The sequence below is a fragment of the Homo sapiens genome, chromosome 13 (genome assembly GCF_000001405.40).
Source record: "Homo sapiens chromosome 13, GRCh38.p14 Primary Assembly".
Taxonomy (NCBI): domain Eukaryota; kingdom Metazoa; phylum Chordata; class Mammalia; order Primates; family Hominidae; genus Homo; species Homo sapiens.
Window position 1 is genome coordinate 73,504,501 of NC_000013.11, and position 1,153,433 is coordinate 74,657,933.

Sequence of the window (1,153,433 nt, forward strand, 5' to 3'; positions counted from 1 at the left end):
CCTCCTATTTCCTTTTGCTCTAATCTTTAAGCCACAGCAGGTGTCATACCAAATATATATTATTACTTGCAGATTCTCTGACTCCTCTCCAGATTGTCATATCTGGATGTCCATACTTTTGTGTATGTTCCTGTATTAGTCTGTTCTCACTCTGCTAATAAAGACATACCCAAGGCTGGGTAATTTATAAAGGAAAGAGGTTTAATTGACTCACAGTTCAGCATGGCTGGGGAGGCCTCAGGAAACTTACAGTCATGGAGGAAGGGTATGCAAACACATCCTTCTTCACATGATGGCAGGAATGAAAAGTGGCAAGCAAAAGGGGAAAAGCCGCTTATAAAACCATCAGATCTCATGAGAACTCACTTACTACCATGAGAACAGCATGGAGGTAACCGCCCCCGTGATTCATTCACAGGTCTCTCCCATGACACGTGGGGATTATGGCAACTACAATTCAAGATGAGATTTGGGTGGGGACACAGCCAAATATCAGTCAGTCCCCTAATGCCTTTCAGTGGACACATGAATAAACAAATTAATACCTTCATTAATATAGGGGCCCCATTATATAAGGGCCTAGAATTGAATCATTTAAAAATCACATGAATAGCAATCATTTTAAAATCACATGAATTTTAAATCATTTGATTTTAAATTGAATCATTTTAAAATCACATGAATAGCAAAACAAATATAAAATTTTTGTAACATCTACTAAAATTTAGTGACTATTAAATAGAGATATGCATTTTCATAGACAAAAGCTTCCTTGCTGCTTACAACCCTTTCAAAAAGCCAAAAAAAGAAAGCAAAATAATAACAGAAATTTTATGGGGTCATCAGATTGATTGATTTGGCTTAAAATGTAAAAAACACACACACGCAACAAAACTAGCCAGAACAAGAAAAATACTTTTGTCCTAACAATTTCAAATGCTTGATATCATTCACGTTCTGAGATGCACATCTTTGGTGATGGCTTGTTTTTTTTGTTTTTTTTTGTTTTTTTTTTCGGTAGAGAAAATGTGTTGCTGTAACAAAACCGTAAAAAGCTGTGTGAGATGGAATCTGGAGTATCTAAAGGTATTTAAAATAAATATCTCTGCCCTTATTTCTACCCCTGAGTTTAGGAATTTTGAAAACAGATGTCTTCTATCAAAGAGAGTAGCAGATTTTTTTTCTTCTTTAACTTGGCAGGGACATTTGCATTTTCTATACTCTCAATTCCCTAATAGGGAAGGAGTTTGTTTTTGTTTTTTTCTCTTGCATTTTTCCTGATTTAGAGCTGTACCCTGAGGGATAGAGATAGTATGGTGCACTGGTTAAGTTTGGTCATGGGTTTTATTGTCCGACAGTTCTAAGTTCAAATCCCAGATCACATAATAATAAAAGCTAATTTCTGTGGAGGGCTTATGAGGTGTCCACCTTTGGTATAATGTTTTTTGCATGAATTATTTCAATATCATTTGATTTTTCACAACTTAATCGATATTATTATGCATATTTTTAGACAAGAAAACTGATATTTAAGGTATTAAGAAAATTTATCGAAGACATTCAGCTAGTAAGTGGAAAGATGAGATTTGAATGCAGGTCTGTTTAATTCCAGAACCATGTTTTACCCACTAAACTCTAACCACCTACTAATTGTGACCTTAGACATGCTCCTGCACGTCTCTGCATCTTGTTATATTATTGTAGGGATGAATTAATATTTGTAAAACATTTAGGACACAGTGCCTGATATAAAGTAAGCTTCAATAAATCATAACCTCAAAATGGTTGTGTTTGCCTTGTCTGTTAGACAATCAGAAAAAATTGTATTTTATATGTATCCACATATTTATATTTCATATATCCTTCATTCCATCCTGTAATTCTAAATTTCCATCTAGTATTATTTCTCTTTAGCCTGAAATGCTCATTCCTTTACCCTTTCTTATAGGATGGATTTGCTCACAACAGATTATGTCCAATTTTGCTTATCTGAGATTTTCTTTATTTTCTCTTCACTTTTGAAGGTTATCTTTACTGAATATAGAATCTAAGTTCACAGGTTTCTTTTTTTTTTAATTTTAGCAGTTTGGCGATGCCATTCCATTACTTTCCATCCTCCTTTTTTCTGATAACAGGTCAAATGTATTATTGTTCCTCTACATGTAATGTTGTCTCTGGCTGTTTTTAAAACTACATTATTTGGCTGGATACAGTGGCTCATACCTGTAATCCCAGCACTTTGGGAGGCCAAGGAAGGAGGATCACTAGAGCCCAGGAGTTTGAAGATTATCTTGGGAAGCATAGGGAGACGCCATGTCTACAAAAAATAAAAAATTAGCTGGGTGTGATCGCATATGCCTATAGTCCCAGCTGCTTGAAAGGGGGAGGTGGGAAGCTCACTTGAGCTCAGGAGGTGGAGGCTGCAGTGAGCTATGATCGTGCCACCGCACTCCAGCCTGGGTGACTGAGTGAGACCCTATCTCAAAAAAAAAAAAAAAGACTATCTTTGGTTTTCAGTAAATGTGTCTAGTTGTGTAATTTATCCTATTTAGGATTTGCTATGCTTTTTGGATCTATGTGTTGATATTATTCATCAAATTTGGCAAAATTTTGTCCAATATTCCCTCATATTTTTTTCTCTTATCTCTCTTTTCTCTCCTGAGACTTTAAGTATATGTGTGTTTGACCACTTGATACTTTTGCTTAATTTATTAAAGTTCTGTTCAATTTTTCTCAATCATTTTGCTTTCCGTGCTTCAGTTTTAATAATTCCTACTGACCTGTCTTCACCTTTACTGATCCTCTACTTTGCACTGTCCAACCTGCTACTGATCTTAACAATGCTTTTGAAACTTCAAATACTGTATTTTTAAATTCTAGGTTTATCATCTGTTTCTCTTTTGGAGTTTCCATCTGTCTCCTGAAATTGCCTGTCTCGTCATTCATTTTTCCTGAAGATCCTTTAATGTATTTATTACAGTCATTTTAAAGCCCGTGGCTACCAATTTCACCTGAGAGAGCTGTATGTCTGTTTCTATGGTTGACCTTTTTCTTGGCTATAGGTCACATTTTTATATTTTGTTTTGTTTTGTTTTTGGGGGTTTTTGCATGTTTAATGATTTTTTTGTTTGTTTGTTTTGGAGACAGAGTCTCACTTTGTCATCCAGGCTAGAGTGCAGTGGCATGATCTCAGCTCACTGCAACCTCCGCCTTTCCGGTTCAAGCGATTCTTCTGCCTCAGTCTCCCTAGTAGCTGGGATTACAGGTGTGCATCACCACGCCCAGCTAATTTTTTGTATTTTTAGTAGAGACAGGGTTTCACCATGTTGACCAGGCTGGTCTCGAACTCCTGACCTCAAGTGATCTACCCGCGTCAGCCTCCCAAAGTGCTGGGATTACAGGCGTGAGCGATTGTGCCCAGCCCATGTTTAATGATTTTTTTTAAAGAAATTTACACTGGGCATTGTGCATGATGATAAATTACAGGGATTCTGTGTTCTGCAGTTTCCTCAGAAGAGTAAGGAGGCTTTATTTTTAGCAGGCAGTTAAATCACTAGTGGATTACCTTGATCCTTTCACTGTTTGGTTTTAGTTTGGGGCTTTGTTCAAGTGAGTCTATTTCAGTTTCGATCTTTGTTTTGGGATGCGATTCTTATTCCTAAGGTGTTGCCATTCTGAGTTTTAATGGAAAGTCCAAGATGTTCACCAAGCCCTGTTAACTTAGTAAGACTTCAATGCCAAATTCTGTTAACCCAGACTAGGCAGATGTTGAAAGCTCTGCCCAGCTCCTTCAGCCTTTGAGCATTTGATTCCTACTTAAGACATTCTTTTCAATGGTGCATTTCAGAATATAGCTAAAAATATGAAGGGTCATTTTGTGCAGATTTGAGGATCTGCTCCCTTTGGTGACTGCTTCATTTATAGAATTTCTTCCCTCAATTTTCAGGTACTCTGGCAGCCATGAACTCTGACTTCTGAGCTCCTCAGCGCAGAAGGATTTCTATTCTCTGACAGAGCTCTAGACCCCATATGCTGCGTGGACTGGAGATTCCCCTAAAAAGAAATGCCAGAACAAATATATATGTATTACTCACCTTGATTCGGTTATTTCAAGGATCATATCACCTTCATTTTCTGCCTGCTTGTGGTTGCTCTTTGGTAACTCAAGCAGTTGCGTTTTATATTTTGTACAGAGTTGACCATTGTTAATGGCAGGAAATTATTCTAGTATATGCTATTTGCTATAACCCAAAGCCAGGAACATGAGTTTTTAATAAGTTATGTTATAAATGTTAATTATCTTTTTATCAATGAGACACTATGAATGTTAAATTTTTGGCATAGGACCACATCTGGCATAGAAAGTGCTTTCAAATTATAAGCCCATCATGATTAGAGGAATGAGTTAGAGTTTATCAGAAGGACAACTAAAGAAGAGACAACCACAGAAGAGAACATTGCAGTCCACACAAAGCCCTACAGCAGCCTGAACTCATGATAACCTGCTGTCACTTGCACAGCATCCACGGCAGCTATCTGTGAAGTCCTTATAGCCAGCTGTTGCCTCTGAAAAAGTCATTGTAAAGTTCATGAACTCAGAGCAAAGACTTCTAGTCTCTATTTGAGGTAGCTAACAGACTAAGGCTTAGCCAGATACAGAAATCAAAGAAATAGATAATGTTAGATAGATAATGTGAGTCTCGACCTGCTGTGGCTAACAGACTAATACCTCAGCAGATAGAGAAATCAAAGAAAAATATGAGACTTATGACATTTCAAAATGATTTTCTACATTGGAATAAACAAGTCTCATTGGCTACAGATCATGTTCATAAGCTTCTACTTCAGAAGTACGTAGAAAACTGTGTTGCATAATGTGCCCATGTAAAATGTGTGGTACAGCACCTACTCATGGCATCCTGTCTAGTGTTTTAGACACTGGTTGCTTTTATTTTTATTTCATTTTATTTTATTTTATTTCATTTTATTTTATTGAGAAGGAATCTCACTCTGTTGCCCAGGCTGGAGTGCAGTGGCTCGATCTCAGCTCACTACAACCTCTGCATCCTGGGTTCAAGCAATTATCCTGTCTCAGCCTCCCGAGTATCTAGGATTGCAGGAGCACACAACCATGCCCAGCTAATTTTTCTATTTTTAGTAGAGACGGGGTTTCACCATATTGGTCAGGCTGGTCTGAAACTCCTGACCTCAGGTGATCCACCCACCTCGGCCTCCCAAAGTGCTGGGATTACAGGCCTGAGCCACCGCGCCTGGCCTCTGGTAGCTTTTAAATACAATTATGGGCCGGGTGCAGTGGCTCACTTCTGTAATCCCAGCACTTTGGGAGACCAAGGTGAGCAGATCACTTGAGCCCAGGAGCTCGAAACCAGCCTGGGCAACATGGTGAAACCCCATTTCCACAAAAAATTTAAAAATTAGCCAGGTGTGGTGGCATGTGTCTGAGGTCCCAGCTACTTGGGGGGCTGAGGTGGGAGGATTGTTTGAGCCTGGGAGGTGAAGGCTGCAGTGAGCCTAGATCATACTACTGCTCTCCAGCCTGGGTGACAAAGTGAGACCGTGTCTCAAAAAAATAAACAAATTATAAATAAATAAATAAATAAATAAAACTATGAAAATACATACAAAAGCACAGCTGGAAAAAAGTCAACAAATATTTACTGTTTAAATATTCGAAAGAAATATGAAATATTCAAGAAATATTTGAAATATCATGAAAGAACCTCTGTAGAGTACCTAAATATTGGCTTTGTTCCAAAAATGATAAATGCAATAGAAACTCTGTGAAGAATCCTGGACAGATAAACATTCTAAACATTCACAGCAAATTAAACTAGAACTTGAAAAGTGAAAGTAGAAACTATAGAAAAGGTGGATGGCATCCAAATACGGGACAAACATAACCAAAAAAATCTAGGAAATAAAACATATGATGGAGATGAGAGCAGGTCAGTTTAATTATGGTGGTGAATACATGGTAGAATATGAGATTGAGTTAATAGGATTGGGTAAGGTAAGCATAGAGCAAGTCAAATGCTATGGGGGAGGAGTTTGATGCTGCCAACATGACATTTTCCAAGTCTAGAAAATAGTAAATGGAAAATGGTATGCTTTAAGAAATATCTTTAATGGGAAGGCATATTTGCTATTATGATATCACACATTGAATTTTACTTGGTATTGCTTCTGAAATTTTTTTAATAAAAAAGAGAAAACACAAGACACACTCAAGCAGCAGAGGAAAATGTCCGAGACAGATTTTGCACTCAATGGAAGTTCAGTTACTGCGATAATTATGAAGATAATTATCATAATGAAATATGAAGGGAAAGCCCTTTTGCACAGCCTGGCTTCATGCATTCACCCCTTTAGAAGCATATTTCTACTCTAGTATAGTCAGATAGTTTTAAAAGCAATTTTATGCCATACATGCTGAAGTTGACATAAAAGAGACATTTATTTTGTGCTCTGAATCATACAAATCCTCCTTTCATTCATTCAGGTATTCAGTCAACCATTTATTATTAATTGACCATCTACAATGCGCCAGACATCATTTTAGACACTGGGGCTACCATGGCAAACAATTTGATGATTTTCTTCCTCCACGGAGCCTACTTTTTGGGCTTGATCCTCACCTACTCTCTCTGCTTCTTTGGGGTCACAGCCTTCCTGCCTGCTCTCCTTCCTTCAGATTGATGTACAGTCTACCCTATTTTAGTTTGAAACCTCAGTTTCCCTGTCTTCTCTCTCCTTTCCTTCTTAGTTTCATGTGATCTTGGAGAACTTCTAGTGTAAAATCTAGCTCTGAGAATTGCTTCTTTCATATCCTAGCCTGCATACAGAACAATCCCAAGTCAGCCTCAGCCTCCTAAATGGGACCCAAGCCCAAGACCTTGGTAGGTGTTTGGGAGCATAGCTGGAAATTAACCTATTTCACTTTGAACAAACTAGTGAAGATGTTGCTGAATAGACTCAGTTTCAAGATGTAATAAGGGTTTTTTATTGGCATACATGATATAAAGCTTCACATACTTTTCCTCAGTCTATTAATCAAGTGTCTCCTCTTTTGTGTTCTTTCTTTTGTTGAAATAAAGCAACAACCATAGCTCCATCATGTAATTTTTTTATTTTGTTACCCTTTCACAGGAGGACACATAATGTTAAATCCTAATGTTCTCTGTCACAAGAAGAATTAAATTATATCTTGAGGCTGAGTTATTTTTTATGTGGTATGAATGACACTAACTCAATATAGATCCCAAAGCAGTAGAATCCGTCATCAGTGCTTTGGTCTCCTAGTATTGGGGTACATCAGTGACCTATATGCATGGAGTGGAGAGAAGCTATGAGTCAGTTGAGGCCAGTGCTGAAAGCAAAGCCAGTGACCCAGAGCTTATAAACCCTGTGCATTGATATTAATAGCTTGATTTCTAGAAATCAGTTTTATCTGAGGCTGGCTGTACTAATAGCCATAGCTCTAAACATCTTAGTACTTGTCCTATGGCCTTCCAGGCATATTTATAAAATGAATTCATGTGGTGTTCATTGACAGGTATTTAGCCTATTTAGCAGATTTTATATTACTAGTAGCAAAGAAGTTCTCATGGCAAAAAGACACCTGCATATAACTATGCCAATTTGGTCCAGAAAATCTTAATAAGGTCTATAAAAATATTCTCAGTAATAGTGGACATGCCAACAAAAAGATTTATGAGAATGAGCAATTACACTTTACTTTCATTCTCTCTTTTTTTTTTTCCAAAAAACGGATGGCTTCTACTATAAATCAAGAAGAAATTCCAGAATAAAATGTCTATGAGTGGAACAATTAACACAATGGCTCTTTAATTTCTTTATTTTTTTTTTTTTCTTGAGACAGGGTCTTGCTCTGTCACCCAGGCTGGAGTGCAGTGGCACGATCTTGGCTCACTGCAATCTCAACCTCCCAGGCTCAAGCAATCCTTCCCACCTCAGCCTCCAAGGAGTTGGGACTACAGGCATATACACCATGCCAGGCTAATTTTTGTATTTTTTTTTAGAGATGGGTTTTTTCCATGTTGCCCAGTGATATGGTTTGGCTGTGTTCGCACCCAAATCTCACCTTGCGTTGTAATAATCTCCATGTTTCAAGGTCAGGACCAAGCGGAGATGATTGAATCATGGAGGCGGTTTCTTCCATGCTGTTCTTGTGATAGTGAGTGAGTTCTCACGAGAGCTGATGGTTTTATAAGGGGCTTCCCCCTTCACTTGGCACCCATTCTCTCTCCTGCTGCCCCGTGAAGAGGTGCCTTCTGCCATGATTGTAAGTTTCCTGAGTCCTCCCCAGCCATGTGGAACTGTGACTCAATTAAACCTCTTTTCTTTATAAATTACCCAGTCTCAGGTGTTTCTTCATGGCAGCGTGAGAACAGAATAATACACCCAGGCTGGTTGATTTAAGTCCAATTGGTGAAGTGGTAAATTTATTATTCAGAAAAGACAGTAGAAGATGACTGAAGAGCCCCCACTATGAAAAGTTACCAGAACTTTCAACCCCTTATTTTCCAGTTGCAGAGCCCAAGCTACCTCAACTGTGCCTTACTGCCATGACTGAGGCCACAAGACGTGGCATCCTCAAACTGGGGACTATATTTCCAGGCTTCCGAAGAACTCACTAGAACAACCTAATTCATAAAATATTCCATAGCTGTGATAAGTGTGAATCCGGTGGAATTACAATGAGAATTTAGATATATAAGTATAGTAGACATACTGGGTTATCTGAGGTGTCCTTCATTGGGATTCCCTTATCCCCACCACTAGTCACAGAAGCAGGTTCCTAACAGTCATCTTTAGACATTGTGACAATGCCCAATAGGCTCCAGTCTTATCTGTCCAGGGTTAATCAGCTAAGCTGAGCAGCATCCCTTTCTTGGCAATTTTGAGGGTGGCCCAAGAAAGTTCAACTTCGGTCTGTGCTGGTGAAAGAAAATATAAACACTGAGGCCATATTTTCTGCCACATAGATCAGGGGGCTGAGGAAATAGCCTGGAAAGATGGAGAGGAGAAAGAAAGAGAAATACATGGAAAAGGAGAAGCAGAGGAATGGTAGAGAGTAGGGGGGTTGGAGGAGGTTTCCCGTGATGCCTGTTTCTGGTGAATGACTACTCTGTTAGACTGATGCTCGTATGTGTTTTTCTAATTCCCTCAGACCCCTTAGGGTGTCATGGGTTTCCTAGTATCCATATAATAAATCCTCTTTTTTAAACTTCAACTCTCTCAAGTTGACTTACATTGTTTGAGCCCCAAATTCTACCTAATCCAAAAATTAATCCTAAAACATAATTTCTAAGACATTTAAAGCAGACGTTCATTAGCTGTGTCCATTTTTCCTATTCATATCCTGCCCATGCATGGGGATTTCATGTCCTGGACTTGTTAATGCAAGGATTTCATGTCCTGGACTTGCATTAACAAGTTCCTGGCTTCTGCCCTTTGTGTCTAACCATCAAAATCCAGGTCAAAACGCAGGTATTCCAGGAAACCATCACATCTTCACCCAGCCCATTATGGTTTCTTTTTAATTCTCTTCCTAGCATCTCTCCACAGCCCTGAGAACACACTACATTATTCTTCACGTGTTTAAACATTGCCTTGCAATCATTCTTAAAATGCTTTGTTTGCTTATATTTTTTTCTCCAAAGAGATGATGAATTATTTGACAAAAGGGATAAAATACTTTATTTAAAAAAAGAGTCAGAAAGGAAATATTTTACTGATTTACTTTAAATAGCCTCTGTACTAAGAATTGCATACCACAGGTGCCCCATAAATATGTTAATGGCCTCTAGCACATTGTGAATTTGTCATCAAAATCCCAATTTTCTGATACTCGAAGTGAACATTTGAAAACTGCTGACTTAAAGAAAATAAGATAGTGATGACATCTGGAAAGGGCAAAATGTTTACCATCCAAAGTTTACCTGTGATGCATTACTTCGCTCATAGTTTTCCATTTTTCAAAGAGAAGCAGTGTCAGAGTTCTAATGCAAATTCTTTTATGTATAATGTATCTGGGTGACTAACCCCAGAGGTCCTTCCTTCTAAATGAGGCCAAGCAAAGGGCAGTTCTCCTGTAAGTCCAATGCCTTGGGTTAGATTTCCCAGGTCTAACTCGTCAATAGATGCAGGAGATGATACACATTTTAGAAAGAGCACATGCTTGCAGGGAAAACACCAAACTATCAAGAAAATGACACATTAAAACCTTTGAAAAAGTGTTTGTAGAAAGCGCAGGGGGAAAATTTTTAGATTCTAATTTAAAATCTATAATGTGTCATTTAAAAAAATTCATCCTCTTCTAATGAGACTATTTTTTAATGGTAGAGGTACCCCAAAACATTTTTAAATTCATTGGCAATTGGAGAATAATGCAAACTATATGTACAAGAAATTTTAACATTTTCAGAGGGCCAGGAGGAAGCTATTGTACAAAGCTGAAATACATAGAAATTTTCTTTAATGAGTCTCAAATTTTATACTGTCACATGCCCTGAAGCTGCTGGGATGGGAACATTTTTGTAAATCTAAAATAAATAACCGGAGTAGATTTGTTACTCACAGAAAAACACAGCATGTTTACATGAATACCTCTTCTACTTGATTCCTTTGACCTGAGAACTTGAGTAAAACTCTGAAAAAGCTGCCAAGTTCCAAAACTGGGAACAGGCCCAGCCAGACATGATTTTTATTCTCTTCCTCTAGCTGGACACAGTATCTCAAGTAGACAGGGTTAAAAAATACACAATTCAATCTGTTTATTATTTTACTTTAAGTTCTGGGATACATGTGCAGAACGTGGAGGTTCATTACATAGGTATACATGTGCCATGGTGGTTTGCTGCACTTACCAACCTATCATCCAGGTTTGAAGCCCCGCTTGCCTTAGGTATTTGTCCTAATGCTCTCTCTCCCCTTGCCTCCCACCCCCCAACAGGCCCCGGTGTGTGATGTACCCCTCCCTGTGTCCATGTGTTCTCATGTTCAACTCCCACTTATGAGTGAGAACATGTGTACACAATTCAATTTTTACCAATCAATGTTTGTGCTACTTTTGAGACTGCATATATACAAAGGATAACAAATAATTTTGTTTTAGTCATTGGCTAGATGTGAAAAGATTTTCACAACAGTTTTCTTGTTTTGTTTTGTTTTGTTTTGTTTTGTTTTCCTATTTCCCTATCTCTGCCTTCTCAAATCTAGTACTCCTTGGATTTTTATCCTGTGGTGCTCTTTGCCCCAACGTATTTTGTTCTCAAATCAGCTTCTCCTTAAACCTGCAGACCAGCAGTCTTCCCCCAGCCATGGACCTGATAGATGACATCTCTGGTTATCTCCCAGGTCAAAGGACCTTTGGGTGATTTGTCAAGTTGGGAAAAGCCAGTAGGAAGCAGGAAAGAGTATCACCAGAGAAAGGGCAGAAGGAAAACCAGCAGAGGAGCCATGCTCTTGGGGCGTTTATCTCTCAGGGTAATAGCCATATCTACCCATTTACTGTGGCCGCCGTGAGACCCTCCAGGCTTTTCTTCTCTTTTTTGGAGTCTGACCCAAGTACTGGTCATTTTATCCTCTGATGTTTCATTGGCTCCTTCTTCTAGTCTTATCTCAAGGCATTTGGTTTCAGGACCACAGAAATTAGACATGGTTGCTGTCTGGCTCAGAGGGTATGTGACCATTTTTTAAAAATCTCAATTCATTACTCTTCTCAAATTCTAGACCTCTTGGCTAACTGGATATTCATCAGAAAGCTTGCTTCGTTCTTGCTAGACTGACCATAAACTGGGATTTCTCCAGTCAGAGTTTCATATAAGTAGCCATCAAACTTTAGGCAAAACCACTCTACTAGAGTCTACCCACTCTTAGCCAACTTGTGGAAAAATCTCTCAGAGACATTGATGGCCTTTCAAGAATAAAGCCCTAAAATAATCATTACTCAACTCTCCTCTCCCTTTCTTTCTGACTTTCCTTATTTTAACCTGTCTTATCAGAAGGTTGTGAGAAATTACACATTTCTTGTAACATTCCTTTGGCTTAGGGTCACAGAAAGATACAGCAGTGAGCATATAAACATTAGAACTTAAAATAACCAAAAAAAGCAATTATAATTTTAGCTAAACATCTATTTTCCTTTTTTATTTCTCCTTAGAGTGACCCACATCACAGCATTATCTTATTCGAAGTATTTTTTTCCTCATTGGTTTTATGGTTTCTACATTAGGTGAATGACCTGCCATTTTTTTGTGTGTGTTAAAAAATGAAAATTTTATCTAAAAATTTACTCTTTTAATACATTTTTGACCTTATCATGCCTTTAAGTATTTTTTTCCCACATGGCTCATTATACTTTTTGTAACAGGAAGAAATAACTTTCAGATGTAGGGAGCTCTTGGAATGAAAGTTTGAGTCTCTTAGAAATTCAAATAATCTTGACTTTTGGATGCAAACAAAACACAGGGACTTGCAAATGTTTGTGACTGCTAATAGAAATGCGCCCTTTCATCTAAAGGGTTTTACAGTATTTAAAAAAAGCTGGTGAGAATGCAAAATGGTACAGCCACTTTGGAAGAAAGTTTGGCAGTTTTTCAGAAAACTAAGCACACTCAAATCATCTGGCAATTTTGCTTTTTAATATTTACCCAAATGAATTGAAAACTTATGTCCCCACAAAAACCTGCACACAAATATTGATAGCAAGTTTATTCATTATTGCCAAAATGTGGAAGCAGCTAAGATGTCCTTCAATAGGTGAATGAATAAAAAAATCGGTGGTACCTCCAGGCAATGAAATATTATTCCTGAAACGAGAAATAAGAATCAAAACAAATGATCTATCAAGCCACAAAAAGACATGGAGGAAAAAAATACATAGTGCTAAGTGAAAGAAGGCCAGTCTAAAAGCCTACATACTATGTGATTCCACCTATAGGATATTGTGGAAAAGGCAAAATTATAGAGACATAGATAAGTAGCTGCCAAGAATTCTGGGAGAAGAAAGGCGGGATAAATAGGTGGAGCACAGGGGAGTTTCAGGGCAGTGAAGCCATTCTGATTGACACTGTAATGGTGGATGTATGTCATATGTTGTTGAAACACATAGAATTTACACTCAAAAGAGTGAACCTTAATGTAAACTACAGATTTAGTAAGAATGACATATCAACATTGGCTCATCAATGCAACAAATGTACCACACTTATGCGAAAATATTAATACTAGTGTTGCAGGGCAAACCACCAAATTGGGGCTCAGCCCAGGAGACCAAGTGCATTTTTGGCTTCATGCAGGAAAAAATTCAAGAGTGAGCAGATGGAGTGAAGTGAAAGCAAGTTTATTAGGAAAGTAAAGGAATTAAAGGGTGGCTACCCATAGGCAGAGTAGCCCTAAGAGCTGCTGGTTTGGTATTTTTATGGTTATTCTTTGATCATATGCTAAACAAGGAGTAGATTATTCACAAGTTTTCTGGGAAAGGAGTGGGGTATTTCCATTGCCGAGGATTCCTTTCCTTTTTAGACCATAGAGGGTAACTTCTGGGAGTTGCTGTGGCATTTGTAAACTGTCATGGTGCTGGTGGGAGTTTCTTTTAGCATTTTATATATTATAATTAGCATATGACAGCAGCAAGGGTAACCAGAGGTTGCTTCTGTCACCATCTTGGTTTTGGCAGGTTTTGTTTGGCTTCTGTGTAGCGTTCTGGTTTATCAGTGAGATCTTGTGACATGTGTCTTGGGAAACTGGTCTTGCAATCTCCTATCTCATCAGGAGAAACTGTTGGGGGTGACGATGGGTGGAAGGCAGGGGGTATGCGGGATCTCTTCATACTTTCTGCTCAATTTTTCTGTAAACCCTAAACTGCTCTTTAAAAAAGTCTATTAATTTAAAGCAAAAATGAACTTGCTTCTTCTTAATTATTACAGAGTAAGGAAGTCTCAAGGGCTTTCAAAGCCACTTTTGGTAACTTCATGGCCCTTTAGTAGGCTGGCGGGCAGAATGAACATGTAGCACTAGGTGCATTTCCTGTGCCAGCCTCTATGCCAGGTACTTTCCATGCATGATCTCAGTGGAGCCCTGGAAGGTGGGTATTATACGAAGCATTGAGGCTCAGAAAGATTAAATCATTTGTCCAAGGCCACAGTGCCTGGAAATGGTGAACCAAGTCTCAAATCAGGTCTTTCTGGTTGAAGGAAGAAAGGAGGCAGGCCCCCTTTCACTCTTGAGACTGGGGCAGGGTACAATGAAGTGGTAAAGAGAGGCTTTTCACTACCCTTCAAGGAGCCCACTCTAGTTGTTACAGGAAAGGGGTCCTAATCCAGACCCTAAGAGAGGGTTCTTGGATACCATGCAAAAAAGAATTCAGGGTGAGTCCATAATTGAAAGCAAGTTTATTAGGAGAGTAAAAGAATACAAGAATGCCTACTCCATAGACAGAGCAGCCTTGAGGGCTGCTGGTTGCCCATCTTTATGGTTATTTCTCGATGACATGCTAAACAAGGGGTGGATTATTCATGCCTCCCCTTTTTAGACTATGTAGGGTAACTTCCTGACGTTGCCATAGCATTTGTAAACTGTCATGGCACTGGTGCGAGCGTAGCAGTGAGGACGACCAGAGGTCACTCCCGTGGCCATCTTGGTTTTGGTGGGTTTTGGCTGGCTTCTTTATTGCAACCTGTTTTATCAGGAAGGTCTTTATGACCTGTATCCTGTGCCGACCTCCTATGACATCCTGTGACTTAGAATGCCTTAACCGTCTGGGAATACAGCCCAGTAGGTTTCAGCCTCATTTTACCCAGCCCCATTCAAGATGGAGTTGCTCTGGTTCCCATGCCTCTGACATAGTTAGAACTCTGTGAGCTCCAGAAACCATGCCAAAGCAAAGCCCATGACTACCCTGTGTCCATCCCAAGATTTTCCTGCTGTCGGGGGCACAGCAGGGAGTCTCTCCCTGAGGCGGCCAGGAGTTCCTCAGTCAGAGGGAAAATACAACAGGAGAAGAATGGCTGTGCAGACGGCCTGCATAGATGATCTGGTACTAATATATCATTCAGAAAACACTTGCAATGTCCTTTATGATCCTCTCAGGATATTTTTATTACAATTACGGGCAACAGCCCATGAAAGATACGCCACGGTTCTCAATTTACCCAAGCAACTACCATACTCTTTTCTTTACTTCTGCTCTTACATTTAAAAAAAAAAGTTTCAGGGCTTACATATTACCTTTGCTAATTTTGAAAGAGAAGGAAAACCTGCAGAATCAAAAGCTCAAATAGCTCACTTTAAAAGCACTTGAGAACAAGAGAAAGTTTTATGTGATTACATTAATAGCAGTGACAAATGCATGTAAAACACTTAACTGTGGTCTGTGATGCAAAGAAAACCCATTTAGGTGTCATTCATCTTTTTCACATTAGTACAATGAGTACTCTCTGCTTTCTCTTCTCAGACAACACTTGAATTAGAATGCTGCATTTTCCAGAAGCAAGCCTTCTAACTTTTCTTTCTAGCACACCCTTCTATAGAAATGATTTAACCTCTAAAGCCCAAAAATATAAAACAAGATCTTTTTTTTTTTCATCTAATTCCATCTTCCTAAAATTTTTTTTTGGAAACACTTTGTCTTTGAAGGGACATAATTTCTATTTACTGATTGGCTAGCTCTCATATTTTTCTCCTAAAGAAAATAAAGTATGCAAAAGACCAGGCATGGTGACTTACACTTGTAATCCCAGCACTTTGGGAGGCTGAGGTGGGAGGATCGCTTAAGCCCAGGAGTTTGAGACCAGCCTGGGCAACATAGTGAGACCCCATCTCTACAAAAAAGTTGGGAGATGTGTGATGTGTGATGGCATGTGCCTGTAGTCCCAGCTACTTGGAAGGCTAAGATGGGAAGATCATTTGAGTCCAGGAGCTCAAGGCTGCAGAGATCCGTGATTGCAGCCACACATTCCACCACATTCCAGCCTGGGCAATAGAGTGAGACCTTTTCTTAAAAAGAAAAGAAAAGAAAAGAAAAAAAAGCAAAAAGCACAATAAACTATACCTGCTGGTAAGGTATTTCCTAACTCAGAATCATGAAGAATAGAAAAGAAACAGGGAGATGATAAAGAAGAAAACAGTGATGAGGTGTGGAGAAAAAGTGGAAGGGAGGGGGAAAGAGACGGGGAGGAGACAAGTGAGGAGGAAATGGAGGCATTAGAAGTGGCTGCTCTGAACATGCATCAACCTAGCTTCCCACAGCCGTGGATGCTGCACAGCATGAAAACTTCAAGAAACTTTCACAACTGTTCCCCTCCTCTCCTCCTAACTGCCATCTTCTCCCCACTCCCCAGTCAAGTTTTACACGTGAGAGAAACTGTATGATGTGGTGGAAAAAAAAGTTTTATGGAGAGTCAGATGACCCGCCTCTAACTAACCGTGACCTTGCCAGGTCATTCGGCTCCTCCAATCTTCTATTTCCACACTAGAAATAGCAGGGAGTTGGGCCTGAAGATCCCATAGTCCCTTTCATCTCTGACTTACCTGAAAACTCAGACCTGGAGAAGTTACTTGTGCAAAGCCACATAGCTAGTTAGGGGCAGGGCTAGGCTGGATCTAGGGTCTCCTGGGGAATCATAAGGTTTTTATAGCTTCCTTTAGGTGGAGTGGATTGTGCAGAAATTTATTCCGTGGACTAATACAGGCACCCGTCTTATTGAACCACCCTGTGTTCCCCCAAACCTCTTTACAATTTTGGTTTTTGTTTTTACATTTTTCCTGGAAGGTCAAGTCAGCCTGTACAAGAAACCCAGCAGTAGAGGCTGTCTCCTGTTCACTGTGAAAGTGAAAGCTTGGAGAAGAGCAGCCTGTTTACTAATGAGAGCAGTGAGGTCGTACCTCACTAGAGAGGAAAGAGGATGTCAGGCAGGTAAGGGCTTCAGAGGGTCTGGGTGAAGAATCAGTGCCAGTCTCCTCACTCCAACCTCATCCCTTCTCCCGCAGATGCACACAGGGACTGGGTGGACAGGAGGTCCAGTGTTGTCAGTCCCTCCTGTCTGCCCTTCAAATAAACATTTCAAGGCTCCCAAAGGGATTTCTTGCAAACTTGAGTTTCTGATGTGGAAGGAAATGTTTCCAGATATTTTTTAAAAATCACAACAAGCTCCAGCATCATACAAAGGAAAAGAAAATACTTAGGTTTAAAGCTTTGAAGGAATATTAAATAAGAGACAGAATTTTGGTTATGCCAGATATGAATGCCAGCACTATAGGAAAGAACCTCATAAAACATATCAAGCCCAGGAAAAAATAAAACAAGCAAAAATAGACTATCATTTGAACTATAGCAGGCCCATAAATTCAGCTCCAAAATTACAGCCAACACACATACCATATTGTACAACTGAGCCCGCAAAAGGGGAAATTAACAATAAACCAAAAAGTTTTTTAAAATAACATGTTGAAGTAAAGAAAAAATGCAAAGCTACAAAAGTCATAATAAGTAACTTTCTGGGAAAAAAAAAACGCCAATGAAGTATCTTATTTTCCTTTTTAAAGATTCTGGATTTCAGAGAGCATCTGAGATAGTGGATGAGTCAATATGGGTGGGTAGGTTCAGCGTGTTTGACAAATAAGTTTTGCTCCTCACCAGGACATTTGGATGATACATAAATAGAAACCTTCTTTTCATCTTGAGAAGCATAAGGAAGTGCTTTCTCAGAGTGAATATTTTCCTCAAATCACTTGGAAAAGAGAAAGAACATTTATTTCCATGTTTCTCGTATCTAGCAAACTCTATTGACCTGAGGTTGAACTTGAAAACATTGTTCTAGTACAGCCTCTCTGTCAATTCCCAACTTGTCTTTCTTTACCATCTCTCCATGCTCTTAGAAACACCATCTCCTGCAGTACCTCTCACTTTATTTATTTATTTGAGGCAGAGTTTCACAATTGTTGCCCAGGCTGGAGTGCAATGGTGCGATCTCAGCTCACTGCAACCTCCGCCTCCCGGGTTCAAATGATTCTCTTGCCTCAGCCTCCCAAGTAGCTGAGATTACAGGCATGCGCCACCACCCCTGCCTAATTTTATATTTTTAGTAGAGATGTAGTTTCACCATGTTGGTCAGGCTGGTCTCGAACTCCTGACCTCAGGTGATCCACCCGCCTTAGCCTCCCAAAGTGCTGGGATTACAGGTGTGAGCCACCGTGCCCGGGCCCTCCCATAAAGAATGCTTTTTTGTTTGCTGGAAGGTTGAGTAGAATCCCCTCCAGTGCTAATGCCAGTGTGTGAAGTTGAGCACAGGCCACCAGCATCTGCCCCAGCCTCCCAGCAAACCTCCCTGTCTGCAGGGGCTTTCCTGCAGGCCGATAGGCTATGGTGCCGCATGCTGGGACAACAAACTGAAGGTCACCGTTGGCATACCCTTGTGAAATCAAGGTGTTCTTTTTACTTGCTTGCACCTCTATCTCACACCTGCCAGGACCTGGGGAGAACAGAGAATCTTTCCTGCAACTTGCGCGAGAACCAGGCCCCACTCCAGCATTCACTGTGCCAGGCTGCTGTGTTTCTGGAATGCTGAGCTACATTCACATCCATTTCCATCCTCTCTAGAAAGCAGCAGCAGGGCAGCTCCCAGGCTGGGCTGCTATGCTGCCGCCTCCTGTTGCCAAGGCCCGAAGTTTGTGGCGTAAGAGGTGGGTTATGTTTTCGGAAGGTGATACTCTGCTCCCCTTTTGCTGCCTGCTTCTTACCTGTAGTGTTCGAAATTTAAAATTCAAATTTGCCGTTCACATCCGGTGTTATTAGACTTGTTTATTTCAATAGAGAGTGGGAGAGATGACTATACATAGGCCCTACAGAGTGAAAGGAATCGTCTGAAGGAAACAGATCAGGTGCTTGTGTTTTTGGTTTATTCGTTCCTCGGCTGCAGTTCTCTTTGAGTTTCTCTTATTTAGTCTCTGACCCACAGTCAGAGCTAGAATACAGATCGCTATCCTTAGAAGGAAACTGAATAATTAAAGGTCATCCAATATACCGTCATTCTTTTATATAACCTCCAAGGGAAAGCCACTTAGGGCTAACAATGCCGTATGGTTCAGTTTTGTAAAAGTAGAATTATCATCGTAATCCTAGAATGTCATGCTTTCTACTCGGCATAGGCCTGATGCTCATTCTTAAATAGTTGCCGTTAAGTTCATTTGCCAGGGTATGTACTAGGGTGAACATTCTAAGGCATTCTATTCCTTCAAAGAGCTGATGTTTAAAAATCCCAACTGTTTGTACTTATCTTAATTGCCAAATATTTAATTGCCAAATATGTATTTAATTGTTATATATGTATTTCCCCTTATAAAACATTCTGCCTTCAAAAAACTCAGATTTCTCTCTGTGTTTTCTTTTAGATCAAATCTCAAATATAAGAAGCAATAGCATTTCATTGTTACTCATTTATCAAATGTAATTCCATGAATATGGTATGGAACATAGGAATTCACAGGATTCTGTGTGGCAGTCCTTTCTTGCCTGCCTGTGGAAATACTGGGAAAAGGCAGAGATATGCAAATGCATATTTCTCCTATTGGGGAATGTCTGGTTGAATCGAGTGGTAGCATTTCTCCACTTTTGGGCAGGGAGCATGGGCTGAACAAGGGGAAAGCTGGGAATTTAAGCTGCCCTAACAAATATAGATACATTCACTCTGGCTTGGGCTATCCGAAGTAGAAATGCTTGATTTTAGATTATCTAATGCTTTGTGTCTAAAGAGTTTCCCAACATTTTTCACATGATGTCACTCAGAAAATAAAAATATTTATACCACAAACTGGGGTCAACTTAATAGCATTTGGAAGATAGTTGAGGATCTTCTGTGCTGCAAGTGGACTTGCTGAAGAGCTTGGCCCATCTCTGGTCTAACCTGGCTGTCCAAGGATGGGAAACATCCTTATCTTGCGGTGCACCAGTTGGAATCCAAACCCCAGTTTAGTAGCCCTGGAAAGTGGGATTGCAAAGCAGACAGGATTTGTCTTTTCTCCCCCATCTTGATCAATTTCATTCAATGCATAAGTATTTAATAAAACTCTAAAGCATGCTGTCACTGGGCTCTTAATTGTCCTACATGAAATGATCAGAGCTCTTCAAGATATGAAACACAAATCTGCCAGTTTCATATCTGAGATTGTTATTATTGTTTTAAAAAACCTCAAAGAAAAAATGGATGATTCCTTATCTTTACCTTCAATTACTTTACCTGTATTCTGGCTATCTGCATATCTTGTCCAATCTTGCCACCATCTAGAAATCACTCCTTTCTTGGCCCCAGCTGAAACTTTTATTCTCTATCAATTAAAAATAGTTCAGGTTAGGAGGTGTTTAACTCCATCGATTTAAAAAAGTTTGTGATCATAAGTCAATCTTTAATTATTTGAACACACAGTAACATAGCAGGCATTTTTGATTTCCTCACAAAATCCCTGGGACTTTCTCTCCTTAATTATGTCATTTTTCAAGGAGCTGATACAGGGAAGCCATTTTTTTCTATGCCAAAGAATCCCATGAGCTATCCTCCTCTTCCTTCTTGGAATCCTTCCCTTTCTTCCCAAGTTCAGAGAGAAAAGAGCCACCAATTTGGAAGAGTGCATACTAGCAAAGGTAGCTGAATTTTGGAAACTTAAATCTGAATTCGATGAGAAGTGCTTCTTTTATCTTGTACTCAATTGTCTTGAGAGATTTACTTTTGGTCTGTAAACATCAAGCTCAGGCATGGTGGCTCACGCCTGTAATCCCAGAACTTTGGGAAGCTGGGGCAGGAGGAAGGCCTGAAGCCAGGAGTTCAAGACCAGCCTGGGCAACATAGTGAGATCCCGTCTCTACAATAATAAAAAATAAAAAAAAAAGAAATAAAAACATTAAATTGCCTGAAACTTCAGCTCCATGTTCCAGAAGAGAAACAATGATCATAATATTCATGAAGACAAAACCAGTTTACCTCCTGCTTCAGCTTGATTGATCTCAGCTTGATGCTTGATTGCCCACTGATATCATAGTAGCCTAGAAGCAGTGTGGTGAGGGGAGCTGTACTACCTGACAGAAAAACCAGACTTAGAATCTGGAAGAAGAGTTTGAATCCCGATTTGGCCGCTTCCTAGATGGGTGATTTTGTTTTGATTACTGAAGCTCTGACTTATCTCTGCTTCTTCATTTGTAAAATAGGCACTTTTTTGGTGTGAATGTTTATAGCAACTTCATTCTTAAAACCAGCAACAACCCAAATGTCCTTCCATTGATAAAAAGAGAAGCTTGAGTACATCCATACAAAGGACTACTACTCAGCAACAAACATGAAAGAACTACTGATATAATAACATAGGTGGATCTCAGTTGCATTATATGAAAGAAGCCAGACTCAAAACCTACATATTCTGCTGATTCCACTCAAACGATATCCTGGGATAAGCAAAAGCGTAGGGTATCGAGAACATACTAGTGAGTCCCATGGATTGGAAGCATGGGGAGGGTTTGATACCAAAGGGACAATATGATGGAATGTTTTGGGGTGATGGAATATTTATACATTCTGATTGTGATGGTTACACAACTGTGTGCAATTATAAAAGACCATAAAGCTACATGACAAAAGAAGTGAATTTTACTGTACGAAAATTTAAAAATATATTTGAAAGCAATAAATCAATTGGAGTTTAAAATCATCTGTGTGTTGCTTCTTTTAAGGAAACTTTGTGTCAATTAGAATGTACAGTCATCCCTTGGTATCCATGGGGAGTTGGTTTCAGGACCCTCCATGAATACTAAAATCCACAAATGCTCAAGTTTCTTAAATAGTATTTGGTATATATGATAGTATATATACTAAAATACTATACTATTTAGTGTACTATATATATTTTGTGTGTATATATATATATATATATATATATATAATGTTATAGTATTTGCACATAACCTAAACATATCACCCTATATATTTTACATCATCTCTAGATTACTTGTAACACCTAATATAATGCTTACACATCATTTCATTCATGTCACTTCACACAGTACTTGGCATGTGACAAATTCAAGTTTTGCTTCTTGGAACTTTGTGGGACTTTTTAAAAATCCCACTGCTTGATATTTACTCAAAGGAATGGAAATTGGTATGTTGAGATAGTTGCACTCCCATGTTTATTGCAGTACTATTCACAATAGAATAGTTTATATGGAATCAATTTACATGTCCTACAGCAGGTGAATGGATAAATAAAATGTGTCACATATATACAATGGAATACTATTCAGCCATAAAAAGAAAAAAATGTCATTTGAGGCAATGTAGGTGAGCTTGGAGGACACACGTTAAGTGGAATACGTGAGGCACAGAAAGATAAGTACCACATGGTCTCACTTATATGTGGGAGCTAAAAAATTTGAGCTCATAGAAGGAGAGAGTAAAATTAAGGTTATTAGAAGCTGGGAAGAATAGGGGCATGGAGAGAATGGGGAAAAGTTGGTTAGCTGATACAAAATTACAGCTAGATAGGAGGAATAAGCCTTAGTGTTCTATAGCACTATAGGGTGACTATAGTTAATAATATATTGAATATTTTCAAATAGCTAGAAGAGACAATTTCAAATGTTTTTAACACAAAGAAATGATAAACTTATGAGGCAATAGATATGCTAATTACTCTGATTTGATCATCACACATTGTATATGTGTTTTGAAATATTATTCTGTGCCTCTAAATTAAATGGGCTAAATTAATCCTAGCTCAAAGAGGTTGACATGCAAATGAAATGAGATATGAAAGTGTCTGAGCACACAGAATTCCATCTATAAGTGGTAGTCTGAAATTAAATGGATGATGCTATACTGTAGTTTATCTAAGGTATCTCTTAAGCCACCACTCTGCTATAGGGTTTTGGATTTTAATTAAGTGAATCAAGGGTAACTATTACTTTCCACCTCAGCCTTAGGGGTAGAAAAAGGATAAAGTAGGATTCACTTCTACATTTAGTCTTGCCCCAAATTTGTAATATCAAGCCAAGCTTCACTGGGGAGCCAGGAACTCAACCCCTACAGGGCTAATTCCACCACGCTGGAGACCTGCTGTCTCAGAAGCAAAGCCTGAGTCAAGATGGATCTTGAGGATGTCTTTGTTCCTCTGTATCAGGACCCAATCTCCATACCTGCTGCACATTAGAATTTCATATGAAACTTGAAAAATACTGATAGCAAGGCTGTAGCCCCAGAGATTTTGATTTAATGGTCTAGGTAAGGGCCTTGACAATAGCAATTTTTTTAACTGCCTCCAGTGATCTCAGTGTACAGCCAGAGCTGAAAACTACTGCTCTAGACATTGCAGATCTAGGTGACCTGGAGATGTTACAGGTCAAGGTTGTAGTTGGAGGCATCTGATGGCCTGATACTGAAGAACCCTCCCTTTCTCAGATGCTTCAAGCATTGAGTCAAGAGCAAGAGAAAAGGGATTGGAATGATAATCTCACTTCCAAAAAGAAGAAAATAAGCAAAGTAAGCTTCACCCAGAGCAAATCCTGGGCAATGCTAAAGAGCCCTTTTCTTGCCTGCCTGTGGGTTCCAATTTTCCGAGTAGCACTTGAATAACAGAACACTGCAGATTTTTTACAACGTAATTCCAGAAGCCTCATTTAAGCTGATATCATTATGGACTTTTAAATCTCCTGCCTGCATTTAGTTCCTTGGTTTCTAAATTAAGAAGTACTTAGAATGTAATGAGTTACTTAGATTGCTTGTTCTCTAATGGTGGTTACGGAGCTGTGCTCTTAAACCACTGCACGCAGAGGATATTTTGATCAAGTCACAGCCAATTGTCTTAAAAAGCCAGAGTCAGAAAGAGCAATGTGAAAGCATTCAAATGATGGGAATAGAACAAAGATTTCTTAATTTCCAGTCCTCTTTATCAATTGAATCACATAATAAAACTCAGACAGGGCTACTTCTCTCTTTGAAATAGTGATATGTACATGTTTTTCCCCTTTCTCTTACAGATGAAGATCTCTGACCAGTTGTAAAGACCATATTCCTTTTCTGCCTTACCCAATTGCTTAACAAAATCCAATTTCTTTTTTTTTTTTTTTTTTTTGAGATGGAGTCCCGCTCTGTCACCAGGCTGGAGTGCAGTGGCGCAATCTCAGCTCACTGCAAACTCCGACTCCCTGATTAAAGCGATTCTCCTGCCTCAGCCTCCTGAGTAGCTGGGATTACAGGCACGCTCCACCATGCCCAGCTTGTTTTTGTATTTTTAGTAGAGTCGGGGTTTCACCATGTTGGCCAGGATGGTCTCGATCTCCTGACCTCATGATCCCCCTGCCTTGGCCTCCCAAAGTGCTGGGATTACAGGCATGAGCCACTGCGCCCAGCCAAATCCAATTTCTACTTTCTTGTCTGTTCGCACCTCCAAATAAACTGAGGATCCTTCTGCTAGATGTCATGAGAATGGTCCCCACATTCCTTTCTAATGAGCAGAGCCTCAAACTGAGTAAATGGTAATGTTAAGCATCTTAACAGAGCAGAAGCAATATCTACCCCGTCATTGTTAAATAATTAGTAGCTACATTAAGAATTATATAAAAACTAAAATTTTATGGAAAAATAATTATTTCTGACTTAGACATCTGCGCAAGCAGGGGATTCATTTAACCACCTGATCCCAAATCAAAGTCAAAGGACTTCACTGTCCTCATACTACTTCCCCACCAAAAGATGTTAATATTTATCATCAGGGAGAAAATTGATAACTCATTGATATGGTTTGGCTCTGTGTTCCCACCCAAATCTCATCTGAAATTGTAATCCCCACATGTCAAGGCAGGGAGGTGATTGGATCATGGGGGAAGTTTCCCCCATGCTGTTCTTATGACAATGAGTGGGTTCTCACAAAGTCTGATGGTTTCATAAGTGACGGTTCCTCCTTCACACACTCTCTTTCCTGCCACCTTGCGAAGAAGGTGCCTGCTTCCCCTTCCGCCATGACTGTAAGTCTCCTGAGGCCTCCCCAGCCATGCGGAACTGTGAGTCAATTAAACCTCTTTCCTTTATAAATTACCCAGTCTTGGGTATTTCTTTATAGCAGTGTGAAAACAGACTAATACACCCATGGTGGTCCGATATAAGCAGGATGAATTTGATTACCTTCAATTAATTTGGACAGGAAAGCATAAGGATAGTCGTGAAAATAACCTCCTACTAAATCAGAATCTGTTTCGAATCCTACTGACAGGAGGGCTAAAGAAAAAATAAATTTTTAGCATCTAGCTTGCAGATGAAGCCTGTCGTAGGAGCCGCAGGTGATAGTCCCATAGAGGAGACTGCTTCAGAAAGTGAGCTCCCAAGATTAACGACTGGTTCACTTTGCATAGTGGATTCCTTCATTCCACGAATATTTATTGAGTGCTAGGCACTTCTTAGACACAGAACAATGAGTTTATTGGAGGTGTAATATCTCGTTAGGCAAGTATGGTGACTCTGGTAAGCGGATCAGCCAGATCTGCTTGGCCTTAGTGTATCCTGAATTTAAAATGACCTCTGCATCCTTGGTCCCATGGCAATCTTAAAATTTATTTGAAAATTTATTGGAAAAATTATCCATTTATTACAAGTCTTTTAATTTTCTAACTGTAGTTACCAGTTACTTCAGGAATATTGTTTCTTCCTTTGATATTAACTCTCTTCTTAATTATATTTGCTACAGGCTTGTCAATATGTGTAGTGCCTATCAGTATAAAAACTAGCTGTTTATACAGATTATTGTTATGTATCGTAAAGCATCTATTATTCAGTGAAAAAGCAAGGTGTACAACAATATGTATATTGTATTATTATTTGGGTAAACAGTATATTTATGGGAATGTGGGTGAATTGAGGGACTAAAGAAGGAAGTTCACTTTTATTCCCACTTTCTTTGCCATTAACATTCTTTGTCACGATTAACTTTAGTAATAATTTTAAAATACCTGTTTTTTAATTAATTAGAGTGACTCAAGACCAATATCCAGACAGGACTCAGCACACTGAGGGCCTGTTTTTACTTTTATTTACTTATTTATTTATTTTATTTTATTATTATTTTTTTGAGACAGTCTCACTCTGTCGCCCAGGTTGGAGTGCAGTGGTGTGATCTTGGCTCACTGCAACCTCCGCCTCAGGGGTTCAAGCGATTCTCCTGCCTCAGCCTCCTGAGTAGCTGGGATTACAGGCATGCGTCACCACATCCGGCTAATTTTTGTATTTTTTAGTAGAGACGGGGTTTCACCATATTGGCCAGGCTGGTCTCAAACTCCTGACTTCGCGATCTACCTGCCTTGGCCTCCCACAGTGCTGGGATTATAGGGGTGAGCCACCACGCCTGGCCTTATTTTATTTATTTATTATTATTATTTTTTTCTGAGATGGACTCTTGCTCTGTCACCCAGGCTGGAGTGCAGTGGTGCGATCTCGTCTCACAACAACCTCCGCCTCCTGGGTTCAAGTGATTCCCCGGCCTCAGCCTCCCAAGTAGCTGGGACTACAGGCATGCGCCACCACTCCCGGCTAATTTTTTGTATTTTAGTAAAGACGAGGCTTCACCATGTTGGAGGGCCTGTTTTTAAAGCGCAGCGGTCTCAACCCTGCAGGCTTAGGCTTCAGTTCTACTGAACTTGATTGTGCTTTTGATAACTGGCAGTGTGTCATCAGGGTGGATTGCCAGAACACTTAGGGGAAGTCACTTGATCAACTTGTCCTTGGCACAATGGCCATTCTGAAAATAGACGTACTGAAGTGAAATGAGTTATACTAAAAACTTTTTCCAAACGTTCAGTTAACTGGAGTGTTGTATGTTGTGTTTGAAAAACATTTTTTTAAATGTGGAATTGTTTTACCTTAAAGTGATAACTCCTGCCTGAATGAAAGTATTTAGTGTTGAGACATGTATATGATCAGTGAAAAAGCAAGGAGTGCCCTTCTGGACTGAAATCCCTTTTCCCCTTCCATTTGGGGATTTCTATGTGCTCAGGCATAGGCCAAAGCAAGATAGATCCCTGTGTCTGGAAGAGAAAAGATGACCAGGGAACATGGAGACAAATTTGCTCACAAAAATATACCCCCCATGCAAAACTAGAAAAAACATTTTGTGGCAAATGTGACACAGATAGCATTATCCTTGTTCATTATACGATAAGCTTTTGCAGACTCACTCAGCACACACAAAGATAAATAGGCAAGGTCTATAAACCAACAATTCTCAAATGAGGAAATATGGTTCATTCATTCACTAATTTAATGCAATTTTTATTAAGTCCTTGATACAGGAGTATAGCACATTTGTCACGAGTTCCCTAACTGAGACTAATCAATGTTGGAAACCAGGAGGAGAGAGAGAAACCTCACCTACTACACATTAGGAGCCTCCACCATGACTCCTAGTCTTGTGACTCCAAAGAGCATTATTTGATAGAAGACAAATGGATTTGCTAGGAGCACTGGCAATACTTTCCCACCACACAGGAATAGCATGTGTTATGCTTGCTTGGTGTGTAGCCTTCAGACACCGCAAGACTCACTGTAACTACCAACAACATGCAACACCAAGTTATGCCTGGTACTATAGTTGAACCTCTGGGCCTCACTTCTGGTGTGCACCATTTCCATGAGCCTCACATTCCTGTTTATCCCCTTCTTACCTTCTGCCAGCTGGTTACTATTCAGTAATTTAGGACACAGAGTTTTATAATTTAGGACATAATTCAGGACTGGACCTGGCAAGTTATTGGATAGGGGCTAGGGGTGGGAAAAGGGGAATAGTGAATGACTCCTAGGTTTTCGGTGTGAGCACCTGGGGGATTGTAGTGCCCGTAACAAAAACAGGAAAACTAGAGGAGAAACAGTATGAGAAGGAGGGTTCAGTTCTGAACATGTTGAGTTTGAGTTATCTGTGAGATACCAAAGAAGGGATGTCCAGAAGGGTTTGGTTTCTACTCATCTGGTGTTTTTAGATGCAATCGACATAAAGATGGGAATCAAGCCATTCATGGGTGTGGATGAGACTGTTTAAGACTTGTTTGTAGTATGAGATGATTTAGTGGGCCCAGGCGAGAGTCCCGCGTAACCCCAATTTTTTAGGAATGGGTCAAAGAGGAAGAGCTAATAAAATGGCTACAAAGGCAGAAGGAAAACTGGGACAGTGCCTTTGTATGAAGCTGATCCCTTTCCCTGGAGTAACCTCCCTCTCTCCTTTGCACGGTGAAATACAGCTAATCCTTCAGCATATCTCAAATGTCTCTTTGGTGCAGCAAACATTTTTGATTCACTCTCTACTTCCCCAAGAGCCATAAAAACCCCATTGCTCTCTTTTCTCTGCTTCTATAGGACTTCAAAAAAGGCAAAAATGAAACTGTGAATGTGGCTGCTGAAGACATCTCCCACCCCCAGCCCTATAATTTTCTGAGCTGATATATCGCAAGGACATGGCAGGTGATTCTAATTTATTTCTGTTTCCTAGCACCAAGAAGCACATACAAAACGGTCAGTAAGTGTTGAGTTAGTATTGCTTGCCTGACTTTGAAAACTTTGTTCCTCACTCTGACAAAGATTTAGGCCTAGTAGGACACATTATTCAGAAAAGGCTTTAAAATGGAATCATTTCTTGTACAACATTGCAAGTTAATTAGTTTATTATTCATGCCACACCTACTTCCAAAAAGAATTTGAGATAGCTTGCAATGAGTCACAAGAATAATTACATCTTTAAAAACATAATGAAAGCATCATGCCATGGAAAAAGGTGATAACATTATCTGATAAGGGAAGCCAAAGAAAGTTGCTGCAATTGAGATTACAATATAGTCTTATACTTCTTAGCAGAGAAGTTGATATGTTCTTTTTGAATAGCTCATGTACTTTTGAGGGACTTTGTGTAGGTGGAGAACAATGCATAGGCATATTACCTAGACTAGCTAAAATTCTGCTGGGCTTAATTACAATCCTCAAACTCTTTATTTGCCATGTTGTGTATAATTTACTTAAAAGTGGCCTGTGAATTAAAACAACAAAAAAACAATTCTCTCACTTGCAAGACAAACTAAACAGATCTTCTTCTCTGCAGAATGAGGATTCTTTTTTAAGGTAAAAATATTTCAAGCTATCTTATAATTGTACTTTTAGAATACATTGCTTGAGAACATATGACCAAAAAAAACCTACCACAAATTTAGTAACCCTTAAATGTTTTCTATTTATTAAAACGTAAAACTAACTGAATATGTTTTTAGGAGATGGCACAGGTATTTGCATAAGATTACTTGTTTAGCACAGAGACATTGCTTGGTAAGCGCATGGATTTGAAATGTTTTTTGTATTGGCTCCAAGAATCTTCTGACCAGAGAATGAGAGCACCCGGTCTAGGGTAGAGCTTTTCAAAGTTATTATTGTAATTAGTTGGTTTGTTTAGTTGTAATTGGCTGTGTACCTTTTTGTTCAAAGAACTCATGCTCTGACGATCGACAAATCACAGCTCTGATAAGGTTGGAACTGGAGTCTACATGAATGGGTGTCCAGAAAAGACCTTATTTAAAAACTTATTATCATCCAACCAAAATTATACTAAAGAGAAAATATCATTAAAAATCATCAGTTTTCCTGCACGATGATGAGTAGCTTGGCAATTAATGTTAGCTTCAGCATACTCATTTGAAGATCCATGACTTTAAAATATGCACTGTCTTTATTTTTATGTCTCCAAAATTGCAAATTTCCTCTAAGAAGTTTCCCAAAGTCCTAGAAGATTCTTTAGATTATAGCTTAGTCAAATATGCAGACTTTGAGGGGAAAATGATTGTCTGTAATTGCTTTATCAAATCAGATGGAGTTCAGATTTTTCAAACTCCTACCAAAAGGAAGATAACTTTGAGGTGAATTTGTTCTTTAAGTGTTTGAATTCCACCTGTTACTACTGCATCACAAAGCATACACTGTAATTTTACTCTACGATAGAATTTCCATCTTCTTAATGTTTCTGGAATTCAAAAAGATAATTTTGATTAATAATTTATTTAAATAACCTTCATTTCACAATATTCATAAAATGAATATAAAAATATCTCTCTTTTCTTCATTTTTATTTTTAGTTCTGGGGTACATGTGCAGGATGTGCAGGTTTGTTACATAGGTAGAGAGGTGTGCCATGGTGGTTTGCTGCACCTACCAACCCATCACCTACATATTAAGCCCAGCATGCATTAGCTATTTTTCTTAATACTCTCCTTCCCACAACCCCACTGCCCTGACAGGCCCCATTGTGTGTTGTTCTCCTCCCTGTGTCTATGTGTTCTCCTTGCTCAGCTCCTGCTTATATGTGAGAAGATGCAGTGTTTGGTTTTCTGTTAGTTTGCTGAGGATAATGGCTTCCAGCGTCATCCATGTCCCTTCAAAGGATGTGATCTCATTCCTTTTTATGGCTGCATAGTACTCCATGGTGTATATGTACCACATTTTCTTTATCCAGTCTATCATCGATGGGCATTTGGGTTGATTCCATGTCTTTGCTATTGTGAATAATGCTGCAATGAACATACGCGTGCATGTGTCTTTGTAATAGAATGATTTGAATTCCTTTGGGTATATATCCCAGTGAATTCTGTCTCATTATAGTGATAAATAATATTCACCTGTAGACTGATAAACTGGGAAAAAAGCCATCTTTATCCATTTCAATAGGAGATGTGTTTTCAACAAAATTTATGCTTCATATTAAAAAAAGAATATCTCTCAGTGTGTCTTAAACATATACATATACATACCCCCATATCACAGTTAAAATCACCTACGTGAAAGAACGAGATTACCCTCCCTTCACAAGCCAGCATTTCTGAATCAGCACTCGGTATCATTGTGGGATATCTCCCATCTCATGGATTATCTGTTCTGTGATTTGACATAGATCCTGGGACCTGGGAATTTGCTACTGACTCAAACTCCTTGAGGGCAAAGACAGCTTCCTGCTAATCCTGTTATGTCTGGCAGCATATAGCACAGTCCAAGTTTGCAGAATTTAATTCAATTAAATGTAGATCCCTACGTACGTATGAAAGAGGGTGGGTGACTTCTTGTTGTCCTCTCCACCCTTCTAAGCCTATCCCGCTCATCTCCCCTCCACCCACCCAACTCTACTCTCAGTCACCATGAACTCAGATTAGTTCCCAGCATGCTTCTCCCTGAACTTGCCTTTAGCATTTTACAAATGCTGTTCCCTTTGATTGGAATGTCCTTCCTCACCTTTCACCTAGCTAGGTCATACTCATTTTTCAGGTCTATGCTTTTTTGCCTTTTCTTTGGGGATGCTTCATAACTCCCTACATTTGGATTAAATATCCTTCAAAATGTGCTCCCATAGCAATGGTGGCATAGCTTTCATCAAACACTGTTGCAACTGAATTATCCCCACTAAATTGTAAATTTGAGGTGGCAGGCAGTGTGTTGTTTTATTCACCTGTATATCCTCAGGATCTTGGTACACTGAGTGAGACTTAGTAAATGCTTAATAAATACTTGAATAGGTAAAGAAATGAATAAATACATGCAATAGCCAGGAACCCTATCTCAGGAATCCTTTCTCCCAGCAACTCCTCAGCAATTATGACTTCATTGACACAGAGGCACTGTTTCAGGTAAAGCCCTGTTACTATGTTTATAAGACAAACAGCTGAAGTTGCTCATGAAGCTGGAAGTGCCACAGAATCAAATTTTGCATCTGTGTTCACATTACACTAGCCTGTGTAGACAAGGATGGCACTTAAGCTTCTTGCCTTCAGCTGAAGTAAGCCAACCTGGCTTTTCTCCTTTAGTTTTTACTTTGTCAACTGCTATCACTTTGGATAAGGGAATGTGATCTCTTTATTTTCATTCATCCAGCAAGTATTGATTAAGGGTCTACTGTAAAAAAAAAAAAATCTGTGGACTTGCCACTTAGCCACTCAGCCACTCAAGAACCAGGATTCTGCTGAAGCATGCCAACATCTCAGCAATTATGAACCAACAAATGCCAGGCAGAGAATGGGTAAAGGGAAAACCCTTACAAACCATTCTGAGAGTGCTCTTCAAGTTATAAATATGTATTGGCAAAACCCTTTGATCGAATCTCAACATGTGCCTTTCCTCATAGTAAGAAATCATCTTCGCCCTCTCTTAAAAAACAGATGAAGGCACACTTAGAGCCATCTGGAAGAAGATGCTGGTTGATTAGGGTTCAATCTCTCTCCTTAGAGAATAGCTTACACAAAATTACACTGAATAGAGTTTCAGAATCAAGCTGCTTTTCCCTTTTCCTTTTACAACATGTACTTTACCAAATGCATAGTGATCTCTCTTAAGACATTTTTCTCTTTTATTTCCTAGTCCCTTTCTGACAGAAATTCTTTTCTTTGCAGAGAAATAAGGCTTTTCTTTCATTGCCTCTATTCCCTTGATGACATGAAATATTCAATCACAACCAATTTACAGATAATGTGCTAGTTTCTTGTGTGTGTTTGTCAGTTTCATCACCTGTGCCAGATTGTCAAATGCATGCCCTAGATAACGTCGCTACCTTAGTCAACAAGTCTGATCGTGCTTCTAAATGGAAATGTTCTGGAAATTTTCCTCTCGGCTCCTTTTTTTTTATTCCCCTGCCTGTAACCTACTGGATGACTCTGAAGTGGATTTTCTTTGCCTGGCCAGTGCCTCCTGCTCTGTAGTCACTTTAGTTAGAGAGTTAACTCTGTTGTTGGCTATTCATTCAATACGTTTGTGAACAAGTTGTCAAATTAACTTCCCAAGTCACTATAGGTCATCAGCCAGGAAATGCAGAAGGGATGAAACAAATCTTCCATCTGCAGGGCAGAAAAGAATGTGGAGGGTTTCAACTCAGTGGCTTGCTTCTGATCTTCACAGTGGCAGGCCAATGAGCCAAAGCTCTTAAGATGGCCCCTGCTTTCCCCTATAAAGCCAAGAAAAAGTCCAAATCATATGAAATGCTGCAAAGAGTCTAGCCATCCAGTTTTGCAGTGCTGTTTGGGTAAAACAGCTTAATAAAATTTTACTTGGTTGGAATAATTTTGGTTTTGGTGAGAGGAGAGATTGGCAAAGAGAAAGAATTTAATCCTGGTTTTGTTGATCTCATCAATATTAGTGACCTAAATTACCTTGCTAATAATAAAGTGAAAGATAAGAGGCAAGGTAGCTGCAGATGAAAGATTTCTAATCTCCAGATCTCTACCCATACATGTACACAGCCAGACTCTCATTTTTTCTCTTAGTCAACAGCAGGAGCTATGTGGGTGTGCTTGTTGCCTCTCCCCTGATAGATTGACAACCACAACAAAACAGTTGGTATGTCCCTAGATTGTGGCATGAAGGTGGCTTGTAATTTCTATGATCAACTAATGATCAGTCAATGAGAAACAGATGCAGCTGTGACCAGAGTTAGAGGCAAAAGTTCTGGGTTCTGGGATCTCCATGAAGGGCTGACTTCATAAGCATGCAACCATGGGCAGTTGCACAGGGCATGCGATTAAAAGGCCCCTGTGCTTGGTTTGATCCTCTGCTATTGCCCTCTTGATATTTTTAATAATTTTTGAACAAGGGGCCTCACATTTTCATTTTGTGCTGGGTCTAGAAAATAATGTATTCAGTCCTGTCTCCAAGATGTATTGTTGAGCAGTAAAAAACAGTGCAGAAAAATGTGCATAGGATGTGTAAAAAAATAGAGTTCTATGCTTAAGTTACCACCCCCCCCCGCACACACACACTCCACACACACACCTATGGATGCATGGAAAGGCAATTTTGTGTAGTAGTTAAGAATAGACTCTGGGCTGGGCACCATGGCTCATGCCATCCCAACACTTTGGGAGGTCGAGGTGGGAGGATCGCTTGAGCCCAGAAGTTCAGGACTAGCTTGGGCAATATAGCAAGACCCCATCTATTAAAAAATTAAAAATTAGCTGGGCATGGTGGTGTGTGCCTGTAGTCCTAGGTGCTCGGGGATTGCTTGAACTCAGGAGCTTCAGGCTGCAGTGAGCTGTGATTGAGCAACTTGTACTCCAGTCTGGGCAACAGAGTAAGACCCTATGTCTAAAAAAAAAATGATAGAGTCTGCAGCTGGATTGCCTGGGTTTGAAACTTACCTTAGGAAAATTACTATACCTTTTGATGCCTCGGTGTCCTCATCTGAAAAATGGGATGAAAATAATACCTATAAAAAACTTAAACAATAAAAAAAAAGTACCTCTTTCATAGGGTTGCTGTGAATTACCTACCATGTTATTATTAATTTTGGTTTTGTTAGTGTTATTTAATTAGATTATCTCTGGAAGGCTATATGACAAACTAGTAAAAGTGGTTCTCTGGAGAAAGGGACTAGGCTAGAGAACAGGAGTATAATAAACAAAAGTTGATTTTTATAAGATGCAAATTCACACGATTTTAAGGACCCCCTTTTAAAAAATACAAATTATATATAAAAATAAGGCAAACATTTATTTAGAAAGAAAACATTTTAGTGCTGACAAATACTACCAAATAGCCCAGAAAAAATGAAATATTATTATTTATTAATGCACTAACTAACCTCTAAAACTCCTTTCCCTCACATTTTTGTGGCATAATCTTTGATTGCCCATCATGTGACATTAATTTTATAATATCCTTTTCTATTGTGAGAATAGAAAGTTAATGCAGTTTTTTGGCCAAGTGCAGTGGCTCACGCCTGTAATCCCAGCATTTTGGGGGGCCGAGGCTGGCAGATCACTTAGTCAGGAGTTCGAGACCAGCCTGGCCAACATGGTGAAACTGTGTCTCTACTAAAAATACAAGAATTAGCTGGGTATGGCGGTGGGCACCTGTAATCCCCAGCTACTCAAGAGGCAGAGACAGGAGAATTGCTTGGACCTGGGAGGCAGAGGTTGCAGTGAGCCGAGATTGTGCCATTGCACTCCAGCCTCAGCAACAGAGTGAGACTCCACCTTAAAAATAAAAGAGAGAAAGAAAGAAAGACAACTGAGTTTTTCTCTGTCCATATACAGAGCGCTGTATATTCGGGTATTCAGTATTCAGTATTATTGAGGTATAATCAACATATTATAAAATTATCAAAGGGCATAGTTTGGTGATTGTCAGTAAGTTTACGTAGTTGTGCAACAAGCTTCAAAGCATTTCTATCAACCCAGAAAATTTGCTCACGACCATTGGCACCTGTTTTGTTAAATTTATTCTTAAGTGTCTTACTATTTTTTATGTTATTTGGAATGAAATCATTTTCTTAAGTTATTTTCTATTGTTTGCTAATATTTAGACATACGACTGATTTTTTGTTTATCAATCTTGTATTCTGTAACCTCGCTGAACTTGCTTATTAGTTCTATTAGCTTTTTGCTCTGTTTTTGTGTATTTCTTATGATTTTCTACATTTGGGATCATGTTGCCTGCTAATAAAGACAGCTTTACTTTCTCCTTTCCAATTTGCATGCCTTTAATTTTTTATTTCTGCCTTGTTACCTCGACTAGAGGCTCCTATACAGTGTTACGTAGAAGTTGTGCGAGTGGACATCCTTACTTGTTCTTTATCTTAAGAGGAAAGCAGTCAGTATTTCAGCATTGGATATCATGTTAGCGCTGGTATTTGTTTGTTTGTTTGTTTATAAAATATTCAGAACAGGTGGAGGAAGTTCCCTTCTATTCCTTGTTTGTTCAGCGTTTGTATTGTGAATGGGTATTTGTCTTGTCAAATGCTTTGGCTGAATCTACTGAGACGATCATGTAGATTTTTCCTTTGTTCTACTAACATGATGTATTACATGGATTCATTTTCAGGTGGTATACCAACTTTGTCTTCTTTGGTAAAGCTGGATTTCCGCTAGCTGAATTTTAAGCTGGTAGAATTACTGCCATGGTTTATGGCATTTTTATATGTATTACTTTTTTATATGTTGCTGGATTTGGTTTGCTAATATTTTGTTAAAGATTTTTCTATCTATATTCACGAGGAACACCATTCTGTAGTTTTTGTTTCATGATGTCTTTGGATAACACTAACCTCATAGAATGAGTTGGGAAGTGTTCCCACGTCCTCTATTTTCTGAGTAAATTTGAATAGGAACGTTATTATTTCTTCCCTAAATATTTGAGAAAATTCACCATTCTGGGTGATTTTGTTGTAGGGGTTCTTAGGTTAAGCACAGAGGATTAAGCACAGAGGGGCTGGCTCTTGGGGGCTGGAAGCTACAAGCCTACCTGGTATTTTTTTTTTCTGTGTGTTTGTACCCCACCTCAAAAAGAGAGAGAATGAAAGAAAAATTTGTTTACTGTGCCTCCACCCCACACTTGCTGATGTCTCTAGGACTTTGACATATATTATTTGTATTTTACTGTGAGCGAATTTTAGATGTTGTCTTATAGGGGCAGGTTTTGATAGGAAGAAAGTATGAGCACACTAGGCCACTGCAACTGAGATGTTACCAGGAAAGAAGGGGCATAGGACTGCGAGGACAAATTACAATTTCTTCATTTTACTCATAAACAGTCACGTCAGGCAGAGTCAGAAAGCAACCTGCTACCTTTTGTGAAACTATGGGCAACTCGTGGCAGTAGTTTAGCCAGCTTAAAATCCAGCTAGTGGATCAGCAAGATCTGAAGTTTGGGACCAATTATTAAGACTGAACCTAAAAAACAGGTTGAAAGCCACCATTGGATAAGGACTCTTTTCAGATTTCACCAGGTCAGGAATATTAATATTTTCTGTCAAATCTGTCCACAGATATTACTATGAACAGAAATCGCTGAGGTCTACTGACCTTTGAGATGTAAATAAAATGCAACTTGACCATAATCCAGGTGAATTTAGTACGTGTGGAGCCTCCGAACTTTCCTGTCTTTCTTTCTAGAGCAAGGGTAAACAAAGATTTTCTGTAAATGGCCAGATAGCAAATATTTTCAGCTTTTCAGGCCATACAGTCTCTGTCACAACCACTCCATTCTGCCATTGCAATGCAAAGCAGCTAGAGGAAACATACCGAGATGAGTGTGTTTGTATTCTAGTAACACTTTCTTTCTAGAAGTAGATGGTGGGCCAGATTTGGCCCCTGGGTATAGTTTTCAGATACCTGTTTCAGAAGATGAAGATGGTTCACTACTACCTGCTGTCTTAGTCCGTTCGGGCTGCTATAACAAAATACCACATACTGGGTATTTCTTTCAACAATAAATTTCTATAGGCAATATAAATTTATTTCTCACAGTTCTGGAGGCTGGGAAGCCCAATATCAAGGCACCTTTAGAATCAATGTCTGGTGAGGGCCTGTTTCTTGGTTCATAGATGGTATCTTCTTGCTGCATTCTTACCTAGAGGAAGGGATGAGGCAACCCTCTGGGACCTCTTTTTTTTTTTTTTTTTGAGAGTCTTGCTCTGTTGCCCAGGCTAGAGTACAGTGGTGCGATCTCGGCTCACTGCAAACTCTGCCTCCTGGGTTCAAGTGATTCTTCTGCCTTGGCCTCCCGGGTGTCTGGGATTACAGGCGTGCACCACCACGCCTGGCTGATTTTTGTATTTTTAATAGAGATGGGGTTTCACAATATTGGCCAGGCTGGTCTCGAACTCCTGACCTCATGATCCACCTGCCTTGGCCTCCCAAAGTGCTGGGATTACAGACATGAGACTCCACACCTGGCCAGGACCTCTTTTGTAAGAGCACTAATCCCACTCAGTGAGAGCTCTGCTCTCATGATCTAATCACCTCCCAATGGACCCATCACCTAATATCATCACACTGGTGATTAGATTTCAACATATGAAATTTGGGGGAGTTCAAGCATTCAGACCATAGCACCTGCATGTCTCTGGTTCTTAGCCCTTTCTTCTGCTGAATTATTTCAGTTTATTGGACATTTTATCATCCCATGAATCTCTCTCTGTTCCATGGGTTTTAAGGCTAAAAATGGAGCCCAGGCAGCCTGCTTGGAAGCTTATTTACACTGAGATCCACTCAGGCACCTATGCCTAACCATGAGATGTATCCCTTTTTGGTAACTTGCTTGGCATACTCCAAACTGTTATATAATTCTCAGCTGACTCACCCTTTGCAGTGTGGAAAACAGGTTGTACCACCTTGTGCTAAAGGAAGCAGGAATGAAACTGATGTCTTCTCAGCAAATTCTTGGAGTAGGGGGGTAGACAGATTGGGTTCCATATATTACTCTATAAACTAACAGTTGTCAAGCTAGTACTTCAGATTAGGCTGGTCTGCTATCAAGTTGTCTTCTTTAACTGAAAAAGTATGGGTTACTCTAACACTTGGAATGCAAAAAATGTCACATTTCCCCATTTTGCTAAATTATATTAAATATAGATTGAGCTTTTTATTTTTCAAGATTGATGAGAACTTCAAACTTAGTGATTTTCAGAACCCTCATTATCTACCTTGGGCTAAGGACCTCAAGATTTGGGGGTACAGGATGATGGAGGACAACAGCATCATTCCTCAATCTCTGTTTACTTGTGGCTGCCACAGCCCATGTTTCAATGGCTTGTTCACAGATGGACTGCTCTCTGGCAGTTCCAATTTTTCCAGCCACACGTGACTTGGAGACCCTCATCAGAGCTTCCTAGGTCACAGGACACAGTTCTTAGTCCTCTCAGCAATAAGGGGCTGCATTTTAATGGCGCTGACCTATGTCACTTGTGCACCCTAAGCCCCTTTTTCTCCTCAGTTGAAGAGTCAAACCAATTTACCAGTAACCTAGTTGTTCCCTTCCCAAATATTAAATCAGCAAGCCTCCAAAGCCTTTCTTTTTCAGGTGATCCAGTTTATTTTTATTTCTTTATTTTTAATTTATTTTTAGAGATGGGGTCTTTCTCTGTCACCCAGGCTGGAGTGCAGTGGCAAGATCATAACTCGCTGTAACCTCCAACTCCTGGGCTCAAGCAATCCTCCCACCTTAGCCTCCTGAGTAGCTAGGACTATAGGTGTTCACCACCATGCCCAGCTGATTTTTAAATATTTTGTAGAGGCAGGGTCTTACTATGTTGCCCAGAATGGCCTGAAACTCCTGGCCTCAAACCATGCTCCTGTCTCAGCCTCCCAAAGTGTTCGCACCACTGCACCTGGCCTCAGGCAATCCAGTCTAATATTCTTGTTGGGCCCAGAATTTTAAAGGCAGAAATTGTTTGTCTCACATAGTGATTTGTTTTGTTTTAATTAAACTTCAATACCTTTAGACTGGACACGTAATCTCCAGTTGACAATCTCCACCACTCTCTATTATCTTACTCCAACTAGTTTTCTTTCTTTATTGCCCTTACTGTCTAGTCTTGGAAGGGAGGTGGAAGAATTACTTTAGTTTCTTCCTTAAGAGTTTATAGTAAGAAATGATACAATTTGATTTCTCTATAGAGTATTTTACTACATAAATTTTTGAACAAACCACTGTGTTATAGAGTCTATTTATTCTAGCCCGCTTGCTCTCAAGGTGTGGCCCATGAATAAGAAGTCTCAGTATCTCTTGGGAACTTGTTAGACATGCCAGCCCCCACCTCAAATCTACTGAAATAAAATCCTGGGTGTGGGCTCCGCAATCTGCACTTCAACGAGCCCTCTAGGAGATTCTGATGCATGTGCAAGTTGAAGAACTCCTGTTCTAGAATGTCATATGCTTTGGGTACAATAATCCATAGAGAAAGATCTGTCATTTAGAACTATTGGTAACTCCTCAGGTAAGTCCTTAGTTCTCTGTTTTTTTCCTTCCATACTCTCTTGGAGTGCATATTCTCTCAAAATTTTAATTGATGCCCTCTTGTGGCTATGAGAATTCCCAGGTATATCACTATATCCCAGATCTATTATTTTCTTTCTTTCTTTTTTCTAAATCATTGTTTCATTCCAGGAAAACTCAAATTTAATATTCTGACATTATTGGAAACTACATTCGTCATTTGTACCCCATAGCAATTTATCTTCCCTCTTTTCCTCTTTATCATCAGTGGGGAAAAGTAAGCTGAATGAGTCACTTATCTCAGGTGAAAAACTTAAGGGGGCAATAAAAAATGTCAATAATCAAGACAAATAATATTTTAACGAAATTTTTTAAAGTTAAGATTAATGCAAGAAAATCCGCGATGAGCAAAACTAATTTTTTTTTTAAATAGAACTAGTAACCTTGCTATGCTAAGTCATATTGGAGCTTAAGGCAAAAGGAAAAAAATCAGTAGTATTGATCCTGTCTTTATTTAAAACTTTGATATTTTTTATCATGAATATTTTTGCATATATTTTATCTTAAAAATATTGCATTAAAATACTATCTATCCTGATTATTGTGTTATTTGGTGCTGACTTAAGTTTTATGCCCAAGACAAGTCCTCACCACATCACTGAAGGTTAGAGCATCAGTTTTTCCTGTGCCTTGCATACAAACACAGCTCTTTCAGGAAGGTGCCCCTTACTCTTCTCTGTACAAGAAATCTCTGCTGATTACAGATGGAGCCAGCAGGCAGGAAAGAAAGTTGATTGCATTCAATGATTTGAGAGACACTCAAAGATCACCTGACCCATTAAACTAATTTCCCTCTCCATTAGGTTATAATGGCAAAGTTGATGGTTTGGTTCAAGAAGAAACAAAACACATATTGGTTTCAAAGGGAATACAAGGGAAAATCTTGGGTGTCATAGGTCTCTCTTATATTTGTTCATAAAGTGATTGAGCTCCTGGAGAATAAGTTCCCAAGGAAGAGGAATGTTGAAATATTAATAGAAGGTAGGAGTTCAGGAGAAGACAGGGACCACCGCTTGCCCATAGCTGATGCTTATCTGCACATCGTCTGTTTAGCAACCGCACACTTAGTGTATACTAAACAATCTTAGACTTGCTCACAGGCTGCTTTGTAATTAGTCTCTGGATGAATCACGTGGGTACATTTATCTTCTCCAATTAGACAGTGATTTTAATTTCAGAAATCATGTGTCCTCTCTTTGTTTGGATCCTATTCTTTGAAGAGGATTTTATTAAGGAGCCATTCCAGAAACTTTGTCTAAGTTACATCTGACTTCATTCATTCAGTCTTTTGTTTATTCTGTTCACACACAATACACTTGAGACCAAATAGAATGGAGTAGATATTGAATTAAGTAACTAAGCATTAAAAAGAATTAAAAGCCCAGTTGCCTTCAGTGTTTATTAATTGCTGAGAGCTACATGGAGACAATTTCTACTCTCCAGGAGCTTCTAAAGCAGCGAGTGGATGCCTCCAATACAGATATACATGAATAGCATATATAAAATAACCCAAAACTTTAAACCTACGTATCAAAGCAAATTGACAGTTAAATCACATTCTTAAGGCATAGCAATATTTATTTCATATATTTCCAAACCTAATGTTGCATGCCCCTACAGCCAAGCTCATGGGTCTTTGAAGATGCAAACAGTCTGAGTACAAATTCACTTTTCATGCAAAAACTCCAAAACACAGCCGGCAAATGTGCCCTTCATAAATCATCAAATAGTTTCTTCAGTTGTAATACTATATGAATTAAAATTGTCAAGACTGTTTTCCTTTTATAGCAGTTGATTCAGTATCTTTTAAAGTCCTCAAAGCTGTCAGATTTCTACAGCTTGAACTTCAATAAATAAACTTAGGTTTTCTTTGTATTTAGAGGTTTACAAGAGACTTTCAAGCTCTGACATGTTTAGAAAGTTACCTTAGTAGGTTGAGATTTTATTACTATGATAACTTAACAAGACAGAGGTCTTAAGAGTAATTTCCTCTGTGACTTTCAGAAGAATTTACCATTTATGACTTGAGAGCACTGTCTTACATAAAAACTTATATTTTGGGAGATTATCTTTCAACAGAACATTTATCTCTCTCTATTTTTTATATTCTAGAATGCACTTACAAGTGTATTGGACAGAGAGAGTATCTTTTGGAACATTTTTGCACTGGTGAAAAGTTGTTCCGCTTTTGTAGGCCTTCGTGCCATGAAGTCAGTGAATATGCCAATCCACGCTGCCTGGTTTAGCAACAGGTGAGGAGGAAACTCCACCTCCGTGAAGACTTGTTTGTATTGAGCTGATGAATGGCCATGTGAGACGCCAACAACTGAGGGAAGAAAGTAATTCCCATGTCAACAGGAGTCCCAGGGACTTACCAAAAAAGTCACCTCTATAAACGTCTTCCAGAGGATAATGCCCATTTCCTAAGTTCACCGGGACTTGGGGACTCACCACTCTGTGGTATAGAGACCTCACTGCAGTTGACCTCCAAACCTGTGGGGCACAGAAGAAGAGACAGGTGTAGGTAGAACAGGATATCTGTTTTTATGTCTCTCCTGGCTACAGAAGACTCAGCAAAAGTGTACCTGGATGTCCAACACAAGGGAGGGCTCATAATGGTATTATGCCTCCACCTTTTGTTACTGTGAAGGCCATGACCAGATGGGAGGAAGGTACCTTCTGATGACATTACTGTCCTAGAGAACATTTGAGTAGGTAAGAGGAAGATGCCATGGTCTTCAATATTGTTTTGTACCATAGTATATATAACAAATCATGAAGCAAGTTAGAGTGGTATGAAGTTAACAGGAACTTTTTATTTTGAAAGTTTTAAAATGATCACCAAGAATTATCACAGTAGAAATGGGAGAGAAAAATTAATATATGTATATTAATTTTATAATCTACTATGTAATGTAATAATCTGTATGTGTGTGCATGTTTGTGTGTGTTTTGCTTTGTTCTCAGCTATTTCTCTGACTGTTGTCCTTTTGGGGTTTATCTGCTCCCACAATACCTGCTGAGGATGAGTCAATCCTCTCTCAGTTGGATATAATTTGTAGCCACATTATCCTGTCTAATAGGAGCAAAAAGCAACCAGAAAGATTTCCTGAGGAATTGCTGGCACATGCAAATGGGAAACTGGTCATTTTAATTTTGGTTGTCATGACGTTTCTTCAATTACCTCATTGACCTGAATCATCACACTTCTTTACACTGTTTTCAGCCTTATTGTCTGGAAAATACAGACTTGTTTTCTTATTTGGATAGCCTAAGGAAAAACCATGAGCAAGTCTGGGTGTTATGGTTCTCCCAAGTGTTACATACATGCAGAAAATGTCATTTGAAGTTTTAATCTAAAAGAGTATAACTGAATGCTAGTCAAACATTCACTGGGTTTATTTCTTTGCCAAAGAGTCAATCCTGGCTGATATCTTCATTTTGTAAATTGAGAAAGATATACCTATAAATGACAAATGTGGAGGGTACCAAGCACATAAGGCTAAGAGAAATAAAATATAAATATATTCATGTGAAACCTTCTGGAAGGCATGGAGACAAACACAGGTATGTTATATAAAGTAATCTGTCCTCATTTCTCCAGGTAGAGGCTTAAAAATGCTATTCATCATCTTCACTATAGCTGAGATAATTTGATTAATAATAGCTATAATTATGTATCAAAACATAAAGAAGAAAAAGAATAGTCAAATATTTGCCATCACTATACAGTAATTTGTCCTTAGGAAGACATTCAGTATATATTCTAGCTCTTTTTTTGATAAATAGAAAAGATTTTGGTAGACATTAGACTAATACATGAACCAATTACTGACACATAAATATATGAGAAACAAATTAAAAATATAAAACTTGTTCTCACAGGAAGAGACAAGGCATGGTTTTTAGTAATGAAGAAAGAAATAATTAGTCCTGATTGATATCTACAAGCTCAACTCATTTCATAAAAATTAGCCTGTGGGGTGGTACTAATAGGAAAATAAATGAAATCAATAATTACAGTAATAATTATCTGCTTACATTAAAATGCATATGAAAAAATATTTAAATTTCTTTTCTCATCAGCTGGTCTCCAGCATGCATGGGTAATGAATGGCGTTTACCAAACTTGTTGCTGGTGAAAATGTGGACAAATATAAGCAGAACCTTGATTCCTTTTCACTATGTCCAACCTATAAAAAAATTCAAGGCTGGTCTTTCCCAGAAGTGATGAGGGTACATTGTGTGTTTGAGATCAGATGGTCAGGTGTGCAGCCTTTGTGAATAGGCCTATTCTGCTAACATTTACCAAGGATCACAAGTTCCTGTAGCTAGCTAGAAGATCTAGGAGCTAGTCTATTGTTTGAACAAACTGAAGCTTTCTTTGGAAAATCTTGGCAATGGGAAGTGCATTTGCGTATTTATGCATGACAACTGTCACACATTTTTCTCTCTGAAGGAAATAAGTCTTTAATTTCCTATTGAACTTGTTCAATTGACAGATTTTTTTTTTTTTTTTTGGCAGCAGCTTCATGTATAAAACATGAGGCAGAAACAGACTACCAGTACTATGTGGAAATCTTCTGAAAGGAAGATCTTTTTGGTTAGAGTCATTTACACTGGAAACAAAAAAATGATCTTACTGAAAGCGGTGCTATATGAAGTGGATGGCTAAAATAATTTTCAAGTTTCCTCTCTTTATAGAGTCCAGATAATGTGGTAGTAAGTTGAAACTGGCACGTGCTGATAATTTTAGAAATAGGTTTGCAACCCAATTTTGACAACAGTTTTTTCATAGCATTTCCTTGAGTGATGTTTTCCAAATATTGGAGGATACTAGATAACTCATCATAGAGATATACAACCTACTTTATCATATTTGCATGACTTTTAGTAGCTTATATGTAGCTCCCAGGATATATAATTCCCTACCCTGTGTTGTTACTTCAACAATACCTTAAAGCATATCCTTGTTCATATGGCGATGCCATCTGAGGAAGGCACCTAGCTTATCAGAGCATTCTATCCTCAGTATGGAATCTGGAGAGCTATGAACCCCTTTTATTTTTACAAATTTCTCTCCATTTGAAATTACTGGCCACAGCCTGGTTTCTAGATTCCAAAATTACTCTCTTAAAGCTTTGAGACTGAGTCAAATCAGAAAGCCCACAGTAACATAGCGGGTGCTCTTAGCCTAATACATTTGTCAGAAATTCTGAATGCCACTTACTTCCCTTGCTCCTCATTCCCGTAGTTGTTTTGAGCCTAGCCTGAAATCACATTTTGAGAGTGATCTGGAGATCTTCAAATAAACCTATATCTTCCAAACGGACCTAAGTTTTCTGAACAGGTCTTGGCTAACAACAGTACAAGAACTCTCTGGAAGCAAAACAAAACAAACAAAATAAACGCAATACTTTGCCAGCTAATTAGCTTTCTGATTGCCAATAGGGAATTATTCATTTCCATGCATTCATTTTCTCTAACACACTACGCTAGTCTGGTGTTAGTTCAGTCATAGCATAGCAAAAGATATATGTGTGTTCTTAGCTTATCTGTGTATATATTTTCTTTCTGCCTGAGTCAATCAGGCATTTATTTTTAGTACCTTCTATTGCTAAGAACTCTGTAAGGTGCTATGGGTTACATAAAGAAGCAGAAGAGTCCATTCTTAGTTTCAGGTTTACAGTTCAGTTGGAAAGAACAAATTAATGGAAGCCAAAAAAGCAATGTATTGTTAAATTATCAAGTACGGAGCTTAGCATGATAGAAGTTCACAGAATAATCAAAAGATAAGATAGAGTTGAGTTGGGGAACATTCAATGAACAAAGTAATGCCAGAGCTGTTTATTGAAGGATGGTTGTTTTTTTTTTGTTTTTTTGGTTTTTGTTTTTTGTTTTTTGTTTTTTTTAGATGGAGTCTTACTCTGTTGCCCAGGCTGGAGTGCAGCAGCGCAATCTCGGCTCACTGCAAACTCTGCCTCCCGGGTTCAAGCGATTCTTCTGCCTCAGCCTCCTGAGTAGCTGGGACTACAGGTGCATGCCACGATGCCTGGCTAATTTTTCTATTTTTAGTAGAGATGGGGTTTCACTATATTGGCCAGGCTGGTCTCGATCTCCTGACCTCATGATCAGCCTGCCTTGGCCTCCCAAAGTGCTGGCAGTGCTGGGATTACAGGCATGAGCCACCGCGCCCAGCCAAAGGATGGTCTTGATAGAGAGGCATATTTATAAATATGAAAGACAAGTCATATTTTCCCCCAGACATAATTGGCTGTCTTAACCATGTAATTTCCTTCCAATGCAACACATTATTCCAGATATAAAATGGTCACTTGAAAGAGAATCAGTCTTTTCCTCAGTTTTTCTGGAATATAAGTGCAGTTCTTTTTCTTTAAGGCTAGAGACTTGGTATATTAAATGTACTAAACTTTCTTTTTAATGTTAAGTAGAGTGAGATTTTGAGGATGTAATCCTAACTGAACAGTAACCAATACCAAGTAACTTATTGAACCAAGCTTTAAATACCATGATGAAAAAACTATATTTCTTATTAATTATGCCAAAATAAACTGCCTTTAAAAGTATATTAAGCTTCCCAGGAATCTAAAGATGCAGGAAGATAGTTACAATGTGGTTCAAATTTAGTTTGCCCCACAGGGTCCATCATGTAGGCACACTATGCCTCCGTGTTAATGTATTCTAAGTTTGGTAAAACCATGGCCACCTTCCTATGGCCAGAAACCAATCTTTTGCAGAGGAATGGTCCCCAGACAAGCCCAAATACGTGGCTTCCCAAAGCTTTTTCATGACTATACAGTCCCATAAAATGTTGCTAAGGATATTATAGCGTCACAGAGTTTTAGAGTTTGGAGGAGCCATAGAGATCATCGTTCAACTCTCAAAATTACAGTGAAGAAAGCACAGCTGCGTAGAAGTGCCATCTGTTTTCACTTTGCTGTAGACTAATTATACTGGACTCTCTTCTGGACCTCCTTCTCAACTGTAGACATCCTAACACGTGGACTGCTTCTGAATCCTTCCACGGTATGGCAGGACTCCTGGAATCTTGGGAGCCTTTTCTGTGCCATGAAGACACTGAATAGAATGTACACCACAGCGTTTCCAGATGGTCAACCGGCAAGGGAGCTGTTTAAGCAAATGCATGAATGAAGGTGGCCATGGTTGGTGTGAGGCCGGGGAAGACCCTGCTTTAGTCTCATTCTATGTGAAATTCAGTCCTTTGATGAAAATTTTAAAATCTTACTGAATATAGATGTGGGGAAAACTATTATTTAAGAGTTGCAAGCCGGGTTCTACCTCTAGCTCAAATTTATGTAGCAAACTGGGAGAAATCCCGTAATATGCATTTTTTTGTTATGTAAAAGGTAAGGCAGAAGTTTAACCATAGTTCTTAAGGGGAAACTTAAATATAGTGAGATAAATTAGATTCAAATGTTTTAAACTAAGAAGTAAAATTCTCTGTTTGTTCATGTAAATGTAGGTATGTTTAGCAGTTGCTACCTAGGGGCCAATGTTTCCTTTCTCTGCATGGAATTAGACTCTTCTGGCATGTTTATTATTCAGCGGCCTTGAAGAGTGATTTTTTGTTTGAGGTTCTCTTCCCCATGCCCGGGAAAGTTGGAGCCATTTCAGTGAGAACTTGATGTTTACCTTATCCTGGAAGAGAAAAAAAAATATTGTGGTATGCAACCTATACAGAAAGATTGCTGTCTATTTAAGGCTAAATAAGGCAGATTTGGGAAAGTATATTAAAGTTTTAGTGCCATATATGGGTGACGCCATAGGACCAGACCACATCTCTGAAGATGGAAGTTGTGGTTTCCTCTGAAGTAGAGTAATCCACTGCCCATCACCCTGGGAAGAGGTGAATCTTGGGACTGCAAGTAAAAACTCGGGATTGTGGGGTTTTGACGGTTAGGTCTGGGGGAGAGTGTGGGGAGTCTTTTCTCCTCTCTCTGAAGCCTCATGGAAACCAAATAAAGCAGATGTGCTAGAGGGCACACCTGTTGAAGAGCGGTTGCCATCCTCATCCAGATACCAGGCTGGGAGAAAGACAGAGAAGTATCATTTAGGGACTCTGAAGAATGTTGTCCTGAACTTGGGGCTGGGAGGACTCTCCAGAGTAACTTGAGAGGACATCCACTGTAGCTTCTAATGTATTCTGCATGTGGATAGTCCCTTTTGTTTTCTATTAACTTTCAGCAAAGCCTGATTAGAACGTACCACTTGGTCTCTTCTTTGCTTGAGGGAAAGAACAGTGTCCCCTCTTAGAGGCCACGGGGCTGGTGGCATTGGTGTTCATCAGGAGAGGATAGCTGTGTCTGGTCCAGAAGACACGTGACAGGGGTTCTCAGTATAAAGGCAGCAAAGTGCAGTGTGATGAGCAAATGCATGAGCAAGACTGAACAAATGTGTGAGCACCACTATTTCCTCCCAGAAAATAGCTCAAAGATGCTTGGAAGTTCCCTAATTCATGGAAAACCAGTAGATGGGACTTGAGCTATTATTGTGGGAGCTTTACAAGGAAATATAACCTTATTTTATATTCATATATAGCTGATGCTTGAACATTTAATTATATGCATTTGTGTAATAGGTACCAGAGACTGTTCCCTTCTGTTTTACTGAACATAGTAAATCATCATATAACAGATCATTTTCCAGAATCTCTTGAAGTTTTACATTAAATAAGGATAGGGTGACTACTGGGCAGTCTTTACCAAGGGCAAGAGTATAATGGGAATCTTTTGTGACCTGACCAAAGCTAGCTCCTCACCATACCTCTTAATCAGCATAGCTGGTCAGCAGAGAGGAGTCTGATAAACTCTGGACTTTCTGACTAAAGTCTGAAATTATGGACTTTTGCTCACCTCTTCAGATGGCCTGGCACAGGTAGACCAAAGTGGGCAAAAAGGATATCAATAGCTTCAAAAAGAAACATAGAAAAAAGAATGGGCTATGTGGGGGTGGTGGCCCTTGGTCTATGACAGAGGAAGGCTGTTTTGGAAAACAAAAATGTGGCTGAGATTGAAAATTGCCTTAGGATCCAGCTATCCTGGCATATTGTTGTGGTTCGGGAACAAAGCTGAGCATTTGAACATGGGACACTCTTTGGTTTAGGTATGAGGGTGTCCTTGCAGGATGGACATGCTTTCGTGGCATGGTGCAAAGCTAGTTTTAACAATGATTTCCAGTGAGTGCAAAAAACAAAGCTATAGTAAAGGATTAAACTCATTTCCCTAGGGCATTGAGTAAGCCTTGAGATTCTTAAACTGAAATTAAACTGTAACAAGGGTCTGTATGTGTGTGGGAGAGGAATGCTTTCCAGGGCAGGTTTCAAAAGTGAGATACTAGACTTCCCACTAATATGTCATGTGGGTGCTCACTGGAAATATAAAGGAATATGACTGCTCTGTACCCTTGCATTAATGAATCAGTATGTGCCTATTGCGTTTGTAAAATTATAGAGAAATTACAACGTTACATTGTTTAGGGTAATCCCAAATCATAATACATACTGTGATTGTTTTTCTTTATGTTTATTAATTTAAATGAGAGGTCCAGGGAACATATCCTAAAAACCACAAAGAAGATTTGGTCTCTTCTGGGAGGTCTATGACAGTAAGTCACAGCACACAAATTTTCTTGCATAGCTGACTGCAGGCTAATTCTGAAATATCCCTTTTAAGTGATGTCAGTGGAAGTCTGAAAGCATATAATATAAACGCTGGGTAGTCTATCAACCTGTGGCTTCTCATTATATATGTGATTCACTATGTTAACTTGGTGCATTATATAACTTCGCAGTTTACAAAGCACTTTCACATATGTTATTTGTGCCTCACAATAACACCGATCAGTATGTAGAGCTATGATTATTAACCACATTTAATACTTGAGGACACTGGGCCCAAAGGTAATAAATTATATAACTATAAATAAGTACAAGAGGGTTTAAATTTAAAGAATAGATACTAACTGAAAAAAGGAAAGGAGTAACTTTGCAGTGATCAAAGTTAACAGCACCAATAAGGACACATATCAACATCATGTACCTCCTGATCTTATGCTCTAAGAAGACAACAACATCACTTCCATATGATTCTTGCCAGAAATACATAACCTGAATCATAAGAAAACATTAAACAAACCCAAATTGTGAGGCATTCTATCAAATAATTGGCCAGTACTGTCTAGGTCCATTTTGTGCTGCTATAACAGAATACTTGAGATTGGGTAATTTATAATGAACAGAAATTTATTTCTCATGATTCTGGAGGCTGGGAAGTCCAAGATTGAAGGGACAGCATCTGGTGAGGGCCTTCTTGCTACATTACCCTGTGGCAGAAGGCAGAAGGGAAAGAGAGCTCCTCAGTGAGAGAGCAAGAGGGGGCCAAATTTGCTTTTATAATTGATCCACTCCCAGAATAAAAACACTAATCCATTCATGAGGGCAGAGTCCTTGTGATCTAATCACCTCTTATTAGTCTCCCACCTCCCAACACTGTTGCATTAGGGATTAAGTTTCCACACAGGAACTTTGGAGGACACATTCAAATCATAGCAAGTACTATTAAAAAAGGTCAAAGCCATAAGAGACAAAGAAAGAATGAAGAACAGTTGCTGATTGTAGGAGACAAGGAACCATGATCACTAAATGCAATTTGGGAATTTCGATCCTGGACCTGAAAAAGAACATTAGTGGCACAACTGGTAAAATTTGAATAAGAATTATAAATTAGTTACTAATATTCTTGTCAAGGTTAATTTCACGATTTTGTTAATTGTGCTATGGCTATGTAAGATGTTAAAACTTGAGAAAGTTATGAGAAGGGTATACAGGAATTCTCTGTACTGTTTATACAACTTTTTTGTAAGTCTGAAGTTATTTCAAAACAAAAGTTAAAATAAATTATAAATAAACAGGCTTTCTAGTATAGCCAGGCCAATTTTTATCCCCAATGACAATGTACATAAGCTTCAAAACTCAATGTTAATCAAAATAAATAGTCCATTAATCTAAAAACTGGACTCATGAATGTCCCTATGGGGCTCTTCTATGTTTTACCATGGAATACTATGGAATTCTGGGGAGGAATAGAACACAGTGGTAAAAACTTTAGGCCTCGGATTTGGATAGATCGGTTTTACATACCAGTCCTGCCGTTTTGTACCTATGTGAACCTCAATTTCTCTATGTGAAAAATTGGAATGCATAGCAATATCATAAGATTGTTGAGGGATTAAAGGTGTCAATGTATGCTAAGGCCTGAACACAATGCTAGGTACAGGTCCCAGCTTTTGAACTATAATTGAATTTAAATAAAAGGGTGAGAAGAGAGCACCATGGGCCAGTTACCACTTTTTGTCAGAATGGTTACTTGGTTTGATATTTCACCAGCTTAAATGGGCACGTTTACTAAAAAGCTGCTTATGCATGCTTACTACTGATAATACAGAAGGGAAATAATGTCATTTAGACACATTTTCCAGGGATATTTTGAAAATAACTGAATTGCAGCTAAAAGCTTGCCATGGAAAAGATCTCAGCTGTCACCACTGCTGCATCTGGAGTCACTTGGGTACTGTCACCAGGAGAAAGTGGAAAAAAGGATCTCTGCTCAAAGCTTCAGTGCCCATGACAGAGAGCTAGGAAGAAACCATGATTGCTCCCAGAGTACAGCAAAGCCTGCTTTGAGTGGGTGGACAAGGCTTTATAAAACTTGGAAAGGCTCTTCAAAGAACAATTAAAAACAATCTCCTGTAGTGGGAGGTGAATCTGGCTGGGAAGCTCCTGCTTTCTTTCCCCAGGGTAGAATTCCCAGGCTTCTGGATCCTGGTGGAGTGCCCTTGGCAGTGGACAGCAAAGCATGTTCTCTTTTCACTTTCCTGGGGTTCAGAGTGGTGGTTTTGAGTACACGGAGTGAAGAACATCTGGCTCTCCTGAAGCTGAAAGAGATCTGAAGTCAGCAGGTGGGGGGTTGGAGGTTTATGAAAATAGTAGGGTGAAGTTCATTTTGTGGACAACTCTTGGCCCCGGGTGTTATTTATTTCAAATTTTATACTGCTGAGCTCCTGTGGGCTTATTACAGATCAATTCATAAACAAGCACACACTAAGTTGTGTCCTGGGGATAAATAATGAGTTTATGTGACTTTGGGGTTGCGTGTTAGAGGTGAGAGGGGAGCCACAGCTGAGGACTCAGTGTAATAAACTGGAATTCCAGGCTACACCCCTATGTGGACAAAAGACTTGAAGAAGAAATGTCCATGAACTATGCACAAGTTTTAAGGCACTGAACTCATATCTTTCACATTTCTAAAAGGAATTACTGTGAATTAAAGGCAAAAACGCATCCCATGGAGCAGCCAGCTCTCTTTAAGAGTACATGAATAGGTGTGATAAATATTTTTGGAGAACTGATCTGATCTATAAAATCACTTTAATATGTATTTAATATTTCTAGTAATAACAATCCAAAATCATTTATGCAATCATCTCACAAATACCTATGTGTCAGAATGACATGTAAGCCAAGATTTTAAATAATTTATGCTAAATATATTTTGATGATTTTATAGTTTTTCCTTCATAAGAAAGATTCTTATGATGTAATGAACATCAAGAGACGTCTCCCTTTCCCAACTCAAAACAGATCCCTTTATGGCAGTACTCTGTGCACATAGACTGTTAATCTTTGTGCATTTGAAGTGGTGGAAACTCAGTAAATGAAAGGATGAGTAATCACGACGGTTATGTGTGGCAGCCCTGTCTGAGCAGAGCAGTAACAAGGGAGGCTTCACAGTTCCAAATTACACATGAAACAAAAGGATGTTCATTTCTCACGATGAAGTCAATTTCCATGAGATCCTGGGAAGAAAAGTCCTCATCCAAGAGAAAGAATCTTAGCAATTCCAAGAAATCATTTAGCCCAGAAGTCCAGAGTCTTTTTGCAACACAAAATGTCACAGGTAGGCAAAGATATAATTGAAAGAGAAGAATGAGGGGAAAATGAAGGAACAATTTTTTCAGAGAGGGAGAGACTCATACAGAAGAAAACAGAGATTAAAATTGAGAGAATTCCCACGGAAGGACACAGAGCTCCCCCCGCCTCAGCCTTTCTCTGAATGTGACTCAGTAGTGTTCACGGCATAAGCCGTCCTCCTTGCTTCATGCCACCCTCATCCTCAACACAGGTTCCTGCACAGGCAGAATGGCTGGAAGCTCTGGATAGAGCACAATTCCAAGATGTCCCTATCCTAAAGTCAGGGAAAGACCACTCTGTGAAACAGACTCTAGAAGAACAGCAATTGGATGCCTTTGTTGTTTGTAAAGTAACCCATGGGCAATGGATTATAACTGAGTTGCTGATGGGATCATCCTGTTTCTCAGTCCAGTCAATAGAACTCTTCATTGTATTGTGATCTACTCACTATAGGATAGTTGTGATTTTGGTAACTAATAAAAACAGTAATTGGATAGTTCAGAATGTGTTTGTGTAATTGGTTAGCATTTATTCAGCCTAGTCCATGTGAAAAGGGGCACTGTATCTGAAAAAAACACAGTATTTCAATCATTACAAGGGTGAATTTGGTACTTAGGACAAAGACTCTCTCACTCTCTCTCTCTCTCTCTCTCTCTCTCTCTCTCTCTCTATCTCTCCATCCATGCATGCATGCATCCATCCATCCATGCATGCATGCATGCATCCATCCATGCATGCATGCATCCATCCATCCATCCATGCATCCATCATCTTCACATCCTATATATTAATTGTGTTCAATTTCCTCTTGCCACTACAAATTTTGGGCTCCAACATAAACTCAGTGATGCCTGGTAATCTTTTTCTTCCCCTTTCTTGTTCATCACAAATTATTACTCTCACCACCTGTGCTCTTACGCCAATCATCCTTTCTGTTTAAGAACACTTCTGGTAGACATAGTGGCTCATGCCTGTAATCCCAGCACTTTGGGAGGCTGAGATGGGAGGGTAGCTTGAGACTAGGAATTTAAGACCAGCCCATGCAACATAGTGAGACCTCATCTCTCAAAAAAAAAAAAAAAAAAATTAGCAGGACATGGTTGGTTGCATGCACCTCTGGTCCCAGCTACTTGGGAGGCTGAGGGAGGGAGGACCCTAAGCCCAGGAGCCCAGGAGTTCAAGGCGGCAGTGAGCCGTGATGGTGCCACTGCACTCCAGCCTGGATAACAGAGCAAGACCCTGTCTCAGAAAAAGAAAAAACAAAAAAAAAAAAAACAAGACAAAACAAAAAACACTAACACTCCCTCTAATTCCTTAGCTCAGAATATGAGGCCTCAGTCTTTAGTATCCATTTTGCTTGACTTCTCTGGGGTGTTTAATACTACTGTTTTTGAAACTCTCTCATTATTTGGTTTCTAGAATACCATTCTCTTTTGCTCCCTTTACCTCTCTGACTTTCCAGCTTCCTGTAGTGGGCTTCATTTCCCTACCGTCCTCTTCGGTGCTATTGTGCTAGAGTTCTATCCTGGCCCTCTTTCCTCAGCACACACCAAGAAATCTCATTCCTTCCCCCATTTCACCCACTTGCATGCTCAGCCCTCTCAAATGCATACCACCAGATCAGTTTCTTCTCCATCATTGCAGACCAAAGTAAGTGAAATTCAACATGCCTAAAAACAAATCCTTAGTTTTCCTCCCAGACTTGCTTCTACCACCTTTCTTAGCTTGGTTAATAACATGTCAATCCACAAAGTAACCCAGTGCCAAATTCAACTTTCTTACTCATCCCTTCTTTCATCTTCCATGTTCAAAGCTTTACCTCCTTAACATTTCCCAAACCTATCTTCTCAATTCTGTCCTCATTTCTGTGTCTTAGTTCAGACCTTATTCATCTTTTTATTTTGGAGAATCTTAATAGTTTTCTCAATGGTTTTCCTGCCTCTATTCTTGCATACCACTAACTGATTATCCACACTTCAGCCAGAGTGATTGTTTTAAAATTCAAATCTAACTAAACTACTTCTCTTCTTAAAACTCATTAGTGACTTCTCATTGCTTCATGGCCCTTGGATGCTCTTGGTGTCTAAGGCCTGATGGAACCGGCCTCTGCCTGCCATGTTCTTCTGCCTACCACCGCAGTCTATGGTCAGCCATAGCTCAGCATAAGAGTAGTGAATGAAGAGCTTGAATAAAGATCCCCACAGGCTTTTCTCATGTCTAAAAAGATAGTCTCAAATGGTTTTAGCCTTGATATTTCCCTTGCTTCATCAGCATACACTCTGATTGTGTTGAATTTTGTGATTATTGGATGTTCCCTTGATAGCCTTCTATCTTGTGTCTACCGGCTGTTGAGGGCTCATGTGTTGATCTCACATCATATCTGATGTTTGCTCCCATTGAGTAAAGAAGCCTGCTTCATGTTCTAACAAAAAAATGGAAAGATTTAACATCACATTGCCAGAATCTGAGGATCTCTAGCAATAGCATATGTCATTAATTTCAGCGTTTGATAATTTAAAAAATATGGAAAATTCCCACTCCCTACTTTTTTGCAGGATTCACAACTCTGCCAAGTTTGTAGCTCATCAGGATATTGACAAGCTAAATTTTGAGCTGTGAGGGAAAAAAAAATCTTCACATCTTTAGTTAGAAGCTTTATAAAGAGCAGAGCATTCAAATAAGCCAGTGTGGCGAGACGGGCAAAACACCAGATTCCATTTCCAGCTTTTCCAGGAACAAGCGGTATGATCAGGGGCAAATTCCTCAACCTTTTTGGGACTCAGTTTCCTCATTTGTTAATCAAAAGCCTTGGCTGATGACTAAAATTATTCCCAGCACTAAAACGAAACACAACAAACAAAAACTTTCACAATCTTATTTCAAATTCCTACCCAAATTGGTGACTATAGAATATTTCCTTCATGGGGAGGGGAAATAAAAATAGGCATTTACATTGTTCAAAATTAAGTGATTTTTCTTTAGAGCCATTAGCCCTTCATTTCCTACAAATCAAGTTATGACCATTTTAAAGTAGTTACTGAAAAATTACAGGAACTTTTTTTCTTCTTACCAACTGACGCTACAGGTAACACAATTTCACTAATGCTGACCGTATGAAGTACAGCCTGGGAGAAAGTCTTCAGTTTGCTTAAAAAGGAAAAACATCTTTCCATTGGAGTAAGAAATATTCTAGAGCATTTACTACTCTGAAGTTAGTGTACAGAGATGAATGTTTTAAAAAGTGTAACCAGCTAGTGGCTGACTCTGATGAACAAGGAGTCAAGACCAGCATGAGAGAGGAAGGAGAGAGAGTTTGTGTCGAAGGTGATCTAAAGCAGTGATTTCTCTATGGAGGGCCTTATCATGTCACTCCCACATTCTAGATCCTCAACACCTCCCAGAAAAATGCAGGATTCTTCTATTTCCTTCAGATATATAACAGATGTATAATGTTTAGACTATAACCAAACAGAAACCATAGTCAGCATGTCAGCCTCAACCAAATGGGAAATTATGACATGATCTGGGTGACTGTATTTTCTGATTAAAACACAAATAATAAGTTGATAATGGAAATATATCTGGGAAAAAACCCGTATTTGGAAATTGGCACATAAAACGTATATATATATATATATATATATATATATATATATACACACACACATATATATGTATACACACATACACACACACATATGTGTGTGTCTATTATACAAACATATAATTATAAATTAGAAAATACTCAGAACTGAAATATTTGAAAATATGATATCAAGTATATGATATAAAAAATATATCAAAACATAATACCACATATGAACATTTGTGGGTAGCAAAGCAGTAATGTAAGTTTTCACTTTAAATGTTATTTTAGAATAGAAATTGATGAATTACATGGACAACATAAGAAAGCAGAAAAAATACAGCTGAAAAAAAAGAAAAAAAGAGAAGAGACAAAAGGCCTAAAATTACAGAGAAAATATTTAATGCCTTAGAGAGAAACACAAAATCAATAGCTTATTCTTTGAAAAGCTAATAAAATAGACAAATCTTTGGTAAGATTTCTCAAGGGAAAGAAACAACAATATTAGAAATAAAATGGGAGGGCATATCTGCAGATGTAGCCTAAATAGAAAGCAATAAGAAAATACTATCAATAATTTTGTGCTAATAAATCTGCATACTTGAGGGAATGTATAATTTTCTAGAAAAAAATAACTTATCAAAACTGACTCTTGAATATAATACACCTGAATAGTAACCTCTTAACACACATTTATATACATATAAATCCCAAGCACTGCTCAGACTATTTCACAAATTCTACCAAACATTCACGAATCAGATCATTCCTGTCATCTCCAACTGCTCTGGGAACACTAAAAGAGAGAAAGCTCCCTAATCCTTTGTTATATATTCATGTAAAGCTTGATCCCTAAATCAGAAAAGTATAACATGAGACAGGAAAATTATACATCCATCTCCTTTGTCCTCATAAATATAAACTTCCTTTTAGACAGAGTAAGCAAAACCTAACAATGCATTTATTTAAATACATTTACCACATTAAGGATTAAAAGAAGAAAAATCATATGATTACTCGAATGGATTCAGAAAAAAACGGGTAAAATTCAGCAACTTCTGATTTGATAAATACTCTTAGCAAACTAGGAATAAGAGTGATTTCCTTATCTTCATAATGAGTGTCTTTCAGAAAACCTATAACGAGCTACACATTACAAGAGAAATTTAAAGCAATCCCTTAAAATATGAAAATACAAGGGAAGAAGATGTCCACTACCCTGACTTAAACTGGAGTCTCACTCAGTACAAGACAAAAATAAAATAGAAAAATAAAAAGAGGAAAATCTGTCATTATTATTGATGATGATTATAAACATAGAGAATGCAAGAGAATCTGCAGAAAACTAGAAAAAATAAGGGCCCTCAGAGAGGTTGTGTGATAACTGATAATTATTCAAAAAGCAATAATTTGCCTCTACACTATCCAAAAAGAGAAAATGTAATTTTAAAAATGTAATATTAACTACAGCAAAAAATATAACATACTTGAGAATAAATCTAACAGTGCGCAAGAACTTTTTAGAAAGAAATATTAAAATATTGACAGATATTAAAGAGGCTCTGACTACATGGAAAGACATTACTGTATCCAGAGGTAAGAGGAATCAATAATAAAATGATGTCAATTCTCTCATAATGCAGGCACAACATTATGCAAAGCATGACCCGTGATATGATTCATTACATTACAGTGCACCAAACACTTAGACATTGTTCTATTTTATATTTAAAATAATATAAATAATAGCCAAGTTAAGTTGTGTTTGTTTTTAGTTACCAAAAAATTGAGGGCCTTTTTTTCCTCACTAATTGATGCTGCTAGTGACATCATTTCACAAACATTGACAATATGATGTATAGCCTGAAGATAATATGCAATATTTTTAGGAAGTTTTCATTGGGGGATTTTTTTTTTGAGGCAGGGAAGAGTATTATTGTTCAAATAGCATTATAAAGCATTCTTTCCTTTCACTCATTCTCCTACTCTAATCTGTTTGTTGAGTGCTCACTGTGCCTCTGCTCTCAGTGAGGCAGAAAAAACACGTTTTATTTTGCTATGTTGCATAGTCACTAAAGTTTATTCACTAAAATGAATAAAGTGAATAAAGCTTATTCACTAAAGTCACTAAAGATTATTCACTCCTCTACATGAGGCTGGATTTCTACCTGGTAAGGAGCAGAAGAGGTGCTAGCCAAGCATGGTCCATCTTAGCCTCAACTCCATTAGTCTAGAGAACCCTGACCCATTCCCGAAGCTTCACAAAGAAAGCCATGGCTCAAGGCTAAGATGACAACAAGGCATAGGCAGGTTTCCTTGACTGCTGGAATCGAGCTTTTCTGCTTGGCACATAGACATAGCTGAGAAGCAGTACTCTTGCACAGAATTGGAACTTGTCTCCTTGTTAGATAGGCCCATAACTAGTGCTGTTAATTGGCTGTGGCAACAACAGACTTGGGATCTTAGAATCCAACACTAGAGAGTGTTGTGAGCATTTTACTCTGTCTCATTGAAGCCTCTGTCTTCTACTTCTAAACATTTTTTGTCCTTTTCTTCCTCCGTTAACTTCCCTTTTCCCCTCATTCTCATCTGTGTAGTCTCTTTCCTGTCATTTTCACTCTATTTTATTATTTTCTTTTTTTCTCACTTCTCTCTCCTTCTTATCCTTATGTACTCTTTTTCTCTACTTCCTCGCCCACCCCATATACCCCAGTTTCTGGGTGTATTCCCCTGCCTCCACCAATTTCCCTAGGTTCTCCCTCTCTCTGACTCTATTCCATAGTCTTCTAATATTCATTCTTCTAAAACTTTTCTATTGATCATCTCATGGCAACATGTAGGCCATCACTCTAACAAAAAGAAATAGCAACATTCCCAGTGTGGCAGATGCATGTTAATAGAACAGAAACATTATCCAGATGAAGAGTCTGTGCCCCATTTACCTCCAAGCCTCCTCTTCTCTTGGCAAATGTGTTTCTTTATTTTCTTTTTTTGTGTAGGCAGAAAACATTTTGGATAATACCCCAGAGATTATTTATCATGAATTAGCCCAATTCAGTTTTTACTGCTGTGTTTTTTATTGTCTTATAGTTAAATATTGGCTTAGCCATGAATCCAGAAACTCTCACTGGAGCTCTATATCCAAGTTACTTTATCAATAAGACTATTACACAAATAACTGAATATTCATATGTGCTTATGAAAATCAGAATTACTTACGTGAGCCTCAAGAAATTTAAAAAATGATTAATCTATTGATTTCAGAGGGAAACAACGTCCAGGCTGATCAATTTGGAGAATCATTTTCATCTTTGTGTCCTTAGTACCTACCATGGTTCTTCGCACCTAATGGAATTTCAGTAAGTGCTTGTTAGAGTGAATATTGGTTTTCATCCAATGTATCCTCCTGGGATCCCTAAATACATAACCAAAGGGGTTTCATATGACTACATATTTTACACTTCTATAACAAGAAACAAAATTTGCATGTAAAAGATTAACATGACTGAATTATTTCTTGGTATTTGCAAGGCACTTGACAGTTTTTATGAACTGGCTATTCATCTTGAAAGCTCTACGGAAAAGGGATCTTTAGAAATTTACCGATGCAAAACCCAAGGAAGAAAAATGTGCATCGATCCTAACAAGGAACAGTTTTCCCCGGAGTTTAAAACAGATATGGGAGTTTAAAACGTAGGGAAAATCATCCATTGCGACATAGAATACAAACCTAGCTTTTCTAAGAAAGAGTATGAACAAATGGTATGAGGAGGAAAAAAAAAAAACGTACTGAAGTAAACTCAAGTGACCTCAAGAGGTCTTTGGGTTTCACAGTTCACTTGGCCACCCAGCTTTCTCCCAGTTTTCCTCTAGAAACCCAAAGACTTAGCAACTTAATAGCGAAGCCCAGTGCCAGATTACCCGGTGGACACTGTTAACCCATGTTGGCAGCACCGGCAAATCAGAAACACAAAAATTATTTGTTAAAAAGTGATATTTCAAAAAGAATTTTAAAATAGGCACCCCAGAAATCAAAATCCTCTTAGTCACCTTTTTCTCTTATAGTTTAGAAATTTTTTTAAATTCTGAATTATAGATAGCAGGGTTTGAGGAAGCCTCACTAGGTGATGATATAGGGTCTCTAAAAGACCAACCCAGGCAGGATTTAGTTATAAAGTTTGGCAATTTGCTTGATTCTTGGCTAAAGTTTTTACACCTTTTGAGTAATCATACACATAGGCAAAAATAATAACTCTATAAAGAGAGCAATCAAAACAGCCATAAGTATTCATCTAACCCATATTGAATACCACACATAATCATTACAGCACAGTTAAAAGTATTTCGTGCTCATAATGATGCTCAGGACTATTTCTGACCCTTAGCTCTCTCCTCCCCACCCTGCCACTATCAAGCTAAGACTGGAGGTTTGTTAGCTAATGCTTATCTGAGTTTCTCACTGGACCAAGATGGTAAGGAGGAAGGGAGCAGCACAGAGTCAGGAAGAACAGTGGACTTAGGTGTGAGACAGATCTCACTTTAAGTCCTGGCTCTCTTATTAGCTGTGTAATCCTAGGGAAGTTTCTTAAAGCCCCTGATCTTAAAATAGAGACAGTAATACCAACCTCATAGAATTGGTGGGAAGATTAAAGAGATAAAATATGTGAAGACCTAGAAAATATGGGAAAGCTGCCTCAGTACAATAAGTAGGTATTCAATCAATGGTAGCTGCTGCCACACAGTCATTACAGCTCAGTTTCCTAGATCAGAAATTATTCATTTATTCATTTAATACCTATTGTGCACATATCATTAGCCAAGTACTCTGTTAGGTGCTGAAATGGGTTATAGATTTTTCCTGATGTGGGGGAAAAGGTGATATGGAAACTGGAATTGAGAAAAAGATATGTAATGTAATAGGAAGTTGCTCTGAGTTCCTTGACAGAGAAGGCTAGATATTCCTGCTTCTCTAGTCTTAGCTTGATAGTGGCAGGGTGAGGAGGAGAGAGCTAAGGGTCAGAAATGGTCATGAGCATATGAAAAAGATCAAAGGGTCTGTAAAGTTGATGAACCTATGACAAGGCAGAGTTAAAAGAGGTATTTCTATTTCATGCACAGTTTCTCTATTTTGAACTTCTCTCACAAGGAGTTTGCTCTATTCATTTACATGCTAAAACCTGGCCTTTACTAAGGTTGTTTGGACCTCATCTCCAAACAAAATGTGTTGGGGAGAGAAATCAAAGTAGTTCTCGCCTCTCCCTACAGCAGAGGAGAGTCTGCAAGTTTTATTTTTTCCCTCCTCTGTCCCTATTATGAGATAATTCTACTCAAAAGAGAACAGTCCAGTTGAAATCAAGAAGTATATGCCTACCTGTAATATAGCCAGAAATATGACCCATTGAAGTTTTTTTTAACATTTGTAATCAAATGCCACAAGAAACTATAGACTGTGCCAGCTATTACAACCTTACTGTGAATGTGTTTATTTCTCTACTGTCTCCATAATTCTTAGCCAATATTTGAGGGAATGAAAGTTTTTCCAGAGATGATAGGCTTTAATTCTCCCATGAGAAACCTGAAAGCTCTAGTTATCTCAGTGTGGAAGGTGGAATAATGGCCCTCAAATATATCCACATCCTTATCCTTGGAAACTGTGAATATGTTAGCTTACATGATAAGAGTGATTTTGCAATGTGATTAAATTAAAGATCTTGAAGTGATGAGATGATCCTGGATTATGCAGGAGGGCTCAGTCTAATCACTTGAGTCTTAAAAACTGAAGAACTTTTCTTAGCTGTGATAAAAGGAAGAGATTCGACTATGGAAGGAGGGTCAAGGAGATACTAGACTGCTGGCCTTGAACATGGAGGAAGGGAGCCATGAGCCAAGGAACAGGTGGAGCCTCTAAAAGCTGGAAAAGGTGAAGAAACAGATTCTCCCCTAGAGCCTCCAGAATGGCTGCAGCTATGTCAACACCTTGATTCTACCCCAGTAAGACCTGCATTGGAATTCTGGAACTGTGAAGTAATACATTTGTGTTATTTTAAGCCAATAAATTTATGGTAAATTGTTAGAGTAGCAATAGAAAACTAAGTCACAGCAGGGCAAGAAAGTGAGAACTTTAGGTAAGGAGGGAGGAAAGAAATTCAAGGCAGACCAGTGGGAAGGTGAGAGGAGACAACCTCCGTCCCTCGTCCAGAGACTGTACAGTAAAACACCATGCTGCTGCTATGGACAAAATTAGAAGCCGGGTATTAAAATATAATAAGTCATGGTCACATGCTTGCTTACTTTGAAAAAACTTGATATTGCATTCCAGGGCATTTCTTCGCTAAAGATCTCTCTTCTTAATGTATATCACTATTTCTGTTTTATTACTTTCCTAGAACTTCTCATGAGGTATCACCATTTTAATTCTCTTCTGGATTATTTTTAATACGTTCTTTTATATTAGAATATAAGCTCCCTTATTCTGCATTAGACTGTAAGGTCCAAGACTCAAAGGACTATGTGTGTCCCTTCATCACTGTATTTCTAATACAGCAGAAGGAATGGGGCAGAAGACTGACTTCACATCTGTCTTCTGAGCCTGCTGTCTGGACACTCCAGGCGGCTACTGTCCTCTTAGCCCACGCAGACTACCATGGTAGTCTAAGGAAGATGGGTGTGGACAAAAAAGGAAGTTTGTCCTTAAGTAGTTCATGATCAAGAAATTGATTTAGTTACGGCAGCTAAATCATTTATTAAAGTTCATTTTGTTTTATTCTTTGGGCTAACCTTAGTTTTCAGATATGTGTACCACCAAGTGTTAACTTTTAATATGACTGTGGAACAATTTTGAGAATCAAAAAACCAAAGTAGTCACCATACAAGGGTAAGACTATATCTGGTTTTATTCAGTGAATCAACTTGATATACAAAGTTCTTGAAAATTTTAAGGAAATTGATCCTAAGGGGAACACGAAGGCCAGTAGATTGGACTAGCCAAAGGTCATACATAAAAAGACTGGGTGGAGTTGGAAAACAATCTAGGACTCATGATTTTTAGTTTAGAAGTTTTTTTTTTTTTTTTTTTTTTTTTTTTTGCCTTGATTTCCTTAAGCATCTTCTTTCCCAGCAGGCCCATTTGAAAGTGGGCGTGACCCAGATAAATCCTATTTTTTCCAACCCTCTCCATCGACTCCTCCAAAAAATATGTCTATATTCATGAAATCAGGTGAAAATATTTGTGCGCCTCAGTTCTTATAATCACCACTTAGTCAAGTGGAGAGGTGGGAAGAGGTCCTTCCTCATTTGCTGCCCATCCCAGCAACCTGGAGCACGTGCCAGAAGGCACCGCCCAGTGTTGCCCAAGAGGCCCATGTTTAGTCCTTTAAAAGATGCCCAAGAGTCAGACCCACCCACAGGAACTAGGTTTATTGCCCTTTCCTTCTTCATCTCTTCTCTCCATTTCCTCCCTGTCTTCTTACTGAAATCTCATGATAGCCCTTAGACTGTGGTTGTGGTCTCACCCCTAATTCAGCTCTTGGCCTTGCTCTGTTCTAATATCCAGAAACTGATTCTGGCCTTCCTGCATTACTTCCCCTCTTGCATCCTAGACAAGGCTTGATATTCATCTCTGGCTTCCCAGCCAAGGACGAGTTTGCTCCAAGTTTTAGTCTTATTAACTCAGCATGTGACAGGCTCTGTGTGCTAGGGACATCTCTCTGTTTTCTTATTTTTCTTTGTTTTTTCACCTCCAGTGATAATTAATGGATGGGGTACTCATAATAGAATTCTCCTCTTTTTTTTTTTTTCCTTTTAAAAATGTTTTCTTCTTAGAAACCGGAAATAGAATGGAGGTGACTGAGGGCTGCAGGGAGGGTGAAAAAGGGAGTTGTTGTTTAATGAGTATGGAGTCCAGATTTGTAAGATCTGGAGAACTACAGAACTATAGTTGACCCTTGAACAACATGGAGGTTAGGGATGCCAATTTCCCCTCCCAACTCCGTGCAGTCAAAAATCCACATATGACTCTCCCAAAACTTAACTACTCTCCAAAAACTTAACTACTAATAGCCTACTGTTGACTGGAAGCCATACTGATAAACTGTCAGTTAACACATATTTTGCATGCTGTATGTATTAGATACTGTATTCTTACAATAGAAAGTAGAGACAGAAAATATTATTAAGAAAATCATAAGAAAGAGAAAATATTTTTACTATTCATTAATTGGAAGTGGATCATCCTAAAGGTGTCATCCTCATCATCTTCATGTTGAGTAGGTGAAGTAGGAGGAGGAAGAGGAAGAGGAAGGGTTGGTCTTGTTGTCTCAAGAATGGCAGAGGCGGAAGAGGTGGAGGAGGTGAAAGGAGAGACAGGAGAGGTAAGCACACTTGGTGTAAACTTTTTTTTTTTTTTTTTTTTTTTGAGACAGAGTCTCACTCTGTCACCCGGGCTGGAGTGCAGTGGCACGATCTCGACTCACTGCAACCTCTGCCTCCTGGGTTCAAGTGATTCTCCTGCCTCAGCCTCCCAAGTAGCTGGGACTACAGGCACGTATCACCATGCCCAGCTAAGTTTTCTTGTATTTTTAGTAGAGACAGGTTTTCCCCGTGTTAGCCAGGATGGTCTCAATCTCCTGACCTTGTGATCTGCCTGCCTCAGCCTCCCAAAGTACTGGGATTACAGGGGTGAGCCACCGTGCTCAGCCCACTTGGTATAACTTTTATTGAAAAAAGCTCATGTATAAGTGGACCCACACAGTTCAAATCTGTGTTGTTCAAGGGTAAATTATATATTCACAACAATGTGAATATACTTAACACTACTGAACTGTACAGTTAGAAATAGTTGAATTTTATGTTGTGTGTATTTTTATCACAATTTTCTTTAAAAAGACATTTGTAAAGATGTTTTCTTCTGGAGCTCTGCTCTTTATGCTTTTGAGTGTTGAATTGGGCACCAAATTTAATTAAATGCACCTGGATTATTTCAGAAATAAAACCTACAAAATAGACCTATCTTTGGTATTTCTGAAATCATTATTTCTCACTTTACAAACTTGATCCCAAAAATATGGAAGTATACATTCCATGAATAATAGTTAAGCATCAACTAAACACTGCTAAACCCTGGCAGAAATTCAAAGATAAATTGCACACAAGCCTTACTTACAGAAGTTTATACTCTTAAAAAATAATAGCAACAATAGAGCTGCCATTTATTATGATTACTCTGTGCCAGGAACTAAACTATATGCTTTGTATACATTATTTTAAAAACTCTTTTAACAGCCAAATTAAGTAGGTAATTTTTCTCCAATTCTACAGTCTTTTAGTAGAGATGATATATACCTACTTGGAAAGCAAACACAGGACTAAGCTCTATTGAAAATGAGGCTAATGTATATTAATGTCTGTGTGCCAAGTAGAATGCTGAAAAATCTTACAGATGACATTTTATCTCCATTTTACAGATAAGAAAATTGAGGCTCAGCCAGGTTAAGAGAATTGCCAAAGGCCACTTAGCTAATAAGACACAGAGATGGAATATGAAACTGGCGTCTGGCTGATCCTCAAGGCTGCATGAATCTTTCTGCCCCACCATGCAGCCTTCCTGTACAGCGATAATACAAGTTAGAAAATGGTTAAGTGTGTTAGGAATTCTATATGAAATAAGGAGGAGATAAGAGAAGAAGCGATTTACCTCTAGCTGGAGTTGGTGAAGAAAGAAAAGTAATCTAAAAAAAGAAAAAATATAAGCAAAGAAGCAGAATGAGGAATGTAGAGTTTGTGTGTGGTAAACAAGCAGTCGAGCTGGTTGGAATCTTCCAGGCAAGAAGCAGAGCAATAGGAGATCAGACTGAAAAGCCACACAGGCTGGGCACGATGGCTCACGCCTGTAATCCCAGCACATTGGGAGGCCGAGGAGGGCAGATCACGAGGTCAAGAGATCGAGACCATCCTGGCCAACATGATGAAACCCATTCTCTACTAAAAATACAAAAATCAGCTGGTTGTGGTGGTGGGCGCCTGCAATCTCAGTTACTCGGGAGGCTGATGCAGGAGAATCGCTTGAACCTGGGAGGCGGAGGTTGCAGTGAGCTGAGATCATGCCACTGCACTCCAGCCTGGGCGACAAAGGGAGACTCCATCTCAAAAAAAAAAAAAAAAAGCCACACAAAATCCTGGGCCTGTGGGACCCTGATGTTAGTCTAAGGGGTCTGGACTTCAATACCTACATGGTGGAGAACCATTAAGATTTTGCATGCAGAGAAATTACAAGACTGACTAAACCCTGTGCTTTAGGTATATTCATCTACCAAAAGTGTCTAAAATGAACTGGGGAGGGTTTAAGAGAATGTGGAAAAAAAATAATGAACTGGAGAGGGGTTAAGAGAATGTGGAAAAAAGAATAGCTAAACTCATTCTCTCTCCTTAATTTTATCTTGTTTTAGGTTAACATTGGCCTTACATTGAAAACATGTCCTCAACAAAATCGAGGATTGAATAGCTCATTTGCCTGAAGCCATTTGTTTTTACATAAATAAATATAATTTTTTTAAACCTTTCCTCCCAAAAGTCTGTAGGTTTAAAACACAATTTGAAATTCCTTTTCCAGAGAGCAATCCAATTTGGCTTTTGTTGTTTCTAGTCACATATTATATGATTTTATTTTTTATTGAAAGCCTTTAGAATGGCTCACAGATGTTGCAGCTAAAATAGATCCTCCTGGAACTATTTGGTTTGAGAAAATCTCTGTTGCCATGGATTAAATTAACAGGAGATCTCTTGTTTAAAATTTAAGGATATTTTCATATGTAGGAAATAATATTCCCTTAAATTTATATAAGGCAGTCATGGGGGCAAGTTACATTTGGAAGGCTAATCAGGAGTCTACATCATTGCACTTAAAGTTGAGCTATGTCTGTGTTCATATTAGAGACCATCTCCCCCAAGAGAAAAGAGATCAACCAGGCTAATTTTTTTTTTAATAGAGTCTTGCTCTGTCGCCCAGGCTGGAGTGCAGTGGCATGATCTCGGCTCACTGCACCCTCCACCTCCCGGGTTCAAGCAATTCTCCTGCCTCAGCCTCCCGAGTAGCTGGGATTACAGGCACCTGCCACCACGCCCGCTAATTTTTGTATTTTTAGTAGAGACGGGGTTTCGTCGTGTTGGTCAGGCTGGTCTCGAACTCCTGACCTCAGGTTATCCACATGCCTCGGCCTCCCAAAGTGCTGGGATTACAGGTGTAAGCCACTGCGCCTGGCCTAATATTTTAATAAATTAAGAAATTTGTGTTCCTACTTGGTCAATTATACTGGAGAAATACAGTTATTAAAAACATCTATGGCTTAAATTATACATGTGGATATGCTGAAACTTAACAGACAATTCACCATTAGAAATAACTGAACAAAATGTTATCAATTTTAAATATCAGTTAAACATCAGCCAAGCCCTGCCCAAACTGACTTTGGAAGTAGGCAACACCCAAAATGAACTCCTTGGTCTTCCCTTTCTCTCTTCCCCTTAGTGAGCTTGCAACTAAGCTCGAGTCTTCATTGTCACCCACCTATGAGGGACTTACACATCTACCTCTCCAATTCTGGTGCATTCTTAAGACCTAAATCGACAATATTCTATTATGAATCTTCCCATGAGGCACTTGACACTCAAGATATCCAAACCAAATTTACTATTTTATCCACAACACTGTTGCTCCATATCTTGTGCCCAAAGCAGGATCTCCACATCAACAGTTTCTGGATTGTATTCCAGAACGCTATACCCCAAAAGATTAAATTATAAAAGAGATTTATGGTCAAATAAGTCTGGGAAATTCTACATATTATATAACACTTGTTTGGAGGTTTTCAATGAAAATTAAACTTCTAAAAGCTCTTAGATCTCCAGCAGTAGAAAGCATGTTTATTTTGTTTATCCCAGTATTTTATTTGATGTTTATCCCCTTTCTTGCATCACATCCATTAACATTCTGAAAAACTAGTGTTTGCGAAAGATACTTTTAGACAGCCACTGTAGATCATTTTCACTCCTTCTATCCCCTAGCCACTACTAAAATTCATCTCCTTGTGTAATTGGACATAAGAGCATGTCTCGAGTCAGGCTGCCCGAATTCATTTCCTAACTTCACCACTTACTATTCATGAGATGTGAGCAAGTTACACAATCTCTCCACTCAGTTTTTAGATCTTTGAAATGGTTCCTTCTTCTTAAAGCATAGTAAGGATTACATGAAATAATCCATGGAATGCACTTAAAACAGTGCCTGAAACATAGCACCCACTTAATAAATGTCCACTGTTATTACTATTATTGTTACCTCTAAAATGTCTCTCAAACATTTGCTATTTCCTAATGCCTTTGACACTTCCATAGTTTAGGTACTTATCACTTCTTTCCTGGACCATAAATAATAGAAATTTACACTTAGCTTTGTTCTTTATAAATTTATCAAATGTTTTCTTGTATATTATCCAATTAACCTGATAAGTATTTAATTTATTCTAATCACAGACTCTCTACTTTGCAATTCATTCACCACACTGCCATTTAATGCTTTTAAAACACAAATCTAATGATGCCATTCCTATGCTCAAAAACCCTTAATGATCCTCCATTATGTATGCAATAAAGGAAAGTAACAACTCCACCTCATGGTAGATACACCCCTGACTTCACACTTCACCACATAGTTTTATAATCTGGCCACACTGCACCAGTCTTCAAGTTTAGAATAAACAATGAACTTTCAGATCACCTGCCTTGACTGTTTTGTTTTGCCTTGAATACACTTCTTTCCTTCTTCTACTTGTTAGAAATCCTATTTGTTCTTTAAGTTTTGCTTAAAATTTCATCTACTCTATGATATGTTTCTCAATTCTATATTGCTCATTCTTTTCTTGATTCTACTGTATATGTATATATACTGCATATATATATAGTCATATATTTATGCTACATCTCACAGAACTAATTATCCAGAGACTCTTATCTATGTTAAAATGTGAGCTCAATGAGAGGAAATGTCTTATTTGTTCTTTTATACTTTACAAACCAAACATAATATCCTTACAAATATTAGGTGCCCATATAAACATTTATTGACTAAATTTTCCTATGTAGAAGGCTTCTTACCATTCATTGGTGTATATCACATCTTAAGCAAATATTACACCTAAAGGAGTCACGTGGTTGATAATTCTCCTGCCAAAAGTTTCCACTCTTTACAAAAGAAATAAAAATGGGATGCCTTTAACAGGGATGTGAAGTCTTTGCCGCCGCGCCGGCAAGCGCCGCCCGGGAGGCAGCGGCTGGAGGAGCGGACGGGCCCCGCGGGGCCCGAGGGCAAGGAGCAGCCGCCTGCCTTGGCCTCCCAAAGTGCCGAGATTGCAGCCTCTGCCCGGCCGCCACCCCGTCTGGGAAGTGAGGAGTGTCTCTGCCTGGCCGCCCATCGTCTGGGATGTGAGGAGCCCCTCTGCCTGGCTGCCCAGTCTGGAAAGTGAGGAGCGTCTCCGCCCGGCCGCCATCCCATCTAGGAAGTGAGGAGCGCCTCTTCCCAGCCGCCATCACATCTAGGAAGTGAGGAGCGTCTCTGCCCGGCCGCCCATCATCTGAGATGTGGGGAGCGCCTCTGCCCCGCCGCCCCATCTGGGATGTGAGGAGCGCCTCTGCCCGGCCGAGACCCCGTCTGGGAGGTGAGGAGCATCTCTGCCCGGCCGCCCCGTCTGAGAAGTGAGGAGACCCTCTGCCTGGCAACCACCCCGTCTGAGAAGTGAGGAGCCCCTCCGCCCGGCAGCTGCCCCGTCTGAGAAGTGAGGAGCCTCTCCACCCGGCAGCCACCCCATCTGGGAAGTGAGGAGCGTCTCCGCCCGGCAGCCACCCCGTCCGGGAGGGAGGTGGGGGGGGTCAGCCCCCCGCCCGGCCAGCCGCCCCATCCGGGAGGGAGGTGGGGGGGTCAGCCCCCGGCCTGGCCAGCCGTGCCGTCCGGGAGGGAGGTGGGGGGGTCAGCCCCCCACCTGGCCAGCCGTGCCGTCCGGGAGGGAGGTGGGGGGGTCAGCCCCCCGCCCGGCCAGCCGCCCCGTCCGGGAGGTGAGGGGCACCTCTGCCCGGCCGCCCCTACTGGGAAGTGAGGAGCCCCTCAGCCCGGCCAGCCACCCCGTCCGGGAGGGAGATGGGGGGGTCAGCCCCCCCACCCGGCCAGCCGCCCCGTCCGGGAGGGAGGTGGGGGGGTCAGCCCCCCGCCTGGCCAGCCGCCCCGTCTGGGAGGTGAGGGGCCCCTCTGCCCAGCCGCCCCTACTGGGAAGTGAGGAGCCCCTCTGCCCGGCCAGCCGCCCCATCCGGGAGGGAGGTGGGGGTGTCAGCCCCCCGCCCGGCCAGTCGCCCTGTCCGGGAGGGAGGTGGGGGGGGTCAGCCCCCCTGCCCGGCCAGCCGCCCCGTCCGGGAGGGAGGTGGGGGTGTCAGCCCCCCGCCCGGCCAGCCGCCCTGTCCGGGAGGGAGGTGGGGGGGGTCAGCCCCCCTGCCCGGCCAGCCGCCCCGTCCGGGAGGTGAGGGGTGCCTCTGCCCGGCCGCCCCTACTGGGAAGTGAGGAGCCCCTCTGCCCGGCCAGCCGCCCCGTCCGGGAGGGAGGTTGGGGGGTCAGCCCCCCGCCCGGCCAGCCGCCCCATCCGGGAGGTGAGGGGCGCCTCTGCCCGGCCGCCCCTACTGGGAAGTGAGGAGCCCCTCTGCCCGGCCACCACCCCGTCTGGGAGGTGTGCCCAACAGCTCATTGAGAACGGGCCAGGATGACAATGGCTGCTTTGTGGAATAGAAAGGCGGGAAAGGTGGGGAAAAGATTGAGAAATCGGATGGTTGCCGTGTCTGTGTAGAAAGAAGTAGACATGGGAGACTTTTCATTTTGTTCTGCACTAAGAAAAATTCCTCTGCCTTGGGATCCTGCTGATCTGTGACCTTACCCCCAACCCTGTGCTCTCTGAAACATGTGCTGTGTCCACTCAGGGTTAAATGGATTAAGGGCGGTGCAAGATGTGCTTTGTTAAACAGATGCTTGAAGGCAGCATGCTCGTTAAGAGTCATCACCAATCCCTAATCTCAAGTAATCAGGGACACAAACACTGCGGAAGGCGGCAGGGTCCTCTGCCTAGGAAAACCAGAGACCTTTGTTCACTTGTTTATCTGCTGACCTTCCCTCCACTATTGTCCCATGACCCTGCCAAATCCCCCTCTCTGAGAAACACCCAAGATTTATCAATAAAAAAATAAATTTAAAACAAAAAAACAAAAAAACAAAAAAACAGGGATGTGAGCCAATATCTTTAAGTAAAAACAGTCACATGGAACTTTTGCAAAACACGCCTACAACACACACCTGTGTCCACCAACCTACCCAGGATTCTGACTTCCTGAGATATTACCATGTTTTCCTTGGGATTATCTTGGAATAAATATAAAGGCCAATTAATATACTGGTGCTATAAGCATATTATATCTTCATTTTTCCGATGAAGGCTACCTGGTTGGCTCTTGGAGAGGTGATCTAATCTATAGTCTCACTCCCTAATCTAAGTTCACTTTCAGGTCAGATGTCCCCAGTTTGTTTCTGATTCAATGATCTCATCTCCTTCAAGGGAGCTACTCATCCTTCAAAGGACTGCTATTAAAAAATCACGCTGGCGACTTACCTTACCTACTCCAGAGGAAATTTTCCAGCTCTGAAGTACAGTATTCCCTCTGTGTATTATTCTCCACAATTTCTTCCCTGGCTCTTGATTGGTCTTGGAAATACTGGCTAGTAGTAGCAGGAATAACTCTTTCCTAAACCTTCCATTTTCCTACAAGTGCATTTAATTAATCTGTTTCCCAAAGAAGTTTAAATGCTTATGCTTGAAAGCATATTTTCAATGTTTTTCTTACTTTATGACTGCCACGGGACTTACGTATCAGATTTAATTAGGAGACATCTATGGGGCATAAAAAGCTCAGGGCCAGTGTTGTCCATCACACTGTCTTTGTTTATCCTAACCTTTACCAAGTCACATTTATTATGCACAATCTAATGCACTGGACTTCTTAGCCATTACTGCTTCCCATGACTTGGATAGTTGGATTCCATCTTGTCAGTTAATAATAAACTATTATCTATCCCTATGATACCTCTGCCAAGAGCTTTTCTCCAGAAATTACTTTATAGTTATTATCTAATCTTTATAAAACCATGGAGGAAGTTTTCCCATCTAACAGACGGTAAATGATTAAGGAGCAGACAGTTACAGAGCAAGGTGACATGGCAATTAAGTGATGGAATAATACTGAGTGTTCCCAATGTTAATTTTCCATGGTTTAATCTGCAAACCTCATAATATTATCTGAGTTTAAGTTTGTGTAGAATGGCCTCACTTTCCATACAAATCATTAACTGGGATTAAAAAAAATGAAAAGATGCATAGAAATGTATGGAAGAGAGTTAAAAAGTAGTCTAGTCTTTAGAGGGCTATGTGCTGATTTCATTATTGTTGTTCACCAAGTCTGGCTGGGATTCACATATTTATTGAAACAATCACTTGATTACAAAAGCAGTTACAACCACAGGAATAATTACGTACATAAAGTTATTATGACATTATTTAGAAATTTTGTATATTACCAAAATAATTTTGAAGGACCTATTTTACCTTTTGTAAGTTAAGAAATGTTTTAACAATATTTTCCTACAATGTTTGTATTCATTTCAGTAGTATACTCTATCTTTTATTAATAATTTGTTATTGAGTAGCAATTAGATGGAAGAAGTGAGAAAAATGCTTGATCTCAGGATATTTTCACATTTCTGATGGCTAGTAATCATATTAATACTTTTTGCATAAGTAATAAGTGCATAGATAGTAAGCACTCAAATTCTTTACGTTTTAAATAATTTTTTTCAGATTCAACATGTTGTTTTTTTCTAAAAGCTTAAAGAGCCTAAAATTACCTTGTATCTTAGAGTTTATAATAATTTATCCCTTCACATTCTACAAGTATTTTTAAACTTTGAATACTTCATTAGGTATTGGAGCATATGCCCACCAGAATGTAAGTCCTACAATAGAATGTAGCCCCTATGAACAAAGGGATTCGGTCATTGGTGATGGATACCCAGTATCTAAAAATGTGCCTAGATGATAGTAGGTGCTCAACAAATATTTGCTCTCTGGAGGGAGACAGGGTTATAAAGATGAATATAATTATTTCTCTAGCTTCTAGGGTGCCTGAGGACTTTGGAGATGGATCTACTGTTGCTGTTCAAGAGCAAACCAAATTTCAAAATAAATATTTCAGTTCTTTCAAACCAACAAAATTTTGGTGTATGCAGTCATCTGATAATCATGCATATGATTTTATTATGTAAACATACATGATGAAGATAGGAAAAGGTTCTGTCTTCTCAGATGCATTTTCACCCCCTGTCAGTCTTGCGGCTCTGGAGCTTTCCACTCAGCGTGGCAAACAGCCACAGTACAATAAGGTCATTCATTGCTCATCTCTGACTGTCGAAATAGATTTTTTTTTTAAGAAAACTCACTGTGAGGAAAATAGATTTGAAAGTCAGTCATTGCCAAGAAAGATAAACTTTTCTAAACTTTCTCAGTTCCTGCATATCATAACAACGGCTAGCCTGGCTGACCTGACTACAGAGTGTGCTGTGACCTCTGCTCACCAAGAACCCTGTTGTCTTCTTTTTTCTGGATCCACAGTGAAGCTCCATTCTCAGCCTCCCTTGAGGTCATGTGTGACCCTGTAGCCGAGTTCTAGTCAATGGACTGTAAGTTGAAGTGCTATGTGCCCCTTTCAGGCCATGTTCAAAAATATGCCGCATATGTTCCCTCCTTCTTCCACATGTCTGGATGTCTGGGATGAAGGAAACCCCTGGGATGACCTTAGAAGTTACAGGTTGAGTCCCTGAATGACTACCTGGAGCTTAATAAAAAATATGGCAGCTTATTTTCCAAGACGACTGCCATCAGTTCCTTTCTTACCTATGGGAACATGCCATTCCCCATCAGAATATGGAGTCTACTCCTCCCCTCCCTTTAAATTTAAGCTGACCTCATTGACCTGACTGTTCAATAAATAAAGTACCATCGTGATGCTACCTTAAAACTCCCATCTAGGCTTCCTGGAACCTAGGCACTCTACTGTTCGGAAGTCTAAGGAGCCCTGTTAAGAGGCTCCCGAAAACCAGTATCAACTTGCTCACCCCCATGGGTAAATTGTCCTGGAAGGACATCCTCCAGTCCCAGTTGAGCTTCCTCATCTGAGATCATGCAGAGCAGAGAAGAACTGTGCAATAGAGCCTTTTCTGAATACTAAATCCACAAAATTCTGAAATATCATAAAACTAAGTATTATTTTGAGCTGCTAAGTTTGGGGTAACTTATTATGTATTGGTAGAAAACTGAAACACTACCTTACCTCCATCCTAAGACCACTCTGGAATGTATATGTGTTTAAGAAAGTATCTATTATTTTGAGCCTAGATATTTAGGTGTAATTGCCATTACAGAAAGAGGGAGAGGTATGCATTTCTTTTCTAGTACAAGTATTGTGAGAAGAGAAAAATGGACAGAGTGAGAAGAAACAGTGAGATGCAAACTATTCCTGCCTTTCCTCTCTGGATTGAAAGTTCAAGAAGTGATGAAAAGCATTTGAAATACACTGAGGAAAACAAGAGGGCAGGAGAGCTTCTGCCAAACTTCACATTAGGATCTGAGAGGAAATCCCCTTGTAGACTATCTATTGCAATCTTGGGGTGCAGCGTAGTATTGCCTGTAAGAAGAGGGTTTGCACACACACACCACAGCATTGAGTCATAAGTGGAATTTATAGAGCCCTGGAGTTCTCCTCTGTCCTTGGAGTAGGGTGGCACACAGTTGGCTGAGAGTTGGGATGAAGAACTTTGGCTGGAGTGGCCCTGGTGGGGCAAAGGGTTGATAATGTCATGAGCTGGAGAGTTGACAAGGACAAATTTGGAGTGATAACCATATCCATAAAGCAAGTAAGAGGAGCCACATCTTGATAGAGTGTGGCTAGGCCCTGTCAAGCTGAGGAACCAGCCCACAAGTTACACAAGCATCAGACCCCAACAGCAGACACCAAGACTATGCAGGGAAATGAGGCCAGGACTAGTTAGGCAACATTTGTCTCCACTCCAGACATAGCACAAAGCAATCGGGGACCCAGGCTCCCCTCCACCACCACAAGGTTGCTGGAGCCACACTTCCCTCTCTGTCCCAACACTGTCCTTAAGAGGAGCAGAAGAGAGGTCAGAAAAAAAAAGTCAATGCTTTCATCCAAATGAGATTGAGAATTTGTCTAAAGAGACTTTAAGTTATTTGATCTGAAAACACTGAATTGGGCTGTGCATTGTGGGGACTTAGGGAGGAAATCAGATCCGTTAAAGGAAAAAATAAAGAGAGCCCATTTTTCTTCCTACACATTGGAGTGTAGTTCGAGTGTATTTGTGACCCCACTGAACTATTAGGTTGGTGCAAAAGGAATTGTGATTTTTGCCATTAAGAAATCGCAATTACTTTTGCACCAACCTAATATATAGTCATTTTTACTTTCTAAATAAGTAAATCAAACCATGAACATCAGAATTATATGCATGACACAGCAGACATTAAACCTTTATTCAAGCTCAGGTCAGTGAGTTTTCTGTAGACTCTGCTGCCTCCTATCCCATATTCTATATTTATTATCATGCTTGTGACTTATACCTCAGATGTAAACCTTGAACTTAGTTTTGAGATCTAGCTATAACTGTAATAGGGGAGGGAGATAAAGAGTAAATGGTGCTTTCAAAGGATTTAACACACACACACACACACACACACACACACACACAGAGTCACATAAATCTGAACAGCAAATATTTTCTATGTATTTACACACACAGAGGCAAACCCTGCAGAGTACATGTGTGCGGGTGCATTAGATGTATCATTAGATGTAAAGAATTTATTTTGCATACCTGTCCTGTGGAATGATGGGTACCTGGAGATTTTTGTTAGGCCTAGGGTACTTGTTGTCCCTGTGCTTTATGGAGGAATGTCTGAAGAGGATTGTGATTTGTTTGCCAAATACTCACCTGGCGTCCACCACTTCTAGGAGGAAGTGAAGGGCTCTACACTGCTTTGCCCTTGCTGGGACACCTTTGGGGAATCTGAAAGCTCATGCTGAGCTAAAAGAGCATTTTAGCTTAAATACAGGATCTATGATTTGCCTATGAGACTAACGAATGAGTGTTAAATAGCTGTTAAAAGTGTGATATCTTGCAGTATCATGTAGATTAGTTTCCCCGTCTAACTTTATAGGACTTGTTGACATTCTGTCTAAAAATTATATGGTGCTGGTGGGCTCAACAGTGTAAGAGTGATTCTGTTTATGTGGGGCTAAAACAAAGAGGGTTCCAGCAGTTCTTGGCTGTATATGAGAAAGTGATAACAGTAGCAACCCTCAGAAGATTTGGCTATAGGGAAGCACTATTGCCAACCATTAATTGAAGGAGCCCACACGGAGGGGAGCAGTGATCACAGGTGCTGTAAGGGGGCACCAGTGAAGTGACTAAAGAGAATCACAGAAAGGCAACCCCTACAGAGGATTCTTCCCTACAGTTCTCTTTCAGAGTGAGTTACTCTTAATAAAAAGAAAGTTGGGCCAGGCATGTTGGCTCACACCTGTAATCCCAACACTTTGGGAGGCCCAGGCGGGTGGATCACCTGAGGTCCAGAGTTCGAGACAAGCCTGGCCAACATGGTGAAACCCTGTCTCTACTAAAAATACAAACATTACCCAGGCGTGGTGGTGGATGCCTGTAATCCCAGCTACTCAGGAGGCTGAGGCAGGAGAATCACTTGAACCTGGGAGATGGAGGTTGCAGTGAGCGAAGATAGTGCCACTGCACTCCAGCCTGGGCAACAGAGCAAGACTCCATCTAAAAAAAAAAAAAATCAATCCACTTTTTCTACTTAACATAAGTATGGGGGAAAAGGGGAAATTTCTTATCAAAAAAAATAGTGGACATAGACGCTTAGAAACTCCAAACTGAAGTTTCTGTCAACACAGAGACTCTGCCCACAGCTTCACAGACTTAGGAGTTGAACTTAAGGAAAGAGTGTTACAGAAATATAAGGGGATGAGCAGTAAATGACTGCTCTCACAATCTTATATTAAAATCAGCAGAACTTCAGTTGATAGTCCTTTTCTTCTCCATTTGAGGTACACACTGGAAAACTGTTGAGTTTGAAGGCCTTATTTTGAACAAATTGCTTGCATCTGTGAAAAGATTTTGTAACATTATCACTCCTGGGAGAAGCAGACACCCAATCTTTTAAGAAGCCCCAACAATCATGAAAAAAGAGACCAGGATATAAGGGAGGCATGTTTAGGTGATCGGTTGGGTCTTGCTGTATTTCTTAGGTTTAAAAAGGTATGAAATTCATCTGCTAGAAGTACTCTCTGTGTCTCTGATCTTTGTTCTTAGATATAACCATAACTCTTCAGTTACACTGAATTGCTGCTCTCTCATTTATTCATTTTGCTATTCTTTCCCATAAACATTTTAAATGTTAAGTCAGTCAGGCCCCCAAATTCGTCTTGTCAGATACATGTTTTTCCAATGCTAATTCACTTATAACTCTAAGAAGATGGCATCTCCATACTAAGCACAAATGTACTTTTGTTACTTGATATAGGCAGGCAAACCACTTGGCAAATCTGTCTCAATTTTTCTTCGTATTTAATATTTTTTGATCCAGTAGATCAGTTTTAGAATGACGACTTGACTTAAGAAGGGATCTAGGAACAAAAGCAAAGTTACTTTTGGAGTGTTTTAATCTCACAGTAAGCAAAGAATCAAAATCAGATCTGAAAGATTTCTTTATTTCTATTTCAGCAGCTCTTTTATCAAACAAATCCCTATCCATATTTTTTACAAAGAATAAAGAAATTGGAAACAGCAGCTCTTTTGGAGTATGATGCTGGGATTTATTGAGTGGCTGGATTCTATGATTATATTGGTTCTTAAGCTCCAGAGGACAGTGACCTTCAGAGTCCGTTGCCGAAGGCAAATGTTCTCTAGAAGGGTCCTTTAAAAAAAGAGCAAGTAAGCAGATTCAATCATTTTTTATGCAACTTCCTTTTGACCTTTCCCTTGGCAAACACATCAGCAAATTACATGTAGAATGGAAATGTGCTTGATCTGGTCAAATGACTTCTATTGATATTTTACTCCTCAATGTTTAAGGGAGAAATTGAGAGCATTGCTTATTTATTCTGATTACATATGGTAACAAGACTGTATAATATGGTCGTACTATAGAGAAGGACAGGTTTGATAACTAACTAGAAAGGCAATTTTAGGATCCATTGAAAACAAAAAGGGGCTTTCTGGCCCAGACAGGGAAGTAGAAGGAAAAATAGAGAGCAAAAATATGGAGAGTGATTGCAAAAAGACTTGTTTTCTTGCACTCTGGGAACTTTACAGACTTTGATCTTTCATGGGACATAGACTACGTAGGCAAGAGCAATCTATCCCTTCCTAAAAGCTAAAAAATGAAGCTACCACTGGATTAAACTGACAAGACAGGAGAAAGGACCAGACCAGTGAAGAAAAGAAAGCTGACAAAACGGGAGCTTAAAGGAGATTCCCAGCCACTTCTAAGACTTAACGAATGCAGTTTGATCTTAGGAAACTAAGGTCATGTGCTTGTTTGAAAAAACAAAGTAAATACCTTCAAGAAGAGTGAATACATTTTACAGACAGATTTCTCAGGAATTCCCAGTGTCTGTATGTAAACCTGTCCGTGAGTGTGGATATATCAAAAAGAGATGGATGACTAATGAGAATACGTACATCAAAAAAGAGATTAATGACAGAAATAGTCAACAAAGCAAAATTTTAAATAAATTTATTTGCTGCAAAATTTATTGTTTCCCTATTATTTGCTCATTAAAAACACTTGGGACTCAAAACAAATTTGCTCTTTCAGGTAGTTTACATTCTTATGGGGAAAGACAGACAATTGACCACAGTAAATAAAATATATAATATGTAAGTTGATGAGAAGTGCTATGGAGAAAAGCAAAGTAGTTAGAAAAGTTCTCACTGATAAAATTATATTTGAGCTCAGACTGGAAGGAGGTAAGGGAACAAAGCCTGGGGATAAAAGGAGGTAAAATATTCGAGGCAGACAAAAGAAGCAGCATAAAGGCCCTGAGGTAGGGAAAGGTTTGGCACATTCAAACATGTTCAGAGTAAAATAGATGAGATAAGATGTAGAAGAAGTGAGATTTTCAAAAGGTATCTAGGAATCATATTATGCAGGATCTTGTAGGTTATGTATGTCAGTTACCTATTTCTTCATCACAAACTACCCCCAAGCCTAGTGGCAATAACAACCGTTTATTTTGCTTACAAAATCTGCAATTTAAGCAGGGATTGGTGGAAAGAGCTTATCTTTGCTCCACATGGCATCACATGGAGCAGCTTGACGAGGGGCTGGAGCATCTGCCTAAATGATAGCTTAGTCACATCCTGGCAAGGTAGTGCTGGCTGTAATCTGTGATCTCGGCCAAAACTATGGGTTATAGACCTCATTCCTACTCTTTATTATCTCTTTCTGGGTATCTTGGGCTTCCTCACAGATTGGTGGCTAGTTTCCAAGTGTGAGCTTCCCAAGAGAGCAAGGAAGAAATGCATGGCACCTGTGACCTAGCCTTGGAAGTCACAGAGCATCACTTTCGATATACTCTACTGATCAAGTCTGCCTAAAGGTCTGTGCAGGTTCAATGGGAAGAGACATAGACCCCATTTCTTGATGAGGAAATGACAAAGCTCTAGAAAATATATGAGGCAAAAGATATTATGTGGCTATCTTTGGAAAATACAATCTGTAACACCACAATAACAGCTTTGAAATTTACTGAGTGAAATGGGTGCCCACTGTAGTGTTGTCAGCAGAGGAGTGACTTAAATTTTCAACAGGTTGTTCAATCTTTTTGTTGAAAATAGATTGTAGAGAGCAAGGGTTGAAACAGTCTCAACAGTAAAGAGGCTATTGTTATAATGAGGTGAGATGTGAAAGTGACTTGGACCAGAGTTGTAACAGTGGGGATGGTGAGAAGTGGGGAGACTTTGAATATATTCTGAAGGTAGAGTCAACAGGATTTGCTGAGAGATTAGGAGTGGGGTGTGTGAGAAAGAGAGGAGTCACGTATAACTCCTTGACTCCCCTTCAGAGAGGATATCCCCTCCCTGCTATAAATGACTAGTTTTTATTAGATTTTGTCACCATTAAAACAATTCAAAAATGAATAAAATACCAAAATAAAACCTGTTTGAATGCAGCAGAAAGTTCCCAATGCAGCCAGGATCTGGGGATCCAACACGTCAAAGGGAAGGGAAACATGTGAAAGCAAGCCCAACATCTCATGCTACTTTTTCCTTTGAGTCATTTGCCAGTTTATGAATAGGGCATGTCTGAGAGCTCAGAAGCTGAGCAGAAACATGAGCCCAACTGTCAGAGAAGCTGGTCAAAGTTGTCAGGAATCTCAAGGGGCTAAAGAGACAAAAACTGGAGTTCAAGGCTGTCAATGTAGTCACGAGAAGAGGGAACAAGATCCCAGACAGCAGAAAAGTGCAAAAAAAGGTACACCAAAAAAGTGAGCTAAACATTTGGTGATGCTTTTCCTTTTAGGAAGATAGTTTCCAAAAGGCCTAGAGGCTGAGAAGAAAAAAACAAAAGTGACTGAGAGGCTAAGACGTTAAGGAGAGCTCTTAAAAAGTCTCATAATATTCATGAAGTCCAGAGCTTGCTAAGGATGATAGACCTTGATAAACAACCTAGACTTGCAGTAAATACCTGGTAGGGCTACACCTAGGAGTAAGAGAAACAGACTAGGATTCCCAAAAATTACAACTCAGCATAGAATCACCTTGATACCAGACTAAATTAGGATGATCTGCTTCTATTCTAACTGCCTGCCAGAAGCAGAAATACATTCTCCACATATCATGCAGAGCCTCTACAATTTTTCATAAACAATATTTATAATGTAATCAATAGTTGTCAGGTCCAGGTATACTAAAGGACAAGAGTGAGAAAAAAACAGACAATATAAATAGACCTATAGGTGATCAAGATTAAATTGATCAAAATAGACTTAAAAACACCTGGGTTTAGTGCATTCAAGATAATTGATGATAAAGTAAAAATTTCAGCAGAGGACTGAAAGCCATTGAAAAAAAGTAGAAAATCTGGAATTAAAATACAACAGATTTAACAAAGAACTTCAAAGATACATTTAATCAAATACTAAAAAGAGATAAACAAGAATTAGTGAACTAAAAGACAAATCAGAGAAAAATGACCAGAGAGAGAGAGAGAGAAAGAGAGAGAGAGAAGATATAGCAAAGAATGTAAGAGACATAGTATACGTGGTCAAAGGGTCTAAACTGTATGTCATTAGATTCCTAATGAGAAGAATGAGAAAAAGAGAGATTATAGCAAAAATAATGGTGTTAAGTTTTCTAAAACTGACGAAAACCCTCAAACCACTGATTCAAGAAATACTATGAATTCAAAAGGAATATAAAGAAAACTACAGAGTCACAACATAGTAAAACTACTGAAATAAAACAAAACAACAGTAAGAAAATGTTGAAAAAATAGCCAGAGATGGCCGGGAGTGGTGGCTCACGCCTGTAATCCTAGCACTTTGGGAGGCCAAGGCAGGCAGATCACCTGAGGCCAGGAGTTCCAGACCAGCCTGACCAACATGGTGAAACCCCATCACTACTAAAAATACAAAAAAAATTAGCTGGGCATGGTGGTGTGCACCTGTAGTCCCAGCTACTCAGGAGTCTGAGGCAGAAGAATCGCTTGAACCTGGGAGACAGAGGTTGCAGTGAGCCAAGATTGTGCCACTGCACTCCAGTCTGGGCAACAGAGCGAGTCTCCATCTCAAAAAAAAGAAAAAAGCCAGAGATAAAGAAAACAATAGCTATAAATAAGTTACCTTAGACAATAAAACTATATCTGGTTTTTCAATAGAAACAATGTAAGCCAGAAGACAACGGAATCACATCTTTGCTAAAACAAAATAACTGCCTACCTAGAACTCTATACTTAGGGAAACAATTCTTTACAAATAACAAAGGTGAAATAAAGATAGTTTCAGACAAACTAAAGTGATGTCATATTAGCTATTAAACCCATATTTCCCCAAATCAAAATTCCTCAGTGTTATAATAGTAATTGTAACCACTGTACAATATTTATGGGAGATTGAGAAGTAGATTATTTGTGTTGAGAATATGTCTATTTTCATTCTTTTGTTTCATAAGGTCCTGTGCCATGGAAGCCTTGAATTCCAGTGCCCGTTACTTCTTCTGCTGCCAGTGGCTCCCATTTGTGTTCTCTCCTGTGGCATCGGATTCGATGCAGAAATGGGGTAAATGGCCATGTCCAAATATTTGTTCTTTACTTTGTCACCTGAGCCTTTAAGTAGCAATGCTAGTGTCCAGACTTGGAAGAGGTTTTACAAAAATAGCTCCCTCAAAATCTAACTCTATTCTTCCTGCCAGTGGAGCTTAGGGATAGTCTAAAAGAGCCAGGATAGGGTCAGATGCCACTACTTCTACTCATTTTACTCTCTTGCTTACAGATTTTACTCTCTTGCCTACAGATACCTGTGTACTCATCAGCTCCTATTCCTCCAGCTCAACCAAAGTTCTTTTAACAGTAAAAACCAATATGCAAAGAAGAGGAGGAAGAGATGGAACCATCAAGCCCTTCTGGGCTCAGAATATGTGTGTGTGAGCGCACATACACAGGTGCATGCAGCTTTGCAATATAAGATTAAACTGTACAATGTTCTATAATCTCCATTTTTCCATTCACTATATTATGAACATCTTCCAAATCACCATATAGTTTTGTATAACACACATTTTGATGACTGAACAGTAATGTATTCTCCACAATTTGTATTACCAAATCTTTACTGATGGACACAAGTTATTTAGAGTTTTGATCATTAAAAACATAGCTTTAATAAACATTCATATATCTTTGCACCCTTTTCTAATTATTCCTTAGGACAGGTTTCTAGAAGGCTATTTCTGTCACAAATATGTTCATTTTATAGATTTTAAAGTAAATTTCAGAAACACAAGGACATGAACAGACATTTCTCAAAAGAATAAAAACAAGTGGCCAAGAAATACATGAAAAAATGCTCAGCATTACTAATCACCAGATAAGTGCAAATTTAAACCATAGTGAGACACCATGTTACACCAGTCAGAATAACTATTATTAAAAAGTGAAAAGACAACAGGTGTTGGTGAGGATGCAGAGAAAAGGGAACACTTATACACTGTTAGTAGGAATGTAAATTAGTTCAACCTCTATGGAAAACAGCACGGAGATTTCTCAAAGAAATAAAAATAGAACTGCCATTCAACCGAGCAATCCCATTACTGGTTATCTACCCAAAGAAAAAGAAATCAAATTTAAAAAGACACCTGCACTTGTATGCTCATTGCAGCACTATTCACAACAGCGGTTATGGAACCAACCTAAATGTCCATCATCAGTTGACTGGATAAAGATAATGTGGTGTATATACACCATAGAATACTACAAAGCTATAAAAAGAATGAAATCATGTCTTTTGCAGCAAGATGGATGTAGCTTGAGGCCATTAACCTAAGTGAATCAACACAGAAACAGAAAACCAAATACTGTACATTCTCACTTATAAGTGGGAGCTAAACAATGAGTACACAAAGCCATAAAGATGAAAATAATAAACACTAGGGACTCCAAAAGGGGGAGGGGTAGGAGGAGGGTGGGGATTGAAAATTTACGTATTGGTACAATGTTCACTATTTGGGTGATGGGTACACTAGAAACCCAGTCCCCAGCAGTATGCAGTATACTCATGTAGCAAACATGCACATATACCCCCTGAATCTAAAATAAAATAAAACTTAAATATATATAGATGAAAAAAGAAATATCCACAAGTAAAATTATATTTATTTACATTTCTGTAAATGATATATGAGAGTGCTTTGTTTTGTTCTATTCATCAGCACAGGTTATTATGATATTCTGATCTTTGCTAATTTAGATACAAAATACTATTTAATTGCCATCTCAATTTATATCTCTTTGATTATTAATATAGCCATTCTTTTCATACTATAGTTGGCTACCTTACTCAAGTTTCCCTATAACTAGAAAATCTTAGATGATCCCAAAGTTTTGTGGATTACCCACTGATTATTACTGGCGCAAAAGGAAGCTCTTCGCCGGGCGCGGTGGCTCACGCCTGTAATCCCAGCACTTCGGAAGTCCGAGGCGGGCGGATCACGAGGATCAGGAGATCCAGACCATCCTGACTAATATGGTGAAGCCCTATCTCTACTAAAAATACAAAAAATTAGCCGGGCATGGTGGCGGGCGCCTGTAGTCCCAGCTACTTGGGCGGCTGAGGCCGGGGAATCGCTTGAACCCGGGAGGTGGAGGTTGCAGTGAGCCGAGATCGCACCACTGCACTCCAGCCTGGGCGACAGAGTGAGACTCGTCTTAAAAAAAAAAAAAAAAAAAAAAAGGAAGTTCTTCATTGTGTCATTGTCTTTATTTTGTATCTGACCTCTTTTCTGAGCTCAGTTATTAGATCTAGTTATTGTCGGTTGACTCTCTTGGGTTTTCCAGGTAGTGAATTTTACCCTCTGCAAGTAATGATAGTTTAGTATCACTAAGAGATATACCTTTTATTTCTTTTGCTTACTTTTTTTCACTGGGTGTTCCTCCAGAAAAATATTGAAAAATGATAAGCAGGATTATATTGCAAGTTTCTGTATTTTTTAACATTCAAATAATAATGTTGGCTTTGATTTGTGACAAAAATGCTTTGTCAGATAATATAAACATCTTTCTATCTCTAGTTTACTGAAAGATTTATAATAAAGTGTTTAATTTTTATCAAAGGCACTTTTAACATTTATTATAATAAAATATGTTTTATTATTTTGTTTCTTTTGTTCTATCAATGTGGTAAATTACATACTAGATTTCCTAGTGTTAAGCTATCACTGCAATTCTAAACTAAATGGTGTTTTTCCAACACCTAATATTCTTTTCAATGCTTTGGTGGACTTGCTAATTTTTCTTATGATTTTGTATCCTAGAATCTTATTTCTTCTTGTTACCTTTGTCAAGTTCTAGTAACATGTTATGCTAGCCACAAGTAATAAATATACTTTAATGTCCAGAGTTTTATATGCTATATAATAGCTTCATTAGCATAAACATAGTTTATTATAAAAAGATTTTCTAAAAAATTATCATAAGACCTATGAGGGGATGCACAAAAAGGGAGTAATACTTTGACAACTTCGTTTATTTCTTTTGTGACTATTTGTTCCTTCATTGTTGTTTTAACTTCTTCCTTTTTCTCTATTTTTAAAATGTATATATTTCCTAGAAAAATTATATCTTTCATCAAGTTTTTCCAAGTAGATTGGCAAAGAATTATGAATAATATTCTCTGATAATTTTTAATTTCTTACTGGCCTATAGTCATAACATTTAAATTTTTACTATGTTTTTCTCGACTAAAACAGCCAGATTTTGTCTGTACTTTTCACTGAAACTGATCTTAGATTATTTATAAATCCTATTTATTTCTATTTTTTCATTTATTATTTTCTACTTTGACATTTATGAATTCTCCCTGCTTTCTTTGGTTTATTTTGTTGCTACTTTTCTAGCTTCTTGAGTTAAAATTTTAATTTACTTGATTTTATTCTTTCTTGTTTATCAAATAAGGTCTTTAAATTTCTGAATGTGTATGTCTTGGCTGTGCCCTCTAAGCATCCATCTTTTATACAGGAATTTATAGACACACAAGCACAAGTTCTAGTTTCAGTTTTTGGGAAATGTATCTAAAAGCCCATATTCAAAAGAGATAAATGTGCAAGTCTGAGAAATTTGAGAAGTATGGTGAAATGTCCATTAGCTGTAACTAACTGGAATCATTTGGTTGGATTTGTGTGCATTTTTTTCCCTTTTAAAAGCAAATTGTATGGGAAAGAAACCCTCACATAGCTTATGCATTACAATTTTGGAATCTTCAAGGGGATTACTTGGGTCAATGCATACTGATTCTAAACTTCCATGCTTTTTTCAATTTTTTATAATGATCAATCATGTTCAGAAGGATATTCTGAGGCACTGCAAGATTATCTTCAGAAGTTACATTACTATACTAGTGTTAGGAAGTATTACACTATTTACTATACTAGTGTTAGGAAATATTATAAATATATTCATATAAGGATTGGATGAATATCTACAAGGATTTTGACAATGAGAAGTTTCTATTCAATTCTTGACAAAATACTTCATTCTCTGACATTTAAATTAAACCTAGTTGTGTAGTGATTATTATATATCACTAATAATAATGCTTACATTTACTGCATACTTACAATGAGTCAGTTAGTATTCTACCACTTTTTGTGTATTTTCTTATTCTTTAAGGCAACCTCATGAAAAAGGCAGTGATGAAGAGATGAGGCACAGTGGTTAGGTCACATGGCCACTCGGGGACTCAGACCCAAACTGCCCCAAGAGCCCATGTTCTTAATTGTTTTCCTTTTCTTTTTTTTTTTTTTTTTAAGTTGGAGTCTCACCCTGTCGCCCAAGCTGGCGCAGTGGCATGATCTCGGCTCACTGCAACCTCTGCCTCCTGGTTCAAGCAATTCTCCTGCCTCAGCCTCCTGAGTAGCTGGGACTACAGGCATGCGCCACCAGGCCCAGCTAATTTTTCTTTTTTTTTTTTTGCATTTTTAGTAGAGATGGGGTTTCACCATGTTGGTCAGGCTGGTCTCGAACTCCTGACCTCAAATGATCCGCCCGCCTTGGCCTCCCAAAGTACTGATATTATAGGCATGAGCCACTGTGCCCGGCCTCTTAATTCTTTATGACACTACCTAGTAATGGGTTGAAAAATGTGAGGCCACAAAACCACAAGAGAAATGCCCTGTGTGAATTTACCTTTGGCAGGGATGAGGCAGGATAATGTGACCCAGCAATGTGGCAACATAACTCTTTGTAAAGCTAACCCACCAATGTGGGTGACACAATGACTCCCCAGCTCAGAGACACAATCCCTTAAAGAAGATCTGTGACAGCCCCTGCCATCGCAGGAAGGGATGATGTCCGTTCTAGCATTCACATGAACACCTGGACTGTTTCTAGATTATCTTCCAAATCATGTATAAATTTTCCATCAATGGAATCTAATTTAAAGGAGGTACAATGCCCCAGTATGATGCCACACCCAAAAGGAGTATGTGGTTTTGTTTGTGACATCAGTGTTGGGAACCAGGTGCAACGTCCCTCGCAGATCACAAGACGTGCCCTCAAAATAGGCCACCCTGAAAGTATGTTTTCTTTTACTTCCATACATTCTTTCCAATTTGGCATGGGATGGGAACTTTGGGTTTGCTTCTGGGGCGTCCTTTGTTTTTAAAAAAGCTAATATTCATTTCCTCATTTTCCTTGGCAAAAAATAAAACAACAACAATAGTAATAACACTTGGCACTAACAATGAGAACCCCGGGAAAGATTAAAAGGGGCAACTATAGTAACGAAGCTACTCCAATGGGTAGCTTCATTCAAGGGAACACTCAGAAGATTCACTTAAAAACACCAGTATGTCTATGTATCACATTTTCTTTATTCATTCATCTTGTGGGGGAGGTGGGCAGGTGGGAATGGCTAATAGTTAAAAAAATAGAAAGAATGAACAAGACCTCATATTTGATAGCATAACAGGGTAACTATAGTCAATATCTTAATTGTACATTTTAAAACAACTAGCAAAGGATAAATTCTTGAGGAGGTGGATACCCCATTCTCCATGATGTGATTATTAATACCTAGTATTTGATAACATAACAGGGTGACTACAGTCAAAATAATTTAATTATACATTTAAAAATAACTAAAAGAGTGTAATCGGATTGTAACACAAAGGATAAATACTTGAAGGGTTGGATACCCCCCGTTTCCCATGCTGTGATTATTACGCATTGCATGCCTGCTTCAAAACATGCCATGTACCCCATAAATATACACACCTACTATATGCCCACAAAAATGTTTAAAAATTTAACCAAAACCAAAACCAAACACCAATATGTATATAACCTTAAATTTTCTATTGTCATACATTTATTAAGAGTTTGCCATACCTTGGTAAAAATTAGACAAAAGATGGTAACCTTATTTTGACTCTTATTCTGGATGAGCTGTTAGGTATTTCACAGCACAGGCCTTTCTTTGCAGGAACCAGTGTCTGTCACTTTTAGTGCACTTTGAACCTTCTCTGCCAAGTGCTTATGAGTTTCTCTTAGTTCTTGTACTTGCACAGTCACGCAATGTCTTCTTTAAAAAGGAAAAATAAAAGACCTTGAATAAAACAAACAGTTGATATTGATCTAAGCTAACTACAAAGGAAAGTAATTAAAGGACGGATCATTATTTCTCTGATGCAATTTTTAATCGCCCCCGCAATATATTCTCCACCCTGATTAAACCGCTACATTCAGAGATTTCAACTATTGTGTTCGAGGTTTCATGCAGTATAGTCCACTTGAATCACCTCATGAAAGTGAGCAAGGCAGGCTCATTGGGTTGTCATGAGCCTTTTTGTTTTTTTTAAGTCCCTGGCAAATAACTTCAATAACAAGAAAGAGTTTACAGACATGTAGTTGTATCAACAAGAAATGAGTTTCCATTGACTGTTGGTCCAATTGTGTCTTATATTTACTTCATTGAATTCAAATGAAAGGAAACAAAGTCTTCAAATTTAAACTGTATCTTTATAGAAGCTTTCCTACATTCTCTTTTCTTTTTCTTTTTCTTTCTTTTTTTTTTTTTAATTGAGACAGAGTCTTGCTCTGTCACCCAGGCTGGAGTGCAGTGGTACGATCTAGGCTCACTGCAAGCTCTGCTTCCCAGGTTCACACCATTCTCCTGCCTCAGCCTCCCGAGTAGCTGGGACTACAGGCGCCCACCACCATGCCTGGCTAATTTTTTTGTATTTTTTAGTAGAGATGGGGTTTCACTGTGTTAGCCAGGATGGTCTCGATCTCCTGACCTCATGATCCACCCGCCTTGGCCTCCCAAAGTTCTGGGATTACAGGCATGAGCCACCATGCCCAGCCACATTCTCTCTCTCTCTATAAAACACCTGGTATATTGAACATGCTACATATGAACAAAACAGAATAATTTGAGTTCTTGTGGAAAGGAAGTTAATTTTGTTCCAGCATGGTCAGTCTTCAGAACATATTCCTCATTTAAGAAAAGCAGAATAAAATATATATAAATTACTGTTTTTGTTACATTAATTTGCTATTTATTGCTTTTTCCTCTAAATATTGAGCTACTCATAATTTTATAACAACACTAGATGTTGTAATAGAGCATCTTGTCTTTAGCATGATTTCACCTCTCCTTCATGTGAAAGTCTTTTCTATTTTTATTACTAAATTATTTCATTCCGATTCTATTCTCTGTACTATTTATTGTTTTTTTGTATACGTTATGCCTCCCACTTAGATTGCAATCTCCTTGCAAAAAGGGGAATATATCTTTCCTTCTTTGTATTTTTACCATCTGACTCAGTCCTGTAAATGCAGTAGATAAAGAAGAAATGTTTCTTGATTATGATTTGGAGTTTGTTTAATGAAAGTTATTTTTTAAGTGAGAAAATATTAATGTGATACATGTAAAATAGTAGTAAAACCAAGAGGATCAATAATATTTATGAAGCATGTATGACATACCACCCACTATATATACTTTACATAATATAACCCTTGAGGTAGTTATTTATTATTTCCACTTTTCAAATATGGAAATGAAGACTCAGTGAGGTGAGGTTCAGGAACTTGACCAGTGCCAAACAGTTTAAGAGCTGCAGAGCCAGGTGTTAGGTCTGGCTGACTCTAAAGCATGACCTCCCTCCATTATGCTGTAATGCCTTTCATGAAAACATTAAAACACCACCTTTAATTAAAAAAGATCTTGGCTGGGCACAGTGGCTCACACCACTGTGGGAGGCCAAGGCACTTTGGGAGGCCAAGGCAGGAGGACAGTTTAAGCCCAGGAGTTTGAGGCCAGCCCTGGCAACATAGTGAGACCCTGTCTCTACAAAAAATAAAAAAAAAGTAGCCAAGTGTGGTGGTGTGCACCTGTAGTCCCAACTACTTGGGAGGCTAAGGTGGAAGGGTCGCTTGAGCCTGGGAGGTCGAGGCTGCAGTGAGCCATGATTACACCACTGCATTCCAGCCTGGATGACTGAGCAAGACCCTGTCTCAAAAACAAACAACAACAACAAACAGATCTTACATTCGGTCTGTAAAATGTTGCTTGCTGCCAAAGGTGGTGATTTCTTCTCTTCTTCCATTGATGATCACAGGGGAAAGGAACCCATCACCATATTGTGCAAAGTTAAGTGTACAAAATGGACTGTTAAAGAATATATTTTAAAACCTGAGAGAAAATAAATGTCTGAACCCAAATCAGAGAATATAAATGAGTGACAACTCAATGAGGAGAGGAAATTCCCAGCAAAGAGATTGTGACAGCATGAGAAAAAAAAGATGAGGGTAAGTAAAGGAACTGATAGGATGTCACTATGTGGGTAAAAAGGTAGGGAGAGGAGAAAAGATATATATGGATATGCATAAAATATTTCTGGAAGCATCCATAAGAAATATTGTTTGCTCCCAAATAGTGATATTGAGTTGAGGGAGATTGAGAAATAGGAAGGAGATTTTTCACTACATGCTCTTTTTTGTGTGTTGAATTTTATAAAATCTAAGTTAAAAATAAAAATAAAATGCTGGGCCAGCTATGGTTGCTCACACCTATAATCCCAGCACTTTGGAAGGGTGAGATGGGAGGATTGCATAAGGCCAGGAATTCAAGACCAGTCTGGTCAACCAAGTGAGACCCCATCTCAAAAAAAATAATAAAATGCAAATGAAGAGACTAACGTGGCTCTATAAGTATCCCTTGAACACAGAACTAAAAGATATAACAGTAATAGTAATAACGAAGTTTTGTATATGTCTGAAATACATAATTTATAAGGTGTTCTTGCATGTATTATGTAATTTAATCATAATTTCATAATGGTGTTCCTTATAAGATGGGATATGATTTAGCTTTATTTGACAAAGAAGCTTAGATTAAGCAACTTGACGCAGGTCGTATGGGTAATAGATGGCACTCGAATGCTTTGACTCCAACCAAGTTCAATACTTCCATCATACAAAAGAGGGCAGGAGAGAAAAATCATCCAGAAACACATGAAGAGCACCCTCAACCTGTTAGAATAGGGTAGACAGAGTAAAGCCCAGATTAAGATAAAGCTAACAAAAATGCAAAACACTGCAAATTTAAATATAGTCAGAACAAGAACAAGAATTTCCTAAAGCCCACTTCCTGTGAAAGATGACAGAGAGAAGATGAACTTGGCCACATTCTAATTTGCTTTTATCATCTCTGTCGACATGATTGGCTGGAAAGAAGGAAGACACTTGAGAAAAACAACTGAAGTCTGAGATTAGTTAAGGGATAAAAAGAGAGTACATAATTACTCTAATGAGCTTGAATCTCATTACCCATTGAGATTACACTCTGGATACAAAATGAGCTTGTGTTAGTGATCTGTGGAGGACAAGAGAGGTGCTGAAAGGCTGAATATATGTACATCTCCAATTTTTAAAGGGATGAAGAAAACAGATCTTGCAAACCACATGCCATAAACTGGGTTTACTATTGACTCTAGAGACAATTCTAGATAGGATTAACAAAGAAATCACTTAGAAACCCTTTAAAATGCCCTAGTCACAGAATGGAATCAATGTTTTAATTAGATTATATATTAGTTTGCTTGGGCTGCCAAAATAAAATACCACACATTTGGTGATTTAAGCCACAAAAACTTATTTTGTTGTAATTCTGGAGTCTAGAAGTTTGAAACCAAGGTGTTAGCAGGGTTGGCTTTTTCTGAGGCCTCTCTCTTGGCCTACAGATGGCTGTCTTTTCCCCATGTCTTCACATGGCCTTCCCTTTGTACCTGTGTTTAAATTTCCTCTTCTTGTTAGGACACCCATTATATTGGATTAACCTACCTTGATGACCTCATTTTAACTTAATTACCTCTTTAAACACTATCTCCAAGGTCAGTTACATTCTGAGCCACTGGGGAGCTAGGACTCTAATATAGGAATTTTGGAAGGCTACAATTCAGCCCATAACAGATTTCTTTTTATTTTTAATGATGATATAGCTGAAAACAGAAAAACAAAATATGTTTTTTTTTTTTAACTAAGATGGATGGCTGGTGTGTTAGAATCAAATGGAGTATTCTTCCAAATTATATTCCCTGCTCCTACGCCACACATAGAGATTCTGGTTATTCAGTATTCTCCTCCAAAATTCTTGATACAAACATATATGATCACCTTTGATCACATAGTAAAGGAGAGGTGAGGATATGATTTCTTGATCCTCAAACTTCAGGGCAGGGATAGTGGTGGCAGAGACCAAATGTCTGAGATGTACCTGCAGGCAAGAAAGGAAGGTCCCTGAACCATCTAGGGCTGGGAAGAGGCCACAGGACATAATAACAGAAAGTCCTGAAAGGGCCTTTAATGACTGGAGCTGTACAGTAAATGGACAGGAGTCTTCTTAAGATAATGAGTTCACTACAGAGGATGGATAGAGTTGTAGGTGGGATTTGTATTGAGGATAAAGTGTTGATTTAGCTTCTACTACCAATCTATTGATTCTATCATTTATGATTCTCTTATCATTGAGATAAGAAAATTAAATATAGAGAGATTAGTTTTCTTAAAGGATAGGTCCAAATTCAGAGGCTACACCTGAGATTGTACATTGATAGAAGCCTATTTTATACAGTCACATACTGAAGAAGGATGTTTTAGTTAAAAATGGACTGCACATATTAATACAATGGTGATCCCATAAGATTATAATAGAGCTGAAAAATTCCTATTGCCTAGTGGCATCATAGCAGTTAAATCATTGCACAATTATTTTTTGTAAATTTAGTGTAGCCTAAGTGTACAGTGTTTATAAAGTCTGCAGTAGTGGACAGTAATGTCCTAAGCCTTCACATTCACTCACCACTTACTCACTGACTCACCCAGAGCAACTCCCAGTCTCACAAGCTCCATTCACGGTAAGGGCCCTATATGGGTGTACCACTTTTTATCTTTAATACTATTTTTTTGCTATACCTTTTCTATGTTTAGAAACAAAAACACTCCACACTGCACCACAGTTTTCTACAGTATTCAGTATAGTTATATACTATGCAAGTTTGTAGCCTAGGGGCCATAGGCTATGTCACATAACCTAGGTATGTAGTATGCTATATCATCTAGGTTTTTGTAAGAACACTCTCCAATGTTTGCACAATGACAAAATCTCCTGACGACACATTTCTCAGAAGGTATCTCCATCACTGAGTGACTCATGGCTGTATTTGCATGACTCTTTACTGTATCCAAAGTGGTTCACAAACCGTATATCCACTATTAACATTATCTCCTTTAGTTATTCACTGGTCAGATCATTCCAATCTAGTTTCCCTTTCCACTACTCTACAGAACTGTTTTTTAAAAGTAACCCTCTATTTTTTACATAAAATAATGATTTTCATTTTTATCTCACCAGACTCAAACTCTTTGCATTCCTGTCTTCCACAACAGCACACATTTCTAGTGATATTCCCATTTCTCTGACCATTCCTTTTGATTTCCTGTTGCCATTGCAGGATTTTGAGCCTTAAAAAGTTGGGGCTTCTTGGGGTTTTGTCCTTTTTCCTGTTCAATTCTTAAGCTCCATATTCTCTTTGAACAATCACATCTAAATCCACAGTCTCAACCAACAACTGCTTACCAACATTTCCCAAATATCTCCAGCCAAGTCATTGCTTTTGACCTCCAAACCAGTTTTTCCAACTGTATATGGAATGTCTTTCACTTGGATATCCCAGAGGATTTTTGCATCTGCATGGACAAAATGGAGTAAATCTAGCCTCCTAGTTTCCCTTTTGCTCCTGTTGGTGTTCATAGTGTTGTTGGATTACAACGTTGTTTTCAAACTTCCAAGCCATTCACATGGAGATTATTCCAGATTTTCTCTATTTCACACTCATAGTCAGTCACGAAGTCCTGTCATTTCCTAATCATCTCTTGAACCTGTTCCCTTTTGCTACTTCCTCTGTTATTTCCCTATCTCCAGTATTTATCATCTTTTGCTGGACTAGCGCAATAACCCAATGCAGTCATAGATTTCATCAGTCCAACCTCCACATCACAGCCCAAGGTGTCTTTCAGAAACACAAACCTTATGGCGCCACTACCCTGGAACTATTGCTCATCATTTTCTTTGGGATTAACAAAGAAGCTTTACACTGGCATGGAGTATATTCTGGCACATTTCTACCTTGCTAGCTTTATCACTCACCCCTCCTACCTCGACACCACATTTTATCTAGCAAGTCAGCCTATGCTCTGGATAGCTCTGGTCTTACATCATACTCTACCACATCTCTGGGCACTTACTGCCCCTTCTCTTGACCATTTTTCTCATTTTCTCTTCTACTCAGCTCAGACAACACTTCTTTTCTGACATCTTTACTAGCTGTTTTTCCCACCTGAAAAATTAGGAATCTCTTCCATACTTCATGAAGCTCCCACAGATTTCTGTATTTGTCCTTTCATTCTGTATTTTAATAGTCCCTGTATTTATCCCTTTCAAAGGTATAGGCTCCTTAGGGAGGTACCACATACCAATCCTCTTTATAACTCAGAAACTTAAACAATGCCTGAGTTATGGTGGATTGCAAATATTTGTTGAATGATTAAAATATGTTCTGCATAGAAAAACATACTATCCACAATTTTTTTTTTTTTTCGAGATGGAGTCTCGCTCTTGTTGCCCAGGCTGGAGTGCAACGGCGTAGTCTCGACTCCCCACAACCTTGGCCTCCTGGGTTCAAGCAATTCTTCTGCCTCAGCCTCTCGAGTAGCTGGGATTACAGGCATGCGCCACCACGACTGGCTAATTTTTTGTATTTTTAGTAGAGATGGGGTTTCTCCATGTTGGTCAGGCTGGTCTTGAACTCCCGACCTCAGGTGATCTGCCCTCCTCGGCCTCCCAGAATTGGCCCACAGTTTTGTTTTGTTTTTTTTTTTAACTGTACTCTCACTCTGTCGCACAGACTGGAGTGCAGTGGCTCAATTTCTGCTCACCGCAACCTTCGCCTTCCGAGTTAAAGCAATTTTCCTGCCTCAGCCTCCCGATTAGCTGGGATCATAGGCACATGCCACCACACCGACCTAATTTTTGTATTGTTAGTAGAGATGTGGTTTCACCATGTCAGCCAGGCTGGTCTCGAACTCCTGACCTCAAGTGATTCACCCATCTCAGCCTCCCAAAGTGCTGGGATGTATAAAAACTGATTGATTCCCATTCAAGAGTGTGAATGCAGCTCATATATCTTTGACAGGCATGCCTGGATTTCCTGAGATGAGTGGCCTCTTAACATTCTGGTATTGCTCTTGCCCGCTACTACCATGGCTTTAGTAGCAAAAAAAACAGGCAAGGCTTTGGGAGGCACCCTGATGTTTAATCATCACCTGGGTTATACTCAATGCCTGACTACATAGATACCCCAAACTCCACTCTCACTGACTTTCACAAGAGATAATGAAGAGGATTTTTTTTAAAGGGGGTATGGTAGGTGGGGAACAAATTTATAAAAGGAGGTAGAGAGAGCTCTGTGGAGAGGTTCAAGATCAGAAAATAGGCAGCAGAAGTTCAGCTGTCTAGAGAAGAAGGGAAGCATCACACACCATGCCTCCTAGCTGCAAGGGGAGCTCAAAAAACATCTCACAAAACCCCTGTCACAAATCCAGAAATGTACCAGAAGGGAGACACTGCACCTCAACCTAGCTGGGCAAGAAATTCAGAGACAGACTGTGGCATATCTCACCCAAAAGTGGGTTATTTGTGACATTAAAGGAAATTGCCAAACAGGTAACCCAAGGCACGCTGAATGCCTGCAGGAAAGCAGCAGGAACAAGTTCATGCTGCAGCAGAGTCAGGTGCATGGGCACTCTGAACACCACGATGGTTGGCAGTCCAAAATCATGGCTGGCAAACTAAGGCCTGTGGGACAAATATAGCCCAAGGCCTATTGCTGAATAGCCTGGGAGTGAAAATGATTTTTGTCTTAAAAATATTATATGTATTTAAACGATGAGCATGGAATAGAGACCATATGACTGCAAAGCCACATTTGCTATCTGGCCTTTTACAGAAAATCTTTGCCAACCCCTGTACAGACTCTCTCTGTACAGCTAAGTCTTATATCATACCCAGATCCAGAATAGTTTACAGAAATGCACTCACTGGGATGAGATAGTTTTTTAAAATGTTGAAATTATTATGGCCAACTTGGAGTTCTCCATGTGAAAGATTAAAGAGTAGACTTTATTATCTTGCTTCTAAGGATACTCTTGCTCTGAAGCGAGTTTCTAGTGTGGAGAAAGCATAGGACAAGAAATCAGGAGATCTGGCTTCCAGTGACAACATCAAGATTGGTTGAGGATCTTAGGCAGCTCACTTAACATCACTGTATTCTAATTTCCTAATCTACCAAACAGGGATAATGTCTACCTTACTCTCCTCACATGGTGGTGGTGAGGATACCATGAGATGACAGATACAGTATGCTTTGCAAAGTTGAAAGGGAAATACAAATAGACGTATTATGAATAATGACATCATCAACCCTTAATTATGGCTACTTTGGGGGAAGATGAAAGACATGGATAAATTAAGTCATTAGTTATTAGTAGAACTTTCTACTTATTTTTTATCTCTTTCCTCATTAAATCTTTAATAACACAAGTGTCAGGATGGATTGAGTTTAAAGTTTTCATCCTTTAATTTGATAAGTGTATGTTTTGTTGATTGTGTATTTTGTGCTCAGTACCTATGGGAGGAGTGAAAATTAACAATGAATGGCTCCAATACAGTAATTAAACTTAGAGGAGGGAGGAAGTGAGAAGCCTAGAAAATTTAAAAGAAAAAACTAAACAAAACCCCAAAAAGCCCACTTTATTATCAATCTCACTATCAAAACCTATTTCTTTAAAGCTGGTTAAAATAGTTTCTATTTAGAATCGAAATCAAAGTTAACCTCCTTGGCAGCACCACAAACTCAGATATACTTACTCTTTTCTATATCAGAGGCAACACTGTTTTTCTCTGTTTCTTTCCCTTTCCTTTTTCTGAGCATACAGAAAGACTGCATTTCCCAGTGTTCCTTACAGTTAGGTAGGGACATGTGACTAAGCCTGGATAATGAGCTTAAACCTGAGGGACCTGAGTCACTTCCGGGCCAGAGGATAAAAGAAAGATGTAAGTTTTTTTCTCTCGCCCTGCTCTGCTTATCACAGAAGCTCCGTATCAAGATGACAGAGCTCAGCCTGGTACTGGTACAAAAACAGACTCATAGACCAATGGAACAGAATAGAGAACCCAGAAATAAGGTTACGCACCTACAAGTATCTGATCTTCAATGAGTCTGACAAAAACAGGTGATGGGGAAAATACTCCCTTTTCAATAAATGGTGCTGGGAGAACGGGCTAGCCACATGCAGAAGATTGAAACTGGACCCCTTCCTTACACCATATATAAACATTAACTCAAGATGGATTAAAGACAGTAAAATTCAAAATTATTAAAACCCTGGAAGACAATCTAGTCAATACTATTCAAGACATTTTCAAGGAGGCACATTTATCTAAACAAAAGATAAGAAAAGTGGAATGAAAGGACATATGTTTAAATATAATCAAAAGTTGCTATCAATAGAGAGGGAAAATAATGGGAAGGGGATGAAGGGAGAAAATAATAATAAATAATAAAATGATAAAATGAAATAAAACTGCTGAGTTTTTATGCCCTTACAAAATGCACGTCCTTCCTGGAACCTCAGAATGTGACATCATCGCCATACCTCAGTATCCAAGGGGGATTGGTTCCAGGACTCCCTTGGATACCAAAATCCATGGATGCTCAAGTCCCTTATCTAAAATAATGCATCATTTGCATATAACCTGCACACATCCTCCCACATACTTTAAATCAACTCTAGATTACTTATAATACAAAATACAATGTAAATGCTATGTAAGTAGTTGTTATACTACATTTTTACTTGTAGTATTTTTTATTATATTGTTATTTTTTGCTGATTTTGTTTTTTTCAAATACAGTATTTCAGCCTGCAGTTGGTTGAACTTGCAGATGCAGAACCCCCAGATATGGAGCCTGACTGTATTTGGACATAGTGTTATTACAGATGCAGTTAGTTAAGATGAGGCCATCCTGGAGTAGGGAGGGCCCTTAACCCAGTATGCCCAGTGTTCTTATAAGAAAAAGAGAGGGGATATAGAGACAGCCACACACAGGGAGGATGATAAAGATGCAGGGAGAACAACACGTGACAACATGGAATGGTCTTGTAGAGTGACCACTCCATTTGAGTCAAGCAATGAGTTAGGTACTATGGATCAAATAACAACACCCTATTCATTCCCTCAAAGAGTTTATAATATAGTGGTGGAAAAGGATAAACAGCTAGGCAGTTACATTGTAGTGTGATATATAAAAGCTCTAGTATAATAATCCTGGACAAGACAAGGCATGCCCAGGATTGCTAGCAACTGCCAGAAACTAGGAGAAGGCGGAGAAAAAACTTCACCTAGAGTCTTCAGAGAGAGTTTTGCCCTGCTGACACCTGACTATCCAGTTTCCAGCCTCTAGAATATATTCATTATATATATTTTCATTATTTAAGCCACTCAATTTGTGGTATTTGTTATGGCAGCCCTGGAAGACTCATCCTAAACCAAAAAGATCTTGTTTAAATTCATGGTCATGAGCTGATGAATATGTGCCTTAGTTCCTAGAATAAATGAAGAAAGGGTAATGGAATTCTTTTTTATTTTGAAAACGGGAGATGTCTTAGTTCAGGCTGCTCTAACAAAGTACCATTGACTAGGTGGCTTAAACCACAACCATTTATTTCTCACAGTTCTGGAGGCTGGGAGTTGAAGATAAGGATACCAGCTGGGTACGATCCATGCCCAGTTTTCCATGCAGACTGCTGACTTTCTTATATATCCTCGCACTGTGAAAAGAAGGTGAGCTAGCTCATTGGCCTTTCCTTATGAGGGCACTAATCCCATTCGGGAGGGCTCCATCCTCATGACCTAATTACCCTCCAAAAACCCCTCCTTCAAAAACCATCACACTGGGCATTAGATTTCAATATATGAATTTGGGGGGACTAACACAGTCAGTCCATAACAAGGGATGATCTTCACACCCATAGGAGAAGCCTTGTAAGACTTGTACTGTATAGCATTGTTCTTTGCAAATTACATTATGCAGGCTATGGCTTGATTTATGCTACCTCTGTGGTTGTGTTGGGGCAGCTGTCATAGAAGAGGACTCCTCCTGTATTTATGCTGAACTTGCTCAGAGTATGAGTAGAAAAAATATTTAGACAAGCTTGTGTCAATCATTTCTATAAGAGGTTCTTAGGTCCTTATCAATAACATATCAATAACATATAGCAAGAATGTATATTTTAAATTAGGATGTGGAACAAAAACACTGCAACTGGTCCCAAAACATCAGTTAACTGTTGGCACCTAAGGAAAGGTAAGTGAACATCTCAGATTATTCCCTTACATCTGATTTATTCCTAAAAAGAACGGGAACAAATGGCCCCAGGGCAGATGGTCTGAGCATCTTCTTTAAAGTGAGTATTAATTTGAATTAGGAAGCAGAGGGTGCCACTCCATGGCTGAGTTGCCTGTACCTGTTAATACCTGCAGCGGCCCTCTCTGACCTGCTTACAACCCCTCGCACAGCCTTTCAGATCCAAGGCCTTAACATTAGAAAGAACTTTAAGACACTCTCTAGAATAGCTGTTCTCAACTTAGATGCTCCTAAGACTCACCTGGGTGACGGCTAAACTGCTGATTCCCCAGGCTCATTTCCTACCCTCACCCCCAGAGATTCTCATTCAGGAGCTAAGTTGGGGCCCAAAATATTTGTAATTTTTAAATTAAAATCAGGTGATTCTCATGTAGGTTCTCTAACAATACTTCAAGAAAGAGTTATCCAGACTCTGCAACTCTACAGTACCTACAATTCATGCCCAGTGTCTTGTTAAAATGCAGGTTTTGATTCTCTGTAGGTCTAGGGTGGGACTTGAGTTCTAGCATGTCTAAGGGGTTACCAGGTGATGCGGACGCCCGTGGTCCACTCACAACACTTCAGGTGGGAAGCTTTTAAAATCCAGGTGCCCCCATGGCACTGCAGACCAGTTGATTCAGAAACCATGGGAGTGGCACCCAGCATCAGTATTAGTGTAAACTTCCACAAGTGACTCTAATCCATAGCTCAGCATGAGGCCTCCAGCGCCAGTGGCCACTTTCAGGTGGCGATGGTAACTTCTAACTCACGGACTCCCTCTAGGCACAGATAAGCAGTAACTAATATCTCAAAAGAAGAGATGACTGACTTCAAAGAAGTGAAATTTAAGGAAAATAAAGCCTGGGTATGACTATGATATTTTCAGTTTAACAAAATCATTGTTGCAATTGTTTACTTTTATCTGCCTCCAAGGACACTTAAATTACCCTTAAATGTATTATTTCCCACTAATTAAAAACTATTGTGGGTAGGCCTTATTATGTTTTTGTCATTGTGAATCAGAATTTATTCTGATATATTTTTCCTTTGAGTCTGGATTTACTCTTGGTTTCTACACTGCTGGGTAGTGGTTCAGTGACATAGCTGGACAGTCCTCTGTGTCCTGTAGGTTAATGATGATTAGAGTGTGAAGAACATTCACCTGGACACTCACACACGCAGCACAATTACCCTCCAATTTCCTTCAAATTTCTCCAACCGAGTGCTGCTGTATGGTCAGGAATGACCTCACATATTCTGAGTATTTGCTCTGTCCCAACCTGAAATCCAGGTTCCAAATCTTTTTGGAATCCTTTTACCAAATGCTTGATTAACAAGGAAATAATTTATGTTATTAAATTCTGATTTCTATAGCCCTCACCTGCTTTTGTGGCAGCTTCAAAGAAGGATTCTTCTGAGACATTTGCTTACAGGAACCAAACTTCTTCTATTCCTGATTATTAAAGGGGATAAAATATATGAACAGTACTTTGGAAACTGTATTGTGCTTGGTTCTCTTACTGTTGACAGTAGTAGTATTTAGGAGAAGTCTTCTGAGATAATCAGGAGTAGCATTTGGTCAGATAAACAAAACACTTAACTGAAACAAGGAATCATTTAAAAATGATGAAAACTATCAAAATTTTATACTTCAATGTAAAATAGTTGTAGGCAGAGCTGACATTTGGCCAGCATGCACTGACATGGCTATATAATTACTTAAATTTGAGCATCTTTTCTGATGGGGCAGACATTTGTTCTGCTTGGTCAATGTCAAAACCTTACCAGTTAATAGAGTATTTGGATATAATCCCACTATATTCATCAATCTCTTGACATAGGATCAAGGTCCTTTTTTTCAGAATGGATCTTCTGGTAGCAATTCTGAATCTTTCTTCTGTAAACCATAGCCATAATATATTATCCTTAATTTCCAGTGTCAGTTTTTTTATTGCTCAGTGAGAATTAAAAATAACTTACTATACATAATGAAGACTTCCACACGTTTATGATTCCCCCATTATATATATATCTAAATTTTTTTTTTTCTTTTGAGACAAAGTCTCGCTCTGTCACCCAGACTGGAGTACACTGGAGCCATCTCAGCTCACTGCAACCTCTGCCTCCTTGGTTCAAGTAATTCTTGGGCCTCAGCCTCCTGAGCAGCTGAGAGTACAGGCGCCCGCCACCACATCCGGCTAATTTTTTGTGTTTTTGGCAGAGACGGGGTTTCACCATGTTGGCCAGGCTGGTCTCGAACCCTGACCTCAGGTGATCCACCCACCTCAGCCTCCCAAAGTGCTAAGATTACAGGCATGAGCCACCGTGCCCATCCCCACTTAACCTTTTAGAGTATTTCACCTACACCTCATTTAATGGCAATTTTTAAATCTCACTGAAATGAGTCTTGATAAGCATTCAATCTAATTGTGATAGAATCAACAACAGCATACTCATATTTACATTCTATGGGCTTATGTAATATCTAATTGAATTATGTAATTATAAGAACTAGCACAACTGTCATGAAATATATGGAAACGAACACAACTGATCCTGATAAGCATAATTCAAGTGGTGGGAGCGGAAGTTTGCCGGCATTTATACTAGAATTTAACCTGCTAGCCCTAAGGGCTTAATCTACCTGGGACACTTTTTTATCAAGTAGAAATACATGAAAATGCCGGTTATTCTAGCATTTCTTGACCCACAAAACCAGCAATCTAATATGATTCAACCAGTATGTTTTACAGGGTGATGACAAGCTGGTCTGGTGAGTTAGTTCAGTGCAGGTCAGCTAAGGCTGCTCCTATTATAATATTCGAAGAACAGAGCTGTTTTTCAACATTGGGCTTCCTCTTTAAGTGTTTTGAACTGCACTTATTAATGGTGCTTATTCTTCTGCCAAGCGTTTCACAAAAAATTTTCCTGTAACCTCAAAAAAAAAGTCCCCTCAACCTCACCAAAAATGCTATGGTTGAATAAGTTTGGGAAACACTAGAAACCATAGCCATCTAGGAGATTCATAATGATCATTAGCATGTTAAAGGCTCTGAGAAGTCCTGTAGCAAAGGCCTTTGTTTAACTTTGTTTACCTTAGGGTTTCATAATTTATTTCACAAAAGTAGGCCGTTTCATGTAACATCTAATCCTGAAGAGCTAATGTTTAATGAAACAACCACACTTTGGTAAACACTACTCAACCAGCATTAAGGAAAGTATTATTCAGACTTTGTAGTAGATTAAACAAATATCATCTTAATATCTGTTAGAAACAGCATAATTTGTGCAGGTGTCCCAAAGCACTATACAAATTTCATTTAGTGGTAATGTTCCCCCCTTGTACAAATAGAAAAACAAAGGTATAAAGAGGCATTAGGTTGCTTGCCAGAATACACACAAGACTGAGACAAACTGGAACCAAGGCCCACATATCCTAACAACGATTTCTAATCTGTGTTTACAAACAGAACCAAATTGCAAATTGTAGCCACTGGCCACTTCTAACTATTGAAGAGCTAAGGTAAAAAGTATACTCCTTGAGCTAGAAATAGCGAATAAGATTGGGGAACTCTAGGAGAAGGTAACATTGACCTATCTATTTGATTGCTGGTGACTTTCATCAATTATTGAGAGCAGGGACTCTGTAAAATTTCCAACAGCTACAGGGATTCAGGGATCAACTGTCTTAGCTCAAAAGCTTCTTGCAAAAAAAACACGACATGAATATATGGCTCTCTGTTGGAGAGATTCCGACCTTGAGAGAATGAATCTCAGTCATTTATAAGGTTAAATAGATTTATGTGTTCTGAAGCTTGTTAGAGTAATGGGTGTTTCCCAGCATTTTAGAATTGCATGCTACGTGACATGCTAATAACTTTTAGAGCATGCCTGCCCATTCTCTCTGCCGGGGTGGGGGGTGTGGAGCGGTGATGTGAGACTTAAGAATCAGATTTATAGACATCTTTGCTCCATAAGTGTTATCTTTGAATACGCTCCCACACCGCAGGGCCTCATTGCCTGTGTCACAAACAGTATCTGTTATTTCAGAACACTGCAATGCTTACCTCAAGGCCAAGCGAGAGTTGTCAAATAAAGATGAAGAGCCTTTTGGCCAAAAAAAAAAAAAAAAAAAAAGTGCTCTTAAAATGTTTACCTTCTCATACCTAATGGTTTTAGATCATATCTTATTAGCCTAGGAGACCATTACATAAAGTACAATTAAGATCTCCTTGACATTTTCTAGGAGTTCCAATTCAGCTTTGCTAATAGCTATAACTTCATTACTTTCTTTTTTTAAAAAATTAATGCCACACATTGTTGGAAATACAGTTTACAATAATGTGGACTACCCAGGGTGCACTTGCAATAATTACACAGAATGTCAACAGCCTCTCAAGCTGGGTCCTGCGTTGATTGCTTTTGTGACATTCTCATTTGGGTAACTTGCTGGAATTACTCTTCTACCTGCAGACTCCTTCTTCTCCAAGGCTGTGCAGAAAGTGTTCTCAAAACTTTTGGTTTGATCCCTTCTATTGAGTTTTATAGTACCCAGATTATAGGAAGAAATTTGAGCTAGGCATAAGAATAGAATAATTGTTCCCATAGCTAGTATCCCACCCAGTCAGCAAGTTTTATTTTTTGTTTTGGTTTGTTTTTTTTTTGAGACAGAGGCTCACTCCATCACCCAGGCTGGAGTGCAGCTTCGTGATCCTGGTTTACTGCAACCTCCGCCTTCCCAGTTCAAACTATTCTCATGCCTCAGTCTCCCAAGTAGCTGGAATTACAGGCACATGCCACCATGACTGGCTAATTTGTTGTATTTTTAGTAGAGATGGGGTTTCACCATGTTGACCAGGCTGGTCTCGAACTCCTGACCTCAAGTGATCCATCTGCCTTGGCCTCCCAAAGTGCTGGGATTACAGGCGGCAACTTTTGTTCAAGAAACATCCATTGAGCGTCTGCTATATGCAGACCTGTTCCAGGCACTAAAGACACCAAGCCGAATAAGGCTCTCTCTTGCTGTCGTTTGCATGTGTTGAAGTAGGAGGGTTCAGAAACATCTTTCCACACGTGGAAGGATTTCTGCATAGAAAAGACGTCCCATAAGAGTTAAAACTTGAACCATAAAGTTCTATGCCACACCCTTTTTCCTTCACATCTTTTCATCTGTGGCCTCATGCTATCCAGACCTCCCATTGTCAATAGGCTCAATGTGGTTCACTATTTGGCAAATAAGCAATAGCTAATATTTATGGAGTTTCCTCTCTCTACCAGCTCTGTTATAGCATTTTATATGCCAATTCATTTGATGCTCATGATAAATCTATATGGCAGATATTATTATTATCTCCATTTTTAGATGTGAGGAAACTGAGGCACAGAGAGATTAAATGTCACGCACCTAATGAGTAGAGAATCTGAAGTCTGAACCTTGATTATTTGCAGTCAAAGACCCTGCCACTGCTCTGCCATTAGGAGAGAAATCCCGACAAGGAATCGTGATGGTAAATTAAACAACATAGTCCCCAGAATGCGATTAATGCATGTCATAAAACCAGGATAGCTGAAAATAAACAGGGCCTGGACAGAAATAGAATAAAGACTTTTCTCTAAGCTACGCCTGCTTGAGTACTTACGGCACCAGTTCCTCTGAATTGAGGAATAGGGGCTAAAACAAGAACAGCCCTGTTTGTGATCTGCAAATTGTTTTAAACATACTAACGCTTAGGTTAGCTGCTTAGTGTAGCTATGTTGATACCATAGGAATGGGGCATTCAGTTGAACTAACTGATTTTGTTCTATTTATAAAGTCCTGAAATAAAGGGATGTTTTTCCAGTATTATGAAGGTAGAAGCCTGAGCAGGTAAGGTGTGCCCCACCTAACATCTGCTGCCAGGGCTCTGCTGTGTGAAGTGGGCAGATGAGGAAAGTCACACGTCTTACAGAATCCAATTAAATGAGACTCCTCCATTTTATATGTATGACATATTATTTTGATAATAAATTAAAAGCAGGAAGCCAAAAGAGGGTTCAAATTACATTATGCTCCCAGCATACTAAGGGAGGATCCACCTTTGGGAATGCCTCAAGCAGTTATTTCTGAGACACTCATTATATTTCCGGCAATTTGGAATCTGGAAAGAAGGAGTCAATAAGCAAACAGGTTAACTGCTAGACCTAGGTTAGCACTAGATCTCAAAAAGTGCTAAACCAGACATGGGGAAGTGTTATACCATTGATCACAGAGATGCCCTTCCTGTTACTCAAGAAGCACAGTCATTCTCAAAGCCAGGATTGCTGGGGTGAGGTTTTTCTCTTTACAGTATCGATCATATTTTTCACTTGCTTGACTGGTTAAAGAACAGGCTTGGTCCTGTCACTAGATGTCTTCAGGGTTAAATGGAAAAGAATTGTAAAACGGTTGTGCTTATTTGAACGGGTTTCTATTTCATTTGTATTGTCTGTGAATAAAATTTATCGTATGACATTTATGTTCCTTTCAAGCTACTTAATTATCTTTTTTTTTTTTTTTCTGACTGCAAGTCCATTTGAGACTGGCTGAAATAAGCTCTGACTTTTATTTCTGATTTTCTTGACCACTGAATTAGTTTTGGTCCTGCTTTCAATATTGTCATGCTGCAAGTTATTGGTTATAAAACTTTTGCATATTGCTATAATTGTGTTGACTAAACAGCTTAGGAATGCTCTATTAATATATTTGAAAGAGTATGGTATACAGAGAGCAGATGAAATACATTTGAGATGTTTATTTTTTGCCATATATTTATATAAGAGGCTTTTTTCTATGTTTCATTATACTACCTATAGCTGGCTCTACAATCTTAAAGCTATGCTGAACACTGAGCTTATAAAGTTTTAGTGCAACCTCCTAAACTTTCTGTAAATTAATAGTATGTGGATATATTTGTGGTATTAAAAAGAATGAAAATGTGGGGTCTTATGGATGAAAAAAAATACTGTCCTCAAGTATTCATTCAGATGAGAGGGATTAACTCAGACTAAGTTGTTACCTTTTACCCTTGAGTAAACTATAGAGTATGAAGGACAAATAAACAGACAAAATAATGATAAGAAAATATGTCACAGCATAAATAAGATGTGCTATAATAGTGTTCATGGTAAGAGTATGACAAAAAATAGGTACAAGTTTCTCAAAAGAAACAGATTGTATGTCAAAAGTTAGACATTTGTTGTTTGTCAAAACTTGTTGACCTGTACAATTAAGAGCTGTGCATTTTACTATATGCCAAGTATTTTTCAAAAAATGTATGCATGATTTAGAAACTTGTGAAATGGTGGCTAGAAGCACATTGGTGAGCATTTTAGTGACACTTTAAAATTTTTATTTATTTAAAGTAATATCTAGTAAAATGGACTATTGGATGCACAGTTGTTTGACTCTTAACACATGGTCAGATGTATCACTCCCCTAAAACTTCCTCATGCTATCCATCCCTTGTCACACTTCCCCCATACCTTTAATCCTTGTAAATCATAAATCTCTTCTCTGTTTACATAGTTTTGTCTTTTGGAAAATATTATATAAATGAAATCACACCATACGTAACCTTTTGAGACTCATTTCTTTCACCCAGCATAAGATTAAGGCATGCTTCTCTGTGTTTCTATAATTTATTCCTTTTCTAAACTTTTAAGTTCAGGGGTACAAGTGTACTTTTGTTACATGGGTAAACTTGTGTCATGGGGGTTTGTTGTATAGATTATTTCATCACCCAGGTATTGAGTCTAGTACCTATTAGTAGTTTTTCTTCCTCTCCCTTTCCCCACCCTCTACCCATCAAAAGGCCCCCCCACCCCCGGTGTGTTTTATTCCCCTCTATGTGCCCATGTGTTCTCATTGTTCAGCTCCCACTTATAAGTAAGAGCATGCAATATTTGGTTTTCTCTTCCTGTGTTAGTTTGCTAAGGATAATGGCCTCCGGCTCCATCTATGTCCCTGCAAAGGACACGATCTCATTCTTTTTTATGGCTGCATAGTGTTCCATGGTGTATATGTACCACATTTTCTGTATCCAGTCTATCAGTGATGGGCATTTAGGTTGATTCCATGCCTCTGCTGTTGTGAATAGTGCATGTTCCTTTATATTGCCATGTAGTAGACCATTGTATAGATGTACAATTCATTTATCTATTCAGTCATTTAAGGACATTTCAATTTTTTATAGTTTGGGGCAAGTGTGAATAGAGAAACTACTCTCATTAGTTTACAGATATTTGTGTGACCATGAGATCTTTATTTCTTTAGGTTAAATACCTGGGAGTGAGATTGCTGTGTCATATGTAAGTGCATGTTTAACTTTATAAGAAACTTCAAACTGTTTTCCAGAGTGGCTGTGCCATTTTGCATTCCCACTAGTTCAGTTGCTCTTTATCCTTGCCAGCATTTGATATTATCAGGGTTTTAAAAAAGTTATTTTAGTCATTCTAATAGATATGTAGAGGTAGCTCATGATGCTTCAATTAGTGTTTCTCTAATGATAATGATGTTGAACATTATAAAGAATTCTGAAGGTTAGCATTCTCACATGGTAACAAGTTAGCCTAGCACAGTTTCATAAATGCTGACAAAAGACATGAGACTCCTGGGTCAGAGATGAAGGAAGGTGATTATGCACAATAGTACCAGTAGCTAGAATCACCGCATTTGTCTCGGTTCTCTAAGCCTCATTTCTACAGGGTGCCATGAAGAGGGCCAGGTGACACCTGTGTATGCAGTTGATTGAATTATAAAAGAGGAACACTGAACTTAGAGAACTCAAATATTTATAATGAGCAATAAGCCTGCTTACCGCTATTCTGAAGGGGGACACCATATCTGTCTTCCAAGGCTGTTTGCTACACAAACATCCTGAGAAAATTGAAACAAAGGCTACCAGTGCCTCTGGTTCAATGCTGGGGGATAGCAGAGAACAAGATTTTTTTTTTATTTTTTTTTATTTTTTGAGACAGTCTCGCTCTGTCACCCAGGCTGGAGTTCATGGTGCCATCTCAGCTCACTGCAAGCTCTGCCTCCCGGGTTCACACCATTCTCCTGCCTCAGCCTCCCGAGTAGCTGGGGCTACAGGCACCCGCCACCACGCCTGGCTAATTTTTTTGTATTTTTAGTAGGGACAGGGTTTCACTGCATTAGCCAGGATGGTCTCGATCTCCTGACCTCGTGATCCGCCCGCCTTGGCCTCCCAAAGTGCTGGGATTACAGGCATGAGCCACTGCGCCTGGCCAAGATTCTTGTTCTCATGGGAAAAGATTATAATATAAAAGAAGAACTGGGGAGGAGAGGTCCTGGAGACAGTTTGCCAATAGGATGTTGTTAAAACAACCAAGTGTGAAGTGATGCAGAGTGGCCAGGGTTAGGGCAGTCAAGACGGCAAAGACCAGATGTGTGTGACATGGAGGCATTGAAACAGAGAAACAGGATTCACGACATTAACTAAAGAGGAGAGAAAAGAAAGCACCATTCCCAAGCTGCAAGTTTGTTTTAAATACAGTTTTATTTATAAAGTTATTTTAAATTTTATTTTTTAATTAAGTTTTTTTCATTTGATTTTTTTTTTTTTTTTTTGAGACTGAGTTTTACTTTTGTCACCCAGGCTGGAGTGGAGTGGCGTGATCTCTGCTCACTGCAAACTCTGCCTCCCAAGTTCAAGTGATTCTCGTGCCTCAGCCTCCCTAGCAGCTAGGATTACAGCATGAGCCACTATATCCAACTAATTTTTGTATTTTAGTAGAGATGGGGTTTCACCATGTTAGCCAGGATTGTCTCGAACTCCTGACTTTAGGTGATCCACTTGCCTGGGTCTTCCAAATTGCTGGGATTATAGGTGTGAGCCACCACACCTGGCCTAAATTTTTATTTTTAAATAAAATAATTTTTACAAAATAAAGGTTTTTCAGTCATGCTATGCATTCCAAATTGGTACTAAATAAAGTCATAAAAATTTGATATTAGCTGTGTATTCAAACCAAAGGTATTTTGCAGTTCTATCTCAAATGTTAAACTGTTCAATCTGTGACTTTGAAGAAATCACTTCTTTTTTTCAGTTGTATTTCCACATGCAAAATTGAGGCAAAAATGTGTGTTTCTATTCCTTTCACAGGACGACTGTAGTTCATTCAGGTAAGGGCAGCAAACTTTTAGTGCTAAGTGAAAGTTTCTCTTTTGGCATTATGAGAATCTTTAAAATGAGAAGTATTTTCTTTTTGTAAAAATGTAAATGTTTCCAGCTGGAATTAATTCTCAAAAGTACAGCACATGGTGCTGGGGCATTGGCTCCAAAAATCTGGTGGAAAAAGGAGTGAGTTTATGAAGGATGGGAAGAAACCTTCTTCTCTTTAAAAACAGTGGTAATGACAATGCTTTTTCCCTTGAAAAATGAAAACATTGTTTTACATGATTCTCAAAGCAATATTCTGCTTAGCTACGGGTTTTTGTTCATCTCATTTTAGGAAATTGAGTCTCAAAAGGCTAAGGGCTGCCCGAGGTTACACAGACTGGCAACCTACGGAGCTAGATTTTTAACTAAGTTTTCCTTTCAAAAGGCTTTCTTTTATTTTCATTTTTATTTATTTATTATTTTTTTGAGACGGAGTCTCATTCTATCACCCAGGCTGGAGTGCAATGGCGCGATCTCGGCTCACTGCAGCCTCTGCAGCCCGAGTTCAAGCGATTCTCCTGCCTCAGCCTCCCGAGTAGCTGGGACTACAGGCACACGCCGCCACGCCTGGCTAATTTTTTTGTATTTTAGTAGAGACGGGGTTTCACTGTGTTGCCCAGACCAGTCGTGAACTCCTGAACTCAGGCAATCCGCCCTCCTTGGCCTCCCAAAGTGCTGGGATTACAGGCATGAGCCACTGCGCCTGGTCCAAAAGCCTTTCTAGGCCACCATAAATGCCTCCCTTCACGCAAAAGGGGCCACGTTGTCCCTTGTAGAGCTTAAAGGAGAGCCGAGGTGTCTGCCTCCTGAAGTGTACACGTTACTGTTCCGTCGTATTTTGTAGTCTCTGTTCTGCCCTTTGGAACATCTCTTCGGTGTTCCTGTGGGATCTCTCTACTGCATTCTACTTTATGTAATAATCTGTTCAATAAATAATTTTTAAAAGGAGACAACAACGCCGCAGGTGATCTGGAGGCTCCTGGAGGACCTCAGCGACTCAGGTCCAGTCCAAGGAGGGCCGCAGATCAGGCTGAAGAAGGATGGATCCACATGCTTAGAGGAGATCGAGAAATGCAGGTTCGTTTGGGCCCATCTTACCCTTCTGTTCCAACGAGTTTAAAGAACCAGGATCCCCGAGAAATCTTGTCAGCTTGGCTAACCTCTATTTGAGAATAATTTTCCAGGGGAGGGATCATCACACTGCTTCTTTGCATAGAATGTCACGCTAGAAAACAATTCTTCTCATGACTGCAAGTCTGTTTAAATTCTTACTTTGGGCCAGGTACTTTGCATTGTTTGTTACCTTATTTCACCCTCCCAAACACTCAGCAAGACAGATATTATTTTTCTCCTTCTGTAGAGGAGAAAATGGAGACTCAGAGAGGTAAAGCATTCTTGCCAAGCTGCTAAGTGTTCTTGCTAAAATATGAGCATGGATCCACCTGGTTCCAGAGCCTACATTCCTTCCGCCATACCATATTGTCTCACTTCAGCTGTTACAGGATGGGCCTTCCAGGTTAGCAGCGTCAAGATAAAGGATAATTCTCTCTTTTGCTCATGACATTTCCAGCATGAGCTTCCTGGCTTCCCTGTTCTTAAGTACCCAACTTATTCTCCTGGGCTCTAGAAGAACCTGATCCTGAAAGGCATGAACATCTTAGACAAGTCTCAGCAAGCCGGCACCCCAGGATGCTCTGCGGGTGAACAACCCTGCTCACTGGACAGGAATAGGACCCTGGGACTGTGCTAAAATGGAATCCGATTTTCACTGGTGGATGCTTGGGGTTTCAAAGGCTTGTCCAAACTCTGGTGAAATGCCTTTTCTAGAGTTCATTGTAGCAATAAGTACAGAAAATTCTGAATCCCCACAGTGGTTTCCCCTGTGCTCAGTCAGTTGTTCCTCTATTTTGCTACCTGATAACCATTATTTCCTTCTTTCATGCTTTGGGTCCCTGCAGAAACAGCCATTGACCACATCAGTTACATTGCCAATGCCTCCAGAAGACTCCCTCACCGCTGCCTGCTGATTATGCCCACACCGCAGCTGCTGCTGCCCAAAATGACTGTCCCAAAGCTACTAATGTACAGGGCACTAATTTGTCTGGAAGGCTGGCTCCATGTTGCAGAGCTCCCAGCAAAGTCTTTCACCCTTGCCAATGCTGCTAGAACAGAGCTGCCACTTTGCACTCTTAATATCCAGGCAAATTTTAGTGAATTTCCCCCACTTTCTTTCTTTTTTTTCTTCTGTTATTTACATTCCCACACCATGCCTTTTGGGCAAGGACTTCTTAGGAGCTAAGCCAAATATCCAAGTGGCAGACATGGTGTGGTTCTCACAATCCCTTCTCCCTCTCCAACCCTGGACCTGTGTCCTCAAGTCATACTCTGGCACTTAGGATGAGTCTTTTCATAGGATTCCCCTTGATCCTTCACTCAACCTTAAAGGACTCACCTCTGTTATCCTGCAGACATGTCCAGATCAGCTGATTCCTAAGTGCACACAACATCTCTGGATATATACATATATACGTATATCCTCACAAAGTTAATTACATTTCATATTTCTGTTAGACAGTCAATAACATTCTCAATAGGCTTGTTTCCAATATCTTTGAATAATAATAGTTAATATGTATTTATCTCCTCCTATATACCAGGCACCGTATTGTTTTACGACATCATCTCATTCAATACTGTCAATATTCCCAGGTGGGAGGTGCTTCTGTTGTCTTCATTTTACAGATGAAGAAACAGATGCCTCAAGACACTAAATACCTACCCAAGATCACACACCGAGCATTATAGAGCTGTTTCTAACTCCAGCTGTCTGTCTCCAAAGCCTATAGGGTGCAGCACGTTCCTCTTTCATGACACTGGAAAGATGCCTATTATTATGGCTATGCATCAAGTCTGCAAGAGGATCTTCTAGATTGTTTAATTTTTTTTAATATTGCTTTTAAATGGGCATCATTGTGTCTACGTTTTTTCTAGGTTCAGCTTAGTCTAACTTGACTTACGTTCTTTTTCTGAACAACATTTTGTTAAAGAAAATATTTCATAAGGCAACTCACACAGTAACATTCTAAAAGATGTGGTCTTTCCAGGCTTTTCTATCCAACTTGCCCCCATTTTGATTAAATATGCTGGAAAAACTTCTTTGGATTAAAATTGCCCTTTTAAAAATCACAGACAAATCTGGGCAAATAGTAAAGCATTATTTCTCTTTCGATTACAGTAGAAACCCCGAGACAACTAGAACTGATTTGCTCAGGAGCCCTGTGGGGGACATTCATTTTGGGATTCAAAGGGGACTGCTGCCCCTCTTTAACCTGAGCAGGGAACAGGAAGTGCCGCCGCAGCTCCACTGCCCAGTTCTGCAAATCTTCTGGCTTGTTGTTTGGCGCTGGGTGTGTGTTAATCATTCACCTCAAGGATTTCTTAAAGAGTATTTATTCCCAAAATAGAGATGTGGAAGTCAGCCTATACCACTGGGCAATAATTCCATCTCCTGTAACTTTCCCATAGGAGTAAATCTAATCAATGTCACTGTTGTTGAAATTATAAAAGTGAACCAACTACAGAGTGGAATTTCCCCCCAACCGCTCCCTCCCTCTTGTTTTCGTGTACTTTGTAACCTGAGGAGAAGTTTCCATGAGGAAGCAGAGTTTATGTTGAAGTTACTGAGTGATGTATGGGAGATCTCAAACACAGAAACTGCCTTTAGACGTTAAAAAAGAATAAAACTCTGTTGTGCCCACGATGGACTTGTGCAAGTAGAATGCTCAATGTTTTCCTTTGCAGAAACATTGATCCCCTTACAGGAGGATCTTACAAGATACCCACTGTGCTCCATTCTCATGTCCCCATGGTCGTAGAGCTGCCTAAATAACATTGCCCAGGAGAGATTTTTATCCCTTGGCAATGATGCTCATTCATGATTGTGTGGGCAGCACACTTAGCTTTACTTGGGAAAAGATTTCCTAATGTAGTGTTGCCTGGCTAAATATAAGCTGTCTTTGCACACATGAAACTAAGTGGAGACTTGACTTAATGATCTCGTAACTCTGGTTAGTGCTTCAATTTAGAAAGAAAAGTGAGTGGGCTTTTCTTTAGTTTTGCAACAGTAATTTCTTAAAAGCCAAGAAACTTCACATTTGTAGTTATGCCTAGGATGAAAGTTGTTGAAGCTTCTATTCTTGATTCCACCTTTGTTCATGATTGCTTATTTTTAATCTTTTCCATCTAAACTGTATTCTGAAAATTAGTATAATCATGTGAACATTTCTGAACCACAACATTTAATAGAATTGAATCAAGAACAAAAAAGTTTCACCTAGCAGTTTTTTGACACTTGACAGATGATGTTTACATTTATTTACTGTCTGACAAAATTATCTGAAACCTAACTCAAGGTTTAATTTTCATTGGGGGCTTCACAATGAAAGGGTTGACAGCAGTGTCCTCATTCAATCCTCAGGCTCAGCCCTTTCCTCTCAGTGGACCTCAGTGGCACTGAATCAGGTTAATCAGAATCCTTGAGGCAGAACATAGCGCCTCTTTGGTCATTCATTCATTTATGTAGGTATCGTTTTTTATTTTTATTTTTTTTGAGACAGAGTTTCGCTCTTGTTGCCCAGGCTGAAGTTCAGTGGCGGATCTTGGCTCACTGCAACCTCCGCCTCCCAGGATCAAGCGATTCTCCTGCCTCAGCCTCCCAAGTAACTGGGATTACAGGCATGTGCCACCACCCCAGGCTAATTTTGTATTTTTAGTAGAGACGGAGTGTCTCCATGTTGATCAGGCTGGTCTCGAACTCCTGACCTCAGGTGATCCACCCACCTCAGCCTTCCAAAGTGCTGGGATTACAGACATGAGCTACTGCACCTGGCCATAGGTATCTACTTTTCAAAATTCAGTAAGCACCTGTAAATTCACCATCCAACCTGAAGGCTAGGACTTTGACAATTTCCATCTAGCTACATGGCTGTTCCCCTTCTAATCTTTCTGTTTCCCCATCCAAAGCAGCCACTATCCTGATTCACAGGTCTCTGGTTCCCTTACTTCCTTCGAATATAGTTAGCTCATCTATATGTATTCCTCAAAGTAAATATTTTTAGTTTAGATGCTTTTACTTAGGAACACCTATTATTTTACCAAAAGAGTACCCATAATAAAAAGGGCCTGTGCTATATGTAATATTCTGAGTCTTTTCTTCCTCCATTTAATAAAACTTTTAAAGATTAATCTTTTTTAAAAAAAGATTTAATTTTGAGGGTCTTGCTTTGGGTACTGGCTCTGAAACTTGCAGGGTGCATTGAATTCCACTTAATCTTTACCTTTGGAGCCGAACTGGTTACAAATTGAGAAGAAATTTTGATCATAAACACAGTCTACTTCTCTAGAGATCCCCGCATCCATTACACCTGGGACATTTTCTTTCTCTTATGTACAAGGTAGATTTGCGTAAAGGGGATTGGGGGCCTGCTAAGGTGGGATACTGAGTCCCTTGTTTGTCTTGAGTAGGCATCATATGCTGGGTTCAGTCTCTGACACAGGAAAATAAAGATAGCCTGAACAAATAGGTAAAGGCTAAAATCATCTAGAGCAATAATGACTAATTTGTTTAATTTGTTAGATTTTGCCTACTGGCATTTTTATTCTCAGGTGAATGGTTGTGTTATTAAGCGGTGGCTGTTGTTCCCTTTGGGAGCTATTAATTTTGTGGCAATGCTAGAAATACTACTAGCTAACAGTTACAGGTGCTCCAATGTTTCTGGCCTGGTGCTATGTGCTGTATGTGTAATCGCTCATTGCATCCTTCCCACAACCATACAAAGCTGAAGTAAGTGCTATGGTTACCCTCATTTACAGATGAGGAGTTTGAGTCACAGAGAGGCACTGAAAGTTTTGAACGCATGCTGAATTTGGTCAATGGAGAGGGTGGAACAGAAGAAAACGGAAACTAACATGTATTCAGGTCCTAGAACATGCTTGGCACATTATATAGTGTTTAAACCAAAAGAATACCTAGAGGAAGGAACTCTAACTCTAGACAGGACCAATAGGGTCCTGAGAAATCAAATTATGTGCTAAATATACTGAGCTAAAAAATGAAAGTAACAGAGAGAAATCCAGGATTCCTCAGAATCCGTCCATCTGAGATCAATAAGGGACCCAATTAACAGCCCCCCAGTACCCTGTGTGCAATTTCACCTTAACCATAAAGAGAAGAATGAAGTATCTGGTGTAATGGATTTCATCTTTATCCAAAATTGCTCATTTTTTATCTTTTCCATTTCCATTGTATTATGAAAATTAGTATAATCATGTGAACATTTCTGAACCACATCATTCAATAGAATTGAATCAAGAAAAATATTTCACCTAGCAGTTTTTGACATTTGACAGACGATGTTTACATTTATTAACTTTCTGAGAGAATTAACTGAAATAAATAAATCTAACTTAAGATGCAATTTTGAGGGTCTTGCTTTGGGTTTGCGGGGGTGGGCGTCCAGGAGTTGTTCTTGATTTTTACAGCAGACAATGCCTACAATTGTAAATTTCTCTTCTGTTTGAACCAAATTGTCTATAAAGTTTAACTAAGATTCATATTAGTTTCCTAGGCTGCTGTAATAAAGTACCGCAAGCTAGATGGCTTGAACGACAGAAGTTTACAATCTCACAATTCTGGAGTCTGGAAGTCCAAAATCAAGGTGTCAAGAGTTAGTTTCCCTGTGAGGGAAAGATCTCTTAAAGGCCTTTCCCCTTGGCTTGTAGATGGCCATCTTCTCCTTATTGTTTCTCCCGATGCATGTCTATTTCTGTGTCCAAGTTCCCCCTTTTTATAAGAACACCAGTTATATTGGACCAGAGCTCATCCTAATGGCCTCATTTTAACTTGATTCCATCTATAAAAACCCTATCTGTAAATAAAGTCACATTTCCAGGTACTGGGTGTTAAGACTCCAACATGTGTTTTGGGGGGCAGGGTCACAATTCAACCCATAACAGAATTTAATCTCAGACTCTTCAGAAATGAGATGTCGTGGGGCCCGTAGTGGGGCCATAAAGTATTTTCCTTGGCATTTAGTCTTGATCATCATGCTTGGTTGAGAACCAACCTTGGGTTGATGAATGAAAACAAGAAAAATCAGCACAGAATGAGGCTGACTCTAGATAGTGTAGCTTGTAATACTGACTGTTTCTTCTAGCTGAGAGGTACGCTGTATCTCTCCTACACGTGAGACCCCAGGAAGGAAAAGGACAGCTTGCCAGGTGTCCCCCTCCCGAGTTTCTAGCCCCATTGACTGTGGGCGACATCCCTGCACACTCTGGAGCAGTGCTGAAGTGAGTTTGTATTGTAATCGAAGGAGTTCTGCTGGTCTGCTGCTTAAGTAGGAAGGTTTGAATTGGTTTCTCTCCTTCTATTCCTCAGATCCCACACTGTAACTACTAGTTTCCAAACTGCTTATGTTTATCTTTTGAACAGGATATGCTGCACTTCCTCTTTTCTTAGAATGTTTTGCCTTCACATTTTACCTAGTTGGCATGTAAGAGAAAAGTAATTTTTAAATATTGTTTCTAATTTCTAAACAACTGCAAAAAAATTACAATGAATATTTTTACATATGTCTAGTGCATACATGTGAAAATTTAGAAGTGTGAGGTGTGTGCACGTGTGGGATCATTGGGTGGGAGATTATGTGCATATTCAGTAATACATGTGTCAAAAAGCTCTTCAAAGTGCTTGTGCCAATTTAAACTTCCCAAAGAACTATCTGAGAGTACCACTGTTCTACATCTTCAATAATACTTAATAATTTTTAAATGTTACCAAATGTTAAATTTTTAAATTCACATGAGTATTAATTATGTATCTTAATATGTATTTCCTTAAGTATTCATAAAGTTGAGAACGTTTTCATGCTATTAGCCAGTGGTTTTCTTCTTTTGTAAAGTGTTTATTCATACCCTTCACTCATATACACATGGTATTGTTTGCTTTTTGGTGTTATTCTATAGATGTTATTTGTAAGTTCTGAATACTAATTCTATAGCTATTAAATATCTAACATATATATTTTTACAGTGTAGTTTGTACACTCTGTTGTGATTTCTATTATATTGTGTTAATAAAACAAAATAGAGAAAAATAATTTTGATATTCATCTGATCTGCTGATGTGGGACATGAGGACAGAGGCAGACTCTAGGAGACACCTTTAGTACAGAGATATTCAGGTGCAGATTTATCTGAAATTATTTTCAGTGTTCAAGGACATGTGTTTTGTGTAATAAGATTCTGAAAGCTCACAAGGAAAAAGATAAGTAAGAAAGATCTTTGACGCCAAGGTGGTGGTAAATGTTGCATTGTTATCTCAGCTGATAACACTCTTGATGCTTATTATGGGATGTAGGCTATAATGGCAACGGAGTGAGTGAGCAACTGAGTAAATCAGAAAATGCTAAAATGATTTGGAGATTATTTTTTGCACACATACGTATGCCCACCTGTGCTTTTAGCAAGGAGAGAGGAGGAGACCAGGACAGTGACAGTGATAACAGAAACCCTTTAGACGTATTTCCAGGAGATTCATGGCCTGCTGTTAGAATGCACAAAGGTATAATTAAGTCAAAAAAATCTGCTGAGAATCTGCAACCCGGGAGGATCTCTGTTTATTTTTCCTCCAGGACCCAAGGAGCCATAGTTTTTTGTTTGTAAAACCACAGGATTCAATTGATCAGGTGTTAGTGTCCCTATTACTCTCATTCTTCCATCTTCCAACCATCCATGGCTGTCAGTCGTTACCCGAAGATACAACCCAGTAAATCCCGATTGGCCAAGAACCAGCCCATGCTTCTTTTTTCTCTCCAGACCTTTCCACTTTTATTAAGGCGGCTCATTTTAGAGTCTAGCTTTTCAGAATTGTCTTAGAGAAGGCAATGTGCAGGTTTTAGTCTTCCAGTTGTTTGTTTTAATGCAGTTAGCTAAAATAAGTACTTCTTTTTCATATAAAATACATATCAACACATAGTCTCCTGTTCAAAAAATGGTTTCTGTATCTATATAGGTATAGTTATAATTATTATTGCTTTCTAATAATAATGTAACCATCTTATAAAATATTTGAAAACACTCTGTAGAGTGTGAACTGATTCAGAAAGAGGCATATTGTTCTACTTTCTTTATCAACAAGGTAAAAATGTTTTGCTATTTACCCAATTTTCCAGCTTTTGATAGCTTTTTCTATCTTCCTATCTATCGAATTTCCCCAGAATCTCTGATAAGGCATAAGAGTATATAAAAGAGCCATGAGGTATAGAAAAAAATGCAGCGATGAGAAATAGTGATGTGTAACTAGCAGTATGCTAAATCGTGAGGATTTTTGTGATGTATTTCTGTAACTGTAATATGTTTATCCATCTTGTTTCCTTACACACATTCTAAGGAAGTTAAGAACTGTAATTTATTATGCATTAAGAAAATTGCCCATTATGGGTACAAAAAGAATGTACATGCATTTTCTTGTGTACGTTTTTATCTAACCAATAGAAAAGAACCTAATTTTGAAGCGGATTATATAATTTACAAATAAACTGTATATTAGATTTCCCTAAGGGGTACTTTTGAAAACAAACTCTGCTCCACTACAGATCCAGACACATAGCCCTGAAGAGGTATTAAAAAAAATTCAGTCTTAGCATAAGTTGTGATGAGCTGTAAATATTGAACAAAAGTAAAATTTCCAAATATACCAAATGTAGGAAAAGCATCACTAAATTCACAGAAGGAAAATATGTAAGGAGTTAGGAAAAGAATTAATATGCTCTTTTGAATGTCTTTGAATCAGGGATTGAAGTGGATTATGAATAATCCAGAATATTTACCTAGTAAAGGCAAAAAAAAGTTTTAGACCCACAGATTTCCTTGTATTTGGGATCAAATAATGCCCTACTGATTATACAATGATACCCAGTGCATCTCGTTGCTCAAAGGATCAACACAAGGTTCAAAGAAGTCATATCAAGTGTATGTTTTTAGAAATTGTGAAATCTAATAAAGCCTGAATTCATTACATAACAGCCTGAATTAGTTACATAATAAAAGTGAGAACAAATTTATAAAACAATTTATGTTTGTTTATATTCTGGATGTAATTCACACTTATATATTCACAACCAATACAGTGATAGGATCTTAAGGTTGTAGATGCATACTGTGAAGCCAGTCTCCCCTGACCCCTGCACATGATTCCTAAATCAGGTTACAATAAAATTGATTTGTAAACTATTTCCATAGTCCACTAATGGCAAATCTGGCATCGTTTGCTTTTTAGTGCTGTCTTTAAAGATACATAGGAGCAAGACACCTCTATGAAATGAGGTGCTACAAGAAGGAAATTTGGAGCTTGAAGAAAAGAAAGGTCTCCAGAAACTATAGCACGGACAAGACTGAAATTGTTTTAAAAATAGCTAATTCTTAAAAACTGAATCTAAACTCTGCTTGTGAAATGCTCCTTGGAGCAGTATAACAAGTAAAAGTCCAGTAAGACCACAAAGGTTCCAGCGAACACCACCAGGAAACTCCAGTGATAACCCCAAGCTTGTTGAACCTTGGCAGCTCCTGTGAAGGAGATCCCAGTCTACAGGAAGCTCTGCACATAGAATGAGACGGGCTTCACTGCATCTCTTACTCTTCTTGGGGTCCACTGTGGCTTCTAAACTAAAGGTGCACCTGAAGTAAGTTCTATGTGTATTTTGATAGGGATTAATTTAAAATAAACTCCAGAAGCATTAAAACAACCAGCACAGAAAGTTTGTCAATATCCCCGTTAATATCTGATTTTAAAGATTCAATTTCTTTTCTATGTTTACAGGCCAATTTTTAAATCTCTTTTTTTTTTTTTTTTTTTTTTTTTGAAAAGCAGGTTTCCTACCTTTGGCATGCAGCGTGTTTCTGATTGCCTTTTAGTGGGCATGTGCTTAGACCTCAAAACTCACTCTATGTGCAGAGCTTCCTGTAGATTGGGATCTCCTTCACAGAAATGCTGTGTCTCTCTGCGGATGCAGCACACAGGAAGAAGTCACCCACTCGCTACATACATCGCTAATTAGGACTTCAATAAAATACTGTGTTCACCTTGAGGTCCTAAATAAGATGTAGCTTCAAAGAATGTATAGTCAGCCATTTAAGAAAAAGAATCCCAGCGAATAAAACCTAACTTTGTAGCTATTATCTACTGTGGAAGCCTGAAGAAAAATTAAGGATATAAATTATTTTTTATGTTATTCTCTGTTCACTGAGATAAATATGAGAGGATAATTAAGTCAGTGAAATTTAAATAGTAACGGGAGGAAGAACAAGTAAGACTTGGAAAGAATATATTTGGCTTAATAGTCATGAAACTCAGGGCTTTCAGTCAAAAAGCCATATTTTTGGAGACTATTTAAGAAATAGCTGCGCCAGGCGCGGTGGCTCACGCCTGTAATCCCAGCACTTTGGGGGGCTGAGACGGGCGGATCACAAGGTCAGGAGATCGAGACCATCCTGGCTAACACAGTGAAACCCGTCTTTACTAAAAATACAAAAAAAAAAAAAAATTAGCCGGGCGTGGTGGCGGGCACTTGTAGTCCCAGCTACTCGAGAGGCTGAGGCAGGAGAATGGCGTGAAGCCGGGAGGCGGAGCTTGCAGTGAGCCGAGATCGCGCCGCTGCACTCCAGCCTGGGTGACAGAGCGAGACTCCATCTCAAAAAATTAAAATAAAAAAGAAATAGCGGCTCAGCTGACTTTATGGATGTTTTTCATACACTTATGATCTAAGGAAGAGGATGGACGAGATGACCGGAAGTTATTTCCAACCCTGTATGACAAGTAAGGTTTAGGTAGAGGTAAAATTTATAAGAAAACATTGTGGAAAATATAAACATATGCAAATGTCCAGCTGGCCCTGGTAACACTCATTAGTATGTTAAATATAAAACAAAATCATGCCTTACTATTGCTGATTTATTTTAATGGGACCACTCATGGATGATACATTACCGTAGAAGGTTACAATGGCTTGCTTTGCATGCAAAATTTAATACACTGTACATTGCCTAGGGAAAATCCAACCACAGTCAATCCCAACTGATTTTGATGTTGACATTATCATGTGAGTGGGTACACTGCACCTGCATATTTGAAATGAAGAGGGTTTGCCAAAAGAATCAGTGGATAACTGAACATGCTTTGAACTTTGAGATTGAAAAAGTTTTGAATTGTAGTGTTGCTTCTTTTTTTGAAGACTCACATATTCAAGCCAAATGTTAACATCATTATTCATTCAACAAGTATTTATTGATATATACTGTGTAGCAAACACATTTGTAGTGCTGGAGATTCAATGGTGAACAAACCAGGAAAAAAAAAATCCTTATTTTAGACTTACAGTTTAATTGGGAACTTGAATAACTGTGTGAGAAAATACATCCAATAAATAAGTAAACTAATAACATTTAATAACATTTTAGAATGAAGGAAATGAACAAGGAGATTTGATAGAGAGCAGTTGGGTGGGATTGAGGTAGGTGGAGTCAGAGGTTACCAGATACTATGGTTATGTCTGTCCTAGACCAGAAATCAGAAGGGCTAGATATTCACCCAACTTCTGCCACCAATCCAGCTGACTGGCCTTCGAAAAGGGACATCTGTAGACCGAGCTGGTCATTTAGACTACATAATTCCAGGAGCTTTTTACAGCCCATGGTAGGCAGAATGGACCCTCTAAAGCAGCAGTCCCCAACCTTTTTGGCACCAAGCACTGGTTTCATGGAAGACAGTTTTTCCACAGACCAGGAGAGCAGGATGGTTTCAAGATGATTCAAGCACATCCCATTTATTGTGCACTTTATTTCTATTATTATTACACTGTAACACATAATGAAATAATTATACAACTTGTCACAACATAGAATCAGTAGTAGCCCTGAGCTTATTTTCTTTTCTTTCTATTTTCTTTATTATACTATAAGTTCTAGGGTATATATGCACAACATGCAAGTTCGTTACATATGTATACGTGTGCCATGTTGGTGTGCTGCACCCATTAACTCATCATTTACATTAGATATATCTCTTAATGCTATCCCTCCCACCTCCCCCCACCCCAAAACAGGCCCCAGTGTGTGATGTTCTCCTTCCTGTGTCCAAGTGTTTTCATTGTTCAATTCCCACCTATGAGTGAGAACATGCAGTGTTTGGTTTTCTGTCCTTGCGATTGTTTGCTGAGAATGATGGTTTCCAGCTTCATCCATGTCCCTACAAAGGACATGAACTCATCATTTTTTATGGCTGCATAGTATTCCATGGTGTATATGTGACACGTTTTCTTAATCCAGTCTATCATTGATGGACATTTGGGTTGGTTCCAAGTCTTTGCTATTGTGAATAGTGCCGCAATAAACATACGTGTGCATGTGTCTTTATAGCAGCATGATTTATAATCCTTTGGGTATATACCCAGTAATGGGATGGCTGGGTCAAATGGTATTTCTAGTTCTAGATCCTTGAGGAATCACCACACTGCCTTCCACAATGGTTGAACTAGTTTACAGTCCCACCAGCAGTATAAAAGTGTTCCTATTTCTCCACATCCTCTCCAGCACCTGTTGTTTCCTGACTTTTTAATGATCGCCATTCTAACTGGTGTGAGATGGTATCTCATTGCGGTTTTGATTTGCATTTCTCTGATGGCCAGATGGTGAGCATTTTTTCATGTGTCTGTTGGTTGCATAAATGTCTTCTTTTAAGAAGTATCTGTTCATATCCTTTGCCCACTTTTTGATGGGGTTGTTTTTTTCTTGTAAATTTGTTTGAGTTCTTTGTAGATTTTGGATATTAGCCCTTTGTCAGATGAGTAGATTGCAAAAATTTTGTCCCATTCTGTAGGTTGCCTGTTCACTCTGATGGTAGTTTCTTTTGCTGTGCAGAAGCTCTTTAGTTTAATTAGATCCCATTTGTCAATTTTGGCTTTTGCTGCCATTGCTTTTGGTGTTTTAGACATGAAGTTCTTGCCCATGCCTATGTCCTGAATGGTAATGCCTAGGTTTTCTTCTAGGGTTTTTATGGTTTTAGGTCTAACATTTAAGTCTTTAATCCATCTTGAATTAATTTTTGTATAAGGTGTAAGGAATGGATCCAGTTTCAGCTTTCTACATATGGCTAGTCAGTTTTCCCAGCACCATTTATTAAATAGGGAATCCTTTCCCCATTTCTTGTTTTTGTCAGGTTTGTCAAAGATCAGATGGTTGTAGATGTGTGGTATTATTTCTGAGGGCTCTGTTCTGTTCCATTGGTCTATATCTCTGTTTTGGTAGCAGTACCATGCTGTTTTGGTTACTGCAGCCTTGTAGTATAGTTTGAAGTCAGGTAGTGTGATGCCTCCAGCTTTGTTCTTTTGGCTTAGGATTGACTTGGCAATGCGGGCTCTTTTTTGGTTCCATATGAACTTTAAAGTAGTTTTTTCCAATTCTGTGAAGAAAGTCATTGGTAGCTTGATGGGGATGGCATTGAATCTATAAATTACCTTGGGCAGTATGGACATTTTCACGATATTGATTCTTCCTGTCCATGACCATGGAATGTTCTTCCATTTGTTTATGCCCTGTTTTATTTCGTTGAGCAGTGGTTTGTAGTTCTCCTTGAAGAGGTCCTTCACATCCCTTGTAAGTTGGATTCCTAGGTATTTTATTCTCTTTGAAGCAATTGTGAATGAGAGTTCACTCACGATTTGGTTCTCTGTTTGTCTGTTATTGGTGTATAAGAATGCTTGTGATGTTTGCACATTGATTTTGTATCATGAGACTTTGCTGAAGTTGCTTATCAGCTTAAGATTTTGGGCTGAGACAATGGGGTTTTCTAGATATACAATCATGTCATCTGCAAACAGGGACAATTTGACTTCCTCTTTTCCTAATTGAATACCCTTTATTTCTTTCTCCTGCCTGCTTGTCCTGGCCAGAACTTCCAACACTATGTTGAATAGGAGTGGTGAGAGAGGGCATCCCTGTCTTGTGCCAGTTTTCAAAGGGAATGCTTCCAGTTTTTGCCCATTCAGTGTGATATTAATGGTGGGTTTGTCATAAATCGCTCTTATTATTTTGAGATACATCCCATCAATACCTAATTTACTGAGAGTTTTTAGTGTGAAGGGCTGTTGAATTTTGTCAAAGGCCTTTTCTGCATCTATTGAGATAATCATATGGTTTTTGTCTTTGGTTCTGTTTATATACTGGATTACGTTTATTGATTTGCGTATGTTGAACCAGGCTTGCATCCCAGGGATGAAGCCCACTTGATCATGGTGGATAAGCTTTTTGATGTGTTGCTGGATTCGATTTGCCAGTATTTTATTGAGGATTTTTGCATGAATGTTCATCAGGGATATTGGTCTAAAAGTCTCTTTTTTTGTTGTGTCTCTGCCAGGCTTTGGTATCAGGATGATGCTGGCCTCATAAAATGAGTTAGGGAGGATTCCTTCTTTTTCTATCAATTGGAATAGTTTCAGAAGGAATGGTACCAGCTCCTCCTTGTACCTCTGATAGAAATCGGCTGTGAATCCATCTGGTCCTGGACTTTTTTTGGTTGGTAGGCTATTAATTATTGCTGAGCTTATTTTCCTGCAACTAGATGGTCGCCTCTGTGGGTGATGGGAGACAGTGACAGATCATCAGGCATTAGATTCTCATAAGGAGCATGCAACTTAGATGCCTCGCATGCATAGTTCACAATAGGGTTCACGCTCCTGTGAGAATCTAATGCCAGGGCAGATCTGACAGGAGGTGGAGCTCAGGCAGTAACACTCATTTACCTGCCACCTACTGTGTGGCTAAGTTCCTCTCTTTTTTTTTTTTGGAGGCAGGGTCTTGCTCTGTCACCCAGGCTGGAATGCAGTGGCACAATCTCGGCTGGCTGCAACCTCTGATCCTCTGGGCTCAAGCGGTCCTCCCACCTCAGCCTCCTGAGTAGCTGGGACCACAGGGACGTGCCACCACCCAGCTGTAAATAAAGTGCACAATAAATGCAATGTGCTTTTTTGTATTTTTAGTAGAGACAAGGTTTGGCCATGTTGCCCAAGCTGATCTCAAACTGCTGAGCTTAAGCGATCCACCTGCCTTGGTCTCCCAAAGTGCTGGGATTACAGGCATGAGCCACTGTGCCTGGCTGCTGCCCGGTTTCTAGCTGCCTGGTACCAGTCTTTGGCCCAAGAGTTGGAGACCCTTCCTCTAAAGACTTCACATTCCAATCCTCAAAACCTGTGAATGTATTGTTAAATGGCAGAAAGAACTTTGCAGATCTGAGAATGGAGCGATTGTTCTGGATTAGCTAATTTAATCATGTGTCCTTAAAAGCAGAAAATGTTCTCTTCTGATTGCAGAAGAGAGATGCAGCAGAGAAATGCCACAGAAAGGGGAGCTGGAGAGAATCAAAGCATGAGAGGAATTCAACCTGCTGTCACTGGAAGGGGTCCAGATGGAACGCTTGAGAAGAAACGTGTGTAGCATCTAGGAGTAAAGACTCGCCCTGGCTGACAGCTAGTAAGGAAATGGGAACCTCAGTGCTGCAGCCTCAAAGAATTGACTTTAACCCACAGCCTGTGTGCACTTAGAAGCGGATGCATTCACAAATCTTCCAGAAGGGAATGGAGCCCCATTGACACCTTGATTTTAACCTTCTGAGATTCTAAGCAGGGAATCTAGATGAGACACGCTGTGAGATAATACATAGGTATTGTTTTAAGCTGCTAAATTTGTGGTAATTTCTTATGACAGCAATTTAAAAAACTGATACAAAGCCAGTAACCCAAATCCTGTAGTCTTCCATCCTTCACAATTTCCTACTGGCACCTCCACTCTGCAGTTCCAATCCATTTTACCTCCAAAGCATGGACTGACCCCATCTTCTCATCTCCCCAGAATTCTACTTCATCTATCATCTGGACCATCCCAAACTGTACCCCTGTTTTGTTTTGACTTTTGACTCTCAATCTGTTCTCCAAACCGTAGCCGATTATTTACTTTAAAAAGTATGTAATCATGACATTTCTTTGCACACAGTCTTTCAGTGTTTCCACATAAGCAAAGGATTCCAGTTCAGCCCCACTTTAACGCAAAGACATCCATGACAGATCCTATCTCCCCCTCCAGCCTTTTATAGCACTCTCTCTGCCTTCCTCTTTATGTGCCTATATGGAGAATTGTAACTTCCCTTCAGTACCACTCCTAGACCCAGGCGTGCAGGGTATCTGTGCTGAGCTTAGATCTTCAGAGGCCTCAGCTCTGGTGCTGCCTGGTCTTCCCACAGGTGAGGAATCTAGGTAGCTGAGCAGAAATCACCTGTAGCCCAAGTTTCCTTCTTGTGGACCATGCCTCAGATGTTTGGTATCCCGACTTCCCTGGACAAAGGACCCAAAACCCTTTCCAAAGCTGGCATGGGTTAATTTTCTGAATTTATGCTCTGAAGGATAGCACATGCCTCTGGGCAAGTGTGAGGTAGGCTGGCCAAGAGGCAAATGTTAGCAGTGTTGCCAAAAAGGAGGAGGTGGGCTGTGGAACCAGGGGTAAGAAAACAGGAAGATGGATGTCAGTCTGTTTAGGGGGTCCTATCACAAAATACCACAGACCGGGTGACTTAAATCACAGAAATTTATTTCTAACAGTTCTGAACGCTGCTAAGACAAAGATCAAGGTGCCAGCAGATCCGGTGTCTGGTGAGAACTTTCTTCCTGGTTTCCTCACATGGTGTTGTGGGTCGGGGAGGTGGGCAGAAAACTAAAACAAGGGTGTTAATCCCATCATGAGGGTTCCACCCTCATGACCCACTTACCTCCCAGAGACCCCATCCCAGATATCATTATACTGAGGATTAGAGTTTCTGCATGTGAATTTTGGAGGGACTCAAACTTTCAGCCCATAGCAGTAGACCATCGGTTAAGGGCTGTCTTTCCTTACCATCATATTTCTAGCCTGGAATTCCAATAAATTCTAAAATTCCAAATTAGAACCCAGCCTTCCAAGATGTTATGAAGATATATTTGTCAAGGTAGGAGCATAAACCTTGTTTTACATAGCAGGTGGTTAGCTTGATTTATAGTGTCTAACTATTTAGATGTAAGATATGCTACCTCCATTTGCACTTTTACCCCAGTCTCCACAAACGGTGGGGGTATGTTTCCCCCACATACCATGTCTTCATGTTGTTTCTTCCTGTGTTCCATGTTCTTCTCAATGCCTGGAAAGGTCTGCCCACCATTCTTCACCTGGCTAACTCTCACACATGGCTCAGGACTCAGGTTAGTGGTGGCCTCCCCCAGAAAGCCTTCAATGATTCTCCAGTGCCCCCTCCACTCAACATGCACGTATGTGAAATTATTAAAACACTCCCACACTGTAAGACAAAGAATAGAGACTACATTTTATCCATTTTGTTTCACTACCATGGTGTCTGGTGCATGGTGTGGGTTTAATTAAAGTTTATTGAACTGAATACTGAAAGCAAATGGTAAATGCTTCATTCAGAATATATTCAACAAGCATTTAAGGAATAATAGTACAAAGTGAAGAAGAAAATTACTGGGGGTGGGAGAGGACAGATGTGGCAGATCCCTTGTTCCAGGTCACACAATAGTAATAATCATTGCCATTTCTTGAACACTAACCATTTGCCAGAAACAGCACGAAGTATTTCACATGGGTTACATTTAATCCTTCCAACCCCAAGAGGTAGAAACTATTATATCTTCATTTTACAAATGAGAAAACTGAGGCTTACATAGGTTAAGTGATTTGCCTAAAGACTCAAAGACAGAAAGGGCTCCAAAGCCTCTGCTTTAACTATGGGAGCATGCTGCTTCCTGACACCTCCCATGCACAGAAAAGGGAGCTAGACCCTTGTCCTTTTTTTTTTTTTTTTTTAAAGAGAAGATACAAATGGTAATTCCCAAGGGCATGAGTAAATGTTAGTTGAAAGTTAATTGCATGTGCTTCAGAAATAAATGTGGGAACATCTGAAATGTGTAAATAACAATAAGATTGCAAAGTAAGGAGGACCATTTGGATTACAATAAGGAAATGATCATGTTCTCTGCTGACAGTGAGCTGGGGGTGTGTCCCAGAGGAAGTTGGGAGGTCTTGTCTGGAGGCCCGCGCTGCAGTCGACTGGAAAGTTCTTAACACAGGATGTGAGAAGGGAATGTATGGGGGCTGAATTGGTCTTCAAATCCAAAATGTAATACCAACACAAGTTTTACATTAAAATATTTAAAGATAGAAATTGTTCTTCCCAACAGTTTTTCATTTAAAAGAGGAGTTGCAGCATTTCCTCAAATGTTATTTAAGGCCATTTAAATGCCACCTAATTGGACTAAATTATTGTTTCTTAAGTTGAATTCAGGAAAGTAACTCTTTGCCATTTGTAAAAACTGCATTCAAGCCAAATAAGCAGTAAGATTGTAGCAGGAAAAAAAGAAACAAACCTCACCCACAAACTCTTGTACCAGAAATTTCTCTATTTTCTTATGACTGAACTTAATATTTATTTTCATTTCCTATTTGGCCAAATGGTTGGAAATTTGATCTCAGTCAAGACAATGTGGTCTCCTACCCCCACTTTCAGCTACTCCTTCCTTTCCTCGGGATTAGGTCTAAATATAGGGTGGCTTACATAGTGTAGAGGCATGGGCAGGGGCTGAAAGAAGGGCTGGCATCCACGCCTGCAGGACCTACAGTGATTGTTGTAGGTCTCAGCTGCCTCCCTCCTCAGCCACAGCCTCAGCCTCCTTCTGGCTCCTCCGCTTTTGTGCCATGTCCATCCTTCTTGGGTGCATGTCATCATTCCATTGCTTCTGTGCCAAGGAGTAGAACTGAGAACCTGACGAAACTGTCTGAGGCTCATTCACCCAGCCCTGCTTCTGCTCCCTGCCATGAAGGCTGGGGATGCTGAAGGCTCCCTCTGTCTCCAAGGGATGGGGACTTAGATCCTCTTTGCTCCTGGACCTTCCAACTGCATCCAGAGTTCTATGGCACCCTCTCCCCCTGGGTGTTTGGCTAAGAAGAAGCAGGTCACTGGCTCCCTTCTCAGAAACCAACAGTGTCTAAATTCTGCGTCTGCCTTTTGAACTTCTCCTTCCTCATCCCAGATAATCTTTCTCCAGCTTGAGGCAGGAATGCTTGCTCTTATCTCATCATGCATCGTTTCAAATCTCTTGTTTCATTCCAAGATCTAGGCTTATGCAACACCAAAGCCAGGAATAGACTCCTTTGACTTTGCAATTTTTTCTCTCCCTTGACAGCAGGTATAAGAAATTCCTTACCTTGGCTGAAGGGGCACCCATGGGGTGGAAGAAAGGGGATACGATAAAACTTATAAAACACTGCCACTACCATAGCTCAGAGAAAAGCACCAGATGAGGAATCAGGAGATTGGGAGTTTGCCATGTGATCATGTTACAGTAGGCAACTAGTCAGACATGAGCAGGGCAGAAGAGCCTCCCCCAACCCCACCAGGAATGTCAGGCAACCATCAGGTGATGGCCAGGAGGTTTTTAAACTATCTCTCTAAAGTAATAATGGGTTGCAGCCAGCGCCATGAAAAGACAGTCTCCCAACAGATAGAAAACACCTGAAGCTGGTGATCAGCGGCTTCCCGATAAGATCTCAGGAGTTGGGCAAGTGGGCTCAAGCATGCACACTAAGAGGTGTCCACTCACCCAACTGAGGCAAAATGGCCTCAGAGTTTAACTGGTATATGACCTTCCTTTAGGAACACTGGACTGGTAAGGGAAAACGCCTCAGGTGAGCATGCACACAACTTCAGTAAACACACTGCACACGCAGGCCCTCCCAAGCACTAGCAGGCCACTGCACATGCAGACAGCCAAAGGGAAGAATCAGGAGAGAAGGGCTGCAACCTCCCAAGAAGCATGCCAATGTGTAAAACCCCAGGTCAAAGGTCAAACTGTGCCCTTGATCTCTCAAGTCTCCCACTTGGCCCTCTTCCAAGTATATTTTGTATTTTTTTCTCTCTTGTTCTAAAGCTTTTTAATAACTTCTACTCCTGCCCTAAAACTTGCCTCAGTCTCTCACTCTGCTTTATGCACTTTGGTCAAATTATTTCTTCTGAGGAGGCAAGAACTGAGGTTGGTCTAGACCCATACAGATTTGCCACCGATAGCAATCATGGCCAAGTCATTTCCTCTCAGGAACTTGGTTTCTTCATCCATACGATCGGAGGTAAGAGTAGGCATTTTCCATCTTTTTTTTTTTTTTTTTTTTTTGACTCTAGAAATACTACTTTATCTGATTTTTAAAGAAGATTTCCATCTGGCTCTGGTGACTTTGAAACTCTGTGATCATATACGCGTGAGAAATAATGTGGGGCGCCATGATTTACTCTCCACTCCACACATTTACAGATCACAAAAATGAGATCCCTTGTAACCAGGTTCAGAATTATTTAATTGAGGTTAAGATCTAATTTTCATAGCTCAAAAAGTCATGTATGTAATGGATATGTCTCATGTCATTTAAAAGTTTTTCTCTAAAATTTGTGACTTGAAATATACAGGATTCTCATCACTCTCTTTCAATGTGTTCTAATTAGTAATAATATTTCTTATTTACTTTATGGATTTTTTAGTTTTGTTGTTATTAGAACCGAGAAAAAAATTGACAAGGTTAATGAGTACCTGATAGAGAGGTGTTTTACAAAATAATTACAATTATATTTTTACAAAAATTTGTAAAGTAGCTTATTTTCAGAAATTGTGGACTGTTTTAAATAAGGTTTTCAATTTTAAAAATAAATGACTTATAGTAAAACTTCATCAGATAAGGTCAAGTGTTCTTTTGACAATTTATTCCAAAATTCAGAGAGAAAAACACTCACTAAATAACATAATAAAAAAATAATGTCTGACTTCCAGGCCACCAAGAGAAGTAGAAATGAAGTTATAAATATCACACAATGCTCTAAATCAGTCTGGCAGAAAGTCTATTTTTGTCACCTGCTGGCTCCCTTGTTATTATTTTTTTCTTGCTAACATAGTTGATATGTTATATATAGCATACATGCTATAAAACACCAAGCCCATGTTTTCAGTTTTCAGACAGTATGAAGAGAAAATTCAAATGAGAATCTAATTTCAGCTTTGATGCCAGTTACTCTTGTGACTTTGAGGAAGTTCTTTAACTCTGTTTGTATTGAGTTTAAGAGAGGTGACTTCTAAGAGTTCTGCCAGCCTTAAAATTATTTGATTCTGTACATTTTTCCTTAGCTCTAAAATAGGGACAATAATATTTGTACTATCTCACAGTGTTGATAGGAGAATTAAGTTCTTTTACTCAATAGAATCTGTAATTTTGCATTTGTGTAATTATTTGCTTAATGCCTATCACCCCAGCAGGCTGTCAGCTCCGTGGGGATAGGGAGAGTGTCTGTCTGATGCACTGCTCTATTTCTAGTACCTAGCACAGTGCCAGGCACATCACAGAGGCTCAGTTTACATGTCTGGTGAATGAGAAGAATCAACCTAAGTATTCATTTATAGGGCATTGAAAACTGGCGAGCCTCGACCCTGCTTCCTCAGAAAAAAGTTATAGAAACGTGGCCATGTTTTGTATCAACCATTGATAAAAACTCAAATTCTTTTTCTCAAAGAGAAATAGCATAACTTAGTACTGCTCCAAGCATGGCCCACAGACAAGCCCCAACAGCATCAACTGAGTTCTGCCTAGAAATGCAGGTTGGGCGCCCGGGTTCATACCTGTCATCCTAGCACATTGGGAGGCTGAGGCAGGAGGATCTCTTGAGCTGAGGAGTTTAAGACCAGCCTAGCCAACATAGTGAGACCTCATCTCTACTAAAAATTAAAAAAAATTAGCTGGATGCGGTGGCGCATGCCTGTATTCCCAGCTACTCAGAAGGCTGAGGAGGAAGGATCACTTGAGGCTGGGAGGTCAAGGCTGCAGTAAGCCATGATCACTCCATTGCACTCCAGTCTGGGCGACAGAGTAAGACCCTGTCTCAAAAAACAAAAACAAAAATAAATGCAAATTCTCTTTCCCTATCTCAGAAGTACTAAAAGAAACTCCAGGGGCAGGGCTAGCGCTCTGTGTAAATGTTTACAAGCCCTCTCTGTGATTATGATGTACCCTCAAGTTTTTGAACCACTGTCTCGAACAATCTACTTATCTTCTTTACATACATATTATTTTACTTCTCTCAGTCCTAAATTAAGTTCTCTAGCTTCAGCTTGGAAAATAATAACAATTACATCATCAACAACAATAATAATAGCTAATACTTTTTGAGTACCTTCCTAGGCTCCAGACCTTGATTGTAATGCATAAGTCCCACACAAACTTATTGGGGTAACAAACATTATTCTATCTATTTTCTATACTACAAAACCAAGATTTTATTAAATTTTCCCATGGTCAATAAACTAGTGCTTCACATCTCAGTAGCCTGGTACTAGAGCTGGGCTTTTAACTACTATATGATACAGATTCTATGCTCAGCTCCTGGCTGAAGTTCTACCCGCTCCCTTATATTTTGGATCCCAGCTATATAATGAGGGGCACATATGAGCAAGTCTGTAAAGCTGACCTGACTCCGCATTCATGTGAAGAGTGAAACACCTTCCCAGGAGATGAGCCATGGGATACCTGACATCAAAGTCAGATTTTTCCTTAAGAATTATCTTTGGATCTTTTCTCATGAAAAGATGAAATTGTTTAGTGTTGTCTGCATAAACTCCAGTGAGTGCCAAAAACTGATTATTTTCAATTTGGCAGACTTAATACTAATCAGTCATTTCTGGAAACACTCAGACAATGGTATCCATTGTTTCTCGAGGTTTATTTTCTCCTTCATCAACCTCAAAAGAGAACTTAGAAAATGGAAGAAAGGAGTAAGTTGAGATGGGATGCAGGAGGAGAGGGGGAAGAGAAGAATGTGTGAGAGGAGAAGAAAAAAAGTCAGAGATTGATTTTTTATCCTGCCTTCCATCATTGGTGTAGGAAGTGTCACTGTGAGGAATCAGGAGTGGGGAGGTAGGCTGAGACCTACCTGGTCAGGGTGTCATGGCAATGAGTGAAGCAGAGATGTGAAGGTTGCCTGAAACTGTATGTGTGGACCTAGGGACAACTTAGGACTTACCTACTATACCTGGTGTAGGAAATCAGAGGCTAAATGTTGCATGTGCCTAGCATGACTGATATTGAAAAAGAATCAATGAAGGCAGCAGATAGACTGTGGTCAGAGGCAACCGCTAATAGAGCTCCCAAAGAGAAACTGTGCTAATGGAGTTGGCTCCCATGGGCTTTCAAGGAAGACTGTCCTGGGGACTTGCCTTTCCAGCACCAGTCAAGCTGGTTTCTTTTAGGGGCCCAGTCAACAGCAGTGAGAAAGCAACTACTATTGACTGAGTGCCTACCATGCCAGGCAGTTTGCTACTCATTTTATGGACACTAATCCAGTTGAACTTCCCAAAACATCTGGAAAGTGGCATTATAGTCCCCATTTTACACCAGAGGACACCAACGTTCCACAATATTAATTAACTTGTCTAAGAGCATCAATTGGTAAGTAGTAGAGCCATTCAACTTTTTCTGGTTGTTGTTTTTTTTTTCCTATCAGACTCTACCTCTTAGAATGGTGGGAGGGAGAGAGGAGAAGAGGGAATTTTAGGAAACAGTGCCAGCTACTAAGGCTAAATGGGAAACGCTCGAGTGAGACTGGACTCCTCCTCAGTTATTTGAGTTATTGCTCTTTCAAGTTATATTTTTGGGATCTTGATTAGGTCCCTGGTTGAAGTTATCAAAAAAGTAGCCCATGAATTCAAAACATTAGGCTTCATCAGTGTATATGAGGGAATCCTCTTTTGTTTATAAAACTGATCAGTGTTTCCCAAGATCATCAGTCTTGGGGTAAAAATGAGACTATACTGTTAGTATAAATAACTCTTGGCTGGGTGCAGTGGCTCACACCTGTAATCCCAGCACTTTGGGAGGCTGAGGCAGGCATATCACTTGAGGTCAGGAGTTCAAGACCAGCCTGGCCAAATTAGCAAAATCCCATCTCTACTAAAAATACAAAAATTAGCTGGGCATGGTGGCACGTACCTGTAATCCCAGCTACTCGGGAGGCTGAGGTAGGAGAATCACTTGAACCTGGGGGGCGGAGGTTGCAGTAGCACCACTGCACTCTAGCCTGGGTGACAGAGCAAGACTCTGTCTCAAAACAACAACAACAAAAAAATAAAAACAAAAAAACTTTTGACTGTCATACTATTCATGTACTGTTATAAGCCTTACTATAGTTTGAATGTTTGTCCTCCAAATCTCATGTTGAAATTTGATCCCCAAGAAAGGGGAGCCAAGATGGCCGAATAGGAACAGCTCTGGTCTACAGCTCCCAGCCTAAGCGACACAGAAGACGGTGATTTCTGCATTTCCATCTGAGGTACCGGGTTCATCTCACTAGGGAGTGCCAGACAGTGGGTGCCGGTCAGTGGGCGCGCGCACCGTGCACGAGCCGAAGCAGGGCAAGGCATTGCCTCACCTGGGAAGCTCAAGGGGTCAGGGAGTTCCCTTTCCGAGTCAAAGAAAGGGGTGACGGACGGCACCTGGAAAATCGAGTCACTCCCACCCGAATACTGCGCTTTTCCGACGGGCTTAAAAAACGGCGCACCACGAGATTGTATCCCGCACCTGGCTTGGAGGGTCCTATGCCCACAGAGTCTCGCTGATTGCTAGCACAGCAGTCTGAGATCAAACTGCAAGGCAGCAGCGGCAGCGAGGCTGGGGGAGGGGCGCCCGCCATTGCCCAGGCTTGATTAGGTAAACAAAGCAGCCAGGAAGCTCGAACTGGGTGGAGTCCACCACAGCTCAAGGAGGCCTGGCTGCCTCTGTAGGCTCCACCTCTGGGGGCAGGGCACAGACAAACAAAAAGACAGCAGTAACCTCTGCAGACTTAAATGTCCCTGTCTGACAGCTTTGAAGAGAGCAGTGGTTCTCCCAGCACGCAGCTGGAGATCTGAGAACGGGCAGACTGCCTCCTCAAGTGGGTCCCTGACCCCTGACCCCTGAGCAGCCTAACTGGGAGGCACCCCCCAGCAGGGGCACACTGACACCTCACACGGCAGGGTATTCCAACAGACCTGCAGCTGAGGGTCCTGTTAGAAGGAAAACTAACAAACAGAAAGGACATCCACACCAAAAACCCATCTGTACATCACCATCATCAAAGACCAAAAGTAGATAAAACCACAAAGATGGGGAAAAAACAGAACAGAAAAACTGGAAACTCTAAAAAGCAGAGCGCCTCTCCTCCTCCAAAGGAACGCAGTTCCTCACCAGCAACGGAACAAAGCTGGATGGAGAATGACTTTGACGAGCTGAGAGAAGAAGGCTTCAGACGATCAAATTACTCTGAGCTACGGGAGGACATTCAAACCAAAGGCAAAGAAGTTGAAAACTTTGAAAAAAATTTAGAAGAATGTATAACTAGAATAACCAATACAGAGAAGTGCTTAAAGGAGCTGATGGAGCTGAAAACCAAGGCTCGAGAACTACGTGAAGAATGCAGAAGCCTCAGGAGCCGATGTGATCAACTGGAAGAAAGGGTATCAGCGATGGAAGATGGAATGAATGAAATGAAGCGAGAAGGGAAGTTTAGAGAAAAAAGAATACAAAGAAATGAGCAAAGCCTCCAAGAAATATGGGACTATGTGAAAAGACCAAATCTACGTCTGATTGGTGTACCTGAAAGTGATGGGGAGAATGGAACCAAGTTGGAAAACACTCTGCAGGATATTATCCAGGAGAACTTCCCCAATCTAGCAAGGCAGGCCAACGTTCAGATTCAGGAAATACAGAGAACGCCACAAAGATACTCCTCGAGAAGAGCAACTCCAAGACACATAATTGTCAGATTCACCAAAGTTGAAATGAAGGAAAAAATGTTAAGGGCAGCCAGAGAGAAAGGTCGGGTTACCCTCAAAGGGAAGCCCATCAGACTAACAGTGGATCTCTCGGCAGAAACCCTACAAGCCAGAAGAGAGTGGGGGCCAATATTCAACATTCTTAAAGACAAGAATTTTCAACCCACAATTTCATATCCAGCCAAACTAAGCTTCATAAGTGAAGGAGAAATAAAATACTTTACAGACAAGCAAATGCTGAGAGATTTTGTCACCACCAGGCCTGCCCTAAAAGAGCTCCTGAAGGAAGCGCTAAACATGGAAAGGAACAACCAGTACCAGCCGCTGCAAAATCATGCCAAAATGTAAAGACCATCAAGACTAGGAAGAAACTGCATCAACTAACGAGCAAAATAACCAGCTAACATCATAATGACAGGATCAAATTCACACATAACAATATTAACTTTAAATGTAAATGGACTAAATGCTCCAATTAAAAGACACAGACTGGCAAATTGGATAAAGAGTCAAGATCCATCAGTGTGCTGTATTCAGGAAACCCATCTCATGTGCAGAGACACACATAGGCTCAAAATAAAAGGATGGAGGAAGATCTACCAAGCAAATGGAAAACAAAAAAAGGCAGGGGTTGTAATCCTAGTCTCTGATAAAACAGACTTTAAACCAACAAAGATCAAAAGAGACAAAGAAGGCCATTACATAATGGTAAAGGGATCAATTCAACAAGAAGAGCTAACTATCCTAAATATATATGCACCCAATACAGGAGCACCAAGATTCATAAAGCAAGTCCTGAGTGACCTACAAAGAGACTTAGACTCCCACACATTAATAATGGAAAACTTTAACACCCCACCGTCAGCATTAGACAGATCAACGAGACAGAAAGTCAACAAGGATACCCAGGAATTGAACTCAGCTCTGCACCAAGTGGACCTAATAGACATCTACAGAACTCTCCACCCCAAATCAACAGAATATACATTTTTTTCAGCACCACACCACACCTATTCCAAAATTGACCACATACTGGGAAGTAAAGCTCTCCTCAGCAAATGTAAAAGAACAGACATTATAACAAACTATCTCTCAGACCACAGTGCAATCAAACTAGAACTCAGAATTAAGAATCTCACTCAAAACTGCTCAACTACGTGGAAACTGAACAACCTGCTCCTGAATGACTACTGGGTACATAACGAAATCAAGGCAGAAAATAAAGATGTTCTTTGAAACCAACGAGAACAAAGACACAACATACCAGAATCTCTGGGACACATTCAAAGCAGTGTGTAGAGGGAAATTTATAGCACTAAATGCCCACAAGAGAAAGCAGGAAAGATCCAAAATTGACACCCTAACATCACAATTAAAAGAACTAGAAAAGCAAGAGCAAACACATTCAAAAGCTAGCAGAAGGCAAGAAATAACTAAAATCAGAGCAGAACTGAAGGAAATAGAGACACAAAAAACCCTTCAAAAAATTAATGAATCCAGGACCTGGTTTTTTGAAAGGATCAACAAAATTGATAGACCACTAGCAAGACTAATAAAGAAAAAAAGAGAGAAGAATCTAATAGACGCAATAAAAAATGATAAAGGGGATATCACCACTGATCCCACAGAAATACAAACTACCATCAGAGAATACTACAAACACCTCTACGCAAATAAACTAGAAAATCTAGAAGAAATGGATAAATTCCTCGACACATACATTCTCCCAAGACTAAACAAGGAAGAAGTTGAATATCTGAATAGACCAATAACAGGATCTGAAATCGTGGCAATAATCAATAGCTTACCAACCAAAAAGAGTCCAGGACCAGATGGATTCACAGCTGAATTCTACCAGAGGTACAAGGAGGAACTGGTACCATTCCTTCTGAAACTATTCCAATTGATAGAAAAAGAGGGAATCCTCCCTAACTCATTTTATGAGGCCAGGATCATTCTGATACCAAACCCAGGCAGAGACACAACAAAAAAAGAGAATTTTAGACCAATATCCTTGATGAAAATTGATGCAAAAATCCTCAATAAAATACTGGCAAAACGAATCCAGCAGCACATCAAAAAGCTTATCCACCATGATCAAGTGGGCTTCATCCTTGGGATGCAAGGCTGGTTCAATATACACAAATCAATAAATGTAATCCAACATATAAACAGAGCCAAAGACAAAAACCACATGATTATCTCAATAGATGCAGAAAAAGCCTTTGACAAAATTCAACAACCCTTCATGCTAAAAACTCTCAATAAATTAGGTATTGATGGGACGTATTTCAAAATAATAAGAGGTATCTATGACAAACCCACAGCCAATATCATACTGAATGGGCAAAAACTGGAAGCATTCCCTTTGAAAACTGGCACAAGACAGGGATGCCCTCTCTCACCACTCCTATTCAACATAGTGTTGGAAATTCTGGCCAGGGCAAGCAGGCAGGAGAAGGAAATAAAGGGTATTCAATTAGGAAAAGAGGAAGTCAAATTGTCCCTGTTTGCAGACGACATGATTGTATATCTAGAAAACCCCATTGTCTCAGCCCAAAATCTCCTTAAGCTGATAAGCAACTTCTGCAAAGTCTCATGATACAAAATCAATGTGCAAACATCACAAGCATTCTTATACACCAGCAACAGACAAACAGAGAACCAAATCATGAGTGAACTCCCATTCACAATGGCTTCAAAGAGAATAAAATACCTAGGAATCCAACTTACAAGGGATGTGAAGGACCTCTTCAAGGAGAACTACAAACCACTGCTCAAGAAAATAAAAGAGGATATAAACAAATGGAAGAACATTCCATGCTCATGGGTAGGAAGAATCAATATCGTGAAAATGGCCATACTGCCCAAGGTAATTTAGAGATTCAATGCCATCCCCAACAAGCTACCAATGCCTTTCTTCACAGAATTGGAAAAAACTACTTTAAAGTTCATATGGAACCAAAAAAGAGCCCGCATCGCCAAGTCAATCCTAAGCCAAAAGAACAAAGCTGGAGGCATCACACTACCTGATTTCAAACTATACTACAAGGCTACAGTAACCAAAACAGCATGGTACTGGTACCAAAACAGAGATAGAGACCAATGGAACAGAAGAGAGCCCTCAGAAATAACGCCACATATCTACAACTATCTGATCTTTGACAAACCTGAGAAAAACAAGCAATGGGGAAAGGATTCCCTATTTAATAAATGGTGCTGGGAAAACTGGCTAGCCATATGTAGAAAGCTGAAACTGGATCCATTCCTTACACCTTATACAAAAATTAATTCAAGATGGATTAAAGACTTAAACGTTAGACCTAAAACCATAAAAACCCTAGAAGAAAACCTAGGCATTACCATTCAGGACATAGGCATGGGCAAGGACTTCATGTCTAAAACACCAAAAGCAATGGCAACAAAAGCCAAAATTGACAAATGGGATCTAATTAAACTAAACAGCTTCTGCACAGCAAGAGAAACTACCATCAGAGTGAACAGGCAACCTACAAAATGGGAGAAAATTTTCACAACCTACTCATCTGACAAAGGGCTACTATCCAGAATCTACAATGAACTCAAACAAATTTACAAGAAAAAAACAAACAACCCCATCAAAAAGTGGGCGAAGGACATGAACAGACACTTCTCAAAAGAAGACATTTATGCAGCCAAAAAACACATGAAAAAAATGCTCATCATCACTGGCCATCAGAGAAATGCAAATCAAAACCACAATGAGATACCATCTCACACCAGTTAGAATGGCAATCATTAAAAAGTCAGGAAACAACAGGTGCTGGAGAGGATGTGGAGAAATAGGAACACTTTTACACTGTTGGTGGGACTGTAAACTAGTTCAACCATTGTGGAAGTCAGTGTGGCGATTCCTCAGGGATCTAGAACTGGAAATACCATTTGACCCAGCCATCCCATTACTGGGTATATACCCAAAGGACTATAAATCATGCTGCTATAAAGACACATGCACACGTATATTTATTGCGGCATTATTCACAATAGCAAAGACTTGGAACCAACCCAAATGTCCAACAATGATAGACTGGATTAAGAAAATATGGCACATATACACCATGGAATACTATGCAGCCATAAAAAATGATGAGTTCATGTCCTTTGTAGGGACATGGATGAAATTGGAAATCATCATTCTCAGTAAACTATGGCAAGAACAAAAAACCAAACACTGCATGTTCTCACTCATAGGTGGGAATTGAACAATGAGATCACATGGACACAGGAAGGGGAATATCACACTCTGGGGACTGTTGTGGGGTGGGGGGAGGGGGGAGGGATAGCATTGGGAGATATACCTAATGCTAGATGACGAGTTAGTAGGTGCAGTGCACCAGCATGGCACATGTATACATATGTAACTAACCTGCACAATGTGCACATGTACCCTAAAACTTAAAGTATAATTAAAAAAAAAAAAAAAAGAAATTTGATCCCCAATATTGGAGGTGGGGCCTGGTGGGAGGTGTTTGGGTCATGAGGGTGGATCCCTCATGAATGTCTTGGTGACATTCTCATGGCAATGAGTTCTCACTTTATTGGTTCTCATGAGCTGGTTGTTTAAAAGGGTCTGGCAGCTTCCTCCTCTCTCTCTTCCTCTCTCATCATGTGACCTCTGTACACACCAGTTTCCCTTTGCCTTCTACCATGAATGGAAGCAGCCTGAGGGCCTCACAAGAAGCCAAGCAGATGCCGGCACCATGCTTCTTATACAGCCTGTGGAACTGTGAGCCAAATAAACTTCTTTTTAAATAAATTGCCCAGCCACAGGTATTCCTTTATAGCAACACAAACGGACTAAGACAAGCTCCCTCAAAGCCACCTCCAATAATTTTAAGGAGCCTACAAGGGTGTCTCATAGGGATTAACAAGGCTTCTCAACTAGGATACGGCATCTCCCATTTTCTCCCTTTCGTGCTTCTGACAATGTCAACTGCTGGGTCCTCTCAGTGCTACTACTAGCAGAGTTGTTTGAATTTGATTCAAGACTGTCACTGGTATTTAGACCCACATGGAAACCACAGCTTACCAAATGGTCCTCTCACTGTTCCTGACTGTGGAGTGGGTTGACCCACTGCCAGGAACCATGACCGTGCCTGAAGCTGGCCACTAGAAATGTTCGTATTAGACCAAGTTTGCAATGGCCAATGAGTAAATGAAAGGTACAGTACTGCATGTTGATATGCTGAGTCTTGGGCTCTGAACTCTAATGCTGACCTCTAATGAACTGGACAGGACAATGCAGAAGATTCCTTTTCCTTAAACTAGGAAAGTATAAACATTATGCTAAGTGAAAGAAGCCAGACATAAAAGGCCATATATTATAGGATTCCATTTATATGAAATGTCCAGAATAGGCAAATCCATAGAGGCATAAAGTAGATTAGTTGTTGCCAGGACCTGGGGATAGGGAGAATTGAGAGGTGACTGCTTGTGGGTAAGGGGCTTCTTTTTGTAGCGATGGAAATGTTCTAGAATTACATAGTGACAATGATTGCACAATACAGTGAATATACTAAAAACCACAACATTGTATACTTTTAAATGGTAAATTTTGTTACGTGAATTATATGTCAATAAAAAGAGTTTAAAATTAAATAAATAAAAAGCTCTGGTTTGGCGAGCATAATAGCCCACACCTGTAATCTCAGCACTTTGGGAGGCCGGGGTGGGCAGATCACTTGAGGTCAGGAGTTTGAGACCAGCCTGGCCAACATGGCGAAACTCCGTCTCTACTAAAAATACAAACATTAGCCAGGCATGATGGCATGCACCTGTAGTCTTAGCTACTCAGGAGGCTGAGGTATGAGAATCGCTTGAACCCAGGAGGGAGAGGTTGCAGTGAGCCAAGATTGCGCCACTGCACTTCAACCTGGGTGACAGAGCGAGACCCTGTCTCAGAAAAAAAAAAAAAAACTTTGGTTCAGAGCAAGCCATCAAAGGTATTTTGTTGTTCTTCACTTTGCCCGCTACCCCTAAACTCAGCAAAGACTCAGCTTTACCCCAATAATAGAAGGAAAGGCTAGAATCACGTCCTTCTGTCAGAATCAGGGAACAATGAAATCAAAGAAAATAAACAGTAACAACTCACAGGAAGCAGAATTAAAAAGCACAGGTTTGCTTCCAGTGTCCAAGACCAAGGTGGTCCAGGCTGGGCAGGAGCAGAAGTCTTGACTTGACTTCCAAATGGGAGGAAGAGAAGACTCCAACAGAGAGGAAGCCAGAATGAAAGCCAGATCATAAGAGCCTGCACCCTCACACAAGTGAGCAGGCCTGGCCCTCACCTGGAAGGAATAGAGACAAGAAGGATGTCTGAATGTGTTTGGCAATGCTTGTCCCTTAGAAGATATATTCTACTCAATGCCTTGTGATTAGGCAGATCCAAACCAAAATCTCTCCTCATGGAGGCAGAATATAGGAAGGAAGAAGGCAGAGATGACTTACATTTCTCAGAGTCAAAATACATGTTCTCAACTTCGAGTAAGATCAATGAAGAATACCTATGGAAAAACAAAAGGTAAAGAAATTGGGACAAACATAAAACTTACCTCCGGTATTTTCTATTATCCTCTAACCATTCTCTGTATTCAGAAAACTACTATGCCTGACTCCTGTATCAGGAAAAGTTGTTAGCTAAGAAAGCTCTGTTCTGAGTAAAAATCTATGCCCTGAGGGAAACTGATGGGATTCAGGATATATACAATGTACAAGAAAAAATATATAACAAGTCTCCAGCTCACTCCACCCCATTACTCTTCCACTAAATACTGAGTTGGAGGGAAGGAGTACAAATGGAAAGGAAAGGAGAAAAATGTAGATGCTGGCTGGTCCCTGAAAAGGACCCTAAGTTCTATCCCATTCCACTTATGAGGCACACGAGGAATGACAGAGACTTCAGAAGGATTTTGGAAAACCTAGAAAAGAGAACTGAGCTCCATTTTATAGGTTTTCTCCAGAAGATGTCTCCGAACTCTAGAAATGGCTTCCTCCTGTGTCTGGGCAGTTAGGTTCTTAGCTTCACTGTATCCCACACCCCACCATGTCTTGGAAGAAGTTGCTTGGTTCCAGGAGCAGCACACGTGTGCCTCTCAGGGCCAGTAGAAGAGAGGATCCTGCAGAAAGGGGCCTGTGTAGGCCAATGATAAGAGAACCAGAGGGGACAACTGATATCTAAGGGAATATAACCTTCAATAGACGATCAATACTCAGTCCTCATTTTACTCAAATTGCCAACATCATTGATTACAGCTTGGCATTCCTTTCCTCTTCTTCTTTTTTTTTTTTTAGATGGAGTCTTACTCTGTCGCCCAGGCTGGAGTGCAGTGGTGTGGTCTCGGCTCACTGCAACTTCCGCCTCCTGGGTTCAAGCAATTCTCCCACCTCAGCCTCCTGAATAGTTGGGAGTACAGGTGTGCACCACCATACCTGGCTAATTTTTTGTATTTTTGGTAGAGATGGGGTTTCACTATGTTGGCCAAGCTGGTCTCGAACTCCTGACCTCAGGTGATCTGCCCTCCTCGGCCTCCCAAAGTGCTGGGATTATAGGCGTGAGACACCACACCTGGCCCCTTTCTTCTTTGAGGTACTTTCTTCACCGGGTTTCTAGTTCTCCACATGTTCTGGTTCTCCTCATACTTCCCTAATCTCATCTTCTCAGTCTGAAAAGGTTCTCAGTCATGAAAACTTCCTCTTCTATTCTATCTAGAAAGCCCCAGGACTCAGTCTTCCCCTTCCTTCTCTTGTCTAGCTGGATATCTACACTTATTCCTATGTACTAAGCTATTCGTATGGCTCAAATGTCACCATATCAGAGAGGCTTCTGTAAACTGACCTATCTGAAATAGTAGCCCCCACCTGAATTCCCCTGTCTCCATACACTCTGAGCTATTTTTCTTTTCATTCACACATACATATTTAATTTTGTGGGCACATGGTAGGTATATATATTTATAGGTTACATGAGATATTTTGATACATGCATGCAATGCATAGTCATCACATTAGGGTAAACAGGGTATCCATCCTCTCAAGCGTTTATCCTTCGTTACATATAATCCAGTTATACTATTTTAGTGGTTTTAAAATGTACAATTATTTTTGACTGCAGTCACCCTGTTGTGCTAGCAAACACTAGGTCTTATTCTTTCTAACTACTTTTAGTACCCACTAACCATCGCCACATCCCCCACACTCCTACAATTTTTCCCAGCCTCTGATAATCATCCTTCTACTCTGTATCTCCATGAGTTCAATTGTTTTGATTCTTAGATTCCACAAATAAGTAAGAATATGCAACGTTTGTCTTTCTGTGCCTGGCTTATTTCACTTAACATAATAACCTCCAGCTCCATCCATGTTGTTGCAGATGGCAGGATCTCATTCTTTTTTATGGCTGAATAGTACTCCATTGTGTATATAGTGAGTTATTTTTCTTCATAGCATTTATTACCATCTAATAGCATGTACATATATATTTATACATGTAAATATATATGTGTGTGTGTGTGTGTGTGTGTGTGTGTGTGTGTATATATATTTGTTTCTGTGAAAGCACAAATTTTGTGTTTATTGCTGTAGATCAGGACCTAAAGTGGTGCCTGTCACATTATAAGTGCTTAATGAATATTTCTTGAGTGAGTAAATGAAGGAATCATGTCAGAGGACCCAAACACTTCTCCTCTGAATTCTGGAAAAAAAAAGATGGAATACAACTGATTTCCCACTATTCCTGGTAAAAAGGAACTTACATTAGAATTAAAACCAAGAAAGATCTCTGGCAAATGTGAGGTTGTGGCTTTCTAATCACAAAGAAAATTAAAGCTTAGTTGAAAGACATTTCTATAATACCAAATAGTTCCCAACTTTTTACTTTTAAAGTTCTAATATACCTATTCCCAAAAGCTTTCATCTGAATAGTGGCTAATTCTAAAATAAAATTGGGTAGTGGGAGGAGGGAGGAATCCCGTACAGACTTGGCAATTTTCTGATGAAGATGTGTAGTTTGAGAAACGCTTAATGATTTTTGAGACATCTTGCTACACTGCCTGAGGACAGTGGTTTCAGTGTTGTAAGATATCAAGTAAAAATAAAGGCACAATTAAAATATTTCAAAGTGTACAAGAAAAAAGAGAAAAAGAAATAGATGCTGGCTTAAAAAAAATAAAATTAGCCTGTAATCCCAGCACTTTGGGAGGCTGAGGCAGAAGGACTGCTTGAGCCCAGGAGTTCAAGACCAGCCTGAGCAACATAGAGGGATACCATCTCTCCAAAAATAAAAAAATAAAAAAGCCGGACATAGCGGCACACACTTGTAATCTAGGTACTTGGGAGGACAAGGCTGAGGCAGGAGAACCACTTGAGCCTGGGAGGCTGCAATGAGCTGTGATCTCACCAAAGCACTCCAGACTGGGCAATAGAGTGAGACCCTATTTCAGAAAAAAAAAGAAGAAAATTATTATGGCACTGAACAAGAAATTTCATATAATGGAGAGTTAATTCCTTTATGAAATGATTTTAAGAGGAAAAAAAGGAAAACAGCATTGGTATTAGTCTGTTATTGCACTACTATAAAGAAATACCTGAGACTGGGTAATTTATAAAGAGGTTTAATTGGCCTATGGTTCTGTAGGCTGTACAGGAAGCACAAATGCTGGCATCTGCTTGGCTTCTGGGGAAGCCTCAGGAAACTTACAATCGTGGTGGAGGGCGAAGTGGGAGTTACCACTTCACATGGCCGTAGCAGGAAGAAGAGAGGGAGGGGACAAGTGCTACACACTTTTAAACAAACCAGATATCATGAGAATTCACTCACCATCATGAGAACAGCACCAAGGGGATGGCGCTAAACCACTCATGAAGGATCCACCCCCATGATCCAATCACCTCCCACTAAGGCCCAACTCCAACATACAGGATTGCAACTGAACATGAGATTTGGGTGAGGACACAGATCCAAACCATATCAGCATCAAAAGAAGGTGGAAGTAAGAATAAATAAAGTCCACATATGGGTAAAGTTTTAATTTTAGCATGATGATGAAAGAATAAAGAAGAAATGTACATATTCATTTAATAAGTGTTTATACATCATCTACTCAGGCTCAACAGTGGGGCCAGTGCTGAGGAAACTGAGGTGCCCTCAGAGGGGTAACAATCTCACTGGGAAGGCAGACAGGTCCACAGATAATGACAATATAATATTGGGTATATATATATATATATATATGTATTTGTGTGTGTGTGTGTGTGTGTGTGTGTGTGTGTGTGTGTGTGTGTGTGTGTGTATGCACACTGTCAGTAGTATCCATCCCAGCCTTGGGAAGAAATGGATCTTGAACTTACCAGCAGAAGCTTCCCTGAAGTTAGAATACCTAGGGACAAGGAGAAGTAGCCCAACAAAAAAGGGGTGGTTAACATAGGCTGTGGATGGAGAAAAGTGGTCCACAGTACTCAACTTGGCACAAAGACCCTTTGACAAGAGAAAGTAAATTATTTGGTAGCAGAAATTTCAGTAGAGGAGCAGGCTCCTGGCCAGTCTGACACCACGGCTGAATTTCTCCTGCTGGCTGCCTGACTGCCTCCCACACCCTCAGCTGCTCTGTTTGATGGCAAATGGGAAAAAGATGAATATGCCCAGTCTTCTGACTTGAGGAGTGTTGTTGGGGTTGGTGGGGTGAAGGGTTACAAAAAGACAGAAGGAAGTATTAGGAACAGATAGATATTGGCTGTACAATCTATTTGGGATTCCTGGGGACTGGATGTGACACGTGACTTCAAGGGATGGAGGTTTAGGGGAAATCACAGGGCCCACCTAAATAAGAAAGGTAGTGTGGATACTTATCATGGTTCAAGCCAGGAAATGCTTTTGTTAGGCAAACTGAGGTTTTCCATGTAGAGGGCCTAAAGCTACAGTAGTGTAGGGAATATTCGATACTCTCAGAGGGTGTGGCATCCCCCCTCTCAGAGTGGGAAATGTAGGAGTGGACACAGTTGCCCCCTCAGCTCCCGACTATGGGCTTCCTGGATCCTCCTCCAAGCCATTCTGAGAATAATGCCTGGGAAAGGTACAGAAAGGGACCCTTTCATGGACATCCCCCTCTTTGTTTCTTGGGCAGGTGATGTCACTACGCAATAATGTTTAAATACACATGGATGTGTATTTGAATGGCTGCGACTTACAAGATTAAGAATCAATTAAATCTAAGCAAGTTCATCAAAATGAGGGACAATAATATTGCAACTGGAATAATGGAGGAAGTGTATAGTTCCTGGGAGTCCACTTTAAAGGGGAGGAAGGCACAAAGAGAATCGGGAAAATAGCAATAAACCAATGGAAACCTAATGGGGGGGACTTGGAAGTTACTATAGAAAATAGGGCATGTGTCTGGGCCCTATTACACATAATCACACTTGTAATGCCAGCACTTTAGGAGGCTGAAGGAGAGGGAATGCTTGAGTCCAGAAGTTCGAGACCACCCTAGGCAACATAGCAAGACCCCATCTCTACAAAAATTAGCCAGGCATGGTGGTGCACTCCTGTAGTCCTAACTACTCAGGAGGATTGCTTGAGCCCAGGAATTTGAGGCTGCAGTGAGCTATGATCATACCACTGCAATCCAGACTGGGTAACAGAGTGAGACCTTATCTATAAAAAAAGAAAGAAAAGAAAAGAAAGTAGGGCAAGTCCATCAAGCCTTTTCTGCCACCAGATGTCCACCAGGACATGTTTTATGGCCCTATAGAGTGAGAGGCAAACAGAAGCAGGTTTTTGTGCTTACAATAGAAGAACGAGGATTTGGAATGATGTATATAGGATTGTTTTATAGTTTAATGAGCCTCTCTTTCAGCTTTGAGGAAATAATGACAATTGTGTAGCGATAGTGGAGAAAAGATTTTTTCATGCATAAGAGCAAGATGTGAAAAAAGATACTAACTATGCTACTTCTCTGCCTTTGCTCTCTGAAACCCATATCTCCAGGCAAAACCCCTCTCCTGAATCCATACCCACAGAACCAGCCATGACCAGAGACTTCCACCTGGAGGTCACACAGCGTGATAGAATCCATAATCATCTCACTATTTTCTTGCTCACCCTTATGGCTCTTTTCCTGTGTTTCCTCCCAGAAAATACCACGATTACCTAGTTGTGTAGGCTGGAAACATAAAAACCATTGCTGTCTGACCTGTTCAATCACCACAGCCAGTCAACACCCAAGTGCTTTTCAACAGTCACTTAATGCTTATATCAGACTTAGAGAGTTCATCATTTTATAACTATTTTAAACATGAAAAAATTGAGGTTGGGAAAGTTTCAAGGTTCAAGTTACGTATGTAAGGATGGCCAAGCTAGTTATGATAAATGAATCACGGCACATGCAAAAAAGCTTCCATCATACTAAGATTAAAAGCCAAAAAAAAAAAAAAAAAAAAAAAAAAAAAAAAAGTCCTGTAAATGACTTGCAAAGCCCTCTAAGAACCAGCCCTGGTTCTTAGAGGGCTTGTCTCCTCTTCTCATATGAGCTTCTCATAGCTCCTCTTCTCAAGCTATGAGGAGTCTTCTCACAGCTTGTCTCCTATGTCTATCACCCTCCTCCTCCCTGTTCTAGAGTCTAACCATTTTGCTGCTCCAGTGAATTACACTGAAGCTTATGGCTTGGCACCTGCCAGCTCCTCTTCCCAGAAATGTCTCCTTGCTATGTCCCCGAGGCTGCTCACTCACCATTTCTTGTTTGTGTCACCACATTAGAAATACACACTCTAAATGTCCTCCTAAGAGAGAGGCTCCTACCTGGTGCTCCTAAATGTATTACTCTCCAGAGCACTCATTACCACCGAACGTCGATGCTGAGCACAGAATCATGTCTACTTTGTATCTCTAGCACCTAGAACATTCATTGCTATGGAGTTGACATTTTATAAATATTTGACAAACGTGTATTCATGCTAGCAAATGCCTCCTAGCTCCATCCCGTCTTCTCCATTCCCACTGTTCTGCCTTGGCTCAGGTCATCTCAGCTTACCAGTCTCTGGTTACTCAAATTCAATATTCATTGTTATCTAATCTTTACACTATGCCAAAGTTACCTTCCTATTATACACATGTCATGCATTTGCCTCTTCAGAGACCTTCAAAAGCCTCCACTGCCTATGGTAAAATCTGCATTTCATACTGTAGAATTCTTAGTCCTTTATCACTTTACCCTTCATTGCCTTTACAAAAAATTCCCACCAGCATTATTTTGTGATAGACACATCAAGCAGCTCACCAGTCTGCAAATATCACCGATGTTCAGATTTTTCACATTCTCTACCTACTGAAATTCTTCAAAAACCAGGACAAATGTTACCACCAGAAGAAGGACTTACGGGATAGTACTTGAAGAAAAGGAAGGAAAGAAAAAGAGTAAGTGTCCTGATCTCAGCGCAACTAAAAACTAGCCTGATGATGTGAGGATTGGAAAAAAAATATGGAAGAGGAAATAGGAAGCAGCCTAGGAACACAGTGACCATGACAGTAGTGATGTTGAAAGAAAGCAGTGTTCAGCCAGGCGCGGTGGCTCATGCCTGTAATCTCAGCACTTTGGGAGGCTGAGGAGGGCAGATCACCTGAGGTTGGGAGTTTGAGACCATCCTGACCAACATGGAGAGAACCCATCTACTAAAAATACAAAATTAGCCAGGCGTGGTGGTGCATGCCTATAATCCCAGCTACTCGGGAGGCTGAGGCAGGAGAATTGCTTGAACCCGGGAGGCGGAGGTTGCGGTAAGCCAAGATTGCGCCATGGCATTCCGGCCTGGGATGAAGAGAGACTCTGTCTAAAAATAAAAATAAAAAAGAAAGAAAGCAGTGTTCATTGGCTGTAAACTTTGTAGTTGCATTTGGTATTAGAATAATTGCTTATTTTTTCCACCTTGTTTCAAAAGGTTTAACGTTTATAATAATAGCTGTAGTTTCTCGAGTGGAACATATTCTGGTTCACGTACTAAGCTAAAATGCTTTGCATGCATTAACTTATTTAATATTCACAACTCAATGGGGAAGGTCATATCATCTTTCAGTAGAGAAGAGTGAAGTTTCAATGACTCACTCAACAGTACAACATGTAATGAAAAAATTAGTTTTTGGACCCAAGAAAATCTGAATTCATGTCTCATGCTCTTTTCTTTTGTACCACCTGACACTCTTGAAATTTGGAGGAGTGTCCTGAATAGTTCCTTTTCCTTCCCTTTCTTTTCTGGCAAGGCCATCACATCTACGGCTACACATGTTTAAATTATTATACTATACTACTAGTGTACTAGTACTATAGTAATATAAACATACTAGTAGCATGTTTTAAATTACTATACTATACTATATTACAAGGTATAGAGCCTTAAAGCCAGGCAGGTACCAGTTTTTACAATGACTGCCTGTGATTCTCTCCTTTTAAACACTCCTTTCTTCACTCAGAGTTGGTTTTAGTTCTCCTCTGTTAGCAAAAAAAAGAAATATCTGCTCTTCAGCACTGTATTCATAATACCTAACCTTTAAAGCAAAAACTCTGAAATATATACCTAGTAAAATGATTTACACGTAGGGGATGGAATATAATGAGGCCATTAGGTGAATGAGCTTTGGTGTCAGTATGCCTGTGTTCAAATCCCAGCTGTGCTATGTACTTGCTTTGAGATACAGACTAATTTTCTTCACCTTTCTAAGCCTCAGTTTCCCCATCTACAAATTAGGGACCATAATAGCACTTGTCTTACAGGGCTGTATGGATAAGTGGCAGCTGTTGGTACAGGTAGTAATAATAGTAATACTAGCAATACTACTTGTAAAACAAATGAAGTAGGGAGTTCATCTGGAAACTCCTTTCCTTCACTAAGATTCAGTCATTTCTGACTATGCTTGGTGAACTGATGATGTTATCTTAAGGAATTTATAGAGAGAAAAAGCTCACAATAAAGGAATGAGTCAGGTGGATGAGTGTATTCGTCCATTAATGTTGCTTTAAAGAAATATCCGAGGCTGGGTAATTTATAAAGAAAAGAGGTTTCTTTTGGCTCACATTTCTGCAGGCTGTATGAGAAGCATGGTGCCAGCATCTGCTTGTGTTGAGGGCCTCAGGAAGCTTACAGTCATGATGGAAGGCAAAGGGGGAGCCGATGTGTCACATGGTGAGAGGGAACAAGGGAGAGAGGGAGGAGGTGGCAGCCTCTTTTAAACAACTAGACCATGTATGAACTGGTAGAGTGAGAGCTCACTCATTATTATGAGGAGGGCACCACACCATTCATAAGGGATCCACCCCCATGACCCAAACACCTCCCAATAGGTCCCATCTCCAACTTTGGGGATCACATTTTGACAAACTATAAACCTCCAAACTATATCAACAGGCCTTAATCATTGGATGGGGCAACCTGAAGATGAATTTCTTATAAACTTAGATTTATCTTGAGTCAGTATTCCTCACAACTTTCAATCTATAGCCAATGAACTTGTGATTGGTGGGAGTGGTGGGCTATATGAAAAATCTAAAAAGAGAGTGTGTTTTCAAAATACTATGAGACACTGAGGCATGAGCAGTACTAGTAGCCAAGAGTAATGGGAAAAGGGAAGAATGGTTTTCTCCCAGCAGTGCTATAACACACTATGTAACTTTAGTGCCTCAAAGACTCCACTGCATCAGTGGTAAAGGAGCTAGTGTTAGCAAAAAAATCAAATACTCATGAGGAGAGCAGCATCTGGCAGATCTAGGGCACCCACTGAGCAGAGAGGAGGCTGGTGCAAAAAGAAAATATCTTTAAGTAGGAGGCAACTGAGAACAATGAGGTACTCTTTGGAGACTCTTAGAGATGGACTCTGAGGACTTTGCAGGAAGCTGGAGATCCTCAAATAGTGGGAGTATGAGTGGTGAAATGTTATTGGATAATAGCCAGGGAAACCTAGTCTAGCAAACTCCATGTGAAAGAACCTAAGCTAGCCCAGATGGTGGCGATTGTGAAAAAAAAAAAAAAAAAAAAAAAAAAAAAAAAAGCCACAAATTCCTTCTCATCCATTTGTAATACGACTTGCAGCTCCTCCCATCTGAGATGGAGTTTATTTTTTTCACTGCTTAAGCCTAGACTTGGCCATGTTACCCGCTTTGGCCAGTGGCACATTAGCAAACGTAATGAAGGGACTTGAAAAGTGCTTACAATGGAAATAGCCCTCTTCTGTTAATCTTGGAAACCCTGCAACAACCACCATGTGAAACAGCCTAGACTAGCTCAGTTGCTAGCCCCTGCCAATAACCAACAGGGAACCAAATTGTGAGTGAGGATGCTGGCTGCCAGCTGGCTACAAAAGCATTACTGAGCCCAGCCGCCACTAACTGCAACAGAGATGAGCTGTCGTAGCTGAACCCAGCCCAGCACAAATTGCAGACCCACCGAATTGTGAGCTAAATAAGGGTTGTTGTTTTAAATCCCTAACTTTGGGGTAATATTGACATCTATCTACCCATCCATTTCTTCTTTACCTTTTTCTCCAAAAGAATATGAGGTGGTTTACAGCAAAGGACTGAACACTCAGTAAAGTTAATATCATAGAAATAGTAAAAGATAGAGAAAGCATATATGTCAGTCCCAAGGTCTATGTGATTTTGGTTGATTGGTATTATATTCAACTCTGAACTTCCTGGAACCTAAAAAAAAAAAAGTGAACCATTTATATATGAGTTACATAAAGATAAGTCAACCATAAAGTTCTAGTTACTATGCTGTGTTAGCTTAGTAGGCTGCTATAACCATGTACTATAGGCTGGTGTTTAAATAATTTATTTCTCACAGTTCTGGGGGCTGGAGGTCTGAGAAGGGGTGCCAGCATGGTCAGTTTCTGGTGAGGGCCCTCTTCCTGGTTGTAGAGCACCAAGTTCTCACATTCTCACATGGTGGAAAGCGAGATTAGCTTCCAAAGGCTCCCCACCTCTTACTACCATCATATGGGGTGGTCTCACTCTGTCACCCAGGCTGAAGTGCAGTGGTGCCATCATGGCTCACTGCAGCCTGGACAACCCGGACTCAAGTGATCCTCACACCTCAGCCTCCCAAGTAGTAGGGACTATAGATGTGCACACCACACCCAGCTAATTTTTGAAATATTTTGTAGAGATGAGGTCTCACTAAGTTGCCCAGGCTGTTCTTAAACTCCTAGCCTCAAGTAATTCTCTCACCTCAGCCTCCCAAAGTGCTTGGATTAAAGGGGTGAGCCACCATGCCCAGCCAACATATGATTTCTAAGAGACACAAATATTCAGTCCATAACATAGTGGTAAGCACTTTATACACATTGCTCATTATTAACAGCTCTGTGAGCTAGACATTATTATTCCTATTTTGTGGATAAGGAAACTGAAGACAAGATATTTCTCTACTCAGCTAATACTTGGGGAACTAAAATTTGATTTGAGGACTGTTTAAATTTCTGATTCTAAAATCCATGCCCTTTCCAACTCACGACAACGATTCTCTAAAATTTTATATAGGGGACAATAAGAATACCCTGAATATCTGAAATGTCTCTTCTCTTCATACAATTCACTACTGCACTGTATGAAGTTCAGGATTTCAACATTTCCTACATAAACTGTTGGGCTCACCCTATAACCAGTTTGTCTCAGTCCAGTGTCATCCCTTCCTACCTATCTTCTAAACTTCTTCAGAAATGACCTTTGTATAATTAAAATACATATAATTGTGCCTAGCTCCTGAATAAAATTTTTCAATGACTCCCTATTATCTCGAAGATCACATACCTCTATCCATGTTTGGAATCTCATTTCCCGCTACTCACCACTCGGCTTTCTCTATTCTCCAGCCACACTGATCTACTTAACCATCCTTGAGTAGTCAACATTAGTGTGCCTTCATGCTCTGCATTCCAAATTCCTTTTATCATTCCTCATTGTCTGCGCCCTCTCAAGTCTTCCCACTTAATACTGCTTCTTCAAGACAGTTCAAACATGCCTGAACTTCCCAGGCTGATTTAGGCCACCCATGGCACCCTTAATGTGCTTCTATTAAAACTCTTACTATATATCACAGCATACTTTCTTGCATAAGAGTGTGTTTTATTCATCAGTTTGTCCCTAGCACTTAACTCAGTGCCTGGCATAGAGTACTCAATAGATATTTGTTAAGAGAAAAAGTAACTGTCTTCAACAACAGTATTCCCACAAATGTGCAGTCTCCATACAGCTGATTCGAAGAACCTCAATCCCTCTGAAAAGTCTGGGCCTAATTACATTAAATATAGAAGTGATCCTATGATCTCAAATGTATAGCCTTTCAAGATCAAATACAAAAAGAATAGACTTTAGAACACCTGGGTGGATAGAAGGAAGGATTGATTTATTCCTCAAAAGCTTTCAAAAGAAGGAAAAGAGGGTAGGAGGGAGAAAGGGAGGGAAGATGGATTCCTTTCAGCTTTGAGCACTTCCTCTGAACTGGTAAAGCCACCTTCGCCCCTTCAAGATCATCATGCTCCTCCACCCTACCCCGCAACGCTGCAAAGCTGCCTCTTCTGCTAGGGCCACTCTCCCAGGCAATTCTAATGCCACACTTTCCATTTAGAGTCACAACCCCTAGTGAGGTGCCACAGAGAATTGTGGAAGACATACAATTAAAGGGGAGAACAAAGAATTCAGGGAGAGATAGGGAATTGTGGGAAAGAATGGAGCCTTGTTGGAGAAAGCAGAGAATTCTGGGAAGAGCAAAGAGAACTGTGGGAGACCATAGAGGTTCACTGGATTATGGAGGATTGTGAGAGGGCACAGAAATTGTGGGAGGACATGGAGGACTGCAAGAGCAGGGAGGGTTGTGGAAGGGCAGAGAAGGCTGTGGGAGAGCACTGAGGATGGTGGGAGAAAACTGGATTATGGAAGAGAACGAGATTGTGGGAGAGCACAGGATTGTGGGAGGAAACAGAATTGTGGGTGAGAACAGAACACTGTGAGATAGTGAATTGTAGGAAAGAAAGTACGATGAGATAGAGAATTCACCCTGTGCTCTTCCACCCGCTTTTCTATTGGGTCCGCCCCTGTCAGGTCTGGCGGCGCCCTCACGGTCTGGCAGAGCCCTGCCCCTCTCTCCGAGGCCACACCATGTTTGCTCCTTCGTGACCACGTCCCCTCCTGCCCCACAACGCCTCTCCTGCTGGAGCCACATTTGCAGTTATTGATGGGCCTGCTGCTGTACTCCATCACAGTCACTAAGAATTGTGGGAGAGTCATGCAATTATGAGAGGGAACAGGGGCTTCTGGAAGACTGTGGAAGAAGCAGGGACTTTTTGGAGAGACAAAGGAATGTGGTAGACACATAAGTCAGTGGCCTTCTGTGTTTCGTGTGGTTCCTCCTGCGGAAGCCATATCTGGTCCATTATGACTACGCCCCTGTGCTCCGTCTGGGTCACCATCCCTCAAAGCCACCCACCCCTCTACAATCTGGCTTGGGCCATGACTTCACTAAGCCCCTGCGCTTCTTCATGGCAACGCCCTGAAACCAGGCCCTTTGGCTCCACAGAGCCACGCTTTTCCTGGCAGGGCCACAACTACCCACACCACCATGACCCTCTTTTCCAGGCCAAACCTCTGCGCTCTGCCTTGGCCCTACCACCACCACCAGGACAAAGCTGCTTTTGTTCTCCTTGTCACTCCTTACCTCCCATTGCATTCTCGTGGCCAGACTGGAGCCTCTGAGCTCAGCTGTGTGCAGGGTCCTGCTCCTAGGGCCGTACTCTCTGTGCTGTCGTAACAACGCCTTCTCTGACAGGCCACACCTCTGTGCTCCGCCTCCACCACTCCCCTACCCGCTGGGAGGGGGCAAATGTGCTTTGGCTTTAGCACATCCCCCTCAGGCACCCTCCATTTCTCTCCCTCCAAGGTCTCCTCCCTGACTGGCCCCTATGCTCTTCCATGTCACGCCTGTCCCCACAGCTACGCCCTATTCACTCTGATTGCTTCTCTAAATCGGCCACGCCCCCTCCCTAATTTCTGCCTCGCTTCTCTTCACCTGGGCCGTCCACTTCCCTTTGCCCAGACCTCGCCCAGGCACTTCACCTGCCGCTTGCAATGGGCCATGACCACGCCCATCCTGTCCCAGCCAAGCTGGGGGCTGTATTTCTCTGCACCTCTGCTACATGTGGGCCACGCCCCATTTTCGGAAACCCAGGATGTGGGATTTGGGAGATTGGGGTTAAACCCGCCCTGCCCCTAGAGTTTGGCTCCAGTGGCATTTGTAAAAAATGAGGCTTATGGAGCCATGATCCTCATCGAAAAAAAACTTTCTTTAGGGTTTCTCCCAGCTCCAAACGCCCCTACTTGAAGGATGACCCAGTGATGCAGTGAGGAAAGTGAGGAAACAGCTGGTGGATGAGTCGTTGAAACATATTCCTTCCAGCCAATTTTCATGTCTGATTTTCTTCCAGCCAGGTTTCCTGTCCTCGAACCCAACCTTTGGGCTGTGTTTCTTCTCAGCCGACCTTAAATCTATGCACCTGAATGGAGAAAGAACACTCCTCCACTTCCTAATGTCTCCTCCCAGTGACCTTTCCTAGGCACCCAGTTCCCTCTTGCTATCTAGGGACTGGCAAGACACCACCACACTTAGAGCAATTCTCTGGTTGGCAGCCCTCTGCTCTGAAAGTACTCTGCTATTCTTATTCCTTCCATTGACAACTCTTGAGTTCACAAGAAAAAGGAGAAGAGGTTATAACTAGCTCTCTTCCTTGTTCAGAAATCTCTGAACAGACCTTCCTGGGGAGAGGACACTTTCCATTAGCCAGTCAGTTATTCATTCAAAACCATATTTATCAAGTACTGTGCATGTTCTGGGGACTAATAAGAGAAGCTTCAAGAAGCTTATAGCCTAAAGTTGCTGACTTGCATTTTTGGTTTTGTTTTGTTTTCTTTTGGTTTTCTTTTCTTTTTTTTTTTTTTTTTTTGACAGAGTCTCGCTCTGTCACCCAGGCTGGAGTGCATGGCGCGATCTCAGCTCACTGCACCTCCATCTCCCGGTTCAAGCGATTCTCGTGCCTCAGCCTCCCGAGTAGCTGGGATTACAGGTGCGAGCCACCACGCCCCGCTAATTTTTGTATTTTTAGTAGAGAGGGGGGTTTCACCATGTTGGTCAGGATGGTCTCAATCTCCTGACCTCAAGTGATCTGCCCGCCTTGGCCTCCCAAACTGCTAGGATTATAGGCATGAGCCACCGCTCCTGGCTGCCCACTTGCATTTTCATAGAACAAGAAATGCCTAGAAAGTTAAGAAAGGTGTGGTAAGGGGTTTATAGGTGGGAAAGGACTTGGTAATCACAGGTTTTCTTGATCCAATTAGTAGGGCTTTTTGGATAACAAACATAGGAAGTCACTTTTGTAGTACTTACTATAGTCCTTTACACAAAAACTTCTCAATCTTCATTGAATGTAAAAAAGAAAAAGAGGCAGAAGCAGCTTTCAGCTTTGATGAAGAAACGATTAGTTGTGAAGTCTGTCACAAGCGTATTGGCAACAAAAGTTCCAAAAATTGAAAACAAATTACTTTAAAAATAAATCAAAGTGGATTCAAGATTATTACCACTATTATAATGATGCTTTCAATCATTTGATTTGTTAATCAGAGACAGGAAGGGGTATAATTTCAGGCTATGGGTGGGAATTGAACTGTATACTGTCATGGGAGAATATCAGGAAGGCGAATGAATCTCATCCATCACGTGCATTCAGGTCGGAAAAAACTTGAGAATTCTGTCTTAGACGATCTTCTCCATCATTTCTCTCATTCAGGTATTTAACAGGACTATATGGATGACCACTGGAAGTTACTGTCTCTGAAAAGAGTGTTTCATACTGAGGCTGGCTCCACATGCTCTGGGAACTGGAAGACCATGTAAAAAGTTAATATTCTACCTTCAAGCTAAGAAGGTAGATTTGCACTCACTTTGCATATTAGTTTTCTAGGGCTACATAACAAAATCTTGCAAACTTCGTGGCTTAGAATGACACAAATTTATTATTTCACAGTGTCTGTGGGTCTGCAGTCCAGATATGGTTTACCCAGGTCCTCTGCTCAGGGGCTCCCCAGGCTGAAATGAAGGTGTCAGCCAGGGCTGTGATATTATTAGAGGCTCAGGGTCCTCTTCCAAACCCACTGGCAGAATTCAGGACCTTATGGTTTTAGTACTGAGGCATTTAGCAACTAGAACCCCCTTCCCACACTGTTCCCTGCCATGTGTCCTTCTCCACAACATGACAGTTTGCTTCGTTAAGGCCAGTAGAAAAATCTCTCTGGCTTATTTTAAGAGCTCACCTAGTAAGATCATGCCCTGCCAGGCTAATCTCTCTAATTTACAGTCAACTGATTGAATTATATCTGAAAAATTCCTTCACGGTAGTGCCTAGATTATTGTTTGACTGTATAACTGGGATAATGTGTATATACCAGTGGTAAGAAGTCCTTAGGGCCATTTTGAGAATTCTGCCTTCCACATTTGAGACGGAAAACGTTTTCCTGTTTTAATATTTGTCACTACTGTGTTGCTACTGAAATTCTTGAGAATCTAAGAACTGCCTTTCGCAATCTTTATTTTGGGGTAAAAATTATCTTTACAAAACTAGTACAGAGAATAGCTACCTCTTCTTGGCCACTTGGATATATTTAACATCAAAGGAACTTTTCTTTCTTTAATAGATGTTCTATCATAGTAAGACTGTGGAGAGTCGTGTGGGAAAATAAGACTAGTTAGATGCAAGAAATGTAGATCATGAAAGAGACTCCACAAGTAGAGGTCAAGGTACCATTCATTAAGAAAAGATTTTGTTGAATAGCCAGTCACCTGGATTAAATTAAGTCCATTTCCTTGGATACAGGCGCCTGGACTCTGACAACCAATTTGTTGTAGAATCCCTCTGTGCCTTTTCAGTAACCCACAGAAAATTTGGTATTCAATACTTTGAGTCCATAAATCCATTAAAAAAATAAGAACGCACATTACTCTCTGGGAGGTCTGTTTGTTCTAATGCGCAAAGAATAAAATAATTATCTCACACAATGCTGCAGGTGTAGCATGTAAGAGCAACTTCAATAACTGTGTGTGCAACTGATAATAGGTCTCCAGTGAAAGAACAGTTTTAGATCTCCCTTTTCTCACAGTTTCTTTTCTTATAAAGTAGCTGATGCCAAAATGAGCTCAATTGCTCATTTTGGGGGCCTTCAAACGCTGCAGTCATATTATTGGGCCTTTTGTTTAATATATTCTATCCATAAGCTGCTGGCTGATCTATTCAGAGAGCTCAAACCTTTGTGTCTGCCCTTGGGAATAGATGCATGGCCTCAGTTTTGAGTCAGGAAGTGCAGTTTCTCATCTTGAGTCTGCCTCTGACTTACACTCAATTGCTTTGGTTCCATTTTTAAATGCCAATAAAGCTGAAAATGTCAGTACTATTCCAAAAATAAATTTGTTTTTGTCCACGAGTAATTGTGAAGTCATTGTATAAGGAACTATGAAGTCTAGTTCAGTAGTGTTATTCAAAGATGCATCTGTGTGTCTGATGTTGTGAGACATACAGAAATGGATTCCTTTGCAAACGATTATCTTGTCAATAGTTTACAAAATGCCAGCTGTTCAAGTAAAAAACAAAACAAAACAAACTTGGCTCTGGACTTGAAAAAAATTAAAAACAGAAGGTTAATTTTAAAAATGAAAACACTTTTATTGGGTTAACCAACACGTAAATTGAAAAACAATAAAATTAATTAAAAACACTTGAGTTCTAGAAACACCGTTGCTAACTGTCTTACTGCTTCTCCCCAGCCCTCAGCAGATGACTTGCTGAGAAAATGGACCACCCCAGGCAGAATCTCTTCATTCTCACTTCCCAAACCTTTACTGCACACTTACCTCCAGGTGCCCCATGAATGGCTATTTGAATGAATGAATGCAGTTCCCTATTTTTTTTGACTCTTTGACCCTTGTCAAGTAGAAGAAATGCTCTCCTCTTGCTGAACTAAATCTTCTGGAGACTAAATCTTCCACCTGTGCTTTGGCTGCGTTCTCCAAAGCAGTTCTTGTGTCCTCCCACATTAGGAACCTGGCTTCATCAGTCAGTCCTTCTCTTGTATAACTTCTATCTCTCTTGGATCTCTCCATTTTTCTATTAACATGTAACATGTTTCAGCTCTCTTTTCTCTGATTTATGTGTGTGTGTCTGTGTACACACATACACATACTTAGTACACATCCACACACGTCACAATTTATTTAGACGTTTCCTTGTTATAAGCATTTTGTTTGCTTGCTCTTACAAACATGTCCTTGTCTTCTTGCACACATGTGTGACAGTTTCTTAGGACATCAGTCCTCAAAGATTCTAGCCCAGACCTATTAAAATAGAATTTCCAGAGCTGTTTCTTAAAGCCTCACAGGTAATTCTAATGAGCAGCTTCAGCTGAGAGCTGCAGCTCTAGGGTAAATGAGAAGTAGAATATATGGGTAAGAGGCTGTGTATATTTTGAACTTTGTTAGATGTCGCACAATTACTCCCCAATAGTTATACCTATTTTCTTTTCCATAGTAAGAAGGATTTTTGTTTTCGGCTTACTTGATACCATGTGGTATTGTCAGACTTTTTTTTTTTATTCTTCCCAATCCGGGTGTAAACTTGTGTTTTATATTTTTATTCTGATTTACCCCCAATTACTGGTGAAGAACAATGTCTTTTAATATATGTTTTTTCATTCTGTTTTTTCCTCTGTAAATTGCCTGTTCACACATCTTGTCTATTTTTCTGTTGGTGTGTTTGTCTTTTTCTTATTGATTTATAGGTGATGTTTAAAATACGTCTGTATAATAATTTCTGTCTATATGTAGAAAATATATTTTCCCAGTCTATTGTTAGTCTTTTAAATTTGTGGATTCTTCAGTGAAATTATTTGTATTCAGTTTCCATGTCTACTATTTGTGATAAATTTTTCATTTTTTTAGAACTGGAATTGACTATTATTAGGCTTTTTTTTTCCTTCATGTGGATTTCAGTACCAATTTATGAAGTCTAGTGAGAAAATTATGTTGGGATTCTGTAACTGCATTGAGTTGGTAGACTAATTGGCATCTTTAAGCTATTGAGTCTTCCCTTTTTTGAAAATGGGGGTATCTTTCCATTTATGTAAGTCTTCTTTCATATCTTTCAGTAACGTTCTTAAACATCTTCATAATGATCCTTCACATCATTTTAATATCCTTTTAAAATTTATTCCTTGATATCTATTTAGAGCTTTTATTGCTATTGTAAATTGGATCTTTCCATTATGATTTTTACTTGGTTATTACTGATGTCAAACAAGAATATTGATTTTTACATGTTGGTACTTATCAAGTAATCTTATAAAGTTGTAGTGACTCTAGAATGTCTTGGCTTTTTATGTATACAATTTTATTGACTGCAAATGAGAATTTTGTTTCTTTACTTTTCTAATCCTTATATCTCATGTCTTTTTCTTGTTTGTTTGTTAACTGTTTAACTGTTTGGAATGTTGACTAGAACAGTGTGTAAGGACACTGTGATGTGTCACCCAGATCCCCCTTTAAGGACAGGCTTGTTTCCCCAGCTGCTGGGAGCACTGTCAGCAGACAGTCTTCAGCTTGTATCCCCCTTCAGGGATTGCCTTTGCTGCAGAGAGCCACTTTGTGCACGGTCACACCTTCCCTGGGCTGGCCCACATCAATGATGAAAGATCTTGGCCCAGCTTTGGGACAACTCCAAAGAGCCATTCTAGCTCCTTATCTCCCCTGGGTTGGCTGAAGCTATTGTTGGACCTGCTTTACAGTTCAACTTTTCCCTTGCCCAATCCTGCTTCCTTCTTTATCTTCCGATTGGTGTTGATCCAAGGACACTTCTTAATAAATCCTCTGCAAGCTAAACTCCATTTCAGAGCCTGCTTCCTAAAGCACCAACTATGATGTAACAACTCCGGGCATCTTTGAGCTTTGTAGAGAATGCCTTGCTAGCAATCAGAGTTTGAGATCCAAGCAAGTGAGAATTTCTCTGGGTTGTTTGAGCGGAATGTAACCCCCATGGATGTGAGGATGTTCATCTGTTTTATTTACTAATGTACTACATGTACGTATAAAGGAAAAAAAATACATTGAAGGGATATAGGACCACTTAGAAATGACAGGGAACGTCAGAGACATAGGCTTGGAAGAGGAGAAAAAAATCAAGGGAGACTTGAAAGTCATGACCATAGCCAAACTCAAATACCTGACACGGACTCTGCTGCTGCAATGAGTATCTCCTTGTACCACTGCCACTGAACACCACGTGGTGCTACCTCCCCTGCTGAAAGGAATCCTCTACAGTCCTTTTTGATTCATCTCATTTTCTTCAGAATCAAAATCCAGAAGGGAATGGCATGGTGGTCCTAATCCTGGCAGCCAGGGCATGGATCGCTTCAACTTTGGAAGTGGAAGAGGGGCTCTGTCCCTCCCCAGGATTTTTGAAATCAAGAGCTTCTCAAATAGCAAGAAAAGTTGAAATGCTGGGCAGCAAAAAACATGAAAAATATCCATTGCAGCTTCTAAAATTGTACTTTTAGGCAGCTTTGTGCTGGTAAACACTTAACAATTGGCACTCCAGAAGAAAGAAGCATTGATGTGTAGCATTTGCCAATTTCTGGGGTGAAAATACTCCTACCGTGGCTAATTTCAAGCTACCAATGTGATGTTTCTTCACACAGAATTGGTAAGATATGGAAGCTGTCCTCTCATAAGCCATCATGAACTGGCTCCAGAACACCACTGCAATAGTATAATGATTGTAAGAAATTCTAGTTCTTTTTTTTCTAAAAAAAAAAATGAAAAAAATAAAAAAGAAATCCCACATTCCCCTTAAGTCACTGCCTGTCACAGCTGATGGACATGGAAAGATTCTCTATACCTGCAAGCTGCACGACCTCAAATCATTCATCTCTCACCTCTACTTTAAATCTATCCACTTCAATATGTATTATCCAATTAGGATATGTTGGCCAAATTTCCTGAACAATTTCCTGCACTTAAATTGTGTTCTGCAACATTCTCTACCATGAACTTCTGTTGTCCTTCATGAAACTCCTCCGTTAGCACCTGCAACACCACATTCTCCTGTGTTCTGATTCTCTACCTGGCCCTTCTTGGTCTCTTTTATGAATATCCCATTTTCTGGAGCTCCCCATGAATGCTGGGATTCTCCACAGATCTTTCTTGGCCTCTTTTCACACTCAACATCACTATCTATAAAGTAGACTCTTCATTCTAAATTTCCAGCGCTGTTCTTTACATTGAGGTTAGATTTATATAAGTAGTTCAAACTGCTGTTGGAAAATTTTGTCTGAAAGTCTCCTAGACATTTCAAACTTGACATGCTTAAAATGGAACCCATTGTCTTCCACCCAGCTTACTCCCTTGCTCCATCCCCACCTTTTCCTCTCACCCCAGCCAAAACCTTTCACTCCTGTGTTTCTTATAAAAGCTAGAAACATATGAGCAATCTTCAAGTCCTATCTTTCTTTAACTCACATAAAATTATTACCTAGTCTTATAGATTCTTCCATTTGCAATGCCATGGCTTAAGATGAAACCACCATTCACTTAAAAAATGTAGTATCTTCCTCATTGGCTTTCTTGCCGCACTACAAGTTATTGACTCCAAGACCCAAGTGTTCTTTTCAAAGTCACTTCTGATATTACCACCTTTCGACTAAAAATCTTTCAATGATACCCAACAGTTCCTAGGAAGAAAAAATACTTTACCAAGACATTCATGGTCTACGTTGCTCTTTATGATTTACTCCTGAGCATTCATTGCCAATCCTAGCTTCCTACTGTATAGCAGTAAAGTGGTTTTAGGAATTGGCCCTTGCTTCAGAGGCAGCTCCTGCTTAGTCCAGAAAATCATGTTATGCCCCTTGTCAATGATTGATTTGGGAAACCTGGGCTGAGACAATTAATGCTGAGCATTTGCCTGGAGACATTTACTGGTGGAGCCGTGGATGTGGTATCTAAGTTGAGCCAATCTAAGACCGAAATGAGGAAGTTTATTCCATGAATAAGAGCGTTCTCTCTTTTCATGTTGAGGTAAACAACAGCAACAAAAATGTGGCCTTGAGTATTCCTGGCCACCACCTTAATAAGCTAAAATTGATGCTGTGGAAGGCAAAGCCGAATGACAAACCAACCAAGACTGAACATGTCATGACTTACCTTATTTTTTAAAACTGATTTGAAATTATTCTGAACATTATCAGGCTCTTCATGATACAGTTTCATCTTCCTCTCTCCTTATTTGGCCTCTTGCTCTCAAAGTGTTGTCTGCGGAGCAGCAGCATGGATCATCAAAGAATTGGTTAGAAACACAAACCTCAGGCCCACCCTAGACCTACTGAATCAGAATCTGCATATTAGTAAGATCCCTAGGTGATCATATGCACATTAGAATTTGAGAAGCATTTGACTGGGGGGTTCTTAAAATTGTGGTTCCCAGACCAGCAGCATCAGCATCACCTGGAAATTTATTAGGAATACAAATGCTTAGGCCCCACCCAAGACCTGCCAAATCAGAACCTCTGCGAGTAGGGTCCAGCAATCTATGTTTTGATGGCTCTGTGATTTTTCCTCCAATACTGTGGATAGGATTTGCATTTTTAGTTGATGCTGATATTACCTGTTCCTAGGCTATTCTTTGGTATCTACTGCCCTACACTACTGGTTCCTAAAGTTGGCTGCATATTAAAGTCAGCCAGAGAGCTTTAGAAATGACTGATATCTGCATCACACCTCTAGATAATTCTGACTTGATATGGAGTATGACCTGGGCATTGGAGAGTTTTCAGAGCGCCTCAGATTATTCTAATTTTCTCCAATTTAAGGCCATTGATCTATACTCTAGTCATTACTAGATTGCTTTTGCTGTTTCTCTAGAGCCATAGAGCTTTCAGTCTTTTTCTACACCAATCCATTTGTTTTTCCCCTCTCACCTTTCCCATCCCTTGACTGATCCGTATTTGCCTTTGATGAGTCAGTACAGGAGTCACCTATTGCCAATACTTTCCCCTGTTGGCCAAATTTAGATTAAGTACCCATCACCTCCATCATCTACTTATGTGATATACAAGGCTGTTCTCATGTTGTATTCTGCTTTATTTCTTAGGAACTGCCTTCCTCATAGGATTACAGTTTTTTTTTTCTTTTTAGTGTGGTAAGTCAGTCATATACACTATTTCATTTCTTGTGTCTAAACAAGGCCTGCTTAAAAAAAATGGGTGCTCAATAAGTATTTGTTGAATAAATGCATTATGACAGAAATTATGTTTTTTACTTCTTGATTGTCCTTCTGTCTGATAAATATACTAGCTTCTAAAAAAAATACTTGCCTGGTGCCCTGAAGTACATCTATAGTTCCAGGTAATCAGGAGGTTGAGGCAGGAGGATCCTTGAACCCAGGAGTTCAAGGCCCACTTGGGCAACATTGTGAGACCTATCTCTATTTTTTAAAAAATAAACATCTAACCTTTCATAATTGTTCTTAAAGGAATTCCTTTAATTTTAAACACCCCAATAAAACTGGAAAATGCCATATATGTAGGAAATTAAAGCTAGGTAAACTTAGTTAATGCCACTGATTTACTACTGAGTAAGAACAGCACGTTGTATAAATTGAGCTATTTTTCACTGGGGCCAGAATGTGGATTTGACTAAGATTGGATTGCTAGGATGACTATATATAGCATCAATGTGATTAAGAGCCTGGTCTTCGGAGTAGACAATTCAGCTTTGCCACTTACTCATCGTGCGTCTCTAGGTAGCTGCTCGACTTCTTTGAACCTCAATATTGTTACCTCTAAGATCCACATTGTAATGTCTTCCTCACAGAGATATGTAAGGCTTAGATGAGACAATGCTTATCAGGCAAGTAGCACCATATGTGGGATGTGTAAGTGCCCCATGTCTGGGAACCAGGAGCTATTAGGGTATTTCCAAATTCCACTTAGACTTTACCTCCATCTTTGGTAAAGTTTAAGTAGGTACAGTTTACCGCCATCTTTGCTGATCTAATTCTTTTAAAAAATATAAGCATGGGAGCCTTTGCATTTTATATTTAACTCCTGATTATCCAGGGGCAAAAACAGAAAGAAACTGTCTCCAGACCTACTCCCTCCCTGCCACCCACACAAACCTCTGCTTTTACAGCTATTAGTTTCATTTCTTTCCCCAGAACAATAGCTACTTTCCAAAGTAATGAAAACCCCAAAAAGATGGCCGAAAGGAACAGAAGGTTCAGAGGGCTAATCTGTGGATAACTGGCTCATAGGCAGCAAATTATTCATTCTAATCGAGAGTTTCGGGAATGCAGGCCTCCATAGCAGATGCCAAGCTGAGCAAGAGGAAAGAAATCACACAATTTCCCTGGAGGTTGAGTTGAGGCCCACAGCTATAAAATATAGCCTTTTGTGTGCTGAATGCTGAACCGGGACACATTAAGACAAGAGATGTTTATTTATAGGCATCAATAAAGTGAAAGCATAAGCCATATGAACAGAATTGGGCTGGTCAAGGACAGTTAATTCCTGCAAATACCTTGTTACTCATTGAATGTAAATGATCTACTTCTGCATTTTATCATGTTTACACAGTGATATTCTGTGGTGGCTGCTTCCAGGTTTATGTGTGTTTTTAATCTGGGAAAGTCCAGGGTTTATTCAACTCTTATGATGAATGAAAGGTCATTGGTAAAAATCAGGAACCAATCTAAACTGAAAAGATAGCAAGTCTGGCCAAAAGTGTATTAACTTATTTCAATAGTTTCTTTAGAAATCTATCATCTTGACATAAGAAATGGCTTCTCACATTGCAAATAAAAGATCAGAATTGTTTTGGCTATTCAAGGTCTCTCATGGTTTTATATGAATTTAGGATTGTTTTTTCCACTTATGTGAAAAATTTGATTGGAATTTTGATAGGGATTGCACTGAATCTGTAGATCACTTTGGGTAGTATGGACATTTTCACAATATTAATTCTTCCAATCCATGAACACAAAACATCTTTCCATTTGTGTTTTATTCAGTTTCTTCCGTCAGTGTTTTAGAGTTTTCAGTATATCACTTCCTTTGTTAAATTTGTCGATTAAAAATAGCAGATATTTTGATTAAATAAGCATCAACAACACCCCCAAATGGTGCCTTCTGCTTTCATTCGAGTCACAAAGGGTACTTTTGCACAGATGTGCCAGGTGAAAGGGAGTAAAGTGAGAGAGAAATAAGCAGAACTCCAAACTGTAGGTACCATATTTTATTTAAATGATCTATTGACCAATGAAGTAGTTACTGTGCATTAGCCACATTTTACAGATAAAGAACTAGAGAATCAACAAGCTTGACTTATTTACCTAAGACCAACAAAGTTAGTAAGCCACAGGGTGGGGCACCAAACCTTGGTGTATTAGCCTAGTTGAATCCTGAGCCTCCCTCTACAATAATATTTTTATGTTTCTTAGAAGAAAAAATGTTGTGTGTGTGAGAGTGTGTGTTTTCTTTCTTAATTATTATTATTTTTTGAGACAGACTTTTGCTCTTGTTGCCCAGGCTGGAGTGCAGTGGCAAGATCTCAGCTCACTGCAAACTCCGCCTCCCAGTTTTAAGCGATTCTCCTGCCTCAGCCTCTGGAGTAGCTGGGTTTACAGGCATGTGCCACCACACTCGGCTGATTTTGCATTTTTAATAGAGACAGGGTTTCTCCAAGTTGGTCAGGCTGGTCTCGAACTCCCGACCTCAGGTGATCTGCCCGCCTCGGCCTCCCAAAATGCTGGGATTACAGGCGTGAGCCACCATGCCCAGCCGTGTTTTCTTTATTGTACAACTCAACAACTGTAATAGATGAGTTCTTTAGCATATAGTGGTTAAAACATGGGCGAAGTGCTGGGCCCACCTGCTCGTCATGTGACCTTTGACGTATTTGTTTAACTTTGTGGACACCGGCTTCCTTATCTGTAAGCGGCAATAATATTGATAGCAGGATTGTTGAGCAGATAAAAGTAATTATAATAAGGTAAAGCTCAAAGCATAGTGCTTGGTATATGATAAATGCCTCCAAAATGTTGGCTCTTGTTTGTAAGTGCATTTGTCACTTAAGGCTTGGGGTAAGGTGCATATAAAGGATACAAAGATGAAAAAGACAAGATTATTATTCTTGAGGAAACTGGCAAGAAAAGAGAAGGGCATAGAGATTTTAGATATGGCATAGGGGTTTTATTTAATGTAGGAAGAGATATTTGGGGGGGACTGAATTTTTGTATACCAAATAAATTTGTGCTTTACATACCTGAAAAGTAATCATTTGCTATGAATTTCTACACTGTGAAAATTCACCCTACTGAATTCCAGCTCAATAATATTATTACACCTAATATTATGTTCAACGACAGGGAGAAAAAGGTCTCTTCCAAAATGATAGAGTGGTTTAGGAAGTTGCAAAGGATACAGAGTGAATTTATTCAGATATATAATCTGTTTTTACATGCAACATATCTAATGTAAATATTCCTGGCAAGGCATTAGCAATTTTTAAAAGGTTTTATTTATTCTTCTGCTGCCTTGATCTGTTCTCAACCACACCCTAGAGGGACAATGAATCCTTCTAGAGGAAAGGACAGTTTGCAGAAAAAAACTAAAAACATAACAAAAAAAACCCAAGTATTTTACAATTCTCGTAACTTGTGCTTTTGCATTTCTAGTCTTTTCCCCATTGATTCTTTTTTTTTTTCAATTGGCATTTGATAGTGGTTTCCTGATAGCAAACTGAGTAGTGAAAACTAAATAGGTTGATTTGCCCAGAACCCTGAAACAAGATACATACTTTTATTAATGCAATTTATAGGAAATTTCTTTAATAAACATTTTTTATCCAGCTATTTCATCTGGGTATTAGATGGAATAGTCCATCTGAGTATTAGATTGTGTAGACTCTTGTGAAAACATGTGTGTTTTGAAAATTCTTCCTACTCTACTGGGAATTGCTTGTTGAACAAGAAGCCCTTTACTTCTCAGGCAGAATATTCCAGGGCAAAACCATATATTAGGTAAAGATTAGTTTCCAAGACTCTTATCCCTCTTTTATATACCTTCACCAACTTCTCCCTCTACCTCTTGCCACTTCTATAATGCCCAATTTCCACAACTAACCACAAACAGGAGGTCAGTGTTTTTCACTGTCTTTGTTCTCTTAATCCAAACTTGCTCTTCCAAATACATCTACAGATACCTTCATACTAAGGTGTGATGTTTGCCCTTTGAGGCTTATTAATACATGATAAGAAGCCTTAGGCAAATGCATGAAGTCTAACATGTAATTTCAAACACCAACTGAACAAATAGGAATATATATTTACTGAGGAGATGGGCTACAGGGGCATTTTTAGCTGCCTCCCAAATAAACTAGCTGTTAATCTGTGTTGCTGAAGCCAGGTACTGCCTCATACTTAAGTAGGTCTGATCTTTGTCCTAGTATCGTAGAGACCATGCTAACAAGCACAAATATCACGTTCACTTTCCAGGAGATGGAAGAGGAGATGGCCCGAAATGCCTTGCATAGCAATGATATTTATACAAGGGTCTTTGCTTTAGGTCTGATGGAGAACTTAGGAGTCAAGGTCAGTTGTTCTGAGAGAGGTAGAGGGACTGAGTCACCATACACTTGCTCCTTCACTCCAGCGCATGAAACAAAGTTACTCCTGCAGTCTTGGGGAGGAAGCACAGAGGGGCAGAGAGTGGCAGGAATGAATCCTCCGGAATTTATCCTCCTGCGGAGTAAAGTTCTTTCTCTCTATGACCAAGAGGAGGCAGGAATGATAACAAGCCCTTCCTGAAGGCTGCCTTTGTGCCAGGCTCCACACTGAGCCCCTCTGTGAGCTTCATGCATGTTACCCTGTGCACGTCTCACAACACCTGGGGAAGCAGTGTTTTTACCCCATGTGTTAAGATACATCTTCTCCAGCAAGGCATTTACAGGAATCACTCTGCTAGCCAACTGAATAACCAATATCTAAAACCACTTCCACCTGGTCTTAGAGTGAATGATCTTTCCACCGCACTAACACTTTAAATATCAGACTTCAACCTTCTGTCAACAAAGACGAAGGCTGTAGCTCTACCAACATATTTCAGCAACAGTTTCTCTCTTAAACTCTCCATCCTAAAAATGCTCACAGTTACAACATTCTGCCTAGTTCATTTGGTACACCTGGAGAAGAATCCATTTTCAATTTTGGTGGAAAGTCTTATTTTTTTTTTCTCCCTCATGGAGTCAAAAATGCCATCATCACGTTATTTATCATTAACTGACTGAGGCCACTCTCAATCTTCTATACATTTGCCTCAAACATGCATATCTGTGAACTGATGCCAATAGGCCAGTGACATTTTCTAAAATCTAAGGCAGAGAAAGCTTACATCCATTGCATTCTAGAGAAGGGGAACTATAAGAAATCTAATGGGGGAGCCCTTCTTTAGTTGATAAGGTAGTGAAGAGATGCCAAACACTAGGGCCTGCGTGGAGCTTTATGGAGCAGTTAACCTTGAGACTTACCTGTATGTAAAGATAAAACTGCAACTTCTAGTTAACAGATTTATTGAGCTTTACAAATACTTTGGTTTCACTCTTTGTGCTTTTATCTACTTCTGGACTTTATTACTGTTTTCTGTCCAGCTATAGTCTTTATATACACAGACTGCCAGAGATTAAACAGTGAAAAGAAGTCAAAAGATTTCCTTTGTCATCTTGCACGTCCTTAAGGTTTTAATAGACAGGCATACCTTCCACTGATTAGAAATTCACAGAAGATACCACCCCCTCCCCCACATGGATGACAAGCATTTTATGAATCACAATCCTCAGATAAGGGACAAGAAAACATCACCAGAGTGGCTCCCCAAGGTTTTGGTGAAAAATAACTTGCCCACATTTAGCAGTTCATTACGCATACACAACATCTAAGTAAATACTTCATGTGACACAGCCAGTATATTTGTGGATAAATACGTCACAGTTAAACATCATATAAAAGAGACTATTGTTTTGGATGTATGTGAATAATGACACAGCCACATCCGTGTAGAAGATGAAGCAAAAATAAAAATAAAAAAGGAAATGCCAACATTTTTTCAGGCCCCATCTGTGCTGAGTGATTCTAATATTACGGAATCCTTCACAAAAGACAGGAAATGACAATCTTAAAGTAAAAATACATGAATATTGGAAGCAGAAAGAAAACACCAATGAATGGTGTGAGGAGGGTGGCCTGTTCACACTTGCCCTAGCTATGAGGAAGTATTGCATAAAGTCATTCCTTCTTGCTCCTCTAGTGCTGACTGTCACAGGGGCAAGTTACCAATCCATGTGAATGCTATGACTTCAGAAAAAACATTTCTGACTAGAAAATTAAGTTTCTCATTTACAGTTCTACCTACTCAGCAAGAGCGATAGGCAACTTTTGTTTTTTTTACTGGAAGAAAACAATTTATTTCCTGATTGCGGTGAATTCTGTATACCAGAAGCCATTGCGAGTTTCAAAATTCTTTATCATGTTTCAAAAATCCAATCCATAATCAAATAATCAAATGAAAGCCATTTAAAATAGAGACTTATATGGGAGGTATGGTATCAATTCAGCACTTTCCTAATGTAAATTTGTCCTAAGGATTTTCTTCTGAAAGATGTAAAAGTGTTAAAGTCAAATAAATGAAATGTGTTTTGTTTCTTTAATTAGGGTAAGACTTTGTGGATTGAAATAATGAGATAGTAATCTGGTGTTAATCAGTGTGGTCACTGGCAGAGAGTTAGATCAGAAACTTTCGGATACAATACAGGACTTTCATACGTAGTCATAAAGTGTATAGACAGGGAAATTCCAGTGAAAGGTTACAATTTGATAAGCCTCCCACTGATAATTTTGACATGTGAATATATTTTAAATTATCAATTATTTTATTATGCTTATTTAAGGAAACAATATGTTTGTGTGGGTGCCTCTAAAATATAACTTAGTTTTCAAAAAATTTACTAGAACATCCGTTTTTAGAAATAAAAATACCACTAACTCTGTATTGCCTAAATAATAAAGTCCAAATTCCATAATTTAGGTTTATGTTATTTTATTTTGAGACAGGGTCTTGCTTTGTGGTCCAGGCTGGAAGGTAGTGGTGTGATCATAACTCACTGCAGCCTTGAACTCCTGGGCTCAAATGATCTTTCCACCTTAGCCTCTCAAACAGCTGGGATTATGGGCCTGCACCTCCATGTCCACCTAATTTTCTTTTTAGTTTTTGTAGAGATGGGGGTCCCAACATGTTGCCCAGACTGGTCTTGAACTCCTGGGCTCAAGCAATCCTCCTGCCTTGGCCTCCCAAAGTGCTGGGATTATAGGCATGAGCCAGCACACGTGGCCAGAATTTAGCCTTTAGATCTCTGTAATCTAATTAGAAAGTACACTTCCAACTTTATTGTTTCTATTCTCCTTATTAAATCTTATCTATTATTTGAATCATTTATGTAGCTATCAAATATTTTTTGAGTGCTTAATACATGCCAGGATCTGTGGATTCGAAGATGAACAAGGCACAATTTCTACTTTCAAACAGCTCACAATCTAGCAAAGAAGATAACTACTTAGCGTCTTACAAGGGCAATATTTGTGGTGTGTTTAAGGTCCAAGAGGAAATGCTGATCACTTCTTGGCTAGATGGATGATGGATTCAGGCAGGATTTCACAGGGAAGGTAAAGATTAATTTAGAATTCACCAGGTAGACACATAGAAAAGGGTGTTCAAGGCAGGGGAACAGTATGGGCTGAGGCATAAGAGTTTGAGACAGGAATGTGGGTTTGTTCAAATACGGATGTTTGACTATTGCTGGAAAACAGAGAACAGGGATTTGCCATCTTCCAAATGCTGTTCATCCATTCATTCCTTTTTCATGGCTTATTCTGCTGTTTCTCCAGATCAAAGTGGACAATGTTGGTTGCTTATGGGAACCTAATGTCTTTGACAGGACCTGGGACCTGATTTCTCAACCTTGGCACTACTGACACCCTGGGCAGAGGAATTCTTTGTTGTGGGAGACCGTCTTGAGCATTGCACGGTGTTTAGAAGCAGTATGGGATTCTGCTCACTTCATTATATTAGTATCTCAATTAAGAACTCTGATATTATACAACTTCAACCACCTGAGAAAGTAATCCCTATATGAAATTTCATAATTGTTTCCTTTAATCACAAGACTACTTCCAATTAAGTACAGAAATATTTGTGAATAAAAATCATAGGGTTAACATCTGTGTGTAAGGAACTTATGCAGATACTTTATACACCTGAAATAACTAAGAGAACTTAGCCTGTTAGAAGCCAATCTTGTGAATTTAATTTAAAATACGTAATTAAGCAATGATTTACGTTTTTAAAATTTTAGGTTGAAATCTTACAAAATGTACATGGAAAATTGGAACACTCAGGAGAATTTAAGAATCACCATATTTAAAATTTAATAGATTTATACAATGATTTAATTACTGGGGCTGCTTGTTGTTAATTTGTTAAAGTTCTTAAAAGAGAAAGCAAATAGATAATATTTACAAATTCAGTTTTTAATGTTGATGGGAATCTAATTGTTATGAGCCCTTATAAACAAATATTAGATTTGCTAGATTTATAAATATAATAATATTTGTAAGTTGAAGTAAAAGGTTAAGGAAGAACTAGACTTTGGATGTTTTACTTCAATAATTATATATTTATCTTTTTTTCTTGAGACAGTCTTGCTCTGTCGCCCAGGCTGGAGTGCTGAGATTACAGGCATGAGTTTCCCAAAGTGCTGGGATTACAGGCATGAGCCACCACGCCTGGCCTTTTTTTTTTTTTTCCACTTTTTAAACAGAGTCTTGCTTTATCAACCACACTGGAGTGCAGTGGCATCATCATAGCTCATCGAAGCTTCAAACCCTTGGGCTCAAGCGATCCTCCCACCTCAGTCTTCTGAGTAGCTGGGACTACAGTCACGTGCCACCACGCCCAGCTAATTTTAAAATTTGTACAGACAGGGTCTTGCTATATTCCCCAGGCTGGTCTTGAACTCTTGGCCTTAAGCAGTTCTCTTGCCTCAGCCTCCCAAAGTGCTGGGGTTACAGGCGTGAGCCACCAAGCCTGGCCTTATATTTATCTTAAAAAGAAGACAAAAAAACAAACAAAAAACAAAAAACACAACTTCCACAAAGTCTTCTTGGATGAAGGATGTAATAAAACCTTAAGGACAAAACAAAACCCACATAGAAGGACAAGGTACTTTTAATAGGAATCAAACTTGACATTACCAGTAATAGGACAAACTTGTATCATGTCTCTCCTGATGCAATCCACTAAGGAAAGCCCATCTTCTATGTCATGTTCCTGTTAAAAAATAAATGCTTAATCTGTATCTAAGCATGAGGATACAAACAAATCTAAATTGAAAAATACCTTCAAAGCAACTGGCCTGGATTATTTAAAATTGTCATTATTACGAAAGGCCACCATTGCACAAAAACTAAAAAATTAAAAGATAAACAGAGAGAATAGGAAGAAAGCGAGGGAGGCTAATGACTGTGATTCTTGTTTGGATCTAGATCCAAAAACAAAACGTCTATAAAGGACATTATTGAGACATTTTCACAACGTTGATGAGAAAAATGTCATTGTTTTTAGATGACAGATATCGAACTATTCAGGGGAGAAGTCTAAAGATGTCCACAATTTGCACATGAACAAAAATGTGTATATACAGTGCACTGTGAATCTAGCTGGTGGCTATAGGGACGTTCACTGTCCTATGTTTGAACTTTTCTGTAGGTGTTTCATTTTTCAAAAGAAAAAATAGAAAACAAAAACCCCAACTCACATTGGACCCCACTTTTCTCCCTTATGAAGCTCATGAGTCTCAGAAGTTGACCCCGATTTTCAGCACAAGGGAACTGGCCTGGTCTAAGGGTTTTCTAGCCAAGGACTGGCTAAGGAATGTGCTTATTTCTGAATTTGGATCAACAAAATTAGAAGAGAGGTTAGCTACGGGTTTTCTTCCTGTCTCCACTCCTGGGAGAGTTTTTGGGAGCAAGTCTCTCTCTTCCTTTTTCATGCTTGTACCCAAGTGTGAGACCTGATAATTCAGGAAGCTGCCAGAGGAAAATGGTTGACAAAATTCAGGGATGCAGAGTGGGAACCACTGAACCCATCAGTCCTGAAGAGACTGTGCTACTGTTGGCCTTCCAGTTATGGCAATCAATCAATTCCCTTATTGTTTAAGCCAGTTGAAGTACTTGCAGCCAAACACATAATCTAATCTGAGCCCCAAACTGAAGCTGCCTTCACACTCAAGTGTTATATCCCTCATGAAGCCGACCTTAATATCTCCATTCCAAACTGTAGTTTTTATGAGGAGCTGCTTTTGTCTGGCAAAATATTTTGGTGGGACATGTAGAGAAGAAGACAAGACTATGAGGTCAGGAAGATGGACAGTAGCCTCAGTAACCATGGACAGATGGAGATATTAGCCAGGGTTCTCCAGAGAAATTAAACCAACAGAGTATATGTTTACACTTACATACCGAGAGATTATTGGCTCCATGTGGCTGTGGAAGCTTGTCAAGTCCAAAATCGGATGGGGTAGGCTGACAGGCTGGAGACTCAGGGAAGAGTTGCAAGTTCAAGTCCAAGGGCAGTCTGCTGACAGAATTCCTTGTTGCCCAAGGGAGGTCAGTCTTTGTTCTGATAAGGCCTTCACCTGATTGGATGAGGCCCACCCACATTATGGGGGGTCATCTGCTTTATTCAAAGTTCACCTATTTAAATGTTAATCTCATTCAAAAAACACCTTTACAGAAACATCCAGAATAATGTCCAACCAAATATCTTGGCACTGTGGCCCAGTCAATATGACACATACAATTAACCATTTCAATAGAGGTTCTGCTCAATGTGAGATGGAGCACACCTGGACTTGCCTTGGGAGCAGGTGGGCAGGAGGAGAGGAGAGAGACCACCCCACCGGAGGCTTTCAAAGTTTATTTTTTACATTGCGCCCTGTCACATGCATGCTAACGGACAATGAACTGAAACAAAAGCTCTTCTTCATCTTCGCTTCCTTCCTGCTTCATTCCATTCTATTTCATCCCATCTTATACCATCTCATTCCTTTCTTTAATTTTTGAAAATGCTCACTTTCATCCACTACATGGATTTCATTGCCATGAATGGGTCACAAAACTGCAGTTTGCAAACTGAATATACAACTTACATGTGTGTTGGCACATGTGCAAATCAAAGAAGAGGCTGACAGGATGGACAACAGAGATAGCACACGTCACAACTTGAAATGATCCATAAACCAAGAGAATGAGGTGATTGTGATCAGGCAGACACCTCTGCCTCTCTTTCTCCAGTGTTGCACACACACTCAAAATTCACAGAAATCTTCCAGAGGGCATGTTATTAGGGATCTGAATATCTACATACAATGTGTATTTCAGGGGACACAGGGGCTGACTGATTACCTGTGTTACTGAGCTATTCTCTCTACCCTTAAAATTCCATCACGTTTTAGCCAGTTCTGGTGGTGCTTATCCATTTACAGTTCATACTAGAGAAATTGTGTATGTATCTATCTACGCTAATCGGATACAATAACTTACTTTAGGTGAGGGACTATGTCTTAAGTACAAAGCTTTATGCCACACATCAATTAGCATAATCTTTTTACAGAGTAATAAGTCAAACATGTGCTTTTCCTTATTTTATGCACATAAAAATTGCTATCAGTAACCATAAGAACATAGATTTACGAGTGGTTGAATAGAATATAGACTTTATGTAATTTCTTAACCATTTCCTCCATGTTTTAGATATATCAAATATAATTTGAATGCTCACTTGGATAATGCATAATATTGATACATATAATACAAAAGGGTCAATATCAGTGCTCAAATGACTGTATTCATTTATGCTGAACAAATTACAAAGAAATGGCTCCAAATCAGCCAGGAAAGGTGAAGTAGTGTACACAGGCCCTAATTCAGCAACAGAATGCATTGGCCACACTGACATAAGCTTTCAGGACCCTGGGGATGATCAATAACGTTTAACCCTCCAGGGCCACGTCTACCTCATGACCTGGCCATGGCCAAGTTTAAGAGGGCATAGCAGCCAGAGGCAGCGGCAAGGCCACCCTTGAGATGTTGGAACCAACTTGGGTCTTTGGTATAGACTGAAAGCTCTGAGGGACCAGGGTATAACAGTAGCTCATGACACAGACCTTCTGTGCTTTGCAATCCTCTTCAAGATAATGGATTACAATCTGTGCAATACAATACTTACTGCAGCTACAATAAGAGAAAAGGGGGCTATTCTGATGACTATATGCCTATTTAAACAATTCTGGGGCTCTCCTGAGTAAATGTTTTTTAGCACATATTGCTGATGTCATCATGGCCTCATAAAACTGGGTTTCTCTCTCATACACATACACACACACAAGCACACTCTTAACATGGTGAAACTATAAAAGAAAAAAGATCATGTAAAAGTTGTTCCTGTACAAGGAAAATGTAATTTATTTCAGAAATAGACAATCACTCAAGTGTATGAGCTGTGTAGGCGTTCATTGGTGAATTTAGACTAAACAGGAAGTGATGTAAATTATAGTTATTACACTGCTGGGAGAGAAATATATTAAATCCAGACAGCACACGAACAAAGCACAAGGAGCTCATTGTGTTGAAGGAAACCACGCACTTTGGTGGGAAGACAATGCACTATATAGTATGAAAACCCTCCATGGCCATTGGGACTAAAATAATTTTTTAGGGAGCATGATTTTGTTCTAGCACTGAAATATTTTTTTCTTTTCTGATAAAGCCCCAAGGCATTCTAAGCTGAAGTACATTGCTGCTCCTGTACTTTTAACTATTTCGTGTGGTTTTTTTGTAGACTTCAAATTGGGGAGAATAAGAAACAATGAAACCATTAGGTTAGAAATCATGGCTATGGCAAAACGGCTAGAGTAAAGGTAAAACATGAGATAATGAATTATCTATCACCTGTGTAATTCCAGCTATCATTGAAGTATCCAAGAATCACCCTGGTAGAGGAAATATCAACGAATAAATTACCCTGAGGGAAAAATAACATCATGTGATCTAGTCCATGAAATCTGCCTCATTGGTCTATTTGTACGACAAAGCCTCCCGGGGTGAGCTGAAAAATAAATAAAAAACAAAGCTGGAGAGCTGGTTTGGCTGCTTGTATGGCCTACAAAGAACAGTCAGAAAATCAGGCCAAAGACATAATACCTAATGTCCAATTCATTTGCTTACAAAGTCATATCCAAAATGAAGTAAATGAATGGATTCATTTTAGCCTTGCAAGTATTATTACATTTCAAAAGAGAGTAGAACAAGATAGACTTTTTATTGGCCCTTGCCTTAACTGAATATTTCTAAAATGGCACAACTAAAATCTTTACAAGAAAATGAGTAAACATGTACTTAATGATTTATGGCCTCGATTTTCAAAGAATCTTATAATCTTCTAGACAGTGATTTCTTCCGTAAGGCTGGTGTTGAGCTCACCCAGGAGGTGAAGCTCTCACCGAGAGGAAATGACTCCCACAAGATCCTTTCCTAGTGCTCAAAGCAGGGCCGGGTTGGGGAGCGTCAACACAGCGGTACGCTTAGCCTCCCAACTGATGGCAAAAGAGGAGGCTTCAGTGGGAATGGAGTGGGCCTGACGGCCCCATGGCTCCCTCTAGTTCCCCTGAATACAGCAGAACAATTTCACAGAACTCAGAGTTCATTTGGAAATGGGTTCGAGTCAGTGATAAAGCGAACCAAAATCGATTTTCATCTCTGATTTGTATGAGTTATTAAACTACAGAGTTATTAAACTACACTCTGGTTTGCTGAGTATTAAATGAAGGATAGTATTCTGTTGGGTTTATTTATATTGGTACATATATAATCAAAGGTATTTGTTGAATGTTTTATGATAGTCATTGCTATTCTCTCTTCCACCTTAATCTCTGCGCCCCCACCTCCCATCCTTTCTCCATCTCTATAATACACTCATATCCCTTTAGTGACTAAGGACACTGATCCTGGAACCAGACTGACTGGGAAAGTCACCAACACTCAGTGCCTCACCTTTTCATTGGTAATAGAACTCAGGATTTTTGCAATGAATAAAAGGGAACAAACAGAATGCTTCGAACATTGCCTTGCATCTGGGAAGTACTTAAATATTATTTTAAAATTACTATCTATCATCTATCACCATTCTATATAATTATTAGTACTATTTGATACCATTCCCTTTGTAGAATGGAGTTTTTCTAGTTCTCTGATTAAAAGACACTAGGAAAGATACTTAAAACAGATTTTCAAGTGATTATTTGAGCAATTACTTAAAGATAATCTACTCATTAATGGTCTTATTTTCAAAAGCCTTTATAACTCAGTTTTCTTAAAAATCTACAGAAATCAGCTAACTGTAGCAGGTGTTAGATGAATCATTCCATACTTAAAGGATACGTAAAGTGGGAAGAAATTATAATCCCCAAGGATTCAATTCTGGACTCTGAAAGATGCATTTTTCATATTACTTGACATCTCTGGACTACTTTTTAATTTTATATTCATTAAAATATTAAGCTAGCAATCCCTCCTTAGGTGCTGGCTGTTATGAAATAAAAACGTTGCTTTTTTAGAATAGACTCTATTTTGTTCCGTGTTTTAAATTACTATACACAAATGGTAAAACTTTTCATAACAAAGGTTTAATTAGAATGGTTAATAACTATGATTTCCAAAGTGTCTGAGTCAGTTAGGGAGTTTTGTTCCATACAAAATGCTTTATTTAACCTTCATGCCTTCATTCAGATAATTATACAAATGCATACAGTTAAAGGTTTAAACTCTATTTCAGTTCACAGCTCAATTCATAGGAAAGTTGAATACAGAAAAGCAATGCACCAACAGAATATGTCTGAGACACCATTAAAAACAATAACACTTGTTCATTTAAATCTCTGAGAATAGACTGGAATAATCATCCTCTGAGAGAATCTCATTAGGAGGGTCTCCCTTTACATTATCATAGGGCAAAAAAATCACCATTTTACAGTAAAAGGAAAAAAGCTCTGAGTATATTTACAATACATACACTATACATAAATACAAGAACAACACTTACATAATATTAATAAACTTATAACAGGGTTGCCTAAACACTACAGAGTATATAAATGCAGAGGAAACTATTGGGAAATTAGGTCTTTAGATAAACTGGAGAAATAAATTCATTTGCAATTAAAATCCTGAACAGAAAACCAAATGAAGATTTAAGAACTCAACACATTTGCTTGCCAGCATCACTGGGGGGCTTTATCCTTTAATGTGTAGGACCTCCTCTGGGCACTCTTAACTCCCTGGGGTCAGAGACCCAAGAGTGTTTTGTAAAATTACATCCATAAAGCAAATCAGATGCAGCCCATCTATTCAATTTGCTGTTCAGAGGCTTCAAGCCTAGAATAACTGTTTTGTAAACTAAAGGATGTTTCTGTATTTTCACACGGACAGATCTCGTGATCCAATCACCACGTATAATGAGCTAAACGTCAAGGAAAAGAAAAAAGATGCCTGCTTGATTTGGCCAAAGATGATATTTTTCTTTATTCCCATGTATTTTTTTTTCAAATATGACTGAGAGATTTATTCAAAAGAACATGACGTTAGAATTGACCCCCACACACCAAGAACAACGTCTAGACTACTACTAATTATAACTAAGTCATTTTAAGTGGCAGGTGGGTATCTTAAAGGTGGTCTGTTCTCATCGTTTCACAACACAAAGTTCTGAGTACATTCTTCTATGGACAAACATGAATTTGCTGGTTTCTCTTTTTTTAAATGAGCATGTTATGATACACATAATTGCATTATGATGCAGGATGACATAATACATAAGACGATGTTTTCAAGCTGGTTTTATAAGTACTTATCTCACATCCACAGAGAGTTGGTTTGCCATGTGATGCAATGTGTCCCACATAGACATGAACAAAACAATACAGTCACTACCCCACAGGGGGACAGTGATTTTTCAAAATGAAGCTTTAAACACAACAAATCGTGGACAGACACGTTGATAGGAAAGAGCCTTGAATATAGGCACCAGTGCCCCAGTTCAACAATATCCATCCAATGTAATAAAGTTTGAGGAACAAAATATACACTATATTCTGGATGTAATTACAAAATTCTGCCATGGGAAAACTAGAACACAAGTAGGGCAAAAGCACTTTTTATGATTTTTTTTTTTGCCATATCTTTGGAGCATGAAATTAGCAGAAAGGGAAGATGTTGGTATGTCCCTAAAATATCTTACTTTTTGATTGCTTGGACACTTTTATCACTAGATTTGGATCCAAATTCTATCCTCCTATTAACCCTTACTTCTCAACAAAAATGAATCTCTGTGAAAGTCTTGATGAACCTGCTTTGGAAGAAGATGCAATAATTCACACAAGGAGTCCATTCATTGGTTCTCGCCTTGCACAAAGGGTGGACTCTGTCTCAAACACTTCAAATTTCTAGAGATGAAATCCAGAAAGAAAAAGTACTGAGGCGACTGTTTCCACTATTGATCTCTTTTCAACTCACTTCAAGTTGTGGTTTTTGTTGTGGAGAAATTATTGCTTGTGAAACCCAATTAACTGAGAAGGGCCCCAGTCTGCAGCAGGTTGTGCACATGGAACACTTGCTTTGAGCATGGAAGAGAATTTGTTTATACAGCTTCTATCTCTTTCCCCAGCCAAGTAACAGGGAGAAAGATAATAATTCAGGAGATTCATTTTCAGAAACAGAAACACTATGAGAAATGACATTCTCTTAATGTTTTCTAAGTCCATTAGTACTTCCATGAATCAATACTGTCAGAGACCTTGTTCTACACAGAAAGTGGGAGGAATTTCATTTCTCTGATGTTGGACAGCTTCTTACATAAAATTCAATTAAACTAACAACAATACTATAAACAAATTATTTATAAGACTATTTAAAACATTCCACAACAGAGCTGTTAAGTGAGAACTCTGAAAAAGAATTATCCATTATCTCTCCTTTATCATCATCTGAACGTTTGATTGCCACCCCATTACCAACTGCAAGAGTGGGCTCTGATATTAATCACTAGTTCCATGGGGGTGAAAATTTCAAATGCATCTGAAGCAGATTCTAGAATGTCTATATTGGTGGAAAGGTATACAAAGAGTTGAGGAACTGAGAAAGTGTACTCAGGCTAAAATGCTACTAAGTATTTGGATGATTTTGGAGCTCCAGGCCAGACATTTATGAGAAAAGTGACAAGTTCGGGGAGACAACTGGTTGCTATTGTTTGTTTATAATGATCCTTCATGCATGATTTTCCGGGAAAGGCCTGATTTCAAATATTCAGTACCATTGTTAAGTCATGTGTTATATCATGTCCCGATATTTCACTTGAAAAATATGATGACTACTCATGCATGTTGTCCATAATAAAATTACTGAGAGTCAGGAATCTGGGAAGGTGGTTTCGGGACACCCACGTGCAGTGTGGTGGAGTGGGAAAGATACAGGCAGACCTCCAGGTCAGAGATAGGCGGTTTCACTTTCCTACTCTGCCGTTTACTATTTCTACATCCATGAACAACTCAGCCACACTTCCCATGTCTCCGTTTCCCATCCATAAAGTGTAGAAATGTTGTACAGGTTGCAGGTAACGTATCTAAAAATTGCCTAGTCTATTGCTTGGCACACAGTGTTTAATAAAGAATAGCTATTATCTTCATGGTTTGCTGAATGTGTAACCTTTCAAGGTACTTTAGTTTTTTCAGACAACACATGGTAAGAAGCCCAGTCAGAAGACTTGACTTCAGTGAGATTAAGGAACCCAGCAGCTTTCCTTTGACACTTAATTGGTTATTTTACCCCCTTATCCTGGTACATTTCCGTCTCCCTTTTCTTCTTTCTAACATTGGGAGGAGAAAACAGTGGATGTTTTTTTGAGGCCTGTGGTCTGAGTCCATCATGGAAGTCTAAAGCCTGAATGTTTAATCACAGTCCTACTTTTAAAATTGCCCTTACCCGATGTGTGACTCTCCATGAGTATAATTTTACTGATAGCCTCAGTAGCTTGTTTGGGTGAATTTGTGCTCTGAGATGGCAGGGTTGGAGAATTTCCAGGGTTCATGTCTATTCATATAGTCTCATTGTATATTTCTATCCATGACTCCACTTTTAGCAGTACAGTAATTACAGGAAAAAACCTGTGAGCTTCTGAATGTGCATCTGGTAATTTTTAGGACTAACTGCAAAGATGGTTAAAGGCTAGGCTTACTAAGTGTCAGTGGTACTTCAACAGACTTTTTGGGGAGAAATGATTCTGTCAATATTCATTCCAAAATGATTCTTAAGATGATAATAGGAAATATTAGGGGAAAGGGGAATGAAGAAATGTAAAGATGAATTTGTGCGTTTGATATGAGTGGATAAAATGAACAAGCAAACAAATATCCTTCAGTCTTTTGCGCCAAATAAATTGGTGTTTTTAACTGAGCAAAACTTTTTGAATCATACATACTGTTTCATAAGTTTGGGGCAAATGACAGTCAACTTTTTATCTGGAAATTATAATTACCATATGCAATAGTGTTCACTGAAGATAAACTTAATGTTCAGATTTGTGTTCTTAACGTTCTGCAAGTTAGAAAGATCAAATTAAGAAATGTTAATGTAAACAAGATTAGGTATATTTGAAAGCTATAAAAGCGTTTTTTGTGGGCATGTGAACAGATTTGATTTACTATGTGTATGTATTTACTCTCTCTGTGTGTATGTGTGTGTGTGTTCACATGTGCAGGAAAAAACCCAGTCTTATTAAGAATTATTGCTGTGTAAAAGTATAGGAATATCTCATTGGTCATAAGGTTTACTGACAGGCACTTTCAGCATTTAATTTATTTCTGAAAATGGGCATTAGCTTATTCCTATTGCGAGTATAGATTCCTTTAACACGTGGCCATATCCACAGCACTTAATCTTGTCAACATGTAGTTATACCTAAAAGCAGTCTCCCTGGAATAAAACAAGAATAAACACCTGTATGGTTGTTCACACTCTGTTGAGGAGGGAGATAACTGAGAAAAGAGAACAATTGTAAGATGCTCCTCTTTAGTACAAGCAAAATCCTGTGCAGCTGTTTTGCCCTTTTCAGGAAAAGACATTACTAGTTTGGAATCAGTTGTCTGCAACTTAAAATGACTTCATTATATTTTAAACCATCCTGGCTAAACCATGACAAGTGGCCACTCTATTTTGAACAGAACACGAAGAGCATGCTCTGACAAAGTTGGACAGAGTTCCCATGGCAATTTCACTCATTGTGTGTAAGATATACAAGGCATATCTGAACAAGTTTTTTCTTTTTATTGTGATGAAAACTAGAAGCTCTCTTTCCCAACATACTTCATCAAACTATTTACAACCTCTGTAAAATTTGTGAGTTTGAAAATACTTTTTCCACTATCACATATGTTACGAATACAGTAAAATATCTTCACTCTATTTTTTAAAGATGCAGTATCCTTCTATTTCATTTTCTTATGAAAATCTGGATTTCTATTGCAATTGCTCAGTAATTAGCATATTTAAAGTATCAGTGGACATGGGTTACTAAACAGACATTATAATGAAACTGTGAAAATATAGCAATTTTTATGTACATTTCTTAACTATAAAATGCAGGCAGAGTCATATATAGTATTATAAGCCGGTTTCCTAATAAGGTAAGTAACTCACATTTCTAGACAGCACGGATTATTACAAATTCTTTTTAAAAAAGTTCTTTGCTGATATTTGTTAGCCCACTGGCTGCTGCATATACAGTTGTGTACACACATGTGCATGTGTTGGGGCTGTCTGTACAGGTTAAGTGGAAGGCAGTGTGGGGATGAGTAGAAATGTCATATGGAAGACATGACTTACCAAACCCCTTTCTAAACTAAAGCCAAATCTAATTGAAGAGACTTTTTTAATGGGATGCACTACCTCAGAAAAACTAAAGGAAGAGATTTGGTCAATGATGTTTTATACTAGAATACATTTACCTGCTAAGTTTACAGGCAACATTGAAGAGCAAAATCTGAGACTGGATTATGAACTATGAATATTAAGGCTTTCTGGGCCTATTATGATTCATAAGAGTTACCTCACATTCAGTCCCTTATACGCAGACTGTAACATGGATGCTGGTATTCTTAACACTGCTTAATTTCTGTCAATCCTCACTATAAATGTTAAGACATCTTTAGAACAACATCATGGCTACATTTCTAAGCAGTCATAACAACATAACAAAGGCGTATTAATACATTTTGAAGGCCTCACCTCACCAGATTTATTCAGTTGCAGCTTTGGTAAGTATAATAAATCAAGTACAGAATAAGGAATACTGCATCTTTATCCATATAAATGTTATCATTCTAATGAACTGATTCCAAAGTGCAGAATTATGTTTAAAACACAGATGGCAATTTAAAGTTAAAAAGAATTGTATAAAAATGAACACAATCTTTGCATAAGCTATTCCAAATCTGAACCATAATGAAAACGGCCTTTCTAATCACCTGGAACTGGCATTTGTAAACACTGTAGCATTTTGTAAGTTTTTCCCCTGACAATCATCTTCCTTTTTCCCACTTAAGCTTTCAAGTGAATGAAAAGTGCTCATTTTTTTAAAAAATGTGGTTTATGTTGCTGTTACTCAACTGCTTTTGAAAACAAATGTCCTATAGTGTTTTATAGAAACGACGCCAGGCAGAAGTATAATCTTTATGGTGAAGTCATTAGAAATCTCAGTCTAACTGCCTTAATAGAACTTAAGACAAGTTATCAAGCAGGCTTCTCAGAGTCCACACACAATTGACAGAATGAGGGCAGAGGTGGATGCAGAAGCGTGAATCTTTTTTCAAACAACTTAAGATCAGACCATGAAAAGGGATTCTTAAAACCTCAAAGGCTGAAAGTCATAACTTTTCAAATAATGTAACTCCCTTGAAATCAATCTCTATACTGCAAACAGAAAATCAGGTCTACTGCAGCTGCTTAAGTAGTTAATGGCTCTATGTGTATAAGTTCCCAACCATGCACATATCCCCAGCTGCAAACTGAACAGCTTCAAATTTAAAATCAAAGAATGCTTCTAGTTACGGAACAACTGTTATGTCCTTTAGGATTCTACTGCTTTTCTGTTGCTCATGATGCACTGTGCTTTTTGAAAGAGGCTAGAAATGGACATGAGATGAAATGGAGGCTCTTCCATGACTGAAGACATTCCATTTCTTTCTGTCCCAAACCACTTTCTCCTTTCCATGGGGAAATACTTTTAGAAAACTCACCAAGGAGAATTTGCCACGTCTCAAGACAAGCCCCAAAGAAGTTTCAGTTCCTGAGGCTAGACCAGGGACTCAATTCACTTAATTGTGCTTAGATCCCTTCTTAGAAGTACTGATACGTCAAAAGGGGAAAATGATGGAATGCTGACAGGTTTTATCAGTTAACTTACCATCTCAGTCTGGTTTCCACTTTCAGAGGATGAGGGAAAATGTTCCCTTCCCCAAATCCATCCTATGTTATTAGAAAAGTGCAACTCATCTAGTTCTGTGCTAAATTTAAACCAAGCTGTCACTCAGGAAGATTCCCCTGCCTGTCAGTTTTATGAATTCTAAAAACCAAGTCTACCTGTAATACTCTCAAGACATCTTTCAGCAGAGAAAAGAACTGGCTCTTTTTATGAGAGCAAGCAGGACTAAATACAAATCTACACTTCACTTGAGAGATGCACCCACTACTTGCCAACTAGGTGCTGGTACTAGTGCCAGGGGGTTCATGGCTGTGTTTGTCCCTCTCTGTGTTCTCTGTCACTGACTAGTAACCAGCACTGGCATGCATCAACAGACCTTTTTCTATTCTGAATGGTCACAGGCAATGTGAAGTAGGAGTTGCATATAGTACAAAAAAACTTTCCAGGTGCTAAAAAAAACCCACTGGTTGATGAGTAGTAGACTGTGCAGCTAAAGATGCTATTTATCACTAGAACTGCAGCCCTTGTTGGAGGGAAATTGCTTGATGAATTTTTGAGACCTGGCAGACAATATAGAGCACATATTTGTGAAGCCATAATTTGACCTGAAAATCATTACACTGTTGCTTAATGTTTTAAAAAATTCCTTTTGAATACCATCCAACACAAATTGTCCTTGTTTCAACGTTCATAGTTCTCGCTTCATCAGAATAAGATTATCTGAATTAGAAGATGATCCTAAAAAGGGTAATTCTGTAACCGGAAATTATTTCAGAATGTCCAGACATTTAAAAATGAGCTAGTAATATTGTGAGGTTAATATGTGCAATTCCCAAAATCAAGTGTTTGTAATTAAAATATATTGCAAAGGTCTTTGTTGGAGACCTTTTATATCTAAGCTATAAAAAATTCTAGCAACAACAACAATAACAACAAAAAATCTCACCAGCCCCTCAGCCACAGAAAGCTGGAAAAAAACCCAGCTTGTGGTGGGGACAAAAATATGGTAATTTTTCTGAAAGAATGCTCGTTGGTGATGTATTGCTTGTTTACTGTATATGTTCCTAGTTGCAAAAAGGTTCATAATTTTATGGGGCTGATGGAACTAACACCTTCCTCTCATCCTCTGCACAGGATGAGTGGGTTCAATATCCCTGCAGATGCCAATGCAGGACACCTGGGTCCTGATACAGTTTAGAAAATGAAATCGGTATAGAAGAACCTATTGGAGAGTCACTTATCCTTGGCTCTCCAAGAGAGGAAACTAGCACCATGTCGGGCTTTCTATGGGAAGCATTCTCTTTCCACTGATTCAGTTCCAAGGAGAACTGACCCATTAACCGAAGAGTTAATTCCCGGCTATGCCTCCCTTGCCTTTCTAGTCACCAAATAACTGTTTTCAAACAAGAAAAGGGGAGCATAATCTTTAATTGTGGTACTCAACCAAGCAGGACAACAAACAGCAGAAAGATTACCTCAGTGCTGTAAATGGAACCAAGACACCTAAAATGCTGGGGTGTTTTTTACAATCCCTTTAGTAAGTATGAAAATTGGTAACGTGAGTCCTCAGTGAAGTTATTGTAGGAAAGTCCTTTTATTCATTATTGCTTTTCTCCTCAAGAGGCGCATTATTTCCATCTCTGCTTTGTCTGAGTTTTCATGTTCACTGACTTTGCCTGGGCAGCCCCACCTCTTACCTTGGTGCCAGTGTGTCTAAGAAAGTTTTTTTCCCCTGGTTCCTTGTAATCAAATACTAGGGGCAGGAAGAGATGATGCCTAGGTGACAGAACACTGCAATTTGAAGTGGGGCAGTAGTTTTTTAGACAGGCTCTTCCTATTCAACTACAGAACACCTCTGTGCCAGTCCATGCCAGGGCAGAGACCAGGACGAGACTTCAACTGCCCCTCTGCTCGAACAGATGAACAAAACAGAATCGAAACAAAACAAAAACAATCAACGACAAACAAATGAAAGATTCAATGTTGGTTTTCTTCAGGGCATGGCAGAATGACAAGTTGAGAGTGATATCTAGTGGCTGCCATCGCGATTGCAAAGGGCTGCCTGAGTGCCCTTTCTTTGCAGGTAATGGGACCTCTCCATCTGCTTCTTCGTTTCTACTTTCATGCTGCTTGCTGGTAACAGATTGGATGTGTGTTCTAGCTTACTCAGATTGTAACTAAAATTTCTGTAAAAAGGGGTTAAGGGATGGGATGATGGGAGATTCATCCAAATTTAAAAGGTCTTGCTCTAGCCATCAATTTGTGGTAGGTGACCTTTAAGGTATCAATAACAAAATGTCTGACAGCTCAGAAAATGTACAAGCTACAAACATCTTTAAATGGCAGAGGACACAGCACGGAAAACAATGCCTGTCTCTTCAGCATTTATGTCACTGAGCTCCCAGGCCCGGGTAAAGACGGTTCTCGTCTAGTCATGATGGGGGTTACCTTCAGACCAAAAGAAGTGTGCCTTCTTTTTCCTGCTCTGGTTTCAGACATCGTGGGATGGTGATGCCCTTTTGTGTTAACACTGTGAAGGGGATTCAGCCCTGCTGAATTGGGTGCCGCTAAGAGATCCAGCTCTTACGCTCAGCTGGACAGGTAGCATTCCTCACACCAACATATGCCTCCGGCGGTGCAGGGCCAAATGATCTGACCGGGAAAAGCTGCGATCACAGTCCGCGCACTTGAATGGCTTCACTCCCGTATGTTTGCGGTAATGCCTCGTCAGTTCATCTGAACGAGCGAACTTCCAGGTGCAGCCTTCCCAGGTACACTTGTAAGGTTTCTCTCCTGGAAGAAACAAAGGAACACAAGCTTTGGTGCTCCATCCATCACTTTGCCATAACCAGGCCAGTACTCTATTTTGGGAAACTGGTGTTCTCAATGAATTTTCCCGTTGGTAAATCTTTGTCGGGAAACCTTACCATCCCACCAGCGGTCTGGGTCAGACAGGTGATGGTTTCAATCTCGTCTTGCCTGCTGTGACATCTGGCAAGCTAGTTAACACTGGTGTCCTCCATTATGACTTTGCCATCAACATATAAAGGCATGGATTGACTGCCACTGGATATATCACCACTAGTAGACTAAAAAGAAATTACTAAAGCTTTACCCAGTTTGATTTGATTTTAAGGCTGAAAGTCACAAAGAATTCTTACGGTCAAGCAGTTATGCCTTGTTTCAACACCCCCCCACGCTTCCCCCTACCAACTGTGCATCACTTAGATGGCTTAAGGCTATTTTAAAACACAATGTCCAAGAATATACACAAAATTTTACTGAACGATAATGTACTCTACTACCTCCAGATATCAGGTATTAAGTACATATTGTTCATAGATATCTATTTTTTGCTTGTTCTTTGGGGGAAAATCCTAGATGCCTTAATAGTGTAAAGTTTAAGTACATTTTTCAGGACTTAAGAATCAGGGTAAGCCCTGAGAAATCATCACGTTGGTCCTAGAGCTAAAATTCACAGAGAAAAGCTGTCTGAAGAAGCATGTAATTTGACCGGGTCTCTCAGTCAACTTGTAAGGACAGTAAAATATGCAAAGGCTGTGCTGGGAAAAGATACACTAGCCATTGTCCAAATGAGCTCCCAGGGGGAGTGGGACAATAGTTGACCCAGGTGTGCCATTTTCCTGGATCTCATTCAGAATGGGAGGCTTGTCCCCATGCAACCCCACAAAAACTGATCTCTCTTCTGCCCCTTACACCCAACAATCTACAATGTGCTCCTTGGCCACATATGGCCTCTGGTGAAAAGAGCCTAAGATAGGGAAGGGAGCTATCTGCTGTTCCTCATGCACAAAGCTACAAAGGGGGTATTGTTGACACCACTTCACAGATGAGAAAACTGAGGCTTCAGGTAGTAACATTACTCAAAGCCAGTAAAAAGATGTGCATGGCTCTCAATCCAGTGCTTTTCACTATTTTACAGTGGAATGGATTAATTCTTACCCCATCTAAATTTTGTCACAACTTCAGACAGAGTTAGTGTCACTTTCTTAGGTATGACCAAATTATTCACTTCCTATTTCTATGACATCACCTATCACAATATACCATGAAGATTTCGTTTAGACGCCCTTCTGTACCAGTTTCCGAATACTTGGAGATCTGGGACTATTCTGCCTCTACTATTTCAGTGTCACTGGAGCCTAGAATAGCTGCCAAGCAAGTACTTGAATGTATTAATACAACTGCAACACACACACACACACACACACACAAATACACACACATAGGAACATATATGGTAAACTACAGGACCCTATAAATGAGATGTGCAGGTAATGCCTACATGGGAAAACTAGTCCAAACTGGACCCAACATTTTTCATTCAACTGTTAAATCAATGCTGTCTGTGTGGATTCTTACAGGATCAAGCAGCCCTTTCAGAAGAGAGTGAATAGTTCAGGCCTGTTAAATCTAGAAATACTGATGGACTAATTGTGGCCCCAGGTTGCTCTAGGTTTTTCTGAAAGGGCTCCTTTTAAGAAAAAGCCTACTGCCTGGATTGACACCAAACCTCAACTTCTGATTCACTGTGGTTGTCCCATGGAGACAAAACTGCATTTGCATGTGTCTACTGACCAAAGTTTGACAGAAATGAAACAAAAATCAGCAAAACCCCTAACTTAGAAAGATTGGAGGTCTACTATATAGTATTATCTACATGCTTTTACGTGTTACATGTCATCTCTACATGTTTTTGAAATTTATACTATGAGCATAGTTGAGCTTGATAAAATTCATCTTTTCAAAAATACATCCATCTTTGGTACATTGAGCTGAGCTAGTTGGATGTTGGTCACCGAGAGCCATTTCTTAGCTATTTCCTGTGTTGCTATGGAACCAGCTAGAGAGAGTGTAAGGCCTAAAAAGAAAACAATAAAATTTCATCTTCACTGGAGATGAGCGTTGCTCAGTTGTGTAGTATAGAAGGACGTGTCTTGGTGAGGGAGTAAACATGAGATTAGATAAACTGGCTGGGTGTGGTTGCTTACGGCAGTAATCCCAGCACTTTGGGAGGCCGAGGTGGGAGAATCACTTCAGGCCAGGAGTTCAAGATCAGCCTGGGCAACAAAGTGACATTCTGTCTCTCCAGAAAATTTTTTTTTTAGTTAGCCAGGTGCAGTGGCATGCACCTGTAGTTCCAGCTACTGGGGAGGCTGAGGCAGAAGAATTGCTTGAGTCCAGGAGTTTAAGGCCGCAGTGAGCTATGATTGTGTTACTGCACTCCAGCCTGGGTGGCAGAGTATGACCCCGAAAGAAAGAAAGAAAAGAGAGAAAAGAGAGAGGAAAGGGGGAGGGGAAAGGGAAGGAGGAGGGGAGGGGGAAAGAAAAGAAAAGATAAGCTGCTGGATCCTGCCCTTTACATTCCAGATAGTGAAGGAAGGGGTTCCATAACAGGAGTGCACCTGGGGAGGAGAGGTAGACAAGAACTTCCAGGCTCATCTTAACAAGGATGTGAGAGGCTGGTAGCAAGGTAGAGATGATTTATACCTCAGGTGCTGTCTAGCTTTTTTTGTACTTCCAATTGAGTCACTTAAAATTCTCTAATTTCTTCCTTAAAATGATACCAGTCATACTTTCATTTTTATGTTGGCTATTTAATAATGGTAGTTATGTCCTTTCCACTTGAAAATCTGGAGCAGGGGGTAGTAAACTGCAGTCCCCACTTTTACAATTTTAAAGGTTGAAAAAACAAGAGGAATATTTTATGCATAAACATTATATACGATTTAAATTTTAGTGTCCATAAATAAGTTTTTATTGGAGCACAGCCACATTTATTTATTTACACATCATTCCGGCTGTTTTCCAGAGATGGAAGAGTTGAATAGCTGCAACATATAATGTATGGCCTTCAATGCCTAAGACCTTTACTATCTAGTCTTCTATGGAAGGGGTTTGCCAACCCCTGATTTTTATAAGAGATGGCCATCTCTGCTTTTTGTAAGCTTCGTGAATATGTTAGCTTATTGAATTGGGATTATATATTACACATTGGGTGTTGGAAATGGGTGGGTGAGGGAATGTTTTAGTTACAGTTCAATCACTTAATCTCAAATTAGGATCCTCGATTCAAATTCTAACAGTCCTCTCAGTGATAAACACACATGATATTTCAAATACTTCAAATTGATTTCTGGGCAACAGGAAATGAGTCACTCTCTTAGAAGACTCACCCACTGAGGACAGTGGCTCAGGCTTATAATCCCAGCTACTTGGGAAGCTGAGGCAGGAAGATCCCACTTGAGGCCAGGAGTTCGAGATCATCCTGGGCAATACAGTGAGCCCCCCCACCCCCCCACTGCAATCTCTAAAAAAAAATAAAAATAAAAAAACGTAGCCAGGTGCAGTGGCTCACATCTGCAGCCCCAGCGATTCGGGAAGCTGAGGTGAAAGGATTGCTTGAGACCAAGACTTCTGGTCTACAGATGTGCTATGATCATGCAGCTGCATTCCAGCCTGTGTGACCAGGCAAGACCCCGCCTCCAAAATATAAAAATAAATAATTTTTAAAAATGAAAATTAAAAAAAATTGAAAAAGGCTCACCCAACTCAATCAGACCTAAAAATATCCTCAGAATCTTCTGCTCATTAAAAAAGTACAATAACCTCACCTATGAGGGTGAAGGTCACATGGTATGAAGATCAGGAGTGCCTCTCCATACTTCACCTGGTAACCAAAAGTAAGGATTCTACATTACGATGGTGCCCCACCTCACCTCCAGCTCCTTTAAATACTGTTGTATTAAAATAGCCACTGTGAACACTGATGAGTTACCTTCCTATTGAGTCTGGGAAGTGGGGTTACAACATGAGAAGGATCAGAAAGTAGAAGCTGAGATGTTTGGAACTGTTTCTAAGATGGCTATTTTAAAGGCAGAAGCAGCAGGGAAAACAGCACCTGGTAGAGCAAGGGTTTGTCTGAGCCCATAAATGTAGAGTGGGGAAACAGTGCAAGTGAAGTGTGATCAAGTGTAATAAACAATCGTGAAAAACAAGGGAAGAGGCCTCAGAAATACAAGAGGCAGATACTTCCCTACTCCACGAATAAAATCAATAAAAATGATATATAAATTATAAGCTAGGCCAGATGCGGTGGTTCATGGCAGTAATCCCAGCACTTAGGGAGGCTGAGGTGAGAGGATCAATCACTTGAGGCCAGGAGTTCAAGACCAGCTTGGGCAATATAGCAAAACCTTATGTCTATCAAATAAATAAATCAGCTGGTGTGGTGACGTGCATCTGTAGTCCCAGCTACTTGGGAGGCTGAGGCATGAGAATCACTTGAACCCAGGAGGTGGAGGTTGCAGTGAGCTGAGATGGTGCTACCGCACTCTAGCCTGGGTGACAGAGCAAGACTCTGTCTCAAAAAATAAATAAATAAATTAATTAATTAATTAAAAAGAAAAAATAATAATAAAAAAATTTATAAGCTATTTGGGGCTAAGTAACTAATGAAGGCATGTAATAAGGAATGAAAACCTTTCCTATGTGGGGGAGGGGGAAGAAAGTATATCAGAAAACAGTAATTTAATTATCTAAGTGATAAAATGAATTTTCCTTGAAATTTTCCTTATAAAAACATACACTTTTACGATCCCCCCAAAAATCCTATGCATAATATTCTTCGCTCCCATTGCCCCATTAATAAAATTAGAATTTAAGCATTCTCTCACCATGCTTAAAAAAAAAAGAAAACAATATCTTCAATTCTCTCCTCAAAATTAGAGGCTGAGTTATGGGGGTAGGGGAAGAGAAGATGGCTACTGTGTCCAGCCAGAGAGCTCAAGAGAGACCTGTTTTCATTATATACGCCCAGTGCCTAGTATTTCATTAAAAAAAACAAAACAAAACAGGAAAGAAAGTCTATAAGTGCTCTCTTTAGACTAGTGAAATTTTAGAAATGGATACCAAAAATTTGAGTAGCTACTGCATTGTGTTTTAACAGGACACTGTATCTTATGTTTGTGCTTTGAAGCAATTTAAAGCACACAATCTTATAAACACATTAAGACAGCAGAAACTAACTTCATGATGAGAGTAAAAAAACTAATTAGAAAGATAATTAAGTTTGTAAGATATCCAGTAGTATGTGTAAATGAGCCCTGAAAGGCTATCATAAAGAACAGAATTGTCTTTTTTGTCTTCTTTCCTTTAAAAACTTGCTAGAAAATAGAAAGCTAAATATAATTTTTAAGAAGTCAGCAGCAGGGACAGAATGGTGAATTTTCCATGAAAATGTTCCTATGAAAAGAGTTGGCTGGGACAATAAATGGAGTCAGACCCCTCCCAGGGCCTGGGCTGCTGCTGCACCTGGGCGACTCTGCATCAGGTTGAGCAGTGGTGATCAGAAACTTGATTTCTATTAATTTCTTTAGAAATAATGCATTTCCCCTAAACTCATTTGAATTAGAATTCTTCAAATTACTTGAATTCTGTAACACACATAAGAGGAATGTGCAAATGTGTTATTCAAAACTATTTTCTCTGGAAATAAGCTAAAAATAAAGACAGCCTACCTACCTTCTTTGCTTCTTTTGTCTAACTCACAAGTACACAGTCAACCTCTTTTGACAATAGTCTTTAAAAATGTGTTTTATGTTTTTCTGAATAATCTAAAGTTTTGACTTTACTTTGATTTGATAATCTTTGATTTTGGTTTCTTATATTAAATCTATGAAAGAGCAAACTTACAGAAAAAGGTATTGTGCATTTCTTTGCCAATAAATCTTAATAAGTTTTTTTTGTTTTTAAGTTGAGACATTACATTTTTGATGTAAAGAGAAAAATCAAAGGACACTAGTTGGGTAACGGGTGGCTAGCTGGGTGATACCATGCCAGTGCTTGGTGTATAGCTTATTAACTTCTAGGTCTTCAATTCTGAAGGGATGGTCTCTATGTCCCATGATAAATCCTTAGGCCACTTCCAGGTTTTGTATTTAAAAAAAAAGAATATGACCATTTTCACCACAACCTGTGCTTCTCCAGTTCTGTGAAAAACCTGGACTAAACTAGGAAAACTTCTGAAAAAGAAACGTGTTAACCAACACTAATAAGAAGAGCATCTGTTTTTTAAAGTGAAATAGTCCTCTAAATGTTAAAAAAGACGACATACCACACACACACACAAAAAAAGGGTGGGGGAGGTGTGGTTGTTATTGTTCATCCTGAAAACTCTGTAACTCCATTTCGGAGTTCATGTTAAATACAACTTTCTATGTATATGCAGCATATAAAAATGTAGGTATTATTTAAATAGACTAAGTGTTCTGGGAAAACAAAAACTCACATCAGGGTTTTGTTTTGTTTTTTCTTGAAATAACCAACTGATGGATTATGAAAACGGCTGTCTCTTTCAATTTTGGTTAAAGAAAAGGATTAAGAGTCACTAAGTGCATTTCCATGACATTTACCCAGCAGAAGGCAGAATAAAGTCTAAAGAAAACACCAGGTATTGAATGGATTCCCAAAACCCACCAAACAAAAATAACTTTTTCAGGTACCTCCCATTTCGCCATCTGAAATGCTGAAAGGTACATGTGTACTGAGACAAAAGACAGGTGCCCTTTCATATTAAAATGACGTGTGAGCAACGCACATAAGAGGAATGTGCAGTTTGAAAAAGCCTGTGTTAAACAAAACATCCATGTTCTCATCAGCTTCTCTATTATTTTCTCAAGCAACTGAAAAGGAACACCTTTTGCAACAGGAAGCACAGGCATTTTCTTAGGTTCAGAAGTGCATTTCTGAAACGTGTCCCTGTTTAACTTTTATAAAGTTACGGGGCCCCAGACACTGACAAATGAGCTTCATTACATTCAAGGCTCAACGTATTTGCTGTGACAATCTGTTTCACTTGAGGAATGGTATTTGCATATGAGGAAAAAAACAAGAATCAAGATTCCTATCTTGTCTTCTGGTTTCTGTTACATTAGTTCATGAAAGTTCACAGAATCTAGATCTGGAAGGAAATTAGGTACCTTCAAGATGAGGAAACTGAAACCTAGAGGCGGGGAAAGAGCTGAGATTACAAGGCCCCTGACTTGTCTGCAGACAGACCAGGCGGCTATACCTCTTCATAGTTTACGGCAGCATACAATACCACAGGTTTTGAAATCTGAAAGAGCACACAGCCATATACAGGCTTAGTCACCTATATGAGATTGATCCAAGGCCAAAAAGTTAAGCTTTCTGAAAGCTTCCCAGTTTGAAAGTTTCCCAGTTTCCTCATCTGTAAAACAGGAATGCCATTTACTCCTGCAGCACTGTTGGGAAACTCAAAAATACACACACTACATACCTGGCAAATAATACCCACTCAATAAAGGATATTTTATATTTACAAAATTCAGGGTATTTCTGTTTTTATAAAGAAATAAAAATAATATAAAGTTAAAAATGGATCCTGTTTGCTATTTTTTCAGCAATTAATTATAGTTTTGGGGTAAGCAGATGCCAATCCTGATGCGATTTTCTTAACATTTTAAAGTATAAAGGTACTTTATAGGCCAAGCAGACCAATCTATTCCATAATGTCCATTTGGTCCTGTCAATTCAATCAAATAAGTAATCAATATGCCAGTCTCCATCCTACTGAATTGCCTGGACTGAATTAATTGGCTATCTTTTTCATTAGGTATTATGAAGACCAAGTGGGTTCCTTCTTTCCTCCTCTAAATAATACTGCATATTCTCTAATAAGTATTGTTGATAAAAATTATATTTGCTAAAGCATATAGTACTTTCCATGTACCATACTTTGCTCTAAGAGCTTTATGGATATTACCTCATTTAATTTTGATAACTTCCTAAAGAAGTCGTTGCAATAACTAACCCCACTTCACCCAGTGTCGTCACCCAGTTAGCATGTGTCTCAATTGCCACTCACCCTGCCTCTCAACATTTTAAATTAGTGCTGTCATAAACCAGGATATCTGGTCAGAACTGGGCACGGAGACTGCAAATGTGAGCTACTACTCACAGGACAGACAATAGTGTTAACAAACACAGGCTAGCCCTTCTCACCCAGAAATCCGATATAAGTGAACTAAAATATCCCATAATAAAAGTGAACTTTAGTGTAAGTAAAAAGTTCAAGGTCAAAAGACAATATTTTATTTGGCTGTTCTGAGTTTTCATTTCTACGTAGTGACCTTTCTTTTCCTATGTGACTGGTTACTTTTTCCTTGGTTTCTTTTGCAGAGACCTCTTCCTTTACCTGTTGCATAAACGTTTCCAAAGATTTTGACTTAACTTCTCGCGTGGCAGGTGTTCCTCTTGGCTCATATGTCTTCCACTACAACCTATAAGGGAAAAGACTCCTAAGCAGCTATACCTCAGTCTCTCTCCTAAGCGCCAGAGAGGGAGACAGGACATTTCCAACTGGTGGTCTGAAAGCATCTTCAATATGAGCAAAACTTGCTCAGCATTTGCCACCTAAACATGTTCCTCTTCCGGTTTTTCTGGAAAAACAGTAATTCCATCTACTCAGGTACCAAATCGTCAATGTCTCCAGTTGGAGAGATTTCTTGGACTCTTCCCTCTGTGTGACTCCCTGCCTGCCCCACTCTGATAATTACATCTGCCAGTTCTGCCTTCTAAAATCTATCCAGCAATCCTCCCAGTTTATCCCCACAGTGGTGGTCTACCTTGCTTTAGGTCCTTTCCACCTTTTACCAGGACCAGTTTCTAATGATTCTGTTTCTCCGTCTTGCCTCCTATGCACACCAATTTATTGTCCATGCTGTAGAGAAAGAAAACTTTTTGAAAGATAATCTGATCATGCCACTTGTTGGCCCCATAGTACCCTGAGACACTCTCTTCACACCACGCTGTGATTGAAGGTTTTCCTCTCTGTCCGACTCAGCAGTGCCGACTCAGCAGTGCCGTACTGTGGATGACTTTGAGCCTTCTTACCACTGTATCCCCAGGGCCTAACACATTAGTGCTGTGTGCTAATAAAGACTTGTTGATCAAAGGAGTGAAACTACTTTAATTTAAATACTTTGTTCTTTTAAAAATAGAACATAGGAGGGTCAACATAAGAGTAATCTATTTTGTGAGACAAAGAGAGTACACTGTTTACATTCTATCTATTCTATAATGTTTTCTTGTCTAATGAATTAGAATACATACTTTTGAAAATAAAAATATATTTGTGAGGTATCATTTAATACTAGTGCCACTTACAGTTCTAGTCTGCAAACAAATATTTTGTTTTAAACCTCTGAAATTAGTAACGTGTGACTGAGCCTTGTATTCTGTTGCTCAAATGAGCATTATTTTAACATTTAAAATATATCTCTTACAATTGTATTATTCTTAGTTATGGAGATTTTTAATTGAATTATCATAAGCATTATGAATCAACATTTTATTTATTTATTTATTTTGAGATGGAGTCTTGCTCTGTCGCCCAGGCTGGAGTGCAGTGGCATGGTCTCAGCTCACTGCAACCTCTGCCTCCCAGGTTCAAGCGATGCTCTTGCCTCAGACTCCTGAGTAGCTGGTACTACAGGTGTACACCACCATGCCCAGCTAATTTTTGTAATTTTAGTAGAGATGGGTTTTGCCATGTTGGCCAGGCTGTTCTAGAAGTCCTGACCTCAGATGATCCTCCCACGTCAGCCTCCCAAAGAGCTAGGATTACAGGTGTAAGCCAATGTGTCCAATCCTATTTTTATATATTCTTTAATGATGAATCTATGTTCTATCAAAATACAATTCCTTATTGTCTTTAATAATTCCATTAAAACCACAAATTTTATATTAGTAGTTAATTTTACCATTTAGGATATGACCAACACTCAAATCTAGTTATTCTTAGGCAGAATGAGAGAAAGTAGAAAGACTGAAGATATTATTATTCCATACCTTTTATATAACCCAGCTTTGATGGATGTATGGATAAAATGAAGCCAGAAGCAAAGGAAGGAGAATGATGTCACAAAGACACGATAAAGATCCCATGGCGGCCGGGTGCAGTGGCTCACGCCTGTAATCCCAGCACTTTGGGAAGCAGAGGTGGGTGGATCACAAGGTCATGAGATCGAGACCATCCTGTCCAACATGGTGAAACCCCGTCTCTATTAAAAATACAAAAATTAGCTGGGCGTGGTGGCACACACTTGTAGTCCCAGCCACTTGGGAGGCTGAGGCAGGAGAATCACTTGAACCTGGGAGGCAGAGGTTGCAGTGAGCCGAGATCGTGCCACTGTACTCCTCTAGCCTGGCGACAGAGTGAGACTCCATCTCAAAACAAACAAACAAACAAACAAACAAAACCAATGGCATCTTTAACTTTGCACTGTCATTGATAATTTATATGCTAACACAAACAGAATTATGAAACACAACTCATTTAGTTATTTATTTAAATGAGGTAATAATGGATAGGTTTAGAAGTCTTTTCTAAATATAGGAAAAAAGATCAACTTATTTTTAATTGATAGGTTTAGAAGTCTTTTCTAAATATAGGAAAAAAGATCAACTGTTTTTTAAATAAAAATAAGGTAAAACTTTTAAAACAAAATTTGTTCAACTATGTACAGAATGGTTGCCTACATTCCAATCATTGTAAATCTTAAGCATGTGTGTCTAAACAGTAACTCTCCATGATAGGTTAAAATGACTCTCTTCCCCATTGATGAAAATAAGTGCTACACCTGCAAAACATTTTGTTACCAATCCAAATTTTTTGTTTTCCTTGTTGGAGGTGGCACTGAAACATGCTTGTCTGCATAGGCAGGTGATGCTTGCTGCATCCCCCCAGTCAGGACCAATGACCCCTTCAGTGCTGCTGTAGCAACCTGCATAGAGCTCGCTCAGGGCTTTCCTATTACGTATTATTTTATATGCTGGATATGTGTGAATGAGGCTGTCTCTCCCACCAGATTTAGGACTCCTTGCTGTCTTCATTTGTACACAGCACCCATTACATTCAAAGAGCTGTGTGCCAAACAAGCACTCAAGAGCAGCCTATTTAATTTTATTTAATGATTAATGCTTTTGGTCCACATCTTCTCACTGGCTTCTAACAAAATTTTAGTAGACTATGGAGAAAGACCACTCTATGTTAATTAAAGCCTTAAAAACAGATTAAAGTCTCTTGCTCTCTCATTACTTTACCGTCCCTGAAGGGCTGATGCTGAACAGGTAGGTACTGCTGGGTAGACATGCATAGGAGCACGGTTCCAGTGAAGAGAGAAGACTCGTAGGTTATCAGCAAACTAGTCTGAGACCAGATATAAGGAAAAGCATAGGCTCGAGAGAAACCAGAGTTTCAATCCTGGCTCTACTGCTTTCCTAATACCTGCCCATGTCCACGTGCCCTAACCTTGCTCCTTTCCAGGGATTTACATGTGTGATGAGTATATGTAAAGCACTCGAAGAGGTATGTTTGTGTTCAAAGGTAAAAAAGAAAACCTGAGATTCACACAAGTAGTTTGTCTAAGTTCACTAACAAGTTAGGGGCCAAAGAGATTGAAACTTTTGTCTCTGGACTTCAAGTTTGGTGATATTTCTATTATATTTTCTAATGTCTCAGCAGTTACCAATATAGCTCATATTCATGAGCTATTTGATCAGGACTTACAAACAACTTACGGGGAGAGGATTTTTCCTTGAAAAATGTCAGTGTGCTCTTAAATGATTTATTATCTTGGCATCACTAAGCACTATGCTTTATCTAACAAGGAACCTAGATGGGGGGGTCTGAAATGGAGCTTTATGTGGAATGAGCTATTTAATTAATGAATACAGATGTGAAGTCATGAACAGCAGCACTCACTCGTCTGAAGTTAAGATCTAGCAACCACAAGCACCTGCGAACAAAAGGCCACCAGGATGCACAGCTGTCACAAAGCCCCTGATTTTCTTTGTAGGAATATCCTCAAACCACTTCAGAATCTCATCCAGTAAATGAAGATGAAGATTCAAATTAGAAGCAAGAAATACTGGAATAGCAGCAAGAAATGATGAGGCAAGTAAGAAAGTGAGAAAAGACAGAATCTGCAATCATTTAGGATCGCTATGTGTGGAGGGGCGTGTGTACATATGTGTGTGTGCATTCCAAATATGTAATCAAATATAATTAATGGAATAAACATGTAATAGTATTTGATATTAATTACAGAGACTTCATTCATCAAGAGAAAAATTATTAAATAATGTGTGGTTTCATAAAGGTAGGGAAGATCATACTCTGGAAACCATTAAATCAGAATTGCTTAATATTTTTAAGTGTCTATATGAATAAACTTCCTTAATGTACAAAATTCAGATATGAATAATTCCTAAGAAATGTGACTACCTTAAGTTTACTAATTTTTAAGGTTAGAGGTGTATGGCTTTCATATGAATTAAAATGAATATTATACAGGATTACCTACTGGGCCTCACAAATTTATCAGAGAACAGTATGTCAATTGGGGATAGAAAATATTTCCAGATTCATTTGAACAGACTATTTTTACATATTGTAATTCCTTTGCAAAAAAAATTTGATTTTATCTTTATTTTGCCTTTTAAAAAATTCATCATTAAATTGTAATATTCTGCAGAACACTGATAATGTCAGTGTCATTGTTCCATTTTAATGTCATGTCATACATACTGTTAGAGTTCTAGTTTCTCTTCAGACCCTCTTCTAGACTAGACCCAACATCTGGTTCTGGTGCACCATCTAGTGGCTGTAGGAATCACTGATGCCTGAATGTTACTTGCTTTTACTGCATTGTAGAAATTACTAGAGCATTTATTTTTTAGAAAATAGTGAGAATTCTAAAAGGCAAAACCAAATTCACAAAATTATTTTCTTCTAAAATTCAAATGCAAATCAGTTAATAAGCAATAGAACTCTTAACGTGAGGGAATCCATAGTGCATAATTGTTTTGTATAGCACATATTTAAATGACCATATTAATTTAAATGGCAATGCATACTCATTTAAGTACTAATATTTATTTGTGAATATGCATATTTATTTAAATACTCTGTAAACTGCTTCATGTACAGAGACCCACAATTTAGACAGTGGATATAAATAATTAACCTGCTGACAATAATGTGTATGTGATGGCTGAGATATATTTTTTCCTTTTTTTGACATGCCTTAAATGATTAAGCACAAGCAGGCATTAATAAACTCATTCAAAAATACTTGGTCACATCTTCGTGTTATTATCTAAACTGTACACTCATGAAAATATACTTATTTTTAATTTAGAAAGGCACTCCTCAGCATTTCTTTTTCTATTCTAAATTCTTTGCTAATATCTAGAAAATGTACCTCTTTCAAATACCTACAAATATGTTTAAGTTACTAAGTTGTAAATAAAAAGATGACTGATCAGGTACTTATATGGTACAAAAAGATGAAGCATTAAAGGCAAAATTAACTTTCTCAAAGCAAGTTTCTCACTGATACTTACTCCCCTCCCATAGCGTGCATGGCTCTCGTAAGTCAACTGGTATAATCCCAAATTCCAAATTAATTGTTGGTCACACACAAGTAACTTACTCAATATGCCTGAAGCAAAGGTAAGGCTAAGAAGATGTTTACTAAGAGCATGCAAACCAACCTGATTCCCTATAGAAATAGTTTTGATTTCATTTTGAACACTGTTACAAAATCTTATACATAATTATAAATCAGAAGTCAGGATGGGCTCATTTTGAACTAGTTACAGAAAAATCAACCAAATTTCACTTTTTTTCTTTCTAAAAATAATGTTATTTGACTGATAATAGTTCAAGGAAGCCATGACTGCACATAGTAACTATCTCTCTGCTAAGTGGATGAATGGATTTGACATATCTTGGTTTTGGGCAGGTATTTCACAAGGACATTTAGATTTAACTGTGAGGCAGAGAAATGTGAGCTGGAAACAGGAGAGCTAGGTGGATTCTGGCTACTGTTTAAAGAATTAAGACCTATCTGAATGGAGGCCTCTCGGATCATGTCTTAGGGTTTTTTCCTTGAACGCATCCCATTCAATACATTCATCAATTACCTGGCACAGATGAAGAAGCTGAAACAGACAGCAAAAATAATGAAAGCAAAGTGGGTAGGGAGAACTTTCAAGTCATTTCAATTTATTAGAATAATGGGCCCAAATCAAGAAAATGAATATAGAATAATTATTTCTTAGACTTGAAAAAGTATGTGCAACCTCAGAATAATGATTCTGTCCTGTATTTCCAGCCTGTGCCTCAACACTTTCAGTGATAGGGAACACACTACTTCCAAGCAAAGCCATCATTAAGGGACAGCTCCAACCACACATACAACATGGCATGTTTAGGTTTAAAAGAAATCTATTATAGGTACAAGGGATAGACAAGATACAGTTGTTAGCAGTTTTTGATTTAGATAACCCAATAGAGTAAACTGCTAAAAAAAACTTAACACCATTTTTGCATATACAGGCATATCTTATTTTCCTGCACTTCACTTTATTGCATTTCGAAGATATTGTCTGTGTGTGTGTGTGTGTGTGTGTGTGTGTGTGTGTGTGTGTTTACAAATTCAAGTTTTGTGGCAATCCTATGTCAGGCAAGTTTACTGGCGCCATTTTCCCAAGAGCATGTGCTCACTTTGCATCTTTGTGTGATACTTGGGTAATTGTCACAATATTTCAAACTTTTAAATTATTATTATATTTTGTATGGTGATCTGTGATCAGTGACCTTTGATGTTTCTACTGTAATTGTTTTGGGTTCGATGAACTGTACCCAAGACGGCAAACTTAATGGATAAATGTTGTGTGTGTTGTGACTGCATCACTGACCAGCTGCTACCCCATCTTACTCCCTCTTCTTGAGCCCCCCTATTCCTTGAGACACAACAATATTGAAATTAGGCCAGTTAGTAACCCTAAGTGTTCAAGTGAAAGGAAAAGTCATACATCTTTCACTTTAAATCAAAAGCTATAAATGATTATGCTTAGCGAGTCAGGCACTTCGAAAGCTGAGATGGGCTGGAAGCTAGGCCTCTTGAGCCAGTTAGCCAAGCTATGAAAGCAAAGGAAAAGTTCCAGAAGGAAATTAAAATGTTATTCCAGTTAACACACAAATGATAAGAAAGCAAAACAGCCTTATCGCTGATTTGGAGAAAGTTTGAGTGGTCTGGATAGAAGATCAAACCAGTTACAATATCCCCCAAAGCTAAAGCCTAATCCAGAGCAAGGGCCACTCTTCAGTTCTTCACGGCTGAGAGAGGTAAGAAAGCTGCAGAAGGAAAGTTGGAAGCTAGCGGAGGTTGGTTCATGAGGTTTAAGGACAGAAGCTGTCTCCATAACATATAAGTGCAAGTTGTAGCAGCAAGTGCTGATGTAGAAGCTGCAGCAAGGTATCCAGAAGATCTAGCTAAGATCACTGATGAAGGCAGCCATACTAAACTACAGATTTTCAATGTAGATGATATACCCTCCTATTGAAAGATGTCATGTAGGACTTTCTGAGCTAGAGAGGAGAAGTCAATGCCTAGCTTTAAAGCTTCAAAGGACAGATGGACTCTTGTTAGGGACTAATGGAGACAGTAACCTTCAGCTGAAGCCAAGGCTCATATACTATTCTGAAAATCCTAGGGCCCTTAAAGAATTATGCTAAATCTAATGCTAAATCTGCTTGTGCTGTATAAATGTAACAACAAAGCTTGGATTTTACAGCATGGTTTACTGAATGTTTTAAGCCCACTGTTGAGGCCTACTGCTCAGAAAAAAAGATTCCTTGAGAAATATTACTGCTCACTGACAATGCACCTGGTCACCCTAGAGCTCTGATGAGATGTACAAGGAGATGGATGTTTTTCTGCCTGCTAACACAACATGCATTCTTCAGCCCACGGATCAAGGAGTCATTTTGACTTTTAAGTCTTATCATTTAAGAAATACATTTCGTAAGACTATAGCTCCATAGCTAGTGATTCCTCTTGTGAATCCAGGCAAATTAAATTTAAAAACCCCTGGAGAGGATTCACCATTCTAGATGCCATTAGGAACATTTGTGATTCATGATAAGTCAAAAATCAACATGAACAGGAATGTGGAAGTAGTTCATTCAATCCTCATCGATGACTTTGAGGGATTCAGGGCTTCCATGGAGAAAGGAATTGCAGATGTGGTGGAAACAGCAGGAGAATTACAACTAGAAGTGGAGCCGGGCGCGGTGGCTCACGCCTGTAATCCCAGCACTTTGGGAGGCTGAGGTGGGCAGATCACCTGAGGTCGGGAGTTCGAGACCAGCCTGACCAACATGAAGAAACCCTGTCTCTACTAAAAATACAAAACTAGCCAGGCATGGTGGCACATGCCTGTAATCCCAGCTACTTGGGAGGCTGAGGCAGGAGACTCACTTGAAACTGGGAGGCGGAGGCTGAGGTAAGCCGAGATTGCGCCATTGCACTCCAGCCTGGGTAACAAGAGCGAAACTCCATGTCAAAAAAAAAAAAAAAAAAAAAAGGATTAGAAGTGGACTCAAGATGTGACTGAATTCCTGCAATCTCATGATAAAACTTGAATGAATGAGGAACTGCTTCTTACGGATGCGCAAAAAAAGTGATTCTTGAAATGGAATGTATTCCCAGTGAAGATGCTGTCAACACTGTCCAAATTACAATGAAGGATTTAGAAGATTTTATAAACTTAGTTGATAAAGCAGCATCAGAAGATTGACTGCAATTTAGAAAGAAGTTCTATGGTGGGTAAAATGTTATGAAACAGCACCACAGGCTACAGGGAAATCTTCTATGAAATAAGAGTCCACTGATGTGGCAAACTTTATTGCTGTCTTAAGAAATTTCCACATCCACTCCAACCTTTAGCAACTATCACCCTGATCAGTCAGCAGCCATCAACACAGAGGCAAGACCCTCCACTAGTCAAAAGATTACGACTCTAAAGGCTCAGATGACTGTTAGTACTTGTGAGCAATGAAGTGCTTTTTAATTATGTACTTTTTTTAGACAATGCTATTGCACACTTGAGTATAGTGTAAACACAACTTTTAAATGTAATAGGGAAACAAAAAAATTGTGTGACTTCCTTTCTTGTGATATTTACTTTATTGGGATGTCGGGAACTGAACCCACAGGATCTTTGAGGTACGCCTGTATTAAGAGAAGTCCATTCACAGGATATGTTCCCTCAATTTGTGGTATGAAAACTTAAAAAGACACAGTGATCAGTTGGAGTGTATCTACAAAGACACGGCTGAGAAAACTGGAGGTGTTTGATTTGGAGAATTAAGATGTTAGTTGGTTCATGACAGTGTTGAGAGGAACACCGGGGCCAGTGAGTGAAAATTATAGCATTATCATTAGAGCCATTCTGTTCAACCAGAAGGTTCCAAGACCTAAACAGCACCGTAAGAGGCTACTGGACATTGTAAGAGAGGAGAACTCTGTCTTCAGATTGTGTTGCAGAAGAATATGCGGCCACTCAGAGCATTTAAGGAGAGTTGGTTAAACTACTAATGTGGGAACAATAGTCAGCCAGAAGTGCCAAAGAGATAATAACAGCTACAACCATCTGGTTGTTAATAACAAATTTTTTAAAATACACATAAGTATGCAGAAAACTGCACAGCAGTGACTTGCTCTCTGCGAAATATGACACGCAAGGGGTTCCCCGAATTAGGAAACACTAGACTGTAACATATAAAGTCCATTCTGACCCTTAGAGTCTGTGATTTCATTGTATTAATAGCCAAGCTAATCAATTCTGCTTCAGCATAGCATTCAAGGTTCAGATTGTTTTGAATTACAATGCATAAATGATGTCTCCTCTGCTCTCATGGTGTATGTTAGAATCTGTAAGATGCAATCCTATACTGCCATGGAGTTAAATCCTTTAATAGTACCTGATTAAAAATTTTCCTCTCTTTCACTGTTCATCACTTGGGTAAGAGGAGTGGAGGTGTCTGTGTGAAAATGAGGCTAATATGTATTCCAGAAAACTCAAAGAGAATAGGAATAACTCAAAATATGTGATGATTCATTGTAGAAAGTCATTTTTTTAAAAACAGAAATGCTCCTATAAAGTCAGTAATATGGTCTAATCATACTTCCTGCCATGATCTGTGTTCACTATCTACTGGTAGGATGGAATATACTTACTCAATTTCCATGTCTTCACACTCATTCTTTGCCTTAATGATAAAGGAACTGACTTAAAAATAGAGCCTAAGAAACAGATAAAAACCTCTCTTTGGGAAGCTCAGAATCGTAGAAAAGGAAGAATCTAGAATAAGTAGAAAAGAGAGGCTGGGTGCAGTGGCTCACACCTGTAATCCCAGAACTCTGAAAGGCCAAGGTGGAAGGACCACTTGAGCCCAGGAGTTCAAGACCAGCCTGGCCAACATAGTGAGACCCTGTCTCTAATTAAGTAGGAAAGGGAAAAGAACAGGGAGCAGAGAGAGAACATGGGCTAAATGGAAAATGATGCTAATTTCAATTATTTTGATACCTAAGCTGGGAGGCAGTTTACAGAGTACAGTTCTTTTCACATGTCTGAGATGGGAATCTGTTACATGTGAAGCTTCCAGTCAGTGGCAGATGCTGTCAAGGAAAGACGCTGGACTGGACTTGCTTGCTGTGAGCCATGTTTTACCGGGAATGTGTGAATGAATTTCCCTGCTCTATCGGCTTCTTTGGGCTTCACGCAGTCCAGTCACCACTCTTCTTAGAAGAAGTGGTGGAACTGTGGGGCCCTCTTCCTATCTTCAGTCTCTTGCCAGGGCCTTGCACTGGAGGCATCCTGGAGGAACTGGAAGCTCAGGAAGCCAGAGGATGCCAGCTGAGGGACACAGAAGGCAGAGGATGGGGTGGGCAGGGGCTAAGTGCAGAGTCACCAGTTCATTTCCTAGATGGATGGGGGAACAGTGGCAAAGGCAGTGAGTCAATTGTGGTATCAATTTCCTTTTCTGTAAACTGTCAATACTAAAACTCCTCTCCCTATATAAAAAAAATACCAGTGTGAATCAACTGGAGTTATGCCTGAATGTTTGTAAAAACTTCCCACAATGCTACGTATCTGTCATTTTTTATTTTTCAGTTGTTTACCTATTTGCTATTTGGGAGAGAGTTTTGAGGAGAGCAAAAAGCATAATCTAAAGGAATGGATAAAATACTAACTTTAAGAGAGAGAATAATTGTGTTCAGCTTCTTCTTTGATGTGCCACGTGGACATTTTTTAAAACTGATAGCCTATATAATGATTAAGTGGTGATGCTGACTGTGAGAAAGACTACTAGATCACTATGTTCCCAACATTTTAAAAGCTCAAATACTTCACTGGTTTCTCAAGTTTCTCTCTTTCTCAAGAGAGAGAGAATACATTCCGCCTAGAAGGAGGGAACTGGACTTGAGAGGTACACAGGATGAATGAGTACGAAAGGCTCCCGAGGTAAGTGGCCGGCGCTTTATGGACTCTCACTGGCTCACAGGTGAGAAGCCCTGCAGAGCGGTACCTGTATGTGTCCTCCGGTGAGCCTTCAGGTGAGAACTTTTTGTGTACACTTTGTTGCATCCCTCAAAATCACATCTGTGGATACGCCGTTTTCTGGAGTCTGGGGATTCAGACCGTCTCTGGCGTCTTGTGCTCTCAATACTAAATGGTGAAATTGAACTGGAAAAAGAAAAAGTGGAGTTACACGGTGAGATGCACACCGCCCCATTTTGGTTCTGGTGGCATGGGAACATTGTCTCAGACACTACAGCTTCACAGACTCAAGGCCACCATGACCACAGTTCTTGCTACCACTATCTTGGGCAGATCTCACTTTTCGAAACCTGAAAGGCAGGCAGCATGAGTTATTTCCGGCAAAACACTCCAAGGGAGAGAAAGACATGCTTCAAACAACAATAACAAAAACTGAAAGTAAATGAAAGCAGTGGTAGGTGAGTATTTCCTCATTATCAGAAGAAACAATCTGGTAGGGGTAAATTACCATCTCACAGTTTTGAATTTCTGAATATCCTGATAGAGAATATTTTAAGAAGGCTTGCTATAGACAAATGACAAAATGATACATTTAATAAGTAACAAGAGGGTCTGCACTGCATGTGACAACATAGAAACTCCTGTAAAATCACAAGGTACATTTCTAAACAAGGGAGTCAGGCTGAAAGAAATGACATCAGTAACATGAATCATGACAAGCTATTTCTGTTTGGTGAAACGCACCTGACATTTAACTTTTCTAGTTGGAGTTTCTTTGTGGTGAGGAATAACGTGCATTGTCTTTAAAGATTAGCTGTACCACCATTATAAAAAAAAGTTTTAACTAAGAAATTTGGCCCTAACTTGCATATTGTTTAATCTGAATGCCCCAGTAGAAAAACAGGATTAGTTTATAATGTCAGGTAATTGACTAACATGTACTTAAAAAAATCTTAATCTCTTTTGATTGAGACAGAAATAATATGACTCATCTTTTTTAGTACCATGACATTCTTTAAAATTACAGTGAGATATGATAAAAAAGCAGTCACTCATATTTCTACTCTACAAAATGTACTACAGTTAATATTTTGACATATTTTCTTCCAGCTTGTTCACATTTTGATGCTTTTAAAAATTAGTTTTTATTGGTAAATCACCTCTTTTAAAAGTTGAACATTACTGATAAAGATCAATTCCCCCCTTGTTTTCCACCATTATCCTGGTCCTTTCTCCTCCTTCCAGGGAAGAGCCTCTATCCTGAGTTTTCTTTACCTCTTTCCAATTCTTTTAAATTATGTCTACCTATACAAATCTGCATTTACAGACATTCATTTTTTTTGTGTGTTTTTTAAGTCATATGAATAATATCATGCTGTTTATATCATTCTGCAAATTGTTTTATTCCTTTTTTTAATTCAACATTTAACATTTGAGATTCATCCATGTCGATATAAATGCCATAATTCATTTATTTGAAGTGCTATATACTTATAACTTACCAATTTTAAGATCTATTTTTAAAATATTTTAACCATCTCCAAAATCAGAATGCTTCTTAAAATTGATGGCTTATTACAGTTTTACTGGCATAACTTTTTTTATTAGTGGTACATAAAGTAACGGTGCATTTTACAATTGAAGACATTTTAACTTAGATCGGGGGTCAGTGAACTTTTGCTGTAAAGGGCTAGATAGTAAATATTTTATTTCAACACCGAGGGCCACACAGTCTTATGTTGTAGCTAATCAATTCTGCAACTGTATCATGAAAGCAGCTATAGATTATATATAAACAAATGAATGTCGTTATGTTCCAATGAAACTTTGTTTACAGAAACAGTGGGCTGGCCAGGCACAGTGGCTCAAGCCTGTAATCCCAGCACTTTGGGAAGCTGAGGCAGGAGAACTGCTTGAGCCCAAGAATCTGAGACCAACCTAGGCAAGAAGGAGAGACCCTATCTCTACAAAACAAATAAACAAACCAAAAAACAGTGGGCTGTATTCTGTCCTTGAGCTGTAGCTTGCCAACTATGGAATTAGATGAAACATGGCAGGAGTCCAGTGAATATTCATTGCCATTTCCCAAGTGACGGACATATAGACTACTTGTAATTTGCACTTTCATATTGCTCCAGTGAATTTTTTCTGAAAGTCTCTTTCTGCACACGTGTCTTCAGATTTCAGTGTACCTTCTCCCTTTTACTAATAAATTAGGCAAACAAAGCTTTCTGTTAGGTAAGGTCAAATATAAACAACATTTATCTACCTGTGTCTCAAACAGTTTTATGCAAGATCTACCACAGTAGAATGAAAGAACATATGTTATGTATGGCCAAGCCACTTTTTTCAGCTTTCTTATCAATGTGGATCTGTGGTTTTCCACATAATTGACTCACAGTTGCAGGGATCGGAGTCTATCGTGAAAGGAGTCAAAACAGTGTGACTGGCCTGCCTCATGTAAGAACAGCTGTAGTTACTCCTGACAAGGTATATTTTTATCACTGGGTTTGAGTCCCATGAACAAGTAAGACTGTGTGGTGATAACAGAGCAACAGTAATTCATTTCTGGAATATGTAGTTATGAAAATAAATATTGATCTTGGCACTTCCTTTTATTTCCTGAAAAAAAGGAAGTCATTCATAGTGTTGTACAATGTTTAACATCTTTTAAAAGTGAGAAAATGATAGAGTATTTGTTTTCTGCAAGTTATAACTTAAAGTCTATAAGAACACTTTGTTTTGTGTAATATTTTCCACACATGAATATAAAGAAGTCTAAATGTAACTATGCATAAACACACACATACAGGTTTTTGCTGAGTTCCATTGATTTTAGCTATTTATCTTGCTATCTGTATATAAGGAGAAACGTAAAAAAAAGAAAAGCCAACCAAAAAAACCCTGAAATCAGAATTCAGTCAATAATGAATGTTTCTTTAGGGACCAATGAAGTAATCGGGCAACACAGCCCATCAACCACTTAAATATAGGGCAGGCAGAGAAACAAAAACAAAGGCTACAGAAGGCCATGAAATTGCTTCACTGTGAGTTCTGAATTTACATCAAAATGAAGACAAGTGGATTGTCTATAGGACCTCAGCCCTGGTTTTCCTCATTCTACAGTGAAACGTGGGCCAGGTGTGGTGGCTCATGCCTGTAATCCCAGCACGTAGGGAAGCTGACACAGGTGGATCGCTTAGCTCAGAAGCTCAAGACCAGCCTGGGCCAACATGGTGAAACTCCGTCTCTACCAAAACACACAAAAATTAGCTGGACGTGGTGGCTCACACCAGTAATCCCAGCACTTTGTGAAGCTGATGTAGGTAGATCCCTTGAGCTCAGGAGTTCAAGACCAGCCAGGGCAACATGGTGAAACCCTGTCTCTACAAAAACATACAAAAATTAGCTGGGCGTGGTGGCATGTGCCTGTAGTCCCAGCTACTTGGGAGGCTGAGGTGAGAGGATTGCTTAGGCTGGGGAGGTGGAGGTTGCAGTGAGCCAAGATCATGCCACTGCACTCCAATCTGGGTGAAAGAGCGAGACCTGTCTCAAAAAAAGAGTTAACTGAAATGTTTTAGAACATTATAAAGAACAAATACCTAAAGGTATCTGTACAATAAAAATAATTTTTTAAAAGGATATACGCAATGAATAGTTGTACCCAGTAAAGCTGGCTTTCAAATGACATTCAATGGGTAGATTTTCTCCTTGGTTCCCCTTTCTAAATGGCAGAGATATCTTCAGATGTCAAAGAATCCTTGGCTAAGCCTATGCCTTTCAGAACTGCTGATTTGATCTTTTTGTGGAAAGGTAGGAAGGTAAGTGAAGCTGAGGTAACAGGGAACCAGAAGTGCAGAAGAACCTGAAGAACACAGGAAGGTGATAGGACAGTCCAAGCTCCAAGAGTGCTGCGTTGTGTTGGGATCCCCAGCATATATCCACAGTCGGCGGGCACTGCAAGTGGACGACAACCGTGGACTGGGGGTTTGTCTGAACCAAGTCCATGGCTGGAAAGGTGACAGTCGAGTTACTGGTACCAAGTAATTTTGTATTTCCAGAACCTAGGACATTGTGGGCATTCAAAAAAAAAAAAAAGTTTGCTAAATAGAATAAATGAATGCATTAAGCCTGGTATTCCTGATTTTTAATTTTATAAGTAATTTATTAATTCTTAATTGGTTAATTCTTACCAGGATACTTTGATTCCAAGTCTTCAGACAATGGGCACTCAATTCCACACTCCTACGCCCATTTCCCCGAGTTGCTTTTTTTTTTTGAGATAGGGTCTTGCTCTGTCATCTAGACTGGTGGCCTAGGTGGCACGATCATAGCTCACTGTAATCTTGAACTCCTGGACTCTAGTGATCCTCCCCCTCAGCCTCCTGAGTAGCTAGGATTACAGGTACATGCCACCATGCCTGGCTAACGTTTTAATTTTTTGTGGAGACGGGGTTTTGTTATGTTGCCCAGGCTTATCTTGAACTCCTGGCTTCACGTGATCCTGCCTCAGTCTCCCAAAGTGCTGGGATTACAGACATAAACCACCATGCCCGGCCAAGTTTCATATTTTCAATGCTACACAAAGTGGCTAGTGAATATCTGGGAATCTGGGTAACCATTAAAAACACATAGATATAAATGTCTCAATTATTTCCTCTAAGTTCAAGAGCAGTGTGTTCTAAAGTATTGCTTACAATTAAATTTCTCAGTGGGAGGCCACCGATAAATGTGTAGGATGCTGGTGAATGAAATAACAAAAGTCTTTCTTTTGACCCTAACAGGCATTTAGATAAGCTGGAAAAAGTGAGAGAAAGACCCTTACTCCTGGCAATATTATCTTGCCCCATCTCACTCGAGGGCTGTCCATAAGAAGGGGTGTTAGGTAACAGAACAGCTGGGTGTTTTCACTCTGCCTTACCTATGCTTTCTGAGCAACATGCCCTTTGTTCAGAAGGCACCTGAAGAATCCTCACAGGTATATGCAACCTGACTTCTGTGCTTCAAAAACTGGCCTTTTTATAAAGAATGGGAATGTGCAAGTAACTACTGCATACACCAGTAGAGCATTCTTTGCATAATCATTAGTAATAAGCTTGGTATGATGAAAATGGTAGAGGTAAAACACTTGTAACTGTGTTCCCAAATCCCGTACTAAATATATCTGTACAGCCCCAAAGAATAATAACTAAAGGCCCACTTCTTTCCCCAGAAGGTTAGACCATTTAGAGTAGTGAATGAACACCTGAGGGGGCCTCACAGGTACCACGTTGTAATAATTAGATCTAGAGAGAACAAATGAGTGAATCATGACTTTGGTTGCACAATAGTCCCACTTGGAATGGCAAGTTAAATTAGAATTAAACCCAGAGAGGCTCAAAAAGTCACATCCAAGAACAGCTCTATTTAAATGGAAGGCGCCACATGGCTGCCATGAAAGAAATTAGGGATAACTGTAATCAGCCGGTAATAAAAGACCACTCGTCATGTGTGACCTTAGCATGATGAGATGTCCTTCACTGAAACTGGAGTTTTTACAGGAGTTAAAAAAAAATTAAAAAGGCCAGGACAATCTTTCAAGCCTGGAAAGAAGACATACACATCCCAGATTTAAAAACCAGAGCAGAAAACACTGGAATTGAAGGAGCTTTAGTAAATTCACACACGCAATCACAACAGAATTCCAAGGGCCACAGCTGAGGATAACAATGATATTTACAGAATGCTTAGTGGGTGTCAGGCACCGACCTAAATGCCTTAAGCTTCAGAGCAACCCTCTGAGATTGACACTACTATCCCTGTACACTGTATCCCTCTTTTACAGATGAGGAAACTGAGGCACAGAGAGGTTAAGGCCAAGGCCAAGACAAAGTCTGCGGCTACACTAAAACTCAGACCTGAGTGGTTGATTCCAGAACTCAATTTTAATTACAATGTTATGCTTATTCAGATGAAGATACAGGTATTACAAACCAACATATGATAGAAGGGGAAAAAGCAACAAAATATCTATAGCATTTAAATTTCCCCTTTAACCCAATTATATAAAACAACAGCACACATAAGTGTTATTGAATATAGCCTGCAACGATAAGACATATACTTTTCTCTGGAGAATTTTAAAAAGGTAAACCGTTCTGTAAGTACTGTCAGATGGGCATTCAGTACACTTACTATTAATCTACCAAAGAAAGTATTTTCTTTTCTCTCCTTTCATCTTGTTTTTAAAAAGAGACAAGAACTCATTCTGTTGCCCAAGCTGCAGTGCAGTGGTAGAATCATAGCTCACCGGAGCCTCAAACTCCTGGACTCAAACAATCCTTCCGCCTCAGCCTCCTGGGAACTAGGACTACAGGTGCATGCCACCATGCCTAGTTAATTTTTTTTTTTTTTGGTAGAGAAAGGGTCTTGCTGTGTTGTCCTAGCCTGTCTTGAACTCCTGGCCTCAAGTGATCCTCCCACTTCGGCGTCCCAGTGTTGGGATTATAGGTATGAGACACTATGCCTACCCAGTACATATTTTCTTAAAGTTGTTATAAACTATGTATTTCCAAGGGAAATGTTTTTTAAAGGCTGAGTTTGGCAGTGGTATATGCTAATGTCTTCCTTGACCATTAATGCCACAAAATTAGTCCCTTCCCTGACATTCCACTTTATTTACAATTGTACCAAAAAGAATTGAGTTGGTTGCACGATAGAATTACCTTAAGGGAAGTGGGAGCATTCAGTTTACAAAGTATATTTTGTACTGTTTCTAAGGTTTCATATTATTTAAAATAAGACATTGAACATCACCTACAGAATTCTGAATTAACTTCTGCCACAGAATACCTGTAGGTAGAATGACTTCTTTGTTAGTGAATCAAACACCACCCTGGGAATGAATCATCAAGACCACAAGCAGAGCAAGAGTGGATGAGACTTTCAGTTAATCAGGATTTACATAAATCTCAGTAAGACAGATTCTATTCACATGAACAAGCCAGATATCTGCATTTCTTTGTAGGCTTTCCCTTAACCAGCAGATGGCTCTCAGAGGCAGGAATCTTCATATTTATCTTCCATACTACAACAGACTCTAGTGCCTGTCAAACCATGTCAATGTCTCTCCTATGATATTAATTAGGGAAAAAGCAGTGTTTAGATACATTTACTACCAAATCCCCAGCAGCTACATTCGGAGGTGGAGCAGATTCACAGGCATCAAGTTCCTCTCTCACTCCTGTCTGTAGCATTTCACAGAAAACTACTTTTGAACAGATTGAAATTGTAAGATTAGTAGTTGCCACCCTTTTCAGAAGCTGTGACTGAGACATTATATCATGTTCTAATTTGGATTCAATAAAAACGTTTTCACAAAATGTATAAATCAAGAGAAATACGTTTGCTAAAATGCGTCAAAAAGCTCAATCTTAACATCTATTCAAACTAGCGTTTGGCAAGTTTTCCATATGAACAGAATGCGTCTAAAATGCATATTTAATTATTGTTTTACTTTAATAAACAAAGTTTCCTACTAAACTAATTAAAAGATAATGGTTTACAAATGAGCCTTTTGGGCGCCCAAGGGGTGCCCTGGGGATGGATTCACAGTATTTCATGATTTTACTTAAATATAACAGCAGCCACTAAGTATTTTTCCACATCACTTTCTAGACCGTTAAAAAACTTAAAAGTATGACAAGCTTTCTGTTCTTTTTGTTTCAACATATTTCAGCAAGCAAGATCATAAGCTGTATTAGGCAAAATGTTTAAAGAGAATCAAAATAGAAAAAAACGAATCATTAACAGTCTGTTCTGGTTGGCTATATTATCAAACTTTTATGATGAAATTAGACTACAAGTTGAAAGAGGATTGTTGGCTAACAAAAAAATGCCTATTTCAGATATAGAGTATCTATTCAAAATAGCTACTCTGTGGGGAATGTCCTATGCATTGCGAAGACTTTATCCCATGAGATCAATTAATAATGTAGGATGAAACGAGGGTTCTGAAACAGGTATGGATTTCTGGATTATACTAGACATACCCACTGAATGGAAGACACATAACATACTTAAATATTTAGAGGGATTTTCCCACAGAATTTCTTCAGAAAATACCGGGGTTTAAATTATGTTTTATGCCAGAAGTGATAGCTTGGTGGATTACATAAACCTTAAAAAAAAAAACTTTCTAGGTCAGAATAGGATTAATTATTTTAATCGGAATGCCTTAAGGGTAAGCCCTGCCCTCCTCATTCTGGCATGGGCCCAACCCATGCCCTATTGCTTTATGAGAACAGCACTTTATCTTATCCATGTGGCTCTTGAACACATCTGATTTGGGGACTCTCTAGAATCATGCTAAATTTTAAAAATAAGTTATCCTTATTTGACTACAGTTAAACTTTAAGCTACTCAAGAGTGAAGAGTCTTATACATGTCTATTTATGTGACCGACAAACATGAAAAAAAGCTCATCATCACTGGTCATTAGAGAAATGCAAATCAAAACCACAATTAGATACCATCTCATGCCAGTTGGAATGGCGATCATTAAAAAGTCAGGAAACAGATGCTGGAGAGGATGCGGAGAAATAGGAACACTACACTGTTGGTGGGAGTGCAAATTAGTTCAACCATCGGGGAAGACAGTGTGGTGATTACTCAAGGATCTAGAACCAGAACTACCATTTGACCCAGCAATACCATTTCTGGGTATATACCCAAAGGATTATAAATCATTCTACTATAAAGACACATGCACACGTTATGTTTACTGCAGCTCTATTTACAATAGCAGAGACTTGGAACCAACCCAAATGCCCACCAATGATAGACTGGAAAAAGAAAATGTGGCACATATACACCATGGAATACTATGCAGCCATAAAAAAATGAGTTAATGTCCTTTGCAGGGACATGGGTGAAGCTATAAACCATCATTCTCAGCAAACTAACACAGGAACAGAAAACTGAACACTGCATGTTCTCAGTCATAAGTGGGAGTTGAACAATGAGAACACATAGACACAGGGAGGGGAACATCACACCTGGGGCCTGATGTAGTACTTAAGTTAACATGAATTATTGAAAGTTTTTATTGCTTGGGTAGGATTATATAAATCAGACCAAGTAGAACTCATTGGTAGTTTTCCACTTGAGTCTGTGTTACCAGAATGACTGTCTGAGGCCACATGTAGGGATTTTTCTCATCATAAGATGTCCAGGTATTTGAATTCTGGAGGAAAAGAAAAATCTTCCCACCTGAGACAGATAATATTTTACCCGCTTTTGATTTTGTTCCTGAAAATTTTCCTTACTCTTTGAATACTCTGTGAAATTAACACTGGAAAAGTAGAGAGGTATACCAATATGACTCAAATTCATATCTTAAAGACATTTAGAAGATGAGAAAACTAAGGCTCAGAAAGATTAGACTAATTACTGCTCGAAGCTCACACAGCTAAACAGGGGCAGTTAGAGCTAAACAGTGGGTTTCTTGACCCCTAGAGCTAAGACTTTTCCGCTTTCCAATGATGTTGTAGAAAGATCTGTGTGGTACTTTTACTTAGTAGGAAGGAAAATCTGCTTGGCAACACTGATATTCTTTCTTTTTACATCAGATAGTTAGAACTACACACTTACGCTATTTCCTTTTTTTTGCTTTGGCTGCTAGAAAACTCGGATACAATAGCCTAGGATTGGTTGTGGCTTATTTGCCACTCTAATTATAAGATTTGAAACACAAAACTACAAGGTTTTAATTTTATATAGTATTTTATTTTTTATTTTTTTGAGACGGAGTCTTGCTCTGTTGCCAAGCTGGAGTGCAGTGGTGCAATCTCAGCTCACTGCAACCTCCACCTCCTGGGTTCAAGCTATTCTCCTGACTCAGTCTCCTGAGTAGCTGGAACTACAGGCGCCCGCCACCACACCCAGCTAATTTTTGTATGTTTAGTAGAGACGGGGGTTTCACCATGTTCGCCAGCATGGTCTTGATCTCTTGACCTCGTGATCTGCCTGCCTTGGCCTCCCAAAGTGCTGGGATTACAGGCGTGAGCCATCACGCCGGGCCAGTAATTTTTTAAATGTAGGTATTATGAAATATTTTCTGAACTAAGGAAACTTATAATGATAAACAAGAAAACAAAAACAAAAAAATAGAATATGCTTCTCTTTAAAATGGAGAAAACTATGTGATAGTCAAACCTGGGTTTTAATTTGGAGACTTCTAAAGTTCTGTGATCAATAAGCTCATAATATCTTTAAGGAAAAAAAAAAAGACAAAATAAGGATTTTGATTTTTGTGGTGGAAGCTCCTTGTACTAATAGCCTCATTCTCTTGGTCAAATATCACTATTCCATTTATAGGACTTAACATGCTAATTAAAATAACATAGGACTTGTAGTCTGAAAATACAAACATGAATTACAGCTATTATAACTTGTTAGCTATGGTATCTTGGGCATTTAAACTCTTGGAGTTTTAGATTCCCATATTTCAAAATGTATTTATTTATTTATTTATTTATTTATTTATTTATTTATTTATTTATTTTTTGAGATGGAGTTTCACTCTTGTTACCCAGGCTGGAGTGCAATGGTGCTATCTCGGCTCACTGCAACCTCCACCTCCTAGGTCCAAGCGATTCTCCTGCCTCAGCCTCCCAAGTAGCTGGGGTTACAGGCATGTGCCACCATGCCCAGCTAATTTTGTATTGTTTTTAGTAAAGACGGGGTTTCTCCATGACCTCCCAACCTCAGGTGATCCGCCCGCCTCGGCCTCCCAAAGTGCTGGGATTATAGGCGTGAGTAACCGTGCCCAGCTTCAAGTGGGTTTTTAATAGTAATTACTGAATGGAGTTTTCATGAAAATTAGTTTAGAGTAAGGTAAAGCTGACCCAATGTCCAATACATCCCCAGCACTTCTTAATATTATGTTCCTTCTTTCTTTTGTGGCTAATAACTTTACTCACACATCATGAAGTCATCCTTATAAAGTGTACAATTCAATGGCATTCAGTACACTCATATTGTTATACAATCATTACTTCTATCTGACTCCAAAACATTTTCATCACCCCAAAAGAAAACCCCATACTCATTAGCATCCATTCTGCCTTCCTCCTAGTCCTTGGCAAGGACTAATCTACTTTCTAAGAATTTGTCTATTCTGGACATTTAATAGAAATGGCATCATATAATGCATGGCCTTTTGTGTCTGCCTTCTTTCACTGAGCATAAAGTCATCAGGGCTCATCCACATTGTAGCATGCATCAATACTTCACTCATTTTATAGTCAAATAATATTCCATTTATGGATAGATCACATTTACTTTATGGACATCACATTTAGTTTATTTAGTTGATGGACATTTGGGTTGATTCCACTTTTTGGCTATTATGAATAACACTGCTATAAACATTGTGAACAGTTTTTGTGTAGACATATGTTTTCAGATCTCTTGGTTACATACCTAAGAGTAGAATTATTAGGTCATACGATAATTCTATGCTTAGCATTTTAAGGAATTGCCAGACTGTTTCCTAAAGTGGTTGTACCATTTTATAATTTAACCAGTATTGTGAGAAAGATCCAATTTTTCCACATCCTCACCAACGCATAATGTCAGTCTTTTTAATTTCAGCAATCCTAGAGGTTGTAAAGTTGTACCTCACTGTAGTTTTGATGAGCATTTCCCTAATGACTAATGATGTTGAGAATTTTTTCCTGTGCTCATGGGCCATTTGTATACCTTCTCTGGAGAAATGTTTGACCATTTGTAAACTGTTTTGTTTTTTTATTGCTGAGTTGTAAGATTTCTTTATATATTCTGGATGCAAGTCCCTTATCAGATATATAATTCTCAAATATTTTGAAGTTCGATTTAGTTCACTTTATTATTTTTTGTGATAAATATTTGGTGCTGTAAGATGGCTTGGACTAACATAAAGTCTCAAAGATTTACTCCTATGTTTTAAGACTTTTATAGCTTTGACTCTTACATTTAGATACATGATCAATTGTTGAGTTCATTTTTGCGTATGGTATAAGAAAGGAAGGAGTCCAATTTCATTCTTTTGCATGGGGATATTCAGTTATCCCAGCAACATTTGTTGAAAAGATTATTCTTTCCTCAGTGAATTGTCTTGACACCACTGACAAAACCAATTTACCATAAATGTAAGGGTTGATTCCTGGATTCTTACTTCTATTCCATGGATTTGTCTATGTATAATTATCTCAGTACCACAATGTCTTAATTTTATAGCTTTAGGATCAGTTTTTAAATTGGAAAACATTATTCCTCCCAATTTATTCTCCCCCCTCAGATTGTTCTCACATAAAATTAAGAATCATCTCATCAATTTCTTTCTTTTTTTTTTTTTGAGATGGAGTCTCACTCTGTGGCCCAGGCTGCAGTGCAGTGGCGTGATCTTGGCTCACTGCAACCTCCGTCTCCCGGGTTCAAGTGATTCTCCTGCCTCGGTCTCCTGAGTACCTGGGATTACAGACGTGCAACACCATGCCTGGCTAATTTTTGTATTTTAGTAGAGACAAGGTTTCACCATGTTGGCCAGGCTGGTTTCGTACTCCTGACCTCAGGTGATCCACCCGCCTCGGCCTCCCAAAGTGCTGGGATTACAGGCGTGTGCCGCCGTGGCCAGCCATCATCGATTTCTGTAAAAGAAAATGCAGCTGAAATTTGGATGAAAACCAAATTGTAGACTGCTGCCATCTTACCAACATTATGTCTTTCAAACCATGAATATAGGACATCTTTCCGTTTAATTAAAAAAATTTTTTTAACCATGTTTTGTAGTTTTCAACGTTCAAGCCTTACATATCTTTTGTTAAATATGTTCATAGGTATTTTCTTCTTTTTCATGCTATTGTAAATGAAATCGTTTTCTTAAATTAATTTTTAGATTGTCCACTGTTAGTATACAGAAATGCAATGAATGTTTGTTTATTCATCTTGTGTCCTGTAACCTTGTTAAACTCATTTATTAGCTCTAATACTTTTTGGGAGGCGCCCTTTAGATTTCCTATATACAAGATCATGTCAACTGCAAATAGAGATAGCTTTACTTCTTCCTTTCTAATCTACATTTCTTTTTCTTAATTGCCTCGGCTAGAATGTTGAGTGAAAGTCCTGTATGGACATCTTGTCTTGCTACTGATCTTAGGGTTAGGTGCTCAGTCTTCTACCATTAAGTATGTTAGACATGAGTTTTTCATAGATGCATTTTATCTGAGGATACTGCCACCTATTCCTAGTGTACTGAGTGTTTTCATTACAAAAGGATGTTGGATTTTGTCAAATGCCTTTTCTGTGTCTATCAAGATAAACGTGGTTTTCTCTATTAATGTGGTGTATTACATTGATTTCCACATGTCAAATCAGCCTCGTTTCTGGGGTAAGTCCCCCTTCTCATGGTAGGTAATCCTTTTTATATGTTGCTGGACTCAGTTTGCTTGTAATTTGTTGAAGGCTTTTGAGTCTCCACCCATAAGGGATACTGGCATGTAGTTTTCTTGTGAGGTCTTTGTCTGGTTTTGGTTATTAGGATAATGCTGGTATCAAAGAATAAGTTAGCAAGAGTTCTGGGCTTCTCATTAACCTTGGGCTTCATGGCACCATGTTTACACTAAGATCCATTCCTTACTATGTCAACTGTTCCCATTTGCTGATATTTGTAACCTCAGTTCTGCTTTTAGTCCACTTTGGCAGAGCTGCTCTTTATTATATTTTTATGCTATCAGCCCTGCTCTTACCTAGAACTTTTCATATCACTAAAGTTTCACGGCCATGATGTCCACTGAATACACAGACCTGGCCCATCCCTATTTACCTGTGAAGAAAGATCAAACAAGAACTTTGCAAGTTTTAAAGTATCATGTGTTATTTACTTTCCCAGATTCACTCTTCTGCATTATTGGCCACACACTGTCTAAAGTTCTCAGGATCTGAGCATATTGCTAGGTATTTCTGTTCAAATCTCAAAGTGAACTGTACTGTTTACAATACTCTCAGTGTATACTGTAAAATACTGCATGGTATAATAATGGCTTCTATAGCACCAAACATAAGCTTAGAAGATTGTCAGAAAAAGTACTTGACAGCAGGCAGGGTAGGTACTGTTACTGGCAATCTTACAGCTGAGAAATAGGTGAGGAAAGCATAGCCTGGAGTGGTTAATTGCTAAGGAATGATAAATCTGAGAGCTCTTGTCTCTACTCCTCTTCCTACATTTCATCTTTCCAAAATCTTAAAAATGTCAAGATGATAATGTTAAACCTCCTGTACCATATTTATTGATGATTAAATATTATATGCACTGTTGGTTTTTTAACATGGCTTTTTCCTGCTGAGAAAATCAGTAACATGAGAGTAGTAGATTAGTAGCAGTCAGCTGTGTAGGTATTTTTCATCTTAACAGTAGTGACTCAATAAAATACAATAACAATTATTTTCTGTAAGTTCACCATAGGGAAGCAAGTGAACACGCAAAGGCATCCTTAGCAACTTGATAATCTAGTAAAGTGTAGAACGTGGACAGCTCTCCACCTCAAATGAATGAAAAATGACTCAAATTTTTGCTCAAATCTACGACATGTGGAAGTGTAAAGCCTCCTTCCCAGCCCCCTCCAGGATGTATGTACATTTCTGGGACTTTAGTTCTCAGAACGACCTTGGCCTCTAGCATCAAGTTAGCACCTTCTTCAAGAGCACCTTCTTCAAAAACTACATAAACCCATCTGAGGGTCTAGTAAGCCCTCTCTCCAAAGACAGATGCCGAGGGACTCCTGGAGCTTCACTATCTTTGCCCGGTGCTCCTTCTGTCTGTAAAATGCTCTTGACTGCCTCTGTGCTGCTCACTGGTCTCACCCAGCCTCAGGCTCTTTGCATCTTGCTGGGGAGCTCTCAGCTCTCTTCTCTGATTTCTTACTCCACCCCCATCTCAACTGTACGCAAAAGAAGAACAACAGCTTCATTCCTTTGGCAAAAGTATAACAGCTTTGCCCTCCAAAAACCTTGGTGGCAGGTTATATCCAGGTCCCTGGCTAGGAAGTACGGGCAGGGCTCAGCTCATAGTTTACCTCCAAGCCTTTCAGAGGGCACGTTTTCCACACCAAGAATTTTGTTCTGGAGGAATCTGGTGCCAGCTACTAAGATGACAAAAACTCCCCCCAACTTATTATATATGTAAATAATAATTATATCAGGCAAAAAATGATATGTGATAAAGAGAGGTGTAATGAAGTGTTATGGGAGTCAAGGGAGGGGGTGTCTGATTCTGTTTGGAAAGTCAGGGCAAGCTTAATAGAGGACACCAACAAATAAGTCTTGAAGAATACTGGTATGTGGATGTGTCGGTGGTAAAGAGAAGGCGGAAGAGAGAATTTATAATTATGGAGATAAAATAGCTCACAGTTAATCTTAATACCAAATTGTCTAACAAACAGGGTTCCTAATGGGTGGGTGGGCAGAAGAGGATGATATAGGGCAGACAGGATGACCAGGGCCACGTATGACAGACTGAATGTTTCCTTACAAGAAGTTCAATGTGTAGGTCCTGGAAGTGCCATGATTTTGTTTTGTTCTGTTTCGTTTTTTTAGTTTTAGAAGGAAAATTCTGGCTTATGACAGTAAGCTTCCACGGTGAGAAGGTGATTAAAGTCAAGGCCTTTATCAATCACTGAGCTATCTATTGCCATCACTCAAGTAAGTGGAGTCTACCTGAACCAAAGTAGTGTCTTTAAATATGAATCAGAGGGGACCAATTCCAAGGAATTTCAGAAGTAGAACAGTCAGTTCTTGGTAACTGATTGGATAACCGGGGATAAGGGCGAGAGAGGAGCGAATGGTGTCCCCAGCAGCTGAGCATGGATGGCCAGGATAACATCATTAGCCAACTTGGAGTCCACAGGAAAAGTGCCAAGATAAAAGCTAATGATTAAAATTAATCTATATGTAAACAATACATTTATGTTTAAATGACAACCGAGTAGCACTTTCATTTGCTAGACAAGTAATAATTAAAAAAATAGTAGAAACTAGGTAATAAGGAAGTATTTCCAGAAATAACTTAAATGGATTTTATAAAAGAAAGCTCATAAAATAAACTTAATGGTAATGGAATTTCATTAAATGTTGTCCAATGTGTAATTCTAAAGGCCGGGTCCATGGTAGAGGAAATTAGACAAAAAAAAAAAAAAAAAGCATAGTTTTTGTTTATTCAGTCATTTAACATTCATTAAATTCTTTTAGGGATATTACTAAGTTTATAGTTGGCAGTTTACATACTTGATGACCTAGGTGATTGCTTTTCTGATTGTTTTTAATTATAGGAGTTTGTTTTTCAGGACCTCAAAGAGATGCACTTAAGTGGAGGGAAGGACAAATGGATGAAAGAAACAAGTTCTAAAGCACAAACTGTGGCCTTAGGCAGCCTGCTGAGTGTTTTACATATGAGAATAGCTTGAAAGAGTGAAGGGACTGAAAGATGTGAGTTCAGGACTATCAGAGGAAGAATCTTACCAATGCATTTTTAGCTATGTCTTAGAGAAATTTAACACCTTTCCTAAGCTTTGGTTTCTTTTCCTATAAAACAATAGCATCTATACTTTGTGGGGTTATAAAAAGAATTAGGGTTATGAAAATAAAATACTTTGCGTAAGGAGGTAAATATTTGGGAAATGACTGCAGTAACTGCTGTTTCACTTTGTGTTAACTGTAATTATTAACCCTATTTTTTTTTTTTTTTTTGAGAGGGAGTTTTGCTCTTGTTGCCCAGGTTGGAGTGCAGTGGCGTGATCTCGACTCACTGCAACCTCCACCTCCCGGGTTCAAGTGATTCTCCTGTCTTAGCTTCCTGAGTAGCAAGGATTACAGGCACCCACCACCACACCTGGCTAATTTTTTTTTTTGTATTTTTAGTAGAGACGGGGTTTCACCACGTTGGCCATGCTGGTCGCAAACTCCTGACCTCAGGTGATCCATCCACCTCGGCCCCCCAAAGTGCTGGGATTACAGGCATGAGCCACAGTGCCTGGCTGTTTAACCCCATTTTACAGATGAGAGAGAAATCTGGGGTTCAGTCATGTTAAGTAACTCACCCAAGAACACAGATAATAAGCAGTAAGAGCTGCCTTATGGGTACTTGTTATTCCAAGCACCTGAAACAGTGGCTGGCAGAGGAGTTGCTCAATAGATAGTTGCCTAATATTAAGGAAAAACATCTCACATCACACATCTGCATACCCCCTTCCCTCTTGACCTCTCAATGTTGGAGGTTCCCTGAGCTCAGTCCTCCAGCCGTTTCTCCTTTCTGTTTCAACTCTTCCTTGAGTGATCTTGCTCATTCCCATGTTTCGCATGGTGTGTTTCATATACCTTTTTGTATGTCACTCAAATCTATTTCAAACTCTCCCTTCCCTGAGCTCCAGACTCGTATATCTTTTAGGCCTTCCACTTGTGTGTCAAGCAGATAACTCTAACTTAACATGCCCAAAGCTGAACTAGTGATGCTTTTCCCCAAACCCACTCCTTTCCCAGTTTTCCCTGTCTCAGGAAATAACCACTTCTCTCCTGGCAGTCCAGAACAAAAACAGGGGTCCCTCATGATTATTCTCTTCTATAGCTTATACAGGACCTACAGGCTCAACCTCTAAAACGTATCTCAAATTTGAATACTTCCATCTTCACTGCCATACTCATCTCTTATCTGGCTACCTGCTATAGGATCTAACTGGAATCCCTGCTCCCACACCCTTACTCCTTCCCCCCAGTCTTTTATTTGTAATTGTAATGAAATATACATAGCATGAAATTTACCCCTTTAACTGTTTTTAAGTGTACAATTCAGTGGCACCAAGTACAGTCACACTATTGTGTAACCATCACCAATATTTACATGTAGAGCTTCTTCATCATCCTAACAGAAACTCTGTTTCCACTATATATTAACTCCCTGACCCCTCCCTTCCTTTAGCCCTGGTAACCTCTACTATATTTTTTGTCTCTATGAATTTGCCTACTTTAGGTGCCTCATATAAGTAGAATCATACAATATTCGTCTTTTTATGTCTGTCTGTCTTATTTCACTTAGCATAAAGTTTTCAAGATTCATCCACATTGTAGCATGTATCAGAATTTCATTGCTTTCTAATGCTGACACACACACACGCACGATCATATACACACATGCACACTCACACACACACTTTATCCTTATTCATGGATGACAGATGGGCATCTAGGTTGTCTCTACCTTTTGGCTATTGTGAATAACGCTGTTATGACCAGTATCTGTTTGGGTCCCTGCTTCCAATTTTTTTATACCCAGAAATGGAATTGCTGGATTACTTGCAATTGTATGTTTAACTTTTTAAGGAATCACCAAACTGCTGTGCATGGCTGCTGCACCCTTTTACATTCCCACAAGCAAAGCACAAGGGTTCCAATTTTTCTATACCCTCACTAACACCTGTTAGTTTCCTCTTTATTAATAGCCATCCTAACAGCTGTGAAGTGGTCGCTCACAGTCTTCTCAATAAAACATATGATGTCCTTTCAAAACCCCAGTGGTCTCCTATTTCACTTAGAACAAAGCTTAAAGTCTTTATCATCACCTATAAGGCGCTCTAGGAACCCTGAGATCTCTTCATTCTGTTGAGCGTCCTCTGCTCCGCCACAGTGGCCTCCTAACTGTTCTGGAACATGTCAAATCCATTTCAACTCAGTGCCTTCACTCTTGCTATTCTTCTGCTTAGAATAGTTTCTCACCATTATCACATGGCTTTGGCCTAATTCATGTCTCTGACCAAATGTCACTTCTTCAGACATGTTCACATCTTTAGATGTCACATCTGAAGATGTTCTTCAGAGAGGACATTCCTAGCACCCAATCTAGATAGCCTCTCCTGACCCCTGCACCACAGCTTCTCACTGTCTATTGCTTGCTTTGCTTCATATACCTTATCATTCTTAACATTATATGGTATATTTATTTGTTCATAATCCATCTCTCTCAGCAGAATGTAAGTTTTATGTGGCTGGGGGACTTTTTATTCATTTTTGTGTCCCAAATACCTAAAACAGTGCCAAGCAAATTTAAGTACTAATTATTAAAGGCAGGCAAGGTTATCTGTTGATAGAGGCTTAATAGTTTGAGATTTTTATGGTAAAGAATCTTAACCTACTTATTTTTATAACTTTCATAATAGATGGCAAAAGATTCTTTGATATCTGAAAATATTTTTAAAATGTCTTTTCTTCCTTTTTTGGGGGGGTGGGGGAAACATGATTTTGCTATTATCTATTGGTCAGTTAAGGAAAGAAACATCCACTGATATTCTGAATAATAGCAATAATATCATTAAGCATTTACTTGTGCCCTGCACTGTGCTATGAAGTTAATATACATTATGTCTGATTTTCACAAAATTATATCGAGTGTTTTCATTTTGCAGATAAGAAAACTAAGGCTCACGAAAGGTACACTGCCCGAGATGACATAGCAAGTAAGTGGCAGGTCAGGAATTCCAATCAGGCACTGTCTGACTCCAAAGGTTATTGCTTATTCCACACACCATTCTGCAAGAGGTAATACTCAACAGTTTGGAGGCCACAGAGAATTATATCCCACAATCTCTCCCTTAAGGACCATGCTGGCTGGGCATAGTGACTTACACCTGTAATCTCAGCATTTTGGGAGGCCAAGGCGGGAGGATCACTTGAGCCTAGTAGTTCAAGACCAGCCTGGGCAACATAGCAAGTTCTCACCTCTACTATTAAAAAAAAAAAAAAAAAAAAAAGCCAGCTATTGTGACACATGCCTGTGGTCCCAGTAACTTGGGAGGCTGAAGCAGGAAGGTCGTTTGAGCCCAGGGAGTTTGAGGCTGCAGTGAGCTATGATTGTGCCACTGCACTCCAGTCTGGGTGACAGGGCAAGACCCTGTCTCAAAAGAAAGGGAACATGCTGTTTAGTTAGTAGTATGACAAAGCATTTATCTACATGTAATTTAAAAGATATCATTCAATACAATGGACAACAAAAGTCGGTGCCTCCATTATGTTCATGGTAATTAGAGGGATTTCGAGGAAGATGTCGCCCCCTAGGGGCTCTGGTGGTCAGGAAGTCATCCTGGAGGGAGTGGGACTTGAGCCAGGTCGTGTCAAGTGGGAATGGGCTGAGCGAGGCACACAGGAAGTGAAGAGGGTCACTCCAGCTGTGGGAACCACCTGAGCATTGGCCTAAAAACAAAAAGGAGTGAGCAGCATTTGGTCAAAAAAGGGTAAAGTGATCTACTTGGAATTCACAGCTTACTTCTGGAGGAGTTGAGGAAAAGGAAGAATGGTAGCTCATCTTCATCAAGCACTTAGTAAATGATATCAAGCACTGTCTATTTGCTATGTAAGTATTATGTATTTAATCTGCAGAACAACTCTATGAGATTGATACTACTGAGTTACCCACGTCACATAAAAACTGAGTCTAAGGGAGAGTCAAGGGTGCACAGTGAGAGATAAGGATGCATAGGCCAACTGGGTCAAGATTTTGAATGCTGCGACCAAGTACTTGTCTTTGCCCTGTATGCACTGATTTTCTTTCTTTCTTTTTCTTTTTTTTTTTACCTGCTTCAAGTTTTACCATGTTTTAATAATAACCAGTTGTACTACCCAGGTATGACATTAAAATTCTACCAGCTCCTCTCTCACCTATGCTATCCTGAGTAACATGGATCTAAGTATGCTTGCATCAAGATGAATCTCCTAGTCTCCACTCATTCTAGACTGTCACTCCTAAACCCTACTAACTGAAATTCCTTAGTTTATGCCTCTAACTCACCTCTTGGTTCCTCCATTCAAGGACTTATCTCCCAGCCATCAAAATCCACATAATGTAATTCATTTGTAGAGAAAATGACTGTGGAGTTTGAGAACTGTTTCATAGATGAATGACATTAATTAAGGATATCATCTCTAGAAAGCCTGGAGTTTCTGTAAATTATAAACTATTCATCTCAATTCAGACAGTTAATTATCAACATAATAAATATTTGATTCTTCCAGCTACCTATATAAACTATAGTATTTTAAAACTGTCTGACTCCAAGAGTCAGTAAAATAATCCCTATACTAGAAAAGTCACCATTTTATACTTTCTCCCCCATTACTTCTCATAATTTCCATACAATTACCTAGTATCAGGTGATATGTGTCTGCATATTAAAGATCATATTGTCAAGCAGGAACTTTAATGTATCACCAAGCATTTGCTGTGCTTATGTAACAGGTAATGCGCAAATGCACTCATGATGCATATTTCGGCTTCCAAATAACAACCCAGAGTTTGGTTGTCAGATGGGTTGCTTCCATGCAGGGTTAATGGGGTATGTTGTGGTCAAGTGTTCAAACATGTTTAACATCATCAGTGCAAGTTCAGGTTTATTCAAAGGGCAGGTAAGGTAGAAAAATGGAGTATTGATGCTCACTCTGAAAGAGAATGACCAAAACAAAACCCAGGGGAAAATTACATACTAATAAATATACTCCAACATATATTATGGTTTCTAGTTTTTATTCAAAAAATTTAGAGCCATAAATGAAATATTTTCTTAATTTGCAGCTCTCTTCATTATATACCAACTTCAAAAATACACTGTGGTTCTGATGAAAAAGAGTACGTACCAGTGGATTTCTGAGATTTCTCTCCCTACTTTCCAATCTGTGCAATTTATTTTTTTCTTCTTTCTTCTTACTAGATTACCTGAGGGCAACTTCTGAAGCCTTGATTCAAAAAGCTAATGTGCTCAGAAGCCTAACAAGTCACTATGGAGCTTAATGTATTAAATGTGTTATTGGCAATGCAGGGGAATTCTATTAATTTTATATTTTATATCCTGCCCTTTCTTCAGCTACAACTGTAGCCTTTCTTTGAGTCACAAATTAAAAAGAATTTTATCTGGAATCAGATTTATTTATTCTTCAAATTTACTTCACTAGTTACTAAGAGGCCTTTTCTCAACATTCTTCAAGGGTCCTTACAAATGAGTGTCAACAATGGGAAAGTGTTATTTTCGTGTAACCCTGGATAAGTCATTTAGCAGCCCTGGATTCCAGTCTCTTCATCTGTAAAATAAGACAGTGGAACTAAATACTCTTTCCTGCCCTTTCAGGTCCTATGATGCTGTGATTCTAGTATACTAAAATGTTTTAGACAAACACTGAAGTTAGATTTATCATAAAATACCTGTGAATCAGGTACGAAGTTCATACTAATTAGAATTTAACTTTCCTTGATTACTGGGCAATTAAAATATACTTTAATATAGAACAGCAAGGCTCTGACATTTTCTAATCCCATGCATGAATATTATGGATATGTGGAAATATACGAAACTGTCTCATTTAGGTATATCTAAAAGCTGATTTTCACAGCAAGAAGATTAGCTAAAGAGTATGTACACTATCAATAAGAACTAATTAAGCATTTTCTTTAGAAAAAAATTCTCTCAGAGCCTTTCTGAAGAAGACAAGATTGGCCAATTGCACTTTGGCACTAATACGTGACTGTAAACCAACAACATCAAAATATGTGAAGATTACATTCTGGCAGATGTGAGAAACAGCTTAATAATTAAAATCAACATAGTTTAACTTCCTTAAATACACTTCATTCAACAAACACACACACACACACACACACACATACGTGTGTATATATATATATACACACACATATATGTATGTGTACATATATATATATATATATATATATATATATATACACACACACACATATATATACACACACACATTTTTTTGAGACAGAGTCTTGCTCTGTCACCCAGGCTAGAGTGCAGTGGCCTGATCTCAGCTCACTGCAACCTCCACCTCCAGGGTTCAAGCGATTCTCCTGCCTCAGCCTCCCAAGTAGCTGGGATTACAGGTGCCCACCACCACGCCTGGCTAATTTTTTTTTTTTTTGTATTTTTAGTAGAGAGGGTTTCATAAAGTTGATCAGGCTGGTCTCGAACTCCTGACCTCAGGTGATCCACCCGCCTCAGCCTCCCAAAGTGTTTGGATTACAGGCATAAGCCACCATACCCGGCCCATCACATATTTTTAAGTTCTTATTCTACTGTTTTTCCATGTATTTTGTGAAAAATCGACAAGTAGTAAAAGACACTGTCTCTGATCTTTCGAATCTCAAATCTGGGTAAGTAAATATGTATTATGTTTGGGGAAAAACAACAACAAAAGTCAGGCAAAACCCAAATATGAGTGACTATGGAGAAATTCAGATAGAATCTATGCATGCTGAGGGATGTAACATGAATGGTAAGATTACCCTAAAAAGGCTGTGTAGGTGAAATGTTATAAAGAACAAAGACCATGATAAACATAGCCACAGTGATTTTCATACAACTTCCACTGATGACTGTTACTTCTGAAGTGTGGACTGCCGGCCATCTGTTGAGGTTTACAGTTAAATGCCTGGTATTGCAGTCAGATTACCAGGCCCCACCCATCTAACTGTGCCACTATGGACAAGTAACTTAGGGCCTCAATGCCTCAGTTTCCTTTCTATAAAACGGAATAAATAACGTACTTGGCTGGGCGTAGTGGCTCATGCCTGTATTTCCAGCACTTTGGAAGGCCGAGGTGGGTGGATCACTTGAAGTCAGCAGTTTAAGAACAGCCTGGACAACATGATGAAACCCTGTCTCTACTAAAAATACAAAAATTAGCCAGATGTGTTGGTGCATGCCTGTAATCCCACTACTCGGGAGGCTGAGGCAGGAGAATTGCTTGAACCCACGAGGTGGAGGCTACAGTGAGCCGAGACTGTGCCACTACACTCCAGACTGGGTGACAGAGTGAGACTCTGTCTCAAATTAATAATAATAATAATAATAATAATAATAATAATAATAAATGTACTTGTCTTAAAGGGTGTGGAAAGGATTAAATGAGTTAACATGCAAAGCATCTGAAGCAGTGCCTGGTAAATACCTTAACAAATGTTTTCTTAATAAATGATTTCTCACTGTTCCCCAATTCTGGGCTGGGAATATATTAAGGTATTGTTGTTTACCTCAAGGGAAATTGCAAAAGGGCTCAATTCAGTTTTTAAAAAATGTATGTCATATAGCTCATGTAAGATGTAGAAGTGAAGGCATAAAATCAATAAAAAAATTAATGAGTATTATATCTCCATAAAGGTTGGGAGTCATTGCTCTGGGGCAGAGGCTGGAGAAATGAGCATGCCCATGTATGTCCTTTATTCCACTGCTGTTATCTGACATTCTCTAGAGACTCTATGCAGCACTAGAGTCTCCTTTTTTTTTCCTTCTAATTCTAGGGTAAGTTCACAATTGTTGGCCATTAATAGCTTCTGAATCGTTCTTGCATTTACATAGACATGATGATAAATAATCAGAGAAAACATTAAGCTAGCTTTGCCAATGATAAAAACATTTGTAAATTTATCTGGGTTTAGCACATTCTTGGATAATTTTATCTTTTAAACAAATTGTGTAATTTCCAATTCCAAATCACAGTTTTTCCTTTTAGCACAAACATATTACCTTCTGAGGTGTGTTAATTAAGTGTAACAAGAAGCCTTCCTAGAAAGCCATGAGAAGGAACTGGACCACTGTAGACAGTTGTGGGGTGCTATGGTCTGATGTTTATGTCCTCCCAAAATTTCATACATTGAAACTGTCTCATTTAGGTATGTCTGAAAGCTGGTTTTTTAAATTTTCACAGCAAGAACACAAGTTAAAAAATAAAGTGAAGGTATTAGGAGGTGAAGCCTCTGGGAGATGATTAGGTCATAGGGGTGGAGCCCTCATGAGTATTAGTGCCCTTATAAAAGAGGCTCCAGAGAGCTGCCTTGCTCCTTCTACCATGTGAAGACACAGTAGGAGGGTGAGGTCCATGAACCAGAAAAGCAGGCCCTTACCAGACACTGAATCTTTAGGTACCCTGATCTTGGACTTTGCAGCCTCCAGAACCACGACAAATAAATTTCTGTTATATGTAAGCCACTCAGTCTATGGCATTTTGTTACAGTAGTTGAAAAAGACTAAGACACAGGGTAAACCTGCTTAAGCATTATCACAGAAGATGATTTAGGAATAGGCATGTCATGGATCCTTTAGTTTATTTTTATTTTTAAATAGAGATGGGGTCTCACTATGTTGACAGGCTGGTCTTGAACCCCTAGCCTCAAATGATCCTTCCATCTTGGCCTCTCGAGGTGCTGGGGTTACAGTTGTGAGCCACTGCACCTGGCCTAGTTTTTAAAAATGAGTTCAATTCTTGATTTATTTTTTCAAAGCAACTATTTAGACTTTCTTTGCCAAATGTTCTTTTATCTCAAGAAGCAGGAATCAGGGAAAGCATTCTTCCGACACCCTCTAGGAGTCCTGCGGGGAAAGCATTTTGTGCTCTAACATATGTCTCAGTTTTGGAGCCTCTGTAGCATGTCAGTGTGTGGGCAGACTTGGGAAAGTGCAGCAAGAACAGCAGAGCAGTCTGCTCTGGCAGACAGTATCACTTACAGATGCAAAGCCCGCCCAGTGCTAACGCAGTTTACACACCCTGAAGACAGTCCTAAAAATTCCAGGAGCAAAAGCAAAACAGAAGACACAAAATGAGACACAGTCTCAAAGTGCTAACGGCATTTTCACATAATACTTTAAGTTTATAATAATGACTTTCATTTCTATAACATCGTTCTGCTGAAGAGTTAAATATCCTCTAAAGACGTTTTATTCATTTTTAAAGTTACAATTCATCCTGACAATGTTCCCATGGAACAGAAGGAAATTTGACTGCATCTTATAGGAGAGAAAACCCAAAACCCAATTAGATGAAACACGTCGATGTGATGAGGAAGCACGACTGGAAAGCTCACATAAGCTCTGCCGTGGCAACCCACGATGCCGCCCCCATACAAGGGAGCCTGCCAGGGTTGTTCCCTGACCCCGGGAGAGCTACACCAACAATGCTGTGAAGACCTACAAAAGCTTTAGGTTGGTAAGGTATTGCTGTGGTTTCAAAGGCTTAGATGCTGGTTTCCTTGCTAGGTAAGAAACCTTGCTTTCAGATTTACAAAGAATTATGGCAAAGATTTCTACTGCAATCTGCCAGATCCCAACTATTTTTACAGTTCTTAGGCCAATAACACATTCTCTCTGAATTCTATAACAGTGTTTTTGAAACCACATACCATGGAACCTTCAGAGCTTCAGGGTCACTCATTTGAATTATTTCAATTTCAAGTATGTTAAGGCTAATCTAAGAGGATTACAACCCTCATCTCTGACTTCCCATCATGTTTATCAATAGCTCCTTTGGAGCTATTGTTTTTGGAGGTTGACTTTACACTAACAAGTTACTGCTCTTATCTTTTAAAATATTCTATCTACAGTTAAGTTTAAAAAAATGTTGTTTTCAAAAAATCTCCAGAAAATTGTGAGACTGGTTGCTCATTTATCATTTCACAAATATTTATTGAGCACTTATGTGCAGAGTGTAGCACTAAGCTCGGGGGATGCAGTCATGAGTAAGGTGGGGACTATCTCTACTGTCATCTGCTATGCATACAACAAAGATCACCAACTGACAAGAGACTTCACTTTCCTGCAGTCACTCACGTTGACCTTTTACAAGAGGCTGAAAAAGCCTACGGATATGGTGAGTTTTAAGCCCAACCTGCTGAGGAGTCTCTTGTTTTATGGTTGTTGAGCAGAGTCAACAAAGTCAATTTAATAAAATGCAGAGTATTTAGAGATATAAGCAAAGGGAAAAAAAATAAAAGCAAAGGGCAGCGCTTATTTACATTTTAGATTCTTGTATTAGATTTGGAGAAGATTCTTGAATATTTAAGGTGTCCTGTAGAACATACACTTTTTTTTACTTAGGAAAGCAGAAAATTGTAAGAACTGAACCAAGTCTCTGAAATTACTTCCTAGTTTTACTTCAGTCAAACCTGAGCTCAAAATATAGAGTGTATATAAATTTCAGTCTATAGCTAGAGGATTACAAATAGTAATTTTCCTTTCATTGAACTTTTTGGTATTCAAATCTTAATAGTTAACAATATTTAACAGTTATAGAGCAATTTAATGTTGGCTAGATACTACGCTAAATACTTTACATGCGTCATTTTATTTAATTCTTCCAACATCTAAGATGATGGCATTATCATTCCCATTTTACATTCCCCTTCCGCCCTGGCCCCTCCCAAATCTCATGTCCTTCTCACATTTCAAATGTATCATTTTATTTAATTCTTCTAACATCTAAGGTGGTGGCATTATCATCCCCATTTTACAGATGAGTAAAATAGAGTTTAGGCAGATTAAGTAGATTAAGTTTGACCTTCTCTTTAAGATAGAGGTCACACAGTAGAAATGTTACTACATCAACCGCACAGTGCTGAGAAGATGAAATGGTGGGACATATACTTTTCAAATGAGAGCTCAGGTTTACAACTTGCTCCTTCTTTTAAGAAAATATTACAGCCACAAGAGAAAATAATAAACTATCCCATGAAGGACTTGATATGGCTCAGCCTCCCACTGCTCAAAGGAAAGGCTGTTCTTCAGTTCTTTAATGTCAACCTCTCATTAAGTCAGGAAGAGCCATAGGTTTGTGTTCTCTTCGGGATTAAAAAAAAAAAAGGGAGCCTTTAGTCTCATCCCTTTCGTAGTCTTTTCTCTTACATAAGAAAATCCTGTTTCTGTTAGTTCCTCCACTTAAAGCAAGAGTTGCCGCAAAGGCAGCTGAAAGCAGCATGTAACATATCAGATGGACTGAGGACATCATGTTTATTTAACGGTAGATCCTCTTTCCTCAGCTCTGGGCTGCACTCTATTTCCAAACTTAGGCTTGGCATATGAGAAAACTGGGAGTGAGGAGTTAGGCATATTCATCTATGAATAACATAATCATTACATGTGCTAGGTGGTGGTGTTATTACTCACTTTTACAGAATATTGACAGAGGGGTTTAACATTACTTCTCTCAGGATCAACTCTTCTTGTATAGAGAGTCTAAAATTCTGCTGTCTGATCAGTGCTATCTTATATAAAATAACTATTGATCTGAGATCCTGAAAGCACCGTAGAATATGGCTTTGCCTTAAGACTTACTATACAATTACATAACAAGTTGAATGTACTAGAAATTAAGGCAGGGTTGGGGGAGTACTAGAAAAAAACGTTCTCCCATTCATTAAAGTTACAAGGAAACTTCTTTCAAAATGGCTCCTAGAAAACCTCTGAAAAGATATAGCATGCATATTACATTATATGTGTGGGTTTATGTGTATTTATGTAGAGTTGGAAAAAGCTGATCCAAGAAGTAGATTTTAACTCCGCTTTGGTATCAGCATGCTTCAGAACTATTTCAGAATAATCACCTTATTTTTAAAAGTTCTGCTCATCAGTGAGAAGAACCAAAGTTGTGGTTTCTAAGAAAGTTACGCTTCCAGGAAAGAGAGAAAAATAAAATGACTAAGAAGTACATGGAGGGCTCTTATCATTTACTAATTCCTTGAGGCAGGATTCTATTTCAAGCAGTCCAGGTAGAAGAAACTAATGTATACCTTTAAAAAAGTTTTGAGAAGTACTTGCAAGAACTTTAGTGACCTCTCCTATTTATTTGGAAACTCTTCTTATGTAAGAAAAGTTCTACATCTACAAATATTTTTCCATACCTCAAACAGACCCAAATGCCAAGACCTATGGCATCTTTGAACTAAAGTTAAATACCGCTGTTAAGTCTGCTTTCAAATTCTCCATCTACAAATAAGAATTCAAGTCTGACTTTGGGTAGCATGGATTGGATTAGGAGATTCACTGCTAAATTTGGAATGTGAAGATCTAGATGTGCCAGGGCTGTTGCAAAGTGGCTTTGTTCCATAGGACAAATAACTGAATTTCTATTTTGGAACTTCAATTTCATCACTGACAAAATGGGGTCAATACTACCTATTGTGAATGTCGCAAGGGTTGGTTGTGAATTTCTCATGAGGGCATGGATGAAAGGGCGTTTTGAAAGGGTGAGTGTAGGTCTCCTGCAGGAGGGGTCTTTTCAAGATAGGCCTTTATAAACCCTTTAGGCACGCTGGTGGTAGGAGCAAAAAGCAGGTGACTGGGGCCTGTGTGATGGACATCCTGGAGCCTGGGTCAGCTACCCAGGGGGTGGTCTAGTAATGGGGGGTTGTGGGGGGTGGCAGCAACAGCAAATGAAGCCAGAAAAAGCAACACAGGAGGAACTGCTATAGAGCCCCAGGGCTTCAGGAGCAGGTAGGTAGACACTGAGGAGCAACGCAGGGAAGGAAAGCCTGCTGCCTAGGATGAGCATGACAAAACGATGCTCAGCACTTGCCAAACCTGCATCAGGACATGAAAAAATAAAACTGCAAGGTGACGTATGCATGTCTACGCATAGGTGAGCATACGCATGTCTCTACATTATTAGGGTTCATTAATTTCTGATGGTGGCTAGTTGAGTTTACCTTTGATGAAGGCTAGTGTGTCAGAAAAGAACTCAACATTCATGCATCCTGGTGTTAAATTCTGAGGCCATGGTTGCACTTTCTAGTTCTACAGAGCCTTCTAGTGTTAGCCAGCTGCACTCTTTAGACCAAGGCCTGCTAATGTAATCAGTCACTTTTATGAGTACCTAAAATTATAGCTGCTAGGTACCCATTAAAATAACTTATTTATTCATTTATTGTTTATAAGAATTTGTGGTTAATGCATCCGTATTCATTGTTTAAGCCGTGGTTCATTACCACACATAACTGCAGGATGGGGTTCTGTTTTGCACATGTGCTCTTTGACCACCTGGGGACATAAGAGAACACATATTACAAATGCACATACATTTAAAGCATATGTTTTAGGTAGGAAAGAGGGGACGCTACTCTTATCCAATTGCAACTAAAATCATGACGTTGTGAAAGAGCTCACTATGAATGGAGTTGTGTCAGTAGCTCAGAAGTAGGCTCTGGTTTTCCTCCTCCAGTGTATTAAATCATTTGACATTTAGGTCACCTAGGATGAGGACTGAAGGGCATGCTCTAACCAGTACAATTGTAACCATACATATTTATAAATATTAAAGGTAATTATTATCCTTAAAATATATCTAACAAATGTCAACCCAGATTGTGACAAGGACTGAATTTATATTTTGTAAAAGTATCACATGTGATAATTACTGTTTTTCACACACCAGGTCAAAATACTAAGTGTAAAAAGAAAAAGAAAATGCTCCTTTGTTAACACTTGTCATTGTTCTGCACGTATGTAATTTCTAGAATCAGAGGCCTCCAAATCTATTAATAATCACAAATTTGCAAAAGCTATGCATTATTTCAGATAACACCAAGCAAAAATAGCACCAAGATTCTAATTTCACTTAATGATATTTTCAAGATACCCACCAGTTTGAAAGCATGCAAGTCAAGGGTATACCACTAAATAACTGAATCAGTAACTGTGGAAAAAGTTAAATGACGTATCATTTTTACATTTCAAGGATCGTAATGTCCTGCAAAATACGTAGTACACACCATCTGCATCGGGCAAAACGCTGTCAGATGCTTTCAAAATAGGTCTCTGGACCCAGAGAGAAATCAGCATTCTAATGACATTTCACAACGGTGTGGCACCTGGCTGGTAAAGATCTACAAAGGAAACCACCAAAAAAAAAAAAAAACTGTGCATTGCCACAGTTAGAAGTGTGTATATGTACATGTGGGCAAACAATGCAGGGACTATATTAATTCAATTATATTTTGGTTTCTTCATGTGATAAAACACACTAAGAGAAGTATTAAAGAGGTAAAGCAATAGATATCGATGTATTTAAAACTTACAAATGAAATGAAACAAATATGAATTTTATTATCTCAAACAAGGCTAACTCCCAGGGCCAACATATGATGTAATATCTAAATATGTTAAATTGGTGAGGAATAGAAAGACCAACCTGTGACAAAGAGGCAATGCTGTCTTTATAAAAGTCTGTTAACACACAGCCGCAACATAACTTTACTAACTCATTCACCATAGCTTGAATTCTCTTCCAAAGACAGAGCTCCTTTAGATACCTTTATATTCTTTATATATTTATATTTACATATGCCGTTATATTCTCCTTTAGATACCTTTATATTCTTCCAAAGACAGAGCTCCTTTTAGATACCTTTATATTAATTCTGAGCATTACTATACTGCCTGGCACCTAGTAGGTGCTCAAAATATGTCAGACTTTCAATTAGCTCATTATTTTAATTGAGTGAAGTTTGATAAGAGTCTTAAAACATTCTATTTTATTTAAATTTTGTGTATCTTTCTAAAAAAATTAAGAGTGATTTAATTATGGAGTTGAAACTAGAAGAATTAGCATATTTCAGTTTAAAGCCATGCCCCTCCCTCCCTCCTTTTTTTTTTTTTTTTTTTTGAGATGGAGTCTCTTGCTCTGTCGCCCAGGCTGGAGTGCAATGGCACAATCTTGGCTCACTGCAACCTCTGCCTCCCTGGTTCAGGTGATTCTCCTGCCTCAGTCTCCCAATTAGCTGAGATTACAGGTGTGTACCACCACACCTGGCTAATTTTTTTGTATTTTTAGTAGAGATGGGATTTCACCATGTTGGTCAGGCTGGTCTCGAACTCCTGACCTCAAGTGATCCACCTGCCTCAGCCTCCTAAAGTATTGGGATTACAGGTATGAGCCACTACTCCTGGCATTTTCTTTCTTTCTTCCTTCAAATATTTACTGAGTGTCTACTATGGGCCAGACCTTATGGTAGGTGCTGGAGACTTATAGTCTAAGAGAGGCACACATACTTCCTTACATGCACACAATTGAGGGCCATGACAAAAAGACATGGCAGGGATCCAGAGGAGGAATGAAGAACCCAGGCTGCCATCAGCAAAGAGGTGAGTGTTTTAGCTACGGAGAAGGCTGTTATCAAGGGAGAATATGCAAAAGGAAATGAAACTTTGAAGAACATGAACATTTAAAGGGTAGGTAAAGGAAAAGGACTGAATGAGAAGGACGCAGTAGATATGTCAAGGTTAGCTTAGTTATATCATATTGGGGAATTGAGTTAACCTAGCTCTCAAATTGTATTATCTATTAAAGGGTCAAAGTACATTTTAGCTAGTAGATTACATAATTAATGTTAGCTATGTATTAGTCATGGCTGTACATAAATGAGTCTTGCATCCCCTTGTAATAATAGTCAACACTTATTTATTGCGTTTGGTAAATACTGTCCTTTGAGCTTTATATGTAATATAGTGCATTTAATCCTCATGATAACCATGAAACAGGTATTATTAGCAAGCCCCATTTTACAGATTAGGAACCAGAGACTCAGAGATATAAAATAACTTGCTCGAAGTTACAGAGTTAATATATAGTAACTGAAATATGAAAATAGGCAGTCTGATTTATTGATCCCTACTCTATTCTTTCTCTTTTCATTTTAAAGATTAAAATAAAACTGTTTTTCAAGACATGTCACAGAATGGGTCTGAGAAATAAATAAAATGGTATCTATGAACTGTGTGAAAACTGTGAAAAGCTTAAGAATGTAAAATATCATTGAAAGGTGGTTCTAACAAAGTACAATGTCCATTTCTGGTGAAAACTGACTTCATTGTTTCCACTGGAGGGAAGTGTTGAAAACGATGAATTTGTGGAGAATCACTTTGGAGACTCGCCTCTATCACCAGAGGATGAATTATTTACCACCAATATAACCAGGCACACCTGGGAGCAAATTACTGATTCCAGGGCCCATTTGTAATCCCATATCAGATTCCTTTGTCACACAGAAGACAAAGTCGGACTGAAGTGATGTTTAAGTTTTAAGGGAGCTGATATCAGAAGTTGGTATTTTAATAAAAATAATATTATATATGATCCTTGTCTGTCCAGACCTTTAATCTGAATTAACAGTTATGGACTGAATGTCTGTGTCCCCCAAAATTCACACGTTGAAGCCATAATCCTCAATGCAATGGTATCTGGAGATGGGGCCTTTGGGGATTATTTAGATCAGGTCATGAGGGTGGTGGGGCCCTTAGGATGGGATTAGTGTACTTTTATAAGAAGAGGAAGAAAGATCAAAGTTCTCTTCTCTCTCCACTTTTTGAGGACATAGAGAAAAGGTGCACTCTGCTAGCCAGCAAGAAAGCCTTCCCCGGGAACTGAATCACCAGATGGCTTGCTGTTGGACTTCCCAGCCTCCAGAACTGTGAGAAATAGTCCTGTGGTTTTAGCCACACAATCTATGGTATTTTTTTAATGGCAGGCCAAGTTATGCCAAATACATTTAAATTTTAATATGTGGAGCTCTGGGAGATATATTTTTGTTGTATATTACCACAGAGGAAATGATAGTGAAGAGTTTGATGATTTGCTTAACGCCAAAAGCCAACAGCAGGTAGAATTTGAATCTGCATCCTTTGATTCCAAAGCTGTGCTCTTTCCATTGAGTTGTTTGGACTCCTGTTCTTTATATTTATTCACCCCATGTCAGTTTTAAAGGCCTTGGAAAAGTTACTAGAGAATAAAAGCCTATACATTCAGTACTTCAGAGGCCACATCTCCCTCTGTGGCCAATTAACACTCGATTTACTTTGATGGTCATTTCCTATAGAGTACCTATGTTCAGTTTTTTATCATTAGAAGGCCCTTTTCAGTGTGTGTTCTAAGACCACGGGCCCTCAGCTTGCTACAATCCTAGGGGAGGCCCAGCTTCTCAGCCCTCAGAAAGATAAATGGTTTACCTCTTTATACCAACATGGATTGACACTTTGCACAATGCCACTTAAAATTCAGTACCTGCTGATTCAGCTAAGAGATTAAAAAGAAAAAAAGATATTTATTCTTTGTTCATATGAAAATGTCGTATGCATTAATCCCATTAAACAACAGAGCCTGCATTTAAATCTCATTCTAAATCCTATTTCCAGAGTTTTAATGTTTGAAGGTGTTTGTGTCTTCAAAGGTGTGACAATTAAAACTAAAAGACTGATCTTCAAATTCATTAACATACACAAGAGACAAAAAGCCAACAAATTAGCACAGCCAAAGGAAAAAGATTTTTAAAAAAATAGCCACACAAAGCCCATCCAGGGGGTGATGCTTTTTTATTGGACTAATTGCAAGGAAATATAAAAGGGTAAGCTTTTACTAATCAAGCTCTTTTCACTCAGCCATGAAGAACTGCTAGGCAGAGCAAGCAAAGAGACAGGGTGTTAATGTAAGCCTGATAATTAAATTCAGGATCAAGTGGATCAGAGGGAAGGCCAAAAACGTAAAAATCAGGTGGAGGTAAGAATTAGAATCCCAATCTTTTATAATACTATATGGATTGTCGAAAGAAGAAGAGAAAGGAAACTTATGAAAGTTGGTTTTTTCTTTCTAAAGCATGAATAAAAGTGGTTATATTTAAAAGAAAAGTGAACAGTGACAATACTGCAGAGGTATTTTGTAGCATCCTGCCTTCTGTGACATAAAGCTCTTTCCTACATACTCATCTCCATTTATTTTCACATAATCCCTGTGGAAAGAAACAGGCAAGATCAGGCATAAGGGACTCAATCTTGCCCCAGATCACATAATTAGAGAGTGACAGAACAGGTCTAAAATCTTAGCTTCTGAAATTCAGGTCAGTAGTCACCATTATTCTTCAAACATTTTGTCAGGCATAACAACGATAAACAGAGAAAGGGCAGAAATGATGTAACCAATGTTTAAAGATGTCTGTAATGTGAAAATATGTCTTGCTATCCTCTGAATTTGAGTATTTCTACTTTTCTGAAAATATTGACTAAGGAATGGGAAACAGCCATCAAAATGTGGAAAGGGAACCACCAAAGTCAGGCGGCAGAAGTTCTAAGTTCTAATCCTAGCTCCTGTGCAAATTTGGACAAAATCATTCAAACTCCGGGCTTCAGTTTTCCTACCAATAGATGAGGATAGTGGAAGAGATGTCTTCATTTCACTGATCAATATGCCTTGAACCTGCTGCCACATGTGCTGTGCTTGGAGCCAGGCAAGGACAGCCTTCATACTGGAGGGCCTCAGGCTTGAGGAGAAGGTGGAAAGAACATTACACACGGGCCAACAAATACAGTAAATCATGATAAAAGTGATGCTATGCTCCATATGGTGGCATTGGATCAGAGAGGAAGAAGAGGCTGATGGGTGGGGGGACTGCAGGGAAGTCTTCACAGAAAAGCATTTTTCAATTTAATTTTAAGTTCTGGGGTACATGTGCAGGACATGCAGGTTTGTTACATAGGTAAATGTGTACCATGGTGATTAGCTGCACCTATCAACCCATCACCTAGGTATTACGCCCAGAATGCATTAGCTATTTTTTTCCTGATGCAGAAGAACATTTTTAAACTGAGTTTTTGAGAATTAGTTTCCTTGGTGATCAAGCTGTTTTGGGAAATGTAACAAGTTCAGTGTGGCTGAAATTTAGGGTCCACGGGAAGATGGAAACAATTTGTGAGAAGTGAGATGGAAAGAGTTATGTGATGCAAAGGGCCTCATACGTAGTGTTAAGGGCTTTGGACTTCTAAATCATGGCACACTACCACAGAGTTGTAAAGACAGGAGCAATCCCATTTGCATTTTATAATAATCACTGTAGGCATGGCAATGATTGGATTCAGAGGAGGAGTAGAAAGAAGTGAATCTAGAATTCCATGGTGTATATGTGATACATTTTCTTTATCCAATCATCCGCTGATAGACACTTAGGTTGATTCCATGACTTTACTATTGTGAATAGTGCTGTGATAAACAAATGAGTGCAGGTATCTTTTTGATATAATGATTTCTTTTCCTTTGGGTAGATACCCATTAATGAGACCCCTGGATCAAATGGTAGTTATATTTTTAGCTCTTTGAGAAATGTTCGTACTGTTTTCCATAGAGGCTGTATTAATTTACATTCCCACCAACAGTGTATAGGTGTTCCTTTTTCTCTGCATCCTTGCCAACATCTGTTGACTTTTTAATAATAGCCATTCTGACTGGTGTAAGATGGAATCTAAACAGACCTGTTCGGAGCTTAGGGTAATGTTTCAGGCAAGAGATGATGAGGGCATGTGGGGTGAGGAAGAGCCAACACTGCCAAGCAATATTTAGGAGGAGGAATGCTGGACTCATTTGATCAAATAAATGTGGGTTATGACAGAGTTGGAGTTACCATGAGGTTTCTAGCTTGGGTGATTTTGTAGACGAGGAATGAGAAGACTGAGGTTAGGGAATATGAACAGATAGAATAAATGGCTCTTCCAATGCTAAAGTCTTCTTGTGGAAGAAAGACATCAGGGTACTTGGTGTTTTGGGAAAATGGGCCCTCATATATTAAGACGTATTTATTCAGTTGAAGTCAGATATCTCACAGAGCAGTCCGGGGCTGGACATCTACTGGGGGTAAGTGGCATCATTTTACAATGGGCTGCTGACAGCATGTGCACGTGGGGTGAAGAAATTGGCTGAAACTTACAGGGTCCTTTGTACCCTGAGGACACACACAGGCAGCCTTAGATACATTCATACAGCTTCTGTCCAGTTTACCTATGGATTTATTTTATTTTTTATTTTTTACTTTTTGAGACAGAGTGTCACTCTGTTGCCCAGGCTGGAGTGCTCACTGCAAACTCTGCCTCCTGGGTTCAAGTGATTCTCCTGCCTCGGCCTCCTAAGTAGCTGGGAGTGCAGGCAAATGCCACTGCACTCAGCTAATTTTTGTATTTTTTGTAGAGATGGGGTTTTGTCATGCTGGCCAGGCTGGTCTTGAACTCCTGAGCTCAAGAGATCCATCTGCATTGGCCTCCCAAAGTGTTGGGATTACAGGCATGAGCCATCATGCCCAGCCACCTATTAATATTTGTGGCTCATCCACTGTACATTTTTACAGCCTTTAGTTAATGGTTTGCAGGCATTTTTACCTTCGGATTTTCTTCATCTCAAGAACTGTTCTGTCCCTTAACATCAAATAGACACACCCACACCACACACATGCACCCTGTGGTAACTATCATTTATATGCCAATGGCACCTACCTTTACATCTACGGACTTGCCTTCTGCTCTAAATTCCCAACCACAACCACCAGTTGCTCACACTAAAACTAGGTGTCATCCTTGATTCTTCTCTTCATTTCCTTCCATAAGCAACTGCTGTTTACAGTTTTCAGAACGCATCCTAGTTGCATCCACTTCTCTCCTTCTGTGGATACCATTCTAGTCGTGGCTAGCATGTCTTTCTCCTCAGCCACAGCCTTGGCTTCCTCACTCATTCCCCTGCTCCCTTCCACATATATATTTTTTTTTTTTTGACACAGAGTCTTGCTCTGTCACCCAGGTGTGGCACGATCTCAGCTCACTGTAACCTCTGCCTCCCGGGTTCAAGCAATTCTCCTGCCTCAGCCTCCTAGGTAGCTGGGATTACAGGTGCCCGCCACCATCATTATGTATTTTTTTGTAAAAAATACAAAAATTAGTACTGGCTAATTTTTGTATTTTTTAGTAGAGATGGGGTTTCACTGTATTGACCAGGCTGGTCTCTTACTCCTGACCTTGTGATCGACCCGCCTTGGCCTCCCAAAGTGCTGGGATTACAGGTGTGAGCCACCATGCCCAGCCTCCTTCCACACTCTTACAGCCCTTTCTCCAACAAGCTGCCAGACTAAGCCTGAAACATAAGACTCCACCACTTCACTCTCCTGCTCAAAGTCATCCGCGGTCCCCGTCCCACCCAGACTGCGGACTACATGTTTCTGCTCCCACCGACCTCTCTGAGCTGAGGTTGTTTCACGCTTCCCCTCATTCACTTTTCGTTCCTTGAATGTCCATGTTTGTTCCCATCTGAAGGCCTTTGTGTGAGCTGTTTCTAGCACCTGGAATAATGTGCCCAGACCCTCACCCAGATGGTTCCTTCCTGTCATTCAGCTCCCAGATGCCAAGTCACCTCCTTTCAAGAGGCATTTTCTGGCCAAACCCCTTGGATTGCTTTCTAGTCATCTCCAATCATATCCTCATTACATTTTCATCAAGGCACTTATCACTACCAGATGCTAGCCAGTTGTCACTCTTGCTCCACTACATGGTAAGAAGTGGGGGCCGCATTTGTCTTATTAAATACTGTGCCCCTAGAGCACAGAAAGTGGCTGGATCATTGCAGGCACAATAATTTTACTGAAGAGGGAACAGATGAATGAACACAAATATTCTGGAAAAGTGATAATGCTACCAAGTGTAAAAAAAAAAAAAAAGTCAATCTCTGGCAATTTCAAAAGATGATCAGGTTTGTAAGTGACATAGAACTTAAATACTTAAATTAAGGATTAAAATTAAATACAGGCTAGGAGAAAATAAAGAAGACAAGCAAGTAAAGGCCCACATGGAAGCTAGGCAGAGAAGGGGCTCGACTAATGCATTCTAAGGAAGCAGAAGGGTGTAAGATAGACAAGGAACACTCTGATTGCGATCCTCCCTTTCTAAAAGGTGTTGCTTGGATCTTCTTGTATTTTTTTGGAGCCCTTTTCTCCTTGAAAGCCATCATCAATAGCATTCAATCAAGCCTCCCACTCAGGAGAGGAGAGAGAGGCAGACATGGAAACTCACACACATATTCTCTTCATATTTTCTCACCTTTCTATGCCAATATGTTTTCCTTTAATGCTCCTGGAGGTACCCTTCACATAGAATACGATGTGAATAGTGCCCCCTGGGGTTGTGCAATATGGGTGTCCTGAAAAGAGAGAGTAGCAAGCCAAATGTGGCAGCACCAAATTTCTTGCTACCCAGGCTTCTTTCCATTTAAAAAAATGCTCTGACAATTTTTTAAAATGTTAGGGCTACATCTAATCAATTCCTAACACTCAAAATGAAAACAGGCTCAATTGCATATTGTTCTGGAGACTGGTGCTGCTACGTTTGTTTTTAGGTCTTGGCATAACTTAGGAGAGTCCCAGGGTCCTTTCCTCTGACTGGTGTGCCCGGGACCCTTGCCTCTCATCACGCAGGCCTCTCCTGCTGCTGGCCCTCTCCTGGGAGAAAGGAAAAGAGCATCAGCCACACAATTTGATGAGATCTGTAGTTTAGTGGTGCTTCTGAGAGTATATTTGAAAAAAGATAGCCAAGACTGCGGAAAACACATTCTCTATTAGCCATGGTAATGATGACTTCCAAATAACTGAGATTATATTGTACAGGATGAAGACTTTCAATAACTTAAGTTATTATGACCAGTAACAAGGCTACTGCTGGCAAAAAATGCAAAAACCCACCCAGGTCACCAAAATCTCATGAGGAATATGGAGACACTACTAATGGGGAGTGAAGGGAGATGGAATAAATCTCGTCTCACCTAGAGGCAGAAACTAAGTCACTTGGCTGCATTTCAGTTTAGGATTACATTACATCAATGTCTACTCAAGAATTTTTGAGTATTCACAGCACATTCTCAAAATTTACCAACTTTTACCTCTAGGTGGCAGCAACTTTCCTCTGTTCTTCACATGGTTGCCTTTAGCCTTTGTCTCCTACCTTTAATACAATTCCATACTTCCTTGTCTTTCACAAATAAATGCCTTATGGACTGTGCAGTTTGGGGAAGATTACTGTAAGTCACTTTCACTGTAAGAAATCAGTCCATTCTTCAGTTAAGCTACAAGGTTCTTCAAAGAGTACAATATAATTCAGATCTAAAGCGAAAAATAATAGGTATACCCTTTTCTTTCTCCATACCTATAAACTGCAAACTCTCAGAAAAGCAGCGTTTCTTTTTCTTTTCAGACCTCTGAGGAAAAAAGGCAATGAGTACAGGAATGGAAAAAGAGATGGAATTGGAGAGATTTCTATTTTACAAAAATATCAATTTAATCCTATGATATATCCATTTATGAGGGTGTTCCAAATACATTACAGGATGGAAGAGAAGATTTAAAGAATCACAAAAACATGGTAACATACAAGTACATATTTATGTAATGTATTGAACTGCAGTCCTACCTAAATATACCCTCTAGCTCAGAATTCTCAACTGTTAGGTTTAGGAAAGGCTCGAGAGACCTGAAGGAAATTATAGCCTTGTTTACCCAATGCTGGGCATGTCAATGAATGTCCTAGGTGGTAGTAAGAGATTCCTTTTACATAAAGTTGAAATTTGATTGTGGGCTAATACTTAGGGTTGACAAAGCACTTTCTCTCTTTTTTTTTTTATTTCAATGGGTTTTTGGAGAACAGGTAGTGTTTGGCTACATAAATAAGTTATTTGGTGGTGATTTCTGAGATTTTGGTGCACCCATCACCTGAGCAGTGTACACTGTACCCTCACCACCCCCCCAACCCTTTCCCCCAAGTCCCCAAAGTCCATTCTATGATTCTTATGCTTTTGCGTCCTCATAGCTTAGCTGCCACTTATGAGTGAGAACATACGATGTTTGGTTTTCCATTCCTGAGTTACTTCACTTAGAATAATGGTCTCCTTTTACATTCAGATTGCTGCAAATGCTATTGTTTCATTCCTTTTTATGGCTGAGCAGCCTTCCATACTGTATATATACACCACATTTTCTTTATCCGCTTGTTGACTGATGGGCATTTGGGCTGGTTGCATATTTTTGCAATTGCAAACTGTGAAGCACTTTCTTTCAAGGTGATGCTATGAAGAGTCTTACCTCTTGGGGATTCTTTCAAGACCTAATTTGAATAGTCTGGGTCAGATATCATTTATTTATTGATTTAAGATAAATATAAATATTATTTATCTTAAAGAGCCATAAAGACTAATTTAGCATAAGTGAGAAATTTATACCAGAACCCAGCTTGTAGATCAAAGCTTTATGCATTTCATAGGCAGTTCCTCTGTTTTCTGCCTATCGTATATGTGATATCGCAATAACTACGTATGTTTGGTTTTAAAGGCTGCATTTTTAAATATGTGATGCCAAGTAGGGTTTTAGAGAAATGAAGGTTCAAAGTGATTAAGATCAACACTCTTAGGTTTCAAGGAGAATGCTGTCTATTTTGACTGAACATCCTTCATACATTTTGGCTACTCGATAACTAAGAGTAAGACCAAGGAGAAAGGACCTAGTAACTAATGATAGAGTGCTTTCACTTTCTAAAACGTAAGGCATTACGACCTTATGGAAAGCGTTAAAGCTTGTCATGGAAAAGCTACTACCCTTACGAGAGCTTTCAGGTAATTTAAAGGTAGGGCAAATTGATGGTTCTAATTTATAAAGAGTAGTCTTTCCCATCATTTTTTGGTACTAACACTTTTCCTTTGGGAAACTACTCCCACCTCATCTCATCTTTGTAGGATTGTAACCAAGGGCTGGGCACCTAACCCAGGACCAATCATACTCTAGCTTCCTCTATTGTGATTATTGAGGAGGTGACACAGAGGAACTAGAGCTGACCCCTCCCAGGCCTGTACCTGCTGATTAAATCTTGCTCCCTGGACCCTGGGTGCTGTCCTGGCTCCTGTGTTTCCTGAGGCCCAGATCCTCTTCTTTACTTTTGTCTCCATATAACCTACCTTATGTCCTGAAAAATCACCTTTTGCTTAAGGCAGCCATATTCAGTTAGTTTCCATTACTTCCAACAAAAGAACCCCATCTATACAGCATACATTATTTGGGTGATGGATACTCTAAAAGCCCTGACTTCACCTACACAATCCTATGCATGTAACAAAATTACACTTGTATCTCATAAATTTACACAAAAAAAGAACTTCATCTGATAAAAGGGACTAAACTAAATGAATATTTAGACAGAGATAACAGCCACAAGTAGACAGTGGATTTCAGCAGGGTCCTCAGCCCCTTAGCTATTAGTTAGCTGAGGGCTTATGTAAAACAGCTGTGACAAAACCTGTGTGATTCTGAGTTGGTTTAAATCTTTTTTATAAATACGTTGCACGCTATCTATTGCTCTCTTAAAACTAATTTAAAGAAATGTATTATTAGGATACTGGTCTTACCTTAGGCAAATCTTGTACTATGCCAAGAAATGTAATAAATAGCTAGTTTCAGGGAAATTACTAAGAAACTTTATGAAGATCTGGTGGTCAACTGAGAAAAATTATATTGAGGTAAGAATATGTTTGATTTTAAAATTGCTAGTTCACTGTCCATGTGTATACGGAGAAATCTCTGTAGCTAGAAAGATGACATTGCAAATGTGACCAGCAGATGAAAACCAGAACAAAACTGCTGGCACATGGAGCATTCCTGCAGGGAACCCCTTAAGATTTATTATCCTGAGCAGTATTTCCAGCAAATGCATGAACACATTCAGATTTTTGATTGGGTTCCAATTTTAGTCATTATTCTTTCAAATGCATATTTAGAAGACAGCCATGGATTATAATTGATAGCCAATTTTTTCAGCCCAAATATATCCACTGAAAAATACTATGAAAGATGAAGAAAGGATGTGGCTTCTTTCTATATATATGAAATAAAATCCTTCTTCATTTTAAGTTGATATGTTAATTAAACATGGTTGGTACTGGTTCTATCACAGATACATATATTTTTTCATATTGAGACACAGTCTTTTTTTCTGTATCAGTCATTTATGACTCCCCACATTCCCTTCTTCATGTTTCATTATGACATGACCATTGCTTTGAGTTTTAATTTTTCTTTTTTTTAGAGACAGGGGTTGGTCTTGCTATGTTGCCTGGGCTGGTCTTGAACTCCTGGGCTCAAGGGATCCTCCTGCCTCAGTCTCTCAAGTCTCTGGGATTACAGGAACCGGTCTACTGCACCCAGCTATTTTAAAGTTCTACATCTGGACAACTTTAAAAGGAAGAGGTTTGGGATGGAGAATAACCCACATCATACAATTTAAACCCCTATAAGAAGCAGTAGTTTAAGCAGCTTTGCTAGAGTAAATCATGATTTCAGACTGTGTGAATTTTAAATTTCCTCTGCTGTATAAAACCACTGTAAGAACAAAAATAGACAACAATAGACTACAAACCCCAGAATTACAAAGTTGTTTGGAATTGTTAACAATATTGCCTGTTCATGCTGTAATTAGTTAGTATGACGGAGATGTTTTATTACATGATAGCACCACACCTGGGTACAGTGTTGGGAAGATACCAGGAATCAACAAAGAGTACAATGACATGTCTTATGGGTTCACATGTTAGGTTTCCAGTACAATATTAATATGGTTCTGAGCCGCAGGTTGATAAACTATTCCTGGGTTTTTAATATGAAAATGTCTCAGAAGTGGTTACCTTTATGGCCTCAGCATGATCTTACAGCCTTAATTCTCCTATAATTAGGGAAATAATTACAGAAAATTATCTACTTTAATTTTTTTCCCTTATATCATCTTTACTGTTACTAAAGAAATACTAGAGACAAAATCAGCTGATACCAGCAGGAATATAGAAACTACTTTTATCATGAATCTCTCTTGCTGAAATTCTGGGTGATAGAGAAGTTAAGAAAATTAGGCCAAAGTTCTTTCATACGGTCACTTTGGAAGACAGAACATAAGTCTGAAGTGTAAGTAACTGTCCCCAAGCTAAATTTGAGGAGGTAAAGTCATTAAAGAAATTAATAGGTGATACTGCATTATAGCCAAGAAAAGATGAGAATTTGGAGGGATTTAAAATGTAACACCACCCTGCAGGCACTTCTTTTTATTGTAATTCAGCACATATACAGAGAACTTGCAAGCAGGTTAACGATGACATCAACTATGGCCCATTTTCCAAATCTCCTATCAAACTTTGGAGACAGCATGCTTCCAAACCAAACCTAAAGGTAACCTTCTGTGACTTATTTGCCAACACGCATGGCTTAAAAAGACCATGAAGGCTTTGCATTCTTGGAACTGGAATTTCCACATATTAAAGTCCATGCATAATATAATTTTTGCTCTGTAAGTCAAGAAGCAAGGCAGTGAAATACTCTAGTAATTAAAATTAAAAAATCAATATTATCTATAAATAATGAGCATGCAAGGATCTGTAAGATGATGAGTAAACATTTTGGCAGGGAGTAAGTGCCACATACTGGTGTGAGGAGCAACGTCTTCATTAAGCTTCTCCTATTTCTCCTTGCTCTCCCATCCCATCAATCTAATGGGAATTTCCCAGGCAAAAGCCTTCTGCTTAGCTTGTAATGAATTAAACATTCACATTTCTCTTGCTCTCTGCACAGGTGGACAACTGCCACGTCATGGAAAGACTACTGGATACGCATGCAGAGGCCTGGATGAACAGGCACAGAGAGGCTTGGATTTATGCCTAGGTTTGGCATGTAACGTTTTTGTCTGGGGGCCTCCATTTGTAAGGTAAGGAGGTTGAACTGCGCTTGATGATGCTTGCATTTCCTTTATAGCCTTGAAGTTGGTAATTTGGAAATGCTCTGTCCCTCCTCAAAAGACTGTTCTACATTAGATTTCTGAGAGATTTCCAATATCTACAACTTCAGTGCCTTCCTCTGTTAAGGAAAAAGGTTTAAGCAAGAAAGAATGTTCTCATTTTTATGACAAAACTCTCCAAGTTATATCCCTCAAAAAGATTCCATGAAGTCATGTCTAACATTTGCAACTGCATGAATATAAATATTTAAGTTCACTGTAGCACCATACATCCACACTAAAACATTGAAGTGTGAAAAGGCTCTTCCTGCCCTCCACAAAAATTTGTGACACAGAACTTTTTCACACCCAAATGTGAAAAATGATTCACACCCGGAATGCATCATAATTTGCATAGAGACCTCATTAACACTGGAGACTTTTTGTGTATATAGCTACATAAAATCTTAGGCACATTAGTAATAAATAAATAATAATAGAGACTGGTAGTGGCAGCATCCAATTGGTTAGAGAAAACTACAAAATTACTTCTATTTTACTAATGACAATTCCTACATATATAGTTTTTTCACAGAGTCTTGCTCTGTTGCCCAGGCTGGAATGAGGTGGCACAATCATACCTCACTGTAGCCTTGAATTCCTGGGCTCAAGGCTCCTGCTTCAGCCTCCTGAGTAGCTAGGACTACAGGTGCATACCATCACGCCTGGCTAATTTTAAAAGGAAATAAAAAATAGTGAGCTGGCGTCTCACTATGTTGCCCAGCTGGTCTTAAACTCCTGGGCTCAGGCAATTCTTCAGCTTCAGCCTCCCAAAGTGCTGGGATCACAGGTGTGAGCCACCACATTTGGCCAATGATTACTATTAATAACGCTGTATTTCCTATGTTATCATACAAATAGCCCATAAAGTTTGTATTATGTGACTCCCACTACCACTGTTACACAACAGCCCTTGATACTGGTTTTAGGTACACAGCACAATCACTACCGCCACCATTATCAAGCAACGACACATGCCCAAGTCCTTTAAAACCTTAAAAATGGAGCAGGATAGAGCAAGAAGTGGAGAGGAAAAAAGAAAGTGAAAATCTAAAGATGGAGCATACATAAATGTGCACGTCTTTAGAATATGAACATGGATTCTGGAAATTTCTGGAGCCTTAAGTCAACTGCAATAATTGGTTCACAGATATTTCCCACTAAACACCACCCTGTCCTATGCCAGCCTACACAGACACACCAAAATGTAGCTTAAAGATTTCTGTTATATCTTTAGGAATAAAACAGCTGAATATGACCTGGAAACAGCTGCTCTCCTGTGGGTCTGATATTAGGATATAATCATTTCAATTAAAAAGATCTGCCAAGAATAAAAGTCTATCTTCACATTCAACTCTCTAATAAGAATTTTCCACATTTGGCTCAAATGCAGAAAAATAGATTTTTTCTGGCATTACTGTATGCAAGAAAGAGTGGCAAATATTCTAAAAATGGTTTATAATGTGAAGGGTAGTAGAATATGCCACTTCAAAATTTGCCACTTCAGCCTAAGAATTATTATGAGCTACAGGCAATGAAAAAGGAGGAGACACAAGAAAAAGTCTCTGCTCTCCTTCTTTCTACCAGGAAGGGCAAGGCAATTCTTAATCACTGGAGACAACTCTCCTGTATCAACCCAGAGATGGCATCAGAGGAATCTGCACAACACATCTCATTATCCCTTATTTCCCATTAGTTTCTCCCGCTTATTTACCTTCCTACAATTGCACGCCCTTGAAGCTCAAAATCCTTTTCCTCTGTCTTTTTCACTTCTCTAAAAAACTGTCTTTTTGTTGTTGTTGTTGCTAAGATGCTCTAAAGGTCCAAGCTCTAACCACCCCTCTGGGTTACTCATGCCCATGTGTGTATGTAAATACACATGTTAATAAACTTCTGCTCATTTTTCTTTGTTAATCTGTCTTTTGTCAGTTTAATTTACAGGGCCCCAGCCAATAAACCTAAGATGGGTAGAAGGAAAAGAGGTTTTTACTTCCCTACCACAGTCACTGGAGAAAGGAAGGCATGCTCACTTCCATTTAGGGACAAGGGTGAAGGTAAAGAGGAGCGGTCTGATGAAATAGAGAATGAAATTCACACGACCAAACCCCAAAGGCTTCATCAATCTTCAAATCAGTAAATGTTCCTAGTGCATGGTGGTACTGAGGGGACAAACTTTCTGATGAACAGAGTTTATGTCTGGCCTGGCTTGCTACCTTTAATTAATTCAATACTAAATGAGTTGTACAATGATCTGGTATTTGTTATTGGGGTGCTAATATACCCGCAAGAAGTTCTTATTGCCATTCTTTAATCCCTTGGAGTTAGCAGGCAGTTATAGCAAGCCTGAATCCACTCCAACATATGTCGTTGGGCCTCTTAGGCCCTGGCACTCTCGTTTCCTCCCTGGGTATGTACAATATTACCACACTTTCAATTCCAGTGGATTTTGTTTGCCTTATACAGATATTCTTTTTCTTCAGCTCCAGAGGAAATGTTCCCAGATGAACAAGGCCAGCAGATGCTGCCTCTCGTAACAATATCATGCAAAGAAAAATGCTAGTTAAAAGTTTAAACCATCTTAACTCAATAATAAACACTGGTTTGGGAACTCAACAACAGCCATAGGCTTTCCCAACCTACTGATTTTCATACCTTACCTATACATACCTTAATAGTGTTAAGTTGGAGGCTTTTCTTCTTTTCCTGAACTTTAATTACTTATTTGATGAACACAATTTTTTAATTGATTGGGGTATTTGCTAAGCTACCTTCACAAAAATCACTGTTCCTAATTCTCAAATACAGTGTTTGCGGGTTGAACCCAAGCCAGAGCCAAGCTAGTGTTGAACTTGACATGTAATCCTACAAATTACCCAGTTGATAGATGGGGGACAGCAACTATCACTTTCCCTTCCTCTTCATTGCCAGCGTGAGTCTTTAAACTTTCTGAATTTTCAGGGCCAATATTTCACTAAGAAATAACAAGTGTTTATCACTTTACTAGAAGTACAGGCTGGGTGATTCATGGGGCTTCTTCCTAGCCAGGTGATTTATTTCCATATACTAGACTCACAGTATTTACCTAAGGAAGATTCAAGGTAGTATATATCATAGAAATCTTAGCTAGCTTATGACCAAATAACGTACACGTATTAAATCCATGTATGCTCCTACTAGAGTCAATTTGGAAATATCTCCAGGTCTTTCTATGCGTGCATCAATCTATAAAGGAAACACTAGCTCAACTCTGCTTTTCTTACTAATTCTAGGTCTTTGCTCAAAAGCTTTCTTCTTTGGGATGGATTTTCTGACAGCCTTGTTCCTTCCTTTATATTCCACCCCCTCCCAAGTATGAACTCTCAAATTAGTCTTAAATAAAGCTGCTAACTTCTCCTTCTAAACATTATATTATAAATATATCTCCTTAGAGCTTTACCCACATTGTATATTATGTGCTTGTGTGATATCGTATATGTGCCTGTGTATGTGACATCACACACACATACACATACACATCTGCCCTGCAAGACAGGTAGGCCCTTGAGGATAGAAACCATGTTTTATTTATCTTTCTAATCTAGTGCTTCTTACAGTGCCTGGGACTGTAAATAAATGTTGCTGAATAAATAAAAGTTGAATTTTCTCAAGGCCAGTAGTAAACATCACTTTTGTTTTCCATGGATTACTTCTCTGGAGATACAAGAGGTTTACACTTACTAAACAAATAACATGCTATGAATTATGCAGGAACATCATTACTTCAATACTTCAGAGAGGAAAAGTCAAGAAAAGAAACTCTGTTATTTACTCCATGTTTTACATTTAGCCATTGAGAACCAAGTTATGGAAACTGGATCTCATACCTGACAACTCTGTACTCTACCCATTAGCTTGTGGCGTGTGATAAGTCAAGAACAGACCTGATTTGTCCCTTTCCTTTCACATAATGATCATCATATTATTACTCCCTTAGCTTTTCAGGCCGGACAGGGGATAACATGCTTTAGCAATGGTAAGAGACGAGGAAGGATGCCCCGGCTCTGAGGCAAGGTGTAAGCAAACGCCTCTGTGCCCCATTTCCCCCTCTGTGAAAAAGAAAAGCACAATATTTAACAACATCGCCAAGCTATTGTGAGAATTAATTAGATTTCGTGGGGGAAGGGAGGTGAGATGATTAGGCATGATTCAAATTCAAAGTGTCATTATTTTGTGTCTAAAAATAATCTTGATTTAGGAATAAAATTAATTTGGAAGCTCAATCTTTGGTGATCATCTTCCCATACTTAAAAAAAGGCATAGTTTTAATCAAAATCTCATTCTAACTATAATTCAATGAAGTAAAAATGGAATTTCCATTCATCTTTGAAGTAATACAGCCACAGTTCATTTTTTTCTTTTTAGTTTTTCTTTTTTTTCCTTAATAACACATTATGTGTTAAAAGGTTAACTTTGTGGAATGGAGTAATATAAACAAATACAGATATTGAGCCCACTTTTTTTGTTGTTTCGCATGAAATATTTGTGAAACACTTTAAATCGCTTCTCTAAAGAATCGATAAGCTATGTTTTCTGGTTGAAATAACTTTTCAGGTTGTTTCTGCAAAATTCCATCTATATTTTTGTTCAAGAACTCATCAGTTAAAGAAGATCTTAGTACTCCCCAAATTAAAAAAAAAAAAAATCCTGGATATTTAAGGCTATGGCAAGGAAAAAAAAAATCACTGAGTTCGTTGTAATCCCCAAAACTAATGTAACAGATTCATTAACTGTGGAAATCTTCATGAGGAGTTGAAGTTGGTATCTGAGAAATATCTGGGTCTATGTACCTTCGAAAAAAAGGAAAACATTCTTTAAAATAGGTAAGAGTTTATAATCTTGGGAACTTAGATCATATCTGTCAAAAAAAAAAGTTACACTCAGGGTTTTTGGTGAATGAAGAGTTTGGGCTGGAAAGGAACTCTATCAATATTTATTTCGAACTGTCCAGAGGAAAGGAAGACCGCATAGTCCAGTTAGCAGGTATGTACTCTGTATAGAGAAGTAGGACTAATTCTCTTAATTTTAACATAAGCCCTATTAAAGTTTCCCGTAAGACCTACAAATACTCATATTAGACTGTATACTCACCAAGGAAACTTTTGATTATTCATTCGATTGCCCCGGACCCTTGATACTGGGGACGGATGTACCCTGTAGACAGAGAAGAATAATCCAGTCATTGAAAAAGCATATTCCCAATTGCAAATTTAAAAAAATGGCATGTTTTATAAATAATTTCTTTTAGAATTGCTTAATACAAAATCCCCAGAACTTGAACCCCTCTTAGTAAATGATGCAATTAAATTCCTACGCCTGCAAATCTGTGGTCCTTTTTTCCTTCTTAACCACTCTCAAGACAACAGGTCTGTCATAATGTTCACTCTGAAGACTCCCAGAGGCAGGACTGATGCATTCATTCAGTCCAACAAAAGTGACTGAATACCTAACCCTTGCCAGGTACAAGGGTGGGTAAAAGTTATCTAAGGTATGGTGCCTGAGTTCAGTGAGCCCTCTTTGTACCTGTTCCCATGAGGGTGGGCACAAAGAGGTGTCTAAGTGCCCTCTCCTTCACTCTACCACATTTAAAACTCTAGGAAGCAAACAACGTTATTCAAATGTGCTGTGACAGAATCTGCAGGCACAGGGAAGGAAGGAAGGGTGAACAGGTACTCCTAGGAGGAGTACATTCTGGAAGTGATGTGCTACACTGGACTTTGAAGAAAGTAAAGTCAATTCAAAATTTTAGCCAGATAAAGGAGAAGTGAAGAATATATTGCTTTCCAAGCTTCCAGGATTGGACTTATCCACTGGAAACAGCTTAAAGCTTCCGGGAACTGCTGTTATCTTCTAATCAAAGCCTAGCTAGTAAACCTCCGCCTCTTTGTGGGTCACTAACCGGCAAAACAATACGCCCTACTTCCGGCTGCCAGCTTCCTGTTATGGTCTGTCTTTAGCCAGGATTTGTGAGATCCAAGCAGTCTTAGCTTGTATTACCTTCACCCTTTATGCTTCATACATTGCTCTTATTTACAAGAAAAAAAATGGGGATATAAAACTGGTCTTAAAGTCCAGTTAGAACCAAGGTTTGTAAGAAACCCAGTTCTCTGTAGTTGTTTAATAAGTGAAAATCATTCCAAAACAGATAATGCAGTTCCAGCCCCGCCTAAGGGCCAACTGCAGTCTTTCCCTAAACCCAGAGCCAGACTGCACTTTGCACTCGGAAGGCTTATTTCTTCCAACATCCCTTATTAACATTCTTTTCCTCACAGCGCTTCTCAATGGCTGCTGCAGCTGAGCTGCTCAGCACAGATTTTCTGCTCGGCATGGGGGAGGGGGTGTTAATTATGCAGAAAGATGGAGAGAGGCCAGACAGCCCCTCTGGTGAACTGTCTCATTCAAGCACGGCCCACTTCCTGCTGTTTTGCAGCTACAAGGATCACCTGTTGGTCTCGGCGTCCAGCCAAACTGGGGCCTAGTGGAAATGACAGACTCAGCTAGAAATGAAAGCCAGTTCATAATCCAGTATCCTAAATTGGACAAAGAGGGGGAAAACGCAATAATAGTACATAAAAATTATACGAAAGGCAGCAAGCGTAATTTTTTCCTCTTTTATTCTTTTACTTTTTTACTTTCTGTCTGCTTGAAATACAATCCTTAAAATGGATATTTGAGCCAAAAAAGTTCTCCCCAGTTAAAGCCCCCTGACCTAAGAGGAAGTGCAGGAAATTCTCCTGAACTTTCCCTATACCCTCACTGGGGTATCAGAATCCTAACTATTTAAATAAAGTTTAATCAGCCCCAAATACTCACAGTTCTTTAATTTGTTCTCTATCTTTTACACATTTACTTTTTATATTGTCCCCTCCTTAACCCTAGGAGTACAAAGAAACTATTTCATCATGAAAATTCCACTGGGTGAAGTTTAATGACAGAAGTATTCTCTTATTGATGCTGTTTATTGCATATATTAGTGAAGAAAAAGAGAGTCTGTTTAATCCATAATTACAACATTGTCTAGGTATTTGTATCTTTTAGGAAAATTTCACTGATCCATAGATCAAATACTGCAAATGGAGAATTTCTATAATGGTTTAGCAGTCTCAGGAAAAGAATTCCTTAGGAAAGTCTTTGGAAAAGAAGTCCTGATTGTGTATATGAACAAATAATTACAAGGTTTCCTAAATTAAAAAGGTAAATCAACAAAGCTTTATTTCTGTCCTCAAAGGGAATAAGTACACTGATAACTTGGCACATACTTCATCTGATAAAGTAGACCATAAGCCTTGCACTTCACCAACCCCCTATATATTATTTCTTCAAAAGGATATGGCATGTTTTTTTGAGCTCAGTCTTTAACCTGTGACACTTTTTGCCATCTTCTGCCTTCTTTCCACATATAGAAGCCAGGCAGGTAGCAACGTCAAAACCTCTGTAGGAGAAACCACCACCTAATCTGCATGTCATGCATTATTCATGACCTCCTGATTCTTGCACCTGCATCTAGGCAGGAAGCTTGCAGGGAATGTTCATTATTCTTCCCTTAGCCTCACACAGGCTCGATTACTGCTAAGCCACTTTGTTCTGTAACTAAGGGGTTCAGGCCTTAGTACTAACTGCTGGATGTGGAAAGAAAAAACACCACGCTGAACAAAAGGGCAATCTTGGTTGTTGTGTAACATGTATTGAATGTGCTCTTCTGAGACTGACAGTTTGTCAGGTAGAAATGCTCACATTTGGTGATTTACATTACATAGAAAACAGGGAAGCTATACCATTAGGGCCATGTGTACCAACTGTTCTATTTATATACACTTACTCATCTGGAGCAGAGAGCATGTTTATAATTTTACCCAGTGCAGAGCTTAATTTAGCTTTCTTGCTAAGCATATGAGAACTTTTTAGATGACTTAATACAAAAACGGCTCTTTCTTCTTTGGGTATAAGCACCAAAGAACCTGACTCTCAAAACCTTGCATCTTAATGACTGCCATTTATAGTTAATCAAGAGAATACCATCACTCTGGTTTTCAATGTTTTCATAAACCTACCTGAGTGGCACCCCCTGGTGACTGGAGGTGGGATGCAACATCTTGATTCCCAACACAAATCATCAGCACTCATGAATTGCTGGGGGAAGGATACTGGTCCCACTTTACTATCTGCACCACAGAAAAGCTGTGATAACTTAATGCAATCTTATCATCCCAAATGGAATTAGGATGAAGTGGTTAAGAGTGAAAATTGTGTGACCAGCCTGCCTGACTGAATCCCAGCTTCACCGTTTACCAACGGTGTCATCTTTGGGCAAGTTATTTAACCTCTCTGTGCCTCAGTTTCCTCATCAGGGCAAATGGAGGTAATAATGGGGCCTATTACCTAGGGCTGCGAGGTTTAAATCAGTTAACAGCTATAAAATCTTTAGAATGGTGCTCAGTACTTAGGAAGCAGTCAATACATGTTAGCTATTGTCACTAGCAGTGCTGATTAGACATGAAAGGATGGGAAGTCAGAGGATAGAGCTGGACTATCCAGGTAATTCCAGGGGATTAAGATTACAAATATGCTCTACAGAGCCTGCAGTCTTACCTACTGTGCTTATACAACTTTACTAAAGGCGAGAAAACAAACCAAGAAATAAACATGGGCAGAATAATACAAACCAAAAACTATGGCTTATAAGGTATGGCTTACTCTCAGGCAGCTCATTTTTTTCTGCTCTTTATTAGAAGACCTATCTTCTGTGTACTAAACTGCACAGTATTTAAGTTATGACCCATTCAAGAACAAGACAGTAATCACGGCAATGCAAATTTGCACCCATTTACAGAGCCCTTACTATTTGCTTGGTATCATGCTAAATAATTAAGACATATTATCTTAATTTATCCTCATGTCATTACTGTCCACATTTTATCTTTGAGAAAATAGGCTTAGAAGATTAGGTAACTTGCTGGGGTCACGTAGGTAGTAAAGAGAAAAGTCAGGATTTAAACACAGGTACGTCTGACCTGTCTGACCTGTCTTACATCATGGATGATATAAGATTATCATCTGATACTTATATATATTCCCTCCACCCAGCCCAGAGGATGTAATAAGATGAATTAGCACCAGGGTCTTAAATAGGAAATTTTCCATGTATTTAAGCCCAATTGAACATTTTATAATATAAGTAGATATAAAGTGGAAGTAATGGTTTTCTTGGACTAAATATGAAGCATGTGGGTACTTATAAGAAGCACAGTCATAATAATATACTTTATCTCTTTAATTGTTTATGAATGTTCCTTGTTATATTAGCATTGCTATTTAAATACATAATGTACAACACATGTAAATTTTAGAGGGCAGAAATTAATTCTAGCTATAGCCATGCTTCCTCACATTCCATTTTCTCTAGAATCCAATGTAGTTGGTATCCACACCGCTCTGATGAAACTGCCCTCATCACAGCCATCAATAGTCTCCATGTTTTCAAATCTAATGGTGAATTCTTAGTCCTCAACTTCTCAGCAGCAACTGACATAAATTATCACTCCATTCTTGAACAGCTTCTTTACTCAGCAGCCAAGACATTCTTCTGGCTTTCCTCCTTTCTTTCTCCTTTGCTTGAACCTCCTCCTCTCATTCTTTCAAACTCTAAATGTTGGCATGGGCTAGTTGTCACTGTCCTATAACCTTTCCTCTCCACTATTTAAACTCACTCTGTAGCTAAAAGAGGCTCCAACTGAGCTACCATCATGACCTTCCCATCCACATCATCACGACTCCCAAATGTCTACCTCCAGCCTTAGATCTTCTCTGAAAACCAGACCCAGGTTTCTTAATATCAACCTTTCTCTGAAAGAAACAAACAAAAAAAAAGATGTTCCTTCTGGTATCTTCTCAATTTCAAAAATGTTGGAATTATTCACTCAGTTGCTCAGGCCAAAAACCCTTAGAATAACATGTGAGTCCACTTGTGCTCACACCCCATAAATTAGAGAGGCTGTTTCATACTGAGAAGAATGAGAATAAATGATTATTCCACAGACCAATGAAATCTTTCTTGTAGGACATTACTCATCTAGCAAGACTAGATATTTTATACCAAGATTATAAGAAATTATTATGTACAAATACGTTCTTTTTCTAAAACCATTTAGGTTATATAATCATTAACCTATATTTTAATTAGGTTAATGATTAAATGATTATCTATACATTGTGCAAAGCATTAAACATAATACATACTTTAACAACTCAGTTTACTACATTTGCTGAAGAAAAGATTAACCTAAAATAACTCCACAATTACTAAATATCAGAATTTTCCTATGCAGAATTATATAAAAGATAATTTAAAAATAATTCTTGGTATTGCTTTCTTCTTACACTCGGTTGTACTGAATACAAGTTCTCCTGATGATTTAGGTTACTCTAGATGTTATTTTAATATAAACACACTACCCATGACCAAATAAAAATATGAGTGTGACCAGTGTTTAAATTCAGTGGGCCTATTTTATTCTCAGGTTTTCCTCAGGCCAGTGATTAAATGACTATTAGAAATGCCATATATTTTTAAAAGGTTCTCCATCTGCCTTTATACTAAAATTTCTCTCATGAAAAGCCATTTATGTTACTTTTAGAAAAGTGGGCTGAACTTAAATATTATATACAATTAATATGTGAACTTTTTTTTTTTTTTTGAGATGGAGTCTTCCTCTGTCACCCAGGCTGGAGTGCAGTGGTGCCATCTTGGCTCACTGAAACCTCTGCCTCCCTGGCTCAAGCAATTCTCCTGCCTCAGCCTCCTGAGTAGCTGGGATTACAGGCATGCGCCACCTGTAATGGCTAATTTTTGTATTTTTAGTAGAGATGGCGTTTCACCATGTTGGCCAGGATGGTCTCCAACTCCTGAACTCAAATGATCCTCCTGCCTCAGCCTCCCAAAGTGCTGGGATTACAGGCGTGAACCACCATGCCCAGCCAATATGTGAAATTTTTTTTAACTGCTTACTATAACTCTTATTCTAATGTCATAGACACTGAAAGAGAGAAGTTAAACTGTGCTAAAAATATTACATTTTGAAGGAAACATTAATTTCTGATATACACCAACAGAATGAGGAATTCTAAAAAGAGCATTTGGTGTGCAATTATAATGTATTAATTAATCCTGGCCCTATCTCCCACCATCCCCACTTGCTCTCTCTGGGGCAGTGACACTAGATGTTCTCCTCTCTCCCTGCTAAGGTGATTAGCTGATGCTCAACTGTAAGATGCCCTCCCTAACCTCCAGGTCTTGGTGAACTTGCTCTTAGTTCTCATGGCACGGGGTACTTAGCATGGGTTAACTCAAGATTATATTTGTTAGTATGTTTAGTTTATGTAACCTGTCTCTCCAACTAGACAGCATATTCCAGGGGACAAGGGAACTTTTCTCTTTTTGCTTACTGTCATATCTCCAGTACCTGGTACTAAAGTAGGCACTCAATAAATAGCTGTTGTATTATTGGCCTGATTTTCCTACTAAACTACAACTTCCAGGATGGATGCAATGACCATGTCTGTCTAATAAACTATTGCATCCTCAGAGCTTATCATAACACATTGTTCACATATAATAAACATGTAGCATAGATGCATAAACATTTGCTAAACAATGAGTATAGAAAAATATAAAAATGTTTTATGTTTAGAAATCTGAGCAATCTCAGTGAATTTACTGAAAACCTCCAGAGCACCTAAAGCATCAGTAATTGAACATTATTAATTCAATCCAACAAACTTCACTCAACAGTTACTATATGCGAGGTCTTGCATTGTAAGCAAAATAGGATCCCTGCCCTCAGGCAGCTTACAGTCCAGTTGAGATAAACAGGTAGTAACTATTACAAAATAAGATAGGAAAATTATAAGAGATTTCAAATTTCATAAAAGTTAAAACAGGGTTAGAATGAATTCAAACTGTGAAATACCAGAGAAGGTTTCCAGGAGGAAGAGACTTTTAGGCTAGGACAAAAAGAATAGGTACAATTTTCATAGGCAAAATTGAACAATGGTAGGAAAGCACTCCAAGAAGAGGAGCTAAGTTACTCACCTAAGTATGAAAGTGAATACAAGGTATGAAGTGAATAATATGGCATGGCCAGAGGGGAGAGATTCTTGCAAGTATTTGCGGGAGACAAGCTTGATGTTAAGATGGGATTAAGATGCACATATCAATACATAAATGTCTAAGGAGTCGGGAACTGGGTCACAGAGCTGTGCAGCCACATCAGCCTTTCTTCTATTGCTCAGAGCCATATATACAACCTGTCTATCTTTTACTTAACCAACATTTATTGTGCACCTATTACTTACTCATTAATTCAAATATTAGTTGAATCTCTACTGTGCCAGGCACTGTTCTAAGTTCTTAAGTGTGTTCCAGGCTCCTATGTGCTATGAAGTGTGTGAGGGGAGGGGATGCTACAAGGATTCAAACACAGTTCCTGACTTGAAGAAGCCAGCACTGCAAGGTGAGCTTAGACAAATAATTGACCATGATGGTGCCATGTGATAAACAGCTGCAGTGGCAGATAAACGGCCATGGTGCATCTGAATTAAGCTTTGGAGTGAACCTGGGAGTTTCCGTAGGACAATGAAGGAGGTACACTTTAAAGGATACATTTCTCAGATGTGGAAAAGGAAAGGGGAATTCTGGAGATATGAAAAAGCACCAAAGGGTAGGAATGTGTCCAATAGCAAAACCACAAATTGGTGTAGACAACCAGAGGGAAAGGTTTAGCGAGCCTGGAGGGGCAGGAGATTACAGGTGTCGTGTGTTGTGGTAAATGGTTAACTCAAACAGAATTAAAGGACAGCCATCAAAGGATTTCAAGATTGGAACTGGCACAGTCGGATTTGTATACCAGAAAAATCACCTTGGCAGCAGTACAGAGGGTGGTCTGAGGGGAATGCAAGGCACAGGAGGCCATGGGAGGACACCTGCAATAATGTCACAAAGCGGGATTCAGATGGACACAGCAGGAATGACGGTGGGTCGAGGGAGGAGTGAGAAGAAGATGGACACAGATTAGGCGTATCTGCAGGATCTGGTCTAAGTACATGTGAGGTGGGGGTAAGTGAGGCAGAAGTAAGGTAACAATTTTTGGATGACATCCAGGGTTCTGATGTGGGTAATCAAAGAAGCCAGTATAGGGAATAAAGGAGGAGGATCATGTTTCTGGATTAAAAAAGAATACAAGTTTTTAACTGTCAGATGCACATACACATCTGGGGTTCAGCAGACAATTCTGAGAAGAGCTAGAGACCTGAGTATCCTTAGCATATAAATCATAGGTGAGCCCTGAGCTTCATGGAGGCAGAATTTAAGTGAGAAGACCACCAGACCAGGGCCAGGACCCCAGAGAACAGGACATCTTCTCGATTGACTTTAAACCTCTCTTCCCACTCATTCAGAGAATACCAGGGATCTCACTGGATGGAAGGTTGGAGTTTCATGACTCATTTCAGGCTCATATGATCTCATGACCAACGTCAGGACAGAAAAGAGTGTCTCCACCCTTTCTTCGATGTCAGAAAGGCAAAAAACAATCTGCTTTTCCTTCAGTGTTGCTTTGAGCAGTCATTAACACCAGTATCAATTCTGTTAAACAACCCAGAAACCCAGGAGTTACCCTGGTCTGAACTCTTTCCATATCCACAAACAGGGATGGCTATGACACTATGTCCATTATATCTGTGTTCCATTTCCACAGTTACTCACCTATTTTAACCCATTCCTCTTTTTTAAGACCTCCCCTAATCCCTTGGCTGCACTATAGCATAGTGATATTTTTCAGCTCCACTGTCCCTTTAATGGCTTTCCATTGCTTTTGAAGTTGACCCAAATCTCAACACGGCCCGAATGCCTATCAGCCAGCCACTCACCTCTCCAAGCTTCATGATGCTACAACATCCCCTTCTGTTTTCTGTTTCTTGCTCTCAGCTCAGTGTCTGTGCATATGCTGGTCCTTTTATTCACAGCCCCCCTTACCAGCCCCACCTAGTTTACTCCTACCCCTTCCTCAGCTCCGCAGTTCAAATGTCACTTCTCTCCCTCCAACTCACCAAACTGGATCATGTCTCCACCTTACAGATTCTCATCATTCCCTGCATTGCCCTTCATAGCACTTAGAAGGCTTATAATTATATGGAGAGTGATTATTTGATAAAAAGTAAGAACTATTTCTCCCTAGCTCACCACTTTATGCCTAGTACCAGGCCGTATGTCCAATACAAAGTAGGCACACATTACATACTGTTGTATAAATAAAAAGAGATGATGAGAACTCACAATAGTAGTCTTATTTTACCTAAAGATGTGTTGCTGCAATAATTTGGAAAAATAAGTAAGTCAATATATGTGTGTGTATACATATACATATACAAACTATATATATATACACACACACACACACACATCTATATATATATATATATAGATTATACATTAAAAAGATACAGTACAAAATGTAAGAGAAGGTGACTGAAAAATGATGTACCTTAAAGAAAAGCTTTGGCCCTACAGGAGATGTGGGTTCTTTGGACCTGCATCGGCCCACACCTGGAACCATCCCAAGCCAGAATGTCAGGGCAGATCCATCCGTCACTTCCTCACCACCACAGAAATTAGTGGACACAGTGGGAAAACTGGTGAAATCCAAATGAGGTCAGTAGTTTTGTTAATTGTTCGAGCAACGATAATTTATCGGTTTGAATAATTATACTATGAGGATGTAAGATATTAACATTAGAAAAATTGGGTGAAAGGTATATGTGAATTCTCTATAATAATTTTGCAACTTTTACATTCTCAAGTTATTTCAAAATAAAATAATTTTCAAGTGCCAGGGCTTTGCTGGGATAATAATATAAGCAATACAGATCTATTAGAAATTATTTTTTCTGTATTTTATTTTGTGATAGGGTTTTTCATTCAACAGTTATTATCAATAACAATCTATACATGTTTACAAATATAAAGTATATGTGTGTGTGTCTGTGTGTGCATATATATGTACCTTCTCTCGCATTCTTTTTTTTTTTTTTTTTTTAAGATGGAGTCTTGCTCTGTAGCCCAGGCTGGATTACAATGGCACGATCTCAGCTCACTGCAACCTCTGCCTCCTGGGTTCAGGTGATTCTCCTGCCTGGGCCTCCTGAGTAGCTGGGATTACAGGTATGTGCCACCATGCCTGGCTAATTTTTGTATTTTTAGTAGAGACAGGCTTTTGCCATATTGGCCAGGCTGGGCTCGAACTCCTGACCTCAGGTGATCCACCCACCTCGGCCTCCCAAAGTGTTAGGATTACAGGCATGAGCCACTGTGCCCGGCCTATCACTCTTTTTTCAAAGTAAAAACTGATTAATTCCACCTTTATTTTCATGGTTTTCTGCATGAACTGAGTACAGAATTACTAATAAATGGAATGCTGAAGAGTGGTAGAAAGAAAAGAGTAAAAGAAAAAGAGATGAAGGCATTTTCAAAGGTTGATAAAATAATGCTATGGTAAGTTTTGGGGAAATTTAGATTATGTGTACAGAGAAATACAACCTATATCATGGAACTGACATTTATCTAGGTTATACAGATCCCAAATTTTGCTTTGACCTGAGATATCCTGATAATTGCTTCAATTTTCCACTTTCCTTTTCATGGATATAAATATATTATTTTTCAGTGTTCAGTAAATGGTACATTAAGGTTCTAGTTCTTTATTACATGAACTGAACTACTTTATTTAGTTGTTAGAGTGGATTGAGTTGGAGACACTTCATGAACTGGCAGACATTCTGATTGGTAGTTATGCTATTAGTCCCACTGGTAACACCATTTATTTGGTGAGCTCTGTTGAGAAAAAGTAATAAGTAGTTGAGGAATTACTTCAAATGCCTTTGCTATCTCTGGCTGCATTAATTTTGAGATGCCTCATTTAGGCTATAAAAAGAGGCAAAGTTAAAGTATATAATACAGACATTCTGTCACCTCAAATTGGACCTATTACAATTTAGCATTCTCTCAAGAAGGTGTTATAGCTCACTAAGCTGTACCACTTTTCCTTTGAATAGAACAAAATTTTACGTCGTTTGGTTCACAGGCATAATGAAAGTGGCATAAACTAGATTCTAAAGATGATAAGCCATCTCTAAGGAAAAAATGTAGCTTACATTTCACTTCCAATAAAATTTCAAATGCTAGAAAACTTTCAATCTATAAATTAAATGTGACTATTATTATTATTTAAAATAATGTGTTAAAAAGAAATGGATTTATGTAGGTGTGTGTGTATTTAAGTCTCAGTTTGTTTTTCTTTAAGTGGACACCAAATAAATCAAAAGGAATGGTATCCAAGAGATGGATTCAGTACTGAATCACAGAGCGGTCTGATCCGTAAACAGCTGTAGTAGCAGTTTCCTCACTGCCAATACTGACAGCCAAGAAGCTTGGAGAACTTCAAGGCAAAGAAGCCAGGACCTGACCTACCAGCTTATACAGAGACACTTTATTTCAGGCCTTGGCATCTGAGTGTAAGAGCTGCCAAACACATAAATCAGTACCCACAAGGCTAAAGGTACTTGTGGAGATTGGCAAGAAGCTTATGAAGTATCACATGCCAGCCCACCAATAGGATTGGACAAATAGCAATGCACCCACCATACAAGCACTTTCAAAATGCACCGGGACTCTCACATTTGACCAACATCATTTATAGTAGTCACATTCAAATTCACTGTTCTCCCCTCTGCCCCACTTCCAGCCACTGGTGTTTGGTTTCCACTGCTTCATGCAGGACAAGCCAAAGAGGGTACAGAGTTTACCCTGCAGAAACACATATTGGTTATTACTATATTAACAAAATAGCCAAATTAAAGCACATCTGGTTGTTATTTTGGTTATTTTTGGTATGAATCACTACATCATTGTTCTGGTTGCTTATGAAGCACTCTACCATTGTGATTTTAAAAAAATACATGAACAGGAAGGAACTGATTAAAATGCACCTGCCAATCAATTTAGGTAATACTAAAGAAAAACTAAGACATAGCCTCTGATCTTAAAAAAAGACAACAGTCCAATTGGGGAAGTATACAATAGTCTCAGAAAGGTTAAACAACAACAACATAAGATTAAGAACACCCAATTCTGCAAACAGAAGAAGAGTTGGAAGGCAGCAGACAACTAAACAGTAAAGAAATCATGGAAATATGATTACTTCGAGAGGTCAGAAGAGAGAAAAATTCCTTCCAGTGAATGGTGTGAGATTTGGGCTGGGTGTCCTAAGATACAGCTTTTGTGCAGGCGTGGAGAGGCAGCCAGGTATATGAGTGAAGAAAGACGTATGTGCAAAAAGGAAGAGGAGATGATTGGTTGAGTGCATGACTACCTTAATGGGAAGAAGGAGTTCATGCTAAGGGGGTACATCCCAGAAGGTACAATGTCCTTGATGATGCAATCGATGTTTTGAGATTTTTCTCTCTTGAAAGTGGAAGATTTCGCTTCAGATGAATAACATACAAGATAGTGTCATATAAGAATTCAGTGGCGGCTGGGCATGGTGGCTCACGCCTGTAATCCCAGAAGTTTGGGAGGCTGAAGGAGGCAGATCACCTGAGGTTGGGAGTTCAAGACCAGCCTGACCAACATGGAGAAACCCTGTCTCTACTAAAAATACAAAATTAGCCGGGCGCGGTGGCACATGCCAGTAATCCCAGCTACACAGGAGGATGAGGCAGGAGAATCGCTTGAACCCGGTAGGCAGAGGTTGCGGTGAGCCAAGATTGCGCCATTGCACTCCAGCCTGGGCAACAAGAATGAAACTCCATTTCAAAAAAAAAAGAAAAAAAAAAGAATTCAATGGCAAACGGGTGTGCAAATGGACTAGAAATGAAAAAGACTAATATCTAGGTAATCTTTCCCTTCCTCCTCTTTCCCTCCCTTACTCTGTCTTTTTTTTAAAGAAAACAGAAGCCTGGGCACGGTGGCTCATGCATGTAATCCCAGCACCTTGGGAGGCCGAGGCGGGCAGATCACCTGAGATCAGGAGTTCGAGACCAGCCTGGCCAACATGGTGAAATGCCATCTCTACCAAGAATACAAAACAATCAGCTGGGCATGGTGGCGCATGCCTGTAATCCCAGCTACTTGGGAGGCTGAGGCAGGAGAATCGCTTGAACTCGGGAGGCAGAGGTTTCAGTGAGCTGAGATCATGCCACTGCACTCCAGCCTGGGTGACAAGAGGGAAACTCTGTCCAAAAAAAAAATAAAAAAAGAAAACAAAACAAAAGCCATAATTTTGTATGTTAAGTCAAAGGAGCCAATGGAAAAGGAGCTCCTGAAAATGCTTGAGGGAAAAACTGAGTGACATAGAATAGGCATGACAGTGTTCCATGACACTTGGCAGTTACACAAACACAAGTGTTTTCCTAAAGCAAGAGCTTCCATGAACTTTGTACTGTGCTAAGAGTTTCTTTTTTGTTTTTCTTGAGTCAGGGTCTCCCTCTGTATGACTCCCCGGTCATAGAGGCTGGAGCGCACGTGGTGCAATCACGGCTCTGCAGCCTTGACCTCTTAGGCTCAAGCGATCCCTCTGCCTCAGCCTCCCGAGTAGCTGGGACTACAAGCGCCTGCCACCACGCCCCGTTAGTTATTTTATTTTTTGTAGAGATGAGGTGAGGCCTCCCTGTGTTGCCTAGGCTAGTCTCGAACACCTGGGCTCAAGTGGTCTGCCTGTCTCGGCCTCCGAAAGTGCTGGGATTACAAGCGTGAGCCACTGCGCCTGGCCTGTGCTAAGAGTTTCACTAGAGAGCCTCACCAAACAACAGCCTGTCACGCAGGTATTATTCTCACTTTGCCAACGAGAAACGCAAGCTTAGAGAGGTTATGTACCTAACCCAAGGTCACATACCATGGTTGAAACTCAAGTCCAGGCCTGAGGGACTACCATGCCACACTCTTAAACAACACCTTACTTTGTTTATTTTAAGAGCAAAGAAGCAGCTCTTTTAAAAAATGTTAAGTAGACATAAGCTAGAATGACAGAATGTGTGGCAAATATTATAGTTTCATATTTACCAAACAGTGGTGCTGTTTGCAGTTAAGGATTAGTTTAGAAGTCATAAACTAGTCTGGGCTATTTAAATGACCATCTAATTTATCAATACACAGCATATAATATACATATTAGTCTGCCTATGTGTTGTATAATAAAAAATTAATTATCTGGTCTTTGCCCTGCTTCCTGACACAGAGCTCCTAAAACCTTTGGTATTTTTTAAGTGACTGGAGTATCTTTTTTTATTCATAATAAACCTCCTTTGACCATGCCTTGGTTTATGTTAATGAGATGACATATGGCAGAACCCCCTAGAGAGTTTCAGGTTTTTAGCTCCTCACCAGAAACAGGGTTAGAAATTTCAGCCCCAACCTCCAACTTCTAGAAAGGGGAGAGAGGCCTGGAGAGTGAGCACAATCACCAGTGGCCAATGATTTGATCCCTCATGCCTATGGAATGAAACCTCAATAAAACTCCCTACAGGGCAGGGTTTGGAGAGCTGTCAGGTTGGTGAATACATCCATGTGCTGGGAGGATGGAGTGCCTGGAGAGGACATGGAAACTCAGGGTTCCCCCTGATACCTTACCCTATCCATTTCTTCCATCTGGCTGCCCGAGTTGCATCCTTTATCAAAAACTGGTAATCATAAGTGAAATGCCTTCCTAAGTTCTGCAAGGCGTTCTCACCAATTACTGAACTGGAGACAGGATCATGGGAATTTCCCAAGTTCTAGTTAGACAGACAAAAGTGTGGGTAGCTTGGGGATCCCATTTGGAGCTGGCATCTGAAGTGCTAGCAGTCTTGAGGGACAGAGCCCTTGAGCTGTGGCATCTGTGCTAACTGCATAGCTAGCATTAGAATTTAATTGAATTGTTGGACACGTTCTTGGCATCAGGGAATTGGAGAATACATTTCATGAGGCTATGGCTGCCATAGATAAATTCTGATGGATCTGAGCAAAATTAATTGAAAACCTTCTGAGAAGGATTCACCATTCTAGATGCCATTAAGAACATACATAATTCATGAGAAAAGATCAAAATATCAACATTAACTGGAGTTTGGAAGTTGGTTCCAACCCTCATGGATGACTCAAGAGTTCAGTGGAGGAAGTAACTGTAGATGTGGTAGAAATAGCAAGAGAACTAGAGTTAAAAGTGGGGCCTGAAGATGTGACCGAATGGCTACAATTTCAGACTCCCACACCACACTCTTAAACAATATCCTACTTTGTTTATTTTATGAGCAAAGAAGCAACTCTTTTAAAAAATGTTAACTTGGACAGATGAAGTCATTTCTTTTTTCTTTTTTAAAAATTTCAGCAGTTTTTGGGAAACAGGTGGTGTTTGGTTGCACGGAAAAGTTCCTTAATGGCGATTTCTGAGATTTTGGTGCACCTGTCACCTGAGCAGCGTACACTGTACCCAGTGTGTGGTCTTTTATCCCTTGTCACCCATCAACCTTCCCCCGAGTCCCCAAGTCTGTTATATCATTCTTATGCCTTTGCATCCTCATAGCTTAGCACCCAAGGAATGGTTTTTTTTTTTTTTCTTTTTTCTTTGAGACGGAGTTTCGCTCTTGTTGCCCAGGCTGGAGTGCAATGGTGCGATCTTGGCTCACCGCAACCTCCGCCGCCCAAGTTCAAGCGATTCTCCTGCCTCAGCCTCTGGCATGTGCCACCACGCCTGGCTAATTTTTGTATTTTCAGTAGAGACAGGGTTTCTCCATGTTGGTCAGGCTGGTCTCAACCTCCCGACCTCTGGTGATCTGCCTGCCTCGGCCTCCCAAAGTGCTGGGATTACAGGCGTGAGCCACCGCGCCCAGCCAGAATGGCTTCTTATGGATGAATTAAAGAAGCAGTTTGAGATGGAATGTACTCCTGGTGAAGCTGCTGTTTACATTGCTGAAATGACAACAAAGGATTTAGAAGATTACACAAACTTAGTGGATAAAGCTGTATCAGAGGATTGACTCCAATTTCAAAAGAAGTTCTATAGTGGGTAAAATGCTATCAAACAGCACTGCATGCTACAGAGAAATCTTTCATGAAAGGCAGTCTCCATGGACGCAGCAACCCTCACTGTTGTCTTATTTCGAGAAATTGCCACGGCCACTCCAACCTTCAGCAACCACCACACTGATGAGTCAGTCTTCAGAGGGTCATAATGTTTTTGCCAGTGGAGGGTCTTGCCTCCAGCAAAAAGAAATACGACTCGCTGAAACCTCAGATGATCATTAGCATTTTCTGACAATAATGTATTTTTATTAAAGTACACACACTGTTTAAGATACAATGTTATTGCACACTTCCTGTAGTATAGTTTAAACAACTTTTATATGCACTGGGAAACCAAAAATTTGTGTGGCTTGCCTTGTGATATTCACTTTATTGCAACGTTTACTTCATTGCAGTGGTCTAGAACTGAACCCACAATATCTCTGAGGTACACCACTATTTATTTTTTTGTAACTTTTCTGTTAGAGCTAATCTTTCTCCATCATTGTTATTACAAAATGTAGATGGATGAATGGCTATAAAATAGATTTAACCTATATTTAAATCTACCAATCTTGATACCCTCTTTTAAATAATCAAGACAAACTGAATTTACAAAATATGATTAGAGCAGTTTGCTTAAATTTGTAGTCCCTGATTGAATACAGATGTTATGCAAAATAGGCTGGGTCTGGAAATTACCCACAATTGCATCCTTATTATTTAGCTTTATTTTTGCTTTGGCAAAAAAGAAAGCAAGTGTCTTGACAGAGTTCCTGAGATAGTTGCAGAAATAAGAATAAACCTAGAGCCAAATAAAATAATTTCATACATGTAATCAACAACACACAAAGCACAGGCCTAAAAAACTGCCTATTACCAAGCAGTAAAATAGAAATGCCACAATTAAAAAAAAGAAATGATAAAATTAATATATTAATAGAATCAATTGATGTTTTCACTCTTTCATTCTTGCCCTGGGAATTTAAGAAACAAGGCAATACAATTTAATCATACAAAGGATTAACATTTCAATGTTTAAAAATAGTAATTAATGAATCAGAACATGTTCTTAGTTTCTACTGTTTTCTAAGCCAGGTAACAGACAGTAGTGTGGTATAAATGTATAAATCAGCATAGAAACTTCATGGAAGGGCTATGTAGTAACATGGTTAAGAGTCTAGACTCTAGACCAGACTGCCGGGGTTCAAATCCAGGTTCTGCACTTATTGATTATGTGGTTTACAGATGAGAAATCTAATCTTCTATGCCTCAGGTTTCCTATCTTCATAATGGGGATAGTTCAAAACAATGCCTGGAGCACAGTGTGTTCTATCCAAGTCTCAGCTTGATGATCTTGTCCTTACTTACTGGAGTCTCATGCTGCAGTGCTGACATGTGTCCCTGGCTGTTCCATGTCTTGTGCCTAACTTTCTCCTAAAGTAAGAACAATAGCTACTAGACTGTTTCTCTGGGTGCTGGCATTGACAGGCTAAATGCTAAGTGACTACGATGAAGACTTGAAATATTCTTCATTTGAAATAAACAGCTAACTCCCAAATTGTACCTAACTAGGGGAGTTTATCATGAAGAAATGTTTAAATGCTTAATTTTAAAATAAGAAGTAACCAGAGTGTTGCAACATGCTGTTAAATAACCCGACAAACTTCAATCACTATAGCTGTAGTAGAGTGCATTCTGCAAGGATCCCAGAGTAACCAGTATTTTGGAAATGCAATGTTGAACCGACCATACTAATTATCTGCTGATTAGGAAGTATGACCCAGTGGTTGCCAAGTGACTTTAGTTTCTTTTTAGTTTTGAGTCTGTGCATTTCAAAATTTGGTGTTGATTGTGTATCAGATGAGTGGCTGCTTCAGAAGTCAAAAGAGTTCTCTACTGTGTCTGGGGCTCTAATTTGTCAAGCTGTGTCCTAATTGTGGCTTGTGTTTACAAAGTGTCATCAATCTGAATGGGGAAAAACAGGACAGGCAGTTGGATTGATTTAGCGTATTCTGTACGCAGAGCAGTGTTAAAGAGCAGAGACCTTGAAATTCCCATCCTCTTACATATGTATCATCCGGCTACACACAGGCCTGCTCCCCTGCTGGAATCATTCCACACCACACAAAACAAATCATGGATGGATTACATTATGGCTTTTTCAGGTAATGACCAATATAAGGGTTGAAGGGCTTACATAAATACAGGCTTAAAAAAAGTATAAAATCCTGTCATTTGCAGCAACATGCATGGAACTGAGGTCATTATGTTCAGTGAAATAAGCTAAGCAAAGAAAGACAAACATCACATGTTCTCACTCATATGTGGGAGTTAAAAAGGTTGATCTCATGGAGGTCCACAGTAGAATGATGGTTACCAGAGGCTGGGAAGGGAGTGGGTAGAGGGGAGGATGAAGAGATGTTCATTAATGGGTACAAACAAACATAAACTAAATAGAATAAGTTCCAGCGTTTGATAGAGCACAGTAGGGTGACTAGAATAAAGAATAATTGTATATTTCAGAATAACTGAAACAAAAGATTTAGAATGTTCCTGACACCAAGAAATGATAAACGTTTGAGATGATGGATATCCTAAATACCCTGATTGGATCATTATGCCCTGTATGAATGTATCAAAATATCCCACGTACCCTATAAATATGTACAAGTATTATGCATGAATTAAAAAATTTTTAAAGCAATTTTCTATTTTACTAATGTGAATTGCTGTGAAATGCCAGTGTAGTCTCATGATGGCCTGTATAACCCCTTTCTACCTTGACCATGAATGACCCCAAGAGTATGCAATTTGGAAATATCTTTGCACAATATTAAATTCAAATTATGCCTTCCTGTTCTTCCTAGTACCTTTTATAAATCGTACCATCTTTGTGAACTTTAACATGACTGTAATGACTGGCAAACCGGACACAGTTCTAACACAAACGCTTCCTTAGAATGGGCTATCATGTTATATTTCCACAGGTACACATATGCTCCTGTCAAAACACCTCCAATGTCACAAGTCCACAGAACGCTGCTCAATGTACTTAAGACTCCCAAGAGCATTTTATAAACACAAATTGTGTTTATTTCTGATAAGAAATGCCTGACTTCTATCACCTCTGTTTATTAAGACTCTTTCCCTGGCCCTCAGCTATGTACAGAACAGACTCCCTTTAAATTAAAAGAAGGAAAAGAAGTCACAATCTCTGTTGCTTCTTTCAGAGCTTACCATCTGCAGTGGGTGGCCTATATCTTACTGTAATTCTTATGCATCGCTTTCTTTTCATTCTATCAACCATTGTATCAACTGTCTCTCTCATTATATCAACCCTAGTTCAAAAACCATCAAAGGGGTTCTCAATATGTATAAAATTAACCCTTAACTCCTTAACATGACATTAAAGACTCTCATGTTCTGTCCCTAACCCACTATTTCACATCACTTCTCTATAAACCTTTCTCTCCAGACTTGTATTTTTGTCGTCGTTTTCTCTCTGTGATCTGGCTTCTACTTCCATAACTCTAATACTGATTTTAATCCAGTGCGAACTTACTTCAGTAACGAGCCTTGCTGACCCCCCACTCCGCACACAACAGACCTGAAACCTGCACTTCTCTTGGCCTCCATGTCACTGTACTATCCCATCTCCTCCTCCACTCCAGCATCTCTGACATACTTCCTCATCTCCTTTTTTTTTTTTTTTTTGAGAAGGAGTCTCGCTCTGTTGCCCAGGCTGGAGTGCAGTGGCACGATCTAGGCTCACTGCAAGCTCCGCCTCCTGAGTTCAAGCCATTCTCCTGCCTCATCCTCCTGAGTAGCTGGAATTACAGACACCCCCCACCATGCCCGGCTAGTTTTTTGTTTTTGCATTTTTTGTAGAGACGGGGTTTCACCGTGTTAGCCAGGATGGTCTCAATCTCCTGACCTCGTGATCCACCCGCCTTGGCCTCCCAAAGTGCTGAGATTACAGGTGTGAGCCACTGCGCCCGGCCTCATCTCCTTCTTTAGCTCTTTCTTTACCTCCTCTACCCTGTCTGCACAGACATTCATGAAGGTACATCATGCTGGTGTCTCCCAAAGTTACATTTTCATAGTAGGGCTACTCCAGAGAAATTAGTCTTTTTTCCTCCCTTGGTTATCTTTATTTTCGTTCAATAAATGATGTAATTATCTAATTTTTTTTTTTTTTTAAGACAGGATCTTGCTTTGTCACCCAGGCTGGAGTACAGTGGCACAATCACAGCTCACTGAAGCCTCAGCCTCCCAGGCTCAAGTGATCCTCCCGCCTCAGACACCAAGTAGCTGGAACTACAGGTGGTGCCACCACACCATGCTAATTTTTGTATTTTTTGTAGAGACAGGGTCTCCCTATGTTATCCAGGCTGGTCTTGAACTTCTGGACTCAAGTGATCCGCTCACCTCCGTCTCCCAAAGTGCTGGGATTACAGGAATGGGCCACAAAGCCTCGCCCATTTTATTTTCTAATGAAATGTCTTTTTACCTCACTGCAGGTAGCCTTCTACCCAAAGTTACATCTTCAGCTTTAATCTTGCCCAATTTTAATTGTGCATTTCCAACTCCTTATTGGCTATGTTCACTTGGATATCCACTATTAATACAAACTCAACATATCTAAAACCAAACTTATATACCAAATCTCTGCCCATTTTTTTTTTTTTAGTAAAGTAAGTATTTTGCAAGATAGATTTCAGAGCCATGTAATCATTGTTGACTTCTCTCTCATTCTTTATAGTCAATAACACTTAGAGAGTCATGCTCTGAGGTATCTTCACTATCCCTTATTTTTGACTGCTATTGCAATCCCTCTAAAGGAGGTGGTTGGCATCTCGTGTATAGCACACTATTATCTGCTGGATGCCATGCATCCATCTCTGTTCCTGCCTATCCATTTGACACACTACTAATAGATGAGCCTTCTGGGCAGATAGCGGAAGGCAGCTCAGCATTCCTTCCAGCCCCCTGTCTTTTGACATCTTAAAGAAAAGAGCCTAGGAAGCTAAAACCTACATTTCCCAGAGGCCTTTGCAACTAAGCTTCTGTGTGCAAGCTAGCTTCCACCAAGCCAAAGCAAGACAGAGGTGAGCAGTGTTAGGGAGTTGCCCTGTGCAAAGAGGCTGGGTCTTCTGGCAAGCATGACAGCTGAGACGTAAGTCATTCTGGGGCAGCTGGGGAGAGATTCTGGCATCCAGCTCCAATTAGAGGTGCAACTGGTGAGCAGTGAGTGGCAGAGGTGTTTTGCTAGAAGCGTCCTCTGGCTGCTCTGCTGGCATAATGACATTTAACTCCCTTTCATCATAAATTGTTAACGTGGTGGATTCTATTATCAGCAACCAAGAACCCTAAAAACACTTCTCTAAACTCCTGCTTTCATTATCTCAACCCTAGTTCAATAACCATCAAGGGGGTTCTCAGTGTCTGCAGAATTAACCCTTAACTCCTTAACATGACATTAAAAACTCTCATGTTCTACCCCTAACCCACTGGTACTATTTCACATCACTTCTCTATAAACCTTTTCCCCTAGGCTTGTATTTGTTGTTGTTATAGGGCTTCAGCTTACACTATCCCACTCATCAGAAATGCCTTTCTCTGCCACTGACATATAAATCCTGCCTATCTTTCAAAGCACAGAACAAGGCCAGGTGTGGTGGCTCATGCCTGTAATTCCAACACTTTGGGAGGCCGAGGTGGGAGGATTGCTTGAGCCCAGGAGTTCAAGACCAGCCTGGGCAACATGGAAAAACCCCACCCCTACTATGCAAAAAATACGAAAAAAATAAAAATTACAAATACAAAAAAAAAAAAAAAAAATTAGCTGGGCATGGTGGCGTGCACCTGTAGTCCCAGTGACTTGGGAGGCTGAGGTGCGAGGAATGCTTGAGCCCAGGAGGTCAAGGCTGCAGTGAGCTCTGATCACACCGCTGCACTCTAGCTTGGGCGACGGAGTGAGGCCCTGTCTCAAAACAAACACAAACAAAAAAACAAAACAAAGCAAGAACAAGCCCCATCTCTGCCATGAAGCCCTCCTGGACCACCTCAGGCAGAAGTGATTTTTCTCTCTCACCTCCTCTAAACAGACTGGATACATGGTATTGTTAGAGTACATGTTTTTCACTTATAGCTTTGTTTTCTTGATCATTTCTTCTTTATATGATGGTAAGTTTTCTCTCTCTACTTTTCATTCTTGAAGAACCTAAATTGTAACATCTGTAACAACTATATATAGTTAATTTATGGAGCACCTGCTTTTTTGCCAGGGACTGTTCCAGATACTCTGCAAGTCTCTCCCTGAAACAACCATGTGACAACATTAAAAACAACCCATCTTATGAATGATGGAACAAGTTCTAAGATGTTATATAGCTTGTCCCAGGTCATGTAGTTAGTCAGAGAGGCAAATTTGTACTCAAACCTAGCCAAGCTGTATTCTCTCCAGGGTAAAATATAGTCCCTTTCACAAAACAGGTCCTCAATAGATACTTTATCCAATTATTGATTAAATAATCAGTAAATTAATTTTTCAAATGACAATTTCTTGAGTTCTTGCTCTGTGCCATGTTCTCTGCTAAGCACATTACAAACATTTCATTTAATCTTTACATGATGTAGATAGGTACGTTGCTTGTGGAAACCAAGCAAATAAACTGCAATTTAGAGAAACTAAGTAACTTGAAAGATCACAAAGCTGGTACATGGAAGTTTGGGGATTGGAACTCAAGCATTTGGCTCCACAGTATATGTAGTGGGCAGTGGAGCATCCACTTCTGTTCTCGAAGATACAATGATTTGACTTGGAGACTATTTAACAAAATGATTCATAGAAAATATTTTATTTTTAAACAAAAAAAAGTACGTAGTACATTTTTTTGTATTACAAGAGCCATCATGACTACTGTGACAACTTTAAAATTTCTAGTTTGCAGGAGGTAGAAATAACCAAATCTAAAAGGAAGTCAGGGAAAAGAGAGGGACAGGAAGGGTAAGAGGAACCTTGGGGACAATAATTGTAATAGACTGTATTTAATAAAAGTATTTTAGGTAATAAAAACACACTTTATTTAATAAAAATAACTACTGATGAAACCTCTCAGGGTTCTCTTATAATATAAAGTCTCATTGCTCAATAAGACACTTTTCTTTGATGACTTCTTTCCCTATTTGACTTACTTTTCATATGCAAAATTGTAGTTTGTTCATTATGTATTGGGTTTTGTTATATATTTTCCCTGGTAAAATTATCATTATGGAAAATTTGGCAAATGCAGACAATTATATTTCTTTTTGGAATTCACATAAGTTTATTTTAAATCCGTTTCAAAGCAACTGATCTGGAAGTTACAGTAGGGAATCTGAGGAGTTTGCTCTAGCTCAAGCCAAATGCATCATTCCTTTATAAGGATCTTTTTGTTCCTTTCTTGATAATATTTTTGTCATTCAGAAAATCAATGAAGATACAAAATGATGGCCTATAGAAAACAATAAATATACCTACCTCTCAAATGCATGTAGGCAGCTATAGTTTAAGACCAAACATTCAGTTCAACAATACAGGGTGGTTCATGGTGACTGCCAAGGGCTGTTCTGTAAAGGATGGGTCAGCCCTGGGCCTGTGGAACACCTTTGTGCTCGTATATCAAGCACACATCATGTTCCCTTTATCTATAAATGCCTGCTAATTTTTTTTTTTTATTTTTAAAGATTTTTGTTCCCTCCATTAAACTGCTTTTATCTCAGTTTTCATTTTTGTTTCAGAACATTTCAATTTTATACATTAAATTTCAAATTAAGTAAGTAGCTAGACAAACGGGACTCCTCTGCAATTAATTTTCTTATAAAGTATGAAACTTGCACCTACCCATTCTGCTAATTATGATACAAATAAAAATCATACTCTAGTGAAAAGTGAGGAGTTTTAATGCCTTTCTGGTCCACAGTATGGTAAGTCTCAGCAAATTCTGCTGAATTCATTCTAAAGAAAATTTCACACTTTGTGTACATTTCAAAATAGTTTGTTGCTATTTCTGAAAGCTATTCAGACTGCATTTTCTGCAAGTTGTAACAGTTTGAGTCATTAATAAAACTACTGAGAATGACTTTTTTTTCATTTTCCTTTGATGAGTTAAGGGCACAAATGATCTTGATAACATAGAACAGTTTCATAAATCATATTGCATAAATGGAAGGTTGGCAGACCTTTGTTTTTCCACAAATACTTTCGATTGTTGGTCCTGAAGTGAGGGTATGACTGCTGGACCATGGTGATACTCTACATCTCTGAAGTACTTTAGAGTCACAAAATACCTTCTCCATGTTATCTGGACTTCACAAAAGTCCTGCAGCAGGAACAGAGGCATTAATTGCTACATCTTCTTTCTGTAAATGAGCACCCTAAGGATTTTTGGGACTTGTTGGGTGTCACAGTAGCGCTAGTCAGAGAGAAATAAGCACCAATTCTACACATACTTCTTTTTTCACCACCCTGAGAGACCTGGGAGCCAGAAAACGTTCTGGACATCATCTAGTCTGTTCCCACCTAAGCCCTAACCTGACCCAGGGTAAGACCACGCAAAATTTACTCCAGCTCACAGAGTGAGATTCTTGCCACGCAGGGACTAATATCTTCTGTGTTCTTCCCAAGTGTAATGGAAATAAAAGTTTCCCAGTTAGGGCTAGGTTTGGACTCTAGTCCCAAATACACTATCTCTAATCTTTTTTTTTTTTTTTTTCTTTGAGACAGAGTCTCGCTCTGTCGCCCAGGCTGGAGTGCGGTGGTGCCATCTCCGCTCACTGCAAGCTCCGCCTCCCGGGTTCACGCCATTCTCCTGCCTCAGCCTCCCGAGTAGCTGGGACTACAGGCGTCCGCCACTACGCCCGGTTTATTTTTTGTATTTTTAGTAGAGACGGGGTTTCACCGTGTTAGCCAGGATGGTCTCGATCTCCTGACCTTGTGATCCGCCCACCTCGGCCTCCCAAAGTGCTGGGATTACAGGTGTGAGCCACCGTGCCTGGCCTCTAATTTTGTACAATTCTAGGTTCCTCATCTCTGAGGTGGAACTATTAATACCTACTTTGTGCAGTTGTAGGGATGAAAAACAGGTAAGGAATGTGGTGTGCCTGGTGCATAATCACCACTGAGTACACAATATTTTATTCCCTTTTCCAATTCGCTGTTCACATAACAGTACTTAGCTTTCAAATTTCAGGCCATAAATGAAAAACAATTCAGCAATTCATAGTAGCTTCCAAAAACAGGTTGCAAATGTCTATGTCTGACTTTTATAGCTAATCCTTAACTTACAAATGATGTTTGAATGGTCAAACTTTTCATTTTTTATTTTTATTAAAATATTAAACCAAATAGTAAAACTTATTATTCTTATAATAATTTAAGATTTTAAAATATAAGTCCAAATCTACATCAGTCTGCTTTGGCCAATATATTTGTTATAATTTTATTTTTGTGCTTCCTTTAAAAAAATTGTACTGTTTGGTGATTAGAATGCAAGTGATCCTTCTATTATCAAGTATTTTGTGAAGTGACTCCTGGTAACATGATTTTACAGCAATGAAAACCCAATACTTTCCAGGGTGATATTCAAAATAAAGTTATGCATATAATTTTATGTTGCATTCTATCTGCTGCATGCAGTGTTGCGCATGGTCCTGGGGGCTGACACTGCATAGAAAGCATTTTCTTAGAAAGCCACAGTGCATCATTTAGTACCAATTTCGCTAAGAAACCAAAGAACTCTCCAGCTAATACTAATGTTTCCCTCCTTACAGTCTAATGGGCAAGGAAGGAGCAGATACCCTTAGCTCCATGTTGCAGATGTAGGTACTGAGCCTGGTTGACTTGCACACAGGGCCAGCCCAGCAGAAAGGTGGGATTCAAGTTCAGGAGTAAGGGCTCTCAGCCTGGGCTTTCACTAAACCATGCTCTCTCTTCCATGAAAGTCTCCCCTGTTCCTTCAGACAATAAAAATAACACATTGCCTTGGATGAAAATTTTTCTAGTCTGATCTTGACATTTTTGAGAAAAAGGGGGAGTTGTCTCTTGAAAGACATGTTCTGCATTTCGAATTCACCAGAAATAAATTTTAAAAGAATTCATTTTTATTATTTCCCAGATCCTAAACAGCTCTCTTCACTTCGTGTTTAAGCTATGTGAAAATTAAATGGATACAAACAAAATATGATAGAAATTAAAGTATATGTAATTCATAATTTGTATAGGCAGAGTAAAAATCTTTACTAGAGTTTACTAATACAAGTGTATATTCATGTGCCTATTCATATGTAGTGAAAGCTACAATTTATTGCTACATTATTATCTAATGATGTATTTGAAATTAGAGCATTTTTATAAAAATAAGTGATTCTGCAGCAGAATTTCAATGCAATTTGTCACATTTCCTCTTTAAACTGTCATTCTTTTTTTTTCCTGCCACATGAGCTGTTTGTCATTTGAAATAAGCTGTCAGGTTAAAAAATATATATTGTCTTCTTTAGGGGGACATTTTGTGGCTGTTCTCCTAGGGTAAAACCTTAGAAATGTGACTTTTAGGCATGTGTGAATGGCAGTAGGATCCAGTCTCTATTTATTATACAGAACCTTATGCTCTGCATATCTAGGTAGTAACATTTCCTTAGCTTTATCCAACTGTACTTGCATTATTTTTTCCTGTAGTATGATTTGTTTGATTTGTTTGCTTGGTTGTTACTTTTTCAATTACATTACAGCAAATACCATTTATATAAATTACCCCCAAATTTCTTCTGAAATGGAAAAGGAATAAGGAAAGAAATACAATATTCAGTCCTATTGTCAGATCAAATGTCATGGCTATTGGTCTGGAATTATGAGCCTTGTGGACCAGAGAATACAATCATCAAAACAGGAATCTAGTTCATCGGCATCATGCTGTAGTACTCTCAAAAATGATTCCTCGCAACATGCTATTTGGTTGGCAGAATGTACTAAACATGGCAAAACCACTGACCTAAATCAGCTATTTTCAACTGCTTTTACCTCCATGTTTATAGACATGTAGTTCCTATGTTTATATACATAGTCATATAGACACAGGCCAAGAGACACAAACCCAGATTAATGAAGGTCACTCACCATGGCTATGGCACAGACAGTAGGTTGACATCTTCAGTAAATTAACTGCAACTCTACTCTCCTCTCATCCAACCCAACATACCAGTGAGTCCTAACCCACCAATGTATACTCACGTCTTAGAGGAAAGCTGCTAGTTCTAGAGGGAGATTTTTTACAATGAAATTGTGCACAGAATCTCAAAGTATAAAAAGGTCAATATTGATCTCTAGTTATAATAAATGTATTTTATAAATTAAAATCTTTTTTATGAAGCCAACATAAAAAAAGTTTGATAAATCCTAAAATCTTATTTTTTGTGGTATCGATGGCAGCATCCAATTTATCTTGCATTTTGTTTCAATTAGAGAGTGTAAAAGAATCAAGATTTACTGAAATTCACAGTTAAAAAGTAAGAGTCTTTAGCAGGCCATTTTGCAGTCTCAGAATCCTCTTCACTAGAATAATCTAGATTATCACAGGGTGGAAAAGTACTAAAATAATATAAATTATTACTAGTTAGAAGGGAATAAGGGAAGCTTCTGACTGCTCAAAACAGTCTATATCATGATCTGTATGAAGGTCGCATGGGTGTATACAAATGTAAAAATTCACTGAGCTGTACACTTAAGATCTGTAAACTGAACAATGTACGTGTCATGCCTTAATAATAACACAATTACCTAGAAGCATGAAAAAAGTAATAAAAGTTTTTGCTTCAAAGTTAATAAAAATTTCTAATGAAAGTTTATATTTTTTATCATTATAAACACTAAAAATTAGAACCAAAATGATTTGCTCTACATTACTGCGGCTGTACATGCAAAACATTCACTTATTATACAAGTGATTGCCAGGCTGTGGAGAGGGCACATGCTGAACACGTGTCTCACTCTGCCTGACGTTTAATTGAGTCTGGCACATGTGTGCTCTAGTAACGTACTCAACTGTGCAATTTTATGTGAGTGGACATCTGCAGACATGAATTTGAAAACAACTAGTACAAAGTGACAACCTTTCTACCCAATGGTATATAATAAAAAGAGCGATAACAGGAAGCTGCAGCAACTACCATCTCTTGAGGTTTTATTACATTACAGGCATTGTGCTAAGTTCTTGCATTCACCATCTCAAGGATCTCATTTATAGGAATTTTAAACACATCAGCAGAGATGGTCAGATGTGTGTGCGGTCTGCCCCCAAATAAGATAATCTGATAGAACAAATTGACACAGTTATAGGCTCCAAGTTTGTAAAAATATTAGTAGGAAACTCTTTTATATGTGATTTTGATATAACTGCAATTTTTAAAAAATTAAAATTCATTAAAATGATCCCCAAACACTTCTATAAGACCTAGACATCTATAGGTACCATTTTAAAAAGCACATTGAGGCTAATTTTCTGACACCAACTCTAATTCTCATTCTGAGAGTTTATAGTTGACAAAGTCCTTTGTTAGGCCACAATAAGAGTTAATAAGCTTGGAGCTATGAATGCATTTCCTGGATTAAGACTCCTTTCCAGTACAACTATTGTCTTCATGACTAGTATTTCTCACATGTAAATTTCTTGATACTTTTTATTGTGCCTCTTATAAATCCTATTATATTAAATCTTCTTTAATAGTTTGATTACTGAAACTCTAAATTCCAAACTCTTATTTAAATTGAAATAACTGATTATTAAAGAACCAACAGATACATGTGAATCTAACTGTGCTAAATCACAACATCCATACTCTCCTACTTAAGGTGAATCTGTCATTTCAGACACAGTCACGGTGCGTCATGATAGTGAAAACACAAACCACATGACCAAATGACAAAGGACAACTGGTGGTCCCAAGAAGTTATATTTACACAGGAGGGCTCAGGTTTTTCAAGTATGTTGATAAATCGCTAACTCATTCCATCACAGATTGAATAGGACCTAAGACATAATTTAGTCCAAACTCCTTGTTTTCTGGTTGCAGGAAAAAAAAATCCACAAAGGTGAGGCAACACTTCCAGGTCCACTACTTGGCAGTGAGGGGGTTATCAGCTCCTCAAGCCACCTTTGAAAATCTGCTTCTTCAACACATACTGGGATAGCCTTTTTAAAAAGGTGACAGGCCGGGTGTGATGGCTCATGCCTGTAATCCCGGCACTTTGGGAGGCCGAGGCAGGCGGATCATCTGAGGTCGGGAGTTCGAGACCAGCCTGGCCAACATGGCGAAACCCTGTCTCTATTAAAAATACAAAAATTAGCCAGGCGTGATGGTATGCGCTTGTAGTCTTAGCTACTCAGGAGGCTGAGGTATGAGAATCGCTTGAACCCAGGAGGCAGAGGTTGCAGTGAGCAAGATTGCGCCACTGCACTCCAGCCTGGGCGACAGAGCAAGACCCTGTCTCAAAAGATACAAATAAAATAATAAGGTTACGAATACATAATTATACATACCTGTGGGTATAGTTTAGTACAGAAAACATTTAACTTTTCTATGTGGAATCCTGACTTTATATATATTACAGTTGAAACACAGTTCAACCCTGCCTGTTATCTGACAATATTCAATATATTTAAAGGATGACTTTGAAAGTAGCCTTAAGTTCCCCTTCTCCTGATGAAGTAATTTCAAAAACTTAACCCTTCCCAGCTGTCAGTGTGTCATTCTGATCTTTTCACCATCTTCAATTACCCTATATTCTTTCTTTAAAGAATATTTTCCAGAGTGCAAAGATCATGAAGGGATGTTTAAATTAACCTGTCCCTATGCAAGGTTCAACTTCTTTGTAAATAGCCCACAAAATAAAGAAGCCATTACATTAACAAATGGATCAGATTGCTTATGTTCTCTGTGCTCTGCACCACATGGGATATCTGACCCTAGTCTTAAAATGAAACAAGGAGTACAGACGCGTCTTTGTGCTCCTGTCTCCTAGATAGAGCCAGGTTATTACTGTTCCACTCTATCTCTTTATGACTGGTTTCAAAATCAACAAAGTCTGGATTTTACAAGCATGAGATTTGCTAAAAAGAAAGTTTTCATGATTTTTTCTGCACAGAATTGGGACGACATATGAGACAATCTTGAATCTTATTTTTCCCCATGATAAAGATGGCTCTGCCTGATCCACGCAGACCTTCCACACTGACTGCTGATTTTTGGCATGTATTGAATGCTCAATAAATGTAAGCTTCTCCCATGAAAGAGAGCAGAAATTACTGTAATGCACAAAAAAATTTAAATTCACTGGAAATTCTCTTTGAATACAAACACCCTAGGTATAATGGACACCAAAGGAAATGCCTCTTGTCATGTTAAGGATGATATTCTCTACCTGTCTCCTCCACAAACCTAGCTTGGTATCTTACATATGGCAAATGTTCAATACACACTGAATAAATGAAATATGAGAATGAAGTATGAGAATTTCCTTCTGGTGTCAGTGATGCCATTTTATAGAACAATGCAAACGCATTCACTGGAAGTTACATGGTAGGAATCTGGATAAATCAGTAATGTTTATCTGCAATTTTGATTTTATGATCCTAGTTTTATGCAATATAAACAATTAACTAAATAATACCTGGGCACTTTACAAGTACAGAAATCTGAAAAGCACTTAAGAAACTCTTGTTTTTCCAAATGATAAGAGACGGAAGGTTAGAGAGCTATAAAATATGGAGACAGGACTGTTACAAAAGAAAAGCTCCTTGTTTTCTACTCGGGACAAACCAAGACTCAACATAAACTTTGGGTTTACAATTTACAAGTATTTATTCATAAATATTTTTAGAATCTAACAGATCAGATGAAGGAAGGAGAACTTTTAAAGTTCATATGGATAAGAAGATAAAGATGATGTACCTAGAATAAATAGTAAACAGAGAGGAGGAGATAAAAATAACTCTGGCATATACTGGGCTTTTAATAAGTATATTTTGAATGGGTCAAACTTCATAAATTGATGCCTACATCAATCTATCCAGATAATTATCAGATAAGCAAGCTTATTTTACAGACATACACAAAAACATGTTGTAATTAGGGAGTCTTCTCAAACGCAATTATTGGAGGAACTGTCTAAAATTTTCTCTTCATTCCAATCGATCTCTAGTGTACAGAAATGACCTTCACTCCTCTGACTGTCATTCTTATTTTTCTCATCTCCCTTACACATTTCTACATTTGCCTCCCCATGAATCTTAGGTTCCTACTCCGTTAGCACTGACAATTCCTTCCTATTAACCTGCTATATATCCTGGCTTGTTTGTCCTTTTCATAACTAAACTAGATCTGTACTATCTCTAGTTCACTTTTTTTCCCTCAACTAACTAAACAGGCTTCTCACATTTTATTCTTCTGGAACCTCAGAAAGATGGAACCCATTTTCGTGGTGCTTCTCTAAGCTTTCTCCCTCTCTCCCTGTCTGTCTCTTTCTCCCTGCCCCTGTGCTGTGTGTGTGTGTGTGTGTGTGTGTGTGTGTGTGTGTGTGTTATTAAATCTTCTTCCTTCATCTGTCTCCTTACTGCAGGCCTTCCTCCCAAACTGGGTCCTTGATATCTGTTCCTGTGAATTGAACAAATCTTATAGAAAACTCTTTGGTAGTTTATTCTAAAGATAAACACGCATCTACCTTTGAGCTAGCAATCCCCTTCTTCAGTATTTACCTAAGAGAAATAAAAACATATGTCCACAGAAAAGTTGCACACACAGACCTTCATCTAGCCTTATAATAGTCTCAAACTAAAAACAATCCAAATGTCCATCAAGAAGTGAATAGGTAAATTATGTTATACCCACACAATGGAATACTATTTAGCAATGCAACAACATGCAAGAATCTCAAAAACATTATGCAATGAAAGAAGGCTGAAAAAAAAGAACACGATTCCATACATGAAGATCTAGAACTAACTGGTGGTAAAAGGCATCAGAAAGTGGCTGTCTAGGGGTTTGGAGGAAGCAGTGCATTTATTGGACAGGGACACAAGGCCTTTCTGGGTGATGGAAATGTTCAGATCTTACATGAGAGTATACAATTGTTAAATTCTTTGAACTGCACCTTTAAAATAAGTGTTTTATTGTATGTAAAAAATACCTCAAAAAATAAAAATAAAATAACCTCAGGGATCGTCCTTCTGCCACTGACTTCCTGTCTATATTTCCCATCCTTCCTGATCAGTTCCAGTTCTAGATCTCCAAATACCAACAGAAGAGCTCCACTTGGATGTTTCATTATTGTATCAAACTCCTTCACTCACCTCTCTTAGCTACATTATTCAGTTCAAAGGCATAGCCATTCCTTCTTTCTTCATCTTATTCTTTAGAGTTTAGTTATCACCAAAACTATCAATTCTTCCTTTAAATACAAATCATAAATCTTTTCCCTTCAAGACAGAATGCAGTAAAGAGCAATCTTAACATGTAGGGGAGGCCGGGTGCAGTGGCTCACGCCTATAATCCCAGCATTTTGGGAGGCTGAGACAGGAGAATCACTTGAGGCCACGATTTCGAGACCAGCCTGGACAACACAGCAAAACCCCATTTCTACAAAAATTTAAAAAATTGCCTGGGCATGGTGACATGCACCTGTAATTCTAGCTACTAGTGAGGCTCAGGCAGGATGATCCCTTGAGCCCAGGAGTTTGAGGCTTTAATGAGCTATGATCATGCCACTGCACTCCAGCCTGGGCAAGAGAGCAAGATCCTGTCTCAAAAAAAAAAAAAAAAAAAAAAAAGCATTACATTTTTTAATCCTAAACTTAGAGTTATTGTTATCGTTACTTGCTCAAAACCCGCCACTAGAGGCCTGGTCCAGGCCCAGAGTCAATCACATCTGAACTACTTCAATAACTTCCGACACATTCTTCTTCCTGATTGTTTTTTGGCGTTTAACCAATTTATTACTCATTTTCATGACTAATAATTTACCATATAATCCCTTTAAACCATTATATTGATTTCTAATATGCAGCAAGATGTATGAAACCCCAAATTTGTTTCAAAGCAGAAGCCAACCAGAAAGCGTGGGTAAAAATGTGGGGCTAAAACAACCAATGCTACATCTCTTACCAAAGAAATTATTTTTGAGCTGACAGAAACGAGCAATGGGGAAAAGACACCCTATTCAATGAATGGTGCTGGGAAAACTGGCCAGCCATATGTAGAAGAGTGAAGCTTGACCCCTTCCTTACACCATATACAAAAATTAACTGAAGATGGATTAAAGACTTAAATGTAAAGCCCCAAACTATAAAAACCTTGAAAGACAACCTAGGCAATACCAACCTGGACATAGGAATAAGCAAAGATTTAATGACAAAGACACCAAAAGCAATTGCAACAAAAGCAAAAATTGACAAGTGGGATTTAATTAAACCTAAGAGCTTCTGCACAGCAAAAGACCATCGATGGAGTAAAAAAACAACCTACAGAATGGGAGAAAATATTTGCAAACTATACATCTGACGAAAGTCTAATATCCAACATCTATAAGGAACTTAAATTTACAAGAGAAAACCAAACAATCCCATTAAAATGTGGGCAAAGGACATGAACAGACACTTCTCAAAAGAATAGATAATGTCACCAGCAAACATATTGAAAAAAAGTTCAATATCACTGATCATTAGAGAAATGGAAATCAAAACCACAATGAGGAGCATCTCCCACCAGTCAGAATGGCAATCATTAAAAAGTCAAAAAACAGATGCTGGTGAGTTTGCAGAGAAAAGGAACGTTTTTTGCACTGTTGGTAGGAGTGTAAAATGGCTCAACCATTGTGGAAAGCAGTGTGGCCATTCCTCAAAGAGTTAAAAGCAGAACTACCATTGGATCCAGTAATCCCATTACTGGGTGTATACCGAAAGGAATATAAATCATTCTACCATAAAGACACCTGCATGTGAATGTTCACTGTAGCACTATTCACAATAGCAAAGACATGGACTCAACCTAAATGTCCATCAGTGACAGACTGGATAAAGAAAACGTGGCACATATACCCCATGGAATACTATGCAGCCATAAAAAGAGCAAGATCCCGTCTTTTGCAGCACATGGATGGAGTTGGAGGTCATTATTCCCAGCAAACTAATATGGAAACAGAATACCAAATAATGCATCTTCTCACTTACATGTGGGAGCAAAATGAAGAGAACTTACGAACACAAAGAAGGAAGCAGACACTGGGGTCTACCTGAAGGTGATGAAAGGGAGGAGGGAGAAGAGCAAAAAAGATAACTATTGGGTACTGGGCTTAATTCCTGGGTGATGAAATAATCTGCACAACGAACCACCATGGCATGAGTTTACCTATGTAACAAACCTTCACATGTACCCTGGAACCTAAAATAAAAAGAAATGAAAAAATATATATATATTTTTAAAAATCAGACTAATTTTTGTATGTAAAAGGATTACATATAATATTTTAATTCAATAACTGTGGGCTTTCACAAACAATTTCCAATTTTACTGGCTACTCTCTCATTATAAAATCTTCACTGGTTTGCTGACTTAACTTGGATAATAAGTCTCATAAAACATTTAGTGAAAAATTAATATTTTCACCCTACAATGTAATGTACCCAATAAAAGATGACAGAAGGATATTTTAACCTTTTGATTAAAGAAGTCATTTGTTTTTCCCAATCAATTTTCTGATTTGCATTTTCCTATTATATATTAGAAAAAGTGTCTCTTACTGTGCAATTTAAAATTAGTTTTATATTTGCCTCAGAAAATGGGTACTTCAACTACAAGATCAATTTCATCTTCTGTGTCACTTGTAATAGTGCTTACATATACAAAACACAATAGAGAATGGATGCAGAATTGAAGACCGCAACACTTTCTGCTGAAAGGTCATGAAATTTTAGCTCAAAGATTTTATTTCCAATTATTTAGATAATAGTTTCAATTTTATATTTTATTTGTGTTTTGTCACTATCGTAGCCCATAGCTATGTAATTCCAGAAATCAGGGGGAAAGACACAATAGCTGATTATATTTTTTGTCATTTTCTACAAAATGAGAGGTTAATCAATGTTAATTTGAGTTTATAGACTGAATATAACTATGTTTCACAGATTTTGTTTATTCTCCTAGAATAAGCCTTTTGTCAAGCTCTGTATTTCAGAAACACTACTCTATTATACTTGGCAAAACAAAACGGCATTCCTGAGAGTGAAACCCTAGTAATAAGGATTTACATTATGAAATTAAGACAAAACAAATGTAGCTGTTACGGATTTTAAAAGTTAGGTCACTACATGAGTCTAGTGGGAAGAAGTTATGAGAACCACCAGAATCATCTAGAAATTTTTATAAGAGAACATGACTAAAATTAGCTAAAACTTACGAATTAGATTAGAAAAACAGATACATCCATTCATTTGAATTGCTTCTATAAGCAACAGTGTTTCTTTTCTAAAATATTAATACAGTAATCATCACTCTCCTAAAGCTCTCCTTCTGCTAGGAGGAAAATATTTCCTCACCCTACTGATGTTGGGCTTAGTCATGTGATTTCATTCACATTAATTAAGATGCAGAATTTTATCTAGAAATATTACATGACTTAGTCTAACATTAAAAATTAGGTTGACAAAATAATCATTTTACCTAAGAATATCTAGTTACTTTTAAATTAGAGTTAAAGCATTAAAATAATGCATCCAGTTTTCTGTATTACATTTGTTTTTCCATAAGTACAGATAAAATAATATTAATGATATATCAGATAGTTTTAAAACTAAACACTGGCAGGATTCTATTTTATTATATAAGTAAAAGTTTAGAATTCCTTTCTCCACACCAGTAATTTTGCAGAAAACTAATCAGGAATATTCTGAAAATATGTTGGCACTCTTATTTCTATTAACTGCATATGGTTTGGGATTCAACTTTTAGAATAAGCCACGATGCATGATGCATTAGATTTTAACCAGCTGACGACCCTTGGCTATGTGATTGTAAAGGAGATGGCAAAATATCATTGAAGATGGCCATGTAAAACATCAATGAGATAAGATTCACTCTTACCCAAGATTTTTCTATCTATATCAGATTTTTCTATACAGCAGCAGGCTATTCCTGAGAATGTGTCCTTCACTTTTTTACTTTCATTTGATGCGGGTAAGTAAATGTATTCAATGAGTTTCAAGTGTGTGAAGAAAGTGATATAAAGTAAGGGAAAATTATGGCACAATGGCTGTAACTCCTGGAAAGTAATGAAAAGACAGAATGTCTCGAGCATTTGACTGGAAATAGAAGAGACTGCATCCTGGTGAACTGAGTTAATTTCAAATATATTACTCTATGGTTTTCTATCATGTGTACTCTCACTGGCTATATTAATAAATGAAATAGTGATGAATGGTTCTGGGAACTTGTAGTGAAACTTATTAATATTTCAACATTATCACCGAGTATCTATGTCAACACACATCAAAAATGCATGAGAAATGACTACCTACACTCACTAGTTACACCCATTAGAAAAATATCTATGAGAAGTATAAATGACACACATAAATTTGCAATGTGATTATAGGTAGAACATACAGCAAGAAAAAAGCTACAGGAAGATATCACGTGGTGAAGTATGTGAAACAAATGAAAGCAAATTAATTCTTGCAATCGGTTTGGAATACACTGTATGACCACATTAAATACCATTAGATTTGAAATTATGAGTTCTTAGAAATTACTAACACTAAAAAAATTTCAACATAATTTAAAAGTAGGAAAAATAAATAGCCACTATCAAACTGTAAGTGGCTCATCAGTTCTATCCATGGTGTAATTTTGGAATCCCCTACTTAAAAAACAAAAGTAAAAACAAAACCTTTAGTTTTCAAAAGTTTGTTCTACTTTTTAAATTGATGACCAAGAGGTAATAAATTCACATTAGAATGAGGCATGGCCGTTTAAACAATAAATCAACACTTAACCCAATAGTTTCCAAGTTGTTAGGTAGGCTTAAAAAAAAAAGTCTGTTTATACCTATATCAGAAGACATTCGATTTAGTTGGGGGGTGTCTGTCAAATTGATTGTTTAGCATTATGCGTAGAGTATAAAATGTCAACCATAGAAATGGAGACAGAAATCACTTTCAAAATAGCAACATCTGTGTAGTAGCTTTCATACACATCTTTTAATGATCAAGAAGATTCATGCACAAAAAATTATCAGGATAAATTGTCACTTGGAACTAAAGTTGCATCAATTTTTAGGGAAAAAAGTACTTAATGGCTGCTAGAAGATATTAGTCATATATTAAAACTTTCCAGTGTAATAGTTATTTTTGACTCATCAGGAGATATTTATTTAATACATTACTGAAGAGAAAAATAAGATGTTCTTCAAAAAATCACCTTTTAGTTTTAATTTTTATTATCTTATTTTTATAATTTCAATCTTTATTTCAGATTTAGGGGCAACAATGTGCAGATTTGTTACCTGGGTATACTGTGTGATGCTGAGGTTTGGGGTACAATTGATCCCATCGTCACCCAAGTACTAAGCATAGTACCCAAGAGTTAATTTTCCAACCCTTGCCCTCCCTCCCCCTCTAGTAGTTCCCAGTGTCTACTGTTGCCATCTTTATGTCCATGAGTACCCACTATGTAGCACCCACTTATAAGTGAGAACATGTGGTATTTGGTTTTCTGTTCCTGGGTTAATTGGCTTAGGATAATGGCCTCCAGCTGCATCCACGTTGCTGCAGCAGACACAATTTCATTCTTTTTTATGGCTCCATAATATTCCATGGGATATACAGGTATGTACCAGGATAAAACTCACTTTGAAAGAATAAACTGATTCAAACACAAATTGGTATGATAACCAATAGTAACATGTACACTAATATGGACATTTTATCATTTTTGGTAAACAATTAAACAGAACAAATACCTATATATGTATATAACTAGATTTCAAGAACCTATGCCTAAAAGAAGTACAAAGCAGACAAAGGTTTTGAAAGAAAAATTTGCTCTGCATGGTTTTTTGTTTGTTTGTTTTTGGTTAGACAAGTATTTACAGATTCCCTTAGAAAAACAGAATTTTTATAACAGCAAGAGAAAGCATGAGTAGATAAAGAGATTCAGTTCTGACTTCTCCCTAGGGATTTGATGCTAGACTATTCAGTTGGCCTCTATGAAGTTCAGTTTCTTCTGTAAGTTTTAAGGAATTATAATGAATCTTCTTCAGTTGGTCAGTGAAATTGTTCATTTACTCTTTGCGAGAAGCCCCTGCCTCAGGGCCTCTGCACTTGTTATTCCTTCTGCCTGGAATGCTCTTCCTTTAGCTGTCCATGTGGTTTGACCTCCTACCCTTTCAAGTCTCCTAAAATGTAATCTTACCAGAGTTCTTCCCCAAACACCTCACATGAAATAGTAAACCCTGCCTACCACCTTCCACACTGCCCAGTCCCCACATCCTTCTTGCTTCACCACCACAGCACTTACCTTCTCCAGGGACAGAAGAATCATATGCTTATTATAGAATCATATGCTTATTGTCTCTCTCCTCCCACCCCCTCCACTAGAATATTAAGCACCACGAGATCAGTGATTTTTGTCTATTTTATCCAATGCTTTTCTAGTGTTTAAAACCAGTGTCTGATGGATACAGTGCTAGCTCTGGAGACACAAAGAAGGCTAGGACATGTTATCTGTCCTCTGAGCAGCACAACATACTGCAGAGTCACACACACACACACACACACACACACACACACACACACACACACTTTGTACCATAAATTCCTGTGCCCAATTGTGGAGGTTGTGGACACCTAAGTAACACTAGTCATATCCATGATGATGTAAATGGCACACTTTGGGGTGTACAGTCCTCAATCTGTATAACCATACCCAGTTTCCTTAAGACGAATATCTGTAGGACATGAAGTTGATCATACCATTTCCACTTAAAACCCACTGGTGGGTTGGGTTCATATTGTCTAAAGAATAAACTCATCCTTCCTGATCCAATCCTGACCTACCTCTCCAAGCAGCTGCATCTCCCATCTCACCTCCTCACTCACTTGTGCACCAGTCATTATGACCTTATACACTCTTCCACATGCCAATGCTCTTACCTGTTCCACTCGGAGTTACATGTCATCCTCTCTGTTCTCATGGTAGCACTTAATGTTTTTATCCCATTAGACTTTAGTTCATCCCATAAAGTTTGACTCTGAGCTCCTCAGGGTCAGAACTATGAGTCATTCATTCTGTATCTCCAGCATGTAACAAGGAGTTGAATAAATGAATTAATCACTCTTTGAAAGAATATATGACTTAATGTTGGCAATTCATGAAACAATTCAAGTATTAAATAATCAGCCAAACTTCATTATACTTTTTTTTTTAATTGAAGAGGGACCATCACTGTCCCACCACAGCAGATAAAAAGGAATATGTATGGGCATATGGTCTCCATCTGGCTCCTAAATACCCACAGACTGAGTTACTAAGGGATCACTATTTTTAATTTTTTGAAGCTTAGAAGGCTGGTGGGCTGATAATGGCAAAGCATATACTTTAGGTTTTATCTACAGTCATTCACAGTCAATCAAAGCTTTTTCTGACCTCCTTCAAAAAAGAGCAATCTAACAGCATTTATCTCCCCTGGCAAGAATGAATGGCTCCCTGATTTGCCCATCAGCAGCACCACAACAGGCATGATATTTAGTCACTAACAGAGAGCTGACTTCCACCTAAATATCTGAGTCAAAGAATATTTCTTTGGTAGTCTCTGAAGTGAGGATTTAAAGGTGTCCCAAACCTACTAGTCTTGTTAAATAAAAACGAAGCATCTTTTAATGTGCCAGGATTATGGGAAGCATCTAAGAGCAAAATTGAAATAATTTAACACTGAAATTAGAAACCAAATACATGAGCTTTCTTGGGCTTTTTCTCAGAACACAATCAATGCAGCTGACTTAATTCTTGTCAGCAGAGAAGAGACATGGCCCAAACATTCTCAAGTTTTTCCATCAAAGGGTGCAAAATAAGTTGACTCAGTGCCCTTTTAACTCTCAGACAACTTTTTCCCAAGATTTTCTTTGAATATTAGTAATAGTAAAGTTTATCCAAAAACACTCTACTATTTTACATCTTATTTATTTACATTTCAATGTAATGTTGAGATTAACAGCTGAATTTTTTTTATGTATCAGAGAATGTATTTAATATAATTATTTCTCCCTAAACCAAATTATATTAAAATAACAATGGATTTGAAGATTAGAAGTTTTAAAATTAATGCTGGATGTGGTGGCTCATGCCTACAATCCCAACATTTTGGGACACCGAGGCAGGGGGGTCACTTGAGCCCAGGAGTTCAACATCAGCCTGAGCAATATGGCAAAATTCTGTCTACTAAATATACAAAAATTAGCTGGCCTCACGGCACACACTTGTAGTCTCAGCTACTTGAAGTCTAAGGTGGGAGAAATGCTTGAGCCCAAGAGGTTGCAGTGATCTGAGATCATGCCACTGCACTCTAACCTGGGCAACAGAGGCACTGTCAGAAGGAAGGGAGGGAGGGAGGGAGGGAGGGAGGGAGGGAGGGAGGGAGGAAGGAAGGAAGGAAGGAAGGAAGGAAGGAAGGAAGGAAGGAAGGAAGGAAGGAAGGAAGGGGAAAAGATTGCAATTGTTTCACACAAGTTTTATGCGTATTGGAGTCCAAAGCTAAAAAATTCTGCTAATTTAATATAGCTGAGGCATAAAGTTTTTTTTCTTCTTTTTGAGATGGAGTCTTGCTCTGTCGCTCAGGCTGGAGTGCAGGGGCACGATCTTGGCTCACTGCAACCTCCACCTCCTGGGTTCAAGTGATTCTTGTGCCTTGGCCTCCCAGGCAGCCGGGATTACAGGTGCCCACCACCAAGCCCAACTAATTTTCATATTTTTGTAGAGATGAGGTTTCACCAGAGGAAGGCTGGTCTTCAACTACTGATCTCAAGTGATACACTGCCTCGGCCTCTCAAAATGTTGGGATTACAGGTGTCACCCACTGTGCCCTGCCAGTTTTTTTTTTCTTTCTTTTTTTTTTTTTGAGATAAAGTCTCACTCTTGTTGCCCAGGCTGGAGTGCATGATGTTGGCTCACTGAAACCTCCGCCTCCCGGGTCCAAGCAATTCTGCCTCAGCCCCCTGAGTTGCTGGGATTACAGGCACCTGCCACCACGCTCGGCTAATTTTTCTATATTTAGTAGAGATGGGATTTCACCACGTTGGCCAGGCTGGTTTCAAACTCCTGACCTCAGATCCACCCGCCTCGGCCTCCCAAAGTGCTGGGAATACAGGCGTGAGCCACCGTGCCCAACTTTTCTTCTTTTTTTGAGGAGAGGTCCCACTATGTTGCATAGGCTGGTCTTGAACTCCTGGGCTCAATTGATTCTCCTGTCTCAGCCTCGAGTAGCTGGAAATACAGGTGTGCACCACAGCACCCAGCTGCTTTAGAGATTTTAAAGCCACAACATGAAAACAGAGGAAGGGAGCTTCCCCTTCATAAAGGAATGTAGGTTTGCAGTCAGACAACCTTGGGATTGAATATGAACTTGCAAAAAAACAAACAAAAAAAAAAAAAAAGAAAGAAAAGAAAACTTCTGAGACCTCTGGGGAGAGAATAAACCTCTCCAGGCCTCCGCTTCTTTATCTGTAGGATACAGACAGTATCATGGGGCAAATTAAATGAAAATTACATGAGTTTTCATAGAATCTGCCAAAAAGTTGCCTCTTAGTAACAGTTCTTGTTTTCCCTTTATTACTCATCTCTTCTACTATTCTCTAGTGTGATTTAAAAGACCTTAACACCATCATACATGAGGAGATTAACAAAAACAGGAGGGGTGCAAGGAGTTTAAAACAAGAAAAATAAATAACAAAAAAAAACCCTTAGATTCTAACTTTCTTTGACTGTTAAATACAGTTTTCTAAATTAAGAATTATGGCCGGGCACGGTGGCTCACACCTGTAAATCCCAACGCTTTGGAAGGCCGAGGTGGGTGGATCACCTGAGGCCAGGAGTTCGAGACTAGCCTGGCCAACATGGTAAAACCCCGTCTCTACTAAAAATACAAAAATTAGCTGGGCGTGGTGGCTTATGCTTGTTAATCCCAGCTACTTAGGATGCTGAGGCAGGAGAATCGCTTGAACCCAGGAGGTGGAGGTTGCAGTGAGCCGAGATCGTGCCATTGCACTACAGCCTGGGTGACAAGAGTGAAATTCCATCTAAAAAAAAAAAAAATCATAACATTCAAAATAGCAATAAGAGAAGTCTGAGGAAGCAATAGGGTATCTAACTTGCTACCATATCTGCTCTTTTAAAGAGCATTTATGTAAAAAAGTACCAAAGATAAGACTATACATTTCCAGAAATTCACTAGTTGTTTTTCTTTAAGACGATGAGCACTTCATATAAGCCATATAATAATAAAAACAGGCAGAGAACGACAGTGAAGTGCTTTAATTAGCTTAAATGTAATTGACAATGAACCATTTAAAAAGAATATCCTTTTCATAGGTGCAGTTATCAGGGATGCTAACATCCCTGATTACTAACACTATCAACTGAGCATTATAATCAAAATCAGAGAGAGTAGACTACTACTAAGCTATGGAGTAAGTTAAACAGTAACATGTAATTCATTAGTTCTGAAAGGACTAATTCTGGAAAACAAGCATATCTCCTTAGCATCTTGTATCTTTTCCTCCACCTTTCACCCCACTCTTCCTCTCTTCAGTTTTACTGAATTATATCCACATCCTTTAGCTTGTTCCTAGTAAAACAGAAATTCCTCCAGGGAGTGCTCCCTTTCAGATGTTATTAGGTCGAGTTTGGTGGAACTTGATTCTTCTACTTGCATTAATAAATGAGCATTATGAATGTTTGGAATGAGAAAGAAGGAAAGGGGGTGCAAAAATTAGAGGCTTTAGATAACAAAGCTAAACTTCACCTATTGAAAAGACATCATTATTTTGTCTAGGATTAGAGTTAATTATAATCATTTGCTCTTATCATGTGCCTTTACCTCTCTTTCTCCAAACACTTATTTCATAACTATGTTTGTCAAGTTGTTAAGGGTAATGACCCTGTTTTATCATCAAGGGGGTGGGGGATCAAGACCAAAACAAAACAGATGTTCTAAAAACTGCAGGAAATTGTCTTTGTCAGAATCACTGAATACGTGATTTTTGACTTGGACAGTATCTATTACAATTGAAATAGAAAAAACGCAGAGCCCGACTGTGGGTCTCTTGGTGGCTGCTTCTTCCAATTTATCTAAATTTACTGATCCTGAGTGGATAAATGAGAGTCAAGTTAATTAATGAAAATGGTTGAAACGATCAGTTCAAGCACACAGTTTAGTAGACTCATTACATAAATCTATGTAAACAGAGGTCGATTCAGATTGCTGTTGTAGCCACTAAGCAGCGGTCTTTTTAATTTGAATGCAGGCATATTTGAATATTTGCAGTGGTGGGTGGGGTGGGTAGATGTATCTTGGTTAACAATTTCTGCATATGAAATCAAAAGGAACATTTTTTAAAGTTCATTTTAAAAACCAGCAAAATACATAGCACCAGACATTTAGGACAAATAATTTACTAGCTCAGGAATGTTCACGCTATATAAATATACTAATGTCAACAAAGTAAGGCACCAAATTAAAAATCCAAACTTGAACAGTTATTGCATGAGGCAAGACTATGAGCAAGAATGGGGAAGGAGACAAGAAGAGCTTCAGTTAGAGATATTTACCTGTGGTTTAGCATCTTGTCAGAGGCCTACAGCAGAAAGGCTGGCCCAGGGCAAGGCAATTTCACCCTCTCTGGTGTCAGTCTTCCTTCATATCCCTTTCCTTTCTCATTTTCCCCCTTCCCTTCCCTGACACTCTACTGGTGGCCAAGGAAATAAGAGGCAAATGTCTGAATCCTTTTTAGACCATGGCTCCTTTGATCTTTAATTGTAAAGACAAATGTGAATTAGTTGACCAGGGTTTCTAAAATGTGTTGCCTGTAATATATAGAAAACTTCTGATTTTATCACCTCCCTACCTGCAGCCATCCTTCTCAACCTAACTCTCTTAGAAAAGTTCTTCAAGTACAGGAAACAGAGAGATCCACAGAGGTCCTTTGAAATGTTTTCATTTTTTTACATGCTAATCTGACATTTTATCCTTTTGTTATTTAATACATTAAGTTTATTGATCATATTACAATGAAATGTTTGGGGTTTTTTTTGTTGTTGACAGCCTTTAAGTTTACAGAAGTCATCAAGATACGGAAAGACAAACAGAAAAAGAAGAAAGAGAAATTAATGGTGAAATAGTCATATCCATTAATTAATAAAGGATAAACTAACAGAAAAGCAGAAAGAGAAGTTCGCAATTGTGCACACTGAAAGTTAACTTTGACTAAACCTATGTACAGAATTTTTAAAATTTTTATATTTAATAAAATTTTAAGATTTATTGACTTCTCTCACCACTTCTGTCATTTGATCTATGTATAGAATTTTAAAAATTCTATAACAATTATATACTTATTTCAGAATAAAATTTTAATATATTACTATTAGTTTTCAAAGATCTATATATCTACATTTAAGAGGTCTCTGCAGAACATTCTTTTTGTTTCATTGCACACTTCCCAGTGTTTACACATGCACATTCAGTCTTGAATGATGACTCATTAACTATTGATGGGTCCTGGCATTCTAGGGCTTCCCAGTTGTTAGCTCAGTGTATTCTTAACTAAATCGTTTAATGAAAACACTGACATGTAATGAATCTGGCATCTCCCATGATACACATGCAACTTTTGTAATAATAATAAAGACAGGCATTTGCACTATTACATAAAATCCTGTGACTTGAAAAGGTGTAGGCTGGGCGCGGTGGCTCACACCTGTACTCTCAGCACTTTGGGAGGCCAAGGCAGGCGGATCACTTAAGGTGAGGAGTTCGAGACCAACTGGCCAACATGGTGAAACTCTGTCTCTACAAAAAATACAAAAATTAGCTGGGCATGGTGGCAGGCACCTTTAATCCTAGCTACTAGGGAGGCTGAGGCAGGAGAATCACTTGAACCTGGGAAGCAGAGGTTGTAGTGATCTGAGATGGTGCCACTGCACTCCAGCATGGGTGACAGAGCGAGACGCCATCTCAAAAAAAAAAGCAAATCAGAAAGGTTATGTTGAAAATTAAGCTCCAGTTCCTGAGGTTTCTATTAAACAGTTACACATTAAAATATACTAATACATAATATGCACGTATTAAAAGCACAAAAATAGTTATGTTTAAGAAGTCAATATAATTATTTGCTATACAAGCCCCAAATGGAGTAAGCATACTTTTTTTATTTTACTTTATTTTATTTTATTTATTTGTTTATTTAGGCCAGGATGCTCTTGATCTCCTGACCTTTTGATCCACCCACCTCAGCCTCCCAAAGTGCTGGGATTACAGGTGTGAGCCACCACGCCCGGCTGTAAGCATACTTTAGATTTTAGTCACTACAGTTCCAAACTTTAAAGTTTAATTTAAAAGAAATGCATATATTTATAAAGACACACACACACACACACAAATTAAATACACATTAGAATGATGCAGGAAAACAATGTGATTAAAATGTCTATGGAATGTATTCATCTCAGAATTGAAACTTATCATCATTTAGTCTAAATATACAGATGAGAACACAGACTCCTCAATTTTAGGATTTAGCTCACACAAAATCAGAATCACTGTGCTGACCGTGGTGAGTCAGGGATTAGGAAGATCTCAGCAATCTCTTGGATTCAGTGTCTATGCTGGCTCAAGTTAACATTTGCTTTGGAGAAACTAAGTTAGAGATACACAAGTAAGAGATAAACAATGTTTATTTTTTTAATTTTTCTTTCTTTTTTTTTTTTTTTTTTTTTTTTTAGGAGTCTCACTCTGTTGCCCAGGCTGGAGTACAGTGATGTGATCTCAGCTCACTGCAACCTCTCCCTACTGGGTTCAAGTGATTCTCCTGCCTCAGCCTCCCGAGTAACTGGGATTACAGGCACCCACCACCACGCCCAGCTAATTTTTGTATTTTTAGTAGAGATGGGGTTTCACTATGTTGGCCAGGCTGGCCTTGAACTCCTGACATCATGATCAGCCCACCTTGGTCTCCCAAAGTGCTAGGATTACAGGCGTGCAAACAATGTTTTTATAAGTGCTCAAGCAGGATAATACTACTGATAACAGATTTATAGGCTAGAAAAAGATGTTTTTGGAGCTCAAAGTTCTAAACTTTGTCTTGTTACCATTTATTATGTGACTGGAAAAGTCATCAACCTCTGATCCTCAGTATCTTCATTTATAAAATCAGAATAATGACTCTTGCTGTATTTATATTTCCTCGTGGTTATAAACTTAAACTACTGCACTAGTACTATTACTATTAGTACTATTATTACTAATTACTACTATAATACTAATTCCACCAATAATTGAAGCTTTCTATATGCCAAAACTTTGTGACTTACTTTTCACACCTCGTAGCTGTATCAAAACCTTCTCAATAGTCCTGTCAGATAACTATTCTGATTTTCTTCTCACCTCAGAGTGATTAAATAACTTGCCAGAAGTCACACGGCTATTAAGAGCTTGCATGGAAATTTGTATCCAGATCTGACTCCACACTTCATTTTAGATCAATTATATCTTGTTTTCTCTGATGTATTATATGTATATTCATATACAATATCAACATATAATACAAATTATCTCTATAACATAGATATATTATTCATTTTATATACGCACAGACATACACTTATGCTGTGAATTCTGAAATGCAATACCAAGGCTCTCTTTTCTTTGTTTTTTAATTTCAAAGCCTAATGAATAAAACAAAGTAGGTATTTAATCAACATTTGGGGAAAATAAATGGATATAACAGAGGTAAAGGTAACTAAGATAATTTTGAGTGAACTGTTCATTAACAAGTATGTCAGCAATAACAGTGGCTATTTAAACCCTCCTCATCTTCAAGATTATGTTACTAAAAATTACTCTAGAAGACACATATTGTATGACACTACTTATATGTGGAAGATTTTTTAAAAAGTTGAATTCATAGGAACAGAGAGGAATGGTGGCTGCCAGAGGCTGGGGTGTCAGAGAAAAGAGGAGATACTGGTCAAAGGGTACAAATTTGCAGATAGAAGAAGAAGAAATTCTTAGGACCTAATATACAGCATGGTGACTACAGTTAATAATACTGTACTGTATACCTGAAATTTTCTAGGAGTGTAGAACTTATGCATTCTCACAAAAAAAAAAACTATGTAAGGTGAGGAATGTATTAATTAACTTAATTGTGGTAAACATTTCACTATGTACATGTATGTTAAATCAGCACATATACTTTAAGTATATAAAGTTTAATGTGTCAATTAGACCTCAATAAAGCTGAAAAAATTATTCTACAAAAAAAAACATGGATTTTTTTTTTCAATCATTTAGGTTCAATTCTAGGTACAAGGTTGACTGATAGAAAAGCAGCTATTTTCAATAAACGAGGGCTGAAATCTAACCCTGCGGTCCAGGTAAAAGGACAGAGAAAAGATTCATTTAAAAATAACATATGAGTACTACTTTTCAAAGGATGAACATATTATTTTCCAAATTTAAATCTTCCAAAAAGCTATTCTGTAATTTCCTATCAAAACAAGATAACAATACTTTGCCATATTTCCCTTGACTTTGTGTAATAATAATGATGATGATAATCAAATAGTGACATTCAAAAATAACAATTTTTTTTTTTTTGCAGAGTTCAGGAGAAGGGTGCAGGAGGTATTAGAAAAGATGCACATAGGTCTTATATCTCATCAAAGCATGAATTTCCAACTCATTAAAACACTCCATTCTCTGCCCTAATCTCCCAAAGAGCATTCAGCTGAATGAAAAGCTGCTGACATTCGTGCCAGTTCACAGCTAGAATGACATGGCTGGGGGACAGGAGATGCTGCAGTTTCCATTATCCATTGAACACCTTGGCAATTCTTAATTCATCCTGTGAATGTGATACTTACTCTTGTACTGCTCTGGCTATGGAAAGGGCCGTAGATCCAGTTTCATTAACGCTATCTAAGGTCACATTTGGCAGGTCATCATCATCACTGTCACTTTTACTTTGTCTGGGAGATAGGCCTCGGGGGTCCATTTGTGCTGGAGAGAAAAGGCATATATAATGAATTAAAATCAGTGCGCAGAAAGTTAACCTTGTCCTGGACCAACATCAAGTATGGAACTTCTGTGCATATCATGCAAATGGAATTCTCTAGACATCACAGGAATCAGTGAAAGCTCCAGGTTTTATGTTCTGAGTACTTACTGATTCTTTTTCCCTTCATTGGAGTTACAAAACCTAAACCAGCTCTCAAGAATTTCAGGGTATGGTTATAGAATAGAAACTACGAAATCCACAATATTACCAACTCCTGAGTGGTCAAAAGCTGATAACGTAGCTCCTGAGCTACTGTTCAACCCTCTGGTTTCTCCTCCTCCTTGCTTCTGCTGCCAGAGCTCTGGCCATTTCACTGCTCATTAGCACTCTCCCTGGAAGGTAGAGAGCATGCGGAAAGGAGATATTAGTTGCTTATAGCTCTCATAATAAGTTAAAAGAACAGGGCTTGCGTGACTAAAAGAAAGTATACGTATTTTTCTTACTTCAGTGAATCACTGTTTCCAAGTTCATTACTACTATAAGGTGGGATTTGAAGGCATAAAAATGGCAGAAGTGGTAGCATTTTAGAAATCTTGTTTATATGTGCTAACAGTGCTCTTGAACTCTATCCTGTTTTACTTTTCCAGATATGATTCTTCTCCAATCGTGAATTTGCCAAAGCAGGAAACGGCACAATGTTCTGACCCCTGTTGACCAAGACTATCAGATCTTTCAAATGAGAGGGTTACTTACTGTCAACATATGTTAACACATATTTTTAAAAATTACATTTCATTTCCATCTCCTTCTCCCTGTGAAGAGATTTAGCAACCACTGCCCAGAATTTCTATCAGCCCTCGCTTCACGCACAAACTAGGCATATCTTTTCAATGAAAAGTACCACATGAGCTACACACCCACACTGTTAAATTGTATGGCTGCCTAAGATTTCTAAAACCACCACTGCTTGCGGGGGAAGGCAAAATGCAGGTGAAATCATGGTCATAATGACATTTGGGTACATTTCATAATTTCATTTTTTTGGTCTCAAATCACTTTTTTTGGTTACTGTGTATCATACATTACACCGAACCACATGGAATTGCTGAGAATGTACCATTTTTACCCACGAAATGGCAACTTCGGATGATTGTGTCTAATATTTACAGTCTGGCTAGAAAAACTATACCTAGACGGTTTCAACATATTTCATCACGTTTCTAACTACACTTGGTTAGGAAAGAATTTACATCTAGTGAACCTCGTGTGCACCCGTGTATTTGATACACATCCTGACTTTAAATATAAATATACCAAAACGTGCTTTGCACAATGGAAGTGTTTGGTAAATACTAAATTTAAAAGAAGATAATTCAAATAATATAAAGTAATGGTCCTCAACCAAGGGCAAATTTGCCTCCCAAGAGACACCTGGCAACATCCAGAGACATTACTGATTGTCACAACTTGGGGCGGGGGATAGGGAGGGTGCTACTGGCATCTAGTGGGCAGACGCTAAGGATATTGTAGACATTCCACCATGCACAGGACAGTCAGCCTCTCACAGCAAAGACTGAACCAGTCCAAAATGGCAGAAGTACCCAGGTTGAGGAACTGATCTAGGGATTTAAGAGTCTGGACATAAAAACGTGTCACAGTTTATGACTTTCAGTTCCTATGCAACTATGCTCTCATTTCAACATGGCTAACAAGGAAATTGTCACATACCAGATTATCCATATTTTCTGGCCTTGTCTTAAAAAAAAAAAAATCACTGTCATGTGACTCTGTACCTCCTCAAATGTTAGGAATTAGGCAATAATATTCATTAAGAGCTTTTGAATATTTTCTTTGTACCACCAGCTATGAGACAAAAAGACTGTTTGTTTTCCATCTGATCTCTGGAGGAGATCCACTAGAAGAGGGATGTTGGAGAAACTGTAGGGCAAAGCAACCAGTTCCATCACTATCTGGTAACAGACAGCTTAACTACCCAGTCACTCGAAGGGCACTTGAAGGAACCATTATCATTTAAGATTTATTTTCGCTGTAGGCAACAGAAATTGGCTCAGGCTAACTTATATTAAAAGGGATGTACTGGAAAGATAATGGGCAGCTCACAGAATGGAAGGTCAAGATGAACAACCAACACTAAAGGAACGTAGGATCCAGGAATGACTTTGTGTAATAATATGAATTCAGCTAGGAACTCATAGATAGCTTCTTTTGGGGCAATCCTGTTCTAGAATGATTCATTTAACAGCCATTCACAACTATTCAAAGCCAGCCAAGAAAATGAATATCAGATCTATCTAAGCTTCCAAATCACATATTGTATGGTGTTGCATACACCTGTAAATGTCAAAAATTTAACATTTAAAGTTGTTGAAACATCATGCACTACGATGCCTTTGCCAAGATACCAAATTTGCAAACAGCCAAGAAAAAAGAAAATATTCTGATAGTACCATTTTGTCCAAGACAACTAGAGCTCTTATAGTAAGTAATACAACTCAAGGAAGATAGAGGCAGTTAACCATGAGCAATCTGGCTCTGAAAGTTAAAGTCTAATTGTATGAAAGATTCCAAAACCTTGTGTGAGAGTTGTTACATGATCATCTAATTATGTTATGTTTGTATCTTAATGAAAGTTTAAAATATGTTAAATATGATATCTTTTTGATGTACTTTTCAGGAGCATAATTGAGGATTTCTTTCCAATATTTTCAATAAATATTATGAAATACATCTGCTACCATCATGCTGGGAAAATCTTTTTACCCATACCTTCAGCCAAGCTGAGGAAGTAATTAGAAAGGCTTTTCAAAATCTGCATTGCTGATTAGGTCAGATGATTAGCTTATCTGCATACTTGCATAATTCCACTCTATTTTTATTAAATGTAGAATAGGGACATCAACCCTAGTTAACCTCCATCAGTCTTTGAGCATCTCAGCCCATTTAGGAAGGACTGATTCTCTGGCATGCCCATTTAAAGACCAAAGAAAGTTATCTGGACACCAGAAACAAAAAAATATCAGCCTCTGTAAGTAAGAGAACAGGAGATGATCTATAAACACCTGAAAAAAATTTACACTTAAGATTTTATTGCTCTTTAATGAAAAAGGGATCAGACAGTTTTGGGTAACCCAGCTCACTGCTGGTAGAGGTGTCATTCCTCGGAGTTGGAGGTGTTCTGGAATCCTACGTGAGTTTCATTCCATGTGTCAAAATCCTGGGGAGAAAATTTCAGAACCCAACACCTGAAGTTGAACTGATATACTCTGATTTTCAAATACTCTCCTATGGTAGATTGTTACTATAACGATCCCTCCAATAAATCATGTCTGTCTGTATCCATGCCCTGATGTGGCCACTTCTCAACAATGACTCTGGGCTTGGCTCTAAGACTTGAAGTGACCAATGGGACATTAGCAAATGTGACACAAGTAGAGGCTTGAAAAGCACTTGCACCTTGGGTTTCCCCTTTTCCCTTGCTCTTTTTAGAACCTAGTCAACTTGTGAAGAAGCCCGGGAGAGCCTATAGGAGACATGCTGCTCAGCAGGCGGCCAATCCCACTGTGAGCCATGTCAGTGAGCCATTTTAGACTCACCAGCTACATTACAGTCACCAGATGACTACACCATGAGTGACCCCAGGTGAGACCTGCTTGAAAACCTCTTGGCTAAACCCATGCCACATTTCTGACTCACAGAATTTGAGCAAATAAAATACCTGCTGTTTTAGGCTGGGTGCAGTGGCTCACACCACTGTAATCCCAGCACCTTAGGAGGCTGAGGCAGGAGGACTGCTTGAGCCCAGGAGTTTGAGACCAGCCCAGACAACGTAGTGAGACCCAACCTCTACAAGAAATTTAAAACATCAGCAGAGTGTGGTGGCATATGCCTGTAGTCCCAGCTAGTTGGGAGGCTGAGGTGGGAGGATCACTTGAGCCCAGGAGGTTGAGGCTGCAGTGAGCTACGATCACACCACTGCACTCCAGGCCTGAGCAACAGAGTGAGATCCTGTTTCAAAAAAAAAAGAAAAGAAAAAAAAGAAAAACAAAAAAAAAAAAGAAAGAAAAAGACAAGACTTGCTATTTTATTCCACTAAATTTTAGGGTTAGTTGTAGGGCAGCAATAAAAAGTTAGTGCACCAGGTTATTCTCCCAGCTCCTTCTAGAGATTTCCTAGCAATGATGGAGATGAACTACAACTACAATTACAGTCAGCCTACAACAATATTAAATTGAATTAAGTTTGGCCTAAAGCTGCCTCTATACATGTTTTAAGTTTGGCCTAAAGTTTCTTCTGTACATAGTGAACTGTAACCTAACTTGACGTGGAAACAGACCGTAACCTCCTCTTGCAACAAGTAGCTGAGTTTCGGTCAATCAAAGATGGCCAACTGTTGAAACCAGATTCAATTAAGGCATATGCTGCATTTTAACCAACGGAGCTGTCTCTGTACCTCACTTCCATTTTCTGCATGTCACCTCCTTTTCTTTGGCTATAAATATAATCTGCATATGCCGTAGGGTGAAGCATTCTGAACATTTTTGGTCTAGACTGTTGTCTGATTCTGGAATCAAATTAAAGCCAATTAAGATGTGCAAAATTAGATTTGTTTACTTTTAACAACATTCTTCTTTATTCTCCTCCCAAGAACCAACCTTGTTTTAGTGACATAAAAGCTACCTACTGCATTCTGCATCATTTACTTTTCAATTCAAAATATTCAAATGTATTTACAGGTGTTTTGGCTTTTGCAGTATCTTCTTTGATCCTTCAGTATTGTGCAGCTAAGGTTCTTCTTGGGCCCTAAGGGGCCATTTAGTTATGATGAACAACACTTATTTATTTTTATTTATTTATTTTCAGATGGAGTCTTACTCTGTCACCTAGGCTGGAGCGCAATGGCGCGATCTCGGCTCACTGCAACCTCCGCCTCCCAGATTTAAGTAATTCTCCTGCCTTGGCCTCCCAAGTAGCTGGGATTACAGGCGACAGCCACTGCGCCGGCCGAACACTTTTTCAGCTCTTCTCCTCAGCTGAGACTTGATAGGATGCTCATATGGGTGGGTTCTCACTGGTGTATGGTCACCCAAAGGTATATTTCATGTTTTTTCTCTTCAGCTCACATGAGACATTTAAACTTTGCTTGTTTCCTCCCCTCATGTAATAGTAGACTGACACAGATGCAGGGGACACTAATTCATTCTCACCTCCCCTCACCCCAGCCTGCCTGCTGTCTAAAGACCAAACACTCTTCTAACTTCTGTTGAAGTAAACTTGCCTATGCACCCACTCTTAAGGAAAAGGACATTCTTCTATTTCTATAGGTTGCAATATTAAATGTGTACGACACAACAATCTAAGAACATATATGAAAACTTACAGACTAACATTTCCTAACAGGAATGAATCCCAGAAGCAGATACTGAATCCCTTCACCTCCACGCGCCAGGGCTGGAGAGGAGAGGGCCATACACAGATGGAAGGTGTGAAGTGGCTGCCCAGGCAGGCGCCACAGGGCTGATGGACCTCTTTTCTCCCTCTTTTAGCTACGGACAGGCTCCCTGCTATCTGCAGGTGCCCTAATTGTTCGCCCTGCCAAGGCTGAAACATGTCCCAGTTAGAGAAACCCCGGCTTCCAGGAGAGCTGCTGGTTTATTCTAGAAAGGAGGGCAGAGGGGGAGTGCAGGAACAAAGGGAAAAATGAATGTTTGGGGAGGAATGTTTGGGAAAATTCATAGTATCAGTAGGTAGAAGAATCCTCCTCCAACACATTCTATGCAGAAATTGTTCCAGAAAAGGAGGGTCAGGAAGCTTCTTTAGGATAAAAACATGGCTCTGGCTTCAGGGAACATGGGATGACTTCTGGCCCTGTCATTTGCAACATCTGACCTTGGGCAATGATTTTGCACCGGGAATCTTCAGTTTCTTCTCCTGCTACTGCTGCTCTAAGGAGTAAAGAAGATAATACATGCAAAGCACTTAGTCCTGGCCTGGCTCTTAGTAGTCAATCATCATTCCATTTTACCCTGACAGTAAATTTACTGCTTCTTCACTCATTCCCTTCTATAACACTCCTTCTAAATCTCTCACCATCTCCTGGACTATTCAAATTAGGCAGTTTTCTTTTCACGTGTACCTAAACTGAAAATACCATTACAGAGGCAGAACACATATTGGATAATATATAAAACTACTACTTATTTACATCATTTATGTATTTAGTCAACAGATATTTATTGAACACCTACGAGGTAGCAAGCAGTCTTCTGGCTGGAGAAAGAAGAGTGAAAAAGAGTGAACAGATTAAAATTCCTGCTCTCATGCTGCAGAGATACAGATCATTAACAAAAAAGAAAAATATATACTACGTCAGATAGTAAGTGCCATATAGAAAAATGAAGCAGGGAAAGCAGATGGGGTTGCATAGTGGCAGTGGACAATTTTTGAGATGGTGGCCAGGAAAGGCCACATGGAGAAGAAGATACTTCAGCAAGGACTTGAAGGAATTGAGTAAGAGAAGCTTGCAGGTGAGGGTTTTTGGGTTTTGTTTGTAGGGTGAGGGGCATTCCAGGCAGAGAAGATAACAGGTGCACAGGTGATAAAGTAGGAATGTGTTTCATGTGCCTGAGGACCTGCAAGGAAGCTGTGGCTGGAACCAATACAGGGAACTGGATGAGGACAGAGAGAGGAGGCAGAGGAGGGCATGCAGAGTACAGAGGGCCTTGGAGGGTGACATAGGCTTTTGAATTTTGCTCTGGGTGAGAAGGGAAGCCATTGGAGGGTACTGAGCAGAAGGATGACATGATACAAAATTTTATCATTTGATAAGGATCCCTCTGGCTATCTCTGCCTGGAGCATAGTGGGGGATTCAGCTGGAGCCACACACACAGGAATCATCTATGACATTAACATTCCCTAAAAACAACACTAGCTTTTTTTCTCCTTGGTCACCTCCTGCTGGCTGCACACAGAATCAGTTAAAACTCAGGACTTGGTTACATCAAGGTCTATGTGGCACGTCCTTCCTAATATATTTGTACAAGTGATATTCTGACTTCATTTGGTTTCAGAATATCAGTTGTTCAAACAGACTATTTTCCTAGCACATCAAGACAGATAGTGAGAGAAACATTCATGAGTAAATAAAGCTTGACTCAAAGGACGGTGAACTCCAAGATTAGAAATAGCTCTCCAGGGTCCTGTTTTGTTTACTAATGTTTCGACAATGCCTTGTTTCTTGTTTCCTTTACTTTTGCTAATGCTAATGCCTCTACAGAGCAGCAACTGTGATGGCCATAACCCCAGATGACTATTTAAAAGTTCAATCAGTTATGTAAATCTTGGGATGTTGGTACTGTGTAGATATAATATGCAATTTACTCATTTTTCCCCCAATTTTTGTCTGTTCACTTGACAGTGTAATGGCTTCTGCTACCATTATATTAAAAAATAACCTCATAATGTTCTTATAATTCCCTAGTGCAAGGTCCACTTCTCAGTTGTAATGCTGTTGGACCTCTCTACAGTTTTCAAGACTGTTGGTTATTCCTTTTCACTTTCATTTCTGGCTTCTTCTTAAAACTTTCTTCTCCCTTGGCCTCGGGGATAGGCAAATTAAGCCCTGTGGGCCCTGCCACCTGTCTCTGTAATTAAAGTTTTATTCAGCCATGGTCATTTACTTCATATCTGGCATCTTTAGTGCTACAAAACAGGATTGAGTCGTTGTCACAGAAACTGTAGGTCTGGTTATAAAATACTATCTGGCTTTAGAAAAAGTATTTGCTGACTGAAATACATTATTCTCTTGGGCCTTTGTCTCTCTCTGGTTATCTATCCTTCTAACTTCTTCATCTCCTTTCTGTATACCCCTAAGTGTTAGTTGCTGCCCTAGGTTTCGCTACCTATTCTTTTCTGTCTGCCTCTTTATTGGTGAGCTTCTCAGCAATTCCAAAGAATTCCATAATTTCCCCAATTTCAATTGCTATCTCAGAAGGGATGAATACCAAATCAACATTCTCAGCTCTGACCTCTCCCCTAAACACCAGTCTCATTTCCAGCATCCTACTGACTAGTATTCCTCAAAAATCATTTCAAACACAAGTCCTATTCTTTCTCCTGGTTTCTGAGTTTCAGCTGAGAGATCCTTTTCCCAGTGACCCACGTTCCAAACTTTGATTCATTTCATTTGTGCCCCTCATTAAATCGGATGCTAAGTGCTCTTGCTTTTACCCAATGATTATTTTCTTTTCCCACTGCTTTTCATCGACTTCCTTGAAGTCCTATTGTACAAATTGTCCCATGGAGCATTTCTCTGGTAACTGAATGTATGCAGGGCTTTCCTTAAGACATTCCTTACTTAGAAATCCTTGACTTTTTCCCACTGTCTACCGAATATGGTTCAGCAGCCCTCCGCATCCTACAACTCATTTTCCACTGGGAGCAATGATGAGTCTTATCCCCGAAGCCCCTGAATCCAGCTTTATCTAGCCATTTCCTTCCATTTCACAATTCTGCCACCACAATCTACCCTTCCTACAGAATAATACCTTCATGACCCTTCTTTTCCTTCTCTAACTACATGCATCTCTCCTTTTTAAAGAATACCTATACTTTGTATTTATATATTTTCATGGCATTTTTGCACTTTCCATTTTGAATTATAGTTAGGCATACACTTATTTTGTTTCTCCAATTATGCTGTTTACTCCTTGAGAGGGGAGACCACGTCAATTATACTCCCTTGTACACAGTAAAATGTAAAGTTTAATGCAGATCTCTACTGAAAATGATCACAGTAATTCCCAGCTGATGAGAGATTCTGCAATATAATGATGCAAGTGTCTAGCTCACATTTCATTTAAAAAATTACATTCTGACTTACATTCTAATATTAACATTTGTGAGAGAAAAGTCACAATCATTAAATTTCTATTATTCTCTGAAGTCTTAGATTATATTTTTGGTTTGGGATGACATGGGAATGAAAACGTTCATAATTTTTATTCACTTTTCAGCTAAATTCCATTTAATGGGCTTTCCTTTCAGGAAATCATTTTAAACACTACCAAATACCTCTCATTTCTATCACATGAATTACCGCTTGGAAACTAAAATGAAGGAATTTCATCCTTCATCCTAGTTTAGGCTGGGTGTGGTGGCTCATGCCTGTAATTCCACCACTTTGGGAGGCCCAGGCTAGAGGATCATTTGAGCCTAGGAATTCAAGACCAGACTGGATTACTAAGTGAGACTCCATCTCTATTAAAAAATAATAATAAAATATAACTTAAAAATTCATGTTTTTTTGAAGTCACAACAGCTACTAGAGTTTCATTTTTCTAAAGAATCATGACTAAGACTACTTTTCTTGTTTATAAAAAGAAAATGAATAGAGATTTACAATTGTCTTGTTTCCTGAAAGTACGTCTTAGAGCATAAAAGGCTTTTGTGATTTCTAAAAGTTCATAAAATTTTCCATTAATAAGTAGGTTTTTCCACTGTGTGTGCTTCCACTAACTCTAGAGCTGGCCAAGAGCCCTGAACTCTAGGAGCCCTCTGAGATATCACCACACCACTATTCCCCATAACCTTTGCCTTTTGTTCATTCATTATAACTGCTCCAAACCAAGCCAATCAGCTCAAACCGATTTATTCAAAACTGAAACTACTATAGGCAGAGATGTAAAATAATAATAAAGTGATTTTGTGGTACACACATATGGAGAACAATGAGATCACCAAACTCATTTTCATCTGCAATGTACAGAGAAGGTTTTAGGCATTAATCCATGGCCATTTTATTCACTTTTCTTATTTCCCTTAGTTGGTCTGTTGCCCCTATCTGTGTTTTCTAGTTTGTGTACTGAGTAAAATGGAATCTTTTAAGGCAGATTAAAATCTGTTATAATAATTTTAAGTATCACCAAATCACAGCCCTAGTCTTAGGTACTTTAAATGTAAGAAATACTTAAAAAAAAAAAAGAGCAAAAAATCCACCTCGAACTTAAGTCTGCTTTTATATCAACTATGCTATATACAGCTAGATGGTATGTAAATGATTTACCACAGAAGGGTTCTCTGCTAGTTTCAAAGTTGAAAAGTTAAAAAAGCAAGGGGTGGGCGGAGGCATGCAGAACTATTGTGCCACATAGAGAATCAGTGTTGCTGTCTTCCTCCAATTAGTATGCTCTCCGTGCCTCATTTTAGAATATATTTAAACCTGCAAGGTTAAAGATAAGTCTTGATACATAATCATGATTGAATTCCTTTTAGAAGCAGAGTAGACGTTCTTGAAGATATGGTCTAAGACTATCAAAAATCCTCAAAATTGAGAATTATTTATATACATACTGTTGGACCTTTCTATAGTTTTCAAGATTTGGTTATCTCTCTTCATTTGTAGTTCTGGCCTCTTCTTTTTTTTGAGAGAGAGTTTCGCTCTTGTTGCCCAGGCTGGAGTGCAATGGTGTGATCTTGGCTCACTGCAACCTCTGCCTCCTGGGTTCAAGCTATTCTCCTGTCTCAGCCTCCCGAGTAGCTGGGATTACAGGTGCATGCCACCATGCCCAGATTTTTTAGTATTTTTAGTAGAGACAGGGTTTCATCTTACTGGAAAGGCTGATCTCAAACTCCTGACCTCAGGTGATCCACCCGCCTTGGACTCCCAAAGTGCTGGGGTTACAGGCATGAGCCACCGCACTTGGCCTGGCCTCTTCTTAAAAACTCTCCTCCTCTGGCTTCAGGGATGGACACATTTGTCCCTACACCCTGAACACGTTTCCATCAAGAATTACATATTTCTTGTGTACATCTTCACATCACATTAAAAAAAAAAACCCTATCAAAGTTTTCTTTCTCATTTGATCGGTTGATAAACACGTATACACAGAGAACATTTCCACCCACACTTCACAAGAGTTACTGTGCGGGCCACAGGCAGAGAACACAAAGTGCCATTGAGATGAGCCCCGTAGTTGTGCAGTCTCACTCATAAACTGACCCCCGGTGCATAGGATTCTAACTTGGAACTTAAATATAAGCGCTATATAACAGACTTCTGGGACACTGGAAAGCAGATATCTTAGATGTTGTATCTGTGAATGTCAGGGTCTCCTCTGCTAAAATCATGAAATATAATTTTTCTTTTTGAGAACAAAATTAAGTGCTGACTCTTCACTTCCCCAGTGCATTCCTCAGGATTGTCCCATCCTATGGTGAATGCTGTCACTATTCAAAAATGACTGGGAATATCTTCGAGCCAAAAGAACAGTATTACTGTATTTTTTTTCCTGTGTTTCAATCTTGGTTGAAGGACGTATTTGTTCATGTCCTCATCTTATACCAACTCCGAAGAGAAAAATTTACTCTGTAAAATTGGATGAAAGGTCTTTTCCACATTAATTCTGTTTGGTATGCTTTTATAAGAAAGAACAATTCCATTAGTCCGCATCAATCTATTAGAAATATAGATTTCTAATTTCAGGCTGGGCGCGGTGGCTCACACCTGTAATCCCAGCACTTTGAGAGGCTGAGGCAGGTGGATCATCTGAGATCAGGAGCTCGAGACCAGCCTGGCCAACATGGTGAAAACCCATCTCTACTAAAAATACAAAAAATTAGCCAGGCGTGGTGGCGTGCACTTGTAATCCCCGCTATTTGGGAGGCTGAAGTAGGAGAATCGCTTGAACCCAGGAGGCGGAGGTTGCAGTGCGCTGAGATTGCACCATTGCATTCCAGTCTGGGCAACAAGAGCAAAACTCCGCCTCAAAAAAAAAAACAATAGAAATATGCATTCTCTGTGTTTTGGAGTTTGTTAAAGAGATTTCCATATTTTGTAACAGTGCCCCCCTTCTCCTGCCCCTGTTATGATAAATTGGCTAGTCTCTGTGAAGGCTGGTGAGGTTTCCACGAACTAGAATGGTATGACTTCCTTGGGCTTCAGGTATGGCCACTGCATTGGAGTTTGTTTGGTCAGACCACTTCCTGAGCCCAGGAACTCAAGGCTCTGGCTTGTTTAGGGAGGTGGCAGTGGCAGTATCTCCGGAAATGACTCTTGAAGAACAAGATCAAAGTTAAAATTCTGTCTCGAGACAGTCCAGGTGCAGCAAGTGAGAACACTGCTATAGTATACACTATAACACCAAGAGAGCATAGGAGGTACACACTAGTCTTCTCTGCTTTCCCAACTTTAAACTGGGCTTACACTAACTTCTTTAGAAAGCCCATTTTGGTTTTGTGAAAAGAGACATTTTCTAAAGAAGATAAGAGCTATGACAGAGGATGAGGTCTTGGCCTTTGCCAGGCAAATTTCTGATAAATTGCATGGTGCTTGAGGTTGCTGTGTGTAGTTGTTTAATAAATAGAAAGGTTGGATACTGTCTTTTGTAATATAAGGAAAACAGATTTTCTACTGAAAAAAAACAGAGAAATTCATACCGCTCTAATAATATGTATTCTAAACATCATCTGGCCTTGATTTCCTTGACCAAAGATGCCAGGTTACCTCCACTCTAAGCACCTGCTGTCCCTGAGGCTAGCTGAGATCTGAGATCCAGGGTGTCTCATTACACCCCAACCAAACCCATCTGCTAATAAGAGAGTAGCTAAGCTTTCTACATGCCTGCCACATTTAAGCTATCAAATAAGATGTCAGGGGCAAATCAATCATTCAACATTTTTTTTTTTTTGAGATGGAGTCTCGCTCTGTTGCCCAGGCTGGAGTGCATTGGGACGATCTCGGCTCACTGCAAGCTCCGCCTCCTGGGTTCACGCTATTCTCCTGCCTCATCCTCCCGAGTAGCTGGGACTACAGGCGCCCGCCACCACGCCTGGCTAATTTTTTTGTATCTTTAGTAGAGACGGGGTTTCACCGTGTTAGTCAGGATTGTCTCTATCTCCTGACCTCGTGATCTGCCCGCCTCGGCCTCCCAAAGTGCTGGGATTACAGTCATGAGCCACCACGCCTGGCCCTTCAGCATTTTTATTTATCTCATTTCTGAAAGGAGAACTCCCTAAATCTTGAAAATCATTTCTTCCCACTGTTTCTCACATCCAACTATTCTTCATATAAAAGAAAATATAAACAACCATTTAACATAGGGTCTAGTACTTGCTCCCTCATTAACTCGCTTATAAACTTGTTACTTACAGATTTTCTTTCATGTCAAGTCATTTCTTAGTTAAGAAATTCCAGGCTTACATAAAATGGCTATTTATTTTCCCAAAAGATTCAAAATATCTAAACATTTCGTGGTATTTCTTTTAGATCATTAAGTTAAATATCACAGAAAGAGCTGAAAGCTCCTTTGTATTTTTTTAATTCCTATTTTGTTTCCTTCTTCCACAGTATTCTGGTGTATATCCTTCCCATTCATATTTTTGGCCCTTAACTACATATATGTCCATGAACAATACCTACAGTTTTGCTCTTTTTAAAATGGCATATAACAATATCATATCTACACACACACACACACACACACATATATATTTTTTTGAGACAGGGTCTCACTCTGTCACCCAAGCTGCAGTGCAGTGGCATGATCTCGGCTCACTGTAGACTTGATCTCCCAGGCTTAAGTGATCCTCCCATCTCAGCCTCCAGAATAGCTGGGACTACAGGTGTGGGCCATCATGCCTGGTTAACTTTTGTATTTTTTGTACAGATGGGTTTCACCACATTGCCCAGACTGATCTTGAACTCCTGGGCTTAAGTGATCTGCCCACCTTGGCCTCCCAAAGCACAAGGATTACAGGCATGAGCCTCCGCAACTGGCCAACAATATGATATTTCTATTTGATTTTTTCATTTAACATTGTATTTTTGAGATTTATTCATACTCTTTCATTTAATAGTAAAAGATACCATTTTCTAAATGGAGCAGTATTAGTTATCTATCCTTTTCGTGATGAAAAATTAATTTGTTAAAAATATTCACTATTACAAATGCTGCTGTAACTTTCTTCATAGTATACATCTGAGAATTACGGGGTGCCCATATCAATTTTACCAAATATTGCCAAATTGATCTCCAAAGTTGTTGAATCAATTTACACTCACATTAGTATGTGAATACCCACGTTTCCCCATACTGTTGTAAGACTTAATATTTCCAGATATTAAAATTTTTCTGAAGTCTAAAATTATTCCATGTTGTCAATTCTCCTCCCAAATACAAGATTGAGCATGCTGTAACTATCCAAAGAACACTCCCACCTTCCCCATTTATCATTTGGTCCAGAATTTTTTATTTCTATTTTTATTTATTTTTTATTTTGAGACAGAGTCTCTGTCACCCAGGCTGTATGTAGTGCAATGGCGCAATCTTGGCTCACTGCCACCCCTGCCTCCCAGGTTCAAGTGATTCTCCTGCCTCAGCCTCCCAGGGAGCTGGGATTACAGGCACCCATCACCATGCTCGGCTAATTTTTGTATTTTCATTAGAGACAGGGTTCCACCATGCTGGCCAGGCTGGTCTCAAATTCCTGACCTAAAGTGATCCGCCTGCCTCAGCATCCCAAAGTGCTGGGATTACAAGTGTGAGCCACTGTGTCCGGGCCCATCCAGAATTTTGGTGCATGTTTTACTATCAAGAGTTAATTAAAAGTTATCTTCATGCATATATTTATCTACATTTTTCAAACCAGTTCTAAGCTCTCCTTTCCTTTTGGGTTTTTCTGTTTGCAAAGGTATATTCTTTATGAGTCTTATCAGCATAAGACTCATATGTGTGGGCACTAAGCTCTCAGTCAATGTATGTCTGAATTTTGTTTTTTTTTAATTTCACTCTTAATGGAATTTTATTTCAGCCCAGTACAGAATTTCAGGATCTTTCAGCCCTTTGAGGAGCCTATTGCATTGCTTTCTGGCATCTGTTGGTGCCCAAAGTCTTTTCATTCTTAAATTCCTTTGCAGACAAGCTTTTAAGATTTTGTTTAGGGAACTCATGCTTGACAATTTCACTGTACTATATCTAGATGTGAGTTGATTTTTACTGAGTTTGTCTAAAATCTAAGATTCATAATCTCCCTTAATTTTTCCAAATTCCAAGACATCTCTCTGAAAGTTGCGTTCTATCTATTCTGATAAATGTCATTTTAGATATACGTCTTTTAGATATAATGTCTCTTAACTTTTCTTTCATGTTTTTGTCAGCTTTTCTACTTGTGCCAGAACAAGAACCTGGGCATTATCCTAGATTTATCTTTTCCTTTATCCTTGACATCCAACTGGCCAACAAATTCTATCACATTTCCATTCACACCACCCTGCTCAGGCTCTCAGGAATTCTCACGTGGCTTCCTGAAATAGTCTCCCTCCCTGTATTTTCAATACATTCAACCCTTCATGCCCAAAACTTTAATGTTACCATGTTAAATCCCATCTACTTCCAAGTTTCCTATGCTTCCCTGTAGAGTTCAGTAAATAAATCGTTAGCTTGGCACAGAAGGTCTGTGATAACTACATACATGAATACTGCCCTTAAGCTTCATTTCCGCTTCTTTTAAGTACTTTTCATTTGAACAATACCAACTTATCTACTTGTCGAATCTATCTACCAGGATACAGTATGCCCTTTTGTATTTCCAAGAGTGCATTTTTTAAAAACTGCCCTTCCTTTCCTCCATTGTTACACAGAGAATGTAACTAATACTTTCTTCTGAGAAACAGCCTTCTCCTGAAGTGATAGCCACACCTCACCGCCACCCAACACCACCACCGAGTATACTGCCCCTCTTCCTTTGCAATCCACCTCTGTGAGCCTGGGTTCACTGGATTACAGAGCTTGTCTCACTGTGGCTTTTTTGTCTGCTTTATCCATTTGACTGTGAGTGTATTGTGGGTACTGTACGTTGTGCATGTGGTTAAATCATGAATGTGTATTAATCACATGAATAAGTGAATAGAAAGAAATACACTGCACAATTCCCGGGTAAAGCAAAAGGCTGAAAAATTGGAGATTAAAATTTAAAAAAGAAATCTTAATTTTTGAATCTGGCAGGCCAAATTTTATTTAGTTTTGACAGATGAGTCAGAGAGCAACAAACAAAATAAATCAGTACTGTAATCAACATATCTGTTTAAATAATAAGGATATTTTTCTCAGATGTTACAAGATAGAGGATAAAATTCAAGAGTTTTATAACAAGTCAACTAGTTTCATTTGGTTTATAAAGTTCTAGGTGGTATCATTTTTTAATAAAAATATATACATGTCCACATATATCTGTCTCTGTATATGTGCATTTACATTTATACATAGATGCATAAATAAGGTCTAGTACCAAGTTCTTCTCTGAGCATATTCTAATATGCCCGGGTATCAGATGGACACTGCATTCTGAAACTTACAAATATGCAAGGCCTCTGCAAATTCTGACTGCCTGAACAATAACAACTGACTGAATAGTAATAATATGGCTGAGCTCCCCAGTATCTTTTCTGGAATAAGGTATGGAATGAATAAATAATGCTAAAAAAGTCTGTGGTGGCTTACTCTTGCTATTAAGGATGATTGCATTCTCAACGTTCTTCATAATTATAAATATAGAACACAATACTGAAAAATAGTTATAAACCATTCAGTGGCTTATTTAGACTTGTAAATGGACAAAACTGTAATCCTCTGTTTATATCAGATCACACAAAATTATATAGTTAAAACTAGTGTAAATTATGATTGAAAGGAGGTTTAAGTATGAAGGACTTATCATGGTGACTATTAAAGTAATCACAATTGGCCAAGACAGGCAAGAAATGTGCTTGTTAATAGTTGCATTAGTTGCAAGGTGGATAATGAGATAATAAAACACATAATTGGAGGTTATACTATCTTGATTACTGTAGATTATACCAATGGGCACAATAATGCCACTAAGCAGTGCATCACCAGTGAGCACTCATTTGTTAGATGATAAATGGGTAATGATCTACTATAACCATAACTTCCAGAACGTGACAGAAAATACTTCCTATGACATATCATGATACCAACACATTTTGGACAGCAGGCAAGATCTTTCACTCTTTGATAAACTTAATAAATAATAGAGAACTACAAAAACAGAAAAGATACTATATGGCTCTGAAAAGACACTGAAACAAAAACTGGAAAATGCCAGATTTTACTATGAAGCTATTCTCCATAACCAAACACACACTTTATTGAATTCATTTTCCAATTTTGAAGAAGGCATTTCTGAACATCTGCTATATAAGCTTGGATAATTCTAAAACTGTAATGTTATAATGATTATTAGCTATTGGCTAGTGCTCAGAATTTTATTGAACTCATTAATCTAAGAAAAATAAATATAATTATAACAGTAATAATAAATGTTGGCCGTGTCTTTATTTTTGTAGTTTCCCCTTGTGTCTTCCAGAAAATTACTACTACCACAACGAGGCAAGATAGAACAGGCGTGTCTGTGTTGTATATGTCTTTCTAACCAATTCCCTGCTCAAAAGAGCTCTAGGCAGGGGCCAGATATGTCTAAAAATGACATGGATGTCGATCTCTGAAACGCAGTGAACCACACTTTGACTAAATTTCCCTGCACCTAGAAATGTTAACCTACAGCTTAAGGCTGTTGTTTTTCAGGCTGCAGGATGCTAAAGAAATGAAAATACATGATACAGTACTATAATATCAATATTTAGCAACATGGAATTACCTCACGCAATTCATACACACACACACACACACACACACACACACACACGCATACTTATTTTACATACAGAATAGATTTCATATATAATAAATTTTAATCCTTGTCAAAAAACTGAATGATTTAAAAACATAATGCCACCTAATTTGAGGAATTATGGAATTGGATATTTAAAACTGACACATTCTCTAGATAATTAAGGCATACTTTTTAAAGCATCAAGCCTAAGTACAGCAAAATGGCTATGGAGTATTTAGAAATTCTGACTTAATTCAAGGCTCTACCACTCTTAAGCTGTGCCCTTATAAGTGGTACAGAAAGTGATATGAGTCTTAGTTTTCTCATTGCAAAACACTGACAATAATATCTACATGTTGGTTATTGTCAGGCTTAAAGATAACATATGTAAAGCAGAAAGAACATATAAGCACTCTATAAAGGTTATTTAATATTATTTAAATGATTTTTAATAAATATATTTACAAGATTTATTACATACTTTGCTACCTTTTTCAAATGGACTGATGATAATTTAACCTTTCTTTCATTACTAATGGTCATTATTTCAAAAGCAATTATTACGCTGTAATAAAGTATTCTCTCCAAGGACTAAAGCGCCGTGTTAGCCTGTTTGCTCCCATCCAGAAAGACCTTGCTGCAATTATTCAAGTTCTTGTTTTAATAATAATTTTGACGTTTTCTTTGCTGGCTGCCACTTTTTTACCCTCAGTGCCCCTACAGATAAAGGGAGTTTCCTAATTTGGGAAGGGAATTGGCAGATGAGAATCTCAGGAGGTATTCAGCATCTATAAACTGGTAAAGCAAAATCAGTAGATCTATTTTCTTTCAGTAACAAAATCTACAGAAAGAGAAGTGCTACAAAATTTTGTGACTATTGGGCATCCATAAAAATCTACTGAGAAGACATTTTGGGGAACCCAAGTTATAAAAATAACGATTGAGAAATATTCCTATCACTTATTTTTCTTTGCATTTTTATTTGCTATTCTCTACTTACGTGGTTAGAAAATTATATTCACAAAGAACATAACAAATATATCCAAGCCAAGAGTTAAAATGCTTTGAAAGACGGAGGATCTTGAGTCCTTTCCTATAAGTAACATAGAGTACATGTAATGTAGACAACATATTTTGTATCATATGCAGTGTCTGTGTGGGAGGTGACCTCATGGGCTACTTTCCAGTACAAGCACAGTATTCCTCATTCTTTGTGTGCCCTCCATTCTCTACTCTCATTATTTACTCTTTTCCTGGTCTGAAACACTCCTACCTACTTTGAGTACCAAAGCTTTACGCTTCTCCAACTTTCGCCTCAAATGCCACCTACTCTCCCCTTCTTATAATGTAAGACTTCCTCCAGAGTCTAGTTCATGTTCTCTGGAGATTTACAACCTAGGCCTCTAGAAGGTTTCCTCTGTTTAAAAGGTCTCTGTGTTTACAGAGGACTGATTCACAGCATTCACGTCTGACAAAGGCCACACCGGAGATGATTAGGGGGAGCCCTTGGATTTAGCACAGAAGAGACAAAAAAGCAATCAAGAAATTGAAAATGCCTTCTAAACACAGAACACTGGAAACAATTCAGACAAAGCTATTTTAGATTCGTGCTGCGGTTTACTTAATACGTTTTTAAGATCAGAGAACTGAGGAGGAAAACCAAATCTTTGTTTTATGGATGCAACAAATGGGCCCACCATGCTAAATACATCATTTATTCTTTCTCACAGAGAGATATTTAACTCTGTGGTACAAATAAAAGTAGCAAAGTAGCATTTCCCTTCTACTTAAGGTTTGTTAAAGGAAATTTATGCTTTTAAAATGCTCTACAAACACCAAAAACTGATTGTACCATTATCAGCTTTTAAATCAAAACAGCTTGCTATCTGCTAAGGACAGGAAAAATGGTCGATTTATTTCATAAAACTTTATGTACAAAGAGACACTGCCTATGAACTTAATGGAGAGAATATAGAGTCTGGAGAGGTAATTTTTATTACAATTTATAGTGGGATTACTCATACTCCACAGTTTTCAGATTTTATGGCATCATGATGCTGATGCAGTTAACTGCAGTGGGGTAGGAGGCATAATTTGTTTCGCCCTGAGTGGGAAATGAAATTGGCGTTACTATTATATAAGAAACTTAGCAGATTCTATTAATTGCCTGGATCCAATCAAAGCTATTAGTTATCCTAGTTTCACAGGTAAAATATTTTACCTGAGAGTAAAAGAATAAATAAGAACTGACTACAATTTTCATACAGCAATATCTACGTATTAAGACTGTTTGGAAGCCCAAAGAATATTTCTTACCCACAGGAGTTCATCTCCAGAAACTACTAAAACCTAAATCACATCAAGTATCTATAAGGTACCACCAAACATTATTCTCTAATATTAAGTGCTACAAAATAAAACAACTAGGGAAACAGCAGAAACAATGTATTCAAGAACACCAGGCGACTACAGATTGACATACCACAGCAACAGCTTGGGGGATGGTATTCACTCATTCTGCACTTAAGAGTGTTTATTGTGTGCCAGATGTTGGATAAGGCAGTAAGGCAATGAGAAAAGATGATGTGTGTGTGTTTGTGGGGGTGGTGGTGGTATATGAATTGCCTTACAATTTGGTATGTACTGTTTCAGAAAAGAAGGCATTTGAGCCAGATCTTTTGTCAGAGAAAGAAAAGGCTTCCCTTTGCTTTCTACATGGATAAAGGTAGAATGTCACCTGAAGGGCCACGCAACATGGCTGGGACGTGAGATGTATTTGGTGGAATGGCAACAGACTGAGAGGGAGGGGTAGTATGTGAGGTAGATGTGAGGACGTGCGGAGGCTTGCTGGTTACATGTTATGTTTTGGCAGCCTCCTATTTCACCATGGGAAGGTTTATTCTACTGTCAGGGTTCAGACTGCACGTCTACACTGGCCACACAGCATTCCTAAGCATCTCACACAAAACACTGTTCCTGCAGTGTTTCCCACATTAATGCATTCATTTCTTCATCCATCTCTTCAGTAAATATTTATTGAGCATTTACTAGTGTCAAACACGATGTTGGGGAAATATTAGCTAATGAGGCTTAAATGGTACTTTCATGGAGCTTAAATTGTAGTGTAGAATTCGGGGAGAACACCTCCTCCCCCCACCACAACCTCTTTATTTTAGAAATGAGCATTTATAACAATATAAACCACATTATATAAGCACCACAGTTCTCAGCAGAGGAGCTTATTCTTACTATACGTTACCCAAGTCCTGCTATATCTTTCTCTCCCCAAAGAACTGAGAAACCCATATACCTAGCAAAGAATTACCCTTCTTCTAATTCTACCATGCTCCTACTGAACTCCTAAGACCCTAGTATTTGAAAAGGCAGTTTATCTGATGAATTCTCCAAGGGCTATTCCTAGTTCTCTCAGTTTTACTAAGTTTTCCTACATTCTGTTTTCCTGAACTCTTTCTGTCCCAAGACATAACTGTCCATTGCATTTATTTTCATTTTATCTTATTTTATTTTACTTTTATGAGACAGAGTCTCATTCTGTTTCCTACGCCAGGGTGCAGTGGTATGATCTCGGCTCACTGCAACCTTTGCCTTTCAGGTTCAGCCAATTCCTGTGCCTCAGCCTCCCAAGTAGCTGGGATTACAAGGCGTATGCCACCATGCCCGGCTAATTTTTGTATTCTTCGTAGAGACGAGGTTTCGCCATGTTGGCTAGGCTGGTCTCGAACTTCTGACCTCAAGTGATCCACCCGCCACAGCCTCCCAAAGTGCTGAAATTACAGGCGTGAGCCACTGTGCCTGGTCCATTTTAATTTTATTTTCTCTCTCTGACATTCTAGGGCACTGGTATCCTTGCTCAGTGGGTTCACCTCTCAGCAAAACTTCCTAGTAGCACACAAGTTGCCATATATACGCTTCCATTTAGCCAACAAACCTAATCCATAGTTTTAAAAAACACTAAGCACAGATACACAGAATGCAGCATTTTTATTTCCACTGAATAGAGTCACATGCAAATGTATAGGATGGGAAGTGGGATAAGCGGGTAGAAGTTAAACCTTTTTTTTTTTTTTGGCCCAAATCAAATATAGTCCTAAAAAATTTTCATACTCTCGAAGTCTAAAAACAAAGTAGATAACTTAGGTCTCGAATTCAGGTTTGAGTTTTACTTAAAAGGGTCATATTCACCACACTGTCTTGCAACACTAAACTAGCTGGGAAAATCCGGGGGCATGGAAGAAAAAATAATTAGGGGCATGGTAGAAAAAATAACTAGATTACCTAGAGTTCTCGTGTCTTTCAGTTCATGTCATTTTAAAATTCTGCCACTAGATGGCAATAAAAAGACTGTCCTTTTCATTACAGGTCTCATGGTTCCATATTACATGACTTCTGGAAAAGGTGATTTGGTTGATATGAAAGAGAAAAATCAAGACTCAGAAAAAGGTAGAATGGTGAGGAGTGGAGGGAGACAGAGAAAAACAACTGAGAAAAGGAAGAAGACAGAAAAATGGAGGGAAGGTGAGAGAAAAAAGGTGTTAGAACTGAGGGGGTTACTTTGAAAGGGAGGTGCAGAAAGGGCAAGGAAAAGGGAAGGGGCTGAGTGAAAGCAAGGAGAGATGCAGTGGGGTCTCTCTGAAACTTTTTGGACAGGAACCACAGTAAGAAATACGTATTTCAGCATGACTAGTATATATACACACCCCCTGCCCGCAGTACCACATTTGCATATATGTAAACAAGTTAATGAACAAAAGTTTCATGGAATAATATTTATTTGGGTGACACTCTCAGATACTTTTCAACCTACTCCATTCTATTTCATTTCTTTAAAATCACTCATTGTGAGCTACTAAACTGATATCCAACCAGAAATGACCCCCAGTGTGATAATCATTTTAGTCTACTGTAAACTAGAGCTGGCTTTTAAAAAGAATTTCTCTTTTAAGTGCCACAGCTAGGACTGGGAGATATTCCTGGCTTTGTAAATTGCCCATAAAACATTTGTTGAATAAATGAACTAATTATTAAAAGAAAAAAAAAAAGGTGAAGCTGCTTGGTCTTGAAAAACACATACAATTGGCCAATGATCAAAGTAGCATTTCCCCTACATAAAGGTGGCTGGAGAAAGAATTGAGTATGTGATTATCACCCAGTAAATTGGTAGCTCTTTTTTATTTATTGGATAGAAAGACAAATATCAATTAGTTGTTTTCTAAAGAATACAAAGCAGAATACCCAGTTAATCAAATTTCCCCATTAACAAAGGAAAACAGGCAGAGTGAAAGAGCTGAGAAAATAGTAACATAGTCTGGAACAGAAAAAGAATTATTAAGGGAGTAAGAAAAAAACAGGGAACAGAAACCACAGCCACAGAGTTGTAAATTATTAAAAAGCCAATTTAAAACCGTGCTGGTAATGATTCTAAGACTAAGTTTCCCTCTTGAATCTCATATTCTTCCTTCTTTCATTTGTTCCTACTAATGAAAAGGTGTTTACTTACTAAATATGTTTTCACATATGTATGTATTTCTTACAGTGAGTATAGATGCCAAAATAATTCTACAAATACTTGCAATCTACTATGTAGAATAAGAATTCCCTTGTAGCATAACAGCACTTGTACTATATGAAATCAGAAGCATATTTAATAAGAACATAATTCCAGGATAGAAAAAATTAGTTTTTTTTAAATAGAACTATTCACAAGGGAAATAAAAGATATTACACATCAAAATCCAATATGTAACATTCAATGTACTAAATATTATCAGAGAAAACTTTTCAGGTTTGGTGAAAAAGTAAATATGTAGATTACATTAGAATACTTTACCAGTAAAATGTAATTTAATCATAGAAGTATTTCTTTAAACACAAACTAGGTCTTTTTATTATAGGAGAAACTTGACCTAATAAATAAAATAGTGTGCCAGGTTACCTTATTCGGTAGTACCTAATATCACCTTACAATGAAATGAAAACAAAGCCCATTTTTTAAACATCTTCTTGCTTTAGCTGCTTTACCTAACAAATGGATTTGACTGTCCTGTTTATCTTCACTTCCTTAAGTAACATCTACCTTTTAAAATGATCCGTCCTGGGTATCCATACCTTCTCCTCTTCCTCCTCTTTTCTCCTTTAAACTTTTATTTACTATTTAATGCAGGGAGGTGGGAGGAGCTAATTAAACTCATTTCTGGGCATTTTACAGTCTATGAGGAGCTTAGAGTTTTCTCCTTTCTGCTAGCTCTCTTAGAACAATACAGACAGCTTCTGTCTCCTCCCTGCGCCAGTTATTATCATCGAATCTTAGAACTATCCTAGTCTATGCCAGATGAAGCAGCGAAATCGACAGATTGTAGGCATTTCAGATAAACAAGAGCGTAAGAAGCCAATTTTTTGATGGAATCTATTCAACCTCTTGTGCATGCCCAGAAGTGAAAAAATGCAGATAAGTTTCTACCATGTTGAAAATCAGGTAAAAATAAACCACAAATCACCAATGTATCTGTAGGAAAAAAAAGGGTTCTGAACTCACAGTGAAAATTCAATATTTCATAAACATGGGCTGCCTGCCTTTCTCTCACTATTTAACAAGCTCCTATCTTTGTTTTGCCATAAGAGTGAAACACTCAAGTCTTATCAAAGCCTATATTTAATAAACATAAACCAAATAACAGCAATATTCCAGTCCCATTTCCCAATAAACAACATTAAAAAAGTAAAGACCATAAGTAACTTGCTAGTTTGTCGATAAAAATCAAATTCTAAATTGAAGAATTAACCTATGGCTAGTAGTCACCATACTTAAGAGTAAACAGAATCAATTCATCAAGGGAAGCAAAGATAACTTCACACATAATCACAGGTCAGCTATCTAGGACTATTCTGTCATATGGATGGGTGACGCCAGGATTCCACCAAATGGTGAACAAAAGAGGACAGTCACATGTAAGGTAGACAGAAGCGAGTCTGTGACATGAACGAAATCTCTAGCAACTGAGTACAGGAAGGATTCATGACCTGAAACAAAGACACCAACAAGTGAGAACGCTGGCGACAGAAGAAAATTAGTGAAACAAAGAGATCTGAAATGGGAAGTTCCATGGGAATAAACTCCAGTTGCATCAACGGGACAGAACCTAGGTCACAATGCGCAATGAGTTTTGCAGCAATCTCTGTGATGACTGTATTTTCTTTCACAAATATAACCAGCATGAGACTAAAAATACACTTGTGGCTTCTTTCTATAGGCTGCTGAGAAAAGCAACAGCCTGTAGGAAGAAAATGGGGTGTATTTCAAATTAGTCTACAGCCACATCCCTTTGAAACTCCTGAATGGATGCTATGAAAATAACATATTTTTGGAGGATTCTTCACCGTGTGTCTGTGTCTAAATATAGTAAGAAAGCAACATTCTTTAAAAGAAGAAGACCAAAGAAATTGCACACCCAAATTGGATTAGTTTCTTAACAGCAGTATCAACATGTTCTACTCAGGTATTTTGGGAAAAGTACTTCATACTCAAGGATCTAAACACATGATTATTTTAATAAGAAATAATGCATTTGGACCTATAATAAGTTATTTTTTCAAGTATGACACCATTTCAATAAAAGTCTTAATGTAATAAATATGTTTTGCTAAATGCTGATAGACTCTGCGCTGCTGGTGTTAAATTTGCATGAAAGAAAATGTGGGATGGTAGGAAACCAGAGCTGGGCTCTTTTTCTTCAAGCAATCTATTTTATTACCGTCATCTGGACATTTGATTGCTTTTGTGTGGCTAAGGAAAAGACAGAAATGTAGCAAAAGGGGAGAAATAGCAGAGCATCTACATAAGTTAATAAAGAACAAAAGGATAGTGGTTAGGAAAGAAAATTGGGCAAAGTAAAATACCCACCTGGCTGCACCAGGCTTCTGCAGGCCCTGATGGTTTGAAAGCCACTGATCAATCACATCCTTGCTCAAGTCTCACTCCCAGGCATCAAGGTTACCATCAAGGTTACTGGCTCAGGTATAGAAGAGAGGAGATGCGTCCTTTTGTTTTTTTCTCCCCAGATCTTTATTTGGCTATGACATTAACTTTTTTTTTTTTTTTTTAAGATGGGATTTGGCTCTGTCACCCAGGCTGGAGTGCAGTGGTGTGATCTCAGCTCACTGCAACCTCTATCTCCTGGGCTCAAGTGATCCTCCCATCTCAGGCTCCTAAGTACCTGGGACCACAGGTGCTTACCACCATACCTGGTTATTTTTTTTTTTTTTTTGTATTTTTGGTAGAGACAAGGTTTCACCATGTTTCCCAGGCTCATCTCGAGCTCCTGAGCTCAAGCAATCTGCCTTCATTGGCCTCCCAAAGTGCTGGGAATACGGGCATGAGCCACCACACCTGTCTGACATTACCTTCTATGTATCTTGAATTTCTAAAATGTAATACCTATTAATGTTTAAATGTAAAAAAATGCCTTTAAAGGACAAAGTAATAATTTGGGACTCATGGTTTATTTTCAGTTATCCTGCACATTCCACTAAACAATGAAGAAAAAATGTTGATCTTATAATTTCTGGTATCATTTTTATAATTATCAATGGAACTCAAATTTTACTTTTATTTTTACTTGTTTGCTAATAATCCAGTAAAGAGTTGAAAATGGACAATCCTAAACAGGAAGAATTATAGAAGCAAAGTCCTTAATTGCACGTTATTGCTTATATTGTACTGTGAACACACCTGCATCTTGCAGTAATTAATCTGAATTCTAAAGTCTATTTATTATGTTGACAAAATTGTTAGGAAAAAGATACATAATGGAAAATGAAAGGAACTACAAAAAACAGAAGATAATGATGTAGGATTATTCCTGATGGCATATAAACTTGCTATACTATCTCCTTCTTTTAAAACCCCTCCCTTGAGAACCTAATGCCTCTCCAGCTCTCATTCCATTTCTCTACAACTCTTTAAAGCAAAACTACTCCAAAGAACTATCGAGACTTTCAGTCTCCTCTTCCTCACCTCTCATCTGAACACCAACTTACTTCAGGCAGTCTTTTGTCCCCACCATTCCACTGACACACTGCAGGTCAGTGTCAACGATGAACACTCCCTCGCCAAATGCACAATTCTCGGTCCTCATTTTATTTGGTCCCTGAGCAGCATTTGATACCATTGACAAGCTGCTCTTGAAAACACGCTCCACCTGCATTCTCTTTAACATTACTCCACTTTCCTCATGAACAGATGAGTTTCCATGCTGACTCTTGCATCCCTCTTCACTTTCTAACCTCACAATGCTCAGGTGTCCAGTCGTCCATGCTTCTCCTTCTCCATTTGGCTCTCCTGAGATGATCCCTAGTGGTACCCAAATTTTATTTCTCCAAATCTGTCTCCTCTTTCCTCTGAGTTCCAGGCTCGCCCACCCAACTCCCATCTCAAGCTCTATTAAAATGTGGAACAGGCATATCAAATTTAACACGTCCCAAAGGGAATTCCTCTCTCAACCCCACTGTGCTCATCTTAGTAGAGAACAATAGGTCAGCCAAAAACCTAGAAGTCACCCTCACTTCCTCTCCTTCCCTCATATCCCACCATCCGACCCATACTGCAATAGTCCCCTTTACTAGTTCTTCCTAGTTCTGCTCCTTCCCCATATTCTTTACAGCATGCAGTGGTTCAACGATTTTTGTAAAAGGTAAAACGGATCATGTCACCCTCCTGTTCATTCTGAACCCAGTGGCTTCCCAACATATTTAAAACAAAACCAAAGACTGTACAGCATTGCCTTGAGAACCTACCAGATCCTTCATTTACCCTCCCCTTCCCTCCCCCTACTTAAGCCTCTCTAGTTCCACCAGCCTCCTAGCAGCTCCTCCTCACAAAGGCCATACTCACTCATGCCTCAGAGTCTTTGAACCTGCAGCTCTCTCTTTTTGCAAAGGTCTTCCACAGCTATTACTGACACAGCTTACTTCTCAGAGAGGCCTTCCTTGATTATACCTAAAGCTGTGCCCCTCTCCCATTAACTTTCCAACTCCCTTATCATGCCTTATTTGTCTTCATAGCACTTGTAGCATCTGATACACATGAACTGTCACTGCTACTAGAATGTAAGGTCCCTGACAGTAGGGACTTGCTCATTTTGGGACACCAATTCCTAGAAATGTGGTTGGTATAAGGTAAATGCACACTGCATATCGGAAGGAAGGAGAATCCTAAACGCGCCTGCTCTTCCATCAAGGCAATAATGAACCAAGAATAACTTTGCCTGAGATCTGTCTTGACCCTCTATGCCAGGGGTGTCCAGTCTTTTGGCTTCCCTGGGCCACAACGGAAGAAGAAAAATTAACTTGGGCCACACATAAAATACACTAACACTAAGGATAGCTGATGAGTTTTAAAAAATTGCAAAAAAAGTCTCATAATGTTTTAAGAAAGTTTACAAATTTGTGTTGGGCCTTATTCAAAGCAGTCCCGGGTTGCATACAGCCCACAGCTGCGGGTTGGGCAAGCTTGCTCAATGCTTTCCTTCTATTAAATATTGGTGAAAGCTAATGAGTGTCTCCCAGGAAATGTGCCACAAACTTACCCAAAAAGGACTTAAATTCCTTTGTGAGGTCAAATAATTCCTTTAGGGTTCGGTTTATAAATATCATGTCTTAGATTGCACAGTATAGGCTGGTGCAAGAGTAAATGCAGTTTATGCCATTCCGTTGACAAAAACCGCAATTACTTTTGCACCAACGTAATAACAAAACTCTCCTCTCTATGTGGGAACCCCGCACCTCCCAGTACCACCACTGTGGGGGGGCTAACTGCTACTTGTCCTTAGGTATCAAGTGGAAAAATGTCTTCCTTGGGAGACGTTTCCTGACATCCTCCCTCTCATAGCTCAATTCTAAATTATGTTTGTTTACTATACCTTCTAGGACATCATTCCATTTTTCTTCATATCACATATTATATCCAAGGCCCAGTAGAGATGTCGGGGTGTTCTGTGCTAGCTGACAACCTGCCATTGCTTTAGATCACTATTCTTTGCACACTTGGAAAGGCTGAGGTTCTAGCCTCACTAGAAGGCATTTTCACACTTCTCAGGAAGGAGTTTTAAAAAAATCTTTGCATGCCATTCTGTCCTTAGTCAAGCATCCCTTGCAGAAGTTTCACCCCACCCCTTCCCAAACCCTCACCACTCCATGAGCATCACAGTAAATACATGTCTTCCTAGAACATGACATCCTACATGAAAATACTTTGGTCAAATACAGCTTTCTCTATTTGCGATTATAATTAAACTCATTCCACTGGGCAACTCCCTGGCTGGTCTATTTTAGTCCAACTCTGTCCACAATTATCAGTTATTTGTTTCTATGATTATTTCGTGGAAAGTCAGTAGCTCTCATTAGACTGTAAGCACTATGAGACAGAAACAACATCTGCTTTGCCCAACACTGTATCTTTGGTGTCAATAAAATGCCTGATAATGATAGATGCACAATAGACAGCTGAAAGGACAAATGGTTCAACTGACAGGACATGTGAGCTTAGACGGATATGCGCATTCACAGTCCTTCACGTAATGTGACATGTAGGGTAACCTATTTCTCTATCAGAGACCAGATACGTTATACCAACTTTAAAAGTAGCCAGTACAATCATCTACATTTATGCATTACACTTTGTATTTTTATTATTAGCATTTTGAAAATCCAACTTCCCTATCGTATTTTCCTTTGCTCATGCATACCAGAAATACACATCCGAAGTAGGAAGGGAAATGGGGGCTCCCTTTATTCTCTCAGCCTTCACTACTGGCTCACCGCCCAGCTGCATATATGCTAAACAAAGAACTGAGGAATTACTGAAATGCCCTTTCCTTTATTCATTCTGTGAGGTAGGCAGGCTTCTTCCACTAGACAGTTTTACTATTACCTAATTAATCAGTTAAGCAATAAAAAAGTATAAAATGCTATAGCAACATTTGTAGAATATGGTGATTATAAAAACTTAGTATAAACTAATAAAAATAGAAAATATGGGATGTCCTCAAATAATTTCTCATACTAAACTCTCATCCCTTATAATTTGTTATTGTAAAAACTTTGAGAAGCAGTTCCATACCAATGTCTTGAGGTAGTTTTTCTGTTTAAAATTCAACAAGTTTTTGTTCCTCCATACTTGTTTTTATAAAAAAGAGAAAAGGTTTTTGAATATTATTGATTTTGGTATTTTTTGGGAGAGATAATAAGTAATTTCAATCATTTATTGATAATTGATGGATGCTAGACATGTATACATTATGTTCTTTTTTTTTTTTTAGATAAGAGTCTCACCCTGTTGCCCAGGCTGAAGTGCAATGGCTCAATCTTGGCTCACTGCAACCTCCACCTCCCGGGTTTAAGCGATGATTCTCCTGCCTCAGCCTCCTCAGTAGCTGGGATTACAGGCGTGCGCCACCACCCCTGGCTAATTTTTTGTATCTTTAGTAGAGATCGGGTTTCAAAATGTTGGCCAGGCTGGTCTCGAACTCCTGATCTCGTGATCTGCCCACATCGGCCTCCCAAAGGGCTGGGATTACAGGCATGAGTCATCACACCTGGCCTATACATTATGTTCCTAATCTTCCCAATAATCTTCTAGGCTAGATCATGTTATTATCCCTATTTTATCACTAATAAAAATGAAGATTAGTGAGATTAAATAACTTTCCCATTTACATAGGTATAAGTGACAGAGCTAGGGTTCTAATTCATACATCCTTGATCCCAAATCTCATATTCCTAATGACCATAGCACAATCTGCAGGGTTTATACTTAAATTTTTATTCTTGATATGAGAAAACTACTGAGTAAAAAATAATGCATGAAACAAATATATTCATGTAGAGACCAAATTATAGCATGAGTCTTAAAAGTTCTACTACAATAATTCATTTTCCAGAAAATTAAATTTTAGCAATATTACTTTATATATACTTTCAAAATAAAAATCTCTCTCACAAAATGATCATGGCAAACAAAAAAAATCACTTTTGTTTCTTTCATTAGTGAATCAAAATGGTATGAAAGATCATGAGCAACATTAATATCTTTATTAATTAACTTTATAATAAAATAATTTTTATCTTATTTTACAAAGATTAGGTTCTATCATGTACACATGTACACATATATAAGATAATATGCAACTTTGCATGTTTTGCTACTTGTTAATTTCGAATTCTTAAAACATTTGCAATATCATTTCTAAATTGTAAAAGAAAATAAATATCTGATTTGGCCTGCAGTTATGTTGTTATTATTCAAATCTGATTTGTTCAGTTCAATCAGAAGTGTCAGCAATATCAAAGAGGGTTTGGCTCAGGTAAAATCCATGAAAAGTTTCCCTAATTCCTCTTCTTCCTCTACGTTTTCACTAGAGAATAGTGGGACTAGCTCCTGGACCATTAGAGAACAAAGGAAAGAGATTATCAAGTAAGCAACGAGTGTCTGCATCTCAAGTTTGCAGTCTAAAAAGCCTGTATGCTCTGAATCATCAGATTTTAGTTTGATTAAACTAGGAAGGTGAAACTTATTTCACGTGTGATAAAGAAACTCACTGCAGATAAAACAATACCTTGCTAATGGTGAATGCACAATTTTGTAATTCATACCTGCAAAAATTTCTGTAAGTTCACAATCAATCAAATGTATTTATTCCCACCTCATACAAGAACCAAAACAACCATATTTACTAGCATTTTATGAGAAGGCAGTGTTTTATGTACTCATCGATCATATTTTAATTACAGGCCTCAGTAGTAATATAGTGTCAAAGCAAAAAGTAATACAACATAAATCTTAATCCATCATTATTTCTAGGCTCTGAAGGCAAAGTACATACATATTATTTACTTTAAAAGGGAATAAGTCAATGATTATGGGCATTCTGCATTTCTATTGAGGGGTGGCTTGGTTTTTAGATTCATGGGTAGTGAAGAAAGAGAAAAGACAGCATGATGCCACCGCAATTTCTTCTAGTAAAATTCAGGGAAAAAAAAGAACTTAGAAGAAGAAAATAACTTCATGACCAGCTGCATAACTATCAAATTTAATGAAATAACTAGTGATGATTACACATAGTCATGTAGCAAAGTTATCTTCCTGCCTTCTACCCTAAAAGGGAATATTAATATTGCATCTTGAAATATTTCCAGTATATTGAGTCATCCTGTCCCTTAAAATAATAACTTAGCCTTATAAGAAGTTAGTAACACAAGCTACATGATACTACTATAGTCAAACACCTAATTCTAGAATTATTTTAATGGCAACTTAATTTATAGGTTACTCAAAAGTGAATGATTAGATTCCAGGCACTGCAACTTCACAACATTGTATATTATTATCACCTAAATAAATTCCAACTGAACAACTCAACAAAGAAACATCCGGATTTACTTAAAAAAATTTACAATTCATAATCAGTAATTTATACTTCATAAGCAATTATGTTCACCATAGATTGCCCTTTCCAACTGAGGACTTAAGAGCATTTCAAAGCAAGTATTATTTTGCAAACTTAGATATCTGAATTCTAACATTACGTGACCTATGGTAAGTAAAAATACACTAAGCAAAACTGGAGCATATACCTACATAAACATAGGGTGAGTTCCCTCTAAACTGTGTTCTACTTAAGGCTGAACAGCTGGTGTCTCCACGTTGCTCTACACAGAACTTCTTTAGATGTAGTGTTTGTATACAATTTAGGTTTTGTTCACTGCAAAAATGAAGTCACCTCTAGTGCTGAAATAAATCAAGGCTTGTTTATGTCTCTTACCTTTGCCATGGCCTCTCCCATCCTCCAAAAGCGGCACGACAATAGTGTTGTTCACATTTCCAGGTGACCTTACAGCTGTGTAGACAACAGGCACCGACTGTACCACCACGGGGATGCGGTGAACATGACTCAGTTTGTTAGACTGTAAATTCATGGGACTTGAAGGCGGTACGGGATGGATAATGTGCAAAAACTGCTGGCCTCCAACACCAGATGCAGAGGCCACAAGGGGCCCTGGAGTTAATACTGTTGACGAAGATGACGCTGAAGATACTGATGTGATAACAGTTGGGGATGAGGCTAGACGACTAGAAGACGATGAAGAGGTTGAAGTTGAAGAAGGTGAGGAGGCAGATGCTGTCATGGAAACTGGGGAGGATGAAACGGCAGTAGGGGACGTCCTGGCTTTGTTTATTGACAAGTCCACTGGCTCAGTTTGTGTTTGGAAGTGATCTACAGATAACGAGTCCTCCGGGGGCTCCCCTTTCACATTATTTAGCAACAGGGGAACGGCTTCCATATCGGGATAGTTGTGGACGTTTGGAGACTGTGGGGAGAAAAATGGAACATATATTTATCTTTGTTTATCACACATTTTATCGATGCATGGCTTACCACTTGAACGTTTATTACTTTTTCTCTTATTGCTATGGGACATTTATTCGTTCTCCAAATATCTGAAGGATTGCTCAGAGACAGTCACTGTGATTAAAACTGAGGGCATAAGAGTACAAAACAGAATAAGGCCTCTACCATAAAGACATTTTCATTCCATTGGGACAGATAGACAATTATTAAAATACTATGAAATCAGTGCTCTATGAAGGAGAAAAGAGGCCATATGAATCTCTAGGATTCTAACCCTTACTCAACACTATCACAATACGGAAACATATTACCTGGCAACAATAGTGGGAAAACTCACTATGACATTTCTACTTTCATACTTGTTGCAAGAGTTACCATACCATACTCAGTATATTCTGAGCATTAAAAAAGGGCATAAAGTTCTTCAACCTCCCACACCTGATCACTAATTTATTAAATGGAAGTCATTTCTAATAATTAGCTAACTCTTCTCAAAATAATGTGCACAACTACAAGTGACATTTTAGGAAATAATAATTTAAGAAAAACTTATCCTGAAAATTATAATTTGTCTATGAATTTTCATTTAATCTGAAATAATGATGATAATGTTGTTCAAGTTCACCTGCACTCTTTTAAGTTTTAATGAGCAAAATTTGATAATAATAGACTCCAAGATTTTACCCAGACTAATGTGATCAGCATGCTATTATTTGCATGAATATAATTTTACTCATATATCTATTCATTCATAAATTCAACAAACATTTATGAAATGTCTGCTTGCAAGTCCCCAAATGGCATAAGAGTACTATTAGTGGTGTCAGTCTAGACTAAAAAGAGAGAATTAGACTCTACTGATTATTTTGGTTACATCTGTTTGGCCAGGTTAACATAGACATTATTTTCCCATTTATGAGGAACAAAAACTTTTTTTCACTTTTTATGGATCAGAACAATACCTAAAATTATATTAAATTGGTTCATTTTGTTCCTCATTTAATAAAAGATTTTGGTGTGCTATTCCCCCTAAAACTTCGGCATACATTTAAAGGAATGAAACATGTTTCCTAAAGCCTTTTTAAAATAGAATATAAATTACAGCTCCATTCAAAACATACAATAGGCAGTAGCACACGGGCATTTTACTCAGCAACTGAGAAAAGAAAGAAAATAAATCAGTAATGGTACCAGATCAACTAAAATAGGAAATGGGTTGATGTTTTAATGCTGTTTTTCCTTTTTCTTAGCTAACATGGTTACTTACCTATAAAAACAAATGACTTAGAAACAATTAAAATGAGTCATCTAAAATATCTACTGTATGAAATTCTAAATGACAAGATTTTCAGTTTATGTGCTGAAATTGAGAAATAAATTTTTAATCTTTTCAAAGACATTTAAAAAACAAAGAAAAAACAAACACCATAAATTGAACTGCTTTGATAAAAGCTATTAGCATTATCTACTCTTGTAACTAGAACAGTATTTCAATTTCAGCATTATCATTTTATTTCTTTGTAGAATAATGCAAAATGTTTCTTATTACTATATTATACCCACATAGAAATTCTTTGCTTAGGTTGCTTTCATAAAAGACATCAACTAGTTTGTCATTAAAAGATAAAACATATCAGTAAGCACATATTATTAAACACCACTAGTTTGACTTTAAATATAGTCTAGGTAAGTTTTTCTCCTTTTACCGTATCAACATATCAAAAATTCTTATTTTAGAGAGAGTGATTACTTCCACCACAAATTTTTCTCCTCCTGTCTACTTAGACACAAGATTCCTACATACATTTACAAATCAAGGAGTAAAGAGTACATCACTGCAGAAATGTTCTATAATGTAAATGAAAGTTGACTGGGTAGACAGACAATACAGGAGGGGGAGCTGATAAATGCGGACCTTATCTGTAAGGAGATTGCTTGTGAGGCACCAAGTTTTACTGAGCTTTGCAGACTGCTTAGTCTTCTCTAAATTATCTTTGTTTATCACACAAGTCTACCTCTTGTGGGTATCTTCTTAATCTCTTACTGAGGAAAATATTTACCTCTTAAGAAGTTTCATAACAACATCTTGTTGCTATGAACAACAGGGTTATACCTCATAAATAATATTAGCTATATATTATATATAATATATATAACATATATATAGCATATTATATATAATACATATAGCATATATAATATATAGCTATATATTTTAGCTAATGCATATTAGCTTTCATTAGAAACTTGTGAAGCCAAATATTAAGAGCCCCTAGGTACTTTGAGACACTTAAGAATTACATGGCTTTTGCATGAGCTCAAACCAGAATATAGAAAAGGCTCACAAAAATAAGGAAGAATAAACCAAACTTTGGGACCAAAGAAATCTTATTGAGAACCTTCTACAAATTACACATGAATTTGTAAAATCACAGAGACAGACGCTGGTCCTTTTTCATATGTGGCAGCTGAAATGCAGCTAGCACACTCAAAAATAATGCTTCATCAGTATAAACAGGACAAAATCCTTCTTGTACCATTCATCTGTTTACAGCGTTGACACAGCAGCATATCCTGACAGCCGACACTAATCTCTTATGCAATGATTATGGTGCAGGTAAAGTCATCCATAATTGCAGCTTCAGATTACACAGACATATCTGTAAAGCCAGAAGTACTGCAAAAATATGGTCTCAAAACAGCTATGGCACATACTTGTGTTCCTCCTTTTAGGGAAGAAAAACGACCCAAAAGTCTTACTCCTGAAATCATCATTAGAAATTCATTTCTTTACTTTTAGGAAATGGAAAATCAAAAGCATTGGTTTTGTGGTGCACACCTGTAATCCGAGCTACTCAGGAAGGTGAGGCAGAAGAATCGCTTGAACCCAGGAGGTGGAGGCTGCAGTGAGCCAAGATCATGCCACTGCTCTCCAGCTTGGGCAACAGAGGGAGACTCCATAAAAAAAAAAAAAAAAAAAAAAAAAGCATTGGTTCTGAGATTTGCATCTGTAAATGTGTGGTTGTGCTGACAGGAAGGGAGCACTACAAATGGCCACAAGGGGGAACGAAGGCTGAGGAGATACAAAGGAAAGAATCCCAAGTAAGAAATACTTAGAATAGTGAAAATTAAATGAAAGGATTACAAGTATTAGAGAAAGCGAGAGGAGATACGGGGTATGCCACTCAGGAACCAGCCTCAAAGGGGATAAGAACACTGAAAAGAGGAGAAACAACAAAGAAAGGTCGTAAGTTTTAAGCACAAGGAAGAGACACTTCTGCAAAAAGGACAAAGAATTCCATACTAACATTTTGCCCTTGTTTAGTAACTCCTCAATTCTTGATTCATTAATGAATTCTCATGGCAGTGTCAACTAAGTGGGGTTTTTTTGTTTGTTTTTAAATAAAAGCCCATCATGATCTTTGCCTGGGAGTGGTGACTATAGCTGAATTTTTGCTGTTGATGTCCCTGGTATGAAAGATAGAAGACTTACTGTATTCATATTCATGCTAAAACCCTCCTTCTAACAACATGAAGATTGTATAAGAACACTGGATTTTTGTCAAAGAGGAGAGTAATTTCATTTTCCAAAAGATTATATAATATTCCTTGAAAAGGTACACTGTAAAACTTAAATTTTTATAATACATATTAAATAATTGCACAAATACACACAAAAGGCCAGAAAAGTAAATGGAACAATATACTTCATTAAAAACAATGTGTGTGAAAACCTAAAGATAAACATAAGGATTATGCTGTCACATTGTCTTTTCTCCAAAAGTCTCAAAGCCAGTTTTACTCACATTAACCCACTTGATAAAATATTACATATAACATTCCAGTGAACATGTTTTTTTTGAGTGATCTGGAAATTACATTTGAGGTTTTCTAATCAGATAACTTTTTTTTCCTGAATAAACATCTTAAAATGTAATTTCAGCTTTAGGCATTTTGTTGAATGAATGTCAAATGAATCTAAAACCTCCTACTTGTTAGTTCCCAGAGTACTAGATGTGTTTCCTACAGTTATCTATTGCTATCAACTGAATTTTATTACAGTCTGTCTGTGAACAAAACAATTTTAAATGATGGTCGTATATTTTAATCACCTGGAATTTAAAAAGAAAGAAAAATATGTCCGGATACTACTCTATCTTTGGAAACCCCTCCAGGGATTTTTCTGTGTAGTCAGAGCTGAGGAGCAATGCATAATATTCTACTAAATGTCGTTCAAGATTCACATGCTCTTTCCTCTTTAGTAACACCAGCAATGTTTAGAGATGGGGCTGACATACATGGGCATTCACACGTACACACAAGATGGTCCCAGCTATCTATCTATCCTTTCAGTCATCGGTCATTTAAATAAATTATGTTCCATTTTACTTTTACAAATGTGTTGAGAAATAATTTCATGGCAATTTTTAGAAAAGATTATAAAGTAACTTGCCTAACATTACATAGCTCATGGCTTAACTGTCACAAGAATCTTTGTTTTGTATCCTGTTGTGTGATATTATACAAAGAAAATTTTATTTGGACACAAAAGACTTAGATTCATCACCAATCCTTGTTGTTTATTAGCTGTGCGATCTTGGTATCATCACGAAAATTCTCTAGGTCTTAGCTTATCCATCTATAAAAGTGTGATGTTAATTCCAAACTCATACAACGGTTGTGAAGATTGGGTTAATGGCATTAAGTGCTTTTTAAGTAATACTGAGAAATGAGAGAGACAAGCAAATGAGCAGAACTTCCTCCGGTTAGAACTAAAAATTCCAAACAGAACTTACTCTATTACTAAAACTATCTCAGGAGGAACTTGACTCACTGAATGTAGCGTAAGATATATTCTGACACAGAATCTCATAAATACAGTCATTGCGGAGGCACAGTGTTTACTGAACCAAATAAATACATGTTACAAAAAGCTGAACAAGTCATCTTTAGGGATCTCTTATGATTATTTAGAAACAATTTTCTCTTAAAATATAGACAACTGTCATTTGATACTTTTTTTTCCTCTACTTTCTAGCTGAGTTAGATTGGCCCACAGGAAGATCATGTAACAGTTGATGGAATACATTTTAACTGACTGGCCTGATTTCTTAATTCCACAGTATAAATAACTTAAATCAATCCACACTTCAGTGTGCATCCATTATGACAATAATATAACAAATAGATTCAAATAATTGCTTTGGGATGTTGGTCATTCTTTAGCAGTCTTATTATGAGACAATACAGGAGCATATTTGTTTCTTGTGTCTTGGTAGAAAATTAGTTTACATAAATTTCACTGTGTGACTTAGTGATTAATTGAACATGTACCTTTTATAGGAAGTGCTTAAAGAAATTTACTCTATTTCACATTAAAAAGGAATTAAACTAAATCTATGACTCCACATCCTTGGAGCTTTTAGGTTACGCTGCATTATTTTAAAGACTAGTATATTTTAGGTGAAGAGCCAAATTCCTTTTGAACATGAAGTGCACAGTAGGTACATGGCTTAGTTTTGGTGCCTGGGTTTCCCTTAGTAAATACAATTTTTTATTAGTAGTAAATGAAATGGTTTTAAGAGATGAGCACCATTCTTAAAAGAAGCATCCCGCAACTCTGGCTATTTCTGCTACAAGTATAAAAGTCACCACACATCCATTTGTGAATGGAGTATGCATTTCACTTTCCTCTATTCTTTTGTATTACTAAAAAGGGAAGCCTATTTTTCAATATTTGTCTTGCATGAGCCCCCATGGTCATAATTTACCTTGCTTTCAGCTCAGTGATTCTTCTTTACATGTTCAAGGGCAAACTCTTAAACATAAATGCCGTAAAAGTGTGAATTTATAAAACTGACAAAAACGTAAAGCAAAGTATACTAAAGAAAGATAAATTGTACTTCCTCTAAAAGTACAGATGACAGAGTAAAAGGAAACAAGTAGAAATATCCTACACTGATAACCTGGAATTTGGTTTGAATGAGTTATCTACTGCATGCAAGGGGAAGATATTTGAATAAATATTTAATTCAACTGCCTTATATCAATATGTCAATTGTCAGTTTAAGAAATGATTGATTCCGGCCAGGCACGGTGACTCACGCCTGTAATCCCAACATTTTGGGAGGCTGAGGCGGCGGATCACTTGAGGTTAGGAGTTCAAGACCAGCCCAACATAGTGAAACCCAGTCTCTACTAAAAATACAAAAATTAGCCGGGCGTGGTGGCGCGTGCCTGTAATCTCAGCTACTGGGGAAGCTGAGGCAGGAGAATCACTTGAACCCAGGAGGCAGAGGTTGTGGTGAGCCGAGATCGTGCCACTGCACTCCAGCCTGGGTGACAGAGCGAGACTCCATCTCAAAGCAAAACAAAACAAAACAGAAATGATTGATTCCTTAAGAAAATTTGAAGTCTATACATCAAATAATGTACTCTCTGTGCTTTTACATTTATGTTTTTTTTTTTTTTTTGAGACGGAGTCTTGGTCTGTCGCCCAGGCTGGAGTGCAGTGGCGCGATCTCAGCTCATTGCAAGCTCCGCCTGCCGGGTTCATGCCATTCTCCTGCCTCAGCCTCCCAAGTAGCTGGGACTACAGGCGCCCGCCACCATGCGGCTAATTTTTTGTATTATTAGTAGAGATAGGGTTTCACCGTGTTAGCCAGGATGGTCTCGATCTCCTGACCTCGTGATCCGCCTCCCTCGGCCTCCCAAAGTGCTGGGATTACAGGCGTGAGCCTACATTTTTAATGCTTTTTTACATATGAATTGAATTGAAAATGCTAACCTTTAAAATGTGTTCAATACACACATTTAAATTTATCCTAAAGTTCTCTTACTTCCTAATAGTTATATTTTTTCATGACCTATTTACCAGGACTTTCATAAATCATATTATTTACCTGAAGCAAATCAGAATCTATGTTTACAGCTGACTGCTACTCTGAAACTCTGGTTTGGCCCATGTGTGTGATGACTTTAGGTTGGTGTGAGTGAGTGAGGAGGAGACAGGGAATTTTGTTCATGCATTCTAAAATTGGTAAGCAGGACAGGCGTGGTGGTTTACACCTGTAATCCTAGCCAAGGCTGAGGCCAGCAGATCATCTGAGGTCAGGAGTTCAAGACCAGCCTGACCAACATGGTGAAACCCTGTCTCTACTAAAAAAATACAAAAATTAGCAGAGTGTGGTGGTGGGCGCCTGTAATCCCAGCTACTAGGGAAGCTGAGGCAGGAGAATCGCTTGAACCTGGGAGGTGAAGGTTGCAGTGAGCTGAGATTGCGCCACTGCACTCCAGCCTGGTCGACAGAGTGAGACCCTGTCTAAAAAAAAAAAAAAAATGGTAAGCAGACATTCCCAAGGACTGAAAACATGGACAAACATTTTTAAACGGGAACATAAATGTGTTCCAGATAAATACACAAACCTTTAGCAAATAGAAGATATTTTCTTTTACCATATAACTAGGGAATATACATCACACTTGTTAGCTTGGAATATGGTGCTCAAGATGTTTTGAATTTTAAATCCTACTTATATGGCCAGAAGAAGTAGTAGTATCACTATAACAGGTCAAAAACGGAAGCTGGATTAAGTCCTATTATCTTGCAATTGTTTTTAAACAACATTTCACAAAGCACACAAAAATGTCTTAAAAATAAAGAGGTAACTATTATAGGGTTATCTTTTCCTCATGATTAGAATTTTGTTCTTTTGGTTTTAAATTAATGTTATTATTCATTGCATGACTTAAAATATTAATTAAAATTTCACTATACTGCCAGAAAAACCTGTTGTATAGACTTTTAGGGGATAAATCTTTATCCTAAACCACAATCTCACTCCAGTGCCTGAGGCAAATGTTCTGTGCTAGATACATATTTTAAAATATGCAATAATGTTTATCATCCTCGAACAGATTAATCTCTGCTACCAGATGGGCCCTGCTTTTGATTCTATAAAATGTTCACCATAAACAGTTATTTCTTACAACAGTATCTCATAGTATTGAAGTATATCAAATTTCAGAGAAAGAAAACTTGACCTCAGAGTGGCTGTAACAGTCAAATGATACATTTAAAAACTCCTACACAGGATAAACATGTAAAGCAAAACTGTAACCTTTTTATGTAAACAAAGGCATATTAGCAAAACAATGGCTTTGCTTTTTGGATAACCCAGTGGTTCCTTTGGTAGTATCCATGGGGGATTGGTTCCAGGACCCCCCTCCACCAAGGATACCAAAACTACAGATGCTCAAATCCGTGATATAAAATGGCACAGTATTTGCATACGGCCTACACAAATCTCCCCATATACTTTAAATTATCTCCACATCACTTATAACATCTAACACAATGTAAATACAATGTGAACAGTTGTCATTTCGTATGTTTTCATTATCTCTCCAATCCTAAAACTTTCAATCTGCAGTTGGTTGAATCCGCAGATGTGGAATCCAGGGATATCGAGGGACAACTGTATATACTTGTCTTCTAATAGAAAACACTTTTAAAGAGAGATACACCACCAGGCCAAGGCAAGACTAATGGTGAAGTGGAGAGAAATCTCTCTTTTCCTACCTCTCCTGGAAACAGAGGCAGCTGCAATGGGTAAGTGTCACAAATAGAAAAGCCAGAGTTTTGAAAGGCCCCAGAACTTTTCCATGAGCAGTGGATTTATTTATTTTTCAAATTTTATTTTAGAATCACAGAGTATATGTGCTGGTTTGTTATATGGGTATATTATGTGACACTGAGATTTGCGTTACGATTCATCCCATCATCAGGTAGTGAGCACAGTACCCAACAGATAGTTTTCCAATCCTTGCCTCCCACCCCCAATAGTACCCAGAGTCTATAGTTGCCATCTTGGTGTCCATGTGTACTCAATGTTTAGCTCCCATGTATAAGTGAGAACACGTGGTATTTGGTTTTCTGTTTCCATGTTAGTTCGCTTAGGATAATGACCTCCAACTTCATCCATGTTGCTACAAAGGCCATGATTTCGTTTTTGTGTGTGTGTGTGGCTGCATAGTATTCCACGGTGTATATGTACCACATTTCCTTTATCCAGTCCACTGCTGGTGGGCATCTTGGTTGATTCCACGTCTTTGTTATTGTGAATAGTGCTGCAATGAATATATGGATACATGTGTCTTTTTGATAGAATGACTTATATTCCTTTGGGTATATACCAGTAATGGGATTGCTGGGCCGAATGGTAGTCCAGCTCTTACTTAAGAAATCTCCAAACTGCTCTCCACGGTGCTTGGACTAATTTACATTCCCAACCAAGGGCGTATAAGCACCTCATTTTCTCTGGGGGTCCCTCCAAAATATGTTACTTTTGTTTACTTAACAAAAGCCATTCTGACTGGTATGACATGGCATCTCATTGTGATATGGCATCTCATTGTGATTTGATTGAGCAGTGAATTTAATTGCATCTCAACTCACTATGAAATTAATAAAATACATTCACATAAACCAACACTTTAGCCTTGGCTTTTGTCTTCCAGGTAAAGGAGTATACAGTCATACAGGTGTTTCTGAGGATCCCAGAGGGTGACACTATCTAAGGCTGTTGTAATGGGCCCTTTTTGGACTACAACTGCCACCAGGCACACACAGGTATATGTAATTAATGCATTTAAGTAGGAGAATAAATTGTACAAATCAAGCCCCCATTGCCTAGACTGGTCAAGACAGCAGCATAAGCAAAATGGGAAAAGAGCCAGGCTGGGGACTTAGAGATGAAGGCAGGCACAGGGAGGCAGAAAGGAGGACAACTGATGTTCCCGAAAAGGGGGCCATGCCCGCCAGCCACAGCTTCTGCTAATCAGGTGTGAGTTACAGTGACACGAAGACCCTCAGCTCAATGTTCCTCTTGGCTGGGATGCTTATCCATCAGAAACAAGAATTTTAAAAAATGATCACAGCAATGCTGACAAGGATGTAGGAAAACTGACACCAATATTATGCTACAAGATAGGAAGGTACGCGTTTTAAGGAATCCTGTTGAACTGTCTCAAAAGTCTTAAAATACCTTAGAACTAATAACTACACATTTAAGAATCTAGGAACTGCCATCTTCCTCTCTTCCTCCCACCCTCCCTCCTCCATACACGCACCCAGCCACCCACCTACTTGCACAGTCACCTCTTGAGCAGAGGAGTGACCCTATATTCAGAATCCATTCAACATCTATCCCTAACTACTCAACTTTAAAAAATAAGGTAATGTTTGGAAGTGGCACCCTCAAGCAAATACTATTTAAACCAAACAAAAAAAGGGCCTGGAGCAGTGGCTCATGCCTGTAATCCCAACAATTTGGGAGGCGGAGGTGGGCAGATTGCTTGAGCTCAGGAGTTCGAGACCAGCCTCGTCAACATGGTGAAACCGTCTCTACTAAAAATACAACAATTAGCTGGGTGTGGTGGCGTTTGCCTGTAGTCCCAGCTACTCCAGAGGCTAAGGCATGAGAATCACTTGAACCCAGGAGGAGGAGGTTGCAGTGAGCCGAGATCACGCCATCACACTCCCAACATGGGTGAGAGAGTGAAACCCTGTCTCAAAAAATAAAATAAGATAAAATATAATAAACTAAAATTAAAATTAAATAAATTTTAAAACAAAATAAAAAAGGAGTCAAGGAAAGTTAAGGCAGATTTAGTCATGATTCCCATGGAATGATCTCACAATTTCAAGTGTTGGAACACCAGAAGCAGCTTTCTAAAGACAGTCTTTATGTTTGAAAGATTACATATATAGCAACCATTTCAATTTCATGCAAATAAGCACTTCAGATTGTTTTGAGAGAACATCCCAGGGGCAACATCACTGATTTAAATAGCACTGTATCTACAGCAAACTGGACAAGAATCAAGATGACGTGTTCTAGAAAACTTTGTTAGATGACTTAAAAAGGGGCCTGGTGAGGACACAGAAAATGATGTTGAAATTGCTTGTAAAGATACTGAATGAAATAATGACATAAAATTTGAGAGTCTAGGGAAACTTCATATGTTAAAATTTATATATTTTTGTATAAAATGTGACGGAATTTGTTTTTTAACTAATACATTCAAATATTAACACTCTTAAGGTGAAATTATCTACACATTTATACATTCTAGTTGGTTACAAAATTTCCTTCCTGGGGAAATAGGGCTAACTTACTGCAGGGACTTACATTTAGACACAGATGGCAATTTTAAATTTTGAGAAAGATGTCTATATGGATGCGTAACTTTGTCTTATTTTGGGGAGTAAAAATTAGAAACCAAAACATGGACATAAAAGCAATCAAGTTTGAAACCAAGATTTTAACCTTAACTATTCACTGCAACCATTTATGAAACATTTTAAAGGTGCAAAGAACAGAGACCTATGGCAGTAGGTATGGTGTAGACATCAACAGTTTACAAAGCATTATATGTAATTCTAATAATCAGACAAGTTTGAGAAACAATATTCAATGGCAGGGAAACTTTTTGTATAATGTTAAGTGAAAAAATGTTAGTATACAAAACTATACAAAAAGTATGAGCTTAATTTTGTCCCCCCAAAGCATTCTCATTTATACATGAAAATAATACATGGAAAAAAATGTTCTGGAATGTTAACAATAGTTTTTCCATTAAGTGAATTTGTGGGTGAACTACATTTTCTTTTTTATCTTTTTTCCTATATTTTCTACAGCAAATCTTTGCTACTTTTAAAATTTTAAAAGTCATATTTTTAGAAAGAAAAGTATTTTGAGAAAGAAATCTAAAAGGGGAGCAGAGGCTTTTAAAATCTGGTTTTCATATTTCTAGATCCTAGTGAACAATAATGTCATTAGAAGAAAATATTCTATACTGTTAAAAGCTCAATTTGCTAAGTGTGTCACTAGTATAAGTTTTAGACTGGTGGCATGATTTTTCCATAAAAATTAACACATCCACTTATAATTTGAAATTAACTAAGGAAAACAGCTAAATATAACTGATAACTGAAGGTATGTGATTCTAGTTTCCCCAGTGGATTAAAACAATGGTGTTCCCTGGGAATCCCAAACTGCTGCATTACCGGGTGATTTACTGGGCGAAGAATTTCATGTTCTAGAAACTACCATCAACAATTACCTATCAGCATCTGGGTATTACAAGGCCTTTTCTGTTTTTGATGAAAAGCTTTCCATCAGTAACTATTTAGTGATCATTACTATATAATCAACACAACATTGTGATAAATCTGAGGATGCTACAAAAGGATTTTTAACCCTTGCTCTGGTAACAGCATTTTCCCCCCTAGAGATTTAATGAGATTTCCATCACTTTTTAAAAGTGAACTACATTTGGAAAACATGAAAAGGAAAAGTAATGGGGAAAGTTTCAACCCTATATTCTATAAAAATGGAGAGCATTAAGAACTAATTTGAGGAAAACAGAATTGTGCTCTTTAAATCAGTGTCTTCAGAATGCATAAACTGAAAAAGTAAATGTTCAAATAAGTGTTATAAAGACTGTGAAATCAATTTTAACTGATGATTTTAAAACGCAGGAAAAAAAGCAACATTTACCATTAATATTTACTACAACATTATCTGGCAGATGGTGTACGGGACAAACATTTTTGCTCTCATTAGGTGGTGGGGTAAAACCCAGAAAACTGGGTTCACTTCGCTGGAGTATGGGAGGAGCCTCTCTGTCATTAGGTCTTTTCTGGGGCAAGTGACAGCAACTCCCTCATCTACAGAAACTGGTGCCAATGCACTTCAGTCTTCAGCAGCTTTCCAGGTTCACAAAAGTCTGTGGGGTAGGGAGAGCTTCTAAGGACCACATGCAAAACAGGGAGCAGGGGCAGGCAAGAGCTTTCTCTTCCGGTAAAGTTTTCCTCTCTAGTTTTACAAGTGAAGAAATTCGGTCTCACGGAGGTTGAAGACATTGCCCATGGCCCCAGTGGAACATAGACCTGTAATCTAAACCTACGGGTAATTCCTAAGACTGAATCCACCTCCCCATGCTGCCTGCATCAGCCCTGGAGAGGAAGAGAAAGACCTCCCGTCCTTATTGGTGAAATTTCCTCATGGAATTCATGTGCAATTAGTACGTGGAAATACCAACTGAAGAGAATATAAAATAATGGGCACTGCTAGGATAGTTGTAAGCTACAACCCACTTCCCCAATATACCTTGCATATAATAAATTTAATGGCATGATGCAGATGTCAGTTACCAACATCATAATGTCTATTTCTTATTTAGTTCCCGTTTGTTCTCAAGTCAGCCTTTAGAAAAATAAGGACAACAAAAATCCTTCCTCATTTAGGAATAGAATCCTGCATTTTGTGCAGTGGTCATGCTGTATGGGATATGTGTTTGAAAGAAATGAGAAAAGACGGTAGGATAAAATGGAAAAAAAAAAATCCGAAACCAAAAACCTCATTAGATTTGAAAGCGAGTACAATTAGCATTGTAAGCAGAAAAATCAGCTCACCACAAATGTAATTTCTTTTCTTCCTTTCCTTTCAAGCTAAAGACTCATAACTTTTTTTAAAAAAAGTTTTATTTTTGACCAATGATGAGTGCTCTTTGATAAAACCAATGTAATAAAGCGGAACTTTTGCAAATAGGACAATAAGTGAGAAGAAATGCAGTGTGGTTTTGTGAAAAGGATACATGCCTGAGTTCCGGTCTGGGTTGCGTTTTATATGATCAGTTCACTCATTGTCTCTCTTCAGTTTCTGATTGAAGATGATGTTGATCATGCTTTTGCACAGTTCAGGTGTCTGTTATCTCCTCCAGCTGTACCAGATTCCACCTGTTCTAAATTAGATGCCACTCTTCTGTGCTTCCAAAGCACTCTGAACTTTGTGCTTCTTTCTCTTACGAGGCGGCCATGGGCCCACCAAAGATATCATTTTTATCTTGTTCTTTTGTAGACAAGCACCTATCACAGTCCCCAGTACAAAGTAAGCACTTAATTAAAGCTCATTAGTAAAGCTCCAGTTGCTCCCCAAAGGCCTTACTGGGTCTCAGATTGAATATATCTACGGGCCACATGCAGTGGCTCACGCTTGTAATCACAGCACTTTAGGAGGCCGAGACCGAAGGGTTGCTCGAGCTCAGGAGTTTGAGACCAGCCTGGGCAACACAGAGAGACCTTGTCTCTACTAAAAATAAAAAATAAAAATAAATAAGCTGGGTGTGGTGGTGCACACCTGTAGTCTTAGCCATGCCAAAGACTGAGGAAGAAGGATCACTTGAGCCCAGAAAATCGAGGCTGCACTGAGCTATGATTGCATCACTGCATTCCAGCCTGGGCGACAGAGTGAAAAAAAATCTATGAATTAATTACCCCGTGACTAAAACTTAAACGGTAAATATATTAACTTATTATAACATATAAAAATGAAAGTTGAAAGTTTCCAGTGCCTCATTCTTTTGTTAAAGAATTTAAATTTATCAATTGATATTTAATTCCTCCCACTACAGAACTTTAAGTGACTAGTTTCCATGTATTACAAGATGATTTTTACAAGAAGAGATGAAAGACACACTTCCAAGGGGCTAAAAATCAAATGTATGAGTCATATTTTGTATTTTTGCTAATTTGAAATACATTTTTTATAACTAGAAAATTTATAATTAGCATCTCTCAATATGTCACAGTAATAGGAAGTTAAAAAATAACACTCTTTCTGGTTCCAAAACTTAGTCTTCATGTCTATCAAGTTTTTCAAAGTTAGTTAGGATTCTGCATTTTTTTCTGTCAATCGGGGTGTAATACATGGCATGAAGGTTATAAATCCTGTAACTAGATACAATGATAAATGCATGTACCCCATTCTTGTTAATTTTCCATTCCACAATAAAAAACCCCTGCTAACTCTGATCCTTTCAGTGTGGGGATTACCTGTACCAGCAACCCACAAACTCTGCTGCTGCTTCCTGCGCAGTGAACTCTACAACTGCCTTTCTCCTCCCTTTGGCTTATCTTGCTCTGCTCCTTCATGTTAATTCCATTCTTCTAGAACTTCTGCATTGGCATTCTTATTTGGCATTCTTATTTACACTAAAGGAGTAGTTATTAATGGCAGGTAATGTGTCCCCCAGGGGACACTGAGCAACATCTGAAGACATTTTTGATTGAAGCAGTGACAAGACAGTTCCCATGACAAAGACAAAAGACCAAGAGTGTCGAAGTTTAAAGAAACCCTGGATTAAGCTATCATCTTTTTCCTACTTTTTCCCCTAACATCTTATATATTACTTTTTTTTAATTTGTGGAATTATTCCGTTTTCCTCATTTTTCCTTCTCTAACTCTTCCATATGTGTTAATCATGTAAATATATCTACAGAGTCCAAACATATATACATGCACCTCCGTGGGTATGTGAATACGGCTTAGGTACTGGTATGAATGCTGATGGGCATGTGTGTATTCTTGTGACATCTTAGCATGTAGTGCACTTAAAAGTCATGCAAGGAGTGTGTGTGACAGAATATGTAGAAAAATTAACTTGAAGTGTTTATTACCTATATATACAAATGTGTGTGTCTACGTGTTCCTAGCCCTTCATATTATAAGTATTAATTGAATAGTTTTCATAGATTTGCTTAAGTGTACAAACAGAAGAGTGCAGATATAGTTGGGTTTTTTTTTTTTTTTTGAAAAATCAAAGGGTATTGAGGTTAAGTTAAAAACCTTAACACATAAATGCAGTTGTGATCTCTAAATTCACTAAGCATCTGTCTTTCCAGTAAGGATTCCAGACATCAGCCCATGTGATGCTACTGTTAGCTAAATCTAGGCCCCAAACTTGAATTAGTTTTACAACATGTAAAGGGGAAAAGACATGTCTAAAAATTATAAACCTGCTGCACATACATTACAGTGTATTGTTTATTCCTCACAACATCTCAATATAAAAAACTATCATGAATCACATTTTACAGATAGGAAACAGACGTGGAGAGGTTAAGAAATGTGCCAGTGGTTCTAAGGCATTAAGTGACAATGTCAAGATACAATCTTTAGTGATCTCTGGCAATAAAATCCATGGCCTCAACTATTAATGCAATACTAACTCCCACATCTGAATCTTTAATGTATGCCCACAGCAGATCAGGAAAGACTGAAATCACTGTAATCAATTCTATAAAACATTTGTCTCTTATTTTGTGCAATTTTAAGACGACTATGTTTCGTGAAGAAAAAAGAGTCAAAAGGTTAAGTAAAAACTTTCACAGATTTCAACAACATATCTTAGCAGAATTATTTTTTCCTTTATTGGTTTTCCTTATAAAATCTCTAAGAAAACAACAACTGTACGTTATTCAATTATTTATTACTGAATAAATAAGAAAAAGAAAAGAGTCAGGCACATTAATCACTTCTTTGATCCAAACAGAATTCTGGTTCCCATGAGATAAAGTTACTCTGTGTTTTTGGTTTTAAATAATTCCTGTGATAAAATCCCAAATTAATTATTAAGTAAATTAGCAAACTCACATTATATGATTCATTTTCTTCTTAGCATCAGAACTTTCAGTCACAGTTAAGATAGCCAACATTCAATTATCTACTCATAGACAGGATCACAGTACAAGTAATCCCAAGTGACAGATAATCCAAAAAGGCATTTATGTTGGGTTTAAAATTCATTATATGATTCCAGCAGATTTACCACCATAATTATATTTATTAGACTCATATTAAAATTCATTTGTATTTCTTAAACACATGCCAACTGAGGGAGGATCTCAGAAACATGCTGGATCAAGAAAGGAAGCTGATTTGCTATTAGCAATTTTCCTGTGAATAACTGACAAGAAGTCATGGGGATAGTAAAACTAAATTTCATATTTATTAAGAGTCTTATGTGATAAATTAGAGATTATATTATAGCAGTATTGTAGAGGTGTTACGGCATGGGCTGTGGATTCCAACAGACAGGTTTGTGTACTGGTTCTGCTCTTGTTCCGTGACCATAAGCAAATTTCTTATCCTTCTAAACTTCAGTTATTTACTTACAACAGTGCTAATATTAGCACTCCCTACATATTAAGGGAGTTCTAAAAATCCAATTATTAAATGCACACTGCTTGACACAAAATAGTTAAAATTAGTTGTGGTTGTTATTTTTTGTTTCAGTTATTATTTTATCTATTTTACTGTAGTGCTAAAACTAGAATATCCGATAGTTTGTATTATTCCTGCCTCCCATAAAATGATGCCATCTTTGATTATTCAATAAATTACATAGTATACTGTAGGGTCAAATATTAGAATATGTTCATCTGGTGCAGACAGGCAAATACTAGAGATGCACAGTTTTCTAGTTTTAAACTTCTGGGGCCATACATATTCAGGAATTCAAACTTTTGGTAGGTTTTTTAGAAGGTAATAGCACCCCGCCAGGAGGGCTTGGGGTGGAACTGGATACTCCAACACATTAATATCTCTGCAGTAAAACACATGAACATTTACACTGAGTGTTATAAAGACTATAAATACTTGTATGTCAGTTTAGTACAGTTTTTAATTCTAAATAAGTATTTTTTCAGAATTTTTAAGGATTTTAGATTATAGATAAGAAGTTGTGGAAATGGATTAAATAGAATGATACAACTAACCTTGATTCTACAGTTTTCCATTAATAATATACTACATGTCATAACATTATAGGGTAAGATAACTGGGGAGTTAAAAATTCCTCTTGGTTTACATAAAATATCCCTGAATAATTTGTAGTAAATGGAATTCTAAATAGCAATTCAAGTTTAAGTAATTACTCCCTAATTTTTAAAAGGGTATGGCAGATATCCTGATTTGTATAAAGTGACATACAGATAGCATTACCCATTTTATACTTGGTTTCAATTAGGAATTAATTTCTCTCATAGTTGTACTTTACCAGTGAGTGGGATTAAATTATTAGATTTAAGGATTTAACAAACTATTAAATTCCTCAGTGCTGATCAGTAGATGAAGCAGAACATAAGCAATATGATTGGAAATGGAGCTGAGTTCTCTAGGGAAAAAACACTGGTCTATATCTATTATCTTCCCACAGATACACAACAATTATATCAGATTGTAAATAGTCCCCAGTATGAGGTAGAAAAAAATCTGATGCATATTTATAAAAGACTGAAGGAAAGCGTTTATATCATTCACTGATCAGAGTAAGGAAAATATTATTGACTATAAATCCAAAATATTCAATCCAAAAGATTTTAAATTACAAAGGAGTTCAAAAGTTAGTCTAACTGCCTGGGTAAAATGTGCTGAAAGTTCTGTTCAACAGAAACATCAATCAACACAAAATTCATCATTCAGGAAGTGCTAAATTTTCATTAATCACTGACATGAGAAGATCACAGTAGAATGAAGGAATATATATGCGATAAAAGTGGTACATAAAAGACCATAAAAATAAGAATTTTGAAGAGGACTTAATGTTGTCAAGTCTGAATAAGGTTAGAGTAATAGTTTTCAATCCAATATAAAATTAAGGAGTAAATAACAAGTAAACAGGTTTAAAAGCTTCAATTGTCCAAGTACAGGTATAAGGAAGTCTGACAGAAAATATATGATGAAAGACATATACAGTTATATAATAAAAACAACAAATAAAAAATCAAGGCCCCTTCCACTAAACAAAAAAGGAGTCTATAATAAGTCAAATGTTAAGGTCAACTTGATTGCCTAAATTCCAGACATAACTTTGTGCTTTCTGTTAGGATAAAAAGAAATAACATGAGTAGCTCTATAATCACATTATCTCAGTAGTGAGCTGTATACATTTCTTACCATTGTTTCAAAAACCACATTAAACTGCAAATCTTTTTCATGAGGAGCTTTATGAAAGGGACCCAAAGTGATGACATGCAAAATAATCTGGACAATTTATAGCACGTAAAATGTGGAAAAAGAAAAGCCCAAATTTCATTTCAGCCAAGGCAGAGTAGTTTGTATTAAATCAACTCTCATATTAGAAACAGTAACAAAACTAGATTAAATTTGTAAAAGTGCATTTTAAGACACTGGAGAGCAACTAAAACAATCAGAACTTTAAGGTCCAAGATCCAAGAAGGAAAGAAACACAAGAAAAGGAACTATCAATGTATATCATTTTTTCCTTGAGGCATAATCACAACGTCTGCTATTCACTTAAATTACAAAATATTTCAGAATACTATCCCAAATTACTTAAAACTAAAAGTAGAGGAATAGATAAGAACAAACTAAAAGGAGAGAAATAGATAAGAAAAATAAGAACAAATTAAAAATTTTTAGAGTTATCCAACATGTACTTTAAAATAACAATCATAAAATGCTTAACAGATAAGAAAATTGTACTCCAAAACTGCAGTCTACAAAACCAAACAAAAACCTAGTCAAATATAGATTCCAAAAGCGAAAAATACAGTATTTGAATTGAAAACCTGACACTTGTGTTTGACAGCAGAAGGACATAGAAATGATTAATGAACTGAAAAATGAATGAGCAAAAATGAGAACGTAGTTCAAGTGGGAGTAGTAAGATACTTTAAAAAGCATAAAACAGGCCCAACACAGTGGCTCACGCCTATAATCCCAAAACTTTGGGAGGCGGAGGTGGGTGGATCCCTTGAGGCCAGGAGTTTGAGACCAGCCTGGCCAACAGGGCGAAACTCCATCACTACTAAAAATACAAAAATTAGCCGGGAATGGTGGTGGGCGCCTGTAATCCAGCTACTCGGGAGGCTGAGGTGTGAGAATCTCTTGAACCTGGAAGGCAGAGGTTGCAGTGAGCTGAGATCACGCCACTGCACTCCAGCCTGGGCGACAGAGCAAGACTGCCTCAAAAAACAAAAGAAAACAAAACAAAAACACACAAGACACACAGGAAAGGTATTACATGTGTGTAATTGGAGGCCCAGAGGAGTGGAGAGAAAGAATAGGGAAACAGGGCACAGCAACATTGAAAATACTGGCCAGATATTTTCTGAAAGACATTTTGCTGTACAATTCAAGAATCTGTAAATCCCAAGCAATATAAATTCAAAAGAAACTACTCAAAAGTAGTCAGTGAAAAGATGACCTCCCAAAGAGTAACTATTTGAAGAGTTACTTCTCAACAAAATGACAGAACCAGAAGACAACAGGATAGGTTTACATTCTGAAATAAAAAAAAATAAAACAATTGACAACTTTGATACTTTTCTATCAAAAATGAAGACAAAATACAAACATTTTAAATAAAAACAGAGCATTCATGGCTAACAGACCATGTAAAAAGAAGTACTAAAAAATTTCTTCAGGCCCAAGGAAAATCATCCCTAATATAGAAATATGGAAATACAAGAAAGAAAAAAGAGCAAAGGAAAAGGTAAATATGTACATAAATCTAACTGAGTAATGAAGACATCTTGCTAGGCTAATAATATACTGTCTTAACAATAATTATATTTTGAGGTTTAAAATGTGGGGCAAAAAGGGGGGGGGGAATTTATAGAGTTAAAATGTCCCAAGATCTCTGCATTGTCTAGAAATTAAGTAAAAGGATTAAACTATGGTGAGCATGAAAATGCCACAGGGGCAATGTAATTTATAGGATAAACCACTGAAAATAATATTTACACTAAAGAGAAGGTAGGGAAAGGAAATTTTAAAATATCAGGAAAAAGGGAATAAAAAGCATACAGTGTGATGGTATAATGTACAGTACTACATTCTGCAATTAAGTAGTCTAGTTTTTATGGTTTTAAAATTATAGCTTCGATTTTTAAGAAAAACTTAAATGTAGTAACTCTTAAATATAAGAAAATAAAAGTTGAAAGTAAATGAATGAAAAAAACACTAGGCAAATACAAAGCAAAAGAAGGTTGGTACAGTTATAGTCATACTAGGGAAAAAAGATGGTAAGCTAGAATAATTACTAGAAACTAAAAAGGACAGTTTACTGACAAAAGAACCACTCCAACAGGAATATATACATACATACATACATATATACGTGTGTGTGTATATATATATATATACACACATACATATGACATATATATGTCAATTTATAAAAATAGTCTTAAAAAGCAAAGGCATAAAGAACTAAAATGAGTAATAGACAAGCCTACAAATATAGTGTGAGATTTTAGCATAACTCACTCAGTAACAGATAGACAAAGAGAAAAAGTTAGCAGGGCTATAGAAGACAGGGGGAAAAAAAAATTAACAAACTTATCTTACTTATTTAGAACAACGTACCTGATATCTATCCAATACACAGTGTTTTTCAAGTACTTATGAACTATTTACCACAATGCGACCCCACAGTGGGCTACAAAGCAAGTCTTAACAAATCTAAAGGGATACAATCATTCAGCACGCCCTCTAGTAACATGGAATTTCACCATGTTGGTCAGGCTGGTCTTGAATTCCTGACCTCAGGCGATCCAACCCTGTCTCTACTAAAAATAGAAAAATTAGTCGGGCATGGTGGCGGGTGCCTGTAATCCCAGCTACTTGAGAGGTTGAGGCAGGAGAATCGCTTGAACCTGGGAGGCAGAGGTTGCAGTGAGCCAAGATTGTGCTATTGCACTCCAGCCTGGGCAACAAACAAGAGCGAAACTCCTTCTCAAAAAAAAAAAGAAAAAAAAAATGCTGGGTGTAGTGGCTCATGCCTGTAATCCCAGCACTTTGGGAGGCCTGAGGTCGGGAGTTCAAGACCAGCCTGACCAACATGGATAAACCCCGTCTCTACTAAAAATATAAAATTAGCCGGGCATGGTGGCATGTGCCTGTAATCCTAGCTACTCGGGAGGCTGAGGCAGGAGAATCACTTGAACCCAGGAGGTGCAGGTTGCGGTGAGCCGAGATGGTACTCCAGCCTGGGCAACAAGAGCAAAACTCCATCTCAAAAGAAAAAAGGCGGGGGCGGTGGGGGGGGGGGGTGATTTCAGTACAAAGCCTACAGACATTATAAAAATATTAAGATTTTTGTTCGTTTGTTTTTTGTTTTTGAGACAGAGTCTCACTGTCACCCCCAGGCTGGAGTCCAGTGGCACAATCTCAGCTCACCACAACCTCCGCCTCCCGGGTTCAAGTGATTCTTCTGCCTCAGCCTCCCGAGTAGCTGGGACTACAGGTGCACAACAACATGCCCAGCTAATTTTTGTATTTTTAGTAGAGATGGGGTTTCACCATATTGGCCAGGCTGGTCTCTCGAACTCCTGACCTCATGATTTGCCCACCTTGGCCTCCCAAAGTGCTGGGATTACAGGCGTGAGCCACTACGCCTGGCCTAAAAACAATAAGATTGTTATAAAAAGGTTTATTCCGATAAATTTTTAAATTCTAAAAAACAGAACTGTTTAATAAGTTTGCTTCAAGAATTGTTTCAAACACTTATCAAATAAATCACCCAAATCTGACACAAACTCTTCCACGGAACAAAAAAAGAAGAAACACATAGTGAATGGTTTTATGAAGCTGGCATACTTGTTATCAAAACCTGCCTAAATTTACAAATTGGCAAAACAAATCCATATTTTTTAAAGTCATATTTTTTAAAGGATAATCATTACTCTTGAAAATGGGTAGTGACTAGGATGAGACATCAATGGGCATATAAATTATTATTTCTTTATCTGATTGTTAGTTACATATATCTGTGTTTACTTTGTGAAAAATTTGCAAACTGTACTTATAATTTGTACATCTCTCCATGTGTTATACAATTTTAAAAAAACTTACAGAAACAAAAAAGTCCTTAATTTAGACCTTTCTGCAGGTAAACTTTAATTCATTAAACATTATGTATGTATTTTGTGAAGAATAAAGCTATTATATAGATGCACCATTATTCAGAGTAAGTTTTCTCTTTTGTTCATCAAAAACAACTATAAGAAAAAGAGAAATATCTTGCTAAAATCATGCCAAATTATACTGATGGTACTTTTTCAATGTCCACAAACTAAAAAATACATTTGTTGTGATTTCTTCTCAGGAAACACATGTAAGTTTATATGATTGTTAGTATTATTTTCCTACCTACCTGAACTATTGCATTTAATAATACATTGTAAATTCCAACAAGTATAGCAATATATATTTTTCAGGGTTTAATTTTACATTTTCAAAATTGTAGACATATCTGGCCCAGTCCCCTTATCTTTGATTTCTCCTAGATTTTCTATAATTATTCTGCAAGTACATAGATAAATTATATCTATATCCATATCTATAACAGTTATATGCTGAGTATATATAATATACTCAGCATATAACATAGTTCCTGGTAACTTGTAATTACTCTTTAATAGTTGTTAAATGAAGAAATGGACTCAATGACAAAGTGATAAATCAGATGGTCTCTGATCAATTTCTCTTCTATTGAAGGCTTTAATTTCCTCTTAAGTAAATTTGTTTCCCTTTCTAAATGTTAAGAGGTTGCTTTCTCCTTTGACAAAACAAGTACTGAACAGTTCTGTGGCCCTGGCTAACTTGTCCTTGTAGTTCAAAATCAGAAGGCTCTGAGTAGAGCCACGCTGATTCCTTCTCGACATGGTTTTCATGTCTAGCTTGTTTATACGATGTACGATTACCCAGTTAGAACATTCTTTGAATCTCTCATTTATGTTGAACTAAAAGAACTTTTCTGCCATTTAAGGCATTGTAAGTCAGCTTTCCTAAGGTTCACCTCTCCATTCTATATCTAACATTGCTTTTCTTACTTTTACAAGCTCCAATATAAATTCTCATTTTCCCCAGGTTGCCATCACTGTGACGTCATCAAGCAGTTCTTCCTTCTTATTCAGAACATAATCAGAGCACAGCGTCAGTTTTCCCTGATTGCTTCATTTCTCATTTGGCAAACACAACAAAACCAAACCTGTCAGCAAGTTGAAGATTTACCAGATGCCCATATACTATGCTGCAATAACATTTTACTTATATGATTTGGGCAATGTACACAGTATCTAACTGATTTTAACAGTAACATTTAAAAATACATGCCAACACAACTTTGGTTGGTTTCTATGGTTAGCACTTTTCAAACATTTCCTTCTTTGAAGTCCATGCCTTGGTATTTATTCTGACATAGAGATAAAAAAATCTTAAAAGTACTTAAAGGTAACTGCCAGACGGATGTGCATGTGTGTGTGTTTACATGGCTGTTTTAAATACATTCTTAAAGCAATACTTGTGTCCTCACGCCTAGACAGTCATTCAGCTTTATGATATCCATAATGCTAGAACATTTGCCTTCAGAGACCTGATGAGGCTGAAGTCAAGAGAAACGGAAGGTTAAAGTGGAAATTGGGGTGGAGGGATAATCACTGAGAACAAACTCAAATTAGCTACAATAAAGATTTCCCTCTAAGCCTTGTCATCTCTTTTGTCTTTCAAATATATTTCTTTCTTCTCTGGACCAGCCAGGGGCCTTCTACTCTCCAGATTTCTTTTTAATCCCTTGTTGACTTCCTTGGACTTTTTTTCTGGTCACCAGATAGTTTCTTTGGGGAAACTGGGATCAGTGGGGGGCAGGAATCAAATTTAACATTTTTACTTATGCAACATATAAATAAGTACAAAGTATGAGATATGACTGATTAGTTGTTGCCTGTCATCCATTGCCACTGCTTTCTAATCATCTCCCTGAAGCATCAAGCTCCTCAACATTAAGGTTCTGTATTCTGCCAGTGAGATGTTCTCATTTAAGAGTCAGAAGGAGGAAATGAGAGGGAGGTCATCTTGCTGGTTTGGTTGCCAGCAACAACATTCAACGTTGCAGAGTCGAGTTACTAGTCTGCGGGGGAGGCAGTTGTGTCAGCTGTAGTACTCGCAACAGCAGCAGCAGCTTCTCTGTCTCTGCTTCACAGCTATGGTGGCGTGTCCTGAAATCAATGATGGGGAGGCAGACCTGACTTCCATCCCTCCTTCTCTTCAATGAATAAGCGAGCATTCGCTATACTAAATTCCTGTTCTCCTGAAATACTTAGAGTGGTTCGTGTTTCCTGTACCATACACTAACTGACAATTGTTAAGAGACTGGAAAAGAGAATATGAAAGAGAAAAAGGAATGTAAACTGAGCGGGGAGAAAATGCAGGATAAGTCATCACCAGGAATGCACATTCTAAGTTCCTGAACACAGTACAAACGGAGTCCAGTCCCACTCCACTTGCCTCCAAAGTGTACATAGTTTCCCCATGTTCCTGACACCTCTGGGCCCTTCACACATTCGCTATCTCTGAACACAATTTTCTCCCAACCACTTTTCCTTCACACCCAACTATTTCCTAATTCCTAACACATCTTTAGGACACAGTTCAGACATTCCCTGTCTTCCATGACGCATCCTGATGCTCACTCTAGGCTGGTTAGCTTTCCTCCAGAATCCCATAATACATTTTATCCATCCAAATTTTTCCACTTCCCATGCTGTATTAAAGTTATCTGCCTGCAGATATCTCTCTTATAAGACGGCGAGCTCCTTGTAGTTTCGAATGACATTCAATAAATCTTGCCAAATGAATAAGAAAATAATTCTATATTTTTTATTGGTCCACTTGCCTGAAAAGACTAGAATGTTGTTTTTGTGGAGTTCGTGGAAGTGATCATATTAAGGCTTGAATCAAAGCGGGATTTCCTAGAGAAACTTCTAATTCTCCTTGTAAGCTATTTCCTGGAGGATGGAAGACGGCCACGTGCTTGGGTCCTGTGCCTCATATAAAAGGGAAGGGATTCTGACACATCCTGTTCATGGTCAATGATTTGATTTTTAGTTTGGATTTTTCTGTGTGTCTGGCCATTTGCACTGCAAATATATTTCAGAATTTAATCTACACACCTACATGTCAGCACCACCCACTTTCACCCTGGGTAAGCTGATTTAGGGACCAAAATTCTTCCTTTAGTTTTTCAAATCCCTTTCAATATGAATATATATTTTTAAAAGGAATGAAAAAAATCAAAACTATTAGTTTCATTCAGTATTTTGAATGCTCAGGATTTTAAAGATGGTTAGACAGTATATGGATTACTAAATCTCCTCAGTGCCGTATCTGAGGGCAGAATGTAAGGTGGGTGACCCCTCACATGAGAACTGGCAATGGGAAGACAGTGAGATAGAAACCCAGCAGGAAACTGTGACCACTGCTCAACACAGAACAGGGAACTTGGGTAAGACTCCACTAATGAGAAGGAAGGAGAGTAAATCTGAGAGCACCTAGGAAGCCACTGGTCATCATGAATCACAAGCTCTTGATGAGTGCAGAATCCAGTTCTTTGGTGCCAGAATCTATTCTAACTGATCGGTCCTTGCTCCATCTGCTCTTAAAATTTTTTAATACCTCACTTAGCTAAGACAGGCTCATACGTGTTGTATGTTAGTGGTAAGCAATGGAAGGCTAAAGTACTGTCTGACATATTTTAAGAATATTCTCAAAAAGAGCCAAGCTTTTAGGAGTGGAAGTCTTTAGGCTCAGCTGTGCAAACCAGAAGTATCAGACACAGAAGACATGAGTGAACCTTTGTGAGAGCAGAGACCTTATTTTGACCACTGCTATCTTCCAAACACCTGGAATATTTGTGGTATAAATGAGTGAAATGAGGCTGGTGCTGTTAGGTGCCTCTCTTTCTCCTATTTGCTCATCTTTCTCGGTTACATCATTTGGTTAGTGCATTGACCATTTCACCTTCCACATTTTTATGGGTTTAAAGCCTAAAGAAAGAATCTTTATTTTATATATATATATAAACAACATAATCGATGATCTATTTGACCAGTTTTGCTCTCCCCTCTGCTCCCATTAAATGAGGACTTCAATAAGAATTCAGAGAAATCACTTATAGTAAACTCAACCTTTATTTTTAATAAACAAAAGGGTGAATAACCATAAACATGAAATGAACCATGAATATCATCTGCCAGACAACTGAAAAGAGACAAAGCTTTCTTAAATATGGCTTGAGATTTCAATCATTTCATCACTAGACTGATTTTAAAGAGACGGTAATTCTCAAAATCTGGTTCATCAATTTTTTGTTTAGTTTTGGTATGGTTGTTGTGTCTTTACTGTTTAGAAACCACAGCTTAAAAGCAACTTAGATAGTAATGCTCTAAATGACCAAAACTACATTTTATAATCAAAGCACTCAGAAATGAGTTATTAAAACCCAATTTTATTATTCTTTCTCTGTGTTTATATTGGTTTTTGTGGATTTTTTCTGAAAACTATATAAACCTTTGCTCAGCCTTAACTCTTTAGTGAACTATTTTATTTAAAAAATAACAACACATGAACTTGACTGTGTTTAACTTCTGTTCCAGGTAAAAAAGACATGCTATAAAAAGATTTAATACTGTTCTCAGGGAAAAGAAAATGTCAAGCTACAAAATATCTGTAATATGTATTAATATGTTTTAAAATATCTAAAAATAATTAATGCTGATAATGTATTCAAAAGCCCTATAATAGTGTTTAAATTAAGAAGGCCCTCAGAATTTACAATTTAAATAGTAAACATATGGCACTACTCAAAAAAAAACATTGAAGCAAATAACTCATTAAAAATGCAAATGAATACAAGTGAACTTGCTTAAAAAAAGCAAGTAAGAGAACCAAAGGCTATAATGGCAATGGAAAAGGCAAGGTCGAGGACTGTTCACAGGGGAGAATTCTGATGAGGTCAAATGCAGCCTTCGGAGCTGTGGACTACTTATTAAGGAAGTAGCAGTTCTGAATTTTTATTACAGAGCTTTGCTCATACTGTGATGATTTCAGATAAGGTATTTATAGATTGTCTGAATATTTGACCTTGGAACTATTTTATGGACACTAGATATATTGCTTTTTATGGAGAAAATAGACAGTTCTACATAGGTAAATCATTTGCATTATCAGAAGAGAAAGCTGGGCTGAGGTAGGGAAGGTGGTGGTGACACTTCCCCTGTGAAACATTTCATGCCTGTTCAATACGTTTAAGCAATTACGCACTACCATAAATTAGAAAAGATTATAAATCAATTAGTGACTCTTACTAGCAGCCATAGACCCATGTAAAGTAAATCACATGATGCCCTTTTTACAATAAGTTCAGTCTTGATAAACTCAGTTATTCAGGAAAATGTCACTGCAGTGATGTCTGTCTATTCTAAATTGGAATCAATCCAATAATTGACTTCTGTTTTCTTCAGCAAAGGGCACTTAACACTAACGTGTGGTACATAGTCATATAGGCCTGAAGATCACACAAGTACATCCTATTATACCACCCTCCACCTTGGCAGATGGCTTACCTTGAGTGAAACCATTAACTACTCCCAATTCAAGTGACTGAAACTAAGAAACATGGGCCAACTGATCATCACCTTGAAAATAATATTTTCTTCAGAACTGACACTTTCCTTGATACTGAAATTTTCACTTACAGGTTTTAAGTAAATCTCACTAATATGTTTTTTGGATTAGATATTAACCAAAGAGAAATTTTAAGAATTATAGCTCTTTGCCCTTACAAAGTTTCAAAGATCTACAGTCATTACTAAAGACCATATTTTAAATAGGTATTTTAATTATGAGATATAAAAATATAATCAGGAATAATTTGAGTATGGTTTACAATTATGTTTCAACACTGGTCATCTTAGATTTTCATATATCATGTGCAAAAGAATACTTAAGTGAAAAGAACGTAGTAGTTATTGCCAAATTAGGAAGATCACTCGCCAATCAATACTAAAAAAAAAAGAACTTGAACAGATTTACTTTGTAATATTTGAAATATACAAAAGAATACAATTAATATAAGTTAGGAAGCATAATAACATGAACTCCCATGGTGAGCTTTTTGTCTTTTCTAATATGTACATTTATTCTCTTTTAAGGTTACAAAGACCAGTTTGACAGCTTCCTGCAAATTTATTTTCATTACGATATAGTTCTAATATTTTTGAAAATTTCCACCATGATTTTTTGACTGACTCATGGGTAACTTAGAAAAATGTCAAATCTCAAAATGTATTTTTAAATTTTACTGTCTTCTAATTAAGTGTAGTGGTTAGAAAACATGGTTTTTGTGACAGAAATTTTCAGAAATTTGATGAAGCTTGCTTTGTTGTACATTGTGTGATACATTTTTGCAATTACTACATGTCCTTGAAAGAATGCCTATTTTCTAAACTGTTAGATACAGGAATCTATATATGTTTATTCCATTTACCCTATTAAATGTGTTGTATAAATCATTAATCTTTACCAGCTTTTCCTGCTTGACAAAAATAATTGATAAAGGTGTATTAAAATCTACCTCTGTAGTAGATGACTTTTTAACGTTTTACATTTGATGAATTGTGCTTTATATATTTTCATGCTATTTTTAAAAAATGCTTACAGGTTTAGTATTTTTATACTGTCCTGATAAACTAGTAAAACTATCTTCACCCAATTGTTTTCTGTGCTAAAATCTGAATGATCTGAAACAAAATGGCTGTATTTCCAGGGCAAATTTGTCATTATTCCTTTATTTTCAACCTTTGTTTTCATGTTTAGGTGTGTAAACCACATATGACTATACTTTTAAATTCAAACTCAGAGTCTCTGTCTTTTGGCTTTTGGAATTAGATTCTTGTATTAATTTTCTATTGCTACATGATAAATTACTGCAAACATACTGACTTAAAACAAGACAATGTATTATTCTCAGTTTTTGTGAGTCAGGAATCCAGCACATTTTAGCTGGGTGCTATACTCAGCTAAAATAAAAAAAAAAAAAAAAGGTTTTAGCTTGCTGAGTCCTAATCTGGAGGTTCAACTAGCAAAGACTCACCTTCACACTACCACAGATTATTGGCTGAATTCAGTTCCTTGTGGCTGTAGGACAGATGCCTTTCGGCTTTTAGCTGGGACTGTTTTCAGCTTTTAGTGGCTACTCTCAGGTCCTTGCAATGTGGCAATCTCTCAGACCTCCCTTTCTAGGACCAGCTTGAGAAAACTCTCTTCCCTTAAAAGACTCCTGTGATAAGATCAGGTCCATTGGGACAATCTCCCTTTCTTAAAGACAATTGTGCCACAGGATACAACCTAATCACAGAAGTAAAATCCATCAAATTCACAATTCCAGGGATTATGCAAAACATGTACTCTAGGCTGAAGCAGACAGGAACTCTTGGGGGCCAGCCAGAATTGTGCATTCCACATTCATTTACGTGGCTTATAATTAGTGATACTTGGCTTTATTTTTACCTTATTCCTTTTCTTATTTTTTATGTTTCTATTTGTCCTTTTTGTTTAATTTTTTCAATTCTGATTTCTAAAAAATGACACAGAAATACTTTTCTGTGGCTGGGCGCGGTGGCTTATGCCTGCAATCCCAGCACTTTGGGAGGCAGAAGTGGGCAGATCATCTGGGGTCAGGAGTTTGAGACCAGCCTGGCCAACATGGGGAAACCCTGTCTCCACTAAAAATACAAAAATTAGCCAGGCATGGTGGCACACGCCTGTAATCCCAGCTACTCGGGAGGCTGAGGCAGGAGAATCACTTGAATCCGGGAGGCAAACGTTGCAGTGAGCAGAGACCGTGCCACTGCACTCTAGCCTGGGTGAGAGTGAGACTCCGTCTCAAAAAAAAAAAAAAGAAAAGAAAAGAAATACTTTTTTGTTTGCTTGCTGTCTTACACATTCTATTCCCATTCAATTTCTTTGGGAAATTATACATTGAACCTCTGTTCTTTCAGCAGTTATTCTCAATTTTTTTTAAACAAGTATAATTAACAAACTATATAAGGACATTAGAAACTAACTCCCAATGTCCTCTCCAAATTTAAATGTTATTACAGTCTAATACTTCAGCTCTATCATTGTATAAAAATCCTATCAATCAGACCGTATTAATAGTATTTTAAGAAGAAAATGTGCACGCTTTTATAAAATGCCTTTTTTTAGTCATTATTCCATATTACAGCTCAGATCATCATTTTGGGTTCTATTTTTAACTCAGCAATAATAAGTTGGAATCTTTTAGCTGAATGCTTTAGAATTTCCTTTTAGTCTCTCAGTTTTTGTTCAAAACTGTCCTTATTTTTGTCAATATTTTGAAGGTATTTCACAGAATTATAGTGAGTGACCACACAGCTTTATGTGGACATTGTCTATCAGCATTTTGAAAATATTATCCCATTGTCTTCTAGCTGCCACTGTTGATATTGACAGGTTGGCTGTCAGTCTACTGGTGTTTTCTTTGTAAACTGATGTCACCTTCTTGCTAGTACCTACTCCTCCATACTGCTGGAAGTAGCATTTCTATGAAAAATAAGTGATCAAATGATTGTCATTAACTATTGGCTTTGTAAAAGTTGTTTTCTTCATTTCTATGAAGATCTTATTATTATTGATATGGACAGGAGGCAAGGAAATATTGGGTAGAACAGGGTGGTTCCCCAGCAAAGGCCTCAGCCTCAAGCCTGGAAACTGGCAGCTCTAAAGAGAACAGGTATTCCCTGTTTTCACGCCCAAATGTTGCCTTTTCCAAGACTACTCTGGCCTGCCACGACTCTATCCTGTGCTCATATAAACCCCTGACCCCCACAGCCACCCCGTCACCAAACAGATGTTTATATAGTTAATACATCCTTATCATATATAATCTAGTTGCTACTTTTCTTAGTATTTTAGCTGTCATAAAGGACTTCATGATAAAATAGCAGTAACTCCATTGGCATCTTCCCTGGATGTCTCTCATGAATCTTAGACTCTTAATGGGTCATAAGAGTTACACAGACTTTATACCTGGTTTTGGAAAAGCATGAACTCAAAGTAAATTTAATTAAATTATCTATTCCACAACCTCTCTTCACAACAGAAAACTATATTCTCTATGGATAATCACATAAAATTATACAAAGGCTAATAAAAAGGGAAAAACCTTTTTCCCCTTCTTACATGGGCCAAAAAGACATAAAATCTAACCTTAAAAATTCAATGTTTCTTACATAAAACTAGACTTTCTCATTTGAATGTGGCATGAAGTGGTTCCAGGTAGGCAAAACTAAAAGGAAATAAGATAAAAATGCAAAGGAAGTACAAACTTTCTATTACTTATTTTAAACTATTTTTGACGTGGGAATTTGTTCTGCGTTGTGCACTGCTCAGCATGCCTCTGCCTTGGCTCCGGTTATCTTCTCATGGTCCTCATCTATTTTGCAGTCTAACTTCTCTAGTGACATAAGATATAATTTCCTAAAAAAGAGATTTTTCTAACAAGAAAAGGCAGGGTAAAGGGCAAGAGAGTGCCATGGGAGGAGGTGCTACTGAGATTGGGTGTTCATAGAAGGCCTGCCTGATAAAGTGAGACGTGATCTGAAACCTGAATAAAGTAAGGATGGTGTCCTTGTGGACAGTGCTCCAGAGACAGGAGCTGGGAGAGCTGTGAGTAGGCAGGGGCACCCAAGGAATCCCTGGGAGGCCAGGGGAGGTGTGGCAGGAAACATGGGAGGAGCTAAGATCAGAAATGGGGGTGAGGAGCAAGGCTATGGAGGCCCTGTGAGGAGATGACAGGATTTTGAATTTTATCTTGAGAAGGAAAGTTTTTGAATAGAGGGCTGATATGATCTGATTTATGTTTTAAAAGGATCATTTTGGCTGTGATGGGGATAACAGACTGGAGAAAAACAAGAACTTTCCACAGCCCACAAGAAAAATTCAAACTACTGAGACTATCAATGAAGACACTTTAAAATAAAGGACAGACCTAGAGACTCTTCAAGTTTACTGATGTTCAGAATAACCTGCTGTTCAGTGAGTATTACACTGTCTTTCACATGGTTTTATTTCTGCTTATGCTATTTCTGAAGCCCAAAGTGCCGGTTCTTCTTTTCACAGACTGGCAAAATCCTACTCATTCCAAATGGGCCAGCTCAAATGTCACTGTTTGGTGAAGCCTTCCTTTATGACCCTGGGATAGTTGAACTTTTTTCTGCTTCTCTTCCACCCCAACGTTATGAATGTGACATAAAATTTGAGTCACAAAAAGAAAACATAACAAAAGGTAAGTAGGTAATTATACACTGTAGACAACTGCTTTATATAACTCTAAGAAAAGTTAGACTCTCCATAATAGGAAACATAGATAAGATATCAAAACACACAGTAAAACCACAATAATTAAAACGCAGAACAAAAATGTCCTGAAGACAAGGGGAGGTATATAAACACACATAATTCTATCTACATCATGCCTTGCAGATCAATCCTATGAAGATATCAACAAAAACAATGACTTAATTACTCAAAGCAGTAGAGGGCCTTGGTGCCAACACAATCTCTACAACAGAAGTTCACAAACTGGGGCCTGCAGGCCAAATCCCACCAGATGGTGTTTATAAATAGTGGACATGGAACACCACGCCCTCTCATTTGCATATCCCCCTCCAGCTGCTTTTGCACTACCTACTCAGCAGAGCAAGAGTCTTTGTGATGAGCCATATGGTTCACACAGCCTAAATAAAATACTTACTCTTCATAAAACAAGTTTGCTGACCCTTGCTCTGCCCCACTCCTCCACAAGCTCCTTAACTACTTGAGGTTCTCAAATAAGTCCTGATCCTTCAGTCGTCTCAGTGACTGCTCATGCTAGCCGTTCTGCCTGGAGCATGGTTCTCTACCTCCTCTGCCTGGATAATCCCACTGCTCCTTTGAGACTCAGCTCAAGCCACCTCTAATAAGATGCTCCTCACTCTCCACCGTGCACAAAGACCCCTCCTCTCTGGTCCACACCTGCTCATGAATACTTGGAAACTGACACTCAGCCCACCTGATTTTAACTATTTATATACTTGCCACCCCACTTAGATATCCCTGAAACAGGAAATGTTTTCTGGACTTCACTTTTCCTCTCCAAATGAACAAACACCAAACTGTTCAGCTTCTTAGTTTAGCATCAGATCCAGGCTAACGAAGAGTTAAATGAGTTAGAAGGGAGTTCAATTAGTTTATTGCCTCATAGGACACATCAGCATGGTAAAGTGATCACAGGCCATTAAGCGTAGGGGTGAAAACTGTATAAGGAATTATTCCTCTTAAACATCTATGTAGAGTCTTGGGTCCTGATGAGGAATTGCCTCCAACCTGTGACGGAGGTTCCTCTGCTACTTCCTGCTGCTTCCAGATGCCTCTAGCCATGACTCAACCATTCGCTTCCTAATTTGTTGCTTCCAAACCACTCTAGGAGCTGGAAAGCAAAACAAACATGTGGTAAAACTGGTACCTAAAACTAGAATAAATAGGCTTTTAAGGACCTATGGGATTTTTCTTTCACAGGTGCATGAACAGGGCTGGTCTCCCAAAGACAATTTTTCTAAATCCCAGATTCTTGGCTATGTTCTAAATAGATTTGTTTTTTAAATAAATAACCTAGCAGTATAACTAACCAAACTGTTATTAAATGGAAAGTTATACTTTGACCTGCTTAAAGAAAAAAACTATCAAAACTTTTGCTTTTAAAAAGACTAGACAATGTTATTAGCAAACAGAAGTTATTATTGCATTAGAAAATAAAACATACACCTACTTTTAAGTAAGTCTGATATCTGAAAGTGTTAACGTCTAAACAAATTAGAATTTTTAAATGCACCTATTCACAATCATTAATGCCCAAACATGCTCTCTAGAGATAACAAAAGTCAAATTTCAGGAGTCTTTGCCAAGTGAAAATTAAAAAGAAATTAAGCTTGTTTTGGAAATGAAAGGTAAATTAGGGGAAACTTACTCCATTTTTATAAGTCATATATATATAAACCATTATTTATAAAAACATAGATTTCACTTTTATTTCTGTATTTTTGCATTCTGCTAGAATCATTAAAGCCTATTTTTCTGTAAAAGATAAAAATATTTGAAGTAACATTTTTTCTTTTAAATTTCTGAGAAGCTTAAAGCAATAAAATAATTGCTTCCATTTCTTTAGCAAGGTATGTTTTTTCTTGTAATTAATATAAAGGAGCTAAAAATTTTCAACTTATTTGCTCAAAAGCAATTAAAACCTAGTCAAAGATCTGCTAACTTATAAATATTAAGAAAACCATTCATTTTTTTTTCAAATGGCATGATTTAGTTATAGATTTGCCAGAGTCAGGAGAATTTCATTTTCTAATCTTTTATGTCCCATATGAAAAGTTTCTCAAATAATATTTCTTCTGCCTGTGTTTTTTCAAAATGCTTTCACTCTCATTTTGCATCTCCTCTGTATAGACAGGCAATTTTTGCACAACATGATTTTTTTTTCCTAAATAAACTCAGTTGTTTATCAGATAGAGCTAAAAAGTACCCGCTGTATGCAAAGCCTAATTTACACTGACAAACTTAAAACAATTCTCCACTTTGGCTTTCCCATTCCAATTTACTGATAACTTTACACATCTAATCCTGGTCCTAGCACAAGATCATGAATGCTCTTCCTCAATTTTTTACTTAGAGTGTTAATGGAGGAAGAAAGTGGCATTATGTTCTCTATATAACGTTAACAAAACTTATTATAAAATAAAATAAACAGGTAACTGGGTCTTTTTCATCCATACAACCCAAAATAAACAGCCTGATTTGTGGCTTTGTCTACGAAATGAACAGAAATTAAAAACTAAGGGCTTGTAAAACGGAATGTTCTATTAGCTCGCTTAATATTGCCTTCCCCACATTTGAAAATACAAAGTGAGGAGGGGTGGCTATGCTTGATTAGAACAGCTTAGCTACTCTTATCTTTTACCTGGTGGGCTTCTCTGATTTAAGCTGGTTTACATCCATGGCTGGCACTTGAAATACTAACCTCTGCATACAAACAAATCCTGAAGTTTAAAAACTCCTCTTCTGTAACATTTGAAGAAGATACTCTTTTTGGAATTTTCAGAACTGCATCTTCCTAAATCATTCTCATTCTGATCATTTCTGACTTTCATACAAATGATAGTCACAGCATATACTGAAAGAGACAGACGTGGAATATACAAAAACAGAGGAACATATTTGTACTTAGATTTTAATTTATTACACAAAGTGTATATAGATTTAAGGAAGTAAATAATTCTGAATTTAAAAGCAAGTCAATGTATTTAGTGAATAAACATGTAAAGAGTTTTAAAATCACTGATATGTAACACTTCCGTTTCAAAAACAGGCTGCATGAGAAATGTCAACTACAGAATTTGATTTTTATAGACTTTGGATTTTTGTATTACCAACAAAAGAACACATAAGTAATCATATGCCACGATTAAACGGTGATTTAAATAAAAATTATAATATTTGATCCATAAGAGCCAATGATAAAATCCAAAATGAATGCTTCTAATGTTTTGATATCATCTTAAAAACATTACAAAAGAATTACGAATATTTCAAACCAGAAGCAATACAATGTATTGTACACCAACAGAATTTATCATTAACATATTTTAAAGCAAATTATGGAAGGAAATAAACAGCAGCCTCATGTATAGGGCGATTTAGGGAACCATCTCATGTTCAGGCAAAAGGGTCTTACTCAGGAGTCATACTCTTTCTTCATTTTCCTGTTCATTGTATTGTTATAGTACTGTCTTTGTAAATCGTCTTCTGTTAAATTTAAATAATCATCCCCAAATGCAAAATGTACTAATCTAATCATTGTGAGGAGGACTGCTAAATTCAGAATTTCTTCTCCAAATAATTACTATCATTAAAATCAATATTATATTGTCCCCCTCTTTTTAAAATACATTCTGAAGTTTGTTGGTGGCTATTAAATAAAAGATCATGCATTACTGTACATCCTTTTATTAAAAAGCAACTTCAATGAGAATAGCAATAAACTCTTTAAAAACAAAAACAGTTATTTGCATGAGAAAAAAATGAGTGATTGAATCAGCCTCACAAGTTTCTCTTTGTTGAAGTACCAGTTATCATACAAGCCTTAGGAATGCGTGGCACAGTACTGCAGAAGTCAGACGATAAATTTAAATGTCCTTGCCAAACTGGTAACCTGCCTTACATAAACGACACGACATCCAATCAAGGTAGCACGTGGTTAGGGATTTTTCTTTTTCTCTTTGGTAAACTGAAGAGATGTGACAGGGAAGAACCCCCTAAGATCAAGCACAAAAGGAAAATAGATGGGGGATACTGCTGACCTGAACCTGATTTCAGCAGCAGTTAACATGGTAGTTAATTCAATCCAAGCTATTTCTATTACATGTCTAATTATTTGCAAAGCTTTGGGGAGAGCACTCCACGGTAAAGCAAAGATACATCCATCTTTGCTTCAAGGAGCTTATAACCCAGTGTGACAAACAGGCATGTACATAGTTTAACTGTAAAGAACAACATGACAAAAGGTAGGGCATTTGCCTCTAGTAGATAGTTGATAAAATAATTAACTCATATTTTAAAAAAGCATTAACTTTTGTTGGAAGTTAAATTTAGGGTGATATGACATTGTGTGAGATAAACCATATTTCTGTTCCACACTGAGTAGCTATTCTGCCATGAACTCTGATAAAATGGAGTGGCAGTCAACTTAATTATAGATAGAAGTTATCTGGAGAAAGCTGATCAGCCTGCCTTTCTGAGGTACCTTCTCCGAATTTAACGCAGTTGGGAAAAACAGAAACATTTTTTTTGACCACTATGTGAAAACTTTAACTCCCCTACTTAGTTTCCAAAAAGCTAACAGAATAAAACCTCAGTTTACCTATCAATATTATGTCTCGAAATAAGATGGAACTCTTTCTCATCTGGAAGGAAGATATTAACAGTACCTGCCCTCCTAAAGTTGTTCTGAGGATTGAATGTGTTGTTTGTCTAAAATGCAACTGTACCTATATTCTTCTCTTTTCTCAGCTGAAGGACATATCAATACCCTGTTGTGGATCTGAATCTTATTCATCTTTAGGCTAGCGCAAATACGGCCCACAAAATACCATTTTCCCAGACAACCCAAGCCCTCACAATCACATTCTCCAGTGTCCTGAATCTCCCATAGGTGTCACTACAGAAAAAAACACTTACATTCAATAAAAGAAAAGACTTTTGATAATCATCCTCTTTAAATCAGGAACACTGGACCCAATGCCATCGAGGGCCCTGCTCTGGTCTGCCTCTGGCCATACCCCTCACCACAGAATGAGGAGTCTGTCAGGACAGAGGAGGATGTGCCCATTCAGGGCCTGTACTTCCCATCCACAGTACTCCCCAACAGAACTTTCTGCATGATGGAAATGCCCTCTTTCTGTGCTGTCCCATATGGCAGCCACTACGCCCATGTGGCTACTGAGCATTTGAAATATGCCTAATATGACTGAAGAGTTTTTAATTTTATTTAATCTGAATTAATGTAAATTTAAACTTAAAGAGCCACAGGAGATTAGTGTTCACAATACTGGCCACAGAGAATTATATGGTCGAGGCCATCTTGATTGCCAATCCATTATTCACTTCTTTGTTTTCATCTTCCCTGATGTTCATCACAGCTGGGCAACCACTTCTTCATGAAGTACTTGCTTCTTCTGACCTCTGGGGCACCATACTTCCCTGTTTTTCTGCCTGTATCTCTCCGGCAGTCTTCATAATCTTCTTTGTTGGCTCTACCCATTGTGCTCAAACTCTCAGTACTGAGATGCTTTAGGACTCAGTCCTGTACTCTCTACTCTAATTACTTTCCTAGGTAATCTCACATGTCAATACGTCATTCACTATGAAATCTCTATGTCCAAAGACAGATTCCCATAGCCAACAGTGTATTTGAAATCTTCACTTAGCATTTAAATGTAACAAATCCAGAGCAGCAGTCTTAATTTCTCACCTCTGCAAAAAGCCATCTCCTCTTACAATCTTCCCCCTGTCATTTTTGCATCAACACCTACCTAGTAATTCAAGACAAAACTAAGGGGCTAATCTTTGATTCATTTCTCTTTCCTCACTCCAAATCCAATTCATAAGTGAGAACTTTTAATTAAACTTCCAAATACACCCCATATTGGTTTACATTACTTCATCCCTAATATCACAAACCTAGTCCCAGTCACCATGATCTCTAGTCTTGATTTTTGCAGTGGCCTCCAGACCCATCTTCTGCATTCACACTTGCCCTCATCACCACCCAGTCTCTGCAACTGCTGATCAATGATGCAGATGTACTTTAAAACAGGTGGTCACACAAAAGTTTAGTGACAAGTGGTCATCTGAATCAAGATTTGAAATAAGAGAGGAAGGATCAAGCTTTGCTGATATCTAGGAAAAGAGAATTCTAGGAACAGAGAAAAGCAAGGACCACAAGCTATAAATGAAGAATAGCGCTAATTCAAAGGGAAATGGAAAGGTGCTGAAAGGTTTTTAAGCTTGGGAGAAAAACCTGGTACACAGAGAATACGTTGAAGGGAGTGACAGCAGAAGTTAGAGAAACCATTTAGGAGACAATTTGTGAAGTCTGAGCGAACAGTTAGGGAGATGGAGACTAATCCAGATAAAAGGCATTTTTAGAAGTTATGAACTGGATGTGGAATGTGAAGGAATGAGGAAGATCAAGGATAACTCCTATGATTTTGGCTTACAAAACTCGAGGAAGGTTGGTGTTACTTATTGAGTTATTTCAGGTACATTAAGGGATAGTTCTGATGGATGGTGGTGTTGGTGGTGGTAGTAGAGGTCAGAATCAAGGGACATGACAAGGGCAGGTACATCACAAAGGCAGTTTCCAAGAAGGGACAAAGGTCACCAGGTACCAGTCTATGGAAGTGTCACAAAGATGAAGGTCTGAAATTCTAGCCTTCACATGCCATGTATCCTCAATGGGAAATGGGAGGTTTGCCATTCTGACTATATAGTTAAATAGAAGAGCCAAACGGTTTCGTACATGAGCATGGAGTACAGATAATTTCTCTTAATTCTCTCCACTTACCTTTCAGGATATCCATTAATTCTGCATGAATCTGTGCTCAGTGATAGAAAATCTGTGCTCAGTAGAAACCAAATGACAAAATTAACTAGCAGCAATATGGCACACAGCTACAGCAGCTATTTTTGTGTAAGGTGAACAGCCATATCAGAAGATGGAAAAATAGGGGGGTAGGGTGAGGGAGAGCATCAGGAAGAATAGCTAGTGGATGCTGGGCCTAATACCTAGGTGATGGGCTGATCTGTGCAGCAAACCACCATGGTACACGTTAACCTATGTCACAAACCTGCACATCCTGCACATGCACCCCAGAACTTAAAAGTTGATGAAAAGAAAAAAGACAGGAAAACAAATCCATTGGATACTTCAAAATGCCAAAATGTAAAGAAAATAAAAGTATAGGCCAGGCACGGTGGCTCACGCCTGTAATCCCAGCACTTTTGGAGGCCGAGGCGAGCGGATCACCTGAGGTCCGGAGTTCAAGACCAGCCTGACCAACATGGAGAAACCCAGTCTCTACTAAAAATACAAACATTAGCTGGGCGTGGTGGCGCATGCCTGTAATCCCAGCTACTCCAGAGGCTGAGGCAGGAGAATGGCTTGGACCCGGGAGGCGGAGGTTGCTGTGAGCTGAGATCCCGCCATTGTACTCCAGCCTGGGCAACAAGAGCGAAAATCCGTCTCAAAAAAAAAAAAAAAACAAGAAAAGAAAAGTATAACTTTTTTAGCATATCCAGCCAGAGCAAAACCACTCACTCACTAATTCAGATCTTGCACACTCATATGGTTCATCATCATCAGGGACACCAAAAATCTTCAAAAATAGAAATTGGTGATACATGTGCTACTGAACAAATATAACTGCCTAATTTTAATCTAGATAGTCTAATCTAAATAAATTGTCTAAAGTCATTCATAATAATAAAATTAATGTAGTAAAGATGGCAAAGAGAATTAAAAGATGATATGGTTTAGATATTTGTCCTGCCCAAATCTCATATTGAAATGCAATCCTCAATGTTAGAGCTAGGGCCTGGTGGGAGCTAACTGGATCATGGGGACAGATCCCTCATGGATGGCTTACTACCATGGTAACGAGTGTGTTCTTGCCATGAGTTCACAGGAGATCTGGTTACATAAAAGAGCTTGGCCCTTCCTCCTCTCTCTTGCTCCTGCTCACCCCATGTTAAACGGCTACTTCCCTTTGCCTTCCACCATTACTGTAAGGTTCCCAAGGCCCTCACCAGAAGCTGAGCAGATGTTGGTGCCATGCTTCTACCATGAGCCAATTAAACCTCTTTTCTTTATATTAATAGATTGCCCAGTCTCAGGTATTTCTTAATAGCAATGCAAAAAAAGCCTAATATAAAAGGTATCTTCATTTTTAAAAAGGTTCATTTTGTTCACATGGTTTTACAAAAAAAACACACAAATTATTCCTGTTCATCTGAAAGTACTTTAAAATCTTTGTAAATTCCAGAATAAGCATTTGTCTGATATTGGTCAAGTATTACCTCCATGAATTTAAAAAATGATTTCTGAAAACAGCTCTCTTAGGAAAACCAGTATAAAGGATTACATGACAGGAAGTGATTGAATACATAATAATATGATGCTCTTTTGTAAATCTGTTTTATTTATACAAAAGAAACACTGAATATTGATCATTGTATTTATGCGTCTGATTAAAAATTTCAGAATTTTTTTTTTTTGAGATGGAGTCTCACTCTGTTGCCCAGGCTGGAATGCAGTGGTACGATCTTGGCTTACTGCAACCTTTGCACCCTAGACTCAAGCGATCCTCCCACCTCAGCCTCCCAAGTAGCTGGGACCACAGACGTCAGTCACCAAGCCTAGCTAATCTTCTGTATTTTTTGCAGAGACAGGGTTTCGCCATGTTGTCCAGGCTGGTCGTGAACTCCTGAGCTCAAGTGATCTGCCTGCCCTAGCCTCCCAAATTGTTGCAATTACAGTCCTGAGCCACCGCGCCCGGCCACAAAAACTTTCTAATTTCTAAACAAAAATACTTCAGACTGAAATAACTTTAGGTTACTTCTAATATTTTTATTACAATAGTCCAGCTAAGTCATTAAGACTGTGTTTTGATTATGAATGCTTTTGGTGAAGAAATTAGATATTGCTGCTATTTAGAGCACTAAAGACAACTTGTAGCATGTATAATTCTGCCATTCATTGTTTCATAAAAACTTTTATCAGCAAAACAATATATTTTCTTCATCTTTCATCTGTGTTAGTTAAAAAGAGAAGGTTATTGTGCTTCAGTTTCTTAAAAACAATATGGTAAGTAATCATCCAAAAAAATAAGAAAAAGATATATGCACATATCTTATTGGGACTGTCACAAAAGAAACAACAATTTTACAGAAAATAAATGTTTTTATGCTTTATAAACCTTTCTTACAAGAATGTCATTTGAAAAGGAAGAAATCTCATCAGATTTTAAGGGAGCTGTGAATACTCAAAACTTGATTCTTTGCTCTATCTGCCGTGCTTCATGCTCTTCCTTTATTGTCAAAAAGCTTACCTATGGAGGCTCCACTGCATTTGGGAAAGTCACTTAAGTCACTCCACTGCATTTGGGAAAGTATGGTCAACAACTGAAATAGCAATAAAAATGCTAGAACTGTGTTCCTATAAATCTCCTACAGGATAGTAACCACACTGATTTTGTAAGCTAATGGGATTTTACAGATTATTTTAGATCCAGACTGATTTATGTAGACTTGCCAACATCTCTTGACATCTTTAGTCTTCTTCTGTTATAATTTCTGGTAGAATCCACGGGAGTGTGTGTGCCTCTCTCCTTTTAGAAGGGGATTGGAGAGTTGGGTAGAGACACAGAAAGCCAGAAAACATAGGCAGAAGATATATGTACATATAAGATATTTAACATTTATATACAAAATGTCTATATAAAATATGCATGCATGTATGTATATGTGTATGTGCATACATAGCGCCAATCTCCATTTTATCTATGTATATATTCCCTTTGCAGTGACTTATAGCACTAGGGTCTAAGTTCAAATTACACTAAGTAGTATTCATCATACTGTCTTTGAACACCTGGAGTAGGCACTTGCAGTAGTGTGTAATGTCTACAATGTGGGAATTATTACGCTCACTTTGCACATCAAGAAATGGGAAATCTAAGAGGTTAACTTTCTTTTAAAATATCTCACATAAATTTAGAATCTAGCCAATTATTCTTTTTCTCAATTACCAAGTACTGTGACTTTAATACCTGACTGCTAAGAAAACTCAATGATAAATGTGTGATGTAAACTAAAAAACTCATATTTTGAAGGACTACTTTTTACCCAAAAGGACCCAAGAGTATCATTACATTTTTGGCACATTTTATATATTTTTAAAGTATAAGCAAAGATAATGCAAAATAAAGGGCTAACAGAGTAAAAAATTTAGAAAAGTTGAACAAGCACAAAATAAAATTTTAAAATATTTAAGCAAAATGCCATTTGTTTAGAATATTACAAAATAAAAGGAACTAAATATAACCATGCTTTTCCAAACAGTAGGTGGTGAAGGTGTCTTTCTAATACAAAGTAGTTCTGCATTTTTAAATAAAAAAAGAACCTTAAAGCTGAATTTTGAAGCCTACTCTTCACAAAATGTCCTCTAAGTAATTATATGACTAAATTACAAATATTATAAAGCTATGATAATTTGATTTATGAGGCATATATTGACCTTAATCATATGTGAAAATAGAGAACACACAAGAACACCGTCTTTAAACATGCCCATAGTAGGAGCATATCTGGTCTTATTTGTAGTTTATTATTATCAGAGCAATAATTACTGATTTCCTCTGATTTTCTCCCACCCAACACTGTATTCCTTATTTTCTGCCTGACATAAATATCAAGGAGCATGGACTTTACAAGCTTTATTTTGGGCTATATTTCAAAAAATTATTACCAAAAATACCTCTTTCTTTCAAGTAATGAAAGTCAGCCTTAAAAAGTTTCTGTGTGTTTGTTTAAACTTTCTGACTAGAAACCCCACTCTTCCCATAAAAACAGCCAAAATAACAGACATTGATATCAGGATTATCCCACGAAAGAAATAATCCTTTTTATCTCACTGTTATTTTAAAAAATCACCTTACATACTTGTAAGTGGAGTTATTTTCATATAATTTTAAACGATAATGATTGGGGGAAATCATTTTAATTTTCTAGTGAAAGCTTTAAAAAATTAACAGACACTTAATTTAATGGATTTTACTATGTTGTTAAAGTTTATGCAAGGCCATTGGTTTAGACCAGCCTCCTGCACTAGGCCCCAGCAGACTAGACCAAATCAGAATGGAGTCACCTACACTAAGTAACATAATCAAACCTATCTTGAAAGAGATAAGTTTAAAAAAAAAAAATAAAAGATTCCAGTCAATCTGAGTCTGGGTAATAAGTCTCCTCTCTTTTAACCCTATAAGGAAAGTAAATTTGAAACGACCAACCCACTCTTGGTTCTGTTTCTGCTTTCCTTAGTCCTTTTCTGCCTAGAAAGCCAACTACCTCTCTTAGTTCACTGGAGCCCTTGTGGTATTTTAAAGAATAAGGTATTGGCATTCTAAAATTGCAAATAAAAGACAAATTGATCTTCAAATTTTGCCTTTTGAAAATGGTTTCTCCTTAAAGAACAAATGTAGAAGAAACCAGTCATTTTACACCTTTAAATACTATGCAATGTTGAAGATTAAAAAAAATACAACTTCTTTTCACCTTAATAAGACTAAAGACACAAAGGATAAAAATAAATATTTTCAAAAGGAAGCAGAAAGCAGAAAATATTGTTCTGGAACAGTCTAACATTAGAAGTAATGCACATATACATATTTTTTCATGAGTATGGGTAAGTCAGCAAAGATTTTAAAAATAAACTTCAGCCAGAAAACATTTTTATATTAAAAGTCTAATGTTATTTAAAATATATTTTCACATATTTTAGAAAATGTAGATTTCTACTCATACCATTGCTATGCAGATAAAAATTCCACTTGTTTAGAATGACCCAGATTAAGAACCATCTCCTCTCCTCTCAACAAGTTGAATACATTAACATTGGGACAAATGAAGGTCACTATTCAGTGTTTTAATATTGATATATTTAGTAACTCAAACACCTCTGCCTTAAAAAGAATGTTAAAAATGAAATGAAGGTCCAGAAATACAGTTTTCAAGAATCATGGAAAACAACAAGTTCTGGACAAGCACACTTTCAAAATAATTGTAATCAAGACTGGTTTGGGAAGAAAACATTGCTAAGCTAATTGTGCATTTTCTTGCCTTCTTAACAAAAATGGAGATACTATCAACTCTTTCTGGGTAGGTATACTGTTTATATACCTCAATTTTTGTCTTCTTCTAAAGATACAGTTGGTGCTGCATATGCAGATGACAAGAACAGAAATTGGTAAACTACAGTTTTCCTATAACTTTTATTTCTAAAGAAGTTTCTGTTGACAGTTTGCATCTTTGGATGACTTATCTTTATGAGTAAAGCAGAAAAATGTACAAACTTGTAAATAATATAATTATCTCCGAACAAAAAGTAACATTGTATCAAAAGCCAAAGTAATAATCTCCCAAGAGGTCACCAACCTTCCAGAAAACTGCTTCATCACTACTGCTGTAAATGATTGACTTGTCTATAGCATTCATTGACAATATTTTTTTTTTTCTGTGTTACTACAAGTAGCTCCTTCACAGCAAGTATTTATCCTGGGGCCCAGTTTGTTGTTTTAATGGTATTAACTTATGAATTTCAAGACTCTAGATTTGGGCATTTTAAGAAGGCCTTTTTAAAAATCTACAAATTCTTCTTCATCATCAGAAATCTCTCCTGAACTATTGTATAATCTGAATGGTACTCTGGAATAACAAATGAAAATAATGGGACAACAATGGAAGGCAAAGAGAGTAAAACTAATAAGAAATAGTGATCTCACTTTTTTAGGATGAATTCTAAACTCCTAGAGCAGTAGAACAGCATTACTGTTCTCAAGAAATAAAACTGACGTTGAAAAGAACTTTTAGTAAAGATTCTTAAAAACGCTAGAATCAAATGTCCACATATATATTCATTTGTATTTGAAAGGTATAGACATTTTACCACCACTAAGACTTTATCTACTCTAGCAGGTATTTAAGTAAAATAGGAACGTATAAAAACCATGGCCAAAACAAACAAACAAAAAACAGTTAAACTCTTATTTTGCTTAAGGTTGACATCTGCTAGTATAGAAATCTAATGGCCATCAATAAGGAATCTGACAAACTAGTATCCATACAACAGAGTACTATACAGCTATTAAAAAGAATGGCATAGAGTTATGGATTGCTAGAGAAAGACATCTAAGTTATTCTTTTTAGTAAATAAAGAAACTGAAAGACAGTTTTTGCACAGCAACATGCAATTTGTGTATTCGTAGTATATGCACAGACCACTGTCTCAGTTACAATAAACCATTTACTTTGCTTATATTTGTGGGAATAGAGGTGGGTAGGGTGAAGCTACTACTCTTTAACCATAACTTACTTAAAATTTTTCTTACCACAATAATACATTGCTTTTGTTATAATAAAAAGAAATAACATAAATCAGCACTCTTATGGAAATGTAAATGTGTTCAGATAATACACTATGTTCAGAGGCAAGAGCTTTGAAAGAGAAAAAAAAAAAAACCCTTTTCTTATTTCCTATTCTGCTGACTGATTATCAGCCCCCAAAGCAGGCTTTCTAACATCTTATTTTGAAAAGGCACTCTTTCAAAAAAATCCTTGCCCCACACCTCCGCAATGCTTTTCCAATTAGCACTGGGTCAGAGAGAGGGGCACCTTCAAATCTCTTTTCTAATGACTAAATAAACACAATCCATGTGATCTAATTTAATTATGTGTATGGTGTGGCTCTTCTCATTAGGTTTAGTTGACTCAATTTCTGCCAGTAATTTGATCAGTTCATTTTTTTTTCAGTCTCATTGTTTTAGAATGCACTCAATCAACAATATTGACTTTTTTTTTTTTTTTTTTTTTTTTGAGACAGAGCCTCAGCCTCACTCTTTCGCCCAGGCTAGAGTGCAGTGGCGCGATCTCCACTTACCACAACCTCCGCCTCCCAGGTTCAAGTGATTCTCCTGCCTCAGCCTCCCAAGTAGCTAGGACTATAGGAGCGCGCTGCTATACCTGGCTAATTTTTGTATTTTTGGTAGAGAAGGGGTTTCACCATGTTGGCCAGGCTGGTCTTAAACTCCTGACCTCAGGTGATCTGCTCGAGTTGACCTCCCAAAGTGCTGGGATTACAGGCGTGAGCCACCATGCCCAGCCTAATATTGATTGTTTACTGTGTGCCAGATATTGTTCTATACAGATTTTTTTAAATAAATAAAAACATAAATGTGCTTGTATAATTCACCATCCAGTCAAGAAACAGGTGCTGTGCTGGGTAGGTAAGTAGAGGAAATTTAATGCAGACGGCAATAGAGCACAGCAGTCAAAACGGAAACAGGGAAGAAGCCAAGATTAGCAAGAGCAAATCCAAAAAGCCACTTTCATCCCTAGAACTAGAAAGACCAAAGGAAGAGACAATGTTATCAGAATTCAGGGCTGGCTCCATCAGAAAGGAACTAGAACAACAAGGGCTCTTAGGAGCTGGCTAACGAGCAAGTAACTACTGCCAAAAAAGGCTGCCCGAGTTAGTGAGAGACAGGGGAAGATGGGTCCTGGATGCCCCACTCCTTTAGCCTTTGTAGTTGTCTGTCAATGCCTTCCATTGGCTGAACCTACTTGGAGGCAAGTGAGCAAGCAGACGGGACATAGTTTGCAGAGGGGCAGGAAACAGATAAAGCAAGGAGACGTTTAGACTTCAGTAATGATTAGCATTTAAGCTACTCAAAATCTATAAAACTTTTCGCTCTCAAGATGTCTACAAACCATGCACACCAATGTATATGGGTACATATACTTGGGACACCACATTCACAATGAAATGATGCCCTGTAAGTAAGATACAGAGTGTCATCTTTTGAGCCTGCAGGGATCTAAGAGAGTCTCCTAATCTCCCACCAATATCATCTACTTTTTTATTCTTTTAAAAATTTCTCTCCAGGTAATTCATAAGAGGTTGTCACCATGAATGCCATTATATTTTTAATTTAGTTACTGATGGAGCATAGATAATATTATTTACTTTAGCACGCCCACTCTACTAAACTCATCATTTAACTTAATCACTTTTTTCTCTCATTTGAGGTATTCAATCAATTTCTCTTAAGCTAATAAAATGTTCATTTCATTTTATTTAGTACTTTTTGTATCGCATATACACACTGAATAGGCTTTTCTAAAACAAAACAATAATAATGATTGTGCTAGGAGGTTGTTGGCTTATCTTCTGATTTTAATGAAAATTCTTTTGACTTTTTCCATTAAATATACTGTTGACTATGGGAAAAAATACCCAATCCGCTTTTAAATAAGTTCTATTTTTTAGTATTTTTATAAGGAATAGCTGTTGAATTTTGTCAAATGTCAAAATTTAGTGAGAGGATTATAGAGTAATAGTTCTTATTTATCAACGGATTTCCTTTTGATTCCTTCTTCTATCTCTGTTTTCTCTTAATCCTCCTATATTTCTTGGCTTATGTGGAAAATGTCTTGGCATTATATAATAAAGCCAGCCAACAAACGTATTTCTTTCTTTCTTGCTGGGTATTTCCATTTATGAACCACATAATTACAATCTGACTTGAATCTGTGGTTTCCCCAACACACCCCCTGTAGATTCATCATTGCTGGATAAATAAGTTGCTTTTTTGCTGCCAAATCTATGTTTTTAATTCAGTTTCTAGATTCAGAGCTGTTCTAGGTGGCTGAGGTTATTGTCTAACTTCTGAGTGACAGAAGATTTGTATAGATACATGAGATCCTAGAACGGCTCCCTTGGAACACTTTTGCTCTCACATGGTGAAACCACAGTTAAGTAGTTTTTCCAATGGTGTGCTTTAGTCTCTAGTCGTCTTAAGGATAAGATCTCACCCTGACAACCAGGCAACACTGTTCACATCACATAATTCTCTTGTGTACTTGGTTTGGGTGATGGAATTTTTCATATATGAAATTATATTTAAGACCTGAAACATTAGAAAAGTAAAATAGGTGCTCTGATCTATGCCAGTCCTCGTATCTTTATAGTGGGTGGTTAGTAATGTTGACATTGAAGACAAGGGTTACAGGGTGAATTATGAACCATATATAAAATAAAGAGTGGGCGGCACTACACAGGGCACAGGAGGAAGGTCAAGGATACATCAGGGAGAAATGAGTGACAGGGAGCAATAAAAGGCTGACCTGACTGAGATGGAGGGAATGGACAATAGGTAGTTTGATATTAGATTAACAAGTTTTGCAGACCTAAATCAGAATTTTGATTATAACCAATATTGCAATGAGAAATCACCATGGAATTCTTTTTTTTTTTTTTTTGAGACAGAATCTCGCTCTGTCACACAGGCTGGAGTGCAGTGGAGTGATCTGGGCTCACCGCAACCTTCGCCTTCTGGATTCAAGTGATTCTCCTACCTCAGCCTCCCTTGTAGCTGGGACTACAGCCGCGTGCCACCACGCCTGACTAATTTTTGTATTTTTTAGTAGAGAGAGGGTTTCACCATGTTGGCCAGGCTGGTCTTGAACTCTGACCTCAGGAGATCCACCCACCTTGGCCTCCTAAAGTTCTGGGATAGAAATCACCACAGAATTCTATAAATGGGAAGAATACAAAGTGATGCAACAGAAGATGGGGTTTTGAGAAATCAGGTCCCAAGTATACTTCACATTCAAAAGAAGATACTAAAATCAAAAATAGTTGCTATAAGGCAAAACATGCTGGCTCTTTCATGTTCATGATGACTCAGATAGTAGATTATATTGAACAGTTAGTTGCCAATTAACTAGCTTTAAAATTTTGGATGAGAAACAGTTTCTAATGAAATTAAACTGTCACACTGAGAATGAGATTTTTTTCAAAAGCAATGGAAATGTAGGGGACTTTCTGAATGTCTATGTGCCAAGCAATACGCATTCTGAGGATGATGGATGAACCCTGCTACAGTGTCAGGGAGCCTCCAAGTCTCTGACTGAGACATTACAAAAAGCTGACAGTAAAAATGTGGTATATTCAGCTTTATCTATGAAGGAATTGTTAATAGAGAAATCATTAGAGCAGCATAGTGAGGTGTGATAAGAGTTTACATCCCCATCTAATTCATTTCTTCTTTGAAGCATTTTTAATATGTAATAAAATTTCTCTGAATCTAGGCTCTCTTCAGAATTAGCAATTCTCTTCACATTTTGTTATTTAACCTAAAACCTAAAAACTCTTTTTGCCCATGGAGATTCATTAAATCCATACATTTGGGCCCTAAATGATAGACTCACTTTTTTCTTTTCTATACTACAAAGCCATATAATACAATGGCTTTCTTGGTTCTCTCCAAGAAAATGATAGAGATGAGTATTTGGAACGTTGAAGACTTTCCTTTTATTAGTTCTGTGTTTTATTATCCTAAAATTCTAAACTCATAAAAAGTTCCTTTCCTGGGCAAAGTCTTTGTCATATTTTATATCTGGTTTCAAGAGGCAACAGGCCGGCAAAACTAATGGTGACTTTCAGATCTAGCAAGTCTATCTTTGGTTTGGGGGTCACATTTACATACACCCATACTTAAGCTCTAAATTTGTTTCCCATGGCAAAAATGACCTTATCATTTCTGAGTTATAGTGGAAGGAGGGAATATCAAATTTACAGCATATTGAAAACAGTTAATAAATCCCTCTGATGAAAAATTTAAAAAAAAATCTGCCTCAAATGAAAACAGTTCACTTTGCTAACCAAAACACACTACAGCTCAGTATGAGTGCTGTTTCCTTATTTTTATTTTGAATGAACTAACAGCTTTGGTAATAAATTCAGCTTCCCAAGCGCAACATGCATCTACAGGCCAGACATCTTCTGATTTGTCAAATCTCTATTTGACATATCCATGTTTACGACCCTTGGGCCCTTTGGATCCCACTCAGGTGGAACTAAATCCATCAGCTCCCCCATCCGAATCAGGTATTCCTCCAGGGCTCTCTATTCCAGTATAGACCAATACCAAACGACGTGGCATTCCAGAACAGAAACTCCTGCCTCATTCATGTCTCCTCCTTTTTCAACCCCCAAATTCTGTCAGTCTTTAAATGTTGGCTATTTCATACCCCAAATTGCTCTCTAATTTATCTATTTCTCTTCACACCTGTTACACATCCCTATTCTAAGCCACCATCATATATCACACCTGGATTAATGCAATAGCTTCTTAACTGATCTTCCAGGATTCCTTCTGCTTCTTCAATCTATTATCTCCCAATAACTATCTACTTATCAGCAATCTTTCTAAAATACAAATCTAATGATGCAATGCCTCTATTAAAAAATGTTTTGGTTGTTCTCCAATTATTTTAGCATCACTTTCAAACTTGTCTCATAATGTGGTTTCTGTTTATTCCTCTAAAATCAATAAGCCCACTCCTATGAGCCCCTACTTGCCCTATTAGTTTCAGATATTCTGAACTTTAAGTTCTTCAAGATTCTACATTCTCTGTTCATGCAGGGGTCCTTGTAAAGATAGTTCCTGCCAGGGTACGCTCTTCTCCCTCACTACACTCACCTGCCTAACTCCTGCTTCTCCTTCAGGCATCTACATAGATTTCACTTCCTCTAGGAGAGATTACTTACCTCCAAAACCTGAAGTATTCAGCCCTTCTTAATATATATTTCCTATGACAGCATTTCTTTTCATCTTACCAAAAATCTTTCTCCCTTTTGTATGATCTGTGCCTGTGACAAAATAAACTCCTAACAAAAAATTCAAGGGTAATTAACCGATGTTAAACAATGATTATCAGGTCAATAATCTTCAGATACAAAGGACAACATTCTCTCTCTCATTTTCTTAAAGAAAACCTTATTACAGGATACTTGTAGAATGTTTCCTATTAAATTTGCCCACTAATCCAAAGCTGAAGACAGAGATAACCACTTCCTATTTAATGACAGTCATAAATATCTAGGGCCAGACAATTCCCTCAGGGCTTTTTAAGATGTGGCTAAAAAAGCTCTCCTACTTACAACCTTCATCCAAGCCTGGCCCACTTATTAAGTCCATAATGAAAAAACTGGAGAGAAAAAAGAGTGAATCATGGAGTCATGTGTCCTCTGTCTGGGATGACAGGGTGGGGAAAGGAGGTGGACAAGGAGGGGCTTACCCTAACCAAAGGTAAATGGATAGGTCCCAATAGAATCTCTCATAAAAATGACAGTACGCCCAAGAAAGGGTAACTTACTATCTCAGTCCTTGACTGGACACACATTTACACAATACTCCTTATTGATTATCCTTCCATTTATCCAAAAATGAGAAAAAAGAAATTACAGACCAACAGGTAATGAAGGATGGACGGGTGAGGACACAGCCCACACTCCCTCCTTACGGCATTACAATGGTGTGAGAGTCCCATGGATTAAGGGACACTGCAGAGGAAGCTGGCTTGTACCCTACAAAAGTTATCCAGCCATGCCAGGCAACTGCAGCAGAAAGAGGCAATGAAGTGTGATTCTGGTGGCAACAGTGGAGGAAGATGGGGTAAACAAAAGTCATGCCATCACCAGATGTCTGACATCAGGGAATGGATGCTGCCCAGGAGGCCCCCCAGTTGGGGCCACCCCCCAGGAAGGGGGCTGGAGTCATGGCCACTGGGAGACTGAACACAAACACAGCTGCCCTACTTTAAGAGGTCCTCTAAGAAGGTGGAATAAAAGCAAGCATGATCTATATGGGAAACACCACATCACTAAGGCCACCAGCAGCAAGAACGAGACCAAGCCGGACCAGACTATGAAGTGTATCTCATTGCTGCCTTCTCTCCCCATATCCGTCTGTTTCCACCTAATGGAAGGAGGGGAAGTAAGTGACTTGGAGGACAATAATCTCTCAACCCCAAAAAGCACACCCCAAGATGAGAAACAGAAAGCTGAATCTGAAAAAACAGAATATATATTCCCTCCCCTGAGCTATGTGGAAAAGCTTAAAGTTGGATATGAGGCTTTGTGATGGTTACTGGCTTAAGGAATATGCAGACAGCTGGTAAAAACATTTTTCTGGGTATAGCTATAGGGGTGTTTCCATGAAAGACTGACATTTGAATCAGTGGACTGAGAAGGAAGATCCGCACTTATCCAATGTAGGCAGGCACCATCCAATCAGCTGAGGGCCCAGACAGAACCAAAAGAGAGAGGAAAGGTAAATTTGCTCTGTCTTCTGAAACTGGGGCACCCTTCTTCTCCTGCTCCCAGATATCAGCACTCCAGGTTCTCTGGCCTTTGGAACTTGTACCCCAAACCCCCAAATTCCCTGGTTCTTGGGCTTTGGGACTTGGACTGACAGTTATACCACTAACTTACCTGGTTCTCCAGCTTGCAGACAGCCTACTATGAGACTTCACAGCCTCCATCATCACAGGAGCCAATTCCCCTAATAAAGTCTCCTCTCATATATGTTGTATCCTATCGGTTTTGATTCTTTAGAGAGCCCTAATGCAAACCTGAAGAGTGAAACTAAACTGAAAGTTTTTCGTTAAATAGACAAAAGTCACTAGTAAGTTATAGGAAATACTTGAGATGTCAATAAAGAAAAGGAAGATAGCCCTATCAGACTCATGAAAAGTATAAAATCACTTCACGTTTATATTAATACTTTAGCAAGTTCAGGTTATTCAATAATCTGACTGGAGATCCGGTCGTCATAAGGGATTTAGCATACAAGAAAATTAAATTATCCAAGGAAGACAATGATTTGCTAGAGTAGATGAGAGTTGGTATCTAATTAGACCTCCACATGTTAAAGAGAAAATTCATTTAAGCCATTTCATAATACTCAATATACAAAATCATTTTGTTGCAAACTACTTCCTTTAAAATAAATTTATTAATTGCTAGTCACAATAACTAGCAGTCACAAAACAGGTGTCCATAAAACATGAGAATACATCCTGAATCTTTTAATACATTTTTTCAGTACATTATAGCATAATTTTAAACATCAGTGAAATCAATTTATTCAGGACTCTACATATTATGGAATGATTACATGGTTTCCAAATATGCAATTTCATTATTTCTCATGAAAAATCCCATTAAGTACATAGAATAACTGTGAAACTCCTGTATTCTCTCATTTAAAAAAAAAAACTAATCGTGCATAGTAAAAAAATTGTTTCTCCAACACCACAATTGAAATTGCATTCTTGAAAGAAAGTGAATTCATTCTGCTGCCAAAATTAGTCAAATGTCTACATGTTTTTCCTTTAACAATAACACTGTATTGGCTCACTAGATGTATTCCTCATGACTATAAATGGAGGAAAACAATATACTCCTCCACACACATTCTCATCAGGGTTACATTTTTGTGGGCCCGTCTGCTTTAAATTTTACACCAAGAAAAATCTTGAAAGTTCTGAGTTCTAGTTTTAAAACCAGAAGATAAATTCTGAATCATAGACTGTTAGCCTTTGGAAACCACTTCCAGGGTAACTTAATTTCAAGACGATTTGATAGGAGTGTCTTTTTCTTTAAGAGAAATAGACCTCTGTAAACAGTCAGTGCATATACACTAAACTCATTTAACATACATGGGTCACTCTTAATTGTGTTTTTGTGTTGCTGTTTATGTTGTTTGTTCAAAAACTTCATCCACATTCAGCAAACATCCTACAATTAGCTACGACTTCACCTACAGAGACAAGTAGCACAATGTCAGGTTCCTAATATTCCTTTGAAATTTACTTCAAAGCTGGGCTAAACAAATCAGTCAGAAAGCTTCAGCCAAGTAGTCCACCCACATTCAACCTTTTTCTACCTAATGATAATTACAGTCTGTAGAACAGGCAGTCTCTAATAAACAGCATCAACTTTAGAACACAGATGTCTGGAGGGGCCTTTTTGTTGCCATAGAAATATCTTCAGTCCACCTTGTCCTCAGCACTAAACATTATCTTTACATTAGCCTCCTATTAAGGGTGTGTGTGTATGTGTGTTGGGCTAGATTGGAGGTATATATTAGCCCAAATTATAGGATTGCTCACTCTGTCCTGATGGTTATAAATGATTGTGGTCCTTCATTCTAAAAAAAAAAATCCCCAAAATGGAGCACACAAATCTTCCTGGTGACAGCAGCCCCTGACTAATAGGTTCTTGCTCCCTTGGCTCAACTGAAAACTTCCCTAATGCAGCAAAGCAATAAAGATCAGCAAAGAATTCTCTATGTTCCTTCTCTCCATTCTAAGCTCCGGAGGTCAGTGGCTTTCTAAAGTAAAGGTATCATCCACAGTTGTAAAACAGGAAAATAAATCTCATTATATCAACCCAAACATGAATGTAATTTGAGAGTCATTAATTGAGGGTAGGGATCTAAGGGACTGTAATCCTGTTTTATGATTATCTTAAAGGTTGTTTTTAAAAGAATCAGATGAACTTCCCTGAAGCATACAAATGGCTTAAAACTACAAATTCATTTTACATAGCCATAAATACTTTTAGTGGAAATATTATACAGTTTGAGACTATAGGTACAAAATAGAACTGATTCACCTATAATGCTTATAGTTTAATGTGCTGATTTTAAAGGCCATTTAAACAGAAAATCTTAACATGCATAAAGATAATTTAAAAAGGAAAAGAACAAAAGTGTAATTACTTGGACTTTTATTATCCCAAAATACATACGGTGTGTCAGAGATTAAGTAAGGACAGAAAGACTGAAGAACAGTTTTAGAAGGGTAAGAGATTCAGAAACTGTACAGGAGAGTATAAAAAATGTTTTAATGCTCAACTATTTTGAGGCAGGCATTATATTTCTCAGTCATTTTACACACCTAATTTGTTTAATTCAAAAATGCCAGACATTGCAATTGGCCTTTTGACATAGGTTATCTCAACTATTTTTTAAAAACCATCATGGGAGGAAGTGGCATTAGAATATCATTTCCATTTTTATAGAAGCGGATACCAAGCTTAGGAAGATTAAGTGACTTACCCAAGTTCACAGACGTGCTTACTGGGCTGCCAGGAAGTGAAAATGATTCTAATTCAATAGCTCTTTCCAGAACTGCATTACGGCATGACTTTAGGTGTTACTTTATTTAGGAGAATGGTCGCACTTACACAAAACATTCTAAAGTGTTCTTTAGACAAACTTTCTCAGCACACAGTAATAATTCACTGTTAAATCACAAATCTTTAATGTTCCCTCTATTCTTTTAATTTTCAAAGATAATCCCTAATTGTATAAGTACTAAATATCCCACTTCACTTTCAATGAGGTAACTCACTGAGGTGACTTTCAATGCAATGATTTAAAGTTCCGTGTTACTTTCAATAAGATGATTGTAACTAGGATTGCTGAAAGTTTAACACAAGGAGAAACCTAAAAAAAATTCTGTCCAGCAACATGACCCTGAGTTATTTGGTTAATGCCATTTCTTTTGGAGAACTGCTGAGACATCTATCTGTATATTCTCCATTAGTTTATCTAATAGGACACAGCTGGTTTATTCAGATCAGTTCTCCTGTATGTGGCACTGATAAATTATCTTTATAATTATTTTGACAAAAATGTTGGCCCACAAATCAAGACATTATATTTTTTCATCTGGGTTACCCCAAGTTTTCATGTAATATGATCTAACAAAAGATATCTTCTCACTTGGCTGGTGTCTAACTGATACATTAATTTTTTAAGCAATGCTGGTTTTTTTTAAAGGTCTGTTGTCTGTGTGGCATCTGTGTGTGCCAGAACATGCTGTGATAGTGATGAAGTGATCTTCATATCAAGAGATGGGCAATAAACACTAAAATTAACCACCGAGTCTAAAGTCTTATTAATTATGGCATTCCACAAACACATAAGGCTGTAAGTAAAACAGTACAAGGGAAATAAAAGGGAATGACAAATTTGATATAATATTTGGAAATATATTAAAAAGACAAAAACCTGGCTATCTTTTCAGGATATTCATTTTACTATGAAATTTAGTAGGATTTGTACCTAAAGCCGAATTCAAGAATAGAATTGTATACTTACTGGTAAATGTTTATTCACAAATCAAGTCATACAATTCTCAAAAGGTAGATCGCCTAAATTTTAACAATTGGGTGTGTGGGAAGGTTCATGCCCTAGAAGTATCACAATCTTCAACTACTCTTGAACTCAATCTACAACAGAATCAAGCTAAAGATACAATACTGCAGGGGTCCCCAATGGCCCATGGCCTGTTAGGAACCTCGTCGCACAGCAGGAGGCGAGTAGTGGGCCAGTGAGCCTTTCTGCCTGAGCTCCACCACCTGCCAGCTCAGCTGTGGCACTGGATTCTCATAGGAGCGGGAGCCCTACTGTAACTGTGCATGTGAGGGATCTAGGTTGCATGGTCCTTCCGATGATGTGAGGTGGAATAGTTTCATCCTGAAACCATCTTCCACTCCCACACCTTTGGTTCCATTCTCGGAAAAATTTCTTCCATAAAACTGGGCCCTGGTGCCAAAAAAGGTGATGACTGCTGCACTAGTGAACATGAGGCAGCAGTTGGCATCAAGGATGACCATAATCAGACATTTTTAAAGACAAATACAACATGGGCAATCAACAACCTTTGGGCAAACCTCTGGAAAGCAAGGCTAGCAATGGAGATATAACAGCTCAGAAATAGGCAATCGTGACTTTCAGATTTTAAAAAGTCACATTTAAAGGATTTACCTGTTAATTATAGCTATTAAGGATCCCCTAATAAAATCCACTACCCGACACGTCCTAGCACAAGTGCAACAAATTTGTTTTCTGGGATGTATAGGTTGATTCATGTAACAATCATTGCCCAAAAATCTTTTAAGTTCTGTTCCTTGGATGGTTTAATCTATCGTAAATGCAATTTTCATTGGAGAAGAGAGAATAATGTGCTATTTCTTATTTACCTACTTCACTAAGAGATGGAAAGACAGTTTCTCATGTTTTCTTTCTTTCCTTTTTTTTTTTTTTTTTTTTTTTACTAATTCAGTTCATTTAACTTTGCCTCCAGCAGCTCACCATAAAATTTGGGTCCAAAAAGGCCAAGGAATGTATTATCAGAAATGTTAGCTATCTCTAGGAAAATCTGTCATTCATTTAAGTGATAATCTTTAAAATTAGCATAACTATATTCTGGATCATTTTATTACGAGACTATCATGTGATTTCAATGTCTGAGTTTATTACCATTGTACGAGCAACATGCTAAGTTACAACTGTAACTCCCAGGGTTGGTTTAGCAGGAAAGTGATGGAGGCAGACTTAACAGTGATGCGTGTAGTTCAGCAAAGGCCAAATGACAGCACTGGGAGCCATAATGGTGGTTTCCTAGTAATTCAAACAGAGGAAAGTAGCAAGAATACACTGATCTCAGAATACCAGGCTTGTCAGACTAAAAAATCCTGTGCTTTAACAGTCAGTGGTTGACAGCAACTTATCCTAAGCAAAAAAAAAAAAAATCATCTAAAACAGATGTCATGGTAATTTCAATTTTATAGCTTTCTGAAGTGTTGATTCTATTTAATTTGCATGTTTGTTTTGTTTTCATGGCTGTATAAAGACCTATTACACAAGAGTTCAAAGCCTGTTTTTAACATATACTTAATCTCATGCAATATTATAAGCCAAAAAATTAAATATGATTTTAGAGGTATTCTATTCAAGATGATTTTTCCCCTTTAGAAGGACCTATTCATTACTCAAATTTAACCTGCAGTTTACCATTGCTTCTCTGTTATTCAGTCACCTATAACTTTCAAATTATTGTTTTACTTGTAAAAGGCTTTTAATCTTTCCTGCCAAGCTAAAATCTGAGACAGCGCTAACCTTTTTTATGTTCATGGGGCTCTGTTGAAATATGATATCATCATGGATAATCACTGCTAAATTAATCACCTAGGCAAGTAATAGTACAATAACTTTACAAATACACAATTCAGAGTGAACCCAACATATCTTAACCTAAGTCCAAGAATCTCCATGAACATTATTTCTTGTTCTCTTGCCATTGTTAATTTACGTTTTAAAAAAAATCAATTCCAGAATTTAATTCCCAATTACTTTAGTAACTTGAATTAATTTAGTAACTTCAGTAATCTGGATTTGTACTGTATTGTTCCCCTTATATCATTGCAGTACACACATAAAAGCAGATAACATGGTGAAATACTGCACTGAAAATAATCCTTTAACTCTGGATATATAATAAAATTTTGTTAATGTGCAATACATTTTTTTTTCACATGAAACATCCATCAGAAGTTTTTAAATGTTCATGAGGATGGCTTCTCTACTTGAAAGTTTCATTTCAAAATGCTATTATTCCTCCAAACTTAATTAACCTATCTAAAACCAAACAGATATCTTTTCCTCAAATTACTTCATTTCACCTTCCCAACTCTTCTCCATGCCTGTGTTGTAATCATAAAAACCTAGAATGCAAATGGCTGTTTGATTTCTTTTCCTTAATATCAGATCATTCATTTGATTACACTGGAGTTTGGTTTAATATGTGTATTGATTGCCTTTTCATCATTACTCCTGTATCATTCATCCAAGTCATCAACTCTCACCACAACGATTGTGACCAACTCTTAGCTGATGTCACCAACTCCAATTTTTTTAGTCCCCCAAATGCTCTAAAAGGAAAAAAATACTAAAATAGATTTTTTGACAGATACTCTAATATTCATATTTTTGTTTATCCTACTTGGGATACTTTGTACAACCTGAATCTTGGAATTTGCATGTTTTATTAGTTCATAAAATTCTTAGACAATATGCTTTCAAATATTGACTCTCCTTTTTCTCCTGTGGGAAGTCTGTTAATACAATCTATCATTTTACATTTCCATTTTCCTTTGTGTGCTGCCTTCTGGGTAATTCTTACATATATTTTCCAGTTTACTAATTCTCTTTAGCTGTGACTCACCTGCCTCTTAATCTATTCCATTTTTTTATTTCTACAATATTTCCCATTTTTAGAGGTTCCATGTGGTTCTTGTTCAGATCTTCCTGATTACTGTCAACAGTTTTTCATTACTTGCTCACTTTTGTGGTTCATCTTTTATTTCTTTAAATAAGTACATACAGCCACTCTATCTTCTATGTTTAATAACTCCAATATCTGTAACTCCTTAAGTGTTTAAATTCTCAGTTTCATTGCTTTGCCTAATTCTCACATATAATGTCCTACCTCCTCATCAAGTTGGTGAAAAATGATTGTGACCTGCCTGATCTTAGTCTGTTAAAATCCTGGAAACATACAATATGGATTCTAGCGAGGGGATTTCTGTCTGCTTCTTCTGAAAGTCAGGGTGCTACTGACTTGAAAACTGTTTAGCCCATCTCAAAAGGTCCTACTTTAATCTGGGTATCTCAGGTTCAAAACTTTCCTCCTTATTACTTGCCCAAATCTAGGTATTCAAATAGTGATGTTTATATACATTGGTCCTCAGAGCAATCACCATTACAGTTACCAGCTCTGATTAGGGCTCATCTGTTCTATTTTGGTAAGGGGGACAGTAGAAGCACATTTCTTCTAAGAGATTTTCCACTACTTAATCCCTGCCAGTATAACCCAAATTGTGTTTATCAAAGATATGGTTGTGAAAAGATACATCATTGAATGCAAAGTCCATATTATTTTCTCAGCAACATCAACCTGTTAGTCTCCATTATAAAATATATGATGGCTCTTTATTCATTGGAGCATATTAACCTCCCCTGCCTGTTGGTCAATAATCTGTTAATGTCTTATGTCTACCTATGGTGCCTCCAGAAGCCCCCTTCTTCCCTCACTGAGCCGGCCTCTTGATGGTTCCTCATGTTCAATACATATTCTGCCTCCATTCATACAGCATTCTCCACATTTAGACTATCCTATCCTCTTTGCTCTACTGATCTAAATTCTGCCTACTTTCAAAACCCAGCTCAGACCCACTTTCCTTCATGTAACTTTCCTAATTCCAACATTTATTTGTCCACTCTCCTCAGCTCTCAGTCTTCTAAGCTTAACACAAAATGATACTTAATTAAGAAATTCAAAAAACATGAAAGATCCTTATAGGCCACCTATTAATATTTCAGTCCCCAAATTCAAAATTAATCAAGACCCAGAGTAGTTAAGTAACTTGAAGAAGGTCATCCAGGTGTTAGATGGCACAGTTCATCCTGGCATCTGGTTCCACAATGTCAGTGCAGGGCTCATTTTAATTGATACTTCACTGGTCTTTCGACACTTCTGTTATCCCCTCTGAACATGATCTCTGCATTCAAGGCTTCCCCTCACAGTGAAAGCCTAAGTCATTACAACGACCCACATGATTGACCCTCTCCCTTCCTTCTAGCAAACACCAACCTCTCTGGCCACATCATCTCCCACATCTCTTCCCCTGGCTTTTCTGCCTCAGACACAATGCCTTTTTATTATTCCTCAAACACAGAAACACACTCCTCCTTCAGGTCTTTGTACTGGCTGCCCACTTGCCTGGAATGAGAATAGTCTAGATTAACTGCCTGACTTAGTCTACTGCATCTTTCAGGTCTTGGTTCAATGTCTACCTATTAGAAATAGGCCTGAGCATCTAATTAAAATATTAATGCTTCCGGCCAGGCGCAGTGACTCAGGCCTGTAATCCCAGCACTCTGGGAGGCCGAGGTGGGTGGATCACGAGTTCAGGAGATCGAGACCATCCTGGCTAACACGGTGAAACCCTGTTTCTACTAAAAATACAAAAATTAGCTGGGCATGGTAGTGCGTGCCTGTAGTCCCAAGCTACTCGGGAGGCTGAGGCGGGAGAATCGCTTGAACCCAGGAGGTGGAGGTTGCAGTGAGCCGAGACTGAACCACTGCACTCCAGCCTGGGTGACAGAGCGAGACTCTGTCTCAAAAAAAAAAAACAAACAAACAAAAAAATTAACCTTTCTGATTAATCTTTAACCCTCCTAAAGGTTTTCATTTTCTTTTTTTCTTTTGTTTTTTTTTGAGATGGAGTTTCGCTCCGTTGCCCAGGCTGGAGTGTGATGGCATGATCTCGGCTCACTGCAACCTCCACCTCCTGGGTTCAAGCGATTCTCCCACCTCAGCCTTCAGAGTAGCTGGGATTACAGGCACCCACCATCATGCCCGGTTAATATTTGTATTTTCGTAGAGACAGGGCTTCACCATATTGGCCAGGCTTGTATTGAACTCCTGACCTCAGGTGATCTGCCCGCCTAGGCCTCCCAAAGTGCTGGGATTACAGGCGTGAGCTACCGCGCCTGGCCGGTTTTCATTTTTCTTTACAGCACTCACCACTGATATTTAGTTGTTGATCTCTATGCTATCTGCCCCACTCCTCAAAGAAATAAGTTCATGATTGTCTATTTTATCCCTACTCCCTAAAACAGTGCCCAGTACATGGTAGAAGCACAATAAAATATTTGATGAATGAACAAATCAATGAATGACAACACGAGGTACAGTTACGTAATGCACAGTTGGCATTGTGGCAATGGCCAGAGTATAAAGACCATACAGAGATCGCCCTTCTCCAGTAGTGCTCACGGTACAGGAGAAAATGGACAACAATACGTACTTGCTGATCAACAGATGCAAGATTTATACATAAGATCTTTCAGATAATTACAAAATCTTTTGAAGGTGCACCTAAAAGATCACCTTCTAACCCTCCCAGCCCAAGGTATCCAAAGTAAAATTTGCAAAGTCTTCAACTAGGTTCCGTTTCCATACTACCAGTGGCCGAGCATAAAGCACTTGTCAGAAAGAGGACCTCATTTTTCAAACAATTTGACTAGTTAATAAGTTTTTGCTTCCTCATATATTCCAGTTTTGCCTCCGTATAACTTCCAAAGTTTGTACTAACTCTGCCTCCTGAAGTACACATGATGAAGCATACAACATCAACAATAAATCTTTCAAAAATCTGAAAATCTGTTGTCTTTTCACATATATGCCTGTTCCTCTGTGGACTAAATGCTTTTTGTTACTTCAATGATGCTTAATATGGGATGATTTTCAAATCCCTCACCATCCTGGCCACATATACCTAAACAGATTGCTCATTTTCAGAATAAAGTATGTTGCCCTCACAGGACAGACATAGCATTTCCAGCACAAAGTCAAGGGAATTTTAATAACTGTGATATCCAGACAGCCATTCATCAATCTACATATACCAGGCATCCACTAGGTCCCAACAAACTTACGTTTGTTTAAAAACAAAATTTTTATAGGCGCATTTAAATATCTATTAATCTTCTTGGTGTTAACTTCATTCAGTCCACACTTTTCCATTTTGTCCAAATAGCTTAAGGGAAACATCTTTAAATTCTTTGGTTTTTCTTGATCTACTATTCCAAGAATCCTCTCAATTTGGTTATTTTGTATATAATCACCCTGTACGTGTACATTTCTATATAATTTATAAATTTTCTAATTTTATACTTTCAAACGTTATTTTTTTTGGACACATTTAATGGCTCAGCAATGTGAGCAGAACAGAATTATTAGCCTCATTGATAAATTGATATGCAGGAGCTCATAGAGATTACAGCAAGTTAAATGTATAGCTGGAAATAAATTCCAAGCCTTTTGATTCTTCATTTGTACTAAGTCTCCTCCACTGGCCCACCTTCTGAGCAGGCTTTATTTTTTCAGAAATATTCATATTTGCTCCAAATTAACACAATCTATTTAATATTATTTTCCCCAGAAAAAGTTTGGAAATTTTAAAATTCTGTAGTGTTTGAAAGTCACATCTTTGCCCTATTTTGAAGGTGTAATATTTGATAGAACTAAAAGCAGGCTTAATCCTGCTTTTAGAACTCACGTGTTCTAGTACTCAAATGCCTAAATATATTTGGCAAAATTTTGTAATCAAGTCATAAATGTAACACTATATAATAATCTTAAACTACAGATTGTTCTGCAATTTGTCTTTATTAAAGCAACTTGAATCTTAGCCACAACATTTTTAGGTAGTGGAAATTGTGAACTATATAGCAATGAATTCAAACTCTTGACCCTTAAATAAAAAACTTTATAAGATAAATAGTTAAGAGGGGTAGGAGAGAGAGAATGGTTGTTATCATAGGATACAAAGTTTTAGATAACAGGAATAGGTTTTGAGATCTATGGCACAACAGGCTGACAATCATTAATAATAATGCACTGAATATTACCAAATAACCAGGGGTGCTATGGTTTGAATATTTGTCCCCTCCAAAACTCATGTTGAAATTTAATGCCCAATGTGGCTGTATTGAGAGGTAAGGGCTTTATGAAGTGGAATGGGTTAATCCATTCATAGATTAATTGAATAATTAATGAGTTATTAATGGGTTATCATGGAAGTGAAACTGGTAGCTTCATTAGAAGAGGAAGAGACACATGAGCTAGCAAACTCAGCCCCTTCACCATGTAACACTCTATGTCACCTGGGAACTCTGCAGAAAGTCCCCACCAGCAAGAAAGCCCTCAACAGATGTGGCCCCTTGACCTTGGACTTCTCAGCCTCCAAAACTGTAATAAATAAATTCCTTTTCTTTATAAATGAAGCAACAAAAAACAGACTAAGAGATTTATTATCAAATTTTTACCATGAAAAAAGATAAGCTAGGTGATTGATATATTAGTTTGACTTAGTCATTCTATACTGTGTGCACATCAGGACATCTCACTGGGCCCCATAAATGTATACAATTATTTGTCAAAAATATTAATAAAATTTTTAAAATAAATGAATAAAAATAAATAGTTAATAAGAGGCAAGAGCATAAGGTATGGTGTTAGATGAATGAAAATATTTATTCAAATTTCATGGCTATTAAAATTAAAAAGTTTCATTAGGAAGCTATTTCAACTTTGGTTCAGAAAATCAATATAAAATGACAAAGAAAGACCCAAGTCTAACACTATAAATTTAGTGGATATGCAGGATAATCTTTGAAGATGCTATTTAGCAAAATTCATGGCTTCAGTACTGCCCATGTACTCTGTAGATTAACAGATTAACAGCCAGACACATTCCTACAGTCAGGGACAGAGAAACAGAACAGTGGTTTAGAAGTTCACAGAAAGGTTCTTGAATAAATGCATATGCAGTGAATTTCTATGAACTTGAGAGTATTTATTTCCCTATTCTAACTGAAGAATTACAGATTTTTGAAGAGTACCTAGAATGTAATAAACACTATGTCAGAAGTTATAGAAATAAGAAAAATGTTCAGATAATAAGACAGTACAAACTAAAAGTTGCATTCTTTATGTACTGAATTATGGAAATGGATTTTGTCTTTGTGCCTTCATTCTACGTCTTTATTCCAAAGCAAATACCATATAACCTTTTCAATAAAACTCTGTCATGTAGGCCAGAGACTCTGCCATCAGCTCGTGTTTCTGTTCCTTTTATGTTTCTGTAGGATACAATGATTTAGAATAGGATGTGTCCAGGGCTTGCTTTTTTTGTTTTGTTGCAATAAGGACATTGCTGATGGTTTAACTACTGACTTCTCCTTCACAATAACTCCCAAAAGGTAGTTTCTAAAATAGTTTCCACACAGCTTCTCAGGAAAATGCTGCCCATTGTTTATTTAATGAGGGCTACTAGAGCTATAAATATTTAGTGTTCTTTTTCTCAGTTCATTATGTTCAAGTTTGCCTTTTCTTCTTCAATAGGCCATTAAAAAAATCACCACAGTTTATCAGCCCACAGGTGTGGGTTCCCACTGTGTGGCCTTCCTTTAAGCAACTCCCAGGGAAAAACATAAACTTAAACACTCTTTTGTGGATACTGTTTTGGGTTGAATTGTGTTCTCCAAAATGATATGTTGAAGTCCTAACCCTCAGTACCTCTGAATGTGATTTTATTTGGAATAAGGTCATTGCAAAGGTAATTAGTTAAGAAGAGGTCATACTGGAAGACGGTGGGCCCTGAATCCAATAAGACAGGTGTCCTTATAAGAACAGGAGAAGAAACACACAGAGACACACAAGGAGAAGCAGAGACAGAGATTGGAGTGACACATCTACAAACTAAGGGACACCAAAAATTGCTGGCGAACACCAGAAGCTAGAAGAGGCATGGAAGCTTCTCTCCTACAGGTTTCAGAGAGCCCATGTCCCTGTTGACATGATAACTGTGGACTTCCAGCCTTCAGAACTGTGAAAGAATAAATTTCTGTTCCTTTAAGACACCACGTTTGTGGTCATTTGTTAAGGCAGCTCTTAGGAAGCTTATACATAGGCTAACTCACACACCAGAGTTCTTTGTTAACTCTTTAAGCAACAACTTGGCTTTTTATCTCTTTTCAGGTTTTACATTCCTTCTACAATATTAAGCTCCTTCTTCTCCCCTCACTCACAGCATGAAGCTTTAGGCTTCATCCTCTGGCTTCTCCCTCTCTCTCTCTCTCATATCCTTCCCCTACTTCTCCATGTTATTATCTTTCATAACTTATCTCATGCGTTACCTTCTCCAAGAAACCTTCCCTTATTTCTGGCCAAGATGAGCACTGTGCTGAGCTGTTTTCCCCAAGCAGGGCACACATTTCTCCGACACGTATCTGTCTTCCCCACTAGAACACTAGCTCCTGAGGCACAGTGTTTCTGTTTCTCATCACTGTACCCTCAGGACTGAGCTCACTATCAGGCACACAGTGTTTGTTGCATAGACTACTTTTGTTTTGCATTTTCACACTTTCTTCTTCCCATAGTCTAGTCTCGCCTCTCCTTACACGTCACTTAGTCATCAGTTTGGTAGTCAGCAAGTCATTTTAGGGTTTCCTTCCTTGGAGAAAATCCTTCCACATGTAAATCTAGCAAAAACCAGCTGATGCAGCACTTGGGAGCCACAGTCCAGCTACAGGAACGAGGGCTAGTCCTCGGGTTTGCCATAATTTTAACCATCAACTGTAAATCACAGTGCACATTTCATTCAGCTTGATGGTGTGTGACAAGGCCAGAAGGAGAAGCATTTAGTGGATCTAAGCATGAATAAGAAAACTCTTTCCTTCCTACCAATACAATGACCAAGAGACTCCTCAGTCCTCTGTTACTCACAGAGTATACTGCTCCTCTCACATAGTGAGAAAGGGAGAACTGGACTGGATGGGCTAATAAATAAAATAAAGCTTTCATGTTGGCAATGACCAAAGTAACAAATTTAAACTTGGCAAAAAGACAGAAACCTTTTAATACCTTTAAAATAAAAAGATTTTTATTTTTAGAAAGCACTTTTTAAATATAAATTAATATCACCTTCATTATATTTTTATTTCAGCTTTTATTATTTGAAGTATAACACTTTTAAAACTGTACAAGTAGCATGGGCCAAATTTCTAAACATGGTGATACAAACATATTATAATTGCATCTGGAACAGCTTTATAAACATTTTTCTATTAAAAGAAAAGTTTTTTTTAAAAAGGAGGAGCAGAGTCAACTGTTTTATAAGAAATCATTTATACTGCATATCCATGAATTAAACAAATTTATTTTTAATCTTTGCTGGTCGCTGGCCAGCCCAGCTCTGAGTCTTTAAGCTGACTGGCTTATTCCTGCCAACATCAATAAATGTTCCCTGGCACCTTTGCCTTCCATCCTATACCCCAAACCACTTTGCTCTGACCTACCTTAAACCCTATTTTCTGACTTATTTCTGATATCTGCTCCTGATCCCTTGAATTTCCTTTTCCAGGTCCTTCTCTGGCACCCGGGTTTACCACCTCTGAGAGACCCACTCTCCCTATGTGGCTCACTCTGCTGTGAGTCTGGGCAGACATGAGAAGACCAACCCACTCGTCCCCTGGGACCCTAGGCTTGCTGCAGGCGTTCATCAGCAGGGGGTGGTTGTGCTTATTAAAGCCCCAAGAATTTCACCAAAGTGAGGCATTTTCACTAACTCCTACCTTGACTGTTCTGAGAATAGTACACATAGCAGGCACTCAAATAGATGTGGAGAGAGCCAAATAACTTTTTTTTCATTAAGAAACAAACATCTATAAAGTTACAGAAAAAAACAAATTCTCTGGCTGGCTTTTGATAATCAGTATGAGTTGCACGGGTGAAGCAAATTTAAACAAGGTTGGAGAACGCCTCTGTGAAGGACCTTCTTCCCCACAATCATTCTTCAACAGGAAAAAATGCAAGAGACAGCACACGGGGCTATTCTAGCACAGTCTCTTCCTTCAAGAGAGCTCTCATCTGTTACGTTAGCAAAAATATAGTTTCTTTAGTAAATGGTCTGGGTGGGGGGTGATGGGCAGGGGAACTATGTGTTTTCCATTTATGTTTTCATCTTTTTTTTTCCTTTTGGGATCCTACATTTCCCCTCTTGCTCGTTTTTGCTTTCATTGAAGAATTCCCAAAAGTAAGTTTTCCATTTTACATTCTGTATTAGTTTCCTAATGCTTATATAACAAATTACCACAAATGGAATGGCTTAAAACAACAGAAACTTATCCTATTTTAATTCTGGAAGCCTGAAGTCCAAAATAAGTCTTCTGGGGCTAGCAGGGAGGCATCTGCAGGGCTGGCTCTCTCTGTAGGATCCAGGTGAAAATCCATTCTTAGCCTCTCCCAGCTTCCAGTGGCTGCTGGTATTCCCTGGCTCCTGTCTGCGTCACTCCAATTTCTGTTCCATCCTCACACTGTCTTCTCTTCTGTAGCCAAATCTTTTCCTGCTTCCCTCTTACAAAGGCCCTTGGGATTTCACTTAGGGCCCGCCCAGATAATTCAGGATAATTTCTCTATCTCAAAATCCTCAACATAATTGCATCTGAAAAATTTCTTTTGCGGATGATAAGGTGACATGCACAGGTTCCAGAGATTAGGACATGGATATCTTTAGAGGTCACTATTCAGCCTCCCACAGCCTCATTTCCGTAGAAGTGTTGCCTTTCCAAGATTGCCTGCCTGCCTGCCTGAGCCCCACACACAAGACGTTACACCCTTTCCCTGCAGTCGCTGCTCTGATATACCCAGGCTTCTTTTTCAGTTTTGTTTCTTTTTTTTTTTGAGATGGAGTCTCGCTCTGTCGCCCAGGCTGGAGTGCAGTGGCACGATCTTGGCTCACTGCAAGCTCCACCTCCCAGGTTCATGCCATTCTCCTGCCTCAGCCTCCCAAGTAGCTGGGACTACAGGCACCTGCCACCACGCCCAGCTAATTTTTTTGTATTTTTTTTTTTTTTTTTTTTTTTTAGTAGAGACTAGGTTTCGCCGTGTTAGCCAGGATGGTCTTGATCTCCTGACCTCGTGATCCACCCGTCTTGGCCTCCTAAAGTGCTGGGATTACAGGCGTGAGCCACGGCGCCTGGCCTTTTTCAGTATTTTTGAATTTAGGATTGACTTTCTCTCTTGATGGTGGATTTCAGCTCAATTACATCTTCTCTTTTCCATGCAATTTTTCTAAAAACTCAGCTCTCCACAAAGACTTGAGAAGGAAACTTGAGAAATCTCTTTTCCAGAAGTTAGTGTTTACCTTTCTACTTATGGAGAGTTTAAAATTTGTAGTGTTCTCTGTCTTCCTCTCATGCCAAAAACATGGAGTTTTATGATTTTATCTGTTCTGTTCTTATTGATCTTGCATAGATTTTTAGAGGATTGGAATAATTTGGCTTTCATAATTAAAAAGCATAAATCCTGTATGAAACAGGCAAATAAACAGTACTCCAACTTGGGGAAGAGCTAATACTTACACACACACACACACACACACACACACACACGCACACGCACACACACACACACACACAGCTTTAAAGTGTTAATAATTTTACATAATCGCTGACACTTTGAATAGTTATTCATAGAAATAACAATTAATTAAAAGATACAGCTTTATTGAATTCCAGAACTGGGATAGAGCACAAGAACCAGAGCTATCAAACATCTAGTAAATATCTCTGCCTCACTATAGCAGAGGAGCCACGAGGTTATTTCTTCTGCAAGTATCTACCCCACAACACCCCAGAATCCTCAAAAGTAAAAAACTGAATGAAATTAATGTCATTATGTTGAATGTAGCACTTTTGGTACAATGCTTTATATAGCCAATATAAATAAACACTGTCAATGTCTTTGCCTCCTATTCTCTGCCTGTAAAACAGCAATCATAATATTTAAGTAAGAACCATCTGAGAAATGTTATGATGAATTAGCCAGAGTCTGTAAGTTACTTTGCAGTGAGGGCTTAAGTATGATCATTTAGGTTTGATGTATGGAGTGAGAAGGTAGAAGCTTTAGTGACAGACTGTAGTCACATAAATTAATATATTAATATTTAACAAAGAAATGGGAGATGAGGAATTGGGATGTCTGCATCTTCTACACTGTAAGTGCAAGGACTGACTTTGAGCTCCTGTAGTTATATAATTGTCCTTATTTGTTAACTTCATCTGTCCCCAATTAACAGGTAAAAAACATATTCAAAGCAGTAAATGGTGTCAGCGGTTATTTTGAAGGTAGGGACATGCACACTAATATTCCGTAGGCCACTCTTGTGCTCAACTAGGTCACAGAATGGCCATCTCTTTAAATCAAACTTTGCAGCTACTGTCCAAATTTGGACGAGCATCACCAAAAATTCACTATCCAAGGTTCAGCATGGATTATATACCAAGTGTCTGATTGGCCCTGCCTTAAAAGGAAACATTCCATTTTCTTAGTGTCCATTTTATCTGCTACAAAAATGATTACTTTATAAATGCTATAAAAAACTCAATACATAGCATTTGTACTAGGAGACAGGCACTTACTATACTAATAAATCTCAACACCTTTCCTGGTACTACCCCCTCTGCCTAGAGTGATTCCTCTCATATTTACACTAACCTTTCCAATGCCTAGATCAGTGGTCACCACCTTGGAGCCCTTCTACACCTTGTAAATCAGATATAATCACCCTATGCTTAGAAATCTATTATTTTTAAATACCTATGTTTTTGTACCCGCCCATACTGCTTATGACATACATATATGATGGCAACATAGAAGTATATTTAAGAGCCCAGCTTTTAGTTTATACTATGTACCAAGTTGGACTCTACCATTTATTTGTAGTTAACACCCTGACTGGCAGATCATTCTTAAGACTCAGTTTCTTCAAGGAAGAGAAAGATAGTAATAGTTAACCTCATAAGTTTGTCAGAAGAATTAAATACATGAAATACTAAATCTGGCAAACAGGCAATAAACAAACACTAGCTAATATTTTTATTCCTGCTACAAGTATCCTGCTTTGAGTGTAAACTCTTTGTATTGGAGATTACAGATTATGTATTTGGTGACCCCACAGCATCTAGGCCAATGTCTTGTACATAATAGGTATTCAGAAGGCATTTTAAAAATCAAACTAAGTAAAAAATTCTAAACAAACAATATTTGTTGGGCTTTTCTACTGTGAAGACACAGTGAGAAATGAAAAAAAAAAAATTCCTGACCTTTAGGTCATTAAATGCTTAATCTAGTTAAAAAGCTTAGTCTAGCTAAGGGGTAGTCTTTAAATGCTTAGTCTGGTTATATACACACGTACACATATATACAAACAAATATATACACCAACATCTACACACACACACACCATATACACACACACATATCTATGTATACAGAGAGAGAGAGAGAGATGTATTTTCCTGCCCACACTCACAAAACTAAGTGAAAAGAACCAAGGAACCAGCTCAAAAGGGAATGCAGACTTGGCAAACACAATTATAAGTAAAACTTAAAACATACTTTTTCTTTTTTTCCCCAAATATTCCTCCTTTTGTAACTCCTCTTCTTACTCCTACTCAAATCTTTGTTTCCATGGCAATATTTCTACCTTGAAGTTCCACCACTGAAATGTCTACAACTATGTCTACTGCTCTCTCTTTTAAATTGCTACTAGAAAATTCAATCCTCCAGTCCATGATGTAGATGGACTACATAAATGCCTACTAACTTAAGGCACATTTCTCACCTCATCCCCCAGTACTATACAAGATATTTTTTTTACACAGAACTATTTTAGGCCGATTTTTATACTTGATAAAAAATAAACTCCAAGAATTTCAGACTCTGTGATGTGAGCTAGATATAACCCAAACTCATTGAGACTCAAGCTCTTTACCCAATACAAAGACAACATTTAGAGAGCTACTTAACAATCAAAACTAGAAAATAAGAAAGGATGCCAGTAACAGAATTATCCAACAAGGACTTATTTCTTACCACCTGATCTTGAGTTTGGCTAGACACTGGATTTCTCCTGCCAGAACCCCAGAAGTGTTAAGAGAACCCTAACTGCTATTGTGAGGTTTGAACTGATGAACTCTAAACCGTGCTGCTATTAGACTCTTTAATGTTGCTCGGTTTACTCTTAATTCCTGTTTTGAGTTGTGCTGCCAAAGTTCTGAAGACCTGAAACATGTCATTACCTCTGAATTGAGTTAGTTTGACTACTCTGAAAACCAGTCTGATTCTGGAGAATCCCTGCCAAATGCCACAAGCTAAACGGGTACCCTGGAATCAAACTGTTGGTACTAACTCAAAGAGCACATCTGCTCCTGAGCTTCTGGGAACAAATGGGAGAACTTGTAACTACCCAGGAGCACTGTCCACATCCACAGAGGCCCCCAGATACTTAAAGATTATTTTTAGGAAATCTTGAAGTTCACAGAAAATTCATTGATTTAGTTCAGCTGTTCCTTCAAGAATTCTAACAAGGGAGCTCCTAAAGTGTCACCCAGGATTTACCATGAAAATTCCTAGAATGGTTATCCATAAGTTGAATCAATGCCCTAGAAAATTTGCTAACCCCATGACAGAGGAGTTCTGACTCCTATAACAAAACCTAACAGTAACTAATCCAAAACAACTGCCTTTTATGATGCTGCTAGACTGCACAGAGACAACCTGGATTTTCTCCATTAATCCTGCTGCTGATCTTGATACAGGAAAGAACACTGTCTTTCTCTAAATCCTAAATCTAGAATAGATAGAAAACAAAATGAATCCACAGTAATTTTTTTTAAAAAAAGGTCTAAATTCCCTCAACAATTAAGTCCAAATTAAAATTGGCTACATCACTGTACAGTTTGCCCTAACGGGTAAATAATGCTGTTTATTGTTGCATTTCACTCGTCTCCAATTCCCAACTATATCATTAACATTGCACGCCATATTGTTGTGAATCAATCCTCTAATTTCATTTGAATGCATCCAGAAATCTGGATATTGTAATCAATATATTACAAAAAGCAACATAACTTCATAAGGATTTGCAACATGTTCATTCCTCATGTGAGGTGTTCTAGTACATCAGGGTTGCCCTGCAACCCACTTGGAGATTATATCCTTAGATTCTGAACCCTTAACTGAGAAATATCGAAGCTTATTGCTACTATTATTTCTTTATTATAAATTTTTCTCCCCTGAATTTTCTCAACTTATAGAAAGGAAGTCCGGCCAGCAGCATTAGTTACCCCGCATTCCACTGAGAGAATTTGCTGTCGGGACATCCACTCCCTCTCCGTTCGGGTGCTCTACTGTTAGCATCTTTTCTCCTTCAAATTCAGAAAGATGCAAACTAGCTTGAAAAGCCTGTTCTAAACAATACTGCACAGCAGTGCCAATACTATGAGATGTAACTGGTGCTTGTGCATGCAAATTAATTTAAGTATAAACATACTTCATGTATAAATTACATGAATATGCACAAATATTACACATAAATATTTGTATTGTGTGTATATAAGTTTATATCTGCATAAACATACACATATGTATAACTATGTACATATATGCCTATGTGTGTGAAGCTTGGTTGTGTCTTCATACATTTTTTTTTAATGTATGTAAGCTAAGTGGAGATAAGTCATCTTATGGGCCAGGTACAAGGTCTTGCTCAAGAAAATACCAGCCCAGTATTTAAAAAATGATTTAACTGCTTAGTCAAGTCTTTCTCCAAAATTTAAAAACTAAAATGTGATTGTAACATACAAACTTTCAAAATCCCCTTTCTCTATTTTCCAAATCTGAAACACTTAGCAAATCCATCCCTCCTGTCCACAGAATTCTCTATCCAAACTTGCCAAACTTTTTGAGGCTCTTAGTTCCCCCATTCCCATCCCTAGGCACCCTTTCAAAGTTAATTTTTCTCCCATTTGGCAACAGTTCTCTGTCCTTTCCTAAAAGTTACGTCAAACACAATGGATTTCCTGCTTTTCACTTCTACCCCCTCCCTCAAGAGTCATCTCTCTCTCTCCTGTTGGGGTTCAGAAAATAATACCCCAAAGTATGGCTCTTTGACTTGCTGAGTATTTTGAACTAAAGCAGCAAGCCTCAGAACCAAGAGGTCTTTCTGCCCTGCTCCCACTACCAGGCTCTTACCCCTCTGCCTTCTCCAGAAGCACAGCGAGGGGCTTTCTTTGAGGTTCCCTTATCTGAGGAAAAGCAGTTCCTCCAGAATTAATGCAACATCTTGGGTCTCCTTCTAAAATCTCATCAAACAGAGATTAACTGATAGGAAAGGAGAGAGAGCAGACACCACACCCATAACTCAGACTTTGTCCCAAGCTACTTACTGTCTGTTTTTCAGGCCCACTCGTCTCCCCTAAAAATCATTCACTCTTCCTCTAAAATTGCCTACATCCCCCCACTTCCCTCCCTTCTATGAAGAGGGTATTTAAACTTCAACCATCTGGCCCCTCTTGATGTTTCATACTTGGTGTGATTCCTGTGTACTGACCCATAATCAACTTGTACACTTTTTCTCCTGTTAATCTGTTTACTGTCAGATTCTTTCATGTACTCAAGTTGCTGAACTTTCAGAAGGTGGAAGTAGAGTTCCTTTCACCCTTACACTCCCATTCTCCAGATTCTATATAACAAGGGCCTACAACACAAAAGCTGGCAGAAAGAAGAGGCTATAAATACTTATGTATTAATATTTTTTCTTGTCTTGTGCCTAACTCAATATTTTTTCATTATCTGTGTATACTGGAAAGTATACTCCTAAGCTTTGAGTTCACATAGGCACTTACATATTCCACAACTTAATCTCCCCAGCTGAAAATTCAGTTGTAAGAATCAAATGTAATGGTAAAATATGCAATAATACATATTAATGCAAAAATGTAATAATACATGTGTATATATGAGATATATACAAGATATATAATACATGTTAAATCTAATAATACATGTTGATAGTAATTCAAGTATGTTAAGAAGTGCCTCCCCTGGGGAATAAATAACACACATTTTAAAACCCATGCTTAACCCATATCTTTCTAGATACGTGTCTTTTGCAGTTATCTGCAGCTAACCCCTATACAGTGCCCTGAGGATGGAGGAAGTGTCCTCTTGATTTGTTAAAGTTTAAAAGAAATACTACACCACTATTATCACACCTAGAGATTACAAAGGAAAGAGGAGCTTTAGAATCTGTGGGCTTTCTATTATGTGGTTGCAGAATCAATAATTAGCATTATGTTTTTTAATTGTACACAATCTTTTAATTAAAAAAAGTCATGCTTTTCACAGTATGAAGAATCAGGATTTTCTACTATTGCATACAATTGTTTTGGTATCTAGTTTGCATTTAACTGAATTAATTTATTGTCTAGTTTCAATGAAACTATTTTCTATTTACACTGATATTACCTTCAAGGAGTAAAACCTTCATATTTTCTTTACACTGAAAATTACTTTATTCTTGCCCTTTGCCTTAAACATTTTACATATGAATTGCAGACCAAAGTGGCGTTTGCTTTTTCCCCCTTCAGTTGTCTATGTTAGACATTCTACAGATACTCCTGGTCATAAACAGATCATTCCTGTATTTCAGGTACAGCACAGGACTGAAGATGAGCTTAACATCTCAGCACCCATGGAAAAGACTGGCAAAATCAAGAAGCTGCACAGCCAAAGAGAAATTAGGAATTTGATTTTGGACTGGAGGAACAGCTGAGGGAGAACAGTGTGACATGAATCTTATGTGTAAGATTTTATACAATTTGTTTATTAATTTTGTTTTGTTGGGGGTGGGGAGGTATAATCTGTCTCTTCTTACAACCAGGAGAGAGGCAGATTCCTCTGATCATCCATGTCAGAGATAATGGAATGAGAATTCTCTGTACACTGTATCCCAGAAACACAGCATCTCTGACTTCTTGTCAGGCTCAATAAATTAAAAGACAGTGAACACTGACTGGGAGCACACTTTCTGCACTGTCCTAGGTATTGTGCAAGGCTTCAGCTAATCCAAAACCCTACATTCAAACTTGTAAAAACCAGACATTTCTTTTCAGATAATCAGAAAAATACATGCCAGAAAAATCATGCACTAGGGCTCCTGATTGGCCAGGTTAGCACAGACTGAATATTAACCCCCAGGCCTCCTCTGTAGGGTGGCTTTATGTGGTACTCAGCCAGGCACAGCAGCCCTGCCATCAGACCTTCCGCCACAAATTCGAAATCCAGCATCTCAGGTTCACTCCAATAGTGACTCTTATTCTGTACAAAAGATGTGGAATCTTTGGAGATGTCATTTAAATGCCAATTTTCATGCTTCCTCTTCAAAGTTATGGCACTTATAACATCAATATTTTAAACAGTTCAAGTATTTTTTTTATCTTCTAAATGAGTCATTCACTCTCTTAGCAGAGAAGAGGTAAAATAAAATGTCAATGACTAAAATGTGAACTACTGCTTCAAAGATAGAGTGAGTACATTTCTCATGATTCAATGGTAATTGGCTTGGAACTTGGAAATACAATGCTGCCTATGACAATGGAAATTCACTGGACTCTGCAGGAATTCAAAGGCTGCTGGAGAAAGTGTCCCAGTATTACCCATATCTCACTTACTATACTTCTTATAACTCAATTTCCTCCCAACTCTCACGGAGTTTTAAAGGAATCATTTGTGCCACTCAGAATGTATATGTATCTACTAAGCAATTTCAGCTACTAAAAATTTCTCAGACGTCTCCAGGCTGCAGCACCCCCTGGCTCCTCTAACAGGCTGTGCCCATCAGACAGGGCAGACATTCTGAGGGTCAGGGCAGTCACTTTTTAATTGTTCCATTCCAGAAGGGTGGGTCCTGTGATTTAGAAAGCAGCACCTTAGAAATCACAGTCCCCAGAAGCCCAATGAACCAGGGACCTTATTACCCTCATCTGTGTCAGCTGTTCTCAGATTGCTGTTAAGCATGAGAACCACCTGGGGAATCTGGTGAACACCCAGGGTGTTTTTCTTCTTCCCACAGATCCTGATTTGGTAGGTCTGGCGTGGGAACCCAGGATATTTTACAGTCATAGTCTGCAGACTACACTTTGAAGATAGTTGTATTCCATACACCAGGCTTCCGAGTTGTGAGGCAGACATATCTCAGACACTGATCATCAATACCATGCAGGCACACCTGCATTTTCTGGCTATCCACTGGAAATAATTATCAAATGATACTACATGTGGGTAAAACATGAATTTTTCACTTTTCTCTTGGGAAAAATGATGATCACAATACTTTTATTCCATCTTCTCAATGAACTGACACAAACATCATATGAAAAGGCAAAAGAAAGCACTCTGAAGCATGCAAAGCATATACACAGGTGTAAAGTAGGACTCAGGTAGAGCATGGCCAACTCTTTAAATTACAAAGTACATAACGAAGTATATTATCCTAAAATATGAATTATACAAGGCATTTTAAGTACAGGTAGATTTCATTTTATTGTGCTTTGCTTTATTGTGCTTCACATATACTGCCTTTTTAACAAATTTTAGGTTTAGGGCAACCCTGCATTTAGAAATCTATTGGTGCCACTTTTCCAACAGCATGTGCTCACTTTGTGTCTCTGTCTTACATTTTGGTTTAGTAATTCTCCCAATATTTCAAATGTTTTCATTATTATATTTGTTATGGCGAGTTGTGATCAGTGATCTTTGATGTAACTACAGTGATTTTTTGGGGTGCCATGAACCCTGCCCATAGAAGACTATGAACTTAATAAATGTGTGTGTTTTGACTGCCCCACCCACCAGCCATTCCCCTATCTCTTTCCATCTCCTCCAGCCCCCTATTCCCTGAGACATTAAGTATTGAAATTAGGCCAAGTAACAACCCTACAATGGCTATAAGTGTTCAACTGAGAGGAAGGGTTCCATGTCTCTCACTTTAAATAGAAAGCTAGAAATGACTAAGTTTGGTGAGAAAGGCATGTTGAAAGCCAAAACAGGCTGAAACCTAGGCCTCTTAAACCAAATAGCCACACTGTGAATGAAAAGGTAAAGTTCCTGAAAGAAATTAAAAGTGCTACTCCAGTGAATATACAAATAAGAAAGTGAAACAACTTTATTGCTGATATGGAGTAAGTTTGAGTGGTCTCGACAGGTGATCAAACCAGCCACAACATTCCCTTGAGCCAAGGCCTAATCCAGAGCAAGTCTCCAACTTTCTTCCATTCTATGAGGCTGAGAGAGATGATAAGGCTACTGAAGAAAAGTCTGAAGCTAGCTCTAGAGCTTGGTTCATGAGGTTTAAGGACAGAAACTGTCTCTGTAACATAATAATACAAGATAAAGCAACAGCTGATGTAAAAGCTGTGGCAAGTTATCTGGAAGATTTAGTTAAGATCATTGATGAAGTTGAGAATATACATTAAACAACAGACTTTCAGTGTATACAGAACAACCTTGTATTGGAAAAAGATGGCATCTAGGACTTGCATAGCAAGAGAGGAGTCAATGCCTGGCTTCAAAGCACAGGCTGACTCTCTTGTTACAGGCTAATGTAGCTGGTGACTCTAAATTGAAGCCAGTGCACATTTACAACTCTGAAAATCCTAGGGTCCTTAAGAATGATGCTAAATCTACTGTCTGCTCTAGAAATGGAACAACAAAGCCTGGATGACAGTACATCTGTTAACAGCATGATTTACGGAGTATTTTAAGCTCACTATTAAGACCTACTATTCAGAACACAAGATTCCTTGCAAAATATTACTTTGACAATGTACCTAGTCACCCAAAAGCACTAACAGAGGTGTACAAGGAGATTAATATTATTTTCATATTTGCTAACACATCCATTCTGCAGCCCGTGGATAAGTAGTCATTTTGATTTTCAATTATTATTATTAAAGAAATATATTTCATACAGTTATAGCTGCCATAGATAATGATTACTTTGATGGACGTACACAAAGTAAATTGATAACTTTCTGGCAAGGATTCACTATTCTAGACACCCTAAGAACATCCTGTGATTCATGGGAGGAGGTCAAAGTATCAACATTAACACGAGTTTGGAATAAGTTGATTTCACCCACATGGATGACTTGGAGGTGTTTAAGACTTCAGCGGAGGAAGGAACTGCAGATGTGGTGGAAATAGCAAGAGAACTAGAACTAGAAGTAAAGCTTGAAGACATGATGGAATTGCTTCAATCTCAGATAAAATTTTCACAGATGAGGAGTCGCTTTTTCCAGATAAGCAAATGGTTTCTTTAGATGGAATCTACTCCAGGTAAAGATGCTGTCGACATTGTTGAAACAACAACAAAAGATTTAGAATACTTTATGAACGTAGTTGAGCATGCAGAGGCAGGGTTTGAGAGGACTGACTCCAATCATGAAAGCAGTTCCACCGTGGGTAAAACACTATCGAATAGCATTGCATGCTACAGAGAAATCTTTTATGAAAGAAGAGTCAACTGATGCAGTAAACTTCATTGTTTCATTTTAGGAAATTGCCACAGCCACCCCAACCTCAGCAACCACCACCTTGATCAGTCAGTGGCCATCAACACACAAGGCAGACCCTCCAGAAGCAAAAAGATGAAGATTTGCTGAAAGTCCAGATGATCGTTAGCATTTTTTAGCAATAAAGTCCTGTAAAATTAAGGTATATACATTGTTTTTAGATGTAATGGTCTTGCACACTTAATAGAATACAGTAGAGCATAAACATAAGTTTAATATGTACTAGGAAACAAAAAAAAATTGTGTGACTTGCTTAATTGCAATATTTGCTTTATTGTGGTGCTCTGGAACCAACTCTGCAATATCTCTGAGGTGTGTCTGTATCTTCAGGATATTTCTTCAATGCTCCTTTTCTCTCTCTCTCTTTTTTTTTTTTTTAACATAAATAAAGGAGAACCAAAGGTAGAACTTACTTTTCAGAACTAATCAAACTATATCACTCTAACACATGGTTTTTAGACACAGAATAAATGGTTCGGTTTTAAGCACACGTAGTTTCTCTGCGTGAATTACTCAAGTAATTGTGTCTCTGCAGATCAGGGTACATTCAGTGCATATCTGTAGAATTGTATCATTTCAGTAAAATGGAGAGTCTGCATAATCACATTCACCCCATTTTAGAAGACAACTGAGAACATGACAGAACAGCACTCAACTCCGTGTCTCCTTTGAAAAAAAAAAAAAAGTGCCAAGTTATCCCATGAATTCTTCCCAAAGTGTTAACATGGAATTGAAATAAAGTCATACGAAATAGCATAAAAAATGTGAAAGGGTGTCATGTATGAAACTCAAATGTCTTACCACTTAAAATATAACACAGCTTTTATGTGAACAAATACAATAATTCCCATTTTATCTAAATGAACTCTAGAACAGTTGAACAGGCTTGAAAATCCAGTACCACAGAAAGAAGTAAGGAGTTGCACCATTGAGAAGGTGAGAAAGGGAAGAAGACTAAGCAGCCAGCTAAAAGTGGGAGAGCCCAGAGGCTTCTCCCCTTGATCACTCCTCTCCTCCCCAAATCAATACTAACTCAGGATTCTTATTTTATATTACAAGTAACAGTTTTCTTGTACAAAGCAATGAGGAACGTACCCTCTCTTACTGGAAAACATCAGCTGTGGGGCAGTACCTTGGTACAGGATAAGCCCCATTCCCATCCGTGTTTTCCACACTATCTCCATCCAGCCCATAACACCCTTTCATCTTTTACCTCTTCTCCAAACCTTTACTAACAAGAGTCAGCTCTGTTTCCACCTCTAACATTAGGCCAGAACTTCCTTATACTAATATTAACATCTACCTCTTTATTTTATTTTTTATTTTTTGAGATCGAGTCTTGCTCTGTTGCCCAGGCTGGAGTGCAGTGGCGCGATCTCGGCTCACTGCAACCTCCACCTCCTGGAGTTCAAGCAATTCTCCTGCCTCAGCTTCCTGAGTAGCTGGGACTACAGGTGCGTGCCACCACACCCGGCTAAATTTTTTTTTTTTTTTTGTATTTTTAGTAAAGACAGGGTTTCACCGTTTTAGCCAGGATGGTCTTGATCTCCTGACCTCGTGATCCGCCTGCCTCGGCCTCCCAAAGTGCTGGGATCTCTTTTTTTTTTTTTCAGACAGAGTCTCACTCTGTCACCAGGCTGGAGTGCAGTGGCATGATCTCGGCTCACTGCAACCTCCGCCTCCCGGGTTCAAGTGATTCTCCTGCCTCAGCCTCTTGAGTAGCTGAGATTACAGGCACACACCACCACACCCAGCTAATTTTTGTATTTTTAGTAGAGACGGGGTTCCCCCATGTTGGCCAGGATGGTCTTTATCTCTTGACCTCATGATCTGCCTGCCTCAGCCTCCCACAATGCTGGGATTACAGGCGTGAGCCACCACACCTGGCCAACATCTATCTCTTAAGTCCACGATGATTTCTGGGGATCTTGTCCATCCACAGTTTTTACTGAAAACCGTAAACTATATACAGGCACTTGAAATATGCAGGCAGTTAAACCCTTTAGCTAAAGGTTAAGTGTTAGAAGTTCTAGGCGATAATCTCACAATGGTTACAATTATCTCTGAGATTTAAGCAAGTGATCATTATGTTTTCATGTGATACATGGTGACCACAATACTCTATTCCATCTTCTCAATGAATTGAGAAAATACCAAATAATAACACACAAGTAAGTGCTCTCAATTATGCAAGGGGTATATACAAATGGAAAGCAGTACTTGTTGCTATTTTTCTTTATACCACAAACACTGAATAAGTCAGAGGAAGTACATTTCCAACACTAAGGAAATGCAAGCCTAAATTAACCAAATCAGTTTCTATCTACTAATCAATAGATGGCATTATTTCAATATGCATTTTTCATGAAACATGATAAAATAATGAGAATAATTCTTCAAGACCTGCAAAAATCAATGATTTCCCATGACTGTCTTACCTAACATGCTTTTGGCATTTAAGTTGCCACTTTGTATCACAAAAAAAGCAACGTTAAACGTAGCTGATTCTGACACTGAGAAGCTGGGTGACCCTCAAGTTCCTTAACCATTATTAATTACAGCTGTCCTCATTGGTAAAGTGGCAATGATCACCACAAGATTACTAGGGTGTCAGATAATATAAGTGCCCAAGCACATAAAAGCATTCATAAATAGTACCCCCCATAGACATTCTTATTGAAAATTCAATATTAGGATCACTCTCCAAGTAAACTGTGGGGCTCCTTCAAGTCAGATTCTTGCCTACCTTCATCCCTCATAACTCACACCATTTTGTGACTAAAAATGAATGTGTTTGAAATCAAACTGAGAAGAGAATTAATCCACATGATAAAATTTAAGCTCAATTAAGTGCTAAATTGGGTGGGTAGTGATTGTAAGTAGATTCAATAAAAGTGCAAATACAAGAGAGATCAATGGAAATGCTTTCTGGAAGAGGGATTTTGTGCTGGGACTTGCAAGACAACTATGACTGAAATAAACTAAAGGAACAGAGGAGGGTGCTTCAGGTTGTAGTCACTGCTATTAGCTAAGAAATATTACATATATTAACTTCTTTACTTTCCCAGAAACTCCATGAGGCAGATATTATAATCCCCATTTTACAGATAAAGAAACTGAGACAGATTAAGTAGCTTGCCCAGGTTACACAAAGTGTCAGAGTAGGACATAAATACAGAAAATTTGGCTTCAAAATCCACACATCGTATCGCATAGTCATCAAAATAAGATCTACTGATCAGAAAAGAGAGTACATCTCACTGTATCAGCTGCAAACAACAGAATCCCCTCCGTATAGTTTAAGTGGATAGAGACACTTTTTCAAATATCAGCTCAGAAATCTCAGTACATCAGAGAATCAGCCAGGAACAACATGGGTGGGGCAAAGCGCAAGCACACTAGGTCTGCTCCAGTAAAAATACCACTGCTGCCACCTCCAAGTGTGTGGTGCCAGAAATGTCACAGCCTCTGCCACAACGCCGTTAAGTCCTAACCATTGCACTTGCCCAAACAGCTGTTCTGTGTGCAGGCAGCCTTACATTGCTCCCTTCTGCATCCCTTTTATGCATGGTACAGCAGATGGGCAACATGTCCATATCCTAGCAGCAAGAGAGTCTAGGAAATGCAGATGAAAAAATAAAGATTCTATCTTGGGAGGACTGGAATCACAACACAAGAAAGTAACAACATGTCAACATGATAAATAAAAGATGTCAGGCAATCACAAAAGGCCACTACACACCCTGATCACAAGCAGGCTGAAAGGTTCTGAGAAATAAAGTCAGCTATATAAAGTAGGGTCAGATTATATAGGTGCAACTGCATTTGAAAACAATTTACTCTGTCCAATAAAGGCCATAGGTCTCTTAACAATAGCAAGACATTGTTTAGGGAATAATGTAAAGATGATTGGTTCAAAAATTGCAAGTGCCAGAAACTTGAATTTTTTCCCCACCATTTAGAAATGTTATATCATAAAAGCATAGTCATATGCATCATTTTTTTAAAAAACGCAAATATCTATTAAATAAACTCTATTAAATAAACTGGCCACATCATATGTCATACATTATTTTTGCCTCTTACAGTTTTCTTATATTTCTTCAAGGATCATTTTCTAAGACAATGGAGACACTGAATGCTAATAATGTTTTATGTTTTTGGAAACAATTTGAATTAAAATACTACATATTAACTAGAAAAGTTTTTTATTCAATTTGGGAAATTGAAAGTTTTTTAAAAACCATCATTCATTTAACTGTCACAACCATATATGTTTCTGAATAACGTTTGAAATGCTTTCTACAGTAACAATTGTTTTTAGTAGTTCATGTTTAAGGAAAGACACACATGATAAGACATAGTATTTCTGAGTAAAATCCAGAATACAGAATTAAACACATCTATTTTAAAATGGCAATTATTGGTAAAAGGCAAGTATATAACGGCACAATATCAATGTTTTGATTTTACAGTATAAACAGACTGACAGTAGCAATTTTTTCCTGATAATAAAGTAATAAAGCACAGCATTACTTTGGAGCATCATTAATGTTAAATCTTTTTTCAACATCTATGTGAATAACTGGAAACATTTTTTTTTTTTTTTTTTTTTTGAGACGGAGTTTCGCTCCTTGCCCAGGCTGGAGTGCAATGGCGCGATCTCGGCTCACAACATCCTTCGGGTTCAAGCAATTCTCCTACCTCAGACTCCTGAGTAGCTAGGATTACAGGCATGTGCCACCATGTCTCGCTAATTTTTTGTATTTTTAGTAGAGATGGTGTTTCTCCATGTTGGTCAGGCTGGTCTCAAACTCCCAACCTCAGGTGATCCACCCGCCTCGGCCTCCCAAAGTGCTGGCATTACAGGCATGAGCCACTGCCCTAGCCACATATTTTAATTTTCAAATCTGAAATATTTTACATCACAAAACTCAGGAGAAATGCAGATTAACAACAAATGCAATGGCAGTTACTTTTTGATTACTTGACATATTGTGTACTATGCTAAGTATTATGTATACAATTTCACTTATTCTTGCTGAATTCATACATTTTATTATACCTGAATTTAAACAGAAAAATGTTTTACATAGCTCTCAGACACATTTCTACAGCTCAAAAACACTGCATAGAAATGTGAATATACCCAAGGGCAATAATCCAAAGAAGATTAAGGCAAAATCTCTATTTATATATATTTATGTCAGTATAGAAGTCAGAAGCTACTATGGCAAATAAAATTTGAGAGGAGAAGAGCAAATTTAGCATAGACATGCAATGTCAATGGAAAGACATAACTGTCTCTACATCTATCTTCTAACTTCATAAAACGACATCCATTAAGGGTTTTGATGATGATGTCTATGAAAATAATGTTATTTTGCAAAATTGCTGATGGTGAAAGAATGTTAAATTTTCAACAGTATGTAAGTTTTCATGAGTATAATGCTGATTGGGGAAAAATATAATCTTGAAAATATATCTATGATCAGAACCAACAGCCCCTGCACTGTTTATAGAAAATGCTTCACCTCAAATATTTTGCTTTTTTTTTTTTTACCATTTACAATACATTGACTATTTTTAAGTAGTCTGAATACTCATCTTTTATATGAAATTTATAACAAAACTTCAAGCAACCCAGAAGGCTCATTCGACTACCTTGTTAGAGCTGACTTAGCTAAGGGAGGCTCAAGGTTTTAAATGCACAGTTGCATTAATTTATTTCAAGTTAAAAATAAAGTGTGTAACCACAGTTAAAAAAAAAAAGAAAAGAAATTCCTTCTTTATCTGAATTTTAAAGAAACAAGACTGCCTTATTTAGCAGATAAAGGCTTTAAAGAGTGAATAATCTCAATTATTATCTTCATGAATTTACTGAAAAAGATATAATTAGTTATGACAAGAATATGGCAATGAAACTGGAGTTTGAGAGTTAAAATCAGTCATAGAGACTATGAGTCACCTTGAACATTATAGTTCATTTAAGATAGATGAAAAGAAGTTCATATTTCCTTATGACACTTTCTTCGCATTTTCTTAAGACAACAGAAAGGACTGACCAATGACACTGAACACAGTTTCCTTCTTCTGTAGCCACAGATATGATCACCTAGTAAGACATGAAACAGATCAAAATTGTCACCAGGTCGAATGCCTTCAGAGCACAGCATTTTTCTCAGTGATGATTCTCTGACATAATTTGTAAAGAAAACAAAACAAAAAAAACCTGTTGACATCTTTATTGTTACATTGGTTTCTCAAAACACTAGGGGAGTTTTCTAGAAGGTGAATCTAATATGTGGTGTCAGTTCTGCTCAATCTATTGATTTCAAAAATTGATAGACACACAGTGAAATAGAATTTTGCCCATGTGGTGACCAGGGATTATGTTTGCCCATTAAGTAAATACAAACATTATTTTATATAAAACAAACATATCTTATGTAGTAAAATATTTTTTAATCCTATGAAATTAAGGTGAAAGAGTGATTCAAAAGAGTTCACATTTACTGTAGGATACTGCATAAAAGGCTCTGTGACTCTAGGCAAATTTGCATTTACTGGGGTACTGAACAAAAACTTTTCACAAGATCTATATTAGATTCTTCTTACACATCAATATATTAGTAGGAATTATGTCTGGTATCAGATCATGTCCAATGTGATAACTAGTTACAATGATCAAAACCAAGTTACAAAGACAAATACCCTGCAATAATGAAAAGACTGATTCACAAGACATGGACTACAGTTCAGTGCCTGTTACTTACTTGTTGTGTGATCTTACATGCATATCATCTCTGCAACTTTATTTACTAATAAAAACAATATTACATCTACTCAAAGGATTACTAAGGCAGACAAGCACATGAAACTATTATGTTCTCTTAATGAATTGACATCCTTATTATGAGATGCTCAATTTTATCTCTGGTTATATTATTGTTCTGAGGCCTACTTTGATATGAATACAGGGCACCAACATTTTGGTTTTGCTGTTATTTAGTGTTTGCATAACGTATCTTTTTCTATCCTTTCACTTTTTATCTTAAAACAATGTTCACCACAGAATTATTATGTTCCAGGAAGAAAGTTTTCTAAACTATTAATAGCTTTTATTTCAAGATGTGATCATGTCTTCTAATTTCTCTTGATAGGTTTTTTTATAGATATTTAAATTTTTCTAAAATAAAATGTTATCAGACATAAGAATTCCAGTTTCTGATCTGAGGACAGGCCTTGTACACAGGCAATCAACAGGACTGGCATGGCTAAACACGAATAGTCTCACCTTTCATACGAAACTTCTTCCTCTAGAGTTACAAGAAGGATGCTGTCAAAGCCAAAATTCATCTAAGTTTTCATTGTAAGTATAAGGAAGGCCATATACTCACACATGGTTGCTGCTATAACAAACAGATTTCTTAAAAATCACTGCCCCTTTGAACTATACAAAGCAATCTGCTCAAGTCTCCCCTTAGCCAGTTTAGTAATCCATATTTGCTCTCCTATACAGTTATAAATCCTAAGCCCTCTGGTTCAAAAAATGTTTTTTTTTAAATTCTTAATTGTGGTAAAGAACATATAACATAAAATTTACCCTCTTAACCATTTTTAAGTGTACAACTCAGTAGTGTTAACTATATTCACAACGCTGTATAACAGATGTCTAGAGCTTTTTTCATCTTACAAAACTGAAACTCTATACTCACAGGACAACTCCCTATTTCCCTCTCCCCCAACACCTGGCAACTTCATTCTACTGTCGAAGATTTTGACTACTCTAGATTCTATCCTTTGATTACTCTAGAATGTACCATCTTGCTATCTGTACTCTGTTCCTTTTGACTTTTCTTCTTTTAGATAAATTGAGGGGTTTTTTTTTGCAGTGTTTCTGGTTCATCTCCACTATTGGTCCTGACAACTGTATCTGGTTGTTTTGTGTGGGTGGCTGCTCTAGAATTTACAACATAAGGCTTTATCACAAGTTATCACTTACGACTTACTGACCTACCTTCAAATAATACCATACCACTTCACAAGTGGTGGGAGAACTCTACCTATACTTCCTTCCATAACCCTGTCCTGTGCTGTCGTTACTACTCATTTTCATTCAATATGTCACGAACTCCACCATGCATTGTTATATTTGCTTTCAGCAGTCAACTGTCTTTTAAAAAGATTTTTAAATTCTTTTATATTGACCCATATGTTTACCATTACTCATTTCCTGTATAAATCTAAATTCCTACCTAGTATCCGTTTCTTTCTGCCTGCAATTTCTTTCTTCTTTCCTGACTGATTTCAGATAAGAAGACTGATTTATCTTCCTTCATGTGTAAGGTGTATTTTTTGCCCCCTGGCTGCTTTTAAGACTATGTCCTTTATTACTTGTTTCTAGCAATTTGATTATTCTGTGTTTTAGTGCCATTTATTCTGCTTGGGGCTCATTAAACTTCCTGGGATTTGTGAGTTTATAGTTTCCATCCCATCTGAAAAATGTTCAGCTTTTTTTCTTCAAATATTTTTTTCTGATCTCCCTCTTCTTGAAAGTCCAATTGTAGGTATGATAAGCAACTTGCTATTGTTCCACAGCTGCTTACTGAAGCTCTGTTTTTATCTTAAGCCTCTATTTCTTTTCTCTCTGTGCTTTGTGCTTTATTTTGGATAGGTTTTTATTATTTATTTATTTATTTATTTATTTATTTATTTATTTATTTTGAGACAGATGCAGTCTTGCTTTGTCATCCAGACTGTAGAGCAGTGGCACGATCTCAACTTATTGCACCCTCCACCTCCCGGGCTCAAGTGAGTCTCCTGCCTCAGCCTCTTGAGTAGCTGGGATTATAGGCATGAGCCACAACGCCTGGCTAATTTTTGTATTTTTTTATTTTTTAGTAGAGACAGGGTTTTGCCATGTTGGCCAAGCTGGTCTCGAACTCCTGACCTCAAGTGACCCACATACCTCGGCCTCCCAAAGTGCTGGGATTACAGGCATGAGCCATCGTGCCCGGCCTACTTTGGATAGTTTTTATTGCTACGTATTCAGACATTGATCTTTTCTTCTGCAGTATCTATTAATGTCATCCACTGTATTTTTAAAATTTTAAATACAGTATGATATGGTTTGGAAGTTTTTTTCCCCTTCAAATCTCATGTTGAAATGCGACCTCCAATGTTAGAGGTGGGCCTAGGGAGAGGTGTTTGGGTCATGGGGGCGGATCCCTCATTAATGGCTTGGTGTTGTCTTCATGGTAATGAATGCGTTCTCACTCTGAGTTCACAAGTTGTTATCCTGGCACCAGCTCCCTCTCACCACATGATGCACGAGCTCCCACTTTGCTTTCTGCCATGATTTATTTATTTATTTATTTTTGAGACAGAGTCTCGTGTTGCTCAGGCTGGCGTGCAGTGATGGGATCTTGGCTTACTGCAACCTCCACCTCCCGAGCTCAAGCAATCCTCCCATCTCAACCTCCGGAGTAGCTGGGACTACAGGCATGTGTCACCATGCCTGGCTAATTTTTGTATTTTTTGTAGAAATGGGGTTTCACCACATTGTCCAGGTTAGTCTTGAACTCCTGCGCTCAAGTGATCCACCTCCCTTGGGATCACAGGCGTGAGCACTTGGCCTCAGGTATTTCTTTACAGCAATGCAAAAACAGACATACATGGTGTATGTTTCATCTGTTTAATTTTTTATCTTTTTGTACCTTCCATTTCTCTTCTCATCATTTTCATGTTTTCCTTCACATTTGTGAGCATATAAGATACAAAATAGATGTTTTAAGATCTTTGCCAATTATTTGTCATTTCTGGATGTGTTTCTATTGATTCATTTTTAAAACTTGGTTATAAGTTCTATTTTCCTGCTTCTTTGTACATCTGGTAATTTTGATCGGATGCCAGACATTGTGATTTTTACATCATTCAGCACTAGATCGTGTATTCTTTGGAGTGCATTTTTGTTCTGGTATACAGCTGAGTGACTTGCAGATCAGTTCGGTCCTTTCAATGCTTGTTTCTAAGGCTTGTCAGGGTAGGTCCAGAGCAGTCTATTCCAGGACTCAGGGCCACTAAGCTGTGACCCTTCCAAGCCCTCTTCCCAATGCCTCACATATGAAGAGGTCTCTCCACCCTGATTTCTGTCAGCTTTATGTGAGCTCCAAGAATTGTTCAACCTACTGCTGTATGGCCGACCTTTCCTTGCCTTCCTCCAATACACAGGAAGATAAGTACTCACCAAACCCTTTAGTGGGCCCCTCTGGAGATCTCCAGAGCTCTCTCTTTGTGCAATTCCCTCCTCTACAGTATTCTTCTCACAAACTAGTTGTCCTAACTTCTCCAAATACCAAACCCTGTCTGCTTAGCTCAGTGAGACGGCGAGGCCCTGTTTGGGTTCTTCCTCCCTGCTTTGCCGCCCGGAAGTTACCTCCAAGCAGTAAGCTGAGGCCACTGTAGAGTTCATCACGTTTTCTGCTCTCCTCTCAAGGACCATCGCTTGTTGTCCAATATGTGAAAAAACATCTCTTATTTCATCTGAGTTTCTAGTTGTTCATGGTGGGAGTCAATTCCCACAAGAGTTAATCCTTTGTGGTCAGAAGCAAAACTCCTCTAAAGGTTAAACAGGATATTTTGGCCAGGCGCAGTGGCTCAGGCCTATAATCCCAACCCTTTGGGAGGCAAAGGCAGGTGGATCACGAGGTCAGAAGATCGAGACCATCCTGGTCAACATGGTGAAACCCCGTCTCTACTAAAAATACAAAAATTAGCCAGGCATGGTGGCATGTACTTATAATCCCAGTTACTTGGGAGGCTGAGGCAGGAGAATCGCTTGAACCCGGGAGGTGGAGCTTGCAGTGAGCTGAGATCGTGCCACTGTACTCCAGCCTGGCGACAGAGCGAGACTCCGTCTCAAAAAAAAATAAATAAATAAAAAAGGATATTTTTTGTGATGCACTTTATAAACTCTGAACCGGTATGCAAACATTAGCTCAAGAAAACACATCTACAGAGAAAACACGCTTGATGGTCCAGATTTTTTTAAAAAAATTCTTCCACAAAGACAAGGAGACAATGCAGACCATGATCTTGTAGAAGCTGAAATATTCTGGAAAGGTTAATTTGCCTGAAATCAAAATGCTCAAATCACTCAGAGTATTTAATTTCCTTAAGAAATATTCCTTTTTACAAAGCACTGACCCTATAAAAATGCAAATAACTCTAGGAAAGGGCACTTTACATTCTCTTCAACTAATGAGACTGTGGTTAGAACTGGTCATCTGTTGGTACCTTGAACCATTACAGCACCATCAGAGCGCAGGGACATCTGGATTGTGGGTGGCAGGAGAATTAAGTTGAAAGAGAAAGTACATTGCTAAAGGGAAGAAGGGCAGAATTCTCAACTTCATAGCTTTGCCCAGGGCAGGCCCTGAGGGAAAGGATTTGTCTGCCTGCTATATTTCCCTTGGGTACTATCTGTAATTACTATCACAGCTCATTGATTTTCAATTCCTTGTATTAATATATTTATTGGCCATTCTGACATTATTAAAATCAGTCTAACTCTGCATCTTTAGTGGAGGATACCTCTTCTTAAAATAGGAGTTTTGCAAGAGCAGATATTTCTTTCCGCTTAAAAAAAAAAATGGTCTTCTCACATTAGCCATAACACAGCAACTGCAAATGTTTTTCTTTGAAGCCAGGTAGTGACATGCAAAGATTTCACTACAGATCAAAAGATCTCAAGCAGCAGGTCATCAGAGAATATTAAATGATAAGCAAACTCGTATTTCCAAGATAATTCTACCAATTTAGTCAAACGCTGGCCCCTGTTCCACAGCAGGAGAGGGAATAATGAGCCCCTGGTTAAAGGGTAATGCAAGTGGCATTTTTAATAATGCCCTTTTTTCACTTCTGATAAAGTCATTAAAGTAACACTGTCTTACTACGCCTTTACGCACAGATGTACACTAGATCGTTAGTGTAAAATTAAATAGGTTTACTGAGGAAAAAAGTTAGGCTAATTGTTGGGTTTTTTCCCCCTAATGCTACTGAATTTTAATGTAATTTATTTCCTGCGTTAAGTAAACATTCCATAGCACATTTCCAGGTTCAGCTACAATACCTGCACCCGTCTATATTTCTTTATTAAGCCTAACGACTGGAGTCTTTTTCAAAAAAGCACCCGTCTCCAAATCCTCTCAATTCCAGTGTGGCAAACAGCCTCTCACTTACAACAAATAGCACATGAATGAATCACCACTTATTGAGCCCTGCCGATTCATAAGCTCCTGTGCTGAGATGATGAGGAATAACAAGAAACATAAAGCATAAGCTCTGCTCTTAAGGAAGTTACATTACAGCTGACTTCATGATGCTAGTCAGCTCTTGGTGATATAGGAATAGCTTCAACACCTTGTTATTAATGTCCTGCAGAATGGTTTCTAAGAGTTACTGCAAGCTGCCTCTAGGGAAAAGACTGAGTCTCCCTTATCCTCTTTTGTTCTGCCTCTAAAATGAGGGAGTGCATAGGAATCTCTGGTCTGGCCAAGGTGGATATTTCCTGGTAGTTAAGGCATGGAGTATTGACGTGATTCTATACTTGTCTGCGGCAATGCCTGCACCCTTTCTAGCTACATGGCTATGGCAAAGAGGCATCAGGCTCGCTTCCCCAAGGGTAACAGAAAGGAATCTGTCTTCCACTCAATTACTGACTGCTTAGAGCACTTAAAATGAGCAAAACACCCAATCTCTTTCCCTGTTTCTGCCGCACTATTGCCGCTCTTCTCTGCCGGCCCACGGATCAGAACTGTACCTGGTTCTACAGGAGAGAAGAGAGGCAGGATAACCAATGGCTTCAACACCCTTGCAGTTAGTGTAGACACTCAGGTCAGCTCCTTCCCCGCGGCAGATTCCTCAGACTTAGGAAATAAACAGTGAGGGTGACTAAGAAATGTTGCTTTCAGGTCTCCCTCTGAGTCCTCTGCACCTATGTAGTTTTCAAAAATATTTTTATTTAGAGAGCTCATCTTTTCTTTTTAAAACATTTTAATTTAAAGAATTTCAAATACACAAAATTAGGCAGAATAAACTATTTTCATTTTTTTGGTTCCATGATTCTGTTTTTATTCTGTTATTGACATTATTTTTTGTGTTCCATTATTTCACATAATAAACTCTAATCAGAATTTGAAACATTCTTCCAGATATCCTTAAATAAAAATTCAAATTAAAAAAAGAGTTCTAATTTCAGATCTACCTACCCTATGTCTACTTGGAGAATTATGAATTAACATAGATGTTGAAATCTCTACTAGATACTTCATGAGAATTGCAGCAACATAAACGAAAGTAATAGGGCCTTTTTCTCCTGTTTTTCTTCAAAAGAACACTGACTCAGTACCCACCAAAGGCAGGCAGGCTCCTGTGAAGATGGGTGGTTAATTCCATCTTCCAGGTGAGTAGGATTAAAGGAGAGAGACTAAGCATGACCCACACAGCTGGTACCAGGCTGAATACCATCTGAACTCAGGTCTTTCTCACTTTGAAGTCTGTGAATTTACACTTCCATACACAGGAAGCTTCACTGCAGTAAGACTCATAAATGCATAAACAGAAAGGCTCTGTCTCACCCCTTGCTCCTCACCAGGATCATAGAATGGCAGACTTCACCTGGGAGAGAAGCCCTCATCTCCAGCACCCCCACTGTATGGATGAGGGCATAGAGGCCTGGAGATAGAAAATAACTTCCCAATGTCATTCCAGCTGGTGAACTGCAGGGCCAGGAATAAAATCACATAGTATATCTCTGGGGCAGTATCCTCTATATACTACCTTATCTCTGGGTGTGATAGTTCTAATACTCTTCTTGTTTCAGTCCTTTGCTTAGTAACATGTTAGAACATCCAAAGGCTAACAGCATTTGGGAAGCTCTTGTAACAGCAGGACGCACGCACCAAAGTCACAGACAAAGTCATTCAAGCACTCCTTGCTGTGCCCCTGAAGCGTATCACAAGAGCACATGCCCTTCCTAGAGGCTGCCAGCAGCATGTGCTGTGTTACCGACAAGCAAGAAAACCGAAGTCACATTTCAGGTGACTGCAATAATTATCTACCTAGCTTTCACTTAACTAAAAATGCAAGAGTCAGAGAACTCCAAACAGAAGGCACACAGAGGTGGTGCCCATATGCTACCACACCTATCCGGTTCACATGGCTACGAGATGAGGACTCCTGTCACCAATGAGAATGCGTATTTCCAATATTTACAATTTTGATTTTTATGTTCACAATAACCCTATGACATAGAGCAGGTTGACAATTATCTATTGACTGGTTTTATATTTTTCACCATGCTAATTATAATGCCCAGACAAGCTGAATAAATAATGTATTCACCATGTGCCAGAAACTATAAGAGATACAAACCAGAAATATAAGAAATAGTCCTTGTCCTCTAGGAGTTTACACTCTGATTGAAGACACATGACCACATACACACAGCATAAATCTCATTAAGAGAATGAGGCAAGGCAGCCAGAACTTTTCACAGAAGAGATGCAGGCCTGTTCCCAGTCTGTCTTTAACCTCTGAAATGTGCTCCTCAGGTCCTGAATTCCTTGGAGGGGTGGGGAGACATGCAGAGCCCACCTGACAGCAGAAGACCTAAAGGACTCTTTCTAACACGCAGCAGAGAACAACTACATGCCTTTCTGGTGCACTGAAACACAAGGGCATGTAGAGTAGCATATCTTTAAAATGCTGTGTGCAGCCTGAGATAAATACCAACTTTTCTTCACCAAAAGATTGAGATTAGTATCTATTTCTTAAAGACAGAGTACCAAAACTAGGTTTTTCAGAGTGATTATACATTCCAACCAATGTACCACCTTCAGGCTTTCTTCAAGCTTTCTCATTCATTGTTGTGACACAGACAAGTTTCTATCGCTTTTTGTTCACTGTTAACTAACATGTCTCATCTTTTTCAAAAGTCCATAATCAGCTGGGCATGGTGGCACATGTCTATAACCCCAGCTACTTGAGAGGCTTATGCAGGAGGATCACTTGAACCCAAGACTTTGAGTCCAACCCGGGCAACATAGCAAGCAAAACTCTATGTCGTAAAAAATAGATAAATAAATGCCCATAATTATACATGTGAGTGTAATTATTTATTGAAATTTCACTAATGTGTTTTTCTTACAAAGAATTAAACTTCAACCAGCCTTTAAGTCATAAATGAGGAAGTCATGAAATATTCCAAATTCTGGCTCTCCTTATCTAAAAATAGTTCTAAGATTCTGAACATTATATGGTATATAACACCCAACGCATCTTCTCAATGAAAAACCCAGCAAAGTGGCCAAAAATGAAAGTCACCAAAATTCTAGACTTTGTTTCAAACAAGAGTTGATTTAAAGCATTACAAAATTGTTAAAATTATTGTATTCTAATAGAGTTAAATCATTATACATTTCATTAAACACTACAGGCTGATTCTCTTGAAGCTTTGCTACAAAAGAGAATGAAATTGTATCTGTCATATATTTAAGAGGTACACATAAACCCAAAGGAAAAAAAAAAGTTCTATTTCCCTCCAACATGCAGAATCTAAATAAGAGTTAAAATACCAACATCAGCTCCACTCACAAGGAGGAAAATCGATTTTCATGAACAGGCATTAGGCAATACCTATGAACCCACAACTTTTCATGTCCCTCTCTAAGGACAAAAAAAATGCTTTCTATAAATAATGTGACATGGAGTTCTTATTCACACTGCAAAACTGCTGGGAATAGTGGCTTTTGTTTTTTGTGCACCTAAATATTTCAGGTAGACCTTACCTTGAAACCAAAAAATAAAGGGGAAAGAACTATATGGATATTGTTAAAGATTACCAAGACTGGTGACAGCAACCCACGATCCTGGCTTTGACCATTGGTCTGGGGCTAAGTTTCTGACTGGTTTGCTATAGTTTTTGCCTTCCTCCAACATGCACAGTTTGAACAGATTGTTATTTCAAGTTGAAGAAATTATTGTGAAATGCAGACTGCTTTTTCACTTTTTTTTCCCATGAGCAGTGGGAAAAGGCTATCCTTTCTGAATGAGACGCCAGGCTCTATATGAGCTGAGCAGAAGTTTATTTTACTAAACTCATGATAATGCAACTAGATTAAGAAATGAATTAAGAAAACAGAACTCTAAAGAACTAAGACAAATCCTCCCCATGGTTAGGTTAATCAATAAAGGTTGAAACTATCTATAAGGTTTGGAAGGTATATACAATTTAACTTAGTGAATCCAGCTAGAAAATCCAGTTGAACACATGACTTTTTCTGAAAGGTTTTCTATACTGAACCAATGTTAGTAATTGCCACGGTCTTCTCCTTCATGATCCTCTACTGCCTGTGTCTTGGGCTGAATCTGTTATGAATTGGTCATTATATCATGTATAGGACTGTGGAGTCATGTTATTGGTTGACATACTCCACAAAGTTCATTTCAAAGCTACAAAACTCAACCCAGAACATAGAGGTGAAATGACATCCTCTACCACGATGAGGCTCTGTTCAAACACAGGCTTACACTGAAAAACAGAAATTATATTGAGATGCCACACAGCCTGCTATGTGATGCTCAGGTATGCAGAAGTTATTGAAGAGACCCTCTAAATACTACCATCTGGATCCATAACCTTGAATGTTCTCATTATGAAATCCTTTTGGGACATTAATATCCTAACCCTTTGAGTGGGATCCCGGATGTACTCATCCACATTGATTTTTATACTCTAACAGTGAGATTTTATTCACATTTAAAATTTCTTTTGAATGTTCAAGTACAAAACATTGCTAATTTTTAGTTATGATTTTTTAATAAGAGAGACACTGATAAGGTAAAGATTATATACGTATTTATGTCCTTCTATCAGTCACCTGTGCTGCCTCAGTGGTGGTGGTTTAATAAAATAAGTAGCCAACAGGCACTCAGCCACATGAGCAGCACTTTATCTCTTAAAGTTGCCAATGCTGCAACCAATTATCCTGCACTTATGCTCTTAACTAAACCAGTGAAGCCATAAATGTTCATTATAAAATCTATGTCATTAAAAAAATATGCACTCATAGTCCTTGTATTTTCAGTACCCATAAATGAATTCATTGGTTTGGCTATGTACTGTTAAATAATCTTTCTTTCGCTTTTAGAAATTTTTCAAATTCAGTGACCTCATCAACTATCCCCTAGTACTCCTACAGTAAGAAAGGGCAAGTACAAATGTCAAAAGAGAAACCCATCCAACAAACAGTAACATTCTCATAGCGGTACTTTGTCATTTCCTGATTAGAATCAACCAAACTATGATGACACTGAGGTTATAGTCCCACCTTATTTTTTAATACTTCCTCTTTGCTTTGGATTTTTATTAGCTTTTCAAATCATTTACCAATTTAGATATAGCCATATGGTTCTAATAATGTCACTATGCCTTCCAAATTTTAGGATACTATCCCTTCCAAGGAAATAATAGTTGAAGTTGCAAATGGGTACAGATCAACCACAATCTCAGATTTTTGTTTGTTTTAACCTGAGAGAGAAAAGCTTAAGCAAGGGAAACCGTAGAAGTGCTCTGCAAACCTCAGGATGCTCTGCAGAAGAATGCCACTCTCATCAAAAGGAGTGGGGCATTGCTGGAAACTTGTGCTTACCCCTTGTTCAGATTCCAAAAGCTCTGTTTTGACTCTGACTGCCGGCATCCCATCAAGCATTAACATTCTGTTCTCAAAGGTGTTGATATTCTGAGAATAGAAGGGAGAGAGAAAGATTCAGCTCTAAAGCATTCAAAAGAGGACCTCTGGGAGAGTCTTCCCTCATTGTAGTACATTTAGTATTGCTAACCTAATTTTTTAAACAATAAAGAATAATTAAATGAAAATATCAGCATAACCAATTATCCCCCTACTCTGAACTTTCATTTGAAATAATGACCAAGCAGTTGAATTAAGCAGTCTGATTCTCTGACCTCTGGGTTGGAGGTCAGACTGTAATAAACTGGAGTATGGAAACCTTACGTTAATTTATATGGGGCTGCAACAATTCATCACACTTTCACAATAGTGGAAGGAAACAGAAGGCAAGTTTTTCTCTTCCCTTAGTTCTGGAAATTGCATTGTGCAAAGATATCCATAAAGGAGAAAATCACATAAAAATTTATAAACTCTCATATTAGTCAAAGCCTAAATCATTTAAAATCAATATAATTCCATACATTTAATTTTTATGTCATGGCAATTCTGGTCAAATGAAAATTTCTACCTATCAACCTCCAAATATCTACTTTAAAAACAACCAACATAAATCTTAGATTAAGAGTGAATTTTTAGGCTAAACTAAATAACAAACAATTATTTGGTCTTTATTCTGGTATATGTTTTGCTCAATTTACCACCTCTTGAAAAGAAAATCTTATCTATATTGTAGCTCAATAACATTTCAAACACCATTTATAAAAGATTAAATCAAGGTTATTTTCTACGTAATTGTCACCGCCTTGGGGATTTTCTACAGTCAGCAACCCAGGAAGGGAGTCAGAATCACACTTCAGTGCTCGCCTAAGGCCCAAATCAGGCTCATATTTTTAAACATGTTTAGAATGCTAATTTCTCTGTTACATATTGACTCAACTACAAATCTGACAGAACTAAATTTGATTGAGATTTTAGAATGGTTATTTTTACTTAATTACAGAATGTAACCACAGGACACTAAAGTAGTCTTATTAAGAGAAAAAAAAATCAGTTTCTAAATATTTTGCCTACCTGGTGAAAAAGATAAGTATAATTTCTAAATCTTCAGGTGTTCACCTTTAATATGGTTGCTTTCCTACAAAATAGCAGGTTAAATAAGAACAACTGGGCCAGGCACAGTGGCTCACGCCTGTAACCCCAGCACTTTGGGAGGCTGAGGCGGGTGGATCACCTGAGGTCAGGAGTTCGAGACCAGCCTGGCCAACACGGTGAAACCCCGTCTCTACTAAAAATACAAAAATTAGCTGGGCGTGGTGGCAGGCACCTGTAATCCAAGCTACTCGGGAGGCTGAGGCAAGAGAATTACTTGAACCTTGGAGGTGGAGGTTGCAGTGAGCCGAGATCACGCCATTGCACTCCAGCCTGGGGAACAAGAGTGAAACTCCATCTCAAAAATAAATAAATAAAAACGACTCTCCTTTCAACAAATCATAAATTACATGTTCTTATTACCAAATAATACCAACAGAGTGCAGTATAGTGAAACTATTTCTCATATTTCTTGACTCTTCTTTTTGTTAAGAAAAATGTTCCAAGAAATAAAACATACAGAGCCTCCAAGGAATCAACAAAAAAAAAGCAAATTTACTCTGGAGTTAATGAGCATTTAAAAAGTCTACACCACCTAGTCTATAAGGTGATAAAAAGAAGAAAACAAATTACTGTCAATATTATTTCCCCATAAATGTTCAATATTTTCAAAACTGGCAGGATACTTTTTAAAAATGTTTGCTTTTGACTTGTCCCTTTTTTCAGAATTTTATATCTTAATAGATAATTTAGAGCAGAAGGAACTGTGGTATATTACTGGTGAGCTTGGGTGAGTTGTTCTAAACTTGAAACCCTTTCATGGAGGCCTGTGGGTTGTTTTCACATGGGGCAGGGATCTCAAATCCTAATGTGTCACTGGCTTCCGAGGTTGGCAGCAGCCAGCTTGGCTTACCACCATCCAGTCTCAGGAAAGCCTTCCTGCAGCCGGCCAGCCCTCGACTCTCCGGAGTCTGGCAGCAGCTCTAGGAATCCACCTTAACAAAGCACCCTGTAGGCTGTTTGGCTGGTAGACAATGAAGGATGAGCTGATATTGCTTCCTACCCTGGAGGAGTTCTTGCCCAGATGAGAAGGCAAGAAGATGCCTTATAAGGAAGGCCCAAGCAAAAGAGGAGAAAAGACAAAGAGCGATTCTGGAAAAGCAGATTTAATGAACTGTTAGAATCTGATTAGAGGCTAATGTCCCTTTTAGTGCTTTGTACCAATTTACAGCTGATATACTTTAACCATTTTCCCCACTGGCTGTGATAAACTCATTAGTTTAAAAAATGGAAGCTAACCAGAGTCTTTGAAGTTAAAAACTGATAAATCATAAAAACCTGACTGGGTCTGTGTTCCACTTAACACATTTAAGTATCACTATATATTCATGATGGTTTTTCTTTAAATTTATATTGTTCTTGAATAATTCTACATGCAATAAAGTCAAGATGTACGGTTTAGTTTCACGTACAAGTGAAAAAAATAAAACATTCTCGATTTTTTTAAGAAATCAAGATTTCCTGGAAATCTTTCTATGATTTTCTAGAATCATTCACAGCCACAACTATAATAAACACCATAAATAACAATGTTCACAGCTGGGGAACTAAGCTTCAACTGTTAAACTCTTTCAACTAGTGCAGATTCAATCTGTATATATGCCTGTTGCAAACACATGTGAAGCATATTCAACTCTGCATTCACGGATCTAACCTCAATCCTCATAAACAAAAGCGTTCAGTATCACAGCATGCTCCAAACTATCTAGGAAGGTGTGTGATTTTTATACAACACATGGTAATTACACAGCATTGACAATACAGTCCTTGAAGCAAAATATTGATAGATGTATCTCACTGAACTAAGATCAGATACATATAATCTCAGATGAATGTAGACTTTAAATATGTACTAGATTCTAATAATCTGGAACTGCTGTCAAACATATCTTGCCATGATCTTAATCAAAACACATTTGCTGTGGAATCAATAGCTCAACTGATTCCTAAGAGATGAATAAAATTACAGTTATCAATTTTAGTAATGTAGTATTCTTTGTATATTTATAACAAACATTTTGATGTTACACAACCCTCAAGAAATACTTTATGTATGCTTATACACTTGTTTCATGAGTGAATTGTTTGAATTAATGAAAAATCATCCATAGAATTTGTTAGTTGGCTGTTGACCAATTCCATGTGCACGGGATGAGAAGGATAATCTTGATATCCCATTTACCAAATATGAATTGGCAATGGCCGGGCGTGGTGGCTCACTCTTGTAATCACAACACTTTGGGAGGCTGAGGTGGGCAGGTAACTTGAGCTCAGGAGTTTGAGACCAGCCTGGCCAACATAGTCAAACTCTGTCTCTACAAAAAATACAAAAATTAGCCAGGCATTGTGGTGGGCGCCTGTAGTATCAGCTACTGAGGAGGCTGAGGCAGAAGAATCGCTTGAACCCGGGAGGCAGAGGTTGCTGTGAGCCAAGATGGTGCCACTGCACTCCAGCCTGAGCGACAGAGGGAGACGGTCTCAAAAAAAAAAAAAAAAAAAAGAGTTGGCAACACAGTAGTCGAGCTGACATTCGCTCTCCCTGTCAAAAACCATATAATCACAACAGTCGTTGATCCCAACATCTCAAAATATTCTGAATGTAATGTGCAGCAAGGAAACGGACTGATCTTCAATGACCAGAACTCATAAAAACATACAATGGGGTGACTTTCCAGGTCAACTCCTACAATGTGCCCTCCTAACCTCCCAAGGCAGGTCATTTCCTTTCTCTCCTCCTGACCTTGACTCATTTTGCACAAATGGAGTAATAAGGAGCTAGCTAGGCAATACTCAACAGTTCTAAGCTTTTAAACAAGGGTTCCTGTCATAAGTCAAAAATAACTGCTGCTATTTGTTTTGCTCTTTGTAAATACAGGAAATATGATATTTTATTGAAATACACATCCACTTTAAATCTTCACGTTCAGCTACAGGTGATGAGAAATAAGAATATGTCGCCCCTGCCCCACATCTACATTATGCTAGACAGTGATGTAAGGGACATATGAACAGTCAAGATTCACTGCACCAAGTTGGTTGGGACACTTTCATAGCAGATTCTTTTTTTTTTTGAGACAGAGTCCCACTCTATCACCCAGGCTGGAGTGCAGTGACACGATCTCAGCTTACTGCAATCTCTGCCTCCCAGGGTCAAGCAATTCTTGTGCCTCAGCATCCCAAGCAGTTGGGATTACAGGCATGCGCCACCACGCCTAATTTTTTCTATTTTTTGTAGAGACGGGGTTTCACCTTGTTGGCTAGCCTGTTCTCGAACTCCCGGCCTCAAGTGATCCATCTGCCTTGGCCTCCCAAAGTGCTGGGAATACAGGCATGAGCCACCAGGATGGCATAGCAGATTCTTAAAGGTTTGCAATGCAAGAGTGCCAACTGGTTAAAAGTAACATCCTGTGGGTACCTCTTCCTATAGAAAAAGTATCAGAATCAGATTACAGGGCAATTAGGGGTTTGCATAAAAAAGATTTCTTAGAGAATTCAACTTCTCTCACTTCTACCCTAACAACCACAAACACCAATAACAGCAATTTTTTTCAAGTCCTATTGCAGATGTGCCAGTTCCACTAACAGGTTAACAACTAATTGCAAAACCTTTGCTTATATACAAGCACATTAGTGAATTCCTCCCTCTCTCTGGGTAAGGGTTAACAAACCTAATAGATTGAAATCATGTTTAGGTAATTATTTCAGTTGTCTACTGCCATGCAACAAATCACACAGTGGCATGAAGCAACAGTCATTTTGTCATTATCTTGGTAACAAAAATAATACAGATATTTGCATATTTACTGTGAGCCAGATCATGTGCCAAGAGCTGTGCATATAGCTGCTCATCTAATCCTCACTGCAACCCAAGAGGTTGATGCTGTATTATCTGATGTTGAGGCATCTGAGACATAAGGAGGTTAAATTGCCCAAGCCCACACAATTAGTAAGCAATACAGCTGTATTGAAAACCAGTGAGTGTGACCCCAAGCCAGCACTCTTAATCACCATACTCTATGTACCTACCTGTCCACTCACTTACCTTTCTCTATATCAATATGCACTCCTAATACAATAGAAAAAAAATATGAACACCTTATTGAAGGTCCCAACAGAGACATTGTGGAATCTCAGTAACAGCTCCTCCCTGAGCTGGGCTAATTTAGCTATGGAACTAAATGTGAAACTTGTGGTCACTGGTGAGTAGCAACGATTTGGAGAATCAGTCTCTGGTTTCAAAGCTATTTCAAAGCTATTAATATTTTTTTTCCCTTTAAGTCAAGTTTTCCACATATTTTCTTAACTTGATGAGATTATATGTTTCTATCCTAGGAAGATCTCATAATTAATTTAGCCAGTAACTTCATTTGCTACCCAGCTTTTAAAAAATATTCTTGCCTTTGGTGGCTCACTCAGTATTTTCAAAATGGTTTCATGGCCTTCAATGAAACGCTAACTTCACCTTCTACATTTTATACTCAGGACAGATGCCTCTCAGCATTACATTTAATTTATAATGGCTAAGTGTAAAAACATCCTTTTCTCTACTCACATATCCTCATGCTGATAACTCAGTTTCATAGAGGGCATATAACTAATCAAAGTACCAGAAGTGGGACAAAATAAACATCCCTTCAAACACAGACTTTGCCATTCTAGCCCAGCCTTTCATCTTACATTCTTTTGCATCTTAGGAGAATGGATATCAATGTCAATAACTGTATTTTATTAACAGAAATAAGAGCCAAAACCATAGGCCTATTGGGACTCTCAACTAAAATCCCCCATATGTTTCAATGATCCAAATTACATTCTTCTGAAATATTTGTCTTCGGTTTCAAAAACAGAATCCTTCCATTAAAATCCTCACATTGAAGCATATGGAACAGTATCTCTCCTAAAGACTGGTAAAACTGTCTATGTAATGCAGCAATTTTTAATTTCCTGATAGCAATTATCAGTCTGTTTCCTATGTTGGTAAAGTGCCAAGCTATCACAACAATGTGCAGTTTATACTAATATTTTAAAAAATATTTCCTATTAGTGATAGTTGCTGAACTAGCCATGAAAAGCAGATGTTCTTATTCAAGTTGCAAATGGATGCTTTTCAAAAGGGCAACCAATCCAATCCAAACTGGGAGCCAAAATTTACTATTGGCATTTCCAAAGGCCTCAATACATTTTTAAGGATTACAACAGATGCATGCCTACTTTCCTTTGTTCATTGGGCAGAGGATGGTTAAAATGACATCTGAGCTTCCGAATAACACTTTTCACCCCAGCATTTACACAAATTGTACTAGAAAAGTATTTCTGTCATTCATACTCTGAAAAACTGCACACACTTGGGGGTTGTGAGTTGGCTAAATCTTTCCTTAAATATTCAGTGAGGGCCTCTACTTGCCCGTCATTCCATTCCATCTGCACCACAGTCATGAACCATGGATAAGAGGAGTGTTCAGAAAGCAAGAAAACATCATGGCAAGAGAAGTATTAACCTACCACCAACCAATCCCTAGAGAAGGAGGACAAAACTTCAGTTCAGCTGAACAGGTATTAACATTATGAGGAGAGATCTGACATGTGGAGGCAGGTATTAGGGTAGAGATGGACTTACAAGTGGGTTTGATGTCAGGTAAAGAAAAGAATTGACTTCAGTCCTGGAAAAGGAAGCCAGAAACAAGATCCTTTCTGGGAGATGAGGCTAGCAGAAACTAATGCTCAGGACCTACCCACAACAGTCCAGAGCTAGGAAACAGGAGTAGAGAGAAACCAGAAAGCTGGCTGGGTGCTCCAGTCCATGATGCCAGGCCTCCTTCCCTGGGCACATGCTTGGACACAGAAGCCAGGCACCATGAGCCTGGGCAGAAGTGCCAATGCAGCAGGCAGGCCTCATAGACGATCAAGAAGTACATTTGCAATACAACCACAATATCCTCACAAGTTTCCCTAATTTTACAAATTATGATAACAGTTATAATAACAATAACATTTATTCAACACATGTACCAGGGGTTGTTTCATGTGCTTTACATTCATTGCATCATTCATACATTGATTCATTCCCAATATACTTATTGAAGGCCAGTCACTGTTCCAGTTATTTATGATATATCAGTGGGCAAAAAAGAGAAAGTTCTGTGGAGTTTCATTCCAGTCATTTAATCGCACATCAACTTTTTTTAACTACGGCTATTTTAGATGAGAAAATTATTAAAGTTTGGAGAGATTATATAATCTGTCCAAGATTATGAAAATGACAATGAGTCTAAATTCAGGATGACAATCTATTGTTCATTGCTTCCAGAGATAGAGATCCTCAAAGCACAGGGTACTTTGGCACTGCTACAAAGCTGTGTAAGCCTAGAACTGTGCAAGCAACTCTGGCTAGTGGGTTTCAGGCTCCTGATATATCAAGAGACCAAGTACCACGGCTGAGGTGGAAGCAGCAAGGCAAAGGCAAACTGATCCCATATACAATGGAGAGGAGAGCTCTAAGCTCATTCTAAAGTTCTTGCCCTGACCTACAGCAGGTGCCTCTAACCACTTCCCCAACCCCATTGTCCACCATTCTGTTCAGGCTACATCTTGACCATATCAAAAATGCTCCTCCCTCCAGGACTATGTGCATTCTATTCCATCACAGTATTCACCACTACCTGACAGACTCTTTATATGCCATTACACTAGAACATAAGTTCCAGGAGGACAGAGAGTTCTCTTTTTGTTCGTAACAGTACTCCTATCCTAGCCTTGAAACTTACACCATTAAGTAAATAAATATCTGTTGGACTAATAAAAAAATATAAGATCCAATCATTCTCCAGGATCTAGGAGATAAGCTTGTTGTTGACAGATGGGATGAGCATAGGCAAAATCTTAAAGAGATATGAAATTCCCCATATTGGTGAACAATAAAACAGAATTTGGCATGGCTAAAACATAATGTTCATTGGAGAAGTAACTAGAGAAAAGACCAGAAAAGTTACTTGGAGTCAGGTCATGAAGGGTTGTATCAGTCCCTTCTTGCATTGCTCTAAAGAACTACCGGATACCAGGTAATTTATAAAGAAATGAGGTTTAACTGACTCACAGTTCCACAGGCTTGTACACGAAGCATGGCTGAGGAGGCCTCAGGAAACTTACAATCATGGCAGAAGGCGAAGAGGAAGGAGGCACATCTTACATGGCTGGAGCAGAGGAAGAGAGCGAAGGGGGAGTTGCTACACACTTTCAAACAACCAGATCTCCTGAGAACTCACTCACAAGACAGCAGTAGGGCAGTGGTGCTAAATCATTAGAAACTGCCCCCATGATCCAATCACCTCCCATCAGGCCCCACCTTCAACAATAAGGTTAAAATTTGACATGAGATTTGAGTGGAGACACAGAGCCGAGCCATATCAAGCTTCTTATATGTTATGGTAATTCATTTCTTCAAAAATGTTTCTGTAATGCCTGTTGGGTGCTACTTGCTAGGGGTGCAAGTGAACAAGACGGAAAGGCTCCCTGCCTTAAGACAGCTTGACGTAAAAGGGGAAGAAAAGTGTATGGGCATCACATAACAGGTGGTGACGAGTCATGAAGGCTTATTAAGCAAAAGCTAAGTTTAAGCGTTGTTTACAGAAAGACAGGACTAGAAGCAATTTGGAAGCTGACTTACAAAGATGTCTGATGTGATACAAGAGAAACTGCAGCCAGCTCACAGCCCACCACAACAGGACATGGGAAGAGGTGGTGAGGTCACAGTGGCAGTGGGAAGAAAGAGGAGGAAAAATATTTGAGAGACAGTTCAGAGCTGTACAGCCTTTGATGACTGAGATGAAGGAAGTGCTGGTGGTAAGAAAGAGCTGGGAGAAGAGTGTCAAGAATGACAAAGATTTTTCTAGATTTTCCACTAAGGTTAAGACAGGAAACCAAATAGGAAAAGAAAACCATGTCACAATCCTCCTATATCCCTCAAAGGACCTACTACATTCTGGGATACATGAATATCTGGGTATAGTATTTAATTTCAATATATTTTGCTTACCTAAAATCTGTTACACAGAGGGAAAGATTTCTCTTAAGCTGCGCAGGTTCAAATCATATAAAAAAGACTAATAAAGTCAAATTTATCCAAACATGGAAATACAAGTTTGGTTAAAATTAAAAAAAAAAATGCTATCAACCAATCCTCTGATTAGCCACATTTTCAAAAAAAATTTACTACCATTTTATTCTACAAACTCATGGTTATCAAAACCAAAAAACAAAATACAAATTGCTATTTGCCAAAGTAGAAGTTTGAGTACTGTACATTAACATATTCATTGGTCATTTCCCTTTATGAAAAGTTGTTTGAATAGTAATGAAAAAAACATTCACAACACTGAAGGGAGTATGTAATGAAATAACATCACTGGTCTTTTGTGTCAAGAGAAAATGAAGATTACTATTAAGTATTAAGTCATATATTTTCTGTGGGAAACAAAGGAAATAATTATTGACCTAAATTTCCACCTTTTCTTGTGTACAATGATTTCAAGTTGCTCCTTATCAAACCCAAAATGGATTAACTTTCTACAACATGGATCAGTGAGTGTTTAGCTCCTGCATAGCCTGGAAAAAAATAGTGCTGAAGAGTTGGGAAAAATAAAAGAATGTATAGGAATAATAAAAATCCAAGTTAAGTTTTTAAAGTGTGACCATTCCAATGAAAACAAGAAAGAGCAAGCAACCTTAATTTTTTCTTTGGCAGCCAGAAAAATGTGCACACTGCTAAACAAGTAAACTAAGTAATTAGGTTTTGTTTTTTCTTTCTTTTTTTTTTTTTTTTTTTTTTTTTTGAGACGGAGTCTCACTCTGTTGCCCAGGCTAGAGTGCAGTGACGTGATCTCGGCTCACTGCAAGCTCCACCTCCCGGGTTCACACCATTCTCCTGCCTCAGTCTCCGGAGCAGCTGGGACTACAGGCACCCGCCACCACGCCTGGCTAATTTTTTGTATTTTTAGTAGAGGCGGGGTTTCACCATGTTAGCCAGGATGGTCTCGGTCTCCTGACTTTGTGATCCGCCCACCTGGGCCTCCCAAAGTGCTGGGATTACAGACGAAACCCACCGCACCCAGCCCGGTTTTGTCTTTTTCTAAGAATCTACATTCATTCTCTTCATATATTTGTAATTTAAATATTTAGTTAAAACTTTGTGCTTATATGTAATTTTATCTTCCTCTGAAAACCTTGAGCATGGTATTGGTTTCTAGTGGAATGTATGTTTCCAAAAAAAAGTGAGGCAGAAAAAATGATCTTTAGATTTTTACTTCATCCAAGAAAGGTTATCAAAGCACATAAAAGCATGACGTAGTGTTTGCCTTGTTATTACAAGGTATAACAAAAGTAGTTAGGACTAAAAGATTATTTCAATACTAACTAAGTTGTAGCAGTTTGCATTGTCTAGACAGTCATGTCAGACACCTAACAAGAATGGCCATGCCTTTCCTCTTTTTCCCACCAACACTCTGGATGCTCACAATGCAGAGAAGAAAGATATCTTGCATTTCTATGGCCAAATGCATACACTTGACCCAATATATAATCTATCAATTTTTCAAGAATATCCACTTCCAAGTTAAGATTTTTCCAGATTTCCCAAATGATGTCTTTAGTTATATTAAATTTTACGTATAATCCAATTACTGTACTAATTTGACATTTTTATTGGCAATGCTGTTAAATATCTAATTCATTTCACCCAAATATCCCCAAGAATTCTGTACACTTTCATTATTGCATAGAGTACAAGTTAGAATAGGACATTGCCTTGGAGCATGGGCCTGATGATCAGACTTCCTGGTTTAGTCTCTACCATGTATATAAGTCCAGGTGTATGAGACTTTCTTCTGGTTTCAGTTTTCTTATCTGTAAAGTGCTGATAAATTTCTGCTTCATATAATTTTTTTAAGACTTCAAAGAGGCAATGTATATAAACTGCTTAGCACATAATGTCTTTTACAAATGTTAATAGGTAATATTTAAATAATTATAATTAGTAATAGCAGTAATAGTGGTATTTCACTTATTCTTCCCAAACTGATTTTTAGAATGGGTGTACTAACCTGATTTTCTTTGACTCTTTGCAGAAACCACTAAGTTTTGTGTGTTATATTCTTTATAAAACTATTACATAACTAAAACAGAAATGTTAAGAGTTGTTTTTTATAAATGATGACAGGAATTGACAGAAAACTAACCCACACAATTAATACATAATTGTGGAATACATTAATATATAATTATGGTAAATGGCAGCAATGAATTATTTTATCTGTTTAAAACTGTGACGATGTACACACCGATTACACAGAAATACAAGTCACTTCATCCTAATGAGGACATCTAATGTTTTCTGACTACTAAAGACAACCATGAAGTGTCTGATAGTGCTTCCTAGCAAGCAAATTCTATATTTGACATAGTGCTAAATAAAAAGCTTTACTGGTTCTCCTTTATGTGATTATCCAGAAATATACTGTTTAAGAGAAAGACATTTATTACTGAACGTATTTAACAAACAGATTACTGGAGAAGTTATCCACAAAGTGGCCTGTAATTTGAGCCCTGGAAAACTTTCAAAATTACTTGAGGAAATCAAAAGAACTACAAAGGAAATAAGTTGCTAAATTTCAAAATTAGCCTGCATTTAGGGCAATATGAAGTCAGCAATACCAACACCTCTGTGCCATTACACATGTTCCTGTCATCACCCTGACGATGTTCTTTCCCCACCTCCGCTTTTCCACATTTTACCAACCATGCTTGTCTCTTCTTGGAATTTCTGTAGGATGTACATGCATGTACATAAATAAATTAAATCCAGCATTCTTTTTTCCTTTCTGGAGTATTTCTCCAATTCTAAAACGTACCACAATAAAGTCATAAAGGAAACAAAATTCATTCAACAGAAATTTGGAATACATTTTTAAATTAAGGAATTATATAACTGCACAGCATTTACTCAGGCCTTGTTACTTCCTGCCAGCCTCTTAATAAGCATGACCCATAAAAATAGAAACAGTATAATTTTGAATAACTGAATAACTTATCATACCCAGGAAGTTTCTATTACCCTCTTTTGCTATTTGATGCTGAATATGGCTAAAATAAATGTTGCCAATAGAGAGAGTATATTTGAGGAAGTCCATTGTTGTAACTCACATATTCTTTGAGACCAGGGTTTCTTGACATCTGCACTACAGACATTTACACCAGATAAGTCTTTCTTGTCCGGGCTGTCCTGTACATTGTAGGATGCTTAGCAGCATCCTTGGCTTCTGCCACTATATCCCAGTAACATCCCCTCAGTTGTAACCATCAAAAATGCCTTCAGAAATAGCCAAATGTTGCAGAGGAGAGGTAGTAAAGCAGCCCATTTCAGAACCACTGTTTTATAATTGCTGATTCTATGAACTCATTAGAAAAGAACCTTAATTTTGTCCAGGCATGCTGGGTCACATCTGTAATCCCAGCACCTTGGGAGGCCAAGGCAGGAGGACTGCTTGAGCCCAGGAGTTTCAGACCAGCCCTGGCAACATAGCAAGACCCCATCTCTACAAAAAATAACAATAAAAAAAACTAGACGGTCATGGTGGTGTGCACCTATAGTCCCAGCTAATCAGGCTTAAGTGAAATGATCACTTGAGCCTGGGAGGTCGAGGCTATGACCCATAATTGTTCCACTGCACTCCAGTCTGGGCAACAGAGTAAGGCCCTGTGAAAGAAAGGAAGGAAAGAAAGGGAGGGAAGGGAAGGAAAAAAGGGAAAGGAAAGGAGGGAAAGGAGGGAAGGGAAAGGAGGGAAAGGAAAGGAAAAGAAAGGAAAGGAAAGGAAAGGAAAGGAAAGGAAAGGAAAGGAAAGGAAAGGAAAGGAAAGGAAAGGAAAGGAAAGGAAAGGAAAGGAAAGAAAGGAAAAGAAAGAAAAGGAAAGGAGGAAGGAAGGAACCTTAATTTTATGTTGAATTATACTTCCCAATAAAATAATACCTCAATATTGAAAGAAAATAACACCTGATATAAAAATCATACTTATAATTTGCTTCAGAATATATCTGCTGGGAAATTAGCAATACTTTAAAAGATAATTTTATTATTTTCCTTAAATTCCTTCTATCCTTTCTGCATATCCAAGTTTCTCCAACAAACAAGTGCAAAGATCCCAGAAAAGGGCTGCAAATTTGCTTATTAGTTCAAGCAATGGAAACTGAAAGAAACCTGAAGATTTCAATATTAATATAACAACTAAGGAAATCTCTCTGGCCCCATTCTTAGACATGGCCAATGAGGATCTACTAAATTAGCCTCAGAAGTCTCCAAAGTAACTACAATTACCCAAATTAATATGGTGACTTAACTTTCAACAGGGAACTAGAAGACAGAGTTTTATCCTTGGCTCTACATCAGATTGGCTGGATAAGATCTTTAGATTTTGCATTCCTTCACAAAAACAAAGAGTGACCCCTGTATCAAGAACAAAATATTTCACAATATGAACTGAAATATAAACCTGTTTATATTTTATTAATTTTGTTAGAAAAAAGTGACATAAAATTTAATATATCCTTGTGGTTGTTCCATCTAGTTTCTGTGAAGAACAATAAAAATGATCACAAGTTATGTAAATAAATTGCTAAAGAAACGAGGGAAGGGTGCTCTTTATAAAAAATTAAAAGATACGCTGGGCAGTAGGGCAAGAAACACAGGTTTAAACGTTGGATCCTTTCTAGAAGATCGTACTGTTGATTCACAGGAATAAAAGAGGGAATTGGTTTTAGAAGACAGGAGATATGCAGAAAAGCAAACCACAAATTCACTTCTTTTCGCACATGCAGTTTTGTTGCACCGTCTATATCTGTGCTGTCTGGGTAGCCACTTGTTGCAACTACTGAGCAGCTGAGACATGACTAGTCCAAATTTAGATGTATGCAAAAAGCATATTGGATTTTGAAGACTTAGTATAAAAAATAGAATTTAGCATGTCTCATAATTTTTGAATTAATTACATGTTGAATGGTATTTTGATTACACTGGGTTAATTTTTTTTAACTTTTTTTTTTTCTTTTGAGACACAGTCTCACTCTGTCGCCCAGGCTGGAGTGCAGTGGTGCGATCTCGGCTCACTGCAGCCTCCGCCTCCTGGGTTCAAGTGATTCTACTGCCTCAACCTCCCGAGTAGCTGGGATACAGGCACACACCACCATGCCTGGCTAATTTTTGTATATTTAGTAGAGACAGGGTTTCACCATGTTGACCAGGCTGGACTTGAACTCCTGACATAAGGTGATCTGCCCGCCTCAGCCTCCCAAAGTGCTGGAATTACAGGCGTGAGCCACTGTGCCCAGCCAATTTTTTTTTTTAAACTTGTAAAATGTCTACTAGAAAACAAAAATCATAACTTCTTTTAGTGTCTACTAGAGTACTGAAGATTACATATGTGGATTGTATTCTATATCTCTTGGACAAAGCTGTTCTACATTATCATGTCAGTGGCTCTCACACTGAATTGGTACCATGATCTTACCTGTAGTTTCCACCCAATCTTTCTGGAAATTGAAAGGTGGCGGGGAGTGGGAAGTTTTGAATGTCATAAAATTGGAAGAATGCCACTTTCCTTTATCACCCAGAAGCTAGAGATGTTAAAAGTCCTTAGCGTATGAGTCAGTCCCAAACAACGAACTGCTCTATCCACAATCTCAGGTGTGCCCCAACTGGAAAACACGAAGGTGATCTCATCTGCTAGGCAGACTTCAGCAACTAATTGCTGAAACCTAACTTTGTATCTTTAGCACTGGCCTCTTTATCCCCGAAGATCCAGAACTATATTCCAACTGACCCCTTAACATCTCCAACTGGACATTCCATGGGGATGGCACAACTAACAAATCCAAACCAAGTTCAGCATCTCTGACCTCCACACCCCCCTTCCAAAAAAAAACGCAGGCAAGAAAGACACATCTTGCTCCGCATCATGAATTTTCCATCAAGGAATGACATCATCATTGACACAACCCTATTTCTCAGGCTAGCAACTGTTCCCTTGCTACCCCACATAAAACTTGTTACCACAATTCTTGGCCAGTCACAGCCGGCCTTTTCTCTCTATTCCAATTGTCATTGTCCCATATATGATGGTATTTTCTTTCATCCCACCACCAAAGACATTTTGGGACAGAGGGAAATTGTTCCTCTATGTCTACAGCTTAACTAATTTAACCAGCATCAGAGGAAAATCTTGGCAATTGTTGATGCTAGATAAAATGTAAGGTCATAAGGAAGCCTTAGAAAATATGTCTGCATTTTATATAAAATATATATTATTTATATTAGATATATTAAAGGAGAAATGAAGTCTACTAGTAGATAAGGATAAGTGACTTACATAGCAGTTAAAAGTATTATATATAATTAGATGTGTTTAAATATAGTACATGTATATGGTAATGTACTACATATGTAAAATTATATATCTCATGTAATATATTTACATATGAAGTGATTCTCATTATGGTTATTTCAGGCAAATATAAAGAGACATTTTAGGAACCTTATTTCTCAACACATTATCAGGTAAATGCTGTATAAAAACAAAGATATTGCTTCTAGATTTTAAAAGGGCAATGCATAATAAAACTTTATTTTGCTCCTAATAGTTTAGTCTGAAAGATCAGACGATGGCAAACCACCACCACCTTTTGAAAGTTAAAATTGCGGGATCAACAGCCTCAAATACCGCAAAATGCAAGCTTTTTTTGTTTTACCATTAACTTGAAACCCTACTAAACTCCCTGAAAAAAACTGGAGATACATAAATAGATGAGAAACATCAGGCCTACAGGCATCCTGGAAAAATAACAATATTCACAGCCAATGTGAGTCTCAAAAAGTGACTGAACAATCGACCTGCTTCCAGTATTAAAAATAATAATTGAAATCAATCTAATGTCAAACAATTGAGAACTAGATGAATAGATTATGAGACATTCAAACCACCAAATATTTATATATTAAATATGTAGCTCTTTGTCTTGATATAAATGACGAATCACAAAGAAGTGAAAAAAACAGTATGTTCCTATAACTTTAAAAATAATGCATATGAGACAGAAAAAGCATGCTAAAATGATAAACACTCAAAATTGGAGCTGATAGAACATGGAGTGAGATTTTTCACTTGCTTTGACATGTTTTCTCACTTTTTAAAATAATTTTAAATGTTATCTATACAATTAAAATAAATGCTTGACAGTTCAAAATGTGAGGCAAAAAAAGAGTCAAGTGGGCTAAAAAAAAGAAGAGCCAATGGTTGGGATAAAAAAAACAAAGTTCCTATACAGGTTAGCAATCATAAAGTGTAAAAGAGTCATTTTGGTTCTCTAACCAGCAATGTGCACATACATACAAACACATACACACTGTCCCATATATACTCATGTTACAGTTACAATTTAACTAATACAAAACTTAAAAATATGCAGCTGAAACTGAAACAATGTATTGTCTAAGTTATATTTGTAACTGATATGCTGAATCTGTTATACAGCTTGAACTGCACTATCAAAACGTTTGCAAATATTTTCATTATGCAGAGATCTATGTTATACTGTTAACTCATCTGAGAATGATATGTTTTTTATGTTCTAGGGAGTTCCTTGACAATAGACAAATGGACACATTATACTATTATCTTGTGCTAAGTATTTAGCATCCTTAAAAAAGAAATTATTGGCCAAATACTTTAATTTTATTTATTTATTTATTTATTTTTTAACTACAGGGAGTAGCCAGTGAGTGTACTTTTAAAGATCTTACTCATAGGAGAAATAAATCTTTCCTGGTTCTGTCTGGGGAAAGTACACAAGAACAAAAAGATTTACACTTGTCAGATTTTTGAATAAAACATACTATCTTATAATCACAACAATTAGATTCTGCCCTCCTTTGAGCCTTTAATCATGATAGCCACATTCTCAGATTATATAACAATATTGGAAATGTTTTTTGAGAAAATTCCTAGAGAGTTATTATGAAGAGGACTGTGTTCTCACTAACAATGCATTTTTGGAAGAACTAAAAATATCCTCTGGGTATTTTCTTAAAAAAATCTTTCCGGTTTCCTGCCTAGCATGTAAGAAGCTTAGAAGTAGCCACTCCATCCTAACAAGTGAGAAGCTGAACAAACCGAAAAAATCAACAACTCTTCTCAGATCTGTTAGAGAAGTCACAGGCAAATACAGTCCCGAAATTGGAGACAAAGATGGAAGACACAGAGAAACAGAACTTACCAGGGAAGAAAACTCTGTGAGAACCAGTATTCAGGCAGGAAACCCCAAATTGTAATTGACGGATTGCTAGGGACTCAGAGTGGACAACTCTAGGAGTTAAAAACTCCAGGGGGACCAAGTCACAGGGGGCTCCTGACATGTGTACAGTAAAATCTGCAATCTTACCTAAATTTAATAAAACTTAAGGAGTGTGTGTTATAATGAGACTTTAGGGCAACAGACACCTTACCAAACAAGACAAAGATGGCAAGTTAGCATATGAAAAGATGTTCAACACCATACATCATTAGGGAATTGCAAATTAAAACAACGAGATGCCATTACACAACTATTAGAATGGCCAAAATCCAAAACACTAACATCAGCAAATGTAGGGGAGGATGTGGAGCAACAGGAACTCTCATTTCTGGTAGAAATGCAAAATGGGCAGCCACTTTGGATGACAGTTTATTAGCTTCTTACAAAACTAAATATATTCTTACCATAAGATCACACTGTCACTGTCTTTGGAATTTACTCAAATGAACTGAAATTATGTCCATGCAACCTTTATAGCAGCATTATTCATAATCCCCAAGGCTTGGAAGCAATCAAAATGTCCTTCATTAGGTGAATGGATAAACTGTGGTACATCCAGACAATGGAATATTAATCAGCAATAGAAAGAAATTAGTTATCAAGCCATGAAAAGACATGCAGGAACCTTACATGCATATTACTGAGTGAAAAATAAATTTAAAAAGCCAGTCTGAAAAGGTAATATCCTATATGATTTCAACTCTATGACATTTTGGAAAAGGCAAAACTACTGACACAGTAAAATGATCAAGAGATGCCAGGTCTTAAGGGGAAGGAAAAGATAAACAGGAAGGGCATAGAAGATTTCTAGAACAATAAAACTATTTTTATGAGACTATGATAGTGAATACACATCAATATGCACTTGTCAAAACCCACAGAATGTACACAAAGAGTAAGCCCTATTGCAGACTATGGACTTCGAATCACAATGATGTGTCAACGTAGGTTCATCCATTGTAACAAATGTACCACTGTCGTGCAGGATGCTGAAATTTTTAAGGAGGTTGCGTATGTGTAGGGATGAGGGGTAGATGGGAACTCTCTGTACTTTCTGCTCAATTTTGCTGTGCATTCAAAATTCTAAAAATAAAGTGTATTTTAAAAATCTCTTCGCAAGTTTAATCACAAATTCTACTTTTTAAAATTCAAAAACAAAAAGAATATACTCTGTACCATGGTCTCCAAAAAAAGCAGTTAAAAATAAATGGACAATTCGATAATGCATTTCCTAACTCACTTCAGGGGTACTATAATTAATATTTAGACATATGTAAAAACACTAGTGCCTAAAAGTAACCACGATTGCCAAGTCTATAAAATTATAAAAAGTAGCAAGGTGCTATCTCAAGAGTTTTGAAGAAACAGACCATTCTCTCACACAATTTTATATTACTTAAGCATACTTGTAACAGAGATTCAAACATAATTCTATCACCCCACATTACTTTTTAGCATTTTGTCAACACCAATAGAAGGGATTGGTTAATAATTTGAAATACCAGGCAACATGGGCAAATATATCATTCTGCATTTAATCATTTTTCCCCTAGCAGTAAAGAAAATTGCTATCTGGTATACTTATTAAATAAAAGATTAAAATACAATTAAATAAAGCATAGTCATTTTGTGCCAGAAGATGTAAGAATATGTGTGTTCTATTGGGATAGAAAAATCAAAGTTTCTATACAGGTTAACAATCATAAAGTATAAGAGAGTCATTTATACACACACACACACACACACACACACACACACACACGTATATATGCTGAAGTATAGTACTTCAGTATACACACACACACACACACACTCGGAATTATTTGTATGTCCCTGAAAAACATCCAGTGGGAAAAACCATCGCAGGCATTGAGACACAGCACTCTGCCTCAACTAACCTTAACTTTTCTATTTATTTTCAATTTTAGAATGGATTATATAAACGTTAAAAAATGGTTTTAGGTTTTACTACTTCCAACAATTAGGACAAGTCATTCAACAATGTTTTTGGAACATCTGTTTATATCAACTACCTTTTAAGTTAAAAAGTTTTCGGAAAAATAACTCCAATTTTCTATATGGAAAAGTTTCGTATATAATTTAGTACTCGTATGACGCTAATAATGCCAATGGATAAATCTTTCATTTTCAATACTAACTTCAGAAAATCTTAATATTTTGACATAGAAAATAAGTTGTCAAGGAGAAGCAGAAATATTTATCTAAATGTAATTACTTGAAAAAACATTGTTTATATTTATGCAAGCTACTAATTTTAAATAAGAAATCATGTACAGCTTGGATGCTAAAGTCTGATTGATTGGTTCAGAAATGCAAACACCCAAAAGAACTGGCAAAAAGATTGTGCCCCTCAATAACAGATGAGAAGAAAACCTAGCACTATGGGATTATGAGGTGGAACTTAAGCAAGAACAGTCTCTGAGGTTCAACTCATGCGTTTGTTTCTACAATTTATTACCAGTGAAATCAACAAATGGGGAAGCTAGCTTGAAAGTACTGACAGATTCCTTCTGAAGTATTGTGACAAATGTCTAATTTTATACCATTCATGACCTTCCATCCAAATAGTGGGCAATGGAAAAGTAATATGTGTGACAGTATAACTAGTAAGAGAAAACCCAGGTACCCTGTACTTTCACACACCCACACCAACTACAGCCATGGATGCAGAGACATAAAGAGTCCACAAGAAAACACAAATATTAATAAGTAGGTCCATGCAACAGTGAGCATCTTACTGGCTCCTACCCACAATTCATTGATCTTTGCATCTCCCATTGTTTACAGAATAGCTCACAGAACACAGAAGCTCAAAACAGCCTACCCAGGTTTTTTTCCAGGTTATTGGACATTGACAATAGCAAAACCACCGCTCAATTTCAGAAACACTCTATAAGAATCTTAGGTCAGCCGAGCACGGTGGCTCATGCCTGTAATCCCAGCACTTCGGGAGGCCAAGGCGGGTGGATCACGAGGTCAGGAGATCAAGACCATCCTGGCTAACATGGTGAAACTCCGTCTCTACTTAAAAAAAAAAAAAAAAAATCTAAGGTCATTCTAGTTTTAGTGTATACCCGAAAGCTTTTTGGACCCCCCAATTCTTTCAAAAAGGTATCAGAAGCTGGACATGGTGGCTCATGCCTATAAATCCCAGCACTTTGGGAGGTTGAGGTGGGAGGATCACTTGAGCCCAAGTGTTCGAGACTGGCGTGGGTAACATAGTGAGACCTCGTCTTTACTTCAAAAACAAAAAACATGATCAGAATAAATGGCAGGAGGCACATTAAAGAGAATCTGACACATTAAGGTTGATATGAACCTAGCCTATGACATTCCAAGGAAGCCAAAGACAAAACAGGACTGTAAGCAGTGCTTCCCAATTATTTTCACACTATGGAACATGCAAAAAAGGTAGCAGCTCCATTGCATACCGGGGTAAGCAGTTTAGCTTGGCCTTGGCAGGCAGTCCCAAGGGGTAGGGATGCACATCTCAGGTACACTTGTAACCCATCTGTGAGGGATCAGTGTGACTCCAGATACCATAACAGTCAAAAGCCTTTACCTTAGGATCCAATGCCCTCAACATGGCTACTTCACAAACAAAGCTACCATCAACAGCAAAAAAAAATAGTGCTGAGAACTTTATACTTTAATAGGTCAATGCTGCCACCATTAAAAATACATTATCCCATGACAATAATACATATTTCAGACGAATAATACATATTTCAGACTAAAGACTTTGGGGCAAAATATTTTAATGTCAAGTCTCCATAAGAAATATTTTATTCTAAAAGCACTTTATTTTGATGGCTCATTTCTTCATTCTTCCATCGGACCTAACTAATATATACAAGGATTCCAGCCTCTAATTACCTCTGTACAGTCCTCTACAGTGATAGGATGTGTAGGCCAAGCAGATATGATGGGTGGGGAATCTGGCTGTCACCAAGCCAAAGATCTTGCGCTTGTATCTACATGGCTGTTTACGATCCATCCCCTTCTGCGTGGTCCATGCAGTGATAACGTGGAGGCTGACTTAGCATCCCAAGGGCAGATGCAGACAACATTCACGCACATAACTGCACACTGCTCCAAAACTTCTGCTCCCCTTTCCACCTTTCATCTTTCCCTTTCCAGAAGCAAATAAATATATTAAAATTTCCCACTCTCACCAAAAGGCATAAGATGACTGGAACCTCTGTAGAGGTTATTAAGCCCCTATTATAACATGCTCTTCAAGCTACGAAATGACAATTTTATACCAATGAGCTTTCTTTTCCAAGTTCTTCTGATGTAGCTGCTATGTAAATTAAATTAAGAGCAGGCCACTCTAATACTCTAGTAGGCGGGGCTGTAAACTGCAGGGCAATTTGGCAGAAAATATCAAAAGCCATAAAAATGCATGTACCTTTCAATCTAGCAATTGTTAACTCTTGGAATTTATCCTAAGGTAATAATTAAGGATGTGCAAAAGAGTATTAATTTCCCTGCTGTTTGTAATTACTAAATCTTGGAAGCAAGCTAACTGCCCCCAAATTGGATAGTGGTTAAATAAGTTATCACAGAAACATAAAAATCACAAATGATAATTCTGAAAGATGTAGAAATGTGCCCAATATATAATACAAGCTTGTGCATGTCATTCTTAAGTATCAAAATCAAAATACAGATAAATTATATGAAGCTACCTCATTATTCCAAGAGCAGTTAAAATTATGGTAGCTTTACTTTTCTCTCTGTTTTCTGATGTTTCTCTAATGAGTCTATAATGAACATGAATAGTTTTGATAAAGAGAACTAAAAGAAAAAAAAGTAAAAGTTTAGAGAAAAAAATGCCAAATAAAAAGTATCTGAAAGAGGAAGGATTAGGAACAAGTGTGATTGTGAGGCCCTGAAATGTGCAGCCAACATTGGTCATGAAATCTCTGTTCCTTGGGGATTTGTAAGAAAAGGGTAGCCAAGTCTCATTTGAGGACAGCTTGAATGCAGTCCTGACCTCTGTGGCCTCTTGTAGCTCCATGTGCAAAAAGACTCAGCCAAAATTCAATTTTCACTCACTGACACACAAAGTAGTCAATTCCTTACATTTGCCCCCAATCTTCCACAATCCTTTCTCCTGTTCAAGAGACAGCAACCTTAAAGTCTTCTACCCAGCAACGAAACCCAATGACACTGAATTTATATGCCCAGTAATGTGCCGGCACTTTACTCAGGAAACACTGTCAAATGTTAGTTAATATTCCAAAACATGCAGCTGACTTCTAGCTAACTGACTTGTCCATGTTAAAGAAAAATTATAACTAATTTCAGCCACTTAAATATCCCAGACTGAGAAAAAGAAAATGTAAAATGACATGCATTGCATATTGACCTGTAAGTTTTATAACTAAAAATCTTATAAATAGTAACCAAAATGACTTCCAGGATATGCGTAAGGACAATTAAAAATACTCACTTCTGACAAGTTCCTTTGCTTTAAAAAGGCCTCTAATTTTGTTTTCTAATACCTTCCTATGAATGCAAATGTAACACTTCCCAAATCCATAATTAAATGCATCTTTGACTTGGGAATCTGTTTTCCTGGCCCATGAGAAAGAGTTCACAGAAGATGGAGAGTCTGAGCATCAGAGGGGTTTAACCAAGAATGATCCATTAAAATAGGTTTGCACCAGTTACCAAAACTGAGAAAAATGAGTTTGAATCTGTGCAGAGAGGCACAGAAATGCCAAGGTGAAGGAGCCTGCCAAGGCTGGAATACACGGTCACTAAACAAATAACGCATGGTGTATTCAACGCCAGAAGAATACAGTGGATGATGTGTAAATGAGAGTCTAAGGGACCCAGCTCCAAGACAAAGTCAAGATTTTAAAAAAGAAATACCACTCCTGCTGAGACTCTCATCCTTCCGCCAAGGAGGAGTCCATGCCATCACCTTTGTAAGCAAGGCATCTGATATAGATAACCCCATACAACCCTTAAGGTGTATTATTCTTGGTACCAAACATGTGTCATTTTTACAAAACAGTCATCCAGTCATAAGGCAGGTCTGTCTCTTCATCAATAAGCCTCACTTATACAGCATTCTTAGGAATATTGTGTTCTCACGAGTTTCGTTTTCTGGATGGGTGAGGGGTTCTCTCTTTTAATTGCAAATTTAAAAGAGAAAATACTAAGTACTTGGGATGGAAATAATCCTAATATCTTCTACATAGAAGGCAAGGGACATAAGTTAACTTTTTCCTGATGACTCAGACTAATAATTATGAGCATCAGTGACGATGAAATGCTGCATACTGAGATAACTTCAGGGCCCACTGAAGTGTATCGAGGCTCAGTGACCTGAAACTGCTGTGCTTCTTGAGTTCTTGTATCTGCATATTAGAGTCTGTCAGGCTACTACTTCTCAATATGGTCATGTTCTTTTTATAGATGCTCCTTCTGCCCTATGGTGAAACAGAAAGAACACTGAACTTAGAGTGAAGTCAATTTAGGTTATTATTTCTAGCTGAATGATCCTGGATAAGTCACTTAACATCTTTGGGCCCAAGTCAAATGAGGAACTTCAACTATCTCTCAAGGTCCTTTTCTTTGCTCAGATGCTTAATTTACATTTGCTGCTTCTCATCTGTTGTAGACTTTGAAATGAGAAAAATAAGTCAGCTAAATTTGCATAGGAAGTAACATAAAATAGAAATATAAGCACACAACATGCTCTCTTGTAAGTGAAGCATAAATACCTTATGACATCTATTTGTCTTCTCAGAGGCCTTACTTGTGTAATTTGTAGTCACTGGTGGGGTCTCAGACAGCTATGATTTCTGGATAATTATGATTCTATGCATGATATTTCACTATATTTCCATATGCTTCTATTTTACCTAATATTCTCAAGGCAAATCATTATTTGATAATAGCTTTATTTCAAGCCACCGAAGAAGAGAATCTGTGTATCTTTCGTCGTCATCTATGCTTGTCAGCAAACTGCAAAATGAATACTCTCATCTTGGGACTTTGACTTATTCAATGGTTTCAATGACACTGACCACTTAAGAAAGTTTTCTAAAAGATGATGCTTTTGAAAACATAAGACACAGTAGAAATGTAAAGAATATTTTTGCAAACTCCACGAGGAAAGATAATTTATTCGTCTTTTATTTTCTAGAGTCCCTAACACATGATTTGTCTATTACTATCATCATCAGGAACTTAAAAAACCACATCCAAGTCCACTTCTCTTCTCCCTCGACACGTTGATCCCTGAAGTCCAAGTCATGCTCACAGCTGTACTTCCAGCTCTGCACAGATCATCCATCTCCAGCTCCCACCTCTCCCCTGAGTTCTGGATCTCTATTCCCTATCATAACCTCCGTTTGGATTTCCCATAAAGTGTCTAAGAAAGTTTATATTGCCTCCTCATCTCACATCTCTCTCCCTTACCCCATACTTTAAAAAAAAAAAAAAAACCTATAGCAATTATTCGAAAATTCTTCTACTATATTGGAGTGGGAGGAATACTAATCCAAGAGCATGCTGGGTGGGTGCTGCATCAGGAGGGAAGAATATCCAAGAAATATGAATCCATAATTACTGACGGGCCAGAATACAAAAGCTACCTTTTTGGAGGTTCTAAAGCAGCCAATCCTAGGCAATGACTGGATAATCAAAGTTTATACTGCCTGAAGTGAAGTGAACATGTGACTATATAAAAGTAGAGAAAGGGGTTATAAAGCCCATGGGGCTGGGTGTTATCTACAATCCCCTACCATTTATCCCACATCCAAAAGGACTGCTGGCAAACAGGCCCCAGGTAAGCTTCTAAGTTATTCTCTACTGCCTTCAACAGTGTATACCACTGGGATTTTTTACACTTCTTTCCTTCTTCACTTTAGGACATGCCTACAATGAGCTTACCTTGGAAAGGATAAACTCCTTCTTTAGTGACAGAACTCCTTAACATCCTTCAAGCCCTCATTCAAGTGTGGGTCTGCAAAGATTCCTCTACTTCTGCCATGGTAAAAGAGTCATTTCCTCTTACCATGTTCAGATTTTCCACTAGATTAAGAACTCCTCAGGGATGAGCCCTATATAACACTTACCTCTGTCTCCCCAGTCCCTGGGATACTGCTTGGCACCATGCACAACTACAATAAGTATTCAAGACATACATGGAAGAAGTAGTACTTTCACAGCTCTCACTTAACAATAGGCCAAGGCCATTCTCAAAATCTTCTTCATAGGGCTACCATCAAACCTTCCTCTTAATGCAGTACAGAGAGAGAGAAAATGTTTTATGTTTACCTGTTAGATATATACAAACAAGCCTCTTGACCTACCTATCTTTTGTTCTTAACATAGAGACCTCCTTATAATTTTAGACTTCATCTAACCAAAACCTGACAAATCCCACAGTGCTTAGTTAGGTTCAACAAATGCTTGTTGTTTCACCTCCTCATGCCAGTGGTACAAGCAGAGTTATAGGTCCTTAATTTGATATATAGCTGGTGCAATTTTGTATCAAACTAGGTCAATCCATCTTGCACAGTTCATGCTTTATTTCCAGTGTGGCAGAGTGAGAAAACACAGAGGGTAGAATCTGATAAGATGGAGGATTTAAACCATAGCACCAACACTTCCTCCTTGTGTGACCAATTTCTTATCTCTAAAAATGGAGATACTATAATCTACTTAAGTTTTTTATTTATTATTAACCTAATGACAAGACACATAGCAAGGCACTTTATAAATCATAAAGCATTGTACAAGAACTGGTGCTGGTTTTTTTTTTTTTAATCACAATATGTCTTAGTGCAATGATGGCATACTCCAGTTCAGATGTACTGTCTTGATTACCTCAGATCCGACATAGCTGAGAAAACTGCTCTAAGAGTTCTGACTTCCTGGGATCAGTGTCACAGAGGATCTGAGTGAGCTTCCTCGAGCCATTTTGGGCAGGCTGAAGAAGCTTGTTAGTATCTATATGCTTCCAGGTTGGCGGGGCCAGCTTCTGCCAGTTCTACCATATGCCAACTGGCGACATACAGGAGCATGCTAGTGCTACCAGCTCCACATATACACACCCACTTCCACCCCCAAGAGGTACCAGACTGTCGGACAACTTGGCCGCTAGCCTATGAAAATGTGGAAATGCTGAAGAAACATTAGCCAGCAAAGCACATACTGGCAGCTGAATCAAATGTTTAGGTTCTTCAATGTACCCAAATAAATCGTTTGTGTGTTCTAACAAATGTTTTCTTTGGAAAGCATTTTTCAGTGCAGATGCTTCAAAAGTACCCATTTTTAATGGGTTAAATCAAGGGCTCAAAGCAGCAGAAGGGTGGGGAATGTTTTTAAACAAAATTGCATCAGCTGCAAAGAAAAAAAAATGTTAACATTGACTGAGAGAAGGCATCTTTGAAAAACAGAAAAGTTGTCAGTAGTTTTCAAAGTTAAATTTTTATGGATTTTTAAGTGTTAAAATATTGTAAGCACCCAAAAATGAGAAAGTTACTCGAACCTGGCAAGGGACAAAAAACTGTGCTAATTTTAAAAATACATATTGATAAACATGGTTCCGCCAAAAAAATGCAATCAAACAAGGAGTCAAGAAGTTAGGAATTATAAATTAAACTCTTCTTGCCAGAGACTTTTAATAAGCAATTGCAAACACATTTAAGGATTTTTATAATGAGGATAATGGTTTGGGCGACAATCATAATGCAATCCAAAAACATTAACTTCCTTCACAAAATAGACTACATAACCAAACCCCAGACAGAGCTCCTGACATACTGCCAGCCTCTAATGCAGGCACAGTAATACACTGTAAGAGACAGAACAAATGATCCCTGTTCTTAGGCAACAATGAAATGTATATATAATTTATTTCGGCTATATCACTCTTTTCCAGTTTAAGTCCACCTCCATGACAGTATCTTTTTTAAGACAGGAAAAGGTACTAAACCATCAACTATAAAGTTGATACTATGGAGGCCCCTGATTTTAAAAAAGCATGGTGGGTATTTCTCCTGAGGCTCCAAACAAGGAAACTCCATCTTAATAGTGACTAGTTTCATCACCATCAAGAGACCTTATGTAAAACTACTGACGTCAATGAAAATACTACATTCACAATGGTGATATGAACTATGAATAAACAGAGCTAACAGGCTCGGCACAATGGCTCCTGACTGTAATACTACCACTTTGGGAGGCTAAGGCAGAAGGATCATTTGTGACCAGAAGTTCAAGACCACCCTGGGCAACACAGCAAGACCCCATTTCATTTATCAAGAAAGCTAACAGATTTTTTTAAGTGAATTGATCAGATGACTCATAAGGTAAGGGCTTTAAATAGTATTGTTTTCTACTCACAAATTAACCAGCTGTACAATTACACTCATCAAATCAGACTTTGGGTGCTACCGAATCATTAAGTGTTCATTAAATCAAACCAAATGATATGAAATGATGCTCAGGAAAAGAAATGCCAACCTGTAACAAATGCTAAAGACAACCTTAAAATTCTGAAATGCTTTGAGTAAAGGGAGGAAAAAACATAATATACACGAGTATGTAAAATCACAGCAACATGTTAAAAGATTTAAACCACAGACGAAGAATTTAAAGGCTAACATTATGAGTTTTGATTCAGCAGAATAAAGAAACACTGACAATAACAAACATCAACACCTGAAACTTTCCCCATTATCCTAATACATTTTCACTGTAAGTGTTCCATTAAAGAACGTCTTTAAAACAATCTTCAAAGTTCGACTCCCTATAACTAATTCAATTAATAAAATTATCAATACAATTGAATAATAGTTTATAACAGCGTGGTGGTTCCTCAGGCACATATAGCCCATCTTTAATACATATTATGAATAATTTCCTTATGAGACATCTCAGTAATATTGAGTATAACACCAATTGCATTTAAACATAAATGTCATAAGCTGGATGTGAAGGTTGATTCTGGGTTTCTTATAAACCACAAATTTCAGTTTATTTTTATCATCTAGTATGCCTCAGATGGAATTCACAGTAATCACAGCTACAGTGGAGCAACTTCAAACATAAATGAAACAAATAACCGGCAGATCGATACGAGGTGACAGACTCCTGGCTGAAATCTTGCCCCAGCGTGACCCACTACTGCCCTTCTGCACTCTAAAGACTTAATGAATCACCAGAAGCACACTCAAGGTTGTGTGTGTTTTGCCCGTGTGAGAGCTGGATTTATATCAGTACCAAAAAAGGATCATCCCCTGCCATGAGAAAAATACAATAAAGAACACGTTTCTACAAGGTACTGGGCATGATGGTTTCATGCAGCATATGTATCTATCGTATAAACACTTCATCATTTTAAACTGAAACACCAAGAATGACAGAAATCAGAAAGCCTAATGAGGGGATAATTTTAAATGATAAGCAATTTGTAGTAAGTTGTTTCTATATTGGCAAAAGGAAATGGTGCAACAGCAATATACAAAAAGCAGAAATGTAAAACCCATTTAGCTTTCTGAATATGTTTTGCCCCAGGAAATGCATAAAATAACTTTGTTATTTAACACTGCAGATGCACCTGTGGGCACCAAAGTACTCTTAGTTATTTAAAATAATTACCCTGTGGAGAAATCTTAAGGTCTTTAATAAATAAAAATCTGTGCAATAGGGCTCTTACCAATAAAAAGGAAAGCCACAGTGTGAAACAAAATGCCACCAATCTCCCTTAGCGGTAGCTTCCTGCCATTCTGCTCAAAGGTACAGAAATAGTCTGCATGCCTTTATACTAAGTTCAGTATCTGAGTGGCTCTTTGAAAAGGCATCATTGTCCATACATCACCAAAACAGACAGAGAGGGCAAGGACATTTTGACATACTTGCACAGAATCCAGCCCAGCCCTTTTCCAGAATAAGTCCCATTCCACTCTTCACCTTGAATTACAGCAAAACGGAAGATATAATAACCAATTCTCAAAGTGTAGCTCCCTAGAGAAAATGGATAGGTCTCAACTATAGTATGAAAAGGCAGAAAGAAAGATTAACCAACACAAGACATAGAACATCTGCCCAGCAAGACAAGGTAAAACAAAGTCATAGGGAAAACAGGTAAACATAGCACAGGACAAAAAGGAAGTAAAGAAAGAAGAAATGAAAGAAAGAGAAGGAAGAAAACAAGCATGCAAAGGAGGAAAAAGCACTCACTCCTAACATTTACACAGCTTAAAAGCAGAAGGCTTCATGTTACAGGACTTCCAAAAAGTGATTATCAACGAATGGGAGCTCAAAGATGAAATGATAAGACAACAGAAAGATGTCACCAAGCCAATAAAACATACCGGAGACCAAAAATTTATCAACTCAGTACTCGTAAACACAATAAAAACAGCATGGAAAGGAAGAGACATGACTAAAAATAAAGGAATATGACTAAAAATTGAATTAATAATGTAGAAGAAAGGCTTAATTCCAAAGAATACAGAGGAGGAAGACAAATATTCTTTTTTAATGGAGAAAAGATAAGAGGCACAAAGAACAAAGAGAGCCTGAAAATTGCTGATCCTGAAGAACCCAAAAATTGGATAGAAAAATATTTCAAGTAAAAATAGTATAAACTTTCCCTAACACGAAGAACAGATTGAAATAACAGACAGTGTTCCAGGAAAAATTGTTACAGAATGATCCAAAAAAAGTTATATCCTTAAGTCACTGAACTTCAAGACAAAAAAAAAAGAATTCTGCAGGTGTTCAGGCAGAAAAGAGCAATTCACTTATGTGGGGGAACAAAGAAGTCAAACTGGTCTCACCCTTCCATTAGGAACACTCAATGCCAGAAGACAAAGGAGCATCGTCTACAGATTTCTAAGTGCAACTCAAGAATTTCACAAGGCCAAATACCTTTTGACTATAAAAGAAAATATATTTAAAGATGCAAGAAGTCAGGAAATGCAGCATCCACAAGACCTTCATAAAATAAACTCTTTAATAATAAAATCCAGTCAAATGAGTCATTAACAGAGACGCTATGGCAAAAGGATTACTTTGACACTAAAATTCTGAGAAAAAGTGTGATCCGATTACTTTATTAAGTCAATTGGAACTTAGAGTAGAAAAGTAGCTGTTTAATATACTCAAATATAAAATTTCTCAGGGAAAGAAGAATTTGTGATATTTTCTTAAAATTATTTGACAATGAAACCTAGTTGACAAATAACTGCAAATGAAAAGTGATGATAAAGAACCAGGGATTAACATCAAACAGATTTAAATGCAACACTATTATTTGCTGTTTGTTTAGTAGATAAACTCTTTTTAAGAGCACAGTACAGGTTTCTTAATTTTCCAGAGGATCAGGTAGAAAGTTCTACATTAGCAGTTAGCTCGTAAATTTATTAATCCTCAATAAATCAGTAAAAGGGAATCTTAAAACTCAAGAGCAACTTTTATTGTAGCTTTATCACTGTACGTTCCTATTTTTAAAAACTATTATTCCATTAGTAAAAGATGTATGTTCATCTAAAAATCTAACTAAATATTGAGTATGTAATTCAAAAGTAACTTTTTTTGTTGTGCTTCTGCTTTTTTCAGCTCTTTTCTGCCTATAAGGCCAATCTCTGCTCAGCTCGAGAACACTCGTTCTACTGTATAGAATGAGGTATTGTCCAATTCTATAATTACAAATAAAATCCAGTTAGATCTTTAAACTATATGTGTTGTAATTTTGTTTTGTTACAGGCTTAAAAAGATCTCATTTTCCACACCTGATTTTCTTGGTATAATTTCTTACTTCCTTCTTATGTTCAACCCCGCATACACTCAATAATGAAATCTTCATTTTATCTGCCTCCTAAACATGCTCCAAATCTACTCATTTTTTTCCATGTCTACAGCCAAGCTTAGGCACAGCTAAAGACACCATCACCATCAGCCCCTTAATTCTCTTGTCCTACTTTATTTCTCGATCCAGTGCTTTTTATATGCACTCAGAGTTCCTTAAAATGCAAATCTCATCATCTCCATTTCTTTCCGAAAGCTCCTCACAAACACACCTTCTTAGGTTATAAGTCTCATTATACTTTGGGCTCCTCTTCCCTTCAACAGGTATATTTCTCTGAGCACTTTACTCTCAAATCCAATCAGTCTTTCCTCAGTTCTTCAACTGTGCCGTACCTCCTCCTGGCCTATGTTCTTTCTCCACCACTCCTAACCCTCCTTTGGCTTACCTCTAATCATCTGTAGGTCTGTCTCTTTTAGCTTAAGTTTCCTTTGCACTGAAAAATCTTCACAATAGAACCCCAACCCCAACCAAATTTAGGTTGGGCGATCCCGCTATGTGCAGTCACAGAACCACATACTTCCAATCAAAGCTTTCCCACACTGTATGGAGAAGTGCCTTTCTGCCGGTCTGCATTTACTAGTAAACCCCATGCAGGCACACATTACACCCACCGTATTCATGGTTGGAAGCTCAGAAACTGGCATGTGCCTGGCACATAATAAGTCATTAAAAAAAATGTTGAGGAATTAATGAATGGGCCATGACAGAAAGTGTTTTTGTTTTGGGGTTTTTTTTTTCCCCCCACAGCTGGCCCATACATTATAAACCTTATTTTAATCCTCTCTAAAGCAACAAGTATGAAAGTTGTTCTTCACAGCAACTCTCAATACACTCTTGAAAAATAAATAAGTGAAACAGATACAAAAATGGATTTAGGAGCACGCCCCTCTGGAGCACCTCGAAGTTGACAAATGATCATTCCAAGGAACCGGTTGCTCAAGATAGAAATTGAAGTTTCATCATCCTCACACTCTCTCTTTCAGATCACCCTCAACAACAATCATCAGTATCTCTCAGTTCTACCTCAGAAACATGATGAACTTCCCTTTATCTCTATGTCAGGTGTTAACACTCCAAGCCAAGCCAACACCATCTCATGCTGCCCCACAACAGCCTCCCTACTCCAGTTGTTTGCAATTTTCTAATCCATTTTCTATATAGAAGCCCATGTCATCTTTGCAGAACTCTTGATCATGTAACTCTCCTGCTTATAATTTTTTAACGACTACATTTAGAGTGAAGTGAAATAATATCCTCATCACGCTGAAAGAAACTAAGTAGCTGGAGGATGTATGTTAAAGTCAGACTAACAGGCATTTAGGTAAGATGCATTACAAGGAGGATCACTAAGCAATGAGACAGAGTCAATTTTCTAGGAGTAATTTTAAAAATTCTAAATGAGTACACCTACTTAGCATAGTTCAAAACGTTATGAAGTCAAAATTTTTAGAAACACAAGGAGAAAGTGACAGAACCATCATTAGAATCAGAGATTTCAAACAAATCTCTGATGGGAGACTGGCCAAGCAAAAATCAGTAAGGTCGCAGAAATTTTAAGAAAAGTAAGTGAAAGCTTTATCTATTAGGCAAATATACAAGGATGTATACAATAAGAAGACAACATACTTTTTTTTTTTTTTTTTGAGACAGGATCTTACTCTGTCACCCAGATTGGAGTCCGGTGGCATGATCTCGACTCACTGCAATCTCCGCTTCCCAGGCTGAAGCACCTCAGCCTCCTGAATAGCTGGGACTACAGGCATGAGCCACCAACACCCGGCTAGCTTTTGTATTTTTTTTGTAGAGATGGGGTTTCACCATGTTGACCAAGCTGGCCTCGAACTCCTGAGCTCAAAGTGATCTGCTCACCTCAGCCTCCCAGAGCTGGGATTACAGGGATGAGCCACCGTGCCCAGCTAGATAACATACATTCTTTTCAAACACATACAAAGCATTTACAAAAATTACCCTTGAACTACCCCATATAGCAAAGCCACAAAAAATTAGTATCAAACAGACTACACGCTATAAATATAACACAATGAAATTAGAACTGGTAATTTAGTATAGTGGTTTAACATAGAACTCTCAGAAAAAGTTATAATGAAATATATAAAAATGAATAGGATTGAATGACAATACTTCACAACTCATGGGATTCTAGCAAGTTATTTTGTAATATTGACAAATTAATTCTAATGTTTATGTGGAGAGAGGCTAAAGACCTAGAATAGTTAATATAATATTGAAGAAGAACAATGTTGAAGAAATGACATTACCTGACTCCAGGAATTACTATAAAGCTACAGTAATAATCAGGACAGTCTGGTCTTGGCAAAAGAACAAACAAATAGATTAGTGGAACAGAACAGAGTTCAGAAATAGACCCACATAAATATAGTCAACTAATCTTTAACAAAGGTGCGAAGGCAATAAAATGGAGCAAAGATAGTCTTTCCAACAAATGGTGCTGGAACAACTTGACATCCATGTGCAAAAAACTAAATCTAGCCACAGAGCTTATACCCTTTTATACAAATTAACTCCAAACAGATCACAGACCTAAAAGTAAAATGTAAAACTCTAAAACCCTAGAAAACAACTTTAAGAGAAAATCTAGATGATCCTCAGTTCAAAGATGATTTTTTTAGACACAAAACCAAAGACACAATCCATGAAAGACATAACTGATAAGCTGAACTTCATTAAAATGAAAAATTTTTGCTATGTGAAAGACACTGTCAAGAGAATGAAAAGATAAGTAACAGACTGGGGAAAAATATTTGCAAAAGACACATCTGTAAAGACCGTTATCCAAAATATGCAAAGAACGCAAAGTTCAGAAAAAAAAGAGTGTAAAAAAATGTCCCAAAGACCTTAACAGAGACCTCACTGAAAAAGATATAAAGATGGCAAATAAGCATATGAAAAAAATATTCCACATTATATGATATCAGGGAAATGCAAATTAAAGCAACAACGATACAACACCACGCTCAGAATAACCAAAATCCAGAACACTGACAACTCCAAATGTTGGCGAGCATGTGGAGCAACAAGGACTCTCACTCATTGCTGGTGGGAAAGCAAAATGAAACAGCCACTTTGGAAGACAGTTTGTTAGACTCCTAGTTAGTAAACTAACTCTTACCTTAGGATCCACCAATCATTTCTTTTTTTATTTTTTAACCTCCCAAAGTCCAGGTTCCAGGCTTAATGATCTAGTAATCTTACTCTTTGGTATTTAGCCAAATGAGTTGAAAACTTATATATATCTACACAAAAATATGCATACCGATGTTAATAGCAGTGTTACTTACAGTTGCCAAAAGTAGGGACCAACCAAGGTATCCTTCAGTAGGTGAACAGATAAACTGAGACATCCAGACCATGAAATATTCAGTACTAAAAGGAAATGTGTGCTATCAGTCATGAAAAGACATGAAGGAAACTTACATACATATTGCTAAGTGAAAGAAGCAAATCTGAAAAGGCTACACACTATTATAATTCCAACTATGCAATATCCTTGAAAAGTAAAACTATGAAGACAATAAAACAATCAGTGGTTGCCAAGGGTTGGGGAGACAGAGGGATGAACAGGAAGAGCACTGAGGATTTTCATGGCAGTGAAACTGCTTTGTATGAAACTATATCAGAGGATATGTACCATTGTACATTTGTTAAAACCCGTAGAATATACAACACTCAGAGGAAACACTAATATAAACCAGGAACTTTGGGTGATAATGATACCTCAAGGTAGGTTACTCACTCAACTGTAATAAACGTATCATCCTGGTGGGGTATGTTGATAATGGGAGAGGCTACATGTGTGTCGGAGCAGAGGCAATTATGGGAAATTTCTACTTACTCTGCTCAACTTTGCTATGAACCTAACATTTCTTTTAAAAACAGTCTGCTTTTAAACACACACACACACACACACACACACACACACACACACACACACAAATCATGGAATACAGCTAATGCTGTCTGGAGAGAAATTTTTTAATTAAAGATTAATTTTCTCAGCAACTAAATTTAGAAGACAAAGAATATGAGAATAAACTCAGAAATTTTAAGAAAAAGACAAAGCTAACAAAATAGAGAAGAAAGATACAATGGAAATAAACAAAAGGAAATGCTTTGGAAAGACTATGAAATTGTCAAATCCTTGGTAATATTTACCAAATGAAAAAATAATGTAAAAGCAATCAATCATTATGAAATAAACTAAATAAAGCACAAGGGGAGACATAAGTACAGATACAGCGAGGTTAAACATATAATAGACTACTGTGAACATTTTTGTTATGGGCTGAATTTTGTCCCTTCAGAAATTCATATGTTGAAGTCCTAACCTGTAGAGCCTCAGAATATTGAGACTCTATTTAGAGATAGGGACTTCAGAAGAGGTAATTATGATAAAATAAGGTCATATGGGTAGATCCTACTTCAATGGCTGGTGTTCTTATAAGAAGAGGAGATTAGGACACAAAGACACACAGAAAAAAAAGACCACGTGAAGGCACAGGGTGAAGACAGCCATTTCCAAGCCAGAGAGGGGGCCTCAGAAAAAAATCCACCCTGCTGAGACCTTATCTTGGACTTCTAGCCCTCAGAAATGTGAGAAAATAAATTTCGGTTGTTTAAGTCATGAAATCTGTGGTACTGTGTTATGCAGCCCTAGCAAACTAGTACAATCTTACCCTAATGCATTTGAAAGCTTACAATAAACCAAATACAATTTATCAAATCTGACTCAAGAAGAAACTGAAAACCTGGTCTTATTACCATTAAAAATTGAATTTTAAGTTCAAATTTTACCCACAAAAAGCCACTCATCCCAGATAAATGGGTTCTACCAAATCCTTAAAGAGTAGATAATTGTTTATGCACATTCTTCCAAAAGATAGAAAAAGATTCTAACATAGCTACCAAAACCCAGTCAGAATATTTTTTTAAAAGTTACAGCCAATCTCACTTATGAAAATAGATGCAAATATCCTATATAAAATATTACTAAACATATCCCAGTGGGATATAAAATTATCATGATGAAGTTGAATAGAAAAAGCATTAAACATATTTATAAATTCAACAAAACTAAATATTAAATCAAAATAAAAAGTAAAAATCTACCATCTCAGAGAAAATAATTTCTATACATTTAATCAATCCTGAATATCTACCCCATCATCCCTACCAAAAAAGATGACCATTCAATAGAAAAATGGTCAAAAGACAAAAATGATTCCAAAGAAGCTGAAGTCCAAATAATCAATAAACATATGAACCATTAATAACAAAATGCAATTAAAACTACAGTGAGACACTATTTAACGCACACCAGATTGAAAAATCTTCAAATGTCAGCAGACACCCACAGTTAGTACGGACGTGGTAAAATGGGACTATTAAACAGTACTATTTAGGAACTGTTGCAGGCTGGGCACAGTGGCTCACACCTGTAATTCCAGCACTCTGAGAGGCCAAGACAGGAGGATCACTTGAGGCCAGAAGTTCGAAACCAGCCTGGGCAACGTGGCAAAACCTTGTCTCTATAAAAAATACAAAAATTAGCCGGGCGTGGTGATGCCTGCCTGAAGTCCCAGCTACTTGGGATATGGAGGCAGGAGGATTGCTTGAGCCAGGGCAGTTGAGGCTACAGTGAGCTGTGTTTGTGTCACTGCACTCCAGCCTGGGAGACAAAGACCCTGTCTCAGAAACAAACAAACAAACAAACAAAAAACTATTGCAACTACATGGGAAAACAATTGGACATTATCCAGGAGAGTTGAAAATTTCTCTACAATCCAGCAATTCTACTTCTGGGTATATATTCCAGAGAAAATCTTCTATATTTGTACCAGGACACATTTAAACGACTCTTCATAGCAGGTTTAAGATAGCAAAAAGCTTAAAAGAATAGGAATGTCCATTGCTGAAAAATGGATAAATTATGGTGTAGTCATAAAATAGAATTCTATTCATTTGTGGAAATAAATAATCTTACCTATACGCATCAATGTGAATGAATATCAAAAACAACAATGTCAAGTAAAAAAAGCAGATCATAAAAATATAAACAGTATGGTACTATTCATATGTCTCAAAACAAACAAAAGTAAATGATACATAGTTTGAACATGTACTTATATATGATGAAAAGAAAGGAAATTATAATACAAAATTCAGGATAAATGGTTATGTGTGAGACTGCTACTGTCTGAATGTGTCCCTCCAAAATTCGTGTTGAATCCTAATCTCCACTGCAGTGGTAATAAGAGGCGGTGCCTTTTAGGAGGTGATTTACGAAGCTGCCTTGTCCCTTCTGCCAAGAGAAAATGCAGCTAAGAGTAACCCCTGGCCAGACACTGAATCTGCTGGAGAGTTCATCTCGGACTTCCCAGCTTCCAAACTCTGAGCAATACATTTCTAGTATTTATAAATTACTCAGTCTAAGGTATTTTGTTACAGCAGCCCAGACAGGCTAAGAAAGGGACTAAAAGGGGTCTTGAAAAAAAATACTGGAAACAATCTACTTTTTTAAGTTAGGTTTCTCTGTTATCATGGCTTACAACTTACACAGTCAATACATATATATTCTTTTTTATCTTTCAAATACTTAATAAATTATCTCCCCTGTGCTTTGTTGACTAGAGTGATTAATTCTTTTAATTGGTTAAACAAGAACTTTCAAAGTCTGATTTTGAAAAACATTAACTTCATTGACTAGGATTTGCTTTATTAAGGTGATATGCTCATCACACAACAGAAGCAGTTATTTTATTTTTAAGGCATGAATAGAAACTTAATTTGCAATACAAAAAGCACAAGGAAAAGTGGTTAAGAAAATCCTCAGAACACTCAACAAACTAAAAGAAATGAAGGAGGAGGAGGAGGTTCCATTTTGGGGATTTTCTTGGTCCCATATGCATTGAAAGGTAAATGTACACTTAGGCAAAGACAATTGTCAGAAAGGATATCTTCCATTATTGAAAGGTAAACGTACACTTAGGCAAAGACAACTGTCAGAAAGGATATCTTCCATCATTGAAAGGTAAATGTACACTTAGGCAAAGACAACTGTCAGAAAGGATATCTTCCATTAAAAAATAAAAAAGAAATCTTGTTGCTAGATGCCTTATTATAAAATTGTTGGGTTATCACAAATGTGTAGATTTATAATCATAAATACACTTGGTATAGGAAAAAAACACTCTTCATATTTGTTACTATATTTAGCAATAGCCTAAGCAGTACATTCAGAGCATTTTTACCAAGATATCAGCCTAGCCATGGAGAGTAACTGCTTAGGAAAATCCCTCTCTTGCCATTTTTCTCATAGTTAAGTCCTGTAAACCAGACCCTTTCCCTCATCTACCACATACTGGAAAACTCTATCTTAATAAAAGAAATGTTCAGTATTTCAGGTTTTCTGTCACCCACTTTTCATTTATTTCAGGATTTCATTTTTCTTTCTTCTGTCACATATAATCATACTCTTTAACACTTTTTTTCCAAAAAAAAAAGAAAAAAAAGTAAAATTCATTCTCATTTTTCTCTCATTCTCCTTCTTTTGCTCTTACTCACATTTCATTCATCCTCTTGTTCAAATATTCATTGAAAAGATCTCTATAAGGCAGCTTAATACTTATCCAGTATGAGGCTCGCACCCTGTCCCTGTCTACCATCACTCCTCTCACCAAGGAATCCCTTTATCTTTGTTCCTGGAAGTTCAAGTGTACAGGGTTTCCTAGTCCTGTACTATGGCTCAACCAGAACGCCAGGCAACCAACCCTGGCACAGTCTAAGACTTAACATGCGATTAAAAAGCCACTTGCTTTCCAGCCCTGCTGTACAGAAGCTGCCCTATGCCACCACCTTTCTTGGTGCCAGCATGATTCAACTTAGTGATGTCAGCACGGACCTTTCACTACCCATCCCATTCTTCTCTCCAGTATCAGTGCCTTCTGGTTCGTGAACCTCTGTCTGAATTAACTACATTCCTGCTTATCGGGTGTTCTCCAGCACCGTGTCCTCCCAGTTACTGCCTGCCAATCTTGCCTCTAACTTACTCCCAGCCTTTATATTATTCATTCATATTCTGCATACAAACTATTGCTATCATTCTTGCTCATAACTTTGCTCTAAACTTTACTATCTGGACAAGTCCCTGGTGTCCCAATTATTCACATATTTCCATCATGTACAAAATCAGAATCCTCCTTTTCCTCATATTATGTTTTCTCTTTCCTAAACTCTCAATCACAAATCCCTGAGGCCACAAAGCCCTGGCCCCAGCCTGACTGGTCTATGGCATTATAGACAGGCAGTCAAGATCCCAAATCCAGGGAGCAGAGTGGCCTCAACCACAACAGACAGCAGTAACTGAGTCAAGTACCATATGAAAAAGCAAGAAGAGGCCACAAATAATCTTGCAGGTTCTCAGAGTCGTGCAGAATTCATAAGCAGTGAATCCAGGCAGGTGGTATTCTAGGGCAGATGAGCCTTCCTCATGTGGAGACGTCCATTCATGTGACAGCACTGTCCTCTCCACTACAAGGGTGGGTCCCAGGAGCAGTGCTTCAGACAGAAATGGGAAAATCAAGGAAAGAACAGGAACCAACAGAGGTCTATAATCCTCTATAAGATCCTCGGGTGGGGAGGACAGCAAGCAGGTAGAGCTGCAAGTGAAATGGCAGAGAAGAGGCAAGGAAAGACTTGGTGGTGGATTTGAACTATCTCAACTACATGTCTACATTTTCAGAACTGTCTTCCCTGCAGCATGCCATCATTTTTGGGTTATAAGAGCCACCCTGGCGGGACTCGGGGCAGTAGTGAAGCACCTGCCGCATGCATCTCACACTGGGAAGGTGCAGCTCACACACACTGTCGCCTATGTGCCTGCTCTCCTCGCTGGCACAGGGAAGCGGCTGGTCCACGGGATTGCCTTCATCTGCTTATTTTATTCATAGGCCATGACGCGTCTTGCTCAGGGAAGGGTGCCAGCTTCTCCCACAGTTCCCTGGCCTCTCTGAAGTTAGAGGCTTATGATCAGTGAGGGTCTATGTGGACTGGCATGTGCCCTTGTACATCCAGTGTGGCCTTCCTCTCCTGCGCTCCACTCTCATCCTTCCTTCCCGACTGCTAGCCCTGGTGATTTCAGCTCTGGCGCCAAATATATAGAAGCAACAGCCATATATAATGTGCTTAACTAGTTCCTACCATCATAGGAGGTCAAGTCCTTTTAAGTCCCATATTCGGCACCTTTCCCCTCATTCTGTTTCTCTTTTCACACCCCAACTGATACAGAATTTGGCACCAGAACTAGTTCCAGAAAAACAAAACGTTACGGATTCCTCCAGTTTGAAGATGAACTGTAGCTGATGCTGTTTTCCAGAAATGTTCACTACAGTATCTCCAGTCACATGTGCTCTTCCAGAATGTTTCCACTCTCCCATCAAGGGGTGGGGGATATGTCCCCTCCTTTTGAATTAATGAGCCTGTCTTTATAATCACCTGGATGAACAGAATATGGGGGAAATCACATGGCATCACTTCCAAGGGTGACACAGCTTCTGCCTGGTGTTATCCCCCCACCCACCTTCCCCAGTGCGCAGCTTTACTGTTAAGGAAGCCTTGGCCACATGAAGGCGTTGCAGCCAACAGACTGGCTGAGAGCCAGCACTAACTGGAAAACATGTCGACGAGAGTCTTCATGATTGCAGTCATCCGCCTTTGAACCTCAGCAGCCACTGAGCAGAGCAAGGAGAAGCCGACTCCACCAAGTCCTACCCAAGTAGCCACTTCAAGAGCAAAACACATACTGCTTTTGCTTTAAGCCACTAACCTGGGATGCTCTGTTTTGCAGCAATGGATGATGAAATCGTGGTTGTCACAAGGTGCCCAGATTCCAACTCTCAGTTAAAAAGGACACTCAACTCTCAGTTAAAAAGGAACACCTACCCTTCAATTTGAGTGCACATGATTGAAAACAGGGAAAGGGATTACTCACGGCAGAAGGGTGCAAGGCCGACAACCAGTGATTATCACAGTGTGCAACATTAGAAGGAGGCTTTAAACCAGGCTCAGGGTCCCAAACCCCAGACTCTGTGTAACTACCATCCCCTTTTTACTTACAGTCCTGGCTCTAACGACTCTCCATGTGTTTGCTCTCAATCTTCCAGCTTCTCATTGTCAAGCGGCCTTTCATTTTCCCCTAGATGCCAGCTATTAGCACTCTAAATTAAAGGAGTCATCCCTGAGATGTGAAGCTATTAAAACTGCAAAAGGCCCCTCTCACAGATTTTGCTCCCCTTAGACTCTCTGCTGTGTGAAGACGGATGAAAAGAAAAAGCTATACAGAACTTTTCCTCACTTTGATAACAAAAACAATCAAAAAAATTCCCCCAGAAAAAGTTCTTTGAAATCTAAAGGATCTCACTACCCTGAAAGAGGCAACAGCCCTAGCCTATCTGTTAATTTCAATAGATAGCTGCTGGCTAGGTATTAACTAAACTTTAAATACAGCTCCGGAGCCACAGCTGCAAGAGATACAGGATGTCTTAGTAAGTGTATGGGTTGTAAGTAAGTGCATGCTATCACCTCAAGAGCTTTTAACGAGATAACCAAACATGTTTCCTGAAACTAGATTTCAGTTTTATCAGATACGCTACAAATAACAACATTCAAAAACAAAGGAAAATTTGTTAGGCCAAAAGGTCTGATGAATTCTAAAAGTAGTTCATCTAGCTTTGAAGGCACATAAAACCATAGTATCACCATGTGAAACTGTGGTAAACAATCTACTGTTTGCAAAAAATTAGATATTTATTAGATTTTTTATAATGGGAAATTTTAATATTATCACTTGCTTCATTTAGCTGCAAAAGTGATTTGAATGGACTTTTTTCTTCCAATCACAAGAAGGAAGAAAATTATATTTTGATTGACATAAATCATAATTTGCTTGACTATTAATGGAATTAGCAAAATGAGAATTCTTTCAAAATTCCCAACCACATGTTTATGACAAAGGTAACATGTACCTGCAATCACAGTCACTTACGTTTTTGAAAACCTGTGGCTGGCAGAGTAATGGCCCCCTAAAGATGTCCATGTCCTAATCCCTGAAATCTGTTAGGTTACATGGCAAAGGGGAATGAAAGTCACAGATGGAATTAAAGTTGCTAATCACCTGACCTTAAAATAAGGAGATCATCCTGGATTATCTAGGATAGGCCAAAGTAATCACAATAGTCCTTAAATGTGAAGGAGGGAGGTAGAAGGGGAGAACCAGAGAGATGGCAGTACCAGAAGGACTTGGCCCAAAGCTGCTGGAGTTGAATGGACCAAGGAACCTGAGTAGGCTCTAGAGGCCGGTAAGGAAATGGAATCAGTCCTAGGACCTCCAGAAGGGAATATAATCCTCCCAATACTTTGAGTTTAGCCCAGTGAGACCATTGGACTTCTGACCACCAGAACTGTAAGATAAATTTGTGTTTTTTTTTCAAAACCACTAAGTTTGTGGTAATTTGTTACAGTGGCCATAGAAAACAAATTAAAAGCCTTTAATAAAAATAAATTCACTTTCATATTAAGTGTCTTGCTCTAAAAGCACAAATAGTTGAAGCAGCATGTTAAATATGAATAATCAATTGATTCTTAAATTGGAATTTTGAGAAACTTACACTCCATTAGACTATAAGATACACTGAAAAACTGATTACGTGTAAGACACAAAAAATCACACTTCTTGAGTCAATAATTATTAACATTATTAAATAAAATTCTTTAGAAAAAGTAAGAAATTCTCACCTAACATCAGCTTAAGAGAAGGGAAGAAGCTGCCTTATTAAAATAATATACAACTGTTGATACATAAAACTATATAGATATTATACTTCAATAAATGTTTTTAATAATCAATTACTATGCTGCTTTAACACTATAATGTTCTCAGTAAGTAAAAAAATTTTAACTAAAATGATATTTGAAAGACACTTGTATCATTTTTATGATCACTCTTGAAAATTTCTGGTAAAATATAATAATTACTTTGGTAAGGTACTCTAAATAGCTTAGCTGAAGAACCACTATAATCAAGTGGCCAGAGAATGAAAATGTGTAAACAGGGAAGAGAAAAAGAAGAAGGGAGGGAGGGAGCAGACGTGGGAGAGGGGAGAGGGAGAGGCAGAGAGAAAGTGGGGGGAGAGGAAGTGAGGGGAAGAGAGGAAATTGGAGAGAGGAGAGAAGAAGTGGGAGAGGAGAGAGAAAGTGGGGGGGTAGAGGAAGTGGGAGGAAAGAGGAAGTGAGGGGAAGAGAGGAAATTGGAGAGGGGAGAGAAGAAGTGGGAGAGGAGAGAGAAAGTGGGGGGGTAGATGAAGTGGGAGGAAAGAGGAAGTGGGGGAAGAGGAAAGAGGAACTGCAGGGAGAGGGAGGGTAGAGAGGGAAAGAGTGAGAGTGAGACAAGGAAGGAGAGGAAGGTAGAAAAAGAAATAAGCCTCAACAGATTCTGGCCGAAATGTAAATCTTTGACTTGTGTTTGTCATTTCAAATACTGTCTAAATAAAGATGTCATTTCCAGAGTCTCCCCTCTGCTTCCATGGCACAGCAGTGCCCCTTAGGAGAAGGGCTCCTGTCTTCCTTCATTCTGCCACTTCCAGTAGATCCCCTGGAATCATTGATTATCACACATTTATCTTTAAGAAGAAATTTTTCAGGGCACTTTTGTGCCCAAAGAAAAAATACACCCTTTTGCATTTGCTAAGAATTTTTTCTAAACTAACTTTTCTTGGCTGCTCCCATTTCTTACAGTCAGTGTCATACTGGCAACTCAAGGTCTAGCTCAAATGTCACTTTAAATGTGAAGCCTTCCAGAACCCACATCCCAATTCCCTGGCTCTAATAAATATATTATGGCACCAATCACATACAACTGTAGAAACTTATCTGCCCATCTCTGAGATAATGAAGTCTTCAAGGCAGAGTCTAAATACAATTTGTCTTTCTAGCCCAGTGTCTAACAAATAATAAATGCTAAATATATGTTTGAATTGTAGTGTTTGCAACACCACAGGACAGAAGTTGCCAACATTCTGTAAGTGAACCAATAACATATGCCCCAACTACCACAGCATATCCAATGTTATTTCCTCCAAGAGAATTGGCGATGATTCTATTCTTTATCAACACAGAGTAGAACAATTTGGAAGTCCCCAGTCAGACCCCAACACCAGAAGCTGCCATATAAGAAGAACACCTGGTACCCATCCCAGCATGCTCTTCAGTCAAAGGAAATAAAATATACAAATGCTGGTCTAAGTAGCCAATTTTCCTAAAGCTAAACTGACTATACTGTAAACATGACTAACACAGCTTAAAATGATAAAAACAGCTATTTTAATGAGCACTAGTAACTACCAGGCAATATGCAAATGCTTTAGAATTTTTTTCTCATTTAACCTTCACAATAATTTTATGGAGTAGGAACTATTACTGTTATTGCCATATCACAGACATGGCAACTGAAATATACAAGCAAAGTTGAACACTGGCAGAACCAGGATGGAAACCAGACAATCTGAGTACAAAGTCATTTTTTTAAACACCACAGCAAGTTCAATATTCTCCATGTGCCCCTTAAATCCATTTAAAAGGTTACTTATTCAAAATGGCAATGTAAAGGCATTTTTACAGCCTTCTTTTAAAACCCACTGAAAAAGGGCAAAGCAAATAAAAAAATAAAAAATAAACCCTCCACCTTTAGTGAGAGTTAAAAGTCACAAACTCAAATTCCCAATCAAAGCACATCTGTCAAATACTGTGAAATGTGAGAGGCAACTGGGAGCTGACAAACAGCTCCTCAAACCTCAAACAAAACACAGAATTTCCTAAAAGTAAAAATCACAGTTACACAAGACCTATTCAATGACCCTTTGATTACGATAGACATCAGACTAAGTGAATACAGATCAATTTCTCAGAAAGCAGAGAAAGTGTTGTTGAAAGAACAAACACACAGGCACTGCCTTTTGTGGAGCCTAGCTCCCTCATGAAGGGGTTCATGCGCTCCCTCATGACGTGGCAGAAGGAAGGAAGACAGGAGCCCTTCACTTAAGGGGCACTGCTGTCCAATGGAAGCAGAGCAGACTCTGGAAATGACACCCTTATTTACACAGTATTTGAAATAACAAAATCAAGTCAAAGATTTGCACTCACTAGCTCATACCCAAATCACCAGTGCTCCTGCTGATACTGTGCTCTGGCAAACACTAGCCCCATATAAAGATAAGCGATACTCAGGGAGAGTCCATGAGAACTGCAGGTAAAAGCAGCAAATACCAAAAGCCAGAGAGAAATGTAAGCAAGAGGCCAATGAAGAACAATCACAGGAGAAATAACCCAAGCAAACAGATGAGGAATTTAGACAAATATCTCTTCATAGACTCCAAAAAATTAAAATAATTACACATAAAAGTTTCTTTAAAAAAAAAGTTCAAGGCAGAGGTACAAGTGTAAGTTCAGGAAGTACAAGGGTTCACGTAATACAATAACAGAAAACTAAAAGAAACGAAAATAAGTCGACATAGCTATGAAATATAGCCACCTTGGGAACAAAAAAGTAAATAATTTAACTGAAAATATAGTTTTTTAAAAAGTTCAACTTGAAAGCACACTGAGTGAAATTAAAAAGTTAAAGATGAAGGCCACAGATATGGAAAATCAAGGAGAAACATCACACATATTATCAGGGTTACTAAAGAGAAGAACAAAATAGTGTACTTTAAATAAAATTTTAAAACTTCCTGTCATAAAAACAGACTCTACTTCTCAGAGATTAAGAGCAAGATCCAAGAAAAAATGGAACAGAATGACAAAAAGTAAAACAATTGATGAAGTTCCTGAACTTTCAGGTTTAAAATAAATTGTTCATTAGCATCCTGGACAAAAAAAACAAAACAAGAACAAGTGAAAAGATCAGTTTGCTTCAAACTTCACAGTGACACCAAATGCCAGATGACAGGGAAGCCATGTCTCCATATTTCTGAGGGAAGTAATAATACTACATAGCTTTGATAATTACAATTAAGAATCATAAAATAAATGTGAATAACCTTAATTTTAAAAGAATAGTAAAACAAAAAGAGGAAAAAGGGAGTCAGGAAGAAACTTTGTTAATTTTCCCATCTTTCTAACAAAAAGTCAAAAGATTCTGTTTCAAGTTAAATTCAGTCATTTCAAAAAACAGAATTCAAAGTTTGGGTTTTTTTTAATTAACTGTTAATAATATCATTTTGGTAAAAGGATATTAATATGAAATTAATCTATTAGGCTTAAATTCAATTCTTATTTTTTTCATTCCATCAGAAGCAAACTAAAAAATATTCTTTGTAAGAGATGCAAGGTATAAATATGATCTTATTTTTAAAAAACCGTTTCTAATTATTTGTATGTATGTACACAGAGAAGCTATAAATAATGTTCACCGAATATGAACAGAAGATATGAGGCACGGAGATGATGGGGCTTTGCATGCTTTAATGGTTTTAAAATGAGCAACGCATCATCTTTTCAAATAATGAAGCTATTTCTCTCCTTCAATAATTCCATAATCTTTCCCAAATCTCTGCATATCATTTTGTTCCCATTTCCCAGATAAATAAGATACCCAACACTGAAGTGACTTGACAGTAAAAGGAGTGACCCAATTCAAGACGATATTTTAATAAATACTATGATACACATACTAGTTGGTATCATTATCAAGTCTATTGATGTGGCTCAATAAAAAAAACTTTTAGTACGATTATATATGCCTGGAAATAGGATGAATGTAACACGAACTAAGAAATTCCAAGGCGTGCTCAACATAACACTAATGCAGCCAACCAAGTCTTACGGATAGTAGCCATGCACCAAGTGCATGTTAGAATTAATGACCTTTGAGGGCACTTCGATTTCTGAAAATGTCTGACTTTGTGATGTGAAATCATACAATGTCATGAAGCTCTCTCACACTAAAAAACAAATAATATCAATACCATGCACACTTTTAGAACTTGACAGTTTTAAACCTTTTTCACAAGAATGTCCTTTTTTCACACCCATAGCAACTCTTGAAATAGGCAGGACAGGTGTTATTAGTTCCTCTTTGCAGATGAGAAAGTTAAAATTCACAAAGGAGAGGGCACTGGGGTTCCAGATCAAACAGACAGATAATTGCAGAGCTAAGGCCTGCCTCTTTTTGATTCCACTTTTATTGTCCAGGCAACTACCCTACATACACTTACAGCAGCCAATGCTAACAATCCATTTCATTTACATTAATTGCAGCTTTTGGAGCAGCTATGGCTACTTAGTTCAAAATGGAAGAAAAGCTGGATTGCTGCTATTACAATCCCTCTATCCTGTGCGAAGAAAGAGCCTTGGAACTTGGAAAAGAAATTTAAAGCAACCACAAGCTACACAACCATCACTATGAAATAAACCCTTTTTGTGTGGCATGAAATCGCTCACAGAAAGGCTTGCTCTTGTTCTCTTGATTTCCAAATGCATAAAGTAAAAGTCACCCCACTGCTAATGCTAGGTGGTTAGGCAGCTGTTCATCAGAGGTAGTCGCAAAGCAAAGTTTTAATGTGAACTCTGATAAGCTGGACTAATGTATATGTGGGATGGGTATGTTCTGAACACCTGCTCTAAGCCAGCTGCTGAGAAGCACTGGGTAAACATATTGAAATGGCTGGGGGAAAGAAAAATGAAGCAAAGCAAGGAGCCAGGTCCACAACAAGCCACCATATTCACAGAGAGGACAACTGCTGAAATACGCTGAAGTGTGTATCCACCAGATTTTATGCTGGTATTTGTGAGCAGGAAATAATGGACAACAGGAATCTTTTTAGAATTTATTTGTCGTTTTCTAAAGGCAGATGGTAAAGGGACAAATCCAAGTGCAATGAAGCTGAGTAAAGGAAGTAACTTAATGAAGTAAAGAAAAACTTAATGCAAAAGTTGTGTTTGTTTTTTGTTTGTTTTTGTTTTTGTTTTTAAGGAAAGGGTGGATGAAGACTGCTCCTGAAAGTAAAACTCTCAGTATGGACACAACAGAAATTTTATAAATCCCAAGTAGGCTATTTAAATTTTAGAACCTAAGCAGAAAGGCACAGCATGATATTCTGTGGCTCTTGGCAGGATTTTGTCACCACTGGCAAACTGGAAACGTACAAAACAGTTGTAAAAGCCATATTCAAATCCCTTTTCAACTATGGCAATGCAGCTTCCACTGCTGACATTTTAAAAACTTCGTCTTAATATTGACTTTGTCAATGTATTTGAAATGTAAAAAAAGATAAATTTTCAAACTCTGCAATTTTCTCCCTGAATCAGACTTTGTTAAAACTAACAGCATCTGATTCAAGCAGACTTAAAAACAAGCATCAATGTATTCTCTGTTCAAACGCATCTACAATGGATAAAATGTATGAAAAATCATTTTTTAAACACACAGCAGTGAGGCTGGGCACAGTCACTCACGCCTGTAATCCCAACACATTGGGAGGCCAAGGTGGGAGGATCACTTGAGGTCAGATGTTCAAGACCAGCCTGGCCAACGCGGTGAAACCCTGTCTCTACTAAAAATACAAAAAATTAGCTAGGCAACATGGCACGCACCTGTAATCCCAGCTACTTGGGAAGCTGAGGCAGGAGAATGTTTGAACCCAGAAGGCAGAGGTTGCAGTAAGCCGAGATCGCGCCACTGCATTCCAACCTGGGTGACAGAGCGAGACTCCATCTCAATGGGACAAACACATTAAATTAAATACTCACTGCTCCTTTCTCCTTAAAGACTTTTGAATTCATGAATTATGAGCTATAAGGCACAATTGTTCAGAATGAATCACATAAATTACAGTCAATCATAATATTTTCAGGGTCTGTCCTCAGGGTAACTAGTAACACAATGATTCTTTTTGCCATCATCTTCATTTGTCATAATAAAAATTAGTTACAGAACATGACACTGCCAAAATTTATAAACTTACAAAGCTAACATTGATCTTTTCAAATATAAAAATTTAATGACAACTGAACAAAAACATAAAGAAATACTATCTCAACATCATTTCTAAAGGAAAGGGATAAATACATTTTGCATGATAGGTAAAGAACATTTCCATGTTTACATAGAGAAAAGTAAATTTACTACCTTTGCCACTCTAGTCTTAAGGAATACATAAAATTTTTAACTTTACTGTATAAATGGAATTATCAATGGTATGCTGGAGCTAGCTCATCCCCTGCTCATGAGAGCCAATTGTTGAATTTTAAGGAATCTTGCAAGCCAGGTGGTAAAGCCTTGAAACCATCCATAATGGGAATAATTACACCACAGGAATTGACAAACACTACAATCAGGCCTCTCCTCTCCCCTCCTTCTCCCAGAGAACCACTTTACTAACACACCACTGATCCACATGCAAATAAGTCCACAGTACAGTTAATCCTCACTAAGTGAATGCACCCACACAGGCAACACTGAGGTCATGAAAAAGAACATTACTGATACCTGCAGAAGTCTCCCTTGAACAATATCTGAATCAATATGCCTCCACAGGTCTAAACACTTTACAAATACTAGAAAGGAGCAATTTTAGCAATGAGGATGGAAGAAGGCAATTTAAGTGAAAGATACAACCTTGAAAATCACTTGTAAGTAGCTGTGAAGGTAGGCTGGCAGAAAAAGACATAGCAAGTTGTGCATTGATTTGGAAGCAGCAAGAGTAATATGGGAAGGAAAATATGAAATTGTATTGCTGAGCAGCTACATGAGGAATTATGAGGCACATGCTTCTGTATGAGACCTGTTCAGTGTAAAACCCTACTTACGAAATAGAGATGGTTTAACATATTGTAATTCTCTTAGTGTCACCTATGATTTTTACATTGTAACCAGTAGAAACTACAAGAAAATCTCAACTACCACAAATAAGGTAATACCCACCATTTGAGGACTGTTGAAATTCACAGCGCCCCCCCCACCACCACACTTTCATTCATACTGTATTTGTAAGAAACCAAATATTAAAGTTTTCCATGATGATCCTACTTCTAGGAGAAAAGCAGAGACTTCAGGGGCATAGGACTGCATTTGACAGCAATCATGCACCATATGGCACTGGTATTAGAATTATGTTTGTAGAAAACTGATGTATATTAAAAAAAATCTGGCTTCTTTTTTTGTACCAGTGATCAGTTGCATCAAGCAGTTTTCCATTTTTTAATATTCATCTGAAAGTTGATTCTTAAAATACCAGCTTAAGTTCTGGAAAAGAATTACAGCTAGACTTGCAGGAAAAAAATGAGGAGTTGCTTCCATATAATTTTTTAAGGGGCTAAAAGGAAAAATTACATTTTACAGATAGATATGCACATGTAAGTACTGACCTCTGTCTCGTATTCACACAAGAAGGTACTCTAATGAGAATAAACTGCCCAAAAGTAATGCTCAAAGTAGCAATATTTTCAATGCAATTTTAACATCTGACTAACCAACCTTTATTGTTTTTCTCTTCATATGGATATTCATTCATCCATTTGTTCTTAGAGTCACATTGATCCTGCAAGAAAAACACAAAGACAAATGATGAGAGAAAGTTCTACAACTTGATGTTATTGCTCCTTTGGGGAAAAAAATACATCTTAATTCTACAGTTCCTTAAGCTCGTGATCATAGAGCTGAGGAATATCTTTTCTTCAGCTATGTGTTGTTGGCTTGCTCTTCAGCAGCCATCAAAGGGCAAAATGCAGTAGAGGGAAAAACACCAGCTATGACACTAGGACAAGATCCTGGGCACTAAATAATTAAGACCTAGACAAAAATGAGGGAGGAAGGGAGGAGGAGAATAAAAAGAAAGGGATGCAACAGAGAGAGACAGCTGAGGAGAAAATGGCCAAGTAAAAAAAAGGTTTATAAGTAAATTTCCTGTATAAAAGAGAAGTCCCAAATACTCAAACTGGAACCCTTGGCTTCATTATTCTTAGCAACTGAGAGAATTTAAAGTAATGTCATTTCATTGGGGGAAATGATTGTTTCTTTACAGTTGATACAAATGTGCAAAATAATGAATACAAATAAATTCGGTGGTTCCATGTCAGCCAATACCCAAGTAACTTTAAAAAAATGATCTAAATTAATATATGTCCCTTCTTTTAAAAATTAAATATAAATTAAATATTTATGTGGTTTCTAAAAGGTCCAAAATCTCCAGGACCATTAGGATATCACCAAATCATTAAATATTATTGGGCTGGGGAGTTCTGATTATAATAGACCATTTGCCCTATTTGGATATATCTTACAAGTCTTCCTATGTATTCTCTCTCAGCATTATGTTACTTGCTTCAGAATTTCCATTTCATGAGGCAAATTTTCTTTGGCATTCAGTTGAGCCAGCTTATTAGGCACAGTTGACTTTATTTTTCATTTGGAATTACACTCAAGAGGGGACACACCCTGGAGTTCTCAGCAGCGCCCATTCTGTGCCAATGTCTATGGGCCGTAGCACTGGGCCTGGTTTCCTGTGTATGTTTCCATACATTTGAAAAGAACTCACTCACTCATAAAGGCCTTAAATGAAATGCAGCAGAGTTCACAAGCTCCATAGGCTTGACCAGTGAAGGAAACTGGCCTTTAATTTTATTCCAGTTTTAAATATATATGTCTCTCTTGCTATAACAATGTCTCAAAACATGTCCCCTAATATGCACTACAGCTTTTACCAGGCATGCTACTAAAAAGGGAATCCAACATTTCAATATTATAGTGGCAGACTAAAAACATTCTCTTGAAATTCAGAGTATAATTCCTCTATTTAACATGATTAAACCATAACATGGTATCCTTTGAAATACTTAAAAAGTCACCTAACACACAGTGTTCTCAAAGATGTTTTGTCCTTTCTAGTCTTCAAAATATATCTAATCCAATCGGTTCCAACTTCTTAGCCGAATGTTCAATCAAGGTACATCAAAACCTGGCTCATTATTTTTCACAGGGTAGTTCTATAATTTTTTTCATTTAATGTGCCATAGGCATGTTCTCATATAAACTTAATAATGCTTAATCCAAAAATTCATAATACTCCACTGAGGGAATATATCATTATTTACTTCTTAACTTTTGCCTTATAATTTGTGACTTTTATTACGAATCACACATAAACACCCTTCCGTGTAAATCTGGTGTGCACCAGAGTCTCTGCTGGTCTGAATGATGCCTTTAAGCAAATGGAAAGGATGCCTCCTCTGGACAGACACAAAGAGCCTCCAATCAGGAAGAAGGCAAGGCCTGCAAGCAGAGCCCACCGCAAACTACAACCACCACTCCCCCAGGTAACCTCATCCTACACTACCGCACTTAGCTGTACCAATTTATATTCCCACTAGGAGAAGACATAAGGATGAAACTGATCAGAGGTAAATTTTATAACCAAGGAAAAAGTCAGATAATGTCAAGGTTCTTACAAACCCCTGTCTTAGTCCCAAATCTTATGGCATGGCTCTTCGTGGTTTGTCATACCATCTACATTTGCAACCTTCTACAATTTAAATTTATATTTCTGTAGTTTTTAAAGCATGGGACGGCCTGATACAAAACTAGTTTTTGCTTTCCATCCAATTCAGGCTCCCAAGAGAGTGTTCAAGATTCATCTCTTGCCTTTCAGCCCCTCATACTTTAAGTAGCACAAATGAAGGTAACAGATGAGGACACAGATTAGAGTTGAGAAGACCTGTCTGTCCCTAGTCTCACCTCTATTATCTTCCGGCTGTGTGAACTTAAGCAACTCGTTCAACCTCTTTGATGCCCAGTTTTCTTCTCCAAGAAGCAAGGATAATAATAATAATAATACCTGCTTTATATACTTGCCTACTCTAATTGCAGTAATGTTTATACAGCAATCTGTAAAATGTTAAATGTCATACGTGTAAGAATTACCACTTTTTAATCAACAGCCTAGATATCGAATAGGAAATAAAAAAGATTTCTCTAAATGGAGGCCACATGATAGAACAGATACATCTCTAATTTTATTCATGCTAAGGGGCCTTTAGTTTTTCCCCCCAATCCCTATCAAAAGCAAGCCATGATATAAAATAGGAAAATGGCACATTTCCAATAACAGTTAATAGCTCATCAATTTCCGAATTAAATTTACTTAGCTCTGCCAAATAGGTTTCTGAAATTATCCAGTAAATCTTCCCAAAGCACAGAAGTTTTAAAGGCCAGTGGCCTCATCAAAATGCTCATGACGCATGGTTTTGGTCCTCATTTTCCTGGCTTCAAAAATGTTTCTCAATTGTCATTAGGTGAAGAAAAGCAAAGGATTGGTCGCTTATTTCAATATGAAAAACATGAAAAATAGCAAGGCATAAAATATTACACTTTTGAAAGTATTTTAAGATTACTTTTAAACCAAAATATTGCTGCCTGGAACCATGGGTAAATACTCATGGTTTTAGAGGAGAGACTGGAGAAATTCCAGTTACACCTGTTTCTCTTTAGTAGCTGCAAGCAATAGAGAATGATTTTTAAATTCTTTCCTTTCTCTTTTTCTGTCTTGAAATTTCCACATATGATCACTCAAGTTCCTTTATAACTCAAAGACAGTACACCCTGGACAACAGAAGTGACCCTGGCCATAGTGAAAGTGAATGCTATCCACTTTAACAAATAAGCAGCTACTCTGTCACAATTACCTCAGAGTACAGGCATTATATTATACTACAGTACCAGATTGCTTGCTCTTCATCACATCTTAAATGATCTATTATGTTCTCAGTCTTTAAAGGTTAGTGTTTAATACATTTTAAATGTATTAAAATGGACCCATAAGTATACTTGTTGCTAGATCCTCTGAGAATCCCTTTATGTATCTTTAAATAGAGACAGAGAAACACACTAGACATCTAACTAGCCAGGGATTCCACTCTCTGCTCAAAGGTAATTTAGTTGCTCTGTTTCGAGTGAATTGAATGGTGGTGCTGATATAGTTATCTTATTTGGAATTCTGTCTTCTAGATTCAAGTTTACAAATCACTGCTTCATTAGTTATGATCTTGTGTTTTCCAGCACCGATTTTAAAAATCAACTAATAAAGGTTTACATACATATTCAATTCAGTTACTGTAATTTTTAAAGCCAACTAGGGAAGTTGACAGGCAGGCTTTGTGCATGTCAGTCTGTGATGTTATGTAACAGGTCCAAGTTTGCCTTGCTCTGCGCATCAAGGTTTCTACCACATAAGTTGCTTTTCTTCTACTTAAAGCTATTTCTGTTTCATCTGTCACAGTGAGTTATCTTGGGAACTAAAAATATTTGAAGGTTAATCTAAATATTTCTGGAGATAAATGCAAATCTAAGTGCTACGTTTTCATAGCTATTTTGACTAAAAATGAAAAGTAGCTAAAGACACAAAGAAGAATGCTTGTTGCTAGGTGACAGGTGACACCTACTGTATCTCTTCTGAACTTGTACAGCATGACACATCTTACTACCAAGAAGAGGCACTTGGATTTCCACTGGACACACATAATTCTCTACAGAGAAGCAAACTAGAGTTTTTTAACACAGGACACAGTTAGCAAATCATGGCTATAGGAAAAGAGATGCCTCTCACAATAGGAGAGAATAGTACTTCACTTTCCATTTCAGGTACACATTTTCAAGTAAAGTCCACACATGAAACACATTTAACTTTCACAATTCATGATTAAGCATTAAAAAGTGATAACAGACATCACTTCAATTAGGGTAGGTGGAGTCCATAAAGAAAGCATTATTCTCCTATAAGTATCCAATGCTCACTAAATTTAGTAACACAAGGCCATCATAGTAAAGATCTCATAAGTTAAAAAAAGAAAGCACAAAAAGCTTCTAAGATTTCCTGGACATATTTTATAATTACACACCTACTTTCTAGCATATATCCCTTCCTTCAGACAAAAACCCAGGCATAGGCCGGGCACAGTGGCTCACGCCTGTAATCCTAGTACTTTGGGAGACCCAGGTGGGCAGATCACGAGGTCAGGAGATCAAGACCATCCTGGCTAACATGGTGAAACCCCATCTCTACTAAAAATACAAAAAAAAAAAAATTAGCCAGGCGTGGTGGCGGGCGCCTGTAGTCCCAGCTACTCTGGAGGCTGAGGCAGGAGAATGGTGTGAACCCGTGAGGCACAGCTTGCAGTGAGCCGAGATCGCTCCGCTACACTCCAGCCTGGGCAACAGAGGGAGACTCCATCTCAAAAAAACAAAAACAAAAACAAAAACCCCAGGCACAAAGTTCCACCCTCTCTCCTTTGACTCATCAGGCAATCCAGGTGACAATACGGAAGTTTCAGGAACTCCATCATATCCAGCATGTCAGGATCTCACATGAACGAATGGCATATTCCACTCCATGTGAGAAAGGCTGTGATGCCATCATGGAAAAGATCTAGCTTTGAAAGCCAGAAAGAAGGAACATCAGCCTTAACACTTGGGAGTAATGTGACCTGGGGTAAGTTGTTTCCATTTTACATGCTCCTTTTGCCCCCTTGTTAAACCGGTATCATAAGCCCTCCTCCCCACTTTTTTTAAAGCTAAGAATATTAAAAAAGAGAATGTGTATACCAGAATGTCTGGTATATAACGGGTATTCAAGAAATGTCACTCCTATTTCTACCCCCCTACATTTATAATCAAGTGCCCAAACTCCTTTTCCACTTCAGCTTTCTTGAAAACTAGGAAAAGCTATGTCCGAAACCTGATATAAAGTTATACTTCCTCAATATCACCTTCAACCATACTTGCTTATACGAAGGTCCTGGGATCCACAGAAAATGGAATCTCCACTCTAGGATCTCAGAGTATAGTGTTCATAATTCCTCCATTAAGAAAATTCAAAGATGCAACAGCCAATGGCAATAGGAGAAAGATTTCAGAGGTCAATAATAACCCATATTCAATAAAGATCCCCTTGGAATTCTGTTCGTTGCATAAGTCGACTTAAAATACTTCATTTATAAAACTGTCCCCCATTTCCAGTTTTATGTTTCCTTGAAATTACGCTTCCACCCAAGGATTCTTCACTACTTAAAATAGCAGATACTACTACAGAAAGTAAAATTTAATAATTAAAGTCCCACTTGGAGTAAGGTATGCCCCAAAGCTTGAGCAGTCACTTAAGAACAGAGCTCACTGAATACACAGCCCATTTTCAGAAGGAGAAGGTAAAGCAAAAGCACACTGACATGGAAATTACTCTTTTAATCTGTTTTCAGCTTCCGTTTCATTACACCCCATCATTCTGTGCACCCAGAGAACAAATAAGTCTTTAAAAGAAAGTAACCATAGCAAATGAATTAAGCATTTCTTTTACATATATTGTACTCAATATAATGGTTTGAAAAGTAATTTATGCTATGCTCAGATTCAAATGTAATTGCCATTTTATCAGGACTGCATAGTCAAAAATCTGATTTGTACTGCAAAGGATTGACAAGATGATTAAATTTTGTCTTTGTATGTCTAATTTATGTGATTTAAATTGTAACAAAATATAAACATGTGCCATTTGGACATGCACGTAAGTACCATAAGTACTACCACATGTAGTACTGCATTCTGCCAAAAGTAACTTGGCCACACACACATTTGCATTGCCAGATGAAGAACACTCACATCTTTCTCTTAATCCCATCTATCAGGAGGCATTTTTAACTATCATGCTGAAGATGTTAAAAATCTTTGGGGTTTTGAGAGGCTGGTGGAAGGAAGGGAAGAATAGGGTGCCCATTTACCCAGTAATCTCCAGCACTACTTGTAAAATGTAGCTGCGTGATGTATACATAGAATGCCAAATTAAAAATATTGAAAGCAACTGAAAATAAAATCAAACACATATTTGGTACCAATTACAAATGCATAGTTCACACAGCCTAAGAATTTCTCTACTACTTCACTTCAACAGGTGTTGTTGGAACACAGCTAGGTACAGGACATTATGGGGTAAATAGTTAAAAGTTTTAGATACTAGAGATCTATGACACAATCAAGAAAAAATAAGTTGCTTTGCTCAGTATGCAGTATACATATTTGGCTTTCCTATTAATTGTTGCCTGTATGCTTGGGCTGCCAATGCTAAGCAAGATAAATCCTATTCAAATGCATAGTAAACAGTTTGCTTAGTGAATAAATTTATTTTCTAGCCCATCACAACAATAGTTGATTAAAATATGTTGCTCTTATCCACACTTTTGAATTAATTCATGTGAAATAAAACAAATATTTATTAAATTGTGGTGAAAACATTCCATCAAACTGTGAAACTTGAGTAGAAAAACAAATGGTACATGCTTAATTATGGTTGACATTTAAATGAAATTTGCATTCTCAAAATATTTTGCGATAATTAGAAAATATTAGAAGACAAAGTATTTTAGGAAACTTTATGTTCAATCTCTTTGCACATCTGAGCCAAAGAAACTTTTAACAAAGGTAGATTTTATAATATAATTTGAAAGATCAATCAAAGGACTTAATAGATTTGTTTTACTGACATGTTGACATAGTGGTCCAGAAATGAGACACTTTATTTGATATTTTTAATGATTATCTTACAGGTTGCCGAGTGCCTTACTGAACAATAGCTCTGACTGGCTGAATTCATCAACCCAAGTTTGTGTATTTAGATATCATCTATGTATCTCCGAATCTGCTCCTCAACACACAGCTAGCTGTCATAATACATAATCAACTAGTATTTCTCAACAAGCAAATTAGTAGACTGTCAAAGGGATTGCTTAACCATATGCTTCTCTCATTACTACATAATCCCAGAAAATAAAAGTAACATTTGTTTAGAATGACAAATTATTTTCTTATTTATTTACTTTTTTATCTTTATTTATGTTTTCGAGACAGGGTCTCACTCTGTCATCCAGACTACAGTGCAGTAGCACCATCATGGCTCACTGCAGCCTCGACCACCCCAGACTCAGGTGATCCTCCTGCCTCAGCCTCTTGAGTAGCTGGGACTACAGGCTAGCGCCACCACATTCGGCTAATGTTTTGTAGAGACGGAGTTCTGCCATGTTGCTTAGGCTGGTCTCAAATTCCCAGGCTCAAGCAACATTCTTGTCTCAGGCTCCCAAAGTGCTGGGATTACAGGCATGAGCCACTGTACCTGGTCTGACTCTTACTATAAGAATCAAAAACGACTCCTTTAAAAATGGAAAAATACTAAAATTGAAGAAGGTCAACTCAACCATATTCTAGCAACTGCTGGCAGGTAATAAAAGTCACTGATTTATAATAGTGATGCACATTACATGGCAAACACATTCTGTTATCAATTCACACATGAACTGCCTATATGCAAAGAACTGAGAACATCAACAATAATACTCCATGGAACCTGACACACAGAAGCTCACAGTCAACAAAGGTGGGCTGAATATGGATAAATGACATAATTATAACACTAATATCTACCATCTCTTGAATGTTTTACCATATGGTTAACAATGACTAGGTACTTTTACATATATTATTTAATTGAATTCATGGAAGAACCATAGTTATTCCAGGCAAGTTGAACTGATGTCCACATTTTATAATGAAAGTAAGTGATTAAAGTTAACATTCTGTAATTCAGATTAAGATGCCATCCTTAGTAACACCATAGGGAGCTCTGGTGAAAGAACGGAGTATAGTGGGAAGTGGAAGGAAATCAGTTTAGTTTCACAGAAGTGCTTACACAAAGCTGAGTCTTGAAAAATGGGGAAGACAAGACATTTCAGGGAAAAGAGATGGACTGGGTAGTAGATTTAAGTCTGAATTTGAGAATAATCATACATGTATGTGAAAATATGCATAACTTACAAAGAATATATGTAGAGTGAGTACCCCATGAGTTAACATATTAGTCAGCCCATCCAACTGAAAGAGGGACTCTAATGTGGAAAAGAAGCCTGTTGATATGAAAGGGGGATTCATTTCAAGGAAATAATAAAAGCAATTCTGAAAGTCTAACTTCTGTGTCTCAGGTGTGTATCTGTCTTACAATGCAAAGGGATTTATTAGGCATGCTAAGTCAGGACCACTAAAATATAATTTCAAGAATTTTATGAAAAAATGACTAAGAATTATGTCATGTTCCACACGATTCTTGATATTTCTGACACTGCTGGCCAAAGATCAAATATTGCACAGTATTTATTATTCAAATATGAATCAATGAAAATATGCTTACAGATGGTGTTTCTGCACATGTACACATACACAGCTAAGCTCTACTGAAAATACAGACAGAAGATAAAATCCTGAAGAATAAGTTATGTAAGTTTCACAAATACTCCAAAAAATTAAATAATTTTGAAAAATATTGTAGCAGCCAAGGAATGTCAATGGCATTTTCAAAAGTAATCCCAAAACAAAAACTGCCCCACTGCAGGCTTAAAAACCTATTTGGAGACACACACAAAACTAATACGTTCACAAGTGAAATGACATGATCAAATAATTATTGAGAGTAAGCAGGTTAAGGGCTCACACGTATCCCCCAATAAGAATAGGGAATGTATTTTTATATTTTAATTTAAATATAGTATCATTCAAAAAACACCAGGTTTTTTAAAGAATCCTTTCAGTTCTCTAACTTTATTCCCAAAGGTGGCTAAACACATCTTGTGAGATACAGGAAAGGAAAGCCACTAGCCAACAAACTGAATTAAAATTGTTCAGGGTGGAATGGTATCAAATTCCAGTAGTAAAAGTAGTAGTGGTGACAGCAGTCCTGGCATCAGCAAATATTTAATATGAATTTACTATGTGCTAGCAACTGTTCTAACTACTCTATTGTCTATTAACTTGCATTAATCCTCACAACCTTGTGAAGCGGGTGGAATTATTAGTCTCATTTTACAGATGTGGAAACACAGAGAAGTAACTTGCCTAACAAGCGGCAAAGGCAGAATTTTGAAACCTATAGTTTGGCTCCAGTCTTCATGATTTTAAGTACTGTAACTTAAATGATTCTTATAAATAATCTTGGTATAACTTCATCATGCAATGCACAACAGTGTGGTATCTTTTTTTGTAGAAAATATGCAGAAAGCCAACAGCAACAAGAGAGTTTTGGTGTTTTCCCCTCAAGCAGTTTAAAATAAGATATTTCTAAACTAATGACATAAACTCAGATGCTTTTCCAATGAAGGAAAAGAAAAACATATTCCAAATCTGAGATTATTTGAAATCGTGCCCAATATTACAATAAAGCCAGTATTTTAAGTTTCTCCACTAATTAGAAATTAATCCTTTCCTTAAATCATTTAAGGTTTGGGGGATTTTTCAAAGATTTTAAAATTTGTGTGTAAAGTCTCCTACATGAAACTTAGGATTAATGAATGAAAATTCTCTTTCTCCTTTCCTCACCAATGATATCCAAACCTGTGCACAGACAAAAAAAAAAAAGGGAATTTAACTTTCACTTCACAAATCAACTGCATTCTTTGATAACGTCTTTAAAATAAAAGCCAATTATGAAAATACATTTCAAAAAAGTATTTCTAACCTGTGCTTGAGGCTGTTACCCTAAACAACTATAAATTACATAATTTGAAAAAGTAATTTATGCATAGTTTTGGCAAAATATTTCCCTCAACTCTTAGATTCTTTGCTGATTCTGAAGGTACTGCTATGAACATAATATTAAACAATCTCAATAAGGTAACCAAATAATAAAGAGCCTACATCTCATTTTAAAAGCTAAGCAAATAAACTTCAACGCTGTCAAATAGTTAACTTCCTAAAATGATTGAAATATAGAAAAATAAATATAAAGGAACTATAAAATCTCTATAATCATATGTACTAATTCTCCTTTACATAATTATACATAAATAAATATCCCTGCCTATCAGTGAGGATTCAAAGGTGAAAAAAGACATCGTATAACATATATTTCAAAATTTAAAAAGGCTGGCAGCGGTATGCTGCACTTTGGGGAAGCACCAATAAATCAAATCTGTGAACAGTAGGCACCAGGTGTGTGGTTTGACACAGTTCATCTCTCCATGAAGCCAGGATGGAGGATTAAAATAACTGCATTTCAGTTCAGGAAAAACAAGTAGATGACAACTTACTAGAAATCGGGAATACAGCTATGAAGTATTACACATGACTCTGTTCAACTTTAACATGAAAAGCGCAGCCATACAGCATCTAAATGAATACAAGAGCCACACAAAGGGCATGGCACATACTATTTGGAGATCTTTATAAATGGCAATCTTTGTCCAAAACATACAAATTTCCTTCATCACGGACGGTTGCTGGTTGCTAACCTCTATAATGGTGTTATTGTATTTACCCATAAGCTTCAAATTACAACATGCTTCAGTCTTCAGCTTCATAAGATGCTTTATACTACATACTACTACTTCAAGTATTCTTTTTAAATGCTTTTGATCTGGCTCAGGGTGCTTCCCTTCCTGTCACCACATCTGGGTTCTCATTCTATACTCTCCTCCAGCATAGAAGTCATCTCTCCTGCCTTAAAAATATTCAGATGTTTACTATACAACACTTTAGTTTTGGCTAGTTCTACTGCTTCATGTAGTTGCAGAACAATTTCTGTCATTGCTCAGACATGTAATCACAACCTATTAACTATTTTATCCACTCCCTCTCCGCCATGGTCTCTTTGATCACTGATGTCTATTTGGCATTATAGATAACCTGCACCTGGAAAATTCTCCTCCATATTTCAGTGATTTCTCTGATTCTTACCTCTGTTCTCTCTAACCATTACCATCAGATGTCTTTTGAAGATTCTCTCTCCCTACAGAGGTATCTTCCAAGAGCCTCCCTAACTTTAACACATGCTTTCTCTCTGTGTTTGATCTCCTAAAAGTTAAACTCTTAGTGTCGATTACCACCACCCCAGGTAACTCCCAAAGGAACACCTTTGGGCAAAATTTCCCACTTAAATCTCTACTTTTTGTCCACATATATGTATCAGTGAACAAATCAAAATACATTTATCATCTTATTGTACGTCTGGAATTACGACAGCCATGGAGATTTACAGCCAAGACTGTTCCCCTATACATGATGGCTTACCATCTAGGGAAGGAGACAGCAGCACTTCCAAGAACTCAAAACTGAAGTCACTATTTTTCCCTCAATGAACTGCTTTCCCCTTTCAGTCAGAAGTCATCAGCAACCAGTTGCTTCAACCTTATCTTTGAGTCAATGTTAACACCCTTTTCTACCATTGTATAACAAAAATCCATCCTTCTCTCCAAAGACTCTTTAGATTGACTTTTGCAATTTTCCTTTGCCACCTCATCTCCTTTAGGTCCTCATTTAACAAGTCTGAACGATTGCTCATCTCTAGTCTCTGCTCTTTCCAATGCACATGACAAACATACCTGGCTAATGTTTGAGATATTTCATCACGATAATCCCAGTCTCAAGAATTTACATTATTTTTTTCCAGTACGTCTCAATTTACATTTACTTTCACAGCCCTTCTGAAGAGGAAGGGGTTTCCTCCTCTTCCTCTGGGAGGGGTTCCATCTCTGCCTGCAGCCAAATCTCTCCTGCATTATCATCTCCTCACGTAGACACAAGTACTGAATAAAATCAACACAGCCAACTATTTTTTAATTAACCTTAGAATTTGTAAATAGGACTGCCTTTAAAAATCTACTGTAGGCATCACATTTTGTGGTGAAATACTGAAAGCTTTACCCACTGAAATCAGAAAAAGACAGAAATCAGAAAAAGACAAGGATATTTTTATTTTTTTTTTTTGAGATGGAGTCTCGCTGCCTCCCAGGTTGGAGTGCAGTGGCGCGATCTCGGCTCACTGCAAGCTCCATCCCCCCCGGGTTCACGTCATTCTCCTGCCTCAGTCTCAGCTGGGACCACAGGCGCCCGCCACCACGCCCGGTAATTTTTTTTTTTGTATTTTTAGTAGAGACAGGGTTTCACCGTGTTCGCCAGGATGGTCCCGATCTCCTGACCTCGTGATCCGCCCGCCTCGGCCTCCCAGTGTGCTGGGATTACAGGCGTGAGCCACCGCGGCCGGCCAAGACAAGGGTATTTTTCATTACCCCAATACAGCTAATGTCGGAGGTTCTAGCAAGTACCATAAAGCCTAAAGATATAAAATAAACATTAGTTTAAAACAAAATTGTTATTATTCGTGGAAAACATAATTCTGTAGCAGAAAATATGAAGAATAGTCACAATATTAGAATTAACATGAATTTAGTATCATCACTGATTTTCGTATGCAGACATACACAAATCAATATACCAAAACAAAAAACATTTATACCTGGAAATTTAAAAAACAATGAAATGCTATAAAACAATGAGAACAAACAACTGGTACATGGAAAAAAAAAAACGCAATGTGAAATAAAATTAAACCAGTTACAAAAGTGCACACAATTTGAGTCCATTCAAAAGACTCAAAAACAGTTAACATCAATTGATATGAAATCAAAGTAACAGTTACATTGAGAGAGTGACAATGACCAGCTGGAAAGGGATACAAGGGGCTGACTTTGGGGATGGTAATGTTTTAATATTTTATCTGGGTGGTAGTTACATGGATGTGTTCAATTCTGAACATTTACTGAGGCATATACTTATGATTTATACAATTTTTGCACTTTTTATTTCACTAAAACAAAAACTTTCCTGTAAGATAAATTTTGATCAGACCAATTCCTAATTTTGAGTCATACTGCCCAAATTATAGAGCAATGTCCAGTATATGCATGAGTCACTCCAAAATCAGCTACCACCAAGGACCAATCAATTAATAAGAGAGGGTACATGAGCCACTCTTGTTTGGAGGAGGCCAAGCAACTGGAAACACATCTGGTATTCCATCCATCTCATAAAGTCCTTTACATCAGCAACAGCTTTTAATGCAAACAAGTTATACAATGCATTTTGTTTGGGGTTTCTGTTGTTCTTTGCAATATGATGAATTCTTATGGCTGACGACTAAATATTATTTGATTCGCTAATGAAGATTCACACCAAATTAGATGGAGAAAACAATTTGGTCATTTTTCCTTAATTAAACTGCAATACTACCATTAACTACTGTATGTGCCAATTGGCAAGTCAGTTAAACTTTCTGGTCTCAGCATCCTCATTTATGAAATTAAGGGGTTGAAGATCTTTGAGTCTCCTTTCATTAATAAAGTTGTGGATCCTATAAATCCTATATTTTGTACATGCACAAGTCTGCAAGACAACTGTAATGAGCTGGAATAGATTAATATTGTTAACAGAATTTGAGTTCTGACTCTGCACTGATGAATTCATAAAATTTAACCAATCTTCTCATTCCCAGTAGCTCCCAACCTGCTTCAGGCAGGAATAAAATCGATAACTTATGTCCATTGTAACCAGCACTCCTCTTCTATTTACTACATACCACTCTGAAAGGAGATTCTTAGGAGATACAAATGAGGACCATGGAGTGAAATATTTTCACTATTTCCCAGCTGAGCCTGTGAATGCAACAGTAGCTGAAGGATTCTCCAAAGCTGGCCGAGGATGGATTTGTGGCCTTGAGGAATTCTGAAGGTGAGTAGAGAGGATTTCTTTTCTAAGCACAGTTCAATAAAGCACTGCATTGTAACAGTTTATCTGTGACTGTAAATAATCTGTTTCCCTACTGTTTTATCACAGCCACTTGGAATGCTCAGGAATCTATCTGTCACTATCTTGAAAATTTTAAAGGAGTATATTACTTACAATAGTATTTCAGCAGCACAAATGCAATTCATAAATCAGGTTATGTGTCAGGCAGTGTGGTAAGTACTTTATACACATTATGTTAAGTAATCTTCACGGTAACCTTGTGAAGAAAGGATAGTAACCTCCACTTACAAGTGAAGACAGTTCAACAGCTATTCAACCAAACAGCTGGAATTTGAACCCATTTTGTCAGTTCCCAAAGTCCACACTCTTTTCCTCATGCCATTTTGCCTCTCCCTGAAGCTTCTGGTCTGTGAGCTAGATGGAAGTGCTATGCCGGATTGTTCTGTAGGCAGCAGTCAGAATGGGTTTTAGGGGAACAAGAGAGAAGGAGAGAAACGTGGTAATTTTTGAAGAACTCCAGAAACAGCATACTTCTAAACGGCTTGATTTGCTGGCATGTATGGTCCTATAAGTACAGTCAATAAATGTATATAGTTAAATATGGCCAGATCTCAGAAGTGCTACATGAATTGTCACTGCAGCATTTACTTTGTGGATCCAAGCAAACACAGGAGAGTCTCGTGCTCTCATTCTCAAGTTTTAACCAGGAGCCACTGGCAGACTGACTCTAGCTACCATTTGGGAAGCATTTCTCCACAAGTAGTCTGTGACTGAAGGAGTTTAAATTAAACAAACTATAACGAAGATCTTGTTTGCCAGTGTATTTTACTTTTATTTGCTTTTACTTTTATTTTGAGACAGGGTCTCACTCTATCACCCAGGCTGGAGTACACTGGTGAGATCTCGGCTCACTGCAACCTCCACCTCCTGGGCTCAAGCAAGCCTCCCACTTGAGCCTCCCAAGTAGCTAGGACTACAGGCATGCACCACCACACCTGGCTGATTTTTTGGTAGAGACTGGGTTTTGTCACATGGCCCAGGCTGGTCTCAAACTCCTGACCTCAGGTGATCCACCCTCTTCAACCACCCAAAGCACCAGGATTACAGGCAAGCACCACCACGCCCAGATGTTTTAATGTAGGTTTTCTCAAAGACATTATGCAAGAACACCACCCTACACACATACCCCAAAAGTCCCAGGGGCCTCAGAAGTTACTGGAAAGCAACTCCCCCACCTATTTTGGTAAGACCACGAACAATAATTGCAGAGTTCAGAGGCAATAATGTTTCCTTAAATGACTATTCCCCTCCTGATGCTGGATGAGATGTGGCATGCTACACCCTACATTCAACACCCAGCTTTTCTGTTTCCAAGTTATGGCCTAGCCATAATTTCTCTAAAATCCAGTTTTTTCACATCCACAAATGGCTTAATGCCTACTTTGCATCATTTTGTCATATTTGGAGAATCTAAAACATGTAATTTGTACAAGGCGTTTGTAGTTATTATTTTTTCTTATTTATAAGTACTATTTTGGTTTTTAAAACACAGACCTAATCAATACTACTAGATCTTAGAAGCTGCTCGTGTCTAACAAAATCAAAAAAAGCTGCATGAACCTCTCTGGGTAGTCTATAATCTTAAATTATGCTAATTTAAGAAAGCAGAAATTTAGTTAATAAATACAACCAGATTTCTAGAAACATGCATTAATGTCACAGTCTCCTTTTACAGAGAGGCAATAGAAGACTGGTTCATGGTTTTTCAAAGTAATATCATCCAAGTAAACTAAAACATACAAAGGAACAGATCATTCTGAAAATCCATCATCCAGCATTCCTACTTATGTAGATTTTTTGGCTTTAGGTTTAAAAATTTAATCTATTCCAGAATTAGACTTTGATTTTCAGTAACTTCTACTCTCTCCTTTTTATTGCCTCTTTAATATCAGTGATCTTATTCCCTTAATTATTGGGAAATCTATATCTTGATCCTTCACTATGAACTTTAATCATTCATTCACTGAATCAACAAATACTTAAACTCCTTCCTCCCCTTTCCAATTAAATCTCTAGTGTAGTTAAAAATAAAGGAGGACTCGATTTCAGAAAGCACAAGTCAGAGCAAAAAAAAAAAAAAAAAAGCCATGGAATTATGAATTGGAACAGTATAAAATTTCTGTTCACAGTACTGCAGAGGCAAAATGCTAGAACTGCTAGTGGTGATTTCACTGACCACCAGGCCCATGTGTCCACAGAGCATCTACATGTAGCTAGTGCAATTTAAGTTGTTCTACAAGTGTGCAATACAAAAATAACTTTAAAAAGTTCACTAACCATTTACTAATCATTTTCTATTGATACACATTGAAATGATAATATTTTGGATATACAGTCGGCCCTCTTTCTCTGTGGGTTCTGCATCCATGGATTCAATTAACTGCAGATCAAAAATATTCAAGAAAAAAAGAATTTCCACAAAGATCCAAAAAGCAAAACTCGAATTTGCCGCAGACTAAGTACTACATTAAATCCATGTGAATGAAACAATGTGTGGGCATTGTGTTGTGAATTTTAAGTAATCTAGAGAATGTAAAGTGTATGGGAGGATACACATAGGTTATATACAAACAGTATGCCATTTTATATCAGGGATTTGAGCATCTGTGGATTTTGGCATCAGAAGAGTGTCTTTTCTCCCATGAATACCAAGGGACAAACAGTACTGGGTTAAATAAGTATTAATATATTATTTTAAATTTCAACTATGTCTTTTCACTATGGTGATTAGGAACTCTAAAATTCCTGAAACTGATTCAGTTATGTTTCTATTGAACAGTACTGGTCAAGGTTCCACATTTCAAACCCTTGTATGACACACTGGGAATTTTCCTGGCCTTTAACTGTATTTTATATAGACCTTAAAACATCCACTAAACTCCCCAAAGACATGTTTTCTTGTTTAATCTAGCATTTAATGCATCTGGATGTAAATGTATCACATGTACTGTTAATTTAGCACAATCTTCAGCCCCTTGGAGAGCTATAATTGTGCAGAATGTATTTGATGCTTCTTGGTACCTAATTTTTATCTCACCAGATTATCAACCTTTAGTTCTTAGAAAATTCTACAAAGTGATCCCAAAAGTGCTGGATGTGTCTTCCAAAGCACAGTCATTCGTGCACAGCCATGTCTGAATGGAAGTGTCAAGAGCTTTCCATAATCCTCATAGACTATTAAAACGAAAAGAGTCCCAGAGGACCAGAAATATAACCCAATATCTATTCCTGAGTACACTGTTTCATGTCCTGAAGCAGGGCTGCTTTTTTAAATTGATAAAATAAAATGTCACCTATTTTATATCACATCCCTGCTACATTGCTGATGGGAAATGCATGTGACAATATACATGATTAAAATGAGCACAACTAAGTATATTATGTTACAGTATCATCTGGAAACTCAGGCCAAGCCATCCTCCAAAATTCTTAAATGTCAAACCTCTGACAACATTTTCATTCAGTTGTTATCTTACTGTTGCTTCTAGTTATGTTTTTCCTTAAGCATTCTTCTGAGTAAACAAACTTGCTTAGCAGTTCATAATTTTCATAACAGGTAAAAGTGCTGAAAGAAATCACTGTACACTTAAGCTATTTTGCAGTACTTCAGTTCCTTTACAACTAGCAGTACTTAAAAAACAATCACATATTATATCTAACCACTCATCATTTTTTTCATGGAGTTATACATAAAGACAGTGTTTTCAAATATATGACCTCTACTAACTATCCCTGCCTTACTTCGATAGAGCCCGTTATGGGTGAGCAAATTGCCAAACTGGACCATTTTTCTGAGGAAACATAAGCAGCTAATTCAAATCTGTGACATAGAAAGAATACCCGCCTGGTAAAGAACATGTAGATTTCTTTCTTCTATGTCTGTGGAAGGCCTTTAAGAGTTGGCAGTCTTCAACAGCTGGGTACGAACACAAGAAAGGCCCCTCATGGGAACGGATTCCCTGAACCCCTAACCTTGGGACATCCTGGGGAATGCCAGGCTGTGCCTGAAGTTACCAAAAGGCTAACTGGGCATCTCCCAACTTTATTCCCATCATTCTCCAAGTGTCAGAGAAAATCACTATCTCAGCATACCTATAACAACCCACAGCACTTGAATTTACTTAGGCAGCTACAAGTCTAAATGCTAAAAAGAGCCAGGGTTGAGACCGAGGTGGCTAGCCAGACAGAGTAAGGCTGAAAGTGGCAGGGACAAGAAATGCACTCTCTGGAGAGAACCACTGCTACTCCACTCCTGACAAGTTTGCCCTACAGTTATATTCAAGTGACATGCATAATCTCTGTTTCTAAAATTTGCTAATTTTAAAATATTTCTGTATTAAACTCCTATAGTAACAACAACAACACAAAAACACCATCTACATATCAGCCAGTTCATGATATGTGTTGTACCATTCTTTCCTTCAGATTCAAAATATCTAGGGGGGCAAAGAAATTCTAAACTATAAGGATCCTAGATTTCTCTGGGCCCTTGCAAGGAGGAATATGAACTCACATAAAAAACATGCAGCTTCTACTGAAGCATCTATTTTACTTGTAGGGTTTTTTGATAATTTATATTAAAACGAACAGTATATTATGACTATAGTTCAAAAGTCACATAAAATAAAGCAAAAAGACTCAAATTCACTGCTTGCATTAGGCTACTTTCTTCTTCTTTTCTTTTTTTTTTTTAAGAGATGAGGTCTATGTTGCCCAGGCTAGTCTTGAACTCCTGGGCTCAAGGTATCCTCCCATCTCAGCCTTCAGAGTAGTTGGGACTACAAGCATGTGTCCCCACAGCTGGCCAACAGCAGGCTACTTTCAAACACTCACCTGGAATTATTTTCTATTTCTGAGGAAGAGTTTGAGAAATAGGCTATTGAGCATAACTTGCAGGGGGCAGGAACCTTTTAAACTAACTCTGAAAAAATAACATTTTAAAAGATTCTTCCACAATTTGGAGTTCTTGTCAGCACAAGGCCATTTGGATTGATGATTCAAATATAACTTGTACTGTGAAAACGTTCTAGAAGGGCCCTGGAACACTGTATTTCAGCAGTTGAGGCACACCAGCCCAGTGGATAGAGGACACCCCACTACCAGAATGATAGATTTGCTTATTCCATGCTAATGAAGTTTTCTTCTTCCTATGTCCTGCGTTTGTTTACTGGTAACGAATAAAACATTAAAACAGCCATTTAGAATATAAAGCACAGTAGTTCCTGCAAATGGTAAAGTTATGCTGGCTGTAGTTTAGGGTACTAAGGCTGTTATTTATAGAATAAAACCCATTATCACTACTCAAATATTGAACATGCGTAGTTTGTATTCAAAGATAAAGTTGCCACAGGGGACTATTGATATAGGAAATATGGCTGGAGAGATATGGAATGCATATTAAAATTTATATACTGAAAAGAAAGAATGTATTTAACAGGTATATTTAATATTCCAGTAGCATTGACCGCAATTGTTAAAGTTATATATGCTGACATTTCAGTTATAACCTTCTATTTTCAGTGCCTTCGCAGTTCAATCCAAAAATTTTCTGCAGGCCCAAAAGTATGTACTTTCCAAGGTCTCCGTCTGTAAAGGGCTTTTTTTGTTAATGTTCAGCAGATTGAAACTTTGAAAACCAAAGGCAAATTTGAATGTGTTTTTCCTCACAGGACCACCAAATTTTGAAATGAATAAGTAAGGATTTAACACAATGTTTTTCTAAGTAAAGCTGTGAGGTTAAGAGTTTGCCATGGTTAATTCAATAGCAAATGGTGAAGTCAGGAATCAAATCCAAGGATTGTGAATCCAAAATCTGTGCTCATAACTACTACAGTTTATTACCTTTTCATGATCATAGCTGGATAGAGGCACATTTATATATAATAAATTATATACTATTAGTATACAGTAGTATGTAATATAAACAGTAGATTATATACATCTAATTGTAAAACAATGCTAGAAAATGTTTACTCTTCTAATCTTTCTAGTATCCTGCAACTCTTACTATTACCATAGACTGATCCATGTCTAATTTATTGCTATTGTAATCCCTAGTAAACTTAAAAGGTGTATGTGTAATTCTTTGTGCAATTTCTGAAGTCTCCACTAGGTTATAAATTTGGTGAGCACAGGGTACCATAAGGCTCACTGAACTTTCTAAGACCTATTTTCTTCTAATATAAATGATGAGTAATAACAGTGCCTGTATCATAAACTGGCTAAAGGAATTAAACGAAATAATGCGAGTGCTTATCACAGTGCCCAGCACATAGGAAACACTCAGTAAATGACGATTGTTATCATTGTTATTATTACTTTTATCCACCCTAGTGCGCCCATGAGTTTCACAGGGTTGGGTGCATGAGAGAATCTCAGTAAATAATAAAAAGTCTTAAAATATTCATTAATTTAAGCAACACCCCCTAGATATACTTACATACACCCTCTCTTTCCACAGGCATAGCAATCTCTCCAACATGAATATTTGTACACTGTTCCCTCTATCTTTATAAAACACTATTACCCAACCTAATTTTAATCTGGCTAACTCCTACTTTGCCTCTAGGTTCTGACTCCCTTTCTTCCCAAGGTAGGTCTTAAACTCTGAGACTATTACGGGACTCACTTATGCTTTCATTGGACTCTCTTCTTGCCCCTAATCATCAAAGCATTTAACAACAAGCATTCTTAATATCATTGTATTTGCCTTAATACACCACCAGACTGCAAAATTCCTTAGCCAGATACTATCCTTTTATCATGGTAAAGGCATTAGAGATATGGACATAAAAGATGGACATAACAGATGTTTACTAAACATTGGTTTTTAAAAAAAGAGCAAATAAGTATGTCTATTGGAATAACTTTTCCATTATTCTCATCCTCCCTAGCAAATGTCTCACTGGATTTAGGCTTTGGTTCAATTTCTAAAATGAACCAAAAGGAAAATGACAGATAAGCCCATTAAAAAAGAAAAATGGACCAAAAACAAACAAAAAATTTGGATAAGTTCCTCCCAAGAGATAGCCAAATGGCCATTTACATGCGAAAGATATTCATTAATATGAATCATTAGGAAAATGCACATTAAAACCACCAAGAGACACCAATACACAGCCATTAGAATGGCAAAAAGACAATGTGAAGAATAAAAACAATACGGAGTATCTGGAATTCCAGATTTGGTTTGTTTGTTTTTTAAGAGACAAGGTCTTGCTCTGTCACCCAGGCTGGAGTGCAATGGCATGTGATCATAGCTCAGTGAAGCCTCAAACTCCTGGGCTCAAGCCATCCTCCCACCTCAGCCTCCTAAGTAGCTAGGAGTACAGGCATGTGCCACCATGCCCAGCTAATTTTTTAAATTTTTGGTAGAGACGAGGTCTTACTCTGTTGCCCATACTGGTCTTGACCTCCTGACCTCAAGTGTTCCTCCTGCCCTAGCCTCCCACAGTGCTGGGATTACAGGTGTAAGCCACCATGCCCTGCCTCTCATGTAGCATTGACAAATGTCTAAATGACACAGTTACTTAGGCAAACTGTTTGGCAGTGTCTACTAAAATGAAAATATACTCCTTAAGACTCAGCAATTCTACTTTTAGAAACATGCCCTACACTTTTTTGTGTACATGGTGCACCAAAAGGCACTTCTAGAAAATTCACAGTGCAGATTCCCAACTGCTGTAAACTGGAAACAATCCAAATGTCTATCATCAGTAAAATGGATGAATAAATCTGTGGAAGCTTTTTGATAAACTCATAATGGAATATTATACATCAATTTTAAAATTCATATGGACCCCCAAAATAATGTTGAGCAGAAAAGGCCGGACTCAAAACAGCACATGTACTCGTGGCATTCAGGGACAGTCGTCTATGGTGATAGGAGACAGCACAGTAGTTGACACTTGTGCAAGAGGCTGCTGGTAATGTTTTATGACTATCTGGATAAATACTGTGTGTATATCTTCATTTTGTGGGAACTCATCCATTTGTACATTTGTAATATATGCACTTCCTTGAGTGAACTACACTTTAGTCAAAAAGTGAACTAAAAATGAGCGAATAAATAAGTGCCCTCAACCTAAAAAAAAAAAAAAAAAAAAAAAAAAAAAAAAGTCAACACATAAGGTAGTTATGTGAACTTATAAGTTATGTGAATTATCTCACAAAAACTTTATGAAGTCTGAAATCCTCAGAACCAGACAAGTCATTTGATTCTATTTGAGATCTTATCTTAATCATATCTTTAACTCTTCTCTTCATTGGGAAATTCTATTTTCATCTAGTTGCTGAATACAGACTACATATACACAGGATTAACACTGCCATAAAAAGCTATAGTACGTTGGTACCAACTTTATCAAAAGAGGCCCTCCTTCCTGTCCCCCCCACCCCCCAAAAAAAAACCTTTTTAAGTGATGGTACACAGCAATAACAGGATCATTATCTTTTTCGTTACAAATAGAAAAATATGAAGGAAAAGATTTTCCTGAGATAAGTTGGCGACTGTCAAAAAAGACAGAAATGATACACACACATCTATACATGTATATGTATAATAATATTTATACATATATCTAAAGCAAACAGTCTGAGTTGAAAGAAATTGGCCAAGCTGCAGTGAAAGGCACAGAGAAGCAGGCGCCCTGGCATATCAATGATTGTCTAACCCTCCAGGGATGAACTAAAGAAAGGGGAAGAAAGCATTAGAGCAGACAGTTCCAGAGCTGTCACCAAGGAGCACTGTCATCTCTGCTAGGCTGGGAGAGTACACAGGGCATGAGATTATTCAGTGGTGCATGCCAGCTCCACTCTACCTTCCTCAATAATATCATGGAAGAATGTGATAAATTAGGATTGGAACAACCAAGGCCAGGAGAAAACTTTTGAAAATTCTTATAATTACTGCTTTTTTTTTTTTTTACTTAAAAAAATATACACACGATTCAGCCATAATAAAGAGGGAAATCCTGCCATTTGTGACAACACAGATGAATCTGTGTGACATTATTCTAAGTGAAATAAGCCAGGCACAGAAAGGCAAATACTGCATGATCTCACTCACATGTGGAATCTTAAAAAGTTGATTTCATTAGAAGTAGAGAGCAGAATGGTGGTTACCAGAAGCTGGAGTAGTTGGGGAGATGTTGGTCAAAGAATACATATTTGCAGTTAGACAGGAGAAATACATTCAAGACATCTATTGTACAGCATACTGACTTTAATTATTGATATACTGTATTCTTGAAAAATACTAAGTGACATTAAAGTGTTCTCTCCAAAAAACAGTAACTATGTGAGGTAATGCATTTGTTAATTAGCTAGATTTAACCATTCTACGGTGTATATGTACTTCAAAACATCATGTTGTAAATAATACATACAATTTTATATCAGTTAAAAAAATAAACTTGAAGAATATATACATACATAGGTAACATCTTCAATAAATGAAACTTCAATGGAATTTTACCAATTTAAATTAGTAATAATGTTTCTGCACAATGAATTATTCACTAAGGGGGTGCTCACTACTGTTGAAAAAGTATACAAAATAAATCTATATATATATAATTTCCACAAGGCAAATTAACCTTTGGAAATGGGCCACTGTTCAGATCATTCGCAAATGTAGTTTTTACTGAACATTTCTGTCTCAATGGCAATGGTGTTTCACTCCATAACGTTCAAATATTTAGGTATCATCCTAGCCTTATCATAGATGATTCAGCAAGGCCTATTACACTGAAAAGAACCCATGTTTTATCTTTTACTGATGAAAACAATCGATATCAGGCATGCTTTATTCAGCTAACAGAAATTACAAAAACTGTGTATGTATTTTTTTAAAGCTTGGAGGGGAAAAAATTTGTTTTAATTTATAATAACATATTAGAGGTCTACATTTCTGGATCAAGGGTCTTCAAATGGGGACTCACAATTGAGGCAAACTAAGTCTTATTTTAGGAACATTTACTTACATATACATAGGTAAATAAATCAAAATGTTAACTTATTATGTTTTAAATACAAATATGCAGAAATTAGGATTGGTCTTGTCTACTGAAGTTCAAGTTTTTAAGTGGTTTTACCAAAGAGGATTAACACTCAAACTTTCATTACAAAACTATATCTCTACTCCCATACTATCAACTATCCATATGAAAACTTCAAACTGAAAAGAGTTTAAGTAATTGAATGTAATTCCATTTCACTGTAACTCTCTTTGGATAAGCATATTCATTATAAATCAATACAAAATTATAGAATTATCACAGAGAAAGCAGTTTCCATTTATGCTGTTCATGCTGAAAATCAGATTTCTCTGTCAAGAAGCTTACTCATAATAGGTCTTTTTAACTTACAAGTCCCTTGCAACAAAAACTCTAACATCGTATGTTTAAATAAAAGTAGGTAGCAGATCAATATAATGTTACATCTCTTGTAATTAGATTAAAATACAATTTCTCCTTTTCCTGGAAACATCTTTTTCTTGTGGAAAATGCTCCCAATTTTAACGTTTTTAAGAGAATAAAAATGTACTCCTTTATTTCCTCAGCAAAAGCAAAATAAATTGTGCAGACTCCAAACTGCATTGAAGCCCCCTGGTCTTTTCTTTCAGGAACCTCTGTAACAGTAACATAAACTCAAGTCCATGGTCCCCGTGATCACATGCTCTCATTGCTCAGGGTCATGGCCTGGACATTAAATATAAGTGTCAGGCAGTCATAAAATCTTAACAATTTCAAAATCTTTAGGGATCAAATATAAAATGACATTATGTTGTGAGGGGACTGAAATCCCATGGCCTGTGGCCATGTCTTAAAGGTGCTTGACAAGCTGGGAAAGAAAAGAAGAAAAACCCAGTCTGCCTTAAAACAAATCATTCCTACATGGAATTTGGTTATAAAAAAGACTTTACATGTCTCATATTTATATTCACTAACGTATCTTTTCATGCAATATATACTTCAAAAAGCAATTTCAGAAATTGTTTAATAATATTTGGGTTTTTTTCCAATTACACAGTGCTCGTAAATGAAAGCAACTCCCATATAACCAAAGCATCTTAGAAAAAGCACGCAGTCCATGCCAAGGATAGAATCAAGCTCTCTCAACTCTATTCAACCTATCACAGCTGTGCTGAAGAAAGAAAACGGGTACCCTAATCACTACAGGGCAAACCCTACAAAGATGGCAGCAACACATTAATGATGCCTACCACATCTCACTCAAGGTCTTAGCACGAATAGGAAGCTTGACAAAAGGCAATGATTTAGAATGCACTCTAATTTTTAAGGAAGTCAGTGTTATGGCCAGGATCAGGAAAAATGAACCCAAGACACATGTTTTCTGAGATTTACAATCAGGTAGAAATAGAGAAGGGCAAGGAAATAATTGTTTAGACTTTTCCATAAAAATATGGAATGGAAGGCTGGGCGCAGTGGCTCACGTCTGTAATCCCAGCACTTTGGGAGGCCGAGGCGGGTGGATCACGAGGTCAGGAGATTGAGACCATTCTGGCTAACACAGTGAAACCCCGTTTCTACTAAAAACACAAAAAAATTAGCCAGGCATGATGGCGTGTGCCTGTAGTCCCAGCTACTCGGGAGGCTGAGGCAGGAGAATGGCGTGAACCCGGGAGGCGGAGCTTGCAGTGAGTGAAGATCACGCCACTGCACTCCAGCCTGGGCGACAGAGCCACACTCCGTCTCAAAAAAAAAAAAAAAGATGGAATGGGAAGGAGACACTACTGCTGACCACTTCATTCACAATTCTGAAAAAAGGACTGACAAGTCTCATGGTTTTCCATTACCATCAAGATCCAGACCCCTCGACGTCTGCTACTACACAGCTGTGCCAAAAGCAAATTCTACCTTGGAGAAAAGGTGGTTTCATGTAAAGACGGTGAAAAGGTGGTTTCACCTAAAGACCATGCCAAGAAAAAGGAGACGTCAAAAGAAAAGAAAAAAGCATTTTGAATTAAACCAAAAAGAATGATTGGTGTCATGAGAAAAATCAGTTTGATGTGTTATTAATAAGTTCATAAAATTGCTACTCACATCAGGAATGATCAGGCATTTGACTCAATAGCATTACTCCCACTTTTCTCATCAAGAAAAAAAAAAGATGCCTTACTATAATAAATCCTATTTCATTAATTCTATGTTAGTCTAGGGCAGTAAGGGTCCTGGAAGTTGGCAGTTGATTGTAATTCCATGTTTTTGAGAAACTTTCAGTAGAAGAGGCTACAAATAGGACATGATGTTCGTTTGTGACGCAGGGGATTCTGTAAAATGACTGCTGTGGAAGGGGGAACAGGGAAAAGTTTGGCAGCATAGCATAATAGATCCAGAGGAGGGTTGCATCTGGCTAGTACAGGCATGGGAGAGCTGACTGCACACATCTCTTTACAACCCCATGACTACACTTCAGTAGCTTGAAATCCATCATAGTCTGTGTATTTACATCAAGGAAGTCAGCAAATGCTACAAATAAGGGCCTTTTATTCAGGAAGTCGCTTGCCAGTATGCCACTGGTTAGTTCCAAAGGACAAATCTCACTGATAGTCTCCTATCAAGAAAATAGAAGTGCTATAATCTACCTCAAAGGATTGATAAGCAAATTAAATAAAGCAAGAGTGCTTATCAGTAGATACACAAGAACTTCGGATAGCAATGACTATGAGTGCTTTTAAGAACTGCCATCAAGCATAGATCTCAGAACCAATCTTAAAGAATTTCACCAATGATGAGGTCTCCCTAATGTGGTCTCAAAACATAGTGATGGTCATCAGGAGGGTAGTAAAGCATGTGGACAAAGCAAGGAAATGAGTGCAGGATGAAGGCGGCTTTCATTCCAAGTCATCTACATGCAAAAGACCTGCTTTAAATCTGATCTTTTTGTGTCTTAGATATTCTAAATATACTGTCATTATGAAGGAAATGGCAACAATACTAGATATTAGTCACTAGTACAGCATCAGAGGTATTAACAACATATCTCTTAGTCAATAACACCACAGGCACAACCCAAATGACAAGTCTACAAAGTACAAGGCAGACTGCAAGATGGAGAAATAGGAGCTTCTTGGAAATAATCACATAATACGGGGGCAACATTCACTGCAAACAGAATTTCAGAAAAAAACATAATTATACAGACATTTTTATGTCCTGCACAAAAATTATCTGTACTTATGTCTATACACACACATTAAGTCCCCTCTGTACAGGCTCAATGGATTATACACAACTGAAACAGCCACCAGTGGCCACAGTCTCCCACTTCTGCCACATGGCATTTTTCAAATTTTGTCTCCCACTTCTGCCACATGGCATTTTTCAAATTTTTTCCTCTCACTGGGTATCCCCTCACATCTATACTTTTGCAACCTTACACTTTCATTCTCATTTCCTTCATGTGGGCCCAAGACAGGTTTTCCCACAGAACATGCAATGGTGCAGAAAATAGGAGGGAAAAGGGTAAATCCAAAAAAAAAAAAAAAATTGACCCCCTCTCACCCCACCTGCAGCCACCTGCACCCACCTGCAGTGACCACTCCAACCCCCCCAACATATAACGTATTGGCCGCCTCCTTTGAAGATGTCTGGGAAGGCCTTGAATTATGAAAAAGAAAGAACACAGTACAGAAGAAGGTATTTTGTCATGCTGAGATCTCATCCATCCATCCACTGTGGAAAAAAAAAAAAAATCACCGGGAGCTTCAAAACTCTCTTCGACCTAACTCTCTGCATCCCTAACCAAATGGCAGGCTGCATCCCTAACCTCTGGTGTTGGGGCTCACGCATCAGTAAGTTTCAGAAGCCAACAAACTGATTCTAATGTGCACCTGGCTAGTTCTTACTCTTCCCTCTGCACTAGTGATTCTCTGCTCTAGCTGCATATTCCAAGATTCCCTTGGGAAGTTTTAAAACATACAGATGCCCAGGCCCTACCCTTAACCCACCAGATTAGAACCTCTGGGGATGGGATCCTAGTATGGAATAGCTTTCCCATAAAATGCCAAACTGAAGTGATGGTTGAAAATGAATGTTCTTCACCTACAGATGTTTGGTTTTGTTTTTGAGAATTTTCGAGAACGTTAAAAATTACTTACATGTTTGCTAAAAAACAGACTTACAGGGGAGAAACTCAGAGACCGTGTTCTTCTCTACTTATTGGCAGGTGTATTAGTTTCCTAGGGCTGCAGTAAGGAAGTAGCACATGCCAGGTGGCTTTTAAGAACAGAAATCTACTCTCTCACAGTTATGGAGGCTGAAATTCCAAAATCAAGTTGTTGGTAGGGCCACGTTCTCTCTGAAGCCTGTAGAGCAGAATCTGTTCCATGCCTTTCTCTGAGTTTCTGGTGGTTCCAATAATCGCTGGTATTCCTTGGCCTGTAAATATATCACTCCAATCTCTGCCTCTGTGACATGGTGCTCTCCCTATGTGTGTGTCTTCTTAGAAGGACACAGCCATATTGGATTAAAGGCCACTCTACTCTAGGATGACCTCATCTTAATTCATTACATTGGCAACAACTCTAATTCCAAATGAGATCACATTCTGAGGTCCCAAAAAGGACATGAATTTTGTGGGGACACTAACCCAGGAACTAACTAGCAGGAAAGGGGGCTGATAGCTACTATGGCCAGAGCATCAGCTGTTCATTGTGAAGAGGTAGCAGATTAAGCAAGTTTCTGGTGATCTTGAAGAAAAGGGGCATGTGAAATACAGCTAGGGTTAAGACAGTTCCTAAGAGATCAAAGTGCAAAGAGATTCCAACCCCTAACAGTTTTATCACCACCAGTGCACTGGAGCCCCACTGCAACTCCTAGCCTCTGAAATATCAAGTTGTGTATGGCTTATAACTTTCAAATCCATATTTATACTGTCAGAGCTACAGCAATGCCCCTAAAAATTCATACGAAAACTCAAAACATTTTCCAATAGATACACTGTCATATACAGGGTTATCACATAATGGCAGTACCATATTCTAATTTGGGGGATACTGTAGAAGAAATAAGCTTTGTGGAATTAACCACACCTCACAGACAGATACATAATCATCAACTATATTTCAGGAGAAAATACATTCTCAATTCCAACTTCATGCTCTAACAAATATCCAACAAAATAGTAAATTCTCCATGGCTTACCAGCTTAGTTGCCCATCTAATGGTTTATGTATTTGATTGTACTCACTATATAGTTAATACAGAACATTTGTTTCCAATTTAAAAAATGAGTATACGCATCATTCTGTCATGCTCAAGAACTTATTTTTGATACACTAAGAGCCCTTAACAGTAACAGCAGCAATCAGCTGGACCACTGCCGAGAGAGGGCAGGCATGCACACACAATGAACACGTGGAGTGAAAATATTTTTCACCAAAATAGTAATTCCATAGGTACAAATTAGTTAGGCCACTGATATTTGTGTCTTCTTCAGCTTCAAGTATCCTATAAAATAATTGACAATATTAACGAGTCTGTATTATTCATTTAAATATTACTTTAAGAGAGATAGGCAACATCATTTGTGGAAGCCACATTTTGTTTCTATATATGCAAATGCACTTGAGGGGGAAAAAGTCTCTCTAAAACATAGGAAATTAGGAGAAACTCCAAGTAATCTAACAGATTTTCACTTATTTCAGCTTTAATATACTTCAAATATTTGATACTCTACAGAAACCACCCACCTCTTCCCTGACACTTTTCAAACTTTAACCACCCACTGTTTTCCTAACTATGTTAAGTTCTCAACATAAATAAGCCAATGGAATCTCCCTTTATAACCAGCTCAGAGAGAAAAAAAATCTCTTCTATTTACTAAGCTGACAGGTACTTTGATCTCTCACAGACTCATTCAGGTAACAATGTACATATGACAGAGTTTAAAGAAAGCAAACTCCTTTGGAAATTTAAAGTGTCTTAGAAGTCATGAACAAATGCAAATAAACTGAAAATGCAAAGGGGCTGTATCTCTATCACTTGCCTTTGCTTACTTTGTTTGACAGCTATGTTTCAAAGTGCAAGCAAGGAAATAAATCCTTCAATTTGGCTGTGATACTTGGAAAGAAGCTTAAAGCAGTTTAATAACAGCAGTAAGATTAAACCATAATTCTACAAAAAAAAAAAAAATCCAAAAGGTGGCAAAAGGAAGTGCCTTTATGCAAATGTCATTGCTTCCCAACTACTTCTATTTTCTAAGGGAAGAAGTCTCTGTTGCTAATCGACTCATAAAGTGTCTGAATATATCTGATGCTCACTACTGCTATAGCTTCAAGGTCATTTTAAGGTTCTTAGTTTCGCTACAAGTGGGTTGTGAACATTAGTGAGTTACACATGTTGGACACTTTGGTTTGTTCAGAGTTAAAAAAAAAAAAAAGAAAATCAGTGAGTAGTCTAAACAGATGCAAGAGTTCTGGCACTCCACTGCATAGGACATAATCATCATTTACTAACATATACTGAGGTAAGAAAGGTACCCAAGGGAATTTAGAACTGTCCAGGTTTATATACTGCCTTTTTATAAACAGTCACTGTCGTAAATATAATGTAGATTATATTGATGAATAAAGTAAATGAAACACATTTGACTGACTGGATGACATTACCAAATGACTGCAGATATAGCTAAATGATGAGCCCAGGTAGATACAAAGGCATCTTAACTTCCTCCGACTTGACAACTGTCAGATAACCACCTCTCTAGAGTCCCCATAACAGGCTGAAAACATTATTTGGTAAAATGCAAACAATTAAATAATTTGGATTTGCTAAGATTTCTCTAGTGAAACAGTTGAGTTTTGGGTACCCTAACTCACAAACTTGACATTATTAATCATCATAATTTATGCCAATTATGGATACAATGTGAAATGTCAATTTCCTATTTTTATTATAAAGATCGATTGCACATGGATTGCAAATTCATTACATGAAAAAATTAACTCAAGATTTTGAAGAAAAAAAAAAAAAACCTTTACCTTGGAGGAAAACTGGGTTCAAAAACTTAGCAATACTTCAAGTACCAAAATATATGTGTAGAAAAATAAAGAGGGATGGAAGAGGAAAAAAATCAGTTATTTCATTTCCAAAAAAGTGAAATATCTGCAAATCAACCTCTTTTTAGTTGCATGCTTCTCTAATAGAACTGTATGTAATTCCTTTATGTAAAGCCTAACTTATATAGTGAAAAAACATCACCTTGTATTATACATTTAAAAATGGTTAAACTAAAATTTTAAGTTGTATTTCACAATTTAAAAAGAAAATTAAAATAGTGATATTTAAGGTTCTTCTATTACAAAATAAGGAAGGAACAGTTTTCATCTTTGTAAGTTACATATGCATGCACATATTTCCATGTTAGATACAGTTACATGACAATATATAATGTTTTAAAAAGGGTTAAAATAGTACATTTCTGTTACATGTATTTTACTATAATTAAAAACAACAAATACCTGATTTGGATTCAAATATCAGTATCATTCACCTTGATTTCTATCCAGGGTAATCTGAAAAACATCGATTCTAACCTTCTGTAATTTGTGTTCTAGAATCTACTTACATCAATCTTTAAATTTTTTGACCACTCTACCTCAGTCCCACAGGAGACCAAAAGGTAGGAAAAAGATTCCAGGGCCCCATTTGTGCTTCAAGTCGATCAGCTAGTCCCACGGTGAAGTCAGGTGCCCTGATACAGCTTTTCAGGTCTTTTCCTGTGTGAATCACCACCTAGAAAAGTCAGGGGCCTGCCTTTGGTTTCTAACAGGAAATGGTGCCACTGAAGTGCAAATTCACACGGTGGGGAAGCTGCAGGGCTGGAGCAACAGCAGAGCAGAAAGAGCCAGCAAGTTAGACAGTGTTTCTCTTAAAAATAGAGTAGAATAAAGAAGCAGAATAGAAAAGAACAATGGGAAAGAGATGCAGAATTAGTTTGACCTAAAATACGAATCAACTGCTTATCAATAAGCCTTAAAAAACAACCTACCTTACAGCTTGCCTGAGAATTTGTGAAGAAATACGAAGGCAATGAGAACTCAAAGTGTAAAGCTACTTCTTTCATATCTCCATGTCTTCTTCTCTAACTGTCTTCTTTTCTCTGTAGTTCTCACACTTCCCCCTCTCCCTTTTTTCATCATCTAATTCTACAGCTCAAAGAAATCCCCCCACTTCGCGATGTCTGTTCATTCAACATGCATACATTTTGTCTTGGGAGCGGGGGGAGAGGGGTAGGTATGAGTGGCATATATAATTGTTTTTAAAATACTAGGGTCTGTTCTATAAATGAAGCAAAAGCAAGCTAAGGAGGAAGACAGAGTATAGTCACCTTTAATAGTAAAACTCAATTAGGCTTTAACAGTAAAACTGAAGATAAAGGTTCCACTCAGGCTATTTATAAATACCCTTAAAACCAAAAACAGTGGTTTCTAATTCTACATGTAGTGACTTGGGCTTCAGATACTTAAGAGTTTAAAGTAGATGGCACATTAAGAAATCAGCAATTGAATCTACAAGATGGAAATACATTTTAAAGTTTTTTGGCCTCTTTTTTCTTTTTTACTTCAAAAACTTTAAAATTTTCCCATAAGAGTTTCAATTGTGACCATACACATTCTTCACATAAAAAGTCAACAAGATGCATTAAAGAGTCTTTTTAATTTAGTTTCAACGTGTGCTTTATTATAACTGTACTACCAATTCCAAATTATTTCATCACGATTACCCACTTTAATCCAAAACAGTATGTCAACAATTATTTCTGTCCCTTGTAAAGAAAGAAGAAGAAAAAAATGAGATATCACTTAACATTGATTGAATTGGCCAATTTAATAGCCATTATATCCATTGCTAGAAAGTGGCAGGAAGAACCTTATTTATAGGTTGCCTCTGGCAATACCAACTATCAGAACTCCTTTGAAAGGCACTTTCCTTTCAAGAGTCAAAAGCACGTTGATAGTCTTTGACCCAGTGATAACATTCCTAGATTAATCCTACAACAACAAAAAAAGGAAAAACTGTAAGTATAAAAAGTGCATGGAAACACGATTTATAATCTAAAAACTGGAAATAATTTATTACGAGGAAATAGCTGATTTAATTATGGTTGAAAACTGTAATGGACTAGCATGCTGCTATTATAAACTACATTTAAGAAAAATGGAAAAAAGAGCTTATTTTGCAATATTAAGTTAAAATGACCTGCGTATGCAGAATAATTAGTAAAGTATACAAAAACTTCTATCAAGTAAATGTGGTGGTTTCACTAGAAATATTTAGCTTAATTTGTATTACTGTCATAATTTCATAACGTTTTTCTAAGTACTTATAGCTACAATATATATACATATTTTATAATCCCTAATATTTTTAAACATTAAAGTAGATTCCAAATGGCAATATTTATTGAAAGACTATAAGGATTAGTAAGGTCATATCTAGAAGTTCTCTTACTATGATAAATATAAGAAACATGGCTCTTATGAGGAAAATGCTTCAAGTTTTAAAATGTTTACATTAGTAAGATTTTATAATGCATCTAGGTGCAGCAGAGAGTTACAATGTGTAAGAGAAGGAAGACAAGGGAATCACATCATTTTATAAGTTTAAATTAATATAAGAAAAAGAGAAAGAATTTTCAATTTTTTTAAAGGGGCATACCTTATATGATCAATTAAAAAGATCTAGAGAAATAGCAGTAAAAACATATGATATTAAAAAAGGTTTGCAGTTATCACTATTAATAGTTAATATTTACCATTGAGTACTAACTTCCAGATGCCCTGCCAGATAGTTTACATAGTTCCCTTTTACATAATTCTCAGTACCACATTACCAAGTAGGTAATTTTGGTAACCGTTTATTTTATAAATGAGGAAAGTGAATCTCAAGTTAAAAACATAACTTGCCCAAAAGATTACATGGAGGATATCTAATCAATAATAAACAGTGGGACTAAGACCAACCAAGTACCGATCCTCTATTGCCTACCATTCCCAAATACCAGTCTTTAAAAAGAAAGGGATTTATAAATCATATAAAACCAGCACTTTTATTTCTATTTCTTCATATAAATGTTCTAGATCTGCTTTTCCTCAGTTGTTTTTTTATCTGTTGTTGAAATGCAGGATTTGTTAAAGTATATGTCAAGAAAATTTCACCATGATTGGTCAACTACTTAGTTTTCAACGTTTCCCATTAAATGTTTCCAAGTAAATTAAAATTTTAAGTTTAAGATCATAAAATTGGTACAGGCATGTTATCTGGTCATATTTCTATTTAAGTCAGACTTAACTACACCAGGAATAATTTGGTAGAATATACTGGATCACATAAATCTTTACGGTTCTCTGTAGTGTTTAAGTCACCAGTGATTTCTAAGGTAAGTATTTAGGAACCCTATTAACGGGTTTAGGCATCCAGGGTACCTAGTATCACTCTTACAGTTTGTTCCCAGGCATTTCTCAACAAGTCTCATTCTATACATCAGGATAAGTCTGGCCCCTAGAAAGGACCTTGCTTTCTAGCATAAATAACACCTAAGGACCTCCTAGGCAGTTAGCTCCCTTCCTAAATCAAATGTTTGGTTCCCTATGAGTTAAGTTTCATAACTTAATCTCCTAAGAACACTGCTTATCAAATCTTACCTCTGACCTATAGTTAAGTGCATATCCAGAGCCAGGCACAAGGAAGCTGAAGTGAAAAAGTATGGAAAGGAAGGAGAGTTGAGGCCACAGGAAGAGCCTGATTCACTCCACAGATGCCTCTAAATTACTTAAAGTTCTGTATTTTCTTATAAGTATATGTGAATTTCCTCCATAAAACTCCACAGTAGATCATTTCATAGCACATTAAAAAATTTTTAAGTGACTATTTGTCTTGAATTATCTGAGAACACTGATAGCCAAATATAAAAGTCAAAATGTCCTTAGAGATTTGAACCTCCAGGCTAAAATAAAAGTCATGGATAGGAATGGAGTGGGAGCATATTTTGTTTTAGCCAGTATGGTAGCCAGGACTCACTAGAAGAAAACAAATGAGAAGATTACCAAAAACAGAGCCCATTGACAATAGAGAGACTACCTCTTTCGGACAAAGCAAAGAACAGTCAGGAAAGAAGCTGTTAGAGAAGAGCAGAGCAGGAGCACACACTCTGCCCAATGTTACACGTTATTGCCTCTCTTTTCCTATTCCTGATTCAGACTCTGTGTCTATTACTGCCAATATATGGTCATTAGACATCAACTTCTTTCATTAGAAAAGAGGATATTTCACCCTACCTTAAGATGGGCCTTAATTAAATTTCTAAATACCTAGATGAAGATGTCTGAACACCTCTACTGTTTCAGAAAAAAACCTTCCTGTCCTTTCCTCCCACGCTCTCTCTCATTTTGGCCCCCATCCAAGAGAAAATAATTATATGGCACAGATAATATTTAAGCCAATTAGTATCACTTCTTAGAAGCCTATAGCAAACAATAAAGGATGCATTTATATGTTAATACAAGCCACAAAAGTAGCATTCTGCCATGTTCCTATTTCATTTCAGGGTGACATTTAAGATAGCATCTTACTTCACAAGATTTAGCTCATTACAATCACAAATTTTGACTCTTGATGTACCCCCTTGACATGAGGAAACTGTCAAGGTAAAGATCTTGACTAATATCAGAGGTAGAAACAAGTGGTTAAACTAAGACTCAAGCTATAATTTCTCTAATCCTAAACTTCATTTTGAACGGCTGCACTATACTGAAGATTATTAAAGTCTACTTCCTACTCTTTATAATATCTACAAGGTACTATATATTTTTAAAATACAAATATGCACAAGGCACTGTGCTATATCTCGAACTACAAAGATTATATAAACAGTCCAAGACTCAGTAGATTCACAGACTCAGCCATTTGCTATTTCTTCTAGATGGAAACCTTCCTTGGACCATCAAAGCCCATCTTTTTGCTCTTTGGAAATTTGGAAATTCTCCATAATGTCTTCCTTGACTAAGTCTCCTCTAGCAATACTATTGACTTTATATGTGATTTAAAATTCATTCATGCAATTTCTTGTGATTGGATGGCTTCATAAATTAGATTTACACTCAACAAACAGACTGTGTCTTCTGCTTTGTTCTGAATTACCAGTTCTACCAACAATATGCTATATGTTGAGTGAAGTAGACAAAATCAGTTTGACAAGGGGGCAATCTCAGGTACACAGAACTAGATAAATCTTAACTCTAGGTTTATGAGAAATTATCATCATGTCTCTTTTATTTTATTTAGAGGAGGTGTATGTTACTGGTAATAACTTAACTCTTTGGTAGGGCACTACTTCAAATTTTAAAAAGATGTGATTTAAATCATTACTATTAAAGAGATGTAATCTTGTACCAAACCAGACTTTTTTTATATGTACCGTTAACATACCGCCTTCTTCCATCTACAAGCAGTGCATTATAAAACAACTCAAATAACTAAAATAGTTAATATCATGATAGATATTCCATGTTGCATAGATTAAAAGATAAAGTTACTTGAAAGATTAAATTAACTTATGATTTAGTGTTCCACGTGATTCTTTTCCAACAAATACAAATCTGAAAAAAAATGTGCTTCTCAATTTTCATTCAGTTATAAATATGTATTTCAAAGATGCAATAGGCTACTCTAAATGTCGGGCTAAGCAACTAATTAGGTCTTCATCTTCCTCTCTCTATTAATTATTTTAGGTAAATAGGAATAATCTCATTTGGGAATTATTATAAGAGAAATTCCTTCACTGAGGTGGGAAGCTAGGCTACACCATGTCCAAAGCCCCACCCAAGGCAGAGTTTCTTAATTAAGAACTCTGTTCACAAGCGTACAGAGGCCTCCTCACACTAATCAAGTTCATCATTTTTCACGTAAAAATCCATGGAATGTTGTTGGTGCACTATAAAAATACAGTTTGGAAAGTGAAAATAAAACCTACGATATGTAGTAGGAGCTTCCAAATCTGTTAGGCACAGACTTGATCATAGGACTCTCCTTAACATTTCTAACAGAAACTGAAGAAGAACTTGTAGTAAACCAATATAATAACTAAGCCTTGTAGAAGGCCTTCAAATACTTTCTTATATGTATCTAGATAATTGCATCTAGATACATTTATGTAGCCGCATAAATGCTTCACAGTGGGAGCTCTCCATAGTCTGGTCTCACTTTACTTTAATTCCTATGTCTTCAGGAAAACCAGCCAAAACCTTACTGAACTGTACATTTCCAAGCTGCTCATTCTTGTATCTGCTACTTGCTCAGGCTATTTTGCCTACAGAACGTGTTCTACTTTCAGTCACTACCTACCCAGCGTTCAGTGTCAACTCAACGCTTGCTTTCTCCATGTATCTTCTCTATGACACATGAGTATTATTCAACCTTAACCATCTTATATACAACCCCATTCTCATGACCCAGGCCTCTCTCTATATTTTCATCTGAACTTTGTAATTTACCACCTGATCATATAACTATCTTAAATACAGATTACCTCTTCCTGAAGTTTTGTATCTACACCTACAGCATTAATTCTACATCTTATACTTCTTCTTTGCTGCTGGCAGTGCTTGGTATTCAGTAAATACTTGATGGCTGACCAATAAAAAGAAAATCACCTCTATACTAATATTTTAATTTTCCAAAAAGTATTTAAAATTTTAAACAGAAATATGTGTTTAATGTTCAATTGCTTTTATTCTTTAAAACTCCATTTCTCTGTATCTACCCTAACAGCTACCTCCACAAACGTCACTTACTAATTTCCTAATAATGCCCCATGGGTGTTATAAAAAATGCCAATTAAATATGCTATTTCTTTTTCTCCATCTTTTCCTCTTGAAATAAAACGTGACATGTACTGTATACAAATTAAAACCAGTGCTGCCTGCCCTTCTTATATAATAAAAACATTAAGAAATGAAAACACCATTGCTTTTATTTCCTCTTAAGAAAAGTACAGGCTAAAACTCTCAGACTCTGCAAAAAGTATAAATAAGAAAGTTGAGATCCCTTGAAGTTCTACAACTAACAGGATACATTGTTACTCTATTTGGTGTATGCCCTTTTATTATACATGCACATACACAAATGTACAAATTCTGAAGCTGATCCTTAAAACCTGGCTCCACACTTCCAACTGGTGTGACCTGGAGTTATTTAGCCCCCTGTTATTTCTGTTAACTAATCTATAAGATAGGGCTAATAATATTTACTCAAAGGAATGTTATAATTAAATGAGATAATCAACATAAAGCACTTAGCCTAGTATCTAACACACAAGTGTTCAACATGTTACTATAGATCCTTGACACAAATGCTATTTTGTAATCTACTTCCTAGATTACTTAATATTTCATAGACAAACTTCCATAGCAAAGAATTCAAAAAGACTTTTGTTTTGAATGGCAGCTTAGTGTTCCTTCTATCAATGTGCCACATTTATGTAACTATCTCCCTATTACACATTTTGATTGCTTCGCAACTTTTAATTATAATAATCTGATGAGAATAATTGTAGCTAAATCTTTACACATACTCATAATTATATTTTTGGAATATATTCCTAGAAGTAAAATTTCTGGGTCATAGGGTAATCAGATTATAAATGGTTAGGCATACAGAAAGTATACATTCACACGTTTCATCAGTGCATATATATGTGTAGTTATTACAGTTTCTTCCATATGGCCATCTTTTTAATCTTACCCAAGCTGAAAGCCAAAAAAAAAAAAAGGCACTGTTTTAATTTATATTTCTTGGACTACCAGTGACATTAAACATCAACTCATCTGTTTACTGGTCATTTACGCATTCACTTTTTTTGTTTTGTTTTGTTTTTGTTTTTTGAGACAGAGTCTCGCTCTGTCACCCAGGCTTTAGTGCAATGACGGGATCTCAGCTCACTGCAACCTCTGCCTCCCAGGTTCAAGCAATTTTCCTGCCTCAGCCTCCCAAGTAGCTGGGATTAGAGGCACCCACCACCATGCCTGGCGAATTTTTTGTATTTTTTTTTTAGTAGAGATGGGTTTTCGCCATGTTGGCCAGGCTGGTCTTGAACTCCTTACCTCAGGTGATTCACCTGCCTTGGCCTCCCAAAGTGCTGGGATTACAGGCATGAGCCACCACACCCGGCCCATTTATGCATTCTCTTGTGAAATCCCAGTTCAAATATTTTCCCATCTTTATATTGGGCAGCTGCTGCCTTACTTTATTTAAGAGGTTTCTTCATGAAAAATATTTTCACTGTCATATATGTTGTAAATGGTTTTTACCACTTTATAGTTCGCCATTTAAACTGACAAAACTTTTATTATAAAAGTGTTTGAAGTAGTCAAATTCCAACTTACAATTTCTAGATTTGGAGTCACCATTCAGAAAGTTCTTCTCTATTCCAGATTTACAAAGATATTCACTTAAATCCTATTTTAGTACCTTTTGTCTATTACTCTGATTCGGGTTTTATGAAGCAAAGTATTAGGGAGATACATCTGAAATCTTAGAGCATTATTTCTGAAAATATCTCAGGTTGGACAAAGCATAATGCCTAGGCAAACTGCTGTATTAAGATGCTATAGAAGAGGATTTGTCTAAGCTTCCAAGGTAGAATACTATAAAAAGGCCCATCATATACACTGGCTTAATAGCTGTCACTATTTTTAGCAATTAATTTTTATCCCAACCCATATACCTCTGTTCTGATTTCCAGGCCTTTTTATCCCATAGCTTACCTCACATCTGTAGTCAAATATTACTTCCTCAAGGGAACACAGCCTCACCAGTTTCCTGTTATATGCTAGCCTAGAATTTTTCCCTTTATTCAACAGCAGCTCTCGGGTGGAAGTGATACATATATACAGTAATCCCTCAGTATTTGCGGTTATTGGTTCTAGGACTCCCACCACAAATCAAAATCCAAAGATGCTTGAGCCCATTATGTAAAACAGTAGCATGTAGTATTTGCATATAACCTATGCATATCCTCCCATATACTTTAAATCATCTCTAGATTACATATAATGCCTAATACAATGCAGATGCTACATACATAGTTGTGCTGTATTTTTAAATTTATGTTGTCTTTCTTTTAATATTTTCAATTTCGGTTGGTGGAATTTGTGGATGAGAAACCCTTGGAAACAGAGGGTTGACTCAATTTATATTAATGTGGTTATCTGCACCACTGCAAGAATGATGATTATTTTTGATCCCCATTGCAGGAGCTGGCATCCAAATAGGTGCTCGATAAATATGTCTCAAAAGAAAGGAGGAAGAAAAATTCATAGTACATTTTTTTGTTTTGTTCTCATTTGTTTGTTTTTAAATGTGATGTCTGAATGAAGCCAAACAAAAAGCTGGTACTACCCAGTTCTTTAGAAGTAATCTTTCTCTCACAAATTTTTAGAAAAGCTGAAGAGAATCATAATCATTCTAAAAATTCATTTCTGAGGGGTTGAAAGGGGAATGAATTTTTCATCCTAAAATGATCTGCTGTCATTTCATATCCTTAAAAATGGGTAAGTATCAGCATCTCTTCAGACGCTCTTCAGTTTTAAATTGTACACAAATTTTTAAAATTTTGATTTCTAAGACTGGTAATTTGAGAGTAACAATTCAAATCTCTATAGGATTTTGCAATTTAGAAAGCTTTTTTACTTTTCTATAAACATTTTATTTACTATTCATAACTTTAATGTGACATGGGAGTTAATAGGGAAGAACCTCATCTTAAATTAACAGGTCTAGTGGTAGAAGGACTTGAACCCAGGATGTCTGACCGGTCCAGTGCACTCATTAACCAGCCAGCCACGGCCACATCCCCAGCTCCTGCCTCAGAATGCTCCTATACACTCCTATCCGCAAGGCCTAGCATTCATCAGCTCCTTGTGAACCATCTGACACCACCCACTCTCTAAGTCTTCACAGATTTTCCTCAGACCATTTCCATACTTTCAACAATGTATCCTCTCCATACTTAAATATTCCATGGCCTATTTTGCATTGCTGGTAAATCTCCTTTTCTCCCACTTGCAGATAAATCCTCTGAAGAGACTCTTAGTTCTTCAAAGAACGACCTTAACTTCCCACGGTACCTAATATAAGAGTTAAAAATTGATTGTTAATAAACTGGAACAGGGAGGCTATGTACCAAAAAAATGAAAAACAAGCTATTTTTAAAGGCCTTGCCTGACACTCACCCAGACTCATTGTCCCCACGCCCACCCACAGGCTCCCAGATCCCCACACAGTGCACGCACAAACACATGAACACCACCAGCAGGAACACAGCATTCCCAAGAAGGTTTTTCAACCTGAGGATGTGGTAAGATTTTTCTATCCAGATGACAGAGGAGTGTGGCCTGGAGGCTTTTCTTTGCAAAACAGGTTTTTCTTGCTGGCTTCTGCCCTAACAGACATTCACTTTGCATATCCCTGTGGTGGGACAGGAGGCAGGGTAGAAAAAGAAGTCAGCAGAAGATGGTGATGAAATTCCCAAGGAAGTTCCATTAACCTGATCTTCCAGCACAATGAAATGTGAAAGAATAAGACAGGGAAGAGGATGTAGAAAAAGTGCCTTCTGTTTTATGCCAACAAGACAGCTCTCATTTTGATAAATTTATAAACCAAGTGTAAACTTGACCATGTTGTCTGTTTTTATCTTGGTCACATAAGCGTAAAAGATTTTCTTTTGGGCCAGGAGCCGTGGCTCACGCCTGTAATCCCAGCACTTTGGGAGGCCGAGGCAGGTGGATCACGAGGTCAGGAGTTCAAGACCAGCCTGGCCAAGATGGTGAAACCCCGTCTCTACTGAAAATAAAAAAATTAGCCAGGCATGGTGGTGGGCGCCTGTAATCTCAGCTATTCGGGAGGCTGAGGCAGAGAACTGCTTGAACCTGGGAGGCGGAGGTTGCAGTGAGCCGAGATCACGCCATTGCACTCCAGCCAAGGCAACAGAGCAAGACTCCGTCTCCAAAAAAAAAAAAAAAAAAACTTTTCTTTCTGGAAAATGTGAACTATTTCCTGAAAGAAAAACATACAAAAGCACCTGTTTTTTCCCTTCTAGATCAGAAGTTTCCACCTTGCTTACATAAACATGGATCACTGTATCTGCAACCCAGCCTGCAGTATGTCGGAAGGGACGGATTCCCTTACAATACACACTCACCCATTTAGACCCCCCATGCCTACCACATGCATCCATCTTTACAACCTCAATTATGCACAAGACATCCACAGCCGCCAATTAAACCGTGTTGAACACTCCAATTCATTGCGTATGAGCCTGCAAATTTTTTTTGCTCACAGAAGCATTTTCTAAGATGCACTTGTCAATTTTTAGCTCATTAATACTGTGGATCCCAATTTTTAGCATTCTACTTAAGTTTTGCAACTTGATACATTTTCTGGATAATGAACACAACATGTGGTCTCTAAGTTCTGATTAATAGGAGTGGACTCCCATTATGATAATGTTGACAATTCATTACTCTAGGAAAGCCAACTTTAAGATAATTTTTTTAAACAGAAAATGTGTAAACTGATCATGGATGAGGGATGATCTGTGGACTGGGCAATGAATACAGATAAAATCACTGCTGCTGTCTCTTAATAACAGAAACATCTTATAGTTCTTCATGCCATAGTTAATGCAGAAGCTAATGTAAAGCACAAGGTCAGGATGATTAAAATCCTGTTATGAGGGGTCAGGGTTAGCTACAAAACAGTAGCACAGGAAGCCTTGTGGGCATGGAACCCCACATACACAAGATCTGTTATCTTGATTCTGGTGGTAGCCATGCAAATCAATACATGTGATAAAACTGCCTAGAACTGATACAAAGGACACACAAATGAGTGCATGTAAAGTCAGTGATCCTGAAGAAGATCTGTGGATTATACCAATGTCAATTTCTTAGTTTTGGCACTGTATTACGTCATGTAAGATGCTACCAGTGGGGAAAACTGGTAGGGAGGAGACAAGGAATCTCCTGTGTCTGAGGAATGGGAGGGGGAATTCCTGTGAACTTATAACTATTCAAAATAATTTTTTCAAAAAGGCTGTCAGTTGCAAACACTGTTAGACATACATGCATTCAGTCAATCATGTATTCATTCAACCAACATTTATTAACCACATACTGCTGCCTAGCATTGCTCTACATGCTGGGGCTACAGACACAACATGATATGATCTTTGATCTGGAAGAACTCACAGCCTGGTCATCCACGACAAAAAGCAGTGCAGGAGGGAAGAGAAGGTACAATCGTACTCGACATGGAGAACAGACAGACATGAACACCTGAAGTTGATCCATATATATTATAGTCCAGCTCCACATTAAAGCAAATGTATTTGTCAATCACCATTCCATTCACAAATGACTATAAACGACTAGTATAAAATGAACATATTAACCTAAGGTTCCCATCATTAAAATATCAACCCTGTGGAGAAATTTTTGCTGAAGTTATTTCTAACTTCAGGACAAAGAAATGTTCAGTTAAAGTAAGTTGACTGCTTTTGTAAGAAAGGGGGTTGTGTTTGACTTCAAAAGCTCAGTATTTCTTTTAAATTCCTTTTTAAGATACATCTTTGGAAATGTTATTAAAATTGTTCAAGCTAAATTTACAGCTTAGTTTAAAACATGTAAAACTTAGGGACGATAACATCCCAGGGGAAAAAAAAATGCTTTATGCTATTAGAATTTGAATATCTATAACTAGCAAAAAAAAAATTAACCTCGAATAGCCATTACTATTTTTTTAATACAGCTATGGATTCACTTTGCACAATATGTGTGTTCCTGGAAAGGTTTTGTAAAAGCAGACGATTTCATTTTAAATTCATTTTAAATTAATATTTTATTTACGCATTTTTTTCCTTTGCTTCTAATTAATTTCAATTAACAGTATCCTGGTATTTTAATTTATTAGTCTCTCTGCCAAGTTGGTCTAATCAGATCTTTGGGTTCCCTATCCTAACATTACATCTGAAAAATGCTACATTAAGACAATATAATTCTCAGCTGGGCACAGTGGCTCTTACCTGTAATCTTAGTACTTTGAGAGGCTGAAGCAGGAGGAGTGCTTGAGTTCAGTTTGAGACCAGCCTGGGCAACACAGCAAGACCCCATCTCTACCAAAAGAAAAAATAGCCAGGCAAGTTGGCATATGCCCGTAGTCCCAGCTACTTGGGAAGCTGAGATGGAAGGACTGCTTGAGCCAGGTGAAGCCAGTGAGCTTTTCAGTCTCACACCACCATACTCCAGCCTGGGCAACACAACGAGACCCCATCTCCAAAGAAATAAAAAATAAAAATACATAAAAAGTTTAAAAACTAAAAAGAAAAACATAATTCTGTAAAAAATTATAAAATAATTTTTATTTAATGATATTGTGCTTTGGCCTTAAAGATTTATTACAAAATGGACAGTACTTCTGGAAATAGGGGGAAATAAAAAATGAAATATCAATGTTATATTTCAAAAGCGTAATACAATTAGGATAAAGATAGAAATTCTTCACACATCTTTAGCCTCAGCTTGGATGAGTGCTGCATTCAAGATGACAGACACAAAAGATGGTAATGCTGACTCCACTAAACTGTTGTCTGACACATAACACTGTCCTGTCATGCCTCAATTTTCACACATGAGCTATTGCTCAAAATTCAGTATAAAATAGTGACTTACGGCTGTCAATGTAAAAAGTATGGCTTGCTCGAACACCAACTCATGGATGTCAAAGACCAAGTGTGGTTAGTAGACAATCTAGATGAAAGTATTCAACTGTGGGTTTAATGCATTAAAATATATAAATGGTAAATCACATATATAGGACCCTTTCTTCAAATTTTCCCTAATAAATGGCCACTACATTATCTTTCAAAACTTATCTGTTAATTCAAAATCTGTATATCACAGGGTTATTAATAAACAGGACAGATGTGATAGCCACAGACTAAGGGAAAAACACATTATCACTTCATTTATATTTTTTTAGTCTAACATGTATCAGGCATAATGCCAGGTGCTAGGGATTCAACAGTCACAGACAGACAGGATTCATGCCATCAAGGAGGGCATCTATGAGGAAGAGAAAAAGTGTGCTCGTGCTGCTGGTCTATGGAATACGGTACTGTGCTATGCAGACCAGGCACCACTCCTGACGACTGACACCCCTAGTGGATGCACTGGCCATCTGCAGCCCCGGCCTGGGACATTGGGATTCCAGAAGACCTGGGGAGCCTCCATTGTATCAAGAACAGTTTCAGGAATGAAAAAGACTTCCAGTATAAAAAACTCAGTGCCAACATCAGAATGCCTACAAATTCTCACCTTTTCCATTTTCAAACAACTTGAGACTGACTAAAAGGTTCTTGGAAAAACTCACTTAGACACAATGAATGCATTACACAGGAAAGCTGTTAACAGGCATTTTCTCCATGATTCCTTTAGGGAGTCATCCCCTCTGCTTAAATACACACCCTACATATAATATAGTCATACAAAACAGTATTCCCGAAGCTGAGGAAGTCAAAAATGTTCATAACAACTCTCACAATAATCCTTGCCTCTGCAAAGCAGGCCAGAATGAAAACCAGCTTTTCTGATTTCCATCTGCCCTCTCCAAAGCTCAACTTAAAAGCTTGACATCATCTTTGACCCCTCCTTCACCCAGACCTTTCCCATTCTATTAGTTGCCAAGTCCTACAAGTTCTATCTGAGAAAACCTCTCAAACTGATCCCTTCTTGTCCATTTGCATTGCCGCAACAGTTGTCTAGGGTGACAATAAATAAACCCACAATACAACCCCAAATAACATCTCCAAAATTCTTTCTCCCCACAAAGATATCTTAGCTGACAACCACACTAGACTACTTATACACACCTTTCCTCCTTAGCACTCCGCTCACATCACTCCTTCCACCTCAAATACCTCACAGAAATCCCACCTCCTTCACATCCTAGCTTTAAAGCAACTTCTTCAGAAAAAGCATGCCCATATTATCTACCATCTCTGAATCCCCACAATATTTTGCACCATTCATGTGCCCTGTAGTATAGTTTCTCATGTAGGTATTTATTATGGAAGTATTTATATATCAAAAGACTGGCTTTGTCCCACACAGTTCAGGGATGAGTTTTATTTCTCTTTTTGTGATTACTGTCCTTCAGATAAGACACGGCTCACAGGATGAGATTAATAAATATTTATCAAATGAAACTGGCTTCCAACATTCATGTTAAGATGCTGACTTACTCTCAAATTCAAGCATTGTGTAAGTAGAGCTAAAATTTTGATAAGTGGGAGGATGGGGGCTTTTAAGAGTTCAATTTGCTGCAGCAACTCTTCCTTCTTAAAACTCATCAAAATCACCAGCATCCACGGCTCAGCGTAATGAAAGAGAAATTAAAAATCAAAGATATAGCTATGAAATTCCCCAGATCGCTGATTTACACACACACACACACACACACACACACACACACACACACACCCCTTCAAAACAGAAAAGAAAACACTCAGGGCAGAATAGCAAAGTTTTCAGAGCAATCTCCTGAGTCAGAATGCTTTGGTCTAATATTTCCTCTACTACATTATTGTGTGAAGGTATTCAAGCTATATAAATACCCTGCTCCTTAATTTCATCTACAAAATGAAGATCATAATTCATATAAACATCTAAAAAATATAAGTGCTAAATAAGTGCTATACAAGTGTTTGCTATTAACATTTTCTGTAATGTATAGTTTAGTCATAACTTCAGTATGAAGAAGGGGTTATCGGCTGGGTGTAGTGGCTCACGCCTGTAATCCCAGCACTTTAGGAGGCTGAGGTGGGTGGATCACTTTAGGTGAGGAGTTCAAGACCAGCCTGCCCAACATGGTAAAACCCCATCTCCACTAAAAATACAAAAGTTAGCTGGGCATAGTGGCAGGCACCTGTAATCCCAGCTACTCAGGAGGATGAGGCAGGAGAATCACTTGGACCCAGGAGGTGGATGTTGCAGTGAGCTGAGATAGCACCACTGCACTCCAGCCTGGGTGACAAAGCGAGACTCCATCTCAAAAAAAAAAAAAAAAAAATGAGGTTATCTACTGGCCACTGGCTACTGGCCAATTCTGAATAGATAAGGTCACACGTGCATTCAGCGTTAAGGACCCAATCTTGAAAATGTATCTGACCTGGTAGCATTTCACCCTGCCAGGTAACACTCCATGTTTTTACCGTAACAAAGACATTAAAAGGTCAGAGTGTCCCAAAGATTGCTTTTTAGCTTCTTTTTAGAAGCAAAACCAGAAGAGTATCTGCCTTGATTGAGCTGTGTTGAAAATCACTGGAGTTAGGACCATAAGAATCCTAGGTACAGTCTGAATGTGAATTGACTCAACGACTTAATGGATTGCCGAGTCTTAACATCAATTAAGACAGATCCGATAAGTATGTCCAAAAGGGTAATAAAATAATTCAGCAGGTCTTCATAAATATGAAATATTAAATATTTGCAATGTGTCATTCAATCAGACAGATAAGATCTATGCTTCAGAGAACAGGAACTCATAAAGCTTTTAAATGAATACGAAAAAAGCATTAACTGAGGCACAAATTAAAACAGACAGCACAGTGAATCTCTATGGGCAAGAAGCCTTTCTAGTACCTCAATATCCCAGGAGACACAGCAAAGTAGGAAGAAACCTAGGGAAATAGGAATAAGGATTCAAGAAAGTAGCAAAGTTTAGTGGGGATCTTTCACAAGATTATTCCAATATTAATACAAAAAAGAAAGGGCAAAAAGATTCCACACATGATAAATAAGATCGGACAGACTGAAAAATCTCTCCATGAGGTTAAACAGATTCCCTTCATGAGATACTATGTTTTCATTAATTCTGTAAATTTCAAAGGCTGAATGAAATAAGGGTCTAGCACTGCTGAAGCTTGCGTAAGTATCCCACTCATGGTCAGAGGAAAATAAAGACAGTAATCCTTTGACAGATTAAATGTTTCAAACCTCAAAAATTAATGCATTCAAATGCTTCAAAGGAATATGTTTATTGATGAGTAAATATGGTTATGGGGATAGAGGACAAAGATAATTCATAATAGCTTGATCTAAGGCCATTCTGTGCTAAAACAGGAGTAACGAAACTAAGACAAGTATAAAACTCATTCCAACTTCCGTACAAACATGTAACAGGCCCCAGTGGGAAAATGGAATTTAACATGTGTGCGTGCATGTTTCTGTGTGTGTGTGTACACTCTGCTTTTGTAATGGTTTGACTGATTTTTGATATTTCGCTAAAATGTAATGAATCAGGATTATACAAATATCTTGGTCCTTGACTACGACAACCCATAAAAGCTACCAAGCTCCCATTTCTTAAAAGCACAAATTGATTAATTAATACAAAGGGATAACAGCAGTATGTGACTGAATTTAAGTTTTTCCCTTAGAATTCCTTGAGGAAAGCATACATTTCTCTACTCAACATAATATTTATGTGTTCAATCAAGACTAAAATTGTAAAAATTGGGCAATGGATCTAGTTTTGGCAAATTAGGCAGGTCCTCACAGCAATTGCTGTGTGGGTTGAAAGAAGAGTGGGAGAGCATTCAATTCATTAAACACTCCTACAGCATTCTATCTTTACTAACAATCTTGCAGAGAATTCTGCATCTATTCTTATTGCTACCAACAATATACAATATTCTTTAATACATAATATTTCATTTCTATGCCTGCTGGCAAAGCTGCAAAAAACAAAAAGAATGATATGGTCAATAAATAATTTCTCCAGTCAGAATATTAATACAAACTTTCTTATACCTTGCCCTTAGATGAATGATTCAATGCCCAGGAATATAAACTACCTTGTAAAAGTATCAGTGAGAGAGAAAAACTCTGCACACTGAAGAGGAATGAAAAGGAAGCTACCCAGAAACAAGACCCCTACTCCACACACTGACCACAACCGCCCCACCCTCTTCCTTCACTAGCACTGTCATTTGAGATGTCCCATTCCTCATCTGTAAAATGGGATAATAAAAATGCCTGCCTTGCAACACCCCAGTGGCAACAAACACACCCCGCACCCAGATCTTGGTTTCTAATACCATTTGTCAATAAGAGGAACGAGGGCTCTGTGATGAAATGAATGATTCCAGGACTGAGGCAGGAGATATATAAGATGGTGTATGGGTATGAGTATGGCACATCTTGAAAGTACCAGAAAGTAGAGAAGTACAATTAAAAAAAAATGTTTGACATACAATAAGGGAGATATGTCAGAGAGATACAAAAGTCAACTAAAAGAGTTACCAATGGCAAGCTGGGCATGGTGGCTCACGTCTGTAATCCCAGCACTTTGGGAGGCCAAGGCAGGTGAATCACGAGGTCAGGAGATCGAGACCATCCTGACCAACATGGTGAAACCCCGTCTCTACTAAAATACAAAAAATTTGCCAGATGTAGTGGCGGGCGCCTGTAGTCCCAGCTGCTCGGGAGGCTGAGGCAAGGGATTCGCTTGAACCCGGGAGGCAGAGGTTGCGGTAAGCCAAGATCACGCCACTGCACTCCAGCCTGGGTGACAAAGTGAAACTCCATCTCAAAAACAGAAAGTCTCAAAAAAAAAAAAAAAGTTACCAATGGCCAAAGCTAAAACAAATTGGGCAACAAAATAAAGTTGTACTGGATTATAATCCACAATATAAAATAAATATCCATGAATCCACACTGATATAAAAATGATGTGATAGGTAGGTAGATAGATAAGGGGGATGAGACAAATCTCCTAAGCAGAATAATTCCAAATAATTTATGTGTATACTTCACACCCAAGGAGGTGGAGTATAATTCCTTACTTCTGAAGTGTGGGGTCCACACAGTGGCTTCCTTCCAAGAGAACAGTAATAAAGACCATAATCCTTTATTACGGAAAAGAACAACTTTACAGTGGAGAAAGCTGACAACCCCTATTTCAGCCAGGTAATCAATGTCAGTATGGAGATGATAAGTCATTTTGACAGTATGTACCCTTGATGTGATGTAATGAGAACGGCACTTTACCTATGTGGTCCTCCTCCCAAAACTCATCACCCTAGACTTAACATGAGAGGGCATCAGACGAATCTCGACTGAGAGACACTCTACAAAATACCCGACGAGCACACCTCAAACTGCCAAGGTCATCGAACACAAGGAAAGTCTGAACAATTGTCACAGCCAAGAGGAGTCAGATGTGATCACAAAACCTAATGTGGTATGCTAGACAGGATCCTGGAACTCAAAAGGGACTGCAGATGAAAACTGAGGAGATCTGAATAAAGTACAGTAGGTTCTCAGATAACATCATTTTGTTCAGCATCATTTGATTACAGCATTGACGAAAATGAAAAAAAAAAAAAAATAGATCCCCAGCCCAAGCCACTGTCTGTGTGGAGTTTGCATGTTCTCCCACGTATTTGCATGGGTTTCTCCAGGTAGTCCAGCGAGCTCCCACACTCCAAAGCTGTGCCCATTAGGGAAGCTGGCATGTCTGCATGGTCCCAGATTGAGTGTGCGTGTGTGTCACCTGCAATGGGAGGGCATCCTGTCCAGGGCTGTTCCTGCCCTGCGCTCCAAGCTGCCAGGATGGGCTCTGGCCACCGCCCTGAACTGGAATAACTGAGTAATTATCTTATTGATTTTTATTAATCTTTCTGAAATGTATGTATAGCTCCTATTTATTTCAGTGGTTAATATTAGAAGTGTTTTGTTCCTTATTTAGAAGCTGGGTGATATTTCTGTAACCAGAAATTTGCCATAGGAACTTAACTCTTGTTCCTATCAATCAGTCTATAGTAAATTTGGCATGTTTAGACGTTGTTTCACTTAAACTCTGGGTTTCTAAGAACTATCTGTGACTTAAATGAGGACTTACTATATGAACTTTTATTTAATGTATCAATATTGGTTCACTAATCGAAACAAAGATCCCATACCAACCTACGATATTAGCAACACGGGAAACTGGGCATCAGGTATACAGGAACTTTCTTTGCCATCTTCTCAATTTTCCTGCAAATCCACAACTCCAAAAAATAAAGTTTATTTTTAAAAATTCCTGCCTTGCCTTCCATACAAGGTTAAATTTTTCAGAAGTTTATGGAAACACATAGTTTGTTAAAAGGCTACACCACTTAAAAATTTAAAATAAATTTAAAAATAAATATTATAGGCTTTCATTTTTTTCACTTTTTTGAAAAAGGAAAGCATTCCATTTCACTTCAGAGGGTTCTTTCCAAAGAATTTTTCCATCCAGGAAAAAAGAAGAAAGGAAAAGAAAAAAGACTGAACAACTATGTCACTGGGTGGGACCCTTGGAGAGGATACTAGAAAAAAGAGAGTTACTGTAAGAGATTACAATCAGAAGTGAATCATATAAGATTATTAGTTTCTTAACTGTAGTTGTGACAGTTTGCATAAATACACTGCAACCACTCTAAGAAGGAATGTTTCATTATAACTAACATAAATGATCATTACTTAGACAAATGTTATGATTTTTTTAACCACAGATACTTTCATTTGATATTACTACTGTGTCCTATAAAGGCAAAGAATATTTTGCATTTTCCTTACTATACCATATAAGACTTAAAATACCAAATTATATATCTTAAATTTTATTTTTTATCTCTTCACTATCATTGATTCTCCTATAAATTATTGACTTTAATATTCATTGTTTTCTTAGGAAAGAACTACTGAAAAACAGGAAAAAAATCAAGAAATTAACATATATATTGGTTTTTAAACCACAGCATTATGAAATCTAAATGGTATATAATGCAACTGGATGTATATTTATCTTCCGAGAATCCTCTCCAACCAGTCCTCCTCTATGCCAGAGAAATGCCACTTAGTCTACATGCTTGGGTAAGGATGTCCCCTCCCCTCCACATCAGCAGTGGTCATATGACCCAAGCCTAACAGCTGTGAGGATTTGCCCCTTAGTCACCTTGATTGATTTAGGAAATAGGTGACCAGGCCAAGTGTTAAATTATCAGAAAAGTGCTTGCTTTAAAAAGCCAGGCCAGGCGCGGTGGCTCACCCCTATAATCCCAGCATTTTGGGAGGCCGAGGCAGGCAGATCACGAGGTCAGGAGATGGAGAGCATCCTGGCTAACACGGCGAAACCCCGTCTCTACTAAAAATACAAAAAAAAAAAATTAGCCAGGCGTGGTGGCGGGGGCTTGTAGTCCCAGCTACTCGGGAGGCTGAGGTAGGAGAATGGAGTGAACCCGGGAGGCAGAGCTTGCAGTGAGCCGAGATCCAGCCACTGCATTCCAGCCTGGGCGACATAATGAGACTCCATCTCAAATAAAAAAAAAAAAAAACTTTATGATGGAAATTTGAGGCAACCAGCAGCTGTATTGCTGCCACATTTTGATAGCCTAAGATAAAGCAAACAGAGGCAAAAATAAATAAAGTAACCAAGAAGTGAATAGAGAGAGTACTAAGGATACTAGTCAAATTGCCACATGCAGCAGTTCTTAAACACGGCTTCACCTCTTACGTGTCCCATTCCATAAACGCTTTTTTGATTAAACAAGTTTCAGTTAGTGTATCATTTAAGATTAGGTTTGGCTGCAAGTGTCAGCAAACTTAAAAGGACAGTGGCTTAGACATTACTGAAGTTTCTATTTCTCGCATTCCAAGTGCAAAGTCAGGCAGTCAAGGGTATGGAAGCTGTGCTTCCCCAAGCCTCACAGAACTCATGTACATTCCAGCTCATAGCTCCACCATGCCCAGGGTGGGACACACCCAAATGGTTCAATATAGCACTGAGACAGACGTCCAGCTGTCACACCCACATTCCAGGCAACAGAACTGAAGAAAGAAGGACAATGTGGAGTAAAAGGAATGTACTGGGGGACTTTACAGGTGGAGCAGCTTTACAAGCTGCTCACTATACATCAGCTTACATCTCACTGGCTAGAACTTGCTGGCCACATGTAGAGGCTGGAATACGTCATCTTTATTCTAAGCAGCCACACACACAATGAAAATTCTATTGTCACGGAAGAAGAAAGGAAGGAATAGACTGGGCGACACTCAGCCTCTCTCACAGCTGGGTTTCTGTAACTTCCAATAAGACAACTATCACAAATCATATGCTACATAATTGCTGTTCTCTCAAGGACTGTTTTTTTTTTCCCAAAATGAGAACTTTTAGGCATTAAATCACTGTAGTATTTATGTTTTGGGAATCCCATACAGCAATGACACATACTTAGAGAACAGAATATTAACACCTAATTTCACATTTTAGACCATTGAGAGTAGAGCTTTATCATGTGGCCCAAAGTTGCTAACATAAGAATGTGAATTTAATAAGGAATTAAATTCTGGAATAGATAAGGAAATAAGTCAAGAAACCCAACAAAGCCCTGGTAAAACATAAATAACTGACAGAAAGGGAAACTTAAATGGCCAACTAGAATATGACTTCTGAGTAAAGAAAACAGACTGATTATGAACCTTGACTTGCACTCTCTCCCCAATTCAAATAAAGTAAGATGGAATAGATTTTTCTTTAGATACAGAATGTGAGATAAGTCAATAAGCACAAGATTTCTGAAAAGGTTAAAAAGTAAGTGGAAGAAATGATTTGGCAGACCCTGGAAAGCCGAATGAGGGAGGCCGGCCAATTGTGAAGAAAAATAACAAGCAACCTGACACAGCCAACAAAACCTCCCAGAATCTGGGACACTCTCAGCTCCCTACGACCAGAAATGGCGGTAAAAGTCTAGCTAAAATGAGGAAGACTGATTGACAGTCCACTTGAGAATTAGTTAGATTTCCACATATCCTCGTGAACACAGCTGGAGGACTGTCCTTCTCAGCCCCAGAAGTCTAGCAGTTTATTGCTAGTGCAGAGTCAAACAAAGGGCCTCCACTGAGAGACTCCATAGACATCTTGTACAAGAGAAAATCATACCAAGAACAGAGTGAGGGAACAAAGAGTGATAAGATGTCCAGTTTCTTCTCATTCAAATTGCAAACTGCTGGCAGCCTGGTCTACAATGGTAGGCAGAAGCTTGAAAGGTTTTTCTATGGAAGACCTAATTAGCCCTAGACTCAAGCCTAAAGACAGTTCCTGCCATCAAGGGTGCAACACATAATAGCCCAGCCAGGTGACTCTGCTGAGAAGAGCACAGACTAGCTCAGAGCTTTCAGGAAGCTGCTTAGTGCCCCACACAGAGATTACAGACATTATTAATGCACTCACCAAATAAGAGGACGTCATTAAAAAAGTGTTATTCTCAGAACAACAAGAAAATGTTCTTAGAAATTAAAAATATGATAGTAAAAATTAAAGAATAAATAAGAAGACAAAAAGACAATGATGATGTGGTCTTTCAGAAAGCAGAACAAGACTGAAAACAGGAGCAAAATAATAATAAAATTGGAATTCCAGCGTGGGATAATCCAACATTTGAGAATGAGAGCTAAAGAGAGAAGAGAGAAAATGGAGATAAGAACAGCATCAACCAAATAGGGGATCCCTTGCTCTTCAAATTCTCATTCTCCGAACTCAGGAACCAAAAGGAAGAGGAAAGTAAGTTCTGCAATAGTATCTTTGGAAGAAACAGTACCCCAATCCTCTGACATGTCCTAACACTGTTGCTTGCCATCTGAACTCAGTAAATGAATCAATTTGGATACCATGAGATTTCTGGTGATGGTGGTTTTGTTGTTGTTGTTGTTGTTGTTGTTTTTAATTCCCTAAAGGAAGGACTTACGTTTACAGAATGATAGGGCCCACTGAGTATCCTGCAAAACTTGACAAAAACAGGCCACATAAAGGCATGTCATTGAGAAATTCAGAACATCTGGAACAAGACACTTCTACAAGATTTCAGAGAGAAAGAAAAAAAAAGAGTGGGGAGAGAAAAGTAACTGACAAATGTATTGGGAATCTTAATGGCATCCCAATGTAATCTAGAGTGGAAGGATGCTTTGAAATCCCAAAGGAAAATTATTTCCAATCTTCAGTTATAGACCATACTACATTATCGGTCTTGTATAAATGTTAAGATATTTTACACATGCTGGATTTGAAAAAATTCACCTCTCCTACAATCTCCCTCCTCAGAAAGGATGATATGCTTAGCAAAGAAGAGAGTACACAAAGAAGGAAAAAATCTTGATATGAGGAGACAAAGGACACACAGGGAGGGAAGGATGGTTACAGGTAAGCCTGAGGATGAGGGCTGTGTACAAGGCAAAGCACACCTGATGGCCCCAAGAAGATGTACTTGACAGACACCTCTGGAATCTGAACGCATTGAGAGGAGAATCAGACAATTCTGGGTTTGAAGCAGGGATAACAACATCAGAAACTGAAAACACAGAAAAAATTACTGTTATTGGTCTGGTCAATGATTTCTTCAATATGACCCCAAAAGCACAGGCAACAAAAGCAAACATCAACAAATGAAATTCCATCAACCTAAAAAGCTACACCACAAAGGAAACTGTCAACAGAGTGAAAAGACAACCTACAGAATGAGAGATAATATCTGCTAAACATTCATTTGATAAGGAGTTAATATCCAAAATATAAAAGGAACTCAATAGCAAGAAAACAGGCAAAAAAAATCTAAACAGACATTTCTCAAAAGACGTAGAAATGGCTCATAGTTACATGAAAAGGTGCTCAACACAACTAATTATCAGGGAAGTGCAAACTAAAACAACAAGACATCATCTCACAGCTGTTAGAATGGCCATTATCAAAAACACAAATAACAAGTGTTGGTGAGACTGCGGAGAAAAGGGAACCGTTTTACACTGCTGGTGGGAACAGAAATTACAACAGCCATTACAGAAAAGTGTGTAAGTTCTTCAAAAGTTAAAAACAGGACTACCATATGATCTACCAATCCCACTACCGAGTATGTAACCAAAGTAAATGAAATCAGATCAGTATGTTAACTAGATTATCTGCACTCCCATGTTTATTGCAGCAGTAATCACAATATTTGTAACCAAGCTAACTGTCCATCAATGGATGAATGGATAAAGAAAATGTGGTGTGTGTATACATACACACACAAACACACACACACACACACACACACACACACACACACAGTGGAATTCCGCTACCAACTCTGTAAGAACTCTGCACATTTAGGGACATATTTCAGGCAAACTGGAAAGTATGCTTGGGTGGTGGTGCGAGGAGGGGCATGAAACAGGAAGAAGAGTAGAACTGGGGAATGAAGATAAAGAAAGTAAAATGAGTGAAACAGCAGAGGTGTCTTGTCTTCCTGGTACTAGTAAGAGTGGTGGGGCATGAACTGAGGAATAGAACAGACTCAACCATGTACATCAGATGATCAAACATACCATCACCACTCGCCATCACACCCCGCCCCTAAAAAAAGAGAAAGGGGGAGAAAGAATTGGGATCAAGTTAGAAAGAAACAGAAGTAGGATCAAGTAAAAAGGAAAGGGAACTTGGAATCGTAAGATAAAAATCCCATAAAGTTAGAGTTATACAGGAAGAATAAGTTCTAACATTCCTTTGCACAGTAGGGTGACTATAGTTAACAATAATATAGTGTGTATTTCAAAACAGCTAGAGGAATGCATTTTGAATGTTCTCCACAAAGAAATTATACATGTTCGAAGTGATGGATTTGCCAACTACCCTAATTTGATCATTACACATTGTATAAAACTATCAAAACATCATAGTATACCCCACAAATATGTACAATTATTATGTATCAATAAACATAAAATGAAACTTAAAGAAAAAAAAAGAAGATAAAGATTCCAAAGTCTGGCTCCAAAACCTTCAAGGTGTATGACTTAAATTTTACCTTTCTATGCCTCAGTTTCCTTATATATAAAAAAGAAAGAACTAACTTTTTAGAGTGATTCTGAGAATTAAACCATAGTCTATAAATACCAGGGTTTTAAAGCTCAGAAAACAGAAAACAGCTCCATGTGCCCATCATTTGGCATCAGAAACATTGTGCACATTGTGTAGGTCTCTCCAAAAAAACTGGGCCACAGACAGGAATTGTCACGCTGCCTGGGTTTACCTGCTACTCATTAGATAATTCTGAGAATTACATTTTAAAATAATTGTTGGAAGCGTCTACTCTTTTTTTTAAGTTTTCTATTACTCCCATTCTTGAGATGACTATTTTCTACTGAAAATAAGTTTTCGGACACTACAGAAAGGAAATAACAATGAGCCAACTTATTAAAGCTGAGAATCAAGTTACTAGGCAGGGAGGCACATTATTTACCCAGCCCAGCGCCACACTCCACCATCATGTGGCGGCCAGATCACATGACACATGATTCAAAGGGAGAATTCTTAAGCAAGTTTCCACTCTAGCTTCCTAAGTTTTAAAGTCAATGTGCCAGAGTCAACATTTGCACATCACGGCCATAAGTAAAGAATCAAGTGAAATCAAACGTCATTGCCTCTACAAAAGGACATCCTTACTGGTGTCTGTCCTTCCCTCCCATTACTACAGCTGAGATGAAAAGTTGAAGGGCAACTGGCTCTCTCTCCCCTGTGTATCATCTCCTCATTTCTGCCTCATAAACTTCTAAAATACTCCACTCCCTGGCTAGTAGGGTTTTTCCTCATAATCTCTGCCAATGAAATATCTTGTTTTCCCTCTAAAACATCAGTCTTCCCTGGCTACCATATGCTCTATCCACCACCGTCATACAAGAAGTCATTAAGAATGCACATGTGTACTTATTCCGCACCAGGAGGGCCCTTGTGTCAATCAGGAAACTATATTATCTAGATTTTATTTTCAATCTGGTTGTATGTTGATAATGAACATCTTTCAATACTTGCTGTAATAAATGAAAATACCTAAAATAATTAAGAATAAATTATGTTCAAAGTATACTTAATACTGCACATAAGCAATTCTACTGAATACAGCATTGATAGTGAAAAATTCCATTTGCCATTTATGGTGAAAAACTGACTATATCCTACACATACTTTATTTATACTAAATATACATTCCTTGTAAGAGAGAGATCTCTCACCTTTCATTAAACTATAAAAATCATGCTAACAAGAAATACCATATATTTTCTTTGTCTTTCCTTCCATTACCACTAACAACAAGGATGATCATGTGTCAGGCACTGTCCTAAGTCCTTCCCATGTATTAATTAATTTAATGCTCTTAACAACCTAATGAGCTAGGGTTCACATCGCTGTTTCATAGATGAGGAAACTAAAGTATAGAGAAGTTAAAAGCCCGCTCAAAGACACACATTAAGCAAGCACTGGAACAGGATACAAACCCAAGCAGTCAGACCCTGAAACAGTTAACCACTGGCTTCCATAATAGCCAGAATAATGCTTTGCAAAGGTGGAGGTTACATGCCTGGAAAATTGGACTCAGCACAAGCAGATGTGTAATAAGTATAGAATGAATGGTTGCAAGCTTGAATTATTGCATGAATATTCTTGGACTAGAAATGTTTTTAAAATATTGCCTAAAATTATATCAGTACATTGTTAAGAGGGAGAATGAGGTGGAGGGAAAGCAGAAAACTTTGTGGCATGTCTGCATTTTAGTCACAATGAATGGTAAAATGGGACCTAGAGACACATAGTCATTAAAAGAACTAAGGATAAATTCATTCTGTGGGATTAATGGGTACAGAATATTACTATGAACATTTAGAGGCATATTTCTTAGTCGTAATTAAGAAAGTATTTGTGTCATATCTTAATGAAATCCCACTCTCAAGAAACATTTGCATGTATTTCATCACATAAAAATAATCTTAGGGCACTGTAAATTTTAAATTGCTCCAGAATATCTTCAATAGGTATTTCATACTACTCACAGTATGAAAATTCTTAGACCAAAGAAAGAAAACAACAAAACATATAAAGTCTGCTCCTAACTCCAAAGACTGACAACTGACAGGCTTGTGAAGGCCACTGGAACAATTCATAAAGAGAAATCAAAGCAACTGACTTCAGAATGATCATTTAAATTTTCAGATGCTTTGGCCAAAAATTTGGTATCATTTATACATGATACAGAATATAAAAAAGCCATTAGGGTAGCTGTAGTCAGAAGCTGGAGTTTTTCCATCAGCATAAAAATCCCACGGAGAGTCAGCTCACCATGACCTGTATCAATTCCCTTGTAGAGGACCAAGCCCGAGACCTGATGGGAGAGGCTGGCAAGGAAGAGCAAGGAAGTGAATACTTGGTTTTAGAAAGACAGAACAAAAGAGAACTTCAAGATTATCAAGTTCAAATGATTCATTTTACAAATGAAAAAACAACTCAAGGCTTAATGCAGGAGCACATAAGCTTCTAAGATCAGAATCCAGGGCCATTCTCACAACTGTGCTGCCTCCTTTGTTAATGCAATTTTTTGGTGTTCCTAATATATCAAGGTTCCTATACATTTTGCTAACTACATTAACACCATTGGCTTTTATTCACTGGACCGTGTACTTTCCATTCTTGATAGAATTGCTTGTACCTCATTTTCCAAAATAAAAACAATGTCTACGATCTTAAGAAAAATTACTCATAAGCTTAAACATCTTCAGTGCACATATACACTAATTTGAAATTAGCAAAGACTTAATACTAAAGAAAATAAAAGTTCATTGTATTATACTTTGTATGGACACATGACATTTATTCCAAAACATGATAATACAGCATCACACACATCAGAACATCGCGATGAAGAAGGTAAGAAATTACAATAACAGGGCAAAGAAATTAAGACAAAGAGACGTCAAATATCTTGCTCAAGAGCACCTAGCAGAATATGCAATTGTACAGCAGCCACTGACATTTACCAAATATTTTTAAAGCATCAGAAAAATCATGTTAAGAAAAACTGCCATAAGAAAGCTAACAAAGTTGTAACAAGTCAAATTCTGCCCTTTACTCTCTCACCAAAATATCGTGTAGTGTTGGCATCAAGTAGTTGGAAGTTTAGACTTCTATTTCTCAAATCCATTCCATTTACTTACATGTCTTTAAAAGGCAAAACCCTAGCTGTAAAGCAATTTATTAGAAGAAAAAAAATGTTTGTACTGATGGAACACAACAACAAATCAATACAAAGCATTTATTTACTTTGCCATCAGATTATCTGAGGATGTCTGGAAACTGTATTTTCTTGGTTCTTTACAAGATGCAACAGAAAGCTGCAAAGCGTGCTCCAGTAGGTCTGATCTCGTATCACACTGTGCACATATGATGTGCATCACCATCTATGCAAGAATATGGAAACAAACTATAGGCACAGTCAACCTTCCACAGTGTTTTTACAAAGCTCTTCTGTTTTCACCTGGGCTTAGCTTCTCTGCAGCCAGAGCTCACCATGGCTCTTACCACGGACAGTCAAGATACGTCCAAAGGAAATTTTCCCTGTAACACTGGAAGGTAGGATAAGCAACGGTGGCAGAGGGAAAAAAACAACCAACAACAATTTACCCTAAACACTGAGTTGTTCTAGCAGCAGGTGGACAATAAGCAGTGTATATAAAACCTCAAGTCTGGGGCCAGGATAAACGGAGGCATGTAAGGCCCAGGAAGGACAAACAGCAGGCTTGGATAATGATATCAAAACAACCCCAAGAACAGTGGTAGATGTGCACAGGTGGGTAACAGAGGCAGAAGAAACAGAAAGAAGCATTGAGCATGAGCTGTGCCAACACCTTCTGAGGCTATCCTCAACCCAGTTCAGGAAAACATGGGTGTACCTGAGAACTCAGATGCAGACACCTGCAGATACTTGCCAGAAGAGGAAAGCAGAAGGAGGTAAGAGTCCAGCAGCTCCCAACCACAAATGTTTTTAAAATAGGATATAGGAATGGAGGAGGTCTGAGGGAGGAAGAAAGGGAGAGCAAGAGGGAGGGAAAGAGGGAGAGAAGCAGGCAAGAATGGAGCCCACACTGTGATTTAAAGAGGAAGAAAACCAAGAACCATATTGGGTGTACACAGCAGCCCATCAGTTATGCAACATACATGTAACCCAAATTTCACTGACTGTCACTTCTTTCTAAAGCATCTGTTAGGGGATTTGTTCCTGTATGTTCGTTGGTAGTTTTTTAGGGCCTGGCTTTTATTGCTCACTTGTCATTCTACTTACAGTAAAGATTAATAACACTTCATATGGTGTGTGATGAATAAGAAATTCAACTGACACGGCACTAGGTGTAAAATTATGCAGTACATCCATCGCTTTGAGTGCATGAGAATTCGATTTAACATGAAGAGCTCCCTGCACAGAGGGGAGAAGTAAAACTTATCTAAGTATTTGCCATGCTTATTCTACAAATAGGCTCAGAAAAGTAATCTGTGAAAATAAAAATTGTGTTACCCATCTATATTGTTGAACTAAAAAATGTTATTTCGAAGTTACAGTAAACCCCAACTCATCTAAAATCTACTAGACCAAAAAAGCCGAGATTACCATAATTATTTTTGGCTTTAATTCTATGTGTAAAAGAGGAATGGAAAAATATTTAAGAGCCATGTCTGCCTTTTTTGGGAGGGGAGAGAAGGATGAAATTCATCTCAGTGGAAAAATAAATCTGCATACCTACACACCTCCCTTGTGGGGCCTGGTAAAGGAGTGAAAAGACCTGGAGAAAGTATTAATGGGTCTCTAGATGAGCAAAAGGAGGCCCAGAAGTGGGTGTGGGCACAGGAGCCAGAGAAAGTTGCAGTGCTCTGTGTAACTCAGACTCAACATTATTTTTGTACTCTGCAGTGAGAGACAGAGAGACCAGCCATGATGAGCTGCCAGATACAAGCTGCTGAATCCTGAAGAGGCACTTTTAAAAAACATGGTCTAATATTCGATTTCAGGCTTTTTTGTTTCTGAACTTCTGAACTTTTGTTGCCCTTATCTTCATTATCTTCATAAAGTTTACCCAACATGATCTTAATTTTAAAAAAACAGAAAGGCAAGGGAAAAGGGCTGTGTTCCTGTGTGGGTGGAGACAAAGTACAACAGGGACAGCCAGTTCATAATGGCGAGACAGACACAAAGCTGGAAATCCAGCTGCCTGAAACCTCCACCCCATCCCCAGGGACCGAGAGGGAACTGTGACCTCCTCCCATCCCTAATCTCACTGGGCTCCCAAAGAACAGGTTACAGCATGTACTACACTCTGAGAAGACAAAAGCAATCGAAACGATGGCTACAATGGTAACTGTTAAGACCAAAGCACTCAGCTAGTATAAGACAAAATATCTATAAATAAAAAAGACAATTTTGACCATATCAATCAGTCACTTCCACCTCCTAAACTGGAATAACAAGTTGCTTTTCTTATCCCCAGTCATTGATATACAGAAGAGACAAGTCAATTCAATGGCCAGAAATTGCCAATGATGAAATTATTCAACTATTTTAAAAGAGAATATATTATCAGCTCTTAAAATTGAGCACAAAAATTCAAAAATGAGAGACAGTAACATCCTGAAAGTTATTTTTGTTATACATAAGGGAAATGAGGAAAAATAAGGGAATGGTAACATTCAAAGGGAGAAGAGAAAGATGAAGAGTAAGAAGGAAGGAGGTCAAAGCATGTACAGTGAAGGGAAGAATCAGATGAAAACAGAGATAGAGACTTGGAAACAGGGAAAAACAAAAACTGAAAGAGTTCATGCAGCCACTTTATAGCTATGTAATTTTTTTTTTTTTTTTTGAGATGGAGTCTCACTCTGTCACCCAGGCTCCAGTGCAGTGGCATGATCTCGGCTCACTGCAACCTCCATCTCCCAGGTTCAAGCAATTCTCCTACCGCAGCCTCCCGGGTAGCTGGGAGTACAGGCATGCACCATCACGCCCAGCTAATTTTTGTATTTTTAGTAGAGATGGGTTTTTGCCATGTTGGCCAGGCTGGTCTCAAACTCCTGACCTCAACTGATCCACCCGCCTCGGACTCCCAAAGTGCTGGGATTACAGGCATGAGCCACTGTGCCCGGCCAGCTATATAATCTTTGATAAGTTTCTCAGAACCTTAGTTTCCTCATCTGCAAAATGGGTGTGAAGGAATTTATCTCATAATTTTATCTTTTTTTTTTTTTTTTTTTTTGAGACAGAGTCTCGCTCTGTCACCCAGGCTGGAGTGCAGCGGCATCATCTCGGCTCACTGCAAGCTCCGCCTCCGGGTTCACGCCGTTCTCCTGCCTCAGCCTCCCGAGTAGCTGGGACTACAGGCGCCCGCCACCACGCCCGGCTAATTTTTTTGTATTTTTAGTAGAGATGGGGTTTCACTGTGTTAGCCAGGATGGTCTCGATCTCCTGACCTCATGATCCGCCCACCTCGGCCTCCCAAAGTGCTGGGATTACAGGCTCATAATTTTATCATTTAAATAATATATGCAAAAGTAACACACATATAAAAATGCATAGCCATACACAGCAGAGTGTAAAAGAAGGAAAGACATTTTAAAGTATAAGATGATCATGAATGAGACCTGCTACTATGAACTTGGATTGTTGTTCTTATTTTCTACTTATTTGATTTGATTTTAGATTCAGGGTACACATGTGCAGGACTGTTACACGGATATATTGCATAATGCTGGGGTTTGGGCTTCTAATGAGCCCATCACCCATAAATGATCATTGTACCCAAAAGGTAATTTTTCAGCCCTATTCCCCTCCTAATCTCCTGCCTTTTGGAGTCCCCCAGTGTCTATTGTTTATGACTATGTGGACCCACTGTTTAGTTCCCACTTATAAGAACATGCAGTATTTTATTTTCTGTTTCTGACTTATTTCACTTAGGATAGTGGCCTTCAGGTTTCATCCATGTTGCTGCAAAGGACAACAGTTTCATATTTTTATGGCTGCATAGTATTTCAGTGTGTATACACCACATTCTCTTTATCCAGACAACTGCTGACAGACATTTAGGTTGAATCCATGACTTTGCTATTGTGAATAGTGCTGCGATAAACACACAAGAGCAAGCATTTTCATAGAATGATTTATCTTCCTTTGGGTAGACACCCAGCAGTGGGATTGCTGGGTTGAATGGCAATTCTATTTTTAGTTTCTTGAGAAATCTCCAAACTGCTTTCCACAGGGGTTGAACTAGTTGTTCCCACGAGCAGTATACATGCATTCTCTTTTTTCTGCATCCACACCAACAACTGTTGTTTCTTGACTTTTTAATAATTGCTATTCTGACAATTATTATCATGTGTAAGATGATATCTCATTGTGGTTTTGATTTGCATTTCTCTGATTAATGATGTTGAGCATTTCTTCATGTTTGTTGGCCACTTACATGTCTTCTTTTCAGAAGTGTCTGTTCATGACCTTGGTCCACTTTTTAATGGAGTTTTTTTTCTTGTTGAATTCTGTGTGGATTCCGGATATTATTAGTCCTTTATTATCAGAGGCATAATTTGCAAATGTTTTCTCCCATTCTGTAGATTGCCTGTTTATTTTGTTGATTATTTCTTTTGCTGTGCAGAGGCTTTTTAACTTAAGTTCCATTTGTCTATTTTTGATTTAGTTGCATTTGCTTTTGGGGAATTAGCCATAAACTCTTTGTCTAGGCCAATATCCAAAAGAGTTTTACCTTCCAGGGCTTTTATAGTTTCAGGTCTTATATTTAAGTCTTTAATCCATCTTAATTTTTGTATATGGTGAGAGACAGGGGTCCAGTGTCATTCTTCTGCACAAAGCCAGCCATTTTCCTAGCACCATTTGTTGAATAGAGTGCCACTTCCCCATTGTTTATTTTTGTCCACTTTGTCAAAGATCAGTTGGTTGCAGTATGTGGCTTGATTTCTGGGTTCTCTATTTTTCTCTATTGATCTATGCATCTATTTTTGTACCAGTACCATGATGTTTTAGTTACTATAGCTTTGTAGTATAATTTGAATTCAAGTAACATGATGCCTCTAGCTTTGCTCTTTTTGGTTAGGATTGTTTTGGTTGCTCGTGGTCTTTTTTGTTTTCATATAAACTTAAGGATTTTTTTTTAATTCTGTGAAGAATAACTTTGGTATTTTCATAGAAATTGTGTCGAATCTGTAGATTACTTTGGACAGTTTGGTCATACTAACAATATTGATGCTTCCAATCCATTTGTTTGTATCAATTAAAATTTCTTTCATTAGTGTTTTGTAGAACTTCTTCTTAAGAAGACATCTTTCGCCTCCGTGGTTAAATGTATACCTAGGTTTTGTGTGTGTGTGTGTGTGTGTGTGTGTGTGTGTGTGTGTGTGTGTGTTGTAAATGGGGTTGAGTTCCTGATTTGGTTCTCAGCTTGAACATTACTGGTGTACAGAAATGCAACTGAATTTTGTACACTGGTTTTGTATCCTACAACTTTACTGAAGTTGTTTATCAAGTCTAGGAGCCTTTCCAAAAAGTCTTTTGGGTTTTCTAGGTATAAGATCATGCCATCAGTGAACAGAGATAATTTTACTTCCTCTTTTCCAATTTGGATGTCTTTTATTTCTCTCTTACCTGATTGCTCTGGCTAGGCCTTCCAGTACTCTGTTGAATAGGAGTGGTCGTTTTCTATTTTCTAAAATGTTCACTGATCTCTATTCACAGGTTTTAACTTCTTGAACTTTACTCCTGAAAAAGCACTTCACTATTGATAGAGCACTTATTTCCTACCAGAAGAGAAATTATTTTCTAGTAGACAAGGGTGAGGGGAATAGTACCATCTCATGGGCTAAGTCTAGACCTTGGTCCCTGGGTTACCATGTGTGGTCCAATACTTTCAACACAAACAAAAATGCAGCTATCGAATCAAGGCCTTGAGGCATTGTACAATAAAGTAACATTCATCATAGCAAGAGTTCACATTAACTTTGGTCTTTTTATGTAGGAGGTACCAAATGAGGCATTTCAGATATATTCTCTCAAAACATCACAACAATCCTTTAAGGTTAAGTTCTATCAATAAGGTCATCTTATAAATGAGGAAACTGAGGCCCTGATATGTTAGGTAACTTAGCCTAGGTCATGTAACACTGAGGGAGGAACTAGGTTTCAAACACAGATAGGTGGGTTCTGGAGCCTAGCTTTTAATCACTAAGACAAATTTCATGATCCTTAAGAAACTTCTAAGTTCCAAAGACAGATGAAATCAAGGTCCAGAAAAATTTAATATAAGCATACTACAGTTTTTCCTAATTGCCCTCTAAAGTGGCACGCCAGTTATTGCACACAGTGACTTTCAATTAGACTCATCCATCTAATTTCCATGATACTTCCTAGACTGTGAGACCACAGATAAAAAAAACACTCTGGGGTCTCAGTTTCTTCACCTGTGATTAAAAACAATCCCAATGATGTCCCAAGTTCTAGCAAATAATGAAAAATTACTCTGCAACCTCTGCCATAACTTCCAAGTATCCCGAGGCTAATCTGATCCTTTTCCCACTGAAACATGGTGGCACTCTCTGAGCAAAAGTCTTTAATTTGAAGGAAGCATCCTCCTAAATAAAGGTTCAACTACTTTGAATACGTAAAGTATTGTAGAAATCAAGGTCACACATGATTTTTATACCTTGACGTTATATGATAGCTTTCTGAAACTTTTAACTGGAAAAAATATAAAAGTTGTGCCTTTCTAACCATAAATTTTAAGAAGTAAACAAAAGAATATATGAATACATAAGCCTTAGTCACATATAAACACCTATACTACATACTTTGGTGGGGTTTTTTTGCACTAGTGCTTGCTTTCAGAAGAAAAGTGCCAGCAGAGTCTTCCTCAGTTGTCTTGAGACTGTGGTTACCCTATTTCTAATAAACAAGGCAGCTTCCTGTCTCTGGCTTCTCATTGCTAAATCAGGGTTGAATTCTGGCAGCTTTCATAGCCCTGACCCCTGAGTGCACCCATGTTAAAGAGTGTCTGCTTTGCTTCATTCCTTATTGTAAAAAACGACTCATCATGGAGCACCTCTTGTTTTAAAATCTTGCTTTTCATCAGTGAAGCTCAAAATGAGTTAATTTCTTACACTCAAAACTTAGTCTCTCATTTTCTCTATATTTGTCTCTATTTGGTTGATGTATCTGGACTTTTTCTAAGTCTCTAAAGGGATGAAGCTGTGTACACTTTTAGATCGTTTCGGAAGTGGTTAAAACAGCATCCTGTAGATGATTTTATGATCAATCAAGTATTCATTTATGCTTTTCTCTTAAGCATCTTTAGTGACTGAGCCCATAAGGCAAGAGTTCATAGTCAGACAATTAAAATGCACTTCATGTTACAAAACAATTTTTTTAAACAAGTGATAGAACTTGTTCTTAAGGGCTTAAAAATGCAATTTACAAGTATTTTCTTCCACTTTGGGGTTGTTCTGAAGTAATTTACTGTGCAGCATGATATTCAATTTGTCTTCAATATGCTGATAAATTATCTATAAATCTGTCTTTGTTTTGCTTGTAATCTCTTACAGAGCTGTGTCAGCAAAGGGCATCCTTTGCATTTCTGACCCTTTTGTGTTAAAAAAGAAAAACGAAAAAATCCATCTAGCTCTAGAAACAAAAGATTTCATCTCCAGCTTTTCACCATCACCATTTTCCTAACCCACAGGAACCTATTTTGTTGGATGGTTGGTCCCTTGACAATGAGACCCCACTTGAAATAACCTGAAAAGGCTAGAGATCCTCTTCACCCACTTTCTGTGTGGGCCATTACACAAGCCCTCATGCTTCCCAGAGATGTCAGAGCCCCAGCCGGTGTGAAATGGTGATGCTGTCAGTCAGCAGGAAAATTTTTTGCTTCGGAAAAACCTCTCTCTCCGAGCTTCCTCTGTGCCGCACCTCCAGCTGCCTCGGTGCACCATGTCAGGGTGCTAAAATAGCTCAGGCTTGATGACTTCACTAGTTCTCACAAACAGGCCAGTTGGCAGAACTCTAATGCAGTCTGCTCCTGAGTGGAAGACATTTTTTTTTCTCCCCACCATCCTCTAATATGAATACTTAGTTTCATTTTGACTCTGGAAGAAGTCTCCTTTCTGGGAGTCAATTCAGCACAAACTTAATGCAAACGTTTCAAAATGCTTTAAGGAGGCTTGAACTAAAGAGCTACCCTAAAGCCAATACCATGCATTCAGACTGCACTATTATTTCCTATGCTAACCTTCAAGGACATCAAAACTGCTAGGTAAATTAACCTTATTTAACAACCTTCATATTTCATTTATCTTAGGGCCAAATATCTTCCTCAAGAATAGTATTAATAACTGATAATCAGCCAAGATTTTAATGTCTTATTTCTCAGGTTTACTCCTTTCCCACAAGTAAGGAGGTCAACAGAAAATATCAAAGTAAAAATTAACTACCACTACATGTACTCAGCATAAAATGACAGGGGGCCTTTAAAGGCAATGTCCTGTAATCACAGCAAACTTTAGTGATTAATACTCAAATAGATTTGAAATTTTTTTTACAGTATAAGGTACTCATGCACTAAAAAAGGTGTTCTGTATTAGACTACCAAATTTTATTTTAGTATTTATAATTTTCCCTTATAGTTTTTCACTTCCTTTTGTAATTACCACATACTAGCAAAAAAATACTGCAAGAAAACTAGAACTTTCTGATGTTCCAGTTTCCTAATTCAGTGCTGTGCCCAAGCTGCCCTTTGATTCCAAAAGACAGCATTTAGATTAACTGCTTCAGTGCCCTGTGGACACAAAATTTATGCCCAAAGAAGAAGCTTCCATATGATTCTATAGACATGAGCTAATAAAATAATTTGGTTCACTGGTTTAAGATGGTTCCTCTAAAAGGGGTGCAATATCCCTGTCCCCAAAAGAGGAAAAAAATCACAAACATTCTATTCCCAGCACCCCTCAGTTCCTCTCACTATCTGTCCATTACAAACAGCATCTAAATACCACTGCCATCTTGCAATGGTGATGATGGAAAACCACCCCTCTCCATCACCAAGAAAAACATCACAGGGATTCTCAGAGAACACATAGGCTCATATATAACTGTATATTTTTAAAATGCATTTTACCATACAATGATTTGTTCATTCCATAAACATTTGCCTAGTACCTTGCATGTAGCAGGTATTACATATGATTTTCTACAGGCATGAACAGTGTCTTCGTGGATTTCACTCACTCAATATTAAGTATTATAAAGTCACATAACTTTAGCAAAATGAGACATGGGTGGCTGCAATCGTTTTGTTTATGTTAATCCAGTGACTTACAAAATTTGGTGTTGATGATACATCCAAAGAAGCATTGGAGTCCAGAATTATAATAACCAGGGACATTTTGGACATAGTCCAGAGACATGACCCTGAAATTAAGAGTTATCATGTCTCTCTGCTGTAGAGGCTAATAAACAAAGACACAATGGAGATTCTGAATGCTGAAAGGTCAATTATAAATGTCATTACAGACACAATAATTCACAGAGGAATGAAATAGGCTGAGTAGTTTGTGATGCTGACTGTACTAACCATCAAATTTTAGACCATAAAGGACCTTAGATCTAAAAATCTCACACTGTACTAATGATGTCTAGAAAGTCTGTGTGATTTGTACAAAGTCACAAAGTCACACAGGTACTAAGTTATCTCAGAATCAATGTTAGTTTTATTCATCCTGCATTCTTCCCATCATACTACTCTAAGTCTGATTCACACACACTCATGTATACGTTATTCTACTGTTTTTGACTCATACACAAATATACATGTACACACATACACATACTTGTCTGCCCAATTCAAACAAAAACACACACTTCAGTACTCTGCTTCTGATTCATATATACATAGACACAAACATTATACTCCCATATCCTGATTCATATACACATACATTCCACTATCCTCCATCTGCTTCATACACACATTTTACTGATTCATACATACAATCTGCATATATGTATATTACTCTGTATCTGATTCTTACACACACACACACACACACACATGTATATATATATATACACACTGTATACTACTCTGTATCTAATTCATATGCACATACATATTGGCATGTATATACACACTGAAATTTAAAACAGCAAATCATGGTCATATTCAAAACACATATATTTTAAAGTGAGAAATTCAGGTGTGAGCCAGACACTTGTGTAACTATGTCAAAGTTACTATAACTTATACAATGAAGTAATTTATCTGGATCTTCATTTACCTCTATAAGAGTCCCCCAAAGAATTGAAAGAAATAAGACCTATCATGATGCAGAAATTCAGTGAACCCATAGGCATCCATCTACATGAAAATTTTTGTCAGGTCAAGGATGAGAATATGAGTGTTTGTGTGTTGTACTGTTTTCTGTAATATGGGATAGAGAAGTGGATATACACAGAATCCAGGGACAGAGGATCATATTCTGTGTCCTTGTTCCAGGATAAATTCCCAGTTTCTGAGCCCATGAAGCAGTGTAGGAGTGACGTGAGGGAAGTGCATGAGCAACGTGGCTTGGGACCGCAACTACAAAGTGTGACCTGAGGAACATCCTCCCCTCTCCTCAAGGGCTGGCAACGTAGAGGGCTCTGAACGATCTCTCTAGACATGTGACATGAGGATTCTAACTGGAGTTAGAATCTCAATCATGAGCCCCTCACAGAGGTTTTATGAAGAAGGGGAGCAAGCAGTAGACAGAGATGGAGAAGACTCTTCAGGGTAACTAGCTGATACAGTAATTCACATGTACATAGAAGACATTCCTGGGGACGCGGACATAAAAAGATTAGGGAGACTTTATGGAGGCTAGAGGTCCTGCAGGAGCAGGGAGGTGCATAAACAGAAAATGTGGATTGTTGTGGATTATATGCTCCATCCACATCCACAGGTCAGTAAGGCCCGTGGACCTGCAGGCAACACTGAGAAGACAAGACTATGAAGAGGAAATATGGAACCCAACATCTGTGGGTTTCAGACTGTACGATGTTATTCTCAAAAAGTCGACTGAAGCAGATGGTGAATATTATGAACACTTGTTTTCTTAAGCTACTTGCTCTAAAAGTCCAGCACACTTTTCTTTATCCATAGTTTTTCTTCATTATTAAATATATCCATTACCAACTCGTAAATACATTATATTGAAAGAGCCTCTGTAGGCTGGGCCTGGTGACTCAGGCCTATAATCCCAACACTTTGGGAGGCTGAGGTGGGAGGATCGCTTGAGCTCAGGAGTTCAAGACTAGCCTGGGCAACATAGCGAGACCTTGTTTCTACCAGAAATCAAAAAAATTAGCCAACACGCACCTGTAGTCCCAGTTACTCAGGAGGCTAAGGTGGGAGAACGACTTGGGCCTGCCTAGAAGGTTGATGCTGCAGCAAGCCATGATCCAAACAATGAGGAACTGCTTTTATGAGCCCTTTAGATAAATTATAGTTTTAATTAAAATATAAAAATAAAACACCAAGAATAATCATGGTGATGTTATATGTGAATATATATCTCTTCCTGGATTTTGCTTAACATTTAAATATCAAAGATAGCTGTCTTTGATAGTCCTCCCAAACTGGGCAGCACCATCACTCTGGCCTTCGAAGGGAGCTATAAAGCTCACTAGTAGTCAACTCTTAAAAATGGGGCATTATTCCTAAAAAGGAAATATACAGCTTTAAGCAAATAAACAATAGGTACTTTGAAGACCATTTTAAAGAACTTACCCATAGCCCAAGATAAACATCTGCTAAGGATCAAAAAGATCAGGCCCTGGGCAGGGGCTTGGGGACAGTGTGGACAGGGACACACATAGCTAACTGCTTTTCAAAAATTGGAAAATTAAAGCCCTCCTACCAAGGATTACAAGAAAACCCTCAAAGTTTAGCAGGTCAAGTACAAACTAATAATCAGGCCTGCCAAGAAAGAATTTGAACAACCTTGCAAAGTATTCCAAAGAAAATAAAAAATGTTGCTTAACAAGATACAACCCTTGAAAATGAAGTGAGATTTTCTGCAAAGCATGTACATCAGATGAAAAAGAGTCTGTATATGAAATTGAATACCTTTGTCCTTGGTCTCTATGAAGTATTAAAAATATTGTAAATACTAAGTTATCTTTGGAAACAGATTGCAGGAACTAAATCAAACAATTACCAACTTAAGGAAGAGTCTAAACCTAATTATTACATTAGATATAACAAAAGCAAAGACCTGTTTGGCATTATCACAGTGTTAAAAACTCAAGAGGAAATGTGTAAATTGTTGGCACAGATGTAAAACCTGAATTACAACTAATCACTATATAGAAGGATGCAGTTGCTAATCAGGTACCTATCCACAAAATGTTCAAAATAAAGGCCTTTCAAGTATTGAAGAAACTACATATTGAAGAAAAAAACCACAGGAATTAATGATGTGATATGATTGAGCACTCACTCTACTTGGTAGCAATCAACAGACAGTAACCAACCAAAGAATAGTTTTAGTTTTAAAAATTACATTTTGCCATGGTGAAAGCAGTGGATAAATGACAGAGAAACAGATATATAAGCATGCACACTTCCAGGAGACAGGTGCTCAAAATGGTCTTATTTAACATTTTTATAAATGATGTCAGGGAAGGGGTATACAGGAAAGTAGGCAAGTTTGTATTAAGCTCTTCTAGTTACCAAAATGCCATGTAACAGAGATAAAACATCCTTTTAGCAGCAATCTGATAAATATGGTAGAATCCTTTTAACCAACTTCCGCTTAACCAACTGTCCAGATTAACCAATGAGCTCCATTCCCCTTGTAAATCATACTGACTGATGCACCTGGAATGTGACCAGACAGCTGGCTCCTCTCTGAGCAGACCGAGTACCTCAGCTCCCATCAGCCAAGGCACATTTTTAATAAGAGGTTTTTATCCTAAACTTGTTTATGCAGTAATGCCTTATTTTTAAAATGTGATTTAATTAAATGATACATTACTTAAGGAAGTGAAATAAGAGGATGAAATGCAGCACAGTGTCTATTTCTACGAAAAATAAGTTGTATGTTTTGAAAAATTTTAAAGATTCAGCTACTATAACAATTTTTTAAAACAATTTTTAATACTGAATAAGGAAGCTATCCTAATTGTACTACAATGGAAAAAATAAGAAATATCTTCAAAAGTGTTTACTTCTCTTTAAAGAAATATCAGAAATAATGGACAATCCATCATGGCTGTAATCCTGGTAAGAAGCATTAACACTAAACTCCATCTAGGGATTCATGCTGGAAGAAAGTGTGGATCCTACATCCAAAGATTGATAGAAGATGTATTTTTTACGTGTTATGTTCAAATAAAATTTTTTTCTTTTTTTTTTTTTTTTGAGACTGAGCTCTGCTCTCTTGCCCAGGCTGGGGTGCAGTGGTGCAATCTCAGCACACTGCAGCCTACACCTCCCAGGTTCAAACGATTCTCCTGCTTCAGCCACGTCAGTAGCTGGGACCACAGGCATGCGTCATAACACTCAGCTAATTTTCGTATTTTTAGTAGAGACTGGGTTTCACCATGTTGGCTAGACTGGTCTCGAACTCCTGGCCTCAAGTGATCTGCCCACTTTGACCTCCCAAAGTGCTGGGATTACAGGCATGAGCCACTGCACCCGGCCTATTTGAATAAAATAATGAAGGTATGTATACATCATCTTTATACTCCTCTATCTTTTAACTAACTTTTTGACAAACTGACCAACTATTGATTCTTACTTCTGTCAAGGCTCCTGTGTATTTATTGTCATGTCTTCTATGTGCCAGGGACTGTGACAGCTGCTGTGAATACAAAAGAGACTAAGGTTTTAGCCCTCCAAGTGGTCAAATGTAATGGGATAGACAGACATGCTAACAAACAGTAGCTATTCATCATACTAAGCATTGTAAGCAAAGGTGACCCCTGAATTACACAGGTTTGAACTGCCTGAGTCAACTTACATGTGGCTCTTTTTCCCCAACCAAACACAAATGAAAAATATAGTACTAGAGGGAAGTGAAGCTCTATATATGGAGGGCTGACTTTTCCTATAGGTGGTTCCACAGGGCAGGACTTGACTATGCACCGATCCTGGAACAAATCCCCCGCGAATATGAATGGACACTGGAAAAGATTCTGTTAAGCATGGAAAAGAAAATAAGTCTGGAGAGAGTAGAGTTGATGGTGGTGAGGCCTGCAGAGTGAGTTATGGTGACACAGATGAGGTACGAAGGCACATTCTGACAGATCATACGTGCAAAAGCATGGAGCAACACCACAGGTCCAGGTACTAAACATCCCAAATAGTGGAGAGGTTGGAAAGGCTGGGTAGAAACAAGACCAGGAGGACAATGTTATTTGAGTTTTAGACCATAAATTATGGGGAATCATATATTTTAAACAAAAGAGTGACACAATCAGACATATTTTAGCATAGTATCTTTTCCAACAGTTTAGAAAATGAACACAGGTAACAGAGGCAGAAAATAGGAGATTACAAAAATAGTCCAATAAAAAAATAGAAGAAGAATATTAAGAAAGGTATATCAGCATGACTTGGTGACTCATGAGACGTGAAAAGAGTGAAGGATAATACTGACTTAAAAATGGTTCCTAGGTTTAGGAATGTCGCATCTGGTGGTCAAAGATTCATTAATAAAAATAGGAAATGAAGGCATTTTAAAGCAACAGATAAAGAACAAAGTTGTGAACATGATGAGTTTGAAATGCTATATATCCAAGAAAGAGATGACAAATATGAAGCTGGCCCTCACCAGCTAGTGCTCAAGAGAGGTGAAGAGATCTATTTAAGGACTCATTACTCTATGGGTAGAATTTGAAGCCGCAGAAATAAATGGGCACATGATGTAAGGGCAAATAGAGAAACGAGGAAGACAGATGAAACTCTTTCAAATGCCAAATTTAGAGACAAGAAGGAGAGGAGACCCATCCACAAGACTACAAAGTGACAGGAAGCAGCAGCAGCATAGGAATGACATGAGAGCCAAGAGAAGAAAATTAAAGCAGGAAGTAATCAACCACATCAAATGCAAAAGCGAAGTCAAAGAAGATAACTCATGAAACCACTGTGCTTAGCAGGTAAACGACCACTAGCCAAGACAGAGCTTCGCAGCAGGTGTGTACACTCAGGCACCTTGAGTTGGAGATAGAATGGACTATGAAGTGGGGACAAGCTCTTAAGAAGCTCTCCTTCAGCCAAGGGCCAAAGAGGGCAAGAGTCTTTTCTAGAGGATGAAAACAGAGGAATATGGGGTTTTGTTTGTTTGTTTGTTTTTTCAAGATACAACTTTAGAGACTGGACCCTGCCAGCAACAGCCACCATCCAAAACAACTCACCTTCCGCAGAGTGAGGGGAAGGATGGAAGAGGACTAGGCAGGGATAGGCCCACTAATTGGTCATGAAGAAGCTGATAAGAGTTCTTGACTTACAGAGATCTACTGTCTTGGTGAAGCAGATACTAATCTATGAGAGTGAGAATGGCATTGTTAAGGCAGCAGGAATGAGAAGGGCAATGAAGTTTTAAAGCTCCCTGGGTGGGCAATGCAGCAGACCTTCTGAGACTCTGGGGTTGGGTCTGTAACATTTCCCTTATAGATAAGTAAAAGATATTTCATGAGGAAAAAAAAATAATTGATTGAAGTTTGTGGGAACATGGATGGCAGTTGTGAATAAACAGGAAGTGGGTCCAACAGTCACTATGAACAACTTATAGAAGACAGCTCTCTAATACTGTTAACACAACACAAATATCAACAAAATATAAGCATTACCAAATAGAACTCAAAACAAAAATTACCTTTACAGAACTGTGATGCTCTTCATAATGTTAACCACCACACCCTAATAAGTAATGCATGTTAAAGATGACAACTACTTACACTTTATTCATCATGAGAATGGAGAGTACTATATAAAAATAATATGGAGTTTCAGTCTAGAAACATAAACTAAATAATCTATGGAATCCTAGTTGCCAAGAATTTTATAACACCATTTGTCCATCTCATCCTGGCAACAGTACACACAGGAGTATTTTATTAAAACCTGAGACAAATACAAATAATATAAAGAAAATGAATCAATTGCTATTTCATATGGCAGGTGTTAAACCTATAATCCGCAAGACTAAAATTTTTTAAAACTTCATCAAGTTTTAAGAAATGACTGGGGCCGGGCGCAGTGGCTTCCACCTGTCATCCCAGCACTTTGGGAGGGTGAGGTGGGCGGATCACAAGGTCAGGAGATCGAGACCATCCTGGCTAACACAGTGAAACCCCGTCTCTACTAAAAAAAAAAATACAAAAAAATTAGCCGGGCGTGGTGGCAGGCGCCTGTAGTCCCAGCTACTCGGGAGGCTGAGGCAGGAGAATGGCGTGAACTCGGGAGGCGGAGCTTGCAGTGAGCCAAGATCGCACCACTGCACTCCAGCCTGGGCGACAGAGCGAGACTCCGTCTCAAAAAAGAAAAAAAAGAAATGACTGAATGGCAAACCGAAATGGATTCAAAGAAACAAGTAGTAGCTTAAAGAAATTAAGATACGAGTGAACTACGTTAAAGAGGCAACCCCATCATGAAGCTACAGGGGAGAAAACTGATTGGTCATGGGTCTGACTGTGTATGGTGATTTCTTATTTTAAATCAATACCAATGGGAAAGAATGAACAATTCTCCACATATTAACAGAAGAGTGTTAGTGTAATGTAATGAATAGCATCTTCTAAATTTTCCTCCCCAACCCCCCCACCTGAACAACTGGACAATCTACCGCAGAAACTTACATCATACTATATAGAATACTGGGGTAGTATCCAAACCTCCTTATGAACCTCCAAGTTCTCTCTACAAAAGAAATTTTAACTAGAAATGCAAATTTACCTGGAAATAGATGAAGGCAGATCAATGCCATTTGGCTTCACTTCAAATTATATTCTACCTTTATTACAACTCAAGTGATTATATATTATCATACATTTCTTTTGTACCTATTAGCACTTAATGGAGTGTCTGGAATATGGTACATGCTCATTAAAAAGAAATATGAAAATATGATAATGAAAAATGCATGAATTCTTATCAACTCCTAAATGTCTACTATTTCCAAGATCTTTTTAAGAATTAAGAAATACAAATATATATATATATATATATATATATATATATATATATATATAAAAGATTATCTACAAGAAACTAAACAACGTTAAAAATAGCATACAATCTGCCAGGTACAGTGGCTCACGCCTATAATCCCAGTACTTTGGGAGACCAAGGCAGGAGGATTGCTTGAGGCCAGGAGTTCAAGACCAGCCAAAGCAACATAGCAAGGTCCTCTACAAAAGATTTAAAAAGTTAGCCAGGTGTGGTGGCACATGCCTATGGTCCCAGCTACCTGGGAGGCTGAGGCAGAAGGATCCTGAGCTGCAAGCTGTGATGGCTCCACTGCACGCCACCCGGGTGACAGAGCAAGACCCCATTTCTGTGTGTATAAATACATACATACATACAAAAAATAGCACACAATGACTACAATGTAAGCTACAATTTTTGAAACTCTCCTTTCTTAAATAACCCAGCATCTGTGTTGTCACACTCCTCAGACACTGCTGAAGGTTGTCAAGAAGTAGCTAATATGACCATTGATATGGTTTTGCTGTGTCCCCACCCAAATCTCATCTTGCACTATAGTTCCCATGATCCCCACATGTCATGGGAGGGACCCGGTGGGATGTAATTGAATCATGGCGGTGGGTTCTTCCCACGCTGTTCTCATGATTGTGAGTGTCTCATGAGATTTAATGGTTTTATAAGGGCAGTTCCCCTGCAGATGCTCTCCTGCCTGCTGCCACGTTAAGACGTGTCTTTGCTCCTCCTTTGCCTTCTGCCATGATCGTGAGGCCGCCCGAGCCATGTAGAACTGTGAGTCCACTAAACCTCTTTTTCTTTACAGATTACCAAGTCTTGGGTACTTCTTCATAGCAGTATTAAAATGGACTAATACAGCCATCTATTTGACTGATTTTTTTTTCTTTTTTGCTCAGGAATTCTGATCACATGATTTTAAAATACAAGATTTTTTAAAAAATCAGTTATTTGCCATAGATTGAGGGTAGGACAGTGGAATCACATGCAGTAATGTTGACCTTTGTACTTCCGTAAATCTCTCTAAGACTTTTTTGAGGCATAGGAAGTTCTAAATCCTGCTCAATGCTGCTTAAGGAAATGCTTTGTTCAGGCTGTTTTTAGAGAAAACAGTCAATAACTATGCTTGTTTCTTTGAGTTCAGCTGCACCAGCTGCTGACTTAATGACACTGAAATTAGGAAGTTTTGTTCTAGTGGTGGCCACACAGAAGCTCCATTGGTATACCCAAAGGGTTACCAAACAAAATATTTTTTAAACAGGCACACACCAACACACATGTCCACAAAATACACTATTTGCAAAATGGAATAAGGAGTCAAATGGCCCAAATACAAAGTATAAGGATTGAGGGGGGAATGCAGTGTGAGGGAAGAACCCCAAAGACTAAACTCCAATCACTTCATTTACAAAACAAAAGCTGAATTTACTTTTGAAAATATTTTCCTAAGAGCACGGGGCATGCTATGTCTCTAGTTATCATTATGCATGGTCGCATACATAAATTTAATAATGCCAATAGTAACAGCAAAGACTCAAACAGAAGGAATGCCTTGTTAATAAGCTTTGCAATCTTTCTTGCCCCATTTTATATTTTCAATAGAAGCACTGCAGAAATATACATAACCCAGCAATCTATACCTGTTTACTCTTATTTAGAAGACATTTTCTATAGGCTGAGAGGCTGGAAAGCTAGAAATAACCAAGTAAAAGAATCACTGATTAAAAAGCAATGTAAAACACTGTCCCTTCTGCTACTGTTTTCTCATTCGAGAGAGAGAGAGAGTGTGTGTGTGTGTACGCATGCACAGATGCATGTGCACATTTTGCTACTCTGAAGCACTCTTTTTCGGTATGTCAAGTCAACTCTAAAACATCCAAGCAACTCTAGGGAAGTACAGGAGGGATGAACAAACCCAGTGAGCTCTGATAAACTGGTACAGGAAGACAGCATGTGTCCTCTTGCTCCCAGAGAAGGAAATCTGCCAAGAGGCCAAACAGGGTTCTAAAACCTGCAGAAGGTCTCCTGGGACAGCCTTCTCTAACTTAAAACCCACCAAAATATCCACTTTCCCTATCATCTAACTGGACTCTGATCTTACCCAAAACTCCATAATTCAGTGGATCCCAGGTACCAGGTACCATTCCAATGCTTGGAATGTTCCTGGATATCAATGATTAGGCCCTTATGGCCTAATCACCTCTTAAAGGCCCCACCTCTTAATACCATCACATTGGCCATGAATTTCCTTTTTATTTTTTAACTTTTATCTTAGGTTTGGGGGTACATGTGAAAGTTTGTTATATAGGTAAACTCATGTCATGGGGGTTTGTTGTACAGATTATGTACAGATTATGGAGGATTCATGGAGAAGGGATACCAAAGTTACCTGTCTTAACCAACTACATCCTGATGGCTTAAGCCTGGCTAAAGCTGGCATGTTCCTGACTAGAAAGGGGAAAAAGACAGACAAATGAGGAAGTGACAGATAATGCTTGGACTGTTCCTGGATATCAAAAAGGCATAATTTCTACAAAGGAACTGAAGCACACAGCACAGCAGTATGCCAAGAGGGCTCAGCTGTGATTCTATTCAATTCAACAAATATTTATTAGGCATCTTCTGCCAACTCAAATGTAAGAAGGATTCCAAATTGTATTTATATCCTCAGGATATAAAACAGTGCTGGAACAGACAGTAGGCACTTAATAAGTGTTGAAGGAAGGAATAAAAGGAAAGGAAGAAAGGGACAAGAAGGAAGGGAAGGAAGGAACGTCTACAGAGCAGGAATTTACTAAGCACTGAGGATGTGAAGATAAAAAATATGGCAAATTAGCTTCAAAGGTTCTGGCCAGTGATTTAGTCAGGGTCCTTTTCTCCATTTTCTAATCTAGCTTTGGTTTAATCAGTCCTTCTTGAAGGATCAGACAGATAAAAGGTAAGCTAGGTTAAAAAAATAATAATAAGCTGCAGGTTTCTGTTACTAAAATCTGATAGCAAGAATGTAAAGCAATGGCTCTCAATCCTGCCACACATCAGAATCATACAGGAAACTTAAATTGGCTAACTATTGACATGTAGGTCCCATGCCAGATTAAATTACCCATTAAATTACAATCTCTGGGGAGTAGGTAAAGGTACTGGTATTTTTAAATACTCATGTGATTCTAATCTGCATCAAACATTGAGAACCACTGATCATTAAACAATGCTATGTAAAGTTTTCTGCCTATATTCCACTGTGAACTTAATAAGCAAAAACATAAATCTACATTTAATAACCACATGTATGTTTATAGCTCCTCCCACAATATAGGAAACTCATACCTTTAAACAAACATCAATGTACTTTGTTTCTCTGACTACACACAAAAAAGTGGAAAAACAGTAAGACACTGATATAACAACAACAAAAAGCCATACACACAAGACAGGCATTTTAAACATCTAGTAAAATTTTCCCAGCCCAGCACACCAGCAGAAAGTGTCTCTAAATGGCTGAGAAATAATTACAGTGTAATTAAAGGTTTTCAAACACAATTCTGACATTAACTTGAAGATTAATTATTTTGTTATAATTACCTATACTTTCTTAAAAGCAGCTCTGCTCTTTACAGCCAAAAACTGAAAACAAGCCGGATATCCCTGAATACCACTACTTTAAAAGTAGGTTTTCTTATGTTCTAAAATTAATTGTGGTGATGGTTGCACAACTCTGAATATATTAAGAACTAAAGAACTGTACATTTTAAATAGGGGAATTGTATGGTACATAAATTATACCTTGATAAAGCTATTATATTTTTTAAAAGAAAATTTTAAAAGGTAGATTTACTTTCTTCACTATATTTAAAATACGACTGTTTTCATAATTGCACATCTTAGTGCATTTGTGCTGCTATGATAAAATAACCTAGATTATAAAAACAAAATAACCTAGGTAATTTATAAAGTAGAGAAATTTTTTTCCTCACAATTCTGGAGGCTGGAAAGTCCAAGATCAAGGGGCTGGAAGGTTTGTCAGACAGGTGAGGGGTGTTCTCTGCTTCCAAGACGGTGCCTTGACCCTGCATTCTTTGGAGGAAAGGAACACTGTGGTGTTCCCCACACAGTGGAAGGTGGAAGGGCAAAGGAGCTGAAGGCTATGTGAAGCCTCTTTTATAAGGGCCTTAATCCCATTCATGAGAGGAGAAGCCCTCATGGCCTAATTACCTCTTAGAGATCCCACCTCTTAATACCATCACATTGGCCATGAATTTCCTTTTTATTTTTTAACTTTTATCTTAGGTTTGAGGGTACATGTGAAAGTTTGTTATATACGTAAACTCATGTCACGGGGGTTTGTTGTACAGATTATTTCATCACCCAGGTATTAAGCCCAGCACCCAATAGTTACTCTTTCTGCTCCTCTCCCTCCTCCCACCCTCCACCCTCAAGTCGACCCCAGTGTCTGTTGTTCCCTTCTTTGTGTTCATGTGTTTTCATCATTTAGCTCCCACTTGTAATTGAGAACCTGTGGTATTTGGTTTTCTGTTCCTGTGTTAGTTTGCTGAGGATCACAGCCTCCAGCTTCATCCATGTTCCCACAAAAGACATGATCTCATTCTTTATTATGGCTGCATGGTATTCTGTGGTGTATATGTACCACATTTTCCTTATCCAGTCTGTCACTGATGGACATTTAGGTTGATTCCATGTCTTTGCTATTGTGAACAGTGCTGCAATGAACCTAAGTATGCATGTGTCTTTATGGCAGAATAATTTGTATTCCTCTGGGTATATATAACCAGTAATCAGATTGCTGGATCGAATGGTAGTTCTGCTTTAGCTCTCTGAAAAATTGCCACACTGCTTTCCCCAATGGTTGAACTAATTTACACTCCCACCAACAAGGGGACACATTCAAACTACAGCACTGTATTTGGACTATGAGTACTCCACAAAATATTAAATCATGTTTTAATATCAAATCTCACTTCTTTTTCATGTTCTTCTATACTCAAGGGTATATTCTATACTAAAAGAATTATGGCTTCAACCTGTAGCAAAATTTTGAAACTATAAAAGTTAACATTAAAAACTTATAATTAACAGTATAATAATTAGGGGGCAGGGGATGAAATGTGATTAAGTTAGTGAATCACTCAGAGTGATGCACCGAAAATGAAGCAGGCCTAAGAGCAAGAAGTCCCAAATCCTAGTTCTGACCCCCATCATTTGTGAGATGAGTAACCTTGGACAATTGACTCAAAATGGTGATAAAAACTGTAAATCACAAATTCATTCTGAGAATAAACTGAAGCAGTGTTTAAGAAATCATTTGAAAATTGTTTGGTGGCTTTAAAAAGTGTTGAAATTATTTTGGCTTTGTTGCAAAAAGAGAAAGAACAAGTTCTCGGACATGGTTACTTTGTCCAGGAATCTCCCAAATTTAGTTCTCTGCCCAATTTTCCTTGTAGCATCAGTTAAACTGCCTTAATTTTTCTTGTCTATGTATTTTCTCATCTATAAGAGGGAGATGTGTTTGTCTTTTAAGAAGTTATTAAACTTCTAAATTAAGTCCTCCGCTTCACTCTGGAGAATAAATGCAGCTGATGTAACAAACTGGTGGCCTGGCTTCTTTCATCTGCCTTTTAGACCAAGGAAGATACAGTGTGTTTTTGTAATATTGCAGCGACTCCATGTGAAGTTTGTTTGTTTGTTTAGTGGCTTTCTGACAAGAGTCCCAGCCAGCCAAACTGAAGGAAAGCAGTTACTGAGGGGCATGGGAGTTCTGGAACCTACAAGAGCAGATTTACACAGTGGATCTTAATCAGGAGGAGTGCGCATTTACAGTCAAGGAGAAAAGCCAAAATTCCATGCATAGAAGTATAACTTTTTACAATTAGTCTCCTCTTTCATAAATTGTCACAGTGAAGCTCTGCAAATTACTTGATCCCATTTCAAAAAATTGTACTTTTCTCCAAAGCACATAACTGTTACCCCAAAAGACAAAAACCATATTACTAAAAATGTTTTCATCTAGAAACAGAAGACACGTGCTTGTGGAAATGTTTCACCAACCTTTTTCAAGCATTAGTTAAAACTGTTACAAGGCATAATTATAAATGGCCATACATTTAACACTGTTACTTAATTAAATATTTGACTGTTTTGTAAGGATTACTTGTTATATTAAATTTCAAATTTCCATAATTGTGTGATGATATAGAAATATATGTATACACCCACATTTGTGTGAGCTGCTCAACTGTAATTAATGATGCACTTTTATTCTCTATTATTGTGTGGAAAACATTCTGACACAAAATAAATGAAGCATAATCATTCAGAGTAATGATTCAAATGTACTGATTAATGATACCAAATAACTTCTCTGTTCCTGAGTTAAATTAAAACATTTATAGCCTGGGAATTATAGGGGTATCCCTAAATGAGTGTTTTGTAGACAATCATTTTCCCTCACAGGAACCACCTACCCCCGTCACTGGAAATGAGTTCCTAGAGATTGTAAAATGTACCGTATTATTTTAAGTGCAAATAAGAGACAAAAACTCTATCCATTAAACTATTAGACAATGCCAAATCGCCTTCAGAGACGTTTAAAAGCAGGTCAGGAGAGAGTGGGAGAGAATATGCCTGCATCCCAGACTTGATATACGGTATTCTCTTCCCACAGTAGGCACTCAGTAAATGTCTATCAAAGAGACATTTTTCAAATGTTGCACAAGGTATTTTCAAACTTCTTTAAAATTTGAAATAAGCCAGTCACCAGAAGAAATCACTTATATGAGGTACCTAAAGCAGTCAAATTCGTAGAGACACAAAATAGAACGGGTACCAGGGGCTGAGGGGAATGAGAAGTTACTGTCCAATGGGTAAAGAGATTCCATTTTGCAAGATGAAAAAAGTTCTGGACATGTATGGTGCTGATGGTTGCAAAACAATGTGAATATACTTGATGCTAGTGAATTGTACGCTGGAAAATGGTTGTGCTGGTAAATTTATGTTACGCATATTTTATGACAATTAAAAATAACAAAAAGATTTCCATAGGAAAAGAACAGTATGTAAGATGGACTCGCAAAACTATAAAACTCTCGATCTGGAAAGGACCTAAATTCAACCCAACTTAACAAGATAACTTGATAAGGTAACTTTCCATTGAAAACTACTTTTGCAGAAATACTGAGTCCTTTTTCAATGGACTGGTGAGAAACTTGCAGTTTCCAAACAAAAAGTCTTGCTGAGATAGCGCTTCACACAACTAGCTTACCATCAGAATCACCATGGGCTTTTAAAAGACTTCCAGACAACTCACACCTATTAGGATGGCTACTATCAAAAGAAAGAAATAAGTGTTAGCAAGAAAGTGAAAAATCGAAACTCTTGTGTACTGTTGGTAGGATTATAAAATGGTACAACTGCTAAGAAAAACAGTATGGCGGTTCCTCAAAAAGTTAAAAACAGAATTACCATATGATCCAACAATTCCACTTCTGGATATATATCTGAAAGGATTAAAAGCAGGGTCCCTTGCTACCCACATTCACATCAGCATTATTCCCATTAGCCAAGAGGTGGAAGCAAACCCAAAAGTCCATCAAAAGATGAATGGATACACAAAATGTGGTAGACACATACTATGTACTATTATTCAGCCTTATAAAGGAAGAAAATTGTCACATGCTACAACATGGAGGAACCTTGAAGACATTATGCTAAGTGAAATAAGCCACTCACAAAAAGTCAAATACTGACTGATTCCACTTAAAGTTCCAAGCCAGGTGTGGTGGCTCATGCCTTATCCCAATTCTTTGAGAGGCCAAGGCTGGAGGATCACTTGGGCCTAGGAGTTCAAGACCAGCCTGGGCAACATAGTGGGACTCCATTTCTACAAAAAAAAGTTGTTTTTTTTTTAAGTTAGCTGGACATGGTGGTGCACACCTGTAGCTACAGCTACAATGGAGGCTGAGGTGGGAGGATCTCTTGAGCCTGAAAGTTCGAGGCTGCAGTGAGCTGTGATCACACCACCACACTCAAGTCTGGGTGACAAAGTGAGTTCTGGATGCCTATTGCACAACACTGTGAATATATAATACTTAACACAATTTAACTGTACGTTTAAAAATGGTTAAGATGGTCCAAAAGAAAAAAAAAAGCAACGTATATGTTAGATAAGTAAATAAAAGATTTCCTGCCTCCCATCCCAAGCCTACTGGCTTAGAATTTCCAGAGATTAGGGTAAAATAACTGGTATTTCTAAAAAGCTTCCCAGGAAATGGCTCCACAATCAACAGAGATCTATCAATTCCATTAGTTTCCAACTTGTAAGTAACTAAAACACAATGGCAGCCATGTTTAACATTTCATTTTGTGTTTAAGACTGTTTATAGGTACACATAAAGTATTTCTATAAGCAATGGAAATTGATCAGTTTGACAACATCACTAAAAAAGGTAGGGTGTGGATTTTAATACTGGTACTGATGAGGAAAGAGACAAAGGAAGCCCTTTAAGTCTCTCTCTCTACAACATGCCATCTTCCTATCACTGAACTGATAACAGTGGGAGGAGCCCTAGTCCACTGACAGCAGCTCTACCTGCATCATGCCTGTGGTTTACACAGAGCCCCAAGTCTTCCTCCATTGGGTGTGCAAACATTCAGAAAGCCTCTGGTACGAAATGACCAACCAGTACCAACCCTGGTCCAGAGAGTTCTAGAAAACTAGTCAACCAATTAAACAGCAGTGTAGTAAAAGAGGCAAATAAAATAGGTCTCATAATCTAGCCCTGCCACATAACTGCCAGGTGATCTTAAGCAAGATACTGACTTTGATTACATTACAGAAAAATAACAGGGATGGTACTCGCAGATTTGTCATGAAACTTCCACTGAGATAATACACATGTAAAACATTTAGCACAATAAATGGTGTAAAATAGGTATTCAGTAATCAAAAGATGACATTTTCACTGCTGATGCTTCTTTCATCTCGTCTTTTATAAAAATTACCTTAAGTACTATAGATTTCAGGACTAATCATTCCCTAAATATGTACTGATTTTTGTTTCTACTCCTAATTTACCTCAAGGACCATGCTTAATAGTATTACATTTTTTTCTATGTCCTTTGAAGCTCATCACATGGTACTAAGCAATCAGTAGACATGTTATTTATCAACTTAACCATTCACTCAACAGACAATGGATCTGCCATGAGCAACGCATCATCCTAGGCACTAGAATACACTGATCCCTACCCCTGAGTTTATGATCCATGCTCAATAAAATCTATTCTGTTTTATTGAATTATTTATTGCAACAGCAGAAACACATATATATCTTTGCATACAGGCATGGAACGCCTCCTTCCATAGATTTACAATAACCTATTCTCCTATATTACTCGTGCCAGAGAATGTCAGAAAATAAGTCACCTTATTTAATTATTAAAACTATCAATTTCAACTACGTAGACAACTATAGTGTCTCATGTTCCAGCCCCCTCAAACAATGGGTTGGTCTAAAAATGAAAAATGTCTGTACATGCCCATTAGCTTGTAAAAGAGCCAATGTAAAACCAAAGAATTGTTACCTAATTAAAAGTAATTTGCTGCAAAATTATTGATTCAAGAACAAAAGAAATTCACATAAAGAAAAATATTTTCGGCCAGGCAAGCTGGCTCACACCTGTAATCCCAGCACTTTGGGAGGCTGAGGCAGGAGGACTGCTCGAGCCCAGGAATTCAAGACAAAACTGGGCAACATAGCAAGACCCTGTCTCTTAAAAAAAAAAAAAAACAAAGTTAGCCAGGTGTGGTGGTGCGTACCTGTAATCCCAGCTACTTGGGAGGCTGAGGCAAGAGGATCACCTGACCCCAGGAGTTCCAACTGCCATCCAGCCTTCACAATTTCTCTCCAATCCACACATATCCTTTTCACATGTAAAATTTCTCCCAGTTAGGAAAAAATATAAGTGAGCTAAAAAACATAGCTTGAGCTTTCATAGCTACTCCACTATACTATACTACTTATACTATAGGTAGCTAAGAGATTATGTGATATTAAACTAAAGATTCTATCAATAGTCTATCAATTTTCTCCATTCATTTAGCACCACACTTGGTTCTCCCCAACCCTTTTTTTTCCAACCCCTCTGACACCCTCACCTCCACTATTCCCCAGATTTTACACTGTGTGCTGACTTAAACATCTGCTCTGCTAAGAAAGACCAAATACAAGTTGTTTTTAGTGAAGATGAACATGTACATATTTTTGTATAAGATGAGTATCTAGTTTGCTATTTCTGGCAAAAGGGCAGGGAACATCCAAGGTTGTCAGTATAACTTTTATCTCTTGTGATTTAACTGGACCTTTAGCAAGCACAGAATATAACTTCAAAAGAAAGAAAGGATTTTTTCCATGATTAAACAAACAAAGCCAGGGAGCATTTTCCCGGGGCAGGGAAGGGGAGGCACACTGACAGACCTTCCGGCAAGAGTTAGGTTAGTTAAAAATTCTGAGGGAGGAAAAGAAGAAAATACAAGAATTACTGTTGCTACATTAAGCAAAGCAAAACAAGTACAGGCAAAATAAAGAAAAATGTTTCAACAAAGGTGACAATATGAAATTTAAAAATAAGGAAGAGTGACTTGACAAAGTTTACCTTGGGTTATCTGACAACATTGAAATGGGTTGGACAAAGTACACAGTGAGCTCAAACATCCTGGCTTTAAAAGCGTGGGGCCCACAGTCAGGCATCATCTCTAGATCATCCATTATTATCTGTCTTATAAGGAGTAATGGTAATTTAGACAAATCCAATCCAATTTATTCCATCAAAGATGTATTGAGGCCGGGCGCAGTGGCTCACGCCTGCAATCCCAACACTTTAGGACACCAAGGCAGGCGGATCACTTGAGCCCAGAGACCAGACTGGGTAACATGGCAAAACACTGTGTCTAAAAAGTGCAGAAAAATTAGCCCAGGTATGGTGACGCGTGCCTGTAGTCCCCGCTACTCAACAGGCTGAGGTGGGAGGATCACCTGAGCCCCAGAAGTCAAGGCTGCACTGAACCGTGATTGTGCCATTGCACTCCAGCCTGGGCGATAGGAGACACACACACACACACACACACACACACACACACACACACACACACAAACATTTAATACATTCTCATGTACAAAAACTCTAAGTACTCTAGGAGAGATACATAAATCCAAGTCTAAGATGTGTTTAAGTAACTCATACCACAGCTAATTTTCAAAAGTTTGTCCAGTTAATATTGAATTGAGAATTTGGCTCAACAATATGAGCTTGACATGTTTTATAGCTCAAACATAATTGAGTAATGGCAATTTCATAGGTTCAACGGTTTGTATAATACTGATATTAAAAGGTAATGAAGTAACTGTGAAATAGAAGTCTAGGCAAAAAGTCTCTTAGGGTACAGAAATTAAAATGCAAAATAAAAAGTAATTCATTTTGTCTTTGGAAAGCAGGTTGGCTTCTTGGAGCAGGTGGCATATGAACTAGGCAGAAGTTTTTGAGATTTGGAATTATTAGAAGAGAGAATACAGTGAGATAGGGAATGGCAGATGGGGATTTCAGACTGGAAAAGCAAGATTTCTTATAGCATAGAATCATAAAGTGTAACAGAATAATTTAAATAATAAAATCATCTATTTTAATGTTACCGAACAAGTACGTGAGGTTCACTATTAAAAATAATTTAGACCAAATTCACTTGGAGACTTGGATATTACGTCTCATAACCGAATGAACAGGGTGATGTAACAAATATAAAGGTTTTCTGATCAATGATAAAAGAAAAATTAAATAAGAGAATTGAATCAACCATTCCCTATGAAAGGGCTACCAACTTTCTCCATTTCAGAAAAGTGTCAACATAAAACACTAAAAGCTCCTCACTCTATTACAAATGCAGCAGAATCCCACAGATCATCCTATTCTGTTCCGTGATGGTCAACAGACTTCCCCTTGACCATTGTTCTCATGGTTGTCTCTGCCCCAAACACCAGGGTTTTTATAAAGTCCCCATTAGATTTTAAAGGTCAAGTTCTTCCTACCACTCTGCTTACAGATCACTAGAAGTCACCACGAAACATTTACCATGATAGCGGCAAATTTTAATAATCACTAGAATGTATTGAGTAGTTTGTGGGAACACTGGCTTCTGCATGATTTTGAGGATGGTAATGAAGTCTAATCTACTGCTCCATTACACATATTATTCTTAGCCACAATAACAGTGTTCCGTTTGAGCTTTAGGGCTGTATTTAAATAGATGGTTTAGGAAACAATAAAGCCTAAAAGAATACTGTAGGTGTATTCCAAATTTAGTGTGAGTAGGAAACATCAGGGGAATTTTATCTACTCCATCAAACAATAAAACACTCTGAGCCAGCAACACAAAGGAGCCAAAAAAAAAAGGGATGGGAACATTTTTTCCGCTTATTTGAAAGCCAGTGTGCTAATAAAAATATCCATTAAAAAGCATATCAAGTCTTTTCATTATAGTTTGCAGGAGGTTTTGTTGGTTTTTTTAAAAGAGAAATGCTATATATTATGCTAGTTATATTACATAAACAGTAGAGCTTATTAATACCCTACAGGTCTATATCATGATCCATTAAACAAGCAAGCCAAGGGAAAGAATGGAGTTAGATGACCACGTGAAAGAAGAATGAGACAGTCCTGCAGAGAAAGACACAAACATCCAAGAACACATGAAAAGTACCAGCAATCAAACCCACGTGACCAAAAAAAAGCATTCTAGTTGCTCAATCTTTCAAAACATCTTTACTGAAGACCTTTAGATATTGGCTGTGTTTTCATGAACATATGCAAAAACGGGGATACCTCATCACCTGCCCCAAGGGTCATATAAAATAATGTTAATGGCTGAATATAAAATCCACAGTTCGGAGGTTCTTTCCCAGGTAAAGTCCATGACAATGTCAAAGCCTAACACAAGAAAGACGTAGCTCATATTACAACAAGCACCACCATAAATGCCCTGCTACCAATCATATGCCTTGAGCACTTGTTATGTATGAGACACTACACTAATGAGCTTACACATAATTCACTGAATTCTCACGCTTCCTTGAGGTAGCTGCTGTTATTGTCCTCATTTCCAGATACAAATGTCAAATTTTAGAGAGACCTAAAAATTTTTCTAAAGTTTAGCAGCCTTAAATAATGGAGCAGGGACTCAACCAGACATTTGTAATACTGGTCCTGAACTGTGATCCACTAGCCAGCGGGTTTCTAACTTTAAAGCTCGCCACAATCAACGGACAACTTGATTGTGCACCAATTCCTGGGCACCACCTTCAAAGGTTCTGATTTAGCCATCTGGGGTTAAGCCCAGGACTCTGCATTTCAACCAACACTTGTGGTAATTCTGGTACAACTGTCTGTGGAGCAAATACCAACTTCTGAGCAGAATGGCTATTATCTGCACTGGAATAGAGATTGCTGGTACCTGCTAAAATGCTAATTAAAGCAAAGGATTACCTGCAATGATGAAAAACTGCAGTAAATTTTAAAATAAATTTTACTTTTAACCTGCTTTATATTTTTGATATATATTATATATAAAATTATGAAAGATATATTGAGTTTTTAATATTTCATATATTTTAAAAGTGGTTTAAACTTTAAAATCAATTTTTGTTTTAACAATTAACTAAAGGAATCACTAATTTTTATTATTATTATTATTATTACACTTTAAGTTTTAGGGTACACGTGCACAATGTGCAGGTTAGTTACATATGTATACATGTGCCATGCTGGTGTGCTGCACCCATTAACTCGTCATTTAGCATTAGGTATATCTCCTAATGCTATCCCTCCCCCTCCCCCCACCCCACAACAGTCCCCAGAGTGTGATGTTCCCCTTCCTGTGTCCATGTGTTCTCATTGTTCAGTTCCCATCTATGAGTGAGAACATGCGGTGTTTGGTTTTTTGTCCTTGCGATAGTTTGCTGAGAATGATGATTTCCAATTTCATCCATGTCCCTACAAAGGACATGAACTCATCATTTTTATGGCTGCATAGTATTCCACGGTGTATATGTGCCACATTTTCTTAATCCAGTCTATCATTGTTGGACATTTGGGTTGGAGGAATCACTAATATTTTAAGCATGGGTAGGAGTTGATGATCACTTGCTAGCATTTTTGTTTAAAGGCTTAAAACTATTATATTGCTCTTTGTATATTCCAAAATACATACTGTTGACCCCTGAACATCATGGAGGTTAGGGGTACTGACCCCTACCTCGGGCACAGTGAAAAATCTTTGTGTAATGTTTGACTCCCCAAAAACTTAACTACTAATAGCATGCTGTTGGCCAGAAGCCTCACAGATAACACAAACAGTAGATTAAAACATATTTTATATATGTAGTATGTCCTCTGTTCTTACATTAAAGTAAGCTAGAGAAAATAAAATGTTATTAAGAAAATCATAAGGAAAAGAAAATATATGTACTCTTCAAGTGGAAGCACATCATCATAAAGACCTCCATCCTTGTCGTCTTCAAGCTGAGTAGGGTGAGGAAGAGGAGGAGTTGGTCTTGCTGTCTTGGGGTGGCAGAGGTGGAAATATATCCACATATAAGTGGACCCATGCAGTTCACACCTGTGTTGTTCAAGGGTCAACTGTGCTGTCTGGAACATTTTGTTTATGTGCCCTTGAGGATGATGACAAGCTGTGACATTATTTAGCAGTAATGTGATTTGGGGTTAATTCTGACAATAATGTGAACAGGAAATAGAAAGCATGGCCCAAGAAGTGAGTCTCAGATAGAAACACAAGGGACAAGAAGCTCAGGCACCAGCAAAAGTATGTGACCGAACGTCGACACAGGTCCTCTGTCAGAAGTTATATAGGTCAGAGACAAGACAGAAGGGTTTAAAAAAAATTTTTTTTTTTTTTGAGAGAATTTTCTCACCCATTAAAGTAGCTGATGCCCCTGGGCTCTAAGAGGAGAGGCTCAGTTTCACTGCAAGAGTCCAGAATCTTCTGCCAAAGCAATCTCACAATAGCTCAGAGTCAAGGACAGCTGCACGATATGGAGGAGGGGCTCAACGTCTGCTGAATACCTCTCTGGGCTTCAACTATGTGCCAAGATGTGTGTCAGTCAAGTGCTTGGCTAAATCAGTGATGAAGATGCACTCCCTGCTCTCGAAGAGTTAATAATCTGATTGAGATCAGGTTTCTAGCCCCAGCTTGTGTCAGCTTCTAGCCATATGATTCCAAGCATGTCACTTAAAAGTTCCTGAGCCCCAGGTTTTGTTATTTGGAAACCAGAGATAACATTTCTTCAGTGTGTTGGCATCAAATGAGAATATCTGTTAAGTATAATATACTATTATCTGTAATGTATAATATACTATTAATTGGTGTTTCTCGGTGTATTGTGTAAAAGAAGCCAGAACTGGGCTATCAAAGAAGCCCAACTGATGTACACACAGTTAATAAGCAGAAAAGAAGGAACTGCCCATTTCCTGCACTCAAGTGCATTCTTAACAAAGAGAACACTGATGAGGGGCATGACCCAGGTTAGTTCTACCAATATACTCTTATTCCTTGAAACTTCACAGGGACGAGTGATTGGAGGAGGGAGTGGTATCCTACAGACTGGAAAACAAAAGCATGGTCTTGCTCTCTTTCAGCATCATGGGGCACAAAGAGATACAAACTCCACAAACCATGGTGAGCTTGGCCCAAAGACAAAGCAATTCTTACTATTTATCAAACTTGCTCAGAAATTCCAGCAAGCATAAATACTCTATTTCAGAGGAATTTAACCCACCATAGAAACTATTACACTGATAAAAAGTGTGGCTATAGCTTTTTTTTTTTGAGACAGTCTTGCGCTGTTGCCCAGGCTGGAATCTCCTGAGTTCACGCAATTCTCCCACCACAGCCTCCCAAGTCTCTGAGATTACAGACATATGCCACTATGCCTGGCTAGTTTTTATATTTTTAGTAAAGACGGCATTTCACCATGTTGGCCAGGCTAGTCTCAAACTACTGATCTTAAGCGATCCGCCCACCACAGCTTCCCAAAGTGCTGGGATTGCAGGCATAAGCCACCGTGCCGAGCCCTAGATCTTTCAACTCTAGCATAGCAAAGGACAAAAAGAGAAAGATGAGGACTATTCAGAAATCAATATATGGTCATCACATGGTACTCTGATGTGCATAATCTGACCTACAAGAAAGAGCACAGTGCTGGGGTTCTGAACATTTGGGTTACTATCTGCCCTCTGCCATTATACAGATCTGCAGCCTTAAGGTCATTCAATGCCTAAACTTGTACTTCTGAAAAGTGAGAATGGTCATATTAACTCTACACCTTTTTTACAGGGCTTTCATGATGACCAGATAGGGTCTTGAATGTGAAAGCACTTTGAACTGTTAAAAATCACTCACAAAGAATCATGACTAAAGATATAAACTTCACTTGTATGCATAACAGGATGTTTCAAGACAATAAGATTTAATTTTCTGGATTGTACTGTAAACCACTTTATATGCAAGCTCTTAAAAAATAAAACGCCTGTGTAGTAAATTAGTACCTCTAGACAATTCTGCTATCTCTGTGACAATTATTTCTAGAATTCTGATGCGTAATTATCAAAAAAAGTAGTAAAACCCTAAATACAAATCCAAGCTTAACCTCCATGAAGTTTATTTTACTTTATTAACACTATATGATATTCATTGCTTTTCAAGTAAATGATGGGGTAAATGAGTCCTATAAACACATGCACACAGAGTCAAGGAAAACTTCCACCCGCCCCCTACAAAAAAAGGTGGAGAATCAAAGACACACAGGCTCAGGTTCATGAATATAGTAGATTCATTCCATTTTTAAAACAGGTATTACTGTGTTCTCTTTTTAACCCTAAAAGGACCAAATATCTTCAAAATAATGATGGTGGTGACTCTTCATTCCTAGGCCATTTTATCAAATATAAGTGTATATTTAGATAGACCCATGAAAAAATAACAAGTTGAAAATTCCACAGATAACCTAATTATCTAGGTATTTAAAAATTGTGACAAAGATACTACTATAAAACCACAAACAGATATTTCTTATTATATGGATGCAGAAATCCTCAAAATAGCAAACCAAACCTAGCAACATGAAAAAATTAAATTATATACCATGGCCAACTGGGATTCATCCCAGGTACGCAAGGTTGGTTTAACATCTGAAAATCAATTAATGTAATGCACCATAGCAAAACCACAGGATCATATGGAAAGATGCAATAAAAGCAATTGACAAAACACCATTTATTGAAAAAAAAAAACATAAATCAAACTAGGAATAGAAAGGAATTTCCTTGACACGACGTAACATGCAGGGGGAAAAAAAAAAAAAAAAAAACAACCATGGCTAGTATCATACTTAAAGGTGAAAGATAGATGCTTTACCCCTAAGATGAGGAATAAAATACTCATGTCTGCTCTCACCACTCCAATTTAACATTGTGCTAGAAGTTCTAGCCAGGATAGTAAGGCAAGAAAAAGAAATAAAAGGCATCCAGATTGGAAAGGAAGAATAAAACTCTATTTGTAGATGTCTTGATCTTGTATATAGAAAATTCTAAGGAATACACTGAAAATACATTACAACTAATAAATGAGTTCAGCAAAGTTGCAGAATACTAACTCAATATACAAAAATCAATACACCTTTTATATACTTGTATTGAACGATCCAAAAACAAAATTAAAACAATTATATTTATAATAGTATAAAAAGTAATGAGATACTTAATAATAAATTTAACAAAAGAAGTATAAAACCTATACTCTGGAAACTACAAAAAAATTATTCAAAGAAATTAAAGATCTGAATGAAAGAAAAAACATCCTGTATTCCCAGATTGGAAGACTCAAGATTGTTAAAATGTCACACATATCCTCTGCCTCCACACATGCATAACCTCTTTCATTATCAACATCCCATATCAGAGTGGTACATATGTTACAATTGAGGAATCTACTCCCAAATTAATCTACAGATTCAATGTAATCCCTACCAGAATCATAACTGACTTCTCTATCAAAATCGACAAGCTGATTCTAAAATGCATGTAGAGTCTAATAAATGTATACTGGTGGGTCGCTGTGGTTTTAATTTGCATTTCCCTGATGACTAATGATGATGAACAATTTTCCATGTGCTTAGTTGCCATCCATGTATCCTCTTTGATAAAGTATCTCTTGAGGTCTGTCGCCTGTTTTTTGATTGGGCTTTTCTGCTACTGTTGAGTTTTGAGAGTTCCTTGTATATTCTGGATAGAGCCCTTTGTTAGATACCTCATTTGTGTATTCTTCTCATTCTGTAGGTTCTCCTTTATTCTCTTAACAATGTCATTCACAGGACAAAACTTTCAATTTTGATATAGCCCAATTCATTAAAAAACATAAAAATAAAAATAAAATTTGTATAGAAATTGCAAGAGATCCAGAATAGCCAAAACTACCTTGAAAAAAAAAAAAAGAAAGTAAGAAAGCTCATACTCTTCCATTTCGAAACTTACTACAAAGCATCAAGAAACAAGACCAGTGTGGTTTTAGCATAAGGATGTAGGTCAATGGAGCAGAATTCAGAGTTCAAAAATGAGCTCATGTGTCTATGGCCAATAGATTTTTGACGGGAGTACCAAGATCACTGTATGAAAAATCAAGAGTCTTTTTAACAAATGGAGCTCAGATAACTGGAAATCCACATGCAAAAGAATGACTTTGGACCCTTGCCTCATAACATATTCAAAAATTAAAAATGGATCAAAGAACAAACATTCGAACTAAAACAATAAATTTCTTAGAAGAAAATACAAGGGTAAATTTTAAAGACCTATGACTTGGCAATGATTTTTAGATATGACACCAAAACCACAAGTAACAAAAAGTTAAACTGATCTTTTTATAATACCTCCGTAGTTTTGACTCTCCTAGAATGTTATACAGTTGGAATCATAGAGTATGAAGACATTTCAGATGGGCTTCTTTCACTCAGTGATATGCATGTAAGTTTCCTCTATGTCTTGTCATGGCTTAATATTTCATTTCTTTTTAGTGGTAATAACATTCCATTGTCTCAAGGCACCACAGTTTCTTCATCCATTTACCTACTGAAGAACATCTTGGTTGTTTCTAAACTTTTAGCAATTATGACTATAAATGTAAAAGGAGTAGTGGTTGCCAGGATTAGGGAGAGGGAGAGATCAACAGGAAGAGCACAGGGGATTTTAAGGCAGTAAAAAAAAACCTCTGTATGATAGTGTATTAGTGGTTATGTATCATTGTGAATTTGTCTAAAAGCTATGAAAAGCCAACACCAAGAGTGAATCCTAATGTACACTATTTATTTTGGGTGATAATACATCAATGTAGATTACTTAATTGTAACATATGTACCACTCTGATAGGGGATGTTGATAATGAAGGAGGTTATGCATGTGTGGAGGCAGAGGGTACGTGTGACACTTTTTTGCCTTCCTCTTAATTTTGCTGTGGGCATAAAACTGCTCTAAAACAAAGCAACCTTTAAAAAAAAAAAAACCCAGACGTGGTGGCTCACACCTGTAATCCCAGCACTTTGGGAGGCTGAGGCGGGCAGATCACGAGGTCAAGAGATCGAGACCATCCTGGCTAACACGGTGAAACCCCGTCTCTACTAAAAATACCAAAAAAGAAAAAATTAGCTGGGTGTGGTGGCGGGTGCCTGTAGTCCCAGCTATCTGGGAGGCTGAGGCAGGAGAATCACTTGAACCCGGGAGGTGGAGCTTGCAGTGAGCCAAGATCACACCACTGCACTCTAGCCTGGGATACAGAGTGAGACTCCGTCTCAAAAAAAAAAAAGAAGAGTTGGACTTCATCAAAATCAAAAACTTCTGTGCAAAGGATACTATCAAGAAAATGAAAGTCACATTTTGGGAGGCCAAGGCGGGCAGATCACTTGGGGTCAGGAGTTTATAACCAGCCGGGCCAACATGGTGAAACCCCGTCTCTACTAAAAAAAAAAAAATTAGCCGGGTGTGGTGGCACTTGCCTGCAATCCCAACTACTTGGGAGGCTGAGGCAGGAGAAATGCTTGAATCCTGGAGGCAGAGGTTGCAGTGAGCTGAGATTGCGCCACTGCACCCCAGCCTCGGCAACAGAGACTCCAACTCAAAAAACAAAAAAACAAAAAACAAAAAAAAGAAAAAAGAAAAAGAAAAAGACAGCCTATAAAATCGGAAAGAATATTTGCAAATTATACAAGATCCTAGTATTCAGAATATGAAAAGAACTAAAACTCATCAAGAAGACAAACCCAATGAAAAAATGGGCAAATAACTTAGACATTTTTCCTAAGGAGACATGCAAATAGCCAACAAGGACATAAAAGATGCTCAACATCGTTAGTTATCAGGGAAATGCAAATTGTCAAAAGTGGCACCTGAGAAAGAAGCTTCCTCGCTCACTCTCCTGAAAGAGGTTTCAGAAGCCCACTTCCTTTTCACTGTACAAACAAAAAATCCAGACAACTTCCTTCTCACAACTACGCACTTGAGGGGAACCAGGTGGAATTTAATGTGGATCAGAGAGACAGAAAGAAACTGGATCCATCCTTGATGGCACTGTTGAGAAGTTAAACCAAACTAATCCTGGAGACCTACCTACATCTGAACTTTCTATCATTAGACAACCAAAGTCCCTTTTATTACTTAAGCCTGCCTGAGTTCATTTTCTTTACTCAAAATCAAAAATCTTAACTGACTAAATCACATAGTTAAGAAATGCTACAGCGGGCGGATAACTGGAGCAGAAATATAATCTTGGAGGCAACAGTGTTGAAATGGCTATTTTTGAAGAAAGGCAAATTATGTTTTCCTCTACTGTACTGAATCATGTTTCAAAGCTTCACCCAGAACTTTATGTTAGACAGATCTTTTTCCAGCTCAAATGTGTTACCTGATCTCCGTTCCATATTTCCAACATTGTGAGCACATCCACTCAAAATAATATAGCATAAAGAATAAGAAAATTAAAATACAGAGCTCATAGAATTGGGCAAAGCTGGAATTCCTTTTAATGAAAAAGAACATTGTAAACTATAAATAACCATAAGATGGTCATTATCATTTGCCTGTGAATAACTTGAAGGAATCAGACTAAAAGAATTTTTAAGGAACATTCCAGCTCTAAATGTCTGATTCTGAAGCTTTCCAAAATATATAATCACATTTAAAAAGAAAATAGTTAAGAATTGACTCCAAAAAGAAAAAAATATATATATAAATATATATAGTGAGAGAGCCTGTATTCAACACATTAAACCTCAGATCATTTCTCTAGGTAAGTAAAATAAACAAAAATATAAACTAATGTAAATGAGCATTACTTTGGTTTAAATAGCAATCAACCACTCTGACTTCAACATGTTACTCACCACAAACATTTGAAAGTCATTCCTTCTTAGGAAAGGGCTATTTTTCCCAACTATTTCAGAGTTCATTAGGAGTATCAGTAAAATGCAAAAAAAAAAATACAATAGCTAGTTCATATTTACACAACACAAACATGTATTCAACACTTTAAATTAGTATATTTGATACATGCTAAGTATATAATTTTAAAGCCATTTCAGATGGGCAAAAGTAGCTAGGACTACAGGTGCCCACCTCTACCTTATATATAGACTAAGCTCATAAATATCTGTCATATACATGCACAAATATATACAGACACAGTAGAAAAGGTTTAAAATCTCATTTATCTACTTGAATTAGCTATACTTTCGTCCCTTGGTGGCCGAGAAAGCAAAGAACGATGGTTTTTATTAATAATAACTATAACATTTACATTCTGCAGGAATTTAGAAAATAGTTCTTGGCTTTAAAAAGTATATGAATATGCATTTGTGGAGGGGAAGAAATGATCCATGGTATAATGGACTTCCATAGCACTGTGCATTTTCCTTTACATATCATCATTTTCTTGATATGTAACCTGCCATGGATTACTACTTGGCTTATCAACTCTCACTAGATCATGAGTTTCAAATGCAAAAGAACTGGGCCAGGAATCTCTAGGATCAATCACAATGCCTGGCACATAGGAGGTAGTAAATGCCTTTCCACCCCACAACCAGAAAAGCTTTTCTATCTTTTCTTTTTTTTTTTTTTGAGATGGAGTATCACTCTGTTGCCCAGACTGGAGGGCAGCGGCCCCACCTCGGCTCACTGCAACCTCCGCCTTCCAGGTCCAAGTGATTCTCCTGCCTCAACCTCCCAGGTAGCTAGAACTACAGGTGCCCACCACCACGCCCAGCTAATTTTTGTATTTTTAGTAGAAACAGGGTTTCGCCACGTTGGCCAGGCTGGTTATGAACTCCTGACCTCAAGTGATCCACCCACCTCAGCCTCCCAAAGTGCTGAGATTACAGGCGTGAGCCACCACGCCTGGCCTCTTTTATATCCATCTTTCATTTGTAAAGCATTTTTGAAACTACATATTTCCAGTATAAAATGCCTCATGTAAGTAATATATTTTACAGTTATCCTACACATTGTATGTAGTATTATTTCCTTTCACTTGTTTTATAGTTAATGTGTTTCAATTTTCATGGGAAAACTCAGTTCTAATAAAGATTTCTGAGTTTTGATACAATAAAGTCTGCATTTTATGGACTCTGATCATATATCCTCCAGACTGAAAAGTTCACATTTTTCAAGTCTCCAGACAAAACAAAGATCAGTCATCTTTTTTTCAGATCATGTCTTTTTCAAGATATGATTAAAACCCCCACATGGGATTTTGGATATAAAATTTCAAAAGTTTATAGCAATATAATTATATTCAGTGAAACCTCATCTTTTTTAGAATCCTCGAGGAATAAAACCTCTGAGACAGTACAGTTTTTGTTACAGTGAATACTTGTAGTGCCTTTTTTATCGTATTTTTTTTTCCTTTTGGAGACAGGATCTCACTCTGTCATCCAGGCTGGAGTGCAGTGGTGTGATAATAGCTCACTGCAGCCTCAAACTCCTGGGCTCAAGCGATCCTCCCACCTCAGCCTCCCAAATAGCTGGGACTACAGGCATGCACCACCATGCCCAGCTTATTTTGTGTGTGTACATAGAGATAAGGTCTTGCTGCATAGCTGAGGCTGGTCTCAAACTCCTGGACTCAAGTGATCCTCCCACCTCAGCCTCCCAAATTGTTGGAATTATAGGCATGAGCTACTGTGCTCCACCTTTCATTGTAACTTTTAAGAGAAATGTTTATGTGTGGCATTACATATTTCAATTCCTTACAAAGACTAGACTGAATTAAAACAATTTAAACCCTTCTTAGTGATTTGGGTTACTATTTTGAATACTGAGGAGCTACCTCTCCCTAGCCCCAAATTTGTTGAGCCCAGAATTGTTGGGGTGTGTAGGGTTGTCTTCACTGAGGTATTTCAATAACATCAAGGACCCAACAGTTCCACATAGAAACACACATCCTATATCTCTCACCCCTTTGTAGAATCGTCTGACAGAAGTAGTGGTCTCTCCACCTAGATCCCCACCATTTTCCATCATTTCATAAGTTAGCTGGTTTGGTCTGAAAAGCCTCAACTTAAGTACACCTAGAACAGTTGTTCTCCATCACATTATTTGCTGGTGAGTGCACATAGGCTCTTTCTGAAGATTCTCCTCTTTCCCTTTTAGTTAGAAAGCTCAGAAAACTTCCATTTGAATTGCTGATACTGAAAAGTACCAAGTTCAAGCAATTCCAAAAGCTTTCCACAAAATGGACTACAAGAGTTCATCATTCTAACTAAACTCTAAGCTTCATCGTAAATTATCTTTACCTTCTTTTGTACCCACTGCCCCTTTCACTGATATTCAGCATGGTGCCCAGAAAATCTAAAAGTGAACTAGACCACATATAACTACAGGAAGAAATCCCCTCTCTCTCCAGCACAGAAAACAAAGACAGGGACCAAAGATTACAATCACAATGAACTTCAATTCAAACCTCACAGAATCATCTACTATGCAAGATGTACACTAAATAAAATGTGGTCGAGATTCAATTACGTAAGTTGATCTCTTCAGAGAAACTATTTTAATGGCAGAAACAATAACCTAGGGTTTCTTTTAAGCTTTTGAAAATCAATATTCATAAATCATGTTTCTGTTTCCTAGGAAACTAGGTAATACCTATGACGAGAAAACTCTACCAGTGTCATTTTCCTTTTATCCTTGGTTCACAACGTGGTTACTGCTTACTAGAAGAAAAAAATTACCTTCTAGTATCATTGAATATCACAATGAAATGAGAAGGGAGATACATAGAATGCCAATTTCTCAGACTGCATCTCCTTCTCAGGTGTGACAGAGAATTAACAGAATAAATGCCTGCACAGAGAGCTCCAAAAAGGTGGAAAACAGTTTATAATCTAGTTTATTATGTGCTCAACACAGAGCATGACATTTTGAAACAAAGGAGTTAAAAGCCTGGATTTGTTAGAAACATCAGGTCAGACACTTCCAAGTTCAAATTCCAAATTTTTTTCCCCTTGGGTAAATTAAAATTACTTCACCTCTCTGAACTACAGTTTCCAAGTCTTAATAAGGAGAAAAGACCTAGCTCACGTTGCAGTATATGAATACAATTTAAAAAGAAATACAAAATACCAAGTTCAGGATTAATTTTGTCTCTAAAGAATCTCCAAGAACTACGTTTAAAGATAACAAAACAGGTAGTTTCTCAAGGACTTTATGACCAGTGTATAAGGTTTCTTTTTTGAGTTCCCATCTTAGAGGGGTTACAAAGGGACATGGCATCCTTAGAAAGTTTAATGAGTGTCATTTCTACAAACATCTGTGCATGACCTTTCAACTCTGAAAATGTGATCATTTTATACTGTACATCTGTGCTGGGACCACATTACCTAAGCTTGCTCTGACTTTCATATCAACAATCAAATACAGAAAGAAAACTGATGCACAAATCACAACATGGTTGAATTACACACTTGACTACAGAGTTTATTAAAACAGTCTTGAATTTCTAAAATCCATTATTAAATCACAGTAAATTGTAGGGTATACAACCCTGGCCCAAAGATCCAAAGACTTCATATGCTGCTGAGATTCACTGTTTTACCAAATTCAGACACTGGAGACCATCATCTCAATATTTTAAACACACGTTTAGGTATCCTCCCAAACATTTAACTGCACAGAATACTTGAAAATACAATTTTATATACATATATATATATGTATTTGTGTGTGTGTGTGTGTGTGTGTATGTTCATGTGCTTTTATTAGTTAAATGTCTGCAACGGCATAGCAACTTTTTCCTAAAGCAGCAACACATAATTTCCCCACACTTCAGACCCCAACTCCACAAACTGCTCCTCCAAATATATATATTTTTAAATATTCCTTTTGACTTATAGGTACATCTGCTGACCCACCATGCAGATATTCAGAATTCAATTTTCTACTCTGTGAAAGAATATTTATGTATCAAACAAGAGAGACTAAAAAATGGCAACAACCAACTGGCTAATCTTATTTTTACAGGCTACTACTAGCCTCGACTATCAAATAGATATTTAGAAACTGCAGCTTTAATTTCCATATGCTGACCCTTCTGTATCATTAACCTTCTCACAAAATCCCAGAAATCCTGACCCCAGGAATGTAACCATTTCGGCCATAATAATAAAGTCAATTCAGATTTTCTGTTTATCATACACAGCTGATGCTGAACTCACTGCTTAGAATCTTGAATTACACATTGAGGTGAGAACATTGCATGCACTTTTATTAAGTGCTAAAAATGGTCCAGGTAATTATTAACTATCAATACTGCTTACCTCCTGACAAAAGCCTGGTACTGCAAAATGTTAGGCTAGGCTAATCAAATACAATAATGAAGATAATTTTAACCACCACCACCACATTCAGAAGCACTAAGACTTTTGGTACAGATTTTGACTTAGAGCCTTGTGGAGAGCTAAATTCTCATTCAGGTTCCTACCTCTACAGAATTCAAGCTCTATGATCTAATGAAGGTCACTTTACCTTTATCTGTAGAAGATGATTTCTAAAGTTCTTTCAATTCTCTATGACTCTGTAGGCCTAATACCCTAGAGCCCTAGAGATATGTATATTGAATATTGAATGGCTATATCAAACCTCATAGATGGGTTTTCCAACAAAGCAGGAATGCATACTTCCCAAATATTTAGCCAATACGACAAGAAAGAACCATTATACAAATCAGACTTTGGTAAGCTTTGTTTTCAACTTTTTGTACAAAGAGTTCATAATAGGCTTAACATTTTTTAGAAAATATTTTGCTAACTAGTTTATGTAGCATTTAACCATTATTAAGCAATTACATTCAAAATATAAACAGGTTTATATTTTGGCAAACAAATTCACATGGAACACAGTATTTTCAAATGCTTCCCACGCTAGTATGTTACATGTCATGGGTCTTATTTTATAACACAAACTCCGCTTACTTTTGTAAGGTTAGAAGGAGCTATTTTATGACTCATTTTTGCTACTGGACATATATACATCATTATCATTGTATAAATGGGGTTAGAAAAATCACTTTGGACCAGGTGGGGTGGCTCACATCTGCAACTTCAACACTTTGGGAGGCCAAGGCAGGAGGATCGCTTGAGGCCAGTAGTTCAAGACCAGTCTGGGCAACATAGTGAGACCTCAAAGAATAAAAAATTTAAAAATTATCTGGGCATGGTAGTGCACTCCTGTGATCCCATCTACTAGGGAGGCTGAGGTGGGAAGATCACCTGAGCCCAGCAATTGAGGCTGCAGTGAGCTAAGATCAAGGCCACTGCACTCTAGCCTGGGCAACAGAGTGAGACCCTGTCTCTAAAAAGAAGAAAAGAAAAATCACTTTGCACTTTGCCCTACATCAACCTTCACAAGCATATGAACCCTTTACAATATAAATCTCATTTTGCTCAGAAACATGAGCTATCACCCTCCAACCACGAGAAGAACACTATGTAAAATCATCAAATCAAAGTGCTTCTCTTAGATTCTGCAACTCTCAGGGCCATTCCTTTAGCTAGGCTTGTCCCTAGACACATACATATAATCAAACTGAAATACCAATTAATTCATGCAGTAAATCCTAAGAGCAAAGATGCTCCTAGGCATGGGAAGAAAACCTACATGCAGGGTACCAAGGAAGCACTTCCACAGCACCCTGCTATTTCCATTTCATAAAATTCCTCACACATAATTCAGCTATTTCACCCACTAGTCATGGCTCTGTAGAGGTGAAGACCATGTCTATCTCCACTTCTGTAGTATACCTAGCATGATGCTTCAACACAGGATAAACATTCTTTTTATTTAAAAAAAAAGTGTTGATTTAAACTGAAAATAGAAATACATACTAAACAGTACTGAAGTATAAAATGGTATAAGTTTTTCAAATTGAACCATAAAACATTCCTGTATTTTGTGCCCAGCAGCACCCAGAGCCATGGAGTGCTGATGGGAAAGAAGGGCACACACACAGGGAAGCAGGTCCACTGACACCAAGTACACAGAGTGTGGAGGGGAGAGAGAGCACGCAGCATGGAGGCACGCTGGCAGCTGGCAGCTGGAGACCACGGACAGAGGGGTTGTGGGGGTGAAGGAAGAGGAGATGGTAACAGGCAGATGAGATAGGGAAAATAAGTAAAATGATTAAGCAAATAAATATGTTGAGGATAACAAGAGCCAGGCTTCTTACTACAGTAGCAGGTATTTACCAACAGAATAGGTGGAGGCTACAGAGAACCCTGAACTGCTACACTGGAATTGGAAAAATAAGTATGAACTTCCAGTTTTAAAAAATATAATCACAGAAGCTGGGTGCGGTGTTTCATGCCTGTAATCCTAGCACACTGGGAGGCCAAGGTGGGTGGATCACTTGAGGTCAAGCATTCAAGGCAAGCCTGGCCAACATGGCAAAACCCCATTTCCACTAAAAATACAAAAATCAGCTAGGTGTGGTGGCAGGCGCCTGTAATCCCAGCTACTTGGGAGGCTGAGACAAGAGAATCAGTTGAACCCAGGAGACAGAGTTGCAGTGAGCCAAGATCATGCCACTGCACTCCAGCCAGGGTGACAGAGCAAGAGTCCATCTCAAATATATATATATATATGTATAAACATAGATATAAACACCTCAAATATATGTATATAAACATAGACATAAACACTGCTATAAGTGTATGTATTTATGGAGTGTGTACATAAAAATGTATGTGTACATGCCATTGAATCATTAAATGATACTCCAAAGTATAGCACTTGCACATGCTAAGCACTGTGAATTAAGGGAAATTGGGAGACCTTAGAAACTGCCTCAGAATCAAAGTCCGACCTTCCCTTGTTTTTCAACCTAGCCCATGGAGGGGATCTCTCTGAAGTTTCCTCATCTGAGAAAAGTTCTTTCAAAAGAAAAAAAATTGCCTTCAGCTCCCTGTCAGAAATCTCATCAACCAGGGAAAATTAATCACCAAAGAAGAATCTGAAGGCCATCACCACACCCACCCAGAGAGAATTTTCATCTATTCTGAGTGCTATTACTGACAGGCTTCATCTGCATATAAGACAACTTTTGTTCCCAGAATATGTCTTCCCCTTACCTTCCTATAGTCTGTTGCCACCTCCCTGCAAGCCACGAGGAGCTCTGTACCAGACTACTGTCCATTTTCTGGACCTATTCACCTCCCCTAAAGATGATTTACTCTTCCTCCAAAATTGCCTACATCCCTCACTTTCTCCTCTCCCCTGTGAAGAGGGTATTCAAGCACTTCTTTGAGTTTCCTACTTTGTGTAATTCCCATGCGCTTGCACATGAATAACTTGTATGCCTTTTCTCCTGTTAATCTGTCTTCTGTCATCTTATTCCAGCAGACTCAAGATCAACTCTTCAGAGGGAAAGTTTAAACTTCCCCACATAGACATACACATATTTCCCAGCTGTCCACCAAGAGGACTCAGGATCAATGAGCACTCAGAAAGCTAAGATTATAGTTTCTAAATACCACTCTCCACTGAAGGAACCAGGGTTAACTGGAGAAATGGCTTATCAGGAGGACAGGGCAGAGAAAATACAAGATGAGCCTGGAACTGCTTATTGTGCCATAAAATAAGGAAGTGCTGAAAGACTAATCAGGATGTGTCTAAGAGACACAAGAGCCACCGTGGCTTGCATTCACCAAATATAGGACAATATGAGCATCAAAATAGAGACAGTAATGGGTTATAACCCACCAAGTAAACTAGGAATCTGTGACATAATATATGAAAAACATCAGTAAATGGGGAAAAAGGGAGAACTCTTCCATAAAGCAGATTACCAGTAGAAAGAATAGCAGAAAATGAAAATCACCATTTGGCAACGATCACTGTGGTGGCTGGTTTAGGCAGGGTAACTCAATAAAGAATATGCCTGATGGAGGCCAGGCACAGTGGCTCACACCTGTAATCCCAGCACTTTGGGAGGCCGAGACGGGCGGATCACAAGGTCAGGAGTTCGGGACCAGCCTGGCCAAGATGGTGAAACCCTGTCTCTACTAAAAATACAAACAGTAGCCAGGCATGGTGGCAGATGCCTGTAATTCCAGCTACTCGGGAAGCTGAGGCAGGAGAATCGCTTGAACCCAGGAGGCAGAGGTAGCAGTGAGCCAAGATTGCACCACTGCACTCTAACCTGGGTGACAGAGCAAGACTCCATCTCAAAAAAAAGAAAAAAAAAAAAAGAATATGCCTGATGGATGGAGCTTTGATGAGGGAAAGATGGATATTGGTGTAATCTTAACACTAAGTGCTTAACTCCTGATAGCACTAAACAATTACAAAGGGGAAAATGGTGCCTTTGTGGAAGGGAAAGCTATCAGACACTAACAGAAACAGATGATCAAAAATTAACATCATTGGCTGGGCGCAGTGGCTCATACCTGTAATCCCAGCACTTTGGGAGGCTGAGGCGAGCGGATCACCTGAGGGTAGGAGTTTGTGACCAGCCTGGCCAACCTGGAGAAACCCTGTCTCTACTAAAAATACAAAATTAGCCAGGCATTTTGGCAGGTGCCTGTAATCCCAGCTACTCAGGAGGCTGAGGCAGGAGAATCGCTTGCACCTGGGAGGTGGGGGGTTGCAGTGAGCTGAGATCGCACCACTGCACTCCAGCCTGGGCAACATAGTGAAACTCTGTCTCAAAAAAAAAAAACTCCAACATCATCACTGGCTGAGGGTCATCCTACAGCAGGATCTCAGACCTGCACACTTAAAAACTGTGGAGGACATGACAGGGAATGACTGAGGAAATGTTCCAGATTGGTGAGTATGAAAAGACGTCACCACTGACTGTGATATAATTATTGCATGAGTTCACCACCATAAGAGCAAAGAGACAGCTTTAGGACAGTTGTTGAAATCTAAGTAGGTTTTATGGATTGGATGGTTGTGTCATATCAACATGGACTTCCTCCCTTGGAACTCTATTCACCTGTTTTTTTGAGGGGGGCAGTAACACACTCTAAAGTATTTATGGATGACAGGCATCATGGCTAAAGCCTGTTCTCAAATGTTTCATTAAAAGACCAATGATAATGGGAGAGAGGGGTATGTGATGGAGCAAACATGATGAAATGCGAAACGTGTGCTGCTCACACAACTTGCTATACATTTAAAATTATTTATAAGTAATTTTAAACATTATTATTTCTAAAATTTGTATCCCGAAACTAACTGTAGGACACTTTACAATTTCATCCCAGCTGTTGAAAAATTTCCATAATTAAAACATTTCTTAAAATAGGAGTATCCTTGTAGCTGATCATTTGAAGCTGTCTCATGGTGGCAAATTAAAACAATGATTTGATCTTCAAAAATGTGTGTGTTCAAAGATGTTAGTCCAGCTGCCAAGAAATATCATCAGCAGTGCAGCACGGAAAATGCCCTCAAAGGTACTCTAAATCTAACACAGCAGAGCGGGTCACAGGAGCAGGGATATGTTGCCCACTGGCAGTCACTAATATTCTCCTAAAAGTAGCCTAAGCACACCCCCCAGCGAATTCTGAAGCGCAAACTCCATATCTTCGGTTGGAGCTGTTTGGCTATACAACAATGTGCTATTTGTATTTAACTATACTGATCTTTTTGAGGGAAAAACATAAACAACCAAAATTAAGGAAATGTTTCATTTTCTTTGAGATGATCCCAAACTAAAAAGACAACTTCCAGGTCACTATGAATATGTACTGATGAGACGTAATTCAACTATGCCTAATTTCAAATGGCTTGATCTATTACAATACTATCAAATGAAGTACAAAGATTATACATAAAAACTTGTCATGACAACATGGGACCTACTTTATTATAGCATCAGTTTACAAAGTAATTGAGAAACAAATGATAAGTTTTGTTAGAAGTCTATGGGGTTAAGTAAAGCCTGATATTGTAATAGATCCTGAAAAGCAAATGTAATACTAGAAAGATAAGAATAATTTTTCCCATGGAAATAATTACCCTTAATTTTTCCACTGGGAATAATGGGTTATAAAATTTTATCCTGTATTAAAATACACACACAAACACACATCCCATGCAACAATAGAGAAGCATGTACAGATTAGGAAGTATCCCAGATAAGGTGTTTTGGGGACTTGTGAGTCATCACATTTGAACATGTTTTTAGTATATTGTTTCAATGATTTGTATATTTTATTTCTAGACAGTTTTGAGTAGTGCACCGTTATTCCTCTGTGGAAACAGAGATATTTAGTGAATGATTAAACTCATGCACTGTGTTATCTGACATTTATTCAACCGTAACTGTACAGCTCGACATTTCTGCACATTCACATAAACTGAGATTCATAAAGATGCATAAGGCAGTAAAACTTAACTTGCATGTTCTATGAATCATTAAAGACTGTCCTTCAAAACACAGAGTTTCAGTCAAAAACCAAAGTTTTGAATAACCTGGACCCACTTTCTTGATCAATTCAGATGTGACTGTTCACTGTATTTTTCTCCTGCTCCCTCACATTTCTCTCAGCTTTCTTATTTTCTGTTAATGGTACTCCCATTGCCCAATGTAACAGACTGAAAATATAATATCGCTTGAGATAGTATACAATTTCCTGAGTCAATAATGTTCTATCAAGAAAACTTTTTCCTAGTTTAGTATATGACTTCATAAATATACATATAGTGCTCCAAATTAAATCTGACAACTTCTAAATTCATTATATTTATTTTAAGAAGCAACAGAACAGCAGGGGAAAAGAGAATCACAATAGCAAACCAATAAAGAGTGGTGACCAGGAGATAAAATATGGAGGGCATAGGCTCTCATACTTGAAACTTAAACTAGTAATCATTACCAAAATTGGGTTAGGTTCCCCCCTCCCCCGCGATGTATAAGTGGGCCTGTACACTTCTCCTCTACAGCTTTTTACCCACCTATATTAACTTCAAAAATTATTTGTTGGCATCTCTTTTTTTAAGATCATAAGCTGCAGAGTCCACAGGGAGTTGGGTCACCATTACATTCAGTACATCCCCAGGGCCAAGTACAGCAGAAGTCAATGACTGTTTCACAGCTGGTAAGAAAGATCTGTTCTTTTAGTAAATAAAACAGGGTTTATTGGATGACTATTTATAAACCTCTTAAGTTGGAAACAATTATGCAGACATGACGGTCTATAAGAAAGATCTGGAGACACACTGTCAAAGGAAATATTGACTTAGCAATTTCAGAATTCTTAAAATAGCAGTATTTTCTAGCAATACAAATATATGAGTTTTATATCTTCAAAACAGACTGGGTTTTGTCCCTAAATATCCCTAACTTGATTGTAGACTATTTCTTTAAATAAATTTTTAAAAAATATTAATCTGTATAGTGAAGGAAAATGGAAAATCAAAGAAAAATAACCATTATCATATTTTAAATAGTATAATTAAAAGCATCATACACAGAATAATTTGACATTATTGTAGGTTTTTCCAAAAAGCAAACAACAACAATAATAATAATAATCCTGAAAAGGTAAGCAAGGGCATAGACGGGTAGAGAAGAGGGGAAAAGATCTTTGTTAAAAGTGTAAATTCATAGGTAATGGGATGCACAGGCTGAATTCTTGGATTCACTGAACAAGTAGGAGAAATGGCATTATTTGGCTTCCAACCTGGATGTGTTAACCTAAGCAGAACATCTGATGGAGGACCTTTCCCATGAAAGGATAAAGTGCTTGTTCAAATAATTCAACACTCAAGCACTGAAAATAAAAGAAAAAATTAATATGTACTATGCCTAATTCTCTCCAAAGGAGAAGAAGAAAATGGCTTTTGTAAAGTGAGTGGAAAAAGATGTCTTTCACACCATGATAGTATCAGGAGGAGACTTCAGCATGGCCACTGATATTCTTAGTGTCACCTCTTATTGTAATGAAATTAAGGTAGCAATGACATGGCAATTTCTTGTCAGCTTTAAAAAGAAATGGTGTAATTGAACTTCACCAACTTAATTGAGCCCTTCCCCTATATAGCTTATACCACATTAAGTGGGAATTCAAGGCTATTTATAAAGCACTGTGACTGTCCTCAAGACACTCTCAGTCAATTATATTTCATAATCACATTTGATGCCTACTGTCTATTAAAGGCTCCATGTATATTTTACCTGTAAACAGGAAATGCTTGGAGAGCCTTAAACAGGTACCCATCCAAATTGGTATTTGAGATCATTTTGATAACACAGGTAATTCAACAGCTGTCTGTACCAATTTTTTAACTGGATATCTTAGACACTAAAAGTGGTGTCAAATATTTAAAATTTAATTATCTAAAAACATCATTTATTACTTTAAATACTGGTGAAATTGTGATTAATATACTTCACTACAAGAGGAAATTAATAGTTTCTACCATAATAAAATTCAGACCAATCTGGGGAACTTTGTAACTGAATTCCCACTTCTTTTACTCAACACTATACTTCAAGGTATAAATTTTCTTGGAATGTTTTCAAAATATTCATCTTATTGCTAAGCAATAATGCTATTTTCTGGAGATAAAAATCAGTGCATACTTAAAACAACTGTGTTCACAGGAATTCTGCATTTTCACTGGATTATCAAGACCATGAATTAATAATATTCAACAAAACGTAACTGCCTAGAAAACAGATGACTGCACTGGGCTAAACAGATGATCATTAGACACCTGCTCCAACACAACTATTGTTAGGTATTTTACTCTATTTGCAAAGACAGTAAGGTGTGTAGTAACTCAAATCTATCTGCCCACAGCCAAGCCAAACAATTCATTAAAGACTTTCTTATGCTTCCTCTATATTATGATGGTAAAATCTTGGTAAGAAAGTCAGGTCCAATTCAAAAGAGCTCAAAGGAAAAAAAAAAAATTAAAGATGCTGTCTTACATTTTTTGGGCTGCTATGACAAAACACCTTAGACTGGTTAATCTATAAACAACAGAAGTTTATTTATCACAGTTCTGGAAGCTCAGAAGTCCAAGATCAAGGCACCAGCAGATCTGGGGTCTGAGGAAGGCCCATTCCCCACAGATGGCGCTTGTCTTCACATGGTGGAAGGGATGTGGGGGGCTAGGGTGCTCCCTTGAATTATTTTATAAGGGCACTAATCCCATTCACAAGGGTGGAGCACCATAACCCAATAAGCTCCCAAATGCCCCACTTTTTAATACTATTGCATTGGAGATTAAGTTTCAACATAATGAATTTTGGTGGGACATCAACAGACCATAGTAGATGCCTTTAGGAGGCACACATGTATTCCCAGTTCGGTTTCTAACTATTCTAGGGTAGGGTCCCTATGCAATCAATTCTACTCCAAACTCTCCAACCAAAATTTGAAACAGCAATGTCACTAAGTTAAAATAAAGAAATAGGTTGAATTTCAAGGTAACAATATCTCTACAGAAATAAAAGTAAAAAGGAAAGTTAACTCTTCACTTTCTTAGATCATTGTATGTTGGACTTACTTAAATGTGAGGTCTCTCTCACCGTGTGTGTATTTGTGCGCATGCGCACACATGTGAACCAATATAAAGACTAAAAGGCAGAGAAATAAACTACATATTAGAAACTAGAAATCAGGGAAAGCCAAGACAAACCATTAAGGGTGGCTCTATCCTTGAAATAAAAGGCAGAGAAATAAACCACATAGCAGAAAGTAAAAATCAGGGGAAGCCAAGACAAATCATTAAGGGTTGCCCTATCCTGGAAAAAATGTGCACCTCAACTGGGTCAGAGCAGGAATCGATGAAGAGCAAAGAGAAGAAACACAAAGTGGAAAATGACCTTTAGATTCTAGTGCCAACAACTGATCGAGACAATTGATCTTTACAAAGTTTTAAGCAACTGTGAAAGCAAAAATATTTAGTCTTGAGGTACGACATTAGACAATTTGTCTTAGTAACAAAGATTAGGCTTATATACTGTACATATGGTCCTTTAATTTCCATTCCATGCAAATGCTGGCTAAGTTTTCAATGTACTATTAAGTCACATTATTTTTACTACTTTACTTCTTCACTGTGGCATTATTCATCTTCCACACAAGGAAGTGAATGTATTATAACTCACAATAGAGATCATTAAAAGGCTCTTTCAAATTTATTTTAACATATGTCCCTCATCTCTTTGAGTATATGACTATGTTCTCTGCAATAGCAATAATAATAATAATAATTTGTCTAAATAAACCATATATCATTCTTGTTTACTTAGAGTCTCTTTGGATAAACTTTTTCAATACTATTAGCAATTCAGATGACCACTTCATTCTCACTCCAATTTCTGTATAACTCTTTCAAAAACTCTAAATATGTTCATTTACATATTATTTTTCTTCAAGAATCTAAATGGAACTCTTTAAGAGCAAGAAATAAAAGTTAACATATTTATATCAAATTTTATATGAAGAGCAAATACCCTGTATTTTCAAACATACAGTTGACCTTTGAATGTGGGGGGTGAGGGTCATAGGAGTTGGGGCGCTGACCTCCCATGGAGTCAAAAATCCACGTATATCTTTTGACTCACCAAAACCTTAAATACTAGTAGCTGACTATTGACCTAAGCCTTACTGATGACATAAACACTTGACTAACACCACTGCTATATGTATGTTACGTGTATTAAACACTATATTCTTATAATAAAGTAAACTAGAGAAAAGTTATTTAAAAAATCGTAAGAAAAAACATATTTACTATTGATTAAGTGGAAGTGAATCATCATAAAGATCTTCATCTTCATTGCCTTCAAACTGAGTAGGCTAAGGAGGAGGGGGAGGAGGAAGAAGAGGAAAAGGAAGAATTTGTCTTGTCCCAAGGTAGCATAGGTGGAAGAAAATCCATGTATAAGTAGACCTCTACAGTTCAAATCCATATTGTTCAAGGGTCAAGTATATGTGAAAATTTATGTAAATTAATCATTCATTTTATGAGAAAGAATTTTCCATAAAATCCAAAACACAGAAATGGCATGTTAGATTTTCTAACTAGAAATTAATGTGTAAAATCCAATCACTTCAAAAAAAGAAACAGAAAATGCAATCGAAAACAAAAATGTAATAAACACAAATATTTGAAAAAAAGTTGATAAAACAGATAAATCATCAACTAGTTTTTGAAGATATAAAAATACAAATATGAAATTAAGAATCACTTTTAACTACCACATGGAAATTTTTAACATATATTATCTTTAAATTTCTGCTACTAAATTTAAAAGTAGCTAGAAAATTATTGAAGGTAAGTGTTAATGTCAATTTTTTTTTTTTTAAATAAGAGACCTAACTGGATCAATCACTGCAAAACAGCTTTGCTGGAGTGCAGGGAGCACTGGGGGGAGTAAGTAATTGATTATTTTTAAAAGCTAACAGATATATAAGGTTTCCCAACATTTGAAGAATAGATAATATATTTTGTAATAATTTTTAAAAGAACAGATTATTTGAATGCTGTAAGAAGTACTCTAGAACACAGGAAAAGATGGGAAACTTCCTCATGTATTAGTTAAAAGCAACATACCATGATGTCAAATCATCAATATTTCAAAGAAGAAAATTGTAAGATGTCCAAAAGCATTTGATAAAATTGTAAATCTATACTTGATTGTAATTCTTAGTAAAATAAAAATAAAAAGACAGTTCTTTAACATGATAAAATGTTAGTTCAAGCCAATGGAAATTTCCTACAAGAACACACCAACAATGACCACTTAAGAAATATAAAGAGCAAGGGGAACATTCACAACAGCAACTACTATCAAGTATCTATAGAACTGAAATTATGAAAACCGATCCGTTTTTACTAAAAAGCAACATAGAAGCTTTTAATAAACTGGCAGTATATATCACATTTCTAGAGAAACAAAATAATTAGGAAAGTCAAATGGAAGAATGAAGTGAGAATCATAGCTAAGACTTTTGGGGAAAAAAACAGGAAAAAGTATAATATTGAAATGATGTGGGACTAAGAGAGGATAGTAAACTTTAGCCAATGCTTACAAGATTTTCAAATTTTTCAAGAAAATTTGGAAATCTAGATTTTCTTAAGTGAAATGTCACATGTTTCTCTGTAGGCTTAAGTCTTTGAAAGCACTATTTCCAAAGAAAGCATTTCTGTACGCTAAATTGGCCAGAGTGGACCTCTGCCCTATACACACCCAACACTTCCTGCCTCGCCCAGAGCTCAAGTTGCTTCCTATGTTGGACAGCCCCGTCCTCTTTCTCCACCCAGTCAAATGCAACCCACCCATCAACGTGTGGCTTACAGGCCAGTCCTCAACAGATCATTCTTAGAACCTCTGGTATGGCTTTATCATTACTCTCCCTCTGCTACAAGAATTACAGTTCTAACAATAGATTGTAATAACAAATAGTAACCCAATGTATTCTGTCTCTTCCTCTAGAATTGAGAGTAGGAACAGTGTCTAATAACAATACCATCTACTATCTTACTGGCCTTTCTTTATACCAAACACTGAAATGATGCTTTCTACAGAGTTTTTCTGTAACCCTCCCAACAAATGCAAAACAGGTATTTTTCCTACTTTACAGGTAGTACAGTGCTCAGAGGGGTAAGCAACTAAACAGGTCCTGGAAATAAATGGATTCTAAATTCTTTTTTGCCAACTTCACCAATCATATCACAGCTGGTTGGTCTCGGTTGAGTTAAATTTACTTGGGACCCTGTTCTCAAATGAGGGCACTGAGGTGAGAGATACAGCAAAGATAAGAACAACATTAAACATAAGAACTCAAGGGTTTGTAATCTGCAAATAGGATATGAGTACTACATGAAGCCCAAGAAGACGTGATGTATTCTAGTTGTGTATTTGAAATTGACTTCAATAATATAAGTTACATTGGAAGGCTGAGGTGGGCGGATCACCTGAGGTCAGGAGTACGAGACCAGCCTGACCAACATGGTGAAACCCCGTCTCCACTAAAAATACAAAAATTAGCCAGGCATGGTGGTGGGCGCCTGTAATCCTAACTACTCAGGAGGCTGAGGCAGGAGAACTGCTTGAACCCAGGAGGCAGGGGTTGCAGTGAGCCAAGATCCCACCATTGCACTCCAGCCTGGGCGACAGAGCAAGACTATGTCTCAAAAAAAAAAAAAAAGTAAGAATAATAAGAATAATATAAGTTATATCAAAAATTAACCTTTTGCATTAGCAAATTTTATTGATTCACTTGAACTTGATGTACTCAGTGAAGGAAAAACAGAACAGATGGTACTGTACTGTAGCCTGAAAGAAAATTTGAATCATAAGACAACTTTTGAAATATTCTTAATATTCTTGTCATTTAAGGTACCAATAAAGTTCTTATAATACCTAATTTGTATGTTTTGTTGACATCAAAAATGAATCACCTTATAAGAGGCTTCTTTTAAAAAATTAAATAAATCTTTAAAATATCTATAATCAATTTACCTTCAGAGAATTTAAAGTAATTCTAATGTAACCTGCTGAAAAATTCTAAAGCTACAAGCATTTGGGGATGTTTCATGAGCTGTGACTGAAAAAGGAGAACACAACCTAGTAACAAAACTCTTTCACAAGATAATCTGAAAAGTCCAATTAATCATTCACCCTAAAGAACACATTTTTGTTTAAGTGTCTTTAAAAATTCAATAGAACATCTCACATTGAAAAACATTTGTGCCAATGGGGAAAAAAGGTCTTTTAAAAGTACTATGAGTTACTAAACCAGAAATGTATTATTTTAAAGAAGTTAAAGAAATCCTCAAGATGATGTTTTCCTCTTTATTTTTAGACCTGTGAAAGATATGTTTTTAAAAGTTCCACTTATAAAAAAGGCAAATATATTACAGAAAACTAGATCATTTTTTGGCTATTTCTAAATTTGTTCAGTATTTGTTTAAGGCTAGAAAGTCATAAGCTTCAACCAATCATATTTTGGCTCAGATTTTAAGTTATTCATATTTAATATCTGTTCTTTATAGCAAAAATACATGACTCTTCTGCAAAAAGAAAAAAGGAACACCCAACTTATTACCATAGAACAGGGGTCAGTGGACAATGACCTATGGACCAAACAGAGCCATGGCCTGTTTTTGAAAGGCATGCTCCCAAAGAATAGTTTTTACATTTTTAAAGGGCTGTTAAATAAACGTTTATGTGTGTGTGTGCATCTGTGTGTGTGTGTGTGTGTATGATATGTATGCATGACAGTGACCTTATGTGGCTAGAAAAGCCTAAAATATTACTGTCTGGCCCTTACGCAAGTTTACTGACCCTGTCAGAATATAAAAAGTTCTTTATACAGGCATGCCTTATTTTGTTACATTCCATTTTACTGCACTTTGCAGATATTGTCTGTGTGTGTGTGTGTGTGTGTGTGTGTGTGTTTTGTTTTGATTTGTTTTTTTACAAATTAAAAGTTTTTGGCAATGTTGAGTCGAGCATGTCTGTTAGTGCCATTTTTCCAACAGCATGTGTCACATTTTGGTAATTCTTGCAATGTTTCAGACTTTTCTATTATTGCATCTGTATTGGTGACCTGTGATCTTTGATGTTACTATTGGGACTGGCTTCGGGGCAACACAAACCCTGACCTTCTAAGACAGTGAACTTGATAAATAGATGTTGTGTGTGTTCTTACTGCTCCACCAACTGGCAATTCCTTCATCTCTCTCCCGGAGACTTAACAACACTAAAATTGGGCCAATTAATAAACCTCAAAGGCCTCTAAGTGTTCAAGTAAAAGAAAGCATCACCTGTCTCTTACTTTAAATCAACACTAGAAATGAGTAAGTTTAATGAGGGAGGCAGGATGAAAGCAGACAGACCGAAAGCCAGGCCTCTTGTGCCAAAGAGCCAAGTTGTGAATGCCAAGCAAAAGTTCCAGAAGAAAATTGAAAGTGTTACTCCATCAAAAACATGAATAAGAAAACGAAACAGCTTTAATGCTAATGACGGAGAAAATCTGAGTGGTCTGGATAGAAGCTCAAACCAGCCACAACATTCCCTTAAACCAAAGCCTAATCCAGGTCAAGCTCCTAACTCTCTTTAATTTTGCAAAGACCAAGGGAGGTGAGAAAGTTGCGTTGGAAGCCGGAAGAGTTTGGTTCATGAGGTTTAAGAAAAGAAGCCATCTGCATAACATAAAGGTAGAAGGTGAGGCAGCAAATGCTGATGGGGAAGCTGCAACAAGTTATCCGGAAGATCTAGCTAAAATCACTGATGAAGGTGAATATACTAAAAAACAAAAACAAACAAACAGATTTTCAATGTAGACAAAACAGCAACCTATCGCAAGAAGACGCCATGGAGGACTTTCATATAGTTAGAGAGGAGAAGTCAATGACTGGCTTTACAATCTCAAAGCACAGGCTGACTGTTAGGGAATAATGTATCTGGTGACTTTAAATTGAAGCCAATGCTCACTCACTATTCTGAAAAATTATGCTAAATCTACCCTGCCTGTGCTTTATAAATGGAACAACAAAGCCTGGATAATGGCACATCTACTTACAGCATGGTTTATTAAATACTTCAAACTTACTATTGAGATGTACTGCTCAGAAAAGATTCCTTTCAAAATATTACTGCTCGTTGACAATGCACCTAGTCACCCAAGAGCTCTGACACAGACGTATGTAGAACTAGATTAAAGCTGTTTTCATGCCTAACACAACATCCTTTCTGCAGCCCAAGGATCAAGGAGTTACCTCAACTTTCCTTATTATTTAAGAAACACGTTATGTAAAGATATACTTGCCATAGATAGTGGCTCCTCTGATGGATCTGGGCAAAGTAAATTGAAAACCTTCTGGAACTGATTCATCATTCTAGATGTCCTAAGAATATTTGTGATTTATGCAAGGAGGTCAAAATATCAACATTAGAAGGAGTTTAGAAGAAGCTGATTCCAACCCTCACGGATGACTTGGAGAAGTTCAAGAGTTCAGTGGAATAAGTAACTGAAGATGTGGTAGAAACAGCAAGAGAAATAGAATTAGAAGTAGAGCCTGAAAATGTGACTTAATTGCTGCAATCTCACAATAAAACTTTCATGGATGAGGAGTTGCTTCTTACAAACAAAGTAAGTGGTTTCTTGAGTTGGAATCTACTCCTGGTGAAGATGCTGTGAACACTGATGAACTGCCATGGCCACCCCAACCTTCAGAACCACCACCCCGATCAGTCAGCAGCCATCAACATCCAAGCAAGACCCTCCACCAGCAAAAAGATTATGACTCATTTAAAGTTCAAAAGAATGTTAGCATTTTTTAGCAATGAAGTATTATTAATTTAAGGCATGTAGGTTTTTTTTCATCACAATGCTATTTTGTGCTTAATAGGTCATTATAATGTAAACATAACTATTATGCTTTGGGGAAATAAACAAAATTCTAGTGACTTGCTTTATTGAGATATTTGCTTTATTGTAGTGGTCTAGAACCAAACCTACAGTATCTCTGAGGTATGCCTATAATTAAGGTCTTATATGTGGGTCACTGACATCATACTACACTCTAAGCTGCCAAAGAGATTGAGTCAGAAGATTAATGGATGAAGTATGAATGAAAGGCAATTTTTAAAATATCTTTAATAATATTTACAGCAGAGACACACTATTAAAATCTGAGATATGGCAGCATCAAGTTGTCAACGTGGGTTCCAGAAATTGATCTACCCTCAATACTTGAAAATACTGAAGTTTTAGATGGGTGTTCATCTCACAGATGGGGTTTAAAGGAGCATAACGTGCTATTTCATACACATGTCCCCCTCCCTCTAATCCTCCACTCCCTTTTTGCCAGAAATAGTCTTACACGTCATTCAAACACAGAAGAAATGCTTCTTTCTCAATGAATACTCTAAATCATGGGGCCCCAACCCCCGGGGCCATGGACCAGTACCTGTGAACTGTGCATGAGAAGGATCTAGGTTGCATGTTCCTTATGAGAATCTAATGCCTGACGATCTAAGGTAGAAACCATTCCCACTCTTTCCCAGTCTGTGGGAAAATTGCCTTCCATGAAACCAGCCCTGGTGCCAAAAGGGTTTGGGGACCACTGTTCTAAATCCTCCAAATTAACAAAGTTAGTTATCCCCTTCAAAGCTTTCAGAACTTTCTGTACAATTATTTTTTATAGAACTTGTAATACTGTATTATATTTTTGTTTACTTTTCAAAGATTTTTGAATTCCTGGTAGCAAAGACCTTATAACCACTAACATTTCACATAATACATTGCCCATAGTGAGCTGATTAATTTCCTGTGGCTGCCCTAACAATTTTCCACAAACCTGATGACTAACAACAGAAATTATTCTCTCACAGTTGTAGAGAAGGGGAAAAGCAAGGCCATAACTCCTTCAAAGGCTCTAGAAAAGAATCTTTTCCACCGGGCATGGTGGTTCACTCCTGTAATCCCAGCACTTTGGGAGGCTGAAGCAGGTGGATCACCTGAAGTCAGGAGTTCGAGACCAGCCTGGTCAACAGGGTGAAACCCTGTCTCTACTAAAAATACAAAAATTAGCCAGGCGTGATGGCAGGTACCTATAATCCCAGCTATTCGGGAGGCTGAGGAAGGAGAATCACTTGAACCTGGGGGACAGAGGTTGCAGTGAGTCAAGATCATGCCACTGTACTCCAGCCTGGGCGACAGAGTAAAACTCTGACAAAAAAAAAAAAAAAAAATCTTTTCCTTGCCTCTTGCAACCTCTGGTGGCTGCTGGCACTAGTTGGTATTCCTTGGCTTGTAGCCACATCCTTACAACCCCTGCCTCTGTATTCTTATTGCCTTCTCCTCCTCTGACGCTTGTAAGGACACTTGTCACTGAATTTAGAGCTTACCTGAGAAATCCAGGATGTTCTCATCTCACATCTTTAACATAATTACACGTGCAAAAACCACCTTCCAAACAAGGCAATATTCACATATTCCCAGGATTCACACGTGGGTATATCTTACTGAGATTTACCATTCCACACTCTATCGCTGCCATACAGTAAACATGTGCTCAGTTTTCTTACCTTACACCCACATGAAATAAACTTATAGATAAACCCAAAAATGAGGAAAAGTGGAAACAGGAAAACTTAATTTCTTCCCTTCTCTGCTAATATCCTCTTTGAAAAGGAACCACTGAGGCATAGCCAGAAAGCTTCACCAGCATTTTTTTTACTAAGAAATTACTAAGGATTACTTAACACAATGCCCAATGACAGATCACTGGAGACCATTTCTTTGCTCCTAGGGAAAAAAGGCCAGAGATATATTTTCTTCCTCACAAAGAAACACTCTTATTCACATCGAGTGGGAACCTGCTTTAAGTGAAGTTTCAATTTCTTTAAATTCTTTATACGTGGCCATGAACATTTTACAGCACGTGTAGTTTTACATGAATGGTAGAAAGCCAAACTACTAAGAATTTATCCTTACAGGAAATTTAAGTGTTTAAAGCCTTACCTCTCAAGATTTTAGGCTTTCATTTGAAACACAATCCCTTGCACATCATGAACATTCACTGAGAATAAGTTGATTCCCATGGCTATGATTGTTTCCTAGACACAGTTTAAGATGTCATAGCAGAACTTTTCAGAAAGTATTTTAATCTTACAAAGATCAAAGACTGCTATGATCTTCAAATTAGGGTTGGAAACTAGGATAGAAATTTCAAAACTTCTATAAACTATAATTAGGCCTGAAATAATTGTTCTATTCAAGGTTTACATTATTAACTGAAGGGACCAATTAACTATTAATATAGTACTATCTAGCAGATTATAAAATAATGCTGGCAATATAATGTATCCATAGACTCAAACTCTTCAAATAAAACATCCCTAATATCCCACCATACCAGGGAACCAAGATAATGAAAAGTTAGCCAAGAGCAAACGTAAGAAAAATGTCAATCAACTTGCTGCAAGATTTGGTAAAAAATCTATTTTCTCTACTCTTATCGCAACATAAGTTATGAAAATTCCAGTCAATTAGCCAAAATAATGTAATAATTTCAAACAGAATTATTGGTATTTCCTCTATTTATCAGTTTATTAAAAAAATAAGGTTTAAAGAAAGACTGATTCTGATCAACTTGATTCACAATTAGAACAGCATCTACCCTGGTAGCAAAAAGAACACTCAGCACCCAGTCCATGGTTTCTAGATATCATTCTACAATGAAATGAGAGACCCTTGAAGGATTGGCTGATTTGGTAGCTGTGGCAGGGAAAATATGAGATGAGCCTGGAGTATCCTGTAATACCAGAAAGTTAACAAAGTATTCAAAAACAAAAGGACAAGGGGATGTCACTGGGCCACAAGAGCAAATCTGAAAGTGGTCTTTGGTCAAAACCAGAAAAATCTAAATAAGAGACTAACACAGTATTAGCTTATGACTCCACATGTAAGATATATACGCATGTACCCATGCCAATATAAATTTAAAAATAAATGGGGGAGAACAAAATAATCTATAGAATTCTAAACATGATATGTAGTTATTCCTTAAGAGTAGGCAAGACTTAGTGACTCACTTCCACAGAACAGAGTAAGGAAATGGAAAAAAATTACAGTAGAGAAGCTTGGCAAATACCACTTTAACCAAGTAATTAAGGTTAAGATCATCAGTGGTATCTTGTGGATATCATGATATGATACAATGATACCCCGATGTGATACACTGAGAAGGGTTCGTCACCTATGTGATATTGTTTTCCAATACCCCCTAAGCCAGTCTAACCATGAGAAAAGCATCAGATGAACCAAAACTGAAGGACGTCCTATAAAATACCTGACCAGTACTCCTTAAAATTCTTAAGGTCATGAAATAAAAAGAGAGACTAAGAAACTGCCACAAAACAGAAAACTTAACAGGTGTAACAACTCAAAGCAATATGGTACTTGTTTGTATCCTAAAAGAGAAAGTAGACATTAATGGAAAAGCCAGTGAGATCCAAACAACAATAACCTACCAATGTTGGTTTCCTGGTCTTGATAAACAACGCCATGGTAATTCTACTAAGTGTCATTACACATTGTTAGTTTTTGTATGTGTGTGTATGTGCTTTTTGAAGTCCTTATCTGCTAGACAAATATATTAAAGTATTTATGGGTAAAATTATATGTCTGAAATTAGTTGTTCAGGGTGAGTGAGGCCAGAGATTTATGAAACAAGATGGCAAAATGTTGAGAATTGTTAAGGTTAAGTCTGGGTGCATGAGGGTTTCTTATACTATTCTCACTACTTTTGTATATGTTTAAAATTTCTCATAATAAAAGAGATATTTCAAAATCTTTTAAATGTCTATGATTTAGTCAACCTTCTTTAAATAAAAGCCACACGTCTCACAATGCTTAATGAACTTTGCAAAGTTTGTTACATTGTTAAATAAAATTCTTACGCATCAAAAACACAAAAAACTTTTTAAGTGCTTTATTAGTTATGTTGTAAAGGAAATCTGGTTTCCTCTGAATGGTGTGACTTTCCATACATTATGTTAATCTATTTCCTGGTAGATAAGAGAATGAAGGACAAAGTGGCTGACTCAGTTGCAAAGGCTGGTAGGTGGAGGCAATGAAAGAGAAATGCACTCTCACATTACATTTATTAAATTATGGTCAAAAAGTTTCAAAACTGATACGAAAATGGAATTAAACCAGTCCCTGTGATATATTATCACCCCCGCCAAAACCCAATTTACAAATCAACCTTTCCAACATCTTAATTGTAAGAGGGTGCAAGTCTGTTAAGATAGGAAGCTGCACATGCTCATGTGCACACACAAACACAGACCTCTTCCCAAGAACAAAGACTACAAAGAGAAAAAATAATGAAAGAAAAGATGTAGTACTTGAAAGATCCAGGAGACCAAACACGTGAAGAGAAAACTAAAGGAGAAAAAGAAACAAATAAAAGGAAGACAATAATAATACATCAACTTCTTACCATAATAATTATTTATCTCAGTATCTACTGTTCTCTTATATATAATGGCAGGAAGTCAATCAAAAATTACAAGGGCAGGGCACAATGGCTCATGTCTGTAAACCCAGTAACTTGGGAGGCCAAGGCAGGCAGATCACCTGAGGCCAAGTGTTCAAGACCCACCTGGCCAACATGGCAAAACCCCATTTTTACTAAAAATACAAAAATTATCCAGGTGTGGTGGCACGTGCCTGTAATCCCAGATACTTGGGAGGCTGAGGCAGAGAATCACTTGAACTTGGGAGGCGGAGGCTGCAGTGAGCCAAGATCACACCACTGCACTCCAGCCTGGGTGACACAGCGAGACTCTTATCGCAAAAAAAAAAAAAGACAAGACAGAAAAACAAAGCAAGAAACTACCCACTGTCAACAGATAAACCTGTCAACACAAGCAGACCCTGAGATAGCAGAGATACTGAAACTAACAAATTGAGAGTTGCAAAATAAATATAAGATGTAAAAGAATCTAGAGGAAAGGGTAGAACATGCATGAACAGAGAAATTAAGCAAAGGGGTCATAAAAAATGCTAGGCAAATAACTTCTATGAAAAATTAAGAATTCTTTCACTGAGCTAACAACAGACCTGACACAGCAGGAAGAATTAGGAAACTTGAGGACAGATCAATACAAATTATTCAGACTAAAACTTGAATAGATGGGGGAGAGGTGCAGAAGATTCAAGACTTGTGGGGCAATACCAAGTAGTCTAATGCGCTTGTCAACATAGTCCAAAGGGAAAAGAGAAGAGAAGGGAGGGAGAGCAATAGAAACACTGAAAAGGTAATGGGTAGAAATTTCTGAAAAACTAAGAAAAACAATAAAGCAGCTTAGAGAATCCAACACATGATAATTATAAATGATAACACACCTATATGCATCATAGTAAAACTGCTGAAAACCAAAGTTAAAGAAAAAACTCCTGAAGGCAGCCAAAGAAAAGAAAAAAAAGAAACATTACATATAGACAAAAAAAAAAAGAATTTCAAAAGATATCTTTTCAGAAGTATATAAATGAGAGGATACTGGAGCAATATCTTTAACGTAATGGTGGAAAACTGTCAACCCAGAATTGAATACCCACCTAAAACACTTCAGAAACCAAAGCATATAGATACCTTTACACAAGCAAGAGCTGAGAAATGTCATTCCCAGCAGATTGCACTGCAAGAAATTATTTAAGTAGGCCAGGCACAGTGGCTCATGCCTGTAATCCCAGCACTTTGGGAGGCCAAGGTGGGCGGATCACCTGAGGTCCGGAGTTCAAGACCAGCCAGGCCAACATGGCGAAACCCTGTCTCTACTAAAAATACAAAAATTAGCTAGGCGTGGTGGCAGGCGCCTATCAGGAGCTACTCAGGAGCGTGAGCCATGAGAATTGTTTGAACTCAGGAGACAGAGGTTGCAGTGAGCTGAGGCTGCGTCACTGCACTCCAGCCTGGGTGGCAGAGCGAGACTGTCTCAAAAAAATAAAAAATAAAAAATTATTATTTAGGTAAAGAAAGAATTTATTTAGGTAAAATTAATATGATACTATATAAAAACATATCTACATAAAGAAATAAAAAAAACCCTGGAACTAGCAAAAATATGAGCAAGAATTTTAAAACATATTTTTGTCTGATATTGAATCTGTATTAAAGGTAACTTATTATTTAAAGCAAACACAGTAGCCAGGATGGATAGGCTATAACATGTATAAGTAAAATATATGAAGAAAATAGCACAAACAATGAAAGAGAAAAAAATGGCAATATACTAAGATTCTGCTATCATACAGTAAGGTAAAGTATTACCTGAAGGTAGGCTGTGAGAAGTTAATGATGTATATTAGAGTCACTACTAAAAATACAAAACAAACAGATTAACTAATAAGCCAATAAAGAAGATTATATAAAATACTAAAAAATAATCAAGCCCAAATAGAGCAAGATACAGGTGACTATGAGGGAACAAAAGAGAAAAATAGAAAACAAATAGCAAGTTCCAGAAACCCAATTATACAAAAAGTATTTTACATTAAATTGCCAAAACACTCCAAATAAAAGTTAGAGATGGTAAGAACAGAGGTCAATTCACTAAGAAAACACAACAATCCTGATGTGCACACACCTAATAACAGAGTTTCAAAATACATAAAGCAAAAACTGACAGCACTGAAAAGAGAATTACAGAAATTCACAACTGTACTTCAATACTTTCCCAATAACTGACAGAATAAGGAGTCAAAAAATCAGTAACAATATAGAACAATATAGAATTCTCCAGTAAATTCTCCCATACTTTTATGGAAGAAATAGTACCAATTCTACACAAAGTATTCCAAAAAATAGAAGAGAATGAAAAACTTCCCAACTCATTATACGACGTTATGAATACCCTGAAACCAGTATCAGATGAATACATTAAAAGAAAAGAAAAAAGCTAATGACCATTATCCCATTAAACAAAACAAAACAAACAAGCAAACAAAAACACTCTTAAAAATCAAATCCAGCTATGCATAAGATCAAAGCTTATGTAAGCAATGCATATTTTTGAAATATAAAAAATAAAACACGAGCAAATGAAAAACATCTACATTCTTGAATTGAGATAATATAATGCATTGCAAATAACATTAAAATGTTAATTATCCCAAGAATATATATAATTTAATGCAATCCCAATTAAAATCACAACAGGGTTTTTGAATTTTTTTATCCCAGGAGAGGTGTGATGATGGATAAAATATTCCTCACATATGAATGCTAGTTGCAAGTATTAGAATACCTAAGAAAATTTATAAAGAAATCCAGGTACTACTGGATATATGAAAACATTACATGACAAATGTGAAATTTATATTCTCTGGAAAAAGAAAAAGACTACCTCAAAATTGCTGCTGATACAATGGTATGTCTATGCTCTGAAATTAAAAAGTAGACTCCCTCTCTTATACCATATACAACAATAAATTCCAAATAGATTAAAGACAAAAATGGGGGGGAAAATTAAATCTAGTGAGGAGATTACATGCCTACTTTATCAATGGAGAAAACCTTAAAACAGGACACCAGAGAGAAAGAGAAGGAATTGCTTATATATTTTAAAGGTTGTATTCAAAAGATACTTCTTGAACAGGCAAGAGATAAAAGATCAGCTTATGAAAAAAATTACTTGCAATGGAGATGTCAGGCAGATGGTTAGTGGCTTTAATATAAAATGAATTCCCACAAAAGGACAATAACCAATTTTTTTAAATGGGCAAAGAATATGAAAGGACAATTCTTAGAATAATTCTAATTTTCCTACAAACATCACAAAAGATGTTCAAAGTCACTAACAATCAGAAAATACTAATTCCAGTAACAGTAAGATATTACCACACAATTATCAGACTGGGAAACATGAACTATTACTGATGGTGATTGGGGAGAGCGTATTTGCCTGCATTGCTGGTAATAATATGAATTACTATATCCTTGTCAAAGCAATGTGGCAACATTTATGAAAATTGATACATCTTGAATGGATGGTCCTATCCCTGGGAATCTATTCTTTAGGTCTCTCAGAAGATACCCATAAAGTTATTTATTACATCATTAGTTTAAAAGCGACAAAAACTGGAAACACAGTATTTCCCTCTAATAAATGAGTGAGTAGACTATGAAATAACCACTCCTTGGAATACAATATAACAAATTTTTAATTGATTAGAACAGTAGCAGCTGAGAAGGATTTCTCTTAGGCAGCACTGAACAAAAAAAGATAAAAGAGTTTCAAAAAAACTCCTTCCATTTTTGTAAGCAGTGACTAAAAACTGTGTATGTGTTCCTAACGCTTAAGAACATGGATAAAAATATAAAAGGACACATAATCGTGCTAAAAACATAAGTTATGGACTAATGGAATGCTAGTTTTGGCTAGAAGAAAAAGAACTAAGTAAAAGACAAAACAGGTCACTAAAAAAAAAAAAAAAAAAAGAATGAATTTAAAAGTTTCCATACAAGTATACCCACTTTTATCAGAATAATATATTTGTAAACAATGCCCATTAAAGCGAGCTTTTGCAAAACAATGCTTATTTTCTAACGATCTTCAGTTGTGTTTCTTTGAAAACTTAAAGAGTCACAGAAATAAAAAGATAAAAATAAATCACACGTCAATATCATAAATACCTATCTGTGTGTTGGTTGGAAACATAAAATGAAATGCGTTTAAAATGTATTATACACATTTAAGATTAAAAAAATGTGCAAAAAGTTTTTGAAAGAAAAAACTTACGAAACTACATACCTAAATAGGAAAAGTTTTTCTAGTAAGATTAAAAGTACTCCAAAGAGACTACGGCATAAATCTAAAAATATCCAGGGTACCTTCTAGGCACATTAAAGATCTAAAAGAAATAAACTAATCCAGAATCTATCAGCTTGGGCTTGCCTTTCGGCTTAGCTATCCTGCTTCTTTCTTGATCTGCCTACATTGTAGGACAAAGCCCATGTTTTATCTACGTATGTATTTACAGCACCTAGCACAAGCCTTGGCACATGGTAAATGCCCTAACTTTCTTCAAAGAGTATGGATGTCTCTAACTGCACACTCTCTATTCCAGGGTCAACGGGTTGATCTCTCTGGGCTGTTACATATGGATTCTTTCTACCTTTTTAAAGTGCATTTTGGAAGAAGGTAAAAATTCATCTGATATTCACTGGGCATTTCATATGAGCTAGACACTAGTGACACTTCTTTTATGTAATGTGGACTTGCAAAGTTTTTACTTATCGAGACTAAATGAAAGTCAGAAAGACAGTAGTAATTATGCAATGGGAAAAAACTATTTTACTGGTGTTGGCAATTAGGGTTCTAGTTCTGCCAATTTCTAGACTTTTACCTTCTCCTGATTTTAGTGTTCTCATCAGTTACATGGGTAACATGTGTTCAATCCACCATACAGAACTATCAAGATGAAACTAAATCCACTCTAAACCACCAGGCACAAAGCAATTTTTGTTGTTGTTGTTGTTAGCCCATACTTATCAAGTATTCTAAACTGTCTTAATTACTGTTATTTATAAACAAAACACAAGGTAACGGCCTCAGCCTAAAGCCTTGGTATAATTCCACCACACTCAATATAGTGCTAAAAAAAAATTCCATTAATGCTTTTAATCGACTCATTGAGTTCATTTCTTTCTTCAATGAAATATTTTGTGTTTGCTAAAGTTACTTGTATTCATATCTAAAGCAGAAGAGCTAATGCATATTCCAAAGTCTGTTAGCCTTGAAATATCCACCTACTTCAAGCTTCTAAATATCCCTTCAAGCAACACTTCTGATAAACTGCAACTATGATCTTCTGCAAAATTTATGTTTTCAAGTTTTTCCTTCCATTGTTCTCACGTTTTACAAAATTGTATTCCTCTTAATATTTAAATAATATTTTAATACAAACTAAATATTCCCATTATTTAAAAGATTTTTTTGTCAAAGTTAAAATTCCGATCATTTAAAAGTAAAATACTACACATTTTTTCAAAAATATGGAAGACCTTCATTAGACAGCATCACATAAAGTGCATTTAAAGTTGTATTCATCAGTCAACTTTCTTTGCTTTTGTAGCCCAAATAAACCATCTGTAAACTCATTATAACACCATATACCCTATTGGCCAAGCATATCCTAGAATCTATTTTTGGAAAAGAAAACTTCCTGGTGATACGGCAAATGATAAAAATTTGCCAAAACACCATAAAACCATCAGCTCTAAAAGATAACAGAAAAAAATAAGAGGGAAATCACCACAGCTGCCAAAATATGTTTTTAATTTGCATTCATCCATTAGCAGGTTTGCTTTTTCTATTAAAAAATATAAACTGGGCCGCGTATGTTGGCCCACACCTGTAACCCCAGCAGCAAGGCGGGTGGATCACTTGAGGTCAGGAGTTGGAGACCAGCCTGGCCACCATGGTGAAACCCGTCTCTACTAAAAGCACAAAAAATCAGCTGGTCATGGTGGCACACACCTGAGTCCCACCTACTCGGAAGGCTGAAGCAGGAGAATTGCTTGAACCCAAGAGGCAGAGGTTGCAGTGAGCTGAGATGGTGTCACTGCACTCCGGCCTGAGCAACAGAGCAAGACTCCGTTTCAAAAAAAAAAATATATATATATACACACACACACACACACACACAGTTTATATTTAAAAAACACACTGTTTATATAAAAAGATACACATACACACTGTTTATATAACGAATCTTTTCCATATATCTACTAAAACCCTGAAACCTCAATTTCCCAGATAGAAACAATTTTTCCCCAGGTGCTTTAAACAACTTACAGCACTTGGTCCATTTATCACAAATTACCTTACATTATAATGTGCCACATAATTCTTACCCCACCCTCCTTGATTTTCAGCTCACTAACGATACTGGATATTGTGCTACCCATTTTCATATAAGGGTCTATAGATGTAGTAGGAGCTAAATACGTGTAAGTCAAACGGATAACTGAGGCATGTTCTAATAAAAATAACGTTATTATTATTTGTATTATGTCCCTAACTTTGATAGCTTTATCCAATAGCAGAATGCATATTAGCCAGAATTTATTGGTCTACTATTACCACTGCTGCAGAACATCCTATAGCAGTTTACTTCTAAAATAATTTTTTGGATAAGGTATCATAATTTGTTTTACTACATATATCAGCAAACAATTGACTTCTTTATTGAAGTATATCTTGTAGTAAACGTATTCTAGTAAACACAGTATGTCAATATGATCTACAACAAATATAATAATACAGCCTCTAAACCATATTTATTTGTATAATCCTTCCACTTTTGCTTTATTCTACAGTAAGGCTAACTCTGGAATATTACGTTTAATGATAGAGGGAGGTAGGAGTAACACAAGGGGAAAGTCCAGGGGGCTTTCTAGCGTTCAGCTCTCTACAGCTAACTGGCTATTCACTATAATTTCATTACTTTACTTTGCTGAAAATCAATTTCCACATCTATGAAATAAAAATCATAATACAGTTCATAAGAGTCCAACAATAAAACAGAAAGCATAACATAGTGCATATAGCACATATGTGCTGTATTACATGTCATATAACATATACTATACATGACATATAAGTTGTACGATTCAAATATATATTAAATGATACAAATACATATGATACATAGGCTATGAGGATTACTATACCTATATTATACAAATATCATTGAATATTTATTTAATAAAGGATGGAATCTAATAATTGTATGAGATTTTGTACGTTTTCTCCTGAAAGCATACAAAACTCAAATATGCAGAAGTGAAGGGACCAGACATGTTTTAAAGGAGACTCATTCTCACAGACAAAAGGAAAATCACAAAATCTGCCATTATATACAATCTATTAGTCATTAAAAGTATTTGTATTTTTTGTGTTCTATTTCATTTTTTTCACAATTTTTTTCACAATTCATCAGCTTAACTCCATGCAGCACTTCCAATAAAGATTCATCACTTTCAGCACATCTAATGATTATTGTCTCAATTTTATATCAAGATAATAAACTTTCTCATAACTAGATGCTTTCATTTCCCCTTTTTCCACTTGTTTTGTTAAAATAAGGTAAAAAGCAATAAAATTTTCCAAATAATTTTTGAAATTTTTGCCAAAAGTGGCAAAGTCACAGTTCTGTAGCAGGTGGGGGTTACTTGGCAAGACAGCAACACAAACAGCCCAAAAAAGGCATTCATCAAATGATGTTCGTAAGTCAAAATCCAGTATATAAATGGCATTTCAGAGGTGACACGTATAGTATTCCATGTGCCAGTTATTTGAAAAGTCAATGATATAAAAGCCAAGGGCTACCAGTACCTGTTTACTAAAGAGTACATATTAAACACACTAACATATGAAAAACCAAGTTCTTAACTTCTGTATTATACTAGGTATACAATAAGGAGTATTTTATTTTGTACCTACTATTTACTCTGAATGGCTGTTTGTTGTTACTGTTGTTTTAGAGACAGGGTTTTCAAGGCTGGAGTGCATTGGCTCAATTGATCATAGCTCGTTGTAGCCCTGAACTCTGGGATCAAGGGATCCTCCTGCCTCAGCCTCCCAAGTAACTGGGAATACAGGCACACGCCACCAAACCCGGCCTGAATGGCAGCTTTTAAGAGAGCCATCAATACACTAGAGCAAATATTTATAAATGCAGCATGGTTTAATTCTACTATACTACAAGATTTCTTTTTGCAAGAAGACATAAAAAATTTTTTCAGGGAAATAAAGTGAATCGAGGAATGGTTGACAGCGTTGAATATATTTAGCTACTTAGGGTGGAAAAGACCATGATAGGGGCATTTAGAACAAGGCAAATCAACAAGCAATTAACACCAGAAGGAATACTATGAGTTGTGGGGCCCGAGAATACCAACCGGAACACAGTGTATTCTTAAAGCAGGGGATGATAAATAAGAGAGTCCCACAAAAAGTGATGCTGATGTTTGCAGTGATAATTGTAACATGAATTGGAGTCAGGCAAGATACCTGTAACATGGAAAGAGTCTAAATCAGTTATATTGAAGAGATAGTTTGAGTTTGTTTCTTTGCTCTTGCAAGGGTTTAAAAAAATTGTTTTTGTTTCTTTTTTAACTGGAGAAAATGCAGTTGCGGAGAAATCATGCGTGATTATAAATAGGTATTCAATAAATGTACAAATAACGTGTAAGATCCTCATTATCTACCTTTATTGTGCATTTTGTATAATGTTAGTTAAGAATAACATATAGCATGTTGCAACAATGTTTGAGTCTAACCAAGTGACTTTTAAGCCATAAATCAGACATAGCTTAATCAACACAATCTTGATTTAACTGGGGATTTGCAGTTCAATGTACTGCTTGAAATTATAGTATATCACAAATTTAATAATTCTATTTTTAAAATTAAGGGCATTCTTTTTAATGACCAGTTGATAGAAGCTTCAGGTGACTCATTAAAGAAGTAGCCTGCAGATTTTCAATCTCTAATCATTGTTCATCTTTATTTTCAATTTTCTGTAAATGATCATGTGAACTGTAATTTCATGTGTTTTTCTTTTGACAAGCTTGGATACTTCACCTGTATTATATAAATGTTAATAATCAGTAACTTTTATACCAGCTACGTTGAAACTTTTTAAGAGTGACTTTCTCAAGGTCACAGAGCAAATCTCTGGTGAGACAGGAATGGAATTCATGACCTTTGACTGCCAGAGTTTTCTACCCACACTCGGAAATTCCTTCCCCATAAGTGTAATTTATATGCTCACTTTGAGAAACAGGAAAGTTTATCCCTTTCAGGGGAGGGCAGTGTGGGGGCGGTGGAGGTATGGCTGGAGTGCTTTTCCTATCAAATCAGTTGCCACACAAGAACTTTGTAGTTTTACAAAGTGACTTTTGGCCACATTACCCCATTTAACCCTCACCACAGCCCTGTAAACTACATATTATTTTTTCCATTGTATAAACTCAGAGAGGTTAAGAAATTTGACCAAGGTCATCCATAGTTAGCAAGCAAGAGAGTAAGAATCGAACTGAGATATTTCTGCCACTGAAATTAGTTGTGATTCAAGGATGTATCATCTTAGAGGTTACCATTCATTGTGAAATGAAGGAAGGTTTTCTTTACATTGTTTTCGAATAATTTAACTTGGTTGCCATTTAGGTTTGTTTTCTTTAAGGCAGGGTTGTTTTTCTTTTGTTACAAGTTAGCTCGATAATTTCAAAGTGAGCACAGTATTACTAAAGATAGAATTTTTTTTAAAGACTGTTTTTCCCCCTTTTTTATACACACGTGTGGCTTTTTACTGTATTTCTCGGTCATGAAATTTTACTGTAATTCTTGCTCTTGTGTATGGTGTGTGTGGGTGGGTTATGTACTAATATAGATATAGACTACAAAAACACATGTAAAAACATATAAAGATAAATACTAAATATACACATACACATATAGATATATAAGATGATGAATATATATGTATATACAGTATGTAGTCATTCTTCAGTACCCTTGGAGGGTTGACTCCAGGATCCCATCCCACAGCAGATACCAAAATCCATGGATGCTCAAGTCCGTTATAAAAAATAATGCAGTATTTGCATATAACCTGTGCACATCCTCCTACATACTTTAAATCATCTCTAGATTACTTACAATCACTTATACAATGTAAATGCTATATAAAGTTATGATTTTATTTGTATCATTTTTATTGTTGTATTTTTTTCTTGAACGTTTTCAATCTACAATTGATTGACTCCCTTAATGCAGAACCCACGAATAAAGAGGGCCAACTGTATACATATACATCATGCCAGGAATTACTGTGAAAGGCCATATATACTGAGAAGCATGGCAAATGTCACACTTGGGACACAATTCATGGCTGTCAAAGCCAGCAGGTAGTTATCGTGGTAGCTTCTACAGTCACTGATAGTGGTGGGGAAACTATCCCAAAGGTCTCCTAATTTATTCCACTCTCACCTTCCATGCAGCAGTACAGCAGTAAGGGCTTCCTGCTACTTCTGCACCAGACAGCAAATGTGTTTGGAGCAGTCTAATTATTACACTAATAAATATTCAAAAATGTAGACCATGAGAGTAGCAACAAAAGAAACACATGACTTTAAGTTGAAAAAAAAAAAAAGACAGGAAGAAAGACCATACCAGAGCAGAATTCTTTGGGTGAATATCCTGTAATCTACTGCCGACCAAAACAAATTTTTATGGAGCAATAAGACTACTCAAGTAGCCACTTTATGACAATAAACACCCAAAACGGAAAAATCCTTTTGTAACATAATTACTGACAATATAGAGAGAAAGTAACCATTTAATCCACAGCATGTGTTCTCTACCACAAGAACTCAATAGCTGACATCAGATGGGGTGTGGCCGACCTAGGCCCTAAAAATGAATTCTGGCGGGTGGAAGTCAGGCAGCTCTCTGGGCTGGGCTTGGGATCCAGAAACTTAGCAGGTCTAACAGAGCCTAAGACTGTTGACCTTCTGGGCATAGGGCAAGGCCCATCTGTTTACTTGCTTGCTTTTGGGAGGAGTGGTTGTGGTAGATGAGTTAAGGCTGTGGTTATAGGGCGTTGCCAGTGATTTAATTTTAATATTTTTACCCTTACATTCTGTACACAGTTAAAAGTTCAAAGCTGTGCATAAATTGCAGGCCGAAAAACAAGTAAGTGTGAGTTTGAAAGGAAAAATAAACACTGGGCAAAAATATAAGCCATTTCCAGTCTATGATCATACAGTATTTTCAAATAGAAAATGACAGATAAGCAACTACAACCTATTTCAGACTTATTTTAAAAATTAAACTTGTAGCCAGCGCAGTCGCTGATGCCTATAATCCCAGCACTTTGGCAGGAGGTTTGCTTGAGGCCAGGAATTCAGGATCTAGCCTGGACAACACAGTTAAGACCCCGTGTCTACAAAAAAATTTTTAGCTGGGTGTGGCAGTGTGCACCTGTAGTCCTGCCTACTTGGGAGGCTAAGGTGGGAGGATCCCTTGAGCCCGGGAATTTGAGCTATGATGATGCCACTGCAGTCCCGCCTGGGTGACAGAGTGAGACCTCAACTCAAAAAAAAAAAAAAAGCTGTTTTCTAAGCAGAAAAGGTAATAATGGTGTTGATTTTGAATAAAACTGTCTTGGGATTTTAGCTCATGTTCATTAATCAGCATGCAAGTGGCAAGCAGAAAAACTTATAAACAAAAACTTTTCAAATGAGTTTGTGCCATTACTAGTTTTATAGTTTAATACACAATCTACAGCTAGATTTATGAACTTGACTGCTTCTCTCACAATATAAAGAAAACAAACCATTTGACACTCCAATTTAATGTGATCATTGTAATATTATTAATTTGCAAAAACATAAAGTCCCATGCTTTCCATGTTGTACAATGGAAAAAATGTCCAGGACCTCTATATGTTCATCTACTTAACAATATGCCTTCACTGGGTAAGGTTACCCCAAACTCTAGATTAACCAACACTGGCTTGAATTCAAAATGCTCTCAGCATAGGCCTAGAGGCCTAAGCACTTACGTTGTCTCTGCAGAGATAAAACACACCTATATTTAAGGCCAAATTATTTCAGTAAGTTGATAACAGCCTGTTTCATGATATACTGTAACATCTAAAACTCACTGGAGCCTGTTAAAGTGCATACTTTCCCTGAACAGGAGTCAGGGAAAATATCCCTGAGCAACATGTATATTTTCACATGACCAGAACACGATGGATATTACAGGCCAGATGCATGTTCTTCAGAATGAACGTCAAGCATCCCGATTTGTTCTCCCTTTGGCCTGGGGAGAGTGAGTACACTAGTGTTTGCAGACCTTCCCTTTCAGCACACACATAGGCTGCAGCTGTAGTAAACAACCACCAGCCAAGAGTTGCTAAGGTCAAGGTCTCAAATGCTATACCAGGACCATTTACTCCCAAATGATAGTCATTGCTGTAAAAAGAACTTCTGGGGAGTGGGAGGTGGAGAATATTAAGGACTCATTAGCACAACAATTTTTTTCAATAAACAGTAATAAAAAGCATTCCACAATAAAGTTCAGCTGACTGCATTGCTAAGTAGTAGATAAATAACTGAAGGTTTTCAAAAATAAACAGAAACCCTCAAGAATGTTTTGTTTAACCTGACATAGCCATGTTGGTTACATGGTCTTAGTTCAAAATTATGAAAATTTTATGTGAAAACATTTCAAATTTCAAATTTTCCCAGTACATTTCATAATAGTTATTAAATTGGCAGAATAATAAACTGCTTTCCTAATTTTTATATGCTCAAATTGCTCTTTCCCCAACTCAAAGGAGCTTAATATATTCAATCTAGTATCAAGACCCGTCTGCAACAATAAAGATATAACTTACCCAACTGAAACGTCTGTCCTTCAACATCCTATTTCCACTATGCTTCTACAGTTTGAAATTTTCTAACCTAAAAGTATACTCCTTTATCGGAACCAATTTCTATGTGGTCTTAAAAAATGCACACAACATGTGAATGAGGTCTGAGAATAGCACAAGCAAGCTTTTTTCCTTGAGGGAGGGGGGGTCCACTGTTTTAAATAAATGTCAGTTCTAAAAGCGTTTCTTAGAAGACGGTATACACCCACTCCTCAAAGTGACCACTCCTATTCCCATCACAAGCTGCTTCTTGCTAAAAGCCACCAAATTTATTTCAAAGCATTTACTTATCTAAACAACTCTATCGTCCAGTAAGAAAAGGGCATGGAGGCGTCTAGGTGGTTTTGCAGAATGACGTGTATTTGATTGGCAGATGTCTACCGAAGTCACTAGATGCACACGCACTAAATGTAAATAGAGTTGCTCGTCTCTCCGATGTTACAGGGAAACAGAGAATCTTAACGCTGGTGTAAAATAAAATATCAGAGTGCTCGCCGAGAATTCCATTAGCCAGTGGAATTATCTAAAACAATCCATACAGAACGACACTTTAGCCATCTATACAGTTAAATTAGAGTGCTGACAATACTAACTACGCAAACTGTTTATCCAGATTACACATTCCGTTGTATTAATACTCTTTAACTCAACACAGTCAGCTTTTATCAGCTGAAATAAGACTATTACTATTAAAGTATGCAAAACTCGAAGCGCAGGGTGAAGGGGGTTGGGAAGCTGCAGGGCATATAACAAAGGAATTGGTACTTTTTCCAAGCATTTGCCTCAAATGCACTGCGAAACAAAACTGTTGAGTGCACCCCACCCTTTTCCCCAAAGATAAAAGTTTTCAAAGTTCTTGCAGACAGCTCGCTACCCAACAAAAGCAGGACTGATTCTCCCCGTAGGGGAGCATCTAACGTGAACACCAACTAATGTCGCGGAGGTCAAGTCTGAACCCTCAGAGTGAGCTTCTGAGGCAAGAAGTGGCTCCCAGGCCGGCTCTGCGGGTTCCCGGCCCGGGTGGACGTACAAAGTTGCCCCTTGTCAACTCCGGCCAGGTCCCCCGTAATTGAAAATAACAGCCACCGGCCAGCCCCTGGCTACTTGCATGGACCAGGCACTGTAGCAAGTGACAGTTACACATCATTACGACCAGAGACAATAATGAATGTAGCACCAGGAGCACTATTCATGCCAGCAGTGTCATCTCCGCCTTAACCCCTTCCCCTCCACTCTCTCCAGCGCGCACACACAGCCCACACGGTCCCGGTGCGGAGCTATTCATCCACCCCGCTCGAGGCCGGGGGGCCAACTACTTCCACGAGCCCCCCCTCCCCCCCAAGTTCAGCCCTGGGGTTTTATTTCACATCCTTGGCAACTGTCAGGCAAACACTGCAACCAACAATTCCACTAGGGGTAGAAAAACACTTGCTTAATTCACGTTACTTGATAACTTCTTCTGGAAAAAAAAAATTAGGGGAGGTGGGGAAGAAACCTCCTTCTTTCTTCTCCACGAATCCGACCGACGCTACTTGCTTTGCAACAGCATCGCCCTTCCCCGGCCCCCTCCCGCTTCCCAGCACTTTCCCCCTTTAAGAACACAGACCAACCAAAATGATTTAACTTGAGCAGATGACAGAAGGAAAATAAAACACGTTAAGAGAATACGGTCTGATTTGGGATGGCAAAAAAAAAAAAAAAAGAGGAGGGGGTTGTTTATTTTGATAAGAAACGGAATCGGCACAGACCTGAACAGAAGCTGCAGAGCAGGAGAAATTGTTTTCTTTCCCTCACACAGAGTCCCCCTCTCTCTCTCCCTTTCTCTCTCTCACACGCGCGCGCGCACACACACACACACACTCGCACACACACGGCGTCACCCGCGCACACGCACACGCAGAGCCTCTCAGCGGCTCTCTGCAGTTCTCAGGAAATGAATGGGGGGCAACCCGGGGAACTGTTGTACTTGCAAATGACTTACCCGGATCACATGATGCGCTAAATGTAGGGTGGGCCGGTGGGTGGAGGCTGCCGAGTTGCGAGCCCCGGTCTAGTGTGGGGAGCCTCGCCAGGCCCGCATCGAATTACCCCGGGGCCCAGCCGAGGGGGTTGCAGGACGCCGCTTCTCCTCCCTCGCAGCCCGCAGCTCAGGAAACCGGAGAGGCGCTTGGGGTGGGGTGGGGTGGGGTGCTGTGAGGGGGGGGGCCGAAAACAAGAAACCCCCAAACAAAAGAGCTCCGGGTCCTCCTCCCCAGAAACAAAGCCCCGCCGCTGCCGGCGAGCCCCGGGGTGGGGCCGAGGGCGGGGGCGGCGGCGGGGAGGGGCTCGCTCAGCAGGCGCTAAGTCGCTTTATTGCCATAAAATGGGGCCCCCGAGCCGCTCCGCCCGAGGATTAGGAGGCGGGCTCTGAGTGTGATGGTTGAAATCCCCTGTGGGAAACTAACCCCTCCCCGCTCGCAGAGGTAGAAGGCAACACCCACTGCCCGGCCCTCGCCTCCCCGCCCGGACCGCCGGGCTGGGTCCGCGGCGCCTCCACCCCGCCCCACCCCGCCCCACCCCTGCCCCCGCCCTCCGGCCCCGGGCCTCGGCAGCGCTTCCCTTTCACCTGCACCACTTTGCTGCGGCACCCCAAATAACCCACACATGGCCCTGGGAGCTCGGGGAGTCGTCGGCCGAGGGGGCCCGCGGGGGCTTGCGGCGGGAGGGACCCCTGGAGAGCAACTCGCTGGGCAAGGACTCGCGCCGAGCCGCGAGAAAGTCTCCTCTTTTGTGTCAGAGCGCGCCAGACAGGCTTAGGAGAATTCGGGGACCCAAAAAGCGTGCAGCCCGCTTGGGCCCCCACCCCTCGCCGCACCCGCCCGGGTGGGGGCGCGCAGTGGAGGGAGGGGGCTGTCGCCCGGGTCGTCCCCGCGGCTCGCCCGCCAGCGAACTTGGAAAGGTGTGGGCGGAGCCGGCCGGGACTGTGGGGCAGCTCGCGGGGACCGCCCCTGGGCGCCGGGCATCGCCCGCGCCGGGCAACAATGGGGTCAGGCAGGGGCAGCCCCGCGGGCGGTGCCCCCCGCGCGCCGGTGGGGCGGGCGGAGGGCCGGGCGCGGCAGGCAGGGGAGTCATTGTTTGGGTTCCGGAGCGACGCACGTTGCGGGCGAAGCGGGGGCGCCCCTTTTCCCTGCGCTTCACCTTGGCGGGATGAATGGGGGCGAGGCGGAGATGCGCGCCTGGCCTCGCCACCCCAGCGAAGGGGCCCCTGCCTGCGCCAGTTCTGTGGGAAAGCACGCAAACTTGGAGGACTGGGGCAGAGGAAGCGGGATCTGCAGACCCCCGCGGGGCCCGGGGGCGGCGGGGAAGGGAGTCCAGCTCCACTGCCCCACGCCCAGAGCGGAGCCCCAAGAAGCGGACGGCCCGGAGCCGAGTCCTTGACGCTCTCCCCGGCAGCCCCTCCCTCCCCGCCTCCGCGCCCCGGGGAGCGGATCCGCGGGATTGTGGGGCGGGAGAGGGAGGAGGCGGCCGGGCGGCCCTGCAGTTCCCGCGGCGGCTCGGAGGGCGCGGGGTCAGCGCCGAGCCGGAGGGTCGGCGGGGGCGGGGAGCAGACGGGGCGGAAGCGGCCGGGCGGGCGGGGCGCGCGGCGGACGGAGGCGGGAGGCTGTGGGCCCGCCTCCTCACCATCCTAGGTGAGCGCGGCGCTCCGGGCACGACAGTATTCCCCTGCCCCGCGCCCCCGGCCCGGCCCGCCCCGCGTGGGAAATCGCCAGGGCTGTGGGAAGGCCGGGAAGGGGAAGTTTGTGTGCAGAGAGAAAGCTTTGCTGTACTGTGGCGTGGAGTGGGGTGGGAAGAGAAACAAGGGAGAGGCCGAGAAACAGGAAATGAGAACGAAGGCACGAATGTGAGCCAGGGCCAGCTGGGCTCCCCATCGGTGTGGCGGTTTCCAGCCACTTCAGGCGCGGTGTGCGTTCCTAATGACAACAAAGGCGGCGTCTGCCTGGTGCGTTCTCTGCCTCTTGCCACTCCTAGGTTCTGGGGAAAATGGGATGGGTGGTCCAACCTAGAGGAGGGGTCCCACAGCCTAAGATGCGTCTTAGGAAGGCAGCAGGATTCAGAGGAGGGGTCTGTCCTGGTCTTGAGGTTTCGAAGAGGAAGAAATGTCTGAAATTTGTGGAGCACTGCTCGAGTGAAGTAGCCTCAGCGGCGGGAGCGGGAAGGCGCGGGCGCAGCGAGGGCGTCGGGAACCCAGTGGGACTCGGGGGTGAGGGGTTGGTGGTTGCTGCGGTGCGGTCTCTGTTCCGGGGAATGCAGCCGCAACTCCCACTCCCTGATCCGATCCTGGGCCTAGGGTAAACAGCCCCTTACACTCCACTACACCCGGATGGAAACGACGTGAAAACACAAGTTTGAAAAGCAGCAGAATATCAACAACTGCGCAGGATTTCAACGAGAAACTTGCCTCTACTAGAATCACTGTGAAGTTTCCCTCTAGGTGGGGCAGGGAGTGAAGGAAGGGAGTTTCACTGTAAGGGTGGAAGGATGCTGTAAGAAATTATGTCATCGTGGCAGTTCTTGTACTAACAGCTCTTTCTCGAGTGAGCTGAGTGGCGGATAGACCATAAATATATTCTATAGCGAGTGCTTCTGCACGTGGAAAAGCAAACTGCACTGCCTTCCTATGGCATAAGCCACGGGCTTGTTAGGAGAGTGATGAAAGATAGAAAACAAACTACAAGAATCCATTCCAGAGGGATAAGGAAACTAGGGGTAGGTCAAGGTTAGTATCTAGAGTCTGGATACCCTGTGTGGTTAAAAAAAAAAAAAAGTACATCAAGCATTGGGGGGAAAAGATGCAGATTTTAAAAATTGTTGACAGATATGGAGTAGAAATCTTAAGGCAACTTCCTAGCTATGAAAAGGAAAAGGAGAAAAGAGAAAAACAGGTTTAGAAGAGAGAATCACTTCATTGTGTGGACTTGGGGTGCGTGTAAAAGAGCAAAAACATTTGAAATAATACAAAGCATGGATGATAACGGAGATCACTAGAGGAGTGTGTGTGTGTACACACGCATGCGTTTCCAAACTAGTTCATGTAATTCTATCTCCATATAGAATTTAGATTTAAAGAAAAGTAAGGTGTGGACGGAAGGGAAGAAGATAGGGAAAAGTACACTACCTTGGCAAAGGTGCGGATTTTTAATGTTTAGACCTTTTTCCTCTCTACCTCTGTGTTTGCAGAGATGTGAAAAGTCAGAAAATGTAAAGATGGCAAATTTATTTCATCCTTAATTCAAGAGGACCATGTAAAAGAATGTGTAGCGAGAAAGTACGGTCATAGAATTTGGGGGTTGAAAGTATCTGTCGAATCCAATACTATGTGGCTTCAATCCTGTTTAAAACCAAGATGATTTTGATAAAGAATGATAACCCATTTCCCTAACTATATATAAAAACTTCATTTACTTAGTCTTAGATAACCAAAAGAAGGATGAATTATGAACAAAGAAGATAAAGTTGGGTATTCTTAATTTCTTACACATAACGCATGCATTGAGTTTCTTTTACCTAACACATTGTCCAGAAAAGAAAACCACACCCAAACACCCTCAAAGCAGATAAAATATCTAATTCAAACAACAGGAAAATTTACAATTAGAAATAATGTTAATGTAAAAGTAAGTGTTACCTGCCCACAAACTTTTTGCCAGCTCTTCTTATACTCAACCAGTGGTGATACTGTCTTTGTAAAATTAGTGGTTAGAAAAATCTTTTTTTATTTTTTATTTTATTTATTTATTTATTTATTTTGAGACGAAGTTTCGCTCTTGTTGCCCAGGCTGGAGTGCAACGGCGCGATTTCGGCTCACTGCAACCTCCGCCTCCCGCGTTCAAGCGATTCTCCTGCCTCAGACTCACAAGTAGCTAGGATTACGGGCATGCGCCACCACGCCTGGCTAATTTTTGTATTTTTAGTAGAGATGGGGTTTCTCCATGTTGGTCAGGCTGGTCTTGAACTCCCGACCTCAGGTGACCGCCTGGGCCTCCCAAAGTGCCGGGATTACAGGCGGGAGCCACCGCGCCCGGCCAGAAAAATCTTTTACAGTATTAAGAGCATTACTTATACCTCACCCAGATTTATCTAAGGTAAAAACTCTGTTCAATATCTGTGTACATTTAGAGATTGTAAGGCTTTGGATTAGTGAAACCATAGATGATTTAGCACTAATACGATTTCAAGGAATAGGGTAGGAATGAAGTCCCTTTTAGAGGTAAAAGCTATGTTGAAAGATTAGAATTAACTAGAAAGGAAAATAAAGCTGATTTCCAGAACTCTGAACAAATTTTAAAATACAATCTTGATTTTTTTCCTAAGGCCGAAAGTGAACATGTACTGTTAGGTTTTCAAGCCTCTATTTTTCATATGTCATATCTTGGCAATAATGTGCAGCAAAGGGGAATTTTCCTGTTCAAGTATGAGAAAGTGAGAAAGACATGTAAAAGCCTTCCTATAACTGCAAACAGCTGGTGATATTATGTGATTACTTGGTAAACAACATGTTTTGATTTGGGGGATGAGCTGTCTGCAAATTAGGGGGAAAATGCCATTTCGTAACTTTGTTTTATTGCAATCAATACAGTTTTCGGTCCTTCTAGTTTAAATATCTTCATCACATCTTCAGATGTGTCTTCTTTTCCACCTTCCTCCAGTCACTTTCATGCAGGCCTTTTCCAGACTCACCTCCACTATCATGTCTGCTTCCCAGCTCTGAGCTCTGCATCTAGCCCCCTTTCCCTCACATGCACTAATTATAACATATCTGTCTTTACAAAGCCAAGTTGGCACAAATTAGTTACAACAAAATACTGTGACACATAAAGGCCCCACTTCCATATTCATACCTCATACTTTCCCCTCCAGCCTGGGCACACACCTTGCGATGATCTTCCTCTGTCTTCTCTGGAATCCTCTAAAAACGATTCCTGCATACCCCACATACATGTATACATATCCATCCTCTCACCAAAAAGTTATCTTTCCCTTCTTGGAGCTTCTTGTGGTATAATGGAAAGAGTGCTTCAGCTGCTGACTAGCTGGGCTTTCATCTTCTTTCTGATTCTCTATTTTTCCACCTACTTAAATAACATTTTCCCCACATTGAAAGATTAAGATTTATTAGATGCTTACCTGCGCCAATGGGAGATATACTGGCCCAAGTAAGCATCCAATAAATGTTGATTCCCTCATTTATTCTTCAGGTTCTCACACCTTTCTACTTCCATGAAGTATTGTTGGCTCACCTATTACATGTAACCCCTCTCAGAACAAGAGCTGTACTTTAATCACCTATTTAGCCTTTCTTTTACCCTCACACTGTTTTGCACATAGTAGGTGATTAATGAATGCTTCTTGAATCAATGAAACAACTATAATATATAAACATAGAATGATATACGTTAAAACACAATTTAGCAGAAAACTTGAGTTTCCATTTGGGTGCACATATTGAAAATAACAAAATTCTGCAATGTGTCGGTAAATACCTTTTGAACATTAATTCTGGCAGTGTTCCTCAAGCAACCTTCTTCTAAGTAGAAGTTTTTATATAAATATAATACATTTGGAGCATTCCATTTTCTCTTTCATATGGAATTGTTTAAAAATTATTCAATTATATTCCTCTTCATTTTTTATTAAAATTAGATAGCATTCTACTGTGTTAGATTAAAAACATTCAATTTTTTAATACCAGAAGGAAAATTCACAGCAAATTTGTTTTAAAAAAAATGACATTTGCAAATTTTGAGGTTATAAACATTAGAGCTGTAAAGTAATAAATAATCTGCATTTTAAAATATAATAAATTGAGGCATATGAGATCTGAACTATAGGTATCCTTGCTTTTTTAACTTTACAAATGAAAATAGTACTCTCCATGGAAATAATTTAATTCCACTAAAGTTTATCTAGTTTGCAAAATACCACTTTAATTTCATGCTATATACAATACATTAACCTAGGTATTATATTAAGATGAGCTTAGATAAAACTGATAAATAACTATATAGCACGTAACATTAGAATTTTCCCAAATTTTTGCAATTGTATTTACATAATAGTGAATATCTTAGCTTCTTCTTGTAAAAAAAATACAATTTTATTTTAGATAGTTTCCTCTAAGTTGTGTTACTGAAACAGAGAATATGAGTTTATTTTTACTGTTATAGAAACCTACTGTCAAATTATTTTTCAAAAGTATTTTATCAGTTTATGGCCAGCTGCAATGGCTCACACTTACAGGCTCAATACTTTGGGAAGCGGAAGTGACAGGATTGCTTGAGGCCATAAGTTCGAAACCAGCCTGAGAAATGTAGAGAGACTCTGTCTCTACCAAAAATAAAAAAAAATAAGCTGGAAGTGGTGGCATGTGCCTGTAATCCCAGATACTCAGGAGGCTGAGGTGGGAGGATTGCCTGGTGAGCTAAGATCAGCTTAGGCAATTAAGAACCTGTCTCTAAGGGAAAAAAAGCATTTTACCAGTTTACAATTACACTATCATATTTGAGAGTGCCATTTTCCCTGTGTTCTTGCTAGTATTGGGTGGTGCTTTGAAGTAAAACATCTTAAATTGGTAAACAAGAATGGCTTGAGTTTTAATTCCTTGGTGAATAAAGATTGAACTCTAGGAATATAAATGGGACATTGGTGGATGGGATGGGCTGAATACAACTCCTGTTGCATAGCCTCGCTAAGAAATCATGAGAAACTGATATCAAATTGCTGTGATAAGAAATGAAGGTTGGAGCAGGGTGCGGTGGCTCATGCCTGTAATCCCAGCACTTTGGGAGGCCAAGGCGGGCAGATCACGAGATCAGGAGATCGAGACCATCCTGGCTAACATGGTGAAACCCCATCTCTACTAAAAATACAAAACAAAATTAGCCAGGCGTGGTGGCAGGCGCCTGTAATCCCAGCTACTCGGGGGGTGGGGGGTGCTGAGGCAGGAGAATGGCATGAACCTGGGAGGAGGAGCTTGCAGTGAGCCGAGATGGTGCCACCGCACTCCAGCCTGGGTGACAGAGGGAGACTGTCTCAAACAAAAAAAAAAGAAACGAGGATTGGAAGAGGGAGTATAGCTCAGGGGTATAGAATTGGACTGCAGATCAAGAAATGAAGGTTGGAACAGCTATGAAAGACATTACAAATTCAGACTCTTAGAATTCAGCAACTTGCTATTTTGAGGAAGGGGTACAAAGAAAAGAGAATGGGAAACGATCTTATATTTCATTCCTTAATTCAGGAGGATTCATTTTTAGTTTTGATAGATTTGAGAGTCATCAAATAGGTAATTAGTTCTACCATAGTTGAAGCTAAAATGAATTAGATAGCTGATAGAGAAGAATAGGGAGAAAGAAATGAAACCTGGTCAGAAACATGGAAATAAAATAAAATGAAAATAAGAGGAAACAAGGGAGGGAGGGAGATTATGATACTGATTTCCATAGCTTTCATCTACAAACAATGGAAAAACCTAACTAATGCCAGTTAAAGATACATATTTTTGTCCATCCCTTGCAGTGAAACAAGAAATCGAAAAATAAGCAGCCACAGTTCAAGACTGTGCAGCTCCCTGGCACACCAAAGCCCCAATCTCATTTTATTTTCCTGCTCCCTTTCTTAAATACAGCTGCCCCTCCCTCTCCATAGTAGGAAGAAAAAAAAGGCTAAGAGCAAAACCAAGTCTGTTCCATTTAGAAAGCTTTCCAGAAGCATCAACTGTATCTCTGCTTATATTTCAATGGCTGGAAATGGGTCACATGAGTTCCTGGAGACCAAACACAGGAAAGCAGACAGGAAGAAGGGTCTCTTGGATGGAATTTGGAACAACCAACTGGCAGTTGCCTTTTTACTATGTAATGTTTCATAATGTTTTAGTCCTAATCAGTCCTAAATTGCAAACCACTCTATTAGTGAGGCTCTCTATTGAATTCTTGCTGGCAAACAGAAAAAAAAAGAAAAATATACCATTGGCTTACAAGTTATTGGCCATCATTTTAAGGACATTAACTCATAAACTACAAAATAGATTGATGTTTCTTAACTATATTTTCTGCACAATGTGGTCAATATGTTATTAAAGTACACAAACCATAATGTAGTCCATTTTAAATGAATCCATGTGTGATTTACCTAAGGCAAAATGTGAATCACAATTTAGCTTCACTGAGTTACACAGTCTGCTTATGGCTTATCCTTCCACTCCATGAATTTACGTGTCTTTGAGCAATGGACATTAATTTTTAAAAGTTGGATAAGCAAGTCACAATTAAAAAGGCAAATCTGTGTCTCCCAAAATATAAGCTGCGTTTGCATTTCATATTCAAATGAGAGTGAAGCAGCAGCACATGAGCTGATGCCTGAGAGCCAGAAAGACAAACTGATTGCTGGTTTTGCCACTTGATTCTGTGACCTTTGACAGGTTGCTTAATTTTTGTTGGGGTCAGTTTTCCTCCCAGTACAACTGGGTTGGCACCTTCTTTACAAGGATGTGAACAACTAATGAGGTCTTCCATACCCTCCCTTACAAGACTGTAAGCTCTACAAGGCTTGACAAGAATTGTGTCTGACCACTTCTCAGTTATCACCAGTCCTAACTTGGCACTCAGCACATAGCAAGTCCTCAAAGCTTTTCGGTGAAAGAATGAAAGTAACTTCCAAAAGGCCTAGGATATTCTGGGTACCCTATGATACCTGTAAATATAGTTGCCTACCAGAATAATAGAGTTATTTGTCAAGAAAAATAATCTAAAGGAATATATACAGTTTCTGTACTTTAGTTCAATAAAACGTATGTACTCAGTTAATTTAATTTGTAAAGATGAGTATTTAGCTAGATTTGGTATGCATCTCTCTTAACTGATGCAGCTTCCAAGTTAGAATACATATGAAGTTAAAATGAATCATCTCTGTGTCCTAATACAACTTTAAACTTAAAATCAATTCTTAATAAAGACCTTCCTTCCTTCCTTCTTTCCTTCCTTCCTTCCCTCCCTCCCTCCTTCCTTCCCTCCTTCCCTCCTTCTTTCCTTCCTTCCTTCCTCTCTTTCCTCCTTCTCCTCCTCTTCTTCTTGTTCTCCTCCTCCTCCTCTTGCTCCTCCTCCTCGTCCTATTCCGTCTTCTTCTCCTTCCTCTTCTTCTTCTTTCTTCTTTCTTCTCTCTTTCTCCCTCTTTCTTACTCTCTCTCTCTCTCCATTAAGACAGAGACAAATTGTGGATAATTTATCCATGAAGCATGAAGACTTTGGTTTCCTGGTTTTTACATTTTATCCAGTTCACAAATTAGTTTTTTGATCTTTTTATACAGAATTCAAATACAATTTCATTCTCAATTCCAAATAAAAATGGCCATAGCAAATAAAGAAATGTTACTGTAGAGCAAATGAAAACTTTTCTTAAAATCTCCTTAAATGACACTCCTATTTTTTAAACCAACAGCTATTAAGCATTTACTATGTGCCACACACCATTGGAAGCATTTTTCATATAATAATTAATTTAATCTTCGTGGAATCCTATGAAGCTATACTATTGCTTTCATATCCTCAAGGTGAGCCTTGCTAATTTATTGCAAGTTGCAAAACTCACAAGCACTCCTGGTTCTCCTTCCCTTTCATCTTTCTCTATGTAGTGCTTATCATCATCTAATACAGATGATGCCCAATTTACAATGTTCCAACCTACAATTTTTTTACTTTAAGAAGCTGTGAAAGGGATATGCATTCAGTAGAAGCCATACCTTGAGTGCCCATACAACCATTCTGTTTTTCACATTCAATAAACTACATGAGATATTCAACACTGTATTTTAAAACAGGCTTTGTGTTAGATGATTTTTGCCAACTGTAGGCTAATGTTAAGTGTTCTGAGCAAGTTTAAGGTAGGGTAGGTGCATGTTTTACATACAGTATTTTCAATTTACAGTTGGTTTACTGAGACCATAATCCCATTGTGAGTTGAGAAGTATCTGTATACTACATTGTTGTTGTTACATACAGTCTGTCTGTGTCTGCAGCCCACTTCCACTAAAGTAGGAGTTCCACAAGGCCAGATAATTTTTCCATCCTGTTGGCTGCTACAGCCCATTGTGTAGAAAACTGCCTAGCATGTAGTAGGCACTCAACAAATATTTGTAAATGAGTGTGAATTCCCATTGCATACAATGAGGAACGTGAGGCATCTGATGCTTTCAAATCACTTTGTCTTCAAAACTACAATTACAAGGATTTTGCACAGTGCATCAATAATTGTTATTATGGAAACCATTTTCATATTTCACTTGACAGACCCAACAGATTACTGTGGGTCTCAGGACTTCCACTAGTTATCAAAGATTATGACAAAAACAAGTTTCTTCAAAAATGAGAATGAAACTAAGACACAAAGCATGGCCATTAACTACCACTACTATATAACTGCGTATTTGTATTTAAACTGCTGAGTCATTTTAAAATTAAAGTGCAGTGCCACATTTTTGTATTTCTTTCACATCAATCACTATGTATTTGTAGTCTACACGGCATTTTTTAGTCTCAAGAACTAAGCACAGTAACAAGGGAAAATATATGTATGGCTGAACATTGTATTTTAACTCACTGAGATAAAAAAATTCGGTGGGATCATAATATTTTCATCCTCACATCATGCCTGGTACTTTTATGTCTAAGTATTAAGATGATAGGTGCTATAGAAAGGGCAAATAAATACAACGGAGAATGTCTGTTTAGTTATTTTAGAGCTGTTATATTGAAATATCGTCTTGTTTACAATTTTCAACTCAACAAATCCTCATCAATTATTAAATATTTTTCTCATTGAATTAAACAGGGCAACTGTATTTTCTCAAAAGAAAACATCAGGTGAAATGTAAGGCTTACTTTTAACATATACAAATTTTCCCATATGAATAAAATTCTATAGCTTTATTACACTACCCACCCCACCCCAAACTAAGCAGAAAGTGTACATCGTATTTATTACATAAAGAGAAACAGAATTTAAGTCCCATTCTTTATTCCTTTGAATCTAGAAGCAGTTTTTTTCACTATTGCAATGAAAAAAATAAAACAGTTCATGGAATTTAACTGCTGTCTAACAGGCAACATTTTCTTGGTACTGTCCTGCTGACCACATAAAGATTATAATGAAGGTAACTAGACAAAAGTCAGGGAGCAGATGTGACCGTCGTATCTTATGGAACAAAGTGCTATGCAGTCCATCACTATCAAACTTGTGATTATTTTTTCAATGGGATTATTATGTTAATATATGATGTATTCATTTATCAAAATTACTCATTAAAAAAGTTTGGTTGAGTAGGGTTTGTTGTCATGATACAATTTGCTATTAGCATGCCTCTTTGTTTCATTATGAGTTATCCTCATTGTTTATATGGCTTCTTGCCTGCTAGAACTGTTATCCACATGCATGAGTTCACTGGGCAGCCGCTGAGATAAGAAACATATGGCTGTGTCTGCTGTGAAAATCTAGACACACACCATGCGTAACTCTATCTCTTTTTGTGCATGTGTATTGACTTGTGTCTGTTCATGCACATCTACTTTTGGGATCCCTATCTCTTACAATCATGTGCTAATAAAAATATTTATATAATTTAACCCCAGCAGTACTTACAAATATCACTTTTATTTAGTAACATGTAATCAAGCAGCAAATAAATATTTTGCCTTTTTATCTAGAAACATCAAAGTTAGAAAGGAGACATGTAATTCTCTGTAGGTTTGGCAATAAAACCTAGGCTTCAGATTTTTAGCTCCTATCTCTGAGCCTGGTCTTGGATCATGTTCCAAGGTTAATAGCAGACATCCTCAAATACATTTTAAACCTATATGCAAAATGTAGTGTATTTCTTATTCTTAGTATCACAGAGTCTAAGAATTATCTTCTTACAACAAGCAAGGAAATTTAATTCTTTGAAATTTCAAATCTAAAAGAAGGTTTTATTTTTAACTTGAACATGTTTTTAAAAAACAATTGCTATAATTACCTTGGAATTTTGTCAAAGCAGAACTCTTTGAAAATTGGTAGGTCCAGATCTTAATGTGAGCATACAGAAAGTACTTAAAAGGCATTAATAGCCAGCAAAGCACATCTAAGTTAAAAGGCAAAAGGTTTAAATGGTCAGAGACCTTTAAATAAAAAAGAACATTAAGCAAACATCTTAGCCATAGAGTTATAAATATGTCAGGAATACAGACTTTCCTGCCGCTCTATGAGCAGAATGATTGTTCCATGTTGTTGACCTTCACTAAGTCAGTTAACCCTTCAATAACCTTTATTTTTCCATCAGGAGCAATACCTGCTTGTAAAGAACATGCTGGACCACAGATCTAAAACAATATGATTTTATTACTATTATTATCCCCAACAGAAAAGCTGTTTCTTTCTGCAGTAAGACAGTACAAAGCTTGAAAAAACTCTACGTAGACTGTTGCCGAAACACTGGGGAGAAAAACAGATTAGGGATATTGGTTTTTAAAAGGATAAGGAGCAATGGTTTAGAACCAAATCTATCTGTCTAATATGTTTTCTTTTAAAAAACAGTCTTAATTTAGTTTCCTTTGCTACACTATTAGTAAAAAACTAATGCTGCTTTACAATTTCATAGAGTTTTTAATTTAGAAAACTATTTTCTATCAGTTGTTGCATTTTCTTGTTACAATATATGTATAAAAATTAATGTGCTAAGTGTTTGATGTGTATTTTCTCATTTAACCCTCATGATAGCCAATGGGGTAGGTGAAATCGTTTCCATTTTAGAAAAGAGAAAACTAAGTCCAATGGAAGTTAACTTGTTTCCAAGATAACACAGCTGGTAAGAGATGGAGCTGAGATTTGCACCTACGTTGACTGACTTCACACAAGTCCTCTTAATCACTGTGTATCCTATACCCGATACTGGTGGAGATAACTTATTAGTGAACCTTTAGACACTTAAGTGTTGAAGACTTGCCAAGATTGTGTAGCCCGTGCATGTCAGGTTTGGATTCATGGATCCCAGCACATTGTTCTTCTCATTAGACTGAATTGCCATTGAAGGCTTTTTATACCCTCACTGTGGTTCATGGCTAAGGAGCTTCAGGAAAAGATGAGTGAGCTTTTCCCCAGTTCTTTATCTAGAGACTCTGAAGTTTTGCATTTTTCACATAGTTCAGACATTGTTCCTTGTGGATGGACTAGTACTGACTGCAAGAGCCTCCCTTGGGGAACAAGTGCACCCCTTCCTGGTTGGAGAAGTCATTTTCCAAATTGGAGTTTGGGGAACACTGTTCTGTAGAATGCTAATAGGTGCTCCTACACAAAGAGTTCTGTGCTCTCAAATATTTGGAAAAATTTTGGTTACACGATGTTAAACATCTTTCTTCAACCCTCCAAAGAGGGTGCTGCAGTGGCTGTTAATTTGTTAATTGGCATTGTGAATCTGGGAGACTGGGCCACATAGTGTACAGTGGTTTCCCAAAATATGTAGTCACTGAGTTTTTTCAAACTCACTTTCTAACACTCTGGGAATATTTTCCAAGGAACATGAGTTTCGAAATGCTCCTTTGGGACTTACGTACCGCCCAGAACTCCTGCAACATTCCCTAGTCAATTGACTGTTTTATACCTCCAGTCTGACCTCAAGCTTCCAATGCCTTGTCTCCTATGCTTGCTTCTTTTTTCCCTAAGAAAACAGAAGCCCCTAGGAGTGATTTTGCACACATACTTTCACAGCTCAGCTACCCATCTTCTGATAGCTCTGCCTTTCCTCCTCCTACCATGGGTAAACCATCACTGGTCCTATCTAAAGCCAACTCCTCCATTTTGAGCTTCTTTATCTTCTCACCCATTTATGTATATTGCTCCAATAATTGTTTTCTCACTTCTTTTTTTTCTTTTTTTTTGAGACAGAGTCTCACTCTGTCGCCCAGGCTGGAGTGCTGTGGGATGATCTTGGCTCACTGCAACCTCGGCCTCTCAGGTTCAAACGATTCTCATGTCTCAACCTCCCAAGTAGCTGGGATTACAGGCATGTACCACCACACCCAGCTAATTTATTTTTTGTATTTTTAGTAGGGACGGGGTTTCACTGTGTTGGCCAGGCTGGTCTCGAACTCCTAACCTGATGATCCACCCGCCTCGGCCTCCCAAGGTGCTGAGATTACAGGTGTGAGCCACCACCCCCGGCCTGTTCTCTCACTTTTGCATCACTAGTTTTTCCTTCTCCACTGAATTCCTCCCTTCAGCATACAACATGCTATAATTTATCCAGTCTTAGAAAATAAATTTAAAAACCATTCTCCTGACCTCACAGTTTCCTCCAGCTCCCATCCCATTTCTCTGTTCTTTGTCACAATGAAAGTCTGCCAAAACTGCTCTTTTTTTTTTTTTTTTTTTTTTTCTGTACTCAATTTCTCTCCTCCCATCTTCTCTGGAAACAAATTCAGTAAGACTTTCACTCCCCCCCCACCCCACCCCGCACTCTGCTTACTAAATCTGCATTGGCTAAGGTCAACAACAATTAACTCTAGTGTTTAAACTAGTGGTAAACACTAAACTTCATCATCTTGACCTATAAGCAGCACCTGGCACTGATTGATAGCTCAAGAAGGTGGAGTTTAACACAACCCTGATAGTTAAAGAGATAGTTTAGCACCTTGTCCTCCTTGAAACATTTTCCTTCTCTTGCCTTCCAGAGAACCCACATTCTCCAGTTTTTTTGTTTTGTTTTGTTTTGTTTTGATGCTCTGATCTTGTCAGTGTTGGAGTGTTCATGTTTATTCTTGGATCTCTTTTGTTTTTGTTTTGAAATGGAGTCTCACTCTGTCACCCAGGCTGGAGTGCAGGGGCATGACCTCGGCTCACTGCAGCCTCCGCCTCCCGGGTTCAGGCAATTCTCCTGCCTCAGCCTCTCTAGTAGCTGGAATTACAGGCACCTGCCACCAGGCCCAGCTAATTTTTGTATTTTTAGTAGAGACGGGATTTCAGTATGTTGGCCAGGCTTGTCTTGAACCCCTGACCTCAGCTGGTCTGCCAGTCTCGGCCTCCCAAAGTAGTGGGATTACGGGCACAAGCCACCTTGCCTGGCTTGTTGTTGGATGTCTTAACAATCTCAGCCCACTCCCTTAGTGATCTCAATCAGTCTTGATAGACTTAGAGGTCATCTATATGCTGACAACTCTCAAATGTGCATCTTAAAGTTGCACTTAACTGTAGATTTATATATTCTACTGCCTATTCTATAGCTATACTCATGTGTATAATGGGCACCTAAAATTACCTTTTCTAAAACTGAACTCCAGATTTTACCTGACTCTATTCTGACCCTAAATCTATTCCTTGTAATCTTCTTCATCTCAATAAATAAAAATTCCTTCTTTTCATCCACTGTTAGCTTAAAAAGCTTAGTATTATCTTTGATTCATTCTCTCATAGCTCACGTATGTCAGCAAGCCCTATTGACTTCTTACCTTCAAATTATATCCAGAATCTGATATTCCATGACCACTTCCATTGTTACTACCCTTCACCTTTCACCTAGATTATTGCGGACACCTCACAAATGGACTCCGTGCTTCCATCTTTCCTCCTTATGGACTCTTCTCAGGGTACTATCCAGAGGGACCTCTTACAACATAGGTTAGATCTTACAACCTCTCTGCTCAACACCCTCACAATGTCCCCTCTCACTTGTAATGGGCAAAGTCCTTGTAAGACTTCTAAGGTAGTCATGGCATGGCTACCTGTGACCTCTCCAATCCCATCTCCCAGGTTTCTCTCTCATTATTTTTCACCCCCTCTGGCCTCCTTGTTGTTCTGAACACACCAGATCATCCCGTCCAGCTGTGCACTTGCTATTCCATCTGCCTCGGGGACTCTGCCCCTAGATATGTGCTGGTTGCATTTCCTCACCTTCTGGTTTCTGCTCACCCAGTCAGTGAGGGCTTCCCAGACAACCTTTTCAAAAATAGCAATCTCTTTCTTACCTCATCCATGTCCCTTCTCTACTTTCTCTCTGTACATTAACATGAGCAATAAACATAGTTTGCTTGCTTTTTATTTTCTCTCTCCCTCTGCTGGATTGTAATTTCAGTAAGGACTGATTTTTTTTTCTATTTCACTGATGTATTCACGTTGCCTAGTATAATATAGAAATACAGTTGATGCTCAATATATATCTACTGAATTATTGCTGAATGAATTAGTGAATATCTCTCTAATACATGTTGAAGCAATTCTTCCCACCCAACTGTCATTATTTACTCATCAATGGAGCATTAGTACAGTAGTCTCCCTTATCTGAGGGGAAAATGTTCCAAGACCCCCAGTGGGTCCCTAAATTGTGGACAGTGGCGAACCTAACTGCCATCAACTGGAACACATTTCGTTCATGCCTTTCATTCACAAATGTGATGTCTTTTCCATCTCAACTATTCATGACCTGTGGCTGTAATTTTGCAGTTTGAGGTTCAACAGGAAAACTAGCATGAATTTATTTTCCTTCTTCACAATTTCATGGATAGAAGCTTCATTCTTACTATAGATCTTAGCAACATCAACAAACTATTTTTCTTTCCTTTTTATTGATAACTTTTACCTTTCACTTAAAGGAAACACTTGATGGCATATCTGAATTCCCAGCGTCAGTATTCCTGTGCTTTGGGGCCATTAGTAAGTAAAATAAGGGTGACTTGAACACAAGTACTGTGACAGCATGACCATCAACCTGATCACCAAGATGGCTACTTTTAAGGGACACAAGGGGGGCAGAGGAGCACAAACAGTGTGGATACACTAGATAAAGGAAAGACTCATGTCCTGGGGTGGACAGGCCAGAAGGTGCAAGATTTTATCACAGTACCCAGAACTAACTTTGGGTTTATTTCTGGAATTTTCCATTTAAATATTTTCAGACTGCAGTTGAGCTTGGGTATCTGAAACTACTGTATTTTCAATGACTTTGATTCCATGAATTAAAAAGATAAAACTCTTATTAGTAACTACTTATAATGTAATAAAATAGTGGTGCTCTGTCCCTGATTATTAATTTTAGGACTTAACATAGGCAATAAGTTTTTTAGCGGTTGGTTGAATGACTGTTAACTTATTTAGGTAATTGCAAGTGTGGATAGAGAATTTGCCTTAGAGCACTAAACGAGGACTGAAGAGTAATAGTTTTGAATGCTAGGTCTTGAGATAGGATGAAGAAATGTCATTTGGGGAATATTTTTGTATTACATTTTTATTTAAAACTATAATTACAACTAGATTAAAACAAAATATGATTAAGCATTTTGTCAGTGGATAAAAGCTGTACAAGCCTCAAATTAAGAAGAATCTCCAGGCCGGGCACGGTAGCTCACACCTGTGATCCGAGCACTTAGGGAGCCCGAGGTGGGCGGATTGCTTGACCCCAGGAGTTTGAGACCAGCCTGGGCAACAATGCGAAAACCTGTGTCTACAAAAAAAACACAAAAATTAGCTGGGTGTGGTGGTGCACACCTGTAGTTCCAGTAACTCTGGAGGCTGAGGCAGGAGAATTGCTTGAGCCTGGGAGGCAGAGGTTGCAGTGAGCTGAGATCGCACCACTGCACTCCAGCCTGGGTGATGGAGTGAGACCCCATCTCAATAAATAAATAAATAAATAAATAAGAAGATTCTCCAAACCCAGGAAGAAGTCAAAAGAAATTAAGATATTCTGGCTAGGAAATGATTGAAGCTTATAAATATACAAATCAGGGAACAGACTTGACAGAAGTAACCTATCTGCAATGTGATTTGAAGACATTACGGTAATGACATTAAGAATAAAGATCACTCTTTAAGTGCTGGTGAAAGTAACCAACCAAAAATAATAGGAATAAGAAATAATCTAATTATTTGGCAACATGTTAAAAAATGCACGTTGAAAAGAAGAGAGACGAGGTGAACAAATGCAAACTAAAGAGTAGCAGCACTCCTGGAGAATAAAAAGGGCAACTAACACTGTGAGGATGGTTCATTTCTGGCAGTATTTTCCAAGCACGAGGGTGGCCTGACTTTGGAATATAAATAGATGCTCTGGATGGTACAGTCCTTTAATGAAGAAAAACAGTCCACTGGGCTCCTACAGTGATGAAAATAGCCTGAGAGACCACCCAACACATTTGCTCTGATTCCAGATTTACTAAGCCATTTTTAAAAATTTGATTTCTCAATACAGGCTGGTTGGCAGCAATATTATACTAAGTTTCTCATTATTAATTATTTGTCATTCTGGTACACATAATTCTTATATAACTTAGGGTCCACATGAACTTATTTTCCTTTCCAGGCAAAGTATGAACTCAGTAAGTTTTTCTAGAGTACTCCCCTCTCAAACATTAGCTTTTACCCTTTTACCTTCAGGTTCGTACCCCACCATATTTGCATAATTGTATTACTTCCCTAAGAACCAATTTTTTGTTGTTGTTGTTTGCTAGTACTTTTGTGCCACCTGACAAACTTACAAGCTATTTTTAAATGCTTGCTTTTAAATAGAGGGCTCTTAGGCTGGGCAACACAAGGTTTCTACATAAACAATAATTTAAAAAATCAGCTGTGTGCTGTGGCTTACACCTGTAATTGCAGCATTTTAGGAGGCTGAGGTGGGAGGATCACTTGAGCCCAGGAGTTCAAGACAAGCCTGGGCAACATGGTGAAACCCTGTCTCTAAAAAAATACAAAAACTAGCTGAGGATAGTGGTGTGCACGTCAGTAGTCCCAGCTACTTAGGAGGCTGAGGTGGGAGGATTGCTTGAGCCCGGGGAGTCGAGGCTGCAGTAAGCCATGACTGCACCACTGCATTCCAGCCTGGGTGACAGAGTGAGACCCCATTACAGATAATAATAATAATAATAATAATAATAATAATAATAATAATAATAAAAACAGAGGGCTCTTGAAACCTTAAAGTTGATAAAAACCAAAGCATAAATGTCAGATAAATGTAGAAAGGTATAATAATTTCATACTAATTAAGAGCTATTGTTTATTAAATGTTTGCTATGTGCCTGTTACTGTTAACATATATGTTGGGTTTAATTTTCACATAGTTAGAAAATTTGGGTGTTAAAGACAAAATGCTTTTTTTCTCCTCCATTGTAATTCAAATGATATAAATGTAAGAGCTCCCAGTCTTCTTGACAGTGGCAGTTTTTGTATTCCCCATTCAAGTTTACTCAGGAATTTCTTGAATTCAATGAAGTCAATTTAAGGTTTCAAATCCGTCAGCTCATGATTCTTTCTCAATTTTTTCTTTGAAATCACGAGTTGAACTAGGACCTGGGTGAGAAAAGATGTCAAGGAGGGACTGGCGAAAATATTGTCCTGGCCTAGGGATGAGTCATCTGGTCCAGAGGTTACCGTCTGTGCTTGTTCAGTCCATCAAGTTATAGCTGGTCCAGCCTGGACTTGAACATGTGCTATATCTATGCTAAGTTCATACCCTTTCTATATCCTCCAGCTGTCATGCTTTTTTCATCTTCCTTGTTCCAAATATGGGGTTTCTTTTGGTCCAGCTGTTGCCTCATTGCAAACCCTCATTGGCTTTTACCACACTACACTCATATTAAGAATCTCAAAGATCCAAGAACCAGAGACCTTACTCAGCCACTGTTAGTTAACAGCATTTGGTTTGTTAGAGTCAAAGCTTCTCTAGAACACTTGCAGTGTGGTAGGATTTACCCGTGAAAGTCAAGCTATTGATTGCCCTTCTGGTCTAGGATCTGCTGAATCTATTGCCCACTGTCCTGGGTTTCTAGGCATGATCCCTGTGAATTTATCTTCCTACCTGCCCGCCTGAATTTTTAACCCTTTACTTTCAAGTTTAAGTGAAATGGTGATGTTTTTGTTCTAGATTGGATATGAACCCCCCACCGAAGCAATAAATACTATTTATTCGGACGGGTGTGGTGGCTTATGCCTGTAATCCCAGCACTTTTGGAGGCCAAGGCAGGCAGATCACGAGGTCAGGAGATCAAGACCATCCTGGACAACACGGTGAAACCCCGTCTCTAGTAAAATACCAAAAAAAAAAAAAATTAGCTGGGCATGGTGGCACGCACCTGTAGTCCCAGCTACCAGGGAGGCTGAGGCAGGGGAATTGCTTGAACCTGGGAGGCAGAGGTTGCAGTGAGCCGAGATCACACCACTGTACTCCAGCCTGGCAACAGAGCAAGACTCCATCTCAAAAAAAAAATACTATTTATTCAATAAGTAGGGCCTTGAAAAAGGTAAAAACTTATAAACATAAATTGTATTGGTTGAATTTTCAAAAATATTATCCTCCTTTTATCCCATTATAAGTATTTACATCCCTAGACAAAAAAATTATTTTTACAAAATTATAGTAGCTACATCTTTGTTCGATTTTTGTTTATATACAATTTGCCTCCCAGAATCTCTGAGATTGTGGAGTTACACATACACCATGGGTTAAGTTGTTACATGTTCCAATATTAGATCACCAGGGTTTTCCCAGGAATTTCTCTTTCCTCCTTTTCCTCTGCCAGGGAGTTTAGCCTGTCCTAGAGAAGAGGCTTCCCTGAAGTCAGGAAAGCAAAGGGTGGGCAAGTGTCTTTGCTTAGGGTTGTGGAAAATGATGTACAGGACCCCAATCCAAATCCCCTGGATTACCCACTAGCTGCGAGATAATAGTGACGGTCCCATCACTGGGCCATGACAGAGTCTGGGTCAAGAGATGATGGGTACCGGCCAGTCTTTGGCTCTTCCGTCATCATGGGATCTCTGCTCTCCAGGGTCCCAAGGTTCCCCTAGCCTATTTAGCTTCTATATCACTATGGGTTCTCCGTATAGCTTGAACAGGACATCTTGTTTCTTCTTCCAAAGTCAAACTCTTCAAATATATTGCCAGCCACCAAATTTATCACCTAAGCTGGTATCCCCTAGAATTAGCTTTCCCTTTATGAGAAGGGGATTTATTTCTTTGAATATTTCACAGTCAGAGCTAATGGTCTTAAATATACTATTCTTTATCTCCTTCTTTCCCCGCTGACTATCAATATTTGCTCAGTGTACTTCATATCACAGTTGACTTTCTGCGTACAGTTCTCTCACAGGATCCTGGTTCTGACTTGCTCCAAGTCTTGTCTAAGGTTTGAATTAGTTCATGGTGCAAGTATTCTTTGCATGAATGTTCCTTAGAATTTCAAGCATGCCCCCACATGCAGCGGGTTTAAAATTTTACAGTCACTAACCTAGGTGTTAAAAATTTTAACACTGTTTATTTCTCTACAAGTTAAATTAAGTCAGTTATATATAGCTCCTATTTTTCTTTCTTTTCTTTCCTTTTGTTTTTGTTTTTGTTTTTTTTCTAGACAGGGTTTTGTTCTTGTTGCCCAGGCCACTGTGCAATTGCATGTCCTTAGCTTGCTGCATCCTCCACCTCCCGGGTTCAAGCAATTCTCCTGCCTCAGCATCCCAAGTAGCTAGGATTACAAGCACCCGCCACCATGCCTGGCTAGATTTTTGTATTTTTAGTAGAGATGGGGTTTCACCATGTTGGCCAGGCTGGTCTGCAACTCCTGACCTAAGGTGATCCACCCATCTCGGTCTCCCAAAGTGCTGGGATTACAGGCGGGAACCACCACGCCCAGCCTGTAGCTCCTATTTTTAAGATGGCAGAAAAACAATCTGAGCAACTGAAGATAACTTAGTTCCTTATAGCTTATACACGGCCAATTCCAATTAAATCTTCCGCTGGTGATATATTCCCTTCCTTTCCTTTCTTTTCTTCGGGATAATCTGTGTTGAGAGGAGTGCTGTTGTTTTTGTGTCATCCTGGTATTGGGAGGGGTTTCAGCCCAAGTGATTTCTTCTGACCTTGCCAGCCTCCAGTGAGGTACAGCTCACCTGATGGATCCCTGTTGCAGTGTCCTAGAATCTGCTACTGATACCAGTGTTTCCGCATGGCCTGTCATCTCAGCATGTACATAGTCTTGGTCCACTGTTGGTTGTGCCACTTCTATGTTCATGGAAACCTTTTCATACACAACTTTCTCAGCACTTCTTGTCCATCCTTCAGATGCTGTGTTGGAGACTTCCTCCACAATGCACCTTCCAAAGTTACATCTTGGGAAGCTAAGCCACAGTCCTTTCTGCTTTGAAAATCTCCCCTGAATATAGGATTTATACTGCGATCTCTCTTCATAATTTTTATTCCAAATTGGTACAGAGTTCTGGGCACTTTTCAGAGGCCTCTGTATGGTCTAGTTATGTTTCTTTCTAACCAATTCATTCCAGCCATTGGATTCCTCTCTTATCTCCTTTGGGATGAAGGAACCTGCTCTGTGATCATCATGTATGTTTTTCTATACTACAGTTTATGGTATAAAATGTAGGCTCTGAGTCAACCAATAAGCACATGATGGAGAATGAGGTATCCATCCCCTCAAGCATTTATCCTTTGAGTTACAAACAATCCAATTACATTATTTATTTTAAAATACACACATTATTGACTACAGCCACCTTATTGTGCTATCAAATAGTAGATCTTATTCATTCTTTCTATTTCTTTTTTGAGACCCATTAGCCATCCCCACGCCCACCCCCAAACCCCCCACTTTCCTTCCCAATGTCTGGTAACAATCCTTCTACTCTCTATGTTCACCAATTCAATTGATTTTTAGATCCCACAAATAAGTGAGAACATGTGATATTTGTCTTTCTGTACCTGGCTTATTTCACTTAACATAATGATCTCCAGTTCCACCCATGTTGTTGCAAATGACTGTATCTCACTCTTTTTTCAATATGACTGAATAGTATTCCATCATGTATATGTACCACGTTTTCTTTATCTGTTCATCAGTTGATGGACAGGTTGCTTTCAAGTCTTAGCTATTGTAAACAGTGCTGCAACGAACATAGGAGTGCAGGTATCTCTTCACTTTGGAAATTTGACAGAGACACTTTGGTTAACATTTTATTCTGTATGTGTGTGTGAGGGTATGACAGTATAAACTTAACATAAATGAGATCATATATGTTGTTTTACCGCTTTCCTTTTGCATTTAACAATGAATCACAGGGGACTTTCTATATCAACGAATAAAGATATAAACATTTAGTGGCTGCCTAATTTTCTATTATATAGAGGTACAGTAATTTACCCATCAAGAGATATTTGCTTTATTTAGCAAAGTTTACAAATATATAAATTGCTGTAATAAATACTCTTGTACATGTATTTTTATTTTTTCCAAGTATCTCTTTATGACAGATTTCTAAAATGAAACTTACAGGGCTTAAATGGTCAAACACTGGTTTACCTGATCCTATAGCCAAAGGTCCCATAGCAGGGCTACAGTTACCTGTGAAATCAATTTATGTAACTGATCAAGAGCTGATTACATAGGAAAATCATTGCTGTATTTTAAAAAGCATGTTACCCTAGACTTAACGGTTTAACTTTGGTAGGGTAAGGGAGGGAGGTTGGCTATGCTCACCCACCCTAAGAGCAGCAGCTCTTAACATAGTAGACACAAATACTAGAGTGAAAGAAGGGGAGCTCAAAGTGATCACTGGAGGTGGTCACCTTACAGCCATATTTTTCCTGATCCCTTAGGCTTCCTGGGGATCCATTACAAAATCCTGGGATGTACCCCAGACCAGTCATTAAGCTTCCTTCTGTCCTCAAATGCTGAAGAGAGAATGTTAACAGCCTAAGATTGGCCAATTTTTTGGGTCAGAGAAAACAGTTAAGCACAAGGAATTTACTGTTGGGCTTTTGCTTTTCTTGGGTATTGATTAATTGGGACCAGATACCTGCTGAGTCCTTAGACATCCTGCTGCTCCCATGGCATTCATCAGGTGCCCTCACAACCAGCCCTCTTCTCTGCAACTCCCATTTACCTCGCAGAGTATCTCTCCTCCTCAGTCTTGTATTCAATGTGTGTGAGTTGTTGCTGCTTCTGCTGCACTTCATTAGCTTATTCTCACGCAAATTTAAAATATTATGGCTTAAAACCATGTTTCTCTTTAAAGTTTCCTTCATAGTGACATTGGTGGAAATAAGTGGGGTGTAGACAGGGCATGTTTGGGCTTGACTGAGAGAAGAGAGAGCAAGGGAGGCATGTTCAGGGCTTCAGGGGAAGGCCCTGTGGGTGGTCCGCATAGGTCCGCGTGAGGGCAGCGACCTGTGAAGGCTGCGTGGGCTGGACTGTGAGTGAAGACACATGTGCGGCTGCAGGATGTTTGGCTGGATTCCTGCCTGGCCACCCTGTGGGGGACTTAAAGGGGGGTGTAAGATGGAGGAGAGCTGGGAGTTGCTCAAATTCTTGGAGCAATCTGCCGCCAGGATTGGGGAAGCCAGAGTGACCTGCCGGTGTTAGAGAAGTGGGCAATTCATGGCCTGGGATTAGGTGAACAGAAGGCCACGGGGATCCTTCACTCACACTCTTGCTTTCTTGTTAGAATCTGCTTTTTACTTTTCCTGAACTTCTGAACTTGGATTAGGAAGCAGTTGGCCGGCTTCTTGAGAAAGAAAGGGATCAAAACAAGTGAGTCCCAGAGAGAAAGAAATCTTGGGGTAATCATGGGAAAGGAAAACATGGACAGAGGAAGTTGGTCGTGAAAGAGACTATTAGATTATTAGAATAAAAAGGCCATATGTAGATATAGAGTGTTGGGTAATGTGGGGTGGGGATAAAATATATAAATACATAAGAATATGAAGAAGAAAATGCTTAACATTAATAGGGTGGGGTAAACTTTCAGGTCAGAGACCTTGCCTGACACATAGGTCGTTTGCAATGAGTGTTCACTGAATGACTAAATGGAAAACTACTGTTAGAGAAAAAATGAACTAGTAAAAAGTCACCCATCAATCAGGATTTTAATTCACAAAGATTTTGTAAATGTTTTTAAAGTTAAAAGAGCTCCTACATTGATTCATTGGTTCAATGAGCATGTGCGCCTACTATGTGCTAGTCAGAGGGACTGGAAAATCATCTACCCCACTTCTCTGTATGTAAATATGAGAAAACAGGCATGATCTTCCTACACCTCAGGAACCTTGAGGCAGAGCTAAGATCAGAACCCAGATATCCTGAATCATAGACTTTTGCATGTCCCACTAGGTCATGTTCCTTCTAGGGGTTAAGTTCACTGGAGATCCCTGTGCCCACATGTGCCCATATAACCCTGTGTGGCAAACACACAGGGGACACCCTTCAGAAAAGGGTGCACCCTTCAGAAATAACAACTTCACATGAATGAGTGCCATCTTTTGGAAAGGGTGTTTTTTCAAAAAATATAATTTCATACCAAGACAAGTCATACAAGTGTATCACAGGTAAGAGAATCATATCTTCCCAAATTCCTATCAGGATGACCTGATCTAAAAATGTAAGAAAAATAAATAAAGGAAGTGTATAATAATGCTGAAAATTCTAACAGTACAATTTTAGTCACAGAAAATGTTGTCCCATGCTAAAGAAGTTTGAAAATTGACAACTGGATAATGCACATATTTCATTATTACTTTAGCCTGCTCTGGAGTAACTGAGAAATATTTTTGTCTGTTTAGCACATGTAACCCCAAAGGAGACAAGTTGCTGTATACCTTAAGGTCATTCAATTTCTTTCACTCTTATTCAGTAATTGCAAGATAGTCTCTGCTCTAAAATTTTTTTTTCAGGTAGACATTTCTATCAAAAAGTTCTTTTTCAGCCGGGCATGGTTGCTTATTCCTGTAATCCCAGTATTTTGGGAAACTGAGGTGGGCAGATTGCCTGAGCTCAGGAGCTCGAGACCAGCCTGGGCAACATGGCGAAACCCTGTCTCTACCAAAAATACAAAAACTGCATGTCTGTGTCCCAGCTACTTAGGAGGCTGAGGTGGGATAATCACTTGGGCCCAAGAGGTCAATGATGCAGTGAGCCAAGATCACATCACTACACTCCAGCCTGTGTGACAGAGGGAGACCTTGTCTCAAAAAAAAAAAAAAAAAAAAAAAGGTACTTTTCCAACTAGTCCAAGTGAGTATCATGGTCTACCTGGTGGTTATCTTTTTTCTAGGTAAATTAATAAATTGGCAATTTGGCTTATGAATACTTTGCAGTTTGGTTAGTGTGAATAAACTCCTCAGAGAGAACTGAACATCCTATTTCAGAATTTATAAAAGTAAGTCATATAATTTCTTCTTTAGTGTACGACTGTGGTGTAATGGTATATGTGTTCCCATGTTCTGTGTACTGAAATTCTGAACCCATGGAGACCTCATTGATACACTAACGTTGAATGGCACTCCTTCTAAAATATCCATCTACCAGGTCTGTTTTATTCATCTTATTTGTATCATCTTGTAACTAGATATTAATTGAAAATAAACAAATGGATATATCCTTTGTATATTTTTTGTTGCAGAGAGAAGAGAATAAGAAAACTCATCTACAGTGAAGTTTCTGTGTTTTCAGGGAACGTCTCAGCCTAATACAGATCCAGGCACTTCCAGAGGACAGACAGCATAGAACAAATAAAGTGTCTTTATGTAAGTATCAAATGAGCCACAGGGGGAGAAAATATGGCACCCCTGGGGTTTTGGCTTCTTTCTTGTAGCCTCACCTTCAGAAATCCAGAAAAAGAGTTCAACTCCTTAAGAAACTTAAAAGCACATAATCCAGAAAGGGAAGAAACCTGTGGAGGTTAAGGGAGACAGAGAATGGGACATACTGCATGAGGTTAGCAGGGAGGAAGAATTCTGGGTAGCTGACCCAGAGTACTTCAATTTGAGCCGGGTTTGGCCTGCTCTAGTTAAGTTGAAGTGCAAGTACACAAGGCTCGTTGTTTTGTGGGAATTAAAAAAGTTCTGATAGGCAAGAGATGGGAATAGGTCCTCTTCACCCTCTTCAGCAAGGTAGCCATCAGAGCAGAGCAGAGGAGTAGCCAAGGTGGGAACACTGGAGACCTCATAACCAAGAGGCTAAGCTGTTCATGCAGGAGGTGTCCATAGGATGGAGATTGAGAACACGGAGATTGGTTTTGGACATTCAGGAGAGTCTTTTTTTTTTTTTTTTAATTGACAAGGGAGTGTTTGAATCCATTCTGGGAAGGCTTCCCACACTGGACTAGGGGGATTTGAGAAAGGTGGTTTAGTTAGAGTTTTAGCAAATTTGTTGATCTGTGCTGAGTCATATTTTAAAAAACTGTTATCACCTGTAATGGGTTTTATAGTGTCCTCCCAAAATTTACATCCACCTGGAACCCCAGAATGTGACCTTATTTGAAAATAGGGTCTTTGCAGATGTAATTAGTTAAGGTTCTAAGATAAAATAATCCTGAATTTAGGGTGGGCCCTAAATTTAAAGCCTGGTGCCTTTGCAGGGAAAAAGAGAGGGAGATTTGGACACATACAGAGGCACAGGGGAAGAAGGCCATGTGGAGATGAAGACAGAAGTTAGAGTGATGCAGCTCCAAGCCAAGGTATGCCACGGGGTGCCAGAAGCCACCGGAAACTGGAGGAAGACATGGAACAGATTCTCCCTCAGAACCTCCAGAAAGAATAACCCTGTTAATGCTCTGATTTCATACTTCTGGCCTCCAGATGCAGAGAATCAACAGTTGTTTTAAGCCACCGAGTTTGTGGTGATTTGTTACAGCAGCCCTAGGAAGCTAATATATAACCCATAGTCCTCAATTTCAGACCCAGCCTCAGGTGGCCTGTGGAAATATGGGCTGCATGTTTAATTATTTAGCAATTGAGTAGAGATTAATTTTCATTCCGCCTCAATTCTTTTCTTCTTGAATGCTCCATATACGTAAGCAAATCCACATGGATAAGTGCTCATGATAGACTCAGGGGTCAGGGGGAATCATATGAAATGCTCAAATCAGTTTTTTCATTCTCTGATTAATCTAGAGATGATGTACTTAAATTGCTCCATTTTAAATCAATATATTTTAAAATCTCCATCATTTTTGCAATTTCTCTTATAAGAAAATATTTAGACTATCAGATAGAGTTCATTTTAATAAGTTATATAAATTCCATGGTGGAATGGAACACTGGAAAAGTGGCAGCCACATATATTACTTTTATTTCCAAAAGAGATAGGTTTTAACTACAGAATTGCAAGTCCACAAAACCTGGAGTTGCAGCAAAGTTAGGACCATGGGACCTTTTTTGTAAAAGACGTGAATGATGGGTTCAAGGCAGCTATTCAGCTCAGAAAACTTGTGTTCTCATTCTCCCTGTTCTTTGCCTACTGTCCTCCTCCTCATCAAACATACGGATGAATGACACTACAAAGGAAGCCTCTTGTTGAACAACACAGATTGATCAACATTGAAGAGACTTTGACCAATGTCTCTTTTATCTCAACCTTTAACTCAGTTTCTGCTCTACCACTGACTTCTTTCAATTTGATTCTTAAATTAGGCCAGATGCTTAAAATTTGGGGGTTCCCTGTGCCTTCCTCCAGGAGTAAATCCCAACAACCTGAAAACTTGCCCATTTTCTTTTGTCTGTGTGTGTGTAAAATAATATGGCTCTGAAATAGTAGGATTTAATGCTACTTATTTTCTCTTCTCTTGTATTTCTCTCCTTCGTTGCTCTCTTACCTCTTGGGATTCTGCCTGTTTATTCTCTTCCACCTCCTCAGCATGTACATAGTTTTTATTTTCCACCCCTGGCAGAGGTTTGTGGGTCAACTGTGAAATGCAGAGGCATTGGTTAAAGTGCCCAGCCCAGGTTCTTATGATTATTACTGCTCTGCTAACTTTGGAAAACAGCCGGAGATATGGAATAAAACAATAAATGAGAAGGTAGCATGTGCACTTTTAAAAGTGTATGCAAGAAAAGGGATTACAAATGAAAATAAATTACATCAAAGAAAAAACAAGCAAAAACAACAATAAAAAGAACAAATGATTGGTACTCAAGTCCAGTGAGTTTATGTTAAGAAGAGAAAGTGGATTATTTGGTAGAAGAATGGAGATAAAAGTGAAAGGAATTAGTAAAATAAAAACAGGGAATCTGAAGGAGAGAAAAGGGAAGGTAGAGGCTATAGAAAGAGAGAAAACAAATGAAATAGTGAGAAAAGGTTACCCCTGTACGCTGTTGGTGGGAATGCAAATTAGTACAACTACTATGGAGAGCAGTTTGGAGGTTCCTCAAAAACCTAAAAATTGAGCTACCATATGATTCAGAAATCCCACTGCTGGGTATACACCCAAAAGAAAGAAAATCAGTATATCAAAGAGATATCTGCACTCCTATATTTGTTGCAGTAATGTTTACAATAGCTAAGATATGGAATCATATCTGTTTATCAACAGATGAATGGATAAAGAAAATGTGATATATATACACAATGAAGTACTATTCAGCCATAAGAAAAGAATGAAATCCAATCATTTGCAGCAACATGGATGGAACTGGAGATCATTACCTTAAGTGAAATAAGCCAGGCACAGAAAGACAAACATCTCATGTTTTCACTTATTTGTGGGATCTGAAAATCAAATCAATTGAACTAGAGAGTAGAAAGATAGTTAACAGAGACTGGGAAGGGTTGTGGGGGTTGGAGGGAAGGTGGGGATGGTTAATGGGTACAAAAAATGAAAAGGAGAAGTAAGACCTACCATTTGACAGCACAATAGGGTGACTATAGTCAATAATAACTTAATTGCATATTTCAAAATAACTTAAAGAATGTAATTGGATTGTTTGTAACTCAAAGGATAAATACTTGAGGGGATGTGGATACCTCATTCTCCATGATGTGCTTATTTCACATTGCATGTCTGTATCAAAACATCTTGTGCACCCCGTATATATATATACACCTACTATGTACCCACAAAAATTTTAAAAATAATTTAAAAATTAAAAAAAAAGAAATAGTGACAGAATAAGAAAGAAAAAGTAAAGAAAGAAGAAATATCAGTACAATGCATAAGAATAAGGACAGAAAATAATAAGAGAATAATTGAAGATGACGCAGGTAAATTTCAGGAAAGGTATATCTGGCCATTGCTTTCTAGTGAAAAGATTCTAATAATTATGACAGTTTCTATGTTTCCATTTGGCAGTCAGTATAATAGAGTGGAAAAACCTTTGGTTTGAAAGAACTGTATTCTAGTCATGTTTGTCACTGTCTAGTCAAATGATCACAGACAGATCATTTAACCCTTCTGTTTTCTTCCCAAGATAAAATAAAAACATATTTATGGCTTTTTTTGCTTTTTAAGAAGCTATGACTTTACATATTTCTGAATACATTTTAGTTAAAATGATTAATCAAAGTCAATATGGAAATTTTATTTTTAAATCCTTATATTTATTCTAATATTTGTGCATTTACTGCAAATTAGTCATATTTTAATTTTCTTGTTTATTCTTTTTTATATTACCCCAGTAGAAAGTGTTAACACATGAAAGTAGGTAGAACAACTGGTCATGCTTAATGTAACTGGATTTGTGACAAAAAAAGAATGCACTAAATTATTTTTAAAATGTTAGTTCAAGATGTTTCATTTAAATAGTTTCTTGAATTCCTGAGATGTATGTTCTTTTGAAGTGTAAAAGACTCAGTGAAGATCATAGGTTCAAGGCCTGGCCCTGATGTGATTGAAAGACTATATGCTTTTGGGTTCAAATAAGAGAAAATCCAACTAAATAGTGCCTTATACCTGTAATATGCCTGGAAGCTGGCAGTTGCTTATATAGCCTCAGCAATAAAATGGGATCATCCAGTGGAACTGGAGGATATTATGTTAAGGGAAATAAGCCAGGCACCAAAAGACAAACTTCACATATTCTCATTCATTTGTGGGAGCTACAAATGAAAACAATTGAACTGATGGAGATAGAGAGTAGAATGATGGTTACCAGAGGCTGGGGAGGGTAGTGGAGAGTAGGGGTGGTTAATGTGTACAGAAATATAGTTAGATAGAATGAATAAAATCTAGTATTTGATAGCACAACAGGGTGACTACAGTCAACAATAATTTACTGTACATTTGAAAATAACTGAGGATAACTAGAATGTTTGTAACACAAAGAAATGATAAATGCCTGAGGTGATGGATACCCCATTTACCCTGATGTGATTCCTACACATTGTATGCATGTATCAAAATATCTCATGTACCCCATAAATATATACACCTTCAGTGTACCCATAAAAATTAAAAATTAAAAAGTTTTAAAAAATGGAATCATCAAGGAACCTGACTCTTTTCATCCTTCAACTTTGTCATCCTCAGTGGGCTTTTCATATTTTCTTTTCTTTTTTTTTTTTTTTTTTTGAGATGGAGTCTTGCTCTGTCACCAAGGCTAGAGTGCAGTAGCGCAATCTTGACTCACTGCAGCCTCACCTCCTAGTTCAAGTGATCCTCCCACCTCAGCCTCCCAAGTAGCTGGGATTACAGGTGCCTGCCACCATGCCCAGCTAATTTTTGTACTTTTAGTAGAGATGGGGTTTCACCGTGTTGGCCAGGCTGGTCTTAAACTCCCACCCTCAACTGATCTACTCACCTCAGCCTCCCAGAGTGCTGGAATTACAGGAGTGAGCCACCACTTCCGGGCTCATATTTTCATAGTTGCACTTGTTCCGTGGTTGCAAGATAACTGCCACATCACCAGGTTTAAATCTTCACATCAACATCACAGACAGGAGGGGATAAACTACTACTGTATTCTTTTGGAGGAGGAAGGGAAATGCCAGGTTTCCCTGATGTCTCATTAGCTACAACTCCTTCACATGCCACCTCTGGACCAACCATTCACAGAAGAGAATGAGATTATTATGAATGGCCTAGACCAATCATATCTCATTCCTTGGGGCTATGTTAGGATCCCACATTGCCTGAGGTTAGAGGACCTCTGCCCATTGCAAAATCTAGTTTCTGTTTGCAGGGAGGAAAGATATAATGACTACTGAATGGTCAACTCACAGAAAGACTTGTTACATCTATGAGATCTATTATGTATAAAATCTGGAGAAAGTGTTTAATTGCTGGTTGTTAGTTCAGGATGGATCGATTGCACAGGATTTTGAACTAATGCATAAACACCTTTTTTTTTTTTTTTTTTTTTTGAGATAGGGCCTCACTCCCATGGCCCAAGGTGGAGAGCAGTGGCGCGATCCCAGCTTACTGCAGCCTTGACTTCCCAGGCTCAGGTGATCCTGCCACCTCAGCCCCCGAGTAGCTGGGACTGCAAATGCTTGCCACAATGCTCAGCTAATTTTTGCATTTTTTGCACAGACAGGGTTTTGCCATGTTGCCTAGGGAGGTCTCAAACTCCTGGGCTCAAGGTGATTTGCTGCCTTGGCATTCCAAAGTGCTGGGATTATAGGCACGATCCACTGTGCCTGGCCAAGACCTGCTTTTTAAGACCTAAAAGACACCCTAAAAGATAACAAATGGAATGCTCTATCTAAGGATGATTCAGAGACTGAAAGCTTCCAGTAAAATCATGTGTAAGACTGCAACTAACAAATGATTGCCAGAAGTAGATACTGAAGAGTGGAATGATTACTCCTACTTAAGTAGCTCACTCCCATTAGAAAACCGACATATAAGTTCTCCCGATGTCATTTTTTATATTTTCCCCTATCTACATGTATTTTTATTACTTATTTTCTCTTTAATCCTATTTCTGCATGGATTTCCCCCCTACTTTTCTTTGTCTACTAGACTATGACTCAACCTCTACTTGTTCTAATATTAAATACACAGCGCCACACATTTGATGCTTACAGTAGTTCATTGGTATTCTTCTGCACCTTCTTTAACCTCTTTCAAATATATGCTCAAATAATTAGCTCTTCTCCCACTGAAGCTGAGTTATCTCACTGATTTATATCACCCAGGCTTCTATCATCTTCCTTCACCCAAGACGCACACTTTGGTTTTCTCTGTTCTCTCGCTGTCTTCAGAAATATTTGTGACTGATATTGTGCCTTTGTAATCATGCAGAAGCAAGTGTAGACAAACAAAACCATATTTTCTTCCTACACAAAACTAGTGCTATGTATTGATCCTTCTCTCTGCTCACCTTGAACTCTTTCATTCTAATAAATTCTAGTCTCTACTTTTACATTCACACACTTTGACTCTGTATCTTGTTTATTTTCATTTTATTCTTTGCCTCTTTATCTGTCCAGCTAAGGCATATAGAGATGCTCAAGCAAAGAATGCATTAAAGCATAATTTAACTAGCTTCCATGTGTCTAGCAGGTTCTATGGGGAGAGGAAAGCGTTGGAACATCTGGTATAACTCACTTTTTTGCTTCTAGAGGTCAAAGGGGATAGGACAGAAGAATAGCTGTTTAGTATTAGGTGTAAGGGAACCAATATAAGGTCAAGTGGAAATAGCTCCTTTTCCTAGACGCTGTTTCTAACTGGATTTAGGGAGAAAATAAAATAAACTGGAACAGTTTGGTTCTAAAGAGAAATATTTTTAAAAATCTACTTTCCCACCTCCTCTCCACATCATAAAAATTTTGATGGGATTCAAAGTGAAATGAAACGTTAGCAAAGATCTGGTGAGTCTGAGGTATTTCAAACATTAAGCCCGTCAATTTGGTACTGAAATGAATCTCTCATTTCTCTAAAAGGAGCTAATATCAACCAAGTAGCTAACATATGCCAGGTACTGTGGTTTTATACTTAATCTCGTGTTTAATTTAATCCTCTGCTGAATTCAATCCTCCATTGCATTTCATTGTTCCTGATGTCTACATCGTAAAATCATAACAGGTCTTTTCTTTCTTATTATCAAAACAGCAATGCCTCATTAAATGGGAGCAAACAGGGTACTTGTTAATTTACTTAATACATGCATATAGTTTATAAAAGTATACATTAAAGAATGCAAGACACTAAAGTTATCATGAGCATGTCTTAAAAATATGAAATTAAAGTGGAAGAATGTTTAGACAAATTGGCTAAAATCCTTATATTGTTCCCAACTGGTACATTTTTACAAGAAATCTATTAGAATTCAAAATTTTCCAAAATTAGTTGGAGGGATTATAACAAAAACAGCGTGCATCTTTCATTTCCTATATAAATTGAGGTAACTATCATTATATGAACTGGCTTTAAGCCAATGAATTGTAGCAGTATTTACCTGATCACCCATCAAGGCTTTGAAACGGTGGCTGTTTGAATTCTTTGCATCTCTGGCTGTGTTAAATGGTATCTGTGAGCCATTCTTTGCCCGTCTTCTCACAGGGGACCCAATATGCACAGCTTTAGCAAGGGGACACCCCCTTCAGCTGCTCTGCAGCCTGCTCCTGTCCTCTGACCCCTAACTGGACTCTGGCTCCATGTCTTATCTCCCTCTCCATATTACAACTTTCTTTTGGCACAGGAGTGCTTGGCTGTCAATGTTTACTTGCGTGTGCCTAACACTGACTCTGAGCTTTGACTTCTGCCCAGTCCTCATGCCAACCTGGGTGCAACAACTTGTGAAATAGTCCACTGGTGATATTCGACACAGAGACCATGTGCCTCTTGGTGAAAAGATCAAATCGTTCCCCAAGTCTGACCTAGTGCTGGCTGAAAAGGCTGGGTTATATTCAGCAAACACAGTGACTGCAGTGTGTGAGCCTTCTCAAGGCTATCGCTGGCAATTTAAAATGAGGCATGCTATTAGAAATGGAAATAACGGGTGGCAAAGAGTGAGTGAGTTAGGAGGCTGCTGAAGAATGTTTGTGGCTTTTGTTCAGATAAATCACCTATAAACAGTTTACCAGCTTCAAGAAGGTGGGTTATTTTGGCAATTCTAATCCAGAAGATACTTAGAAGATAATCGGATGCCTTTGGGAAGAATCAAAGAAGAAAAGCTTTTGTGCACTAATGTTACAAGTTCCTATAATGTGAAAGTATTAGGGATTGAAATTCATATTTGTGGAGTATTGTTGCTGCCTTGCGTTTCCTGGCTGTGCAGAGAGTACAAACCAGCCGTGGCTGGAGACAGCAATGCTTTTAATGATTTAGTTACCTTTTGGTAGCTTCAAAGCAAGAGTCTTAGATTGTATAGTTTATTCTCAGGAAATGGGTTAGTGTTTGGGAACTTTAAAAAAAAATCCATGTTATTGACTAATTATGGACGAAAGTATTATTAAGAAAATAATATTACCCAAGAAAGTATTTTAATAGAATATGGCTATGACTTTCAATGATATTATAATATTTAGAATATGCAATTTATGATGTTATTTGTGGCTGCAAGAGTTCTGTTCAGATAATAAAATAATAATCACTATTATTATGTATCTACTTTTCACCATCTAACACTAACATTGTGAAAAGTACGTCACAAATGTGATCTCATTTTTGTAGTTATTTTATTCCTGTTTTATAGATGAAGACATTGATCCATAAAAAATATTAAACAATTGCAGAGCTAGAATTAAAATCCAGGTATATCTTATTCTATTTGTAAAATGGAGAGAATAATAACTAATACAGAGAGCAATTGTGATGATTAAATAAATCTATGTATAAAGAAGCATTCGGTAAGCTTTTAAAATGATATGCAACTGGTAGATGTTATTAATATTGCTGATAGGCTTAGAAATAAGCTACCACTCTTTGCCCTTGGATAACTTTTTGAAATATTGAAGTATATCCCTTTTACATATCCCATCCTCATACTGTGTAAATTAAGTAAAAGAGGAACTATAAGCTGACAAGAAAATGCCCCTGGATCATTGAGTTATGATGCAGAAACAAAAGATAATGCCTTGAATGGCGTTGAGGAGGAAGAGACACCATGAACATGAAGATTGTCTGGAGGGTGAGAAAGCCACTTGGGAGAAGGCTGCTTGCTTCAACTTCAGGCTTGCTAATTAGTTTTACAGAAAAGCAGCTGTGTTACACTGCCCAAGGGGTCAACAGCTGCACATTTTTCACTCCACCTTTATGAGAGTCAAATTGTTTAAAAGCAAACAAATATTGCCATTTTTTTTTCTAGAAAGCAAGTGGCAGATCCACTGCTATAGTCCTTTGCCTTCATCCTTATACAGCACATAATTTTTTAACATCCACATTTACACCTATAGACACTGCAAACCACAACCATTGATATTTATGATGATGAACTCTCAAATCCCTTCTAAAAGCGTAATTACGCCCTATATGATCTGCGCAAGAAGAAGAAAGTACATTATAGAAAGCATAGAGTATATTATAAAAATGGTTTTCATGGGAAATAATTAAAATGTTAACATTCTGCTCTCTGCTTTCAATGTCAGTGTCCGGAAATATATTTAATTAATATTTACATATCACTATTATTAGCTGTTAAAATAATAGCTTACAATTTATAAAGGCTTTTATATATTTAACACACTTAACAATCTTGGGAATTGGGCATTATTATCGTTATAAATTTTCAACTTCTTTAAGAATACAATACCAGAAATATACTATCCTTCCTCAAAGGAACTGATATTCATTCTCCTTAATGTAAACCACATATATGTACCCTTGTTTTGCCCTGCATTCCCTGGCTTCTAGGAACCTCAGATTCTAATACAATGAGTATGTTTGGCCATTATATCAATCTTTGTAGTTAGCATGCTTTCTCTCTTTCTTTGTTCTGGTTTTCTATTTCTGTTTCATCAGCCTCAGATGATTATTGCATATACAAATTTTCCTAATCTGCTTCACATGTTTGAAAAAGGGTGGTATGAGAGAGCCAATAAATAAATGAATGAATAATTTGGTTCCTAGTACCTTATTTTATTTTATTTTTGAGACGGAGTCTCACTCTGTCACTCAGGCTGGAGTGCAGTGGGGCAATCTCGGCTCACTGCTGCCTTTGCCTCCTGGGTTCAAGTGGTTCTCCTGCCTCAGCCTCCCAAATAGCTGGGATTGCAGGTGTGAGCCACCATGCCCGGCAAATTTTTGCATTTTTAGTAGAGATGTGCTTTCACCATGTTGGCCAGGCTGGTCTCGAACTCCTGACCTCAGGTGATCTTCCTGCCTCTGCCTCCCAAAGTTCTGGGATTACAGGTGTGACCCACAATGCCCAGCCAGTACCTTGTTTTAGAGATAGGTGAAGTTACATGAGCAAATTATAAAGCTCGTAATCGACAAAGCTGGGCCTTCAAACCAGGTCTCCTGATGCCAAATCCCATGTTGTTTCCAGAAGGATCCATCTCCTGAGAATAGGGGAGTTAAGATTTTACTGAATTAATGCCTTGCTCAAAGAGTGAAACTATCACATTTTCTGCCCAAGTCTGGTGCACTGTTACCTCCACTATCTTCTTGAGGGTCCTTAAGCTCCTAAAAAGGAAACACAAAGGAAGGCTGCTCTTGGCATTCTCAGACGTTCCACACATCCAGTTAGGAGACTGGGCATGTTTAAAAAAGTAGGCAGTGAGCGGAGGGACTCTGGAACTTCAATTTAGCTGCTAAACACATTCCCTCCCATCTCATTCTAAATAGGAGGGAAAACCGCTTCCTCCCAAACAGTCTATACATCTTTGCCTGTGGAGGCATTGCAGCAGCTGCCACCCGGTTCTCCCTGCAGCTCAGCATGAATTTTTCTCTTTGTTGGAAAGATGATATAAAAAGTCAATGTATTATTTATAGTAGTTATTTTCATCATTACATATTCACAATAATTGAAAGGTGGAAGTAGAGTATAATGAAATGGAATGGAAAGAAAATTGTCTCCAGTAACTTCAGAAACATTTGTAGGAAATGTTCAGCTGCTAAAAAGACTCCCACAAAATACAAAAAAACAAACACTGGATCTTAAAATACCATGTAAGCCACCCACATCTGCAAAGAATTATTTCTGTTGCTATTTATTTGTCCAAAGCAATATAGTTAGTGTATAATAGAACCTGAGGGAGAATTCTCAATTCCCTCCATGTTGAAGGGCTTGTAATGAAGTTGTTTACTCTCAGAGTGAGCATAACTTCTGATAATTGGCCCACCATTCTAATGAGGCTAAGACAGTAGGTTTTATTCTGACATTACTTCAGTCCATAATCAAGCACTATACCATTGACCCCAGCCAAATGGCTATCAAATATATGTTTCAGCTACAAGGAGAACTGGTTGAGACAATGTAGATGGATCAATCCAAATTTATTTTCCTCACGACACACACACACACACACACACACACACACTCTACTGACATGTGTTCCCAGTGCTGTCTTCATCTACAAAAGATAGTGTACATTTATCAGATATCAACAAGGTATTTTCTGTAAAAAGGCACTAAACTGTAGGTTTTCCATGTGTGATATGGAATATATGGATTGAATAGCACAAAAAAACCCTTTATTGGGAAAGAGGCTTTCAGATAAAAGTAACAGAAAGATCTTAAACACTAATAAAAATATATTATTCTATATAATAAGAAGTTTGGAGACTCTTATCAGAGTGGCTCCAATGCCAATTGATGTCATGGCTTAATGATATAATTGTAGCTGAAGTTTGCCCCATCTTTTGGCTGTTAACGCCCCTGTAGACTTCACCACAGTCCATCTGCCTTCATGGTCATACAGTGTTGGCACAGTTCCAGATATCTTATGCTTTCACAATAAGATCAAATGGAAAAAAGATCTCTTTCTCTCCATGAGTCTTTTTGATGAGTAGTGAAACCTTTATCTGAAGCCATCCCACAGATTTCCCTTTGTGTTTCATTGGCCAGAATGCATCACGTGCCTTTCCCCATACCACAGGCAATTGGAATGAGATGGCCCGGGTTGACTAAATAAAGTCAAGAAGAGCATGGGCGACCTGAATAAAATTTTAATTCTGCCCAAATGGAGGAAGCAGAGTAATTGATGTTGGGGTGGCAATAAAAAATACCTGCCTCAGGTCCACCCTTTTTCTGATCAACATCTAAATATATACCCTTCGTCCTATTTGTACTTGGAAAAAGTGCCCACGTCTACATGAAATACGCCCGTACCTCTCTGAAGGAACCCACAGTCTCATCAGACAATACCCATTCTGAGATTCTGGGGCTTTTAATTTTGACTTTTTCCATCATGGTGTGTGAACACATAGCTTAGAAACAAGTTTTTATTACTAGCATATCCAATAAAAATAGAATAAATGCTTCCCCTAAGCTTCCCTCACTCCCAAATCAACTCCAATTCTGAGAAGGAGACAACTGGAAATGATTGACAATCATCACTGGTCCATAGCACTTAAGTTCTTGAGAGCAGCAAGGACTTCCTACCATGCCAGTGGAGAAAGGAACCTTTTCACTCATTTGTACAGCTCCAGTTCTAGTCTCAGGAATAGTTTTTCTTTTCTTGGTTGTTGTAGAAATGGCTAACTTCTCTCCGAAGCTTCTTTCTTCCTTCTTTTGGGCATGCAGCTGGGCCACCTTTCCCAGCCCTTCTTGCATTTAGTTGTAGCCATCTAGACTGAATTCTATCTTATAGAATATTAGTGGAAGTGCCATGCATCACTTGTAGGCTGGGCTCCTAAAACCACCAGCCTGTGTGCTTATGTGCTGTTGTTTTTCCCCTTTCCACCTCAAGGCAGTGGAGATAGCTGATAAACTTAAAATATGTGTGTTGAATGTAGTACAACAACTTCTTTCAGCCTGGATCCCTGCATTACCAGATGGATGAAGCCTGCACCACCCACCTTTTCACTTGCTCAGTTCTGTTACATGAATAAGAAATAAATTCCTGTTGGGGTTTGAGACATTTAAAGATTTGGTCTTTTTGTTATGGCAGTTACCTTATCCAGACCAATATAATTCTCCTTTATGGCAATACTGAAGATGAGTATTGGGGAAAATGCCCTTTCTGGGGTTATATAGCTTTAGTATTTTATATCCAGTTGGTGGGAGTTTAGGAGCTCAGGGAATTGCCTTACTGTCTGAGAGATCATAGGCCATTGTTTATTAACCTTGGCCTTTCCTTGGTAATACAATTCCTGTACGAACTCAATAGGCTTCAGGTGCTTCCAGTCAATTCCATGGGCTAATAACACAGCCAACGATCTTTTCTAGAAATAGACTGTGAGTCTGAGAATTCCTGACTCCATTCCAGGGACTTCTACATGATGCCGGTCCTCCTAGACCTCAGATTAATGACCTCTGCCCTGAGTCAATTTAAAACAATAACCTCAGGTGGGAAGGCAATACCCATAATCCAATCTTTGCCATCTTTGTCAGGCAGAAATGACTTTATAAAAATTGTTTAGGACATGTCTGGAAGATTAGGCTTGTCTATTGGCTCAAATTTATCTGCTGCTGCTAAATTTCTTGCTTCCCTCTTTAAGATGGTACAGTCTTAGTCCTTTTTTTTTCTTTCTTTCTTTTCTTTTTTTTTTTTTTTGAGATGGAGTCTCGCTCTGTTGCCCAGGCTGGAGTGCAGTGGCGCGAACTCGGGCTAATTTTTGTATTTTTAGTAGAGACGGGGTTTCACGGTGTTAGCCAGGATGGTCTCCATCTCCGACCTCATGATCTGCCCACCTCGGCCTCCCAAAGTGCTGGGATTACAGGCGTGAGCCACCATGCCTGGCTGGTACAGCCTTAGTCTTAACTTACTTTCCCCATGGAACCCACTGAAAGGCATTCACTGATGTTCCTGCCACTGCCCCTAAGCCCGATGTCTCCCTAGGCCCATGGTCTGTGTTCAAGAGCAACAGATGGTTTAACTGATTGCTTTATAACCTCAAAAAAGTCACAACTTTCCAGCCACGTCTCTCAGTGCTTTCTACAGCACCTCTTCCATTTACGCATTTGCTCATTTTAGTTTGTTACTTTCAGCATCTCACTTCTGGTTCAAACATCTGCATCAGTAGGGTTTTTAGTTGCTAGAATAAGGAACCAAATCTATTTGATTTAAGGAGAAATTGAATTTACTAAAAGGATATTGGATATAAATCATATGAGATGAAAAACCACGATCAGAGGATATGTGGTCAGTAACAATGGCACAAATCACTTGCAGAACTGGCTGGGTGAGAACACAGCTTCCACTGCCACTAACCACAGCACCCTACAACTCACACTGCAGATGCCACAAGCATGGAGCCCCGGGTGCTGCTACTGTCACTGCCACCAGTACTGCTTTGGGAAATTAATCTTGCTTCCATAGCCCCTGCCACAAAAATAAATTTTTTTTACCATTGCACATTCAGATCCCAATATAAATTCTGCAAAGTTGCATCCTGTTGGCTGAGCCTAGGTCTTGAACATACTACTGACCCCCAAGGGAGGCTGCAAAAATGAGGATATGGCATTTGTTTCTAACTCTAACTTATAAAATGGGAACTCCCTCAGTTAGAAAGTGGCTCAGATGTAGGGAAGCCAGAAAGAATGACATGTATGTCCCACTGTCCTTTTCAGCAATTTGGAAATGTACTATCCAAACTTCTATTTTCTAATAGAGAGGTAAAACTTACAATCCATATCAGTTCATTCAACAATATCTTGTGCTTCCCATGGGTCAGACTCAACAATAAGTTGATATTCTGAGCTTTTCATGCCTTTGAAAAGGAGAGTCTCTTTTTCCTGAATCTCACCTCTGATGCTTCCAGGGGCATCCCTGAGATGAGACCCAATCCAGGGCCCAATATATTTCTTCAAAAGCTTGAGCCATCATTAAGAGTTTTCCACTGGGAGGTGCATATCTGGAGACTATGTAATTGTAATTCCAATCTACCTGGGTTGGAATTTTATGAGAGACACCAAGACAACTTCTTAACAAAGTTTACATATGAATGTGGAGCAAAGGCACCAGAGGGCTAACATTAGCTGTCCTGATACTTGTGGCTCAGCCTGAGCCAGGCTTCAAAGCACTTGTCCCAGTGGTTCCTTAAAACCTTGATGCCAGCTAATTCCAGGGTGCCTCATAACACATCATCCTTGCCAAAAAGGAACTCCTTGGGCTATCTATTCTTTCCATATTTTTATGCCAAGGATTTTCTGTGTTTCCTCTCCCCTGGGCAGCCTCCTACTATTCAATTCTCTTGCAATATTTTATATTTCCAAGAAATTCCACTTCATGATGAACAAAAATTCCATCATCTTAATCATCTTCACAGAGGACTCATTACAACTTCTTGAAATTGATTTAAACCTGGTTTTCTCCCAAGCATACAATTTCCCTTAGCCATTTCAACCTAACTTATTATTCCTCCTTATCAGCATTGTGTTGGTGCATGTGTGTGAGTGATATGGAGGGGGAGAGAATCCCCAGTGCTAGTTCCAAAACATTGTTCCTCCATCATTGTATAAATACTCCTTGCCCTGTGAGAGTTGAACTCTACAACTCTACTACCCTCTGTGCTTCCCAACAGACAATTTTCTACAAATACATAAAATTTTTCATTTGACTGACATTCTTTCTCTTTACCCCAGGTCTAGACATTATCCCGGAAGACTTCTCTGTCTAACTTTGGCAAATGCGCAACATTCTAGCCTCATGGTGCCCTGTCTTCCTCACCTCCAATAACTTATAACCCTCACCCCACTCCATACCCATGATCGTTCAGTGGGTGTTTTCTTCCCCAGGGATTGCTTTGGCACTGAAACCTTCAGCTCAGACTTACCATTTCCTCATCATGAGCTCCTGTTCTAGTATTTTCCCTCATTATATCCACTGCACTGATTTTTTGTCTGCATTGAGACATTCAGGTGCTGAATCTCGATTTTCTCTCAATTTTGTTAGCCTCTTTGGATTTTCATTTCCTTCCTTGTCCAATCTGAACTCAAGGACCTGCTAACTCATATTCTTATTTATACCGTCAACTTTCTTGCCTCATTTCACTTACACTTTTTTCTCTCTCCCAACTGCCCCAGAAAACCTCTGCTTTATATCAATCTGTCTGCTTTGTGAGCAACTCTACCTAGGTCCATATGTTAGGTGCTTAATAAATATTGAATTAATTAAATTAATTACACTTGCTGCATTGGATATTACCCTTGCCTCTCACCATTGTAGAAATGAATATTTTAACTTTCTTTGAGTTACTGGGAATCTGCCACAGTTGTTTCCCACTATGGCCAGTTCTAAAGAATCTTCCTTGATCTTCTCTAACAGTGCATTATTATTAATGGTCAGCTACCGGAAACCTAATTTATCTGAAGTAAATTAAGTGTAATTATGAATACATTTTTAGTAACTTTTCTGTTCTACGATAGGGAAGGAAGGTACAAAACATGAAAATTGACTTTACATCATCAGAGACACATAGAGCCCAGAGCATTGAAGCTGAGTCTTGAACTCTGAATAGAAGGTCTTCTGAGAGGGAAGGTGAACAAGAAATTTTAGGCAAAATTATATGTAAATTCAGAAGGTGTGAAAGTGTATGGTATGTTTGGAGAAGGGCTGAGGAAGGCAAGCCACATTTTATAAGTGCCTATTTTTGCCAGCCCTGCGTAAAGCACTTTATATATATTACCTAGCAAGCAGTTCAGTGAACTTGAAAATAGGGAGCCTGGAGGACGACGGTGATGGAAGGTGGTAAAATGAGGCCAGAAAGTTACCATATTGCAAGGTTCTGAAAAACCTTACATGAAATTTAAGGCTTTTAGTTTTACTTATAAGTTATGGGAAGTCACTTTATTATTTTAATAAGAAATGACATGATCATATTTATATTTTGGGAAGATCACTGGTGACAGTAAATTAATGAAGAAGCCTGAAAGTAAAAAGAATAATCAGAAGCCTTTGTACGAGTTCAGGTGAGGGAAGGCCACAGTGGTGCCGATGGAGAAGAGAGGCCAGACAGACTTGCAGGAGGGAAGCAGTGGATTTGTGGTTTAAGTGGGAGAGAAAAATTCAAACTATGAAAAACTTTTGATGCTAGGTAATTCATTTTGGTCTTTTAATAAGAATTCCTACTCCAGAGGATTTTACATCACCAAATGTTAAGAAGCTAATATATATAATACATTACAGTAATAAATGCAATACACTTGAGCATTGTGTTTGACTGTGAGCAACAGAAACCGCTCAGGTCTAGTCTTAAATGCATTAGGGGTTGCATTTTCTCACATACAAAAATCTGGAGTCAGGTGGTCCGTGGCTGGTATAGCATTCTACGGTGTCACCAAGGAGTCAGTTCCTTTTAGTTTTCAGTTCTGCCAGTTTTTAAATGTATGCTTTTGCCTTATGGTCATCAGCCAGTGTGGGGTGCATATTCCACAAAGGACAAAGGGGAGGCCTGAAGGGCAAAGGATGTACGCTGACTGATTCCATCCACCTTGTGTGGTGTTGACAAGCTCCCAAGACCTCCACTCACTAGGCTACTGCTTCATCATGTTGTCCCCTGACGCAAAAATGACTAGAAAACAAGGTTTTTGTTTGTTTGTTTGTTTTGTTTTGTTTTTTACACTCATTGCCTTAAAAGAAATGGGTTCTTTTAAAAATGGTTCTCTTCAAGGGAAAAAGGTCAGAACAAATATAAGCAGGCAATTAGTAGTGTCTGCCATAGTATTATAGAAAAGAGAGGTGACTCTGTAATACTGTATCAATACTGTATCCTAGTGCTTTTGACAATCTCTGTCTTAGAAACACCAGAGGAGTTCCATGTGCTTCTTTGTGGTGCTTTCAAAAACAGAGGGTTTAAGTTGACATTAAATTTCAGGAAATTGAATGAGGATGTCATGAAAGAAAGACAATCTCCCTAAAACATGTTTCTTTTCATTTATGAATAGGGACTAGTTCATCTCCTTAGTTCTTGGAGACACAATTTGCCTGCTTCTCTATGGACCCCAATCTATAGGCTGACACTGAGCATAGGACATCCCTTTGTCAGGGGGAGTTTTTCCATTTGACCCTCCCCAGCCTCAGAGTCTTCTTGCAATACCTTCTTTCACTAGTAACCCTCTGGAAATACTGGAATTCCATTTTTGCCTCACCCCCAGTTTTACTAACAATTTATAATCTGTTACAGTTAGTTATCCAGTTTCTTTTTACCTTTTAAAAATATAACCTCTAACTTATCTTAAAAGAAAAGAGTTATAGACACTATATGCAGTCAGCTGGTGGTCAATAAGTATTTATTGTGTCTACTATGTCCATGTGCTGTGAACATCGCTAGGCCTTTGGTCTTTCCTTCCTTTGTGCATGGTCCAAATATAGGCTGCGAGCCTGGACCATCAGACCTACTGCTCAGGCTCCTCCTGCCAAAGGGTTTGGACTTCATGACCACAGGCCTTTGGTTATAAAAGAGAGAGAAGCAAGAAAGCTTCCTGTGTGTAGTGAAAGCCCATTTGGACAGGAGCCATTACAGCTATGGAGGTTGAGAGATATGCCTATTAGCAGGGATGAATAAAACCATGAGGTGACTAATGTGTATGTTCAATATGAATGGTTGTGTCTCTCCTGCAGGAGAGATGATTGCTTCTTGGACAATAGCATTGCATCAAGGAAGATGCTCTTACTTATATATTACTGCCTTTTTGAATGTCAGTGTTACATCTTGCCATCCACCTTTTAGTATTAAGCAAAATGCAGAAATAAAATGATTTAAATGAAGGGAGCTGTATAATTTTGCCTGGAGATGTACTGAAAAATTAGGCTATACGTTAGGGAAAAGATTTTTACCCATTTGCTCAGTAATTTAACTTCTCCCTGACCTCCATTTTAAGACATATTGATGCCACAGTTCTGCCAGCTTGTTAAATTCTAGTTTTTCAGTGGCTTATGAAACTAAGGTTGCTTTATCAAAATCAACACTGCAGAATAGTGTACTCCAGGTGGCTAGAAAACCGACAGCTTTATCCCTCTTCTTTCTATGAATGGATGGAGATTTTAACTCTAAATTGCTTTAATATGTCCTAAGAAAGGAGATTGCAGATGTACAACAACCCGTACTTTCCAAAGAGTCCCCCAATCGACATCTGGTAATTTTGAATGATTACATAATTAACTTGTACTTAAAAGGAGGAAAAAGTTTCTTACCCATTTTGGGAAGAAATAGCTTACAGGAGAGCTACTCTATCTAAAGTTCAGAGCATGAAGAAATATCATATTTGTAACAAATCTGGGAGATAATGATAAAGACGTCTTCACTTATCATTTGTGTGCCTATTTAAGGCCTTCTGGCACATTCCTTGGCTGTTTTAAGAGTTTTGATTAATTGGGCTGTGGAGCTATCGTGCAATGCATAGGTTTCTCTATGGAAAATAATTCTAACTTGCAAATTAAACCTGAACTAATAGTAGGTGTTTAGTGTTCTTGATTAGACAAAAAGCCTTAACAAATTGAAAAAAGGATTTCAAAAGACAGATTGAGTTGGTTTGCTGAATTTAGGGAAATGCTTGGTCTGACAGTTAATCAATTGAAATACTTGCCATTGAAAGATTGTGTTACTAATTCTCCTCACAATTTATCTTTCTTTTCTCATTTCTTCTAAATAAAGGCTCAGAAATTACTGTCTTTGCCAATGAAGTGACCTATTTAGCATTTGGCTTTCCTGAAATGGGGTTGGCTAACCAGCAAAACTCTTAAGAAAGCCAAATTCTGCTTCTGAAAACCATCAGATTATGTTTTATAAGGTTCTTCACAATCATGGCATATGTAAGATGAAACACAGATGGGTGATGTCTTCTAAACTCTAATGACTTGACAGCAATTCAGAAATCTTGATGGATAGAGGCAAATCTTTAAGAAGAATGTACCAACTCAGCACACTTAGGTTTTGACTCACTTATTTTATTGAGAATGGGTATTGCTGTGCCTGGGAATCAGTAGATCAGGTTTGGACTCCTGCCTCAGCTATAGGAATAATAAATTATAAATATAAAAATTTAAAATGTAAATATTAATCAGAAATTATGCTTCCTGAGCTAATCAGTTGCTTTTTTCCCCATTAAAATATAGCTGAGGATAAATGACATTCACAACCTAAAGGATGAAATATTAAGTACATTTAATTTTGTATGTAGTCTGCTCAAATTTTAAAAGGTGATTTACCAATCTGATTGTTTCAGGTCCTTTGATTATATTAGAATTATTCCTGGAAAATATCTTTTTCTTTTGTTTTTTTTGACGGAGTCTTGCTTTGTTGCCCAGGCTGGAGTGCAATGGCACAATCTTGGCTCACTGCAACCTCCCTCTCCCAGGTTCAAGCAATTCTCCTGCCTCAGCCTCCCGAGTAGCTGGGATTACAGGCATGCGCCACCATGCCTGGCTAATTTTTTGTATTTTTAGTAGAGACGGGGTCTCACCATGCTGGCCAGGCTGGACTCGAACTCCTGACCTCGTGATCCACCCGCTTCGGCTTCCCAAAGTGTTGGGATTACAGGCGTGAGCCACTGCACCCTGCTGAAAAATACCTTAAAAATACATTTAGCATAAAAGAAAAAAGAATAGAAAACATTGACAAAAGTGAAAAAAAAAAAAGAAAAATTGCCAGAAAATTGAGAATGAGGCTGGGTGTGGTGGCTCACGCCTGTAATCCCAACACTTTGGGAGGCGGAGGCAGGCGGATCACTTGAGGTCAGGAGGAGACCAGCCTGGCCAATAGGGTGAAACCCTGTCTCTACTAAAACAAACAAACAAACAAAAAAAGAAAAAAATTAGCCAGGCATGGTGGAGCATGCCTGTAGTCTCAGCTACTTGGGAGGCTGAGGCAGGAAAATCGCTTGAACCCAGGAGGCAGAGGTTGCAGTGAGCCAAGATCGCACCACTGCACTCTAGCCTGGGTGACAGCAGAGTGAGATTCTGTCTGAAAAAAAAAACAAAAAAAAAAAAAAAGGAAAATGAGACATAAGAGATAACAACCCAATGTATGAGGACCTTGTTTGGATCTTGATTTTATTTGACTGTATACACTGTATATGTATCTTTGAAATAATCTTGGAATTTTGAATATGAATTTGGTATTAGATGATATTAAGGAATTATTCTGTTAGGTTTGATAGTGGCATAGAATATTTGTGGTATGGTATGTGTGTGAGTTTGTGTATGTGCACATATATATATGCCTAACACACATATATAGTACGCTATAGATACGTCTTTTCAGTTAGAGATACATAGCAAAAAATTCACAGTTGAAATGGCATACTGTTTGGAGTTTGTTTTAAAATAGTTTAGAAAACAAACAAAAAGTGTGGGAGGGTATAAATGAAAATAAATTGATAAGTGTTAAAATTGTTCAAGCTGGGTGATGAGTGCAAATTTTTTAATACTATTCTTCCTGCTTTTATCTATATTTGAAAAGTATAATCTCAATTCACTGCGTTAGGAAGGAGAAAAATAAACAAATTGGGAACAACTTCATTTTCTTTTATTAGTTTCTACTTTAGGCATCCTTGACAAAGAGCCTGTTTTAGAGATTTACACGTGTAAGGCTAGAGTCACTTTTGTCCAAGGGTGATTTTATTTTCTCTGTCTATGGTTATCAGAGAATTAGAGGACAAACTGATTGCAGCATTGGAAGACTAGGTTTAAATCAGTTCAAACAGCCTACAAACACCACATATATGATGGTCTGCCTCAGGCCATTGTATACTAGGGGAGGTCCCAGGATTTACTTCCCTTTCTGTCACCTCTGCAGAGGTGGAGGGAGAAATGGCTGGGATTAGTAGCCCTTCTGTCTTCACCAGCTGCAGAGGGAACCCAGGAATCCCCTCCAACTGCTGCACACAGTGTGCAGAAGAAAGAAGAGCAATCCTATTTTTGCTGGTTAAGAAATCCATAGGGAGAGAAATGTTCTTGGCATTCTCGTATTGGAATAATTGATACATTTCCTTATAGAAACCAGAGCATTGCTTCCACAAAACATTAACAACATTACATGCAGGAGTATGAAGAATGTGAAAATGTCAGACAAGTTTGGGAAATGCTTGGTTAAATACTTTAGCCTTTTTTTTTTATGAAGCAATAGGTATATAACACTTTAGTACATGTGACACACTTCCTTAGGGGCATGTATGGGGGACCCTGAATGCAGTATTTCTCAAACTGCTGTGACCATTAACTCTTTCTCCAGGAACATCATGTGAGACTAGTATTTCTTGGAAATCACTTTGGAAAATGCTGCCCCTGACCAAACCATTTTTAACTCAAGCCTCAAGTGTACAATGGACTTTTAACTTCAGTTTCTCTATCCTTTTGTGCCTACCATAGCCATATTTCCTTGACATGAATTTATTGAATAGTATTGATTAATTGAGTGTCTACTATGTACCTACTCTTTGCTTGGTGCTGGGGATACAAAGATGAATATGACATATGGTTCATGTCTTCAGAAAGTTTGTACTCTACAAGAGGAACCAGACACAATGCAAATGACCAGGTCAAGTGCTCAAAAGCCACATGAATGCGGGACTCGGCTATGACTTGTCAGGGATTTGCATCTATCTAAGCCCCTCTCTCTGGACCTCTTAATCTTCAGTGGTGCCCTCATATCACTGACAGAGCTGAGAAAAATATTTCTCCTTTCCAAATGCTACCATCTTCATCAGCCATATGACTCGTCATCAATCTCCTTTGACCAACACTCAGAAAACACTTTAATGTTCTTGCCAAAATCACAAGGAATTTTTTTTTCTGGTTATGAAAACATAATCATGACTACCAAATTATACACCAATTCCCTGCTTCAGGATAATTTTGTAAAAATAAAAAAAAATCCACCAACAGCGTATTTAGAAAAACTCTCAAAGATTCTCAGAAGCTGGGTGCAGGTAGCTCACTCCTGTAATCCCAGCACTTTGGGAGGCCAAGGTGGGTGAATCGCTTGAGTCCAGGAGTTAGAGACCAGCCTGGCCAATATAGGGAAACCCCGTCTCTACAAAAAAATGCAAAAATTAGCTGGGCATGGTGGCACATGCCTGTAATCCAAGCTACTCAGGTGGCTGTGGTGGGAGGATTGCTTGAGCCTGGGGGACGGAGGTTACCAGTCAGCCAAGATCACACCACTGCACTTCAACCTGGGTGATAGAGAGAGACCCTGTCTCAAAAAATATATACATTTTAAGAGCATTTATATTGTATTCTAATAAAGTTATGGTGGCAGATATAAATACCGTCCTTGCTGTTCAAGGTGTGATCCACTGACCATCAGCCTCAGCATCAGGGAACTTGATAAAAATACAGAATCTCAGGCCCAGCCTTAGACCTCCTGAATCAGAATCTACAGTTCACATGATCCCTGAGTGACTCAGATGTACAAAGATCTTGGAAAGTCACTAAATTATAAGCATAAAAGGTTTTTAAACACCAAAATAGTTGTAGTGGTAATGCTGACAGATTATATTCTTATATCATGCTTTAGGAGCTTTCTGCCAAAACACTAATAAATATCATTTCAGAAGATAATTAAAATATAGTTATAATCTCAGTCTGCCTAGAGCTCACAAACTTGTAGGGATGACAAACTTCTGTGAGAGCCAGAAATGTGTGTCACCAACTCAATATAGTAAACCAGGAAAGGCTTTAGTTTTTCCAAACTGAAAAAAAAAATTGAATATAATGTTTCCACTTGACCAACTCCCAAGGATGCAGCAATCTTTAACATGTATTTATGGAACACAGTATTATGCATTGAGAAAGAACTGTGTAACCAACATTCTTACAAATCATGTTTTGATGAGAATTTTCTCCAGCAAATATTTTCTCCATTATAAAATCTTCAAAAGTATGCTTGGATAAACCGTAATTATGGAAAACTTTATAATTATGTATGCAAGCTCAGTGCAATCTACAGTAGGCTATATGGGTTGCATTCACAGAAAGTTGCAGCAATTTGCTGGAGCTGAGACACACAACCCTCAGTAATACAATAACCAACAGAATTCTGTTAGCCAGTAGGCCAAAATATATAGAGAAATATTTTTATTGATTTTATTTAAAAAATATTTAACTGCAATCAGAAAAGTTTTATGTAGAAAAGTTGCAGCATTTGTCTAAAAGTATAATTTGTTACTTCAGTAAATGTTCTGCAGATTGGACATTTTACTATTGAAGTACAAGGTTGGCACTGACTTTTACACAGTGATTTGAGGCAAACACTTTACCTCATACAAATTATGCATTAAGTGCCTCTTTAAATCAGGTACTGGTGGTATAGACGAATATGGCCCTACTCCCTGGGAACTTATCTACTCTGTAATGTTTATCTTTACCTATTCTAGTCTTGGTCCAGCAAGATGGAGTTGAGGTACCCAATTGTTAATATGTATGCCAATATTTTCTTTAAGCTATGTTGCGAAATAAACTATAACACAATAAATATTTTTTCCTGTTCAATTAATAATATTTTTAAAAATTCCTTATTTAGGTCCTTCTCTCCTATCCCCAAATGGTCTTACACAGTCTTGGAATTTTTAGCAATAAACTTTAGAAATCATAGAGGCCTCTGAAACAACAGAGGAGGCTAAGGATGGAGTGAGGCTGCCACATACGGTAACTCGTTCATCAACAACTATTTCAGTCGGTCATCAATATTTTTTTCCAACTCCATCAATAATTTGGAGTGCAGTTTCAACTTCATTGACAGGTTATTATGCATTGTGAGTCTACAGGCTTAGTGTAGTTTAGGGCCAAAGAAATTCAGGCTGTTGCACAGAATAGAATTCTGTTACTTGACCAGGGTCAAGTAACACTCCTGGAACTTTCAGCACAGAATGGTGTCAACATTGGCCAGATTAATGACTTTGGTAAGACTTCTATTTTTTATTTTCTTGAGACAGAGTCTCACTTCTTCACCCAGGCTGGAGTGCAATGGTGTGATCTCGGCTCACTGCAACCTCCACCTCCCAGGTTCAAGCAATTCTCCTGCCTCAGCCTCCCAAGTAGCTGGGATTACAGCCACGTGCCAGCACACCTGTGCTTTTGTATTTTTAATAGAGACGGGGTTTCACCATGTTGGCCAGGCTGGTCTTGAACTCCTGACCTCAAGTGATCTGCCTGCCTCGGCCTTGCAAAGTGCGGGGATTACAGGTGTCAGCCACTGCGACCGGCCAAGACTTCTTAACTTTGTGGTAGGTCACTTGGAAGTCTTTAATCAGAACAGTGATGAGCTGGAATTGTTATGTTATTAGCTATGACTAATGATTAATGGAATACTTTAGAGTACTGAGGGTTTTATATACACCAGATGATAACGTATTCTTTAAATGCATGATCATATACCAATTGCCAGGCTCTTCCAGAAAAAAACACAACAAATAACTCAGAAATACAATCCTAAGGATCATCTTGTCTAAGAGATTTTTTTTTCTTAGGAGATATGTAAGAAACTGTAATACTTTGATATTAGCAACAGCTTCTCTTCCTGGTGTATTCTCATTTTAGCTTACAATTGTAATGTATTTCACTTAAAATTTAGTAGGCTCAATTCTTCTTACTTAACCACCTTGCCCTTCCTGGGTGTTTATATGAGGCCGTGAAGACCTCACCAAAGTCCAGTGTTCAGGTGATAGATTGCATGAGAACGGCCTGAGTGAGAGTCCTCCCCAAAAGACCAAGCAGTAGCCCAGGAACTTTGGACAGGTTGGGTACAAATGGCTGGAAATTCTCAAAGGGGTGATGCTGGAGGGTGTATTTGATAGAGACCAAAAGTATCCTAAGGTTTAGAGACACATCATCTCAGTGATATTGGAAGCTGAGGATAGCAGCTGTGTAACATCCCAAGGTGGTGTGTGAGACTTTAGCTTTCCTCCAACCCTTCCATTTTCCTCCATGATAGAAAAAAAATTCCTTTTGTTGTGTTTTTAAACTACATTTTACCTACATTTAAAAAAATAGTTAAGCCATGTAGTGCTTGCTATGTGCCAGTTATGACTAGGTATTTTGTTTATACAATTAACTGATTGACACTATATTGCATATACTTTCCCCTTTTACAGATGAGGAAACTGAGGCATGGGAGGTGAAAAAACATTTTCTCAAGGACATAGACAGTATGTGCAAGAGGTGGGATTTAACTCTGGAGTTTAGCTAACAAGTCTCGTGCTCTTAATTCCCGTTGTCTACTGTTTCATCTTATAATTCTATTAAATGAGCTATCATACAAAAATATAAAACACAGGGTCTGCACATAGAAGGTGCAACAAATTTTAGCTCCCTTTGTGTAAAAATGCTGATTCATACGCTTCCTTCTAGGAATGACAGGGTCCATTATTGCTCAGTGGTTAAGATTGCAGACAACAGCCTGGGCAACACTGCGAAACCCCATCTCCACAAAAAATACCAGAATTAGCTGGGTATGGTGGCATGTGCTGGTAGTCCCAAGTGGGAGGCAGAGGTGAGACGATCACTCGAACCCAGATGATTGGGGCTGCAGTGAGCAGTGATCATGCCACTGCACTCCAGCCTGGGTGACAGAGGGAGACCCTGTCTCAAAAGAAAAAAAAAAAAGAGAAAAAACAATCGCAGGCTCAGTGGTTAACTAACCTTGCCATTCCTCGCTAGCTGTGTGGCCACGGGCAAGTGTCCTCGTTTGTAACCGGGGATAACCAGAGTAGCTATCCCAGAAGGTTTCTGTGAGGTCGAATGAGATATCATGTAAAGTTCTTGTACAATTCTCGGTATATAGTAATCACTCACTAAATTTTTTTGTTGTTATTAGGAAGCTTATATAGAGTGATTTAATACCCAGCATTCCATTGGGAACATAGTAGACAGTAAGTAAATATTTGATGAATGACTGAATGAACGTATGACTTAATTAATTTGCCCAAGTTTGATTTGCCCTAGGGATGACTGGGGGCCAGAGAGGTTGTATAACATTTTCCTGCTCCCTGAAGGATACCAGGATGACTCAGCAAGCCTTCATTCTGGCATTTGACAGTGATGTGCTAAGCTGTTTGAACACTGTCTGACTTTGACATGATCCAAACTCTGACACATTTCATGGTTTTAGACACTGACAAACCCAAGCCAGGCCAGCCCCAAGGTGCTAAGAGTTGCTGCAGATAGGGGCATAGCCGGAAGAAAATAGTTATTTAACATTGTTCACTAAATGTAATGCATATGACTTTCAATGACCAGGCCTTACTCAATTACAATGATTTCTTTTAAAAAATGTCTATATAATAAAGACATTTGTTCTTATTATGTAGAACATGCTTATTATAAAGGACATGCTCTTCCTTTGAGGTATTATAAGGCCGGGGAGTCTATTTAGAGTAATAAAAATAAAAGAAAAAAAAGTAGGTTTAGTATAGTTGTGGTGTTTTGTGTACCTGATTCTTAGATAAGTTTTGTACTATTAAGTATCCGAATTAGTGTATTCTATCCATGCCATAATTTAGTAAGCTAATAAATATTTATCGACTACCTACTATACCCAGACACTGTTCTAGGTGTTGAGGATGTACCAGTGAATAAAACAGACCCAAATTATGTCACCTAGGCTGTACAATAGAAAATTTAAATTAGAATTATACCCCTTTGATGTCATAATACTTTTCTGAAAATATGCAAATTCGATCGTCAAATTTGATGATGGAAAGTTCAACGGTTCTAAGTCCCTTATCTTTACTCAGTTGAAAATATAATTGAAATATGTTATTGTTTCTTTTAAGAAATATATTTATTAAATTGTGGCTCAATTATTGTACCTGGCAAAACATGATGGTAAGACCTGGTAAAGTTAACATACCAGGTTTGAATCCTGGCTCTACCATTTATTTATGGTAAAGTTAACAGGGCTACTTCCTCTAAACTAACATTTTAAATATTATTTTTCATGGGTTGTTAATAGGTATTCAGCTTAAAAACAAAGAGTGGGCCAGGCGTGGTGGCTCACACCTGTAATCTCAGCACTTTGGAAGGCCGAGGCAGGTGGATCACTTGAGGCCAGGAGTTCAAGACCAGCCTGGCCAACATGGCGAAACCCCGTCTTTACTAAAAATGCAAAAAATTAGCTGGGCGTGGTGGTGCGCGCCTGTAATCCTAGCTACTTGGGAGGCGGAGACACGAGAATTGCTTGAACCTGGGAGATGGAGGTTGCAGTGAGCTGACATTGAGCCACTGCACTCCTGCCTGGGGGTTCTTGAGACAGCAAGAACCTGTCTCAAAAACAAAAAATGAAAAACAAAAACCCAAAAAGTGATTTTCCTGCTTAAATAAGTTTAGAAGTGCTCCTGTGCCTCATGAATATGCAAATATGCAAAATGACACTCAGAGTTTCATAAACCTATTTGATCACAGAATTATCTTTCCAGTGGAACTTTTTGTGGAACAATTGTTTCAGTGAACACATTTTGGAAAAAATGTTTGCTAACCTTCTTCCGTAATCTATTTGCAGTACATAGAGGAATTATAGACAATGGTAGACTCATAAGAAAAACTGAAAAACCAGTTTTTCTTCGGTTTTGTAAGACAACAGAACAAGAAAAACACATTGTAGATCAATAGCTTTCCTTCCCAAAGAACGTCTATATCTGGTACACGTTCTTCCTCATTTGCAGCGAGGCCACAGGGATGCTTCCCTTTCCGTAGATGGCACCGAGCTTAACTCGTGTATTGGACTTTGTATGAGGGACTGCCCCCATTCAACAGCCCCCATGATCAGTCTTCCATTTCTAGGCCTTGTTCCCTCTGCTAACTGTGGGAAGAGGAAGATTGTTTTGCTTTCGGAATAGGTAATATAGTCACATGGTTCAAAATTCAAGAGGTATGAAAGCGTGGAAGATCTGCCTTTCACCTCACTCTCCAACCCCTCAGTTCAACCAGTGTTGCTAATTTCTGGTGTATCTTTCCAGAGATATTTCACTCATATATAAGTAACATATACATATTTATTTTATCCATTCATCCACATATGTTATACACTCTTTTCACATCTTTTTTTCATCTTAACAAGTTATCAGAAATTGTTTTCGACTAGTTGAAACATTTAAAAAGTCATTAAAAAATTTTTTAATGACTTAAATGTTTAAAATGACTTTAAACATTAAAAAACATTTAATGTTTCGACTAGTCGAAACATTAAAGAATGTCCACTTTTTTTTCTTAACATGTGCAAGGTATTCCATTGAATGCAAAACGTTATTTAACTACTACAATATTGAGTAATATTATTTTTCTAATATTTTGCTATTGCAAAGATTACTGCAAAGAGTAACCTTGTCACATCAATTCACATGCTTGAGAGTATATTTTTAGTGTGCAATACTGAAGTACACTTACTGAGTCAAAAGTATGTACATTAGTAATTTCACAGATATTATCAAATTACCAAGATGCACTCCCACCGACAATATATTAAAATGTCTCTTTCAGCTTCCGTGACAACAACACACCAAACTTTTTGACCTTTGCAAATCTAATAGGTGAAAAACACTATCTTAGTAGAGTTTAAATTTGGAGTTTATATCTTGAAGAAGCAAGCGGTTTTATTTAATTGAAAAATATTTATAAAATTTATTGAAGAAAATACTGCTTATTTCCCTTGCCTTCTTCTACAGCTTACACTAAGGCTGATCTTCCTTTGATGTTTAACTGTTATCATTAATTCTGTGCTATAATTTAAGGGGTGGTGATGAACGAAGGCTTTGCCAAGAATGGGACTGGTTTCTGAGCATTATGCCCTGATTGTTCTTCTGGCTACTTAATTTCTTTCAGCTATTAATTTTTATGTAGTGAATATCCTCTTGGTTTCTAATCTGCTTCCTCAATTAATACTTTATCATTTGAAGGAAGGAATGAAAGATGTTCTTACAGTCTTCAAAATAATAATTATAATAGCTACCATTTAAGTGTCTCTTATGTTTCAGGTAGATGTTTATATGCATCATTGATTAAACTTTCATAGAGACTTTATAAAGTAGATATTATTATTTACATTTTCCTGATGGAAGTAACCCCGGCTACTGACAACTTATCACTAAGAGAGCTAGGATTCAATGTTTCAATGGCCATATCAACTCTTTCTTCTCCTTCAGAAGACAGTGTCTGAGCTTTGTGACAACTGTTTTCCACTCTGTTCAAAGACCTTTTTTTCCACTTATGTTTGGATTCCCAGATGTGTTCTTGGGACCTGCAGTTACTCTGCCAGTGACCTCTGGAAGCATAGGGCACTGCTACACATTGCTTTACACTCAATATGCTTTTGAAGCCAGAAGCTAGGAGTATCTTAATGTGAACCAAAATAACTAAAAAGCCAGGTCAGCAATCATTTTAGCAATAAATGTCTGCTTCATTATATTGTGAACTCTCTCTCTAATGAATTCCCCTTTCAAAGGATTTTATGTGAAGCATGTGACAAGCAGTATATTCTGTTTCTGAATTAGCAGGAAAATTCAAAGAGCTTGGCATCTGTGGCACGCAGGTGGCTGATTTATCATTTCCTATCTGGGTAAGCCACATCTGAGGTTTCTTTATTGTTGCCTTATCACAAGATAGGATTTTCCTTCTTGACCACTCTTAGCATCATAAGAATATAAATGCCCAAAGCCCTGAAAAATCTTTTTATTTTGTTGAGTTATATTTATTTTCTTTCACTTATATTTAACCAACTAGCATCAATGCATTCTGATGTAATCCTAGAAGGAGCTCATTTTCCCTCTTGCATCTCAGTGTTCAATGTCTGCCTCCTAGGTTAATGAGAGCCGCGTGCTTCTGCACCAGGGTTTCAGGTCTCTTGTGACAAGGAAGTAAATGGTCTCGGATTTTTCCTGACATCTCCCTGAAGAAATCATTGTTGCATGGCTGCACAGCTCTAGCATACAGGCCTACTTAGAAGACAAGTTAGAAAGTACAGAGCCTTAGACTCACACAAATGAGTCATTCCTTAGCACCCTTGAAAACAAAATTTCTTAGAACATCAGAAAGGCCAATTCAGGGGGAGGTATTTGGTATATATAAGCTATAAAATTTACCTTTTATTTCTCTCTGTCTATATATATATAAAATGTAAATATACGTATATATTTACCTTCACTAGCTCTGTCTTAAAAACAGAATGATTTAAATTCCCTTTTTAAAAATTCCAGTCATTCCCATTTTTGAGAGAAATTGTGAATGACTGAGATTTTCTCCTTTCACTTCAAATTACCTATGTTGACCAGGTATCAGTGGCTTTTAGGTTTATGGCTCATACCTCAACAGTCACATTCAAACTTATTGTAACTAGGCCTTGTAAACAAAAGGCAGCAAACTGATGAGCTCTTTGAGAAATGTGTGCTTTCCCAGAGAGCAGAAGAACCAATCAAGAGGAGTGCCTTGACTATTAACTTAAAAAAAAATGGAAAATAGTAACAACTTACTAATACTAGATCTAAAATATAAGCAACCCAAGCAGTCTGTTAGTTTATGTTAAAAAATACTATCTCTAACTAGTTATTCCAGTTCAATTCCTTTTGCAAACTATATTGAGTATAAAAAGCCACAGTTTGTTAAAGTCTTAAAGTAGAACTAGCAATTTGAACTAGTCTAGGATACCTGATCTTCCCTTTCAGATACGACTACAGTCCTTGGTTTTACATTTAAAAATTACTTTCCTGAGATTTACAAATACCCATTAGATCTGTTAGAAAGATATCATGAATGTGTAAGGTGTAGAGGCTCTGTAATATGATTTATGCATATTTATTATGCTTTGGTTTCACATAGTGTGAGATGTGATTACAAGGTAATGAAACGGGTTTTTGCATGTGGCATGAGAAATCAGTTTCGTTAGTTTATATTTCAATAGTTTGACACACATATTTTGTAAAATGAGTAAAGGTTGCCAATTCAATGGCAGAGCTATGATCTACACTTGGATGTCTTACATTAAAGAGGAGGCACAAGTAGAAATTATTTTCATGCTATGGACACTTTGGACAGTCTAGTAAAATCTGTGGACTTCTCCAAATAATTTTTTAAATTCTTAGAATGCACAGATTTTCCAAGAAAATGAATTATGCTGGCTTAGTGTTTATTCACCTTTCCCCACTATCACACTATTTGCTGCTACCTCTCAAATTATTACTAGAGACCCAGAGACAGCATACACAGGTATCCTTAGAATCAGATTGAAAGCTCTTTCTTTTAAGGAACTTTTTCTGTTTTTTTTTTTTTTTTTGAGACAGAGTTTCACTCTGTCACCCAGGCTGGAGTGCAGTGGTGTGATCTCGGCTCACTGCAACCTGCGGTTCCCGGGTTCAAGAAATTCTCCTGCCTCAGCCTCCCGAGTAGTTGGGATTACAGGTGCCTGCTACCACGCCCAGCTAATTTTTGTGTTTTTAGTAGAGACAGGGTTTTTGCCATATTGGCCAGGCTGGTCTCGAACTCCTGACCTCAAGTGATCCACCTTCCTGGGCCTCCCAAAGTGCTGGGATTACAGGTGTGAGCCACAGTGCCCAGCCAAGGAAATTTTCTTTTTAAAGATGTGGAAGAAAACCACTGGGCTAAGTGGTCTCTATATGTCACCTACTTTAATCAACAGACATACCTATGAGGTAGAAACTATTATTACCCTTTCTTTACAAATGAGAACCAATGAGTTCCAGGCACTAGCCGACAATCATACCATAAATAAATGGTACAGCCAGGATTCAAACCCAGGTTTATTTGACTCTACAGCCCACACTTCCATTCCTATGCTATGCAAACTGGTTACTGCCAAAGTTACTCATAGCCTGAGATTCTGTGTGTTTAAGTCAACAAGGATCATTTCCCACCTTTTGTTCCAATTTCCTCCAAGCCTTCATCTACTTTCCACATGCAGCAAGAACACTATGCACAGTTTAAATAATACAATCAAAGACTTCCTGCTTAGACTAAATAAAATTCAATCTAAAAAGTCAAAAAATATGGAAGAAACCAACATTATAAGCCTAACTCTCAGCAACTTCCTCTCTGCCCCACATACCTTCACGATGTCTGATCTCTTCCTTTCTTCTGGCACTTTCTGTTAGGAAGAAAGTTCTGATGATTGCTAACGTGTCCCTATGCTACTAGTATTTGTAACAGAAATGTATATTTATGTTCTTTAGCTTGGTTCCTCTGCCTTTGTTAAAGCCTTCTGAAGACAATAGTTTTCTAAGTGGATGGTGATCTTTTGTTTTGCTGAACATTTTGATGGGTTTGGATATATATTTGTTGTAAGGGAAAGATTTCATTTTCTTTTTTCCTAAAGGGAACATAATTGGGAGAACTGCAGGCACCCTTGGAAGGAAGAATGGGAGAAGGGAGAACAAGGAAAGAAAAGACAAGATGTGAGACAGGTGCATGATATATAACACTTCTCTGTGCCCACAAATCTCCAATCAAGTTGTTTTCTGGGGTGGTGGTGGTGAAAAGGGTGCAGCAGAGCATGCATGAGTTCTGGAACCAGAATATAGCACACAGAGCAGAAATGTTATTGAAGAATTTCTCAACTGCTTCTCTAGGAATTAATGGACACTGTCTTAGTCTGTTTGCGCTGCTGTAACAAAATACCTGAGACTGGGTAATTTATAAAAAAGAGATATTTATTTTCTCACAGTCGTGAAGGCTTGGAAGTCCAAGATCAATGTGCCAGCAGGTTTGGTTATCTGGTAAGGGTTGCATCCTTAGAAGGGGAGGAACACTGAGTCCTCATAGGGCAGGAGGGAGGACAAGCTAGAAGAACTCCCTTCTTCAAACCCTTTCATAAAGACACCTAATCCCACTCACAAGGGGGAAGAGACCTCATGACCTAATTGCCTCTTAAAGGTTCCATCTCCTAATACTAACACTTTGGCAAATACCTAAACTATAGAAGAAACCAAATATATGTTGTGTTTTAAGGGCCAAGAGGGGGCCTAGATGACATAGGAATTTCATGTTTAAAGATGCTTAGTGATAGGAAAAAAACAAAAGAAATGCATTCTGATGTGTTTGGTTTGAGATAGATGTCACTCCCATATTTCAAAGATTGAATCATAGCACTTTTTCTGCTTATGCTGAAAACAAACCAGATTTTAAAAATTCCTTTTATGTAGATGCAGTTGTATCTATAAATCTGTTCAACTCATAATTATCTTTTTGCCTCAGCTTTCTCTAGAGCAACTCTTTCAGGACTCACTTCCTTTGAAGAGTTTGTTTTGACTTCTTAGGTGAATTAGCTTAGCAGATGGGGTGAAAAGGCATCGCGGAAAGCAGACTGAACAGGAGCTTTGGCACCAGAAAGCTCTCTGTGGTTGGTCCTTTGGCCAGCTACAAGGTGTCTAATCTTCACTTTTCCAAGCTCCAGTTTTTTTATTGGCAGGAATATCTCATAAGATTAAATTAAAATGTCATTTAAAATGTGTATCACCATTCACTAAAAGAAACTTACAGACAGCAGAATTTAATTTAACTACTTTTAGTGGAAAAGAAAGTTATTAAAGATGGTTTATACAATCTTTGAGAGGGCCAAAAAATCAGACACAGAGGCCTCACAGCCAGGAAAATATTGAAATCACATTCTTGCTGGGCGTGCGAACTGCAAGTCCACACTGAAGGGCTGAGCAAGGGACACCTACTGCTATGAATCCTAGAATGACAGGGTCCTGTGCCATGTTTCACAAGCCTGCCAGGGAAAGGGGTCCTCATGCTGTGAAGTCTCTCTGTTAAGGTTGGGAGGTAGGCTTCATGTCTGAGATTGGGAAGCAGTCTTGGTTCCTACCTTGAGAGGCAAGACTCACAAACAGGGAAATTCCATACATTTAATTAAGGTTTTTTGTTTGTTTGTTTGTTTTGAGATGGGTTCTCACTCTGTTGCCCAGGCTGGAGTGCAGTGGTGTGATCTCGGCTCACTGCAACCTCCACCTCCTGGGTTCAAGTGATTCTCCTGCCTCAGCCTCCCGAATAGTTGGGATTATAGGCACACACCACTATGCCTAGCTAATTTTTGTGTTTTTTAGGAGAGATGGCCAGGCTGGTCTCGAACTCCTGACCTCAAATAATCAGCTCGCCTTGGCCTCCCAAACTGCTGGGATTACAGGTGTGAGCTACCGCACCTGGCAGTTGAATTTTTTTTATGGCTGATGGCCACACACGTGACATTCATTACAATCCAAGAATTCATGATAATGGCACAAAAGAAAAACTCAAAAAATGTATTTACTGTGGTTACAAGGTATTATGAAAAGAAAATAAGACAAATTATGTTACTCTTGATATGCATGCATATAGCCTTTCATTAGCTCTTTTATGTTTTTAAAGCACTTACCAAGTGCAAAATGTTTCATTTTATTTATTTATTTAGAGAGCACACATACAACAACCATGTGTCCTCTTAGAGCATGCATTGCAAGACAGCATATTTGGTATGTTGGATATCTTGTGTTTTTTCTCTAACTTCACTTACCACTCTCACCACCCTGCTCTGGAAATTAGGACTCTGATCTACCCAAGCAGGCTTCCTCTGACTTCTGGTTGAGTTGGTCAATGGGGAGCACCAGCAGGAGATCAGAAGGAGGAGGGAGAGAGAAGACAGATTATTTATTGCCCAGGCCCTTTTCTTGCAGGTGGGGGAGAACATTTTGGGTGTGCTGCAACCCTTGACCCAAAGTCACAGATACTGTCAAGAAAGAGATAAGAGCAAGTAGTGGGAAAGAAGATGGATTCAACTCTATGTCATTTAAAATGCTGCTTGCATTTTTAATGGAAATGTACATCTGTGTTCTACCATCTTTTGGTAGAGTCATCTGAGGATGGTAGGTTTCATTAAATATTCTCCATCTAAGCTTTCTGCATCATGAGTTTCTGCTCCACTGGCTTCGTTAGCCTGAGCATGGTCACAGTGCCCCCTTTAACCAGCCCAGTGGTACCTTTTGTAGTTTTCCTACATTCTGTTGACACCCTCAGAAGTAATCCTTTTAAAAAATTCTCTTCAAGTTATACAATGTGAATGTGCCCTCTCTTTTCTTTCTGGACTCTGGTGCCCTGAGAATGGATTTTTAAAAGATACTGTAGGATATATAGTAATATTTGTTTAGAATTTAAAAAAAATTTATGTTTCTACATCTTTTTTATTAAGTTAGTTTAATTTAAAATGTGCATGCATGGAGGGACAGTGAACCCAATAGAAGTCTGGGAAAGGTAAGATTTTACTCCCAATAATTAATTTGGGGAGCATTTATTTGATTTCTTCAATATTACAGGCTCTGAGCAAAAATTTCAGATACTGAGATGAATTTGACCTGTGTTCAGGTATAAGCCTTAAAGAGATAAGATCTCAGACAACTCAGAATTTATTTTTTACAGCAACTTTCCAGTACATAATATTTATTGAAATAAAAATAATAACTAGAATTATTCATATGGTTATAATAAATAATTGATAAGAAAACATACAAACACTGTCTTGATTTTCTAGTTTCTTTTGATGGTTATTTTGAATTCTGTAAAGTAATTTTTCAGGCAATTTTACAAAATTGCAAGTTTTAAAATTCAAGGATATTTATTAAAAACAAACCAATATTATTTGGGCAACTCAATTTTCATGAGAGTAAAGCTGAGGTTAACTGGTATGTAAAGTTAAAATTTCAAGAGTGTGTAAGGATCATTCTCCCTCCAATTGTTTACAAGCATACACACTCACTCACACACACACCCCACACACTCACACAGACACACTCACACACTTAGATACACTCACTCATACTCAGTGAATAACTCTGATAATTCTAACTTTATACTAGTGATACTTTTGGTTCTATATGTATGTAAATATACAAAATATGGGAACTCTTCCTGTCTTCTGGTAAGATGAGGGTAATAGTAAGGGAAATATATAAATGTTTCCATCTAGAGCATCATGTTATGCATGCATCAAGCAAATATAATGTAATAGTGATAGTTTTAAAACCTTTCATAGTCACTGCTATTTTTATCACCCAGATGTGCACGCAATAAGCATTTTATGAAATATTTTCATATTCTGTAAATTTTTCTTGCCTCTGAGGCTCCCCACCCATTTTGTCAATGGCAGTCATCCCTCCAGGAGGAGGGTGGATACCATCTGGAACAAAGAGGGCATTGATCAGGCTTGCGTTTCAAAGCCAACTTAAAAAAAATTTTCTAGCAACAGAGTTGAGCCTTTTAGGGAGTGAAAGAGTTGTTTTTCCTAAAATGCTGAAAAGAAACAAAAGGAGAGAAGAGAAAAAAAGAAAGAAGGAAGGAAGGAAAGAAAGAAAACAATGAAAGAGACAAAGAAAAAAATCTCTCTTGTTCAAATATCAAAAGCAAAGATGGGGAATTTTGTCCATAAACCTCAAGTAGAGAGAAAGCAAGAGGAGAGAGTGGAGAGTCTCCTGGTCAGAGAGGCAGACACTGCTAGAGACCCAGGCGGGGAAAGAAGTGTCTCCTGGCTTTACTCCTGAGGCTAAAACCCTGGGGTATGGTGAAAGCAAGCATAGGTGGGTGTGGCTTTCAAAGGCTGTTAGAAAAAATATAAAAGAGAAACTGCAGAATCCCAGAATGGTAGGATTTTTCTTCCCTTCCTGGGCACTACCTGGGAAGGTCAGATATCACCCCAGAGAAGTGCTCCGTTCAATGTGGCACCTTGTAGACCGGCGCTGCTCTAAGCGTGGTCCTGAGAAGGTGCTGGCCTGTAATCCTCTGTTAGACCTTCCATCTACACTGAGATAAGTTCTGAAGGGGAAAAATAAGAATCTGGAAACTTTTAAAGCAATTTCATAGACTAGTCTTATGCCTGTTGAATCAAATAGTAATTCATAAAAACTGGGGCCTGTATTGTGTACCTCTTTGTTATTTTGTTTCTAGTATTTTTTATTGTATTTTACAAAAATGTTGATCTGTAATGAGTTGAAAAGAAAAAAACCCAGTATAGATAGTTTGAGAAGTGTTATCCTAGACGATGTCTTACAAGTGGCTGAGAGAGGGCTCATCCAGGGGGCTGGAAGTCCTGCTCCCAATTTCTCTTCTAACTCTGCACACACCTGAGTCTCATGTGCCATGGAAGGAAGCCAAGACTGTATGTATTTGACTGTTAGGGGACATAGGAGGTATCTGGATGGAGACTCCATGAGTCAGCTGTGGAACTACAGCAGAGTGATCCCGCTGCTAAAGGGCAGGTGGCTTAACCAGAGCTGGAGGAAGGATTTAGCTGATACTCACAAGCTCACAGTGCCAGTGAGAGCCGAGGTGGGATGGAACCAGCATGAGAACAGCCCATGAGTCCACTAGACCCAGACTTCATTCTCACAGGACAGCCAGAGACTGGCAGTTAGGATATTCCTGCAGAAGTCAGTGCGGATCGAAAGGTCATTCATTCCTGAAATCCCTGGGCATAGCCCTGAGATGCCTTCTAACCCAAAAACTCCATGGTCTTGAAAATTCCTGACATATCCGAAACCATCTTGGGAATGCAGGTGGAGAAGAGTGAAAGGACTAACGATTTACTTCAAAGTGACTGCCCCAAAGAAATGATATACTTCAATTCAACAGTCACATTGTTCTCATTACCCAGAAGTGTGGTAGCTTGAGAGCGAAATTAGATAAAATGTAGGAAATAAAGAAATTACATTTTTTTAAACCTGACTGGTAGTGCATGAATTATTAGCCCTGCTGTACACTCAATAAGTGGTGACAATAAAAACCATGCCTGGCATGTAGTGCACTATTAATAAAGGCTTGCTGAAATATTAGGAGGAACTCACAAGAATATTACATCTCAAATATTGGCACACAAACAGAGTTAGGATGTACAGGACCTGTAGAGGCTCTCTCTACTTGCAGGATGGCAGAATCACAACTTTATTGCCCAATATTTTAAGTGAAACAAAAGAATTGTGTAAGAGTCATAGCCATGTTGATTGTCAATAACGTCCTGAATACATGATCAGATAGAAAGTTCTCCAAGTCATGGGAATGGGCCTTAGGAGAGAGGATTTGAAATTTATTCACTTTTAGATTTGCTGGGCTTCCCAAAAAAATGGGATACAACAGGTCGTGGTGATCTGTCCCTGAACTCTACACAGAGACTTCATCTTAGCAATCCCAAGCCCTCTCTCAGGTATTACCTGTGACTGTTGATGACATCTAGTAAGTAATGATCACTAGTCATTTTTTTTCAGTAAACACTTATAGCATCCTACTTAACTTCTGGGTGCTGAGGCCTTAAAGATAATTAAAGTTGATTTTTAAATTTAAAGAGCATTCTTCCCACTCAAGGAGATCACACGGCAGTGGGAGAAACACAAGGGTAAACTGAGAGACCAAGCTGTGATCATTTGCATAATGGCAGAGAAGGGAGCTAGAGAGGAATGGATGTGGGGACATGGCTAACCTTTTCTAAGCTTGCTCAGGGGGGGGGTTTCCTGAGAAGGCCTAATTGGATTCTTTTAGCCTGAGTCCTGCATAATTCAGAGTTCACCAAGGGTGGATGGTAGATTCAGGCATACCAGAGGATGGAAGCAATGAGGAGAGAAAAAGCTATATGTTTATTGGCAGTAGAACTGACCGGCTGGGGGAACTTGATGTTTCTGTGATTGGAGCATGAAGCATGAGTGTGTTAAGCAAAGGAACAGAAAAAGTCTGCAGGATCATATTATGTGTCATGGAAGGGTTTAAAGATGGAATCATCTGCCTGGATTTCGTCTTGGAAATTTTGTTCTAGGAATTAGATAGCCGGTAGAGTGGAGGGAAAAGACTGAAGATTGAAGAATGTAAAACCAGCTTGCAAAAGCCCTGGTGAGAGATGATAGTCAAGATCTTCCGATTGCCCAAGTCAGACTCACTCAGATCTTTCTGAGAAAAAGGGGATCTCTTCACGTGCAAACTGGACATAGAGATCATCAGGACTGGTTAATCTCAGGTCTGCCACATGAATTCAATGTCATAGAGAGTTTCTGCTTCTCTCTGTGGTTATACACCTCTGCTCCGGAAAAACTAAAAAACTGAGCGAATGGCCCTTTCTCTCAGTTTTTTAATTGCAAACCCTATAAGGTATTTGGCGTATTAGTATTGTCCTTACCAAGATGAACTTTATGGGAATGTCTATTAATTTGGTTCCCTTTTGGTTCTGGAGCCCAACACACAGATGATTTTAGGTTTTATTCTATGGCACTAGAAATGTCACACTCATTTGGGTGCTACTATTTTATTAAATGAAGGTATACTTGCATAATCTTTTTGTTTTTTAATATCTGATTCTTTTCACTATCTGCACATCCTAATCAAAGATGCAGTTTTCGTTCTCAAAATGCCTTCTCTTATTAAATTATTTTTAAACATTAAAAGAAATGTGTGTGTCCCAGATCAAATAGAGAGCCTATTAGAAGAGTTGAGTAGGATACAAGGAGAGATGTATGTTCTAACATTTCTATCTTCTGCATCATTTGTAAATCTTTTTTTCCACATTGGCCATGTCCAGTCTAAACCTTTGGCAGCATAGAATGATGTCTACAACACCAGTCTGTATTGGTCACATCCTCTTGTTGTAATGTAAGGTACCGTAAAGCTCAGAATGTGCCTACGTAGGTAAAATCCTTTTCCTTTTCTTCCCCTTCTTTCCCTTCCTTTCTCATCCTGATCTTAGAATAAGTTTGGCTAGATCTTTTCAAATTATGTTTTGTTCTCCTTGGTTAAGCAAATGTAAAATTCATGTCTACTTATTCCCAATAAGCTCTTCCCCAGGACTCCTGAGACACCTCCTATAAGTTCTTTTTGATATAATCCTTCTTTCCCCATACTCTGATTTTGAATATCACTGGATCTAAAGTTACTTTTGAATCCTCATGATGAACCTGCCTCTCATTCTACTCTTGGCGGGAACAGATAAATGCAGAGATGTAATTCAGAGGGACCCAGGAGTTGGGAAATCCAGGCTTCTCTGGCTCCTCTCAGATGGTTCCAATTGCTAGTTTGACAGTCTTTGCCAAGCAGGGCATTAATTTTAACCATAGAAACCTGGCAAGTCAGACAATTCAGCTTGACATTGCAATTCAGCAGTGGGAACTATTAGTTTTGGATCTGATTTTAAGTGGTCTCAGAATAACAGAAAGGGTTTCCTGAAGCCAAGTCATATGGTGGCCCTGTGTTTCCTTATCTGCCTTCAGCCAGGTTACCTGGGACCAGAGCATGTGCTTCTCTACTGCAAACCATCTAATCCTATGAGAGGCTGTTGTCCAGCTCTGGTGTTAGTGAGTTTTATTTCCCATTTTGCTTTCTTATTTCTTTATCTCCAAACTAATGCATGTACATTTTTGGAGGAAAGAAAAGAAAATACAAATAATTTGAAAGATCTTAAGATCTTAAAGGTCTTTTGTATTTCCACCAAGCAAAAGCAACCCCTTTAATAACTTGGTGCCTATCCTTCCAGAAGAGGCAGTGCAGGGAGAAAGACACAGAGGGAGGGAGAATTTTACTTGCATTTTCTATTTCCTTGGAATTGCTCCAAAGCAAAAGCACCAAAGCCCTGTTTTGGCCAGGACAGTATCCACTTTATCTTGGCTGCACATGGGTAGCTTATGCTCCACTATTCAAGGGATTGTTCAACCTTCCATAAACCTGCAAACAAACTCACACCCCCTCTGAGGAACTAGGACTGCAGAGCTGCTCTTGACACTGCCCCCACCCCTACCTGTGTTAGCTACATCTTTCTGGTTGCAAGGCATAGAGACTAATTTTCTTAGTAAAAAATGTGTGTTTATTTATGTATACTTGTGTGCCAGATTAACAATAAGCAATCTGTCTATGCTTCAGCACCTCCAAGGGCCAACCTCTCCCTCTGTTTTTCTCACACCAAATCCTTGGCTTCACTCAGCATGTCTGCTCCACTCTCCTTTTTCGAAGGATAGATCAGCTCCCTAACCCCCATTCCATATCCAAATTATGGAAGGAACTAATCTGCTAGATGCTGCTGTCTCTGTTTTACAGAATTTTATGAGTTAGGCAACCTCAGTAATCACTGGACAGACCCTTGGGTCAGGCATTTGCTCTGAACCATTGAGTGGTAGCCCTTGTTCAAAAAATGGATTAATGCTTCTTTCCTAAAGGAGCACGGTAGGAAAGGCTTGGGTGGGTGCAGTAGGCAGCAAGACCAGCATGTTAATAATGAGGCTGCCAATAAAATAACTGGTAAAGAACAGGAGGAAGGTATTTGACTTAAAGTTATTTAAACGTTGAAAATGACAAGATAGAACTAGTGATTTATTATTAAACTCTCAGTTTTCTGGCTTGGATGAATGGGTTAGATGGGGTTCCATTAAGAAAGTCAAGAGATATAAAAGAGGCAATTAGTTTTGGAATTTATATCTGGGCATATTTAGTTTGAAGAATGTGTGGGGCATCTAAGAGATGATATCTCTTTGCAAATGCTGCTACAAATCTGGAGCTGAGGGTAGTGATCTGGCTGGAGATTAGACTTGGGTGTCATTACACATAGATTGCAGATCTCAATCTGTTGCTTGAAAACCTCTGCTTTCTCTAACCTGGAATTAGGCTAGATGCAAGAAGATGATGGCAAATTGAGCTTTGGAGGGAACACTATTCCTTTGTAGAGATATTTCATCTCATCAGATTTGTAAATTAATTACATGAAGAGTAAAAAATCAAGCATCAATACCTTCATAAATTTTTTAAATAAGACTATTATGGTCCACTATGATTCTTAATGGAATCTAAGACAATCTGGCTACTAGGATAAGGCAAAAAAAGGTAATGCTTATGAATTACAGCTGCCATTGAGATGTATCATGGTGAAAAAGCAGGACACATTATGATGCTATGCAATGTGAAAATCTGTACTGAACTTGGTGGAGGTTGGCATGAAGTGACTCTTCTTGGCAAAGAGGGTTTAAAATGTCCTTCCCCTAGCCACAGGGCACAAGAAATTAATTATGTCAGGGAAACACAGCTGCCAAGGAAAATGCAGATCCAGTGCTCAGGTTACAGAGACAGAGAGCTACAGTACCACCCAGCCATTCCCATTGACCAATATAGGAGGCAGTTTGCCAATTTGTAAGACAGCTTTGTAAATATGTGGTCCCCCAAGACTCTGTTTTGAACAGTATGTAAGCGGAGACTCAGAAGCAAAGCCTGAATGATTGGATGAAGAAAGACCTTAAAAAAAGATACAAATACTACACAGACATCTGTGTTTTTTGAAAACTTAAGCTAGAAACTCCACAAAAGCACAAAGATGTTGTCAGAAGTAAGTCGAGATTTTGCAGTGCCTTCCTCTCTTCCATCACCACCACCATCATCACCAATGTAGAATGGGCTTTGAAATGATACAACTCTGGTTTTTAAATTCCAGTTTTTTATTTACTATGTGTCTGACTTTGGACAAGTTCTTAAACTTCATCTGTAGGATGAGGATGTTGCTTAGCATTGTTGCACAATGGAAATAATGTGTGCAAAGTACCTGGCCCAGGGAAGGTTTTGAAATGTTTGCAATTTTTTCTTTTTTCAAATTTGTATAAATGTAAGGGTTACAAGTGCAGTTTTGTTACAGGGATATATTTTGTAATGGGAAAGTTTGGGCTTTTGATGTAACCATCACCCCAATAATATACATTAGACTCATTGTTTACAATTATTAATCCCAAAAACCTTTGTTAATAAATGCAAAAATACCTGTAAGAAATCCTCTAGGTTCCCTTATAAAATTATTCTTCTCAATTTATTTTTCCTTAAGTTTGGAAATCTGTCAACTCTAAAATCTTTTCTATGAAGATCATTTAGGTTTTTAGGAGTCTTGCCCAATTATTTGAGGAGGATTTATTGCAGTTTTGAGAGATACATAGAATGGCTTGCCTTCTTCTCTAAATTGTAAGCAAATTTCAGATCTAAAAACATGTTGAAGATTCTATTTTATGTATGAACCCGGCTATTACTTGAATGATTCAGAGACCTCAGTTTCTGCATGGCATCTGAAGGGACTTCAGGAATTCGAGGTTGGTGGATGATTGTACCATCATCACTGCGTATTTGGGATTTTTGTGCTATTATACCGAGGGTTGTATAGCATCTTCCTAGCAACTTCTTTCTAGTTTATTGCCACTATTGCAAATGTCAGATCTCAAGACTTTTGAGTGTTGGGCTTTTTATGAAGCCAGTAGCCAGTCTAAAATAAATTACTAGACATATGCTGATAGCAGAAAATGACCATAGAGTTATTTTCCCATTTACTCTTTATTGTTATATTTAAAAAGTGAACTTCTGTGAACACTGACATGGTTGCCATGTATTTTTTTTGGTTCTTGCTTGTGGCTTGCTCTGTGAATAGCCTAAAAACTATTTCACTAGTGGTCATCTACGTTAGCTAGAGGGTAAATTCCCTAAGGACATAGACTGATAGCAAATTTGCTCAGCGTGGGGAGAAGAGAAATCACTAAATACATTTTGTTGAATTAACCCAACTTAGTGAATTCATAATAAAACAAATGGCAACATTTTATAGCACCAGGAAATATTGTCAGATGAAGTTCTTTCTGACAAAATCTGGGGTGATATGAAAAGTAACTTATTCTCCCAAGACAACTGGCATCTTTTCTCTGAGACTCACTAGGCTTTGAGGATATGCTAAGATGGAGTTTGAGGTTTGGGAGAGGCTCCTCTTGGCACATAGAAACTGAAGTGCATGTGTGACTTTCTTCCTACTCAAGTGTATTGAGTAAAGAAAAATATTATCTAAAAATTGATGTTGGCTCACTCTGACTTAGCAAACACAATCTTGGATTTGTATGGACACGTAAAGCTTTGGTAGCCACATATAGTTGATGACTGACTTCCTTTGGCCTGCCACCTGACTTTCTTGACCCTGACGTAGACACAGAGGAAGGACTAGGCTGTCTTTATATTATTTAAAAGAAAACTGAAGAGTCAACCGAAACAAAGCAGCTGGAGCAGAAACTCATTACTGGGTAGAGAGGTTGAGGACACACTTAGCTGAGTTTGAAATCTACAACAAAGTTGAAGGCTCAGGGTGGGCTGCAAAAAGATAACTCTCTCCTCCAGGTTGTAGAGATTTTTATAGTAGGGAGAGAAAATTGATGAATATGAACCCTGTCAGCAGTAATTAACAGCTCCCAAATGTGGTAAACTGGGCTTCCAGTTGCCTTGGAGGTAATGTCTGACACAGAGATGACAAGAGATGCAAGTTTATAAATATCAAATCTAAATTAAGTAGACATACTGAGAAGATAATTTTCCCTCTGTTTTTGCTTTGTGTTTTTGGTTATGATCCATTTCATTAACCTGAACTTCAAGTTTACACCATGGTACCCAACCATGATAAAATCTAGGGATATAATTGTCAAGAAAGAATGACTCATCTGTTTTCATTACCCATTCATTATAGGGCCCTTCTTATTTTAGAATCCATTAAAAAATTACAGTAGCTAGTTTATAGAACGTATTTTATAATACTAACTATAATCATTGAATTTCTAGTGTTTTTAGAAGGAGTGATGGCTGTGTACTACTCTGGTTGAATTTGTTATAAAAACATTGACTTTACTTAGAGGTTATGGACTTTTCAAATATTTTAAAATAGTATTCAACAACAGACTCATTCAGTTCCAAACAATTACCTCAGGCTTCCATTCCCTGCATTCCAGGCAACCACTTTTGAGTAGCCCATTTGTCTCCCGGAGACTCTGGTATTTTCCTTCTTCTCTTTTCTTCCATTCTCTTTGTGTTCCCATCCACCCCCAGGAAATTGGGTAATTATTACACTTTATCCCTTTCCTTCATCCACTGATCCAGGGATTTGCGCTGCATTGCAGATTTTATAACAGGGAAAATAAAAAGTGTTGGTTCTAGAATAAGAATGAATGATTCTATAATGAGAAGAGATGGTTTAGGCTACACTTTGTCTTTCTCGCTGCGACAGCATGCTCACTATGCACAGGATCATGGAAAACAAAATGAAATATAACATGACACTTTGGCAATTTATTTAATTTTGTGTATTAGAACAAAACCGAGAACAATGTGAATTGAAAGCCAGTCTTCAAGAGTTTCTAAACATTTGGCATCTGCCTCCTTGTCAATAATATCCTAATGAGCACTTTTGTTCTGCTTTACAAACCTTGTCTAAGTCATTGTCTAAGTCTGTTTTGTGCTGCTATAAATTACTAAGATGGGGCAACTTATAATGAACAGAAATTTATTGGCTCACAGTTCTAGAGGCCATGAAGTCCAAGACTGAGGGGCTGGCATTTGTTAAGGTCTACTGTTATGTCATCTCATAGTGGAAAGGCAAAGAGAGGTTGAGAGAGTACAAGAAGAGGCTGAACCTGTCCTTTCATGAGGAACCAACTCCTGCAATAACGAGCCCACTCATATGATCAAAGCATTAGTCCATTCATGAGGACAGAGCCCTCATGGCCTAATGTCCTCTTAACAGTTCCACCTCTTAATAATGTTACAGTGGTAAGTTTTCAATACATGCTTTATGCGGGACACATTCAAACCATAACAGTCATACACAATACAAAGTATGGGATGGGAAAGTACAATTGTCCTCATTGCTTAGGACAGGAATAAAAAGTTTCAGGTCAGGTGGGCGAGGTGGCTCATGCCTGTAATCCCAGCACTTTGGGAGGCCAAGGCGGGTGGATCACAAGGTTAGGAGTTCAAGATCAGCCTGGTCAAGATGGTGAAACCCCGTCTCTACTAAAAATACAAAAAAAGTAGCTGGGTATGATGGCAGATGCCTGTAATCCCAGCTACTTGGGAGGCTAAGGCAGAGAATTGCTTGAACTCAGGAGGTGGAGGTTGCAGTGAGCCAAGATCTCCCCTGCACTCCAGCCTGGGTGACAGAGTGAGACTCCATCTCAAAAACAAAAACAAAACAAAACAAAAAAAGTTTCAGGTCATGCAGCAAATGGTAGAAAGAGGATTCCATTCATCCCCAAATCAAGTGACAGGCTGTTCAGCTTTCAAACCACTAGGGCATATGCTTATTTGACTGTTGCGTTTTTATCTTATCATGATCTCTTAATTCAGGACAAATTACTTTACCACCTGAGCCTACGGTGAAAAATCGAAAGTATAATTCCTGCTATGCTACTCTGCTGCTCTACAAGTAATTAAGTGAATTGTAAGTATTTTCTAAGATGTATTTTACAGATTTTGACTCATCATTGAATTAGACATTTTTAAAGCTTAAATCCAGTGCACCAAAAACACAGGATGAAGAATTTACAGAATGAAGGAAAAAATGCAGTAATAAGTTTAAGTTCAAAGAAGTTAATTCTATTTTTGACATTAGGAATGCTCACATTCAAGACCCTTTTTGGTTAGGTCAAAAGGTATGAAACATTGAGATCATATCTTTACATTAATAATGTGAACCTGCAAAGTTCAGCTATTAGAATCAAACACATTGAAGAGGTGATCTCTTCTCTGTGAAATCTGTCTAACCTATATCTTTGCAATCTCAATAAGGAACTGACTTTCAAACCTTGTAACATGATCTTATAAACACAGGCATTCAGAATGCTGCAATATGGTACTTCAAGGATTTGAGCTTTTTGTGGCCAATCTATCACTAATTATGTGTAATTAAGGAAAGAAAAATATAGTGCTACAAAATTGAATGCATATTTTAAAAAACAGATGCATATTTTGTCTGGGAATTTTGCTGGCATTAATATTTTTGGAAATGATATTATAATAGCAAGTAAATTATAGATCATTTTATTGAAAGACAGAGTGAGTGTCCTTAGATTCCAAAGACTCTTTCAAACTTCTATTTTCCTATCAAAATCAGTCATCAGAAAAATTTTTGGATAAATACTTTCAATGTAATGAGAGCATTAGAATCCAGGAAAAGAATGGTGTTTAAAAACATATGAGCCAGGCATGGTGGCTTTTGCCTGTAGTCCCAGATGCTTGGGAGGCTAAGATGGGAGGACTGTTTGAGGCCAGGAGTTTGAGGCAGCTTGGGCAGCACAGTGAGACACTGTGTCTAAAAAATTTTTCTTTAAAAAAGAAACACTTCTTTAAGAAAGAGTGAAGGGGCAGAGCTTTATTTTGCGTTGGGAATGGGAATTGTGGACAAACTGTTGTTTGGTTATCTTTGCAGCAGCTTAAGTGCTGTGGAAGAAAGATGAGAAATTTCCCAAGTATTTCATACGGGAGCACTAAATACAGATAAAAGATCTTATCTCAATTCAGTTAAATCCGATCTTGAGTGACGTAACAGTATACTAGATTTTGTGGCATTACAGAAATATTAAAAAAAAGTCTCGACACTTGAAGAACTTACAATCTTATCACATAGACAAGCATATTAAAAACGTGTTCCATAGCCAAGGATAATGACACAAACTCCATTTGTATTCAATAGATATTGGATTCCATTCTTCACAATGTTTAAGTTACTCTCGGTGAAGTGCAGTGAGAGCCACTTAATTTCCTTCCTGCAACATCTAAGTGTCCGAGGCTAACTTTGAGGGCCAAACACCCAGTTCTCTTCATTTTTTTCCCGTTTAAAAAGTTGTCATTTTAATTGGAAAATATTTACCATCTACGATAAGCTTCTGAGCACTGGGATTGATTTTTAGCCATTTCTGATTCCTACTAAATACTCTGTACACTGAGCAATGCACTAAATGTTCAATAAATTTCCTAAGAAGAAAATAAAATTTTTGTATAAAAGAATGAAGGAGATAACATCTTAGTCACACACACACACACACACACACACACACACACACAGACAATTAAATGTATAGTTAAAAAATTTGAGAACTTGGCTAAAAACCCCAGGTCCACCTCTTACTAGCTGTGTGATCTTAGACAATCTTAGGACTATGATTGTAAAAGGATTGTAGGTTGTTCATTCACAAAATAACAAATGTAAGGATAGATCCTTGAGATAATCTTGTGTGGGTTAGATTACATCATATATGTGAAGTGCCTACAATAAGTTCTTGCACATAAGTGCCCAATAATTATTAACTATATTGTTAGTTGTACTTCTCTATATCTTAAAAGATTTTACACAACTAATACTAAAAACAGATATAATGAAACCAGAAGAAAAGAGATAAGAATCAGGCTATAAAGTTGACACCTAATTTATTCCAATTCTTTGACCAAATGTGTGAAACTGGTTTGTAGCTCTTAAAAGATGCCCAAAGTCAGGTAGTATTTCATGGAAGAAGATACTGCATATGTATGAATTTTGTTAATATTTATTTTTTATATCATTACTTTGGGGATGTGACAATATTATAAAACAGATACCTGGCAAAACTCAAAACACCATTGCAAAGAGATTAGAAAGAGTTGATCCAGGTGCTTCGTTAATAGCAAATGAATCTGAATAGCAGTTGACTTAGATTTTTATCAAGTCATAGTAAATGGCATTCTCTAGGAATCCAGAAATATGGTCCTAAAACATGGTGACTTGGTAACTAACAGATTTTAAAAAATTATTATGGTGAATGAAGAAGCTTCTCTTCTTTTAAATTTTAAAATTTTTTCATCACCTCAAGTCTGAAGAAGCTTCACTTGAGTTGTTTAGCTCAGTAAAATTATGCTTTTTGCCCTGCAACTGCTTACCATCAAAATTGTCCAAAGATTCTAAAGCCTGCTGTATTTAAAAATCTACATTAAGTCACTGGTTTATTAATCTTTTAGTTAGCTATGCTATGAAATGTTAGCCCAATTTCTCAGTCAAACTGTTTTTAATCTGTGAGACGATGTCATTTCCCCCATCTATGCCTCTTCTAAGGTCATAAAATTTGGTTGAATTCATACCCTTTGCTAAAGTTATGATCCAGCCAGTTACTGAGCATTTTCTAAATTAGGAATTATCTATAACTTTAGTGCTTCCCTTTCATGAAAATCCCCCATTTTTCATGGTTTAAAATTAAGTCAGTACTTCAGACATGGTACCTGGTGAGCCAGCTGGTTTCTTGGACTCCTGTAATAAATTATTTCTATTGTTCTCCAGGCCTCAGATCCAGTGTTCTCTTGGGATCTTGCTAAGTACCCATGTTATCTCCTAATCCTGGCTGGTTGCCAACTCACAGGCATTCGTAGCCTATTTCAATCTGGCTTTCACATTTGCTCTTTACACACCCAAGTTGGCCTTGTAACACTGCCCAACCGAGGTAAGGAGGAGAGAATCACACCAGTTGCACAGTCCTGTAGCCCAGAGAGTCTCTGAGATCTTATTGGAGTCTGTAAGTTCACAGCACAACTCAAGGATGATGGCAGTCTTCCACCCACATTATTATTGCCTTTCCTGTGCTCTGGGCTTGGAAGTCTTGGGCTGACTCTTGTCTGAATCATTACTCAACTTATAACCATGCCCAGTGCTGTGTCTCAGCTGCTCAATGGCATCTCTGAATTTCTACATTTAGCTCTGAGTAAGACCAGTTCCCTTGGGTCCTTGCTGGTTTGTTGTTTGGGTTTTCAGCCAGTCCCAGGATTTTCCAGAGTGAGCTGGCTTATCATGACTTGTGCTTCGATACCAGAAAGGAAAATAGCCAACCATCAGGTCGGGGTAAGGAGTTAGGGAAAGCATTTTAGACCTCCCTGAATGGCTGTGTGAATTAGGGTTATGGTTGGATAGGATGTTGAAATGAGTGACAGAGCATTCTAAGTGGACGAACCACATGAGGAAAGGCAGATAAATAGTTTTGATCTTTTGCTAAAGGAAATCAAGCAGAACAATTTGCCCGCGGGCTTCAATTTGGATTTATGAAGTTTAATAAAAATTCACAGGAAATTTTGAATGTAAAAATCAAGAATTTGACATTATGTTATTCTTCCATGAGGAGCCATTGAATGTTTTTAGGAGGCAAACATTTATTAAGGGTATTTAGTTGGTTCTAGAGAACAAAGAGTAAGACCTGTATGTAGTGATTGTACTCCTTTTCCAGTAGGAGAGGCAGATATGTAAATGAATAATTTTGATGTTCAGTTGAAGATTTTTTAACAAATGCAGTTTGGTCCAGAAGTTGGTTTATTAACCCAATTATAAAATTTGGTTATAGGAGGGAATTTAAAAATACCTTTTCATACTTACATTTAAAACATAAAATTGTGACCTCATTCACTGATCTTTTGATATAAGTCAAGGCCTTTTCTTTGGGTAAAGATCTTCTGCTTATAATTATGCATTGCTTTTTTTTACATATACCACATAATGCATGACATATGGTTTAATGTTTTTATTTTTCAAAGTGGAGTGAAAAATCAAAGAAACTTGCAAAGTAATGAGTGAAGACTGTACTGGGTTGGTATTAGTTTTATAAACTAGTGTTTTAGTTATCTTGCCAACATTTAATTTAACAGTGTTATTTTTAGCAACTCACCTTTATTCAGTTTTTAAAAATATTCACGTGCATTTTCATAGAAACAACCCTTGTCACACTTTTCAAAATCACATTTAGAATATAATTTAATTATATCATTAAAACAGTAAGGACAACTGGTTTGGGAAGAAATGTTACCAACTTTTTGGTGCCAACTTTTCGGTGCACATACAAGTCAACTGGCAGAAAGAGAAGCTCTTGATTATGCTGGACAGCTAAAAGGTGAGAGAGTCTAGCATGCTTTGGGCATCAGCCATTGCATTTTACAAAAGGAATGGATGATATAATTGTAGTTTAGGTACATTAATTGGAGTTTCATTAAGAAGAGTTCTTTGCTACCAAAACTGAGGCACGCACAGATGTCATGGGAGGACAGTCTAACAGCAATTAAGTATTTATGAAATCAAGTAGGGCCCAGATCAGAACCTTGGGAAGCACCAACTATGGGATGAAAGATTTAAAATTTGACTATCTTGATGAGTGTAAACAACCGCAAACTTACACTCAAAAATCAATTCATAATTGATTTCAGGAAAACTGAAATAGAAGTGGAAGAGACAAAAAAGGGAGTCAGGGAGCTATTAAAGAAATATCTCTTCAATTTCACCATTTTACTCAGGATCAATTCTTCTCTGAAGCGCAGAAAAATACATGGAGGTAATTTAAACATAAATTATGTGTTTAAATTCTTTTTTTTCAGTTACAGTTTCAAGTTTATTAACAAAGATGGAAGGAATGGAGAAGAAGATGGTTGATAAGGACATGTTTTTCAGAAAGGTAAAAAAAATAAGAAAGTTTCTTAGAATGAATGTGGCACTAATAAAAAGTATAATATATAATAATCGTGTAGAACATTGTAGAAATTTTCAAAAATTCTGCAACAGTAGAAAACTGCACACATATATCAGCAAATAAAAGCTAAAAGTCATACATAATTCTACCCAGAGATGATCTGTGTTAAATTTTATCTTATATTACTTTTTAGTAGTATGTATACACACACACATAAATGGGAACGTACTAAAACATCTTTTTTTTTCACTTAACAATATACTGTGGTCATTGTTCATGACATTGACTTTTTTTATTTTTCTAGTCGGTGGTATTGGCTGTGATTGTAAGTAATTACTAAATTTTAGTGTTGAGAGTAACTATTCTTGTTCTCATCTGGTTTGTCATTTTAATAGCACAGTGGTTGCTGTAGACTTCAGGAAGCTCTTTTTTAACAGATAAAGAGAAATTCTTGTTTATTTTTGCTTTGGGCTTTTTTCCTTTATTTCATTTATATCAGCAATGGGTATAGAATTGTATCAATTTTTTTTGGCATCTATAGAATTGACCACACAGATTATTTCCTTTAACTGGTAGTTAGAATGAAATACATGGATGAAAACTTCCTCTTTCCCTCCTTTCCTCCCTCCCTCCTTCCCTCCCCCTTCCCTCTCTTCCTCCCTCCCTCCCTTCTTTCCTCCCTTCCTTCCTTCCTTCCAGTTTAATTTTCATTCTATTTGAAATATTATTTTTCACTTTCCCAAGTAATATATTAACATAGTTCGAACTCTAAAAAAAATCTTTACAAGGTTGGTATTGAAAAATATCTCCTTGAAGCCCAAATATCCTAGTCCTGTGTTCCCTTTCACAAGCTCTCTTGGCTATTTCTTTGGGCATTTACTTTCTTATATTTTCTAATGCTGTTTTTTAACTGTCAATTTTAATTACTATGTATTTCTCTCTTATCAAATGAAGATTTAGCATTTTTACCTCATCTCATACTTCCTCTTTACCTATTGTTTTAATATAATGTTTTTACATTAGTTTTGTTGAATTCATGGTCATTATTTATATTGCTATGACTATGTTATTGTTGCTCAGAGCTGAGTCAAGTAGCATAGTTAAATTTTCTATTTTGTGCAATTTTTGTTTTTCAAAAGTTACTTATGATTTTTATTTTTTATTTGCCTAGGTTTACATATCACAAATATTATATCAAACTTTCCAACTGATCAATAAGACACTTTTGAATCTTAGTTTCCCCATGATCAAACAAAACTGATGTTTTATCAATTCTGCCCCTCCCCAGCCCACCCCTAGCCCTTGGAAACATGCGTTCTGTAGCCTTCTATCCTCCTGGCTCCAATGTGTACTAGTTTCACTCTAGAGCTGTTGCACAGTGATCCTGAGCTTCTCCTCTCCTCTGTTCTGGCTTCCTTATTTTGAAGATTCAGTGTCTTCCTGTATTTTAGTTAACATCCTCGTTGTTCAGTAACTTCTTGAGATGATCTGGGAGATCTGAGAATGCTTTTAATATGTTGCTGTACTTGATTGATAGTTTGACATTGATTGATTGATCGTTTGGTTGGGAACAGAATTTTAGCGTGAATAAAAATGTCCTTCACAAATGTGAAGGCGTTGCATTATCATCGTCTATCTTCAGATGTGGTATAGAGTGTCTGGTGATACTCTGATTTCAGATTTTTTTTTTTCTAAAAATCTATTTCTCTCTGACAGCATTTACAATATTCTGTTTATCCCTAGTGCTCTGAAATTTCAGAGATGAGATGTGCATTAAAATAGGCAATGTTTTCTTTTTGCAAATTCATATTCTTCAATTTGAGGAAAATTCCTTTAACCATTTTTTTTTTGAGATGGAGTCTCACTCTGCCACCCAAGTTGGAGTGCAGTGGCAGGATCTCATCTCACTGCAACCTCTGCCCCCCGGGTTCAAGCGATTCTCCTGCTTCAACCTCTTGAGTAGCTGGGATTACAGGTGCACACCACCACACCTGGCTAATTTTGTATTTTTAGTAGAGACGGGGTTTCACCATGTTGGCCAGGCTGGTCTCGAACTCCTGACTTCAGGAGATCCACCTGCCTCATCCTCCCAAAGTGCTGGGATTACAGGGTGAGCCATTGCTCCTGGCCTTACACTAATTTTTGATAATGTCTTCCTATCTTTTTTCTCCACTGTATTCTCCTTGAACTTGGATTTGCCGCATATTTTATCATTCGAACCCACCTTTTAATTATTTTATTTTTATTTTTATGCTACAAATTTTGTATATTTTTATCTTTTTATGTTTTCTGATAGAATTTCTCCACTTTATCTTCCTACACTTCTATTAACTTTTTAATTTTAGCAATGTTATTTTTATTTCCTGTTAAAAGTTATTATCTGATTATTCTTCCTCTGTATTCCATATTTAGGATTTTTTTAACCTTTAAAACAACCCTACCATATTCTCATTTCCTCTGGGTTCTTTTTTTTTTTTTTTTTTTTTTTTTCCAGGAACTGAAAGCTGAGCCAAGTAGTTTGTTTGCTTGGGTCTCTGCCTTTTATAAAATTGGATGCTTTCCTCAAATTTCTGATGATGTTTAAAACTGAATGCTTAAGAGAAAGGTCCTGAACATCCTGATTGGAACCTCTGTGTGTGCTGTTAGAGCTTGCCACCTGATGGCCTTTCTTTGGGAATCTGGTCATTTTGTTGCAGAACTCGTACCCTCTTCATGTCAGTACCTATTTGTCATTTCGCTGCACCAGAGATTTTCCAGAAAACAAACAAAAGTATTCCTCCTCCAGTCCTCCTCCCAGAAGACTATATGCCTGGTGGCTAGTGTTCTTGGAATTGAGGAACACAGAAAGGTTGTGGGGAGGTGTCCCACTGTCCTGAGTGTAGACTTTTAATTATCCCTCTATTTTCACTTCAGCATCTCTTTTCTTCTTTCCATGTTTCTGGTGTCCATGAATCTGGAGCATTTTCTGCTTCTGCTAGAACAGGCTAGGGAAGGCACCATGGTGTTCCAGAATGTAGAGAGAATATGGAGTGCAACATACATGCTTTCAGGAATGAACACAAGAGCCCCTTCCACTCTCCTTTGTAGTAAGGGGCACATTCAGGTAATGAGCCCATCTGGGATTGCCAGGCAGGCTCCCTTTTGGCACTTGGCATTCACCTTTCTATACTCCACTAACTCTTTCAAATTCTTTTTATCTCTCCCATATTTGAAATCACGTTTCCACTTTTAAGTCCTTGCCACTCTCTTTTTGTTAAAAAAACTTTTAAAAAGTCTTTTTAAAGTTTAAATACCCACACACACACAAACAGAAGAGAACCTAATTTCAGTGTGGTTAGATCTAAAATTTTAAACTAATTTCAGTGGGGTTAGGTTTAAATATTCAAGTGTTTCATTGGCCACAGGGTAATGTACAAAAAAATTGGCCACAGGTTAATGTACAACAGCGTAGGTACAATAAGAGGAAGGAGAGCACCGCCCATAGAGATTCTGATGAGGACGGCATCCCTGAAAATTGGGCAGCATGGTAGCCCTGAGTGAGCCTTGGCCGGTGTCCTGGGTGAAGGACCAGGGTAGATAAGGATAGTGCTTCTGCGTTCTTCAATTCTTCATTTATTCTCGATTTCTAAGAGAAGTTTACATCAGGAGACATAATGAAGAGAAATATATGAAAAGGAGTGACTGAACTATTAAAATTAGAAGTTTCAAACTGCTAAAAGCAAAAAGGAGTGCAATTAATAGATGCACAGGGCCAAGAGGCTTAAATCAACTAGGACTGTTTCAGAAACTGGAATCTATGTTCACCCTAATTAACATCCTCTGTAGCAAGAAGTCTTAACCTACCTTGACGGGAAGGAGAGTTTCAAAATTAAATGTGATTTATTGACAATGAATTTCTTTTCAGCACTTCTACCTCTGAAGTAGTTTTCTATGGAAATTTATGACTTTATATTAATTATCAAGTTAAGAGTCGGCCTATATATAAAAAATCTTGAGAATTATTTTATTTAACACATATTTCTTCCATATCCCCCAGGAGAAAACATCTAGCAATTTCTTTTTTGTGTTTTTATTTTTAAAAATAGACTCCCTTTTATATACACACATATCTAGGGATTTCTAAAAGAAAAACTCAAATCATAAATTTCTGGGACCTTATCTATTCTTTCCTTGGTTATCAGAACATTAAATGTTAGATGATTCTTTTTTTTGAAGTAAAGAAAAGGGTGGACTTTAATGTTTATTTACAGGACACTGTGTGACATGAAATTCCACATAGAAATAAGAAACCCATTCAGAGGACAATTGAAGAGATTGTGTACCTCATTCATTGTGGCATAATAGATGACTTTTTTTTTTTTTTATAAAGAAATACTTCTCTACAGACACTACTGGTAGTACAACTATTTTAAAAGTATAAAATGTCCTCCACAATATAAAGAGAACTAAAACATTATTAATTGCTAACACAAAGGCCCACTACAGGCTGGGCGCGGTGGCTCATGACTGCAATCCTAGCACTTTGGGAGGCAAAGGCAGGCAGATCACGAGGTCAGAAGTTCAAGACCAGCCTGGCCAACATGGTGAAAGCCCATCTCTACTAAAAATACAAAAATTAGCCGGGCGTGGTGGTGTGCACCTGTTATCCCAGCTACTCAGGAGGCTGAGGCAGGAGAATTGCTTGAACCTGGGAGGCGGAGGTTGCAGTGAGCCGAGATTGCGCCACCGCACTCCAGCCTGGGCGACAGAGTGAGACTCCGTCTCAAAAAAACAAAACAAACAAACAAAAACAAAGCCCATGAACATGTTGCAAAAGAAACATGGAGAATGCTACAAGATCTGTTTCTCCTTACAATGTATTCATATGCTAGATATTCTTTCAAGAATTGTGAGATGACTTGTTTAGAATTTTACATAGTACATCACTTACAATGATGTGCTGGAATGTATAACCCCAACTCTTCCATATATTCAATATAAACAATCCAACAAGCTGCTCAAATTCCTTCCATGGCTCTGGTTGTAAATGGACAGTGATATATTCAGATTGGAATGAAGCTGTGGGCTTATATGGCAGGCTGTATATGAGACAAGCGGCCAAAAAATGTTACCAGGTTTTATTATACTTGCTGCAAAGTTGAGAAGCAAAACTGCAAGCCTTAAAAAAATTGTGAGACTCAAATCTCCAAATTGCTGATGCTCCTCACCAGAACTGAAAAGATTAGAATGCCTTCTTGAGGCAATAGATAGTAGTTTGGTCAGTCCCCATCTCTTGAGGTTTTATTATTAGAATGAAAATAGGAAAAAGGGGGACATACTCTGAATCAGAGAAGGTGGGGAACAATAAGGCAAATGAAAAGGGAGTGCCGAGAAATGAGAGTTTCTTGATTAGTGCAGTTTTGTTTTGATTTAACTAACGAAATCTGGGAAATGCGGTTGTCTGGGAAAAACAAAGGTAGATCCTTCAAAGAGAGTAAGATATGAGTCATTCTTTGCAGGTGAAAGACATACTAACTGCCCCCGCTCCGCACCCTCCAGCACCTCCCAGGTTCACATGGTTTGAGTTGATTTTTCCATTTTCTATGCTGTGCAACATCCAAGCAATGTCTCTTGCCATCGAACTCAGGTAAACTTGAAAGCCTGGCTCCTTGGGGGAATAGATAATGCACAAACGAGTCATTTTGTTTTCTGTGCAGAGCTAATTGACCTACACAGGAAACAAAACTTCAGGGTAGGCTTCATTAACACCATGGCCTAACCAAATGAGATAACGAGTCTAACATAATGATGTTAGCTGGATAAATATAATTTTATGGTAAAGTCTCAATAAATATGAGATTCTTCTTAAAAGCTTTTGTTTTTCCAATCAAAAATTATGATGGTAAAAAATACAAATAAAACAGAGAATATGAAAATATCCCCTTATACCACACCCCAGGAATCATGACTACATGCATACGCTTCTTGACTTTTCTGGATGTAAACTTATAAAAATAAGAGTTTTTTTTTTTTTTTTTGAGATGGAGCCTCGCTTTGTCACTCAGGCTGGAGGGCAGTGGGGTGACCTCAGCTCACTGCTCCATCTCTGGGTTCAAGTGATTCTCCTGCCTCAGCCTCCCAAGTAGCTGGGACTACAGGTGCACACCACCTTGCCTAGCTAATTTGTGTATTTTTGTAGAGACAAGGTTTCACCACATTGGCCAGGCTGGTCCTGAACTCCCGACCTTAAGTGATCATCCTGCCTTGACCTCCCAAAGTGCTGGGATTACAGGCATGAGCCACCATGCCCGGCTGAGATTTGTAAATTTTAACCCATATTGGACCACATGAAACATAATGACCCATGAGATGCTTTTTACTTTTTCTTTTTTCTACTTATTGTAATTCTGAGACTATATTTCCATGTGAGTATAAAAGACCTGTATAATCCTCTTAATACAAACTATGAATGCATCATATTTCATTTCAATAATCTCCTATTGATGTACATTTTGCTTGCTTTCAAATTTTTGAAAAAATAAGCAATTCATATACCTTGTATGTACATCTTTTTATGCTTGTCCTATTTGAGATACATTCCTAAGATTGGAGTTACAGGAACTGTGGGTGAGTATATTCTATTTAAAACACTAAAAAATTTTTTTAGAAAAAAGTTTAAAAAATTGTTTAAGAAATAATTTCTTTAATGTGGGTCTTATTACTTTCTTTCTAAAAATGTCTTTAGCTCAAACTTATTCTTGAATGGTATTTCTGCTGTGCATAGAATTCACATTAGCCCATTGAAGGAAACATTCCGTGGTCTTCTAAGATTGCTGGTGTTGAGGAGTCAGCTGTCAGTGTAATTGTTGTTGTTTGAAGGTAATCTGTTTTTCTTAGCTGCTTCGAAAACTTCTTTGCCTTTGGTTTTCTGCAGTTGTGCTCAAATGTGTCCAGGTGTAAGTTTCTTTTCTTTTAAAACTTCTTTTCTTTTAAAACAATAATTTTAGGATTTTTTTAACCTTTAAAAGTCTAATGTGTTTAATTAGTTTTGGAAATGTCTTAGTCATTATCTCTTAAAATATTGCATCTGCTTCGACTTTTTCCTCTTCTGGAAACTTCTTGCATAACTTCCATGATTTTTTCTTCTGTATTTTCCTACTTTTTGCCTTTTTGTGCATTGTTTTGGTAATCTCTTTTAGTGAAACTTATATGCTAGCAATGGTTTCTTTAATTATGTCCCAGTTGCTGTTAAATTCATGTTTTAAGTTATTAATTTTGATTATAGTATAGAATAATGGCTTTAAATGCTTTCCTTACTTCATCGGATTTTCACATTGTAGATTTTTGTCTTGAAAATAAGGCACTATCCTATTATCTTCCCAAAGCTGTTAAGAGGATGCTTTAAAATTTTTGAGTCTTTGTCTTAATTAATTAATTTCTAAAGCAGTGATTTTATTTATTGTTTTAATTGACAAGTAAAAATTGTATATATTTATGTACATGATGTTTTGATATATGTATACAAAGTGGAATGGTGAAATCAAGTTACTTGACATAGGCATTAGCTCACATACCTATCATTTTTTGTGGCAAACACTTGAAATCTACTCTTTTTAGTTATTTTCAAATGTACAGTATAATGTTGTAAACCATCATCAGCATGATGTACAACAGATCTCTTGAACTCATTCCTCCTAAATGAAATTTTGCGTCTTTCGATCAACATCTCCCTGGTCTACCCAACCCTAGCCCTTGGCAACCACCATTCTCCTCTCTGCTTCTATGAAATCGATTTTTTGCACTCCACATATAAGATCATGAGGTATTTGTGTTTCTGTGCCTGGCTTATTTCACTTAACAGATTGTCCTCCAGATTTATTCACATTGACTCAAATGACAGGATTTTCTTCTTTTTAAACGCCGAATAGCATTCCATTGTGTATATATAATGTCTTCATCAGATGATTTAAAATATTTCATCTCAATTTTTCAGTTGTTCTGATTTGTCTAGCCTGCCATTTATGAAAACATATATATCACTTAGTCTTTTTTGTTTGCTTGTTTGTTTTTTTTTTTTTTTGAGACAGAGTCTGGCTCTGTCGCCCCAGGCTGGAGTGCAGTGGTGCTATCTCGGCTCACTGCAAGCTCCGCCTCCCGGGTTCACGCCATTCTCCTGCCTCAGCCTGCGGAGTAGCTGGGACTACAAGCACCGCCGCCACCACGCCCGGCTAATTTTTTGTATTTTTCGTAGAGACGGGGTTTCACTGTGTTAGCCAGGATGGTCTCGATCTCCTGACCTCGTCATCCGCCCGCCTTGGCCTCCCAAAGTGCTGGGATTACAGGCGTGAGCCACCGCGCCCAGCCATCACTTAGTCTTTTTTAAAAATAAGGTTATACTTTATGTTTTTAATGCTTCCTATGTTTTCTATTTTTTGTTATCTGGTCTATGTATTTTTTTTTCTTTTGAGTCCCTTTCTCACCTCTTTTTGGGTCACTTGGAATTTCTGTAGCCCATATTCTTACCTTTAGTTTTACTTCTATGACACCAAATAATTAATGTAGATCTAATTTCCTTAATATTAACTTTAGAGGGCATCATTAATTCTCTAACATAAAAATGAAGAAATTAGCACAATTATGCCTCCTTACATATTTCTATTACTCTATTTTTTCTTTGTTATTTTTACATTCTCTTGCTCTGTAACACTGACATGCTATTTTATAATTGCTTATTAGACCCAATTTATATGACTTCCTTTTATATTTAAGTGGAGTTAATATGCAATTTGAAGAGAGGCAGTTTTATCTGCTACCATCACCTGAGGGGTGCATGATCTTGGGAAACTGAAGCTTTAGTTTGGGTTTGTTGTTTTAGGGCAATTTCCTACCAAAGTCTACTCTGTGTGAGGACCTTAGAAGCTCACATTTTGGGATGGGCAGATCATACAGGCAAGAAGACAGCACAGTCCATGGTGCAGCCCTCTAGTTCATAGGTCATTTATGTGGCAATTTATCTTTGCTCAATGAACTCTGCTGGCTGGTTTCCTTCCCTTTACCCTACCACACCTGAAAGCCATTTCTCCAGTACTGAATAGTTGAGTGAGAGGAGCTAGATGGTAAAGATGAATGTCTACGTAGGTATTTCAGTTATCCTCCCACCACTTGTCAGTGTTGAATTTGACCCTCACGTTCTCCCTTCCACAGCCATGATCCCAATTCTTGTAGTTTGAGTAAATAAAATAGAAATGTGGTTAGCCTCTTGGGGCACTCTAATTTTCTTTCAGAGGAATCTATACTTCAACCAAGTTCTGGATGGCAGTGAATTAACATTTGGCATTCTCCTCAGGGTGAAAGCAAATGTCTGTATTTTCAGTTTGAAAAATAGTTTATGGTTTTGATTTTCAGATGTTTTGGTAAGTTCCATGGGAAGGAGCAGAGTAAACATGTGAATTCCACAGTCTTTTACAAAAAGCACATGAGTGTGTTTCTGGGATATTTATTTCTATTTATTGATCTAGTCATCAGGGCCTATATCACTACTATACTCCTTTAATTACTAAAAGTTTGTGTTGTCTTTTGTTATCTACAGACCAACTTTATTCCCCTTATTTTACCTTTTTAAAATAGGTTAATTAGGTGCCAGCTCTTATTCTTCCAAAAAAGCTTTAGAATCAGTGGACAATGCTGAAACAGTCATAATAGAATTTTAATTATAAGTGCATTACGTTTTCAGATAACCTGGGAGATATTTGGTGTTCACTCAAATAGTTAATTTAATAGCCTAAATAAAATAATAATGTATAAATTTTTCACTTTTTCCAAAGTGGTCAAATTTATTTATAACTAACTAAAAGGGAACAATAATGTTATTTCATGAGAAGTGATCAAGTTGGTATTGTTCCTTAAAATAGTTTCAGAACCTAGTACAGTGCCTGGCACCAAATACAAACTCAAACAATAGTGGAATGAATCAACAACTGAATTTAATAAAAACAAATCCACTTTTTAGAAATAACATTCTTAGTAAGACTTAGAAAAGAAATTGCTAACCCTTGTTGATTTAAAAAACAAAGTACTTTGAATCAAATGAGCCAAAAAAAGAAGAAAATAAGCACATAATACCCTCACCCTTTTCCCTTCTGTAAACATCTGGATCCTTTTTGTGGCGCTTTCAAATTTCAAAATGGCTTAATTTAGTTGGCTAGGATGTTCTGGATGGAAAACGGGGAGGAAGGGTAACTTATTTTATGAGTAAACAATAGTATTGTAAATAGCTCAATTTTCTTCCTTTGTGGTTTTAACAATACACAATCGGACTCTTCCATTGCAGAGCGTGACTTTGTATGTAGATGGTGAAACCATACATGCTGCAAATAATATCTGGGAGTTTATGAGTAGAACTTTTGTGAAAATCTACTGAGAACCCCCATCTATTGTTTTTAGACTTCTAGTACAGTTTATGTGTCCCAGCATAGTTCAAACGCTTTTGTCTTCATTTACTCTGGATTTCCCAGATCTTCTCCATTACCACAAGACAGCTCCCAGATGATGGGACAAGTATGGTAAAGGATACTCTGCTACATTCAGGGCTAAAGAGCTTGCCATTGAACTGTCTCTGGGACCCAGGGGAGTCTTCCCAGGGATATGACCTGAATGGAATAGAGATGGAAAGTGGACTTCCCTGTGGTCCAAAAAGCTCAGGGCAGTCAGTTCCCACCACTTATGTGTTGGGAAATCAAGGCTGAACTGCATCAATATTAACATATTTCTATTGGATCAATATCAGTAATTTTCCCCCTTTTCTTTCAACTTTGGAGTTTTGCCTTTATGCTGCTGGCTCTGCTGTAATGGTCCTAGTTGTGTGTGACTATCTGGGTGGCTTCCATAGCCCCATGGGTTTGATCATCAGTCATCATGTCTGTATTATTCACAAGCACATATTTCACTTGCTTTAACTTTCCTATATTTTGCCATTTGTGAAGTGGAGAAAGTCAGTATCTTGTTTCTTAGGCCAATCCATTCATTTGCTAGAAGGGAGAATCTATGTAATGGAGAACTGAAACATTAGCTGGCCCTCCTATCTGCTTCTCCTATTGTGTATTTCCCCTAAAAAACAAAATCTTCCCTAGTGACTCTGCCCTTTTGTTCAAGTTAGAGAATCCTTCATAAGGATGATATCATGTTTCCACAGATGCTGTCATCCTACCTCATGTGATTTCCAATATACGCACTAATGTGTTGATGGCTCAATGGGATCAACATTTCTATTGATCATCTGCAGAAATATAAAGAGGTTTGACCATTTATTCATTATTTTATTTGTTCAAAGAGGAAATGACTGCAGGCCCTGGGCTACCTTCTGGGATTAATACAAACATGTTTCCTACATCCTCAGATCCTCTATTCTAGGATTTCTTACACCCAGGCTGGTGATATCTATGACATCCAGGATCTTCTAACTTTCTATATGGAAAAAATTTAACAATTAAGCCAGCCCATCAACCAACCAACCCACCAACCAATCTATTATACTCTACGATGTGATTAATTGATGCTAAATAATGGAGATTTTATAAAAGAGGAAATGTTCTTTCTTCCATTTCCCTAGCATTTGAGCTCTTCCTCAGTTTTATTACATACGTTGTAGCATATAATTGCTTGGAATTGAATGTTTTAAATCTCCATTAGGTAATTTGGAACATAACATATGAAAAAGCTCTCTAACAGTGGAAATGCTTTGTTGTTTTGAGTTTCTAGCATTTTCTTCCTCTCAAACTGTCTTATAACCAGTTCTTAATAAGTAGTATAATGACTAAAAATTATAAAGAACATATTAAATATAAGATGGATATTGTTGTAATTTTACCAAGCATGCCAAAATGTCAATTTAACTTCATCAGGAAAACCATTTCAAGAATTGGCAGGTAATTTTAATCTGCATTATTACTTGCTCAAGTGAAAGGGAAAAGAAGGGAAGTGCATAAAACAGAAAAGGTAGTGCATTTTGATGTTGTCTTCAAATTTGCCCTTTATTTGAACAGGATGCCCAGAAAAATTGGAACTTTTAATCAGCTGAAAGCATTCTTACTACTAAATGGCTTTCTCCTTGATTGCATACAAATTAGAGATTATCAATGACATAACATAACAGAATTAAGCAAAAGCTAAAACATAACACTACCCATACTCAGATACAGGAATGTTTTAACTGCAGCATCTTCAGGAAGAATTTGAGAGTCAACATGGATTATGTATGTAGCCTTCTCTCCCTACACCTGATCCCTTGATATCATCATCCTATTCCAAAGCTTCAATTACCACCTCTACGAAGAAGATACTCAAGACTAGAATGCCAATTTCCCTAATTTCTCTTTTACAAGCAGAGTTTTGATTTCACACTACCTTAAGGACGTTAGCTGTTTGCTATCAAAGCTATGCTGTTAATGAGGACAGTTATGTTTTCTTTCAAAATATTCCTTGCAGATAAATCTCTAAATCTCCATGAGATTTATTTCCTACCTCTTCTCCAAGAAGTATTGTGTGTAGTCTTGGCCTACATTGCGATTATTCCTAAAGGGTAATTACTTATTTGTATAGTATCCAATAGTGATAATCAGTCATTCATTTATTGAACACATGCCATTTACCAGGCTAATTAGAGACATGGGAGATAAAAAGGTCAGTGAGATCCAGCCTTTACCCTTGGTAATTTTGTTGCCAATTGAAAGAGCTCTGACGTACAAACAGATAAAGTTACAATAAAATGGGAGTAAATGCAAAAATAAAGGTAGAAACAATGTGCTCTATGGATATAGGGAGAAAGTAATTTTGTCAGGTCCAGTTAGGGAGAGAAAAAGTGATTTTTTCATATGTGTCTTGAAGGATGAAAAGATGTCCAGTCTAAGAAGAGGAAAGAGGGCATGTGAGACATAGTGAATAGCATATGCAATGGTCAGGGAAGGATACTTTTCTACAGTGACAAACCATAGCAGTGATAAAGTCAATGCGACTGAAGATGGGGAAATGTGGAATTGCTGCTGGAAAGGTGTACTGTGGGCACATTTAAAATGCCCTTTCATGCTCTACCCAGGAGTTTGAGTTTTGTTTTCCAGGTAAGATGTAGATATCTAAAATTTTAAGCAGATAAATGGTGGAAATAGCTTTTTTTAAAGGAAGTTAATTTGGGAGCTGTGTAGAGGATGGCCTCGAGGAGACAAATACAATAAGATTAGATAGAAAACAAATGTAATAATCCAGGTGAGAATTGATGGAAATCTGAAATAAGAAAAGACAGTGACTTGGGAAGGAGAGGAGGCGACAATTCCAAGAGAAGTTTCTGAGCAAGAATGGGCAGGACTTGCTAATGGTTTGGCTAGACAGTTCCAGGATGAAAAAGAAATAGAAGGTGTCTTTGGAATTTCTGGCTTGGGAGACTGAATGAATCTTGAAAGACAGTAAGGGAATAGGTTAGCAGAGAGGGGAAGATGTGCTTGATCTTGGATGTGTTCATTTAACAAGTTTGTGGGACATCCATGTGGGCATGCCCATTAGGCGGTACAAAATATGAATCTCTGCTGGGCAGAAAGACAAGGGATGGAGTTTTGGTAAACATTAACAAATAGATCATTATAGAAGCTATGGCCTTCAGTTAAAAAAATCAACCCAACCCATATCCTAGTTTATCTTCTATCTGCCTTCAATATGCTTTAAAGAAAATTGTGAATTTTTTTCTCATACACTCTTTCCATAGTGTATCAAAATGAGTCTGCACATACTTTTGCAATTAAGCCAGAAGATTGCTCTATGATAATTATTAACGCTATGTTTCTCCAGCTAAACTGGGAAAGGTACCCTAACTTTCATTCCTCAACATTCTGCCCTGATACCATACGTTACATATAGCAGACTCCCTCTCCTTCTAGACTAGTAGGGATTGAGAAACCATAGTAGTCATTTGTTTGTTTCCCAGTGTACCCACAGTCCCAGTGAAAGAGTCTCCTAACAGATTTCTTTGCCTCCAGTCTTCCCCACTCCAAGGTTTTCTGCATACTGCTCAGACTCTTTGTCTTAATTAAGCACTGGTTTCGTCATGTTTCTTCACTGTTTTGTTAACAAATCCTTTAAGCCACTTCCCATTAATATTATTTTTCTTTGACTCTTTTATTTCCAATACACCCTACATGGGTAGCATCACTTGCCTTTCCTCAAACATGGCTCTCTTCATCGCCTGTGACAGTGCTTTTGTTCCTTCTACCCAGAATATTCTTCCTATCTGTCTATTCTTGTCACAATCCTCTTAATCTCAAGGATGGCTCAAATATCAGCAATCTGGACTCCTGCAGAGTGTTGTACCCCTGTCACAGGATTAAACCACATTTTGCCTTCAATGAGTGTGTTTGTGGTTAATATCACATAAACTCTTGGAGAAAAGGCCTGTCTTGTTCATTTTTGTATCACCCCAAATTGAATCATGCAGCCTCTTACAGAGTGGTTGTGCAATAATAGTAGATAAATTTTCTACGTCTCTTCATATTTTTTTCCTCTTTAATATTGTAAAGTCACATATAATAACTTATTTTCAGTGGTGTATTCATTTTGATTCCTTGGCCAAAGTTTTTTCTATTTTTAGTCAAAATGGCTCCTTGCTTAAAGGTTTAACTCTTTTACCTCCATACATAGGCTTAGCAAACAATACATAAGAATCCCCGTGGTTATAGAATCAGCTCTGCACAAACCTAGGCTTCTCATTCTAAAGTGGAAAATATTAGGAGAAAGTGGGCAATTCATGGAAACATAGAGTTTATTGTGATAACAAAAACCTAGTTTTATATTTAAGAAAATAATTCCTTTAGAAGTTCCCGATTTCTCTGGCAAAAAGAACAAATAAAAACATAGTCCAACCAAATGAGGTTTTGGGTTGATATATCAGGATAACAGATAATATAATTTTTTAAGAAATGTTTTCAATTTTCTAGTTTTTCTCTTTGGTAGAAGAATGTTTAGTCAACTTTCGTGGACCTTAGACGAGCCAAAGATCAGTATGTTTAAGTTAATCAGTAACTTGAAATGCCTTTTTCTTGTGTTTGGGAGAAAGAAAAGGAGACAGATTGCTGTGGAAATATAAGATGTTATTTCTGCGAAAATACTTGTATCTTTACCAATTTTAAATGTCGGTTTTCTTCTCCCAAAGTTTATTTTACCTGTCTACTTGGATGAGCTTCAGAACTATCTATGTCTGAGGAATATTATCTTCCTCTTCTACATTTTGCTGTAGAGCAAACTTTCTGCACCGTATGTTAAAAAATCTGAAACTATATTATATAGTAGAAACAATTCAAGACTTAACTTGTAAAAAAGTCATGAATTAAAGTGGAATGAAAATAATATATTTTGAAAAAGCAAACCAATGAGAGCTGGACATGTTAGGTTTTAAAATAATAGGTTCTATATCTTTAATCATTGAAATAATATTTATACACTATTTTCCTATAAAATATTACATATTCATAAGATTTTAGAATAGAATGGAATTTTGAGGTCGCCTAGACCAGTTGCATCACTTTGTGAGTAAGGAAATATTAAGCTTAGAAATGTTAAGTCCCCTTTTCAAGGTCCCACAGAAATCAGTAGCAGAGCTTAAATGAGAATTTAACTTGTCTGATTCCAAATCAGTGGCTCTTTTTACCCATACTGTGATATCTATATTGTCTGAATTCAAAACTTGGATGTATATTATGACAATCTGATGTGACTTAAATGGAAACGATGGGACAGAATACTTGAAATTGAAACTGGACCCCCAAGTCAGGACACTGGATAAAAAGAAGTTTATTTGTGTCACAGTTTATTTATGTCCCCTAATGTATTTTTCTTTAAAAAAAAAGTAAAGATTAAATGCTAGTGTTTTATCAATTTGCATGGTCTTCATTAAATTGAAAAAAAAAACACACCAGAAAAATGAAGGAAATCAAACACTGCTGCTCCAAGCTTAGGGAATAATGTTAATACCATTGGAATCTACATCACCAAATACTAAGAACCCTCAGTACATGAAGCCAATCAAAGTTAAATACAGTGGATCTTTGTGTTCTATTAATTTATATGCTGAAACTTGTAATGGTGCTGACTACCTTAAACAGTAAGACAAACAAGGAAACATGCCCTTTTAGAGTTGTGAGTTGGGATAGTACTGGATATTGAGCAAATATAATTATGTTGCCATTTCTCTGGCTTTTTGATTCTTGGAGCAAATCATCAAAGTTATGTATATGTCACTTTTGTGTGAAATTATAAGGGGGATAGTCGTTAGGAATGAAAGCTTTGAACCAAGATAAAAATACATAATAAGCAATGTGTCCCTAAATATTTTGAAGAATACATTCCTAAAGAGTTAAATCCTGGCCAAAAACAAGTCCTTTGACTCCTGTATTTATTATTCGTGGTTTTGAACATGCCAGGTTCACGAGTTCTACCTGCACTTGGCAACAATTCTGTACTTTCCTCAGCCCCATGGTGTGCTCAGCTGCTTGTAAAAAGTAAGGAAGCTCTGGTGACGGTGATGCATGGTAACAACAGTTTTTATTCCTGTCAGACTTGAAAGGGTGAGAATTTGGAAAAGGTAAGAGTTTATGAGATAGTCTTAATTAAAGAAAACTATTCACTTATACCAACACTTGGAAAGTTATCTAAAATACTAACTACTTCTTTTAGGTTGGAAAAATTAGAAGGTAACTGTTCCTTTCCATTTTTTCATAGGTACTGTGGGGCAGCCCAGGAGCCACTAACAACCAAGGCCTGCACCGGAATAAGCTACAAGGATTGGTTTGGAAGGCCAAAAACCTCAGCTGACCCTAAGTCAGTTCTGCTTCTTATACAGACTATTTCAGTCCCGTCTCCCCAGTGTTACCAATGTTGTGTTTCCACCTAATCCTAACTCCTTATCTTCTAAAATGTGACATGTTTCCTTGGCTCTTCAAAGCAAAATGGAAAGAGGGAGAGATTCAAATCCTAATGCTGTCACTTAACTGTGTGAAGATGGGTAGATGAGGTACATTACTTAGTTTCTCTGAGCTGTACTTTTCTCATTTTTAGAATGAGATGATAACACATGATATGATTTGGCTGTGTCCCCACCCAAATCTCATCTTAAATTGTAGTTCCCATAATCCCCATGTGTGTTGGGAGGGACCTGGTCGGAGGTAATTGAATCATGGGGGCAGTTCCCCTGATGCTATTCTTGTGATAGTAAGTTCTCACGAGATCATATGGTTTTATAAGGAGCTTCCCCCTTCACTTGACTTTCATTCTTCTCCTTCCTGCTGCCACGTGAAGAAGGACATGATTGTAAGTTTCCTGAGGCCTCCCCAGCCCTGCAGAACTGTGAGTCAGTTAAACCTCTTTCCTTTACAAACTACCCAGTCTTGGGCAGTTCTTTATAGCAGCGTGAGAATGGACTAATACACGTATCTTTAAGTTTTCTGTGGTGAAGATTAAGCATGGCAGACACAGAGTATGTACCCAATAAATAATAGGTATAATTGTGCTCATCCACACTCTCATCAATTACCTGGCAAAAATTCTATTCAAGGGCTAGGACTCTGCTACTCCACTCCAATCCTCTTCAGTTCCACTATGTTTACCTCAGTTCCCCAACCAAATGGGTAACAGCTGGTTTTGCATGAAAGTGAGCAACTATGGAGGCAGAGGATTGTCTCCTCACGTACTCGGGATGAATTCTACCCCGAGGCACCACACCCTTGTTGGGCCAACTGCACAGAATTCTGTGCATGCACGACTATCAAGTGTTTATCTATTGCCCCAGAAGCAAGCTTCTCTAAACCTGGTGCTTGTTTCTCTCCTATGCTTCCATCTCCTGTTGACCTCCCTTCCAATTCTTTCCAATGTGCCTCATGGAATTTTCATTCTGTTATGAGTAACCCTCTGTTGATCTCCTAGTTTTCATTAAACGTTGTCTGTGCTTCAAGAACACTGAATATCTTTTTGCTGTGTTAAATCCAAAGCTTAGTCATTGGTCCTCATCTTAGTTGAATCCTCAGTACTTTCGCTACTACCACCCTTGTACAAGCTGCTACCTTTTTTTTTTTTTTGCCTGAAATGATACAGTAGTGTATAAACCAAGTATCTCTGCTTGCATCGTCATCTGCCTGTCATGTATGCTCAATGTAGTAACCACAGTGATCCTTATAAAAGTAAAGTCAGGTAAATGTCACTCCTTGGCTACTTCAGGTCAGGGACCATGTCATTTTTTTTTTTCCCTCTGTATCTCCAGGGCTTATCGCTGAAACTTAGCAGGCACTCAGTAAATATTTTGCTAAGCAGTTAAAACTAAGAGAAGAAAGAGGAGGGAGAAATATGGTAATCACTTACCACATCCTCTTTTAACCTCTTGAATATCTTACCAATGTCTTCTTTTGTTCTTACTTTCACATCATTTGATTTGATAAAACAAAACTATTATCTAGAGAGGTAAGGCAGACTTGTGAACTGGACCCGTAGAAGTTAAGTGATGTCCCTGTTTGCAGTGTCAATGAGATTGAGGGCTTGGGCTTGAACCCAACCTTCTCCCTCCAAATAGCCTGCTCTTTCTGTTATGTCATGTTTCATATACAAGTTTGGGAGCCTCCAGCCCTGACTATCCCAACATATACAACATAATGTATATGTTGTCTTTGGAAATATCTTCTGTGAAGGCCAAGCATTTAATATTACAGGAAACCTTGAAGTGGATATGGAAGCTTGGCAGCCAGCTTGGATCTTCCTAAGAGCCTCTTTCCTTCATACCATCTTCAGAGTACGTATCATTCAATAGAGACTCTCTTGCACAGGAATTATTATTATATGCTTGCAAATAGTCTCAACCAAAATCTTTAACCTGGAAATGAAGATGGGCTACTGTCTAGGAAGCCTCTGATTTTGTTATTGGTTTTTATTATCATGTTAGGTTTGTATATTAAGGAGAAAAATTGGCAGAGAGCATCTAACCTATTAAAATTAGATATTCAAAGAAATTTAGTTTTGGGGGGTCTGAATTGATAATATAACATATGGAAGTTAAAATTCTAGAAGCTATGTTTACTATATGATTTCATGGTGTAACAAGATCTGGGAGTAACATAAACTAATCTACCTTCCCTTGTAAACAATCATCTTCCTTCCAAGTCTTGCTGGCAGAGGAAGAGGTTGTGGGACAGTGTGGGAAGAAGGAGGGAGTCAGAGTTAATTTCATTATGTGCTTCCTAAAGAATGGGTTATTCAACAAAAACACTAGTAACAACAGCAACAATGAAACTCCACCTCTCTGAAGTGTATAGAAGATTAATATGATATTTAAGTACATTTTAAATAGATTTTCTATTTCCAAATTGATAACTGTGGTCATGTAAACTTTCATGATCCTTTGCGGCTGACTCTCTTGTATGTCCATTTGGCAGTCTCAGTTTCTGCTACATTAATTTGACCTTGATAATTTATTCATTCATATATGTTTGTATTATTTCTTGAACCAGATTACTATAAGAAACTGTCTTGTTCTTGTCATATCTTTTTCCATGCTCTCACACCTCTAAATAATTATCTAAACCTAAAAAAGGATAAGTACTTTTTAGAAATTTACTTTACATTCAAAGTAGAGTGTCTTATCTAGGTTTGACAGTTTTTACACTCTGAAAATTGAAACTATATCAACAAAAGTAATTTTATACACTGTCCCAAGCTTTTAAGAAAGTGATAAATATACACTGTATATGACATTGAAGTACATTTTGAATAGCTTTTCTATTTCTATCTTGATAATTATGTGGTCCCACGTAGGTCAACAACAACAAAAAAGTGTTGGGCCATCCCATGTAGGTTGACAACAACAAAAAAGTGATAGGTATACAGTGATCTTTATACCTATCAAATTTTGTTGATCTTATTTATTTATTATTATTATTATTTTCTGAGACAGAGTCTTGCTCTGTCGCCCAGGCTGGAGTGCAGTGGCGTGATCTCAGCTCACTGCAACCTCCGCCTCCTGGGTTCAAGTGATTCTCTTGCCTCAGCCTCCCGAGTAGCTGGGACTACAGGCGCGTTCCACCATGCCTGGCTAATTTTTTGTATTTTGTAGAGACAGGATTTCACCATGTTAGCCAGGATGGTCTTGATCTCCTGAACTTGTGATCTGCCTACCTTGGCCTCCCAAAGTGTTGGGATTACAAGCGTGAGCCACCGCGCCTGGCCTGATCTTATTTTATAAAGATACACTGTATACCTATAACTTTTTTGTTGTTGTCGGCCTACATGGGATGACACCAGAACTTTTTACTTTTTTGCGACTTCTTCAGGGCCCTTCTGATCATACTGATTCCATGGTCCAGCAGCCCTGACCTGCTCCATCCACTATGTGCCCTGAAATGCATACCTGTGGTGGGAAACTCCCAACAGGAGCTTATGTCACATATACGTGGCCAGAAAAACACGAGAGTGCCTCGGGACAAGTATTTCACGAGCAATGGAAAAAAGTCATTTTGTTACCAGTTCTTCCAGAAGCATATTCACCCATGCAGATTCATAATCTGTAACACTTAAATACAATTTCTTTGTTTCTAATTACACATTGTAGTTTGGAGAAGCATGATAATATTCAATTAAAAGTAACTCATGAATTGTTTGTAGAAATCCCCGAGATGACTAAATATTCTATATGAAGACAGATGAATGAAATAATTTTAATCTCAAATCTAGAATATACTTTTTAGAATTAAAGAGCAGAGGGTCTTTTATAATAAGGCAACTTGTCACCTTATGGACATCTTCAGATCATCATATGATAAGAATGTTTAATAATATTAAAAAGTGGCATTCCAATAAATAACATGGTAATATTGCGGGATACAAGCTTAATATACAAAAATCATTTGCTTTCTATATACCAGAAATGAACAATTGGAATTTGAAATAAAAAACACAATGCCATTTACATTAGCAACAACAACAAAATGACATACTTTGATATAAATCTACCAAAATATCTACAAGTTCTATATGAAGAAAACCACAACACTGATGAAAGTATCAGTATTGGCTCATTAATTGTAACCAATATACCACAGTATTGCAAGATGTTGATAATAGGAGGATAACAGGTAGGGAGGGGATAGATGGGAACTCTCAGTACTTCCTGTTCAATTTTTTGGTAAACATAAAACAGCTTAAAAAATAAAGTCTATTAAAAATAAGTGCCATCCATGGAATACATATAGAAAAATGCTGCTACATTAAATATTACCTATAGATAAAAATGCATCCCAAGACACAGTACAGCATGTTCAGATGATTCTCTGTGAAGCAGCATAACACAGTGGGTAGAATTCAAATTTTAGAATCAGAAAGACCTGGATTCAAATCTGAACTCTAACTTGCAAAAACTGTGTGAATCTAAGCAAGTGGCTTAATTTTTTTCTGAACCATATTTTCATCATCTGTAAAGCTTGGATAAGAAGGACTACCTTACTTACATGAGATTATGTTTGCAAATCACATGAAACACTGTATGACACACTGTACCTGTCCAATAACTGATAATATCCAATCTTTAATGTATAAAGCTACACTTAAAAGCTGTCCATATTTTTAAAACCAACAGAATGAAGTCAGAAATAAGAAAGGTATTGGAGCAAAGGAAAAGTCATTATGCAAGGAAGGACAAGTTATTCATTCGTTTGGCTATACATACATTTGGAGACCATTCAGTAGATTCACTTACCTACATTTTGTAGGTTTTGCCACTCTTACCTCTTATTCGGAAAAAAAAAAAGCTTCGGAGATCTCTTTCCAAATCTCTTTTGCCTGCTGAAGACCATTATATGTATCGATACCTCATATTTTGGAATTTATGGAAAGGTCTTTTTCTTTTATTTAAAATTTATAAAAAGGTATACATTTACTGTATGTAATGATAGAATCTTAGAGATAGTTCTGAAGTCCTCTTCTGAGTACTCACTCTCTATCTACCTATCTATCTATCTAACTATCTATCCTCTATGTGTATATATTTTTATCTTAAAATGTGACATAACACAGTCTGGATGCAAGAAACCAAAATGGACTCAGTGGTCACTTGCTTTCTGGTTTTTGATGAGACAGTTTCTGGGAGTGTTTGTCAACTCGTGAAGGCAGATGTATCCAGAGGTTTGAGGGTCATAGATGATGTTTGTAACCTCGTTGATGTAAGCAAAAATTGGGCTTTGACTGCCCTTGTTTGGATACTTGATATAAATTACCAAGGCATTAAATTCACGTTAACAAGTACATGCAGGTGCTATTTGTAGTAGGTGCCAGTAAGGAAACCAGAAAACATGGTTTATGTTAAATGAGATAACATGTGTCAAGAGTTTATCTAAGTTATTCTGTATAGCAAGTATTCAATCAGTGCTATAATTTATTTTCTGCACTTCCCTATGTTTATTTTAAAAGTTTACTTTTTATCACACAGCTTTATGCCATGAAGTGATTGAATATCTCAATTTCCTCATTATAATAGACAGGGGAGAAATCAAAGAAGAAGATAGTTACAAAATATCTTTGACTAAAATATGTACATCTGCTGTTGTGGATGGCCTCCCCCTCACTCTAACTATAAAAATAAAATACTACAGAAAAATGAGATAAGATCTTTATATGTTAATAGCAATTTATTTCTATTTACACTTGCTTTTTATAATTATCAAAAGCTATACTTTCATGAGGAGTATTTCTCTCCTTTGAAGTATGTAAGACATATCCAGAAAGTAGATTTAAAAAGCCATGCAAACTTATTTTCATTTCCTTAAATATTATTACCCTGGCATTTTGTTTTAAATTAAAATTCATAATAACATATATGACAGCATCTTAATGGAGGATCAGCAGTGGAATTTGGATATACACACATTTACTTTCATTCTCAGGTACCGAATTTTTATTTTTTAATTTTTTTATTTTTTTAGTTTATTTTTTTTATTTTTATTTTTTTTTATTATACTTTAAGTTTTAGGGTACATGTGCACAATGTGCAGGTTAGTTACATATGTATACATGTGCCATGCTGGTGCGCTGCACCCACTAACTCGTCATCTAGCATTAGGTATATCTCCCAATGCTGTCCCTCCCCGCTCCCCCAACCCACAACAGTCCCCAGAGTGTGACGTTCCCCTTCCTGTGTCCATGTGTTCTCATTGTTCAATTCCCACCTATGAGTGAGAATATGCGGTGTTTGGTTTTTTGTTCTTGCGATAGTTTACTGAGAATGATGATTTCCAATTTCATCCATGTCCCTACAAAGGACATGAACTCATCATTTTTTATGGCTGCATAGTATTCCATGGTGTATATGTGCCACATTTTCTTAATCCAGTCTATCATTGTTGGACATTTGGGTTGGTTCCAAGTCTTTGCTATTGTGAATAATGCCGCAATAAACATACGTGTGCATGTGTCTTTATAGCAGCATGATTTATAGTCGTTTGGGTATATACCCAGTAATGGGATGGCTGGGTCAAATGGTATTTCTAGTTCTAGATCCCTGAGGAATCGCCACACTGACTTCCACAATGGTTGAACTAGTTTACAGTCCCACCAACAGTGTAAAAGTGTTCCTATTTCTCCACATCCTCTCCAGCACCTGTTGTTTCCTGACTTTTTAATGATTGCCATTCTAACTGGTGTGAGATGGTATCTCATTGTGGTTTTGATTTGCATGTCTCTGATGGCCAGTGATGGTGAGCATTTTTTCATGTGTTTTTTGGCTGCATAAATGTCTTCTTTTGAGAAGTGTCTATTCATGTCCTTCGCCCACTTTTTGATGGGGTTGTTTTTTTCTTGTAAATTTGTTTGAGTTCATTGTAGATTCTGGATATTAGCCCTTTGTCAGATGAGTAGGTTGTGAAAATTTTCTCCCATTTTGTAGGTTGCCTGTTCACTCTGATGGTAGTTTCTTTTGCTGTGCAGAAGCTCTTTAGTTTAATTAGATCCCATTTGTCAATTTTGTCTTTTGTTGCCATTGCTTTTGGTGTTTTAGACATGAAGTCCTTGCCCATGCCTATGTCCTGAATGGTAATGCCTAGGTTTTCTTCTAGGATTTTTATGGTTTTAGGTCTAACGTTTAAGTCTTTAATCCATCTTGAATTGATTTTTGTATAAGGTGTAAGGAAGGGATCCAGTTTCAGCTTTCTACATATGGCTAGCCAGTTTTCCCAGCACCATTTATTAAATAGGGAATCCTTTCCCCATTGCTTGTTTTTCTGAGGTTTGTCAAAGATCAGATAGTTGTAGATATGCGGCGTTATTTCTGAGGGCTCTGTTCTGTTCCATTGATCTATATCTCTGTTTTGGTACAAGTACCATGCTGTTTTGGTTACCGTAGCCTTGTAGTATAGTTTGAAGTCAGGTAGTGTGATGCCTCCAGCTTTGTTCTTTTGGCTCAGGATTGATTTGGCGACGCGGGCTCTTTTTTGGTTCCATATGAACTTTAAAGTAGTTTTTGCCAATTCTGCGAAGAAAGTCATTGGTAGCTTGACGGGGATGGCATTGAATCTGTAAATTACCTTGGGCAGTATGGCCATTTTCATGATATTGATTCTTCCTACCCATGAGCATGGAATGTTCTTCCATTTGTTTGTATCCTCGTTTATTTCCTTGAGCAGTGGTTTGTAGTTCTCCTTGAAGAGGTACTTCACATCCCTTGTAAGTTGGATTCCTAGGTATTTTATTCTCTTTGAAGCAATTGTGAATGGGAGTTCACTCATGATTTGGCTCTCTGTTTGTCTGTTGGTGTATAAGAATGCTTGTGATTTTTGTACATTCATTTTGTATGCTGAGACTTTGCTGAAGTTGCTTATCAGCTTAAGGAGATTTTGGGCTGAGACAATGGGGTTTTCTAGATATACAATCATGTGGTCTGCAAAGAGGGACAATTTGACTTCCTCTTTTCCTAATTGAATACCCTTTATTTCCTTCTCCTGCCTGATTGCCCTGGCCAGAACTTCCAACACTATGTTGAATAGGAGTGGTGAGAGAGGGCATCCCTGCCTTGTGCCAGTTTTCAAAGGGAATGCTTCCAGTCTTTGCCCATTCAGTATGATATTGGCTGTGGGTTTGTCATAGATAGCTCTTATTATTTTGAAATATGTCCCATCAATACCTAATTTATTGAGAGTTTTTAGCATGAAGGGTTGTTGAATTTTGTCAAAAGCTTTTTCTGCATCTATTGAGATAATCATGTGGTTTTTGTCTTTGGCTCTGTTTATATGCTGGATTACATTTATTGATTTGTGTATATTGAACCAGCCTTGCATCCCAGGGATGAAGCCCACTTGATCATGGTGGATAAGCTTTTTGATGTGCTGCTGGATTCGTTTTGCCAGTATTTTATTGAGGATTTTTGCATCAATGTTCATCAAGGATATTGGTCTAAAATTCTCTTTTTTGGTTGTGTCTCTGCCTGGCTTTGGTATCAGCATGATGCTGGCCTCATCAAATGAGTTAGGGAGGATTCCCTCTTTTTCTATTGATTGGAATAGTTTCAGAAGGAATGGTACCAGTTCCTCCTTGTACCTCTGGTAGAATTCGGCTGTGAATCCATCTGGTCCTGGACTCTTTTTGGTTGGTAAGCTATCGATTATTGCCACAATTTCAGATCCTGTTATTGGTCTATTCAGAGATTCAACTTCTTCCTGGTTTAGTCTTGGGAGAGTGTATGTGTCCAGGAATTTATCCATTTCTTCTAGATTTTCTAGTTTATTTGCATAGAGGTGTTTGTAGTATTCTCTGATGGTAGTTTGTATTTCTGTGGGATCAGTGGTGATATCCCCTTTATCATTTTTTATTGCGTCTACTTGATTCTTCTCTCTTTTTTTCTTTATTAGTCTTGCTAGCGGTCTGTCAATTTTGTTGATCCTTTCAAAAAACCAGCTCCTGGATTCATTAATTTTTTGAAGGGTTTTTTGTGTCTCTATTTCCTTCAGTTCTGCTCTGATTTTAGTTATTTCTTGCCTTCTGCTAGCTTTTGAATGTGTTTGCTCTTGCTTTTCTAGTTCTTTTACTTGTGATGTTAGGGTGTCAATTTTGGATCTTTCCTGCTTTCTCTTGTGGGCATTTAGTGCTATAAATTTCCCTCTACACACTGCTTTGAATGCGTCCCAGAGATTCTGGTATGTTGTGTCTTTGTTCTCGTTGGTTTCAAAGAACATCTTTATTTCTGCCTTCATTTCGTTATGTACCCAGTAGTCATTCAGGAGCAGGTTGTTCATTTTCCATGTAGTTGAGCCGTTTTGAGTGAGATTCTTAATCCTGAGTCCTAGTTTGATTGCACTGTGGTCTGAGAGATAGTTTGTTATAATTTCTGTTCTTTTACATTTGCTGAGGAGAGCTTTACTTCCCAGTATGTGGTCAATTTTGGAATAGGTGTGGTGTGGTGCTGAAAAAAATGTATATTCTGTTGATTTGGGGTGGAGAGTTCTGTAGATGTCTATTAGGTCTGCTTGGTGCAGAGCTGAGTTCAATTCCTGGGTATCCTTGTTGACTTTCTGTCTCGTTGATCTGTCTAATGTTGACAGTGGGGTGTTAAAGTCTCCCATTATTAATGTGTGGGAGTCTAAGTCTCTTTGTAGGTCACTCAGGACTTGCTTTATGAATCTTGGTGCTCCTGTATTGGGTGCATATATATTTAGGATAGTTAGCTCTTCTTGTTGAATTGATCCCTTTACCATTATGTAATGGCCTTCTTTGTCTCTTTTGATCTTTGTTGGTTTAAAGTCTGTTTTATCAGAGACTAGGATTGCAACCCCTGCCTTTTTTTTTGCTTTCCATTTGCTTGGTAGATCTTCCTCCATCCTTTTATTTTGAGCCTATGTGTGTCTCTGCACGTGAGATGGGTCTCCTGAATACAGCACACTGATGGGTCTTGACTCTTTATCCAATTTGCCAGTCTGTGTCTTTTAATTGGAGCATTTAGTCCATTTACATTTAAAGTTAATAGTGTTATGTGTGAATTTGATCCTGTCATTATGATGTTAGCTGGTTATTTTGCTCGTTAGTTGATGCAGTTTCTTCCTAGTCTCGATGGTCTTTACATTTTGGCACGATTTTGCAGCGGCTGGTACCGGTTGTTCTTTTCCATGTTTAGTGCTTCCTTCAGGAGCTCTTGTAAGGCAGGCCTGGTGGTGACAAAGTCTCTCAGCATTTGCTTGTCTGTAAATTATTTTATTTTTCCTTCACTTATGAAGCTTAGTTTGGCTGGATATGAAGTTCTGGGTTGAAAATTCTTTTCTTTAAGAATGTTGAATATTGGCCCCCACTCTCTTCTGGCTTGTAGGGTTTCTGCCGAGAGATCCGCTGTTAGTCTGATGGGCTTCCCTTTGAGGGTAACCCGACCTTTCTCTCTGGCTGCCCTTAACATTTTTTCCTTCATTTCAACTTTGGTGAATCTGACAATTATGTGTCTTGGAGTTGCTCTTCTCGAGGAGTATCTTTGTGGCGTTCTCTGTATTTCCTGAATCTGAACGTTGGCCTGCCTTGCTAGATTGGGGAAGTTCTCCTGGATAATATCCTGCAGAGTGTTTTCCAACTTGGTTCCATTCTCCCCATCACTTTCAGGTACACCAATCAGACGTAGATTTGGTCTTTTCACATAGTCCCATATTTCTTGGAGGCTTTGCTCGTTTCTTTTTATTCTTTTTTCTCTAAACTTCCCTTCTCGCTTCATTTCATTCATTTCATCTTCCATTGCTGATACCCTTTCTTCCAGTTGATCGCATCGGCTCCTGAGGCTTCTGCATTCTTCACGTAGTTCTCGAGCCTTGGTTTTCAGCTCCATCAGCTTCTTTAAGCACTTCTCTGTATTGGTTATTCTAGTTATACATTCTTCTAAATTTTTTTCAAAGTTTTCAACTTCTTTGCCTTTGGTTTGAATGTCCTCCCATAGCTCAGAGTAATTTGATCGTCTGAAGCCTTCTTCTCTCAGCTCGTCAAAGTCATTCTCCATCCAGCTTTGTTCCGTTGCTGGTGAGGAACTGCGTTCCTTTGGAGGAGGAGAGGCGCTCTGCTTTTTAGAGTTTCCAGTGTTTCTGCTCTGTTTTTTCCCCATCTTTGTGGTTTTATCTACTTTTGGTCTTTGATGATGGTGATGTACAGATGGGTTTTTGGTGTGGATGTCCTTTCTGTTTGTTAGTTTTCCTTCTAACAGACAGGACCCTCAGCTGCAGGTCTGTTGGAGTACCCAGCCATGTGAGGTGTCAGTGTGCCCCTGCTGGGGGGTGCCTCCCAGTTAGGCTGCCCGGGGGTCAGGGGTCAGGGACCCACTTGAGGAGGCAGTCTGCCCATTCTCAGATCTCCAGCTGCGTACTGGGAGAACCACTGCTCTCTTCAAAGCTGTCAGACAGGGACATTTAAGTCTGCAGAGGTTACTGCTGTCTTTTTGTTTGTCTGTGCCCTGCCCCCAGAGGTGGAGCCTACAGAGGCAGGCAGGCCTCCTTGAGCTGTGGTGGGCTCCACCCAGTTCGAGCTTCTGGGCTGCTTTGTTTACCTAATCAAACCTGGGCAATGGCGGGCGCCCCTCCCCCAGCCTCGCTGCCGCTGCTGCCTTGCAGTTTGATCTCAGACTGCTGTGCTAGCAATCAGCGAGACTCCGTGGGCGTAGGACCCTCCAAGCCAGGTGCCGGATATAATCTCGTGGTGCGCCGTTTTTTAAGCCCGTCGGAAAAGCGCAGTATTCGGGTGGGAGTGACCCGATTTTCCAGGTGCCGTCCGTCACCCCTTTCTTTGACTCAGAAAGGGAACTCCCTGACCCCTTCCCAAGTGAGGCAATGCCTCGCCCTGCTTCGGCTCGCGCACGGTGCATGCACCCACTGACCTGCGCCCACTGTCTGGCACTCCGTAGTGAGATGAACCCGGTACCTCAGATGGAAATGCAGAAATCACCGTCTTCTGCGTCGCTCACGCTTGGAGCTGTAGACCGGAGCTGTTCCTATTTGGCCATCTTGGCTCCTCCCCCCAGGTACCGAATTTTTAAAGTAGGAATATTAAAAGCTCTTCTGCCCACTCTGTGGAGTGTTATTGGAGAGTTAAATTTTAAAAGTTCTGTATTTGCATGATCATTACTTAATTCCCCCTCAAACATAAAATGTTTGTTAATGATGTTACTACTTACAGGAAGTATAGATCAGTTGAATAGTCAAATTTTATAGAAGGTAGATTTAATCTTGTAAGATGGACTTTTATTTCTGAAATGAGTTTACATGTCCCTGAATTTTCTTTGACATGTGTATTAGTCTGTCTTCATGCTGCTGATAAAGACATATCTGTGACCTATTAATTCATAAAGAAAAAGAGGTTTAATGGACTCACAGTTCCATGGGCTGGGGAGGCCTCACAATCGTGGTGGAAGGCAAAAGCCATGTCTTACATGGTGGCAGGAGAGAGAGAATGAGAACCAAGTGAAAGAGGAAACCCCTTATAAAACCATCAGATCTCATTAGACTTATTCACTACCACAAGAATAGTATGTGGGAAACTATTCCCATGATTCAATTATCTCCCACTGGGTCCCTCCCACAATACATGGGAATTACGGGAGCTACAATTCAAGATGAGATTTGGGTGAGGACATAGCCAAATGATATCAACACACACGTGTTTATATGAGACGTAACAAAGTCATGAGGCTAGTTTCTTTGTGAGTTTTAATTCTTTAATATGCTCATCCAATAAACTCTCAATTGTTTAGTAGGTGTAGGGCTTGAGCATCCTGCCCAAGGATACTGGGGATACAAGGGGAAAGAAGGCGTGGCCCTATTTTTAAGAAGCTCACAGTCTAAAGTGAGCTGAACATGCAGAGACATATTACAGCAAGGTGAGGCTATCAGAGCCACGTGTACATAGAATTTCTGGGCACTCGGGGAAGTTGCCTCTCACTGCCACCCACTGCAGAGCCCTGATGAATCTTCATTTGGTGGCAGTGAGAGCACTTTTCTTTTCTTTTACTTTAAGTTCTAGGATACATATGCAGAACGTGCAGGATTGTTACATAGGTATACATGTGCCATGGTGGGTTGCTGCACTATCAACCTATCATCTAGGTTTTAAGCCCTGTAGGCATTAGATATTTGTCCTAATGCTCTCCCTCCCCTTGTCCCCCACCCCTGACAGGCCCCGGTGTGTGATATTCCCCTCCCTGTGTCCATGTGTTCTCATTGTTCAACTCCCACTTATGAGTGAGAACATGCGGTGTTTGGTTTTCTGTTCCTGTGTTAGTTTGCTGAGAGTGATGGTTTCCAGCTTTATCCATGTCCCTGCAAAGGACATGAATTCATTTTTTTTATGGCTGCATAGTATTCCATGGTGTATATGTGCCACATTTTCTTTATTCAGTCTATCATTGATGGGCATTTGGGTTGGTTCTAAGTCTTTGCTATTGTGAATAGTGCTACAATAAACATATGTGTGCATGTGTCTTTATAGTAGGATGATTTATAATCCTTTGGGTATATGCCCAGTAGTGGAATTGCTGGTTCAAATGGTATTCCTGGTTCTAGATCCTTGAGGAATTGTCACACTGTTTTCCACAATGGTTGAGCTAATTTACACTCTCCCCAACAGTGTAAAAGCATTGCTACTTCTCCACATCCTCTCCAGCATCTGTTGTTTCCTGACTTTTTAATGGTCGCCATTCTAACTGGCATGAGATGGTATCTCATTGTGGTTTTGATTTGCGTTTCTCTAATGACTAATGATGATGAACATTTTATTCATATGTTTGTTGGCCATGAGAGGACATTCTTTAAGGAGGTATCATTTGTCCTGGGTTTTGAAATGCAGTTAAGGGTTCCACAATTGGAATAGGGTCCATACTAAGAAGGGCATTCTAAGCAATGGGAACAGAGTGTATAGGCAATGTGGAGGAGGCCCGACACTAGCACACAATTTTGAAATTGTGGACTCAATATGTGCAAAAGACAATTGTGATCTGTCTCACTTGTTTTAATGAACATATGTTGGGGTTAGAAAAACTGAATTTGCTTGCTTTTACTAATATGAGTATCGGAAACATCTACTACAGGATGTTTACCAAATGAATCATTATCACAGTTCCTGCTGTGGTTGAATTTTTTGTTTTTAACCTCAAACCTTTAGAGTGAAAAGTGTCACTTATATTCCCACAGTTGACTCTTCAGTAATTGTTAAGAATATCATCTTTGGTAATTGTTAAGAATTTCATCTTTCACCTGGACTTCCCTCCAGTCTTTGATCCATATGTCACTTTGTTACTAGAGGTATCATGATGTAGCTTAGTCTTTTATTTATAAACTACAGATGATCCTGATGTTCCACTACCTAAAACATTCAGGGGCTCCCCATAGTCTACTGAAGTAAGTCTTATTGTGGCATGAAGAACATGAGCTGGCTCCAATAATTCTTTTGAACTTCCCTCCAAACTTATCACTTTCTACTTTCAAGCAGGTCCACCAAGCTTACACCATCACAAGTTGCAGACAGGGACAGAGGGAAGAGGATGAGACCGTTGAGGTAATTAGGTAGGAATCAGATGATGGAGAATTGCAAGTGTTGTACTAAGAAGTCTTGGTTTTATTCTGCATTCATGATACTTCTCAAACATTTCATCTAAAGTGTTCCAAAGGGGTAAGAAGAATATCTGCCCTCCACTGTGGGTTTTGGGGGCATAGCCTGAAGTGGGCCATCACAAATGAAAAATGTATTTATAGTATCCCTTCATATTTTTTGGATTCTAATGTGTATTGTCCTACTCCTTTTAATGCTAGGACAATTTTTCAACTTATTGCTACCAAGTAAAATTGAATTTCAAAAACAAGATGTTATCCTGAGTTTTGAATTCCCCCAGCACATTACCAGGCCTCCTGAGCAATGTGTATTCCAAATTGAGAAGCACTTTTTGGTAATAGGGAACCACTGGTGGATTTTAAGATGGTGACAGCAGCAACAAACATATGACTAAATGATTCAAACTTACAAAAAGATAGATTAACATATTTAGGATTTGGAAAAGTCACTCTGATGACTCTGATGGTAGCCCTGGAAGAGGGATTAGAGGCATGAGAATAGAAGAGGAAGAATCAGCAGGTCAGAGTACCAGTTGGATGGCTAGAGAAGCTATCAAGGAAAATTTCCAGTTCTTTGTTTTGGTATTTGGGTAGCCAGTATTATTATTTATTGAGACAGATACAAGAAAAGAAGAAGGTTTTCAATTTTGAACATGAACGTTTGTGATGAATTTGGGACATACAGGTGAGACATTTGGTAGGAAGCTGTATATCAGGTTTGAAGAATGGGAGATAAGTTTATCTATCTATCTATCTATCTATCTATCTATCTATCTATCTATCTATCATCTACAACATTTTGGTATTAAAAGTCTGAAAGTGGAAATTAAAGCTATGGGAGTAGATGAAATTGCTAGGAAAGTAATATAGGATCAGAGAGAGAAATTGTTGCATGGAAAAATGAGACAGGTTTTAAAACAAAGCAGATCTAGTAGGAGGAAAATAAAGACCTGTGAAGGAATGTTAACATTGTAAATGAATTTAGAAACCTCCTAACAGATTTTCTCATTTGATAGATTAAAAAGTTGAGGCTTAAAAACAGGAAATGATTGCTCTGAGAACCTTGTTTTATTTTCTCATTTCTGGCTGAGAGTTCTTACCATATTTTATTGACCTTATTTTATACATAAAATTTGTTGTTTTATGAACCTTGTATCCACTGTGGAACATAGCAAAGTGTTTCACTAAGGATAGTCACCTAATACAGTTTTTCAAAGAAAGACCTGAATTACTTAACCACTTACCTCTTGTAAATAAGAGGGGACAACAACTTAGTTTTGAACAGACAAAGTTAACGTGGAAGACTAATACTAGAATTTTAAAAAATCATAGTAACTGTATGTTAAAGTATCAATGAAAAACTAAATTGATCGCATGGCAAAGCTGAGTTTCAGTAACTTTTCCCCAGACACTAGTAGAAGGGTTATTGTTGGTAATCAAAACTTCTTTCCTTGCACCTAAAGGTCTTTTTCTCAAGCCCTCTTCAATGTCAGTGTGCCAATTCTCTGGCTTTGACACGACACCCAAGTGTGCCTTCCCCAAATGCCTATGCTTCAACATCATTCCTAGAACTCTAGTTATATATATCAGAATAGACAGTCAACAATTTCAGATCGGCTTCTGTTAAAAGTGGATACGTGCTGTTTTAAATGGATGACGCACTTATGACAGGGCTACCTGGTACTAGGGTTTGATCAAATTCTGTTTGGGAATTGCAGGATGAACTAGGAATAGCACATTCTTGTACTCAGAGTGTCAGAAGGTGGGTGGCTCCCATTGAAGACAGCCCATTTTCTACCCTACTTTTCTGTCTTTTAGGAAGGAGAAGCTAAAGTATTTAGAATGTTGCCTCGGCTTATTCCTCAGGCATAAAATGCAGTGGGCTCAGTTATTTGCTCTTGTTTTTTGAGGAATTATTAGGTTGAATAAGGCAGCATTTGCCTTTTTAAAATACAGGGGAACCACTCTGTGCTTCTGAGAAAATAGAAAGTGGCCCCCTGCCAGCTTACTGGCTTGGTGGGTGGAAAAAATAACACAGACCAATGTGAGGAACACATCAACTCTCTCTCCTCCGACATGAACCCGTGATGCCTCTCCAGAAACACCGGACAGATGGCAAAGATCACCTCAGTGGCGTTTCCATCAGAAATCCAAGTCTTTGTGCAGGAAGCCTCCAAGGAGAGAGGATCTCTGCACACTTATGCACGTGTGCATTTAGAAGTCAGAGGGCTGTGGCTGTGACTTGCCTCTGTGTGCGGCACGGATGAGAAAGCACATCTGACTCGATGCTAATGACAGTGGCTCATGGTGTTAAAAAAGATGAGGGAGGGTCAGAGGAGTTAATTACTTATGGTGAAAAATCTGAATGCTCAGAGGAATTAACTGGTATGCTGTAATTAATTTAAAAAGAGACTTTTAGTTGAAAAATATGATCATAATATAGACATCAGTAGTTTGAATTCCATCCATAGTTACTACATTCTGTGAAAACGATCTTATTGTACTAATAATGAATTTTGAAGCAGTAAGCTTCTTTTTTTTCGACCAGATTTCAAAGAAAATAAATTGAGGGTGCAGAAAAGACAAAGCAGAGAAAACAATATCTTTGATATCTTGTTTCTTACATTGCAGTCAAATGAATACCTGTATCACAAACGCTCTTGATGATGAAGATGGGTTCAGATTGTTTTGAACCAAAAAGACAATACAAGATGAAATAATTTCCTTGTTTTTACAGATCTGATGGTGTGCAGGGGTGACATGGACTAAATAGCAGCATTTTGCTGTAATAATAACTCTTTGAAAAAAATACCAGCCACACATGGGCAATTTGGGGGGATCTTTGCTACTGCTAATTGAATTTTCCTCTTGAATCAGTTTTTTGGCACATATCCAGATGTACCAGCCCTGTGCATAGGTGAAGAAGAAAGATGAAGGGCCCTAAGTATCCTACCTGATTTTCTTATCTCCGACAGGATACCTCATAGCACTTTCTCTTGTAATTCAACTCTGATAATTTACCTATGAAACCAAGGTGTAAGAAATTAGAGTTATGTCAAGTTATCTTTTTTTAGTTATTTATTATTATTATTTTTTTGTAGAGGCTGGGGTCTCACTATTTTGCGCGGACTGGTCTTGAACTCCTACCTTCAAGCAATCCTCCCACCTTGACCTCCCAAAGTGCTGGAATTACAGGCATGAGCCATTGCCTCCAGCCAGTCAAATTAGCATAAACAGATAGAATGGTTTTCATGTCCGTGAGATGTAACAGTGACCAAATTGAATGAATTAATGTTAAAGGAAGATATTTTGAATATTATGGTGGGAAGGGGAGAGGATCACAGAAGCTAATAAGTGATCTCCCAAGCACTGTGCAAAGGAATGGGGGCCAAGGGACTACCAGAATTCCAGTCCCATTGTGGCGCTGGATGCCTTAAGCTATCTTAGACTAATGCTATTATGAACTTAACTGAGGTAACTTCTTTTCCTCTCATGCCAAGCTCCTCAATCAACCTGCTTCTGATGTGGCTTTTTATATTGGGGAGGAGAGCTGGTTATGCTGCTTCAAATATTGGGGACTTTGCAACAGGCCTACATGTAGTTGTATTCTGGTTTTGTACATCCGTTTGTCAGTTTGATTCTTGTGAGTTTACACTGAGAGCTTGTGTTCACTCTCAGTACTCTGGAAGCATTCAGATTTTGAGCCTGAAATGGTGAGGGAGAAGATGCTATTGCTATGAGGAAACATGCAGGTGGCCAGCCAGTCTTTCTCTGCTGATGCTTGGATGCATTGCTGTTGGCCAAGATAAAGACTATTTGCACTTTTATTATAGCCACTTAGATTTCTCTGTTGTTTGGCAAAGGTGGAGACGTTGGTTCTAAAAGTAAGCTTCATATGTTTCCAGGAAGAATAAGGAGAGCTTAAAGAAACTAGGAGAAATAGCCTTCATCAACTAATATAATTTCAGCCAATGCTTAATCGTATGTGTATATACTAGATTTCACCTTGGGACATATTTGGGGAGTTATAGAACTTATCTCATCCAGTTTTCTTATAGTCAGCTGTTTAAACATGTGGTACAACAATCATAAAAGTGCCCATCATTAAGGGCTAACCTGATGTTTGTGGCTCACCCGAGACCAGTCCTATTGGCTGTGTGTTTCTCTCCAGCTCTGAGCCATGGGGAGGAAGCAGACACAAAGGAAGTGGAGCATTGGGTTTAACTGGGATTGGAGTTTTACCAAATGAGCATGCAAAGAGAGCAAACCACCGCAGAACCAAAGGTGTGAGCCAAGGAGCGCTTCTGATGATCAACCATGGATTTGAAGTGGGGAACAAGGGAAGGAGGGACGTGAGAAGGGTGGGGTACAGTGAAAATGTGTGGGAACAATGGACAGTCAGTCTTGGGAGGCTAAAGGATTGATAGAGGTGTGGTTCTAGAGGAGTGAATTGGAAAGATGGGAAGTAAGGGTGGTAAAGTAGGTTGGTTGAAATTGAGAAAATTTGTGGACCCTGGAGCCAGACAAACGTGAGTCCAAAACCAGTCTCTGACAATTGCTGTGTGATAATGCTAGTTGCTTCTTCTTTCTCTGCCTCAAGATTTTTTTTTTAATTTCTAAAATGGCAATAGTAATATCCACTTTATAAAAAAAAGCTACAAAGATCAAGTGTTGTAATGGATGTAAAGAACCTAGCACAGTGAATGGCAAATATTTGATACTTTTAGTAAATGTCAACTCTTGCATTTCTACTGCACAGTAAAGCCTTGAAAGCAGGAGCATCACACACACACACACACACACACACACACACACACACACACACGCACACCCTCACTCAATGCCATAAATGTCTGCTGAAAAAGAATTCAGAGCTGGGCCCCGGTGCCTTGGGGATATGCGAGTCCAGATCATGAGTTTGGATCACAAGCTTCTCAGGGATTCTCACAAACATCTTGGGTTCAGGATGGATTGAGATAGGGGTGGGTGGGTAGGAGGAGCATCAACACAGTATGTGAGAGTTGGGGAAAAATGACAAGGTTTCTTACTTTTAAAATTTGGTTTTCATTAATCATAATTCTGTTTGAGGGAAACCTATGGAACCTGAAAGTTCTGATAGTGGTGTTTTTTTAAAATATGTAAGAAATGCTTTTGAAACAATGTGTTCTCTGCTGTTGTTTTGAGGAGTCCTTAACTGAGAAATGCTCTGTGGGGTCCTTGGAGAATTTTTTAATATATGAATATCATGAGGAGGCGTTTCTTCAGTTAGTCCCTGATGAGGTAAACAGAGTCAGTGGACACTTTCTGGAAGTTCCTGAGGCTGGGGGACAGGGCAGCAGGTGGGAACTGTGCCCTTGTGCTTTGATTTCAAGTTCTCTCTTTAGTAATCAGGTCACTCAACAGTGTCCAAACTTTGTAACCAAAATAGTCTTGCTGGAGATGCTCAATTTTAGGCTCAGTAATGAGACACATTGAGACATAATTATGACATACATCTGAGGTCCTCATTTTGGGAAGAGGAGTGAGGAGTCATTATGTCAAGACACAACAAAAGGGCCAAATGAATAGAAAACCAATCAATAAATGGATGGATACGTGGAAGGAGTCATACTTTGAGAGGGAAGATTGAGGAATTCAGGGTGGGAGTAGTTGTCAGGTAATGAAGACCATGAGGACAAGAGTTCTACACACAGAGAGCTATGTGCTTGAAGAAAAGGAGTAGATCCATTTCCTTCATGCTTTAGTTGGTAAAAAATGTTGATGGCAGGACTGTGAAATTATTCCACAGATATCTTGAAATCATGCAAAAGGTCTTTGAGGTCATCAGCAGGTAGGATGAGGACAAGAATTAACACCAGGTGAAAGGAGAAATGTGTGGAGAAAGGAACCCTGGAGAACTTAGGAGGAAAGGATGCTGAAGAAGAAGGGTATCAAAAAGAAAAAGGTTAGAACCATGAGACTATTGGAGGGAATGCTGGAGGCAGCCTTAGGGAAGGGTAGGGGCAGAGAAGGCCAGAGCTAGGCTTCTTGGTGAGGAAGCTTAACCCCGTTCCTGGTAAGAGAGTCCAGCAATTCTGTGCTACATCTGTCAGGCACTCATTATATCGAACACGCCAATGACTGATGGTCTTATTAAATCAAACTTCAAAAAAAGATCAAGGCTGTTTAGGAAGATACCTAAGGAAAAAAAGGATCAAGGCTGCTATAAAAATGAACTCAGCATTGCATAGTTTTATATTTTTTTCTAACCATTACATGCATTAGTCATCACCTCGAAAAAGCAGCAAAAAGATAGATGTGCCAAAAGTGGTAGAGAAAACATGCCAACATTCAAAGAATAATTAATGAAAAGTGTTGCAGTTTTAACACAACAAATTAAAGTCAGTCCCAGTCTTCCCTAGTTCTTCTCAAGGGAGCCCAGGATCTCCATCCCCTGGATACAGCCATGCCTGCTGCCTGTCCTGACATTGCCCCAGGCTACAAGTTTAATGAAAGCTTCATTACCATAGTTCTGAGTCTGGTGTCTGTCATATCTGAGTAAATCACCCAGCTATGAATCTCGTGAACTCATTGTACTGAGTAATCTTCTTGGTAATCTCTTTTTTTGTTTTTTTTGAGATGGAGTCTAATTCTATCACCCAGGCTGGAGTGCAGTGGTGTTATCTGAGCTCACTGCAACCTCTGCCTCCTGGGTTCAAGCGATTCTCCTGCCCCAGCCTCTCAAGTAGCTGGGATTACAAGCATGCATCCTGCTAATTTTTTTTTTCTTTTGGTAGATAAAATATTTTACCATGTTGGGCAGGCTGGTCTTGAACTCCTGACCTCAAGTGATCCGCCCACCTTGGCCTCCCAAAGGGCTGGGATTACAGGCATGAGCCACCACACCCAGCAAATCTTCTGTGATTTTCTAATTTTCACTTTTATATAGAATGGGTTTTTACTTTTCAAAACTTCATTGTGGCTGGACCCCTGCATTCCACTGAGGTCTGATGTGCTAAGTTCCTGATGCACTTCCTGCTCCTTGCCACCTTACTCTCCTCCAGTATTAACATTCTCCCATCCTCCCTCATCTTCCTACCCTCCCCCACCAGGTGAGAAAGATTTGGCTCCCCAGTTGGCTGACTGGCGTTCAGAGATAGGTTCCTGATTCCCTACCATGGAGAAGTTGCTTGCAAGAGAAACCCAGCATTATAAACGAACTTTCAAAAGGGTCAGTTAGACAAGTTGGCTGTGACATGAGGGTTAATTAGGGAACTTGAAATGTAATATTCTTTCTGGCACAGAGGATTCTGTTGTCCTCCAGGCTGCATGACTTAAGACAGCAATGGACAGTTTCCAGACCCCAGTTGCAAGCGGGCAGGGTCAGAGCTTCTAATTCTGCTAGGCTGAGTCAGTTTTTGGTGCCTAGATGGGTGTGGCCAAGAACGCAGATGGCAGGTAATCATTAGGGGATGTTGGGATGGGTCTGGGACAGGCTGAACTTGACAGCTGTGGTTCTGATTCACAAGGGCAGGCACCACTTCCCCCAAGGACCGTGCAAGCCTCACCATCTTATACCATGTTGTTTTGTTGTGTGTGTTTATTTTTCTTTAGTTATCCCTTAGTTGTTAAGAAACTAGACATATAGATTATTGACCTAACGCTTGTTTACCCTAGAAAGGTTCTGGTTGCTGCGCTTCACCTTGCCAAGGACCCTTAGGTAGGGCTGCCAGCCAAGTCAGCTGACTTTACCTGCTCCTCACACATTATGACTTAGGCTGTTGTGACTGCTGCAGGGCCTGCCACAGAAATGTGGTTAACTCTTGACCCCAGGCTTTGTTACAGGTATACCTCTTTCCTGCTGTTCTCAGATGCAGCCTTATGTGCAGCTTTTGGCTAGGACCCAACAGTCATCATAAAAGACTGACCCTATCACTGTCACTAACTGCCTCTACAACCTTCAGCATATCACAGCACCCAGATTCCATGTTCCTCATTTGGAAGAGCAGGTGGAGAGGGGTTGGCCACTAAAGATAACGAAACTAAAGCTGCCATAATTCTAAGAGATTTAACCATTACTTTCTATAGGCATTGAACTCAGTGGCTCTAAATCAAATTATTTATTATCCTTAATCATGATTATATAAGGCAAATTCTGCCCTTTAAACTCTCTTAATGAAATAGAAATATTTAAAGACAACTACCAGCTTTGTTCTCTTCCTCCTTCCCATCCTCCCTTCTCTTCCCCATTCTTCCTTTTCTTCCTTCCCTTCTTCCTTTCTTTATTTCTCAATTTGAAACAAATACGTTAGAAGTTCAAGTCACCTCTTTGCAGAGACAAATTATTCCAGCAAAAAACTAGAAATATCCGGTCTAGATTATCCCTATGTATAACTTATGTATTTAAAAGCCTTGGAATCCATCTATTATCTATCTGTCATCTGTCTATCTATCTATCTATCTATCTATCTATCTATCTATCTATCTATCTGTCTGTCTATCTACCTATCTATCTATCATCTATCTATCATCTTTAAACCCTTGGAATCCATCTATTAACTGTCATCTATCCACCCATTCATCATCTGTATTTCTAGAGAAATATCTATGCTTTTAGAGTTTAATAAGATAAAGTTTTGATTAGCTATTATTTTAAAATAACGTTAATCTAAAGCAACATTTTTAAAAAGTATAGTCTTAACATTACCTATATAGAGGAACCTGAGATGTTTGCTAAAAGTACAGGAATCTGACTGCAGGCTGAGAATCACTATTACCAACAAGACTGCACACCCCTGCCCCCAACATTCTTAAGCACATCATATTCTGAGAAACCTGCATGTGAAGACTTTGAAACCACAATATATCATGCAATGTAAAGGACTATTTTGAAGTGGTAGCTAAGTGGTTGTGAGGGGTAAATATACCTCTGGGAGCCACCTCAAATCCCTTGTGGATATTAAAAGTATAAGTGAAATAAAAAGGGAATGTTATAAATAAATGAATATGTAAAAATATCTTTAAGTAGCTATGTATCAATTTATTAATTCTGATGTTGAATGCTCTGTCCTACTCATTTTTCAAAGAGATTAAAACCTCTTTCCCATTAAAACTTGCCAGCCTGTTAGAGCACATAGAGCTATCTATCTGCTAGAATAATAATACTTTTTCGAATTTACCAGTATTTTTCAAAATGTATTCCAAAGAACTCTAGTTCATGAACTATCTGTACTACCACCAAACAAACAAGCAAAGAGTGAGACACATTTGCAAAAGCCCAGCCTATATAAATTATGAAAACACTACAAATTATGTACCCAGTATGTGAGCTCCATAGTGCACATTAGCTTATTACAGATTATGAGAAGCCTTACAATATGAAACTTTTAATGTTTTTAAACCAGAATTTCTAAAACTTATTTGACCAGGGAGTCTTTTAAAAAATCATGTTTATCAATTTCTCTCTTTTCCTCTTTCTCTCCCTCAAAGCTGGTTGTGTATTTGTTTTCTATTTAATTATGTAAAGCCTTGAATTATCTTTTAATTATTGTTTAACCCTTCATGCATAATTATATGCATTCCATATATGTATATGTCATGCAGGATTGTGTGTTTTTATTTACTGAGTGGATTATTTTGTTTTTGCCTTTTAGTAGTGCTGTTGCTAAATGTCCACATAGTCTTTACTGATTGGAGTGGACTTTCTTGGTACCAATTAACTAGGATAAAACAGGCCATGAGACAGAAAATGAAAGTATGGATGGTAGGCTCTAGGTAAGCAAGAGATAACTCCATTCACCTTGGGTTTTGATATCTCTTATGCTTTTACATGATCATTGTTATAAGGATGATAACATTAATACTACTTATTGTGCAGTTATGGTCTGTGATGTGGCAAGTACTTGTTATTTCTTTTAATTCTGAGAACAACCCAATAAGGCAGGCATTATTAATGCAATTTTCAGAGGATTATAGATACTTACAGCTGAAATCTACACAGAAATATAGCAAAGCTGGGTTTTGAACTCATTTCTAACTGACCTCAAAGCCCATGATCACAACCATTCTGTCCATTGCCTGCTGAATCTAGAAATTCTCAACTGTGCTTCTAAGGTGGTAAAGTTTATAGGTAGCCTCTTCCGTGTGATGTGAGGCTCGGAGCTAGACAGGGAAGTGACTCCTTAAACAGAATAAATACATATATGGTCTAAATCACACCATCACATGCCATGGTTTGCGTGTATGTGTGTGTGTGTTTGTGTGCGTGTGTGTGTGTTTATTTCTCTTTTGTTGTTTGTCCCTTAGTTATTAATAAACCTCGCTGAAATATGCAGGCTTTACCTCAGCTGTGCTATGAATAAGTAAAGAAAAGGTGAGGTGGCCATAAATGGACCATAGAGCTCAAGAGGGAACAGTTCTTCTCACTTTGAATGGCTGCTGCTGTGATCATCAGCCAAGATTGACAGGAATTAGAAGAATGTTGGAGAAAAGATTGGTGCCTGCAAAGGTTGGCTGCCTGAGCTTTGATCAATACTCCTGTCTAATGTCTAGGATTTAGTTTTAGAAATTTAGCATTAAAAATAATATATCTTCTGTAACAGATATTTAGTAAACTAATACTTTAAGGAAGGGACCATTTTTATTATTCATTTTAAGACCCCATAATGGTTAGCATGGTAACTTGTCCCAAGTAAGTGCTCCATAAATACTGGTTAATAAGAGAGACTGAGCCTGTCTTCAAGTTAAAGAAGGAGGGTGTTGGGTACAAAGACAAACTTCACTCAGCACATTGCATGTGCCAGAGTGCATTTTTAGGATTAATGAAGAAATATAACATCATTGTTTTTGATGTATACTCATTTGCTGAGGGTATATAGCCTAGTTAAGTTTTTAGTTGCTTATCAATTAAATGACATTTTGCCTTTTATGTGGTATCATTTAACAGCAGGCTACTAATCAGAATTTCATTGAGCTTTCAATTGCATGATGTAATGAGACCTAAAATGGATATAATTTCAGGAAGTTGTTTTACCAAATTATTTTTGACCTGAGAAGGATATCCACAAAACAGTTATTTGTAGCTTCTATTATATTGAGTGGTTTCTACTTAATTAAAATTGTGTCTCTAGCCTAGAAATTATTTTCTAAGAAATGTTTTCTTGCTAAATAAGATTGTTGTATATAGGAGAACTAACTCTATCTACTGACTGCTGCTGCTTACTGAGGAGACAAATATATTTCCATAAAATTCAAATAAAATGTTTTTAGATTCCAGTCAAATGCCATCATCTAATGAGATGACTGAGATGACATCTACTACCTTAAAGAAGTCAGGAATGAGGCCGGGCACGGTGGCTCACGCCTGTAATCCCAGCACTTTGGGAGGCTGAGGTGGGTGGATCACGAGGTCAGGAGATCGAGACCATCCTGGCTAACATGATGAAACCCCGTCTCTGCTAAAAATACAAAAAATTAGCCAGGCGTGGTGGCGGGCGCCTGTAGTCCCAGCTACTTGGGAGGCTGAGGCAGGAGAATGGCGTGAACCCAGAAGGCGGAGCTTGCAGTGAGGGGAGATCGCGCCACTGCACTCCAGCCTGGGTGACAGAGTGAGACTCTGTCTCAAAAAAAAAAAAAAAAGAAGTCAGGAATGAACTGCTTCAAGGCTAAGACATACTTGGCTCACATCTCTGATATCGGCTAACACTGGAATCAGCATGGCCCAGAGGATAAAAACAATAAACAACACAAACAGAACAAAATAGAACAAAACACATAACTGAAAATAAAGACAACTGAATTCCAGTCCCAGCTCAGCCACTGTTGTGCTTTGTGGGTCTTGTTCTTGTACATTTCAAATCAAGAGGATGGAACTTGTTCATCTCATTGTTGTGAAGATGAAAAGTTGAGTAACTTGTGGATCTGGGTGGGACTGTATTAGGGACTGGTACAGTAAAACAATTAAAATGAAATGATCCACAGGAGACACTTCCATCAATAGGTAAGTTACAGTGGGTGGGATAATGAGCCCTTCAACCCACCAGCGAATCAGTAGGGTAAAGCTAGCACTTCAACACATTGGTGGTGGTGGTAGTGAGGGGGTGAGTTTATACAGCATTAAGCTTTTCTTTTATTAGTGGAAAACTCTGAGTAGAGCTTGTGTGTGTGTGTGTGTGTGTGTGTGTGTGTCTAAGATTTTCCTATCTGTTGCCACGCTGTTTTGGAAACGGCCTACTATTTGCAGACTCACTGTCATTCACTAGTCCCGATTTTAATCACTGTTTGATCTTATATTACACATGAAATGGTAGAATAATAATTAAATTTTGTGTCACTGTCCCTGAAGACATATTTTCATATATTAATTGCTGATTAATCTTCTACTTTTTTTTGTTGTTGCAGTTGTTATTCCGTGACATCTTATCTACTTAAGCAGCTAACCCATGAGGCATCCAAAACAGAGAGAAAAAACAGAGTGAACATTTTGCCTTATGGAATTGTCAAAAGTTGCGGTCGAAACACAGGCAAGATTTGGAAGAATCTGTAATGAGCCAGGGCCAGTTTTCCTAGTTATAGAGCCTAGGCTGGAGGAGGTACATGGGCTGGGGAAGGAGAGGGAATTAGAGATTGGCTGTTCCTGGAAACTCTCTGCCTGTACTCCATGGCCTGAGTCCCAGGACCTGGAAGCGGCTGAAAATCTGAGATATAGAAGAGACTGGTGCTGCCTTTCTGGGGAGGGCTTGGGAAAACAGCAAGTTCCCTGAATTTTTCCATGGCACAGGAGCAGATGAAATGTCATGATTGGTGTCCAGGCTAGTGGACTGAGTTAACTCCCGAGAGTCCCTGTACTCTCCAGCATGGCACGAGGAGAAGCAAACCATTTTCCTATGCAGCCATAGGAAAACGGTACAAACACGACACTGAAATTCAGCTGACCGCAAGAGCTTGATGGTCAGTGTGAGCCAGATGGAGCAGGAACATGTATGGATGGAAAACCCAGATCCAAAGTTCATCCCCCTCTCCCGTGGATGCTCCAGCACATTGCAAGGTTTCCCAGAAACTTAGAGGCAACCTTGGCACAAGGACATGATTTGTTGGAAATTAAGTTTTGTCACCTGGGGGACTGCGAGCTTGATACGGAAATTAATTCAGTTATATAATTATAAAAATGATGCACTTTCTACACATCTGATTTTGTGAACCCAAATTAGTTTCCACAACGCAACTGTGTTAACATTTGCCAACCTCTGGGGCAACATTGGTTGTCTTTGTTGCTTTTTTCTAGAAGTTTTCAGCTCAAACTCATCTTTCCCTTTTTTATTTTCATTTCTAAATTCTGGTGAGTGGTGTTTTGATAAGTAGATATCAGCTATTTCCTGTCTTACTTGAAAAGTCTTCTCTGTATTAAATAACAAAGGTCACTTAGATAAATATCTTCTCATTACCAGAGGGTAGGGAACTGCTTCTCCTATACATAACTTCTATTATCTTTCAATCCAGAAAAAAAAACGTGGCAGGAGGACAAGTTTTTGAATGTTATGAATCGTGATTTCTGTGTCTAAAATCTGCTCTTTTGTTAACACTAAGGGCAACTTCCTTCAAAGTGGTTCATCTTGGTCTATTACTGTGTTTGTGTGTGTGTGTGTGTGTGTGTGTGTGTGTGTGTGTGTGTGTAGTAAAACCAAAGTTTCCTATTATTTTTGAAGGTATTTGGCCCTGCTGGAAGACAGCTATGTATAAGTTGAACTTGGCAGAGAGAAAGGGAAACCAGATCTTACTCCCAGGCCTCCTGTCACCAGCTGTGTGACTTTGCTGAAGTCATTTCTTTCCCCTAAGTCTCAGTTCCAATACCTATAAAGTGAGTGTTCTGCCTGTGTGTGTTTTAGGTCTTTATTAATGTTGAAATGTCCTGACTTTATGGGTTCTCATTCACTGTGATGTGGTAACCAAAACAAGCAGAGATTAATAACCAGGACTCAATAATGTAAAACACTAAAAATTATATTTTTGCAAATTTTTGTAAACGCGGGATCATATCTCTCTCAGTGACAGTATTGGTGTGATCCATTATTGTACATTTAGTGGATAAACAGAATGTAACTAAGAAGTGTTATCTTTGTTATCAGGGGAACGTGGAGTTGGATGTGTATGATGGGGATGGGCAGTTAATTCATAGGTTAAACACTCAACGAGGGAATATCTCTTTATCGCTATCTCCAAAGACTCCCCACTCTTCCTCAATTTTCTTAGTAACTCACTGCTCAGACTTAGTTTCCCCAGAAGCAGACTATGAGACCAGGATTTGATGCAAGCAGTTTTTTTGGAGTTGATCTCAGAAAGGCTAAGAGAGTAGAGAAGTAATACAGAGAAGTGAAGAAAGCTAATAGAAGGTCCCGGTGCTCTCTCCTGAAAGAGAGCGCTGGAAGACTGAGTAGAACATGCCCCAGAGTTGTCCCCCTCTGCTGGGGCAAGAGAACTAGGGTACTGATCAGCTAATTTCCGTGCTTCACTGGTTAAGGGCATTAACCTCCCCAAACTTCTGGCCTGTGCCCCAGATAGACCAGGCATGCTTCTGTGGCCAGAGAAAGCCCGAGGATGGAGAGTCACAGATGCTTGTGGTAGGTAGCAGGTGGTGTGTATGGAAATGGGAATGGGATGCCAAGGGGATTTGGGCAGGGCACCAAGCATCTGCCGCATTACCCTAATCCAGGCAATAACACTCACAGTATCCCAGGGATTCCCCTTCTAGCCTCGAATTCCTCTTATTCTCATTTATTTTGTATTTACTTTCTAGACCATAGTTTCTCAGATAGTAAAGGTTCTACTGACTTTCCTCATCTCTCTGCAACCTCTTTCCTGCCTAGCTTCTCTTCCATGGTCAAGCCAATACACACAGAATTTTGCCTTCCATTCTTCACTCAGGTGTTTCTTCCACTTGGAATCTGTTCCTCAGTCATTTTCACTAATCCATGTCCCTCCCAGTACACAGAATTTTTCACAGAAAACATAGTTAATCCTTTAAAAATATATTTAGATTGACTTGCATGCCCCTCTTAAGGTTTTTTCTTTCCAAATGCCTTTTTTAAAACCCCAATTTAAGAATTTCTTTAGCCAATACTACAACAATGCAGTCCTTGTTCTCCACTTCTTTCCTTTTATCTACTCAATGTTATTAATCTTTTTAGTGTAAACATCAGTAACTCAATCGAGCCTTTTCTGATCCCCATGATTAGGATGAGTTTTTGTGTTGCCTACTCCAAAAGGTCTGTCCTTTTTAATGCTCACCACACTTGAGGTTTCTGTTCACACTTCAAAGGCTGTGGGGCCCGATACCATGATTTTGCTGCACTCCTAGACCTGGCCTACTGGTACATAGTAGGCATTGATAAAAATTTGCTGGAGCATTGCATAAATAAACTATGCCATTTGGGGCTGATTAACATTTTAACGAATAATTGATTTTACTTCTTCTAAGCATTTTTCTAGTGAATTTATAAATATATTAAAGGTGGAGGCTGTTTCTTTTGTGTCCCCTCTGGAGTGCTATATACAAAGTACTTCATACAGTAGGAGCTTCAAAATGTTAGTAAACTAAATACACACACACTCACACACACACATGCACACACGGAGGTAACTGCAAAGTCTCAGAGTATGTGCTTTGGTAAGAGGTTACTTGGACCATTGGAGCATGCTGTTCTCTCTCATGTGACACATAGCAACAATTCAAATAGAGTAAATCGGGCAGGATACAATGGCTTATACCTCGAATCCCAGTACTTTGGGAGGCTGAGGCAGAAGAATCGTTTGAGGCCAGGAGTTAGAGACCAGCCTGGACAACCTAGCAAGACACTATTTCTCCAAAAAGCAGAAACATTAGCTGGGTGTGGTGGTGCACCTGTAGTCCTAGCTACTTGGGAGACTGAGGTGGGAGGATCGCCTGAGTCCAGGAGTTCGAGGTTATAGTGAGCTATGATTGCCCCACTGCACTCCAGCCTGGGTGACAGAGTGAAACACTGTTTCTAAAATAAAATAAAATAAAATAAATAAAATAAAATAAAATAAAATAAAATAAAATAAAATAAAATAAAATAAAATAGTGAATTAATTGCTGGAGAGGTACTAAGTAATAAAATTGGGCTTCAAATGGAAAAGCAATAAAAAAAATAGGTCCTGTGATTTGGAAGAGTAATGAAGGTGCTGAACATAGACACTAATTGTAAATGTGTAGGAATGCTGGGAAGAATAAAAATTTGCGGGTATGTGTGCTAATTGGTGTTAATAACAAACATACAAAGAAAAACAAATTGGGTTAAAGAATAAAAAGAAGCACAAGATTTGCAGTCATTAATTTTGAAGAAAAATGTAGGTGAGAAAAAATGAAAAAAGCAAACTAAATATTTTGAAAACAAAGAAGTTCATCAGCTTAAGGATACACTGGACTTTGGGAACTTGGAGGCAAGAGTGTGAGGGGGGTGAGGTAAAAAAGACCACACATTGGGTACGGTGCTCAGGTGATGGGTGCACCAAAATCTCAGAAATCACCACTAAAGAACTTATCCGTGTAACCAAACACCAGCTGTTCTCCGAAAAGTATTGAAATTTTAAAAAAATTTAAAAAGAGATCAATATGTATTAAAATAGCAGTGACACTTTTGAGAAGACCTAGTGGTTAACAGAATAATATCAATAATCACCCAAAGAAAACTATTCCGAAATGTGTTGTGTTTCCCTGGTATAAATATAATTAGAGAATAAGCGGAATAGAAGAAAATTATCTTCACATCTATATATTTTACCTGTTTATGGATGCAATTTCCATAATATATACGCAGAATTTTTTCTAAACAGAAGCATGAAAATAAAAAAATATTTCAAAATAAAAGTGCTTCGGTGGAAGCATTAGATGGAGTATGATAGGAAATTTCATTTTCCCATTCTATTCAAACCAAATTGGGTAAAAGCCTGCTAGCTTTTCTTGAATGTTATCTCAAAAAAAGAAAAGATAAAAAAAGTTTGTGATAAAGTAACAGGCTACATAGGCCATCTTTGAACAACATATAAAGACTGTATATAAACACATACACAACAGATATATATGATTTAGATTTTAGTGTCTTTTGACATTTTCTACAGACATTTCAAATATTATATATGTATACACAAATATTAATAAGGATACAGAAATCTAGGTGTGCCTGATTTTACATTTCTTTGGGCAGCATGGATTTGCTATGAAGCCATTTGTCTCTAAACTATCTTTCTGAAAAAATATGCACATGCAGACACAAACGTGTGTGTGGTAGTACACTGGTAAACTCTGTGCTTGCCAAATGTTCTTGTATGCTGTTAGCCAGTCAGAGCTTCATGACCAAATGAACATGCTCATCCATTGAGCAAGAACCCACCATGCTGCAAATTCTCACCTTCAGAGAGTGCTGTGCTGTGCTGTCCCGAGCTGAGTGTGCTCCTCAGTGTGTGTGGCTCACTGCACTGGGGCCTCTCTTTTTGCCATGTGTTTTGTGGTCTGGTCTACAATTTTGAAAGACTGTGGCTTCCAGAAGTGGTGTAAATAATCAACTTGCAATAAGACACAGGTAGAGTATCATGGCTGATGGTAAAATGCATGTTTAATATTGACTTGAGGTATTTTCAGAGAAATGATCAAGTAGAATTGAACAAATGAGAGGCAATTAGAAGTGTTGTTGATCTTCAACACTGTGAAAGGCATCACTCATAATTGTAGCTGTAGGAGGTTGGATCAATATTTTGTGAATGATGGCTGGAAGAACCTGTAGCCTGAGACATTATAGCTTCATGAGATTTGAAGAAAGCACAAGAGCGATTGTAAATTTTAAATGCTAAGAAAGAATAGCTGTCCCTCAGTATCTATGAGCAATTGGTTCAAGGACCTTCTCTGGATACCAAAATCTGAGGATGCTCAGGTCCCTGATATAAAATGGAGTGGTACTTGCATATAGTCTATGCCCATCCTGTTGTATACTTTAAATCATCTATAGATTACCTGTAATACCTAATGAAATGTAAATGCTATGTAAACAATATAACTGTTATGCTGTATTGTTTAGGGAGTAAGGACAAGAAAAAAAGACTGTACATGTCCACTACAAACACAATTTTTTTTGATCCACAGTTGGTTCAATCCCTGAATGTGGAACCCACAGATGTAGAGGATCAACTGTATTTCCAGAGAAGACTTGCATGATCCCGACTCAGTTAGGACCTCAGGAAGGCAATGTCTCAGAATAATAGTATATATATATATGTGTGCATATATGTACGTATATATGTATGTACACACATATATATATGTATATATCTCACAGAGTCCCTAATGTTATTGACAAATATGCATTCGTAATTTTTTACCTGGTTCTTCGTCAGTGTGCTTAATTCTCAATATTTTTAAAAGGTTGAAAATACAGCTGAAAGTAAAATCAAATTCAGTAAAAATACCAAATGTCAGCCTCAGAGCTAAATACTGTCTAACAGCTCCAAGACATAAAAAGAAAGGAATATTCAAATTGATGAACATTATTAAAGACAAGGACATTTTCATTTATAAAAGAGAGAAAGTATTTAAAGTAAGTAAGTTCTTTATACTTCTAACTAAAATGCTTCTCATGTCTAACTCTTATAGCTAAGTAAAAAATAATGTAATGCTCCTTGTACACATCTTTTTACTTATAGTAGCCTTGAGAAAAATTACACATAGGTAGTTTAACTTGCTCAAACCCATCAGAAATTAAGGGAAATTGAAGAAAACATTATTAAGGATTTTATTCACATTTAAGTTGCTATTGTATGCAGCAAGAGATTAAAGGAACCATAAGATAAAGACTCTGACTCTATGAATATATGCCCCAGTAGAAGAGCATATAGAATTGGGTTTGAGATCATTGCTTTTTAAAGTATTTGTCAGCTCACGTTTGACACTCAACCTGTTACTCTCATCCAGTAATATGGTACTAATATTTATCTGTTTATAGCCTCCTCCACACTTCTAGTGAGTTACTGAGTTTAATTTTCTCTTCTCATTCAGAGCAAGCTAATGGGAGTAAAGGATGAATAGAAGTTCCCTCTGTCACTGAGGCAGGAGAATCGCTTGAACCCAGGAGGTGGAGGTTGCAGTGAGCTGAAATCACGCCACTGCACTCCAGCCTGGCGACAGAGCGAGACTCCATCTCAAAAAGGAAAAAATAAATTCTCTCTGTCTATCCCACCACCTCAGGTCTGGTCATATGACCCTATACTCAGCTAACATGATACTCCATGGATTCTTGACCATTTAAAAATCTTGTCCTTCAGGGCTTTTACTGATTTTGGAGTATACAATAAATATCCTTCAATTATTTTGGGTGCTTTATAGCCAGGTTTGTTTTTTTTCTAGGCAGCCACAATCTTGACTAATATGAAAGTTGGTTCCAGGAGCAGATTATATACCAGATCTCAGGGAAAAGGAGGAAGTCTGGGATTGTACCTGGCATAACTGGGGTTAAAAGCAGTGAAAATGCAGTTGTGTCAGTGATCGAAGGATGACAGACTGTGGTAAGCAATGACAAAACGGTTAACTTTCCATTACTTGGAATCCAGTGCAAATTGAAGATCAGGCTTTGGGTATCAATTTGCTGATGTTGAATAACAGCTGAAAAAAACTAACTGGGTGTGTGAGGGGCTGCTGTTAGACAAACTAAGTGGCTTGGATAAAAAAAGAATGACAAGCTCAAATATTAAATTCTTGGGTCACAAACTTAAGCTTAGGGAACTTTACCTGATGATGCTAGCAGAATATTTGGACTCTTATAGCTGTAGAGATGAGGTATCCAAAAAATAAATAAAAAGGGTAGTCTTGAGTTGCCAAGTTAACACATTACTTATCCCCTCTTCAGCTTCTTTGGTGAGAGTTAAAATATTAAATGGGACAGAGTGACATTCTGAATATTAAAATGGAGATATATGGGAGGATTTGAAGGACTTGAAATAGCCACAGAATCCAAATTCTTTAAGCTTCCTTAGCCAGTTGGTGCATTCAAAATAGCTCAGGTAAAAACCCTTTTCTTTGTTGGAAGAGGCAGTCCTTCCCACTCTTAAGTCAGTTCTCTTCAGATCCTAACCCTCTTTCCCCCATTTTCATTTCAAACTGGTAACTGAATTTGGATTTCAGCATACTAATTTATGTTGTCAAACTTTGTGTAATAGTTTTATACAACAAAATAAATACACAAAATAAATATACTTAACAATTTGTATAATAAAATACCTAGGGGAGAATATGTCTTATTAAATTCCAAACATGCTCAACCAAAAAGTGAATAAATGTAGTCTTAGGTTAGTCTATTTTTTTTTCATATAGTGCAATTATCTGAATTCATAGAGAGGGCAAGCTACTTTTAATACAGGAAGCTGTATAGATTATTGATCATGCTAAAGAAAATTAAGATGCCATAAATTATTTACAATAGTACCTAGAAAGAAATAAAATGACCGAATTTATAACATGAATCTCATCTACTTCCTAACTATGTTGCCTAAGTAGACATAGATGACCATTTTTACTAAGGCCTTGAGAAATACTTATGAGGGAACTACTAGTATCTACAAAAATGTGATTGTGGCTTCTCTTGTCAGTTGGGGATATTGATGGGAGGGACTAATATTGAAATAGTCTGCCTGATTACAGTGGAGATTGGAAAGATCCTATGATTGAGAAGGGCAGGTGCAGAAGTCAGGCACTTAACCTCCAGAGGCCATTTATTCGTGCTTTCCCTAATAGAGACACATAGATATTTAACACTGATTTATTGATCATTGAGTCTATAGATCTGAGATATATGGGCAATCACAAAGTTCCTAATAAATTTGCATAAAATCCCCATGTCTCAGGATGAAGCTCACCAAAGGAAAAACAGAGTCATTACTCTATTTCTAGACCTGTGGTCGTTTTCTGGTGTAAATATATTCTGAAGAAAAGAATATAAGTAGACCTTTCAGTTGTTTTAAGATAATGGCTCCCAAATTACACATGTCTGTTATAGAAGAATGGCACTGTGGTTCAATGGTCAGAGTAGAAATGTATGATGTTCAGGTGATAGAGTCTTGACCCAAGCCCATCTCACTGTAGGCATAGTGGGACCTACAGACACATCCTCTTCTTTTTCCCTTCATTTCCTGTGTGTTCTTGGAAAAGATACTCTAGACAACTGGCTAAATACTCACATTTACTTCTTAACTCAGGAATAAGAGTTATTATGAAAGGAAAGAACAAGGATGGAAGTCCTGGATCTCACCTTCCTTACTAAAAGAAAAACCAAGAGCAGTAGGATATTCCCATAGAATCTGAGAGATTAGTGCTACCATCAATGACTGAAATGGTAGGTTGTGGTCATTTCTATCGCAGCTCCATTCAACTCTCCAATTAGTTTGATGGGGAAGACAGATGGGTCTTGGAGAATGAGTGTGGATTATCGTAAGCTTAATTAGGCGGTGCCTCCAAGTGCAGCTGCTGTTCCAGATGTTGTCTCCTCACTAACTCATATCAACAGAGCTCCTGGCAATCAGTCCAGGCTGCAGTGCAATCAACTCTACCTGGCAGCCCATTTGATCCAGCGGATCCAATGAAGCTTGAAGAGTTTGTAGCAGATTGGGATGCTTTATGGAGCTCCAGTAGTAAATTCTCAGTCAAGACCTCTAATATCATTTAAAAAATCAAAGTTATGACCTCTCCAGTAAGTAACTAGTCCTATTTTGAGAAACAACTCTTGAAATGCTACTGGACCTTGGTAGGACTAAATACCTGGCATTATGATCTGAATTTCCCATTATGAATGAGTCACAAGCTCATTCACCAAAAAATAAAGTGAGGAATCCACAGCAGTACTCCCTCAAGTGAAATGCACACATACCCATGCATCCACGTGCACATATACACACACACATATGCACAGGAATGGTTCCAAGCCAATCTTAAATGCACATGTTAAATTGCACAAGGAGGATTCTCATCTTCCTGGTATCATCCTGCTACGCTGCTGTTCTCTCTCAACCCCAGTGGCCTCATGGAAGGATTCCTGTGACTAATTAGTAGCCTGAGATGCCAAATAAATCAATAAATGGATAGATACGTAGATAGATAGATAGCTCTTGGTTTACAGATGCTTCTTCCTGATTTCCTGGGGCCAGCACTGGTGGACTTATGGTAAATGATTGTACTTCTTAATTCAATGCTGGTCCTAAAGAGAAGTAATCCTGTTGTCTAATTTGCCTGGAAGAAGTCATAGATTGAGTTAAGTAATAACAAAAACCAGTGGACCAGTGGGTAATGATTAATAATTTGAGCAGGTAGTCAGAAGCTTAGAAGTAACAAGAATATTTTGGTAGAGGGTAGTGGATATCTTTTTCCATCTGAATGCTCTCAGAGTGGAAAAATATTAGTGTACCATTTGAATGCTTATCAAGAGTCTCTTAAGGTTCAGGATAGATGATAACTCACTCTCTAGATGTCAGTCAGCCTCCCCGCCCATTCTCCTCATACTTGCATAATGATCTCATGAATTATGTAGCAATGGTGATAGTGAAAACTACTGTGTTGGATTGAATGATGGTCCCCAAAAGATATGCCCACATCCTAATCCCCAGAATCTGTGAATATGACCTTATTTGAGAAAGAGTCTTTACAGGTCTAATAAAGTTAAGGAATTTGAGACAAGATCACCTGGATTTCCTGAGTAGCTTCTAAATCCATCAAAATGTATCCTTATAAGAGACAGAACAATAGCCAAGATGTGGAAGCAAACTAAGTGTCCATCAACTGATGAATAGTGGTATATATACAGGATGGAATATTATTCAGCCACAAAAAAGAAAACCCTGTCGTTCATGGCAACATGGATGAGCCTGGAGCTCATTATGTGAAGTGCAAAAAGCTAGGTACAGAAAGACAAATATTGCATGTTCTCACTCATACGTGGGAGCTTTAAAAGTTGATCTCATGGAGGTAGAGAGTAGAATGATGGCTACCACAGGCTGGAAAGTGTAGGGGGAAGGAGGGATGAAGAGAGGTTGGTTAATGGGTACAAAATTATGGTTATAGAGAAGAAATAGGCTCTAGTGTTAGCACAGTCAGGTGACTATGGTTAGCAATAATTTATTGTATAGTTAAAAATATCTAGAAGAGAAGATTTGGGATGTGCTCAATATGAAGAAATGATAAATGTTTTAGGTGATGGATACCCCAATTGCCCTGATTTGATTGCTACATAGTATATGCATGTATCAAAATATCACATGTACGTCCAAATGTGTACAATTATTATGATTAATTTTTTAAAAAAGAGGCAGTGGAGGAGAAGAGAGACACAGAGAAGGCCATGTGAAGATGGAGGCAGAGATTGGAGTTACGTAGTCAAAAGCCAAAGGATACCTGGGGTCACTAGAAGCTGAAAGAAGCAAGGAAGGAGATTCTCCTAGAGTCTTCAGGAGGAACAAGGTCCTACTGATGTCTTGATTCTGACTTCTGGACCCCGGAACTGTGAGAGAATGAATTTTTGTTGTTTTAAGCTACTGAGTTTGTGACAATTTGTTACAACAGCCAAAGGGACAAATATACTAAGGAGAGATTCTCTATATTATTTTGCTATCACTGTTGCTGAGGGCTCAATTTTTCCAGTAGAATTATTAGTCCATTTTTAGCTAAGGAGCTAGAACCTGGGTGGGACTTTTGGCAGGGTGATTACTTTTTTTAGTGGGACATCAAGTATTTGTGCCAACTGAAAAACACCTTAAGGATATGGACTGGATTTGTTTTTTCTGCCTATTATATTTCTAGAAGCACCGTTAATTATGGACTTAACAGATGCCTCTTAGCTCATCAGATTATGTCGTCCAACATTTCTCTGGCCATGAAATTGTTATTTTGTGAGTGAAATCAGGTAATATGCTGCTGGTCATGGGATAAGTGGTTTTATCATGTACCCTATCATCCCAAAGCAGCTCACTTACAGTATAATTCAGAGGCTCATTGGAGGATCTCTTACAGTTTCATTTAGGAGTTCTCCTTATGAGATTGGAACTCCTGTTCAGGAGAGCAGTATATGGAATGATTTCTCTCAGAGATAGATAATATGCGAGTCTGGAGAAGAAGGGTGATAGAAAATTTTATGCTTTTCAGGTTACAGCTCATAATGTGCCCTAGAAATTGTGCTAACTCCAAACACTTCTGGCTTAGAGGATTTAGTAAGCAAGAGATGAATGCATCCACCAGGCATTGTAACAAGTGTTCTTTTGAGTTGGAAGCTGAGACAGCTATTTGGTCTTTTTAGGTTCTTCACCATGAGTTGAGTATACTAAAAAGAGGGATTATAGTGCTGTCTGGGGTGATTAATCCTGACACTGAAGAAAAATAGAGTTGCTAGTTCACAGTGGAGGCAGAAAGGAGAATGGACAGAATCAACTGAGACGAAAGTGGGGCTGGGGAAGACCTTTGCATTGCCAAGTATAGCAATAAATTAAAAATGGCTTAAAGGTGACTTTAGTCATATACAGCAGGATCATCTAAGACTTAGAATTCTCAGGAATAAAGGTTTGGATTACCCCAGAGATAATGTTATTCAACCAGCTTTTGTGCCGGCTGATGGCAAAGGGGACATGAAATGAAGGAGTGGGGAAGGCATATTCATCTTCATGATTTTCCATAAACAAGAAGTGTAGTCACTTCTGTATTATTTTACTTGCTCTGTCTCTCTCTCTCTTTGTATATAGTTACATATTTAACTAATCTACCTTTTATTTCCTGCTCATTTCATATAGAGCATACTGAGTTCACAGTATGCTCATATAGAGCACACCACTATTTCATATAGAGCATACTGAGTTCACAGGCTGAACAATATTTATGTGTGATGGAGGCAAAATTAGAGAAGAATAGATTGTGACTAAAGAGCCAAGACATGTATTTAGATTTGTATATAATGGGACTCTGGATGGTCTCCTTGTTGCAAGAGTAAAAAAAATGTGTTTTAATTATACACGATGATATCATTATATTTGGCAGAAACATATTTTTGAGAGAAGGATATATACAGATTTTAATTAGTGAAGGAGTTATAGTTTAGGGGTATTTGTTATATTTTTGCTGCCCAGGAGCTCAAGTTCCTATGTGATAGGAATTCTATTATTTCAAGCAAGATCCTTACTTTCACCTTAGAAGTCCACGTGGTATAAATTTTCGTCTTTCTCATGAGCTAGTGTGTGTGCGTGATCTAAATTTGGATAATGAGCCGCTCATGCCAGGGATTTTGAATATGGGAGAAGGGACACAAAGAATCTAGACAATATCCAGTCATTTTGAGGTGACATTAGTGTTGTTGGTATTCAGTGTACACAGTGCTATCTGCTGTTTGTGGTAATCTCAGTGGAGAGTTTCAGGGAAGTCTGTGGAGGTGGCAGTTATGTCCTGAGACAACCATTCCAGTGGAGAGGTCTTAACTGTAATCCTGGTTCCTACTAATTTCCTGAGCCTGGTTCTTCAGTGTTGTATAACATAAAACTTGGTTGGCCTTTGTCCTGCTTACTAGGGGGAGCCTCTAAACCCTTGGAATTCTCTGAGTAATAGGAGTGTCTTTTTTTTCATGATGAGCCGTTCAGATCACACCTGATAGTGTATGCTAACAAGGTGATTCATGGCAGACTCCTAGGTAATTTATATGATTGAGATGACTCAGGATTGGGCTGGCCATGTCAAAAAGACCAGTCAGATGAATAGAGGGTTAGGGTTTTGCAGGATATGGTATCAGGCCAACCTCCTAACCTCCAGTGAGGTAAAAGGAGCTGGAGATTTAGTTCTGTCATATGGCTGATGATTTAACCAATGATGCTACATAGAGAAACCTCAATAAAAGTTGTGGACATTGAAAGCCTGAGTGAACTTCCCTGATTGGTAATCACACATCAGTGTGCTACAGGCATGAAGCATACTGAGGACACGGAAGCTTTGTGTTTGGAAAACTTTGTGTTGGGACCTCGCAAACCTTGCCCATCAATATACATCTCTTCATTTAGCTGTATGGCTTTGTAACCTTTATAATAAAAAATTGATCATAACACTTTGCTGAGTTCTGTGAGTTGTTCTGTAAGCAAATTATTGAGTGTGTAGTTGGAATCTCCAAAATTGTAGCTGGTTGGGTAGATGTGCGGGTAGCCTGCGAACCCTGGAGCTTGGGGCTGGTATCTGAAGTCAGGGGAGTGTCATGGACTATGCACTTAATCTGTGAGATTTGACCTCACTCTGGGTAGTTAGGGTTAGACTTGCATTGGGTCTGGCTTTCCCATCAATTCTGTGAGCCACTTGATATTCCAGTAAATTCTCTTTTTGCTTAGGTTAGTTAGAACAGCAGTCCTCAACCCCCAGGCTGGTACCGGTTCATGGCCTGTTAGGAACTGGGCCGCACAGAAGGAGGTGAGCGGTGGGTGAGTGTGCATTACTGCCTGAGCTCCACCTCCTGTCAGATCAGCAGTGGCATTAGATTCTCATAAGAGCACAAACCCTATTGTGAGCTGCACATGTGAAAAATCTAGGTTGAGCATTCCTTATGAGAATCTAACTAATGCCTGATGGTCTGAGGTGGAACAGTTTCATCCCGAAACCATCCCTCCCACCCCATCTGTGGAAAAATTGTCTTCCACAAAACCAGTCCCTGATGCCAAAAAGGTTTGGGACTGCTAAATTAGAATAACTTTCTGTTGTCTGCAATCAACATAAAGCTTAAGGAGAAAAAGGGCAACTATGCTTAAGCATTAGTAGAAACTAAGAATAAGCCTTGGACATTAATATGAGGTCTCTAATCTCTTAATTTTCTCTCCTTCCTTAAGAAAACTTATGACCAATAGACAGTAAAAAAGTGAAAAATGGTAGGACCATTTTTATATCATAGCAGAAGACATTTGTAAGGCAGAAGAGCCTCTTAAAAAATGAATGACTGTGTTGCATTTATAATACCTTAGTTTCTACTCCAAAGGAAAGTCACTTTCTCAATGATAAACACATCTTCCTAAAATATATTTGTTTATTAAACATTTCATATCCAGCTTTTTGCCAACTATATCTATCAGCTAAAGATATATTGAACTACTAGCCACAGGAAACACTAAATACAGTGGCATAAAAAGGGATCAATTTTTCTCTCACATGACAAAAGTGTGAAGGTAGGCAAGTCAGGTATGGTATACACAATGTCATCAGAGATCCAGGCTTCTCTTTCCCTTCAAATGTTTGTCGTCTTCCTCATGATTTCAAGATGGCTCTTTGCCCCATGGGTATGGTGACCAGACTCTAGCTAGGAAGAAGGGTGAAGGGCAAGGGGCAAAGAACTCATGCCAGTGGAGTCAGCTTTTTATAAAAAACTTTCTGAAAACTCCTTCAGTGACTTGTATTTGCAATCTTATTGGCAAGAATTGCATTTCTTGACCAGCCCTAGCTGCAAGGGAGTCTGATAACATAGTTTATTATTTATTTATTTATTTTTTGCTGTACATATTGCCATCATAAATAAAAATCAGGGTTGTAAAGAAAACTGGCACATTGTTTTCTTTAACTTCTAAAGTGCTACTTATAATTACTCTTGTCAAATAAATTGCTCTCTAGTCTTGGACTTATACTTCTACCAATTTAACAGCTGATTTCAAGATTAATAGTCAATTTAGTAAGTATTTATATGTATAAAGGCTAAACATACATGTGGAATAAAGTTAAGACTCCCCTGATGTTCCTTTCTTGGAAATTCCTGTGATAGTCACTTTCTTGGACTGTCATTGAAGATCAAAGTTAAAATATCTGAGAGGATGGTATAGCAAAACTTAAAAATAATTGTATAGATTGAGAACCCGCAGTGCTACTGAGTCAAACTTAAATGTTACAAGTTGTATGATAGTTGTCATATTAAAGTCTTTGAGAAGAGAATATGGCTACACAAGAGGGCCTGAGATAAGACTTCAGACATTAGGTTTGAAGTTATGGAAAGGAGGATCAGTGTCAGGTGGTAACCCTTACCTAGGAGGGGACTAGGCCGAATGCTATGGAACATTAATAGAATATGATAACAAAGAGCTGAAAGAAACAAGAATAAACTCTTCATCCACTAGGGAGGCAGGATAAAGGAAATTTTGAAAAGTAAAATCTTAAATACTTAGAAGAAGGCTATGTGTCTAGAAGGGAAAGTGAGTGATCTAAAGAATATTTTCAGGTTGGAGTTTAGGAAACTCAAGAAGTATCATTTTCCTGAAGCCAAGGAGGGGTCTGATTTGTAGACAGGAAAGACCTTGGTATGCTAGGTACCTGGTATTCTGAGTGAGATAAACCAGGTTGTGTCCAAGGAATAAAAGTAAAAGCTTAAAAAGAATAGACCAGCTGTAAGGCAAGGACTTAAGGAGAAACTACATTGCTTTAAAATAAATTAAGCAAACTGGGTCAAATGGGCTGTGGAAACCACAAATGCCATCTTCTTTTCCTTTTGGTAGGGGTGTGCTCTACTAGTATCCTTTCAAATAGTGCTTATTTTAGTTTTTCCTTTCCTGCTCAGAAAAATCTAAACATAGAAATAATCGTGAAGAAGTCATTACAGAATTCCTTATTTTGTGGCATATAGTTATGATGCAACTACAGAAACAATGCCAGATTTTGTTTGTTTGAAATATGAGGATATTTGAAGTTTATTGAATATGAAAATGTGATTCTTTAAGCTGTAAATAATAGAGTAATATCCCTTCTAATTTCCATATAAGCAATTTATATTCTTTTCTCCTTGGGCTCATTTTTTTCCTTTGGTAAGTGTATCTGTGCTGCCTTGAAAAATGATTAGAATTGACTTAATGTTAATCTATTCCTGTAATAGTTTTTATATCCAGCTTTTTTTTTTTCTGGAGCATGTACAAATCTTTTTTCCATATTTGTGAAGTTTTCCCTTTATATTAGAATTTTGCAATGGTTGTGTGCAATTCTGTTATACTCTAATAGAATTGTGCTTAATATTTGCTGTAATCTTAGTCTGCAATACTCAGTAAAAATACCATAATAAAATTAATAATCATAATAAACCTGAATGAGTTATGCAAAGTAGAAAGCTTGTTTCTACTGTAACTGAGAAGTGGACTTGGAATATTTTTGGCTTTTTAGAGAGTTGATAAATTGGTTTCAGACTCACAGCTTTCTGGGAAAAGCCAAGATCACCCAAAGGAGTTCAAATAGTACAAGGATTACATAATGCATGGCAGCTGGTGGGTTGAAGACAGTCTTCCACCCTAATTCTTACTGAGAAACCTATTTCATTTGGGTAATAAAGAATAATACGAAGTATTATTTTAATGAGATGAAGTGACAGTTACTCTACTATGAACCCATGCCACACAGTGCACAAATGCAGTGATCAAACATCATAGTGTAATTAAAAATAGAAGACTGGCACATGAACTTAAGACACCAAACTCTGCCTCTTGAGGCATGCACCGAAAATCATCTTAATTTGATAAAAATCTATTCTGCAGGAAAATCTTCCAGGGAATGTGATTATACCACCTCCCTCTTCACTCAATACCAATGTTTACAAATCTTCTGGTAAGGAAATACTTTTCTTATATTTAACCTAAATCCCTATGTTGAAGCTTAAGCCCACTACTTCCTCTCCTAGCCTTAGTGAAGATGCAATACAACTGCCACTTCCAGATGGCACTTAAAAAAAAGACCTAAGGCTTATTTACATATAATCAGCTCATACGTCTTCTTTCTCTGTCCTCATCAACAAGAGAAAAATATTGCAGTGCTTCTTCTTACATTACTTATTACCTCTAAGATCGCACATTACCATTTTATTATATTTTGTAGTTAAATCTTTCCACCTGTTCCTAATTATTTCCTTATGACCAATTTTCAGAAGTGAAATTCCTGGGTCAAAAGGTAAGCATATTTTAAATATTTTTATTCATATTGCCAACTTACTCTTGAGTAATAAGATTTTACTTATTTATGTATCTGGTGGCTGTGTGGGGAAAAAGAAAGAAGTCTCTTTCTTCTCACTCATGCCAATGTTGTATATTACCATTCTTTTTTCTTTGCTAGTTTGGCGGCTCATTCCTTTATTTTTCACTTCTTTTTTTTTTTATAATTGAAGTTGAATATTTTTCATGCATGTTGGTGATCTGTCTTTATGTATGTGTAAGCATTTTCTTTTCCATTCCTTTACCCATTGTTACATTGTTATTCCTCTTACATGTCATAGTTTTTCATAGGAAATAAATTATACTTTGGCACATGTTACAAATATATTTCTCCCACTTCATCAATTTTTTAAATTCCATTTGTCATATTTGGATGTTTTAAATTTTTGTGTGGTAAAATTTATTAATCAGCAATCTGTGAGTCTTGGTTAAGGAGCCTGTTTACACCCCAAGATTACAGACTCACTTATATTTTCTTTCTTAGTACTTTCATACTTTTAGTGAAGCAAGGCACTGAGAAGGTGACATTTGAGCAAAGATCTGAAGGAGACATGGAGAGAGCCATGTGAGGATTTTGGGGGAAATTGTTCAAAGCAAAGGGAACCACAAATATGAAAGCCTTGTAATTTGAACTTTTATGTGTTGTTTGCAGACCAGTAAGGAGGTCAGTGTGTGTGAGGCGGAGTGATTGGTGGGGCAGAGCAGTACAAAATGAAGTCAGGGAGAAAATATGTGTCACGATGTTTAGGCTTTCCAATGTCACTATGAATCCTTTACTCTGAGAGATACGGGGAACCATTGGAGGGTTTTAAGCAAATAAGTCATGTGACCTGACTTTCATCTTAACAGAACAATTCTATATTCCGTTATAGTCTAACTAGTTGCTTTCAAACTACATGTTGAATAATCAAATTTTTCCTAGAGATAGAAGCTTGCTTTTAAAAATGCAACTTGCATAAATTATTAAATTCTTATGTAGAGTTAATATATGTGTTGAATTTTCACTTTGCTTGCTTTAGTCTCCAGAATTTTTCTTGCATAAATACAGTATGGTTTAATTATTGTATCTTAAAATATATTTAAAATGTAGTTGGACAGATTCCTTGTTACTACTTTTTTATCAAAACTTTCCTGCCTCTTTTTGGGTATTTTTGTTTGTATATAACCTTTTTTTTTTTTCTAGACACAGGGTCTCACTCCGTTGCCTGCAATCAGACTATAGGTGCACGCCATTATGCCTGTCTTTTTCTTTCTTTCTTTCTTTCTTTCTTTCCTTCTTTCTTTCTTTCTTTCTTTCTTTCTTTCTTTCTTTCTTTCTTTCTTTCTTTCTTTCTATCTTTCTTTCTTCTTTCTTTCTTTCTTTCTTTCTTTCTTTCTTTCTTTCTTTCTTTCTTTCTTCATTTGCTCTATTACTTTTATTTATTTCTTATTTTTACTTTACTTTAAGTCCTGGGATATATATATATGTGCAGAACGTGCAGGTTTCTTACATAGGCATACATATGCCGTGGTGGTTTGCTGCACCCATCAACCCGTCATCTAGGTTTTAAGCCCCGCATGGATTAAGTATTTGTCCTAATGCTCTCCCTCCCCTTGCTCCCTACTCCCCAACAGGCCCCAGTGTGTGATGTTCCCCTCCCTGTGTCCATGTGTTCTCATTGTTCAACTCCCACTTATAAGTAAGAACATGTGGTGTTTGGTTTTCTGTTCCTGTGTTAGTTTGCTGAGAATGATATGCCTGGCTAATTTCTAAATTTTTTGTAGAGATGGGTTCTCACTATGTTGTACAGGCTGATCTTCAACTCCTGGCCTCAAGCAATCCTTCTACCTTGGCCTCCCAAAGTCATATAAATTGTAATACGATCAAATTTTAAAAATTCCATTCACTTTGGGGGTTTGGATAAATTATGCACATTATTTTGAACAGGAATTGAAATATATACTATACCATCTTCCAGTAATGAAGCCTTATTTATTTAGTAAAGTTTCACAATTTACCACATCTAAATTTTGCACATTTCTTCTTATTTTATAAGTTTATTCTGTGGTTTGAAGATACCTTAATATTTATCTTAACCTGATTTCAGCATTATAAAAAGTAAGTTGTCTTCCTAATAAGCCTTCCTACAAATGACTTGTGTTTTTCTATACAGGATACAGGACAGGCAACTCTTCATCTTATTTAACCCAGTTTGTTTGACTCAGCCAAACCCATCTGTCAGGCTACCCCGTTTTCACTATCTTCCAGTTCTCTTCTCCATACTTGAACCTAGTCTTTTGTTCTCATGGTTTTACCTTTAACTCCTGCTTTCAGAGTGAGCTGATTATCTTTTGCTTGCAATAGATGATTGGAGAAGCAAAGTTCTTTCAGGTCTAGAAAATAAAGTGACTCTATAAACTTCAGGTACCCACTTCTGCCCATTGATTTAGCAGGATCCTCTGGACAATGCCCACGGCAGTGCCCTTGATGGGCCTCTGGTATGTTTCTTGGTCTACTCTTCTCAAATCAGCTTCATCTGTTTCTGTCTTGGGATCTGCCAATAGCCTGATGGCCTTGGCCTTTCAAATCTCATTCAATCTCATTCTGGTTCTCCTCTTGCTCCCTATTCTCTTTTACTATCAAATGATTATATTATACATGTCTTCACATTGCCATCTGCAGTGTAGCTATTGCTTTCGTTTCTGGAGGCTACTGGATCACCTCATCTCTGCACTTTCTCTTCTGCTACTATATCTTTCTTGAATTTGTTGGTCTAAATAGGTACCTGGTGGAATGCACATGGCCCATATCATGTTTGACCATGTTTGTGAAGTCTTCTTGACCTGCCCAACAGGATGTGGTTCCTCCCTCATTCAGACACTTGTAAATCTCTTTATGTCTTCCCTGGTAGTCACGGTATTCCCTTCTGTATTATTCAGTAAGTGTTTAATGCCATGTGCCAGTTAATAGACTAGATACTCAGAATACAAAAATGAATAAGACAGAGTAGCTGCCATCAGTGATACCAGAGTGGGCAGAGAGGCATGTGAAAATAACTGTTAGTATTATATGGAAATAAACATGGCTCAGGGGCGGTAATCATAAAGCAATTATAGATTATTTCCCAGAGCCTCTTACAATGAATTCTATAGGGCTATTCCTTCCCCTTTCCCTGGATGAAAACTTAGGCAGGAGCTGTGACTTTAAAAATTTGTTCTTAGGGCACAAAACTCTCTCTCTCAATTTAATAATTAGAATGTCCTGTCCCATGGGATGTCACAAGGTCAGTCTTGCTGTCCAGTTGAGGCATCTCCCATAGGTGCTCAGACACATTTCAGGTTGGAAGCCTGAGCCCAAAGGATGGAGAGTAGTTGGCTTCTTCTACTCTGCCAAGCACATCTACCTTTCCACATGCTCCTATTAGTGAAATTTTCTTTTCCCTTCAGGGTTAGAGCTGATGGAGACAAGGGTAGGAGGAGAGATAGGTTGGGGCAAGCTGTATCTTACATGCCTGGTAGTATTGTGGGTTGGGTGGTGCTGTTCTCTGGTCCTGATGTGTGTTTAATCTGGACGTGTTCTCTTACAGGTGCTCTCACGAGTTCTTTGAGACGTCCACCACCTCTGGCTTCCCAACTTTCCCAGCATCCCCTCCCTTGCCCCAACCAATTTCTGATGATTTCTATTTCTATTTGGGCTGATTATTTCCTGCTACCTCAGCCCTAGGAATCTGGTGACAGCTGCCAGTTTATCTCTGGTGAGGTCTATTCCTACTTCAGGTAGTTTTCTGGATCAGGATGTAAGATGACCAGAAACAACAGCTTTTTCACTTATTAGGCCATATCTGGCCCAGTGGAAACTGTCATGTGTTCATCACCGACATGGCCCTCTCCTTATCTCCATCTAAATTCTTTGTCTACATACTGATCCCAATTCAGCAACAACTCTCTTTCCTTCTTCCACAAGGGAATCTGTCAGCCTAGGTTTTGCATTTTAGGTTTTCCAAGCTAGAATCAAGGCACCAGTCCACAGTGTCCTCCAAACAGCCAAGGACACATATTAAATCCTCGTGGTTGTTCCTTAAAAACCCCCTCTTTTGACTTGAGGCAGAGAGTGAGGACCACATTGCGCTCCAATAGCTGTCTCCAAAAATCCTCCTCAATCTCCACCCGCTGCCTTTTCTCACCTTTTCCTAACTTTTTAAAGGAGGGCTACTATCTCAGAAGCTGCAAAATTAATTTTCTGCCATGGGATATTTTTCAAATCTCATTTTGAAATGTAGCATCTATTAGTTTCAGGCCTCAGCCAAAACAGAGAGAAGATCTTATGTTAATATCCAGTTATAGTGTCACTGTTAAGAACACTAATTAAGGAACTGTTAAGGAATGTTGATTCTCTGGCTCCTCTTATTCAATAAGAAGATACCCCACCACTTTCCATGGTGGGGAGATGACTTTGGCTACTTTTGCCAGGAAGAGGTAATACATCTTTTCCCATGGTTACCCAAGAAGCTCTGGCAGTATCAACTCTAGTGAAACTGGAGACAGCCCGTATCCTTTGACTACATCCATGTACTAGTGGGTCATATTACTCTGCCCAAACAGGTTCTAGACTCATTCTTTCCCTCTTGGACATACCTGTGCTTAAAATCCCCTGGGGGAGAGTCTCTTCCATCACAGCACTGGGATATTAAACCATAATGGGACGTAGGAAGCCCCACTGTGCACTTTAATTTAGTTGATGCTAGACAGCTCTTTCTAAAAGTAATGCATTTGGCTCTGATCTTTGTACTTAGACTCTTGGCCTTCTATCCTGAATGTAAAGTATTTTACATTCTGACTTCTATGACTTCCACCCTAAATGGAAGAAATGTTATGTAACTCCCCAAAACTAACCATGCATATTGGCAAAGTGTGGTTTAACTTTTGGTGGGTAAGAAAAATTTTTTTTTTCTGCACAACAATTTAGTATCTCTCACAATGGTTTGAAATAAACAGAAATTTTGTTCATTTTTTTTTTTTTTAGTCATAAGTGCTCTTTGAGGAATATATTAAGGGCTAAACTTAATTCAGCACAGTAAAGTGTTGAACTGAATCAGCATGTTAAGCACAGTAATGGGAACATCAGTTCTGTAACCAATGAACAAAATGGTAAAACACATGTCAGTTTTGGAGTTTAGCTTGAACAAAAAACATGTGGTACAGGAAAACACATCAGGTGGTTGTCCCATAGTGGACTCAATAGAAAAAGAGCACGGAGTACATAATGGACATTGTCAAGTGTTGTTAAACTAGTTTGATTTGAGATTTTAAGGACCCTCAAGTTCCATGTTAAAAAGTTTTGACTTATTCTCATGGTTAAAGGGGATCTAAGTCTTGGGCAAATTTATGAGAGAAGGTGAAAGTCTCTAAGAGCAGAGGGATGCACAAGAATGTTATCTTAAGCACAGAGGACCAGAAGTGTTGAATAACTTTGGTCTGGACAATGGGACAAGGAAGAGATTTTAGTAATATTTCTTGTTAGCAGCCTCTGTAGCATATCCTTAGGGTTGCAAATGGGCTTACAAACCTTCCTTTTAAAATTTATCCTGAGTGGTTGGTGAGCATATTAATAATTGTTATCATCTATTAAATTCTATTGTCACATAAATAATTACCAATCCTCACAACAATGCTGCAAGCCAGTCTCATATCTCCTTTACACATTAGGACACAGTTGCTCAGAGAAGTTAAGAAACATGTCCAAGTTTCCAAAAGCATGACTGCAACCTGATATGGTCTAATGATCTTTTTGGGTAGAGTGTAATGACCAGTTTTGTCCTTGCTACACCCAATACAGAAGTCCCTGAAACCACTGGAAACAGGTTAAACAGTCTGTTCCTTAGACTTCTGAGTAAAGGTGTGGTCAGGGAAGTGAGCTTGCCTTATTATCTGATTTACCCTTAAGCCATATAAAAATACACACTGGAAATTTACACATCTATACACAGATTGTTTCTCATGGTGGTGAAAACTGTGCAACTTTGTCAGTAGTCAGGGAGGCTAATGAAAGAGACCCAATGGGGAAACCCATCTTGGGATCAAAACATGATCTCTGGTCACATTCTCTAGTTTTCTGCAAGTTGGTGGTAGAAAGTACCCTCGTGGTGTACCCTTGTGGATGGAGTCAGAGCAGTGAAAGAACCTTTGGTTTTCCACCACCCTGTGAAAATCATAGCAAATACTGTTTCGTGAATTTTTCTATCTACCCTTTTCCCTAACAGATGACGAACTGTATGTAGAAACTACACCATACTCATCTTTTTTTTCTTTTTTCTTTTTTTTTTTTTTTTGCCAAGGACTGTGCCATAAAAACTGGCACAGAAAAAGGGAGGAAAACAAACTCAAGAATATACTAACCTTATCTGGAACCACAATCAGATAGCCACTACTTTTGATATGTCTGATACTCTCTCCCACAACTACTTTACAGTGGGGTGAAAACTATTTGTAATCCATTACTAATGGGTTCTTATGCTTCTCCTAGACTTATAACTCCCATGGTCTTGTATATAATATCTATACTTTGTTGTATTTTATTTTTCTGCACATTTTTCTTTCATCTTCCCCCTTTTAGATCTCATTTTAAAAAGAATGATTTTTAAAACTCTCTTCTCTATTTTTTTTTAAAAAGTATTATCTTAAGACACCCACACACTATTTCTTACCACATTTCATGAGTTGTTCTGGTAGAAATTATACTTGCTGGGAATGTATTGGCCTTCCCTGCTGGGATGATGAAGTAGTTTTGCACTGACTGTCATCAGAGACAAAGGTGAAAGGTTATTCCTGTCCCTCTTTCCCGCAAAACCTTGAGGAGATAAGAATTAAGACTTAAAGAATGTTAAAGTATTTTGGTGTGATAAGTGTGGATGCAAGGCATTTAAAAATTAGATATGGCATGGAGTTATTAATCAAAGAAAACCAGTTCTTAGAGAAATAGGGATAAAGTAAGTACTAGGGTATATATTTTATTGTAAGGTACATTAATTGCTTTCAACTATGTCAAAGCTATAAATACATTTTAAAAATCAGTTAGAATCTAAGTTTAGAAACAGATACACATTTTCTTCTGTCAAGGTAATGGAATAAGGCTATAGAATGAATAACATCAAAATATGTACAAATTCAGTGGCTCACATAAATCATTTTTTGATCTATGTGCTTGGTTACAAGACATTCTCCATTTTGGAAGATTGTTGCAATCTTCTCTGTGGGTATGGGGTGGATATTTTTCTTGCACAATAATTCAATATCTCTCACAATAGTTTGAAATAAATGGAAACTGTGTTGACATTTTCTTCAGGTAGATGTAAAATTGTTTCTACTCAACATTGCTAGCTTCTGTAAGGGAGATTTCCTTGGAAATTCTTATCGGAGAGGGCTCCCTTCTGCATTCACAAATAATATCCTCTTCCTCAGGAGCACCTTCAGAAGCACAGCTTAGCCCCCAAACACCAGGGATCATCTGAAAGTTCAGCTCAGTCAACCTTAGTAAGGTCAGTCAATTACCGGAGGAGTTTAGGGGAAGGTGGGAGTGGGACTTGCAATTTGACCATAGCCCTAGAAAGTATGACTCAGTTTCTAGTGGCAACAAGCTCCAGGCTCCTCTGTGGGGCAGCTTCATTATTAAATGTTAAAATAAAAGTGCTTTTCTGTGAAGGAGGGCATATTTTCCTTCCCAAATTCTAATTTAATATTCATCTTCAGAGCTCACAGCTTAGCAGAAAATTCAGTCTGAAGATTCTGCACACTTAAGCAGGTAGTATGTGATTAAGATGATGCCTTGCTTGCAAGACTTTTAAATCCAGTCCTCTTCCTTGCCACATACATGGTTTATGAATCTTGGTGATTGGATCTGTGTATTTCCTCTATGTTAATACCACCCACTATTTTCAGTGTTTTCTGTGGATTCACCCTGCAGGGGTGGGAACTGAGAGGGTGAAGCATGTTAATGGTCTGAAGTTCCCTAGGGCTATAGGGTGATGATGTTAAGATCTTTTCACACCAGCATGGTCTCAGTGTGATGGGGACGCACCTCCTGAGAGGCTGTGTGATGGAAATTCAGATCTATGGGTGACTGCACAACAGCATGTGCAGAAAAGGAAGTATGGAAATAATAACTTCAGGGAAGAAGAAAGAGCAAACCAAGGAATAGAAATTTGAACCAAAGAACCAAAACTGAATAGAAAGGGTAATGAAATAGGGATGGGTCTCAGAGGTTGGGGACCTCTATTACGGTTTCAGTTCTATTAATGAATGCCGTGTGACTTAGGGCAAGGCACTTAACTTACGTGAGTCTCAGTTTCCCCCCCTGGTTATATACTGGCTACATGATTCATGAAGTATTTTATGATTCTAACCTCCTAGTGTTCTATTTTCTCTATGCTCATATTTTGATTTTCAATGTGTTGATAGATTTTATTGTAGCAAAACACAAATGTGTCTCAATTCTTTATGACATATTGTAATGATGTAGCAAGAATGTTAAAAAGTGTCCAAAAAAGACATAAAATTCACAATATTTCTCTACCTTAAAAACAAACAATATGCACATGAGTTTCCAACCTACCAAATTGGAGAAACCAGAGGAAATGTAGACTGCAAACTTCACCGAAGAGTCTTTTCTGAGCAAATCATCTAAGCCAGTTTGAAAATGTCTTCCAAAAATTCAGACTATATTGTTTTAATACTTGCTATATATTTTCAACGTTTACTTCATGAATATTCTAATGCAAGTAAGATGCTTTCCTTTGATTACTAAAAATACTAGGAAGACATTAATAGCATAATCCAAAACTTCTGCAAAAATCCCATTTCTATTACATGCTGAGCCATAATTTGGAAAATAGTAAAACACATACAAATGTGAATAAGTCCAATGGAATAACCCAAGAGTTTCATGTTAATAAAACAGAAAAATCAATTCATCTAGACAGGGTATAAACTAAAGATACCCACTACATTCCATGCAGATACTCCTTTACAGGGATTTTGAGCTTTTCCTAATTAATGAAACAGTATGCACTAGTGGGCAGACCAAGCATTAGATTGGAAGTCAGGGGAATTGGGGCTGTATTTAGAATTTTTCATTCCTTATTCCATAACTTTCAGTACTCTCAGCCCTTGTGTCTCAGTTTCTACTTCTGTTAAAATGAGGATAATGATACTCACCTGACCGATGTGAGATTAAATTATGAACTCTTAAAGAATTAAACCCTATGCATTTCTAGAAAAAATACATGATTATTACTATTTCACTGAGACTGAGGCTTTTGGCAAAAGTATCATCCATAAGTATGTATAAATCTTTTTTTTTTTTTTTCCCCAAGATAGAGTCTTGCTCTGTCACCCAGGCTGGAGTGCAGTGACAGGATCTCGGCTCACTGCAAGCTCCGCCTCCTGGGTTCATGCCATTCTCCTACCTCAGCCTCCCGTAGCTGGGATTACAGGCACCCACCTCCATGCCCGGCTAATTTTTTGTATTTTTAGTAGAGATGGAGTTTCACCGTGTTAGCCAGGATGGTCTGGATCTCCTGACCTTGTGATCCACCTGCCTCGGCCTCCTGAAGTTCTGAGATTACAGGCATGAGCCACCATGCCCGGCCTAGTGTGTATAAGTCTTATAAGTTCCTTGGAGTCCTTGAAAATTTCCAGGTATATCTATGATCTTATAGTGAGTGGACCCACCCTTAATGCCCTCAGCTCATCCAGCTGACCCAGGCCTTTTAATCTTAGAGAGAGGCTGAATGCCAGGTGAAAAATCAGGGGTTCTCAATTCCTTAAGACAAACTCAGAAACAAAAAGTCTTGAAGGGGGACGTGAGAGTGTTATTCAGAATGTGATCCTCAGCTACTGTGGTATAAGCTTCCTTCTCAAAGAACAAATGTAAAACAGTGTGATGATTTTTGTGCAACACAGGACTCCTCAGGATGGTGAGTCCATTGGCCCACTCTGCTAAGGTGATCCCTCTGTTACAGTGCAGAACCACATCTTTACCTTGAAGGCAGTCCAGTCTTCCTTTATGGAGTAGTAGAGTCAGAAGCTAAGGCCCAGTTCCTTCTGGCTGTGCTCAACTTGCTTCTAATTCATGGCTCCCTGACAAAATGACAGACAGATCCAATGGCTCTAAGCCTGGTGGGCAATGGTGGCTTTGGAGGTGAGAGGAGGGCTTTTCAATGGGAATGTCAGTGAAGGGAGGACATGCGAGAGGGATTTCTGTGCATGTTCTCAGCTTTCATATATACTATGAAGTCCATGAAAATTATGGGCATTGTAGTATATTTACACTACGGTATAGAATTACGACAACATTCTCACTTATGCAACATCCCATATCCTATTTGAAAGTGTAAATATGTTTTTTTTCCCACCCATTATAAGTAGGGCCTTTTGGGTAAGTATGAGCTCCTTTAACTGTGAGCTAATAATTTCCACTGTCATGGCCTTGAGATTGGAGGTTTATGAAAGTTTCTTTTAACTCATCAAATTTCTCTTGTATGGAGGAGGACAAGTAACTGCATGAATTGATCTTCATAGGGCACATGGTTTTTCTTGTGGGCATGTGAAATTCACTTACAACCCCTTAGAACACTTAAATAAGATCAAATGCCTATAGCCAGCCCTACCTGATTTTTTTTTTTTTTACACCATGGAGAATTTGGCTTCTTGTTAATTGCATCTGCAGTCTCAAAGCTCTTTATGGAATCTTTCATAAGTGATATTAATAGTAATGGTGGTCTTTTATTAATAATGCATAATAACAATAGCTGGCGTTAAAACAATATTAGTTAAGCGATTAGAGAAATGGCTAGAGTTGCGGTTAGAAAATAGGCCTGTAGACATCAATACTGCTAAAGTCATTTATCATTTCTCTCATAAAACAGAAAGAAGTATAATGGCCGACTAAGCTCTTAATAAAATTCTGCCACAATTGCATAACTGCAGACTGACGTTTTCATTTGTGGGAGCATCCTTGGTGGTATTGTGTGATGGGGCATCCCCAGGAGAAAGAATAGAAAACATAGGATTATTTGCATAATTTCCCTATACTCCCTGTGATTTTCTTTCATTCTTCCCCATCTGTAGTTACCATCCATAGCAGAAATGCAAGCAGAGTACCTGGTTTCTAGTCCTGGTTCTGTTACACAATGGCAGGTGATTACATGACAACATCCCTGAGGCTCAGTTTCTTTCATCTGTGAAATGGGAAGGATTATATCTATTTGATAAATATTTTATTGAGATTGCAAGGTAAAAGTGCACCTAATCATGCTTTGTAACATGCTCTAAAAGAGGTATAAGCATTTTTCTAATAATTCTCAGCCAAGCCCTGAAGCCAATGCACTTCTTTTCCAGGCTCATACCTCTGTTTCCAGCTTCTACTCTCCTATCTCTTCCTACAGTATTTCACAGGCCCTGAGTGCTCAAGTTGTCTTTTTAGGCACAAGAAATCCTCCCATACACACACAAAATTAGGACTACCCTCTCCCCAACCACTACTCTTAGCTCACTCTTTCTATCTTCCAAAGGATAACTGAAGATAAACATGATGAACAAATTCATCATAAAATGCTGAATGTTGATAGCAGGGTCATTTTACCTCTTCTTTTTTTCTCTCTCTTTCTCTTCTGTCTCTCCTTTCCTTTCTTCTCTTCTTTCTAAGAGGGTGTGCCACACTGAAATGGATGTGAGGTAATGTATACAACGAAAAGTACAGATAAAAGTACAAATGTGTTAAAACTGTAATATGATTAAAACAAGGTAGGATGTCACTATTCAAATAACACAGGATGGATGGAGAAATTATAGAAGAAAATCTAAGCTAGGGAAGCAACTGAAATTCATGACATTTCAAAATATTGAGCTTCCAGGAAGACAAGATGAAAAGGGAAACAGTAAAAAGCGTATTCAGGATAGACAAATTTTCTCTAATGTAATTGTTAGAAAAAATTTTCATATGCACATTCTTGGTGCATAAATTAGAAGGCAGGTAATACCATCCATGCAGTCTTTTTTTAAAAGTAGGGATAGCCTTCATATGGGTTTGTTAAAAAATTGTTAGCACTGATAAAATACAAGCTGACATCACGTTTACAGGGACTCCTAGGTAATTTGCATTTTTAAAGTGAGCTCTGATCTTAATCCTGAGATGACTTACAAAATCAGCATCTGTGGTGTTAGGACATGGAGGCTGATTTTGTAAGCAGAGATCTTCATCATCATAATAATTTTATGCACTTGCTGTGGCTTTGCACATGTATTTTCTCATCGTGAATGGATTCAGTGTGCCTTCCATGAGTTTTATGTCTCTGTCTGGTTTTTGGAATGGGGACTCAGTAAATGGAGGTAGAGCCTTGGAAAGAATAGTCCAGAAATCATTTAAACCAAGCTGTAGCTATCATTTTCATGTCCCTTTGAAGGAGAAAGCCTCAGAATTATTTCACATATAGCCTCTCAAAAATATTTTAAAGTAAGCTTTATAAATCATTACATGGCTCTTTCCTAGCCCTGGTCCCAAAGGTCTGGTAAGCTTTAAGTCCCTAGTGACACCTGCTGGGCAGACCTCGGCTCACTGCTGCAGGCTTTCCATCAGCCTACCTCTTCCTTAGCATGCAAAGCTGCAGGCCACTAGGTAAGGGGCTGGCTGCCGCTTCCACAGCTTGCAGCCCGTCTGCTCATTGCTCATGCAGGTGACCTCTGTCGGCAGAATCGTGTGCCAGAGTCTCCCCAGTGCTCTCTCGGGGAAATGATTTCCAACCTGTCCAGGCCCCAAGAAACAAACAGGGATCTATCAAAGTTGAGAGAGAGAGAGAGAGAGAGAGAGAGAGAGAGAGAGAGAGAGAGAATCCACCTCTATCCACCCCCAACCCCAGCCCCAATTTACTAAGCTGCTTCTTTGTCTGAAAACTCGGAGGTGAAAGATGCTACTTGAGCCGTATGTTTTGTTCAAGCACAAACCAAATTATGCTATACTTGCTTATATCTGAACATATTGGTTTATCTTACATAGAGTTTAATTGATGCAAACTTGAACTTCAGTATGTTAGATTTTCAGGGAAAACACCATCCCTGTGATTTAGATTGCTATGTTTTTCTTTGAACAAAGCAAAGAGAAGCAAGGCAATTACACCCCTGCTTCGGTTTATTTCCTTCATATTCACCAACCATTACAAAAATAGTGTTTAACCTCTTGTAGTATGACCTCTTGTGTCCTCTACTGTCCAATTGCACAATTTCTTTCTGAGCCAACATCTGCATCCTTGGACAGAGCAACTTGTGTGCAAAGTCCATGTTAGCTGATCAAGCATGGCTTTGTTTGCATTTATTCACTGCTCATCCAGCACTGCGTAAGTGGTTTTGCATATTAACTAAGTGCACAGTAACCTTCCTTTACCTCCTTAGAGCTCCACCCCCCTCCCACCCGGCCCAGGGAAATCAACACTGTTACTCGCTGAGGAAGCTGCCAAGGGGTTGCCATGGCAACTGTTCTGCTTTCAGCAGCTACTTTTCTGGTTTGAAGGGGGGAAGGAAAAAAAAACTGGGGAGAACTAGGCGGCTTTCTGATCAGAGTTCAGATAAAAAGGGTCACAGTAATTTGTGGGCACTGACTAAAATAACCCAATGGATTTGAGAGTTACCGCAAAAGAAGCAAACAGACAAACTAAAGAGGTAAGTCTAGTGGAAGGCAAATAATTAAATTATTCGGTAGTGGTCTTAAGCTGAAGCATTTCAACTCTATATCAGTCCAGCTCATCTAAGATGCTATTTTATGAGTCTTTTCATTTTTGTCCAGAGCCAAACACAGACGATGAGTTTTATGGGATTATAAACGGCAGACAAGCGAGGTAACGGGGTAAAACAGCAGCAGAGTGGGACTCTCTAACATCTGAAAGTCATTTTCCAAAACTTCATTCAGCACAGGAACAATGCGGCATTCAGGCAGAATGAGCTGAAAATGTGGGGTGCTCCAGGTCAAATCAGCAACTTCTGCACTCCTCTCAACAGGGTGGGGAGTGGTTTGCCAAGGTAGGGCAGGAAACAGTCTGATTTCAAAGGAAGGGCTAGGATTAGGCAGAAAACCGTGAAGAGTCAAGAAATGGAAGCCTCCGCAGCCTAGACTGGTGGGTTTCAGCGGCATACAGAGAGCTGTGCTAAAAGCCGCTCTAGACAACTTGTTGGTGGGATTTTGGCAGCTACCCAGAAAAGAGCTGAACAGTGATCCTTGGCTGAAAACTGGCAGGGTGGCGGCAGGGCCGGTCATGCAGCACTAGGGGAGTAGAGCCTCACCCTTCCTGCCTCTGTTCTGTCAGTCTCCCCAGTCAGCACCTGCTCCCCACTGGTCAACAAGCTTCCTGGCACTCCTCTGCATTCAAGCTTCTCTTGCATTATTTATTCACTTTAAGGAATAGCAGTGATGAAAACGTAGTAGCCGAACCATCCTCATCTAAGCTACTATTTTCTGAATATTTATAGCTTTATTTAGAACCTAACAACAGCTACAACACCCAGATAAACTTAAAGGAATTTTTATATATTTTTTCTATTTTTTTTAAGACTAGTCAAGTGCAGTAGTGAGGAAGGGGGAAAGGGTAGAACAAAGAGTTCGATCTGTAATTGACTGCGAACAATCAATTTTGAGATAACTCACTACCTTTGGTCCAGCCAGTTAAAAGGAATTTTAAGTTAGAGAAGCCATACAAGTACAGACATGGAATGGGATGGTAACTAAATGAGAATGTCATGTCGTTCTGGTGACATCGTCGTTAATGTGTGGTGACACGGTTATTAATACTCTCAGTGGAGTAGTAAGGGAAGCTCTAAGCTCTCAGAGGTTAACACCTCTTTAAGGACATGCAATAGTGGAACAAGGAATCTTGAGTTTGGAGCAGAGAGAGCTTAGCTACATGCAGGCAGCAACTTGTTTCTTACCTGAAATACAGCCATTTCGGCCCAACTCCATATTATGGCAGAGTTGACAGATTTATAGTCAACATTCTGTATTCTTTTGTCATTTCCATCATTTTATTTGTCTTTGACAAGTAGAGAAATTTTGAGGTAGAAAGTAATAGGTAATAAGGGAAGGGAAAAAATGTAAATAAATTCCCCAAACAGGAAATGACCAAGGCAAATATACTCTACAGCAGGATTCAAAATTTTACATTCTATATAGAATGATTTTGACAGATGACAATAGACAGTGAAACAGAAGTTTAAAGAGAGAAAATAAAATAAGGCCAAAGACCCAAAGCATTTTATTTAGGCAAAGTTGTGTGAAGTCCCAGAAACTAAACTGGGAAAGGAAGAGATATATCATTAAAGGACAGCCACCTTATATCGGAGCCCTCATAAGTTAAAACAAAATCCTAAGAGTTAAAAACTTGAGTGGGCTCTCTTGTGTATCCTTGATGTAGCTGGAGGCCCTATATTATATAACAGTAACAGGATACAGGATGACAGTTCCTCACAGACTACAGTAAATGTGATTAAATTATCTCATCAGCTTCATACTCCTGAGTATTTGTACAATGCCAGAAAACCATCCATTAATCTGACCTGTCTGCTAGACCCCCAGACAGCATGGGCTAGAGGTATTAATATTCAAAGAAATTTCCCTCTCAAATGGCCAATTGGAGGGATTCCAAGTTTAGTCTCTGCAGCCGTTGACACCACGAATGAGACACGGAGAAATAATAAGGGGGAAAGAATAAAAGCTAGAATAAAATTCAGAAATTTGCTTGAACTCAGCCACAGATTCTTTTTCATTCCTTTCCACTGACCTGATCTAATTCCAGCAGCTATTATCCCTGTGAAACACTGCCACAGCTGAATTTATTTTTATTTTGTCTGCTCAAAGGCAATGCAAAGCGAATTTGAGAGCACATCACCTTCAGGGAAAAGACTGCCGCATATTACTCACTACCTCCCTCCACCCCTCTGCGTGAAAAGGTTAATTTGAATAAGGCTGCTGCTTCCACAAATAGAGCAGTAACCAGCACACAGAGGAACCGCCAATGAGACTGTATTTCAATGATGTCATACTTATACCTGCCTCTTATTATTTGCTGAGTAGTGACAATGTGTTCCGTGAATCTCACGTATTATTGGTTAAGAGCCCTGTCATTCTGAGTACTTCTGGAGAGTTTTAGGCATTGCAGTTTCTTTACAAGCCCAGAATTTTTTCAGCTTCTGCACTTCAACAAACTGTTGGAGAAGGCAGAGTATTTTAAACGTTGTTGTCCTGAAGACAAATATAAAAACCTTTATAATTTATACCTGATTTACATGCCATTGGATGCTAGCTCCGTTTGCACAGCAAACGCAACATAGGAAAAGTCTGTTTTTTGTTAAAATAAATGAACAAACAAACAGTTGGACAGAACTTTCACTGAAGTGTTTCTAGAAAGAGTATGCTTAGCTGAATATTGTCCCACTGGCCTAACTGAAAACAAACTTATTCCACTTATTCTACAACAACAATTTTTTGCCCCAGTGAGCAGAGCTTTCTTAAAAAGAACTAGATCTAAAATTTACCAGTTTGTAGGATACAGGGCATTGGAGGAGGGAAAACCTACCTGGTTTATTTTTGTCCTAAGTGGGTTTTATTTTTAAATCAGTTAGGGTTTTGTGCCATTAAATGTGTGCTTCAGGTCACTCAGATTCCTGGGCTTTTCTGAGGAAATGCCTATAAATAGGTTTGAAAACTACACTACCTTATAATGAAGCTGACAGTTAGATAAATCAGTTGTGCATGAGTTAGGAATTATTCAACTAACTGAAACATTCAAATAAATGTTCTGGTCAGCATGAGATGCAAGTGTGATTGGGAGGCCAGGAAGAAGTGTTGGTAGTGATCTTAAGCTGAGGCTCAAAAGTCTCATCATCTGTGGTGGCAAGTGAGGCCCCAAGCATGGCTCTCTGGGCAAAGTCACATCCTCAGAGATATAGACAACAAGGTCAGTCTGTTCATTGTCAGTTGGCGAAGCAGAACATATATGGCGAAGGTTAATCCAGTCCACAGGCAGGGCTGTATATTAAATGCTCCAGTGAGAAGGGCAGGGCATTAAAGGAGCAACTGGATTTTAACCGGCAGAAAAAGACTAGAAAGTGTTCATGTGTAGGAGAATGAGATGAGAAAGGATGACTATATATGGAATAGACCTCCCTGACTGGATATACATATATGTATCTACACCTTAGTGAGAGAAATCTGGAAAAGCAGGCACACAAATCAGCAAAGATGATGTAAATTAGGAAGAGGTAGAAAGCACCAGATATTTTGGGCACCCATACCTCAAATTCAGTAGCTAATATCAACTATTTTTGAAATCAAAATGTCTTCTCAGCTGTGTATCAGAACTTATTGTTTGCAGAGTCTGATCACAGGTTAGCTAGATGTTGTAAAATTTGATTATTTTATAGTTTAAATAAATGCTTTACAATATTATTGTAGACATTGGACATTCAACGAGATGCTCACTGTGTTAAGAGCATGGGAAATGAGACCAAAGTTAAGTTTAATTGCAGTAAAAAGTAGAGAATAGACTACCATTCTATTAAAGTTAGAAGGACCTAGAGCTGTATCCACTGTACTTGAACTTCCTGGTATTTCTACCAACAAAGTGCATGTGAATTTTGATTCAAGAGCTCTCTCTCTAGTAACAGCATGGTGTTGAGTACAAGGGCCTTTGGTGTCAGACAGACCTGAGTTCAAATCCCAACTCCAACCATTAGTAGCTTTGCAACCTTGATCATTATAATTAATCTATCTAAACTTCAGTTCTCTTGAAGGATAATGATGATACCCAGGTATGGGGTGGGAAGATTGTGAGAATGAGACTGAATAAAGTATATATGTTTTATTAGCATAGTGCCTATCTCAGTAAATGAAAGGGTTTCTTTTTCTTTTTTTTTTTTTGTATGTTTGTGGTTTTAACTTTGTTATGTCCATAAGGTCCTTCCAGAATCTACATGACCTGTCTCCTTACTGATCATTTCTTGTCACTCCTTTTCTCCTATACTCTATCCAGGCCATACTAACCTTCTTGCAACTTCCCAAATAAGCCTAGTATGTTTTGGCTGGAGGACTTTACTTTGCAGCTCCCCTTGCCTGGAATGCTTCCCCTCCCAAGTGTACCTTCGTCACTTTCTTCAGGTCTCAGTTCAAATATTAACAAGAGAAATCTGACTTAACACCCTGGCTGAAATGGCTTCCCTATGACTCTCTTTCCCATAACACCATGTTATGCTTTTCCATTGCCACTAGACATGATTTTATGTTGTATTTTTAATTTGTTTATTATCTGTTTTGCTCTCTTGAGCATGTCAGGTCCACATGAGTAGCATCTTTGTTTGCTTCTGAGCCCAGAGCCTAGAAAAGTGCTTGGACATAGCAGATTCCTAAAAATCATTGTTAATGAGCATTGATGAAGACAGCAATAGGAACTCTTAAGTTCTTTAGGACAGGGGTACAACAGGCACATAGGTGCAATGGCCAGAAAGGGGCTCTGAACACCCCTGCCTCATACCAAAGCTGAGAATGTATATGAGCTTTTCTTATTGAGCCAAGCAGAAATATTTCAATTTACCCATCACATTATACGAATGAGATGTTAAGACAATGAGAATACACAGTTTTAGTATTCTTTACCCAAAGGGTGCCAGTGCTCTTTAGGGTAGATGAGGTGTGGGAAGCTGGGCCAGAAGAGATTCCAGGGAAAATCCTGGGTGAAGATTTTTAGCTGGTGTACCCTTTCTGAGGTCTACTATTTTTTCCCCCTTCAAACTCCCTCAAAACCTGTTCATATTGGCTGTGATCCTCACGAATTTTTGGGTACAATCGAGGGACTGAAAAAATGAGAATTGGAGATCAGATTAGTAAATGCAGGATATAATAGTAAATTCAAGAATCCCAGACATTCTCAACATTACACACACCTACACACATATTAATATGCATATGTATGAAATGAACTGACGGAAGTGTCACAGAATATTTTAAGATCTTTCTGTTCTCTTTCTCAGTCCATCATAATGATAAAATAGATTCTCTTCTGGATTTCTATTTCCCAGTAACTGAAGGACTATATAAGATGGCATCCAGCTTACGTAAGCATTATCCCTGCTGACATTCCAAACGAGCAGTTCAAATGCCACCTAATCATCCAGTTATAGCTTGGATTTTGGCAGTCTTTTATAAAACACTGCATTTGAAGGAGCATCTGCCTTTTGTATATTGGCCATGTCAGCACCTGTGGCTGCTTCTTTTTCTAGAAACTTCTGAACATGGTAAACGTAATATGAAATAAAATTAGTGCTAACCACCAGAATGCTCTTAAAAGTGTATAGAGTCATGATTGAAATTCTGAATGTACAGCCCATTTTTAAAGAAAATTGGCTATCTCCTCTCACCTCTTACTCCTCCACTACCCTCAATGTTAGTTGTCTTAGATTAGTGCTTCTTAAACTTTAAAGTATCTACAATCACTAAGCCGTCAAAGGGACCTTATTAAAATAATACATATTTTTCCAGAATGCCGGGAGTAGGGCATGAGATTTGGCATTGCCAAAAACTTCTAGGTGAAGCCATGTGCTGGTCTGTGAACCACACTTTGAGTAAGTAGCAGGAGTTTATTTTTATTTTTATTTGTATGACTTTATTGGGTACAAGGCAATTTTGTTACATGCACCGATTGTGTAGTAGGGAAGTCAGGGCTTTTAGGCACCCATCATCCAAATCATGTACATCGGACCCATTAAGTGAAGCACTGGTTTAGATGACATAATGTCACATGTTTGGTTTTCTAATCCCCCAAATTAATAAGAGAATTTTTAAGGAGGTCATTTACTATTTTTTTTTAGGCCAGGCTGGAGTGCGGTGGTGCGATCTCGGCTCACTGCAACCTCTGCCCCCTGGGTTCAAGTGATACTCCTGTCTCAGTCTCCTGAGTAGCTGGGATTACAGGCACGCGCCACCATGCCTGGCTAATTTTTGTATTTTTAATAGAGATGGGGTTTCACCATGTTGACCACCATGGTCTTGATCTGCTGACCTTGTGATCCACCCGCCTCGGCCTCCCAAAGTGATGAGATTACAGGCGTGAACCACTGTGCCTGGCCTCTTCCACATGCATTCTCTTGTAACTGTGTTAAGAGATTTTGTTCTGAGGTATATTCACATCCAATTGGTAACCAAGCCATTTTGAGTCTAAGAAATATTTCTCTCTTCTCCATCCCCACAGGCGCTGCCTCAGCTGAGGCCTTCCTCATTTTTCCCCTGCAAAGCAGTAATAACCTCCGATTTATCTCCCAAGCCCCAGCTGCACCTCCCTCCAATCCATCATCTCATATTTTATCTCCTTATTTTTCTTTCAAAAATTGTTTTGATGAGCTCCTTTCCTGATTAAAGGCCCCTGCTGGCTCCCCTTGCTTAAAATAGAGGTTGGCATAGGCTCTGTCCCCTGACAAAATTGGGCTGGAATACAAACTCCTTCAATTTCCTTTTATGTAACATTGGGCAACTTGCTTAACTTCAGAGAGGCACACTTTCCTTATCTGCAAAATGGAGATACTACTGCTTATCTGGTAGTGTTGTCATGATTTAGATGGAGGACTGTAGGTAAAAGCATCTAGTGTATGATGGCCATAGCAGATGTTCGATAGCTTAATTACTCCTCCCTCTTCCTTTCCTTTCCAGCCTGACCAAGTTTTGCTTTTCTAACCTCTTTCTTTTGAACCTCTTTCTTCATGTCCTGCCTCCACTCCCTATAAACCACACATAACGCATTCTCCAGCCCCACTGAACATCTCCTTTCCCAATATATCTGTGGAAATACTCTTCCTTCTCTCCTCCAACCCAGAAAATCCCCTTGGTTTTGCTCTCTTCCCTAAGGAGCCTGAGCCTTTGTACTTGGGCAGAATTTGCCACTCCTTTTTGTCCTCCCAAACCACTGTGATTATGCCTCTTTCAAAATATACTTGCTGTAATGTGCTGTTGTGGTGTGTTGTTATGATTTGTGCTCATGGCAGTTGCCCCAACGTGATTGTGACCCCTCAGTGGAACGGACTTTCCCTTATTTTTCGATCCTTAATGATTCAAGCATTTGTTTAATAAAATAATAGAATCAATATATGTAATTTAAAGAAATGGATGCTCAAATATTATATTCTAGAAATGATATATAGAGAAAAATAATTCTGAAAGCTTTCCTGGACTAAAAATAGTGGTTTAGAGTACTGATCTCCATTTTCTTTTCTTTTTAAAATTTATTTACTTATTTATTTTGAGACAGGGTCTCACTATGTCGCCCAGGCTGGAGTACAGTGGCGTGATCTCAGTTCACTGCAACCTCCACCTCCCAGGCTCAAACGATCCTCCCACCTCAGCGTCCTGAGTAGCAGGGATGATAGACATGCGCCTCCCTGACCAACCAAATTTTTTTTTTTTATATTTTTTAGCAGAGATGGGGTTTCATCATTTTGTCTAGGTCTGGAACTCCTGAGCTCGGGTGATCCACCCACCTCAGCCTCCCAAAGTGCTGGGATTACAGGCATAAACCACTGTGCCTGACCTAATCCCCATTTTTGTAGCACTTTTTTTTTTTTTTAATTTTCAGGGCTGGTTTTAAATGCTTTGTGTCCACAATCTTTCCCGATTCCTTGATTATTCTTTGTTGTAGGTGCTATAATACTTATTTCACAGATTCAGAAACTGACATTCAGAAAAGTTAAGTAGCCTTGCATAGTTACATAATTTTAACTGTTAGAGTGGGGATTTGAACCTATGTTTTCTGACTCCAAGGTTTATCTTCTATGTGGTACTATCTCATCCAATCTACTGCCATAGCCTGGTTTCGTCTTAAACATAGATGAAAAGTGTGGGTTAGTGTCTTTATTAGAGAAAAATTTGTGGAGCAGGCAAGAGAACTGTCTGCAATAGTCACATCTTTGAGTGGTTGGAGATAGTTATTAGGTAGATAAAACATAACTAATGAACTGTAAAATTCTAAAATCTGGACACCTCATAAATCCTTTCATTTTCACTCATTATTTGTTTTGAAAAAGTCACGAAGCAATCTTATTCCTGAAAGAAAACTATTTTAATGATACCTTTTTGACTTTCAAAGGTACTTTTCATTTTCACCATACAATACTTGCACAGGAGATCCTTACACAGATAATTTTCTTGACCAAATCACATAAGAGAGCTTATTCCTCTAGTCTCAAAGAAATCAAGCTAAACCCCAAGCAAATCATGCAAATTGCTGTGTGTTATCCTGTCCTGGGAACTGCTATTTGTAACAGACTGTCCAGGTATTTTTAGTAGGGAACTCTTGTCTACAAGAGCCTACAGATCTGGAGAGTAATTGTATAGCTAATTGCATCTGCAATTAATGACAAATTTGTAGCTTGATGAGCAGTTGTGATCCCAAATATGTTTGAAACCTCTTGGTAACATAGCAACTATAAACTGCCAGAAAAGTTCTCATGGGGGGGACTCTTGGAATACAAAGTGAAAGTCATTCATTCATTCATTCATCTTATCAACCTCTTGGAAACCTCTCAAACTTAGACATAGACATTCAGTTGGGCCTATAGGGTTTCTGTATTTATTGAACCTATTGAGAGCTAGAATATGCCAGACTATTCAGAAACAGGAAATTGATCCCTGGAATAGCTTAATGCCTAGACAGGATTTCTCAGTGTATTCCCTGGAGCACTAGTTGCAGGGCCTATTAAGAGATGTCAGGTGAGAAAATAGTGTTTTAAGGCCAAATATATACAGAAACACTGGGTTTAAAAAATTCCAGCAGATTTCTTTTCTACTGGACTTCTCCGAACCTTTAATATGTCACTGTGTATTCTGACTCTCCTGGAATAGTAGTTACTGTTTGTTCAATTTGCTTTGTTCAGGAAGTATCTCAAAAACAGTAATCTGCAAAATAGGAAGCACAAGCTTGAAGTGTCTCTATAGGTACTGTGGAACTGTGGGCAGCTGTATTTTGCCCCCTGGGCTTTTGATAGATTTTGTCTAGCTGGGAGCTAATATCTTACTCACTGATGTAGCACCACTGTAGCAACTTTGTGCAGATACAATGTCAAGAGAGTAACAAACAAAATCCTACCTAGAAATAAAGAGGCAAAGATAAATAAAACATTGGTATGGCCCATGTTATACAGAGATTTCTATAATTATAAAGAAAGAAAAATTTAAAATCGAATACATTCTGTATAGCATCTTAAACATATGTTGAGTGAATTCCTTTGGACAAACTTGAAATCTTGTATTTTCTCCACAGTATTTCTAAGAACACTGTTAATTTTTATGTAATGTCAAATTATCATAGGTAATAAGAATTCATTGAGGAAAATGGGAGAATTTATATTTTATGTAATCAAACATTTGTGATGTTTCAGAAATCACATTATGAATGTCTCTATTTCATTGACTCTTTCTCTTCTGAATCGTTCCGACTGGAAATCAAGGTCTACAATCGCCTGTACGGTGTGGTCAAGAGAAATGAAATGAAATATATTCTGCTATTCTGGTAGCAGAGTCAATGTAGGAGATTCTAAACCCAAAGTTAATGTGAAGCCCTGGTTTTATTATATTGTTGATAAACATACATACTCTGTCACTACAGATGCCTGAGAGTTGGCTGTCAAAGTAGTTTTATGGCATTTAAATACTTTTCAGAGGAATTTGCCTGAAAGACATTGGGTAAGTAATAAATTGTGTGTCAGGGAGAAGAAAGGAACATGGGGTTGCAGATGGATATAGAAGTAGACTGTGAAATTGGGCAGGTGTCATCTGCTGTTCCCATGTTTGGTAGGTGAACTTTAGCTTCATTAAAGATGCCCTTCTAGAAATTAAAAAGTTGTTCTGCGTTTCAAATGCTCCACAGCCACATGTGGCTAGCGGTTTCTGTATTGAACAGGGCAGATACAGAATGCCTCCATTGTTGCAGAAAGTTCTATTGAGCAGTAGTGTTTATATTAATATACAGATTTCAGACCCATATGGGAGTTAGGAGTAGGAAAAAAGAAGAGAGGCTAAAATGGCAGGGTTTTATCAGCAAGTGGTAGATTTTGAAGTTATAGAGGCTGGAGAAGTATAATGTCTTAAATTCTTTAGAAATTTAGAGCACTATAAAAAGAGTTTTATGCCTAAGAATAAAGAAGCATTAAAAATACGGAAACATGGGAAAAATAGATTAACATTTAGCTCTGTATTTAGCATATTCCTGCTTCTTAATATATTACTCTTAAGGAAGGGAAGAAGTTGGCTTGTTTTGAAGCACACATTTTACATGACTAATTGAAACCAGGGACTCCTGTGCTCAAACAGCGTTGTGAGAATTCAATTCCATGAGGGCCCTCAGTCTACTATATTTGTCCAAAGATTACAGTTAGAGCAACCTCAAAGAACGGAATTCTCAACAAGGAAAGAAAAACCAATGCAATGGGTAAGTAGGACCATGGCAGACAGAAATTCAAGATCTGAAGGAAATGCGGGTGCCCACATAGGCCCATCTGCAGGAACACTGTTCCAGGTATGGGAATTGGTTTATGCAAAGGCCCTGAGGCTGACACATGTTTTGGGCGGTTCAATAAATAGCAGCATGTTTAGTATGTCTGGAATTGAGTGAATGAGAAAGAGCGGGGAGAAGTGGAGGTCTGACAGGAAGGTGGAGTAGAGTACAGAAAGAAATGCAGACCTTTGCAAGAGCACTGGACATTCTCTGAGAGACAGGAAGCCACTGGGAAATTCTGAGTGGAAGAGCAATGTGACCTGGCTCAGGCTTTGCTGGTGACTTTCTGTCCTTTCACCCTATATATGCTTTCACAATATTTTTTATTTGCTTACTTCATAAATTGGAGTGGATATACACAATTTTGTCAGTTTTGTGGCAATATTTTCTATCAAATTTGGGGCAGATTTCATTAATTGTAGATTTTCCACTGTTTTTCAAATAATATCAACCTGACTTAGGTTACACAGCAATGATCAACAGAAGCAAATGGAATTCAGGTTTCTTTACATCTCTTAATACTTTCCCCCCTTTTTATAAACTTTCCTAGCGTTAAGGGCTAATAAGACATATTTTTTGAAGAACTGCCATAGAGAGTTTTGATGAAAAACTTGCAGCATGGGCATGCCAGGGAGTGAATTTAAAGCAGAGGAAGCAGAACTAAAAAATTTTCAAGTAGTGTTCCTATTTTCTATTTCTTCTTCTCCTTTTTTAAGGCTCAAGTATTATTTGGGCCAATGGAGGGCCCAAGCAGCCACTGCATCCCCAAGCCTCTAGCTCTGTTTCTTCAGCGCCAGCAGTTCAGGAAAGGAGAAAGAAAGACAAAATAAGAAAGAGGAAGAGGAGAGGCTTCTGGAAGTTCAGAAAGAAGTAGAGAAATGCTGAAAAGTTTTCACTTCTCTTTTTCCCAGCCTGGGACGTAGAAAGCAGACTCCCTGTATGTAAAGAGTATCCCTAATGGAAAAAAAAACCATTGTAAAAAGGGGAAATCACCTTTTATCCTATGAGAGGAGCTAATTGGGCATCTTTAAAAAAATTCAGATAATTGAATAGAGGAACTTACGCAGAAAAAATATTTTAAAATTTTCTTTTAGAATGAGAGGGGAATTTCAACAAGAGGGCAATAAAAAATGCTATCATCCTTGATAATAAAAAAAAGTGTTTATTTAATCAAATAGTCTATTGGCTTCCTGACTCATACATCTATCTCTATTTGTTTTAGAGATTGTTCTTGATTGCTGGCATATTTCTGTCTTTGGTTCTACACAGTAGCCATTGTTTAATTCATAATAACATGAACAAGAATGGGGTTGTTAAAGATGACCTCTAAGGTTTGAAGGTCAAAGAGATTATATAGAAGCAAGAATCAAGGACAAAGCTGTAAAATTCATGTTCAAAGAAGGTGTGGTAGGGGTGGGTGGATGGACTTGTTTCTTCATTTCTCTTTAAATCTGTCTCTGGGCTGGTTTCATTTCAATGAGAGAGACAACCATCACCTTGCCACTGCTTCCTAAATAGATCACTGCAAGTTTGAGGAGTAAAAGATGTCATGCCCAGGGCTTAGTCTAGAAGTCATCGCGTATAGCTTTTTATATAAAATTCATCCTTGCAGTTTGAGATTAATTTTCTGTTTGCCATCTGATAGTAATATTGAGGAAATTTGAATTGTAAAGATTTTAATAATCATTTGCAATAAAGATAAGTAGTTTTCAGAATTATCTCTGGAAGCTGATTTAAGGGAAGTCAACAGTTAGGCCTGGGTTCCTGGGATGAGATTGAGAAAACAAGGTAGGCTTTGAGTCTTGGAGGACTCTCACAGTACTTATTCAAGCAGTTGCTCTTACAGACTGACATTGACAAATAGAGAACTTCCTGGGACATCCTTTGGCTTAGGACAATGATTAAGCAAATATTATCTTCATGAGAAAATTTCCATCAGGTTTTGGTATGTTGAAGATTCACTATTATATTTCTAAGTGCCTTAGCTTCTTAAGCCATGTTCTAAAAATCAGCTAACTTGCTGTTTTAAAAAACTTTCTGACTCACCTACCTTTTATTTTATTTTATTTTTGTAGACATCTGCAATGAGGAACAGTACATCTAGAACAGTATTTCAATATGGCCCTTAGCTGACTGTCTTAAATGTACCAGATCCCTGATTACTTTTGCAGTTAACAATGTGAACCCAGAAAAATCCCTAAATGGAAATCCTAGTTCTCCTAATCACCAGCACTGAACACTGTACAATAAAGTCCACCCAAAATAAGTCAGGGCCATAATTTCCATGATGACAGTCCCCAATACAGCATTTTGTTATTGTTTCTTTCAAATCACTAGAATTCTTCCCATGTGCTGTCATATCTTCAGATAAGAGCCACATGGAGATTAAATGTGATTTTAAATGAACTTTTACAGGCCTCTATATTTTCTTCGTGAGTTTTATTATTTTTAGAGGCAAGTGATGAAAGGTTATTCCCTGCAAGATCTAGCCAGTTAAACATGCAGCATAAAATCCTGAAGCCCTGCAGTCAGACACAGAAGAGCAAAGGGGAAAACGAGAAAATGTTCCATTGGGGCTGCAGCTTTTCAGAGTATGCAGGAATGATGTCATTTGTTTTCACAAAACCCAGTTTAAATTTGTTCCTGCCTTTCAAGAACTGCAGCAGGGAGCATCTGTGGAGACTCCTGCATCCCATATTTCAGGGCGTTAGAGTGTACGCTGCATTGGAATCCAACCAATCGCAGTATTCTTGCCCGCCCCAATTTTCATTTGTTCCCCCTACCTGAGCTGCCCGTGTTAAATGACCGCCCAGCACCCTCTCCCGTGTTACAACTGCAGAGGCATAGCTCCATGCCTTGAAGGGTTTAAAGGAGAATAATACCACAATAAAAACTTACTTCTGATCACCCAGGGACATTCATTTCAATGACAAATAACCTCCAGGAAAAGATCTATCTGTGAAGGATGTTTTTGGTTTGGGGTTTAAATGAAATCTTAGCCTTTGGTTTTTGCAGCCCCTGGGTAGCACTGGGGCCATCGTAAGAAGCAAGAAAACAGAAATCCTAGGCTATTGAACTTTCAGGGGCAGAAGCAGGACCTCCAAGTTCTATACCAACAATTATCTTTTCACAAAGCAAACCCCATTTCTATGTATATAGTCATATGTGATGATTGGAAAATAAGTAATGCAGCAGAAACAGCATTTTAAAAACTATATTAAAGTGATGGAGATGATGGTGTGAACTTCACTTACAAAAATAATGGATAAGATACAGAGTGAAAAAGACAGTGTTGGTTAGCATGTCACCTCACTTGTTCTTAGTTTGTCTCCTCCATATGTAGATACTGCATATTGGCAATTACAGTTATCAGTGTAGGTTCTCTGGTTGTGAGCAGCTGTAACCAAACTAAACTAAAGGAATATTTATTGGAGGGCCATGAGGAAACTTACAGAATAAAAGGAAGACTGAAGAAACTGACTTGGAGATGACAGGGGCCGTGGTGTTATGGCATTTTCCGTTGGAGAAACTGCTTGTTGGGATTGTCAGTCCCCACTGCTAGACTGAATCATCGCCAAGTTTCCCTCCCACTTTTCTCATCATTCCGCTCAAGGGACAAAATTCCAGGAGAGAGTGTCCCATTGCTCACATGTCCAATGTGACTGCTTGGCTTGGAGAAAGCAGGGAGCCCTCAGCCTTCTGATTCACAGGGACACCTTCTAAAAGGAGAGGGGAAATTCTGCCAAAGGAGGTGGGGGTGCTGCTTCCAAAAGAAAAGGGGAAATGAGTGCTGTGTGCTCTTCTCTGTCACCATGATCCATGCCTTGGGTCAGGGCCTCCTAATTTTCTTGCCTGAATTAACAGTCTTCCTCCTTTAACTCATTTTTTTAAACTCATTTTTAAACCTTTCAATCGTTCCCTATTTGTAAAGGCCAAGCCAGGACACTTTTGAAAATGACGCCAAGTGGTATTGATTGTTATACCAGGACAAGAGGCATAAACTGGGACCATCTTTGGCAAAGTGGATGTATGGTCATTCTTCCTTTAACCATACTTTCTTCCTACACTTGACCAATATCTAGCCTATTCTTCAAGACTTGATTTAAGGAGAACTGAAAGCTCTTTGAGTATAGAAATGGTGCCTTTTTCTTCTTGTGTCGTCTGCATCTTATCTCATGCTTGGCACATGGCAGTTGCCCCAAGAACCTTCACTGTGGAGTTATAATCGAGTGTGACTATTGAATTCCTGTCTTTCCTATTCCCATATGCTTTCACATCCACATTTTCTATGTATCTTGGGAGTACACTATTCCCAGTATTCACCTTGGAGGGCATAGCTAACTTCTGTTTTCTTTGTATACCTGTCATTCTTTCTTTCTAATAGTGACCCCAGTGGGCCTTCCTCTCCATCATATAAATGGGTAGGGTAAAGAACTAAACGAGCTCAGACCATTTCTGTTTATAAAAGATGCTATTGATGAAAATATACTTTTTTTGATGAAATGGAAAGTGAAATATTTAAAAAGAGATTGTCCTTAAAACGGAATGACTTTTACTGAACACCTCTTTTGTGGTATACAGTAGAGTACTATAATAGATTTTCACCAACCAGTAACTTATTCTCTGCGTTACCAGACTTTGTCAACGCACAAATCCTCTAGGTATTCTTTCAGATATATCCTCCTGGTTTCAGAAATGCTGGAATTGGAGCTCTACCTTGAATTGTCTTTTCCGAGGCCCACTCTGTCATCAGGATTTATCAGAAGGGTGCGTTATTTGTCCATGTCAGTGCTCAGATCATGCCCTAAGGACTTTTCTTAAGCAATATGTTCCCTTTAAAACATTGTTTTAAAAAATCCTGTCTTGTGCGGCACAGTTGCATCTCAGAGTGAGAATCAAAGAGGTTTCCTAGGTCAAGCAGAACCCCAAGCAGATTCCTCCTAGGCCTTTCCGAGGGCCCACTCTGCAGGCTAATGAGGGTGCATAACTCCATGCTGATCCCTTTCCATCTCTAGCTGGATGCTGTGATTTTTCGGAACCCAAGCCTAGTGAGTACACTGGCTGCAGCTCTGTGATAAAGGCACAGGCTTTCAGCCTTGACCAAGGGCCCACATCCAAAAATTCTGTATCAGAAACCAGATAATTTCATATCGTTTGCACTGTACTCCACCTTATCCATACTGTTTTTCTTTTTGTGGAAATTTTTTTTCTCTTCATCAGTCACTCTGAAGCGTTGCTCACTCATTCACTCAATTCTAGAGCAGTACTTTGCGGACCTTCTTGTAACCATGTTGCCTCCCTGTTCAGAACTTATGATGTAGAAAGCAAAGCATAGGATGCTATTGAAATGTGGAGTTTTATCTCTTAAATCTCATGTCAGTATCAATTACAGCACCAAAGCAATGACATGAAAATTTGTGGGTAAAAATGGAAAATGAGTTATGTTTATATTATGCTAATATATTTTTAACTTAAAATTTAAAAAATATAAGCTATTTGGCATTGCAGTTATTAATTTGAGAGAAAAATGAATTAACTGTGGAACAAAGAAAGGACGATAATTTCATGTAAGGGGTGAAGTACGTGTTTATTACTTAGATAGTATGGTAGGGAGACGGCCCAGTTCATTGGAGGGTAAAATGAAAGAAGATGTAGGAGAAAGTGAAGTGTAATTGGTAAACTCAGCTGAGGGTAGAGAAAAGGAGCTTGCAAGTTAGAGAGTTGTGAAGTTTTTGATAAAAGAATACATGCATTAGGACCTATCAGACATCAAGTTCTACAAGACAAGAAAAAATATTTTTCTTATTAGAAACTCTACAAGACATTTTCTGTCATTCCGCATTGCCGAGGATAATTCTTCCACACGCTTATTTAAGATGGCTTTCTCAGAATCTGTGTCTATACAGTCAGAGTTAAGGTGAAAGATGGTAACCATCTGGGTAGTTCAATCAGTGTAGCTGGTAATGCATAATTAACCTCCTCCCTTCTCCCCACTCATTCTCTTTTCCCCAGTAACAATTTTGAGGGTATTTTCCCCCATAAATCTTGAATTATCTGGATAATTGTTTTCTGTACTTCATGTTGCTAGAAATCCACAGCTTGACTGATATCAATAACAGTTTTTTAAAACCTCCACATCTGCAGAGGATACCATAGAGAAAAAGTAAAGTGCTATATTTCCGTTGCTTTTGCTGGTTACCTAATCCAAAATTTTTAAATGCTCTACATTTTAAAAAGTTGTTTAGGAAAACATCTGTACAGCCAGGTACTGAAACTGACTTATTTACTGATATCTAATTTTTCTTCATTTAACTTCATATAACTGTCAGGCCACAGAGGGTCACTACATATTTAGTTGTTTTTTCCCTTTTAAAATTGTTTTTAACTTAAATAAAAATTGGAAAAAATATTAGTGTGCTGTCTTACTCTCTCTTTTTTTTAGGTTTAAAATCTGTGAGGGCAGGAATTACATATTCTCTATTTATAAAAAACATTGAAACTTATTCCACTGCTTACAGTTCAGTGGGGGTCACTTAATGATATCAGTAAAATTCAGTGTCAATCTTTAAAAAGAAATATTTTTCGTCTCCCCGAAAATATCTCTCTAGTAAAACTTGTTTGTCAAATGACTAGAGCTCCCTTAACAAATAAAACATAACACTATTTGCTGCTCTTTTCCTCTGAAGTGATGATAAATTGCTGGGGAGTAAAAGCCTTCACACTAATAACAGAGGAAAATTGACTCTAAGATCCCATCATTTTGTTTACCAGCTGTCTCTACAATTCTCTGATAACCCAGCCCACATTAAAAAATTGTTCAGAGATAGTAAAATAGACCAGAAACAAATGATCTCTCTGCTGAAATTAGTTTAAGCAGGGGAAAAGGCTGGAAAGAAAGATTTGATCCAAAAACTTACCTAGCTCTCAGGCATGATACCCGGTGACCACATAGTCGGTGCTGAAACACAACTCAGGAGCATTACATCATCGTGACAAACTTTCATTGGCTGCAGAAACCCCAAGGATAAGACAGGCTTTTAAGGTGCTGTGTGAAAACCCCTGTTGGTTCTTTATCAGGCTATGGCCAAAATATTGAAAGAAAGACTTTTTCTACATTCATGTTGTCATGGCTGAGCTGACAAAACATTGTTAACCATTTCTTATGCATATTTATCTCCACTTTAGTCCCTAGTTTTGTGTTTAACTCTAACCTGTTGGGAAATTATTGTCTTAAAACTATTTGTTTCAAAAGCCTTGTTTTTCGTTTGGCTTGTTTTTCTTGAGGGTGCAGAGTATCACTCTGTGAATGGCTATTTCCCTTCTTACTCTTCAGACCATCTTTCTTATTTTTAAAACTATATTTGAATCAATACATCTGTTTTTCTATTATTTATTTTGTCTTTATTCTCTCTAGGCAAAGAGGACTAGCACCCACAGATTTGAGAAAGCACAAGTGTGTTTATTTATTTTGAGCAATTTAATTGGAACTAGTGCACAAAGTCCTTACTTCCTAATTATTCATTGTCATTGTTAGTTTTATTTTCTTTTGAACTCTATGAGTTATTTATGTCGTGCTTATTACCATGGTGATTTACAAACCAAAACCATGTGTGTAATTTGAGAGTGTGAGGAGCTTTAAGTGACTGAGTGAAAGTGATAGGACAATGGCTAGATCCTGCACCACTGCTGCACCAGTCTCTCCTGCCTGAGGGGGAAGCATTTGATGTAGGGAAAATGCTCTTGTTATAAAAGTAGAACATTTGGACAATTAGATTCATCATTCAAGAAATGACAACAGTGTCACATTACTATCGAATGTTAATTTCTCTCTCGCTCACTCTCTGTGTGACTTTCTTTATCTCTGATTCTGTCTCTCTCAAATTTAGGAGTACAGAGGAGCAGAATGATGACAAAAGTGACTGAATTAGTGGCTTTTTAAAGTATCTCATGTCTTCTCTCTCCTAAGAACTTGACTGTCTAGTCTCTAAAAGATAAGCAAATACATACACAAATACCCTAAAAAATCCTCTAGGCTGGGAACTGAGAACTATGTTTCTAGTGCATGTCTGGGCTACTCAGCTGGGCTGTAAATACTCTCTTATTCCTCTCAGACCCTTCTCAGCCATGGGTTCTCAGCCACGTGCCTTGGAGGAGGCTAATCTACCTATTGCAAGAGAAGGAGTGGCTGCTGAGCCTGTTACCTTTCTTCTATTGTTAGGAATATCTTTCTACTATTGTTCCTTAGACCTCTGGTCTCCAAGAATAGCTAGTCATCCTTTTTTTTTTTTTTTACTGTGTAGAGTAATACTGAGGATTCAGGGGCCTAGATTATGGTCTTGAGATATTTATGAACATTTCTAATAGTGATGAGGAGAAAGGGAGAGAAAAAGAAGAGAGAACTCTTTCTTATTTTTTCTCCACTGAGAGGAAGGAAGGGATAAACCAGTCACAATCTCTCTGTTTTGTAGCTAGGATTTACAGAGTAAAATAAGATCTATCCCTTGCCCTCAAGATGTTTCATACGAGGAGGGAGAAAAATAATATTCCACAATTACTATTAAAGTCTGATAAAAATATGATAGGTGTATATACATTGATGGGCCTCTAACTGAGACTGGAAGAGCCAAGAAGTGGGGCATATGAGCTGAATTTTGAAGACATAGGGTTAACTAGCTGAAGAGAGGGAGTAAAGAATTCTGTAAAAGGAAAACAGAATGTAAAGGCAAGGAGGAATGAAGGCATGGTTTGTTTGAGAAAGAGAAAATAGTGTTCTGTTTATGGAAAGAAAGAGTGGTATGGAAGATAAAGCTAGATCAATAGATATGAACACATCATGGAGGCCATTGTGAGCTAAGCTAAAGGATATGGACTTTAACTTGAAACTATTTTAGGTCATTGAGGAACTATAATCAGATTTGTAGCTAAGCTGTATTAGTCTAGCAGTAGCCTGGAATGCATAGGAATGGACTGGAACCAGAGATCCCAGTTAGCTTACATGTATTTCAGTTGAACCTCGGCAGGAAACAGATGGCACTTTCAAAAAGCGTAATGGTAGAGAGTTTACCGAAAAAACCATTTTCACAGGTGTGGATGGGGTTAAGGGAATCAACAATGGAAGGTGAAGCACCCAAGGAGCCACATCAGTAGGAAGTTGTTACTGGGCAAGGTCTGTTATCAGACACTGAATCCAATGGGTAGCCACTGAGAAGAAAATCTGGGTGTTGCAGTAAATAGAAGTTAGCCTCTTGGGGCATGGAGAAGAGTAGTGATATTTAGAGAAAGTAACTGGAGATGGAATGAAACAGACTATAGACTCAACAGTATGTGTGTGTGTGTGTGTGTGTGTGTGTGTGTGTGTGTGTAAGAGAGAGAAAGAGAAAGAAAACAAGAGAGGGAAATAAACTGGAAGTATCTAGGTAGGATAATTTGTAAGTTGTTTTTTAGTCCTAACAAACAGATGGAGGGTTGTTCATTCATTGAAGAAAAAAGCTTCATGGATGCATGCTAATTGGTAAAGTTCCATTTTTATGCTGTTGGAGTATCTAGATAAAAATGTCAATTATATTAGCGTCTAGAGCTCAGAAAAGAAATCAAGGATCAGAGATGGGGCAGTACATTTGGTAGACATTAGCAGATGCATTGTTTTTGGGGCCATGAATGTGGATGAGATCACCCAATGAGAGAGTACATAATGTGAAGAGAATGAGGTTGAGGTGCAAGCCTGGAAACACTAACATTGAAGGAGCAGCTGGAGTAGAGGGGCCTCTAAAAGAAAACAGAGAAGATATGTTATTAACGAGTAGGGTGTTGGGAGTTAAAAATGGTGAGCTGGAAGGACAAGCTGTCAAGGTAAACGAAGAGTTTGAACTCATGATATTAAAGATCATATCCAGCGTATTAGTCAGCCAGGGCTGTCATAACAAAACACCACAGACTGGTGGCTTCCAGAACAGAAATTTATTTTCTCACAGCTCTGGAGGTTGTAAGTCCAAGATCCAGAGGCTAGCAGAGTTGATTTCTCCCAAAGCCTCCTTCCTTGGCTTGCAAATGGCTGCCCTCTCACTGTGCCCTCACATGGCCTTTCTTCTGTGTGTGCACATCCTTGGCATCTCTTCATCATCAAACAAGGACATCAGTCATATTGGATAAGGGCCCCAGTCTTATAATCTCATTTAACTTTAAGTACCTCTTTAAAGGCCCTATCTCCAAATACAGTCACATTGGGTAAACCAGTGGTTACCCATTGACTTCAACATAGATATTTTGAGAGGACACAATTCAGTACATAACACCTAGGCAGAGTGTGGATAGGGGAGTGAGTTAGTGAAATAAAGAGCAGATGAAGCTCACTGGAGCTGAGGCTAACAACTGCTACTCTCACAATAATTGACCCCACACTTAAAATTGAATTTTTTAAATCATGTTCTGGTGAGGTTTGTACTATTTTTGCCAAATGAGCCCAGTAGAATAATGATGACCACTACTAGTAGTATAGTTATCATATGTACCTATAAAACATGCAAAATATTTGTCTATATAACTTGGAGATCAACTAAAACATTTTACATGGAAAATATTGTCATATTTATAGATCAAGTTGAAGAGTCTTACTGTATATGTAATGCAAGTGTGTATGTATCCATATTATATATAATATATATATATATATCATGATCACTTTTTTGTCACTGGAGAAGCTTGTTTGAAAGTAAATATAATTGGCATAGAAATTTACATGAAATAGTTTAAAATAAAAATTGTACAGAAATTCACACAAGATAGTCTATTTTTTCACATAGTATCTTCTAACTTTCTATATGGGATGATCAAATTCTGAAAATGGTTACCAGATACTCAGCTTGTGTTTTTATGTATTTATATTGCCATTACATTCTTAGTGGGTAAATGCCAGAAAAAACTAATCAGGTATTACTTATCAGTTTTGATTTCTCTAAAGAGGAAACTGAGGCTCAAGAATAATGAATAATTAGCAAAAGATTAGCAAAGCACTGGCAGGAAAGAGTTTAGCTATCATTTTCCTACTTTTCACACTGGCACATATTCAATTATTTTTATTTTCTAGGTAAGTGAAATTGTTTTAAAGTTGACTCATTAGACACATCTTCCCTACGAGGTACAAAACTGTCATTTTAAAGTAAAAAGGCTGTAGTGCCACCTAATTAACTAACTTGCCAGTCTTCAACTCAGAAACAGAGCAAGGAAGGCTATCCAAATCACTGGCTCCTGGTCTTATGAACCTATACCTCGGCCATGTTTCTTTACTTCTCAGGTGTATTAGTCCATTCTCACATTGCCTGAGACTGGGTAATTTATAAAGGAAAGAGGTTTAATTGACTTACAGTTCTGCATGGCTGGGGAGGCCTCAGGAAACTTACAATCATGGTGGAAAGCGAAGGGGAAGCACGGACCTCCTTCATGTGGTGTCAGGAGGGAGAAGGAGCAAGCAAACATGCAAGAGAAGAACTACCAAACACTTATAAAACCATCAGATCTCATGAGAATGGACTCACTATCATGAGAACAGCATAAGGGGAACCACCCCTCATGATCTAAACAGCTTCTACCAGGTCTCTCCCTCAGCACCTGGGGATTACAATTGAAGATGAGATTTGGGTGAGGACACAGTCAAACCATATCATCAGGGTTCAGTCTGCTCATTTGAAGATGAGAGATTTGGTATGGATAATATCTTCTCACTTTAAACTTATATATGCCCATAACCTTTGCTTTCTAAGAATTCTAGGGATTTCCAGGGAGCCAACTCTTATACAGTTGTAATTCTTGAATACAGAGGATATTACCAAGGCTACAGCATGGCTAGCACTCAACACAGTAAATTCTGAGGACTGCTTTGGTATATGAGTGTGTCTGGGTATATTTGGTTGGTGTAAAAGTAATTGCAGTTTTTGCCATTAATTTTAATTGCAAAAACCATGGTTACTTTTGCACCAACCTAATAAAAGTTATTGTGAAAGCTCTCAAAACAAGATTAATTATACTGGACTTAATTCATACATATCATAGATGAAAAAACAATGGAATGCATTTGTTAATCACATGTAATTATTGTCAAAATTCAAAGATGATTAGAAACCGTTGGAATAAGAGTTATTACAAATAGACCAAAATAATCTGTTTTATTAAGTGAGAAAAAATTAAGGTTTTAGAAGCATCACCTGTATAAAAATGAAATAATACAATTTACTTATATAAAAATAAAAAGAAGTTTGAAATTTAGCAAATGCTAAAGGATCCTTAAAGAAATAAACAAAAAACCTGAAGACTGCACACCATTTCAGAGATGCCTCAGAGATAGAGGATGTGATGTAAAAATAAGAGTTTCCAAAAATTCTTTTACTAGATTCTAGGCAACTTGGTTAAGAAAATTCTAAAACACTCACAAGACATTAAAAACTAGTGTTTCTTGGTGCCAACTGTAACTGAAATTGCGCAGTTCAAAGATGATTTCTGAGGCATGCCATTTATGGCAATTTCTAAGCACAAACTTTTCCTCTAGGCCAATAATGTTAATGATTTTAAGAGCTTTGAAAGAAAGAGGTTGGAAAGCAGAATAAAATAAAAAGTGTAATATCACTTCCAGCAGGTATCTGGATTACCAAATGTGATGGTCAATTTTATGTATCCATTTCGGTAGTCAACGGCGGTACCCGGACATTTGGTCAAATATTATTCTAGATGTTTCTGTGAATGTATGTTTTAATGAGATTAACATTTAAATTACTAGTCTTTGAGGGAAGCAGATTACCCTCCAGAATATAGATACTAGAATCAGTTCCTTTCCTGGAAGAAGGGGGAACTCTTCCAGCAGACGGCCTTTGAACTTGAATGGCTACATTGCCTCCTTCTCAGTCTCCAGCCTGCTGGTCCACCCTGTAGATCTTAGACTTGCCAGCCTCTGTAATTATGTTAGCCAATTTCTTGAAATAAATCATTTTCTATATACTATATACAAATTCTATTCTGTTTCTCTAGAGAACCCTGACTAATACACCAAGGTTCTGTTAAATGGAAAAATGAAACAAGACAGATTTTAAATCAATGACAGAGAATTAGGAGTTCTCTACAATTTCAGTTAACATTCTGAATCTGGGGTATAAGTAAGGAAACAACCCCAGGACTGATGAATTAGTTTTTTAAAAAACCCAGCTTAAATATTTTACCCATTGCTGCAAAATTTATTTTTATTGAAAAGTAAAACCATTTTCTAAACATCATTAATTTCATTCTTCTTTCTAGATATTGATATGCCAACCTCACTTTCCATTTTATTATCTAAATGAGAATCGTAGGTAGCGAAGAATAATGATAACAGTTGATAATCATTTCCATTTCTTTTATACATGTGTCTGCATGTGTGCATGTGTGAATGTTTATCTGCCTCTTCTAGTCCTCTTTATTACTGCCTGTCCTACAGAAAACATGGTTTTTTGAAAGTTTAAAAAATATTATTATTACTTTTACTAAATTAGCTATAACTTAATTTTTAGTTGGTGTTTGGAATGAATTGGGAAAGTATTTGGGGGCTGGGGGAAAGAAGCTTTCTTATTAAACTTAAGGAAGGTTGGATTTTGAGACCCTTCACAGTTATTTTTTCAAATGGCTTCTCATCTTCTGCAGTTTCTCTAGCAACCTCCTCTCACCTTGTAATCAGATTCATAATTGTTGAATCTTTCCAGAATCATGTAATATATAATGTTATTCATTTCACACCAGACATTATGCAAAATTAAGCAAGAGGTTTCAGACTCTAAAACATTGCAATTTAAATTTTCTCTTTGAGAATACAAACAAATCAGAAAGGAAAAAATAATCCCATCAAAAAGTAGGCAAATGACATCAATAGACACTTCTCAAAAAAAGCCATACAAATGCGAAGAAACATGAAAAATGCTCAACATAACTAATCATCAGGGAAATGCAAGTTAAAACAATGAGATACTACCTCACCCCAGCTAGAATGACTACTATTTATTTTTTATTTTTTAAAACTTTTATTTTAGGTTCAGGGCTACGTGTGAAGGTTTGTTATATAGATAAACTTGTGTCTAGGGGTTTGTTGTACAGATTATTTTGTTACCCCGCTACTAAGTCTAGTACCCAATAGTTATTTTTTCTGCTCCTCTCCCTCCTCCTACCCTCCACACTCAGGTAGGCCCACAGTGTCTGTTGTTCCCCTCTTTGTGTCTATGTGTTCTCATCATTTAGCTCCCACTTATAAGTGAGAACATAGGGTATTCAGTTTTCTGTTTCTGTATTAGTTTGCTAAGAATAATGACCCCCAGCTTCATCCATGTTCCTGCAAAAGACATGATCTAATTCTTTTTAATGGCTGCATAGTATTCCATGGTGTATATGGCCACGTTTTCTTTATCTGGTCTATTGTTTATGGGTATTTAAGTTGATTTCATGTTTTTGCTCTTGTGAACAGTGCTGCAGTGAACATACATGTGCATGTGTCTTTACGATAGAATAATTTATCTTCCTTTGCGTATACCCAGTAATGTCGAAAGGTATTTCTATTTTTAGCTCTTTGAAAATCACCACACTGCTTTCCACAATGGCTGAACCAATTTACACTCCTGCCAACAGTGCATAAGTGTTCCCTTTACTCTGCAACCTCATTGGCATTTGTTATTTTTTGACTTTTTAGTAATAGCCATTCTGACTGGTGTGAAATGGTATCTCATTGTGATTTTGATTTGAATTTCTCAAATGATCAGTGATATTGAGCTTTTTGTTATATGCTTGTTGGCTGCATATGTGTTTTCTTTTGAAAGGTGTCTGTTTATGTCCTTTGCCCACTTTTTAATGGGGTTGTTTTCTTCTTGTAAATTATTTTATAGATGTGGATATTAGACCTTTGTCAGATACATAGTTTGCAAATATTTTCTCCCATTGTGTAGATTGTCTGTGTACTCTATTGAGAGTTTATTTTGCTGTACAGAAGCTCTTTAGTTTAATTAGATCCCATTTGTCAATTTTTGGTTTTGTTCCAGTTGCTTTTGGTATCTTCTTCATGAAATCTTTGCCAGTTCCCATGTCCAGAATGGTATTGTTTAGATTCTCTTCCAGGGTTTTTATAATTTTAGGTTTTACGTTTAAATTTTTAATCTATCTAGAGTTGATTTTTGCATATGGTATAAAGAAGGGGTCCAGTTTTAATCTTCTGCATATGGCTAGCCAGTTGTCCCAGCACCACTTATTGAATAGGGAGTCCTTTCCCTATTGCTTGTTTTTGTGAGCTTTGTCAGAGATCAGATGGTTGTAGGTGTGCAGTCTTATTTCTGGGCTCTCAGTTCTGTTCCATTAGTCTATGTGTCTGTTTTTGTGCCAATATCATGCTGTTTTGGTTACTATAGCCTTGTAGTACAGTTTGAAGTCGGGTAGTGTGATGCTGCCTGCTTTGTTCTTTCTGCTTAGGATTGCCTTAGCTATTTGGGCTCTTTTTTGGTTCCATGTGAATTTTAAGATAGTTTCTTCTGGTTTTGTGAAGAATGTCATTGGTAGTTTGATAGGAATAGCATTTAATCTATAAATTGCTTTAGGCCATTTTAATGATATTGATACATGTATAGCAATCCATATCTGAAAGGCACAACTGAAATATTGTGTGGTACAGTTGGAGAGGCAGGCAAAACTTCTGGGAAAAACAGTCTGGCCATTTTATTGATATTGATTCTTCCTATTCATGTGCATGGAGTGTTTTTCCATTTGTTTGTGTCATCTCTGATTTCATTGAGCAGAGTTTTGTAATTATCATTGTAGAGATCTTTCACCTCCCTGCTTAGCTGTATTCCTAGGTATTTTATTCTTTTCTGTGGCAATTGTGAATGGAATTGCGTTCCTGATTTGGCTCCTGGCTTGGCTGTTGTTGGTGTGTAGGAATGCTAATAATTTTTGTACATTGATTTTGTATCCTGAAACTTTGCTGAAGTCGTTTATCACTTTAAGGGGCTCTTGGGATGAGACTATGAAGGTTTTTAGATGTAGAATCATGTCATCTGCAAACAGGGATACTTTGACTCCCTCTCTTCCTATTTGGATGCCTTTATTTCTTTCTCTTGCTTGATTGATCGGTCCAGGGCTTCCAATACTATGTTGAATAGAAGTGAGAGACGGCATCTTTTCTTGTGCCAGTTTTCAAGGGAAATGCTTCCAGCTTTTGTCCATTTAGTATACTGCTGGCTGTGGAGAATGGCCATTATTAAAAAGTCAAAAAACAGTAAATGTTGGTATGGATGTGGGGAAAAGGGAATGCTTATACTCTGTTGATGGGAATGTAAATTAGTACAACCTCTATGGAAAACCATATGGAGATTTCTCAAAGAACTAAAAGGAAGTCTACCATTCGATCCAGCAATCCCACTACTGGGTATCTACCGAAGGAAAATAAGTGATTATATAAAAAAAGACACCTTGCATGCATAAGTTTATCACGGCACAATTCAAAATTGCAAAGAAGTTGAACTAACCTAAGTCCCTATCAACCAATGAGCAGATAAAGAAAATGTGGTATGTACACAACATGGAATACTACCCAGCCATAAAAAAGAACAAAATAATGCCTTTTGCAGCAACTGGGATGGAGCTAGAGGCCATTATTCTAAGTGAGGTAACTCAGGAATGGAAAACCAAATATATGTTCTCACTTGTTAGTGGGAACTAAACTGTGGGTAAACAAAGGCATACGGAGGGGTATAATGGACATTGGAGACTCACAAGGGGGGTTGTTGGGAGGAGAGGTGAGTGATAAAAAAACTACATATTGGGTACAATGTACACTTCTCAGGTGACAGGTGCATGAAAATCTCAGACCACTATACAATTCATCTAGGTACCAACCAAAATCACTTGTACCCCAAAAGCTATTGAAATAAAAAAATACTAAAACCCACTGACTTGTATACTTTAAATGGGTAAATTGTATGACATGTGAATTATGTCTTAATAAAGCTGTCATTAAAAACTTGCTCTGAGTTTGACTTGGTGTTCATATTTTCTAGGGGCAGACTTATTTTTTTTGTTTGATTTTGTCTTGCTGTGTCACCTAGGCTGGAGTGCAATGGTATGATCGTGGCTCACTGCAGCCTCAAACTCTTGAGCTCAAGGAATCCTCCCACTTCAGCCTCCCAAGTAGCCAGAACTACAGGTACACACCACCACTCCTGGCTAATTTTTTAAATATTTTGTAGAGGCGGGGGTCTCACTATGCTGCCCAGGATTCTTTAAGTACCAAATCCACAGTTTTCCTTAGGAAGGTTTGCCTGCCTCTCCAACTGTGCCACACAATATTTCAGTTGTGTGTTTCACATATAAGTAGCTATACATGTATTTTATTTTTCACTTGCAGACCCAACATACATGAGCAAAGTGAGCAAAGTGAACATCTTCAGAGGTTTGACTTTCAGTGGCAGCAGGGAAGCACATAAAATTGAGACTGGTTCTTACCTAGGGATTATCTCTCATTGGTGACTAATGGACACTTCTCATCATAGAGAAATCAAGGTATTTTTACAAGGTTGTGGTCTGTTTATCTACCGCAAGTACATTCAGAGAGTTCATTTCTAATGTTCACTTCTTTTGTCAGGAAGGAATTTCTGTCATTTATTTGAGAAGGCAGTACTTTCTTTACTAACCACACATCAACCAAACAACACATCCTCCCTCACACAGCATCTATCAAACAACAGCAGTCAAGGAAGGAGAGAGAGGAAGGGAAAAAAGAAACCTCCCACATAACTGACAGTCTGCTTAGACAAAGCTCATGCTGCATTAGACAGTTGTGTTAGAATGGGCTATTATAAACACAAGCAGGAAGGGGAGTGCTTACACTGTTCCATTAATAACTATGAATAAGCTATAATTTAAAGTTTGATGTTTTAATAGATTATGGCTCAGCTTGTTTATTGAACATAATAAGTGGAGCTCTTGCTAAACATATTATGAGTAATTACATTAAAAATGCTTGACCTGGAAGAAAACACAGCACATAAACGATCTCAGAATTTACCAGGCGGTATGTTAGCTCATTTCCTAATCACTATTTATTTATTTATTTATTTATACTAAAACATCAATGGAAAAAGTAGTCTATAATATAATGGCTAATTAGATGAGATACAAATTAGGCTTATGACATTTAGAAACCTGCACAATTATGGCTTTGTAATTACTGACTATGGGTAGCACATTGAATCCTATAAAAGCCAAAACACCAAGCTGGAGAGTGTGTTTTCCTGCTAGAAATATATCCCATGGTTCCCTTTTTGGTAATTGCCATACTCAATTTTATGATATCAAGACTAATTTGATATTTGATTTACTATTCTATCTGTGTATCCATGTGTGGTAATACAGACACTTGACTTTCATCAGAAATTTTTTATTATATCCTATATAACATTAAATATGATGCCAAGCTGTAGTTTCTCCTTCCTAATGTAATTCTATAAAGTGACTAAGGTTCTGTGATAGTTGCTTCAGTTGCTTTGATATTGGTGATGTGGAATTACGAGTTTGACTCCCCCAAAAGAGTACATCTATTTGGAATATGTGCGATTCTAAAAAGTTCAAGATGAGAGAAAGACTGTATGTCAAGTTATGGAAGACAGTTTTCATCATAATAATTTAATTATCAAAGATAATCTTATTATGCACAAGAATATTTGCTTAGAAGGATCACAGAGTGATGTGAAGGCAAAATATCTATTTAGAAAATACAAATCTTTACATGGTCTGTGATATGTTAACTTATTTTTTACCTGATTTAGTATAAATGGAAAAAAATGGACATTTACTGAATACCTACTATGAGCTAGATATTATACTGAGTGCTGTATATGCATTAGTGTAGTTAATGCCCTCTTCAACATTGGTAGGCTAAAAGTCAATGCAACTCGACGCTGGTCAAGGAGACAGGATTTACTCAGGTCTGTTTTGTGAAAGCTACATGGTAATGCCACTCAATTTAAATACACCAGAAGCCACTTTAAAGATCATTAAGTTAGTTAAAAGCTATAAGAAAAATGAATGCTTCCTTTTTTATTGCGTATCTTAGAATATTTTCAGTGGTAATGATTAGAAGCTGAATACAGCTAACTGGTTGAATGTATATAATTTGCTGCTTCGTACGGAGCATGTTTCATCTCATGACTTCCCAAACTAATTGCAATACTAGATTTATCTATTAATTTCCAACAAAAGTAATTATAATTATGGTGAGCGTCTGTAAATTTCAACTTCCTTAGCCCTAAAGGAGCTGGTCCCAAATATATAAAGCATTTAATATCCACTACCATCTCAGGCACTGGAAATTCTTCAATCTCTGATTCTCTTGATTTTCTTTAAGCTCTCTATTAGATCACACAGACAACTCAGGATCTTTTTTTTTCCCCATGGTCACTAGGAACCTGTTTTGCTTTTTAAAAATCTTTCATTTCCAGTTATCTCTTTTTAGTTTCATAATTTCACAATTAACTTATTACAACTAATACAACATATGATTCTAGATATGGTTTTCTGAATTATGAATATGAATTCATTGATGTGTAAGCCTCTTTCTGTTGCCTCAAGCCTAAATTTATTGTATTTCATTGTATGTTCATCAATAAGTTTCTCTTTTTTAGCTGTCTTTATTGATATTGATTGATTCATTTATTTAGCACACAACTATTGAGTGGTAGTTGTGTGTAAGGCTCTAATCTGGATGTTCTAGAAGAAATAAATATGACTGTTAACTGATGCTTTCCTTCAAAAAGACTAGTTACTATGCAATGGGCAACATAAGCATAGGAAGAACAAACCAGAATTAGATTAAGCTATGTGTTATGGGAGAAATGAGTGATTCACTTTTCATCAAATGAAGAAATCATATCATTTCTTGGTTCAAAACATTCAGTGATTCCCATTCTCCTTAGTCTTACACAATCTGTATCCAACACTCACTTATTCAATTAGAATTTCATTTTAAACATTTCAGTCATACCTAAACATTAGCCTTTGGTGCTTAATGTCTCCCAAATATATTCTTTATAATATTGCTTAAATTACTTCCTTCAGAAAGTGTTCCTTGACCAGACCCCATGTACAATGCTTTCTTCTTCTTTGCAATCTGTACTATTAGTTTAGTGTCCATTTAATACACTGGATTGATAATATATATTTTTTTGAGTACATGAGTGCAGTTTGTTTTTCCAGTTTTGAATTCAAATTCCCTAGGAGAGATCATGTCTTGTGCTTTTCTGAATTTTGTATAGTACCCCATGTTATATATAAAAAGGGTCCAATAAATGTTTGTTGACTGATTTATATAGTCTTACAGATCAAAGAACATTTTTGTCAACTTAAAAAAAACACTTGCTTTGAGGCTCCTTGCAGATGTAGTTTCTGAGGATTATTGCATTGCTAAAGTTAAAATGCAGTCATATCTACTATAAAAAGTTAACATATGCATTTTTTTGTAATTTGGCCATAACACTTTTCTTGTAAGATCAAATATTCATTGTTGAGATGTTGTCACTGAAAATAAGAAATAAAATTAGACTTACATCAATTTACCATTAAATACCTAATCAACATGTGAAAATAACATGGGTAGTAAAAAAAAAAAACTAAATAAATATGTATTCATTTAAAAATGGCATACATATTGATACTTGCACAAATCACAAGGATACAGCTTGATGAGCAACCACCCTACAGATCAAGAAATAGAATATTATGAACACATTAAAAGTTCCCTCCTAGTATTTGCTATTGCTACACAGTTTTCCTAAAGGTTTTTTCCAATTTGCAATCTTACCAGTAGTACGCAAGATTTCCAGTTCTTCCATATCTTCACGATCACTAGTTTTGTCCATCTTCTTAATTTTAGCTATTCTAAATTGGCATAATTTAGAATGTATAGTATTGTTTTATTTTGCATATCCTTCATGACAAATGAGAATAACATGTTTTTCTATATTAATTGGCAATTAGTTTATGCTCTTTTATGAAATGGCTTAGACTTTTACCCACTTTTCACTTGAGGATGTCATTCTATGTTTGGCATAGGTGATACTTATTGTATAAGCATTTCAGATGATATCCCCTCCCAGTGTATCTAACCTCTTAAATCTCTTAAAGATTTCTTTTGATAAACAGAATGTATTAATTTTAATTTATGATTAATACTTTTTATGTTTTCTTTGGGAAATCATTTTCAGTTGAAAAGTCTTGAAGATAGTCTCTTACGTTACTTTCTTGAAACCTTATTGTTTCACCATTCACATTTAAATCAACACTGTATCTGGAATTAACTTTTGTTTATGTTGTTTGCTAGTAAGGAGTCAGCATTCATTTGACTCCATATAATTATCAGATGACTCAGCATTATTATTGAAAAACCTGCCCTTTTCCCACTATTTTGAAGTATCACTTTTGTTGTAAGTCAAGTGTCCTTGTATGTGACTTCTCTTTCATTCTGTTTCTGAACTTTCTCTTCTGGACGTTTTGCATTCTTATACCAATGCTTATACCAAAGCTTAATTACTATAGCTTTGCTAGAAACCTTGTAAGTCTTCCACCTTTGTTCTTCTTTAAGGTTGTCTTAGTTATTCTTTGTCATTTAGAAAAAGTTTGTATATTTTTATAAAATATAATTTGGCACTTTTGGGGAGGAAGGTTTACATTGGCTCTTTAGAGCAATTTGGAGAAATTGATATTGAATCTTCCAGATAATGAACATGATATATCCCTCTATGTGTTTAGATGTCCTTTTTTTCTTCTCAAAAATGTTATGTAGTATTTGTGTAGAGAGTGTATTAATTTTTAAAATTAGATTTATTAGGTGTTTTGTATTTTATACTGCTATTGTAAATGTGTCATTTCTTAAATTTATTTTCTTCATATTTGTTGATGGTATGTTGCTGTTAGGGTTCTTCAGAAAACAGAACCAATTATATATATAGATATAGATATAGATATAGATATAGATAGATAGATATAGATATATGCCCACACATACGTATATATACAGTCACACATATATACTCAAATATACATATGAATATATATTATATATGTGTAAACTTATAATACATATATTCATACTCGTATACATAAGAACATATGTATTATAAATGTACACATATATAATAGATATATTCATACTCATATATATGAATATATATTATATATGTATATTTAAATATATATGTGTGGGTATGTATATGGGCAAGTTAGCTACACTCTCTGTGCCTTAGTTTTTTCCTATATAAAATAAAGATGACTACAGCACCTAACTTTTAAGGTTGCTGTATATGCGTATAAGTAAGCATATGTAAAGTGTTCACACAAGGTATATACATATACACATACATGTACACATATGTATACATACAACACACACGTATACATACATATACACATGTCTACACATATGTATACATACATATACACACATATGCACATGTATACATATATACACATATATATATACACATGGATATACACACACATATATACCCAGATATAGGTGTGTATATGAATATATACATAGGTGTATATATATGCATGTATATGTGTGTATATAGATTCTATTGTTTCTGTCCTCTCTATTATTCATACACACACACATGAGGGAGAGAGAGAGAAATCTGTTATGAGGAATTGGCTTATGTGCTTGTGGAGGCTGAGAAGTCATGATCTGCCACATCATGCATGCTGGTGAAAGCCAAGGGTGTAACTCAGTCTGAGTCTGAAGGCTGGAGAAGCAGCAGAGCTAATGGTGTAAGTCCCAGGCCATGCGCAGGGGAAGATGAGGGGAGATGTCCCACTTCAAGCAGTGAGACAGGGGGAAAAAAAGGAGAGGAGGAGGATTCCTCTGTCCTCTGCCTTTTGTCCTCTTCAGGCTCTCCATGGGTTGGGTGATGCACTCACACTGGGGAGGGGATTCTACTTTACTGAGTTCTCCGATTCAAAGGCTAATCTCATCCCAAAACACCCCCCGCACACATTCAGAAATAATGTTGAAACAGATATCTGGGCATCCTATGACTTACTCAAGTTGACACATGAAATTAGCCACCTCATATTAAACATAAAATTGATTTGAAACATAATATTGACCTTGTATCTAGTGACCTTGCTAAATGCCATTATTAATTCCAATAGAATGCTAGTGGTTAGAAGCCAGGACAATGAGAAAGGCAAAATACATGTGAGGATGGAGTTGCCTGAGGATTCTAGGGGTAGAAAACTTGGCTACCCAACGTAAAACATGAAAGGAGAGATCCGAAGTAAAAAACTAATCAGAAATCTAAAAAAGAAAGTTTAGATGGGTTGGAACAAAGTCTTAAAGTGGGCACGTTTTAGAGTTGGATGAATTTCGTTTCATAAATTAAGACCCAATCAATTTATGTAAAAAATATTGTAGTTGAAAAGCTTTGACAGAGCTAGAACTTAAAAATGTACTTTCTTGGAAGTCAGACAGAATAATAGCCAAGCAGAAAGGGTTATTCCAACTATCTTGAATCACATTACATCTCATATGGTATAACCTGATCTCCATATAACCTATGTCTCTGACAACATGTACGTCAGATTACTTAGATTACAGTAATAGAATTAATGGAGGCCAGCTTTATTATGTTTTCTCTTGTGTCAGATATTTTGAATCAATCTTCATAAATGTATCTATTCCTTTAACACACTCAAAAAACCTTCAAGATAGATGCAATTATTTTAATCTTGTAAACGCAATGTATTTGTAGGAGATCCTTGGTCCTAAGAAAGAGAAATCTTCTTTGAAAGAGTTTAAACAAAAAGCTTATTTTTTTGGAAGCACTTGTTTACTGAGTTATCTCAGAATAACCCAGGTGTGAAACTGCAGTTGACCCTTGCAGACAACTAGTTAGAATTAAGTATCACATGTCTACACAAAAACATGTACAGAAATGATCATAGCAAATGTATTCATGGTATCTACAAACTGGAGTTAATCCAAATGTTTATCAATAAGTATATGGATAAATAAATAATGTTATAACCACAAAATGAAATCCTACTCAGCAATGAAAAGGAATAAATTACTAAAAAATAAAAAAGAATTAGGTCTCAAAAGTCACCAAGATATTGTCTCTCAGCTCTGCTCTGCTTGTGAGGTTAATTTCTTTGTCTCTCTTTCTCTACCCCCACCCTCTCTCCTTCTTTTTAGTGTTTTCCCACTGGCTGTCTCTACATCAGGGGTCACCAGCCCTCAGGCCGTGGACTGGTACTAGTCTCTGGCGGGTTAGGAATTGGGCCGCACAGCAGGAGGTGAGCAGCAGTCCAGCAAGTATCACCACCTGAGCTCCGCCTCCTGTCAGATCAGTGGAGGCATTAGATTCTCATAGGAGTGCAAGCAGACCCTATTGTGAATTGCACATAGTCTAGGTTTCATGCTCCTTATGAGAATCTAATGCCTTGTGATCTGAGGTGGAATAGTTTCATCCTGAAACCATCCCCACCCCCACACTGTCTGTGGGAAAATCACCTTCCACAAAACCGGTCCCTGGTGCCAAAAAGGTTGTGGACTGCTGCTCTACATAATGGGAAATATTGTTGCTAATGACTGGAATTTTACCTCTTTCATGATCAACTACCATTCTTTTGGTCCTAACTTGAAAAATCCCCAGGAAGAGATTCATCAGCTCCAGTTTGGCCAGGTGCCTGCAGACAACCTATGGAATGGTCATATAATATTATGTTGAACTATATGAAATTGCCATTACATATTCTATTGCTAAAAAGTGTCAATTTCTTAATTTAATCATAATAGCCAAAATTAATAACAATAGTTGAATGTTTACTATGTGCCAAGCATTGTTTTAAGCGCTTTACATATGTTTACTCATATGCATTTACAACAACCTTAAAAGTTAGGTGCTGTAGTCATCTTCATTTTATATTGGCGAAAACTAAGGTGCAGAGCGTGTAGCTAACTTGTCCATCATCACATAGTAGTAAGTGTTAGAGCCAGAATTCTAACCCAGGCAGTCTGGTTTCAGAGTCTACTACATTACAAGATAGTATCTGAAGGAATTGTATAGAATTGGGGGAGAATATTCACTCATAGGCATGACATTTACTTTGGTGGGGACTCTTTGCTGATTTTATTCTGTGGATTGTTGCATTGCCAAGGGTGTATAGGTCCTTAGAGTTGGTCATGGTGTTAATTTAATATACTCTAAGAATTATGACAAGATGGGGCTGCAGAGCTGAAGCCTTTCTTTCAATAAACGTCCAAGGTGCCATGGCCAGAGGACTATGGTGAAAGCTGATCTGGACATTAAAGTTCAGGGTTTATTAGTTAGATAAGGCAAGATTTTTATGGGCCAAGTGCTGTTTAACTTCTCTGTTGATGTAGTGGCTCTCTCAGTGTGGGGTCTGTAATTGAGTCTTTTATGGTGAACAATTTGGGGATTCTCAGTATAAACTTACCACTATAATGATCTTTTCTTGCACTGGATTGTATTAGATGTAGATGCTCTGCAATAAGGTGCTACTTTTTCTAAGACTAACAATGAAAAACACATAATAGAGGTTCTTATGTTCCAGACTCTGTCCTAAAATCTTTATATCTGTTAAATAATTTTATCTTTACAGGAACACATGAAAATATTAGGAAAGATACTTGGTAAAATGCACATCTATAGCAAGCATAGAGTAGGGGAGAATAAGGTATCCCAGACAATCTTGGTCTACAGTTCAAGCTCCTATCTGTTCTATGATAATAGTACAATAATTATAATAATAAACACTATTCAAACATTTAGAAACATAATCTCATGCATTAGAGAAATGAAGATTATTCCTTTCCACTAAACTAGTGTTAAAGGTAAAAGACGAAAGCAAAGGAAGGAGGAATTTGAAAGAAGAAGAAAAAAACAAACATCCTGCAAGTGAGTTGTCAGATAAGCAATGAGATGATTTTTCCAAAGGCATAAAAACGAGTGTCACAGCTGTGTTTTAAGTTGGCATTCTCACTGGAGTTTGGTCATATGTCTATATAAGAACAATGTCAAATAAAAGCTATAGAGTCACTCATTTTTACAAGGTGACTACTATGTGTAAGCACTTCTGCTGAATCTATGATTTACACATTTCTCCATCACAGATAAATACAGAGCAGCTCTCGATGTAGCCAAGAACCATCTCCTAACATGGCTCCCTGCCAAAACACACTCAGCTTCCATACTCTGTCTGCTGTCCACATTGCTGCCTGCCCAGAGAGAAAAGGAGCTCTTTGTGGTCTTTCGGTTCTTCTAGTGGAAAATTTCTATAGACTAAGCAGAGAGATAGCACAAAGCAGACCATTTGCAAGTGGACACCGTCCCCTGCCAAAGGCCATGGGGACTGTAAAAAGAAACAGACTCCTACGGTGTGAATCTGCCAGTTTCATACTATAAATGGAAATTGTTTTTAAAATCTAAAGGGATTGTAATGACTAAACATCAATACTGCTTGTCTTTACCCTTGATGAAAAAAATGGTTAAAGGACATGCTTTCACACCAGCCAAGGAATGATGAAAAAAAGCTCTAGGCAGTATCAAAGGACACAACACAAATGAACACCACAATCTAATTGCTGGGAACGGAAAATCCATCTAAATGTTTGTAAGAATGTGTGTGTGTGCGTGTGTGTGTGTGTGTGTGTGTATGTCTGTTTTAACATAATTAAGGAAGAATTCATTTGTAACATGAAAGACAGAATTTTTCCCTTATTCAATGTGAATGATTGTGGCTGTGTCTATCCGCTTAACAGATCACCTAAAAATGGTTGCTATCATATTTTTTTAGCTGGGTTCAGGGAAACTTTGTATTGTAGTATTCTGAATCTGTTCCAATTTAGAGTTGAAAGATCCAAAATTACCCCAATGTGATTGATTCAGTGACTGCTTATAAACACGGCATGCAACTCCACTTGTCTTTTTAGGCAGAAGAGGCCTTCAAGTGATCCTGGGGTTTACAAAGGAGCTAGCAATATACCTGTTTTGTGGTGTTTTTACTGCTCTCACTTGAAACTATATAATTTGAGATGAATATTACTTTTTTTGCCTAAAACTTTCAGTTGTATGGAAGTTACAATCAATTTCGTTAATGAAATACAACATACATAAAACATAACATAGCTTTAGGACATAACATTTGAATGTAATTTTGTAGCTTATTACAATTGGTAGGATGAATATAGTGTTAATCTTATTTTAGGTAATTTACTAAGATAACTCGAATGCAGATTGGCTCCTCAGATTTTCTTCCATGTCTACATATTATTAAAAACACAAATAAACTCTATGCATTCTTCTGTCAGTCAGGTTGGAATAAGTTATGCTGTGATAACAAGCAATCCTGGAATCTTACTGACTTTCAGCCACAAAGATTTATTTATTATTCATATGACTTGCCCATCGTGAGTTGACCAGAGACCCTCATTCATGTGCCCTTACTCCAGGATGCAGGCTGATGGAGCAGACCTCATCTTGAAGGTTCTTGTTTGCCCACACAGGTGGAAAGAAACCATAGTGAATTTTGCTCTAGTTCATAAAGCTTCCACCTGGAGGTGACATACATCACTCCTACAGGAAGTTACATGGGGAGAAAGCAAGCTCAATCGTACCATGTATTCTGATGGAGAAGCAGAAACATTTGGTGAGCATCACTAATTAATACCCTTCAGTCCCCCTAAGTAGTAAAAACTGGTAAAGCAAATCCAGTATATAAAGCACCATGGCACAGTGTAAAGCTGTCCAGTGGGCAAAGGGAACATCAGAAACATTTTCTCAGTTTGCATCAAACCTTCTTATGAGTTAGTTATACTTCCTTCAGTTGGTCCCTGCTCATTCTCTTGGTAACCCACTTTAATCCTGTTATTTTTCTTTCACTCTTCTGGAGCCACAAAGACCCTCTTATTTTCCTCCATGAACATGTTGGGCACAGTTCTGCCTTAGGACTCTTCCCTACCTACCCTATACCTGACATATCTACTGATTTACATGAAGCCTGAGGATCCATCTGGAAACAACCACACTCCACTGTTGAACTGTGATGTTTGGACATATGAAATCTTGGCTGCTAGATGGAGGTGAACCTGGAGGAAGTGCAAGTGTAGGGAGAAAAGAAATGGAGGAAGCCCCAAGAATAAAGTGAAGAAGGCATGAAATGAAGTGAGCTAGACTGAACAACAAAGCTGGAGAGCTGGAGAGGACGGATGGCTTGGTATCGCAATGCAACTGATTGTAAAGTTCATTCCAATCCAGCCACCATGATTTACGCGTGCATCGTGAGAGAAAGAGATGTGTGTGTGTGTGTTTATGTTAATAAAAGGCTTTAACATGTGGTGACAGAAGTGACTGATGTTATGAAAGTTTTGCAATGGCACAGAGGTAATGATGTTCCAGTTCACTAGCATTGAATCTCATTCGCACCTAGGTTGACAGTACTGGAAATGAGAGAGGAGTTTGTCCTTGGAGTACCACCTCCATGAGCTCTCAAAGCTGAGATTGCAGAGCCTGGCTTATCTGGCAATGGAGGGGAAGGAACAAGGGATATCACTAATCACTGTGACATTTTGGAAAAAGGTGTCATGGCTAATGGAGAGTAAATGAGACATAGACCCCTGAGGTGGAGATGTGGCACTGCCTTTGGGCACAGCAGAGTTGCAGCTCCTCTGGTAGCGGTAGCCATTAGGATTCAACATGGTTGCTGCTTCCTCAAGCACTTGGGAGTTTTTTTTTTTTTTGTCATCCTTCCCAAGGCCCCAGCTTCTTGTGATCAGCCCATCAGAACACAGGGGCCATACCCTTGCCTCAGAGACTCTTATCTTTTTGGTGAGTTTTTGCCATTTATGGAACCACAGCTACTCTCTTGCCCTCCCCATGCCCTGGTCATAGGAAAGCAAACTCCCTTTTCCTTTGGAACTGTTCCCTGAGTAACACTTTGTACTTGAAACATAAGCTTTACTTTCATTTAGTATAACCTTTCAGTACCTATCAGGAGAATCCTCAACGACCTAAATAATTCTATTTTGCTCATTTGCCATTGGGCACTTTGGGTACTAAAGATGGAAAGTACCCCTCAATGGAGCCAGTATTATTACAGACAATTTGATAAGGGGTGATATTTATAGAGAGTGGCAGCTGCCAAAAGATTACAAAAAATGGGAGTCAGACCTTAGGAATAATGTGAATAAAGACCATGGTTAGGAGGGAGGCCCACCTAACATTCAATTCTTGTTTTACTACTTAGTGGAGAGAAATTGGATCTATGTACTCTTGGTGAGCCCCAGTTTCTTTCACTGTAAAATGGGGATAATAATACCCATTGCACAGCACAGGACTGTCATTAGGAATTGAATGAAATTGCATGTGCAAAACTCATAGTGCATACGCATAGAGTAAGTGCTCAAGAAATATTATTTCTCTTCACTTAGTGAGGTGTATCTTTTTATGAAATTTGGATGCATAGCTCCAAGGCCAAACCATAGGGGTGTTTCCAGTTGGGATCATTTAGAGGCCTAAGAAAAATTGTCCTGATTCTCACTTATCTTTTATCACATTTCCTGAAATGCCAAAACTAAAAATATATTATTTTGGCTTAGGTTACTTACTTTCCAAGTGTCCTCATTAAATATATAGCTGTTATCAAGAAGGATAAAACATGAAGCTGTTATAAGTAATTGCCCCTGTAATGTGGATTTGTTTGTCAGAGGCAGGTTGATTGAGTAAAAGGCAGGGGTCATTGCTTTGTTCGTTTGTTTTGAGTGAAATGGAGAGGAGAAAATAAGTGTCTGTTGTAGTACAACTCCCAAAAAAGGTCAGACCTGAGTGAGGTGCTAAATGTGGCAGTGTTTGGACTTTTCTTTTCTGGAGAGGGAACGTAACAGAGGAAGAAAGTGATAAAGGGGGAATACCAGAGGGATTTGCACTCACATTTCCCCACTGCTCGTAGGTATCTAAGGATGGCCCTGCTGGCTTGATTCATTCGAGGTCATCTGTTTGGGGAATGCTGGAGGGTGTTGAAAGATAACTTTAATTGTATTACAGTTGGACACAAACCCTTACTTTCATTCAAGAATAATACTTCTGCTGTAGGAATACCAAATTTGAAGGTGTCATCCATATTGGATTTGGAGCCAGATTTCTGAAAGCTTATTTATTTCTTGGGGGAGAAAGAAACCATGCCAGACTCAGGGAGGGGTTTTCCTGTCTATGAGCATGGAAGCTGAGTGAACAGAGGATCAGAACCAACTTGGCTGGGTCCTGGGCCCTGCAGCACCAGGAATTAGGTAATACCAAAAGTATCTATGAGGGGAGCTATGCATGGGGGAACAGGGAGGTTGCTTACATCCTGACAAGGAACAAAGTTAAATTCAGACATTAGACTTCCATTTCAGATAGGGAAGAGAAGACGGAGCTAAAGTTCTAGGACAAGCTTGTCATACCCGCAGCCTGTGGGCAGCGTGTAGCTCAGCATGGCTTTGAATGCAGCTCAACACAAATTCGTAAGCTTTCTTAAAATACTATAATATTTTTTTGCAATTTTTAATTTTTTTTTTTAGCTCATCAGCTATCGTTAGTGTTAGTGTATTTTATGTGTGGCCCAGGACAATTCTTCTTCATCCAACGTGGCCCAGGGAAGCCAAAAGATTGGACACTCTTGTTCTAGGACTAAGACCCATGTTTGATAGTAAGTAATACCTATATTATCAGAAGACAAAAAATTTCACCTGGAAAGACAATTTGGAAGGGTAACACAGAAGGCTACCATTGCATTAAGATTGTCTGCAAAGGAATGATCTTACTTTAACTAGTTAGAGGAGCAGTTTTTGGAAACTTGATCACTGGAGATTGGCATATCGGCCATGACATATGTTGGAGAATAAGTGCTAAGACAAAGTCTTAAGGAGAGAAATTATTTTGTGGAGAGATGCTTAAAATAACAGAGAGGCAGTGTGAAGGAAAGCTAAGTGTGAAGGCTCTGGGTGAATGCCCCGAGGCTGTCAACTCCTCCCCAGCAATGTGGACATAAAATGATATCCATCTCATAGTTTTGTGATGAAGTGAAAATGAGGTAATTACTATGAAACGCTTAGGGCAGTGATTGGCGTGTAGTAAGCACTCAGTCCACTTTAAGTGTTACTGTTTCTTTTAATGATTCTGAGCCACAGAGCTATTTCTCTACTTCCTCTAGAGGCTGAGATGTGGGTTTGTTCAGTGTCAGTATCCAGGCCCTCTAGAATCTGAGAAGAGTGCAATGGGAGCTTACAACCTCCTCTTTACCCTACTTATTTTCTTTTACTGGGTATTAAAATTTAAGTTGGCAGGTGATCAGCTCATTTGAATAGTATTTTCCTCCATATGTTATTATAAAGGGGTATCTTCTTTTCTGCCCCTTCATGAAATTAGCATCGATTAGCATCATAACTCGAATAATTTATCCCATCAAGCACTTAAGAAGCACATGCATATTAGTTAGTATTAATATCCAGATATCCCCTTTTATCAGGGGATAAAAGGCTAAACAGAAGTTGAAATGCCCAAAAAGGAATTTGCAATGTAGAAGTATCTAGTCTAGGAAATGATCATCACTAACTGTTGTCAAAACCTACTCCAGATATTTTAATAAATAGTCAAGATAGTTTATTTTCTTCCTAATATTATCATGGAGTAAATTTTGATACCAAAATTTCATAGCAGCCTATTGTTTCTGTCAAGAATAATAATGACATATATTTCAAATCACTTTTCTTCATGTTTGTCATTATGTATCATCACTATTAAAATCACAGTCTTGAATGGAAAAAGAAAAAATATGAATGGCAAATCATATAGAGAAATCAAATTGGTTCAGTACATAAAAATATTCCATCTTCAAATGCCTTGCAAGATAAATGAAATAGATTGACTAGTGCTATTTTAGGGGCTGTCCCCAGCTCAGCATTTGTGATGAACTCTCTTGAAACAAGAGAGAACATTCAGTTTTCCATTCAAGTGCTCCTGGTACTTCTTAAAAAGATGACTTTCAGAGACTTCACAAAAAATAAATAGCAAAGAAATCTAAGTCAGGAGTGTTATCATGATTAGGTAAATCTCACATCTTGAAGAGTTTAGAGTCTTGATTTTTTAAAATGTGTGAGCAAACTCTAGGTTATTAGTAAATATATCTTTAGGAGAAGTTTAGCAATTAGAACATTTAAATGAATATATTACATGCTAAGACACTCACTCAACCCAACATCTCCAGTCCCAGGTGGATACCCGGATCCACTAAATCCATGAATAAATTAATACATATTTATCAAACACTTGCTACATAACTAGTTCTGTGGCAGATGGTATGACGTTTAAACCATAAATCAGCTATAAATTATAATTCTTGGTATATAGGAGCTCCTTATCAAGTGGGAAAAGCAAACACAGGAGATTATATATAGTAAAGTCTTGAATAGTGAAGTTTAAACTATAACAGCAATAGGATTTAAGAAATGGAGAGGTTGAACTACTCCAGGAAGACTTCTTGAAGGATGTCGTACTTGAGCTGAACCTTAAGAGAGGTGTTGGTTTTGAATGAAGGGCAGTGGTATTCTAGACCTGAGAGAGACAAAAAGGAGTTTGAATGTGGTATTAATGAAAGAGAATGAGAAGAGAGAACTGGCCAGAACAGGGGGACACAATAGGAAAGAACTGAATATAGAACCAGAATATGGGGTAGCCTAGAAGTAAAAATCAAAATGCAGTTAAAAACATGCATGTTCCAAGATTGAATTTGTTCAGTCATGTGGTCATCTAACATAGATACTATTATTCTTATAGAACTTGAACTTGGGTACTGACAAATGAAGATGATGAACTTATGTTTTTTACCTTCTTACCGTGTAAGTAAGCCATGTGACTTATGTTTAAATCTCCTCACACCAACACATACACAGATGATGTAATATGATGTCTGTTATTTACTTCAAAATAATCTGACAGTGAGAGAGGGAGGTAGGTGAGGATAGAAACAAAATTAGTCATGAACCAGTAACTGTTGCTGCACATGGAATTTGTTATACAATTCTGTCTACATATTTTTTATGTTTGAAATCTTTTATAATAAAAAACATTCTTCTACTTTATCTCTTTGATATATATCATCATAAAATTGGATCTCCCTTGCCACATTTTCTAAGTATTACAAGTATGTAAAACCAGGAAAACAATCTAATCTACAGGAAAGTAAATACACACACACACACACACACACACACACACACACACTCTTGAAGAATGAAAACATAGAAAAGCACCTAAACAACTATCTAATTACAATACTCTAATTTGTAATTCCTCTTAGTTTGAAAGAGAGTAGGTCCTAAGCCTGACTGACTCTTAATCTTATGGGTAGAATCTACTTTAATGTTTTGCATGGACGATGCATGAATATCTTGTAATCTGATTAGTTTGTTGAGCTAGTATTTGTGTAGGACACTTATTCTTTGTTGAATTGTGTGCCTTACCAAGTGTTGGAACCAATGTCCATGTCTTCATGTAGTCATTCATTTAATGGCTTTCTAGTTAACCATAGTTTTTTCTGAAATAATGATCAGTTATGTATCAACCATTAAACAATTGTTTATCATGCAGTGGAGCTGACATTGATTATCACAATTGCCAAGAACAATTTGATAACTTGGAGAGCTTTTGGGAAAATAGATTTGGCTTGAATTAGAATCCTGGCTCTGCCTCTTGCAAATTATTTAACATGTTCAAGCTTCAATTTCATCAATAAATGAACTCCAACTACTTACCTCAGAGTTGTTGAGAAGATTAAACTAGACTTGCCTTTGCCAAATTCTCTCCTCCCATTCTCTCTTGAACCCACTTCAGATTTTCACCTCTACCTCTCTACTGAAAAATCATGATGACCTCCATGTTGATAAATCTAAAATAACTTTCTCAGTTCTTCCTTTACCTGCCCTATCTTTTGTTTTCCTTCAGATAGATGCACGGCCATCACCTTCACTTAATTTAGGTCTTTACTCAAATTCATTTTCTCAGTGAGGCGCTTCATGCCTCTGTAATCTAAAATTTCAGCCCTTATGACATTTCATATTCATGTTTCCTGGTATACTTCTTAGCACTATTTCATATATTTTACTTATATTTCTTGTTTACTTTCTGTCTTATTCTCTCCCTGCCTACTTCCTCCTGTCTCCCATATAAGCTCCATGAATGCAGGGTTTATCTTTTTTTTCCACTGTTTACTAAGTATCTCTAAAATAGATACATAGTATCTAGAACATAGTAGGCACTCTGCTAGAACATAGTAGGCACTCTGAATATTTGTTGAATGAATGAATGGATGAGAAAATGTATTTGTGCCAGCAAAGTGCCTGTACATAACAGATGCTTAATCAAATTAACTTACTCTCTAAATTTTTTTCTTTTTACTGTACTTCAATGGATGCAAACAAATTAATTTACTCTTTCCCCTTTTATGCAGATCATTGAAATAATTATTTTAATGAATGTTGAAAATAATTTTGGAAAAGTTAGACCCCTAATCTAGCACCCCTACTATTTCATAATGTAGCATTATATTCCGTCATAGATATTATAATATTCTTTAATTCATTGATTTATTTTTCAACACACATTTATTCAATGTGCATTATGTATCAAGCATCTATATACAAAGAAGAACAAAATGCATGGCTGTCTTCAAGGAGTTTCCAGCCTAGTGGGGAGACAGATACAAAAAGGGATCAACACGTCAGAGTAAATGTAATCAGAGACCTACGGGGTGAGGAGACCCAACCCATTCTGTGAGGCCCAGAAAGACCTCCAAAGGAGGTAACAGCTGAACTGAGTGTTAAAAATGAGTATGAGCTGGTTTGAAGAGGAGAGGATACAAAAGAAAGCCAGACAGGAAAGCTTGTTTGAGCAAAGAACTAGGTGAGAAACAGCTTGGTACGTTTTTGTGTGTATGATGAGTGGAGAGGCATCAGGATCAGATTAAACATCAATGGATTAAAGTGTCATGTGGCTGGATGTCTATTTTCATCATCTCCTCCCGACCCCTTTTTTTTTTTGACAGAGTTTCACTCTTGTTGCCCAGGCTGGAGTACAATGGCGTGATCTTGGCTCTTCACAACCTCTGCCTCCCGGGTTCAAGCAATTCTCCTGACTCAGCCTCCCGAGTAGCTGGGATTGCAGGCATGCGCCATCACACCCGGCTAATTTTGTATTTTTAATAGAGACGGAGCTTCTCCATGTTGGTCAGGCTGGTCTCGAACTCCCGACCTCAGGTGATCCGCCAGCCTTGGCCTCCCAAAGTACTGGGATTACAGGTGTAAGCCACGGTGCCTGGCCTCATCTCCCCCTTCTTACACTTGTGCTTTCTATGTAGCTAATGTATAGGTATAGTAACCCATGTTTCATCTACAATCATAAACTTGTGCCTTTGTTCTTTTACGTATCTTAAAATACTCTTTTAATGGGGCCAGGACTCTTTGGAGTATATAATCACTACATGAGAAAACAATATTTTACTATTATAATTATCACTTAAGACATGTAGAGATGATTTGGGGAGGTTAAATATTTAGATTGAAAATAATAATCATAATAATATTTTGCTATGTCTGGGGGAAGAGCTCTTGCTTAGTTCTTCTGGAAACTTGTATTATAAGGGAGACAACTTGTTCAACACAACATTTTGCACACAGAGAAAGAATTTTGCTCATACTGCCTATAACAAGCCAAATAAGACTTGTAAAAACAAGAGCATAATACTTTGGTAAATCACAATTAGGTACAATTTGGGAAATTACGAATTTGAAAATTAAAAGCCATGAATATTCAAAAAGAGAATTCCTTACAGTTTTATAGAAAAAGAAGAATGTTGACATTTTTATTTCATTTTCTAGAGAAAAATAATCTTGTATTTGTCAAAAGAGAAAATTGTGTTACTCATATAATGGCTTTGTGCAACTATCATACTAGACGCAGCCTATTAACCTCAAGAGAGCAATATTGAAGAAATATCATCTTCTGATTATTCGTCACAACAACATTGTAAGGCAAATACAGGAAAACCTATACTAATTTTATTTTGTAAGTGAGCAAATGCATGCCTTTCGAAGGAGGCCTACATTTGTATTCTAGATGTGATACAATGGTTGTACATTCCAGGTGTGATGCAATGATCCAAGTCATCAGGCAACGCCTGTAATTTGATTTGTTCGTGTTAATCAGGAACTCTGATAAGCTGTTTTACTATTACTGCAGGCTACTAGTTATTTTTTATAATCCATTTCTCCCTTTGTCCTGGGTTCAAAACTATACAGCCAGTGATTATTGCTGCTTCCTTGCAGCTACGTGCAACCTGCGACTACTTTTGAGTCAATGGGATGTGAACAGATCTTACTGCCCTGGTCTTTGGCTCTTTCCTCCTTCCTGTTTCCTGGAAAATGGACAATGCCTTTGTTTTGGCCAAGCAGGCAAAGAAAATATGACATGGTTAGAAGATAGGAAAAAACCTAGGTCACTGAATGACTTTATACAAGTGAGCTGCCCTGCCAATTCATACTGGCCAGTCTGTTGTGTGAGAAAAAACTTCTGCCTTATTTCAGTCAATGTATTACTGGCTTCTTTGTTATATCTATTCAGTTTATGTCATAATTAATATGATTACTAAATATATTTAGTTGGGAGTGATTATTAGAAAGTCAAGACAACTGACAAAGTCAGACAACTAAGAGTAAGTTATTGAAGTCACTATTAAAAAATACACAAAATTATAAAATTCAAAAATCATGAATGGACTCTTTTGTGTGTAGTTTACGTGTTTGTATTTAATTCATCTGTAACTTTTAAAACAAATATTTGATTAGTTTCTCTGCTTAGATTTTATTAATAAAAAATAGTTTTTTAAAAAAGAACAATTTTAACAGAATTTTCCTGGTCTCATAAGAAATATATTACAGGGCACAGAGAAGATAATAAATAGGTAAATTTTTAAATGTTCAGTAAAATTTCTGATTTTGGGAGACACACCTTGAGGTGACCCCTCTTGAGTCATGCTGTTATATAAACTCCTCCCCTTGAGTGGGAACAGATTCATGTTAAGCCATTGAATATGGCAAAGATGATGGAATGCCACTTTCATGATTATGTTACATTATATTAGACTCTGTCTCAGAAGACTGTATAGAGTTTCTCTTGTTGGCTTTGAAGAAGCAAATGATGTTGTAAGATGTCCATGGAAAAGAACATGTGACATGGAGCTTCAGAATGACTTCTAGGATTTAAGTGTGGTCACCAGCCAGCAGCTATTAAGAAGTGAGGCTCTCAGGCATACAGCTGAAAGAAAGTATTAATAAATTCTGCCAAGAACAAGGATGAATGTGAAAGTTAATTCTTCCCCAGTCAAGCATCCAAATGAGAACACATCCAGGCCAATGTCTTGACTGCAGTCTTGTTAGAATCTGAACTAAGCTAAGCCTGGGCTCCTGATCCACTGAAACTGTGAGACTGTGTGTTGAAAACTGAAAACTGTGTGTTGTTTTAAGCCACTAAGATTGTGGCAGAATTTTATGCAGCAGTAGAAAACTCATCCTTTGGCAGCAATGCATTTTTAAACAGATGAAACAAAAACACATTGACACCAATCCAAAATATTGCCTAACTCGATTTGGATCTCTATGGATGAAATTCTTACTCCCCTTAAGTTATTTTCCTAAAGCTTCAGGATATAAGACAATAGAATCACTCACTAAAATAATTGGATTATACAGCAACAGTAATAACAAAACAGCTCATCTCATGTTACATCTCCATCTGGATAGCTACTTCTAATAGATGATTTTTTTTTCTAATATGCTCTTTTTCTTTCTTTCTTTCTTTCTTTTTTTTTTTTTTTTTAGAAAATAGTCATCTTTACAACAAAATTATTTGACCTTTTTTTTTGCTTGGTTTTAAAAATTAGCTGTTGGCATTTGATGCAGCATATTGTAATAATGGAGACAGAGAGAAAAACATTTGTAGTATAAGAAAATTCTGTTCTAATAATTTTTGGAAATTGCTCATGTTCCTTATGCTTAGAAATCATGCAAAAAAGACATTCTTCTTAAGAAACTGTAGACACAAAATATTTATAATTAGATACAATTAGAATTACTTTGAAAACATCCCATTAAATTAACAACCTGTGGTTTGGAGGCTTAGAACATTATTAATTTATTAGCATTAAGAAAATTTTTGCATCCCTTGGTAAATATCAAAACTCATTATTCTCTAAGGGCATGTCTGCATAACATTTTTTTCTGCAAGCAAAATTTTGTTTTAGTAAAAGTGCAAATGGAAATATACATAGGTATGCATTTCCTAAGAAGAAAGCTATTAATTTACATGGAGAGTTTTATTCTTTAGTTCCTCAAATTCAATTTCTATCACCAGAATTTTGATTTAGCAAGTCCTCACGGTTTCAGAAATGGGGACAAAAGGAAGTGAAATGCCTGTGCATCGGAATGTTTATTGTCTCCCCACAGAATCAGATATACTCTCTAGTTTGAGGTCTGCTGGTTTATTTAATCTCAGCTTAGCAGGTCTGCTGTGAAAACCTAAGATTTCTGGTAATGCTGTAATCACAAGAACTAGTTACTTGTCATCATCTTTTAAGTAAAATTTGCTGCTTTAAGTTCCAAGAATTCTCAATAATTGATACAGATTAGTTTCCTGACTAGATCGTTTCCTCCGCCAATAACTTTAAATCTCTGGAAAATAGGAGAAGTATTAGAATGTGAAGGAAGGATTGTGTGTGTGTGTTTGTGCATATGTATACAAGCATTGATGGTTGGGTGCATGACAGTAAGAGAAATAACAGTTACATGCTGTAACCAAATATCCCTGTGTAGTTGTGTAATTTGTACTCAATCTTCAAGGCTCAGTTTTGTTGTCACCTCCCCTATGAAGTACCTGTCCTTTCTCAAGCAAAACCAGGCTCCACTTGATTTTCTGCTCTCATAGCACTCTGTAAAACCTCTTCAACATGTATCATGACATTTTAAAGTTGTCTTTCACTACTGGGTAGCCTAAGCCTCTTGAGGGTATGGATTTACCTTGTCTGCCTGTGGTATCTTGAGTCCCTAGCACAGTATGTGGTATGGAACTGGTTCTTCTGATATGGAGGAAATTGCAATTGGAAAGTGCAGGAAAGGGACAAAAGTAAAAAAAAAATGTGAGTAAGAAAGAAGAAAGGGCGTATGGGGTAATATTATAAATCTTGATAATGTCTTTGGACATCTTATTCATTTAGAATTTGTTGCCATGGCTCTTTTTTATCCCATTCATTTTTTTCCCATTACTCTCATTTACTTCTCATCTTACCATACTGAACTTAAGGTCTTAAAATTGATGACATAGCATTCATGTCTTGCTTCCCTTATGATGATATGGTTATTAGTATTCTTCTTAATGTTGATAGAATTGTTTAAAGTATAAGTACAATAATAATTCTCTGCTTTAGTCCTCTATTCAATAGTAAAAGTAGATGTGCACTATCCTAATATGGACATAGATATAAGAAAGAATAATTCCTCTTAAGAGGGCAGTGAAAACTGACATTTGCTGTGCATCTATTATATCCCAGGCACAGTGTTAGAAACATGTACTTAGATTATTTTGTGTGATCCATTTAGCAACTGCTGAGGTAGTTATATTCCACCAGGAGAAAGCAATATTAGAGAGGTTTTAGAAATGGCCTAATGCCCTGCAGCTGCTGGAAAAAAGGAGTAAAAATTTAAATACAGAACTGTCTTACCAAATTCTTGTGTCTTGCACCCTCAGTAGCCTGAACAGAATTTATTTTAAGTGGTAGAGTGGCCTTTATGGAGACACCCTTATATTTGAACATATCAGAAAGGCTAAACCTGCTGTGGGGAGGATCTTGTCTGACTCATGTATTTTGTTTTGTGATACTTTGAATATTTTAACACCTTATCATTTTCATACCAGCTATCACTCTACACCCAAGGATAATCCTCAAGTCCTTGGCCAATGAATGTCTTCCATATCTAAAGTTACCCCATTTCTACTCTCAGAATATTATTGTCTTAAATTTTGATATGAAAAAATTTATGGGGTCACACGTGGAATTTTGTTACATGCATAGATTGTGTAGTGGTCAAGTCAGGGCTTTTAGGGGATCCATTACCCAAAAAACTTACGTTACATTCATTAATTTCTCATCATCCACTCCCGTCCTTCCCCCTCACACTTTCAAGTATCCACGTCTATCATTCCATACTCTATGTCCATGTATACACATTTTTTGGCACCCACTTATGAGTGTGAACATACAATATTTGCCTTTCTGTGCCTGGCTTGTTTCACTTAAGATAATGACCTCCAGTTCCATTCATGTTGCTGCATAAGATGTGATTTCATTCCTTCTTATGGCAAAATATTTCATTGAGTATATGTACTACATTTTCTATATCCAGTCCTCACTGATGGACACTTAGGTTGATTTTGCATCTTTGCTATTGTAAATAGTGCTGTGATAAACATATGAGTGCATGTATCTTTTTGATATATTGATGTTTTTTCCCTTACGTAGATAATCAGTAGTGGATATTAAATATACTCACTAATATATTAAATAGTAGCTGGATTAAATGGTAGTTCTATTTTTAGCTCTACTAATTTCTATAGAGGTTGTACTAATTTACATTCCCCCCAACAGTGTGTAAGAATTTCCTTTTCTCCATATCCTTGCCAACATCTGTTGTGTTTTCACTTTTTATTATTAGGCATTCTAACAAAAATGGTGTCTCAATATGATTTTAATTTACATTTCTCTGATGATTCGTAATTTTGAGCATCTTTTCATATGTTTATTGGCCACTCATATGTCTTCTTTGAAGAAAAATGTATGTTCATATCCTTCGTCCACTTTTTACAGGGGTGTTTTTTTCCTTGTTGACTTGTTTGAGTTCCTTATAGATTCTGGATATTAGTCTTCTGTTGAATGAGTAGTTTGCAGATGTTTTCCCCATTCTACAGGTTGTTCATTCACTTTGTTGATTATTTCTGTTGCTGTGCATGAGCTTTTAATTTTAATTAATTTAAATCTGTCAATTTTTATTTTTGTTCTCTATGCTTTTGAGGTCTTAGTCATAAATTCTTTGTCTGAACCAATGTTTAGAAGAATTTTCCCCAGGTTTTCTTCTAGTATTTTTATAGCTTCAGGTATTACATTTAAGTTTTTAATTTATCTTGTGTTGATTTTTGTATATGGTAAGAGATAAAGGTCCAGTTTCATTCTTCTGCATATGACAATCCCATTTTCCCAGCACCATTTATTAAAAAAGGTTTCCTTTCCCCAAAGTATGTTACTATTGGTTTTGTCAAAGATCAGGTGGTTGTAGGGATGTGGTTTTATTTCTGGGTTCTCCATTCTGTTCATTGATTGATGCGTCTTCTATTATACCAGTACCAGGCTGTTTTGGCTTCTATAGTCTTGTAATATAATTGGAAGTTAGATAATGTGACACCTCCAGCTTTGCTTTCTTTGCTCAGGATTGCTTTGTCTCTTTGGTCTCTTTTTTGGTTACATACAAATTTTAGGATTTTTGTTCTAATTCTGTGAAAAATGATGGCGGTATTTTGGTAGGGATTGCATTAAGTCATTGCTTTGGGCAGTATGGTCATTTTAATGATATTCATCCTTTCTATTCAGGAGCATGGAATGTTTTTCTATTTGCTTTTTTAATCTACAATTTCTTCCATTGTTGTATTATGGTTTTCCTTGTAGAGATCTTTCACCTGTTTGGTTAAATGTATTCCTAAGTATTTTTTTTAAGCTATTGTAAATGAAATTACCTTCTTGGTGTCATTCTCAGCTAGATCATCATTGGTGTACAGAAACACTATTGATTTTTGTCCATTGATTTTGTATCCTTAAACTTGACTAAAATCAATTATCGAATCTAAAATTTTTTTGGTAAAAGCTTAAAGTTTTTCTATATGTAATATTATATCATCAGAAAACACGGATTATTTAATTTGCTGTTTTCCTGTTTGAATGACTTTTATTTTTTTCTCTTATCTGAGGCTCTGGCTAGAACCTCCACTACTATGTTGAGTAGGAGGGGTGAAAGTGGGCATCCTTGGTTTGTTCCAGTTCTTGGGGGAAATGCTTTCAAGTCTTCCCTGTTCAATAAGATGTTAGCTGTGGGTTTCATATATGGCTTTTATTATTTTGAGTTGTGCTCCTTCTATGATTAGTTTGTTGAGGGGTTTTATCATGAAGAAATGCTCAATTTTATCCAATGCTTTTTCTGCATCTAGTGAGATGATTATATATTTTTTGTCCTTGATTTTATTTATATGATATATGACATTTATTGATTTGTGTATTTTGAGCCATCCTTGTGTCCCTAGTATAAAACCCATTTGGTTATGGTGTATTGACTTTTCAATGTGCTGTTGGATTCAGTTTGTTAGTATTTTGTTGAGGATTTTTGCATCTATGTTCATAAGGGATATTGGTCTGTATTTTTACTTGTGTGTGTCATCTATCAGGGTGATACTGGCCTTATAGAATGAATTAGGGAGAAATCCCTCCTCCTTGATTTTTTGGAAAGTTTCAGAAGAATTGGTATTAGTTCTTCTTGGTATGTTTGGTAGAATTCAGCTGTGAATCCATCTGGTCCTGGACTTTTCTTCATTGTAGGATTTTTAAAAATTGTTGATTCAATTTCACTACTTGTTATTGGTCTGGTCAAGTTTTCTATTTCTTCCTGGTTCAATCTTGGGAAGTTGAATGTTTCCAGGAATTTATCCATTTCCTGTAGGTTTTCTAGTTTGTGAGCATATAATTATTCACAGTATTCTTCGGTAATCTTTTGTATTTCTGTAGTATAAATTGTAATGTTTCCTTTCTCATTGCCAATTTTGTTTATTTGGGTCTTCTCTCTTCTTTTCTTGGTTAGTCTAGCTAGTGGTTCATCAATTTTGTTTATCTCTTAAAAATCAGCGTTTCATTTCATTATCCTTCGTATTGTTTTGTTAGTTTCTATTTTGTTTGGTTCTGCGCTTAACTTTGTTATTTCTTTTCTTCTGCCAAATTTGGTTTCATTTGTTTTTGCTTTCCTAGTTCCTTGAGGTACATTATTAGCTTGTTAATTTGTAATCTTTCTACTATTTTGACGTAGACATTTAATGCTATAAACTTCTCTCTTAGCACTGCTTTTGTCGCATCCCAGTGGTTTTTGTATGCTGTGTTTACATTTTCATTTGTTTAAAAAAGTTAAATTTCTGTGTTAATTTCTTCCTTGACTTGAACATAGTCATTTGGGGATATGTTGTTTAATTTCCATGTGTTTGTATACTTTCTGAAGTTCCTCTTGGTATTGATTTTAGGTTTATTCTACTATGGTCTAAGAAGATGCTTGATATAATTTTAATTTTTAAAAATTTGTTGAGGCTTGTTTTGTGTCCTAATATATGATCTATACTGGAGAATATTCTATGTGTTGGTGAAAAAAAGGTATATTCTACAATTGTTGGGTAGAATGTTCTGTCAATGTCTTTTAGGTCCACCTGGTCTAAAGTCTAATTTAAGGGCTGGGGGAGGTGGCTCACACCTGTAATCCCAGCACTTTGGGAGGCTAAGGCAGGCGGATCATGAGGTCAGGAGATCGAGACCATCCTGGCTAACATGGTGAAACCCCGTCTCTACTAAAAATACAAAAAATTAGCCAGGCGTGGTGGTGGGCGCCTGTAGTCCCAGCTACTCGGGAGGCTGAGGCAGGAGAATGGTGTGAAACCGGGAGGCAGAGCTTGCAGTGAGCCGAGATCGCGCCACTGCACTCCAGCCTGGGTGACAAAGCGAGACTCCGTCTCAAAAAAAAAAAAAAAAAAAAAAAAAGTCTAATTTAAGTATTTTTTTTTGTTGACTTTTTTTTTGTCTGAATGATCTGTCTAATGCTGTGAGTGGAATGTTAAAGTCCTCAACTATTATTGTTTTGCTATCTGTCTCTCTCCTTAGGTCTAGTAATATTTGTTTTATGAATCTGGGTGCTCCAGTGTTAGGTGGATATATATTTAGAATTGTTATATCCTCTTGCTGAATTAATCTATCATTACATAATAACCTCTGTGTCTTACTTTATTGTTTTTTATTTAAAGTCTGTTTTATCTGTATAAGTAGACCTATTCTGTCTCACTTTTGGTTTCCATTTGCATGGAGCATCTTTTTCCATCCTTTACTTTCATCTACATGTATCTTTACAGGTAAGGTCAGTTTCTAAAAGCAGCATATAGTTGGATCATGTTTTTAAAAATCCATTCAGCCAATCTATATTTCTAAGTGGAATATTTAATTCATTTATGTACAAGGTTAATATTGATTCATGAAGTTTTGTTCCTGTCATGTTGTTAATTGTTTTCTAGTTCTTTATGCATTCTTTGTTTCTTTCTTTTTCTCTGTTTGTCATTGTGGTTTGTTGGAATTCTGTATGTTTGCCACTTGATTTCTTTCTCTTCCTTCTTTGTGTAATTGCATTACCAGTGAATTTTATACTTTCAAGTGTTTTCATGATGGTGAATGTCATCTTTTTGTTTCTAAGTTTAGGAATCTCTTGAGTACTTTTTGTAATTTCAGTCTAGTGGTAATGAATTCCATCAGCATTTGTTTGTCTGGAAAAGACTTCATTTCTCCTTCATTTATTGAGGTTAATAGTGTTGTACATAGAATTCTTGACTAACAGTTTTATTTCTTTGACATTTTGAATATGTCATCCCATTTTCTCCTGACCTGTAAGGTTTCTGCTGAGAAGTCTGCTGCTGGTCTGATGGTGTTTCTTTTATAGATGACTGGAAGTTTCCTCTTGCTGTTTTTAGAATTAGCACTTTCACTTTGACTTTTAGACAGTCTGATTACAATGTACTGTGATGAAGTCTTTTGCATTGTATTTTCTGTAGGATTGCTGAATCTCTCGTATCTGAGTATCTAATTCTCTTGCTATACTTGGGAAGTTTTCATCTATTACTTCATTAAATAGGTTTTCTAAACCTTCTGATCTCTCTTTACCCTTGGGAATACTGGTAACTCATGAATTTGGTCACTTTATGGTGTCCCAATGTCACCATTTGGCAGCTTTGTACATTCCGTTTAATTAATTTATTTTTTTGTCTGATTGGATTATTTCAAAAGACCCGTCTTCAAGTTCTGAAATCTTTCTTCTGCTTGGACTAGTCTATTGTTGAATTTATGTTTTTTTTTAAGATATCTTTTTTTTAATAAATTTTTTATTCTTATCCTGAATTGGTTTTCTGAGTTGTGCTGACTTTCAGATTTCTCTTGCATCTCATCAAACTTTTTAAAAATCAGTACTTTTAATTCTTTATCAGGGATTTCAAGAATTTCTCTGAGTATTATTGTATTCTTTTGAGGGTGTCATATAACCTCGTTCTTTTCATGTTTCCCATGTCTTTCCATTGACTTCTGTTCATATGATGTAAAAGTCACATCTTATTTTTGAATTTACTTACATTAGAAGAGAAACTTTTTCCTGAAGTTGTGACCTTGATATTGGTTGGCTAGGGCCCTTTGCTTTTGCTTCTGGGTATGTGCTATAGTGAAATCTAAGTATGATTTTCTTGACTAGAGTTGTGTCTGTGGTTTCCCTGGTGTGTTAGACTAGGGTTATTGGTGGAGGCTGTGGTATAGTTGTGCTGGGGATTGGAATGCCAGATGGGCCTATCTTCAGGTTTCAGTGGCAGTGGTGGTGGACTAAGCTCATCTATCCTTCTTCCCTGGGGTGGCATATGCTGACACTTGGCAGTTCCAGTCAAGCTAGTTCTTGGGCCTCTGGGTGGCCTTCTCGGGTGGCAATTATAGCAGTGGTGTACGCGGGAAGTGAGCAGGCTCTCAAGCCTATGGAAAGTCGGTGTGGTATGACTGATGGCAGTAGCAGTCATGGTGAGATTCTCTTCTAGGTCCCAAGCATTGTGTACCCTTATGTTGGTAGTGGTTGGAATGGGCTGTGTTGGCCAACCTCCAGGCCAGTTGGTGATGGTTGCAGGTAGGAGCCAGCTGAGGTGGTAGTGGTAAGGAGTTTTTGTCCAACCTCAGTTACCTAGGTGGAGTGCTCAGATGTCCCAGGTGGTAGATTGGGTTGTGGAACCTCCACAATTCTGGATCCAATACTCTGTTTTGAGGTGGATGAAACTGGGCAGAGTTGGACTGGGCAAGCTTGCATTTAGGCCCCCCAAAAGTGAGTGCATGCACCAGCCATCATAGGTCAGGTTAGGGTGATCTTCAGGCCTCTCTGGCAGAATGTTTGGATGAGAGGCAGCTGCTGCTACACTGAAACCCTGCCATGGGGAGGGTGAGTCCAGTCCCAATAGTCACAGGTTTGGCTAGAGGGTGGGGAACTTGCATCCCTTTCATGGGGCAAGTGGCAAGTTTGGGGGCTTGTTTCCCTGTCCATATTGTTGCCTTATTTAATAAACTGTATTAATATGCTTATGTTTGAACATTCCATCTTGAAAGTAATTTGTATTAATATGCATGATTTTCCTACATATAAGGATTTAGCTTATGTGTAGTCATCTATTTTCATATGTTATTGATCATTTCAGTCTAACCTTTGAAATTAAACTTAACGCTCTAAACAGGAATACTTTCTGTTTCCTGCAGGAATTAATTTGCATTTTTGTCTCTGTATCTTTGCTTACTCTTTTTTCTCTAATATCTTTAAATCCTGATCTATCTTTCCATTTTCATAATACTCTCCATCTTTCAAGGACCCGCCTGCATGTACCCATTCCTCTGCATTGAATAAACATTGGAAAAGAAGATGCTGAGGCTTGGTAGAGATCTCAATTTTTAAGTTACAGGAGAGAAAGACATATTTACATGGCAAACAGCAGTGATGGTTTGAAGCTTGGTGTCCAAAGAACATGTGAAGATCAAGTATGTTTTAGATGGTGTAAGAAGTCCCACTCAGACTTTTGGTTAACTTTCATCCTTGAAGTCTAGTGGTATTGCAACGGATTTGAGAAATTTTTGAATAGGGCAAGCCCACTTGCCAAAGGGATGGAAATAAAAAGATACGCCTTAGCCCTCTGTAAGAATGGTTGCTAAGAATTAGCTGGCTTGGCGGGAGGGGCCAAGATGGCCGAATAGAAACAGCTTTGGTTGGCAGCTCCCAGTGAGACGAACGCAGAAGGCAGGTGATTTCTGCACTTCCAGTTCTTCTCATTGGGACTGGTTAGGCAGTGGGCACAACCCACAGAGAGTGAACAGAGGCAGGGTAGGGCGTCACTTCACGTGGGAAGTGCATAGACCCAGGGGACCTCCCTCCCCAGCCAAGGGAAGCTGTGAGGGACGGTGCTACCTGCCAGGGGTACTATGCTTTTCCCACAGATTTTTTCAATCCGCAGATCAGGAGATTCCCTCTTGAGCCTACAACACCAGGGCCCCGGGTTTCAAGCATAAAACTGGGCGGTTGTTGGGGCAGGCACAGGGCTGCCCGAGTTTTTTCATACTCCAGTGGTGCCTGGAACTCCAGTGGTGCCTGGAACTCCAGTGAGACAGGAGAACTGTACACTCCCCTGGAAAGACAGCTGAAGCCAGGGAGCCAAGTGATCTCACTCAGCGATTCCCAGTCCCCCGGAGCCCAGTAAGCTAAGAACCATTGGCTTGAAATTCCCACTGCCAGCACAGCAGTCTGGAGTCCACCTGGGACCACGGAGTTTGGTTGGGAGAGGGGCAACCGCCATTACTGAGGCTTGAGTAGGCGTTTTTCTCCTGACAGTGCTAAGGAGACTGGGAGATTCGGACTGGGTGGATTTCACCACAGCACAGCAAAGTGGCTGTGGTCAGACTGCTTCTCTAGATTTCTCCTCACTGGGCAAGGCATCTGCAGGAAATCCAGCAGCTCTAGTCAGGGGCTTACAGACAGAACTGTCACCTCCCTGGGATAGAGCACCTGGGGTGGGGGGAGGGGCAGCTGTGGTCTCAGGTTCATGGTACTTAATCTTTCCTGCCTGCCAGCTCTGAAGAGAGTGGCTGATCCTGACAAGGGAGATATTTTCCCAAGGCAGCGCACCAGCTCTCCTAAGGGACAGACTGCCTCCTCAAGTGGGTCCCTGACCCTGTGCCTCCTGACTGGGAGAGGCTTCCCAGCAGGGGTCGACAGACAGCTCATACAGGAGACCCGCGGGCATCAGGCCAGTGCCCCTCTGGGATGAAGCTTCCAGAGGAAGGAGCAGGCAGCAATCTTTGCTGTTCTGCAGCCTCCACTGGTGATACCCAGGCAAACAGGGTCTGGGGTGAAATTTCAGCAAACTGCAGCAGACTTGGAGAAAAGGGGCCTGACTGTTAGAAGAAAAACTAACAAACAGAAAGCAAAAACAACAACAACAACAAAGATCCCTTCCCCCCATAAAAAAAAAAAATCCATCCAAAGTTCATCAGCCCCAAAGATCAAAGGTAGATAAATCCAGGAAGATGAGGAAAAAACAATGCAAAAATGTTGAAAATTCCAAAAGCCAGAATGCCTCCTCTCCTCCAAATGATCTCAACACCTCTCCAGCAAGGGCGCAGAACTGGTTGGAGGATGAGATGGATGAATTGACAGGAGTAGGCTTCAGAAGGTGGGTAATAAAAAACTCCACTAACCTAAAGGAGCATGTTCTAACCCAATGCAAAGAAGCTAAGAACCTTGATAAAATGTTACAGGAGTTGCTAACTAGAATCACCAGTTTAGAGAGGAACATAAGTGACTTGATGGAGCTGAAAAACATAGCACAAGAACTTCGTGAACCATAAACAAGTATCAACAGCCAAATCGATCAAATAGAAGAAAGGATATCAGAGATTGAAGATCAACTTACTGAAATAAGGCATTAGACAAGATTAGAGAAAAAAGAGTGAAAAGGAATGAACAAAACCTCTGAGAAATATGGAACTATGTACAAAGACTGAACTTGGAGATGGTAGAAGGGAACCAAGGTGGAAAACACACTTCAGGATATTATCCAGGAGAACTTCCCCAATATAGCGAGACAGGCCAACATTCGAATTCAGGAAATACAGAGAACATCACAAAGATACTCCATGAGAAGATCAACCCCAAGACACATAATCATCAGATTCTCCAAGGACGAAATGAAAGAAACAATGTTAAGGGCAGCCAGAGAGAAAGGCCAGGTCACCTATGGGAAACCCATCAGACTAACAGTGGATCTCTCTGCAGAAGCCCTAACAAGCCAGAAGAGAGTGGGGGCCAATATTCAATATTCTTAAAGAGAAGAATTTTCAACCCAGAATTTCATATCCAGCCAAATTAAGCTTCATAAGTGAAGGAGAAATAAAATCATTCCCAGACAAGCAAATGCTGAGGGATTTTTGTCACCACCAGCCCTGCTTTGCAAAAGCTCCTGAAGGAAGCAGTAAATATGGAAGGGAAAAACTGGCACCAGCCATTGCAAAAACACAATGACACTATGAAGAAACTGCATCAACTAGTGTGCAAAATAACCAGCTAGCATTATGATGACAGGATCAAATTGATACATAACAATATTAACCTTAAATGTAAATGGGCTAAATGCCCCAATGAAAAGACACAAACTAGCAAACTGGGTAAAGAATCAAGACCCATTGGTGTGTTGTATTCAGGAGACCCGTCTCGCATGCAAAGACACACATAGGCTCAAAATAAAGAAATGGAGGAAAATTTACCAAGCAAATTGAGGGGGAATAAAAAAGCAGAGGTTGCAATCCTAGTCTCTGACAAAACAGACTTTAAACCAACAAAGATCAAAAAAGACAAAGAAGGCCATTACATAATGGTGCAGGGATCAATTCAACAAGAAGAGCTAACTATCTTAAATATATATGCACCCAATACAGGAGCACCCAGATTCATAAAACAAGTTCTTAGAGACCTACAAAGAGACTTAGACTCCCACACAATAGTAATGGGAGACTTTAACACCTCACTGTCAATATTAGACGAACAAGACAGAAAATTAACAAGGATATTCAGGACTTTAACTCAGCTCTGGATCAAGTGGACCTAATAGACATCTACAGAACTCTTCACACAAAATCAAGAGAATATACATTCTTTTCAGCTCCACATCACACTTATTCTAAAATCAACCACATAATTGGAAGTAAAACATTCCTCAGTAAATGCGAAAGAACTGAAATCATAACAGTCTCTCAGACCACAGTGCACTCAAATTAGAACTCAGGATTAAGAAACTCACTCAAAACTACACAACTACATGGAAATTGAACAACCTGCTCCTGAATGACTCCTGAGTAAACAGTGAAATTAAGGCAGAAATCAAGAAGTTCTCTGAAACCAATGAGAACAAAGAGACAACATACTAGAATCTCTGGGACACAGTTAAAGGAGTGTTAAGAGGGAAATTTATAGCACTAAATGTCCACATCAGAAAGCTACAAAGATTTCAATTTGACACCCTAACATCAGAATTAAAATAACTAGAGAAGCAAGAGCAAACAAATCCAAAAACTAGCAGAAGACAAGAAATAACTAAGATCAGAGCAGAACTGAAGAAGGCAGAGGCATGAAGAACCGTCCAAAAATGCAATGAATCCAGGAGCTGATTTTTTGAAAAAATTAACAAATAGATAGACCACAAGCTAGACTAATAAAGAAAAAAGAGAAAAGAATCAACTAGACACAATAAAAAATGATAAAGGGGATATCACCACGGACCCCACAGAAGTACAAACTACCATCAGAAAATACTATAAATACCTCTCCACAAATAAACTAGAAAGTCTAGAAGAAATGGATAAATTCCTGGACACATATATACTACCAAGACTAAACCAGGAAGAAGTTGAATCCCTGAATAGATCAATAATTTCTGAAATTGAGGCAGTAATTAATAGTGTACCAACCAAATAAAGTCCAGGACCAGATGGATTCATAGCCAAATTCTATCAGAGGTACAAAGAGGAGCTGGTACCATTCCTTCTGAAACTCTTCCAAACAATTGAAAAGGAGGGATTCCTCCCTTACTCATTTTATGAAGCCAGCAGCATCCTGATACTAAAACCTGGCAGAAACACAACAAAAAAAAGAAAACTTCAGGCCAATATCCTTGATGAACATTGAAGCGAATATCCTCAATAAAATACTGGCAAACTGCATCCAGCAGCACATCAAAAAACTTATCCACCACAATGAAGTCAGCTTCAGCCCTAGCACGCAAGGCTGGTTCAACATATGCAAATCAATTAACATAACCAATCACATAAACAGAACCAAAGACAAAAACCACATGATTATCTCAATAGATGCAGAAAAGGCCTTTGATAAAATTCAACATCCCTTCATGTTAAAAACTCTCAATAAATTAGGTATTGATGGAACATATCTCAAAATAATAAGAGCTATATTATGACAAACCCATAGCCAATATCATATTGAATAGGCAAAAGCTGAACACATTCCCTTTGAAAACCGGCACAAGACAAGGATGCCTTCTCTCACCACTCCTATTCAACATAGTATTGGAAGTTCTGGCCAGGGCAATCAGGCAAGAGAAAGAAATAAAGCATATTCAAATAGGAAGTGAGGAAGTCAAATTGTCTCTGTTTGCAGACTACATGATTCTATATTTAGAAAATCCCATCCCCTCAGCCCCAAAGCTACTTAAGGTGACAAGCAACTTCAGCAAAGTCTCAGGATACAAAATCAATGTGCAAAAATCACAAGCATTCCTTTACACCAACAATAGACAAACAGAGAGCCAAATTATGAATGAACTCTCATTCACAATCACTACAAAAAGGATAAAATACCTAGGAATATAGCTAACAAGGGATGTGAAGGACCTCTTCAAGGAGAACTACAAATAACTGCTCAAGGAAATAAGAGAGGATACAAACAAATGGAAAAACATTCCATGCTCATGAATAGGGAGAATCAATATTGTGAAAATGGCCGTACTGCCCAAAGTAATTTATAGATTCAATACTATTCCTATCAAATTACCATTGACATTCTTCACAGAATTAGAAAAAACTACTTTAAATCTCATATGGAGTCAAGTAAGACCCTGTATAGCCAAAACAATCCTAAGCAAAAAGAACAAAGCTGGAGGCATCATGCTACCTGCCTTCAAACTATACTGCAAGGCTACAGTCACCAAACTGCATGGCACTGGTACCAAAACAGACACATAGACCAATGGAACAGAACAGAGGCCTCAGAAATAACGCCACATATCTACAACCATCTGATCCTTGACAAATCTGACAAAAACGAGCAATGGGGAAATGATCTCCTATTGAATAAATGGTGCTGGGAAAACCAGCTAGCCATATGCAGAAAACTGAAATTGGACCCCTTCCTTACACCTTATACAAAAATTAACTCAAGATGAATTAAAGCCTTAAATGTAAAGAAGAAAACCTAGGCAATACCATTCAGGACATAGGCATGGGCAAAGACTTCATGACAAAAACACCAAAAGCAATTGCAACAAAAGTCAAAATTGAAAAATGGGGTCTAATTAAACTAAAGAGCTTCCATACAGCAAAAGAAAGTATCATCAGAGTGAACAGGCAACCTACAGAAGGGGAGAAAATTTCTGCAATCTACCCATCTGGCAAAGGGCTAATATCTAGAATTTACAATGAACTTTAACAAATTTACAAGAAAAAACAAGCAACCCCATCAAAAAGTGGGCAAATAATATGAACAGACACTTCTAAAAAGAAGATTTATGTGGCCAACAAATATATTTACACAGCCAACAAACATATGAAAAAAAGCTCAACATCACTGATTATTAGAAAAATGCAAGTCAAAACCACAATGAGATACCATTTCACACGAGTCAGAATGGCGATTATTAAAAAGTCAAGAAACAACCATTGCTTGTGAGGCTGTGGAGAAATTGGAATGCTTTTACACAGTTGCTGGGAATGTAAATTAGTTCAACCATTGTGGATGACAGTATGGCTATTCCTCAATGATCCAGAACCAGACTATTTGACCCAACAATCCCATTACTGGGTATATACCCAAAGGATTATAAATTATTCTACTATAAAGACACATGCACACATATGTTTATTGCAGCAGTATTTACAATAGCAAAGTCATGGAACCAACCCAAATGCCCATCAGTGACAGACTGGATAAAGAAAATGTGGTACATATACACCATGGACTTCTATGCAGTGATAAAAAGAAATGAGATCATGTCATTTGCAGGGCATGGATAAACCTGGAAGCCATCATCCTCAGCAAACTAACACAGGAACAGAAAACCAAACACCACATGTTCTCACTCATAAGTGGGAGTTGAACAGTGAGAACAGATGGACACAGGGAGGGGAACATCACACACGGAGGCCTGTCAAGGGGTGGGGGAAAAAGGGAGGGAGAGCATTAGGACAAACACCTAATGCATGTGTGGCTTAAAACCTAGATGAAGGGTTGATGGGTGCAGCAAACCACCATGGCACCTGTATACCTGTGTAACAAACCTGCATGTTCTGCACATGTATCCCAGAACTTAAAGTAAAATAAATAAACACGTAAGTGTAAAATAAATAAACACATAAGTTTAAAAAAAATTCACTGGCTTTCAGTTCATAATTAACAGCTGGGTTTTAAGGTGCAATTCCAGGCCTGTAAAGGAACTGAACTGCAAGCAAAAGTAACTACACAAATGACAGAGGAAGAAACAAGGTAGAAGTCTAGTCCCAGGTACAGGGATGACAAAAATATCAATAGAGAGTGCTGTAATTGTGAGATCACTTCAGCTCTGCACCTCACAGCCTACCTCTGATTTGTGTCTTAATTGGTTAATTAAGTCAGGAATCCAATCAGCATTCATTGAGTACCTTTCATATATCAGGAACTAACCCAGAGTAAAATGAATAAAACACAGTGGTTTAGGGTAGAGAAGAAAGGTAAATATTAGGGATTTATATTGAATAATATTAGATTATAGTTCAGGAAAAAAGAAATAAAAGATAAGCAGGATATTTGAACCCCATTTAAGCTATGCAGACTTGAAGGATGGATCCCTGATTTTAAATAAACAGTACTGGATTGATTACTTATTTCTTCCTTCCTCCCTTCATTGCTTGCCTTTAAAACGTTATCTATCTCGCTTCCATACCCAATTTACTGTTTTGAGATTGGATTCTGAGTGGGGATATTGAGTGGACCACAGAATTAAAATTAAGGGAAAACTAAACTGTGGGGTGTTATTTGGGAACCTCTCTGCACACTGGCACTTATTATTGGCATATGTCCATGCCCCCTTTGGTTTTAGATGGCCTTTGGAGTCAACATGAGCTGACTATGCACGATCATGCTCCTGCTTAACTCCAGCCTCAGTTCCAAACACTTGCCCTCCTGCTTTGACTCCAGCTTAAAAACAGGCCAAACATGTTCCCATTAAGGCCTTTGAACTTACTATTTATCTTGTGTGCATATGTGAATATGTCCACACAATTTATTCTCTTATTTTGTTCAAGATGCTGCTTCATGAGGGCAGGGGCTTTGTTTTGTTTACTGCTGTGTTCTCAGGGCCTATAACTGTGCTCATAGTAGGTGCTCAATACATAGTGAATGAATATATTGCATGACTCAACATTTAGATCTAGGATGCCACTATTTACCAAGACCTACCCAGTGGCGAGCCCAGCTGTCTGTCGTTTTACCTGTTTATCTTAGGAAACATAATAGGCTGGAGTGTACTTGGTGGAGCTATTAATGGACACATCTGAGTAGCGGAGGGAGGCAGAGGCATGAGAAACAAGTAGGCAGTGGCATATTGCATCATCTGGGATGTTATACACACATGTTGGATCTTTACATTGCTAGATGATAAGCCCCTTTAAGGTGCTTGGGTCACACTTAAGGAAGCTTAATAGCAACTTGCCTAAAGTTGTCCATATATTGATATTCAATGACTTTTATTAAATTAATGAATAACTTGATATTGACCTTATAAAGCTACATAGTTGAGAATTACTTAAAATAAGAATATCTATAATGACTTCATTAAAATTACTATTTAGGTTCAGATTTATAAGAAAGTGAACTATTATTATACCATTTCAAAAATTAGGAAATCTTAGTGTTAACTTGAAACATAAGCCAACATAATATTCAATCAGATAAATGATTGATTTGTCTAACTATCATAAGACTGTGAGAATTAAATGAGTTTACACATGATATGCATTTAAAACATCTGGGCATGGGGCTGGGTGCGGTGGCTCAAGCTTGTAATCCCAGCACTTTGGGAAACTGAGGCAGGCAGATCACGAGATCAGGAGTTCAAGACCAGCCTGGCCAGATGGTGAAACACTGTCTCTACTAAAAATACAGAAATTAGCTGGGCATGGTGGTGGGCGCCTGTAATCCCAGCTACTTAGGAGGCTGAGGCAGAGAATTGCTTGAACCTGGGAGGCGGAGGTTTCAGTGAGCTGAGATTGCCTCACTGCAGTCCAGCCTGGGTGACAGAGTGAGACTCCGTCTCAAAAAAACAAAACAAAACAACAAAACAACAGAAAAACAAAAAAACACAACAACATAATAAGATTCCACTGTTGAGTAGCAATTATTATTATTAGTGGTACAAATAGTAGTAGTAGTTCTATACTACGATCTCTATCTCCCTCTTTCTCTTTCTTCGTGTCATCCTCTCAAATAGAGAGCAAATCTTTTACAGCAGGAACCATGTAATATATTTCTATGCACAAGGAAGAGACACAATACAAATATACTGAATAAATAAATAATTCAATTTGAAGATTTCTATCTACAGAAAACAAAAAATAATTATGTTGTTTTTGGAATGATACTGTTACTACTATTTGCAGAGAGGGATGGAGAGGGGAGGAAAAGTGTAGTTTTATGGTGAGGACCCTGGACTTTATCATATGATAGTGCTGGACTTCACTGCTAGTTACTAGCTACGTTTGCGTGGAAAAGTTAATTTAATCTAAGATTTAGCTTCTTTTTCTGTAAAGTAGGAATAACAACAGCTACCTCTCAGAATTGTCTTGAGGACTAAGTGAGAAATGTACAACATGTTACTTGCACATTGTTTTGCCAATTCTAGAAATTATTGTAATCACTCAGGAATCCATAGTGGTGTCTTATAAGAGGTACAGAAATTTAACAACCTTAACATATGACATATCTCTTTCTTCCTATTATATTTTATAAAGTTAAGGACATTGACAATAAAATAGGGTAAGTCAGTAAACATTTCTTCTTCATTCATTTGGAAATGCATTATGCTCTGTTTTGGGACCACTTCTGAATTCTTGTCTTGTATTATTCTGAAGAATTTCACTTGTTTGGCTTGTAACAAATTAGGTTAGGAGTCTGTAAGAGACTGTTTGTCTGATTGTGTTATAGTCTCAGCTGTGTCAGGGACTATTCCTTATGTTGAGCATCATGGTATTGTAAAAGTATGTCTGATTCAACTATAGGCTTCAAGTTCTAAATTTGTGTCCCAGTTTCCCCATTGCCATTAGCAATAGACCCACAGACTGGTTTCGAATCCTCTGAAAAGCCATTTTCCTAGGTGTGAAATGAACATAATCATCTGAGTGTGCTCAACAGCTTATTGTGAGCTGAAAATGGGTTAATGCATGAATAAGAGCTTTGGAAGCTGTCAAGTGCAGCACAATATATGACTAATAAATCAACAATGATTTATTGATACGAAATGAGTGGCTAATTTCATCAATGCCTAAGGCATTTAGAAAGTTACATTTGTGTTGTATATTCACAATTGCAAGTACCTGAATTAGAATAGATTAAAAAACATGATTGATTTGGGAAAACTACCTTGGAGATACCTTATGTTCTCTTATGTTAAATTTCACACTTAGATTTCATTTTGTGGTTATTCATCACTTTTGGAATTGCTGCTTATTTCATGTTAACATTAAGGAAAAATAACTATTTTGTGGTTTAGGTATAACTCCTACTTGAAGAGTGTGAGAGAATATTTACTACTCGGATGTTTGAGACATACCAAAAAATGCTTTTTGATCCTTTATCAAGAAGACGTAATGACCAAGATTGATAAAGAAAAATGCAATGGTTACTTTACCTGCAACCATCTCAAAGACGCTCTAATGTCATTTCAGAGTGAGTACTTCAAGTGGTAGGGGTAGAGGAATAAGATGTAATTAAATACTTTTTTTTTACTCAGAGATTTTAAAGATTATTACATACGCAGTAAAATTGGTAATTTTTCTCTAGCATCTAAATCCATTACTAAAGACCAAATCCTTTGCTTTAACAAAATGAGAATCAAGACATTGTTGATTGAAAAAAATATAAGGGTAACTGTTAATGGATTTTTAAGGCCTGCATTCTTTTGTATCCTGTGTGTTACTTTAGTTATTAAATTCCTACTCTAGTTCTCTGTTTTCAGTGAGAGTTCGTATATACTGAATGACTTGTCTAACAGTAAAATACAATTTCTTAAAACATTATTTCAATGGGTTTGCTTTTTGTTTGTTGAATTGTTTAAGTTCCTTATAGATTCTGGATATCAGACCTTTGTTGAATGCAAAGTTTGTGAAAATTTTCTCCCATTCTGTATGTTGTCTGTTTACTCTGTTGATAGTTTCTTTTGCTGTGAAGAAGCACCTTAGTTTAATTAGGTCCTAATTGTCAAATTTTGTTTTTATTGTAATTGCATTTGGGAACTGAGTCATAAATTCTTCACCAAGGCTGATGTCCAGAATGGTATATCCTAGGTTTTCTTCTAAGGGTTTTATTGCTTAAGGGCTTACATTTAAGTCTTTAATCCATCTTGTGTTAATTTTTGTATATACTGAAAGGAAGCGGTCCTGTTTCAATCTTCTGCATATGGCTAGCCAATTATCCCTGAACCATTTCTTGAACAGGGAGTCCTTTTCCCGCTGTTTGTTACTGTTGACTTTGTTGAAGATCAGGTGGTTGTAGGCGAGTGGTTTTATTTCTGGGTTCTCTTTTCTGTTCTTTTGGTCTATGTGTCTGTTTTTGTGCCAGTAACATGCTGTTTGCTTACTGTAGCCTTGTAGTATAGTTTGAAGTTGGATAATGTGATGTCTCCAGCTTCGTTCTATAACCCTATTAAAAAATGGGCAAAGGGCATGAATAGACACTTCCGAAAAGAAGACATATATGTGGCCCACAAATATATGAGAAAATGCTCATTATCACTAATCATTAGAGAAATGCAAATCAAAACCACAGTGAGATACCATCTCATGCCAGGCAGCATGGCAATTATTAAAAAGTCAAAAAAGAACAGATGCTGGTGAGGCTGTGGGGAAAAAAGAACAATTATACACTACTGGTAAGAATGTAAATTAGTTCAGCCACTGTGAAAAGCAGCGTGTATATTTCTCAAAGAACTTAAAACAGAACTACTATTTGACCCAGCAATCCTACTACTGGGTATACACCCAAAGGAAAATAAATCGTTCTACCAAAAGGTACCTGCACTCATATGTTCATTGAAGCCATATTCACAATAACAAAGCCGTGGAATTAACCAAGATGCCCATCAACAGTGGACTGGATAAAGAAAATGTGGTTCATATACACCATGGAATATGATGCAGCCATAGAAAAGAATGAAATCATGTCCTTTGCAGCAACATAGATACAGCTGGAGGCCATTATCTTAAATGAACTAATGTAGGAACAGAAAACCAAATAATGCATGTTCTCACTTATAAGTGGGAGCTAAACATTGACAGCACATGGACACAAGGATGGGAACAATAGACACTGGGAATTGCTTGAAGAAAGAGATTAGAGGGGGGCATGGATTGGAAGGCTAGTTATTGGGTACTATGTTCACTACCTGAATGACAGGCTCATTCATATGCTAAGCCCCAGTGAAACACAACTTACCCATGTAACAAACCTGGACATGTAACACCTAAATCTAAAATAAAAGTGGAGGAAAAAAAATTTATTTCAGTGCAGAGTGTCATATACTACTGAGATAGGGAAAAATCCTGAAAAATATCAGCATCTGCATTTCTGGATATGAGGCTTAAAGCATTAATTTCTATGGCAAAAAAATATTTTTAATAGACAATTTCAAGCATACACAAAAGACAAAAGTACAATATGAACTTCATTATAGCCATAACCCAGATTCCCGAATTAGCAAGGTTTTGCCATTTGGGCTTCCTCTGTCATTCTTTTCTTCTCTCCCCTCCTCCTTCCTGACCTTTCTTCCTTCCTTTGCTTTACTGAGGAATTTCAAAGCAAATCTCAGATCTCATTCCATTTCACTCCTACGTACTTCAGTATGCATCTATACAACATGCAAACTTTTTCCTATATAATCTTAATGCCATTATCACATATAATAAATGCAAACGTAATATTTTTGTTATGATTTAGTAATAAGTTCATACTAAATTTCCCAGACTTTCTAAAAATATCTTTTTACGTTTGATATGTTTGAATCAGAATTCAATGTTCACAAATCACATTTGATTGTTTTAGTTCTTTACCTACCTTGATCCTTTTCTCTTTTTTTTTTCATGCAATCGACTTACCACTGACACTGGATTAGTTGTTTTCTTGTAGAATTTCCCACAGCTTGGATTTGTTTGATTGCTTCCTTGTGTGTCATTTAATTTGCTCTTTTATGTCCCATAATTTCTATAAATAGAAGCCAGCTCTAGACTTTTAAGGAGTCTAGGTGTATATATTTTTTTTCAGCTGGAGTACTTAGTAGAAGATTCTGTGGGATTCATATTATACCAGATAAGGAGGAACTAGGTTTTTGATTTTCTGCTTTTAACAGAACAGCCAGAATTGTTTATTGGAATGTTTCAATCTACTTTTATATAGTGATTGTATCCACTGATGATTATTGCTGGAATCCATTATCTCATTGAGGCTTGCATGATGGTGGTTTCTAATTGTATTTTTCCTACTACATGTGTTAGCCACAATTTATCTAAAAATATAACTTCCTTACATCATTTAGGACTATTTGGTTGCCCTGAAATACAATTTATACAGACAAGCAAGATAAATGACTATTTCTTTTTCTACAAATTGTCAGTGTTCATAGTAACTAATGCCCTAGTTATCTCTAATAGTGATGAGTGGGGCTAATATGGTTTGGATCTGTGATCTCCCATCCAAATCTCATGTTCAGTTGTAATCTCCAATGTTGGAGGTGGGGCCCAGTGGTAAATAATTGGATCATGTGGGAAGATTTTTCATAAATGGTTTAGTATTGTCCTCTTGGTACTGTCCTCATGATAGTGAGTAAGTGAGTGCTTGTGAGATCTGGTCATTTGTAAGTGCATAATACCTTCCCCCTTGCTCTCTTGCTCCTCCTGCTCTGGCCATGTGAGGTGCCTGCTCCCCCTTTACCTACCACAGTGATTGTAAGTTTCTGGGGCCTCCTCTGAAGCTAAGCAGATGGCAGCATCATGCTTCCTATAGCCTGCAGAACTGTGAGCCAATTAAACCTCTTTTCCTTATAAATTACCCAGTCTCAGGTATTTTTTCATTCTCTCTTGTCATTATTAAGTCAAAGATTTTGATATATTCACATATGTAAATGAAATGTAGCCATAACTTTAGGTTTACACAAAAAAATTGCAGAGAATTCCCATATACTCCATACACAATTCTCCCTATTATTAACATCTTACATTAATGTGGATCATTTACCACGATTAATGAAACACTATTGATTCATTATTATTAATTAAAATGCATATTTTATTCATATTTCCTTAGTTTTTACCTGATACCCTTTTTCTGTTCTAGGATCCCATCCAGGATACCACATAACATTTGGTTGTGATGTCTCTCCTTAAGCTCCCCTGGGCTGTAAGAGTTTTTTAGACTTGTTTTTGATAATCTTAACAGAGTGCTGGTCAGATATTCTGTAAATGTTCCCCAGTGGAATTTGTCTAATATCCTTTTCATGATTATACTGAGATTATGGATTTCTGAGAGGAAGACCAAAGTGGAAAATTCCATTTCATCACATCTTATCAAGGATACATGCAATCAACATAACTGATCACTGTTGATGTCCTTGATCACCTGGTGGATGCAGTGTTTTTTAGATTTCTGCAGTGTAAAGTCACTCTTTTTTTCTGCCTTTCCATATTGTATTCTGTGGAAGGAATTCACCATATGCCATCCACATTTAATGGTAGAGTATTACAAAATTATCTAGAATTCTTTCGCATGGGAGATTTGTCTCTATTTTTTGATCATTTATTTCAGTAAAGACTAATGTATTTATTTCAGATTTTAGGTTATAATCAATCACTACTTTATCTTATTGCTTAAATAGTTCCAACTTTGACTTTTGGGAGCTCTTTCAGTGAGTTCCTGTGTCTATTTGACATACTCCTATTGCTGTGAATTTTTGTTTGTTTGTTTGTTTGTGAACATTGCCTTACCTTCTGGCACTACTAGATGCTCCAGGCTCATCTTATAAAGTTCCTTCCTTAGTTCTGAATAAGCTCTTTCTCTAAGGAGCTCTGGTTGCTTTTTTTTTTAGAAAACGGTATTAGAAACCAAGATCTAGGTGCTAGGTATGTTCATTGCTGCTGGAATTATTGCTTTTAAGCTCTTAATTCATTTTGATTCTCCAATTTTTCTATCTCAGTCCAAAGAAAGCCTCTTTAGGTTGGCTTTAGTGTTATTCTTAAATAATTCCACAGGACTTTAATTGCTTCCTTCTTTTCCTGCCCCAAAAAAAGGCTCCCAGGCTCAGTTGGTATATTTTTTCAGATCTAGAATTAGCTATTGGTCCTATTGTGGGAAATGATATTTAGGCACCAAAATCTAGGGGCCAGTAAAAGAAATTGGGCCAGAATTTATTTTACTGGATTCTTATTGCTTCTTACAGTGAACATATTTAAGAAATACATATTTTTGAAAAAAAAAACACATGTTCATGCTGATTTTTCTAATTTCTTTAATTTTATACTTTTATTTCTTTTCTAACACAATGAAATTCTTAGTTTTCAGTGTAAGAGAAATATATGTGTATTGAGTATAGTTAGTATATATAAAAAATTATATATATATAGTACGTCTATACATATGTGTGTATGTATTTTTATATATAATCTTAGGGTGTTAGTACCAAAATTACTATCGGTACTATTACAAAGAAACTGAAATTACTTTTGCACCAACCTAATGCTAACAATAAAATTACTGAACAAAGTTTCACATATTTTTACAGCTCTATTTGTCTTCAGAAAATATTCCAATGTGGAGATGTAATCAAATATTGTATTCTAATGTCACGTGATTGTTTTCTTTGTTATATTGTTTTATTAATTTTGTATACAACTACATTTATTTATTTTTACTTATTTTTAGAGAAAGCTCTTTTAAATTTTAAAAATATACACATTATTTACATGATTCCCAAGCTGAAACTGTGTAGCAAGGTATATCCAAAGAAATCTTTGTATTCCTGTACCCTTCACGTTGTTTCTTCTCTCACGGCATAGGTAACCATTTGTATTTGTTTGTTTTTGGTTTTCCTTCCAACGTTTTCTTTATCAAATTTTCTGCACCTTGCTTTATTTTAACTTAAAAATATATCTCAGCAATTACTCCATGGTAATAAGAAACCTCCTTATTCCTTTTATACATTGTATAATATTTCCTTGTGTGTTGTGTCTATGCCATAATTTATTCAACCAATCCTCTATTGATAGGTGTTTGGATTTTCTCCAATCTTTTACCATCACAAATAATGTCTTGATGAATAATCTCGTGCATTTGTCACTCTATATCATTGCTAGTGTGGTTTTTTTCTCTTTTGTAAAGCAGGGATAACAAAAGTACTTTGTAGATTTGTTTAGAGCATAAAATGTGATGTGGTGTATGGTATGTTTGGTGTAATGTCTGGCACATGGTCATTGCAGCTGCAAATACAATTATTATTAAGTTTAAAGTGCTACAATTCCTGTTTTAGGGTATTGTGGAAACACATTAGAGAGATGTTTAATCCCAACTCTGTGTGTGTGTGTGTGTGTGTGTTGGACACAATGAGTGTGAGTAGGAGTGGGGAAGGTTAGATAGAAACAAATGACACCTCAGCTGAGGCTTGAAGGTGAACAGATTTTTTGGATCAGGGGAGGACGTTCCATGCAAAAGAAGCATATTGGACGGTCAGATCAGGAGAAAGAACAGATAATTTTGAGAACTTCAAGAAAAACTTAGGTTATAAAGGAGAGGAATGGTGACTGATGATGTAAAGGTAAGCAAGTGGTTGGTACTGGAGGGATATTTTCTGCTCCTCAAATACTTAATTCTGAAGGTTATGGAGAATTAGTAAAGGATTTTATGCCAAGAAAGGACATGACAAAATTTTTATTTTACAAAACTCATGCCAGCATTTCCTCTGTCATGCAGGAAATTCAGGCAAGAAATACGAGGAACTAAACTATGGCAGTGACTGTGGACATGGAAAAATTATCCCCAGCTCACTCTTGGGACTCTTTCATCTCTGACTTTAGGACTCCAGCCTCTCCCAGTTCTCCATTTTTTAAAAAATTTCTTTGCTTATTCTTCCAGCAACTGTCCTTTAAGGAAGTCACTTCCTAAGACTTGATTTGAAGTCTCTTTCTAGCTCTATACTCTTTTGGGGTGCTCTCATTTACTCTCATGGTTTCAAATGTTACCTCTATGCAGTTGACTTGCATATCTGCATCTCTATTTCTAACCTAACTCTTTCTAGAATTCCAGATTCATATATCCAACTGTTAGCTAAACATTTCCAGTTGTATTTCCTCTAAACACTTTGAACTTAGCATTTTTCAAACCAACATCATCTCCTCTCCTCCCCTCTCCTCTGGCCACTCCCCCAAACACAAACCTTGTCTTTTTGGTTTCCTTCGTCATTACCTGCTTTACATTGTCATTGAAACAAGAGCATTCCTTATATCTTATCCATATACCTCACAGACATCTGTGCCTCCGGTGCTGTCTCATCTGTGGTCTGAGTCTAACTTTTCTATCTATTTCCTCTAACACAGCCTTGGCTCTGGCCTTCATCACTCCTCAATTGTACTACTAATTTTCATAACTTCAATGGTTTCTCCTCCTTAATCTTTTCCCTCCCTCTACTTATCTTTTACTACCAGAATGGTGCTTCCAAAATCTGCAATGGATTCTGATTGTCTTCAGAATACAGGCCATGGTCCTGTGGTGAGACATTCGGAACTCTGTGGCTGCCCATCAATCTACCTTCAAACTCTGAGCTGCCACCATACTCCATGAACATCAGGAGGCTCAACAAACATTCCTTGTGTTTTCCTTCAAGCCTCTCCTTGCATGATTCCTTGGGTGACAGTACCATTCTTCCTATTATTTCCTCTCCAAGTCCTCTTTACCTTTCAAGTCCCAGCTCTTACGTCCCCTCCCCAGTGAAGCCCTCTTTGAACCAGTCTCTTACCAGTCTCTTACCAGCGTTTGGCATAAATTGACCCCTTTCTCCTCTGAACTGCAAATCATTTATAAGAACCTTGACTTTGCCAACTATGGCTATAATTGTCCTCCCTGTACTTGATTGTATATGTGGGTATCCCTTACAAAACTATACATTCATAGAAACCTATCATCATCCCTTATATACGGTGGTGCTCAGAGTATCATCTTGAATTATTTAAATACAATCTCTTGTAATTCATTATCTTTAGGTCAAGAAGGTACAATCAGCATAATGAAATTGGTTAAATTCTGACAATTATGACCAAACATTTTAACACATTGTACTGAGTACTTAGTAGGAATCAAGCAACATGCCCAATGCTTTATAGATTTCATTTTCTTATTCATCCTGACTACCCTATGAGATAGTTTCTGCTATCATGTCCACTTTATCAAAGGGTAAATTAAGATTTAGGGACACTAATTAAATTGACAACATCATAAATCAGTAAAAGGAAGAAGTAGCATTCAAACCCAGCTGAAAAAGACCTGTGCCTTAGACACATCAGATGCTTTCCTGCTCCAACATTGTCGAATAGAAGAACTGGTGCATAGTGTGAGTTCAGAAAGTCATTAAATGTCAGTAACCTGGTATGAGTTTGATGGGGTTCAGAACATAGTACACCAAAATATGGCACGTCAGCATTTGAGAAAACAGTAGAAGCAGGAATATTATTCTCATCTTCCCTGTCCCTTCTCCCCTGAAACAGGTCATAAGACCCTCATTCTAGAGGTGCCCTTCCTATACCTGGAAGACACAGGGACACAAATAACACACAAGAACACAGGGACACAGATAATAATGTGAACAAATAGGCCTTGCTAAGTACCCCCAGCTTATTACCGTTGGATCATACCCCCTTTGTTCAATCACACTTCTCCATGACTATCCATTTCTTCATCAAAACTGGCATTAAGCAGCTAGGCACAGTGGCTCATACCTGTAATCCCAGCATTGTGGGATGCTGAGGCAGGCAGATCACTTGAGTCCAAGAGCTTGAGACCAGCCTTGCCAACCTGATCAAACCCCATCTCAACTAAAAATACAAAAATTAGCCGGGATCGGTGGGGCATGCCTGTAGTCCTAGCTACTTGAGAGGCTCACACAGGAGAATCGTTTGGCCCCAGGAGGCGGAGGTTGCAGTGAGCCGAGATCGCACCACTGCACTCCAGCCTGGGTGACAGAGTGAGACTCTGTCTCAAAAAACAAAACACCAAAACTGGCATTAAAAATACAGTTTTTCCTATTTGTGTATTCAATTCTTATGGTTCCCATGTCACATAAAACTTATATTAAATAATTTTGTATAATTTTTCTCTCATTAATCTGTCTTTTGTTATAGGGACTTCAGCCATGAACTTGGTGATGAGCCAGAGAAGGTAACTTTTCATCCCCTACAAGACCTGTAAGTCCAAAACAAAATTTTGTGCATTTTCTGGCTAAGGACAATAATTCCTGTAGTGGGAATATTAAAGACAAGTCTACGAATACCATAAAATGATAAAAAAAGTCAAACTTGGAAGAAAAGTTAGACAATTTGTTTATAAAGAAATATTCTGAATTTCCAAGGGATTTCCTGTTACTTTTAATATTTACATTTTCTGAGATACTGTTAATATAATACTTAAAGAAGATGGAGTAGTAGCCCCAAGAGAGAAACTCCACAGACTTTAAATGTTGGTGCATTTATTCAGCAAACATATTAATAAATATCCATTCTGTACTAGGTGCTGTAAGAAGATACAAAGTGGGATCAAATGTCTACATATTGCTTATAATCTAACAGCAGGGATAAGAAATATACTCAGCAGGTTACAAGAGCTAGTGATAACTCATCACTGCCTTAGAAGGGTTTCAGTTCCAGCTGCAATTTCCATAGGAATTCTATGGAGAGAGAGAAAACTCTCTATGTTACAGGGTATAAATAGATTTTTATTGAAGACAGCAACTGGTGGCAAAGTTATAGAAATACAGTTTTGCCAGGATCAGACTTACATCTCAAATAATTACTTTAAATCTCTTGAAAAAAAAATCATTTTGTAAACTTCAGTGTCAGTCAGTCAATCAATATGTCCAGTTTGGTTAGAATTGTATAAGAAAGTCATACATTTTTAAAACATTTCCACTATTCCGATAAATTACAAATGATGAGGTCTGCCAATAAGAAGCATCTAATTATGTTCAAAACAAAAACCTTAACTTGATCTGGTTTGCAAGTACTTTCTGAGGTAGTATGGATACTGCCTGGTGTTCAATAAAAGGAACATACTGTCTTGTTGAACTGAGAGCAATTTTGTGTTCCGCCTTCTACCCTGCCAAGAACTAGCTGTTCTTGAGACTTAGCACAAGTCCTTCAATCTCTTTTTTTAAGCCGAGTAGCTAGGTGATCTTTAAAATCTCCTCTGTCAGTCAAATTATTTCATTTAATATCACCTTATTTAAGCCCATGCTAACAAAAAAATAGTGAAGAGTTCTCTAATTTGTGCAAGTCTATATAAGAGCTAATCATTGTGTGACAAAAAGAAATAAAATGCTTCCATTCTTAAAGTCAGACCATACCTTCCTGTGGCTAATTTGGGCTTTGGGCAGCCATAAGAATAGGCCTGCTTATGCCTGCAATCCCAGCACTTTGGGTGGTCAAGGCGGGAGGATTACTTGAGGCCAGGAGTTTGAGACCAGCCTGGGCTACACAGCAAGCATAGTGAGACCTTGTCTCTACAAAAAAAAATAACAAAAAAAAGAGCCCATCATAATGTAGTCCCAGCCACTTGGGAGGCTGAGGTGGGAGGATCACTTGAGCTCAGGAGTTTGAGGCTGCAGTGAGCTATGATCATGCTAATGTGTTCCAACTTGGGCAATAAAGCAAGAATCTGTCTCTAAAAAAAAAAAAGAAAAGAAAAGAAAAAGAAAAGAGCTTTATTTCAGAAATGAATAAATAGAACAGAATTTATTCATCTAACAAATATTTATTGAGCACTTACTATGTACCAGACACCATGTCAGGTGCTGAGGAACACGGTAGTGCACAAAGTCTCTGCCCTTGGCGAGCTTCTAGTCTAGAGGAGGGAAGTTAAGTAAATGAATGTATTAGGATGCTGCAGTGGGGCTTTTATGTCCTTGTGTCTTGTCTCAAAGGTGATAAGGACATAAGAACTGCCAAGTAACTCTATGTCCCTAAGGAAGGACACGTAGCAGATGCCAAGGGTAAACACTTCCAGCCTATAAAACGGTGGAAATTTGAGAGAGAGCAAGAGCAAGAGCCAGAATGAGAGTGTGTACATGAAGAGAAAGGGAGAATGAGAATCCCTAGGAAAAAGTTTTCAGGAGCTTTAAGAGAGCCAACTGGAAGGCTTGACAAATGTGTTCTGGAAGTGGAGGACTACTGTTGCCTCCTGCCAGCAGACTAGCGGTAGGGGTGCCCCCGCCTGGTATCAAAGAAAAATGGCGGTCCTGGAAGAAGATTTGCAACCAAGGTGCTGGATAAGAGAGAGAGAGTTTCCTTGTGGGCCCAGTGGCGACAGAGCCCAAGCACACTGCCTGGAAGAACAGAAGGACCTCCAAGAGTCATGAGTGAGGTGGGTTGCTGGATGCCAACAGGCTGAGGGAGGAAAGCCTAAAGACAGCGCGAGGATTGGCACAATCTACCTTAGAAAGGCACAGATAGAGTTCCGCTTCTTCCTCCCCGCTAACAAACAAACAAACCCCAAACCCACAAGAAAGCATCCGGAAAGTAAGGGATGATTGTACCGTGCTCTCTGTTTAGAAGGAATCAAGAGCATATCATGACTGCATCTGCACCCTAAGCATGTGCTCTTTGCCCACAAACTATCTTCCACTTCTTTCATGCTGGCTGGTGAGGGTCCAGGAACTTGAGTTAGAACATGCTGGAGCAAGCTGGACACGCTGAGCTCTGCACTCAAGGCTTCCTTGCCTGCATCAGACCTGAGCTGCAGACAGCTTTAACTTGAAGGATCTTACAAATTGTACTTATTTCATTGGTCTAGCTATTTTCAAATCTGAAATGAGACTTTTCTAGTGAGGGGGCCAGAAAAGCTATGGGACTTGCCCATGATCCAAGAGGAAAAATACACAGAGAGAAGGCTTAGAACGACTATCTGTGAAACAATACAGTTGCTTCATGAGCATAAATCTTGTTCATTTAACAAAGATTGTCTCACATTAGTCACACAGACACACACTTCTATTATAAATGATCAAAAGGCATTATAGTGAAAATGTAATAATACATAAAAATGGGGGCTTAGGCCAGACATGCAGACCACTGCTTTAAGAAGCTGAATGTAATGAAGAAACTGAACATGGCTTTTCTTTCTCTTTCCCCTACCCCATCACTTCCTGTTCTCTATTGCCTCATTTATTTCTATCATTTCCAGCACTTGGGGACATTTTTAGTTTAGTTTGATTACATTCAGTCCCACGGTGAGGCTGTGTAGAGATAAATATATCTGTAAGTCAGAAATATCGCAAACCCGAAGACGAATAATCGCATTGCCTTGTCATGTTTCTCTTAGTCAGAAAGTAGTGTCTGAAAACTAAAGAATTACTCTTAATATACAGTTCTCTTCTAGGGACAGTATTTGATGTTAGATCTTTGGTAACGTTGTTTTGTGGGAAGGGATCTTTATCTTATGTATCACCTTCAAAGGAGAATAAATAAGAATGAGCAAGTTGAAGAAAACTCAAGGTGAGAGGTTCCTTTTTCAATAACATTAAGTAGAAAATGACAGCATATAGATACCAGTGTGTCTTCTTGTGGGTTTTGAAAAATTTAGAGTATTACAACAGGCATTTAATTGCCAAAATATATACAACTTTGATGCTCAACAATGATTATGTTTATAATATTTACTAGAACCTTCAAGTGCCCTCTCAGATTGATCTTCTGCATTTATTCATCTTTTCTCACTTCCTCCAACCTCTGACAGTCATTGGAAGAGGTGTCTATCCTTGTGATCAAGGTCATTACCTCCCATGGCCTTAGGACTCCTCCATGACCTTTGCTCTATGGATAATTTCCTCTCTGTTCTACAGACTCATTCTCTCTCTCATGGCTTGTGCTCAGCCTGTTAAAAAAAAGATTAAATCTCCGTGGGTCCTAATATTAGAACAAAAAACTTCCTTGACTTTGCATCTCTGTGTGCCTACTATCTAACCATCCCTGTGTTAGCAATCATTTCCTAGCAGTCAAATTCAACAGACAATTTTCAGTTCATATTTTACTTATGACAATAGTAGTTATAATAACACCCCCCCAAAATTTTAGAACCTTGGCAGAATAATTTATTTCTTGCTCACATCATAGTCTGACATGGGTGTTTTTTAGGTGAGGATGGCTTTCCTCTGTGTGATGACTCAGGGACCCTCTCTCTTTCCTTATTGTTGCTCTGTCATGAGTTAGGATCTTGTAGTCCTCTGCTTCCAGCTCTTAGAAATGGAATAAGAGGACAGAGGTGGCATACCTCTGTTTCAATTGCCTTGGTACTCACATTCTATTGATTGAAACTAGTAAAATGGCACCACCAAAATACACATGAGGCTGGGGAATGTATTTCTTGCTGGGTCAGTGGCAACTTTTTACTAAAGAAGGAGAAGCATAAATTTTCAATGAAGAAGTGGCTGTTGGCCGCTATCTATTCTTGAAACTGTCTACCCTTTTACATCATTTTACAGAACTCTTTCCTGTCTCTCCTTTTACCTTTCTGACAATGCAGCATCTTCTTTCTATTCCTTCCTCTCACACTTCACTGCGTGTCAGAACTCTCTATGATTTCCATCCTATTCTGCCCTCTCCACACAAGCTTTTATAGATTCAACTAAAATCTGCATACTGATTGCTCACAAATTTCTATCTCCAGCCAACTTCTCCCTGGAACTTCAAACTATGTATTAAATATTTTTTTTGGACACATCTGCTGGAAAACCAATAGTCTCCTTGAATTTGCTGTGTCTGAAACTAAACTCTTTATCTTATCTCACTCTCATCTTCAAACGGAATCCTGCTTCTTCATTAACTAGTTAATAACGTTACCATATATTTAGTCAACCAATATAGAAATCTGGGAGTCATCCTAAAATACTGTTTGTTTTTCACAATTCTCTCCCTTCCTATGCCCCACTTCCCATTAAAAATCAACCTCTAAATAGCATTCTTTTGAAGTATTTTACAAACTATTTCATCCACTGTTTCAAGAACCTTATTTTATCTTAATAAAATGGTTATTTATTATATTCCTCTTTATGATACAAAAGCAGATGCATATACTGTGATGGTAAATTTTAGGGGTCAACTTGACTGGATCATGGGATTCCCAGATAGCTGGTAAAGCACTATTTCTGGGTGTGTCTGTAAGGGTATTTCTGGAAGAGATCAGCACTGATTCAGTAGACTGAGTAAGGAAGATCTGCCCTCACCCAGTGAGGGTAGGCACCATCCCATTGCCTAAGGCCCAGATAGGACTAAAGGAGGAAAGGCAAATTCTTTCTCTTTGTTCCTCTCTCTCTCAAGCTCTCTCTCCTGGAGCTGGGACACCCCTCTTCTCCTGCCCTTTGACACCAGAACTCCAGGTTCTTTGGCTTTTGAACTTTACTTGCACCAGCACCCCACCCAGCCCCTCGGCCCTTCAGCCTCAGACCGAGAATTACACCATTGGCTTCCCTAATTCTGAGACTTTCGGACATGGACTGAGCCACACTAATGTCTTCCCTGGTTCTTCAGCTTGCAGATAGCTTGTCATGAGTCTCTCATAATTCTCCTAATAAACCCCTTTCATAGATGTATGTGTACATGTATATCTATATCTCGATTTATATCTGTAATTGTATCTCTATATTGTATCTCTATATATCTCCTATTGGTTCTATCTTTCGGGAGAACCCTAATACATAGACAATATCGTTTAAAAGCATTTTAAAAGACAACAAATTGGCTAGTGTTTGAAAATTTGAAAAATAAAGATTAGTTAAATGAGAAATTAACTAATTAACTAATGTTAAATAAGAAATTGGCTCATAAGATTATCGAGGCTGAGAAATCCCATCATCTGCAGCCAGTGAGCTGGAGACCCAGGAGACTCAATGATAGAGTTCCAGTCCCACTCTAAAGGCCTGAGAACCAGGGCAGCTGATGGTATAAATTTCAGTCCAACTCTGAGTCTGAAAGGTAGGAGAACAATATGCCAGCCTAAAGACAATAATGCAGAGATAAGTGAAATCTCCCTTACCCAAATTTTTGTTTGATTTAGGCCTCCAGTGGATTGGCTGAAGCCTGCCATCCAATTTTCCCCATGGGAAAGGTAATCTGCTTCTTTTAGTCTGCTGGTTCAGATGTTAATCATATTTAGAAACACCCTCACAGACACATCCAGAATAATGTTCAATCAAATATCTAGGCACCCCATGGCCCAGTCAATTTGACACATAAAATTATTACACTAATATATTGTGAACATTTTCCATATTATTAAGTATTTATCAAAGCCATGATTTTGTTCCTTGTATAATCTTAAATTTTATACATATATTATTAATCATTTAAAAATCCCCCATTGCTTGATATGAAATTGTTATAAATTTTTACCAACAGAAAAATGTAACAAACATCTTTGTGTTCATATCTTATATCTTTGCTTCCATATCTATCTATAGTGATATGTTGTGGAATTGTCTGTCTGCTCCTTTTTGCTTCCTTTCAGAAACTCCCCCTCCCCCACTTAGTGTGTCTCTGATGGGGCAATTTAGCCTAATGCACCACCCCCACCCAACCAACACCACCACTGGAGTGGTAACCAGATCAAGTTAGACAGTCAGAATAACCCATTCTCATCTCTCAGGGATGGTTCAATGATGGGCATGGGTACCACACCCAGTGACATGGAGTGCTCCCTGAGACTTTGTCGATGGAACCGTCATGGAAGACGGATTTATTACGTTGGGATTGCTGAACTGTGAGGATGTGATGTACATCCTTAGCCTTGAAGATAAAATGTTTCCATGGAATGAGGTGAACGTACAGAGAAAGGAAAAGTTAAGAGATGCAGAGAAATATAGACTTCCCTGTAACGTTATTGATCCCTTATTCATTGTTGCCTATAGAAAATTTATTCTTGGAATTCTCAATTACTTAGACTAATAAGTCCCATTTGTGTGTAGATTATTGTGAATTGTATATCTCTCATTTTCAATTGAAGGGGACAGGTTTTTAGAAATTAGATTACTTAGACATAGATAATGAACACTGATTAAATAATTTTATCAGATTACTTTTTAAAAACATTGTATTAATTTATATTTTTAATCAGCAGTTTATTAAAAGTAATAATAAAACAAAAATAGAAAAATAATAGAAATGATAACATAGCATTAGGAGGAAATATTTAATTAAGTACTATTATATACCAGGCACTAAACCCAGGGTTATCTTTGCCAGGGAGTAAATCATACATATGTTTGCTTTCCATTCATATATATACTCATTGTTTACTAAGGGCACATTGAAATAGACATTAATAAAACGGGCCAAGAGTCTTAAATATAGAGAATAAATCATATATGCTGCAATTTATTGTGTATGCCTTTGTTTTTCTTTTAAACTTTTAAAATAAAAATAGCTGGCTTAGCCATTGTATGCTAAAGAAAATAAATGTACAACAAATAAAACCCAATGTTTTTGGAAAGGTAATGCTATTTGTCATAACATGTAAATCTCTGTGACCTATTACTACAGAGACTACACTTATTATTCAAGCTGGAGCAATTGTAAGAATGAAAGGGAGAGCTCTTAATAAATACACTGGGATAAGCAGTGTAAACTGAAACTGTTCTGTGCATAGTGGGACATATAGTCACTTGATTTCATACAATGTCTATTTTTTACTTAAATAAAGACATGCTGTTGCATTGGCAGACATTTTGAACTCTGACCCACACAATTATTTGTGGGTCCAGAGACTTTCATCTCTGACATGTGGCTTCTAAGGGTACACTGGGTTTTGCCTTTGGGGAGGATTTATGGATCATGCCTGGAAATGAGGCAATCATATTCACCCACATTCTGTTGGCAAGAAATCAGTCATTTGGCCACATCTAAATACAATGGTGGCTTCAAATTGTAGTCCATTTAAATAGCCAGGAGGAAAGGGAAAATGGTTCAGTAATAGCCAGCCAGTATTTTTCCATAGCTTAAAAATAGAAAATTTTAAATAATCTTTGTATGTTTACAGAAACATGCAAAAAATTGGATCCAGAAGAAATACAACTGTAGGTTGATATTATATTTTATCTCTCGAACATTGCTATTCTGATATTTCTAAACTAGCCCTGAAAGAGATTCAGTTAAAATATGTAAGACAGAATTTATCTCCTATTAGATTACACTGTTCAAAAATTCTGTCACATCTAATTTTTATCAGAACCCATGTGCCTAATCCCATTTTATTTCAACAACTCTATATAATATAAAGAGCACAAGATTCCTAGTCAGAAAGACCTCAGTCACAATCCTGATTGCTGTTTATTTGATGAAGGATCTTGAAGAAGCTACTTAACCTTTTTAAGCCTCAGTTTCCTGTCCTGTAAAATGGAAGCAAATGCCTATCTCAGAAGGTTGTGAGAATTAATTAAGATGAGTACTTAACATGCCAAGTTTAATGCTTTCCCCATAACAGATGGTCAATAAGACTGATCCCTTTCTCCTAGAGTAGTTAACTTCTGTGGGATTAAATAATTGCTACTCCAACAACTGTCCCCTCTCTCTAATTAATAAAGCATTCAACTGGAAAGACTTCATTTTAATCTGAAGTGCAGACATTTTGTAGTTGCTAAAGTGTTTACAAAAGTTACTCTTCTTCAAATACAATTTAAAAATAATTTAGTGTAACAAATCCTATTCTCCCCACCTCTCTAATTTTGTATGATGACTTCACACATTGAGTTCATTGTTCAAAAGATTTCTGAGATGTTATGAGTGCAGAAAGGCACAAACCAATTTTCATGCCATAATAAATTTAATTTTTTATCAAAGGAATGGAGAGATTTTTTTTTTTTTTTTTCAGAAATAACGGTGCCTTAAAAGATAGTTGAGACTAGGGAAGAATGATGTGGAAATAGAAGGTGAGCTCTCAGAACCTGACAGTACACCAGCGCAAGTTCGTGCTCTAACAATTGGCGTGTGTCACAAACTAGGTGATTCTTCAGGAGACTAAAGGTTGAATATAATCCTAGCAATCTTCGTGTCTAAGTAGGCTCTTCAGCAATATCTTTGTTTTGGGGCTTTGGTAACACATAGAGTCTACTTGAGTTTTAAGGCTGCTTTTTACCAATGTCTCAAAAGAATTTGAAAGCCTAACAGAATTTAATACTAGCTACTAAAATCAGAGCAGGCTGTCACAGAGAGTTTAAAATTTTTTTTCTGAAAAGTAAGAACATTTTGGTTTTCTGAGACCTTGAGTGGAATGACCTGAGTGCATATCTAAGTGACTTTCAAAAATGTAGTTATTACCAAGCCTTGCCTATAAAAATCCACTTAAAAAGAAAGAGAGAGAGAGAGACAGGGTGCTCTGTCGTCCAGGCTGGAGTGCAGTGGCACAATCCTAGCTCACTGCAACCTCGACCTCCTAGGTTCAAGCAATCCTTCCACCTCAGCCTCCTAGTAGCTAGGACTACAGGTGGAGCCCACCATGCCCCTCTAATTTTTATTTATTTTTTTTAATAGAGATTGGGGTTTTGCTGTGTCACCCAGGCTGGTCTCGAACTGCTGACCTCAAAGCAATCCTCCTACCTCAGCCTCTTAAAGTTCTGGGATTACAGGTGTAAGCTACCATGCCTGGCCAAGAGCCCACTGTTATAAGTCTACAAGTGGTGTTAAATTATTTCTCTGCATAAAGGATTTATAACAAAATTAAAGGACTAACTTCATTCCAGGTTATGTTTGGTTGCTTAATAACATTTGGGAAGGGAAGAATCCACTTGTAGCTAAGAAAATACAGGTAAACCCATGAAGAATTCTGCCTCTATTTTCATATTTAACCACCTGCCTTATCATCCCAGATATTCCCTGTTTGGCCACGACCCTCATTGTGTCCCTTTTCCTGATGGCCTTAATTCCCATGAGTTTCTAACTGCCACATACTAGTCTTTATTGCACCTCATTTTTTCAGGGTTCCAGATGCAGACTATATTTTCTGATAAATGAATCTTGGCCAAGTGTTAATGAGCAAGGACTAGAAAGATGATTTTTGGTAATATATTCATTTTAGCTGAGACGTTTAGACAAATTTACTCTGCACTTGTTTTCTAAAACATAAATGGCTGGCATTTTAGGCTTGCATAGAGCTGATTTTAATGACACTTAAATATAGGGTGGACCATCGTTATCAGCAACCCTGTGTTCCTTTGTGGCAAGAAAAAAGGTTGGACCAAATTGATTAGTCTGGTGGCTCTTTATTAATATTTTGAAGGAATGTCTGTAAAATAAATTGTGGTGCGGTGCCATGTGCCTCCAGGGACCTCTAACACATTTTTAGTGCTTGTTAAATTCAAAGTGATGCTGAAATTATAGCAAAGTAATAACAAACTGACCAAAGTTTAATAGCAAACTTTCATTTTCTGCATCAAGCATTTGCTGAATACAGACCTAGAAATTTAAATCTGGCCTTCTCCGGAGATGAGCAGTTCTCATGAACAGACCAAGAAATTCGCCTGTAGGCCTTCAAAGAGTTCACTTGAAGGTCTCCTTTCACTAGGGCAGATGATTTAGCAGGAAGGATGGGCTGCAGAAATGTTGTCTTTTCCAATTTCACACTTTTCTTTCCTCAGTCTTAGCTTATAAAGATCTAATTTTCCCTCCTTTTTGCATCATTTTTCATATCTTGACACAGGGCATCTCTCATATTTCTGCTCAGATCAAGGGCAGAGCTAGGCAGATCAAGGTATAATAAGTTTTAGCTAAATGTTTATGCCAGTTTTGAAAATTTACAGCTTGCATGGAACACTTGCAGAGGTCATAGAAAAAAATTATTTTTTTCTTACTTAAATTACTTTAATTTAGTCTAACAAATCAAAAGTCAAATGCAATGCAACCTATTCTATGGTTCATAGATTTCTAAAATAATATTGAAATTGATCCCAGAGGACTAGAAGGTATTGCATTGTTTTGAAGATGAGCGATAAAAATAATTGTTCATTCTTACCAAGCAAAATATTATTTATGGGAAGAACAATGAGAAACCGGGAGATTCCACAGCCAGATGGGTGGCCTTGTGTAGAAAAAACACATCTGATTAAATTTTGTACTTTGGTGTCAGGTAGACACAGCAAATATTGATAACTCATTCCATAATGGATTCCTTGTCTTTTTAGGATTCATATGGTCAGCCTTCTTATGAAAATTTAAAAACAAAGTTTGTTTTTTTAATAGTTATAGTCTGTTAAATTTTCATAAGAAAATTTATATTATATCATATGATATATTCAAATGGTAGAATCATAAAAGCTTTAAAGTTCATGTTTTCAGATATCTCCACAGGTTTGTGCCATTAGTATATCAGACTCACAAGTATATCATTACATCAGACTCACAATTATCAAAGCCTCAACAGTATTCAAATGTGATATTTACAAAATTTGATCACTGCAATTATACTGATATAATCTATACAGATGATATACACTAAGTTAACTGTTTAAGAGTGGTTTACTCTAGGTCCCCCAGGTAGTCCAAAATCTAGAAGGTTTTTGACACTATGGATTTGAATGATAATATTATTGTCATCCCCCTAAAACCAACACTAGTTTTTTGGTTGATTCTGGTACTCACGTGTGTGTGTGTGTGTGTGTGTGTGTTTTAAGCATTGGCCAAAGGTAGCAGGTGGCATAGATGGCTGACAAGATCTTTTGCTTTGCCAAAGTAGACCAGAGATTTTTAAAACAACTGATTTCAGATATTCTATAATTTCTACTGTCCGGGGGAGGCACTGAAGGTTTTTTATCATCTGTTGAGATGAGTTGATTATAAAACAGTTTTCCTGGTGTTCCTCTTTAACCAAAATCTTCTCCTTCTCTTTGGCCCTTGTTTTCTGAGATAAATCACTCTCTTCTTCCCAAAGCAAAATGAAAGGGGCAATTATACCCTTGGTGATTCTTAATTGTCTCAATTAACAAAGTCAGTTTCTGGAGTCTGAGCTGAAAATGAAGCTTACAATTCACCCTCAATACATGAAATTTGGTAAGTTAATTTGAATCTTTTTTTGTTTGGTCAAGAAAATTCAACTATTTGAATATTGAACTGCAGTCACTATACTGGTACTCTCAATTTAGCTTAGAATAAAAATGCGTTCTCTCCCTATATCCTCAGTTAAATTAAAGGGAAGAAAACAAAACAAACAAACAAAAAACAATATTATCACTCAAATAGACTTTATTTATTTTTTACAGCCCAGAGGCCTTTATTCTTCTTACAGCGATTCTGCTGTGAATTCGTACGGAATGGGCTCCAGCAGCTCAGGCTACTTTCCACTGGGTCTCACAAAGTGTGCTTCTCGAAGCAGGCTGGGGCTTCCCTTGAACCCAGGTACCTTTCTCTTTGTCTTCCTTCTTTTTTTTTTTTTTTTTTCTTGAGACAGAGTCTTGCTTTCTCATCCAGGCTGGAGTGCAGTGGCACGACCTAGGCTCACTGCAACCTCCGCCTCCTGGGTTTAAGTGATTCTCCTGTCTCAGCCTCCCAAGTAGCTGGGAATACAGGTGCCCACCACCGCACCCAACTAATTTTTGTATTTTTAGTAGAGATGGGGTTTCACCAAGTTGGCCAGGCTGGTCTCAAACTCCTGAGCTCAAGTGATTCGTCTGCTTTGGTCTCTCAAAGTGCTGGGATTACAGGCATGAGCCACCATGCCTGGCCTGGCTTCCTTCTTTTTCTGATTATTTTCTTTCACATGTTTCAGGATGCTATCTTGGCTCTTCAAGTGCTTAAAATGCTGAACATGTATATTAATTCGCTTGGCAAGAACCTTGCCCTTACCTTGTTTGCTGACAACATTGCCAGCAGCATGCTGGGGAACATTGTAGACTCTTCCAGTTTTGGATGGCAACTCTTGCAGGGCATTCCGTTTTGAACAATATCTATTCCCTTGATGTCTACAATATCACCTTTCTTGTAGATTCCCACTTATGTACCTAAAGGAGCAACTCCATGTTTTCCAAAAGGCCTGAAAAACATATAGCAGGTACCTTGTGTTTTTCTCTTTATGTTTGTCATTTTGGTGAATTACTGGAAAATGGAGGTTCAGGCCAAAAGGCTTAACCAGATATTGTTTTAAGCAGTAAGTTTTTACTTTTTCCGAATATGTTCCCCTTACATCAAATAAGCATTTTCTCCCTGTGTTAATGCTTATTAATTTGCCAGTGACCGTCAATATATCAAATAACTTTACCAAATACTGTTGTAAAAAGCACTGTACTGGCCCAATAGACAAATTAAAACCTAGGTTACGTAATCTAGATGTGCCCCTTGCTTACATGTGGGAGAATTGGAAAGATTCATTTATTAGTGACTGTAATATACAGAGGAATTTAAGTTAAAAGATGTTTTGGAAAAATTCAAATATTGTTACTAAGGGGAAGTAAAAATAAATATATATGTTTCACATCCCTCGGTCAGAAGAAAGCAAATGCAGTATCTATCAATCCAAATCAAAAAAATAAACAGCAAGAAAATACAAATACTTTATACTCTTTATACTCTATTAAAAGGCAAAGACTCGGCCGGGTGTGTTGGCTCATGCCTGTAATCCCAGCACTTTGGGAGGCCGAGGTCAGGAGATTGAGACCATCCTGGCTAACACGGTGACACCCCGTCTCTACTAAAAATACAAAAAAATTAGCCGGGCTTGGTGGTGGGCGCCTGTAGTCCCAGCTACTTGGAAGGCTGAGGCAGGAGAATGGCTTGAACCCGGGCTGCAGAGCTTGCAGTGAGCCAAGATCATGCCACTGCACTCCAGCCTGGGTGACAGAGCGAGACTCCATCTCAAAAAAAAAAAAAAAAAAAAAAAAAGGCAAAGACTCTTAGATTTAAAATCTGACTATATACTGTTTTACAAGAGACACACCTAGAACCAAATGATACAGAAAAGTTTAATATAAAAGGGCAAGCAAGCATTTTTTTAACATAAAGGCAAATAGAAAAGACAAGCATACAATCTTTGTTTCAGACATTAAATAAGACAAAAGGTGCTTTTTTTACATTTTAAAGGGAACAATTCTCATTGCATTTCCAGCAGTCGTGATCCTTTATGAAAAATAATACGGCATTAAAATACTTGAAACAAAAAGCTTTAGAAATACAAGGGAAAAGAGAAATTGAGTTGTTGTGGGTAAATTAAGGAAACTTTCCAGGCTTATTTAGAAAGAGGTATATGTATTATTTTCTTAGGCATTTTTGATGGAACATGACCCATCTAGTTCTTGGCTGGGCCTAGAATGAGCAGGCTCAGATATTTTTCTTAGTTTAGGTTATATTCTGCCCTAATAACAATGTTTATTAACAACTGTTGTAGAGATATCAACATCTGTAGAATGAAATTCATTATTTTTCCCTCTGAAATCAGTTCTGTCTTGGATGCTAAAACCCATTAAATTGTAACACAATTCACTCAGGCTGCTAAACTAAACATGTCATCCCTGGCTCTCTTCATCTCTAAAATGTATCTATTGAATCTGACTCCTCCTCTCCCCCTCACTATCACGGTCTTATTTTAGGCTTTCTTTGATCTAACCAATGTTGTCCCTGGCACTGGACTCATACAAACCTGATCACACCATTTTCTTTAGAAACTTCTGTTAGTTTCCTTTGCCCAGACTATAGGATCAAAATCTAACTCCTTACATAGTCAAAATGCCCTTAACAATCTGCCCTTCTCCCCACATCTTTCCAGATTTATCTTTCTCCATTCTTCCTCTAATCTTCCATTCACTTAAAATGTATTGCTATGCTAAGTTTTAAATAATTAACCAAAACACCAGACCCATTAATGACTGTTCTTTCACCTACATTCTCTCCTCTTAGAATAACTTTTTCTGATTCCTTTTTTTACTCATTTTTTAAATATTTAAGTTGCATATAATTTACTCAGCATATATGTATGTGTGTGTATATATATGATATATAGTCATGTTCACTTAATGATGGGGTGATGTTCTGAGAAATGTGTCACTAGACAATTTTGTCATTGTGCAAACATAGTTTACTTACACAAACCTAGATGGTATAGCCTACTACACAACTAGGCTATATGGTATAGCCTATTGCTTCTAGGCTGCAAACTGGTACAGCATGTTACTGTAGTAAATTCTGTAGGTGATTGTAGCACAATAGTAGTTGTATATTTATTTATGTTTTGTTGTTTATAAGGTTTTGTTAAAATTAGCTTTAGCATTAATAATACACCATACAAAGGTAAAATATGGTTTTCTCTTCTGAACAAAATGTGTAATATTAAAAGACAAAAGATTTTGTTTACTTGAGTAAACTGCAGGGAGAAAATGGAACAGGAGAGACAGATTTAGTTGGCCTCATGCTGTCTTTATTCGGTCTTACTGTTTGGGAAGCAGAATCTCCTCTCTATTAAATGGTAAATGTTTTTATCACTGTAGCTAAATTAAGGACTATTCTATAGTGACTCATGATCCTGTTTTGTCATATCAAGTGTCTTAAAACTTTGATATTTGACTGACTTTCCAATATTAAAATTAATAGTTCTAGCTTCAAACTTTTTGACCTTAAACTAACTTTTTTGGAGATTAGGTTCCCTGAAGTCCAAGAGAGATATAGTAGGCTTATTAGACTTATTTGTTATGTTAGTACACAGTAAGCCTTGTCAAATGTAAGGTGGTATTTAGCTTTCTTTGGGTTATATTTATATAGACATGTTGTTCATATATGTTCTAGTATTGTATGACATTCCTGAAAATCTGATATGTCTTGATATATGTTTTCAGTAATAATTATGATTATGTTAAATTGTTGTATGCCACAGAAATAAGCAAATTTCCTTGTCAATGGTGTCTTTGACTATGGCTGTCCTAAAACTTTTGTCATCCACAATTGTTGTTTTGCTTTGATCCTTCTCAAAAAGTGACTTATAATCGGCTACAGTCCAGGGCTTGCTTTGGAGGAATTTATGAAAATAAAGTCTCTTCTTTTCTTCTTTTTTGTAAAAACAGTAAAAGAAAGAAAGAAAGGAAAGAAAGAAAGAAAGAAAGAAAGAAAGAAAAAATATCATTTTCTTTTGTGTGTGTGTTCATTTGTATATCTTTCTTTTTTAATTTATTTTTTATTTCAATAGGTTTTATGGGAACAGGTGGTGTTTGGCTACATGAATAAGTTCTTTAGTGGTGATTTCTGAGATTTTGGTGCATCATCACTCAAGCAGTGTACACTGTACCCAATGTGGAGTCTTTTATCCCTCATCCCCTCCCACCCTTTTTCCCAAGTCCCCAAAGTCCACTGTATCATTCTTATGCCTTTCAGTCCTCATAGCTCAGCTCTCAATTATGAGAGCATACAATGTTTGGTTTTCCATTCCTGAGTTACTTCACTTAAAATAATAGTCTCCAATTCCATGCAGATTGCTGCAAATGCCATTATTTTGTTCCTTTTTATGGCTGAGTAGTGTTCCATGTTGTATATGTACCACATTTTCTTTATCCACTCATTGATTGATGGGCATTTGGGCTGATTCTATATTTTTGCAAATTGTGCTGCTATAAACATGCGTGTGCAAGTATCTTTTTCATATAATCACCTCTTTTCCTCTGGGTAGATACCAGGAGTGGGATTGCTGGATCAAATGGCAGTTCTACTTTTAGTTCTTTAAGGAATCTCCACACTGTTTTCCACAGTGGTTTTACTAGTTTACATTCCCACCAACAGTGTAAAAGTGTTCTCCTTCACCACAGCCAGGCCAACATCTATTATTTTATTTTTTTATTTTTTTATTATGGCCATTCTTGCAGGAGTGAGGTGGTATCACATTGTGGTTTTGATTTGCATTTCCCTGATAATTAGTGATGCTGAGCATTTTTTCATATGCTTGTTGACCATTTGTGTATCTTCTTTTGATAATGGCCTATTCATGTCCTTAGTCCACTTTTTGATGGGAGTATTATTATTATTATTATTATTTTGCAGATTTATTTGAGTTCTTTGTAGATACTGGACATTAGTCCTTTGTCAGACGTGTGGAATGTGAAGATTTTCTCCCACTGTGTGGGTTGTCTGTTAACTCTGCTGATTATTTCTTTTGCTGTGCAGAAACTTTTTAGTTTAATTAAATTCCATCTATTTATCTTTGTTTTTGTTGCATTTGCTTTTGGGTTCTTGGTCATGAAATCTTTGCCAAAGCAGATGTATAGGAGGGTTTTTTTCTGATGTTATCTTCTAGAATTTTTATGGTTTCATGTCTTAGATTTAAGTCTTTGATCCAACTTGGGTTAATTTTTGTATAAGGTGAGAGATGAGGATCCAATTTACTCTTTTACACGTGGTTTGCCAATTATCCCAGCACCATTTGTTGAATAGGGTGTCCTTTCCCCACTTTATGTTTTGTTTGCTTTGTTGAAGATCAGTTGTCTGTATTTGACTTATTTCTGGGTTCTCTATTCTGTTCTATTGGTCTATGTGCCTATTTTTATACCAGTACCATGCTGTTTCGGTGACTATGGCCTTATAATATAGTTTGAAGTTGGGTAATGTGATGCCTCCAGATTTGTTCTTTATGTTTAGTCTTATTTTGGATATGTGGGCTCTTTTTTCGTTCCATATGAATTTTAGAAGTTTTTTTTCAAGTTCTGTGAAGAATGATGGTGGTATTTTGATGGGAATTGCATTGAATTTGTAGATTGCTTTTGGCAGTATGGTCATTTTCACAATATTCATTCTACCCATCCGTAAGAATGAGATGTGTTTCTATTTGTTTGTGTCGTCTATAATTTCTTTCAGTAGTGTTTTGTAGCTTTCCTTGTAGAGGTCTTTAATGTCCTTGGTGAGGTATATTCCTAAGTATTTTGTTTTATTTTTCAGCTGTTGTGAAAGGGGTTGAGTTTTTTATTTGATCTCTCAGCTTGGTCACTGTCGGTGTATAGCAGAGCTACTGATTTGTGTACATTAATTTTGTATCCTGAAACTTTGCTGAATTCATTTATCAGTTCTAGGAGATTTTTGTAGGAGTCTCTAGAGTTTTATAAATATATAATTGTATCATCAGCAAACAGTGACAGTTTGGCTTCCTCTTTACCAATTTGGATGCCCTTTATTTCTTTCTCTTGTCTAATTGCTCTGGCTCGGACTTCCAGTGTTAGGTTGAATAAAAGTGGTGAATGTGGCCATCCTTGTCTTGTTCCAGTTCTCAGGGGGAATGCTCTCAACTTTTCTGTGTTCAGAATGATGTTGGCTGTAGGTCTGTCCTAGATGGCTTTTATTACACTGAGGTATATCCCTTGTATGCCCATTTTACTGAGGGTTTTAATCATAAAACAATGCTGAATTTTGTCAAATGCATTTTCTGCATCTATTGAGATGATCATGTGATTTTTGCTTTTAATTCTGTTTATGTGGTGTATCACATTTATTGACTTGTGAATATTAAACCATCTCTGCATCCCTGGTATGAAACACACTTGATCTTGGTGGATTATCTTTTTGATATGCTGTTGGATTCAGTTACCTAGTATTTTGTTGAGGATTTTTGCATCTAGGTTTATTAGGGATATTGGTCTATAATTTTCTTCTTTTGTTATGTCCTTCCCTGGTTGTGGTATTAGGGTGATACTGGCTTCATAGAATGATTTAGGGAGCGCTCTCTCTTTCTCTGTCTTGTGAAATAGTGTCAATAGGATTAGTACCAATTTTTCTTTGAATGTCTAATAGAATTCACCTGTGAATCTGTCTGGTCTTGGACTTTTTTTTTGGTTGGCAATTTTTTATTATCACTTCAATCTCACTGCTTGTTATTGGTTGATTCAGAGTTTCTATTTCTTCCTGGTTTAATTTAGAAGGGTTGTATAGTTCCAGGAATGTATACATCTCTTCTAGGCTTTCTAGTTTATGTGCATAAAACTGTTCATAGTAGCCTTGAATGATCTTTTGTATTTCTGTGGTATCAGTTGTAATGTCTCCTGTATTAGTCTGTTTTCATGCTGCTGATAAAAACATACCTGAGACTGGGTAATTTATAAAAGAAAGAGGTTTATTGGGCTTACAGTTCCACATGGCTGGGAGGCCTCACAATCATGGCAGAAGGCAAGGAGGATCAAGTCATATCTTACATGGATGGCAGGAGGTCAAAAGAGAGCTTGTGCTGGGCAACTTCCTCTTTAAAACCATCAGATCTTGGGAGACGCATTCACTATCATGAGAATAACACGGGAAAGACCCGACCCCATAATTCACTCATCTCCCACCAGGTCCCTCCCACAACATGTGGGAATTATGGGAGCTACAAGATGAGATTTCAGTGGGGACACAGAGTCAAGCCATATCATTCTGCCCCTGGACGCTTTCAAATCTCATATCTTCACATTTCAAAACCAATCATGCCTTGCAACAGTCCGCCAAAATCTCAACTCATTTCAGCATTAACTCAAAAGTCCACAGTCCAAAGTCTTATCCAAGATAAGGCAAGTTCTTTCTGTCTATGAGCCTGGAAAATCAAAAGCAAGTTAGTTACTTGCTAGATACAATGGGTGTACAGGGATTGGGTAGATACAGCCATTACAAATGGGAGAAATTGGCCAAAACAAAGGGGCTACAGGCTCCATGCAAGTTTGAAATCCAGCAGGGGCAGTCAAATCTTAAAGTTCCAAAATGACCTCCTTTGACTCCGTGTCTCACATCCACGTCACGCTGATACAAGACGTAGCTGGCTTTGCAGAGTATAGCCTCCTTCCTGGCTGCCTTCAAGGGCTGGTGTTGAGTGTCTGCAGCTTTTCCAGGTGCACAGTACAAACTGTCAGAGGATCTACCATTCTGGGATCTGGAGGACAGTGGCCCTCTTCTCACAGCTCCACTAGGCAGTGTCCCAGTAGGGAATCTGTGTGGGGGCTCTGACCCCACATTTTCTTTCTGCACTGCCCTAGCAAATGTTCTGCATGAGGACCCTGCCCCTGCAGCAAACTTCTGCCTGGGCATCTGGGCATTTCCATATATCCTCTGAAATCTAGGCAGAGGTTTCCAAACCTCAATTCTTGACCTCTGTGCACTCACAGGCTCAACATCACGTGGAAGCTGCCAAGGCTTGAGGCTTGCACCCTCTGAAGCCACAGCCTGAGCTCTACATTGGTGCCTTTCAGCCATGGCTGGTGCAGTCACTAGGCTGCACACAGCACGGGGATCCTGGGCTCGGCACACAGAACCACTTTTTCCTCCTGGGATTCCAGGCTTGCAATGGGAGGAACTTCCACAAAAGTCTCTGACATGCCCTGGAGACATTTTCTTCATTGTCTTGGTGATTAACATTTGGCTCCTTGTTACTTATGGAAATTTCTGCAGTGGGCTTGAATTTCTCCTCAGAAAATGGGATTTTCTTTTCTATTGCATTGTCAGGCTGCAAATTTTCCAAACTTTTTTGCTGTTTTCCTTTTGAAACTGAATGCCTTTAACAACACCCAAGTCACCTCTTGAATGCTTTGCTGTTAGAAATTTCTTCCACCAGATACTCTAAATCATCTCTCTTAAGTTCAAAATTCCATAAATCTCTAGGGCAGGGGCAAAATGCCCCCAGTCTTTTTGCTAAGACATAACAAAAGTCACCTTTGCTCCAGTTCTCAACAAGTTCCTCATCTCTGTCTGATAACACCTCAGCCTGGACCTTATTGTCCATACTGCTATCAGCATTTTGGGCAAAGCGATTCAACAAGTCTCTAGGAAGTTCCATACATTCCTACATTTTCCTGTCTTTTTCTGAGCCCTCCAAATTGTTCCAACCTCTGCCTGTTACCCAGTTCCAAAGGCACTTCCACATTTTCAGGTAACTTTTCTGCAGCGCCCCACTCTGCTGGTACCAATTTACTGTATTAATCTGTTTTCACACTGCTGATAAAGACATACCGGAGACTGGGAAGAAAAAGAGGTTTAATTGGACTTACAGTTCCACATGGCTGGGGAGATCTCACAATCATGACAGAAGGTAAGGAGGAGCAAGTCACATCTTATGTGGATGGCAGGAGGCAAAAAGAGAGCTTCCATTTTTAAAACCATTGGATCTTGTGAGACTCATTCACTGTCATGAGAATAGCACAGGAAAGACCTGCCCCCATAATTCAGTTATCTCCCACCGGGTCCCTCCCACAACACATGGGAATTATGAGAGCTCCGAGATGAGGTTTGGTTGGGGAAACAGAGCCAAACCATATCATCTCTTGTTTCATTTCTAATGGAGCTTATTTGGATCTTCTCTTTTCTTGGTTAATCTCACTAATGGTATCAATTTTATTTATCTTTTCAGAGAACCAGCTTTTTGTTTCATTTATCTTCTATATATTTTTGTTTCAATTTCATTTAATTCTGCTCTGATCTTTGTTATTTCTTTTCTTCTGCTGGGTTTGGGTTTGGATTATAGTTTCTCCTGTTCCATGAGGTGTGACCTAAGATTGTCTATTTGTGCTCCTTCAGACTTTCTGATATAGGCATTTAATGTTATGAACTTTCCTCTTAGCACCACTTTTGCTGTATCCCACAGGTTTTGATAGGTTGTGTCACTATTTTTGTTCAGTTCAAAGAATTTTTAAGTTTCCATCTTGATTTCATTGTTAACCCAACAATCATTCAGGAGCAGGTTATTTAATTTCCATGTATTTGCATGGTTTGGGAGGTTCCTTTTGGAGTTGATTTCCACTTGTATTCCACTGTGGTCTGAGAGAGTACTTGATATAATTTCGATTTTCTTAAATTTACTAAGACTTATTTTGTGGCCTATCATATGGTCTATCTTGGAGAATGTTCCATGTGCTGATGAGTGGAATGTATATTCTGAAGTTGTTGGGTAGAATGTTCTGTAAATATCTGTTGAGTCCATTTGTTGTAGGGTATAGTTTAAGTCCATTGTTTGTTGACTTTCTGTCTTGATGATCTGTCTAGTGCTGTCAGTGGAGTACTAAATCCCCCACTATTATTGTGTTGCCATCTATCTCATTTTTTAGGTTTACTAGTAATTGTTTTATAAATTTGGGAGCTCCAGTGTTAGGTGCATATATATTTAGGACTGTGGTATTTTCCTGTTGGACTAATTTTTTTATCATTATATAATGTCCTTCATTGTGTTTTTTAACTGCCGTTGCTTTAAAGTTTGTTTTGCCTGATATAAGAATAGCTACTCCTGCTCACTTTTGATGTCCATTTTCATGGAATATATTTTTCCACTCCTTTATCTTAAGTTTATGTGAGTCCTTATGTGTTAGGTGAGTCTCCTGAAGACAGCAGAAAATTGATTGGTGAATTCTTACTCATACTGCCTTCCTGTATCTTTTAACTGGAGCATTTAAGCCATGTACATTCAAAGCTAGTATTGAGATGGGAGGTACTATTCTATTCATTGTGCTATTTGTTGCCTGAATACCTTGTGTTTTTTTTTTTCATTGTGTTATTGTTATATATGTCCTATGAGACTTATGCTTTAAATAAGTTATATTTTGGCATATTTCAAGGATTTGTTTTAAGACTTAGAGCTCCTTTTAGGAGTTCTTGTAGTGACAGCTTGGTAGTCGCAAATTCTCTCAGCATTTGTTTGTCTGGAAAAGACTGTATCTTTCCTTCATTTATGAAGCTTAGTTTCACTGGATACAAAATTCTTGGCTGACAGTTGTTTTGTTTAAGTAGGCTAAAAATAAGACCTCAATCCCTTCTAGCTTGTAGGGTTTCTGCTGAGAAATCTGCCATTATTTTGATAGATTTTACTTTATAGGTTACCTGATGCTTTTGCCTCACAGCTATTAAGATTCTTTTCTTTGTCTTGACTTTAAATAACCTGATGACTATATGCTTAGGTGATGACTTTTTGTGATGAATTTCCCAGGTGTCCTTTGAGCTTCTTGTATTTGGATGACTAGATTTCTAGCAAGGCCAGGGAATTTTCCCCTGATTATTCCCTCAAATATCTTTTCCAGACTTTTAGATTTCTCTTCTTCCTTGGGAACACCAATTATTCTTAGGTTTGGATGCTTAACATATTCTCAAACTTCTTGGAGTCTTTGTCCATTTTTTCTTATTCTTTGTTCTTTGTCTTTGACAGATTGGGTTAATTCAAAAGCCGTGTCTTCGAGCTCTGAAATTCTTTCTTCTGCTTGTTTGAGTGCATTGCTGAGACTTTCCAATGCATTTTGCATTTCTGTAAGTGTGTCCTTGATTCCAGAAGTTGTAATTGGTTTTTATTTATACTATCTGTTTCACTGAAGATTTTTCCTTTCACATCCTGTATTATGTTTTTGATTTCTTCAAGTTGGAGTTCATCTTTCTCTGGTGCCTCCTTAATTAGCTTAATAATTGACCTTTGGACTCCTTTTTCTGGCAATTCAAAGATTTCATCTTGGTTTGGATCCATTGCTGGTGAGCTGGTGTGACCTTTTGGGAGTGTTAAAGAACCTTGTTTTGACATATTACCAGAATTGTTTTTCTGGCTTCTCATTTTGGTAGACTATGTCAGAGGGAATATCTGGGACTCAAGAGCTGCTGTTCAGATTCTCTTGTCCCATGGTGTGCTCCTTTGATGTGTTGCTCTTCTCCTTCTCCTAGGGATGGGGCTTCATGAGAGCTGAACTGCAGTGATTGTTTTTGCTCTTCTGGGTCTAGCCACCCAGCAGAGCTACTGGGCTCCAGGCTGGTACTGGGAAGTGTCTGCAGAGTCCTGTGATGTGATCTTTCTTCAGGTCTTTCAGCCATGGATACCAGCACCTGCTCCAGGGGAGGTAGCAGAGGCGCGAAGAGGACTCTGAGGTTTCTTGGTTGTATTTTTGTTTAGTGCACTGGTTTCTCGTTGGTTGGCCTCCAACCAGGGGGTGGTACTTTCAAGAGTGCATCATCTGTAGTTGCACAGGGAGGATCAGGTGGTAGGTGGGGCTATAGAGCACCCAAGAGATTATGTCCTTTGTTTTTGCAACCAGATGGGTGGGGAAAGACCACCAGATGGGGGTGTGTCTGAGCTCAGACTCTTCTCCGGCAGGGCGTGCTGTGGCTGCTGTGGGGGTTGGGGGTGTGGTTCTCAGGCCAATGGAGTTATGTTTCCAGGGGGATTATGGCTGCCTCTGCTGAGTCACACAGGTCGCCAGGGAAAGGGTGGAAATCCGGCAGCCAAGGATTCACCCCACTCCACACGGCCTGCAGTCCTAAAGGCCAGTTCTCACTCTGACCACCGTGCACCCCCAACAGCACTGAGTTTATTTCCATGCAGCCGGTGACCAGGGCTGAGAACTTGCCCCAGACCACCAGCCTCCCTGCTGAGAAAACCAGCCGACTCACAGCTTTTCAGAGTCTCAGGGAGCCTGTAGCAGTGATGCAGTTCCTTCAAAGGGTCTGTGGATTCTCTCAGCATTCCTGGTATGTTGCTGTGGTAGTTGGTGGAGCAGAAGTTCACAATGTGAGTCTCCACATGCTACTGTGTCTGTGCGAGTGGGAGCTGCAAGCTAGTCCTGCCTCCTATCCACCATCTTCTCTTCTAATTGTGTATTTAAACATAGGAAAGGTAATATGCTGCACTATGACATTATGACGACTACAATGTCACTAGGTGGTAGAAAATTTTCAGTTTCACTAATGATCTTAAGGGTATATACTGTCCATTGTTGACCCAATTGTATATCATAGTGGTCCTATGAAATTATAATGTTGTATTTTTACTGTACCTTTTTATTTTTTACTTTTCTTTTTTACTATACCTCTTTTTTGGCAAAATGTTCAAATCTTTTGTGTGATTTTTATTAGATTGTTCTGTATATTTGTGGAAAAGGTATGTTTTATAGATACAGTTGTTGCTTTAAAAAAACTTTTTGCAAGTGTTTATCTTTGAAATGTTCAGACAACTTTAAAAAATAATTATGGAAATGTTTGCATTTACAGCTAGCATTGTCTATTTGTTTTCTATTTGCCTCATCCATTCTGTGTTACTTTATTTCCTGTTTACCCATTTTGTTTCAGTTGCATACTTTTTAGTATCTATTTTATTTCTGCTATTGACTTAATCATAATTATTTGTATTATTATTTGTGTAGTTGCTTAATTATTAACAAAATGTATCCTTAGCTTATCACAGCCTATCTTTAAATAATAATATATTGCTGTACATGTAATATAAGAACTTCTTAAGAATACCTTTTCATTTCTTCCCTACCATACCCTTTGGACTATTATTTTCATACACTTTATTTCTACACATATTACAAACCACACACTAACTTACTATTTTTAAAACAATAAATTACCTCTTGAATTTTTTCTTTCTTTTCTTTTTTAAAAAAAATATAACAGTTTCCTCCTTGTGTTCAGCCTCTCAGTTTTTTTTTTTATTTTTATACATGTGGGATACATGTGCAGGATGTGCAGGTTTGCTACATAGGAAAACGTGTGTCATGGTGGTTTGCTGCACCTATCAACCCATCACCTAAGTATTAAGCCCTGCATGCATTTTTCCTCTTCTCTCCCTCCCATGCCTCGCCCTCCACCTAGACAGGTTCCGGTGGGTGTTGTTCCCTTCCCTGTGTCCATGTGTTCTCATCATTCAACTCCCACTTGTAAGTCAGAACATGTGGTGTTTGGTTTTCTGTTCCTGTGTTAATTTGCTGAGTATAATGGCTTCTAGCTCCATCCATGTCCCTGAAATGGACATGATCTTGTTCCTTCTAATGGCTGCATAGTATTCCATGGTGTATATGTACCACATTTTCTTTATCCAGCCTATCATTGATGGGCATTTGGGTTGATTTCATGTCTTTACTATTGTGAATAGTGCGCAATGAACATATGTGTGCAAGAATTTTTTTCATTTGAAATAATTTTATATATAGGAAAGTTGCAAAAATGATACAAAGAATTCATGTATTCTTTCATCCAGCTTCCCTTAATACTAACATCTTATATTAGCAAGGATAATTATCAAAACAAAGAAATTGACTTTGGCATAATACTTTTAAGCAAACAATAGATGCTCCTTGAATTCCATCAGTTTTCCAGTAGTTCATTGCTTCTATCTCAGGATCCAATCCAGTATTCCACATTGCAGTTACTTTTTATGTCTCTTTAGTCTCCTCTAATCAATGATAATTCTTGAATTTGACAGTTTTAATGAATAATGGTCAGTTATGCTGTAGAGTGTCTCTCAGTTTGGTTTTGACTCTTGTATTCTTGTGATTAAATTGATACATCTTTGGCAAGTACACTGTAGAAGTGATGTTGTGTCCTTCCCAGTGCATCATATCAGGGTGTATATGATGTCAATATGTCTCATTACAGATGATATTAACTTTAATCATTTTCACTAAAATATTGTCTGCCAGGTTGCTCCACCATAAAATTATCACTTTCCTTTTTGCAATTAATAAATATCTTGGGCAAAACACTGTGAAACCACTCAAATATCATTTTTCCTGAAAACCGTGCTCACTGATTTTAGCCGTCATCAGTGAGTTTTGCCTGCAGCAATTATTACTATGATACTTGTTTGAGGTTGATTTTGTATTTCCCTAATTTCTTTTATATTTGTTAATTGAAATTTTTCTGTAATGAAGAACTATTTATTCTCCCATGTTTATTTATGTATTCAATTATTTAAAATAAATTGGGAAGTCATAAATGTTTACTCCTTTGAATATTATTTAATATTATCATTTTTAATTTTGTGACTCATGCTATTCTAGCATTTTCTGACACCATGATATATTTCAGTTTCATTTTATTTTATTTTAATTTTTGCATCAGCCTTGGAATCAACCACTTCTCTGACTAGCCATGGTTCTTTTGATTGGCGAATGGTATTTAGAAACAAAGATCCAGGCACAGAGTACTTGTTACGGAAGTGTTATTGTTTTTAGGATCTCTCAAATGACAGGGTTTGGAAATATATGCAAGTATACTACTCACACATACATACAATTCTGCATTTATATTTCTATATATAACTTAACATATATTAATGCTCATGAATTCATAGTTATGCCTCCAATTATAATCTGACACTATAGGGTTAATTCTGTCCTCCTTTTTCTTATTCGTAACTTCTTCCTTTGACAATGGAAACAGAGTCTCTTTATCTACAATATATTTACTTATTTGTTAGATCATTGTATACACATGCTCCTTTCAGAAACAGATTTACTAAGTACATTTGTGAATAGTTACTTACATGTTTAGCTTTATAATGTCCACACCAAACTCTAAGTTACTTAGATTAGTTCTTTTCTACCTCATTCCGTTCAGTGTGGTTATCCTATTCACTTGTAACATATTTAGGTTCATCTCTTACTGTCTTGTATTCAATTTTCAGATCCCCCAACAATTTGAGTGATTTTAATAACTATTTAGTTTTATGGGTATTTGAGACTTTATTATGGTTCTAAAAATCAAAGCTATGCTGAGAATATACCCAGAGAAATATCGTGAAGGAAAGGAAGATATTTTCATGTTTGTGCATAATTGGGACTTCCTGAGTAATGAAAATTAGGACCTGGATTAAAAGATAAGTCTTGGAAATTAAAGGGTATTAGACCACAAGACATTTGCTCCTACTGTCAGTAGTAAAACTTATCTTTCTAGAGCCAACTGTTTGCATTGCAGGGTAGGAACTTTCTCCTTTATCTTCCTGAGAGACTTTGTTTTATTTCAAATGGGGATGAGACCTAGAGCCCTAAAGCCTGTCATTTACATTGCATGTTATTGTAGACAACTAGGGAGTGGATATTGCCTTTCCTCTGGCAGAAAAGAATAGAGGGCAGCTTTTCTTCTCCTATACAAACTGTCAGGCTCATAATTTTGGAGGTATTCTCCTTCAGGACCCACCTCATATATATATATATAGGGTAACATTTGGTTTTTGTGCTTTGTGCCTAGGATATTAGGGCAAGAGGAACTGATGTGGTTATTACTATAAGTAATAATAATTTGCCTTGATCCAGAAACCTCATGTTTGTATCCTGTATTAGTCTGTTCTCATGCTACTATGAAGAAATACCCAAGACTGGGTAGTTTATAAAGGAAAGAGGTTTAATTGACTCACAGCTCCGCGTGGCTGGGGAAGCCTCAGGAAAGTTAAAATCATGGCAGAAGGGGAAGCAAACACGTCCTTCTTCACATGGTGGCAGGAGAAGTGCAGAACAAAGGGAGGAAAAGACCTTTATAAAACCATCAGATCTCATGAGAACTCACTCAGTATGAGAACAGCATGGGGAATCATGATCTAATCACCTCCCACAAGGTCCCTCCCCCAGCACATGGGGATTACAATTGGGATTACGATTCAAGATGAAATTTGGCTGGGGACACAGAGCCAGACCATATCATTATAAATAAGATAAATATATACATTAAAAACTTATTAAGAAATATTTCTTCCTCTTAATCTCTACTACTGTAGTCCATTTTCCCCTTCTTTTTGTCATTTCCTACCCACTCTCTGTTGGAATGAATCTTTTAAGTTTACAACTTATCTCTCTTGTATTTCTTTTGCATAAATGATGTATATTTTCTATCTTCTTTCCTTCTTGTTTTAATATAGTAGCTCTACTGAGATATAATTCACATACTGTAACATTAACCCATTTCAAGTGTACATGATTTTAGGGTATTCACAGGGTTGTGTGATCATCACCATAATCAATTTTGGAATAGTTTCATTATCCCTAAAAGAAACTCTGTAGACATAATTTGTTATTCTCCATAACCCTCCTCCCAGCCCGAGATAACAACTAATTTATATGGTCTTTAGTGGCTGGTTTCCTGCATGCAACATATTTTCAAGATTCATCCATGTTGTAGCATCAATCAGTACTTTATTCCTTTTTATTGCTGAATAATTTTTCACTGTATGTGTATACCACGTTATTTATCCATTTATCAGTTGATGGGCATTTTGGTTGTTTCCATTTTGAGGCTACTATAAATAAGGCTGCTACGAACATTTGTGTACAGCTTTTATGCAAACATGTTTTCATTTCTATTCATACATGAGTAGGAATAGAATTGCTGGGTCATTGATAACTCTATGTTTGACTTTTGATGAACTGCCAGACTGTTTTTCCAAAGCAGCTGCACCATTTTACATTCCTACTATTAATAGCAATATGTGGGGGGTTCCAATTTCTCCATATTCTCACCAACTTGTTGTTATCTCTTTTTAATTATAGTTATTCTAGTATTCCTTTCTTTCTCACATGACGTATAGAATCTTATGTTGTAAGATTATGACATAATGCTTTGTAATTTGCTTTTTTCCACTTACCAATATAGCCTGTGAAAAACAAGTCATCTTAGAGGAATATTCCTCGTTCTTTTTATAGCTGCATAGTATTCCATTGTGTAAATGTATCATAATTTATTCAATCCCTCTCGAACACATGGATATTTGGTTTATTACCACTACTTTGCAAATATGAACAATGCAGCAATAAATAACCCTATGCATATTATTTCAGCCTATGCATAATATTCATATTATTAGAAGAGTATTTTCAGGATATATATGTGGTTGTGCTAAATATTGTCAAATTTTCATCCAGAAGTCATAGACCAATTTTCATTCACATAAGCAGTGTATGAGAAAATGTGTTTGCTATAGCCTTGTCAACAGAATTTGCTGTCTTGCTTTTAGACGTTTGCCAGTCTGATAGGTGAGAAATGGTGTCTTTGTGTTGTTTAATTTCTCTAATTTTAGTGAGACTAAAGGCTTTTTATGTTTTTTATGTCATTTTTGAATATTTTTAGTGAATTTTCTGTTCTCTTAATTATTTTTTAAAGAGGTTAATAAATAACAAAACAATCTTTTATATTTATTCACGTTTATTATTTCTAGCATTCTGTTTTCTATGGATTCTAATTTCCATCTGGTGTCATTTTCTTTTAGCTTGAAGAACTTCCTTTAACATTTCTTTTAGTGTAGGTGTGTTAGGAACACATTTTCTCAGCTTTAGTTTTTCTAAAAATGTGTTTACTTTGCCTTCATTTTTTTGACGATATTTTGCTAGATAGAGAATCTAGCCTGCTGGTTATTTTCTTACAGTACTCTACGTTGTTCCATTGTCTTTTGGCTTATGCCTTTTCTGATAAGAAGTTTGCAGGCATTCTTATTTGTTTTCCTGCCGATGTCAGCCTTTGGTATACACCCCTGGGCTCTCAGTAAGGACCTGTGGCTAAGAGTTTTCAGGTTGGCATAGTCCTGTATTCTCTCTGTACCTCCTTCAAGTTTTTAATGTCACAGTTACCCACACTTTGCAATTAAATGCTTATAAATGATTTGGCTGGCACTTCATCATCCTCCTATTTTTCTATAGATAAGAGCAGCCCCGGATCTTTTCTCCCGTATGAAAAGTTTGTTACTTTCTGGAATTTTGTTCATTCAGGTTTCTTTGTGTACTCAACTTTGCAATGAATTAAAAGTAAAAGACTATGGTTTTGTAACTGCTCCAGCTTGGTTCAGTTGTTAGGATGATAACAATAGTTTCTTATGATATGGATCTAATGGAACCTAAGTTCATGTCTTTAATGAGAATGTTTGTAGTAACTGTGTTTAGATCATTTGTACACACAGCCAATGTGTGCTTATTTGACAACACTCACTCATTGAGCTCCCCTCTTAAGATATGATCACCCTTTGTTTTGCTGTAGGAAATGTGAGTTTTTGCAAGGAGAGGTAAAGTTTAATTGTCAAACCTGGAAATAATTGAATCTATAGTCCCCCTATGATAACAAAAGGGTGTTTGACTTGAGTTTTTAAAGCTTAGCATTGTTAAAGAGATTCCAACAATATCATGTTTAAAACAATGACATTAAATAGTAATGAAACACTTTAGCCATAAAATAAAGCAGATTTTAATGCTTTATCACCTCCAATAAATTGCAGTTTTGTTCTTCTTTTGAATCTCTGTTGAGCTGACACTTCATGCAATGACATCTAGCAGTGCTCAAATGCAAGACCATGAAAAAATAAAATTTGGCCGAATGAATGCAGATTTCTAGTTTGTATTACTTTCTCTTCTCTTGTGGTATATGTTAAAGAAGAGATTTAATCAGTTTCACCAGTAAGATCATGTCACTACCGCGAAAGATTTTAATGGTCAAGAAAAGTTTAGGCCATAGTTTTCATTTGTATTAGAAGGCATATTGATTTACATTATTTTATTGTATGGAATTTAAGATGCAATCATTTGCATAAATGAGAAAAATATTTCATTTCAAAGAGTAACATTTCTAACATTTCTTTTGTTTTCTAAAAGAGTAAGAATTCAAGATGGATTATGTTACTTTTCATTTGAATAATGTCAGATATCAGGAAGAGAAATAAATTGCCTTCGCATTTAATTGCATCACAACTGATTTTGGAATAATGAGATATTTTAGTTTTTCAAAAAATATTAGTGTGCTGCAAAATCATGTTCTTTCCATTATTTTTTCCAAGGTGAATAATCTAAATGTATTAGTTTTTATTTAGCAATTGATGAGTTAATAATATAAGGTTATTCATAGCTCGTTTAGAAAAGTCTCTGAATGTTTCATTCTCTTGGTGTTTAAAAACCCTTTCAATTATTTTTATGTTTGGGCAGAATTTGTATAAGCTGAGTGCCCTTTGCCCAAGGCATACTTTCTCCATGTTTATTTTTCTGCCCATTGCTTCAAATGAAATGGGATGAAGTATATGCGGAGACAGTTGCTTTTTATTTTCCACATTCTCATCTTGTCCGTAGAAAAATTGAGAGTAGCCATCAGCCAAAAATATGTTGGCCTTTAGGGAAAGTCCTACGTGTGTGTAGCAGGGGTAAGAGGAGATATGCAGAGTGAGAAACTATCTTTTATCTCTGCCTTTTCACTAAATACCCTCCTCACATGGAGGGTTATATGTGAATTCTTTATCATCACTTCTGCTACAACATGGCAGGCCAAGAGGATGAGAGCAGCACAGGGAGAAGAGGGACCGAGAAAGACAGGAAAAAAATGCTTCATGCCTTGAGTTTGTTGAAGTTTTATCCTACCTAGGCCAGGTGGGAGGAGAGATGTAGTCTATGTGATTTCATCTTATATCACCTGCCAGGCACTCTAGGAGTGAACTAAACTTTCCCCACTGACAATGTGGTGGAGTGGAAGATAAAAAGACTCTCAGTTTTTTGAAGGCTGTATAACTTATCTTATTATCTTAATCTCTGCAATTTGCTCTTCATAAAATTCTAGGGTAAGCATAACCCAGACTGTTATTTGACTTTACCTGTGAGGTGACTGAACTGAGAGGATAATTAATCTAGTTTATACAGTCTGCAATGGCAGAGCCAGACTCAAACCCAGGATGCAGACTTCAATTTCTTCTGTGACTCAATAGTGCTACCCTGTCCCCACTTTTCTACCTGAAATTCACCTACGTGGGTGATTGCAGGTTTGAATTTCTGGGAGCGCTCAGTACTTGAATGTATACAAATACATCTATGTGTGTTGTTCTAATTTTTTTTTTTTTTTTTTTTACTAAATCCATTAGCAAAATTGCTTTAGGTAAAGGAGAAAAGTTGTACCAGATAGATCGAAAGAAATGCAAAAGAGAATCACAAGAAATATGAATTCTCAAGTACCCTGAATTTTCCTACTAGGACTTTGTTCTCTTTTTAGATCTCCATCCTGTTGTGCAGTTTAATAATCAATTCCCTTGTTTCCTATCCTGAAGTCAAATAATGTTTAATAACTACAGGCATTTTAGTTTGTTGTTTGTCCAGTCATTTTTATTTATTTATTTAGACAGGGTATCACTCTGTTACCCAGGCTGCTGCAGCCTCAGTCTCTTGGGCAAAAGCGATCCTCCTGCCTCAGCCTCCAGAGTAGCTAGGACTACAAGCATGCACCACCACACCTGACTAATGTTTTTCTTTTAATTTTTTTTTTTTAGAAACAGTCTCACTATGTTGCCCAGGCTAGTCTTTAACACCAGATCTCAAGCAATCCTCCCACCTTGGCCTCCCAAATCCCTGCTGGGATTATAGGTGTGAGCCACTGCACCCAGCCTGTCTATTCATTTTTTCAGCACTTATTGAATCCTGTCTAGATACTAATCATTGTATTTGGCCTAGGGATTAAAAAATAAAAAGCAATTCCTGTTTTCAGGGAGCATGTCACATTGTGAACAACACGGAGAATTTAGCAGAGACCATGGTCTTTCTATTGGTTAAAAGTAAAGATTATATACATTAGTTTGTCTTTCCCTGTGCCACTCTCCTTTCCTATCGCTGCATGACTCAAGAAAATGGAACTCTACTTTTCCATACGCCCACTGATTCTGAATGGCTCTGCAAAAGCCCAGGGTTCTATCTATCTATTATGTAAACTCAGGAAGGATGTGTCTTTTCACTCACAGAGCTTCTCAAAACTGTTTCTTTTCTCTAGAAAATATTCCACATCTATCTCTGTGCAACCATTGCCCAGTATTATTTTGTAGAAGAATACATTTTGCTATTGTGATGAGATTTCATTTTCTGTTAGAGTGGAGGCTCTCAAAGTGTGGTTTGTGGAAGCTTGGGGGGTACCTAGGAGTCTGTGAAGCCAAAACTATTCATAACAGTAAGAATATATTTGCCCTTTGCACTGTTTTGCCATTTGCACCCTGGTGGTGCAAAGCCATAGTGGGTTAAACTGTGGTGCCTTAGCACAGATATAGGCAGTGGGCCCAACTGTTGTCAGAAGTCATTGCGGTCTTCATCACTACAGAACAAAAAAAATGAAGCCAGTTTGCCCTGAGCATGCCCTTGAAAAGGCAGTATAAATAATCACTTTTATTACATTTTGGCTTCAAGTATACATGTTTTCAAATATATTCTGCATAAACCACTCTACTACACAATGCAGTATGAGAGTTGCCTCAAAGAAAGCACTTGCGCAATTGTTTGGGTTGTGAGCTGAACTACCTGGGGTTTACACAGAACACTATTTTTACTTGAAAGAATAACTGACTATCTATGGTTTTTCAGTCTTGTTATTTGGTAGGCATTTCCTCAAAAATGAACGAAGTGAGCTTGTTGGGAAGACACTGACAGTGTATGTTGTCCATAATGAAACCCAACCGCTCAAGTGAAAAATTAGAATTTTGTAAGACTTGTATTTGCTACCATAAACTTGAAAGATTATCAACACTTAAAGATGGTTCTGATGAGATTAGTAATGATATTAAGAATTGTGGGCTTTTATCTATATCTTATAATTAGACATTTAACATTTAGAAACTCTGCATAAGAAATATTTTTCAAATGACTGATTCGTGATAGTACAAAATCACATGTGGGTAAAAGCTTAAAGTGCAAAATAGTCCAATAGATTTTAATGTAACAGAGTGAAAAATAAGTTTTATTATGGTTTCAGATTCCATGTTGCAGCTAACCTTAAAGAAATCATCACTTGGTGAGTTTTGGTTTAGTATCAAAGGAGAATATCCACAGTTATCAGAAAAATTCTAAAAGATATCCTTCTTCCCTTTTCAACTATATACCTCTGTGAGGTTATTTTATTTTTTATTTACTTCAATCAAAAAACCCCAACACCACTCTATATTGTATATTAGAATAAACTGAATGTTGAAACAGATACAAGAGACCAAGTGTTTTCTTTTAAGCCAGACATTAAAGAGATTTGCAAAAATGTAAAATAATGCTACTCTTCTAATTAAATATTTTATTTTAAAATATATAATTATTTTTCATAAAATTGCTATTTATGTTAACATCTAACTGGATAGTTATTACATTAAAAATGACTTAATAAGTATATACCTTAACATTTCTCAGTTTAAAATTTTGAATATTGATATTGTTGATATTGATACCTCTATAAACAAAAGCTTTTTGCTGTTCTTAATAATTTATAAAATCTTTTTATTATGAGTTTCTTTAGATGTGCAAAAAAGTTGTAAAAATAGTACAGAGAGTTTTCAAAAATCCTTCTTGCAGCCTCTCACAATGAGAACGTCTTACATAACCATGATATACTTATCCGATCAGTAAATTAACATTACTACAATGCCATTAACAAATAAAAACCCCATTTAAGCTTTACTAGCTTTTCCATTAATGTCTTTTTTTTTTTTGGCTCCAGGAACTGATTCAGAATCCCATATCACATTTTGTTATTACTTTTGCCTGGTCTCCTGCTGTCTGGAACAGTTTTTCAGTCTTCCTTCATTTTCAAGAGTGTGAAAGGATCCCAAGACCAAAAGTCTGGGAACTGCTGGTTTAGAGTCACAATACTGACTGCTCAAAATGACTTTTGTAAGTAAAAGCACTTTTAGTCTGTAGATATACATGAAATTGTACACATCATTTAAAGTATTTTTATTTAAGCAAATTTAAAAATTCTTCCTGTGCTGATACCTTGGCTAATTAATATTAGATGTAGTTCAAAACAAGCTAACGGTTAACCCAGGTAATTCTTGTCTATTTTAAGAATAGACATGTCTAACAATTGTATTTAAAATAATTCCCACCAAAAGACTCATAGCAACTTGGTGATCTAAAGTATGATCTAGCCAGCTGTAAAAATATTACTGACATATCTCTACACGGAATTAACTTACCAGTGAGATTATCATATTTGTGCTTGATCTATTAAGACTGAAGTTTGGCTTTGTCTAAATAAATCTTATTTTAATAAAAGATAAAAAATAAAAAAATAAATTAATAAAAGATTTAATTAATACATCTTATTATTTTTTATGCTTCAAAATATACTGAATCAACAAGTCAGAAAAAAACTGAACATTGACTGGAAACAATTACACATTCGTTTTCCTGGAGACTCTCTCAATGGCTTACACAGGAGTGCATTCTATTTCCAGGTCTGTTTGACACAGCAGCAGAGATGACCTTAGTTTGTACAAACTCATTCCTTATGAAAATATGACAGCTCAGAATTAAGAGAAGGCATATTATATTTTTAAAATTATTCAATAAATTACTTACTTTCAATTATAATGGAACTTTGGTAATGCTAACATTTGACAACTGGCCTAAGAAACTGCCAGATTTTCTATATAAGTTCTTCTTACCTTCAATTCTATAAAACACTATGTCAGCCCAGGGAACTGGACTTTGGTGACACATCTAAATCCTTATAATGACAAGCCTTTAGTATATTATTCCTTTCTTATCGATGCACATACTTTGCTTGTCTTAATGGGTTTCAGCAATAGTTTATTTAATCATTAGAGAAACACAAGTAGAAATTAATATATTTAGTAAAGAAAATATTCTTTTGTAATTATTTTATTGAAGGTTTGATAGTTGGTGTCTAGTATTGTAAAGTTTTGTCTCAGAAAAGGTTTATGGTCTTTTCTCAAAATTTATGAGAGATTTAAGTTAAATAAGTACTATATTGAATATTCTACAACTTCAAAAAATTATTTATGTAAAAACGAATTTGGGATTGTAATGAGGACAGAAGAAGAAAGCTACTTCAGAGTTAATATTACCTTGACAGCAGCTGAATTCCTTAGCAAAAACCTGCAATCAGCAAAGGGTACCAATCACATATACCTAAACTGGGTAGAAGAAATTCAACTTCTGAGATTTTCCTTTTTCTTTTGTTTGCCTGATGTATTAGTCCATTTTTATGCTGCTGATAAAGACATACTCGAGATTGGGAAGAAAAAGAGGTTTAATTGGTCTTACAGTTCCACATGGCTGGGGAGGCCTCAGAATCATGGTGGGAGACTAAAGGCACTTCTTACATAACAGTGGCAAGAGAAAATAAGAAGGATGCAAAAGTGGAAACCCCTGATAAACCCATCAGATCTCGTGAGACTTATTCACTACCACAAGAACAGTATGGGGGAAAGTGCCCCCATGATTCCAATTAACTCCCACTAGGTCCCTCCCACAATACATGGGAATTATGGGAGTACAATTCAAGATGAGATTTGGGTAGGGGCACAGAGCCAAACCACATTGTTCTGCCCCTGGCCCCTCCAAATCTCATGTCCTCACATTTCAAAACCAATCGTGCCTTCCCAACAGTCCCCTAAAGTCTTAACTCATTTCAGCATTAACCCAAAAGTCCACAGTCCAAAGTCTCATCTGAGACAAGGCAAGTCCCTTCAACATATGAGCCTGAAAAATCAAAAGCAAGCTTGTTACTTCCTAGATACAACAGGGGTACAGGTATTGGGTAAACACAGCCATTCCAAAGGGGAGAAACTGGCTAAAACAAAAGGGTTACAGGTACCATGCAAGTCCAAAATCCAGCAGGACAGTCAAATTTTAAAGCTCCAAAATGATCTCCTTTGACTCCGGGTCTCACATTCGGGTCATGCTGATGCAAGAGGTGGGTTCCCATAGTCTTGGGCAGCTCTACCCCTGTGGCTCTGCAGGGTATAGCCCCCTCCCAGCTGCTTTCATGGGCTGGCATTGAGTGTCTGTGGCTTTTCCAGGCACATGGTGCAAGCTGTTGGTGGATCTACCATTCTGGGGTCTGGAGGATGGTGGCCCTCTTCTCACAACTAGGCAGTGCCCCAGTAGGAACTATGCGTGGGGGCTCTGACCCCACATTTCCCTTCTGCTCTTCCCTAGCAGATGTTCTCCATGAGTGCCCCACCCCTGAAACAAACTTTTGCCTGGGCATCCATGCGTTTCCATACATCCTCTGAAATCTAGGCGGAGGTTCCCAAACCCGAATTCTTAACTTCTGTGCACCTACAGGCTCAAGACCACATGGAAGCTGCCAAGGCTTGACGCTTTCACCCTTTGAAGCAACAGCCTGAGCTGTACCTTGGCCCCTTTTAGTCATGGCTGGAGTGGGTGGGACACAGGGCACCAAGTCCCTAGACTTCACACAGCAAGGGGACCCCAGGCCCAGCCCACGAAACCAGAAACCATTTTCTCCTAGGCCTCCAGGCCTGTGAAGGCTGCAGTGAAGACCTCCGACATGCCCTGGAGACATTTTCCCCATTGTCTTGGGGATTAACATTTGGCTCCTCGTTACTTATGCAAATTTCTATATAGGCGGCTGGAATTTCTCCTCAGAAAATGGGATCTTCTTTTCTATCACCTTGTCAGGCTGCAAATTTTCCAAACTTTTACGCTCTGCTTCTCTTATAAAACTGAATGCCCTTAACAACACCCAGGTCACCTCTTGAATGCTTTGGGGCTTAGAAATTTCTTCCACCAGGTACCCATCTTTCTCAAGTTCAAGATTCCACAAATCTCTAGAGCAGGGGCAAAAGGCTGCCAGTCTCTTTGCTAAAACACAACAAGAGTCACCCTTGCTCCAGTTCCCAACAAGTTCTTCATCTCTGTGTGATAACACCTCAGCCTGGACCTTATTGTCCATATCGCTATCAGCATTTTTGTCAAAGCTTTTCAACAAGTCTCTAGGAAGTTCCAAAGATTCCCACATTTTCCTGTCTTCTTCTGAGCCCTCCAAACTGTTCCAACCTCCACCTGTTACCCAGTTCCAAAGGCACTTCCACATTTTCAGGTAACTTTTCTGCAGCGCCCCACTCTGCTGGTACCAGTTTACTGTATTAGTCTGTTTTCACGCTGCTGATAAAAACATACCCGAGACTGGGAAGAAAAAGAGGTTTAATTGGACTTAACAGTTCCACATGGCTGGGGAGGCCTCAGAATCATAGTGGGAGGCTAAAGGCACTTCTTACATGACAGCGGCAGAGAAAATGAGAAAAATGCAAAAGCAGAAACCCCTGATAAACCCGTCAGATCTCGAGAGACTTATTCACTCCCATGAGAACAGTATGGGGGAAAACTGTCCCCATGGTTCAAATTATCTCCCATTGGGTTCCTCCCACAACACATGAGAATTATGGGAATACAATTCAAGATGAGAACTGGGTGGGGACACAGAGCCAAACCATGTCACCTGATGATTGATAAAGAAGGAAAATAGGAAAGTTGAGAGAGAATTATTCTTAATATTTATGTATACAAACTTCAGGAAACCTTTACTAAACTCACATCCAGCTGGTTTGAAACAAAAAAGAATGTGCCTCAGGTGACATCAACTGATCACCTATTCCTTTGACCTAATAGTGCCAAGCACTCTTCTAGTTTCTGAATGATATATATTCTGTCCATTCATACTAGAAAACATTTCTTCAGTGACTGTTACGTGTTAGACAACATACCGGGCAATATGGTTACAAAGATGAAAGAAACTCAGCCTCTGCCCACAAGGAGCTCACAGGTTAATTACAGACACAATCGTACAAACATAACATGGAACTAGCAGTAAAAGACTGAGTTTATACTTAAAGAACTAAGTGCTACAGTCCATTGTAAACTGAGTGATCATGGAAGTCACCAAGGAAGTGCAGCTTCATTTGGACTTTGCAGCAAGGGGTGGTTTTGCATAGTTGGAGGTGGGAAGGCAGAGGTCATTCTAGGTGGGAAGATTAAAGACATGGAAGAAAATATACAAGAAGTGACACAAAGCTAGCTTAGCGAGGGGAGGGTGCTGTACTATATTTTCTCTTCACTGGCTTCCAATTCAAAGACAGTAGTCTTGGTATTGCTAAGATAATTTTGATGGCACTCTACAAAATTAATGTTTCATGCAACTTACAACTCTTATGTATTTCTCCCTGTTATTTCCCTTCTCTTTGAATCTCACTTTCATCTTTTTTTTTTCTCTTGAACTTTTTAGCTTCCATCTATAGTTCCAATAGACATTGTTCAGGTGTATTAATGGCTTTGCTTTTGTAGAAGTTCTTAAGCTCGTTATATCTTCAGGACAGGTGAGAATTGGGAGGGAGGGTGCTGGTAGGTGACTGTGATTAAAAAGTTTCTTCCAAATAAAATTCTTAACCTTTAGCACCTGATATATTCCTCAAAAGAAAAATTTAATCTTTTCTTAAGGCTTATATTGTAAAAAATATGGTCTTTGTAGTATACGAAAAAATTGATATCTCTTTTTAAGAGACCACTTAACCAAGCCAAATATCATGGTGAATAGTCAAAGAAAAACAAGATTTGATTGTGATGTCAATTTTAGAAAATGAAACTGTATATTATGCAATGTATTATAATTCCATCTATATGTTAACTCTTAACATGACTCAGAATGAATCAAAGATTAATTTTGATTGGTGTAAATTTTCAGAAAAATTAATATGTTAAGATATTATCATTTTCATTTCATCTTTGACTGTGTAGTGTAATTAAAAAGTCATTTGTCCTGAACATCAATCTCTAATCCCTTGTTAGTCATCATTCTTGTTTCTTTATCACTCTGTCCATTTTCTCTAGACTGTTCACTAGTCTAACTTTCCTAAGCATTGATTTGTGAAAGTTTCTGTGTATGTTTCATGCAATCTTCCAATTTTAATTTCTCTATGCAAGTGATTTGCATGGCATTATCAGATGTCCCAAATCAATAAGAGACAGATGCCCAAAGGTATCACTAAACACTAGAGTCATCTAGGAAGTAGTGTGAATTTATTAGTGAATGTTTTCAGATTAGGATTTCTTTTGCTTATGTGTGCAACACCAGACTAGAAGGCACACACAGAATGAATAGTTGGATAACAAGGTGACCTTTCTGCCTATGTATGGAAGCTCCCAAGTAAGTGTACTTAGTTCCATTTTGGGGATTCATTTTAGGCATCTTCAGAGCTCTGTTTGCTTGGGCAGGTAGACACACCATTGATGCAGGGAGAGATTTGAACTGATGGATCCTCTCCTAACCTGTCAGAACACCATGCTTCTCTGCTTAGTTGTGGCTGAGGGATGATACTTAAAAAAAAACAACATGCATCTTTTTATTTATTTATTTGACAAATAAAAATTGTGCATGTTTATTGTGTACAACATGATGTTTTGAAATATGCATACGTTTAGGAATGACTAAATCAAGTTAATAACATATGTTTACATATGCATTACAAGATATCATTGCATTACAATATGCAATTTGTACATACCCAAAATTGTATATCTATGTTTTTTAAAATCAGAAACTTTTTCATGAAAAGTGAACTGATTTTATGATATTGTTTTAGATTAAGATTTTTTAAAAAGTATTCGTCTTTTTTGTTGTTGTTTGTGTAAGTTCCAATTTGTATTTTAATGGAAATACTGACAAAAGCTGTTTTTCATATAATACAGTCATATTTTGTAGTCATCTGTTTGGTTTTACTATTTAAAAGCATCACTTGTATCAACTTCCCCCAAATATATAATTTTAAAAAACATCTTTTATTTTAAGATAACGATACTATTTTGTTATGAAAATAGGACAGATTCATTAATAGAAAATGTAAAAAATACAGGAAAGTGGGGGAAACATCACCAGAACAACTACTGACATTTCTAATATTTTCTTTCAGTTTCTCCCTATGCTAAATAGATTTTACATATTTCAAATCAAACTGCAGATGATATTATACTTTCCTTTTTTCTCCTTATAGTAAAGAAGAAAGCCTTAAAAACCCTTGAGTGAATGGTTGGTATTTACAGACAAGCAAATGTATGGAAGAGAAACGAGAGACCCAGCCTGAATCTGTTGAATGAACGAAAGGGGAAATGCCCTAAGGAGTCAGATGGAAGAAGTTTTTCTGGGAAGAGCAGAACACAGGAGTTGGGGTGCAGACCTCCTGGATCACCAGCAGAAGGAAAAGAGCAGTGAGACGTTAAAGTGATTGAGACAAAAATGGAAGTAAAACAGCTTAAGGCTTTCTGAGATCGAGTTCCTGGCAGTGTCATCAGCAGATGGTTTCTTCTGAAGTTCAGGGGAAGAGAAGATGCTCGAAGAACTCTCCAGGGACTGAGTGGGTGGTACAGAGCTAGTGCTGTAGATGCCATGTATACAGGCAAATTCCCCAATGAGTGTTTTCCAATATCAAGTTTAACTGGCATTTAAGATATATGCCAAAGGTAGGTAAATTATTTTGGCCTGTGCTTATAGGTTTATTTCCCTGGATGAAGCTTTCTGTCTCTGTCCTAGTGCACTGTAGCAGATGCAGGGTCTTTCCATACAATACATTAAAAGCTGCATCTCATTTTAAATATATTATAGAAACCCTGATCATACAATACATACAAGATTTTTAAGATCAGCCTTCAGTCGATTTTTTTGCTTTATTTTTGTTCTGGAGGTCAAAATGAGTGGTTAACTGTCTAAGTTGATTGCAGAGAAAGTTACTACTCATTCTAAACGTAGGTTTTTAGAAAAGTGTTCTTGGCAGTTGCTACCATTGGCTTTTTCCAACTTACATGGGAATCAAGATTCAGAACTGGTACACCAATGGGAAGAGCCTGGAAAATAGACTATTGATCAAGATGAATCTGGTCCAGATACTTTAAGACCTTTTCAGTGTGTTTTTAAGATTATAAGTTTGAACTAACAGAAACTTCAATGCTGTTTTTTCACAAGTCAATGTGTAGTGTACTGTTATTCTTTTTTTTCCTGTAATATCTTAATAATATTCCTGGCTGTAAGAAAAAGTTAACACTATACCTATGTTTTGACTTACTTTATAGAAGACCCAAACAATATTTAACAAAAGGATTTTTCTCAAATACTATTTTGAAATCACTATATTAGACACTATCTTAAATTTATTTCTCAATTTGCTTCTTTTTGAAACTTCCACATTTTGGTGTTCTTTTCAGCATCACTCATTTTCTTTCATAATAAAGATACCCAATAACAATATCATAATAAAGATTTGATAACAAATCTCCAGTTTTGGAGTGTTACATTTCATATCTACATGCTTACAGAGAATTTAGTATGAATATTCCCTGGCCTTAGTTCCTCTAAGCCTAGGATACTTGTAGTCATTTGGCAAATAATTTAATCCATGGCAAACATGAGTCTTAATACAAAAATTATTGAGTAGGCAAAAAATAATTGAACATATTTTGGACTGATTACCAGTGCATTAAAAAAGTAGAGGTTTAAGGATGAGAATAATAAGTTTTTTTGTTTTTACTTAAATTTATATAAAAGGAGTGAAAATACAGTAGCCTATAGTACTTAAGAGTGTGGGTATATTTTCAGCACTTAATAATTACTAGTTGAATTGCATAATATGGGACTATAACTGATATGGTTTGGCTCTGTGTCCCCGCCCAAATCTCATGTTGAATTATAATTTCCAATATTGGAGGAGGTACCTAGTGGGAGGTGACTGGATCATTGGGGGAAATTTCCCCCTTGCTGTCCTCATGATAGTGAGTGAGTTCTCACAAGATCTGATGGTTTAAAAGTGTGTGGCATTTCCCCCTTTACTCTTTCTCTCTCCTGCTGGCCATGAGAATAAGTGCTTGCTTCCCATTCACCTTCTGCCATGCTTGTGTTTCCTGAGGCTTCCCAGCCATGCTTCTTGTTCAAGCTGCAGAACTGTGAGTCAATTAAACCTCATTTCTTCATAAATTACCCAGTCTCAGCTCTTTATGGGAGTGTGAGAATGGACTAATAAAATATCTCTAGAATTATGTTTTTGGAGATAATTTAAAGATAAACAAATATTGGAAACCTCATTTGATCACACAGAGAACAGTAAATGGAAGTTCTACTTTTTCTCCAGGGCCTTTCTCATGCTTATGCAGGGATTATTCACCCAGATATCCTGAAATAAGACATCCAATTAAGGTACCTGCTATCTCATGTAACACAGAAGAAAGTTGAGCATAGAGGTTAAACATTACCTAATATTGTTGGAAAAGCTTCGAAGCGTTCATTTTCAAAGCAGCTAATGTAAACCATGATAATCACTAGTAGCACTATGCCATTTTAAATACTTCAATATTTTGTAGTTATTAGATTCTAAGTAAGTATAAAATGTAGTGAATACAAATTTTATTTGCCTAAACAGTGTTAGACAATATAAATTAACGAGTTATTTTTTATTCTGTTTAATATTTTCAAGCCAATAAACACTTTACTAAAGTATAAAGTAGCTATTCATTATTACTCTGTGTCTTATGTTTATGATGTTAGAAATGAGTAGAGATGGTTAGCTGCCTGGGTATCTGTTGAAAATTCTGCTTAAACTATGTATTATAAAGTTCTGTACATTTCAATGATTTCTTGGAGATTCACTGTCTAGTTCAGTTATAAGTAATTTATAATTCTAACATTAGTCAAAACATTTGTGGGAAATGCGCCTTGACAGTTATAACTTGACCATGAAAACTGCTTTTTAAGGCCTTAATTAGAAAGGTCAGCCTGCATTATTTAAACCCTTCTTATGTATTCTTTGTATGCAATTCTATTTTCCAGTGACTGCAGGGGATTAAAAGAAAATTCTCACAAAAGCAAACAATAATTTTGGAAAATATTTATAACTGGACACAATCTGTAGAACTCTCCTTGCTTTGTCTCATTTGTAATAAGTTTCTAGCTCAGCATTTGATGGCTAATTCAGGAGTTGTTGGTGTTGGGCAGGGTGACCTGTTGAGTCTGATGGTTGTGATTTCTATTGTTATGGTTTCCTTTTAATTTAATTTGGTCTTGAAGTCTGTCATGAGACTGGCCATAAGCCAGGATAGCCACTCTCCAGGAGAGCCCTGACCAGTGGAAAGTTAAATTTGGGTGTGTGTGTCAGGTGAGACACAATGAGGAAGTAAAACCAAAATGTATGAAACAGAAGAAATTTATTACTAATAGGACCAGAGAGGCAAGGGATGCTGATGGGAGGACTGCAAGAAGCCCAGAGGCAACAGGGAGCTCAACACATGGATGCTGGGGAAGAGAGAGAGAGAAAGAGAAAGAGAGGAACCGGTGGGACTATGCGGTTCTTAAGGTCCACGGGCATTATTCCTTAGGCTTTTGCGTGGCGGTTGTGGATTGGCTAGTTTAAAGAAAACACAGCAAAGGGAGAACTTATTTACATAACTCTGGTGTTAATCATGTGTTTTATTGTAGTTAGCAGATGTGGTGTGTGTTGGATTTTGGGCCAATAAGAGGAGGAACAAGCAGGCTATGTTGTAAACAACCACTATGGGGAGGGGAAGTTTTAATTTAACCAAAGTGATGGGGTTGGACTAGGTTTCAAACAACTTATGTCAGGTCTAAAACTGAATGCTGAGGCAGCAACTATATTAAACAAATTTATGACAGTGATGCTGGCATCACTTACTGCTTTTAGTTCAACCCTGCAACAGGTTTTCAAACATGACCATTTTGCTTTCTTATGCTTGCAAATTAGAAACATCATTAAATAGGCTACATAAAAAATAAGATTTTTAAGAAATATTTTCTAAGCAGAATGGCCAATGTCATTGATAGATATAAAATAATGACCATGCTTATTCTCTTTCATTATTTGATCAGCATATTCAGGTATATTATTCAACACACTTAGTCATAAAGTTCTTGAAGCATCTTTTTGTTCCTCATAGTTCATATTTTCTTGCACTTCTTAATCTATGGTTAATGAACAAAAGCATGCACACACAATTCTTTTAAAATAAATGTAGTCTGTGGGAAGTTTTAGATAATCCAGGGATTTTTAAGTAATTGAGAGCTTTGAAAAGAATACTTTAGAAGTCAAACCTTTTGGCCTCAGTTTGTAGCAAGGAAACAAACAACAAAATGTAAGCTCTATATGAAAGAGACACAAATAGAAAACAAGGGAATCCTTAATATAAAGAGGACTCAAGTCAGTTAAAAAAAAAGTCATATTTCTTTCTTAAGTTCAATAATTCAGTATTCATAAGAGATATATCTCCCTCCACCCCCATGACCCTCACACATACATGCTGCTTTTTAGCATTAACAATGAACTTTATTATAATTAACTTATTCTATGTGTGTGTAAAATTAGTGCCAGGTCTGAAATGAACTCTAAGTCTCTGCATCCTCGCCCCTGTTCTTTGGAATTACTGAGGGACTATGAGCTATTGCACCATGAGGGGAAAATATAAAGGTCAATTTATTAATGTGTGTCTGCATATATCTTATTGTTATTTGCAAGTCTTAATGCTAAGCAGTCACTTCAAGTTTTATAGGATGTAATCTGGTACTTGTAAATAAAACTCAGAGTTCTCAAAAGAAAATCATAAAAGTAGCATATTGCAATCAAAGAGCAGATGTCTTGTGATGTCAAGCTGAATATTTATGGTCTTGCTCTAAGCCAATCTCTGAAACTGACAACAAATTACAAATTATTTGAATATCTAAAAGAGAATAATTTCATTAGAAAGGTGTTAAAAACTTTGCTTTGCAAACAAACAAACAAACAAAAAACAAATAGATTTTTAGTTCTAAGAAAAAGGAAAAAAACCCACACAATACTGAAATAGAAAAATTCAACAATGTATTCAAGAGTTTCTGATTACTAGTAATGAGTGACCCAGAACAACTAGATTAGACTTCTTTTAATTAGATTGTGGTAAGTATTCCAACATACCTGAAAGATGAAAAAAATATTCTTAATTTGATTCTTGCTAATTTAAATTCTCAACCAAATTAACTTTAGTGATTAAATTTCACACGTAAAAATGTTTAACATCTTATTTCTTAGTTGGCCTTGGAAGTGTTTCTAGATTATTCTGGCTCTTCTGCAGAAGGTCTCAAAAAGAAATGTGGTAATTTATCTTCTGTAGTCAAACATGTCACTTTTGCTTTTTATAATGAGGCAGAAGGGATACTGTTATTCACCATATTTCTGCTATGTTAAGATTTGGAAGTTAATTGGGGAGAACCATAAATAAGGTCATCAAAATCCAAATGCTTCAGTGAAACTTGAGCCCCCTCGACAACATTCCTAAAGTGTTGTTATTTTGTCTTTGCGGGATATTCCAGTGACATGTTAATCTGATCCATCTTCAGAGGGTTGTATCATTCAAAGTTTACTTCCTGATATGGTTTGGCTTTGTCCCCACTCAAATCTCATCTTGAATTGTAGCCGCCATAATCCCCATGTGTCATGGGAGGGACTCTGTGGGAGGTAATTGAATCATGGGGCCGGGTTTTTCCCATGCTGTTCTCATGATAGTGAATAAGTCTCATGAGATTTGATGGTTTTATAAAAGACGTTCCCCTACACATGCTCCCTTGCCTGCTGCCATGTAAGATATGTCTTTGCTCTTCCTTCACCTTCCACCTTGATTGTGAGGCCTCCCCAGCCATGTGGAACTGAGTCCATTAAACCTCTTTTTCTTAATAAATTATCCAGTTTTGGGTACATCCTTACAGCAGTGTGAGAACAAACTAATCCACTCACTTAAAAGAACTTTGATTGAGGGCTTACTGTATGACCAGTCCTAAGAAACTGAGATACCACACTGAACCAAATTCCTGGCAATGTGGAATTTATAGGCTATTTTTTCATATTATGCTGAATTCTAACTCTCCCTAACTTCTATCTTTTGTTATCAGTTGTTCATATATCAGCCTTATACTACTATTATCTGCCAGCCTAATGAGGCTTTATTTTGTTAACTGATCTCTAAACTGATGTTTTCATCAAATCTGAAAAGAAATATTTTAAAGGTGAAAAATTTGAACTATCAGTGGTATAGGTTACATGTAAAACATTTCAACTAAATATGCATGATTCTGAGGCAGAAACAGATGCACTGAAAGTTTATGATTTTTATTTCTCTGGTCCATGTTCCTGGGCTTGCTTCATTAAAGCTGAGTGAGTAAAACTGATTGACAAGTAAGGCAATGTAAATGCAAATGCCTGAATCCACAATAGGACAGCCCCTTTAGAAAGGAATTGATGGCTCTGTAAATACAGTACTAACTAAACACCATGTATTGAGGACAATCTACAAAAAATAATATTTTGTCCTTAGAAATGTTTTGTTGTTACCTTGTAGATAGGCCCCAAATTATTTTTTAATAATATATAATAGACATGAATTATCTGCAGGTTACATATGAAAAAAAGATTCAGCATATAGTCTCATGCACAAGCAGACCAATTATTCTTTGAATCAAACCTCCCAACACCAATAATGGAATGCCAACCATATTTTCTTAATTGGCTCATGAATATGTTAAGGGGACTGGAGTTATTCTTTGCATATTTATTAATTCTATGTTTTCCTATTTATCTTGAAATATTAACTTTGACAAAGAAAGAACTTATGTTGATTTGACTTATTTTTTAATTCACAAAAAATATTTTATGTCTCAATTTACTAGCTTCACAGTATATACAGAATAGTAATGATTTTTTCATTCAGTAAAATGGTAGATGGGTTATTTCCAGCCCCATTCTTTATTTTATATTAATTCAAAGCATCCTTTTCAATAGTTTGAAATGTTACATCCACCTTGTCAAGTAGATCCAGTTGTTATAGCTGCCATTATACAGACTCTTCTCTGTAATAATTATTTTCATCATAAATGAAAGCATCCATCTTATTGGCATATTCCTTTATCAACACTGTGGTGTGAAATATGTTCTAGTTGATGAATATTGGCAAAATAGGTCATCTTGTTGGCAGTGGCAGCCCGTTGGGAGTGGCTGCTGTGAAGACATGGGCTGAAGTTGGGGAGGTGCAGCTAGGGCTGGGAACAGGGGGAGCCCTGCCCCCTTCTGAATTGGCAGGGTGGGAGCCCTGCCCTCCGAGGCACTGCTGCAGCTACCCAGCCACAGCTGCGGACGTGGGCACCCTGTGCTCCTGGGGACCTCTGAGCCCCCTCAGCCTCGCGGGCTCAGAAGTGCCTACTCCCACTGCCTGGCTTCTCCCTGTGCCTGGTGCCCACTCTGATTTCAGAGCAAAGTTGAGGGCAAGCCCGGGTGCTCTTCTGACCTGCCTGTGGGTGCGCATGTTTGGGGTGACGCTGACATGCCAAACCCTGGCCCTTGGCCCCCTTGGACTTTATGCACTGATCAGCATGGGAGGGAGGCTGAGGCAGGGTTGACGGCAGCTTGTCGGGCCTGCAGGCACTCCTCAGCATGAGCAGCGTGGGCACTATGGACAATATGATAGCAGCAGGAGGAAGACAGACTTCTGCATAGAAAAGGGTGGGTGCACAGTGAAGCCCCACCTTCAAGCCAGAGATGACCTAAAGTATGGGGTCTGGGCTGTCAGTTCTGGCTGGAGTCCATGGCTTGGAGTAAGAACTTATGGTGCTTTTTCCAGGCCTGCCTATGGCTGCCCATGGACTAATCAGCATGCACAATGCACTTCCTTCCTTCTGAAGCCCATAAAGGACTCTCTCTCCATTCCGCCCCATCCACCACTCAGCCATACTCACAGAGATGTTGGGACAACTTGCCTGCAGATGGCAGCTACCCATGCTTGGTCTCTCCGCTGAGGGCTGCAACCTGCCTGCGGAAAGGAGCTACCCACTTTGGGTCTATTGAAAGCTGTCCTGTCACTCAATGAAGCTTCTCTCCACCTTGTTTACCCTCCAGTTGTCCATGTACCTCATTCTTCCTGGATGTGGGACAAGAACTCAGGACCTGCTGAATGGCAGGACTGAAAGGGCTATAACACAAACAGGGCTGAAACATGACCTGCCACTCACCATGTTGTGAGCGACGGGAAGGAGAAAAGAGTTGCCGCCCTTAGGGAAGCCCAGACCTAGGGGCTCCCCAAGTTAGGGCTATGATGATACTGTCTTTGAGGCTCTGTGGTTCCTGGCATCTCCAAGTTTCCAGGCACCACTGCATTCCCCTTGTCCAGGCATGGGTGCCCACAACAGAAGCTGCATGTAGTACATCTGGTTCAGCTGCAGTGCCTGAAGCTGCCCACCCTGCCGCAGCAGCCAGTGTGCCTGCCTGTGCGCTGTGGCTGAACCCCATGCTCACTTGCCCACACACCCCTCACTGATCCGAGCCTGGCTTGCCCTTGGCAGGTATGGAATCCAGGCTGATAGCATGAGCCGAGTGCAGCCTTCCAGGATGAGTGGGCAAAGCGAGCCCACCAGGCATGAGCAATACTCAGGCAGAAGGTACCACCAGCCACAGAGGTTTCCAGCTGGTGAAGCAACACCCCAAGTATCCCGTGACAATCTGAGTAGCAGGAAGAGAATGTCTGAAAGCTGTGTATTTTTGTTGCAATGACTATCTTCTTGGTTTCTGACCAGGAAGACTCAGAATAAGTATGGTAGCATTTGTTGTCCTGGAATAGAAAGACAGGCACCAATCATGAGGACAATTTGGTTAATAATGGCAGGAAAGCAAAAAGGAGAGGAAAGTTTCAATGCAAGTACAGATCTAAGCATGGAATTGAGTCAACCAAAAAATTCTTTGCTCTGTGATTACTGTTCAATCCCAGCACCGTTGTCATGTCCAGCTGTCAGAATTAAAAGACAGTTTCCTGAGATACAGCCCTGCCCAGTTTGAATCAATAGGAAACTGGCCTGTTCACGTAGTAGGATCACATTTTCCCTGACTAGTAAGTGAGATTTGGAAATCATCTCTTGCCATTGTGTACCAGGACAATGCTTCTCAATCTTTATTCCAATCATGAGCATTCTTGAAAATTGGATGGAAGACATAAATCTTAGAAAGGTACACATGCACTTACATGCACATACACATTTTTGTAAACTATCGAAAGGGGTTTGCACGTGTCTTCTCACCCAATTGTGATTCTCCCTGGGGCCATGGACTCCAAGATAAGAACTTCCTACACTAGAGGAGAAGAAACTAGCTTTAATCATGTAGTCCATGTGTTAGATATTATCCTAAGCACTTTATACATACTCTCTCATTTACTCCTTACGACAACCCTGTGAGGTCATTTTATTGACCCCATTTTTCAAATGAGCTGGTCAGCATCAGGACTTGAGCATGGTTAAGCAACCCACAGGTGAAGACCTCAGAATACTAAATAGTCTGTTCATAAGCACTTAGTGCCATATTCTCCCAGTTTCCTTTTCTGGTTTGCCACCCTGTCTTTCTACTAATCCAAACTGTTCAACAGAGCTTATCTAGTTTCCCTTCATCCTCACTTAGACAATTACTTCTCCTCATCTTCCCATTGGGAGCCCCTGTTCTGCTTCATAGCCACCCTTCTGTGCTATAGTATCACTACTTTCGCCAGCTGCAAGGAGCTGAATCTTCTGATGTACGACCTCCATACCCTCATCTAGCCTCCTGCCACCAATTACCCCTACAGGTTTAGTCTCACATCTGTTCCTAAGCCAATACTAATTGAGGCAGGAAATAGACCTTGGTGTAGTGAGTCTGGGAATTAAATTACTTTAACAAGATCCACTGATCTGGCATCCAACAGCTGGGCTTTCAAATCTCCATTCCATTAACCAGATGAGGAATCCAATGTGTCTATGTGTATGCCTTTGTGTGCTTCTGTACTTTCTATTTATACATTTCCTATTGGCAGCATGTAAGGACTTTTACTATCTTGGAAATTAAATAGAATATTCCTTGAGAGTTAAACTTTGGGTAAAAAACCAGAGCAGAGATAAGCAAAGTATTGGGAAAGGTAAAGAATGGTTCCCATGTTGAAAGGATTTGATTGCAACTCAATTGTCCATATTAATTCACTTGAATAAAGACTGTTATCTATGTAAATAAGGGTTAGCCAGTAATGGAAATATAGAAAATGGAGAGTTTCAGGGAAATAAATGTTGGCAATGCCAACTCAGGAATAGCCAAGGGAATGAATACTGCTAAATATTCCTTTGAAACTCAAATGCTTCCCTTACCAAGAAAGGTGTCCCTTTTGTGATGAGAAATGCAATTAATTGTAGGCAATGAAAACAGCATGTTCTGGATCCATTCACAACAATAATATTTCTATGGACAAGTGGGTATGTTTCATGTTATCTTAGCACAATGCCCTTGAACAGTTTATACATCAAATCATCTTTCTACTAATTCCACACTTACCTAGTTACCATCTATTTATGATTTGATTTTCCATTTAGTTCTCTCTACAGGCAAATATTTACTACTCATGTACATGATAAATATCACTGGTCATTGGTGCTATGACAGTAATTTTTCAAGATGACTTAATAAAGTGGTATGGAATATTATTTGATTTCTTTTAAAGTCCAGCCACATTTTAATATTTGCTGATGCAACTGTTCTGCTCAGCATGGCACTTATACTCATTGAATTTTTCAAGTCAGGAGTTACAAGTATACTCTAGTCTTGGGCACATTTTAGTTAGGGTCATTCAGCCTCTCACCACTTGTTTCTCTGAGCACTATCAAGAAGGGGGCATTGCACATTGATTATAGAGTACAGAGCCTCTGAAATGACTTACCTAATTGAGGCATTTTCTGGGGAGGCTATTCTGAGCAGGAGGAAACCTTCCCTTTATGGCACAATGACCAATTTCATTATCTTGAATAGATTTTTACATTGTCTGCTCTATGATAGAACTGCGATTCTCTTTGCTCCCAGCTCCCCAGTTGGTATAGTTCCTTGGCTTATTATGCACATACCCCGTCCCTTATTCTGCCATCCCTCTAGCTACTTGGATGATATCTGGATGTCCAGAAACAAAGCTTTGGTTTGACCGAATCTGGTAATAGACCTGCCAAGTGCCTGGCTCATGGACTGTGCAATAGCCTGTCCCATCCCCTTATACTCTTGGCTGAGGGCCTTTAACAGAAACAAACTGTGAATAATGTCGCCTGGCCAGCTAGTGTTTCCCAACCCTCTGGATCTGCCCGTCTGGTGTCTGGTATTAGCAGAAATGTGAGTGGGCACTGATACTGCTCCGTTTTATGCCCAAAGTGTCTGTATCTTTTGAAAATGTTCCTCAGGCTGTTTGCTTGTCCTCACCAGAGCCAGAATGCATGGTTAGATTAGATTTCTTGACACTTCCTTCTGTTTGGTCCCAGCTTCCTTTCCCTCTCTAATAGTCACATGGTAGAGAATCTTAAATGCCAGATTGAGAAATAGGTTTTTAGTTAATTTGTGTCATGTCAGCAGGGGAGGCTGTGCCCCTTAAAGATTATTAAGAAGATAATATGGAATGAATTGAAAAGGGAGGACATATTAAGATGGGGACCAGATAGTCTAAAACAATTCACAGCAAACTGTGAATTGTAAGTCAAATTTGGCCCACATTTTTTTGTAAATAAAGTTTAATTGGGACATAGTCACATTCGTTCATTAATGTATTTTCTATGGCAACTTTTGTGATACCAAGAAGAGTTGACTAGTTGTGACAGAGATCGTACAGTATGCAAAGCCCCTCAAAAATTATTATCTGGCTCTGCACAGAAAAAGTTTGCAGAACCCAGTCAGTCTGCCTGATGATTATCGAGGAAGAGGTTAGCAAGAAGATTGAAAAAAGTATTAATGAGGGGCACTGAAGAATTTTATTGTAATTTTTTGACAAATGCCTAAGAGGTTTTATGTCCAAATACACTTCAGATATTACATTTGACTTTTGGAATAATTTTGTCAGTGTGAGCTACAGGCACTCCCAAACTAGTGGCAAGAACAAAGAACCTATTCTGATGTTCAAATCTGTTAGGAAACAATAAATTTTTGCCTTTGAAACATTGTACACCTTCCATATGATTTGGAAACTCTACGATTTGATTTTGGAAATAAACAAAGTACCCAGTCAACTGGTAAATGGAATAATTCTAATAGTGAGGGTAGAAGACATGTTCCAAATGTTTACTGAAGTAGAGCTTCAAAAGAAGTGGGGAAAATTATAGAATTCTAAGAAATAAAAGAAACGGATATACTTGAACTTTCTAGACCAAAAAAAAAAGCTAACTGGAAAGATAGATAAGTAGGTAGGTAGATAGGTAGCTAGCTAGATGGATTAGATAGATACATAGATAAGATAGATGGATAGATAGATAGGTTACATACATAGAAATCTATAATTTAACTGAAATTCTTCTCTCCACAATCCAATCTATTTCTTTCTTTGCTGTGACCTTTCCCCTATTAATTCATTAATATGCACTGTCTCAGGGGAGAGATTATATCGAATGTAGAGGATAAATACCTTGGCTTCTGAGTTACAAAATAGGCTCTTGAGACTCATAGCAGAGACAGATTCTTGAAATCCAGGGCTTTTGACCTGTAAGGGTTGGAATGCTCTATTTTTAAAAGGCTAATCCCAAAAGACATCTAGTTTCTGCTATAATTAATAGTTTGGAAATATGATAGGAGTCTATCCCTGGAGATTAGGTAGGGATTGTCCAAGTTAGGGGAGGAAAACTTGAGAGAATATGACTTTGTTTTAGAAAATTACTGTCTCCTAAGAGAGTAATGTCATATCAACACAATATCACAAGAGAGTAACACTATATCAATGCAATTTTCTAAAACAAAGAAAGTTCAAAGCTCAGTTCCGTAACCTGAAACTGAGATATAAGTGAATAGAGTTCTAGAACCTCCAACTACACTTGAGGGAGGAAAGTGCAGGACACCGAGGGGACCTGTGTCTTGTGTTTCAGATGGTGAGTGGAGATTTGGGAAGCCTTGTAGAGAAGTCCTGTATTCTGTTTCCTTTCCTTCCTTCCTTCCTTCCTTCCTTCCTTCCTTCCTTCCTTCCTTCCCTCCTTCCTTCCTTCCTTCTTTTTTCCCTCCCTCCCTCCCTCCCTCCCTCCCTTCCTTCCTTCCTTCCTTTCTTCCTTCCTTCCTTCCTTCCCATGGTTTCCCTCTGTCACCCAGGCTGGAGTACAGTGGCACGATCTCAGCTCACTGAAGCCTTACCTACTGGGCTCAAGCGATCCTCCCACCTCAGCCTCGCACATAGCTGGGACTACAGGCACGTGCCACCACACCTGGCTGTTTTTGTATTTTTTGTAGAGATGGGGTTTCATCATGTTGCTCAGGCTGGTCTCAAACTCCTGGGCTAGGAATCTGCCTGCCTTGGCCTCCCAAAGTGCTGGGATTACAGGCATGAGTCATGGCACCCAGCCTGTGTTCTGTATAATTTCTACGATATTGAGTAGCAATGACCACACAAGTTACCTGGGCAGGTGGATTTCAAGGCAGCTCTACAATTTCAGGAGAGTAGCCATTTGTCTTTCCTGTTCTTCAATTACAGGGTATGGATGTAGCTAAAAGAGATCTAGAGAATCAAAAATCTTGTTGTTGGAAAGAGGTGGGTGTAGAAGCCACGATCTAAGGGAGTCCAGATGGCATATGGAATGTCTCATTAAAGATTAACAAGAATAAATGCAAACAAAGTGCAGTGTGAACAGATGATCTGGGAAAGGACCCATATCCTCCCCAATGTGGTGCCACTTGAGCTGAACCAAAACCTGGGTACAATTCTAGAGGGGGAGAACCTAATTGACTGCAAAATTTTAATTTATCTAGAAAATACTGCAGGGACTCCATAAATTGTGATTAGAATGAGTTTACATTGAATTGAATAAGATTAAGTTCTTGTGTACAGATGAAATGATTATTTTGACATAAGAAATAATATTTTAAAAATATATAGCATATATTTTGTACTGTGAATATTTGTACTCACCATTTATAGATCAAGAAAATTTTCAGTTTTTTCCTTTTGGTTGTAAGATCATGCTATTTACTTTTTTGTATATATTGTGTTATACATAACACATTTTAACAATGGATATGTCTTATTTTAATAAATATGATCCCTGATAGGTTCCAGAAGTATAGAATTGGCTTTAAAGCCAAAAAAAAAGTGTGTGCTGATTGTACTAGGAGAATTTTAGTCATGTCTTTATACTCAGAACATGACTCTCAATTGTGACTGTATTCTGGAAAAGGGACAGTGTCTCTCTTTCTTTCACTGCACACACACGAAGATGTCTCTTTCAGTCAAGCAGGATAGTGGGAAAGGGGGAGAAAAGGTGGTATAACAAAGGGGTGTTTGGTATTACTGTTGTTAGGTCATCCAAGCTGATTAATGAGAGAGAAAGAGAGAGAGCGAGAGAGTGTGTGTGTGTGTGTGAGAGAGAGAGAGAGAGAGAATGGTGGCTGGGAACACAATGGTTTCGATAGGTAAACACACAAGTTTCTCCCCTGCCCTGAGCCCCATTGCTGTCATAGAGGACATTCTCATACACGAAGTAAATTGCCCTGATGAATCATCCTACTGCTTGGCTTCTTAGTGTCAGAAACAACTATGAACAAAATGAAATCTCATTTTAACATTTTGCAGAAGATTTATACCTTTAATACTCTTATTAAAGAATGAACAAAACCTTGAAACTGACCTAGAATTTCATTTTATGGCCCAATGGAGAACTGTTTTCCCAATAAGCATAAAATGCCTTTATCAATATTAATTTTCTAGGTTATTGATGATGATGTGAAAAATTTCTTATTACAATGTGTAAAAATATTGTGAGGACATAGGACATTTTTTGACATAGGTGCTGAAGTGAAATTGCTTTTATAGAATACTTGGCAGCACATTTAGAGTGCTGTTTACTAAAATTTAATCTGATTATTTGTAAGTTGACTTAATAATCCATTTATTATGGTAATATAGTGACAAATAATGATATGTAACATGTACTTTATACTAATTTATTAAAAATAAAAATTATGGGTGTGTGAAGTGGGAACTAGATAATTCATAGGCATATATTTGCAAATATCCTGAGAGGCAGAGAGGTTTATTCCTGTTGAATAGAAGACCCAAGAAATACATAAATCAGTTATCATAAAACTAAATGAAAAGAAGCTGGAATTGAGATGTTTGCCTTTCTTTTACTCAGGTACATATTTCAGGTATAATTATTACTCAAAGGGGCTACATTACATGGTTGATTTAGATTAGCTAAGCATAAAGAATGTTGTACTTCAAAGTAAATAGGAATAGGCAATGACAATTTATGTCTTTACTGCCAAAGAAACAAGGAGTTTAGGAAGAAGATTAAATGTAACGATAGTTTAAAATGTTTCAGTATTACTTATTGCTTGTCAAAATAAAATTGTCAAAATTGAAAACTAAGGCTATATATAAGGGAACTTGCATAAACTTTAGAAATAATATACATAAAACTGGAGTTGGTAATTTATTTCTACCTTAACAAATTCATTGTTTCTATTTTATTAATCTAACTTAGTTTGTGGGGTTGTTTTGCTCTTTTCTTTCCTCTTTTCTTCCTAGACTTCCCATCATATTGGCCACAGGTTGACACTTACTGACAGGTGTATGTATGCAAATATAAACACTAGTGACACTTAATTACATAAACTCTTGGGAAATACACCATTTGGCTACGCATATTAGCAGTTGTAAATATTTATTGAACAGTTCTGTAATTAACATTTTGCTGTGTTATAAGAGTGTTTTTTTTAACGTACTTTCAATAACTGATCACTTGATTCTCAAAACAGCTGTCAGTTAGGGAGTGGGGTATTATCCACATTTGACAGATGAGGAAACTGGAGGCCAGAGTCAAAGTACCTAGTTGGCATCAGAGTGAGGCCAAGGGATTATGCTTTCTTTCAGGGAAAAAAGAAATGGAAAAAAGAGAGACTGGTGCTTATTTAAAGCTGAAGAATGAACTATCAAATCATGCCCAAGCAAGGTCTAGAAGTGGAAGAAACAATTATTCTGGACATCTTTCAGTCAAGTGTATCATTATCATAGATTCCCAGGCATTCTTATCAAAATTGTGGCTGTGTTAAGAAGTTTTGCAAGGTTAGCTTCTGAGAAGGTGAAAAAATTTAGGCTGAAAAATCTGCTATATTTGCCATCTTTAACCAGGTAGACAGATTTTACTCCTGCTGAAAAAAAAAAAAAAACCTTTGCATTGAAAAAAGAATTATCTTTGAATGTTTTCTTTAAGACACAATTCAAGCACTATTTTAAGGGCATCTACCTTCTCTTTCATCAAGTATTGAGCACCTACAAGATACTAGAAATTCTGTTAGATCTGGGGATAGAATACAGCCTAATAGAAAACAATCTAAACGCTATTATTCTTAAAAATGGGGGATCAGCATTATACAAATAAATGATCACATTAATATATAATTAGAAAGTATACATGTAATTGAAGAAATTAAAGAGCGTGATGATTAAGGCAACTGATTTAGATTCAGGATCAGTGAATAAGTGACATTAAATTTCAGACCTGAAAGAAAATTAGGAATTAGGCCAGGTGGGGAAAGAATTCCCCTGACAGAGCGACAGACAAAGCTGAAGATAGAGGCTGCACCAAGTTGTTGAGTCTTACAGGCCAGGCTGACAAATCTGATTCTTTTTCCTGGGGAAAATACTGAAGAATTTTAAGTGAGCGATTATAAGGTTAAATTAGCATTTTCAGTTAATTTACTGCTAGATGGAAAATGGATTGAAGGAGAATAAAGGAAGATTCAGAGAGTCTATATCAAAGATTAGGGTGACTTTTACTAGAGCTGTGGCTGGGGAGATAGAGACACGAACCTATTCAAGTCATAGCTATTTCACCAGAAAAAATGAGCACTGCCTGGACAAATACTAATTATCATTTTGGCCAACCTTATATTTTTTGTTAATAAGAAACAGTATTTTAGAATAAACCCACAATCCAAAATATTAGAGAAATACTATTGTTTCTGTAACTTTGCAGATCTGATACCAAATCTATGGAAAGAAGTTGAAATGCTGAAACAATGAGCTTTTCAAAAATCTAGGCATTTGGCACAGTGTTCAAAAGAAGGGAGTCCTAGACTTGCTCAGTTTTGAAGCTGCACATCACGTACCTAAAAAACAATGTGTAAGTCCCATCCTGCCAGCAGTCAGAAAGTCCAGCTTTTTTTTTTTTAACAATTTTATTCCCCAGTAGTTTTCTGAGTAACCCCAGAGAAAGCTGATGTGCTTCCCAAATCCGTCCTTGTTGCCACCTGCCACTTTAGTCAACCAAGGGTCTCTAGACCACAGCATGGCTTTTGTGCGTGTCACCCTGTGCTGTCTTGAGACTGGAATCTCTGAACAGTCTGGAACTTCTTTCTCATTTCCCCAATGCAGATTACATTGTCTGGCCTCAGATTCCCCATGGTGTTAAGTGAATCTATAATTCTTAAGAAGATTTTTTCTGAAGGCTTGGGGATAACAGAAGAGATTTCAAACTCAGAGAGAATAAAACTGGAAACTATAGTCATTCTCAGTTCATAATGCAAGCCCCAACAACAAATATCACCTTTTGTCCCCAGCCTGTGGTCTGCAGCCTGGGTACCTGAAGATACAGACTTCTCGTTCCCAAAGTTACTCTCCTCTAATTGTTTCTCCCCTATCAGGAGCCCACCCCAGCCACCAAAGAAAAAAAATGCAAGCCTCTTTGTGAAAAAGATCCACAGTGTACAATTTGATCCCTAGTGAAGACCATCTTACTGTTATTTTGCAGAGGGCTTTAGCCTCTTGATCCTGGGTCTCTTCATCATAGAGTGGGATTTGTGCTTTACATTTGTCAAGGCAGAAAGGACTTAAAGTGATTACCCCTGCACTAAACAGTAATTGCCCTCCCATGTGGTTTCAACCTTTAGAGAAACAGGTTCCTGATCAAAGTGTCAAAAATTCTTGGGTTTGTATTAGTTTCCTAGGACTGCCATAACAAAGTACCACAAAATGGGTATCTTCAACAACGGAAATGTATTGTCTCACAGTTCTGGAGATGATACAATTCTAGAAGTCTGAGATCAAGGTGTCAGCAGCGTTGGTTCTTTCTGAAGGCTGTGAGGTTAATTTGACTGCTAGAAGGAAAATGGCTCCATGCCTCTTCCCTGGGTTTTGTTGGCTTGTGACAATCTTCGGCATTCCTTGACTTCTAAAGGCATCATCTTAATCTCTGCCTTCATCTTCACATGGTGTTTTCCCTGTAGGGCTTCACATTGTCTTCACTCTGTGCATGTCTCTGTGTCCAAATTTTCCCTTTTATAAGGACATCAATCAAAATGGATTATGGGCCTACCCTACCCCAGAATGACCTCATCTTAACTAATTACATCTGGAACTATCCTGTTTCCAAATAAGGTCGCATTCTTAGGTACTGGGGATTAGGACTTCAACACATGAATTTTGCAGGGACACGCTTAACCTGTAACAAGGTCTTATCTCATTGGAGCACCTAGTTGATGAGATAGTGTAAATCATGTCATCTTACATCATGACTTGACTAACAAATCACTAGGAACAAAACCTTGAGTGTACTTGGCCTGGGAGGGAAGGAGACCATAGGGAAAACTGCCTCCTGTCCCCTCTGTAAAGATTTCAATAAAGAAGTAGTTGTCCGTAAGAAGGAGGGAGAAGTGGGGGCCATAGGCAATTTAATTATCCCAAGTTTCATTTTATTTTATTTTTTAAGACAGGGTCTGGCTCTGTTGCTCAGGCTGGAGTGCAGTGGCACCCATCATTGCTCACTGCCCCCTCAAACTCCTGGGCTCAAGCAATCCTCTCACCTCAGCCTCCCGAGTAGCTGGGTCTATAGGTGTGTGCCATAATGCCTAACTAATAATTTTTCCTTCTAATTACCTGGTTGTTTTATTTTGGTTTATGAAAATACTACACAATTGTTGTAGAGCATGAACAAAATATAAGTAATTGCAGAGGAGGAAAAAAGGCATAATCCTAATACCTAAAATGGCCAGTATTTAAAAAGGAATCATGTAGTTTATTAAAAATTGAAATAATCTTGGATAAACTTTTGTATCCTGCCTTATCCACTTACTACTATTATAAACATTTTAAAATATAATAATATGCTTCAATACTGTGTTTTTTGCTTCTTTTCCTAATGACTCTATGGTATTTTATTACCAAATAGAGTGTAATCTATTTAATCATTCTTCTCTCAAGATTTTTTTCTTGAAATTATTATTTCTATGTTTATTTTATTATTATTTCTATATTTATATTAAAAATAAGAGCAATGAAGATTTTTGTACATAAATCTTGTATACATATCTAATTATTTTGATATGTACATTCCTAGAAGTGAAGTCGCAAGTTTTATATCTAAAGCTTTTAAATTGTACTGCAATTATAACTTCCCAAAAGAGTGATTTATGTGTTGTGCTCTGTCAAATAATACATATTTTCCCAATCCCTTGTCAACATTAGATAGATAGAACATAAATTCCAAATTAAGGAGTAAAACATTTTGCTGTTGTTCTAATTACTTGTTTTCCTTTTTATAATAATGTTGAACTTTTTTTTGAAAATTCACATTTCTGTTTTTGCGAATCGCCTTTCATGTTCTTTGTTTGTTTTTCATTCAGTATTTTTATTATTATGTTTTTCTTACTGACTTTTGAAAGCTCTTTATCACCCATATATAACCCAATGTATGTTTTTTTCCAGGATGTCATTTACTTTTTAATTCCATTTATGATTTGTTTTAAAGTATAGAAACTTGATACCTCCCTGCAAGCTGAGGGAGCAGGCTCCGGCCTTGGCCAGCCCAGAAAGGGGATCCCACAATGCAGCGGTGGGCTGAAGTGTTCCTCAAGTGCCGCCAAAGTGGGAGCCCAGGCAGAGGAGGCGCCGAGAGCGAGTGAGGGCTGTGAGGACTGCCAGCACGCTGTCACCTCTCAACACTGCGGTGCTGATAATGACACTTCCTGATAATTAGGAATGTGGAGCCAAGATGGCCGAATAGGAACAGCTCCGGTCTACAGCTCCCAGCGTGAGCGACGCAGAAGATGGGTGATTTCTGCATTTCCATCTGAGGTACCGGGTTCATCTCACTAGGGAGTGCCAGACAGTGGGCGCAGGCCCGTGTGTGTGCGCACCGTGCGCGAGCCGAAGCAGGGCGAGGCATTGCCTCACCTGGGAAGCGCAAGGGGTCAGGGAGTTCCCTTTCTGAGTCAAAGAAAGGGGTGACGGACGCACCTGGAAAATCGGGTCACTCCCACCCGAATATTGCGCTTTTCAGACCAACTTAAGAAATGGCGCACCACGAGACTATATCCCACACCTGGCTCAAAGGGTCCTACGCCCACGGAATCTCGCTGATTGCTAGCACAGCAGTCTGAGATCAAACTGCAAGGCGGCAACGAGGCTGGGGGAGGGGCGCCCGCCATTGCCCAGGCTTGCTTAGGTAAACAAAGCAGCCGGGAAGCTCGAACTGGGTGGAGCCCACCACAGCTCAAGGAGGCCTGCCTGCCTCTGTAGGCTCCACCTCTGGGGGCAGGGCACAGACAAACAAAAAGACAGCAGTAACCTCTGCAGACTTAAGTGTCCCTGTCTGACAACTTTGAAGAGAGCAGTGGTTCTCCCAGCACGCAGCTGGAGATCTGAGAACGGGCAGACTGCCTCCTCAAGTGGGTCCCTGACACCTGACCCCTGACCCCCGAGCAGCCTAACTGGGAGGCACCCCCCAGCAGGGGCACACTGACACCTCACACGGCAGGGTATTCCAACAGACCTGCAGCTGAGGGTCCTGTCTGTTAGAAGGAAAACTAACAACCAGAAAGGACATCTACACCAAAAACCCATCTGTACATCACCATCATCAAAGACCAAAAGTAGATAAAACCACAAAGATGGGGAAAAAACAGAACAGAAAAACTGGAAACTCTAAAACACAGAGCGCCTCTCCTCCTCCAAAGGAACGCAGTTCCTCACCAGCAACAGAACAAAGCTGGATGGAGAATGATTTTGACGAGCTGAGAGAAGAAGGCTTCAGACGATCAAATTACTCTGAGCTACGGGAGGACATTCAAACCAAAGGCAAAGAAGTTGAAAACTTTGAAAAAAATTTAGAAGAATGTATAACTAGAATAACCAATACAGAGAAGTGCTTAAAGGAGCTGATGGAGCTGAAAACCAAGGCTCGAGAACTACATGAAGAATGCAGAAGCCTCAGGAGCCGATGCGATCAACTGGAAGAAAGGGTATCAGCAATGGAAGATGAAATGAATGAAATGAAGTGAGAAGGGAAGTTTAGAGAAAAAAGAATAAAAAGAAATGAGCAAAGCCTCCAAGAAATATGGGACTATGTGAAAAGACCAAATCTACGTCTGATTGGTGTACCTGAAAGTGACGGGGAGAATGGAACCAAGTTGGAAAACACTCTGCAGGATATTATCCAGGAGAACTTCCCCAATCTAGCAAGGCAGGCCAACGTTCAGATTCAGGAAATACAGAAAACGCCACAAAGATACTCCTCGAGAAGAGCAACTCCAAGACACATAATTGTCAGATTCACCAAAGTTGAAATGAGGAAAAAATGTTAAGGGCAGCCAGAGAGAAAGGTCGGGTTACCCTCAAAGGAAAGCCCATCAGACTAACAGCGGATCTCCTGGCAGAAACCCTACAAGCCAGAAGAGAGTGGGGGCCAATATTCAACATTCTTAAAGAAAAGAATTTTCAACCCAGAATTTCATATCCAGCCAAACTAAGCTTCATAAGTGAAGGAGAAATAAAATACTTTATAGACAAGCAAATGCTGAGAGATTTTGTCACCACCAGGCCTGCCCTAAAAGAGCTCCTGAAGGAAGCGCTAAACATGGAAAGGAACAACCGGTACCAGCCGCTGCAAAATCATGCCAAAATGTAAAGACCATCGAGACTAGGAAGAAACTGCATCAACTAATGAGCAAAATCACCAGCTAACATCATAATGACAGGATCAAATTCACACATAACAATATTAACTTTAAATATAAATGGACTAAATTCTGCAATTAAAAGACACAGACTGGCAAATTGGATAGAGTCAAGACCCATCAGTGTGCTGTATTCAGGAAACCCATCTCACGTGCAGAGACACACATAGGCTCAAAATAAAAGGATGGAGGAAGATCTACCAAGCAAATGGAAAGCAAAAAAAAAAGGCAGGGGTTGCAATCCTAGTCTCTGATAAAACAGACTTTAAACCAACAAAGATCAAAAGAGACAAAGAAGGCCATTACATAATGGTAAAGGGATCAATTCAACAAGAAGAGCTAACTATCCTAAATATTTATGCACCCAATACAGGAGCACCCAGATTCATAAAGCAAGTCCTGAGTGACCTACAAAGAGACTTAGACTCCCACACATTAATAATGGGAGACTTTAACACCCCACTGTCAACATTAGACAGATCAACGAGACAGAAAGTCAACAAGGATACCCAGGAATTGAACTCAGCTCTGCACCAAGCAGACCTAATAGACATCTACAGAACTCTCCACCCCAAATCAACAGAATATACATTTTTTTCAGCACCACACCACACCTATTCCAAAATTGACCACATACTGGGAAGTAAAGCTCTCCTCAGCAAATGTAAAAGAACAGAAATTATAACAAACTATCTCTCAGACCACAGTGCAATCAAACTAGAACTCAGGATTAAGAATCTCACTCAAAGCCGCTCAACTACATGGAAACTGAACAACCTGCTCCTGAATGACTACTGGGTACATAACGAAATGAAGGCAGAAATAAAGATGTTCTTTGAAACCAACGAGAACAAAGATACAACATACCAGAATCTCTGGGACGCATTCAAAGCAGTGTGTAGAGGGAAATTTATAGCACTAAATGCCTACAAGAGAAAGCAGGAAAGATCCAAAATTGACACCCTAACATCACAATTAAAAGAACTAGAAAAGCAAGAGCAAACACATTCAAAAGCTAGCAGAAGGCAAGAAATAACTAAAATCAGAGCAGAACTGAAGGAAATAGAGACACAAAAAACCCTTCAAAAAATCAATGAATCCAGGAGCTGGTTTTTTGAAAGGATCAACAAAATTGATAGACTGCTAGCAAGACTAATAAAGAAAAAAAGAGAGAAGAATCAAATAGACACAATAGAAAATGATAAAGGGGATATCACCACCGATCCCACAGAAATGCAAACTACCATCAGAGAATACTACAAACACCTCTACGCAAATAAACTAGAAAATCTAGAAGAAATGGATAAATTCCTGGACACATACACTCTCCCAAGACTAAACCAGGAAGAAGTTGAATCTCTGAATAGACCAATAACAGGCTCTGAAATTGTGGCAATAATCAATAGTTTACCAACCAAAAAGAGTCCAGGACCAGATGGATTCACAGCCAAATTCTACCAGAGGTACAAGGAGGAACTGGTACCATTCCTTCTGAAACTATTCCAATCAATAGAAAAAGAGGGAATCCTCCCTAACTCATTTTATGAGGCCAGCATCATTCTGATACCAAAGCCAGGCAGAGACACAGCCAAAAAAGAGAATTTTAGACCAATATCCTTGATGAACATTGATGCAAAAATCCTCAATAAAATACTGGCAAACCGAATCCAGCAGCACATCAAAAAGCTTATCCACCATGATCAAGTGGGCTTCATCCCTGGGATGCAAGGCTGGTTCAATATAGGCAAATCAATAAATGTAATCCAGCATATAAACAGAGCCAAAGACAAAAACCACATGATTATCTCAATAGATGCAGAAAAAGCCTTTGACAAAATTCAACAACCTTCATGCTAAAAACTCTCAATAAATTAGGTATTGATGGGACGTATTTCAAAATAATAAGAGGTATCTATGACAAACCCACAGCCAATATCATACTGAATGGGCAAAAACTGGAAGCACTCCCTTTGAAAACTGGCACAAGACAGGGATGCCCTCTCTCACCGCTCCTATTCAACATAGTGTTGGAAGTTCTGGCCAGGGCAATCAGGCAGGAGAAGGAAATAAAGGGTATTCAATTAGGAAAAGAGGAAGTCAAATTGTCCCTGTTTGCAGACGACATGATTGTTTATCTAGAAAACCCCATCGTCTCAGCCCAAAATCTCCTTAAGCTGATAAGCAACTTCAGCAAAGTCTCAGGATACAAAATCAATGTACAAAAATCACAAGCATTCTTATACACCAACAACAGACAAACAGAGAGCCAAATCATGAGTGAACTCCCATTCACAATTGCTTCAAAGAGAATAAAATACCTAGGAATCCAACTTACAAGGGATGTGAAGGACCTCTTCAAGGAGAACTACAAACCACTGCTCAAGGAAATAAAAGAGGACACAAACAAATGGAAGAACATTCCATGCTCATGGGTAGGAAGAATCAATATCGTGAAAATGGCCATACTGCCCAAGGTAATTTACAGATTCAATGCCATCCCCATCAAGCTACCAAGGACTTTCTTCACAGAATTGGAAAAAACTACTTTAAAGTTCATATGGAACCAAAAAAGAGCCCGCATCGCCAAGTCAATCCTAAGCCAAAAGAACAAAGCTGGAGGCATCACACTACCTGACTTCAAACTATACTACAAGGCTACAGTAACCAAAACAGCATGGTACTGGTACCAAAACAGAGATATAGATCAATGGAACAGAACAGAGCCCTCAGAAATAATGCCGCATATCTACAACTATCTGATCTTTGACAAACCTGAGAAAAACAAGCAATGGGGAAAGGATTCCCTATTTAATAAATGGTGCTGGGAAAACTGGCTAGCCATATGTAGAAAGCTGAAACTGGATCCCTTCCTTACACCTTATACAAAAATCAATTCAAGATGGATTAAAGATTTAAACGTTAGACCTAAAACCATAAAAACCCTAGAAGAAAACCTAGGCATTACCATTGAGGACATAGGCGTGGGCAAGGACTTCATGTCCAAAACACCAAAAGCAATGGCAACGAAAGACAAAATTGACAAATGGGATCTAATTAAACTAAAGAGCTTCTGCACAGCAAAAGAAACTACCATCAGAGTGAACAGGCAACCTACAACATGGGAGAAAATTTTCGCAACCTACTCATCTGACAAAGGGCTAATATCCAGAATCTACAATGAACTCAAACAAATTTACAAGAAAAAAACAAACAACCCCATCAAAAAGTGGGCGAAGGACATGAACAGACACTTCTCAAAAGAAGACATTTATGCAGCCAAAAAACACATGAAGAAATGCTCATCATCACTGGCCATCAGAGAAATGCAAATCAAAACCACTATGAGATATCATCTCACACCAGTTAGAATGGCAATCATTAAAAAGTCAGGAAACAACAGGTGCTAGAGAGGATGTGGAGAAATAGGAACACTTTTACACTGTTGGTGGGACTGTAAACTAGTTCAACCATTGTGGAAGTCAGTGTGGCGATTCCTCAGGGATCTAGAACTAGAAATACCATTTTACCCAGCCATCCCATTACTGGGTATATACCCAAATGACTATAAATCATGCTGCTATAAAGACACATGCACACGTATGTTTATTGCGGCACTATTCACAATAGCAAAGACTTGGAACCAACCCAAATGTCCAACAATGATAGACTGGATTAAGAAAATATGGCACATATACACCATGGAATACTCTGCAGCCATAAAAAATGATGAGTTCATGTCCTTTGTAGGGACATGGATGAAATTGGAAACCATCATTCTCAGTAAACTATCGCAAGAACAAAAAACCAAACACCGCATATTCTCACTCATAGGTGGGAATTGAACAATGAGATCACATGGACACAGGAAGGGGAATATCACACTCTGGGGACTGTGGTGGGGTCGGGGGAGGGGGGAGGGATAGCATTGGGAGATATACCTAATGCTAGATGACATGTTAGTGGGTGCAGCGCACCAGCATGGCACATGTATACATAACTAACCTGCACAATGTGCACATGTACCCTAAAACTTAGAGTATAATAAAAAAAAAAAAATTAAAAAAAAAAAAAGAAACTTAATCTTAATGCTCTTGGCTTTGTCAGCTCTTTCTTTTATAGTTTCTATCTTTGATTTTATGCCTTTAAATTGTTATCTCAACCTAAAAGCTGATAAAAATTTATTTATATATTTTTCTTATTTTGTATGTGTGTGTGTGTGTTTTAATTCTTACACATTTAACATTTTAGGCTGTCTAGAATTTATTTTTGTGTGTGGAATAAAAATGTGATCACATGTATTTCTTTTACATTAAGATTTCAGACAGAATATATCTAAAGTGCACATTGTATAACCCTTCTCTCAGTGATCTGAAATGCCATTTTTATCATACACCAAATTCTCAGTCTACTACAGTTGGATTTTGGGCTCTGCATTCTCTTTCATGAAGTGATCTTCAAGGACTCTCATCTTTGTGGTCTTCATTTTTACATCTTAATGTAGCTGTAGTATCCTTTTTAAATTTTCTTGAAAGCAAGATCTTTGGAAAAAAATCATTTCCTGTTTCCTACAACAAACTTGATTAAAAAGATTTACTTTTTACACTGAGTTCTCCAGTATTTTCCTTCCTTGTCTTGGAGAGCTGGTGTTTGCTTATCCCTAGGGAAGCCCTGAGGCTCGGCTGCCTTTGAGCTTGTGGGAGTAGCTACAAAGGTTGAAACCGTGTGTGACTTCCAGACCACACATGGCGTGGTGGTCATTCTGGTCAGCCTGGGTGCAAGCAGTACGAGTATGCATTGACTGTAGAAAATTTACAAACAGCAACAGAAAAACCTGGTAAACATTGATTTGCTTTTCATTATCATCATGTACCAAGAAGTTTAAACAATGTTAATGATACAATACTCTCTTAAAAAATCTTTTATTGGTCTAATTCTAAACAATTGCCATAGCTATTGAGTTCTAATAACAGATGCATGGCTTTAAATTTGTACATTTTAAAATTGCTTATCACTGGATAAACGTTATGTTCTCTATGAGAGGTAATTCAAAGAACTCCAAATTATACAGTCAGTTTCTAACCCACGAAGATTAACTATATTTGAGTTTGCTTGGGGAGTGGTTTTCCAACTCCAGAGGAACTAGGTATTCCTGCATTCAAATGGTATATATAACATGAACAAGAGAGCACAGTGCTTGTAAACTGGAAGAAACAGAACGTGATGAATTTTCTGGTGAAGCTCTTTTCGAGGAAATGTTCTGGCTGCAAGAGAGATTTGAGATTTACCAGAATTGATCCTGAGGAAATAAGACATGGGTGGTATTGCAAGCTCTGGAATGTATTGTAAAATGATATTTTTATAAATATCTGCAACACTTACCTGTATGTTTAAGAGTTGTGTGTCTGTTGCTTCATTTGAAATACCTTTTTGAACTTAAAATGAATATAAGGTTTAATATTGGCCAACTATGAACAATGACAGATTAACAAGGCTGCACTGCCTATGAATGTAAATATGTGAAGAAAAACAGTTTTGAAGATGTTATTTACTAATTTGAAGAAGTTAAGGCCTAAAAACAAAAACTTTGTTTTTCATTCGTTACTGTAATAGACTAATATGTAGGTCTATGTTTTATTTCCATTTATATGTAGTACTTCATTATTTATTTTTTCTTTCGGCATTGCAGTATTTATTTGTTGTTAATTAATACATTTTTTTTTTACTGGAATAATTATATGACAAAGTTTAATAAAAGGGAATTTTCAACATTTTCCGGACATTATTGTAATTTATTTTATTTCATGATTATTACTGCAAGTAATTTTGTTGCATAGAAAAGAGGGTGTTAAAAAGTGCTTTGCTCCAAGTTTTAAATACGCTAGGTGTGCTTCTATCTCTGGGTAGCACTCCTTTCTGGAGGGAACCTTCCATACTATCAGCATGTCTGGCCATCATCTCAAAAAGAAGCCTCTACTGCTTCTATATCCTCTGTACCTGCCCATGACCTGACCTCACCCTACTGATTTAGATGATGTGAAGACACATCTGGTCTGCTAACTTCCCAGGCATATTAGACAGCTAACAATGTTTCCTTTAAGTCAGTCCCATACGTATCAAAGTTTCTAGCACACAGATGGCATTCTTTCTAGTTTCCAATGATGTTTTATTTTTCTACCACTTTCCTCCCAATTTTACATTTTGTAGGTTTTTCCCATGGTGTTCCCTTTCCAATGTCTTTCTGGAAGTCACACATTGACCACTAACAACAGGAGAGAGGACAAAGAAAGGCAGCAAAAGACTATTTCCAATGCGAAATATGATCAGGTAACTCAACACTCTTTTCTTGGGCATGTGGGGTGGGCAAAGGTGGGATGCCCTTCTGAAGGGTGCAAAGAAGCTAGCTCATCCTTTGGAATGACACTTAAGCCTCCCAAGTTATTTCTATCTTGGATAATAAGAATTCTGGTTTTGAAATGAATGGTTGGAATGCATTTTCTTTGATAAAATATGCACAAAATTTTAGAGCTAGAGTTTAAAAAACCAAGCCCTTTATTTTATAGATGAAAAAAAAAAATAAATCCCAGAGGAGTAAAGTCACTTGAGTTAATCCCTCAAGGTAGTTAGTGGCAGAACTGGAACCAGAGCTCGGATCTACCTGTTCTTAATTAAGCATATTTTCTAATGGAGATATTGCTGTGCTTGCTTTGACGTCATGCTTAACCTTTCTCCCCAGTTCCTGCTTCCTGGTTGCTGTGAGGATTCAATCTAATAATATATATTAGAATGTTCCTGAACCTCTAAAAGGCTTAAAAAATCTTGACAGGCTTACTGTTATTCTAATAAATGTTCCAAATAATAGAAGTTTCAAAAGGATGTAAATTGTGGCTTTTTGTGGAGTTCTGTATGAAATGCAGCCTTTTCTCTTTTACAGTGATATTGACATAATTCTGCTCCGATAAACTAATGTTCCTATCTCAAATGACTTCTTTGGCAGGAACAAAAATTAATATGTTAATGCAAAAAAAGACACAGAAAGATTTCAAAACGGGGAACGGCAGAATGTCTTAAAAGTTACCAAGAGACAAATGCCGATGCTTAATTTTTATTTTAAAATAAAGTATTCAGTATCTATATAATAACGTTAAATGCGCAAGCATTGTTTGTAATCATAACCCCTCCCCTTCTTCTATCTAATAGAAAATTTGCTAGTCTTTTATGTTTCTGCTTTATTCATTTATTTCTTTCCTTAAGCAAGTATTTATTGGAATATTATTATGTGCCATTTCTGTGGTTACAACAATGAATACAAGAAGCTTCTATAGAGAGAAACAGAGGCAATTATAATAAGTCATGGAAAGAACTAGGGTAGCAGAAGTAGTGTTAGAGAAGCAAGGAAAATAGAGTTTAGTAAAACTTGAAACATTCAGATTTTCCATTAATAAGAAATTCTGTTAAGAGTATTATTGAGGGATTTGAGTGAAACCAAAAGTTTAAAAATCATTTGAATTTTTAAAACTCAATGGTTTTAGTCTGTTGTGACCAAATATATTGAAAAATGGCTACTATTCAAATTCATTTAAAATTTATCCTCTGTTTAATTTTTACTTTGTGAATGTGATTCTAGTTTATTTAATTTGGGAAATAATGAAAAAAGAGCTAGATTCTAAATTTCCTAGGTTTTGAGGACTGATGAAACATTTCCCATTACTGAAATGTTATCTATTAAAACTGAAAAACTTGGGTTGAAATCTTTGGATGCATCAGCAATATGATCAATAGTCATGATTAAAGAAAGATAAAGAGTGACATGATGAGGCAAAAAGTGTTGATAGATATGGTTTGGAAATAAGAAAACTATGAATGCATTGCAGATAGGCAGATTAAATAGAGAATGTAGAAAGCATTTTTATAACAAGTCATTTAATTAAAATCTATGATTCTGACTGAGACACTAAATGGCTCTTTCTTTAAGGGTACACAAAATATATTTCCAGCTTGTTAAGAAATAAGGAAAAGTAAATAATTAGTGCCATGATCCTTAATTGTAAGAATAAGAACCACAGGGGAATTACTGTGCAATACTCAATTATGAACTAATAAAAAAAGAGCATCATGAGAAAAGATCATGAGATCATTCTTTTCTGTGGGTAATTCCAGTAATAAATTCTAAGGACATACCATCTCTACATAGATGAATAAAGAATACCAAAAAGTAATCAAGAATCAAAGTTAATGGAAAAGAATTAGAAATGTGACATAATAAACGTGGGAGAGGGAGGGATGGTGAAGCTAAGGGAAGAAAAACAAAGCCCTCAAAAGCTGTCATATGTTCCTATTGTGTATGATCTATGTGAACAAGATCAGCAACCAAGGTAACATGAACACTGAGAGATACTGGAGAATTTTTTTATTATTCAAAAATATAATGAATACACGAATCATTTTTTGAAGATACAAGTGATAGAACTACAGACTACTGGAAATGAATAAGACTTTCTCTAAAAGAAAATGAAAATGTCGAAACAAATCGAATAATGTGAATATATCTTTAAGAATTTAGATGACAGATTTAAATCTTGAGTGTGTAATAAACCAAAGCAAAATGGCAGAAGATAAGTGAGATTGCACTTGCTGTAGGACCTCAAATTCTATTGTTTTGAGATCTGTACGCAACAAAAAATAAAAAAAAGAGAGAGAGAGAGAAAATTTAGGAGTATCTTAAGGAGGCCTATTTCTTACGATATTTGAACAGCTTTATCATACTTTGTGGCACTGTTGGTGATAGATGAGGGAGATGTTCGGAGAGAAAGTGAGAAAAGTGTTTTTCTATGATCTTGACAGTCTGATTACCTCTGAATTTCACACTCCCACTTTCAATGTACAAAACACCCTATTTTTCTCTTTTTGCTAAAGTATAGAGTCACATTGTTAGATACAAAACAAAGATCATCACTCCACGAAATTTTATAGAAACACTCAAAAGTATAGAAGATACATGAACAACAATAATTATAGGTGACAATATATGCCAGTCACTGTCTGTGGCCATGTATCTGTATTAAATCATGTAATCTTCACAACAGCCTGTGAAGAAGGCTGTTTTCATAGGAAGAAATGGAAACATCGAGAGGGGAAGAAAATTGTCCCATACCACACAGCTGAGAAAAGGTGGGACAGGCTTCAGTTCAAGTCACTTTAGTGCCTCTCTCATGTGGGTAAAAATGAAAGGAAGCATTGAAAAGACAATTTTTTATACATATTTAGCCATTGCTTCCCAATAGTACAGAACAATGCAGAATCCCTTTTAATTTTGTTGTTTGAAAACAACCTAATCCTGTTTGCTAATTCAGTGCCTAGATTTTTTTTCTTCTATCTCTCACACCAGTTCTTTTTCTTTTTTAAAACCTGAAAATTTCCAATTCACTTGATACATTTGTCAAAAAGAGTTTGTGAAAAATATCGAATTGGAGGGCAGCCTGTCTGTATCAGTGAGAATTAGAGTACTCATCTAGGAACTATTGAAGTAACTTGGACACTCAGGGTTTATTTCTTCATGTAAACAACAACAGCAAAGTTCAGAGGAGAGAGCCTGGAGAAAAGCATAAAATTATTAGAGACCCAGGGGCTTTCTCTCTCTGCTCATATTAGTTGTCTTCCATCTGCAAGATAATTGCACTATGTAAGGTTGTGGCAGGAGTTCCATCTGCATCACTGCGGTAAAAGAAAGGAAAGAAAGAGAGAGGAGTGGGGCATGAAGCACTTGCCTTTTAAAGGAATATCCCAGAGAATCCACAGAGCATTTCCTTTTCCCATTGATCAGAAATTAGTCAGATGGCCACATCTAACAGCAAAGAATAACTGGGAAATCTAGTCTTTTAACTGGACACAGTGCTATCCTGAATAAAACTGGAGTTTTGTTACTAAGGTGGATGGTGGAAATGGATGTTGTTGGAAAGAACGAATAGCTTTTGCCACTGTGTCATCAAGAAAATTATGGACATCCAGAGTGACATGAGAAAGAAGACTGGGGTGAAAGCCCAGTTTGGAAAGCCAGTATAAAATTACAAGAGTCAATGGGAGGCAACTGTGTGCTATAGAACTGGATTAGGTTTACTTGTGATTAACTATAATGGATTAACTTTTCAAATTGGTTGGTGTTAACTTCTACCTAAAGGGGCTTCTTATAGGCTGGATTTACATAGGAATCATTACCTTAAAATTCTTTTAGAAAGGAAAGAGAGCCCCAGCTTGATTATTCTAAGACTGAAATCCTTAAAATCAATCAGACATGGTCCCAGCCCTCCCCTTTCTGCTCCTCAGAATATAACACACTGGCTTAGGGGTAAGGGGAGAACCTCTCTTCCTTTCTTCTTTTTTTTTTTTTTTGTCTTAAGCCACCATCTCTGAGTACCAAGGTACAGTAGAGATACACACCAAAGAAATCTTTAGAGGATTGCGCTCCACTCTTTTTATCTCACTTCAAATTATAGAAATGGAACTGCCACCAGATAAGGACATTTTCATAAACACTTTACTTCTATGTTCCAATGGATGCTGATGAGAGAACATATGTACACACAGCCATATTCACAAACATTTATAACCTCCAGCAACTATAAAGTCTCATCTGTTGTATAAAGAAAGCTTCTATTTCCAGTGCAATTTGCCAGCGGACGCTGATCACTTGACAGTTATATTTAAAGGCAGCAGGCTCCTGACTCGAAATCCTATGCACTAAACACCTGTTCCCTGTCAGAAAATGCAGCTGACATTTTTCTAAAAGACCTAGTTATTTTGTTGGAATAGTTCTCTGCCCCATGGACCTCATAAAGACAAGTCAGTGGATTGTGTGAGATTTTAACAGGCTCTATGTTGAAAGCAGAGCCCTCCAAGGCTCTTGACATGTGAAGCAAACACAGGAAGACCAGTTTGCCAACAGACAAAATGCCATTAGCTGCCTCATTCTCAGCTATTCTGCCAAGAGAAACTAGCATCCTCTGATACTATTGTTGGCATAGTATTGTGACATTGCATCTGAGTTTCAGATTCTTTAAAAAAATCATTAAGCATCTGGTTATAAAGATTATTCATGTTTACTATAGTTAATTATAAATGTATAAAAATCACAAATAAAAGAATACATATTGTCAAGATTTGCAAGCTGAAAAGTTAACCTGCTGCAGTTTTATAGACACTGGTAGAAGACATGAGACTCCTAGAGCAGAGATAAAAGTTTATTACAGCAGTAGAGCATCAGCAGGTTTTGAACCATTTCCTGAGCCCCAGTTCCCAGGGGATGATAGAAAAGGGGCATGATGGCCCCTATACACACAGTGGGTTATGTTACAGGAAAGGAATACTGAGCTTAGGGAACCTGAATCTCTTTCTATGGGCAATAGCCTGGCTAAACTTGGTCTTGAAGGGAGACATTCTCTTTATTAAACTGGACAGTGAACAAACCTACCCATTGTTCTAGAGGGAAACACTATTTTCCAACCCTGTTCACAATGCAAATATTCCTGGGAAGATAATCTGTAAAATGAGCAGTCAGTATCTCTACTTGCAAAATAAGCAGAAATTTAAGAGATCCATGGAAAATTGTCTCCCAATATACATAAACCAAATCTCCAGGGTGTGGGGGTGGTGGTGATATTGGTATCTTGATGTATATGTTTGGATAAACATATATTTATTTTAAAAAATTAAACCTTTAATAATACTACCTTAAGTATATATAGTGCATTTCACTCCATAATTTTATAGAATATAGTGTTCCAAACTACAGATTTACTATTTTTAAAAAATTAACAATTTTTTTGTTGTTGGACATTGCAAATGTTTCTAAATTGCTACTATTATAATCAATACTCACTAAAAAATTTTTGTACATGAATTTTTGTGTATAGATGTGATGACTTAGGGTAAATTCTGAAAGTGGTGTTTCTGGGGAAAAAAGTTAATGGTTATTTTTGAAGCTTTTGATAAATCTTGCCAAATTATTCCAAGAAAAGATTGTACCAATTTGCACTCCCATCAACAATTTATAGAGGAATTTCCATGTTTATGACAATAATTTAATTTGAAAATAAGACTAATATTAAAATACTGAAGTAATATCTGTGATTTTAATCATCAAATAATAATGATGTTTATAAACAAACACAATTGAATACTGGTTTTCTTCTTTTCCTAAGTGCTATGTCATGATTCCCTTTCAATTAGTAGTTAGAGTTCAGAATAATCAGTGTTCTGTGTCTAGCAAGCACTCAACCAAGAGAGGGCTAGGATGCTCTTCCACACCATCTGTTTCTTTATTTTAGCAAATAAAAGTAAATGCTAAGCCACATCTTAGACACAAGCAAACCAAAAGGAACAGGTTTCTTACTTTATTGGAGTTTGCAATCTAGGATTTGCGATGCATGAAAGAAACTCCAAATAAACCTTGATGTCCTCTTATACACTGTAATCTGAAAATGTTCTTTGTGTGTGGAATTTACTTAGATAAAATACATTTACACACAGACAAGTGCCTGCAAAACAATAAAACAGTAAATAGATTGCTTCATTTTTTAAAAAGTTTTTAAAAAATTGTACTGTGTATAAGGTGTACAACATCATGTTATGAGATACATGTAGAGAGTAAAAAGGTTACAATGGTGACTCAAATTAACATGTCCATCATCTCACATGGTTATCCTTTTTTTGTTTTTGTGGTAAGAACAGCTAGAATCTACCCCTTGAGCAGAGATTCTATATACAGTACAATTTTATTATATCTATAGACCTCATGTTGTATATTAGATCTCTAGACCTGTTCATCCTACATATCTGCTACTTTATATCCTCCTACCTACATGTCTTCATTCACTCCCCTTACCCTGCTCCTTGTAATCCCTGTATTATTTTCTATCTCTATATATTTATTTTTTTTTTAGATTTCACGTATAAGTGAGATCATGCAATATTTTCATTTTTTTTGGCTTATTTCACTTGGCACAGTGTCCTCCAGGCTCATCCATATTGTGGTAAATGACAAGATCTCATTCTTCCTTTAGGGTGGAATCATATTCTATTATATATATGTACCACAGTTTTTTTATCCATTTGTCCAATGATGGACACAGGATTTTTCCTTATCTTGGCTATTGTTAGTAATGCTACAATGAACATGAGTGCAGGTATCTTTATGATGTATTGACTTCATTCCCTTTGGGTATAAATGCAGAAGATGGAATTACTGGGTCACATGTTAATTCTGTTTTTATTTTATTTTATTTTTTTAGAAATCACCATACTGTTTTCTATAATGGTGGCACCAATATATATTCCCACCAACAGTGCACAAGCATTCCCTTTCTCCACGTCCTTGTCAATATTTATCTTTTAACTTTTTGATAATAGTCATCCTAACAGTTGTGCAGTGGCATCATGAGTGGTTTTGATGTGTATTTCCCTGATGACTAATGATGTTGAGCACCATTTTATATATCTGTCAGCCATTTTTATGTCTTCTATGGAGGAATGTTTATTCAGGTCTTTTGCCTATATTTTATTTGAACTATTTGTCCACTATTTTTAATATTTTTCACTATTAAGTTGTATGAGTTTTTTAAATTGGATATTAATCCCTTACCTCCCTTGGTTTCCAAATATTTTTCCCAATTTATAGACTGATGTTTCCATTTGTTAATTATTTCCTTTATTGTGTAGAAGCTTTTGTTGTTTGACATGGGACCATTTGTTTACTTTTGTATTTGTGGCCTGAGTGTAATATCAAAAGAAAAATTATTGCCAAGGCCAATGTTCAGAAGCTATTTCTCTATGTTCTCTTCTAGGAGTTATATAGTTTCTGGTCTACCATGCAGGTCTTTAATCCATTTTGAATTGATTTTTGAGTATGGTGTAAGGGTCCAATCTCATTGTTTGTATGTAGAAATCTAGTTTTCCCAGAACCATTTGTTGAAGAAACTCTCCTTTCTATGTTGTGTCCTTTTGGTGACCTTGTTAAAAATCCATTGACTGTATATGCTTGGATTTATTTCTTGGCTTTCTATCTTCTATGCATCTGTTTTCATGCCAGCATCATACTGTTTTGCTTATTATAGCTTTATAATATAATTTTAAATGAAGTGTGATGCCTCCTACTTTGTTTTTCTTAGATTGCTTCATTTAAATCAGTGCTATGTAAAATTGTTCTGCTATGAAATAACACACATAATTTGTTTGTTCATCAGTTTATTCACTCATTCAACAAATATACATAAATTTTTCTCCAATCCATCCTTCCTTCTTTCCTTCCTTCCTTCCTTCCTTCCATCTTTCCTTCCTTTCCCAATTCTAGTTGTTCTCATCAAACCCTTGCTCCTCTAATTAGGATATTTTAGTGGGCTTAATATATAATAGTTATTTCCTATCCCTTCAGGTTTAGAACCAATGGAGAGAGAATCACAGAAGTTGGGCAAATGAGCATCAAATTACCCACTTTATAAAGTTCTCTGAAGAATATAACTTGCAATATGCTCATGCTTTACTCCAGAATTCAATTTACTTACCCAGTCATAGTCTGAACTAGAAAACCATCAGTTTTTCCAGCAGAAAACGTAAGGCACAGAGGAATAGAGTAAGTGTGCTTCTGGGGATCAAGCTCATGTCCAAACAGGAATGAGCTTGTAGAACAAGCTTATCCAACCCTCGGCTTGTGGGCCGCATGTGGCTCAGGTTTTGAATGCAGCCCAACTCAAATTTGTAAACTTTCTTAAAACATTATGGGATATTTTTCGATTTTTTTTTTTTTTTTTGCTCAAGAGCTATTACTAATGTTAGTGTATTTTATGTGTGGCCTAAGACGATTCTTCTTCCAGTGTGCCCCAAGGAAGCCAAAAGATTGGACACCCCTGGAAACTCATCAGTCAGAGGAGATGTGAGTGAGAGGCCTCAAGTGACCCTTTCTGGAAATTCTTCCATATGAAAACATGGGAGGAGGGAGGTGAGTGTTCTATCCTGATGCCTATGAGTTATGAAGAAAGAGAAGGATTTTAACAATCTCTTTAACAAATCTTCTCATTTAATGGAATAGGAAAAGAGGGGGAATAAATTGCTCAAACTCTCACAATGAGATAGGGGTAAAACCAGGACTAGATGCCAATTTTTATGGATGTCAGCCCAACGATATTCCATAAAGTATTTGGCAATCTGGCAAAACTCAATCTGCATTTTAAAAATATAGCCAAAATTTGGGATTAGCAAAAATGTGGTGTTTTTTTTTTTGGTCAGGACACTGTTTTTTAAAATTAACAATGATTATTTTTCATACTCATGGTTTACATTTAAAGTGTTTACATTTAAAGGGTGAATAATTTTTTTGTCCTGTTTTGCAGAGAAGAAATCTATTTTATAAGGAACTTCCATTTGTATTATTTCAGATTACAATGCATTAGGATTAATATAGTTGAAACTTGGCCTGAGAAGAAAGAGGGGAGGCTAAATGCCAAGAGCTAAATTCCACAGCTATGACCATTTTCGTGAGCTGATTCACTCCTGTTTGTACTTTGGAGGAAGAAGCTTGGAATACAGAGAAGCATGCAGGCAGCAACCCAGGTTAACTGCTTTGAAGAACTCACAGTATAGTGAAGAAATTGGCTAAAATACCCTATAATTTTTATGTAATGATTTTGCATTACACTAGGAAGAGAAAGGCAGTTTTGCAAAATTTCTTTGTTAGGAGAGGAGGAGGGTGTGGTGCAGTAAAAAGAAGGACAGAGGCAATGCTTATTGTTTATGGTTGCTTGTCATTTCATAGGTTTCCTATGTAGGAACCACATGTGCAAAAATGGCAAAAGAAAGAGAGGAGCAAGAGATCCGCTTATGATAATCCAACAAAACGATAACTGGAACAGAAAAGAAAACGACGGCCAATCAAACCCCTGAGTGACTCCACATTGTCTTTAATTCTCCTCTAATCAAAGAGCAGCACACAGTTGTGAGAGGTGGTCCGAGCCGGGGAGATTATGCAGAGAGTGACTCCATTCAGAGAAATTTTGGCATGATTCCTAACCTCTTAGCCTGAGGGAGAATTTCTTAAATTTTATTTGTGGTTCTCACCTGAGAGAATTGATGCCTTCAAGAGAGCACCAGACAGAGGCTAAACAGACATGCAATAAAATTATCCTCCTTGGATGGGTCAGGAGCTGGCTGATAACTTACTCTAAGCCTACATCAATCAGGGAGCAGCAGGGGCATCCACAGTCAAGGAGAGCTGAAGGTGGCAGGGCGTACAGCCGCAGATCATCTTAAATAAAGATATAGAAGGCAGACTCTCATAAAAGAAACCATAAATGAAACAATGAATAACGACTTCTGTTTATCATTCTCTATTGTTTGCAACTTTCACAATAAGCGTGTATTGTTTTCTTAAATAAATAGCAAACAATAAACTCATATTGATATGGCATCAATTTTCACTGAATACCCTAAGAGGAAGCCATGTTTTTCCTGCGTTTTGTAAAGCTTACAGGTGGATTTCTTTTTTCTTTTCTTAAAAAGAGTACATTCGGACTGATCAGTGAGTTCATGCATCTGGGTAAATGGATAAGCAAATATTAAATTTGACATCACTGTTTTCATTATTACTCATTTCAGAAATTCAGGTTTATAAAATGCATTCTAGCTGAGTTTTAAAAAGATCAGACTATCTTGTGGTCATTGAAATTTATGGAACTCTGTCTAATACCCTCAACTGGATTAGATTTTAGCTCTACAAACAGCCTTATTTCTTAAGAGCTAGGACCTGAAATTAAATTATAAATTGATACTATCAATAGCAGAAATGTTATCTTGAGCCTGGAAGGCCAGAAGGCTGATTGAATCTCATTCATCACAGATGCACTTTGCTAGTGATGGCTGTGTTTGGGCACAAGGGTGTGTTTATGTGTTATAACCAGTGGGTTGGTTAGCTGAGCTGGTTAGCACACAGTGCAAATGGGTGCAGCAGGAAATGCTCTATGGCTCCTTAAGCCAGTTTCCTTTGCTTTGCTTAGTGATGATTAATGGTGATCCAGATCCTACATGGTGGTTTCATTTCCCACTGATGAGCCCAATAATAGAACCAACTTTACGCATGAAAAACTTAAAGCTATTTTTTAATAGATTCAAGGAGGTACAAAATCTAATAAAAGTCAAATAGATCAATGCTTCAATGTGCTTATAGGCCTTTTTTAAGTTCCCACAGAGAACTTTCCATGTTCACTGTCTCATTTTTACAAAACTCTATGCCTTGTTCCATTTGAATCACAAATAGTGACATCCTTGAACTAGACCTAAAATGACTGTCAACTAAAACCCAACCATTTACAGAATAGTCCATGGCCCTAATGAGGGAGCCTACCGTGAGAGCTGGGCTCAAAAATTAAGTAGCAAATCTGATAAGATCTTCTCTTTTAGGGGATTTTAAGTATAAAATACACGGAGAGGGACACAATCACATGGGTGATGCACAAGAGAAGGTAGCAAGAAGAAGGAATAATCCAGTAGAAATTATGAGGTAGCAGATGTTACGAACAAGGAAGAATTGTGTGGCAGATTGCAGAGTAGAGAATATTTCATCAGGAGCAGCCAGAACAACAGCAGGAAGGTGCAACGGAGAGTAGCTGGATAACCATGCTGAGTAATGCATAAAGGAAGTCTTTACGGCCATGTTATAAAGTGAATGGCATTTCTCTTCTCCACTATGCCCAACTTTGTTAATGTGGAAGGATGCTGAAACTTATTCTATACTCTTGGAAGCCTGGCTATGCAGCTGTTTCCAATCTCTTTTACTTCTTTGTGCACCCCTTATAATAAAACTCTATCAGTTGAGGTTTTCTGAGGGCAAATTTGTGCTTGCTACCTGAAGGGTCTTAATATGCAAACATTACTGTATTTGCAGGAAAGAAAGTATTTTATTGCCCTAGAAGTTAGTTTTTTATTTTTATAGATTTAGGGTTACAAATGTTGTTGTGTTACATGGTGTATTGCATAGTGCTGAAATCTGAACTTTTAGTGTACCCACCACCTGAATAGTGTGCATTGTATCCATAAGAAGTCTTTCAACACTTACCCCTGTACCCCTGCAACTCTACTATATTTTGGAGTCTCCAATGTCTCTCTCTCTATCTCTCTCTTTTTTTGGAGACAGATTCTTGCTCTGTTGCCCACGCTGGAGTGCAGCAGTGTGATCTTGGCTCACTGCAACCTCTGCCTCCCAGGTTCAAATGATTCTCCTGCCTCAGTCTCCCAAGTAGCTGGGACTACAGGCATGCACCACCACGCCAGGCTAATTTTGTATTTTTAGTAGAGACAGGATTTTACCATGTTGGCCAGGTTGGTCTCAAATTCCTGACCTCAGGTGATGTGCCTGCCTTGGCCTCCCCAAGTGCTGGGATTACAGGTGTGAGCCACTGTGCCTGGCCCCTCCAATGTCTTTTATTCCACTCTGTATGTCTATGTGTACACATTGTTTAGCTCCCACTTATAAGTGGGAGCATGTGCCTTTTGACTTTCTCTTTCTGGGTCACTTCACTTAGGAAAATGGCTGGAATTAATTAACCTAAGTGGATAATTGGAATATTACATAACTGATAATATTTGATCGTGGCTCTATAGGTGGTATTTAGGAGAAATTTAATAAAGAAATAAGTACACATTCAAATAGTGCTGGGACAATCAATGTGTAGAAGTGCTTGAGATAAAGATACTACCTAGTTTACTGATTATGTCTCTATATTTTCTTATTGGAAAGATATTAGAAATCAAAGCAAGTTATTATGTCAGTCCGAGGTGTGGAGGTTGATAAAAGCCTTCCACGTGTTTGTCACTTGAAGGCTACATTTAGGTATAATGGAACTCAATTAAAACAAACCTGGCTTTATACTCAAAAATCAATTTTGCATATCATGTTTTATATATTTGATTCTGTATCTATAGGAAGGTTAGAATTTGACATTAATTCATAAACTAGAAGGGCACATAAAAGAATAATGTGGTGAGAAGCCCTTACCACTCATAACTATGAGATGAATGGAGGATAAAAAATAACATCCTAACTTAAAAAATTAAACAAGTTTCTTTTTACAGGATAAATGAAACATTAATAAATGCTATGATTGTGTTAATTTGAAAATAACATTTTTGTGACAGGGTTTTGTTCTGTTGCCCAGGCTAGAGTGCAGCAATCATAGCTCACTTGAACTCCTGGCCTCAAGCAATACTTTTGCCTCAGTCTCCCAAAATGCTGGAATCATAGGGGTGAACTACTGTGCCTAGCCTGAAAATAACATTTCTTTGGTTAATTGCTGTTTCAACTAAAAACTGAGACATAGGATGAATGGTTCTTTGTCTTAGCTGGGTTGGCTGTGGATGGAGTTTTGCAGAGTCAGTTAAAATATCCAGACAGGGACAGCAATGGCATTGGCAGAATCAGTTAAAACAGTAGCAGTGAAGGACAGAGAGGCACATGTGGTGTCCATTGCCATTTGCATTGGGAATAGACCCTGATGTAAGATTAGCAGCAGCATCAATAGCCTCAGAAAAATAGCTGTCAACTATAGAAGGAGCATCAGGATCTACTCCGAAGGCAGAGAGGGATTACTTCACCTGACAGTACATCTGCACTTAAAAGGTCAAAAACAACCTCTGTTGTTGAGAGTACTAGTGGTTCTAGGGGGAATGAAGTCTCAGTAACACACACTGTGGGGTGTGTGTGGATGGGTGGAGGGGGCCTTAGGGAGGACGAGGAGAGAGGAAGGGAGTAAGGAGGAACAATGCAAATATCTGTGCTGATAACCCAAGACCTTGAATTATCCCCGCTCAATTTAACTGGAGGATGGGAAGAGATTATAGAAGCAAACATAACATGGAAAGAAAACATAACTAGATTTTCTTTCTCTTCTCCCTTTTCCTTCCTTCCTTCCTTTACTCCATCTCTTTGTCTTTCTATTCTAAACATTTTTAAACTTTTTATTTTGAAGCAATTTTACACTTACAAAAATGTTATAAAAATAATACTTGTAATGTTCCTATACCTCTCCTTTACTGTTAACATCATATAATTAAAGTATAGTTATCCAAACCAGGAAGTTAATGTTGATGCAATATCACTAAGTAGTCTACAGGTTGTATTTGAATTACGCCAATTGCCCCACTAGTGTATTTTTCATGGTTCTAGGTTCAACCTAGGATCTCACATTGCATTTAGGTGGCATGTATCCTTAGCCCCAAATCTGGTGACTTTTGTGACTCTTCTTATTTGTGTCTCATGAACCTTTCAGTTCTGAAGACTACTGGTTAGTTATTTCATTTGATTTGATTAGAATTGAAGTTATGCATTTTTGACAACAATGTAACAGTAGTGATGTTGGACCCTTCCCAGTGTGTCATATTTAAAGGTACAAGGTTTTGGTGTGTCTTATTACTGGTGATGTTAACTTTAATCATTTGGTTTAGGTGGCATCTGCCAGGTTTCTCCACTGTGAAGTTACAATTTTCTCCTTTAAATTAATAAGCACCTTGTGGGAAGATAATTTGAGACTCTACAAATATCCTGTTCATCATGATACATTTACCATCTAATTTTAGCATCCAAGGATGATTCTTACCTATAACAATGATTACTGTGGTATTTGACAAATGATGATTTTTCTGTTTTCATTGTCCTGTTTTTATTAATTGAAATACTCCTGTAAAGAAGACTTTCTCTCCCATTTATTTATTTATATGGATTTGCTTTTATCTCCAACCAAACTCTCCCCTCAATTCAAATTAATACCTCCCCTAGGCCGTGTCACCTTTTCTTTCCTGGGGGCCTGTATTAGTCCTTTCTCACACTGCTATGAAGAAATACCAAAGACTGGGTAATTTATAAAGAAAAGAGATTTAGTTGACTCACAGTTCTGCATAGCTGGGAAGGCCTCAGGAGACTTACAATCATGGCGGAAGGCACCTCTTCACAGGGCGGCAGGAGAGAGAATGAGTGAGTGCCAGAAGGGGAAATGCCAGATGCTTATAAAACAATCAGATCTCATGAGAACTTACTCACTATCATGAGAACAGAATGGGGGAAACTGCCCCCATGATTAAATTACCTCCCACCAGGGCCCTCCCACAATACGTGGGGATTATGGGAATTACAATTCAAGAAGAGATTTGGGTGGGGACACAGCCAAATCATATCAGGGCCCCAGAGTTGATCATGAACATGAAGTTACTGGCCTTCCACGTGTTTGTTTTTCTCCCATCTTCTTTTGTCTTGGGTAGTGTCTTCACTGATTGACCCATTACTTTGGGTTTCCAGGCTAATTCACTTAACCTGATGTTTAATTTTTATCTTTCATTAACCCACTTATTCTGGTTTTCAGTACTTCATTCATGACTGTCCATAGCCCTTACATAAGCTGACTACCAGTAAATTCCTCCTACTTTTACGTTCTATGTAAGTCAACAAAGTCAAGAGAGTGGTGCTATTACTCTCAATGGAGAGCATTTTGTCTGCCAGCTTCTATTTCTTCCTCTTTTAGTAATGATTTCTATTAGGGGGTGACCTCTTGGTATTGTGTGTGGTCTTGGTTGGGTTATATGTAAATGTCACTTGCCTTTCCCAGGCAGGAATGAGCATCACCATTCAACTGAGGCTGCCCACACTCTGTACTGGTATTCTGAACTCTGAGTGGGTTGAGGCAAAGAGAGAGAAACTAAATAGAACAAAAGCAGTGGGGGCGTGGGAAGCATATTCATGCCCCTAATAGAGCCCTAAAGATGCTGTTGCCTAATTCATGCTAACAAGCTATCTGAAGTTTTTTTGGCTTGTTAATTTCAGAGCCTAATTCTCCATCCTTCCTTTTGAACTGTTGAGTATTCTGAAATTTTCCCAATAAATATATTTTGTATACTTCAGCCAGAGTTATTTTTCTGCAGCTTGGGGAAAAACAACAACAAAACACTGATATACTCTTGTAAGAGAAGTATAGGAGATATTACTGTTTTCTTGAAGCGAAAGAATTCAAGAAAGAATTGCCACACCTTCTGTTGATGAGAACTGGATTAGCAGCAAGTCAGAAGGAGGCTGACCTTCCTCACAGGCATTAGCTGATTGCTGGGGGCCATGGGCATTTACACTGTTATATATAGCTGACTTAGAAAGACAATCAGTATATATGCCTCAGTTACACAAAAATCCATGTGTCCCTCTCCTGGATTTGCTTCTATACTTTTGCGTTCTAGTTTCCCTCATTCTGCTGCCTCATGCCTGCTGAGTGTGGCTTGTCTTTGCCCCTCCTATCCTTCAGAGTCTGGGCAAAGGCAGGTTTCAGCTGGCTTTCTCTCCCCAGTTACTCACCTGGGAATGCCACAGCGCTTTCAACTTACCTCTACACCTCAAGTTGTAACCCTAAGCTCTCTACTGAGAGTGGAATAGAAAATACAAGCTGCTATCCTCGTATTCTCTCCTGTCTTTACCTGGGAGAATGAATGAGAAAATTCTTAACAAATTTTGCAGTGACAGAAGAAAACTGTGATCCCTTTGCTAAACTTGCCTCTGCCCCCTGAGAAGGAGCCCCTAGGTTGCAAATTAGGCCTCCCTTCTCTCTTTGTATACTATGTCCCTTACTCTCAGGGCAAATGTACAATTCCTTATAACAAACTACTTCTTCTTCACACTTGACAAGGGAGTGGTAGCATCAGCTTGTGATAAAGACAGTGTGTAAAACGTTTTAATATCTCAAGATTATGAGATTCGAGAGTAAAAGACAGACTTTACACAAGCCTATGTGTTTGGAACTATGCAAATCTCTGTAGTTTGCATAAACCACAAGCAAGGATGTTAAAATGCATGAAATAGTTTTATGACTCAATATTGAAAAAACATGTTATGCTCACATCATTTCCAAAATATTGTCTGAAGGCCAAGGGAGCAAATCATGTCAAGACTGGGTCAAAGTAAAGAAATAATTACTGTAATATTTGTGTTCTCAAATGTCATAATGTTTTATTTTGGAAAACTCTGATAGCTGACCTCGAGGAAGGGACACAAAGGGGCCATGTTCGTTTGTACATTTCCTTTTAGAAGTGAGGTGCTTCCTCTCCCTCTCAAAAGGATGTGTCTGGTCAGTCACCCAGGCATTTCTGGAGTGGACATGGCCAGGATCGTTCAGAAGTGGGGCAGAGAAGATGGTGACTATCCTACTAAATATCTTACTCAACGAATGTCTAACTTTGATTTGAAGAGTTGTATCACCAATTTTCTCCTTAAACAGGAAGTGCTCTGGAGCCCCAAGGAGTCCTCTTAAAGTGATGAGGTCCAAAAAGACTCTCAAAAGTGACTGAAGTCCTGCTGTGTGTGCCATGGCAGATTCATGTGGAGAGAATTGCTCTCCAAATGGGGACAAGAACTTTGTCCCTTGAGATGTTTTCCTCTCTGTGTCCACAGACTGAGTGCCTCCTCCTCCCATGTGTTGTCCTGGAGGCTTGTTTCTCTGCTATTAGCCCCCTTCATACTGTGTTATAATTGGTTGCTTATGCATTTTTCTTCCCTGCTAGACTTAAACAGAGTCTGTGGCATTTTCAAGGTTCATCCTAAGTACCTAGCAAAGACTGGCCCCATACAAGATGATTAAGCAATATTTTAACAACTCTTTCTGATCTCTGACCTTATGATTTCCTTGCTTTTTTGTACTATCTCTTATTGTTATTTTTCTTTTCCTGTGTACAGATTCTTAGAAAATCTGTGTCCATTGTAAAAATGTAAACTTTAAAGTTTCAGTTAGAATGGATAACTTTAAAAGAAATTTTAAAACAGAACTCTTCCTGTGGTGTTTTTGTTTTAGATTATGTAAAAAAAAAATGAAAAATGACTGCTGTTGAGTTAAAGTTCATATCCACTGTGAGAAGAAAAATTCAATGCTTATTTCTAGAAATGTTACAGATTATTCATCTCATATGAATATGAAGGACAAATCAGCACAGATAAAAACTAACAGCACAGGAAGAAACTTGCCCTGTCTGCGCTCTCTGGGTATTTATAGCACATTTGCCCCTCCTTGCCCCGGAAATTTTCCATAGGGTATTACCACAGCACTCAGTGAATTGCAAGTTGCTAATCACCCAACTGGAATGGAGAAATATCTTTTCTGCATATTCAGGAGAGATAAGACCAACATTCTTCATAATAATAAACTTTCATTAGAAACTAAGAGTAAATGAACAAAACAGAAATGAGCAAATTTACAGAGTAACTCCTAGAAGATGTCCTCTTTATGGTTAAACAATATTGGACCACTAGGTGCCTACACTTCATTCCACAGGCTTCTGGGGTTTCTCTCTCATATTCCCCAGGGACATATTCTATTACTGCATACACTTATGGGACATTAGAAGTGCTGTTATTTGACTATAAGAATCAGTGGTAGCAAAAGGACTTTCAGAATGGTGGAGGAAGGACCTCTGAAAAACTACTCATTCATAAAAACCCTGAAGACACTGGCAAAAATACCAAAATCAACTTTTTCAGAACTCTGGAAATTAACCAAAGGTTTGCAGCAATGTGTGAAGCATTAATTCCATACAAATGACTGAGTTTCATAAGGCCAGTGAACTTTATGGTATTGTAATGTTCCCCATTCTCATTCCCCTCTCCAGAGATCTGCAGTAATCTTGAAAACTGTATTAGTCCATTTTCATACTGTTGTAAAGATACTACCTGAGACTGGGTAATTTATAAACAAAGGAGGTTTAGTTGACTCACAGTTTCATATGACTGGGGAGCTGGAGAAACAGTCATGGCAGAAGGGGAAGCAGGCACCTTCTTCACACCTCAGCAGGAGAAACAGAAGCCAAGGGGGAAGAGCCCCTTATAAAACCATCAGATCTCGTGAGAACTCACTATTATGAAAACAGCATGGGGAAAACCGCCCCCATGATCTAACCACCTCCCACTTCTCACCTCAACACCTGGGTACAATTCAAGATGAGATTTGGGTGGGAACACAAAGCCAAACCATATAAAAAATCAATATCCTTGCAATGAATGTATCTGCAAAACACAGCAGAACAGAATCAGAATAAAGGTGGCAGAAAAGTTTGCAGCTTCCCTCTCAAGCCACCCAAACTTCATTTCCAGATAATCTTTATTTGACCTGAGTCAGAATTAACTCATTCTGAACAACTTTTTCCCTGGGAAAAACTGATTGAAAACAATCAATGGTGATTTTTTAATATCACAGCTATCTGTGGCAGGGACAATATTTGAGGCAAACAAGAGGCAGACTAAAAAAACTGTACAAACAAAAGCCGAAGATAAGATGCCCATGAGGGCTTTGAAATACTCTGATACAATCCTGGGAAACCACAAGGTGATGCACATGCCTACCCTAAAAAGTCACTCTCTCTCACCTCTGGCTGACCTTGAAGCAGAAATTAAAGGCTTAGGCAGTGTTGCAAACTGCCCAAGTATTGAATATGTGCTCTAACACACTTACACAAAGCCCACAGCAAGGTTGACAGACTTACTGGATCAAGGCATTTAATAAAATCTCTATTTCAGCAGCCACACGTATCAAAAAACTGAAATTTTACAGAATTAGTTTGGGAAAGTCACTAAACAAAAAAGCAGCAATAACAATAACAACAAACAACAATAATAACAAACCCTGGGGAAGAGATGAAATCTGATTTCTAGAGTTTCCATATCATATTAATTAAATGTCCAGTTTTCAACAGAAAATTATGAGACTTGCAAAGAAATAGGAAGTATGGCCCATACACAGGTTAAAAAGCGATCACTAGAAGCAATCACTGAAGAAGTCTAGATGTTTCATCTACTAAACAAATATTTTAAATCAGCTATTATTAATATGTTCAAAGAATAAAACCAAATGATATCTATGGAAATAGGGGAAAATATGAGCATAATGTCTCACCAAATAGAGAATACCAATAGATACAAGCTATAAAAAAGAAACAAAGAATTCTGGTGTTGAAAATTATAAGTTACTGAAGAAGTTTAATAGCAAGATTGAGCTGGTGGTAAAAGGAATCTGTGAATTTGAAGATAGGTCAATTGAAATTATCCAACGTAAAGAATAGAAATAAGGCCAGGCCTGGTGGCTCATGCCTGTAATCTCAGCACTTTGGGAGGCTGAGGCGGACAGATCATGAAGTCAAGAGATCAAGACCGTCCTGGCCAACATGGTGTAGCACCGTCTCTACTAAAAATACAAAAATTAGCTGGGCTTGGTGGCGCACGCCTGTAGTCCCAGCTACTCAGGAGACTGAGGCAGGACAATCACTCGAACCCCAGAGGCAGAGGTTGCAGTGAGCAGAGATCGTGCCACTGCACTCCAGCCTGGCAACAGAGTGAGACTCTATCTCAAAAAAAAAAAAAAAAAAGAATAGAAATAAAAAAGAATAAAGAATAATAAACAGAGCTTGATAAAGAGCAGCTACAAAAAAAAAAATACTTCTACAGCTAACCCCATACTTAATGATGACAAACTAGATGATTTCTTGCTAAAATTAGGAAAAGGCAAAGATACTTCTTCCATTACTCATTCAGTATTGTACTGGAAAGTCTATCTAGTGCAATAGGACAAGAAAAGGAAATAAAAATATACAGATCAGGAATAGAGAAATAAAAATCTCTTTGTTTGCAGATGAGATAATTGCCTAAGTAGAAAATGCCAAAGAATCCCCTCTCCCCCCAAAAAAAACTACCAAAACTAATAAGCAGTTATAGCAAGGTTGCAAGATACAAGGATAATATACAAAAGTCAATTGTTTTTTCATACATCATAAGTGAATAATTGGAATTTGAAAGCAAAAACCTAATGCCCTTACATTAGCAAGAAAAAGAGAGAAATAAGATACAAATCTAACAAAAGATGTTAGGTCCCTAAACTATATAAAAAAACTACAAAACTCTGATAAAAGAAATCAAAGAAGATCTAAATAAATGGAAAGATATTCTATGCATATGAAGAGAAAGATTCAATTTTGTTAAGATATCAGTTCTTCACAAGTTGATCTGAAGATTCAATGTAATCCTGATCAAAACCCCAATAAGTTATTTTGTGGATATTTACAAACTGACTAAAGTTTATGAGGAGAGGCAAAAGACCCCAAATAACTAACATGATATTGAAGGAGAAGAACAAAATCACGGGACTGACTCTATCCAACTTCAAGGTATACTATCAAGCTATAGTAACCAAGACAGTGTAGTGCTGGCAAAATAATAGACAAATAGATCAAAGAAACAAAATAGATAGCCTAGAAATAGACGCACACATACAAAGTCAACTGCTCTTTGATAAGGAGACAGAGGCAATTCAATGGACAAAGCATGATCTTTTAAACAAATGGAACTGGAATATCCACATGCCAAAAAAACCCCCAAAACATCCTAGACACAGATCATCCTACATCTTTCACAAGCATTCACTAAAATGAACTCAAAATGAATAATAGACTTCACTATAAAAAGTGAAAGTATAAAACTATAAGAAAACATAGGAGAAAATCTAGGTGGCCTTGGGTTTGGTGATGGTGTTTTAGATACAGCACTAATCATGATTCAAAAAAAAAAAGGTAAGTTGGTCTTCATTAAAATTAAAAACTTCTGCACTGTTAAAGACACTTAAGAAAATGAAAAGATGAACCACAGATTGCAAGAAAAACTTTGTGAAGTACATATCTGATAAAGCGTTGGTATCCAAAATATACAAGGATACCCATTAAAAAAATAAGTCAGTTAAGCTGGAAACCATCATTCTCAGCAAACTAACACAGGAACAGAAAACCAAACATCGCATGTTCTCACTCATAAGTGGGAGTTGAACACTGAGAACACATGGACACAGGGAGGGGAACAACATACACCAGGACCTGTTGGGGGGTGGGAAGCGAGGGGAGGGAACGTAGAGGATGGATCAAGAGGTGCAGCAAACCACCATGGCACCCGTATGCCTATGTAACAAACCTGCACATTCTGCACATGTATCCTGGACCTTAAAGTAAAATAAAATAAAATTTTAAAATAAGCAAAATATTTGAACAGATATCTCAGCAACGATGATATACAGATGACAAGTAAGCAGACGAAAAGGTGCTCAACATCATATGTCATTGGAGAATTGAAAATTAACACAACAATGAGATACCATTATACACCAATTAGAATAGCTACAACCTAAAACATTGACATCCCTAAATGCTGGTGAGGATGTAGAGTAACGGGAACTCTCATTTATTGCTTGTGGTGTGCAAAATAGCCACTTTGGAAGACCATTTGCCAGTTTCATAGAAAAATAAACACACTCTCACCATATGATTCAGTGATTGTTCTCTTTGGTGTTTATTCAAATGAGTTGAAAATTTATGTCCACATAAAAATTTGCCCACAAATATTTATAGCGTCTTTATTCATAACTGTCAAGACTTGAAAGCAACCAAGCTGTGCTTCCATAGGTTAATAGGTAAACAAGCTGTGAACATTCATACAATGAAATATTATTTACCAATAAACAAATGAGGTATCAAGCCACAAAAAGACATGAAGAACAAGCAATGCATATTGCTCAGTGAAAGAAGCCAATTTCAAAAGGCTACATACTATATGAATCCAACTATAGTATTCTAGCAAAGCCAAAACTAAAAACAAAACAATCAGTGGTCATGAGGGCTTTGGGAGAGAGGAGGAATGAATAGGTAGATCACAGGGTATTTTTAGAGCAGTGAAACTATTTTGTATGATACTGTGATGGTGAATACATGTCCTTAAACTGTTTTAAAATCCATAGAATGTTGAATACAAGAATGAATCCTAATGCAAACTATGGGCTTTAATTAATAATCATGTATCAGTATTAGCTTACCAATTTTAACAAATGCACTACACTAACGCAAGATATTCACAATAGAAGAAACTGCATGTGAAAGGGGGATTAAGGGGAAAATGGAAGCTCTGTATACTTTCCACTCAATTTTTCTGCACATCTAAAACATAAATCTATTAATCTGAAAAAATGAACAAAACCTCAGAGACCTGTGAAAATCATCAAACCAAAATGCACATAATGTGAGCCCCAGAAGAGAAGAGAGAGAAAGCAGCAGAAAGAATATTTGGGAAAATAATGTCCAAATATTTACCAAAGTTTATGAAAAACAATCTACACAGGCAAAAAAAGCTAAATTATTCCATTTCTGATTCTTCTGCAAAAGAGACATAGAAGTGGCCAATAAGCACATGCAAAAATGTTCAACATCATTATTCTTTAGGGAAATGCAAATCAAAACCACAATGAGAAACTACTTCATACCCACTGGGATGGCTAAACTAAAAGGCAGTAATACGTTGGGAAAGACATGGAAAAATTGAAGCCCTCATACACTGCTGGTAGGATTGTAAAATGGTACAGGTATTTTGGCAAACATAAACATTTTGGCAGTTTCTAGAAATAGTAAGCATTGAGTTAGCAAACGATTCAGTATTCTTCTCCTAGGTATTTTAAAAGATATATCCACATAAAAACTTGCACAATCATGTTCATAGCAGCATTACTTCTAATAGCCAAAAAGTAGAAACAATCCATTTATCCAACAACTGACATATGGATTAATAAAATGTGACATATTCATATAATCAGATACTATTATATGATAGTATATAAAGAAAGTACTAATACCTGATACAACATGTAGGAACCTTGAAAGTAGTATGCTAAGTGAAAGAAGCCAGTCATAAAGGACCATATATTGCATGGTTTCATTCATATAAAATGCCTAGTTTAGGCAAACCTATTGACATGGAAAGTAGATTCATTTTGCTGAGGGATGGGGGTTGAAGAAAAATGGGGAGTGACTGCTAATTGTTACAGGGATTCTTCTGGGGATAATAAAAATGTTCTAAAATTGATTTTGGTGACAGTTGCACAACTCTGAGTGTGCTTAAAACCATTGACATACACTCTAAATGAGTCCATTTTATAGTATATGAATTATATCTCATTAAAGCTGTTTCTAAAAGAAAGGATTGGCTGTGGACTGGGGTTCTTATATAGGGGAAAAGAAGAGTAAATAAAGAAACTTCCGTTTCAAGGTCTATTTGTATCTGTCTAGTTCTTTTCTCCTTCCCTTTCTCCTTGTTTGCCTCTTCCCTTTTCCTTTCTCTTCTTCCTCCTCCTCTTCCTGTTCTTTCTTCCTCTCCTCCTCCCTCTCCTCTTCTTTTCCTACATATTTCAAACCCAAAATAATACAGTAAATGAACTTGTATAGAACTCCATCTAAAACTTTCTCTAGTTAACCAAACTAATTCCTAATTCTTTTAATATTAATTTATGATCTCCCACTTCTTATGTGTTCTATAAGCAGCCGGTAAATAAAATCATTCTTAGCACTTATATATAATATTGTCATATATTATTGAAATAATTTATTTAGTATTTTATCATTCTTGATAGAGTTTAACCCCCACCCCTCTCCAAGGGCTGGAATATATGATTATATTCCTGACATTTAGTAGGTATTGAACAAATGTCCATTGATTGGCACCAGAATCTTAGAACCTTAGTTACTCACTTAGTGGATTTCCATTTTACCTCCAGTTATGGTCTAGATTATAAAAGTTTAACATTAAAAATTTACTAGCCAGGCGCAGTGGCTCATGCCTGTAACCCCAGCACTTGGCGGGGGGCTGAGGTGGGGCATATCATGAGGCCAGGAGTTAGAGACCAGCCTGACCAACATGGTGAAACCCCGTCTCTGCTAAAAATACCAAAATCAGCTGGGTGTGGTGGTGCACACCTAAAATCCCAGCTACTCAGGAGCCAAGGCAGGAGAATTTCTTGAATCCGCGAGGCAGAGGTTGCAGTGAGCCAAGATCGCACCACTGCACTCCAACCTGGGCGACAGAGTGAGACTACGTCTCAAAACAAAACAACAACAAAAAGTAGCAGAACTAAGGACTTCATAAAATCTCTATTAGACAGGCTCTGACTGCTTGGAGAAGGAACTGTGCCCTATTTCCTTGTTTTCTCCACAAGATCTGTAACATGTGCTCCTTCAACCTTTGTTTGTTAATTTTTCCAAAGCTAATAAGAAGCATATCAAAGACTCTGGAATAATGGTAAACCCACTGGCACGATCTTAGTTTTGTTTGAATGTAGATGATTCACTTATAATAGAATTTCTTTTTATAGGAAGACAAATTTACATCATGTTGATCAAGTTTTTGTAATCATGTCTGTAGAGATCATATCTTTTGAACTTTCTGTGTTCAAATACCAGCTCTAGCAGTGGGACCTTCGGCAAAGCAATCGCTTCATTCCTCAGTTTCTCCATGTGTATAGAGGGGGATGATATTATTATCAACCTCATCAGATTATTGAAAGTCCTAATGAACTAATACACATTGATGTGTCTGGCACATAGTAGGTGGCCAATAGTTGTTTGCTATCATCATTGCAGTCAAGCAGTACTCTGTGTAAATACTGAGACTAGAACTTCCTATGGAGAAATGTTAAATAATGTGGATGAGGAGCTTGTACCACATTGTGATCACAGAGCTCTACACACTTTATCTCATTTGATTGTTCCAGTAACTCTTAGGAGGTAGAATAGGCAGGAATTATTTATTAGTATACTCACTTTATAGATTTGGAAACCGACCTTAGTTAACTGACCCCATAGCTCTTCAGGAACTAGGCAATTGGTTTATTTGAACTACATCCTGAAGAAAAACGAGTGCTGATAAAAATCACCTGTTTTGTTTTTATTTGGCCGAAGTTCTTACACTGAGTTTGAAACACTCTTGCCATGGCTTCAGGGGTGTGATATTTCAGTTTTCTATATCTTCTTTCAGTTATTTATGCTCTTATATACTCAGTCTTTTCCCCCTTCTTTTGCCAGTTATAGAAAAAGGAATAAATGGATAAAACAAAACTGTATGCTTCTCAGGTTCAGGAATCACTGGCTTCCAGGTATCTCTAGCCACGGTACCTTTGTTAATAAGTATCATGCAGCCCCTCTGTGCCTCAATTTCCCATCTGTAACATGGGAATAACAATAGTCACCTCTGTGGGTTTCCTAAGTGCTGAATTAATACAAAGTACCTAGAAGAGCGCCGAGCAGAGTGAGCGTTCAGACAGCATTGCTGGAATCTTGAGGCCAGCACCCTCCAGAGAGGCACCTGGCTTCAGGGACTCCTTCAGGCCACCCCTCCTTTGCTCTCAGTTTCCTACCGGTGCTCTTCATGTATGTCATTGAAAATTGCAAACGACTCCTGGCTTGAAGCAAAGGGTAAAAGAAGAAAGCGATCAAAGGGAAAACAAAGCAAGGAAAAGAAACGGTGAGGTAGACATGCCTTGGTGAAGGACAGGAAGGTGAGAGGAGGCGTTGAAGGGACATAGGAATAGGAAAGTCTTAGGAAGAAACCAACTAGAATCCCTGTTGAATTTAAAACACATTTCCCTCCCTTATCCTTTTTCTTTATCATTTTAATGGGCAACATAAAGACTTTTGGTAACACTTCTCATTTTTGCTATAAAATTATGAGTATGCATTGTGTGTACGTGAGGTCAAAATTATTCCATTTTTTAAAGGTCAATTATCTTTAGGCATAAGGAGACAAACACTAAACACATCCAGGTATATGCACTGCAACAAAGACTTGAATTCACAAGAGTAAGAAAATTAAGCCTCTGGGGAAAATTAGCACACTGAGCCACTGTTGTATCTCACTTTGCTGTATGAAACTATTTCTCATTTCTGTTATGTTCCATGCCACTGTGTAGACTCTTAAATATTTTGAATGGTTACTGGTTAATATTTAGACATCAGTGCTTCCAATCCTTTCTCTTTCTTCACAGTATCCTTTCTTTTTCTTCACAGTATCTAAAACAAGCTTCTCTTTCATAGAAATCCTTTCTCTTTCTTCACAGTATCTAAAACAAGTTTCTCTTTCATAGAAATATGTTATGCCTATTAGTTAAGTAAAACTTTTGTGTTTCGAGGGAATGAGTAGAACAAGCTTTTTGAGCCACCACAAGATGATTTATATGTTTTATTCTAAAAAACATTCCTGGCTGGGTGCCGTGGCTCACGCCTGTAATCCCAGCACTTTGAGAGGCTGAGGCAGGTGGATCACCTGAGGTCAGGAGTTCGAGACCAGCCTGGCCAACATGGTGAAACTCTGTCTCTACTAAGTATACTAAAATTAGCTGGGCGTGGTGGTGGGCACCTGTAATCCCAGCTACTCAGGAGGCTGAGGCAGGAGAATTGCTTGAACCCAGGAGGAAGAGGTTGCTGAGCCAAGATCACACCACTGCACTCCAGCCTGGGCGACAGAGGGAGACTCCATCTCAAAAAATAAATAAATAAATAAATAAATATACATAAAAAACATTCCTATGTGCTTGAACATTATTTAAATAGCGTAAAATTTCTGAACTCTAAACTAGGCTGCCACCATTGACTCTTCAGGGTCACCATCCTGTCTTTGATGTCTTCCTCAAACTAAGTAGACCTGGTGTGTTCTTACGCCTAATGAGAGGGGTGAGAATTACTGCATGAAGTAATTAGTAGGGAGACAAAGTTAATGTACAGAGATGAAATCATAATACAACATTTATCATGTAAAGTCTAGAGCCGGGACTCATTCAACCTGCCCCAGATAAGCAAATGTCTTTAGAGAAGAGAGTGAAGAATTTAAAATGTATCCATACCTTGGAACCAACGACAGGATCTGGAGTGCTTCCAGATCATTTAATTTAAAAATACGACTGACCCCAAATAACACTGGTTTAAACGACCTGGGTCCACTTTTAGGCAAATCTTCTTCCACCTCTGCCACTCTTAATATAGCAGGACCAACTCCTGTTCTTCCTCTTCCTCCTTGGCCTACTCAACATGAAGATGACAAGGATGAGGAGCTTTATGATGGTCCACTTCCACTTAGTGAAGAGTAAATATATTTCCTCTTCCTTACAATTTTCTTAATAACAGTTTCTTTTCTCTGGCTTACTTTATTGTAGGAATACAGTATAAATACATATAGCATACAAAATATGTGTTAATTGACTATGTTATTGGTAAGGCTTCAGTCAACAGTAGGCTATTAGTTAAATTTTGGTGGAGTCAAACATTATATGAGGATTTTTGTGCAGGGTTTGGCAATATTAACCCTTGTTTTGTTCAAGTGTCAACTCTACACATTGTCTAAAATTTTTGGCTTTAAACTGGTTGCATCTTAGCCTAATATTTTCCTTTAACTACATTAGATATATGACAAGTCACAGAAATAATTCTTTATTCTCTTTATAATTGTAAAAATTGCGCTGTGTCTTAATGAAAAATTAAATTCATACAACTTGATACAAGTTTGTTGTATTCGTGTGTGTGATGTATTTATAATTAAACATCACAGATAACTGTGAGCTCCGTATTTTGCTTAATAAAATGTTAAAATTCCCAAATTAACCCGAGATTGATAACAGCCATAATTCAGTACTTGCTGTTTTCTAGTTGCTTGGACATACCTACACTGTGCACATGCTCCCAAAAAAGGTGGAAGCTTTTTTGTACCTATGGTATGATTCCCAGTGGAAACAATGCAAGAACATGTGATTTGGTAGCACATTGAATGGAAATCTTCAAAGTTTTACAGTAAGGGCCTGATGAGAGAACTCGATGCTGTTTTGTTTATTAATCTGAAGAAGCGAAAGAAGTGCCATCCCAAAATATGCGAGATTGGTATATTGACTATTTCGAGTTGAATACATTGAAGAAATTGTAGTTTCAGTAAGGGCTAGCTGGCCTTCTCTTCCTACATGTAGCAAGCCATAAGGATTCCCCTGGCAGGGGTACCTCCTCCTCTCCATACAAGGGTGAGGAAATAGCCTGATCACAAGAGACAGGGAATTAAGGGCTGCAATGGACCTGAATAAATGCACTTAATGAAGTAATCCTTATTTTCCACTAGTTTTACATACAACCCCACCCCCACCTATATCTTCTATTTCCCAAGAAATTTACTGCCCCAGCCTGATTTTCTTTGTCCTGTAATTTTTTTCTCAAATTCATCATTCTTTGTCTAAAAAGTATAAAACAAATTGTTTTGGCCACTTCTTCAGCTTCAATTCTCATGTTAAGATCTCCACATTCATGGAAAACTAATAAAATGTGTTTGCTTTTTTCTTGTTAATCTGCCTCATGTCAATTTGGTTTCTAGATCCAGTTGAAGAGCCCACTGAGAGCTAAAGGGGGTTGGAGGTAATCTCTAGTTCCCTTACAGATCAGTTACAAGTTCTAACTCTAACAGGAGAAAGTGTTTTCCCATTAAGAGAACTGGGTATATATTTAGGAATGACTTACATAAGCAAAAACTGGTTAAAGTACCATTTTCATATAAAGCATGCACTTTAATACCAGTCCAATGATTATAAATTCAAGGTTTTAGTATCTGCAGTAAAATAGTCAGTGTATCTGAATGGAAGGAGTGGGCAAGAATCGGGGAAGGAATATGTCACAGAATAGAATGCAGGCGGGACGTGTTTTCTATTTCTTCCTCTCGATTGCATCTCTTCATGCTGGTAGTTAAGGTTTTCCTACTTTGGCTCCAGCATCTGCAGAGGTTCCAGCTGATGGGTTCCTGCTCTGGTAAGTTGTGATCCTCTGTATTCACCTGTCAGTTTCTCCTGTTTTAGGGGTAGCAGTTTTCACTGTGACTTCACTTCTTTTATGGATCTAAGAAGACCTGTTGCTTTTTCAGTTTATTCAGCATTTTCTTTGTTGATAGGACAGTGGTGACTTCCAAGCTTCTTACCTGCTAGACTGAACACCACTCTTCAGGCTTATAGGAAGAGTGATTTTGAGCCTACCTATGAGCTACGAGTTCATTGCTCCATGTTAGCAAGAGAAAGTGTAGTTTGACTGGTAGTCACATTTGTGAAGAATCTGGAAGATCTGTGCCTGGGTGCAAGGTGCCTCACATGGAAGTCTCCTTCCCGCCCTCCAGGGATGAAGAGTGCCCTACACCCTCCCAAGCTGTGGCTAGAATCTCGTTGGTATTGCAGAGAGGTAGAAAAGAGAAGTGGGACTGAGACAGAAAAGATGTTTCTAGATGTTTGGGGCATGTACTCGAAGAGGCCCAGAGCAAAAATTGAGAAAGGTGTGTTTGAAAAGGACTATTAGTAAATGTTTTCTCCCTAGAAACAGATTATACTTCTACATACTTCAAAAAATTACAGGATACAATAGAGGGGTACAAAATAAAGTCTGAAGTGGTTTTCAAATGTGAATATACTTGAGATTTATTTTCTCCTAAAGTTTTCCTTGTAAAATCCAATCTCAAAAGAAGAAAATCCACCTAAAGATCCTGTATCCCACTGAACTAAACTGTAAAAAACAAAAAATTATTTTAGGTGCATGTCTCCAACTTAGTCCCAGTTTATAGGAAATCTTGTTAAAATTTCCAGCAGAGGAGAATATTGTGAACTTGGCCCAAATCCTGCTACTTGGGGTGTAGCCCGGAAACAGCTGCTCGGGTAGTTGTTCCCCTCCCTGCTGCTTTTCCCTCATTCACAGTCCTGGGGTTTTGCTAAATGCCGCCCATAGAACAAAATTATCTCAGTGCTGGTTGCCAACCAAAGAAAGACAGTTAGCTGATTAAACAAAGCAGAAGATGCCTGCCTTCCTTCCTAAAGGTGTCAAATCAATAGCTTTTTTTTTTTTTTAAGGAATAACAAATAGTAGAGGGCATACAGCAGTTGGTGAGTAGAAACCACAGATTCCATCTTGAAATCTTTGTTGTTTTTGCAGGGATGCCGAGGACAGTGGGGGCACCTTGGGACCTGGCCTGGGCTCCAGCTGCTCATCGCTTTCCAGGTTCTGATTCCCATCTAGCTGAACCTACCTGTCCCCCTTGATCACTCTCTGCCACCCCCATTGTAAATATATTTCCCTCTCCCTCTCAGTTAAATATGGTCCAAATTGAACTTGTCATTTTTACCCTTCAAGTCCTACTTTATAACAAACAAAAATTTCTACTGGCAATCCAGCCTTCCCTGGGGCTGCCCAGCTGCCATTGGGGTGATGAGGGTGTTTCCTGCAGCTGAAGTCTCTTCTAATTAGCAAGCCCCTCAGGCAGTCTGGACTCTGAATTTAGCTGCCATCTGGTATCATCTGTAAATGACAATAGCACTGTATCTTCTCCTTTGCCTCAGCCCTTCCTGCACTACGCATTCCCATTCCAAGCAACCCTGGAAAAGATTTCACTGCCTAGCTTCCTTGTCAGTTCCTAAGTATCAAGGCACCCTGGGCTCTGGTTAATTTGGGAAGTTCTAAACAAGGTCGAGGCAAATGAGAGCCAGGAGTTTCCAGAACCATCAAGAGGATACAGCCAAAGACCACAGTGGGCCGAGTAGCATCTCCCGGCCCTCTGTACCAACGTTTCTCAAAGTACAGCTTCCAGAATAGTGGTACTGGAATTATCTAGGAACTTGATAGAAACACAAATTCTCAGGCCCCAGCCCAGACCAACAGGCAGAAAGTCTGGGGAGGGGCCCAGCAATCTGCATTTTATCAAGCCCTCCAGATCCTTCTGATAGAAGCTACAGTTTACCCGGCCGCTGTCCTTGGCTTCTCACTGGTGCACTGTTGACATTTTGGGAAGGTAATTCTTTGTTGTGTGAGCTGTCCTCTGCATTGCAGGATGTTTAACAGCATCCCTGGACTCTACCCACTAGATTCTAGACATATCCCCTCAGTTCTGACCATCCAAAATGTCTCCAGACAATGCCAAATGTTCCCTGGCAAAGCCACCCCCACTTGAGAAACAGCCATTCGCTACAGGTTCTATTCTAATTGCTTAGTGCTATTTGACCAATGATTGCTGATGTGAAAAAGTCTGTATACAATGGAATGCTGTGTATGCAGTGCTTTTCAAGCTTTAATGTGCATACAAGTCACCTGGGGATCTTGTTAAAACCTGTTCTGATTCAGGAAATCTGAATTGGATTTTAAGACCGTGCATTTTTAACAAGCTGAAAGTGATGCCCATGTTGCTGCTCTGCAGACTACACTTTGATTAACAAGGTCCTACAGGATCCCGAAAGATTTATTGAATGAAGGATGAATGAATAATTAAAAGCTAAGGATTCCTTTTGTGGAATGGGTAGGAATTTTTCCCTTTGTCACTGAACTCCCCATCTCCAATTTTTTTTTCCTTATTCCTATGTTTTCATATTAAGAAAGATCAACTTTATTATAGTAAAGATAGCTTTATATACAAAAAGTACCAAGGATCTTTGCATATGAATCGTACCATATTTAGAGATACACAAAAATAAACACCCAAAATTCATTGACTAGCCAGTGAAAGATAGGCCATGCGACTGTTAAGTCCTAATTCACTCAACTAATATCTTTTCAATACTTTCTCTGTGCAGAGCATGCTACTCAATTGCTCATTAAAAAAACATATGTATGCAACTTGCATTAAATGAATACCTATAGCTGTATGCTTTCACCATATATATTTTCAAAATGATGTAAAAATCAAGTTTGCTGGGAGAGGCAAATGCCTTTTGGCCAAAAATACACATAAAAGAGAGAATTAGCCAACAGGGCTAAGTTGTTTTCATTGTCATCTCAGTTACTGAGAAACTGGTTTCAAATGATCTTCTATCACCATAGGAGAATGATAGCATTTGCAACTGCTGAAGTGGCAGGGTAATTTCCTTCTAGAGCTAATGAATAGCTGGTGCTTTCTTTGTTTCTCAGTTAATCCATTGGCAGATGTGGCTCTGAGGTACAAAGATGTCTTAAAACCTTGGGGATTGAAAGCTGGCCTTTTTTTTTTTAGAAGTTCAAGAGTTATTTTTTTTTCTCTGAAACTGGGAAAACAGACTGGCACACTATGAAATATTTCTGTATACAAAATGACATTGTGTGATAGATAATAGGGAAAATATTAAATTTGACATGCTGTTTTGCTTAAGACAGAACAATGTGGGATGCCTCAATTTCAAAAACACACGAATGAGCTCAATGGGCTCATTTTCATTGCAGTATCCCATCATGCCACTGCCCTTCAATTTAAATTGTGCTTGTGTTGCCAATAAATCACTGGTCATAGATGAATATATTATAGTTAAAGTGCACTCTTTTTAGAAGCACATGCATTCTCATTTCACAATGTGTGTTGGAGACTTACTAAGTGTTCAGCAAGCCTGTTTCCCCTCCCTCCTGGGCACAAAGATGATATTTCCCAGTCTTCTTGCAGTTAGGTATGACCATGTAACTGATTTCTGCTCATTGTTGGTAAAACAGACGGGTTCCAGCTTCATAGGTGGCCCATGAATTCTCCCCATGCATAATCCTCCGTGCTGTTATGGCTCCTACTGGCTCAATGCAGATGAGCACAGTGACCTTGGAAGCCATGGTTTGAAGATGGAGAAACCAGCATATGAAAAATTGAATTGAAATTCTTGGTCCCTGTTTGAAGGGAGCTGTCTACTCACTAATCAGGAGCATTTGCTTTGGTCTTTACAAAAGTGAGAAACAAAATTTTCTCCTGCATGAACCAATATACATTTTTAAAAAAATTCATTTGTTTTAACTGTTAGCATTACCCAAATTAATATACGATGTATTTCTCGTGTATAATTGGTTACCCCCAGCCGAGATTCCCTCTTTCTATCCTAGATTCTGCTGCTACATGTTGAATTTGGTTCTTCCTCCTCCTTTGTTGCAGGTCCTAAATCATCATCACCTTCCTGTAGGTCCTTATCATTGTTCTATACTTACCGGCCCTACCTACTTGTAGGCACCTCTTTAATTATCATCTTATTTTAGAGCTCACTGGTGGTCAGGTGTGTAATGAGGTCAGAGGGAGGGAAAAGGCAATATAAAACATTACTTCACTACTCCTATTCCTAATCTGTTTGTTAATCTTTCCTCCTTCCCTTCCTCTATCTCCCTAACTTTTATCCTCCTTTGATTCTTTTCCTATTTGTCATTATTTCCTAGAATTTCTATTCTTATTTCTCGCTATGTCAGAGCCTCATTCTCTGCTTTCTATTGTATAGTCTTAACTCCCTCTGCTCCGCTAGCCTCTGGTTGTAGCATGGCCCCTCCGTCATGGGACATCTCCTCATATGGATGTATAATTTTAGATGTAACAGAGGGTACAAATGTGGGGAGATGGCATAGAGCATAGAATGAGGAGAAAAAATCCCGAGGCACTTCACTGAGGGCAATTTTGGGACATGGAAGCCAATAAATTGTTTAAAGAAGAGGGGAACAATCATGTTGAATGTAGCTGAGATGTCAACCATGATAGGAAAACGTCCTTTATGCTTGGCAATTCTGAGAGGTATTCAGATGAGACAATCAGGAAGGAAGTTAGACTGGCAAAGAGTGAGAGTATTAGTGGGATAACTGGATACAAATATGTGCATATAGACAACTCTAGAAAATTCTGTGAAGTGTAAACACTTAGAAAATGAAGAAAATGGAACAGAGAATAAAGACCCAGGGTGGGGTGATGGGTAGCAACAGGGTATGAAGATGATCCTTAGCAAATGGGTAAGGGGAGGAGACACATGGGAAGAGAAAGCTGAAAGGAAAAACACAGAACAATTATGACTGTGGATGAGTCTGATGGCATTTTGTTCTCCTCTAAGGAAGTCATATTCTCATAAACAAAAATTATTATGCATAAGAAATAGAGGAAAATAAGAATTGTAACCAACACTTATATTTACGTGTACACATTTACATATATTTATTTGTGCAGTAGACAGAAGTACTGATAAAAGCATATCAAAATGGAGCTGAAATACTGAAAACATGGCATGGTCTCCCAACTTTACCAGAATTCATGTTGAGAGGAAAAAATATTATTCATTTGTTCATTGCATAACTTAGCATTCCATTTCTAGTACCACAACCGTATACTGTTTTCTGGTTTTACTTGTTTAAAAATTATTGCACGTCGATAATAATCAGCACTTTAAATCCAGGGATGCTATATAACTTTAGCTCACCTGCACAAAAATGGAGATCAAAAAATGTCCAAGAAGATTATTGACCTTCATTCTAATGAGCAGGCTGTGTAATATGCATCACTTTGATTTCATTTCCTAACATAAAGCATCACCAGAAAGTACAATTATAAATTTATCTCCATACACTGGGATTCTAATAGAGAACAGTGAGAAAGTAACGGGGCAGCAATGAATGATTATTTAATAGTAACAGTGCACATATGATAAAAATAGAATATTTCTTTAAGTTACACTTTTTATTCTACTTTACAGCAAACTCTCACTAAATAAGTGAAGCATAGTTCCCCAATTCAATTTGCTTTGATTTGATTCAATTCAATCCAATTCAGCTCTATTCAACTCAACTCAAGAAACATATTTATTTAGGAAACCAAAAGACATACCGGATCTTAGGCTTTGAAAAGAACTGTTTCTTTTTCTCCCCAGTATAAAATATATAGATGACTGTGTCAATATAGCATGAAAACATATTAAATTGAAATTGGAAAATTCGGCAAGAGGTTTTACTGCAGGATTGACACCATTAAAAAAAAGAATGAGCCAAATTTATGCTTGGAGATGCTTTAGAGAAATTAAACATTCTCTTAATCACAGCTATCATACAATTGATGCTTTCTATTGTTAAGCAACTTCATAAGAATGAAACTCCAGAATTTTTTTCTTGAAATTATACAAACTGAAATGGCATTCTGGAATCTGTAATTTTTTTTTCAGTCGTTATATAAAAACACCGGGGAGTTGAGGACAGAGGATGTTTCTGAGACAGACATAGTGGTATCTTGGAGAGAGGCTGGGGGATGTTAGGAAGGAACTAGTTGGTCAGTGAGAAACTTCTTGTGGCAGGTGTTCTAGTTTGCAAGGGCTGCCATAGCAAAGATCTCAAACTGGATGGCTTAAAAAATAGAACTGTATTGTCTCACAGTTCTAGAGGCTCGAGGTCTAAAATTGAAATGTCAGTAGTGCTGTGCACTTTCTCTGAAAACTGTAGGGGAGAATCCTCCCTTGCTTCTTTCTAGCTTCTGGTGGTGGCCATCAATCTTTGGCATTCCTTGGCTTGCAGCAGTGTCTCACCAATCTCTGTCTCTGTTGTCACATGGCATGCTCCCTACATATCTATATCTTCTCATGGTGTTTTCTTCTTCTTATGAGGAAGTGCTAGCCATATTGGAGTAGGGCTCACCCTCATGACCTTACCCTAACTTGATTCCATCTACAAAGACCCTATTTTCAAATAAGGTCACATACAGGTACCAGGGGTTAGGATTTCAACATATATTTTGTGGGGACACAATTTAACCAATCACAGGAGGTATGACTTGAATACTTTTTTATGGAGAGTGACTTCTAATATTCTGTATTAGGCTCTCTCTGCAGAGCTGTTCTGTGTCTAATGTTACTATATCTTTAGTGCTATTCCCAAATCTTCAATAAACTTCTACCACTTCCTGATGTGAGCAGCATTTTTACAAAATCAAGGTAAAGAAACTTTGTTCCATGCCTTAACCAGTGTGAGGCAGAGAGAAAAAGAACAGATTTGAGTACTGAATAATATAGAATGATACAGAATATAAGCTAAATTTCCGTAACAAAGAATACCTAAATACAGTGGGTTTAATAAAAAAAAGTTCAATTTTCTCTGATCTTACATTCTATAGTTTGGTTGCCAGTTCAAGTAAGGCAGGCAATTCTGCACAAGGTCACAGGGGACCCAAGTTAGCAAGCATTTCTGGGTCCAAGTAAACTATTTCCTTGTCACCATTTTTTAGCAAGCAAGAAGTAAGAAAAAGAGCATAAAGGCAAACTGCTTCCTTTTTGAAGGACATGATTTAGAAGTTCCAAGCATCATTCGCTCTCAACTATCACTGGCCAGAAATCGATCAGATTGGTCAGACCTGGCTGCAAAAGAGTCTGGGAAACGTAATCTCAGTCTGACCAATGGTGTATCTTGCTGAAGTGATAGAAGGGGGATCCTGGTTCAAATAATAAGAGAGGAAATGGATACCAGGGAACAATGAGCAATCTCTGTCATAGGTAACAATAACGTTAGACTGAGAGTTCACTGATAATAAAAAATGGTCATTAGAATTAACTAGGTTAAACCCCCAGGAATTCTCAGGCACCTCAGGACTTCCAAAACACAGCATGGCAGTTGAAAACTGTCTTGGAGTTGGAAGTGTGGTGTTTACCAAAATAAGGGACCTAACTAATAGTATTAATAGTTTTTATTTTCAAAGTACAAGGTGACCACAGTTGATAACTAGACTTTATGTAACAGAAGAGAGAAGCTTATATTGGAATCTCAGCATTTAAAAATTAAAAGGAGGGAACTATAGTAAGCTGTATTAAAGTAGTGTTGCAACTGTGGGTTTAAACACAGGGAAGAAGAGGATTGAGAGTTGATTTGTAATTAATTGTCACTTCTTATTTATTGTAAGACCTGCAACTGAAGAGTTTTAGAGAGAAATTACGGAAAGCACAAGGGGCAAAAAACCAACAATAACAAATGTAGTTACATTCATTTTGAGATTTAAACAAGGCCTTCATATGAAAGTTCTAAAGTTACATATAATAAAGTTAACAAAGTTCTGGTAGCAAGCCCCAATACATTTGGTTGTATACAAATAATCTAATATTTGCTTTAAAATATTTAAAAACTACTACTAGCATGATAATTAATGGCAAAACATCCAAAGCTTTTCCCTCAGCTTGAGAACAGCCAAAGATAATCACTATTATATTGTATTGAAGGTTCTACCCAGCTCTACCCACTATTATATTGTATTGAAGGTTCTACCCAGTTCTACCCACTATTATATTGTATTGAAGGTGCTACCCAATAAGGCAAGCAAACAAATGAACCCCTTGCCCCTCCTAAATTATTTTTCAAAATAATTGAGAAATAGGACTGTAAGGCTGTCTTTTTTTTCCTGATAGACAACATAATTGTACATGTAGAAAATCCAAAAGAATTTACAAGTAAACTATTAGAACTTAGCAACATTACTGAATTAAAAGTCAATATAAGAAATAAATTTTATTTTTCTATTACAGTAACAAATAATAAATTAAAAATTAAAAAATACCATTCACAGTAGCATCAGAGGAATCAAATATCTAGCAATGAATCTAAGAAAGATATTTAAGACTTCTACACTGAAAATAATGTTATTAGAGTTATTAAGGAGAAATAAAATAAGTAGATATATCTTGTTAATGGATTGGAAGACTCAAAATTATTTAGATGTCAATCCTTTACAAATTGTTGTATAGATTCATCACAATCTCTATTAAATCCTCAGCAAGTTGTTTGTGGAAAATGACCATACTTAAACATTTATATGGAAATGCAAAGGCAAAAGTTAGCTAAATCAGTTTGAATTCAAAAAACTAAGAGGACTTACACTCCCAGCTATTAAGACCCATCGAAAGCTCTTCTAGATAGTTGTTATTGGCTCAATGATAGGCAACTAAACCTATCCTCTCCCCTCCAAAATATTCCATGCATACACCATCACCAGATTTATATCAAAGATGACACTGTAGTATAGTGGAAAGCCTTTTTAATAAATGATTCCAGGTCAATTGATATCCACATGGAAAAAATTAATTTTGACCTCACACCATACACAAAAATCAATTCCAAAAATCAATTAGACATCTAACTTTAAAGGGTAAAAATAATAAGACTTTTAAAAGAAATTGTAGGCGCATTTCTTTGTAACCTTGAAGTAGGTAAAAATTTATTAAATAGAATACAAAATGCACTAGTTTTAAAAGCAAAATGGATAAATTTAATGATATTAACATTATGAAATTCATTTTATTAAAAAACACCCTTAAGAGAATGAGAAGGCAGGCTTACCATGGGATATGACATTTCTAATTCATATGTCTGAAAAAGACTAAATCTAGACTACACAAATACCTATTAATCAATAAGAGGTAAACATCTGAACAGAAAAATAGGCAAAAGTTTTTAAGGTACATCACAAAAGAAAATATCAAAATGGCCAATAAACATATGATATAATAATAAATATATAAAATACCAATGAATATATGAAAAGGTGCTGAACTTTGGGAAAAATTCATGAGGGAAATGCAAATTAAAAGCACAATGCTACACCACTAGACATACACACACATTCACATTCACATTCACACTCACACTCACAGAGAATGGTTACAAAGCAAATGACAGATAAATCCAAGTGTTTACAAGGATGTGGAGCAACCTGAACTTTCATGTACTGCTGTCAGGATGTAGAGTGATACAACCACTTTGGAAAGCCTTTGGCAGAATCTATTAAGCTGAAAATATGCATGTCCCATGACTCTGAAGTGTCATTACCTAGGTATATATATACCATTAAAATGAGTACCTATTTTCACCAAAATATATGTACAAAGATGTTCATGTTGGCAATATTTAAAATGGCCAAAAGCAGAACTTGTCAAATGTCTACCAACAGTGGAAGAGATAAATAAATTGTTTATTAGTAATTATTAATTTATTTATTATTAATTAATTCCCTCAACAGGATGCTCTATGGAGATGAGAATTAATAAACAGAAACTGTATGCCACTACATGGATAACTCTCACAAATATGATGAGAGACAAATAAACAAATTTAAAAAGCCAGACACAGAGTCCATAGTGTATACTATTATTTATTTCAGGTTCAAAATCAGGCAAAACTAATCTGTAATGTAGGAAGTCAAGATGGTGTTTACTCCTGGTTGAGGTGGAGAAGTTACTGGAAGGATGAGGAAAAAAGCTTCTGGGTGTTCTGTTTCTTGATCTGATCGGTGGTTACCTGGATGTATTTAATTTGTTAGAATTCAGAACACTGTGCAAATACAATTTGCGTACATTTATACATAGAGATTATACTTTAATGCAATTAAAAACATCAATTCTACTATCTTATGGTTACATGCCAGACAAAATAATTAGAAGGCACAGTTTAAACTCTTAAGGAATTTCATAAATCCAAGTAAGAAAAATGACATTCATGACATGATATTATTTGAATGTCAAAGAAGCAATAATTATAATGAAAATAATATACCAGAACTGAAATGAGGAAGCAAATTTAAGGAAAAGCAAATGAGATTAAAATAATTTCTAGGATAAGCCCTTTCTTTACTTTTGTTTTGGATGCAGTGTTTGGAAAAGACATGCAATGTTATATTTTAAAGTAACATATATCTTTTAATTTCAAAAAAGTGGTAATTTTTGCAAAATAAAATTTGTGTGAGAATTCTAAGGAGGTAAAACAAGTTACAGAAAATCTTGAAGCAGACTTAATTAACAAACAATAAAAAAGTGTTAAAAGGATATCTGCCTAGCAAGTGAAGGATTCATGAAGGTGAAAAAAGTCAATGACTCCATGACATTCTATTAATCTCCTATGAGTGAGTGAAATTTGTCCTTCCTTAATGACTTTTTCCAATCTACTATAGTTGGCCCTCTGTATCTGTGGGTTCTGCATCCATGGATTCAACCAACTGCAGATAAAAATATATGGAAAAAACTCACAACAATAAATAATACAAATAAAAAGCAATATAGTATAACAACTATTTACATAATATTAGGTATTATAAGTAATCTAGAGATGATTTAAAGAATATGAAAGGAGGTACACAGGTTATATACAAATACGATACCATTTTATATAAGGGACTTGAGCATCCTTGGATTTTGGTATCCTGCAGGGTGGGGGTAAGGGGTCCTGGAATCAATCTCCCATGGATATCAAGGAAAAACTGCACTTTTCTACCTGCCTTTTTTTTTTTCTTAGTCCAAGTAAACCTATCTAGTGGAGTTGAAATGAGGATTTTGTAACCCAAATACTGATTAATTATTATAATTGCCATGGGTTCAACAGAAATGATCTCAAAATGCAAAAATCATCATCTCTTTCAGCAACAAATTATAGCACTTCTGAGTGACCTGACGTTTTTAACTGCATGGTAAAATTAGGGATACAAAATGTAGACACCAGCCATAGCTTGTGTGATATACTCTGATTTCAAGGCAGCTTTTTGCAACTCATGGTCTCTTTTATGGAAAATTAAAAGAAAAAACTGTTTTTCTACTCACTGCACTTCTGACACAAGACATGTGGGTTTTCCAAACTAAGCAATTCTCCGGTTCTCTGTGGACACGAAGAGGGTGTCCTATAGTTTAATTCAATTCTAATACCAATTGCCTGAAATTAGTGCAGACCCCTGAGATGAAGGAATCAGGCCCATAAGACTGTCCCCCCAGTTCAGATATCAATCTCAGTTAGTGGATCCCCGTGTTATCCACACTTCTATCTTACTTGTCTACAAATCAGGGGTTCTTACAAGCCCCTCTTCTTATTCAATAATTTGCTATAAAGGGTCACAGAATTCAGGGAAACACTTTACTTATGTTTACTAGTTTATTTTAAAGAATATCATAAAGGATACAAATGAACAGACAAAGAGATAAATAGTGCAAAGTATAGGGAAGGGGTGTGGAACTTCCATATCCAATCTGGGTAGTCCCCCCTCTCAGCGTCCCAATGTGCTCGTCAACCTAGAAGCTTTCTGAGTTCCACTGTCTAAAGTTTTTAATAAGGTTTCATTATGTGGGCATGACTGATTACATCATTGGCCATTGAATCTCTAGCCCCTTTTCATTGGTTGGGTTAAGCTGAAAGATCTAACCCTGCAATCATGCTTTGTTTTTTCTAGTGACTGGCTGCCATCCTGAAGCTATCTAGGGATGTTATCTAGTCATTTCATTAGCGTACAAAGGACATTCGTCACTTTGGAGATTCCTAAGGTTTTAAAAGCTCCTGTGTCTGGAATCAGGGTCAAAGACCAAATATTAGAACAAAAGATGCTCTTAGCACCCCATCACTCAGGAAATTACAAGGATTTTAGGAGCTCTGTATCCGGAACTGAGGGAAGAGACCAAATATATATTTCCTATTATGTCATAAATATCTATTTCTCAAAACAGAGGTTGAGTCTCTTCTGTGGAGCATCTAAAGGTTGGAAAATCTCTTCTTATCCTTTCCTTGTAAAAAATCGCCTTTGTGGGGTCTGAGGCAATAATGATCCTCTTAGCAGGCCTCATTCAGGCCACTTGAGAGATTCTAATGCATTGAGAGGATTCATAAAATAGTTTCTCAGAAGTAAGATTACATGTTTATTTTGTGCATACACCCAGAAGTTTTGCAATAAGTGCATTTTTATAATTCTAATAGATTTCCAGGGTACTGCCTATTCTTTTTTCTATGCTAATAGCAAGAGGCTGTTGAGATGGGAGCAATTTTTTAAAAATTCTGAATATAAGCAATGTAAATATCACTGCCAATTTGTGAATCTGCCAAACCTTCCAATTGCCTTATTTCAAAATTTATTTATTTATTAAAATCTGTTAAATAAAAACAACAATGACCTCTAGTTTATCTTTCCCTATTTTGTGCAGCCAATTTTAACTGAGAAATTCAGATGCCACTATTACTTAGATCATAGGGAAAAAAAGATAGTGGCATTAGGGTAATTCATTTTAAAAATGCAGTGGAACATTATTTGGAGGTGTGGTTCTTTTACTTCCTGCTGTCTGAGGCACTCAATCTTATTTTCAAGGACTCTACCTTTCCAGTGAAGAACAGAAGAGCAGTATTTAGACTTAAGCTTAAAAGAAATACCATAAAAGGAAATGAGCAAACTTTAAGTTCTATCTTTAATGGTGTATTATAGAGAAATTCCTCAAATCAAGTATTGCTCTTGAAGAGAGAAGTCTCTCTGGTTCTATGACTATTATTATCCCACTATGTGGGATTACTAAACCCATCCAACTCAAGTTGCTTGTTTCAAACACCTCTTTCCCTTGTATTTTCAAGGTGCATTATATATGTATTCAGATATAATCAAGGATATTGCCCTGTGTGTTCTGTTTTTAGGGTTCCAATCTTGGTACCTAACATAAAGACCTACAAAGAGTGCAAAGCAGACGGGTAGCTTTTGAGTGCCTATCTCAGTCACACATCACTACTTCCGCTTTTAATTTCCCTATCTCTTGCAAATTCTTCAAGTTAACTTTATTTTTGTTCCACATTTTTCCCATACTTACTTGACTTTCTCCTCTCATTTTCTTCTGAAAACTTCAAGCCTTATTTTTTATCTTAAATCATGACTGTTTCTTTTTCTCTGTCCTTTAGCTGAGACTATATATATTTTAGTACGTGAATGTTGTATTTGCATCACAGTTAAACCATTTAACACCAAGTGCAATAAAATTTTAGGGGACCAAATACTATGTTCTCTTCTGTGGAAATACCATAATTCCTTTATCTGAATCAGAGTCTGTAGTGGGAAGCTGCTATTGTATCATATTGCTACGGAATTACTAAAGGTTACCACCAATCAAGAACTCATGGATAACTTTACTACTATATATATCACTAGACTTAGCTACTTGGTAGTTGTTGGGAAAAGGAAAACTACTTCAAGATTGTTTTGGAGAAACAGTCATTATTCCTGAAACTGGATGTCACATGAGCTTTCTTCAATTCTCATGAGCAGGTATACCATTTGGCATTTTAAACTTTCTTTTTCACCTATGTTGCATCCCTATAAATGAAGCATACTTTTTGATAAAACATATGAAAAACAGAGGTAGTCATTTAGCCTTTAGAGAAGTAAGAGATCTAAGAGATATGAGTTCCTTTTAGCACTGGGACCAAGAGAAGTGAAAGGAGTTTCTCAAGGCAAGTTATTGATAGAATAAGAACTGAAACACAACTTGACTGAATCCACTGGGCTTTTTACTGTTCTACTATATGTCCAGAGTCAGATGTAGATGACCGCATTTACTGCCAGGGTCTGTGATTTTCATTACATTACGTGGGGGAAGAAACAATGAAGTTTCAATAACCAAAGTGTTGGCGCAGCTCAGAGTTGGCTCCTGCAGCCATTTCTAGCTGTCTGCAAAGAGGAAGCTGCATGCAAGCTGGCACTGAGGAATGAATGTTAGCCAGCATTCTAGGATTCAACAGGAAGACCACATTAAAACAATGGAAGATAAAGGGTGACTTATTACATTAGTCAAGGTTCTCTAGAGAGACAGATCTGTATGTGTGTGTGTGTGTGTGTGTGTGTTTGTGTGTGTGTATTATGTATGAAGAGATTTATCATGAGGTATTGGATTACATGCATATGGAGGCTTAGATGTTCCACAGTCTGCTCTCTGCAAGCTGGTGACCCAGGAAAGCTAGTGATGGAGCTTGAAACTCTCAAGCCAGAGAACCAATGGTATAGATTCCAGTCTGTGTCTGAAGGCCTGACAACTAGGAGCACCAAGGGCAGAAGAGGATTGATGTTCTAGCTTAAGCAGACAGGCAGGGAGTAAATTCAACCTTCTTCCATCTTTTTCTTCTATTCAGATCTTCATCAGATTGGGTGGTGGCTATCTACATTAGAGAGGACAATCTGCTTTAGTCTACCAATGAAAATGTGAATCTCTTCCAGAAACACTCTTACAGACACTTCCAGAAATTATGTTTAAGAAGCTATCTGGGCATCCTATGGCTCAGTCAAGTTGACATGTGAAATTAACCATCATACACAGGGACAGCAGTTTTAATACCTGGGTAACTATTAGTCCATTTTCACGCTGCTGATAAAGACATACCCAAGACTGGGCAATTTACAAAAGAAAGAGGTTTTATGGACTTACAGTTCCACATGGCTGGGGAGTCCTCACAATCATGGCAGAAGGCAAGGAGGGACAAGTCACATCTTATGTGGATGGTGACAGGAAAAGAGACAGAGGGCTCGTTCAGGGAAACTCCACCTTATAATACTGTCAAATCTCATGAGACTTATTATCATGAGAACAGCATAAGAAAGACCTGTCTCTGTGATTCAATTACCTCCCACTGGGTGCCTGTCACAACGTGTGGGAATTCAAGATAAGATTTGGGTGGGGACACAGCCAAACCATATCAGTAACCTTTGGTGAGAATGGGGAAAGAACTAGATAAGATATGGATAAAGTAAGAGTAATTTCTTTCTAGGCAGGGCAGCAATGGTTACATGGTAATTTTATTCTAAAGAACATTCACAATCTTGTCTGAAACTATTTCTCAAGCCTTATCTCTACATTTTCTGCATGACCCCATTTTCCTCCTGCAGCATTGGTTTCAGCTAGGCTAACTGGCCATCCCTCATTGTGCCATACATCTACTTATTCATTTTTTAATATTTTCATTTCTTTATATACAGGCAGTCCTTGACTTTCAACATTTCACTATGTGTGAATTCAGTTACTATGGTTTAGTTACATGACACCAGTCATCCAGCAACTCAATTCAAAATTTAGTTACAAGGGTATATTAACTATAATAATCATATAAAGCACAAACTTTGCTGCTAGCTCTTCAGTGCAAAAATCACTACTGAAATAATATATGCACATCATGACTGGTGACCAATCATATTGCTTCCTTCAAAATATGTTGGTAATTGGTCCTTACGCATCTGTTACTCAGTTCATGCACAGACAGCAAGTTGTGTTGCTTCCCAATGATAGCCCCATGTGATATTTTAGAAATAAAGATAATTGAAAGAGAAAATTGGTCAACAATGATGAAAGTGTAGCAAAAAAAGAAAACTCATAATGCTAAAAGTGAAATTTGAATTGGACATAAATGGAGTTATAGGAGAAATAGTTGCCTGTAGGAATGTTGATACTGCCACTGTTTGAAAGACTCCAGATGTGCAGCCAGAGAAACTTAGTGAAGGTGAATTTATTGACATAAATGAGGAAAGTGGTTGTGATGAAAGGATGAAGATGTCCCAGTAGAAGTGTGACATTGGCAAAAAAACTTCACATTAAAAAATTCTTGGGATATTTCTTGACTCTGAAAGCATAAAAGGTTAAGTGTTGGAAGCTGATTTCCCTTAGAAGGGAATGTGATGAGAAGAAGGAAATGAGAAGACAGAAAACAGTGTTCAAACTACTCTTAAGGTTTTTTTTTACAATAATATGAGACACTTTAATTCTCAAAGTTTCCAATATTTAAAATTTCAGTGGACTAAAGAAATATTGATTTTACCATTTTTCATTCTCTTGTTTGTTTAGAACTAACAGTAAGACAGTTTTAATGTTTTGAGAAAAAATGTAAAGCTCATAGAAAAATTGTAGTTTTTGTTTTGTTTTGTTTTGATTATTAAGATTGTTTTTCATAATTTCAGCATGCAGTCATTTTCATGGCCCTACACTATTGTGCAAAGCAAGGACTGCTTATAGATAGCATTTTGTGTGCACCTCCATCATAGTGTCATGTTTGATTGTCATTATTTATATGTGTCTGTCTCCCACATGAGACCATTGAGCTTTTGTGGAATAGGAACAACGTCATTTCTACATTTCCCCCAAATGCCTTCTATAGCAACTGGCATATAGCATGCCTGCAACAGTTTTGATGATTGAAAGAAAATATAACTTCTATTTAATCTCAGGAATTTTACATAGGAAGCATATTGAACAACATATACTTTCTACATTTGTGTGTATTTGTGTTCAGAATCGTTAAAGAACAGGAGGACTAAGTGATAACTTTGAGAATTTTTACCTTTATAGACAAAAGATATTTATGTCAATCTGTTTAGTGTTGCTATAACAAAATACCCATGGCAGGTTAATTCATAAAGAAAAAAGGTATATTTGGCTCATGATTCTGGTGCCTGGAAAGTTCAAGACCAGGAAGCCCATCTGATGAGGGTCTTGTGCTGTTTCAACTCATGATGTGTGCAAAGAGACCAAAGGCAAGAAGAAACAACCTGCTTTTTTGGTAACTAATCCAGTCCACAAGAGTAAGGACTCACTCCTGAGAGATGGCATTAATCTATTCATGAGGGCTTTTTCCCCCATGACTCAAACACTTCCCACTAGGCCCCATGTCCTAACACTGCCACATAGGGGATCAAAATTTAACATAAGTTTTGATGGGGACAAATCTCATCCAAACCATAGCTATATATAAACCCCATCCCTCAGAAAAAAAAGACTGACAAATACCCACTATTAGTAGTTAATTCTTGTGATTATTGAACAAAGAATGCCCTAATAACAATTTATAGATGAAACTTTTGACTTCAAACTATGAGGAGGAGAAAAAATTTCCTTATTAGGGTTTGTTTGATGAATAAACATCAAAATAAGCACATTCATAGACATAGAGTATATCTAAAACACACTGGATCCAAAGTAGATTTCTATTCTTGGTTATTACTATGTAGTCACTTTTTCTAGTAAGTGGGATTATAGTAGATCTAGAATGCTATGGTATCTCACCTGAAATTAATTGTTGGTAAAATGGCAAAAATGGTTGGTGTCTTGCCTTTTATGTAGTCTATTCTCTTTCTCTGCATCTCAAACATCAGATCAGTTGTTGAAAGTCATTAGGGAACGTGGATTAGTTGAAAGCAAAAGAGATTTTGCAGCCTGAGGGTTGTTTTGTATTGCTTGTAAGCCAGTGATTCTTAAACTTTCTTCTGAAGTATCACTGAAGTATCATTGACGTGCTGTCTTACCATGCATGACTGGCACATAGCTCATATCACAGGCAGCTAACCATGTGAATTCAACCACACCAAACTGATCCATATCCTATTTAACAAGATGAGTGCATTGGTCACACACACTTGGATATTGGAGCATGTCAAAGTGCTATAAAAGTTTCTAGGAGCTTACTTTCAAATTCTGTACTGATCTTGCATTGCACCAATATGTGGTCCATATTTTGAACGGTGCTGCTTTATTCTTTATTTATTCTATAAATTCAGCATTTTGAGCTTCTTGATTATCAAAGACTTTCACCTTCTCCCTTCATCAGCTATTCATTCTCATGATCATGTCCTGTATCATGCTGAGCACAAAGCAGGTGTTTAAAAAATGTCTATTAGCTGAATAAATAATAAATTTATAAATTTATAAATAAATAACAAATTAATAAATAATGAAGAAATTACAGAATAAAAGAAGAGTAGCTATGAAGAGAATAGGAATTCAAAAAGTGAGAAGTGAGAGGCAATGAGGGGAGCCTATGCTTAGGTCAAGGCTCTACGTAAGTGTTGCTGGAGGTGGCATTTTACATTGGGGGTGGATGCTCAGCTACAACCCTATTTGAAATACATCAAGTAACATATGTAATTTTGATTCAGCTAGAATAAAGTTGAGCTCAATATTTCTATAAATCTGTCTTTCAAGATTAATTTCACAGCCTTTAAATATCTGTCAACCAGGACTCTTCTGACTCCATGTCATGGAGACTCTTAGAGACTCTGAGAGTTTTTTATTGTGACTTCTGAGTAGTGTGATAAAATCTTATGCTGTCCCACTTTGTGGGATACACTGAACGGAAGGACGATTTATGTCCTGGGCAGACGTACAGGATGTAAATCATCCCTTTGTCCCATGTGTCAACACTGTCTGTCCTATCCACTACCCAACACTGTCTGTCCTACCCATCCCTTAGTTATGTAGCAGTCATGTTGGTTATTATATCAACAGATCACAAGAAGAAAGGTAAGTACAGCACAGTAAGATATTTTGGAAGAACCAGAGAGAGAGAGAGAGAGAGAAACTACAGTCACATAACCTTTATTACAGTGTACTATGATGATTGTTCTATTTTGTTATTATTGTTGCTAATCTCTTATTGTACCTAATTTATAAATTAAAGTTAATCATAGATACGTATGTATAGATAAAAACAGTATATGTAGGTTTCTAAAAACAGTATATGTAGGTATTAGCTGTGATTTCAAGCATCTACTGGAGATCTTAAAATATATCTCCACAGATAAGGGGAAAATACTATATATAATCTATATATTATGTATATCTGTATCCACATTAAAGTTAGAGGAGAATTAAATTATCAATGAATAAAGAAGTAAATATTTTAACCAGTATCAGTAATTTGCACATACAACTAGGATAATGAATTATAGGATAATGAGCAAAGGAAACATAAAATGCTTAATGGCCCTGGTACTCACGGCTGTAAAATTCTACTCTGAGTCATGTTTAATTGAAACATATGCTTTCCAACAGTTTTCACGTTGCTTTAAAAAGTTAACCTGACAATTTTTTACCTAAAGAAAAGATGGATCAACACATAACAATACATATGTAGAGAGCCTTTTAAATGTAAAATATTGCAGTAGATGAATATAAAGTAAATAGTCCAAGTTTGGGTTTTTTGAAGAATTTTTGTAATGATCTTGCATTAAAAGAACACTTTGTTGGTAATATCTCTGTGCAAACTCTATTTTCAGTATTCAAGTCATATTTATTTTACTCCTGTTAGTCTTCCATTCTCTCCAAAAGAAGCTGAAAAACAGATTAGGCCTCCATTGATAGGCAGCTGGTTTACACAACGGTGACATCCTTCTCAGAGTGTTCAAATGAATATGAATCAAGTTATACTGGTGATGAAAGAGGTAAGGAAAGATAGCTTTCTCCTTTCACAGGAGTAAATTCTGATAATGTAGGCCATCTAGTTGATTCAGCTTTGGCAGCAAGTTTGAAATTAAGATATTGCAATATGGAGTCAATTTTGACAAAATCAAAAGATTCAGCGTAGAAATAGAAATAGGAAAGAAACTCCATTAGATAATTACAACAACTTAAGCACCAAAGCTACTAATATCTTTAGTCTTATATGATAGTCCTGGAAAAGTTGGCTATAAATGGAAAGTAGCTGGAATCCTACTATAAGGGAAATAGGATCAAAAATCCTTTGATCTTTAAAGGATTCTTGCTTTAAAGGAATTATTTTGGAAACTGAAAGACCTAATTGTACACTGTAATTTAGGCCACTTTCCAGTAATTTATATAATAGCATTTCTTAGATATAATTGAAATAATTTTGATTATATGACAGCAAATATATATTAGGTGCTGACAAATCAAAATAACAAAATATAACAAAGATAAAAAAGTCTACAAACAATGTGCCTATATTATATTCATGCTATTAAGTATGAATCTTTCATTAAAAGGGGAGAAGTTCTTTCCTTTTTGTTTCTTCATTCAACTGAAGCAAAAATATTAATTTGATAGGTAGTTGCAGCTCCTTGGTAAGTTTTAAAATCTTCATTCCTTTGAAGTAATTAAGGATTTATAGTACAATTTTGTAATGATAGTTAATACATTTTTAAAACTTAATACAGTTTAAAATACTCTTTTAGAACCTGTTAGTTAAATGTTTCTTTTCATGTTTCATCTGATTATATGCAACAATTGTGATTTAAATCTGATTTGCACAACTAAAGTATTTGGTGGCCATATATAATGGGGAGCTATTAATTATTTTAAATCCATAAATACTATTTTAGAATGGTGAAGTAATGTCTCTTTGAAACACAAAGATAATTGAATCCAGTTATAATACATCAGTAAATGTGTAGAGCACGGACAACCTCTGAATAGTATCCCAGTATTTTGAGAATTACAAAAGAGGGGACTTACGTTAAAGATTCCTGTACCTAATTAATCACTCAGTTTAGTAGAGATATTAGTCTCAGACTAGATTAGGACCACTGATTATAATGAGAAAACAGATTGAGAAGATTCTAAAGAGACAAAATATTTTATAAGAAATGTAGAATTATTTCTAAATCCCAAAGTGCAATTAGTTTCAGGGCTATTTTTTCCAACATTTGTGCCATAAGTTTCCTTAACAACATTCCTGTCAACCGATCCAGCACCTGCTCACCTTCCTCCTTGAAAGGGAACTCACTATCCCTTAAGGCAGCCCAATTTTGAGGCAGTCAAGTGGTTCATTTTTCTCATTGATTTGACATCTACCCTTCTAAACTTCTCCCCAGTGAGACAGCACATCCAAGTAATTGAATAGGACTCATTTTCCAAACTCCTCCACCCGCCCTAACTTCTATCTATCCTGCCTCTGTTTGCACTAGCCTTGCCGTTCAAATTTTCATTCTCAAGTCTTGAAGTTTGAAAAAGGGAATATAAATTATCCTGGAAGATTCTTTTGGGGTCCAATGGAACAAATACTAATAAAAGAAAAGACACCTACTTACTTCTCCCTGGAGAAGTGTATCCACTAAATATACTTTTTGTGAATAAAAGAACCCATTGATAAGATTAACTTTCACTAGGCAGCATTGCAAATGCTTGCGTGCAGACATTCTGAGCAGAGGACTTGATATTAAATTCTGGTTTTGTAATTTGCTAGTTGTGTGACCTTGGGCAAGTGACTTAAGTTCCCTGAACTTAGTGTCCTTATCTGTGAATGGTAATACTTAATGATAGTACTCTTTTTCCTAGGGTTACTGTTATATGAGGTTTAAAGTATTTAATACAAAGCATTTAAAATGGTGTCAGGTATATAGTAAGCATCCAATAAGTGAATGATTAGTGTTATAGAACACATGGAGATGAGAAGAGAGAAGAATTGGGGGAGGAGAGAAGAGTGAGAAAGGAGAGATGGCATGGCAAGGAAAGCAGTGATAGTCTGCAGACCGTGAAGCTCACACTCTCACCTAGTTTCATTCCTGAAATTGCTCATCCAGAGAAGGTCTCAGCCAGGAGGACTATGGCAAGTGTGAAATGATCTAAAAAGTCCAGAGGCTTATACCTGATGCTGTGCATCAGGCTTATACCTAATGCCCTGCTGAATAACATCAGATAAGATTTGGTTGGCTTTTATTTTATTTAAAAAAATTTGTATGTTAATTTTTGTTTAGATAATATATTTACATAGTTCAAAACTCTAAAGATACAAGGAGATAGGGAAAAAGTTATCCACCCACTCTGTTCCCTATCCACTTAATTCCCCACTCATGTAGCTACCAATTTTATCAAGTTTTCGAATGAGAAGCAGTTATTAGGTGATAGGTAGAGAGAGAGTTCTTTAATCCCAACTCTCTGATTTTGGAACACAAGGACAGCAAAAAGGCAGTTTGGAGAAATGTTTTCCAAATATGTCTTTGTTACTTGTTTTTTCCATTTTTAACAGTGGGTAGCTATTCTCTATGAGTGCATTTTGGAAACTGGATAAATTTTTCAAGGATGCTGCTTTGTTAACTTGTCAAGATTTTATGCATTTCACACTGACTGTATACATTATTTATACCATAACAGAAAATCTTTTATAAAGAAAAACCAGATACATTATATTTCATGTAGGCTTTGATCTATGAATTTGTCTTAGGCTTGTGTTTCAAAAAAGAAAAAAACAGCCAGATGCAGTTTTATCTATCAAACCTAGCTTCCTTAACAAAGTCTGGGGAAATCAAATCATATCACATTGGGTTGATTTCACTTTTTTAGACAGTACATAGAAGGGTAAAAGGTCTCTGATTCTATCAAATATGCCCTGAAAAATAAATCTTGTGATTTGTTCATCTTCTCTCCATCTATCAAAATGAAACTAATAAACAGCCCCAGATGCAGCAGTAGAAAGATTAACAGTTTTTTTTTTCCACACCACCCCAGTAGAAACTAATATCTTCCAGAAAGGGGGCTGATTGTCAGTTTCCCCTCATGGCCAACTCCCCTGACTTGAGAAAGATAAAAGTGAAAGAGTGGAAGTACTAAACTCTTCTATTGGCAGGGCTTCACTGGTAAATATTGGATTTCACCTAAAAGTTAAATTGTGGACATATACTGAACTGGTGAATAGTGGCATGCACCATGAATTTTCTCTTCCTGTTATTTTGTGAATAAAAAAAAAGTACTTGTAAGCTTTAGCTTTACAAGCAAGTGATGACATAGCAATCACTGCACTGTACAACTCTGAAATCCTATTGCACAGGCACTGCGGGGTGGCAGGATTGGGGGTGGTGGTGAGGAAATGTTGGTTTTTGCTGTAATAATAATGCATTTAAAAGAAATTCTCAAAATCTCTGTTAACCAAAATAACAAACAGTCATTCTCAGTCTAGGGTATATCCAGGAATGGGAATATTTCATGATTTGGCACAGATTCTAATCTCTGGGAAGAGCTCCTTTATTTCTCAAACTTTATAGTCCCCAGCTTTGCATTCTTGGTAGTTTATTTGCTCTTATTCTTCCTGGCCACTTCAGAAGTTTTAGAAGTTGGCATTGGGTAATATGCACGCCTTGGGGGCTGTAGAACTTTTTGTCTACTTCCTGCTCAAGGAAGTTTTGAGAACCTAAGGGTTATTTTAAATATTCAACAGGTCATAGGATCTTTTTGTTGGTAGGGATGTCTAAGCTTTAACTTCTCTGGCACTACAAATCTCACAAGTTTTACTACATAATCTATTTTTATTCTAGTCGTTTCCAAATTCCAGAAATTACAACCACAGTTCTTTTTGAGACTATTTCACAGATTTGTTACATATTTTTGCTTTCTCTCTTTTAATAATAGATAGTGCCCTTCTGGAGGAAAGCTATGCCCTTAATTTTATCTTTTCCAAGAGCCTCTTTACCCACTGTCAGGTTTTACTGGGGGCTATATGCACAGTCTGATTATTTTTTAACTGTGGCTTATTTATGCATCAAGAGGTTTGTTTTAATGGATCTTTCTCAATTTTGTCTCTTTCTGTTTGGGCTTTCAAAGCAATTGGCCTTCCAGTATTGAAAAATCTTGATTGCTGGAATCTTTCTCTTTGGTCATTTTTTTTCGTCTTTTAAAAATTATTATTATAATTTAAGTTCTAGGATACACGTGCAGAACATGCAGGTTACAGAGGTAGACGCGTGCCATGGTGGTTTGGTGTACCCATCAACCTGTCATCTACATTAGGTATTTCTCGTAATGCTATCCCTCCCCTAGCCCCTCACCACCCCCCAACAGGCCCCAGTGTGTGATATTACCCTCTCTGTGTTCATGTGTTCTCATTGTTCAACTCCCACTTATAAGTGAGAACATGAAGTGTTTGGTTTTCTGTTCCTGTGTTAGTTTGCTGAGAATGATGGTTTCCAGCTTCATCCGTGTCCATGCAAATGACATGAACTCATCCCTTTTTATGGCTGCATAGTATTCCATGGTGTATATGTGCCACATTTTCTTTATCCAGTCTATCACTGATGGTCACTTGGGTTGGTTCCAAGTCTTTGCTATTGTGAACACTGCTGCAATAAACATACGTGGGCATGTGTCTTTATAGTAAAATGATTTATAATCCTTTGGGTATATACCCACTAATGGGATTGCTGGGTCAAATGGTATTTCTAGTTCTAGATCCTTGAGGAATTGCCACACTGTCTTCCACAATGGTTGAACTAATTTACACTCCCACCAACAGTGTAAAAGTGTTCCTATTTCTCCACATCCTCTCCAGCATCTGTTGTTTCCTGACTTTTTAACGATCACCATTCTAACTGGTGTGAGAAGGTATCTCATTGTGGTTTTCATTTGCATTTCTCTAATGACCAGTGATGATGAGTTTTTTTTTTTTCATATGTTTATTGGCTGCATAAATGTCTTCTTTTGACAAGTGTCCGTTCATATCCTTTACCCACTTTTTGATGGGGTTGTTTTTTTTTTTTTTTTTTTTCTTGTAAATTTGTTTAAGTTCCTTGTAGATTCTGGATATTCTCTTGCCTGATTGCCCTTTGTCAGATGGATAGACTTGCAAAAATTTTCTCCCATTCTGTAGGTTGCCTGTTCACTCTGATAGTAGTTTCTTTTGCTGTGCAGAAGCTCGTTAGTTTAATTAGATTGCATCTGTCGATTTTGGCTTTTGTTGCCATTGCTTTTAGTGTTTTAGTTATGAAGTCCTTGCCCATGCTTATGTCCTGAATGGTGTTGCCTAGGTTTTCTTCTAGGGTTTTTATGGTTTTCGATCTAACATTTAAGTCTTTAATCCATCTTGAATTAATTTTTGTATAAGGTGTAAGGAAGGGTCCAGTTTCAGTTTTCTGCATATGGCTAGCCAGTTTTCGTAACACCATTTATTCAATAGGGAATCCTTTCCCCATTGCTTGTTTTTGTCAGGTTTGTCAAAGATCAGATGGTTGTAGATGTGTGGCATTATTTCTGAGGCCTCTGTTCTGTTCCATTGGTCTATATATCTGTTTTGGTACCAGAACCGTGTTGTTTGGGTTACTGTAGCCTTGTAGTATACTTCTTTGAAGTAAGGTAGTGTGATGCCTCCAGCTTTGTTCTTTTTGCTTAGGATTGTCTTGGCTATACAGGCTGTTTTTTGGTTCCATATGAAATTTAAAGTAGTTTTTTTCTAATTCTGTGAAGAAAGTCAATGGCAGCTTGATGGGGATAGCATTGAATCTACAAATTATTTTGGGCACTATGGCCATTTTCACAATATTAATTCTTCCTATCCATGAGCATGGATTTTTTTCCCATTTGTTTGTGTCCTCTATGATTTCCTTGAGCAGTGGTTTCTAGTTCTCCTTGAAGAGGTTCTTCACATCTTGTAAGTTGTATTCCCAGGTATTTTATTCTCTTTGAAGCAATTGTGAATGGGAGTTCACTCATGATTTTGCTCTCTGTTTGTCTATTTTTGGTGTAAAGAATGTTTGTGATTTTTGCATATTGATTTTGTATCCTGAGACTTTGCTGAAGTTGCTTATCAGCTTAAGGAGATTTGGGGCTAAGATGATAGGGTTTTCTAAATATACAATCATGTCATCTGCAAACAGAGACAATTTGCCTCTCTTCCTATTTGAATACTCTTTATTTCTTTCTTTTGCCTGATTGCCCTGGCCAGAACTTCCAACACTATGTTGAACAGGAGTGGTGAGAGAGGGCATCCTTGTCCTGTGCTGGTTTTCAAAGGGAATGCTTCCAGCTTTTGCCCAGTCAGTATGATATTGGCTGTGGGTTTGTCATAAACAGCTCTTATTATTTTGAGATACGTTCCATCAATACCTAGCTTATTGAGAGTTTTTAGCATGAAGGGGTGTTGAATTTTACCAAAGGCCTTTTCTGCATCTATTGAGATAATCATGTAGTTTTTGTCACTGGTTCTGTTTCTGTGATGGATTACGTTTATTGATTTGTGTATCTTGAACCAGCCTTGCATCCCAGGAATGAAGCCAACTTGATCATTGTGGATAAGCTTTTTGATGTGCTGCTGGATTCGGTTTGACAGCATTTTATGGAGGATTTTTGCATCCATGTTCATCAGGCATATTGGCCTGAAATTTTCTTTTTTTGTTGTGTCTCTGCCATGTTTTGCTATTAGGATGATACTGGCCTCATAAAATGAGTTAGGGAGGAGTCCCTCTTTTTCTATTTTTTGGAATAGTTTTGGAAGGAATGGTACCAGTTCCTCTTTGTACCTCTAGTAGAATTCGGCTGTGAATCTCCTTAGTTGAGTTTTTTCTCTTTATTTTGCAGTATCTTGACAAATATAGACAGTAGCAATGTCTTTTTCCAATGTCTTCTTTAAGACCAGAGTCTCTCAACCACATTGACATCTGGGCAGGAACATTCTTTATTGTCAGGGGTTATCCCGGGCATTGTAGGAAATTTAGCAGCATCTCAAACCTCTATCCACTAGCACCCTCCCAATCGTGACAATCAAAAATATCTCCAGACATTACCAATGTCCCCTTTGTAGCAAAAATTGCACATTTGAGAATCACTGTTCTAGAGCCACAAGCACATTGGGTATGCTGTCTGTTTTATGAGTTATATACATTAGGCATCATTTTAATTTAATGTTTTGTCACTGGAGCCTCTGATATCTTTTTTCTTTTTCCTGCTGACACAGGACTGCCAAGCCAATGTGACATGTTTTAGGTGTTTGTAACAGAAGCAGTCAACTTGCATGAATAATTTCTATATTAAGCAAGGCAATTCATTGGCTTTACATCTAACAAATGTTCTTTCTACTCTCATTTTAAATGTATAATGGATTGGCAGGGTGGAGGGGAGATGTCTCTGATCTACAGTCACTCATGTACCCTGGCTGATGGAGGCTCCATGATGTTAAAATGGCATCATCTGGAACATGCAACCTTTCTCAGTGTAAGTAGCAAACATCTGGAGCTCTCTCCCACCTCTTTTACGTTTTTTCTTGTAGATAATACATGTCACTTCCACTCCCAGCCCATTGGCCACATAGAATGGTCTAACAGGAGTCTTATCTTCACGTCCAAAGGAGAAGAGATTAAGATATTACTAAGTACCCATAATATCTACCACAAATTGTTAGCGATGGAATTATATTTATTTCAATAGTTAACATAGAGTTAAATTGCCTTATTTATTGATGCATCTGGGGTGTAGAGTTTTATCACATGTATGGATTACCATACCTACCCCCACAATCAGAACACAGAACAGTTCCGTCACTCCCATATGGCCTCTTTGTAGTCTTAGCCTCCCCTAATCCCTGGCAAGTACTGATCTGTTTCCTGTTACTATGCTTTTGACCTTTTCAGCATTTATATGCTTTTTACATATAAGTGGAATCATATATTAGTAGTATGTAACATATGGAAACTGGCTTCTTTTAGAGAGCTTAACGTTTTGATTCATCCGTGATGTTGGGTGTATACATGGCATGTTCCTTTTTATTGCTGAGTAGTATTCCATTGCACAGATGTACCAGTTTGTTCATCCATTCATTGTTTGAAGGATATTTGGGTTATTTCCAACTTTGAACCAGTATGAATAGAGCTGTTATAATCATTCATACATGGGTATTTTATATGGCATAACTTTTCCATTTCTCTAGGATGTAAACACCTAAGAGTAGAATCATTGGGTCACATGGTAAGAGTACATTTTACTTTGTAAGATACAGCCAAAACTGTTTCCCGAAGTGGCTGCACCATTTTATATCATGACCATGTATTAGTCAGCTCAGGCTCCCATAACACAGTATACCACAGACTGGTGTCTTAAATAGCAGAAGTTTATTTTTTTTCACAGTTCTGAAGTCTGGGAGTCCAAGTTCAAGGTTCTGCCCAATTTGGATTCTGACGAGGGCTCTCTTCCTGGCTTGCAGACAGCTACCTTCTAGGTGTATCCTCACAAGTGGAGAAAGAAAGAGAGAGCTGCCTGGTGTCTCTTCTTAAGAGATAATAGTCCCGTTGGATCAGGCAACACCCTTATGAATTCATTCAACCTTAATTTCTTCCTTGGAGGCCCCAACCATCTCCAAATACAGCCATATTGGCATTAGGGCTTCATCATATGAATTTGGATTGGGTAATACAAACATTCAGTTCATAACCAGCAATGTGAGAAGTTCCAAATGCACTTCATCCTCCCCAGCACATGTTATTGTGAGATTTTTAAAAATTTGGTCATTCTACTCTGATCTCAGTTATTTCTTGCCTTCTGCTAGCTTTTGAATGTGTTTGCTCTTGCTTCTCTAGTTCTTTTAATTGTGATGTTAGGGTGTCAATTTTAGATCTTTCCTGCTTTCTCTTGTGGGCATTTAGTGCTATAAATTTCCCTCTACACACTGCTTTAAATCCTGGTTTTTTGAAAAGATCAACAAAATTGATAGACTGCTAGCAAGACTAATAAAGAAGAAAAGAGAGAATAAAATAGATGCAATAAAAAATGACAAAGGGGATATCACCGCTGATCCCACAGAATTACAAACTACCATCAGAGAATACTATAAACACCTCTATGCAAATAAACTAGAAAATCTAGAAGAAATGGATAAATTCCTGGACGCATACACCCTCTCAAGACTAAACCAGGAAGAAGTTGAATCCCTGAATAGACCAATAACAGGTTCTGAAATTGAGGCAATAATTAATAGCCTACCAACCAAAAAAAGTCCAGGACCAGATGGATTCACAGCCAAATTCTACTAGAGGTACAAGGAGGAGCTGGTATCATTCCTTCTGAAACTATTCCAATCAATAGAAAAAGAGGGACTCCTCCCTAACTCATTTTATGAGGCCAGCATCATCCTGATACCAAAGCCTGGCAGAGACACAACAAAAAAAGAGAATTTTAGACAATATCCCTGATGAAGATCAATGCAAAAATCCTCAATAAAATACTGGCAAACCGAATCCAGCAGCACATCAAAAAGCTTATCCACCATGATCAAGTGGGCTTCATCCCTGGGATGCAAGGCTGGTTCAATATACACAAATCAATAAATGTAATGCAGCATATAAAGAGAACCAATGAAAAAAAACCACATGCTTATCTCAATAGATGCAGAAAAGGCCTTTGACAAAATTCAGAAGCCCTTCATGCTAAAAACTCTCAATAAATTAGGTATTGATGGGACATATCTAAAAATAATAGGAGCTATTTATGAGAAACCCGCAGCCAATATCATAGTGAATGGGCAAAAACTGGAAGCATTCCCTTTGAAAACTGGCACAAGACAGGGATGCCCTCTCTCATCACTCCTATTCAACATAGTATTGGAAGTTCTGGCCAGGACACTCAGGCAGGAGAAATAAATAAAGGGTATTCAATTAGGAAAAGGGGAAGTCAAATTGTCCCTCTTTGCAGATGACATGACTGTATATTTAGAAAACCCCATTGTCTCAGCCCCAAATCTCCTTAAGCTGATAAGCAACTTCAGCAAAGTCTCAGGATACAAAATCAATGTGCAAAAATCAAAAGCATTCTTATACACCAATAACAGACAAACAGAGAGCCAAATCAGGAGTGAACTCCCATTCACAATTGCTTCAAAGAGAATAAAATACCTAGGAATCCAACTTACAAGGGATGTGAAGAACCTCTTCAAGGAGAACTACAAACCACTGCTCAAGGAAATAAAAGAGGACACAAACAAATGGAAGAACATTCCATGCTCATGGATAGGAAGAATCAATATCATGAAAATGGCCATACTGCCCAAGGTAATTTATAGATTCAATGCCACCCTCATGGAGCTACCAGTGACTTTCTTCACAGACTTGGAAAAAACTACTTTGAAGTCCATATGGAATGAGAAAAGGGTCCACATTGCCAAGACAATCCTAAACCAAAAGAACAAAGCTGGGCTGGGCGCGGTGGCTCACACCTGTAATCCCAGAACTTTGGGAGGCCGAGGTGGGCGGGTCACGAGGTCAGGAGATCGAGACCATCCTGGCTAACATGGTGAAACCCTGTCTCTACTAAAAATACAAAAAATTAGCCGGGTGAGGTGGCGGGCACCTCTAGTCCCAGCTACTCAAAAGGCTGAGGCAGGAGAATGGCATGAACCCTGGGGGGCGGAGCCTGCAGTGAGCCGAGATCGCGCCACTGCACTCCAACTTGGGCGACAGCGAGACTCCGTCTCAAAAAAAAAAAAAAAAAAAAAAAAAAAGAACAAAGCTGGAGGAATCATGCTACCTGACTTCAAACTATACTACAAGGCTATAGTAAAACAAAACAGCATGGTACTGGTACCAGAACAGAGATATAGACCAATGGAACAGAACAGAGGCCTCAGAAATAATACCACAGATCTACAACCATCTGATCTTTGACAAACCTCACAAAAAAAAGAAATGGGGAAAGGATTCCCTATTTAATAAATGGTGCTGGAAAAACTGGCTAGCCATATGTAGAAAGCTGAAACTGGATCCCTTCCTTACACCTTATACAAAAATTAATTCAAGATGGATTAAAGACTTAAATGTTAGACCTAAAACCATAAAAACCCTGGAAGAAAACCTAGGCATTACCATTCAGGACATAGGCATGGGCAAGGACTTCATGTCTAAAACACCAAAAGCAATGGCAACAAAAGCCAAAATTGACAAATGGGATCTAATTAAACTAAAGAGCTTCTGCACAGCAAAAGAAACTACCATCAGAGTGAACAGGCAACCTACAGAATGGGAGAAAATTTTTGCAATCTACTCATCTGACAAAGGGCTGATATCCAGAATCTACAAAGAACTCAAACAAATTTACAAGAAAAAAACAAATAACCCCATCAAAAAGTGGGCAAAAGATACGAACAGGCACTTCTCAAAGGAAGACATTTATGCAGCCAACAGACACATGAAAAAATGCTCATCATCACTGGCCATCAGAGAAATGCAAATCAAAACCACAATGACATACCATCTCACACCAGTTAGAATGGTGATCATTAAAAAGTCAGGAAACAACAGGTGCTGGAGAGGATGTGGAGAAATAGGAACACTTTTACACTGTTGGTGGGAGTGTAAACTAGTTCAACCATTGTGGAAGACAGTGTGGTGATTCCTCAGGGATCTAGAACTAGAAATACCATTTGACCCAGCCATCCCATTACTGAGTATATACACAAAGGATTATAAATCATGCTGCTATAAAGACACATGCACATGTATGTTTATTGTGGCACTATTCACAATAGCAAAGACTTGGAACCAACCCAAATGTCCATCAATGATAGACTGGATTAAGAAAATGTGGCACATATACACCATGGAATACTATGCAGCCATAAAAAGGATGAGTTCATGTCCTTTGTAGGGATACGGATGAAGCTGGAAACCATCATTCTCAGCAAACTATCGCAAGGACAAAAAACCAAACACCACATATTCTCACTCATAGGTGGGAACTGAACAATGAAAACACTTGGACACAGGAAGGCGAATATCACACACCAGGGCCTGCTATGGGGTTGGGGGAGGGGGGAGGGATAGCTTTAGGAGATATACCTAATATAAATGAGGAGTTAATTGTGCAGCACACCGACATGGCACATGTATACATATGCAACAAACCTGCACGTTGTGCACATGTACCCTAGAACTTGAAGTATAATAATAAAAAAAAAGAAAATATAATTGGATAGGGAAAGAAGAGGGGCTTCTAAGGTTCTGGAACATCCTAATTTTAACCTGGGTCAGGGGGTGGTGACAGGGTAGTGTATTTTCTTATTTTTCCTTGAACGGTATACAAATGCTTTTTACACTCTTTTGTATGTATAATATATCTCACAAAAAGAAAAAAATTCAATGCAAGACAGAAAAATATTTGGTCATTCTAATAGATCTGTAGTGGTATTCAAAATAGTTTTAATTTGTATTTTTCTAATGGCTAAGGATGTTCAACATCTTTTCATCTACTTATTGCCATCACAATACCTTCTTTGATAAAGTACTTTTTCAAGTCTTTTACTCTTTTTTTTTTTTTTTTTTACAACTTGAGTTGTTGATTTCTTATTATTGAGCTTGGAGAGTATAAAAAATATATTCTAGATACAAGCCTATTCCCAGGTCATAAAATTTTTTCTCGTGTGTTTTATATTAGATTTATGTTTTTAAGTTTTACATTTAAATCTGTGACATATTTTATGTTAATCCTTTTATGAGTGTTTAGTTTAGGTATCAAGGTTCTTTTTTTGAGGGGGATATGGATTGTTATAGACTGAATATTTGATCCCTCAATGTGATGGTATTTGAAGGTGGGGCCTTTGAGAGGTGATTAGGTTTAGGTGAGATAATGAGTATGGGGCCCCCTCACGATGCGAGTAGTGTTTTGTTTGAGATGGGGTCTCCCTCTGTCACCTAGGCTGGAGTGTAGTGGAGCGATTTCAGCTCACTGCAACGTCCACCTCCTGGATTCAAGTGATTCTCATGGCTCAGCCTTCCTAGTAGCTGGGATTACAGGCATGCACCTCTGGCTAATTTTTGTAGTTTTAGTACAGATTAGGTTTCACCATGTTGGCCAGGCTTGTCTTGAATTCCTGACCTGAGGTGATCTGCCTGCCTTGGCCTCCCAAAGTGCTGGGATTACAGGTGTGAACCACCATGCCTGGCTGAGTGTTCTTACAAAAAGAGGAAGAGAGACCAGAGCTTGCTCCCTCTTCTCACCATGTGAAGACATAGCAAGAAGGCAGCCTTCTGCAAGCCAAGAAGAGGGCTCTCTCTAGGAATCAAATCTTCTAGCACACTTTGATGTTGGACTTCCCAGCCTCCAGAATTGAGAGAAACAAATGTCTTCTGTTGAAAACACCTGGTCTGTAGAATGTTCTCAGTAGACGGAACTGACTAAGACATGAATATACACTTCTTCCATCACTTTTGAAAAGAGTATTTTTTCTCCATTGAATTGGCGTGGACCTTTGACAAAAAGTGTGGGTCTATTTCTAGATAATTTGTTCTGCTTGAATGATTTATGTGCTTATACTTTAGCCAGTTCCACACTGCCTTGATTACTGAAGCTTTATAGAAAGTCTTAAAATCAGACGGTGTGAGTACTCCAAATACATTCTTTCAAAACTGTTTGGCTTTCCCTTTGCCTTTCAGTGTAAGATTTAAAATAAGTTTCTCTACGTAAAAAACTAAACTCTTGCTGATATTTTGACTTTCCAAAATTAATGCAAAATTGCATTAAATCTGTAGATCAGTTTGGAAAGAATTGACATCTTAACTATATTGAATCTTCCATTGAGTCCTCCTGTTTATGGAGTCTTCCATTCCATAAAGAGGGTGTGTCTCTTCATTTACTTCAGTCTTCTTTGATTTATTTTATCAGTGTTTTGAAGTCATCTGCATATAAATCTTGCCATGTTTTGTTAGATTTATACTTCAATATTTCCAAAAACACCTTAGAGTATTGTAAATGTTACGTATTTTTCAAACTTGATTTGTGTTGACTTTATTTTTTTTTATTTTTGATCCATTCCTAAATAACAGGTTATGTTGACTTTATATTTTCAAAACTTATTAAACTCACTTATTGGTTCTGGAAATTTCTTAATAGACCTCCCCTTAAGGTTTTCTTAGGATTTTCTCCATAGACTATTATCTCATCTAAAAATAGGGACATTTAAATTTTTTCCATTAAAGTCTATATGTCTTTTTTTTCTTACCTTATTGCACTTGCTTGATCTTTAACTACTATGTTGATAGCAGTTACATTGGTTTCCTACTGCTGCTGTAACAAATTGTCACAATCTTAGTGGCTTAAAACAACATTATTTAGTATCTTACAGTTTTGGAGGTCAGACAACGGAAACCGGTCTAATGTAGCTAAAATCAAGATATTGGCAGGGCTGCCTTCCTTTCTGGAGGCTGTAGGAGTGAGTCACTTTTCTGCCCACAATCCTTGGTTCATAGACCCCTTTCATCTTTGAAGCTAACAGTGTAGCATCTTCAGATTTTTCTCTAACTGACTTATTTGCTTCCTTCTCCCACTTAAAAGGAGCCTCATGATTATATTGAGCCTGCTGGGATAACACATGATAATCTTCCTATCCCATAATTAGCTGATTAGCAATATTAATTCCATCTGCAACCTTAATTTTCCTTTGTCATATAACCTAACATAAGCATAATTTGGGGGGATTGGGGCCATGAACATCTTGGGGGGACCTTTATTTTGCATATCACAGTAGTATTGAGAACGCACATGCTTTCTTTGTTATTTCTGATTTTAGGGGAAAAACATTCAGCCTTTCACCAAATGTGTGATGTTAGCTGTGGGTTTTTCTGAATGCTCTTTATCAGGTCAAGATTCCCTTGTACTCTTAGTTTACTGAAAGTTTTTAATCAAGAATGGGGGTTAGATTTTGTCAAATGATTTTCCTGCATCAATTGACATATTGTTTTTTTTCTTTTTGTCTGTTAGTTTGTTGTATTATATTAATTGATTTCAGACATTCAATCAGCCTTATATTCCTGGAATAACTCCCCTTCTCATTATGTATTGTTTATATATATTTCTGAATTTAATTCTTTTCTTTCAATTCAAGATTTTCTTTCATCTGCTCACATCAAATATTTTTGCTTTCTTTTCTGATTTTTCAAAGCAAAACTTCAATTACTTATTTGTGATATTTCTCCTTTTTATTATAAGCATACAGTCCTATAAGTTTCCCTTGCAGTGCTCATTTAGTTGTGTCTCACATGTTGTGACATGTTGTGTTTTCAATTTTGTTAATTTTAAAATATTTTCTTATTTTTCTTGAGACTTCCTTTTTGACCCATGGATTATTGATAAATGTGCTGTTTAATTCCCAAGTGTTTGGAGATTTAACAGCTATATTTCTATTAATAATTTTTAGTTTAATCTCATTATGTTCAGACTATATTTATATGATATAAATTATTTAAAAATTGTTCAGGTTTGTTTCATGACTTTGCTATGGTCTATCTTGGTGAATGTATCATAGGCACTGGAAAATAATATGTATATTTAGTGTTGGATAAAGTGTTCTATAAATGTCAATTAGATACAGTTGGTTGATAGTGTTGTTCCATTTTTGTATGTTCTTGCTGATTTTCTCTTTATTTGCTTTGTCTATTATGGAGAGAGAAATGTCGACTTATAATTGTGAATCAGTCTATTCTGCTTTCTTTTCGAAGAGTTTTTTTCCCATGTGTTTTGAGGCTCTGTTTTAGATGCAGACATGTTTAGGATTTATTTATTTTTGTCTTCCAGTTGAATTAACTCTTTTGTCATTATGCAATATTTCTCTTTATCACTAGAAATTTTCCTTGTTTGCACATCTACTTTGTTTGACATTAATGTAGCTACTCTAGCTTTCTTTTGATTAGTGTTAGCATGGTATATCCTTTTTCATCCTTTTACTTTTAACCTATTTGTATCCTTATATTTCAGGTGAGTTTCTTATAGGCAGTAAATTCTGTCATGATTTTTAAGCTAATGATCTATTATTTTTATTGGGAGTTTAGTTCATCTACAGTTAATGCGATTACTAATGTAAGATTCCGATTTGTCAGTTTGCTTTATTTATTTATTTATTTATTTGGGACAGAGTCTTGCTCTGTCACCAAGCTGGAGTGCAGTGGCATGATCATGGCTCATTGCAGCCTATGTCCCAGACTCAAGTGATTCTCACACCTCAACCTTCCACGTAGCTGGGACTACAGGCACATATCACCATGCTAGGCTACTTTTATTTTTATTTTTTGTAGAGATGAGGTCTCCCTATGTTGCCCAGGCTGGTCTTGAATTCCTGGGCTCAAGCAATCCTCCCACCTCTGCCTCCCAACCAGTTTGCTATTTGTTTTCTAATTGCCCCATATATTCTTTGTTTACTTTTTCCCATTTTTTTGCCTTTTTATTACTAATCAGTACTCTTTTATATCTCTATCTCTTTTGTTGGATTACTTGCTATAACTCTGTTTTCTTATTGTAGGGGTTGCTTTCTGTGTTCTGTGGTTTCAATATGAGGTCAGTTTCCAGGCTTTGCACTGCTATTTGACATGTGTGCCTCCATTTCTGGGCCCTTGGATGCATTCTAGCCCATATTTCTACTCTTAAAGCCTTTGCCATTTTATGTAGGGTCTAATCTATGCAGAGATGAGTCCAGAAACGTATACACCACTTTATGGGATACCTCTTTTGAGATCCCTCCTCACCGGGATCTCCTTGACACTTTATGGTCCCCTGGGATCCCCATTTTACCTCTTATGGCCAAAAGTATGAAGCTTTAGTTTCTCCACCCTATCATTTACTTCATGCAACTATATCTGCAGATCTGGGGTCAGGTGTTGAGAGGACAGAGAGAGAAAAAACCAGCAGACATTCTCCCCCTGATCTGGGAACCACAGGTGCTCTGGTGGGAAAGGATTCTCCTCTCTCAGAGTTTTCCACACATACCTAGCCTCTGTGGCTGCCCTGCTGCAACTTGATTTTCTGGGTACTGAGACACAAGAGAATAAAAGAAAAGAAAACAAGGGATTTTCTTCACGCTCGCTCACTCCTTTCTTGCTCCTCAGATCAGAACATGAGGATACCGCCTAAAGCTTTTTCTGTCCACACCTGGCTGGCTTTGATTTCAACCAAGGTGATAACAGGCGGGGAATGGGGAATGAAAACTCATTGCTGATTTGAAGGTACTTTGAATTCTGAACTCCTTTTCCAATTTGCCTGCTACCATCTACTTTTCAGAGTCCTCAGATAGCAGCTCCAAGAATTCTGTCATGTTTATATTTGCATTCAGTGAGAGAAGCAGGATAGAGTTTTACTCAAGCTTGCCTGAAACCAGAATTGCACTAAAGTATTTTGAATAATGGACGTTTAAGCATAGCATCTAGAGTGGAGCATGGGAAAGAAAAGTCAGGGGAAAGGATTTGGACCCTTTTTTGGTTGAATCCCTGATGAGAAAGACTAAGCACATTCCTACACATCAGCAAAGCAAAAAGAATTATTTTTTCAAAAGAATTTGGTATTTAACATTGCCCTTTAAAAAGCATCAAAGTAGTCAGTATAAAGAAAAAATACCATCAGATGTCATACATTTATTTTGCAGGTTACTGCATTTTTATTTTGATTTAAATATGGGGTATTGCTATACTCTGTGTTTAGAGTTTCTAAAGCCAGATGACTAGTGATATTGGCAGACATTCCCAGCTAACCCCGTCTCTAACTGTAGCCTCAAGATCACCATAGAGCTCTTAAAACCTGAATTCTGAAAAATAATTTTTAAGTTTGGATCAAACATAAGTTTATCCTCTCTTCTCCTATCTCTTTTTTGCCACTTACACTCATAACATATGGCTAAAAAGTTTTCACATAACAATGTACTTGGTACTTCAGGAACTAAAGAATTATTTTTAAAAAGGTCAAAAGCTATCATTAAATAATCAGGTACAATGTGAGAGGCACATTCATCATCTCCTCTACTCTCCACTCCGAGGTAGGTGTTTTGCAGCAGGTTCACTGCATACTGGTTACCAACTTATCTGAGTTTTGTGAGACAGAACACACTCACACACAAGTTATCAGAAGTGAATTTATTATTTACAGATAGTCAGCAGGGACAAAAGAAGCCTAGGATCCATTGTGAGCTAGGCCCCCAAGGCTCAAGGAAGCTGTCTGGGGAAGATGAAGTCTTGGCTGTACTTGCTCCAGTTACACCACAGCTGAGGGACCCCATAGGCCAGCTCACCTTGCGTTCTACTCAGGAGCAATGTGACTCACTGGGGAAAGCTTTGATGGATATCCCACTTCCACAGGAGACAGGAGCAAAGCTTGGGCCATCCAGGGCAGTTTCTCCCTAACTCAAGATGATACATTCCCTAGGAGAGACAGGGACAGAAATAAGGCCTGGGCTGTTTCAGGCAGTTCTTCCCTATCTCAGGTTATTGCATTCCCAGAAATCTCTACTGTTACTCTTGAGAAATATAAGGAAGAACAGGGAGAGAACTGGGTCATTCTAAAGCTGCTGGAGAACTGTCCTGTAGGTTTATCAGTTCAGTATTCCTGTCATTATTGTACAGGTGAGGAAACTGAGACTCACATTCAGTTACTTGTCCAAGGATCTCAGGACTAACTCCATAATTGATATTCTCTCAGGATGTCACACATTTCTGTCCATCTGTGTCCTCCATCTTTGAGAAGATGAAATCAGACAACTTAGCGATGGAGATAGTTAAAGAGATTAGGAACTCATGGGAGTGGAATGCAGTAGAAAGAACTTTTTCACGTAAGAGACTGCAATTCTTCACATCTCTGTCTGTTCTGTTTTCCCCTTGAATGCTTCAGCTAGAATGAAAGAAATCTATTTTCTAATTACAAAAAATATCTTTATTGAGACTACGGTATTGGGGCAGGGATTCTATACCTCCATCTCTCAGACCCATTGACAATTCATTTTTAATTTCTCTCTTCGTGTTCTGGGACTTCTTCAAATCTACACACAAATTTTACTTCTGTTGCTTTTTCTCTACTTTCTAGGCCAAAAATGAAAAATAAAGAATGAGGATTTCAGCTCATGGTTAAGAACATATGTGTGATTTTTCATACCTGGCCATAGGCAATTCCAAAGCTGTACCTGGCAGGCCATTCAGGAGGAAGCTGCCTCCTCACACTATGGTGCAAAGCCAGTGCATTACTTTCTGAGAGGAGTTGCAGTAAGGACTCGCGTCCCTCTGGCAGGTCATGCTGTTTCACATATTTACAGTCCTAGCCCAGGTGCTTTCATTCCTAGGTCTCTTTATTTGAGGCCTACAGTAGAGGTCTTCAGTTGCCTCTACCAAGGACCCCTTACAGGAGGCAGAAGCGAAAACCTTGAAGACACTTTCCCCAACTCTGACTCAGGACTCAGTACGTTTCCACTCATAACCCTCAGCCCTTGCCCTCTCTCCCAACTGCAGAGTCTATAAAACTGCCTAAGTCTTTTGTTAGGGGCTCCCTTAACAGTGAGATGACCCCCACGTCTATGCAGATCCACCTGACCCTCAATTTGTGCATTGTCTCATGGGTGAAAATGGAACAGGGAGAGTTGGTACTTCCTGTGGTTTTAGACTGTTGCTTATACCATCACAGTAAGTGATCAAAGCTTTGGCTTTTTCACTTTTTTGACTTGTTGCCTTAATTGGCTACTCAGACACCTGACAGCTCAGCTAGCTCACTCTCTCCCAGCTTGGCTGAGCTCCTGACAAAGGAAGCCCACTGGAAGATGAAATGGATCTGGAAGCTGTGGACCTACTGAATTTTCTTGAAGCAAACTTTGCAGACCAGCTTTCAGAGGAAGAAGAAAAACAACTGATCCCAGCAAGTAATAGCTTCACTTTTTTATTTCTCACACTACACTGAATTTCTCTTAAGTTCCAGCTTTCATTGTTGCCATCTTTGGCAAGCTTCCCATGACAGAAAATGGTTTTATAGTGATGTCTGCTATATGCCCACAACATTGTAAAACAGTTGAGCTTATTTCATAAAATTATACAAATTACATGAATATTAATATAATAAGAACACCACATACAACACATGTTCATATGTTTGATTAACCACTGATTGACTGAATAAATGAATGAATGGCCAGACAATCATATAAGGACTGCAGTATTGAATCCCGGAATAAGAAAAGAGAGGAGCAGTAAGCAGATGGCACCTGGGGATTGTGGAATCTATAGGGGAAGGATGGAAGGAACAGAACAGCAGGTAGTAGGTGGGGAGGAAAAAACATAGGAAGTAAAAAAGGCAATACTATACCTTTTGTTCTTACCTCAAAAGCTGAAAGATCAATTTTCTGTCTCCTGATTGATGTTTCCAAAAGCTTAATATGCTGCTGTAGAACAAGACCAGGAAATTGGAGAATGTCCCTGGCACCACCCTGCTGAGTTCTACCAAGTCTGGTTTGAATGAAATGAAAAGTCAAAGTACAGATATGTTCCATTTTCATTGGAAGCGAAAAGGTTTTTTTCCTTCAGTTGTTTCTTTTTCCCTCCAGAAAAATCTTATCCTTTAAAAAAAAAAAGCTAATACTATACCGGGGTCCACATTAGTCCTCTCCTTTCAGTAAATATAATTTTGACCAATATTATCCTGGATATTTCATTGTCTTGTCAACAAAAACATGGTAATTGGTATTAATGTCCGAAAATCAAAGCCTTTCGGAAATGATAGGCTTGATTTAGTACCACTGGCATGGCTCTCATTAAATCAGCAAAGTCTGTGTAGTACAAATGTGCAGATTCCTTTATTCATCACTGTAAGAACCTCAGGGAGCCTCACTGAAAATGCACATGACAGATCAGGTGGGTACGGCTGCAGCCCAAATAAAGACAAAATAGAAAATGCGAGCAACATCATATAAAATTTACCTCACAGAAGTCAGCAAGTAATCATTACTTAAGTAAATTATGCTTTTTACATAATCGGAAATGTTCTGTATTTAAGAGTCTTGGAGGGACAAATACACATTGCACTAAATATTTGAGGATTCTGAGTTATAGCTGAAAGGAATTTCTCTTCATTCTTAGCTGTGAACGTAGGTTCCTTTGATTCTTTTAGGCAAGGATACTCAAATCCTCTCACTTATGAAACTTTGAGGTAGACTTCTGCCTCAATGACTGTATCTGTTTCCATCTCTTCCCACTGTGCTCGTTCCTGACACACTGTCACACTTGCATCCACATGCCTGCACACAGACACACATAGACTGACACACAGAAAGAGGATATACTCTACAAAAATCTCTACAGAGAGGAAATCGTAATGAGTAGACGGAGATGAGGAGTAGGAAACAAGACGGAAAGCAGGAAGAAAAGAAAAACAAGACATGATGGGGGAAGAGGCAAAGACTGTATGGGAAAAAGAGAATGATGTACGTAGGAGAGAGGGCAGAGCAGAATCTAGAGATGGAGTTCAGGGGAACATGGACATAGGGCCCCAAGGGTGCCTTATATTGCTACAACATAAGGAGTGCATTTTAAATCTCATCCAAAGTAATGTAATTACTGAAGAAGCAAAGGCATTTTAATCTATAAAACCATCTTACAGATTAATGACTGAGAAAAGTGAGTAAGGCATCAGTTTGGCCCTTAGAGGTACAACAGGATTCCAGGCAGGAGAAGCAAATCTACATGATAATATTGACAAGTAAGGAAGAGCTATCCTCAGGCATAAGAATCCCATTAGCCTGGAGATCCAGTGGATCTCTTAGGATCAATGATTCTGAGGAGTTTGAAAGATTTGGTGGTATGGTATACAGGAAGAATTAAGACTGAAGGGGGCTATTTAAACAAATAAACAAACAAACAAAAAACAAACAAACAAAAAAAAACAGAGCAAAGCTAGCTTGCTTGGGAGTCACCCAAGTAAATTAAAATACTCTTGTTAAGAATGTGTAGCACATCTGCCTTCCCATAAAAATGGCATGGATGGTGAAGGTGCTTTTGACTTCACAGTGAAGGTAAAGACAAATCTCTTCTGTCCATGGCAGGCCAGGTGCAGGTGCAGCAGTTTAAGACCGCAAGTGCTAAGGTGGAGGGAGTTCAGCTCCTGTGACTAAAGCAAGAACATTTGGTTTGTTTTGATAACTTTCCTGATGGGTATACAAACCTGAGGCAATTTTCCCTTTTATTGTCATTATGGCCAGTCCCTCTTGATTGACCTCTTGTGCTTCGAAGCAGCCCAGGTATGCCTGGACCGGGCAATAGTTGCAACAGCAAAACAGGAGTCAAATCAACGCATGTAACAGAGGAAGCTTGGGTCATGCTCAGAGTAAAGTGCTTCAAATTTAAAATAAATCAACACAAAAGGGAAAGTCATCACTGTTTTAGAGACTATAAATAATGCAGCAGTCTTCCAGAAAGAAGCAGTTTTTTACTTAAGATCATGTTTGTTAGTTGAGCTTCAGGGAACAACATCACACCCAAAAAGCTGGTAATCTTATTGTTTAAATTTTCCCTGAAGTGTACATGTCACTGCATCCTGGAGGAGACAGAACAGTTGATTTTGGTCCAGAACTTAATGCTTTATAGTTTTTCACCTGTGTGATGTGAATATGTCCACTTTTATTTATGTGACCAGAACATTTATAAATGCCTCATTTAGTTGTTTGGGTAAATTATATTCTTGCTTCTCATAAATTGCTCCTCATAACATTTGGTTGGCAAAGCTTTCAGCAAGCAGGTTCTCAAATATTGGAAATTCACCCTTGCTGGGCGCAGACCTGTTAAGATTATGAGTGATAAAGGAATAAAGTACACTGAAAAGTAGCTTAGATGAAGCCACAGGACATTGGTTGAGCACGAGTGCCCCAGGATGCATTTGAAGAATTCACTGAATCATAACGCGAAGCAATGTAACATCACAGCAGAGAGCGGAGGAACAACTGTAGCCTACAGAATGTGCTAGTGTGTGGTAGTCAAGGACAGGTGACCTAGTTTGAGCAAAATTGCTGTCTACAGCACAAGAGTACCATTCTTCAAATAGCAACAAGACCCATAGCACAGTCACAAGCAGCAGATGTTAGGGAAATGCTTTAAGTCTTATCAATGTGACATAGCTTTGAAGACAGATATTATATATTTACCTATTTCTGTATCCAAGTAGAAAAATCACTCATACATTTTGTCTATTTTTGAAAGAAATGAGTCGTAGGTATAGAGAAGGACATACACAAATATTATGAACTCAGAATAACATTATTCGATAGAAAGCAGAATTAGAATTGAGAAAATGAGACGTATCCATGCCAAATGAAATGGATTAAATAAACCAGGTGTTAAATTATGAGTTTGCCTTACAATTTGTGCCATGAGTTCTAAGGAAAGTTGATATTTAGAAATTTTGGTAGATTGTTGGCCTGGCGTGGCGGCTCACGTCTGTAATCCCAGCACTTTGGGAGGCCTAGGCGGTGGATCACCTGAGGTCAGGAGTTTGAGACCACCCTGACCAATATGGTGAAACCCCGACTCTACTAAAAATACAAAAATTAGCTGGGCATGGTGGCGGATGCCTGTAATCCCAGCTACTTGGGAGGCTGAGGCAGGACAATCACTTGAACCTGGGAGGCAGAGGTTGCAGTAAGCTGATTGCGCCATTGCACTCCAGCTTGGGGTGACAAGAGTGAAACTCCATCTCAAAAAAAAAAAAAAAGAAAGAAAGAAAGAAATTTTGGTAGATTGTAAAAATATCTACCAGTTATTTTATACCCTCTATCCATGTCTTTGTTTAGCATCTTCCCACACTGACTCATGACCCTTGTGATCTGCCTCGTGATTTGCTCTGGCTAATGAGATATTAGCAAACGAGAAGTGAGCAGAGTCTTGGAAAGTGTTTCTGTATTGAGGCTTGCTCTTTTGCTCCCATTTTGAACCTTAAGACATTCATGTGAAGAAGCTTATACTATCCTGCCACAACATGAGACATTATATGCAGCAGAAAGAAGCCATCCAAGTTGAGGACCCCCTAGACCAATAAGGTGCCAACTGCCAAACACATGAGTGAGGCTATTTTGAACAAACTAGCTCCAGCTGAGCTGGCCCTGAGCAATTGCCAGGCCAATCCACATAATCATTTAAAAAAAAAATTTTGGCATGAGGTGATGGATATACTAACTACCCTGTTTTGATTTTTAGACAGTATATACATGTATTGAAACATCAAATTGTACTCCCATAAACAGGTATAATTATAATGCGTCAATTTTAAAAAGTTTAAGAAATGAAGTTTGGAGATGTTTTGTTATGTAACAACTTACCATTACACTCTTAATGTAATAATAACAACAATAACAAAGTCTACTAATGTTTGAGGATCTATCAAGTGATATGTTAGGCACTATAATAGGTGATTTGTATATATTACTCCTAACCTTTAAATAAAGTATATGTTCTTAACACCGTTGTGATTTGTATATATTACTTCTAGCCTTTGAATAAGGTGGGTGCCCGTAACACCATTTTACAAATGACATACGTTGCAAAGTAAAAATCTAGTCATGCAAATAGTAAATAACAATGCCAAGATTCATCTACAGTTCTGACAGTCTATCAGTTTCACGCTCCTTCCATTGGACGAGGATGTTGATGGAGGCTCTCCCTCGATAGGGAAATGAGGCATGGACATAGATTGGCTTCTCAGATTTGTTCAAATTGGTATAACACAACTGTAAACTTCTCACTAATTTCTTTATTTGCCTAGTGCCTAGTTTAGCAAAATATTTTCAATAAATATTTCTTGAACAAATGTGCCAAGAACTGAAATGCATTTCAGAACAAGGTAGTCTGTTCCACTCATCTGAAAATAAGATAGAAAAGTGGTGAAGGAGGAGAATTTCATGTCAAAAAGTACACATTTAAATACTAGGTTGAGCTACTTATTAGAATATGTGACCTTGTGCAAGTTGCTTACAGTCTTAATGATCTCAGTTGAAAATGGAGGTGATAATCCTTTCCTTACAAAATTGTAACATAAGTTAATGGAGTAATTTTTTTAAAAAAAGAATAACTCATGTGATCTATAAAAGTATTATATAAATAGTAGATACTGTTAACTTATTGCCTGAAAATAAAAGGTTTTCTGAATGTAAAATATGCAATTCATTATTAACTGTATTAGCACATTTATATTACATATGTCATTGTTTGCAATCAGGATATAATTGTCATATAAAACAAAACATGTTCACAAATCGTTTTTTTCTGTTAGTGTATCAGATATAACTTTTTCCAATATCTGATCATAATATAAATATTAAAATGTGTATATATGAAGCTTTTATGAATTCCCATTTCTGAATTTATTGGTCATCACAGGAAATACTTTAAAATATTGCATTTTCTAGTTTAGCACTTTGAAATAACTTTTTGAAAAAAATTAAAAAATAGTTTAAAAGGAATTAAAATATCTTACATAGTATTACAAATTTGGGATTTTTCACTCAAATAGAAATTTTGTTTCACCACTCAGCAGTGGCTGGGATCCACTGGGAAAATCCGTATTTGCTCCATCTACTTCCAATTTGGATGGGGGCAAGGGCTTCCCCTCATACCTCCACTTTCCATACCGTGTGTCTTGCTACTCTGTCCCCTATTCAATCAAGCTCACCATATCCAGGGCTACCATTGTCCAAAAGTGATGAGCCAAGCACTTCATGGCCCAGTCACATCTCCCTTGTTGGAAAACTCACAAGGTTTTAACAAAATATTGAGAGTCTTCTGATATCTGTCATAGACCGGCTATAAATGAACATTTGATGTAATCCAAAGAAATAAGAACAACCCAAAAGATTGTTTTTCCATTTAAGAGCAAAAACTTCTTGCCTTTTCTCCGTAATTTTCCTCACTGCCAACATAGAGGAGGTAGGACCGTAAGAGACATCTCTACTACTCTCTCCAAGGAAGGTTTCTTTTAGCATGGGCAAAGTTTGAGCAGTGGAGATAAAAGGAGATGAGACCGGGATTTTTCACCAAATTAGTTCTTTTTTAGTGATGGAGTCTCGCATTTGCCTCCCAGGCTGGAGTGCAGTGGTGCAATCTCAGCTCACTGCAGCCTCTGCCTCCGGGGTTCAAGCGATTTTCCTGCCCCAGCCTCCTAAGTAGCTGGGATTACTGGCGCCCTCCACCACGCCTGGCTAATTTTTGTACTTTTAGTAAAGATGGAGTTTCCCTATGTTGGCCAGGCTGGTCTCAAACACCTGACCTCAGGTGATCTGCCTGCCTTGGCCTCTCAAAGTGCTGGGATTACAGGCTTGAGCCATCCTGCCTGGCCCAAATTAGTTCTTAATACTAGACCTGATATGAAAGCTATTTTTGCTGCCTGGTGGGGGGGAAGCAGGGCGGTCTTTACAGAAAATAAAACCATTTCATGTCTATCATGAATTCAGACCTATTATTTAATTGGTAATATTTGATTAATTAGAAATTAGAGTCCTATTAAATGATAAGATCATATGTCTCTTCTTTTATAAAATGGGTTCACACAATTTTCTGGCTTATGAACTTCATACAATAGTGAGGACTAAGTAAGTCTCTACTTGGAGCAAGGTCTTTATAAACTCTAAAATAACTTTTTTTTTTTTTTAACAAAAGGTCCAGGGCTTTGCATTATGTAGAAAGTGAGATAATATGGAGGAATAAAAATGATTATTTACTGTATTTGAACAAGAAATAATTTTATAGAACTTTGAAAAAGGGAATTATCACTTCAGCAAACAAGTTCATTTCTCTGCTTTCAACATTACACTTTATGACTCTTTTAGAAAGTTGGACTTCCATTTTTCGTCAAAGTTTCTTCAGGCAAGTCTGTAAGAAAGCTCTCTTTACTCTGTTGGTAATGACGAAATGAAAAGTCCATTTTAAGATGATTATTTGCTCTTATTTTAGGCGTGATTGATTTCCTTTTTCATTTATTATATTGTATCAACAATGTATGTTGAACTGCATCTTTCTATACACAGTAGTGATTTGAAATGATGGCTCTGAAAAGAAAATGATTACAATGTTTTATAAAGTCGTCCCGATTCACACAAGCACTAAATAAACATAAAATAGTGTCACAGAATTACACAGCATAAGCAACCTAGAATTTGTAAACCTTTTGCCCTAATTTACACATGAACACAGACACACACTCCTCAAATAAAAAAATTCATTAGTTATATTAATTATGATAAGCCTTACTGCTGTTACAGAAAATCCTCAGTGGCTTAACAAAATAGAATTGTATTTCTCACTCGCATAAATTCCAGTCTGCTGCTCTAATTTTTCAAGATCTTAAATTTCTGGGCTCTCCTGTTCTCTTTCATTTTTGCTTGCAAATGGGTCAGCTTGCTCCTGAGCTTGTACTTTTCTTGTGATACTTTGCCAAAAGATTAAAGCAAGAGTAGGTATAGATTAATCTCATTCATTCCTACCACTTATCCTATGTCTTGGGCTCAGTATGGATGTAGTTTGCCTTCCATTTCATCATAAGTGATGGTTTTGCTAGATGTTTTTTTCTTAGTTTACTTTTATATGAAAATGTCCTTATTTTGCCTTCATTATTGAAGGATTAACTGAATTCTAAGTTGACAGCTTCTCCCCTATGTTCTCCCTGCTCCTATCCTCTCCACTGCCACCTCTCCTCCCCACAGCCTTCACTCCCAGCACTTCTTCAGTATGTTAAAGATGTTGTTTCCCTGTCTTCTGGCTTCCATTGATGGTAATAGCAAGTCAGGTCGTTTGAATTACTCTTCCGCTGTAGGTAATTGCGTCATCTATTGCTATTTTCAAGGTTTTCTCTGTATCTTTGGTCAGCAATTTGATTAGGAGAAGCCTAAATGTCATTATACATGCATTTACCTTTCTTGGGCTTCACCAAGCTTCTTCAATCTGTAAATTTATGTCTTTTACAAAACTTAGGACAATTCTGTCCATTATTTATTCAAATATTTTATTCTGCCCTATTATTCATCTCCTGCTGAGACTGTAATGACATATATGTTCTACCTTTTGATGTTATTCTATAGGTTTCCGAGACTATTTTATTTTCCTTCAATCTTATTCTTTCTGTTTTTTAGATCGGATATTTTTTATTCATCTATTTTCAATGCTGACTACTCTGTAATCTCCCATTTCCTTTAAGACCATCCAGTGAATTTGTAAAATTTCAGATATCCTTTTTTGTTTCAGAATTTCCATAAATCCTTTCTATAGTATCTCTTTCTTCACTGAGCTTTTCCATACTTTCACTCATTCCAAGCATATTATTCTTCCCATCTTTGAGCTTTGCTAATGTAGCTGCTTTAAATTTCTTGTCTGCAGCTGAGTCAACTCATAGTCTCTATTAAGAATGAGCTATCATTTGCTTGTTTCTTTATATTTTGAGTACTTTTGAATTGTATCCCAAATATTTTGAATGTTTTGTATGGAGACTCTGCATACTATCATATTGCTTTTCCAAATCTTGATTTTTATTTTTATTTTTTTGGTCTATGTGTTGTAGTCTTAATAGCAGTTTAATTGGACTCAAACGGAAAACTCCATCTCTTGGGAAGGAGTTAAAATAACATTTCAGTTCTGTAATCATTAGTTATGGGGCTCAGAGTCTTCCCTATGTATGTATGGTTCAGGGATTAGCCAGAGATTTGAGCAGAGCTAATATACAGATTTGAGGTTCCATCTCTAGGACCTCTTCTTTCCAGGATTCCTCCTCACTTTGCAGCAACGTGGTTTCCTGTTATCCACTGCTCTTTCTGCTGGAAAGACTGAGTTTTCTGTCAGAATTTTAGTCACAGTGCACATTACCCACTGAGGCCTCTTCTTGGGCTAACAACCACAAAAATCTTCCTGGGACCGTTCTTTTCTTTTGAGAGTTGATTCCTTTCCAGAATCTACCTGCTTTTGTTACTCTCCAGTGCATTCAGGTAATTGTTTTTTGCTTTTTCATTGTTATCTGATTAAGCAGTTGGTCAGTTTGGCCATTCCAGAAGCAGAAATATCTTTACTAAGTGCTTTGTCCCTGCATAACATGGGTCTCCATTTTCCAAGCTTGGATATTAGTTTCTGTCAACATCCTAGCACCAAGCCGATGTCCCTTAATTAAAATTTTTGCAGTGGAAGAAAAATTGCAAGGTGTGTTCAGGGTACAAATTTTTGTATTAATTAAGCTAACATGAGCCTCTGATAGATAACCCCTTTATTTTGGCAGCTTAACGTAATGCAAAAGCTTTTTTTTTCTTTCCACTTGCAACAGTCCAATGTTGGATGGCTATTGGATGGCTTTCCTTGAAGTGATAAATCAGGAGTCTAGGCTCCTTTCTTCATATGGATCTATCATATTTGACATGTGCCCTGGAAGCTCATCTCCATTGCAGCCATCCAATGGGGCAAAGCCATGGGAGAATTGCATTGGAGATGCCTGAAAGTGGTAAACACGATTTCTGATCACCTTCCTGTGGTTAACTCTCAATCTTATGGTAAAATTAAGGAAGGGTGGGAAATGCATTCTACATGGGCTACCAAGAAAAGGAATAAATTTGGTAAGCAGATATCCAGTGATATGGTTTGGTTCTGTGTCACCACTCAAATCTCATCCTGAATTGTAATAATTTCCATGTGTCAAGGGCCAAGTGGAGATAACTGAATCATGGGGGCAGTTTCTCCCATACTGTTCTTGTGATAGCAAGTGAGTTCTCACAAGGTCTGATGGTTTTATAAGTGTCTGGCATTTTCCTTGCTGGTACTTCTTTTCTCGCCTGCTGCCATGTAAGCTGTGCCTTTCACCTTCTGCCATGATTGTAAGGCCTCCCCAGCCATGTGGAATTGTGAGTCTATTAAACCTCTTTTTCTTTATAAATTACCCAGTCTTTGGAATGTCTTTATTAGCAGCATGAGAACAGAGAAATACATCCAGTCTTTTCTAAGACAGATTCTTTATTGCTTACTATATCTCAGTTTAATTCACCTTTATTCCAACTACCCTTCACCAGCAGAAGTCATTGTGTCCAGCGGAAGGTGAGCCAGGATAATCATCTGTGAAAAAAAGGCTGGAGTGAGGGGGCTGTTTCTGAGCACACTTCTTTGAGTTCTGTGTAGTTGAACAGACATTTAATGACGCCATAGCTACCCATTGTGGTTTACATTGCTTGAGGAAAGAGAAGATAGAGAGAGGAAAGTGTAGACCAAAATATGTAGTTTTGGTGAAATGACTAGATTTGAGTGGATGAATCAGTGGGTTCTTTTTAAATGACCTGTAGGGAGGAAAATTGGCATTCTGAGAAGGTGTGTCCAGGCTATGCACTTTTTATGAATTTTTTGGTAGCCAGTTTTGTTCTTGACAAATGAACAAATCATCAGTTTAAGTTTAGATGTAGTTCATAATGTTAGCATTTCATATCCTTTCAACAATTTCAAGTGATTTTCTTTCAGAACTGGCAAAATATGTCTCAGCTTTTGGCAATTTGACTTTGCCTTGCAGCTAAGTGAAAAAATTACAAAATGAGAAAACAGACTCAGCTCCCCTGAACAAAAGGAAAAAATATTAACTCCATGTAGTATTTATTATAACATCTGGAAAATCATCTCAAATTTTCTGAGTATCTTTTATGACATCAAAATCGTGACAATAAAAAGGAAAATTCAGATGCTGAGAAACGTATCTTCTTTTGTAATTTATAAAGTGACAAATCTTCTGTTCCACAAGTTAGATATTATGTTCACATAGTAAACATGCTAAATGTTTAAAGAAAAATAGATCCTATGATTACATTTATGTTTTCCCTCTTGTTTTTACGAGATTTGGAAAAATCTTGATGTATCTAACGTCTTGTTAATCTGAATGTTATATGCATTCGAAATAAAACTTATAATCTTACTCTGTGATTTGTTCCACTGGCATTATCAATATTGATTGAGACATTCAGTAAGGGAAAATACATCTTTTAGAAATTATGGGAAGTTGAAGAAACAGTAGCTCTTGCTGTTTGAAAAGTTCACAATTAGAAAGAGAAATGAGAGAGGTAAATATGACATAAAAATATTATGAAATCAATGAATTATCAACTAATGATTGTACTTGAAAAGAATTATAGAAAATTGTGTGACTGAATGCAGAGTGGGTGCTATGGTTTGAATGTTTGTGTTTCTTCACCCCAAAATTCATATAGTAAAAACTTTAACCCCAAAGTGATGGTATTAGGGGGTGGGGCCCTTTGGGAGGTAATTAGGTCAGGGCAGAGTCCTTAGGAAAGAGGCCTCTTTCACCACATCAGGATGCAGCAAGAAGGTGCCGCCTATGAGGAATAGGCTCTCACCAGACACTGAATCTGCTGGCACCTTGATCTTGGACAACACAGCCTCCAGAATAGTGAGAAACCAATGTCTGTTATTTATAAGCTAACCAGTTCTGATATTTTGTTAGAGTAGCCCAAATGAACTAAGACAGAAGGAGTGACAAGATTCAAGAATGAAGAATTTACAAAGAAGGAGAAATGTCAAAGTCTGTGTAGACCAGGGCAAGCCTAATTAACAGAAAAATAGGAGATTTTATGGAGAGGAATGGGGAATATTGTCATAGGTAGAAAGAGTCCATTAGGGTGAGAGAGCCCCTAATGAAAGTTCTGCACATGATTCCCAGTAGATTTAGGACCGAGAGGCAGGAACAGTGGAGGGATAATATGGGAGGAATCCTCACACAAAGTGAATTGTGAGGAAATACGGAGTTGAACAGATTATGCTAGGGGGAGTGCTACAGCTAAAATGAAGCCTGAGCGAGGAAAGGGGGAAAACTGGAAACTACTACACACATTTATAGACTATATAGAGAATTAGACCAAATGGCCCTCTGTTCAGAATTAAGAGGATTATAATATTGCTTTATGCTCATAAGCACATCAGGGTTTAAGTTTAGTGAATAATCCCACAACAAGCTAACAAATTAACAAACTCTCCTACTATGATGTCATGTTTTTGGTGTTCTCCAGAATTAAATTTAAATCTTGCCCCTGTTTATTACCAGGTGCATGATTTGGTGCAAATCACCTGAGTTTCACTAAGCCTCAGTTCTTCATCTATATAATGGGGATAATAATATTTCCTTTGCAGAATTATTGGACTTTTATCTGAGACAATTATGTAAATAACTTATTACAGTGTTCAACATATAAAAAAGCCTCAATCAGTGGTAGCACATTCTTTTTTTCAAATCCATAGTGATTCTTCATCCAAGGCTATAGTAACTGAATTAGTTCGGTGCAGAAGTTGGTCCCTGTTTAGTGGTGATTTTCTGAGCTCTCTCTGATGCATATAATTTGAGTCATGAAAAATGCATGTACAGATAATCTCTTAGGGAACCTAAATTCTTTATGGAAAAAAATTAAATGTAAAAAAATAAACACATAGCCTAACTACTTTAGATTTTGGAGCTGGAGAATATGCTAGAGGTTGAGCCTAATTAAAGTCACTGGAGCCTTAACAATTAATCAGTTACTGACACAGAAGGAAGCAGGGGAAGAAAAAGAGATATGAGAAAAAAGGGAAAGGGAGCATGCAGCTTCCAAGAGTGATGCACGAACTTCAAGGTCATGGTTCAGTGGGCTGTAGAGCAGCTTGTAATTTCTACCTTTATTTCTTACAAGAGCAATAGTTTCATGGTACCTCACCTCTATCCCTAAAACTGAGAATTAACACTGTAATGGATGATTTCAACCAGGTTATGATAATTAAAATAACTTACCTTTTAATTATGTGCTATAGCTTAAAAAATACCTGCAGAATCATCATCTCATTTGATTCTTACAGCAACCAGATGAAGTACATAGAATTGGTATTCTCATAATTATGAAATTAGCCTTCACGGAGAAAAAGCAAATGAAAATATTTAGAAACAGCAGTGCTGTAATATCCTCACATCCAGTTTACAATTCTTGAAAGAAGTAGTACTGATGTTGAGATTTCTATTTTTAAAAATACTTCAGAGCATATTTCTCCTTTGCCCTCACCTCACTTAGTTAAAAAGGATAAGAGCTAAGTGCAATTTTCTGAAGCCATCAACAGCAGAGCTAAAATTCACTCCAAATTCGTGACTGTCATCTTACAGTCACGTGTTGCTTAATGACATGACTACATTTCGAGAAATGCATCGTTTGGTGATTTTGTCTTTGTGCAAACATCTTAGAGCATACTTACACAAACCTAGATGGTATAGCCTACTACAAACCTAGATGGTATATCCTACTACAAACCTAGGCTGTATGGTGTAGCCTATTACTCCTAGTCTACAGACCTGTACAGCATGTTACTATACTGAATATTGTGGGCAACTGTAACACAGTGGCAAGTATTTGGGTATCTAAACATATTTAAGCATAGAAATGTACAGTAAAAATATGGTATTGTAATCTCATGGGACCACCATTGTATATGTGTTGTTGACCACAACATTATTATGCGGCACATGACTGTATTCAGGAAAGCATCCTTCTCCTTATGTTTCTTTAAAAGTAAGATCTGATGTGGGCAACATGGTGAAATTCTATCTCTACCAAAAAGAAAAATACAAAAATGAGTCAGGTGTGGTGGCGTGTGCCTGCAGTCCCAGCCACTCTGGAGGCTGAGGTGGGAGGATCACTTGAGCCCAGGAGGTTGAGGATGTAGTGAGTGTGATGGCACCACTGCACTCCAGCCTGGGCAACAGAGTGAGACCCTATCCTAAAACAAAACAAAACAAAATTAAATTTTTAAAAAAAGTGAGATATTTAACATGACTTGATTCCAGGACCTGGCAGAGATCTATAAATGATGGCGAAATGATGTAAAGTAAGTGAAAAAGAATGAAGGTATGGTTTACATTTGGGGTGGGGGAAAAAAGAGATACGCTTCCCATTGCTCTGTTGTTTTATCTAAATCCACTTCCTCATATAGCTTTTTCCGAATATGAAGATAGACTACATTGTTAGGATGAGAAATGTAGGAACTATAACAAGAAAACCCCAAAAATTACCATAATTTTGGAAAATTTGCTTAATCTTTTAGGCTTCATTTTCCTAATCTTTAAAATAATGATAAGCATAGTATCTATTAGAATCAATAATTACAATGTTTATTTCAGAAGGCTATAATGAAGATTAATAAAGATTAGATGACATCAAGGATACTAGCATAAAATAACAGCTCAATAAATGATCCCCCCATCCCGCCCTCTTCTTCCTCTCCCCGTCCACTTCCTCCTCCTCCTCCTTCTTTCTTCATCACCATCATCATTTTTTAATTAAAGCTACAATTACACACATGATCAGCATGACGATTTGCTGCCTAATAACCTAACTGTCGGGATGCTCCACTGAATTTGTCATTTCCTGTCAGCCATTCCTTCTCTCAGCATTGGTTTCTTTGAAAAGAAAAAAGCATTCAGTAAAGATTTCTTAGTCTTCTTTATCAAAAGATACCAAGATTTCTATATGCTGTTTTGTTATCCTGTGAAATTTCTAGGAATCTCATTTTAAGACTCTTATTGTAAATTGACATGTGCGTAGTCATTTCAATTTAATAATCATTGGAGACAAGATGGTAATTAACTCTACAGCCTACTTATTATTTTAACTAATAGCATAACCATGTTTATGTTTAACTTCTTCAGGTTCATGTAAGAACTAAAGTAACCAGTGCCTTTTTATCTGATGCTACAGGCACAGGTTTATTTTGCAAGCATTTATTTTGTTGGGTTGTCTTCTACCATTGACCTGCTTGTTTGTTTTTTTAAAACAGGTAAAGGAATACTTTTTGAAATTTTAACTGGAGATTCTGAATTCAAATTCATAATGCTAGCATGCAAGTAATTTCCAAACATTATATGAAGACAGCTTTAAGTACTGTGTAAACAGCATGGTGACTGATTACAGTAATTGTAAATTTAGAGGTCATTTGGTGAAATGGACAGAGAAATCCATTTAGTGGTTGCAGGTCACTAATTGATACCTTTGTGGAAAACTTATTGCCAGGGAGGAACTTCCAGCACAGGAAATGTCCCATTGCAAATACTATTCGCTGTCCATTAATTAAGCACTTGCAAAGCTTTGTTAACTAGAACAGGCCTCAGGACCATAATTTTGGTCAGTAGAGCAGCACTTACTTGAAAGTGTTAATTTAATTTCCTAACATGTTCATAAGCAGCTGAATGACTCAACATGCATTATATTTTATCCCTCAGACAGAACCACAGGGCAAAGCTGATTTAGATGAGTTTTTTAAGGTACTGGTATAATATTATCAGTAAAAGAAGGACAACTCAGACAGCATCTGGCAGTGTTGGGTTTAAAGAATATCAAATAATATCACAAGTGACTTAATAGCAGCCATATGCTGTGACCTTTTCTAGTCCTTCTCTTCTTCATCTTTTCTGCAACATTTGGGCCAGTTGACCACCTCTGCTTACTCAACACTGCTTTTTCCTTTGACATTTTCCACACCTCCCTTTTGCACTCCTGCAGAAGTTCATTGCCCCCTCCCTGACTGATGCTTCTCAGCCCTTCTCAGCTTCTCACCCTCTCTCTCCTCCCAACACCTACATCCTAAAGTTTTGTTTCTATGGAGATTTTCTCATCCTTCTTGTCTCTTCCCCGTGTGCTTTTTTCAGGGAAAGTACATTTTATTCACTTCCAGCTTCAGTTATCAGTCTGATGGGTGGGATGGCTGCCCGGTAGAGACCGCCACCCAGACTCCCAGTTGCAGCTTCCTGCTGGGCCACATGGATGTTGTTAGGTTAGTGTTTTAGAGTCAACAAGGCCTAAACAGATCTATCATTTCCATTTCTCTAATTAGTTCCCTAATTTTATTACTGATATCATTATACTTCCTCTTACTCTGGTTCAAAAGTCTGGCTGCTGCAGCAACTTTTATCCTTCTGGCTCATAACCTTTCCTCCCACCTCATCTGATCAGTTAGCATATTAGTCCGTTCTCACACTGCTATGAAGAAACACCTGCGACTCAGTAATTAATAAAGAGGTTTAATTGGCTCACGGTTCTGTAGGCTGTATAGGAAGCATGATGCTGGCCATCTGCTCAGCTTCCGAGAAGTCCTCAGGAAGCTTACAGTCATGGTGGAAGGCAAAGTAGAAGCTGGCTCCTCTTACATGGCCAGAGCAAGAGCAAGACAGGGAGGAGTGAGGTGCTACACACTTTTCAATAACCAGATCTCCTGAGAACTCACTCAGCATCACAAGAACAGCACCAAGGGGACTGTGCTAAACCATTCATGAAGGATCCACTCCCACAATCCAATCACTTCCCACCAGGCCCTAGCTCCAACACTGAGGATTACAATTGAACATGAGATTTGGGTGGGAACACAGATCCAAATGATAACAGTTAGCAAATGCTGTTGATGTGGAGGGTATTGAGAATGCATAATGAACATGGCACTTTATTTGCTATATAGTTGTAAGAACACTCTGGAACTCACAGCTTACTGATTCTGGGGATGGTGCTGGGTAAGAGCAAGGTGCTGGTAGTACTTAAATTTGTTGATTCAACATATTTATTCTTTTCCTGATTAAGCAGTTCCTTCAAGTTCACAACAGTCTCTTGCAGAAGTGATCAGCTTTCCCAGGTTTCATTCCCTTTGTCTTTCATAGAAAGTGGTCCTGGTGTCACATGACCAATTTTAAAATTTGAGTAGGGCATGCTGGCTCTTACCTGTAGTCTCAGCTACTCAAGAGGCTGAGACAGGAGGATGGCTTGAGGCCAGGATTGTAAGGCTGCAGTGTGCTATGATTGCACCTGTGAATAGCCACTGCACTCCCAGGCTGGGCAACAGTGTGAGACCTTGTCTCTTAAATTTTTTTTCTTTTTTTTTTTTGAAATGGAGTTTTGCTCTTGATGTCCAAACTGGAGTACAATAGTGTGATCTTGGCTCACTGCAACCTCCGCCTCCTGGGTTCAAGCGATTCTCCTGCCTCAGCCTCCTGAGTAGCTGGGATTATAGGCACATGCCACCACGCCCAGCTAATATTGTTTGTATTTTTAGTAGAAACAGGGTTTCACCATGTTAGCCAGGCTGGTCTTGAATCCTGACATCAGGTGATCCACCCACCTTGGCCTCCCAAAGTGCTGGGATTACAGGTGTGAGCCACCATGCCTGGCCAAAAATATTTTTTAATGAAAAAAAATTGTCAAATTAATATTTTAGGTCAGGTGCAGTGGCTCATGCCTGTAATCCCAGAGTTTTGGGAGGCCAACATGGGGGGATCACTTGAGGCCAAAGTTTGAGACCAGGCTGGGCAACATAGTGAGGCCCTGAATCTACAAAAAAATTTTTAAAAAAATTAGCTGGGCATAGTGGCACGTGCCTGTAGTCCCAGCTACTTAGGAGGCTGAGGTGAGAAGATTACTTGAGTCCAGGAGGTCGAGGCTGCAGTGCACCATGATCATGCCACTGCACTCCAGCCTGGGCGACAGCGAGACCCTCTCTCTAAAAACAATTATCTCCTATTATTACAAAAACCTAATTACTCTGAAGTCAAATGTCTGCTTCTGGTTGAGTTGGAGAAAAAAATCATGTAGAAGCAAACTTAAGAGAAGAAGGCATATTAATCCGGCTCATAACATATTCCTGTTAAAATGATGTATCTTTGATGGCTCTTGAAGGTGACTCTTCTTTTCCATTTCTCCTACTCTTCTCTTGAACTTCTGTGAAGTTTCTAACTGGTTACCGTAGATCTATTCTCGTCCTCAAAATCCAGACTTCATGCTCTTACCCAAGTAATAGTCACATCTGTCACTGCCTTGCTCAAGTAGGTTAAGAAGCCTGAGCATATTCCACAGAGCAAACCCATGCTTCCTTACATCAAAGCCAAGCTTTCCACAACCCAGCTTCATACTATCATGGCCTGAGATATCCACGTGCTCCATACTTTCAATAGAAGAGCCTTCACTATTTCACAGCTGTGCAATCTATATCCCTTACCTTGGACATGACTGGTATTTCTGCCCAAAATGGCTTTGCACTTCCATATCAGCCTACTGAAACCCTATATGTCCTTTAGTGCCCTGCTAAGATGTCATTTTCAGATTCCAGGGAGTACTTCCAGATTCCCTGTCAGAAACAAATTCCTTCTTCTTCAATTCCACTCATGTTACTCTCTCTAGATTTCTATTGTTATTTTTCACATTACACATTACAATTAGCAGTGTATATACATCTTCTTTAAGTTTTGATATTTAAGTTCCTAGAGGGTAGGAGTCAAGGCATATTTATATTTTGCATCACACAGAGACCCAGAAATTAGGCTTACAATGACTATGAGCTGAATTAAACTATAAAAATGTTGGAGATTTAAAAAGTCAAATAGTTGCATTTTATTATCCCTAGTATATTGAACTGTGCCCTGGAGACTAGATTGCTGGCATATTTTGTGTTCCTTAAGTTTGCTTTCGATTCCCAGGAGGTTCTTAGATAAATAGAAAAATATTCATTATTTTCCAATGGAATGAATATAATGCCTTTATCAGTAAGATTAATAATGTCATTTCAGATTTCCAAAGAAATAACTTTAGAAACCTCACTAAAATCTACCGTGCTTTCTTTTTTCCAGTTCAGCTTAAAAATTGGGTTCTTGTTATAGAAGTTAAAAGCAAATAACTTTTTCCCCGGACAGATTTTTAGGAATAAAACAAAAATCAGATAGGCAGCCAAAACAAACTAACCAAAAGCAGTTGAAGAAGCCCCAGACAGAGAGGTTATTTCCTTTTGGTGGTCAAGTGGCAACGTGGTTATTGCATTATGTGAATCCTAAATTGGCATTTTGGGAGGAAACAAGAATCGTTTGCTGGAAATTAAATCCTTCATTTCTCTAAATGCCAGTCACCTCTGGGATTCAGACTAAAGTCCCTACTTTTATCTGTCCATGGACAGGCCCCATCCCCTATCTTTTTCTAGGGCATAATAATGACATTACATTTTATTCATTACGCCTTACAGAAACTCAGACTAGTCACAGGCTATTGTTAGCTCTCTCCATTTCAGGAATGTTCCCAATAAAGTCTTTATTCACCTGAGTTGCCATTGAACCAGGTAAGATAGAAAAAAATGGCTATTATAAAGCTGAAAATTATGTTGCTCTTTGAGGAGACACATAAAGAACCCACCTCTTTTATCAACTTATTTTTCAAAGCCTCTCTTTAGATGTTCAGTGACTCTCTTAAAAGAGTGATTTGATCTCACCGGAAAAAAAAAATAAAGTTTCCAATCCTTCTGGTTGCAAAGATAGGCCCTTTTACTGTAAATCAATGTGTTGCTGTCTTGTTTGCTCTGCTGCAAGAAAGATGGACACAGCACAGAACTAATGGTACTGCTTCCTCAACTCATTTATCTTGTAGATCGGTTCATAGTGCAGCCCAGACTTAACCATTTCACCTCCCCTTTCCTGCTGTTGTTACTGGGGCTCAGAATGCCACTGTTGATTGAATGAAATTACTGGGGCTGTTGATTGAATGAAATTACTGGGGCTCTGAATGCCACTGTTGATTGAATGAAATTATCTTTATTTTGCTTATTTTTCTGGACATTAAGTACCAAAAGTGGGATCAGTTATAGTTCTGACTTTATGGCACTCTACTTTATTTGTCCATGCCATGTTCCTCTCTTGTTATTGCAGTCATGCATTGCTTAATGACTAAAATACATTCAGAAACATATATCGTTAGGCGATTTTGTTGTGTGACCATCATAGAGTGGATTTACACAAACCTAGATGGGATAGCCAACTACACACCTAGGCTATGTGCTACAGCCTATTGCTCTTAGGCTACAAACTTGTACAGCATATTATTGTGCTGAATACCAGGCAACTGTGACATATTTGTGATATTTGTGCATCCAAACACAGAAAAGGTACAGTAAAAATATCGTATTACAATCTTACTGGATCATCTTTACATAAGCAGTTTGTGATTGACTAAAGCATCATTATGTGGTATATGACTATATTTTATTTACATTTTATTTATTTCCTTTGACCCCATTCCTCATATTCACACCTTCCCCACACCTAGGCACATCAATAGATAACCATTCTAGTATGTTGGTTACTTAGCTTTCTGTTTTTATGTTTTTGTAAAACATGTATTGTTGTTTTGTGTGCATGAAATTTAAATTTACACAGTGATATTGTAGTAAAGATCTCACTCTGTTTCTTATTTTCTCACCCAGCATTGTGCTTTTAAGATCTTTCCATATTGCCGTGTGTATATTTACTAGTTGTTTTTGATGGTGCTTTGAATTTTACTGGTGGCATCAAATCCACATTGAAGGGTGTTTTAATTGACTGCAACTTCTAGTCAACATAAGATATGCTACAATAAACATGTGATAAGAGCTTGTTATTATTAAGGATGTAGTTAGGATGAATTCCTTAGTGATGGCATTGTTGGATCATACTGTCTACATATATAATTTATCGCTAATTGAATTTGTCAAAGATTTTGTGCATATTTATTGAGTTAATTACTTGATGTTTTATAGTTTCTATTACTATTGTAAATGAGGCATTTTAACATGTATTTTCTAGTTTATTGTTTCTGGTATAGAGAAAGGCTATTATTTTTGTTAGTTGGTCTTGTTTTCAGTTACTTTGCTAAGCTCTTCTTCTAAGCTTGTCGATTATGTATATATACATTATCTAAAAATGACATTCTTACCAATTTATGCCTTTCTTCTTGGATTTTTGAATTTGCTTTTCTGTAGAATTTCTATTTTTTTTCTGTTTACTGATACATTTATTTGGAGTTGAAGTTTCTTTCAATTACTCCTTTAGCACAGTTTTTTGTCTTTTAGAGTTTACATTGATATTCAGTTCTAAGCATTTTTAATATTCTTTAAAATTTTCTTTTCAACCCAATGATATGCAACCAAATTGTCATGTAAATAGAGGATATAATACAAATCTATTCTGGAAAATGTCTTCAATTTATTCTAAGGGATTAGTATCATGATATAAAAACCACATAATTAAAGTCTAGTTTCAACATTATTTTACTCCAAAATCATATTCTATTGTCTTTTTAATCTACTATTCGTGTTAAAGTGTGTAATGTCAGTATGATTTTTGTTCTTTCAAGATAATCTATCCTTTGTCTAGCTTCTTAAGTTTTCTCTTTGACATTCTTCGATATCCTTACATTGTATCTGAGGGAGGGGTTTTCCTTTGAGCACTCTATGAGCACCTTCAATCCAAGTGAGGCCTTTCATCTTTCTTGAATCTGGGAGTTTCTTGAAATATTTTATTCACTCTATTCTTTTACTCTCCCCTGGGACTACTATTTTCCAGATTTGGTAATTCTGTTTTTCCTGTTTTTTTATCTTCCATGTCTCTTTTTTATTTTCTATCTCTCAGTAATTTATTATACCTGTGGATTCATCCTAGTTTTTATGTTTTTGTTCTTCCCATTGAGGTGTTTTTTTTGTTTGTTTTTTGTTTTTTTCCAGAGGGAATCTTGCTTTGTCTCCCAGGCTGGAGTGCAGTAGTGCAATCTTGGCTCATTGCATCCTCCACCTACCAGGTTTAAGCTACTTTCCTGTCTCAGCCTCCTGAGTAGCTGGAATTATAGGCGCGTACCACCTCACCTGGCTAATTTTTGTATTTTTAGTAGAGACAAGGTTTCTCCATGTTGGTCAGGCTTGTCTCGTACTCCTGACCTCAAGTGATCTTCCTGCATCGGGCTCCCAAAGTGCTGGGATTACAGGCGTGAGCCACCGTGCCTGGCTCCCACTGAGTTTTGTAATTTTCCTACTTTATTTTTTATACTTAATATTATCACTTGGCTTCTTCTAAAAATAACTTATTGTTCCTGCTTTATATCTTATATATAGCATTTCCTTATATTTTAAGTATATTTATTATACTTCAGTGCATTTTTTCCTTGTCTGTTTGAGGAGGGAGAGGGTATGAGCCCCAGCACAGAGAGCCCCAAGCACCACAGACCCACTATGGACAAATCTGTTCATGAATTTTCAGCCAGATAAATTTTCACCTCTTAAAAATAAGCAGCATATAGAAGAGGCAGTGCCCTTAGGTTGTGTTCCACCAAACCTGGATTTTTGGGGGTGAGGAGGGTCAGCTTGGCGGTGGGTAGTGAATGTCTCTGGGCAGCTGGTCAACCTGCACCAATTTTAATCAACTTCACATCCCAGTGGGGTTTCTCAGCTGCACAGATATTATACCTCCAGTGACAGTCCTCGGGCCAGCAAGATAAACAAGAGCAGAAAAAGAAATAAAAGATGCAATGTCATACAATGACATAAGCCTCAGAGAAAGTAAACTATTAAAGGACTTTAGAAATGATGCCCAGAAAAAGGCATTCTGAGAAGTTGACATTTGAACTGAGACCAGAATAGGAAGGAAGAACAAGTGTAAAGTGCTCAAGGTAAGAAGAAACTTCTCATATTCAAGGTAGTTGGAGTGAAGTTAGTGACTGAAAACTACGTCAATGAGCAGGAGCAAGGCTGGGTAGGGTTGTAAAGTCAGAGCTCAAAGTTTAGGTTTTATTCAAAGTACAAATGGAAACCACTGAAGCATTTTAGGGGGTCCTGATATGCCATGATTACGTCTGAAGCAGTGTGGTTACAGAGAAGATTAAAAAATTAAAAGGTCGGGCATTTAAAATACAATTAACAAATATAGCTCCATCATAAAACATTCATTTGCATCATCTGTCATGATTTCTTTTTTCTTCAACTTCATTTTGTTCAGGAAAATTAAATCAATGTCGTCAGCATTTCAGAATGCTGATGTTTAATCTAGATGTGCTTTCGTTATTGTCTGTCAATCTCTCTCTTTCTAAAATCTTTATATATCAAATCTGCTTGGTGATAAATTATTTACCTTGAATTCTCAATTTTTCTCAACTTAATGTACATATTCAGGAGTAGAACATAAATGTTTTAAGCAGGCAAAAACTGAATTTCTTCAAGTTTAGGAGGCTTTCCCTTTCCTCATTGTGGAGCTCCGTACAGTTCTCTACGTCACATGGTTCTCAGCATTGTTCTTAATTCTATGCCACCTTCCTCCAGTCTACCATCTTTCTTTAAAATATTGACAGCCTCTGTTTAGAGCCCAAGATTTAAGACAGGTTTGATATCATAAAAGAATTATGATGCCAATGAGGATAATTAAATGGGCATCAGACATCACTGCTCCTAAAGTCAGTAACTACTGTCTATAACAGAAAATACCCTAAGGGAAACTTCTCAAGATTTGTGGACTAATCAATGATGAGGGTCATCTTCCATAATGAGTAAAATTAAATGGCCATCCTGGTTTCATTTTCAAAACAGAATCATGTTTCATCGTGGTGGTGTGCTATTTCTTTTATCAAGAACTAGCAACTTTTAAATGCAGTTATTTTGCTAAAATAATTTGAAGTTCTTTGCTGGGCACTATGGTACATAAAATTTTTACAAAAATGAGACCACATTGTACATGCTCTTTTATCTCCTACTCTTTGAAACATAACATATATTGTGATCCTTTTAAAAATTTCAATAAATACATTCTTAAAGCATAATTTTAAGTAATAACAACAATATTAGTTTTGGCCACATTTTTCCTAAGTGCTTTACATTTATTTATTCATTTAAGTCTCACAATTTAAGATGTAGGTATTAGTATTATGTCAACACTACATGGTTCCAAGTTTATAATTTCTAATGATAATAACTAACACTTACCAGTTGCTTACAATGTGCTAGTTATGGTGATGATTGCTTAATATAAATTATTTCATTTATCTTTTTGATGAATGTGTCCATTTGTTAACTCAGAAAACTGTTTACAGAAGTAAAGTAACTTGGCCATGATAATAAATCATGGAGCCATAATTTAAACCTCGGCCCCCCCCAAAAATGAGTCTTTAAAAAACATGGCATATGTTACTGGAGTCCTTCAGCATTGCAGTGCCCAACCTCCAGGACATCTTATCCTAGCCAGAAGCAAAGATATAATTTATTATCTGGTATTTAGAGATTTCTGGAGTATCAAAAACCCAATGCTTTCAATGTAAAATATATAGAGTGATTGCTTGGTTATTCTGAATTTGCTGGCTTTCCAACAGAGCCATTCTCCCCCATTCTCAGCTCTATGCCTTGAGGTTGCCTGGCTGTTTTTTCCTTGGAGTTGACCAATGGAAAGAACCAATAGAAGAAGGAGGAGGAAAGAGAAGAAAGTGAAGGCACTTCTTCTCCTTCCTCCTTCCATTCTTTGTGCCATGACTTTGTCAATAGCTGTGTCCTTCCACACTTAACAGTTTCTGCCCTGGGAGGGCCTCCAAGTTGCATTTCTCACTGATCATCTCTTCTTTCCCTTGTCCTTTCAGTCTTATGGATAGCAATGTCTTCCCACCTTTGCTACTCTCTAGAAGCCTCATCATCTCTTATTCTTCCTTTAATCTTGTTCACCCCTTCTTTATGTAGTCCCTTTATTAGTGTCTCTTTACTGGAAACTTCAAAGATGAGTTCTGTTTTTTGGGAAGGCCCTAATATTAAAAAATATAAAAAGGTCAACTAGATTCATTGACCAATAGACTACATTTTCTAGTAACAGAGATCATGAAGGCATTTTGACATAGTCAGTGGAAGTTATAATGGCAGCCAAAATAAGAAATATCTGGTTGTGCAGAAAGAACAAAAGGGATACACTTAGTTAGCTATTTCAAGGATTCACCTACCAGCGATGATATCCATATTGCACAGAAGTTCCCATAAAAATTTTGCTGGGAACTGTCAATCAGGGTCAGACACTGAAACAATCTGGGACCGAGAAAATGGCAATGTTAAGTAATAAACATGCTGTGAGATACTCCATAGAGACACTCTTGCCCTTTAAGACAGAAGAAGTGATGGATTTAGCAATATAGCTAGGAGAGATGAACTATGGAATTGCAGACTCTACCCCTTAGGCTAGCAGCATGGAAATCTCCTATTACATGCTAATGCAGTACTATTGCATTGCTGTGGTTGGGGGTATAAGGTTGCCATTTTAATTTAAATGCTCAGACCTCAATCTAAGATTTATTGGGGCTTTCACGGTAAGCAACAAGTTCAGGAATGAATATTCTTTTGTTTTGGAAAAAGTTTCTTTTGATGATTGACTATATTACACAAGTGTTTTCCTTTCCACTTAAGAGTTTCATTTTTTATATTCTCTCATAACTTTGTGCAATGAAAGAAAATTGTTTGGTTGAGTCCTGTAGAACTATGAATACACTAGGGTTTTTTGATTCCTATGTGATTTTTCCAGAACTAGTGTAAATTTACTCTGTATAACCCCAGGCAATCTATCTAGCAGAGGCACACTTCTTTTCAAGATATTGCTCAATAACTAACTCAGGCATGACGTCATTCCTGACACTCCCCCTTTCTAATCTCCCCAGGTATAATTCATCATTTTTTCTGTTGTTGCTTCTGGCCACTGTACATATAGCCCCTTTCACCTTTTTCTTTTTTCAAAGTGGCTCTCACTTACCAGACTGTGTGCTCCTTAGGGGTGGGTTGGGGTCGCTTTTTGTCCTTAACATCGAATATAGTATTGGGTCAGAATTTGCATATAATAATGCTTCTTGAGTGAATAAATAAATAACTTTTTAGTCCAACATATAATGTGAAGAGCAAGTGGGTTTTAGGTTCAGCTTTTCCAGAATTTACAGTTATGCCCATTTTAATATTACAGAGAATTTAAGGATAATAGAGGCAAATACTCCTAATTGCCTAATCAATATTCACTTTCCCCTCACTTCTTATTAACAGAACTCTAACTTTTGGAGGGAGGCATTGTATTACATTTAAAGTAATTAAAGCTAAAGGAAGTCATGTTTTCTAGATCTGGCCAATGCCATATTAATGGAGGTCTTCATGAAAAATGGGGCTTCTGGTAACTTAGTTTATAAGTATGGTTGTGCATGACACACACACAATAAACTGGTATAAATGTTTACCACTCCATCTTCCTCCTTCTTCATTAAACATAGATGTGATACCTAGAAGTCTAACAGCCTTTCTATCTTCAATGCAGAAGTAGCCTGGCTCCTTGTGCATGAGCCCTAAATTGCTTTCAATTGTATTCCTTGTAATGTGAGTATTTAAAAAAAAAAAAATCCTTACTTGTCTAAGCCATTGTTTGTCAGATTTCTATAATATGCAGCTGAATACAATCTTGAACAGTTCAACAATGTGTCTTTTCGTAGCTTTCATTAACTTTTCACTTGTCATTGATTCTGTGGACAGGAAAATGGCTATGGGCCAAGATACATGAGGTTAACACAGAATCTCAGTCATTCTAAAATAATTTGAAGTGTTGATTCAGTTGCTCCCCCTTCTTTTTAAAATTATACCTTAAAGATCAGATTCCTTTTTTAGATAAACTTTATGTATAGGCCTCTCTACTAAGTGATGACAGCTTTAACAGCATGAAACAAGCATGGCCTTAAGAGACAAATGATTCTAGTATCTAACTGCTGTCAGGAAAGTAGTGCTCAGGATAAGAAAACTAAAAGCATATTATGTGGCAAACATTTTCTAATGTTGCGTGGGTCATTTTCTAATGTTGCATGGGTCACTTTTAATAACTCCACATATTTAGAAAACTTATTTGGCTACCTAGATGGTAGATACATTGAGCCAATAAGCTATCCTGGCCTTTACTTTGGTGGTTATGATGTTTAGCTTCAATTCTCCACAAAGATGTTATTGAGATTACCTTATGTCTGTGGCGCTCATGTGGTAACACATGCTCTGAAAATGATCCAGGAAAAGACATACTGTCTTGTTCCCTAGTGTAGAAGTGTATGGTCTTTGGTAAGCATTTTGCCTATTTAAAAGACATTCTTAAAAACTGGTTTTCCTTGTAAGAACCACAATAGCCTATTTCTATAATGAGGTTAGATGGTCTTCTCCTTGGTGAGAAAACTTAATAATTGATTGACAGCCCTACCTGTTTTTGACTGTTTTTTATACTAATTGCTCTACCCTTACAGAATACTAGCAACCACATTCGTTATCGTAAAGGTAACCTAAAACAACTTGCTATCTAGTACCTAGAGCAAGTGTTTATCAATGCAGTTAGTAAGTGCTACTCAGGCAGGATTGTTTACAACAGTGCGTAAAAGCCTGTCCTCTTTTTCGTTTTCTTTTTTGATGGATATTGCAGTGCAGTGGCTCCCTCTGCCTTTCCCGTATTTTGCTTCATAACTTCCTGAATCTATCTTATAGAATTCCTACAGTTTACTCATCTGCCGTTTAATTTGGGTTAGAAAACGTTAGTCAAAGGGAAGTGCTTTCAATATTCCTTGTAGGCATTCTCAGTTCAATCTCACTTGGATAAAGGCTACATATTTGTAAACTTGGCTGAGATGTCTTTCTTATGAGGCCTGATTTCTAACAAAGATGAGTGAGAAATGGTTGCATAAAATCCACTCGGTAATTGTAGAAAGTTGATGATAAAGACAATTCCCATTAACTCATAGTAATGGTCATTGGAGTTTGCCATCCCTCTGTCCTCTTTTTTAAAATTAATTAATTTTTTTTTTTTTTTTTTGAGACAGAGTTTCTCTCTTGTCACCCAGGCTGGAGTGCAGTGGTGCAATCTCGGCTCACTGCAACCACTGCCTCCCAGGTTCAAGTGATTCTCATGCCTCAGCCTCCTGAGTAGCTAGGATTACAGAAGTGCGTGACCCTGCCTGGCTAATTTTGTATTTTTAGTAGAGATGGGAGTTTCACCTTGTTGGCCAAGGTAGTCTCGAACTCTTGTCTTCAGGTGATCCCCCTGCCTCGGCCTTCCAAAGTACTGGGATTACAGGCCTGAGCCACCATGCCTGGCCAATTTATTTTTTATTTTTTTAGCAGAAGTCAATTTTGTTACCGTATTCATCTCTACTCCATGGAGTACACAAATATTGGGGTAGCTGACTCCACCTCCTTTTCTAGAGACTTATTGATCTAAGTATTCCAAGTTGGGTGAAGACATGAAAAGAGGCTTTCTAGGCTTCTGGAAATGGTCTTCCTCTTTTTTCAAGGTTAGCCTTATTGTTTAAGCTGGTTTGAATAGATTTTCCATGACTTGCAAGTGAAGGAATTCTAACTGATAAAGTCACCTCTTTTCTACATAATTTTCTGATAATTTTTTTCTGAATATTGGACCAGAAATTACTTTGTATCCCTTGCTGAATTATTTGTATTCTGTCTGAAAATAAGAGATATGAAACTTGTTTTATTTTGACTTCTAGAAAGATTACAGCCAATTTTATGTCCAGCAACAACTATGTTGACATTTGATATAAACATATATTCTTTTATTCTTCATCTTAAAATTCTTCAATTTTTCCTTTTTAAAAATTTGAGTTATATGTGTGTTTTGTTGTAATCAACATGTAAGTAATAATGAAAATATGTAATCTTGTGTAGATTTAGTATATGAGAGATAATTCTCTTTTCTAATTCAATAGTTGTCAAACTGTTTTATGGGCTTCAGATTCTGTTCTATAAAGGAACAGCCATACTATTCAAGTTACCACCTAAAGAGAATTGATCAACCAGAATGTTGTAGTTCTAAGGATGTAAAGAGTCTCTGCTCCCAAGGCATTAAAGCAACAACTCTAAATAGATTTAAATTGAGTATACATATGACTAGTCTAGCAAAGATTATAAACGAAACATATTCCCAGAAATCTAGCTCTTCTATCTTCATCCTGTGTCATCACTTCACCATAAATATAACAAGTGTTTTCTGAATTTTATTGTTTATTTTTTAATTCTTTGCTTTTATTAAATATAACTATAAGCATGCACACACACATACAGTGGTATGTGAAAGTGTGTGTGTATATATAAATATACACACACTATGTATATGTGTATATATATCTTCTTTCCTTCATATATATATATACACACACACACACACACACACACACACATCTTCCTTCTTAACAAAGGAAGATACATATATATCTTCCTTACCTAACAAAGAAATATACATATCTTCCTTATCTAAACACACATATATCTTCCTTTGTTAGATAAGTGCTTATGTACTACCTTCTTTTTCACTTAACAATATATTGTAGACATTACTTCATAAAAGTATATAAATATTCCTAATTCTTTTTCACAGCTACATGATTCTCCACTGTGTGATTGTACATGAGTTTATTCAATCATTCTCTGTTGATGGACATTTAATGTGTTTCAAGTTTTTAGCTTTTACAAATAGTCTCATGATAACTATATGTCTATATGGTGCATATTTTTCGTACAGATCTCTTTTTGAAAATTACCAGTGTATTTTTGAGATAAATTCCCAGAAGTAAAATTTCTGGGTCAAAGTGCTCATGCAATTTTCATAGCAATTGCCAAATTTCCCTCCATGTGTTACGTATCTTTTTGCATTCCCATCAGCAATATATGAGAGTGCCAGTTTCTTTACAGCCTTTCCAAGAGAATGTGTTGTCAAAGCTGTGGATATTTGCCAGTATAATATATGAAAAATGGTATCAATGTAGTTTTAATTGACATTTTTTTTTCTTTTTTGAGCAAGCTTGAGAATATTTTTATATGATTTAGAGCCAGTTGTATTTCTTTCAGTATGAACTGTTTGTTCATTTCCCTAGCTCATTTTTCTGTAGGATGGTTGGTGCTTTTCTTTATATGTTTAGAAGCTTGTTATGTAGTATGATACTGAGACTTTGTATGTGATATAAGTTGCAAATATTTTCCTAAATACATTATTGTTGTTTCCTTATTTTTCCTTTGTCATATATAGTTTTACAAATTTTATGTAAGCAAATGTACTTTTCCTTATTATTTCTGGATTTGGTCTAACTATGGAATATTTGTTCAGACTAGGCATAGAGAAAAATTCAACCAAGTTTCCTTCTATTATTTGTACGGCTTCATTTCTTTAATAGAATCTCTTGTTCACTTGAAATTCACCCAAGTATATATTTTTACACCACGTTTTTAAAAATATATATTTTTCTAGTAATTTGAGATGTTGCCCTTATTGTATACTAAATCCATATATAAATGGGCCTAATTCTAAATTTTCTCTTCTGTTCCTCTGGCTATCTTCACTAATACCAAACTTTTAAAACTACAGACTTAGTAGTATGTTTTACTATATTGTAGGATTTAGTACCACCCCTCACACTTCTTTTTTGCTGTATTTCTATTTTTCCTTGCATCTTCTATAATTTCTGCTTTATTAAAGCTTGTTGTGGCACTGGATGTATACGTATTAAAAAATTATTTGAATTGCAGTCTTTGACATCCAATAGTAACCTTTGTTTCTTTCAGTGCATTTGTTTTGTTCTAAATTCTATTTTCTCAGATATCAAGATTGTAACCCTGCTTTCTTTTATCCTCATTTGTCCAGTAAGTTTTCATCAATCCTTAAAATAAAAATAAAAACATTATTCTGAATCACTTTCTTTAAGTTGTGTGATATTTTTTGTCAGCTAATCTACAAATTTGCTTTTACTTAAACTATATATATAAATATATATAATAAATATATATAAGATATGTATATATATCTTATAAATAAAAGGAAAATTTCAGATTATGTACATGTGTGTTTATATAGTTCATCTATTTAATCATATTTTTAATGTTACTTTAATATTTATACAAATTTTTATGTGAATAGTTTGTCATTAAATGGTCTTTTTTCTCATTCTCTCTTTTAAATAGATATTTTAGTATTTAAGAAAGTCTATATTTTTATTCTAATGAGTAATTTTATATCAGTATTATTATATTAGAGCCCTATTTCTCTTTTCAATGCCTTTTTGCTTCTTTGGTTATTGCATATTGGCTTCCTATGATAAGCAATATTGACATTAGCTATTAATTTTATCTTTTCCTTTCCTTGTCTTAAGACATATGATTTAAAGTAATACCCACTTATGTCTAGTAATCTTTTTATACTTTTTATTTGCTTTCTCCCATCATTTTTGATAATTGTCCTATACCTACATTGTCAGACATACAGCTACTATATATTATACTATCTCCTTTGAGACCATTATTAATCTAAGTTTTACATGTAAACATTTTTAATGCTTATCAAAAGTCCTTAAGTTGATGGTTCTCTTGCAGTTTTGGTTGTTGGAAGATAATTTCCTAGTAGCTTTCTCCGTAGAGGTTTATGGGAACATGAATGATATTTACAACCATATTTCTGTGGCCTCTATATCTAACAGTTAGTTTGGCTGGATGTAAAATATACCCCCAATTTTAATTTCTTTTCCAATGTAGCTAAATGTATTTTATACTATGGTGATTTGGCATAAAGTATTACTATGGAGAAACATGCTCAAAATCTGTTTTTGTTTCCTTCATAACTGGCTTGATGTGTTTTGGAAATCTCCCTTTTTTTATTTCTTTTTCTTCCTTTATTTTATTTTATTCTGTAGGATCAGTAATTTTCTTAGAATATGCCTAGAATTTGTCATTTTTGAGTTGACTTTTCCTAGCTAAGTAGTGTCATTTTAGCATATAGTTTCAACTGTATTTTATTTCAAGGAAGATTTTGAATTTTCATTTTTAATCTTGTTTTCATTTCATTGTTTTCATTTTCCTCTTTGGGGACTCCTATTGTGCACATATTTTAACATTTTTTTTCTGGACTCCTTTAATCTTTCTCTTTCTTTTTTATTTTTAAATATTTCTTCTTTTTTCTTTCTATTTCTCTATCTATTGTATCTATTGTGTTGCTTTGTTCTATGTTCCTTCTAGTTTAGACTTCATTTCTTAATATTTGTTTTCTAATATTTTGCTGAGTTCTATGATCTCATTTCTGACTTTTTTTTTTTTTTTTTTTTTGAGACGGAGTCTCGCTCTGTCGTCCAGGCTGGAGTGCAGTGGCGCAATCTCGGCTCACTGCAAGCTCCACCTCCCGGGTTCACACCATTCTCCTGCCTCAGCCTCCTGAGTAGCAGGGACTACAGGTGCCCGCCACCACGCCCGGCTAATTTTTTTTTTTTTTTTTTTTTTTTTTTGTATTTTTAGTAGAGACAGAGTTTCACCTTGTTAGCCAAGATGGTCTTGATCTCCTGACCTTGTGATCTGCCCGCCTCGGCCTCTGAAAGTGCTAGGACTACAGGCGTGAGCCATCACACCCTTCCCATTTCTGACTTTTTCTAATTCAAAGTTATTTTGCTCTTTGTGACATTTTATCTTTTATCCATGACCTCAAAATGCAAGTGTGTTTTATTAACAGTAATCAGAGTTTGAATAAATCTGCAAGACCTAACTGATTCAATATATTGGTAAGGAAACTCCTATAGTCTGTAAGAATATAATTTATCTTTTCATTGTCTTATTTTTTATAGTAACTTTATATGGGATTTGATTATAATTCTTTCACTAAATTTCCAGGAAATTGCTTTTCTAATACTTTTAGAGGTAAGAGACATGTCAGCGTTGCTTAAAAAAAAAAAGTTTTATAGGAGGGAAGAGCCAAGATGGCCAAACAGGAACAGCTCCATTCTACAGCTCCCAGCGTGAGCAACGCAGAAGATGGGTGATTTCTGCATTTCCATCAGAGGTACCGGGTTCATCTCACTAGGGAGTGCCAGACAGTGGGCGCAGGTCAGTGGATGCACGCACCGTGCGCGAGCCGAAGCAGGGCGAGGCATTGCCTCACTCAAGAAGTGCAAGGGGTCAGGGAGTTCCCTTTCCTAGTCAAAGAAAGGGGTGACAGACGGCACCTGGAAGAAAGGGTCACTCCCACCCAAATACTGCGCTTTTCCAAAGGGCTTAAAAAACGGCGCACCACGAGATTGTGTCCCACACCTGGCTCAGAGCGTCCTACGCCCATGGAGTCTCGCTGATTGCTAGCACAGCAGTCTGAGATCAAACTGCAAGGCAGCAGCTAGGCTGGGGGAGGGGCACCCGCCATTGCCCAGGCTTGCTTAGGTGGCACAGACAAACAAAAAGACAGCAGTAACCTCTGCAGACTTAAGTGTCCCTGTCTGACAGCTTTGAAGAGAGCAGTGGTTCTCCCAGTACGCAGCTGGAGATCTGAGAACGGGCAGACTGCCTCCTCAAGTGGGTCCCTGACCCCTGATCCCCGAGCAGCCTAACTGGGAGGCACCCCCTAGCAGGGACAGACTGACACATCACACAGCCGGCCGGGTACTCCAACAGACCTGCAGCTGAGGGTCCTGTCTGTTAGAAGGAAAACTAACAAACAGAAAGGACATCCACACCAAAAACCCATCTGTACATCACCATCATGAAAGACCAAAAGTAGATAAAACCACAAAGATGGGGAAAAAACAGAGCAGAAACACTGGAAACTCTAAAAAGCAGAGTGCCTCTCCTCCTACAAAGGAACGCAGTTCCTCACCAGCAACGGAACAAAGCTGGATGGAGAATGACTTTGTCGAGCTGAGAGAAGAAGGCTTCAGATGATCAAATTACTCTGAGCTACAGGAGGACATTCAAACCAAAGGCAAAGAAGTTGAAAACTTTGAAAAAAATTTAGAAGAATGTATAACTAGAATAACCAATACAGAGAAGTGCTTAAAGGAGCTGATGGAGCTGAAAACCAAGGCTCGAGAACTACGTGAAAAATGCAGAAGCCTCAGGAGCCGATGCGATCACCTGGAAGAAAGGGTATCAGCGATGAAAGATGAAATGAATGAAATGAAGCGAGAAGGGAAGTTTCGAGAAAAAAGAATAAAAAGAAACGAGCAAAGCCTCCAAGAAATATGGGACTATGTGAAAAGACCAAATCTACGTCTGATTGGTGTACCTGAAAGTGACGGGGAGAATGGAACCAAGTTGGAAAACACTCTGCAGGATATTATCCAGGAGAACTTCCCCAATCCAGCAAGGCAGGCCAACATTCAGATTCAGGAAATACAGAGAACGCCACAAAGATACTCCTCGAGAAGAGCAACTCCAAGACACATAATTGTCAGATTCACCAAAGTTGAAATGAAGGAAAAAATGTTAAGGGCAGCCAGAGAGAAAGGTCGGGTTACCCTCAAAGGGAAGCCCATCAGACTAACAGCGGATCTCTCGGCAGAAACTCTACAAGCCAGAAGAGAGTGGGGACCAATATTCAACATTCTCAAAGAAAAGAATTTTCAACCCAGAATTTCATATCCAGCCAAACTAAGCTTCAGAAGTGAAGGAGAAATAAAATACTTTACAGACAAGCAAATGCTGAGAGATTTTGTCACCACCAGGCCTGCCCTAAAAGAGCTCCTGAAGGAAGCGCTAAACATGGAAAGGAACAACCGGTACCAGCCGCTGCAAAATCATGCCAAAATGTAAAGACCATCGAGACTAGGTAGAAACTGCATCAACTAACGAGCAAAATAACCAGCTAACATGATAATGACAGGATCAAATTCACACATAACAATATTAACTTTAAATGTAAATGGACTAAATGCTCCAATTAAAAGACATAGACTGGCAAATTGGATAAAGAGTCAAGACCCATCAGTGTGCTGTATTCAGGAAACCCATCTCACGTGCAGAGACACACATAGGCTCAAAATAAAAGGATGGAGGAAGATCTACCAAGCAAATGGGAAACAAAAAAAGGCAGGGGTTGCAATCCTAGTCTCTGATAAAACAGACTTTAAACCAACGAAGATCAAAAGAGACAAGGTCATTACATAATGGTAAAGGGATCAATTCAACAAGAAGAGCTAACTATCCTAAATATATATGCACCCAATACAGGAGCACCCAGATTCATAAAGCAAGTCCTGAGTGACATACAAAGAGACTTAGACTCCCACACATTAATAATGGGAGACTTTAACACCCCACTGTCAACAATAGACAGATCAACGAGACAGAAAGTCAACAAGGATACCCAGGTATTGAACTCAGCTCTGCACCAAGCAGACCTAATAGACATCTACAGATCTCTCCACCCCAAATCAACAGAATATACATTTTTTTCAGCACCACACCTATTCCAAAATTGACCACATAGTTGGAAGTAAAGCTCTCCTCAGCAAATGTAAAAGAACAGAAATTATAACAAACTACCTCTCTGACCACATTGCAATCAAACTAGAACTCAGGATTAAGAATCTCACTCAAAACCGCTGAACTACATGGAAACTGAACAACCTGCTCCTGAATGACTACTGGGTACATAATGAAATGAAGGCAGAAATAAAGATGTTCTTTGAAACCAACGAGAACAAAGACACAACATACCAGAATCTCTGGGACGCATTCAAAGCAGTGTGTACCGGGAAATTTATAGCACTACATGCCCACAAGAGAAAGCAGGAAAGATCCAAAATTGACACCCTAACATCACAATTAAAAGAACTAGAAAAGCAAGAGCAAACACATTCAAAAGCTAACAGAAGGCAAGAAATAACTAAAATCAGAGCAGAACTGAAGGAAATAGAGACACAAAAAACCCTTCAAAAAATTAATGTATCCAGGAGCTGGTTTTTTGAAAGGATCAACAAAATTGATAGACCGCTAGCAAGACTAATAAAGAAAAAAAGAGAGAAGAATCAAATAGACGCAATAAAAAATGATAAAGGGGATATCACCACCGATCCCACAGAAATACAAACTACCATCAGAGAATACTACAAACACCTCTATGCAAATAAACTAGAAAATCTAGAAGAAATGGATAAATTCCTCAACACATACACTCTTCCAAGACCAAACCAGGAAGAAGTTGAATCTCTGAATAGACCAATAACAGGATCTGAAATTGTGGCAATAATCAATAGCTTACCAACCAAAAAGAGTCCAGGACCAGATGGATTCACAGCCGAATTCTACCAGAGGTACAAGGAGGAACTGGTACCATTCCTTCTGAAACTATTCCAATCAATAGAAAAAGAGGGAATTCTCCCTAACTCATTTTATGAGGCCAGCATCATCCTGATACCAAAGCCGGGCAGAGACACAACCAAAAAAGAGAATTTTAGACCAATATCCTTGATGAACATTGATGCAAAAATCCTCAATAAAATACTGGCAAACCGAATCCAGCAGCACATCAAAAAGCTTATCCACCATGATCAAGTGGGCTTCATCCCTGGGATGCAAGGCTGGTTCAATATATGCAAATCAATAAATGTAATCCAGCATATAAACAGAACCAAAGACAAAAACCACATGATTATCTCAATAGATGCAGAAAAGGCCTTTGACAAAATTCAACAACCCTTCATGCTAAAAACTCTCAATAAATTAGGTATTGATGGGACGTATTTCAAAATAATAAGAGCTATCTATGACAAACCCACAGCCAATATCATACTGACTGGGCAAAAACTGGAAGCATTCCCTTTGAAGACTGGCACAAGACAGGGATGCCCTCTCTCACCACTCCTATTCAACATAGTGTTGGAAGTTCTGGCCCAGGCAATTAGGCAGAAGGAAATAAAGGGTATTCAATTAGGAAAAGAGGAAGTCAAACTGTCCCTGTTTGCAGATGACATGATTGTATATCTAGAAAACCCCATTGTCTCAGCCCAAAATCTCCTTAAGCTGATAAGCAACTTCAGCAAAGTCTCAGGATACAAAATCAATGTACAAAAATCACAAGCATTCTTATACACCAACAGACAAACAGAGAGCCAAATCATGAGTGAACTCCCATTCACAATTGCTTCAAAGAGAATAAAATACCTAGGAATCCAACTTACAAGGGATGTGAAGTACCTCTTCAAGGAGAACTACAAACCACTGCTCAAGGAAATAAACGAGGATACAAACAAATGGAAGAACATTCCATGCTCATGGGTAGGAAGAATCAATATCATGAAAATGGCCATACTGCCCAAGGTAATTTACAGATTCAATGCCATCCCCATCAAGCTACCAATGACTTTCTTCGCAGAATTGGCAAAAACTACTTTAAAGTTCATATGGCACCAAAAAAGAGCCCGCGTCGCCAAATCAATCCTGAGCCAAAAGAACAAAGCTGGAGGCATCACACTACCTGACTTCAAACTATACTACAAGGCTACGGTAACCAAAACAGCATGGTACTGGTACCAAAACAGAGATATAGATCAATGGAACAGAACAGAGCCCTCAGAAATAACGCCACATATCTACAACTATCTGATCTTTGACAAACCTCAGAAAAACAAGCAATGGGGAAAGGATTCCCTATTTAATAAATGGTGCTGGGAAAACTGGCTAGCCATATGTAGAAAGCTGAAACTGGATCCCTTCCTTACACCTTATACAAAAATCAATTCAAGATGGATTAAAGACTTAAACGTTAGACCTAAAACCATAAAAATCCTAGAAGAAAACCTAGGCATTACCATTCAGGACATAGGCATGGGCAAGGACTTCATGTCTAAAACACCAAAAGCAATGGCAACAAAAGACAAAATTGACAAATGGGATCTAATTAAACTAAAGAGCTTCTGCACAGCAAAAGAAACTACCATCAGAGTGAACAGGCAACCTACAAAATGGGAGAAAATTTTCACAACCTACTCATCTGACAAAGGGCTAATATCCAGAATCTACAATGAACTCAAACAAATTTACAAGAAAAAAACAACCCCATCAAAAAGTGGGCGAAGGACATGAACAGACACTTCTCAAAAGAAGACATTTATGCAGCCAAAAAACACATGAAAAAATGCTCACCATCACTGGCCATCAGAGACATGCAAATCAAAACCACAATGAGATACCATCTCACACCAGTTAGAATGGCAATCATTAAAAAGTCAGGAAACAACAGGTGCTGGAGAGGATGTGGAGAAATAGGAACACTTTTACACTGTTGGTGGGACTGTAAACTAGTTCAACCATTGTGGAAGTCAGTGTGGCGATTCCTCAGGGATCTAGAACTAGAAATACCATTTGACCCAGCCATCCCATTACTGGGTATATACCCAAACGACTATAAATCATGCTGCTATAAAGACACATGCACACGTATGTTTATTGCGGCATTATTCACAATAGCAAAGACTTGGAACCAACCCAAATGTCCAACAATGATAGACTGGATTAAGAAAATGTGGCACATATACACCATGGAATACTATGCAGCCATAAAAAATGATGAGTTCATGTCCTTTGTAGGGACATGGATGAAATTGGAAATCATCATTCTCAGTAAACTATTGCAAGAACAAAAAACCAAACACCGCATATTCTCACTCATAGGTGGGAATTGAACAATGAGAACACATGGACACAGGAAGGGGAACATCACACTCTGGGGACTGTTGTGGGTTGGGGGAGCGGGGAGGGACAGCATTGGGAGATATACCTAATGCTAGATGACGAGTTAGTGGGTGCAGCGCACCAGCATGGCACATGTATACATATGTAACTAACCTGCACATTGTGCACATGTACCCTAAAACTTAAAGTATAATAATAATAATAATAATAAAATAAATAAATTTAAAAAAATTGAATTTCCTAAACATTATAGTGAATGTTTCTAATAATTTGCAAACAACAGGTCAATAGAAATAAAAATGAATTTTTAAAGTAATATATTATTTTTTACTTAAATCATTTATCTTTTGCAGTTATCCTGACTTTATTAGACATGAGATTTATAAATAAACCTTGAGAACCTAAGGCTAGGTTTTTTTGGAACTGCCAATATGATCAGTTTTATGATTAGTTTTGTGATTATGATTAGTCTTCTGATAATAGTTTTATGATCAGTTTTATGATTAGTTTTATATCCTAACGTACAAAGATTAATATATGCAGTGGTCTTTGCTGAGTAATAATATTGAAATAACTTTGATATTATTAAATTTTTGATATATACATAATTTTTGCCAAGGGAAGATATTTACATTTTTTAATACTTTTAGAACTCTCTTATACAATAATTACAATAACATTCCAACAAACTTAGTAAGTGTTTCTTTGGCAATATCTTTGAAGTATAATATTGGTCTTACCCTTGAATGAATATTTGAGCTACTATTATGTAGTATAGTTTTTCTGTGAGTCTAAGTTATACATTCTCTGAGGGTTGATACTGTGTCTGATCCAGATTTGTTTGTATCATGCACAATGTCTTACCCCTAAGAGACACTCAAGATATATTTGTTGAATGAATAAATGAAGGGGCTGAATCAACTTTACTCCAAATAAATACATTGCTCCTTTAAAAAAAAAAAGTTTTATAATACTCTTTAGTGAATTTCATGAAGTGTTCAAAAGCATGACCTCTTACTTTTTGAGATTTCCTGGCTATGTTCCTTTCCCATATGTTTATTCTGACCATTTCAATTTATTTGCCCCTATGATCCCTGTTTTGATCAATTTGGATTCTACTCCCAAAAGAATCATCTGATTGGGGAATTTTCCTGGAAGGAGATTTGGCTGATTATTTTGAGAGTTCATAGAGCAGAATACTCCAAATTTCAGAAAGTCTGGTAAACACTGTACTCAATCACCAGTTGGATCCTTCAAAACCTCCTACAAGTTTCCGCTGCTATTCTTCGATTAGCTTGTCACACTTTGCAGAGTAGCTGTTGGCAATTTTGAGTTTCCTGTCAGGGTCTATCAGAGGTTCTGTTGCTTCTCTTCACTTCTTCCTGCATATATGCATATACAAGACAGGTCTTTTAGCTGATTTGTCACCATGCACTTTTATTTGGGGGAGTCATAGTGATGTTATATTACCTAGTTTTGATGTAGTTGGTGAGTGTGAGGTTCTTTTATTAAAATTATTTTTTAAAATTCTGTCTTTTTATAAGGGGTAGGGAGTTGCAGAGATTAAAAACCATGATATCACTGTATTCTCAGAATTCCCCAAGTAACTTTTTCAGCCCCATGTGTTGTCAAATTTTCAGAATTCCAGTCAACATAAATTTCTTGTCTCAAGCAGAAAGAACTTCCTTAATCTGAGCAAACTTGATGGATGAAACCCACGTACATCTCTCTCATGTGAGCCAATTATATTAAAATTTTTAAATGTCCTACCCATTTTCCTTAATGCCACATCCTTGATTAGTATGTAATCTGTTTACAATAACTCACTAGAAACATGTTTACAAATATTTTTCCATGTAATAACTCTAGTCCACCAGCTTTCCAGCCTGTAATATCTGTGTCCTTTCTGCCTGTTACCAGGTTACTGGCCTGAAGTCCCATACTGTGACTCCTCCTAGATGCAATCCCATTCTTGGTACTAAGTCAGTTTTTGTTAAAAAGAAGTTTCAATGTTGCAGCATGAAGGAAAGTGTGTAGGAAATTTTGAGATCCATCTATATAGGAGAGGAAGATCAACTATATTTGAAAACTAGTTCCAACATTAACAAGCCCTGTGATTAAGTTAACAAAAAAGATAATATAACAACTCATAGTTGTTATATTATACAACTATGACAAGTATATTATCTAATATGACAAGCATATTATCTAACATATATAAAGTCATTAGTATGAAGTCTTACATTATTCCATGAAACACACAATTAATACAAATGATAATAATTACTATGTGACATATGACATCTGAAGATTCAGACTGTGTTGTTAGGAGTATTTTATGAGGGATATTCAATAGTTAATTAATTTTAAGTATGCTATCTCTGATGATCTGTTTATTCACTAACTTACAAACTTCATCCATATTTTGTAATCTCACAAAGATTACTTAAATGCTCTCATATTATTTGCTCTTCAGATTCGGGCTATGTTCTTTGCCAAAAGAACTATTGTCATATATTGACCTTTTCTGCTAACTGACGTGTTTACATAGTAATATTATTAACAGGAATATCTCTGCAAACAAATGGCAATGATCTTATGTTAATGGCCAGGTGAATGCTTTCTGAATACAGAAAAATTTAGGGGTTTTCGAAGGCAAATGAAACATAAGTATTTTGGCAAAATGATATTTAGTTATGTGGGGTTATGCAAAAATAAAGAAAATGATGACTGTACTTTTTCTAAAACTCATAGAGAAGCTTTTCTGTTTCTTCTTCAAACTGAAATTAAAAAATCAAGAATTAATGCTAAGTAATTAATATGTACTCAGATTTGGGCTAAAATATACATTTTCCAAACAACCAATTAAAATATTCCACAATCATTTAGTTGTTTTTGAAATATGTTGTTAGTTATTTATTGACCAGCAAGTCATATTTCTATATCATAGCTCAAAATGTAAGTTAATCAGAACCTTTAGCAATAATTCAATGTTTTGTGTACATTTTTAACGTGGAAAATTGCTAGAACAAACAAATCATCTCTATAGTAAGCTACAAGCATAATAGATTAGATATATATACACTGAGGAGACCTGTTATGCTCTTGACAGAATTTGTGAAATGGCCAAACAGTACAATTCTCTGGTTGGTCTCCCCATACTTTTGCTCAGGAAAAGTCAAAGAATCCATGCTTTAGGGAATTGGGAGATAAAATTTCAGCCTATAACTGCTATAAGAACAGCAGTTATTCTTTCTGTCAAAAGCTGGGAAGATATAAAATCCCCTCACTGCTAATGCTCAAGACAGACTGTAGAGATGACTAACTATACTGAGAGCCAAGAGAACAGAATGAAAAAGTGTACTCAAGACAGAGTGAGTGGCCGGGCGCGGTGGCTCACGCCTGTAATCCCAGCACTTTGGGAGGCCGAGGCGGGCGGATCACGAGGTCAGGAGATCGAGACCACGGTGAAACCCCGTCTCTACTAAAAATACAAAAAATTAGCCGGGCGCAGTGGCGGGCGCCTGTAGTCCCAGCTACTCGGGAGGCTGAGGCAGGAGAATGGCGTGAACCCGGAAGGCTGAGCTTGCAGAGAGCGGAGATCGCGCCACAACACTCCCGCCTGGGCGACAGAACGAGACTCCGTCTCAAAAAAAAAAAAAAAAAAAAAGACAGAGTGAGCAAGGAATCAGCAGAGTCTCAAAAGTAATTAAAAGAACCTCTTCCCAGAAGTAATGAAATTAGGAAGAACCAATGGTTTATAGTGTCGATTATTGGCAGACACTGCACTTGACATTCATTAATTCATTTAATTCTCACACAAGACACCTCAAAGTTGGTATTATTCTTGTCATTTGCTGACAAGAAAACTAAGAGGTCAGAATTTAGTGACTTGTTTTCTTAATTTGTTTATTTTGCTATAACAGAATACCTGTACCTGGTTTGTAATGAACAGAAATTTATTTGGCTCACGGTCTGGAGGCTGGGAAGTCTAAAACTGAGGGGCTGCATCTGGTGAGGGGTGTCTTGCTGTGTCATCCCATGGTGGAAGAGCAAAGAGATCTTAGCAAACTAAGAGACTGAATTTGCAGACCCAGGCTCTTTTAAAATTGGCATTAATCCATTCACGAAGGTAGAGCCCTCATGACCTAAACACCTTCTGTTAAGCTCCACCTCCCAACACTGATACATCGGGGATTAAGTTTCCAACACATGCTTTTTGGAGGACACATTCAAACGACAGCACTTGTAGCAGAGCTGGTATTTGAACCCAGGTCTTTCTATATTGGGTACAAATATAAAAAGTGATGTGACACCAATTCAATTACTATTGAACGTTCTTGGAAAGAAGTACATTTTGTCTGAACCATGCCAGGATGCCAAATGATCATTTTCACTTGAAAATTGAGTTTTTGTTTAATCTGGCGACCTTTTGATAAATATTATAATTTTTAATAAAACAATATTTCAACAAAGTTTCAAGATCATTAACTAGGCCACAAAAATTCATTTGCCCCAAAACACAAATTAAACAGATCGTATTCAATAATTATAGTAAAATTATTAATAAGAAACTGACAAAAGAAAAAATATATAGAAATTTAAGCTCTCCTGAATAATACTGTATCAAAGAAAAATCTAAAATAATGTTAGATTTTATAGAATATAAAGAAAATAATACCACTATCCATTAACTGTCCATTTTATTCCTTAATGCTCCTTAAACAAGTATCAGGAGAAAGACATATTAATTGAGCCAAAAGTTAGGGAAGTTTAAAAAAATAGAAATTAGTAAAGATAATAGTATGAGTCAATAAATCAAAATACAGAGTAGTAGAAAAAATAATAAATTAAATTCCAGTAGCATGAAAGAACTGCAGACAGAATTCTGAAAACTATAATTCAGGAGTACTAGAACTCACCCAGATACACAAAATAAGGAATAATAGGGTAAAATAACAAGACAAAATTTGTAAAAAAGCTTTGTCACTATTTTAAAATATCAGTGAAATGTTTATTTTCTTTATTGAAAAGTAAAAATTCTAATTAAAAAAACTTGAAAGACAATTTAAAATTTACTAAGTAAATACTCAGACACTTTAATGGATAGTTATTTCAAACTCTCAAGGAATAGTTTTCTTCCATGTATTCTGTTCTCAAGTTAATGGGTGTAGAATAAGTAAATGTACACTTTAAAATTAAATAAATGTTAAAAATCAATAAAGGATAATTAGCTAATTTATTTTATGTAGTAAATACAATTCTGACATGAAAGTATGATATGTCTGATCACCCCCCACCCCACAAAATTATACACCAATTCTTAATATAAATATAGAATTAATGTCAGGCACAGTAGCTCATGCCTGTAATCCCAGAGCTTTGGGAGGCCAAGGCAGGAGGATGACTTGAAGCCAGAAGTTCGAGACTAGCCTGGGCCACATAGTGGGACACCCTCACATCTCTACAAAAAACGTTTCTGAAGAAAAGAACTAACCAGTCACAGCAGCATGTGCCTACAGTCTCTGCTACATTGGAGGCTGAGATAGGAGGATAACTTGAGCCCAAGTGTCCAAGGCTGCAGTTAGCTATGACTGGGCAAAGACACTCCAGCCTGGGCAACAGAATGAGACCCTGTCACAAAAATTAAAAAAAAAAAAAAAAAAAAAAAAATATATATATATATATATATATATATATATAGATGTAGGTTTTCTATTAAAAATGATTACTTCATTATATATTTATAGGTTTTCTATTCAAAAGTATTACTTCATTTTATATATAATATATAATAGAAGATATTATATAGTATATATCTAAAATAAATGTAAATAAAATATATATAATGTAATAGTTAATAGTTATGACTATAATATAAATATAATATAAACATATTTATTTATATTTATTTAATATATAGTTATATTTATAGTTTATATATAGTTATGTTTAATATATCAGTATATTTATAGTTTGTATATAGTTATAACTATAATATAAATATAATATAAATATAATGTAAGTTTTCTGCAGAAAACCTACAAACTAAATTCTACACAGTATGTATACAAAAGAATTCTCCAAATAGGGAGTGGAAAGGCGCTTACCCTTATCAGATACTAGAATATTGCCATGGTTTAAATATTTGTCCCGTCTAAAATTTAATCCCCATTGTGGCAGTATTGAGAGGTAGGGACTTTAAGAGGTGTTTGGCTTATGAGGGCTCTGTTCTCATAAGTGTATTAATCTATTCATAGGAGTGCAAGGATGGCTTATTTTGGAAAATCTATTATGTTACAAGGGGTGATAAGCAATGTCTTACCAGAGACAGGATAGTGGGAGCCATCAGCCCTGGCTATAATTACAAAAGGATACACTGTTGTAGAGCATTTTAAAACCACAATAAAATTAATAAAAGTCCTTCTGCTTTTTATTATAATCATGTACTTTCAATTCTATATAATGTCAGAGATAAAACACTCCTCCTAGACAAAACATGTTTGTTGCTCTAAATTCTAAACAATGGCCTGTACCCAGGCCAGACAGCTCCCACTGCATGCCCTTGATACACCACTGCTCATGGGTAAAATTCAACCAAAGCAAACCAAAACACATGTGAATATGAATTAAAGGCCACAGGCTTTTAATAAAATTTAACATCTCTTGCTGACTGTTTTTTTGGTAAAACTAGATATGGCAAGATAACTCAATATGATAAACATTGCAATCTTAAATTTTTATCATAATTGAAAGTTTTAGAAGTATTTCATTAAAATAATTAATAAAGCAATGATCCTTATTAATAGACTTATTATTTTTACATTCTTAAAATTCTGAAAATTACAATGAAATATGAAGTAGAAATTAGCTATGTAGTGATAGGAAATAGACAAATTGTTGTTAATAGATTATATAATTATTAAACCCAGAAAAATGATGGAAAAAATCACTTAAAGTTATTAAGCATTTAATACATGCACTGAACAAGTGAAAAAAATGCTTTGTTTTCCTATGTCTTATAAATTTTGATCTATAAACTGATGAAAAAATAAAAGATCAAATCACAACAGAAATAAAATTCTTAGGTATTTCTATAACAAAAAGAACATGATAATTACATGAAGGAAAGATAATATTTTCTAGAGAATTATGATAATTTTAAAATGTAAACATGCCAGACTAGTAGATATAAAGATGGAATATCTGAAATATTTTTATTATTTTAATTTAATGCATACTTTTAAAGACAACCAAATAAAAGTTCCAGTAGAACTTCTTTAACTTGACTAAAATCTTACATTTCCTGGAGGAAGAATAAAAAAATAAGTAAAATTAAAAAAATAATAATTTCATAAAGGGAGAGGAAGGGTGCTTGTCCTATCAGATATTAGAATATTGTCATGGTTTGAAAGTTTGTCCCCTCCAAAACTTAATCACGAATGTGGCAGTGTTGAGAGGTAGGGACTTTAAGAGGGGATTGGGTTATGAGGGCTTTGTTCTCATGAATGAATTAATCTATTCCTAGGTAGATTAATAAACCAGTGGGCTAACGGATTAATAAGTTATCGTGGTAAGGGGACTGGTGGCTTAATGAAAGGAAGTAAGACCTGAGCTAGCACACTCAGCCCCCTCACCATGGATAACTTCTTCTGCCTTGGGAATCTGCAGCGTCTCCCCCAGCAAGAAGGCCCCCACCAAATGCAGCCCCTCCTGCTTTACTCCTCAGCCTCTATAACTGTAAGAAAGAAACTTCTTTTCTTTATGAATTTCAAAGTTGCAGGTATTCTGTTATAAGCAACAGAAAATGAACTAAGAAATGCATACTATATAACCTGAATAAATAAGAGTATGATATTAATGTTAGAATTAATTGACAATAAAAATCAATAGACACACATGACATGGACTAACACTAATACTTGAGAACTCAGAATGTGGATGAGCTTGGAGGACATTGTTAAGCAAAATAACTTAGGCACATAAAGACAAATACCATGTATTCTCATTCACATGTGGAAGCTAAAAAATGTGATCTCATACCAGTAGAGTGTAGTAGTGGTTACTAGAGGAAGGGAAGGATGTGGGAACTATGTAGTAAGAGGTTGGTTAACCAATACAAAAGTACAGCTAGACAGGAAGAATAGGTTAAGTGTTCTATCACACAATAGGCTGACTACAGTTAACAACTTATTGTATATTTTCAAATAGCTAGACGAGTGGATTTTAAATGTTCCCAACACAAAGAAACGATAAATGTTTGAAATGATGGATGTGATAATCACCCTGATGTAATCATTACACCTTGTAAACAGGTACCAAAATCTCACACCTTACCCCATAAATATGTTCAATTTATGCGTAATTAAAAATAATAATAAGACCAGGCACAGTGGCCCACGCCTGTAATCCCAGTGCTTTGGGTGGCTAAGGCAGGAGGATCATGTGAGCTCAGGAGTTGGAGGCTGCAGTGAACCATGATCTTTCCTTTTCATTGTACTCCAGCCTGGGGGACAGAGTGAGAACCTGTCTAAAAAAAAAAAAAAAAAAAAAAAAAAAAAAAAAAAAAAAGATAACTAAAAAGATAACTGGGTAGGAAAGTAAATGTAATTGGATAGGCTACTGGGTGGGGAATTTAATTTCTTGCACTGGACAGTAGGTATCCACAAATACTTGTTTATTTATTCCTTGTAACCCTAACTATGTCTGAAGTATTTATTTTATTGTTATTTTTCTACTCCTGTGACAGATTATGAAATGTTTTATTTTTAAAAGGACCAATGGGTAAAGGGGGATATTTAACAAATTAGGAAAATTTGTCTTTTGGAAGAAAACACAAATTAGAGTTTTCTTTGCATAGAGATTTCTAGATATTACCAATATTTCCAATATTCCTCCTTTCTGTGGACATACTATGTTTTGCAGAGCTACATTTATCTTTCTGATCAATGGGCTCTGATAAATTAATTAGGAGCCAGTGAATGATTGTCCATGCTCTTTCCTCTGTTGCAGACACCTGTGTCTAGAAAGACGGAACGCCAAGTTTTGCAGCGGGAACTCATTTGGTAAGACTGTCCCCTCTGATAATGTGCGAGGCAGAATGTGTACCCAATGAATGTGTGTCTCTAGTGTGAGATCTCGCAAAGCAGGTATTTATCTGTGCTGGTCGCTATGGGCTGTATTTGATAAGGAATTATAAGAAAAACAGTTCTGAAAAGTATTATCTGTTTGCCAGCAAGAATGAAAGGAAATAGTTCAGATATTTGGGGTCTTGAATGAGTTAAACCAGTAATTGCTTTCAATCCTAAATGGTAAAAGAGAAAATGTTAAAAGACTTTAAAATTGAGCTGGTTCAAAAACAAACAAACAAACAACAACAACAAAAATAAATAATAGATTTAAACTGAACTTTTACTTATAAAAAGGAATTAATGAGATAAAAATGCCTTAGGGTAAAGATCAAACTAAGGGCCTGAGGCCCAGTAATCTTTTCAATCGGAAAAATAGCTCAGGTAAAAGAGCTTAAGGGTTCCATTCTCTCATCAAATCCAGATAGACTCAGGAAAACTACCAGGTCTTCAAGCAGGGAGAGGTACAGGCACAAGAGTGTAAAGAAATACGGATGAAGTAAGAAGTGTGTTAGGTAAAGAATCGTAGCTGTAATTATTGGCACATGGAATTAATTGGAATCCAATAGCTTAGAAAAACCAACAAAGTTTTAAGAGAGTTGTATTGCTTAAGAAACTGTGAGCCTGCACTAAAAGTGTTTGAGACTCTAAAACAAGGTGTCCAATCTTTTGGCTTCCCTGGGCCACACTGGAAGAAGAATTGTCTAACTAACTAACACTAGTGATAGGTGATAAGCAAAACCAAAAACCAAAAAACAAACAAAAACCAAAAAAAAAAAAAAAAACCTCAAAATGTTTTAAGAAAGTTTACAAATTTGTGTTAGGCTGCATTCAAAGCTGCCCTGGGCGGCTTGCTAAAACACCTCTCGGGCCCTGGGTAGGAAGTAGGCTAAGAAAACTTCATATTCTCTAGTATCTATTTTATATGAGCCCAAGAAGGGAGAAAGGAAAGGACAAATATCTCCCTGAGGGTGGAGACAGAAGACACAGAGAACAAGAACCAAGTTGAATCCTCCAGGAGAGCAGAGTCCGGGCCTCGTGAAGGTAGGGGGCTCAAAAAACGTCTGCCTGGAAGGACAGAATTTTTCAGCAACAGGGACTCCTGTTTCCTTTTTCAATTACGAGATGTGTAAGTGCCAGATAACTTGTCATTTTAGTTGCTAGGTTTCCAAAGCTATGGGAGCTACCTATAGACTTGACATAGAGAGTACAGTATGCAGTAGGCCCTTTGTATCCAAGGATTCAACCAACTGTGGATGGAAAATATTTTTTAAAAACCCAATAAAAACAATATAACAATAAAAACTAATGTAAATAAAACAATATAGTATTAACTATTTACATAGTATTTACATTGTATTAGGTGTTGAAAGTTATATAAAGAGGATTTAAAGTATATGGAAGGATATGTATAAGTTATGTGCAAATACTGCACCATTTTATATCAGCGATTTGAGCATCTGTGGATTTGATATCTATGCGGGTCCTGGAACCAAGCCCCCATGGATACGGAAGGACAATTCTATCACTCAGAGATTCTGAATTCTGGACTTTGAGCTCAATGCCATGACTGAGGAAGACCACGGGGTTTTCTCTCTTAGAGGGGAGGTGAGTATAATTGTCATACATATCTATACCAGAGGGAGACTGCACTGAATATTTGGAGAAACAAAAGGGTAAATTGTGGCAGATACTACCAGTCCTTAGCAATATTTCCAGTTCTCCTTTTTCACTCCTCTAGTCAGTAGGCCGTAGCTAGATGACTGGTCCCGTAGCCCGGCTGTGTCTATCAGGAGGCAATGCATGATTTCCCAGCCCAAAGTACATGAGAGATGATGGACCCATTTCCCACATTCTCCTCCTCTTCCACAGTGAACCCAGAGCTTTGAGTTGAGATGGGGGTGCCATAAGATTGAAGTACTCTGAAAAACAGAGCTTAAAGGCTTTTAACAGGTGAAAGTGCGGTCCAAATTCTTAATTTGTTTTTGTTGTTGTTGTTGTTGTTGTTGTGGAGGGCATCTATCCAAAAGCTTTCAGGACACACATGAACTTTACACGAGCAAGGAAAAAAATGTGTGCTCAGATACTGAGATGTTAGTGTTTTTGATAATATAGCCTGATCTCATACATACATTTATCTTAGACCATTCTATGCTAAATACATACATTCACACAGACAAACATATGTGCATACATATCTAATGGATTAGTTAAAAGAAAATACATTTCAACTTTTAAACCCAGAAAATGTAAGTAAATATTTAACTTATCTCAAGTGAAGACTTTACACATAATGTCGTGAAAACAACACAAGTGAAAAAGTAGATCTGACTACTTGCAAATAACACTTTTGAACATCAGAAATATCAACAACTTAATGAAAATTAATGACATGCTGGGGGAAAACATTTTTGCAATAGAGGGTTTATGTCCTAATATATAAGAGGCTCTTAAAAATGAGTATCTTAAAATATCAGCATCACACACACACACACACACACACACACACACACACAGACAAAGAATATAAACATAATTCTTCCAATTTATAAAAACAGAAATACAGACAGATATCTTCCAAAGCCATCAGAATTTGAACCAGTGATGAGGAGCACATTTGCTTTCCTGCCCAATTAACAGTCATAGAAGATCACCTGAACTGCCCCTGGGGTGTGGATATGCACCCTGAAAATATTTGGCATACCAGAGCATAGTTGGATGTGTATATACATAATTGTGAAAATAAATTGTTTTAGATTTTAATATTTTTCCTTGTGTCTAACTTTCTTTAAGCACCAACAATTTTTAAAAATATAAAAATATTATAAATATTTGTGTGAGGCAAGAGGAATATTGTTGGGTCTTCTAGTTACAAACCATAGGATCTTAGAGATAACAATGAACATTCCCAAAAGCTCCCATTTAGGAAGTTTTTGGTTGATGGCATGACCCTTGAAGGGATCTGACTTCCTGAGAGAGTGACTCATAAATAATTACTCCTTTTTATGATACAAATATTTTTGAAGAACAGCTAAAGTCTTCATTAAAAAAGCATTATGCTCCTATGAGATTTCCCCATGCCTAAGATTAATATCACAGTTGAGGAGACCTGAGTATTTTTTGTTACCTTACAATTGTACATAAATAATTATTTTATGCAGTGCCATAGGTTAAATGCATATCATGAAATTCACTTTCCTCCCGATTGCCATTTATGTCACTTAATTCAATGAAAGTCCACAAAAATACAGTATGACTCAGAATATTGGAGCTGTGGCTAAGCAAGAAAAGTTCATTCAAAATTGATTTTCTTTCAGGAATCCTTGATATTCTTCATTCCAATTGTTCACCTCTACTGTAGGGCTCAGTAAACACTTAAGGAAGTTGCCGTGCACTGCAGCCTGCCGGAGACATGAAGGAATGTACGGGAGGATAATCGCAACATCATCAACCCAATTCTCCAAGGTAGCTGGCCAATAATGCTGTTCTAATTGAATAACTTATCCACAGCTATTTCCCCTGGGAAAGCCGAAGGCTCAGCCTCGGCAAAGAGGCAGATGGTGCCGCATATACAATGAAACCTGTAATTTTTTCTTGCCATTGGACATGTTAACAGTGGGCTGTTTCTGCTTATTCCTTAGTATTTTATTTTAATAGTCCCTTCCCAAATTACAATGTACAATAAAGCAGCCAAAGACGGATTCAGTGATACATATCATATTTAATTTATCATTCCTCTAGCTCACTGAACAACTCACTTGGTAGTCAGCAGCAGTATATGTCAGGGACAGGTGCAAGCTGAAAAGAAAGCAACAGAAAAGGACCCAATGAAAACCAAAAGGGGAGATGAGTCTTCAGGGTGGCATGGCATTCACTAGCAGCAAAGTGTGCAATGTCAAACACATTCTAATTCTGATTTTTTTTAACAGTAATTTGCCATGGGACAGGCACACCCCATGTGTTTGGGAAGACAATGGGAAGGTTCTGTTTTCTGCTCCAAGACTGATTCAACCAGTTGGATCTGGAAGGGGATAAAGGGCTGTGTGGCTGCTTGATTTTCATTGTCTAGTGGCAGCCAAAATTGGAAAAGAGAGAAGTGCAGACTTTAAAGACAAGCAGCGACAGCTCATCAGCAGTCTAACAACACGACAGATGACAGGCCCAGAGGCACACCCAGGGCCGCCAGCCCATCACCCTGTGCAGGATGTCAAAGAGCAGCTGCAGCAAAGGAAGAAGATCATCCAGACTTAAATGTTTGGGCCTTGCTAAGACCATAGAGTCTTTGTGCTTTGGAAACAGTCCTCCATACAAAGACCCCTTCCTAGAAAAGAGTGGAAAGAAACCAAGGTGGAATGGATACAACAGAAAGGAGACCATGCTAATATTCTTGTGCAATGCTTCCTGGGCAGAAATTATGTCATAAAGGATGTTCCATTCTGCAAAGCTATGTGTCTCTCTGTGGTTTGCCTCAGAGGAGGGGCCTTTCATAGCTGTAGTGAGTAAGGGGGCCCTTGCTGATGTTCATCAGATATGCCAAGGCACAGGAAGAAAGCATTGAGGTCACAGGGCAGCTCAGGTCCGCCTGTGGTAATTGAAAACAGGTGACGAGATTGGGTTGATTTTATTTTGGAAAAGTAAATTAGTGCTGCACCACTCGGACATGGCTAATTCATGAAGCCTCTGGTTTGTATTAGACACCCAACATGCCTTTCAGAAAGAAATGACACAACAATTAATGTGTCAAATAATAATGTGCCACTCGGAGAAAGATAATTGTACCCATCGTCAGGTAGTTATTAGGTCGAACGAATGCTCATCCTTTCAAAGGCAACAGCGTCTATTCATTCTGGCATCCTACTGTAAGTACAGTATTGTGTTCATAATCACACAGACTGAAGCCAGGAACACTGGGTTTTATCTGATTTTTCTCCATTTGGAATTGTACTCCGATGATTCCCTAAACAGCAAACTCAGTCATGTGAAACACAAATGAGTGTGATGAAAGACAGATTGTTATACTGCAGGAGAGGCTTTCTGTGCTTTTCACATAATATAGAGCATGAGGACTGTTCCCAAGAAGGTTTAAGCATATGTAACAAAAACTACCAGACCTGAATTTGCTCATGTGTAAATGATAGTCTTTCCTTCTGGTGATTTAATGCATGAGGACATCAATCAGTCACATCATGGCCTCAGAAGTCCTTGTTCAATTTCTGATGCCATAACTTACTCGATGTGGGATTTGGACAAGTCATTTAACTTCACTGCAATTCTGTTTCCCTCATTTGAAAAATAGAAATAGAAAAGCCTGCTGTATATTTAGGTCCACATCTGTTGGGGAGGTCAAAGAAGAAAGAATATGAAAAGTTGTTTGTAAATATAAAGAACCATGTAAATATAAGACATTGTTTTATTAATGCTCCAGATCAATTAACTTTCAGTGAATGATAAAATGTGACATCTTTTCAACAGAGACAGTTTTACTTAAGAAAAACTAGGCAATGGCTTCTGTCCTTACAAATGAAAAACTTCATAATAAATGGGGGCTCTCAAGACCACCTGGCCAAAACTGAACTAAATACTCACTTCATTCAACCAAGAATGAGGAACTGAAATACATGATTATTATATATGCATATGCTTCTGTTTCATCTACTTGGGCATGCTTGTGATGAGATATGAAAAATTAGCCATCTTTAGAAGGAAAGAAATATTGTATTTGGGGGTATTTCTTCTGTACAGACAATTGGCCTGGTTATTGTCTAAAGGTATTTAAAATTAATAAAATGCAATTTTATGCTACATAAAATACTCAAAGCAACCATATTTCAAGGTATGGCTTCTATACCTTGTCCTCCCCTGAAGATGCATTCTCAACCGATATCTTGACTATATGGACAACAAATCGTAAAAGAAAAATGTATAGTGTGGTGTTTGACGTTGAGTAGCTTATGATAGACATTCATACCTGTAAAGAGATCTCGTTAGGGGAAACAAACTAATATATAACAAACAGATAATTAAAGTAAGCAGTACTGAGACAGAGAAGAGTTGGTGACTTAGCCTGTTGAAGATAGACACTTTGCTAATTAGGATTAAAAAATATAGGCATATCTGCTCTAATATCATATAAATATTGCCAAAAAACTCTTGTATTCTGTAAAAGAATACCTAAAAACAAACAGAGCTGACAGGCAAAATAAGATTGGCGGTGTGAGCCCCACTTGAAATCTTTTTATAATTCTATCTTGAAAGTATTATTCCATTATATCCATCTTTAGATAATTAATTGAAGTAAATCACTAAGTCCGGTCCACTTCAAGAAGAAAGGGATTAAGAGAGAATTTGGGGGCTATCTTTGAAGCCATCACAGGCTATCTCTTAGAGGTAAAGGAGTGTTTAAGGAAGAAAAGACAACATAAATGGAGAGGCCCAAGAGTTGGTTCTCGGGATCATTAGATAATGGCAGCCACAGAGAGAGGCAGTGGCAATAATAATGAACAATCCAGCATAAGCCCTGTCCTCTCTTCCTGGAGGACAGAGAGAGGTGTTGGCAGTGGTCTTAGGTTTTAAGTGTGAAAATAAGTAATTCAAAATCTAAGCTGTTGGAATTATAAATTATTTTGAGCCTTAAAGGAATGTGATTACAAGGCCTGAGTTACATGGCAGGCAGCTGCAACCTAAGCAACTGTAATCTGTGTTCCTCTGATTATAGATTAGCCTTCTTCCTTACCTACACTGTTTTGTAAAATGCTGTAAATGACTAAAGGGCACCAGGGAAGCCTCCTTCCCTCTTCACCCTTGATCTCCATTATAGATTAACTTCCCTCTTACCTTTCTCACACAAAGAACTCATGGCTATCACATTGTCTTAAGATGAAATGTTAAATACACTTTTACAGTGGAAAGAACATGAAAGCCAACCCTACGGAAAAGAAAACAACCTAATTAAATTGTTGTAACTCATAAACCAGCCTTGTACATAAAATGTTATAATCTTACTAAACTTCTTTGTTTTCTGCCTATATAAACAAGAACTTAACTTTTGTCTTTGGGGCACTGACCTCATTTATCTGAAGTCTGTGTCTCCTGGATGGCAATTCCCAGGTTTTCACTCAAATAAGCTTTAAAACTGGATTCTAATCCTTTTGATTATTTCAGGTTGACAGAAGCAACTTGGGAGATGGGGTGGCAGGTCAGAGTCTCTTGAATTGTTTGGTAATTCCTGGCATAATTCTAAGGTATAAGCCAGCTGCTGTTTTGTCAAGTTATTCCCTGGAAAATGATCATTGTATTAAATACATGTACCATTTTAAAATACCAAATAATGATACGAAGGATGATTTTCTTAGGCCTGATCATCTCTTTCAGGCTTTGTGGTACTCATGCTTGCCATGAAAAACTATCCTAGAGAGTTATCCACTGTCCTGAGGTCCCTACATCATGTCTTCCTCCCAAGAATCATCCCCTATCCCGTGAGGTTTTCACATTTCCTCCTACTCCTGGGGAGATCTTTGTAATATTCTGATCTCTTATTTCACCTCCACTGATTTTTATTTCCTCCACAGTACCTTCATACATTTTCATAGGGCCATGGTCATATATATTGTATATGAGTAATTCTTGGGATAATACCAAGTCCAGGGCCCTACCCCAGACAATTAATTCAGAATCTCTGATTATTCTAACGGGCAGCTAGAATTGAGAAACCCTAATCTCCGAAATCTCGATTTTAAGCATCCTATCCCCCAGCCATTACTTTCTACTCATTCTCATTCAAACACCCTCAGCCCCATTTCAATTATTTTTTAACCTTATAATGACCTCTAATCCATTGACACTTTGACAATTCATCTCTCTTCTCTTGTCCTCACCTTTTATGTACTACACTATAGTTCGACACTACATAGCCACGTCTATTCAGGGTTCATAATATCCTGGTCATTCTATTTATTACGCATGCCTCACAAAATTTCAACTTTGGTTAAATTAACTACCCACTTAGTTCATGTTGGCATTCAAGCAGCAGAATATTGCCAAGGAAAATCACACAAGTATGTAGAATGGTCTTATTTCAAATTATTATCAAAAGTTCATATGGACCCTTGACATTGCAAGATGTCTCTCTACACTTTCCTAGTTATATAACTTTCCTGATTCTTCTAGATGATTATGATATACCACCTCTATAGTGGGTTGAATGGTATCCTCCAAAATACGTCCAAGTCCGAACTCCCAGTACCTGCGAATTTGACCTTTTGGGAAAATAGGGTCTTCTTGCAGGTATAATTAAAGATCTCAGAATGAAATGATCCTGGATTTAGGGTGTGCACTATATACAATGACAGGTGACCTTATAAGAGATAGGAAAGGAAAATTGGAAACACAGAGGCCTAGGGAAGACTGCTATGTGAAAAAGAAAACAAATTAGAGTTACGTTGCCACAAACCAAGGGATGCCAGGAGCTATCAAAGACTGGGATAGACAAGAGATGATTCTTCCACAGAGTCTTCAGAGGGGGGCGTGGCCATTCCAACACCTTGATTTTGGACTTCTGGCTTCCAGAATTGTCACAGAATAAATTTTAGTTGCTTTTAGCCTCTCAGTTTGTGGAATTTGCTATGGTGGTAGGAAACAAATACAACCTTTCATCTCAAAACTCCAATCCCTTCCTTTTCTCTAACTCCCCACCTTTGCCCCCACTCCCAGGATGAGTTGCATTTATTAATAAAATAGATGCAATCAGATGAAAACAATCTCTTGTTCCCACCAACCCCATATACCCACCTACATTTGTAGACCCCATCTGCCTTTTCTTGCTTTGGGGTTCCTCTTCTGTCAAAGGACCCCTGTCCACTAATTTTTTTTATTCAGTTATTATTGGGTGCAAGGGTAATTGCAGTTTTTGCCATTGAAAGTAATGGCAAAACTACAATTACTTTGGCACCAACCTAATAATATATGCCCAGTTACCCCCTCCTCTGCCCTGTACTATCACCAGTTGTCTACTAGATCATTTCTATTGGCTTAAAAACATGCCTTGATATTGTCTGTCTTAAAAGTGTATGCGTGTGTGCGTGTTTGTATAGTACATACTTTCGACCTTGACTTCATACCCCTCTCCAAATACTGTTTATTTTCTGTGCTCCCCTGACAGTTCCACTCCTTAAAAGAACTGTTCATATTTATTATTTCTACTTTCTCACTTCCCCTTTTCTGCCCAATTTATTTTGATCAAGTTTTTGTTTCTACCACTTCACTGAAAGACCTCCTATAATGATCTCTAATGTCTCGCATTTTGCTAAACCCAATGGCTAATTCTCTGTTTTCATTTTACTCAAACTTGCAGCAGTTGATGTAGTTCTCCACTTGCTCCTGTCACTTCCTGCTTCAGGCATTTGTAAATCTGACCTGTTATTATTGCCATGACAAGTTGAAATAATTGGGGAATGACATTTTTTTGAGGGGCTAGTAATTCTCACTTTTGTCTTTGTGCTTTTTGTTGTGTCTATTTAAAGCTTGATAGAGGGTTTGGGATTGATTGTTTTGCTTTTATTACAGTCATGTTCATGGACCAAATGTTCTAGGAACAAAAGGATATTAGACATGGCCTGGAAAGCCACAGTCTAGGACCAAAATAATTTAAGCAAAAATTGAATCTTTATTAGCAGGGGTTCACTGATGAGACATAAACATAAATTAAGATTGCTAAATACTGTAAATAAGGAAATTATCTATACTTTTCATATCTGTTATGCTTGTTTTTCTGTTTTAGTGGCAGATAAAGAATGTAGACAGATTCCATGCAAGTTCCCAGAGTAAGATTCTAAGTTGGGAACACATAGCTTAGTATCCAGAGTAGGGCTCTCCTACAGGTGATTTTATGATGCCAGATGTGAGACTTAGAAGAGAATCTGGTTTAACATGAATGTTTCTAAGTATTATCCTGAATATGACAACTGAAGACTGGTAGGAATCCAGATTAGTACTCAGAGGGAGCAGGAGTAGAGCTGCATGAAGGTGATTTGTGTCTTTGCTCATGAATATGGATTCTCCCCAGAGAGAGTTGGAGAAGGCTAAAGCAAACAATGAAGAAAGAAAAAGAGGGGGAGAGAGGACACAACAGGCACTGGCCACCAACAGACAAATAAATTGGTGTTTAAATATCCCTGCTCCTTTTCCTCCCTGGAGGGATAATGTTCCCTGTATTTTCCCCATGGGACTAATGGGATTCTCCATGTGACCATTGTGGAGGCAGACTTAATCATGCCCTCTTCCCCACTCCCTGCTCAAGTTCCTGTGTTTCCCAAATAACTTCATGCACGCAAAGTTTTGTTTCAGGGTCTGTTATGGAGGAGTGAATACTGAGACCCCACCTAAACTGATGAATGTCCTGGTACCAGGAGAGGGTATATACATGCTATGGGTCAAAATTCAAATGTTAAAACTCTACCTTGCAGTACTTCAGAATGTGACCTTATTTGGAAATGGGGTTGTTTGCAGATGTAATTAGTTAAGATTAAAGTGGGCCAATAATTCAATAGGACTGGAGTCCTTACAAAAAGGAGGCGATTTAGACACAGAGATAGACATGCACACTGGAAGAATGCCATGTGAACGCAAAGGCAGAGATCAGAGTTGCTATGTGTTGCATTGTATACCCCTACAATTTTTACGCTGAAGCCCTAACCTTTGAGGTGACTGTATTTGGAGATAGGTCCTACATGGAAGTAATGAAGATTATAAGAGTTCATAAGGGTGGGGCCCTAATCCTTAACTAATTACATCTGTAAACAACTGCATTTCTAATCCCCAATTAATTACATCTGCAATTCTACCGCAAGGTAGAATTTTAACATTTGAATTTTGACCCAATTGAATTTCTCCTGGGACCCTCTCCTGGGACCAGGACATCTGACAGTTTAGGTGATGTCTCAGTATTCATGCCTCCTTAGTTCTTTTAAGGATCTGTGTCCTGAAAAGAAGAGACACTATAAAAAGGGCTCTCTCTCTTTCTCCCTCTCTCTCTCTCATTCCCTGCCCCACAACCATTTCACTACCATGTGAAGACACAATGAGATGGCAGCCATCTACAAATGAAGAATACAGCCCACACTAGAACTGGAATCAACCCGTACCTTGATCTTGAGACTTTTCAGTCTCCAGATCTGTGAGAAATTTATTTCTGGGGTTTAAGCCACCCAGTCTGTAGTATTTTGTTCTGGCAGCTTGAGCTGATTAATGCAAGGGTGATGAGTCTACAAGTCAAGAAATGCCAAAGATTGCCAGAAAACCACCAAAAGCTAGGAGACAGGCATAGTATAGAGGTTGCTCATGGCCCTCAGAAGGAACCAACCTTGCTGACACCTTGATCTTGGACTTCTAGCCTCAGAAATGTGAGACAATAAGTTTCTGTTGTTTAAGCCACCAGGTTTGTGGAACTTTATAAGAGCAGCCCTACTAAATTAATATAACACATAACTGAAAGGTCATGGCGGTGGACAGACCTTAGACATTCTCTGTGGCCTTCAGCCCACCTGGGCCTGTATTTGAGTGTGTATCTACAGGAAAGCCAGAAACTGGAGTTAGATCTGAAACCTATTCCTGAGGACAGGATGTATGTCTGTTGTAGCCTAGACTTTGGCTGTGGGTTTTCTTATAACATTACCCCTGTCCCCTCTTTTCATATGTGGGGCTTTTATCTTATTCCTTGTTGTTTTCCTCATTACTCCCTTAGCAATATAGTATATGGAAATAACAGGACTTAGGAATTACAGCAAATTCCTTTAAGTAAATCTTTTACTTTCTTAAAAAACATAGACATACATTTGATGCTCACCTTGAGTCGGATTTCCTTGACCTTCAAGGAGAGATAATCGCAAACTGAACTTTTAAAGAATATCCTTTACACACAAAAATGAAATAAGTAAGTTAATTAAAACTTAATGAATATAAATACATAATTTAGGTTCTGCAGCAGAAAAAAAGCCTTGGAATCGGCACCAGAATATTGGGATTCTAAGACTTACTTTGCTCTACCAGTTAAGTAACTTTCAAAAGTCAATCTCCTTTCCTAAGAGACTCATTTCTTCATCTATACAATGATGAAATAGGGCTTGGTTACCTCTAAAGCACATAGGCCTTTTACAGCTCCAGTATTCCTCTGATTTCTGTGATTCATTCTCACCTGTGCCAGGCTTTGCTCCTGGCAGGACTGGGGACCGTGAAACTGATGAAGCCATGGAGTAAAACCAGGTGGGGATGGAAATCTCTGGCTCTCCTGCATAATTCACATGCCAGGCCCAACCAACATAAATGCATTCGCCAGTAATGACCTTGTGGAGAGCGTTCAAATGCTGAACATTTACACTCATAGATTTTTCTCATTATTATTTTCAGCCTCACTGCACGTTTTGTTTCAATTTGTTTTAAAAATTGTTTTGGAACACGTTCTATTGCTAGAAACTTTGACAGTATTGGCAATCATGGTAGCATTCTCTCCCACACTGATTTAATGTGGAGTTAACCTCTTTCCAGAGCATTTACCTAGTGCAGATGTGTGAGCTCTGTTTTTCTCTGATTCCAAAATCAGTTTTTCTCTCCTTAGATGCAATGGCCCAAAGAACTGGTTGGGATTTGAATAGTCTTTCTTCTAAGGTTCTTTGACTCTATTATCATTAAAAATAATTATGAAATAAAATTGTATGTTCATTGTATTCCATAAAAACATAGTCTTTCATCGTTAGATTTGTCAGCATTAGAATTGAGGGAAATAGATCAAACCAATGACATTTCAGAGACTTCATGAATGAGGTGGAGTTGGTTTGGGTTTTAAATGGGTTTTCTATTTAAGGACAGTAATGAAGGAAGGCATTACTGAAGAAGAATCAACGTGAGCAAAAATGAAATGAGAAAGGTACGGGCCATATTCCAAGACATATCCAGCTCTCTACTTTGGGCCACATTAAAAAGGACTTTAAAGTAACTATTTAATGGGTTTTCTTTGGAATGATGAAAATGTTTTGGAACTAGAGTAGAGGTGCTGTTTGTATACCACTGTGAATATACTAAATGCCATTGAGTTATTCATTTTAAAATAATTACTTTTATGTTTTGTGAATCATACTTCAAAAAAAAAAAAAAAGAAAGAAAAGAAAAAAAAAGCAAGAAAGACTTCAAAGGCAAGTCCTATATGTTTTTCTGCTTAATCTGACAAGCAGTGTGGGCCCTCTGAAGTCTATGAAAACTGAGAAGTCACATGATCAAAAAAACAAAGAAAACGGTAACAGTTTAGGGGACAAATTGCATAGGGAGATATATGAGGTGGAGAGATCAGCTACATGGTTATTAAAATAGTCTACCTGGTAGCTTAAAACTCAGGGTTATCTTTTCTTTGAATATGTTTTTGTGCAAATTTCCAGATGTATATGAACTTAGAGAAAACAGTTTAATAAATTGCATGTACATATCACTCAGCTTCAAATAATTTTTAACATGTTCCTAAGCTGATTCCCCCCGACTCCTCTACCCCACCCCCAACTCACCTCCACACACATTTTGCTTCACTTTCTTCCCTGGAGTACTTTAAGGCAAACTCTAGACATCCTATCATTTCATCAGAAACAAACAAACAAAACTTGAGAATACATGTTAAACTTAGAAGGACACTTTTCTTTCTCCTTCTTCTTCTTCCCATTATGATACAGTAGACCTAAGAGAAATATGGGCCAATTTTAATACCATCCAATGTTTTCCTGATTGTATCAAAGATAAATCTGAACAGTCAGGTTGTTCTAGTTAGATCTAAATGAGGACCATATATTGTATTTAGTCATTATATTTCCTAAAGTTTTTTTTTTAATCCCACAAATAGCATCCTGATCTTATTTTGTGTATGCCATTGATTTGTTGGAGAAAATGTGTCATCCACCTTGCTGAATCCTCCACATTCTGAGTGTGGCTGCTTGCTACTGGAGGATTCCATCTTGGGCCAGTGGAAACCATCTTCACATTGGATCTTGTTTCCTACTGACGTGCAAGTGGTATTGAGAGACGATCAAGGATCTGGAGTGCTCATTGTTATTGGTTTTCAATACTTCTAGGCATTTTTAAGAAAACAGAGCTAAATATACATGTGTGTACAAGAAAAAAGTGAGTTTCTAGTGATATTTACAATCAAATTTAAGATAGCATTGTTTTACTTAATTTTGTTGATTGAAGGTATTATCTCTTGTAATGAAAAATAGTAGTTTTTAATTTAATTAATGTACTTATTCATAAAATAGTTTTGAAATAGGTATTAATATAATATCCCTACTAACAATAAGACTACTGAAAGTAGCTTGCATTTTCATTGTCAGGAGCCATCTTTGATATCCCATTTTTCAAATTACTCACATCAGTGGTATATCAATTTCTTTTGACTTTACGTGTTATCAATTCTTCTGGACCAGATTATTTCAATAGTCTCATAATCTGTCTCTCTCCATCCCAACCTCCCCTTCCAAGATATTTTCTACATTTCTGCCAGAGGTATATTTCTAAAGCACATATTGGATTAAAACAAACAAGCAAAAACAAACCAAACTTCAAAGGCAACTCATTATCTGCTCAATGAACTCCAGACTTCTTTCCCTGCAGGTTAAGGTTCTCCTCTGCAGGGTCATGTGAAATCGTCACAGACTCCAGCTTTCAGAACTCCTCTTAAGACTTCTGCCCCTGTGGATACAGAACTCAGCACTCCTGTGCATCCACCATAGAATGTCCTATACATAGGAGAGACAGTAAAAGGCACCAATATCACAAGGCCTTGAGAAAATAACTTAAAAACATCTTGTTAGATGTAGCTGTCTTTTTTAAATCCTTAAGTCTCTTTTTGACTTTTCTTGATTTTTTTCCCGCCTTTGACCCTCTTTCCAAACACACTTAATCTCACTGACTCCTCTGAATTTTTTTCTTGAATTTTTTAAAAATGGAAATGCATTTTTACCTCCTCCCTTATACAGAATAATTATTTCTTTCTCAGTTCACACCTTGACACTTATATCTGCAAATCTATTAATACATGTAGTAAAACAATGATATTTCCCAATAATAGGACTTATTATCCTTGCAGTTTAGCAGACATACTTTATGACTTAAGTACATCTTTTTGCTTTTCACTCACCCTTCTATGACTTCTTTATATTTTATGTAGCTAGTTGCTCAGAAATGAAAGTGTTCTCTTTTTTTTTTTTTTAACACAAGGTTTATCCCAAACTGCCTTGCCTGTGTTTTATTCTAAGATTATCCCACATTCCAGTGAGGCAAACTCATTTACTTCCTTCTTTTTACTTCTAAGATATTAAAACTTACCTAATTGGATTGCATTTTCCCATTATTTCCACCAACTGAAATCCCAATGATTCAAATTTCTGCTTATATGCCATCCTCTTCATGAATTTTTTTCCTGTTCTGATTTCAAACAAGCATTGTCCTCTGAGAATTCCAGAAGAGTTTATCTATGCCCCACTTAGGTCATTTACGTTATTGTGTCTGGAATTATATTTGTCTATATCCACAGATGTCACCATTATGAGGGTACATTTGGCCCTGGGGAAGACTTAATTTTATTCACATTAGGGTTATCTAGCAACTTAATAAATTATATGTTGAAACAAAGAATGCAACTTACTGTTACCCACATTTAGACAACCAAAATATCATCTATACTCCCATTATTTCTTTTGAAATTCAATAATGACCTATAATAAAGGATAATATAAAAGGACAGGGAACATTTCTGAGAACCCAATGCATTTTATAGATATTTTATAGATCCTCTTTCTAGAAAAACAGCATATTTCCCACGTTTTACAATCAGTTGCATGGTTGCACTTGTTTCTTTTTGGTGCCTCGGTGGAGCTAGAGAACTACTGTTCCCCAGGGTATTTCTATTTCCATGTCTGGGATGTTTAACTCGTCTCCATGTTCTGTCTATTTAATTGTTCCTCCATTTGTAGTGTGACTAGTGACAGTTCCTAAAGATAATTCCATTACAAAAGGAGAGTTTATGTATTGGAAAAATGTGTTCCACCCAACAAACTACAGATATGCATTATAGAACTGAATCTTATTGAATCCTCACTGAAGTGTATGTATGTGTATGTTTGAGTGGTGCACTGCTAGGTATTGTCATTCATGTCAGGTACTGAGAGACAAATAAAAGAAATCAGAACCAGTTGGTACCTGAGAAAGTGTGGGTTATGTGCAGATGTGCAAAAAAAAATCAGGCATAAAATAAACTGTTAATAAATGTAATTATTCCACTGTTTCCCCTTGTATGTCTTCTCCTCAGGGAACTATGAAAAAGCCAGATGCTGATCTGGGAAATGTCCCAGAATTATTCTTTTGAAAAATATTAACACTCCATTACAAAAGGTCTTGCGGAGAATTATATTGAAACTCAGTTCCTGATGACTATAAATATATAGAAGCAGCAACACATTGGAGCAAAACTTGCGATTTGAGGGTGAGCATTATGCAATTGATTAGGAAAAATGTGAGCTTTGAAATTGTCTTTAAGTATAATTCTACTTCCAACGGTACAGATAGGCCTTTTCCTGTGATTGGAGGTGTAAGCACTTTCTGAAAACTCCCTCTCACTAGTTAAACATAAGAGAGGTGCTGTTGGTATAGTTCTTGGCATGGGGTAACTGCCCAAGTCACACTGCTCCTTCTGGGACAGCTGGCACCGTTGGTAGTAAATGCCACTGTTGCTGCGCACCTCAGATCCCATGTAAACTGTGGTACCATCTTCTCTATCTGCTGGGCATTAGTGAATTCATAAATTTGATTTGATTCAAAGGTGTAGAAAAGAAGAGACCATTTCTCCTTTCTTGCTAAAGGTAGAATTCCCCTGTGATCATAGTGCTATGATGGTGAAGGTGGGGCAGGAGTAATGCTGAAACACACCTGTTATTTTATGGAAGTTTAGCACTCAGTGCTTTTGCGATGGCAATTATGGCATATGGTTTAGTGCCTTGACATAGTAAGAACTTACAAATGTTTTTGGGATTAGAAGATTGTTTGGAAGTTTCAATGAATATCCCCGACTTACAAAATGGAATAAAATGATAACATCAAGCTTCAGTGCCAGGGGAGATCTTGGAGTGGAATTTTTAAAGTAATAGGACAGAAGACTTCTGGTGACAGTGGCCCTATGCACACTGGAGCCAGACCTGTGCTGTACAGCAAAGGAATTTACAGTATGGTTTAACTCCACAGTAAAGGATCAAAACATAAGGGGTAGGCACTATAATATGTCTATAAGGTGGGATGGGATGATATGTCTAACTCTGTTTTCCATTATGCAAAAGAAACATATTAACGGAAAGAACATTATGAAAGCAGTAAGACAGCTAGAATAATGGTCATGCAAAATGAACCACCTGGTTCTTATGAAGAACTACCCACCCACTAAATTACCTTGGGTTCTATGTAGTAGAGTTGGTTTGCAGAACAAACATAGTTGCTTAGATATGTTTATAAAAATGTACCATTTGGATGAAGAAAAAAATTAAATATTCAAATGTATGAGTGATTTCAATCTGAAAAACACGAAGGCTGTTTTTGTCATGGGGTGATTTAAACTATATCTGACCCAGAGCCATTCTTAAAAGTATGTGGTGAAGGAGGCCAATCCTGATTAGTTAATTAGACAGAGGATAACAACAGAAGAAAATTGTGTACTAAAAAAAAAAATCAAGCTTAGAGGGAGAGATTTTTAACTACTGTATAACTACTCCTATTTAGCAGAAAAGAAGATTTTTAACTTCAGGAGGATATGCACTAGATGCCAGAATGAACCACGAGAAATTTCCCTGGTGAACAAACTTAGGACTGAGAGAAAAGACAAGAAAGTTATGGTTCCTCTGAATTATCAGCTCAAATCTTTTTAATTTGCCCAAACTGAAAATATTTGTATACTGCTGAGATGTTGGGCTAAGATTCCCTGAGTTTGCCCTTTTTATGCTTCTAAATAATTGGTTGTTTTAGAATTTGCCGTGCAGTAGTGCATTAAATTTGCTTGTATGTTTTCTTTGTTCAAGAAGCTATCATGTGGTTAAGGAAAGTGTATGTCTGGATTTCTTTGTAATCCCAACACTGAGTTCAGTGACTGATATTTACAAGCTACAAAATAGATGGCAGAGGCCCAAATCCTTATAACACTAAGATAGTAAGTCTAAGTAGGGAAAATACCCACAAATGTTCCAGTTATGACTTATTTTGTCCTTACTGGAATCAATTACAACAGAGGATTGATTTTTGACAACTACTAAATATGTCCATTATATAATTTGCAAAATTTTCATTTGAAATCATTCATTCTGAGAAAATTCGTAGGTCTCAAATGTGGATAAATTGAAGTATCTTAACTATCTGAGGCAGGAAGGAGACTTCGGTGCTTTCTGGAGGGTCACATGGGCTGTGGAAGATCAGGATTATAGTGTCATTACGAGGGCTCTGAGCAGGAAGAGCTGCTTTGGGAGGCTGAGAGGGTGTAGAAGAACATCAACTGTTAGTTCAGCTTATGCAGATTTTGCCGAGAATTTTGTGTTACAACTTGGAAATAATAGCAGTTGGATATATGGAATCTGATATTGGAGTAAAAGACGTATTTAGAAACATAAATGAGGAAATTTTCACATAAGTTTGATATTTAAAAGCATGAGAGACCAGAATTACCCAAAGAAAGAATGTAAATAACAAAGAGAAGAATACATGAGTATTTAAAAAAAATCTCAAATTTCTTTAGTCGCTGAGGACAGGTACTGTGAAGATTAAAGGAAAGGAGAGGAGGAGGTAGACATGATAAGGTGTAGATCATGGAGGTAGGAGGGTGGGAAGGTGTTGCCAGTGAGCAGGCAACATGAGCATGAGGATGATGACTGCAGAAGAGTTACTATTTGGTAGGAGCTGTTCTGGCATGTCACTTGTATTGAGTCATTTCATCCTCAAAGCAAATTACAAAGTAAGCACTACTATTACCTACATTTTGCAGATGAGGGAACTGCACCTTGCCCAAAGTCATTCTGCTATTAATAAATAGAAGAGAATGAAGGAGACAAATATATGCAGCCTAACTCTGTAAAGTCAAGAGAGAGAACTTGGGACAAAACTGCAGTGCAATTGGCCCTTTCCAGGAGACAGAAAGTCACTAAATACCAATGTCAGGGCAAATACATGTATCAGGGCCCGTCAGGGCATCTTCTTCAACATTCCAGCTACTATGAGAATATGGTAATGTTAATGCCATTGTATTCTAATCATTCAGATATATGCATGTTCCAGAGAAATACCAGAAAATAAAATAACAGATTTCTGAGTTAGGCCACCTGTGCTGTTTTAACCTGCAATATGGCTTTAATGGCTAATTGTTAATTTCCACTTTAATAGATCTACTTACTGAGACCTTACTTCTTACTCTTCCCTTTCCTTGATGTACCCTGTCTTCTTTTCTTAATCCACACTGTGTGTGTGTGCTCCATGTTTAAGAGCATGGGTCAGCCTAGTACTGTAACTACTAAGCATGTAATTATTTCCATGGATCATTCTACTGCATGAGGTGTGGTTAGATGGGACTGTAAGTTCTTACTACAACCATGTCAGACACTGGTGGACGAAGCCAAGGGGAGAAAGAAGAGCAAGGGTAGTAACTGTGTGCTTCGCCCAGCACATGCTGAGCAGGGCATGTGTGACTCAGGGGTTAAATCTCCCACCCAGAAACTGTGAGTTGCTCTGTCCTTGCATCAGCATGTCAGCATTTTATGTATTCAGAACTTAGAAATCTCTTTTTTTTTTGTTTGTTTTCTTTTGTTTTTGTTTTTTAACCCAGAAATATAAAAGGTACTTTTGAAACACTAATCATTCATTTTCCTCCTTATTTTAAGCAGTAAAAATACACTTAAAAACCATTTCATTAGTGAAAGGAAGTTTAGAAGAAGGGAACAGAAAGAACTAGATTCTTGTCCCCCTCACCCCTTTGGCCAGTTAGAGAACAGATTAGATACATACCAACATTATTTTAGTATTTAGGAAAATAGCCACATTGCATCTTCTAGGTAAATGTTGAGGTGGGCTCAAAATGGAGCTGTGCACAAAAGAGTCACATGTTGGGCAGAGTGTAAGCAATGATGCCCTGGTAGTAAAGTGACGGAGGACAAAGTCTGCTCATTACTTAATCTAAAATTGAAGCTCAATGTCTTGATCATTCACTTTTTGAGGTCAGGAGCCCTCTGAATTACCTTTATATAACAGCGTCTATCAGCCTATTACAACTTTATAAAAAGGGCAGCCAGGTGCAGTGGCTTATGCCTATAATCCTGGTGCTTTGGGAGGCCAAGGATAAGGATCACTTGAGACCAGGAGTTTGAGACCTGCCTAGGTAACCTAGTAAGACCTTGTCTCTACAAAAATTAAAAACTTTTAAAAATTAGGCTCCTGTGTGCCTGTAGTCCCAGCTACTTAGGAGGCAGGGGCGGGAGGAACAATTCTCCTTGTCAAAAATAAGCAGTCCTCTTCCCAACCACACCCTACCTTCATCTGGAGGTTTTCAAGGCCTCTAGTATTAAAAGCTATGTAATGCAGCCCTACCTGGCATTCTCTGCAGAAAATTTAAGAGAAGCAGAAAGATGCAGGCTGTGATGAATCACCTCACCCTAACTTTCAGCTCAGCGAAACCAGGTTTCTCTTGCCCCAGGCAAGATGGTCTCCCTTCATCAGTACACTTCAGACTGAGGAACTACTGAGAATACGGGGAGGTGCATTGAATAACAGCAGGAAAATACTGAATGCGTAATTATGGAAAGGTTAAGTGAACCTCCCTGTCTTTCTCTCTCTTTTTTTTGTTCTTCCCACCCTCAATGCTATAAAAGGTTGCATTTGGACCTAAAAAGTGCTCCCACGCCTTCAAACACAGTATGCTAAAGAGGCATTTGTTTCATCCACGAAGAACCCGGGCTCCGTGGAAAGGTTGCTCCCGTGACCACTCAACCTCTATTTGAACAGAATCTTCAATGGCCAGAAACTCAGAAGTACCTAGAGTAATTGGGGCTGCAAGGAAAACGATGATGAAACAAAATGCATTCAAAGCTCTCAGCTGCCTTTCGAAGAAGATGAACGTAGTTTTAAATGGAGGCTTTCTTATTTCCTTGCTAGTGTGGGTCAGCAAGGGATTACGCCAGCAAGATCCTTAAAGTCACTGGAGGTGCTTTTGGGAAAGAAAAGACGTCTGCTCACCCCCACTCCTTAGGGGATTTAGTTTAAGCCTTAGAAGGCATTTGTTTCTCTTGCTTCAAATATCGTTGTCTTCATTTTTTAAAAATCCTTTGAAAACGATGGTCTTGATTTGGCTTGTTTGAGAATGTTCTTTTTCCATTTACTTTGCTACTTAAGGGATTGGGAGAGGCAGCTGTTCTGATGAGCATTAGAAGAAAACCTTTTCCCCAAATAGAAGAAACCAAGAAAGAAAAATAGTTAGGACTTCTTGACATTCTATGTTGTGATTGTTACATGTTTGCAACTCGAAGAGGGACCTGCCCTATAAATATTTGTAGCTTATTTATACCCAGAATATACCGCCAAACTGTATAAAAGAGGTAATAACATGTAGGGAATGAGGTGACCGGTAATATTTGCTCCACTGATTGGCGTTTAGAAAGAAAGCAGGATTAAAAGCAGGAGGAGACAGAAGTTCAGGCCTGAAGCAATGCATTTTTATCAGTGACGGATATCAAATTTTACCTTTGGGCTGGGATTTGCACCTTACTAAATCCATATAAACCTTCTCTCAGAAGCCCGAACTCAGTTTGTATTTCAACTCCACAGCTGGATGGATGGCAAGGAAACAGATAATATTCTGTCTGTAAATTTACTGTTTTTCACTCGGGAGGTGGAAAAAATTTTGTTTTTTTCCAAGAGAGGGATAATAATTCCTGGGGACCTGAAATACAGACTTTATTGCAGTCTGATAAATGTTCTTCACTTTTCTGGTCTGGAACCGCAAGATCCCATTTGCCTTTTTACGTATGTTTTAAAAATCACACACTTGTCTTCAGGAGAGTTAAAAGTTATGTGTATTGGGTACGTACTGTACCACTTCGCATGTTGTACACATCATACATCTCACATTGAATCTTCTCAACAATCCTGATATTTATTATATTTTATAGATTTTATAAATGAGAACATTTAGAGTCAGAGAAGTTAATTAGCTTATCTCTGCTAGAATGCAGAGGCTAGAAAGCAATCGTAAGTTGGTCTGATGGCCTGATTCACGCTCATCTTCCCAAACACAGAGTTCAAAGTCAACCATGAAGTATGATTTGAGAATCTCCAAGTTTTTCTCTTCTGGAATACCTGCGCTGTGCTTTCTTCTTAATAGTGTTCCCAGGCAGGCCCAAGCTGCTCTGTCAAGGGACCAGAAACTTCTCTCAGCTCTATCTTTCCCTCTGCGTTTAGATGAGACCTGCTTTCTTCTCCCGCTGGTGATGATCTGGGCTTCTGTGGGTGACCAACTCCAGGGGGCGCCGCGCACACAGCCTAAGGCAGCCTTGGTGGGGACAGTAAATCCTCCTTAGGCTTTTCTTTTAAATGGTTCCAATTTGTTGTTGTGATTGTGTCTTACCGATGTCATATTTGAAGCCACTTTGTCACATGGCCTTTTGCCTCCTCTTCAGGGTTATCAGTAATCTAATACTGTAATTCACCTCTTGGAAGGGAATGTAATGTGTATCAGGAGCTCCTGTTATAAAAAGGAAAATTCACCAATGGGGCAATGTGGTGGAGGAAGGAGGTTGTCTTTCACAGCTGGAAGAATTTTTTGTTTTTTCTGACTCTTTTCAGTATTTTTCTGTCTCCCTAGTGACATTGGCCAAGTCACTCATGCCCTTGCAAGCTTTTTCCCCCTATATTTGTTCTGCCTATTCCCAGGCTTGTTTTGAGAACTAAACAAGATAATAGGTGCGTACAGATTCTGAAAACTAAAAGACACTCAAAAAACTCTTATATTTGGTGTTCATATTTATATTTCAGAAGCATAGCTCTGATCATATCATTTTTCCGCTTTCAGACCTTAAGGATTCCTATTACCTGCAAAATACATGTAATGTTTGAACCTCATATCTGGTAGCCTGCTTCCTCTGGTCCCCTTATTTCCGATTGCTTCCTTTTATTCATCTGCTGTTCCACTCACTCCAAGCTATTGAGTGATCCTTCTACTTATCCTGAGATTTCCTACCTCAGTGCCTTTGTTCATGCTGTTTTCTTCCTCAAAAGCAGCACTATTCAGTAGAATTTTCTGTAATGATAAAACTGATATGCACTCTCCAATATAGTAGCCACTAGCCACACATGGCTATCAAGTACTTGAGTATTGGCTAGTGTGACTGAAGAGGTGAATTTTTCATTCCATTTTAACCAATTTAAATTTAAATGTCCACATGGATAGTGGCTACCATGTTGCACACCACCACAGGCCTAGAATATTGTTCTTCGCTATCATTTTATGTTCAAATAATACCCATTTATCATTATCCAGTACATAGGTCAGGTTATCCTAAAAGCCTCCATTTGTGCCCTTCCTTGGACATCTTTCTCATCATCTTCTCTTTAACTCTATCTTGGCATTGGTTTTGTAAGTTGCATTTTGGATTTGCTTATATCTCATCTTCCCTATTAGGTGATAGATTCCTTCTGGTGGAATTTGATCTAGTTTAGCATTCCTACAACGTTGACACACACAAAACATTTGGGGAGAGACAGACTATCATTGCCTGTCCCAAGTGACAGTCACTCCATCACTCATTTACTCAATCAGCCCTGCCACTTGTCTCCACTGGGTGCTGTCAGGCCCATGTGAAATCAGAGAGTTCAGACAATTAACCAAGGAGTTGCTGGGACACCGGATCTTCAGCCCACTGACACATCCTTTTGTTTTCCTAATGGTAGGTTGTTTGTACTTAAAATGAGCCTACACTCTGTGAGCTCCTTGTAACAAATATTTCTGAAGACTAGTCCCCTGTTTTCTAGGCACAGGGGATGGAGAGAAACAGAAAACCACTCGGCTTTGGAAGAGCTCCCAGCATCTCAAAGAGAGGGAGAAGAGAGGCAACTCGGAACCTCACCTGCAAAACAAGGGTGGGTGGTATAACCCGCCCTGTCCCTCTGCCTCCCTAAACAAGAAAATCTCTTCCGGTCCTTTGAGGCGAGCCACTCTCTCCAGGAGCTTCGGTCTGGAGCCACATCAACCTAGGAGGAAGGGAAGATGACAAGCCCAGCGTGTAAATGTCCTTTCTTCCTAGCAACAACATTTGAAAGCATAGACCTTAGTCAGATGGGACACATTTGGCAAATGTTCAGGCGTGCAGCATTTCAATTGATGAAATTTCTTTGTGGAACCCTGTTCCCAAGGGCAGGGAAAATTGGAGAGTGAACAATTAGATGCTGGCGCGGCCCGGAGAGGCTCGCGGATGCCTGGCCGCGCGCCTCCGCGGGACGTCAGCGCCCGCGGCACGATCTGCTGCTGTCACTATCAGTATCCGGCAGGAGCCCGCCCGCCCCGGCCCGGCCCCAGGCCGTGGAGGAGGGGGGAGGGTGCGGCGCAGGAAGCTGAAGATAAGTCTCCAAATCGGGCTAAGCTGGGAGTGGGGACAGCGAGGGGGAGGGCCGGGAAGCAATGAAGTCAGAGGCACAGCAGCGACTGCAGCTGAATCAATTTGGAGATAAAAATAGTGCCTTGCCGCCCCTGCCTCTGCAGTGATTTCATAAAGGTCTCAGCTGCGTTGGAGAGAAAGCCAGCATGTGTGTCCCTACCCCCTTTTCCAAACTGGTGAGATGAGCAAAACAGCAGCGACAAGGAGAGCCCAAATGCTCTTCTTCATCTTCTCCCTCTGTCTCTTTGTTTTCCTATCTCCCACTCTCTCTCCCAAAGACCCCAGAAGCGCCCCTTGCTTCACCTGTTCCTCTTAATGGGATAATTAAAGATTAGGACAAAGAGATGAGACCTTCACAAGCTGAAAGAGATAGAGATTCTAGACAGTCATAATGAATCCAGATGGCACTTTCCCCTGACTTTCAACCCCTGAGACGTCAACTAGATGACTGACCACTCCAAAGCCTGAAGGTTAAACACCCTGCAAGAATGGGTCCCAATAAGTCAGACCAACCTCCTATTTCCATATGGGAACATCTCTTCCTGAACCTTAAGAGAAAACAAAACCTGGGATGGCCAATTAGTGTGACTGTCCCAGGAGACACAGATTTAGGGCTCAGTTTCTGTGACGGATGCGAGAAACCTCGAATTGGATCTGAAAAGGACATGAAGTGAATAGAGCTTTGGCACTTCACAGAGTGATTATCCCTGCAGTGCAAGGAGGTAACCTTTCTGCTGCTACATCCTGACATTTGCATGGAGGCAAATGCATCACTGGTAATTGCACCTGAGTGTCAAAGCCACTTGATGTGTGTGTTCCGACCAAGGTATGAATGAGAACTTTAGCGCTAGGGAATGGGAGGCAAAGAAAAAGTGCAGACAAATTATGGGAGAAGAGATAATGGAATTGGCCATTAAAAATTAACAGCTTGGATTGATGTTTCTTTCACACTCCTGCAAAAGGAATAGGTTCAGATTAAATAATACACTGCTTGTGAAAGTGCCTAAACTAGTGTCTCTCTCTAAAAAATGCTACTTAGTAAATACTGTCCTAGATGCTTTCAAAATGAATATGCTTATACTCGCTCAAGAGGAAACATAAAACTAGGACTATTTCATTGAAGCCAAGAAAATCAGTTTTGTAGTGTATAGGCAAAATGTTCAAAATAGAACCCATACATCTTCTGACTTTAGCCATAGACCTTCAATTCAGTAGGTATTAAATACAGGACGTGGAAGCATAATAAAAACATATGACCCAAAGGTCTCTTAAACTGTGGGGCCCAAAGTGAACATCTTGTTGTTGGTTTCACATACAACTCTGAAATAATTTCGTTCTCTCAAAGGAAGAAATAGTTCCTGTTAGAGAATGAAAATAATGTTGCCAAACTCTCCAATTTGGCAAATATAGCAAACTATTATCAGCCACATTAGGGATCTGGCTTTCTCATGGGGACCTATTGTTTACAGAAATATCTCAGCTGAGAAATAAGCAAACATTCCCCCTGAACTACTGTGATACAATTCATATGGCCTTTCAAGGATATTTACAACCACTGAGAGGAAATCCATGGAAAATTTAGAATCACTACAAAGGTCCCTTTTGGTGCTTCTGAAAATTTTGATGCCTTTTTGAATATCCTGATGACTATTTTCCCACTGATGAACAAAGACATCTGAAGCAAAGCCAGTTTATGCTGTGCTGGGTTCCTACTACAAATTAGTGAAAACAGAGCATGCTTAGGATGAACGGTGTGTACTTGATAAAAATACATTACGATTTTAAATACAACTGAACTGTGTTTATTTTCTTATAAAAGCATATTTTTAAATCTGAAATACTTTTTGTAATTCAATCAAACAATCTTAATCTTGTGAGTATTTGAAACACCACTGACAATTTTACAGACCATCTTAGGAACACACTGGGATTTCCTGCTTCTGGTTGGATTAGGAGAGGGCCAAAGCTACTTGACTTGCAAAGTGCTGGTCTGTGTCTAACTATGGTAGAGAAGGCTGTGATGTGTCAAAGGATTCAATAAGAGTAGCAAAGTTGTGTTGGTCCTTGTTAAAATTTAGTCCAGTTCTAAGCTTGGGAAATAAAATGCAAGATTTTTTTTTTTTAATAGTTCCTATCATTAGCCAGGACCTTCACCATACTGGCTATGTAATGATAAAAATGCCCAGTTTACCTGGCAGAGGTTAGGAGTGAAAAGAGCTACAGACAACAGTGAAGGACAGAAGTACACCAGACATCTGTTTCCAGCACTATGGCAGGAGGGGATAAAGTGGACTGCCCTACCTCCTGTAATCTCTAACATGTAGATATGTTGTATAATATTCTATCTATCTATCTATCTATCTATCTATCTATCTATCTATCTATCTATCTATGAAAGGAATAATGGGAATCTTCAGATGCAAAGAGGAAACTCAAAGCTTGAGAAGTCTGCATACGAGCCTACACTGGGGCAGCTTTGGGGTGATGTAAGTTTCAGTCACAAGCCCAATGCCGAGGCCTGAAATTTCATTGCCCATGCAGGGTCAAAGGCATGACAAGGAACTTGTGCAAGGAAAGGGGGTAGAAATGATGTTCTTGCATAAGGCCAGGACTTAGGAAGGGTTGCCTACTCCATGAAAGGAGGATTAGAGAAATCCTTCCCTCTGGACCAAGGAAGACATGTGGAGTGTGTGAGATGTTGAAACAACACTGCTCATTACAAGTGTCCAAAGCCAGCCTGTACATTACTCACAACCTATGTGGGGTGTAATATGGTTTGGCTCTGTGTCTCCATCCAAATCTCATCTTGAATTATACTCCCATAATTTCCACATGTTGTGGGAGGGACCTGATAGGAGATAATTTGAATCATGGGGGCGGTTTTCCCCATACTGTCCTAGTGGTAGTGAATACGTCTCACGAGATCTGATGGTTTTATCAGGGGTTTTTGCTTTTTCATTTTCCTCATTTTGTCTTGCTGCCACCATGTTAAGAAGTGCCTTTTGCCTCCCACCATGATTCTGAGGCCTCCCCAGCCATGGGGAACTATAAGTACAATTAAACCTCTTTTTCTTCCCAGTCTCAGATATGTCTTTATCAGCAGCGTGCAAATGGACTAATACAAGGTGGGACTCCAGATTTGTGAAATTAACACACAAAAAAGACCTTTGGTTGATAATTCCCCTAATGGAGTATAAAAGAAAACATAAATCTGTAGGGATGCTATGGCAAATATTTTTCTGTGGGACTTTCTTGGAAAATGCAACTGTGTGAAATAAGAATAGACCATGGCATCAAGTCAGAAAACACATAAAACAAACTAAGAGTGCTAGAGAAAATAGAAAAATCTGAAAATCATGAACCTAACTATATTTTTAAAATTTTTAAGAAGAAAAAACGTAGAACATGTGTAATGAACAGATCACCATGAAAAATAAATAGAATATTTTAAAGAGATTTTCTATTAATGAAAAATGATATTGAAATGACACAGCTGAAATGAAAAATTTGTGAATTGGAAAATAGACCTGAACAATTAACTAGAATTTAGTACATAAAGAAATGTGACAAATGATATGTCAGAAAGCCTGCAGGATGGAATAAGAATAACCAAAAGTGGAATTCTAAAAGGAGAACAGAGAGAAAATGTGGTAAAAGAGTATGCTCAGCTCGCATAATGGCAAGAAATTTCTTAGAATTAGTGAAAGATATGAATCAACATATTGATAAAGCCCTCTTAATTCTGAGAAAGATAAATTAAACCAAGTCTATATCTAGACTCAGTAAATCTTCAAATAACAAAAAGTGATAAAAAAATCTTATAAACAACTCCTATACCCCCACCTTCCATCCAAAATTATATACTACTAAACATTTGTCAGACAATATAAGAAAAGAACATTGTAGACCAATCCCGTTTATGATCATAGATAAAAAAAATAGCACATCAAATATACTAAACCATGTTCTTAATGAGTGAAAAATAGTTTAATTTCAATATGTCGATATACTCATATGAGACAATATTAACTGAGTTCATACAAACCAAAATGATAAATAAATGTAGAAAAATATGTAAAAAACTCAATCCCAATTCATGATGCTAATTTTTAGCAGTCTGTTGAAACAAAAACCTTCCTTAACCTTACAAATGGTATCTGCCACTGCATTGAAAGGAACATCATATTTAATGGCGAGAGGTTAGAAGCATTCTCTAGGGTCAGGGCTAGTACAAGGATATCTGTTTTTACTCCTACTATTCAACATTTTATTAAAGGGTTCAGACAATGTAATATGACAGAAAAAGAAAGAAATTTTTTTAAAGGTAGGGGTATAAGAATTATAAAGGATGAAATAAAATTAAATTTTGTTTCAAGTGATATGATTATTTATAAATAAAATTAATTTTAAAAAATTGGAATCAGCACTACTAGTGTTCTGAAAATTTGCAGAATTAAATCTCAAAACAGAAATTTTGATACTTAGCATTTTTATGTAACAGCAACAACCAATTAGAGAATATAATGGTCTCATCCTCAATAGTAACAACAACATCTAAGGCAGGGGTGTCCAGTCTTTTGGCTTCCCTGGGCCACATTGGAAGAAGAAGAATTGTCTTGGGCCACACATGAAATACACTAATACTAACGATAGCTGATGAGCTAAAAAAGAAAATCACAAAAAAAGCTCATATTGTTTTAAGCTTTACAAATTTGTGTTGGGCCACATTCAAAGCCATCCTGGGCCACATGGGCCTGCAGGCCACGGGTTGGACAAGCTTGAGCTAAGGTATTTAGTAATAAATCTGCTTGATCTGGGGTATTCAGGAATAAATCTTACAAAACACATCCAAAATCTCTATGGAAAAAGTTCTCAAACTTGAGAGGTAAATGAGGGGTATACGCATATACATATATACACACACATGCATGTATACATATAAATATACATATATACACACATGCATATCTGTGCACACACACTACATCCATGAATGGATGGGAAGAGTCAATATTAGGGAAGTCAGTTCCAGATTTAATCTAAGGATTTAATGTACTTCTGATAAAAAATCCAAAAAATGCTTATGTTTGAAAAATTTAGCCAGCTTATTCTAAAATTCACATGAAAAAAATAAATGGCCAAAAATAATAAAAAACAACTTAAGGAAGAATAAAATGGAAGCATTCTTATTAGGAGAACCCTATACAGCTAGAATAATTCATGCTTTCTGATATTGGTCTAGTGTCAGACAAATAAAAGTAGAATAAAATGTGGGGCAAAGAAACAGACTAATGCACATAAGAAACTTGTGAAATGACAAATTTGGCAATACAATTTAATGAGAAATGTATAGGCCATTCATGGAAAGCTTTGGGGACAATTGGCTATCCATATGGAAGATAATTACATTATATCAACATACCATAAACAAAAATAAATTCCAGATGCATAAAATACACGAGGAAAAAAATTTAATGTAGAAAAAATAGGAGAGGAATTTAATGATATGGAGAATGAAAATATTTCCTAAGCAAGCTAAAATACATCAATATTGATAAATGACTTCATTTAAAATTTTGCACAACAAAAGCTTCCATAATAATTTTTTAAAAGCCACAAACTATGGAGAGATATTTTCAACATTCATCATTAATACAGTATTAGTTTTCAGGACATATACAAAATTCCTACAAATCAATTAGATCAACAATTCAATAAGATATGAGTAATGAAGATGAACAGAAAATTCCCTGAGGAAGAGATCTAAGTGGCCAATGTAAATGTGAAAAATGCTATACTTCTACTAATCAGGAAATTCAAATTAAGATTATCATGATTTTTCATTTCACTCTCATCCAATTGTCAAAAATGAACAAATATGTTAATATCAAGTATTGGCAAGGATGAAACAGGAATTCTCATAAGTGGGTATGTGAATTGGAAAACCATCATATTGGTCCCAGCAGGAAACAGATGTCACACTTCAAAGAAGTAATTGAAGAGAGTTTAATGACTAGACTATTTACAAAGCTGAGAGTAAGGGATAAGGGTTGACAAGGGATATTGGAGCACCATAGGTTTAGTAATTGCAGGAAGCTGTTACTACCTTTAGACCTGAAGGATGATGACACAGACAGCTGTCCTTATTAGAAATAGCCATCCAGCTGAAACTGTGATCCTTATAGAAGACTTCCGAGACTGATAAACTACATCCCACCAGGTAGGGACCTTACTACTCTCCAACTTCTGCCCTCTAATATCTACTCCCATTGGCCAAACCCAACAGAAACTTAAAGTGATGGGAACCAAGTTCATAAAGGTTAGTCTCTGGGGTTGCAGAGCAGTGTGGAAAAGGATGGACATTGTCACAAAGGACAGATGACAAATATCCAGCACAACCACTTTGAAGAGAAATGTGGTAATACTTAATAGCCGTGAATATATGCATATCCTATAACCATTTCTAGGGTGAAATGGTTCCAACACACTCAAGAGACTTACACACAGACAAGAAAGTGTGAACATTCTTGCACCTTGAAACATTGTTTGTAATAGCAAAGAACTTTGCAACAACCTAAATGTCCATTAATAGAAAATTGCATACATATCATGTATCTATACCATGAACTACTGTATAGTAATAACTATGAGTGAACTAGAGTTACATTGAAACATAGATAAATCTAAAAATAATGCTGTTACATGAATAAAGCAAATTGTAAAAGGCTACATCCAAAATTATATGATTTAGATATATTTTTTCTAAAACAATGCTACTTTTTCACAGAAGCATGCTTGTGTAGTAACAGAATAAACTCCCTTGTAAGAAGAAAACACCTCAACTTGAGGATAGTGGTTATCTCTGAAAAGAGAATGGAAGCAGAACCACATAGAGGAATTGCCTTCATTTGCATCTATAATGTGGTAGTTTTTGCCTTTTTGTTTTAAATAAAGAGATTTGACAAACTGCTATAAACCTTCAAACATAAGTTTATGTATAGACGGTTTTTCAGTTGTCAGGAGTGGGATTGCTGGGTCTGACGATAAGCTTCGCTTCATAAAAATAATGAAAATTTTCAAAGTGACTGCACAATTTTACATTCCCACCAGCCTTGTTACAGTTGCTCCATATTCATGCAAACTTGGTATTGTCAGATTTTTAAAATTTAGCCATTCTATCACTAGTAGAATGGATTTTGTGATATCTCTTTGTGATTTCAATAGGTATTTGCCTAATGCCTAATGATGCTAAATATCTTTTCATTTATTGTTTATATATCTTCTTTGGAAAAGTGTTTATTAGAATCATTTGAAAATATTTTTTCATGGGTTATCTAAGTGAGTTATAAGAATTTTTTTTAGGTATAAAACAGACAAATATTTTGTAAAACTTTTCTTCCAGTTTATGACTTGCCATCTCATTTAAAGCAGATTAGTGGTTGCCAGGAGCTAGGATAAATGAGAAGGAATTGACTGCAAAGGGAAAGGAGGGAATATTTGGAATGATACAAGTAGTCTATATAACGATTGTGCTGGTCTTTATATGACAGTATATATTTGTCAGAATGTACCTAAATTTATACTTAAAATTGATTAATGTAATTATATAAAAATTATACAGTAACAAGTTCACTTAAATTAAGATTTTAATTATGATAGCATGAGTTTTTTTTATCAGTAGATGCATTAGTACTTTACTGACTTTTACATTTTTATGTTTGAATTATTTTGTAATTTAAAATTATGGGGAATTTCTAGTTCTAACTTTGTAAATCTGGCTTCTTTAATGAACCACTGATTCAATGGGACAGTAATCTGGAGTATTACTAGTGAAAATGATTAAAATGAAACACAGACCCATTTCTTCTATGCCCACAAACTTGATTGTTCTATTCAGATGCAGGAATCTACAAGTTTCTGTACATACATTTATCAATCAATAGCACATGAGCTAAGAGTGCAGTTGTGCTCTGTTGGGGATGGCAGATACAAAGTGTTGTGCATAAAGTACTACAGAAACCTTCCCAGACATTTCCACTTAGTGAGAACATTTTGGGCTCCATAGCTGCTTTGGCTGGAAAAGTTCTTTAAACATTATTAAATTGGCCATCTGATTTGGAAAGAGAAAAGAATACCATTCCACTTGCTTTGCTGGGAATACAGAGTGAAGCGGGGAAGGGGAGCAGGGGAGCAGGGGAGCAGGGGTAGAACAGCACAAGGACCAGGACTCTTCCCTCTGTTGCAGAGTTTCCCACACCTACTTGGTAAGAGTATGAGTATAAATACCATCTCTTACGGGTGCCATAATCACCTATGAGCCTCTTACAACTACAGACGCTTGGGTGGGACCTGGTGGAATCTGAGTATCTAAATGTACAATTATAAATTTATAGTTTCTTCTTCATTTCTTTTTAATGATCTCAAGAGGTGATTATTATACACACCAAGCATCATAGTCAGCTCATGCTGGCGTAGCAAATACCATACACTAGTTGGTTCAACAATAGCAAGTTATTTTCTTACCGTTTCTGGAGGGAGGAAAGTCTAGATTAAGGGGCCAACGGATTCAATTTCTGGTTAGGTCTCCTTTCCTATATTGCAGATGGCCTCCTTCTCACTGTGTTCTTACAGATGCAGACAGAGCTAGGGAGCTCTCTGGTATACCTTATTGGAAAGCCACTTGTCCTATCAGGGATCCACCCTTATGATCTCATTTAACAAAAATTACTTCCTTACTCCAAATATAGTCACATTAGGGGTTAGGGTGTCAACATGAATTATGAGGGGACACAATTGAGTTCATAGCATTAAGGTTTTATAACAATTAAAGAGAACCTATTTTTAAATCTCCAAATCTCACACAGAACACTATCTATTTTGGAAGGTTTTCCCTATCAAATACTAACTAATATATTTAGAAAATGAGATAACCAGGTTAGTCACACTGAGTTGATGTTACTTCAGTCAGTTGAGAAGTAACTTGGAGTGGCAGGTGGTCTGTATAGCTTTAGGGGAATAATTTTCTTAGTCTTCTTAAGATAGTAAAAATAGTATAGTAGAATTCACTCAGGAAACTGAGTTGTGAATTATTGCATGTATTTATATGTCCTATCCCTGGTGAGATTTTAATATCTTTTAATCTTCAGAGCACTATCCAGTTCATGTGAAATACACAATAAGTTACTGGTTGATTTTATATTAGATTAAAATAAACTTTAAAAAACTGTATTACTAAATATTTCAGACACATACAAATGGAGGAAATAATGAATAATATGATCTCTCATATACTACTCATGATTTGACTTCAATAATCATCACCACACAGAATATTTCATCTATACTTCCCTCTACTGTTTTTACCTCTATTTATTAAATTTTATTTATTTATTTTTATTTTTGGAGACAGGATCTCACTCTGGTGCCCAGACTAAAGTGCAGTGGCACAATCATGGCTCACTGCAGCCTCAACTTCCTGGGCTCAGGTAATCCTCCCACCTCAGCCTCCTGAGTAGCTGGGACTACAGGCACGTGCCACCACACCCAGCTAATTTTTGTATTTTTTGTAGAGACGGGGTCTCACCATGTTGCCCAGGCTGGTTTTGAACTCCTGGGCTCAAATGATCTGCCTGACTTGGACTCCCAAAGTGCTGGGACTACAGGCATGAGCCACTGGAGCCCAGCAAAATTATTATTATTATTTTTAGAGTACCAGAAAGCATATAACTTCATGCATAAATATTGCAGTATATAATTTTAAGAATTTGGACTCTTGTAAAAAACATTTCCAGTATTCCATAGTCATATCTAAAATAATTAACACAAATCCCATAATGTCATCAAATGTTCTGTCAATATTCTCATAACTTCTTTCTAAAGTTTCAACTAGTGTCTAAATAAGTAATGTCCATACATTGCAACTAGTTGATAAGTCTCTTTTAATACAAAATTTCTGGCCAGGCGCGGTGGCTCACGCCTGTAATCCCAGCACATTGGGAAGCTGAGGCGAGTGGATCACTTGAGGTCAGGAGTTTGAGACCAGCCTGGCCAACATGGTGGAACCCCATCTCTACTAAAAATACAAAAATTAGCTGGGTGTGGTGGCGCACGCCTGTAGTCCCAGCTACTCATCGCTTGAACCCAGGAGGTGGTTACCGTGAGCCAAGATCGCACCACTACACTCCAGCCTGGGAGATAGAGTGAGACTCTGTCTCTTTTTCATCCCTTTTTTTTTTATTTCTCGTGATATATTTGTTGAAGAAACTGGGACTTTTGTTCTGTAGAGTGTCTCATATTCTGCATTTTGCTGAGTTTGTCCTTTTTATCATTTAACATGTACCTCTATCCCTTACATGTCTTAATATTGGTGGGTAGTGCTAAAGATTTGGGGAGAATCAGATTTGATTTTTGGCAAGAGTGTTTTAGAAGTTTCGTCTTTTTATTAGGAAGCAGTTAACATTTGGTTGTCTTTGTTTTTCAAAGAAGGAAACATTAATGATCAAAATATCATTAGGGCCTGATTGCAATAATTTTGAAAATCAAAGGTCTAAGGTTATCTGAGTCTGCACAATGGTTGAGAAGAATCAAGATAAGCATGGACGTGGAGAAAGAACTGTGTTTTAAAAAGCTCTTTTGAATTTGCTCTTCTCCTCTGCCCCAGACTATTCTGTCTTCTTGGCTGAAGACTGAAAATGTGGATATTAAAAGGCAGTTTCTGGTAAGCAGTAGAGAGTTGAATGTCTAGGTTCATGATGCCAGTGCTTGTGATTGCTTGTCTCTCTGCTTTCAAAGATGTCATGGAAGAATAAATGCTTTCCCCCTCTCTTTGGAAAATTTACTAGGAATTCCTTTTTCAAAACATTCTTTCTGGTTCTTCTGAGATTACATATCTCAGAGTTCCCTGACTATACTCAGAAAATACATTGGAAAGGTATCTTCTTGCCACTGACTTAAGGTCATTTAATCATTTTCCCATTCATTCAAAGGGCAAAAGAAAACTCCTCACTCTCTATATCCAAAACATGAGTGAGAGGTTGCTCAGCACAGTGGAATGTACATGAATTTTAGAATCAAACAGAATAGAGTTTAAATCCGCTCTTAGTCACTAATGAGCTGTGTTGCTTTGGGCAGGTCACTTATCTTATTATACCTTATGTATTCCAACTAAGAATACAGAATATTCTGGGGTTGGGGGAAATAACAAATTAAAAGGTGATTAAAACACAGTTCTTTTTCCATTTCCACTCCTATTCTGATTTTTCTTTTGCCTTAGTTTCCTGTCCTATGAAATGGAGATCATAACACCTGCCTCACAAGTCTCCTTAATATCTACTTAGCATCTACTTAATATCTACTTAGCATCCTGCCTACATGAGGCATGTAAGATTGTTCTTATCACACATTAGATAATAGTAAATGGAAGTATTATCATTATTAACATACTTATTATTTATTCAGTGAATAGTAGTTTCCTACCTTTCTTCACCTCCTTAACTCCCCATATATTCTATTATTATCTATTAATATAGTAAAAATGGACTGTAGGTTATTTTTAAATGAATGTTTGGTTAAGACTATTAAGAGAGTGTTGAACATGAGAAAGACACCACAAAGTAATAGTAACTGAGAGCACTCACAATATTTCAGAGTAGAAAGAATAGATGTTTTTAAAGTCAGGGATACTGAACTATTTCTGTTTTATTAATGTATTTTTAAAAGGGTAGCCTACGCTAAATGATTTATGATAGCACTTTATAGTATTTTAGTAAGTGCCCTGTAGTATATTTTGTAAATACAGTGACATTTTAGTGATAAGAGTTCTCATTACAAGTCTCTGTTATTAAATCATTCCTCCAAAGACAGGTTAAACTGCTAGGTTTGGGGTAAGAATTATAGGGTTTATAGATTCATGAAGTGAAAATCAGTATGCTTGAGCTGTATAATGTATATTCACTGTGAAGGTGCGACATAGTAGAACAAGAAATGATTACAATACTAAGAATGCAAAAAACCGAACAAGAGGATTTGTGTGTGAGTGTGTTTGTGTATGCGTAAGCCCTCCTAGAGTGACTTACTGTCACTTTTGTTTAAGTGAGACAAATATGTCGTTACCGGCATTATCATTTTTATTTGACTTAATAAAAAAAATTGTGTCCATCTTGGTAGTATTTTTATTAAGACTTTAACTCAGGTTGAGATTAGGATACCCTGCTGGCCTGGACGACTGAAGGCCCAGTGCTGGACTTGAGCAGGAATTCTGGCAGAAATAAAATCAATCAAGGACACATTTTGATGAAATATTACTGATTCCAACCCAGCAACGGACACATTGTCATTTGTTAGAGAATTTAGACCAAAGAAACCCATAGAATGACAATATGGCAATCTGGTTCAACTTGCTGTGTCTCTGTTCATTGTAAGTCAGAATCGTACCCTTAAAGAGGGGTCTATTGTACTTCTCAGGAGAGTCATTGGGTTGGTTCCATTAAACAAGTACTTGTTCATGAAATAAAGTTATAAGCATGGAGATCTTTTATAACTAGATAAGTATTGATTATTGCGTTTTTTACTCAGAACAACTAAAGAAGTCCTCATTTCACACCATTCTCATCCTATATAACCTTGCTGCAATGAATGAAATGTTTGTGTTCCCCTCCAAATTCATATGTTGAAATCCTAACCCCTAACAGGATGGTATTAGGAAGTGGAGCCTTTGGGAGATGATAAATCCCTCATTAATGGGATTAATGCTCTTATAAAAGGGATCCCAGAGAGCGCTCTTGCCGTCTTTTTTCCATGTGAGGATACCACAGGAAGTCAACACTCTGGACCTTGAAAGAGGAGCTCTCGTCAAACTCAACCATGATGGCACCCTGATTGATCTTGGACATCCAGCATCAAGAACTGTGAGAAGTAAATTTCTGTTGCTTGTAAGCCACCTAGTCTATGGTACTTTGTTAGAGCAGCCCAAACTGAGACACATGCTTACAGATTTGGGGCTATCGAACACCAAAACTAGATTTAAAGCAAGGTAAAAGAACTTAGGACAGATGATCTCTTAGCAAAGACAAGTTATTATTGGAACAGAATATATCATGTAAAGCCTCAAACTTTAGCTTGCATCAGAATGATGTGGAAAGCTTGTTAAAACACCAATTCCTGGGCTTTCAACCCCAGCGTTTGTGATTCCATAGGTCTGGGGTGGGTACCAAGACAGCTTTCCTAAGCAGTTCCCAGTTGATACAGCTGCTGCTGGTCTGGCCACCACTCCTGGGCTCCTCTGGTGTGTATGCTGCAGATGTCAGTAAGGTAATTTTCCATTTGCTAGAAGCAAGGAGAGTGTAAGAATCTGCCTGAAGAGTCTCAGAGAGTTGGGTTTCATTTATTCAACAAATACTGGGTGCCCATACAATACTGCTAGGTCCTAAAATGGTAAATAAGACTCTTAGATCACCATTGCCTTCAAGGTGCCTAATAGCTAAACATGAAATTCTGATCAACTGTGTGATTGTTGTGAGCATGCTATGAAACAAAATAGAGGGTCAAAGCCCAGATGTGTAGGGTGGTCAGGAAAGTGTTCTCAGAGGACATGACATGTCCACTTAATTTCCTGACTTCCCCACGAAACAACAAACAAACCCATAACTTTTGGGCTGGTGTCCTTTCCCTCTGAATTAGTATGAGAGCTTTCTTAGAATATTCTACCTGCTGCCTCTCTCGGCTCCTCACCAAAACCCCACAACATCATGCTATTCTCTTATAAAAATGCAAATATGATCACATCACTCTTATGCCTAAAACATCTCTACTTTCAGCATAAATGCCAAACTTCCCTTTCACGGTCTTTTCCAGTCTGCACTTTTAACCTCTCCACGTGTACTGTCTATCTGAACACCTTATTCTCCAGTTTCGTGACACTTCTTGCTCATCTCGGAAATGACATTTTCTCTTTCATTTAGGATATTTAGGATTCATTTGCTCTTTTCTTCAGGGCATTTCTCATACTCTTTACTCTATTTGGATATTTTTGTCCTGGGATTGACTACCTCCATCTTACCTATTGCAGCTCAGTGTTTTGGTCCTCTGGGAAACCTTCCAGATCCTTTCTGGCAGATAAGCACTTTTCTCTCTTCATTACAACATTTGGTGGATATATATTTGTTAGATATGATGGGCTATTTGTTGATTTATCTATCTATTTATCTATTTATCTATTCCAGACTAGACTTGGATTCCTGGATGACCAAGGCTGTGAATCATTCATTTTATCACCAGGATACTTAGCTCAAAGATAGGTACATAGGAGGCGGTCAATTAATTGATTACTGAATGCATAAATGAAAAAAGGGGAATAAAATTAAACAGAAGATAGTAAATAAAACCCTAGTCTGTAGATTTTCATTTTCTATTTTTTAACCTGGTAGATTTTATTTTATTTTATTTTATTTTATTTTATTTTATTTTATTTATTTTATTTTATTTGTAGAGGCAGGGTCTTGCTCTGTTGCCCAGGCTGGAGTGCAGTGGTGCAATCATAGCTCACTGCATCCTCAAACTCCTAGGCTCAAGCAGTCCTTCTGCCTTAGCCTCCTGAATAGCTGAGACTACAGGTGCAAGCCCCCATACCTGGCTTTCTTTCTTTTGTGTGTCTGTGTGTGTGTGTAGATAGAGATGGTGTCTCACTATGTCGCCTGGGCTGGTCTTGAACTTCTGGCCTCAAGTGGTCCTCCTGCCTTGGTCTCCCAAAGTGCTGGGAATACAGGCATGAGTTACCATTCTCAGGCTTCAACAGCAATTTTAAATATTTGGGTGAGATAAACTGACAGACATGGCCTGAGTATAGAGTTCATTATTTGTCCTCTAACCTGTGACTGATGTGGGGTGGAGTTAAGTTGTGAGATACATAAAGTGTTTTATTCTCTTTCTTTATTTAGACCATTTTATTGAAGTATGATTGGCACGTGAAAAACTATATATATTTAATGTATATAATCCAATGAGTTTGGGGATAAGTATACATGGTCACCTCTATCAAGACCATGACTATCTTCATCACTTCCAAAAGTTTCCTCCCAGCCCCTTTATTATATTATTTATTCTTTTTAAATATTTTCTCTTATCAACTGTAGGTAGGCAAGTTAACTACCAAGGGCAAGGAGAGGCATGAGTAAAAATATTAGGTTCATGCCTCTCGTTTATCTTTTTTCAAACCCCCCAAATCTCACTGATATTAGTGCAAAGATATTAATTCACAGGAATAAAATAACCTAGAAAGAAGAGAAAATATAGCAGATGAGAGATTTATTAAAATTCAAGGAGATGAGAAGCAGAAAGAAAACATACAATTTAGGAAGGTAGAAGAGTTTCAACCTAATTGTCTACGGGGGTGGTCATAGCGGGGATGTTATCTATTACTCCATGGAGTTTTGAGAGCTTTAATGATTGGAGGCATCCCAGACACAGAGAATGAAGGTTAACCATAGAATAGTGTTTCCATGTGGGGATTCTTTTCCGGCATTTTTGGAAAATTTGTGTGTTTTTCTGAATTCAGAGAGAAATCAGTTGAGAAAACAGGAAAACAAATTACAATTCCTCCGCTAGAATTAAAGCTTAATCACCATAGCAATGTTTCTAGTTTGAAAGAATAGACTGATGTCAAGTTGAAAGCAAGAGCAGGAATCACTGGTACGCAGAATGGAAGCGTAAGATGGACATTTCCAGGACCAGAACAGGAGCAGGTAGATGAGCAGCAATCACCGTCTCGTCAGTGGTTGTTGCCATGTTTTAGGTGTCTGTGGTCCTGTCTGCTGCTAAGGATGAATCATTCTTGCAAATAAAATGAATATTAATACATTTATATACATAGTATACTTTATACAAATCCTTTGAATGTTGTTCTAAGAAATAAGTCTGGAAGCAAAATAAGTTCTTAAGTTGACAATTTTGACACGTGATTCTGCATAGTATTGTTAACTGTGTTGGAATATCAGAATGTTATATTATTGTGATATGACCCAATAATGTTAGCTGGCGTTTTCTAGTGTTTAAAATACTTCATAGGCTACAATTGTTTGTAAATAACTTAACAGAAGAAATGCAAGGAGAAAAATATATGAAATTGTTGTGGAATATTCTGACATAGAATTAGTAACCAATGTAAAATTTGAATCATCAAAAGCAACATAAATTCAATGGCAAAACCAAACTTAGAGAAGGCAGATGAAATACTTTCATCATTAAAAAATGAGATAAACTTTTATGAAGTAACATATACTCTGATATGCAACTTGAAGATCTTTGGACTTTATCAAGCCATCAGTGCAAAATGAAAGCAATTTTTCCAAAAAAATGGGATGTTTGTTATAAAAATCAAGACTATTAGGTAGGGCTATTAAAACTTTGTGTGCTTTAAAATTTTACATTAAGAAAAGTACTTTAAAATATTTTACATATTTTTGATATTATCTTTCAATGCTTTGAATGATTTTTATTTAGTATTTATTTTGTTTCTTTTGGTGTTTTCTATTATCAAATGATTATGTTGGATAGAGATGATTTTTATAGATTATTAAAATAAATATCTTGTCATAATAATATTGATTCATAATAATCATAAGTCATGCATTTAATACTCTTTTTTAAATTTTGTCAAAAATTCCTGCAAGTTCAGTTTGGTCCTATCACAGAAAAGTGGTTTACTGCTTATTATTAGGTCACTTACTATTACTTAAAAACATGCAAATAAAGCTTTATGAAAAATACAGATTAACTTATGATTTGGAAAGTGTCTAAAAATTCCTGAGAATTCTGATTCTTCAGCATCTAATCTTGAGAATTTGGAAGCACAAGAATGCAGTTGAACACAATAGAACTGGTGTAAGATCTATACAGGGCAGGCTCCTGACACATCTCACATCTCACCTGACACATCTCACACTGTCAAGACTAGCCCTCCTCTCCCTTACTCTCCAACATCCAAACTTTCACCCCAACCAGGGGATACTGAGAGTGAAGCTTTTGGAGAAATGTCTTCAAACTCAGCGAAACTGCACTGAGATCCAGGTTGAGAAAAGGGCAGAGTAAGTAAAAATCAAGATACTCTACTCTGGGACCTTCCTCACCATTCCTCCATTTAAAACCTAAAATGTTACTAGCAAAACAGAAACTATCATTATCTTGCTTGTTCTCTCCCCACCCTGTCAAATTCAAGAGCATGGAGAAATTGATTGCCACAGCTTAAGAAATCAGTACATTTCCATAACATAAACATCTGCTGGTCCTTCATTCCTCATCCTTGTCATTTCACACCAATCAGGATTTTAGTGACTCATTTTTAAGTAAGAATGAATAGCCAGGTTAAAGAATTCCCAAGAATTTAATTCTTTAAGAATTAAAGAATTCCCAAGAAAAAGAAATTAGAAAATCAGATATAAAACAGAATTCAGTAAAAGATTTAGCTAATGATATCAAAATCTCAGGATGAAACAAATGTTTAACAGAGAATTTGGCAAAAATATATTAAAAATTAAAGATTAATCAGGAAGGCCCACTACTTAAATAATAGGTGTTATAGCCCTAGAAATCCAGAAAAAACAAAGAAGTACAGATATTATCTAAGAAATGGCTCATAATTTTCAGAAATGAAGACTATATTTTCCTCATTGGAAAGATTCAATGAATGCCCTGCGTCAATAAACATATGCCTACCCTAAAGCATACATTTCAGAATACCAGGAATAAAAAGGTGATTCTAAAAGAATCAGGCAAGTATTTAATAAGTCATGTGCAAGAATTTGAATGACTGGCTTCAGACTTTTCAACAGCAACACTGAAAATTAGAAGTCGGTGGAGTATTGCCTTTAAAAGGCCTTTCTGTATGAAAATATTTTCAACCTCAAATTCTATATCCAGCAAAAATATGAATCTACTGTGAAGGTCCGAACACTGGGGAAGATCATCTGCTTTTTCTTAGAAAAGTATTGGAGAATGTTTTTCAAAATAACAAGGACCAATTCAAGAAAGAACACTGGAGATCCAAGAAACAAAAGACCATCAAACTCAGCAGAAATGTGAAGGGAAGTGCCAGCGCTAGTGATCAACAATACATATCTGAATCAGATGACAGGACATAGCTGGAAGAACGTTTCCAAAAACAGAGAAAGAGGAACTAATAGTTTATTTTATAATTTGCTCACATGGAATAATATTCACAATTGTTGGAGAATTTTGTTGAGTATCTAGAAAAAAATAGTGAAAAGTTTATAGAAAACTAAAGAAAAAAGGGAAGAATAGAAAAATAAATTATCATAGTATATTGGTTGATTCAGCTTTAAAAAATATTTGTTGTCCTAATAGTTGATTAGTTATTTAAATTTTGTGATAAAGCGATACTGGAGTGGCTCATGTGGCAAAGAAATGATCAGCAGCTAATAAAGACTGGAGACCTGCCAGCAGCCACTCAAATGAGTTTAGAAGCAGATCCTTCCCCACTTCAGCCTTCAGGTGGTACAGCCCTGTCCGGTATCTTGATCGTAGCCTTATGAAACACCCTGATTGTGAGATATCTAGATAAACTCCTCCTGGATTCCTGACGCGCAGACACTGAAATAATCAGTGTTTGTTGTTTCAATCTGCTAAATTTTAGAGTAATTTGTTATGCAGTAATAGATAATCAATACAACATTTCCTTCCTAGATATGCAATCTTCAGCTATATAAACATTATTTTGTTTGATGTAGAACCATGGAGTTGGTTTTCATTTGTTTATTTTTAGAATTTGTGAGAAGATGCTTTGGTTCCTTCACTTAGTGGCTCAGAAAACATAGTTGAAGAATTAGAATCAGACAGACGATGGGAGAGATGTTGCTAATGATATTTTTCTTTGTCTAAACATCTTAAGGGGAATGCTATCAAAACTGGGAGGCAGTAGTAATAACCTGCTAAAGTTATCCACCAGCCCAATGATCTCAATATGAATAGCACCCATAGCCTAGACATACAATTCTATGTATCACAGAAATGCATCTTCCAGCTCACAGAGGATTCATTGAAATGAACACCTGACTCTTGCTGAGTCAATCTGATCCTCTTCCTAGAAATTTAGAACTGGCCTACATTGAAGAAGTTATTTAAAGGTAGTGATCTAAAAGAAATATTCTGTAGACTTAAGGTTTAACACGCAGCCATCATGGGACATGTATATACGGACAAATAAGAAGACAGTTTACGGAATAATAAACCAGAAGCCAATACATAGAAAGAGCCATTGTCAAACAAACCCAGAGCTGCATACCCACACAGACCCAGATACATGATTCTTTTAGTTAAGTTTCTCTTAAATGGATTCTGTGAGCATTTTCTCTTAGTTTTGGTGCCCCTCCCCTCCCCCCTCCTCCCCTCTCCTCCGCTCTCCTCCCCTCCCTTCCCCTCCCCTTCCCTTCTTTTTTCTTTTTCTATCACTTATAGCAGTGGTCCCCAACCATTTTGGCACCAGGGACGGGTTTTGTGGAAGACCTTTTTTTCCACGGACTGGGGGTGGGGGGTTGGTTTCAGGATGAAACTCTTCCATCTCAAATTATCAGGTATTAGTTGGATTATCATAAGGAGTGGGCACCCTAGATTCCTTCCATCTGCAGTTCACAATAGGGTTTGTGCTCCTATGAGAATCTAATGCCTCCACTGATCTGACAGGAGGCGGAGCTCAGGAGGTCATACTCCTTGCCGCTTACCTCCTGCTGTGTGGCCCGGTTCCTAACAGGCCACGGGCCGCTACCAGTCTGCAGTACCAGGGGCCGAGGACCATTTTGTTATAGGAAAGATGGTGTGTTTCTACTCCTTGCTAATAAATCATCCCTGAGTGAGATGGAAGTTAGAGAGTGCCATTCATTGGGCTTACCTGAAAGGTGATCTGGAGGAGCCAGTTTTTCATTTCTATGACAGTGGACTTTCTCCAGAAGTGTATTCCTGAGGCTCTGCCCCTAGAACAGACAAGAACAGTGTATAACAAGCTCTTCATAACAGCCACCATCAATAAACAAGCAAAGGATTGTGATTTCTTTCTTTCAAAACATTTCTATATAAATTAAGCTTTCTAAGTATCTGTTGATCTTAACAGGAACCATTCAATCTTACTTAGCAGTCTGCAGCATGGGAAAATGGACATTTCTGAATTTAACAGGCTCTGCTGTTATGAAACCCACCTATAACTGTGGATTATTTATTTATATATATCAGTCAGCATCATAAGTGCAAATCTTAGACTATCTTTTTGTTTGATTGCTGTGGAATGTTGTGGGTTATACTCTGACACTAATTTTGGATCTCTTTTAAGATTTTATTATTTCCTAGATCAATTCTTGATACTGTCTCTGTAAAACAAAAATTATAATTTTTAAGTGAAAACCAAGGATAATCTCAAAGCTCACTTTAAATTCGCCATCTCTGCTCACTATCTTTATGTTGTGAAAATAACTGGTGTTTTGAAGCCAGACTGTATCAGCAAAATATCAGCAAAATTCATTTATTTAAGAAATGTTTGCTGAACCTCTCTTACTTACAAACAGTATGTGCTTTGTGAGCTTTTGTTGATGAATAAGCATGCATGATTTCTATAGCTTCTCTGAGCCCCAGTTTTATTATTTATAAGGTAGTTTTTTATTTTTACATGTTCATTGTATTAAAAATTAATTTATTATTGGGTACATAATACATATACAATGACTTATTTTCCTTGAAATTATATATACACATGAACAAATTAACTTGAATTATTTGGCATCCATTTGGGCATTGGAACTCTAGGAATTCAAGCAGCAGGTGGGAAATATAAAAAACAATAGCAGAATAAGGAGTCTGCAAACTGACAATAAGTCAAATACCGAGCGTTGACTACTCATTGCAGTGCCCCATGTAGCAACACAGCTCTTCCTTAGGCTCAGTCTGAGCCAAGGCGGTGAATCTAAACTTAAGTACAGGTCCATTAGTGTCAAAGAGCATTCAAAAATGCAATTAGGAAAACTCGTACACGTGTCTCTGGATTGGTTTCTTGCTTGAAGCTTCCAACTCTTATTTGACACAGAATTCTATAAATTATATACTAGTTAGTGGTTTCCCAGCCCACATCAGATTAAGAAAACAAACCAAGAGTAGAGTAAAGCCTATTCAGAGAGCAAACTAAGAAAGCAAACTAAAAGTAGAGGAAAACACATGGATACACTCAAGTAGCAGCTGACAATATAACCAAGAGTTAGGGGATAGAAAAATCAATGAAAGGTACAACTACATACACAGTAGGGTAAGCTGTTGATAATACAGTAGTCTTGATTAGAATGTAGCTCAACAATTAATGTCCAAAATAGCAGTTACAAATAATCAGAGAAAAAGCCAATAATGTTTAAAATACTTTTTTTAGTGAGGCAAAGTAGTGACTCAAAAAGATGAGAAAGCTTTGGCTAAAATAATTATAGAAAAAAAGAATGGTAAAAACTTGAACTTTTGAATATTATAATTTTTGTTATCCTTTAAAATTCAATTACATGAAATCCTAGAGTCACTGATAATGATGAATAATAGAGGCATTATTTAATATATTCTATGCAGTACTGAGCCACACTTTAATAAGACAAAATAGTTCATTTCTTTTGGCAAATATAGGAAACATCCAATATGAGGTTATAAGTGGATATATCCACAGGCACCTATTCAAATAGTCTTTCAGTTAAGTACTTCTGGCACATGAACTAGTATTAAGTAGCTATAAATTCCCTTCAACATTTATTTAAAACATCATAAAGTAAACACAGCAGGAAACTGTGTAAAGAGAATGTTCAGTTTAGCGTATTACAGCACTGAATCTTGAAAGATTGTTACATGTAACACGGCCCTGCAGTCAAGCAAAAAGCATGAGGATCCGTAAAGGTGAGAAAGTCAAACTTGTAATTAGAGAATGAGGAATAAAAGCAGACCAATTAAAGATGAATTTCTCTAGGAGCCCTTGCCATTACACATATATTTACTAGTATTAAATGTAATTTCGTATTACAAATTCTACCAAATTCCATGCTAGGTGCTTAATTTCTTTTACATCATCTCTTTTTCCTGATTAAAAATATCTTCCTGTAAGAAGCTGAGACTTATTCTTGTATCATTTTTTAGCTCTCATAAAAAGGGAACAATCTCATCATATTTTGTCTGTGGAATTGACTTCCTGCATGTGTGATACATGAGGTGCTTGAGACCCCATACTCAGAAGGGTCCCAGGTTTGGCTTAATGCTCTGCTGCTGCCATCTTGAACTTCTTCATAATTTTTCTTTTCTTTTCTTTTTTTTTTTTTTTTTTTTGAGATAGAGTCTTGATCTGTCTGTCGCTTAGGCCGGAGTGCAGTTGCATGATCTTGGCTCCCTGCAATGTCTGCCTCCCGGATTTAAGCAATTCTCCTCCTCAGCCTCCTTAGTAGCTGAGATTAAAGGCATGCACCACCACACCCAGCTAATTTTTTGTATTTTTAGTAGAGATGGGGTTTCACCATGTTGGCCAGGTTGGTTTTGTACTCCTGACCTCAGGTGATCTGCCCGCCTCAGCCTCCCAAAGTGCTGGGATTACAGGCATGAGCCACCGTTTCCAGCCTTCATAATTTTTTAACAAGCGACCTTGAATTTTCATTTTACACTGGGCCCTCCAAATTACATATCTGGTTCTGTTTATCTGTTTATCTGGTTCTGCCCAATTGGTTTATGTACTGATGCATTTGGTGTCGAAAAATGAAGAGTCCAAATACTTATATCACAACCGTAAAATTAGTTATGTTTTTTCCCCTTCTTGTCCTGTTCTACTTCTCCCTTCTCCAGTTAAATTATCATATTAGGCAAACAGATCAATGAAACTGAATTATCCCAGAAGCAAACTCATGCATATAAGTACACTTGTTGCTTGACAGATTTGCTATTGGAAATTAAGTGGGGGAGGTCCAATGGTCATTACAATAAATGATGCTAATGCACTGAACAAACGAGAAAAATTATATTTCAAACTCTTACCAAACCAAAACATTAACTTTGAGTAGTTTAAAAAACGAATTGTGAAAAACGACATGTAGAGTGATAAGTTTGTTTATACTACAAATATGATTTTTCTGCCCATCAAGACACCCTAAAGGAAGTGAAAAGTCGAGCTACAAACTCTAAGAATACAGTTATATTGCATAAAGTGTAGAAAGGACTACAACTTGAAAGAAAATTTCAAACAGTTCAATAGAAAACTGGGCAATAGGTACTTCAAAGAAGAGGAAACTTAAATTAACAAAAAACACTGGAAAATGAACTAGATCAGTAATAATCAGGAAATGTAAATAAAAAGTAAAAGGGGTTACCATATCACACCCACCAGACAAGCAAAAATTTAAGTCTGTGTATTACTAAAAATTGGAGGCGATATGGATCAATAGAAATTTTTATATATTAGTAGATGGACCGTGAATTGAAAAACATCTTTCTTTATTTACTTGACAAATAATGATTGGATATATTTATGGCATACAATCTGATATTTTGATATATGTGTACATTGTAGAAAGATTAAATCAAGCTAATTAACATTTCCATCACCTCATCTCCTTTTTTTTTTTGACATTCTTTTTTTTTTAATTATACTTTAAATTCTGGGGTCCATGTGCAGAACGTACAGGTTTGTTACATAAGTATACACATGCCATGGTGGCTTGTGGCACCCATTAAGCCGTCATCTACATTAGGTATTTCTCCTAATGCTATGCCTCCCCTAGCCCCTACCCCTGACAGGCCCCTGTGTGTGATCTTCCCCTCCCCGTGTCCATGTGTTCTCATTGTTCAACTCTCACTTATGAGTGAGAACACGCGGTGTTTGGTTTTTTGTTCTTGGATTATTTGCTGAGAATGATGGTTTCCAGCTTCATGCATGTCCTTGTAAAGGATGTGAACTCATCCTCTTTTATGGCTCCATAGTATTCCAAGGTGTATATGTGCCACATTTTCTTTACCCAGTCTATCACTGATGGTCACTTGGGTTGGTTCCAAGCCTTTGCTATTGTGAACAGTGCTGCAATAAACATACATGTGCATTTGTCTTTATACTAGAATGATTTATAATCCCTTGGGTATATAGCCAGTACTGGGATTGCTGGGTGAAATGGTATTTCTGGTTCTAGATCCTTGAGGAATTGCCACACTGTCTTCCACAACTAGTTTACACTCCCACCAACAGTGTAAAAGTGTTCCTATTTCTCCATATCCTCTCCAGCACCTGTTGTTTCCTGACTTTTTAATGATCGCCATTCTAACTGGCATGAGATGGTATCTCATTGTGGTTTTGATTTGCATTTCTCTAATGACTAGTGATGATGAGCTTTTTTTCATGTTTCTTGGCCACATAAACGTCTTCTTTTGAGAAGTGTCTGTTCATATCCTTTGCCCACTTTTTGATGGGGTTGTTTTTTTCTTGTAAATTTGTTTAAGTCCTTTATAGATTCTGGATATTAGCCCTTTGTCAGACGGGTAGATTGCAAAAGTTTTCTCCCATTCTGTAGGCTGTCTGTTCACTCTGATGATAGTTTCTTTTGCTGTGCAGAAGCTCTTTAGTTTAATTAGATTCTATTTGTCAATTTTGGCTTTTGTTGCCATTGCTTTTGGTGTTTTAGTCATGAAGTCGTTGCCCATGCCTATGTCCCGAATGGTAAGACTACAGTAACAAAAACAGCATGGTACTGGTACCAAAACAGATATATAGAGCAATGGAATAGAACAGAGGCCTCAGAAATAACGCCACACATCTACAACCATCTGATCTTTGACAAATCTGACAGAAACAAGCAATGGGGAAAGGATTCCCTATTTAATAACTGGTGTTGAGAAAACTGTCTTGCCATATGCAGAAAGCTGAAACTGGATCCCTTCCTTACACCTTATACAAAAATTAACTCAAGATAGATTCAAGACTTAAACGTAAGACCTAAAACAACAAAAACCCTAGAAGTAAACCTAGGCAATATCATCTCCTTATTTTTTTGTAGTGAGAACATTTAAAATCTTTCTTTTAGCAATTTTTAAATATACAATACATATTATTAACTGTGGTCGCCATGCTGCATGCTATGCAATAGATCCGTAACACTTACTTCTCCTATCTAACTGACTGACATCTCTTCTTTCCCCAACCCTCCCCACTAGTAGCCTTTGACTGACATCTCCCCTTTCCCCAACTCTCCCCGCTAGTAGCCTCTGGTAACCACTATTCTATTCTGTTTCTATGAGATTGGCTTTTTTAGATTCCACACAGAACTTCTTTCGAAAAAAGTTTGATTTTACCTGAATATGAAACACACATGCCCCATGACCCGTTAATTCTATCATTATGTTTAATAAATCAAATCAGATAAACTTTTATTCATGTGGACCAGAAGACATGTATAAGAAAATTCACAGCAGCATAGATCTAAATACAGTAGATCACATACACAAAGTGGGATATAATCATTCGGTGGCATAAAACAACAATAAAAATGAATGAACGACAGCTACTAGTATCACCAGTGATTAATCTCCCAAACATAATAGTGAGTAAGCAATACGTGACTCAATTCCACTCAAGTTCAAAAGTAAGCACAACCATACAATATATTGTTGGGGGCACATACATAGATACTAAAATCATAAAAAGCTACTATTCTCACGTCAGTGAGGATGGTAGTTACTAGGGATAGAAAGGGAAGGATATGCAATGAAAGAGATCAGAAGCTTCTAACTTATTGGTAATGCTTATTTCCTAATAAGGATTTTGGCTACTTTGATGTTGTCTTTATTGTTATAAATAAAGAAAAAATATATATAAGGTTTACATACTCTGATAAGGTATGAACATATTTCATAATTTAAAAAATGCCTAGTGTTTCAAAGCATTATGTACCCAATATGTACTGTATTTAAAGGCAAGTCTTCTCAAGGTCTACATATTGTTGACAAACCTTCAGCGACAAATTAATTCCTAACTCTCATCCACAAAATCTACCCAAAGAAAAAGAATTATATTCATGTATGCATTAAAGATTTTTTTAAAAATATTTTATGCTGCATCCAGTGTTAGCTCTTTTTGTAATTAACATGAATAAAATACACATGAAATTGTAAGAAGCACAGGTTTTGATGGAGGGAAAAGGATGTAAATAAATTGGTAGGAGAGCTGAGTTGGTTCTGCAGGCAAAACAATGATCTATGCTTGCTTTCAGATCCCTGATAATATTTAAGTAATGGCCAAAAACCCAGAAGCTTACTTCTTAAGCAGAAAAGGCATTATCAAAGTTCTTAAATATGATTACAGCTGGTTTTCTAGGAACAAAGATTTTGAAGGAGACAGTTGTCACACTGTTCTATGGTATTTGGACTCTAACTGATGGAGGACCATCAAAACATTTCAAATAGGCACTGCCAAGGTAAAGCCGCATGTCTTTTGGGGTAAAGGAAAAGAAAAGGCAAGCACGAAGCTTATCAAGAGATGGAGCACAAGAACAGAAAATGATGGGGAGCCATGAAAGCAACATTGAAAAATTAAACTATCATCAAAATTTTGACCCTTTTAAAATTGAATACATGATTTAGATATGAATACGAAGAAGATTTTCTTTCTCCTTTCTTTTTGATAGTAGGATCTTTAAAGATTGCTTTGGATAGACTAGGGTGTGATAGAAGATTTTGTTAAAGGCACCATAGTCTCACTGTGAACATAAAGCAAAGATTCTCTTGGCACAGTGTGTTTATCTTTGACTTCATAATTCCTTAAGGAACAGTTCATAATATTTACATTTAAGTACATAGCATTGAGGCCTTATGTGCTTTAGAGTATCTACTGCATAAGAACATTAATTCAAATGGGAAGCAACATTACCAGTATTAAGCTATTGAACAAGCAGTATCTAAAATCATTACTATTATTCCAGCTGGGAGAGCCAAAGGCTGAGTTGTTTATTCTGTTGGTCTTGTTTACATTTTAAATTTGAGCCATTGAAGACTTAGTTACAGAAAACAAGAATTAGAAGCATTCAGCTAGATGCTACCATCTCAGCAAACAAAACAAAACAAAACAAACAAACAACATAAAAAAAGACAAAAACAGACAGTGATTGGCCTCAAAATTGCGTCTGTCAATTTTAGTGTCTGCGCAAGGGTTCCTCCAGCTACACTGAGAAAAGGGCCTTGATTCGAGCTCTATAAATCGTTCCTTGGAGAAGAGCTCTCCAGCCTCCAAACAACTGAAATCTTACCTGTACATTTCTACTTGGTTTGCAGAGGTGGAGTTATAAAATATTTTTTATTCTTGTAGAAATAACACTTTACCAGCTTAACACTAGAAGAATGATTTTGGAGTCAGATACCAACCTTATTATTAATACTATGAAAACCAGTGTTCTATATTTAAATTTGGGGCTAGGAGAAAAAAAATTCAAAGGAGCTCCATATTTTTTGAATGATGAAATAAACATTTCTACTACTAGAGATAGTTCTTTCTTACAGTCCTGCCTTGAAGAGACTATGTTAGCAGAATTTATACTATGATGAATGTTAGCAGAATTTATACCTATGATAAATGCTGTTCTTGAAATCCCAAGGGAAGATGTCATGACTTGTTCTTTGCTAATGTGATAGATACAACCATATGGTGTTTTCTACTTTGTTTTTAATTTGCATTGTTCTCAATTTCCAAACTAGCATAATCATGAGTATCTTTGCTCTATTAACTTATTTCATGACCAACTGAAAGAAGAAACATGTAAAACTTTTGTATGTTTCCAAACATCAAATACAAAATGCTATTGGAATAATTTAAATCAATTAAAATTTCTAAAGAACAACAAAACTGATCCAGCACCTCCTTGAGCCTTACAATGTCATCCGAGGATTAATGCAACACCATTATCTGGGAACCTGCTAGAAATGCAGAATTCCAGGCCCCACTCCAGATCTACTGAATCAGAGCCTGCATTTGAACAAGGTCTCCAGGTGATCAGAACGCACATCCAAGTTCACAAAGCTCCTCCATGGCTGACCTTTACAATTGTACTGTGTTCACATAAATTGTAACTTTACCCAGAGAGAGAGTAGAATTCTAGAAATGTGAAGTATTTAAGGGAAATATGAATGTAGCTTAAAAATGCTCAAATTTGGAATCTCTTAGTAAAAATAACCTAGCTGAGTTAAACTGTACATAGGTGGAAAAGTAATTTCTATGGTAACCAAGGTTTCCTAGGTGTTTAGAATTAGGAAATTGACAGGTAATCAGTATAGTTGCTAGGGTACAATCACAATGGATGAAATCCTTTGCCAAATGGCAAATGAGTGAATGGCTACAATTTGACATCAAACTGAGATTCCTGCTGTTTTTTCAATGGTAACACAGGAAGTACTTGCTACCAATTTTGAGATTGCTGTGACGTGATGAAATATAAAAAGTAATCTCAATGTCTGAGAGAAAAATGGTGCCCAAAATGTCCATATTTATCACACAAGGGTAAGAGTCTTCTGATATACAGCTAACTTATAAAAATCGAGAACTCACAATGATGGTATACATCTCAAACATGCAGAAATAATGTTTTGAATAGAAAATATCCCTGGAAAAGATCACTCATGATCATTAAAATACCATCTTAATTTTAAAAATTCATTTAATTTTATTTACTCATTTATTTATTACTGCAAATCAGAATTTAACAATAGTAAGGTCAGATAAAAATATTTTGTTGTTGCAGTAATAACAGTTTGACTCATGGCTAAAAGTCACAGGCAAGTGTAAAAAATCTCTACTCTTAGTTCAAAATGTTTAAGCTAAGCAATTCCCCCAAGTCGCTGCTCTAGACATTAAGCTCATTAGAAAGCTAAGGGAGCAGGAAAAGAAATAATTTCTTTTCACCATATGAAGGAAAATGTTGTCTAAAATATACATCTGCTCACAAAGATGCTCTGGTGCTAGTGTTTTCAGTGGTTGAAAAAACCCAACTTTTAAGCAACATTGAATTTTGAGTGCCCTCGTATGTTCTCTGATCTCTGACAAAAATTTATCTGTCAAACTTTCTTGAGTCCTATGTGTGCTATGTTCTGAAGGGTATGCCAGTGGCTCAGGGATAGAGCACAGTCCCTTCAAAGCAAGAACCTGGCCATTTGCCTTTGCCTCCCACCATTCCCTGAATGGGTTTAAAAATTCCCACTTAAGTCAGCCATGCTGCTGATGTCTTTGACTTTGGCAATAACAGTTTTCCAAAATCTGAAGCCTGTCCTTCAAATTTTGTTTAACAGGTCTGTGATCTCCAACTACTTTTTAAAAATTCTCATTTCACCCCAAGCATGCCTATCAAAATATTACCTATTGTTCAAGGCACATTTCTTTCCTCCTCCTCCTCCTCTTCTTCTTCTCCTCTTTCTCATCCTCCTTCTCCTTCTCCTCTTCCTCCTCCTTCTCCCCCTCTCCCTCCCCCCTCCTCCCACCTCAGCTGGGATTACAGGCACACACCACCATGCCTGGCTAAGTTTTGTATTTTTAGTAGGGATGGGGTTTCACCACGTTGGCCAGGCTGGCCTCGAACTCCTGACCTCAAGTGATCCACCAGTCTCAGCCTGTCAAAGTGCTGGGATTACAGGCGTGAGCCACCACACCCAGCCTTAAGGCACATTTCTTATTTCACCTCTTCCATGAAACATTTTTTATTACTAATAACTCGTTAACACATCTTCACTTATCTCCTCAATGGTATTCCATAACACCCTTTCCTTCTGTCCCTCTATTCGATTATTTCCTCCTTCAGGATGAAGTCTGTGTCTCATTCACTTTTGCATTTGCATTACAGTACCTAGTGGCTTGCACCTAATAGCTATGTGACAAATATTTACAGGATTTAATTTTATTTGATCTCCCAGTGTCCAGACCTGCATCCCAACTGCTGGGTCACTGCAATGCTTTCAGGCTTCTAGCACCTGGCTTCTGATTCTGGGCCCTTTGGCTCCTGAACTGATTACGAGAGCATCCTAATGCTGATTACCTAAAATTGATAGGAAAACAATTGCTTCTCACCTTCCTGGTGAGATGTTTTTTTAAAGCACATGCTTCTTATTAATATTTACATGCACTGGGGTTTACAAAAAAATATGTTGATTAGAATGGAAGAGATTAGACTCAGGGGCTTATTTGCCTTCTTAATGAAGGAAAACACGCTTAGATTTGCTCAACAAAGTTTATGGGAGGCCATTGTTTGAAATAACCAAACCAGAATGGAGTTCCTGGAACTAGGTGTCATGTAATCGATTTTTAAAATGGGCCAGTCCTCCAAAAAGCAGAAAATTCACAGCGGCCAGTCTGAAGGGACTCCTGAGCCGCCATAAGGCAGTCTCTTCTGTGTCATCCATATAAGGTGATTCACTTTGAAATGATTCAAGAAAAAGCCAATTATATGTTTATAACAAATTTTTTATGATTTTGATTTTTGTTTTTTATCAGGTTTCAAGTGACTAGGACGTATAAAAGTATACGGGTGAAGTAATGAAGACAGGGCTATTTTATTACAGTCTGTTTATGCATACTCATCTTGATGTTGTCTCTGTCTTCAATGAGAACAGTAGCTCTTCTCTCCCTGATTTGAGGAAGGAACCTTTCTCAAAGGCAATACATGCCTTACTTTTAGGCAGATAAAGCCTTAAAGGGTAGAAAACTTTTCTTGTCCTGTTGAGTCTCAATTGTCTTTAGCTCAGAGTAATTCTTATGCCAATGTAGCATAATTTTGGAGTGGCATATTCTGATTCCTTTCAGAGGAAGCTCAGATAGGCAATAGAAACAATAAACCTTCAACAAATAGCCAACAATTTTTTCTCATGTCACACAACTTCGACAAATATAAATATACTCTGGAAATGTACTGCCAACATCAGCATTGACTTCAAGGTTGCTTTCTCAAACAGTGACTTCGTGAGATCTTGATCTCACTTTGGCCTTCATGTAACTCATTACTTACACTCAAACCGAGTTCTGGACTTGAATCTAATGTTCCTTGGCTATGTGTTCCTAGATGTGCCCTTGTCTCTACCATTGCCCAAGACCTTCCCTTGTCCTGAGCTGACCAGCCTTCTTCCTGGTCCTTGTCAGGATAACGTGCCTAGGCCCAAGCTGTACTGAAGACACCAAAATGTCTCTCTTAGCCAGGTATCAGTTGGACTCATAGGCTGACTTGACTGATTATTCTGAAGATGTATTTGATGTAGATTATGCAGGGGGAAAAAAAAGTACTACCTTATCCATGCCCATGTATGCATGGCAGGACAGCCACAGTCCATTTTGCTAAATCAAGTGTATCTTTACAAAGCCCTATTCTAGCAGATGCTTTGCTAGAGGCTGCGATTGGGTACAATAGGAAGTGGGGGACATTGAAAGATAAGTAAGACACAGACCCTGCCTTCCATGGGCTCCTTAGGGTCAATCAACCATGAAGTCACAGCCTATCTCTGCCACTTACCAATGTGTGATCTTGTTCAAGCCATTTGTTCTGGTTAGTCATCAGTTTCTTCAGTTATCAAAAGGAAGATAATTATTTCTTTGTCACAGGCATGTTTTAAAGAGTCTCTAGAATAGTGCACATACATATTACATGCGTAATAAGTGGTAGAAAAAAGCTTACCAAAATCTTCTCTTCTTCAATTGGCAACTTCCATTTCAATTAGCTTAACACAGATTTTATATCTGGTGTTTGTATATTTCTCAAACCCTGGTTTTCCACCCTGATCAGACATTAGAATCACCTGGGAAGATTATCAGGTTTCCCCACCCCCAAAGATTCTCATTTAATGGTCTGGGGTGGAAATAAAGGGAAATAAATCGGTAATTTTCAAAAGCTCTTAGGTGATTCAAATATGCAGTCAAGGTAGAGGATTACGTTGACAAGAAAACTGAATTCAATTTTATTCTCATCCACTTGCCTATACAGATTGAACTCACCTGGGTAGTCACTGACCTTTTCTCAAAACCTTTCTCTGAGTCAGGGAAATGACACAAGATGTGTCTCTCACAGCAAAGATGCCTTGGTGTATGCTAGAGAATCAGGGTAATTATCATCAAGTAAAACTGCATGCTGCTTGCTTCCACAGAAACCTTTAAATTTGCTTGAGAAATAAGGACTAAGAGTTCCCTTGAAACTTGTAGAATGTAGGAACTTCTGATTAAATAAATTTACCAAGGATCTAGCTTTAACTCTACGGGCCATATTATATGAGTTCCTATCCCAGATACATCATCTGACAGTATGAATACACTTACAAGGACAATGGAATAAAATATTTAAAATTAGAATTGACCCTTAACATCTGGAATATATGACCACCATACATTTAGATATTATAAGACTGCATGTTCTACAGAAGGGCCAATCTCACTTGCATTTGAGGGGCTTTGGTCTCCTGGTAAAATCATTTCTCATTTCTGAATTTTCAATACCCTAGAGATGTCGTATGTGTTTCTTTGGCATTAAGTGTCTTTCCTGAAACTATGAAGCAAAGTTCAACAATAGTTCAAGAGGATACCCTGAATCAGAGTCTCTAATTCATTTAAACTGTTAAATCCTGAAATAAAAATATGGAATCAGGGTCTCAAGACCTATAGGTCATGAACCTGCTACTAAACCACAATGTCATAATCTCCAAATCCACAGTGAAAGGAGTGATGAAGTTAGGAATAATACTAGGTCCTGTCAACCCCTGAGATTCTAGGAATTTCTCTAACTTTCAAGAAATTCTTTGGAATGTTTTTAGAAGTTTTTTTTCCTTGGAAACCAAGATGCAAGAGATATCATTTGGTAGAGCTGCCACTATCCACTTGGTTCTGGGAGACCTTTAAGAAATTTAATGGAGGAAGGAAAGATGAAATAAGCAGGAGAGAAAGAAAATTTTAAAATAAAAGTCACCAAAAATATCCCTTAGCATAGTGAACATAAGCTTTCATTTAGTAAGAGTCTCTTTGGGTCAGATCCCTGTTCTCATCTTTAGTTCCTGTAGTTCAAGTGGGGCTGATCCTTCTGTATCATAATCAACTTGAACCCCAGTCTTCATGTTTCCTGCTGGTGGTGCCATTGTGTAAGTATAGCTGGTCTGTTGAATTAACTGGACTCCTTTGGATGCAAGCACAAAGTAACTCCATTTTTCTCAAGATAACTCCTTTAAATCTACTCCCCTAACTTATACCACATCCCCCACCTCTGGATCCAAACCAAATACCACCTCTGACTCCAGGCAGAGGCTCCATGACACAAGCCAGAGTCCTCCTTAGGACTTTTTTGGGAATTATTGTGAAAATGGCACTCTCTTTTCTTAGATGGTTTCCTGCGGATGATACAAGCCTAGAGTTACTCTAAGCTTATTTTCCATTTTGTGGGAAATTATTGTCCAAGAAAAAGTCTATCTAGAAAAAAACAATTCTCAGGTAGCAAAAAAAGTAAAGCATCTTGATGTCAACCTCCTCTTTTTCTACTCTGCTTACAAAATATCCACGAGTCACCTGAAATAGCTTTGAGTTTGGATTTCTTCATTACCTGGGAGATAGATGATCTTAATAATTCCTTTCAATTGTGGAAGTCTAGGTTCTTATTGCAATGTCTGCCTCAGTATCTAGTTGATATGGTTTGGCTGTTTTCCCACCCCGAACCTAATCTTGAATTATAATCCCCACGTGTCAAAGGCAGGACCAGGTGGAAGTAACTGGATCATGGGGGCAGTTTCCCCCATGCTGTTGTCATGATAGTGAGTGAATCTCATGAGATCTCATGTTTTTATAAGTGTCTGGCATTTCCCCTGCTGGCACTCATTCTCTCTCCTGCCACCCTGTAAAGAGTTACCTTCTGCCATGATTGTAGGTTTCCTGAGGCCTCCCCAGCCATATGGAACTGTGAGTCAATTAAACTTATTTTCTTTATAAGTTACCCAGTCTTAGGTATTTCTTCATGGCAGTGTGAGAACAGACTAATACAGTAAATCTGTACCTGGAGTGTGGCACTGCTATAAAGATACCCAGAAATGTGGAAGCGACTTTGAAGGTGGGTAACAGGCAGAGGCTGGAACAGTTTGGAGGGCTCATAAAAAGACAGGAAAATGTGGGAAAGTTTGGAACTTCCTTGAGACTTGTTGAATAGCTTTGACAAAAATGCTGATAGTGATATGGACAATGAAGTCCTGGCTGAAGTGGTCTCATATGAAGATGAGAAAATTGTTGGGAACTGGAATAAAAGTCACTCTTGCTATGCTTTGGCAGAGAGACTAGAGATCCGTGGAACTCTGAACTTGAGAAAGATGATTTAGGGTATCTGGCAGAAGAAATTTCTAAGCAGCAAAGCATTTAAGAGGTGACAGGGCATAAAAGATTGAAAAATTTGCAGCCTGATGATGCAATAGAAAAAAAAGCTCATTTTCGGGGGAGAAATTCAAGCCAATGGCAGAAATTTGCATAAGTAATGAGAAGCCAAATGTTAATGCCCAAGACAATGGAGAAAATGTCTCCAGGGCATGTCAGAGAGCTTCACAGCATCTCCTCCCATCACAGGTCCAGAGGCTTAGGAGGGAAAAAATGGTTTCCTGGGCTGGGTGTAGGGCCCTCCTGCTGGGTGCAGCCTTGGGACTTGGTGTCCCAGCTGCTCCAGTCATGGTTAAAAGGGGCCAAGGTACAGCTCTGGCCATTTCTTCAGAGGACGTAAGATTCCAGTATTGGCAGCTTCCACGTGGTGTTGGTCCTGTAGGTGCGCAGAAGATAAGAATTGAGGTTTGGAAACCTCCGCCTAGAATTCAGAGAATGTATGGAAATGCCTGGATGTCCAGGAAGAAGTTTGCTGCAGGGGCAGTAGCTTCATGAAGAACCTCTGCTAGAGCAGTGTGGAAAGGCAACGTGGGGTCAGAGCCCCAACACAGAGTATCCACTGGGGCACTGCCAAGCAGATCTGTGAGAAGATGGCCATCGCTCTCCAGGCCCCAGAATGGTAGATCCACTAACACCTTGCATTACATGCCTGGGAAAGCCACAGTCACTCAACGCCAGCCCATGAAAACAGCCAGGAGGGGGCCTGTACCCTGCATAGCCACATAGGCAGAGCTGCCCAAGGCCTTGGGAATCCATCTCTTGCATCAGTGTGACCCAGATGTGAGACATGGGGTCAAAGGAGATCATTTTACAACCTTAAGGTTTAATGACTACCCTGTTGGATTTCTGGCTTGGATGGGGCCTATAGCTCCTTTGTTTTGGCCACTTTCTACCATTTGAAATGGGTATATTTACCCAATGACTGTACCCCTATCATGTCTAGGAAGTAACTAACTTGCTTTCGATTGTACAGGCTCCTAAGTGGAATGGACTTGCCTTATCTCAGATGAAACTTTGGACTTGGACTTTTGGGTTAATGCTTGAATGGGCTAAGATTTTGGGGGACTGTTGGAAAGGCATGATTGTGTTTTGAAATGTGAGGACATGAGATTTGGGAGGGGTTGGGGCAGAATGATATGGTTTGGCTGTGACCCCACCCAAAATCTCATCTTGAATTATAATCTCCATGTGTCAAGGGCAGGACCAGGTGGACGTAATTGGATTATGGGAGCAGTTTCCCCATGCTGTTCTCATGATAGTGAGTGAGTCTCTCGAGATCTGATGGTTTTTTAAGCATCTGGCATTTCCTCTGCTGGCACTCATTCTCTCTTCTGTCACCCTGTGAAGAGGTACCTTCCACCATGATTGTAAATTTCCTGAGGCCCCCTCAGTCATGCAGAACTATGAATCAATTGAACCTCTTTTCTTTATAAATTACCCAGTCTTAGGTATTTCTTCATAGCAGGGTGAGAATGGACTAATACACTAGCCAATTAGTGGTCATCTAAAGTAGGAATCTTATTCTACTCCAAAGAGGGTTTGAAAAAGTCTCCAAGATCAATCATGAAATGGTTTATGGTATTCTTTGTGATTTATCAATAATTGAAATCAATCTCAGTTTATCTTGCACCTACTTTCAGGTGTAGATTGATTAGTAGGTAGATAAAGAAATAGAAATCTTTCACACCTCTGGATACTGTGTCTCAAAAAGTATCTCAGTAATTTACCCAAAATAAAAGACTATATTTGCCGCAATAATTGGCAGACAGAAGTGTCAAGGGAAGGTATGTTGAATAATGATATAACAGCCATCTGTTTAAAGAGAAATTGGCAGTCTCATCCCATAAAAGGAGAAGTTATTTTCTGTGCCAAAAATTGGTCCCAGCAATGCACAAAAGACCCAGTAGTACTGTGACTTTATTTCACATTTTAAAATGATGGACCTTTGCATTCTTAGGGGTTCTGTATACCCAGATCCTTCTGTAACACAATCAAGTTTAACTCAAGTGTTCATGTTTACTGATGGTGGTCTTACTGTATGTGTAACTGGCTTATTGAATTAACTGGGCTTCATAGGACATAAGCACAAGGTAATTCCTGTCATTCCAAAGATGACTCCTTTAAATCTATTCTCCCAGCTTATACCACATCCCCACTCCTCAATCCCTTAGATGAAATCTCAGCCATTTCTCATAGCTTTTCTGTCAGTTTCAGATAATAAACAATTTAATCCAGTCTAATAATCATATGACTCCAAACCATCTTTGTTAAATCTTCTATCCTCCCTCAGCTATATTTGGGGATATGCAGGTATGATGAAATGTCTTTATTTTCTTACCTAACTCTCTACTCTTTCTGATCACTCACTAGCCTTCATCTAGCTGCTCCAGAATTTGAGCTACTAAACAAATGTGACATAGGACATATGGCAGAATGTCTTACTCAACTGGTGTAGGCCTTAAAGCCCTCTGAGTATGGAGGATTCCAAGTGGTTGGTCTACCTCTTTGTGGTTTTATGGGTTCCTGTTGCAGACCCCTCTCCTGTAAATACCTTAATATATGTGATGTTTTCAAGTTGGACACTTATAAGTCCATCCTCAGTCTCTTATTTTCCATGGTTCATCCACTGTGGAACACTTGTTGCCTTTCCTGACATTCTTCGAGTGAAATTCCTTTCACAATGACCAATCTAATTTCCTCTAACTGGGTCTACAGTTGGTGCACGGAAAACATACTTTCATGGCTCCAGGGAAGTCTGCCATCAGAATAGCTCTTGCTTTTAGACTCTTCAGGTATAAGACAAGTATCCAGTATCATGCACTGCTGTTCAATGAATGCTAAGTACACCAAATCAAACTCCCTAAGAGATTTTCTTGACCCCACCCCCTCCAACTACCACTAGTGATTTGCCTTGAGTTGCAGGTAGAAGAAACACTACCACACACCATGAATATGAAAGAGAAACTAGATAAACATAATGCACACAGACAACATCTACTTTCTCTCTCCAGATCCTTTATCTCCACTCCTGGATTCTCCACTTTTTATCCATGGTTTAGAAGTAGGTTTGAGATAATGCTGGATGAACCAATTTGGGGCCATCCTCTTTGTTAGTCTTATCTAACAGTACAGTTTAGAGTATTTGCAAAATTGGTACTGATTTTATTCTTGAACTTTTGAACATATAAGCTTCCTTTTGTTAGTGATAATAAGATGAATATTTTTCCTGCTTGTATTGGAGCAGTTAATTCTTTAACATTTAATGTAATTAACTAGTATAGTTGGGTTTAAATTTATTACCTTATTTAAAAACTGTTATTTGGGCTACTCTGTCCATCTTGCTTGTTCTAAATCTATATATTTACTTTCTTTTCTTTCCTTCATACATCTCATCCTTTCAATGTGAAGTTTTTGTGAGGCCTAAAGAATAAATTTAATTTTCTCTGGGTACATTTGTCTCATGTAATAACTTTATTTCACCTAGCTTTCATTAGGTGTGATTTTTTTTATAGAAGTGAAATATTTGAAAATAAAAAGTGTGACAAAAATTAAATGCTCAGGATATATTAAAACAGTACATTTCATTAAATGTAATGTATATATTTTATAAAACATTAGTCGAATCTGCCATTTATAAGAAAAGAAGCCACTGTCCATTCAATTATGACAAAACACTGATTATAAGACTTTTTAAAAAGACTGATAAAATATGGTAATACCTTTTCTGGATTTATAAACTGGAAATGGTATAGTAAATCAGAAAGTGTATATTAAAATTATCAAAAATTTTCAAAATTATGTTCATATTTTCTTCTCAAGAAGCTAACATGAGAAAAAATTTTGATGAGCAGAGAAATGAAAACCATTTAATGTGAAATGCTTGATAAGAGTACATATTCCTAAAATATATTATTTCTCAGTGTAATTAGGGCATCTGGGAGTCCCAAATGTAAATAAATTCACATTTATTTATATATACTTGGCCTTTGATTTCCCAATAATGGTATTATGTGTTATTTTCTTTTTTTTTTTTAATTGAGGTGGAGTTTTGCTCTTGTTGCCCAGGCTGAGTGCAATGGCACAATCTCGGCTCACTGCAACCTCCGCCTCCCGGATTCAAGTGATTCTCCTGCCTCAGCCTCTCAAGTAGCTGGGATTACAGGCATGTGCCACCACGCCCGGCTAATTTTTTGTATTTTTAGTAGAGACAGGGTTTCTCCATGTTGGTCAGGCTGGTCTCGAACTCCTGACCTCAGGTGATCCACCCCCACTCGGCCTCCCAAAGTGCTGGGATTACAGGCGTGAGCCACCGCACCCAGTTTATATGTTATTTTCAGAAGCTTAAAATGCGGTTCTGCCCAGGTGCAGTGGCTCATGCCTGCTATCCCAGCACTTTGGGAGGCCCAGGCGGGCAGATCACGAGGTCAGGAGATTGAGAACATCCTGGCCAACATGGTGAAACCCCGTCTCTACTAAAAATACAAAAATTAGCAGGGTGTGGTGGTGTACACCTGTATTCCCAGCTACTCTTGGGAGGCTGAGGCAGGAGAATTGTTTGAACTTTGGAGGTGGAGGTTGCAGTGAGCCGAGATTGCACCACTGCACTCCAGCCTGGCAATACAGTGAGATTCTGTCCCCCCACAAAAAAAATGTGGTTTCCCAAGTCTTGTCTGCTTGTAACAACTCAAAAGCAAGAGGTGATTCTTACCTGTTGAGAACTACCGATTACCTCCAAAATTGCTGTCAGTGCCTTCAATTTGATGAGTTGCTTGGTATTCATAAGTTACTTGCTGCTGTAGCTCTGAGGAGTGAGGCCATGTCTCAATACATCTCTTATTATTCTGATCTCTGAGACTACTAGCCAGTCATTTGTTGCCACAGTGTCTAATAGCAACTAAAGTAAAGCACTAATGAGAGGAAGCCTTTGAGATATAGAGTGTAAAGAGAGAAGAGTACTCAACCAACATAAGAATGAGAGAATGAATGAATGTGTACCAGGTGGAGGGCGGAAGTCTGATTGCTAAATAGAAATGATATAAAAGAAGCACAAAATGTGGTTCTCAGATGTTTGCAGGAAGTGAAGCAAAGCAAACATAAATATGGTAAAAATAAGAAAAGATATAGAAGTGAATAATTTATGTCCATTGAAGGTAGTGATCATATCTTGTTTGCCTTTGTAGTATCAGCAACCATCAATGTCCATGGCACAGAGTAGAAATTCAGTTCATTAATGAAGAATAAAAAAGAATAGAGTCTTAGGGATTCCAAACCAACATATAAAGAGCTTGGAAGTTGTCACTCCTGTCCTCATAACAAGAAAAATGCTGAAAAAACTGAAAATCAACAGCCCTTCTAAGATCCATCAGACAGTTCGGTACATGGAGCAAACCACCGCCACAAAACTGGAGAGACAGGCAGGTAAGAGTCACAGCTTACCTTTAGCAGAGGCCCAGGCGTGGAAGCCCACAGCTGAAGCCAGTATCAGTAGGAACACTTTAAACTCTCATTTATAAAAGGCTGGAGGCTCAGTGTGAACTAGCCTGAAAGTTAAAAACGTTCATGGGGTCCAACCTTAGGGCCCCCCACAACTTTGAGAGTTTTATCTTCCTCCAAACGCCCTACCAGGTTCTTACTGTGAAAATCTGAGAAAACTCCTCACCTGCTTCCAGCAAGAGAAGGGGAAATGCAACCATTCTGAAATATGCCCAGAGTTTCCTGTTATCCTTAACCAAGGCTGAACCTTAGGGAAAACTGCTCTATCAGCACCTAACTAACTGGGGTTTTACCCAAATCTAACCAACCTAGGGAAAGGGAAATACCAACTCAGCCTCACTAAAAAAAGCGATAATGCCTCTCTGCCCTGCACACTTTACTACCACATCAATAGAGCTCCTGTATGATAACAGGGGATTTTAGCTTAGAAAACCTGCAAGCCTCAGAGTCGATTTAAAAAGTATCTAGGAAAACTCAAAGACAACAGTGGAGATGAAAACAAGCACATTACAGAAAATTTCAGCCTCTGATATTGCAACTAAAGGAAACAGGAAAAACAGTCCCACTCCCAGCCAGATAAACATAAAATCTCATACAAAAGTCCTATCTACCTCAGTCCCAAGGAAGAGGGTGTTTCGTGTTCAATAGCAAATGACGAGGCATGCTAACTGGCAAAAAATACAGCCTGAAGAGACAACAAACCACATTCAGATATGGCAGAGACTTTGGGATGATCAGACCAGAAATTAAAAATAACTATGATTAATAAGCTAAGGACTCTAATGGAACAAGTGGACAACAGGTAAGAAGAGATGGGTAATGTAAGCAGAGAGATGGAAACTCTAAAAATAATTAAAGGAAATTCTAGAAATTAAAAAAAAAAACACTCAGAACACCTCAGAAACGGAGAACACCTCAGTGGACATGGTCATGGACATCGGACATAGCCAAGGAAAGAATCAGTGAGAAGATATGTCAATAGAAACTTTCAAAATGAAATACAAAATGGGAGAAAGAATGAAAAAGATGGAACAGAGTATCCAAGGTGGGACATTTAAAAAAGGTACAACAGGCTGGGCGCAGTGGCTCACGCCTGTAATCCCAGCACTTTGGGAGGCCAAGGCGGGTGAATCACGAGGTCAGGAGTTCGAGACCAGCCTGGCCAACATGGTGAAACCCCATCTCTACTAAAAATACAAAAAATTAGTTGGGCATGGTGGCGGATGCCTGTGATCCCAGTTACTCCGAGGCTGAGGTAGAAGAATCACTTGGACCCGGGAGGCGGAGGTTGCAGTGAGCCAAGATTATGCCACTGCACTCCAGCCTGGGTGATAGAGTGAGAATCTGTCTCAAAAAAAAAAGTGCAACATATGCATAATGAAAATATCAGAAGGAGAAGAAAGAAAAAAAAAAAACAAAACAAAAATATTTAAAATAATAATGGCTGAGAATTTTCCAAAATTAATCAGATTCAGAAAGTGCAGGGACCACCAAGCAGAATAAATACCAAAAAAGTGACACCAAGGCATATCATGAATAAACTGCAGAAAATCAAAGACAAAGAAAACCTTGAAAGAAGTCAGAGGAAAAAACATTTGCCTATAGAGGAACAGGATAGGAATTACATTGGACTTCTCAGAAACCACGCAAGGATGAAGAGAGTGCAGTGACATATTTAAAGTTTTCAAAGAAAAAACCCACCAACCTAGAATTATGTATCCAGCAAAACTGTCCTTCAAAAGAGAAAGGGAAATAAAGACTTTCTCAGACAAACAAAAATTGAGGGAATTTGACACCAGTAGGCATGCCTGGCAAGAAATGTTCAAACAATTTTTGAGAAAGAAGAAAATTGATGTAGGTCAGATACTCAGATCTACATAAAGGAAGGAATTAGGTAAGGAATAAATGAAGGTAAAATAAAATCTTTTATTTTCTTATTGTTATTTTATTTAACTGATAACAGTTTGTTCAAAAGAATAATAGCAACAATGTATTCAGTGATTATTGCTTATATAAGTGAAATGAATGACATTAATGTTTAAGGGACAGCAGAAAGGAATTCAAAATACTCTGTTATGATGACTGGTACTACCTATGAAGTATGTCAATGTTATTTGAAAGAAGACTTGGATATAGTCATAAATATATATTGCAAACACAAGGGGTACCACTAAAGCATAAAAAAGAAGTATAATTGATATGCTAAAAGGATAAAAAGATGGAATTATATAACATGCTCAGTTGAAACCGGAGAGGGAAAGAGAGTGGGGCAGAGAGAGAGAGAGAGAGAGAGAGGTAAGGGGGAATTAATAGAAAACAGTTACAAATATTATAGATATTAATACAAATATATTCATAATCACTTTAAATATCAATGGTCTAATCCTTATACCTATTAAAGACAGAGACTGTCAGAGTAGGTAATAAAAAAAACAAGACCTAACTATATTCTTTCTATGAGAAACCCACTTTAAGTATAAAGCCACAAATAGATTAAAAATAAAGGGATGGAGAAAGATATATTATGCTAATACCCATCAAAAGAAAGCTGAAGTAACAGTATTAATTACAGACAAGGCTGACTTCAGGGCAAGGGAAATAATCAGGGATAAAGAGGGGCATTGCATAATGATAAAGGGGTCAATTCTCCAAGAAGACATGACAATCCTTAATGCATATGTACCTAAAAACAGAGTTTAAAAAAACGTGAGACAAAATCTGATAAAAATGCAAGAAGAAATAATTGAATTAACTATAATAGTTGGTACAGTTGGAGAATTTAATACTGTCTTTAGGTAATTGACAGATCTAGCAAGCAGAAAATCATAAGGATGTAATGAACCAAACAGCACCATCTATCAGCTGGATCTAACTGACATTCAACTATAGTAGAATTCACATTTTTTTCAAGCTCACAAGAAACAGTGACCAAAACAGACCAAATACTGGGCCATAAAGTATAGGCCATTAGTATGTGTGAGATGCAGCAAAAACAGTACTTAGAGGGAAATATATAGTAATGAATATTTATATTAGAAAAAATCTAAGATCAATAATCTAGGCTTCTACCTTAAGAAATTAGAAAAAAGATGAGTACATTAAATCCAGAGTAGGGAAAAGAAAAGAAATAAGAGATTTGGCATATATTGCATTCGTAAGAAGTACCATTACAAAGAACATTGAGGTAAAAAATTCCAAACGAAATTTTTACTGTATTTTAGAAAAAAGTTCAAATTCTGTATCTACCATTTCATATCTTGATAGCATAAAAAAATTCATCAAATCCCTCTGAGATTCAATTTTCTCATTTCATGTTTATTGCAAGAAATAAGTTTAAAAACTCATGAAAAACAGTACATTAAGCATTCTAAAATGGCAGAAGTTGATTAAGGGGTACAAAAATACAATTAGATAGAAGGAATAAGTTTTAGTATTCAATAGTACAACATGGAAATTATACTTAACAATAATTTATTGTATATTTCAAAATAGCTAGAAGAGAAGAATCGCAATGTTCCCAACACAAAAAAAGATAAATATTTGAGGTGATGGATATCCCAGTTACCCTGATTTGACCTCTGCACATTGTATACAGGTATCAAAATAGCACATGTACCCCCAAAATATGTACAACTATTATACATCCATAAAAGTGGTAGGGGTTGTCTTCATCGCCAATCTCATCATCATCATCACCACCACTGCCATTACCACCATCAGCACCATAATCATCATCACATCACAATAAAATGTGCGTTGATGGAAAATATTGAACATACAAAGATAAATGAAGCCTGGTTAGATAAAAAGGTTAATTGTGGAATCCACAAGAGAATCTCCCTATTTGTTGGAGAATCTGCTAAAAGACCACCTTCTTCAGGATGCTTTCTTAGGCACCTCTGTCCTGATATTGATGACTTACCTTCTCCTGGTCCCGTCTGCCTTTGTGCTGTCATGGCCCACAGTGACCCAGAGGTCAGCCACTTCATCTCTTTATGTTCTGCTACACAATTCCACTCACACACATTAGTTTATGAAAGATTTTGTAATAGAAAAAGAGGCTGATATGATATGCCTTCCAGAAAACAAAAAGAAAATTCTTATTAGACATTTCTGTTCTGTCAAGGTGCTTCTTAGCAGCCCTGTCAAAGACAGTTTTGCTTTTGTACCTTTTTCCCTGACAAGTTCTCATTCCCTCTCCCTCTCTCAAGTTTCCCTTTATAAACCTCAAATTACTCTCTCACTGATGGATAGAGTCATTCAGCTGTCCTTGGATGTGTCTCTCAAATCTTGTATAACAGAACGTATAACTTGCACTCAAATAGTTTTCTTTTTCAGGATAGCTAATTTCTCCCTGCTTTGCAGTCTCTTTCTTGCCTGGTCTTGGATGAAATCCTAGGCTAGTCCTAAAGCTTTTCTAGGTACCTTACATTTTATTTTATTTCTGTTAGCCCAATCTCCCAACAAAATTGTTCTCAACCAGATTATAGCTTCCCTTTTCCCCCAAGCTAAACTTGGCTCAGAATGGGAACACTCCGGTGGGGAAAGGGTTTACACTACCCTTCTTTGTGATTTCCTCAGGCAGCTCTTCTCACTGTGCAACCTCTTGCCCCTCCTCTGTTGGAGAGGTGGAGAGGGAGGAGAGGTAAGGTTCAGAAAGCTCTTGAATTTCCAGTTGGAATCTGACACTCATGCCTTCTAGGAGTGTCAGATGCTCAATCGTTCCCTTGTCTGGCTGGGTACAGGGCAATCTGAGGGCTCTTCAGTAATCCCTAGTGGGAATCTTCCCCCGCCGCTTTATGATAGGTTGATGTCTCCTATGCTGACTGCCTACAACTCTCCATATGGTTCTGGACTCCTTCAGTCCATCCCTGCGAAGTCTGCATCATTCTTTGAAGCAGTCCTCATGGTCAAAGTCCCTCTGAAATGAGCCAAGTTCCCCACCTTTCTAGTCGGTTGAGATCTGGCCCACAGGAAATATAAGCTTTCTTGCTTTGGCCACACTCTGGGAGGTGTAGGCTACTCTGAGTGCAGCACTGTCTCTAAGCTGTGGAGCCCCAGGCTCCTCCAGTTGGCTTCTTTTAGACTGGTGTCACTATCACCCAGTGTGTAGGTGAAAGAGATAATACAATGCTCTGGCAATAGTCTCTGTAAAGAAATCCTCTTTACCAGCACACCTCCACCAGTTATGTCCCCATTTATATCCTGGAAGTAACAATGGTCTATGATATACCAGACTGGATTTCGTGTCACCCCTTAGCAAATTGTGCATATATGTTTATGCACCACTCTTAAAAATGTGTGAGCAGTTAACAAACACCAATTATCTTAATTTTAGGGCTTCATCTGACACAAAGGCTAGGATAGGATAACTCCAATTTGAACATCCCGTTTCATTGGCATATAAAAATCTACTAGGGGAAAAGAAAATCCACCAGGATTCTCTCAGCAAAACTTAGACAGGAGTATAGATATCAATTATGTTCTTTGCATATACAGTAATTGACACAGTTTGGATGTTTGTACCCTCCAAATCTCATTTAGAGATGCAATTCCCAGTGTTGGAGGTGAGGCCTGGTGGGAGGTGTTTGGGTTATGGGGGCAGATCCCTCATGAATGGCTTGATGCCCTCCCCATAGTAATGAGTTCACCTAAGATCTGATTATTTAAAAAGGAGCCTGGCACATCTCTTTCTCTCTCTTGCTCCCTCTTTCACTATGTGAAGTGCCTGCTCCCCTTTGCCTTCTGCCGTGAGTAAAAACTTCCTGAGGCCTGGCAAAAACCAAGCAGATGCAGGCGCTATGCATCTTGATAATCCTTTGTAAAGTATCCAGCCTCATGTATTCATTTACAGCAATGCAAACAGAGTAACACAGTAATTTAATGAATTGAGTTTCTATTTTTAAAACACTGTTTTTGTATTATTTTTCATTTCTTGTACTTTCTGTTGAATTATAAGTTCTTTGTGGGCATGCTGAAGAGATATAATCAATGAAAGAGTTGGAGAAGGTAGTTTACATGGTAAGAACCTTTCCCTATGGCACCTTCTCAATTCTAATGCCACACTTGCAGAGTCAGTAGGGTAAGGTCTCTTTCCTGGTTTCAATTTTCCTTAGCTCTATTTTCTAATGTCTAGAAGTATGAAGAATACTTCTATGAACACGTAATATCTCTTTTAAATTGATATTCTTTAAAAGATTTATAGTAAAAATACCAGTGTAAACTAAAGACTTCACAGGCTCCTTTTAAAACCAAAACCTCAAAGTTTAATTGTTAGCTATAAAAAAATGACTTCAATCTCTTTTCATTTGCATTATAAAACTTGAACTTAATAAACCACCAGTGGTATAAATACATTAGAAGCTAGGTTGCCAATTAACATCTTTTTGGCTGTGCAGAGATAACCAAGCATAAAAAAAGTTAAACAAATTTGACTTTAATGTAATTATGTTGGAGACTAATTTAATCAGATATTTATCAGATTTCCCCATGGATCCTCTGAAGCAGCAGCATTAATATTGTTTTCCTAAATATTCAGCACAGCCAACCCTTCCATGGAAATTAGCAAAGGGGTGGGGGTGGCTCTTGCAAAGCATTTGAACTTCATTTCTCCTGCATATTCTCACCCTCTGCAAGCATAAACCCTTTTCTGGCAATGGTGCTATTTGAATTAAGTGCACAGGCTGTTGATGCCACGTTGACCAGCTAGTGTTGAGAATACACTACAATAATTGCCTGTCTGATCATTCAGAGAATCCCCTAATGATCCTAGTGAGATTAGGAAAATGGGAATGTAATGGCAGGTGTGTCCAAGGGTGTCAGAAATATGTCATCAAGTTAAGAAGAACCCTTAGCAATACAGGTGGAAAGCTTTGCTTCAATTGTTCTCCCATTTACATTGCCTTTTCAGCCCATTAGTGTGGTTCCGAATAGTTTTCCTCACTTAAAAATGTGAACAAGATTGCTTAAACCATACAAATTTCTGATCACTTTGTTTCTTAGCATCTCATGTGTTAGCACTCACACAGAGAGGACAAGTTTACAATGAAAGAGAGGGAAATAGAAGAAAATCTTGACACTTTGACTAAACAATTTATGTCATGGTGCTGATTTTCACCTACTATCAAGATCATTCAAGTCTCTGAAATTTAGTGCTAAATCATCATTTGAATAATTTTAACTTCAGCTCCAACTGCTGTGGATTCTAAGCTGTATAGAATAGAGCCTTCTGTTGAGCAAGATTTTATTCACTTTTTGAAACATTTCCTAAATATATTATAGATCATCTCATCTTTTTTATTTGCATGAAGATTTCAGATAAAAACATGACAAATGCTGCTGTTGAGTTTATTGTTACAGTTGCAAATACGCTAAGTTGTTAACGGGGTATGGAGATGAATGACGTTGGCTTCTCATTCATTTGTGCTGTAATATAAAAGACAAAGCAAGAACTTGCCTTGCCTTTGCCTTTCTAAAAATCAACTGAGGGAAGAAATGTGGGGAGAAAGATGGTGACTCTGGTAATATCCAGTGGTCACATTTTAAAAATTTGAATATTAGGTGTTAGTCCGCTTTTGCAGATTATTTCAAAACACTTGCTCAGTAAAGAAAATGGCTTTTAATGTGCTTGAGCTTCTTAATACAGATCAAGGTGTGCTACTGAGTGGGAAAAACAGGATAGGAAAGTGTAAGAAACATGGATTCAGTGGCTGAAAATGGCTTCTCAGTTATCTCTCATGATATCATTGGCCATCTCCTGGCCCATAGCCATTGATTACCATTTCATATGCTGCTTGTGAATGCACAGTTATTGAGAAAATAGTGTGCTATGTGACCAATTCTTACGCTTTTAGGGGAAAAGAGAAACTGTAAATTATTACACAAAGACATAAATATTTTTGTGAGAAACAGAAATAGATGAAATAGACTTTAGTACCATTTTTTTCTGGTTTACAAGATGCCTCAAATGTATTTTTTTCTGAATGGTGTTTTGAATATATACTTATTACATCTGTCTGTTACACAACAGTTCTCAGGAAGTTCAAGAAAATCCTAGGACACCCAAGTTAGGCAACAGTAAAAAAAAAAAAACCAACAGCGTATTTTTCTACTTTCTCCAAGCCACCTCCTTTGGAAAAAATGTCTTTCTCACTTCCTCTGCCCCTTATTCCCACTTTCCTATGGAATAGCAGCTGTGTTTAGCTTTATGAATTTCAGTAAGATAAAACAGATGTTGCAGAGACATCTGTTAATAATAATAATAATAATAATAATAATGCAAGGAATAACCTACATAGGATTTCTGTTGTCTACAATCAGTTCTAATTTTTTACCATTTATAATTCAAAGATGCCAAGTAAAAATTAAAGGTAAATTCCAAACAAGCTGGGCTGCTTACGTCCTGCCAATGGTAATAGAAACACTTTTGGTTTCATTGAGAGAAGGTGGATATGAAAGACTAATATACATATATTCTATATCTGTTCATAAAGCCAGTAATTGAGTCAGCAAGTAGGTAGGTTCATGGATGAACAGAAGACGTTTATATTTAAACCTAACGCTCCTTGAAAGGTGAGCTAAAGATGACGTTGTTGGGGTTTAAGAAGTTGGCCTGCAAGCAATTCTCCTTCTTGCTAATGAGGTGTAAATGTGTACCTAACTAGCTAACTCCTTGTCCACTGTCTTAAAATAAAGAGCCTTTAGGACAAGCTCAACCATTTCTATTTGCAGCTGTGTTACAAAAGAAAGGAAAGAAACTCATATTTTATGAATCCTAGTATGTACCAAGCATTAAATTAACACAGTATCTATTTTATGTCACTAAATTGTTACTTAACTCTGTGCAAGAATAAACTGATTTGGAGAGGTCTGCTATAACAAAAGAGCTATAACAAAAAGATTGAGTAATTTATAAATAATAGAAATTTATTTCTAACAGTTCTGAAGCCTAGGAAGTTCAAGATCCAGGTGTCGACCAATTCCATGTCTAGGGAAGGCTCACTTTCTGCTTCATAGATGGTACTTCTTGCCGTGTCCTCACTCACACTGCAGAAAAGGCAAATGCTGTGCTCTCACGTTGGGGGAAGGGCAAACAGCTCCCTTGTACCTCTTTTATAAGGTCACTGATCCCATTCATGCCCTCAGGACTTAATCATCTATTGAAAGGTCCCACCTCTTAATATTATCACATTGGTGATTAAGTTTCAACATGTGAATTTTGGGAAGGGACATTCAGACCACAGCAGAGGGTTTCAGAAACCTGCCCCATTAACTGGCAAAAAGCCAGGTTAACTAATTCCTAATCTTCCTCCCCACTTTATTGGAGGAGCGGTTGTACCATAATACCTTTCAAAGAATCGCCATATAGAAGATCTGCCATAGCTTGTTATTTGCAAGTTATATTCAGGAATGTCTGCATTAATCCAGGCTGGCATATTTTTTATTATTTCTATGTAGATTTGAGGGGTTCAGATATTTATGGAAATACTCCAATGTTCCATGTTAGCTTTTTTTTTAAAGAAATAGTAATTACATTCATGCGTTTTGCTGTTTTACTTTACTATTCATATACTTTTCTGAAAACCTTGAAATACACAAATTCATTCAAAAAAGTATTTTAAAGGACTTGGCATACACAGAAATTGTAAAACTTGTCCTATATGTGGTTATATTTAGGTTTGACATGATTATATTCTGAGAAATCTAAAATGAATTCAAATAATTTCCCAACCCAGCATTTTTCTGAGCTTATACATTTTCCAAATATATAAAAGATGATGCTACATATCTAGGATAACTTATAGTACCAATATACTACTATATGTTTATAGTAATGAATGCACGAGCTTACATTAAGAAAATTCTTATCTTACATACAAATCAGAAAACTAGGAGTCAGACTGATCCAACATACTCACAGCTGTAAAGTACATATGTTTTGGCTTATGAGCCTCTCATCAAATGTTTCTCAGTCCAGATGCTCAGTGACTGCAACATTCTTTTATACTCTGCATCCACTGAGAACTACTGCCCACCAGAAACAGAGAGGGTCTAGGTAGGCTCAGACTCCAGGTAGACCAGGGATACTGTTGAGGTTCTTATCAGTACCAAATGTGTTACCCATTCTGTACTGTTTTTTTTTTTGTTTTGTTTTGTTTTTTTCTGAGACAGAGTCTTGCTCTGTTGCCCAGGCTGGAGTGTAGTGGTGCTATCTCAGCTCACTGCAACCTCCACTTCCAGGGTCCAAGCAATTCTCCTGCCTCAGCCTCCCGAGTAGCTAGGACTACAGGTGCACAACACCACACCCGGTTTATTTTTGTATTTTTAGTCTAGAAGGTGTTTCTCCACATTGACCAGGCTGGTCTTGAACTACTGACCTCAAGTGATTCTCCCACCTCAGCCTCCCAAAGTGCTGGGATTACAGGCCTGGCTTGAGCCACTATGCCTGGCACCAGTCAGTACTTATTAAAAAGTTCATTTTCATTTGAAAAAAGGAAAATGTCTTCAATACCTTATAAATTGATAACTATTAATTCAGTCTAAATTTCTACATAATGCATGGGAGCATATCAACATATACTTCATATTCATATTAGAAGAATAATATCTTATATAGTTATAGGTTAACAAGTTCACTTTCTTCCAGAAAATAGATGGAAATGACCTATAGAACTCATCTGTCCTTTCTTTCTTACTTGAAGAGAGATCATGGTTTAAAATCTCTACACTCTGCTTTGATTTGTTTCTCCCACTGTGGCTCCCTTGCTTCGAAACTGCTTTTGAATTTCCACTCCCAACACCATCCTCCACTTCTTGAGGTCTTAACAATTATTTGGGGCCCAGTTTAAAGCCAACTTCTCATTACAACCACCCCAAATCGGCCGGGCGCGGTGGCTCACGCCTGTAATCCCAGCACTTTGGGAGGCCGAGGCGGGCGCATCACGAGGTCAGGAGATCGAGACCATCCTGGCTAACACGGTGAAACCCCGTCTCTACTAAAAATACAAAAAATTAGCCGGGCGTGGTGATGGGCGCCCGTAGTCCCAGCTACTCCGGAGGCTGAGGCAGGAGAATGGAGTGAACCCGGGAGGCGGAGCTTGCAGTGAGCCTAGATCGCGCCACTGCACTCCAGCCTGGGCGACAGAGCGAGACTCCGTCTCAAAAAACAAACAAACAAACAAACAAAAAACCCAAATCTTAGCCCTGCAAAAAAACACACAAATACTGTTCTTCCCTCCCATAGCATTTTTACACTAATCTTATAGAATTTACCATTTTGCCTCATGTTATAGTCCTTTTTGTGCAAATTTATCTCCTTCACTAGAATCAAGTTTCTTGGGGATGGGATTTTGACTGGTCCATCATTCTATTCCCATGTATAGTACATTTGCATGAAGAGTATGTTATACATAGCATTTAAGTTGTTTTGTTGTTTTGCTTTGTTTTAAAAAATTAAGCCCAACCAGAATATGGACAACCATGCAAGAGGTTTCCACAATAATTACCAGGAAATCAGAGCCTCTATTTCCCACTGCAGCCACAGCTTTTCCTTTCTTTTTCTAATCCTCCACCTGCACAGTGAACAGTGGTCACCACAGGTTCTCACCTCATCACAACTAACTGAATCTTTGCTGGATTTCATGGAACAAATGGTTAAGAGACATCCTGTGCAAAGGTGGGGAAACTCATGATTTTACTTGATATGAGGATAAGGAGAGAGGGGTCACAGCAAATTTATTAGTAGAAACAGGGTCTACTGGCACATCAGAAAGGCTTGTGTGAAGGAGGTGTCACAAAAACCCTGTAGTAATATAAGAGACTTTAACTTCTATAGTCCATCTTTGGTTTGAACAAACTCTCTAGGATTTAGTTGTAAATATCCCTTCTATTATTCTCTGACTTGATATACTTCATTCTATTGTCAATATGTGGGAAATAAAAACAATCCACTTCAGTAATATCTTCCTTAAGCAATGTATGAAAAATGCGTTAAGCATGTTAGGTGCTTGAGGCACTTATTTAAAGGTTGGTGAAGTCTGAGTAAACTGTAGTGAATGTAGAACATTCACTTAGGTTCTGGCTCGCTGGAGTTATCTCATAAATACACTGTGGATATTTAATGAATAACTGAAGTTAACCATACTTTCAAAATGAAAACATAAAAAATAATCTGTCTGTAATTTTTGTTTAGTTCTAGAAACTACGTATGACCATTTAAACTCTTCTTCCGGAATAACTATCCAGAGTTCTAAAAGTTATATATATTCCCAACCACTTGACAAAAATAAATGTGGGGATTTCTCAACTTCTAAGTTAAAACTATTGTAAGCAAAGGATTTATTTTAAATATTTATCCACCCTATTAAAGTTTTTGCACCAAAATCAATTCAGATAAAATCATGATTTTTACCAGGTTTAATTAAAGTCATGGTCTTATATGTGATGTATGGGTCATTTCCAGTTTGCAAATTCGCTTGTTTCTGGAATGAATATTAGGGCGAGACGGAGTCATCCTAAACATAATGGCTGTAAGTAAACTCCTTCTTTATAAGTAAATCATTAGACTAAGTTAATATCTTGTCCCTGTAAGTTCTAAATAGTATCTTTGAAAATCGGATACTATTTCCTTGGCCTCTATGTTAATGATATGTAGTTCATTTTGGCTGGCTGAGAGCTGTAGGGTCCATTTGAGATATGCCTCCAAGGTAAGAATTTCAACAGTATTTGTATCTTTTTCTCTAGCCTTATGCAGTTGTGGAGGCAGAATGGAGGGGGAAGAATAGAGAGGGTGAACAGTTATATTTAACCAGAGATAGAGATTTCTACAGGTATATTTTTTTCTGAAATTCTAGTACGTTCAATTCAACTTACATATATTGAGCACCTGTTACGTGCAAGGCTCAGTCTTAAATGCCATGGGGGAAACATGGGAGTCATCATTAAAGATGGCAATAATCTAGTGATGAAGATGTACATGAATAAGTTCCCTGCCTCTGAAGTGAGATCCGTGCTCAGGAGAGATATACACAAAGTGTGGGGTGGATGAGAGGAACATCCTAGGTAATAACTTTAAGAAAGGGACACTTGTGTTTGACTTTGAAGGGTGGCAAAATTTTGACAGGCAGACCTGGGAGGAACAGGCTTCTTCACAGATGGAAAAGTGGGGGAAAATGCTTAGAAACATAACAGTACATGTTGGGTTGTATAAGGAAAGAGGTATGGTAGGCCAAAAAATTGAATTTATGGAGTTATGGAGAGGGTATAACCATAAAACAGTAGTGTTTGAATTGTGTACTGTGGGAAATGGAAGGAAAACGGGTGGGAAGGAGTAATGTTCTTTTGTTTTGATTTTCCACATAAATCTTTTATGTAATAAGATTAAGAATAAATAAACATGTTTTAGAAGGGTTATTCTAACAACAATAAATCTTATAGTTTAGTAATAGAGACTTGGAAGTAGAGCGACCAGTTAGGATGCCATTTCAGTTTTCTAAGTGAGAGCCTTAAGGTGACAGCAATGAGAATTCAAAGGAGGAAATCAATATGAAAGACACTGTGAGGACAGAATTAAGAGCACTTAGCCACAGATATGGTTTGGCTGTGTCCCCACCCAAATCCCACCTTGAATTTTAGCTCCCATAATCCCTATGTGTCATGGGAGAGACCTGGTGGGAGGTACTTAAGTCATGGGGGCAGGTTTCCTATGCTGTTCTCATGATAGTGAATAAGTCTCATGAGATCTGATGGTTTTATAACCATCAGGTAATCTGTTACCCTGCACATGTTCTCTTGCCTGCTGCCATGTGAAGAAGGACATGTTTGCTTCTCCTTCCACCATGACTGTAAGTTTCCTGAGTCCTCCCCAGTGATGTGGAACTGTGAGTCAATTAAATCTCTTTCCTTTATGAATTACCTAGTCTCGGGTACATCTTTATTAGCAACATGAGACTGGACTAATACAGCCACCAAATGAGCATGAAGACTGGGAGGGAGAGAGTAAGGAGACCCAGATGTTTCTGAGGGGGAAGTTTCTGAAGAGAATTCCAAGATGAGGACTTAAGAGAATTGCACGCATAGGGGCTATGATTGTCAGAATTTGCCACCTCTGGGCTGGCACTTGGGACTGGAGTGGGAAAGGAAGATTGACATTTGAGGCAATGACATTGTAAAAAACTAGGGGATTACGCAGAAAGTCTGGGTACAAAATTGAAGTGCAGAGTGCTAAGGTGCCAGATGAAAGTGCCAAATTCAGAGTATGAAGTCAGAAATCTAGGTCCCAGGAGAAAGAGCAAGTATGCATGAGCCAAGAACAGGAGGGCAGCGGTTCTGGGAATGTTGCCACTGACTCCCAACTGGCCAGGGTGAACATGGCCGGGCTTAAAGAACCAAAATAGGAGAATAACTTTTGCATCTTATGAGGGAGCTTGAGGTGCACATATAGACAAACTGCTTGAAACTGGATTTGGAATTCAGGGGAAAGAAGGACACTAAAAGTGGAGACAGTCTGAATTCATCTTCATAAAGGTGGAATTAATGGCATGAGAAAGATTATGTCACTGAAAGGAAAAATGTAGAAAGGGAAAATGATCTATGTTGCATATTGGTGAAATGGGTTCCAGTAAAAGTGGAGTAGAGAAAGAGTACCAGGCTGGTGGGTATACATTTTTCAGTCAAAAAACACCATTTTTGTAAAAAATAAAAACAAAAAAATTACTTTTCCATACTTAATAGATGTCTCAAACTTCCATTTTTTTCTGAAACCTTACTCTGGCTAACACATTCCAGTTTTTTTTCAGTCATTTCATGTTTAATATTCAGTTAATTCATCTTTCTCCCTGCTTATGCCAGACCCTGTGATATGGTTTGGCTGTGTCCCCACCCAAATCTTGTCTTGAATTGTAACTCCCATAATTCCCACGTGTTGTGAGAGGGACCCGGTGGCGGATAATTGAATCATGGGAGCAGTTTCCCCCATACTGTTCTCATGTTAGTGAACAAGTCTCATGAGATCTGATCTGCTTTCATTTGGCTCTCATTCTGAGACATTATTCTGCTGACATATAAGATATGCATTTCACCTTCCACCATGATTGTGAGGCCTCCCCAGCCATGTGGAACTGAGTCCATTAAACCTTTTTTTCTTATAAATTGCCCAGTCTCAGGTATGTCTTTATCAGCACCATAAAAATGGACTAATACACCCTGGGAGCCATCTTAGTCCCTGAAGGCTCACATGGTGCCATGGCATTAGTGGGGAGGGAGCTTTTAGTGCTTGGTTGTCAGAGTGGGCCGAGCTGTAACTCTTACTCCCTGATTCTTGTGCACCTCAGGTAGGGTTTACCCATCTGCCGATGTAGGATATGGTGGACTTTCATTCTTTATGGGATGTCTGAACTCCTTTTACCTGGTAGTAGTGACCAGCATATCACTACTACCTCTTCCAACCCTCTTTCAACTAACTTCTTCTGTCTTCTAGAAAGCAGATATCTCTAGTGTTGAGGGATAATCTTTGAGGTTGCCTTAGGCTCCCTCTGAGAAACAACACTCAAAACAGCCACTTATATTCTTGCCATATTTGCACAGCAAACTTATTTAGGCTACAGACATATAGGTATCAGACAAGAAGAACAGAAATCTATGCTACTCAAGAATTGTCCCATGCTTCTCTGAGGATGCCCATTTGCTTACCAATTACTGTAACAGTTGCTCATATAAACTACTAACTGGAATCGAAGATGGTGAAGAGTGTGAATAAATTTTGAAAGACTTTCACTGACCAAAACTTTTAATTGAATGCGACTTAAAATGGACATATATTTATAGAAGCTCTCATTCTGAGCATTGGAATATGATGGACTTCAAATCCTTCAATCAACTTTATGCATAAAAAGCGAATTTGTTTAGTCAGTTGATGAAAGCCGTGAGTTTCATGATGTCTTATTTTTAGACCCTGATGTGTGTGCCTGGAGCCCTCTGTGAGAATTCCTCAAATCTTACGTGGCAGCAGGAGTTTTGGGGTTGCCCAGCTGCATAGGGGTTTTAGCTGTTCCTTAGATAAACTTTCAGAAAATCATCCTGTTTTCAATCCTACCCAACAGGTGCTTCCAATTTCTGCTTGTTTCTAGGATCCTGGGATGAAAATTGGCTTTCACTGTAGGAAGTTACGCTTCAATATTGCTGCTCTGATAATAGTTGCCATTTAACTATTTGCTTTCATCTTTCAAAATGTGTTAACTCTTCTCGTCCATTTTCATCTCTTCTCCTTTTATCACTGCTCTTGTTATAAAAATTTTATATCTTTAAATCTTCTTTATTCTTTTAATTTTATAATAGTGGAATTTCAGGATGTAGCAGAGAAAAACAAATATATCTTATCTAACATATTCCACTGAATTCCTTCTATAGCATTTCTAAGTCCCTGAGAAACTATGATGCTGAGTTAAGTATGATTCAAGGTCATTAAAGCCATTTAATACTGTAGCTAATGAGCAAAATGTAAGATAGACATTGGGCTCAATAAAGGCAAACAATCATAGCTATCATTTATTGAGCCAGACTCTGTTTTAATCTCTTTATATTTTAAATAATTTAATCCTCACATCCATATAAGGTATGTTCTATTTTAAAGATGAAGAAATTGAGACAGAGAGGTTCAGTAAATTAGAGATCTCATAGCCTCTAAATGGTAGAGGTGGAATTCAACCCCAAGCTGCTGTATATCTGAAATAGAAACATACTAGTATCTTCTTTGGGGACAGGGATTTGGGGTTAGGATTTGGCCCAAGTAGAAGCCAGATTGTTATCTTTTCTTTCTCCACTTAAATTCTACCTCTATTTTTAAGCCGTTATTATGCAAGGCCATTATATAGTCCATTAAGCCTAGGCTACAAGATTGTAGAACTCCAGGAAAGACATTCAGAGTAGTCTAGGCTTATCTCTCTTAATCATGGATTAGTAGAAAGAGACCTGCCTTGGAAGCGATGATCTTGTATGGGGTAAATCACTACACCATTCCGGGAGTTGGTGTTCATATCTGTGAATTGAGGAAATTATATTAAATGATAATATTAACAGTTCAGATTTATTAAGCTCTGTTTTATGCTAAGAACTTAATACATACATATGTGTTTTTATCATTTAATTGTTTTTTAGCCTGGAGATGACAAGCTAAGTTTTTCAGCTTGGAGATGACAAGCTAAGTTGATAAGTAAACAAGTATCAACTTGTTTCATCACTCTCTTTTTTAGGACACAGATCCCAATTTCCTAAGTTCAAAGCCATCTTTATTCTTTTAAGGACCTGTACGTCTTTCATATTTGTATTCTAACAATGTTTCCAAGTTCAATTTTATCTCAATTTTATTAAGTCCTCCCTATTTTATTTATCCAGACCATACTGATAACTCTCCTTTCTTAATTAAAACATATATACAAGATGCAATGTATCAGTGATTAAATACAGGGTTATATTCATCTTCTTTTGTATGTTTGCTTTGTTTCAACAAAGAAAGTATAGGCTTGTGGAAAATAAATACAATATGTTGGTCTTACTTTGAAAAAGTCTTTGTGATGGTTAATTGTATGTGTCAACCTGACTGGGCCAAGGGTTGCCCAGATTAAACATTTCTGGGTGTCTGTGAGAGTGTTTCTGGATGAGCTGAGTATTTGAATTAGTGGACTCAGAGAAGTAGATTGCCCTTGCCAATGTTTTGGGGTATCAATTAATCCAATGAGGACTTGAATTAAAAAGGTGAAAGAAGAAGAAATTTGACCACACCACCTCCTTTTCTTTCCCTGCTTCATTGCTTCTTGAGCTGGGACATCTCTCAAACTGAGAGATGGGACATAGCCCAGACTAGGATTTACACCTCAGATCCCCTGGCTGTCAGATCTTTAGATTCAGACTGAATGAAGCCGCCAGCTTTCCTGGATTTCTGGCTGGACTGTGGGACATCTCAGCCTCCATAATCATGTGAGTCAACTCATAATAAATTTATTGGTATATATGTATGTGTGTGTGTATATCTATTGGAGTGTGTGTGTGTGTCTGTGTGCATATAGATACACACATATATCCTGTTTGCTCTGTTTCTTTGGAGAACCCTGACTAGTAAAGTCTCCTATAAAAACTCATGTAGTGCTTGGCGTAAGTTGAATGTTTGTTGAAATGTAGTGATTTACATCTTTGTTTCATTTTCTTTACTGTATTCTCTTGGAATATTTTTATATGTATTAATGCCATGGTGATACTAAAAACTCATCACATGATTTTTAAAAAATTGGCATAATGCTTGACTCATAGTTGGTGCTTAGTTATATTAGATTAGTTGAGTAATTATGAGAACAAAGAGGTTGTATGAGAAAACATCAGAAATATGTTTATTTCTCGAAAGTTTATAGAAGGTAAAAAATATCTCATTGAAGATTGTATTCCTATAATTATATCAGAAAAAATGTTGGCAAGGATTTGGAGAAATCCTGCTTGAAGAACTCTTCAATTGTACTTCTCTTGACAGCCCTCCCAACCCAGTATGAAATTATAGTACACTCCAATGGAGCACAAGGTGGTTAACACATCTTGAAAGTAAGTCCATGGCAGGAAAATAAACTTTTGTTTATAGCACTTTGTAGGTAACTATCTGTTCTATTTCCCTAGATCAGGGGATGGCACACTACAAGAGGCAGGCCTAGACACTGCCTGTTTTTTAAATAAAGTTTTATTTGAACACAGCGATGCCAATTTTTATTTTTATTTACATATTGTTTATGACTACTTTTGTGCTAAAACAGAAGAGTTGAGTAGCCCACGGAGCTGAAAATATTTGTTATTTGTCTCTACAGAAAAAGTTTATAAACCCCAAATTGGAATATCTTACGTATTCCTATTCCATAGTAGTTGGTTCACAAATGCCTCCAATTAATCCACTCATGTGTCTTGTGTTGAAATCTGTCTGATATGGACCACATAGTAGCTTCATGTGTAAGGAACATAAGATTGAATCTTGTAGCAAAGTACCCTTTTCCCTTTTTCCAAATTTTAAATGATAGCAATCTGAATTTGATATTGTAGAAACCAAACTATAAATTTAAAAATCACAATTTCTAGGCTGTCCGTGAGGACTGTGATTCTGAAGGTAAATCTTATTCCCTTTTATTAACAAAACAGCTATTCTTTGATTGACAACATCCCGCCAAGAGCTGTTGTACATATTTACCTGGAACTAATAGCTATTTCAGAAAAGAAAGAATGTTCGCGTAATTGGAACTTATCAAATCCTATAGGAATTAGAAGTCCTGCAAACATATCCATCAGTTCTAATGCAGAAAACAGTGTGGAAATAGACTTTGCCGTGGGCAGTATAATTTTGAGAAAAAGCGGCTTCTCCTGATCAATCAGTCTGCTTTCTTTGTTAGTTTCCTTTTGCTTTGGAAGTGACTTTAATGATTACATAGAGTAATTATCTTAGCCTAGATTTTCAAACATGTTTCTTCCTTCATTGCTTAACTGTTATGTTTTGATCCTTATTCTAAGGATTCTGCTTTTTTTTTTTTTTATTGTATACTACTTCAATTTTGTTTGGGAAATTAGTTTTTGAGAAGTATAGATAAGAAACTGAAAATATATAATTGGGTTGTCACATCAAGCATATGCATGAATCTATGTCAAGGCATTTAATTCAGTTAATTTACGTGGGATCAGTTGCTAAAACCAGACGTAGGTGTCCCTGATTAGCTGTGACATAGGGGGAAATCATGTGGCTATTCTAGTCATGGTAGAGAAGATATTTAGATTCATCCTGTAATTAGAGCTTTCAGAAGGACCATAATTATATATTACATTACATACTTCTCCAGGCCATTGCACACAAAGGGATCTTTTTGGGAATTTAGAAATAACTGTAATAACATGAATTTTAATGATTGACAGTTATAGGCTAAAATGTAATCATGAACCCAATGGCTTTTTTTGTAGGAAAAATTTTACTGACTTGCAAATATATTACTTGGACTAAACACTTCTTATATGCTAAGTGAAAATATAAACATGTCTCATAAGAAAATAAACAGAAATAAAACAAACAAAAAAAACCCAAAGCTTTTCAATTGGATGAGTAGTCCTGCTGTTACTTGTCACTTAATTTTTATAGTCTTCTCTTTGAACTTTATGAATTTATGTTCATAAGCACGAATTAAACAAATGATTATTTTCTTTTACCCTTTCTTCAGGTAGTATACAAGATATAACTTAATGATTATATTGTAATGAAAAGAAATGGAGCTGGGACACAAATATGCAACATACTGCAATCAGGTTTTGTAAATACAGGGATCAAATGCACTGCTTGGTCGGGCACAGCGGCTCACGCCTGTAATCCCAGCACTTTGGGAGGCCGAGGCAGGTGGATCACTTGAGGTCAGGAGTTTGAGACCAGCCTGGCCAACATGGTGAAACTCCGTCTCCACTAAAAATACAAAAATTAGCAGGGCATGGTGGTGCACGCCTGTAGTCCCAGCTACTCGGGAGGCTGAGGCGGGAGAATCGCTTGAACCCAGGAAGCAGAGGTTGCAGTGAGCTGAGATTGTGCCATTGCACTCCAGCCTAGGCAATAAGAGTGAAATTCTGTCTCAAAAAATAAAATAAAATAAAATAAAATAAAATGCACTGCTTATATGCAAAGAAACAAACACTGAATACACATGATCTGTAATTCATGACCAGTTCCAGATATTTATCTAGAAGCACTAGTCTGTACTCAGATGTACGGACATCAAAAATAAGGCTATAATATCTCCTTACTATATTTAATTTAAAATTATCAATGGTGTTTATTGAAAAGGCTGCCCCACACAGATTTAATGAAAGGTCTGTTTCACCATCAGAAAGACCAACTCCTTTCATACTGTCTTAGAAGTTTGATTCCTAATTTATCATATTGTTTATTGAGTGTCTAAAGGAGGACATAAATCTCCCATCACAGGTCTCAGCCGAGACAGAATCCTCTCTGACTATTTATATTTCCCCTTCCAGATTGGAGAGATGTCTTGTTTTCAGAACTTAATTTAAGAACCGAATGAAAGCATTTTTCTGATAAACATATTCTCCTTCTCACAGGCTTAAAATGCTGTGAGTAGCATTAACTTTTATCTTCATATAACACCAAAAATTGATATGATAGAAACTATGAAAAAACTAAAAAAAAATCAGTAATTGATATATTTATGGAGGAAGCAATTTTAAACTACATGAAAAAGGCTTAGACGACTCTGGCCACTACTCCAGAGCTGGTATTTATTTTATAAGCATGAAAGTCCTGATATTGAGTCACACCTACAAAAGAAAAGAAAAGCCACCTCCCAGCTTTTTTTTTTTTTTTTTGAGATGGAGTCTCACATTGTCGCCCAGGCTGGATTGTCTCACATTGGTGTGATCTTGGCTGACTGCAACCTCCGCCTCCCGGGTTCAAGCGGTTCTCCTGCCTCAGTCTCCCGAGTAGCTGGGACTACAGGCGCATGCCACCATACCCAGCTACTTTTTGTATTTTTAGTAGAGATGGGGTTTGGCTAGGTGTTTCGTGAAGTTGGCCAGGCTAGTGTCGAACTCCTGATCCACCCGCGTTGGCCTCCCAAAGTGCTGGAATTACAGGCGTGAACCACTGCACCCGGCCAAGAATGTTCTCTTCAATGAGCATCTTTCAGTTTGATTCTTTTACTCCTATGGCAGTGAACATAGATAGTGGCACTACTCTCTCTAATTTGATTATTGTTCATGGTGAGAACTGTAAACGCAGGTAGATGTAAGAATGCCTCTGTAAACCGTGTAGCCAGGCCATAATATTTCCACTTAATTGGAAGTGTCTTCATATAAATGCAGTTGCCAACTTTTGTTTTAGTCAAATTTTATAATTATTTTTGCAGTTTGAAAAATATTATCAACAAATAAAGGAGAAATCATAGTATGCAAAATATAATTTATAAATATCTGAATATATTTTAAAATGAAAATATTGTAACCTTATATAACTATGAAAAAGTCATGATTTTTAAATGAAAAAGAGTGATTCCATTAAAACACAATAATAGTAATAACAACATTTCAACATATATGTCAATTTCATATAGGGATATTTATTGGGTATAGAGAAAAGGAAGTATTAGACTGGTTTCTTGTTCTTGAAGAAACTAAAAATATGATTACTTTTTGCAATGGAACACTTAATAGAATTAAACCATAAAATATTTTCAACTTAAAGGTTTAGTAATAATTACTATACTAGCAATACAGAAAACAAGGGAAAGTTGCAGAAGAAAATTTATCTCAAAATGATATTCTTCCCATCATTAGGCAGTGATGCTTGGACTTTTAGGGTGGCAAGGCCTATGTAATATAACTGTAAGAAATAATGTTCTTACCACTCCCCTTTATAGCTAATAATAAGAATGTAAAGCATATGTATGTATGTATACTTAAATCAATGTGTATCTTATGTAAGGTTATTGTAAGAGTTCTCCTTATTTTCAAGTCTTAAGGCACAGCTTTTTGTTATTTAAGCTCTAGTCTTCATATTTCAACAAATTATGTTGTTCGCCTCTACATGACTAAAAATAATGAGCAGCAACAGATATTGAACTTTATATAACATTTATTAATATAAACCAAGATCATGAATGAAAGCAATAACTACTGCAGTGTCACTAATGAGGGAATATTTTTAAATGTTATGGATTTAATAGCACACAGACCTTGGCTGGCACAATTTAAAATGATGAATGCAATTTAAAGACTAATATTTTACATTTATGATCAGTAAATTATCAGGAGTCGTGTCATAGAGAGTCTAGTCATTAATATAATTTTAAAAATTTGGCCCTAACACAACATGGTTAACACTTTACACCAAAAATAGTTTTTTTAATTTGATATAGTTATCCTTCATTCACAATATGTGAACGTAAGGTTATATTTCTGTTCAAAAAAGGCTTATCAGTATGAATATATTAATTTATTTCATTATAATTAATTATGCACAAATATACATGAGTATATTTTCTCTAGAGTGAGGAAATAATAACAGTTATCACCTGAAAAAGTTATATACAAACATATATTTTGAGAGAGACCACATTCACATCACTTTTATTACAGCATATTGTTATAATCTTTTTTTATCATTAGCTATTGTTGTTAATCTCTTTTTGTGCCTAATTTATAAAATAATTTTATCATGGGTATGTCTAAGGAAAAAACGTAATAGATATAGGGTTTGGTTATCCACTGTTTCAGGCATTCACTGGGGGTCTTGGAACATATTCCCCCACTGATACCGAGAGACTATCACGCTGAAATCAGGTTCTTTGATTGATATTAGAAATAACACAGCAAACCTCTCTCTTCACTTCTTTCATCTTCTGTGCATTGAAGGGAGCAGACCAAATAATCTCTAAGTTTCTTTCAGTTGTAGTATTCTACAATTCCAGCTAATGTGTTCCCTGCTAATCTGTGGCTATTTCCTGCCAATTCCCCTCTCATTCTGCCGCCACTCTCCATTGTAACTGTCTTCCTCTAACGATGATCAGTTTCAAAATTAACCTCATTTTTCTTCGTTTTATTTTGTAAATTGTTTCTTATAGTCAGATTTCACCATGACTGTCATTTTGCTTATGATGTTTTACATATTCACTAGTACATTGTATTTATTATATTATGGTAAACTGATTCTAGTTGAGCTGCTCATGGGATAGAGACTTGTGCATCTAATCTAGCAAGGAGTGAGGAATTCTCAAATGAGCTCTGCACAGCATACAGACACTAATACCAAGAAATACAAACAAACAGAAAAAGACGCATTTTCCTGAATCAAATAAAGTGTCAGTGTGCAAAACAGAAAAATAGAATCGATAGAATAAGATTAAAAACAGAACCTATCAACAGAGATAATGAAAGCAGAATCTGACTAAAATGCCAAATGTGAAAATGTCCTATCTTTAGAACTTTTGTCAGCTCTGCCTATTCAAAAATAAAAGCTTGGAACAATGTATGATACATGCATATATAGCATAATAGGTTAACATATAAATACACATACCTACATTATATATATATTCCATCCTGGCTATTATTACATTAATATTATTAGTTAATATTATATATTAATAAAATCGGCACTGATATTATTATATGGTATATACATATAATCTATGCTGGCTAATAAAAGTAGATACTAATTTTTACAAACATTACAAAAATTATGCAGAGAAGGACTTTGAAAGACACTTACAGAGCTATTAACAGATTTTTAAAAAACTTCTGAACAATGACTTCTTTAGAAGCAAACATAGCTACAATAAAATGGAAAGAAAAACAGGTATCTAATATAATAGCATTTTGGCCTATAAGGCCCCAATTATATCAATAAATTCATAAAATCAAGCCAAATAAAACTGATGTGATAGTAGAAATAGCAAATACATTTTCAGATAATAATCTTTCCATCACTGTAGAATATCAGCTGAGGTTAGTTACGCCAGTTTTTCTAGATTTACCAAGATCTTATATGGGGTTACCATGACTTTACCTCTTCAACATATTGCTGCTAGTTTTTAGGCCATTGTCTTCCCTAGATATTGTTGGAGTTTGTATTAACTCTTTTAAGTTTTATCCAGCAAAATGGTGCACCTTATATTCTATTTCCATGAACTTCTAATTAATATCCAGGGAACAGTTTAGGAACTGAGAACATCTTGTTTAACCCACTCAAGTCACACTTAAGAAAACCTTGAAGGTTTTCACCTTGTTTGGATGCTATATAAGAATGCAATTCAGATTCAAAAAGTGTGTTCTGAAATCTTACTTGGAACACTTTCACTTTGTAAAAAGAATCTTTCATTGTATATGAGAATAATCTATCTACCAAGTGTACTGGATGGATTCCCAATGAACTTTCCTCATGTCTGACTTGTTCCTGGGTCTTCTACCTCTTTTTTCCTAATGGTTGTTTTTCTTTTTTTTTTTTTTTTCTTTTCTTATTTTTTTCTCTCTTGTAAGCACATGGACATACTAATAAATATGTTTATACTAAATATTCAAGCAAACCCCTTTAAATCCTGAGTTTGTTCTGGCTACAGCTGTTTTCCCTCCGTCCATCTCTACTAATCTTTTAAAAAGATTTTCCCGTAGCCACTTTATTTGCTTTCTACTTCCCAGTGTTTCACTTTTTTTTCATGTCATGGCACACAGAGAAGATGATAAATGGCCAAGCCTATCAGCAGCTATGGGGATGGTTCCAGAGGATCCAGCTGCCCCAGGACCCTCTGGTTATTCCAGAGTGCCGAGAGAATCAATAACATGGTGTTCCTGGAATCTGCCAGGGCTTGCTGCTGAGCTCGGCTCAATTCAGCTCTTACCAACCTACATTTTGCCTGCATCACAAACTTGACTTGTTTCCGCTCAAGGTCACTTAAGACTTATTTGCTGTTAAACATAACATACCCTTTCACTGTCCTTATTTTATGTAAAATAAGCATTTTAATTTAAAGCAACATTTGTCACTGACGGCCACTTCTTCCTGCAAAGTCTTGTGTCTCTTTCTGAGATCCCAGTTTTTACTTATTTTTCTGCCTGTGTTGAACACATTCTGTGCATTACCTTACATTGTCTTGGCTCACTTTTATCCCAGCAATTGCTGTAATAATCAGCTCCAGCCTCATGCCATGCGACTCAGAAGGTCTATGGTGCTAGAGGACTTTATAGTGAGAAAAAACATTCTGTGCGCACATCTGGTAGGCCCCAGTTGTACAGAGTTTAGCACAGATCCCTAGGTTCTGAAGCAGGGCATGCTTTCTGCTGCAGAGAACTGCTCATGTGTTGAGAAGTAGTTCTTGGCAGGCCCCTGGGATTAGTAAGACTGAGTGTCTCACCATGAGAAACTAAGTGACTGTGAGATCAGAGGCAACATCATGAGCTGGATGTTATCAGGTCCAACAACTCATAAGTTTGGCCTACTCCAGTAGCAATCAATTATACTACGGTGGAGATGATTCATTTAGAAATGAGACTGAACAGGTCTGGGGGGCATAAGTACGTTTTGCAAGCATGTGGCATGGCCCAGATTCCTATAGCAGCTATACTCTCCTACTGATGATTCTCTCTCAACTTGCACCTGTGGCTTCTTGGTGGGAGTCCTTCTGAATATCGAATAGAGAAGGAAACCATCAGTCTGATTCACAGATGAGTTATTCCTGATATCTTGGTCCTGTTGTAACATTATAATCCAACTCGGAGGTGACCCTGAAAGATAGTAGTGAAGGGAAATTCTCCTAGTGGGCAGAGCTGCAAGCTTGTATGGAAGTAGATATGATTTGAGGTACAGATGCACAGTCTCCTGCACAGGAAAGAATGGCTTAGCCAGTTGATCCAGGGACAGGAGGAAGCAATATTGAAAGACTGGAAATAAGGAAGTCTTAGAAAAAAGCATGTGGGTGGACAATGAGAATGGACCCAAAGTGTAGGGATGCTTATATTTTGTGTTAAGATCTATCAGAGACTGCTCTCCACAGAGGACCATTCACAAACCCGATAGCCAGGTAGGCTCATGCTGTGAATGTCAGCCTGCTTCTTCCTATTGAGACTGAATGCTTCTGCAATGGGTCCATGAGCAGTGTGGGTATGTATGCTGGTTATCTAGCTATTGCTTCCCAGCTCTAAATTCAACCTTTTTTGCCTACTTTGTGACTATAGATATGGTTCCTTTAAATAGTTTTCCTTTACCAGGTGGCACAATGTTATAAGCTTTGTTAGTGGAGTGGAGTGGGTGGGAGAGACATTGCAGGGGGAATCACTGTTCCTTCTTGGTTCCATTGTACTTGCTTGGCAGACTCCTATAGCTTGCTGGTCTCTCCAGCTCTGGTCCCAGCAGTGCAGGGCTGCCAACAGCACCCAGCAGCCAGCAGCTTCCCCCACTCTGGTGGTTTTATAGCCCAGTGCCTAGGGGGTACCTTTGTCCATGAACAACTTTCCCCAGAACCCTAGGGAACAGATTCCCAGCAAGTTTCAGGGAGCAGATTTCCAGCAAGTTCTCCTAGTACGATACCATAGTGACTTTACTGCCATCCAGTGAGACACATGCATATCCTCTCCAAGGTTTGATCTCAGCCCTGAGGTTGGGAAGCCTCTTCTTGGTTCTCTATCTCACCCCTAGGAGTAGTGTCTAGTCCTTTTGTTTGCTATTCCTGTATTCTTTAGGATTCTCTTGATTTCTTACTAGCCCATCCCTCCTTATCTAAATATCCATGTATTATTTTTATATTAAACTTTCCCTGTTTAAACTATAGTATGATTTTTGTTCCCTGATTGGATTTAGCCTAATACACCATGGTAGCAGGGAAAGAAGACATGCATGGGCCCAACTAAATGGGCTCTTTCTTACTAATGTCCATCAGTGCTACTGGCACTGCTGAGTGGCTAACTTACAGCACCAAAAGTTAAAGCTGGGATCACATTGTGGTTCTATCCTTGAGGATTCCAGGCAGCCATTTGGTGACAAGTTGATTGCCATTAGACTCCATGAAGTACACCTATTTTCCTGCCCAATGACAACTATAAATGAGCAATTGCGGCAATCGCAATGCAACCAGAGTTAAACAGCTTTGAGCTCCATCTCCTCATGGATGAAATCAGCCCTTCTGCAAGTGAGCAAGATAAACCCACTTCAGTGCTGACTGAGGATGAGGGAAATCTAGAATGGGTGGTAGAAGAAAGATATGGTAATATTAACAAAGGCAAAAGGGTGACATTAGCTGGGAGTGTAGGTTGTTCTACTTACCCTTGTATATTGAGTATTTTTTAGCAACTGCAGACAGCTGCTAAATCAAAGTGTGTTTGATGGATGGGGCATGAGCAAGGAATAGATCATATGAAACCTTTTTGTGCCCCACCTCTTATTTTCTTGGCCCTTCTTTTTTACTCCAGCTATGACTGTGCACCTACCTGCTCATACTGCTAAACTGGAAGCATCTTCCCTCATATATATGTGTATATCTCAGGGCTTCCTTCCTACTACCACATGAACCAACTTCCCTCTTACCACCAAATCTAAAAGTGCAAGAGAGTTAACAATCAAAGGTCACATGTTAACCACTAGGAACAGAAGGCTGTGAATGGGTAAATGCCCACTCTTTCTGTCTCAAGGCATGGACAACTTTGAGGAGCATTCTGCATGGTTCCTTAGAGATCTGTAGTAGGACCGACTCCCCATTGCCCATAACAGTGGTGAGCTCAACAAGACACCTTGGACTGACTTTCTCCCATTCCTTGTTCTACAGTCCCTAGTTCCCCATCCCTATTATTTGGAATCACTTAACAAAATAAACTATCTGCTCCAAGGTATTATCTCAGGCTCTGGTTAGAGGGGGGAAGCTAGGCTAAGACAGATCTTTCTTGCATTTTTATTCTGAGCTTTTTACATGCACTCCTCTTTTGTTGGCTGTCCTTTAAGGGCTGATACGTCACAGGGCTCCAGTGTTGGCCAACTTCTTCTCCAGTCACTTTCCTGTTTCATCTCACATGCTCTCCTACTTTAACCATGATCTAATCACTGAAAACTCCCAGTCTGCTCCTCCCATCCACTTCACTCTTCTGACCTGTACAACTACATCTCACACTCTAGCAGACCTTTTGCTGTAAATGTTTTAATGCAGTTTAAATGTCACATTAAAAACTGAGCTCACATTTGCTATCCCTGTCCCTCAACTGCTCTGCTTGTGTTTCCTATTTATTGAATGGCATCATCGTGCTCTGGGTCATACAAGTTATAAAGCTGTAAATGAATCTTGGTAGCTCCCTTTCTATGACCCATCAGGTGAGCAATAAGCAAGACATGCTTATTTTTACCTTTTAATGCCCTCAGTTTTCTCTCTACTTTCTACTGCAGTAGCCTCTGGTTTACTATCAGCTCTTGCCTCTCAAATTCTGTATTAATCCTCAGGAAGGGAGGTCACAAAAGTGGATAGAGTCAGTGAATGTGACAGAGGTAGCACAAGGAAACTAGTTGTCTGTTGGCTCCTTCCATGCATCAGGTAACTGTACTGAACCTAGCATGCTATCTAGCACATACTCAACACTCAACAGACATTTTTCAAGGAACTAAATACATCTTTGACTCCTGGGGCAGATGCTTAGTCCATGAGAGACTGTGATTTACATGAGTGAGAAAAAGAGGAAGAAAGGATTTTACTAAAATATTTTAGGCTAGTCTTTTATACACCTTCAAAATATTGTCCTAAAAATATAAAGAAACTTCATTTGTCAAGACTTTACCAATAACACGGTGTTTAGCATGCTTTTATTCTAAATGTTGGTTCATTGAACCTGAAGAGCCTTTCATGCCCATAAGAATATTAGAATGCAATTGGCTAATGTTTATGATGGCATGTCATATATCTCTCATGGATACAATAGTTCTGGATGTTTCTAGGGATGGTAGGTACAAACATAATGTTTTAGCACACTTTCTTTAGCGACAACATCATAGAATACAGGGAGAATACAGAATTGGGGAAGGAGCAACGTATGACTCAATAGTTCTGAACCACAACCTGGAAATGTCTGTTGCCATCCTTCCCAACTTTTTCATCTGTTTTTAAAATCTTGTATACCTCTTTAAATGCTTTTTTGGAACAGTGTAGGAAGAGGAACACTTTTCTTCTTTATTTAAAAAATAATTACTGTGTTAGAAAACTACTTATCATGTAGGAAATAATAAGCAATTTATGGTCACAAGTCTAATGGAAAAATAATTTCTGTTAAGAAATCTTTAGTTCATATATCATTGATTAGCTTAGTAAGACAGGAATTACAGTTACCCAGATGTTGAGTTATTCTCAAGTAACCTTGGCTCTAGTTGAAATAATCTATTTTCCAAGTGTGCACATACCTATGTTTGCAGCAGTTGATTGCCTTATAAGTCAGTCTCTTTTGTTGAAGTTGTTGTTGGCATCTTTATTGACATACATAAAGACAAACTCTAAAATATTATAGGATAATCCTGACTTGGAGATTTTCTAAAGGAATGATTTGATGTCAATGTAATAATGCAGTACAATTTTTACTATAAGTATTGATGGTATTTTTTTTTTTACCATCATAGTTCCAAATGAAACTCCTTCCTGAAAATATTGTATTATTTCTCTAAAACTTCCTGAATCAACTGGAATATAGTTATTGGACCTAGCATATTAAACTCCTTATTTTGGTTCTGGATAGAAGCCAGACAATAATAATTGTGTCTATGAATTGCCTGGAAGCAGGTGACTCCTCCATCTGGACTACGTCCTCTACTTCGCTGAGCAGGATTCTGCTAAAATGCTGTGTTCCTGGCCCCTAGGCAAAGAATACTGGGGAGAGTGAGCAGCCTTGTAGATCCTGGTAATAACTTTCTTTTCCCTTTGGGAGTTAGAGTCCGTTTGCATTTTGTGAAGATTTTAAAGTAAAGGCCCAAGATTTGGAAATTGAAATGTGGCTGTTGTCCCAGACATTCAGGCTTTGTTTGCTGTTGAATGTTTCAGGATACTAGAGGTTGTTTCTGGTTGCAATCCATAGAAGTTTTCATAGTTATAGCTTCTTAAAAGATTGTTGGGAAGCCTGTTAAGTCTACCAGTGTGGATTGCAAATGAGCAAGCATTGTTATCCATCTGGGGCCCCTTTTTTGATCCAGTCTAACTCAGCAGTCCCAGCAAATAAACCGAAGTGAGAGACCTCCAAGTTGCCCTGAAACAATCTATCCATCTTTTTCTTTCCATGTTTGGCTTAATGGGCCATTTCCTAAAATCTTCTGCCCTTTCTCTTCTCTGATCAAAGAACATTACAATCTTGGTCTCATCTCTCTCTGTGGCTTATATGCTTTTTTTCCCTTTCTGTTATTTCTTAATCCAATTGGTTGAAATCACCCAAAATTCACTAGCAGGGCAGTCACTGGTTGCCTTGTAGCCATTACTTGACAAGGCTGTAATTAGTTGGTCCATTTTACACCTGCTTTCCCAGCTGGGCACTGCATTTTGCTTTACAGTGATTTGTATCAGAACTGAAAGGGCACCACTTGGAGAGTGAGCTCACAGTGCCCAGTGACAATGTAAAATTGTACAGAATCTACATTGTGGAGAACTTCCAGCAAGAAGGATTCATTCATTCATTCATTCATTCATTTTTTTTTTCCTGCAAGTGTATCTTTCTCCTACCATTGAACTCTTGATAGTTTTCAGTAGACAACTTTTATCAGAGAAACCAGAATTAAACCCTCCTGTGTCGAGTCTTTATTTAATATTTCATTTGGCTTTGGAGAGATGTATCAGGTAGTGCTAGTTTTCACAGTAATCATAGTCACAAGTGAAGCTTTTTAACCCATGAAAATACGCCTTTCAAATAATTCAGAGAATGTGCTTGATAATGCCACTTGCATATGTTAATTCTCATGCTAAATTAAACACTTTTAAATGGAGAATGCATAGGTAGTTTCCATTCAATGCCTGATGTTTCTGTTACTGCTCACACAGTACTGGCCATAAAGGAATGTTGTGCCAATGCAGCGTGCTTCAAGTTATTCCCTCTCTGAAATCCACTTTATTGCAAGCATTCTCTTTCTTTTTCTAATAATGTTTATTGTAGGCTGATTTACTGAGATTATTTGATGATAAATTGATAGTTGCCTGTAAATGATCCAGAAGACTCTTAGGAATTAGGGTAAGCTCCAACAAGTATTCTAGAAAGCCCATTGGTGCCGTGATTGCCATCCCAGTGGGCCATCCCTTGAGCCAGTAATGGATGAATATTTTAGATGACCATTGTGTAGCAATTAGTTTCTCCTCTTCAATTAATTCTTTTAACAAAACCACCATTAGTGGACCTCTGCAGCGTGTTAATCCAAGAGCCTTAATGACGGACTTAATAATGTCAAAAAGCTCCTCTCAGTTTCTTTCTATTTAGAAGATAAAAACACACATTTGCCCTAGGTTGTTCTTTTAAAGAATTAAGACACAAAAATCATGACTACAATTTTTAATATTTTTCCCCTTTGGAATTCAATCTGAAGAGAGGCCAAATTTCTGTCTTTGTCTCCTGTTCTCCTTCTCCGTCTTGCTCTATCTTTCTCTATTTCATCAGAAATGAAAAATATTTTCATCACTTTTACAATACCAGTTATTTCCTAATAAGCACCATCTTTTTTTTTCCTTTAAGAATGTCTTCCACTTCTGCATTCTCCTCTCTCCACTCACAGATGTCAGTCTCGTTTAGACCCTCAGCATATCATACTGGCTTTCTGTAAAATTCTCACCCAGCTTATCTCCCTCCATCCAGATTACCCCATGCATGTTGCCAGACTAATTTATCTTTTTCTTCTCCTGCTGAAAACATTGCAGTGGTGTTCTGTTGCCTTCTCTATTAATACTAATTCCTTATCCTGGCACTCAAAGACTTCCACAATCCATCCCCAAACTGTGTTTTCATTTTTATTTTCATTGGTTCCCTCTAAATATCTAGACTTGTGAAATATTAGCCTTATGTATTCTTAAAATGCATTTGGATCATTCTCTTTCCAACACTTGAAATACACCTTTCCTTCTCTCTGTTAAAACTGTTCAACTCTTGTCAGCCTTTCACCCACCACAAATAATATTTTGTCTATATCAGCTCTTAGTAATCTCATGTCTTTGAATAGTTACACTTAACCTGTAAAACCGTGTGTGTGTGTGCTTGTGTATGCGTGTGTGTACTCATGCATTACCCAACAATATCTCTTGTATTTTTGTCTTATTTACCTTATTTTTATTATTCACCTTTTCATCCATATATAATTTCACTCCCCAATTAGATTGAATAATCTCTACAAACAGGAATCTCATCTTAAACCTTGTACCCCCACTACAGCATCTGGTAAGTAATGAGCTTGGAATAGAGGCTCAATAAATGTGTATCGAACATACTGTTTTTCCTGAATTTGGGGAAGTTGATGTTTATTGCAACTCCAGATAAAGAACTTCCATTTGGCTAAACTAATCCTAAAAGAGTATTCCTTTCTATGAAGTACCTGGCTATATAAAAAGAGGTGAGTTCATTCATTCTAACAGGGTTTGGGAAGAAAAGTCAAACATATCCTCTTTAAAATATCTTCCACAACAATGACTAATCAAAATGAATATTCTTTTAAGACTTTTACAGAAATATGAAATTCTACATAAATTGGACTCTTCTTTGCCAGATTCAGGTTGCCGTAGTTATGCATCGTTCAATGAACCTATGATCACATCTCCTGTGGGCAGTTTTAATGCTATACCATATAGGTATAATTTGAATTTACTTTTGGAAGTCACTTGCTTTGATATATTTTTGGTTTTCAATGTTTGTCTAATTCCTTCTTTATCACACAAATGCTGAATAAGAGCCTCTGAATAGATGCCTGATTACTTATGTTATTTGTTTATAGAAAAATAGCATCAAAACAAAAACCAAAATGTTTCATCCATTTTATCTCAAACCATGTTTCCTGTGAGTCCTAGATGATGCTATGTCCTGTGATGGTTTCTGTTTTTAGATATTACTTCGGCTGGAAAGATCCACATGAGTTCAACCAAGTTTTCCACACTGCCCCCTAGATTATCCTTGATCTTATACTGGCAATTTCTGCTGGTCAAAGCTGCTGCTGTCTACGAATATTCTTTCTCGTCTTCTTAAGGCCTTTCCTAAAAATAAAGAAAAACAAAAACTTTCTCTGTTATGTTCACTAGTCACATACAACACTTTCTAATGCCTTGGATTGCTAATTTTTCTGAATTCTACTCTAAGTATCTTGGTGTGATGGTTAATATTGAGTGTCAATTTGATTGGATTGAAGGATGCAAAGCACTGTTCCTGGGTGTGTCTGTGAGGGTGTTGCCAAAGGAGATTAACATTTGAGTCAGTGGACTGGGAGAGGCAAACACACCCCTAATCTGGGTGGGCACCATCTAATCAGCTGCCAGTGTGTCTAGGATAAAAGCAGGCAGAGGAACATGGAAGGATTAGACTGGCTGAGTCTTCTGGCCTCCATCTTTTTCCTGTGCTGGATGCTTCCTGCCCTCGAACATCAGACTCCAAGTTCTTCAGCTTTTGGACTCTTGGACCTTCACCAGTGGTTTGCCAGGGGCTTTCAGGCCTTTGGCTACCGACTGAAGGCTGCAATATTGGCTTCCCTACTTTTGAGGTCTTGGGACTCGTACTGACTTCCTGGCTCCTCAGCTTGCAGACGCCCTGTTGCGGGACTTCACTGTGTGATTGTGTGAGTCAATTTGCCTAATAAACTCCCCTTCATATATTCATCTATCCAGTTAGTTCGGTCCCTTTAAAGAACCCTGAGTAATACACTTGGGAGTCAGGATTGGGTCATATTTTGTCATGCATCCCTCTCAGGCCCTACTGCTGAGAGTAGATATTAGATGAAAATGTGATTTATTTGTTAACTGATTAGTTAAAACAGCTAACATTTATTGTGTACTTACAATCTTCAAGGCACAATTCTAACCCAATTAACCCTCAGAAAACTCTATGAGTTATGTACCTTTATTTACTCCATTTTCATGATGAGGAAACTGAGGCTTAGCGAATTTAAGAGATTTACCCAAGGTCAGGGATCTAGTATTGTCTGGATACCAGGCTGCTCTGCCAGCTGCTGCAGTCTCTGTTGTGCTACAGCTGTGTTACAGCTTCTGAAATTATTCTTTCTTACACATTTTTTTTTCTGCTGCTCTGTTTATACGTGTATTTCAGTTACAGCATTCTACTATCTTCTATGTTTTGTAACTATTAATTGAGCAAAACGTCTAATCTGAGAGCAGTGTTGCATTAAGTATGACTTCCTAACTAAATTGTGGCATTTTGTTTTGGGGATGTGGCAGCACCATTTCATCTATGACTGGCAGGTGATGAGGAAAGTGGTCAGACTTCGCATATCCAATAACCTTGGATTTGTGTAATGTGTGATGTCATATTGCTTGAAATTCTAATTTTGTAGGAAGGAGTTAAAAACTGAATTCAGTGGAGGACCATGTCATGGGGACACAAAAGTTCTGTGCCACTTATATTGTGTGCCTTGATATAATGCTGAGGTTGGAATGCTAAAATTATTTTTCCCAGAGCCCCCTGCAGCTAGCATTCTTGATGTGAATTAAATTCCATCAATCAGATATATTTCTGTGAGTCTTGACTACAGAACCAGATTAGTTTGGAAAAGAGGTGGAGTCAGTAATATCGATTTTGTTTATGCAGATTATGTCAACTGTAACAACCAATTTCTCAATCTCCTTGTCAGCTTTCTGATTCTACAGCTTCCTAGTCAAGGCAAAATGTTCATGGCAGCTCAGTTTGTCAGTGTTCTTCCTGGAAGTTCAGTCTAAAACCTGTTTCTCTGGTCCTTTTAACAATCCTTTTGCTGTTTACTACACTAGAATAAATCCTTTCTGCTTAATCTTGGTAGAGTGAATTCTGTTTTCTGCCAGTGACTCTAACTGATGCAACTGTGTCTGACTGATACACTCTCTATGTTTAAGTGTTAAGTATTAAGCCAGCTTTTATAGATGTGTGCCTTAGCACAGGGAGGAAGAAACAAATCTTTGCTTTAGAATAAAATGTTTTAGGCATTGGTTATTTATTCCTGTTAGCAATCTTTTCATTATGCTAATAAAAAACACTTTAAAACAATGTGAATACTTCAGCATTGAGGTTTATTATTCTACTCCATATGTATTTATTGAGTGCCTACGCTGTGTCAGCAACAAGTCCTGGGGAGAGAGACACTGCAAAGAGCACAACAGATGGAGTCTCTACACACGTGTAATTCACGGTCTTCCCCATCAACTTACAGATTGAATCAACTTCTCATGCTCATTCATGGTTAGGTTGCCAAATCAGCTAAAAGTATTTCAAAAGCTTAAGAGATATTGATAATACCTCAGAATAGAGATAGCTCATTTTGGCATTTAAATTGCTAATTTCAAGGGTGGCCTGCTTACTAATCTATAAAATGGGGATTTATATTTATCTCTTATGATATAAGGATGGTAAAAAATAGCTCATCATGGAGATGATTATGAATCACTTATATGTGGATAAATCAATTTAAAAATATCTATTTGGCTGTAATGAGGGGAATTGTAGTCATTGTTAACTCTCAGTACTAGTAATAATACAGAGAACCTGAGGAGAAACAATAAAATCTTTCCTCAACAGTGTGCATTCAAATGAAGCTCAGGTTGTTATTATGCAATGTATATACCACTTAAATCATCCCAGTGCAGGAAAGCTCTATAAAAAGGGTCTATCAATTTATCTACAGAATGGCCATATGCAAAAAGAATATAAGGGAACTTTTCCATATGGTATTGAATTCATTCCAGTTTCAAGAGCAGGAATTCCAAAATGGACTATGCATACCATTTTGTGTGTTAAATTAGGAAAGAATGTGTAGATCTTTTCAGAGTATTCTCAGCCACAAAATGATTGAATTATTTATTAAACATTAAACAGTTTTATATGGGGATTGTCAAGCTTGATATTATTTATTAGGTCAGTAGGTCAGTATAGGTCGGTATATACCCATCTAACCACCAAAATTAGAATGCATATTTTGTGTTTATTTTTGTAAAGCAGAAATAGGAAAGTATAACTCTCGTTCTTTCATAGGGGATGAATGTTAAGAGGATGGAAAGGAGTTAACCTAAGAGTTAAGATCTTCATAGTAAAGCAGAAGATATTTGCGGTTGTCAGGAAAGTTGCATACGTGTGCCTATGTGCATCTACCTGTATGTATATTATTCTTCGGGTGGAGTGAAGATAGTAAGAACCTAAAAGATAGTAGAAAATTCTCAGCATGGCAGTTGGAAGGGACAATAGTGATAGTGCGAAGGAAATAGAAGATGGCAATGCAGATCAACAGAGAGAGCTCAAATGTCATAAATAAAAGCATTTTTTCCTTAGGAATCTCTATTGCAAACAAGATACAATGCAATGGCCAAGAAATTAATGATGAAGACATCAAATATAGAAAATTGTTCTGAGCTTTAGACAGAATGGCACAGATCTCCCTTGTTTAGTTTATGCCTCCCCACCAGCCTCTATTTTCTCTCAAATGATGGTGAGTTTTATGAAGATTTGCACATCTCAGTGGGGATTTAATGCGATATTTAGCTTTGAGATACAACTTGTATTTGTAATGAACGCTGTACGGCTGAGAACATGTTATAACATTGAGTCTTATTTCTTTAGAAATCAAATGAATATAAAATATCAGAATATCAAGATGAGAACAAGATGCGTGTTTTTACTATTTAATAAAATTTTGTGTATTAATTTTGGAAGAATGGTTGAATGGATTAAATAATCAACATTAAAAGATAAAGTACAGTATCTAAAGCTTAGTAGATATTTTATACATCTTAGTAATTGTAGCTATAATTATAAGAAGCATAGATATAATCCCCTCTTTGCTACATGGGTTAGTGTCTAAAAACTCTTGGGAAAAGCTGAGCCATCCTAAATGTAGCTTTCTGCTTGTACGCCAGAATCCATCACTGAGTTCTTACCTTATTGTATAGAGTCTGATAACAAGCAATAAAAGTTGCTTAGTAATCTAGTTTCTTCAAATTGAGATTCTATAGCTATATTTCTATCCTTTTATATTCTTTGTACAACAAAATTGGAGTTCAGCTCCAAGGTGGAGTCCTACTACAAGCTGCTAATAAATCCTTCTTGAATTCCACACCTCGTCTACTTCCAAATTCCCTTGCTCTTGCCTAAGCATGCACACATCCTAAGCCTGCTCTTGACCTCTTGGGTGACATCTTATTGTCTGAAACTGATACATCACTGTTTTCTCTCTTTCCTGAGAGAAGAGTGCAATAAATTGTCATTTTCAGTCATTTGGGAATTCTAAGTTCTTTTTAAGGACCTTCATTTGATTTGTTTCCTGGAAGCATATTTCTTGTATTCACCTCATCTGGACTGCTTTTTAATTTCCACTATGTTAAAAGGAGTGAGATAGAAGTGTTTCTCTGGTCATCTAAAGAACCTGTCCATCTGTGTGGTGACCCTAATGACCTTTATAAGACTGAAGAGTTTGCTTTAGAGCTCAATATCCAGGTGGGAATAAAAAGATGTGACATCCAAATGTAGCTTTCTTACTTACACTATCCAGACAGTGAGTTTGATTCAGTGATTTAACTTATCCAAGAGCCTATTTTCCCACTTCTATACTACATCATGTCATATTATAGCCCATTATAAAATATATACATATATAAAGTTCAAATCATTTTGATTACTCATATGCTATATTATATACATTCAATGTATTATCCTCCAAAAAAGACCCAAGGCTACCAACTGGCTAATATCCATCAAATACATCAAATTACTAGATTAGTCTTATTCTATCTTCTACTTACAGGTTTTCTAATTATTTGTAATAAATTTTTTATTATTCTGATAATAAAATTAATGTATACTCCCTGTGGGAAAAGTTCAAAGAGAATAAAGGAGAAAAATGTCCTTAAGCTTAGTACCAAGCAATAACCAATGTTAGCAAAGACTTTCACTGATTATATTTAAGCTGCAAATTTCTACTTGAAGGTTGTAAATGATAGATTGTACTTTGACTTTCATTTATCCTAAGACTTATTGACTTTTCTCTTAACCTTACCTTTGAATGTTAATTATTTTTAATGAGATACCAAACATCAGTAAAATAAACCATTTAGCAGCTATAAGAGTTAATGTAGTTTCAACCTACTATCCCGATGAATAATGATGGACTTTAGCCATGACATATATTCAGCATAATAAATCTAAATACAAGCTGTGATAAAATTTCTCAAAAATCACAAAACTAAGAAATACCCTATATTCAACAATGTTTTTGTTCACTCTAACTTTATCGGCAATTCAGTATATCATTTGTCTTCCTACTCCTGTCCCCTTTTTGTGTTTTTTAAACAGTTATTAATTTATAGTCTTAGCCACACTCCTTCACTTTACAGGGTAAGAAATTAAGACAGTGAAGTTAAGTAACATAAATAGTTAGCAGGACAATGAGAAACACCACAATTCTATTTGTTCTCCATTCATTGCATCGCAGCCTTTTATCTATGATATCATGCAGAGGAAAATTAAATACATTTTAACTTATTTGAAACTGAATTTGTTTAATGCTTTTTTTTTCTCCAGCAGATTTGCAAGGGAGGTTCCTAGTTATATTTTTGTAGGCTAAAACTTGAATAAGTTTGCATTCTTAAAAAGTACACATGAATTAGGTGGGTGGTTGTGAAGGGAGGTAAAAATAGAGGATTCTTGTCTGGAAGTCCACAGACATTTTTGGAAAAGGCCTCCCAACAAGATTAAAGATTCATCATGAGTAAGTCACAGGCAAATGTATGTATAAGTACCCGAGGCTTCTGTTGAATATATCCCACCTTCACTTCTCCCCTGCCTTATACACCCTTACTTCATACACACCCACCCTTTCCCTCAGAATAGGGCTGATATTTAGCATGTATGTATCAGCATGGCCATACAGATTGTTAATATTAATATTGGTTGATATATAGCTTCTTCCCTTATGTGTTATTTACTCTTGTACAGCCCCTCTACAATGTTGCTCTAGGATCCAGCAACTAAAGGGTTAATGACTCATGGAAGAGGAACTCCAGGACTTTGTCCCAGTGTTTCTGTTGTTTGCATTTACTCTGATTGTCTGATGCCATACCACACTGTTGTTAGATACTTAATATCAATCTATACACACCAATATTTGTCTTCAATTATTTCCATAAGAACTTTTGGCAGAAGAGAAAAGTTGGATCAAAGGAAAAGTCAGAAAGGAAGAAAAAAGGCTGGAGAGGTGGAATGATGCTACCAAGCAGGGGAAAAGGTAGCACCAAAGCTAATGGTATTCTTCTAAAGTGATGTTGTGTGCTTGTGGACAGAAGAGGGCCCTTCAAGGACCTGATTATGGTGTGGCACAGAGTTGGGGATGAGGGCCTATTCCCAGGCCACACACAGAACTGCCCACCACTTGAGCCACTGGAAGATTAGAAGTTAGGGTTCAAGTGGCGAGCGGTTCTGTGTGTGGCCTGGGAATAGGCCCTCATTCCCAATTCATACACTTAAGCAATGGTAGTTGAATACTATCCTATTAACATTTTGATTTTCCCAGGAAAAGCTTATGCTTACTGGTTTTCATCTCTCTCTCCCTCTCTTTCTAATCAGTAAAAATTATTTCAGGCATAGACGGGCCTTAAATGCCACTCATTTAGTTCAAAAGTCCATCACATGGCCAAATCTCATTTCTAACGTACCTAACACCTCATCAACCAGGGAAAGAGAAAGAAAAGTAATACTATCTGTTGCATGCTTGCTCTGATTCTATATACTCTGCTATTGCTATGTGCTTTGCATACATTATTTAATCCATCACATGAACCCTTCGAGGTAGATGTTTTTATCATCTCAGCTGAGAGACTAAGGATACTGAGTTCCAGAGAGGGTATAGATCAAGGCCATACAACTAGTAATGTGTAATGGCCAGAATCTGAGATCAAGCTTAGAATGTCCCATAGCCCATAATCTTTGCATGTCACCATTTTGCTTCTGTAATGTGTGAACACCACTTTTGGAAGAAGATCCCTACCTATGAAATAGGCCAATTTTATCCTTGGTCAGTTCCAAATTTAATGAGAGACCAGGAGATCATATTCTATCACATCTATTGAGTCGGGTATCTGGTGCAGATCCACTTTCCTTAGAGACATAAGCAGCTACTTATAAACGATCTCTACTCAAGCTGCACCAAAGTTACGCTGTCATTCTGGATTTTGAGTGACACAGCCTCAAGCTGAACCGCTGGATACTTTTTCAGGCTGACCAGCCCACCAATGAATATCCTAAATAAAGTCTGTGGTGATAACTCTCCCCCAGGGAAAGCCAATGTAGTTGAGAAGTTGCAATCATGCCTCACACCCACACTCTTGTTGCAATATACCAACCCACATTTGCCTGTTCATAGTTACACAATTGTAATAGGCCTACTTTATGTTGGAGGATTCCCACTCACTCCAGGTAAGGGGCACATTTATGTCGAATTGAAATCTCTCTTCTTCTGACTTATGCCAATTTGTCCTGTTTTTATTCCTTGGGATCTTACAGAGAAGGTGTAATTCTTCCATACAATAATTCTTCAGATAATTAAAGAGTACCGTGCTGTGACCACTGAGTCCCGTCTTGTGGGTAAACTGTCATTTCTCCAAATATTTTATGCATGGCATGGTTTCCAGTGTCTTCCTCATCCTATATCTTGGTTTTGAATTTCCTTTAAATTCCTCTTAAAGGGCAGTACCCAGAATTTAGCAACATACCACTTAAAAATGGCCAGCTAAAAATAGAAACCACCAGTTTATATATTCTAGGCACTGAATAAAGCCTAAAATTACATGAGTTTTATTTGTTTGGTGTTTCTGGTAACACAATACCATTTCACTATATAGTGCAAAATATCACTTGAAATCTCTGGGTTTTTCTAATGCTTTTGCTAAGTCATGTCATGTTCTCTTCTTACTTCTTCTTAATTAAACTTTGAGATAATTGTGCTTTCCATGCACTTGAAAGAAATAATACAGAGAGATTGGTGGATTCATGTAAGAAAAAATAAAGTGAGACTTGTGCATTATTTACCTAGTTTCCTCCAATTGTAATAACTTATAATGTCAAAACCAGAATACTGACATTAATATAGTGAGGATATAGAACATTTCCATCACCACAAGTACCCAGCATGTTGTCCTTTTATAGCCACATCTGCTTCCCTTCTGCCCCCAACTATTCCTTAATCCTTGTCAGTCATTAAATTGTTCTCCATCTCTATAATTTTGTCATTTTAAGAATGTTGTATGCACAGAATTACAAAGCATGTAATCTTTGGAAATTGGCTTTTTACACTTAGCATAATTCCCTGGAGATTCATCCACGTTGTTGCATAAATCAATAGATCCT

At 37.9% G+C, this 1,153,433-nt stretch overlaps 1 protein-coding gene, 13 long non-coding RNA genes and 2 pseudogenes across 50 annotated transcripts in view, besides 30 other annotated features; 6 read left to right on the plus strand and 10 right to left on the minus strand.

Annotated features, from left to right (window-relative positions):
• Positions 17,978–18,479: an enhancer, noted in NCBI's record as "H3K4me1 hESC enhancer chr13:74096615-74097116 (GRCh37/hg19 assembly coordinates)". NCBI's record gives its function as "activates a minimal SCP1, AML or CMV promoter by ChIP-STARR-seq in naive H9 embryonic stem cells {active_cell/tissue: H9 hESC(naive)}" and the evidence as "EXISTENCE:reporter gene assay evidence [ECO:0000049][PMID:30033119]".
• Positions 18,480–18,979: an enhancer, noted in NCBI's record as "H3K4me1 hESC enhancer chr13:74097117-74097616 (GRCh37/hg19 assembly coordinates)". NCBI's record gives its function as "activates a minimal SCP1, AML or CMV promoter by ChIP-STARR-seq in naive H9 embryonic stem cells {active_cell/tissue: H9 hESC(naive)}" and the evidence as "EXISTENCE:reporter gene assay evidence [ECO:0000049][PMID:30033119]".
• Positions 19,099–21,665, minus strand: LOC105377816 (uncharacterized). Its single transcript, XR_942079.2, has 3 exons — positions 21,446–21,665; positions 20,280–20,367; positions 19,099–20,020 (listed from the first exon to the last, which is right to left on the minus strand). It is a non-coding gene; the product is annotated as an uncharacterized LOC105377816 (long non-coding RNA).
• A 19,735-nt stretch (positions 21,666–41,400) lies between these two features.
• On the minus strand, positions 41,401–157,403 carry LINC00393 (long intergenic non-protein coding RNA 393). The gene is made up of 4 exons (NR_184171.1): positions 157,318–157,403; positions 144,076–144,131; positions 42,300–42,341; positions 41,401–42,174 (listed from the first exon to the last, which is right to left on the minus strand). It is a non-coding gene; the product is annotated as a long intergenic non-protein coding RNA 393 (long non-coding RNA).
• On the plus strand, positions 59,744–83,379 carry LINC00392 (long intergenic non-protein coding RNA 392). Its single transcript, NR_047009.1, has 3 exons — positions 59,744–59,802; positions 82,839–82,945; positions 83,180–83,379. It is a non-coding gene; the product is annotated as a long intergenic non-protein coding RNA 392 (long non-coding RNA).
• Positions 73,806–91,019, minus strand: LOC128966561 (uncharacterized). Its single transcript, XR_001749905.2, has 4 exons — positions 90,932–91,019; positions 88,768–88,960; positions 74,688–74,812; positions 73,806–74,011 (listed from the first exon to the last, which is right to left on the minus strand). It is a non-coding gene; the product is annotated as an uncharacterized LOC128966561 (long non-coding RNA).
• Positions 87,901–129,920, plus strand: LOC105370256 (uncharacterized). Of its 13 annotated transcripts, none has more exons than XR_942064.1 (7): positions 87,901–87,953; positions 91,002–91,191; positions 99,736–99,844; positions 108,697–108,731; positions 110,549–110,568; positions 111,552–111,682; positions 127,027–129,920. It is a non-coding gene; the product is annotated as an uncharacterized LOC105370256 (long non-coding RNA). The 13 variants fall into 13 exon arrangements; XR_001749902.1 differs by lacking the exon at positions 87,901–87,953 and adding an exon at positions 117,820–117,955 and having other exon boundaries at positions 91,104–91,191; XR_001749904.1 differs by lacking the exon at positions 87,901–87,953 and adding an exon at positions 120,945–121,347 and having other exon boundaries at positions 91,104–91,191.
• Positions 135,630–136,271: an enhancer, noted in NCBI's record as "NANOG-H3K27ac-H3K4me1 hESC enhancer chr13:74214267-74214908 (GRCh37/hg19 assembly coordinates)". NCBI's record gives its function as "activates a minimal SCP1, AML or CMV promoter by ChIP-STARR-seq in primed H9 embryonic stem cells {active_cell/tissue: H9 hESC(primed)}" and the evidence as "EXISTENCE:reporter gene assay evidence [ECO:0000049][PMID:30033119]".
• Positions 136,272–136,913: an enhancer, noted in NCBI's record as "NANOG-H3K27ac-H3K4me1 hESC enhancer chr13:74214909-74215550 (GRCh37/hg19 assembly coordinates)". NCBI's record gives its function as "activates a minimal SCP1, AML or CMV promoter by ChIP-STARR-seq in primed H9 embryonic stem cells {active_cell/tissue: H9 hESC(primed)}" and the evidence as "EXISTENCE:reporter gene assay evidence [ECO:0000049][PMID:30033119]".
• A 24,185-nt stretch (positions 157,404–181,588) lies between the features above and the next one.
• KLF12 (KLF transcription factor 12) lies at positions 181,589–801,545 on the minus strand. Of its 20 annotated transcripts, none has more exons than XM_047430082.1 (9): positions 629,472–629,904; positions 490,490–490,553; positions 439,481–439,570; positions 341,327–341,873; positions 308,652–308,787; positions 260,438–260,500; positions 210,868–211,025; positions 199,618–199,702; positions 181,589–191,171 (listed from the first exon to the last, which is right to left on the minus strand). In XM_047430082.1, the coding sequence occupies exons 2-9, from the start codon at positions 490,520–490,522 to the stop codon at positions 191,111–191,113; spliced, it is 1,173 nt and encodes a 390-aa protein (XP_047286038.1). In that variant the 5' UTR covers positions 490,523–490,553; positions 629,472–629,904; the 3' UTR covers positions 181,589–191,110. The 20 variants fall into 20 exon arrangements, with proteins under 20 accessions (XP_047286038.1, XP_047286039.1, NP_001387075.1 ...); XM_047430083.1 differs by lacking the exon at positions 199,618–199,702 and adding an exon at positions 444,711–444,734; NM_001400146.1 differs by lacking the exon at positions 629,472–629,904 and adding an exon at positions 629,239–629,429.
• Positions 210,429–211,628: an enhancer, noted in NCBI's record as "BRD4-independent group 4 enhancer chr13:74289066-74290265 (GRCh37/hg19 assembly coordinates)". NCBI's record gives its function as "activates an origin of replication core promoter dependent on BRD2, P300/CBP, MED14 and CDK7 cofactors, and independent of BRD4, by STARR-seq in HCT116 cells {active_cell/tissue: HCT116}" and the evidence as "EXISTENCE:reporter gene assay evidence [ECO:0000049][PMID:35650434]".
• Positions 227,001–227,571: an enhancer, noted in NCBI's record as "OCT4-NANOG hESC enhancer chr13:74305638-74306208 (GRCh37/hg19 assembly coordinates)". NCBI's record gives its function as "activates a minimal SCP1, AML or CMV promoter by ChIP-STARR-seq in naive H9 embryonic stem cells {active_cell/tissue: H9 hESC(naive)}" and the evidence as "EXISTENCE:reporter gene assay evidence [ECO:0000049][PMID:30033119]".
• Positions 261,491–261,991: an enhancer, noted in NCBI's record as "NANOG-H3K27ac hESC enhancer chr13:74340128-74340628 (GRCh37/hg19 assembly coordinates)". NCBI's record gives its function as "activates a minimal SCP1, AML or CMV promoter by ChIP-STARR-seq in naive H9 embryonic stem cells {active_cell/tissue: H9 hESC(naive)}" and the evidence as "EXISTENCE:reporter gene assay evidence [ECO:0000049][PMID:30033119]".
• Positions 262,985–263,620: an enhancer, noted in NCBI's record as "OCT4-NANOG hESC enhancer chr13:74341622-74342257 (GRCh37/hg19 assembly coordinates)". NCBI's record gives its function as "activates a minimal SCP1, AML or CMV promoter by ChIP-STARR-seq in primed H9 embryonic stem cells {active_cell/tissue: H9 hESC(primed)}" and the evidence as "EXISTENCE:reporter gene assay evidence [ECO:0000049][PMID:30033119]".
• LOC124903182 (uncharacterized) lies at positions 377,904–382,081 on the minus strand. The gene is made up of 2 exons (XR_007063825.1): positions 381,465–382,081; positions 377,904–381,095 (listed from the first exon to the last, which is right to left on the minus strand). It is a non-coding gene; the product is annotated as an uncharacterized LOC124903182 (long non-coding RNA).
• Positions 449,612–449,781: an enhancer, noted in NCBI's record as "experimental_33299 CRE fragment used in MPRA reporter constructs". NCBI's record gives its function as "activates a minimal promoter by MPRAs in K562 erythroleukemia cells, with activity observed for both the introgressed and non-introgressed 13:74528334 variant alleles {active_cell/tissue: K562}" and the evidence as "EXISTENCE:reporter gene assay evidence [ECO:0000049][PMID:34662402]".
• Positions 451,351–451,520: an enhancer, noted in NCBI's record as "experimental_33300 CRE fragment used in MPRA reporter constructs". NCBI's record gives its function as "activates a minimal promoter by MPRAs in K562 erythroleukemia cells, with activity observed for the introgressed 13:74530073 variant allele {active_cell/tissue: K562}" and the evidence as "EXISTENCE:reporter gene assay evidence [ECO:0000049][PMID:34662402]".
• Positions 451,568–451,737: an enhancer, noted in NCBI's record as "experimental_33301 CRE fragment used in MPRA reporter constructs". NCBI's record gives its function as "activates a minimal promoter by MPRAs in K562 erythroleukemia cells, with activity observed for the introgressed 13:74530290 variant allele {active_cell/tissue: K562}" and the evidence as "EXISTENCE:reporter gene assay evidence [ECO:0000049][PMID:34662402]".
• Positions 456,316–456,485: an enhancer, noted in NCBI's record as "experimental_33303 CRE fragment used in MPRA reporter constructs". NCBI's record gives its function as "activates a minimal promoter by MPRAs in K562 erythroleukemia cells, with activity observed for both the introgressed and non-introgressed 13:74535038 variant alleles {active_cell/tissue: K562}" and the evidence as "EXISTENCE:reporter gene assay evidence [ECO:0000049][PMID:34662402]".
• Positions 522,303–522,382: an enhancer, noted in NCBI's record as "active region_7817". NCBI's record gives its function as "activates an Ori minimal core promoter by ATAC-STARR-seq in GM12878 lymphoblastoid cells {active_cell/tissue: GM12878}" and the evidence as "EXISTENCE:reporter gene assay evidence [ECO:0000049][PMID:35858748]".
• Positions 531,212–532,142: an enhancer, noted in NCBI's record as "NANOG-H3K27ac hESC enhancer chr13:74609849-74610779 (GRCh37/hg19 assembly coordinates)". NCBI's record gives its function as "activates a minimal SCP1, AML or CMV promoter by ChIP-STARR-seq in naive H9 embryonic stem cells {active_cell/tissue: H9 hESC(naive)}" and the evidence as "EXISTENCE:reporter gene assay evidence [ECO:0000049][PMID:30033119]".
• Positions 532,143–533,072: an enhancer, noted in NCBI's record as "NANOG-H3K27ac hESC enhancer chr13:74610780-74611709 (GRCh37/hg19 assembly coordinates)". NCBI's record gives its function as "activates a minimal SCP1, AML or CMV promoter by ChIP-STARR-seq in naive H9 embryonic stem cells {active_cell/tissue: H9 hESC(naive)}" and the evidence as "EXISTENCE:reporter gene assay evidence [ECO:0000049][PMID:30033119]".
• Positions 628,382–628,561: an enhancer, noted in NCBI's record as "active region_7818". NCBI's record gives its function as "activates an Ori minimal core promoter by ATAC-STARR-seq in GM12878 lymphoblastoid cells {active_cell/tissue: GM12878}" and the evidence as "EXISTENCE:reporter gene assay evidence [ECO:0000049][PMID:35858748]".
• Positions 628,592–628,641: an enhancer, noted in NCBI's record as "active region_7819". NCBI's record gives its function as "activates an Ori minimal core promoter by ATAC-STARR-seq in GM12878 lymphoblastoid cells {active_cell/tissue: GM12878}" and the evidence as "EXISTENCE:reporter gene assay evidence [ECO:0000049][PMID:35858748]".
• Positions 629,651–631,400: a silencer, noted in NCBI's record as "silent region_5399". NCBI's record gives its function as "represses an Ori minimal core promoter by ATAC-STARR-seq in GM12878 lymphoblastoid cells {active_cell/tissue: GM12878}" and the evidence as "EXISTENCE:reporter gene assay evidence [ECO:0000049][PMID:35858748]".
• Positions 653,547–653,656: an enhancer, noted in NCBI's record as "active region_7820". NCBI's record gives its function as "activates an Ori minimal core promoter by ATAC-STARR-seq in GM12878 lymphoblastoid cells {active_cell/tissue: GM12878}" and the evidence as "EXISTENCE:reporter gene assay evidence [ECO:0000049][PMID:35858748]".
• Positions 671,015–671,516: an enhancer, noted in NCBI's record as "NANOG hESC enhancer chr13:74749652-74750153 (GRCh37/hg19 assembly coordinates)". NCBI's record gives its function as "activates a minimal SCP1, AML or CMV promoter by ChIP-STARR-seq in naive H9 embryonic stem cells {active_cell/tissue: H9 hESC(naive)}" and the evidence as "EXISTENCE:reporter gene assay evidence [ECO:0000049][PMID:30033119]".
• Positions 683,132–683,426: an enhancer, noted in NCBI's record as "tiled region #11269; HepG2 Activating DNase matched - State 9:DNaseU". NCBI's record gives its function as "activates a minimal TATA promoter and a strong SV40 promoter by Sharpr-MPRA in HepG2 cells {active_cell/tissue: HepG2}" and the evidence as "EXISTENCE:reporter gene assay evidence [ECO:0000049][PMID:27701403]".
• Positions 723,424–723,568: an enhancer, noted in NCBI's record as "145 bp enhancer 52 fragment used in the MPRA reporter construct; PK_construct_121". NCBI's record gives its function as "activates an SV40 promoter by MPRA in HepG2 cells {active_cell/tissue: HepG2}" and the evidence as "EXISTENCE:reporter gene assay evidence [ECO:0000049][PMID:23512712]".
• Positions 723,490–723,503: a transcriptional cis regulatory region, noted in NCBI's record as "HNF1 motif; enhancer activity is reduced when this motif is scrambled". NCBI's record gives its function as "necessary for full MPRA enhancer 52 activity {active_cell/tissue: HepG2}" and the evidence as "EXISTENCE:site-directed mutagenesis evidence [ECO:0005528][PMID:23512712]".
• On the plus strand, positions 726,944–755,476 carry LINC00402 (long intergenic non-protein coding RNA 402). The gene is made up of 2 exons (NR_144451.1): positions 726,944–727,252; positions 752,433–755,476. It is a non-coding gene; the product is annotated as a long intergenic non-protein coding RNA 402 (long non-coding RNA).
• Positions 736,686–737,239: an enhancer, noted in NCBI's record as "NANOG-H3K27ac-H3K4me1 hESC enhancer chr13:74815323-74815876 (GRCh37/hg19 assembly coordinates)". NCBI's record gives its function as "activates a minimal SCP1, AML or CMV promoter by ChIP-STARR-seq in primed H9 embryonic stem cells {active_cell/tissue: H9 hESC(primed)}" and the evidence as "EXISTENCE:reporter gene assay evidence [ECO:0000049][PMID:30033119]".
• Positions 782,389–782,889: an enhancer, noted in NCBI's record as "H3K4me1 hESC enhancer chr13:74861026-74861526 (GRCh37/hg19 assembly coordinates)". NCBI's record gives its function as "activates a minimal SCP1, AML or CMV promoter by ChIP-STARR-seq in primed H9 embryonic stem cells {active_cell/tissue: H9 hESC(primed)}" and the evidence as "EXISTENCE:reporter gene assay evidence [ECO:0000049][PMID:30033119]".
• Positions 782,585–782,644: a silencer, noted in NCBI's record as "silent region_5400". NCBI's record gives its function as "represses an Ori minimal core promoter by ATAC-STARR-seq in GM12878 lymphoblastoid cells {active_cell/tissue: GM12878}" and the evidence as "EXISTENCE:reporter gene assay evidence [ECO:0000049][PMID:35858748]".
• Positions 783,212–783,506: an enhancer, noted in NCBI's record as "tiled region #2285; HepG2 Activating DNase matched - State 5:Enh". NCBI's record gives its function as "activates a minimal TATA promoter and a strong SV40 promoter by Sharpr-MPRA in HepG2 cells {active_cell/tissue: HepG2}" and the evidence as "EXISTENCE:reporter gene assay evidence [ECO:0000049][PMID:27701403]".
• LOC105370259 (uncharacterized) lies at positions 783,570–904,303 on the plus strand. 5 transcript variants are annotated; one of them, NR_187793.1, is made up of 6 exons: positions 783,570–783,719; positions 851,647–851,822; positions 860,525–860,587; positions 894,767–894,805; positions 895,496–895,668; positions 901,815–904,303. It is a non-coding gene; the product is annotated as an uncharacterized LOC105370259 (long non-coding RNA). The 5 variants fall into 5 exon arrangements; NR_187795.1 differs by lacking the exons at positions 894,767–894,805; positions 895,496–895,668 and adding an exon at positions 827,452–827,513; NR_187794.1 differs by lacking the exon at positions 894,767–894,805.
• RNY1P5 (RNY1 pseudogene 5) lies at positions 784,600–784,714 on the minus strand (annotated as a pseudogene).
• Positions 797,255–797,756: an enhancer, noted in NCBI's record as "NANOG hESC enhancer chr13:74875892-74876393 (GRCh37/hg19 assembly coordinates)". NCBI's record gives its function as "activates a minimal SCP1, AML or CMV promoter by ChIP-STARR-seq in primed H9 embryonic stem cells {active_cell/tissue: H9 hESC(primed)}" and the evidence as "EXISTENCE:reporter gene assay evidence [ECO:0000049][PMID:30033119]".
• On the minus strand, positions 873,045–873,491 carry RPL21P108 (ribosomal protein L21 pseudogene 108; annotated as a pseudogene).
• Positions 904,304–908,456: 4,153 nt separating the features above from the next.
• Positions 908,457–914,615, minus strand: LOC100288208 (uncharacterized). The gene is made up of 2 exons (NR_144452.1): positions 914,272–914,615; positions 908,457–910,440 (listed from the first exon to the last, which is right to left on the minus strand). It is a non-coding gene; the product is annotated as an uncharacterized LOC100288208 (long non-coding RNA).
• A 57-nt stretch (positions 914,616–914,672) lies between these two features.
• On the plus strand, positions 914,673–930,659 carry LINC00381 (long intergenic non-protein coding RNA 381). Its single transcript, NR_047005.1, has 5 exons — positions 914,673–914,728; positions 914,943–915,039; positions 921,593–921,918; positions 930,003–930,122; positions 930,532–930,659. It is a non-coding gene; the product is annotated as a long intergenic non-protein coding RNA 381 (long non-coding RNA).
• Positions 922,054–922,618: an enhancer, noted in NCBI's record as "NANOG-H3K27ac-H3K4me1 hESC enhancer chr13:75000691-75001255 (GRCh37/hg19 assembly coordinates)". NCBI's record gives its function as "activates a minimal SCP1, AML or CMV promoter by ChIP-STARR-seq in naive H9 embryonic stem cells {active_cell/tissue: H9 hESC(naive)}" and the evidence as "EXISTENCE:reporter gene assay evidence [ECO:0000049][PMID:30033119]".
• Positions 930,660–969,539: 38,880 nt separating the features above from the next.
• LOC107987191 (uncharacterized) lies at positions 969,540–974,639 on the minus strand. Its single transcript, XR_001750033.1, has 2 exons — positions 974,609–974,639; positions 969,540–969,701 (listed from the first exon to the last, which is right to left on the minus strand). It is a non-coding gene; the product is annotated as an uncharacterized LOC107987191 (long non-coding RNA).
• Positions 974,640–1,048,342: 73,703 nt separating this feature from the next.
• LINC00347 (long intergenic non-protein coding RNA 347) lies at positions 1,048,343–1,052,620 on the plus strand. 2 transcript variants are annotated; one of them, NR_034024.1, is made up of 3 exons: positions 1,048,343–1,048,403; positions 1,050,113–1,050,260; positions 1,050,725–1,052,620. It is a non-coding gene; the product is annotated as a long intergenic non-protein coding RNA 347 (long non-coding RNA). The 2 variants fall into 2 exon arrangements; NR_034025.1 differs by having other exon boundaries at positions 1,050,157–1,050,260.
• Positions 1,070,459–1,070,972: an enhancer, noted in NCBI's record as "NANOG hESC enhancer chr13:75149096-75149609 (GRCh37/hg19 assembly coordinates)". NCBI's record gives its function as "activates a minimal SCP1, AML or CMV promoter by ChIP-STARR-seq in primed H9 embryonic stem cells {active_cell/tissue: H9 hESC(primed)}" and the evidence as "EXISTENCE:reporter gene assay evidence [ECO:0000049][PMID:30033119]".
• LOC105370260 (uncharacterized) overlaps positions 1,144,823–1,153,433 on the minus strand; it is a 15,076-nt gene continuing 6,465 nt past the window's right edge. Inside the window, exon 3 of the long non-coding RNA XR_942091.3 lies at positions 1,144,823–1,145,101. This is a non-coding gene — a long non-coding RNA (uncharacterized LOC105370260). The remainder of the gene's footprint in view (positions 1,145,102–1,153,433) is intronic.

Coding starts and splice junctions, on each gene's coding strand:
- KLF12 (XM_011534907.3), bottom strand. CDS start 474,317: ATGGTCTGGATGTCTCAGTTTATCTGTTCACCTACTGAAGGATACCTT. Junction 341,874..439,480: donor TTTTGGAATCTGAACAAGGG/GTAAGCACAAGT, acceptor TTCTCCCCACAG/TCTCCAAACGTCCACAACTA. Junction 211,026..260,437: donor AATAATCAAAAGTTTCCTTG/GTGAGTATACAG, acceptor TTCTTTTTCCAG/TTCAATTTCACCATTTAGTA.